The sequence below is a fragment of the Aquarana catesbeiana genome, linkage group LG11, assembly GCF_042186555.1.
Source record: "Aquarana catesbeiana isolate 2022-GZ linkage group LG11, ASM4218655v1, whole genome shotgun sequence".
Classification (NCBI taxonomy): Eukaryota; Metazoa; Chordata; class Amphibia; order Anura; family Ranidae; genus Aquarana; species Aquarana catesbeiana.
In genome coordinates this window covers 83,639,647-84,747,700 of record NC_133334.1, presented here as the reverse complement: position 1 = coordinate 84,747,700, position 1,108,054 = coordinate 83,639,647, and the positions used below count along the sequence as shown (strand labels likewise).

Below are 1,108,054 nucleotides of genomic sequence, written 5' to 3'. Positions count from 1 at the left end.
TGCATGGAGTGTGCATTTGGGGTATAGGTGAGTGTATGGGAGAGGCATGGAGTGTGCTATGGGGTACAAGAGAGTGTATGGGGCATGCACAGAGTGAATTATGGAGTATAGGAGAGTGTATGGGGACACATGGAGTGTTCTACGTGTTCCATAACCACAACAGGTGACACATGACCACAGACCAAAATAGAAAAAAAATTATATTTTTTTTACCTCACATTGACTACTGTATGGGGCATGCATGGAGTACATTTTGGAGTATACTGTAGGAGAGTGTACGGGGCATGCATGGTGTGCGCTTTTGGGTATAGGAGAGTGCATGGGGCATGCATGGAGTGTGCTATGGAGTATAGGAGAGTGTATGAGGGATGCATGGAGTGCACTGTAGGGGCTGACACATGATTCAAAACCCAGACTGTCCACGTGAATCCTGGACAGGTGGTAACCATAGGTATAGTAGAGCGTATGGGGCATGCATGGAGTGTGCTATGGGGTATAGAAGAGTATATGGGAGACACATGGAGCGCACACCATAGGAGAGTGTATGGTGCATGCATGGAGAACCCTATGGAGTATAGGAGAGTGTATGGGGCATGCATGGGGTGTGCTATGGTATATAGGAGAGTGTATGGTGCATGCATGGAGTGTGCTATGGGGTATAGGAGAGTGTATGAGGGATGCATGGAGTGTGCTCTGGGGTATAGAAAAGTATATGGGAGATGCATGGAGTGTGCTATGAATATAGGAGAGTGTATGGGGACACATTGAGTGTGCTATGGAGTATAGAAGAGTGTATGGTGCATGCATTTAGTGTACTATGGGGTATAGGAGAGTGTATGAGGGGTGCATGGTGTGCACTATGGGGTATAGGAGAGTGTATGAGGGATGCATGGAGTGTGCTATGAAGTATAGGAGAGTTTATGGGGACACATGGAGTGTGCTATGGAGAATAGGAAAGTGTATGGGAGACGCGTGGAGTGTGCTATGGGGTATAGGAGAGTGCATGGAGTGTGCTATGGAGTATAGGAGAGTGTATGAGGGATGCATGGCGTGTGCTATAGAGTATAGGAAAGTATACAGGAGATGCATGGAGTGTGCTTTTTGGGGTATAGGAGAGTGTATGGGGCATGCATGGAGTGTACTGAACTGAAACCCAGACTAGGGTTGCCTCTTTTTCTTCAAGCCAAACCCGAACACTTTAGCGGTGCTCATTAATTTTTTTTTTCCAATATACACTATAGCAGGGATATGCAATCAGCGGACCTCCAGCTGTTTCAAAACTACAAGTCCCATCATGCCTCTGCCTCTGGGTGTCATGCTTGTGGCTGTCAGAGTCTCGCTATGCCTCATGGGACTTGTAGTTCTGCAACAGCTGGAGGTCCGCTAATTGCATATTCCTGCACTATAGGATTGTAACAGACCTGGGACACCTTTGGGCACTCCAAAGAGAATAGTAATGTGGTTCACATAGTGCACCCTCACCTTCCTGTCAAGCCCTGTTCTGAGCCACATTCCTGTCTGAATAATGTGTCCGGGTTTCAGGTGGACTGAAACCCAGACACATGATTCAAAACCCGAACTGTCCGGGTGAATCCCAGACAGGTGGTAACCCTAACCCAGACACATAATTCAAAACCCTGACTATCCAGGTGAATCCTGGACAGGTGGCAACCATAGGTATAGGAGAGGGTATGGGGCATGCATGGAGTGTGCTATGGGGTATAGAAGAGTATATGGGAGACACATGGAGTGTGCTATGGGGTATAGAAGAATATATGGGAGACCCATGGAGTGTGCTAGTGGGTATAGGAGAGGGTATGGAGCATGCATGGAGTGTGCTATGGTGTATAGAAGAGTATATGGGAGACACCTGGAGTGTGCTATGGGGTATAGAAGAGTGTATGAGGGATGCATGGTGTGTGCTATGGTGTATAGAAAAGTATATGGGAGACAGGTGGAGTGTGCTATGGGGTATAGGAGAGTGTATGAGGGGTGCATGGAGTGCGCTATGGGGTATAGGAGAGTGTACGGGGCATGCATGGAGTGTGCTATGGTGTATAGAAGAGTATATTAGAGACACATGAAGCATGCTATGGGGTATAGGAGAGTGTATGGGGCATGCATGGAGTGTACTATGGGGTATAGGAGAGTATATGGGAGACACGTGGAGTGTGCTATGGGGTACAGGAGAATGCATGGGAGAGTTATGGAGTGTGCTGTGGGGTATAGGAGAGTATATGGAAGACGCATTGAGTGTGCTATGGGGTATAGGAGAGTGCATGGGGCATGCAGGAGTGAGCTATGGGATATAGGAGAATGTATGAGGGACACATGGAGTGTGCTATGGGATATAGGAGAGTGTACGGGGCATGCATGGAGTGTGCTATGGTGTATAGAAGAGTATTATTATTATTATACAGGATTTATATAGCGCCAACAGTTTACGCAGCGCTTTACAATATAAAAGGGAGACAATACAGTTATAATACAATACAATAGGATTAAGAGGGCCCTGCTCAGAAGAGCTTACAATCTAATAGGGTGGGGCAGGTGGTACAAAAGGTTGTAACTGTGGGGAATGAGCTGGTGGAAGTGGTAGGAGATTAGTTGGAGACGTGATAGGCTTTCCTGAAGAGATGCGTTTTCAGGGATTGCCTGAAGGTAGCAAGAGTAGGGGATAGCCGGGTAGATGGAGGTAGCGAGTTCCAGAGGATGGGAGAGGCTCTGGAGAAATCCTGGAGACGAGCATGGGAGGAGGAGATGAGAGAGCTTGAAAGCAGCAGGTCTTGAGAAGAGCGGAGAGGACGATTTGGGTGATATTTGGAGACAAGATTAGTGATGTAGCTCGGGGCAGAGTTGTGAATGGCTTTGTATGTTGTGGTTAGAATTTTGAATTTAATTAGCTGGGTTATTGGGAGCCAGTGTAGGGATTGAAGTAGAGGGTTGGCAGACACTGTGCGGTTGGTAAGGTGGATAAGTCTGGCAGCAGCATTCATGATAGACTGAAGAGGGGATAGCCTATGGAGAGGTAGGCCAATGAGAAGGGAGTTGCAATAGTCAAGGCGAGAGATAACAAGGGAGTGAATGAGGAGCTTGGTGGTTTCATTTGTTAAAAAAAAAAAAAAAAGAGTATATTGGAGACACATGAAGCGTGCTATGGGGCATGCATGGAGTGTACTATGGGGTATAGGAGAGTGTATAGGACATGCGTGGAGTGTACTATGGGGTATAAGAGAGTATATGGGAGACGCATGGAGTGTGCTAAGGGATATAGGAGAGTGTATGAGGGACACATGGAGTGTGCTATGGTTTATAGAAGAGTTTATGGGGTATGCATGGTGTATAGAAGAGTATATGGGAGACATGTGGAGTGTGCTATGGTATATAGAAGAGTTTATGGGGTATGCATGGAGTATAGAAGAGTATATGGGAGACATGTGGAGTGTATGAGGGGTGCATGGAGTGCGGTATGGGAGAGTGTATAGGGGACACATGGAGTGTGCTATGGCTTAAAGATGAGATTATGGGGCATAAATGGAGCGCGGTATAGCATAGCTCCCAACTGTCCCTGATTTCACGGGACTGTCCGTGATTTGGAACAAAGTCCCCCTGTCCCCCTCATTTTGGTCTGATCTATATAGTTCACTTATTATCCTTAACCACTTCCATACCGGGCCATAGTGAAATGACGGTCGCAGGAACCTTTCCTTCCCCCGGGAGGACGTCATATGACGTCCTCGGCTTCCCGGGATTGTGGTAAACGCGCGCGCCGCATCACTGGAGACCTGATGCGCGTGCCCGGCGGCCGCGATGTCTGCCGGGCACCCAGGATTGCTTGTCACAGAGCAGGGACGTGGATCTGTATGTGTAAACACACAGATCCACGTCCTGTCAGGGGAGAGGTGAACTGATCGTATGTTCCTTGTATATAGGAACACCGATTGGTCTCCTTCCCTCATCAGTCCCCTCCCCCCCAGTTAGAATCACTCCCTAGGACACACATTTAACCCCTTCAGCGCCCCCTAGTGTTAACCCCTTCCCTGCCAGTGACATTTATACAGTAAATCTGTGCATTTTTATAGCACTGATCGCTGTATAACTGTGAATGGTCTCAAAATAGTGTCAAAAGTGTCTGCAGCAATGTCACAGTCACGATAAAATTCGCAGATCGCCGCCATTAGTAGTAAAAAAAAAAAAATAATAATAATAAAAATGAAATAAATCTATCCTCTATTTTGTAGACGCTATAACTATTTTGTAGACGCTGTAACTTTTGCGCAAACCAATCAATATACGCTTATACCAAAAATATGTAGAAGAATACGTATTGGCCTAAAATGAGGAAAAAAAATATTAAAAAAAAAAAAAAATTGGGATATTTAATATAGCAAAAAGTAATAAATATTGTGTTTTTTTCAAAATTGATGGTCTTTTTTGTTTATAGCACAAAAAAAAAACGCAGAGGTAATCAAATACCACCAAAAGAAAGCTCTATTTGTAGGGGAAAAAATTATCAAAATTTAATTTGGGTACAATGTCACGCAATGGTCATGCAAAGTGTGACAGCGCTGAAAGCTGAAAATTGGCCTGGGCAGGAAGGGGGTGAAAATGCCCTGTACTGAAGTGGTTAAAAAAGTGTTTCCCAGTGCTAAACCTTTCATCCAATTTCTAAACTACTTCATCTGTAAATTTCAAAAACCAGAATAAAGGAATATGAGTGGTAAAAAAAATAGCACTTATGTGTTTAACCAATCATTTTTTTGGTATAGTTCTCCTTTAACCACTTCAATACCAGGTGCTTACACCCCCTTCCCGCCCAAGCCAATTTTCAGCTTTCAGCGCTGTCACTTTTTAAATGACATTTGCGCGGTCATGCTGCACTGTACCCAAACTACATTTTTTATCATATTGTTCCCACAAATAGAGCTTTCTTTTGGTGGTATTTGATCACCTCTGCAGTTTGTATTATTTGGTACACTAATAAAAAAAGACCGAAAATTTTGAAAAAAAAAAGTTTTTCTTTGTTTCTGTTATAAAATTTTGTAAATAAGTAAGTTTCCTCCTTCACGAATGGGCACTGATAAGGCGGCACCAATGAGGTGGCACTGACAATGGGCACTGATAGGCGGCCCTGGTGGGTGACACTGATATGCAGCACTGATGGGCACTCATAGGTGGCACTGATAGGCGACACTGATTAGTACTTATGAGTGGCACTGATAGGCATCACTGGCAGGCATTTTTAATTGCCACTGATTGGCAGCTGCCTGGGCACCGATTGGCATATCCCTGTTGGTCTAGGGTGGCATCCCTGGTGGTCCTGGGCGGGCATCCAAGGGGGGGCTGTGCCGATAAACAATCAGCACAGACCCCCCCTGTCAGGAGAGCAGCCGATCGGTTCTCCTCTACTCATGTCTGACAGATGCGAGTGAGGAAAAGCTGATCAACAGCTTTTCCTGTTTACATCATGATCAGCTGTGATTGGACAAGGCTGATCACGATGTAAAGAGCCTCCATCAGAGGTTATCCTGCTGGATGTCATATGACGCCCAGTCAGGATAACTGAACCACCGCCCAGCTGTCAATCTGCTATAGGTCGGACGGGAAGTGGTTAAGGGGGCGTGGCATGGGGTGTCCTATACCTACATACTTTTGCTAATAGGTGTCCCTCGTTCCCATCTCAAAAAGTTGGGAGGCATGGTATTGGAGAGCGTATGAGGATGCATGAAGTGTGCTATGGTGTATAGGAGAGCGTATGAGGATGCATGGAGTGTGCTATGGGGTATAGGAGAGTGTATGGGGCATGCATGGAGTGTGCTATGGGGTATAGGAGATACATCCATGGTGTGTGCTGTAGAAAAGTGTATGGGGAATAGGAGAATCTATAGGAAACATATGAAGTGTGCCATGGTGTATAGGAGAGTATATAAGAAGCACACAGGGGGCGCAGGAGAGGGGATGGGATGGGTTCAGGGGTTACCTATCAGTCCCCATACTATATATCTAGATGAGGGGTCAATGGGGAGGGGGGGGGTGTTGGGGAGGGGAATGGATGAAATAGATTCCAGGATTAGTATGGAGTAGGGTTGCCACCTGTCCGGGATTCACCCGGACAGTACGGGTTTTGAAACATGTGCCCGGGTCTCTGACCACCTGAGACCCGGGCACATTATTCATTTCAGAACCGCCAGTGGCTCCCTGTGCCATCGGTGCGGCCGTGTCTCCTCGATTTCGGGTCCGCAGCGCTGCTGGATTTCTGCTCCTGCACAGCTGTCAGACTTGGGACGGGAGTCGGGACACAGAGGCAGAGGCGGAGTCTCCATGATGCTGGCCGGGTGCTCTCCTCGAATCCTATGGCCGGCTGCAGAAGTGACAACGAAGTGGGCGGAGCTTCCCCAGTCCCTGCTGCTCTGGAATGTGTGCAGAGATCGCACTGGGATTGCAGCCAAGCTTGTAAGGTAAGTTTGTGCCATGTCAGGATTTCAAAGCACTCTCACCTCTCCTCCCCCACCATACACTATACATACATACACACACCCCTCCCCCCACCATACATACACTATACAAACATACACACCCCCCATACACCGTCCATATATACAGTCCTCCCCCCCAATCACCCTCCATATATACTGTTCTCACCGGGTGACACCGTCTTCTGCCCTACCGACACCGTCCTCTGCCCTACCGACACCGTCCTCTGCCCTACCGACACCGTCCTCTGCCCTACCGACACCGTCCTCTGCCCTACCGACACCGTCCTCTGTCCTACTGACACCGTCCACTGCTCTACTGACACCGTCCACTGCTCTACTGACACCGTCCACTGCCCTACTGACACCGTCCTCTGCCCTACTGACACCGTCCACTGCTCTACTGACACCGTCCTCTGCCCTACTGACACCGTCCACTGCCCTACTGACACCGTCCACTGCCCTACTGACACCGTCCTCTGCCCTACTGACACCGTCCTCTGCCCTACTGACACCGTCCACTGCTCTACTGACACCGTCCACTGTTCTACTGACACCGTCCTCTGCCCTACTGACACCATCCACTGCTCTACTGACACCATCCACTGTTCTACTGACACCGTCCTCTGCCCTACTGACACCATCCACTGCTCTACTGACACCATCCACTGTTCACCGTAGCACACCTCATTAGTACTCTCTTTGGGTAACCCAATGTATTTTACAATCCTATAGCGTGTACTACAAAAAAATTGTCGTGCGCCGCTAAAGTGTTCGGGTTTGGCTTGAGGAAAAGGTGGCAACCCTAGTATGGAGTGTGGCGCACATGGGGACAAATACAAATATGGATGGATATGGGGGGGGGGGGGACAGGACCACCTAATGGGGTGCATTGTGGAGTGTAAAAGGGTATGGGGGGGGGGGGGTTGTGGTGGGTATTAAGCCATTTGCAGGGGGAGGGGGAGGAGAAGTTAGTGAATTTTTATTTTATTATGTTTCCCCCATGTCCTGTGATGATTGTAGACTTGTCTTTGTACCTGGAAGTGATGACAGTGACCCCCCCCTCCATACATTGTTATGTCTTTTCTCCTTTAGGAATAGATGACAAACTTCATCCTCTGTACAATGGAAGAGAAGTCGGGGAGTGACTTCGTTCTCCATCTTCTAGATGTGAACTGTACCTCAGTGATCTCTTCTTTGTCCTGAATTCCTCCTAGAAAATAAAAGGTTCTCTTCTCTGTGATTAGGGATTGCTGTGCCCCCAGCCTCATATCTGAAGTGGGAGATTTGAGGTTCTGCCGCCTCACCAGATGTAAATCAGTATTAAACCCAAATGAAAACATTTATATTGCAACCTTTATTTCAAGCTGGTGATCTTGCGAGCAAGTCTGTTGTTTCTCATAGAACAAGCTCTCCAGCAGAATGTACCCCTCACAGGGATGAAACAAACCATTTACCACTGACGGTGCTTACCATGATCAGCTATTTGTTTACATAAAACCTTTATCTCAAAAGAAAAAAAAAACTGTTTGCTGTAGCTCATTTCAAAGCCTGACGTAGAGTTTGGCTTTAATGTATTTAAATCTAATATATTTAACACCCCCTCCCCCCAGACTGATAATGCCAATGTCTGCTGTGCCTCCTCTGCACATTCCTCTGAAATTGGGTCTCACTAATGTAGAAAGTGTGTCACCGACCAGATCACGAGGAAAGAAAAAAACTAAAAAAAGAAAACTAATGCAGCCACCACATCTAATAATATAATATATTTTTGGTGAGATCTGGTGATGTCACATCTGTAGTGGTGATGATTTTTGGTGCTGGACAGGAAGCTGTGCCTGAGGAGCTAGAGTGGAAGAATCTCCTGCATTGTATGTCTCCCCTCGGCTTCCTTCATCACTAGCCGTCTTCAGGAGAGGAGATCTGACATGAGGAAGCAAAGCCCGGCTCCTCTACCAAGATGGTCTTCTCCACCCAGAGACACAGTACAGAGACAGGCATAGTACCTCAGCTATTCATGGGAAGCTTTGTATATAATGAATGAATATAAGGGCTTCCTCTGATTGGTTGAGACAAAGAAGCAGGTGGGTGCGATCTGCATCTTAGCCAATCAGAAGGGAAGCCTTGTATCATTCATAATAAACAAAAGCTTACCGAGAGCGGTTGAGCAGTGCTCAGCCTGACTCCATTTTTTGTTCCAGGAGTGGGAAGTCCCCATCCTGCTGCTGGAACACAGCACTGTATACTGTGTGTAGCTCTTGTCGCATACAGCACTGATAGCTGGGGCACCCGGACCAAACTAAATATTATAAAAGGTAACAAGAAGCTGGAATTGGGCTTTAACCACTTGCCAACCGCAATATGTATATATACCGGGATTGTGGCTGAAGCTAGCAGCCGTAACTCCGGTATTGTTTTTTCAGCCGGCGGCTGGCTTTTGCTTGAAAGCGTTCTGAGCGGCTCAGAGGAGATAAATGACTAGATAGTCTTTGATTGCCTCTATGGCCTTGGAGGACCAGAATGAAATCATGAGATCACATCCAGTCCAGGGTGGAAGTAAACTTTTTTTTTTTTTTTTTTAAAGCACAAGATACATTTTTTTTCTAAATCTTTTGCTTTTAAAAAGGTAAAGAAGAGATTTGGGGTCTTTTACATTCCTTGTAATAGAAATAAAAGTGATTGAAAAAAAAATTAAAAAGGGCAGTGTAAAAATAAAATAAATAATAACAGGAAAAAAATGTAAAGCGCGGGCTTCGTTTGCAGGTAAGTGCCACATAATGGGCTTGTATGGGATGCATATTAGCCCATTATGCTTTTACTTTGCAGGGAACAAAAGAGGATGTAAAACCCATCAGGGTTTACTTCCTCTTTAACCACTTGCCGCCCGCCCACCGTGAAATGACGGCGGGGAGGTGCGGCTCTCGTTCTGGGTGGAGGTCATATGACGGCACCCAGAATGGCTATACTTGGACACTAGACAAAGATTTAGGGGGCACACCCTAAAAAATGCATGAAAGATGGCGCAGCCATAAGACCATACAGACAGAAAAATAGATTAAAGCGCACACATACAAAAATGACATTTATCCTGCAAGGCTAGTTGAAAACACCTGAACATATTCAATTGAATATGTTCAGGTGTTTTTAACTAGTCCCGCAGGCTGTCAGTGTAAAGCCCCGTACACACGATCCGATTATCGGACGAATCATCGTCCGTTTTTTTTGCATGCTAATCTCACGTCGAATCTGATGAGTTTACTTAAGTCGCGAAAATTCCCGTACGACAGAATAAAAATTCGGAAGTGATGTCATGTGTTGTAATGCATTTGTATTGCATTTTCGAACGATAGCTGTACTGATTAAAGGAAAATCGTACGATCTGGCATCGTACGAAAAAAATTTCCATGCATGTCCGATAGAATAATATCAGATGAACTGTCCAGATCGGCTCTCGAAAGCTCTGTATTAACAATCCGATTATTGTACGATCAATTCGAATGCGGCATTTTTCGTATGATTTTCGGATCATACGAAAAGAGCTTAAGCTGTCTGCCAGATACAAACTGACAGGAAGACTCAATGAACTACCAGAATGCTCAACAGCACCATGGTAGTTCATTGAGAACTACAAGCCGACAGCCTCAAAGGTTGTCGGTACTTCTAGTTTATTCATTCACAGAACCCTGTTGAATGAATGCCGTGGCTGTGCCTCTTTTAAAAAAGCGATAGCTGGTATGAGGAACTTCTCCCTGTACTGAGTGGCTGCAGGAGCGACATGTTCCCGAAGGTGAACTTCTCCTTTAAGGCTAGGATCACATCTCAGCTTGTGCTTGCAAGGGAAACGTAACTATGTATGTAACAGGGTTCTGTGAATGAATAAACTAGAAGTACCGACAACCTTTGCCGCCGTTGGCATGTAGTTCTCAATGAACTACCATGGTGCTGTTGAGCATTCTCGTAGTTCATGGAGCCTCCCTGTCAGTTTGTATCTGGCAGACAGCTTACACTGACAGTCTGCAGGAGCCCTGCATTGCTCCCATGATCTGCTGATTGCTAGTGCAATGCTTGCCAGGCTACTACAAAAAAAAAAAAAAAAGGCACATTTTGTTTACCTGCAAAAAAAATATGCATTTATTTTATTGTTTTTAAAGGTGAAATTATCGTTAAGCAAGCGGTATTCTGATGCGAGTGTTCAGAGTGTGGGTAGGTAAGTACTCTGCTGCAGGTATTCCTTTATAGACTTTTTTTGTTTTGTCTCTCAATTATAAATATGGCCAATCCAGTATCCAGTCCATATAATACAATATTATATATATATATATATATATATATATATATATATACACACACATACACACACAGTTTTTTCATATTTAAGCAAAGCAGGTCCACATGTGGGTGTGGATTCTCATCCTCCTGTTTAATGTATGGCCTGATTTAGAGCTTAGAATTTATTTGAAAAAAGTTAGGGTATGGATGTAAAGTATTTTGTTCTGGTTCGGGATACTCCTTGCAGTTTATTCTTTGGTGTATTTGTTGAAATGCTGGAAGTCATTTTATAATTTATGTTATATAAAAACATTTTGTACCTGTGTAAGCTCCTTTAATAAAGAATTTTGAGACAAATGTGTTTAGTTTTTTTCTTGGCTTTTCATAGAGGTTGATGTTAAATGTGACAATCCCACAACCCCCAGGAGTTCTTATTGTGAGCTCTTTGGAGTGGGAGGTAGTGCTGTGTACAGGTGCGAGCGGAGATCTCCCCTGTCATTGCTGATTTCACCTAGGCCGCAGTGTCACTGTGTAGAAAGGTCAGTGATTTTGCCTGCATAACAGTGATATATGTGCTTACTGCAATGCTGTGGGCTACTAAGCATTGGCAATAGGTGAGGAGATCTCATTCAGGGGTGACAGTCCAGTTTAAAACCTCCATTCCCCCTGTCCATGGGAGCTGTAAAGGACCGATACAGGCTAATGCAAGGTGAGTGACACAGTTGAGGCCACCCCGGGGTGAGCCACTCAGCTTGTGAGCACCTGCAGCCCACCCCATACAGTCAGCATGTTTGCAGGTGGTCTCTGCTAAACAGAAGAGGAGCTATAGGGGAACTAAAGGGAAGAAACTGATCAATGGATTCTGTTGCTTGGGCCGGCTGTAGCTCAAGGTGACCACTGCAGTTCCCCAATTTGGGATTTATGGACAACTCCACAGCATGTGATAAAAGGTGCCTATCTCAGGCTATCTGCTGCAGATAGGGGAGGGAGACAGTAGGGTTGATGTGATACCATCTCTGGGGTATAGTTAATTCTTGTCGTAATCAAACATTGAAATGCCCCCCGTCCCTCAGGTGACTTCACATGGCACTCAGGAGGTCACTGTGGACCATCTGGCAATCTGAGGCTCCATCTCCATCCTAAATTCTGGGCAGTCTGTGACTCCTGCACTCCCTCCTGACCACCCGCAAACATGCTAACTGTAAGATATTGATGAGATAGAACGAGTCCAGAAACAGAAATGGTGAAAGGCTTGGGGGGATAAAACATATCAAGAGTGACTACAGGAACTTAACCACTTAGCCTCGGTTCACACCAGAGGCGGCACGACTTGCAGGTCGCCTCACCGAGGCGACCTGCACACGACTGCCCGGGCGACTTGCAAAACGACTTCTGTATAGAAGTCTATGCAAGTCGCCCCAAGTCGCCCCCAAAGTCGTACAGGAACCTTTTTCTAAGTCGGAGTGACTTGCGTCGCTCCGATTAGAACGGTTCCATTGTACTGAACGGGACGCTACTTGTCAGGCGACCTAGGTCGCCTGACAAGTCGTCCTAGTGTGAACCGACCCTTAAAGACCAGGCCTCTTTTTCAGACTCAGTGTTTACAAGTTAAAAACAAGGTTTTTTTTTTTTGCTAGTAAATTATTCAAAACCACCAAACATACAATTTTTTTCCTAACACCCTAGAGAATAAAATGGCGGTCATTGCAACACTTTGTCACACCGTATTTGCGCAGCGGTCTTACAAGCACACTTTTTTTGTAAAAAGTTCACTTTATTGAATAAAAAATAAGTCAACAGTAAAGTTAGCCCAATTTTTTTATATTGTGAAAGATAATGTTACGCCGAGTAAATTGATACCCAGCATGTCACGCTTCAAAATTGCGCCCACTTGTGGAATGGCGTCAAACTTTTACCCCTAAAAATCTCCATAGACGACGTTTAAAAAATTCTACGGGTTGCATGTTTTGAGTTACAGAGGAGGTCTGGGGCTAGAATTATTGCTCTCGCTCTAACGATTGCAGCTATACCTCACATGTGTGGTTTGACCACCGTTTTCATATGCGGGCGCTACTCGCGTATGCGTTCGCTTCTGCACGCGAGCTCGACGGGACGGGGCACTTAAAAAAAAAAATTTTTAATTTATTTTACATGATTTTTTTTAAAAAAAAAAAAAATTGGCTCACTTTTATTCCTATTACAAGGAATGTAAACATCCCTTGTAATAGAAAAAAGCATGACAGGTCCTCTTAAATATGAGATCTGGGGTCAAAAAGTCCTCAGATCTCATATTTGGACTTAAATGCAATAAAAAAAAAAAAAATTTGTCATTTGAAAAAATGACAACAGAAAAATAGCCCTTTAAGAAGTATGAGCGGAAGGGACGTTTTGACGTCACTTCCGCCCTCCTATGGTATGGAGACGGGTGGGGGCCATCTTCCCCTCACTCGTCTCCATACCCAGCCACGGACAGGTCCCGATCGCCTCCGCCACTGCCGACGGCTCCGGTAAGTGGCGGGAGGGGGTGTGGCCTCTCTCCCACTGCTGATAACGGTGATCTCGCGGTGAATCCGCTGCAGAGACCACCATTATCGTAAACAGGACCGCCGGCTCAAAAGATGAATACCTCGGTTGTGGCAGCAGCTGCTGCCGTTACCGAGATATCCATCTTTAAACTGCCGACGTATATGTACAGGAGCCGGTCAGCAAGTGGTTAATATGTACAGTCTGGAGGAAAGAAGAGAAAAGGGAGACATGAGTGAGGCTGGATTCACATATGTGTGGCCGCGGGTTCATGCCTGTTCACTGATTTAGGTACAAATTTTTGCCTGAATTTGCACCTGAACAGGACCCTTTTGTAACCTGCTCCCCGGCTACCCCAGACCTGTGTGAGTCGGTCACACTCGCATGTCATGCGAAATAGATGTGGGGAAACCAGCACATATGTGAACCCGGCCTTAAAGCGGAGTTCCACACAAAAATAGAACTTCCGCTTTTCGGAACCCTCCCCCCCTCCGGTATCACATTTGGCACCTTTCGGGGGGAGGGGGTGCGGATACCTGTCTAAGACAGGTATTTGCACCCACTTCCGGCATAGACTCCCATGGGAGTCTATGCCTCTTCCTGTCCCTCCGCGCTGTCTCCTGGGAAACACACAGCTCCCAGGAGAGAGCGGGGACCACTTGGGACGCGCAGCGCGACTCGCGCATGCGCAGTAGGGAACCGGGAAGTGAAGCCGCAACGCTTCACTTCCTGATTCCCTCACCTAGGATGGCGGCGGCAGCTGGCGAGAACCGAGCGGGTTCTCGGCGTCGCCTGCCGACATCGCTGGACCCTGGGACAGGTAAGTGGCCATGTATTAAAAGTCAGCAGCTGCAGTATTTGTAGCTGCTGGCTTTTAATATTTTTTTTTTTTAGCTGATGTAGGTGGACCCCCGCTTTAAACCTTTAAATACATCAAGGGGGTAAACAAGGTTCAGAAGGGCAGTTTTTTCAATATAAATCCAAAATCAAGAACACGGGGACATGACCTCAAACTAACTGGAAGAAAGTTCAAAACTAATCTTAGAAACTATTATTTTACTGAAAGGGTAGTTGATACTTGGAATAAAGCAGAGGTAGTGAGAAAGACAACAGTAAATGGCTTCTCACATGCTTGGGACAAACCTAGATCTATACTTAGAAAAAAAGCTAAAAAAAAAAACAAAAAAAAACCCCCCAAAAAAAACGACTCTGTCTTTTTCTGTTTCCATCGTTTTTATTAGTTTTACAAAAAAACAGTAATACAATTTAGTAAACTCTTTTACATTACTGAAGCCATCAAGAACGGTAAAGGCCTGCCGTCACCTTCTTATGTATCCTTTAATGAGCACCCCCTAATCTGTGATGTTCACCCCCTTACCTTTCTTAACCGCTTCAGCCCCGGAAGATTTTACCCCCTTCCTGACCAGAGCACTTTTTGCAATTCGGCACTGCGTTGATTTAACTGACAATTGTGCGGTCGTGCGACGTTGTACCCAAACAAAATTGACGTCCTTTTTTCCCACAAATAGAGCTTTCTTTTGGTGGTATTTGATCATCTCTGCGGTTTTTATTTTTTGAGCTATAAACAAAAAAAAAAAAAGAGCGACAATTTTGAAAAATAAAAAAAACGCAATTTTTTTTACTTTTTGCTATAATAAATATCCCCCAAAAATATATAAAAAATGTTTTTCTTCCTCAGTTTAGGCTGAAAAAAATAAATAAATAAAAATAGCAATAAGCGTATATTGATTGGTTTGCGCAAAAGTTATAGCGTCTACAAAATAGGGGATAGTTTAATGGCATTTTTATTATTATTATTTTTATTTTTTTTATTAGTAATGGCAGGGATCTGCAGTTTTTATTGGGATTGCGACATTATGGCGGACACATCGGACATTTTTTACACTATTTTGGGACCATTGTCATTGACACTGGCAGTAAAGGGGTTAACCACTAGGGGGCAATGAAGGGTTAAGTGTGTCCTAGGGAGTGATTCTAACTGTGGGGTGGAGGGGCTTCAACACACACAACAGTGATCACTGCTCTCGATGACAGAGAGCAGTGATCTTTGTCCTGCCACTAGGCAGAACAGGGAAATGCTTTCTTTACAAAAGCATCTCCCAGTTCTGCTTCTCCGTGACACGATCGCGGGCACCCGGCGGACATCGAGTCCGCGGGAGCTGTGATCACGGAGAATGCGGCGGGCGCAGACGCCCGCTTCTTAAAGGGGACATACCTGTACGCCCTTTTGCCCACCAATGTCATTCTGCCAACGTAAATCGGTGTGCGCTGGTCGGCAAGCGGTTAAGGATCACCCTGCAAACTGTGACTCCCTCTTCCATCTGCACCTGTACCCAACAACCTGCAATCTAGGATTCCCCATCCATTCCCATCATAAGGGGCACCCTGCAATATAGGCACCCCACCACCATACTGATGATCCTGTAATGTGACCCACCATTTCCCCATACCAGACAGCTTACAATCTATGTACTTGTGTAAGATGTAGTAGATCTTCTGTTTTTAATATCAAATATTGCAAGTGACCCATTCAGGTAATCCTGCCAACTAGCTTCAGAGGGGATGGTCTCATATGGCACAGCAATCCCTCTTCTATGAGTTTCCTGGAAGAAATCCAAAAACATAAGATAACCAGTTAGTGCCACACCAATGTTTGTAGAGTCCAGAAAGAATTACAGCATTATAAAGAGTGACACCCAGCATACAGGACAAGAGAAGTAGTACTGTGTGGTGTCCATACATACAGACAGAAAAAGAATGATGTGCGCTGATGAGGCAGCACTGATGGGCACTGCTGGGGCTGCACTGATAATTAGTGCCCCAATTATCTGTACAGGTCTCCCCTGCAAGGAGATGCCTCTGATCCGCTCTCCTCTCCTCACAATCTGTCTATGTGAGGCGAGGAGAGACGATAAATGGCACTTCCGTATTTACATGCGATCGCTGTGCTACATGCCCCCTGCCAAGTCCAGGTTTCTTCTTCTCTTTCCTCCTCCACCTGGCACAACTTCTTCCTGGAATTTGTAGTACCACCAAGTATCTCAGTTTAAATTCTCCAGATGGGGACTACATCCCCCACAGATCCCTGCAGTTCCCAGCAGCCCTTCACAGCTCCCTGGGTGGGCTTTCTCTCCCCGGGATATTCTGCCACCAATCCTTGCCCTCCTGCTGTCTGAGTGGTAGGTGGGACCGCCATCCAGCAGCCGCAGAGTCCTCCTTCTCTTCTTCTCTAGCCCAGCAGCTCTGGCAGGGAGAAGTAGAGAGTGTGCAGGGTAAGCTGTGTGTGACGACCCATCATTCAGAGGGACAAAGCAGCACCACTGTCCAGGCTGCAAAAGCAGTAATGTATTCACATAACAGTACAGGGATTTAACCGCTTTAAGACCAGGCCTTTTTTCTGACACTTGTTGCTTACAAGTAAAAATCTGTATTCTTTGCTAGAAAATTACAAAGAACCCCCAAACATTATATACATTTTTTAGCAGAGACCCTAAAGAATAAAATGGTGATCGTTGCAATATTTTATGTCACACTGTATTTGCGCAGCGGTCTTTCAAATGCAATTTTTGGGAAAAATACACTTCAATGAATTAAAAAAAAAAAAAAAACGACACAGTAAAGTTAGCCCAATTTTTTTATAGAATGTGAAAGATGATGTTATGCCGAGTAAATAGATACCTAACATGTCAAGGATTGAAATTGCGCAAACTTGTGGAATGGCGCCAAACTTCGGTACTTAAAAATCTCCATAGGCGACGCTTTAAAAATAATTTTATGGTTACCCATTTAGAGTTCCAGAGGAGGTCTTGTGCTAGAGTAATTGCTCCCACTCTAACAATCGTGGTGATACCTCACATGTGTGGTAGAATGGAGGGATGGGGGGGCTTTAAAAAAAATATATTGTCTTATTTCTTTTATTTTTTACACGGTCACTTGAATTAATTTTTTTGATCACTGTTATTGCTGTCACAAGAAATGTAAACATCCCTGTGTCAGATATAGTCACTGTCAGGTATTTTTTTGGAGGGTATGATTAAATAATTGATAAAAACACCGGGGTTAGTAGTCAAGGATTACAGCTTATAGCGAATCAAAAACCCGTCCCACCCATCAGGGTGGGGTCCCTCAACAACAGAATCCAAATAAGAATGAATTAACCGCACTAAGTGCCACAAATATTGAATAAATATCACATTTGAAACTGATGCGACCTTAAATTGAAAAAGTTGCTAGAAAATCCCATACAAATTATTTGTAGCAAACATCAAAAAACTTTAAGCAAAAAGAGTCCCAAATAAAGTGATCTACAAAGTGGATGCAGATCCGTGCCTGATAAGTGCTCACAAGACGGTGCCCCCACATAGATGTGAACTCTCCCTTCTAAATGGACCAACTATTTTTAGTTTGGTCAATCACGCATGTGGGGCAGTCCCCGTGGGTCCTCTATGGACTGGCGTTGTTTGGGGCAGATGTTCCTCATGTAAATAGACATAACAGAAAAAGCCTAATTGCGCATGGGCAGATTTCCTGGGAACTTACCTGCTGTTCACACCGGGTGCCAGGCTTTTAGGCACCTTTACATGTGAGTTTAATTACTAAAAGCCTGGCACCCGGTGTGAACAGCAGGTAAGTTCCCAGGAAATCTGCCCATAGGCAGTAGTAAGCCATCTCCACGGTTTACTGGTCAATTTCCGGAACCGGAAGTGTGTCGTTTCAGCCAATCAGCTGAAATCAAACTTCGTTTCAGCAACTTCCTGAAGACGGCCCATTTGGCTGAAGCGTGTAGAGGTTGGCCCACGTTACCGCATCGTGACACACTTCCGGTCCCGGAAATCGACCAGTACACCGCAGCGGCTTACTACTGCCTATGGGCAGATTTCCTGGGAACTTACCTGCTGTTCACACCGGGTGCCAGGCTTTTAGGCACCTTTACATGTGAGTTTAATTACTAAAAGCCTGGCACCCGGTGTGAACAGCAGGTAAGTTCCCAGGAAATCTGCCCATAGGCAGTAGTAAGCCATCTCCACGGTTTACTGGTCAATTTCCGGAACCGGAAGTGTGTCGTTTCAGCCAATCAGCTGAAATCAAACTTCGTTTCAGCAACTTCCTGAAGACGGCCCATTTGGCTGAAGCGTGTAGAGGTTGGCCCACGTTACCGCATCGTGACACACTTCCGGTCCCGGAAATCGACCAGTACACCGCAGCGGCTTACTACTGCCTATGGGCAGATTTCCTGGGAACTTACCTGCTGTTCACACCGGGTGCCAGGCTTTTAGGCACCTTTACATGTGAATTTAATTACTATGTCTATCTGTGGGGGTCCCCCAAGGCTCTGTTCTTGGACCCCTTCTCCTCTCTATCTACACCTCCTCCCTTGGTCACTTGATAACTGCCCACGGCTTACAATACCACTTATACGCCGATGACACCCAAATCTGTCTACTCCTCACCTCACTCCCTCAGTCTCCTCTCGGATTACTAACTTACATATCAGCATGGATGTCGCACCACTTCCTTAAACTAAATATCTCTAAAACTGAGCAATTAATATTCCCCCCGCCCGTGCCCCCCAACATGACTTTTCCATCAAAATCAGCAATGCAACCATCAGGCCCTCCCCTCACTCTAGGGTACTAGGTGTAATCCTAGACTCTGATTTGTCATTTCAGCCTCAAGTCCAATCGTTGTCAAAAGTTTATAGAATTCACCTCCATAACATCTCTAAACTTCGCCCCTTTTTAACAAATGAAACCACCAAGCTCCTCATTCACTCCCTCGTTATCTCTCGCCTTGACTACTGCAATTCCCTTCTCATTGGCTTGCCTCTCCATAGGCTATCCCCTCTTCAGTCTATCATGAATGCTGCTGCCAGACTTATCCACCTTACCAACTGCTCAGTGTCTGCCAACCCTCTCCTCCAATCCCTACACTGGCTCCCAATCACCCAGCGAATGAAATTCAAAATACTAACCACAACATACAAAGCCATTCACAACTCTGCCCCGAGCTACATCACCAATCTTGTCTCTAAATATCACCCAAATTGTCCTCTCCGCTCTTCTCAAGACCTCCTACTCTCAAGCTCTCTTATCTCCTCCTCCCATGCTCGTCTCCAGGATTTCTCCAGAGCCTCTCCCATCCTCTGGAACTCGCTACCTCAACCTGTCCAGCTATCCCCTTCTCTTGCTACCTTCAGGCGATCCCTGAAAACTCATCTCTTCAGGGGAGCCTATCATGTCTCTAACTAATCTTTTACCACTTCCAACAGCTCATTCCCCACAGTTACAACCTTTTGTACCACCTGCCCCATCCTATTAGATTGTAAGCTCTTCTGAGCAGGGCCCTCTTAATCCGCTTGTATTTTATTGTATTGTAACTGTATAGTCTCATTTTATATTGTAAAGCGCTGCGTAAACTGTTGGCGCAATATAAATCCTGTATTATAATAATAATAACTTAGTGCGGTTCATTCATTCTTATTTTGGTATTATTTTGCACTTGCAAAGTTTTTATTCACTGCAGCTGTCTATTTATTTGGTATCACGTTATTCGCACTAGTATCCAGACTTCTTTGGTGCTTTGGATTTTTTCTATTAACAGAATCTAAATACTCAAAAAACAAACCTGAGGGTCAAGAAGAGATCACCCAAATAAGTAGCTGTAAAGTGAGGACCAACTGCAGCGTTTGAGTATTTTTTTTTGGGGGTAGGGATCTGGGATCTATAAGGCCCCAATCCCTCCATTGCATTTAAAAGTACTCAAAACTGCAAGATTGGCGTTTTTGAATGCTGATATTTTTTTAAAGCTGGTGTTGTTTGCTGCTGAGTAAACTGGAAGTGACTTTGTGATGCTGCTTCGGGGGTCACTATATCTTAAGAGACACGATGAAAGCCGATTCCGGCTTTGTTTGGGTGTCCGGCCAGCCAGCGGACATATCGGCTGGTCACTGGGGCCTCCTGGTGGGACGGAGAGCCGGACATAGCGGCGATGGGGACGTCCCCTCCAGCTGCTTGTGATAACAATTGAGCGGCTGCTTACCCGCATTGGTTGTTATCACAAGAAAGCCGACCGTCGGCTCTAAAAAAAACAGTAGCGGGGTGATGCCTGCAGCTACATATCACCCGGTACAACCACTTGTAGCAGAATGACGTACAGGTATGAGATTTTGCATCAAGTGGTTAAAATGCAACTACTAGAAATACTTCAATTTGGCTTCCTATCAGCCTCGTAGGTTGCTGGTCACAGACTGGAGCAATGTGTCCCATGTTTCCAAATACATGACAACATTGAACAGTAAGGTCTCCATTCTATGAGGCCCATTCTCATGTGAGTGATGTGCTGTCATCCCAGAGAAGTACAGACACTTCTTTGGGGAAGGATCACATGTTTTTAGCCCAACAGAAATCAATTGGAGCGCCTGAAAAACGCACTTAACACGTGTTTTTGTGCCTAATAGCCAGTCTCCTCCTCCAAGTAACCTCCTTCCAATTGGCTGAAACAAAAACCCTTCCACATGAACATACATGAAAATCACATGTAAACACAACTGAAGAAGCCGACACTCACGTGTGCACCTAGCTTTAGCGTGTTGTAATTCAGGCAGAACTGGCCAATCAGTAGCTTTGTCTAAATAGTAACCATATTTTCTGCAGCAACCATGTGACCAGAGTCTCAGCAGCGCTGGAATGAGCGATTTCCCAAAAACGATACAATTAGGATTTATTAACCGCTTCCGGACCGTCCCACATATGGGGCTGGGAGATTTTCTTAAAAAAAAAAAATCTTCGATTCTCTTAAAAAAAAACTTGACTCGAGTTGTTTTTTTTTTTGGTCCTGAGGCGCTGCGGGCATGAACTTTTAGGCGAGGCCGCGGCTTCGGCCTAGTCCGCGGCGTCAGGCCGCGCTGGCTAGGCCGGAGCCGCGGCCTCACCTAAAAACTCCTTGCCCACAGCTCTTAAGGCCCGGCGCGGTGTCAGCGCCGGTCCGGAGACGCTGCGGGCATGGCCGAAGCCGCGGCCTCGCCTAAAAACTGATGCCCGCAGTGCCTCGGGACCGGCGCGATGAAAAAAAAAAATCGATTTGCTTAAATTTTGAATCGATTTGACCTCTCAACTCGATTCAAAATTTAAATCGATTTTTTTCCCAGCCCTACCCACATATATATACTGCGGCAGGGCGGCCCTTCAGAGCAAAATCCTCTACCTGTCCTGTACATGATTTTTTATTTCTTTGGGTCGGGGCACACCCGGCGACCCGCTGTGATTGGACACAGCGGAAGCCAATCAGCGGGTCCAGTGGACCCAATGATCAGTCTTGAGGCAGACAGAACGACGGTCTGCCTATGTGAACAAAACAGATCACCGTTCTGTCAGAGGGGAAGATGGAGATCTTGTGTTTCTGCTAATCAGGTAAATGGATCTCTGTCACCCCTCAGTGAAATCACCTCCCACAGTTAGAAAGTACCCCCAAAGGAATACAGATAACTGTTTGATCGCCCCTGATGTTAACCCCGTCCCTGCCAGTGTCATTAGTACAGTGACAGTGCATATTTTTAGCACTGATCACTGTATTGGTGTCCCTGGTCCCCAAAAAGTGTCACTTAGTGTCCGATTTGTCTGCCGCAATGTCGCAGTCCGGCTAAAAATCGCTGTTCGCCGCCATTACTAGAAAAAAAAATTCCATAAAAATATCCCATAGTTTGTAGACAGTATATGTAGCAGAATACATATTTGCCTAAATTGATGAAGAAAATTTGTTTTTACATTTTTTTTGGATATGTTTTATAGCGGCCTTTTTGTTTACAGCGCAAAAAAATAAAAAAAATTGCAGAGGTGATCAAATACCACTAAAAGAAATCTCTATTTGTGGGGGAAATGGACATAAATTGTATTTGGGTACAACGTCACACAACTGCTCAATTGTAAGTTATAGTAACGCAGTGCCGTATCGCAAAAAATGGCCTGGTCATGAAGGGGGGTAAATCTTCTGGGGCTGAAGAGGTTAATCTCGGTTTCATGTTCTGTTATATCACTGAGGATGATTTTTAATAACATTCTAGTAATGATAAGGTAGAGATCTACATGGATGGAAGAAGCTTTATTGTGGAGAAATACAGACAGTGCAGAGCATAGAATGAGTCTCTTATCACACAGAACAATCTAGTAGTGAGACCTCCATGTGTTATAGTGAGCCCTGGGGGGGGGGGGGGGTGGGGAAGAGAGAGAGAGGGGGGGGGATGAGGAAGAGAGAGAGAGAGAGGGGGGGGATGAGAAAGAGAGAGAGAGGGGGGGGGGAATGAGGAAGAGAGAGAGAGAGAGGGGGGGGAATGAGGAAGAGAGAGAGAGAGAGAGGGGGGGGGAATGAGGAAGAGAGAGAGAGAGAGAGAGAGGGGGGGAATGAGGAAGAGAGAGAGAGAGAGAGAGAGAGAGAGGGGGGGAATGAGGAAGAGAGAGAGAGAGAGAGAGGGGGAATGAGGAAGAGAGAGAGAGAGAGAGAGAGAGAGGGGGAATGAGGAAGAGAGAGAGAGAGAGAGGGGGGGAATGAGGAAGAGAGAGAGAGAGAGAGAGGGGGGGAATGAGGAAGAGAGAGAGAGAGAGAGAGGGGGGGAATGAGGAAGAGAGAGAGAGAGAGAGAGGGGGGGAATGAGGAAGAGAGAGAGAGAGGGGGGGAATGAGGAAGAGAGAGAGAGAGGGGGGGAATGAGGAAGAGAGAGAGAGAGAGGGGGGGGGAATGAGGAAGAGAGAGAGAGAGAGGGGGGGGGAATGAGGAAGAGAGAGAGAGAGAGGGGGGGGGAATGAGGAAGAGAGAGAGAGAGAGGGGGGATTGAGGAAGAGAGAGAGAGAGAGAGAGGGGGGATTGAGGAAGAGAGAGAGAGGGGGGATTGAGGAAGAGAGAGAGAGGGGGGATTGAGGAAGAGAGAGAGGGGGGGGATTGAGGAAGAGAGAGAGGGGGGATTGAGGAAGAGAGAGAGGGGGGGGGATGAGGAAGAGAGAGAGAGGGGGGGAATGAGGAAGAGAGAGAGAGGGGGGGAATGAGGAAGAGAGAGAGAGGGGGGGGGAATGAGGAAGAGAGAGAGGGGGGGGGAATGAGGAAGAGAGAGAGAGGGGGGGGAATGAGGAAGAGAGAGAGAGGGGGGAATGAGGAAGAGAGAGAGAGGGGGGAATGAGGAAGAGAGAGAGAGAGAGAGAGAGAGAGGGGGGGAATGAGGAAGAGAGAGAGGGGGGGAATGAGGAAGAGAGAGAGGGGGCGAATGAGGAAGAGAGAGAGGGGGGGAATGAGGAAGAGAGAGAGGGGGGGAATGAGGAAGAGAGAGAGGGGGGGAATGAGGAAGAGAGAGAGGGGGGGAATGAGGAAGAGAGAGAGGGGGGGAATGAGGAAGAGAGAGAGGGGGGGAATGAGGAAGAGAGAGAGGGGGGGAATGAGGAAGAGAGAGAGGGGGGGAATGAGGAAGAGAGAGAGAGGGGGGGAATGAGGAAGAGAGAGAGAGGGGGGGGAATGAGGAAGAGAGAGAGAGGGGGGGGGTGAGGAAGAGAGAGAGAGAGGGGGGGGGTGAGGAAGAGAGAGAGGGGGGGGAATGAGGAAGAGAGAGAGAGGGGGGGAATGAGGAAGAGAGAGAGAGGGGGGGGGTGAGGAAGAGAGAGAGAGAGGGGGGGGTGAGGAAGAGAGAGAGAGGGGGGGGTGAGGAAGAGAGAGAGAGAGGGGGGGTGAGGAAGAGAGAGAGGGGGGGAATGAGGAAGAGAGAGAGGGGGGGAATGAGGAAGAGAGAGAGGGGGGGAATGAGGAAGAGAGAGAGGGGGGGAATGAGGAAGAGAGAGAGGGGGGGGAATGAGGAAGAGAGAGAGGGGGGAATGAGGAAGAGAGAGAGAGGGGAATGAGGAAGAAAGAGAGGGGGGGGTGAGGAAGAGAGAGAGGGGAGGGTGAGGAAGAGAGGTGAGGGTGCTGTGTGAGGAGTAGAGATGGAAGGTCTGTGGTAAGTTGTCCCCGCTCCTCCCTCTACTTACAGACTGATAAACATGTTCTTCTTCCTCCCTCCAGTCACCTGACAAGGGGATAGAATAAGTGAGAACGTGCACAGCCTTTCCTCACTGTACAGCGGCGCTCTCTATTGCCACCTGCAGGCTGGAGGGTGAAGAGCGCCGAATCCTCTCCAGCAATCCGTCTTCTCCCGTCACAGGACATTATGACTGAACGAAGTCAGAGGCAGCGCGTGTCCCGTGCGGGGGGGTCACGGGGGCGGACGGATAACGGTTATACCGGCACGAGAGGGCTGAGCGGCGCCATTTTCTTCCGTGCGTTGGCAGCGACAGGACGTGTCTCCTAGCGGCTCTCGTCACAGAAGAAGAACAGCGCCCTACAGCGCATTTATCGGTGATTACACCCCAGCCTTTCCATCGGTGATATAGTAAGTGTCATTATCAGTGATTATAACCTTACAATGAGATCGGGTCCAGTGTCGGGATGTGTGGGGCAGGTCGCGCCAGGGTAGGGGGGGAGGTAAAATCCGGATCCAATACTGTCTGTCCCTCCACCCTGCGCCCCATAGAAGAGGAAGGTTTAGTTTGCGGGGAATGGGATGAAGATCTGGGAAATGGATCCCGGTGGGGGAGGGGCAGGATGGACAGAGTGAGCGGCGCGGTCCTATGAGGAGAGAGAGCCCAGAGGGGAGGAGACTTTGGGAACCAATGAGAGAACTCAGGGGAGGGGCTCAGCAGCACCGCTGACACATAGGCACCATGTGGGATTGTTTTACTTCTGTCCCGCTATCTGCATAGCCCCGCCTCCCAGCATGAGCTCTGGCTGCCGATTGGTCTGCTGCTCTGTCACTCAGCTCTGCACCCGCCTTCTCTTCATTCTCCAAGCTGTGTGAGAAGTACAATGGTGTCCTTTTATAACACTGAGATGAGCGGCGATCCCGAGTGTCCCCGCTGATCTCAGGTCATTAGCAGTGTATGAAACTGAGGAGAAACAAGGAAAGGGGCGCCTCTGTATCAATATAGTATTTCTTATAAAAACCAATATCCAGTGACATGGAAGACGGCACATCTGTGTTCATGTCTGTGGATGGGAAGAGAGGAGGGGGACTGCAGGTCTCAGCAAGTCCAGAACCGGCTGGTAGCACATGAAATGCGATGCGGATGGTGTGAGGTTTGGGGGGCACAGCGGTTTCTCCTGGTAAAAGTGACAGACGGAGCAGAGATGAGATGACTGCTCAGATCATGTGACCAGGTGTGGGTTCCGGGAGAAGGGGAAATGGGACGTCCAGTCCTGTCACAGGCTGTGCCACCATATGTGTTCAGTCCGTCTGCCATCCGAGGTGTAAAGATGACACGGCCGTAAGAGGGGAGCCACAACGAGGCTTGGCAAGCACAGCAAAGCGTGGCGCGGGGCCGTGATGTCACAAATGTGCGACACGTTTCCCAGTATTCACACTATGGATGGAAAACATAGCAGCGCTCCTTTGTCAAGCATGATGCTGGAACCAGCGTGATTCCTGTGCGGGTTTCCACATCACACCTGCATTGACATCTGCGCACCACTGCGGGTGTCAATGTAAAGTTAATGACACCCCCAGATCATTTCGCAGTGCCAACTATGTAATGGTGCAGGAATCAGATCGCATGAGTCTTCACACCGATGTGATCCCATTCCAGTGCAGACCAAATAAAGGGTCCTGTACCATTTTGGTGCAAATGCAATATGATTTCAATTTGCATCACACAAACATTGCATGTGATATGCACAGCAATGCGGCACATGCAATATCTGTGATTGCACAATTGTGATGCCAGCCTCTTTCTCTCTCTATCTATGTACAGTATCTCACAAAAGTAAGTACACCCCTCACATTATTGTAAATATTTTATTATATCTTTTCATGTGACAACACTGAAGAAATTACACTTTGCTATGATGTCAAATAGTGAGTGCACAGCTTGTATAACAGTGTAAATTTGCTGTCCCCTCAAAATAACTCAACACACAGCCAATGATGTTTTAACCGCTGGCAACAAAAGTGAGTACACCCCTAAGTGAAAATGTCCAAATTGGGCCCAATTAGCCATTTTCCCTCCCCGGTGTCATGTGACTCCTTGGTGTTACAAGGTCTCAGGTGTGAATGGGGAGCAGGTGTGTTAAATTTGGTGTTATCGCTCTCACTCTCTCATACTGGTCACTGGAAGTTCAACATGGCACCTCATGGCAACAAACTTTCTGAGGATGTGAAAAAAAGGAATTGTTTCTCTACATAAAGATGGCCTAGGCTATAAGAAGATTGCCAAGACCCTTAAACTCAGCTGCAGCACGGTGGCCAAGACCATACAGCCAGGGCCGGTACAAGGAAGGGGCGGATGCCCTGGGCGGTACAATTTTCTGGAGGGGGGGGGCGCAGGTGAAGTTCCGGCAGTGTGCTTCACAGTACACACTAGCCGGCGCCGCTAATCGTCTCTGTACCTTTTACTGTAATGTGCCGAGTGCGCTCCTGCACCTGGCACAAGCCTAGACAGATAGTCACCGCACACGCCCTTCCCTGTCAGCGCTTCACTGCCCCTATGAAGGTGCTGCTTCGTAGGCCCGTCCCGGCGGCGTGACGTCACTCACGGCCAGAGGCGAGATAGGAGGAGTGTAGAGAGCTGCTGCTGAAGCTGCACGTGCAACCTAGAGGAGCCGCCAAGGAGGAACCAACAAACTGTGTATATCACACAAAAATAAGAACTAAACACTGCTAATGATTGCCAAATGGCATGCCATTAACCCCCGCCCCCCCCCATGCTGCATATTAGAGAAATTAAAAATAACATTGATAATTAATGTCCCCTCAGCCTCCTCCCCTCCCCCAATCGGATCCAGACAGTTCATTAATGAATCTGCTGCAGATTCATAAATAAACTGCCTGGATCCGATTGGGGGAGGAAATGAGGCTGAGGGGAGGTTAATTACCAATGTTATTTTTAATTTCTGTAATTTGCAGCATGGGGGGGGGTTAATTAACTCTGACACTGGTGCCACTAATGCAGCACAAAGGGGTTAATTAAAGCGGAGTTCCACCCTAAAGTGGAACTTCCGCCCATCGGATTCCTCCCCCCCTCAATTGGCACCTTTCAGGGGGGAGGGGGGTGCAGATACCTGTATAATACCCGGTATCTGCACCCATTTCCGGGAATAGCTAGCTGCAGCTAGCTGCAAATGCCCTCCCCCCCATTGTGTTGTGAGAAACACACAGTTCCCACAACACAACGGGGACCAGTGTAGACGCGCAGCGCGACTCGCGCATGCGCAGTAGGGAACCGGGCAGTGAAGCCGCAACGCTTCACTTCCTGATTCCCTGATCGAGGATGGCGTTGGGGGCAGCCGAGAGACAAGCGATCGATCGGCTTCGGCTGCCGACATCGCTGGACCCTGGGACAGGTAAGTGTCCATTTATTAAAAGTCAGCAGCTGCAGTATTTGTAGCTGCTGGCTTTTAATATTTTTTGTTTAAGGTGGAGCTCCGCTTTAATTGCCACTGGTCAGCCACTGATGCATCAGTGGACCAGCAGTGGCAGTACATTAACCCCGCCCATGCTGCGAATTACAAATACCATTGGCATTTAACCACTTGAAAAGACAACCCGTCACAGTACATATACTGCTACGGGGTGGCAGCTACAGGCGTATGACGCTGCCAGTTTTAGGGTGTCGGGCGTATGCTCCCACCCGCCTACACCCCTGTGATTTGACACAGCAGGAGACTGTCAGCAGATCCCAGCCAATGATTCATGGCTGGGACCTGCTGAACGTCTGTGACAAATCACAGCCCACAGCTCTGTGTTGATAATCAATACAGGGCACTTTACAGAGTAAAAAGCAGCATACACAGGAAACATAGTTAACATCCACTATAAGTTGCTGATCGCTGCCATTACTAGTATAAGAAAATGTATTTCCCTTTTTTTGTGAATATTTGGGCACTACCTTACGAAAAAATAATGCAAAGCTAAAAACTTAGTATGTTCACATGGGCTCTGACAGAAAAAACAGTTAGCAGGCCTTTCTACAAGCACATTTTCTGCATTATTATTCCAAAGCACTTTAAGTGCCTCTAAAAATACATATAGTTAAAATGTGTGTATTGTCTTAAAGAGGAGTTCCACCCAGGGGGTCCAGTAAAAAAAAAAAAAAATTAAAAGTCAGCAGCTACAAATACTGCAGCTGCTGACTTTTAATTGGACACTTACCTGTCCCTGGGTCCAGCGACGCAGGGGATCGAAGCCCCGCTCGTCTCCCCCTCCGTTCAGTGGCGCCGGCATTGCAACTGTGGGCGCCGGGCTGTGGCTTCACAGCCTGGCACCCACTGCGCATGTGCGAGCGGCGCTGCGCGCCGTGATTGGCCGCTCAGTCACCTGGTACCTGTAATGGGTCCCAGATGATTGACAGGAGGGAGGGAGCAGAGCGGAGCCCTTCCTGTGCCGAGGGGGAAGTGATGTCACCAGCCCAGGCACTGGAAGGGGCAGACTACGAGGGACCCCCTAGCAACAGGCATTTAGAGGTAAGTTAAAAAAAAAAAATATCCAAATTTTTTTTGTTTTTTTTTTCATGTATTTTTGTTTTTTTGGGTGGAACCCCACTTTAAGCATTTTTTTGTTTTGAAATAACACTGCCCTTTTTTTACACCCGGGGGCGCAGTTTGCCATCTTCACCCTGGGCACCGTATGACCATGTCCCGGCACTGCATACAGCGGTTTAACAGGACAGGTTTCAATCAGAGCTGGCCTCGCTATGGTCGACCAAAGAAGTTGAGTGCACGTGCTCAGTGTCATATCCAGAGGTTGTCTTTGGGAAATAGACGTATGAGTGCTGCCAGCATTTCTGCAGAGGTTGAAGGGGTAGGGGGCAGCCTGTCAGTGCTCAGCCCCAGACCATATGCCGCACACTGCATCAAATTGGTCTGCATGGCTGTCATCCCAGAAGGAAGCCTCTTCTAAAGATGATGCACAAGAAAGCCTGCAAACAGTTTACTGAAGACAAGTAGACTAAGGACATGGATTACTGGAACCATGTCCTGTGGTCTGATGAGACCAAGATAAACTTATTTGGTTCAGATGGTGTCAAGCGTGTGTGTCGGCAACCAGGTGAGGAGTACAAAGACAAGTGTGTCTTGCCTACAGTCAATTATGGTGACGGGAGTGTCATGGTCTGGGGCTTCGTGAGTGCTTCTGGCACTGGGGAGCTACAGTTCATTGAGACAACCATGAATGCCAACATGTACTGTGACATGATCCCCTCCTTTCAGAGACTGGGCCGCAGGGCAGTATTCCAACATGATAACAACTCCAAACACTCCTCCAACACGAACACTGTCTTGCTAAAGAAGCTGAGGGTAAAGGTCATTGACTGGCCAAGCGTGTCTCCAGACCTAAACCCTATTGAGCATCTGTGGGGTATCCTCAAAGGGAAGGTGGAGGAGCGCAAGGTCTCTAACAACCACCAGCTCCGTGATGTTGTCATGGAGGAGTGGAAGAGGACTCCAGTGGCAACCTGTGAAGCTCTGGTGAACTCCATGCCCAAGAGGGTTAAGGCAGTGCTGGAAAATAATGGTGGCCACAGAAAATATTGACACTTTGGGCCCAATTTGGACATTTTCACTTAGGGGTGTACTCACTTTTGTTTTCAGCGGTTTAGACATTAATGGCTGTATGTTGAGGTATTTCGAGGGGACAGCAAACTTACACTGTTATACAAGCTGTACACTCATTACTTTACATTGTAGCAAAGTGTCGTTTATTCAGTGTTGTCACATGAAAAGATATAATAAAATATTTACAAAAATGTGAGCTATGGGGGGGGTGGTGTTTGACATAACATATATATTTATTGTAAATAACTGTTAACGGTTCTTTATATATACATATTTATAAATATATATGTATATATATTATTCTACCTGCATTTAAATGCTATTATTAATATCATTTTTATATAATTTTTAATTAGGTAAAATTTTGTAAACCCTGAAATATGATTGTACCCATGGCATGTTCTATTACAGTTATACGGGTGTTTATCAATTATGAAATATATTTTATTTTAATTTATTAATAAATATTTATACTTGTATACTTTATTAAAATTATTTTTTAATGATTATAAATGTATTTTGCATTTATATGAATGGTGTATAGCTGCATTACATATGTGGATTACATTCATTTACTATACACCATTCACATTTAAATAGGGACATATATGATCTTTAAATATTGATAAAAACAATGTTTTTTTTATAATTAGGTTAATGTATATTGTGTAGGGGAAATTTAACATTATTATTTTATTAATATGTTGGGGAATAATGTGTGCTGATTCGTGTTGAACTTTTTGTATTTTACACTTCCTCATACTGTAATCCCGCTACATCACGCGAGATTACAGTGAGAGGAGCCATTCTCAGGAGTTCCCGGCGTTTGTAGATCGCTTCTCAACTCAACATGAGAAGCGATCTACAGACCTTCATAAACAGGCACTCAGAGGAGAGCGATCTCCTCTGAGAATACCTGAGAACTGAATAGCGCTATTTTACCGCAGTTTCATAAAAGGACACCAATGTGCAGCTTGGAGAATGAAATGTGTGCTGGAGCAAGAGTGGGAGGAGTCAGAGCCCCCTCTTGTCACAGTTGTACAAAATGTACACAGAACCCGGATTACCATCAATAGGGAATATGTGCAGGAGAGAGAGAGTACAGCAATGTAACATGTGTGTGCAGGAGAGAGTGAGTACAGCAATGTAACATATGTGTGTGCAGGAGAGAGTACAGCAATGTAACATGTGTGCAGGAGAGAGTACAGCAATGTAACATATGTGTGCAGGAGAGAGTACAGCAATGTAACATGTGTGTGCAGGAGAGAGTACAGCAATGTAACATGTGTGTGCAGGAGAGAGTACAGCAATGTAACATGTGTGTGCAGGAGAGAGTACAGCAATGTAACGTGTGTGTGCAGAGAAAATTGAGTACTGTCCGTGATACTTTTTTTAATTGCACTAACATACAATTTTTCAGGACAAGCTTTCGGGGTATGTCCCCTTCTTCAAGGTCCAAGCAGTACACAGTACTGCTTGGACCTTGAAGAAGGGGACATACCCCAAAAGCTTGTCCTGAAAAATTGTATGTTAGTGCAATTAAAAAAAGTATCACGGACAGTACTCAATTTTCTCTGTCACAATTGCGCTAATACGGCTAAAATCAAATCAAGTGTGTGTGCAGGAGAGAGTACAGCAATGTAACATGTGTGTGCAGGAGAGAGTACAGCAATGTAACATGTGTGTGCAGGAGAGAATACAGCAATGTAACATGTGTGCGCAGGAGAGAGTACAGCAATGTAACATGTGTGCAGGAGAGAGTACAGCAATGTAACATGTGTGTGCAGGAGAGAGTACAGCAATGTAACATGTGTGTGCAGGAGAGAGTACAGCAATGTAACATGTGTGTAGTAGGGAGAGTACAGCAATGTAACATGTGTGTAGTAGGGAGAGTACAGCAATGTAACATGTGTGTGCAGGAGAGAGTACAGCAATGTAACATGTGTGCAGGAGAGAGTACAGCAATGTAACATGTGTGTGCAGGAGAGAGTACAGCAATGTAACATGTGTGTGCAGGAGAGAGTACAGCAATGTAACATGTGTGTAGTAGGGAGAGTACAGCAATGTAACATGTGTGTGCAGGAGAGAGTATAGCAATGTAACACGTGTGTAGGAGAGAGAGAGTACAGCAATTTAACGTGTGTAGTAGAGAGAGTATAGCTATGTAACACGTGTGCAGGAGAGAGTACAGCAATGTAACACGTGTGCAGTAGAGAGAGTACAGCAATGTAACGTGTGTAGTAGGGAGAGTACAGCAATGTAATGTGTGTGTAGTAGAGAGTACAGCAATGTAATGTGTGTGTAGTAGAGAGTACAGCAATGTAACGTGTGTGCAGTAGAGAGTACAGCAATGTAACACGTGTGTGGTAGAGAGTACAGCAATGTAACATGTGTGTAGTAGAGAGTACAGCAATGTAATGTGTGCAGTAGAGAGTACAGCAATGTAATGTGTGTAGTAGAGAGTACAGCAATGTAACACGTGTGTAGTAGAGAGTACAGCAATGTAACATGTGTGTAGTGGAGAGTACAGCAATGTAACGTGTGTAGTAGAGAGTACAGCAATGTAACACATGTGTAGTGGAGAGTACAGCAATGTGATGTATGTGTAGTAGAGAGTACAGCAATGTAACATGTGTGTAGTGGAGAGTACAGCAATGTAACATGTGTGTAGTAGAGAGTACAGCAATGTAACATGTGTGTAGTAGAGAGTACAGCAATGTAACATGTGTGTAGTAGAGAGTACAGCAATGTAACATGTGTGTAGTAGAGAGTACAGCAATGTAACGTGTGTGCAGTGATGGATTATGTGTACAGGAAAGTACAGTGATGGAACATGGGGGGTAGAGGTGGGGGGGCACTGTACTTCATATAATGGGGGGCCTCTGTGTGTCCTGAGCAGAGACAGTGTACTCATAATGGGGGCCCCCTGTCATGTGGATTAGGGGGGCTGCGCTCATATTGAGAAACCCCTGTGTATCCTAAAGGATGGGGGGCACTGTACTTATAATGGGGACCTCAGTACATCTTCTAACCATCCCCAGGTCCTATATGTCCTGGGGGTGGAGGTTTTATACACCATGTAATGAGGGGCACACTTTAGGACTTATTGTGCTTTATAATTGGGAATCCCCTCTGTGACCTGAGGATGAACATATACACTGCCACTGTATACATGGGCAGGGCAAAGGGGGGGGGGGGGGCAAAATTAGGTTTTGCCTAGGGTGTCAAAAATCCTTGCTCCAGCCCTGGTGTGGGGGGTTAATAGAGAGCTGGACCCGGCTTGTGCTGTAATGATCTGTCAGTGTTTTCTCTCGGGGTTGTCACCTTTTCTTCAAGCCAAACCTGAACACTAAAGCCCCTATTACAGGTGGACGTGATCGGAGCCTCCATTCACCTCTATGGAGCGGTGGATGTGAGCGGTGACATGTCCGCTGAGATCCGATCCGTGAAATCCAGACGGATGGTGACCCTATTTTCCGTCTGTCTGGCGGATCGGATGAGAATGGAGAACGGCGCTCTGACAGGTCCGTCTCTGCACAGTGAGTGGAGACAGACCTGTCATCCGTCTGCTCAGCGGGTATCAGCAGATCGATCGCCCGCTGAGCAAAGCGGAGTCCACCAGCAGGATCGCCCATGTGAAAGAGCCCACTAGCCTATGGCACTGCGCTTGTTTAACTCCACCCATTCAACTGAATGGGTCAATGGGCAGTAACTGTGTGCAATGCACATGGCTAGAGCACAGTGACATGAGATTTTAGGGGCTAAAAACAGGTGGAGAGGAGAAAACATAACGCTTCTTCACCACCTGTCAAATACTTAAAAAAAAATCATCCACTGTGGATTACTCTTCAGAGTGCTCTGCAACTTTGTTTACACTTGTGGTTGGGGGACAGTAAAAAAAATAGAGGTTGAGCTGTGTTTTTACTGCTACCCAACTGTTTCTCTTAAGCTGCAAAGGCAGCAGAGGGGGGATCTGCACACACAATAGCCAAAATGCTTTGCATCACAGTGTGGCAAAAATTGTCTGCACTTTTGGGTTCATTGAGCAGTAATGCCTGCTGAATGTGGCCCATCCATGTGAATGGGGGTTTCCTGCATCCGTGTGCAATGCATTCAGTTGCGGGGTGCTGCTGTGGGGTTTAAACAGGTGGTGAGGAGGTGATATAACACCTCCTCACTGCCTGTCAAAGTCCCTCTGAAGAGCAATCCAAACATGGATTGCTCTTCAGAGGGCACCACATGTGTAAACGACCCCCTGAGCCTAGGTTTAGATATATGCGATGTGGGAACCAGTGCAATTCCAGCGCCGGTTCCTGCATCACATCTCTCCCGCAGGCAGTTCACACTGCCCTCTGCGAACCGCTGCGGGTGTCATTATAATGTTAATGACACCCCCAGATCGGTTTACAGATCGCAGTGCGAACTGTGAACTCGCACAGGAATCAGAATGCATAGGTGAGAACACCCATCCGATTCCAGTGTGGGGGGAAAAAAGTCCCTGCACTATTTTCCTGCAAATCTAATGCAAGTTCAGTCATACAACTGTATACAACTGTATGGCTGAACTTGCACTGCACAGACATCGCATGCGATCGGCACAGCAATACGATTGCGAATCACATGCAATGTCTGTGTTCGCACAAGTGTGATCCCAGGCTGAGGCTGTTCAGCCATGCCAGTATATTCTGTGGAGTAACCTTTTGTCTGCAACAATTCCAAAAACTTCTGCTCAGCTGGGGGCCAGGAGAAGGAACACTATTTAACCCCCCGGGCTCAAGTGCTTACCTCCTGTGGTGATCCAGACTGTGGCTCTGCCCAGTGGGGGCACTGAGATCCCCACCAGGGGGCACACACTATCCAGTGGGGGCTGAGAGATCCCTGACGGGGGCACACACTACCCAATGGGGGCACAGAGATCCCAGCCAGGGGGCACACACCACCCAGTAGGGGCACAGAGATCGCAGCCAGAGGGCAAACACCACCCAGTGGGGGCACAGAGATCCCCACCAGGGGGCGCATACTACCCAATGAGGGCACAGGTATCCCCGCCAGGGGGAGCACACTACCCAGTGGGGGCGCAGAGATCCCCCCCGTCAGGGGGCGCACACTACCCAATGGGGGCACAGAGATCCCCGCCAGGGGGGCACAGTCACGCACACTACCCAGTGAGGGCACAGAGATCTCCGCCAGTGGACTCACACTACCCAGTGGGGGCATCGAAATCTCTGCCTGGGGGCACACACTACCAAGTGGGGGCACTGAGATCCCCACCTGGGGGCACACACTTCCAAGTGGGGGCAGAGAGATCACTGACAGGGGGCACACACTACCCAGTGGGGGCAGAGAGATCCCTGACGGGGGGCAAAACTACCCAGTGGGGGCAAAGAGATCCCCGCCTGGGCGCACACACTACCTAGTGGGGACACAGAGATCCCAGCCAGGGGGCACACACTACCCAGCGGGGGCACAGAGATCCCAGCCAGGGGGCACACACTACCCAGCGGGGGCACAGAGATCCCAGCCAGGGGGGCACACACTACCCAGTGGGGGCACAGCGATCCCTGCCAGGGGGGCACAGAGATGTGTGCCAGGGGGCGCACACAACCCAGTGGGGCACAAAGATATCCCTGCTGGGGGACGCACACTACCCAGTGGGGGCACAGAGATCCCTGCCGGGGGGCACACACACTACCCATTGGGGGCACAGATCCCTGCCAGGGGGCACAAACTACCAAGTGGGGGCTCAGAGATCCCTGCCAGGGGGGCATACATTGCCCATAGTTGGTAGTATAGTGTGTGTGTGTGTGTAGGGGGAGGGGTATAGTGGTTCTGGTGTTTTCCAAGAGTGGGGGGTATAGGGGGGTATGTTACCCAATTGTGGGAGGTATAATCGTTCTGTTGTTATCTAGGAGTAGAGGTTATAGTGGTTATGGTGTTATCTAGGAGTAGGGGGTATAGAGGGGTCTGGTGTTACCTAAGAGTGGGGGGCATAGAAATCACGGGGCCTACCTGACAGGGCCCCCCTCCTCCCAGCTTAAATCTTTGCTCCCCAGTACCGCCTCTAAACTCGCATCCCACCACAATTCCCCCTCCTAACAAAAATCTACTCCCCCAAATTCCCCATCTCAGCACAAATCCCTCCTAATACAGCCCCCCCCCCCAATCCCTCCTCCTAGCACAAATCCTCTCAATCACTTCTAGCACAGATCCCCCTCCTCAATCCCCCTCCCAGCACATATCCCGCCCAATTACTCCCACCTCAAGCCCCCCCCCCCTTATCAGAAATTTGCACCCCCCCCTCCTAGTACATACATTCACCCAATGCCTCCTCCTGACTCAAATTCCCCCCCCCCCAACTCTTCTCCTAGCACATATCCTTCCCCAGTCCTCCTTCTCGCAACCCCCCCCCAATCCTGATTACACTTCTCAGCACAGATAGCTGCCCATCCCCCCTTCTCCACAAACATCCAAAACTCATACAATTACCCCCCCCCCCCCACACACCTCATTGTATACAATTTCCCTGTAGCCTTCCCCCTTCATCCTCTCCTGTCACTACAGCGCTCCTCCAGGACATGAGACAGGATCGCTCTTAGATGGCATCCGACTGTACACAATTACAGTGTGATTACCGCCCCCTATCCACACTTCCTGCTGCTGGGAGATGAGAAGCCCTTGGAGGAGATAGGGGGCAGTAATCAAACTGTGTGTGTGTGTGTGTGTGTGTGTGTGTGTACAGTCCGATGCCATCTCTCCACTCTGCCACTTCTCCTCTCACTGCTCCAGTATCCCTTTTCCCGGCTCTGGGCGCGGGCAATGGTGGGGGGGGAGATCAGCGGCCACTCAGACATCACATCAAAGGGAAGGCTGGCCTGGAGAGGGGGGGACAACTAAAATCTGTCTGGAAATCAGCACCCCCCTGGATGTGGCCATGTCTATGTCTCTCCCTCCAGCAGCTGAAAGCCGGTGGGTAGGAGAGGGGAGAAATCGGCTTTAAAGGAGAAGTACAGCCAAAGCTCGTTTTGCACTCCTGTGACACGTTTTCAGTGGAGAGCGGGCTGAAGTCCGCTCTCTGACGTCACAGAAGTCAGTTCAGGGTCCATGTCATCACAATGGAAGTCGGGATCTGCCAGGTCCCTGGACCAACACCCAGATCAGCCTTTCAGTGAGCTGCTGAGAGCCTGAGCCGGCCACCCCCTCCACAGCCCAGCACTCCAGTGAGCGAGGAGGGGGCAGAGCAGAGAGCTGTGACTGACAGTCGGCAGCTCTCTGCTCACGGAGCTGTCAGAACCGAAGCATCAACAGTTTTCGATCGATTGGTTCTCCATGTAGAGGGGCTGGGGGACGGATGCAGAATCCACCTAGGTAAGTATGATACTGGAAAAAACACCTAGCATACGGGACAAGAGAAGTGGTACTGTGGAGAGTCCATCCATAAAGAATGAGAACAGATACTGAGAATGACACCCAGCATACGGAACAAGAGAAGTGGTACTGTGGAGAGTCCATACATACAGAATAAGAAGAGATATTGAGAATTATACCCAGCATAGGGGAAAATAGAAGTAGTACTGTGCAGGGTTCACACATACAAAATAAGAACAGATACTGAGAATTATGCCCAGCATACCCAGCCGTTAAAATGACCTTAGTACAGTTTAATTATATGTAAAATCTATGAAATGATATAAAATGTATTTGGCTACAGTGTTACATGACCAAGGTATTTCCGGTCAAAGTTTTCAGGCCTGAAAAGTGGCAGCTGGTATGAGGTGTGTGATGTCACAGTGGGCTGCAAACCGGTTCAAACCGGACTGCAGTTGTTTCAAAACATTGCTGCACTGGAAGCTGACCGAGTCACATTGTCAGATTGTGTCTCCTGGGATTATTAGAGTTTTTTATTCAAATATATTGCTATCGTACTATTATTGGATATATTAGTAATATTAAACCTTTTTAGTTTTTTTTTCAGGTATACTGGCATCAGTCACCACCACCATGCCACGAGCTTCACGACGTCGGTCCTGTGGAAGGCGATCCTGTCAGGAGGGCGGAGAGGATCCAATTGCTCGCAGGAGGACAAGAAGACAGCGTCGGAGGAGACGGGAGGAGGCAGCAACCAGGAGCCGTTCTCCCGGAGACAGGGATGCTGAGCAACACCCAGCGCCACAGAGACCACCGGCAATGGAGCAGCCTACCTGCTCTATCTGCCTCGGTGAGTATAATGCAGAGGACACCCGATTATTATCATGTTCTCATACATTTCATTCTGAATGTATCAACAGATGGCTTCGACAGAGCCCTACTTGCCCATTGTGTCGGGCATTTGCTTCACCATCCGAAGACCTTGTCTTGAATATTCATGCTTTCCTGAGGTTTCATCGAAATGGAGGAATCTGAATGTCCAGTAATGTATCACCTTTCTTCTTTTACATGCCTCAAGAACATCGTGGGGCAATGTACAGTATACCGATATGTATGTTTTTTTTATATATCCTGCTTATAGTATATAATGCCAGGAAAAAAAATATACTTCAGACAATAATTACCACCGAAAAGGAGTCCCTTCACCCTGACATAGCCTCGAGCTCGCGGGTGGAGGCTCCTAGACCATTACAACCGAAAAGGAGTCCCTTCACCCTGACGTAGCCTCGAGCTCGCGGGTGGAGGCTCCTAGACCATTAACACCGAAAAGGAGTCCCTTCACCCTGACGTAGCCTCGAGCTCGTGGGTGGAGGCTCCTAGACCATTAACACCGAAAAGGAGTCCCTTCACCCTGACCTAGCCTCGAGCTCGCGGGTGGAGGCTCCTAGACCATTACAACCGAAAAGGAGTCCCTTCACCCTGATGCAGCCTCGAGCTCGCAGGTGGAGGCTCCTAGACCATTACCATCGAAAAGGAGTCCCTTCATTCTGACCCAGTGTCACGTACCTGGTAGGTTTTGAGCCTGAAGTGCAGAGAAAGACCTCCCTTACAGCTCCCACTCCCGTTCCTCTGGAATGGAGACAGAGGGCCCAGGAGTGAGGAGTGGTATGGGTGCCTGGCAGGATCAACAATCACCAGAAGTTCTGGAGTGGTGGCACCCTCTGGAACCTGAAGCTGAAGAGGAGACTGGAATGCAGAGTGGACCAGGAACCACAGCAGGTAAGTAGGCAGGAACTGCAGAGCTGGGCTGGAACCAGGAACAAGCAGTAGGTAGTAGACTGGAACGCTGGGCTGGAACCAGGAACAAGCAGCAGGTAGTAGACTGGAACGCTGGACTGGAACCAGGAACAAGCAGCAGGTAGTAGACTGGAACGCTGGGCTGGAACCAGGAACAAGCAGCAGGTAGTAGTCTGGAACGCTGGCTGGAACCAGGAACAAAGCAGCAGGTAGTAGCCTGGAACGCTGGGCTGGAACCAGGAACAAGCAGCAGGTAAACAGACTGGATACTGGTATCAGGCAGAGGGATGGTCAAACAAGCCGGTGGTCAGTATCGGTCGAGCAGCAGAGGTACCAGGGAATACACAGAAGGATGGTCAGGCAAGTCAAGAGGGTCTGGTGCAGGCGGATAGCAGGATGGTCTGACAGGAAGCCGGGTCAGATTACAGAGTACACAGGTCAGATCAGGTTTTGGCACACGGAACGCTGTAGAGCAGACAGCGGGGATTGAATGTGACAGGCCAGTTTAAATAGCCTGCCTGACACCAGCGGGAGTGCGAGCGCGCGTGCCCGTGTGTGACAGCACCCGTGAATGTGCGCGCATGCGCGGTAGAACCCGTGGTCGTGTTCCCGTGCGTCTGGATCGCCGATTACCGGCAGGATCTTCATGACATTGCCCCCCCCCAAGGGGCAGCCTCCGGATGCCCCTTTGGAGAAATTTCTCTGGATGGGAGAAACCACTTAAGGACCAGCCTCGTTTTGGATTTTAGGTGTTTACATGTTTAAAACAGGTTTTTCTGCTAGAAAATTACTTAAAACCCCCAAACATTATATATGGTTTTTCTTCTAACACCCTAGAGAATAAAATGGCGGTCATTGCAATACTTTTTTTTGCACCGTATTTGCGCAGCGGTCTTAAAAGCACACCTTTTTTTTTTAAAAATTCACTTTTTTGAATAAAAAAATAAGACAACAGTAAAGTTAGCCCAATTTTTTTTATATTGTGAAATATAATGTTACGCCAAGTAAATTGATACCCAACATGTCACGCTTGAAAATTGCGCCCGCTCGTGGAATGGCGTCAAACATTTACCCTCAAAAATCTCCATAGGCGACGTTTAAAAAATTCTACAGGTTGCATATTTTGCGGTACAGAGGAGGTCTAGGGCTAGAATTATTGCTCTCGCTCTACCGGTCGCTGCGATACCTCACATGTGTGGTTTGACCATCGATTTCATATGCGGGCGCTACGGGCGTATGCGTTCACTTCTGCACGCGAGCTCGTCGGGACAGGGGGGGGTTTTAAAAATTTTTTTTTTTTTTTATTATTTATTTTACAATATTTTATTTATTTTTACACTGTTTAAAAAAAAAAAATGGTGTCACTTTTATTCCTATTACAAGGAATGTAAACATCCCTTGTAATAGAAAAAAGCATGGCAGGACCTCTTAAATATGAGATCTGGGGTCAAAAAGACCTCAGATCTCATATTTACACTAAAATGCAATAAAAAAAAAAAAAGAGGCGCGGACAGAAGTGACGTTTTGACGTCGCTTCCGCCCAGCAGTGTCATGGAGACGAGTGAGCGCCATCTTGGCCTCACTCGTCTCCAGACAAACCACAGAGGAGGACGCGATTGCCTCCGCCGCTACCGACGGCTCTGGTAAGCGGCAGAGGGCACCGGATCGCGGCGGGAGGGGGGGGCCCTCTCCCACCACCGATAAAAGTGATCTCGCGGCGAATCCGCTGCAGGGACCACTTTTATCTGACAGCCGGCTGCCGCACGAAAACGGAGATACCGGGGTTATGGCAGCTAGCTGCTGCCATAACAACGATATCCCCGTTCAAAGTTTGGACATACATCGTCGTGCGGTGGTCTTGAAGTGGTTAAAAGATTGCAACAGATCTTCAGCATGAATATTGTCCTCAGGTTCCCAAGAATTTTCTTCTGGGCCGAACCCCCTCCATTTTATCAGAAATTGATTTTGGTTACCTCTTTTCCTATGGTCCATGATAGCCTCCACCTCGAATTCCTCCTCCCCATCTACCAAAATTGGATCAGGAGGATCCATACTTCGGCCTGGAAATGGATTAGAAATAGAGGGTTTGAGCAGAGACACATGAAATACTGGATGCACTTTTAGTGAATCCGGGAGTTCAAGTTCGTATGCCACCTCATTAATTCTCCGCTTGACAGGGAATGGTCCAAGAAACTTGGGACCCAATTTCTTTGAAGGGCAAGCCATCCTGAGATTTACTGTAGATAACCATACCTGGTCCCCGGGTGTAAGTAAAAGCTCACCTCGCCTCTTCTTATCGAAGATTGCTTTATTATATTCCTGGGTCCTGGTCATGGTCTCCTGTAAAACTTGGTTGTTGGAAGTAAAGAAATTCAACCTCTCCTGAACTGCGGGTACTGTACACTCTGGAAGAGAATTAGGCAAAAATGAAGGGTGGAAACCATAATTCGCAAAAAATGGAGTTTGTTTGATAGCGGAATGAATAGAATTGTTGTAGGCGAATTCAGCCAATGGGAGAACAGAAATCCAATCATCTTGGGCAAAAGAAGAAAAACAGCGTAAATATTGTTCTCTGGTTTGTTCTCTCTGTTTGCCCATTAGTCTGGGGATGATAAGCAGATGAAAATGAAAGCTCAATGTTCAGTGTTTTGCAGAGACCTCCAGAATCGGGAGGTAAACTGTAGCCCCCGATCTGAAACAATATTGACCGGTACCCCATGGAGCCTGATGACTTCTTTAATGAATGCCTGTGCCGTTTCTGTAGCTGAGGGAGTGCCCTTCATTGGGACAAAGTGGGCCATTTTTGACAGCCGGTCCACTATGACAAAAATCGAGGTGAAGCCCCCGGCCAGAGGTAATTCCACAATAAAGTCTATAGAAAGCATTTTCCATGGCCTATCTGGGACAGGCAATGGTTTTAGCAATCCCCATGCCTTGGTTCTGTGCCCCTTGTTCCTAATACAGGTGGTACAGGACTCAACAAATTTCCTACAATCTTCGCGTAACTAAGGCCACCAGAAGGTACGCTGTACCAGATCAGTGGTCTTAGCCACGCCAAAATGCCCAGCCAATGCATGATCATGACAGAGTTCTAGTACTGGAACTCGTAGTGTTTCAGGTATAAAAATCCTATTCTCGTGCCACAGTAACCCATCCTTAACTTGGAGTTCTGACCTAATGGAAGATCCCATTTCCGCGGAAGCCTGCTTAATCTGGGAAAGCAGGTTTCCCTGAAGCAAAAGAAAATTCCCCAGGGACAGAATGGTGTCTTGTGAAACATCCTGGATAGGGCATCAAGTTTGGTATTTTTGGAGCCAGGGCGGTAAGTGACATGAAAGGAGAACCTGGAGAAAAAGAGAGCCCACCTGGCCTGACATGGCTTCAACCTTTTTGCAGATCTCAAATACTCCAGGTTCTTATGATCTGTAAAAATTAAGACTGGGTGAGCGGCACCTTCCAGCAGATAGCGCCACTCCTCTAATGCTGATTTGATTGCCAACAACTCTCTGTCACCTACATCATAATTTCTCTCTGCCGTGGATAGTTTACGAGAGAAGAAGGCCACAGGATATAACAGGGCCTTAGTTCCCTGTCTTTGGGACAACACTGCCCCTACTGCAATTTCAGATGCGTCCACCTCTAGTACGAACGGCAGAGAGGAATCTGGATGCTTTAGTACGGAGGCGGAAGTAAAAAGGCCCTTGAGGGTCTCAAAAGCCTTTTGGGCTTCAGCAGACCAGTGGAAGCGTGTACCTTGTTTAGTTAGCTGTGTGATGGGTGTAATGATGGCTGAGAATCCCTTAATAAATTTACGGTAAAAATTCGCGAATCCAACGAATCACTGGATTCCCTTCTTGTCTGTCGGGACTGGCCAATCTAAAACTGCAGCGACCTTTTGAGGGTCCATCTTAATGCCTTTACTGGAAATGATTAACCCCAAAAATGGAATACTTTCCTGTTCAAATTCACACTTCTCAGCTTTTGCATATAGGCCGTGTTGTCGAAGCCGGCCCAACACACTTCTGACGTGCCTGCGGTGAGATTCAAGGGAACAAGAAAAAATGAATATGTCGTCTAAATAGACGATAACGAACAGATCTAGAAAGTCTTGTAAAACATCATTGATGAAATATTGAAATGTAGCAGGGGCATTGCACAGACCGAAAGGCATCACTAGGTACTCAAAATGTCCATAACGGGTACGAAAGGCGGTCTTCCATTCGTCTCCGTCCCTAATACGAACTAAATTGTAGGCTCCGCGGAGGTCAAGCTTAGTAAATATGATGGCCGTCCCAAGTCTTTGGAACAACTCTGGTACCAGAGGAAAAGGGTAACGGTTTTTTACAGTGATTTTATTTAGTTCGTGGTAATCCACACATGGTCTGAGGGTTTTATCTTTCTTCTGTACAAAGAAGATGCCTGCACCTGCTGGAGACGTGGACGTACAAATGAAGCCTTTCTTTAGGTTCTCATCGATATATTCCTTTAAAGCCCCTTGTTCTACTTCAGTCAAAGGGAAGATTCTTCTAAAGGGAATCTCAGCACCGGGAAGTAATTCGATAGGACAGTCATAGGCCCGGTGAGGAGGTAAGACTTCTGCCCCCTGCTTGCTGAATACATCTAAGAAATCATGATAGGCTGAAGGGATGGAGAGATGTAGACTGGGATCTGTATCTAGGCAGAGCAATGTAGGGTTCTCCTGAGCGTTCTGAATTCTGCAAGACTGTTGGCAATATGAAGAAGAAAAGGTAACCTCACCTGTGATCCAATTAATGTCAGGATTGTGAGCCTGTAACCAGGGCATGCCGAGGATTATGGGAAACGGGTGTGGTGATGATATCCAGGCGTAGCAGTTCTTGATGAGAATTGGAGATAGAAATGGGTATTGGAACAGTCTCTTGGGTAACAGGTCCAGATTTGATGGCGGTTCCATCAGCTAGATGAATGGAAAGTCCACGGGCCTTAGGCAACAAAGGTATCTGGTGTTGAGTAGCAAAAAGAGAATCCATGAAACAACTGCACGCTCCAGAGTCAATAATGGCGGTTATTTGCAGAGTCTCTCCTGGAAGCTGTAACAGGATAGAGAGAGCAAGGTGAGTAGTATTCTTGGCCAGAGGTGCAACATAGTCAGTGGACAGGGATAGGCACTTAAGGGGACTTAAGGGGAGTTTAAGGGGACAGTTCCTGACATAGTACCCAGGTTCTAGGGTGAGAGCGAATATTAGTGGGGACAGGGGACACCCCTGCCTTGTCCTATTCCGTATGGAAAAGGAGTTAGAGAGCGTCCCATTGACCCTAACCCGTGCCTCTGGGGAGCTGTATAAAGAGCCTATCCACCTGAGCATGTTGTGGCCCAAGCCCAATCTAGATAGTACTGCCTGCAGATAGGTCCAGTCCACCTGGTCAAACACCTTTTCGGCATCCGTGGATAGCAGAAAACAGGGAGGACTGGACCGCTGCAAGTTCGCCAAATTAATTAGTTGTATCGCTCGGTTGGAATTATCCCTAGCCTCCCTCCCTGTTATGAAACCCGTTTGATCCGCAAGAATTACTGTCGGTAGGATGGGTTTTAGACTATTCGCCAAAATTTTTGCTAAGATTTTAATGTCAGTGTTTAACGAAATCGGTCTATAGCTGCTGGGGACAGAGGGGTCTTTCCCCACATTCGGGAGGACCGTAATGTGCGCCAACAGTGCCTCTTTCGGGAGGGAAGTGCCTGGGGCAAGTGCAATAAAATAAGTGCGCATGCGGTCGGACAAGAGTGAGGAAAATTTGCGGTAATACGCATTAGTAAACCCATCAGGGCCAGGACTCTTCCCCTGTGGAAGGTCCTTGATTACCGACTCAATCTCCGTTACAATTATAGACCGGTCTAGTTGTTCACTAAGTCACGTCGATAGTTGTGGGGCCAGTGCTTCTTCTAGGTATTTTGAAATGCATTCTGATTTCTGTAAGGGAGAGTGACCTGCGAGTGTAGGGGGGGAGTTGGTAAAGTTGGGCATAATATTCTTTAAAGAAGTCAGCGATTTTGGAGGACAACACAGTTTGGGGTCCTGCGGGGGTTTGTAGCTGGTGGACGTGGCCGGATGCGCCACTTTAAGGGCTCTAGCCAAGAGTCTCCCACATTTGTTTCCAAACTCATAAAATCTATGAGAAACAAATCTCAATCTATCCCGTGCGCGTGTTTCCAACAGAAGCGAAAGCTTCTCTCTAAGGGACACTAGCTCTGCGTATAGGGGTGGAGTCATTTGGCGTTTGTGTTTCAGTTCCACGGCTCTTAGTTGGGCCAGAAGGGACTGAAGTTCCCCATTGCATGCCTTTTTCAATCTGGATCCCTGGGTGATAAGCTCCTCCTAGACCACCGCTTTATGGCCCTCCCACACGAATGCCATCCCCGTCTCCCCCGTCATGTTTTCCTTAAAGTAACCTGCTTCTTAGCTACTGTGTCATCTAGCAGGTTCTCGTTTAAGCGCTAAATCACTGACAGGTGTCGGAAGATGGAGGGGTTAGGGAGACGGAGATGGGTGTGTGGTCGGAGATCGTAATTGATCCAATCGACACACTGGAGAGAGACTCCAAAAAACCCTGATCAACCAATAAAAGATCTATGCGCGTGTACAAGTTGTGAGTTACAGAGTAGTAGCTGAAGTCTTTTGTGGTGGGATGGAGCACTCTCCAGCAATCAACCAGATAATGGGTGTGCAATGATTTGTGGACATGTGAACGAGTGTGTGGAGCGACCGGAGGTGTCCATTTGTGGGTCGGGACAAACATTAAAGTCTCCACCAACCACCAGCTGCCCCTCACGAAATGCGGACAGGGAATCTAGTAACTTGTCTAGGAACGCCAGTTGCCTGGTATTTGGTGCATACAGCGCCACGAGGGTCAGTCTGCGACCGAACAGAGTGCCTTTCAGAAAGACAAATCTGCCATTGGGATCCGCATAGTGGTCCAGGGGGATGAATGGGCAGTGTTTATGTATCGCAACCGCCACTCCGCCGCAGCATACTGACCCAAAAAAAAATCTGAGGTGCTGAAAAGAGAAAACATATGAGTGCAACCCAAAAAAAGAAAAATACACATACATAACACAAAACAAGTAATGAACAAGGTGCCCATCAGGCGAGTAAGTATTATTAAAATCAACGGTGCAAGGTCCACCTCACGTCTAGCCAGCCCAATAAGGTGCAGGTGGTCCACGCACCGTGGATGTCCTCGTCAGAGGAGGATAACTTCCAAGAGTCCACCTATGGGGGGTAAATGGAGCAGCATCAGGCGAGAACCCATCAAGAGGGGTGCTTCAGTCAATGAGCACTTCCATGGTATGGATGTGCATTCGGATGATCTACAGCAGCAATAGCAATCCTGAAAACAAAGGTGAGAGTTAGGAAAAATGGGGGAAAGGGGAGGGCAGAGTCTTCAGGCACTGGAACAGTCATTCAGCGTACACTTGAGGAAGAGTTGTTGCCAAGGTTCAGGGCAAGTCAATGCTGGGATCACCAGGGAAGAACGCCACTCTGGGATGTCCATCTTGGGGAGGCCAAGGCGGGCAAGAAAATGGGGTAGATCTGACTTGTTCCTTAAAGTAACCTGCAGACCTCCTTTAGTAACGGAAAGGCTGAAGGGCAGTGGCGTAGTGTGGGTTGTCAGCACCCGGGGCAAGGCAAGTAATTTGCGCCCCCCCCCCCAACCTGCGGACTTTTAGCTATCCCTGAGTCCCTTCAAATACAATAGTACTGACCTACCTGATTCCTATACTGACCACTATACTATACTGTCCACTATATTACACTGACCACCATACTACACTATACTGACCACTACACTGACCACCATACTACACTGTCCACTATACTACACTACACTGACCACCATACTACACTGACCACTATACTACACTATACTGACCACCATACTACACTGACCACTATACTACACTACACTGACCACTATACTACACTATACTGACTACCATACTACACTGACCACTATACTACACTATACTGACCACCATACTACACTGTCCACTATACTACACTACACTGACCACTATACTACACTATATTGACCACCATACTACACTACACTGTCCACTATACTGACCACTATACTACACTATACTGACCACCATACTACACTGACCACTATACTACACTACACTGACCACTATACTACACTATACTGACCACCATACTACACTGACCACTATACTACACTACACTGACCACTATACTACACAATACTGACCACCATACTACACTGTCCACTATACTACACTATACTGACCACCATACTACACTGTCCACTATACTGACCACTATACTACACTACACTGACCACTATACTACACTGACCACTATACTACACTACACTGACCACTATACTACACTATACTGACCACCATACTACACTGACCACTATACTACACTATACTGACCACCATACTACACTGACCACTATACTACACTACACTGACCACTATACTACACTATACTGACCACCATACTACACTGTCCACTATACTACACTACACTGACCACTATACTACACTATACTGACCACCATACTACACTGTCCACTATACTACACTATACTGACCACCATACTACACTGACCACTATACTACACTATACTGACCACCATACTACACTGACCACTATACTCCACTACACTGCCCACTATACTACACTATACTGACCACCATACTACACTATACTGACCACCATACTACACTGACCACTATACTACACTATACTGACCACCATACTACACTGACCACTATACTACACTACACTGACCACTATACTACACTATACTGACCACCATACTACACTGACCACTATACTACACTACACTGACCACTATACTACACTATACTGACCACCATACTACACTGACCACTATACTACACTATACTGACCACCATACTACACTGACCACTATACTACACTACACTGACCACTATACTACACTATACTGACCACCATACTACACTGTCCACTATACTACACTATACTGACCACCATACTACACTGACCACTATACTACACTATACTGACCACCATACTACACTGACCACTATACTCCACTACACTGACCACCATACTACACTATACTGACCACCATACTACACTATACTGACCACCATACTACACTGACCACTATACTACACTGACCACTATACTACACTGACCACTATACTACACTATACTGACCACCATACTACACTGACCACTATACTGACCACCATATTACACTGTCCATTATAATACACTACACTGACCACTATACTACACTATACTGACCACCATACTACACTATACTGACCACCATACTACACTACACTGTCCACTATACTGACCACTATACTACACCATACTGACCACCATACTACACTGACCACTATACTACACTGACCACTATACTACACTATACTGACCACCATACTACACTGACCACTATACTACACTACACTGACCACTATACTACACTGTACTGACCACTATACTACACTGTCCACTATACTACACTACACTGACCACTATACTACACAATACTGACCACCATACTACACTGTCCACTATACTACACTATACTGACCACCATACTACACTGACCACTATACTACACTATACTGACCACCATACTACACTGACCACTATACTACATTATACTGACCACCATACTACACTGTCCACTATACTACACTATACTGACCACCATACTACACTGACCACTATACTACACTATACTGACCACCATACTACACTGTCCACTATACTACACTGTCCACTACACTGTCCACTATACTACACTACACTGACCACTATACTACTCTATACTGACCACCATACTACACTGTCCACTATACTACACTACACTGACCTCTATACTACACTGACCTCCATACTAAACTACACTATACTACACTGTTATAGTACACTCTCCACTATACTGACCACCATACTACACTGACCACTATACTACACTATACTGACCATCATACTACACTGACCACTATACTACACTATACTGACCACCATACTACACTGTCCACTATACTACACTACACTGACACTCTATACTACACTATACTGACCACCATACTACACTGTCCACTATACTACACTATACTGATCACCATACTACACTGACCACTATACTATACTACACTGTACTATACTGTCCACTACACTAACCACTACATTACACTGACCACTATACTACACTGTCCACTACACTACACTGACCTCCATACTAAACTACACTATACTGACCACTATACTATACTACACTAACCACTATACTACACTGTCCACCATACTACACTATACTGACCACCATACTACACTGTCCACTACACTACACTGACCTCCATACTAAACTACACTATACTGACCACTATACTAACCAGTATACTATACTACACTAACCACTATACTACACTATACTGACCACCATACTACACTGTTTACTATACTACACTATACTGACCACCATACTACACTGACCACTATACTACACTATACTGACCACCATACTACACTGTCCACTATACTACACTATACTGACCACCATACTACACTGTCCACTATACTACACTGTCCACTACACTACACTGTCCACTATACTACACTACACTGACCACCATACTACACTGTCCACTATACTACACTACACTGACCTCTATACTACACTGACCTCCATACTAAACTACACTATACTGACCACTATACTATACTACACTAACCACTATACTACACTGTCTGTTATACTACACTGTCCACTATACTAAACTATACTGACCACCATACTACACTGACCACTATACTACACTATACTGACCATCATACTACACTGTCCACTATACTACACTACACTGACCTCTATACTACACTGACCTCCATACTAAACTACACTATACTGACCACTATACTATACTACACTAACCACTATACTACACTGTTATAGTACACTCTCCACTATACTGACCACCATACTACACTGACCACTATACTACACTATACTGACCATCATACTACACTGACCACTATACTACACTATACTGACCACCATACTACACTGTCCACTATACTACACTACACTGACACTCTATACTACACTATACTGACCACCATACTACACTGTCCACTATACTACACTATACTGATCACCATACTACACTGACCACTATACTATACTACACTGTACTATACTGTCCACTACACTAACCACTACATTACACTGACCACTATACTACACTGTCCACTACACTACACTGACCTCCATACTAAACTACACTATACTGACCACTATACTATACTACACTAACCACTATACTACACTGTCCACCATACTACACTATACTGACCACCATACTACACTGTCCACTACACTACACTGACCTCCATACTAAACTACACTATACTGACCACTATACTAACCAGTATACTATACTACACTAACCACTATACTACACTATACTGACCACCATACTACACTGTTTACTATACTACACTATACTGACCACCATACTACACTATACTGACCACCATACTACACTGTCCACTATACTACACTATACTGACCACCATACTACACTGTCCACTATACTACACTGTCCACTATACTATACTGTCCACTACACTGTCCACTACACTACACTGTCCACTATACTACACTACACTGACCACCATACTACACTGTCCACTATACTACACTACACTGACCTCTATACTACACTGACCTCCATACTAAACTACACTATACTGACCACTATACTATACTACACTAACCACTATACTACACTGTCTGTTATACTACACTGTCCACTATACTAAACTATACTGACCACCATACTACACTGACCACTATACTACACTATACTGACCATCATACTACACTGACCACTATACTACACTATACTGACCACCATACTACACTGTCCACTATACTACACTACACTGACACTCTATACTACACTATACTGACCACCATACTACACTGTCCACTATACTACACTATACTGATCACCATACTACACTGACCACTATACTATACTACACTGTACTATACTGTCCACTACACTAACCACTACATTACACTGACCACTATACTACACTGTCCACTACACTACACTGACCTCCATACTAAACTACACTATACTGACCACTATACTATACTACACTAACCACTATACTACACTGTCCACCATACTACACTATACTGTCAACTACACTACACTGACCTCCATACTAAACTACACTATACTGACCACTATACTAACCAGTATACTATACTACACTAACCACTATACTGACCACCATACTACACTGACCACTATACTACACTACACTGTCCACTATACTGACCACCATACTACACTACACTGACCACTACACTACACTGACCACCATACTACACTACACTAACCACCATACTATACTACACTGACCACTACACTATACTGACCACCATACTATATTACACTGACCACTACACTATACTGACCACCATACTACACTACACTGACCACTACACTATACTGACCACTATACTACACGACACTGACCACCATACTATACTACACTGACCACTACACTATACTACACTGACCACTACACTATACTGACCACCACACTATACTACACTGCCCACTACACTATACTGACCACTATACTGTCCACTACACTAACCACTATACTACACTACACTGACCTCCATACTAAACTACACTATACTGACCACTATGCTAACCACTATACTATACTAACCACTATACTGACCACTATACTACACTGTCCACTACACTGCCCAACATACTGACCACTACACTACACTGACCTCCATACTATACTACACTGACCACTACACTATACTGACCACCATACTACACTACACTGACCACTACACTACACTGACCACCATACTACACTACACTGTCCACTACACTATACTGACCACCATACTACACTACACTGACCACTACACTACACTGACCACTACACTACACTGACCACCATACTATACTACACTGTCCACTACACTATACTGACCACTCTACTGTCCACTACACTAACCACTATACTACACTACACTGACCTCCATACTAAACTACACTATATTGACCACTATGCTAACCACTATACTATACTACACTAACCACTATACTACACTGTCCACTATACTATACTACACTACACTGTCCTGCCTACAATCCCCCCCCCCTTCTCACTCACCTTCTTATCCTGGCCTGCATCAATCCGGAGGAGGAGAAGACAGCGGCGGCTCACATTCTTCTCTTCCCTGCGCTCTGCCTGCTGCCATGTTTAGTGTCCAGGGCCCTGTGATTGGGCGTATGGGGGGGTCATGTGCGGAGGCGGGACTTCAGGAACGATCGAGGACAGGCCAGCCCTACGCCTCACATGACCCCCATACGCCCAATCACAGAGCGCCGGACACTTAACATGGCGGCCGGAGCCCGGGGACACAGGAATTAGAAATTAGGAGGCGGCAGCCAGTGACACATACTGGCGCCCCCCTAAATGTTGCACCCGGGGCCACGGCACCCCCCACGCTACGCCACTGCTGAAGGGGAATCCCCAGTGATAGATCACGTGAGCATCTATCTTGTAATACTTCCAGCAATGGTTTAACCACTTGCTGACCGCCTCACGTAGATATATTGCGGCAGAATGGCACGGGCAGGCAAAGTAACGGTCGGCATCTGTCCCCGAGCGATCAGAGGTGAGGGGGAGGCCATCCATTCATAGCCACTCCCTCACGATCGCTCCCAGCCAATGACAATCTTCCTCTGCTGCTGTAATGTAAACAGCGGCAGAGGAAGTGATGTCATCTCTCCTCGAGCCGGTCTTTTCGTTCCGGCGCAGAGGAGAGAAGACATCAAGTAAGTTTGCACCAAACACCACACTAACAGTAGAACATTCTAGGCACACATTTCACCCCCCATCGCCCCCCTGTACCCCCTGTCACAGTGACACCAATAGCAATTTTTTTTTTTCCTGATTATTGCATTGGTGTCAGTTTGTGACAGTTACAAGTGGTAGGGCAGTTAGTGGTAGCCCCCTTTAGGTCTAGGGTACCCCCCTAACCCCCCTAATAAAGGTTTAACCCCTTGATCACCCCCCGTCGCCAGTGTCACTAAGCGATCGTTTTTCTGATCGCTGTATTAGTGTCACAGGTGACGCTAGTTAGAGAGGTAAGTATATAGCTTCGCCGTCAGCTTTTTATAGCGTCAGGGACCCCCATATACTACATAATAAAGGTTTTAACCCCCTGATTTCCCCCTAGTTAACCCTTTCACCAGTGATCACCGTAAAACTGTTACGGGTGACGCTGGCTAGTTAGATTATTTTTTATAGTTTCAGGGCACCCGCCGTTTATTACCTAATAAAGGTTTAACCCCCTGATTGCCCGGCGGTGATCTAAGTTAAGTTTTAGGGTCAGATAAGGTCTGCGTCGCCCCAGGCAGCGTCAGGTTAGCGCCAGTACCGCTAACACCCACGCACGTAGCATACACCTCCCTTAGTGGTATAGTATCTGAACAGATCAATATCTGATCTGATCAGATCTATACTAGCGTCCCCATCAGTTTAGGGTTCCCAAAAACGCAGTGTTAGCGGGATCAGCCCAGATACCTGCTAGCACCTGCGTTTTGCCCCTCAGCCCAGCCCACCCAAGTGCAGTATCGATCGATCACTGTCACTTACAAAACACTAAACACACATAACTGCAGCGTTCGCAGAGTCAGGCCTGATCCCTGCGATCGCTAACAGTTTTTTTTGGTAGCATTTTGATACAGTCGCTAACAGTCAGGAGCTTTTTTACCTGTGAGTCTCACTAGTGTACCACTAAATTTAGAGCCCAAAATGGCAAATCGAAGGTACACTAGTGAAGAGGCCTACACGTTTCTGAGCATGACAGATAGTGAAGAGGAAGTCACTCATCTGTCAGATTCAGGCTCAGAATACGATCCTGTAGAGGACAGCGGCTCCATGACAGATAGCTCTTACGACGGAGTTGTGGTCCCTGCCAAGGTCAGGCGTACCAGACCCCGATCTTCTTCTGCTGTTGTTGAGGTGCAAGAATCGCAGGTTCCTCGTATGGAGCAGAGAAGTACTAGTGCCGCTATTCCTTCTGGTGAGCTGGCAAGAACCAGCGGCCTAGTACACCCTGGTCGTACATCCAGCACTGCAGTAACACTTGGTGACATGGCGAGTCCCATAAGTGCAGTTCAAGCTGGTGAGGTGGCAAGCACAAGTAGTGTCCCGCTGCCACCAAGAAGACGAACACAGGCCCGTCGTGCCCATAGTGCCCTTCCTGCTGCATTCACCAATCCTAATTGGGAACCCACCACTTCTGCAGCACCCGTACTTCCCCCATTCACTGGCCAACCCGGCATTCAGGTGAAAACAGTTGATTTTACGTCACTTGATTTTTATTCGCTGTTTTTCACCGAAGATCTCTATAGATCTATTGTGGACCAAAACAATTTGTACGCTGGTCAACAAATCACCACTATTCTCCAGTCCTCCCTTGCCAGAGATTGGAAACCAATTACGGTTTCCGAATTTAAGATCTTTCTGGGCCTTTCCCTCAACATGGGCATAACTAAAAAGAGTGAGTTGCGGTCATATTGGTCCACTGACCCAATTCACCATATGCCCTTGTTCTCTGCCTCCATGACCAGGGCACGATACGAGCAGATTTTGCGGTTCATGCACTTCAACAACAATGAACTCTGTTGTCCTCGTGGAGACCCTGGATACGATCAGCTCTACAAAATTCGGCCCCTCGTAAACCACTTCAACCAACGTTTTGCAGACTTGTTTACTACCCATCAAGTTGTCTGCGTTGATGAGTCCCTGATTAAGTTTTCTGGCCGCTTGTCATTCAAACAGTACCTTCCCAGCAAGCGTGCCAGATACGGGGTCAAGATGTATAAGCTCTGTGACAGGGCCACAGGCTATACATGTTTTATGGTTTTGAGGGCAAAGATAGTCACGTACAGCCGACAAACTGCCCTGACTACATAGGAAGCGCTGGCAAGATTGTGTGTCACCCTTTATTCGGAAAGGGGTACCACTTGTACGTGGACAATTATTACACGAGCGTGCCACTTTTTAGTCACCTTTTTGATCAACAGATTGGAGCATGTGGCACCGTGCGACCTAATCGCAGGGGCTTTCCCCAGCGGCTTGTAGATTCCCGTCTTAGGCTGGGGGAGAGAGCCTGCTTCAAGTGTAATAACTTGCTCGCTATGAAGTGGAGGGATAATAAGAATGTTTTCGTTCTTACCTCCCTTCATGGGGAAATAAAGGATAGGCCATATTGGGCCGCCTTTCCTCATGGGATTGTGGCATCGGCATTTAAAAGAATATTAGGAATAGGTATTGCAGTTAAGGTTAAATTTGATAGGCTGTTTAGGGTCAGGTGATTCAGAGGTTATAGAAGGTTAATAGACTATTAGGGATTGGGCAGTTAAGGTCAGGTGTCATAGAAGAATCTAGAAGGTTAAATAGTATAGCAATGATTGGGCAATTTTAGTCAGGTGGTTTAGAAGGTTCTGGAAAGGTCAAGAGGCCAGTTAGGATTGGTCAGTAAAGGTCATATGACCTTTAGAATATTCCAGAAGGGATCCTATAGCCTATTTAAGGGAAATTTCCAGTCAGGATTGTGCCAGTCGCCAGAGAAATTACAGCACTAAGAGCTCCCCGCCCTAACCCCCCCCCCGTCGCGGCCAAAGATTTATGTGGTGGCTCCCTTTGGTGAATAATCAAAGGGGAGATTTAAGAAGAAGATTTGATGATAAATGCTGATTCAGCTCGAGTCTCAGTGGCTGGGTTGAGTATGGTTTATGGTTAAAATAAAGTTTGGTTGAGAATATGCTTTATGAGAATGGATTTGATGTTATGAATAAATTTGGTTTGGTATTAAAAATAGAATAAAACCAATAAATCAGGCCGTGGCCAATTTTATCCAATAAATATAGAATAAAGAATTATTATTTTAATGAAATGGGTGTATGGTCTGTTTATTTATTTGCTATGCATGTTTGGTAATTTTGCATGATGCCTACTATCCCATGCAGACATGACGGTCCAAATTCCTACGGTGACTGGTGTTGTGGAGAGGGGTGGACCTCAACGACCAGTTGTTGGGGCTGTACCTAGTTGCCCGTAAGGCCAGATGCTGGTACAAAAAAAGTGTCTGTTTATTTCAATTGGCTTTGCTGAACGCTCATGTGCTATACAGAGCTTCAGGACGGACTGGATCCTTCCTTAAATTCCAGGAAGAGAACGTCAGAGCCCTTCTGTTTCCAGATGGTGCTCCACCTCACCTTCCCCAACCAAATGCAGTAAGCCGGCTGCATGAGAGGCATTTTCTGCTTGTCCTCCCGAGTACCCCTACCCAACGAGCCCCCCAAAGAAGTCGTGTCTGCAGCAAGCGCGGATATAGGAGTGACACCTGGTATTATTGTCCCTCCTGTCCTGACAATCCTGGTCTTTGCATTGGTGAATGTTTTGAACGCTACCATTCACTAGTTGAGTATTAGCGTAGGGTACAGCACTGCACAGACTAGGCACACTAACACAGGGTCTCCCAAGATGCCATCGCATTTTGAGAGACCCGAACCTGGTACCAGTTACAAAAGATATAGTTACAAAAAAAAGTGTTAAAAAAAAAAAAGTAAAAAAAATAAAAACACAAAAAAAATGTATAAAAAATAAAAATAAAAAAATATATATGCCGAAGCATGGGGGCAGCAGTGGGTGGAGGAGCGATTTGCTCCTACCTTTTGCGGGAGGATGCCCCCATGCTTCGGCATATATATATTTTAGGCACAGGTTGCGTTAAATGTTTTATTTTTTACTATTTTTTTTTGTATTTGCTTTGCAGGTATGGTAAGTCTTACTGTTATACTGTAATGTTACTTTGTTTTATTGTTAACCATCATTTGCTTAGCAGGTACGCCATTCAGTTGCAGCGTGGATTTATTTATCTTGACAGCAACAGCGTTTGCTCCCACGATACATAAAGCCGTGACTCCAGCGCTGTCGGAGGTGATTTCACCACCACAGTTACATACTTCAGCATATATGCCGAAGCATGGGGGCAGCAGAGGGCGGAGGAGCGATTTGCTCCTAACTTTTCCGGGAGGATGCCCCCATGCTTCAGCATATATAAATGGTGCATGTATGCCCATCATAAGAAGTGGGTGGATGAAGGGAGGTATTCTAATGGTGGGCATACCCACAGATCAATCTCTTTTTTTCGTTCAGCCCACAGGCTGCATGAAAAAAAGTTTACAATATATGCCCAACAAGGACCAGCAACGTACTGGTATGTTGCTGGACTTTTAATGGTTATACCAGAATGATGCTTGCAGGTTTAGGTATCATCTTGGTATCATTCTTTTCAGCCAGCGGTCGGCTTTCATGTAAAAGCAATCCTAGCGGCTAATTAGCCTCTAGACTGCTTTTACAAGCAGTGGGAGGGATTGTCCCCCCCCCCATCGTCTTCCATGTTTTTCTCTGGCTCTCCTGTTCCAACAGGGAACCTGAGAATGCAGCCGGTGATTCAGCCAGCTGACCATAGAGCTGATCAGAGATCAGAGTGGCTCCAAACATCTCTACGGCCGAAGAAACCGGAAGCTACGAGCATTTAATGACTTAGATTTCACTGGATGTAAACAGCGCCATTGGGAAATTGGGAAAGCATTTTATCACACCGATCTTGGTGTGGTCAGATGCATTGAGGGCAGAGGAGAGATCTAGAGTCTAATAGACCCCAATTTTTTCAAAAAAAGAGTACCTGTCAAAACCTATTGCTATCATAGGGGATATTTACATTCCCTGAGATAACAATAAAAATGATTAAAAAAAAAATTAAAGCAACAGTTTAAAAATAAGATAAAAAAGCAAAAAAAAATTAAAAAAAAAAGCACCCCTGTCCCCCCCTGCTCTCGCGCAAAGGCGAACGCAAACGTCGGTCTGGCGTCAAATGTAAACAGCAATTGCACCAAGCATGTGAGGTATCACCGCGAAGGTCAGATCGAGGGCAGTAATTTTTGCAGTAGACCTCCTCTGTAAATCTAAAGTGGTAACCTGTAAAGGCATTTAAAGGCTTTTAAAAATGTATTTAGTTTGTCGCCACTGCACATTTGTGCACAGTTTTAAAGCATGTCATGTTTGGTATCCATGTACTCGGCCTAAGATCATCTTTTTTATTTCATCAAACATTTGGGCAATATAGTGTGTTTTAGTGCATTCAAATTTAAAAAAGTGTGTTTTTTCCCAAAAAAGGGTTTGAAAAATCGCTGAGCAAATACTGTGTGAAAAAAAAATGAAACGCCCACCATTTTAATCTGTAGGGCATTTGCTTTAAAAAAATATATAATGTTTGGGGGTTCAAAGTAATTTTCTTGCAAAAAAAAAAAAATTTTTTATGTAAACAAAAAGTGTCAGAAAGGGCTTTGTCTTCAAGTGGTTAGAAGAGTGGGTGATGACATAAGCTTCTAAATGTTGTGCATAAAATGCCAGTACAGTTCAAACCCCCCCCAAATGACCCCATTTTGGAAAGTAGACACCCCAAGCTATTTGCTGAGAGGCATGTCGAGTCCATGGAATATTTTATATTCTGACACAAGTTGCGGGAAAAAGACACTTTTTTTTTTTTTTTTTGCACAAAGTTGTCACTAAATGATATATTGCTCAAACATGCCATGAGAATATGTGAAATTACACTCAAATTACATTCTGTTGCTTCTCCTGAGTACAGTGATACCACATGTGTGAGATTTTTGGGAGCCTAGCCGCGTACGGGACCGCGAAAACCAAGCACCTCCTTCAGGCTTTCTAAGGGCGTAAATTTTTTATTTCACTCTTCACTGTCTATCACAGTTTCGGAGACCATGGAATGCCCAGGTGGCACAAACCCCCCCCAAATGACCATATTTTGGAAAGTAGACACCCCAAGCTATTTGCTGAGAGGTATAGTGGGTATTTTGCAGACCTCACTTTTTGTCACAAAGTTTTGAAAATTGAAAAAAGAAAAAATTTTTTTTTCCTGTCTTTCTTCATTTTCAAAAACAAATGAGAGCTGCAAAATACTCACCATGCCTCTCAGCAAATAGCTTGGGTTGTCTACTTTCCAAAATGGGGTCATTTGGGGGGGGGGGGGGGTTGTGCCATCTTGGCATTTTATGGCCTTCAAAACTGTGATAGGTAGTGAGGAGTGAAATCAAAAATTTACACCCTTAGAAATCCTGAAGGCGGTGCTTGGTTTCGGGGCCCTGTATGCAGCTAGGCTCCCAAAAAGTCCCACACATGTGGTATCCCCATACTCAGGAGAAGCAGCAGAATGTATTTTGGGGTGTAATTCCACATATGCCCATGACATGTTTGAGCAATATATCATTTAGTGACAAAAAAAAAAAAAGTTTGTAATTTTCCCGCAACTTGTGTCAAAATATAAAATATTCCATGGACTCAACATGCCTCTCAGCAAATAGGTTGGGGTGTCTACTTTCCAAAATGGGGTCATTTGGGGGGGTTTGTGCATTGGCATTTTATGGCCTTCAAAACTGTGATAGGTAGTGAGGAGTGAAATAAAAAATTTACGCCCTTAGAAATCCTGAAGGCGGTGATTGGTTTTCAGGGGCCCCGTATGCGGCTTGGCTCCCAAAAAGTCCCACACATGTGGTATCCGCATACTCAGGAGAAGCAGCTAAATGTATTTTGGGGTGCAATTCCGCATATGCCCTTGGCCTGTGTGAGCAATATATCATTTAGTGACAACTTTTTGTAATTTTTTTTGTTGTCATTATTCAATCACTTGGGACAAAAAAAATTAATATTCAATGGGCTCAACATGCCTCTCAGCAATTTCCTTGGGGTGTCTATTTTCCAAAATGGGGTCATTTGGGGGGGTTTGTACTGCCCTGCCATTTTAGCACCTCAAGAAATGACATAGGCAGTCATAAACTAAAAGCTGTGTAAATTCCAGAAAATGTACCCTAGTTTGTAGACGCTATAACTTTTGGCCGAATACATTTTGATGCCTAAATGTATGACTAAAATTGAGTTTATTGGATTTTTTTAATAACAAAAAGTAGAAAATATAATTTTTTTCAACATTTTCGGTCTTTTTCTGTTTATAGCGCAAAAAATAAAAACCGCAGAGGTGATCAAATATCATCAAAAGAAAGCTCTATTTGTGGGAAGAAAAGGACGCAAATTTCGTTTGGGTACAGCATTGCTTGACCGCGCAATTAGCAGTTAAAGCGACGCAGTGCCAAATTGTAAAAAGTGCTCTGGTCAGGAAGGGGGTAAATCCTTCCGGGGCTGAAGTAGTTAAGGGCCCTGTGCTGCATCAGCGTGCATCTGGATAAGTCCTGAAATAGGGACAATTTAGCTACATCAAAGTCCACGTGGCTGACCCCCCTGATCCTTGAGCCTGGTTTCACACATGTGCGGTGCGAATTGAAGCTCAGGTTTCACTGGGGAGATAAAAATCTCCTGTTCAAAGGATTCATTGCGTTTTTGCTCAGGATTAGAGAGCAGGGAGAGGGGGAGGGAGGGGGGGGGGAGAGGGGGAGATGTAGTGAGGAGAAAGAGAAAATCCTTGTTCAGAACGCAATGCATCTGCGAATCAGATGCGTTCCCATAGGAGATAATAGGCTTGTAGTTCGCACCGCAATGCCCAAAAAACGCACACGTTTTTTGTGCAATGCGCAGTGCGAATGCAACGCACATATGTGAACCAGATGCATTCATATGAATGTATTTTAAAATGTCCTGCGAATTAGATGCGGTGTAAGCCGCATCTAATTCGCATAGGTGTGAACCCGGGCTCAGGGTGTATTTGTGCAGCTTACAGATGATGTCTCTGGGCTTGTCTGGATGATCTGAGGGCCCTGTGAGCTTGATCGATCTCTATGTGATCAGGTGCTTCTTTGCCCAATATCTGTGTGAACACTCCCTAAAGGGTAGGTATTATGTCTCTGGGTCTTGTAGCCTCCAGAAGGCCTCGTATGCAGATATTAACCCTGCGGCTCCAATTTTCTACATCATCAAGTTGGTAAAGCAAAGAATCAATTAGTTGATCTTGCATTGTGCAGCGTGTCTCTAGTGCCTGTAGGGTAGGGGTGATGTCTTCCACCGATGCTTCTAAGGCCTCTACTCTACCCCCAATATGGGCCGTGTCTGCCTGTAGGTCTTCAATGTCTTTCCTGAAGGCCTTTTCCATCCGGGTCATAAAACCCTCCAGATCAGCCCAGGTGGGGAGAGCTAGTATATGGCATCGTAGGTCTCCTTCAACCAGTGCCCCCTGCATGTCCCTATGCCCAGGAAACGTGCGGGCTATGTGGAGACCTGTTGGAGACACTGCCGCTGCTCCCCTGCACCCCTGGGTGTCATTCCGGTCTGGGCTGCTGAAGCGGCTGCCCCAGGAGCTTGGAGCCTGGTGAGGAGGGTGGAGGAGGTAAGGAGGGCGGCTGGCGCGGTGAGGGGATCGGGGATGCCGCGTGTGCGGCCTGTGAGCACTCACCCGGCGCCATCTTGGATCCGGTTCCATGTTGCCGGCCTCCACCGGTAAAATATCTTTCCAGGGAGCTTGAGCGCAGCTGCGGGGTCCTCCGGGGTGGCTAGGACTGCTCCATCCATGATGGCATCTCATTTGGCGGGTGCGAGGAGGTGGAATGCTGCTGCAAGTGGCTTAACAAGGAGCGGGTCTGACGGAGCTCAGCTCAAGCACGTCAGCTCTCTCCCATGCCGCGGCTACGCCCCTCCTGTCATCTATTTTCATTAATTAATTTCTTACTTTATTTTTCTGCTTCCTTGTACTGTAACATCCTCCATGAGCTTCCCACACCTCTCATTTTCCCCTTTACTTCTGTTTGTTTGGAACAAGTAGTGCACATTCGTTGCAGTTATGCCCACAGCAGAAAGTCAGATCACAAAAAAATATGGAGATTTAGAGGAGTCTGAAACAAAAATCACTTTTTTGGGGTCAAGAACACATAACTGAATTGGATATTTTTGTAACCACTTGCCGACCAGCGCACGCCGATATACGTTGGCAGAGTGGCACCGCTGTGCAAGTGGGTGTAACCGTATGTCCCTTGTGCCGGGCATTTACTCGACCAAATGAAGACCCTGTCTTGATGATTCATGCTTTTGTGAGGATTCATCAAAATGTTTGCATCCAAATGTTTTTCCTGTAATGTTCCACCTTTCTCTTTTTAGATGCCTCAAAAACAACATGGGGTAATGTACAGTATACCAATATGTATGTTTTTTTTTTTTATATTTCCTGCTTATAGTAGATAATGCCTGGAAAAAAAATTTACTCCAGACCATTACCACTGAAAAGGAGTCCCTTCACCCTGACATAGCCTCTAGCTCTCAGCTTAAGGCTCCCAGACAATTACCACCGAAAAGAAGTCTCTTCACCCTGACGCAGCCTCTAGCTCATGGGTTTAGGGCTCCCAGACAACTACCATCTAAAAGGAGTCCCTTCATCCCGACGCAGCCTCTAGCTCGTGGGTGGAGGCTCCTAGACCATTACAGCCAAAAAGGAGTCCCTTCACCCTGACGTAGCCTCTAGCTGTCAGGTGAAGGCTCCTAGACAATTACTACCGAAAAGGATTCCCTTCACCCTGACAAGCCTCTAGCTCACGGGTTAGGGCTCCCAGACAATTACCACCTAAAAGGAGTCCCTTCATCCTGATGCAGCCTCTAGCTCACGGGGGGAGGCTCCTGGACCATTACAACCAAAAATGAGTCCCTTCTTTCTGACGCAGCCTCTAGCTCGCAGGTGGAGGTTCACAGACAATTGCCACCGAAAAGGAGTCCCTTCACCCTGACAAAGCCTCTAGCTTGCGGGTGGAGGCTCCTTGACCATTACCACCGAAAAAGGAGAAGATCAGTGAAGATCAATGCACACCAACTTGGTAATTGACCTGTCATCTATTTTCATTAATTCATTTCTCACTTTATTTTTCTGCTTCCTTGTACTGTAACATCCCTCATGAGCTCCTACACCTCTCATTTTCCCCTTCACTTCTGTTTGTTTGGAACAAGCAGTGAACGTTCGTTGCAGTTATGTACACTGCTCTATGTACACTGCCCATAGCCCACAGCAGGAAGTCGGATCACAAAAAAAATATGGAGATTTGGAGGAGTCTGAAACCAGTAAAAAAAATTTTGGGGTTAACAACACATACTTGAATTGGATATTTTTTTAACCACTTGCAGACCAGCGCACGCCGATATACGTTGGCAGAGTGGCACCGAATGCCCGCATGTCCTTCACGCCCCTGGGTAGGTGGCACGCGCCAGCGGCAATAGGATTTGTTACAAAACCGATCAGTCTTCAGGTCCAGGCCAATAATTTCTGGCCTGGACTAGCTGATCGGTTCTGGCGAATGAAATGTGATGTCATGTCCCCTCGTGGAATCTTTTTCAGTTCCAGTAAGAGGAGAGAGGACATCTAATTGTGAGTTGCACCAACACTACACTGACACAGTATACACATAGGCAAACTTTTCAGCCCCCGATCACCACCCCCAGGTAACCCCTTCACTCCCTGTTACTGTGTCACCAAGTACAATTTTTCCAGATTTTTCCCTGATCACTGCATTGGTGTCATTTGTGACACTTATCACCATTAGGACAGTTAGTAGCAGGCCCAGGTAGCTTTAGGGTACCCCCCTAATAAAGGTTTAACCCCTTGATCGCCCCCTCAGTTAACCCTTTCACCCCCTGTTACCAGTGTCCCTAATATAGTATACAGATCTATTTTCTGATTGCCGTATTAGTGTCACGGGTGACGCTAGTTAGCTAGTTAGTTGGTTAGTTTCCCTGTCAGGGTACCCCCATATATTACCTAATAATAAAGGTTTTAACCCCCCTGATTGCCCCCAGTTAATCCTTTCACCACCTGTCACAAGTGATCACCACATTAGTGTCATAGGTGACGCTGGTTAGTTAGCTTTTTATAGCGTTAGGGTACCCGCCGTATATTACTCAATAAAGCTTTGACCCCCTGATCACCCGGCGGGTGACATCAGTCAGCGTCAATCCCAGGCAGCGTCAGATTAGTGCCAGTAGCGCTAACACCCACACACACACCATATGCCTCCCTTACTAGTATAGTGTCTGAACAGATCATTATTTTTGATTTGATCAGAACTATATTAGCGGGATCAGCCCAGATACCTGCTAGCACCTGCGTTTAGCCCCTCTGCCCAGTCCAGCCAAACCAAGTGCAGTATCAATCGATCACTTTCACAAAACACAACACACATAACTGCAGTGTTTGCAGAGTCAGGGCGGATCCCTGCGAACGCTAATGCCGCGTACATATGATCGGAATTTCCAACAACAAATGTTCGATGTGAACTTGTTGTTGGAAATTCCGACCAAGTGTATGCTCCATCGCACATTTGCTGTCAGAATTTCCGACAACAAATGTTTGAGAGCTAGTTCTCAAATTTTCCGACAACAAGTTCCGAGCGTGTGTACACAATTCCGACGCACAAAAGTCCACGTATGCTCGGAATCAAGCAGAAGAGCCCTACTAGCTATTGAACTTAATTTTTCTCGGCTCGTCGTATGTGTTGTACGTCAGCGCGTTCTTGGCGATCGGAATTTCTGACAACATTTGTGCGACCGTGTGTATGCAAGACAAGTTTGAGTCAACATCCGTCAGAAAAAAATCCACGTTTTTTGACGGAAAATCCGATCGTCTGTATGCGGCATAACAGTTTTTTTGGTAGCGATTGCAGCAGGCTCTGACAATCAGGTGCTCTTTTGCCTGTGAGTCGCATTAGTTGTACCCTTTAAATTTAGAGGCCAAAATGTCCAAACAGAGGTACACTAGTGAAGAGACCTACACGTTGCTGAGCGTGACAGATGAGAGTGAAGGGGAAGCCACTTCATTGACAGATTCAGGCTCAGTATACGAACCGGTAGACAGCAGCGGCACCCTGACAGATAGCTCTGACGACGGAGTAGTGGTCCCTGTTAAGGTCAGGTATACCCGACCCCGTTCTTCTGTTGTTGAGGTGCAAGAACTGCAGGGCTCCCGTATGGAGCAGAGAGCCAGTACTAGTGCCGCTCATCCTTCTGGTGAACTGGCAAGCACCAGCGGCCTACTACACCCTGGTCGCAGTCAAACCAGCACTGCAGTATCACGTGGTGACGTGGCGAGTCCCATAAGTGCAGTTCAAGCTGGTGCGGTGGCTAGCACAAGTAGTGCCCCACAGCCAACAAGAAGACAAAGACAGGCCCGGAGAGCCCATAGTGCCCTTCCCGCTGCACATGCCAATCCTAATTGGGAGCCCACCACTTCTGCAACGCCTGCACTTCCCCCATTCACTGGCCAACCCAGAATTCTGGTGGAAACAGTTGATTTTATGTCACTTGAGTTTTATTTGCTGTTTTTCACGGAAGATCTCTATAGATCTATTGTGGACCAAAGCAATTTGTATGCTGGTCAATTCATCGCTGCTAATCCTCAGTTGACCCTTCCCAGAGATTGGAAACCTATTACAGTTTCGGAATTTAAGACCTTTCTGGGCCTATCCCAGAGTTGCGGTCATATTGGTCCATTGACCCAATTCACTATATGCCCGTGTTCTCTGCTTCCATGACCAGGACTAGATACAAGCAGATCTTGCGGTTCATGCATTTTATTGACAATGAACTCTCGTCATTGGGTGACCCTGAATTTGATCGGCTCCACAAAATTCGGCCCCTTGTAAACCACTTCAACCAACAGTTCGCAGCCTTGTTTACTCCCGATCAAGTTGTGTGCGTTGACGAGTCCCTGATTATGTTTTCTCGAATCGTCTTCCAGGGCAGCATCCGAGAGATAGGCTCCTCCTCCTTGAAACAGGAAACACATTAGTCCACCATTATAAATTTCAGTCTTACCTGCGTGCCTCAGTTTGTGTTTCCTCCAGACCCACAGGAGCTGCAAAGAATTGTTTATTATTTTACCTTGTCTCTGTGCTAGTTGCAGGTGACCCCCTGCCAGCATCCCATTCAGCCCAACGGGCCATGGGAGGGCGAGCAGGAGCAGCAAATTTGAGCAAAAAACTTGCTCTGCCTGAGATTGCTCCCCTACAGAGGGGTCTGCAATCATCCCCCCAATCTGAAAACAAATGCACTGACATTTTTCCCCATGCCACATGCTGAAGGGACCTGCTGCTGCTTTAATCTGACATGGCTGAAGATCTGTTTTGCCCCTGACCTCAGGCCACACTGGAGATGGTGCCGGCTTCTTTCCTCGTGGAGGCTCTGCGGGGTGTACCAAGATGGCACCGGCGCCAGGAAAACATCACTTCCGGTCGGCGGACATTTTCTCGGAGTCTGGAGACTTCTAGGGGAAATACAGAGCGGGCACTTCCGGTGACATCACTTCCGGGAGGTGGGAATTTAATATATATATATATATATATATATATATATATTAATATAATATAATATAATTTTTTATTAAAAAAAAAGAGCAGCAGAGTCCCCCTCCCTAATGAAATCTCAGGAAGGAGGACACCAGCAACAGCGGCATGTGCAGGTACATCCACCAAGTTGCACGGGGTCAGCTGGGGGCGGGGCCAGAGCTTAAGCAGGAAACAGTTAAAAAGGCTCCTCTAAGCAGAGGATCCTGGTGGCTGACCATATCTGACGCTTCTCCACCCTGCCCTGCAGATCCTGCAAGCCAGGACAGCTCCAAGGTAAGTCAGAATACTCCAGGGTCACCTCTGTCTTAACCTCACTGAAAAAACTGCCCATTTACGGGCAGTCTTTAACCACCTTCCTCATGTGGACCTTTTTGAGCTTGATTTTAGGCAAAGACCCCAGAGGAAAAGAAAACGAAAAGCAACAAAACATGTGCTTCGTGCAGCCACCAGTTTTCACCTGAATGGAAAAAACCCCTATGCCAAAAATGCATAGACAAAATGGTGGCCAAAGAGTCGCAAGGTTACCTGAGAGATCTGCTGAGCTCTTTTAAAAAAAGAGATAAAGAGCACCATGGCACCACTACGCTCAGTAATTGAGAAGTTAGAAACGCCAACAAATGCCAGTCAGGCCGGTACCCCATCTACTAGCGGGACATGCGTTCCATCAGGTAACAGGGAACAGGCAGATCGTCAGGAACAAGAGGAGGATTCGGACGAATCCGAACAGTCCGAATCTGAGGAGGAAGATCCGGCTTCAGAGGGCAACTTATTTCTCTCAGAAGATACGGATAACCTTCTCAAAGCTATAGCAGACATGCTAGACATTAAAGAGCAAAAAAAGCAGAGCTCACACTATATGACAAGATGTATAAAGGGCTACAACCCAGGAAACCTAGAACAGATATCCATTTGCAGAGACAGACACCAAAACCTGGGCTAAATGCCCCAAAGTGGATGCCTCTCTGGCAAAAGTCACAAATAAATCTGATTTAGCCTTTGTCGACGCGAGTACCTAAGGCGACCCCATGGACAAGAAAATCAAAGCCCTTTTAAAGAAGGCCTGGGAAGCAGGGGCTGCAAATCTGAATCCGGCAATAGCTTCCACCTGCACAGCCCACATCTTGCTAATCTGGTTAACCCAGCTTCAGGAACTACTGGAAAGTGACACGCCTAGGGAAGATTTAATAAAAACCAATTCTACACTAACCAGAGTGGCAGCTTTTCTAGCAGAGGCCTCAGCTGAAACCGTCAGAATATCTTCAAGGGCCACAGCGCTACTTAACTAAGCCCGAAGAGCCCTGTGGCTGAAATCTTGGGGAGGTGATATCCCTTCTAAGAACAGACTGTATGGAATTCCATTCACTGGAGACCTACTGTTTGGGCCTGAACTAGAAAGGGTACTAGACAGGACCGCAGCAAAGAACAAGGGTTTTCCCCAAACCAAAAAGAAACAAGGGAAGGTGCCCTTTTGGCAATTCAAAAAATTCAACAAGCCGGGAGCAAAGAAGCACTGGAGGACTGTCGGACAAGGTGATCAATACCATCCTAGACAGCAAGAAGCCCGTGACTAGGGCAATCTAGGAGAAAGTGAGGAAAAAATTTGTCTCCTGGAACAAAAACAAACCGACTCCCAACAGAGGGATAATCCCAACAATTCTGGATTTCCTGCAAGATGGAGCAGACAAAAATATCTCCCAAAGCACGCTGAAGGTACAAGTGGCAGCACTCTCCTCATTCATGGACACCAGACTCGCAAAGGATCCGCTGATAAAGCGATTCCTAATGTCACTTAAAAGAGCCAGACCGGCTAAACTGGATAGAACTCCAACTTGGGACATGTCCACGGTGTTTAGAGGGTTTCTCTCCCCTACATTCGAACCGATGGAGACAAAAACCTCACTCTAAAAACTGCACTTCTTGTGGCCCTAGTATCGGCCAGAAGAGTGAATGAAATCCAAGCCCTGTCTATAATGGAACCATACTGCCTAATACATTTAGACAAAATAATTCTCTTGTCAGACCCGGCCCAAGGTCTCTTCAACATTCCATAGAACCCAAAATATCATCATCCCTTCGCTTACAAAAACTATGGACAGCAAAAAGAGAGACACTTACAACAAACTTGATGTAAGAAACACACTCATAACATACCTCGAAAGAATGAAGGATTGGCGAAGAACGACCTCTCTTTTTGTCCTCTATGCGGGAGTTAACAAAGGGAAGCAGGCATCCAAGAATACCATCAGCAGATGGATAAGAATGGCCATACAGATGACCTATGAGGCACAAAACCTCACTCCTCCAGGCGGGATCAGAGCAAACACAACCAGAGCCTGGGCAACCTCGGTTGCAGAGAAAGCAGGGGCAACTCCGGAGCAGATCTGCAGGGCAGCGACATGGTCGAGCTTCAGTACCTTTGCTAGGTACCATCGTATTGACCAGCTGTCCGACCAAGACCAGGCATTTGGTCGCAAGGTGCTCCAGTCTCTACCCCCACCCTAGTAAGTATTGCTTGATACATCCTCTGGGATGCTGCCCTGGAAGACGATTCTAGAAAATTGAGTTAGGTACCTGGTAACTCTTTTTCGAAGAAGTCTTCCAGGGCAGCACTAGTTCCCACCCTTAAACGACAAATACCAGGTACAATGGGGAAGCCTCAAGCTTACTGAGATTTCCTTTCGGTGCTTTAATACAACTGAGGCACGCAGGTAAGACTGTGAAATTTATAATGGTGGACTAATGTGTTTCCTGTTTCAGGGAGGAGGAGCCTATCTCGTGGATGCTGCCCTGGAAGACTTCTTAGAAAAAGAGTTACCAGGTACCCAACTCTATTTTCTGTCCGCTTGTCCTTCAGACACTATCTCCCCAGCAAGTGTGCCAGATCTGGGGTCAAGATGTATAAGCTCTGTGACAGGGCAAAAGGCTATACATATAGTTTTATGGTTTACGAGGGAAAAGACAGTCAGGTGGAGCCCCCCAACTGCCTAGACTACATAGGGAGCACTGGCAAGATTTTTGGGGACTTCGTGTCACCCTTATTCGGAAAGGGGTTCCACTTGTACGTGGATAGTTATTACACGAGCGTGACACTTTTTAGTCACTTGTTTGATTGTGGAATTGGCGCATGTGGCACTGTGTGATCTAATCGCCGGGGCTTCCCCACACGGCTTATAGAATCCCGACTTAGAGAGGGGGAGAAAGCCTGCTTGAAGTGTAATAATTTGCTCGCAGTAAAGGGATAATCGGAGTGTTTTTGTTCTGTCCTCCATTCACGCAGATACGACAGTCCAAATTCCAACGGCGACCGGTATTCTTGAGAAACCCCTCTGTGTCCACGAATACAACCTTAAAGCGGAGCGCCGCCGAAAAATTTTTTTTAAAAAGTCAGCAGCTACAAATACTGCAGTTGCTGACTTTTAAAACATGGACACTTACCTGTCCAGGGCGCCCGCGATGTCGGCACCCGAGGCCGAAGCGTCTCTCCGTCCTCGGGTGCTGCCGCCTCCATCTTCGGTAAGGGAATCAGGAAGTGAAGCCGTGCGGCTTCACTTCCCGGTTCCCTACTGCGCATGCGCGAGTCGCGCAGCGCAATACGGATGGTCCCTGCTGCCTCTGGGACCCGTGTGTTTGCCAGCAGGCAGCGGGGAGGGAGCAGGAAGTGGCGTAAATAACCGCAGATTCTGCGGCTATCTATGCCGGAAGTGGGTACAGATACCTGTAATATACAGGTATCTGTACCCCCCTCCCCCCTGAAAGGTGCCAACTGTGTCACCGGAGGGGGGGAGGAATCTGATGAGTGGAAGTTCCACTTTTGGGTGGAACTCCACTTTAATATGGGAGGGGTGGACTTCAACAACCAGTTGTTGGCGCCGTACTTAATTGCTGTAGGGCCAGATGCTGGTACAAAAAAGTGTCTGTATACTTATTCCAATTGACTCTGCTGAACGCTTATGTACTATACAAAGCTTCAGGATGAATTATATCCTTCCTTAAATTCCAGGAAGAGATTATCACAGCCCTTCTTTTTCCAGACGGTGCTGTGCCCCAACTTCCCAATGCAAATGCAGTGAGCCGGCTGCATGAGAGGCATTTTCCGTATGCCATCCCTGATACCCCTACCCAAAGAAAATGTTGTGTCTGTAGGAAACGCGGATATAGGCGTGACACGCACTATTATTGTCCCTCCTGTCCTGGTCAACCTGGTCTCTGCATCAGTGAATGTTTCCATCGCTACCACACACTAGTGGAGCATTAGCATAGGGTACAGCTCGGTACAGTCTAGGGCACACTTTCAAAGGGTCTCCAAAGATGCCATCGCATTTTGAGAGACCCGAACCTGGAACCGTTACAGTTACAAATAAAAGTGTAAGGAAAAATAAATATATAAAGTAAAAGAGCCAAAAATAGTTGTAGTATTGTTCTTCTCTCTCTCTCTATTGTTCTGCTCTGTTTTACTGTATTTTTTGCACTTCAATGTTTTATTGTTATTCCGTTTTATCATATTTGCTTTTCAGGTACGTAATTCTTTTATACTTCACTGTGTTTTATTGTTAACCATTAATTTCTTTTCAGGTACGCCATTCAGCTGCAGCACTGATTAATTCATCTTGACAGCAACAGCATTTGCTCTCTCGAAACATAAATCAGCGACTCCAGCGCTGTAGGAGGTGATTTCACCACCACAGTTAAAAAAAAGAGCATATATGCCGAAGCATGGGTGGAGCAGAGGTGGAGGGGCAATTTGCCCCTAACATTAGGGGCGGATTGCCCCCATGCTTCGGCATATATTTTTTTACTGTTGACACAGATTGTTGTTTTATTGAGGTTTTTTTTTTGTTACTATTGTTTGGTTTTCAGGTATGCCATTCAGCTGCAGCACTGATTTATGTATCTTGACAGCAACAGCGTTTGCTCTAAATGATACGTAAATCAGCGACTCCAGCGCTGTAGGAGGTGATTTCATCACCACAGTTAAAAAAAAACGGTGCATGCCCATCATTAGAAGTGGGTGGATGCAGGGCGGTATTCTAATGGTGGGCATAACCACTAATCAATCTCTGTTTTCGTTCAGCCTACAGGCTGCATGAAAAAAAAAGGACATTACAATATATGCCCAACAAGGACCAGCGACGTACTGGTATTGAGTAGTTATGAGTGGTTTTACCGGAATGATGCCTGCAGGTTTAGGTAACATCTTGGTATTGTTCTTTTCAGCCGGAGCTTGGCTTTCATGTGAAAGCAGTGCAAGGGAATGTCCCCCCCCCACCACCATCTTCCATGGTGTTCTCTGGCTCTCCTGTCCCACCGGGAACCTGAGAATGCAGTGGGTGGTTCCGCCAGCTGACCATAGAGCTGATCGGAGACCAGAATGGCTCCAATCATCTCTATGGCCTAAGAAACCGGAGGCTACGAGCATTTCATGACTTCGGTTTCGCTGGATATAAACAGCGCCATTGGGAACCGATCTTGGTGTGGTCAGATGATTTGAGACAGAGGAGAGATCTAGTGTCTAATAGACCCCAATTTTTTCAAAAAAGGAGTACCTGTCAATACCTATTGCTGTCATAGGGGATATTTACATTTCCTGTCATAACGATAAAAATGAGAAAAAAAGAAAATGAAAGGAACAGTGTAAAAATAAAATAAAAAAAGCAAAATAACTCATTTAAAAAATAAAGCACCCGTGTCCCCACTGTGCTCGCGCGCAAAGGGAAATCAAGCGTCGGTCTTGTGTCGTATGTAAACAGCAGTTGCACCATGCATGTGAGGTATCACCACGAATGTCAGATCGGTAATTCTAGCAGTAGACCTTCTCTGTAAATCTAAAGTGATAACCTGTAAAGGCTTTTAAAAATGTATATAGTTTGTTGCCGCTGCACGGTTGTGCGCAATTTTAAAACATGTCGTGTTTGGTATCTGTGTATTCGGTATAAGATTATCTTTTGTATTTTACCCAACATTTGTGCAATATAGTGTGTTTTTAGTGCATTAAAATAAAAAATAAAATACATTTTTTCCAAAAAAATTGCATTTGAAAAATCGCTGTGCAAATACTGTGTGGAAAAAAAATTGCAACACCCAATACTTTAATCTGTAGGGCCTTTTGCTTAAAAAAAATATATAATATTTTGGGGTTCAAAGTAATTTTATAGCAAAAAAAATAATTTTTTTTTCATGTAAATAAAAAGTGTCGGAAAAGGCTTTGTCTTCAAGTGGTTAGAAGAGTATTGCATAAGCTTCTAATGTTGTGCATAAAATGCCAGGACAGTTCAAACCCCCCCCCCCCCAAAATGACCCAATTTTGGAAAGTAGACACCCCAAGCTATTTGCTGAGAGGCATTTTGAGTTTATGTAATATTTTATATTTTGCCACAAGTTTTGGGAAAATTACAAACTTTTTTTTTTTTTTTTTTGCACAAAGTTGTCACAAAATGATCTATTGCTTGAACATGTCATGGGTATATGTGGAATTACACCCCAAAATACATTCTGCTGCTTCTCCCGAGTACAGGGATACCACATGTGTGAGACTTTTTGGGAGCCTAGGCGGGTACAGGACCCCCGAAAACCAATCACCGCCTTCAGAATTTGTTTTGGAAAATGAAGAAAGGAACATTTTTTATTTTTTTAAAATTTTTTCAAATTTCAAAACTTTGTGACAAAAAGCGAGATCTGCAAAATACTCAACGTGTCTACTTTCCAAAATGGGGGCATTTGGGGGGTTTTGTGCTATCTTGACATTTTATGGCCTCCGAAACTGTGATAGGTAGTGAGGAGTAAAAAACATTTACGCCCTTAGAAAGCCTGAAGGCGGTGCTCGGTTTTCGGGGTCCTGTACGCGGCTAGACCGCCAAAAAGTCCCAAACATGTGGTATCCCCATACTCGGGAGAAGCAACAGAATGTATTTTGGGGTGTAATTTCACATACACCAATGGCATGTTTGAGCAATATATCATTTAGTGACAACAATGTGAAGAAAAAAAAAACGTTTTTGTCATTTTCCCGAAACATTTTCCCGAAACATTTTCCCGAAACTCAGCAAATTCCTTGGGGTGCCTACTTTCCAAAATGGGGTCATTTGGGGGGGGGGGGGGGGGTTATTGCCCTTCCATTATAGCACCTCAAGAAATGAGTTAGGCAGTCATAAACTAAAAGCTGCATAAATTCCAGAAAATGTGCCCAAGCTTGTAGAGGCTATAACTTTTGCGCAAACCAATAAATAAACGCTTATTGCATTTTTTTTTACCCGAGACATTTGGCTGAATGCATTTTTGGCCTAAATGTATGACTAAAATTGAGTTTGTTGTATTTTTTTTATAACAAAAAGTAGAAAATATCATTTAAAAAAAAATAAAAATCTGTCTTTTTTTCACTTATTTGGCAAAAAATAAAAACCGCAGAGGTGATCAAATACCACCAAAAGAAAGCTCTATTTGTGGGAAAAAAAAGGACTTGTTTGGGTACAGCATTGCATGATCGCGCAATTACCAGTTAAAGCAGCACAGTACCAAATTGCAAAAAGTGCTCTGGTCAGGAAGGGGGTAAATCCATCCAGGGCTGAAGTGGTTAAGGTAGCCAAACGCCTTGTCATCTAATTAGTGACGGGCATGAATGGATGAACAAGATTCCCACTGTCCCTACCTACTATCTAGCGAAACCACAGCCAAGGGAATGGGCTTGGCGGAATCAGTGGGGGAAGAAGACCCTGTTGAGCTTGACTCTAGTCTGCAACTCTGAAGAGACATGAGAGGTGTAGGATAAGTGGGAGGCCCCTGCCCCCACGGTAGGGCGCTGCCGGTGAAATACCACTACTCTTATTGTTTTTTTCAATTGCCCGGTGAGGCGGTAGGTCAAGCCCTGAGGGGCTCTTGCTTTTGGTTCCAAGCACCCGGCAGGCGTAACCCACTCCGAGGACAGTGGCAGGTGGGGAGTTTGACTGAGGTGGTACACCTGTCAAACCGTAGCGCAGGTGTCCTAAGGCGAGCTCAGGGAGGACAGAAATCTCCCGTGGAGCAGAAAGGCAAAAGCTCCCTTGATCTTGATTTTCAGTATGAATGCAGAGCGTGAAAGCAGAACCTCAGGATCCTTCTGACTTTTTGGGTTTTAAACAGGAGGTGTCAGAACCACACCTACTTACCTGGTATTTTTCTCTTTTTTAACCACTTCAGCCCCAGAAGGATTTACCCCCTTAATGACCAGGCCATTTTTTGCGATACGGCATTGCGTCGCTTTAACTGACAATTGCGCTGGCATGCAATGCTGTACCCAAACAAAATTGATGTTCTTTTTTTCAACAAATAGAGCTTTCTTTTGGTGGTATTTGCTCACCGTTGTGGTTTTTATTTTTTGCGCTATAAACAAAATAGGACCGTCAATTTTGAAAAAAAAAAAAAAAATTTCTTCATCGGTTTATTCTTCTACATATTTTTGGTAAAAAAAAAAAAAAACGCAATAGGCGTATATTGATTGGTTTGCGTAAAAGTTATAGCATCTACAAAATAGGGGATAGATTTATGGGATTTTTCTTCTTCTTCTTTTTTTTTACTAGTAATGGCGGTGATCAGCAATTTTTAGCGAGATTGCAGCAAACAGATCGGACACTTTTTTGGGACCAGTCACATTATTACAGTGATCAGAGCTAAAAATAGCCACTGATCACTGTATAAATGACGCTGGCAGGGAAGGGGTTAACACTAGGGGCCCATCAAGGGGTTACGTGGTCCTTAGGGAGGTGTTTCTAACTGGGGGGAGGGGACTGACAGGGAGTAAAGAAAGATTGCTGTTCCTGATCGCTATGAACAGACATCTCTCTCTACTCCCCTGTCTGGCTCTAATCCCCCCCCCCATTCCTCCTTCTAGCAAATACATCCCCCCATTCCTGATTAAACTTCTCAGCACAGATAGCTGAGAAAGAGGGGTGTCTGCGGAGGAGAGAGGGAAGGTCTGGAGGGATCTAAGAAGGAGACGAGGAATAGAGAGGAAAGTTCTTGAGCTGAGTTGTCCCCCCCTCTCCCATCCTTGTACTTACAGACAGGACCACACTAGGAACTAGGGATGAGCTTGATGTTGGAGTCTAATGCAAGTTCGACTCCAATATTGGGTGTTCGCCCATTTGCTGAACAGCGAACAATATGGGACGTTCGCGGGAAATTCGAGGGTCGCGGAACGCTCCATAATGCACTACAAGATCGCAGTGCATTAGTGTCTGATGATTGGCCAAAGCATGCACCTGACCTGCATGCTTTGGCCAATCACTGCGCGCTCTGCAGAGAGAGCCATAATTGGCCAAAGGCAGGGTGCCTTTGGCCAATCATGGCTCAGGGGGACTAAGTCCACACCCCACACTATATAAGGCTGCTTACATAGCGGTCTTGTATAGTGTGTGACTGTGGACAGAGATAGATTGAGCTAGATTAGGCAGGCAGGTGTGATATATATATGTATATAATACAGTGCAGCCGGTGTACATTTTCTAATACACCTCAGGCGGTGCACACAGTATATAATACAACGTGTACAGTTTCTAATACACTTCAGGCGGTGTACACAGCATATAATACAATGTAGTGTGCTGTGAAAAGAAAAGAATCCCCATCATGTCCGGAAGGCTACCAAGGAGAGGCAGACGCTCACAGGCCACTAAAAGAGGGCAAGCAGCCTCTGTGTCTACAGTTAACAGTGGTGGTCATTGACATGGTGCATCCTCTGCAGGTGGCCGTGGGGCACGCTTGTCCTTTTTTTCTGCTGCTGGCCATGTTATTGAGCCACAACATGCAGAAGGGTTGGTGGAGTGGATAACAAAGTCGTCCTCATCCTCTGTTACCCAGGCTCATAGTAGTCTGCCTTCCAACGCAGCTGCCAAAGCGGCCTATTCCACCGGCTCCTTGTCCATAGTTACACTTCCATAGCCCCACCAGCGTGTACGGAGGAGTCCCCAGAATTATTCGATCACAGTGTCGGTTACATGCTGCTGGAGGATGCGCAGCAATTTGAAGGTTCCCAGGTGGAGGAAGGGAGTAATGTGAACCTAGAGAGAGGGGGTGCCACAGAAGGACAAGAAACTGGAAGTCATGTTCCCCAAGCTGCAGCATACTGCGAAGTTTGCTCCAGTGACAAGGAGGGAGGGGATGATGAAGTCACTGACCGTACTTGGGTGCCTGAGAGAAGAGAGCAGGAAAGTGAGGAGGAGGCACAACTCCAACAAGGCAGGATGTCCTCCAGGGGTCAGCTTAAGGGCAGTCACCCTATTGCATCACACCGCAGGTGCAGGGCACTGCTGATTCCCTGCTGACTTTTAAAAGTTCCCTTGTTGGCCTTTTTCGACACATGTGCAGCAGATCGCACCGTTGCTGATTGCAACCTATGTCTGAATCGGATCAAGCGTGGGCAGAACAGCAGCCGCTTAGGCACCACATGCTTGACCAGACATATGATGACCTGCCATGCAGTCCGTTGGCAGCAGCACCTGAAAGACCCATATCACAGAAAAAGGCAGACTTCTCCTTGCTCCTCATCTGGGATCTCAAAACCTACTATACCTCCAGTCCTCTCAAAAACCTGAATGAAGGTATAGCAATAGGTGTCAAGTACTTGCAGCCAATCTGCTAGCAGTACCCCACCAGTTGATTTCAGCAGGCAAATTTCCCTACCCCAGATGCTGAACCGTAAAAAGAAATTCTGTCCCAGCCATCCACATGCTCAGCGTCTAAATGCTAGCTTGGCCAAATTGCTAGCACTGCAACTGCTGCCTTTTCAGCTGATAGACTCAGCCTCCTTTCGTGAATTTGTGGAATGTGCTGTACCACAGTGGCAGGTTCCAAAACGCCATTTCTTTTCACGTAAGGCCATTCCGGCTCTCTACTGCCATGTGGAAGGCAATGTTTTGGTCTCGTTGGACAGGGCGGTCAGCAGTTCATATTACCGCTGACTCATGGTCCAGCAGGCATGGGCAGGGACGTTGCCTTTCCTTCGCGGTGCACTGGGTAACTCTGCTGGCAGCTGACAAGGATGCAGGACAGGGTTCAGTGTTGGAGCTTGTTCTGCCACCATGCCTCCAAAAAGCTAGTGGTGATTCTGCCACAACATCTGTATGCTCCCCTCCCACCTCTTCTTCTTCCTCTATGGCCTCTTTTGCAGAATTGTTCTGAACCAGCATTGCTCCCTAAACGCTCAAGGGGCTACTACGCAAGCAGTCAGACAAAAAGATGTCATGCGGCGCTTGAGTTGGTCTGCCTAGGGGACAGGAGCCACACTGGGGCAGAGATTCTGTCAGCTCTGCAGGGGCAGGCTCAAAGGTGGTTGATGCCACGCCAGCTTCAGGCAGGAATGATTGTATGCGACAATGTCACTAACCTTCTCTCCGCCCTCCGACAGGGACACTTGACCCATGTTCCATGTTTGGCACACGTCCTGAAATTGGTGGTGCAGCGTTTCTTGACCAGGTACCCAGGCTTACAAGATTTCCTGAGGCAGGCCAGAAAAGTCTGTGGTCATTTCTGCTGGTCATACAATCCCAGTGCTCAGCTGGCTGACATTCAAAGGGAATGCAACCTGCCCATCAACCACCTCATTTGTGACATGCCCACCAGGTGGAACTCAACGTTGGCAATGCTGCAGCGGCTGCACACACAGCAGAGGGCCATCGATGAGTACCTGTGCGAGTATGGCACCAGGAAAGGGTCAGGGGAGCTTGGCTTCTTTTCGGCGCGCCAGTGGCTACTGATCTAGGATGCATGCACTGTCCTGTAACTATTTGAGGAGGCCACAAGGATGGTGAGCAGCGGCAATGCATGCATCAGTGACACTGTCCCTCTAGTTTTCCTGCTGGAGCACACACTTTGTGAAATCATGGACAGGGCACTTGAGGCAGAACAGCGGGAGAAAGAGGAGGACTTCCTTTCCTCTCAAGGCCCCCTTTATCCAGATAGCATTGCTGTGGGTCCGCCAAACACACAGGAAGAAGAGGAGGAGGATTGTGTCAGCATGGATGTTGAGGATAACATACAGCAGTCTTCAACGGATGTTTTTCAGTCCCCAGAAACCCAAGAAGTTGTACGTGGCTGGGAGGAGGTAGTTATGGCTAATGTGATTCTTAGTGACCCAGAGGACTCAGAATCGAATGCTTCTGCAAACTTGCGCTGCATGGCCTCCCTGATTCTGCAAAGCCTGCGAAAGGATCCTAGGATTCATGGTATTAGGGAGAGGGTCATTACTGGCTGGCAACCCTTCTTGATCCACATTAAAAGAGTAAGGTTGCAGAACTTATCCTGCCTTCGCAGAGGGAGCAGAGGATGAAACATCTTCAGGAGGCCTTGAAGAAAAGTTTGTGTAACGCATTTCCAGACCCTGTGAGGTTTCCATTTCCTGGTGCTGGACAACGTGTTTCTGAGGCTTCGTTCAGTCAGCGGAAGAGCGGTGCAGCATGTGGCCGACTGACTGATGCCGTTAAACAATTTTTCAGTCCTAAGCGCTAAGGTCTGATAGGTTCCAGCAACCATCGACAGCGTCTGCATTATATGGTGCAGGAATATCTAGGGGCAAGAGTAGACTTGGAGACCTTTCCAACAGAGCATCCACTGGGTTACTGGGTCTTGAGGTTGGACCACTGGCTAGAACTTGCTCAATATGCAATTGAGCTACTGGCCCATCCTGCATCCAGCGTGCTTTCTGAACGCACATTCAGTGCTGCTGGAGGGTTTGTAACGGATCAATGAGTGTGCCTGTTCACAGACTCCGTTGAAAGGCTCACATTTAGAAAGATGAATCAGTCCTGGATCAGCAGCTATCAAGCATCTGATGCTGATGTAACTGATTGAATTTGCTATGGATCTGGGATCCCTTGAAGACTGCCAATGATGCCTAGCCTATTCCTCCCCAATCATGATGATGCTAGCTTCCAATAATAATTTTGGTTTAGGGCAACACCACCACCCAAAGCCCAATTTTTCTGCCCCTGTTTAACAGGGGCATGTAATTACAATTTTTGAAATAATATTTAACAGCAGGGCCCCTTCCTGCGCCCAACAAGAGTAATACCATGTACACATGATCGGAAATGCCGCCAGCAAAACTCCGATGAGAGCTTTTTGTTGGAAAATGCGATTGTGTGTATGCTTCATCGGTCTTTTGCTGGTGAAATTCCAGCCAGCAAAAGATTGAGAGCATGTTCTCTATTTTTCCGTCGGGAAAAGTTCCTATCAGAAAATGCGATCATCTGTATGCAATTCGGACGCGCAAAAAATCACGCATGCTCGGAAACAATTCGAAGCATGCTCTGAAGCATTGAACTTCATTCTCGGCTCGTCATAGTGTTGTACGTCACCGCGTTCTTGACGGTCGAAAGTTCAGAGAACATTTGTGTGACCGTGTGTATGCAAGACAAGCTTGAGCGGAATTCCATTGGAGAAAACATGCAAGATATTTCGGACAGAAATTCCGCTCGTGTGTACGCGGCATAATTGTGAGGAGTAATGCCCCGTACACACAGTCGGATTTTCCGATGGAAAATGTCCGATCGGAACGTGTTGTCGGAAATTCCGACCATGTGTGGGCTCCATCGGACGTTTTCCATCGGAATTTCCGACACACAAAGTTGGAGAGCAGGAGATAAAATTTTCCGACAACAATATCCGTTGTCGGAAATTCCGATCGTGTGTACACAAATCCGACGGACAAAGTGCCACGCATGCTCAGAATAAATAAAGAGATGAAAGCTATTGGCCACTGCCCCGTTTATAGTCCCGACGTACGTGTTTTACGTCACCGCGTTTAGAACGATCGGATTTTCCGACAACTTTGTGTGACCGTGTGTATGCAAGACAAGTTTGAGCCAACATCCGTCGGAAAAAATCCTAGGATTTTGTTGTCGGAATGTCCGAACAAAGTCCGACCGTGTGTACGGGGCATTAGTGTTATGGAACCACCACCACCCAAGGCACAATTTTTTTGCCCCTGTTTAACAGGGGCATGTAATTACAATTTTTGAAATAATATTTAACAGCAGGGCCCCTTCCTGCGCCCAACAAGAGTAATACCATGTACACACGATCGGAAATGCCGCCAGCAAAACTCCGATGAGAGCTTTTTGTTGGAAAATGTGATTGTGTGTATGCTCCATCGGTCTTTTGCTGGTGGAATTCCAGCCAGCAAAAGATTGAGAGCATGTTCTCTATTTTTCGGTCGGGAAAAGTTCCTATCAGAAAATGCGATCATCTGTATGCAATTCGGACGCGCAAAAAATCACGCATTCTCGGAAACAATTCGAAGCATGCTCTGAAGCATTGAACTTCATTCTCGGCTCGTCATAGTGTTGTACGTCACCGCGTTCTTGACGGTCGAAAGTTCAGAGAACATTTGTGTGATCGTGTGTATGCAAGACAAGCTTGAGCGGAATTCCATTGGAGAAACCATCCAAGATATTTCGGACAGAAATTCCGCTCGAGTGTATGCGGCATAATTGTGAGGAGTAATGCCCCGTACACACGGTCGGATTTTCCGATGGACAATGTCCGATCGGAGCGCGTTGTGGGAAATTCCGACCATGTGTGGGCGCCATCGGACATTTTCCATCGGATTTTCCGACACACAAAGTTGGAGAGCAGGAGATAAAATTTTCCGACAACAAAATCCGATCGCGTCAATTCCGACCGTGTGTGGCCTGTTCCGACGCACAAAGTGCCACGCATGCTCAGAAGAAATTCCGACACGGGACAGCTCGTTCTGGTAAACTTAGCGTTCGCAATGGATACAGCACTTTCGTCACGCTGCAATGTTAAAAATGGTTTAATACAGCGCACTCTCTTCTTCTTTATAATGTGACAAGAATGAAGTAGTTTTGCTGCTCATATTCACACACACTTCTCACAAAGTTTGATTTGTGTTTTTTTAGTGTGATTCCCTGAATATATTGTTATTAGTTGTCACATCTGACAGTTTTATATTTTTTTTTTTTTTTTTTTTGATTTAAGCCTTTTTTTTTCTTTAATGTTTGGATTTTTTCCAAGGCTGATCTTTGTTCAATGTTTTTTTATTTTTCCTCCAGAATATTTTTGTGTGTGTTTTGTGTGTCAAGTTACCCCAACACCATTGATATCTTTTATTATTTAATCTCAAGGAGATTGGTGTTGGTGTCCCTTGTTCATTTCACATTGTATATTTGAAATGTACCTGAATCCTCACAAACAAACTGTCCTTTTTGAAGTAAAACACATAGGAGAGTATAATTCAAAACAAAATTATTTTATTAAGGGATCAGAACCAAACAAAGAGGAAGGCAACACTGGATCAACATGAGAAATTAGCGAAGCCTGGGACCCCCACGGCAGACATCAATTCTTCAACATCAAAATTGGTGGCCTGAGGAGTCCATATGTAAGGGAGGGCAGTCTGGTCCAGAATTCGCAGAGATCCGGATAGCAGCAGATGACATCCAGGGCCGGACTGGGAATAACATCCAGCCCTGGAAAAAATTTCATACCAGCCCCACAGCATTATTATACCACCGCAACAGCATACCGTCATTGATTTCTTGTTCATGAAAGGGAAAACCATAAAATGCACATTTGAAGAGTGTATTATATATAGATAAGACAGATATGAAATCACATAGGGCTTTATATATATATAAATAAAAGCAAATTCCAGTTAAAAGTGGTAAGTGATCAATCATCAAGGGGGACCCCAGGAACTCAGAACGTGGGAGGGGGGGGGAACCACCTTCCACAGAAAGAATACACTAAGGTAAGGGGGGGTGGGTTACTGATATAAGGCTGTGCTTTATATCGGTGCCCCCTTACATTATCGTATTCACTCCCCCCTTACATCAGTGACCCCCCCCTTCAGACTGGCCTAGCGGTGCTGTCACTGACCTCCTCTCAGGTGCACCGTCCCAGCGGTGCTCCCACTCTTGACTCCTCTGCAGACTCCCTCAGAGACTGCAGACATGATACAGGAGATGGTCAGAGACTGCAGACATGATACAGGAGCTCAATGCAGCCTCACCAGTGCCCATCAAATGCAGCCTCACCAGTGCCCATCAAATGCAGCCTCACCAGAGCCCATCAAATGCAGCCTCATCAGTACCAATCAAATGCAGCCTCACTGTGCCCATCAATGCAGCCTTACTGTGCCCATCAATGCAGCCTTACTGTGCCCATCAATGCAGCTTCACTGTGCCCATCAATGCAGCCTCACTGTGCCCATCAAATGCAGTCCCACTGTGCCAGTGAATGCAGTCTCACTGTGCCAGTGAATGCAGTCTCACTGTGCCCAGGAATGCAGCTTCACTGTGCCCATCATTGCAGCCCCTCGTTTTGGATGGGGACAGTGCTCCTTCCAGAGGATCTGTTTGCTGTGAGATGGAGTGGTCCCTGGCCACCTGCACCTTTAGCCATCCTCATTTTCCGGCCCCAGTCAGCCTGTCCTCTGGTCCTGGGGAAGTGGAGAGCACTGGGTGGGAGCTGGAAAGAAGGGGGAGCAGAGAGTACTGGCGGGGTTGGAGAGCACATGGGTGGGGGCAAAGAGCAGGGGGGAGTGGAGATCACAGGGATGGGGAGCGGAGAGCGCTGGGGGGGGGACTTGAGAGCACTGGGGGTCCAAAAAGAACAGAGGTGGAGAGTACTGTGGGGGCTAAGAGTGTGGGGTGGCGAAGAGCACTGGGGGAGGGGCAAAAAAACAGGGGTGGAGAGCACTGGGGGATACAAAGAGCAGGGGGCAGTGGAGAGCAATGGGGGGAGCTTGAAAGCACCAGTGGGGGAGGGGCAGAAAAACAGGGGTGGAGAGCACTGGGGGGTACAAAGAGCAGGGGGGAGTGGAGAGCAATGGGGGGAGCTTGAAAGCACCAGTGGGGGAGGGGCAGAAAAACGGGTGGAGAGCACTGGGGGGTACAAAGAGCAGGGGGGAGTGGAGAGCAATGGGGGGAGCTTGAAAGCACTAGTGGGGGCCAGAAAGAACAGGGGTGGAAAGCACGGGGGACTGGAGAGCACTGGCGGGGGTTGGAGAGCACATGGGTGGGGGCAAAATGCAGGGGGGAGTGGAGAGTACAGGGGTGGGGAGAGGAGAGTGCTGGGGGGGAAGCTTGAGAGCACTGGAGGGGGAGCCAAAAAAAAACAGGGGTGGAGAGCACGGGGGGGGGGGGGGGCTGGAGAGCGATGGGTGGAGCTTGAGAGCACCAGGGGGGACCGAAAACAGGGGTGCGGAGAATGGGGGGCTGGAGAGCACTGGGGTGGGGGCTGGAGAGTGATGGGGAGAGCTGGAGAGCACTGGGGGGGGGAAAGAACATGGGTGGAGAGCACTGGGGGAGTGAAGAGCACTGGGATGGTGGCTAGAGTAGGATGGGGAGAGCTGGAGAGCAGGGGGGGCAGAAAAAACATGGGTGGAGAGAACTGTGAGGGGGGGGGCTGGAGAGTGTGGTGAGGGGAGGAGAGCATGGGGGGGAGCCAGGGAGCACAAGGAGAACTGGGGGGGCCAGTAAAAGAAGTTGGATAGGAGGATCCGCGGGGGGCCGCATATAGAGGAAATTAGCTTTCTATATTCCTCCATGCAGCCGCTGAATACTTGATTCTCCTCCTCTCCCTCCTGCAAGTATTCAGCGGCTGCATGGAGTAATATAGAAAGCTAATTTCCTCTATATGCGCCCCCCCGCCGATCCTCCTATACAGGCACACAGGGCGGACTGTACGGGCGGGCATCTACTGGATCCCTCTCTCCTGCTCCTGTGTGTCACGGAACTGGCTGGATCTGTGTTCTGCGGCCGCGCTGTAACATGGTCCTGCCCCCCTAGACCGGCTCGTGTGATAGGCGGAACACTGATTCTATCCACTATCACACAAGCCGGTCTAGGGGGGCGGGACCGTGTTACAGCGCGGCCGCCGAACAAAGATCCAGCCAGCTCCGTGACACACAGGAGCAGGAGGGGAGCACTGCAGCCGCAACTCAGGCAGCCTACCGGGAAATCTCCCGGTATCCCGGTAGGCCAGTCTGGCCCTGATGACATCTGTGTCCCCAGGCTGTGGTACCACAAGAGGCTGCATCTTTTGGCCGACCAGACTGAACCCAGGGCAATCACTGTCTGGTCTTCCTTTCACGCTTCATTCCCGGCTGTAGCTGTGCAGTTGGAGATGTGGCAGGAGGAGGAGTAGGACCTGGAGGAGGAGGAGGACTGGGGGGACCTGGAGGAGGACTGGGGGGACCTGGGGGAGAGGGAGGAGGAGGAGGACCAAAGCGAAGGTGTGTCTGAGGTGTAATTTGGCCCCTCATACCTTTCTCCAGAGCCTCCGATATGAGGGCCTCACACAAGACTTTTTGGCCCTTCTCCATCCTCTGCATTTTATATGCAATGAAGGCAGCAATGTTCTCCTCCATGGTGTGGGGTGCTCCCAGGACCTCTGTAGCCCTCCAAAAGAATGCTATAGCAGCCTCCTCTAGGGTACTCCTCCTACTGCCACTTTCTCTTTTCAGGGGAGGTGGAGGGACCTGCAGATCAGCCAGCCGGCTCGGCCCGGCCACCTCCTGGCTGAGACTTCCCTGTGTATGAAAAAGGGACATGGTTTAATGTTTTGCATCATCAATCACAATCCTAAATTAGTACTCCAAACTAACATCTAGTTAACATCATTGATTGGACAAGCAGAAATATTTCGAGGAATGCTATACCTGGCTCAATCTGGGCTCTTCCACATGTGGCCTGGAAGGCCCAGGTTGGGCATCAGAAGCCTCAGCCGGGGGGGGGAAGGAAGCGTGGAAGGAAGACTGGAGAGGGATGGCCTGGGTTCAGTCTGGCCTGCCAGAAAATGCAGCCTGTCGTAGTACAACATCCTGGGGACATAGATGTCATCTGCTGCTCCGGATCTCTGTGAATCCAGGACTTTCTTGCGCTCCCTCAGATATGTGCTCCTCAGGCCACCAATGAAGATCTTTAAATAGGTGATGTCTGCCGTGGGGGTCACCTGCTTCACAATTTCACACAATTGCTCCAGTGCTGCCTTCCTCTTTGCTTGGTTCTTGAAATGGGGTGGGTAATCTCCCACAAACAGGGCAGCTCCCTTAGCATCTCTACGAATACTGACATGAAGTCATTGTCTTTCATTAAGATATCCATGTTCACTGCAAGACACAACACAAGACAAAGCCTAATGTCAGACAAAACTCTCCTAATCTTTTACAATATAGGCCTCAATGTAGAAGCAGTATAGGCACAAGTTTGTCTCTTACCTTCGTTCTTACGATCGGCGCCTCCAATGCTCCTTCCTCCGCTCACAGATCGTACGTAATACGCACGCGTGTTACGCTTTATATACACTGCGCATGCGTGTAACTCCGCCCGCCCCTGACGTTCTTTCTAGTCTATTCCCCGCCCCTTTTCGTTTGGCGCAGTGGGTGAAGAGCACATGGCGGAGTCACAGCAGGTGCGTGATAATTGCAGGAACGAGGAGGAGGAAAGCCACGGATCAAGGCACGTCCCGATCCAGAAGGAGGCGTTTTAAGGCCACAAATATGTCCTTTGGGAGATGTTGGAGATGGTCGACATCATGAAGAAGTCCGACTATGATGGAAAATATGGGCCTTACCCCAACCCGAACATCCGAAAGGCCAAGATCATGGCGAAAGTGGTCAGGAGTCTTGAGAGGAATTTCGGGGTCCGAAGATCAAAAGATCAGCTCAGGAAGCGGTGATCGGACCTGAAATTGAGAGAGCCAGAGCAGTACCGAAAGATCCGGAGAGTGCTGCAAAAAAGTAAGTAGTTGTGCTGTGTTCCTATTCTTTCTGTCTTTATTCCGTTCGTTCTGCTCCATATGCTTTTAGTAATTGTAACGTTTAAAAGGGCAACTTTAATGTTCATGGGCCCATTATTCGTTCGTATCAAACATTTTTCTTTCGGCCTCTAAAACACCATTGTTTAGGCCATATGCATTTTCCCACATTTTTTTGGGGCCTACTTGGATGCCAAATATTTGTTTGTGTAGATGGGTTTGTTAGTAGAATGAAATGCAAACTAGATTGTGTGTAAGGAGAGGACACTGAGCAGCTGTTTTCACATCTGGACACTGGAGCACTAGTGTGGGACCCCAGAACACCCTTTTTATTAGGGGGGCCACACAGGTGCTCCAGTGTATACTATAGGGGGTGCTACATCTGTGAAGCTTGTACAAAACAGGTAAAGTATTGCAGCTTGACAAAGGCCAATAAAAAATATACATCTTGGAACTCGGCTAAAATAGACAATTGTACCCCACTTCCAAGCAATGTTTCCTATTTCTAGTTCTGCCATCAAATATCTGTGTGCTAAGTATACCATTTTTTTTTTTACATAGGGGAGAAAAGACTCGGAGCACACCCCTCATCCCAGGAGACCAGAGACCCCCCACCCCTGGAAGAAGGGGAAATACCGCAAACCCAAGAAGAAGAGCAGGAGGAAGAAGAAGACGTGGTGGAGATTGGCACCACAACAGGTGAGTGTCTGCGACCACAGGCTCAGGTAAACGAGATGGATGGTGGCAGATTTTTGAGACCTATTTTTGTTTTCTTTATCTCTTTTTAGGTGATCGTGATGTGAGGGAGAGAGAACGCTTTACTTCTGAAAGTGCCCAGATCCTCATCAGGGAGATCAGGGGGTGTAATCTCGAATTGTACAACATACAGCAACAAATCAGTGATGTTATTAAAAAAATAATAACATCATTGATGTTTTGGGGTGAATTTAAACCCCACAAAATAACTTGTTTTATTGTGGTCCAATCTTAAAAAATTTTTTTCAATGTTTTGAAAAGCCAAATTTGGAGGATGCACACAGTGTGCCAACATGTGCTATCTGCCATCACGGGAGATCAATGGACGCGTTTTGGGGGTGCAACCCCTTCCTCAATTATAAAGTCGCGTTGAAGAAGGGCTTGCTCCCCCAAAACATGTCCCTTGATCCCCCCTGATGGCACATAGCACATGTTGACATTCGTAAATTGGTGTGCATCTTCCAAATTTGGCTTTTCCAGGGGTGATTTCCCCCCATCTGAACACTCTATCAAACCCAGTTCCTAAATACTGATGTCTGATATAGCCTTCAGGTTTTACCTAATGTGAACTTTGTAAGTTCAAGTTTTTTGGCTTTCTTGTTGGTTTTACACAGGCCTGTTTTATCTGAAATGGATATTTCGATTTTTGATAATGCTACAGCAAAAATTGTTATACAACAAACATGTTGGTTTGTTTGAAAAACCTTTGGTAAATGCACATGTGATTGTGCAGGTATAAAAAAGTGGCTTACTCAAGAATGTGTGGATTATTGTCTCAACACTACAACACTTTTGGGGAGATGTAATTGCTGTTTTATGCAAAAATGGGGGTTATTTCCTAAGGGCAAATACACTTTGCACTACAAGTGCAGGTTCAGTGCAGGTTCAGTGCAGTTGCAAGTGCACTTGTAGTGAAATGTGTTTTTGCATTTAGGAAGTACCAGCCAACACTGTTTTTTATAAGGTTACCCAATCACGACATTTTCTGCACTCAACACATTTCTGTCAGGGTCAGCTAAAACAAACACAAGCAGTAAATGTCCACAAAGAATTTATTTTGGTTGTTTTTTATTTGAAAAAGGTTTCACAGATTGTCTGGCATATTGATAGCCCCCCTACCCGCAAAGAACTCCAGGTAGCGTAACCGGACATCACGGGCACTCAGGGAGGGCAAGCCAGGACGGCCACTTTCAAGCGCCGTCAATGTTGATGGATTTGGGATTCCGGCCTCAGGCCCAACTGAGCCAGCATAGTTGGCTGAATGTTTTCTTAAAAAATTATGAAGAACACAGCAGGCAAGTATTATATGGTTCAGTTTATACTCCGCCATATGGATGGGTGTCAGAAATAATCGGAACCGGCTGGCCAGGATTCCAAATGTGTTCTCCACCACTCTTCGGGCTCTGGCCAGCCGGTAATTAAAAACCCTCTGTTCCGGGGTGAGGGTCCTCATCGGGAATGGCCGCATCAGGTGGTCCCCCAGCGCAAATGCTTCATCAGCAACGAACACAAATGGGAGACCTTCAACATTGTCCTCTGGAGGTGGCAAGTCCAAGCTGCCATTCTGAAGACGCCTGTAGAACTCCGTCTGGGCGATCACTCCACCATCGGACATCCGGCCATTCTTCCCCACGTCCACATACAGGAACTCGTAATTAGCCGACACCACCGCCAACATCACTATACTATTAAACCCCTTGTAATTATAATAGTACGACCCCGAGTTGGGTGGTGGGACGATGTGGACGTGTTTCCCATCAATTGCCCCTCCGCAGTTAGGAAAGTCCCACCGCTGGGCAAAGTGGGAGGCCACAGTCTGCCATTCCTGTGGCGTTGAAGGAAACTGTTGAGGAAAAAACAATAAACATTACTATTTTTTCACAGAAACATGGCAAGCAGATTATACACAAACATTATGGGGCAACCTCCAGATAGCATTTATTAAGGGGAATTTAAGAAGGCCAAAATATAAGGTACACCTATCATATTCCCCCTCCCCCCCTCTCATGGGCCATTTCTAACATTATAGGGGGGGGAACTCTTGGACAGGTAACCCTCTTCACTTCATTGAGAGATGAATGCCTAAATACAGGGTATTACTTGGAACAGACCCTCCTTAGTTATACTATTGGCAGACCACTGGACAGGTAAGAAGTGTCATAATACAAAGATATAAATACACACTGTACACATTTGAGCACATTTGAACATTCTGATATTACCTATCAAGGTAATAATAGGATACAAAAACTTTAAACAGTACCATTGGAAAGTATACAGGCAGGCCCTTGCACTACATGCTTTGGGGAATTCATCCATAAATCTGAGCACTAAAGAGATGGGTATAGTGTGTATGGGTTTGGCAAAGTCAGCAGATAGATGATTGAGGATAGAGAATTGGGATCAGCTGACTTAGCAGTTGGGGGAGGGAGGGTTACAAAAAATTTGGGGACACCACAAAAAAAAAAGCCTCTGGCACTCTGCCTGAATTTAAATAAAAAATAACATTTGCAAACATTTTATGGGGTGTTTGGGGTAAAGCACTACTATAGAGCTGATAAAATACATTGTTAAGTGACTACATGAGGTGAATATAGGGGCAGGAGAAACCATGCTGGAGAGGTTATTGAAGGGCAAATATGTATGAAGGACCTAAAATAATAATTACATAAAAATCCAGCATGCATGAGAACAAAGGGGACATTCACAGCATATTACAATCATGGTAATTAGGGAATGAGGAAAGAAATACAATATATTAGCAAACATTCAATACAATAAAATGTGATATAAAAGGATAAAAATCTTACCTTCATATACTCCTTCTGCAGGACCTGGATGATGGCAGAACAGGTCTCTGGGATAATGATACCCAGAGCCTGGGGGGAGATGCCTGTCGAGAACTTCAAGTCCTGCAGACTTCTCCCTGTGGCCAAATACCGCAAGGTAGCGACCAACCTCTGCTCCGGAGTGATGGCTTGCCTCATGCAGGTATCCTGCCTGCTGATATAGGGGGTCAGCGAAGCCAACAAACGGTGAAACACGGGGTCCGTCATCCTGAGAAAGTTCCTGAAATCATCAGGATTATTCTCACGGATCTCACGGAGCAAAGGCATATGACAGAACTGGTCACGCTGAAGCAACCAATTCTTGGCCCATGAACTCCTCCCCACCCTGTTCATGGACTGGACTTGTGTCAAGGTCAGAACCCCAACACCAAGCCCCCGCACAGCACGAACTCTACGAGGAGTACGCATACGAAACATGGCTAGAAAACGGTCGGCTGCTCAGAACGAAGTAACAGAACGCACTGAAGAACAGCAAGGCCTGTGAAGAGCGACCTGAAAAACAGCAACGAGCAGGCAAGATCACACAGAAAACTCTGATACGAACTGACTGCACGCACTGAAGAGCAGATACAAACCCACAAGCACAAACTGAACGGCAGAAAACGATCTGAAAGCCACGAGTCTGAAAAAGCGCGAATCGTCTCTCACCAAACTTTTACTAACACGAGATTAGCAAAAGGAGCCCAAAGGGTGCCGCGCTTGGTTCTGAACCGGCCTTTTCTAGTCTCGTCGTACGTGGTGTACGTCACCGTGTGGTTGTCGATCGGAAATTCCGACAACTTTGTGCGACTGTGTGTAGGCAAAACAAGTTTGAGCCAACATCCGTCGGAAAAAATCCTAGGATTTTGTTGTCGGAATGTCCGAACAAAGTCCGACCGTGTGTACGCCCTATTAGTGTTATGGAACCACCACCACCCAAGGCACAATTTCTTTGCCCCTGTTTAACAGGGGCATGTAATTACAATTTTTGAAATAATATTTAACAGCAGGGCCAGTTCCTGCACCCATCAAGAGTAACTGTTAGGGGTTACTGTGTTCTGGCACCACCAACACCTAGGGCCCAATGTTTCTGGCCCTGTTTAACAGGGGCATGTAATTACAATTTTTTAAGTAATATTTAACAGCAGGGACCATTCCTGCGCCCAACAGGAGTAACTGTGAGGGGTTACCGTGTTCTGCCACCACCAACACCTAAGGCCCAATTTTTAAGCATAAGTATATAGTGAAGTCCTTATCGTATATATACTGCAGTTCAGAGTATATAGTGCAGTCAGTGTAGTATATATAATACAGTGCAGGGTATATAGTGCAGTGTACAATATATAATATAGTGTATTGAAGTGGTTAAGGGAAGCCCTATGACAGAATTAAGAAAAAAACGGCATGGGTTCCCCCCATCCATACCAGGCCCTTTTGGGTCTGGTTGGGTTTGGGGGGGGACCCCCACGCCATTTAAAAAAAAAAATTTGGTGTGGAGTTCCCCTTAATATGCATACCAGACCCGAAGGGCCTGGTATGGACTGGGGGGAAAAACCCACCCTGTTTTTTTTTTCAATGATTTCTTCTTTTTTTTTTATGTATATCGCCGGGATCTGGCAATACATTACAGCCGCGAGCAATTTTAAATGACATTTTTTTCATTTAGAAATGTCATTTTACTGCGGTACTGTTCTAAACTTGAGAAAAAATCCGCTACTTTACAGGCAGACTAAGGACACCCCCAGGCACAATATTTAAAAGAATATTTCATTTTTATTGTTTTACTTTAAACATTCTTAAAATCACTGCTCCTGAAAAAACAGCCGTTTTAAAAACTTTTTTTTGCCTTTTTTTTGCCCGGGTCCCCAAACACTTTTTATGATAATAACTTACATATAATGCCGCGTACACACGGTCCGACTTTTCAGCTACAAAAGTCCGAAGCCCGTCCGTCAGACTTTCGACGGACTTTTGGCGGACTTTCAACAGACTTTCTAACGACCAGACTTGCCTACACACGATTACACCAAAGTCCGACGGATTCATATGTGATGACGTACACCAGACTAAAATAAGGAAGTTGATAGCCAGTAGCCAATAGCTGCCCTAGCGTGGGTTTTTGTCCGTCGGACTAGCATAGAGACGAGCGGATTTCTGGGTCCGGCGGAGTTACGACGTAAAGATTTGAAGCATGTTCCAAATCTAAAGTCCGCCAGATTTGCGACTGGAAAAGTCCGCTGAAGGTCCGGTGAAGCCCACACATGATCGGATTGTCTGTCGGATTTGGTCCGTCGGACAAGTCCAGACGAAAAGTCCGACCGTGTGTACGCGGCATAAGCCTTTAAAATGAGCACTTTGATTTTGTGTCCCATAGGCTTTAACGGGGTTTGCATGTTCGCACAATTTTTTTGTCTGTTCACAAGTTCTGGTGCGAACCGAACCGGGGGTGTTCGGCTCATCCCTACTGGGAACTAAGCACCTTCTTCCCTCTCCAGCCATGTGAGGAGCGGATAGAGAGAACGACAGCCTTCCCTCACTGCACAGCTGTGTCTATTGCCACCTGCAGTTTGGAGAGAGGAGAAATCCTAATCCTCTCTATCTGGCAGCGTAGAGGAGAGATCAGAGGCAGCTGTTCTGCCTATTTTGTTAGGGCACAGGTCCTATTGAGACAGAACTTAACATGTAATTAATAGCATTATGTGGGACAAAGGGACAGAGGTGTCAATGCGGGAAAGTCCCGCCCATTCCGGGACTGTTGGGGACTGTGTGCTATGGCTATGGGGCATAGGAGAGTGTATGGGGTATGCATGGAGTGTGCTATGGGGTATAGGAGAGTGTATGGGAGAACATGGAGTGTGCTATGGGGTATAGGAGAGTATATAGGAGACAAATGGAGTGTGTTATGGGGTATTGAAGAGTGTATGGGGGACACAAGGAGTGTGCTATGGGGTATAGGAGAGTATATGGGAGATTCATGAAATGTGCTATGGGGTATAGGAGAGTGTATGGGCTACAGGAGAGTGTATGGGAATGCATGGAGTGTGCTATGGGGTATAGAAGAGTGTATGGGAGACGCATGGAGTGTGCTTTGGGGTATAGGAGAGTATATAGGAGACCAATGTAGTGTGCTATGGAGTATAGGGGAGTGCATGGGATATAGGAGAGTGTATGGGGGACACATGGGGTGTGCTCTGGGGTATAGGAGAGTGTATAGGGCATGCATGGAGTGTGCTATGGGGTAATGGAGAGTGTATGGGGCATGCATGAAGTGTGTTATGTGGTATAGGAGAGTGTATGGGGCATGTATGGGGTGTGCTACGGAGTACAGGAGAGTGTATGGGGACACGTGGAGTGTGCAATGTATGGGGCATGCATAGAGTGTGTATGGGTTATGGGAGACGCATGGAGTGTGTATAGGATGCGCATTGATAGAGTTGCCACCTTTTCCTCATGCCAAACCCAAACACTTTAGTGGCGCACTGCAATTTTTTACATTTGCAGTATACACTATAGGATTATAAAAGACTTGGGACACTTTTGGGTGCCCAAGAAGAGCAGTAATGCAGTGCCGTGATGAACAGTGGGGGTTTTCAAAAGGTCATTCTGTCCCCCTGTACAATCCCCCTAGGTTAGTCTGTCCCCCAATATAATCTCCCAAGGGCAGTCTTTCGCCCAGTTAATCACCTCCCAGTATTATCCCCCCTAGAACAGTCTGTAACCCCATACATTCCCCCGGGTCAGTCTGTCCCCTAGTATAATCCCCCCAGGTCAGTCTGTCCCCAATACATCCTCCCAGGTCAGCTAATGCTAACAGAGTCTGGTGTGAAAGGGGCAGGGAGGACTGGGGGGGTGATAAGGGGGACCCCCATCCAAGGATATAGAGACTCCCCTTCACCCCCCTCAAGTTAAAAAAAAAAACAGCTGGGAGGACTGCAGAGGTAAGATAGGGGGGACCTTAATCATCCCCCTCTAGTAGAAAGAAATCACTGGTCAGGAAGAATACAAACAGCTGCCCCGTCCTCCCTCCTAATAAGGTGAATGGTGTGTAGGGAGTGAAGACATCCAGAGGTCTGTACACACATAGCAGTCCCGGGAGGGGGGTACTAGCAGAGAAGGAGGAAGAAATCCCCCGCACAGTTCAGATGGCTGTGATGGAGCTCTTGGCGGGCTGTCACTGCTGCTTCTACTCCTCGCTCTGTCCTCCACGTTGCTGAAACGCTCGCTTGTAGCGGTGATGGCAAGGGTGGGGTTACGGACAAACATTACTCCTCCTCTGCCCTAAAATCATCAAATATTCCCGGCGGAGTGTTCCTTGTGCTGCGGCTCTGCCAATTAAACTAAAGTTCCTGTCCCCTCCTTTATACCACTCCGCCGGGGCTTTGAAATTGCTGGGAGCCGGAGCACTAGGATTACTCCTCTTCTGCCCGAAAACCATCAAATAGTCCCAGCAGAGTAATCCTTGTGCTGCGGCGTAATCCTTGTGCTGCGGCTCCCGGCAATTTCAAAGCCCTAGTGGAGTGGTATAGAAGAGGGGGCTGGGACTATTTGATGATTTTCAGGAAGAAGAGGAGTAATGCTTGTGCTGTGTTTCCCGGGAATTACATGCCCTGGTGGATTGCTGTAGAAGAGGAATCTGTTGGAACTACTCCAGACCGCTGGTACCCTAGTCCTGTTTCTTCCCTCGCCCCCAGAGCTGAGCAGATGGAGCTTAGAGCCACAGTCTGGTGTGAACAATGTGTCTGGGTGTCAGACAGACTGAGACCTGGGCACATGGTTCAAAACCCAGACTGTCCGGGAGAATACCGGACAGGTTGCAACCTTAAGTATGGAGTGTGCTATGTGGTATGGAAAAGTGCATGGGATATGCCCCAAGTGCGATATGGGATATAGAAGATTATATGGGCGACGCATGGAGTGTGCTATGGGGTATAGGAGAGTGCATGGGAGACACATGGAGTGTGCTATGGGGTATAGGAGAGTGTATGGGATATAGGAGAGTTTATGGGGATGCATGGCGTGTGCTATGGAGTATAGGAGAGTGTATGGGAGACACATGGAGTGTGCTATGGGATACAGGAGAGTGTATGGGGGACACATTGCGTGTGCTATGGGGCATGCATGGAGTGTGCTATGGGGTATAGGAGAGTGTATGAGCGATGCATGGGGTGTGCTGTAGGGTATAGGAGAGTTTATGGGGTATGCATGGAGTGCACTATGGGGTATAGGATAGTGTATGGGGCATGCATGGAGTGTGTATGGGAGATGCATGGGAGTGTGCTATGGGTGTAGCAGACGTATGGAGTGTGCTATGTGGTATAGAAGAGTACATGGGGCATGCGCCCAGTGCGCCATGGGGTATAGGAGAGTATATGGGAGATGCATGGAGTGTGCTATGGGGTATAGGAGAGTGTATGGGGATGCATGAAGTGTGCTATGGGGTATATAAGAGTGCATGGAGTGCGCTATGGGGTATAGGAGAGTGGTGAGGGACGCATGGAGTGCGCTGTGGGGTATAGGAGAGTATATGGGAGATGCATGGAGTGTGCTATGGGGTATATAAGAGTGCATGGAGTGCGCTATGGGGTATAGGAGAGTGTATGGGAGATGCATGGAGTGTGCTGTGGGGTATAGGACAGTGTATGGGGCATGCACCAAGTGCACTAAGGGGTATAGGATAGTATATGGGAGATGCATGGAGTGTGCTATGGGGTATATGAGAGGGCATGGGATGCATGGAGTGTTCTATGGGGTATGGGAGAGTGCTTGGGGCATGCATGGAGTGCGCTAAGGGGTATAGGAGCGAGCATGTGGCATGCATGCAGTGCGCTATGGGGTATAGGAGAGTGTATGGGAGATGCATGGAGTGTGCTATGGGGTATAGGAGAGTACATGGGATACAGGAGAGTGTATGGGAGATTTATGGAGTGTGCTATGGGGTATAGGAGAGTACATGGGATACAGAAGATTGTATAGGGATGCATAGAGTGTGGTATGGGGTATATGAGAGTGGATGGGATATAGGAGAGTGTATGGGGACACATGGAGTGTGCTATGGTGAATAGGAGAGTGTATGGGGCATTCATGGAGTGTGCTAGGGGGTATAGGAGAGTGTATGGGGGATGCATGGGGTGTGCTATAGGGTATAGGAGAGTGTTTGGGGCATGCATGGAGTGTGTTATGGGGTATGGCAGACGTATGGGGTGTGCTACGTGGTATAAAAAAGTGCATGGGGCATGCTCCGAGTGCGCTATGGGGTATAGAAAAGTATATGGGAGATGCATGGAGTGTGCTATGGGGTATAGGAGAGTACATGGGATACAGGAGAGTGTATGGGGATGCATGGAGTGTGACCACGGAATGAAATAAGGACACATAGCCACCCTGATAAACACTGCCAAACTGGTTGCTAGGGCCGCCACGCCTCGCATCTAGCAACCAGTGATGTCATTGGCAGAGTCAGTCAGAGGCCTACCCAGAGCTGCCCTGCGCAGCGCTCTGAGTCCACCCACCACCCACCAGCAGAGAGAGCAAAGAGAGAGAGCAGCAGCCAGAGCCCAGTCCAGAGTGAGCGTCTGTATCTCCTCCTCCAGCGGCATTCTGCGGAGCAGATCCATGGCAGCCTGTGCCCAGTGCCAGCCAGTCCCGGGGCCGACTCCCGCTGCCTGCAGTACATTGCCCGCAGCCAGACTTCTCTCCTCCTCCCGCCCGCATGGGCCGCGCCCTGAGCCGCCCGACTGAGTGCCTGAGGGAGAGCCCCCATCCAACTTCCAGGTTTGTAATGTATTAGTAGGTGTATGCTCACTATTCTATGAGAAGAACATGCATGCTGAGCTCAGTGGAATCCCTGCTGCTGGCCTATTTGTGCACTACATTTACAATTATTCCACTAGGTATATGTTACATGTAACACTTTATAACAGTTAATATAATACCATATGTAAAGTTCATTTTTTTTGGGGGGGGGGCTGTTTGAAAGACCATTCATTTTGTGTGATTTGTGATGAGATGTCATTTGAGTCCAGCTGTGTTTGATTATACTGATTGGACTTGATTAGGAAAGCCACACACCTGTCTATATAAGACACCTGTCTATATAAGACCTTACAGCTCACAGTGCATGTCAGAGCAATGTCATCTCATTCAACCTGTGAAAACCATGTGAGAACAAGTCGCACAGATGTCGGAACAAAGTAGTGCAAAAACCTTTTTTGGAGTCGCTGCAACTTAGGTCGCACCAATTAGAACGGGGACCATTGAAATACATGGGTTATGACTTGCTATGCCACTTCGCATGTGTCGAGTCGCACAACAACTTGCAGTAGTGGAGACAGAGCCTAATGCCACGTACACACGACCAGACTTTACGCCATACTTGGTCCGGCGAACTGGAGTCCGTCGGACAATTCGATCGTGTGTGGGCTCCAGCGGACTTTTTTTTTCTCAAAAGTTTGACGGACCTAGAAATGAAAGATGTTTCAAATCTGTCCGACGGACTCGAGTCCAGTCGAAAAGTCCGCTCGTCTGTATGCTAGTCCGACGAGCAAAAACCGACGCTAGGGCAGCTATTGGCTACTGGCTATGAACTTCCTTGTTTTATGCCCCGTACACACGGTCGGATTTTCCGATGGAAAATGTCCGATCGGAGCGTGTTGTCGGAAATTCCGACCGTGTGTGGGCTCCATCTGACATTTGTCATCGGATTTTCCGACACACAAAGTTGGAGAGCAGGAGATAAAATTTTCCGACAACAAAATCCGTTGTCGGAAATTCCGATCGTGTGTACACAAATCCGACGGACAAAGTGCCACGCATGCTCAGAATAAATAAAGAGATGAAAGCTATTGGCCACTGCCCTGTTTATAGTCCCGACGTACGTGTTTTACGTCACCGCGTTTAGAACGATCGGATTTTCCGACAACTTTGTGTGACCGTGTGTATGCAAGACAAGTTTGAGCCAACATCCGTCGGAAAAAATCCTAGGATTTTGTTGTCGGAATGTCCGAACAAAGTCCGACCGTGTGTACGGGGCATAAGTCTGGTCGTACGTCATCACGTACGAATCCGTCGGACTTTGGTTGATTGTGTGTAGGCAAGTCCGTTCATTCGGAAAGTCCGTCCTAAAGTCCGTCGAAAAGTATGCCGGACAAAATCTGCCGTAAAGTCCACTCGTGTGTACGCGGCATTAGACTTCAAATAAGTCTTTCTGAAGCTGTCTCCTCTTAACCCTCTCAAGTAGGAGCAAGACTAGCCCAATTCAGGGGGGGTTTGGGCGGACAAATTACATGATGCCTGGATTGTAGCCATCATTTGATCACGTTACCGTCTCGAGTTCAGAACAAGGCCCCCTCAGACCTTGTTCATAAAAAACTGGACTTCCTATGGATTTGGAAAGGAGGCAATGTTTGCAAGGATATATAGGGGAGCTGTATGAGTATGTTGCTGTATTAGTATGTTCCCCCTCTGTTTTTGGTCCCAGAGGCTTTAGGGGGTTTCGGACCAGTTTTTGACCTCAAAGTCCTGAATTCTTACATGAAGGTTCCACCATTCAAAATGGAAACAATCGTTTCGGTTGTGGAATCAGGAGGCTGGATGGTTTCCATCGATCTGGCGGATGCGTATCTTCATGTCTCCATGGATGCATCTCACTATCGCCTTCTCAGGCCTTCCGTGGAAGGCTCTCATTTTCATTTTTAATCTCTCCCATTTGGTCTCTGCACGACTCAGAGAATGTTTTTAAAGCTTCTGTCTGCTGTCTTTGTGACTCTCACGGGCAAGGGAGTGCAAATATTTCATTATATAGATGACATGCTACTTCTGGGCCTGTCAAATGAGCTCCTTCTAGTTCATGTGAATTCACCTGCTAAACACTAGCTTGTTTCAGTTGGTTGATCAACTTTCGGAAGAGCCAGATGCATCTGACCCAAATGTTGGAGTATTTAGGAGTGCTATTCAACATGGATCGGTTCGTGTTTCTCTTCCTCAGAGGAAGGTCCAGGAGATCCAGTCTCAGACAAAGCAGTGATGGCCAGGCCTTCTATGATAATGAAGGAATGCATGCAGTATCTGCGGGTTTTATCAGCCACAGTTCCAGTAGTCCCGTGGGTCAGGTGGCGCAGAAGGAGGTTTCAATGCAACTTTCTTCTTCAGTGGGATCGTCTGCCAATTCCGATAATCTGGTCCCTGGTTGGTGGTCAGTGGCTCACAATCTTTCCCGAGGAGTTCCGTTGAAGGCCTTAGAACCAATAGTGGTGTCGACCAATGCCAGTCTGGCAGGTTGTAGGGCACACTGCCTGGGACAGCAGGTTCAAGGCCAATGGTACCTTTGTGGGGTGAAGAGATTACATTTCTTGGGATTGGATGCTATCAGACGCGCCCTTAGCGTTCCAACCTATGTTGCGAGGTCGAGCTGTCAAGATTCTTTTGGACAACAAAACTATGGTGGCTTATGTGTCTCATCAAGGGGGCACAAGAAGTCACCCTCTCCTTCAGGTGGCATGTCAATCTTCCTTTGCACAGAGAAGAATCTCGGATCTCTTACAGCATCTTAACTCTCAGGGCCTGGCAATGTTTTAGCAGATCGCTTGAGTCAAGGCTTTGGGGATCACAACAAATGGGGCCTCAACCCCAAGTACCTACGCAAGATCTTCAGGGTCTGGGGGACGCCTTCGATAGATCTTATGGCATTGGAGAATTGTCAACTGCCTTACTTCTTCTCCCGGACCTAGCATCAACAGGCATTGGGTCAGGGTGCTCTGTCCAGGTCTTGGAACTTCCCCTTGGTGTATGTGTTCCCGCCGTTTCCATTGGCTCTCAAAATCCTGCTGAAGATTCAGCGAGAAAGGGTCACAGCAATAGTAGTCCTATCTTACTGGCTCAGGGAGCTGTGGTTCCCTCTGGCTTGGAGGATAAAGTTGGGCTCACCAATCCCTCTGCCTCCTTGTCAAAATCTCCTTCTGCAGAGTAGGGCCTGACACCCGAACTGCAGGAGGATAAAGATAATGACATTATTACAGGATCGTCAGAACGAATGTAACCTACGGAAAGAGGTTGGGACCTTGGATCTCCTTCAGTATCTAACATTTTGGAGTTTCTGCAGAGTAGTCTCCAAGGGTTAGCTTATAATTCCCTGAAGGGTCAAATCCCTGCCTTGTCGGCTATGTCGTGTACAAGATAAGCTCTACATCCGTTGGTGATCTGATTTTTTAGGGGCAGTCATAGAAATCAGACCTCCATTGAAATCGTTTTTTCCAAGAGGACTTAACACTAGTCTTGGGAACATTGCTGGTTCCTCCGTTTCATCAAGCTTTCTCTTGTTCATTATTTCTTTTAACAGGTTTTTGTTTTTTGCTAGCCGTGGCTCTCAGGCCAGAAGAGACTCCGAGTTGTGTGCCTTCTCATCTAAAGAACCATATTGTTCTGTGCTCCCAGACAAGATGGTCCTTAGGCCGATACCGAGCTTTCTACCTAAGGTGGCCACATAATTTCGTATGAACTGGGAGGTCATTCTCCCAGCCTTTCCGGCGGATACAGCTGATGAGTGGAGTAGGTTAGACCTGGTCTCTGCAGCTTCAACCTACTTGAAATGGACTAAAAGCTTTGGAAAACAAGATCAGCTGTAGGTTTTCCCAATGGGGCCTAAAAAAGGGGTATGCCAGCAACATCCAGAGTTGTGTCTTCCTGGTTTGTCAAGACCATGCATATTGCATACAAAACACTGGGCCTTCCTCCTTCTTCAGAGATCAAAGCACATTCGACAAGGGGTATGGCAGCATCCTGGGCATACGCGAAGGTCGCCCCTGTGGTAGTTTGCAGAGCAGCAAGCTGGAGCGCGCCCAACACCTTTTATTAGGCATTACAGGCTTAATATGGCTTGTCCGCCTGAGGAAACATTTGGCTCTACAGTTATTATGGCGGCTGTTGCCCATTAAAAATTTTGAGTAGCATTGCATTGAGGGTTTGGCTTATTTTTTATTTTTGTCTTCCCTCCCTTCTTAATATTGCTTGGTACATCCCATAGTAGGCTGACATGGGGAGGTCCAGGAATAAGGAAAATTGTTATCCATACTTACATACCGTAATTTTCCTTTCCTGGATCCTCCCCATGTCAGCTGGAGGATTCCCACCCAGTTTATCCGTCGCGAGGCAGGGTTTTTTTGAACACTGGTGTGGGCAGACAGCTGCCCTTTTATGGGCTAGAAAAGAGGTGCTCCTGGAGGAGTCAGAGGGAGCGGAGCTGACCCATAGTAGGCTGACATGGGGAGTTTCCAGGAAAGGAAAATTACAGTAAGTATGGATAACAATTTTCCTTAATATCTTTTCATGTGACAACACTGAAGAAATTACACTTTGCTACAATGTAAAGTAGTGAGTGTACAGCTTGTATAACAGTGGAAATTTGCTGTCCCCTCAAAATAACTCAACACACAGCCATTAATGTCTAAACTGCTGGCAACAAAAGTGAGTACACCCCTAAGTGAAAATGTCCAAATTGGGTCCATTTAGCCATTTTCCCTCCCTGGTGTGATGTGACTCGTTAGTGTTACAAGGTCTCAGGTGTGAATGGGAAGCAGGTGTGTTAAACTTGATGTTATTGCTCTCACTCTCTTATACTGGTCACTGGAAGTTCAACATGGCACCTCATGGCAAAGAACTCTCTGAGGATCTGAAAAGAGAAAAAAAGATCTGAAAAGAGAAAAAAAGAAACGTTGCTCTACACAAAGATGGCCTAGACTATAAGGGGATTGCCAAGACCTTGAAACTGAGCTTAAGTACGGTGGCCAAGACCATACAGCGGTTTAACAGGACAGGTTCCACTCAGAACAGACCTCGCCATGGTCGACTAAAGAAGTTGAGTGCACATGCTCAGCGTCATATCCAGAGGTTGTCTTTGGGAAATAGACGTGTGAGTGCTGCCAGCATTGCTGCAGAGGTTGAAGGGGTGGGGGTTCAACCTGTCAGTCCTCAGACTATATGCCACACATTGCATCAAAATGGTCTGTATGGCTGTCGTCCCAGAAGGAAGCCTCTTCTAAAGATGATGCACAAGAAAGCCCGCAAACAGTTTGCTGTAGAGAAGCAGACTAAAGACATGGATTACTGGAACCATGTCCTGTGGTCTGATGTGACCAAGATAAACTTATTTGGTTCTGATGGTGTCAAACGTGTGTCGCGGCAACCAGGTGAGGAGTACAAAGACAAGTGTGTCTTGGCTACAGTCAAGCATGGTGGTGGCAGTGTCATGTCTGGGGCTGCATGAGTGTTGCGAGGACTGGGGAGCTACAGTTCATTGAGGGAACCATGAATGCCAACATGTACTGTGACATACTGAAGCAGAGCATGATCCCCTCCCTTTGGAGACTGGGCTGCAGGGCAGTATTCCAACATAACGACCTCAAGCACACCTCCAAGATGACAACTGCCTTGCTAAAGAAGCTGAGGGTAAAGGTGATGGACTGTTTAACCACTTGCCGACCGCCTCACGCATATATACGTGAGCAGAGCGGCACGGGCAGGCAAAATCACGTACCTGGTACGTGATTGCCTTCCCGCGGGCGGGGGGTCCGATCGGACCCCCCCCCCGGTGCCATCGGCGGTCGGCGTTTGGCTGGGAGAGTTGAGAGACGAGGGGGAGACCATCCGATCGTGGCCCCCCCCTCGCGATCGCTCCCAGCCAATGAGAAACATCCCCTGCCTCTGTATAGTACACAGAGGCAGAGGATGTGATGTCATCTCTCCTCGGCTGGCCAGTTTCCGTTCCAGCACCGAGGAGAGAAGACATGTAAGTGCACCAACACACACACAACACAGTAGAACATGCCAGGCACACTAAACACCCCCGATCCCCCCCCGATCGCCCCCCGATCCCCCCCCAATCACCCCCCCCCTGTCACAAACTGACAGCAAGCAGGTTTTTTTGTTTTGTTTTGTTTTTTTCCTGATTACTGCATGGTGTCAGTTTGTGACAGTTAGCAGTGGTAGGACAGTTAGTATTAGCCCCCTGTAGGTCTAGGGTACCCCCCTAACCCCCCCTAATAAAGTTTTAACCCCTTGATCACCCCCTGTCACCAGTGTCGCTAAGCGATCATTTTTCTGATCGCTGTATTAGTGTCGCTGGTGACGCTAGTTAGGAACGTAAATATTTAGGTTCGCTGTCAGCGTTTTATAGCGACAGGGACCCCCATATACTACCTAATAAATGTTTTAACCCCTTGATTGCCCCCTAGTTAACCCTTTCACCACTGATCACCGTATAACTGTTACGGGTGACGCTGGTTAGTTTGTTTATTTTTTTTAGTGTCAGGGCACCCGCCGTTTATTACCGAATAAAGGTTTAGCCCCCTGATCGCCCGGCGGTGATATGCGTCGCCCCAGGCAGCGTCAGATTAGCGCCAGTACCGCGAACACCTACGCACGCACCGTACACGCACCGTACACCTCCCTTAGTGGTATAGTATCTGAACACATCAATATCTGATCCGATCTATACTAGCGTCCCCAGCAGTTTAGGGTTCCCAAAAATGCAGTGTTAGCGGGATCAGCCCAGATACCTGCTAGCACCTGCGTTTTGCCCCTCCGCCCAGCCCACCCAAGTGCAGTATCGATCGATCACTGTCACTTACAAAACACTAAACGCATAACTGCAGCGTTCGCAGAGTCAGGCCTGATCCCTGCGATCGCTAACAGTTTTTTTGGTAGCATTTTGGTGAACTGGCAAGCACCAGCCCCAAGCAGCGTCAGATTAGCGCCAGTACCACTAACACCCACGCACGCACCGTACACCTCCCTTAGTGGTATAGTATCTGATCGGATCAATATCTGATCTGATCAGATCTATACTAGTGTCCCCAGCAGTTTAGGGTTCCCAAAAACGCAGTGTTAGTGGGATCAGCCCAGATACCTGCTAGCACCTGCGTTTTGCCCCTCCGCCCGGCCCAGCCCACCCAAGTGCAGTATCGATCGATCACTGTCACTTTTTTTTGTAGCGTTTTGGTGAACTGGCAAGCGCCAGCGGCCTAGTACACCCCAGTCGTAGTCATACCAGCACTGCAGTAACACTTGGTGACGTGGCGAGTCCCATAAGTGCAGTTCAAGCTGGTGAGGTGGCAAGCACAAGTAGTGTCCCGCTGCCACCAAAAAGACAAACACAGGCCCGTCGTGCCCATAGTGCCCTTCCTGCTGCATTCGCCAATCCTAATTGGGAACCCACCACTTCTGCAGCGCCCGTATTTCCCCCATTCACATCCCCAACCAAATGCAGTCGGCTGCATGAGAGGCATTTATATGTCCTCCCGAGTACCCCTACCCAACGAACCCCCCCAAAAAAGATGTGTCTGCAGCAAGCGCGTATATAGACGTGACACCCGCTATTATTGTCCCTCCTGTCCTGACAATCCTGGTCTTTGCATTGGTGAATGTTTTGAACGCTACCATTCACTAGTTGAGTATTAGCGTAGGGTACAGCATTGCACAGACTAGGCACACTTTCACAGGGTCTCCCAAGATGCCATCGCATTTTGAGAGACCCGAACCTGGAACCGGTTACAGTTATAAAAGTTACAGTTACAAAAAAAAAGTGTAAAAAAAAAAAAAAAACACAAACAAAAATAAAAAAAAATAGTTGTCGTTTTATTGTTCTCTCTCTCTCTATTCTCTCTCTGGTGTTCTGCTCTTTTTTACTGTATTCTATTCTGCAATGTTTTATTGTTATTATGTTTTATCATGTTTGCTTTTCAGGTATGCAATTTTTTATACTTTACCGTTTACTGTGCTTTATTGTTAACCATTTTTTTGTCTTCAGGTACGCCATTCACGACTTTGAGTGGTTATACCAGAATGATGCCTGCAGGTTTAGGTATCATCTTGGTATCATTCTTTTCAGCCAGCGGTCGGCTTTCATGTAAAAGCAATCCTAGTGGCTAATTAGCCTCTAGACTGCTTTTACAAGCAGTGGGAGGGAATGCCCCCCCCCCCACCGTCTTCCGTGTTTTTCTCTGGCTCTCCTGTCTCAACAGGGAACCTGAGAATGCAGCCGGTGATTCAGCCAGCTGACCATAGAGCTGATCAGAGACCAGAGTGGCTCCAAACATCTCTATGGCCTAAGAAACCGGAAGCTACGAGCATTTTAGGACTTAGATTTCGCCGGATGTAAACAGCGCCATTGGGAAATTGGGAAAGCATTTTATCACACCGATCTTGGTGTGGTCAGATGCTTTGAGGGCAGAGGAGAAATCTAGGGTCTAATAGACCCCAATTTTTTCAAAAAAGAGTACCTGTCACTACCTATTGCTATCATAGGGGATATTTACATTCCCTGAGATAACAATAAAAATGATTTAAAAAAAAATATGAAAGGAACAGTTTAAAAATAAGATAAAAAAGCAAAAAAATAATAAAGAAAAAAAAAAAAAAAAAAAAAAAGCACCCCTGTCCCCCCTGCTCTCGCGCTAAGGCGAACGCAAGCGTCGGTCTGGCGTCAAATGTAAACAGCAATTGCACCATGCATGTGAGATATCACCGCGAAGGTCAGATCGAGGGCAGTAATTTTAGCAGTAGACCTCCTCTGTAAATCTAAAGTGGTAACCTGTAAAGGCTTTTAAAGGCTTTTAAAAATGTATTAATTTTGTTGCCACTGCACGTTTGTGCGCAATTGTAAAGCATGTCATGTTTGGTATCCATGTACTCGGCCTAAGATCATCTTTTTTATTTCATCAAACATTTGGGCAATATAGTGTGTTTTAGTGCATTAAAATTTAAAAAAGTGTGTTTTTTCCACAAAAAATGCGTTTGAAAAATCGCTGCGCAATTACTGTGTGAAAAAAAAAAATGAAACACCCACCATTTTAATCTGTAGGGCATTTGCTTTAAAATAATATATAATGTTTGGGGGTTCAAAGTAATTTTCTTGCAAAAAAAAATAATTTTTTCATGTAATCAAAAAGTGTCAGAAAGGGCTTTGTCTTCAAGTGGTTAGAAGAGTGGGTGATGTGTGACGTAAGCTTCTAAATGTTGTGCATAAAATGCCAGGACAGTTCAAACCCCCCCAAATGACCCCATTTTGGAAAGTAGACACCCCAAGCTATTTGCTGAGAGGCATGTCGAGTCCATGGAATATTTTATATTGTGACACAAGTTGCGGGAAAGAGACAAATTTTTTTTTTTTTTTTTTTTTTTTGCACAAAGTTGTCACTAAATGTTATATTGCTCAAACACGCCATGGGGATTTGTGAAATTACACCCCAAAATAAATTCTGTTGCTTCTCCTGAGTACGGGGATACCACATGTGTGGGACTTTTTGGGAGCCTAGCCGCGTACGGGACCCCGAAAACCAAGAACCGCCTTCAGGCTTTCTAAGGCCGTAAATTTTTGATTTCACTCTTCACTGCCTATCACAGTTTCGGAGGCCATGGAAAGCCCAGGTGGCACAAAACCCCCCCAAATGACCCCATTTTGGAAAGTAGACACCCCAAGCTATTTGCTGAGAGGTATAGTGAGTATTTTGCAGACCTCACTTTTTGTCACAAGGTTTTGAAAATTGAAAAAAGAAAAAAAAAACATTTTTTTTCTGGTCTTTCTTCATTTTCAAAAACAAATGAGAGCTGCAAAATACTCACCATGCCTCTCAGCAAATAGCTTGGGGTGTCTACTTTCCAAAATGGGGTCATTTGGGGGGGGGTTGTGCCATCTTGGCATTTTATGGCCTTCAAAACTGTGATAGGTAGTGAGGAGTGAAATCAAAAATGTATGCCCTTAGAAATCCTGAAGGTGGTGCTGGGTTTTCGGGGCCCCGTACGCGGCTAGGCTCCCAAAAAGTGCCACACATGTGGTATCCCCGTACTCAGGAGAAGCAGCTGAATGTATTTTGGGGTGCAATTCCACATATGCCCATGGCCTATGTGAGCAATATATCATTTAGTGACAACTTTTTGTAAATTTTTTTTTTTTTTTTTGTCATTATTCAATCACTTGGGACAAAAAAAATAAATATTCAATGGGTTCAACATGCCTCTCAGCAATTTCCTTGGGGTGTCTACTTTCCAAAATGGGGTCATTTGGGGGGGGTTTGTACTGCCCTGCCATTTTAGCACCTCAAGAAATGACATAGGCAGTCATAAACTAAAAGCTGTGTAAATTCCAGAAAATGTACCCTAGTTTGTAGACGCTATAACTTTTGCGCAAACCAATAAATATACGCTTATTGACATTTTTTTTACCAAAGACATGTGGCCGAATACATTTTGGCCTAAATGTATGACTAAAATTTAGTTTATTGGATTTTTTTTATAACAAAAAGTAGAAAATATCATTTTTTTTCAAAATTTTCAGTCTTTTTCCGTTTATAGCGCAAAAAATAAAAACGGCAGAGGTGATCAAATACCATCAAAAGAAAGCTCTATTTGTGGGAAGAAAAGGACGCAAATTTCGTTTGGGTAGAGCATTGCATGACCGCGCAATTAGCAGTTAAAGCGACGCAGTGCCGAATTGTAAAAAGTGCTCTGGTCAGGAAGGGGGTAAATCCTTCCGGGGCTGAAGTGGTTAAGAATGTCTCCAGAACTAAACCCTATTGAGAATCTGTGGTGCATCCTCAAACGGAAGGTGGAGGAGCGCAAGGTCTCTAACATCCACCAGCTCAGTGATGTGGTCATGGAGGAGTGGAAGAGGACTCTAGTGGCAACCTGTGAAGCTCTTGTGAACTCCATGCCCAAGAGGGTTAAGACAGTGCTGGAAAATAATGGTGGCCACACAAAATATTGACACTTTGGGCCCAATTTGCACATTTTCACTTAGGGGTGTACTCACTTTTGTTGCCAGCGGTTTAGACATGAAAGGCTATGTGTTGAGTTATTTTGAGGGCACAGCAAATTTGCACGGTTATAAAATCGGTACACTCACTACTTTACATTGTAGCAAAGTGTAATTTCTTCAGTGTTGTCACATGAAAAGATATAATAAAATATTTACGAAAATGTGAGGGTTGTACTCACTTTTGTGAGATACTGTGTATATGTATGTGTGTGTATGTATGTATGTATGTGTGTATATATATATATATATATATATATATATATATATATATATATATATATTAATATACCGCCTGATTTATTAGAAACAGATATAGGCTACACTGGATGCAGAGTGTGTATGTGTGTGTATGTATGTATGTGTATAATATAATTTCATACACTGCCTGCACTGACTGAATATAGAGTAAACACTGAATATAAAGTCTATACTAAATGTAGAGTACATATATATATATATATATATATATATATATATAATCTCAGATACACAGCCACTAACTGAATAACCTGCCTGCTTAATCTAACTCAAGCTATCTCTCTGTCCACGCCAACAACACTACACACGGCCGCTATGTAAGCAGCCTTATATAGTGTGGAGCTTGGCTCCATGGCTTATGGCTCTCTCAGCAGAGAGTGCTGTGATTGGCCAAAGCATGCAGGTCAGGTGCATGCTTTGGCCAATCATCATACAGCAATGCACTGCACTGCGATCTCGAATTTCGCTCAAATTTCCCACGAACGCCCCATATGTTCTGTTCGTTTTAGAACAAACGAACACCCGATGTTCTGGTCAAACTTATGTTCGACTCGAACCGCTGGCTCATTCCTATTTATTACTAGACCCTAGTATGTGCCGAATATGGTAATAACTGTCATCACCTCCTCAAGCGAAGAGGTGGGTCCCCCAGCAATAGCATGGTATCGTCGGCATACAACATGAGTTTTTCCTGGAGTGGCCCGTACTTGAACCCACTTATCCCTGGGTTGGCCCGGATGAGTGCCGCCATTGGCTCTATGCATTAAGATAAAATGCCTTCTGTGTGCAACAGCCCCCCTCAGCCCCCCCAAATACTTACCGTATATACTCGAGTATAAGCCAAGTTTTTCAGCACATTTTTTAGGCTGAAACCCCCCCCCTCGGCTTATACTCGAGTGAGGGTCTTGAGTGAGGGTGCAGCCTCACTGTGCCCATCTGCAGCTGTACCTTTGATAACCTTTGCCTCCCGCTGTGTCATGCAGTCTGTTCAGCGGCTGTCCATTGTAACAAAGCCCCACCTCCTCCTTGTCCATAATAGATGGAACACTGATACAATGCTGGGAAACTGTATCAGTGTTCCGTCTATCACAGGCGAGGAGGAGGCAGGGCTTTGTTACAATGGACGGCCGCCGAACAGACTGCATGACACAGCGGGAGGCAAAGGTTATCAAAGGTACAGCTGCAGATGGGCACAGTGAGGCTGCAGATGGGCACAATGAGTCTGAAAATGGGCACAGTGAGGCTGCAGATGGGCACAGTGAGGCTGCAGATGGGCACTGATGATACAGGTGGGCACAGTGGGGCTGCAGATGGGCACAGTAGGGCTGCAAATGGGCACAATGAGGCTGCAGATAGGCACAGTGAGGCTGCAGATGGGCATTGTTTACCCAGTAGCTGCTGCATTTCCCACCCTAGGCTTATACTCAAGTCAATAAGTTTTCCCAGTTTTTTGTGGTAAAATTAGGTGCCTCAGCTTATATTCGGGTCGGCCTATACTCGTGTATATATGGTACATGAGGTCCCTCTAGATCCAGCGATGTTACTGGAGTGTTTCGGCTGCCCGAGACTCCCCTCCTCATTGGTTGAGACAGCAGTGCAGCCCCAATGGCTCCCGTTGCTGTCAATCAAAGTCAGTCAGCCAATCAGGAGAGAAAGGGGGTGGGGAGAGCCAGGGCTCAGTGTCTAAATGGACACAGAGAGCTGTGTCTTGGCTCTTATGCCCCCTATAGCAATCTGCTTGCTGTGGGAAGCACTCAACAGGAGGGAGGAGCCAGGAGCACCAAAGAGAGACCTGAGAAGAGGAGGATCTGGGCTGCTCTCTGCAAAACCACTGCACAGGGCAGGTAAGTATAGTATGTTTGTTATATTTAAATAAAAATAACGAGGCTTTATGATTGCTTTAAATGAATCCCACTCAGAGCTTTCCCTCAAGCTAATGGTTCGACAAAGGGGCGGAGCAATGAAATGCATAACCACGTCCCCCCACCCCCACCGACGTGCTGCTGTCATCCTCGAGGATCAGTCGAGTTTGGCCGACCATACCAAGCGGGCTGACTGGATCTGGACGCCGCTACACTGCAGGGTAGTCTGTGTTCCAGCAACATTACAGCCTTCATTGAATCTACCGCAGACTGCAAGACACAGAACACGGAAGCCACCATACTTCCTGTCAGCTTGCACTCCAGCTTCCTCCAGCACACCATCCCAGCTGTCTTGACACTCTCCAGTAGCTGCCATTTTTCCTCCAACACGCTGTCACACGTCAGCCCTGCTTATACCAGCTGCTTCATCCATCAGTTGCCGCCAGCCTGGATTTCACTGAAACTCCACAGGATTACAAGTACTACAGCCATCCTCCAGTGAGTGCAAAAACATATTTCTTTTTACTCTTCTCTTTATCCCAAATGACATTTATTTAAATAATTTACATTAAATGGAGGCGCCCTCCTCTTTGTGTATTTATTTCTAGAATTTGGAAACATTTGCACAGTACAATTGCTGCTAAGAGCAAAGCTGGAATTTGCAAGTATTGTGAGAAGAAATATTCTTATGAAAATACTACAAGGATGACAAAACACATCCTGGCTTGCCAGAGGTGCCCTAAAGACATTAAAATTACTTTATGGAATGAAATGATGAGGAGCATAATGAACATGCAAGTAGATTTTCCCTACAGAGTTCTCATAACAGAAACACTTTTTCTACTGCTTCTGGATCATCACAAAGTGTTTCTTCACCAGAAGCATCTTCAGGTAAGGAAGTGTTTCAAACCACAACCTCCATAAAATACACAGTCCCTTCATTTACAGGAAAAATGACAACTGAAAATCAGGAAAACATTCATCAAGCTCTTCATAGGGCAGTATATGCTTCTGCATCAGTATTGTCAATAACTGAAAATGCATATTGGCAGGAAGCGTTTAAAGTATTATGAGGGAAAGGGGTGGTTACCTTTTCTCATGTATAGGTGAAATGTTCTTAACATACACAGTCCTTGTTATTCCATTTGTAATAAAAAAAATAAATTTTAAAAAGCAAGTTTAGTTTATTTACTGTAGTTTTATTTCAAGCATACTACTTTTATATATACTGCATTTTACCTTCCCAGTGTAAGAAAATTTCAATCTCTAAAACTACTCCAAACTGATTTTTTTTTTTTTTTTTACAATTTTTCCCACAAAAAACAGAAAAAAAAATGTTTTTTTTCCAGTGCTTCACAATTTCTGGAAAAGTTACACCTCTATTGGGACAACCAGATTTGTAATGTTTTTAGCCTTACGATAAACAACTCTACTTTGTCTGGAAGCTGTTGCCGTAGTTTGGGATCATTTAACAAAGTGACCCAGTTTCTTCAAATTATTATTTGGATGGCCAGATAATGATCATTGAGCTGTGTTATAAACAATGGTCCCCCACATATTTTTCCGGGATCCTGCACTTGTGGCTCAAGTTGCCTCATCCAATGTAATGTTATACTGTATAGCTGTTGATACTTGATGAACGCTTGATCAATAGATACTGAATCATAGCCTTTGTTCATAAACTTCTGTTTTAGGTGGTTGCTCTGCAAGTTATAGTCCTCCACTGTACTACAGTTTCTCTCTAACTTACAAAACTATAAGGGATATTCCTCTTCTAGGGAGGATGATGGCAGCTTGCCTGATGTGGGTTTCAAAATTGGCCCTAGAACTGATTGCACCCTTTTGTCATGAAACAACTCTAAGACCAAAAAATTGCATCTCCATGACAATTACTTTAGTAAAATCAATACCAAAAGGATTATTGTTTCCAGTACAAATCCCTCAATGACCCGTTCGTTACCCTGCCAGATGATGATGAGTAGTGATGGGCTGAACACCCCTCGGTTCGGTTCGCACCAGAACTCCTGCATATGGAAAAAGTTCGGACCTGAGTCGCAGGTCTATTGGACCCGAACTTAAAAAATCAAAAGTCCCCATTTGGAAGGCTTATATGCAAATTATTGACTATAAAAAAGGTGTGGGGGCCAGGGTATTTACAGTATCTCACAAAAGTGAGTACACAAATAACTCAACACATAGCCTTTCATGTCTAAACCGCTGGCAACAAAAGTGAGTACACCCCTAAGTGAAACTGTCCAAATTGGGCTCAAGGTGTCCATATTTTGTGTGGCCACCATTATTTTCCAACACTGCCTTAACCCTCTTGTGCATGGAATTCACCAGAGCTTCACATGTTGCCACTAGAGTCCTCTTCCACTCCTCCATGATGACATCATGGAGCTGGTGGATGTTAGAGACCTTGCGCTCCTCCACCTTCCATTTGAGGATGCCTCACAGATGCTCAATAGGGTTTAGGTATGGAGACATGCTTGGCCAGTCCATCACCTTTAACCTCAGCTTCTGTAGCAAGGCAGTGGTCATCTTGGAGGTGTGTTTGGGGTCGTTATCATGTTGGAATATCGCCCTGTGGCCCAGTCTCTGAAGGGAGGGGATCATGCTCTGCTTCAGTATGTCACAGTACATGCTGGCATTCATGGTTCTCTCAATGAACTGTAGCTCCCCAGTGCTGGCAGGACTCATGCAGCCCCAGACCATGACACTCCCATCACCATGCTTGACTGTAGGCAAGACACACTTGTCTTTGTACTCCTCACCTGGTTGCCACCACACACGCTTGACACCATCTGAACCAAATAAATTTATCTTGGTCTCATCAGACCACAGGACATGGTTCCAGTAATCCATGTCCTTAGTTTGCTTGTCTTCAGCAAACTGTTTGCAGGCTTTACTTGTGCATCATCTTTAGAAGAGGCTTCCTTCTGGGACGACGACTACTATGCAGACCAATTTGATGCAGTGTGTGGCGTATGGTCTGAGCACTGACAGGCTGACCCCCCACCCCTTCTACCTCTGCAGCAATGCTGGCAGCACTCATACGTCTATTTCCCAAAGTCAATCTCTGGATATGACACTGAGCACGTGCACTCAACTTCTTTGGTCGACCATCGTGAGGCCTGTTCTGAGTGGAGCCCGTCCTGTTAAACCACTGTATGGTCTTGGCAACCATGCTGCAGCTCGGTTTCAGGGTCTTGGCAATCTTCTTATAGCCGAGGCCATCTTTATGTAGAGCAACAATTCTTTTTTTTCAGATCCTCAGAGAGTTTTTTGCCATGAGGTGCCATGTTGAACTTCCAGTGATCAGTATGAGAGAGTGAGAGCGATAACACCAAATGTAACACTCCTGCTCCCCATTCACACTTGATACCTTGTAACACTAACGAGTCACATGACACCAAGGAGGGAAAATGGCTAAATGGACCCAATTTGGACATTTTCACTCAGGGGTGTACTCACTTTTGTTGCCAGCTGTTTAGACATTAATGACTGTGTGTTGAGTTATTTTGAGGGGACAGCAAATTTACATTGTTATACAAGCTGTACACTCACTACTTTACATTGTAGCAAAGTGTCATTTCTTCAGTGTTGTCACAAGAAAATATATAATAAAATATTTACAAAAATATGAGGGGTGTACTCACTTTTGTGAGATATTGTACATGTCACAGGTCCCAGAAGACTGTGGGACCATTCACAAATAGCAGCATGGCTCATGCATGCGTTGTGGGCAGCCGGCTCTGAAGCTGCATATATGTAGTTCCTATATTGTGTAATATTTTTTGGACTGTAGATTTATTGCTCTCAGAGTTTATGGTCATTCCGAGCAGCACTGAAATTAATACTGTATGCCTAACACAATCTTCCTCAGACTAAAAATTTTGAAGTATCTTCTTAGCTAAAAACTACAAAACCCACAGTTTTCGAAAAATTTGCTTCAGGCTGGGTTCACACTTATGAGAATTGAATGCGGCTTTCCCACATCCAATTCGCATGACAGGAGAGTGAACGGCTCTCAATGGAGCCGGTTTACACACCTCCGGGGCAGCCGCAGTCCGCATTTGGAAAGGGTCCTGTGTGTCTTTAGCTTCGAATCGGGTGCGAATTCAGGCAGAAATTCAGACCTTATTCGCACCTAAATCGGTGAACAAGGATGCAATGGACCCCCTGCTGTGAGCCGCGGCCACAGCAAGTGTGAACCATGCCTTAGGATTATAGAGTAATTGGAGCAGGAAGTAGTAACAATTATGTCATAATACAAAATATTGGGTTGATTATTATTATGGCTCCTACAACTCAATTTTTTAACTGAACACTACAGCGCTTTTTTTCAGCACTTGCTTACTATGGCGGTCAGAGGGCTTGGAATATTAATTTTCCAGTAAACCGTTCTGTCCTCCATAACCCCCAGTCTTTTTCAGCAGCTAATGCCACGTACACACGATCAGACATTCCGACAACGAAATCCTGGATTTATTTCCGACGAATGTTGGTCCAAACTTGTCTTACATACACACGGTCGCACAAATGTTGTTGGAAATTCCGAGCGTCAAGAACACGCTGACGTACAACACGTACGACGGCACTATAAAAGGGAAGTTCAATACCAAGTGCGCCACCCTTTCGACTCCTTCTGCTAATCTCGTGTTAATAGAACTTTGAGAGACGATTCGCGCTTTTCAGCCTCGAGTTTTTCAGATCGTTACTGGTCTTCAGTTTGTGCTTGTGGGTTCGTATATCTGGTTTTCAGTGCGTGTAGTCAGTTCGCATCTAGTTTTCAGTGCGTATTTTTATATTACGTATTTGATTTCCAGTGCGTTCTTGTCTGCTCATTTCTGATTTTCAGCTCGCTCTTCTCAGGCTTTTCTGATTTTCAGTGCGTTCTGTTAGTTCGTTCTGACCAGCCGATCCTTTTGAAGCCATGTTGCGGGTATGTACTCATCGTAGAGTTCGTGCTGTGCAGGGGCTTGGTGTTGGGGTTCTTACTTTAACCCAAGCCCAGTCCATGAACAGGGCGGGGGGGAGTTCATGGACGAAGAATTGGTTGCTCTAGCGTGACCAATTCTCTCACATGCCTTTGTTGCGGGAGATTCGTGAGAATAATCCTGATGATTTCAGGAATTATCTCCGGATGACGGACCCTGTTTTTCACCGTCTGTTGGCTTTGCTGTCCCCTTATATAAGGAAGCAGGCAGGGCCGATCCTAGGGTCACAGACGCCTGGGTGCAGAAATATTTCTGGCGCCCCCACATGGGCGTGGTCATCTTACCAATCCCTCCCCTTTACAAATGTTTCTATGGCAACGACTCAAACACAGAGATGCTCCCCTAAGAAGTCTTCATTACCCTGGGATCCTCCCATGATCTTTTAACAATAAAGAAAATACAGGAAGAGCGTACACTAATGAGACCTGGAGGGGAGTCTCTCTGATGCACACACAGAGGGCTTCTGTTATGCCGCGTACACACGGTCGGACTTTTCGTCTACAAAAGTCCGACAGCCTGTCCGACAGACTTCCGGCGGACTTTCAGCGGACTTGCAGCAGACTTTCTAACGAACGGACTTGCCTACACACGACCACACAAAAGTCCGACGGATTCGTACGTGATGACGTACACCGGACTAAAATAAGGAAGTTCATAGCCGGTAGCCAATAGCTGCCCTAGCATGGGTTTTTGTCCGTTGGACTAGCATACAGACGAGCGGACTTCGGGGTCCGTCGTACTTACGACGTAAAGATTTGAAGCATGCTTCAAATCTAAAGTCCGTCGGATTTTAGGCTAAAAAAGTCCGTTGAAAGTCCGGAGAAGCCCACACACGATCGGATTACCAGCCAGCTTTAGTCCGTCAGCGTCCGTTGGACTTTTGTAGACGAAAAGTCCGACCGTGTGTACGCGGCATTAGAGAGTCTGTTAGAAAGAGCCCCCAGACATAGTACAGGAGATGATCAGAGACTACAATCATAGTACAGGAGATGGTCAGAGACTGCAGACATAGTACAGGAGATGATCAGAGACTGCAAACATGGTACAGGAGATGATCAGAGACTGCAAACATAGTACAGGAGATGATCAGAGACTGCAGACATGATACAAGAGATGGCCAGAGACTGTAGACATGATACAAGAGATGGTCAGAGACTGCAGACATGATACAAGAGATGGTCATAGACTGTAGACATGATACAAGAGATGGTCAGAAACTGCAGACATGATACAAGAGATGGTCAGAGACTGCAGACATGATACAAGAGATGGTCAGAGACTGCAGACATGATACAAGAGATGGTCAGAGACTGCAGACATGATACAAGAAATGGTCAGAAACTGTAGGCATGATACAAGAGATGGTCAGCGACTGCAGACAAAATACAAGAGATGGTCAGAGACTGTAGACATGATACAAGAGATGGTCAGAGACTGCAGACCTGATAAAAGAGACAGTCAGAGACTGCAATCATGGTACAGAAGATGGTCAGAGACTGCAATCCTAGTACAGGAGATGGTCAGAGACTGCAGACATAGTACAGGAGATGGTCAGAGACTGCAGACATAATAAAGGAGATGGTCAGAGACTGCAGACATAATAAAGGAGATGGTCAGAGACTGCAGACATTATACAATTGATGGTCAGAGACTGTAGACATGATACAAGAGAGGGTCAGAGACTGCAGACATGATACAAGAGAGGGTCAGAGACTGCAGACATGATACAAAAGATTGGTCAGAGACTGCAGACATAGTACAGGAAATGGCCAGAGACTGAAGTTCCTATGGACGTTAGTAGATAATGGCCGATCGGCCCTCTCACCTGACCCAGCGATACAGCAACGGTTCCTCTGATCAGAAGTCAGGTCAGCTCACTCTGAATTGCCCATGGCGACTCCGCTGGGTAGCACCCAGATCTGTATTCTGACAATGACTCCATTCCTTTCTCCGCCAGGGATGGCACTAGGCTGTGTGGCTTTCCCCCCTGGTGGTGCAGGGCAGCGGGGTCCTCTCACGCTGGAGTCCTGGGTGTACTTCCCTGAAAGCTTCCCCAGACTCCTGGCTCTCTCTCTCTCTCTCTCCCAATCAGCTGAGCATGCTGTGTGGGCTGCAGTTTCCATGTTACAGTGGGGCTGCCAGTCCTCGGGACTATATGTCCCACAATCCTCTTCTCTGCTCCCTTTTCTATTCTATTTCTTCCCTGGCTGATATGAAGGCGGGGGAAGAAAGATAGTGGGTGGCTGTGCTGGCAAGCGCCGCTCACTAGTACAGCAGCGCGCGCGCGCGCGCGCGAGGAGGAGAGGGAGAGGGAGGGGGGAAAGAAGAGCCCGCAGCTGCAGTGGCGTCACTAGGGTTGGTGTCACCAGGTGCGGTATAACATGGTGTCACCCCCCCTTCCACCAACTATAGTCGCCCCTCAGTACAGACCCCCCTTCACTAAGTATAGACCCCCCTCCGTCAGTGCAGACCCCCCACTAAGCATAAACCTCTCCCTCGGTACAGACCTTCCTCAGTACAGACCCCCCTCCATCAGTATAGACCCCCCCAGAACAAAACACCCCCTCCATTAGTACAGACACCCCCAGAACAAACCCCCCTCCATTAGTACAGACCCCCCCACCAGGACAAACCACCCCCTCCATTAGTACAGACCCCCCCAGGACAAACTTCCCTCTATTAGTACAGACCCCCCCACCAGGACAAACCCCTTCCATTAGTACAGACCCCCCCCACCAGGACAAACCACCCTCTCCGTTAGTACAGACCCCCCCAGGACAAACCTCCCTAAATAAGTACAGACCCCCCACCAGGACAAACCCCCCTCCATTAGTACAGACCCCCCCACCAGGACAAACCCCCTCCATTAGTACAGACCCCCCCACCAGGACAAACCCCCACCAGGACAAACCCCCCTCCATTAGTACACCCCCTACCAGGACAAACCCCCCTCCATTAGTACAGACCCCCCCACCAGGACAAACCCCCTCCATTAGTACAGACCCCCCCACCAGAACAACCCTCCTCCATTAGTACAGTTCCCCTATCAGGACAAACCCCCCTCCATTAGTACAGACCCCCCCACCAGGACAAACCCCCCTCCATTATTACAGACTCCCCACCAGGACAAACCCCCCTCCATTAGTACAGACCCCCTCACAAGGAAAAACCCCCCTCCATTAGTACAGACCCCCCCACCAGGACAAACACCAATCCATTATTACCGACCCCCCCACCAGGACAAACCCCCCTCCATTAGTACAGACCCCCCACCAGGACAAACCCCCCTCCATTAGTACAGACCCCCCCACCAGGACAAACCCCCTCCATTAGTACAGACCCCCCACCAGGACAAACCCCCTCAATTAGTACAGACCCCCACCAGGACAAACCCCCCTCCATTAGTACACCCTCCACCAGGACAAACCCCCCTCCATTAGTACAGACCCCCCCACCAGTACAAACCCCCCTCCATTAGTACAGACCCCCCCACCAGTACAAACCCCCCTCCATTAGTACAGACCCGCTCACCAGGACAAACCCCCTCCATTAGTACAGACCCCCCCACCAGAACAACCCTCCTCCATTAGTACAGTCCCCCCATCAGGACAAACCCCCCTCCATTATTACAGACTCCCCACCAGGACAAACCCCCCTCCATTAGTACAGACCCCCCCACCAGGACAAACCCCCTCCATTAGTACAGACCCCCCACCAGGACAAACCCCCTCCATTAGTACAGACCCCCACCAGGACAAACCCCCCTCCATTAATACACCCTCCACCAGGACAAACCCCCCTCCATTAGTACAGACCCCCCCACCAGTACAAACCCCCCTCCATTAGTACAGACCCCCCCACCAGAACAACCCTCCTCCATTAGTACAGTCCCCCCATCAGGACAAACCCCCCTCCATTATTACAGACTCCCCACCAGGACAAACCCCCCTCCATTAGTACAGACCCCCTCACCAGGACAACCCCCCCTCCATTAGTACAGACCCCCCCACCAGGACAAACCCCCCTCCATTATTACAGACCCCCCACCAGGACAAACCCTCCCTCCATTAGTACAGATCCCCCCCCACAAGGACAAAACCCCTCTCCATTAGGTTACATAAAAACACCCAGCGGCAGCTGGAGAGGAGGGGACAGTGTGCAGCCGCGCCGCGCATATGGATCACAGATCACAGCAGGCAGGAGTTAGACACGGAGAGGAGGAGGAGAACATGACCCCCCCCCCCCCCCCCCAGCGACGTCACTCTGATCTCCGGCTGCTCCCCTTCTCTGACAGGAGGAGGGAGGGGGGACGGGCTTCATCAGGAAACACAGCGGTGGCATCGGTGATGGGCGGAGAGAGCCGCCTCTGGACAAGAGGAGGAGGAGGAGGGAGGGGAGCACTCTGGTGCTTCAGCGCCCCCACCTCTCTGGCGCCCGGGTGCACTGCACCCCACGCACCCGCCTAGGATCAGCCATGGAAGCAGGACACCTGCATGCGGCAGTCCATCACTCCTGAACAGAGGCTAGTCGCTACCTTGCGGTACTTGGTGACGGGGAGAAGTCTGCAGGACATCAAGTTCTCGACAGGCATCTCCCCCCAAGCTCTGGGGACCATTATTCCAGAGACCTGTTCTGCCACCATACAGGTCCTGCAGAAGGACTATATTAAGGTAAGATTTCTCCTTTAACATCACATTATATGTATTTAATGTTTGCTAATGTATTGTATTTATTTCATCATTCCCCAATTACCATGATTGTAATATGCTGTGAAAGTCCTCTTTATCCTCATGCATGCTGGAAGTTTTTAAAGTTCCTTTTTTGTCCTTCATGCATATTTGCCTTCACTAACCTCTCTGGCATGCTATCCTTGGCCCATACACACCTAGCCTAGACACTTAATGTATTTTGTCAGCTCTATTGTACTGCTTTACCCTAAACACCCCCTAAAATGTGTACAAATGTTATTTGTGTCCTTAAATTCAGGCAGAGTGCCAGAGGCTTTTTTTGGGGGGTCCCAAACTCATTTGGAACCCTCCCTCCCCCCAACCGCTAAGTCAACCGATACCAATCCTCTATCTGCTGACTTTGCCAAACCTATACACACTATACCTACCTTTTTTGTGGTCATATTTATTGATGAATTCACCAAAGCATGTATTGAAAGGGCCTGCCTGAATACTTTCAAATGGTACTGTTTAAAGTTTTGTTCTCCTATTATCTTGATAGGTAATTGCAGAATGTAAAAATGTGCTTCAATTTGTACAGTGTGTATTTACATTTTTGTATTATGACACTTCTTACCTGTCCAGTGGACTGCCAATAGTGTAAAGTAAGGAGGGGCTGGCCAAAGTAACACACATTATGTATGCATTCAGCTCTCAATGAAGTGGAGAGGGTTACCTGTCCAAAACATACCCCCCACCCTAAAATTTTTACAATGGGCCAACAGAGGGGAGGAGGAATCTGATAAGTGGACCTTATATTTTTGTCTCTAAATACTCCTTCAAATAAATGGTATACTGATGTTGGCCAAGAATGTGTTTAATCTGCTTGCAATGTTTTGTGCAAAAGTACTATTTTTTTTTCTTGTTTCACTCCACAGTTTCCTTCAACGCCACAGGAATGGCAGACTGTGGCTTCCCAATTTGCCCAGCGGTGGGACTTTCCCAACTGCGGAGGGGCAATAGATGGGAAACACGTCCACATAGTCCCACCCCCCAACTCGGGGTCATACTATTACAACTATAAGAGGTTTAATAGTATTGTGATGTTGGCGGTGGTGTCGGCAACATATGATTTTCTCTATGTGGACATGGGGAAGAATGGCTGGATGTCGGATGGTAGAGTCATCGCTCAGACCGAGTTATACAGATGGCTCCAGAGTGGTGGCTTGGGATTGCCACCTCCGGAAGACAACGTGGCTAGTCTGCTGTTCGTTTTTGTCGCTGATTAAGCATTTGGGCTGGGTGATCACCTGATGCTGCCGTTCCTGGGGTGAGGACCCTCACCCCGGACCAGATGATTTTTAACTACCGACTGGCCAGAGCCAGAAGAGTGGTGGAGAATGCTTTTGGGATAATGGCCAGCCAGTTCCACCTATTCCTTACACCAATCAACATGGCGGAATATAAACTTACCCATATAATCCTTGCATGCTGCATTCTCCACAACTTTTTAAGGAGAAATTCTATGAACTATGTGGCCTCATTTGGCCCTGATTTCAAGACCAAACCCTGAAGGCGCTTGAAGCTGGCCGTCCTGGCTTGCCCCCCCCAAAGCGCCCGCGAGGTCCGTCTAAAATATATGGAGTATTTTGCGGGTAGGGGGGCCATTGATATGCCAGAAAATGTTTAAGAAATATTTTTAAAATACATTTTTATTTTAAAAAGGAAATAATATTTCCTTTGATTTACTGCTTGTGTTTCTTTTAGCTGTCTCCTAGGTTATCCAATGGGCTTTTCTTTTTGGCCATTTTCTTCAATAGTGCAAACGTAATTTCTTTGATACATGAGGTGATAATCTCTTCTTCAGCTAACTATTATGTAGTAGGTCTGCTACACACACACTTTGTTTTTGTTGTTAATGTATGTAATGCATTACTGATAAAAAATATTCCTCATTTTCAGCACCATGAATTAATTTTTTGGAGTGACGAAAATGGCCTGATTGTTGCAAATTATAAAGCACTGTGGGTGTTATTTACTAAAGGAAAATCCACTTTGCACTACAAGTGCACTGCAAAAGTGCACTGAAAGTGCACTTGTAGTGCAAAATGGATTTGCCTTTAGTAAATAACCCCCATTGTCACTGTAAATACCAACTTACTAAAAAAACTGCTATTGAGCATTGAAAGAAGAAGCCACACATTGTTAAGTAGAAACATTTTTACTCCGTGCACAGTCACATGTGCGTTAGAAAAGGGTTTTTAACAAACCAACATATTTTTTAAATTTTTTTTTTTTTTCACAGTAGAAATATCCTTTTTTGTGTTAAACAGGCATGTTTAAAACCATAAAACATACACAACTCAGGAAATTACAAAGTTCAACTTTGATAAATTGAAGGCAATATCAGACATTAGTATGTCCAAACTATGTTGATATTTCCTTCATCAGATGGGGTGATGTCACTCCTGTGAAAGCCAAATTTTGGGGGGTTTCCCTCCTGATCCCATGCCTAAGGTCAACATGTGCTAGCTCCCATCATGGGGGATCAATGGGCGTGTTTTGGGGGTGCAACCCCTTCCTCTTATCAACTTTAGTTCCGAGGAAGGGGTTGCATCCACAAAACGCGTACATTGATATCCCGTGATGGCAGATAGCACATGTTGACACACTGTGTGCATCTTCAAAATTTGGCTTTCAAAATTTTAAAAAAAGTTAGAAAAATATAAACAATTTGAAAAATGTTGGTGTGTTTTAGATTCTGCCTAAAACATCAATGATTTTTTTTGAGTATTTTTTCAACATCATTGATGTCTTCCTTGATCTTCTGTTAATCCCTAGTGCACACCATTATCTCCCCAATGAAGACGTGTGCACTTGCACTTGTGAAATGTGTTTCTTCTTCCACAACATCCACATCACCTAAAATAAAAAAAAAACACACCATGTATTATAAATATGCAGGCATCCATCTATTACCTGAAGCTGTGGTCTCAGACACTCACCTGTTGTGGTCCCTATTTTGCCCAATTCAAAAACTCTCCTTCTTCCACATCCTCTGGTTGTGGTGTGGGGATTTCCCCTTCTTTAGGAGGTTGTGGGTCCCTGGTGTCCCCTGATGTCCTGGGTCCTTTCTCCCCTATGTGAATAAAAAAAAGGTATACTTAGCAAACAGATATTTGAGGGCAGAAATAGTAATATGAAACATTGCTTGGAAGTGTCATCCAATTGTCTGTTTTGGCAGAGTTCCAAGCTGAAGACATGATTTTTTACCTTTCTTAAAGCTGGAATACTTACCTTTTTTGATAAAGTTTCACACATGGAGACACCCCTAGTATCCACTGGAGCACATGTGTGGGACACCCTAAAAAGTTGGTTCTGGTGTCCCACACACTGCTCCTGCGTCCAGATGTGTAAACAGCTGCTGAGTACCACACTAGATCCCTCTCGGACCATGCCCCCTGTTGGGTAACACTACAATTGATCCAGCATGCTGGGCCTCGCACCTGGCGTCTACACCCCTTCTGGTTATCATTGGTGAGCGACCAGGAGGAAACACACGAAGAATGGAAATTCTTCTTTAGAACTAATCAAAACACTGCCTCCACGGGTAATATTTGGGAGGCATACAAACTACACGTTCGCACTATTCTAACTTCCCGTATAAACAGAATTAAAACCTCCTCCAATTTACTCATTAAGCAGGCCTCGGAAAAGATTGACACACTAACAAAAGAATTTCATAAAGACCCCAGTCAAGAAAGAGCAGCAACACTTAGACTTCATACACGGCTACTAGACCAACTACACTACGATAAAGCTAAACAGAAGCTCTTCTTTCTAAAACAACGTGTGTTCGAGCAGGGGGAACGCGCTGGCAAATTACTGGCATACCTGGCCCACCAAAACACCAACCCCCCAGTGGTGGTAACCCTGACGGGACCCCACAACACCAAAATTTCAGATCCACCTGAAGTGGCAGAAGTATTTCGCAAATACTACTCAGATTTATACTCCTCTAAGGTATCAGCCACTACACAGGAAACCAGACTATTCCTTCAAGAGATCCCCTTCCCACAATTATCAGAACCTCAGCTGCAAGAATTAGAGGCTCCCCTCACATTAGATGAAATTACCCTGGCCATTGCATCCCTAGCACCGGGTAAGGCACCAGGAGGCGACGGCCTCCCACTAGACTTTTACGCGGCATACTCAGAGATCTTAACCCCTGAACTCCTAAGGCTATACAACCACATATTTGAAACCAAAACTCTCCCTGAAACCCTCCGTCAGGCGATAATTATAGTAATCCCCAAACAGGGCAAAGACCCCCAACTACCAGAATCCTACCGCCCTATTTCACTGCTCCAAGCAGACATAAAAATATTAGCCAAAATACTGGCCATGCGCCTTAATAATAGCATCCTTTCCCTTATTCACCCCGACCAGACAGGATTCATGCCAGGAAAAAACACAGCCATGAACTTAAGACGCCTACACATTAATATCCAAGCGGAACACGAGAATGTGGGAGACAGAGCCGTAGTGACACTTGACGCCGCCAAGGCGTTTGATTCGGTGGAGTGGGGATATCTTTGGGAGTGCCTTCGGGGTTACGGTTTCGGCCCCAACTTTATACAGTGGGTACAACTGCTATATTTTTCCCCAATAGCGAGAGTAGTGGTGAATGGCTGGACATCTGACTCCTTCCCGTTAAGTAGAGGAACCCGTCAGGGTTGCCCGCTATCCCCTTTGCTATATGCTTTGGCAGTGGAACCCCTGGCTATCTCCCTTAGACAGAATCCACACATACTGGGACTACGAGCAGGACCTTTAACAGAAACACTAAGTCTTTATGCAGACGACATGCTTATTTACTTAGAGGACACTGGTCCTTCTTTACAGACGACTCTATTAACTATAGAAGAATTTGGCAAACATTCAGGTCTAAGCATGAACTGGACCAAATCCCAGATTCTCCCACTAGACACGACATCCCCAACACACACCGCAGCATCTCTTCCTCTTCAGAGAGTTGCCTCTATCAAATACTTAGGTATAATAATCACTAGAGACCCCTTGGAATACACCACAAACAACATTGAACCACTCTTCTCATACCTTAAATCACGAACACAAACCTGGGCGAGACTCCCCCTTGGTGTAATGGGCAGGATTAATCTTTTCAAGATGATATTACTACCAAAATTTCTTTATATACTCTGGAACTCCCCAATTTATATTCCCCTCAAAATTTTCAAAACCCTCGACAAAATCCTAAATTCCTTTATTTGGGGCCCTAGCAGGCATAAACTAGCCTGGAACACACTTAAAAACCCCACCTCCTCTGGGGGGGCAGCCCTTCCAGACATATACACATATTATATAGCAGCTCAGCTCTCACACTTCTACTACATCCACAAAACAGACGAAGAAAGATACCAAACCTTAGTATGCAGGAAAGCTAATAAAGACCTATACTCCCCACTACAAGTTCTCTTCAGAGGAGGTAACACCATACACAAAAAAGAGAATCGCAACTCGCTGTTACTCCAACACAGGCGCGTATGGGAGAGAGCCGTCAGACTCACTGGAACTGATCCCTTCCATTCACACACTCCACTGTGGCATAATCCACAACTGAAGGAGCTCATGTCTTTACCTGGGACCACCAGTTGGGCCGCTAAGGGAATAGTCTATCTATTTCAGGTTATCACCATATTTGGTATAAGAAACTTCGAAACAATTTGCGAAGAGTACGACATCTCTCCCCACATGCAATTTAGCTACATACAACTAAAACACGCACTCCATGCACAATTTACAAATGGCCTCCCCAATCCACAAACATTAACATTAGTGGACGTGATTACTGGATCAGACCCAGACAAACTTATCTCCACTCTATACACCATCCTACGCACCAAATCGGTAGCCAATGTTGCCGATAATGCAAGGCTTAGATGGGAAAATGATGTAGGACCAATAGATTGTTCTGACTGGGAAGATATACTGGAAAATGTTAAAAAAACCTCACCCAAAATATCAGAACGTCTGACCCAACTCTATATAATACACAAATCCTATCTCACACCAGCCAGAATAGCCAAGTATTCCCCGCAACAAAACCCAAACTGCCCTAGGTGCTCCAGTAACCCATGCACATTCTATCATCTAATATGGCTGTGCCCCGAAATACAAAGCTACTGGACACAGATCATTAAATTTCTCCATGACCATATGGGCTCACCGATCCAGCTAGACCCCAAGCTATGTCTCTTTGGCCTTTTACCAGACACCATTAAAGACAGATCCACAGTTACATTTCTCAGCGAAACAATATTTTATGCTAGAAAATTAGTGGCTAAGTATTGGATGGGTACAGACTCTCCTACCATACAGACCTGGATTAGGGAAGTGAATACCTCACTGCCATACAAAAGGGCTATGTATAAACACAGAGGTCGACCAAATAAATACTATAAAATTTGGGACAAATGGTTGAATAATGAAAACACTTGTAATGTTTAATTTTAAAAGCCTCCCATGAACACCTTCTTATATTATGATATATAGGATCAGGTCACAACCCCCAATAAAAGCCATAACCTGGTTTTCAATAACTAGAAATGCAATGCTGGAAAACGTGTAGCACTCTATGTAATCTTATTGTTATATGCTGATATGTGCAATGTATGGGATACTTGTGTACCCTTTTACTGTATGGGAAATACCCATTTATGTGATTGCAAGCGATGCACTATAAATGTACAATGACATAACTTTTTCAATAATAAACATGTTTCTTTTCAAAAAAAAAAAAAAAAAAAAAAGATACAGATACTCCTCAATTTAACTTACCTACCCGAACGACACGCTATACATCATTGTATTGTACAGTACAGTACAGAATTTTAGTTTGTGTTCTGTACTTATGCAAATTAAAACATTATTGAGCTGAAAAAAAAAAAAAAAAACAGCTGCTGAGTGTCCTCTCCTTACATTGAATCAAGTTTGCATTTCATTCTAGTTACAAACCCATTTAGACAACAATGTACTAATGTACTAAACAGCAGTAAAGAAAAGCACATGGAGCAGCATGCAAGTAATAATAATAGGAACACACGACAAAATACTTTTTTGAAGAAATCTATTGATCCTTTTGTACTGATCGTGCTCCCTCAATTTCAGGTCTGACCAGCGTTTCCTCAATTGATCCTTGGATCGTCATACCCCAAAATTCCTGTGCAGACTTTTCACAACCTTAGTCATGATCTTGACCTTTCTCACATTTGGGTTTGGGTAAGGTCCATACTTCCCATCATAGTCGGCCCTCTTCAAGATGTCCACCATCTCCACCATCTCTACAAAGGACATATTTGAGGCCTCAAATCTCCTCCGGGATCTGGACGTTCGTGGCTCTGGGCTTTCGTCGTTGCTGCTGTCTTTATGCACTTGTTCTTTCTCTGCCATGTGCTCTCCCACTGCGCCAAAAGAGAAGGGGAGGGGAAAATACTAGAAAGATGGTCAGGGGTGGAGTTTAACGCTTGCGCAGTGTATACAAAGCATAATACTCGTGCGTCGGATGTACGATCTGCGAGCGGAGGAAGGAGAAGTGGAAGCGCCGATCGGTTTAAAGAAGGTACAATTTTAACTTGGGGCATCAGTGGCCTATACTGCTTATAGATTGAGGCCTATACTGGGACAAGATTAGGAGAGTTTAGCCTGACATTAGGGCTTGTCTTGTGTTGTGTCTTGAAAATGGGTTGATTCAACGATCATGATTTCCTCCCCCAATTCATTGATTTGTACAGAGAGCTGCCCTGTCTGTGGCAGACAAAACACCCCTTTTATACAAATCGACTGAAGAGGAAGGCAGCACTGGATAAATTGCTTGAATTTGTGAAGCCGCAGATCCCCACGGCAGACATCAACTTTTTGAAGTGCAAAATTGGTGGCCTGAGGAGCACTTATAATAGGGAGCGCAAGAAGGTCCAGGATTCCATGAGATCAGGAGCAGCAGCAGATGACATTTATGTACCCAGGCTGTGGTACTATGACAGACTGCGGTTTCTGTCAGACCAGACTGAAATCAGGCCATCACTCTCAACCCTTCCTTCCACTCTTCCTTCCACCCCAGTTCAGGCTTCTGTCGTCCAACCTGGGCCTTCCATCCCGGAAGAAGATGCGAAGGAGCCCAGCTTGAGTCAGGTATAGCATTGTTAAACAGATTTCTCAAAATTGTGTGTGATTGATGAACAATAAGCTAAAACTATGTCCCTTTTTCATACACAGGATAGCCTCAGACAGGAGGAGGCTGTGGAAAGTGGCAGCCAGGAGGTGGCAGGGGAAAGTGGCAGCCAGGAGGTGGCAGGGGTAAGTGGCAGCCAGGAGGTGGCCGGGCCCAGTAGCCTGACCAAATCCTAGGTCCCTCCCCTCCGCCTTCAACAGAAAAAGCACAGGAAGGGGAGGAGCGTGGAGGAGTCAGCACTTGGGTTAATTCGGCTGGCATCTGCGGCCCTCGGAACCCCCCCGTCTTCTTGAGGCCTATGCCTGCATGGCTGCCAACAAAATGCAGGAAATGGAGGTGAGCCAACGTCTCTTTTGTGAGGAAGTGATATATATGGCCCTAAATATGGGGTTGAGGGGCGGACTCGCAAGAAAAACCGACCTGTGTGAGTTGGACCATCGTCCTCCTCCTCCACCTCCTGCCACAACTCCAACACCAGAGCCACAGCCTGGAAGCAAGCATGGAAGGAAGCGTGTAAGGAAGACAAGAGAGTGATGGCCTGGGTTCGGTCTGGTCTGGCAAAAGAGGCAGGCTGTTGTAAGACCACAGCCTGGGGAAATATATGTCACCTGCTGCTGTTCCTGATTTCTCGGAGTCCTGGACCGGATTGTGCTCCCTATTAAATGGACTCCTCAGGCTACCAATTTTGCATGTCAAATAGTTGATGTGTGCCCTGGGGTACAAAGGCTTCGCAAATTTCACCAGTTTATCCAACGTTGCCTTCCTCTTTATTTTGTTATGACCCCCTAATAAATGTCTATTTTATTTTCACAAATACTTGCCTATGTGTTTTATTTCAAAAAGGACAGTTTGTTTGTGAGTAGGCAGGTATATTTCTAAAACATAACAAATGCTGGCCCTACCTAAATCTAAGCGTTTGTGGATTCAGTGAAATAAATAACAGGGGAGGAGCACTATAATACACCTCCCTAACAGTGAGGCCACTTAAGGCTGAAGCTGCTACCATTCACCTGTCAAATTAACAAGTGTAAGTACATATAAAAACAAATCAATAAGGAAGCCCTACATAAAAATAACATACATTAATATATACAGTAAGTGCAAAATAACAATGATATTTAAAAGGAGAGCAGGTAATGAACTTTGCAATCAATGTTCTGTGAAAAAGTCCTGTCTGGTTATAGATCCCAATCACGCTATGTTCCATGGTAATCTACCACCAGCACCTCCACTCGTGAATAAAAGCGGGGGGATAAATCACCCCTGTTGAAAATACTCTTACCAGACTTAACTGGGAAATAGGCATCAATCAATAATCACAGGTGTCACTTAATGGATAGGTATCTCACTCTTTTGGGTATCTCACTCCTTTGCAAACATTTGCACTACAAGATTATCCCTGGCAGAATTTTAGGTAAAAAGTTTCCTCTTGTAAAAAAACGATCAGCACAAGGGATGTTGCCTAATGTGAAGTGTCCCTTTTTCCCACTTCCATAACCTGCACCTAATGCCAACGCAGAACCTTAAACACGCATCAAGAGTGCCAACTATGCCTACCCTTTCTGCCCCCTCCTATTCATACAAGCTGAACTAGAGCAGACCTTTTTGTTCACAAAGTAAAAATAAAAAAAATAGTTCTAGATTTGTTCTATCTTTTTCTTTGTAGGATTCAGACTTCATGAGCGTGACTGGTCTTTTGAGTGGCAGTGTCAAGCGGTTCACAGGAATGGCTCGTTCTTCAAGAGATAATCGCAAGCTCTTGTGTTATGTTTCAGCTGGCCTTGTCGGATTGTTCTTTTTGCTGTACTTTCTAGTGTCCCGAGCCAGTACGTGATAGATGATACCCCTTCACGCAAAAGACATTCCTTATTCATACTGCCCTGTGACCCAAAGGAGGGGAGGGTTATATGGCTTGTCAGGCAGGCTGCTAAAACTTGGCATTTCCAAAAATTAATTAGGACAAGTCTATCCCTGATTAATTCATTCCCAAACAATGACCAAAAAAAATCACCAGGCATAATTGCAGTCAATGTCATGTAAGTTTAATGGAAAATAAACAGACCCCAAATGTTCTTTTGGAAAACAAAAATATCAAAATATGGGCTGAGGATGACACCAGCACTGGTAAAGATTTACATCTATTGCTCACAGAACTGGCAGAGTGTTGTGCGGTGTTACCCATCGATCGGTGCAGGAAGCTTTCTGTTTAAAGTTGAACTCCAGGCAAGAGGATAACTACACAGATTATATATATATAAGGAAGATCTTTTACTTGCCAAAAGGTTTCCATTTCTGTCCATCAACTTCTCAATTTTACACAGCTCTGCAACACATGACAGCTTTGTCTGGCAGAGGAGATGACCTAATTATTCTTGGTGGCAGTTAAGTAACACCTACAGATCTTTTCCCCAATATGTGACTGGACAGTGAAAGAGAAGCAGTAGACCTATAGCCGTGATGGCGAACCTATGGCACGTGTGCCACAGCTGGCACGCCGAGCCCTCTCTGTGGGCACGCCTGGAAACAGCACACACTGACACTGACCGGCCATCACTGCACCCTCCATCAGAGGGGATGTGACTGAGAAAAAGCGTCTCCCACATGACTCTGGGGCAAGGGGTGACATGTGGGCGGAAATCCATTTACAAGTTGTCTTGTCCACACTGCACCCCCCCCATCAAACTACATGTCCCACAAGTCTCTTGGGCCAGTGGTGACGTGTCTGGGGTGGGCGTGACTGGGAGAACGCGGCTTCCATGCGTCTGGGATCAGGGGTGACGTGCGGGTGGGAATGAGCTGCCGGATTGAGAGACACACAGACACTGGAGACAGGTGAGATGTTTAATGTGGACATTATGAGTTATCGTTCTCTTATCCGATCTGTCCCGCGTCTTAGAGGCAGAGGCTCAGTAAATGCATCCTTACCAGTGCTCAGCAAATGCATCCTTACCAGTTCCCAGCATTTTCAATAAAATGTATAATTGAAAGCTCTGTTGTGTTTTTCTTTTAAGACAAAAGCTGTTAATTAGGCCCCTATCACACTGAGGCGGTATTGCGCTAAAAATACCGCCTGCAAACTGCCCCTAAACAGCCTCCGCTGTTTGTTCAGTGTGAAAGCCCGAGGGCTTTCACACTGAAGCGGTGCGCTGGTAGGACGGTGAAAAAAGTCCTGCAAACCGCTTCTTTGGAGCGGTGAAGGAGCGGTGTATTCACCACTCCTTCACCGCTCCTGCCCATTGAAATCAATGGGACAGTGCGGCTATACCACGGCTATAGCCGCGCTGTACGAGGGATTTTAACCCTTTTTCGGCCGCCAGCGGGGGTTAAAACCGCACCGCTAGTGGCCGAATACCGCTGCAAGAACGACGGTACAGCAGCGCTAAAAATAGCGCTGTTGTACCGCCGACGCCCCCACCGCCCCAGTGTGAAAGGGGCCTTAGTTTGGACAACTATACGAGTTGTTTTCTCTAAACTAAAATCTCGGTATTCAGTTTTAATTGCCGTTTTGGCACTTTGAAATAAATAAGTTGGTTTTGTCTTGCTGTTTGGGCACTCGGGATCAAAGAGGTTCACCATCACTGACCTATAGGTTCATCTCAGTATCATAGCACTTGTCGGCACATGAGCACTGCACATATTTAACTGGCTCCTTGTGCTGCCTCTTGCAGGGAGAGCTCTGTTGTGCATGGGACTTGCAAAAGGTGATACTATGTCGGATTTAGTCTCCAACACTGGTTGCATTTAAAATAAATAAATACATGTAATGAATACAAAGCTGGTAATTTATATTGGCCTGGAGTTCAGCTTTAAGTGATGGCCAAAAAAAAGTACCTTGTTATTAACCACTTCAATACAGGGCACTTATACACCTTCCTGCCCAGACCAATTTTCAGCTTTCAGTGCTGTTGCAGTTTGAATGACAATTGCGCGGTCATACAACACTGTACCCAAACTAAATTTTTATAATTTTGTTCACACAAATAGAGCTTTCTTTTGGTGGTATTTGATCACCTCTGCAGTTTTTATTTTTTGCTAAACAAATAAAAAAATACCGAAAATTTTGAAAAAAAAAAAGTTTTGCTTTTGTTTCTGTTAAAAATTTTTGTAAATAAGTAAGTTTTCTATTTCACTGATGGGCACTGATAAGGCGGCACCGATGAGGTAGCACCAATGAGCGAACACTGACGATGGGCACTGATATGCGGCACTGATGGGCACTGATATGCAGCACTGATGGGCACTCATGGGTGGCACTGGTGGGCACTGAAAGGCTGCAAAGATGGGTTCTTATGGGTGGCACTGCTGGGCACTGATACGCAGCACTGATGGGCACTGATATGCAGCACTGATAGGCATCCCTGGTGCCACTGGTAGGCATTGTGAGTGGGCACTGATTGGCAGCTGCCTGGGCATTGATTGGCAGCTGCCTGGACACAGATTAGTATTTCCCTGGGGGTCTAGGGGGCATACCTGGTGGTCCAGTGTGAATGGCTTCCTTGGTGGTCCTGAGCGGGATCCAAGGGGGGGCTGCGCTGATAAACAATCAGCACAGACCCCCCTGTCACGAGAACAGCCGATCGGCTCTCCTCTTCTTGCGTCTGTCGGATCACCGGCTCTTCCTATTTACATCGTGATCAGCCGTGATTGGACACGGCTGATCACGTGGTAAAGAGTCTCCGTCAGAGACTCTTTACCTAGATCGATGTTGCGGAGTGTCAGACTGACACCCCGCAACAACGATCGCCGCGATGCGTGCCCCCGGGGGCACGCAGCGGCTCAATATCCTGCGGACATCATATGACGCCCAGTCAGGATATTGAAACCACTTTGCCGCCGTCATTCTGCTATATGGCGGGTGGCAAGTGCTTAAAGATGCAAGTTTTTATTATGTATTAGATTTCTTTGTCAGGCATTATACCATTTATGGCAAAACTTTACCTACTTTCAGAACTTGCTTCAAGAAAAGACATTATATTGCAGAAATGTTTACCTGTAGTGAGATAATGGGGATTATTTACGAAAGGCAAATCCACTTTGCACTGCAAGTGCACTTGGAAGTGCAGTCGCCCTAAATCTAAGGGGTAGATCTGAAATGAGTGGAAGCTCTGCTTATTTTATCATCCAATCATGTGCAAGCTAAAATGCTGTTTTTTATTTTCCTTGCATGTCCCCCTCGGATCTACAGCAACTGCACTTTCAAGTGCACTTGCAGTGCAAAGTGGATTTTCCTTTCGTAAATAATCCCCAATGTGTATATGGCCATTCCGGACCTGCTTCAATAGGTTGCTTAGCTGTAATGATGATCCTGTGACTCCAAGTCCTCCTGAGCCACTGGTGGGGAAAATATGCGTGCATGACAGGATTGCAGACTTCACCAGCTACACACTTATTCCAGGTCAGCAAGTTTGGAGACAGACTATTAGGCCCCTTTCACACTGCTCTGCTGCTTTTTCACTGCAGCGCAGTGTGCCATTGGTTTTCGTGTGGATTACCAGCTCTTTGTTTTAGACTTCCATTAGATTGGGTGTTTTTGGTGCGTTTTCTGAAAAAGCACCAAAACGTGGGTACATTGCGCCACAGGCAAACCACAGTAGCAGTGTGTGCGAGGCCTTAGTGTAATGGCCAGCTACCGTTCTCAGAAGAAATGGCACTCCATGTATCTTTCTGAAAGGGCTCATTCACAAGGGCACACTTATCGGAACACCTGTGGGTTTTTGCCTAGGAAGCAAAGATGGCCTGTGCAGCCAGCCTGTTAAAATCAATGATCGACTCAGGGCTGTATGGTTCTTCACACACATCCCTGAAGGCCGGTTCAGACAAGAACGCACATATTCTTGTGTGGTCCAGTTTTAACAGCCAATTCATTTGCAATGCAAGTACTACTCTCGAAGATCACACCATACAAAACCACATGATATTGCGGTACCATACAGTTTGGTGGCCAGAAACGCGTTGTATTTGGGGTGCCATTAACAATTAATTGGCACGTGCGCACACCTTGCAAGGGCAGCGCATGGAATGCGCCTTTCCAGCGTGTTTGGTGAGTGTATATCCGAGCAGGACTGACACACCGCTCCAAATTCAGTCTGTCTGTTTTTTTATTTTAGGCGGCTGGCTTCATGGACCACTTGTGGCCCCCAGGTAGATAAACATGGCCCTCTGCATTGGTGTATTGAGCAGTGTGCCCGAGTCCAAAACAAGTTTCCCTTTGAACAGTGTGGGGGAGAGTTACTAAACCCAGAATCTAGTGCAGCTGTGCATCGTAACCAATCAGTTTCTAACTTCAGCTTGTTCAATAAAACTTTGATGATGAAACCTGGAACCTGATTGGTTTCTATGCAGAGAGCTGCACCAGATTTAGTAAATCTGCCCGTGTTTTCAGTCACATTTGCTTTTCCTGCAAGGAAATACGAGCGCAAATATATTTATATATTTAAAAAAATTTTTTTTAAGTATTTCCTTTAATTTTAAATACATGTAATACCATAATACAATAAATATTTATCTGTAAACATGTAATTCTTCATGTGTTGCTTAATTGTGTACCAACTTCTGAATAGGATATAGTGTTTACTGTTGGGATCTATGGATCTAAATGTACATGGGGCAGCGACCTCTGCCAAGTCAAGATTAAAGTGCATCTATGGTAAAAACGTTAATTTTTTTTTTTTTTATTAATTTCCACATTTCAAGTCTACTTCTGTTAATCTGAATGTACGCTTAGTTTAAGAAGGTCCCTGCACATTTACTTCCCTAAATTCTGTGACACCTTTGCTATTCCCTGTGAATATAATTCTGTGTCACATTTCACAGAGCCTGCCATCTGAACTACAGAGATGCTGGGAAGAGGAGTTTTCAGAGTTACTACATGCAGGCAGCAAGGTACCATAGGATACAGTGCACCTGGAAAGTATTCACAGCACTTCACTTTTTCCACATTTTGTTATGTTAGAGCCTTCTTCCTCAATGGATTAAAATTCATTATTTTCCTCAAAATTCTACAAACAATACCCCATAAGGACAACGTGAAAGAAGTTTGTTTGAAAACTTTGCAAATTTATGAAAAAACAAAATCGCAAGTATTCACAGCCTTTGCTCAAAACTTGTATAAGCACCTTTGGCACCAATTACAGCCTCAAGTCTTTTTGATTATGATGCTACAAGCTTGGCACACCTATTTTTGGGCAGTTTCTCAAATTTCTTCTTTGCAGGGCCTCTCAAGCTCCATCAGGTTGGATGGGGAGTGTCGGTGCGCAGCCATTTTCAGATCTCTCCAGAGATGTTCAATCAGGTTCAAGTCTGGGCTCTGGTTGGGCCAATGAAGGACATTCACAGAGTTGTTCCATAACCACTCTTTTGTTATCTTGGCTGTGTGCTTAGGGTCGTTGTCCTGTTGGAAGATGAACCTTCACCCCAGTCTGAGGTCCAGAGCAGGTTTTCATAAAGGATGTCTCTGTTCATTGCTGCATTCATCTTGCCCTCGATCCTGACTAGTCTCCCAGTTCCTGCTGCTGAAAAACATCCCCACGGCATGATGCTGCCACCACGCTTCACTGTGGGCATTGGATTGGCCAAGTGATGAGCAGTGCCTGGTTTCCTCCAGACATGATGCTTGCCATTTAGACCAAAGGGTTCAATCTTTGTTTTATCAGTCCGGAGAATTTTGTTTCTCATGGTCTGAGAGTCCTTCAGGTGCCTTTTACTGAGAAGTGGCTTCTGTCTGGCCACTCTACCTTTCAGGCCTGATTGGTGGAGTGCTGCAGAGATGGTTGTTTTTCTGGAACGTTCTCCCCTCTCCACAGAGGAATGCTGGAGCTCTGTCAACGTGACCATTGGGTTCTTGGTCACCACACTGACTAAAGGCCCTTCTGCCCCGATCACTCAGTTTGGCCGGGTGGTCAGCTCTAGGAAGAGTCCTGGTGGTTCCAAACTTCTTCCATTTATGGATGATGGAGGCCACTGTGCTCATTGGGACCTTCAATGCTGCAGAAATTTTTCTGTACCCTTCCCCAGATCTATGCCTCGATACAATCCTGTCTTGGAGGTCTACAGACAATTCCTTGGACTTGGTTTGTGCTCTGACATGCACTGTCAACTGTGGGACCTTTATATAGACAAATGTGTGCCTTTGCTAATCATGTCCAATAACCTGAATTTACCACAGGTGGACACCAATCAAGTTGTAGAAACATCTCAACGATGATCAGTGGAAACAGCATGCACCTGAGCTCAATTTTGTGTCATAGCGAAGGCTGTGAATACTTATGTACATGTGATTTTTTTTTCATTTTTAATAAATTTGCAAATATTTCAAATACATTTTTTCATGTCATTATGGGATATGGTTTGTAGAATTAAACCAGCTGACAGAAAACTGTCAGCAGAAATACCTGATGTGTATTTTAAAGCAGTAGTAAACCACAAAAATAAAATTTTCCCCTGCAAGTTAAGAGTATTATGTGCTAGTATGCATTGCATACTAGCACATTTTGAAAGAACTTTAAACAGAAGCCCTCCAGTGGTGTACTGTCACAGCTGACAGGGCTTCCATCTTCACCCAGTCTTCCTTCTGGTTTCATAGGCTCCCGACATTTTAAATGGCTGACCAGCGATGATGTGTGTGCACAGGAGTCACGGCTGCGACACAGCGTTCTCACTGGGCGGCGCACCTTCCACTGACAGCACAGTGCGTATGTGCCGGTGATGTCACCAACTGCTTCTAAAGGTAAACATTTCCTAAATGGTACACGTTTACTGTACCAGCAGAGAAGCCCGCTGCCAGCTGAACAGTCATTGGTTATTCTGGAAATTTGGAATTTGTAAGAAAATTAATAAGTGAACCAAATTCCGAAAAGAATCAATGAAACTAAATTAGTAACATAACCAATCTATCCGGAATGAAACACATTTTTCCATTCTGCACATGTCTAGAAGAGGACGAGAATGATGAGGTTCCAGTAAAAATCCACCCTTCCGGGGCCGACAAAAGGAGGAATGCAAATCTATCCCTCACCTGCCCGCTATCAACATCTACAGAAGTTAAGGAAAGAAGTTAAAAAGTAAAAGCACATTTTTATAGTATAGTTAGAACATCTCCCATACCACTGAAGACAACACCCCACATACGGAAAGGCTTCTTTACAGTAAGAGCTGTGGAACAGACTCCCTCCAGAGCTGGTTCTGGCCAGCTCAGTAGATTTATTTAAAAAAGGTCTTGCTTCTTTCCTAAATGTACAAAATATAACTGGGTACTGATATTTATAGATAAAGTTGATCCAGGGAAAATCCGATTGCCTTTTGGGAGATCAAGGAGTTTTTTTTTTTTCCCCTGCTGTAGCAAATTCGATCATGCTTTGCTGGGGTTTTTCACCTTATGACCCGTACACACGGTCGGACTTTGTTCGGACATTCCGACAACAAAATCCTAGGATTTTTTCCGACGGATGTTGGCTCAAACTTGTCTTGCATACACACGGTCACACAAAGTTGTCGGAAAATCCGATCGTTCTGAACGCGGTGATGTAAAACACGTACGTCGGGACTATAAACGGGGCAGTGGCCAATAGCTTTCATCTCTTTATTTATTCTGAGCATGCGTGGCACTTTGTCCGTCGGATTTGTGTACACACGATCGGAATTTCCGACAACGGATTTTGTTGTCGGAAAATTTTATATCCTGCTCTCAAACTTTGTGTGTCAGAAAATCCGATGGAAAATGTGTGATGGAGCCCACACACGGTCGGAATTTCCGACAACAAGGTCCTATCACACATTTTCCGTCGGAAAATCCGATCGTGTGTACGGGGCATTAGTCTGGATCAAGTGTGGGTGAAGGATTGTGTATATGGGATTTTTTTTTTTTTTTTTGGTTGAACTTTTTTTCTTTTTTTCCACCTATTTGTAGTATGGCTGGCACAGAAGCAGTAGTGACAGAACATCCCCAACAGGGGTCACAAAGAAAATTAAGCCAGACAGCAAATTTTAAACTTGTCCTCATGCTTTCCAAAACCTAAAATAAAATGACTGATGTTAGACTTTTAATGTATAAAGCTTTCTATAGAGCATATATAATATACTAGTTACAAAAAAGGCCATTTAATGTTAAAATATATTTTATTTGGCATCATATCTAAATACCAAGCAAAGGCAAGATTCTACAAATCCGAAGATGTAAACAATGTAATAACATTTACCGGAATTGGGTTCGCTAGATGGCTAGGTTCACACTTCTAGCATGTAAACCTGTTCCTGCAACCACAACCACCCGTAGCCAAACTGTGCTGCTTTTTTGCAGGCATACAGGGCTGCCATTCATTCTTAATGGCACCCCTATGCATCTGAAAATGCAGCATATTTTCTGTTGCTGGAAAAAAAAAAAAAAAAGAAAAATCGCATGGTGCAAAAACACCATGTAATTTCTCTGCAGTTACATCTCAAAAAAGGTGTAGGAACCTTTTTTCCCGCATGGAACGCAGGCACAGCAGCCTATTAAAATGAATGGGCTGTCGTGCCTCGCAAACTCAGATCGCACAGCCACTTAAGGCTATGTTTCCACTAGTGCGTCCCCAAAGTTGTGCGATTTACACTGCAACTTTACAATGCGATTTATGTATCGATTTGATGCGACTTTAAAAATGACTTTGATGTTCTGCGATTTAGCCAGAGTGATGTAATTCCTTATTCTGCTTAGTTACTTCCCCTTCCTGTCTTCCATACTCACGTACATCAATATAGGAAGTGATGTATTTGGGAGGAGCAGAGATCATGTGCTTCCGTAGACTTCCGAGGAAGTCGCAACAAAGTCGCGGTGTCAGACATGTACATGCGACTGCATTGCGACTTAATTCCTTTCTATGGAGAACAAGTTGCACCGAAGACAGAACAAAGTAGTGCAAGAACCTTTTTTGGAGACGCTGCGACTTGAGTCGCACTAATTAGAACGGGGACCATTGAAATACATGGGTTTTGACTTGTCATGCGACTTGACTTGTGTCAAGTCGCAAAACAAGTCGCAGTAGTGGAAACAGAGCCTAAGTGTAAACCTAGCCTAAATAATTTCCAGAGCCTTGATTTTATGATAACAGTTTAGGCAGTGAAATTAGAGACAACTAAATTAGATTCCTATAGACATGTTACCACAGAATCTGATTCTAATGCCGTGTACACACGGGTGGACTTTTCGACCAGACTGGTCCGACGGAACGAACCCGTCGGACAATCAGACCGTGTGTGGGCTTCATCGGACCTGCAGCTGACTTTTTCGGTCGAAAATCAGACAAACTTTAGATTTGGAACAGGTTTCAAATCTTTCCGAAGGACTCGAGTCCGGTCGAAAAATCCGCTTGTCTGTATGCTAGTACGACGGACGAAAACCGACGCTAGGGCAGCTATTGGCTATCAACTTCCTTATTTTAGTCCGGTCGTACGTCATCACGTACGAATCCGTCAGACTTTGGTGTGATCGTGTGTAGGCAAGTCCATTCGTTCGAAAGTTCGGCGGAAAGACCGTCGAACCTTTGATACCGAAAAGTCTGCCCGTGTGTACACGGCCTAAGGCTACTTTCACACTGGAGGTGCTTTACAGGTACTATAGCAGTAAAAATAGCACCTCTCCTCTCACTCCAGTGTGAATGCCTGAGGGCTTTCACACTGGAGCGGTGCGCTGGCAGGACACTCAAAAAAGTCCTGCAAGCAGCATCGGAGGCGCTGTAGGAGCGGTGCATACACCACTCCTACAGCGCCCCCTGCCCATTGAAATCAATGGGCAGCGGCGCTTTGCGGACGCTTTTAACCCTTTTTTGGCTGTTAAACGCCCCGCTAGCAGCCAGAAAAAAAAAAGAGACGTTATTAAGAATAGCGGCGCTTTACCACCGACGCCCAGCCCAGTGTGAAAGTGCCATAAAGCACATCTTAAGAAACCTCAGAATTAAGATTTTTGTACAAAGGGGTCTAAAGTAAACATAGGGGATTATTTATGAAAGGCAAATCCACTTTGCACTACAAGTGCAAACTACAAGTGCAAATTGCACTTGGAAGTGCAGTCGCTGTAGATCCGAGGGGGACATGCAAATAACATTTTTTTTTTTTTTAAAACGCATTTTAGCTTGCACATGATTGGATGATAAATACAGAAGAGCTACCCCTCAGATTTACAGCGACTGTACTTCCAAGGGCACTTTCAGTGCAATTTCAAGTGCACTTTGCACTTGTAGTGCAAAGTGGATTTGCCTTTCATAAATAACCCCCATAGTAATACGCCTTTCCCTGGCATAAAACTGGCTGCTTGTCATGTGCAAACACATGTTTATATCAGGTTGCATTGTGTGCATCAAATCCTTTTGCAAACTCAGCCATTAACTTGTAAGAGTAGCATCACTATCTTGCATAGCCTGTGCAAAGAACAGAGCTGTAGGAGGGACCCAGAAGACCTACTCACTACAGGCCCTCTGCAGAAAACTGCATGAGGGGGTGGATATGAAACAATTCACTCTGCACAACGAAATGGTCTCTGTGCAATAGCTTCATGCTGAATCTGTGATTCTACTACTTATAAGAGGTTAGGAACAACATTTCCTCCATCTGCCTCTTATTTGTGTGACAATTAGGCAAGAAAAGATCTTTACAACATGACACACAGGCAACGTCTAAAGCCTCATACACACGGTATGATTGTTGGACAACCGAGCGTCTGATCTTTGTCAAAAGGGTGTGTGCCAGGATCTGGTCTTGCATGTAAACATTACACAAATTGTCGTGCCACAAACATGAACGTAGTGACGTACCACAAGGAATTTCAGATCTTGAGTGCCACCCTTTGGGCCCCGTCTGCTAATTTCGTGTTTAGTGAGCATTGATTCCGAACATACGTTTGTACTTTGAGTGACAGATTTGTGTACTGACCATCCAAAAATCAGACGCAGAGCTGTCATTTGACAAAAATTTACTAGCCCGTCATCCAACATTTGTTGGCCGAAAATTGGAAAACAATTGTTGAAAGGAGCGTACTAACGGTAAGAACTTCGGACAACAGTCTGCCAAACGACAGTCTCCTAATTTTCTTACTGTGTGTATGAGGCTTAACATCTGGAATGTGCCAGAGAGAACCTTTCCTCTACAATAGCCCTCTATGTCATAGTGGAAGATTGTAGGGAGACGGACATCTACACCTCATACAGGTCTTAAAGCTGTACTCCAGCTAGGATCTTTATTGCATACTTATATTGGTTGGCACAATGTGTAGCATATCTGAGGGGGCATTGGGAAAGTTGTACTATACAGCACTACTACAGTGGACAGCTGTGATCTTCTGGGTTCTACGCCATTCTCTGATTGAACAAGGTGAAGATCATGGAGGTCACTGTTCATCCTTTCCCCCTTGCTCAAAGAAATGGTTATATGCATGGTGGCAGTGCCAAGCAGACTGCTGTGGTCAGAGGGGCAGCCACTTGGCACAGGGCCTGAAAGCGAACACTGTAGTAGCCCTGACTACTACAGTGATTTCCAGTATGACATATGCATACTTACACTGGGCCAATGTAAATATGCAATAAAGATCATACCTGGAGTTCAGTATTCATGCAAATAAGACCCAACACTTTTGTACACCTATCTCATAGTTTTCTCACGGATCAGGAAAATTAAATAACTATTGAGCTCAATGCCAATTACACACACACACACACACACCCTGAGCACTTGTCAGTGTTTTTTTTTTTTTTTTTAAATGATTTTGATTAGCACATCTAAACTTAAATAAAAATGGTTTGTATATGCAGCAAAACTGACTATTTTATGTATATTAGCACATGTCAAGTACAAAAAAGGAATGGTAAGAGCTGCCTCTACACAGTAAAAACAGCCAAAGCTGTCATATTACAAAGGCAAGCCTAGTTCCCCCCCCCCCCCACCCCCCCCCCCAGCATTTCTCATGGAATTTTCAGAAAGAAGGGTCAGTATAGAATTAAGACATTTGTTAACATGCAGGTAGGACTTTAAGGTAGTCAATATTTCTTGATGAATGTTGTTTACAGACAGTCTTCTGGTCCCCATGGTTGTGGCTATAAATCTGAAAGTTTGGGTTCTCGTCATTCCCCTCTGTAGGTAGCAGTGTTGTTGTCGGTCTCATGTACGCGTACCTCATGCAGCAGTCCTGGTGGAAGTCTCTTCTGAAGGCCATCCCAAATAAATATAGTCACATTTTCCACAGAACTGAAACAAAGTATCCTAATATTATTATGACTATATTGCAAGTTTAACTACATGTATTGCAACAGTGATTTCATTCAGTTTTTCTTGTCAGTGATAAAAAGTAAGCGCTTTATAGCCCTCCCCATTGTTAGAACCTGCATTTGAACCTGGGACCTCTGCTTTGTCTGGCTGTAACTCTTGAGGCACCTGAGATGTTGGATAGCTCCCTTCTGATCCAACAATCTTGCCTTGTACTTTTTTTTTTTGTAAACGTTGAACTCTTTGCTTCTCCCGTGAACTTCCTGATTTAAACCAGCTCTCTGAACTTCACGTTTGCCAGATTGTGCTCTCTCCAGCCAATATCTTGTCACTCCTGCTGCCTTCCATATCTGTGCTACTACTTGTTACGGACCTTAACTACACCTCTGCTTGATCCCAACCCCGTAATCACTTGTTACTGGCCTTCGGCTTATCCCTATCTGCTACTGGAGCCGGGTTTATTCACCTCCTTGTGGGGTGATCTTGAGGACCACCACCTGGTACTAACATACAGCAAAATCTGTTAGCACTGATGCCCGTACACATGATCGGACTTTCCGACAACAAAACCATGGAATTTTGTTAGAAGGTTGTTGGTTCCAACTTGTTTTGCATACACACGATCACACAAATGTTGGCCAACAATTACAAATGTGGTGACGTACAAGACATACGACGAGCTGAGAAAAAGGAAGTTCAATAGCCAGTGCGGCTCCTTCTGCTTGATTCCAAGCATGTGTGAACTTTTGTGCGTCGGACTTGTGTACACACAATCAGAAATTCCGACAAAGTTTTGTTAAGGAAAATTTGAGAACCTGCTAGCCAACATTTGTTGGCGGAAAGTCCGCCAACAAATGTTCAATGGATCATACACACGGTTGGACTTTCAGCCAACAAGCTCACATCCAACATTTGTTGTTGGAAAATCCGATCGTGTGTACGGGGCATTAGACCCCGGGTGAGCCTGCATCATCCATCAGGGTGACAGGCTTGTGTAGCACCCTGGTATTAGGCAGGGTTGCTAACAAATGCTGGGTGCAACTAGCCTGGCTAATTGGTAATTGTATCCACTGACTTTGTGCCCCAAGCCTCAATCTGGTGCATTTCTCTCAATAGGTGGCACTGCTGCCTTTGGCATTAGAATGACAAGACCAGAGTGAGTTCAGGCTGTGAATAGACATAATTTCTCAGCCAGAGTAGCGACTTGGCATGCTGGGATAGTCTATTTAAGGGGAATGAGTCAGGTGATCAGTGTTTTTAGGCCTGGGGGCTGTTTGTGAAGCAGCAGCTGAAGGTTAGGCCTGAGGCCTAGCCACATGTTTAGAGGCTCAGCCCCAAGGGAGCCTGATAATTGCAGAGGTTCAGCCAGACGGTGAACCGAGTATTGCTGGAGGTGAAGGAGAAGGAGAAGCAGTTGGCACATGGGACAACCACTCTTAGTAGTGGCAAGTGAGAACCAGAGGTCAGAGCTAAAAGGGGACACTGTCGCCAGTAAGGGGCAACTTCTGTTATCAGAGGCCAGGTTTGTGTAGGCCAAAGAAGTACCAGAGCAGCCTTTTTCACTAGCCGGGATGGTGTACAAGTTAGGAAAGCTTCAGTGTTCAAGTCAGGGTCCTAGCGGGAGAGCGTGGGTGACAATTGAAGAGGATTCAGCGGGTTAGCTGAGAGCCAAGCCAGGGACCCAGCAGGTAGAATGGGTGATGTACAGCAGGTTAGCCTTAGAAGAGCTCAGGGGATCCAGCAGGCAGCTGGGATCTGAAGGTCTGGTGAGAAGACTGGGAGCTCAATGAGAAAAGCTACAGAGGGAGGCTGTGAAATGGAGGCCAGGTCCTACACAACAGGGATACCTAGTCTGGTGTTCGTACAGATCTGTGTTGAATTCAACCTAGATGTTCAGTTGCCATAGGAGACAGCAGTTCTACAAATACAGTGCTCAACCAGCTTAAAAGGCCCTCAACCTGTATAGCTGTCTGCCAATTGCTAGTGCATCTGCCTAAGAGGGTTCAGGCCCTAAACCCTCTCTCACCCAGTTCTTGTTAAGAGACAATAAATCTCTTTTGTTCACATTCAAAAAGTGACTGGCACACAATTCTTCCATCTTGCATTATACCCACCATGCCTAGTAACCCACTCTACAAAAAAGGAGGAAGAATGTCATCTCTCCCCAACTCTTGAGGTCACCATCAGGCCTCTAGGGGTCTGGGACATTGCTACACTTGTCTACATCCTGATGGTTGGTGGGGGCCCTCTACAACTATGAAACTATAAGAAGACTTTGCGCTTCAAATTTATCACAATTTTTGGATGTAAACACATTCCTTTACTCTACATAGCGCGAGGGACACAATCACATTCATTCTACCTCTACAACTATGGCTACTGGACTCTGAACCTGACTCCAGACTGAGAAACCCCTGGTCCATATTATAGAAACCCGTGTTTTGTTTAACATGCAACAGGCATCTCACATTCTGCTGCCTTTTAAAAAAGTTTGCACTCTTTTTTTTTATTTCAGGAAAGAAAAATGTACTACACACACACACACACACACACACACACACACACACACCTGAAAGACCAGTGTGTTGCCCAAACTGGTTTACTTTAACCTCCCTGTCCCCAGATTACTTAGCCCTGGAGGGATGAAAGCAATATCCAGTATTTCCAGACATGGAGGACCACATAGCTCACTCCAGGTGACTGTGTTGATCTGATCAGCACTTGTACTAGCAGGCTTAATATAATACTATAACACACTGCCGCGAGCGCGCCCCCCCCCCCATACTGACCGCGCTGCTGTCCAAAGAGGGGGAGGGGGAATCGCGCGGCAGCGTGTTAGATGTACTAGCAGACTTAATATAGTACTATAAGATTAAAAGACACCTCTCAAATTACAGGTGTCTTTTAATCATGAATGACCAGATCAATCCCTATAAGCTGTATATGAACTCCAACTCACCTGACAGTATTTTTAAAGTAGGGAACATCAAGATCCAGATTTTTATGATCTAGTGGAACCATAATAACCTCCTATAAATAAATGAAATTAATGAGATGTAAAAAAAAAAAATTGCAAGGTACCAACAAGCTGTCCATGAAGTCTATGGACTTAATAGGTAAAGGGTGGAGGGGGGAAGAGTGGGATTTCAGCCTAAAGTAAAAGATGTATGAAAAAAAATCCTATACAGATTTAGCAGAACATATTTTAACGTATACGTTTCCACTCATATCCTTATGGCAGACTGATTACCTGTATATCCTTCTTCAGGTCTGTCAGGTTCATCACCATTCCAGTGACAGGGTCTACCTATGTAAAGAGAATATACAAATAAAATCTAATTATTTATCACAGACAGACAGACAGACACAGAGGATAGATATCTATCATAGGCTGTACTAGTAGTTGGAATGTGTTAGGAGAAAGAAACCTGCATCCATGACAGCTTAAAGCATGTAATGCAAGAACATTTAATAACCACCCTTGTAAAGAGTTAAATACAATGGTGGCACCATTATACTTGCATGTGTTCTTGAAGTCACTATTTAAAATGATAAAGCAGTATTAAACCCAAAACCAAAAATTGAATATATATCTTAATAACCATTAGATGTGGTGGCTGCATTCGTTTTCTTTTTAGGCTCTTTTCCCTGGTGATCTGGCCAGTAACACCTCCTGGATGAAGGAGCACAGGGAGCACAGCAGACAGCAGCATTGTAATTGCAGACTTAAATACACTTAACACGCACATTCATTTTAAGAGGGAAGTTTCAGGGAAAAAAAATCTACATTTTTAATAAGAAACTTTGAAGCAAAATAAGGGTCAGTGCCCATCTGCAGCTTCACCATTGCCATCAATGCAGCCACCTCACCATTGCCATCAATGCAGCCTGATCGAACAGAACAGTGGTCCAATGGCGGCCCAGGAGACAGGGCTTCCTATTACAGAGGCCGCCAAGTAAACAGGAGATTCTCACTGAATGTAATCTGACGGCGCTCATCCTGGCCCGCTCCCTGTCCCCTCTGAGGCAGCAAAAATTGAAGTATTGGCGTATAACACGCACACGCTATTTGCACCCGATTTTTATGGTGAAAAAGTGAGTGTTATACGCCTATATATAAATATTTTGTATTTATTGGCATATAACACTCACTTTTTCACCATGAAAATTGGGTGCAAATAGCGTGTGCGTGTTATATGCCAATACTTCAAATTTAGCTGCCTCAGAGGGGACAGGCAGGGGGGGGGGGGTTGGGATGAGCGCCTTCAGATTATATACAGTGAGAATCTCCTGTTTGCTTGGCGGCCTCTGTAATAGGAAGTCCCGCCCCTCTCCCTGTCCCCTCTAGGCTGCAGGTGGACATCAATCAGGCTGCACTGATGGCAATGGTGAGGCTGCTGCATTGAAGGCAGTGGTGAGGCTGCAGATGGGCATTGATGGCAGTGGTGAGGCTGTAGATGGGCACTGACCCTTATTGTGCTTCAAAGTTCCTTATTTAAAATGTAAGTTTTTTCCTGAAACAGAAACAGAGACAGAGACAGAGACATGCTTTTGGTATTAATAGTGCTTTAACATTTTGACTCCTATCTTGGGGGAACTGTAGACATAGAATATATTTATGGGCACAATATCCTATAGGCACCAACACACATAACCCCATGGCAACCAAAACAAAAACTGGATGTTTCTCACTGAACATGGTAGACTGCTTTACAGCAATTACACTACAGGACTAGGAACAATTACATAATGTAACTTCTCTCATACTTCAGATTTTGCTGCCCTGGCTTCCACATGGTCAACAAGGAACAAAAAGACATACATTTTTAAACAAACAGTCAAACCTAGAACTGAACCTGGCAGTTGTAAGAGGGATATGAACATAGATTTGTAAATGTTATTTGTGCCAGGTCTTGGAAACGTTTCAGAACATCTCGTCCTGCAATTTAAAGTCCCATTATTATATGGCACAAGCATACAAACAGGGTTAATTTATCCATGTGCAGCCAATGGGCTCAACATCTCAACACACACACACACACACACACACACACACACACACACACACACACACACACTTTTTTGCAGAAAACCTGAACATCCAGTAAGGCTACATTCACACTTGAGAATTTTGAATCACAGGCAGATTTGGCATGATTCTGCCCATGATTTGAAAGCGCCAATGTGTGAATGACAAATTGCGGGGCTTGCATTTCAGAGGCCATTCATTTGAATGACACCTAAAATTGCGGTGCGGGTCTGCTGCGATAAATCGCGCTGCAATCGTGGCAAACATGTCACCTAAAAGCAGCACCTGAACTTTTGGGCAAAATGCTTACCGCGTGATATATCGCGTTTGGCACCTAAAATCGCGGTGAGGGTCTAACGCGATATATCACGCGGTAAGCATTTTGCCCAAAAGTTCAGGCGCTGCTTTTAGGTGACATGTTTGCCACGATTGCAGCGTGATTTATCACAGCACACCCGCACTGCGATTTTAGGTGTCATTCAAATGAATGGCATCTCAGATGCGAGTCCCGCGATCCATCATTCACACATCAGAGCTTTCAAATCACAGGCAGAATCACGCCAAATCTGCCTACGATTCAAAATGCTTAAGTGTGAATGCAGCCAGAGAATCTGGGTACTTGAAAACACGCAAACTCCATGAAGAAAGTGTCCCTGGTGGATCCACAAGACTCCTAGGACTAGGTGCTATCTCTTAGTCAATGTAGTGAAATCTCAATAGGGAGCACTGGTCTACTGGTCTCTGCCTTCACATATGGACAAAGGAACCATCAAGTAATCTGTAGTCACCCAGAAAATGTTAGCACACTTTGCAATATCCCTGCATGGGAACTCATTCATCTTATGAACAGATTTGTTGTCTGAAGAAACTTGTGCTTTTAAGTTTAGGGTTTTTTTTTTGTTAAAGTAGAACTATAGGCAAAACTTTTTCTTCATTTTGGATAGAGCAAGGGAGGGTTATAACCGCTCAGATATTTTCTCTTTTTTTTTTGCTGTCTGTGTCCCCATCGTGGACACCTCCCTTTACTTCCTGTCCCATAGTCAAACAGGAAGTGAAAGGAAATCCCTACAAATGAATTCTTTGGGGACCCTCAGGTCACCAGAACTTGTTTCCCCATTGGAAGATTTCCCTTCTATTACTTTTATGGGGACAACCCAAAATTTGGGATTTTCTTTTACTTTCAATGATAATGGTAAACAGGACAAAATGAGTGGGTGACTCTCCTTAATTGGGGGCAAAAGACAGCAATAAAAAACTGACAGAGACGTTCTAATCCCTCCACTATCTTTTAGTCATACTTTAAAATAAATGAAGCCAGAACCCACCCCACCTGCAGAACAGCCGAAATGCACTGAAAACCCAGTAGACTTTTCTCCAACCCATGGCCTTTCCTTTTGTTCTTAGGATATATCCTCCGTCACAAATACTGTACCATGCACTCTAATGGAGTCTCAAGCATTTTACACCAAGGAACCCCTAAAATAAATGTTCACATCTTGGTAAACCTCTGCTAAAATGATTATAGCTGCAGCAGCTCACAGTGTAGAATGCTTAGCAAATTATGAAAAAAAAAAAAAAAAAAAAAAAAAAAAGGGGGGAAGGAAGCATGTCCTAGATGTATTTGAGGTATTGGTGTCCACTAACATTGGTGGTCAGCGTTGAAGTGACCTCCTTGAATGGTGGCCGGTAGAAAATTGCCCCTTGCATAGGTGGTCAATTCACCACTGCTCAAGAAAAGCCTAGCGCCTTCAGGAGGAAAGCGAAGGGTCCATGGGGCCCTAGTTGGTAAAGGCTGCTCTAAAAAGGACTTGCTAGATCAACATAGGGATGACTGGATTCTGCAATAGATCGCGCTGTTGTAAAGCCACACTTAGCATGACAAACAGAGGCATGCTTTAGAGCAGGGGTCTCTAAACTATGGCCCTCCAGTTACTCAGGAACTACAATTCCCATCATGCCTAATCATGTCTGTGAATATCAGAGTTTTTACAATGCCTCATGGGATGTGTAGTTTTGCAACAGCTGGATGGTCGTAGTTTGGAGATCCCTGCTTTTTTTTTTTTACTGCTAGAGCCCCAGGCAACTCAGAAAAACTAGGAATCAAGCCATGGCACATTTCATCAAAACTAGACAACCCCCACACAAAATAAAATGACCTCTACAAAACACAACTAAAAACATGAACAAGCCATATAAAATGGTTATACAGGAATTGGGTTAAGCCAATATTAAACTATATAAGGGGTTCTAAAGGTAAAATTTGCTATATTTTCATAATGTATTGCATACTTCCACTAATAGGCTTCAGAAAATATACACATTAAACACCTACCTCAGCCCGCACTGTGACAATCACTAGGAAGAACACAAACAAGTTTTGGTTAGTTGCACAAATCATGTAGTTAATAAGTTGCAGAATGATATTTAAATACATTCAGAAGAGAAAAAAAAAAAAAACTAAAAAAAAAACACACACCCAACAACGTTATCAGGAATTTGTAAACCCCGATGCCTACAACGTTTACTGTAAAAGGATTCAATCACTTTAGGTTCGCCATACACTTATGCTGTGTACACACGAGGGGACTTTCTGAACCAATGGACTTGGCCACACACGATAGGACTAAGTCCGTTCGGTTTGAACGTGATGACGTAAATGGGACTAAAAAAGAAAGTTCAATAGCCAGTAGCCAATAGATTCCCTTGCGCCGTATTTGGTCCGTCGGACCAGCACACAGACGAACAGTTTTCCCAATTTTAGTCCATCAGACAGATTTGAAACATGTTCTATTTCTAGGTCCGTCGGATTTTTATCCGGAAAAGCTATCGGACTGTCCGCTGGACTAATCCCGTCGGACCTAGTCCGCTCATGTGTACGCGGCATTAGAACTTTGGCAATTCAGGAGAATTGGCCAAAACCCTAATGCTGCGTACACACGAGCAAACTTGCCAACGGGCTAAACTCCATCGGCATTTCTGACGGAAAGATTTAGAACATATTCTATATCTGAGTGCGTTGGAAATGCTGACAGAAAAAGTCCGATGGGGCATACACACACACACACACACACAGTTGGAATGTCCATCCAAAGGCTCCCATTGGACTTTTTCTGTCGGGAAGTCCGGCCGTGTGTACGTGGCATAACAGTGGGTGGCTCTGCTGCTGCGATAAATGTTGATTGGCTTTTTGTCTGCCATCAGTCAATCATTTGCAGGCACAGTCCAGGCATGGCGCTTACTTATAGCTGTTAGAATACAATAGCCTGGCGGGGGGAATTCTCCATTCATGCTGGTTGTGTGGATAGAGCAATCTGTTAGATTGCCATCAGTCAGCCTGGACTAAAAACTAAAGAAATCCATTAGTGTATGCCCAGGTTTACACCCAGAATTAATTCAATAGCAGTTTAATCTTCTAAATCAAAGTATTCCTTCCATCTTTCAGAATGTGTAGGTCTGCTCTATGCTTTGCAAAACAGGGTCTAGGCCCTTTCACACGAGTGGTCTGATCAGGTCTGCCTGTCCGTTTTTCAACCAGACCCGATTGGATCCTCCATTCTCCACTATGGAGTAACAGATGTAAACAGACTTGTGTCCGTTTACAGCCACAATACCTCCAATCCGATCCAGCAAACACAAATGTAAGGGCATCTCTTCCTCTCCGTCTGGCTTGGAGGGCAGTCAGGTGTAAAACGGACAGAGGAGAGCAGGCTGTGCCCATGTCCACGCTGCAAAAGCAGACATGGACCTGTCATACGTCTACTCTGCTCAGCAGACACATCCCCTGCTGAGAAAAACGGGGCCTTACACTCATCGAAATTCGGCTGGTTTAGCAGAAACTAAAAAGGTGTGTGTATGCTACTCTGTTCAACCGAAGTATAAATCTAAAAACTGAATATTAGACACTTTTCAAAGGCCAGCGTTTACCCAAAAGGGGAAGCTCCGCTTTAAGTCCTACTCGCCGCCCCCAAAACCCCCCCCCCCCCCACTCTGCCACATTTGGCATGTCATTTTTTTTCTGAGTTGGGGGTACCTAGTTTTTGGAAGTTCGCCTCTCCTCCTCCCTGCAGTCTTCTGGGACCTTTCACAAAGAGCAGCACAGCTCGCGCATGCGCAGCCGGCTGCACACAGTTCAGATGTCAGTGACAGGAACCCGAAGGCTACTGAAGAGCTACCCCCGGTTAGGACAGCACTGGATCCCTAGACAGTAAGTGTCCCAAGAGTCAGCAGCTACAGAATCTGTAGCTGCTGGCATTTAATTTTTTTTCCCCAGAGTGGAGAACTGCTTTAAAGTTGATCTAAACTCAAGAACTAAAATGTATTATATATTGTAGCTTATCAGTCCTTGGAGGTGGTGGCTACATTCGTGTTTTTTTTTTTTTTCACCTGGTGACTCGGCTTTGGGTGGCACCACATACTCCTCACTCCATCTATAGAGGAGCAACATAGCCACCTTAGGACATCAGAACTTTAAGCAGTTAAAGTAACAGTTTTTTTCCTTTCAGGATAAAGGTTTTACATAAATATATAAAACAAATGGTAATAGGAGAGTTTTGTTCTGCTTTAATACATTGTGTGTATCAAAGAACTAAAGGTGTATCTGCACATGGAGATCATTGATGGAAGGAAAATAGGAAAGCATCTTGTATTGGGTTTCCCTCATGTACTGATGTTTCAGGATAGCCAAAGCTGGGAATAGATTTCTAGTGAACATTCGAGTGGAAAGCTCATGAATCCTAGATCAGACTCGCTGGCCTTGTATAGGACAACAAAGGGCTCGGAGTCTGTTGTCACGTCACTGCACAGCTTTCTATAAGGGTGGATATACAATGTAAAGGGTACCAATAGGCAATAAAAGGTTATTTTATTGTCTCTGACCTTTGTAGTTATGGCCGTGTCCATTTGGGTTGTTGCACTTTCCAAAAATTCTCTTGTTCTCCTCATCACTCAAAGAATTACTGCAACACAGCATGGAAAATAGAACAGGAGTTAAGACAGACTTGATAAGGTTTCATGTCAGATAAGTAGGCTCTTGTTTCTCAGGAACATTGCCATTTCCTCCTTATATACTCAACCAGTTTTTGCAAAACTAAAGCTGCAGTTACCATACCTACCTCCTCTCCAAGGTCCCACGTCCGAGAGGTTTCTCACCAAGACCAGGATCTTCTCCCAGTCTTTAGTGGTCTTTACTGGCTGATGTGGGAGGATAGAACTCAGTTTCAGGAGTTAATCCTCCAGGCACACTGGTACTGTGTCGGAAATGTAGCGTACATTTAGAGAGGACTTAGCAGGCAAGTAGGTTTGTTTTACTGCAGAAGAGGAGCGATAAAAACCACAAAAAAGGTACAGCGCTATATACTACTGTGATCTAAATGCATGTGATACAACACCACCTTTTTGACTTATTAAACACATTTTTGAACAAAAACAATCAAAACTGTAAATAAAGTCGCTCAGTGTCCTCAATTTATTTCACCACCAATAATCGTGCAAAAAGAATTTTTCTATCTGTGCAACCACCATCAGATGTGCCCTCACCTGAAGGGCCAGACCTTACATATAATGAATGTATGGTCAAAATACGATTGTGTCCATATAGGACAAGTAATGGACATCCAGACGCCTCGAATAATGCAAATCTATAATGGAATGAGCCTTTATTTTGTTAGATGCCTACATTGGTGCCACATTAGTGTTGATGAGGGAATCCTTCCTGCAGCACTACGGTGTTCTGCTGTTGGGAAGCCTTCCCTGCTGGCAGAACACAATGATCAGTGTTAGACGGTACTTCCCCTTTAAGATATCTTCACCTCTGCTCCTCTGCTCGATCATATGCAAAACGAAACTCAAATAAGTGTGTTACCGTTTAACACATTTCCTAAACACTTCCATATACCACTACTCACATTTATTGTGAAATTACGCAGGCAAATGTATAGATGAACATATATTATGACTAATTAAAGCGGTTGTAAACCACTGCACTTTGTCATACCTTTAAGGTAAAAGCATAATGTGCTAGTATGCATCACAAACTAGCACATTATGTGAAACGTACCTCAAAACAAAGCATTCCAGCAAAGCCATCGCTAGAAGCAGCATCCATCTTCCCCCGGTCTTCCTTTCCGGTTCGCAGACTCTGGCTCTGTGACTGGCGGGAGCTGCGATTAACATCACTCCTGCCGCCACAGTCACGCCACAAGGTTCTGAAGAAACGGCACGGGCGGGATTCCTTCAGAGTGCATGCGCCAGTGATTTCACTGGCTGCATGTACAGTAAGACCCCTTTCACACCGGAGGCATTTTTCAGGCGATTTAGCGCTAAAAATAGCGCCAGTAAAAAGCCTCAGCTGCAATCCTAGTGTGAAAGCCTGAGTGCTTTCACACTGGGGCGCTGCGCTGGCAGGGTGTCACTAAAAGTCCTGCAAGCAGCTTCTTTGCTGCGCTATAGAAGCGGTGAATACACCTCTCCTAAAGCACCCCTGCCCACTGAAATCAATGGGCAGCGCTGCCAAACTGCAGCAGCGTTTTGCGGGCAATTTTAACCCTTTTCGGCTGCTAGCGGGGGTTAAAACTGCCCCGCTAGCGACCAAATAGCGCCGCTAAAAATAGCAGCGCTTTACCGCCAACACCTGGGCCCCAGGTATATTAACAAGCCAGTGATTACCCAGCTTGTTCATAGGAAAAAGACTCTTGTTCTCTGTCCCGACCTCGGTGCTGCAGATCCGGACAGAGAACAGGAGTCTTTTTATATTAGAAAACCAGGTAACTACCCGCTTGTTAACATAGCTTGGGCAGCTCCCGCTCCTCAGTCCCAATCCGCAGCTCCTCCCACCCCTGTTGGGGATGACATCAGTGGCTGGGCAGAGAGCCTGGGAGAGGACACCCAGCCGTGGCACGGCTTCGGTCCCAACATGGACTTTCACTCAGGCCATTCCTCCGGACCGGGGGCCGCCATCTAGTGACCGCTGTAAATGTGATGTAGGCTCAATGCAAAAAAAAAAAAAAAAAAAAAAAGGGGGGGGACGAAGCTCTGCATGAGCTACGTTTGTCTTTTGAAAATAGAATGGACTGCTCTATGAATAATATATATATATATATATATATATATATATATATATATATATATATATATATATATATATATATATATATATATATATATATACATACATATACACATATACACACACACATACACACACACATACACATACTTTAGGAAAGCTGCTGATGGGCAAATACCTAGAGACTAATGATGTCATCAATGAGACAGATGACACTTGTTGCGCAAATATAACTAAACCGGGCAGGGAAGGAGAGACACAGCCCAGATCTAAGTACATTTAGAAACAGGAGAAGGGATGGATCAGACATCATACAGAGAACCATGGGGAGAGATCCCAGGGATGGATGGATCAGACATTACACACAGAGATCTAAGGGGAGAGATCCCAGGGATGGATGGATCAGACATTACACACAGAGATCTATGGGGAGAGATCCCAGGGATGGATGGATCAGACATTACACACAGATCTATGGGGGGGGGGGGGGGAGATCCCAGGGATGGATGGATCAGACATTACACACAGAGATCTATGGGGAGATCCCAGGGATGGATGGATGGATCAGACATTACACACAGAGATCTATGGGGAGAGATCCCAGGGATGGATGGATCAGACATTACACACACAGATCTATGGGGAAAGATCCCAGGGATGGATGGATGGATCAGACATTACACACAGAGATCTATAGGGGGAGATCCCAGGGATGGATGGATCAGACATTACACACAGAGATCTATAGGGGGAGATCCCAGGGATGGATGGATCAGACATTACACACAGAGATCTATAGGGGGAGATCCCAGGGATGGATCAGACATTACACACAGAGATCTATAGGGGGAGATCCCAGGGATGGATGGATCAGACATTACACACAGAGATCTATAGGGGGAGATCCCAGGGATGGATCAGACATTACACACAGAGATCTATGGGGAGAGATCCCAGGGATGGATGGATGGATCAGACATTACACACAGAGATCTATAGGGGGAGATCCCAGGGATGGATGGATGGATCAGACATCACACACAGAGATCTATAGGGGGAGATCCCAGGGATGGATGGATGGATCAGACATCACACACAGAGATCTATAGGGGGAGATCCCAGGGATGGATCAGACAGTGTTGATGTAAACAGATGATGATGATGGAGGGGGAGGAAGTTCTGTACTGACCAGTGTAGCCGGTGAGAAGCGCTGAATGAAGCGCTCCGGGAGATCTCTACTATCCTGCCTCTGGCTCTCTCTGCCATGTCTCCGTTGCTCATGTTGTGCTCAGATCTGAACTCTCACACCCCTCTCTGTCCCCTCTGATGTAGGTCAGCAGACAGCCGGGCAGACACGCCTCTATCCTGTGATTGGCTCACCCCAGGCCCTTGTGATGACAGAGGTAACGCCCCCACACTGAGTGTCTGTCACCTGCCTCATTCTAATATCCTGCCCTATACACAGCAATGACTTCTATAGACCCCACCACTGCACAGTGATCAGTGTGTGTGTGCTCTTTATATGTCTCTATATATGTCATCATATTATTAAAGACTGGCTTTGTTTTGTCTCTAGGGCCCCATTCACACGTCATGTAGCGGGAACGCGCACTTCTGTTCACTTTTTTGTGCGATTCTAGCGCGTGTCCGCGTGTCACACATAGGGAGCTCATTTGAGGCTGTCATACATGTAACACACCAATGAAGCTCCAATGCCTTTTCAAGCCTAAAGAAACACGTATTTTAGAATGCATTTCATAACATACACTCCACAAAGCATGTCTCTTCTGCACTAAAAATCCCACCTGTTAGCCCTGTAAATTGTGAGGTGAGGCCTCCAGGGATCAGACTTGTTTTTTCAGCACATCCCACAGATGCTTGATTAGAGATCTGGAGAATTTGGAGGCCAAGTCAACACCTCAAACTCGTTGTTGTGTTCCTCAAACCATCCTTGAACCAGTTTTACAGTGTGCCTGGGCACAATATCCTGCTGAAAGTTTCCCCCAGAACACGGACACAGACAAACCAATAGCTATTTCTTCAGAATAATAAAAATTTAGGAATCTGCAACAAAGTTTGTAAAAATCCTAACAATGTACTGTACATAGATCACCCAGGGGGAATGATTTTTTTTTTTTTTAAACAAAAGTGGAGTTACTCTTTAATTCAGAAGAGACATGGTATTTTTTGTTCTGTATTACAAATCTTGCCTGTCTGAAAATGTTTATTTTGTAAGTAAAGTTCTACTTTCAACAAATGAAGTTTATAATCCCTAACATCTATCCCTGTATGAAAATTCCCTCTCTATGGCTTTCCGTTTGAGGACCCGTTCACACCAGAACACAGTGAGCGAAACCCACGTCCCGTTCACTTTTCCAGCACCATGTTCAAAACGCACTGCAGTTGCGATCTGCACAAGTGTCAATGTTAAGTTAACAGCACCTTGACCGCAGTGCGATTGCCTGCCCCAGACTGCATGGTACAGAGGTACCATGCAATCCGTTTGCAGTGCGTTTTTTTTTTTTTTTTTTTTAGTGCATGCACTACATTTGGTGCGGCCCAGTACGATTCAGCTCATTCAAAATGAATTGGCTCAATTTGTACCACACAGCGCTGCATGTGAATCGATTCCTGGTGTGCACCAGCCATGAAAGCTGAAGGAAGTATGAATGGATGACAAGCTCCATTGAGAGCTACAAGCTGTCTGCTACAGTGGTAAATGGGACTGAGATTCGAACCAAGTGTGGGCAGGCTGAATGTACCACTTAAAGACCAGGCCTCTTTTTCAGACTCGGTGTTTACAAGTTAAAAGCAAATTTTTTTGCTAGAAAATTACTTAGAACCCCCAAACATTATACATTTTTTTTCTAACACCCTAGAGAATAAAATGGCGGTCATGGCAATACTTTTTGTCACACCATATTTGCGCAGCGGTCTTACAAGCGCACTTTTTTTGGAAAAAAAATCACTTTTTTGAATAAAAAATAAGACAACAGTAAAGTTAGCCCATTTTTTTTTATATTGTGAAAGATAATGTTGCGCTGAGTAAATTGATACCCAACATGTCACGCTTCAAAATTGCGCACACTCGTGGAATGGCGTCAAACTTTTACCTTTAAAAATCTCCATAGGCGACGTTCTACAGGTTGCATGTTTTGAGTTACAGAGAAGGTCTGGGGCTAGAATTATTGCTCTCACTCTAACGATCGCGGCGATACCTCACATGTGTGGTTTGACCACCGTTTTCATATGCGGGCGCTACTCACGTATGCGTTCACTTCTGCACGCGAGCTCGTCGGGACGGGGCGCTTTAAAATTTTTTTTTTTTTCTTATTTATTTTACTTGATTTTATTTATTTTTTCACAGTTTTTTTAAAAAAAAGAAATGGGTCACTTTTATTCCTATTACAAGGAATGTAAACATCCCTTGTAATAGAAAAAAAGCATGACAGGTCCTCTTAAATATGAGATCTGGTGTCAAAAAGTCCTCAGATCTCATATTGGGACTTAAATGCAATAAAAAAAAAAAAATTGCCATTTGAAAAAATAACAACAGAAAAATGTACCTTTAAGAAGTATGGGCAGAAGTGACGTTTTGATGTGGCTTCCGCCCTGCTATAGTATGGAGACGGGTGGGGGCCATCTTCCCCTCCCCCATCTCCATACACAGCCACAGACAGGTCCCGATTGTCTCCGTCGCTGTCGACGGCTCCGGTAAGCGGCAGAGGGCGCGGGAGAGCGGCAGGAGGGGGGTGGCCCCTCTCCCACCGTCGATAACGGTGATCTCGCGGCGAATCTGCTACAGAGACCACCATTATCGTAAACAGAACCGCCGGCTCTAAAGATGTATACCTCGATTGTGGGAGCAGCTGCTGCCGTTACCGAGATATCCATCTTCAAACTGCTGACGTATATGTACATGAGCCGGTCGGTAAGTGGTTTTAAATGATCAGTCAACGTGGGTACAACCAGCCTGCCGGATTCACTTGCGATTATCGCTAGCGGCCGCCTTAGTCTTCTCCCAGCAGGGACAGCTTCCCCTGACAGACCCCCACCGGGACAATTTCTTGGTAGGAGGGATTCCCCTGTCAGCACTGTCTGTTCTGATGGAGGAAACATACAAATTTCTTTCCTGCAACCCCCAGGCCCGCCTTACTCCAATTATAATGAAGTTCTTACAAAAACTGGTTTTGCAGCATATTAAAGGAAGCATACCAGTAGGGTTGGATCCCTTTTAGTTTGCATTGTGGCCAAACAAGTCAACCAAGGATGCGATTGCTATAGCCCTTCATACTGCCCTTAGCCCCCTTGAGAAAAAAAATGATGTTAGATTGCTGTTTGTGGACTTCAGCGCTGCTTTTAATACTGTTTCCCCACTGAAACTTGTTTGTAAGCTTCGTCGCTTATGAGTTCCACCACAATGTCTGACCCCGCTAATGACTAGTAAGACAATTTTTGCCCCCACACACTGCGTTTCCATAGTTGCCAGCATTGCAAAAAAAATTTGTGGGACGCTTTTTTGGCTGTAGGCGGAGACGTATAATAATTAGGGGGTGGGGCATGTGTTTGTGGCATAGCAAAAAAAAAAAACCTGCGGCGAAAAATGGGCGTGGTTTATGTGAAATAGTGGGCGTGGCTTAAATTGGCGTGGCTCAAAGGGGGTGTGGTTAGAGTCTGAGATGAATGAGGGATGGAGAGGGAAAGGGGGAGAGAGGCATGAAGGGACAGCAGGCCCAGATCCTACACAACAATAGAAATATGTGTACTCTAGAAAGTTTAACAATCAGTAGATAAAGATACTCCAAACACCTGGTGTTAGCGCTTCAATCATCCCGGCACCATGATTGTTATGGTGTCAGGATGATTGAAGTGCATTATTTCTATTATTACATTGTAATATAAAATGAAATCATTCAACTCACCATAATGCCGAATCAGTGGGATCCCTGAGCGTGTCACTAGCCACATCGCCTGCCACCAGCAGAGTACTTCCTTGCATCAGGTGCCCCCAGCAGAGTCTGTCCTTGCATCAGGTGTCCCCAGCAGAGTCTGTCCTTGCATCAGGTGTCCCCAGCAGAGTCCGTCCTTGCATCAGGTGTCCCCAGCAGAGTCCCTCCTTGCATCAGGTGCCCCCGGCAGAGTCCCTCCTTGCATCAGGTGCCCCCAGCAGAGTCCCTCCTTGCATCAGGTGCCCCCAGCAGAGTCTCTCCTTGCATCAGGTGCCCCCGGCAGAGTCCCTCCTTGCATAAGGTGCCCCCAGCAGAGTCACTCCTTGCATCAGGTGCCACCAGCAGAGTCAGTCTTTACACCAGTGTTCCCAGTCTCAGTCCTTAAATTAGTGTCCCAGGCAGAGCCATAGTTACCCCCCCTGTACATAGTTACCCCCTCCCCCTGTACACAGTTTCCCCTCTCCCCCTAGTTACCCCCCTGTACATAGTTACCCCCCTGTGCATAGTTACCCCCCCTGTACATAGTATCCCCCCTGTACATAGTTCCCCCCACTGTACATAGTAACCCCTCCTGTACATAGTTAACCCCCCCTCCTGTAAATAGTTAACCCCTACTCCTGTATATAGTTAACCCTCCCCTCTCCTGTACATAGTTAACCCTCCCCCCTCCTATATGTAGTTAACCCCCCTCCTGTATATAGTTAACCCTCCCCTCCTGTGTATAGGTAACCCTCCCCCCTCCTGTATATAGTTAACCCCCCTCCTCCTGTATATAGCTAACCCCCCCTCCTCCTGTATATAGTTAACCCCTCCTCCTTCTGTATATAGCTAACCTCTCCTTCCTGTATATAGTTAACCCCCCTCCTCCTGTATATAGCTAACCCCCCTCCTCCTGTATATAGCTAACCCCCCCTCCTGTATATAGTTACCCCCCCTCCTCCTGTATATAGTTAACCCCCTTCCTGTACATTAAAGTTAAATTGCTGCAGAGACAAGAGCCAGTGGCGTCACTACAGCTGGTGTCACCCGGTGCGGAAAAAAATTGGTGTCACCCCCCCTCCACCAACTATGGTCCCCCTTCAGTACAGACCCCCCTCCCTCAGTAAAGACCCCCCCACTAAGCACAGACCGCCCCTCCAGCAGTATAGATCCTCCTCCCTCAGTACAGACCCCCCCACTAAGTACAGACCCTCTCCATCAGTTTAGACCCCCTCAGTGTAGACCCCCCTCATCAGTATAGACCCCCTCAGTACAGACCCCTCTCCCTCAATACAGACCCCCCTCAGTGCGGTCCCCCCATCTATCAGTATAGACCCCCTCAGTGCAGACCCTCCTCCATCAGTGCAGACCCCCTCAGTGCAGACCCCCCCTCCATCAGTGCAGACCCCCCTCTATCAGTGCAGACCCCCCTCTATCAGTGCAGACCCCCCTCTATCAGTGCAGACCCCCCTCTATAAGTGCAGACTCCCCCTCTATCAGTGCAGACCCCCCTCTATCAGTGCAGACCCCCCCTCTATCAGTGCAGACCCCCCTCTATTAGTGCAGACCTCCCCTCTATTAGTGTAGAATCCCCTCAGTGCAGACCCCCCCTCTATTAGTGCAGACCCCCCTCAGTGCAGACCCCCCTCTATCAGTGCAGACCCCCCCTCTATTAGTGCAGAACCCCCTCAGTGCAGACCCCCCTTAGTGCAGACCCCCCTCTATCAGTGCAGACCCCCTCTATTAGTGCAGACCCCCCCTCTATTAGCGCAGAACCCCCTCCCTCATTAGTGTATGCCCCCCTCAGTGCAGACCACCCCCTCCATCAGTGCCAGTGCAGACCCTCCCCTCCCATAACGCCCCCCCAGCACATGACCAGGAACTCCAGGAGCGGCCGGTGTTCTGACGAAAAGTGTCCCCCCCCATCGGATAGCGTCCGCTCCGTACTGCGCAGGCGCCGATAGACACCGGCGCCGTGTGTTCAGTGGAGAGGGGAGGGGCTGATCCGTGCAGCTAAAGAAGCCAATTGATTGGCTGCATGGATCGAGCCCCCTTCCTCTCTCCACTGAACCCAAGGGGGAAGATCTAGCGGCGGCGGCGGTGGCCATTTTGCTGGAGCCAGCTGCTCCAAAAATTAAAAAACAAACATTCCCGATTTTCCCGATGAAAATCCCGATTCGGGACAGCCTCCGATCGGGACAAGGGTCCCAAAATGGGGATTGTCCTGGGAAAATCGGGACTGTTGGCAACTATGCGTTTCTCTGCATTTGTGGATTTTGGATATGGTTACTGGAGGTTTACTTTGTGCGCATTATACAGATATGTTCAAAGTGATATGACTGAAATCACTCAGGTATATATAACCCTTTAGACTTTTTATACCGAATAGGTCACCTCTTTATAGCATTGGCTGGACCCAGAACATTCTAACCAATTATCTCTTCGCTGTCTTTACATTTTGTAATCAGTATCTGTGTGGCCATCTTAAATTCAGTTTAGGTGTATCAGTATCCTGTACTTTTAAAGCCGAAGTTTAGGGATGGGAATTTTTACATAGGTACATTCAGTTTGGACCAATGTAAGTATGTATGTGGGATCCCCCTGGAAGCTGGAAATCATTGTAGCAGATACTACAGTAATCTCCACTAGCTTCCAGGTCCCATGCCGAGCGGCTTCCCTGCTGCATTGTGAACGCAGGAGGTCTCTTGCTTGTCACTGGTGCCATTCAGAGAATATTGACAAGGCAGGGCAGTGATGATATGAGCTCCACTTCGTCCAACCAGTAACGCTAGGTTCACACATGTCCACCTGCGGTTTGCAGTCCGGAGTCGAGTCCGGTGCAGTTTTGTTCACTGTTTCAGGTGCAATTCAGGTGCAAATCTTTACTTGAATTCACACCTAAACTGGACCCAAAAATCACACAGGACCCTTTTCAGAAACAGACAGTGGCCGTCCCGGACATGTGTGAACCGGTTGCCTTACTAAAAGCAGGTAGACTGTGCAGTCTGCAAGTGCAGTTGCTCCAGAGCTTACTAAATGAGTTAAAGCTTCACTTTGCAAATGATACCCAATTACATCCAAGGAAATAAAAAAAAAAAAAACAGCATTTTTGCTTGCATTTGATTGGATGATGGAAGTTTTCCCTCATTTTCCCAAGCTACGAAACAACTGCACTTGCAGAGTGTTCAATCTATTTGCCTTAAAGGAGAAGTCCATCCTGAGCTTGTTTGGCTGGGCTTTTCCAATGGGTCACAGGAGTGCAATTTGTTTTACACTCCTATAACCCATTTTCAGCAGAGAGCAGACTGAAGTCTGCTGACATCACTGGAATCAGTCCAGGTGCCAGGTGCCTGGACCAACACCCGGATCAGCCTCTCATTGAGCCTCTGAGAGACTGAGCCGGCTGCTCCACCTCCTCCACATCCCAGCGTCCAGTGAGTGCAAGGGGCAGAGTGGGGAGCTGCTGTGTGACAGTCAGTAGCTATCTGCTCGGGGAGCTGAGAGAACCGAGCCATCGGCGGTGTTCGATTGCTTGGTTCTCAGTGTAGAGGTGCCGGGGGACAGATGCTGCATCCACCTAGGTAAGTATTAAGGAGGAAAAAAACCCAAACCCATACTTCTCTTCTAATTCAAATCAACCCCATAGTTTATATGTTTATATTGGAGAGGCATAAAGTACTTTATGTAATAAAGATGGTTATGGAGAACTCTGTGTGAAAAGCCTCGTACACACGATTGGACTTAAAATAAACTTTACCGTGGATTTCTGTCCAAAGGGCGTTGGACGTGAACTTGTATTGCATACACACGGCAGGACTTTTTAGGCAACAAACACGAACGTAGTGACGTTTCAACGTACTGACGACACTTCAAAAGAGGACGTTCAATTCTCCGACGCCACCCTTTGGTCAACTTCTGTATTGTTGTCTGATCTTTTGCATTGGTTCTGAGCACGCGTGTTGGTACTTTGTACTAAAGTCCAATGGTTATGTGTACACACGATCGGACTTGCCGACGTAGGACTTTTGTTGCCGCCAAGTTTGTCTGTTTGCACAGCCAACATTTGTCCGATGAAAACCGAAAAAGTTTGTCCGATGGAGCGTACACACGGTCGGATGTTGCCTTAAAACAGCTAATTTGCATGTTTGTTGTCAAAAAGTCCGAACATATGTATGGGCACATGATACAAGCATGAGAAGTTAATTAAATGATGCACGACACATATAGGGTTGGTTTACTAAAGGCAAATAGATTGTTTACTTTGCAAGGCAATTTGCCCCAGAGCTTGGTGAATGAGGGGAAGCACTGCTGCTGTTTTTTCATCCAATCTTATGCAAGCAAAAATGCTGTTTTTTTATTTTATATGGCTAAATGATAGAAATCTTATAGCATAAGGTCAGCTTAACTTTCAGCCTCAGCGACACTGAAAATGGTAAAACCCGACATGAGTTCTAAACCTTCACCATTCAATCTAAAACAAAATAAAAGTTCAGCTCTTGGATACACTTTAAGACTAGGTTCACATCTATGTCGTTGTAGCGGTTTTCCGACGCATTTTGCGGTGCGTTTTTGAACACGCGTTTTTGATGTGTTTTTGCATGCATTTTACATGTTTTTGCACACATTTTACATACGTTTTGCATTTTTTTTTCCCTCCGCTTACAGCATAATGTAAAAAAAAAAAAAATTACCAGCAAAGAAAAAACAAGAAAAAAAAATGGCATCAGGTCCCCCTCCCCAAAACAATACCAGGTCCTTCGGATCTGGTATGCATTTTGAGGGGAACCCTATGCCAAAGTTAAAAAAATATGGAGTGGGGCCTCTAAAAAATCTATATTAGACCCTTATCCAAGCATGCAGCCTGGCAGGTGAGGAAATGGGGGCCATTAAGCACCCCTCCTGAACCACACCGGGACAAATGCCCTCTACATGGAGGGAAAGCTTTGCCCCCCCCCCCAAAGCATCTTGTCCCCAGTCGGGGCTTTATGGCAGAGTGGCCCGATGGAAGCCTTTCCTCAGTGCAAGACACATGAAAGCCTGCATGGAGTTTGCTAAAAAATGCCTGAAGGACTCCAAGATGGTGAGAAATAAGATTCTCTGGTCTGATGAGACCAAGATAGAACTTCTTGGCCTTAATTCTAAGCGGTATGTGTGGAGAAAACCAGGCACTGCTCATCACCTGTGCAATACAGTCCCAACAGTGAAGCATGGTGGTGGCAGCGTCATGCTGTGGGGGTGTTTTTCAGCTGCAGGGACAGGACAACTGGTTGCATTCAAGGGAAAGATGAATGCGGCCAAGTACAGGGATATCCTGGACCAAAACCTTCTCCAGAGTGCTCAGGACCTCGGACTGGGCCAAAGGTTTACCTTCCAAAAAGACAATGACACTAAGCACACAGCTAAAATAACGAAGGAGTGGCTTCACAACAACTCTGTGACTGTTCTTGAATGGCCCAGCCAGAGCCTGACTTAAACCCAATTGAGTATCTCTGAAGAGACCTAAAAATGGCTGTCCACCAACGTTTACCATCCAACAGAACTGGAGAGGACCTGCAAGGAGGAATGGCAGAGGATCCCCAAATCCAGGTGTGAAAAACGTATTGCATCTTTCCCAAAAAGACTCATGGCTGTATTAGATCAAAAGGGTACTTCTACTAAATACTGAGCAAAGGGTCTGAATACTTAGGACAATGTGAAATTTCAGTTTTTCTTTTTTAATAAATCTGCAAAAATGTCAACAATTCTGTGTTTTTCTGTCAATATGGGGTGCTGTGTGTACATTAATGAGGAAAAAAAATGAACTTAAATGATTTTAGCAAATGGCTGCAATATAAAAAACAGTGAAAAATTTAAGGGGGTCTGAATACTTTCCCTCCCCACTGTATACCCCGATTTTTTGTATAAAATAAAAGATGATGTTATGCTGAGTAAATAGATACCTAACATGTTATGCTTTAAAATTGTGCACGCTCGTGGAATGGCGCCAAACTACAGTACTTAAAAATCTCCATAGGCTACGCTTTAAACATTTGAACAGGTAACTAGTTTGGAATGACAGAGGAGGTCTAGTGCTGGAATTATTGCTCCTGCTCAGACGTTCACAGCGATACCTCACATGTGTGGTGAGAACACATATGTGGCCGTGACCTACGTATGCATTCACCATTGCGTGTGAGCATGTGGGCACGTTAAACATTTTAAAATTTATTTTCTGCCTAACGGTGGGGCTAGAGGCAAATCTATCTTTTGCATGTCTGCTTAACAGAATGCTGCAATTTATTATTTAGGGCTGCTCCTGTGTTCTGGTGCTGTTGAGTTTGCCTGAGCTCCTACCGCCTTCTAGAAACTAGTAGAGCTTTCTGGAGCATGGGTGGGAGCAGTGGCGGCAGGTGCTCAAAAATTTTTGGGGAAGAGCAAACAAACTGAAAAATACTGAAACTCCACCCCCGCCCCCCATCAATTGCAGCCTCACTGTGCCCATCAATTGCAGCCTCACTGTGCCCATCAATTGCAGCCTCACTGTGCCCATCAATTGCAGCCATTGTGCCTATCAAACGCAGCCACTGTGCCCATCATTTGCAGCCACGTGTGCCCATCATATGTAGCCACGTGTCCCCATCATATGCAGCCACATGTGCCCATCATATGCAGCCACTCATGCCCATCATATGCAGCCACCGTGCCCATCATATGCAGCCACTGTGCCCATCATATGCAGCCATTTGTGTCCATCAAATGCAGCCACATATGCCCATCAAATGCAGCCACTTGTACCCGTCAAATGCAGCCACTTGTGCCCATCATATGCAGCCACTTCTGCCCATCATATGCAGCCATTGTGCCCATCAAACGCAGCCACTGTGCCCATCAAATGCAGCCACTTGTGCCCACCATATCCAGCCACTTGTGCCCATCAAATGCAGCCACTTGTGCCCATCATATACAGCCACTTGTGCCCATCATATGGAGCCACTTGTGCCCATCAATTGCCGTCACTGTACCCATCAATTGCATGTCTTCTCCCGTCCTTTCTTCCCGTCCTCTGCTATGATTGGTCACCTGGTGTCCAATCACAGCACCTGTCGTTTCAGCCAATAAGGCGACGGGTAACAGATCCGAGCACCTGATTGGTGGAGAGGCGGTTTAGTATTAGGAAAGCAAATATTCATTCTCTTATCTAACACAGCTGAGTGACCTAGGAGCGCCCAGCATGGCGCTCGCAGATCACCTTTTTTGACGCCTATTAGAGCCTATGGCTCTAATCAGGTGCTTCAGAAACACACCCCCCCCCCGCGCTGCAATTCAGGCGCCCTGCGCCTGAAAAGGATCTGGGCGCCTGAATATGGGATGGCAGCGGCGGCCATAAATAGATAGATAGTTGCATGAATCTATCTATTGGTGATAGAGGGGGTGGCTGGAGAGAGGGGGCAGCGCCCATGCGCCCTTATGGACGCACCGACACTGGATGGGAGTTAAGTAAATAGACAGCATGAGTATGTGGCAGTCTCTGCTAATTATAGGGGAGGTGCCTCTGAGCATGCTGGGATTGGCCTATATATTCAGGGAACATGTGAGCTCTGGGTTCTTACCAGATGGTGGAGTGCACCAGCCAGGGGTGAGGCAGGCTTGCCACCCCTGGCACTTGCAGCCATGAGGCCTCAGGTGGTCAACCTGAGGGCCTGAACGAAAGTAAAGGAGTGATCCTGGGTCTAAAAGAACCCAAATCTCTCCTCTACCCTTAAAAGCAAAAATTACAAGAAAAAAAAAAAAAATTTCCAAAAAATGGCCTTGTTTACATGTGGCCAGAACCTGAAGCAACATCATGACTTCGCTCCGGTCTTCCTAGGCCATAGAGATGAGTGGATGCCATCTTTCCTTTGCTCATCTCTGTGCCCAGCCTCCGCTCATGCCAGATCGGTTTTTGGGCTTCCCCATCCGCTGCCCGGAAAGTGGCGGGGGGCAAAACCCTCCAGGGGGACCCCTTCCGCCACTTCTAAAAGTAACCCAGCCGTTTTTTATGTGAAAGACCAGCGCCTGAGGGAAAAAATAATACCAGGGTTATGGCATCCAGCTGCAGCAATAACCTTGCTATTTAACGTCAAAGTAATGATATATTTTCCCAATTAGGCGGTCGGCAAGTGGATATAAGCAGACAGGAAGGGAGCGTTGGTTAAACCAGACCAGTACAATGCCCCCACTGTAACTACTAATTGGCCTTTGCAAATTGTTGCAAATGGGATATTGTAAGACATCCTATGTCTGTTCCGTGTGATTCTTTTTACAGAATAAATACGAATAATGTCATAAGTCATCAAAGTCATCAGTTTCTTGCTCCGAACACATCCTTACTTTGTTTGCTTGCTTGGATAACTGTAAAGGGCCTGAGACTATCTGGTCAATTAGGAGGTTACTTCATGGGTTTTAATGCAAAACATACAGTATACTGTATATAATTGCTTTACATGCCAAAAGCTTAGTAAATTAGTACATTACACATTTCTTTGTATACCCCTTCTCTGCTATGTCTTATGACTGTATAAGAGAAGGTAAGTGACAACACATTTTGCACTTTGACTGTCTCTGTGCCACTGCCCCACCCCCTGCCTGCTGTTTGGGCTGCAAGTGAACATGGCTGCACTCAGATGTATTTTTAAGATGGGCACTTTCAGCCAGTGATGCACAGTATCTACAGATGGTGCAAATCTTGGAGTAGAACCACACAGTGATAATCCATTGCTCTGCTGTCTGTTTTCTGAATGTTTTGACAGCATTCGAAGGCCTATCATACACACTGACTGAAGCTGGCCATAGACGGATTGAAATTCGGCTGGTTCAGCAGGGACTGGATGAATTTCAATCTGTGAGTGGCCATCCCTGTATAGCACCCTCCTGTGTGCTACTAGTGCTAGTGCAGCAAAATTATAGTCTGGCTCAGGGCTAAGCCTGGGCCATGGCATCTGGGTCAGGGTTACTCATCCAGGCAGCTCTCTAGTGCCTCACCCTGGTTCTGGAATGTTGGAGAATGTTCTAGAAATTAGTGGGCGGAGGCTAGGAGGATTTCCCTGCATATTTAGGGGACCTTAGCCAATCTCCAGGACATGGGCTTGGCAGGGAACTAAGTGAGCCCTTAAATAGACACAAGTCATGTCAGCAGAGGAGTCATGGGAAGATGGAGATGCAGTGCTGAGGAAGACTGTCGGTGGCCCTTGAGGGCTCGAGTGGCTGGCCAGGAAGGATCCTAACACAGGAGGCAGTTGGAAGGAGGCTTTCCGGAGAGGCAGCGGAAGTAGGAAGGACAGTGTGAGTTCAGCAGCACGGTACAGGGACAGACAAGGGGAGAGACTGCCACATGTAGCAAGGTCTCTCTTGAAGACGGCGGTGTGCTTAAGTCTTCAGCCTTACCCTGGGAGATCTCCAGAGTTTCAGTCGGGTGGATTGGTGCAGAGTGTCAGTCGGATAGACTGGGAAGAAGCAGCCAGGTGGGCTGTTGAAGGGGCTGCCAGGTAGGTTAGCATTTTCTGTGAGAAGTAGAGCTGGGACCAGTGCATAGGCGTGCGCACGGGGTGTGCCGGATGTGCCTGGGCACACCCTAATGCCCAGGCACATCCAACACACCCCAGGACTTTTTTGGCAGCAGAATGTGCAGGATCTCTATTTCGGAGCCTTTGGTAATAAACAATGGCAGCGCTGTACTCTGCGAGTGGTGGGACTATTATTTAGTTGGCTGTGTAACTCTTGTGAGTATAGCCACTGATCGCGGAGTGAGCAGGCAAGCGGCCGCATTTTCCGATGCTACTTCTATAGTTCCGGCTACAGCATCCCTGACAGCTGAATATCACTCCGCTGCCTGCTTTCAGTGATGCTGTAGCCGGAAATAAGGAAGTAACATCAGGGCTGGATTAACCCCACTGATTTTGTTATTAAGTCCTGCCCGCTGCCACCCCGGGGCTTCCGCATCCCACCACTGCCCTTTGTCCGCCGCCGAGAAAACCACAGGGTTGCCAGGACTGTCCCAGGCTGAGGAGGAGGATGTAACTTTCTCCTCCCTGCTCCGCCTCCGAGTGCCCCGCCTCCCGGCTTCTGCCCTGCAGTGAGTGCCGACAATGGAAGAAACTGAGGTGAAGGAGACCCGCCGGGACTTGGAACTCAGGACGTGTCACTGACTGGTAAGGAGAGAGTGGGGGGCACAGACTCTGGCAGTATGAGGGCGGCAGTACAGCAGGCAGGGAGAGAGGGTGTCCTCCCCTGCAGTGCAAGTCACACTGTATGTGGAGTTAGTACCAGGGAGAAGCTGAGAAATGGGAGTCCAGCCTGCTATGCTGGGATTTGTAGTCCCATGGAGGGGGGGCAATATTCACACATGCTGGGAAAGGGGGCTGGTCATATAAAGGTAAAATAATCAGTGTTGTGAGGGGGGCTGCTATGGCTGACCTGACCCCCTTCTAGAAATACACTATTGTCTGGTTTAAAGGGGAACTCTGCAGACTCTGGGGTAAAGGGGAACTCTGCAGACTCTGGGGTAAAGGGGAACTCTGATGTAAGTGGGATCTCAGTGGACTCTATGGTAACCAGAGACCCCCTCACATCAGAGCCCCCCCCTTACATCATAGTCTGAAGAGATACCCTTTGTGTTAGAGCCCCCTTACAGTGTATATAAAGAGGGACTTTGATGAAAGTGGGGACTCTGGGAACCCTGATATAAGAGTAAATGCTGGGGACTCTAGTGACCAAAGACCCCCTTATATGAAAGTTCCCCTTACACCAGAGTCAACGGCATTCTTTACATCAGGTTTCCCAGTGTAAAGGGGAACTCTGGGGAATCTGATGTAAGGGGGAATTGTGATATAAAATGTAACAGTTGACTCTTGTGTAGCGGTTAAAAGGCGGTAAAAGAATGGCTCAACTGCAGAGTTTTCCTGCCCCTCAACCACTAGTGTAAACAATTAAATGTTTTAATCAGTTAAAAAATAAAGTGTTTTATTTTATTTTTTTAACATTGATAAGTGTTAAAAAATGTTTTAATACATTTTAAAATGTTTGTTCACATTTATTTATAAGAGTGTGTGTGTGTATATGTATGTATGTATGTGTATATATGTATATGTATGTGTATATATGTATATGTATGTGTATGTATGTATGTGTATATATGTATATGTATGTATGTGTATATATGTATATGTATGTATGTGTATGTATGTGTATATATGTATGTGTATGTATGTGTATATATGTATATGTATGTATGTGTATATATGTATATGTATGTATGTGTATATATGTATATATATATATATATATATATATATATATATATATATATATTTAAAAAAATATATACACACACACGTGTGTGTTTGAGCTTTGGGGTGCACACCCTAATGCAATAGGCTGCGCACGCCTATGGACCAGTGTCTACAGGGCAGCAGAAGGTGTTTCAGGAAGCAGTTGACTCCACATGTGCTACTTTTCTAAGGGACTGAGTGTTCCTAGCCTGTAAGAGGCTGTTGCTAAGCTAACAAGAGACTGTTAGTTCTCAAAGGAGTGAACCAAGTGGAGCTGTACACAGGGCTGGACTGGGAATAAAAACCAGCCCTGGAAAAAATGTCATACCAGCCCCATAGCATTATTATACCAGCCCAACATCAAAACCCTCATAACGTCATTATTTCCTTGTTCGTGAAAGGGAAAACCATGCATTTTAAAGCACATTTGAAGAGTGTATTACATATATATATATATATATAAAAGATATAAAAGCACATAGGGCTTTATATATATGGTGACTCTGGTTTTATCCTATAGTCTCCTCTCCACAGTCCACATGTTTTACTTCTCCCATGACCCCCATCCTGGTGGCACTCCCACTCTTGACTCCTCTTCAGACTCCCCCTCAGAGACTGCAGACATGATATAAGACAAAAGATGGTCAGAGGTTGCGAACATGGTACAAGATATGGTTAGAGACTGAAGACATGATACAAGAGATGGATAGAGACTGAGGACATGACACAAGAGATGGCTAGAGACTGAGGAAATGATACAAGAGATGGCTAGAGACTGAGGACATGATACAAAAGATGGCTAGAGACTGAGGACATGATACAAGAAATGGCTAGAAACCGAGGACAGGATTCAAGAGATGGTCAGAGGTTGCGGACATGATACAGTAGGTGTCAGAGGCTGCGGTCATGGTACAGGAGATTGAGGACATCATACTAAAGATGGTCAGAGACTGCAGACACAGTACAAGAGATGTCCAGGGACTGCAGACATGGTACAAGAGATGGCCAGAGACTGCAGACATGGTACAAGAGATGGCCAGAGACTGCAGACATGGTACAAGAGATCAATGCAGCCTCATCAGTGCCATCAAATCCAGCCTCATTGTGCCCATCAATGCAGCCTTACTGTTCCCATCATTTCAGCCTCACTGTGCCCATCATTTCAGCCTCACTGTGCCCATCAAATGCAGCTTCATGGTGCTCATCATTGCAACCTCACTGTGCCAATCATTGCAGCCTCACTGTGCCCATCATTTCAGCCTCACTGTGCCCATCAAATGCAGCTTTATGGTGCCCATCATTGCAGCCTCACTGTGCCAATCATTGCAGCCTCACTGTGCCCATAAATGCAGCCTCACTGTGCCCATAATTGCAGCCTCACTGTGCCCATAATTGCAGCCTCGCTGTGCCCATCAATGCAGCCTTACTGTGCCCATCAATGCAGCCTCACTGTGCCCACCAATGCAGCCTCACCATGCCCACCAATGCAGCCTCTGTGTGCCCACCATTGCAGCCTCTGTGTGCCCACCATTGCAGCCTCTGTGTGCCAGCAATTGCAGCCTCACCGTGCCCATAATTACAGCCTCACTGTGCCCATAATTGCAGCCTCGCTGTGCCCATCAATGCAACCTCACTGTGCCCACCAATGCAGCCTCCCCATGCCCACCAATGCAGCCTCTGTGTGCCCACCATCGCAGCCTCTGTGTGGGCATCCCGGTAGGCCAGTCCAGCCCTGGCTGTACAAAGGATCAAGTAATTGTGCAAGAAGGTCAAGTGGAACCTGTAAATAGGTAGGAAGTTGTCCCTGGTTCTGTTTGCTATTGGTGCCCCATAATTCCCATCCTCATCCCAGTTATTACTCCCAATAAAACAACAAAAACAAGCTCAAGGACTGTTTTCAGTGTTTGGATGTAAGTTGAAGATGCTGTGTGCCTGGCTGTGCAGAAGTGGGGAACCCTGTCACTTGCAGCCCCTACGGGGGTAGTGCTACACCTACTCAAGAGAAGTCTATAATGATCAATGTATTCTGACTGTCAGAATACAATGTCCCAGAGTTGGGTGGACATTCCTCCATCCACCTCGTTTGTGTGGATGGAGGAAACTACCTGCCTATAGCCAGCTTTCCTCTGTGCATACTACTTGCTTAGCTAAGTACCATTTGTTAAACAGGGAACTAATTGTCATTAAAGTTTATCTAAAGCCAAAACCTTTTTTTTTTTTTTTTTTTTTTTTTTTTTAGTTTTGTGTAGAAGGGTTACAACCTTGTGGAATGGACAGTATCCCCTTCCTCTGGTTGAAAGGTTTATACCAGGGCTATGGCTGCAGCTGCAGTCATAATCTCGGTATCGTTTTTTGTTTTTGGGGGTGATGATCTTTCAAGTAAAAGCAATACTAGCGGCTAAAAAGCCGCTGGATTGCTTTTACATGTGGTTGAAAGAGTGTCCCTCAGTTGCTCTTCGGCATTGCCACTCTGTCACATGCGGTGTAGACTATAGGCATTCAAGCTGACAGCTGACACACTTTGCAAGGACATAGTATGCCACTGTCAACACCAGGAAGCAGGTCCAGAATAATATTGTTCAGCGGATGCTGGAGTGCATGTGGACAGGATGTGGTCGCAAAGAGGCAAAAAGGTAAAAACAAGTATTTGATTTAAAGCCCAATTGAGTCTTTTGTGTTGCTATACTGCAGTCAGGTTGTATATACAGTAATACAAATGCTTGTCTTTTTGTCTTGTTTTTACTTACTATGTGCTGCAGCAATGGCTAAAATACCGTGTGCTGACTGCATGCTGGAGAGCCGGACCTCTACTCTCACACAGTGCAGCGGCTGGGGTCTCCAGCTGTCTGACACACTCCTGCACACTGCTCCAATTAATAGCACACTGATGAGCATCCCTGATGATTTAAAGCAGTGTGCGGGGGGCGCAGTGTGCGGGGGGCGCAGTGTGCAGGGGGTGCAGAGCGCAGGGGGCACGCTGGACTGCTGGAGACCAGAACTGCTGCATTGTGTACAGGGCCAATGGTCTGGTTCTTCAGCATTATCCAGCACAGGGTATTTTAAAGGGGAACTGCAGTCTGCTCACATAATTTGTAATAAAAACATCTTTGCCATTCTGAAGCTTCCCTCCAACCACTTTGCATATTATTTTATATATACTGTGATTACGTACTTTCCAAATATGCTGCAGAAATCTCCCTCCACTGAGCCTAGCTGCATCCATTTTAACTGTGGGCAGCTGAAGCTGCTGTCTGTTCAATTCCTGGATTTACACAGACACACAGAGGCACACCTCCAGCTCTGCAGCCCTGCAGCTCTCATTGGCCCTCTTATGACTCATCCCCCCTCCCTTCCTGGCAAACTCTCACGAGAGTGAGAGAGGGAGCTGTGCATGATGTCATAAGCCTAGGCTAGACCAGACAAGAAACAGGAAGTGGGCTGTATAAGGTATTTACTGGCAGAAAAAAAAGTTTTACCATCCAAAGTTAAAGTGGTTGTAAAGCCTTTTTGGTGACTTTTACCTATAGGTAAGCCTAGAATAAGGCTTACCTATAGCTAGTGGAAATATCCCCTAAACTTGCGTAGTTTAGGATATATTTCAAGTAGAGAGAGAGTATCACTGCTCCAGGTGTGTCAGATCAAGATAAAAAGCTTCTCCTTCAGTCTAGAAGTCCAGGTGCCGGCAATGCTATGGCAGTTAGACATCAAAGAAATTCTGGACAGCCGCACTCCAAAGATATTTGCCTTTATTCAATAAGGTGACATCCAAAATACAGGTCACAGCAAAGTGGAACAAAGCTTACGCTATAGCTATGACTAAGCACTCCTTTTAGTGCGAAACGTGTAAGATTTGTTCCACTTTTGCTGTGACCTGTATTTTGGATGACACCTTATTGAATAAAGGCAAATATTTTTGGAGTGCGGCTGTCCAGAATTTCTTTGATGTCTAACATTAGGAGATATTTCACTTGTAGTGTGCCGATGCCATCATCGGCGCATGCGCTGTGAAGAAACGGACCACCGTGCCGTTTCTTCCCCCAGCGTGTGCCGTGACTGACGGCTCCCACACGCATGCGCGGGAGTGAAGTCACACGACTCCAGCCAGTCACAGAGCCGGAGTCTGTGGCCCTGGAAGGAAGAAGGGTGAAGATGGACGAGGCCTGCTAAGGGGACAGCGCGGGCTTCGTTTGCAGGTAAGTGTCATATAATGGGCTAGTATGCGATGCATACTAGCCCATTATGCTTTTTATTTGCAGGCCTTGCGGGGAGCAAAAGAGGAAGTAAAACCCATCGGGGTTTACTTCCTCTTTAAAACAACAAGGGCAGAAGACTTAATAGATGGAAAGTTAAAAAAAAATGACTGAAGATCCGCTTTAAGACCCCTTTCACACCGAGGGCGTTTTGCAGGCACTATAGCGTTAAAAATAGTGCCTGCAATCTGCCCTCAAACAGCTGCAGCATTGTCTCCAGTGTGAAAGCCCGAGGCTTTCACACCGGAGCACTGCGCTGGCAGGACGGGAAAAAAAGTCCTGCCAGCAGCTTATTTGGAGCGGTGAAGGAGCGGTGTGTTTACCGCTCCTCCACCGCTGCTTCCCCGCTGCTCCCCATTGAAATCAAAGGGGCAGCGCTGGGATACCGCCAGCAAAAACGCCGCTATGGCGGCGCATTGGGGGCGGTTTTAACCCTTTCTCGGCCGCTAGTGGGGGGTAAAAGCGCCGAAAAAAAAGCTAATCCGATGGATTTTTACCGCTAATCCGACAGATTTTTTTAGTTTTACGGCTGACGCTGCGGGCGGCACGGTGTGAAAGGGCTCTAAGTCCTTGCTGCAGCACATAGCAAGTAAAAAAAAAAAAAATGATTACTGCATACACAGCTTTAAAAACATGACAGCTACCTATGTTTACACAGTGCCTTAGCAAACTAAATGTCATTCAGTTAGATTTCTGTACCTGGATTTAGTATAATACTTTTGACTTGAGCAAGGCGTGATACTTCTTTTGCAAGCTTCTAAAAAACAAGTAATACATGAAAGCAATAAGTTTGATGTGCACAAATGTCATAAAGAAAACTTACAAATACTTGTGTCAATTATCGATGCCCCGTGTAAAAGTGGGGGAAAGATGCTTACGCACAAATAAATATGCATGGCAAATGTGTAAAATGTATTTAAATTGCCATATCTGTGTAGATCCTGCTTTCCTGACTGAGATTTGCACATTCACACAAACTTTTCATAACCCAGCGGCCTTATTACAGCGAATGAAAATTGCTAACTCTTGAAGTGACACTAAATGCTATCCTTAATATATAATATCCCAAAATAATCTGTATACATCCACTACTTAGCCAAAAATGGAACTTCCGCTTTTCCGGTCCCCCCCCCCCCCCCTCCGGTGTCACAATTGACACATTTCAGGGGGGGGAAGCATAATCCTGTCTAATACAGGTATTTGGCTCCCACTTCCGGGCATAGATACCCGAGCCACCCGCGGGTATCTACATCACTCTCCCCCCCCCTTGCTGTCTTCTGGGGGACACACGGGTCCCAGAAAAAAGCAGGGACCAGTGGGATAGTGTATCGCGAGTCGCGCATGCGCAGTAGGGAACCAGGAAGTGAAGCCGCAAGGCTTCACTTCCTGATTCCCTTACGGAGGATGGCGGTGGCAGCACCTGACAGCCGAGGGATAGATGGGCTTCAGGTGCCGACATCAAGGGCGCCCTGGACAGGTAAGTGTCCTTATTTTAAAAGTCAGCAGCTGCAGTATTTGTAGCTGCTGATTTAAAAAAAAAAAAAAAAATCAGCGGAACTCCGCTTTAATGGTTCTGTAATCTATTTTCAATGAAATCATTTCATACTGTGTTTTTTCAGCCTCCTTGTCCTCTATGAGCGCCTGAACATCTCCTTTTCCCCCTCACTTATACAGTATCTCACAAAAGTGAGTACACCCCTCACATTTTTGTAAATATTTTATTAAATCTTTTCATGTGAAAACACTGAAGAAATTACACTTTGCTACAATGTAAAGTAGTGCGTGTACAGTTTGTATAACAGTGTACATTTGTTGTCCCCTCAAAATAACTGACCAAAGAGCCATTAATGTCTAAACTGCTGGAAACAAAAGTGAGTACACCCCTAAGTGAAAATGTCCAAATTGGGCCCAATTAGTCATTTTCCCTCCCTGGTGTGATGTGACTCGTTAGTGTTACAAGGTGTCAGGTGTGAATGGGGAGCAGGTGTGTTAAATTTGGTGTTACCGCTCTCATTCTCGCATATTGATCACTGGAAGTTCAACATGGCACCTCATGGCAAAGAACTCTCTGAGGACCTGAAAAAAAGAATTTTTGCTCTACATAAAGATGGCCTAGGCTATAAGAAGATTGCCAAGACCCTGAGCTGCAGCATGATGACCAAGACCATACAGCGGTTTAACAGGGCAGGTTCCACTCAGAACAGGCCTCGCCATGGTCAACCAAAGAAGTTGAGTGCACGTGCTCAGCGTCATATCCAGAGGTTGTCTTTGGGAACTAGATGTATGAGTGCTGCCAGCATTGCTGCAGAGGTTGAAGGGGTGGGAGGTCAGCCTGTCAGTGCTCAGACCATACATCGCACCAGTGGCGGTGCGTCCATAAGGGCGCACGGGCGTCTCCCCCTCTCTCCTGCCACCCCTCTAGCACCAATAGATAGATTCATACAATGCATGAATCTATCTATGGCCGCCGCTGCCACCCCCTATTCAGGCGCCCGGCCCCTTTTTGGGTGCAGGGCGCCTGAATTACAGCGGAGGGGGTGGTTTTGAAGCACCTGATTAGAGCCATAGGCTCTAATAGGTGTCAGAAAACATGAACTGCGAGCGCCGTCACTCAGCTGTGGGTTAGAAAAGCAAGTGAATATTCGCTTTCCTAACACTAAACCGCTTCTCCACCAATCAGGTGCTTGGATCTGTAACCCGTCACCTGATTGGCTGAAACGGCAGGTGCTGTGATTGGACGCCAGGCATCCAATCATAGCAGAGGACGAGAAGAGAAGACGGGAGAAGGCAATGAGGAGCTGTCCCACCGAGACAGGTAGTGGAGACGGCGGGCCAGCGGGGGGCACACTGGCAGCATTTGATATGGCACAGTGGCTGCGTTTGATGGGTACAGTGGCGGCAATTGATGGGTACATTGGCGGCAATTGATGGGTACATTGGCGGCAATTGATTGGCACAGTGGGAGCAATTGATGGGCACAGTGGCGGCAATTGATGGGTACAGTGGCGGCAATTGATGGGCACAGTGGGAGCAATTGATGGGCACAGTGGCGGCAATTGATGGGCACAGTGGCGGCAATTGATGGGTACAGTGGCAGCAATTGATGGGCACAGTGGCTGCGTTTGATGGGCACAGTGGCTGCATTTTATGGGGCACAGTGGCTGCATTTTCTCCACCTCCACCATTTGCGTGCATAGACACAGATTGTCGGACTCGGCCCCGCCCCCCAGCGCCAGCGTCATTGGATTTGATTGACAGCATGGGGAGCCAATGGCTGAGCTGCTATCAATCTACCCAGTCAAGAGCCCAGAACCCCGGGCAGAGAGGAAGAGCGCGTCTCCGCAGAGGGAACAAAGGGCTCAGGTGAGTAAAATGGGGGCTCTGGGGGGCCGGTCACTGTCAGAAGTTTTTTCACCTTAATGCATAGGATGCATTAAGGTGAAAAAACACGAGGAATTACAACCCCTTTAATGGCTGTGTGTTGAGTTATTTTGAGGGGACAGCAAATTTACACTGTTATACAAGCTGTACACTCACTACTTTACATTGTAGCAAAGTGTCATTTCTTTAGCCCCGGTTCACACAGGGGCGGCACGACTTGCAGGTCGCCTCACCGAGGCGACCTGCACACGACTTCCACGGCGACTTGCAAAACGACTTCTGTAAAGAAGTCTATGCAAGTCGCCCCAAGTCGCCCCCAAAGTAGTACAGGAACCTTTTTCTAAGTCGGAACGACTTGCGTCGCTCCTATTAGAACGGTTTCATTGTACAGAACGGGAGGCGACTTGTCAGGCGGCTAGGTCGCCTGACAAGTCGCCCCTGTGTGAACCGGCACTTAGTGTTGTCACATGAAAAGATATAATAAGATAATTACAAAAATGTGAGGGGTGTACTCATTTTTGTGAGATACTTTATTTCTTTGGAACAAGCAGTGCACTATAGTTGCAGTCATGCACTCTGCTCCATGCACACTCCAAATCTCATATTCCATAGTCCATCTCAGGATGAGCAATGGAAGGTGGCTACCTCCCTAATCCCTACATACAGTGAGACCATGGAGAACAAATGTAGCCACACTCTAACAGGAAGTCTGATCACAGCAACAAAGAAAAAGGGAGTTGGAGATTTGGAGGAAGCTGAGAGCAATATAAGGGACTTTTTTGAGTGAGAACACTTACTTGAATACATTTTTTCATTTAGTTACACCAGAGTTTAGTGTTACTTTAAATCCAACTAATCAGAATTACACTGTACATGATAGATTCTAATTGGTCAGTATTGCACTTATGAATTAACACCCTTTAATAACTGCTTCCCGTACAGTCGTACGTCGCAGGATAGGAAGGGTGATGATATTATTTTCTTTGCCTGGCAATTCTGTGTCTTGTAAAAGTAATCAGAGCAGCTAAAGAGCTGCTGGATTACTTTTACAGGAGGTGGAAGGGGGTCCCAACCCACCTTCCACCGCCGCCTTTACCAGGCTCTCCCGTGTGATCAGGGAACCCGGTAAGGATGTGTCTGGCCGCATCCTGTTCCTGAGACACAGTAAAAGGAATGGCTGTCCTTCCTCCCACTGTGTGACGTCAGAAACCGCAAGCAGCGAGGATATTGTCATTTTCGGTTTCTGGTAACCTGTAAAGGCTTTTAAAGTGCTTGTAAAGAGGAAGGTTTTTTTTTATCTTAATGCATTCTATACAATAAGATAAAAATTCTTCCGTGTGAAGCAGCCCCCCTCAGCCCCCCTAATACTTACCCGAGCCCCTTCTCGATCCAGCGATGTTGCATGAAAGACTCGGCTGTCCTAGACTCTTCCTTCTCATTGGCTGAGACAGCCATGGAGCACCAATGCTGTGGCTCCGTGTGTGAATGGACATAAAGAGCTGCAGCTCGGCTCGGGTGCCCCCATAGCAAGCTGCTTGCTGTGGAGGCACTCAATAGGAGGGAGGGGCCAGGAGCTCCGAAGAGGGACCCGAGAAGAGGAGGATCGGGGCTGCTGTGTGCAAAACCAGTGCTCAGAGCAGGTAAGTATAACATGTTCCACTGGCAGACCCAATTTTGCAGCATGAAATGTTTGGTATTTATTTACTCTGCGTAACATCTTTTAAGTTTTAACAAAAAATTGGGTAATATATTGTGTTTTTGTGCATTAAAATACATTAAAGTGTATTTTTTACAAAATATTGAAAAACCACTGAACAAATACAGTGTGACATATATACAGTATCTCACAAAAGTGAGTACACCCCTCACATTTTTGTATATATTGTATTATATCTTTTCATGTGAAAACACTGACGAAATGACACTTTGCTACAATATAAAGTAGTGAGTGTACAGCTTGTATAACAGTGTAAATTTGATGTCCCCTCAAAATAACTCAACACACAGCCATTAATGTCTAAACCGCTGGAAACAAAAGTGAGTACACCCCTAAGTGAAAATGTCCAAATTGGGCCCAATTAGCCATTTTCCCTCCCCGGTGTCATGTGACTCGTTAGTGTTACAAGGTCTCAGGTGTGAATGGGGAGCAGGTGTGTTAAATTTGGTGTTATCACTCTCACTCTCTCATACTGGTCACTGGAAGTTCAACATGGGACCTCATGGCAAAGAACTCTCTGAGGATCTGAAAAAAAGAATTGTTACTCTAAATAAAGATGGCCTAGGCTATGAGAAGATTGCCAAGACCCTGAAACTGAGCTACAGCACAGTGGCCAAGACCATACAGCGGTTTTATAGGACAGGTTCCACTCAGAACAGGCCTCACCATGGTCGACCAAAGAAGTTGAGTGCAGGTGCTCAGAGTCTTATCCAGAGGTTGTCTTTGGGAAATAGACATATGAGTGCTGCCAGCATTGCTGCAGAGGTTGAAGGGGTGGGGGGTTAGCCTGTCAGTGCCCAGACCATACGCCGCACACTGCATCAAATTGGTGATCATGGCTGTCGTCCCAGAAGGAAGCCACTTCTAAAGATGATGCACAAGAAAGCCCGCAAACAGTTTGCTGAAGACTGGGGAGCTACAGTTCATTGAGGGAACCATGAATGTCAACATGTACTGTGACATACTGAAGCAGAGCATGATCCCCTCCCTTCGGAGACTGGGCCACAGGGCAGTATTCCAACATGATAACGACCTCAAACACACCTCCAAGACGACCGCTGCCTTGCTAAAGAAGCTGAGGGTAAAGGTCATTGACTGGCCAAGCATGTCTCCAGACCTAAACCCTATTGAGCATCTGTGGGGCATCCTCAAAAGGAAGGTGGAGGAGCACAATATCTCTAATATCCACCAGCTCCGTGATGTCGTCATGGAGGAGTGGAAGAGGACTCCAGTGGTAACCTGTGAAGCTCTGGTGAACTCCATGCCCAAGAGGGTTAAGACAGTGCTGGGAAATAATGGTGGCCACATAAAATATTGACACTTTGGGCCCAATTTGGACATTTTCACTGAGGGGTGTACTCACTTTTGTTGCCAGCAGTTTAGACATTAATGGCTGTGTGTTGAGTTATTTTGAGGGGACAGCAAATTTACACTGTTATACAAGCTGTACACTCACTACTTTACATTGTAGCAAAGTGTAATTTCTTCAGTGTTGTCACATGAAAAGATATAATAAATTATTTACAAAAATGTTAGGGGTTTACTCACTTTTGTGAGACACTGTATATGCAACACCACCATTTTATTCTCCAGGACCTCTGCTTAAAAATATATAATGTTTGGGGGTTCTAAGTAGTTTTCTAGAATAACAAAATGCTGTTTTATACATGTAGGAGAGTAATGTCAGAACTGGCCTGGACTGGAAGTGGTTACATAAGGCTCACTGGTTCAGCAAATCTTCATGCATTGATTGACAGCCTCAGTTATATTTTTGTGTGCTGTGTTAAGGGGAGTGTCCCATCCCTCCAATCAGCTCTCACTGAGCCCTGCAGAGTGTAACTTCAGCTCCCTGCCCCCTGCTTTCTGGAAGCTCAGACAAGCTTTATAAATTCTAGATTTTGAAGGGCTGTAGAGCAGAGAAGACTGCAGATAAACAGATACAACTTATGTAGGAGGATCTGTAGATGATCATTTCTGTGTATCACCTGATGCCAGTCACTTTACTGGGTATATGCAAGGGTTTACAACCATTTTGAAGTAGAATTCCATTTTCTGCTAAACTTAACTAATCTTAAAAATGCTCACTGCCCCCTACTAACTCATATTTCATCTAACATTTGTAAGATGAAAGATGTATAAATGTACCTATTCTCAGCAGCTCCGGTCTGGTCACATGATCCCCTATGTCAGCTAGCGGCTGAGCAGGGGAGAGGAGAGAACACTTGACAATGGCTAATAAAGCCCAGAAAGGTGACATCACCCAGAAGTTCTCATGACTCATCCATTCTTGTTGCTCCCTCCTCAACCCTGTAGCCACCACTGGGGTTGTAAACCCTCAGGGTTCTTCACCTTAATGCATTCTATGCAATAAGGGTGAAAAGCCTTTTGTTTTGCGGCATCCCCCCCCCCCCCAGACCCCTCCTTTTTCTTACTTGAGCCGGTCATTCCAGCGATGGGGATGAGCACAGCAGCCCCAGCCACTGTCTCGGGTCCTCGTTGGATAGATTGATAGCAGCAGGAGCCATTGGCTCCCACTGCTGTCAATCAAATCCAGTAAAACGGGAGTCAGGGGGCGGGGTCGATTCCTGTTGTCTGTGTCAATGGACGCAGCAGCAGGACTCGGAGGCGCGCCCGCACAAGTGCTCCCATCGAGTGCGGCTCTCCGTAGGGGCACTCGATGAAGAGGAGGTGCCCTGGGGGGGGGGGGAGAAAAGGAGGATCGGGGCCGCTCTGTGCAAAATCCTTGCACAGAGGAGGTAAGTATAACATGTTTGTTATTTAAAAAAAAAAAAAAACTAACCTTTACAATCACTTTAAGTGTATCATCATAGGTTCTACAAGGGGAGAGGAAGCATTTTTAAAATTAGGTTTATCCCAGAATTCCACTTAAATGATTATTGCTTATTCCTGTGGTGGGACATGTACAGTCTGAAAATGGCAAAATGTTTCCTTAACTTGACCTAAGCATACCTAAGTCATATTTGCCTTTTAACCACATCCTACCCCGCTCATAGTCAAATGACGTCCGCAAGAGGGATCTCCCATCCTGGGCGGGCGTCATATGACGTCCTGGACTTACCAGGCCATCTAGGGGGCGCGCGCGCCCTGCCACGTCACTCGGAAGCAGATGCGCGTGCCCGGCGGCCATGATGTCCGCCGGGCATCCGCGATTGCCGGTAGTAGAGCCGGGACATGGATCTGTGTGTGTAAACACACAGATCCACGTCCTGTCAGGACGGAAGGAACAGAGGAACACTGATCGGTCTCCTCCCCTTGTGAGTCCCCGCCCCCTACAGTTAGAATCATTCCCTAGATAACACATTTAACCCCTTGATTACCCCCTAGTGTTAACCCCTTCCCTGCCAGTGACATTTATACAGTAATCAGTGCATTTTTATAGCACAGATCAATGTATAAATGTGAATGGTCCCAAAATTGTGTCAAAAATGTCCCATTTGTCCGCTGCAATGTCACAGTGAAGATAAAAAATCGCAGATTGTCGCCATTACTAGAAAAAAAATTATAATAATAAAAATGCCATAAATCTTTCCCCTATTTTGTAGATGCTATAACTTTTGTGCAAACCAATCAATATACGCTTATTTTGATTTTTTTACCAAAAATATGTAGAAGAATACGTATTGGCCTAAAAGAAATAAAAACCGCAGAGGTGATCAAATACCACCAAAATAAATTTTCATTTGGGTACAGTGTTGCATGACCGCGCAATTATCATTCAAAATGCGACAGTGCTGAAAACTGAAAATTGGCCTGGGCAGGAAGGGGGTGAAAATGCCGTGTATTGAAGTGGTTAATCAGCACATTCTTCATACGGATGCTTTCACTCCCTAAACAATTAATAAGGCAGCATTGTGTAAATATATCATTATTCCATCCCCTGTGTCTATGGAAATCTATATTTCCACGTGGAAAATATATTGTATAAGGCCTACAGCACAGTAAAAATAATTTCCAATGCCTGGTGAATTCTGAAAATAGTAGTGCCTCGTAATTGTCTCCCGGGGGAAAATACATAGACAGTGACATAGTGCTCCAATATTTAAGTCTATGTTTAAACCTTATAAAGCAGCAGGATTTGAATGTTTACTTTAACAGAACACAGCCGTCTTAACCACTTCAGCCCCAGAAGGTTTTACCCCCTTCCTAATCAGAGCACTTTTTATAATTTGGCACTGCATCGCTTTAACTGGTAATTGCACGGTCATGCAATGCTGTACCCAAACAAAATTTGCGTCCTTTTTTTCCCACAAATAGAGCTTTCTTTTGGTGTTATTTGATCACCTCTGCAGTTTTTATTTTTTGTGCTATACACAAAAAAAGCGCCAATTTTGAAAAAAAAAAACAACATTTTTTACTTTTTGCTATAGTAAATATCCCCAAAAATGTTTTTAAAAAACAAATTCTTCATCAGTTTAGGTCAATATATATTCTTCTACATATTTTTGGTAAAAAAAAAAATCTTAATAACGATTGGAAATTATGGGAAAGATTTATGGCATTTTTATTATAATTTTATTTTTACTAGTAATGGCGGTGATCTGCAATTTTTAGCGCTATTGCGACATTGTGACAGACAGATCGGACACTTTTGATACATTTTTGGGACCATTGACATTTGTACAGCGATCAGTGCTATAAAAATGCACTGATTACTGTATAAATGACACTGGTAGGGAAGGGGTTAACACTGGGGGCGATCAAGGGGTTAAATGTGTGTTCCCTAGATGTGTTCTAACTGTGGGGGGGGGTAGGACTGAGTAGGAGAGGAGACATATCGCTGTTCCTACATAGTAGGAACAAACGACATGTCTCCTCTCCTCTGACAGCACAGGGATTTGTGTGTTTACACACACAAATCCCTGTGCTGACGTTCGTGCACGCCACCCGCATTGGGTCCCCCGCCGTGCAGCGCACATCCTCTGGTGGCTGTTAAAGGAACCCTGTACCTGTACGGGGTTTTGCGCAGGGGAGCCATTCTGCCCCCGTATATAGACGTGAGCCGGTCGGGAACCGGTTAAAGAGGAACTGCAGTCTGCTCACATAATTTGCACCTGCCCACAGTTAAAATGGCTGCAGCTAGACTCAGTGGAGGGAGATTTCTGCAGCATATTTGGCAAGTACAGAATCACAGTATATATAAAATAATATGCAAAGTGGTTGGAGGGAAGCTTCAGAATGGCAAAGATGTTTTTATTACAAATTATGTGAGCAGACTGCAGTTCCTCTTTAAATACCACCAAAAGGAAGCTGTTTGAGTGAGGAAAAGGATAAAAATTTCATTTGGGTACAGTGTAGCATGACCGCGCAATGGTCATTCAAAGTGCGACAGCACTGAAAGCTAAAAAATGACCTGGACAGGAAGGGGGTGAAAGTGCCGAGTATTGAGGTGGTTAACAATGTATTGGCACCTACAGCAGATAGCAAAGACAGTTTATTTTAAATGTGGTGCACCATGCAAATGCACAAAGACAGGAGAGCACACAGGCTAGGTGTGCAGGTGCAAATAATGAGAGACGGACTGAGACACTCAGAGAAACAGAGTGATACAGACATACGGTGATACAGAATTGAAAAAAAAAAAAAAAAAAGAATCATCTATGGGCTGCCTAAAGCATTGCATAAGGAAAGAAGCTTCTATGGAGTAGGGGTTTGTGACCAATGATCAAATATACCCAAACGAGTTATGGGGAGATGGGCCAAAAGGAACAGAAATCCCTATTCAGCACAGTAGAACCTTTTGCATTGTGTGCTGAAAGCTACTTGCTTGTTCAATAAAATGGCCCATTTTCTTGAGTTGGAGTGTAATGTGGAGAGAGGACTGGCTCCTGGGCTTTGGTACCCAGCTGGTCCATGAGATTGAGGAGGACAAATGTAGTTTTGGCCAATGCTAAAACAGCTGTTACATCAACAATTTCCTATAACTCCATTCTTTACTAATACAACTTAGGATAGTATGTCATAATTAGCAACATTTAACTCATATAAAAAATAAATAAAGAAGACTATTGCAAATATATCACATTATGTGGCCAAAACCGTGATAGCCCAGGAACCAATTATAATATGTCTACTGAGAAGAAAAGATACCAAAACGACCCCAAAACAACTATGTCTAGCCATATTTTTTAGTTTTGGATGGAGTGGAGAAGGGTTAGAACCCTGTCAATATTTTAATGCCATCTTAAGCTTCATTCTTGTCCTGCTGACAGCGTTTGACAGACACTGTGACTGTATGTATGTGACCGCACATCCGAGCGGCCGTGTATGCAAATTGACTGAACATCTGTCCCTTTACACATGTAACCTCTTGGATGTGCCTCTCAGCCTCTCACTGCTTTGTACAGGCTGCTGGACACAGTTGTAGGAAAACCCCTGTGACTCCCAGGGGCAAAAATACACTTCTGCTTGACAGAGTACGGCCCTCTGCAACTCCGTGAATGAGGCCTAATAATGTTACAACAAACCACACATGAATTATTACTAAAGTGACTTCAGCAGGCACTAGCTTCAGGTTTTACAATAAATGTCCATGCCAATGAATGCCATTGCTCTGGCAGATTGCTATGCTGTGGGCATCACATTTTAGCAGCTTATGCCCTGGTTCACATTGAAGCGATTTGTCAAATCGCATGCCAAATCTGCAGCAATTGCCGGCAAAGGCACCGTCCGAATCGGCGTAGCACCGATTCCCAAAAATTCTATTTAGTCACCAATATCTCAGCTGACTGCGTGAAAATCAATGGGGTCACAGCATTTGTAAGCGTAATTCTACCAATTGTATAAAAGTCCCATTTATATCATGAAGCGAAACTTTATGCAGCACATGACAAGTGGGAAAAAGGATTTGTTGAGGTTCCTAAAAATTCCTATGCTGCTCTACATTGCACTGTCTGTCCTGATGTTGGTGAATGTATTAAAACATGTCAGTACAGCTCTAGTACGTTCAATGTCTTCTGAGAAATTAACCTGAAAAAAGCAAAGGAGGCATGGAAATATACTATAAATATGACTGGTAGTGAGGATGAAATTCTTTCCAGTAATTATTAAAAACTGAAGTTCAAACATTTGTGAAAACAGCCAATGTGTGGCACAAGTGCCATGTTGACAAAAGATGTGCGCCTTGCCTTAAGTGTCTAAGTTAATCTAAAAAAAAAAAAAAAAAAAAAAAAAAAAAGGAAAGCCCTGTTCATGATCTGTTGTTGGCTGGTGGACCAGTGTCTGCAGAAGAGTGGCTAACACCAACGACCTAGTCCATGTGCTGCCCACCTAAATGCTCTAAAATGTACCAGCCAGCTGTGCATTTGTGCCAGCTGTGCACTCATGGAGCTCTGTGGGGACTGGCCTGTCTCAGGTAAACCAATAAGCTTTTGGAATTTTTTTCCACAAAGCGGACTTGACCTGGGAATGTTCACCAGGGCCAAAGAGGTGTCCAAAACATACGTTTTCTCCCCAATTCAAATGTAAAATAAAGGCTTAGGCAAATGTTCTTTAATAATTTCTGTAGGCATAAGTGTTCTGCAAGTGATACTGCATGTTTATACGTACTGTGCTGTTGGCATTACATGCTAGACTCTGTAGAGCACTGTTCACAGTCCACCCATTTTTCATCCGCTAGAAGTTACCAATGCCTGCCCATATAATTAGTCAAAAGGGAGATGGAGATGAGGTGCCAAACTCAGATCTGTATCTGTCAAAATTAAGTCATTGGTTGTGCCTAAAGGCCTGGATTTGGCCAAAAGCAAAGGACACCCCCCCCCCCCCCCCAAAGATGGCAGCCAAAGACAGAGCCAAATGACTAACAGTCCATGTTAACATGTTTTGGGAGCCAAAAATCCCCCTTTATCAGGAATTGGACAATGGAGGGCAAAGGGTATTTAATGGACTCAAAACACAAGCTTCTGGATACAAAACCCTGCTAGGAGTGGAAGGTAATGGTTAAACTATGGATTAACAATATATTAGTAAGGTACATGTAATGCTACAAGTATGTATTACTTATGGAAAATCCTTAAAGGGTTAGTTCACCTTTACCAAAAAACTGCCTCTTTGCATCTTAAAGTCAAATAGGTATAGGCCATTAACATAGCTCATGCCCACTGGGTCCCCCACATGCAATCAGTAATGAGTAGGGCCTTTAGGCAAGCTGGTAATACTGATGTAGCACCCTGGGGTTTAGTCAGGGAGCGCCTCACCAAATTCCTTGTCAGGAATAGCTACTGTAGATAGTTGTTAGAGATCCATTCATTTCCCCCTAAGTTTGACCTTGTTGTACTTTTCTCTTCTGCCACTAGGTGGCCGGGCACTTGGTGGCATTACAGAGAAGGACATTTCAAGGTCAAGTTATGAGTATATGGGATATCTCAGCCAATGGGCAGGGGTTTTGTTGAATCCCTTAGCCTGCTGGGAGAGCCTATATATTCGGGTGGAGTCAGGTGATCTATTTTCTGTGCCACGCGGACTGCTGTCTGGGTGGATGGGTCGTGTCTCCGGTGTCTCTGGCTGCTAGACTGGAGATTGGGCCTATCCCAGGGGCATCTGGCTGCCAGGCTGTGTGAGGGCCTATCCAGAAGTAAGAGGGCAGCACAGGGTTGGGAATGCGGCTTGCAGTCCAACCAAAAGTGACGGTTCTGCCGGCCGGAGAACCTGTCATGGTCGGAGGTAGAAGGGAAGCTGTGGCCACTAAGAAACCAACCACCTTTACCAAGGACCACAGTGAGTAACTGAAGCAATCGGTGGAGAATTGGGAAACTTCAGGCGGTGATCAAGTCAGGGATCCAATCGGTGGAGGTGACACTTGTAGAGCAGCCTTGTGTTTGTGCCGAGCCAGTTAGCAGTGGTGAAGCTTGAAAGGTATCTGGAGTGCCAAGCTCGGGACCCAGCAGGGAAGCGTGGGTGACGCTTGAGGGAGATACCACCGCAAAAGCCTTGAGGAGCTCACGGGATTCAGAGTCAGGTGAATCAGAGAGTCCAGTGAGAGACTAGGAGCTCAAGAGGCTGAAGAGCAACAAGTGGACATTGTAGTGAAGCTGAGAGAACTGTTGAACTTTGTGTTAGGAACTGTTAGATACTGTTGCCATAGGAGACAGCAAACCTGCACATGCAGAAGTGGCACCTTGCTGGGGCCTTTCCCTGTACGGCTGTCCTCCTATTAAAGTCTCGGAGTCTGCCAATTGAAATCGTAACTACTCAAGGGTGTCCTGGCCCTAACCTTCCTTCCCTTGCAAAATATAAAAAGGACTGTTAAAAAAAATAAAACCTCTTTTGCATGCAAGAAGTGTCTGGAGCTCAATGACTCTCACCCTCTTTGCACCCACTATCCCTCACAACCCACTACATATTGAAGGATGTCAGCTGTCTTTGGCCTTGAAGGTTCTAATTAGACTGCTCCTAAATGTCCGTTTACCAGCAGCAGTGTACATGAGCCCTAAGTTTGAAAGACCCGAACCCCCCCCCAGGAAAAAAAATTATCTACGGCCCTGTTTACATCTATCTTTTGCAGGGATGTGCATGTTAATGCAGGGCTTGACAAATCCCAGGCACTAGGTCACCATGATGACTAGAAATTGCGTCATGGCGCCTGGGCTTTTGTCAGCCCATGCACTGTTGGCACCAGGTGCAGGGATGCACAATACCTATCACCCGACACCCGGGACATGTAGTTTCCGGTGCCAGGCAGTTTACTTGTCGGATGGAAGCATTTGGGCGCTGCGTTTGCCTCCTCGAATGCTTCCACACACCCCGCGCACCCCCCCCCACTATGTATCCCAGGCTCCACTTGCCCATCTGCAGGCCCAGGACCGGCATGGTGGGTGCCGTCAGGTAGAGGGGAGGGAGGAGAGCGTACATTCTCCTCCACATCTTGTTGTTGATCCTGGAAGGGACGTGTATGACGACCCTGGAAGGGACGTGTATGACGTCCCTTCTGGGTCCCCGTTAACAGTTTCCCCGGCCAGGAATGAATGTAATGCATTGCGATGTGCATTGCATTACATTGTCTCATTAACCACTTAAGGACCAGAAGATTTTCCCCCTTAAAGAGGAACAGCAGTCTGCTCACAGTGACATTTATACAGCGATCGGTGCTATAAAAATGCACTGATTACTGTATAAATGACACTGGCAGGGAAGGAGTTAACACTATGGGGCGATCAAGGGGTTAAATGTGTTTCCTGGAAGGTGTTTCTAATAGTGGGTGGAGAGGACTGACTGGGAGTATAGAGAGATTGCTCCTAATCACTAGAAACAGACAATCACTCTGTACTTCTCGGTCAGAACAGGGATCTGTTTGTTTACTTTGACAGATCCCTGTTCTGGCTCTCCGTGGAGCGATCGCGGGTGGCCGGCAGACATCGCGGTCACCAGCCACGCGCATTAGCCCCATCCGCTGTGCAGCGGGCATGTGCACGCCTGCTATAGCTGTAAAACGGACCAACGTACAGCTGCAGCAATTCATGGGAACAAACTGACCTGCCACCGTGTAATGATGGCGGCTGGTCGGCAAGTGGTTACAGAAAACCTGTCACCAAACAAATCATCACATAGGAGACTTTTTGTCCCCTATGTGATGAAAAAAAAGGTAAGTAAAAAAAAATTGTAAAAAATCTAAGTTACACCTAAGCACATAAAATACCCCCACCCCTACATTTATGTACATACAAATATAAACGTGCGCGTCGGGGTGCCTACGCCTGAAAACAACGATTGTGATACACATGTTACATATTGCCGGGGATATTGGAATGAGAGCAATAATTCCAGCACTGGACCTCCTTTGTAACGCTAAACTGATGACTCATAGGGGGCTTTTAAAGCATTGCCTATGGAAAATATAGGGTACTTAAGTTTGTCACCATTTCACGAGCCAACCAAATTTAAGGTTTGACATGTTGGGTATCTACAGTATTTACTCGGTGCAATCTCAGCTTTTATATGTTACAAAAAAAATTGGGGTAATATTTTTGCATTTTTGTGCCCCTTAAAATTAACTTTAATGTGTTTTTTTTTTTTTTAATTTGTGTTTCCTAGACCTTTGCTGTAATATCGGGTGACCTAAAACATTGGAACTACCACTATTTTATTTTCTAGGGTGTCATAGGGCTACATAAGAGAAGGGGTTTTGTTGTTAAAAATTAAGTTTTGTTAGTTAAAAAAAAAACTGGCTCCTAACTTTTTTAGCTGGCTCATAGATTCAAAGCAAATTTGTCAAGCCATGCGCTAATGCAATGTGCGGCAATGCAAATTACATGCATTGCTGCGCCATCCATTTAGAATGGAACCCTAACATACCACATGCACCATATTGTAGTGATTTAAATATTTTTTTGTCACTTCGGATTTTTGGGGGGTTTTGGGGAGTTAATGGGCTGCTTAAAAGCAAGGCACATTAAATGTGCACAACAAACACATGTGTACGGGCCCTCAAAGATTGCTAAATATTACAATGAGGAATGACTGCAACCAATCTAAGACTGGCCATACACCTATAGATTATCTGCAGATTTTCTATGGTCAGATGGAAAAAGTGGAACAGATTCCTCCATCTACACTGAACTGTGTGGATGGAGGAATCTCCCACTGGCCCAAGCTTCCATATCTTGCTAGTCGGCCCTGCTGGCTCTCACAATACCTGAACATTCTGATTGGGTGCAGGTATTGTTTAGGTTGAGAGCCAGAGGGGCCGACTAGCAAGATACTGAAGCTTGGCCCAGTGGGAGATTCCTCCATCCACACAGTTTAGCATACATGGAGAAATCTGTTGCACTTTTTCCATCTAACCATAGAAAATCTGCAGATAATCTATAGGTGTATGGTCAGCTTAAAAGTGTAATTTACAAATTTTATAGGCTCTAGCTCCCAGTTGCAGAGTTAGCAGAAGTGGTAAGGGAAGAGTTATCACCAAAAGAAAACTTCTCATGAGACAAACAGGAGTTTTTCATTTTTGTTCTCCTGCCTATAGAAGCAGATCAATGTTGTCCTATTTGTCTATTCGCATTAGGGCTTTTATAGGCATATTTCAAGAAGAGAATTTAAAGGCAAAAAAAAAAAAACATCACAAGTGCATTTTTGAGAGGAGTTTTCATGCAGAAGAAAACACTAAATGCTCATAAATGTGCCTAATCGCACGTTTAGAAGTGTTTAGCATTTTCAGTGTACAATGATTATAGTGAAAAATTAAAAAAATGCTTATAAAAGCCAATGCCCATAAACTATACTAAACTCTTTTGTAATGAGCTACTTTGAGCATTTTTTCTGCCAGAGTTTTTGTCATTTTTTTCTGCTCCTATTTTGCATGATTCCTGCTTCTTCTGCTGAAAATGCTAGTTGCCCATGCTGACACTTTGGCTTTAGTAATTTCAGGTAAATCACTAAGTTAATGCAACTGCCACCTTAATCAGCCACACAACCTGTATGATTAATTTTTCTTTGGCTTTAAAGGGATGAGAAAATCACCCTAAGGAGCGTATCCTGGACAATGTTTATTTTAGTATGTTCATCTTTGTGTGTTTTGGTTTCCAAAGCATGCTACTGCCACCTGTCTCTGTGTCATACTATTCCATGACTTTTGTCTGTTTTAGTTTGCTGCTTCTGGTTGTGTGTTTTACATTAATTGTCCTGCGTTACATGTAGATACAACACATTCATAGAGAGTTCTAATTTTACAGGACTGCTCCTAATTTCTAAGTGGCTGTTCTCATGCTACAAGACGCAGGTAAAGCCAAATTCCTGGAAACATAAAAGTCCTCCCTTGCTGTGGTGCTCCGCCAAACACTGCAAAGGTTAAATGTTCAAGTATGTCTAGGGGAGTCTATAGGGTTGCCACTTTTTCTTCAAGTCAAAACCAAACACTTTAGCAGCACACAGCAAATGTTTTTTTCAGCATACACTATGGGATTGTAACAGACCTGGGACACTTTTGGGCACTCCAAAGAGATTAGTAATGTAGCGTGCATAGTGCCCCCTCACCCTCCTGTCAGGCCCTGTTCTGAGCCACATTCTTGTCTGAATATTGTGTCCGGGTTTCAGGCGGACTGAAACCTGGCCGGACACATGATTCAAAACCCAGACTTTCCGGGTAAATCCTGGACAGGTGGCAACCCTAGAAATCTAGGGGAGGTGGGGGGGTTTACTTACCCTATCCTCCACCCCCCTGACAAACGAATCTCTCGCTTGCCACAGCCACAGGGGAGAGGCTGCAAGGATCAGTCTAGCAGCACAAAGGAGCCTGGAGGAGTGGAGGATCAGTTAAGAAGAACTATAGTACCTGATTCCCTAGACATAAACAGCAGGGACGTGCAGTCAGGGGAGGCAGGTGAGGCAGGGTCTCACCTGCCATGAGCAAAAAAACAAAACGATCAACGTAGCGGATCGTAGCTCGGTCATAGCTCGGGACGTAGCTGGGGGGGGGGGGGGGGTTAGGTAGCTGAAGTCATACCCCACCACTGGTCAAAATTTGGGGCTCCTATTATCTATGATTCCGGAGATATGGGGCTCCTTGAGCAGCCTGTCAGAAGCTAAATACAGAGCAACCAGTTTAAATGCAAGCTGGCACACTCCTCTGTTTGCAGCAGACTGAGAGGATGAGCTCACAGTGCCTCTCATGACTTCTTGTCAGAGGCACTGAGCTCAATGGACAGCTTGGTGTCTTGGACCAATGGTAAAGTACCATTGCCCAAGCTGTCTAATAAGAAGGGGGCGTGTATCTAAAGACAAATACTCCCTTCCATCCCAGCCCGTTCTGGCAGTCGGATTTAGAATCCTGTGACTCGCCTCCAAAAGTGGACATGTCTTTGCAACACTTAGCAAGGCATATTACTCTGCCACTGGAGGACACTGTGTCATTCAAGGACTCCATGGAGAGAGCAGGGGCAGCCTGCAGGCCGGCTGTTGCTCTGACTTCTGTCGCAAGGGCCATTAGAGTATGGTCTGCAAACGTGGAGCTGGCTCTAGGATCGCAAGGCGATGAGCAAGCAGTTTCTACTAGCCTCTAGGGCCTCAAATTGGCTGCAGAATTCAAAGTGGAGGTGGCTGTGGATATGACGAGGTTCGCTTCACGAATTATGGCACATTCTGTCACTGCCAGATGGGCCTTATGGCTGAAGCACTGGTCTGTGGACTCAGCCTCAAAACAAGGCCTATGTTCTGTTCCATTTTCAGGAGTAACACTCTTAGAGAAAACTCTGGGGGATGCGATACGTCGGGTGACCTCCCCCAGGATCGGAGACATCGTACACAGTCCTTTTGCACAAATAAGAGATTTCGGGAGAAAGACCATACAGACCAGGTAGAGAGTTTAACTTTTGCTCATGGCACTCACGCAACTCCTTTGGGGATTGAGCAAAGCCCAAGGCCTCTCAGCCTCCCAAGGCAACTACCAAGTCTTTCTGAAAGTTTTCCCACCCAGATGTTGCCAGTAGGGGCAAGGCTGGCCCATTTTGGCAACATCTGGGTGGACAGAATATCGGATGCATGGGTCCTGTGAGTAGTTCATGAAGTGTTTCGTCTTCACTTTGAAACTCCGCCTCCAGCAAGTTTTTTTGTCTTGACGAAGATCCCTGCGTCCTCAGAGAAGTGGATGTCGCTAGAATCCTACGTTTCAGAGTTGCTGAGTCTGCAGGCTATAGTCCCGGTTCCAAAGTCAGAAGAGGGCAGGGGTGTCTATTCCTCTTTATTTATAGTACAAAAGTCTTCAGGCAAGTGGTGCCCCATTTTGGACCTCAAGTACCTAAACGTTTTTCTCAAGCAGGAGTTTTTCCTCATGGAATCGCTCAGGACCAAATCGGCAATGGTACAGAGAGAAGAGTGGATGATCTCGATAGATCTCGAAAACGCCCATTTTCACATCCCGGTAGCCAAGGCTCATCAGCAATATCTCAGGTTCCACTTCAGTGGCAGCCATTTTCAGTTCCAGTGCCTACCCTTTGGCCTCAGTTCGGCCCCAAGAACCTTTTCAAAAGTTTTGGTGAAGGTGACTGCTTTTCTTCACGAGAGGGGTATTCGCATATTCCATTATCTGGGCGATATCCTTGTGTTGGCACAATCCAAAGATCTTCTGATAAAGCATTGGGACCAAGTCTTGCAAACCTTATTGGAATTCGTTTGGATGGTAAACTCACCAAAAAGCCACCTCATACTGACTCAAAACATCACATACCTGGTAACCTTGGTATGATCTTCGATACAGTGCAATACAAGATTTTCCTGCCGAAGGACATGGTCAATCGCGTGTGCGGAAGCAGCAGAAGTGAGATCTTCAACAGTGATCACCGTACGTTGGGTCATGAGTTTTTTGGGCCTCTTAACAGCATGTATTCCAGCAGTGGCTGGAACCCTGTGTCAAAATTTTTTTTTAAATGGTGTGGGGTTTCCCCCAAAAATCTATACCAGACTCTTATCCGAGCATGCAACCTGGCAGGCCGCAGGAAAAGAGGGGGGACGAGAGAGTGCCCTCTCTCCTGAACTGTACCAGGCCACATGCCCTCAACATTGGGAGGGTGCTTTGGGGTAGATCCCCAAAGCACCTTGTCCCCATGTTGATGGGGAGAAGGGCCTCATCCCCGCAACCCTTGCCCGGTGGCTGTGGGGGTCTGCGGGCGGGGGGCTTATAGGAATCTGGAAGCCCCCTTTAACAAGGGGACCCCAGATCCTGCCCCCCCTGTTTGAAATAGTAACGGGTACCCGTACCATTTCACAAAAAAAGTGTGAAAATAGTAAAAAAAAAAACACCACACCGTGGAAGAAGTCCTTTATTAAAAAAAAAAAAATTAAAACTGTCCCACGTAGTCCATTCACTTCCGCCGATGGAGCGAAAAAAAAAAATGGGAGGCCATGGGAGGCACACACCATATGACGTGTCCTCGCAGGTGACAGCTCTTTTAAAACTGTGGGCGGGGCCACATAGTGTCGTCGCCGGGTGACCCCGACTCCCTCCAACATCCCTATGGCTTCCATCCGGTCTGCCCCCCTCTGACGCTACGGGAAAGCTACCATTTCAAACGGGGGGGCGGGATCTGGGGGCCCCCTTGTTAAAGGGGGCTTCCAGATTCTGATAAGCCCCCTGCCCGCAGACCCCCACAACAAAAAGGGTTGTGGGGATAAGGCCCTTCTCCCCATCAACATGGCTACCCCAAAGCACCCTCCCAATGTTGAGGGCATGTGAGTCCAAGGCTGTCTTCATTGGAGCCAATTTTTGTGGGCTTCTGACCCCCAGTGCCGCCATCAAGAATGAGCAGAATTCTCACTTTTAAGTGAAGTTCCGCTTTAATTCAGAGGCATTGCAAATATTTTTATTAATTGAGTGATCAATAGTTACCACGGGAATCCATACCGCTGAGCTATTGTGTTTTCTTCAGAGTTATCAGAAGTGGGGAGGTGTGCACGTAAAAGAGAATGTGCAACAAACTGTTAATGTCCTTATTTATAGATTACATTCAGGTGGTAGCATTGAAGCTTTAGCATCATTCACTGGATGCGCGCAGATGCTGTGTGCAATGGTTTTCTCAGTATGGTTATGAGTGGCTGATGATCCGTCTCCATAGTCACAGGGCGGCCATAGATATAATCATGGAATTTTACACAGGCAGATACTAGTCCCAATAATTCCTTCTCAATTTGTGCACAGCGTGCCTCAGTCTCAGTGAGGGCTCATGATACAAAAGCCACAGGCCTCCCCTCTTGAAGACTGACTGCGCCAAGACCATGCTGGGAAGCATCAGCAGACAATATAACTGGCATATGCACATCAAAATACTGTAGGACAGGTGGACTAGTTAATTGTGCTTTCAATGTATCCACAGCAACAGCATGTTGTTCAGTCCAACACCAGTCGGCATCTTGGCGCAGAAGTTGACGGAGTGGAGATGTTATTTCACTGTAGTGATGAATGAACTTCGAGAGATAATTGGTCATGCCAAGAAACCTTTGCAATCCATGTTTGTCCTCTGGAGCAGGCATTTGATGGATGGCTTTGTTTTTTTCTGGGTCAGGCTTGACACCTTTATCTGTGAGAAGGTGTCCAACATATGACACCTCTGAGACCCTGAAGCGACATTTGGTAGGGTTGAGCTGCATATTGATGGCTCTGACATGGTCTAGTTCGCATTTAAGTCGTTTGTCATGTCCTTCAATGGAGGATCCCCAAATCAAGATATCATCCACGACTATTTCACATGCCTGTACAGCAAAGAGCTGTTCCATACATCTCTGAAAGACTTCGCTTCCAGTTGAAATTCCATATGGCATCCGTAAGCATTTGTATCTCCCATATGGGGTCATAAATGTTGTGAGTAATGATGATTCCTCATCCAGAGGGATTTGCCAGAATCCATATTTTGCATCCAGAATGCTGAAGACCTTTGCCCGGTGCATTTCAGCGATCACTTGCTCTACAGTTTTTAATGGGTGATAAGGAGAGCCTTATTGAGGTGCACAGGATCAATGCATATGTGGACAGTGTTATCTTTCTTGACTACTGCTGCCATGGCAGATACCCAGGAGGTGGCCTCCTGCACTGGTGCAATGATGCCCAGTCTAGTCATCCTTTCCAACTCTTGTAAGACTTTGTCTTTTATAGCCAGTGGAAACCTTCGAGGGGCATACACGGTAGGCTGTACTGTTTCATCTAAGCCCATGTGATACATGACTGGAAGCTTACCAACAGTGTCAGTTTGAAATAAGTTCTCATAAGCGGTCATCTCAGGAGCTTGTTGTTGTACTGCATGTACTTCTGGACTAAATTGTATTAGATTTAAGAGCATGCTGTCTGGTAAGCCTAGCAGGCTCTTAACATTTCTATCCACAATGTGGAATAGCAGCTTGACCCCTGATAGATCCAAGGTAGAAGTGCCCAGTGTCTGAATTGTTTGACTGCCATAAGCTATCAGGTTTACTTTATTTGACTAATCAATTTCAGCTTTGGGGTCAATGTTGTGCAATGTGGATAAGGACATGACAATGCATTTGGCACCAGTGTCATTTTTCAACTTGACATATTTGTTACATGCTGTTGAGAGGGTGGTGAATATTTCACCCTTATGCGCAATTAGGTCCACACTTTCACAATGAAAACAATTTTGGTGATCATCACTTTCCACTTCATTAATTCTGTGCACATTTTGTTGTTTAGTATGATTATATGGTGTCATCCACACACCTCTATTTTGAGGCTTGAACCTACAACATTTTGCAAAATGATTATATTTGTTGCATGAGTTACACTTTGTTAAAAGCCGGACCCTTGTTGTTCTCAGTAGCATGTTCACTACCACAGTTGTTGCATTGCCTTTTGTTCTGTTGCACCACAAACACTTCTGCCTCTTTTTTTTTTTTTTTTTAAAGAAGGAATGTTTATTGAGATAATAGCACATTACACTTGTAAATAATATATAAAACAAAAAAGCAGAGCTCTATGGGACCAGCATACAAACTTGCAGACCTTTAGCCAAGTAAAGTTAATTTATTAAATGCACGCTTGAAAAATAGGAAAAATAGGCACGATACCACCAAGATTTCCAGATGACAAAGGGCCTAGCCCTGTCCACAAAGCCCAGATTTTATCAAATTTCTGTGGACAGTTACACCCCATATAGGTAAGCTTATATAAAGGTAGCACATTGTTTATCAGGGCCTTCCAGGCCGAAGGCATAGGGGGGTCTGGGAGTTTCCACTTGGATAAAATAACTTTTCTGGCATAGTAAGCAGCATAGAATACAAACAACTTAGTATGTTTAGTAGTAGCCAGATTATCAGTGATACCCAGAAGGAATACTAGCGGATCCATGTCCAGGTGAAGCCCAGCCACCTTGTTAATGTCGTCTACCACTGCCTGCCAATAGGTCCGGAAGAGAGAGCATGACCACACCATGTGAACAAGGGTCCCCACCGACTGCCTGCACTTTGGACATGTGTCCCCCGTCCCTTCGTAGATAATGGACAGCCTATGGGGAGTATAGTATACCCGGTGTAAGAACTTGAGTTATACAAAGCGATCCCTGGCAGATATCATAAGTGGGATGCATTGTTGCAGCCCCTCAGTCCAATCCTCCTCCGTCATTCTGCCTCTCTTTTTAGTTCCTTAGTGGCCCTTTCAGAATGTTCAAACAACATACATATTCTGATGGCTGTTTCCAGTGTTAAATCTTTCTCTTTGAACAACTGAACATGAACTGCATGATTGTAGATACCACATACAATCCTGTCACTTATCAGTTCATCTGTTAGTGCACCAAAATCACATTTTTTAGCCAGCAGTCTTATGCCCCGTACACACGGTCGGACTTTGTTCGGACATTCCGACAACAAAATCCTAGGATTTTTTCCGACGGATGTTGGCTCAAACTTGTCTTGCATACACGCGGTCACACAAAGTTGTCGGAAAATCCGATCGTTCTAAACGCGGTGAAGTAAAACACGTACGTCGGGACTATAAACGGGGCAGTGGCCAATAGCTTTCATCTCTTTATTTATTCTGAGCATGCGTGGCACTTTGTCCGTCGGATTTGTGTACACACGATCGGAATTTCCGACAACGGATTTTGTTGTCGGAAAATTTTATATCCTGCTCTCAAACTTTGTGTGTCGGAAAATCCGATGGAAAATGTCCGATGGAGCCCACACACGGTCGGAATTTCCGACAACACGCTCCGATCGGACATTTTCCATCGGAAAATTCGACCGTGTGTACGGGGCATTAGTGTGGCTGCATAGGATTGTATTCCTTCATCAGGTTTATTTTTTTTTCAATTTCCTTATTGATTTCCTTTGTGTCAAATATATATCAAAAGATAAAAAACACTTTTCAATCACCATCACAATTTTCAAATGTTATACAACACCCCCCTTCCTTCCCGCCCTCCCCTCTCCCCTCTCCCCCCTCTCTTTCCTCTCTCTTCCTACCTTTTATTACTTAACGTCTGCCGTATCTCCTTACCTCATCGTGGGGCTTTCAGTCTCCTGCCACTGACGAGGTATTAAACTCTTGGCTGCGTTCATTAGATAGGGAACCAATGTTCTCATATATTGTTTGGTTGGCATTCTAACCCCATGAAACAAACACCTCCAAGTTTCCTCTGGTATCTCTATATTGGTGATCTCCATAGGCATGCGCAAGGGGTGTGCTGAGTGTGCCTGGGCACACCCTAATCACCCTGTGCTCCAGAGCCAATGATAAGGCAGTATAGCCTGCCCTCCTGTACCAGGCCCATGTCCTAGTAATTCAAAAGGGGGGCCCAGACACCCGGTGAGCAGGAGGACCGGCTGTATTGCCTTATTGCAGATACCGATCCTCTTGTTCCTCCCTCTGGGATCGGTTCTAGTATCTGCGCCTCCATCTTGTCTTCAGTCTCTTTCTCGGTCTTAAATGTTGATCATCAGGGGCCTGTGTAGAACCCTGATATTTCACCAAAGCCCCCCAAAAGGGCAGTTAAAAATGTAAAAAAAACAAATGTAAAAAAAAAAATAAAATATATATTTTTTCAAAATTAAGGACTCGTTCACATGTGCTCTGCAATCTATAATTTCTGCCCTGGCTGTGAAGCATAGCATCGTGGCCGTGAAGTGTATGCTCCTAGCCACTGCCTCCGTTGCTCTGTTTTTTAGCTTTGGGGTGCACACCCTAATGCAATAGGCTGCGCACACCTATGGTAATCTCCTTTATTAACTGTAACACTTCTCTCCTGTATCTTTAGATTTTTTGGGCACGTCCACCATATGTGGGCCATAGTTCCCACTACGCTACACCCCCGCCAACATAACCGCGAAACCTCCCTTTGACATCTATGTGCCCTATCAGGTGTTATTTACCAGCGTGCTAGACATTTGTAATTAATTTCTGTGGTGTTACTATCTATGTCCGTGGTGTGTGCCATCTTGAGTATTTTTCCTAGATCTTGATCTTTCTCTCGCTTTCCCAGTTCTTCTTCCCACTTTACTATGAATCGCGGTATTTCTGGCCCCTTCAATCCCACAAGTACTTTATAAATCCTTGAGATTCCCTTCTTTGTACCTGCTGCTGTACAAAGCCGCTCAAACGGCCATAGGTTCTCCATGGATCTTATTGGTTAAGGCAATGATATGACAAAATGATTTCGCTGAGAGTACCGCCATTCATCAATTAAAATCCATTAAATATTTTTTGTGTTTTAAATCCTGTAGCGTGTATATTTTGCCTTTCTCCATTATATCTTTTAATTGTGCATTTTCTTTTTTTATCCATTCCCCAAACATCCCCCCATTTCCCGATGGAAAATAATTAGTTTCTCTTAACGGTATCAGAGGTGAGTTAAATTCCCATTTTTCCTTTATGTGTATCAAATCCCATATTGCCAAAACTTTCTTTGTTACAGCATGTGTATTTTCACTCAGTTCTGTAAATTGTGGTGGTATCCATATTATTTTCCCCAGTGCTGCATTACTAATTGTGTTTTCCAGTTTAACCCATCTTTTTTCCTTATTCTTTTTTACCCATTCTAACACCTGTAATAGTAATATTGCGCTATAATAATTTTTTAAGTCTGCCACCCCCAGTCCCCCTTGCATTTTATCCTTATTCAGTACCAGAAGACTTATGCCGCGTACACACGGTCGGACTTTTCGTCTACAAAAGTCCAACGGACGCCGACGGACTAAAGCTGGCTGGTAATCCGTTCGTGTGTGGGCTTCTCCGGACTTTCAGCAGACTTTTTCAGCCTCAAATCCGACGGACTTTAGATTTGAAACATGCTTCAAATCTTTACGTCGTAACTACGACGGACCCGAAAGCCGCTCGTCTGTGTGCTAGTCCGACGGACAAAAACCCATGCTAGGGCAGCTATTGGCTACTGGCTATGAACTTCCTTATTTTAGTCCGGTGTACGTCATCACGTACGAATCCGTCGGACTTTTGTGTGGTCGTGTGTAGGCAAGTCCGTTCGTTAGAAAGTCTGCTGCAAGTCCGCCGAAAGTCCGCCGGAAGTCTGTCGGACAGGCTGTCGGACTTTTGTAGACGAAAAGTCCGACCGTGTGTACGCGGCATTATTCTAGGCTTCTTTTTCTGCCATATAAACCTTAGTAGTAGCGTTTTTAATGTCTTAAAATATACTTGTGGGAGGAGAATAGGCAGCATTTGCATCTTATACAGGATCTTTGGCAAAAATATTTATTCTTCCTAACCAGGAAAGGTATCTTGTTGCGGTTTTATTAATTTCCATTTTTATTTCATTCAGTAGTGGGATGAAATTTGTTTGACATATTGTCTCATCTTCTTTTTTTCTCCATATAAATGGAAACTCTTGTTGGAATATCTGTTCGTCCTGTTTCCTCACGTCAATATTAAGAATCTCTGATTTAGTGGGGTTCATCTTAAAATTTTATATTTCTCCGTAGGATTTTAATAACTTCATTAGTTTGGGCATAGTAACCCGGGGCCTGGTAACATAGAACAGTATATCATCGTCAAAAGCTGCTAATTTATGCTTTTCGTCCCCTATCATATTCCCCCTCCATCTGAGTTCTGTCTGATCCATGCCAAAAGCAGTTCCAGCGACAAAACAAACAATAGGGGCGGACAGGGGACACCCCTGTCTTGTGGCATTATTTATTTCAAAGGGCATAGATGCTGTCCCCTTAACCTTCACCCTGGCTGTCGGATGATTGTACAGTGTTTTAATCCAGTGGGTCATCTTTGGGCCTACTCCCATTACCTCCAATGTATTCAACTTAAATCCCCAGTCTACCCTATCAAACGCTTTTTCAGCGTCTATTGAGAATAGTAGCCCTGGGGATTTACCTTCTTTTATTTTCTGCATTAATAGCAATGTTCTAACCTTGCAATCTCTCCCTTCCCTTCCTGGAATGAATCCGACCTTGTCCGCATTTACCAAGTCGTTCATTACGCCTTTCATCCTACTAGCTAGTACCTTGGCAAATAGTTTTTTATCTGCATTCAGCAGTGAGATTGGTCTATAGTTTGAACATAGCGTGACGTTTTTTCCTTCCTTTGGGATAACGTTGATGGCGGTCGCTAGAGCTTCCCTTCTCATCTCCCAACTTGTTCCTATCCTGTTTATATAGGTACATAATTTGGGTATTAAAATTTCCTTAAACCTTTTGTAGTAAAATGTAAACAGCCCATCTAGGCCTGGGCTTTTCCCTGAAGCTGAATTTTTTAAGATCCGACTAATATCTTCTTCTGTTATAGGTTCTTCTAGAACTCTTATGCCGCGTACACACAATCGGAATTTCCGTCAGAAAAAACTTGGATGGTTTTTCCGACAGAATTCCGCTCAAGCTTGCCTTTCATACACACGGTCACACAAAAGTTGTCTAAACTTTCGACCGTCAAGAACGCAGTGACGTACAACACTACGACAAGCCGAGAAAATTAAGTTCAATGCTTCCGAGCATGCGTCAAATTGTTTCCGAGAATGTGTGATTTTTTTGCACGTCCGAATTGCATACAGCATTTTCGGATAGGAACTTTTCCCAACCGGAAAATAGAGAACATGCTCTCAATCTTTTGCTGGCTGGAATTCCGCCAGCAAAAGACCGGTGGAGCATACACATGGTCGCATTTTCCGACAAAAAGCTCTCATCTGAGTTTTGCTGGCGGCATTTCCGATCGTGTGTACCCGGCATTAGTTTATCTTCTGTCATTTTATTTAGGCTCACTTCCTTTAAAAAGGCTTTTCTTTGTTCTGTCCTCTCCTTTTGGCATTCTGTTGTCTCTTTCTGTTTAACAGAGTAGAATTCTCCATAGTATTTCTGGAATACTCCTGCTATTTCCGTTGTTGTATATACCATCTCCCCAGTGCTATTTTGAATTTTCTCTATATAATTTTCTGTTTTTTTCTTTTTTAGAATTTTAGCCAAATACTTCCCTGTCTTATTCCCCCCTAGATACTTCTCCTTCTTGATTCTGTTAAAGGTCTTACGTGTTTCCTGTTCTGTTAGATATTTTCATTCGTCCCTTTTTTAGGTTGACCGCATGATAAACTTCAAGCTCACCTCTTTTTTTTATACTGCTGTTCTAACTCGTGGATTTCTTTCGTTAGTACTTCAATTTTTCTTGCTCTCTCCTTTTTTTCCGCTCCCATGGAATTCCATCAGAATTCCTCTTATATAGGCCTTATGGGCCTCCCATAACATGGCCCCTGATATTTCTCCGGTATCGTTTATTATGAAGTATTGCGCTAATTCTTTTTTTATCCTATCCTCTGCTTCTTTATCCTAGATTCATTCTTCTTTTTTCATTTTTTTTTTTTCTTCTTCTTTCATTTTTTTCTTTTCATAGTCACTGGGGCATAGTCTGAGAAAGTTGTAACTTCTATATATATTTGTTCTAATCACTGACTCCAGTAACCTATGTTCAATCATAAAATAGTCAATTCTTGAGCACGTCCTGTGCACGGGGGAATGGAACGTATCATCTCGTATTTTTGCATGCTGTATTCTCCATGCATCCATCAACTGATTCTGGCAAAACTTCTTTTTTAGCATCTTCAGTTGGACATTCCTAGTCCCCCATACCCAGGACATGCTATCTATCTCGGGATCCATACAGAAGTTAAAATCTCCTGCCATGATTACTCCTCCTTTCTTAAACTCCATTAGTTTCTCCATAACTGCTTTTAGATATTTTGTTGTTTTTTTTTTTTTTTTTAGGGCAATAGATATTTGCTAGAGTGCAATCTACGTCACTTAGTCTTCCCCCCAGGAACAGATAGCGCCCATCGGGGTCTATTAATCTCTCCTCCAGGGTAAAATTTACCCCTCTGGCAAAACCAATGGCTACTCCCTTTGCCCGTTTTGTTGTTTAGTCTCCGTAAAAAACATTTTGGAAAATCTTTTGAGAATCATTTTTTATTTGTTTCGTGGGAGATGTGTGTCTCCTGCAGGAAGACTACCTCTATGAAGAGTTGATTAATTTCTCTTAATATGTTAAATCTTTTTATAGATGTGTTTAAGCCGCACACATTATACGTCAAAAAGTTTAATGATGTCATCTTTGCTCCTTGTACTCCATGCTCCTACTCCTATCCTCTTTATTCAACCCAACCCCTAGATCAGGCTGATTATATCCGCTTATTTTTTGTCTTTATGGGAGTTCAGTGAGCAAAGAGGAGTTGTCAGATCCTCAGCAGCCCTTAATTAGATTATGAGGGGTTTCTGTTCTATCCTCCCCCCCTGCCCCACCTACCCATTTCTTCTGGAAACCTTAAGATTGCTGAATGACCCTCCTTATGCCCTATTAGACAGGCTGGGAAGCCCCATGAGTACTGAATCTTATGGGTCTTCATTTGGTCCAATAAGGGTTTTAGTACTCCTCTCCTTGGCAGTGTTTCCGATGCCAGGCATGGGAATATCTGAAATGCCGTTTCTTCATACTTTACAAGGTGATTAACTTTTAGACCTTCAGAAAAATCTGTTCTTTATCTTTATAATTATGGAATCTCGCAATCACATCTCTCGGGATTTCTCCAGCCATATCCGCAGGTTTTCTAATTCTGTATATTCTTTCAAACTTATTTTTTTGTCGTTGATCTTCCCAGCAGTGGGCCAAATAGTTTGTTCATTATGTCTTGTAGAACTTCTCTCCCTGTTTCAGGTAGGCCCCGAATTCTTAAGTTTTTTTTCTATTGCGGTTTTCCAGATCTTCTACTTTATACCTCATATGCCTCTGCTCTCGCCGTAACCCTTCCATCTGTTTTTTAAGTTCTTTTATTTCTACCGCTTGTATGTCCAGTTTTTCCTCTGCTTCTTCCAATCTTTTTAGTATCTGGTTCAGGTCTCCATGTAAGGTTGCCATATCCCCTTTTAGGGATTGTTCCAGTCTAGAGAACATCTCTGCCTTTTCGTCCTCGGTTGGAAGTTGGCTTTTTGTTTCTAACTCTACTTCATTATCTTCCTCCTGCTCTTCGTTTACGGTCGTTGAGCTGTTTGCTCCCACAGATTGTCTACTATGCCCATTTTTAAGAGCTCCCTCTGTTTGTTTACTCTTTGTCCCCAGTTGTTTTCCCAGGCTTTCTTTGTCTCCTTCTTGTGTCATGTATTTCTTGATTGTGCCAGGACTAGCGTCTAATTTAGGGGGTTTGGTCCCGCACCTTTCACTGGCTTACCCCTCATACTGTTATTTTATATTAGGGGTATTCTGGGTTGACAATGTTCTATGGAGCGGGGGTTCCATGTTTACTCTCTGCGGTGTCAGGCTTAAACGTTCTCCGGCCCCTTCTACCTTAAGCCACTTGGGGTTAGTTTTCCCCGACACTTCTCTTTCCCTGGGTGTGCCAAGGTATATGCAGGGCTCCGGGGAAGGGATCTGAACAGAGGGAGAAGGGGGGTGTCAGTCCAGTCAGTTTGTTCAGAAAGCCTCAATTTTCTGGTATCTTCTGCCCAAGCCTCATTAATACCCCCAGCCTCTCACACAGTCTCTCCCTATTACCAGTCTCTCTCACAGACTGCCTTTTAGCTTATCACCAAGTGTAACTGGGGGGTATATCACATTCAGGCATATTATAAAGCGAGGGTGGATTTTGGGACTTTAAATGAAATCATGACCTGGTAAGGCCACGTATTTCCATCCCTGTCAATGTGACAAAAAAAGGGGGGGCAAGTGAGCAAGCATGCAACCAAGCAAGAAACTTGCTATAATGTAAAGTAGTGAATGTACAGCTTGTATAACAGTGTAAATTTGCACTCAGATTAACTTAACACATAACACACGGCCATTAATGTCAAAAAAGCTGGCAACAAAAGTGAGTACACCCCTAAGTGTAGCAATTGTAGCAAAGTGTCATTTCTTTAGTGTTGTCACATGAAAAGATATAATAAAATATTTCCAAAAATGTGAGGGGTGTACTCACTTTTGTGAGATACTGTACATGTTATCTGGCAACTGTGATGGTTTACGTGACAAGATCTTCTTGCAATAGTTCCATGGGTGCTAGGTGTTCCCTAGAATTGCCACTTGTCCTGTAGAAATTGGACATGATGAAAAGGATGTCAGAAAAGTGTCAGTTTGGCATTCCTACTTTTTTTTGCATTCTTTATAATCAAAACAAATCAATAATCAAACAAGAAGAGCATTCAGTGGGTCTGATTTACAAAAACGGGAGACAATCAGTACAAATTCCAAGCAATTGCTTATAGACATATTTCTTAGCTGAAAGGATAAAACTTGATTGGTTGATGTGGTAACAGCTTCACTTTAGCCTGGTCTGCGCCAGTTTTCCTAAGTAAGCCCCAGATGCATGAATCTAAGTTACCAGCTTTAAACATATCTCATGGTTATATTACTGTGGTACAGACAAGGTACATTGAATAACAATAACAACAGTACAGAAGCTCGCTCACAGTTCTTTTGTGGAGAATTCAATAAAACTGCGACCTATATTTATGGCAAACAGCAGGAGCGCGTCAGTGTTCTGAACTGCTGAAAGGCCTGTATACAGTGATCATACTGGCTAAATGGAAAATCAGCCCACTCACATGAAATCTAGAATAAAACTTAAAAAATACACTCTTTTTCAAAAGAAATAAACAATTGGAATTATTATATTAATTTACAACCATTTCTAAAAACATGCACACATAATAGTTTCACAGACTAAAAAATAGGATTTTTATTATTTTTATTTGGAGAACAAAACATATTACTGGCGGTCCTGGGTTACAAACATCCGACTTACAAACGACTCCTACTTACAAACGGAGGTAGACAACAGGAAGTGAGAGGAAATCTACCCCAAGGAAGGGAAATTCAATCCTGTAAGAGTTATCATGGGGAAAAAGGTGTCTCCAATGAAACTTTATCACCAATCCTTGTTTCCACAACAACCCAAAATTTTCAAAATCAAATTTGTCATTGGGACAGAAAGTGAGGTGAAATCTTCTGAACAGGGGCACAAACAGCAAACCAAATGTTACAAGGGTGTTAACCATTCGCTATGCTATCCAAAAAGCTTAAAAATCTTTTTTTTGGCTGGAGCTACACTTAAAAAATGTACCTGTTTCGATTTACAAACAAATTCCACTTAAGAACAAACCTATAGACTCTATCTTGTTTGTAACCCGGGGACTGCCTGTACTAGATTTCAAGGAGCGAAAGGAAAGAGCTCATCAATGCTAAATCACTGATTGGCTACAGTATGGACCTGTAAAATGTGGAGCTTGAGCATTGACATTTACTTTTAGCACCATCAAGGTCACCTAAAAAACATCTATCGTTAAAAAAACATTCCTGTAAAATGTAGGATTTCCACTTACTGTACTTTGTATAACCATGACAATGATCAACAGGACAAAAATAGGGGTGAATCTCCTCAGAGGGTATACTGGCTGCAGTAAAAACTTAGCAGAGGGCCTTAGTCTTTATCCCTCCATCCAAAACAAAAGTATGTACACTTTGGGACGGGCTACACTATTGTGGTGTGTTAATGCACATTGGTGTGATGCAGTCACTCATTTTTGACTGGCACCCCAACACACCTTGCCAGTGCACTTGTGTTTCAATGCTGCGGTAATGTGTGCATTACCCATGTTGATGTGATGCTTTGCCATTCATTCTGAATGGGATCCAATTGCACCTTGCAAACAGACCTGCTTTACAGAAAATAGTACATGCACCTTTTTTGCATGTTACCATGTTAACATTAAAGCGGAGCTCCACCCAAAAAGGGGAAGCTCTGCTTGTTTGCCCCCCTTCCGCTGCCACATTTGGCACCTTTCAGGGGGGAATGAGAACCTGGTTTCGACAGGTACCCGCTTCCACTTCCGGCTAACTTCACCGCGGCGACCTCAGCCAAAAGTTCGGCCCCCTCAGCAGCACGCTTGGAGCATGTGCAGTAGGGTGCTGGCTGGGAATCTGCAAGGCTTCCCTTAGCCAAGATGGCGGCTGCAGCGCCCGGGAGCCAATTGAAAAATCGTCTCGGGTGAAGACGCCACTGGATTCGTGGACAGGTAATAATAAATAATCACCAGGTGAGCCACTGTGGAACGATGAGTGCTGGCAATTAACCGACAGCTGAGTGACCTGAGCACTTAGAATAGAGGGCTGAGCCCAGCCCCCTCCTCAATGACCGCTCCCCTTCGGAGGGCCACCACGTTTGAGGGGAAACCATCTATGGAAAGCACGAAGGAGGGCAGGAGTATGTACGTCCGAGGATGAGACCCAAGAGTGTGTCTCTGGACTGTACCCTTTCCAATGAACCAGGTACTGTATGTGGCCACAGAACCTACGGGAGTCAATGATCGATTGTTTCTCACACTCTTCATGGTTCTCAACCTGAACCAGACAAGAACGTGGTACCAATGTGGTGAAGCGGTTGCACACCAAAGGTTTTGATAAGGAGACTTAGAATACATTAGAAATACGCATGTTAGAAGGAAGGTCTAATGCGTAAGCCACTGGGTTAATCTTACGGAGAATATGGAAAAGCCCAATAAACCATGTTGCCAGTTTCAGTGACGGAACACGGAGTCGAGGTTGCGAGATGGCCATCAGAACCTCTCCCCATCCTGGTAGGAAAGCGCAGGTAGCATCTGCAGTCAGCACAGAGTCTGTATCTATTACTGACATGTCGCAAGGACTCTTGGACCTGTAACCAAGTGGAACGAAGATCACAGAGATGCAGTAATTCTTTGGGGAACAAATGAGTCAGGCAACATGGATGGTTGGAAACCATAATTCAACATAAATTGAGACAACTGGGAAGCGGTATTGACAGAACTATTGTGAGCAAACTCTGCCCAAGGTAAGAGGTCTGACCAGTTGTTACAGTGGTCAGAAATATAGCAAAGTAGAAACTGCTCCAAGGCTTGGTTGGCTTGTTCTGCAGCTCCATTGGACTGCTGGTGATATGCAGAGGAGAATGAAAGCTGAAATCCCAACTGTGCACAAAAGGCTCGCCAAAACCTGGAGAAAAACTGGCTACCCCTGTCCAAGATGATAACCTTGGGTAGCCCATGTAACCGAAAGATCTCCCGAGCAAAAATAGATGCCAGTTCCAATGTGACATTTTTGAGAACCGGTCAACCACCATAAAAATAACTGTGCTGCCCTGGGAGTTGGGTAACTCCACAATAAAAGCTATAGTCAGGTGGGTCCAAGGCCTCTCTCCACTTTGGTGTGGGTTGTAGGAGGCCCACTGGAAGGTGTTGTGGTGTCTTACTCTGAGCACACATGGAACAAGCGGCTACGAGGGTGGCTACATCAGCGCAGGGACTAGGCCACCATTGTTGAGAAATAGCCCAAATGAGTTGATTCTTCCCTGGGTGGCCAGCTGCCTTGGAAGAATGGTAAGTCTGGAGCAAAGCAGTGCGGAGATTCTCAGGGACAAAGCAGCGATCACAAGGTTTCTCAGGAGGAGAATGGATCTGAGCGGCAATAATTCTATCACCCAAAGGTGAAGTGAGGCTAGTACGAACAGTGGCCAGAATACGATCGGGAGGTGTCACAGGAGCAGGAACCAGCAACATCTTGGAAAACTGTTGCAACAATGCTTCAGCCCTTACATTCTTAGCACCGGGTAAGAATGAGACTATGTAATTGAAGCTTGACAGAAAAAGAGCCCATCGTGCCCTTCTGGGAGATCAGCATTTTGCCTCAGACAAGAATGTGAGATTCTTATGGTCAGTCAAAATGAGGACCAGCACAGTGGTACCTTCGAGAAGATGCCTCCATTCTTTAAGAGCTAAAATGATAGCTAACAATTCTCTGTCCCCAATCTCGTATTTGCATTCTGCAGGAGACAGATTCTTACAAAAGTAGCCACAAGGATGCATAGCGCTCTCAGAGCTTCCCCAGTCTCAGATGCATCAATCTCAAGAATGAAGGGTAACGTAGGATTAGGATGTGCCAGCACAGGAGCTGAAACAAAGGCAGCCTTGAGACACTCAAATGCTTTTAAAGAGAAGTATGGGATTTTTTTTATCCCATACTTATACTTACTTAGGTGGATTCAGCATCGGTCCAATGCTGCATTTCTCCCCCGCCGCCTCTTCACTGAGAACCGAGCCACTGACCACCGCCGATGGCTCGGTTCTCTCACCTCCATGAGCGGCGAGCTGCTGCCTGTCAATTACCAGCTCTCCTGCTCTGCTTCTCCACGCTCACTGGAGCGCTGAGCTGTGGAGGGGCGGGGAGCATCCGTCTCTGCGGCTCGCTGAGAGGCTGAGGCGCCTATCAGTCCAGGCACCTCCCAGAGTTGGGATGACACGGTGCCTGGACTGATCTTGGTGACGTCAGCAGAGAGAGGACTTCAGACCGCTCTCTGCTGAAAACGAATCACAGGAGCGCAAAACTAATTGCACTCCTGTGACCCATAAGAGAAGCCCAGCCGAATGAGCTCAGGCTGGACTTTTCCTTTAATGGAATCCGCAGACCATAACTGTGGGTTATAGTCCTTTCTGGTCATTTTCAGTCAGGGGTTTGACCAGAGAAGAGAAGTTACAAATGAATTTCCGATAACAATTGGCAAAGCCAAGAAAACGTTGTAACGTAGACCTACTGGTCGAGGCCACTGTAGAACTGCAGATAGTTTCTCTGAGTCCATCGAAAAACCGGCAGTAGAAATGACATAACCCAGAAATTTAAGCTGTTCATGATGAAATTCGCACTTTCCTAACTTACAATACAGGTTATTATCGCTCGGCCTCTGTAGCACACGGGAGACATCTGTGTTGTGGCTCTATAGGGATTTAGGATATGAGAATATCATCGAGATAAACCACCACACATTGCTGCAACATATCTCGGAGGACATCATTGATGAATTCCTGAAAAACTGCAGGAGCTTTGTAAAGACCAAACGGCATTACGAGGTATTCGTAATGTCCTGTCCTGGTATTAAACGCAGTTTTCCATTTGTCGCCCTCCTTGATCCTCACAAGATTGTATGCCCCTGTCAGATCGAACTTCATGAAAACTGTTGCTCCCTTGAGGCGGTCAAATAATTCAGTAATCAACGGAATAGGATATGCATTTTTAATTGTAATGAGATCGAGACCCCTATAATAGATATAAGGTCTCAGTTCCCCACTCTTTTTTTTCACAAAGAAGAAACCAGAACCAGCAGGAGACGAGGATTTGTGGATGAACCCTCAAGAATGCATGGGCAACATAGTCCTCCAGGGCTTTATCCGCTAAGACAGACAAAGGGTAAACCCGGCCACGAGGGGGCATGGCACCAGGTTGAAGGTCAATTGCGCAATCATACCACTGGTGTGGAGGTAAACTACCAGCTTGACCTTTATCAAGGACATCACTTAATCCGCAGTACTCCTCTGGCAAGGAGGAGAGTGAAGAGGTGCACAAGACCTTAGACACTTTCTGAAAACATGTTTTACAGCATTTTGGTGACCAAGAAAGAATCTCAGCACGAAGCCAATCAAAGGAGGGGTTGTGCCTCTGTCACCAAGGATAACCAATAACCACCAGGTAATGAGGTGAGGAATTGATTTGAATTTGGATTATCTCTTGATGAGGAGCCCCTACGGCCATGGTCAACGGAGCAGTCTCATGAGTCACATGGGCAGGCTGTAGAAGTCTCCCATCAATAACCTCAATGGCAAGTGGAGTGGCACGAAGCTGCAGCGGAATCGAGTGCGTAGACACAAAGGCACTATCTATGACCAGGCCTGCAGCCCTAGAGTAGATTAGAGCCTGTGTATTGATGGATGACTCAGACCAAGAAAGGGTAACTGGAACTAGAGGCTTATCCTTTAGGATAACTGGGGACGTAACAACACCACCTAAGGTCTGCTTCCCAGATGTGTAGGACAAGACTTCAAAAAGTGACCTGCCTGGCCACAATAAAAGCACAATCTCTCCCTCCTCCTAAAGGCGCTCTCCTCCGCAGTGATGTGTAAAGCCCAACTGCATGGAGTTTACTTCACTGGCGGACTTGGTAACAGGAGGCATGGGGGGTGAGGGAGGCAAGGGTGGGACTGCAAAGCTCGGAGCCAAATGTACAGGAGGCTTCCGCAGGTGCTCCTTTAGGTTGGGTTCACGCCACCACACCGCATCCAATTCGCAGGACATTTTAAAATCTGTTCATTTGAATGAGTCAGGTTCACATATGTGCGTTGCATCCGCACTCCACATTGGCCAAAAACGTATGCATTTTCTAGGCATTGTGGTGCGAATTGTAGGCACATTACCTTCTATGGGAAAGCATCTGATTCGCAGATGCGTTCCATTGTGAACAAGAATTCTCTCCCCCTCCTCACTACACCTCCCCCCCTCTCCTTGCTCAGCTGATCCTTAGGTACAACGGAGATGAATCGCTATACAGCTGCTTTTTCTCTTCGCAGAGAGAACGGAGCAGGAATTCACACCGCACATGTGTGAATCCAACCTAAAGGAAGGTCTCTCTTGGAGTCTGCAGTCAATGAGAATGGCAAATGTGATCAACTTCTCCACATCTGTAGGTATGTCTCGGGCTGCTATCTCATCTTTGATGTTATCCGAGAGACCATGAGAAAAAGCAGCCACGAGGGCCTCATTGTTCCAAGCGACCTCTGCTGCCAGAGTACGGAATTCAATGGCGTAATCGGCAACAGTTCTTGTACTCTGATGGACCTGAGGCTCTTGGCAGAAGAAGTGGAGTGTGTGGGAGTGTTAAATGCCCTTTAACCACTTCAGCCCCGGAAGATTTGGCTGCTATATTTTTGGTAACAAAAATAGCAATAAACTTATATTGATTGGTTTGCACAAACGTTATAGCGTCTACAAAATAGGGGATAGATTTATGGCATTTTTATTATTTTTTTTTTCCTAGTAATGGCTGCGGTCACTGGCAGGGAAGGGGTTGACACTAGGGGGCGATCAAGGGGTTAACTGTGTTCCCTGACTGTGTGTTCTAAATGTGGGGGGAGGGGGCTGACTATAGGAGATGACAGGTCCTGGTTCCTAGCTATTAGGAACTCACGATCTGCATCTCCTCTCAGAACAGAACAGTGATTTTTGTGTTTACACACATACATTCCTGTTCTGCCTCTAGTGCCCATGAACGCTCGTGGCCGGCGGTCATCGCGACCACCGGGCTTGAGCATCGGCACCCCCAGAGTGCAGCGGGCACGTGCGCCTGCCTGCTATCCCGCTTAGAGGAGCTGACGTATAGCTACGACGGTTCGCGGGATCGTGCTGGCCTGCCGCAGTATAATGACGGCGGCTGGTCAGCAAGTGGTTAAAGGAAGCCACAAACTCAGGGTAACTCAGGACAATGGGTCTTTTCACCTCCCATAGAGGGTTTGCCCAGGCCAAGGCTTTATCAGAAAGCAAAGAAATAATGAAGCCTACTTTGCTTCTGCCCATGGGAAATGTCTGGGGCAGCATCCAAAGTATATCCCAAACTGATTTGAACTGGATTGCCCCCAAATCGCTGGGGAAGCGGAGCTGAACCAGACATGCCTCTTACAGAGGTAATATTTGAGGCAGGTGCCTGCACATAGACTGGAGCAGCAGCAGGGATGGCCTGCAACACAGGTTGTACCGGAACAGCCACAGTGGGAGGATCCCAGTGAGCAGTGTGAATTAGGAGCGTGTGTAACGCTTTGGCAAACTGATCCATGCGGTGTTCCTGCTCATTCAATCTGGAAAAAATATTACTACTAGGTGGATTGCCTGCTTCTTCTGAATTCATGGCCTTCGCCTACTGTCAGGAACCATGAATCAGACGGAGACAGAAAAAGCAGTAAAAAAATCACACCTATTAATATAATGGTAAAAATGGTACAAATCAGTAAACGTAGTCAAAACATAGACAGGGTACGGTAGCCAAAGCGGGTAGTGAGGACAAGCCAGTAAATCAGGAAGCCAGAGATCAGCATAGTCAGAGGCAGCAGACAGGATCAGGAACCAGAAGGGAAGTCAGCCAGGCAAGTCTTCAACAGGAACACAGCAGAGAGTCTCCAGATATGTATAACCAAGGAGAAGGCACGGAAGAAATGAACCAGGCAGTTTAAATAGCCTGAAGGGGCTGGCTGACGAGCAGGAAATGATCACCAGGTGAGTCACTGTGGAACAATGAGTGTTGACAATTAACCGACAGCTGAGCAACCTGAGCACTGAGAAGGGAGGGCTGAGCCCAGCCCTGACAAAAGAAACAAATGGTTTTACATAATGCAGCGGCATTTACACATGTAGAACACCCAACACATGATTTATTTTATACACCTGTAGCGACCTCCTGGGCCAATGGTGACTACATCCGAATCGGAGATAGTGGAGCACTCTTCGGCCGGGAGCAGGTTGCGCTGTGAGCTAACATCAACTGGCAAAGCAACCTTATCTCCCTTACTGGCCACAGATATCACAGCCCCCACTGGCATACTACTTTTACCCATTTCAGGCTTACCCAACTCCGGCGTGTTTCCCCCAGGAGGTTCCATCATCAAGAAACGCAGGTGGGCCTGACCGCGGCTTAGAGGGATAACTGGAGCGCGGGGTCCTGGAGCAGCCACAGAGATGAGAGGAGCAGTTTACTTGTACAAGCCGGGTGATAGCAGGGGGACTTTCGATGCTGTCACCAGCTGGGATGGCAACATTCCTGTCCCAATCCGCTTGGAGTGTCCGTGGAGGTTGGGCTGGTGAGGCTACCTCGAGCAAGGGTTCCCCGCAGCGTTCACAGAGGATCCAAGGCTGCAGATGCATGGCCAAGCTGGAACACTTTCCACAGATCAGTCCCAAAGCGTCATAGCCTCCAGTGGTATACAGGGCAAAGCTGTCTTTAGGTATATACCGCACTCTGGTGTCAGTCAGAATACCTTTGGTTCCGCTCAGACCAGGGCCAAGACATGAAACACACATCTTCCAATCTCCAAACTGCCCCATCTTCACCATCCAACAATCGGATACATGTGGCAGCACTTCCTTATCCTCCTCTGCACAGCGGTTTCTCCTCCCCCTGCCAAGGGATTTGTGTGCATACTTTCTGCAAACTTCAGCACTCACCTCTTTCTTTTCGCGGCGTGCCAAAACTTTAATGGAGTCCATTTTAACCTCTGCAGCGCTGGCGTAAAGTGACAAAAGACCAGGATGACACTCTCCAATGAACAAGGAGACATGTTGGTTCTTCCCCACATTGTTGGAATACACAATAACACAATCTTTACAGAGTAAAGATATTACTTGCCACCTTCCCATGGAGCCAGACGAAATCACAATGTAGCTGTAGCCGGTTGCTAGGGGCGACCGCTGCTGGAATAATGCCTTTGCCCCACGTTGGGCACCAAATGTAGCGACCTCCTGGACCCCTAGAGGCCTAATGGTGACCTCAAGAGTTAAGGAAAGCTGACATCCTTCCTTGTAAAGTGGGTTAGCAGGCAGGGTGGGTGTAATGTAAGATGAAATTATGTGCGCCAGTCACTTTTTGAATGACAAAATAACAAGAGATTTATTGTCTCTTAACAAGAACTGTGGGAGAGCGGATTAGGGCCAGGACACCCTTAGGTAGATTCAATGGTAATTGGCAGACTCTGATACACCATAAGTAGACAGCTATACAGGTGAAAGTCCTCCAGCCAGATGCCACATCTGTATAGGTAGGACCGCTGTTTCCTATGGCAACTGAACTTGTAACAGTCACTAAAGGTAATCATACATAACTATTGGTAACACAGATTAGTTCTTCTCTTATCTCACAGTATCCCACTGTAGGTCTTCACTCACTGTGCTCCCAGTCTCTCACTAGACTTCCAGATCCTTCATCATTATCGGATCGCCTGAGCTATTCAACAGCTAAACCCGCTGTATTTTCCTCAAGCGTCTCCCCCCGCTAGCATGCTGGGCCCCTGGCTTGGCACTCGATGAAGCTTTCCCACTTCTTCACCGTCCATGGCTGGTACGAAAACTGCTCTGGTACTTGCTCGAGCTTACTCACAGTAGTCTCCGGTAATAAGGTGGATGGTCCCTTAGTGACAACTGCTTCCCCTTTACCTCCGACCACAACTGGTTACCTGTTCGGCTAAACCTTCGCAACTCGGTTGGACTCCAATCCTGCAGTCCCAACCCTACGCAGCTTCTCCTGCTCCTGGATAGGCCTCAGGCAGCCTAGCAGCCAGGTGTCCCCCCGGGATAGGCCTCTGGCTTCTGGCCTAGCACCCCGGGGCGACATAACACATGTCCACCTAGACAGCCGTCCAGGTGGCACAGAACCCCAATCACCTGACTCCACCCAAATAAATAAGCTCTCCCAGCAGGCCAAGGGACTAAAGAAACCCCTGCCAATTGGCTGAGACACCCATCCATAATCTGAATTTGCTAAGCCCCTGTCTAATGTCATCAGCCACAGTGCCACCTAGTGACAGAAGGGAAAAGGTGCAGCAATTCCAGAATTAGAGAGGAATCAGTGGATCTTCTAACAATTAGCCAGAACAATTACTACCTGGCAAACTAAATTTGTTAGCAACCCTGCCTAAACACCAGGGTTCTACACACCTTTGCACACTGGTACGGACTAGTATTCCAGTGTTTCTCCCTCAGTTTCACTCCCTCATTCAGCTAATGTGACCCCAGTGCAGATGGAGAAGGACAAAAAAACAAGGACATTCTCAGGTGCTCAATGTCTTCCTTATCAATTTATGACATCTTCATTTATTAGAATCCCAGTGGCTGGCTCGCACGGTGCTCAAGGTTGAAATGCTGCACAAATTAACCACTTCACGCGAAACGACGTACCTATACATTGTTTTGAGGAAATGGTTGTACCGGGGTGAAGCCTGCAGCTGCAGGCTTCACCCCAGTACCGTTTTTTAGAGCTGACGGCCAGCTTTCTGATGATAACAACTGATGCAGGTCAGTCCTGCAGTAAACTATGGACATACTACAAGCCTCAACTTTACCAGAACAGTGAGCATAATGGTTGAAGATAAGACAATGTTTCTCCCAGAAAATAACCTGGTGGCAGTGTACAGCTCAGCCTTTTTGTTTGAGCCTGTTCTCTGTATCCTCAGAGAAATATCTGAAACTGGTGTTGTGTGTTGGAATGAATTGTTTCCAGTACACCTGATCAGTGTAGACTGTGCCATGAAAGAAATGTGAGTAGGGAACATGAATATTTAACTTTTACTTCTCAAGTTTCATCAGCAGAGAGCAACAGAGGATGACAGGTTTGAGGACAGTTATTGTGTCATTGTAACAGCTCTCTGCAACATGCCTTTAGGTGTCCTGAGATGTTCACCGAGTACTATTGTCACAGCTGGCGATAAACTTCATGTTTTGGCTTAATCTGTATTAATTGCCGTTGTACCCCCTCCAAATGGGTGGTGCATGTGGATCTGTGCCGACAGTGGCAGGGGAAGGTGCAGAAGAGCCGTTGCCTGAAGACACAGAGGAGCAGCTGAGTTCTGGAGATGGCACCCTTGAGTTCAGTGGACGAAAGATGACTCACCTCCCAGCATCAATATGTACTCTTGCTGATCAGCTTTACAAGCTGTACTTGAGTGGAACAATGATAACAGAACTACCCGATGACTTCTACCAGCTTTACAATCTGCGTACTTTGGCACTTGATGCAAACAAACTTCCAGAATTGCCGGAAGCTGTGTGTTCCCTACCACACCTTGGCCGCCTGTACCTTGGAGCAAATAGGCTACAGGGATTACCCATGTCGTTTGCACGTCTCCAAACTCTACGTACCCTGTGGATAGAACGGAACTTTTTGCATCACTTTCCACCGGTGTTGCTAAGCATGCCGGCCTTGCGCTGTCTGCAAATGGGGGACAACCGTTTGAAGGGGCTTCCAGGGGACATTGCTACATGTATGCCAGGCCTAAAAGGTTTGTGGCTCTATGCAAACAGACTAGAACGTGTGCCGAAAGTTCTTCTACGTTTACATGGTTTGGAGATACTAGATCTGGACCGGAACCGCATTGCTGTATTCCCAGATATGAGTGGATTGAAAGGATTGCGCCTGTTATCCTTTGACCACAACCCTGTGAAAGCACCTCCGAAAGTGGGGGAAACTGTTACTCTCGTGGGAGAAGGTGCTCAGGAGTTCATGGAAGAGCGGGAGGAGCAAAGGAAGCAGAGAGAGGAGGAAGCGATGGAGGAACAGGAAAGGGAGCAGCAAGAGAAGGAGGCAGCAAAGGCAGAGGGAGATGAGGAATTAGAAGGGGAGGAAAAGCAGGAAGAAGAGCAATATGATGAGGAAGAGGCAGAGCAGGAAAACCCTAACACTGATTGTTACTCTGGGAACAGGGAGGGGGACTTCTATGAGGAAGACGATGAGTATTACCTAGAGGAGGAAGAAGAAGGCTATTATCCACAGGAAGACGAGAATTATTACACAAGAGGGATTTATTGATTTATTGTTTTTTTATATTATAATCAGAAATGACTGCTCAGAGAAATGTATAATAAAGACTACAGGTACCTACATCCCAAAATTATATTCGAATAGAAAGATAAAAGGGTGGGGCAAGTAAGATTTTTCTGGTACCGTCACGAGACATTACAACAGCTTTGTTTAAAAAATATGTACATTAAAATTACATAGCAAGTCCTTTAGAATGGTCAATACACCTTTAATAGGAGGTTATTCAAACCTAAGGATACCTTCAAGAGTCGTATGGACATTAGAATTTAAAAGTCAAAACTTTTTAAATTATGTTGAAGGTAATGAAAGGATAAGTGAGATAGATATATTTACATTCCTATTCAGTAAACAAATTGATTTTTGGTCAACTGGGTCTCTAATAGGCCTATCTTAACTTGTCTGTATTTCAAATACACACGAAAAATTAAGGCGAGCCATTGGAGGAAGATCGAACATGCAGGCATATTTTAACCACCCTCCAGCAAGTTTCTCGACTAACCATTTCATGAACACATGTTTATGCAAGACCCAACTCAGGCAGAACTGCAGATGTCCACTTATCATGTTTTTTTTAAGGTATTCAACCAATAATATTCCCACCCAGAGCAATTTTCATTCATTGGACATCCACCATCTTGTGTCTATGGCTGCCTTAAAGGGAGTTTGCCATTTTACCCATCTAAGGCAAAATGGAAGGTTCTCCTGTAAGAAGAACCCACAACCCAATGGTACTCCTCACTGCTGTGCTCCCCCACAGACCACAAAGGAATACCTGATGCTTCTAGATACGATTGGGCATCTCACAGGTTGCAGTGCTCGAGCCAGAGTGGCCAGTTGCCAGGCCCAAGCACTCTCAAGTAAGTAGAAGGAAGAAGTTAACCCTGTATAAGCTCTGACACCATTAAATCCAGAGTTTACACAAGATTAGGACGTCTTTGTTTGCACTCTGCTAGGGACTGTGGGGGAGTACAGGCAAGAGGACCTGTCATTTTGTCCTAAGTTCTGTAAAACAGTGAAAGGGCCAGATTCACTGTCAGGTTTTTTTATATTGTCTGTGTCTTAGTTGAAGATATTTCCTTTCCTAGTAACCGCATTGGGATATAAGGAGACAACAAATGCCAGGCAAAGGTGCTGACTTTAAACCTCTACAAAATAAGCTGTTATTATTTGTTTTTAAAAGTGACCCTGTCACAAAAAATATTTAAAATAAGGCTGTAAATACTTACCTTTTCTTGATGCCTGCACTACCGAACACGCTCTGTTCATGAGTTCTCGTCCTCTGGGATCTTGAGTGACTCACTCTGTGAGTGTTGATCTTCAGGGCCCCCCACAGCACTCACTTAATTCTCCATATGATCCTTATGTCACTGTAGGACACAGTAGGACACGTGGAGGTCATGAGAAGGAAATATTGACCTGTGGTGGGACCCAGGAGATCAACACTACTGGAAGTGTCCCAGTGTACTTTGAGGGACGAGAACTTGGGAAGAGGTTCAGTCAGTGGAGCAGGCACTAGGAGGGTGACGATTTACAATCTGCATTTACAGTTAGAGATTTTGCAATTTTTTTTTTTTTTACAACAGGGTCACTTTAACAGAACACACTGGAAACTAGATCTACATATACTGACAGACATTAGCTGTAACCTCAGTACAATGATAATTTATGTTTTATTTATATATATATATATATATATATATATATATATATATATATATATATATATATATATATAATTACTAAACTCTGTTGTTTTATTGGTAAAAATGTATTTCAATATATAGTTTATTAGTTGTTATTTGTTATTATTTGTTTGTTATGTGTTTGTTTTCTGCTTAAAAAGTAATACAAATTCTAACTGTTAATATTAATAATAATAATAGTTAACATGGTAAAGTCATTTGTAATCCTTTTAAATGCACAGCTTTCATTATAATAATACCTGGTAATTCTGCCATGAAACTCAATCATTGCCTGTTATAAGGTTACAACACTTCTAGCCCCAGTCTTTCAACTGCTCTCCTTTATTGTCACCCTGTCACATGCATTACTATGAGCTGCTACAAGTGCTCATAGCAAAGGAATGTTCATTTCAAGGTTTACCAAAGGTTTTAGTGCTCTGACTTTTTCAGCCAACAGCAGCAAAGAGGATAAGGGGGCCAGAAACACTTCACAGTCTCTGGTCTGTCCTAACCGTTTTTGCTGCTGGAGGTAGAAATCAGACTGCTGAACCTTCAAGCAATCCTTGCCTCCTCATTTGATGCAGCAGATGGATCTTGGGGATGTGGGGAATGTCCAGGTGATTTACTTGAAGTTTATTTGGTACACACTGCATTTTTTCTCATTTAAACTGATGCAGAGTGGTAAATAAGTAAAAAGATGGGTTGCTAACTAATAACTCCTTTTTACTTACCTGAAATGGCAATGATGTAACAAATGGGGCCCCAAGTCTTCTTTTTTCCTGAACTGTAGTGTGACAGGGGCCTTCTTTTTTGTGCCCACATTGCTTCCTAGTGACATGGATGATGTTAGAAGAATTGATTTTATGGTCCTTGCAGGGTCTGTACAGGGTCCTCGTGATTTTCAAGTGGTGGCATCATTACAATGTTAGGGGGAGCAACAAGACTGGACAGCTTATCTAGAGCAGCTTCTGATCAGCACTCTCCAGTGCCTGAAGAGATGCCATGCAATCAGCACAAGGGACACAACTTTAACAGTCAGTAGGATGTGCCCCTTGTACCAGATCCGTCTTTAAGGCAGGGCAAAAGGGGCAGCTGCCCTGGGCCCCATCATTGTTGTGGGGCCCAAAGCAGCTGCATCATACTTGCCAACTATCCCAGTTTAAATTAGCTTGTCCATTGAAGTTTTAGCCCCGTGCTGTGTCTGGATAGCTCAGTGTGAAGTTCTGTTACTAATGTTGCCCAGCTCTGCCCAATTGCCGTGTACAGATGACTCACCTGCAGACTCTGTGTTTACATGTAAATAACCTGCATTGATATGTAAATAGTGGCTGCATTAATATTTAAATAGCCGCAGACCGCAGCATTGATATGTACATTTAGGCAGCATTCATATGTATATTATGCCCACCTGAGGTCATATCCATCATCACTTCTGCTGAATGCTGTTCACTGGGGAGGTAAAGGGGCATTCTGGAAAGTCCTGCCTACAACTGTGCTCAGTAAGCCTAACATCAGCCTGTTCTGCAAAGGTAAGCAAATTGGAGGTGAAACCCCTTTTTTAACCACTTCAATACCAGGCACTTAGACACCTTCCCGCCCAGACCAATTTTCAGCTTTCAGCGCTGTTGCACTTTGAATGACAATTGCGCGGTCATGCTACACTGTACCCAAACAAATTTTTTATCATTTTGTTCCCACAAATAGAGCTTTCTTTTGGTGGTATTTGATCACCTCTGCGGTTTTTATTTTTTGCGCAACAAATAAAAAAAGACCGAAAATTTTGAAAAAAACCAAGTTTTTCTTTGTTTCTGTTAAAACTTTTTGTAAATAAGTACGTTTTCTTCTTCAATGACGGGCACTGATATGGCTGCACTGACGGGCACTGATACGGCAGCACTGATGGGCACCGATGAGGTGGCACTGATGAGGTGGCACTGACGGGCACTGATGATGGGCACTGATAGGCGGCCCTGATGGGCACTGATAGGTGGCACTGGTATGCGGCACTGATGGGCACTCATAGGTGGCACGGATGGGCACTTATAGGCAGCACTGATGGGCACTCATAGGTGGCATTGATGGGCACTCGTAGGTGGCATTGATGGTTACTTATGGGTGGCACTGATAGTTGGCACAGATGGGCACGGATGGGCACTGATAGATGGGCACTGATGGGCACTGACAGGTGGCATGAATGGACACTGATGGGTGGCACTGATGGCATTGCTTGTTTGCAGTGATGCCCCTAAGGGTGGCATTGCTGGGCATCACTGCAACATAATTGTGCCAATCAGTGCCCATTTGTGGGAACTGATTGGCACAGATTTGGCACACTGGGCACATGTGGATGGCCATGGGGTACATACCTGGCCATCCACATGTTGCCCCTCTCCCTGGTGGTCCTAGTGGCGATCCCTGGTGGTCCAGTGTGGTGATCTGCGGGGGGGCTGCGCTGATAAACAATCAGCGAAGACCCCCCCTGCCAGGAGAGCCGCCGATCGGCTCTCCTCTACTCGCGTCTGTCAGACGCGAGTGAGGAAGAGCCGATCAGCGGCTCTTCCTATTGACAGCGTGATCAGCCGTGATTGGACACGGCTGATCACGTGGTAAAGAGCCTCCGCCGGAGGCTTTTTACCAAGATCAGTGTAGCGGTGTGTCAGACTGACACACCGCTCCACCGATCGCCGCGATGTGCGCCCCCGGGGGCGCGCTGCGGCATGTTATCCTGCTGGACGTCATATGACATCCAGTCAGGATAACACAACCACTTCCCGGACGTCAATCCGCTATAGGGCGGGCGGGAAGTGGTTAAAATAACATGGTGCTACAGCACCTTGAATTTTGGATGGATGTGAATACGCACATCTTAGTGTGAGGATGTCATTACAATGGCACTGCTGTGTATCTGCTAAAGGGCAGCACGTTTCTGTGGTGACAGGAAAGCGATTTTGTATGCGTTCTCGACACACACAAATGTGAACGCAGGCTAAATGTTTCAGTTACATTGGTGGTCAGTGTAAATCTTCTCATTAGATTGGGGCTTGGTATACAATCCTCTCATTCACACTAGTGGCCATTGTGAAGGTTCCCCTTACATTGGTGGTCAGTGTAAATCCCTCCTTACATTAATGGTCAGTATAGAAACTTCTCTTTATATTGGTAATCTGTAAAATCCAAACTTGCATTTGTGGTCAATTTCAAATCCTCCTTTACATTGGTGTTCCATGTAGAAGCCCCCTTTAAATTGGTGGTGAGTGTAAATCTGCCTTACATTGGTGGCCAGTGTTGAAAACCCTCTTTATTGGTTGTTGATGTAAACTCCCCCAGTACATTGGTTGTCAGTGTAAATTCTTCATTACATTGGTGACCATTGTACATTTCTCTTTACATTGGTGGTAAGTGCAGAATTGCCCTTACACTGGTGGTCAGTGTAAATCCCCCGTTACATTGGTGATCAGTACAAATCTCCTTGACATTGATTGTCAGTGTAAATTCCTCCTTACATGGAGGTCATTGTATATTCCCCCTTACAGTGGTGGTTGGTGTAAATTATCTTATTACATTGGTGTCAGTGTAGAAATCCCTCTTTATATTGGTGATGTAAAATCCCCCATTACATGGTGGTCACTGCAAATTCCCCCTCACATTGGTGGTCAGTGTAAACCCCCCTCACATTGGTGGCCATTGTAAATTCCCCATTACATTGGTGGTCAGTGTAGAATCCCCCACTATATACTTGCCAAAGATTTCCAGCTTTGCTCTACGTGATTCAGAATTTGCCACTGTGTACTGCCTCCTAACTAATCCCATCCCCCCATAGGGTTGTCACCTCATGCCTTTAAACCTGAACACATATGAATTACACAGGTTCTGAGGCTAATTTAATGCAGATAAGGCACCAGGTGATTTTAATTACCACCTTAAGCAGCCACAGAACCTGTGTAATTAATTTGTGTTCGGTTTTAAAGGGATGAGGTGGTGACCTTATCCCCCCACCACTGCCACTTATTCCATCAACCCCCAGCATTGCCACTAATCACACCCCCTCCTCCCCAGCATTGCCACTGATCCCAGGAGTCCTAGGATTCCTATGAATTTTCTGTTTATTGATGGGTCCCCTAACCTCCCCAGTCCATGGTGTACAGGCAGTGAGGAGATGATGTGCTGTAACCTTTAGCAACCAATCAGTGAGCAGTAATAATGTGCACTAAGCTCTAGCAACCAATTAATGAGTGGTAAGGATGTCCAGTAACCTCTAGCAACCAATCAGTGAGCAGTATTGATGTACAGTAATCTCTAGCAATCAGGCAACAGGCAGAAGTAATGTGCTGTAACCTCTAGCAAATAATCAGTGAGCCATAATGTGTGTTGCAACCTCTAGCAGCCAGTCAGTGAGTGGTAATGATACACTATAACCTCTGGCAACAAATTGCAATCACTGCCTGATCTGATTCAGGAAACTGATTTTGAGTCTAGCTGCTATTTATTGTATGTCTCAGAGCAGGTGGAGAGCAAAATTGCATGAAAGGGGAGGGGAAAGAGGGGGGAGGGGGGGCAGAAAATTTTTCCCCAGGGTCCAGTCAATATTAACCGCTTGCTGACCAGCTGCCGTCATTATACTGCGGCAGGTCGGCACGATCCCGCGAACTGTCGTAGCTGTACGTCTGTCCTTTTTAAGCGGGATAGCCGGCACGCGCCTGCTGCACTGTGGGGGTTCCGATGCGTGTGACCGGCGGTCGTGATGACTGCTGGCCACACACGATCGCGGGCATGAGAGCCAAAACAAAGACGTGAACACACAAATCCCTGTTCTGTGAGTAGAGGCAGATCGTGAGTTCCTACTAGCTAGGAACAACGATCTGTCATTTCCTCCAGTCACTCCCACCCCCCTACAGTTAGAACACACACTAGGGAACACAGTTAATCCCTTGATGATCGCCCCCTAGTGTTAACCTCTTCCCTGCCAGTGACATTTACACAGTAATCAGTGCATTTTTATAGCACTGATCGCTGTATAATTGTCAATGGTCCCAAAAATGTGTCAAAAGTGTCCGATCTGTCTGCCATATTGTCACAGTCCCGATAAAAATCACTGATCACCGCCATTACTAGTTAAAAATAAATAAATAAATAAATAAAAATGCCATAAATATTTCCCCTATTTTGTAGACAGTATAACTTTTGCGCAAACCAATCAAAACACGCTTATTGCGATTTATCGGCCTAAACTGAGGAAAAAATTAGCTTTTTTTAAAAAAAATTGGGGATATTTATTATAGCAAAAAGTACAAAATATTGGGGTTTATTTACTAAAGACAAATCCACTTTGCACTACAAGTGCACTGCAAGTGTACTTGGAATTGCAGTCGCTGTAGATCTGAGGGGGACATGCAAGGAAAATAAATAAAACAGCATTTTTGCTTGTACATGATTGGATGATAAAATCAGCAGAGCTTCCTCTCATTTCAGATCTTCCCCTCAGATTTACAGCGACTGCACTTCTAAGTGCACTTGCAGTGCACTTGTAGTGCAGAGAGAATTTTCCTTTAGTAAATCAACCCCATTGTGTTTTTTTCAAAATTGTCGCTCTGCACCATAATCTTCTGGTGCAGCGAGTTTAAAAGTAGTAAGTAGTGGTCACAAGCTCTATTTAAGAGAGCCTAACTATGCCCACCCTTTCCTCCCAGCTCCTCCAATTTATATAGGTTGTACTACAGCTTCTATGAATGGAGGGGGCACACCTATCAATCATTTACCTGTTTTCTATCCTCAGGCTGGCCATACACCATTTGAATCTCGCCTGGTTCCTGCTCAACCGGCTGCGTTTCGAACCGTTAATGGGCAGGCTGAATGTGCCAAGTTAATCGATCAGCTTGGGCACAACCAGCCTGCCGGATTCTCTTGCAATTATTTCTAGTGGCTGCTATAGCTGCTAGCGATAATCAATGTCTTCTCCCAATTGCTCGGCAAGAGGGATTCCCCTGTCAGCACTGTCTGTGTTGATGGGGGAATCGTGGGAATTTCTGTCATTCATGTCATTCATAGAAGCCTGTAGTACTGTCTAGATGAGAGCCTGTGACAACCCTTTAGTTGTATTAACCCCTGCCACACTGGAAGATTACAGCAGTGGGGTGGGGGGAATGGACAGAGAAGGATTTCTACTAACAGTAGAGGAATCAGTACAAGGGATACATCCTACTGACTGTAAATTATGGGGTTGATTTACTAAAACTGGAGAGTTGATTGGTCTCTATGCAGAGCTGCACCAGATTTTGCACTCTCCGGTTTTAGTAAATCAACCCCTATGTCCCTTGTGCTAATATTTCTGTTTTTATCTTAGCTACACCTAGGCTTTAAGAAAATAATGTCTAGAAGTTGCTGGGTGGGAAAATGTGTTTTAAAGTTTATTTTTCTAGATAAAAAAGTTCATTTGATTGACTTTTATGAACAATCTATTGAGTATTGTCCATGATACTTTTTTTATTTGCACTAACATACAAATTTTCAGGACAAGCTTTCAGGGTATGTCCCCTTCTTCAAGGTCCAAGCAGTACTGATTCACAAATTATTCAGTCCCCTTCTTCAAGGTCCAGTACTGCTTGGACCTTGAAGAAGGGGACATACCCCGAAAGCTTGTCCTGAAAAATTGTATGTTAGTGCAAATAAAAAAAGTATCACGGACAGTACTCAATTTTCTCTGTCACAATTGCACTAATATGGCTACAATCAAATCAAGTATGAATAATCTATGAAATTCTGTGTGAGCTCTATTTGCATATTTGAGCCATGTAAGTTACGCTCTGGGGGTTATTTACGAAAGGCAAATCCACTTTGCACTACAAGTACAAACTACAAGTGCAAAGTGCAAGTGTAGTCGCTGTAAATCTGAGGGGTAGATCTGAAATGAGGGGAGGCTCTGCTGATTTTATTATACAATCTTGTGCAGGCTAAAATGCTGTTTTTTAAATTCTCCTTTCATGTCCCCCTCAGATCTACAGCGACTGCACTTCCAAGTACACTTTCAGTGCAATTTCAAGTGCACTTTGCATTTGTAGTTTGCACTTGTAGTGCAAAGTGGATTTGCCTTTTGTAAATATCCGTCCTTTAATAGTGATTATACTTCACCTATTATGTTATTAAACTTTGATACTATATTACCCTGTAATTTATTTCCTCATAGCAGTTTTCCAGCAGTAGGTTGCTTGCTTTGATACAGGGGAAGGCCATTCAAGTTTTAAAAGAATTAAAGGAATCCAGTCAAGCCAGACTGCCAGTGCTGACCCCGTCTAAAAATGTAAGTTGGCAGGCTGTCATTTCTATATTTCAAAGTGAAACTTAGACCCCTTTCACACTGGAGGCGTTTTTCAGGCGCTACAGCACTAAAAATAGCGCCTGCATAGCGCCTGAAAAAAAGCCTCAGCTGCAAACCCATTGTGAAAGACAGAGTGCTTTCACACTGGGGTGCTGTGCTGGCAGGGCATCACAAAAAGTTCTGCAAGCAGCTTCTTTACAGCGGTGTACTGTAGGAGTGTTGAATACATCGCTCCTACACCCCTCCTGCCCATTGAAAACAATGGGGCAGGGCCGCCATACCGCCGGCAAAGCGCCGCTGCAGCAGCTTTTTGCGGGCAGACTTAACCCCTTTTCGGGCGCTAGCGGGGGGTTAAAACCTCCCGCTAGCAGCCAAATAGCGCCTCTAAAATGACAGTAAAGCGGCGCAAAAAATAGGGCCGCTTTACTGCTGGCATCCAGGGCGGCTCAGTGTGAAAGTGGTCTTAGGGTGTGCATTGTTAGGTATACTTTATACATTTGAGACATGAAAGTTTACCTAGAATCAGATATATTTGTTTATTTGAAGTGCATGGAGGCTAAGTAATAGCCTGCAGCAGACTGCTATTCTTTTACAGTTTAATCACTGGCAGAATCACAGGAACTGGTAATGGCAGAATCACCATACGAAAATAAAAGCCTAAAAAAAAACAAATGTAACCAACATACCAAAAAACTAGTTAGCTGCAATATGGGAAAAATGAGAGAATTTGTCTTCTTGTGTTGCCTCCAGCAGTTATATGGGCAACACATATTCATCTATGTTTATTACCTTTGTTGACTCACTAGGTTAATTGCTTATGGTTTGCTTCCACCCACTGGTCATTGTTTTAATTATACTCAGTTTTCTCTTATATGATGTAACTTACTTCCACAAGCTCTTGTTTTGATCTATCAAGATGTACTTTGAAGCTTCGAAAGCAAAATTCCTTTTGACATTCAAACAATGCAACATCTACTACATCATATTGCTTACTCCAACCCTTCTGTATGTAATAAAGATATTTGTGGATGCCAAGTGTTTGGTGAGTTCAGTTATCTGATGAAGATTGTGTGCAGCCATTGTCTCTGCTACAATGAGACGAGGCATAGAGGTCATTAAAAAACAATTGGAGTTAGACTGGTTGTGCTTTACAATATAAAATTTGTACAAATCTTCAGTAGGCATTAAAGTGGTTCTAAAGCTTTGTTTTAAAAAAAAATTAAATAACAAACATGTTGTACTTACCTGCTCTATGTAATCCTTTTGCACAGAGCAGCCCCGATTCTCTTCTTCTGGGGTCCCCCACTGGCGCTCCAGGCTCCCTCCTCTTTGGCGGGTGCCCCCATGGAAAGCTGCTTTCCATGGGGCACCTGTGCATGACCGGTCCTGAGTCCCACTGCTGCCATTGACCTCCGCCCTCACCCGTGTCACAGCATTTGATTGACAGCACTGGGAACCAATGAGGAGGGAGACAGGGGCAGGAGCCACTGCTGTCTTACACATCGCTGAATCGGGCTTGGGTAAAAAAAAAAGGGGGGGGGGTCTGAGGGAGAGCTGTAGCATGGAAGGTTTTTTTACCTTAATGCATAGAATGCAATAAGGTGAAAAACCTTAAGGGTTTACAACCACTTTAAAGAATTAGGAATAGGTCTATTTTCTTCAAGGAACACACATTCTTGCTTGCAGAGCTATCAGAAGAAGCATAAAATACAAAAGTGAGTGCTTTAAGCACTTTAGATGTGTACGGCGTTTAGATGCATACAATTCTTCTTTTATTCCAATGAATGATTACACATGTATAGATTTAGGTGCATTTATGCATGTAGAGGCAGGTGTGTGTATGGGCTGAATGAATAAGATAGTGCTGCATTTACAGGAGCACATAACTATACACTGTGCACATCTAATTGCAGTTATTTTTCTGCCCATGTGAACGTGCCCTTATTATTTTGAATTGCTTTTTATGTCCGAATGTTTGAAATGTTATATAGATTTTGTATGAAGCGTCCTTCAGTTTTTAATCCTGCGTGGTCTGAGCTTACCCTGGAAGGTAATACGGGGAAGGTAAAACAAATGACTTTGTATATAGTGCTGCTGTTAAAGTTGACATTGTGTTCCCATTTCCTGTTCATCTGATTTCATATAATCATCAGCTTTATCAGGCTGGAAAGACGCTGACTGCGGTGTACTTCAAAAGGTTAATGGGCAGCAAGTCAGGAGTGCAGAACATATCCTTGTACACACAGAGACACCTAATCACACCATTATCTCCGGCTTATTCTGGTCTGATGACTTCCGGGAACTTTCATACATACTGCTAAACATTGTTTATCAACTTGTATGCAATATGTATAGGATTATTGTGTCCTAAAAACTGTCACATGTGAACAAAGAGGAGCACGCTGTGACACTGCGGTAACAGATTTTACTTTTACATATGTGCTGCCATTGCAGGATATTCAGCAGTGGAATATCGTCAGATGGTCTATGGTGGTAGGCCCCTAAAACTACCTGTGCCTAATTCAGATCTGCCTTTGTGCCAGTTTTGGTAACAGTACTGATACGTATGACACATTCAGGTCCTTTTTATCACCTCTTTAAAAACTTGTTACTATGGCTCCGACAAGTTCAAAAGAATTGCTGCCAGTTTGCGGATTGGAAAAACAGCGGTAATTATAACCAACTATGAGTTGGCATACACAGAGACGCCATTTTGCAGAGTGGGGCATGGCTGTCATGGAAAACCGTCATACATGTGACAGCTTTCCACACTGCGTTCTATCCCTGGCCCCATTAAACACAGGGGCCCGGGGATACTGGCTGACATCATTACCCAAAAATGGCAATGCGCATATTTGGCAATGACGAGTCACATGGGAGGTGGACCAAATGGAGATTATGTCCTTTGTTCTCCATACCTCCCAATCCAGATCCCCACATTTAAAACCTCAGTAATATATTTTTTCAAATATATTTAAAAAAAAAGAAAAAATTAAAAACACTCACATTAAAATCTGTAAACAAATGCTTTTCAGCAAATGATATTCCTGCTTGTCACCCTCCTTCACATTATTGTTACCTGGCTGTGTATGTCTACAAGCTGACTCCTGATCAGCATGATGACGTCACCTGAGGATAACTTCACATTGGCTTCATCAGAGGCAGCATCTGATGAAAGTCCATAAAAATGCTGGAAAGTGCATGTTTACAGGTTTTAGTGTGAGTGTTTTTAATCTGTTAACTTTTTATATATTTTGAAAGTGGTGAGCACTATGTCTTTCTCTGTTTATTACTGAGGATTTAAATGTGGGGTCTGGATTGGGAGATGTGGCGAACAGAGGACATCATCTTTGGAGTTCCTAAAGAGCCAGTGAACCTATGGGGGTTATTTACTAAAGGCAAATCCACTTTGCACTACAAGTGCACTGAAAGTGACCTTGGAAGTGCAGTCGCTGTAGATCCGAGGGGGACATGCAAGGAAAAAAAAAAAACAGCATTTTAGCTTGCACATGATTGGATGATAAAAGAGCTTCCACTCATTTCAGATCTACCCCTTAGATTTAGAGCAACTGCACTTCCAAGTGCACTTGTAGTGCAGAGTTGATTTGCCTTTCGTAAATAATCCCCTATGTGTTTAATGTGAGTGTGTTTATTCTGCTTAACTTATGATATACATATATTTGGAAGCAGGGAGCACTGTGTTTTTTTCCTTTGCTTTATTACTAAGGATCTGAATGTGGGTAACTTGATTGGGAGATTAGCTGTTTGGAGAATATCATCTTTGGAGTTCCTAAAGGGCTAGTTGACATCCTATTACCTAGAGGTCTATATATTGCAGTGAGCATGGTAAGGTCACAGGGTTATGTGGTTTAAGAAGATTTATTCACAGAAGCAGTTGCTTTGTTGCAGACATTTTTCCTTGGATTGATCTTTATTTATGTGATAAGAGCACCCCCTCATTTATATTATTTTTGCACACTGTGTATTAAGACATTTTTGGTTTATATAGAGTAGTGGTTCTCAACCTCAGTCCTCAAGTACTCCCTGGTTTGAAGAAGCACTGAGGTCAGTGTGAAACGCACGCGTCACCTCCTGGGTTCGGACACTCTGTCTTTGTTGGCTGTTAATTGCTATTTTTTGGAATAAAGTCATTGGAATGTTCCTGTGGTGTGCATCCGTTCTTTTCTTCCTCAAGTACCCCCAAAAGACCATGTTTTGTGAATTTCTCTTAGATAAAATAGCTGTTCAAAATACCAAGCTATTGACTCTGATTTAAAGCACCTGTGCAAGATTAAGGAAAACCTGCAAACATGGCCTGTTGGGGGTACTTGAGGACTGAGGTTGAGAACCACTGATATAAACCACTGCACAATTTTGTTATTGCAAGCTATATTCTACTTTGATACTTTACCAGATCTCTAAAGTGATATTTTAATACCTACCTACACCTGTACTTAAAGTATACCTTTCATGGCAAAGTGACAGGCTTGATAGCCCTTTCCACCTTACACTGATTCTTACTTTTGCTGCACTCGGATGTGCTCTGTTTGTCTCCCAGAGTCCTGTAGAATGCCTGGTACTTCCAGGTATGGGGGAGCATGTGATATCCCCCCTTCTTCCCACAATGCAATATTAAGTGCCTAAACAGTCAAATCCAGGCACGTGTCATATTTTTGGGGGGAAGGGGGTGGTTCATTTTCCCTGTTTAAATTAATTGTAAGCGCAATTTATTTAAAAAATAACAAACAGATTTATACTTACCTGCTCTGTGCAATACAATTGCACAGAGCGGCCCCAAACATCCTTTTCTGCCCCTCCCCCCTGGGTGCTCCTGGCTCCTTCGCTTCTTGGTGTGCCGCCATAGGAAACCGCTTCCTATCATGGCATCATGGTATCATGACCTATGAGCTTGATCCCGAGCCACACTGCCTGTGTCTGTAGACACAGACAGTGTGACTTGGCCCTGCCCCCTTGAGCAAAGCATGAGACCGGAGGCCCCACCTGTGATAGGAAGTGATAGGGGAGAGCCGCTGCAGACAAGCACAGCGCTGGATCAAGTGAGGACTTAGAGGTGAGGGGGCGATAATGCTACCTAATCATTTTTTACCTTAAGGCAAGGAATGCATTAAGGTAAAAAATGTTTAAACTTTAGAACCACTTTAAGTTCCGACACAGAGCAACATGGATTTCACATAGGGTTTTTTTTTTAAAACTCAGGCAGAAAAACAGGATGACATTGGGGAAAGATAAGTTGTTAGGGGGAAGCTATCAAGAATAACCAACATGGATAAATTCCCATATTCCTGACCCTATTATTATCCTAACATAACCTCACGAATGTAGTGACGTACTATGTGTTTTTTCAGCTCTTTAGCGCCACCCTTTGGGCTTCTTCTGCTAATTTCGTGTTAGTAGAAGTTTGGTGAGTTTTTATTCGCACTTTTTATTTTGCGCTTTTCATTTAGTGCTTTTCAGTTCTCGCTTTACATTTTGTGCTTTTCAGTTCGTTTCCGAACGGCCGTTTGTCAACCAGCCATGTTGCGGAATCGGAGGAGATAACGTGTTATTTATTATTGGCCTTGGAGTTATTGCTTTGACCCAAGTCCAGTCCAGGAACAGGAGGAGGAGGATTTCTTGGACCAAAAATTGGTTGCTTTATTAATGGTGACCAATTATGTCATATGCCTTTGCTGCGGGAACTCCAGGATAATAATCCGGATGTTTTTCTAAATTATCTCTGGATGACGGAGCCCTGCTTTCACCAATTCTTGGTATTGTTGACCCCCTATATTAAGAAGCAGGACACATGCATGAGGCTTTTATTTTATTTTTTGGTTGAATAATGATTTGATTTGTTATATTTTCTATATATATTATATTATTATTTTTATTATTTTATTATTTTTATTATTAATATATTATTATATATATATATTATATTTTTGGATGCATAGAATGCACTTTTTTGGTTAAGTTCTATTGGCAGATAGCATGTCTAAATTTTTTTTTCTTTTTAATGCACAATATAAAAAATGTGTAAAATAATACTTGGCTATGTGTTTTACTTCAAATGACAGTTTGGGAGTAGGCAGTTACATTTAAAAAAATACAATGTAAAATTGACAAGGGACTCCACAATAGTTGTATCTTTGATTTTAAAAACTACGGGATAATGGTGTTGTGGTAACTTTACCAAAAAAAAAAAATCACTAGAAAGAAAAAAGCTTTTGAAAATTTGTTTGCAATAACTCCATCAATATCACAGCAGCATTATTATTATCCCATTAACCACTTCCCACCTGGCCACCACTGCATATGTACGGCCGGTTGGGCGCACTCTCCTTCTGATTGGACGTTCAGGAACGTCCCTCAGAAAGAGGGGGATCTGGTGCGGGCCCGCGTATCGGCGCATTCCGGATGCGCTCATGTCACCCGGACACGGCGCATCTCAGATCGGCAGGAGGGCTCTGTGATTGGCCCTCCTGATCACATGACGGCCATGTCCAATCACAGCCGTCATGTGATGTAAACAGAGAGACGGTTGCTAGGCGATTGGCTCTCCTCTCCTCACACATTAGTTGTCGGTGAGGAGAGGAGAGCGTATCACTGCAGCCGGCTGGTGATCAGTGTGTATGAGCTTTTTTTTACAGCTTTTTACACACTGATCACCAGCATAGTAACACACAGTGTAAAACACAATGTCCCCAAAACACATGTCCCTAAAATACATGTCCCCAAAAACATGTCCCCACACACATGTCCCCAAAAACACCTGTCCCCCACATATGATCCAGTAAAGTCACATGTCCCAATGATTATCTGCACATATATGACCATGATCACCTGCGCACATCTGTACATGATCATTTGTGTACATCTGTCTGTGATCACACAAACCAATTATTATACACTTACCCTCCCTGGTGGTTTTCCCGAGTGTGGCTCGGGGTTAAAATTCAGGACCATTAGCGGTAACCCCGAGCCACACTCGGGATTACATCGCAGGATCCTGGTGTGGCTTTACTTACCTTGTCCCCGGGATCCTGCGATGTCCCCCGCTGTGTCCGTGGGCTGTATCTCCTCCGAAGCCTCTCCTTGCCAGGCTCCGTTCCCTGCGAGCATCGCGACGCACGGGGGCGGAGCCTGGCGGCAAATTCAAAAAATTGTCAAAATCATAACACATACAGTACTGTAATCTTACAGATTACAGTACTGTATGAAATGATTTCACATCCCTTTTGTCCCCAGTGATTTGGCCCATGCCCTGCATGCAGTTTTATGTTATATATAGTGTTCTTTCTGCCTGGAAACTGGAGATTGTCCATAGCAACCAAAAAGTGTCCCTTTACGTCAAAAGTGGCTTTAGACCAGCTAGAAAACAGCGATAGTAAATTAGAACACTTGCAGAATTGGATGATAGTGAATTGTGGGGAAATTTATTTTATTATTATTATTAATTTTTTTAAAATTATTTATTTTTATTTATTATATTATAATTTATGTTTTTGTGTTTCAAACTTTAGTGTGTTATTGTTAAGAATTACAGACCTACAATATAAAACGCCAAATTTCCATGCAAAATAATTGTATTGCTTTCAGCACCTAAAATCCGAAATAATCATACCACCAGGGAGGTTAACAGGATTTTTTTTTACCAAAGACGTGTAGCAGAATACATTTTGGCTTAAATTTATGACAAAATTTGATTTTATTGGATTTCTTTTAAAATAGAATAAAGAAAATATTGTTTTTTTTTTTCCAAATTTCCGATCTTTTTTTTTTTGTATCGCAAAAAATAAAAATCAGTTTCGTGAATAAATACCACCAAAAGAAAGCTCTATTTGTGTGAACAAAATGATAACAATTTCATTTGGGTACAGCGTAGCATGAACGCGCAATTGTCATTGAAAATGCAAGAGCGCTGAAAGCTGAAAATTGGCTTGGGAAGGAAGGGGGCGAAAGTGCCCAGTATTGATGTGGTTAAAGAAGAAGAGAATTGTGCACTGCATTTTGAGATTTAATAATTTGCAACGTCACGAATGTTAATTCTCCATTACAAACGCTAGTTTACAAGACTGACCGCTTCTGGCTCGTCCTTGCTTCCGAGTATGTGTGTTTGTACTTTGGACTTTTGTCCGATGGACTTGTGTACACACGCTCGTAAAATCTGACAACAAACACTTATCTGCGGAAAATTTTAAAACCTGCCATCCAACATTTGTCCGCAGAAAATCCGACAATTGTCCGATGGAGCGTACAAACGGTCGGATTTTCCACCAACAGTCTGTCATCACAAATTTCCCGTCGGAAAATCCGATCGTGTGTATGAGTCTTTACACAGATTACTCTACCCCGAAAGAAAACAGTGTTAAGTTGTCAGCACCGAAAAGCAATGATCCAACGCAGACAAATATTCTCAAGCTGCTGAGACGTTCTGTAATTTGACCAGCAGAGGGCGTCCCAAGCTAAGCCATACATCCCTAGGCACATCCCAAGGGTGGAAGGCTTGCTCTGCACCTGTGCTCATTGCTATTCTCTGCACTCATTCCCTTTAGCCCACCCTCACACAATCACATCATCATCATTACATACCCCTTCCTTTTACTGAGTGTGATTTATTTCCTCTTCTTGGTTACCCTCAAGTTTATTATTATTCCTGCCTGCAGTCAGATCACTTTTTCATGTTTTTACTCTTTTGCTACACAACCCCCATTATAGATGACTTCCTCTCCGCTATCTGATACATTCTACCTCCCAGCATCGCTGGCCCTGTATAATCTGCTAACCATCCTATCTCCATTGTGTTCAGGATCTCAGACTGTTGTCTCTGCATTGTGCTGTTTATGTTTTTTTGTGAGAAATCTGTTTTTCACAAATGTGGCTGAGGCTTCCCATTATTTGAAATGTCTCCAGGAGACCTGTTTTCTCTCTGTGTCTCCCATCCGCAGTCCTCTCGCCATCTGTCTGACAGCACATTTTGAAATGAATAAATACGAAACGGAAGCAGCAGTTTGTCAGAGATACTATGCAATCTTTAGTTGTAAATGGCCTGGTGAACATTTTAGGTAAATATTATAGTAAAAAAAAAGTGTATATATATATATATATTAGTATGTACACTTGACTCATCGCCCACTTTATTACAATTGGATTCTTTGTGGAATAGGTTCAACAAGGTATTAGAAACATTCCTCAGATATTTTGCTCCATAGTGACATGATAGCATCACGCAGTTGCTGCAGATTTGTCGGCTGCACATCCATGATGGGAATCTCCCATTCCACCACATCTCAAAGGTGTTCTATTGGATTGAGATCTGGTGACCGTGGAGGCCATTAGAGTACAGTGATCTCATTGTCATGTTCAAGAAACCAGTGGTGAGATGATTTGAGCTTTGTGACATGGTGCATTATCCTGCTGGAAGGAGCCATCAGAAGATGGGTGCACTGTAGTCATAAAGGGATGGACATGGTCATCGACAATACTCAGGTAGATTGTGGTGTTTAAATGATGCTCAGTTGGTACTAAGGGGCCCAAAATGTGCCAAGAAAATATCCCCCACACCATTACACCACCACCAGCCTGAACCATTGATACAAGGCAGGATGGATCTATGCTTTCATGTTTACTCCAAATTCTGACCCTACTATCTGAATGTTGCAGTTGAAATCGAGACTCAACAGACCAGGCAACGTTCTTCCAATCTTCTGTTGTCCAATTTTGGTGAGCCTGTGTGAACTGTAGTCTCAGCTTCCTGTTCTTAGCTGACAGGAGTGGCAGCCTGTGTGGTCTTCTGCTGCTGTAGCCCACCTGTTTCAAGGTTCTACGGGGTTGATTTACTAAAGGCAACTAGACTGTGCACTTTGCAAAGTGCCGTTCCACTCTGCAGGTGCAATTGCTTCAGAGCTTAGTAAATGAGGTAAACCTTCACTTTGCAAAGAACACCCAATCACATGCAAAGGAAAATAAAAAAAACAGCATGTTTGCTTGCACGTGATTGGATGATGGAAGTCAGCAGAGCTTCTGCTCATTTACTAAGGTCTGGAGCAACTGCTCTTGTAGAGTGCAACTGCACTTTGCAAAGTGCACAGTCAATTTGCCTTTAGTAAATCAACCCCTATGTGTTGTGCGTTCACAGACGGTATTCTGCAAACCTTGGTTGTAACAAGTGGTTATTTGAGTTAGTGTTGCTTTTCTATCATCTAGAACCAGTCTGCCCATTCTCCTCTGACATCAACAAGACATTTTCCTCCACTTCCACTCACCGGATATCCTCTTTTTTTGGACCATTCTCTGTAAACCCTAGAGATGGTTGTGCGTGAACATCCAGTTGATCAGCAGTTATTGAAATACTTAGACCAGTCGGTCTGTCCCCAACAACCATGCCACGTTCAAAGTCACTTAAATACCCTTACTTCCCCATTCTGATGCTTGGTTTGAACTTCAGCAAGTCGTCTTCACCACGTCTAGATGCCTAAATGCACTGAGTTGCTGCTATGTGATTGGCTGATTAGTAATTTGTGTTACCAAGCAATTGAACAAGTGTATTTAATAAAGTGTATGTAAGTATATGTGTGTATATGTATATATATATATATATATATATATATATATATATATATATATATATATATACAGTATCTCACAAAAGTGAGTACACCCCTCACATTTTTGTAAATATTTTATTATATCTTTTCATGTGACAACACTGAAGAAATGACACTTTGTTACAATGTAAAGTAGTGAGTGTACAGCTTGTATAACAGTGTAAATTTGCTGTCCCCTCAAAATAACTCAACACACAAACATTAATGTCTAAACTGCTGGCAACAAAAGTGAGTACACCCCTAAGTGAAAATGTCCAAATTGGGCCCAATTAGCCATTTTCCCTCCCCGGTGTCATGTGACTCGTTAGTGTTACAAGGTCTCAGGTGTGAATGGGGAGCAGGTGTGTTAAATTTGGTGTTACCGCGCTCATTCTCTCATATTGATCACTAGAAGTTCAACATGGCACCTCATGGCAAAGAACTCTCTGAGGACCTGAAAAAAAGAATTTTTGCTCTACATAAAGATGGCCTAGGCTATAAGAAGATTGCCAAGACCCTGAAACTGAGCTGTAGCACGGTGGCCAGGACCATACAGTGGTTTACAGGAGAGGTTCTATTCAGAACAGGCCTCACCATGGTCGACCAAAGAAGTTGAGTGCACATGCTCAGCATCATATCCAGAGGTTGTCTTTGGGAAATAGACGTATGAGTGCTGCCAGCATTGCTGCAGAGATTGAAGGGGTCGGGGGGAAAGCCTGCCAGTGCTCAGACCATACGCCGCACACTGCATCAAATTGGTCTACATGGCTGTGGTCCCAGAAGGAAGCCTCTTCTAAATATGATGCACAAGAAAGCCCGCAAACAGTTTGCTGAAAACAAGTAGACTAAGGACATGGATTACTGGAACCATGTCCTGTGGTCTGATGAGACCAAGATAAACTTATTTGGATCAAATAGTGTCAAGCGCGTGTGGTGGCAACCAGGTGAGGAGTACAAAGACAAGTGTGTCTTGCCTACAGTCAAGCATTGAGGGAACCATGAATGCCAACATGTACTGTTACATACTGAAGCAGAGCATGATTCCCTCCCTTCGGTGACTGGGCCGCAGGGCAGTATTCCAACATGATAACAACCCCAAACACACCTCGAAGAAGACCACTGCCTTACTAAAGAAGTTGAGGGTAAGGGTGATGGACTGGCCAAGCATGTATACAGACCTAAACCCCTATTGAGCATCTGTGGGGCATCCTCAAACGGAAGGTGGAGGAGAGCAAGGTCTCTAACATCCACCAGCTCTGTGATGTCGTCATGGAGGAGTGGAAGAGGACTCCAGTGGCAACCTGTGAAGCTCTGGTGAACTCCATGCCCAAGAGGGTTAAGGCAGTGCTGGAAAATAATGGTGGTCTCACAAAATATTGACACTTTTGGCCCAGTTTGGTTATTTTCACTTAGGGGTGTACTCACTTTTGTTGCCAGCGGTTTAGACATTAATGGCTGTGTGTTGAGTTATTTTGAGGGGACAGCAAATTTACACTGTTATACAAGCTGTACACTCACTACTTTACATTGTAGCAAAGTGTCATTTCTTCAGTGTTGTCACATGAAAAGATATAATAAAATATTTACAAAAATCTTGGGGTACACCACTGATAACCTTAGACCATTTAGAGTATGAATCATTTTACCACTACTCTCTGAGTAGCCAATTGTCTTTTAGCCAGTTTTCTATCCATTTACAAACTGATTTTTCCAGGCCTGTAGATTTTATCTTACACATTAGCCATGTGTGGGGAAGTGTGTCAAACGCTTTTGAAAAATCTGAGTATACCACGTCCACAGCCACTCCTTTGTCTAATGCCTGGTACACATGATGAGATTATCGGACGAATGATTGTCCATTTTTTTTGCATGCTAATCTCAGATCAAACCTGAAGAGTTTACTAAAGTCACGAAAATTCTTGTATGATAGAATAAAAAATTGGAAGTGATGTCACGTGTTATAATGTATTTTTATTGCATTTTCGAACGACCACTGTACTGAATAAACGAAAATCTTAGGATCTGGCATCGTATGAAATTTCTTTTCGTGCATGTCAAAAAATCGAAATAGGCATTTATTGATTGGATTGGTTTGCGCAAAAGTTATCATGCCTACAAACTATGGGATAGATTTAGGGACTACTAGTAATGGTGGCAATCTGCGATTTTTAGCAGGACTGTGACATTGCGGTGGACAAATCTGACCCCAAGTGACACTTTTTGGGACCAGTGACATACAGTGATCAGTGCTAAAAAAAATGCATTAATGACACTGGCAGGGAAGGGGTTAACACTAGGGGAGTGATCAAGGGGTTAACTGTGTTCCCTGGGTGTGTTCTAACTTTGTGGGGGATGGGCTTGCTTGGACAACACAGAGATCACTGTTCCCGATCACTGGGAACAGACATGTCCCCTGTCAGAATGGGGAATCGCCTTGTTTACAAAGGTAGTTCCCCATTTTGCCTCTGTAATAGGTATTTGCCGGTCTCTGGCGGACATCGAGTCCGCCCAACCCGTGGGCACGCTCCCACAGCGGGAACGGGAGTGAGAGCGCGCCGCTGGTGGCGAGCTTCCACCCACAACTGCGTCTGTGCAAGGCGCTGTACAGGTACGGCGATATGAGCAGGAGAGCCGACCTGCCGCAGTATATCTGCATGATCAGGTTGGCAAGTGATTAAAGTGTATTCTTTCCAAAAAAATTGCGTTTGAAAAACCGCTGCACAAATACTGTGTGACATAAACAATTGCAACCACTGCCATTTTATTCTTTAGGCCTTCTGCTTAAAAGAGAAAAAAAAAAAAAAAAAAAAAATATATATATATATATATATATATATATATATATATATATATATATATATATATACACAGTATCTCACAAAAGTAAGTACACCCCTCACATTTTTGTAAATATTTTATTATTTATTATCTTTTCATGTGACAACACTGAAGAAATGACACTTTGCTACAATGTAAAGTAATGAGTGTACAGCTTGTATAAGAGCCGGTTCACACTGGGACGACTTGTCAGGCGACTTAGCTGCCTGACAAGTCGCATCCCGTTCTGTACAATGGAATCGTTCTTGCGTCGCTCCGACTTAGAAAAAGGTTCCTGTACTACTTTGGGGGCGACTTGAGGCGACTTGCATTGACTTCTATATAGAAGTCGTTTTGCAAGTCGATGCTGCAGTCGTGTTCAAGTCACCTGAGGCAGTCGCGCTGCAAGTCGTGCTGTCTCAGTGTGAACCGACTCTAATGCCCTGTACACACGGTCGGACATTGATCGGACATTCCGACAACAAAATCCATAGATTTTTTCCGATGGATGTTGGTTCAAACTTGTCAGTCACACAAAGTTGTCGGAAAATCTGATCCTTCTGAATGCGGTGACGTAAAACACGTACGTCGGGACTATAAACGGGGCAGTAGCCAATAGCTTTCGTTTCTTAATTTATTCTGAGCATGCGTGACACTTTGTGCGTCGGATTTGTGTACACACGATCGGAATTTCCGACAACGGATTTTGTTATTGGAAAATTTTATAGCAAGCTCTCAAAATTTGTGTGTCGGAAATTCCGATGGAAAATATGTGATGGAGCCCACACACGGTCGGAATTTCCGTCAACAAGGTCCTATCACACATTTTCCGTTGAAAAATCTGAGCGTGTGTACGGGGCATTACAGTGTAAATTTGCTGTCCCCTCAAAATAACTCAACACACAGTCATTAATGTCTAAACCACTGGCAACAAAAGCGAGTACACCCCTAAGTGAGAATGTACAAATTGGGCCCAAAGGTTCAATATTTTGTGTGGCCACCATAATTTTCCAGCACTGCCTTAACCCTCTTGGGCATGGAGTTCACCAGAGCTTCACAGGTTGCCACTGGAGTTCTCTTTTACTCCTCCATGATGACATCATGGAGCTGGTGGATGTTAGAGACCTTGTACTAATCCACCTTCCATTTGAGGATGCCCCACTGATGCTCAATAGGGTTTAGGTCTGGAGACATGCTTGGCCAGTCCATCACCTTTCCCTCAGCTTCTTTAGCAAGGCAGTGGTTGTCTTGGAGGTGTGTTTGGGGTCGTTATCATGTTGGAATACTACCCTGCGGCCCAGTCTCTGAAGGGAGGGGATCATGCTCTGCTTCAGTATGTCACAGTACATGTTGGCATTGTTCCCTCAATGAACTGTAGCTCCCCAAGCACTCATGCAGCCCCAGACTATGACACTTCCACCATCATGCTTGACTGTAGGCAAGACACACTTGTACTCCTCACCTGCTTGCCGCCACTTACGCTTGGCACAATTTGAACCAAATAAGTTTATCTTGGTCTCATCAGACCACAGGACATGGTTCCAGTAATCCATGTCCTTAGTCTACTTGTCTTCAGCAAACAGCAGGATTTCTTGTGCATCATCTTTAAAAGAGGATTCCTTCTGGGATGACAGCCATGCAGGCCAATTTGATGCAGTGTGCTGCGTATGGTCTGAGCACTGACAGGCTGACCCCCCACCCCTTCAACCCCTGCAGCAATGATGGCAGCACTCATACATCTATTTCCCAAAGACAACCTCTGGATATGACGCGTAGCATGTGCACTCAACTTCTTTGGTCGACCATGGCGAGGCCTGTTCTGAGTGGAACCTCTCCTGTTAAACTGCTGTATGGTCTTGGTCATCATGCTGCAGCTCAGTTTCAGGGTCTTGGCAATTTTCTTATAGCCTAGGCCATCTTTATGTAGAGCAACAATTCTTTTTTTCAGATCCTCAAAGAGTTCTTGGCCATGAGGTGCCATGTTGAACTTCCAGTGACCAGTATGAGAGAGTAAGAGAGATGACACCAAATTTAACACACCTGCTCTCCATTCACACCTGAGACATTGTAACACTAACGAGTCACATGACACCAGGGAGAGAAAATGGCTAATTGGGCCCAATTTGGACATTTTCACTTGGGGGTGTACTCACTTTTTTTGCCAGTAGTTTAGACATTAATGGCTGTGTGTTGAGCTATTTTCGAGGGGACAGCAAATTTACACTGTTATACAAGCTGTACAGATACTGTATATATATATATATATATATATATATATATATATATATATATATATATATAAATATATATATATAATGTTTGGGAGTTCTAAGTAATTTTCAAGCAACAAAAAACCTGAATTTTACTTACCTATGTGTTTTTTAGTGTGTTTTGCAGTTTCCAGAAATGCACTACATTCCATTTAAAATGGTACAAGTTCACATCTATGCGTTTTGCGGCCAGTGCGTTTTTGGAAAGGGTCTTTTTTTCGCGATTTGCGTGTAATAGATTTTAATGGACCATTACACCAGAAGCACAAGTGTTGTGTTTGTGATGTGATTTTTAATGTGTTTTGCGGTTTTTATTTTAACGCTGTATATAGCTGGTTGCTAAGCAGGGGGCCGGGAAGCCTTCCCGCTGCGTCCTTAACAACTGATGAGTCATCAGATGTTTTTGACTAGTCCTGTTAAAAGTATCTCAGAGCCGTCTCTCCTGCTGTTGTCTTCTCCCCGAGGTGTCTTCTTGTGCTATCTTCTCCCGCTGCTGTCTTCTTCCTTACCGCCGGTTACGCACTAATTTTTTTTTTTAAAAAGGTGCTCTTCTTCTGTGGCTGTCTTCCTTCTTTGTGTTGTTGCCTGCTGTCTGGCATCTCTTATATAGCCATGGGGCATGGCCATCCGATGACATCACTCGGAGAGGTAATTCCCTCCCTTTCCTGACCTGCCAGTCTGCATTCTCGGATAAGGATTTGGTGTGGATTATGGGGGGAATTTTTTTCATTTTAGCGTGGGGGGTACCCTCCAAATCCATACTAGACCCAAAAGGCCTGGTATGGACCTGGGGAGGGGGGACCCCATGACATTTTTTTTTCTGCGTTTTTTTTTTTATTTATGTACATTCAGTTGTCAGCGGGGAACACCCCTCATCGGTTGTTAAGGACGTGGTGGCTGACTTCCCAGCTCGCTGCTTAGCAACCAGCTATATACAGTGTGTTTAAAGAGAAAAAAAAAAACATTAAATGCAAAAACGCATGAAAACTGCATGGAAAAATGCATTAAAAAAACGAGGGGTTTAAAAACGCAAAATGCACTGCAAAATGTGCCTGAAAAACGCATTTAGCACAGCCGCATAGAAGCTAGACTTAGTGGTTACATTTTTTTTTTCTAGCAAATACTCATCCATGTGGTCTTTTATTAAACTCTCCAGTATCTTCCCAAATATAGAAGTTAAACTAACAGATCTATAGTTACTTGGTAAAGACTATGATCCTTTCTTAAATATAGTCACCACATCCAATGGTACTATGCCAATCATTAAAGAGTCTATAAAAAATAGAAACAATGGCTTTGAAATGACAGAACTCAATTCTTTTAGGATCCGTGGGTGGATGCCATCTGGTCCAGGAGCCTTACTCACCTATATTCTGTATAAATATTTCTGGATCATATCAATTTTAAGCCATGGTGGATCATTTGGGGCTGTGTCACTACCACCCCCATTATGGACATGAGCTCCCCCATGCTGCTTTGTATACACAGAGCTGAAGAAAGTATTTTTATTAATATAAATTAGCTTTCTCTTTGTCCGCAGTCACACCATACCACATACCACACTACACACTCCATATTATTTTGTAAACATGCTCAGATCTTACCTTTTTACTATGAATATATCTAAAGATTTGCTTTGGGCTTGTCCTACTCTCTTTTGGAATCTATTATTCATTTTGAATTTTTACGCCTTGATTTCCGTTTTACATATTATGTTATAGTCTTTGTAACGTTTAAATGATAAGTGATCCTTCATTTTTATACTTTTTAAAAGCTCCTTTTTTATTATTTATAGCATTTTTAACTTTGGCTATGAGCCACGTAGCTTTTATTTTATGGAAAATTGGTTTTATTCAAAATGTGCTCTCCTAAAGTTAGTGATATTAAAGTCTTTTTTTTTTGTTTAACCACTTGCCATCAGGTCACGCCGATATACGTCGGCAAAGTGACACGTTCCTGCGAAACAAAGTATTGGTACATTGTCCTCTTTAAGAGCCGCTGGAGGCGCGCACGTACGCTGCACCGTGGGGGACCCGATGCGCGTGGCCAGTGGGCGCGATCGCCGCTGGCCACCCGCGATTGCGGGCATGTGAGCCAGAACGGGGGATTTGTGTGTGTAAACACACAAATCCCTGTTCTGTCAGGGGAGAGGAGACATATTGTTTGTTCCTAGCAAGTAGGAACAGCGATATGTCTCCTCTCCCAGTCAGTCCCATGCCCCCACAGTAAGAAACACTAACTAGGGAACATATTTAACCCCTTGATCGCCCCCTAGTGTTAACCCCTTCCCTACCAGTGACATTTACACAGTAATCAGTGTATTTTTATAGCACTGATCGCTGTATAAATGTCAGTGGTCCCGAAAATGTGTCAAAAGTGTCTGATCTGTCTGCCGCAATGTTTGTAGCCACTATAACTTTTGCGCAAACAAATTAATATACGTTTATTGCGATTTTTTTTTTTTTTTTTTTTACCAAAAATATGTAGAAGAATATATATTGCCCTAAACTGATGAATAAATTAGTTTTCTAAAAAGATTTTGGGAATATTTATTATAGCAAAAAGTAAAAAATATATATTTTTTTCCAAAATTGTCACTTTTTTTTATTCATAGCGCAAAATATAAAAACTGCAGAGGTGATCAAATACCACCAAAAGAAAGCTCTATTTGTGGGAAAAAAAGGACATCATTGCACGACCGCGCAATTGTCAGTTAAAGCGACGCAGTGCTGTATCGCAAACAATGGCCTGGTCATTAAGCAGGAAAATCTTCCGGTCTGTAAGTGGTTAAAAAAACATGTTATATTTACCTCCTCTGTGTATTGGTTTTGCACCAAGCAACGTAGATCCTCTTTTTCTCGGGTCCCTTGCCGGCGATCCAGGCCCCTCTCTCTTGTTGAGTGCCCCCACAGCAGTTTGCTATGGGGGCACTCGAGCCGAGCCACTGCTGTGTGTGTCCATTCAGACACAGAGCCGCAGCTCGGCCTTGCCCCCCCTCTCTCCTTATTGGCTTACTGACTATGATTGACAGCAGCGGGAGCCAAAGGCAGCTGAGGGCCTCGTGCACATCGCTGGATTGAGATGGGGCTCAGGTAAGTATTAGGGGGCCTGAGGGGGGCTGCTGCACACAGAAGGTTTTTTATCTTAATGCATAGAATGCATTAGGATAAAAAAAAACTTCTGCCTTTACTTTAAGTGTTTTTATCTTTCCAGTATGTGCTTGTTGTTTACAGCTAACATTAAATTAAATTGTATTATGGTCACTGTAGGCAGGACTGCACAACAGTCACTGCTACCCAGATGTTCTTTTATATCAGGCGTCACTAAATGGTGCACCTCAGTCCGAACATGGACCGAGTGACAGTCCTGTCTGGACCATGGCTGCAACACTTAGCCGCACGAGTGGCCTCCTCTCCTGCCGCTGCTACTGTTGTTAAACTCTCAGCATGGCAGAGGGTGGGAGACATGGCAGGCTGGATTCCGCTTCTGTGTGTACTTGCCTGCCTGTCAGCAGGGATAACAGAGGGAGATATGGCTGGTCTACATGTGGAGCGGGAGCTGGACTTGGCAACACTCTGGGCTATGGCCACATGCAAACTGGAGTGGCCAATTAGCTGCATCCAGTTTGTGTGCAGCCAGTAGGAGGCCCTTTTCACATGTAACCACTTATATGAGCAAATTAACAAGCTAACAAGCAGGTGATGGTTTGCTAGGACACAAGGTGGTCATAGCAACCAATCACTCGATTGTTAACAAAAAGAGTTGGGGAGCTCCCGCCCTCAGTGCAGACCTTCTGTGCTTCCCTCTCTCTAGCCTGCTGTGACTTTAACAGCAACGGCGGTGGCAGCAGGCAGGCAGGCAAATACACACAGGAGAGGAATTCAACCTGCCACGCCTCCTGTCCTCTCCCCTGTTGTGTTAAGGTAGGACTATCAGGGCTGTGTTTTGGCCTAGGCCGACAAGGACTAGGCCTAGGGCGGCACTTTGCGGGAGGGTGGCAAAAAGGGCTGCCCCCCCGCATGAGAGAAAGCCCCCCCACCTGTCTTGCCGATTCCCGGCTCCCGCTGCTGCCTTCCGCACACATGTAGCCCACGGCGGCCGGCTTTCTGTAGCAGCGCCACTGTGTATGGGCATGCTTGGCAGAGGGTGGGGACGTGTATCTCACGCCCCCCCACTCTCTGACAAGCACGCCCATACACCGCGGCGCCGCTACAGAAAGCCGGCCGCCTTGGGCTGCATGTGTGCGGAAGGCGGCAGCGGGAGCCGGGAATCGGCAAGACGGGTGGGGGGGCTTTCTCTCATGCGGGGGGGCAGCCCTTTTTGCCACCCTCCCGCAAAGTGCCGCCCTAGGCCTAGACCTTGTCGGCCTAGGCCAAAACACAGCCCTGATAGTCCTACCTGACTACCATAAGCAGCAGGTGACAGGTGGAGCCTTAAGCTCCACCTACCCTCCCCTGCACTGCTTTCCTGCAGTGAATCTTCTCCTTGGCCCGGGATCTGGCTGTGACGCCAGGAGGAGGAGAGAGAGGAGCACGAGGGAAACCCCCAGGACAGCAGGTACAATGATTGAATAAATTATATCAGTGTTATGGGCACTGGCAGTGTTAGCATTTGATGGGCACAGTGTTAGCATTTTATGGGCACAGTGGCTACGTTTGATGGCACAGTGGCAGCAATTGATGGGCACAGTGGCTGCGTTTGAGGGCACAGTGGCTGCAATCGATGGGCACAGTGGCTGCGTTTGATGGCACAATGGCTGCGTTTGATGGCACAGTGGATGCGTTTGATGGGGCACAGTGGCTGCGTTTGATGGGGCACAGTGGCTGCATTTGATGGGCACAGTGGCTGCGTTTGATGGCACAGTGGCTGCGTTTGATGGGCACAGTGGCTGCGTTTGATGGGCACAGTGGCTGCGTTTGATGGGGCACAGTGGCTGGGTTTGATGGGGCACAGTGGCTGCATTTGATGGGCACAGTGGCTGCAATTGATGGGCACAGTGGCTGCGTTTGATGGCACAGTGGCTGCGTTTGATAGCACAGTGGCAGCAAATGATGGGTACAGTGGCTGCGTTTGAGGGCACAGTGGCTGCGATTGATGGGCACAGTGACTGCGTTTGATGGGCACAGTGGCTGTTTTTGATGGGCACAGTGGCTGCGTTTGATGGGGCACAGTGGCTGCATTTGATGGCACAGTGGCTGAGTTTGATGGGGCACAGTGAGGCTGCAATTGATGGGCACAGTGGCTGCGTTTGATGGGGCATAGTGGCTGCATTTGATGGCACAGTGGCTGCATTTGATGGCACAGTGGCTGCGTTTGATGGGGCACAGTGGCTGCATTTGATGGCACAGTGGCTGAGTTTGATGGGGCATAGTGGCTGCATTTGATGGCACAGTGGCTGCATTTGATGGCACAGTGGCTGCGTTTGATGGGGCACAGTGGCTGCATTTGATGGCACAGTGGCTGCATTAGATGGCACAGTGGCTGCGTTTAATGGGGCACATCAAACTCCCCCCCCCCCGTGATAGCATTAAAACTCAGCAGCTACAAATACTGTAGCTGCTTACGTTTAATATTAGGACACTTACCTGTCCAGGGATCCAGCGATGTCGACACCTCAGCCAATTTTTAGATTGGCTCTCGGGATTTGCCACCATCATTCATGGTAAGGGAAACTGACTGGTTCCCTACTGCACATGTGCGAAGTGCGTTGCACTTTCTGAATGGCCCAGTGGGGGAAGGAGGAAGGGGGCAAACTTCAGAGGGGACAGCGCAGTCTCCCGGAAGTGGGGAAGGGTACCTGTCAAAAACAGGTACCCGTTGCCCCCTGAAAGGTGCCAAATAAGCCTAAAGAGGAAGGGGTGTGGTTTACAGATGATAGGGTGGTTCTTAAACAGGAAGGGGTGTGGCCTCGGCAGGATGGGGTGGGTCGTATTTAAATTAGGGGGGTGCATGCGTTTAGTCAGGCCTAGGGCAGCACAAAACCTAAATACACCACTGAGGACTATGAAAGGGGAAGAGCTGTAACTATTGTAAGGGGGACTGTGTTTGTGGGGGTTTTGATGTGGGGGGGGTCTGAGATGTGAGAGGGGAAACTGTGATATGGGGGCGGGGTAATGTGAGGAGGGGGGTTGTGATTGCAAGAGGGACTGTGATGTAACAGAGGGGGCTGTGATATAAGGGGGGGCTGTGATGCGAGGAAGGGGGAGCAGTGATGAAAGGGAAGGTTGTGATGTGAGGAGGGGGGAGAGTTGTGATGTAAGGGGGAAGTCTGTTATTGCAAAGGGAGCTGTGATGTGAGGAAGGGGGAGAGCCGTAATGTGAGGGGGGGGTCTGTTATTACAAGGGGGGCTGTGATGTGAAAGAGGGAACTGAGGACATGGATGTAAAGGAGGCTGTGATGTAAATGGAGGTGTGGGGTACAGGGCTGTGATGTGAAGTACCCGAATCATAGAACAAAAATTAGATTTGGACCTCTGCAGTAAGAAAATGTTACTGACTGGACCTCTGTGGATTTTAACCGGAGCCGGAGGGACCCCCGAAGCCGGCAGAAGACCCCCCCGGAGCTGTCTAATAAATTACTTTAAAAACCTGTGTAGTGTGTTTTGTTATTGACACTTTTTCCCTAGGTGTAAGGGTAGGGGTACCATGTACCCCATACTCATTCACATAGGGTGGGGGGCCAGGACTCGGGGGCTCTCTTATTAAAGGGGGCTCCCGGATTCCGATAAGCCCCCCGCCCGCAGACCCCGACAACCAACAGCTAGGGTTGTCAGGAAGAGGCCCTTGTCCTCATCAACATGGGGACAAGGTGCTTTGTGGTGGGGGGGGCCCCGCAGGGTGGCCCTTCCCCCAAAGCACCCCCCATGTTGAGGGCATGCGGTCTGGTACGGTTCAGGAGGGGGGGGGGGGGCGCTCGCTCGTCCCTACCCACTTTCCTGACCGGCCAGGCTGCGTGCTCGGATCGGGGTCTGGTATGGATTTTGGGGGGACCCCCACGCCGTTTTTTCGGCGTAGGGGGTTCCCCTTACAAATCCATACCAGACCTAAGGGCCTGGGATGCCCTCAACGGGGCTCACAAGGTTTCAATCTTGCCGATAAAAGCGGCGAGATTGACTTCCTTTTCTGGTCCCGTCGTACCCGAGTCACATTCAAAATGAACGGACTTGTCTGTGTGTGGGAAAGTCCGTTCATTCTGAAAGTCCGGCGGAAGTCCATCGGGAAGACCGGATTCCGGAAAGTCCGGTCGTGTGTAGGCAAGTCCGTCCGTTCAGAAAGTCCGACGGAAGTCCGCCGGAAGTCTGGCGGCAAGTATGTCGGACCTAGCTTCCCAGAAAGTCCGGTGGTGTATACCACCGGACTTTACATGTCCCAGGATCCAGAGGTGTCCTCACTCGAACCGCCCCTATGCCAGTCTTCGGGTTCAGGCGCTGGCATCCTAACTGTGGGCAGCTGACTGTGACTCCTTGTGGCTTCACAGCCAACCATACTGTGCCACATAAATGGTCCCGCGGTCTCCTGGGACCTGTGACGTGTCCCAAAAGGCTGCGGGGGAAAAAAGAGGGGGCACAATTTCCACTCGGATCACCATGGCGATCTGACTGGGAGGGGGAGCAGGTACCCCCCCCCCCAAAAAAAGACATTCCAAATATTGGGAAGGAGGAGGAAAAGCTAGGCAAAGTTCTGCTTTGAAATCCCCCATCATTATCACTGTCCCAGCCCTTTGCAGCCCTTTCTATCTGCGCAAGGAACTGAGTTTCCACCTCTGCATTAACAATAGGTGGCCTATAACAAACTCCAATGATTAACTTTGAAGTACGTACAACCATATGCAGTTCCACCCATAATGCTTCAGCCTCATCACACTCTCCATCAACTAGGTCTATTTTCATACTCCTTTGAGATCACTTCTCACATACTGTAGAGACAGACACCTTTCCATTTTTCCCTGTCTCTCTGAAAAAGAGCATAGCCAGGAATATTAATATAGTAAAATAATTACAGCGGTCGCAAAAGTGCATGGATCATTCCATTGAAAAAACTTCCAAAAAATAAAAATAAAAAAACATCAAAGGACATCACTTCCGGTTTCGGTGGAACGCATGCTGGATGTGGCGTTTCCTGGATTTTATTCCTGCATTGTTATATGCTTATTTTAATTCTATCCTGTAAGTACCAACCTTTATTTGTGCAATAAACACCAACCTACTGTGCTTCACTATTAGTTCCTACTTTTTATTTTTGGTGCATTTACTGACTCATGATTATTACGTTGGGGGAGATCTCCATTGGACCTTCTGTGAGTCGCCATTCCTGGCCAGCTTTACAGCTTGTAAAGACGAGACTGAAAAGCTAGGGGTCCATTTCATCTGGTGAGTTGGGACACAGGAGCACTACTGCACTTTATAAGGATTGGAGCACTTAAAGTGGAAGTAAAACCATCCATAAAACTGTTTTGTTTCACATTGGTTGTGCTCTCAACCAAACTGTCAAACCATCCAATGGCTGGTGTCATAACTGTGTCACTTGTGCAGAATCATGGCAGTTGTAGATTAAGCAGAGGCAAAGATGACATCTTCCTTGGCTGAAAATGATAGGGGGGTTTACTTACACTTTAAGCCCCTTTATTTGGGACGTTTTTCAATATTTCAACATGATTATTTGATTGATGGTTTCTTATTTATTTTTTTGAAGTTTTTTCAATGGACTGATCCATGCACTTTTGCGAGCGCTGTAATTATTTTATTGTACAGCACTTTGTGTACGGCAGCTGCAATTATTATTATATCTGTTATTCCAATTTTTTTCGCTTGTTTCACTTTCAGCGCGAGTATATTTAATTTTTCACAAGGAATATTAATAGCTCAAACATTTAACTACTTCGCTACCCGGCCATTGTCAAATGAGGTCCACAGATGGGATCTCCCATCCTAGGTGGACGTCATATGACGGCCTGGGCTTCCCGGCCACCTAGGGGGCGCGCGCGCTGCCATGTTGCTCGGGACCGGTGCGTGTGCCCAACGGCCGCGATGTCCGCCGGGCACCTGCGATTGCCTGTTAACCGGGCCGGACCGTGGATCTGTGTGTGTAAACACACAGATCCACGTCCTGTCAGTTGAGAGGAGACCGATCTGTGTTCCCAGTACAGCGGAACACTGATCGGTCTCCTCCCCTTGTACGTCCCCACCCCCTACAGTTAGAATCATTCCCTAGGAAACATAATTAACCCCTTGTGTCCCCCTAGTGGTTAACCCCTTCCCTGCCTGTCACATTTACACAGTAATCAATGCAATTTTATAGCATTGATCACTGTATAAATGTGAATGGTCCCAAAAATGTGTCAAAGGTGTCCGATGTGTCCGCCATAATGTCGCAGTCACGAAAAAAAATCGCGATCGCCGCTATTACTAGTAAAAAAAATAAATAAATAATTTTTTTTAAAAAATGCCATAAATCTATCCCGTATTTTGTAGACGCTATAACTTTTGCGCAAACCAATCAATATACGCTTATTGCGTTTTTTTTTACCAAAAATATGTAGAAGAATACGTATCGGCCGAAACTGAGGAAAAAATTAGTTTTTTTTTTTTTAAATTGGGATATTTATTATAGTAAAAAGTAAAAAATATTGTGTTTTTTTTCAAAATTGTCGCTCTTCTTTTGTTTATAGCGCAAAAAATAAAAACCGCAGAGGTGATCAAATACCACCAAAAGAAAGCTCTATTTGTGGGGAAAAAAGGACGTCAATTTTTTTTGGGTACAACGTCGCACCACCGCGCAATTGTCGTTTAAAGTGCGACAGCGCTGAAAACTAAAAATTGGCCTGGGAAGGAAGGGGGTGAAAATGCCCTGTATTGAACCGGTTAAACAATGAAGAATGAAGATTTGCTATAGAGAGGGGGAATGAGGAAGGTGTTCTGTAGTCCTCACAACCTTCCTGTTTTAGGGCGACAATGCTGCTCCTCCAAATTTACAATGCAGGGAATAAGTGTTGTTGACCACAGTTTGTTTTTCCTTTAGTTGCTTGAACCTGGAGATTTCTATTGAGATACATAAGATAGAATTCTACACATACAACATTCGTGTCTGGGCTGTTTCTACTTATATAATATGTCCATGGTCCATATCTGCTTGGTTTGCATACAAATCTGTATAAATGTATCACAACCTTGTAGGGACTGCTGATGAACTTGGATCCCCCACTCCTGCACAGCCAGACTCAACAAATTTTCACAAGCACCCCAGAGTCAGAGAACAGTCCATGGCTTTAATAACTTTATTAGGGATGGGAGATTATGGAATGCCCACTTGACTTCAGAAAAACTTTCAGCAAAAACTTCAGGGACATCTTCCTATATACAGTCTATATACAGTCGATATACAGTTTCTTTTACTTGTCTCCTGCACACACTTGCTTGCTTGCTCTAGCTGAAGCACTGCAGAATAATCTCACAGGCTCCCGGACAGATTTTAGCAATAACCCTTTACAGGCAGGAACTTGTAGCCTCTTGCTGTGCATCAAAAAATGTAGTGAAAATGCTTGTACTCCCAGCACAACCTCTTCAGGAACTGCCAACCCACCTGGCTGCAGCTGCCTATTTCACTAGCTCTCCAGGCTAACTCTCAAACCAGTCTTCCTGACTGACTCTTCACCAGCCCACCCAACTGACTCTTTACCAGCCCACCCAACTGACTCTCAGGAGATCGCTCAGGGAAGGATGAAGATTTAAGCACACCACTGTCTTCAGGGAGACCGGCTATATGTGGCAGTCTCCCCCCTTGTTAGTCCCCAACATATGTGGCAGTCTCCCTCCTTGTTAGTCCCCAACAGTGTTGTTACTCACTCTGTCCTCTCTCTTGCTCAAGTGCCTCCAGGAAAGTTTCCTCCTTTGTGTTTTAGAAGGATCCTTCCAGCACCCGAGCCCCGGCCCAAGGCAGGACCCCCCCTCCAGACTAGGTGGTACCCTGAGGGCCACCGATAGCCTCCTCAACCCTGTATCTCCATCTTCCACCCAACTACCCCTGCTGGCATGACTCATGTCTATTTATAAGGTAAGCTCTGCCCCCTGCCAGCCCACTACTGGGGATTGGCCGAGGCCTCAAAAATATTGAAGGCCTCCTAAACTCCACCCACTAATTCTAGAAGATTCTCCAACCTTCTAGACCAGGGGGAGGCGCCAGAGGACTGCCAGGATGAGTCATCCATCCCTGAACTGTACTGAACCCTGACCCAGATTTCATAGCTCAGGCTTAGCCCTGAGCTAAGCTATGTTTTACCTACTCTAATGCATAACACACCCTGCACTAACTTCTAGTGCACACTAGTGGGTGCTACATAGATGCAGTAGGCTTTTATCAATTTGAATCTGCCCCCTATTGTCGCTACAGTATAGTATGACACCTTGTTCCTACGTGGATTGCATATATGTTCACACTTATGTAGCGCTGGTAGATTTATGATTTACCAATTTAGTAAATTGCTCGTTAAGGAAAGTTAGATTTGCCTCTGTTCCAGCTTGGCTGACGTTGTGTGTGTTTCCATACTGAGCCGGTGGGTGTCGTTGTTACTATTGGCTAGTGTTGGAAAGGCAACGTGTCAAAGCGTATGGGTGCTCTTCTGTCCCGGAGACAACTCGGTGGAGGTGGTCCTCCGAGTTGGATTCTGGGAGAGGGTATTTATGGGACAGACGCCATGTTTTAGGGTCGTTTTACAGCCACCTGCTGGCCCTCCTGGCCGACAGGTATGTGTTAGAGTGCTACCTCGTGGTCCTCCGTTCCGGAGGCCTGCGCCACTGCGGCGCATGGGTGGGCCCAGAAGCTTTTCTGGGGCTTACCACAGCAGCCGAGGAATGGTCCTGAGCTGTCTATCCAGAGTGAAGAAGCTGGACAACCGGGGAGATCCCAGGGGAGGACCCATCATGGAAGGATCATGCAGAGTGCTGGTCTGGAGAGGGGCCTGGTGACTTGGTTGGAGGACGTATCCTAAAGTAACTTTACAGCATAGTGTTGCCGGTTTTGGCTTAAAGGTTCAAGCACTGTGACTGACATTCACCGCAAAACCAATACATCCTGTGGCAGAGGATCATACGGGTTCATCCCAAGCAAATCTGTGGCAGAGACTTTTGTTCGTGCTACGTACTGGCTGCTAGGCAAGTGAGAGAGGCCTATCCAGGCGAGCAAGGAGTGTGTCCCACGAGGGGAGCGCATTCTGCTGCAATATTCAACTCTAAAGGACATTTGTCAAGAATACTACAGAAAGGTATTTGAGCTTCCCTGCAGTTTCCCTTCTGCCTCTTTCCTGCTACTTCCTTCGTTAATTGTTCAATAAAGCATTGAAAACATACTCAAGTGTTGGTGCTTATATCGTCCGGAGCTAAACTCAACGGAACCCTAGACCCGGTGCCGGTGAAACAGAGGGAAGGAGAGTGAAGGTAACAAGCCCGCTTAAATCAGCAGCTCCACCGAGAGTTAGTGCTACACTTTATACTAGTGTGCATATGCATGTTTTCATTATTGTTTTGCAGCCCTTGGTTATATGTAATGCACTCACCTTACAGTGTATTATGGTTCTTTCTCTCAGGGGGTTCCTCCTTGTCTCAGGGGGCGGCTTTTTTGGTGGATCATGTGGTGTTTTTCCCCTTTGCTTAGGATGGTTGGTGGGAATAGTTATGAGAGGGTGGGATGGGAGGTCGATGGGGAATTGATGCTTGTTTTTATCTTTAAAGTGATTGTAAAGGCTTTATTTTTTTAAACAACAAACTTGAATTGCATAGATCGGCCCTAAACCCCCTCTTTTCCGGTCCCCCACTGGCGCTGCTGGCTCCTCCTCTCTGTCCAGTGCCCCAACAGGAAGCTGTGGGGCACTCACGCATGCATGCGTGCTCGCTCCCAAGCCCCGCGACTGCTTCCACTGACATTATTCCAACACAATAAGGACCCCAAACACACCTCCAAGACGACCACTGCCTTGCTAAAGAAGCTGAGGGTAAAGGTGATGGACTGGCCAAGCATGTCTCCAGACCTAAACCCTATTGAGCATCTGTGGGGCATCCTCAAACGGAAGGTGGAGGAGCGCAAGGTCTCTAACATCCACCAGCTCCGTGATGTCATCATAGAGGAGTAGAAGAGGACTCCAGTGGCAACCTGTGAAGCTCTGGTGAACTCCATGTCCAAGAAGGTTAAGGCAGTGCTGGAAAATAATGGTGGCCACACAAAATATTGACACATTGGGCCCAATTTGGTTATTTTCACTTAGGGGTGTACTCACTTTTGTTGCCAGTGGTTTAGACATTAATGGCTGTGTGTTGAGTTATTTTGAGGGGACAGCAAATTTACACTGTTATACAAGCTGTACACTCTACTTTACATTGTAGCAAGGTGTCATTTCTTCAGTGTTGTCAAAGATACAATAAAATATTTACAAAAATGTGAGGGGTACAATCACTTTTGTGAAATACTGTGTGTATATATATATATATATTATATTAACAAAATGATAAATAAAATATTCAGTATATACTATATATATATATATATATATATATATATATATGTACATATATACACAGTATATACTGAATATTATTTTTATCATTTTGTTAATAAAATATTTGGTAGCCATAAGCTGGTGTTGTTTTTCCACAGCTCTTTCTTTATATAGTATATTGATTTTTGTGGTAACACCTACCAAGACATTATGATTTGGGCACTGTAATCATTATATGTGTACTCCCACCAATCAGCTGCTTTCTTTTGATTTTTGAGTGAGTGTTGTCACCCTACAACAGAAAGTGTGTTGCTGGCAGGATCACCAGCTGAATATAAAATCAAAAAGCCTTAAAAAAAAAGAAAACAAAGTAAGTTGCAATTTATTCGATTTTTGTTTTTTGGTTTAGGTACATTTGAACCCCTTACTGGTTTACCTCTGGAAATGGAAGGCTTGCACTTACTGAATAAACGGATCAGTTCCTTATATTTTTTAAGACATCCTTATTAACATTGAGGTCGCCTAGTGAGGGGTGGGGAGTCTGGAGTCCACATTCCTAAAGGCTCCCTAAAAGTGGCAGTTGGCCCCATTTTATTGCGCTAATAAGTGATTCTAAAAATAAACATTAACATAAACATTATGTTTTCACAAAAGATTGGTGTTTTTCTGAAATTGCAATATTCCATAGTCAAATTACACACAGATAATACTTTTTCTTCAATTGTGGTATGTATGTAAAGCGTTACAATAGGCATCCTATTTCACTACCAAAAGACATTTTCTCCTAACTTGTGTGACTTGGGTTTGAATGTGATCTGCTACCCAGGTTGAAGGACAATGGATCAGTTAGGAACAATATGTGCCTGATAAAACAAATTACCTTTCTGTCCATCTTCTGTATAGCCTGTGATCAGCTAGAGGACAGAAGACCAGCAATTTTTAGTTTGCAGGTAGTGTTGAGAATTTCCCATATAATTAAGTCCTTTTGCGAACGCACGGGGATCAAAGCATACTTGCCATTGCTGTCCTTATTCGTCATCAAGAAGGCAGCACTGCATAGAAAGGACTGTGCAATATCATGGATAGTGCTGCTCTAGTCACATCCAGAACAACAGCACCTTCGCAGCCCAGTGACTGGTAGTAGTAGTACTAATACCATCATATTCTTGCCATCTGGATTACTGTATTGGGCAGCCGAACATCTATGCCTAGTACATCTAAAGCTTATGACCTGGTGCTCTTGACTAGTATAGGAAATCTAATATTAGTGCCACAAAATATCGTCAGCTGTATTCAGGGGCAGAACTGCAGGCTGCGCTGGTTGAGAGGGGGGGGGGTGCTTTGTTCCAATCTATATTTAAAGGAAAGCAATCAGCATGAAATGTTTTCTAAAGGTTACTTTCTATAGCCGGCGGTGAAGTGTTTTATTGTTATGGACTAAAAATCTCATGTTTTCAGCGTGAATAGAGTCCGCACAAAAATATAGGAGCTGTAATTTGAGTTTTTTTTTCTTCCAGAACTGGTGAAAGTCTGCCCTGCTCATTATCATCCAGGAAGTTTGATTTCTGGCCTTTTAATGTGTATTTCTATCCAGGCTGTATTGCTCTAGTTAGAGAAATACCACAGTATGAATGAAGCATGTACCTACATGAACATAGGTGTAGCCCAGGGGTCAGTTATACTGCTTTCACACTTGTATAGTAAAAGGTGCTAAAGATACTATTATTAACTTTTGTAAGGAAGCCTAGTAACATTTATGGATGTATACACTCATATTCTTTTAACTTAAAGAAGAAAATGAATCATTGCAGATTCTACTTAAAGTGGTTGTAAACCCTCTACTACAACTTTTGCTCTTCGTAATCTATATAGCACAGGCAGCTGATTGCTGCCTGTGAAAGTTCACTCACTGTTTTTGTTGGGATAGAAATCGTCCTTCAATGTGCAGTGACGTCAGCCGCGCTTGCGCATTGCGTATATCGTTTAACGGCACACAATGTGTGCCGTTTCTGTCTCCTCTGCATGCCGGGTCATTATCTTACACTGAGAACGGCACAGAGGGAAGCCTCGCGATGCTGCACCATGTCTTAGCCCTGTTGTCATAGTAACGAGTAATTGAGCTAGAGGCTTGGTTTTCATGCTATGGCGCATGCACGAGATTTGTACAGGGAAACAAAGTAAGGGCGGAAATGACGTCCAGAAACGATTTAACATACTGGAGTATGAATGGCGTGGTCAATACCTGGAAGACATTAAATAATAAAAATGTGAAATAAGGTATTTGCAAACCTCGTTTTTGAGAAATTTAAATGTGTGTGGCTTAGCAATCTTTTACAGCATTTATATATTTTTAAAAAAAGTTACAGGGATTACTTCCTCTTTAAAGTGTCCAGCCAACATTGTTACATTTTAGATGTGGTAGGGAATAATTACATCTGTCAGATTTTTACTACTATCAGGAAGAGAGAGAGAATCTTCAATAGGGACTCGCACCCAAATAAAAATCTACTAGAGCCCCAAATAGGAGTAAAAACCCAATAGGGCTTCTAATCCTTTCCCACAGTATCCAAAACTAAGAAGAAAGGTTTTGGATGAAGATAGACTTTTGGGAAGAAATGAATAGTGCTTAATCATCACAAGTAAGCGTTGTTTAGCATGAAACTTGTAAGAAGTCTCTTTTTTTCCTTTGTACCCGCTTTATGGATTCTTACTAAAAAAGAAGCTAACCTTTTAGCTGGAGTGTGGTTATCCAATATAATGGGACCCTAACAGCCATAGATGAATTTTGGCTATGAAAAATCAGCAACACACAGAAACAGAAGCTGATGGAGGACAGCACCCAGGCCTAGAAATGAACAGAAGGGGCATAAAGGTAAGTCACACAAAGTCTATATGGCCAACAAGTTGTGGACCATAACACCTATATGAGCTTGCTGGACATTCCATTCCAAAAATTCCAAAACCATGGGCATAAATATAAAATTTGCCCCCTCTTTGTCCTTATTGACCGAGAAGACCTGGTTCTCAACCAGCATTCCAATTCATCCCAAAGGGTCAGGGTTGAGTTCAGGGATCTGTGCAGGCAACTCAACTTCTTCACACCAAACTGGCCAACGTCTTCATGGAACAGGCGTTGTGTACAGGAGCACAGTCATTCTGCAGCAGAAAAGGGCCTTCTCCAAACTATTTCTACAAGGGTGAAAGCACACAATTGTCTAAATGTCTTGGTTTACTGTAGCATTAACAGTTACCCTTTACTGGAAACACAGAACTTATTCATTTAGAAGGGTTCCATTGCAGTGCATTAATGCAAACATGGTAACACAAATTATGGTTCATGCTAATATGCATTGCGCTAAGGCAACCCATTCATAATGGATGAAAAAACATGCTGGACTCTTTTTACACAGTGCATCACAATGTACGGTATACGCATTGTGGTGAGCTGTGGTGCACTGGTCCTTACTGTACAATGTCTTGGGGTGTCATTTACAGTAAATTGCACCATACATGGAGCAGGTGCATTGCCATGCGTTGTGGTAATGCTCATTAACACTTGCACTTTAGCATGCTTTACCACAGTGCACAAGTGTGAATGAGATCAAGGTTTTGTGATATGACAAAGATTTGTGTTAAGATATTTGTGTTGAGAACCATTTATGATAGTTAAAGTTTTGTTAACGATTTGAGCTCTGAATGGTTTTACCCTGTTCATGACCAGGGCATTTTTTGCTATTCACCACTGCGCTACTTTAACTGTCAATTGTGTAGTCATGCCACACTGTTTGCAAATTACATTTCTATAATTTGTTTTTCAAAAAGAGCTTTCTTTTGGTGGTATTTGATCACTACTGTTTTTTTTTTATTATTATATGAACGAAAAAAAGCCCACAAATTAAAAAAAACAAAACAATATTTTCTACTTTCTGTTATAAAACATATCCAATAATATCAAATTTCGTCATAAGTTTAGGCCAAAATGTATTCTGCTACATGTGTATATTAATTTGATTGTGTGAAAGTTCTAGTGTCTACAAACTATGGTATTTATATTTGAAAATTGATCAATCTTGGTGTACTAATGTACTGATCTAATTTCTTGAGGCCCCAAAATGCCAGGGCAGTACAAATACCCACCAAATGACCCTTTTTGGAAATTATTTGTCATAATTTTTGGGAAAATTAAGAAATTAAATGTATTTTTTCACAATTTTTTTTTTTACATGCTATCACCAGCGCAGTACAGCATCGTATGACTGGTATGGGATACTACTGGTGACAGTATGTAAAAAAAAATAATTCTATTTTTTTTTAACATTTATTTTTGTTTTTTAGCATTTATTTTAGTTTTTTTTAACATTTCTTACCTTTTTTTATTTTATTTTTTTACAACTTTTTTGTTTTTTACATCCTGTCATCAGAGTAGCTCAGTGTCACTGTACTACTATGTGGGGAGGGGGGTGGATCAGGGATTTTTTTTTACACTGTTATTGTGTATACAATGCTGATTGGCTACAGCTAATTACAAGGTACAGGTTGCCAGAAACCATGTGACTGCTTTGGGCAAATCACACATCACAACAGTAAGCAAGCTGTTCGTGAATGGAAAGTCTTTGATAACGCCCTGTGGAAGGGGCGAAACGCATCAACGTAGATTCCTGTTCACCAGTGGCGTCACGTCCGGCGAGGGGTGGAACGCATGCTAGGTTGTGAGAGAGCCTAGCTAGTTCCTGAAGTGAGCTGACTGCTCTAAAGGGATTGCCTAGCATTTGTGATAATGCAATTTTAACTCTGGAACATTGTAAGTGTGTTTTCATTTTTTTTAATTTAAATAAACAAGGCGTACTATACCATGTGGATTATCTCACCTCTATGCATGAGTCGCAAGCATATGTGAAGACTTAGAGGAAGTGTCATCTCCCTGCTCACCATCATAAGCCTGATTGACCCACATGCAGTATTGCTAAGGTGTCCATACCATCTGGTGAGTGAATACTCAAAAAGGGTGTGCGGAGCACAGATCACTGTGTTGGAGCACTACTGCACTTTAATTATCTGTTTGCACAGGCGCACTTTTGGAAGAAATTTTGGGACTAAGATTTATATCACTTTATGGAATTTCACTAGCCACATGTTTATTGGTTGATATTGGACTTTGAAAAGGGTTCATGTCATTAAATGAAAAAGATTGGTTAATATTTTGCTATTTGCATATTTGAATTTTCACTTCATTATGTCACTGCTTGTGCTGTGGTTTATAGTGTAATATTTTGACTTTATTAATGAACAGCAGCAACAGGCACTAATATCTAGTGTGTGTGAATTGTATTTAGAGGTTGTTTACATTGTTATCATGTGATCGCTATAACCAATCATAGTGATCACATGATACCCGCTCATGAGTAAAAGTAATGCGCTGTATCCGGTGGACACAGCAGTCACAGGACGAGTGCACTGTGCACCCGAGTGGGTGCGCTCTAACCCTGAAAGAGTCACAGTCACATATATATGTGACTTAGCCTGCCCGTGCCGCACCGCCGCAGTAAATGTACTAGGGCGGGCCAGTGGTTAAAAATATACTAATAATATATATAAAAGTGAGTACGTCCCATAGAAAAATTTTCAACATATTTTAACAAGCAAATATTAGGTATTTATTTAAAGCGGAACTTTACCCAAAAGGGGAAGTTCTGCTTTTCCACCTCCTCCACCCCCTTAAACTTTTGGCCACTTTTTTTTGGGCGGGGGGGTACCTAGATTTGACAGTTTGCCACCCCCCATACCTTTTGCCCACAGTCTGTGACATGTCACAGGTGCCAAGAGGCTGCGGGACCATTCACAAAGCGTGGGAAACTGGCGTGTGAGGCTGCAAGAAGTCACAGCCGGATTCCTACAATATACACGGTGTCGCTGGGGACCCAAAGACAGGCAAAGAACTGGCACAGGTGAGGATGGCGCTGGATCCTTGGTGGACAGGTGAGTATCCTCTTATTAAAAGTCAGCAGCTACAGTATTTACAGTATTTTTTTTCATACAGAGTGAAGTGCTTTAACCACATCCCACCCAACCTATAGCAAAATGACGGGCAGGCGGTGGCTTTTTCCGTTTTGACAGGACGTCATATGACATCCTCCAGAACATGCCGCTCATGCGCGCCCCCAGGGGCACACAGTGTGGCGATCAGTGGTGTGTCGCTCATACACGCCGCATCTCCGATCACGGTAAACAGCCTATGGCGTAGACTCTTTACCATGTGATCAGCTGTGTCCAAATCACAGCTGATTACAGTGTAACTAGGAAATGTTTTCCTGACAGGGGGATCTGCACTGATAATCAGTGCAATGATTATCAGTGCAGCCCCATCAGTGCCCATCAGTGCTGCCTTTCAGTGCCCATCAGTGATGGCTGTCAGTGCCTCCTCATCAGTTCTGCCTATCAGTGCCGCCCATCAGTGTCACCTATCAGTGGCGCCTATCAGTGTCCATCATTGCCGCCTATCAGTGCACATAAAGGCTGCCCATCAGTGATGCATATTAGTGCCCCCTCATCAGTGCCCATCAGTGCCACCTCATCAGTGCAGCTTTATCAGTGCCCATCAGTGAAGGAGAAAAAATATTCAGTCTTTTTTCATTTGTTTAGCAAAAAATAAAAAATTCAGTGCTGATTAAATACCACCAAAAGAAAGCTCTATCTATCTAAAAAAAATGATAACATTTTGTTTGGATACAGAATTACATGACCGTGCAATTGTCATTCAAAGTGTGACAGTGCTGAAAGCTGAAAATTGGCCTGGGCCGGAAGGGGATGAAAATCCCCACTATTGAAGTGGACATTGCCCATATTTGGGTAATGACATCAGCTGTATCCCATCCCTTTTGTTTACATATAACTTTCGGCTGGGGAATCTCCCAGCCAACATCTAAATGAGGCAGGAGATGCAGCTCTGTGCTGGAAGCGGTCATATAGATGACAGTTCCCCAACACAGGCACGGCCCGCTCTGAATACTGCCATACCTTTGTACACCGGCTTAGAGTTGGTCTTAATTACCTCCAGTCTACCTGAGAACTGGCGGTAATTCTTTAAGAATTTGTCACCCCCGTATTGACAGTTTCTTAAAGTGGTGGTAGTAAGAGCTATCTGAATTTGTCACAGGTGTCAGTAATGTTACTGACACAGATGCAATTGCTTGCCTGAATTAGACGCAGGTAATTTTTAGGAGAACTATCCCCAGAAATCTAGATATATTGAATTCCCCTGATTTTGTTTGGAAAGCTTGCATTTTCAGTAAATTAATTTAGCCCATTAATTGTCTCATTTGATCTCCAAATTTTGCGCTTTTATCAATGCTAACCCAGTACATGGTGCTACTGATAAGTCACAGAAAGCAATTACTAGTTTATTACAGTTACCCTGATGAATGGAAATGAAGATCACTGGCAATTAGTCTTCAACAGCCTGATCACTTTTGTATACTTTGGCATTTGTATATCCTCATTCCAGACACCTATTACCAGTGCAGGTCAGTTTTATCTTTACATAGCATAATCAAATTTACCACTGATCCGGCTATCATGTCCTGTGAGTGTAAAATCCTCTGGTTTTATTACAAGTGGTTGGTTTAGTAGACTCTGCTCTTTTCTGATCTATATGTTAATTTATTAATCAGTGGAATTGCCCGTTAGGGACCTTCAAAGAAAAGATTTCATGGCTGGGATCCAACTTTAATGTGAATGATTAAATTATTCATTGTAAGATGCTAACACAAATGTTCCTATATTATTGTTTTAACTCTTTGATTGCATAAAAACCAGTTCTGATTAAATAACTTCAAAGGAAAAACTTGTGTAGGCTGTATAGAAACTGAATTCACGTCTTACAGAACTTCTAAGAGAGGATACTTATTAGTCAGGCAGCGAGGAAATCTAATGCTGTCCAGGAACTTTGTGGGTCTTGTTTAAAATATTTGCAAATCTGAGTGCAGGGTGCAGTGCCCAAAGTTACCAATTAAATCTAGCTAGTACTGCTTTGTATTCAATAAACTAAAGTTTGGATTGGCTGCTATTGGTTCTCATACTTTGGTAGAGATTAACTGGTCTGAATTCAACCACATTTGAGAAGAGGTGATTAGGAGATTAAGAGTGATATGGACATTATCATTGCCTTGCATAAACCAATGTAGTGCTTAGACAAGGTCATCCAGTGCCCAGGGAGAAGATGCCAAAACTTTGCCCCCCCCCCGTTTTACTATGCACGAGTCATGAGTGCTTGGTACTGAACTCTTCCATTACGTATACTTTTCTGCACACAGACTATGGAGATAGAGCTAGTATACAGTCTACCTTAAAGAAGCATTTAAATTGTACAGTATGTAAAATCAGCCCAGCATACAGAGTACAGTGGTCAGAGGTATGTAATGTGCATTAAATAAAACAAATATACTGGGGCGCTCCTCTAATAATAAAAACAATAAATGAATCACCTTAAACCAACAGTGTCTACAAATCAATATTTGACGCCTGTTACGGGGGGAAACGCGTTGGGTTGAGCCAATTCTGTGATGTCATTCTGCACGGGCATGCTAGTGCTGACCGCTGCTATGCCTAGTATTGTGTTTGCTATGCTTGTTTTAAGCTTCACAAATGTAAGTGTAATCTAAGCTTTTAATAAATACCTTTGAAAACATATTACACTACAAATTCTTCCTTTTCTCTGCACATGTTGGGAGTGAGTATCCGGCGACTTCCATTTACCTGACACTTTGGGATTACTACACAGATCGGGAGTGGAACAAATAGAGTCTCCCTCTTGCATCTGAACTGTATGGATATGCCTCAAGTGAGTGAGATCTCTATAATTTGAGATAATACATGTCTGGTAAGAGGCATGCAGTATATGTGGTGAAGGTTCCCATCTGAGAACCGCTTTCATGTCCTGTTTATGGCACTGTTAAGCACTGCATATTCACTATAGGATTAAATCCTTCGTTTGTATTTTCACATATGAAGTGTTACTCATGAACTCTTGCAAATTTAAAGGACTATATTTATGCACAAAATATTTTATTTTTATTTTTGGATCTACAATATTGGTCATTAGACACTGTTGATCTTAAGTTGATTCACTTTAAAGTGGTTGTAAACTCTCCCTCACAACTTTATCGCATTGTAATCCTCATAAAAAACACTCATGACCGCTGCTAATAACTGTCTCCTTACTTGTTTTCTTTTGCTGTAATCCGTCCCGTTTTGATTAATGATGTCACCAGCGCATGCGCTTCCATTTCCTTGATTCACGCCATGCTCTTTGTACAGTCCATCCATTGACATGGTGCCGTGAATGGGTTTTCCTCTCCCAGCAGGACAGCCATTTAAGCTGCAGTGTTTTCTACTTCCTGGTACTCTCCATGTGACCGTGTGATGTCACATGGGGGGGGGATAAACCTTAGCAATCATGATTCATTCTAGAGCAGCGATCAGCTGCGGCAGGACTGACAGGCATACATATGCAATCGTGCTTAGCTATTATGAGTAATTCAGCAAACTCGGCAATGAGTGGTTGTCGTGGGAACATTGGATTGAGAACTGGGCTTGGCTATTACACGATTGCGCATGCACAAGATTGCGGCGAAGGGAAACATGAAAGGGCAAACTCAGATAACAGTACTGAAGATGGCGCCGCCTTATCCAGGAAGAAACATTTTTTTAAAGTTAAAAAAAAGAAAGTAATAGGCGATTGTGGCTGAAATCCAAACAAAGGATTTAATCCTATTGTGAATATGCAGTGCTTAACAGTGTCATAAAGAGGACATGAAAGCGGTGCTCAGATGGGAACCTTCACCACATATACGGCACACCTTTTACCAGACACGTCATTGTGGTTGGATTAGGTTATGTAATGCTTGCTAACAAGTGATTAGAACAAAATAGATGAAAAGCACCATAGGAATTGCAGGGTTTACTTCCTCTTTACGTTGATCACATTTACAATATTGATTTGTAGATGCTGTTGATTTAAGTTGATTCATATATTGTTTTCATAATTGGAGGAACGCCCCAGTATATTTGTTTTATTTGCTGATGAGCCTTGTGTTCAGACTCACTGGGTTGTAGCCTTCTTAACTTCTAGAGTCACTAAATGTCTTAATTGATCACATTGACTTTTAGAGGGGTGGTGGGATAAGCGCAGGATATTTTTACTGTATACATGTAATGTGCAGCCCAGCTTAGAGAGTGCAGGGCTCGGGAATATGTAACATATAGAGCACTCAGGAGTTTGGTCCAGCAGCCATTAATATGTAACATACAATTGTAACATATCACACAGAGTATGGCGGTCAAAATCCTAAATGTTGCATTACATCATCTTGACCACTGATATCTAACCCAATAAAAACATTTCCCCAGCAGCCCCCCCCCCATAAAAACACTCTGTCTGAGGCATCTGCCCACCCTAACCCCTGTATAGGGATGGGGTCCTTTCCATAAAGAGCTATAAAATGCAGAATAGACTTCCACAGCATTACCCACTTCCATGTTCAATGCATTTATTACTGCTGGACATAGATATATGTTTATGCATACTTGGGCTACTTGTTGTTGGTCAGTGCAGCTGTCACTTAAGATTTAGTACACTTTAAAATAACTTAGCACCCCCCCCCACACTCATTTTCAAGATCAGTCTGGGAAAGTCAATATTTACTGCCCAGCCTGCATGTACAGTGCCTTTCAGAAGTATTCACCCCCCCTTGGCTTTTTACCTATTTTGTTACATTACAGCCTTCAGTTCAAAGTTTTTTTAATCTGAATTATATGTGATGGATCAGAACACAATAGTCTAAGCTGGTAAAGTAAAATTAGAAAAATATATACATAAAACTATTTTTCAGAAATAAAAAACTAATTGGCATGTGCGTATGTATTCACCCCCTTTGTTATGAAGCCCATAAAAAGCTCTGGTGCAACCAATTACCTTCAGAAGTCACATCATTAGTGAAATTATGTCCACCTGTGTGCAATCTAAGTGTCAAATGATCTGTCATTACATATACACACCTTTTTGAAAGGCTGCAACACCTAAGCAAGAGGCACCACTAACCAAACACTGCCATGAAGACCAAGGAAGTCTCCAAACAAGTAAGGCACAATGTTGTTGAGAAGTACAAGTCAGGGTTAGGTTATAAAAAAATATCCAAATCTTTGATGATCCCTAGGAGCACCATCAAATCTATCATAACCAAATGGAAAGAACATGGCACAACAGCAAACCTGCCAAGAGACGGCCGCACACCAAAACTCACAGACCGGGCAAGGAGGGCATTAATCAGAGAGGCAACACAGACACCTAAGGTAACCCTGGAGGAGCTGCAGAGTTCCACAGCAGAGACTGAAGTATCTGTACATAGGACAACAATAAGCCGTATGCTCCATAGAGTTGAGTTTGCAAAAAGGCATGTGGCAGACTCCCAAAATGTATGGAGGAAGGTGCTCTGGTCTGATGAGACTAAAATTGAACTTTTTGTCCATCAAAGAAAATGCTGTCTGGCGCAAACCCAACACATCACATCACCCAAAGAACACCATCCCCACAGTGAAACATGGTGGTGGCAGCATCATGCTGTGGGGATGTTTTTCAGCAGTCGGGACTGGGAAACTGGTCAGAGTTGAGGGAAAGATGGGTGGTGCTAAATACAGGGATATTCTTGAGCAAAACCTGTACCACTCTGTGTGTGATTTTAGGCTAGGATGGAGGTTCACCTTCCAGCAGGACAATGACCCCAAACAAACTGCTAAAGCAACACTTGAGTGGTTTAAAGGGAAACATATAAATGTGTTGGAATGGCCTAGTCAAAGCCCAGACCTCAATCCAATAGAATATCTGTTGTCAGACTTAAAGATTGCTGTTCACAAGCGAAAACCATCCAACTTGAAGGAGCTGGAGCAGTTTTGAAAGGAGGAATGGGCAAAAATCCCAGTGGTAAGATGTGGCAAGCTCATAGAGACTTATCCAAAGCGACTTGGAGCTGTGATAGCCGCAAAAGGTGGCTCTACAAAGTATTGACTTTAGGGGGGTGAATAGTTATGCACATTGACTTTTTCTGTTATTTTGTCCTATTTGTTGTTTGCTTCACAATAAAAAAAAAACATCTTCAAAGTTGTTGGCATGTTCTGTAAATTAAATGATGCAAATCCTCAAACAATCCATGTTAATTCCAGGTTGTGAGGCAACAAAACACGAAAAATACCAAGGTGGGTGAATACTTTTGCAAGGCACTTTACCTGAAGAAGGTTGTATCCTAGAATTAGGTCTTGCGACATGAGAATAATAGTAGTTCCTTGTCTTACTTCCACATGTGGCAGGTTGTGGCATCGGACATTTTCCGATGCCACACAAAATTTGAGATCTGATTCTCAAATTTTCCGACAACAAAATCCGTTGTCATAAATATCGATCGTGTGTACACAATTCCGACGCACAAAGTTCCACGCATGCTCGGAATCAAGCAGAAGAGCCACACTGGCTATTGAACTTCATTTTTCTCGGCTCGTCCCCATTCACTGTTTCATCTCAATGAGGCTTCAGTTACAAGGCGAATCATGTATGACATGCCTTCAAGGCAGGATGTATGGAGGGAGAAAGACATTGCCCCAGAAGGTGATAAAAAGAGCACCAGGGAAGCAAGATGGACTTGCTTCCAGAATACTTTGTCCCCATGTGATGTAGGGAAATAAGGGGGACCCCAGAAAGAACACGGGGGGGGGGGGGGCAAGGCAGAACTGCGATTGTTAGAGCTAACAGAGGGAAGAAGGTTCTGTTCTTACAGAGGTCATTATAAGGAAGTAACCCCTCTGAGCACAAATGGAGGGCTCTGCTTGGGCAGGAGCACCAAAGGAGCACCTCAGAGATTTACAGAAAATGGCATCTGTCATGGTTATGCAGTAATCTTTCTCTGTCAGCTTACCTTCTCCTCATGTGTTCAGACTAAGAGGCCAGCCACTCACACCTGGCTGGTTTTATAACCTCTCCTCTAAGCATGGCCCCACCCCAGGCCCTATCAAGGAACCCTATATTAACCTGTGCACTGCAAGCCAGCAGTGCTGATCAACCATTGTGTGTTAGCTTTTGTGTGTACTTGCTGTGTTTCCTACATCTGATTCCAGTTACCGACTTTGGCCTGTTCTTGACGTTCCCTGTCTGCTTGTGACACTGACCTTTGGCGTGTCCCCGACTATCCCTGTTTGCCTGTGACCCTGAACCTTGGCATGAACTCTGTTGTCCTTGTCTGCTTGTGGCCCCGACCTTGGCTTATTCCCTTACTATCCCTATCCTCCTGTTGCCTACTGTGGGTGTGAGCTGGGGGACCCTGGGGGTCGCGACCTGGAGCCAGTTGCAGTCCAGTCCATCCTCACCACTAGAGGCTCTGGTGAACACCAGCTTGCTCTTAGACTCCGCGCCCCAGGGAATCTTACGCTCTAACCCCGGTGGGATCCGTGTTGGTGTTCCAGCGGCCCTGCCTTCCTTACCACCCTGACTCCCATCCATAGCAGTCAGCCGTAGGGTCAACTACCTTGCGGTGCACTCCTGATCCCAACGGTGTGCATCTGTCACCTAGCCTCAAGGTGACCTTACAGCAACAAAACAAAGAAGAGCAACTCCTCGCAAAAGGGAGTGCACAAGGAGTGCAAAGCCAAGGTGTTAAGAGGATATACAGTATCTCACAAAAGTGAGTACACCCCTCACATTTTTGTAAATATTTTATTAGATATTTTCATGTGACCACACTTAAGAAATTACACTTTGCTACAATGTAAAGTAGTCAGTGTACAGCTTGTATAACAGTGTAAATTTGCTGTCCCCTCAAAATAACTCAACACACAGCCATTAAGTCTAAACCGCTGGCAACAAAAGTGAGTACACCCCTAAGTGAAAATGTCCAAATTGGGCCCAATTAGCCATTTTCCCTCCCCGGTGTCATGTGATTTGTTAGTGTTACAAGGTCTCAGATGTGAATGGGGAACAGGTGTGTTAAATTTGGTATTATCACTCTCACTCTCTCATACTGGTCACTGGAAGTTCAACATGGCACCTCATGGCAAAGAACTCTCTGAGGATCTGAAAAAAAGAATTGTTGCTTTACATAAAGATGGCCTAGGCTATAAGAAGATTGCCAAGATCCTGAAACTGAGCTGCAGCATGGTAGCCAAGACCATACAGCGGTTTAACAGGACAGGTTCCAGTCAGAACAAGCCTCGCCATGGTCGACCAAAGAAATTGAGTGCACTTGCTCACCGTCATATCCAGAGGTTGTCTTTGGGAAATAGACGTATGAGTACTGCCAGCATTGGTGCAGAGGTTGAAGGGGTGGAAGGTCAGCCTGTCAGTGCTCAGACCATACGCCACACACTTCATCAAGTTGGTCTGCATGGCTGTCATCCCAAAAGGAAGCCTCTTCTAAAGATGATGTACAAGAAAGCCCACAAACATTTTGCTGAAGACAAGCAGACTAAGGACATGGATTACTGGAACCATTTCCTGTGGTCTGATGACACCAAAATAAACGTATTTGGTTCAGATGGTGTCAAGCGGGTGTGGCAGCAACCAGGTGAGGAGTACAAAGACAAGTGTGTCTTGCCTACAGTCAACCATGGTGGTGGGAGTGTTATGGTCTGTTGCTGCATAAGTGATGCCGACACTGGGAAGCTACAAATCATTAAGGGAACCATGAATGCCAATTGTACTGTGACATACTGAAGCAGAGCATGATCCCCTCCCTTCAGAGATTCGGCTGCAGGGCACTATTCTAACATAACGACCCCAAACACACCTCCAAGATGACCACTTCCTTGCTAAAGAAGCTGAGGGTAAACCTGATGGACTGGCCAAGCATGTCTCCAGACCTAAACCCTATTAATCTGTGGGGCATCCTCAAATGGAGGGTGGAGGAGCGCAAGGACTCTAACATCCACCAGCTCCGTGATGTCGTCATGGAGGAGTGGAAAAGGACTCCAGGGGAAACCTGTTAAGCTCTGGAGAACTCCATGCCCAAGAGGGTTGAGGCAGTGCTGGAAAATAATGATGGCCACACAAAATATTAACACTTTGGGCCCAATTTAGACATTTTCATTTAGGGGTGTACTCTTGTTGCCAGCAGTTTAGACAATAATGGCTGTGTGTTAAGTTATTTTGAAGGGACAGCAAATTTACACTGTTATACAAGCTGTACACTCACTACTTTACATTGTAGCAAAGTATAATTTATTCAGGGTTGTCACATTAAAAGATATAATAAAATATTTACAAAAATGTGAGAGGTGTACTCACTTTTGTGAGATACTGTACATAGGCTAACCAAGACCTGCTAGATATCAAGGGCTGGGTGTTTATTCCAAACAAAAAGAGTTTCTTAATGAGGAATGGAAACAATATCTAAAATGAGGTTTCCTATCATCACACTAGGTAAGAACTACCTTACATGTAGATGTTAGGGTTGCTATGAGATCTATGGGCGGGAGTCTGAACAGCAGTCACATAATAGAAGAGTTTGGTGAGATGGGCAGGCAAGGTACCTACAGACAACATGTGGAGGGGAAACAAACATATAAGGGGAATACTAAGAACGGGGGAATGCTACAGTTTCCAGTATTGTGCTAGTAGTTGACTATAGAAGTTGACTGGTACCAATGTCAGCTCTTTTGAGGTGACAAGAGCAGAACTTAGGGCCTTAAGGTTAGAGTCTAAGGGTTGAAGGCCAGGGAGGCCTGTGTAGTAAAAAAAGTGAGTCCCTGTAATGGAGCTAACATCTGCGCATAGTGAGAAATAGGGTTCCATTGACCTAGAGTGGAGAAGCTGGGCATTAAATGTCCCGAAGGAAATTGGGGAAATTCTCATGGAGACACAACCGAAGGGTGTTAATGGCAGCATGTTCCTGAATATCAAGTCAGCGATAAACAAAGTGCCATGCTGAAAAAACTGTAATTTTAATGATGTGATGATTAAACCCAGGCATCCTGACTAGAACAAGGTCAGGGGAAGGAGACCGAAGAATTAAATGACAGCATCAGCGATTGCGCCTATGATCAGAGATTTGGACAGAGCACCATTATCTTATACATCCAAATTCATAACTGCAGCTGCCACTAAAGGGAGAGCAGGAAAAGCCTATTGGGAAGAGGTTGAGGGGGCCTGTTTGTGGCCCCTGTGGGCTAAAGACTGCAACAATGCTGTAAGGCTGACCCATAAACTCATACATAGGAGCACAAAATTCCTCCTTTGACAAACAAGAGGAATGGGTTCCCCAGAATGGGTTAAGGAGGCCCTTTAGTCAGCAGGACCGATTCCTTTTTGCTTATGCTGTGCCATGGTATAGGTGTGAGTGATCTTCCCAAAGGGTACCCACAGTAACACTGCAGAGCAGGAAGAGCCTGTGACTGTCACTAAACGCATCAGGGAGCCCTGAAGAAACATCCCAGAGGATCGCAGGTGTGGGTGAGGAGAAGCCAAGGGAGGCTGAGCCGAGTCCGTGCACTTGTCCCAAAATGGCGCATGCATGTGCAGCATGCTTGACCCAGAAGGAAGTTGCACAGGCTCAGTGAAGGTACCTGGGCTGAAGCCTGGTAAACAAAAAAGGTGTTAGATGAAAAATGCAAAACAATCCTGTCCAATCAAGCTGCTTGCAACTGAATGTGTGGAAGATGGTGCTGCATTGTACCCTTAAGGGAACCAGAGCAACACACCTGGGACCTCCATTTAAAGAGCATAGACCCTTACTAACGGCAGCTTTCATTCATCCTGTGACTTCCCTCAGGCAGATAGGCAGGGTGTTAGGAACAACCCCTGTTTAATGGTCTTCTCCCATCCAGTGGGCAAATTCCGTAAAGAGTCCTCAGGAACTGGGTTCCACCAGACGGTGTACCTTGGCCATGCGAGAATAAAACGCATGCCTGCTCAACCTTACTTCTCCATATGCCTGTGGGAAACACTGGTGCATAGGAAGACTTCTATATACCATTAAAGAATATATGTAGTAAATGTTCCTGCACACGGTCTTGAGTTCAAATATTTACTCATATAACCCTGTGGCTAATTCTACTCATAGCACCACATGCCTAGGTTAGCACCAAATGTAGGATCTAGTACCCATAGAGTGACATTACAGCCTGGTCAAGTACAGTCCCCTAGGGCAAAGCTGAGGAGTAACCAAACCAGAAGTTGCAGAAAGGAGCCCCAGTGGCTCTGCAGCACCTGATAAATCTTGCTAGAATTAAAAAATCTCTTTATATAAAAAGGTAAAAAAAAGATTTTGCAGAGAAAAGATGACCATTGTCCTAGGAACACTAGCAAAAAACGGAGGCATGCTGAGAATGGGACGGGTTATCCTTGGCTGTGCTTACAGCTTTGCTTTGCCAGTTTCCAATTCTCCTGAAGGTGGCAGTACAACCACCAGTGTACACCTCTAGGGGACCATACCTAAACCCAGTGAGGCAGAAGATGTGGGGCCAGGCTGTAATGTCGTCCTACAGGCACTGGATCCTACATTTGGTGCTGTGTATGTAAAGATAATGTCTCTACAACTAAGCCCAATTCTGGTAAAAACATCAGAGGGGTGCGGCTATGGGAGTGACATGATCTTTGCACAACTGTTTGTGTATGGACAATGCAGCACAATAGACCGAGGATGGGCTTTTACGGCATGTACCTGTCGAATCCCAGATTGGGGAGGAGTCTGGAGCAGCACTCAACATAGTGGACACCCGTTTATGTCTTTGAAAATACTATTCCATGTCCCATAATGTATGACTAAGACAACAACTTTATTACTTCTACTAGAGTGCTGGACACTCCTAGCACTGAAGTCGTTGAAGAGCAACCAATTGCCCTACAGTTGCTGAAGTGAGAGGTGCAAGTGCGGGATAGACCCTGTCTGCAGTTTGCGATTGAGAAAGTGCAGACCAAACACACATGCACAGAGCATGGAGGTGTGCATTGAGCTGTTCAATCAAGTATTCGTTTTGCGCACTTGGTGGGTGGCTTTACAAAAATGTGTGTCAAGAGTTCTGTATTGTGTGCCAAGTAGCTCATATGAGCTTAGGCCAGCCATAGACAGTTTGAACCTCAGCCGATTTAGCAGGGGCCGGCTAAGATTTGAATCATGTATGGTCAGGCTGAATGTACCCAAGTTGAGTGATCGATCAACTTGGGTGTAACCATCATGTTGGATTTTGTCATGCTATTATCACCAGCGACTATAGCTGCTAGCAATAATCGTTGTGTGTTCTCCTGGCCAGGACAGTTCTCTCCGCCGCCCCCCCCCCCCCGAGAGAGCTCTGCGGGAGGGATTCCCCCATCAACACTCACTGTGTTGATGGGGGAATTGAGTAATTTTCTTTCCTGCAATCTGTGGCTGCAGAAAAGAAAAATAGCTCCATCTACATACTGTAGTTACATAGTTACATAGTAGGTGAGGTTGAAAAAAGACACAAATCCATCAAGTCCAACCTATGTGTGATTATGTGTCAGTATTACATTGTATATCCCTGTATGTTGTGGTCATTCAGGTGCTTATCTAATAGTTTCTTGAAGCTATCAATGCTCCCCGCTGAGACCACCGCCTGTGGAAGGGAATTCCACATCCTTGCCGCTCTTACAGTAAAGAACCCTCTACGTAGTTTAAGGTTAAACCTCTTTTCTTCTAATTTTAATGAGTGGCCACGAGTCTTGTTAAACTCTCTTCTGCGAAAAAGTTTTATCCCTATTGCGGGGTCACCAATCCGGTATTTGTAAATTGAAATCATATCCCCTCTCAAGCGTCTCTTCTCCAGAGAGAATAAGTTCAGTGCTCGCAACCTTTCCTCATAACTAAGATCCTCCAGACCCTTTATTAGCTTTGTTGCCCTATGGCCAGCTTAAGTCTTTGTTGAGATGTGTACTGCAGAACTGCATGTGGGCACACATTTACAGTTGTGCTTATAAGTTTACATACCCTGGAAGAATTTATGATTTCTTGGCCATTTTTCAGAGAATATGAATGATAACACAAAAACTTTTCTTTCACTCATGATTAGTGTTTGGCTGAAGCCATTTATTATCAAACAACTTTGTTTACTCTTTAAATCATAATCACAACAGAAATTACCCTAATGACCCTTATCAAAAGTTATACCTTGGTGATTTTGGCCTGATAACATGCACACAAGTTGACACAAAGGGGTTTGAATGGCCATTAAAGGTAACCATCCTCACCTGTGATCTGTTTGCTTGTAATTAGTGTGTGTGTATAAAAGGTCAATGAGTTTCTGGACTCCTGACAGACCCTTGCATCTTTCATCCAGTGCTGCACTGACGTTTTTGGATTCTGAGTCATGGGGAAAGCAAAATAATTGGCAAAGGATCTGCGGGAAAAGGTAGTTGAACTGTATAAAACGGGAAAGGCATATAAAAAATATCCAAGGAATTGAGAATGCCAATCAGCAGTGTTCAAACTCTAATCAAGAAGTGGAAAATGAGGGGTTCTGTTGAAACCAAACCACGGTCAGGTAGACCAACAAATATTTCAGCCACAACTGCTAGGAAAATTGTTCGGGATGCAAAGAGAAACCCACAACCACAAATAACTCCAGGTGAAATACAGGACTCTCTGAAAATATGTGGTGTGGCTGTTTCAAGATGCACAATAAGGAGGCACTTGAAGAAAGATGGGCTGCATGTTCAAGTCACCAGAAGAAAGCCATTACTACGCAAATGCCACCAAGTATCCCTCTTACAATACGCCAAACAACACAGAGACAAACCTCAAACCTTCTGGCACAAAGTCATTTGGAGTGATGAGACCAAAATTTAGTTTTTTGCCCACAACCATAAACGCTACATTTGGAGAGGAGTCAACAAGGCCTATGATGAAAGGACCACCATTCCTACTGTGAAACATGGAGGTGGATCGCTGATGTTTTCGTAATGCGTGAGCTACAAAAGGCACAGGAAATTTGGTCAAAATTGATGGCAAGATGAATGCAGTATGTTATCAAAAAAGGGATGGAGGAACATTTGCATTCATCAGCCAGGAAGCTGCGCATGGGAGGCCCTTGGACATTCCAACATGACAATGATCCAAAACACAAGGCCAAGTCAACCTGTCATTGGCTACAGCAGAATAAAGTGAAGGTTCTGGAGTGGCCATCTCAATCTCCTGACCTCAATATCATTGAGCCAATCTGGGGAGATCTCAAACGTGCAGTTCATGCAAGACAGCCCAAGAATTTACAGGAACTGGAGCCTTTTTGCCAAGAGGAATGGGCAACTTTACCATCTGAGAAGATAAAGAGCCTCATCCACAAATACCACAAGAGACTTCAAGCTGTCATTGATGTTAAAGGGGGCAATACACGGTATTAAGAACTGGGTTATGTAAAACTTTGATTAGGGTCATTTGGGTAGTTTCTGTTGTCATTATGATTTAAAAAGAGTAAACACAGTTGATTGACAATAAATGGCTTCAGCCAAACACTAACCATGAGTGAAAGAAACATTTTTGTGTTATCATTCATATTCTCTGAAAAATGGCCAAGAAATCATAAATTCTGCCAGGGTATATAAACTTTTGAGCACAACTGTATACTGTAAGTGTATGTTACTTTATTATTCTTTAAATTCTTGCATTTACTGTAACTGTAAAAGTCAGGTGTCCACAAACTTTTGGCCAAAAAATGTATATATATTTCAACAATGTATTTAGCGGTTTGTCTCAAGTTCAGCATTATTATACTGTATCACAGTTCTTTTTTTATTTTTATTTTATTATAAGCTGCTGGGATAAATGATAGAAGAGTGTGTTGTGACAGATCAGTCAGGGTGTAAGAATGAAATAGTCCAAATCAATATAATCTTGTGTTTAGATTTTACAGCATTTATTTCATCTTAGTTTTTATCCTTTAGCTCAAACAGAATGAGAACTGGTGAAAATAATTCACTTTTAAAGTACAGTGGGTATTTCCTTTTGTTTCCACATTGATACCATAATCAACTTGTCATACTTACAACTTAGTTAGATTTTATTTTATACATGGGACTCTGGAGCCTAGCGAATAAGAGAGCCTGGGAACTTCCAAGGCCTCATCCTGGAAGACAAAATGGCTGGTGATGCTCAAAAGGCAAGAGGGCCCTGATACAAACAGATTACATCACATGATCACCAGGAGAGAAGGGGACTGCACCAGTGCCTCATAATTCTTTCCAGGAGATTGGGAACACAGAGCGCCATGTGCTCGAACAGGGGCAGCATCCTCTTTGGCTCTGACAAAATAAATTCTTGCTGCCAGAGAGGAATGGAATGAACGAATAAGGGGCCTCACTGGCAGCAAAATGTTGGCTACCCAATACCGACACTCTAAAAAATCTAGACAACATTGATAATCTCGGTTCAGAGTTCTCCCATTTAAAACATTGCCTGTGACTGACATTTTTTTTTTAAAAAACATTTTTCTTTTTTTTTATAGCGAAACTCTGAAAAATAACCTATTTAGTGGAAAACAGAATGTAAAATAAAAAAGAGGCAACAAACAAAGCTACAAAGAATCACGGTACGAAGATAGGCAGGTGCATCAGAGCATCATCCCGTTCCCGCGAAAAGGGAAAAAGGTGAGCAGAGAGGGGGAGAAAAAAAGAGAACATTCACGCTCACATACACACTCACAATCGCACATTGCTTAATGCACATCGGACACTGACAACCACACGTACAGCAAAGAATTTGTGGAGCGGAATCCACCCTAAACCTACCTTCGTGCTCCATTAAGTGGCATGTAAGGAGGTTTCTAAGAAGCAATAACACAGGTATTGCTCTTTATCTCTGCTTTCTATAAAGAAAAGAAAATACCCTAAAAAAAACTTCATAGGGTTCATTGCACCTTTGCACCACTACAAAAAGTGAGCTGTTATATTGACAACCACCATAGGCACACTACAGTGCTGCTGTGGCCAGCATGTATTTGTAGAAGCCGTGGAAAGTTTTCAGGCTTAGCAGCCTAGAGAGAGAGAGGTTTCCTGCGGGATAAGCCCGCCCTGCCCTTCTCAGCGTCTCTGTAACACTGTTTTGGGAGATGCCGCTCTTCATGAGGCCAGAAGGAAACTGCAGCTGTGCTTAGTATAACAAATATAAGGAGAGTTTTGAAGCACGGTCCTTGTTGAAGAGCTGCTGATGGCACAGGCTGGCCCCAAGGCATCCTGTTACCCAGAGTTCCAAGCTGGCTGTTCCTTTGGAAGCCTGCAGGTTGTTTTTGTGCAGACAGTAAGAGCATGGCCAATGCGTTGGTTTTGTTGGAGGTAACCGAAGACTGCAGGAGATCAGAGTGCAGAAAAGCCGCCAATTCAGGCCTTGAGTTGGTGCCATTGTGCTACAGCTGTTCTTGGATGGGAAATCATATCTTTCCAGTGTTTCACCTCTCCAGGACCGCTCTTCCAAGATAGGTAGATCTGCAAAGAGGATACAGTCAGTAAGAAGAGGAGCTCATTTATATCTATAAACAAGAGCTATCAACAATTTGGGTTACTATGCTAGCAGCTGGCTGGACACAATATGAAGTTATGATACTACAACTGTTTAAAGCCTAGTACACACTAGTAGTATTTTTTCATTCTACCCAGCAGGGCTGAATGAAAAAAAACAAAAAAACAAAAAAACCCTGACAGCTAAGGAGAAGCCACTGTACTAACTATCTCACTTAGTACAGTGTTTGGCCTTATTGTGTTCTGACGGGGGGGAGGTTCCCACTCAAAACATCAGTCGATCAGCAGACCTTTTTCAGTCATGCCCCTTCGACAGATCTAAAGATATAATAGTTATCTGCCACTACTTCATGATATAGCAGAACAAGCACTTAAGCCTAGTACGCACGGGCCGAATGTCATCTGCTTTCTATTGAACTAGATGATGCCACCCAAAATTCAGCCCGTGTGTACTAGGCTTAAGTGCTTGTTCTGCTATATCATGAAGTAGTGGCAGACAACTATTAGATCTTTAGACGTTGTGTGAAACTAAAGGTTCCAGAATGCCTCATGAGCCAAAGAATTTTAGATTAGATTAGCAAAGTAGCTGGCAGGGCATAGTGGAATATGTAGTCCAAGACAGCTGGAGGATCTACCAGCTTCCTATCAAAGCCACCAGTTAAACTGCATGCAGAACAGAAGCAAAGCAAAAATAAACTGTTGTCATTTTACCATATCTTTACATGCATCCAGATCAGTATATATATATATATATATATATATATATATATATATATATATATATTCTCTCAATCCAGGTACAAGCCTGGGTCTACCAGCATTTCCTATGGGTATATCTTTTAGTTAGGAAATGGATGATAAACAAGCTTTCATTGATGCAATGAAGGCAAATGAGATATATATTGAACAAGACAATGGGCACATCATAATTTAATACACCTGAAACCTATGTTACATTGCTACTACAGAGTGTGATGTGCTGAATTATATTAATAAAAAGGATTTACTGTACATCACTGCTCAGTTCGACTAACCTGAAGTTCCCCACCAATTTTCTTATGTTGCAATATAATATGCATATTTCATTGTGTTCTCTTTCCTCTATCTGACAACAGTAGTGAAAAATGGTTGCCTAGGCACTGTCTTTATTTTGTTATATCAACTTACTGACTATGCCGCTTCACATTCATTTTTCAAATATATCATTTCTGACTGTAATCCACCTACAGCTCCCATATATTTGGCATCCAATTAACACATCTGTCCTATCTCCACTCTATTCAAAGAGCTGCTGTCACCCCCCTCATCTGTCACTGCGCTGTACAAATCCCTTCCCTGGCTTCCCACATCTGCCTCCATCACTTTAAAATCCCACACACTTGTATGTAAATCCCTTAACATGTTTTACATTTCCTACTTTGATCTTTCAATGCATGTTATTGACAGTGAAGGTAGGTTCAAAAATCAATAGATTGAACACAAGATCATAGGGTAGTCACAATTGGCACAACAGTATACATAACTGCCATGAAGCCTGATGGTATGAGGGATAATTGATCTCCTTTATTTCTGAAAGATGCAGCAGCTTGAGGAATGACACCGCTATAATATAACTGAAGGTTTAATGGGAGATCTACACGTATAGGTGATTATATAGTAGTGGCAGATGTCCTTGGAATTTGATTTATATAACACAGAATGCTCCAGGGTCAGTTCTGTCCTCTGGAAGGACATGTCCTCCTAGAAGACGATGGCGAGCCCTTAAAATGCAACTTGCAGATTCAATTTCTAAGGGTTAAGGTGGTTTTAAAGTATATATATCAGCCATGCATGCTACTTCAACAGTTGGATATTTTTGGGTACTGGTCTAAAAAGTCTGTAAATCCAAATATTAAAACTGCACAACAATTAGGCTCCATTTATGCATGCAGTGTAGTCATCCTGGTTTTAATTATTTATTGTTACTAAATGTCTGGTAAATACCTGTTTTTCTTGCCCTTCCTATAATGGGGTGACAATGCTAATAACAGTCTCTTAATGCTGTGTAGCATTGTTAACCCATTGTGCACTGATGCAATAGCAGGCTCGCAAGATCTTGTAGTCACAGCATTGCATCACTCAGCCATCGGCCCTCAGTCAACAGTTTGCTCTACAGTCCTGCAACATGGTGGGAAGTCACCAGAAGATGCAGACACTGATAAAAAAAAGCTCCGCCCACAGCCCTTACACATCTAACTTTATAAAAAAAAAACAGCCACATGGATTCAACAACAAAAAAACCCAATTAAAAGAAGGTATTTTGAAGGCTGTTTTCATACTTTTCCTTACCCTGGAGGTACTTGGGCACTTGCAAAGATAAGGTCTTTTTTTATTTCCAGAGGATTTACATATACAGTTAGCAGTTTAACGAAGTAGTAGCACCTTCCTCTGGATCTCAGTTGATATCACTGGGAAGACTTCAATTGAGAACCTCTACCACATCAGAATAAAGCACAGACTGATACCTCTGAGAATTGCCTATGATGAACACTTGACCCATTTCTCTCTGATGTCTCCCCATCAGTTACCATTTATTGGAAGTGTCCTTTTATTTTTATTTTTTTAATGTAACAGGGTTTTGAAAACTGTAACTGTGAACCAATTATATTAGAGACATGTAGCCGCACTTATAAAATTTACATTTAATATTTCTGCCTTTTAAGGATCATTGCGCCTTTTAACAGTTGTATTTTTTACACGTATTTAAGTGTAACTAAACCCAGGACCCTGCATTCACTATATCTGGTTTCCCACGGTACATAGAAAATGGAAATGCAAAAAAATGTAGTAAATATAAACTGCTAAATACTTTATCTTATCAGCAGTATATAGTAACCTTAAAGACGTTGTAAACCTCCATTTTCAATTTGTGCCTGTAGGTAAGCCTATAATAAGGATTGCTTATAGGTACAGTAAATATCTCCTAAACGTGCATCGTTAAGGAGATATTTACTTTGTACTGCGCCGATGATGTCATTGCCACTTGCGCTGTGAAGTAATGGCCTTCCGTGCCATTTCTTCACTAGCGAGCGACGTGACTGGCGGCTCCTGCGCGCACGTGCAGGAGTGATGTCACACGACTCTGGTGACAGAGCTTGAGTCTGTGGCCCTAGAAGGAAGAGGGGCAAACATGAATCCGGCCACCAGCGGAGACAGCATGGGCTTCGTTTGCAGGTTAGTGTCACATAATGTGCTAGTATGTGATGCATACTAGCACATTATGCTTTTACTTTTCAGGGAACAAAAAAGGAAGTAAAACCCATTAGGGTTTACTTCCTCTTTAAGACTTCTATCAGTGCCTGGGTAAAATTTTCATACTGCATTGGCTGTCCTATCAGGATGCAGGACCCCTGACCCTCTGTCTGGACAGTGCTGATTGGCCCTGTGCTGATCACATGCATCCTCCTAAGAAAAAAAAAAAAAACCCTCTAGCAATAGACACCAAACTGAACATGTGCAGCCTGATTCCACTAACTTTGTCTTATCCGGACATGTTTTGGAGACTGTGGAAGAGGAGGAGAAGCAGAGAAGACAGGATCAAATGTCCTTTTTTACACAATGCAGAGGATTAACCCCTTAGGTCCCACAGTGAGTATAACAAGCATCCTTTACTGCATATACACACTGATTTTGCTGTTGTGGGTTTAGTAACACTTTAATCGTTTCATAAACCATCTTCACAGAAGTGTTTCTATAAGACATTAGATGTGTACATACTACTCTATTTACAGTATATCCTTTCACAGGTACATCACAACATTTCTGACTAATGGCATCGCTGCACCCAATCACACGGCTTCTGCCTGATGCCCCAGGTACCTGCCAAGGCTGCTAGTAAAATACGGGACCTGTGTCAATGTACCTTTGGCATCAGTTAGAGACACTTCAGGGATCAGCTGCTTTTGTGTTGTTAGTACAAGAGAAGGGGGTTTTTGGTATTAGGGACTTTGAGGAAATCATGGCCTGGTAAGGTCACCCATTTCCATCCCTAGGGACTTTAAATGAAACCAAGACCTGGTAAGGTCAAGCGTTTCCATCCCAAATCTATAGCACAAACAAGGGGATTATTAGAGGGGAGGTTGGGACTTTATATGAAGCATGTACCAGCAAGCAGGTGAAGGCATGTAGGCATGTAAGGAGAGATGCAAGAAAGAGAGGGAAGGGAGCCCCCAGATATGGGGTGGAGTGATGGAGAGTGTGGGAGATAAGGAAGAGAAAAAACGTGATGGAGTGAAGTGAGGTTTTTTCTCTTCCTTATCTCCCACACTCTCCATCACTCCACCCCATATCTGGGGGCTCCCTTCCCTCTCTTTCTTGCATCTCTCCTTACATGCCTACATGCCTTCACTCTTATCCACCTTTCTCTAGACCTTCCTCGGTTCCTGTGCCTGCCCTGGTCGGCGTTCGTTGCCGTCTCCGCGGGGCTCCCCACCTCGGCTCCCGGTGGGGGTCACCTGGATGGCTCATGGGGCCCCGCCGCTGCACCGTCACTATACAGTCTCTCAGTGAGTATTCCCATATAGTAACTTTGGGGGCTCGTTTACCACGCTCCCCCATTACCAATGTCTCTTGTCCTATTGCATTATGTAATTATCCCAATATATTTCTAGATACCACACGGGCTCGCTCCTGACGAATGGCATGGAAGCCACGAAACGCGTTGAGCCAACATATGCCGTGTTTAAACTGTCTATTCAGTCCTCATCAACTATATCTTTTCCAAACCCCCCCCCACAGGTCTAGTGAGGCCTTAGGTCCAGCAGATATTACTGGTTTTTACCCTACTTTACCCTACCTTGAAATCTTGATGTACTAGGGAATTTATTCCAGGTGGTATCTTGAGTTACCATTATTTAACTTTTTACCCTGTTCATCTTTCTATTAATTGTATGAACAATATTATCATGAATGTTTATTATATGACATTATGTACCTACCCGTTTTATCTTGTATGCATTTTGCGATTGTAACGTATGTGCTCTGGTATTATGTCAATAAATTCCTCTATGTTCATCTTATTACCTGCTTGCTGGTACATGCTTCATATAAAGTCCCAACCTCCCCTCTAATAATCCCCTTGTTTGTGCTTTTGTGTTGTGTCATAGACTTATATGGGGATTTCTGAAGCACACAAAAGCATCTCAACACAGGTCCTAAATGGCATCCAGAGTCCCCCCTCTGCCGCCTTCTTTGCTTCTAGGGGACCTGATACCAGACATAAGGCATCCCCTCGACCAATTGCAATGACATCATGAGGAATAATGATTACCTTTGATAAGTAAGTTAAATGATCATTTGATATTACTGACATCACAAATATGCAACTCACAACATGTAAAAAAGAATGCATCCCATCACACTTACCTTGCCAATGACATCGTTACGACTAAGCCTGTCTTTATCCATGACAGTTATGATTATGGTGGTCTCTCTGAGTTTTTCGGTGGGGATATCAAAGATGAAGGACTCGTTAAAGATTGGATTTAGACACCTCTTCATAACCACTGTCTTTTTCTTCTCAACCCTCTTGTCCTTGCACATAAGCCAAACCTTTACATAAGGATCTAAAGAAGTAAATGCAAGCACTAATCAGTTATTATTCAGTGTTTTTGTGTTCAAATTTCACTACATGCTTCTGACTCTTCCAGCATATGAATCCCCACTAAATCTATTTATGAGATAAATCCTGTAAAGTGAACCTGACACTTTAAGGATAAGCGGTGCATTTCCAGTTTTACAGATTTATCAAATGTTTCTGAAGGCATTTCCCGATGTGATGTTAACCATCTGTTTTTTGGTGTGTATAAAAGCAGGAGTAGATATGGCGCTGCCCTTGTGGAGTGAAACTTTTTTGGTGGTGAACCACCGTTTTGTGCTTAGTGCAGTTGCTTTATTTGTGTAGATCCTAAGTAATGTGTATGAATAACGAAAACGTGAACAAAAAATTCCAATGTGTGCTAAGAATAAATAATAGCTTCTTGACAAAATATATTTCAAAACCAAATACGTGAATAAATACATCAAAATGTGGGATATATAGGACCTAACTTTTGTATTCTAGGCTCCTAAAATACACTATGGGCATTCCTCCTCTCTTTTATGATGAATATATGTAAACCGAACAACATTTAAAAGCACAGACCGGAGACACCCAGAACTGCTGCACAGTGGCAGATACTGTGACTGCTCGCACCCCTGCAGGGGGGAAGAGTATCCGGTGAGTGCAAGCAGAATAAGAGCACGTTGTTGAGGCACAATCACCAAGCCAGCACCTGGACAAGAAGTTTCTCATATAATTTTGTTTTCCAAAGAGGGGCATCCCTCGGAACCATTCAAAAAGACTTCTGAAACAAATGAAATTTTCTTTTCCAAAAAAGCACTGGTTTTTGGCACATAAGTCACTTTATTATATGTAAGCACAAGTCATTTTGATGTAACACTAGCACTCTTCTAAGCACTATTTGCACCTTGTTATTTTCATATATATGACATGTAATATAAGATTGCGGTGTTTTATTTGAAAAATTAGCACGGTATCTTAAATAGAATAACCTACACTAAGTTTTGGCAAAATCACGCACAGGAGCGAGGACAGGACTATATATACAAAAAACCTTTCTTTATTGGTAAACAATTGCCAGAGACTCTAACACAAACAAAATAATTTTGTATTTTAGGAGCCTAGAATACAAAAGTTAGGTCCTATATATCCCAAATTTTGATTTATTTATTCACGTATTTGGTTTTGAAATATATTTTGTCAAGAAGCTATTATTTATTCTTAGCACACATTGGAATTTTTTGTTCACGTTTTCGTTATTCATACACATTACTTAGGATCTACACAAATAAAGCAAAAACACTAAGCACAAAACGGTGGTTCACCACCAAAAAAGTTTCACTCCACAAGGGCAGCGCCATATCTACTCCTGCTTTATATACACACTCTAATACACTCCACCCAGGTCAGTAGTTCTCAACCTTTCTAGTGCCGTGACCCCTTGATAAAATTTCCCAAGTTATGGGGACCCCTAACAGTAAAATTTTCGTAGCATGGGTTGTCAGCACCCAAGGCAATACAAGTAATTTGCGCCCCTAACCCACGGACATTTAGCGCTCCCTGAGTCCCTTCCACTCTAACAGTATTAAAACCCCTTATGGTACATTTTAGGATTTAGGATTTAGATCTCTCTCTATCCAAATTTCTTGTTTTTTTCCCCAGTCCCTCTCTCTAGCCGTGTTTCTTGTTCTTTCTCTTATTCTTTCTCTGCCTTTTTCTTTGTTCCTGCCCCTCTTTTCCTCTCCCTTCCATGTATTTTCTATTTTTATTCCTTCTCTTACTCCTTGGTGGGGGGGTGGGGGGAAAGGGATGAGTGGTGGGTAGTTGGGATGAGTGGCAGCGCTGGGGGGAGTTCTGATCAGCCAACTTAGGTGCTCTTGATCAAGGTAATCTGCTGATCTGAGAATTGTAGTGGGGACTTTTAATCACAGGTAGTGTTACTCACTGTGACTCCGGCTTCACCGTGTCTTCAGCTTTGTGGTGTCTTGCAGCAGTGACACCTATGCTGAAATCAGGAGATAGGGTCTCCGCCAGCCCCTCCCACTTCACATTCCTTACCAGTCATCTGACCTCCAGTCTCTGCCCCCCAGCCATGCCATGAACTGAATGGGTGGCTGCGAAGAGGCTGAGTGGGCGGCCGCGGGCTCCGGGAACAGCCCAGCTGGGCGGCCATAGGCTCCAGGGACAGCCCTGTTGGGCAGCCAGAGGCTCCGGGGACAGGGGCGGCAGCAAAAAGGCTGGGAGAGTGGTGCGAGCTTCAGGAACAACCCAGGATTCGGTGACCCCTGGCAAATCGTCATTCGACCCCCGAGGGGGTCCCCGACCCCCAGGTTGAGAACCACTGACCTAAGTGGAACTGTATCTGTAGAGGCAGCAGCTCTATACTTCAGTAGCACCATATCCATTGCGCGGATTTACCTCACACATCTTTCATCTGTTTTTTGGTGCCTGCCCATTCCACCCCAGTTGACTGACTGACCTTAGTTTCATATTAACAGACTCACATGTTGTAGCAAGAGAAGGCACACCAAGGGTGCAGTCAATAAGGCTGAAAGAGGCAGGATGTTGGGACACAGAACCAATAACCAAAAAAAAATAGGGCAAGCAGTCACCCTACACTATTCCACCAGCAAATGAACACAGACAGTGCAGGACAGCAAGCACATATACTGCTTAAAGCGGGGGTCCACCTATCTATCGTTTTTTTTTTTTTTGAGTTCATTCACAAACTTTTCTTCTCAGCATTACATACTCACATATTGTGTGTAATATGTCCGCCTGTGTCAGATTTCGTCGGAAAGAATAACTTATATTATTCACTGCAGGCGGTTTCCATCTTCATTGTGGGCATTTGAAGCCCACAAGCATTTATTTCCTGGATGTGGTGAATGCTGTGCTCCCAGCATTCACCGCTCGTTCCCGCACATGCTCAGTGGCATTCTGGGAAGCCTGAGACTAGCTCCCAGGAGTCTGGGAGAGGCTAGAAACACGCCTACTCCCACGGGGGGAGAACCAGGAAGTGCAAAGAAGAATAGAAAAATAAAAGGTAATTACATCGATTTAAATTTTTTTAAACGGCATGTCAGCATCTAGGCAAGGAAGAGAATACATACAGATATTGTTCAAAATGTGGGTGGAACCCCACTTTAAGCAGTCAGAACATTAGTTATGAAACTTTTTTTATACACAGAAATTGCTTACTGACAGCCAGCAACAATGTGTGGGGTTGGCTGTGTGTCGGACCTGATAACCTGGCTGCCCTTGGCAATGGTTGGTCGGCTAATCAAAAATCCGACCCTATGTGACATTAGTGTGACTCTAGTGTCCTCCTAAAGAGCTGGTGCAGAAGGGAGAAGCAGCTACCCAGAAACCACTGGACACAAAAGTGTCACCTGTTTCCAGCTCTCTACTGTTCTCCAAATAGTGTTTGCAGCTCCCTGTTTCTATCCCAGCATATCCCCTAGAGAAAATTACTGCCAATCATGTATACCTCTCTCTTTCACAGCAACCTATTAGTACTACCATGTTAACAAGTCAGAATGTCCATGGCTAACAAAGATTATGGGCAAGTAAGTATAATAATAATTTCATTTAAACAATGTTTTTAATTTTTGGCTCGGGACAGTTTCTGGAAGCGCCACTAAAATGTTTGTTTGGGCAAAGGGACATTTCTTAAAGGCCTTTAATAAAATCTACTGTGTGATTGCTAAAAGGCATAGTAACAGTAAGTAAATAGCCGTAAAGCCACATTGTTATTTACACACCTCTCTCAACCCTTGTAAAAGCACAGAGAACCCTGCAGGTGGATTATCCTGTTCTCATTCCCCAAAGATCATTCTTCAGAGTACCTATCACCACTTATCGAAATATTGGCTTTAAAGAACCCATTCAAAAGAGGAGCACTTTGCATGGATCCTAAGACTCAAAGGTGAGGCCGAGAATTAGAGAAAAGTAAGGGAGATGTGTGTAGTCATTGTTTGGGTTCAGCCTGTAGGCTGAAAGAGAGAAATCAATATATATCTCATAAAAGTGAGTACACCCCTCACATTTTTGTAAATATTTTATTATATCTTTTAATGTGACAACACTGAAGAACTGACACTTTGCTACAATGTAAAGTAGTGAGTGTACAGCTTGTATAACAGTGTAAATTTGCTGTCCCCTCAAAATAACTCAACACACAGCCATTAACGTCTAAACCGCTGGCAACAAAAGTGAATACACCCCTAAGTAAAAATGTCCAAATTAGGCCCAAAGTTCCAATATTTTGTGTGGCCACCATTATTTTCCAGCACTGCCTTAACCCTCTTGGGCATGGAGTTCACCAGAGCTTCACAGGTTGCCACTGAAGTCCTCTTCCACTCCTCCATGTGTGGCGTATGATCTGAGCACTGACAGGCTGACCTTCCACCCCTTCAACCTCTGCACCAATGCTGGCAGCACTCATACGTCTATTTCCCAAAGACAACCTCTGGATATGACGGTGAGCAAGTGCACTCAATTTCTTTGGTCAACCATGGCGAGGCCTGTTCTGAGTGGAACCTGTCCTGTTGAACCGCTGTAGGGTCTTGGCCACCGTGCTGTAGCTCAGTTTCAGGGTCTTGGCAATCATCTTATAGCCTTGACCATCTTTATGTAGAGCAACAATTCTTTTTTTAAGATCCTCAGCGAGTTCTTTGCCATGAGGTGTCATGTTGAACTTCCAGTGACCAGTATGAGAGAGTGAGAGCGATAACACCAAATTTACCACACCTGCTCCCCATTCACACCTGAGACCTTGTAACACTAACGAGTCACATGACACCGGGGAGGGAAAATGGCTAATTGGGCCCAATTTGGACATTTTCAATTAGGGACTCACTTTTGTTGCCAGCAGCTTTAATGGCTGTGTGTTGAGTTATTTTGAGGGGACAGAAAATGTACACTATTATACAACCTGTACACTCACTACTTTACATTGTAGCAAAGTGTCATTTCTTCAGTGTTGTCACATGAAAAGATAGAATAAAATATTTACAAAAATGTGAGGGGTGTACTCACTTTTGTGAGATACTGTATATGTTTATGGCTAGAATTAGTTTCAGGATCACTGGACCTCAAGTTAAGGTTCAGGGCTAATTCACACAATATTGCATGTATTCACATACGTTTTGTTGATGTCCGTTATTTTTCTTTTTTTAGACATGTTGCGCAGCATTGGGCTCTTTAATGACAATGCAGATCAGAACACCCTAAATCCAAAACATTCTTCAACGCATTGGATTGCAATTTGTTAGTCTGAACACGTCCTATTGCAAGCAATAGGCTTTTCTTGTTCATGCATTTTGCCCATGCAGGAAAGTGAGGTATAAATGAACCCTTATGTAGAATACTGTATCTCTGATAAATTATGTGGAATACTGTATCTAATCAATTTTTCATCAAAATAAGTTATAAAACAATGAACCCAACACGTGTTTTTTTGTATGTTAAATTAAAATAAGCAGCATTGCATAAATGTAGCAGTTGCTCAGAGTGTGCAACCTTTCCCGCAACCTTCCTTGCATCTCTACTTCCCTCAAAACTGTATTTCTGTGACTAAAAGCTTCCCTGGCTTTCCCATACCAGTTATGTGGCACTTGTTCTTCCATTGTGCTGTCATCAGCTAACCTTAGACACAATCATAGCATACAGGTCTTTGTGATTACTGAATAAAGCCTTGCCACTTTCCTTTCAATTGTTCCGATGAATAACTCCAAACTACTCAATTTTTTTGATTTAAAGAACAACTCCACTTTTGTTAAAAGATGGATATATGAAGCTGCTACAAAGGCAGTAGTATCATTTTAAGAAAATAACACAGCTTGCTGCAAAAGAAAATGGAAAGAATTAGTAATGGTATTGAATGTTTTTTTTATTTAGTTGTGCATAGAATGTGAAAAGGTTGGACATCTGTTAGATTTTTTTCAGGCAGTGCACCTTGCTAGGGTACTAGATTGGTGTAGAGATGGGGGACAGAAAGCCTGGGTAGCGATTGAACAATCCTGTACCCAGATTCCACTTCAACGTGTCCCATGGTTAAGATCACTTGGTACCCTACGACATCACCCCCTTATAGGGGCAACTTTTAGAGTGGCGCAACAAAGCCACCTCTTCTCTAAGACAGAAGGGGAAATTACCCGGCTTTACCCAATATTGGGAAATCCGGCATTCCCCCCAGGCCACACAGACAGCTGTTTTAAACAAACTTTGAGACAAGGTAAATTCCGCCTAGGCGATTACCTTGAAGAATCCAGGCTGAAGACCAGGGCGGAAATACAGTCGATGTTTAATCCTCCACTAGATCCGTGGCGGATGCAGTAACTTATCCACTTTCTTAGCTCTCTTCTTCACGGAGAATAGTCAGACCGTTCAAATATGTCTTTGGAAAATCTATGTTTGGTAGAAGCACCCTCTGCCCACGGGGTATCCGAGATATACAAACTGCTAATACACCCGCCTGAGCGCTTTGTTCCAGGATTCCTCCAGAAATGGGAAAGAGATGTGGACGTTACACTCTCTGAAGAGCAGTGGGGCTATATTGTTTATTTTGCCCACTACTCCTCAATGGCCAGTAAGTATCAAGAGCTATGCTACAAAATCCTCACATGGTGGTATAGAGTCCCATCACTGTTAAATAAAATCTATCCGGAAAGGACGAATACTTGCTGGCGTTGTGGGGAGGCAGAGGGTAATATGCTCCATATTTTCTGGTCCTGTGGGAAACTGGGGGAATTCTGGTCTAAAGTCCGAGATATCATAGGTCAGCTTACTGATTATGACCTGGGTGCTGATCCTGCCAGATACCTGCTCCATCTGTCAGATTTTTCAAAGCATAAATATAGGAATTCAATGATCGTTCATCTTCTAAATGCAGCTAAGGGATGTGTTCTAGCCCTATGGAAGCAGGAATCACCTCCTTCGGCCTCGTTGTGGCTAAAAAAAATAGCCAACATATATGCTATGAAAAAAGGTATTGCAATTACGCAAGCTAGAGAAGAGAGATTTAATAAAAAATGAACACGATGGTCCCTCTTTGTCTGTTCCAGGGAAAATGGCTGTGCGCTAGTAGAGGGGGAATAGGGGCTTTTGCGTTTTTGCGTTTTTTTTCTCCTTTTTTTTTTGTTTATTGGTGTGAATTACTAGGACGATGGAGATCAAAGTCTATACTTTCATTAGAAATACAATATTTCACAAAAGTGAGTACACCCCTCACATTTTTTTAAATATTTTATTATATCTTTTCATGTGACAACACTGAAGAAATTACACTTTGCTACAATGTAAAGTAGTGAGTGTACAGCTTGTATAACAGTGTAAATTTGCTGTCCCTTCAAAATAACTCAACACACAGCCATTAATGTCCAAGCCGCTGGCAACAAAAGTGAGTACACCCCTATGGGAAAATGTCTGAATTGGGCCCAAAGTGTCAATATTTTGTGTGGCCACCATTATTTTCCAGAACTGCCTTAACCCTCTTGAGCATGGAGTTCACCAGAGCTTCACAGGTTGCCACTGGAGTCCTCTTCCACTCCTCCATGATGACATCACGGAGCTGGTGGATGTTAGAGACCTTGTGCTCCTCCACATTTCATTTGAGAATGCCCCACAGATGCTCAATAAGGTTTAGATCTGGATACATGCTTAGCCAGTCCATCACCTTTACCTTCAGCTTCTTTAGCAAGGCAGTGGTCATCTTGGAGGTGTGTTTGGAATACTGCCCTGAGGCCCAGTCTCTGAAGGGAGGAGATCATGCTCTGCTTCAGTATGTCACAGTACATGTTGGCATTCATGGTTCCCTGTCATGAGAGGGTTTACCCGTTGGTGGCGCTATCGGTCTCTTGGATCGCAGTACCAGTGTCCATCAGCAGGTGTCTTCCAACACCTAGGACCTGCAGTAAGAGGTCTCTCCTGCTGGTGGCACTGTTGCATCCTTGGGCCGTAGTACCGGTGTCAACCAGCGGGTGCACTCTGGCAGTGTGGAGCAAACAGCACACACTGCGCTCAGCTGTGACATGAGGTCAATTACCACAGCCTTATAAATACCCGGCAAGCCCTCATAGGCTTGCCTTGGTATCTTTCTCCCTGTGCCTTGACCTTGCTGCCTGTATCCTGTTTGTGAACCTGCTCTGTCCCGCTCTGCTCTGCTCTGATCCGATCCGATCCCTATCCCAGGCCCATCCTGTTCTTGTCCCTCCTGATTCCCTTGGATCCCTACCCTGCAGCTTTACCATCCATCCTCTCCCCTTCCTGCTGGTTTCCCATCCTTACCCATCTGCTGACCTCCTGTGTATGACCCTGGCTTGGCTAACGTTTATGCTTCTGGTTTATCCCTTGTTCCTGCTTACCTGCTGTATATGACCCTGGCCTGGCTGACATCTGTGATTCCGGTATTGCCCCTTGCTGTATATACTATTGTTTGCTGTGGGTTTGTTGTGTTGGTTTTGCACGGTTTGTATTTTCTGGTTTATCACTTATTTTTAATAAATATTATTTATTCATTTACATGCGTTTGGGTTATCTCTGTGCAGTCCACACAGTCTGGTCAATTAGATCTCCTGACATTCCCTCAATGAACTGTAGCACCCCAGTGTCGGCAACACTCATGCAGCCCCAGACCATGACACTCCCACCACCATGCTTGACTGTAGACAAGACACACTTATCTTTGTACTCCTCACCTGGTTAGCGCCACACATGCTTGACACGATCGGAACCAAATACATTTATCTTGGTCTCATCAGACCAAAGGATATGGTTCCAGTAATCCATGTCCTTAGTCTGCTTGTCTTCAGCAAACTGTGGGCTTTCTTGTGCATCATCTTTAGAAGAGGTTTCCTTCTGAGACGACAGCCATGCAGACCAATTTGATGCAGTGTGCGGCGTATGGCCTGAGCACTGACAGGCTGACCCCCCCACCCCTTCAACCTCTGCAGCAATGCTGGCAGCACTCATACGTCTATTTCCCAAAGACAACCTCTGGATATGACGCTGAGCACGTGTACTCAACTTCTTTGGTCGACCATGGAGAGGCCTGTTCTGAGTGGAACCAGTCCTGTTAAACCGCTGTATGGTCTTGGCCACCGTACTGCAGCTCAGTTTCAGGGTCTTGGCAATCTCCTTATAGCCTAGGCCATCTTTATGTAGAGCAAAAATTATTTTTTTCAGATCCTCAGAGAGTTCTTTGCCATGAGGTGCCATGTTGAACTTCCAGTGACCAGTATGAGAGAGTGAGAGCGATAACACCAAATTTAACACACCTGCTCCCCATTCACACCTGAGACCTTGTAACACTAACGAGTCACACGACACGGGGAGGGAAAATGGCTAATTGGACCCAATTTGGACATTTTCACTTAGGGGTGTACTCACTTTTGTTGCCAGCGGTTTAGACATTAATGGCTGTGTGTTGAGTTATTTTGAGGGGACAGCAAATTTACACTGTTATACAAGCTGTACACTCACTACTTTACATTGTAGCAAAGTGTCATTTCTTCAGTGTTGTCACATAAAAAGATATAATAAAATATTTACAAAAATGTGAGGGGTGTACTCACTTTTGTGAGATACTGTATATAAAATAAAAATGGTGACTTTAAAGATTTTGTATACCTACTTAAAATAGAACCAAGCTGTTTTATATCGTACTTTATGATGCGCATGCAATTGAAGTATATTTGTTTGTATAAAATTGCTTAAAATAAAATAAAATACAGAATAAAAAAAAAATGATTTTATTGTGATTCTTTATGTGAGATTTCTCTTCATTTCTGTACCTGTGATATTATAGGAAGTAAGGATATAACACCAATGGAAGAAAATATAGCAAAAGGAGTTTCTAACTTTCCCAGTATACTGATTAAAATGTTATTTATCGCTGTGTGCGTCCCGGATGGAGAAAATCTGTCTACTCCTTGTTGTATGACAGATGTTGAGGGCAAATCTTTCCAATGGGGACCCAGGCAGCATAAAACCCAACACAGGTTCCATTACTATCCCCCTTACCTTCAAAAAGACATCCTACATGGAGTTTCATTTTAATGGAATAACAAGTTACCTTTCTATTTCAATCTGCAGCCAACTGTTCTTTTTTTAAATGGTCAAAAATTCCAATTTTGATTACTTGCATCAATAACAACAATGCACTTTGTACAAAATGCTCCCGAAATTGTACTTCTCAATCATTTTATTGGCCTACCGCTTTTCTGTACAGAGCTTAAAGTAGGCCAGTGTTGCCCACATTTATTGAGATATTCTCTATATGTCCACAGAGATGCTGTTATTCTTATTGCAAAACTGATTATGTGAATATAGCTGGTAGATTTTCCCACTTAGCAATTCGTTTTAGAAACTCACCGGAAAGGTCTGTCTCAGAATTTACAGATTAAAAGATGGTAAGAACCCGCAATGAAGTTTGATAAAATGTCTTGCAACACATAAAACCTGGAGAGAATTTTTTTATCAACATGGAGTATTACTTTAATGTTAAATGGGATGGCACCCATTTAACATAGATACATTATGTAAGTAATCAAAGAGATACATTAATAAACCTGACTTAGTAAAAGTTGAAAATCAAATTTAAATCAAATGAGAAGAAGATAATACAAAATGGGGTACAAATACAGTATATATTTAGAATTGTAGCCTTGAAACTTTGATCCTTGTTCTTACCATTACAAAGAGAGAGACTACTCTACTAAACACAAGTTCTCCTGTTCTCCACAAGTTAATCCTCTTTATGCAGCATAAAATTAATTTAACCCACAAGAATCAATCATTAATTTACTTTTTTTTAGACATGCTTTGCCATCATTTCAAAATTATTTCCAGTCACACCACACAAATAAACCTAATATCAGATCGTGCCCAGCATCCCAGAGGACCACCAAACTCTACATTCCACATCAGAACAGCTTCACTAAACTGGATTATTTTATATGTGTTTGGATTTTTCCATACTGCTTCAATAAATATTGACTTAAAACAGTCCAAAGAACAGCACATTAGCTGGTAAGATCAATATGTTGAAAAGGTGGGTGTTTATTGTGCAGTTGAATGGCATTGACTAAAGTAGACATTTTTATTACTGAGGCAGTATGCAGTTTACTTCTGGGCAGTATGTTGAATAACTGAAAAACTTGTGATAAGCGGCGCCACCTATGTGCAAATTAATAAAACAATTAACCGCTGCCTGCAATTTTTAGGCTATTGTCCAAAACTAGTCTAAAGTATCAAATGTTGAGGCGCTGGTTTTAAATCAAAATTTTTTTTTAAAGCCAAATGAAAATTCGTAATATATATGTGAATCACATTCCAATAATCAAGTGCCAAACCAAAAATACTCTATGCAATTTCCACCTTTGTGTTACCAATTTCTAGAATAACATATAGACCTGTACTCTCCACGTTACATCAATGTGAATAAACAACTAATAAGTCCTTGTGGGTATTTTTGGATAGATTACTCTTCACATATACTTCTTTAAACTTTCACCACGTGCAATAAATGATAAGTGTTGCTAATAATCCTCTGTGCTCTTCTTAAATAATGTGCACCTCCACCTAAGATAAGGGGGGCCACTCACCAGATCACGTCATGCCCTTAGGACCCTCACAGCTTTGGGGTATTTGGTTTCTATGCTGGATATAGCCCGGACATCACTGATCCGTATCCATCAATCGTTCCACCAGGGATATCTCAAAAAAACAATAACCGGTAATTGTGCAATATGTTTAATAAAATATTGATTGGAACGGCACCCACTATACAAAGCCTTGGGTCATAGATGGGACTTCCTGATGATGCCTTCTGGTGAAATGCATTGAGGTCTGTGCATTGCCGGAAGTTCAGAGTCTCCATTGACGTCACGTTCGGCCCAGGTGGAACACATGTCGGCTCAGTTAGACGAGCAGCAACGATATTTGTATGACCCAAGGCTTTGTATAGTGGGTGCTGCTCCAAGGCCTCCTTCGACGGGTGACAGTTCTTGGATAAGGGTCTGGTTTGGATTTTGGGAGGGACCCCACTCCAGTTTTTTTTGTAATTTTGGCGGGGTTTTTTTTACCTGAATTTTTTTTTCTTTTAGCTGTCAGTGGGAAAGCCCGCTAACAGCTGATGAGTGATTTGTTGTTAAGGATGTGGCGACTTGCTTCCCATCACCGCTCCTTAACAATATGCTGACTGTGCAATCGGCGGGCGAACAGAAAATCGGGTGTTCAGTAAAAATGCTAATGCAGTTTTGCCGCATTTTAGATGTGTTTCCGATGACCTGGTTGCCTGCACCTGTGAAAAATGGACGTGACTCAAAAAACGCACCAAAAATGCAAACAAGATGCATGTGTTTTTTGAGTGCGGTTTTGAAAACGACACCAGAGATGCAGCATGCAGGACTTTTCAAAACCCACCACACCTGCAGAGCAGTGGTGTGAAGAATCCCATAGGATTTAAAGGGAAACATTTTTCTTGTGTTTTTCTTGCAAGGTAAACATGCATCAGTGTGAAAGGGACCTAAAGCATTTAAAAAGTTTGCGAGTTACGAGGGAGACTGAGGATGAGTAAGTTATTGCTTACTGCTTCTTTTTGGATATTGCTTGCTGCTTAAAACAAGTCCAACAACACAGCAGCAGAACCCACTTAATGGATCTAATACCTGCAGATTCACCGATTTGGAACAAATAAGCAGATATGGAGTTCTGGTTCTTTTCTGACTTTACTTCTTAGAAAGCATTGCTGGGCAGCACAGTGTCTCAGTAGTTAGCACTCCAACCTTGCATCACTAGAGTCCTTTGTTTGAATTCCAGCCAGGACACTATCTGTGTGGAATTTTTTCTCTATGCATGTGTGAGGTTTTCATCCAGGTTATTGTAAAGCTTAATTCTTTTTATTAAAATAACGAACCAGTTACAACCACCTGCTCTGTGCAATGACATTGCACAGAGTGGCCTCAAACCTCCTCTTCTGGGGTCCCCTGCCAGTGCTCTAGGCTCCTCTTCTTGTTGTGCAACCATAGCAGGTGTGCTTCCTATGGTGACACACCTGCCTGCTTGCTCCTGAGCCGGGCTGTGTGCATCTACTGCCACACGCAGCATCAGTCAGCCCTCCACTCTTTGCTCACAGGATTTGGTTGACAGCAGCAGGAGCCAATGGCTTCCACAGCTGCCTCTGTGAGCAGAGAGAGAGGAGAGAGCCACTGCAAATGAACACTGCACTGGATCAAGTCCGGGCTCAGGTAAGTATACAGGGAGGTGAGATACAAATACAGGGACATTTGTTTACCTTAATACAGTGAATGCATTAATGTAAAAAATGTCCAGCTTTTAGAACAAGTGACCAAGTGACAGTCCTGTTCCGACTGCCATGGTCACGCCATTTAGTTGCCTGTGTGTTGTCACTTTCTCCCTTGCTACTTTCATCTGCACAGCATAGCAGAGTGCGGGAGGAGCGATAAGTCTGAATGGAGATTGAGAGCTGCCCTGCTTTTCAAGTTAACAACCTACCCATTGGTTGCTATTACACGGGGCGGTTCTAGCAACCAATCACCCCCTTGTTAACAGGAAAAGTTGGGAAGCTCCCACCTTTTTATCCAGACCAATCGCTCCCCCTGCCCTCTGCTATGAAAGGTAGGACTGAAAGGGGAGGAAGACTGAAGATCATACTATTGTAAAGGTTAAGGGGCTGTATTGTTAAGGTAGATTATGTAAAGAGTGGAATGTCATGGGAAGGGGGACTGAGATGTAATGGAGGTGCTGCAATGTAAAGGGTTCTATTATAATATAAAATGGGAGCTGTACTGTAAAGCGGGGGACTTTTATGTGAAGCGGGCTGCAATGGAAGGGGGGGGGGCTGCTATATAAAGAGGAGACTTTGATTTGAAGGGAGCCTGTGATGTAAAAGGGGTGCTTTAATGTACAGTGGACACTGTATTGTAAAAGGGGGGGGACTTTTATGTGAAGGGCCTGTAATGTAAAGGGTCGTCTGCGATGTAAATGGGGGACTGCAATGTAAAAGGGGGGCCTGCTAAGTAAAGATGGGGAACTACAATGTAAACAGGGTGGAACTGTGATGTAAAGATGGGGGACTGCGATGCAAAGGAGGGGACTGTGATATAAAGGGGGGAGACTGATAAAAAAAAGAGGGGGGAGCTATGATACAAAGATAGGGGGCTATATTTTAAAGGGAGGCTGTGATGTAAAGGTGGAAGCAATGTAAAGAGGAACTGTATTGTAAAGGGGCTGTGATGTCAAAGATTGTGCTGTGATGTAAATGAGGGGACTGTGATGTGAAGGGGGCTGAATAATAGCACAAATGTGAGATCCGGACCCCTACTGGAAGAAATATTTACTGACCGGACCTCTATGAGTTTTAATTCAATACCCTTGCTTTAAAACCACTTTCATTGGCCCAAGTATGTGTGTGCTCCTTGATAGCAGGGACTTGCAATATATAAAGCACTTCATAAATTGTCAGCGCTGTAATATATGCCTGTAATAATGTTGTGTTTAGAAGAGAACCATGATATTTCTCTCAGAATAGGTTTTCTTTTAAAAATCTTTTGGAGAGAAAAGACTTCATATATGCTGGATGCTTTTCAACAGTGCCTTTAGCTAGTATAGCTTTGGTAACAGTAAAGTGATAGCATGATGCTATTTTAGAAAACATAACTATTTGACATTTCCCATGGCACATACAAATAAATAATCAAGACTTTTGCTCTCCTCTCGTACAAACCTGATGTTCCCCCGATGTCCATGGCTTTTAGATTCCGCGCCTTGATGATGTTGACGATGATAGAATTCCCTGAGGGATTGTAGCAAAGGGACAGCAGCAATTCTCCACGGCTCCCCTGTAATGTACAAATGAGCTGAAATTACACGACTATACCATCTTCTTCAATATTTATGGATTGTTATCGATGGAAGAAATGAGATGTTATGTTTGGTTCCAGTACTTTAACAGGCAAACAACACATTGATATTCACAATCACAAAGGTACAGCTTGAAACACACAAATGATTTTCTGGTCATTTATACAAGAAGGAGAAGACCCTGGAAAAATAATGTATTTTATGTTACATTCTGCTGGCAGTACAAGAGGAGAACACAGCCAACAAGGAGGCCTGACACTCTTCCAGGATCTGTGGACAGGCCTTATAGCAGCAAACCTAGCGCAACGACAGTTCAAGGGGGTCACAGACTGCCATTTTTTTCTTTATCTAATAATATATCTTTCTTATGTGCACCTGTGAGGATTATATAATAAACGAACATACTTCCCATCTCTCTGTTAAGTCAGAATTTCTACTGTTCAATAGAATTTTTCATTCTTTTACTGCCATGTGAGTTTGACAGGTGGTGCCTGAGTTAAAAATGCAGCAGCCACAAAGCGGCATCACAGCCCCGACACGTGTACAACCCCGTTGGGCATTAATGTTAGCATTGTTTTTACTGCCCTCCCAGCTGCCTTACTTCTTTGAAGGAAACTCATACTCTGAGTTTTGTGGTCTTGAGCCATGTACCCAGATAGCAAGAATAACTTGCCACAAATTTGTGGCATTGTTGAATCGTAATGCCGAGTACAGACGATCGGAATTTCCGACAACAAATGTTGATGAGAGCTTGTTGTCGGAAATTCCGACTGTGTGTAGGCTCCATCGGACATTTTCTGTCGGAATTTCCAACAACAAAAATTTGAGAGCTGGATCTGAAATTTTTCGACAACAAAATCCGTTGTCGGAAATTTCGATCGTGTGTACACAATTCCGACGCACAAAATTCCACGCATGCTCGGAATCAAGCAGAAGAGCTGCACTGGCTATTGAACTTCCTTTTTCTAGTCCCGTCGTATGTGTTGTACATCACCGCGTTCTTGACGTTCGGAATTTCCGACAACATTTGTGTGACCGTGTGTGTGCAAGACAAGTTTGAGCCAACATCCGAAGGAAAAAAATCCACGGTTTTGTTGTCGGAATGTCCGATCGTCTGTACGCAGCATAAGTCTGTTAACTTGCTGCACATTTTCACTGGCAAGTTGTACACTTGCAGAGCACTTGAAGCACAAGTTCTGGTTGACACTTTTCGCAAATTTGTGTGGTAAGTCTCTAGCAAGAAAAGTTGCAGTGGTGAGTCTACAGCAAGAACTCTGCAAGTCTACAGCATGAAAATTCAGCCACAGTGACCCCTGTGGTGGGATGACTATTACACAACATAACTGAACCAGAACTTGCAGCAGACTTGCAGAATGTTTGCAAAGAAAGTTAATCTGGAGTCATGCAATGCAGACTTGCTGCAAACTTGTGAAGTCTGGCAAGTCTAGCAATTCTTAGCAAGTCATTTTCAAACCTGCAGCACAATTGCTTGCTATCTGTGTATAGGCTGCAATTGCTGATGACCTTCTGGAAATGCTAGCTGCATGAATGCAATCAGTGAAATTCTATAATGGGAATATTTGTTCCAGGTCAGTAAAGAACTGAAGCCAATGGATCAGCATGACAGCCAATCAACTGGTATTTTTAGATAAGGTGGTCAGCAAAAGGCGGCCTCAATAGTTTTCTTGGTAAAGGTTTCCTGTAAAGAAAAATTCCACATCCACGAAGGAAAAAAAAAGTACTTTTTCTATTTCTTTAAACTTTTTACCTTCTTACTTTTTCATATTCACACTTGAGACGAACTGCAGACCTTTTGCAGGGTGACCCTGCCTTCCTCTGACGTCACGTGGCGTCAGGGGGGGTGGGGGTCATCCGTTTACGTCACCGGGTGGCCCCGCCCTCAGCTATATAACAGCTGTCATCAAGAAGAAGTGTGCAGTGTGCGGAAGCCTCCCATGGAGGCAGAGCTGTTGCATTTCTTTTTTTGATTCGTTGGGCGGCATGAGATGGTATGGATTTTGGGAGGGACCCCACACAATTTTTTAAAAAATTTTGGTTCAGGGTTCTGGACTGGGGGGGGGGGGACCCATGCCGTTTTTTTTCAATGAGTTTTATCCATATTAAAGGGATCTGACAATTCATTACAGCTGCAGTTTTAAATTACTTTTTTTCCTTTAGAAATGTCATTTTGCTGTGGTATTGTTCTAAACACGGGAAAACTGCGCCACTTTACAGGCATACTATAGACACCCCCTAGGCACGATATTTAAAGGAATATTTCATTATTATTTTTTCACTTTAAGCATTAATAAAATCACTGCTCCTGAAAAAACTGACATTTTAAAACTTCTTTTTGCATTGATACATGTCCCCTGGGGCAGGAACCAGGTCCCCAAACACTTTTTATGACAATAATTTGCATATAAATCTTTAAGATTAGCACTTTTGGTTTTTCATGTTAGTGTCCCATGGACTTTAACGGGGTTCCGGGGCTTTCGAATTTGTTGCGAACACCACATAATGTTCGTTGTTCGCAGAACGTCCGAACAACCAAACTTATGCTCGGGCCGAACCGTTCGCCCATCCCTAGTCAAAACCCACTTCCTGATTGGCCGGAAGGAGGATCAGTGTTACATATATACAATATTCATTCGCTGTTGTAACACACCTGGCTCTAATCAGTGCTTCAAAAAAACACCCACTCCGCATTGGAATCCATGTGTCTGCCGTCCTGAAAGGGGCCAGATGCATGGATAGGGGGAGGTGGTAAAGGATAAGGGGGGCAGGGCCCGTGCGCCCTTAATTGACGGCATGCACCTGGCATACAGACTCTCCCACTTAGCATGGAAATGGATTGGAAATCAGGTTTGAGCACCCACAGAGTAGTAACAAGTACATGCCTGCACTGATGTTTGCTAAAATCCTCACAATTGTAAATTCCATATTTACTAATACTGAATATCACACAACTATTTCAAATTCTGTCCATATCCAGCACATAACATTTTAGCAATGCTAATGGAAAAGTCATAGGCATGCACAGGGGGTGTGCCTGGGCACACCCTAATCAACCTGTGCCCCAGGGTGGACGATAGGACTGTACAGCCTGCCCTCCTGTACTGGGCCCATGTACTATTAGTTCAAAAGGGGGGCCTGGACACCTGCCGAGCAGGAGGACCGTCTGTACTGCCTTTTTGCAGATACTGATCTACTTGTTCCTTCCCCTGCAGCGCTGCCGGCTTCTCCTCCTCTCCCTCCCTCCGGGGGGGGATCAGTACTAGCATCTCCTCCTCCATCCTGTCCTCAGTCCCTTTCTCAGTCTTGAATGTAAGACATTGGGGGTCTTTTTAGAACCCTGAAAAACTAATTTAAAAAAATGAAGGACTCATTCACATGTACTTTGCACTCTGTAATTTCTGCCATGCTGCGAAGAATTGTGTTGCTCGTACAGCCCTAGCCACTGCTTCTGTTGTTCTGTGTTTAAGCTTTGGGGTGCACACCCTAAGTGCCGGTTCACACAGGGGCGGCACGACTTGCAGGTCGCCTCACCGAGGCGACCTGCACATGACTTCGGCGACGACTTGCAAAACGACTTCTGTATAGAAGTCAATGCAAGTCGCCTGAAGTCGTCCGTAGTACAGAACGGGAGGCGACTTGTCAGGCGGCTAGGTCGCCTGACAAGTCGCCCCTGTGCGAACCGGCAATTATGCAATAGGTTGTGCACACCTATGGGTAAAGTCAAACGTACTGTAATGTGAACATAACATTACTCACCATCCTGAAAAAACGGACGTTTTTAAAACTTCTTTTTGCATTGATACATGTCCCCTGGGGCAGGAACCGGGTCCCCAAACACTTTTTATGACAATAACTTGCATATAAACCTTTAAGATTAGCACTTTTGATTTTTCATGTTAGTGTCCCATGGACTTTAACGGGGTTCCGGGGCTTTCCCAGTAACTGTAACGCACTAAACCTCACTATAAATGTAACCTTAAGACTAATGCTGGGTTGTTTTTATTCAATCAGCCAGAGGGCTGAACCTATGGATTCTCCCATTGACACAAGGTGTATGGAGGAAATCTCTCCGCTTTACTACTGTAATTTGATAGCATAAACTCCTCTACTGTAAGGATACACTGATCAACGCGGCAGCCGATTGGCTGCAACCCGCAGATCGAATAAAATTTTTCCAACATCCCGTTCAACAAAAGTCAGTTGTTAGATTGGCTTCTCTTGAGCAGGAACGGCCATGGACTGGTGGAAACTTAGCTGTCTCTGCTGAACTTCGATCCATCTTTGGGCAAGTTCACCCTCCCTGTAACTTGAACACTCACAATAACCCTGCTTGCAACCCTAAACCTTGATGTAACTGTGACACTAATTCTCACACTATGGGGGTTATTTACTAAAGGCAAATCCACTTTGCACTGCAAGTGCACTTGGAAGTAAAGTCACTGTAGATCCGAGGGGGATATGCAAAGAAAATAAAAAACAGCATTTTAGCTTGCACATGATTGGGTGATAAAATCAGCAGAGCTTCTACTCATTTCAGATCTTAACCCTTAGATTTAGAGCGACTGCACTTTCAGTGCAAAGTGGATTTACCTTTTGTAAATAACCCCCTATGTCTCACTATAAAAGAAACCCCAAAAATAACTTGCTGTAACACTCACACTAACCCCTATATTACCCCTCCCTGTTCCTACCACCGTAGCCCTCACCAAAACCCTGTCTGTAATTACAACTCCAACTATAACACTAACCTTCCCTGGAACCTCAACACTCACACTGACTCTTATATTGCTGCTCCCTGTAACTGCAGCCTTAACCCTAACACTAACCCTCACCATAACATTAACCCTTCATCTATGTTCAACCCTCGCCTTATCCCCAACAATCACATTAACCCTCACTGTAACCTCACATTAACCTTCATCATAACCTTAATACTCACAGTAACCCTGACTGTAACCCCAGTACTCACACTAACTCTTAATTTAACCTCAATATTCACACTACCCCCTAGGCTACAATCACACCTGGGCATTTTGGATTGTGGGAATTGGGGGCAGAATCACAGCGATTCTGCCTGCGATTTCAAAACGTTCTAATAAAATGACAAATCGCACATGCAAATTTCAGATGGCATTAATTTTAATGGCACCTAAAAACGCAGTGCGGTTCTGCCACGAATGTAGTGTGATAATCGTGCTGCAATCCCCTGAAGCTTATCGCCCAAAAGTAGCTCCTGAAATTTTTTGGGCGCAAACTTCAAGTGATGCAGTTTGCTGCGACTGCAGCATGATTTATCATGCGACAATTATAGTAGAAATGCACCGTGTTTTTAGGTGCCATTAAAACTAATGGCATCTGAAATTTGCATTTTTCAAATTGTCATTTTACCAGAGCGTTTTGAAATAGTGGGCAGAATCGTGGTGATTCTACCCGCAATTCAAAACACCCAGGTGTGAATGCAGTAATCCCAATACTCACATTGGCCCTCCACACTCACATTAACCCTTACTGTAACCCCGGTACTCACAGTAACCCCGACAGTAACCCCAGTAGTTACACTAACCATTATTATAACACAACCCTAACTGTAGCCCCAATACTCACACCAACCCCCAAGTACTCACAGTAACCCTTTCCATAACCCCAGTACTCACATGATTATTATTGTTACCTCCACACTCTCACTAACCCTTCCTGTGTCCCCAACACTCACACTAACCCTAACCCATATCTTACAATAACTCTTATTAATGTAAACGTAATTATTTACACACTCTCCTTTCCATTCCCAGGAATATCTGTGAGAAGACCAACACGCCATGCCATAAAAAACTGTTCCAGAATATTTCCGCCTAAGGTTCACATTGGTATGACACGACTGTCATCCTACTTTGCCCTGCGACATCAGTCCTATATCAGTGCTACTTCGGTCTTACTTCCATCCAACTTGAATGAACAGGACATGATTTTGCTCCGACTTTGAAATAGCGTGACTTGTTCTTTGACCAATCGAAACAATCCCAGAGTGACATAAATTCCTTTTCCTGCTGCTGTAATCCTACTTTGATCCAACATCAATGATATTGAATAGGCTTAAAATGGACCAAAGTCTGACCAAAGTAGTGCAGGAACCTTTTCTAAAGTCGGACCCAACCATTGATTTGTACACGTCATGCGGCATGTGCTCCCAAAGTTGGAACGTATGTCGCACCAGTGTAAACTGGGCCCTAGTCTTAAAATATAGACAGCACAGAAGATCAAACCCTACCCTATGCCACCTAGAAATGAAAATGAACAATTTAGAAGCAGGTTTACTCTCAATTCAAGTGAATACAATATGCTTCATAATGATTCTGAGGTAGTTCCAGTAATAGTTTTGCCATTCTTCTAAGTGTCATTTGTAAATGAGGTAGGCGGACCTGCTAATTGTGTTATTGCTGTTATTTCACTCTGGGCCTTTCTTGGTTTAATGGGAATTATGATCCAGCATCAGTTATTCTGCAGTAATAAGGCATGCATTCGGCTCTTCAGATTCTTGGCTTTGTTACAAACTCACACAGATATTACAGGTGATGAAAATATGCAAAGTGAGACATACTATTATATCATTAGCAGAGCAGAAGGATACAAAGTATCTCTTGCCTTCTTGCTTCTATCAATCTCCTAGCTCTTTGAATGGCTGTAATTATATATTGTGATACTGTGTGTCTGCCCTTAGGACAACGCAAAGCAGAGGAATGACTGTGTTATCAAAGAGGAGAGATGAATCAACTGTAAATAATGGGCATGCCAATTAAAGAACAAGGTAGGAGTCCAAATTGTGTTTATGGATACATATCAGTGTCTGTATTCCTCATTTCTGTGGACAGTAGGCTTGTGTGAGTTTACACTATCGTTTGTATGTATCTGCCAATGTGTCAAACTGTACTATGTAGAAAAACTAAAATCAGCACCATGGACATCTGCTATACCTTACAGCTGTCCTTTGACTTTGTAACTAAATGGTTTATATCTTTCACTATCGTGTGCTAGGCCTGTCAATCGGTAAATTCCAAAATACTCAGTTTGTGTTTGTTTGCAATTGTTGAGCCATATCCTGCATAAACGCAGATAAGGGAATTGTGCCTTCATGCAGACGTCAACAGTGGTATGTAAGCAGGTAGTGGAGATGGACACTCTAGGGGATAGGATGATACGCAAAATATTTGATCATTAACAGCTCAAAATTTCAGTCGAGTTATGGACCCACATATTCATGTCTCTTGGGAGTCTGTTTTCTTTATTGCTTTGCAGAGACACAAAAGGAACAATCTTCTGGCGGATTCTCCCGTGCTTCTACCATCTAGGGCTGGACCTTTTTCTAACTGAATTTCATATCTAGCCCTCTTTTTATAGAGATTTCACAAAAGTGGATATTCATCAGCTTTAAGTAAGTACGGGGGCCAAAGGTGCTCTTTTGCCCATTCTTTAGTCTTTTTTTAACCTTTTCTTGGGACACATACTCTATATTGCTGTTCATACTCAAGACTGGCATGAGCCAGTGCCAAAGTATCACCCTAATAAGATATTATCTCCATAGTTTCAGTTTTTAACTTAACTAGGGACAGTAAGGTTTTCTGATCAAGGGTTAGTAGAGTAAGTTTAAAGTGGTTCTAAAGGCATTCTATGCATTAAAGCGGGGGTCCACCTATCTATGCTTTTTTTTTTTTTTGAGTTCATTCACAAACTTTTCTTCTCAGCATTACATACTCACATATTGTGTGTAATATGTCCGCCTGTGTCAGATTTCGTCGGAAAGAATAACTTATATTATTCACTGCAGGCGGTTTCCATCTTCATTGTGGGCATTTGAAGCCCACAAGCATTTATTTCCTGGATGTGGTGAATGCTGTGCTCCCAGCATTCACCGCTCGTTCCCGCACATGCTCAGTGGCATCCTGGGAAGCCTGAGACTAGCTCCCAGGAGTCTGGGAGAGGCTAGAAACACGCCTACTTCCACGGGAGGAGAATCAGGAAGTGCAAAGAAGAATAGAAAAATAAAAGGTAATTACGGCGATTTAAATTTTTTTAAATGGCATGTCAGCATCTAGGCAAGGAAGAGAATTCATACAGATATTGTTAAAAACTTGGGTGGAACTCCGCTTTAAGATAAAAAAAACCTCCAGTATCAGCTCCCCCCCAGACCCCTCCTAAATACTTACCTGACTCCTCTTTTGATGCATCGCTGCTCTCTGTCACCTCACAGAGAGCATTGGCTCTGCTGATGTCAATCAAATCCTTTGAGGAGGGACTGGGGGCTGGGGTAAGCCACACCATATGTGTCTATGGGCACACACAGTAAGGCTCAGGGGCAAGCTTGCACGTCTGCCCCCATAGCAAGTACTTGCTATGGGGGCAAACACAGAATAGGAGGAGCAGACAACACTGGCAAGAGACCCCAGAAGAGCACGTTCTGGGCCACTCTATCCACAACTATTGAGTAGGTATTGAGTAGGTAAATATAACACGTTTGTTATTTTTAATTAAAAAACTGAGCCTTTACAACCACTTTAAGACATGGATTAAGTCTTAAGGTCAGAGGAATATAGATAGGGTTAAAGAGTAACTCCACATTTGTTGAGAAAAAAACATTCTCCTCTAGGTGAGCTATGTACATTGCAAGGATTTTAACAAAATGTTTTGCAGTTTTCCTGTGTTTGCAGGAAAGAAATTCGCACTCTCTATGGCCTGACTTTTGAAGAGTACTACATGATCTGAGGCAGCCACGCCTCAGCATGCCTCATTGTTCTACCATTGGTCCTTTATGTTACTGCACCTAACACTATTGTTATTCATAGGTACTTTATAATCCTAAAGTTTTCCTTGAAGTCACCCATCCATGTCAATAGCTAGCCTCATAGTATCCAAAAGGGGATCCTAAGTATATACAAAAATAAAAGCAGGCCCACGGCGCATACACTTTTATGAAGTTCTGAATAATGCCCTCAGCATACACACCAAATTTTTTTTTCCAGTGATCAACTAACTGCATAATCTGCAATGGGATTTGATTGAATTATGAATATCATAAACTCTTTACATTACAGATGCATTACGAATCCATACTTGTTCATGATGTACATAGTGAGTTTGTTATTTTCTGACTTCAGCTATGATTTTCTGGTAGGGAACGATAATCCTAATTTTATCTGTTCTGAATGATTGACGTAGCTTATTTTTTCTCATTTTAAATACTTTACAGGATCTGGAATGCCAATTCCCATATTAATGCTCTTGATTAAAGAAGAACTTCAATCAAAACACAAAATTGTGTAATATATGCAGTATGAATATTGACTGTGTTGTATCTACTTTGGAGGCAGAATTTAGAAAAATAAGTATTGGACCTTTTCAATCCTATTTGCCTGACAACAGCTGGCCTAATGTAAAAGAAAAAAAAATACCCTTGTTAACTTTTTAGAGCATTGGTGCCTAACAAGGAGTTTAAAGGACATCTGTCATTGACTTGAACCCCAAGAGAGACATTTCATATAAATTGAATATGCAACTAGAATTGTTTAGAAAATATTATAGACAACGTATTAAAATCAGTTAATTTGTGTAAACTCTTCCGCTGAATATTTTGTGCTATTGTAGGTGACGGAGTGAACATACCGAGGCCAATTTACTAAAGGAGCAAACAATCTTTATACAGTAAATTGTGTGAATATTTACTTTAACTATCTAATCATCTTAAAAGCAATGTTCTTATCTGTACATGACTGTACAATTGAAGTGAATATTCACACAATTTATTATGTTAAGATTGTCAACTCCTTTAATAATTCAGCCCAATTAACTTGTTAGTAGTAGTATCTGGTGGTATGAGGATATGTAAGAAGATTTAAATAAATTCTACAGAATTACATTTTGCCCATGCCTAACCCCCTGCAAACTGATTTGGATGAGCTGCTTTTAAGACTGGGGTTCCTATCAACCGTTCATAAAATACAAAGCATTCTGTGAATGGCCAAGGGCAGGGAGGGTTTGTAAAACAACATTAGCACTTCAGTGTATGAAGGCTGTAGATCTCATATCCATAATGGGACAAAAGTACAGCAGGAACTGTATAGTTCAGCATACACCTCAGCAGGGGTAACTTTTTTTACCAAGCAGAAATAACAAAAAGTTCTATGCCTGGATTTCTCTTTTAATCATACCCTTCTTGTAGTGTCTGTGGTGGTTCTGTCTAAGGGGCAGTGTGTTTGTAAACTGAGGAGCTGCGGGCATGGGATGCAGTGTGCCCTGGATCAGCCCTATGCGTTGCCATGTTGGGGGCGGGCCAGCTGCCAGCACCACAACAACCAACGAAGCTAGGATGCACAGCATCATTTGTAGCTATAGCCCATCCACACTATGATAATGCATGATGCTCACCGAGGGCACACGGCAAGCAGGGATGTCCTTTACCATTTAAGAGAGGACTTAAGTGCACTTCCATCCAGACCTGCTTTGCCTCCCACCTCTGCCATGCTGCTGAAGCCGTAAGAAAGGGCTTTGATGGCAAGAGGAGACAGTGTGATGGGACTCTATAATGGGGGACTCTGCGATGGAAGACTCTGATCAGGCAATCTGTTTTGGGGGACTCTATCATAAGGGAGACTCTGATGTGATGGGGGCTCTCACGTAAAAGGGGAAGCCTCTTATGTAGAGGGTGAACTCTCATGGGAAGAGTGGGGCTTCTAATGTGATGAGGGGATTCTGTGATGGGGAGACTCTGATGTGATAAGAGGGCTTTATGAAGAAAAGTCCCAATGTGACAGGGGGGAACTCTAATGCGAAGGGGGGCTTTTATCTAATGGGGAGACTTTAATGTGATGGGGAACTCTGATGGGATTGGGGGGCTTTTTATTTGATGGGGGGACCCTGATGGGAAGGGGGGCTTTTGATCTGATTGGGGGACCCTTATGTGATGGGGAATCTCTGGCGTGAAGGGGGGACTTTGATGGAGGAAACCTAATGTGATGGGATGTGATGTAATGGGGGGGGGGGCACTAAAGTGATGGGGTCCTCTGATCTTATGGGGGAAACTCTAATATGAAGGAGGGATACTGATGTGATGAAGGGGGGCCTGTGATATGAAGGTGGGACTCTAAAGGGAAATTAATTTCTTCAAGGCGGTTGTGTGTGGTTTCCCATTGATGGTAAAATTTAAGTTTTTTACATTTTAGACTGGGGTAAGCTGATAATTTGCTTACTTTAACCACTTAAGGACCGGAATGTTTTGCCCACTTAATGACCAGGCCATTTTTTGCGATACAGCACTGTGCCAGTTTAACTGACAATTGCGTGGTCGTGCGACTCTGTACCCAAACAAAACTGACATCCTTTTTTTCCCACAAATAGAGCTTTCTTTTGGTGGTATTTGATCACCTCTGCAGTTTTTATTGTTTGCTCTATAAACAAAAAAAGAGCAACAATTTAAAAAAAAAAAAATAATAGTTTTTACTTTTTGCTATAATACATATCCAAAATAAAATTTCAAAAAACACATTTTTTCATCAGTTTAGGCCAATATGTATTCTTCTACATTTTTCTGGTAAAATAAAATCGCAATAAGTGTATATTGGTTGGTTTGCGCAAAAGTTATAGCGTCTACAAAATAGGGGATATATTTATGGCATTTTTATTATTTTTTTTTTTTACCAGTAATGGTGGCGATCAGCGATTTTTAGTGGGACTGTGACATTGTGGCGGAAAGATCGGACACTTTTGACACTTTTTTGGGACCATTGACATTTATACAGTGATCAGAGCTAAAAATAGCCACTGATTACTGTATATATGTCACTGGCAGGGAAGGGGTTAACACTAGGGAGCGATCAAGGGGTTAAGTGTATTCCCTGGAAGGTGTTTCTAACTGTATGGGGGATGGGCTGCCTGGGTGTACAGAGAGACCGCTGTTCCTAATCACTAGGACCAGAAGATCACTCTCTACTCCCCTGACAGAATGGAGATCTGTCTGTTTACATTGACAGATCCCCATTCTGTCTCTCTGTGGAGCGATAACGGGTGGCCGGCGGACAATGCGGGCGCCTCCTCTTCTATTTAAAGCGGGTGACGTACAATGACGGCAATTCCTGCAGGGGAGCCAACTTGCCGCAGTACAACTGTGATGGCTGGTCCTTAAGCGGCTAAAGGGTGCCGTGTCTGAAAAAAAGTGCTGCTGGGAAGTACATCTGAGCCTGTAGCTCCAAAAATACCTGTTGCTTGTCTGCACTTAGGGCAGTCACTATCTTTTACCAATGTGTCATACTGAGGGCCAGGTCCAAAGCTCCATGTCAGTTTTGATCTTTTATCCTGCCCAGTGTATTGTGTTTGGAGCACAAAGGGTTTAGATTGCTATCATCCTTCTCATTTCATTTAGTTCTATGTGGGGATGTCTGTGGCTTTCAGCTGCTATTAAAAATGTTTATTGTAGCCTCTCAGAGTTGGCTATGAAACCTATTTACATATTCTGAACAAGCAGTAAAAAAACTTTAAAACAAGCCCTCATCCCTGTAGCTATAGGCATTGTAGATAAATTAATCTTTACATTTCTCAACAGAAGCATTGAAATCACAGTTCTTCTCCCCAAGGTGACAAAAGGGAAAGGGCATCCCCTGAACCCCTATACCCACCTTAATTGTGCTCCCTTGCAGCCCCTTTGTCTCTCTCCAGCTGGTCCTGAGATCACTTGTGTTGATGACCCCGGGGAGCAGTGATGTAACTCCTCCAGTCATGTGACAGTGCTTGGGCCTACATGCAGCTGAGAGGTCAGTGATGGCTTGTTTTACATAATTTTTTAGAATTTGTATTTTGAAAGATAAATAGTGCGTTTTATATACAACTATATAGATCACACCAAAATGAGGGACAAATGAGGAGGAGAGAGGGACAGAGGGTCTATGTTGTCCAGATACTGTTACCAACACCTACAAGAGAAATTACTAATAATATATTCTATGTATCAGTGGAGCCCTGTCCATTAGGTGCACACGGGCACCACCCCCCCATCCATGCTTCAGGCACCCTGATTTACATGCAGGATGCTGGACCATGGATTCCAATGGGGGGGGGGTGTTTTTTTTAAGCACGTGATTAGAGCCAGAGGCTCTAATAGCAGCTGCCACTGCTATGCATTAAAAGCTAAAAGTTTACTGGGTGGACTGTTAACTATTCATTTTTTGCTCTAGGTTTATACAAGGCACAATATTGTGCTCCTAACTATCTCTCCTCTATGTTTTCTCAGTTGACCACTAGCTGAATAATACCATAAATATGCTAACCCTCAGTATCAAATCCCCCACTTTACAGTGTTGCACATGTAGATAATCCCATATTACTTTTAATCTCCATGATCTTCGCCACCTGAACAACTGTGAAATCTGCCCTATTCTGATGTTCAGTGGCTTAATGTCATCACCCTTCGCAGCTTGATTACTGGGTTTTATCCTTTGGTCTCTTATGAATCCTGCTGCAAGACTCATTATTCTAATCATAATAATTTTTTATGAGTATATTAAATTGCCTGGAGGTAAGAGACAGTGTTCCTGGTAATTTTATTCTGGTTTAATATTACTTAGCAGGCTGTCATATTTCACCTTACAATTAAACTACCAGTGACACCTTCACATATGGTGAATAATATTAATCTGCAGTGCTACTACTATATAAATGTAATACTATCTCTATTTTTGGTAATTCAAATAAACCTCTCTGCAAGTGGTGGAATATGAATAGGGTCTGATTTCCTTTTTACATAGACTGCATTGATCTGTGAATCATTACATATGTGCTTGTACACATACATGTCAGTAAATACATAGGACTTTGGGAGTAATCCCCAAACTTAATGTAGCCCTGTTGTCCAACCCAAAGCCCTCTACCCCCACCTATGTTGACAGCTGGATAACAGACCTATCTTCGGACCTTACGCTTGAAGACTGGACGGATACTTGGCTAGCAACTCATAAGTTGTACCAAAATATTTCAACAATAGAAACGGTCTATAAGGTATAGTCCAGGTGGTACATAGTGCCACACAGGATAGCAAAGTATGTTCCTGGTTACCCACCAGCTTGTTTCAAAGGCTGCAGGGAGTCTGATTCATATCTGCACATCTGGAGGACCTTCCCCGTGGTGCAGCCCTTCTGGACCAAAGTATTTTCAGTCCATACCAAACTGCTCAATACAGATATGCAACCAGACCCTCTGACTGCCTCGGATAGTAACCCGCTGGAACTGACCAGATCCCAATTCCGACTTCTCTTTCAAGTCACTGCTGCTGCTAAACATACAATAGCACAATATTAAAAAATGCCTAACCTTTGTATACTCACCAAAAAACATTGATATTACCCGAGCAATGATCCATGCCAAAATTGAAGCAATCCATTAAGATAGAGTCAAGAGTTACACTATAATCTGGTACCCCTGGGTCAACAATTTCCTGTCCCCAGACTTTGACAACTCTCTTCTAGAGCCCTGACATGGATGAACATTCTACCTATCGCAAAATCTTGTGCTGCGGCCAAGAAAACCCCTGGGACATCACCTCACTCATTCTCTCGTTTTCTCTATTTATTTCCCCTCCCCCATTCACACACTCTCTTGGTGCCTAGTTGTTCTAGTTGAAACCTCGAGCTACAGCTCAAGCAGGACACCTGGCTACCATTGTCTATATCCTAATACTGTACAGTGTGTTACACTCTCTCTCAAGTTAGAGTTTTTGCCTTGCTTCAAGCACCTTTGGGAACTTTTGATGCACTTATATTTGCTACTTTTATCCTGTATTTGATGCTGTGTTTACCCTGTGGCAATTATTACCCTGTGGGAATTATGTACATTTTTCCTAGAGACATGTATGTTAGACCTTCAATAAAAAGTTTGAACAAGAAAAAATGTGCATGCAAATCCATCCAATCTGCAACTCAGATTTAGACCATCAGGATTCATGAATTGCCTGATTCTCCATAGACTAGACAAATCTGCACGCACCTGTTCAGAAGAATTGCAAAAATCTATAGATCACTAGAAAAGATAGAATGTCTCATATTTAACTAATGCCGCATACACACGATCAGAATTTCTGTCAGAAAAACCTTGGATGGTTTTTCCGACGGAATTCCGCTCAAGTTTCCCTTGCATACACACGTCACACAAAAGTTCTCTGAACTTTCAACCGTCAAGAACCCGCTGACGTACAACACGACGACGAGCAGAGAAAATTAAGTTCAATGCTTCCGAGCATGCATCGAATTGTTTCCGAGCATGCGTAGGAATTTTGCACGTCAGAATTGCTACAGACGATTGGAATTTCCGATAGGAACTTTTTCCGTCGGTAAAATAGAGAACCTGCTCTCAATCGTCTGATGGAGCATACACACGGTCGGAATTTCCGACCAATAGCTCACATCGGACTTTTGCTGGCGTAATTTCCGATCGTGTGTACGGGGCATTATTCTCAAATTGATTTGCTCCTCTCTAGTCCCATTATAAGTGTAAATGAAGGCAAATCGTTAGTTATGATAATCACTTCACAGTAGCAACTTCTTTGTTTTGTACTGAAAAAAGTATTGTAAGGAATAAGTTATTAACTTACTTACTGTACACAGGGATAAAGAGGAGGTAACCTTGAAATTCCATGGTCCATATTGAATAACTCCCTAATCTTGAAAAACACACACACATACTCACACACACTCTGAACAGTCGATGTAGAATGAAGTGAGACTAATGCTGTCACCATTCACAAAGAGAAGAAGGTTTGATTGTCAAGCTGTCCCCCCCTTCTGCCAGTCACAGTCAGGGAAGAATATTCACATGTTATGATCCTAATTATGCACATATTCTCCAAATCTCGCTTGATGAGTGAATCAGCTACTTGCAATGTTACCATTAAATGAGGCTTATGTTTAGCAATACAAATATTAACATATGCAAATGTACCCATCTGCAACAGCCTGATCAATCACGGAAAAATACTCTGTAACAGATATTTGACTACAGAAATCTTAGCAGAATGTTTATAATCTTTATGGATAGTAAATCAGGGTGAGCTGTAATTTAGAAAAAAAAAGGCACAGTTTTTAGTTATGGCTCCAGCACTTATGGGAGGCGCTGTCCCCTAACTGCCACTAACCTTCAGCTTATACCTGACAATAAAACAGGCCCTAACACTTAAAGTGCAGACTATGGACACTTAGGGGTTGATTTACTAAAACTGGAGAGTGCAAAATCTGGTGCAGCTGTGTATGGTAGCCAAACAGCTTTTGACTTTAACTTGTTCAATTAAACTTTGACATAGTTACATAGTAGGTAAGGTTGAAAAACACCTTCGCGCCGACCGTACGCATATATGCGGCCTTGGCATGAAGGGGTTATACCGGGATGATGTCTGCAGCTGCAGGCATCACCCCACTACCATTTTTTAGAGCGGGTGGTCGGGTCTTTAGGGATAGCAACCGATGCAGCTAAAAGCCGCTCAGCTGTTATCTTAAAGCAGCGGGAGGGGACGCCCTCCTCCTGTTGCCTACCGCCACTCTTCCTGGGCCTCCCGTCCCACCAAGAGACCCAAGCACCCAGCCAGCACTTCCGCCAGCTAGGCCGAGAACCGAACGAAGCTGCATTTGGCTCCGATTGGGTCTCCGATCTACAATCGCAGAAGTGACGTTACAGTGTCACTTCCGGTTTACTCGGCTGCCAATGGCGCCAATTTAAAAAAAAATACAGTATTCAGAATCGCCGTTTTTGGCGATCTGAATACTTTTAAGTGCAAAGGAGGGATTTGGGGTCTTTTTGACCCCCGATCCCTCCATAAAGAGTACCTGTGCTGCCTAATACTGTCAAAAGGGATGTTTACATTCCTTGTGACAGCAATAAAAGTGATCAGATTTTTTTTTTTTTTAAAGACAGTGTAAAAAAATAAATAAATAAAATAAGAAAAAAAAAAAGTAAAGCGCACCAGTCCCCATGTGCTTGCGCAGCAAAGAAAACGCATACGTAAGTTGCGCCCAAAAATGTAAACAGTGTTTAAATCACACATGTGAGGTATCGCCACGATCGTAAGAGCGAGAGCAATAGTTCTAGCAAAAGACCTCCTCTGTAACTCTAACCTGGTAACCATTACATTTTTTTAAAGCGTTGTCTATGGAGATTTGTAGGTACTGTAGTCTGTCGCCATTCCACGTGTGTGCGCAATTTCAAACCATGACATGTTAGATATCTATTTACTCGGCATAACATCATCTTTCACATCATACAAAAAAATTGGGCTAACTTTACTGTTTAGAGTGGAGAAAGAAGTCCGGACAGCCGCACACCAGGAGAATATAATCCAACGAAATTTCTTTATTGTAAAATCAGGATCAAATCATGTACAAGACACCATGGATAGAATGTACAGGCAATCGGCTAATGCGTTTCATGCTCTTGCGGAGCGCTTACTCATAGCTCATAGCTAACTTTACTGTTTAGTTTTTTTTTATTTATGAAAGTGTCTTTTTCCCCAAAAAAATGTGTTTGAAAGACCTCTGCGCAAATACCATGTGACAAAAAATATTGCAACAATTACTATTTTATTCCCTAGGATCTCTGCTAAAAATATATATATAATGTTTGGGGTTCTAAGTAATTTTCAAGCAAAAATATGGGTTTTAACTTGTAAGCAACAAATGTCAGAAATGGGCTTAGGCGTGAAAGGGATAAAGACAATAGTCTATCCAGTTCAACCTGTGTAGGTGTACATGTGTCAGTGTCTATAAATATTTTCCATATTCCTGTATGTTGTGTTTTTTAAGATGCACATCCAGGAGTCTTTAAAAAATATCTGTACTCCCCGCTGCCACCACCTATTGTGGAAGAGTTCCACAGCCTTATTGCCCTGACAGTGAAAAACCCCCTGCGCAGTTTAAGGTTAAACCCCTTCTCTTCCAATCTCATTATGTGGCCCCCCGTGTCTTCTTACACTCCCTGAGACTCAATAGTTTTTTCCTATGCTGTGATCACCATTGAGGTATTTATAACTCGCTTTCATGTCCCCTCTCAAGCGTCGCTTCTCAAGCGAGAATAAATTTAGTGCTCGTAGTCGTTCCTCGTAATTGAGGTCATCCAGTCCCCTTATTAATTTTGTTTCCCTTCTTTGGACTCTCTCCAGTTCCAGCACATCCCTCCTGAGGACTGGTGACCAGAACTGGACGGTGTACTCCAGAAGTGGCCTAACCAGAGTTTTATAAAGTGACAGGATTATTGTTTTATCCCTGGAGCATATTCCTTTTTTTATCCATGCTAAAATGCTGCCTGCTTTGGTAGCTACAGCTTGACATTGCATACTATTGTTTAGTCTGTCATCTACTAGGACCCCCAGATCTTTCTCCATCATTGATTCCCCCAGCGGTTCTCCCCATAGTGAGTATTTTGCATTTATGTTTTTAGCCCCCAGTTGCACGACTTTACATTTCTCCACATTAAAACTCATTTGCCATGTAGTTGCCCACTTCATTATTTTGCTCAGGTCTTTCTGTAAAATTTCTATATCCTCATGTGAAGATATTTCCCTGCTTATTTTTGTGTTGTCCGGAAAAACTGAGATTGAGCTATTTATCCCATCCTCTATATCATTTATGAATAATTTGAATAGAATGGGTTCCAAGACAGAACCCTGGGGCACACCACTTACCACTCCAGATCAGTCTGAGTACATGTTATTTATCACCACCCTTTGAACATGCCCCTGTAATCAGTTTTTTATCCAAGAACAAACCTTATGGTCCACGCCTGCAGACCTCAGCCTGTAAATTAAGCATTTATGGGGAACTGTATCAACTGCTTTTGCAAAATCCAGATACACTAAATCCACAGGCCTTCCCCTGTCTAGATGGCAGCTCACTTCCTCGTAGAATGTTAGCAGATTAGTCTAGCAAGAACGACCTTTAGAAAACCCATGCTGATTACCACTAATTTCTTCTGAATTTTTTTGGATATAGTCCCTTATCAACCCCTCCAATGATTTACCTACTATTGATGTTAGGCTGACTGGCCTGTAGACATAAAAAGAAAAAAAAACTGGAAGCTGATTGGTTTGCATGGTGAGCTGCACCAGATTTTGCACTCTCCAGTCTTAGTAAAATAATCCCTTAGAGTTTTTGCACATTCTTAAAAACCACTAAAGAGATATAAAAAGACACATTGCCAATGTATGTAAATACTTGAATATGTATACTTTTTAATGTAGGATACCTCAAGGCTCTGTTCTTGGACCCCTTCTGTTCTCTTTGTACACATCCTCTCAGGGTCACTTAAAACCTCCCACTGCTTCCAGTACCATCTCTGACATCCAAATCTATGTCTCTACTCCTTACCTCACTTCTTCAGTCTCCTCTTACATTATTAACTAACATATCAACATGAATGTCACACCACTTCCTCAAACCAAATCTTTCTAAATCTGACTTCAGAATATCCCCCTGTTCATGCCCTTCTCCATGACCTTTCCATCAAGATCAATAATACAACTATCAGTTCCTCCCCTCACGGCAGTGTACTAGTTGTAATCCTAAACTCTGACCTGTCATTTCAGCCCCAAATCCAATCACTGTTAAAAGCCAGCAGACTCACCTCTGTGATATCTACAAGATACACCCCTTTTCAACTAATAAAACCACTCATTCACTCCCCTGTTATCTCTCGCCTTGGTTATTGCAACTCCCTTCTCATAGACCTACCTCTACGCAGGTTATCACCCCTTCAGTCTATCATGGAGGCTGCTGCCAGACTCATCTACCTTACCAACTGCTCAGTGTCAGCCACTGCTCTCTGCCAATCCCTCTACTGGCTTCCAACTGCTCAATGAAATTCAAAATACTAACAACATACAAAGCCATTTACAACTTTTGCCTCCAAGCTACATCACCAATCTTGTTTCAAAATATTACCCAAACTGTCCTCTCTGCTTCTCCCAAGACCTACTACTCTCTATTCCCTTGTCTCCTCCCATGCTTCCACTTACCAATTGAACTTTAAATTCTTCCATCAGCTCATCCCTCATAGTTATTACCTTTTGTATCAATGCCCCGCCCTATTAGATTGTAAGCTCTTATGGTCAAGGCCCTCCTGACCCCCTTCATATGAAAACAAACCTTAGTGAAGTTTCCCTTTTAAATATGTTCATAGTAATGTAGTTCTATTTGGAATGGGGATTAACTGAATATATTTGTATTCTACAGCAAATCTGCATATCCACAATAAAAACAAAGTGAAAATAGAGCCTAACTGCAAACATTCTAAGTGTACTGCACAGTCTGATGCCTAGTTCAGGAGCAATAGCTGGCTGGCATAGAGATAACTCCTGGACCTGGCAAGACAGATTACACACAGTTCTTCAGCAAACAAATGGGTCTGCAAGGAGTCCATGATTACCCAGATTGTAATATTAAGTGGGCTTGTGACAGTGCTAGTTTCCTGTCTCCTTGTGCGTTCCCTGCTTGACCTTGGATTTCATTGTTGCTGACCTTTGCACCCAGATTACTCTTGGTTTGCTACTTAAACTTGACCTCGGATTGTTAACTGGACTGCATTTGCTTGCTACCAGCCCTGACCTTGGATCTGTTTTTGGACTACTCTTGTCCGCTACCTGCCCTGACCTTGGACTGTGCCAGGTTTTGGGTACCATTCGCTATCTACAGCCTGACAAGTCTCAGGTCTACATGTAACCTTCTTTGTCCCAGCTGCTCAGACCCAGTGCTACCCGGCTAGGAACTATAGCATTGTGTTCCAAGACCTGGCAACAACCAAGTACCGGTAGGCCAGCTTGCCTTAAGGGTAGGTGGGCTACTATAGGCAGAACAAAAAAAACAGGCAGCTATAGTTTTTGATGTAGGCATAGAGCTCTGCGTTACACTGAGCTGCAGCAAAGATAGTTGTAGTTAGTCCAAGTGAACCCCAGTGACACAAATCACTGGTGATAACACAAGATAGACACCCAACCCTTCAGAGGATAGGTTGAAAAGCTGGCACAGGAGTGAACGGTTAGAAAAAATTGAGCTTTCTTTAACAGCTGGCCTGCTTTGCATATGAAAACTTTCATAAAGTACCTAAAGTAATGATCACTGTATAACAGACAGAAAAAACTGTTAAAAAAGTATATCTTACACTGCCATCACTGCACGGTTTTAGCTCTTTCCAGAAGGTCTGCATCTGTGTTAAGTCTATCTTGTTCAGAGGGATTGATACTTCTCCAATAGGATCATTACGGCTGAATCGATCATAGTCCAAAACTTGTAGATACAGGACTCTTTGCACCACTTTTTCATACGGAAATCCTACAAGATAAGAGCGGAATAGTGTCATATTAGGTTTCTGTTCCTGGGAGGAAAGTGATTGTGCTGTCAACAAAAGAAGACTACAATTACATTTAGCCAGGCAATGCAAGAGTGATTGTGATGTGCAAATAGTCCACATCAACAAAACATGTCTTTTTCTGAAATCAGATCCCTGAAATGTACTTTCAAATCCACCAAATCTCCTATTACTATTAAAATGTTTTATTGCTCTGTGTGTCCCAACTGAGAAATTTTCCTCTGACTTCTTCCATATTCAAGAATAGTACAGACTGGTGATCCATGCAAAATGATCACCGATTAGATGTTATAGCTTCTGGTCAGTTTAAGTTCCTTCAATGCACAAAACAAAAGCACATTTATGGTTTAAGTGTTAGAAACCCTGCCAGGATTTTTTGTCGGTCCCCAGTGAAGCGACTCATCCCTTGCCTTTTGTGTGATTACCGGAACAGAAAGTGAATGAAAATTAACCCACCTGCAACACAGACATGAACAAAAACCAAAGGTTCTAACTCTTTCCCAATCTAAAAAAAAGTTATGCTTATGATAATTTTTGCAATTCAGCCTTCAGAACCCTCCCTTGGTGTTAGCCCTCCCCCTGGAGCGTACCCGGAAATCCTTGGATGACCCGTGACGTCACGCACCTCCTCCGTGCGTTCCACGCCGGTCTCAGCTTCTCCCTGATGGCCACAGGAAGAGATACCAGCTACAAGCTTCCATCTGCAGCCCTACAACGCTGATACTACTTCCGGACTGGAACTCGAGGAAGATACACACTGCCTACTCACAGATGAGCCTTTTTAATATGTCTTTCTTGTAAGTGTTTATTTTTTACATGTCATTAAATCTTCATATTAATACTACACTCAGGTGGCGCTTCCTTTTCTCCACCCCCTCTTGCAATACCACAGAGCCAGCTCTCTGAGGACAGCAGCCGCTTTTAGGACCAACCACCCCACTAGCCAGCCCTTCATATCTTGAACGATCAGAGACTATATTAACCCCTGGACTGCCACTACTATGGCCATGGACTTTATGCCTGGCTAACTTTATATACCCCTAGGATTGTGTGCATCTTTTGTATATGCACTTACAGTTATTATCACCTTTATCCCCTAATCTCCATGCGCTGGCCCCTAATCTCCATGCGCTGGCCCCTAATCTCCATGCGGGGTGCTGGATGCATAGATTTCTATGAGGTTGTTTTTTATTTTTGAAGCACATGATTAGAGCCTGAGGCTCCAATTAGCTTCAAAAAGGATGGGCTCGGGATGCAGTGCCCACCCGCTTGTGACATTAGCGAATCAACATTCGCGATTGTCTTCCTGCTTCTCCTATCGGCCAATCAGGACGGGAATTGGGTCTTAAGAACGGATTGGTCAAGAGGAGAAGCGACTGGATTGGCCAGGAGGAGAAGCCGGGGAAGCAGCTATAGCTGCCCCGACCTGGATCGGGTAAGTTAAGGGCTGGCGGGGGGGCAAGCTGGTGGGCAGGCATTGAGTTTGCTTTCCGCCCCCCCAAAAAAAAATGGAGCACCAGCCACCACTGGTTTTGGTGGTGAGGTATCTGTATTCCTAAGTTTGCCAGCAAGCCTGCAGCACAAAGATATTGATGGCGTGTGGAATTAAGAAGCAGGAATTTAAACTAGCAGACATTATCCTTGGAATCACCAATAGAAAAAACATGCCAGTGAATGAGGTAACCCTCTATCATCCACCCAGAAATTACTTTGGAAAATAACTTTAGAATTAGAATGCCCAGCACTCCTTCCAAACAGATGTGAAAATTGATGTTCTACTACTCTGAGTAGTGCATTGCGGTGCCATTTATTTAGAATATATTTTGAATTGTATTGTAATTGTACTGTCTGCCCTAATGTTGTAAAGTGCTGCGTAAACTGTCGGCGCTATATAAATCCTATATAATAATAATAATAATAATAATAATAATGCACAAGTGCTGAAAATGTGGATGGACCCGAACTGCAGTATACCACAACATACATACTATGCATTGTGATGTGCTGCATTTTCAAAATTCTGCAGCTCCAATTCTTGGTTTCTTGCTATGTGTTACCAGCTTATTCAAAATGCATGTGTACATTAAAGTGTGAAATACTGTAAGTTAACACACATGCAGTAATGCAGCAATGCAGCTAGGACTGAAAGGGGCCTTAAAGACAAGTCAAAAGCAACTCTCATATTTACATCATTACAGACTCCTATAATTAAAGTGGTTGTAAACCTCAGCCATGAAATATGAACAAAGCATACCCCTCTATAGTGTGTACTTGTCTCAATCCAGAGCACTAAGGGGTTGAGTTATTAAAACCAAATAGACTGTGCACTTTGTAAAGTGCAGTTGCTCCAGAGCTTAGTAAATGAGATAAAGCTTCACTTTGCAAAGAATACCCAATCACATGCAAGGAAAAAAAAAAACAAAAAAAAAACATTTTTTCTTGCACACGATTGGATGATAGAAGTCAGCAAAGCTTCTGCTAAGCTCTAGAGCAACTGCTCTTCCAGAGTGCAATTGCACTTTGCAATGTGCACAGTCTATTTGCCTTTAGTAAGTCAACCCTATAGTGTAATTTCTGTCCGCTGTCCTGTTCCTCTGCTATCAGCATGATTCACTTCTAACAAGTTTTCCTGACACCAAGAAAAAAAAGGTGTCAGGGAAGGAAGTAACAGCACACAGCTGGTGATTGACAGCCTCAGCTCTGTTCCTGTGTGCTCTGTGGGAGGGGGGGGGGGTGTCCATTCCTTTTAATCAGCTCTCAGAACTCTCCTCACTGAGCTTTGTATTGCATAATTTCAGCTCTCTGACCCCTTTTTTTGTGTCCAGACAAGCTTTATAAATTCTGGACATTAAATTTATGTAGTGAAGAGGAGACTGTAGAAAATCAGGTACAACTTATGTAGGATGGTTTGTTTTAGCTATGTGTATCCCCCCATATATAAGGGTTTACAATTACTTTAAGTATGAAGAGTAATGGCAAACACTAAGGCCCCTTTCACAATGGTGCGTCTTTGCCATGCCTCTCCATGAAATCATATGCTTTTCTTCACACTTCAGGTGTGCTGTGCTTTATAAAGTCCTGCATGCTCCACAGAGGCAATTGGTTTTTTTGGGGGGTGGGGGCGGCAAACAATGCATCCACAGCCACCCCCCCAGTCGTTCGGATCACCCACACCCCCTGGGGTTGGTCAGTCGGATCAATCACACCCCCCGTCAGTCTGTCGGCCCCGTACTTACCCCATCAAGCAGGCAGCACTTCCCTCCGGGCGATGGGTGGCGGCTTCTCGTGTGTCTCCCCACAGCGGCCTGTGCGTTTCCTCCGTCCTCCTTATAGGCGGCCAACAGGATTGCCTGTCCTTTCAGCCAATCAGGTGACGGTCTCAGGACCCACTTCCTGATTGGACGGGATGAGAATCAGTGTGACAATAGCGAATATTCATTCACTATTGTCACACAACTGGGTGGGCTCAGGGCACAGTGCTCTGCACCCCGAGCCCACCCTTTTTTGAACCCATTCAGAGCCTCTGGCTCTAATCACATGCTTAAAAAAAAAAAACCAACAAAAAAACCCATTCGAATCCCTGCGTCCAGCGCCCTCCATGTAGATTATGGGGCTGGATGCAGGATGGGGGAGGGGGGCACCTGTGCCGCTAATGCTGCATCTTTGTCGCCGTTTTGCAAAAGCGCGCCAAAAAGTGCCTTTCATTGCAAGTCAATGGAAATGCATCAAAAACACATCAGTGTGAAAGGGGCCTTTACACACATCAATGCATGCACACAGGTTATCCTTTGTTTTAAATGGTGTTAGTTCACATCTGTGCAATGTCCATTTTTATAGGGTCTATTGATGAAAATGCCAATGAATAAAAGCATGTGATTGTAGATACATGTAAAAAAAAAAAAATGCATGGAGAGGTGTAAATTTAGCCTAACACACAGCAACAACTCACAGATCATTTAAAAATATTGTATATGATTACTTCTAAATGACTATAAATCTACCTTATGTGAATATACATATCATGTTGTTATCAACAATATCAGCCGAAATTTCTCTAATAACAGAACAATGCTTGATCTCATAAGAAGAATATTATTATTGTGACTATATAGCCAATCTCATATAAGTGCCTTCTATTACATTCACATTTGAAAGAATTTAGCTCAGGTATCTGAAAAAGCAAGTTGTCTCACACACATAAGGTGTTTACACTGTTTACTTATATTTAAAAAAAAAAATGATGTGATCAGGCTGATAAAATTGATAGCATCGTATTTTAATGGTAATTATATGTGAATGTCTAAACAAATGGTAAATGAAAAGGTGGGAATATGTGTATTATTTTAAAACTATTAAAGTTCCCTACACAGATATTTCACAAATGACTTGCTAGGAATAGTGGCAGGCTAGTAAATCTACTGCAGATAAATTGAATATGTCTAACCTGTGTATACAGAAGCATCTGCACCTCCTCAGCAGGTGTAAGCAGAATTCTATGCAAGTGCCAATGACAAATGGCTGCATTGCTAGAGCAGACACATCAATCCATATTTAATTAGATACTTTCTAGAACTGGCTTTAACGTTAGTAGACATGTTCCATTCATAAAGTTGGGACAGAGCAGGGGCTTGATGAAGTGTCTATCCTCCTCTATGCCCCTGTGCATGATCTAACCCCCCCCCCCCCCCCATGATAACATCACACAGACACCATAACAAGTTAAATGATACAGTGGAGTGGATGGTAGTCCATTTGGCTTCCTAGATATACAAACTTGGTCAGAACTAGGACCTCTGCTCACCAAAATCACATATCTTGTTTGTTCACCACATTGTACCTAATGTGCGTTGTACTGATTTCTGCCATGCTATTAATACGGGTTTACTGTATATTTTTGAAAAACAAAGTTAAGATGAATTCCAGGTATAGATACTTTTAAATAGTAAAATTGGTCCAGCTTGGACCAACGTAGCTATGCATATACCATTATTATTATTATACAGGATTTATATAGCGCCGACAGGTTTTGCAGCACTGGTCGATGCCCCTGGAGGCTGTAAATCACTGAATTAGTTACTGCTACTCCAGTGATCTCCACTTGCTTCTGACCGGTGCCAGTCTCCAGCTACATTCTAAACATAGAAAGCTGGCCGCTAAGCACAGACACCGTTCAGAGAATTTGTTCACATTTTCTGAATGAATGCAAAGCTTTCTCTGACTGCATGGAGTGGAAAGCGTGATGTCATCACCCCACCTCTCCACACCGTCCAATCCATGACATTCAGAAAATACAAAGCTTTCTCTGATTGGATGGAGTGGAAAGCATGATGCCACAGATTTATTAAGATCTGTGTCTAAGCAGACCCACAACACCACCCCCTCCAATGCCTACTTTCTGGTCTATAATGCTGCCCATCATAGTTATGGGCCAAGAGAAAGGTGCAGAAGGCAATAGACAGTGGGGCCCAGTCCACCAAGATTTGCATAGTAACAGTGCCCCAGATTTCAGGACACCCATGTGCTGAACAGCGTAGGTAAGCACAAATGCAGATACCTCTAGGTGCTGTCTTTTCATCATGTTGCACACCTGGCACTTTTATATTGACTACTGTATCAATTGAAAATGGCTACAGAGTATTGTAGGCACAATCTGATCATGAATATATATATTTTTTTTTTTTTGCATAAACTTCACCAAAAGCATGCACACGTCTGCCTAATCTGTAAATAGATATATTTTCTATCTGTCAAAGGAAACATATAGTGAGTGCGTTTATCTCTGAGACACATCAGCCAGGTGTGTCTGGGTTTGCCTGCTGTTGTCCATAAGCAAGAGTGACCCGATTTAGCTAAAATTGTCTGTCTCATGTTCAACCATCTCATGTCTATGCATTCATTCATAGTTATGTTGCCTTGTCTATTTGGCTGAAGACCTACAGCTGGAAAAATTACAAGCCCAAATAATCCACCATTTCTTCTGCACTGGCATTTATGTAGGGTGATGATGACCTAGCTAGCAGAACTTAAGCTATGAGATCTTAGTCATGATATGTCAACATTCTAGCTAAAAAAAACATTTTCAAACATATTCAGATAAATTGAATGCATATATTCTTTGGGAGGTTCCATAAGAAGGCTATGAAAGCAAATATTATTCTGCATTGCTAAATGGATCACCTTTGAGAAGGAATGTAGAGAGGCAGCAGTCCATTAAATGCTATGCTATATGACCCCTTCATATTTAACTAGAAAAGTTCCATTAAAGGGCTAAAACAGTTAGGGCAGAGAGCCTTTATCTATGCCTCCCTCCCCGTCTCACCCTCGAAGAGGAAGGTCTCGTTCCAATGTGGGTTGAGGTTTTTCCTCTTCACCTTGGTCTCCAGCTTGTTCTTCTTGTCAGGTAGCAGATATATCTTCACAAATGGATCACTGGTCCCACTGAAGTCCTTAGCTGGCAACTCCTGAGCTTTCATGATTTTAACAGTGAGAGTGGACTCCTGGAAGTTGTAGCCCACACTAAACTGAATGCGCCCAAGAGTCTCTCGCCCTGATGTGTCATGTCCATCTTCCTCATCTGAACCAGGAGACAGCTGCCCAGGAAAATAAACAAACATAAATTCTTGTGTTAGTAATAGTTCAGTAAGCGCCAATCCTAAAAAGAACTGGTTGCTTTTAAGTTAATAAAGTTGAAATGTTATGAAAAGCCTCTTTCAGTGAGAATATTAATCACGCTCCAAGTCCTATTTAAAGGATACATAGTCCAAACATATTAGAACACTAATTAGTGTAGTTATGTAGTTAGACTATTAATACATATAAATGTAAATTGAAATATTTTTAATGCAACTACTGTTAATATCAAAAACCGTCTTGATATCAGCCTTCCACAATCCTCTGCATATCATTGCTTAGTGTGGGAGAGAGGGTCGGCACTGGCCGCCAATCAGATTCTGCAGCTGTGGACTTGTGCTGTCAGTGAACATTATATCAGAAGGAGAGATACGAGCAAGCAGAGTGATGCTGCTTCCTCACTGTCCAACCAACCAGCTGGGGTTTTGTCAGAATTCTACTGTAGAACTACATGGACATGCAGACATAGCTGTACTGTCTGGCACAACACAAGACTCACTGTGGGACAGCATCATTTCCCTGTTTTTTTTTTTAGCACTGATCACTGTAATATTGTCACTGGTCACCAAAAAATGTCACTTGGGGTCAGACACACAGTGAGGGAACACACACAGTGAGGGAAAAAAGTATTTGATCCCCTGCTGATTTTGTACGTTTGCCCACTGACAAAGAAATGATCAGTTTATAATTTTAATGGTAGGTTTATTTTAACAGTGAGAGACAGAATAACAACAAAAATATCCAGGAAAACACATTTCAAAAAGGTTATAAATTGATTTGCATTTTGAGTGAAATAATTATTTGACCCCTTCGCAAAAGACGTCTTAGTACTTGGTGGCAAAACCCTTTTTGTCAATCACAGAGGTCAGACGTTTCTTGTGGTTGATCACCAAGCTGCTTGGTGATGGTCTTGTAGCCCATTCCAACCTTGTGTAGGTCTACAATCTTGTCCCTGACATCCTTGGATAGCTCTTTGGTCTTGGCCATGGTGGAGAGATTGGAATCTGATTGATTGATTGCTTCTGTGGACAGGTGTCTTTTTTTCAAGTAACAAGCTGAGATTAGGAGCTCTTCCTTTTAAGAGAGTGCTCCTAATCTCAGCTTGTTACCTGTATAGAAGACACCTGGGAGCCAGAAAGCTTGCTGATTGATAGGAGATCAAATACTTATTTCACTCATTAACCACTTGCCAACTGCCTTCCACATATATACTGCGGCAAGGCGGCTCATCTGATCCAGCTGACGTACCTGTACGTTGGTCCGTGCATGCGGTATTGTGGGTGCAACTCAGAGATCTACTGTTCCTAGTGATTAGAAACAGTGATCTCTGTGTTGTCCCAGCACGCCCATTCCCCACACAGTTAAAACACACCCAGGAAACACAGTTAACCCCTTGATCACCCTCTAGTGTTAACCCTTTCCCTGCCAGTGTCATTTATACATTGATCGGTGCATTTTTTTAGCACTGATCACTGTAAACTGGTCACCAAAAAATGTCACTTGGGGTCAGATTTGATGATCAAATACCACCAAAAGAAAGCTCTATTTATGGGGAAAAAAATTACATCAATTTTGTTTGGGTACAGCGTTGCACGTCCGCACAATTGTCAGTTAAAACGACGCAGTGCCGTATCGCAAAAAATGGCCTAGTCATTAAGGGGGTAAATCCTTCTGGGGCTGAAGTGGTTAAAATGCAAATCAATTTATAACTTTTTTTTAAATGCGTTTATCTAGATGTTTTTGTTGTTATTCTGTCTCTCATTGTTAAAATAAACTTACCATTCAAATTATAGACTGATCATTTCTTTGTCAGTGGGCAAACGTACAAAATCAGCAGAGGATCAAATACCCTTTTCCCCTCACTATATATATATATATATATATATGTATATATATATATATATATATATATATATATATATATATATATATATATATATATATATAAAATTATATATATATATATATATATATATATATATATATATATATATATATATATATATATATATATATATATATACATTTTTTTTTTTTCTTTTTTTAAGTGCACCTAATTCAAAGCAGAACTACCTTTCTAAATCACATGTTTGTGATTGATGGAAGCGGTTGAGAACACTGGCTGCCCATAATGGAATAAAACCGGCTGGCAATGCTGGAGGAGAGGATCCCTGAGTAGGCCAGGCTGTGTAATCTATCACTTCCAACCCTCACCAGTATGAGATTAATGTAGCTAAGTCTCTCTAGTGGGGATACAGCAATAAAAACCTGCCAAATGTTCTAACCTTTGTCACATTCCATAATAAACTAGAAAGAAGTTTTGAAAGTTAAAGTGGAACTTCACCCAAAAAATGAAGACTCACAGAAGACCACAGGACTATTCAAAAAGCACAGCATGGCTTGTGCACACCCAGTGCGAAGCCAGCTATGAAGCCGCAAGGCTTCATTGAGGGTTTCCCTTAGTTATGATGCCGGTGCCTGGACCCGAAGCCGTCTGAAGAACTGGCTCGGGTGAGGACAGCGCTGGATCCCTGGACAGGTAAGTGTCCTTATATTAAAAGGCAGCAGCTACAGTATTTGTTGCTACAGACTTTTCATTTTTTGGGTGGAGACTGGAGCTCCTCCTTAAAGGATCACTAAAGATAATTTTTTTTTTTTTTTTAAATAACAAACATGTTTTACTTACCTCCACTGTGCAGCTCGTTTTTGCACAGAGTGGCGCCGAACCTGGTCTTCTGGGGTCCCTCGGCGGCTGTCTCGGCTCCCCCTGCAAGGACCCAACACCTTCATGTGAGCTCCCTCGCATGGTGTGGAGTGCTTGCGGGCGCGCTACCGTGATACAGCAGTCGGCCATTGCCGCTCACTGTATCACTCGCCCCCCCGCGCCGCGTCATTGGATGTGATTGACAGCAGCGCAAGCCAATGGCTGCGCTGCTTTCAATCCATCCACTGTAACCAATCAACGGCCAGGCTGAGCGGCGAAGAGGATGTCGGGGGCGAGCACGGGACTTTCGAGGGGTCAGGTAAGTAAAACGGGGGGGCTGGGGGGGCTGGTATTGTCGGATGTTTTTTCACCCTAATGCATAGAATGCATTAAGGTGAAAAAAATGTTACCTTTACAACCCCTTTAAAGTAACTAAAAGGCTGCATCAAGTATAACCTTAGCTATAAACAGGAAAAGAGCAGTTCACTATTGTGGTAGATGTTCCAAATTATTATATCCCCATTCAAAAAAAAAAAATACTAAGGGCACAAATAATCTGAATCCACTGTGACAAATCCAATTAAACTGTAACAGGTCTGCAGTTATAATGGCAATAAAAAGGTTAATATATAAGATCAGTGATAATAGTATAGGCTGAAATGTCTCACACCTTCTGCTAAGATCTAATACCTGCTGGAGGCCTGCCAGTAGCAAGGTCAGATACACATCAAAAGGTATTAATAAAAACGGATGCATGTATAAATAATAGTATTTATTATTAACTCAAAAGAAGCCTCTAACAAAAAGGTTAGTTAATGCAATTCCAAATGTATTGCAATTATCTTAATTGGTTTTCAGTTATGCACAATAACATAAACTGTTATTGTTACAGGTATACCCTATTCTCACTTTGCACAACTCTGCAGAAGATGGTAGAGCTATATTAAAGGAGGAGGAGAAAAAAAGCAAAAGGAAGAAGAAAATTCTAAATATGTTTCATTGCAACCTCTAACCTCAGTGAAAATTCCACACTGCAAAACAAAAAAGAGGAGAGTCAAGAAAGGAATGTAGAATTTATAAGTCTTTTCTTGGAAGTTACACTAGAGATAAAAATAAATACATAGAGAAGCCATATTTGAAAGCTATGTCTGAACAGCACCAGTGATTTAAATGTCATAAAACAGAACAGATGACATAAAGCTAAAGCAATGGCGTTGTACAATGCTGTATCCTGGCCTAGGCCGACAAGGCCCAGGCCTAGGGCAGCACTTTGCAGGGGGACAGCACGGAAAGAGTCCCCGCCGGCTTGCGCTAGAGGCAAATTAGTTTAGCATCTCCATAAAGCGGCCGCACTGCTTCTGGTATGCGGGCGGCCATGATTCCGCAACTGTGGGGGGGGGATGGTTATAGCCCCTGTCAGTTTATTTTTTACCATCCCTGTCCCACTGCAGAGATTTCCCTTTACTTCCTGCTCCATAGCCAAACAGGAAGTGAGAGGAAATCTATGCAAATTAAGGAAATCCATTGCCCCCCCAGGCCCTCAGAACTAGTGTCCCCACAGCAAGGGGTGTGGCCTTGACAAGAAGGGGTGTTTTAAAAATTATGCAGCAATATATAGTTATATAGTTACATAGTAAGTAAGGTTGATAAGACAACAGTCCATCCAGTTCAACCTATGAGGGTGTGTATGTTTGTGTAGATAATAATTTCCCATATCCCTGTATATTGTGTTTGTTAAGATTCACATCCAAGAGTCTTTTAAAGCTAATACTTCCTGTTGACACCACAGATTGCAAAAGAGAGTTACACATTCTTACCGCCCTGACAGTGAAAACCCCCTACGCAGGCTAAACCGCTTCTCTTCCAGTCTCATTGGGGAAGATTTACTAAAACTGGTGCACTTAGAATCTGGTGCAGCTGTGCATGGTAGCCAATCAGCTTCTAAATTCAGCTTGTTCAATTAAGCGTTGGCAATGCAACCTGGAAACTGATTGGTTTCTATGCACAGTTGCACCAGATTTTGCACTCTCCAGTTTCATTAAATAAACCCCATTGTGTGTCCCTGTGAAATATCCTATTTCAGAGCACCACTGTGCACTCTCCTCCTCTCCTCCTGACTGATGCCAATAGGGAATCTCAGCCCCTCCCACTGTAGTCCTCAGATCAGGGAAGGAGAGCGCTGGGAGGTCATGGGAGCGCACAGCGACGTTCTGAAATAAAGTATTTCGCTGCATAATTTTTTAAAAACACAGATACAAAGAAAAGACAGATACTGTGCAGTATCCACGATTTGTGATTAGTGACTTTACAACCATTTTAAGCTTATAACTAGACCACCGGGAAAGGAGTAATATGAAAGGTTGTCTTTTGATCCTTTTTTAACATTAGATGTGTGCCTTGAAACTCAATCAATAACTAATTAGAAATCATACAGTATATCATAGTTCTGATTGTGTTAATAAATGGTAAAATCTGGCTGTTGTGGATTGCTGACATCATAAAATCCCAGAATATAAAATAAAACAGTTTGTTTTGCCATACTGTACATTGGCATACAACCCAATAGAACAAAGCAAGTGAATTATAGGATTACAGACAGAAGTAAAGCTTGTGCATGTTCATGCATGAAAACACTTGTTCAAGTGCATTAATGCATGTAAACAAATGCATATGAAAGGCAGCAAATTACAATAAAAATTTGTTCAACATATGCATATAAACCAAGCCATCCTTGAAGCTGAATTCCAGGCAAATATCTGAACACACAGATTGAAAACATATAAGAGAGCTGTTTTACCTTAAAAAGAATTTGCATTCATGCCCATACTATTTTGAGTTATGCACAGCTCTACCACACAGCACAATCCTGTCTGGCAGGACAGAAGACCTTTCTATTTCTCTGCTGTAGTTTGGTAGCACTAAAGCCCCATTCACACCTGAGCTTTTTGCAGCTTAAAGCCTAAAGCTACAAAACGCTGGAGGGGAAAAAAATCAATTATTCTCTATGGAGATGGTTCACATCTCCACTCCAAAACGCCTGAAGCCCGAAACTCCAAAACGCCTGCAGCTCAAACAAGTTCTGGAACTTTTTTTTTTTAGGCAGATTTGGGCGTTTTTTTCTGCTTTTTACATTGGTGACCTTTTGACCTGTACAAAATTGCGGCAAAAACAAGGCAAAAATCGTGGTAAAATGGCGCGACTTTCTGCCTGAAATTGCTACGCTCAGGTGTAAATGGGGCCATACAGGTCTCCCAGCCTGTGACTGGACAGTGAAGGAGAAGCAGCAAACTGAACTCATCCCCCTCTCCTCCTAGCAGCATGTTCCTTGTTATCACGTGAACGCTACAGAACAACTGAACGGCTCCATGTGCAGCTCCTCTCTCTGTGGTCAGCCCAATGGTCTGCCTCAATAGATTGCCAGAAAGCAAATAATGTCCTTAAATTAATTGATCATGAGCAGAATATTCTTTATTTTGGTTGTCATTGGGAAGGATACTGTCCCTTACATTACGAGTCGTTGGTAAGATAGGCCCCCTACTTTTGTGTTCAGTGTAAAAGTGCCTCCTTATATTGGTGGTGAGTAGGGATGAGCTTCGAGTTCGAGTCGAACTCATGTTCGACTCGAACATTGGCTGTTCGCAAGTTCGCCGAACAGCGAACAATTTGGGGTGTTCGCGGCAAATTCGAATGCCGTGGAACACCCTTTAAAAGTCTATGGGAGAAATCAAAAGTGCTAATTTTAAAGGCTAATATGCAAGTTATTGTCATAAAAAGTGTTTGGGGACCTGGGTCCTGCCCCAGGGGACATGGATCAATGCAAAAAAAAGTTTTAAAAACGGCCGTTTTTTCAGGAGCAGTGATTTTAATAATGCTTAAAGTCAATCAATAAAAGTGTAATATCCCTTTAAATTTCGTACCTGGGGGGTGTCTATAGTATGCCTGTAAAGGGGCGCATGTTTCCTGTGTTTAGAATAGTCTGACAGCAAAATGACATTTTGAAGGAAAAAACTCATTTAAAACTACCCGCGGCTATTGCATTGCCGACAATACACATAGAAGTTCATTGATAAAAACGGCATGGGAATTCCCCAAAGGGGAACCCCGAACCAAAATTAAAAATGACGTGGGAGTCCCCCTAAATTCCATACCAGGCCCTTCAGGTCTGATATGGATATTAAGGGGAACCCCGGCCAAAATTAAAAAAAAAAAATGACGTGGGGTTCCCCCTAAATTCCATACCAGACCCTTCAGGTCTGGTATGGATTTTAAGGGGAACCCCGCGCCAAAAAAAAAAAAAAAAACGGCGTGGGGTCCCCCCAAAAATCCATACCAGACCCTTATCCGAGCACGCAACCTGGCAGGCCGCAGGAAAAGAGGGGGGGACGAGAGTGCGGCCCCCCCCCTCCTGAACCGTACCAGGCCACATGCCCTCAACATTGGGAGGGTGCTTTGGGGTAGCCCCCCAAAACACCTTGTCCCCATGTTGATGAGGACAAGGGCCTCATCCCCACAACCCTGGCCGGTGGTTGTGGGGGTCTGCGGGTGGGGGGCTTATCGGAATCTGGAAGCCCCCTTTAACAAGGGGACCCCCAGATCCCGGCCCCCCCCCTGTGTGAAATGGTAAGGGGGTACATAAGTACCCCTACCATTTCACGAAAAAAGTGTCAAAAATGTTAAAAATGACAAGAGACAGTTTTTGACAATTCCTTTATTTAAATGCTTCTTCTATCTTCCTTCATCTTCTGGTTCTTCTGGCTCTTCTGGTTCTTCCTCCGGCGTTCTCGTCCAGCATCTCCTCCGCGGCGTCTTCTATCTTCTTCTCCTCGGGCCGCTCCGCACCCATGGCATGGGGGGGAGGCTCCCGCTCTGCTCTTCTCTTCTCTTCTTCTTTTCTTCTCTTCTTCTCTTCTTCATTTTCTTCTCCGGGCCGCTCCGGAATCCATGCTGGCATGGAGGGAGGCTCCCGCTGTGTGACGGCGCTCCTCGTCTGACAGTTCTTAAATAACGGGGGGGGCGGGGCCACCCGGTGACCCCGCCCCCCTCTGACGCACGGTGACTTGACGGGACTTCCCTGTGACGTCACGGGGAATGCCACAGGGAAGTCCCGTCATGTCCCGTGCGTCAAAGGGGGGCGGGGTCACCGGGTGGCCCCGCCCCCCCCCGTTATTTAAGAACTGTCAGACGAGGAGCGCCATCACACAGCGGGAGCCTCCCTCCATGCCAGCATGGATTGCGGAGCGGCCCGGAGAAGAAAATGAAGAACAGAAGAAGAGAAGAAAAGAAGAAGAGAAGAAGAGAAGAGCGGGAGCCTCCCCCCCATGCCATGGGTGCGGAGCAGCCCGAGGAGAAGAAGATAGAAGACGCCGCGGAGGAGATGCTGGACGAGAACGCCGGAGGAAGAACCAGAAGAGCCAGAAGAACCAGAAGATGAAGGAAGATAGAAGAAAGAAGAAGCATTTAAATAAAGGAATTGTCAAAAACTGTCTCTTGTCATTTTTAACATTTTTGACACTTTTTTCGTGAAATGGTAGGGGTACTTATGTACCCCCTTACCATTTCACACAGGGGGGGGGGCCGGGATCTGGGGGTCACCTTGTTAAAGGGGGCTTCCAGATTCCGATAAGCCCCCCGCCCGCAGACCCCCACAACCACCGGCCAGGGTTGTGGGGATGAGGCCCTTGTCCTCATCAACATGGGGACAAGGTGTTTTGGGGGGCTACCCCAAAGCACCCTTCCAATGTTGAGGGCATGTGGCCTGGTACGGTTCAGGAGGGAGGGGGGCCGCACTCTCGTCCCCCCCTCTTTTCCTGCGGCCTGCCAGGTTGCGTGCTCGGATAAGGGTCTGGTATGGATTTTTGGGGGGACCCCACGCCGTTTTTTTTTTTTTTTTTTGGCGCGGGGTTCCCCTTAAAATCCATACCAGACCTGAAGGGTCTGATATGGAATTTAGGGGGAACCCCACGTCATTTTTTTTTTTTTTTTTTTTGGCCGGGGTTCCCCTTAATATCCATACCAGACCTGAAGGGCCTGGTATGGAATTTAGGGGGACTCCCACGTCATTTTTTTTTTTTAATTTTGGTTCGGGGTTCCCCTTTGGGGAATTCCCATGCCGTTTTTATCAATGAACTTCTATGTGTATTGTCGGCAATGCAATAGCCGCGGGTAGTTTTAAATGAGTTTTTTCCTTCAAAATGTCATTTTGCTGTCAGACTGTTCTAAACACAGGAAACATGCGCCCCTTTACAGGCATACTATAGACACCCCCCAGGTACGAAATTTAAAGGGATATTACACTTTTATTGTTTGACTTTAAGCATTATTAAAATCACTGCTCCTGAAAAAACGGCCGTTTTTAAAACTTTTTTTTGCATTGATCCATGTCCCCTGGGGCAGGACCCGGATCCCCAAACACTTTTTATGACAATAACTTGCATATTAGCCTTTAAAATTAGCACTTTTGATTATTCATGTTCGTGTCCTATAGACTTTAACGGTGTTCGCGTGTTCGAACGAACTTTTTTCCCGTTCGCATGTTCTGGTGCGAACCGAACAGGGGGGTGTTCGGCTCATCCCTAGTGGTGAGTGGTATAAGAGTTCTTGCATTGGTTGATACTGATAGTCAGTGGATAAATGCCCAATTTTATTGGTGTTTAGTGTAAAAGCGCCTCCTTATATCAATGGTCATAGGAGAAGTGGAACCTTACGTTGAATATTAGTGAAATAAGGGCCCCTTACATTGGTTCCTAGTGGGAGAACTTTCTTTACATTGGTAGTTATTGGGAGGGATGCTGTCATGGGTGGTCAGTGCAATGTCCTCTTACATTAAGGCTAACTGTGAAGAATATAAGATAAAATACCTTATTTTGGAGTTCAATGCAAATGAAGAGACCCTAACATTGATGGTCATTAGGAAGAATGCACCTTACATTGGTGATCAGTGCACTGCTTCTTTACATAAGTGGTTAGTGGAAAGGTATTATTTGTGGGCAGAATGCTCCTTATATTGGTGGTCAGTGTAGTGTTCCCTTATATTGATAGTCAGTGGAAAGAATGACCCTTTTAACCACTTGCCGACCGCCTTCCGCAGATATACTTTGGCAAGGCGGCACCAGCTGCGCAAACCGACGTTTATGTACGTCGGTCTGTGCATGTGATAGTGTGGGCACGCAATCGCGATACAGAGAGGCAGAACAGGGATCTGCCTATGTAAACAAGGCTGATCCCCTTTCTGACAGGGGACAACATGGAGATCTGCTGTTACTAGTGATCAGGAACAACGATCTCTGTGTTGTCCCAGTGAGCCCAGCCTCCACACAGTTAGAACACACCCAGGGAACACAGTTAACCCCTTGATCGCCCCCTATTGCTAACCCCTTCCCTGCCAGTATCATTTATACATTGATCAGTGAATTTTTTTTAGCACTGATCACTGTATTGGTGCCACTGATCCCCAAAAAGTGTCACTTAGGGTCAGATTTGTCTGCCGCAATGTCGCAGTCCCACTAAAAATCGCCACCATTACCAGTAAAAACCAAAAAAAATTTTTTTAAAGTCCTTAAATCTATCCCCTATTTTGGAGAAGCTATAACTTTTGCGCAAACCAATCAATATACCCTTATTGGGAATTTTTACCAAAAATATGTAGAAGAATACATATTGGTCTAAATTAATGAAGTTTTTTTTTTTTTGGATATGTATTATAGCAGAAAGTAAAAAATATTGTTTTTTTTCAAAATGGTCGGTCTTTTTCTGCTTATAGCACAAAAAATAAAAACCACAGAGGTTAGCAAATAACACCAAAAGAAAGCTCTATTTGTGGGAAAAAAAGAACATTAACTTTGTTTGGGTACAGTGTCGCACGACCGTGCAATTGTCAGTTAAAGCAACGCAGTGCTGTATCGCAAAAATTGGCCTGGTCATTAAGGGGTAAATCCTTCCGGGGCTAAAGTGGTTGAAGTAAGATAAAAAAAAAGATGAATGAGATCAGTGGCAAGGAGGGGCCCCACTGGTCCCACATCACTGACTCTGCCAAATGACACTACAGTATGCATGCACAATTAGGCAAAAAGATCTATCCATTACTGCTCGAGAAACCCCTAGCAATATCTGTAGCAATTACAGGTACCCAAGATGAGAAAGGCTGTCTCTTAAAGGAGTTCCTATGAATCCTATGCACTAAGGTGAAAAAACACCTGGCAGTGACCGGCCCCCCAGCCCCCCCCCCCCTCGTTTTACTTACCTAAACCCTACAACTTGACCCATGGGGACGCGCTCTCTCTCTGCCCGGGGTTCTCGGCTCTTAATTGGATAGATTGATAGCAGCACAGCCATTGGCTCCCGCTGCTGTCAATCAAATCCAATGACGTAGGCGCCGGGTGGCGGGCCGAGTCCTGCATTCGCCCTCTATGGACGCCGAATGCTGGACTAGGGAGCGTGCCCACAAGGTAACCCTTCTCCCCCTCCCAGGGGGTTATCTGATGTGGCCCCAGAAGACAAGGTTCGGGGCCACTCTGTGCAAAATGAGCTGCACAGTGGAGGTAAGTATGATATGTTTGTTATTGGCGATACCATAGCGAAGGTGTGCTGACAATTCTCTCTTTTAAACCTTATTTTTGAATATATTCAGCTATGAAATATTTATTTATCATCATTATAGCTGGTACACATAAAATTTTTTTTATATATTTTCACTTCATATCAGCATATAAAACAACATACCAAATTCCACATCCCTTTAACTACTTCAGATCCGCGCTATAGCTGAATGACAGCTACCGCGCAGACCTGCTTTGCTGGGAGTACGTCTATTGGTGTCCTCCTGTGCCCGAGCGGCCTGCGCGCCCTGTGATCAGCCAGTCTATGAGATCACATATCACAGATCTGGATCACAGATCGGAGTAAGGGGTCGATCCTGACCCCTTACCAGGTGATCAGCTGTCAGCCAATGACAACTGATCATGTGATGTAATCAGAGCTGGTAATCGGCTATTTTTTCTCTTTGCGCTGATATTGTGAGAAAAAAAAGCAGATCACCAGCGGCTGTGAGAGGGACATCAGTCCCGATCATGGAGAGCTGTCGCCAGCTCTTCAGTGCCCACCTGTGCCACCTAACAGTGCCAACTAACAGTAGACAACAGTGCCGCCTACCAGTGCCCACCAGCGCCACCCATCAGTGCTCACAGTGCCACCCATCAGTGCCCACAGTGCCACCTATCAGTGCCCACAATCAGTGCCTCATCAACAGTGCTGAACATCAGTGCCAACTATCAGTACCCATCAGTGTCACCTACCAGTGCCCATCGGTGCCAATCAGTGCCGCCCATCAGTGCCACCTATCAGTGCCATCTATCAGTGGTACCTATCAGTGCCCATCAGTGCCACCCATCAGTGCCATCTTATCAGTGGCCATCAGTGCCGCCTTATCTGTGCCCATCAGTACCACCTTATCTGTCCCCATCAGTGCCGCCTTATCCGTGCCTATCAGTGCCGCCTTAACTGTGCCTATCAGTGCCCATCAGTACAGCCTATCAGTGCCCACCAGTGCAGCCTATCAGTGCCCACCAGTGCCGCCTCGTCAGCGCATAATAATGAAGGAGAAAAATTTGCAAAATTTTATAACAAACTATGAAACATGATTTTTTTTTTTAATTTTCCATCTTTATTTGTTTGTTTAGCAAAAAATAAAAACCCCAGCTGTGATTAAATACCACCAAAAGAAAGCTCTATTTGTGTGAAAAAAATGATAAAAATTTTATTTGGGTATAGTGTTGTATGACCGCGTAATTGTCATTTCTTACGGCCCGTACACACAATAGGACTTTTTGACAACAAACATGCAATTAGCTGTTTTAGGGCAACATCCTACCGTGTGTACACTCCATCGGACAAACTTTTTCGGTTTCCATCGGACATATGTTGGCTGTGCAAACAGACAAACTTTCCGGCAACAAAAGTCCTATGGTGCAAAATCCTATCGTGTGTACACAAGTCTATAGGACTTTAGTCCAAAGTACAAACACGCATGCTCAGAACCAATGCAAAAGATCAGACAACAATACAGAAGTTGACCAAAGGGTGGCGGTAAAGAGCTGAAAAACCACATGATTTGGTGAAAGTTGGCTGAAAAAGTCCTGCCGTGTGTATGCTTAATTAGTTTATGGCCGTCGCCCTCTGTACAAAAATCCATAGGAAAGTTTGTACAAAGTCCTATCGTGTGTATGGGCCTTTATGCCTCGTACAGATGATCGGACATTCCGACAACAAAACCGTGGATTTTTTTCCGACAGATGTTGGCTCAAACTTGTCTTGCATACACACGGTCACACAAATGTTGTCGGAAATTCCGATCGGCAAGAACACAGTGACGTACAGCACATACGACAAGCCGAGAAAAATGAAGTTCAATAGCCAGTGCGGCTCTTCTGCTTGACTTGCGTGGACTTTTGTGCGTCGGAATTGTGTACACACGCTCAGAATTTCCGACAACAAAGTTTGTCAGAAAATTTGAGAACCAGCTCTCAAACATTTGTTGTCGGAAATTCTGACAGCAAATGTCCAATGGATCCTACACACGATCGGGATTTCTGACAACAAGTTCACATCGAACGTTTCCAATCGGAAAATCCGACCGTGTGTACGAGGCAAAAGTGCGTCAGCGCTGAAAGCTGAAAATTGGTCTGGGCAGGAGGGGGGTTTATGTGCCCAGTAAGCAAGTGGTTAAGTTTCACTCGTAAAGGTAAAGGAATGTGACAACACTAAATACAATCTAAGTAGCACATCTTTCTCCTCCCCAGGATGTCATATAAAATGTATTTCTACATTGTTCCTCAAGAGAAACATTGTGCAGATTTAAGTGGGTACACAAACTGCTTTGTACTGCCTCTACCAGGACAGGAGTGTCTGTTATTGCCATTGTGTTCGTGCCTCTCCCCTGTACACAAACAAACCCTTGCGTCTTTACATCCCTTACCTGCCAAGCTCATTAGGAAGCAGTTGTTTTATTCTCTGTTTCCATCTGGAGTCAGAATTGTGCAGATGTTATTTTTATATTGTGAGCTGCGCTGTGGGAATATTCCTCTTTGTTTATGTGGCTTCTCTATAGTCACAAGGAAGGGAAAAGGTAGAAACCCCCTGCATAGCACCCCGCTGCTATCTATTTGCACTGATATATGGGGCAGCAGCAAGTGTTACCGCTTTTGTAATTAACATGGCTGGATTGTTATCCAGACAGTAGATTATGGCTGCTTGGAAAAGAAAAGCCATACAGTAAAACCTTGGATTGCGAGCATAATTCGTTCTAGAAACATGCTTGTAATCCAAAGCACTTGTATATCAAAGCAAATTTCACTATAAGAAATAATGGAATCTCAAATGATTCGTTCCACATCCATTTATTCATAGGTCCTTCAGTTTATAGTCCATATAAAAAAGATTATAGCAATGTGATGGGTTGTGTAACCATAAAAATGTCCATCCGCAAATGGAAGCCTCCACAAAGGGATTAGAAGCAAAATCCAGCAGAAGCTACAGAGTATAAAAGAGAAGAGAGGCTCCTCTAAGTGTAGCAATATGTTCCTAAATGTTGTACCTTCAATAAATGTAACCATATTGCTACACTTAGAGGAGTCTCTCTTCTCTTTTATACTCAGTTACATGACGCTACTTGTATATCGAGTCAACATTTCTTAAAAAATGTTGCTTGTCTTGCAAAACGCTCTCAAACCAAGTTACTCTTAAACCAAGGTTTTACTGTACAAGCACCTGTACACTTAAAATGAATCTATCTTTTGTATTAAATTTGTTAGTTTTTAAAATGTAGCAAGTAAACCATGTTGTTATTAAGCAATACTTATACTAAATTGTATCAAAGACTAGATAAGAGTGGTCTGAAGCATTCAATACATATATAAGCTATGCACACGTATAGGGCAATCAGAACAGTGCTTGTGCATGACTACTCATAACTGCTTATTTAAAGGGATTTACAAACAGCCTCCCCGAAAAAAACATTGAAACCCTCGCCTCATCTCAATGTTGTTTACATTATTGACTTGAAGAAACGCTTTCATACTTTTAAAATCATAATACAAGTTTCCTGCAATAGCAAAGTTCCTGTACTTGCCTCCCTGGTGGCCCATGCCTACTACCTTCTCTCAGTTCAATGCTGCAGCCTTCTTAAAGGGGTTGTAAACCCTCATGGTTTTTCACCTTAATGCAAAAACTTCTGTAGTGCTGCAGCTCCCCCCCACCATTTTACATACCTGAACACTGACATCCTCCGGCCGGGAACGAGCACACCAGCTCTAGCTGGTGTCTCGTGTCCTGATTGGATAGATTGATAGCAGCACAGCCATTGGCTCCCCCTACTGTCAATCAAATCCAATGACGCAGCACCGGGGGGTGGGGCCGAGTCCTGCATTCTGTGTAAATGGACATAGATGCAGGACTCGGGAGCGTGCCCGCACGGGTATCCACCTCAGGAGAGCTTTCTCCAACGCCTTCACCAGCACCACTGAGGGACCCCAGAAGAGGAGGACCAGGGCAACTCTGTGCAAAACGAACTGCACAGTGGAGGTGAGTATGACATGTTTGTTATTTAAAAAAAAAAAACAACCCATTTAAGACTTCTCAGCATTCAACACTTCTGAGAGAGGTGGATGGTTGAGTCCTATGCTATGCCCTATGGCAGGGCCACTGATAAGGCAGTACAACAGGTCCTGTTGTACTGGGCCCAGGCCTCATCAGCTAAATAGGGGGGCCCGGGCAGCTTTATTGTTCACTTCCACTTAAATTAATAAATTGATTTTACTAGATCACACTCCCGCTCCTACTTGCTTACTAGGCATTAAACTACATTTCCCTGGGCCCCATCATGTCAACAGAGGGGCCCAGAAGCAAAGGAGGGACGTTTTTTCATTTTCGGGGCATAGGAAGATAAAGTCAGTGCCACTGTTCCGCTGCACCTCAAAGGGGTGGATGCAGGGTTGGGGGGGCCTTTTCTGGAAGGCTGTAAGGGGGCCTATGATTTCTAACAGCAGCCCTGCTCTATGGTATCATTCTCCAACCCCTATATCATAACAAGACTGAGCAGTGACATAGGAGTCCGAAAAGGGAACCACAGTGTATGGCAGGGGAGACACTCGGCAGTGTCAAATGCTGAAGAGTCTTATAGAGGTTGCATTGCTGGAGCAGAGGGAAAGTAAGGGACATAGGACACTGCAGAGGTTAAATAGGTTCTGCACCCTGTTTGAAAAAAGTAAAAGTCAGCAGCTACAAATACTGTAGCTGACTTGTAATAAAAGGACACTTACCTGTCCAGGGATCCATCGCCTTCCTCATCCGGACCAGTTCTGTGCTTTGGATCCCAGCGTCAGCATGTTAACTGTGCAAAGCCGACTGTGACTTATGCGGCTTCACAGCCGGCTTCCCACGGCACATGCGTGAGCTGCGCTGCACGTTGTAAATGGTCCTGCAGTCTTCTGGGACCTATAATATGTCCCAGAAGGTTGCAGGCAGGGAGGGGGGAGAACTTCCAGTGGAATCATCTAGATGATCTGACCGGAAGTGGCAGTGGGTACCCATCAATACCAGGTAAATGCTCCTGCGCCATTTGTTTTAAAAAATTTGGCTCAGGGTCCCCATTAATATCCATACCAGACCTGAAGGCCATGGTATGGATTTTGGGGGGACCCCCACACATTTTTTTTTTCTCATTTCGGTTTGGGGTTCTCCTTAAAATTCATACCAGACCCGAAGGGCCTGGTAATGGACTGTGGGGGGGAACGACCCATGCCATTTTTTTCAATGAGTTTTATCTATATTGCCGAGACCCGACAGTTTTAAATTACCTTTTTTCCTTTACAAATGTCATTTTGCTGTGGTATTGTTCTAAACACAGGAAAAATGCGCTACTTTACAGGCATACTAAGGACACCCCCCAGGCATGATATTTAAAGGAATATTTCATTTTTATTGTTTCACTTTAAGCACTATTAAAATCACTGCTCCCGAAAAAAACGGCTGTGTTTAAAACTTTTTTTTGCATTGATACATGTCCCCTGGGACAGGACCAAACACTTTTTATGGCAATAACTTGCATATAAGCCTTTAAAATTAGCACTTTTGATTTTTTATGCTCATGTCCCATAGACTTTAATGGTGTTAGCGTGTTTGTGCAAATTTTTTGCCTGTTCGCATGTTCTGGTGCGATCCGAACCGGGGATGTTCGACTCATCCTTAGTCATCAGTCATGTCTAGTTCTCTTCTATGGCCTATAGAATCACTGTTCCCTATGTTATGCAGATGGGGGGGGGGGGGGGTATGTTCTGTCGTCTGAATGATAAGCAAATATGCCCAAAACAACATTGCTCTCCAAAAGTATGGTACAGTAAGGATGCATGTTACAGGATCATCAGGTAAAAATAAAGGGAAGAAAAATCCAGCAAAAACAAAACTAGTGCAGCCATTCCATCTAAGGACTTGTAAGCTGCAATATATTCAATTATTGTTCTTGAGTTTGCATACACTTGAAGTCCAAGTGCTCTATTACAACACAGATGAGTAGCATAATTTTATATGAAGGGTCTCTATGTAGTACAACGATTATTTGGCAGTTGACTCAGCAATCTCTAATTGCTATTATCAAGCCTAATATAACTAAGCTTCTTGAAAGGTGATGTAATAGCTACAGTATAAAATAAAGTATAAACTATATTTTGCAACATACATTCATAAGCAGTATGCAATATTCAACTAATATATATATATGATGGGACCTTGAAATTATAATATACCCCCCCCCCCCCCATCATACATGGCCAGTAACCTCCCTCTGGTTGTCAATGAGCCAGCACCATAGTATTGGCTTACTCTATTTCAGTTCATTTCTTCAGACCAATGTGAAAATTCTTAGCCTGGGTGATTGCTTGAGATAATGGTTCCGGTCCTCTGATCGCATCTTAGGAATGACAATATCATACACTAGAATTTGGAAACTGGGTAATTTCCAAATTGTAGCAAAACTGCAGAATGGAGATAGTTATATAGATACGTTTATAGTGATCACAAAGAGGTGGCTAAATTGTTCATACATTTATTTCATCACAAATAACATATTCTCTGCCATCAACGAACATTTTTTTTGTTTTACATCTACAATGAGAAAACATTGTTATATTGGCCTTAACAACTGTTTTTTACAGAAATGATTTCAACGCCCTTGGCCTCTTGATTGGAATACATTCCCCAGCAGGCTGGAATATTTCTGTAGCCAATGTTATTGTTCTCCTGATATATTAAGTCAGTAGGCAGAATTACAAAGATGCTTTCTCATGCATATTTAAACATAAATGAAGTTTGCATTTTACTTAATTAAAAGTTGTATTTATGGTGTTCCTCCTTTTTAGTATCTTGCCTGTTTAATATAACTTTCACAGTAGATTTATTTTTTTAAATATTTGTACCGATGTATGAAAGTATTTGTGTTTCTCATAGCAACCAAACGCTTCCCTTATGCATTATATACAGGTTTATTTGTTGCTGTTGAAAACAATGGACCATTATTCTTTGCAACTTTAAATATGATGTTCCGAATTTAATTTTAAAATACAGAATTCAATATACACAAGCCAAGTATACCTATTTTTAAAGGTAATTAAAAAGATGCAGCCCTGGTTGCAATACCTACCCCCTCTCGCTGGGCACTGCTACTCACAGACTCACCCACTCACCCATCCAGCACTGGTCCTCTTCTTGGTGGAATGATGCTCAGTGTCATTCAACCCACTTCCTGGCTTCAAGGGCCTGCTCACTTAAGGGCATCTCCATAGTGCCTTATAGTGCACTCATTACAGTATAATGAAATGAATGGCCCTGGCATCTTTGTGTCTACAAGACCTCCCAGCGCCAGAAAAGAAGTACAGATAACACATTGCCTAATTCAGAACTGTTAACATACAGTATCTCACAAGAGTGAGTACACCCCTCACATTTTTGTAAATATTTTATTATATCTTTTCATGTGACAACACTGAAGAAATGACACCTTGCTACAATGTAAAGTGGTGAGTGTACAGCTTGTATAACAGTGTAAATTTGATGTCCCCTCAAAATAACTCAACACACAGCCATGAATGTCTAAACTGCTGGCAACAAAAGTGAGTACTTCCCTAAGTAAAAATGTTCAAATTGGGCCCAATTAGCCATTTTCCCTCCCCGGTGTCATGTGACTCATTAGTGTTACAAAGTCTCAGGTGTGAATGGGGAGCAGGTGTGTTAAATTTGGTGTTATAACTCTCACTCTGTCATACTGGTCACTGGAAATTCAACATGGCACCTCATGGCAAAGAACTCTCTGAGGATCTGAAAAAAAGAATTGTTGCTCTACATAAAGATGGCCTAGGCTATAAAAAGATTGCCAAGACCCTGAAACTGAGCTGCAGCAGGGTGGCCAAGACCATACAGCGGTTTAACAGGACAGGTTCCACTCAGAACAGGCCTTGCCATGGTCGACCAAAGAAGTTGAGTGCACGTGCTCAGCGTCATATTCAGAGGTTGTCTTTGGGAAATAGACATATGAGTGCTGCCAGTATTGCTGCAGAGGTTGAAGGGGTGGGGGGTCAGCCTGTCAGTCCTCAGACCATTCGCCGCACACTGCATCAAACTGGTCTACATGGCTGTCATTCCAGAAGGAAGCCTCTTCTAAAGATGATGCACAAGAAAGCCTGCAAACAGTTTGCTGAAGACAAGCAGACTAAGGACATGTATTACTGGAACCATATCCTGTGGCCTGATGAGACCAAGATAAACTTATTTGGTTGAGATGGTGTCAAGCGTGTGTGGTGGCAACCAGGTGAGGAGTACAAAGACAAGTGTGTCTTGCCTACAGTCAAGCATGGTGGTGGGAGTCTCATGGTCTGGGGCTGAATGAGTGGCATCCTCAAACGGAAGGTGGAGGAGCGCAAGGTCTCTAACCTCCACCAGCTCTGTGATGTTGTCATGGAGGAGTGGAAGAAGACTCCAGTGACAAACTGTGAAGCTCTGGTGAACTCCATGCCCAAGAGGGTTAAGGCACTGCTGGAAAAAAATGGTGGCCACACAAAATATTGACACTTTGGGCCCAATTTGGACATTTTCACTTAGGGGTGTACTCACTTTTGTTGCCAGCGGTTTAGACATTAATGGCTGTGTGTTGAGTTATTTTGAGGGGACAGCAAATTTACACTGATATACAAGCTGTACACTCACTACTTTATATTGTAGCAAAGTGTAATTTCTTCAGTGTTGTCACATTAAAAGATATAATAAAATATTTACAAAAATGTGAGGGGTGTACTAACTTTTGTGAGATACTGTATATAAAAGCATAGTTATCTGTGTTTGAGGTATGTTAGATGGGATTAGGTCCTCACTGCCGATTAGCTCTATGTGCTATTTAAACATGATTGTTTCTTAAGTATATGCCACTGTTGCCTGAAGAAAGAGCTATTCTAAGCTCTAAAACATCAACTTTATCTCGTGAGTAACAACAAAAAGCTCAAGTTGGAAATAGCATATGTCCAAGCAAAGTTACACAAAGTGATTCCAATACTGGGCATTGGTGCTGGTATCTAGATGACACTGTAGGATGCCTTTGAGTTCTCACCCAAAATAAACTCTGGCCGGGAGGCACCATGGCAGAAGGGTACACATACTTATCAAACTAGTGTTACAAGTGTCAAAAGGGGGCACAAACTGTTTTCACATGGGGTCCTTTGCATGGCTGGTCTGCTATTAACCAAAGACCATAACATAAAGTAACTATTGAATATGTTACTTGAGATATTAATGCAGCTTATTATAATGGAGATACACTGTTACGTTGCATTCAAAATAATATTTTATAAAAGAATAATTAGAGACATAAATCAGAGATTCCAATGCTACTATTATAAAAGTTTTAATAAAGGCATGCAATGTTGAAAAATAGTTCAGTAATATGTTTTTTGAATCTTTTCTACTCCAGTAAACAACTTTTTTCTAAATTTAAAAAATTGCATTTGCATTTAAGTGATTTTTTTTTTTTAATGTAGTCAGGGAGGCTGAGTTGACAACTTCAAGTAGCAAGCAAAATAATTCAGTAATTTGAAAATGTATTAAGAAGAGATGACTTCTGTATTGAAAGTATATTCAACTTAATTTCTCTTTGGTTGAATTTTGTATAATTGTGTTGTGAAGGCTTCCACTTAGATCAAGCAGAACTTTCATTTTGCCTTTAGTGGGGTATGCTGCCTCTTGCTAGTAATTCTGTTTCCATGTTGCATATGTAAATTTAGCTGGAGTGCATCCAGCCTCGTACACACGTGATCGTCCATGTTTTTCTTTTTGCATGCTAGTCTCATATCAAAAATGAAGAGGTTACTCAACTTACAAAAATTCTCGTATGACAGAATACAACTTCAGAAGTGATGCAATATATTGTATTGTATTCTTTCCTTTCCGAGCATGTGTAGTCTTTTCCGATTTTTTGGGGGTAAAAACTGTACTGGTTACATGCAAATTGTACGATCTGGTATCATATGATCAAAAAGACGAACGGTCGTGATCGACTCTCGAAAGCTGTGTACTAATGATGAGAGCATCGTACAATCGCTTCAAAAGCAATATTTTTCTCCTGATTTTTTGATCGTGTGTACTAGACTTTAGGCCCCTTTCACACTAGTGGACCGATTGGTTCTGCCTGTCAGTTTTTCAGGCGGACCTGATTGGACCCTCCAGTCTCTTCTATGGAGCAGTGAACAACAGCGCCAACATCCAATCTGATCCTATCTGCTAAAAACAGAAGGATGGGAATCCGTTCCCCATCTTTCTGGTGGATTGGATCGGATGGCAATTGGGTGTAAACAGACAGGCAATCTGTTTACATCCGACCCCCCATAGAGGACAGCGGACTGTATCTGTGTCCGCTCTGCATAAACAAGATTCCCCACTGAGCAGGTGGATTCCCACAGAGCCTGCCCCGTGTGTAAGAGGCCTTACAGCTTTTATAACTAGTTAAAATTAGGGTCCATGCACACTAGGCTTAAAAAGATGCCAGTTCTCTTGACAGAAAAAAACAATCATATAGAACGTTTTTGTAGAGGAGTTTAAGAGAGTTTAGGAGCATTCAGTGTTTTTTTCTGCCTTTAAACGCAGAGCTTAAAATATTCCTCTAAACATCCTAATGTGCATGGACACATAGCATAACACTGAGCTGCCGGCAAAACATAACACTCCATCAGCCACCTATAGAGCATGGGAAAAATCTTTCAGATCCTGATATTTCCTGTAGAACATACTACTGATCAATTTCAGTGCAACCAGATGGAGGAATGGGAGTATGTGTACAATAAAAGGCTAGTGATAAATTTATCAACCTGCTTTATAGCATGAGCATGGCAATGGGCTTTCATTTAGGTAGCATATGTTCATATGTTGGAAATTATTGTGTCTCTATTCAACATATAATACTTTAGCCACAGTTCCTTTTCAAACTTTGCTCAAAGGTAATTGGGAACAACAAAATCTAAGTGCATATTTATGTTTTTGAACAGAAATAGGTACAGTCATATTTAATACCACAGTGCTAAAGCAATAATGTGCTGTAACTGTAGCTACCTCCCAGACATCAATTGTTAGCAGTTGACTGCAGTCTAATGCCAATTGATTGAGAAGTTGCTTCACATATGCTATGTGTAGCAAACTTTTATCTTATTACAACCTATAAAGAACATATGAGTTCTAACACTGTGGTTCACATACTGTTTAACCACTTCCGGTTTAACCACTTCTGGACCGCCCACCGCATATACACTGAGTGTTAACACTGTGGTTCACATACTGTTTAACCACTTCCAGACCATCCAAACTGCACATATGCTGCGGCAGGGCGGCCCGGCTGTGCAAAATGATGTACCTGTACGTAGTTTCGTGTATGAAATACCGGGGGGGGGGCACGTTCCACAGAGAGCCAGAACGGGGATCTGCCTATGTAAACAAGGTGGATCTCCGTTCTGACAGGGGACAACACTGAGATTGGCTGTTCCTAGTAATCAGGAACAGCGATCTCTGTGTTGTCCCAGTGAGCCTGGTCATTAAAGCGGAGCTCCACCCATTTAAAAGTCAGCAACTACAAAAAGTGTAGCTGCTGACTTTTAATAATCAGACACTCACCTGTCCCACGGTCCAGCAATGTGGGCACACAAAGCCTCACTCCTCTCCCCCTCCTCTCCACGGCACCGGCATTCTATCTGTGGGCGCCTGGCTGTGAATGGCCGGGCAATCTTCTGGGACCTGTGATGTGTTCCAGAAGATTTCAGGGAGGGAAGGGGGGAAAGGAGAACTTCAGGCGTCGCTGCGCCAGGGGAGTAAGTAGGAGCTGGGTGCCTGTAAAAATTGGGTACCTGCTCCCCTCCCCCCCCAAAAAAATGACATGCCACATGTGGCATGTCAGGGGGTCACCAGCACTTAAAGCTGAAGTTCCATTTTTGGGTGGAACTCCGCTTTAAGGAGGTAAATCCTTCTGGGGCTAAAGTGGTTAATGAATAATGAGGATGTCAGCGCTTTACAATATGGTGTATTTTATGAGGTAACTCTGGGTGTTATTTAAACATTTGACTCAGAGAGGATGTTATCCTTTTTTGAGCATATAGCAGGGAAACAATGAAACCTTAATGAAATATGACTCAGAGACCAGAAGAAGCAGAGTGAATAACTGGAGGATTTATGGGTTGACTCTAGTAGAAAGTAATGTAACTGAGAGCAATATTGTGCCATAGCTCACCCAGGAAAAACACAAAGGGTCAAGAGTAATATAGGGATAGACTTAGCACAGCTATCTGAGGGAGGATGTAACAGAAGGTCATTGTTTGAGTGGTCAAACTACTGATGATTAAATCAGAGTTGGGAATGCAAGTTGTAGTATGAAAACACATGAATTATGATTGTATCTTCTATTTTTTTGTGGTAGGTGCTAAGTGTTAAATCCCCAAATGGCATCTTTTATCTCTTTGGGACTCTATGGGTGAGATCTTTGCTCTACTGTTCTGGGTCTTCCTACCAGCTGTGGCTATCACAGCAGAATTCCATTTTCCCTGTTGGATTTTTGTGTTATGTTTCTTTGGACAAAAAAAAGTCCTATTGAGGTGTGTTTTAACTGCAGTAAAGGTAAGTAATAGGCAGCCATTTCTTGTGTTTTCTATTCAAATAAATATACTCAAGCAATGTGAATGGAAAAAGCTGCGTTTTACAAAAATCCCTGTCTACATGAGCTCTAATTGAACACCCAAGTTTGGTTTTGAAAACCCAAAATCCACCAAAGTGATTAGAAGTAGTGCTGAGAATTATGGTAGGGAGATCTTGCTTTTGGAGTAGCAAAGAAATAACAGAAGCTTACGTATAAATCAGTATACCAGCCTATATGTGTAACTAAAAAAAAAATTCTGAGGATTTACCCTTTTAAACTATTTTAATTAAATCATTCAAAAGGCTGTGGCTTCTTCATTTCTCTCATGAAAATCTTTGATAGTATCCCCTGGCTCTTGGGCTTCTCATTTTCATTGACTGGATAATAATTCTGTTAATTTACTGTATTTCCTCACAATTCTGATATGCCTACTATACATTCAGACTGCAGACCAGGGATGTGAAGGAAAGAAAAGTGCTGCTCCATGACTATATATAATATGACATGAGATATAAGTGGACAAGTATAGACTACTGAAATTATACAGTATTGCCCTGACATCACCACCATGCTCAGCTTTACATACAGTATTTGAAAGCAGAATTCCTCTGAATTCCGCAAGACCCATAAGCCAGTATGAGAAGTTTCATTATATTCTTTATATCGTAAAGCTGCAGTACAATAATTTCCTCTTCACAGAGCGCTAATGACTTGGCAAAATACTGTGCTCAAACTTGATGTTAAAGCAATGTACTGAAACACCTGTATCTTGCAGAGCAATGCAATCATGTCCATTGCTGAGCCAAACAATGTGAGACTTCTGTTTAAGGTTACTCCTATGAGACATGTCTGTTCGCAGTAAACATGAGCATCTTAAAGTTAATGAGTTAAAAACAGTAAACAGAAAGGTGTCTGGAAGCAAGCATACTGTATGTGCACTAAAACAGAATTGTTAGAATTGATATTTGTCTTATATAATTCTGAAGAAGGATGGCCCATCCCTTATTCCAACAGTGCATTAAACTGAAATGAAAGGTAATTTAAATATGTATTACACTGACTGCAGGTTTCTCTTAGTCCAATGAGCCAACTCAAATTTCGGAGAATTTTGCCTGTCATTGCACTTAGTTCTCCACATGCACCAAAACTGGCTGGTAATGACCATTTGAATCATCATCGTCCTCATATGACAGCGTTGGATTTGGGGCCACAATTATTTTGGTAAGAACAATCTGATGTTTGGTAGTGTTACGTTGTAAATAACAACAGATATTACACAGGACTGCCAAGTGTCCAAAAGGTGTTGCATACCTCCCAACTTTTGAACTTCCCAATGAGGGACAGTGGAATCACGGGACAACCTGGGGTGCGCGCAGTGGCAAAATGTGGGTGTGTATTGTACAGAGTGCAGGGGTCAGGAGGGTGTAATGCACAGAACACAGGGGTTGGGAGGGTGTAATGCACAGAATTCAGGGGTCAGGAGTGTTTGGAGTCTGCAGTTTTTTACTACATGTACTGAGTGCAGGGTTGCGGGGTGCGCTACGTACAGAGTGCAGGGTTGAGGGGCACGCCATGTACAGAGTGCAGGGTTGAGGGGCGCGCTATGTACAGAGTGCAGGGTTGCGTTATGTACTGAGTGCAGGGTTGTGGGGTGCGCTACATAAAGAGTACAGGGTTGCTGGGTGCGCTACATACTGAGTGCAGGGATGCGCTACGTACTGAGTGCAGGGTTGCGGGGTGCGCTACGTACTGAGTGCAGGGTTGCGCTACGTACTGAGTGCAGGGTTGCGGGGTGCGCTGCGTACTGAGTGCAGGGTTATGCTACGTACTGAGTGCAGGGTTGGACTACATACTGAGGGCAGGGTTGCGGGGTTCTCTACATAAAGAGTGCAGGGTTGTGCTACGTACTAAGTACAGGGTTGCGGTACATACTAACTGCAGGGGTGCACTACATAAAGTGTGCAGGGTTGTACTATGTACTGAGTGCAGGGTTGCACTCAGTACATAGCGCTACATACTGAGTGCAAGGTTGCGGGGTGCGCTATGTACCGAGTGCAGGGTTGTAGGGTGGTGTGGGGGAAGAGGGGAGTAGAGGAAGGAGGGGGGGAAGAAGGGAGGGGGGAGAAGGAAGGGGGGGAGGAAGGGAGGAGAGAAGGAGAAGGAAGGGGAGGGGAGGAGGAGAAGGAAGGGGGGACAAGGAAGGGGAGGGTGAAGTGAGAGAGATCCTAGCCCTGTCTGAAGGTGTGTGTGTGACACAGTACCTTCCATGCAGTGCGCAGAGCCCGTTCTCATAGCGTGGTGGTCACGGAGCTGCCCCATCCAGCAGATCTCCTGCTGTCTCTGGCTGCACCTCCTGCCCCCTGTCCTAATCTCCGGTCAGCCTGTCCAGATCGGTCCTGGGCTGGGAGGTCTTCGGGGCTATTCTCCCTGCTCCGGGGGCCAGGCAATCGGTTCTGGCCGCCCTCGTGGCTCTTCATCCCTGCCGCCTCCTGGAACCCTCGGCCGGGTGCTGTCCCGCTCCCCGGACCTGCTGCCACTTTCAGTCTTAATGTTCACCCAGGGCAGCACCTGATTGGTCAGGCTGCCCCTGGGTCCACAGAGTGCCGGAGGGGGGGGTGGAGGCAGCAGCGCTGCCATAGAGATCACCATGCAGGGAGACGTGAGCAGCGCCGGCTGAAAAAAAACCCTGCGCCAGCGTGCCCCTGCCAATTTCAATGGAGATAGTGGTGGAACTTGTGTCGGTACTTGGCTCTGCTCCAGGACATTACATTGATTGGCCGGGACCCCGGGACAAAGATTCATTTCCGGGAAGGTCCCGGCCAATCCGGGACAGTTGGAAGGTATGTCTAGTAGATGATGATTTCACTAGTGGCTAGTTTAAGACCCGGTTTATTTCAGTGTGCCTCTATTATGTTTCTCATTATTAGGAGAGTTGGTTGTAGAAATAAGATGTGGCTGGCAAAGCTGTTGAGAAAATAGATGGTGCTACAGCACCTGGAGCACATGCTCTGCATCACTTGCTGGATTCCCCTGGTCCTGACGCTGCAAAACAAAATTTTTTTCTGCATTCTGGATTCCCCACAGCTAACACACAGATCTCAGACACAGACACCACAGCTGCATTTCTGAGCTGGGGGAAACTGCTAGGCTCCTCCTCACCTCACCACCTTGCTGCATCTGAGGTCTAGAAGTTGGACTCTTGAGGATCTTTTCATGTGGGAAGAAACACTGCCGGAGGAAAGATAATTCTTGTGGTGAGGAGCTCTTTGCTGGGGAGGTGTGTTCTTACTAGAAGAGTGGGTTGCTGCTGTAAGTATGTTCTTGCAGGGAGGAGCTCTTCGCTACTACTTGTTACTGAGCTTGTTCCTCAACAACGCTTTCGCGTGATCCCAACCTGTTTGATCCCTACACGCTATATTTGTAGCTGGGCCCTGGCTTGCTTACCTCCTACTGGGGTGATCCTGAGGCCCGAGACCCGGTACTAACATGCAATAAAACCCAGCTCCACCATCAGAGCTCTACTGAATGCCAGTTAGTGCTTGGACTTCACACCTCAGATGAGCCTGCATCATCTGCCAGGGTGATCTGCTTGTGTATTTATCCTGCTGGTCTGTGGGAGCCTCTCAACTGCTATAGCTACTAGTCTCTGAGCCTGACCCCTAACAATGACATTTCTGCTGCTATTTTTGTCCATCCTGTCTTCAGAGTGTTCCTTATTAACATCATCCTGGTCAAATTCTGTATCCTGTCTACTATATTTCTGGCTCCATCCATATGCTTAGATAGCTACTAGTTCCTTGTAGCTCTTAATTGCTACATTCCTGTCCTTGACCTCTCTGTGTTCATTTGCTCCGAAACTGGTGGAACTCCTTTGACCTGACCACTGGCTCATCTACTGGCTACAACTATGATCTATGGTAGGCCTGACCACCCTATGTGTCATATCACAGACAACAAGGGAATACAACATTCTGAAGGTCAGATCTGTTGCCCAAATTCATGGGCACCCTAGTATTGCACCATACACACAAAGTGGCTGCTATAGGTGAAGTGAGCTTTAACATACAGCATTTGGTCGTAAGAGAACCATGGCAGCAATTCTTTCTCCTCCAGTTTTATCTCTGGAGAATGGCTTTTCTGCACTTCAGCATCTCAAAAATGATACCATGAAGCGTAACTGTCTCACAATACTTTTGTGCTAACATACATAAACAAAACAGGTACTATCACCCATCATCATATATACTTTGCTGTATATTGTTTTCCCCAGAATGACTGACACACATGAAATAATACGTACTATATATTAAAATTATTTTCAGCCTATTTGATTAGTTACATGGTGAATGGTAGAATTCTCTCTGTATCACCTGTTACTGTTGTATGGTCAGTACAACGACTTAGCCGCAAATCCCCTGTGGTTATAAAGATGCTCTCTTTTCTATCGATCCTCTAACTTTCCTGTGTTTTTGTAGTAATGTTTCATTCACTGCCGGCCACTGGGTCTCCCCGAAGGGAGTTGTCACGTGTAATAACACTCAAGGCTTCCACCTCAATGCTCCCTCACTGCTCCACTGAGCCTGTTTGTTGAGAGTTAGGAGGAAAATCCTAGGCACTTCACAGTCTTCCCTGTCATTTCTACATGGGTAGTGTACTGGGTAGCAAATACATGTAAACATAGGCTGTAGAATTATGGGAATAAGCTTCTCCAGACCCAAGGCAACAATTAAGGTGAGCACAAGTGTCGTGAGATGGGAGCATCATGCCTAACTATTTGTGTCATTTATTGGCTCTGACAGTCTGAGTCAATGTCAATCAATATAAAAATGACTTCAGTATAAATAAATGCTCTAGAGCACAGATGTGTCACTAAATAAAATGCTGGCTCGTGGCTTTCACATGTTTTTCATATTCTGCCATTTATTTATGCCAGCTTCTTTCATGCCATCAAATTTGGTGTAAATAAAACATACTTAGGCCATTCAGACAGCTCATAAATTAGTCAAATGCTATATATTTTTCATTCTCACCAGATGCAATGAACATTTGGACGCTGCTTTAAATAACTAGGGAGTGTATATGTAAAAACAGATAATGATGAGCATTCTGGACTGGAAATATCTGTAGCAGTAGTTGCAGAATTATTTAGACTTTCCGCTTTAAATTTTTTCTTACGGTTACCAGGTTAGAGTTACAGAGGAGGTCTAGTGCTAGAATTATTGCTCTTGCTCTGACGATTGCGGCAATACCTCACATGTGTGATTTGAACACTGTTTACATATGCGGGCGCGACTTCCGTATGTGTTTTCTTCGCTGCGCGAGCTCGCGGGGGCGGGGGCGCGTTAAAAATTTTTTTTTTTTTTTAATTTATTTAATTTATTTTTTTACTTTATAAATTGTGTTTAAAAATTTTTTTTTTTTTTTTTTTTACTTTTATTGCTGTCACAAGGAATGTAAACATCCCTTGTGACAGTAATAGGTTGTGACAGGTATTCTTTATGGAGGGATCGGGGGTCTAAAAGATTCTGAATACTGTATATTTTTTTAAATCGGCGCCATTGGCAGCCAAGTAAACGGGAAGTGACGTCCTGACGTTTACAACAGGAAGGCTGGAACGAAGCCGCCCACAGCTTCGTTCCAGCCCGCCCCCAGCCGCCGAAGGCAGACGATTGGACACCGGGCCTCCCGATCGCACGGGAGGCCCTGTAAGAGCGGCAGGAGGCGGCGGGAGGGGGGATGTCCCCTCCCGCTCTTCCGGTATAACAGCCGAGCGGCTTTTAGCCGCATCGGTTGTTATACTTGGGTAGCCGATTGCCCGCTGTGAACAACGGTACCGGGATGATGCCTGCAGCTGCGGGCATCATCCCGGTATAACCCCGGAAAGCCGAGTACGCATATCTGCGTACGGTCGTCGGGAAGAGGTTAAAGTCCGGACATACGTGTTTTACGTCACCGCGTTTAGAACGATCGGATTTTCCAACAACTTTGTGTGACCGTGTGTATGCAAGACAAGTTTGTGCCAACATCCGTCGGAAAAAATCCTAGGATTTTGTTGTCGGAATGTCTGAACAAAGTCCGACCGTGTGTACGGGGCATTAGGATAGATGAAGCTTTTTTGTTAGTATATAAAAGAAAACAGACTAAACTTACAAAAAAAACTGTTTCCCTTTCCCTTTCTGTTATAAAACATTTCAAATAAAGGCTCAAAAAGTGGTACTTCTTTTTCTATATTCTGAGTGTAGAAAAACATATGTAATGGAAGAGTTTTATTTTAAAATATATATCCTTGTCCTGAGGTTTACAGGTATCCGAGACCCTCACTTGTTGCACAGTACATAAAGAGTAGTTTGTGCGTGTAAGTTTATATGTGTTCAGAGTTTATCCCGCAAGTAGGCTTAGAGTCTATTTAACAATGCACCTTTAGGGCCAAAACCTAATATTTTGTGCTTTGAAGATATGCCCACTTTTTCACGTTTTAATTACATGTCATGCTTACCAGTGTGACCCTCTTTTTCATATTCTAACATTGGGAAGTATGACACAGTACAAACCAAATCTCTTTGGGTAGGTCATTGCTGTGCAGAGGTCAGGATTAACACACGGAGTGCAAGGGGCAAGAATATATAATGCACATAGTGCACTGTCAGAAATATGTAATGCACAGACTGCAGAGGTCAGGAGTAAGTAACACACACAATGCAGGGGTCATGAGTACATAATACACATAGTAGAGAGGTCAGGAGTAAGTAACACACAGAATGCAGGAGTCAGGTGTAAGTAACCCAAAGACTGCAGAGGCCAGGAGTTATGTGTTGTACTCAACAGACACCAACAGAGTAAAGGTCTAATTAGCTCTGGATCCCAAAAACTGAGAACTCCAGCTGAGTCCTCAACCCACAGGCTACACACCAAGCCTATACAGTGCATTATTATATACTATAATAATATTATATATATTAGAAGCATTTTCTACTGCACAAAATGATTCAGTTTAATATATAAAATAAGATTGAGACACTTCAGAACATAATGTAGGTAAGAGGTAAAGTTAAGAAGTATAATAAATCTCCTTTCACACTGCTGAATCTGCAGTCTTCCCCTGTACAACACAGAAAGGACAGACAGGAGAACCAGGATCAGATCTGATCCCAAGGGAACACAAAGTGGCTGACAGACACAAAAGCAGCATATGTGAGCAGCTCCTTGTCTCCTCTGTCCAGTGTTTGCAGCAGCAATGACAACCTCATTGCCCAATGACAGACATTTATCTCCCCCCAGGCTGGTGCCCTGCCTCTGCTGCTGTTTATTAATGATATCATGAGTGTTGGCTGGGTGTTAAGGCAGAGACCGGGCACCAGAACTATACCGTTCCCCCCTGCCTGGTACACCACTGGCTGGGTGCAAGTTGTTCGCTTACCTGGGGTAGCTGGAAAGGAAAGCCCACTGCTTAAGAGCTTGATGATGCCTATGCAGTGACATATGGATTGGCACCTGCACAGTGTGACTATAGAAACTGTGCTGGGGGAAATGTTGGGGATGTTTGTTTGCCAGAGACAGTTCCAGCCATGGGGGACGAATAGTAAATTCACTCTGTTGCTGAAACACTCCCACTGTGGGCTGCAGTATCTAGGAGGGCAGCATGTGAGAGAATGAAGGAGGATTAGGCTTAGAGAAGGTTTGTTCATCACCTAGTAATGTAACTTGATTTAGTACCTGTTTAGACTCTCATTTAGGAGCTTGGTTTTACTTTAATAAAAAACCTTCAAAACCAACCCGTCATGGCTGAATATGCAGGAGGCAGGAAGGTGCAGGCAAAATGTAGCACTAATACAGACTGCCCACTCTTTGCCTGAGAAAACAGCTGAGCATTTGTCCCTGACAGGAGGGTATGGTAGGCTGCTACTGTAAAGTGCACTTTATACCTACGGCAATTTTTTGTAATATTGTAAAGTCAGATTCCCTTTAATTTGGAGGACAGCATACTGTACCTGCCATAGCTATTTATGACGGTTGTTAGCAATGCAAAATGTGTCAATCTAAAGGCAGTAATCAGCACAGTTTAACCCCATTGTCAGCTTCACAAGCCTAGTGTTCTAATTGAAACAATTTTTCTTTATATTATTTCCAGTGAATAATCATCATAGACATTCTGAAATCCTTTTCAATTATATATGTAAATAGTTTATTATTAGGCAAATGAATCTAAATACCAAGTAAGGTGGAAAGTAAAATTATTAATGACCCCCCCAAGAGACTTGATGTGGCAGATCAACCCACTGAAAGTTGGAAAGGAATCCAGGTACCTCTGCATGATAGTTTCTGTGCTTGGGGGCTTTCGAAAACCCAAGCTAATAGTGGAGGTCATTGGAAGCCTTCTCACCTACACACCTAGAAGAACATGCATAGAAGTTTCCAGTCTACATAAACAAAGTTAGTATTATGGCAAAAGACATCAATATTTAAATTTCAGATTGCTGGTTAACTCCTACTTTACTGATAAAGTAATGAAGAACACCTTTTAGCACAAAGAATGTAGGCAAGAGACACATCTTAGCCCTGTTCTGAGTTATGCAGACCATGAAGAATTCCTGAACAAAAATTAACAGTAGCCCCACTTATACTTTCTATAACAACACTATTTCCTAATGTTTGGAAATAAAACATACAATAATTATGAGCGGTCTTTCTTAAATGGAGTTCCTTCTGAGATTGCTTGGGATTCCTTGAGCAATAAGTAGTTGGGGGCTGATTTTCCACCTGATGGTACTTGTATAGTTTCAGTCCCAAAATCACTTAGCAGAAGGCACTCCACTTGACCACTAATAAAAAAGGGCATTCCTTCCATGACCACAAATGTAACAGAACATTCCTTCCAATGACCAACAACCTAAAGAGGCACCACTCATACTGACCACCAATGTAAGGAGAAACATCCTTTGAGTTCCAATCCAGGGAGGCACATTTATGGTCACCCCCATGGTATGAGGGCACTTCTCCACTGACCCTAAAGTGGTAGTAAAGCCTGCTTGGTCAATTTTATCTGCAGGTTAGCCTATAATAAGGCTAACCTGTAGGTAAAATGAATATTTCCTAAACGTGCACTGCCCTGAAGGTCCGGCATATTTTGCTGGAACTTCAGAGCTTCATGCCGGAAACCGAGGGCTCCCGTGCTCGTACGATGCATACTAGCACATTATGCCATTGCCTTGAAGGTTTTTTTTTTTTTACAACATACAACCGCTTTAAATGTAAAGATCTATGTCAACAGGCTTTGGGTGTCTGTCAACTGGCACATGTAGCTTACTTCTGACATGAGTTTAAGACACTTCTGAGATAATTCAGAATTCATTGACAGATGCATTTGATCTGCAGTTGACCTCCTTCTGACCTGTATTTGACCAGAAACAAGCTGTTTGTGCATTCTCATAGACTTGTATGGGGAAAGAAACAAGTTTTAATCTAAGGAAAAGCCTGTCAACACAAGATGGGCAATTTTCCACTTACACCAAGGTAAAGGGGTCTTTTTTTGACCACAAATGAAAAGGGTGCATTTATTTTTCACTGACCATCAATGGAAAGGGACAATATAATTTTCACTCTGCACTAACTTTATTACCGTAAAATATTCTTTGTTTCATTTCATGATTATTACTGAAGGTAAACTTGTTGTTTAGCGGAGGGGGTGTTTAAAAAAATTATCCCTTCTGGGTACCAAATATGCTACACAATAACATTCCAATATAAATATATTTTCAACTTACTGATAAAACTAATGTAACGTGAGCTGCAGATGTAATTTTTAGCAGGTGATTTCCTGAGACCCATTCATTATTTTGGGGGTTTTTCAATGGTAATGGAGGATGAGAAAGGCTGATTCAAAAACTGGATAAAATGTTTTGCGCAGTATAACACTGTCACTTTATTAAAATCTATAGTCAAACCAGAAATCAGAGGTAAATGAAAGTTGAAAAAAACGAACCGAGGGTTTTGGTTTCAAAAGAGAGCTGTCCCAAAAGAGGGACAGCTGGGCATTAGATGATTATATAGTACAGGTGTTAATGTAAAATGGCAACCTGGAGAAATAGCTAAAACCTGCTGGGTCCTGGTGCAAAAAAAAAAAAAAACGATTTAATGCTCTGTTTCACATTTGGATTGTAATTTTTAGCAAAATGGCTATTCTTTTTGAATAAGCCTACTGGAGTCTCAAACAACAGAGAACAGAAGTCACTCTAGCTATACCGTATAACTTTCTTGGAAAATTAGGATCCATAGGAAGGATCAATGTAGTGTACTAATTTAACCACATATCAGCAATCTATGGCCTCATAAGAGCCACGCAGACATTTCCTTTCCTCTGAATTTTCTTTCAGAAAAGTGTATGTGGATCTCACAAAGCTAACCCCCCCAAAAAGTATGTTATGAGGATCAGAGAAATATGCATGCCTGTGAGACTGCTTTTAAAATGAATTCATCTTTTTGTTTTGCACCACTTCAAACAATGTAGCTTGGATTTCACATTCCAGAGATATTTAATCTCTTTTTATCAATGCAGCAGAAACACTAGCCACCTATTATTGCTCTAGAAATAGCCTTAATAAGAAATAGATGGATTGAACTGAATTAATTCTCACTCTCTCCCCCCCCCTCTCTCTCTCTCTCTCTCTCTCTCTCTCTCTCTCTCTCTCTCTCTCTCTCTCTCTCTCTCTCTCTCTCTCTCTCTCTCTCTCTCTCTCCCTCTCTCGCTCTCTCGCTCTCTCTCTCTCTCTCCCCTCTCTCTCTCCCCTCTCTCTCTCTCCATTGGCACAGTTTATCTCATCTTTGTCTGTATTATTGTCTTCCCTTGCTATTCCTATCTCTTGATCCCAAAACACCTCCCCTATATTCTCCTTCATTTGTTCTGTTCTTATCAAATAGGACATTTTGAGTTACGACAATCCAGGTAAAAGAGTAGCACTTGACTTGTCAAATCAATTATGTTCTTTTCTTTTTTTTTTTTTTTTTCAATGCAGATTGAATGAACAGCATGACATTCCCTAAGTAATGAGATACTGTTCATTCTGTGTTCCAGTGAAATTTTGGACCCCCTATAATTACATTTTAATGTACCAGTTCAGTCAATTCTAATATTTTGTTTCTAGTAGATGTGGGAGAGCTAAGCCCGGTTCAAAAATTGGCCACTTCAGCAGGAAAAGCTGATCTAATGACCAGCGCTCCAGGTGTAACTGATACGCCCACTGGAACACACACCTGAGTGCTAGCCCCGGCTTTCCCCCTGTGGTAAATTGTCAAAAAAAGGAACGGCTGCACCTCACGTGGGCTCCAAGTAAAGTTTATTGGAATAGGAAAATGTCCAAAATGACACCAGAGGACACCAGCAGTGGTCAAGGTAGACGCGTTTCACACAACAGAATTGTGCTTAATCATTACCAGCTTATCATTATCATTCATATATATCTATATATGAAGAGGGAGAGAATATTTCGGTACTGTGGCATTCTAATCAGTTTACACAGTTTTGCTGACTCACCACACTAAATACCTAGCATGTGGGAATCTTTACAGAAATGAAAGATGATGATTTACTTACTGTACTTATTTATATTCATGGTCTTTATTACATAGCTATAAGTTTCTGTTGGCCTCCATCCTCTTATCTTGATTGCTTTAGCTCCCCTGTTACTTTTGTATGACTATTTTGTTAACTCTGTCCAATGTCTCATTATCATTATTTGTTTTCTTCTTTCTTTTATGTATGCAGTTTCTGCTTGGTACACCCTGGAGCTAAGCCAGGAACAAATCCTCTCTTCTCCACAGTGTTTCTCAGTGGCTGTCTATTGATTCAGCATTAAATCTGGCACAGAGAAGACAGTCAGGGTGACCTCTGTACTCTGAGCACCTCCAGAACAATGTGAATAAACAGATGTACATGTCCATATTGACAAACTGTGACTTACTCACCATGAGCATCTCACTGGTCAGTGAGTTCACCAGGTCTGACACAGACGAGCGCTGGTCTGTTTTTCGTTCAGTCTCATCTGGCTGCGCTTGTCCTGGCACCGCTGTTGTGTTTGTGGTTTTGGTCCCTGCTGGCACTCTTAAAAAAGAAAGAAAAGAGACATGTTAAAGTTTGCAACAAAATCATCTGGCTGTGGCCTCGGAAGTAGATGAATGGAACCAAGTGCCAGCCACTGATCCAGAGAGGGTATTGGAATTCACCCAAGTGAACATTCCACAATAAAGCAGTCATTGCACTATACATGCTATGATAATCAGTAGTCCAGGGACTGCAAGCAGTGGGTGATGGAGTTGTATGTTAGAGCTAGCTGCCTACAGTTATAAATAAAGCTGGTCATCATGCATGATTTTTGTCAATGTTATCAATGTTATCTGAAGTGAATTATAATGGTGATTGAGCATCTGGATATGTTGCAACTCTTCCTTCTAGCATAATAGTGAGGCGGGGGAATGATAATTGACATTCACTAGTAATAAAACTCACTAAAAAGGAAATGACCAGAATAAGGGATCCAGAAAGTTTAGGTGCACAGCTCTAATGTACACAAAAGAGGAATGCTCATTTTTCATCAAAGGTACAGGCAATTTATTCATCTCAGGCTTTCCAACACTCCTTATCTTAGCTCTAGGATGGCCCATTGTGGCACAGATTCAGCCATCCATGTTGATGTGATTTTACTAACAATTGTGAATGCTTTATGACAGAGTTGATTGGGGTGCAAACCAGTATCAATACAGCCCAGGTTCGATACCTGAGCTGTTGTTGGCCCTTTAACTAAGGAGTGGGCCATTACAGGGTTTATCATTCGAATGGACGTAATCAACCATTGTTGGCCAATGACCTGTACATGTATGGGTGCCTTAAAAGATAATATTGTTTGACTGTCATGGGTTAATACACAATACAGATCTGTGCACTTTGTTGTTACCTAAGCCTATATGTATACTCAGCGCTTCAGAAAAGTGGTTGTACATTATGTATGGAATATTTCATATTTTATAAAGTAAATATGTCATCGCAGAGCACACTAATAATCATACTGAAAATCATGGGGTTGTTCCATTTCTGTTTTATCTGTCAAGGTCTGTTATGTCAGACTATGCCCTGGCAGTCACACACACATGACTGACTATCAGGGATAAACTGATATAACAAACCCTAGAGGTTTCTCTGCATCTCTGGACTTGGCTGATTCCAAGCTAAGGCTCAGTGCTGACTACATCTTCTGAATTTATTCTCTGTCACAGTTTAACAGGGTTTGTATTTATGGAGATGAGCCAAGCTCAACTGCACAACACTACAGACACAACAGCCAAGTAGTGCCATCTAAAAGATTCACAATAAATAAATAAATAAATGTATTTCTGGGTTTACATATACGTAATATATGCATGTGTTAATGCCTAGCAGGATTTATGTACAGCTGACATTGTTACCTAAAACTCACCTGTCTACACAGAAGCCAAAATCGCACTTCTGATGAAACTGCACTCAAACCGCAAAGCTATTCACACAGAAGCGTATTTGTGATTTCAGCACACATATGTGTGAACCAGGGCTAAACCATAAACTTTTGCCTTGAGCAAAGGCAGCAAAATGTTAATGGTGGTGTCCCAACCATTTGTCATAGTTCTTGAACTTCTACAACAGACCAGCGGAATGAATGTCATATGTAACAAATTGGGGATCTCCCAAAATGTCTTTTAAAACCCGTTCCTGTTGCAAGTATAAAGGCTGGTCTTTCAAAATTCAAATTCAAAGTTTTAATAAAAGTAAAAGTAGTTTTTGTCACAAGCTGCTGTGATGTTGACTGTTATTTCTATCATTTGCACACAGTACCTGTGGAAAATTATGGGGATCAATGTACATTTAATTTAAATTATAATATAGTTTTCAGTTTACATTGTAGTAATATAAACTGTAAACTGCAGCTTGTAAAACAGAGGCAATAAAGTTTTCAGTAATGCTATTATACTGAGATCATAACAGCTCATTAGATCAAGACTCTACAGTACATACAGTATGTTTATATCTCAGATACTTTGTTTTAAGAATGTGAATTTTTTTAGACCCCTCTGAATTTTAAACTAAATTACAGAACTCCCTTTGTGTTATAACCTATATTAGTCCAATATTAGGAAACCTCTCCAATACCAAGAATCAAGGTCAAGAGAAAGTCCCATGCCTTGGGATCGCCATTATCTTAGCAGGACCATACAAGGAATATATAGTGTATCATTTTTTTTAACCATTTTTTTTTTAGACATGGTTGTATTTATCAGTCAATCATTTGAGAAACAACTATTCTTCCACACAAACATGGGTGTTGAAAGTTTTTTTGAAAGTTCGCAAGTAAGAACTCTTTTAATTTGATGGCTGAATTTCAGCTGAAATATTGCACAATTACTCATCAATGTTTGCAAGCCAAAAACTATAAAACAAGAAGATTGTTTCCATCAAATGACTGTAGAAATACATGTATGGCATCCTTCAGGGGTTGTGTGTCACAGCAATGGATGCTATTTAGTATCTAGCTGTCATGATTTTAGCTGGTACATCCAGGCAAGGAACAAAAGTTCCTATGGGCATGGAATCGTTTTGACTGTCAGAAGAAGATATCAAACTGAATGAGGACTGCTGTCAGTGCTAGTCAGATATCTGCATTAATTTTAGTAAGACTAGCTTCAGTTGGTGTATGTGTGTGTATGAGGGAAGTTGGATACAGTATGCATTCACAGTAGGAGGCACTAATGAGCTTACAAAAGGGATGCACAGGAAAAGTGTGGTTTTGGAGTCCATATGTACGAGCCCATAAAATGCCCCTAAAAAGTGTGCCTGGTGTAAAATAATGATTAACAAGAGGACAGAGCTTAGCTAAATGGGTTGCAGAGAGTGTGTCTGATCCATGGTATAATTGCTACTTCACTTTATTACATGTAAATCCAGCATTCTTTTTTTCGCATCTGTTTTTCCATGTTTTTTGCTATTTCTACTGTACTATATTATTAGAAATTAACACCACTATGGCTGCACAGCAAAAAGTTTTTGTATAGGATAATACCTAGCCTGTGATTTTCTTTACCCTACTTAGTCAGTTTTGCTTTCATTTGAAATTTTACAGTAATTGTTTTCAAATGTATGACAGAGAATACAGTCTTGTAGTAATATAAAATACATTATATAATTTTCTTTTTCAATTTCCTTTAGATTTACCTTCAACTCAGTAGTGGAAGGGCCTGCCTGATTGTATACAAATTGAAAGTGTTTAGGTTTGACCTCATATTATATAATTTTGGTAAATCTAAAGAAAACTGTACAAGAAAACTGTATAACGTATGGCCAGACTGATGGTTGTCTATTTTTAGCAATGGAACCTGTATAACACCACAGTATTTCCTCTTTGTGTCATATCATCCATAGTAGGGAGAAGGCAACCACCATTGATCTCCTGAGGGCCCTACTCTGACCCTGATACAAGTATGCAGCTTCTTATCTCTATATAAAAGAGGCTTCCATGCTCACAAGAATGTAATCCTGTGAGGACCTTGTATCCATGGCATGTATTGTTAACAAGAAGGAGAAGTGATGCGGTGGATCCTTGGTTCAAGGTTTCTATCAGGATCTTGTGGACTTTAGCTACAGTGTGCTTGTTGATAGGTAAAGGCGGATGGTTTTTATATATATGTATTTGCATAATACATATATACAATACATTATACATTGTTGGGAAAACCATCCAAATCTGCACAATTAAACTGCCTTTTTTAAGACTATACGTTGTGAAAGTCTCTTGGGTTCCAAAGTCCCCCTATAAAGGAAAGAGTGAAGTGAGGGAGCAGAGGTTAGGCACTGGTGAGAAGGCCAGCAGAGACATCATTAATATTACAGCATAGAAGGACAGAGGCAGCAGACCCTGCATGCAGAGCAGAAGCACATTGAGAGAAGAACACAGAACAGCTAATACAGTGAATACAGAACGAGAGAAAAAGACAAGGGTTACATCGAATTAGGATTCAGCACTGGTGACTCACAAAGCCAGTGGCTAAAAGGATCTGTGCCCTGTTAAAAATCTGAGCGAATAGAGAAAAGTTGGGGAAGGAGGAGGGGGTTAAAGCAGTGAGAAGTGGAAGAATGCACAAACAGCTGTGTGTGAGAGAGGTCAAAGTTAGTGAACACAATGGCCGGTATGGAACCGGTGAGGTAGTGAGCAGACAGGGAGAAAGCAGCAGACATATAGGTTAACATTGAGGAAGCAACACTGAAGGCTGAAAAACAAGAGACATATTTAATATGATGGCTACATCTATGTAACAACCTATCCTGGTCACATATTTCCTTGTTTGATAAATTAACTTTTGCAGATTATCATGATTGTGACATTTCATGTCTAATGGTTTGATGAATCTAGGCCAATGCTGGCAAATGTATGATAGCCTTAGTTAAAGATGTCTATGTAAGAAGTCCTCCCCGGGAGGTGTTAGATTTACATTCGAGATGCGCAAACTAGGCCAGTGTATGCGTTATCAGCAGTCTAGAGGGGTTTTGTAAGAACATTTAGAATTTTAGGGAGGGATTGGCATTCGTGCCATTATGAATAATAAATCAGCATTTGCAAGCTGTTAAAATTGTAAGGAAAACAGAGAAAAGAGACACAGAAATATTCCAATTATAGAGTGTCATCTAGAGTGCAGAGAGAGAATTAACTGTGAGGGATGTGGACGGCTCAGGGACAAAGAGGCAAGGACACGTGATATGCACACACATACACACACACACACACACTATTACAGCGTTTGCAGCACAATTGGACGCACAGTACATTCTAGCCTTGAAGCATTTGTCTGCTTTTTGGTTGAAACAAGGCCTTCTGAGAAACATACTCACCCCTTTGCAGGTCAACCCAGTTAAACATCAATTTGTTTAACTAAATATTAACACATTTGTATTTTCATACACAGAGAGGTGTGAAAATCTGTCTCGTGCAGTACTAAATCTGCCACAGCTCTTTGCAAAACTGTCTCAGTTGGCTGCCCAGGATTACAGGATCAGAGGTTGCAAATACACAAACACTTTGCTAAACGAGAGGCAGCCTGACATTTTATAGATGTGAATTAAATTTTGTTGCTAACTTGCTTGATAGAAGTTTTCAGTAAAACATAGAGAAAGGAGAGTCAGCAGGGCTTGTTCAGTGATACAAATATATGTGTCATCTCAGTTGTAAACATCCTGTGCTACTTGGGGTCAGCAAATCCCCTCCACAAAGAATTGAAGTTAGTAACAGCCACGCAACTAACATTTTCAAAAGAAGTCAGAAATGGCAGCCTCCATATTTCTTCCAGAGCAGGTTTTCTTGACATCAATCTGTGAGCAGGCTGCCTTAACTGACCTCTGTAGCTGCAGACACTGTAGAGCAGGGGTCTCAAACTGGCGGCCCTTCAGCTGTTGCAAAACTACAAGTCCCATCATGCCTCTCCCTGTGGGAGTCATGATTGTAACGGTCAGCCTTGCAATGCCTCATGGGACTTGCAGTTTCAAAACAGTTGGAGGGCCACCAGTTTGAGACCCCTGCTGTAGAACAATTTATCCTTAAATTCACATCAGAAGTAATGAAGTTGTTCCCTCAGCAGCTCAATTCACCCCTGTCTATTCACAGGGTGTCATTTCACCCCTGCTTCACCATCCCAGAGCTCTTGCTCTGTGTTTAGAACGTTGGAAGGCTGCTGGGTAACTAATGGGAGGTGAGGAGCAATGACAGGACTGAGTTGGCTTAGAGAACATATTAAAGGGCTTCTGTGCTCCTTCTATGAACTTTGAGGATTAATTGCCTCATGGTGCCTGCAGCTAAATAGCCAATAAGAGCTTTTTCTAAGGAGACTATGCACTGTACAATCTGATCTCTGTTGGATCAATCATCAACTGTTGTAGTGCAACGGCCTGCATAATCAGATACACATTGAGTGGACTGTTTAAGTGTGTCCTCTCATTACATAGTTTTGGCAAATCTAAAAGAAATTGTACATACGTGTATGGCCAGCTTTAAAGCTTATTTACTGCTTCAGAATCTATAAATATTGTCAACAGCCTGGTCACAGGTTCCCTTTAAGCCAGCCTTTCTCAACCAGGGTTCTACTAGAGTTTGCTGGGAGTTCGTTGCGCAATTTCTGCCTCTCAGATAAGTAACCACTGATACCAATGATCTTTTTAGCTAACTGTAAGAGGAGAATTCTTCCTACTGACCACAAATGTAAGGAACATTTTTTCTGTTGACTATCACACTAATGTACTTTTAACTAAAGATATGGCAAAAATACGTACAGGCTCCCTGAAACCAGATTTTTTTTTCATGGGTTTCCTCTATGTTAAAAAGGTTGAGAAAGTTAACTCTAGGCCTCTAGCCTCTATAATATGATAATAGTAGGTATGCATAACTTAGGTAGGCCCTGCAAAGCCGACCCATGTCCACTTATATGGATCACGAATGGCTGCAAGCAGTAGAAGGTATTTTTATGCGTTAAGAAACCAAATTTCAATATAATTTTTTAAAACCAGAATTTAGTGTCACTTTATTAGTAGCACAGGTAAAAATCATCTGTGGGCTTGAGGTTTCTGGAGAACCCAGCTCTGCTGCTGAGTATACAGATTGTTTATTATTTTTTTCTGACAGCACAAAAACTAATACTGTGTGCTACAGGCACAATGTGTATGTGAAAGATAATCAGAGGACCAGCTGCTAACACTGATCATGTGCTCAAGAAATACTTGATCCCCCCAAGGAAGACATGTGACCCTGAGTTGACATGCGTAGTGGAGGGGCTAGGACGGTGAAGGCATTCAGGCTCTACAGTGGATTTAGAAGCTGACAGAGGATTTGGATGTATGGCTCTTTGTTACACTTTTAAACCAATGCTCACTTAGTGTGGTGCGCTGGAAGCACCATGTCTTGCGAAAAAACTGAGGTGCTCCCGGTAGGGGAGGGGTTATATAAAGGGGGACTTCCTGTCTTTGAAGTGTACCAGTGTCCATTCACCTATAGGTGGCGTATAACCCACATAGTTATTACTATGGCTGCTCTGTGTCCCGTGATGTACGATTAAGAAAAAACGTCTGCCTTTACAACCCCTTTAAGGCAGTCAAAGGGGGGTCCAACCCTGTACTAGCAAGGTGTACCTAATAAAGTGGACGGCAAGTGTAGATAATCTCTACACATTTGCTGACATAAAATAAAGTATGTTAAATCTAAAAATAATATGAATTACATGTAATTAGAAGCACAAATGCAGTCTCATCTTATAACACATAAACAGAGAACATTTTTTAATGTTAATATGTTTAATATTTTTAAGCAAGTGATAGAAGCAGTGGGGCTTATTTACTAAAACTGGAGCATGCAAAATTTGATTCCATTTAATTAAGCATTGACAAAAAAACTGGATATTGATTGGTTTCTATGCAGAGCTGCACCAGATTTTGCACTCTCTAGCTTTAATAAATCAACCCCAGTGTTAATAACTATGTGTACATTCCCATTACACTCCCCAGTCAGTAATACGTTGGGAGGTTAGCAGAGGCAGGAACTTCATGGTCCATTACTATCCCCCTGCCTCATGACGTCAATGTACATTGAGAGTGCACACTTCATATCTGTGAAATTAAACTGTGTACGTGTTGTTAGTCCGACACATAATAGAAGCTTGAAAAAAAAAAAAAAGAACCTATATATGTTACATTGTGCGGGTTGGCATAAAATGTATACATGGACAGTACTGCATATGCATACTGCAGTGTATGAATCAGTATGTATGCTAAATTTTAACTCCTATTAGCCAAATATAAAAAGACAAAAAATTGTATTTTATCTCACAGGGTACAATTCATTTTTTCTTGTTATTTTTTGTCTGATGTTCTGATTTAAACTTGGACCAATTGTTTTTCTTTTTTTTTATTTTTCTAAATTTTTTGTTGTCTTTTCACATGCAATGTCACTTTCAACCATTGTATTGTATACTTGAAAGCTTAATAAAAATTGTCAATTATAAAAAAAAAAACTTGGACCAATAGCTTTGGGAATATTGCAGATATGTTTAGCCTGTAGTTTTTTTAAAGATTGACTCCACTTTTACTGAAAAAAAAAAAAAAAACTCCTCTGGGTGATCTACGTACATTGCAAGGATTTTAACACACTTTGTAGCTGGTTCTGTTCTTATAAAAAAAGCTGAATGTTCAACTATGTCCTCGGAATTCTGATTTCTGAATGAGAGTGCTTGTGTTCAACATAATCAGCTGATGTACTTGCAGTAATCAAATGAGAAAAGTTGCAGGGTCTGTATCCCTTTAGAATGAATTAACCGATAGGCCTCATGTACACTGCTGTTGGTAAATGGACGTTCAGAGGCAGTTGGCTGCTTTTTTCAACTGCCCCTGAACTCATCCAGTGTTATCTTATGTGTACATGTACACAGGTTCGTTTAATGTCGTTTTTCAAACACCAAACGCAGCTAAACACGTCATGTAACCGCAGCAAAACGGACGTTTTAAATGTGGGTTACTATCTGTCAAGTTAAATCGTTCAGGAGAGGTTGTAAAAACGTCCCGTGTACATTAATGCCCTGTACACACGGTCGGACATTGATCGGACATTCCGACAACAAAATCCATGGATTTTTTCCGACGGATGTTGGCTCAAACTTGTCTTGCATACACACGGTCACACAAAGTTGTTGGAAAATCCGATCATTCTGAACGCGGTGACGTAAGACATGTACGTCGGGACTATAAACAGGGCAGTAGCCAATAGCTTTCGTCTCTTAATTTATTCTGAGCATGCGTGGCACTTTGTGCGTCGGATTTGTGTACACACGATCGGAATTTCCGACAACGAATTTTATTGTCGGAAAATTTTATAGCAAGCTCCCAAACTTTGTGTGTCGGATATTCCGATGGAAAATGTGTGATGGAGCCTAAACACGGTCGGAATTTCCAACAACAAGGTCCTATCACACATTTTCCGTCGGAAAATCCAACCGTGTGTACAGGGCATTAGCCTTAGAGAGTACCTCATAAAAATATAATTCCTATTGCAGAGAATGCTGACTTCTGGGAAAATCAGTGAGCCAATCACATAAGCAGGAAATTACATTTCTGGGGAAGTTCTATTAACCAACTGTGTACAGAAGGCATCCAGGATGCCATATTGCCTTGAATTTTACAGAAAATTACAGCAGCCTCAGTTTGAAGAGGAAAGGTAATTTTTAGTAACGTTAAATTTCAATATGGTTTGTGTAGCACTTGTATATGCTATACTATTGTTTTTTACATATTATGTGGAGTTACCCTTTAACTACTTGCTGACCGCTGCACGCCGATATACGTCGGCACAATGGCAGCGGTGGGCAAATGGGCGTACCTGTACGTCCCCTTTAAATAGCGAAGCTAGCGGGCGTGACTGTGCCCACAGGACCAGCGGACTCGATGTCTGCCGGTCTCCTGACGATTGTGTTACGGAGCAGCGGAATGGGGAAGTGGCTATGTAAACAAGGCATTTCCCTGTTCTGCCTAGTGATATGACAGAGATCACTGCTCCCTGTCATTGGGAGCGGTGATCGCTGTCATGTGCGTTGAAGCCCATCCCCCCACAGTTAGAATCACTCCCTAGGACACACTTAACCCCTTCATGGCCCCCTAGTGATTAACCCCTTCCCTGCCAGTGTCATTTACACAGTAATCAATGCATTTTTATAGCACTGATTGCTGTATAAATGACAATGGTCCCAAAATAGTGTCAAAAGTGTCCGATGTGTCTGCCATAATGTCGCAGTCCCGATAAAAATCGCAGATCGCCGCCATTACTAATAAAAAAAAATAATAATAATAAAAATGCCATAAAACTATCCCCTATTTTGTAGACGCTATAACTTTTGTGCAAACCAATCAATATATGCTTATTGTGATTTTTTTTACCAAAAATATATAGAAGAATACATGTCGGCCTAAACTGAGGAAAATATGTGTTTTTTTATATATTTTTGGGGGATATATATTATAGCAAAAAGTAAAAAATACTGCGTTTCTTTCAACATTGTCGCTCTTTTTTTGTTTATAGCGCAAAAAAGAAAAACCGCAGAGGTGATTAAATACCACCAAAAGAAAGCTCTACTTGTGGGAAAAAAATGACAGAAATTTTGTTTGGGTGCAACGTCGCATGACCGCGAAATTGTCAGTTAAATCGACGCAGTGCCGTATCGCAATAAGTGCTCTGGTCAGGAAGGGGGTAAAATCTTCCGGGGCTGAAGCTGTTAAACACATTCAAGCTGTATACAAACATATTTGTATGTCACTCTACTTTGCTGAATCACCTAATGTAGACAGTCACGTGTACTGAGCTTTACAACCTAATATAACGTGTTTTAGATAATGAGCAACACATTGTGGTATAGATTACCGTATCCTGGACACATCGACTTATCCAGAAGTATGCATTACATGGTATGACAGAGCAGACACACTAATGTGTGACTCTCAGCAGAGCTGTATTACCTAGCACACAGTAGGGAATGCTATAACAAGGCAGGCGGTATGAGACTAAAATATTGCCCTGTAAATGTCATAGGCTCAATTAACACCCCGCAGATCTTAGTGATTGGCTGTCCCCTGAGCGTGATCTAGTTTGAGTCTGTTTCCTTTCCACATGTATACAGGTACCTTGGGATAATTGGGCAATAGAAGCTGTTTTTATTATAAATTGCCGACAACCAGAGTACTTCTATATTTCTGTAAATGCCTGTAAATTTTTGCATTTAAAAAAATCAAGAATTTGAGGCCGATAACACTGGGGATGGGGATAAAACCTGTGTTCCCCATAGCAGCTCATCATTAATGCTTAAAAAAATAAAAAATTTTTTCCTTTTTTTTTAAATTATAGATCTGACTGTGAGCATTATTTCATACCAATAATATTATTTTAAGGCATTGAACAGATGGGCGTCAAAAGAGTATTTGCTGAATGCTCCCTGCAGACCAGAGCTAAAGAATTTACAGATACGGTACTGATCTGAAATGGGCTGCAGTGTCTATCAGTACTGAATTGGAGCCCTCTTTCTCTTTATTGCCTTTATTGCTCTTTATTTATTGGGTGTTAATTTAATGACGAAAATATTTTGGCCGACGAAATTAACAATATTTTAGTTGACTTAAATACAACAAAAAATAAAATAATTCTAAAATACGACTAAAACTAAAATGGAATTTTAGTCAAAAGGCTATGAATAAAACGAAATCAACATTTGACATCAAAATGAACACTGATTTTAAATCACAATGGCTAAATCTGTGTCTGTAGTGCATGTATAAACCTTAATACCATAGATAATAACATGTTGTTAGATTTTTTTACTCCAGGAGTATATCATGAGTTTGGAAATTCTAGAGAAATGCTTAAATAACGCATTACAATGAACTAAACTCATTTGATTTTAGTCGACTAAATTGTACTGGAGATTTTAGTCGACTAAAATACGACTAAAACAATTCAGATGGCTGAAATATGACTAATGCCCCGTACACACGGTCGGAATTTCCGACAGAAAAAGTCTGATGGGAGCTTTTGGTCGGATATTCCAACAGCGTGTATGCCCCATCGGACTTTTTCTGTCGGCATTTCCAACGGACTTAGATAGAGAACTTGTTCTAAATTTTTCAGTTGGAAATGCCGACGGAGGTTTTCCCGTTGGCAAGTCCGACCGTGTGTACACGGCATTAAACTAAAATGGCATTTTAGTCAAAAGACTATGACTAAAACTAAATCGAAATTTGATGTCAAAATTAAAACTGTCAGACAACAGTTCTCACTGCTATCTAGTATCCCTGAGAGATTTCCCAAATGTCCTGTGTGGATTTATGGAGAGGATAAATAGGGAATTGTTTCCAGCAGGGACAAAGATAGAAATAAAAGCTTGCCAAAAATGTAAACTTCGGAAGCCTATACAAATGTGAAAAAATGGATTGCTTTGGCTGGAGTTTCAGTTTAAATCCAGTAAATGTTGCACTTATATGTATGAATCCTAAAGAGGCTATTGTTATGTAGAAGCCTTCTTTCTCAGTATTTGGAGACCACCATAGATATGAGGTTTAGCAAAATGTGGTACACTTTCAGCAGAATATGGGTGGGATTAGGTAGACCATAAGCTGAACTTGGCGTTGCGTATTTCTGATCTTATCTGGATGAATATCTTACCTGAATATTGAAGAATACTTAAATGTGACATTTGTAGCACAATATGAAATCCCGAAAAGTTCCCTAAACCTTATATCCAAAAAACTATCTAAGCCATAACAATACCTTATACATCCTCACATAATTTGGATGTGGACACAGAGTTTGCCCTGATTAGTTTTTAGTATCCCTGCACACCACCCATGGAGGGTCTCTTTTGTTCACTCCTTTCTCGGGTCCTAGGGCAGCCTCATAACAAACCACATATAATCATACAAAAATTAAAAACATACTCGTTAAGATTTCACCATTCCTCTGCTGGGTACATGTACACAAATCAGAATCTTTCTTTCTGAGTGTGGCCACGGCTCTTCCTCAGCATTCCATAGCTGAATAACTCACGGTATGCAAATCTCTGATCTCTGTAAATTATTAAAAATACTTAAAGTGGCATACATCCTCAGGATCCAAAAGGGGCTTTATTAATCACGGTTAAAAAACATGACAACAAGTCACAACAGTTACGCATTTCTGCCCAGTACGGGCCTTAGAGTGGTTGTAAAGGCAGAAGGTTTTTATCCTAATGCATTCTATGCCTTCTGTGTGCAGCAGCCCCCCTCAGCCCCCTAACACTTACTCGAGGTCCCTCCCTGTCCAGCGATGTCCACGAGTGTCTCAGCCATCGGAGATTCTCCCTCCTTATTGGCTGAGACACTGTAGCAGTGCCATTGGCTGCTGCTGTCAATCAATGTCAGCTAGCCAATCAGGGGAGAGAGGGCACAGGGCCGGGTCAGGGCTCCGTGTCTGAATGGACACAGGGAGCGGTGACTCAGCTCGGGTCCCCCAATTGGAGGGGTCTGGATAGAATGGAGGGACCTGGATCACAAAAGAGGGACCTGAGAAGAGGAGGATCTGGGCTGCTCTTTGCAAATCCACTGCAACAAAGGAGGTAAGTATAACATTGTGTCTAAATCTGCTACTACACCCCCTGACCCCAGACTTGCAGTACTGCTGTTCAAAGGTGCCCCCTGTGCCCCGTTATCCAGAGTGGGGGCGCCTTAATACAGTAGGCGTGTTACTGGCCAGAACACCAGGTAAAAAACAGAGGAAAGCCTAAAACAGGAAAAAAAATGCAGCCACCACATCTAATGATTGGTAAGCTGCAATATATTAGATTTTTAGTTTTGAATTTATTACCACTTAAAAAAAGTAAATAAAAAATGTTCTCTTGCTTGGGCCCAAATCCCTTGTCGCATCTTTCCTTCACAATCCCTATTTCTGGCATAAAAATGTCTATATTCACATCTTGTCCTCATTGTTGTTTTCATTTTTTTGCTCGTGTCAACCTGCAGTGTCATCAGAATGGATGCTGGTCCCAAAATAGTCAACCCGCCAACTTGTGTTTTAAGTCGTGCTATAAAACCTTATCAGTCAGGAGAATTGCAGACATGGGGAGAACATATGAACTCCTAAGAGATAGAATAGTAAATTAATGCAGAACACCAGCATACTGATTATAATTGGCAAATGCATCAGCTCCTGCTTTACAGTTATACTGGAATTCCTATTTAATTCAATTTTCTTTTTCATTTACCTAATGAGACTGTAAAGGTAATATACTCACTTTGTTTCAATAGTTCGTAAGCTTACACAAAATGTTGGTTTAGCTAACAGGTTGGACACATTTATTGTGTATATGTAGCACCCTCCAAGAAGTTGAGTGGGCTGCTAGGTAAATTTAGTTGGTTCCAATGTAATCAGAGGAGCAGGGGTTGATTAATTAGGGCTGCTCAGTATCTCACAGGCTGCTGCTCTCTTACTTCCCTCTGTCTTATAGAGGATACTAGAGTTATAGTTGGAAGAAGAACAGGGCATGCAACCTGAATATTTAAGGGACTCCAGCCTATCCCTAGGAAGGTATGTCCAGTTGGTGGTGAGGGTGCCCATAAATAGCCTGAGGCCTGATCAGCATGGGGCAAGAGTTCCTGGATCCAGTCCTGCTGCAGAAAACCCATGGGGCAGACTTCTGTAATAAGCCTTTAGGAAGACACCAAGGTCCCAGCTAGGCTTAGCTGGGGGGCCTATTCCCAAGCTTCAGTCCAGGGATCAAGTTGGGTCAGGGAAGCTGACTGGAGAGAGCCAAGAGGAAGTTGGTGGGAAAGAGTCCAGCTGTCCTATGGTGGTGTGAGTCTACATCTCCCTCACTAGGAAGAGTCTGGTGAATATCGTCAGGAGGCAGCCGATGATCCTGTGAGCAAGCAAACCCCAGTGCTGAAGAGTTACAGAGCTTTTAGACTCTGGAAGCAGTACTAGTCACCATCAGCATAGAGATCCTGTGGGACTTTCGTTTTTGTACTGTGCAGCCAGAAAGTTGAGGAGTTCTCAAGTTATTCAGTTTTACAGTTTATTTGGGTATCCCATGCTTCCTCTCCCTATCCCAGCTCATCATTCCCAATAAACCTCCCCAAAAAAGAAACCCCTGGGCTGTTCTTTGCAGCCAATGGAAGTGTGAGCAAAATGCTGGGTGCCTGGCTGTGTGGGGAAACAGGACTGCATCCACCAGTGGTTCTTACAGGGGTGCGCTACATATACACTTGACAGGGATCATGTGAAATACACTTTCTATGGTTTTGTCTTCATGTTAGTTGACTGTAATGTTAGACGTGCAGGCTGACTTGCGTGGTCTGTGCATGGTCTCTAAACACACACTCACTGTGACTGCTAAGTCTATATTTAACCATAAATTAGATTACATAAAATGCAATTATTAGCCTGGTAAAGCCCAAATATAAATGTAAGCATTGCAGCTGAAAGGCACCGTCCATTCTGACAAATCGCGTATCTCGATCTCTCCATTGCAGATAACCCCTCTGGGCTGTACACATGTATCCTCTCCCAGCTGGAAGTGTACTATTTTGTAGTCTACCTCAGCAATTTGTACTGATCATCATGTTCGTATCGTCTCCTAGGCCTTGAACAGCAGCTGCTGAATGCTACTGGGCTGTCTGTACTAAAAAAACAACTCACAGATTTCCCAGCATAGCCAGTGGCCTTTTTTACACTTCTATACATATGAGCACAGCAATCCTCTGGTACAAAATGTACGATGCAAGGAATATATTTCAGAACCAGTGCAACATTATAAGTATTTCTTTGTACTAAAAATGTAAAATTATATGCTAAAATAACCTCATTTTCAAAAGGCATTTCAATCTGCAATGGAGAGTATTTGAAAGCGTTGTCACATTTTTAATATTGTGTCCATACAAGGACAGGAAAGAAGGAAGTATCTATCCAATGGAAAAAACCCTAAAAAAAACACTTGTGTAGTAGACCAGTAGCAGTTGGGAAGAAGAGTTACCGGTATATTTGTAGTAGCAAAATTAACAATTACCATACCATGATGATATTTTAATTATTAATGCTCCTGCACACAATTACTCTATAACCCCAATACAAACTTCTATAAACTTTAGCTTCTTTAAATGTTTTTGCAGAACTATACATCTGAGCAGCTGTATGTGATTAGGGATAGATGAGCAGCCCTGGACACAGTGTGGGGTTGATTTACTAATGGCAACTACTGTAGACTTTGCACTTTGCAAGTACAGTTGCTCCAGAGCTTAGTAAATGAGGGAAAGTTCTGTTGACTTCCATCATCCAATCACATACATGCAAAAATTTATTTTTTTATTTTCCTTGCATGCGATTCTTTAACCACTTAAAACGGAGTTCCACCCAAAAGTGGAACTTCCGCTTTAAGTACTCCTAGCCCCCTGACATGCCAAAATAGGCATGTCATTTTTTTTAAGGGGGGGCTGGGTACCGGGTTTGGAGTGGGACTTCCTATCCCACTTCCCTCTTCTGACCCCTGACCGCCTAGGCGATTCCTAGGCGGCCCCTCCCTCCTGGCAATGTTCTGGGACACACGACAGGTCCCAGAACATTGCCTGGCCATTGACAGAGCGCATCTTGCGCAGTGCGTGCCTGGCTGTGAGGCCGTAAACTGTCACAGCCGGGTGCCCACACGCACATTGTCGGCGCCGCGAAGAGGAGGGGGAGAGAACGGAGGCTTCGGGCGGCCGCATTGCTGGACCGTGGGACAGGTGAGAGGCTGTTTATTAAAAGTCAGCAGCTACACTTTTTGTAGCTGCTGACTTTTAATAACTCAAAATCAGTGGAACTCCGCTTTAAGGATAGAGCCTCTTTTTCTCTTTTGAGATTTGTTGTTTACAAGTTAAAATCAGGTTTTTTTGCTAGAAAATTACTTAGAACCCCCAAACATTATACATTTTTTTTCTTACACCCTAGAGAATATAATGGCGGCCGTTGCAATACTTTCTGTCACACCAAATTTGTGCAGCGGTCTTACAAGCTCACTTTTTTTGGAAAAAATACACTTTTTTGAATTAAAAATTTTTGAACCAAATTTGTGCAGCGTTCTTACAAGCGCACTTTTTTTGGACAACAGTAAGAAAACAGTAAAGTTAGCCCAATTTTCTTTTTATATTGTGAAAGATAATGTTATGTCAAGTAAATTGATACCCAACATGTCACACTTCAAAATTGCACCCGCTCATGGAATGGCAACAAACTTTTACCCTTAAAAATCTTCATAGGCGACATTTAAAAAATGCTACAGGTTGCATGTTTTGAGTTACAGAGGAGGTCTAGGGCTAGAATTATTGCTCTCACTCTACTGATCGCGGCGATACCTCACATGGTTTGAACACCGTTTTCATATGCGGGCGCTACTCACATATGCGTTCGCTTCTGCACGCGAGCTCAGCGGGACGGGGTGCGTTTAAAAAAAATTTTTTTTATTATTTATTTTACCTTTTATTTTTTTATTTTTACACTGTTCTTTTAAAAAAAAAGTGTCACTTTTATTCCTATTACAAGGAATGTAAACATCCCTTGTAATAGAAAAAAAGCATGACAGGACCTCTTTAATATGAGATCTGGGGTCAAAAAGACCTCAGATCTTATATTTACACTAAAATACAATTTAAAAAAAAAAAATGTTGTCATTTAAAAAATAAAAAATGTTGTCATTTAAAAAATAAAAAATGTCCGTCCTTTAAGAGCTATGGGTGGAAGTGACGTTTTGACGTTGCTTCTGCCCAGCAATGGTATGGAGACAGGTGGGGGCCATCTTCCCCTCACTCGTCTCCATACCCAGCATGGATCAACAACCGAATGCTTCTGCCGCTGCCGACGGCTCCAGTAAGTGGCGGAGGGCACTGGAGCGCGGCGGGGGGGGCCCCTCTCCCGCCACCAATAAAAGTGATCTCACAGCGAATCCGCCACAGAGACCACTATTATCGGAAACCAGACCACTGGACAAAAAAGATGATACCGGGGTTATGGCAGCTATCTGCTGTCATAACGATATTCCACACCCCCTTAAAGGAGAATTGTACGTGAAAAATTAGTTAACCCACAAGTGATTTTTTTTTACTACTATTATTCCTTTATACTGGTTTTGAAATTTACAAATGTAGCAATTACGAAATTGGAAGCAAGGTTTAGCACAGGGGAAAGACTTTTTGAAAGATAAAAAGTGCATTTTATATACAACTTTTTAGATCAGAACAAAATGAGGGAAACATGAGGAGGAATGAGGGACAGAGGGACATTGTTGCAAATCAGGGACAGTCCCTTGAAATCAGGGACAGTTGGGAGCTATGCTTATGCAGGGCAAAGCAACAGGTTCATTTTCAAGCTGCACATACTGACCTTCGTTTCCGGGGAATAAAAAGACGGCTAGTCCTCTGTAAGCTCTAATTTGCAAGAGACTTCATTTACAGACGTTATTACTCAACCTTATTTAAAGGACCTCGATACCAACAAAAATTGTATTCTGGTAATTGTATGTGATTAATACCTGTTATGATAGCATTCCACATATGTTTTTTTTTTTCCACATACCTTTAATGATTTTTTTGTCTATGTTTACATGCAGACCAAGGGTCTAAAAAGTGGCAGTCACAGGGGTCAGGACAAACCACATAGTACTGCCAAGGGGCAATAAAAAAAAAGTTGCAGTACCTTCTAGGCTAGGTTCACACTATTGTGGTTTCCCTGTGGCCACGTTTGCGTTGGCACAGCATCCCGTCCATTTGAATGGGAAGGGCTGCTGTACCTACGTAAATCAAAGGGGAAAGTTTTTTTTTTTTTTGCAGCTACAGGGAACTGGCATAGTGCTATGTGGTTCCCAGTTCATAGTGGTACCATTAAAAATTATTTCCACCCCCCGGGCGTCTGCTAACAACAGCCATGTTTTGTTGGCAAGGGAAAGCATGCAATACACACAGCACCACACCCACAGAAATATGAACTTAGCCTTAGTAATAGTTAGTTGATATTTGTGTATTGTGTATTTGTGTATTTAATTAATGCAATCCCAAGTTGCTGCTAACAAAGCAAACAGAATATTGGCATTAAAAAGGGGATCAACTCCAGAGATAAAACGATAATTCTCCCGCTCTACAAGACTCTGCTCCGGCCGCACCTAGAGTATGCTGTCCAGTTCTGGGCACCAGTCCTCAGGAAGGATGTACTGGAAATGGAGTACAAAGAAGGACAACAAAGCTAATAAAGGGTCTGGAGGATCTTAGTTATGAGGAAAGGTTGCGAGCACTGAACTTATTCTCTCTGGAGAAGAGACGCTTGAGAGGGGATATGATTTCAATTTATAAATACCGTACTGGTGACCCCACAATAGGGATAAAACTTTTTCGCGGAAGGGAGTTTAATAAGACACGTGGCCACTCACTAAAATTAGAGGAAAATAGGTTTGACCATAAACTGCGTAGAGGGTTCTTTACTGTAAGAGCGGCAAGGATGTGGAATTCCCTTCCACAGGCGGTGGTCTCAGCGGAGAGCATCAATAGTTTCAAAAAACTATTAGATAAGCACCTGAACGACCACAACATACAGGGATATACAATGTAATACTGACATATAATCACACATAGGTTGGACTTGATGGACTTGTGTCTTTTTTCAACCTCACCTACTATGTAACTACGTAACTATGTAATTTGTGTATCACTTAGGCTGCATTCACACTTCAGCGTTTTGAATCGCGGGCAGATTTGCTGCAATTCTGCCTGTGATTTGAAAGCACCGAAGTGTGAATGACAAATCGCGGGACTCGTATTTGAGATGCCATCCATTTGAATGACACCTAAAATCGCGGTGATCGCGGTGCGGGTCTGCCGCGATTGTCACGCGATAAATTGTGCTGCAATCGTGGCAACCCGCATCACAGGGAAGCATGTCACCCAAAAGAAGCTCCCAAACTTTTTTTGGTCGACATGCTTCCCGTGATGCGGGTTGCCGTGACTGCAGTGCGATTTATCACGCAGCAATCGCGGCAGACCTGCACCGTGATTTTAAGTGTCATTCAAATGAATGGCATCTCAAATATGAGTCCCACGATTTGTCATTCACACATCGGCGCTTTCAAATCACGGGCAAATGCGGGAAATCTGCCCACGATTCAAAACGCTGAAGTGTGAATGCAGCCTTACTTGGAAGTCAATTTAGAACTGCATATCAATTGCTGTGCGATTTTACTGCACAGCTTAATAACAAAAATCTCATTTAAAGGGGCGTATGAGTTCTTAAAAAAGAAAAAAAATAATACTCGCCTATATAACAATAATACTCACCTAGGTGGATGCAGCATTGGTTCAATGCTGCATTTGTCCCCTGCTGCTTCTAAGACCTGAACTGATCAATCAAAGGCCACTGATTTCTCAGTTCTTAATCTTCAGGGAGCAGAAAGCCAGTGACTGTCATCGGCTTAGTCAAGTCAGCCAAAGCAGGCTTTTTTTTTTTTTTTTTTTTTTTATGCAGAATGAACTGCACTTCTGTGATCCATAAAAGAAGTAGGGCCAAAAAAGTCCTTTTGTTTTTCCAGAAACATCAAAAATGTGTTGACCATGGCTTTGCACGCATTTCATATATGCTAAAAATTCAAACTGTTAAAATTGATTTACTCTAATAACTATACATATTTACTGTGATAGCTAGAAGTACCCCCTGAACCAGTCTGAAGTACCCCAGGGTGTCCATTCCATTTACCATGGTTGAGAACCAGTAACTACATAACTTTGCAAAACCACTAAAAATGACCTAATCCCCAGGTCCAGAATTGCTGTTACTTTATTCCTGTACAACCACAACATGCATACATCTGAATCAGAAAGGCAGTGAAATATATCAGTAAGATGATACTGTATGTCATATTTCAAGGTCAATTTTATCTCACAAGGGCAAACACAACACATCCTCCTTCCATTATTCCCTAGGCACGCTATTATTTCAAGGCTCTTTATTTTACCCCATCAATCTCTGTGTCAACATTGAGTTACTTATACAGGTCTGCATATGTTTATAGATTTTACTACAGCTGGAATAAACACTGCAACTACTAAACAGTTCCAGGCCATAAACATTAGCCTGGGTGCACTTAACGATTATAAGCAGTGCAAAATAAATATAAACACACTAATATATTACTGAAGAAAAGCCCTCCAATCCTCGCTGTTATTACACTTTTTTTACATTACAGAGCATTGCAAAAACAGAAATTAGAGAGGATCACGGTCACTGTCACATAGTGATAAAATATGGGCGTAGGTTTTGAAAACATGCTCCTTCAATCTCCACCTTAAAGTATCTCCTGGTGCACCCTTGGAAGTCAGAAATATGGGGTATCTTTTGTACAAATTCAGTATACAAATTTGAGCTCTGGCCAGCTCTCTCCCGTTCTTGTCACTTGATATTGGGCAGCTTCAGAGACCAATAGTAAGGCACAAGAGGAATTGTGTCTGCTGCACCGCCTTTATATACTGAAGTCAACACTGCCAAAACAGAGAATAATGGTTACTGGTGCACAGAGATTATTTATAGTTCAGCCAGCAATAAATGTCTAATATACCAATGATCAGGGTAAAGCGTAATTCATGAATGTCACTGATCCATTGTTGAGGGGGTACAATAAAAGAAGACACGGGACCACTTGCGGCTGCCATCCTCAGAGTTGTGACTGGCTCTGTGGTAACCAAGCGTAAAAGAGAACAATCGGGAAGGAAGCGCCAGCTAAGTGTAGTATCCCAGTAAAAATGTTAATAGCAATGAATTAAAAACACTCACAAGAGGTAAAATATAAGTGTGCTCATCTGGTATCAAGTCTCTGGATGTGGATTCCTCCTAAAACCATCCTGCGGGACCGTTGGCATCTGTTCCAACTGCTGGGGGAGGAGATGGTTGGCTCAGGAGCCAGGAGGAGCCCCAGGAAACTAACCACGGCGGAAGTGACGTCACCAGAAGGATAGAAGGACCAGACAAGAGGGAGAACAAGGCTATGCGCTCGGAGCATCTAGCTCCTTCTACACTGCTAAAACAAAGCTCATAGCGCAGTCCAAGGAGTATGGAAAACTTAAAGCTCTTCACAGAGTTCACCTTGGTATAGTGATAATCTTGTTATTTACACACATACAGCAACAGGCATCACAGGTCAAAGTTTCGGGACCTCACAAGACCCCAGCGTGCCTGGAAAAGGGGATCCTGCAAGGTTCCAAAATGTTGGCCTATGATACCTGATGCTTTATGTGACCAAGACAAAACGTATCACACTACCAAGGTGTGCTGGTGAAGATTCTTATACTCCTATGGTTACACGGTGCTGCCATCCAGTAATTTACAACAACACCTTAACTATACTGTGGAAGCCTGTAAGGAGTGCGGGGGATGCAATGCAACTTCTCTGTGAAAACTCTAATTTCAGAGCTGTCAGCGGAGTCCCCTTACCTTCACCTGGTGATCCAGCGAAGTTCTCCGCTGTGATCGCAGGCGAGATCACCGGTGAGAGCGCTGACCAGCATCTGACTTCCTGGTTCCGTTCCCTGCGAACAGCAGCGGTGCATGGGAGCAGAACTGGGTGGGTAATTCAAAAGTGACACACACATTCAAAAGTGACACACATATAAAAGAGGTGATACATTGTAATCTGAAAGGATTATACTGTATCATCTCAGATCTGACACTTGATCACTGTACAGTGCCCCTTGCCTGCCATTTTACTGTCATTTGTGCCCATAAAATATTTATAACATGGCATCAAAAGCGCTTTTGGACCAGTTGAGTGACAGCGACAGCGACACGGAGTTGCTCGCAGAACTGAGCGATAGTGAGTTGTGGGGAGATTTGCCGTCTGACACTGACACTGATCTGGCAAGTGACAACGGTGATGATCCTGAACCTGACCTCAGAGATGTGCGCACTTGGTGCCCTATTGACTGCGATACGAACCAGGTAGCGCCCCCAAGATTCCCCTTCACTGGATCACCTGGGATGAAGGTAGATGTTGAGCGTGACAACCCTCTGCCACACCTGCAATTATTCCTCACTGAGGAGGTAATTGAAAAAATTGTCACAGAGACAAATCGCTACCAAGAGCAGCAATCCGCTGCGCTGCATGCCAGGTTTTCCAGAAGCAGAAAGTGGGAACCGGTGACCAAAGAGGACATCTGGCAGTTTCTGGGACTCATCATTCTTCAGGGGGTGGTGGGGAAACCGCTCCAGAAATGGTACTGGACCACCAATAAGTTACTAGCTACTCTGTTTTTTGGCACTGTGATGTCAGAATACCGGTTTTCCCTCATCATGAAGTATTTCCACTTCACGAACAATGAAGAATTTGATGAGGTGGCGCATCCTGCGCCCAAACTAAAAAAAATCTGTGAGGTATGCCAAATTATTGTGACCAATTTCCAACAGACCTACATGCCAGAAAAGGACGTCAGCGTGGTTGAAGGTTTGATGGCCTACAAGGGAGGCCTAAGCTAGATACAGTTTATTGCATCCAAAAGAGCGCAGTTTGGCATCAACTCCTACATGCTCTGCGAGTCATCCACTGGGTACATCTGGAATTCGGTCATTTACACCAGTAAAGGCACGACATTCAACCCCAGGTACAGTGGCTATGGGATGGCCACATCATCTGTCTTTACATTGCTGGAGCCATTGCTGAACCAGGGATATTGTGTGACCATGGACAATTTCTACACGTTTCCAGAACTGTATGAGGTTTTGCTACAAAACAAGACTGATGCGTATGGTACCATTAGGCCTAACCGACGTGACATGCCATCTATGTTTGCCAAGAAAAAACTAAAAACCGGAGAAATGGTTGCCTGGCAGAAGGGTAAGATGATGGCAATGCGATGGCGAGACAAGAAGGACGTGTGTCTTATGAGTACTGTGCACAATACCTCCACTGCCATGGTCCACACAAAAGGTGGGAAAGATGTGCTGAAGCCGCAAGTCGTGATAGACTATAATAACACAATGGGAGGTGTCGACAGAGCCGATCAGGCAATGACATTTTATCCGGCTATACGCAAACAGCAAAAAAAATATTATAAGAAGATTTTCAGGCATCTTCTGGAACAATGCCTGTGGAATGCATATATCCTGTACAGAGCAAAGAGTGACAAGCCTCTTGTTCATTCTGATTTTATCTGGAAGGTGGCTGAGCAGATTTTTGTCAACTACCAGACGCCATCAGTAGCTGTGAACAGACCAGGACGACGTGCTTTTGGCGTTGCCAACCCAGAATGCCTGACTGGTCGTCACTTTATGGACTACATACCGCCAACTGCAAAAAAGGCAGCACCTACCAGGATGTGCGTGGTTTGCTGTTCAAAGAGAGATGGCAATGGAAAGAAAGTCTGAAAAGAAAGCAGGTTCCATTATCCTGATTGTGACGTCGGACTTTGTGCTGTACCTTGTTTCAAAATTGATCACACTCAGGATGTTTATTGAATTTTCTTTGTTTGACAAATTTCATTATTTTGTATTACATTATTGAATAAAATTATATTATTTATTAGATTATAATTCATGATTTTGTGTTTCAAACTTTATCACATCTGGGATACTAGACTAGAGTCTTGTTTGGTCAGGTTTAAGTAAGTAATTACTAAGAATTGCAGGCCTACAATACATAACACCGAATTTCCATGCAAAAAATTGTACCGCTTTTGGTACAAAATTCCTGACATAATCATACCGCCAGGGAGGTTAAAGTACTCCTAAAGTACTTGTACTTTAGGGGTTCACACCTTATTTAGTGCCAAGAGGAAACCTCGTTCGGCAACTTGGGGGATCCTCAAACATGCAAAACCTAGAACATCCAGGTACAGGTCTTTCTCCATATTAAAAGCTCTTTCACTTTATTGCAAAAGACAGAACCAATAGGCCTTGTACACACAGACCTAATGAATTATTGATGTTTATATGCAGGATCGTACTAGCAGAGGCCTTGCCTATACAGGCATATAACGAGTATTACCTTGCATACACACGCATTCTTCTTCTAGCTGTCAGTGTGGCATGTATGCTTTTATGTGCTTACATATACACATGTGTACATGTGAATTACTGCTCTCAAAAGTAAAATGTTCTTTTTTTTCTTTAATCAAAAGCGAAAATGTTCTATTTTTTAGAATGCTCTGAAGGCATCGCTACATTACAGGTCTTTATACAGCTGTATTCATTGTCCCATAGAGAACAATGTACCTTTAAAAACAAAAGAAAAAATACAAAGCTACAAATGTTTTTTAGCTCGTGTACCTGTGCATTTCTAATACCCATGGGAACTGTTACCCAAAATATATCTAAGATTTAGTGTCTGATATATCAAGAATGTTGGCTTCAGAGCAATAATGTAAAAGGTAACACACATTGATTAGGGGTAAGCACTGCTACAGATGAAAAAAGACTGCCTTTACTTCTACTTTAATAGGTCTGATAGCAAGTGAGGTTTACCTTCAGATATACTGTATCTATAGACTGCCATTATACAGATAACATTTTTACAGCGTTATAAGTGACAGTAACAATTTATGCCGTTAGCCTTTACAAAGCATTAAAGATATAGGTATACCTAAAATGATTATCTTTGCTCATGACATAGAATATAACCTGACTATTTCTCATTTCTTCTCTCTGTACTGGAAATCAGCAAAGCCCCATCTCCAGTTCCAAGAGGTTAACCACATTCCAATTACCTGGAACCCAGAGTAATGGGTAGTCAGAGAGTAGATCAGATCACCCCAGTGACAATGCTGTTAAGTCGAAGGGAGAATGTCTCACTCTCAGGTGGGCATTTTCTGTGCAGAGTCTGATTTTTCTTGAAGTGAAGGATTGGAAATATATCAGTTTTTGTTGCATGCGCTACAATGTAGTTTGCTGACATGCTGTCAGATAAGTATGCTGTCTTAGCAAATCATTTCTTCAGCTTGTGAAAAATGCTGGGCTTATACATTTCAATGGTACGTTCAGTGTCTCTGTCACAAAAGCAGCTATTCATTTGTTTGTAGCTCGTGGACCATGGAGCTTACACTCATAAAGCTCTGATGAAACTTTTCAATGCTATTTCTTTCAGACACAGCAGAAGAAAATGCTATATTGAGAAATCAGTGGTGAATAACTTTAGGGTCAGTCATAGACATATGTTGGTAAGCGGCTGATCCAGACAACTGTTCTGTAGAATAGTGGTGTTATAACCAAGCTGAATCATCTCATCCAAGCACATATCTATGTGCACTGAGTGAGCAGACAACCCTAGGGCCATCCTTACCTTAGAAGATATAAGTAGCTTGATGGATACATTTATTTAATGCCATCAAACTTCCAGGATTGGTCAACCAAGAGGTGTTGCTGGGTACCCAAAGACATATGTTCCTTCCCAGAACAGGAAACAATCGTCTTATGTCTTAGCTTTACCGTGATATTATTACCATAATATATTTTTAAACATCTTTTGTTAGTTTATCCTTAATAGGCTGTAGAATCCACACATTAGGAAAAGCTTGCCTAATAAGGCAGTTCAGAAAGCAATAATGATGTGCAGAATATGGTAACCAAGCAACCAATCACTTTTCACCTTTCATCAGTTTACAACAGTCATAACACTGAGAGATGATTACCTATAGGTGGTCATGGATTACTACACTTTAAACATTGCTATTTACTTCCTTACAGTGGTTGTAAAGATTTTTTTTTTAACAAACAAGTCATACTTACCTGCTCTGTACAATAGTTTTGCACAGAGTGGCCCCGAACCTCTTCTTCTGGGATCCCCTGCTGGTGCTCTCTGCTCCTCTTCCTCTCTGAATGCCCCTATAGTAAGTAACTTGTGGGTGGTGGGTGGCGTATCCTTGCCAACTACACTAAGTTGTATGCCCCCAGGGGTTCTTGGGTTATGCCAGGCATTAAACGGGTTCACTCACCCTACACACAGGGGTACCTTTTGTGCAGAGTGAGCTCATCAATGTCTGGGACCAAGCAGAGCTTGTGTTTATGTGAAAAGTCTAACATTAAGGTAATTTACTGACTTAGAGATGACCTATCACTGTGTGCAGTAGTAAAATAAACATATTTCCACTGAAAATCGCTTTCCCATGTCACTGTAACTTGATGTATGTTGTATTAGGAGGGATGCTGCTGAGCCTGCGCTCTCTCCACCAGTCCAGCGTACCTCTGTTAACTCACTCCCAGTAACAGAATAGGGTCCCACCGAGCACCTAGCGCATAGCTCATGCATGCATCCATTAACTCCTTCACTTCTGTACTCATGTGACCAGGCTATGGATTTGGTTCCAGTTGCTACTGGAAATCGACCATTAGGGAAGCAGCCAGGACATCATCTCCCTCGGGACCGGAGGACCTGTCACCTTTTCCGAGTACCACAAATTACGACTGGTTGATTTGCATCTTGAACTACTACTTGGCTACTCTTAGCAACTACATTCCTCCTCCTTGTCTTGCCAAGTTAACCAGTTTGTAGTAGCTGAGCTACATACTCCTTTACGGTTTTCCGGCCCTGGTTATTTGAAATGCCAGAACCAACATGCACCCCTCAACAATGTCAGACCAGGGCTAGAACAGTTGATGCAACTTTACCTAAAAGTCAATGGCATTACAGTTCACTGTGAACATAGCCGTTTTCCTAACTCTAAACCCTAACTACAACTGAATAGCTGCCCATGCATACCTCTGCATGGTAGTAGTGTATATTGGCATTTTCCATACTTGGATGGCCTTCTCCACATGGTTTTACAGCATGTCTGCCTTAAGAGTCAACAAAAAGCTGTGAGAGAGCCCCGAACCCAGCCTTCTCCCATATTTATATTACTGGCGAGTAGGCTGGATCCAAAAAGCATGGGAACTGACCACACACACATAACTCTTTCCCCCCTTAGCGTAGGTTAGCTGCTAACTAACTAGTGCAGCAATAAGCAGCCTGCCTACATGCTTGTTATGGGGGGCACTCTTGCGCTAGAGCCTGAGCTGGGCTGTATTTCTCCCTTGAATCTTGGTAAGCTTTGTGTATTTTTTCCAGATCTGTACATCCAATGTAAAACTTTGTGCATGAGCATTCTGTAATATAGACCAGTCACTACTGCTCTCTCTACTTGCACAAGGTGACTGGTCTTGTCTCCCTCCCTCAAGTAGTTTTCTGTAGGCAGCCTATTAGCCCCTTCCCACAGCTCCGCTCTCTACACAGCTGTGTACAGTGTTAATGTCGCTGTTATTTTTACAAAGGTCATGTCTGGGTTTTCAACGGGATTTGATGCATATATCCTTTCTGGCTACTGAGGAACATATATAAATTAAACTTTTTGTGCTTATAGTTTATCTTTAAAGTTAGTTTATCTTTAAAGTGGAAATCCAGGTTTTCCCCTCTTTACCCCCTGCCTCCCCTCATACCCTAAGCCCCCCTTTGTATTTTTTAAAGCCCCAACCAATTATTTTATTTTTTTAAGTCTTGCCTTCTTTCAGCAGGAGTGGGGACAGGCATTCTTCCAGGATGAGCGGCACACACATAATGATGTGATTTGCATGTTGCCGATCCCTGTTATACTCTTATACTTCATTAGAGACTGCAGACAGTCTACCTTTTTTTGGCATATTCTGTGTCCTCATTTTCCAATAAGATAGGAGGATTCATATGGCCCAACACTGTGTCTGGCTACATTACAAGAAGCAGATCATGCATATGTAATGAGCGAATATTTAATTTCAAAGTATGCACAGAAACATTGTTCATACACTATATATATATATCTATATTCTTTGCCATGCACTTACTTAATAGCTGGGCCTAAAGTATCAAAACATGTAAAGTCAACGTGGTTTATCCTTATTGGAAAATCAGTGGGGACAAGTGGATAAACTACAGGGTACAGAGAAAAGAATTGGACATATAGTGAGATATTTATGGGAAGACTGACATTTGCCAGTTATAAAAAGGTACACTAAAGCATTTTAAAAATTATGTAGCAATAGCAATAGTATTGCAAAGTATATTTGAAAGTGGCAATGGAATCCTAACTAACAGAAATACATTTCATATATTACAGTTGTCATGTATCCATAGAGCCGACAGAATCACACAATGTCTATCTAAGTTGGACTGTACTGCCTTGCGATATAACCAAACACAGAGGCTGTAACCCTATGCACTCTGTGGGTCAGATGTCAACATGACCTCAGTAAGAGTAATTAAAATGAGACGATAGGAACACATACTAATTCCATGATCTCATGCATCAAATTCCTCAATCAGGTAAAGGGTTGGAGTAAAGGGGTTACAGCTTTAGCGTAATCCTTTGACGCTTCATGCAGAAAATCTCCCAGGATTACAAGCAGGTTTGGTCAACCATGCACATTAATAAGCAATTAGCAGTAGAGCTGCAAACTGAATTAACTCTTTTAGATCTGAGGCTGTAAGAAAGCACTATCGCACTTGTTGGAAGAGCCAGAATTGAAAGAAGATGTGAATTTTTTGGTAAGAGCAATCTAGGCCAGCTGCCAACAAATTTCCTGACTTTACAGCATATGAATTAGCCAACAAAGATCAGTGGAGATGCTCAGTGACATTTTCATCTATAAAGTGACATGATTTGTTTTGTGGGAGCAGTATCACTAGCAGCCAAATCGGAATACCATGAGGATTACACCTCCCACAATATGATGTTCATATTAAAAGCAGAATACAACAGCAATTTCCACAATGTATTGCAATGAATTCCAATTGAAGACAACAGTAGCTATTAAAACGGTTTACCAATAATGAACTATCAGGGAAACATTGGGGAGTAATGGCAAAAAAGACCCAAGTAGTCTACCAAGTATGCCTTCTTTACATTAGTGGGTTTTTATTTCTTTTAATTCACTATATTGCCTTAGTACTGTATATACCAAGGCTTATCTCAAGTATGTTTAGATTCACTTACTGCTGATTGACTCCCTAACTGCTGGAATAAATTCTGCTATAACCATCTACTACTCCTTCTATAAAATATTACTTTAGTTTTGAACTTTACATTGTTACATAGTAGGTGAGGTAGAAAAAAGACACAAGTCCATCAAGTCCAACCTATGTGTGTGATTATGTCAGTATTACCTTATATATCCCTTAGTATATCCCTGTATGTTGTGGTCGTTCAGGTGCTTATCTAATAGTTTCTTGAAACTATTGATGCCCCCTCCACTGAGACCACCGCCTGTGGAAGGGAATTCCACATCCTTGCCGCTCTTACAGTAAAGAACCCTCTATGTAGTTTAAGGTTAAAGCTATTTTCTTCTAATTTAATGAGTGACCATGAGGCTTGTTAAACTCCCTTCTGCGAAAAAGTTTTATCCCTATTGTGGGGTCATCAGTACGGTATTTGTAAATTGAAATCATATCCCCTCTCAAGCGTCTCTTCTCCAGAGAGAATAAGTTTAGTGCTCGCAACCTTTCTTCATAACTAATATCCTCCAGACCCTTTATGAGCTTTGTTGCCCTCCTTTGTACTCGCTCCATTTCCAGTACATCCTTCCTGAGAAATGGTGCCCAGAACTGGACAGCATACTCCAGGTGTGGCTGGACCAGAGTCTTGTAGAATGGGAGAATTATCGTTTTATCTCTGGAATTAATCCCCTTTTTAATACATGCCAATATTCTGTTTGCTTTGTTAGAAGCAGCTTGGTATTGTATGCCATTGCTGAGCCTATCATCTACTAGGACCCCCAGGTCCTTTTCCATCCTGGAATCCCCTAGAGGTTCTCCCTCCAGTGTATAGATTGAATTCATATTTTTGCCACCCAAATGCATTACTTTACATTTTTCTACGTTGAATCTCATTTGCCATGTAGTCGCCCACCCCATTAATTTGTTCAGATCTTTTTGCAAGGTTTCCACATCCTGTGGAGAAGTTATTGCCCTGCTTAGCTTAGTATCGTCCGCAAATACAGAGATTGAACTGTTTATCCCATCCTCGTTTATGAACAAATTAAACAGGATTGGTCTCAGCACAGAACCCTGGGGGATCCCACTACCCACCCCTGACCATTCCGAGTACTCCCTATTTATCACCACCCTCTGAACTCGCCCTTGTAGCCAGTTTTCAATCCATGTACTCACCCTATGGTCCATGCCAACGGACCTTATTTTGTACAGTAAACCTTTATGGGGAACTGTGTCAAATGCTTTTGCAGAATCCAGATACACCATGTCTATGGGCCTTCCTTTATCTAGATGGCAACTCACCTCCTCATAGAAGGTTTTTGTTTCATCCTGCTAGTTTGGTCCACATTCATACTGTGTTTAGCATGTATCATTGTGTAAATGAATTAATGTAATAAAGCTTAATCATTTTTTACCTTAAAGAATTCTCTGCACTAAGGTAAAAAGAAGCCACTCAACTTACCTACCCCCCCCCCCCATTCCCAAACACTTACTATTCTCTGGCTTCAGCACCACTCCCTGCTTTTCCTAATTCAGGAGAAACTGAGGCCATGGGCTCCTGCTGCTGTCAGTCAAATCCCTGTGAGGAGGGAGCAGTGGCCTGGCTTACTGGAGCTGTGTATGTCTATGGGCACACACAGCCTGGCTCAGGACCCAGTGGGATCCCACACACCTGGCCGGCTACAGGATGCACCTGAAACATAGAGGAGCTGACAGCATAAGTATAACCTCATTTAAAAAAAAAATCCTTTAGTGTCAGTTTAAAGGGGTTGTAAAGGTTTGTGTTTTTTCACCTTAATGCATTGGATGCATTAAGGTGAAAAAACACAAACCTTTACAACCCCTTTAAACTGACACTAAAGGATTTAGTGACCAGCCCCCCAGCCCTCCCGTTTTACTTACCTGACCCCTCGAACTTGACCCACGGGGATGCACTGTCTCTCTGCCTTGGCTGTTGATTGGATAGATTGATAGCAGCGCAGCCATTGGCTCACGTTGCTGTCAATCAAATCCAATGACGCGAGCTCCAGGGGGTGGGGCCGTGTCCTGCATTCGGCCTCTATGGACGCCGAATGCTGGACTTGGGAGCGCACCCGCAAGGTAACCCCCCAGGAAAGCGCTTCTCCTAGGGGGTTATCTGATGTGGGGAGGAGCCGCGAGAGCCGCCGAGGGACCCCAGAAGACCAGGTTCAGGATCACTCTGTGCAAAATGAGCTGCACAGTGGAGGTAAGTATGGCATATTTGTTATTTAAAAAAAAAAAAGAATGAACCCTTAGTGTCACTTTAAGTATTCGTGATAAGGTGTCATTGATAATTACATCTTTAGGGAGTTTTCACCCCTTTAATATAAATCTCATACAGGATGAATTTAAAGTATACACTATGTCCAGTCAAAGTGTATTTTTTTCAGTACAACAGGGAAACATAGAACCCTATCAGCTTTTTTTATTGGTGCCTGTTGAAGATTTTTCCTCACTTCCTCTCTATTGAAACCACCAATCACCAAGACAGTAGGTAAGGGGAGGATCTCTCTAACAGAGCCCCAGATAGCCCAATGGGGGTTATAATCCTTCCTCCTATCTCAATCTAAACAAAAAACATTACAATTTTACAGAAAAAAAACTTTAATCTGTGAATTCGCGCATGTGCATTGCGTGTATACGTAGGGTCGTCCTGTATACACGCACTGTGCATGAGCGAATTGTTTTTATACATACTAGCAGAGCTTTTTACATTTGTCCTTGCAAGGAACGCTTTCTATGTATTTTTGGAACTTTTAATAAATCTTCAAAGGAATCTCTGCACTATTGAAGTCTCTTTTTTCCCTCCTTTTGGGTAATCTACTGGATGCTCATGCCTGATCAGTGGAAGTGCACGTCCATTGGTGTATAGCGATTGTCTCCTGGAAGTGCGCCATTGAGGAAGATCTTCATTGAAGCTGACCGGTCACCTGTGTAGGAGGTCTGGGAGATCTTAGCAGCATTCCTGTTGCTCTACTAAGCCTATTTAGATCCCCCTGAGTAAGGGCGGTCGCAGGCTTTCTGGTAAGCCTCCATTGTTTCTATTGAAAGGTGATGGGCAGCACAAGTGGTGGAAAACAGACCCTGGGTCACGCATTGGAAATCTTCCTTTCGGATATTTTCATTTATAAATTGTTTTTGTCACCAATTTTTTGTGTTTTTATATGCATGTTTACTGCCAATGGAGTAATTACATATGGACTATTTTTTCACTTGATTTTTCATTTTTGCACTGGATTATTGATCACTATTGTTATACTGGTAATATACTGTTTACATTATCATTACACATATCAAACTCACTTGTTGTATTTATCTGGTGCTGCACTCTTATTTTTATCTAGGGTTATAACACTGTCTTTCTCTATCCAAAATGTAAAAAAAAAAATGCATGTAGCTCTACTTTACAGAACTCTTGTGACTTTGGAGGTTATTTACTAAAGGCAAATCCACTTTGCACTACAAGTGTACTTGGAAGCAAAGTTGCTGTAGATCTGAGGGGGACATGCAAGGGAAATAAAAAACAGCATTTTAGCTTGCACATGATTGGATGATAAAATCAGCAGAGCTTCACCTCATTTCAGAGCTTTCCCTCAGGTCTACAGTGATCTACAGCGACTGCACTTACAAGTGCACTTCCAAGTGCAAAGTGGATTTGCCTTTAGTAAATCAACCCCTTTGTTTTTTAATTCTGACTAATGACTGTTCACAATACACATTTATATTAGAGAAAATCAGTTTAAAGATCATAATATCCCAGCTTTTCTGTTTGCGACAACCTTTTCTTTTTAGATCACTTTGGGTATTTCACACTGTACACGTGTAGGCAATACATTTTTAGTAGGGTCAAAATTCCATATGTTATTCTAAATATAACAAGGTGTCTGAATCCTCATTAATGAAGTTGTCAAAACATCATCAGGAGATATTGAAGCTCGGGGAAGAATTAACACCCACATTTAGTTGGGGAATCGAGTCTCAAGTACGTCATTTATTTCCCCCTTGCTGACTCCAGATTGAGATTCTTTTTTTTTTTTTCTTTTCGGTTTTAATTTTGGAAGATATGTGTGACAGACTGCAGTTCAATGACAGCATAAATGTGTTAATATATGTAGTGAGGTATAGGAAGAATAAAAATAACCTCAGAGTGAAAATTGGACCACTTAATTAACACAGGGCTCTGAGAAGCATTTTCAGCCACATGTCTGCTTTTCTTTTCACACCTCCCAGCTAAAGAGAATTTAACTAGAAAGCTCCCACTGACTGGGTCCCGGGGTCTACAATGTTATTTTTCAGGGTAGGGACAGGCCTATCTTCTGACCTCTGAATGGCAATTACTGACACTTGGTGGGGTGCCCTGGAGCTTAGTGAACCTTTTAATTCACAAGCATCTTTATAGAGGACGTATTGTCTATATTTATTAGCTTGTTGTAAAATACAATTGCAGGAAGGTGCCTCAACCGTTAGAAATATTTTCTCGTTGTCCTGGGGTCTTGGATGTAATCACAGCCAGGTTTCTACCTGCATGAAGTTTGCAGGTTCTTTGTCTGCTTTACTTTCTCTAAAAGACCCTTCCAAAAAAGGGGATGTCACCTTAAAAATCTGTTATTTATCTATGATGTATGTGATGTCAGGAATTTATTGATGCAGACTTGTAAACTTAATGATAGGTCCGCCATAAATAACTAGACTTTTTGATTACTGGAAACACGTTGGGTATGGTCAGAATAGTTGTTGTGGACCAAAGTTTGAGATGTAGCAGCAGAAATAATTACAATATCACTGTTTCAGGCTAAGCTTGACAGTTTTAGTCAGGCTAGAATGTGATTCTGTAAGGTGTTGGCCCATCTAAAACAATTAAACTAAATGGGATAGATTTCAAGGAAGATCAAGCTGCAAGTGACTATGCATAATTCTAAAAAGCCACGATCGTGTGTAGATCATCATTGTTCCCAGGCAGCAATAGTTTTCTTGTTATGGTTAGCTGCTGTACATAGAGAAGCCAATGGTACACAGTTCTCCAACCGATCAAGCATCAGTTTTCAGTCCTGATGCTTGTGTAGCTAAGTACTGTTCCCCTTACAGGGCACTTAAAGAAGAACAGCAGTCCAAAAGGAAAGCAGAACTTCTTTATAAAATTTAACTTATAGAATATTGTGGGCAAGAGAAGTAACCAGGGGCACCGCATCCCTATTTAATAACCCAAAGAGAACCAAAATAATTTCATGGGACTTTTAAGATGCCAACCATCAACAATACATACATGTATAAAACTAAATAATTGTATTTAATACTTTCATAAAATCAGGTCAACATCTTAAAGCAAAACTTCAGTCTTTTTTTTAACTTTCCATCTATTAAATCTTTCGCCCTTGTTGTTTTAACTTTGTATAGTAAAACATTTTTTCTTCTTCCAGTAAATACCTTATACAGCCAACTCTCTGTTTCTTGTCTGGTAAAAAGCCTAGGTTTATGACATCATGCACAGCTCTCTCTCTTACTCTGGTGAGAGTTTGCCAGGAAGGGAGGGGTGATGAGTCATAAGAGGGCCAATGAGAGCTGGAGGTGTGCCTCTGTATGTCCAAGAAGTGAACAGGCAGCAGCTTCAGCTGCCCACAGTTAAAATGGTTGCAGCCAAACTCAGTGGAGGAAGATTTCTGCAGCATATTTGGCAAGTACAAAATCACAGTATATATAAAATAATATGCAAAGTGGTTGGAGGGAAGCTTTAGAATGGCAAATATGTTTTTTTACAAATTATGTGAGCAGGCTGCTGTTCCTCTTTAAAATCATACAAACATATTTCATAATTTCTGTGAATCATATGATTCTTTAATAAATGCCACATAGACCTAGCAACCTTTGGAACCTTTTTTAAAGCATCATTTGAATGACAGAAATCGTGAAATATGTTTTGTATGATTTTAAGATGTTGACCTGATTTTATGGAATCTTTAAATTGTTCCTTTTTATACATTCATGTATTGTTGATGGTTGGCACCTTAAACGTCCCATGGAATTATTTTGGTTCTCCTTTCTTTTAAAATGTGAAATCACTAAATAACTCCAGTCAACACTTTCTTTACATTCGAAAAAACAACAAGTTTGTATGAAAGGACCTGGCAACCCTAAAAAGTTTAGGTTATTATTTTTTCTAATTCAGATAAGTTGAGGAATTCCAGGTTAAGAAGGAATGGCCACATCCAGGTCTTTTTTTTTAATTTTTTTAAACAAAATAATTGCCTTTCTGATACTGCACCATGGTTGCATCCATACCATTTACATTTAGAAACTCGGGATAGGTATTGCGTTGGGATTTTCTTATTGGGATTTTGGTCGGAAAAAGATATGATGGCTTTTCCGACGGGATTCCACTCAAGCTTGCCTTGCATACACACGGTCACACAAAAGTTTGCTGAACTTTCGACCATCAAGAACGCGGTGACTTACAACACTACGACGAGCCGAGAAAATGAAGTTCAATGCTTCTGAGCATGCGTCAAATTGTTTCCGAGCATGCGTAGGAATTTTGCACGTCGGAATTGCTACAGGCGATCGCATTTTCGGATAGGAACTTTTTCCAACTGAAAAATGCAGAACCTGCTCTCAATCTTTTGCTGGCTGGAATTCGGCCAGCAAAAGTCGAATGGAGCATACACACGGTCGCATTTTCCAACCAAAAGCTCTCATTGGTCTTTTGCTGTCCGAATTTCCGATTGTGTGTACGCGGCATTAGGCTTTTCACTTTTATTATTATTATTCTTTGTTATGCTAGAACTATTGGCTTTATTACTTAGAAAATCACTGTGATATAGTAGAATAAGTATGCAGATCAAGAGGTCTGACTTCACTGGATGCAGATTTGCTCCAGTTCAGTGCCTTACCATGTAGGAAAGCAAGGGTAAGGATGATAGCTCAGAAGCCTGGCAGAAGTCAGCAATGGTAGTTCCGATATGTACATCCTTACAAGTTACCTTTAAAGGGGTGTTCCGGACGTTTTTTTTTTTTTTTTTTAAAGTCAGCAGCTACAAACACTGTAGCTGCCGACTTTTAATAAGAACACTTCCCTGTCCAGCGAGCCCGCGATGTCGGCCCCCTGAGGCCGATCCGTCCGTTGGATTGGCTGTCGGTGCTGCCATCCTAACTAAGGGAAACAGGCAGTGGAGCCTTGCGGCTTCACTACCAGTTTCCTACTGTGCATGCGCGAGTCGCGCAACGCTTTGTGAATGGCCCCATTGTTTTCTGGGACACACACATGTCCCAGAAGGCAACGGGGCCGCTCACCGAAGAGAAGGAAGCGCCGTGGAATAGGAAGAGGCAGATTAGGAAGACTGCCTAGCAACAGTGGTTTCAGGTACATTAAAAAAATGTTTTTTTCAAATGTTTTTTTTTTTTATTTTTTTAAGCATATTGATGCACTTTTTTTATTTTAGGATGGTCCTCCACTTTAAAGACCCAAGGCAGACCTAATTATTACACAAGGTGAGGAGCTCTAAAACAGTAAGTGTCAGCTTGCTGCACAAGATGTTCAATATGTGTAATATTTCTTCTTTGAAATAAAAGCTTACCTCATTTATGGCATGTTCTAATAAATGAATAGATTTAAATATACATTAGTTAGTAATTTAGGTTTACTGGTCATTTAATGAATGCAAACATCATTAACTTATCTTGTATCCATTGCATAAAAACCTGAACCTACTTAGAGGTATGGATAAATGACATGCATCACACAGACTAAAGTCAGTAGGACATCTTAAGGGACTGACCCACGCAATATGATGTCTGCAGTACCTGTCACTTTTCCTCTAATTATGTGCGTCTGTTATATTGACTTGCAAGTTATTCGAGTAATTAACATTCATTTATGAGGCTCCAGTAATGGGGATTGGGGTGAAAGGATACAGAAGCTCATTATTCTGTATCAGTAATTGGTATAGGACTTGGTTATAACCTAGCTGTGATATATACAGTATATTAATAAAACATTTCAGTAAAGTTTATCACCAATGCACTCAGGCACACAGACAGACTCACTCAAGCCTCTGCCCTGCCCTTAAGTAACTGTGACAGAAAGTGTGATGTAGGAACTATAAACAAGATGGATGTGTTTAGGCACACAAGGCTGGCCATAGACAAGCAAACTTTAAGAAGATTCAATAAAAATGTAAAGATTATTTAATGCATGCAGAATTCTAAGTACGAAAACAGTTGTTGACAGATAGAAATGGTGAAAATTGCTTACAATTTTTTTCAACTTTAGGAAAATCATTCCCTAGAGATGATCAATTCTGAGAACGAGAAACACTAATAGCACCACACAGAGCAATCACAGTCTAAAAGGTATCTGCTACTGTAAAAAATGCTGAAAGAAATGACCAATTACCATAAAACTGCACCAATTGCATAAAATGAATGCAAAATATATTTATGTTGTTCTGTCACTCTCATTTTGAAAAAGAATTTTGCATAAATATTTCTTGTATTTTCAAAACATCCTGGTCAGATATTTGCCAAATCTTCGAAATAATTGGCCTGTCTATGGCAAACCTAATATCAGTTTTTTTTTTTCACAATTAACACATAACCTTCAATCTCATATAAGGAGGGCACATTTGTGCTCCCCCCTACCTCTTTTCACCCTGAGTATGCTGGTTCTGATGAGACCCATTGGTTTGTAGATCAGGAATATTGGCAAAGTCGTCCTGCTCGGAGAGGCCCAGCACCAAAGACAGCACCACCATGCGGCCTTCCCTGCCCATAGTCCAGGGGGGTGATAGATAAGAAGAGGAAAGAAAGAAGACAAAAGAATCAGAGAAGACAACAGAAGAAGCATTAGAAACAAACAATCGTGCAGGTAAGAAATATGGAGGCATACATGGGTAAAGAACAATAAATTATGAACCATTTTTACATGCATTGTTATCTTTATTTTAGCAGATGTGGGAAAAAAGCAGTTAGAAGTTTAGACATTTTCTATTGTTTCACTTTTGTCTGTTTTGTTATCGCCCATTTAGTTTCCATTCCTTCTCCTCCCCATGTGAATTGTTTACCTTTTTTCCTATTTTCTATCTCATTCATCTAGCCTGATCATGAACATCAACTGTTGACTGGAAGTTTGAAAATAATCCATCTGACAATGGAATAATGTACTGGCAGCCCAAAATATACAAAGATATGCATACATGTTTTTCTTCTGATCTTACAGCTCATTCCTCCTGCTCTTTTTCATATCACATGCGATACATGTATCTGTATACCTTCCTATTTAATGCTATTACCATAAACTTTATTCTTTTTTTCTAGTCCTATTATTATGCCATGCGATCATATCCATTCTTCCTTACATCCTCCCACCCCTAGTCATCTAAACATCCTGTCACCTTTCCATCCAGTGTTTTCTCTATCCAATACTAGACTTAATCTAATTACCTGTATGCGCACTACCCCTCTCATATCTGTCCTTGTCTCTTGGTGTACAACTATAATCTGAGCTCTGTACCATTATGATTCCATCACAAATTTTACAGAATACATATACTCTTCTTTCTCCCAGCCTTGCACATAAACATTGTATTAATCATGAATTATTTCTGGGCCATAAATGAAATACCTTCTGACTACACAGAATATGACATTCACATTTTACTGCAGGGATTTGCAGTAACATGAAAATGGTAATGCACTGGATGAAGGTTTGACCTACTTTTGCCTTGACTTTAACCATTTGTATTTCAGCTGGCAAACATGGTAGGAAACTGTGCCCAAAATCCAATGGTGTCTAAGCAAAGGTTCTTTGATATGTAAGGTAATATCTGAGTGGGGTGACCTAGAAACCTTCAGAAATGCTGCACAATAAAATACTTAATAGAAAACGTAGAAATGGGATGATGGACGAGCGTGAATTGTGAGAACCATATAGGCTACAGGAACACCAAATTGACCATCCTGTTGACCACTCCAGCTGGTGGAAATTTCTACAGGCCTTTATGTTTTGCGATTGAAGGCCAAAAAACGTGCTTATTTCTAACCATTTATCAGAGACTGCTGTATCCACACCTTCAGCCAACGGTAGTAGACAATTATTAGATGGTCTTGTCATAAGATAAGATAGGTAAGACCACCAGACCCTGATATCTACTTTCAGGCCTGTATCTTCAATACATAGAATGGACCAAGCCTGGTAATAGAATCTTTGGTGCAGTTATATGCCATAACATTGCTCGATATATGATGGTGGTGACAAAACCACACAAAGAATTTTAACACTACCAAAAGCTGCAATGGACATTTTCATCCTCCATCCATCTTCTTAAACCAGATAGGAGTTACATATTTGTTTCCATGTTCCCAACACACATTATTCATCATATATTATTCCATGAAGTCAAGCTGACAACCAATGTAAAAAAAAAAAGCAGCCAAACAAAGGATAAGACAAGTTGCCATCCTGGTACATGCTGACCGTAAAAATGGATTGTAACGGTCACAGGGCATGGGTTTATGTTCTGTCCTTCCTACTGACAATGTATGAGGCGCTGTTATTTTAATCTACTACAAGAAAGGATTAATTAACCTCATGATCAAACTGTGCAGAGCTTGAAATATGATTTCTCAGATTAGTCAGACATGCCGCACACTTGCTGTAGAGCCTGCGAGACGTGTTGGAGCCACTCCTGAATTAACCCTTTTTGCCTTCCAATGATAAGATGGGGGATGAGACAGTTCACGAGTATAAGATAAATGTATGCCATACTTATTGTTCCCCTGCCAGATGGAGCAGTAATAGTCAGCAGACTCTCTGAAAAGAAGTACCTATATACTGTATCTTCTGTAGCTATTTTAAAACAGTCGTATGAAATACTTTTTATTTTTAGCTCCTTGCAGCTTCAGAATTAACAATGAAAAGGGAACAATGCAGGGAAAGTGTCAGACTTCTAAATCCGGGGAAAGAAAGATTCACTAGAGCAATCCCACATTTCACAGTCCTTCTCAAGACTGAGGACTCAAAAGATATAAAATTTAAACAAAATAGATATTTACAATAAAGCTATAATAAAAAATAATGATTTTACATTGAGGGAAAAAGGTATTTGATCCCCTGCTGATTTCGTATATTTGCCAACTGACAAAGAAATGATCAGTTTATAATTTTAATGGTAGGTTTATTTTAACAGTGAGAGACAGAATAACAACAAAAATATCCAGAAAAATGCATTTCAAAAAAGTTATAAATTGATTTGCATTTTAATGAGTGAAATAAGTATAGTGCCTTAAAAAAGTATTCATACCCCTTGAAATTTTCCACATTTTGTCATGTTACAACCAAAAACGTTAATGGATTTGTTTGGGATTTAATGCGATGGACCAACACAAAGTGGCACATAATTGTGAAGTGGAAGGAAAATGATAAATGGTTTTAATTGCTTTTTAAAATTAAATATCTGTAAAGTGCGGCGTGCATTTGTATTCAGCCCCCTTTACTCTGGTACCCCTAACTAAAATCTAGTGGAACCAATTGCCTTCAGAAGTCACCTAATTAGTAAATAGAGTCCACATGTGTGTAATTTAATCTCAGTATAAACACAGCTGTTCTGTGAAGCCCTCAGAGGTTTGTTAGAGAACCTTAGTAAACAAACAGCATCACGGCCAAGGAACACACCAGACAGGTCAGGGATAAAGTTGTAAAGAAGTTTAAAGCTGGGTTATGTTTTAAAAAAAAATCCTTTGAACATCTCACAGAGCACTGTTCAATCCATCATCCGAAAATGGAAAGAGTATGGCACAACTGCAAACCCACCACAACATGGTAACTCTGGAGGAGCTGCAGAGATCCACAGCTCAGGTGGGAGAAGAATCTGTCCATAGGACAACTATTAGTCGTGCACTCCACAAATCTGGCCTTTATGGAAGAGTGGCAAGAAGAAAGCCATTGTTGAAAGAAAACAATGTGAAAAAAAGGGGGGGGGGGGGGGGGGGTGATGGGGTAATGGCGCCAAATGCAAATATCTAAATGTTCTAATGCAGCACCTAAAATTAGTAACAACTAATAAATCATAAAATAATAATTGTAAAGGGCGCAATTAGAAAAAATATAATTAATAAATAAATAATTCATACACAGTGTTATGCAACAATTAAAGCACAATGAATTAATAAATCTGAAAGTCCATAACAAGCACTACGATCAATGGTCCAACACCGTGCTTCTAACATGCAATGTGCTCCAATCCATCATGGTCCCAGCATGCGCAGGGACTCTGGCGTCATAAGGGGGCGTGACCCCAGAGTCCCTGCTCATGCTGGGACAGTGACGTCACAAGGGGGCGGGGTCACCACCTATATAAATGGCTCCGCAGCTCGCACACAGCATTCCAGCCGGAGAGAGCGTTGTGTCAACATCGGATGAAGAGAAGAAGAGAAGAAGCGACGAGACAGCGGTGACACAGCGGCGACAAGACAGCGGAAGCAGACTGGGCCCCTCGCTGGCAAAAGAGCTGGAAGAAGATAGCAGAGGGGCCCGGGAGAAGAGGCGGAACACCGGGAGAAGAGGCGAAACACCGGGAGAAGTCAGATGAAGACCCCCCCGAAGTCAGCAGAAGACCACGGAGCTGCCTAATAAATTACTCTTAATACCTGTGTACTGTGTTTTTTTTAATTGACACTTTTTTCCCTAGGTGAATGGGTAGGGGTACGATGTACCCCATACTCATTCACATAGGGTGGGGGGCCGGGATCTGGGGGCCCCCTTATTAAAGGGAGCTCCCGGATTCTGATAAGCCCTCCGCCCGCAGACCCCGACAACCAATGGCCAGGGTTGTCGGGAAGAGGCCCTTGTCCCCATCAACATGGAGACAAGGTGCTTTGGGGTGGGGGGGCCGCAGGGCGCCCCCTCCCCCAAAGCACCCACCCCCCCATGTTGAGGGCATGCGGCCTGGTACGGCACAGGAGGGGGAGTGCTCGCTCGTCCCCACCACCTTTCCTGACCGGCCGGGCTGCGTGCTCGGATAAGGGTCTGGTATGGATTTTGGGGGGACCCCCACGCCGAATTTTCAGCGTAGGGGGTTCCCCTTACAATCCATACCAGAGCTAAGGGCCTGGGGGGGAACCCTCGCCGTTTTTTTCATTTAAAATTTGGCGCAGCGTTCCCCCTCAGGATTCATACCAGACAGCTGTCAGCACTGCCTGTCGCTCATCGCAAAAGGAAAAAAAAGTTTTCCTTTCCCGATGAGTGAGCCATCTTGGCGCTGGCTCCCGTGACGGGGCTCGCAGGTGTCAAATCTCGCGGTCACCTACTGTACGTGTCCTCTACTGCATACATCCAACTCTCATCATAGGATTCTGTGAAATTGGCTTCTCCGCAAAGAGCCACAGAAGGCAGGAATAGTGTAATATTGCTTTTTTAATTTCTTAAAAGTTTAGCACTTACATAGTCCAGTATACGGTACAGCAGGCATAAAGTACAGCTCAAGAGGAAGCAGAATTATTGCTTAACACTGTGTATGAATTATTTATTTTTTAATTATATTGGTCTAATTGCGACCTTTACAATTATTATTTTATTGTTGAAAGAAAGCCATAAGAAGTCCTGTTTGCAGTTTGCGGGAAGCCATGTGGGGGAAACAGCAAACATGTGGAAGAAGGTGCTCTGGTCAGATGAGACCAAAATTAAACCTTTTGGCCTAAAAGCAAAATCTATGTGTGGCAGATAACTAACACTGCACATCACCCTGAACACTCCATCTGCACAGTGAAACATGCTGGTGGCAGCATCATGTTGTGGGGATGCTTTTCTTCAGCAGGGACAGGGAAGCTGGTCAGGGTTGATGGGCAAATGGATGGAGTCACATACAAATCTTACAAATCTCAGAAAAAACCTGTGTGAGTCTGCAAAAGATATGAGACCGAGTCAGAGGTTCACCTTCCTACAGGACTACAACCCTAAACATACAGCCAGAGCTACAATGTAATGGTATAGCTCAAAGCATATTCATGTGTTAGAATGACTCAGTCAAATCCAGACCTAAATTTAAATGAGAATCTGTGGCAAGACTTGAAAATTGCTGTTCGTAGACACTCTCAATCCAATCTGACAGAGCTTGAGCTATTTTGCAAAGAAGAATGGGCAAATATTTCACTCTCTAGATGTGCAAAGCTGGTAGAGACATATCCAAAAAGACTTGCAGCTGTAATTGCAGCGAAAGGTGGAAGTATTGACTCAGGGGGGCTGAATACAAATGCATGCCACACTTTTCAGTTATTTATTTGTAAAAAAAAAATTGAAAACCATTTATCATTTTCTTTCTACTTTACATCCATGTGCCACTTTGTGTTGGTCTATTACATAAAATCCCAATAAAATCATTTTATCTTTTTGGTTGTAAGATGACAAAATGTGGAAAAGGGGTTCAAGGGGTATGAATACTTTCTCAAGGCACTGTATTTGACCCCTCGCAAAACATGACTTAATACTTGCTAGCGAAACCCTTGTTGGCAATCACAGAGGTCAGATGTTTCTTGTAGTTGGCCACCAGGTTTGCACACATCTCAGGAGGGATTTAGTCCCACTCCTCTTTGCAGATTCTCTCCAAGTCATTAAGGTTTTGAGGCTGATGTTTAGTAATTCAAACCTCCAGCTCCCCCCACATATTTTCTATGGGATTAAGGTCTGGAAACTGGCTAGGCCACTCCAGGACCTTAATGTGATTCTGCTTGAGCCACTCCTTTGTTGCCTTGGCTGTTAGTTTTGGGTCACTGTCATGCTGGAATACCCACCCATGACCCATTTTTAATGCCATGGCTGGGGAAGGAGGTTCTCACCCAAGATTTGACTCTACATGGCCCCATCTATCGTCCCTTTGATGCAGTGAAGTTGTCCTGTCCCCTTAGCAGAAAAAACACCCCCAAAGCATAATGTTTCCACCTCCATATTTGACGGTGGGGATGGTAATCTTGGGGTCATAGGCAGCATTCCTCCTCCTCCAAACACCGCGAGTTGAGTTGATGCCAGAGAGCTCAATTTTATTGAATCATTCAGAGGTTCATTATCAAACTTCAGACAGGCCTGTACATGTGCTTTCTTGAGCAGGGGGACCTTGCAGGCACTGCAGGATTTCAGTCGTTCACGGCGTAGTGTGTTACCAATTGTTTTCTTGGTGACTATGGTCCCAGCTGCCTTGATATAATTGACAAGATTCTCCCGTGTAGTTCTGGGCTGATTCCTCACCATTCTCATGATCATTGAAACTCCACGAGGTGAGATCTTGCAGACCAAGGGAGATTGACAGTTATTTTGTGTTTGTTCCATTTGTGAATAATTGCACCAACTGTTGTCACCCTCTCACCAACTGTTTGGCGATGGTCTTGTAGCCCATTCCAGCCTTGTGTAGGTCTACACTCTTGGCCCTGACATCCTTGGGCAGCTCTTTGGCCTTGGTCATGGTGGAGAGATTGGAATCTGATTGATTCATTGATTGCTTCTGTGGACAGGTGTCTTTTATACAGGTAACAAGCTGAGATTAGGAGCACTCCTATTAAGAGAGTACTCCTAATCTCAGCTAATTACCTGTATAGAAAACACCTGGGAGCCAAAAATCTTGCTAATTGATAGGGGATCAAAACTGTATTTCACTTATTGAAATGCAAATCAATGTAAAACTTTTTTGGAAATGCATTTTTCTGGATATTTTTGTTGTTATTCTGTCTCTCACTGTTAAAATAAACCTACCATTAAAATTATAGACTGATCATTTCTTTGTCAGTGAGCAAATGTACAAAATCAGCAGGGGATCAAATACTTTTTCCCTCACTGTATAGAGGTGAACAACCTTAAAGGTTCCACTCAGGTCAAAGCTGATTTAAGACATAAGTTAACTGTAAGAAATTATAATACAGTATTTGTGGATTTAGACTTTATCACTGAAAATTATGTGGGGGCTTCTTGATTTGAATATTCTTCTGCTTGAAATGACATGTCACCTCTCTTTTTAAGTCAACAATTGCCTCTTTTTTAGAACTTCAACTCGTAGGTTGCACATCAGAAAACTTAAAGGTGAATCAATTTTTAGTGTGTCAAGGACCCTGTGAACGATTCAATCGCATTGTAAGTCTATTGAGGAGATTGCTGTGGGTTTTGGCTATTATCTGATTGACAAAAGCTGACACATTAACGTTTAATTGAAGAAAAGTACCATAATCAATATACAAGGCAAAAGTGGGGCAACAGTGTTCAGTTATGATTATATAGGTATTAGGTCAAGGTAGACAGATGAATAACACATTTCTCACTAACAAAAAAGGAAAACAGGCACCAGTCAGTTAAATAGTAATAGTAGGTACCAAAGAACCCAGTTTGTACAGGAAAACACTAACAGGGACCTGCAGCACTGTAAGCAACATTTGTAGACCTGTCAGGTGCCATGAAAGGGATGATTAAGAGGGCTTACCTGCATTTCCTAAATTTTTCCAGCAGATGGCACAGGCCCATGCTTTATAACAGCGTTCTCCAATTTCAGAAGAAAGATGGCAGTATTGGAGCTTGCTACATGACTGGATACATCCCACTAGACGTAAGATGGATCATTTGGTTCTCAACCAGCTATTGGCTTTGCAAGCTTTCACTTGAAGTAAAAGATCTTCCTTCATTTTCCTAACCATCCGAATCCAGAAACTAAAGCACACAGAGACTCTAGAGCTAAGAACTAAAGATGACTATACCAGAAGAATTACTCATGCAGTAAATTCTAATACTCCTGAATACATATACATTTTTGGCAATTAATGTAATCTTAATTTACAAACAATGCAACTTTTGCAACTGGGCTACATAATATTTGACTGTTTTCTCCGGGTCCAAATAACATCAGAAAAAGGGTATTTAAATCTAAACTTCAGAAGCTATGTTATGGTAAACATCAGATTTATATTCAAACTCGAACTCCATCCATCAATGCATTTTAATATTTGCATAACTCCTTCCAAGAGACAGCCAACTGCTTGCATCAGAGCTGAGGGCTTTTGAGAGAAGAACTGAGGCAGCATGTAGCAAGCAATGTATAGCAGCCTGTCAATCTCTCCCACCAGCCAGGACTTGCCTACATGACAGTCATAGACCCAGTGATGATGTCACTGAGTTTAAAATAGGGTATTCAATAAAAACTGAAACGTTTTATTAGCATATTGATGGGGAAGAGGGGGGGGGGGTCAAGATGTATGCATATTTTTGCATATTTACATTGATCAGGCTTATACCAATGTAAGTTTGCATTTGTCAAACCCATGGAATCCCTGTGGAACCTGGAAATCACTGTAATAGGCCCTGTCCCGTGCCCTGCTGCTTAGTGAACACAGGAGGTCACTTAATCGACACTTGGAGCATTTAGAGAACACTTTGCATTATTGCAAATTGTTCTCTGATTGGATTAGGTGGAGCGGCACTGAGGTGACAGCACAATCTTCACCTCGTCCAATCAGAGGATGCTTTGTATTTATTGTGGAAATGCAAAGTGTTCTCTGAATGGTGCCTGTGCTGAGTGTGTAACATCCTGTGTTCACTAAGTAGCAGGGTAGTTGCTCTGCACAGGACCCAGAAGCAAGGGGCGTTCAATGTAGCAGTGGTGCCTATTACAGTGCTTCCCAACTGGGATCCCACAGGCATGACACATTCATTTTTGCATTACAAGCTGGAACAATGTAAGTATGCAAAATTATGCATAACTTAACTTCAGCTTTAAAACTCAGCTTTAATTACCTAGCCTAGTCGGGGGGAGGCGGCAGACAGACCTGATCACGGACACCCCCCCATCGCTCCAGCCCACCACCCAACACCAAACCCCCCCCCCCGCGTTGCTCCTGGGTGAGGTGCGCCCTGAGCCCACCCTTTTTGAAGCCAATCAGGCTCTAATCATGTGCTTCTAAAAAAAAAAAAAATCTATTGAAATCCATACGTCTGGCACCCTGCATGTAGATTAGGGGCTGGATGCATGGATCGGGGGGGTGCGGTGCCCGTGTGCCCCTAATAAGTGGCCGCCACTGGTCAAGAAACAATTACTTACCACTTGGGTTACACTTAGTTTCAAGTAAAGCGAAGCTAAGCAACAAAACCTGAAACTGTTGGCCAATATGCTACCCGAGTGTTCCTGGCATTGTCTCTACACAGATAACTAGTAACCAACACCTCCCCTAGTCAACTCAGCAACTATATAACCAGTAGTAGTGACTGCCACATTGGAACACATATCAGGGCAGAACACAAGGCTAAATACAGTTTATCTATATTCCTTAGTTTTGGTGGGAGTTACCATGGTTGCCAAAAATGTAAGATAATTACCATGGTTATTTTGCTACCCATCCAACAATAATGTCCCAAGGATACATTGTTATACACAATATCGTATCAGAAAACCACAAAATCATATACTTTATATGCCTTGATATGGCACAGTTCTACACCTTAAATATACAGTATAATTCCATTTCCACTTCAAATACTGCTCCCCCGTAATTATTCATGTAAAAAGTCATAATACCATTGATAAAGAATAATAATACAGATAAGGAATCGTACAAATGGTCAATAAAGCAAATGAAAAACATTTTCAGGGATTAACATATCCATGGAAAAATATTCAAACAAAAGAACTGTCTCTGGAAATCAGGTACAGTGGGCAAGTATGCCAGTTACCAGACACTGAAGTGTTAATTAGTGGGTTTACAGCCCTTTCATTATTGAATTTGCCCATGTGAAACAAATCTTTAAATGTGTGATTTTCCAAACAAAAGAAAATGTTTGTGTCCAGAACGACTTTAATGAATAAACCAGACCGGTGCTTAAAATTGATTGAGTTCACAGGCCACCAGCAACAAGCTCCCAGCTCGTTTGGATTTACATTTATCTGAAAATGGCTACAGTCATTCAATCAGCTGATTAGAAAATAAAGAGTACTAACTCTGTAGTGCCATTTGAGAAATAAAGAATGGCGAGGCTCATTCTGTGATAGGTACGAAAGGCTGTCCTTTTTATTTAGTGCAGATCCATACAAAACAAGTGCAAACATGACATCTGCTCTTGACAAATAGCTTCCTTCATCAGAGTACTTGTTTTGTATGGATCTCCAATAAATAAATGTTACCTATCCTTTTTCATTGCAGCTTATGCCTTGTACACACGACCGGTTTTGCCATCGGAATAAACTCTGAAGGTTTCTCCGACGGAATTCCAGTCAAGCGGTCTTGCCTACACACGGTCAACCCAAAGTCCGACCAAAGTCCGACCGTCCAGAACGCTGTGACGTACAACACTTACAACGGGACTAGAGGAAGGAAGTTTAATAGCCTGTAGCCAGTAGCTTCCATCTCGTACTTGCTTCAGAGCATGCCTCGTTTTTGGTCCGTCGGAACAGCATACAGACGATCGGTTTTCCCGATAGGAATTGGTTCCGTTGGAAATATTTAGAACACGTTCTCTTTCTAGGTTCCGTCAGAATTTTAGAAAAAAAAGTCAGATGAGGCCTACACACGATCGGAATAGACGATGAAAAGCTTCTGTCGGACTTTTTCTGTCGGACATTCCGCTCGTGTGTACGCGGCTTTAAAGGGTATTTCCACTTTTGAAGTCAAATTTGAGAAAGCCCCACTATATGTTTTTCATGTGTTCTCATTCACATGGCATGCCTATATATAAATATATATATATATATATACATATATATATATATATATATATATATATATATATATATATATATATATATATATATATATATATTTTTTTTTTTTTTTTTTTTTTTTTTTCTTACCCTTTAGATGTTTCTCAGGAGGAGGTGTCACAGATGAATGAAAGTTCTTTTTTAAACAATGTTAAGGCCCCTTTCACACTGAGGCGCTTCTAAACTGCCAGTAAAACACTGAGCGCTTTTGAAGAGCTTTTAATTAATTTCAATGGAGAGGGGCATTTTTTCACCGCCCTGCCAACCCACTGCCCCAGTCTGAAAGCATTCATTGATTTTAATGGAAATAGGTTTTCGTGAGCTTTTCAGACGCTTTTTTTAATGTGAAAGCGCCTGAAAAGCGCCTATGTGTGAAAGGGGTCTAAGTAAAGCCTAGTACACATGGGCCAAATGTCAGACGGCATTGGCCAGCTCAATAGAAACCAGCTGACGCCTGGCCCATGTGTAGTGGAGTCGGTCCTGCCGGCTTCTATCGAAGGGGCACGAAAGAAAAAGGTCTGCCGATCAGCTCCCGATCAGTCCTCTCAGCCAATGATCGGAGTGTTCTGGTGAGGCCACCCCCTGTCAGAATATAATAGAACAGAAGGGGAGATGGGTGTACTAAGGTCGGATAGTTAGTACAGCGGCTCCTCCTGAGCTGCCAGTTTTTTTTAGTTTAGTAGTTTAGACTCCATCCGTGCAGCATTGCCCACGTACCTGTCCCTGCGAGCCCTATAACGATAAAATTCATTGAACACAGACACAAGAGGGGAGGGATTAGGAAGATGACATAATATCAGCATGTGACATCATTAATAACCTGGGACACAGCCCAGAGCAGACACACTCCATTCCTCCCTCCTCCTGCTCCACGCCAATCCCACAAATGCTACTCAGATAGATTATTCTGCAACCGCCTGGGCCAGGGATGTCATTATTAAAGCTGGAAAGAAATCAGGGACACATTCTTTTAACTGGAGACAAAATCGGGGACATGTTTTTACCAGGGACAGCCCACTGGTCGTCCTAGAATAGATGAACCCTTTAGGGTGCTGGCACCTGCTGCTAGTGCAGAACCAAAAAGAGCCCCGTTCTGCCATGCAATATAAATGATATCAAAGTATGTTAATATTTCAAAAGCATTGCTTTTAAATATAGCTTATATACATACATGTGGGCAGCCATATCCTTCCATTATATTTGCAGACTCTGCTCATCTAACTGTAAAGCTATCAGACAGGGACTGTCACCCCAAGATGCCCCTGGTAGCCAGGGACGATGTGGTTTTTAGTCCATGCTACGCTGTTCATTAGCATAGCGTTTAGATCATGTCAAAAAAGAGGATTTTTTTTATACTCAAATTAATAATCTGATTAAGCAATGCTTGCTGACTTGTTCTTTAATGGTTTATGTAAACTGTGAAGTTTAATGATAGGTCCACTTTAATATATTGTGTATTAAAAGCTCTGAACGGACCAGTACCATAAATAGGTTGGCACACAGGGCAATGCTAAGAAATGATAGCTATTAGAGCAAGCATTGTCCAGAACTTCAAAGCCACATTGTTAGATGAAAGTAAGACAAGTCAGGTTGGTTAGAATCTCATTGTTCCAATTGCAGCTAGGACTATGATTACATATGACTTATGATCCATGCTGCTGCATTTGCTAATCAAGGACATACCACTCTCTCCTGGCAACATCTCTCTTGTGGATAAGGGGGCATCTGGTTGTTTTATTTTAAGCAATTCACTCAGGAGGCTGCAGCCTGATTTCTTTTATTTATGCATGTGCACAGGAGATGGGACTTGGAAAGTGTCTCTGTGGCTCGTCCTGGGCTTAAGGCCTGCTGTTCTGTTTTCATGAATATGTATCGCCTATGACAATTATGCTACGTGGCACTAACCCCTCCATTTCTTTAATGCACTAAGCAATGTTCTGCAGGAATACTAGCCAACTAGTGAGGGAATTAGATATATTCCTTTAGACTATAAATTCACAGTTGTCCAATATGACAATACATTTTATATTTGACCATTCCTAAAACAATTGCAAAACATGGTCTATTCCCACTACTTCAAATGTATTTTAATAGTTTTCTTACCTATACCTTACTCAGACCCCATACACACTGATTTCCTTTAGATTTACCAAAACTATGTAGTGCAAGGGCCTGCCTGATTGCATACAAATTGAAACTCTTAAGGTTTGATCTCATATTCTTAGGTTTTGGTAAATCTGAAGGAAAAAATCTACAGAAAATTGTATAGTGTGCATCCAGCTTAACTCTTTACATTCAAATACTTGCAAAATGAAAAGATTGATTTGCTGAATGGGCCAATGTCTTCATTCAGTTATCACAGAATTGTAATGACTTGAAAAACAGCGTACTGGAAGTTTTTCCACTATTACCATAGCTCCTGATTTCGAGGGACTGTCTCTGATTTGGAACAAAGTCCCTCTGTCCCTCATTCCTCCTCATTTGTCCCTCATTTTGGTATGACCTGTATTTTTGTATAAAAAATGCACTTTTTAGCTTTTAAAAAGTGTTTTCCTTTGCTAAATCTTTCATCCAATTTCTAGATTGCTGCATTTGTAAATTTAAAAAGCCAGTATAAAGGAATAGTAGTGGTAAAAAAAGCACTTGTGGGTTTAACTAATCTTTTTTTTTTGTATAATTCTCCTTTAAGGGGGCGTGGCGGGGGGTGTCCTATGCATACATTATTTTGCTAATAGGTGTCCCTCATTCCCATCTCAAAATGTTGGGAGGTATGCTATTACTATAAAGGCAAAAATGATCCTGTCACCAGACTACAGATACCATTTAAAGCTGTACCTGTAAAGAAGAAAGTACATACATACTCCTCCTGCCAAACTCGTAGCTGCTGCTCCATTAATGTGGAATTCGGCAGGTGAAAGTTCTTTTGTAACCAACATTTCTCACACCTCGCAGCATTCACTGGATGCTCATCCTGCTCACCCCATCACTACTTCCCAACACATCAGTGTTAGAAGGAAGAAGAAATGAACACGGGGGGGGGGGGGGGGGAGAGAATCTGACATTCCTGGAAGTGTTGGTTTCAGAATAAACTTAAAGTGTTTCTACAGTAAAGATTTTTTTAAAAAACATTATACTTATCTACTCTGTGCAATGGTTTTGCACAGAGTAGCCTCAATCCTCTTCTTTTTGGTTCTCCTGTCGATGGTCGTGGCTCCTCTTGCTATGGGGCACTCAAGCAAGCTTGCTCCCGAACTGCATCCTGTGTGCCCATTCACACATGGAGTATGGCTCAGCCCCGCCCCTGCTCTCTCCTCGTTGGCTCACTGGCTGTTGCCAATGTCTCCTGCTGCTGTGTGAGACAATGAGGAGAGAGAGAGACCCGAGAGATCAGGTAATCTCATGCACATCGCTGGATCGAGATGGGGCTCAGATCCAAGATCATTCAAGATCATTGATATAGGACAGTAAGGCTATTTCACCGAGACCAAGTCACATGTAGAAGAGCTCTGTCTAGAGTCCTTGATGCAATTTGGACCTCATATCGTTTGGCTGGGAGACCCTACTTCATTGTCTGTTGGCAATACAAGCTTTACTGACTCATGAGACATATGTTTATATGAGTCCAACCGTTCTGGTAAGCCTGCATTGCTTTTATGCGGGGGATCTATCATATCTATGTCACTTCCTTACCAGCTATCCACGTGGTGAACAGCACTATCATCTCTATGGGACTATAAACTTTTTTTCAAAACCTTTTTTAATATTCAATAGATACCTGCTAGGGTGTCTCACACCAACATTTGGGATATATGCAGTCATTTTTGTTATTGTTTCTTGTGTATGCAATATTTCAATTCAAAACTTATTGGTTTTAATTAGCGCTACACTATATATGCACCTGCATTAAGATAAAAACCTTTAGCCTTTAGAATCACTTTAACTCAGTGGCTTGTCTTCAATGCAGCAGCAGTAGAGGCAAGTCTACTTTCTGTTTTAAAGGTACATACAGCATTTCAGTTTGGCAACACGATCACTTTAAGAAACGCCTTGTATTCCTTAGATGTTTGTCATGCAACAAGGAAGCATGTTCCTTCAACAATTTTTTTTTAAATGATAGATATTCTTTAAATAAAGTAAACTAAACTCACAGCAAAAAAAAAAATTGCAGGTAGACCCTTATGATATGGACATCAGGAGAGGTAAGTATATATGTTTTGCTCTACAGGTAATGCATTTATGTAATGTTTAGTTTGGTGCCAGGATCACTATAAGAGAGGTCTTCCACTCCTTAAATGACTATAATGTAACCTGAAAGAATATTCCTGGAACAAATCTTTTTTTATATTATTTTTTATAAAAAATGCTCCTCTAAAGAAAGTAAGCTATGTAACGCTCTTGCGCTGGCTTGGCTAACTTTAGTATATAGCTCTGCTGTAGTTAGCTGAGCTGCAATTTGCTTTTTTTTTTTTTTTTTTTTTTAGAAATGATCAGCGTTCCCCCAAACCTGGTGGCTGATTGCTTCTGCCTGCTCTGGAAGAATATTCCAGAAATAGTGTGTGAGGGTCAGTCACTTGGTTATAAAAAGTTGTCTGACCCTAGCCAAGCCTTGGGAGGCTGACCCAGAAGGTGAGGCCAATAAGAAGATAAATATTTGGGAGGAGTTGATCAGAGCTTTCTTCCACTGGGGCCTTTCCCCCTGGAAGCATGCGGGTGAGTGTTCCAGAAATATTACTGTTACTAGGCCTCAGCAAGTGTTATGAATACATGCTACAGGAAACCTGCCTGTAGAAGCTTGGTTGAAGAGGTGGGTGGCCTTCGCCTGAAGCTCCAGGTACAGAACTGCTCACTGAAGAAGAGACACCAGAGGTTGCTGCATAGGGTTTCAGATTGACTGGCTGTTTCTTCAGCCATTTTTTTTTTTTTGCTACTAAGTTGCTACTGAGAGGCCAGTCACTGCTGAAAAATGATTTTTCAGGGAAGTTGTCCTCCAAGATTTTGTCTTGAGTATCCTGCAAACAAACCCTTCTCCCTGCATTTGTTCAAGATCTGCAATAAATCTTAAGAAGACACCCCTAGGCTGAACTTGAGTTTGCTGGTATCCTTCTGGGACTGGAGACAGGCTTGGCAGCCTCTGGACAGGTAAGGGAGACCCATTTCTATCCAGCAGCTACAGTTATAGGGGTTAGCGATACAGCTAGAAAAAAAAAAAAAGGACAGAACTAAAGATTAAAAAGAAAATTGCTTGCAGGTAGACTTGACCAATAAGACTTTTGAATGTCACTGTTTGCTAGCAATTCTTTTCTATGTGAACACTGGCCTGCAGCACATGTGCCATGCATTTTACACTCTCAGACCACTCCTAGCCACTATAGGAAAGGAGCCAAGTGCTGTGATTGGTGAGGAGGTGCTGTGATGAGGAGGCCAAACTAATAGAGTGTGTGTTTGTGGGGGGAGGTGATAGATGCTCGGTCAGGTTTTTATTGCTGTGTGAGTCCCTATTGGGAAGATTCATCCCTCTATTTGTACTACTGACCATTGTCACCAAAACAGAAAGTGAGTGGAAATCCAACATTTTAGAGTTGTCTCCAGAACAAGAAGTGAGGGTACGACTTCTAATGGGGACACTTGTTCCAGGGACAACGCTGTAAAAAGGGAATACCCCCCATCATGAGAGATTTCTTCTAATTTCCCATTGCATCCCAGGGACAGGAGATGAAAGCATAAGAATAACCTAGCAGGGGTTTTAACACTTCTCTATGCTATGATATATATACTGTATATATATTATATATACATGCTATGTACTATATATAGTTACAAACTTGTTAGCAAACTTCAAAAAACAGATGTCCACATCAAGCAGGCTCCACACTTACTGTTCACATATAGAGAAATAAGAGGATATATAGTCCATCACTCTTTACTTGTAATTTCTCCCAAGTGCCAATAGCACAAATCAAATTTTTTGTGATCTCTCGCTCTCTCTCTCTATATATATACACATATATATTTATTTATACAGGGGTGTACCTAGAGCATTTGGCACCGGGGTGCATCCTATATCTGGCACCCCCCCCAACTTTACATTTTGATACAAGAAATGGTCAGAGACTACGGGCATGATACAAGAGATGATCAGAGACTGTGAAAAGATGGTCAGAGATTGCCGTTCCAGGCTGCCTCTCACAAAAGATCACTCTAATCTTACGCTGGATTATTAGGTTCCAACTCACAGGGAAGAGAACACCTGTCGATAAATTCTGATTTAGACTTTTTATGTGTACATATACATGTGTTATTTTCCTGTCGCCAACTCAGTCCATGTCACAGATGTTGGTTTTCAAGGTCACTGTGACAGGGCCCAGGGCAAAGCTGCTGAACACTCTGCTGTATCATTCGTGGCTTACCCAGTACAGTCTCCAGTGTGTAGAAAGGTCAGTAAGCCCAATGGCAGAGCAGCCCACGCTGTGACTCCTGAGTCCCTCTGCTCCATGACGTCACTGCGTGCCCCGCCCCCTGTCCAAGCCCTTGTTAAGCCTGCCAAACTCCTGAGTCCTGCACGATAAGCCTGCCCGAGCCTAGCCTGCAGTTTCAACGTTCGCGTGCGGCCATATTTTCTAAAGGTCGTGCTCCACCTGCAGATACCAGACTGGGAGCCTGTAGTGGCCCAGCAACCCCAGCCCACTGGGCAAGTGCCTGGTGTGCGCTATGACCAGCCTGTCTGACACCCCTAAGAGGCCCCGACCTGACACCCCCTCAATGTGTGGCACCTGGGGCAGACCGCCCCTACCCCTTCGTTGGTACACCACTGTATTTATACATATCATATAGTGACAGTGTGAGGCCTTGCCACGGTGTGAGTTTAAGACATGGATATAATGGATATAGAAATGACACAGGATTTGCAAAGTTACAGTTTGATAAGCTTCAGCGGGATTATTGTGAGCAGAGAAAACTGTGTATTAATCTTTCCTTAGGTTTTGTAATCCCGGATCAGGGTCTGAAGCTTGAATGTTTCAAACTGTTTTAGGATGGTTGAAACCTTCAATCCTGTGTCCAGGTCTTATTTGAGGCCTGCCGGCTGTGTGAGTACACAGGTGTGCAGGGTCATTATAAGCAAGTATATAGTAAAGAAGGGATAGGGGGAAGGGGGGACGTGGTGCAAGCCGTACGTGGTGCAAGTTAATTAACTTACCATTCACTGATCGTACACCTAATGTGGCGTTGTTGCTGTAACCAAAATCAGACTAAAAGGAAAAAGGGAGTACTCGATATAAAGAATATCAGGTAAGGAAAGGGGTTACTTTAGCAACAAAACTGATCAGAATATTTAGTTATATCAAAAAGTATCAATTTATTATATTTTCCAACAAACTGGTGTATTTCATAAAAACAACAAGCACGTTGTGGCTATTGTACAACTCAATGAATCATAGTTCAGGATATAAGCATTAGAGTAGAATTCGTCAATTGTAAACTGCACAGGTTTTATCCATACATCACCACCCGATGTATAAGGGGGGCTGGTCCAGGTCCTTTCTTATTTAGCTGGTGGCGTAACCAAGATATCTCTGGTGGCAGTGAAATCTCACCGCCAATTGTAGTAACGGCGTTGCATCTCCATGGCCAGTATATCCAAGTTGTTGCTGAGATATTCCGCCTTGCAAGTCTCGTAGATAGCTGTGGCTGTTTTCAGCACGCTATGGCAAGCGTCCTGTTTCTCCCAGCTGTTCAGCTCCCGCGGCGTCGTGGAGCGTGACAGCGCTGTTGATTACGTCAACGCGTTTCGCTGGGGCTAGTAACGTAGCTTCATCTCGGACGTTGATTGGTGGAGCGACCAAACTCCCTTTTATTATGATATTCTCGTGTGGTTGCATCCAATCAGAAGTGTAATTTAGCAGGGAACAAATATCACTGTCGATGGAAAGGTTACTTTGGAGAACATCACTCATTTGAATCAGTACGCCTCGGAAGTAGCTAAAGGAGAGTCAAGTAGCTAGCGATGAAGCAATTTCTCACATAGCAGTAACGGGGACATTGCAATTCTATTGCCTAATGTGTAATAAATATAACATGCAGTGGGGCATGGTACTAAATGCATAGGAGGAAAGGGGAAGAAGAGAAAGATTAGAGCAGTATGTCACACATAAGGGAAGGACAATCAGGAGACAAAGGACTCTCATGAATAGGGGAAAAAAATAATAACATTTTTTGTTGTTATTCAGTGTGTGCATCTTAGATTATACAGCAATTGGGATTAGAGAATTTTCAACAACTCAATTAGATTTATTAAATGAGGTTTAATAGCAGGTACTTTAACCTATTAAGAACTATCCTGAACTTTGATTCATTGAGTTGTACTACTCAGCACAGCAACTAACATCAAAGCAATGTTTTCAACATCTAGCTATTTTCAGTGATGACATGACGGTGTTGTCATTATGAACCAGAAGTTTTGAACTGTTCACTGACTAGGCAATAAGTAATATCCAACAATGATTACCATTATCAACCTATTGCATGTAAGGACCAGAATAAATTTGTGACATTTGCACTTTAATAACTACAGGAAAATTCGTGGCAGTCTCTATGTTCTCGACTTTGATATTCCATACCCACAGTATAAGTGTATGGTCACTCCATAGACACTGGTTCTGCTACTTACCATATACCAGTCCTTTTCTTACCTGCTTTCTTACCAACCTTGCTCCCCCCCATTTATGTTGATCAGCAGCTAAGCATCACCAAAAATTAATTATCTAGGTGATCCATTGTGATCCCCCACAGGGAATATCCCCATATACTGATTCGATACTGCTGCTGACCACCATAAAGCGTTCGGACCGTGTTCAGTGTTGTTTTGTACTGTGTATTTGAATGTTTTTTGTCCTGTCTTCTGAATAGTCTGGATATGGTTACTCTTCAATGTGCTTGCTGTTTTTATGAAATACACCAGTTTGTTTGAACTATTTTACTGAAAATATAATAAATAGTTTCATTTTTTTGTGTATATAATGAGGAATGGCATTTATGCTGGGGGAGGATATAGATTGTGAGATTAGGACAGCATTCCAGAGTGACACACCCCAAACTTTCAACCAAGATGATGAGATCAGAAATAAATTTAAAGAACATAAAAAGCTGCTAATCAAACATCTTAACAGAAAGTGGGAAAGTGGGATGTGTCATCTCTGGAGACCTACATCTCACACCGAATAGTACTAAGAGGTTTGAGAGATAGAATTATTCCAGCAGAACACTTACATACCGATCGTTTTCTAACTAAGTGGAAGGAACTTTGCTTAAATCATAGTATTGCTGTTATGGAATTAATTGTAAAAGAGGAAAAAACTCAATTGATTTCAATACAGGAACAAATAGAGGAAAGTGCACGAGGACTGGAGACATTAAGAGATAAAGAGGAATTTATTAAAAAAAATGAGAATTTGAAGAGGGAAATAGAAAAAGTACAACTCAATCTTAAAATAACTAAACAGAGTAAATTTTAATGTGATATAGCAGACTTTGAAAAAGACGTGGCTTTTGACCTGACAATTAGACGTGGACGGAGTAGATCCAAAAGTCGGGGACAGCGTCAACAGCCTAGACAAAGCGGACATAAATCCCAAAGTGACTCAGAAGACGAGACAGCTAAGACAGTGATTTTTTTAGATCGGGGGGGTCGGACCCGATCACCGACCAGACACCACCCTCCAAAACCAAACCCGCCCTAAAAAGCAGAAAACAGTTAAAAACGACCAAAGAAAGGACAAATACCAGAAGCCAAAAAAGAAAATGACCGGACCACTATTAACACTTACTGCCCGGCCCAATAGTGATAAGAAGGTTGTGAATTTATCTAATTTCAAATTAAATGTATATAATATACGTCTACTACAAAAAGGCATGTCCTTTTCCCCAGTAACCAACATGGACAAATTCACGGTATACAAGGATGTCACATTGTTCCTGAGGAAGGTCTTCCTGAAGTCCTTGTATAATGGTAAAGACAATTTGGCAGAAGCCATATTACCCCTGGACGTGGATGACCAATTGGCACTTGATGCCCTGAATTCCCTGTTACAGGAGAATGACGGCCCGACCGAAACAAACACTTTGATAAAAAGGAAGGCCAATTTGAGAATAAGGTCTCAGAAAATGCCTCCCCTTTCAAAGAATAAATAGCTACAAATCTTTTTAGACTTAGTTCAGACTGATCTTGAAAAAGTCAGTTGGACACAAAAGACCATCGACAATTTAACAACACATGAATGGCGAGCATTGAATGATCTCCAGAAAAGAAAGGACATTGTTATTAAAAAGAGTGATAAGGGAGGAAACATAGTGTTGTTGAACCAACAATATGAGAAGGAGGTAAAACGTTTACTGAATAATGAATCCACCTATTGGAGATTAGACAGTAACCCCTTCCCACTTTAGTTCGGGAATTAAACAAAAAACCGGTAGAAGCCAAGGATGAAGGACTTTTGACAATACGCGAGTTCCAGCACCTTTATGTCCGGAGTTCAATGTAACTATCTTCTACATTATTCCTAAAATACATAAGAACTTGCAGAACCCACCAGGCAGGCCAATAGTATCGGCCTGCCAAGGCCCTCTGGAGCGAGTGGGTAGGTACTTGGACTCCCTTCTAAAGGACATGGTTATGAATCTAAAATCTTACGTACAAGACACTAGACATGTCTTGGCCAAAATTTCCGAACTTGATGAGCTGGAACTTCTAGGTGACGTATGGCTAGTTGGGATTGATGTTTAGTCCTTATACACTTCGATTCCTCATGCTTGTGGAATTAAAGCGGTTGAGACCTTTCTGGACCACACGTATCCGGAATCAGGACCACAAAACGAATTCCTAATTGACGTACTGGAGTTTGCATTAAAGAACAACTATTTTCAGTTCCTAGCAACTTACTACCAGCAGATCCGCAGCACCTCAATGGGGGCGGTGTGGGTTCCGGCCTACGCTTGCCTCCATTTGGAGCTTTGGGAAGAGGAGGATGTATATCCCTCATCGATGTACCGTGATCACGTGCATACTTTGTTATGGTACATCGATGAAGTGTTGGTGATCTGGAAGGGCACCGCCGACGATCTGCATGAATTCATGAAAGATCTGAATGTCAACCAACGAAATATAAGGTTGACGCACACCTTTGATCGGGTGACCCTACCCTTTCTTGACCTTCAGATCACCCTACAAAATGGCCATCTTCACACATGTACATTCCGCAAAGAAACGTCAGCAAATACCCTCCTATGTGCCACCAGTCACCATCCCCACTAGTTAAAAAATGGCATCCCAGTGGGGCAATTCCTACACAATAAAAGGAATTGCACTAAAGCAAGTGACTATAGATGAGAATCCCTTGAACTCTATGCGAGGTTCTGTGAATGCGGTTGCAGACAGATTAAGAAGGCTAAAAAAAGTGCCGCAACTAGGGACCGAGGCAGCCTGCTGGCTCAAAATTCAACTAGCCCTACTGTCTATAATTCCCAGAAAACGCGAGATCAGACTAGGATAATAACGACCTTTGGTTCCCAGTGGAACGAAGTCCGTACTATTCTGGAGAAACACTGGGGTGTCCTAACTAATTCCCCAGGATTGTCAAATATAGTTGGCACCTCACCCAGGCTGGTGGCTCGACGTGCCAGGAACCTGGGTGACATGCTTGTCAAGTCAGAATTCACAAGACAACCTGACTCTACTTGGTTAGCTGACTACCCACGGAGTACAGGTATGTTTCCGTGTAACAAATGTCAGATTTGTCCATATGTACACAGAACTTCTACTTTTACTGACACTCAGGGTAAGGAGAATTCTGAAATACGAGACTTAATTAACTGTTCCACATCCCGTGTTATCTATATGATAACCTGTCCTTGCCCTCAAATATAAGTAGGCAAAACAAAAAGGACCCTTACGGTACGAATTGGGGAACACTTACGAGAGATTAATGATAAAGAGAAGTCACCTGAGAAACTGCTAGCTAAACATTTTGCATCACACCATGGCAGAAGCTCTACAGGAATGCAGGTGAAAGGCATATATGTATTACCACTTGCCATCCGCGCTATGGCCGAATGACGGCCACAGTGCGGACCTAAATTCCCAGGAGGCCGTCATATGACGGCCTCCCCTGTGCACGCCCCATGTAGGGCGCGCCCCAAGCGCGCTGTGATCACCGAGTCACTGAGACTCGGGTAATCACCGATCCAAGTAAGGGGCCAGTCTCAGCCCCTTACCATGTGATCAGCTGTCAGCCAATGACAGCTGATCACATCATTTTAAACAAAAGATCGGTAATCGGCTTTTTTTTCTACTCACGCTGATAGCGTGAGTAGAAAAAAAGACAATCACCGGCTCAAATGCGAGGGACATCAGTCTCGAAGTGGAAGAGGCACATCTGCCTCATCTGTGCCCACATAACAGTGCCCACAGTGCCACCTATCAGTGCCCACAGTGCCACCTATCAGTGCCCACAAGTGCCACCTATCAATGCCCACAAGTGCCACCTATCAGTGCCCATAAGTGCCAGCTATCAATGCCCACCAGTAGTGCCAATCAGTGCCACCTAGCAGTGCTGCCTATCAGTGTAACTGATCAGTGCCCATTATTGCCACCCATCAGTGCCCATCACTGCCACCCATTAGTGCCCATCACTGCCGCCTATCGGTGCCCATCAGTGCCGCCTCATCAGCGTACATCAATGAAGGAGAAAAATTACCTGTGTTAAATTTTTTATAACAAAATATAAAAAAAAAATTTTTTTGTTTTTTAAATTCAGGTTTTTTACATTTTTTTAACAAAAAATAAAAACAGCAGAGGTGATCAAATACCACCAAAAAAAAGCTCTATTTGTGGGGAAAAAATGATAAAAATTTCATTTGAATACAGTGTTGTATGACCGCGCAATTGTCATTCAAAGTGTGTCAGCGCTGAAAGCTGAAAATTGGTCTGGATAGGAGGGGGGTTTAAGTGCCCAGTAAGCAAGTGGTTAAAGTTACCTACTAGACGAGGTGACTTAGACCGGGTGTTATTGCAAAAAGAAAAGTGGTGGGTGTACCGCTTGAAGTCCCTTATACCGTTATGCTTGAACACAGAACTAAATTTACAGGTCTTCTTGGAGACCTAGGAATTATCTGTATACTCTTAATAGGCTAAAGTACCTGCTATTAAACCTCATTTAATAAACCTAATTGAGTTGTTGAAAGTTCTCTAATCCCAACTGCTGTATAATCTAAGATGCACACACTGAATAACAACAAAAAATGTTATTATTTTTTTCCCCTATTCATGAGAGTCCTTTGTCTCCTGATTGTCCTTCCCTTATGTGTGACATACTGCTCTAATCTCTCACTCTTCTTCCCCTTTCCTCCTATGCATTTAGTACCATGCCCCACTGCATGTTATATTCTTTACACATTAGGCAATAGAATTGCAATATCCCCGTTACCGCTATATGAGAAATTGCTTCATCGCTAGCTATTTGACGCTCCTTTAGCTACTTCCGAGGCGTACTGATTCAAATGAGTGATGTTCTCCAAAGTAACCTCTCCATCAACAGTGATATTTGTTCCCTGCTAAATTACACTTCTGATTGGGTGCAACCACAGGAGAATATCATAATAAAAGGGAATGTGGTCACTCCACCAATCAACGTCCGAGATGAAGCTACGCTACTAGCCCCAGTGAAACGCGTTGACGTCATCAACGGCACTGTCACGCTCCACGCCGCTGCGGGAGCTGAACAGCTGGGAGAAACAGGACGCTTGCTATAGCGTGCCGAAAACAGCCACAGCTATCTACGAGACTTGCAAGGCGGAATATCTCAGCAACGACTTGGATATACTGGCCATGGAGATGCAACGCCGTCACTACAATTGGCTGTGAGATTTCACTGCCACCAGAGATATCTTGGTTACGCCGCCAGCTAAATAAGGAAGGACCTGGACCAGCCCCCCTTATACATCGGGTGGTAGTGTATGGATAAAACCTATGCAGTTTACAATTGACGAATTCTACTCTAATGCTTATATCCTGAACTTTGATTCATTGAGTTGTACTATTCAGCACCGCAACTAACATCAAAGCAATGTTTTCAACATCTAGCTATTTTCAGTGATGACATGACGGTGTTGTCATTATGAACCAGAAGTTTTGAACTGTTCACTGACTAGGCAATAAGGAGTAGTCAACAATTATTACCATTATCAACCTATTGCATGTAAGGACCAGATTAAATTTGTGACATTTGCACTTTAATAACTACAGGAAAATTTGTGGCAGTCTCTATGGTCCCGACTTTGATACTCCATACCCACAGTATAAGTGTATGGTCACTCCATAGACGCTGGTTCTGCTACTTACCATATACCGGTCCTTTTCTTACCTGCTTTCTTACCAACCTTGCTCCCCCCATTTATGTTGATCAGCAGCTAAGCATCACCAAAAATCAATTATCTAGGTGATCCATTGTGATCACCCACAGGGAATATCCCCATATACTGATTCCATACTGCTGCTGACCACCATAAAGCGTCCGGACCGTGTTCAGTGCTGTTTTGTACTGTGTTTTTGAATGTTTTTTGTTCTGTCTTCTGAATAATCTGGATATGGTTACTCTTCAATAGCCACTATGTGCTTGTTATTTTTATGAAATACACCAGTTTGTTTGAACTATTTTACTGAAAATATAATAAATTGATACTTTTTGATATAACTAAATATTCTGATCAGTTTTGTTGCTAAAGTAACCCCTTTCCTTACCCGATATTCTTTAAATCGAGTACTCCCTTTTTCCTTTTATAAGCAAGGCCTTAACATAGCTCTCCTGTCTGGAAACCGAGGTGCTCTTTACGAGAGACTGCACTCCATGTTGGAGGGGTTCTATTTCTATGGGACTGAGAGAGTTGAGGAAGCCAAGAGAGGGTCTAGGAGACTGAAAAGGCTGGGGCAACTAGGAGAGGGACTGAGGGAACCCAAGTCTCAGAAGAGTTAGAGAGCCCCTATCTGGATGCCAGGAGTGGGTCCATGCAGCCAGGTGCTGTACCTAAGAGCCCGTGGTCTGGGACACCAAAGAGAGCAGTAGTACTGCTAACAAGAATGCCAGGTGACTCTACATTTTCATTAACTGTTTGCTTTGGGAAATTGAAACAAAACTGGACCAGAAACCCCTTGGCTACACTTTGGAATGACATGGACTTACTACAAACGCATCTACACTGAATATATATATATATATATATATATATATATATATATATATATATATTTATTTATATATATATATATATATATATATATATATATATATATCCCTCCATGGAGGGATTTCACCCTTCTAGAGAGGTAGGAAGGAGGTAGGAAGAAGGTAAGAAGGTAAGGGGAACCCCTTCCACAGAGGACACCGGTTCCGATGGCAGATTTACTTCCTGTTTACTTCCTGGTGTATCTCTGAGACAGGAAATGTAGAGAAATCTCCATAATGGGACGCACAAAGAAAAAAAAATGACCTACAAACTGCATTGTTGTTTGCCAGTAACACACACTCCAACATGCGCACTGTTGTGCCATTCATCCTCAATGACACCCTAACAAAACTTGTTCACATATGTTCTTTACAGACCTGCCAAAAATGCTAAATACTCTTTTTATTCATGTGTATGTCTTGGTGCATTAGGCTGCCCATCGAAATAAATGGGCAGCCTTAATGTGAGGCAGGTTAAAACTAAACAATGTTTTTTTTTCTGCTGAGCCTAAATCCTTGGCTGCGCCAATACATGCAAAACAGGAGCTTGCAGTCGTTTAGTGTGCAGGGCATCCATAATAATTCACTGCACATTGTGCCAAGCATCCATTGGAAAATCAGTGCACATGTATGTTTTTTTTATAAGATGCTGGTGTTGCCTGGCAACCTATTTTATCATCAGAGTCATAGTAGACATCTGTTGGCCACCAGGACATGTAGGTTACTTACATGCAAACAAAATCAAGGTAAGTATAAGGAGAAAAACATAAGAAAGTGAACAGGTAATTTTCTTGATGTTAGCCGTTATAGTCTTTGCCCTTTACAATGGTTATTGCTTTTTCACTTGATAAAGGAGGCCAGCAAGTCCCAAAACATTGGTCAATTTACGATGCTTTTGCTTCAGCAAAACAATTTTGATGCTGGGAGTGCCCGCTTTTCTCATTGGATTTGCTATATGGTGCCACTGAGAGCTCTTACAGCTCTGTCCAAAGAGCGGACATAACAGTAAGTGGTCCTCAAAGGTATGCTGTGTGGGATGGTACTTGTGGATGTTCATAAAGAAGGTCACAGTTCCAGCTGTCATATCAATTACAACTCCATTATTCCTCTATCAAAAGTGCTGCCAGTTAGTGTAATTATTGAAACATGAAAGCATGAATTATCACTGCATAGACTGCCAGCCATGGAAAAGGAAACTAACTATAAAAACTCAGCTTGAGGATCTTTTAACTATTTTTCTTCCAGATCTTGCCGACACATAACAGCGAAGATCTATAAAATAGTAATGAGTTTTATGCCATCTCTCTTAAAGTGTATTTAACCCCATTCAGCTGCCTGCTGCCAGCCCTTTAGGTGGATCTTAAAGTGGTATTAAATCCAAAACGTAATATATTGCAGCTTACCAAACATTAGATGTGGTGGCTGCATTCGTTTTCCTTTTTAAGGCTTTTTCCCTCTATTTTCAGCTTGTGATCTGGCCAGTAACACACCACTTGTATTAACGTTTCCCCACTCTGGATGAATGAGCACAGGGGACACTTTTGGACAGCAGCATTGTTAGTCTGGTGGGATTGGGAGTGTTCGATGTATTAGCAGATTTACATACACTAACAAATTGAAGCCAAACTCCAGCTACTACCTTATAGGTAGTTACAGCAACAGTTTTTGCTTCCTTTTAGGTTTTACATAAATAAGTAAAACTGCTCATTGTAAGCGCCCCTGTGAGTGTTGAATGGTTTGTCTCATCCGTTAACTGATACGTCTTTAAGTAAGCTTGTTCTTATGAAAAGCAACAGATTTACATGGCCAGATCACCAGGTGAAATAGAAGAAAAAAAAGCCTGAAAAAGAAAAAGTGTGCAGTGAGTGAACTCTCAGCACAGAACAACAGAGCCATATGGACACATACTGTATATGTGGCAGCTAGGCGTTAAAGTGGTTGTAAAATCAGAAGGTTTTTTTTTTTTTTTTTAATCTTAATGCATTCTATACATTAAGATAAAAAGCCTTCTGTGTGCAGCAGCCCCCCTCTGCCCCCCTTATACTTACCTGAGGTCCATCCAGATCCAGCGATGTTGCACGAGAGACTCAGCTGTCCTCATTGGCTGAGACAGCAGCGTTGCAATATTGGATCCTGCTGCTGTCAGTCAGCCAAAAAAAAGAGAAAAGGGGTGGGCCAGACCGCGGCTCCGTGTCGGAATGGACACAGGTAGCTGCAGCTTGGCTCTGGTGCCTCATAGCAAGCTGCTTGCTGTGGAGGCACTCAACAGGAGGAAGGAGCCAGGAGCACCAAAGAGGGACCCAAGAAGAGGAGGATTTGGGCTGTTCTGTGCAAAACCACTGCACAGGGCAGGTAAGTATAACATGTTTGCTATTTTTGACGAAAAAAACCCAGAGACTTTAGTATCACTTTAAGGCCCACCCACCATACTGGCGCATATCTGTGCTACTCCTGCTGGAACATATTAAAGCCAAAACTTTTTTAGTTGCAGTAAGAAAGAGTTAAAACCTGTCAGGTTTTTATTGATTGAAATAGTAGATGGATAACACTGGAACCTCCAGTAGATACACTTGGGTCCTAAATGTATTTGACAAAAATGTACTGGTAGTATGCCAACAGGGCATCCAGGTGATGGGTAGGCAGCTCCCGCAAACCGAGGAATCTGTCCGGTGGCCTAATGCAATGTACACACGGTCGGACTTTGTTTGGACATTCCGACAACAAAATCCTAGGATTTTTTCCGACGGATGTTGGCTCAAACTTGTCTTGCATACACACGGTCACACAAAGTTGTCGGAAAATCCGATCGTTCTAAACGTGGTGACGTAAAACACGTACGTCGGGACTATAAACGGGGCAGTGGCCAATAGCTTTCATCTCTTTATTTATTCTGAGCATGCGTGGCACTTTGTCCGTCAGATTTGTGTACACACGATCAGAATTTCTGACAACGGATTTTGTTGTCGGAAATTTTATATCCTGCTCTCAAACGTCGTGTGTCGGAAAATCCAATGGAAAATGTGTGATGGAGCCCACACACAGTCGGAATTTCCGACAACAAGGTCCTATCACACATTTTCCGTTGGAAAATCCGACCATGTGTACAGGACATAAGAGTGTAGAAATGGGGTTTGAGTGTGAAAATCTGCACTGTTTCAACAGCTTAGTGATAAGAGCTTTTCAGCTTCTGACGCAGTACTGAGTACAAGCAACAGAGTTTAAATATACAAAGTGAGTCCCTATCAGCGGACAACATTGATTTTAGGCTCTGATGAAGAGGACAATGTGCAGTCCCCCGAAACACGTTGGTATCACACCTGCTTTAAAACCAAATTTTGGACTCTAAATCCTAGTGTGGCGCTCTGATTTTCACACTCAAACACATGGTTTTTATTGGTGTCTGTATTCCAAGTTGGGGAGATTCACTCTCACTACTGATCTTGGTGACCATTATCTCTGATACAGAAAGTGATGGGTCACAGAACAGCAGAGCCCTGTGGACACATATACCTGTATGTGGCCGCATGCAAGTCGGATTATTACAATGGTAAACTCCTAATTGTCAGGCTACCTATATCCATTGATAGCTTCTGTGTGCACAGAGCATAAAAGTCTACACCGTGGAATGATAGGATGTCACACTGTCATCCTAACACTGGATGTTACACTGTCGTACTGAGCATTGGATGCTCAGCTCCAGAAACTTGGCTTCGTTCCCCACAGAAGCATGCCCAGTCAGCTCTTTTTCATTGATTGAGAGCAGACTGCACATGCATTGGTAGGGAACAAAGTGGAGTGCTCATTTGTGAGTTTGTGCATCCATCACTCAGTACATCCTGCTTTCTGCAGGAAGAAGCAGGGAATAATTGGCTTAAAAAGTAAGCATTCTTACACTGAACGGAGCACTGCAAATTAAAGTGTATGTTACCCCCAACATTTCATATTCATATGAAATGTCTGTTGTACCATGTACTGTTGAGAGTATCCTGTTTTCTTTGTGTTTCTTCCTTTGTGTGAAATATCTGGTGATCCTGCTAGTCCCCCTGCTTTCCTTTTTCATACTGACCACGCTAGGCAAGGAGGCACATCTCTTCCAGAGCGGTCAGCCTGCCTGTCCTCCATAGGTCAGACTTATGCTGATACGCCCCCCCTGCACAGCCAATAACTGGGAAGATTGTTGCATTGCTCTCTCTGCCTTTTTTATTTCAATACACAAATGTTTTGCATTACAATTGCATTTCTATTTTAAATTGAATTTTTTTTTTTTTAAGGTGACTGTTCACATATACTGTCATTTTATGTACTGATCACGCTGTATTGCATAGGGGTGTTTTTGGCAAAAGTCATTAAGGTGGACTAACCCTTTAGGTCAGGGCTTGACAAAACTCAAGCACCAGGTCATAATGGTGACTGGAAATTGCGTCCTGTCGCCTGGGTTACACTGCAGCAGTGGTCAGATCCTCCCATGTGGACTAACGCCGGGTTGGTCGATAATTGAGGCCTGCTGGAGCGGGCTACACGCTCCTATCTGCGAACGGGCACCCTCTGGTGGACAGTGCTGTGATGAGCGCGGCTTGCCCGTGACACCTCCGACATCATCTTTCCAGATTGACAGCTGGGCTTGATTGGTTGCCCTTTCCTTACCGCCGCGGAGTGGACGGGGATGCCGTCTATCAGAGCCACATCATCAGTGCTTATCAGTGCCACCTGTCAATGCCGCCTATCAGTGCTAACCCTTTAGGGCATCCTAATCAGTGCCCATCAGGGCAGCCTCATCAGTGCTCATTAGCGTAGTCTATCAGTGCCCTTAAGTGCCACCTAATCAGTGCAGCCTATCAGTGCCCCCTATCAGTGCCCATAAGTGCCACCTAATCAGTGCAGCCTATCAGTGCTTATCAACGCAGCCTCATCAGTGTCACCTATCAGTGCCCATTAGTGCTGCCTGTCAGTGCCCATCAGTGAAACCTGTCAGCGCCGCCTGTCAGTGCCCATCAGTGCTGCCTGTCAGTGCCACCTATCAGTACCACCTATCAGTGCCCATCAGGGCAGCCTCATCAGTGGCCATCAGTGCTGCCTATCAGTGCCCATAAGTGCCACCTAATCAGTGCAGCCTATCAGTGCTTACCAGCACAGCCTCATCAGTGTCGCCTGTCAGTGCCCATCAATGCAGCCCATCAGCGCCACCTCATCAGTGCCCATCAGCGCCACCTATCAGTGCCCATCAGTGCCCATCAGCGCCACTTTTTTTTTTCTACTTATCAGTCTTTTTCCACTTGGCACCAGGCCTGAGCAATTCTTATTGCCTGACACACTGGACATGCAGTTCTGGGTGCTTGACAGCTGATTTAAAAACCTGGCTCCTAACTTTTTTAGCAGGCTCCTAGATTCTAAGCTAATTTGTCAAGCCCTGCTTTAGGTAACATAGTTTGCATATGTGAGAGTAGGTTTTATTGGACACTGCTTGTGGGACTGTTACTGCTGCTGCTGTTGGCTTCGAAGGACCGACCGGTCATTGCAAAGTGGTCATTCATGACTTTGAAAACGTGTATGTTAACAGACATCAATAGGTTAATGCACCCAGAACAGAATGGATAAACAGAGCTGTGCTCCAAGGGACAGCAGATCTCTATGTTCCTAATTGTTTTCTCTTCTGGCCAGAACACTAATTGTTCTCTTTGATGCAGAAGTCTCTGTTAATTGATGAGATTAAAGTATAAAACACATGTTTTGTGGCTTTTTTCGGAACCATAAGCGCAGGCGGCTGGCCGCGTCTCCTAACGCAGCAGACTGAAAACACAGATACTAATTTACAGGCTGGAACACGGGAGAGATATTGTTGTGAACAATAATAAGAAAGAAAGGAAAAAAATGTGCTAAAAATGAGAAACGAGGTGTGCAGTTGTGAAAGAAAAAATGTTGGTATTGTTACAGTCTATTTGATCTGATCGTCAAAGGAAAACAAGTCACAGACTTTAGGGTCTTAATTGAACCAATTAATTCCACAATCAATGGCAGCTGTTTTACCACAAGTGCCCGCTTACGCTAGGGAGCAAAAGCAATGTCCAGTCGGATGCTTTGGGCAAAATATCTTGCAGTAAAAAAAAACTTTATTGATTTATTTCAGTAGTGTTTGCCTAGCAAAGGCTTCATAATCTAGCCACACAGCTGTATGAGAACACTGTACGCTTCATGTGATAAGACAACAGAGCTTCACATTTATTTTCATAGCAGTGTTCTCTACCAGCGGGAAAAGTGCCGAAATGCTGCTGGTAGTGTCTTGCTCACAAAAAAACCTGCAAGAACGTCTGCCTGCCACTGTGCTCCTCATCTTATAAGGTGCAGAGTAGCAAGCCTCCACAACCAATCAGAAATTGTTTTCCTCCATCTTCTCTAAACAAACAAATGTGAAAACTGATTGATTGAGAGTTACTGCCTGTTATAACACCTCGTTTTCTTAAGGTTACACCATATTAAAGAACTCCAGGCTAAGCTTGAAACTTAGATTTTTTTTTTGGGTGAAGTAGGAAAGCAAAACATTTGCTGTCTAGTATCTGAAACCCTTATTTCTATCCTGATTGGTTACCTTTTGCTTTATGCATTATACAAGGCCAGTGTCTTGGGAAAGATAGAACCCATTGGATCAACATGACCAGCACTTTCCATTAATCTCCAGTCCCTAGCAACAAGTAAGATCAGTTCAGAACTGCTAAGCTATTCAGAAACCTCTTCAACTGTACTAAAGCCAGATGTTTACTTATTCATTGTACCACAGCCCATAAAGGTCCTTGGCTTCTAGAGACAATTTATAACATTCCACTCAACTTATTATGCTTTGATTCTGCTTCTGTGTAGGACTTTGGCCTATTGTCGCTGTTCAAGCTCCCTCCCCAAATATAGTAGGAAGTGCTCAAAAACTTCTAGTATATGGTTTGCAATTTTGCAGGCTCAGATAGCTGGTAACGTTAAAATGTACCTAAAGCCAAATTTGTTTTTATTTTGGATAGGGTTCAAATTGGAATTGTTGTTACCATCTATGTCCTATAATGACTTCTTGTCCAAGGAATGCAATAGGCTTAGGTCCCTTTCACATGGGCTGTCCAATAAGGTCCGTCTGTCAGTTTTTCAGACTGACCTGATCGGACCCTCCAGTTTCTCTGGTGGTCCGGTGGATCGGATGGAAACAGACAGGCGGCCCGTTTCCTTCAGATTGCTTCATAGAGGAGAGCTGGACTGTGTGACTATGCAGAGCGGACACAGACCTGTCATTCACCTGCTCAGCAGGGATCAGCGGAGAGATCTCCCGCTGAGCAAGCGGATTCCACTCCATGGAGACACCCGTGTGAAAGGAGACGTATGTCTTTTCTTTCAACCTGATGAACTATGTAACAGGAATTGAGTGGAAATTCCCCATTATTCCTGTTTTAGCGACAAATTTCAGTGACAAATTCTGGATTAGCTATCACTTTCTGTCCTAGTGACAGTGGTCACCAGGACTAATAAAGGGGTAAATCTCTTCAGTAGGGGACAAAGACAGCAATAAAAAAACTGACAAAGGTTCCAAAACTTTCAGACTTCAACCAAAACCCCCAAAATTGGTTCCACCTTTAGATACCCTTTAAATATAAATACCCACTCTAATGCCGCGTACACACGGTCAAATTTTCTGACAACAAATGTTGGATGTGAGCTTGTTGGCGGAAAGTTCGACTGTGTGTATGCTCCATCAAACATTTTTTGGCGGACTTTCTGCCAACAAATGTTGGCTAGCAGGTTCTCAAATTTTCTGCCACAAGTCTGTCGCACAAAAGTCCACGCATGTTCAGAATCAAGTAGGAGCTGGATGCGCTCGGTCTTGTAAAACTAGCGTTCGTAATGGAGATATCACATATGTCTTGTATGTCACTACGTTCGTAATTATTGGTCAACATTTGTGTGACCGTGTGTATGCAAGACAAGTTTGAGCCAACAACCTTCGAACAAAATTCCACGGTTTGGTTTTGTTGTCGGAAAGTCCGATCGTGTGTACGGGGCATTACATATATATCTATTCCTCTATCTCAAACGTGCAAACAATAAACCCACAATAGTGCAAAATATAAATGGTCTGCTGCTGTGATTAATAATCCCTTATCATATAAAATACAAATGAAGAAAAAAGCCATTTCATAAAGCCCAGCACTGAAACTTTTTAAACACATATACTGTGACAAAAAAAGAAAAATCACAGAAACATAAATATTTCCTTCCTGCATAAAAAAAACCCCAAAAAATAAAAAAAACAAGTGTTGTATATGCTTCAGTGGCTCAAGATCCTGAAGTAAGATTGTATACATATCAAGGAGACTGTGTCCCTGAAAGCAGTTCAAAGCTTTTTCTTGGAAAAAGATAGGCGTAGTGATCGGGTGAGTGCCGAATTTGCACTGGTAAAAGGGAACACAGTGTATCCTTAGCATAACATGGATATTCACATGGTGGATGTTATTTTGTTACTATTCATTTCAACTTCACTGTGAAGTTCAAATTGCCATTTTGAGATTTACTATAAGGCTCGGTTCACACAGGGGCAACACGATTTCAGAGCGACTTTGTACGGCGACTTCAATGCGGCTTCAACGCGACTTCAGCGCGACTTTAGCAAATTACAACGCGACTTCAAGTCGCCTCCAGGACAGGCGACTTCGGCTGTGGCCAATCACAGGACAATCAGCTCTCTGGGAGGGAGGGGTTTGCCTGGGCAAACGAAATTTTTTGCCTGCAAAGTCGCTTGACTTTAGAGAGAGATCCGACTTGGAGGCGACTTCCATTGATTTCTATGGTACAGGTCGCCTACCAAGTCGGATCCAAGTAGTACAGGGAGTACGCTCTGAAGTCGGAGCGACTTCAGTAGTGTCTATTAAGACGCTCCCATTCACTGTCATGTGAATCTTTTTCTGGGGCGACTTGGGGCGACTTGGAGCGACTTGGGGCGACTTGAGGGGCGACAAGTCGGATCCCAAGTCGTCCCAGTGTGAACCGAGCCTAACTGGAGCACTCAGACCCTGGTGCAGGTGTACATGGTAGCCAATCAGCTTCTAACTTCAGCTTGTTCAAATTAAGCTTTGACAATAGAACCTGGAAGATGACTGGTTTCTATGCAGATTTGCATCAGCTTTTGCACTTTCCTGTTTTAGTAAATCTCCCCCTTTGGATGTTTATGGACACTTTTATTTAGCTGTTTGTAAAATGGTGATTGTTCATATACAACACTTGTTTATTGTGTGGGAAGGAAATATTTATGTCTGTGTGATTTTTTTTTGTCACAGTGGGCGTTTTTAAAAAGTTTCTGCGCTGGGCTTTATGAATACCATTCAAGCCCTGGTCACACTAGTGTGATTTGTCATGCTATTTGACAGTTCCAAATCGCATGACAAGTCCCACCCCATTGCCGGCAATGGAACTGTTCAAATCGCCTCGACTCATGACGCAGCAACTTTGAGATAGGTTCCTGCTCTACTTTTTACATTGTTTCATTGCGACTTGCATAAACTTTTGCTAAATGAAGTCCCAAGCCACAATGAAATCGGAGGCACAAATCTCACTGATCTGCAGCTTTGTAACTGTGCTGAAGTAGCGCAATTTCAAAGCCGCACTAGTGTGAACCATGGTTGAATATAGAAGTGACACCTTTATTTTTGAATACTGCTTGTTAAATAAAATGTTTGCAGCACATGTTGTATAATTACGTAGGACCCTTTAAGGTCTGTAATATAAAGTCTGTAATATATTATAACAGGGGAATATGGGTCCTACGTTTTGACATTCTACACAATATAAAAGGTTACTAAAGTGTATTCCATGATATCCTATACTTGTGCAAGAAATAAAAATTCACTGTGAACTATTGCAGAGCTGTTCAGCATGTTAAATGTTGCACTCCCATCCCAATGATACCACCTTTAAAGACATATCAGCTAGTAGGCTATTTCTTAGGGTCAGGAGCAGCTGTTATGTTAACCAGACCAGCACCCCTTTACCATCAAGTGGGAGGTTCAACAGGGGTGGCCAGAATTCAGATATGGAATAGAGTATTTGTATTAGGTGTATGTCTCGCCATAAGTTTTTTTTCTTTAGCTTATAGTGTAGATAAAGTTTACAACCCCTATTCAATATTTACTGCTCCTGGGGGTTCTGTTAGAGACTGCTAAAACATCCCTTTTGTCACCTAAAATTTGTTATGACCAAGGTCTCATTCACAAACTAGTTCTCCTACCCAACTCAATATGAGTGTGCATCCCCTCTGTTCCTATTCCAGGATCCCATGTGTAGAACAAATTCAATGCCCCATAAAGCACTAGAACCTAGAAAAATAAACCAAAACTAGAATGGGCATATTCTTCTATATTTTCTGTACATAAATCATTACCTGTGCAGTGTATCACCTGTAGTGAAGATAACACTAGTGGTTCATTTTCCATATTTAACATACTTACATTTTATATATATATAAATGTATATATATATATATATATATATATATATATATATATATGAACTAGGGAAGTGTTAAGAACAGTGAAAGAGAAAAGAATAGAAACTTACAAGAAAGATTTCATGTCCAGGCCACGATTGCGAATCTGACCAACCACATGTTCCCAGCTACCGGGGTTGCTTCGATTCCTGATCCCAGTTGGTCTATACTTGGACCCAGCGGTTGTACCAGTGCGTTGTGAGCGGGGATTGCTGGTGTTACTGCTGCTGGATGATGGAGGTTGTTGCTGCAGCTGTAGCTGCCCTAGACTCTGGCTGGTGGTTGGCTGGCATTGATTGTGCTTTTGGTGAAGGCTGAGAGGTTGCTGGAGGCTTTGTTGGCGAAGCAGAGTGCGAGGACGCTGACACTTTATGTCTCCCGCAGAGGTGGGGATATGGTCGAGAGTAGTAGCTACTGGCAAAGTAGGGTCCACAAAGCTTAGGCACAGATGAAGAAAAAGAGAAAAGGAAAAGTGAAGGGTAGACAGACGTTGCAGTCCAGAAAACAGACACAAATACATAGAAGACAGATAATTGTAAGCACCTTACAGTGAACAATAAAAAAAAGAGTGCTAACGGTGCTATGTTTTAGTATATATCACGACAACCACTGAAAATGATCATCCCTAACTGGGTTGGTTCTAGCATTCTCTAACAGAAAACACCACCAACAAATAAAATTCATTCTTGGTGGTTGCTGAAAAGCTAAATTAGAAAAGATTTACATAGCTAATGAGTAAATGACCCTACTAGTGCCCACCCAAAATCAAATATATGTTATGCATGGATTTGGATTTTAAATATTTTAACAAAGGATATGACTGATAAAGCCTGGAGGTAAATAAAATGTCAGTGGTTCCAACAGAAGCCAGGTTCAAGATGTCATGCCTAGGGTTAGGAAGAATCTTACTGGCCATTATGGACAAGGTCTTTCTTTTTCTGTAGGTTATTCTAGCCATTAGTGTTGTCCTGTCTATCTCAAGAACCCCTTGCCATGTAATTTTTAGTGCCTATGGACCCCTCTTAATCAACATCCAACTGGTGGATTCCCCCTTACCTCCTGTCCTAACTTCCTCAAATCAGTGAGGCAGCTCAGCAGGGTAAAGCAGTACCTGCACAGTATGATGTGTATTGCATGCTGTCAGCTTGCCATGGCTGACATCAAAAGCAGTGCACAGCTCTTGTTGAATGATGTGAGTGCTGCTTCAACCCTGTAGGAGGGGAGAAAAATATCACAAAAAATGCTGCTCCTCACCACCTAAAATGTTTCCAGGGAGCCAAAACACTTTTACAAAGCTGAAAGGATAGAAAAAGGAAGAGGGAGCAGGAGAAGGTCTCCTAATTGAAACTCAAACAGAGTAAAGGAAGTAAACCTAATATTCATGTTACTGCTTTTTTATGTTGCCGTACTTACATACAGTACATACAGTAAAAATGGGTTAAGATGTAAAAGTCTTGTTGCAGGTGTTCTCCCACAGGATGACACTCCGTGTGACCACCAATGTAACCACATACAAATTCCTCATATTTTAAATAACAAAAGTGCATTTGTTTAATTATTATTATTATTTGTTTTTAGTAAATACGTAATTACATATTTACAGTGAATTTATTTGAATGACCATAAGTACCCCAAAAAATAAGAACTCGAAAGTCTCCCAATGACATCTGTCAACTGAACTCAAAAAGTTAGGATCTGCAATGTGATAGAGAAATTTTAGAAATATCAATTGTAACGAAACAGTTTCCTAAAAAATGTAACTTCGGTCTTGAAAGCCTCCTGAAAAATGACAGTGAAAAATTACAGTGCAATTCCTGGTATGCAAATGTATCTAGGCACGCTTGTGCTCATAACCTAATTTGCAGTGTATGATTTAGACGCTGCCACCTAGTTTCATGTGATTTGGTGATGATTTGGGGACGTCACTAATGTCCTTCTCATTGTTCTTGCTGGAGGCTCTGACATGACACAAAGTCTTGCCTCTAACAAGATGGCTCCCTCCACATAGAGACACAGTGCAGAACAAAGCATAGTAAGTCAGTAATAGGGAAAGATCGGCCACAGAGAGGCCACAGGCAATGCTGCTGACTAGTCCTCTGCCTGCAGCTTCCAAAGTACAGATCCCTATTTGAGAATCTGCAGTTCTAACTGAATCAACAATTTTTCTAACCCGAAGTTATCTACAAGTGTCTGGTAGTCATTCTAGAAAAAAATGAAAAAATCCTTAACTTACTCTGCTCTAGCTCAATGCAAAATTTGAACTATGACCTAAACTAATCATCAACACAAAGGAATCTGTTTGAACATCTTGTGCCCTTTTGATTAAAAAGGGGATGTTGACTTCAATATAGATTTTTTCTTGTTCAATATTTTTATTGAAATTTGTATAAATAAAATACAAATTATAACAAGTAATAAAGCATGGGATACAAATAAATGAACTCAATATAGATTTTTTAAAATAGATTTGATACTAGCAGAACAACGACAGGCATATTGCAATTATCTCACAGCCACAATGCTCTCCTAAATTATACATGTATAAATATTGCACTGAGTAAACAATCCACATCATTGGAGAAACTATCACCTTCCACATATGTGCACTTTAGTAGTAAATGAAAGTCAAGGGATTTTGGGTCTGTAGTTAAAGATAATATTAATGACCCTTTCATAGAGGCAGCAAGATAATGTCATCTTGTATTGCCTCCCTGTATTTTTTTAATGGGTATGTACTGTTTCTCACTAACTTAAATACCTTTGCTCGTTTACTTTCTACCTATTCAGTTTGGCAACTGTGCCAAGGGAGGGCATGATGGCATAGTAGTGCTCCCTACATCCCCTTGGGTTTCCTTAGCACAATCAAAATCAGTTCCAGTCATTAGGAACTCCAGTCTTCCTGCTTCTGTCAAGACTGCCAAAAACTATGGTGCATTAATGTGCCTTCACTTGCTATGCCATCCACCATCTTGGACCATCTCTGCATATACCCCAGCTGTAACCAAGCCATCACTACAGGCAAGTAACGTGGTAAATGGAATCTTGGGGGATATGTTTGATGGGCAACAAGGGGCTGGACTTGTTAGCTGTGGAATGAAGGGGGTGGTGTGGCTGGTTGTGGAATGTAAGAAACTCTGCTAGAAAGGATTGCTGTGGAATTGACAGACTCTGCTAGACAAAATGGCATGTACCCATGGATTACCTATAGCTGCTATACATGAGTCTTGTCTCTAAATCGGCTTTAGTAACTTTATGCATAGCTGTGGTAACCTCCTAATTGGCTTTGCTCGCAAGGGAAATATTTCTGTAGTATAGTTGGTACTTTCATCCTCAAGAGCAGGAGCCACACAAGCAGAGGCACTTTGATAGTAGTGTCTGCAAATGCATGCAAATTACATGTATATTTTTATTATGAATTTGGAAGAAGGCTTTAAGCTTCTTTCTTTTGCTAACCACTACAACAAAATGCTTGCAGACGTGTCAGTTTTGTGCACAGCCACAAAGCAAGGTGATGAGCTTTAAAGGGGTTGTATGGGAAAAAGATATCACTTCGAAGAAAAAGCTAATGCTCAGAGATCTGTGTTTCACTTGGTATTGGTCATTTTTACACTGCATATACAGCTATCCTGAGACAACTACCTCCTGGACTATAGCTTGCAACTATCAATGATGCATGTAATACAATATAAATGGATTAAAGTGGAGGCAGCAAAAGGATGTTGCAGTCTATGTGTAGAAGTGAGTTAAACTCCTTGAGGACAGCAGTAATCTAGGATCAGATTTCATGCATCCTGTTTATTCTGAAGTAAATGCATTCTATTCTATACAGAAAGGACAGTGAAAATTTTTTTCTATTTTTGCTCCTACTCCTAATTTTCTGCCGACATTAGGTTAAACTAAAAATCCCAACTTAAATGTGTGTATTCTGGCTATTATCATCCATTTAGGGAGAAAACCCTACAAGAAAACACACCAACCAATACGTTCTCAGTACTGTCTAATGGAAACATAAAATAGAAATAAACATGATCTGTTCCTATATTTCTGTGGAAATAATGAAAGCATATGTGGCACTGGCTAATTAACCCTACTGTTTGGCAACCAAAAGGTTAAACTTGCTTTCTCGCCATGCACTTTGCAGTTTAAGGCACGTGTGCCACACTGGCAGGTGGTGAGTGGGATGTCAGTGAAGGCTTTTTATAGCATTTCTGTAGACTCATCTTACACCAAAACTCTTGGGCTAGACAAATATATTACACCTTAAAGAGCAAGCAAATTCATTATTTTCCAATAAGGATACTATACCAGCCTAGTAGTTAGCAGTGATTTCACCAGTTGAGCGATAAAGAATATTTATCACCAGTTGAGCGATGAGGAATAAGGTACATTTACATCTCATAAGAGGACCCTCCACTGGGGCGATGCATGTTTGGGAATGGGCAAAGATTTAAATTTGCCTTGACTAAAGCCAGGTACACATGGGAGGAATGTCAGGAGCCAACGGCCGGTTAAAAAATGGTTGACATGGCTGACATGTGTATGTCGGTCTGGCTGGCTAGACTAGTTTCTGTTGGAGCTGAGAGGTTTTTTTTCGGTCAACCCGCGGGGTTGAAGGAAAAATAACGAATAGTGTATACCAGGCTTAAGGAAGTAACTTTTCCATTTGAGTGAACAGTAGTTATGGTTAGAATGTGTAAACTGTCATTCACGTATTGTACTTTCTTCACCATACCCCTGGGCTACACTGATATGGTACAGTAAGTCTACCTTGCATATAATTGTTGCTATTTCAGATAATACCAAAAGTAAAACTAAGATGGGGTATGCTAACTTGGGAAGAGAGGTGTGGTGCTCAGTAAGAACCCATACATCATACCATTGTTGTTACTGTTGTAGGAAATAAGGTCACAAATGAAAATTATAACATTCTAATATTTTATGATGATTCATTTTTATAATATAAAAACCTTTCGTTAACCGCTTGGTGACCAGCCGCCGTCATTATACAGTGGCAGGTCGGCACGATCCCACGAGCCGTCGTAGCTATACGTCGGCTCCTTTAAATGGGACAGCAGGCGCACGCATGCCGCCGGAGGCAAGCACACATGCCCGCTGCACTGCGAGGGTGCCGATGCTTGCGGCCGAAGGTCGCAATGACCGCCGGCCACGAGCGATTGCGTTGACGAGAGGCAGAACAGGGACGTGTGTGTGTAAACACACAAATCCCTGTTCTGTTCTGTGAGGAGAGACAGATCGTGGGTTCCTAATAGCTATGAACAACGATCTGTCATCCCCTCGAGTCAGTCCCCTCCCCCTACAGTTAGAACACACAGTCAGGGAACACAGTTAACCCCTTGATTACTCCCTAATGTTAACCCCTTCCCTGCCAGTGACATTTATATAGTAATCAGTGCATTTTTATAGCACTGATCGCTGTATAATTGTCAATCGTCCCAAAAATGTGTCAAAAGTGTCCGGCATAATGGATCGAGTCCATTACTAGTAAAAAAAAAAAATAATAATAAAAATGCCATAAATCTATCCCCTATTTTGTAGACGCTATAACTTTTGCGCAAACCAATCAATATACGCTTTTTGCTATTTTTATTACCAAAAATATGTAGAAGAACACATATCAGCCTAATCTGAGAAAAAAATTAGCTTTTTTTTAAAAAAAAATTGGGAATATTTAGTATAGCAAAAAGTACAAAATATTGTGTTTTTTTCAAAATTGTCGCTCTTTGTTTGTTTATAGCGCAAAAAATAAAAACCGCAGAGATGATCAAATACCACCAAAAGAAAGCTCTATTTGTGGGAAAAAAAGGACGTCAATTTTGTTTGGGTACAGCGTCGCACGACCGCGCAATTGTCAGTTAAAGCGACGTAGTGCCATATCGCAAAAAGTGCTCTGGTCAGGAAGGGGGTAAATCCTTCCGGGGCTGAAGTGGTTCAATTATCATTCAAATAATCACTGAATCATGACTAAAAGAGGGACTCCAACCAAAATGTTGTTCCACAACTATAGTGAGCTAAGCCAAATATTTAACATATCGAGCTTGATGCTTTAAGCTGTATAAAGCAGTCAGAATGTAAAAAAAAACAAAAACTATTTCTTACAAAGTGCTAATCACAAACTGTTCTATCACATAGTACAGAAATCCACATGAAAGAAACATTGAGGACTCTCCTGCAGTTCAAACAACAAAACCTGAATGTATTAAATAGCATAGATACGGAATGATAAGTATTACATTTCAAGGGAGCAATTCCATTTTTTTCAGACACCTAAAGAAGGGGGATTGCTACCCTATATATGAAGAAGGGGGATTGCTACCCTATATATGAAGAAGGGGGATTGCTACCCTATGTATGAAGAAGGGGGATTGCTACCCTATATATGAAGAAGGGGGATTGCTACCCTATGTATGAAGAAGGGGGATTGCTACCCTATGTATGAAGAAGGGGGATTGCTACCCTATGTATGAAGAAGGGGGATTGCTACTCTATGTATGAATAAGGGGGATTGCTACCCTATATATGAAGAAGAGGGATTGCTACCCTATGTATGAAGAAGGGGGATTTCTACCCTATGTATGAAGAAGGGGGATTGCTACCCTATATATGAAGAAGGGGGATTGCTACTCTATGTATGAAGAAGGGGGATTGCTACCCTATATATGAAGAAGGGGGATTGCTACCCTATGTATGAAGAAGGGGGATTGCTACTCTATGTATGAAGAAGGGGGATTGCTACCCTATATATGAAGAAGGGGGATTGCTACCCTATATATGAAGAAGGGGGATTGCTACCCTATATATGAAGAAGGGGGATTGCTACCCTATGTATGAAGAAGGGGGATTGCTACCCTATATATGAAGAAGGGGGATTGCTACCCTATGTATGAAGAAGGGGGATTGCTACCCTATGTATGAAGAAGGGGGATTGCTACCCTATGTATGAAGAAGGGGGATTGCTACTCTATGTATGAATAAGGGGGATTGCTACCCTATATATGAAGAAGAGGGATTGCTACCCTATGTATGAAGAAGGGGGATTTCTACCCTATGTATGAAGAAGGGGGATTGCTACCCTATATATGAAGAAGGGGGATTGCTACTCTATGTATGAAGAAGGGGGATTGCTACCCTATATATGAAGAAGGGGGATTTCTACCCTATGTATGAAGAAGGGGGATTGCTACTCTATGTATGAAGAAGGGGGATTGCTACCCTATATATGAAGAAGGGGGATTGCTACCCTATATATGAAGAAGGGGGATGGCTACCCTATGTATGAAGAAGGGGGATGGCTACCCTATGTATGAAGAAGGGGGGTGGCTACCCTATGTATGAAGAAGGGGGATTGCTACCCTTTGTATGAAGAAGGGGGATTGCTACCATACATATTACAAAGGGGGACTGTTACGCTATATAAAGATTGCTCCCCAACATAAGAAAGGGGGTTGCTCTCCTGCATATGAAAAAGGAAGATTACTGCCCTCCATACGGTATGAAAAAGGGGGATTGCTACCCTATATATAAAGAAAAGGGATTGCTACCCTATATATAAAGAAAAGGGATTGCTACCCTATATATAAAGAAAAGGGATTGCTACCAAATATATGAAGGAGAGGGATTCCTCTCATACATAAGAAAAAGGGTGGTTGCACTCCTGCATATGATAAAGAGGGACTGTTAACCTATATCTGAAGAATGGGGATTGCTAACATACATATGAAGAAAGGGGGGGTGGTTCTTCATCAAAAAATAATGCCTTCAAGCTACAAAACACTCAGGTGTGAATGCAGCCTAATACACAGCTGATTTAAACTGAAATAAAAATAGGTTTTAATTCAGACACAGCATCAGTGAAAAAGCTTGTGTCCTGTCAGCATGCTGTTGGATCTTTGCATCCTTTGGGGAAGTAGTGATCTCTCTGAGGTTTAATGGGGTCTCTGCTAGTTAAAGTTAGATCGCTCTTATCACCAGCTGGCATGAGCTTTGTTGACTGTAGTAGAGCTCTAGATCTTGCTCAATAGTGAGTATGTCGGACACCCCTCACAGAAAGCAAGGGTCTCACTCAGTAGCTAATGGCAGGGGACAGGCTTTCTACGTAGGTTGGGGCTGCTTTAAAAGAAAGCAAACTGTAGGACATTGATCACGTTTTGTTGTCATGTACCTAGAATGTATTTAGCTGATTTAAACTGAAAGTACAGCTGGGCTTTAAAAAGCCACTACATTTTATCTATAGCTTAGAAATACTATAAATGAACTCAGTTAAGCCATCTGGCCCAGGTACTTTATTCAAATTTATTTTGTCTCGGAACATATGAAATTGTATCAATGCCATTCTAAAATTGTACTTTGGCACCACCAAGTTCTTTGTATGCCTTTCTCTTCACCCTCAGTGACCAACTGTTGGTTCATAATTTTAGAAAACCTACATGCTCAGATCTTATTTTATTAGTACTAAAAGAATTTGGGGGGGTTTGTATTACTGTCTTACAGCAACCTGTTATTCATTTTGCCAATCTGATTTTCCTTTTTGCCGTTTTCCTTGTAATTCTCAAATGATTACATTTCCCAGATTTCAGCTAATGAGTTAAAATTATCTTGCCACTGTAAGGCATGTCATATCTCACAGATTTTCTGTGTCTTGTGCTTCTGGGGTCGACATTATTAACATTTCAGAAAGTACAACTGAGCTACACCGATAGGAAACATTAGTGTTGCCAGGTTTCGGTCCAGAACTTATGAATTTCATTGATTTTTGCCTCTAAATGTTGACAATAATGTGTTTGATCTATTGGCATACTGATCACTTGCTGCGCAGCCAGTTACAATTTGTAAAAGTGGGTGCCAGGATTATTTGGCAGTTATTGGCTAAATTCAATTGTCATCTGACCTCTCCCACAAACCTTTGCTCATTGCTAGTGCTGCAGACTAATCAGTAGTTTTATCTGTTTTAGTCAGTGAACAATATAGTACATGCAAATGTAAATGGGATGCCGCTGGAATTGCATTTGAGGCACTTTGCACAAAAATGCAAAAAAGATCTGTGTGTACTTTTAAGATCTTTTGGTAGCATAACAAATCACATTCATTTAACTTTTTTACCTTCTCTCTGCTTTAAATTTTTTTTAAATAATGTGCATTTTATTAGTGTATTTAAATGTATTTTAAGACCTTAGATACCCTAGATTAACAGTAAGAAGTTCAATTTTTTATCAATATATACACAACAACACCCTAATGTTTCATCAGAGAACAACTATATAGGGTATGTATATACATTTGAAGGAAAGAAAACTGTAGCCAACTGTTGTGAATGCTGGCTAAAGTATACAGTATATCAAATTTTCAGTGTGGGTTAGAAAACTCATACTTGAAAGCTAAGGGCAAAACTTCTATTCCATTTTTCCCTCCAGTTCTTAACGTAGGCCTCAGATAATGGTTTCTGGCTAATTTTACAAATAAATATGCATGTCCCATTCAACTGAGAGGTGCATGATTATGCTTTAGAGGCAAAAGCAGGAGGGGAATAATTTGCAATGCCAGCAAGCTTTTTGAACCTGTCAGATCCATATTTCCTTCAAGTATCTGCCCGGCGCTTTTACATGCAGGAAAATGCCATGTGATCTAGCTGAAAATGGCTAGACTGAATGACATTCAGTGGCCAGGTTTCAAATGGAACTCCACATTTATTGGCAGACAGCAACCCTTTCTGAGTCCGTTAAATACATTTTAACAAACCTTATTACAGGCCTGTTGCTGTTTCTGTCTGTCTCTTATTTCTTATGTTCTTCAGTTACTTCCTAGTTCCTGAGTTCTAGGTTGGGGGGTCTGGCTGCTTTGACTGTGTTATAATAAGAAACAGCTACTGGGAAACTTAGTATAATCTTGAACATATTTCATAAAGCACTCCAAGTCCACCAAATCTTGGGGTGTTACATTTTGCATGCATTAACTAGCTTCCCTGGTTGAAAACCTGGCCCTGTACCCCCTCCACTACTGATTAGTGTGACTGTTCATGACACTGATAGGCCAATAGTGAGTCCTAAGAGGAATACCCAGGTAGGACTAGTCCCTCAACCCTGAAATCTGGGGGACCCAGAGTGGTCTATAGGTAATATGACCACTATATTATTTAAGTATTTCCTTCTATTGTGTCCACATGTTGTTGCTAACTATAGTTAGTAATCAACTATTGTTGGTAGCAGCAATTCTTGCTTATAACACATGCAGGGTTTACTTCCAGCTTAGGAGGACTGTACAGGGACTGTTTTACTGTCTCAATCTCTCTTTTATTGCAAATGTATCTGTCTGTTTAAGCTACCTTAAAAGAAGAGAGTAAGAGGCTAACTGAACATATCTCAGAAGTCCTTCTCTGTTATCTAGACGAAGGATCTTCACCTTTGCATAATAAATACATTCAAAAGAATATGGAACGGCTAGTTAAAATTATTTTCTTGAAATGCATTATTTTTCCTGTTTATATTAAACCTGATTGAACAACATACACCATATATCTACAGTTGTGCACAAATTTTTTTTTTTTGTTTTTTTGTTTTCGTGGAATTTGCACAGTAAAGGCTTCTTTCTGACAACTTGACCATGCAGTTCTTTTTTGTTTAACCTCCCTGGTGATATGATTTTTTCAGATTTTTGATGCTGAAAACGGTACAATTATTTTGCATGCAAATTTGGCGTTTTATATCGTACGCCTGTAATTCTCATGAATAACTCACTTAAATCTGTTCAAACAAGAGTCTAGTAGACATCCCAGGTATGATAAAGTTTGAAAAACGAAATCATAAATTATAATATAATAAATAACTATCAATAATTATAACAAATAATAATATAATAATAATAAAAATTATTCAATAATGTAATCAAATCAAAAACACTGAAATGTGCTCAGTTGCAGAATTGTCGCTGTCATTACTTTCAGTGTTTGATGACGGATTTCCCCACAAATCACTTTCGCTCAATTCTGCAAGTGATTCTATTTATTATCGTTGTTTTCTAGCTGGTCTAAAACCACTTTTGATGTAAAGGGACGGTTTTAGTTGCTATGGACAATCTCCAGTTTCCAGGCAGAAAGAACAGTATTTATAATATAAAACTGCATGCAGGGCACTGGACAGACCACTAGGGACAAAAGGGATGTGAAATAAATTGATACAGTAATGTAATCTGTAAGATTACAGTGTACTGTATATGTATTGTGTGTTTTACTTTTTGAATTTGGCGTCGTTCTCCGTCCCCGTGATAGATCGAGCGGAGGATGGCTCGCACACACTGCAGGGAGACATTGCAGGATCCTGGGGACAAGGTAAGTAAGCTGTACCTGGATCCTGCGATGCAATCCCCGGTGTGGATCGGGGTTACCGCTTTTGGTGCTGAAAATCCACCCCGAGCCACACCCTGAGGTTACCTGTGGGGTTTTCTTTGTATTCTGAACAATTCCTGTGGAAATTGTGGCTGAAATCTTTCTTGATCTACCTGACCTTGGCTTGGTATCAAGAAATCCCTGAATTTCCCACTTCTTAATAAGTGGTTGAACAATACTGACTGGCATATTCGAGGCTTTGGATATCTTTGTATATCCTTTTCCATCTCTATAAAGTTTCATTACCATGTTACGCAGGTGTTTTGACTGTTCTTTTCTGCTCCCCATGGCTTGGTATCCAGCCTGCTCAGTGCATCCATGTCAGAACTAACAAACTCATTGACTATTTATACACAGAAACTAATTGTAAATTAAGAAGCCACAGATTTGGGAATTTAACCTTTAATTGCCATTGTAACCCGCGTGTTGTCACCCTCTGTGTCTGTACTAAGGCCAAACATTTTAGGGTATGTAAACTGTTCATCAGGGCCATTTGGATGATTTCTGTTATCATTATGATTTAAAATGGAGCCAGACCACTTTGTGAATATAAATGGCTTCATATGGTCACTATCCGTGAATAAAAGACAGTTTTTGGCATGATCAGTCATATTTTCAATACTAATGCCAAAATGTCACAATTTCTGCCAGGGTATGCAAACTTTTGAGCACAACTGTATATATGCACTAAATAACAAAGTCCTGCATTATAATGATCAACAAGATATAAGACTCTAGTAGCATTCAACCAGTTAGGCACCCAGCTATGATGTCCACCTAATACATCCCAATTTGAGTTTTACTTAGTGCTCTACATGGTGGAAACTCCACTAAATTGCATATTAAACTTCTAATTGCAGAATAATTTGGCTGTTTCTTACATCCACCTTCTTCCACCTGCGCTATAGCCGAAAGACAGTTATAACGCGGGCCTTAATTGCCGGAAGGATGTCAATAGATGTCCTCCCAAGCATGTGCTGTCAGCGCGTCCCTGCAATGCGCATGCTGTGCACTCTGTGATCACCAAATCTATGACACTCGGTTGATTACCACGTGATCAACTGTCAGCCAATGATCAGCTGATCACGTGATGTAAACAGAAGATCAGTAATCGTGTTTTTTTTTCCCTCACGCTGACAGCATGAGGGGAAAAAAAAGTCGATTACCGGCTTCTGTCAGAGGGACATCCATCCCTCACATGGAGAGGCACTGCTGTTATGCAGTGCCCACTAGTGCCACCTATCAATGCCAGTCAGTGCCAACCATCAGTGCCCATCAGTACCACCCATCATTGCGACCCCTGTGCCACCTCTCAGTGTCGCCTCATCAGTGCCCACCAGTGCCCCCTCTCAGTGCCCATCAGTGCTGCCTTATCAGTGCTCATCAGTGCAACCTATCAGTGCACATCAGTGCAGCCTATCAGTGCCCATCAATGAAGGAGAAAAATTACCTGTTTTCAAAATTTTATAACAAACTATACAAATTTTGTTATTTTTTTTGCAAAAAAATTAAAAACTCAGCAGTAATTAAATACCACCAAAAGAAAGCTCTATTTGTGGGAAAAAAAAAATATAAAAAATGTCATCTGGGTACAGTGTAGCATGACTGCGCAATTGTCATTCAAAGAGTGACAGCGCTGAAAGCTGAAATTGGCCTGGGCAAGAAGGGGGTCTGAGTGCACAGTAAGCAAGTGGTTAAACTATACAGTGTTCAGTGAGCAAAAATTACACCAGGTTGCATTACAGATTGTAAAGCCCAACTCCAGAAGCACATTCTTTATAAAAAACAAAGAGCAGTACAAAACATGAAAGTTTTTATTTTGTTGCTACAGCTTAGATCAGGGGTCTTCAAACTATGGCCCTCCAGTTGTTCAGGAACTACAATTCCCATCATGCCTAATCATGTCTGTGAAAGTCAGAGTGTTACAATGTTTCATGAGGGGTGTAGTTCCGCAACAGCTGGAGGGCCATAGTTTGAAGATCCCTGGCTTAGATAAAGAAGACACACATCAACCTGTAGTGAGTACAGGGAAGGCCTGGAGAAAATACTGAAAAATTGGGGGGGAAATGGTTTTATTTCCAAAGCCGTTTTTTTTTTTTTTTTTTTTCCAGAAATTAAAAAAAAAAAAAAAAAAAAAAAAAGGAGGTGTGTGGTATATGTTCATTTACAATGATAAATAATATATTTATGAAATGGTATTCAAAGTATATAACATGAAGACCTTAAAAAATGATTTCTGAGACTTTATGCAAACTCTTAAATTATTGCAAGTTTTCTCAGCTGAAGACAAGCAAATCCTGGAATACAATTCAAATAACACTGTAGTTCTCAATGCAGTTCTCAAACAAGAGAAATATGCATTCTGACACTAGGGCTCACTGGAGGGAAAGGCTCCAGTTTAGTTTGCTTGTGGGCTCCATCTTGTACTTCCCACAGTTGGGTGAGTGTTAAATTAGTTTATCTTTATAACCTTTAAATGATTCATATTTTTGTTCTCCACTATTACAGTATAATGTTTACATATAGTCTGGTCAGTAAATATTTTTTTCTTTTCCTCCTCTCAGTAAAAAAGTGAGATGAACATCTAGAGTTTGGAAACATTTGCACAGTGCAATTTCTGCTTAGAGTGAAGCTGCAATTTGCAAATTTTGTGAGAAGAAATAATAGAAATCTTTGCATACCAGAGGTGCCCTAAAGACATTAAAATTACTTTATGGAATTAAATGATGAGGACCATAATGAAAGTGCAAGTAACTTTCTTATTACAGAAACCTTTTCTGTTGCAGCATCAAGTAAGAAAGTGCTGCAAAACAATTTAATTTGTAAAACTACCCCACACTGATTTTAATTTTTACATTTTTCAAAAAGTTTACATTTTTCCAGAAAAAAAAACAGGGGATTTAAATTTTTTCATGGCATCAAAATTTCTAGAAATTTTACATCTCTAGTACTAATGAGTTTGGTCATTCTTCCTATATATATTAAATATGTTAGAATGGTGATCATCCTGTCATGAAACAAGTGGGCTGCCATTGTTGGCCTGTCTTGATGAAAATATTGGTTGCCTAGTTGTCATGCTCACCTTCTTACATCAATATCAAGTACCTGGAAAACATGTGCACACTTATTATGACTTTTCAAACTGCAAACTTGTTTGAGGTCAGTGACTTAAAAATGGCAACCATTTTTTTTTTTTTTTTTGAAGGAGATCAGCAATTGCAGCCCCACATTTCTCTCATGACCAGTGTATTGTAAAGGGAATTTATAGTTTTGTTAAAGTCATTCTCAACTTTGCACAGTCTACAATTACGTACAGTATGTGCATAACAGCAGACATATTTGTTAGTCAAGAGTGCGGCAGAGTGATTTTGCTTTACTTCTGGGACTAGGTCTCATTGTAGCCCCATAATGTTTCAATGAGCAAAGGCATTGATTTACTAAAGGCAGATAGACTGTGCACTTTGTAAGTGTTGCAATTGCACTCTGCAAGGGCTTTTGCTCCACAGCTTAGTAAATACCCAATTACATGCAAGGAAAATAAAAACACAATATAGTTGCTTGCACATGATTGGATGATGGAAGTCCACAGAGCTTCTCCAGCATCTGGAGCAAATGCCCTTGCAGAGCGCAACTGCACTTGCAAAGTTCACAGTCTATTTGCTTTAGTAAATCAACCCTCAATGACATCCAATCATACTTTTTCCACTCTAAAAGACTCTGGTCCAGCCGCACCTAGAGTATGCTGTCCAGTTCTGGGCACCAGTCCTCAGGAAGGATGTACTGGAAATGGAGCGAGTACAAAGAAGGGCAACAAAGCTAATAAAGGGTCTGGAGGATCTTAGTTATGAGGAAAGGTTGCGAGCGATGAACTTATTCTCTCTGGAGAAGAGACTGGTGGCCCCAGAATAGGGATAAAACTTTTTCACGGAAGAGAGTTTAACAAGACATGTGGCAACTCATTAAAATTAGAAGAAAAGAGATTTAACCATAAACTACATAGTGGATTCTTTACTGTAAGAGCAGCAAGGATGTGGAATTCCCTTCCACAGGTGGTGGTCTCAGCGGGGGGCATCGATAGTTTCAAAAAACTATTAGATAAGCAGCTGAACGACCAAAAAATACAGGGATATACAAGGTAATACTGACTTATAATCACACACATAGGTTGGACTTGATGGACTTGTGTGTTTTTTCAACCTCACCTACTCTGTAACTATGAATCTATATTATTTTACCTATATTCTTTGTAAATCTGAGTTATTGTAACCATGTATTAAATAATTTATATAATAAAGATTTTCACATGAAATTGTTCGTGTACCATACCTTAACTTCAGATTTTTCACTTTCAGGTTTTTATTGGGAATGGGCACTGCAGTCTGTGTGCTAATCTATTAGGCACATCAGACACTCTGTAACACCGTTACCATATTAGAACATAGGGGTTGATTTACTAAGGGCAAATACACTGTGCATTTTGCAAAGTGCAGTTGCACTCTACAGGAGCAGTTGCTCCAGAGCTTAGTAAATGAGTAAATTAGTCAGGACCTCCTTGAGATTATTGCTGTCTGTGTCCCCATGGGGATATTATAAGATTTGGCCAGAGTTTTACCTTCAATGAAATTAACTTTAATAAGGAACAATGCACTTTATTTGTTAACAAAAAAATAACAATAAAAGTGATTTTGCCTGAAGCCTTTCTTGTTTCACCAGGGAACAGAAAAATGATTAAGAACAGATGTAAAACAATTCCAGTGTATAGAAAATGATCTGTTACAGAAAGGTCTAGATACCAGCAAGGTTGGCAGAATACAGCAGAAAACCACAGAATACCTTCATGCATTTCGCACATCAGTACTCACTCATAAGGCCTTATAAATAAGCACTAATGTGCAAAATGCATCAAGGCACTCTGTAGTTTACTTCTCTCTTCTGTCAAAGATTTAAATTAAAAGCTTGCTGATATCTGAGTCTGGCTGTAATCTATTGTTTTCCTTACATTGGAGTTGCATTGAAGGTAGGCAAATTGAAGTCTGTGGGCAGAGCCTAGATAAGGTGTATCTGGTTTTCCTGTGTGGTTGGAGCTTCTTTACCAAGTCTTGCTTAGTTAAAGCTGAATAGCTAAAGAGTTATTTTTCAATGGCTGTCATGTACTCATATTTAAAGTTATAAGATACTCACTTGGTTCGACTGAGATTTCCGGACACCAAGTGGCTCTGAACTGTGTGCCATCGGCCTCTCCCTGGTTTGCCAAGGACTGGTTCACTGTGATGGCTTTGGGAAGACGTGCTTATCTTCATGCTTTCACTGCGAAACTGCTTGTCTCCCAGTCGGCCATCTTTGTCCAGTAACCCAGAAGTTCCACATGCAGCTGACTTACTACCAGACAACACTGTGCCACTGTAATGTGCCCATGTGCAAAGAAAGGACAAGCAAATGTGAAGACACAAACACACAGTGGGGTGGAGAAACACACACACAAAGACACCAAAAAGAAAGAGAAAAAGAGAAAGAGGTCAGCACTGCAAATCAAAAGACAACAAGTATAAAATAACCCAAAGCATCTCTTGTTAGAAGAGGGAGGAAGACGGCAGCCCGGGAATGATGACGGTAAAAAGTTCCACATCTCAAGAAACAACATAGGGTTAACATGGAGAAAATCTGTCAGGAAAGGCACCAGACAGCTAGCCAGCCACAGGAAGAAAGAGGCGTGTTAGTGAATCAGACCACACAGTGCGGATGTAGAGCACACGCTGTTATAACGGGCAACCCTTCCTGGCCTTAAAATGGAGAGGGAGGAAAGGCTGGGGGAGGCTAGAAATAGAGGCGTGTCCGTTAGTGGAAGCTAGGAGGGGTTGCTCGTCTCCATGGCTTATCCGCCCATGGGGGTGAAGTGGAGCGAGGGTTAGAGGAGCAGGTGGGAGGAGGCGTGTGAGAGGAGTTGGGAAGTTGTACATACTCACTACAAACGACCATAGAAAGACTCACTTGAGGGCCAGCCTTGGGTCACCATAGGGGGCGTAAGGTGAAATGTTTAGGATAAACTCCTTTGGAGGGTAAGAGCTCCATTTCTGGTGGGCTGTGCTCTCATTGTTATTCCAAAAGTCTTTGTCTAGATCACTAGATCGGCAGAAAAAGAGAAAAAACAAAAAAAGAAATACTAGAAAAAGCCTGAATCCCTGGGATGGAGCGAACGAGGAGGAAGGGCGTTAATGTCACATAGTGGCCTGCAAGTGTAGGGAAAAACATTGAGAAGAGGAGAAAGGTGATTGTCTGTTAATTAACCGATCCAGGTTCTCTGGAGGAGAGGAGGAAGGCAAGAGTTTATTATAGTAAGGTTGAGTTGGCAGCACACAGATCCAGAGAGCTGAAAGAGAGGGAGGGAAAAAGAAAGCATTGATTATGTCACAGAGAAGTGTCACCTCTTCCCACTCCTTTTGGTTTTCCCGTTTCACTTTACATGAACCCAAATTAATTACCCTCTATATGTGCCACAGTCACGACACTCAAAAGCTGATGAGAGGTGCTTTTAATTAAGAGGGTTTGGGTACTGATAAGAATATTTGCGCCAACATTGGAGGGCGTTATGTATGCCAGAGTCTCCTCTCCTCTTTATAAATAAGAAGCCTGAGTCAGGTACACTGCAAATAAATGATGGCCAAGAGCTGACCTTTTTTGCTCATTATTAAGTCATCGCTCAGCCTAACCATTCAATGGATTTGCTTATGCTCTAGAAACAGATTGTGTTTTAATTATGGCTGGTCAGGAAAATTATTTCTAAATCAGCTAGTGATTCGCCCTGTGTTCCGCATCAAATTGCCTGTTTAAATACAGCGCTAAATCCTGTAATCTCAGGGATTGTTGTTAGAAATCCCCTAACCCAAAGGGCTTACCAGAAAATACGAGTGTTACGCTGTGATTTTAACCCGCAGAGACTAATGTGTTACAAGATGATTTGGGTGTGATAGTATCAAACTCTGCCTGGCTGCATTTGTCCTTCTTTTTAATTTTCCTCTTTATTGTGGCTCCTCTGTGATTACTTGTTTGTGGTTAGCTACATTCAGTTCATTGATGAGGAAACAATGATGTCTTTGTTATTTATACAACAGGCACGCGATTAATCAAGTTTGAGAAAAGCAGGAACAGGCGCCAAGAGATAACACGCTATCGGAGAAATATTTACTGTCTCCTGGCTTTGTGACGTCCAGGTACACACTGAAGCTTATTAGCTGAGGTGTGGTCAGTTTTAATTTGGGGACGTGTCTTTCCTGTTGCCAGATCATACATTGCTTTCTGATTATGCCGTGAACATGGTTTATTATTTTACAGTGATCAAATGACAGCCTTTTGTATGATTCACGTGTACCATATGGTAGGAACTATTGTACAAAGAAATATTTGCAGTTTTAATCTTTCGCATGGGATACATTTAGTGGCAAAGTATAGCAGCATCTGCTTCATCATATTGGACAAAAGATAGTGGTAGTTTGGGGAATTTTCACAACTGGCAGATTGTCAGAGAGAGGTCTTTAAACCGTACTATGTGTAATTGGCATACAGAATTCTGGACTAGTGTCTGTATTAATACAGTTTACAAATAATAGCTCATCCACAATTGTTTGAGTGTTTTATATGTTTAGAACAGATTTTTCATGGCAATATAAAGGATTGGCTTAGTGAAAGTGAGTTTAGATCGCACAAACATAAGCATTGATGGGTGGGGTTTGGCAAATGTGGAACACAGATTAAAGATGATAGACATTGCATTGTTCAAAGCTGTTTATCCAAAGTTTAATTTGATGTCAAAAGCAAATAACTTGCATTTGACCCTTAGGCACACTAACAAAGTCCAATATCTCTGTGGTGTATGGTGTGAATATCTAACCTAGAGTGCAGTGATCATAGCAGAAGCAAAATGTAAAAGAACTGACATTGGGGCATAAAGGGCTGTCTATGGTAACAATTTCACATAGAAATATTTGCAGGTTTAATCTCTTGCATGGAGTGCATTCATTGGCAAAGTATAGAAGCACCTGCTTCATCCTGTTGAACAAAAAATTTGTTATAGTATAATATAGTGTATCCTGTTGTATACATGTCTGATAAGGTTTGATGATGTTTGTACATTAAATTATTAATATAAGTATTTACTGTATATGTGTGCCAACATGAATTGTGAATGTGTTTTTAAGTCAGATATTTAATGTATTTCACATACTTTGTTCTCATTTTTTAATCTAACCATGGTCTAGTATGTCTTATATCATATAAAACATGGTGCTACAGTCAAGATAAAAGTCAACTCTAAGCTTACATATGCCCATGCCACGTGCACTTGCTGTTTCACTTTAGTTGACTGTAAGTTGCAACAGTTCCTTGGCTAAAGGTGCCTAATAGCTAAGAACTTTTTCTGATTTTCAGCAGTTTGTAGTTAGGAATGGGAAGAAAAAAAAAGGTCACTGGAAAATAAATTTTTTCGTGTTTGAGTCCAGTCTTTCTAAATATACTTCAAAACAGTATGTCTGTCCTGTATTTCTGCTCCATGTTATATGCAATTATGCAATGACTTGTCATTTCTGACTTCCATCAAAATGCAGTCCTATTTTTTCTATTTACAAGTACAATGCTAGGGTCTCCTAAAATAAACAATAAAGTATTTCATAGGTCTACTGAGTACGGAGTAAAATGTAAGTAAACAATTCCACAAGGACAAACGTGTGTTTTCAAGTATAAAAAGGCACATCCTTGCTCCACTTCAAAAAATTTATATTATACCAACTGATCTTTAGTCTTTCCATTCTATAGAAAGGAAATAATATGTTTGATGTGATCTAATGGCTTTGAAGTGTGTACGGTTGCCACAGAGGCTACATACATTAGAGGAGTGAAGATGACCTCATTATTACAAGGCAATAAAACTTTGAGAGCATCAAAAACAATAAACAATAAAGAACTGATAATTGGAAAAAGAGGAATGCAATTATTGATTCGGTGGTGTGTAATAATATAAAAATAAAATGCTTGTCTGTGTTTCAAGTGGAGCAAGTACATTTGTATACATCTGTATACACACCAATCAGTCATAGCATTAGGACAACTGACAGGTATGGACTCATGCACACTGGGCATCTGCCCAGCTCTTCTAAACATCTTTCTCCTGGCAGGAGAAAAGCGGTGTCAAAAACGCACCTAAAGCAGCAATTTTGCAAATGTGTTTTTAAAGCGTAATTTATTTAATTGGGCAGAATATTAATTTAGTCTGGCCATTGAAATTAAATGCCAAGAGCTTGATGTGCCTAGCATTTAAATGGCGTTTACCTCTGTTTAGGCACATTAGGTGTTTTCTCTGCAAAATAGCTGCTGCTTCTGGATGTGCTGGCAGCAGGGTTTTTTTTTTTCTGCCTATAAACACCCCTGCCTCTAATCACACATGAACCCCTATATGTGCATGGGTATACCGGCTAACATTGAGACAGAAAAAAAACTGCAAGACGCCTCTAGAAGTGGCATTTAAAATGTCCAGTGTGCATAAGCCTAAAGTGAATAACATTGATTATCTCATTACAATGGCACCTGAACGTAGGTGGGATATATTAGGCAGCAAGTAAACATGTTGTCCCCGAAATTGCTGTTGATGTCAGCAACTTTGACAAGGGGTAAATTGTAATGGCCAAACGACTGGGTCAGAACAAACTGCAAAACTGCAGCTCTCATGGGATGTTCCCAGTTTGCAGTGGTCAGGACTTACCAAAAGTGGTCCAAGGATGGAAAACTGGCAAGCTGACGGCAGGGTCATGAGTGGCCAAGGCTCACTGACACAAGTGGGAAGTGAAGACTGGCCTGTGTAGTTTGATCCAATAGAAGAGCTACTGAAGCTCAAATTGCTGAAAATTTTAATACTGGTTCCAATAGAAAGGTGTCAGGACACACAGTGCATCACAATTTGTTGCATATGGAGCTGCGTAGCCACAGACCAGTAAGGGTGCTCATGCTGACCTGTGTCCACAGCCAAAATTGCCTACAATGGGCACATGAGCATCAGAACTGGATCACACAGCTTTTCCTTTTTCTCTGCTGTTTATTTCTCATTTCTAAGAATTACATATTCCATGGTATATTGCTGCATGCAAGCTGTGTTTCCTGTATTGACTGCTTTCACACTGGAGCACTGCGCTGGCAGGACGTTAAAAAAGGTCCTGCAAGCAGCATCTTTGGGGCGGTGGAGGAACAGTGTATACTGCCCATTGAAATGAATGCTACACGGGTGGTATTAACCCTTTCCTCGGCAGCTAGTGGGGGTTAAAAGCGCCCTGCTATCATCCGAAAATCGTCGCTAAAGCAACGGTAAAGCGGACGAAAAGTAGCGGCGCTTTACCGCTAACGCGGCCGCGGCTGCAATGTGAAAGGGCTCTATGTGGGGATCTTCACAAAATAAGTTTGCAAACTTCAAAATAATTCAGATCAATAGGAGTAGGCTAGAAATAATTGAAATACAATGAAGAAATGAATATAATGATTTTGAACGTTGACCTTAGATAGGCTTGGGCATAAGCCATTTTACAAAATAAGATTCAAGTATTAATTTATAGCACTGTGGTCTGTGGACGCCCATGTTGGAGGGATTTTCACCAGCGCTGCAACTCTTGTTTGCCTTTTGTGATTATACAGATGCTTATATTTCTATAAAAGTATAAACTAAAACCTACCATTCTTCAAGCAACAATATAGTTATAGATGATTATAGCAGAGAAGTAGGAAATCTTTGATGTATGGAGAGGAGTGCTGCCAAGAGAGATGGAGAAATAGAGTGGCAACTCTGCAAATGATGGCTGGCACAGTTAGAACTGCACATATTTAGTCATTACAGCAGTGCGAGTTCACAAGCCCATATATAAATATTTGACAACAGTTTTCTAGCTGCGGGAACAGTTACATCTATGGCTATCCAAATGGAGAATAAATTTGCTGAACTGACATGGCCAACCATTTTTGCATGTATTTCAACAGCTTCTTTATAAATCCAAATGCCTCTCTTATATTACATCATAATCACTTAGATTGTCTCCAAGGCCTAAAGCAGCTATCCCTAGGAAAGTGATTATGAATCAAGCTAGATTTTATGAACAAGGGTTCCAGCACATCTCCATTGTGTCTTTGGGCCCCAATTATTGTTTCACTTTTTGTGTCCATTGTTCCTATGTCTCTGGTAAAATTTAGAAATAATGTATATGTACTGTATATGAGACAATACGGTCAATATTGTGGTCAGAAAATATAGTTATGAGCTTAGCAAGAAAGTCCTTGTCTCTATTGCAGGGTACATTTGAAAGGAAAATGAAAACACTACAGTGTATGCAATATTATATTTGGAAACATGAAGTTCAAAGCATCACAGCTGGATCAGGCTGTGAAAACTCACTCATCACATTACATCAAAGTGGCAATTATGTATCCTATCATTATACAGCAGGCAGCTATTGGGTCATCCATGGCTGTCCTGTTGCCCTCTGATTCACTAAAACACCCATTACTTATACAATGATAAAATGCACACAAAACCATTATATTTCTAAACGGAACTGATCTGCAAAATGTAATTATAGTGTGTGATTCTGTATGAGCAAGGTGCAGTGTGGTGGGGCGGGTGGTAAACACACAGAGTCCGAGTCAGGCAACTAAGTTATATTGTAGAAAGGTTCAACGCAACTTATTCAGGCCCCGTAAACATCTATGAACTATGACAGCAATCTAAAGACTTGAAGATGCTGACAGAGTCTGCAACAAGGAGCAGAATGCGGCCTGGACAGCCCACACCCAAATGGAAGGTTTCCTGAGGAGAAGTAGGCATAGTCCCTGCACTGTCCCTACTCATCTGGGACCTTTTCCAACCTCTAAGCACTGTCCCTGCCAGACAAGGATCCTGTCCCTATGCTAGCCACTCACATAAAGCGTGCCAAACCCAGGAGCTAGAGTCTTAAATTGACTCTGCCTGATACAAGAAGGCCACTGGAGTCACATGGGTCACCAGCATCCAATCGGACAGCTGTCTCCTTGTGACTGCAGGAAGTCATAGAGAAACCAAGTTCCCCCATAACTTCCTTCCTCTTCTGCGTTGCCGCATCAGTTAAGTGCCACCTGCAATGGGGAGTACAGACTGCACCTACCTACATACATATATATTACATTCAGTGCTCTCCATGCAAAAAACAGACAACATTTGTTTATTAATACACTTTGTTTATTGATAGACTAATACACCTCACTTACTGATCCGTGACTGCTACCTCTCTCTCCCAATCCCTTCACTGGCTTCCCTTATCCCACCGTACAAAATTCGAAATGCTAACCACAGCATAGAAGGCCATCCACAAGATCGCCCCACAGCTACATCACCAATCTCAACTGCAGATATCGCCCTAATCGTCCCCTCCGCTCCTCCCAGGACCTCCTGCTCTCTAGCTCCCTTATTACCTCCTCTCATGCTCGTCTTCAGAACTTCTTCAGAGCCTCTCCCATCCTCTGGAACTCCCAACCCCAGTATGTCCTGTCAGCTCCTAACCTGTCCACCTTTAGGAGATCCCTGAAAACTCACTTATTCAGGGAAGCCTATCCCACACCCACCTAACAACTGTCCCCTAGCCACCCCCATTAAATCATTCCCCTCACCTATTACCTATTGTACCACCACCCCCTCCCTTTTAGTATGCAAGCTCTACGAGCAGGGCCCTCCTGTCCCTACTGTATTGAACTGTACTGTAATTGTGCTGTCCCCCCTCTACATTGTAAAGCACTGCGTAAAAAAAATGGTGGCGCTATATAAATCATGTATTATAATAATAATAATAATATTATTCATCCAATTGACCTCTAACTTATACGGGTAAAGGGACCTTGTTTACAATCTTTTTAGCCTCTGTTCCCACGGTTTGTCAGCAGGCCATTACAGGAAAGTCTGTTGAGTGTTGTCAGAAGGACCCTTGCTCTGAATAATCTACAGGTGTTACTCACTCTGTATCTGGCTCTAGAACTGATTATATATGACTGGAGACCCACTTTATTCATGTCTGCCAGTTCTGTCAGGATCAGGCTTTCCAAGGCTTTGAAGTCAATTCAATGAGTTCAAATCAAACATAATTCTGATTCCACATAAAGGTATCTATGTCCCCCTTTGATCACCATGTCCAGGGCCCAGTTCATGAGTCATGTCAGAATTAAATCTAGTTTTCTGTTTTTGATACACTGAAAATCTAATGCTGCGAAATCTGAGTGAAATTGGCAGTGTTACTTGCATAAGCCCATACCGTTTCCTCTGCCAATTGCATTAACAGAAAAGAAAGATAGGTATTTACACAACTCTTTTATAGAATATCTGTGCGGTCCAGCTGACAGTATGACACGCATATGTGGATATTTTCAAAGAAATAGGACACAGTGGTGTCTGCTATGCAATCTTTGTCTGACTGGTAAGAATAACTGGAACCTTGCAGTCCATGGAAACTCTTTTAACTAAAATGTCTATAAAAATATGCCCACGTCCCCAGGATTCAATCAGTCTATTAATGTTCTGTGGTGAGTCTGACACTGACTGATCTCTTCTCCAGCTAATACAAGGATATTTCTTTTTGCATCAATCTGGTGTCTCTTCCCATGTGCAGAAATTCCATGTGTCCGCAATTTAACTCTTGATGTTGCAGGCCAAAAGCACATTGCCTGTCAGTACCCATAAAACAACTTGATAAACACATGATCTACAATCCAACAAGAGGATGTGGATTGCTGATTAGACATGTGCATTCGTTTTCGTCCAAATGCATTTTCGTCCGAACTTCGGGTATTTTCGTTATCGTTTTAACAAACGATAACGAACACGCAAAATCCGAAAACCGAAAGATCCGACATAAACAAATGTTTTATTTTCATTGCAACAACAGTTCGATATAGATAGGAGATTCCACATGACGCTGACAATAGCGATCTGTGTCCATCAAACCTGTGGTTGAATGTGCCTAACCTTAACTCTATTAGTCCAAGATTATTTGACATAGAGAGAGAAAAGATTCGACATGAAGATTTGATGAAGCAGTTGCCGCGAGTGGACATTTATGGTCAAATGCTCTGCCCATAGGCTATAGAAGAATTCTAATGTTGGATGACTAATAATAATAATAAATATAATTATTACTAGTGTCATACAACATTAGAATTCTACTACAGCTTGTAGGCGGAACATTCGACCAGAAATGTACGATTGCAGCTTCATACAGTTTAGCTGCTCCGTCGAATCTTCGTAGAACATTCAACAGACACCATAAGCCTTCAATGACAGATTCGACCTTAATTATTTCGGATTTTCGGACGAATGCATTTTTTAATGAAACAAAATAAATAAAAACGAATTTCGGGAGTAACTAAATAAATTTATTTTTCGAACGAAAACGAAATTCCGAAACGAAATTTTTCAGTGTGCACATGTCTATTGCTGATATACTGCCTAGTGACTACGCTGTTACTCCAAACTGCTATCAACATGGTCAGAAGTTATGTTGATCATAAAACTTTGAACATATACTGTAAATGAGCCTTTAAAACTAGGGCATTCTGGCATCCAAATAATAGACCCATTTATTTGGAAAGCTTTAAAATAATCATATTAGGCTTTCACAAGATGAGGACGCAATCCTGTCCACGAAACTGCTCTTACATTTGGTGGTTCATAGCTTGCAGAACTATCAAGAAATATGTCAGCATATAGCTATAAACAGAGCTTATTTTTGCAACATACTGGCTTAGTAGATTATATTGCGGCTTTGTAGTTCTGGGGTCCTGCATTATAAGTCCACTTGTATACTATTTGCATGATATGTATTTCATAATTGTACATGTATGTATTTCATAATTATGTAATTTCTATGAATGCTCCAGTTTTTTTTCCACAGACCAACACCATACTGGTAGATTATTAGTTTTTGATTAACCTCACTCCAGTGTGCGTATGGGAATTGTGGTGATTGTGATACATACAATAGGATATATACCCCCCCAAAGCAAAGGACTATGTGCATGGCTCAGACATTTCTGTTTGAAATATGATATTACAAAAACACTCAGTATAATGGGATACAAAATTTTTATATAAAAAGGTAAATGAAAGCACAAGACAATAAAGTGCTCCACAGTTAGGGATCAATAAGCAAGCAAAAGTAATAATGATTTCAGATTCTGCATCACATTATATTCTGTATCAGTAATTGATTCTGTTTCTACTATCCATTAACAATGAATTTGTTATCTTATGAGTACTGTACACATGTATGATAATAGTGTGATTAAAGTAATTTTAGTACGCCATACCCCCTACAGAACAAGTCACAATCAACAATGTTGTGCCTGCCATACCGTTATCTTCTCATTTCTACAGACTCTGATTCACAAGTTGAATGATTCTTATGAGCCAGTAAGACCCTTGGTTTCTGTCTTCCATAGAGTTCTATTCAAACCCGCTGCTGGAAATAAAAGTGTCACATAATCTATAATGAGCAAATTAAGGGCCCTGCAGAGTCAACCCATCCTACACTGAATGACATCCAGGTTACAAGAAACAGATTACACACAATCTGCACATATGTGACTGGTGTTCCATCTGAAGGAGAAAATGGGTATATAACAAAATGTCAAACTATTAAGAACAATCATCTTTAAAGTGTAATAAAAAAATTCTATAAAATAAGAAAAGCATGAAAATTCTTGTTGGCAAAGACTACTACCCTGGCCATAAATATATAACATTACCTCTCTATCTATTACATTAGGACCCAAAATAAAGTCTAACTAAATACAAAAAAGCTTTTCTTTTCTTACATATAAGCACAAAAAAGGATAGAGGCCTAGGAAGGTATGCACATAATTACCTTGAAATGCCAGTGTTAAGCGCCATGGAGAAACACAGCGATTCTCTCAGTGCCAGTGAGATGCTTTGCATCTATGTAGCGGGTCCTTATAACTATACCCTCAGATGTGTGATGAGAGGCTCACAGACCACTCACAGGAAATCATTAGCCCCTAATCACCATGTTTAACTCCTCTTTGCTGCATTGTGTGGATGGCGCTGGTAGAGTAGGATGCATGACTAAATTAGAGCATGCTTGTTAACTGTTGCTTGGCCAAATTTGTTCCATCAGCTGCAGATGTATACTTATGTGCACTGCAGCTGGTTGGCATTCTCAGGAGCAATTAATATTGATATTAAACATTGCTGATCTGCTGTGTCTGAGGGCAGCCTTCTACTCAAAATAACCATACGTAATTGTGCTAGTGGCAAAACAAATGCATACAAGAGAATAAATAAAAAGGCTTGTGTCAGCAATAGCTCGCACTATCTCTGTAGTGATAATAAAAACAATCATCTTGTAAACATTAACTCTCAGGCACCCAGCATCAAGTCGCTAACAGAACCTGCAGTATAGTATTGTAGGCAGAAAGTCAGTTTCCTAAAAAATAACTAATAGTATAGCTAGAAAGGTATAAAAGCAGCACAGTGGCTAGGTGGTTGGCACTGGTGTCGATGGTTTGCATTCCAACCATGACCCTATCTGCATGGAGTTTGCATGTTCTCAATGTGCCTGAGTGGGTTTCCTCCCACGCTTCAAAGACATGCTGGTAGGTTAATTGGCTCCTGTCTAAATTTACCCTAGTATGTGTATGTATGAAAATCAATTAGGGACCTTAGATTTTAAGCTTCTTGAGGGCAGGGGCTCATGTGAATGTGCAAAATATATATGTAAATTGACAGAACTATATAAGTACCTGAAATAAATACGTTTTTTATGTAAGTCGTTATGGGCTACAAGTGGCTGTGAGCGCTGTTTAGATCTGTTGACGACTGGAACCAAATCTCATAAATTACAAACTTCTCTGAAATACTATTGTTGTATTGCAGAAAAGTTACATTGCTGCAAATGTTATATGAATTAATTTAAATCTACCCTAAAAGTTGTCTCTGTCCTTGTTTTTCCATTTTTGGTGAACTGGAGCTGTTTTTGTACCAGCACCAACATAACCTATTGTCCTTTAATGAGGGATAAGCCTTTTTGTTGTTTTGTATTTTGTTGAATAATATAATTTCTATTTTAAAATGGCAAAGCTTATCGGGAGAAACTAGACACTAAACTACAGAATTATGCCCCTACTAAACGTTTCTTGAGATGGCGTCGATTTATCGAGCGTAGTTTACCACAGCTCAAAATTCAGGCCCCGAGGACATCATTCCAGTATACAGAGTGGTACCTCAAGGCCAACCTGACCGACTCTAGACAAATTGAAACTTATAACTTCCAGCTAGTGGAAAACAAAAAGGATAATCAGCGCAACCAAAATAAATAAGTGAAACACTTAACCATACAGTGGAATCTGATATGTTATTTGTATTGCTGCTGACACTTAAGAAGTGATTTCACCACACTTCACCCATAGTACTACAATATCAAAATAGTGTAGCGCAGTACCCATTATCATCAACCACAATTTAAAATAAAAACTTCAAATGTAATAACTCAGTGTTCGATCACAAACAAAAAAGTGTCCATATAGATTTATTCATGAGTGTGTAAATCCACCAACATTTTCCACATCTACTAACTGTGATCCTCCACCATGTGAGACTTGTAGAAAAGTCGTGAGCACAACCAACATATAGGCACTCTAGCCTCTCACTTTACTGATATGACCCCTGTATTACCAGCAGGTCAAAACACGCTGTGTTTCCCTTTAAGTGAACTGTGGATGTACAGTAGGTCTGATGTATCAGCTTCAATATCTCCTATATCGCCAAACCAGCCTCCAAACTCATGGTCAGAATATGTAAGTGAACAGAACACACAATCTAGTGCTCTCTGTATCAATAGTATTTATTAAAAAAGACAAGTGATTGCACTTACATAGATGGCACTCCAGCATTGCTAGCTATCATTGCATAAAAACATCAGTGTGCTGACATTCAAAGAGAGAGATGGCCACGGGTGACGTCACACTCCAGGCTCTTCCCCCAATCAATGTTACGTCCAGGGGTGTGGACTTCGTCAGTAGGGCTCCCCTACAGTGTATGGGGTCTTTTTTCTGATCAACAGCTTGTTTTGACCTGCTGGTAATACAGGGGTCATATCAGTAAGGTGAGAGGCTAGAGTGTGATATATGTTGGTTGGGCACACTACTTTTCCTGCAAGTCTCACGTAGTGGAGGAGCACAGTTACTAGATGTGGAATTTTTTGGCATATTTACACACTCATGAATTCATCTATATGAACACCTATTTGTTTGTGATTGAACACTGAGTTATTACATTATTTGCAGTTTTTATTTCAAATTGTGACTGATGAATAGGTACGCTACGCTATTTTGATATTGTTTTAACGTTCGGCTAGTACCTCATCTGACTAATGGCCCCTTTCTTATGAATGACTGTCTTGCTTTGTACATGTTCAGTGATGATCTATACTATTTTCAGCATCTCTTATGTTTAACACACAGGTCTTGTTATTATATCAATGTTGATGTGTTCCATAAACTCTCCACATTGTTACAGGTATTACTTATCAAAACACAACTAGGTATTTTATCTACACCTTTGCTCGATTATCTTGCAACAGTGTTTATTTATTTACTTTTTACTTTACCTATACTTTACCTTGTACTCTTCTGCATTAACCTGTTCCGGACTGCTTCATGTACATTTACTGCAGCAGGGCAGCCTCTCTGCACGAAATCACGTACCTGTATGTGATTCGCGTCCGAGGATAGGGGCGTGTGCGCCAGCCAAAGCGGTGATTGGATTCAACTCAGAATCGAAAAATCATCAGGTCCAGGTCAATGATTTATTCATTAGCCTGGATCTGCTGATCAGTTTTGATGAATGGCAGAATGTCCTGTGCCTGTGTAAAGTAAACACAGGCACAGGAAATGTTGCAATCTTCTCTCCTGGAGTCCTTTATGGATCCAGCGTGAGAGAAGGGAGCATCTACAGTGAGTACAAGCACTACACTGACACCAGAACACAGTTAGGCACATTTATTCATTTGATCGCCCCCAGTTAACCCGTTCACTCCCTGTCACAGTGTCGCTAAGTACAGATTTTTTACTGATCACTGTATTGCTGTCACTGGTGGCACTAGATAGCGTTATCCTAGCATCAGTGCAAGATAGGGTTTAGGGTACCCGCCATATATTCCCCAATAAAGTTTTAACCCCCTGATCACCCTCAGTTAACCCTTTCACTGCCCTGTCACAATGTCATTAGTACAGTGTACAGATCTTTTTTCTGATCACTATATTGGTGTCACAGATGACACAAGATAGCATTGGCATCAATTAGCATCAATCCCAGACAGCATCAGATTCCCCGCCACATATTTACTAATACCTTTTTACCCTTTTAACAAACACACTATACACCTACATTACTAGTATAGTCTGAATGGATCAATATCTTTGATCAGATCAGAACTCTACTAGCGTCCCCAATAGTATAGTGTTCCCAAAAGCGCATCATTAGCAGGATCAGCCCCGACACCTGCCAGGACCTGCTCTCAGCCCCCCCCCCCCCCCCCAAGTGTGCAGTGTTAGAAGGTCACTGTCACTTCCGATACACAACACACAAAACCACAGCGTTAGCAGAGTTAGGCCTGATCTCTGCTAGCGCTAGCAGTTCAATTTTTTGTAGCGGTTCACAGTCCTTGACAACCAGGTGCTTTTTTACCTGTGAGTTACACTAGGTACGTAGAAATTTATTCGCCAAAATGTCAAACGAAAGGTACACTAGTGAAGAGGCCTACAGGATACTGAGCATGACAGATGTGGGGAGTACACACCTCAGAGTCAGGCTCAGTATTCGAACCTGTAGAGAGCAGTGGCACCCTGACACATAGCTCTGACGACAGAGTAGAGGTTCCTGCTCAAGATCATGTGTACCTGACCCCATTCCCAGGTTGCTGAGGTGCTACAATCGCATGATGTTCATATGCAGCAGAGTGCCAGTACTAGTGCCGCTCTACCTTCTGGTGAACTGGTGAGCACCAGCAGCCTAGAACATCCTGGCTATAGACAAACTAGCACTGCAGTAACACTTGGTGACGTGGTAAGTTCCATAAGTGCAGTTCAAGCTGGTGCGGTGGCTAGCACAAGTAGTGTCCCGCAGCCACAAAGAATTCAAACACAGGCCTGTAGAGCCCATAGTGCCCTTCCTGATGCAAATCCTGATTGGCAGCCCACAGATTCTGCAGTGCCCATACTTCCCCCGTTCACTGGACAAACTGGAACTCAGGTGGAAACAGCAGGTTTAACTCCTCTTGTTTTTTTCTTAGTTGTTTTTCACAGAAGAACTGTATAGATCTATTGTGGACCAAAGCAATTTATAAGCCAATCTATTTATCGCCGCAAACCCAAATTTGACCCTTGCCAGACAATTTGCATGGAAACCTATCATGGCTTCGGAATTTAAGACTTTTCTGGGCCTATCCCTCAACATGGGCATTACTAAAAAGAATGAGTTGCGGTCATATTGGTCAACTGACTCAATTCATCATATGGTCGTGTTCTCTGCTGCCATGGCCAGGACTAGATATGAACAAATATTGCGGTTTATGCACCTCAACGACAATGAACTCTGTTGTTCTCGGGGTCACCCTAAATATGATCGGCTCCATAAAATTCAGCCCATCGTAAACCACTTGAACCAAAAATTTGCAGCCTTGTATATGCCCCAACAAGATGTCTGGGTATATGAGTCCCTGATTAAGTTTTCTGGCCACCTTGTTTTCAGTTTTTCCCAAGCAAGCATGCCAGATATTGGGTCAAAATGTATAAGCTCTGTGACAGGGCAACAGGCTACACATGGAGTTTCCTGGTTTATGAGGGAAAAGATAGCAGTGAGGAGCCCCCCAACTGCCTAGACTACATAGGGACAGCAGCAACATTGTTTGGGAATTGGTGTCACCCTTATTCGAGAGGGGTACCACTTGTACGCGGACAATTATTACACAAGCGTGTCACTTTTTAGACACCTTTTTAAATTTGGAATTGGCAAATGTGGAACCGTGCAAACTGAACTTTTTCGTTCTGTCTTCCATTCACGCAGATACAACAGTCCAAACTGCAATGGTGACTGGTGTTGTTGAGGAGCCCCTCTGTGTCCACGACTACAACCGTAAAATGGGAGGGGTGGACTTCAACGACCAGATGATGGGGCTTTACTTTGTTTCCTGTAAGGCCAGACGCTGGTACAAGAAAGTGTCTGTATATTTATTCCAATTGACTCTGTTCAATGCTTATGTACTATACAAAGCGTCAGGAAGAAGTGGATCCTTCCTAAATTTCCAGGAAGAGATCATCACAGCCCTTTTGTATCCAGAAGGTGCTGTGGTCCAATTTCCCAATACAGCTTATCAGAGACCAGAATGGCTCCAATCATCTCTATGGCCTAAGAAACCAGAAGCTATGAGAATTTCATTACTTCAATATAAACAGCGCCATTTTTAAATTGAGAAAGTATTTTATCACACTGATCTTGGTGTGGTCAGATGCTTTAAGGGTAGAGGAGAGATCTAGAGTCTAATATACCCCAAATTTTGTGGTCAGATGCTTCAAGGGCAGAGGAGAGATCTAGAGTCTAATATACCCCAAATTTGTCAACAAAGAGTACCTGTCACTACCTACTGCTATCATAGGGGATATTTACATTTCCCGTGATAACAATAAAAGTGATATAAAAAAAAAAAAAAAATGAAAGGAGCGGTGTAAAAAAAAAAAGAAAAACAAATAATAAAAAAAATAAAAATTAAAGCACCCCTGTTCCATGCTTGCGCGCAAAGGCGATTGGTCTCGTGTCGTATGTAAACAGCGATGGATGTGAGGTATCACTGCAAACGTCAGATCGAGGGCAGTATTTCTAGCAGTAGACGTCCACTGTAAATCTAAATTGATAACCTGTAAAGGCTTTTAAAAAAGTCACCGCTGCACGGGAGTGGGCAATGTCATATTTGGTATCTATACACTCGGCATAAGATCATCTTTTATATCTTAACAAACAATTGGGCAATATATTTTGTTTTGGTGCATTCAAATTCAAAAAAGTGTTTTTTTTTCCAAAAAAATCACGTTTGGAAAATCGCTGTACAAATGCTGTGAGACAAAAAAAAAATTGCCACACCCACCATTTCATTCTGTAGGGCCTCTACATATAATGTTTGGGGGTTCAAAGTAATTTTCTAGCAAAATGAAATACTTTTTTCATGTAAACAGAAAGTGTCAGAAAAGGCTTGGTCTTCAAGTGGTAGAAGAGAGGGTGATGTGTGGCATGAGCTTCTAATGTTGGGCATAAAATGTCAGGACAGTTCAAACACCCCCCCAAATGACTCCTTTTTGGAAAGTAGACACCTCAAGCTATTTGCTGAGAGGCATGTTGAGTCCATGGAATACTTTATGTTTTGCAACAAGTTTCTGGGAAATGACAAAATGTTTTTTTGTCTTTTTTTACACAAAGTTGTCACTTAAATTATATATTGCTCACACATGCCATGGGTATATGTGGAATTACACTCAAAAATACATTCTGCTGCTTCTCCTGAGTACGGGGATACCACATGTGAGAGACTTTTTGGCAGTCTAGCCGCATACAGTACCCCGAAAACCAATCACCGCCTTCAGGTTTTCTAAGGGCGTAAATTGCTCATTTCACTTCGACACTACCTATCACAGTTTCGGAGGCACTGAAATATCAAGCTAGCACAAACCCCCCCAAATGACCCCTTTTCAAAAAGTAAACCCCCCAAGGTATTTGCTAAGAGTCATGAGGAGTATTTTGCATTTATACATACCACCAATAAAAAGCTCTATTTGTGGGAAAAAAGGACATAAATTTAGTTTGGGCATGCAACTACCAGTTAAAGTAGTGCACTGCCAAATTGCAAAACATGCTCTGGTCAGGAAGGGGGTAAGACCTTCCAGAGCTGAAGTGATTAAACTTCAAATAAAAATATATATAAAAAGAAAAATGGCAAAGCTATATTTTGGTATGATTTAAAGGCTAACAATCCCAAAAAAGTTAAATGCAATGTGGAATACATCTGGCAATTGATGTTTTTTCTATCCATTCTGACCAAGATTTGATAAATTTATATAATTGGTTAGGAACAAGTTGAGATCTTGCAGATCCAGAATGGGCTAGATGGTTCTATTTGGTTTGGGAACCATTAAAAAAGCCTTGAGCAGAAGCCTTGAAAGTGTTCTGTTGGTAAAGGGGTAATGACCCAAAGAGACAAGAGTCGATGGATAGCAGCAAGTAGATCTGCCAGCTGTAATGGGGGAAAGAGGCAAGTTTGAAGGAATGAAGCAGGGAAGAGCCAGAGTGTGAAACTCCAATTTGGAGCCCCAAGAAATGACACCCTGGACTCAAGCTTCTGAGGTTTTCTGTGACTAGAAGGCATACAGAAGTGCCTCCACTCTGATAAATGGGGGCTCCCCATCACTGGAAAGAAGTCTTGGAACCAGCCTTGGCTGGTTTGGAGGGCAATGTCTTCTTATGGAAGAAGATCCCTTCCTTGAATATGGAACTGGAGGACTGAGAGGAACAAAAGGAACATTTCCTAACCCCAGGAGTAGAAATATTTCCAGTAAAGGTGCAAGTCTTTTTTTTCTGGAGGAGAAGATTAGTCTTACTTCCTGTAATCTAACTGATGTACAAAGAGGTACTAAATAGGCGTTCATCATCAAATGGTAACCTTTCAAGGCACGTGTTGCATGGGAACTCACTGGACCAACATTTAAACCAAAGGATTGCGTGCAAGGGGATAAAGAGAAGACCCATCTGACAAGCTCTTCATGCAGTAGTGGAAGGTCATAGGTAAAAGATCTAACTGACAGTAGACTGAGGCATTTGTTGCAATGTAACTAAGATTTTGGGCCATGTGTTTAGTCCAGACAGCAAAGGTCTGGCAGACTGCATTAAAGCCTGGTGGTGGGGCCCACCAAAAAAAAAAGAATGATTTAAAGAGGGCCTCCAACCTCTTGTCTGCTGGGTCCTTGAACATGGTATTATCCTCCACAGGGGGCACCAGGGTGTTCTGAAGACAAGAAATGGCAGGATTTACCAAAGGAACTGTCCATTTTTGTAGGAAACTTACATTAATATGCTACTGCTGAGTGCTTTGGAGGATTAAAAATCTTCTCAGAATAGGGACAGCCCCCTACAAGACAGGCTTAGCATGAGGTGGACTGGAGAAGTCTTAGCTGGTTTAGGCAATTTAAGGAACCCTATGATGGATATCTTGGGGTGAACAGACTTAGGCTGCTCTTATAATAAGCAGGAGCATACAGCATCACTAAGGGTAGCTAGGGTATCCTTAAAGCTTAGATTAAATCTCCACTATAGGCAACTCATCCTGATCTGATACCTTAATAGGAGAGGGATTCATCCTCAACTATCACCTCCTACTCAGGTAACAAGGGCAAAGTCAAGACCTATTCAGGAGCGCAGGTCAAAGGGGCACAGGTGAAATTCTGCCCATGAAATCTGACATTGTGGCAGAAAATTCCTCTCTGGACAGGAAACAGGAAGCTTGGGGGCAGACAGCCCAGCAGAGGGTACTTGGCCCTGAGTAAATCAACTACTAGCGCGGAGTCCATATGACCCTTTTCCCTTGCGTATATGGTCTGCCATGCTTGTTAAATATTGTTTTCAGAGGGATACGCAAAATCTCCACTGCTGTGGAAAGGGAGGGGAAGGCCTCAGTGCGGTGTTTCACCTTTGACGAAAGGCATACCCTCACAGGATCTTCAGGGATAGGGCTCTGCAGCTGGCAGACCAGAGCCCCAAACCTGTAAAACACCTATTGCACTGTGCCAAAGGAAACACCTCCAGCAGGATCTAGTGCATGTTAGCAATGTAAAGGCAGGCTCTGCTAATTAACTCTGCTGAGGAGCTAAGATTGGAGACTCCTAGATTAAATATTCTAGCAGTTTGTTTTTGATAATTCTTGGTAGGTCAGCAAATGTCTGTGTACTTACATTTGTAGAAAACGCCACAAATATTGAGGTCTAGGATGTGACTGGAAATTCCTGTTGACTAATACTAAAAGCACAATCTGAGCACCAACCCCAGCTGCTCTTTTCTCTGATCACACATAGGTAGAGCTACATGACGATAGTCTAATGGATTGATATCACTTTGCAAAGAGCTGGGTTGGACCTAATGCTGAATCTTTGATCCATGTGTAAGTGACTGATAGGTAAGGACTACACACTTAACAGTACAAAATGCAATCACAAATGCTTTCTTTGATACTCTAAATATCATTCACCTTCTTGCTAGAAAACAATAACAGAAAGGTTAATGTACACCCCCATTTTATCTCTTTAATGCTTCTCCAGCGATGAGAGAGTTAAGGGTTGCCTGCCTGACTACACTGCTTTAGGTTGCAGTCCTGTGAATGCTCAATTGAGGAGAGCTCTTAGCATGAGACCCTTGATGACACACAGACATTCAGAACAAAGTGACAGCTTGACCTTCATGGGGGACACAAAAGAAGAAGGATCGATGTGCTATAAGGCTGCCTTATGTCCTTTATACACATGCCTCTGGAAATCATGGTTTAATTAATAACCCCCTCTCCTGCTCTCACCCAAAGCGCACTCTCACCACTCCGTATCTGATCCCAACTCTTGCTTTGACATAGCTGAACAAAAGAGGCCTCCGCTAAGAAGGTGGTAGAGAGCTGAGCGATAAGACTAAGAGCTTTAGAAGCGGCAGCCTGTGTGTCTTTAGGGAAATAAGCAACGTGTGTGTAAAATATTATCTTCTTGTCCCAATGCTCAGATCTTAAAGGATGGGAAGCTGCACTCCCTCTGCGATAGCTGAGAACATGCGGTTTGCAGGTCAGTGAAGGGATACAGGCGTTTCAAGGTCAAATATTTTCTCCGGAGCAGAAATCACAGGCTGGGACACACCAGGCCCAGAGTAATCCTAATCTATTTGTATAATGGCTTTAATGAATGCAAAGGATCTATCTGCATACTAACAGAGAGTGTTTCTCTATGAATGTGCATAGTATTATTCACATTCATACTCTGAGCAAAGAATGAGAGAGAGAGAGCAAGGTTGTTGATACTCACATTCCTAAACTGTTGAGACATATTGCAATTCTTCTCCTTGATCTGGCTTATTTAACAATAGGAAATTGACATAAAGAAGAAGAATTTCCTTTTCTATGGTAACATTTAGAACACATAAGAAATAAACCCAGGGGTCTGACACACTGGGAAAAGTCTGTGAATTAACAAGTAGTTGTGATGCTAAGCAGTATTTAGTATTGATTTTGAGTTACCACCCACATGGTCCAATCGCAGTTGATGCCTGCACTGGTCAGATTGCTTCTAAATGATTAGCCATGTGTTTGCAGCATAATGGTACAATTGGGTTTGCAAGCAATGCTCATCATCACCCAAACTATAGGGCAGTGGTGTATGCTTATTTATAGAGTGGGCACATTTACACAGGTGCTTCATGCAGGTGGCATTAAAATGCTTGCTAAGCCCGCTTTTTTCATTTGCCTGAACTTACTCTTAAAGTAGTTGTAAAGCTTCATGTTTTTTTTTTTTCAAATTAAAAACATATCATACTTACCTCCACTGTGCAGCTCGTTTTGCACAGAGTGGCCCCGATCATCCTCTTCTGAGGTCCCTCGGCAGTTCTTGAGGCTCCTCTTCACATCTGATAACCCCCTAGGAGAAGTGCTCTCCCGGGGGTTACCTTGTGGGTGCGCTCCCGAGTCCAGCATTTGCATCCACAGACACGAATGCCGGACTCGGCCCCGCCCCTGGCGCCCGCGTCATTGGATTTGATTGACAGCAGCGGGAGCCAATGGCTGCGCTGCTATCAATCTATCCAATCAAGAGCTGGGACCCTGTGCAGAGAGGGAGAGCGCGTCTCCAGACATGCAAGGAAAATAAAAAACAGCATTTTAGCTTGCACATGATTGGATAATAAAATCAGCAGAGCTTCCCCTCATTTCAGATCTACCCCTCAGATTTACAGCGACTGCACTTCCAAGTGCACTTTCAGTGCAATTTTTAAGTGCACTTTGCACTTGTAGTGCAAAATGAATTTGTCTTTTGTAAATAACCCCTATGTTTTATCTAGGCTAAAGCCCTGTACACACGGACTGAATGTCGTAAGACAAGGGCTGGTTAAAAAAAAAAAAAAACGGCAGACATTCGGCCTGTCCAGCAGAAGCCGCCTGTTCAGCTAGTTTTTATCAGACGTGCATGCTGGAAAACCAGCAGGTGATTGACTCCCGATCAGTGCTCTCAGCCAATGGCAAAGAGCGCTGGTCGGAGTGTTCTGGCGGGGGGGGGGCGTCCCCCTGTCAGAACACAACAGCTCAGCGAGGGAGATCGCTGAACTAACCTTGCATAGAGAGTACAGGGGCTTCGACTGGAGCTGTTAGTTGTTAGTGTGTACCCGGCTTAACATTCTACAAATACGGTTTGTTGTATGTCCACCAATAATTAAGCCATGCATTACCTTCTTTAACTTTATTCATAATCCTGGCCAAGATTAAAACTCTTTTCTGCACTATCCAAAAATATAGAAAAAACTTGGCTGGAGTTAAAGTGGTTCTAAAGTCTTAAGGATTTTTACCTTAATGCATTCTCATCATTAAGGTAAAAAAAAAAACCCCTCCCTAAATGCCTGAGTCTGATCTCAATGCAGTGCTGTGGCCAAGAGCAGTGGCTATTTCTGCTCTCTCTCTTCTCACAGGACAGAGAGGCAACAGTGGCAGCCATTGGCTCCTGCTGCTGTCAATCATATCATATGATGAGGGGGTGGGGCTGAGCCTTGCTGTCTGTGTCTATGGATGCAGGCAGTGTGGCTTGGGATCGAGCCTGCATAAGTGCTACCATAGGAAGTAGCTTTCTATAGGGGCACTCGCCAAAGAAGAGGAGCCAGAAGTGCTGGCGGGGGAATCCAGAAGAGGAGGATAAAACCATTACACAGAGTAGGCTTACACAGGTACCCCTCCTCACCCCCCCCCCAGGTCCTGCTGACCTGGACTGCAGCAATCTCCAGTTCTAAGCCCAGTATATCCGCGCCAGGTGTCCAGAGATTAGAAATCCTCTCAGCTGAATGTCCAAAATGTCTCCCTGTCAGGGAGACGTTTTGGAGCATTCTAATTGGTCAGCGCCATCACAAGGCCAGCGCTGACCACTCAACAGCCGCATAGCAGAGAGGATTGCTAAGCCCCGGGATCCTGGTGCGGATATACCGGGGCTTAAAACCAGAGATTGCGGCGGTCCAGGTCAGCCCGACTGGGGGGGGAGGCGAGGAGGGGGACCTGTGTAAGTTCACCTAACAGATTTTTATGTAAAGGTGAACTTACACTTTAAGCTTTAAAGATTACCATTGATGTGATCAAACTGCTTACAAAATCCAACTCCTAAACCACTATTTTTTTTTTTTTATGGAGAGTAACATTATGTGTTTACTTTGACCGACACTACAAACCGGGTTGAAATTTCTTGTAATGCAGTTATCGTGCTTTATGTAAAAGCTTTTGTATTTCTTTATTGTGAAAAAAATGTCAAGGTTTGTGTATTGTGGGTTTAGACATTAGGAAAGAGACAAACACTTCAACAGTGAAAATGTGCTCTGTTCTAAGATGGGAACTGAGTTATAGTAACATATTTTATTGATTTTTAGTAACAATACTGCTTTGCAGGAGGCAAAGTGATATATAAAATAATGATCTTAACTGTTGTATACTAATATTTAAAGGGGAATGATTCTAAGCCCTTTTTTATGTAGACTCAATGCTTAACCAAACCTGGTAAGAGGAGTGCCTGTCAATGATACATCTCTGGTTCCTCTGATGGGCAGCTGTTTTTCTGAAAGGGGTTTATTTAAGCATCAAGTCTAGATAAAAACCCTTTAAATATTAGTATACGTTATTTTATATATCACTTTGCCTCCTGCAAAGCAGTATTGTCACTAAAAATCAATAAAATATTTTACTATAACTCAGTTCCCATCTTAGAACAGAGCACATTTTCACTGTTGAAGTGTTTGTCTCTTCCCTAATGTCTAAACCCACAATACACAAACCTTGACATTTTTTTTTCACAATAAAGAAATACAAAAGCTTTTACATAAAGCACGATGAATGCATTACAAGAAAATTTCAACCCAGCTTGTAGGGTAAAGTGTTGGTCAAAGTAAACACATAATACAGTGCTGTCAAGGATGGAATGAGGCCTAGGTTTACAGATGGAGGCCAAATAAGAATTCTATTTTCAATGCAAAAATAAAGGAAAACATCCAAAATTCATATACAGCAAGCCAATAATATTTAGAGGACAAGAATGTTAAAATAATGCGCTGAGCCAAATCAACTAGTGAAAAATGCTGTCACATATGTAAAGCCGCGTACACACGAGCGGAATGTCCGACAGAAAAAGTCCGACGGAAGCTTTTCATCGTATATTCCGATCGTGTGTATGCCTCATCAGACTTTTTTTTTTGAAAATTCTGACGGACCTAGAAATAGAACATGTTCTAAATAATTCAGACAGAACCAATTCCTGTTGGGAAAACCGCTCGTCTGTATGCTGTTCCGACGGACCAAAAACGAGGCATGCTCTGAAGAGAGTACGAGAAGGAAGCTACTGGCTACTGGCTATTGAACTTCCTTTTTCTAGTCCCGTCGTACGTGCTGTACGTCACCGCGTTCTGGACGGTCAGACTTTGGTCGGACCTTGGTTTGACCGTGTGTAGGCAAGACCGCTTGAAAGGAATTCCGTCGGAAAACCGGTCGTGTGTACGCGGCATAACAGTACTAATTTGCTCACTAAAAAAACTTAAATTACAACCTGACAGTGAGTTATTGGTGTGGAATAAAAAAGATATGGAATAAAAAAGTCAGTTATTGGATGGACAATAAAGTGCTGAAGCTTCCATTAATTATTTGGTTTACTCAGTTAAAGTAACAAAATTAAAGTGGCTGTAAACCTCAGACATGAAATATGAAAAAAGCTCATCCTTTTATTCTGTGTATTTTTTACTCGAAAGCAAGGAGTGTTATTTCTCCCTGCAGCCTGGTTCTCCTGTTATCGTCATAGGTCCCTTCTGGCAGCTTTTCTCCATACCTAGAGTTAAAATGGTGATGGAAGAGGGAGCTGCAGCACTCAGCCTGTGACTTACTGTATATCCACAGCTATATCCACAGCTGTGCTTATTCGCTATACCATGTGAGGAGGAGGGGCCTCCCTTTCCTCCAACAAGGTCTCAGAACTGTCTGCTCTGTGAAGACTTCCGATTCCCACCCCCTGCTCCTAGAACTAAGGAGAAATCCTTTCCTGTTTGTGTTTTCAGAACAATCTACAGAAGAATTGGCTGCAGATACACTGCTACAACTTATGTAGGAGAATTTGTTTAATCTCTGTGGGGTTCATTAACTAAAGGCAAATAGACTGTGCACTTTTACAAGTGCAGTTGCCCTCTGCAAGAGCAGTTGCCCCAGGGCTTAGTAAATGAGGGAGATCTCTGCTGACTTCCATCATCCAATCTTGTTGAAGCAAAATGCATTTTTAAAAACATTTTCCTTGCATATGATTGGATATTCTTTGTAAAGTGAAGTTTTACCTCATTTACTAAGCTCTGGATCAACTGCACTTGCAAAAGTGCACAGTCTATTTGCCTGTAGTAAATCAACCCCTGTGTATCACCTAATGCTAGTGCCTTCAGTGCGTACATGTGAGGGTTTACCACCACGTTAAAGCTCCTCTGCCGCGTACACACGACCGGTTTTTCCGTCGGAATAAACTCTGAAGGTTTCTCCGACGGAATTCCATTCAAGCGGTCTTGCCTACACATGGTCAAACCAAAGTCTGACTGTCCAGAACGCGGTGACGTACAGCACGTACGACGGGACTAGAAAAAGGAAGTTAAATAGCCAGTAGCCAATAGCTTCCGTCTCTTACTTGCTTCAGAGCATGCCTCAATTTTGGTCCGTCGGAACAGCATACAGACGAGCGGCTTTCCCGATAGGAATTGGTTTCTTTGGAAATATTTAGAACATGTTCTATTTCTAGGTCCGTCAGAATTTTCGGAAAAAAAATCCGATGAGGCACACACACACGATCGGAATAGACGATGAAAAGCTTCCGTCAGACTTTTTCTGTCGAACATTCCGCTCGTATGTACACGGCTTAACTATAAAAGACAAAGAGAATGTGATTGTCAGAGCAACATTAGCAGATAAAGTGAAATCACAGAGGAATTTAGAGTGATTTCCAACTAACATTTAAGAGAAGAGTAATACCTCTGGAGGTTAGCAGGCAGATAACTTCCCTTTCAATGGTGTCTCCTCTATCAATAGAGTGATTTGATTTATTTTATTTACCACAAATATAAATTTGGCTCAGTCATTACCATGACTCCCTACAGTGCTGTTAATCCAATGCTTATCTTGAACTTTGTCCATCCAAGCCCTTATTATCAAGCAGATTCGTTTTCTTTAGAACTAATCTGATGAAAATCAAGTCTTTTCTGATGTGCCACTGACTCCCATTGATATCTGCTTGCATACTTAAAACTGGGATGACTGATGCTGTGTACTGGAAAATGCATGTGGTGCTTGTACAACACTACTTCCCAAACAATGCATTATGGGTCTGCCAGCCTGAATGATGTGAAAATAGATTGGCACAACTATATGGATATGAGATGAATGAGGCAGAGGGCTGACAGTTTTACATTATAGGCAGAGGATGCTGCTGTGCCCATAGAATGTCACTACTCATACGGAGCCTTGCATGGCAATTTAAAATCTGGACAGATTATCCTTTCATACTTATGACAATTCAGAGTACAGTTATTCTTTCTAAATCCTCTGCACAATTTATTCTCTAAAACAACTCACTGCTGAGTCAGAGGTTATTTCACTGCAACTGTGAAAACTCAACAGCAACAACACATTTTTTATGAAGAAGAGAACAGATAGATAAATATCTCCCTTGTTCATAGTCATAACAATCTTCTTTCTTTTGCTGGTATAGTGTGGCATGGGTAGGAAATAAGGGAACTCAGGCATATTTATGGGACTTAAATGGGAATGTATGGCTTATTTATTTATTTAGTACAGGTACTTACAGTCAGGTCCATAAATATTGGGACATCGACATAATTCTAATCTTTTTGGCTCTATAAACCACCACAATGGATTTGAAATGAAACGACAGACTTTCAGCTTTAATTTGAGGGTATTTACATCCAAATCAGGTGAACGGTGTAGGAATTACAACAGTTTGTATATGTGCCTCCCACTTTTTAAGGGACCAAAAGTAATGGGACAGATTAACAATCATCCATCAAACTTTCACTTTTTAACTTTTACTTGGTTGCAAATCCTTTGCAGTCAATTACAGCCTGAAGTCTGGAACGCATAGACATCACCAGACGTTGGGTTTCATCCCTGGTGATGCTCTGCCAGGCCTCTACTGCAACTGTCTTCAGTTCCTGCTTGTTCTTGGGGCATTTTCCCTTCAGTTTTGTCTTCAGCAAGTGAAATTCATGCTCAATCAGATTCAGGTCAGGTGATTGACTTGGCCATTGCATAACATTCCACTTCTTTCACTTAAAAAACTCTTTGGTTGTTTTTGCAGTATGCTTCGGGTCATTGTCCATCTGCACTGTGAAGCGCCGTCCAATGAGTTCTGAAGCATTTTGCTGAATATGAGCAGATAATATTGCCCGAAACACTTCAGAATTCATCCTGCTGCTTTTGTCAGCAGTCACATCATCAATAAATACAAGAGAACCAGTTCAATTGGCAGCCATACATGCCCACGCCATGACACTACCACCACCATGCTTCACTGATGAGGTGGTATGCTTTGGATCATGAGCAGTTCGTTTCCTTCTCCATACTCTTCTCTTCCCATCACTCTGGTACAAGTTGATCTTGGTCTCATCTGTCCATAGGATGTTGTTCCAGAACCGTGAAGGTTTTTTTAGATGTTGTTTGGCAAACTCTAATCTGGCCTTCCTGTTTTTGAGGCTCACCAATGGTTTACATCTTGTGGTGAACCCTCTGTATTCACTCTGGTGAAGTCTTCTCTTGATTGTTGACTTTGACACACATACACCTACCTCCTGGAGAGTGTTCTTGAGCTGGCCAACTGTTGTGAAGGGTGTTTTCTTCACCAGGGAAAGAATTCTTCGGTCATCCACCACAGTTGTTTTCCGTGGTCTTCCGGGTCTTTTGATGTTGCGGAGCTCACTGGTGCGTTCTTTCTTTTTAAGGATGTTCCAAACAGTTGATTCGGCCACACCTAATGTTTTTGCCATCGCTCTGATGGGTTTGTTTTGTTTTTTCAGCCTAATGATGGCTTGCTTCACTGATAGTGACAGCTCTTTGGATCTCATATTGAGAGTTGACAGCAACAGATTCCAAATCCAAATAGCACACTTGAAATGAACTCTGGACCTTTTATCTGTTCCTTGTAAATGGGATAATAAGGGAATAACACACACCTGGCCATGGAACAGCTGAGCAGCCAATTGTCCCATTACTTTTGGTCCCTTAAAAAGTGGGGGGCACATATACCAACTGTTGTAATTCCTACACCGTTCACCTGATTTGGATGTAAATACCCCCAAATTAAAGCTGAAAGTCTGCAGTTAAAGCACATCTTGTTCGTTTAATTTCAAATCCATTGTGGTGGTGTATAGAGCCAAAAGGAATAGAATTGTGTCAATGTCCCAATATTTATGAACCTGACTGTATATCGTGCCACCAATGTATGCAGTGCTTTACACATATACAGTGTTTTTGTTTTTGTTTTTCTGAGTCCCCCCGGAATGTAGTTTTATTACCTGTTGATCATATCAACAGTTTTTCCACTTCCTTGAATAGGCCAAACTGTTCATCAAATGTTTTAGTTACAGGGCTGCGACAATCCACATATTACTGACAGGGTGCTTACCACACCACAGTTAGCTTTTATTCACATGATTAAAAAAAATAATTTCCACAAGAAAACAAAAATTGCCAAAACTGTTTTAAAAGTGTTAGGTGAAATTTGGCCTTTATTTGATTGTCTCACACTTATAGTCCATTTAAAACATATGCTCATCTAAGGCTACGCTGTCCCACAACACGCTTTTTCATCATCATTCCTTGACTGCAGTATACCGTCTTTCAGCATTCCTCAATGGGTTAAATACCATTGTTTCTAAAAGTACTCCTAGACATTGCAATGCCAAGCTGCTGCTAACAACAAACACAATATTGGCATGCATTAAAAAGGGGATCAACTCCAGAGATAAAAAGATAATTCTCCCTCTCTACAAGACTCTGGTCTGGCCGCACCTAGAGTATTCTGTCCAGTTCTGGGCACCAGTCCTCAGGAAGGATATACTGGAAATGGAGCGAGTACAAAGAAGGGCAACAAAGCTAGTAAAGGGTCTGGAGGATATTAGTTATGAGGAAAGGTTCCGATCACTGAACTTATTCTCTCTGGAGAAGAGACGCTTGAGAGGGGATATGATTTCAATATACAAATACTGTACTGGTGACCCCACAATAGGGATAAAACTTTTTCGCAGAAGGGAGTTTAACAAGACTTGTGGCCACTCATAAAAATTAGAAGAAAAGAGGCTTAACTTTAAACTACGTAGAGGGTTCTTTACTGTAAGATTGGCAAAGATGTGGAATTCCCTTCCACAGGCGGTCTTCTCAGCGGGGGACATTGATAGTTTCAAAAAACTATTAGATAAGCACCTGAATGACTGCAACATACAGGGATATACAATGTAATACTGACATATAATCACACACATAGGTTGGACTTGTGTCTTTTTTCTACCTCACCTACTATGTAACTATGTAACATTAAATGATCTAGAAGTTTATAGAGTAGCATAGCCCTGATTACATTGTGTCAGGAGGCACTTTTTCTCCTATCTCCTCCTGCTATTTTCCATAAGTGTCACAAAAATTGCAATGTAATAACCTAAGGGCATGGTCCGAAGAGAGAAACATGCAAGTTATATCACAGCAGGGCATGACCTAAACGGAAAGAGTCAACATTCTACATTTAGATATACTGTATAGGAAGAAAAAAGGAAAAGAAAAGATGAGTAGACAGCCTCGAACTCTGAATTCAGAAGCCTTGCTATATTATGTTTGCCTAATTCAGCTGATTTAATGCTTCCCCTTCTCTAAAAATAAGCCAATTTTTTCCACAGCTGCATACATTTTTAGTAATATGTCTATGCTAACAAGGGCAGATGTTCATAAGGCACAGTAAGAACCTCAGCTAATGTTTGGAAGATACAACCTATAGCACGCTTGGTATGAGAAGGTCTGTCTCTGATTGATGCATAGTGGACTGGTTAGTGTGCCTTTAATAATAAAGCATGTTTTTGCAGGCAGTAGAACAAAAGGTCCTAAGAATGATGTGGCAGATGGAAGCAAATTTACATCTCCTCCAGTATAATATTATAGAGTATTTTAATATCATTTAATCAAAACCCCATTATGTGCGAAATATAAACATCCATATGTGTATAGCCGGGAAAAGTGGAATCAGCCAAGATTAGACAAAAGCTGATTAAATACTTTGTACTGTACTCAGTGTGGAGAAAGATAACAAGACATTTATGTTGCGTTCACAAGGGAGGAAACAAAAGGTCTCAGTGGAAAATGCTGAGACAAAAAGCCTTTTTTTCTGTGATCGATTACAGTCAAATTTTCCTTAAATAGGCGAGAAAAGAAACACCTGTTGAGAGGGGTGGAGAAGAACAGCGACAGTGCAAGAAAAAAAGAAAATTGCCAAGAAATATAGAAAGCTCCAAAATGGTTTCACATAATAAAAATTAGTTTCCGGTCCTCTTCTCTTGCTGTGTTTTCCAAATGGCAAAATACACGCATTAAGTTTGCATGAGATTTGTCCTTTTATCCAGACTAAAAAACACGCCTCTTAAGTGTTCTATGATGCCGTTTATATGTTACTGAAGGTGTTTATATGCCAATGATGACCTAATACCGGGGAGTAATTTAAAGTATACTTTAATGTAGTGTTGAAGTTTATGAAAAAGGAACATTTTATTGATAGTTGGGCTCATCTGTTCCGTTTACACGGGAAGGGTGTTCAAATGTATTGTTCTGAGACATTGTAGGGAAAAATGACATGGTATGCAGCTAAAATATTTCATATGAATTCAAGCTTGCCTTAATGTAACACGGTTACTCTGGGGATTGAGGGAGGGCGTTACTTTAACACAAGAGGGAAAGACATTTAGGTTTGGTCAACAGCCTATGACTGGGCAGTTGTTCATGCTAGAGAACAATCTGTGTCTGGTTTCATTTTAAGGTTTCCTTTGGGTTTTAAAAGGCACCATTTTAAAATTCTTCCAGTATATACTCATACTTACTTTAAAGCCTTCTTCTCGTTGCGGATACCGCGGCTAGAGTCAGGAGTCCCCACATTGTCCAGAGAATTTTTGTAGCGTTTCCCCTAGAGAAAGTGCAAGAACAGTATCTTCAGTAAAGAGTCCATCAAAATTAACATATAGAAAACTACCGTATATCAAATAAGGCAAAAACAAAAAGCAATGGTATCTTTTGAGGAAGAAGTTATATTTCCATCTTACATTGGACATGTCATACAAGAGTAAATTAATGAAGTAGCCTAAAGAAAAGGACACCTTTTACAAGATAAAGTCACTATAAAAATAAAACTCTAATTACCGTAGTAAAACAGTAATTGTTAAAAATACCAGTTGTGGGGCCTTCTCATGTCAAAGCTGATGCTGAATTGTGTTCCTGCGTTTACTCAGACTCTAACCTACAGTATATCTAATCATTTACCTAACACTATTCTCACACGGAACCTTAAACTGAACCTAATCCTACAAATGTACTCTTAAAAATTAGTTTGACAGAAATGCCCATATGCAAAGTGTTTATTGTGCTCTCCCCACTGCCCTAACCAGCTTCCAGACAGCTAAGTAAGGTAAGCGAAGCAAACTTATGTAACAAGGTTCGGGTCATACCAGCAGGTTCTGACAAACTTACTAAAGCTGCACACGTTTTACTTATCCACCATGCCATACCATCAGGGAGGCATGTGATTGGCCCCAAATGTATTCTGCAGGACAATGACCCTAAACATACAGCCACATCATTTAGAAATATCTTCAGCATACAGAAGAACAAGGAGTCCTGGAAGTGATGGTTTGGTTCCCATAGAGCCCTGATCTCAACATCATGGAGTCTGTTTGAGATTACATGAAGTGAAAGAAGGATTTGAGGCAGCCTACACCCACAGAAGATCTGTGCTTAGTTCTCCAAGATGTTTAGAACAACCTGTCTGCTGAGTTCCTTCAAAAACTGTGTGCAAGTGTACCTAGAAGGATTGATGATGATTTTTGAAGCCAAAGGTAAGTCATAGCAAATATTGATTTGATTTAGATTTTTCTTCTCTTCGCTCACTTTAAATTTTGTAGATTGATTAAAGTAAACAATTAAAATATATATTTTTGAAAGCATTCTTTTATATATATATGCACACAGACACAGTATCTCAAAAGTAAGTACACCCCTCACATTTTTGTAAATATTTTATCATAACTTTTCATGTGACAACACTGAAGAAATTACACTTTGCTACAATGTAAAGTAGTGAGTGTACAGCTTGTATAACAGTGCAAATTTGCGGTCCCTTCAAAATAACCCAACACACAGCCATTAATGTCTAAACCGCTGGCAACAAAAGTGAGTACACCCCTCAGTGAAAATGTCCAAATTGGGTCCAAGTGTCAATATTTTGTGTGGCCACCATTATTTTCCAGCACTGCCTTAACCCTCTTGGGCATGGAGTTCACCAGAGCGTCACAGGTTGACACTGGAGTCCTCTTCCACTTCTGCATGACAATATCATGGAGCTGGTGGATTTTAGAAACCTTGCGCTGCTCCATCTTCCATTTGAGGATGCTCAATAAGGTTTAGGTCTGGAGACATGCTTGGCCAGTCCATCACCTTTACCCTCAGCTTCTTTAGCAAGGCAGTCTTGGAGGTGTGTTTTGGGGTCGTTATCATGTTGGAATACTGCCCTGCGACCCAATCTCTGAAGGGAGTAGATTATGCTCTGCTTCAGTAAATCACTGTACATGTTGCCATTCATGGTTCCTTCAATGAAATGGCTAATTGGGCCCAAATTGTAAATTTTCACTTAGGGGTGTACTCACTTTTGTTGCCAGCTGTTTAGACATTAATGGCTGTGTGTTGAGTTATTTTGAGGGGACAGCAAATTTACACTGTTATACAAGCTGTACACTCACTACTTTACATTGTAGCAAAGTGTCATTTCTTCAGTGTTGCGTGATGGGGGGGGGGGGGGGGGCAAAGCTTATCCATAGCATAGTACATGTCCTGTGATGTCTCTATAACTATTACAGGCCCCTTTTTCAGGCCATTTAGAACAGTGTGCACTTTAAATCAAGCATCTGTTCCACCTAGTGGGCGGAGCACATGCCTGCCCGATAGCACATTGTACTCTCAATGGCCTGGAGGGAGGGCATGTAATAGTTAAAGCGACATTACATATTATGAGATGCACTATTTCTTAGCCTTGCCCCCCAGCCTGCAGCATGCTGTGATGATAAGGACAGCAGTTACGTGACCTAGGAAGTAAGGCAGCAGAAACCGACCTAAATTCGAACTGTGTATGGTCAAGCTGAATGTACCAAGTTGATCAATCAGTCTGTCGGGTTTTACCTGTGATTATTGCTAGCAGCTGTGGAGGGTCGGGGAGCGGCCATCTCAGGCTCTCAGCGGCTCACTGAAAGGCTGAGATAGGCGTCAGTCCAGGCACCTGGAGGATCCAGACTTTATTGACGCGGTGCCTGGACTGATATCCGTGATGTCAGCAGAGAGCAGACTTCAGCCCGCTCTCTGCTGAAAACGAGTCACAGGAGTGCAAAACGAATTGCACTCCTCTGACCCATAGAAGAAGCCCAGCCAAACGAGCTTTGGCTGGACTTCTCCTTTAAGTCATGTTTAGTAATACATGGTTTACTTACTAGGCTGAATGGGGAGCATGCGCCCTGTGGTTACAACACTGCAGAGGCTCTATGAGCCTGCAAATTGTTGCAACAAGGAAGGAGGAAGCCCTAGGAATGGCAAAATTACCAGGTAATTTCTATTGGAGGAAAAGGTTGATATTAAAAACGAAGGACAGATAGATATAGGATAGATATTAGATGTAATTATGTTGTAGGAATATTTAAATTTTTATTTGAGTGGGGCGGATGATTTATTGTGTGATTTAAAAACAACAAAAAGGCCCATAATAGATTCATTTGTAGAGCAGTACAAAAGATTTCTACATCTGCTTGGATTATTATGAATCTGTGTAATGGAAAACTAAAATTAAACACAAGAAAACCATACATTCTGAAACACTGACAATGGGTCTGTATAGCTTCTGAACAATGGGAACACCTTGTAGCCCAAAACATGCTGAAAAGAGTTAAAGGAGAAGTCCAGCCTGAGTTCATTTGGCTGGACTTCTCCTATGGGTCACAGGAGTGCAATTCGTTTTGCACTCCTGTGACCTGTTTTCACTAAGTTCAGTCCAGGCACCGGGTCATCCCGACTTCAGAAGTCTGGATCCTGCCTGGACTGATGGTTCTCTCAGCCTCTCAGCAAGCCGCTGAGACAGCCGCTCCCCGCCCCTTCCACAGCTTAGTGCTTTAATGAGCGTGGAGGAGCAGAGCAAGAGAGCTGCTGATTGACAGTCAGCAGCTCTCCACTCGGGGAGCCAAGAAAACCGAGCCATCGGTGGTGTTCGATGCACGGTTCTCAGTGCAGAGATGCCGGGGGACAGATGCAGAATCGGACCGATGCTGCATCTACCTAGGTAAGTAAATTAGGGGAAAAAAGGCAAATCCATACATCTCCTTTAAACTTCTAACCAATTTACAAAAATGTTTCTAATGAATGCAACAAGTCATCTTGCACAAGACTGACAAGAGTCTCTCAAGACTGTTATGAGCTGATTTGTAAAAATAATGCATACAAAGAGTATTTCCCAAAACCAACCATTTATATTTCATTTTTCAGATGAAACAAGCAACCTGAATGATTGCTATCAACAATAGTTCCACATTTGCTACTATTTTTATCAACCCTAGATTGTATAAATAATTGAAAACCCTGTTCCTTCAAGCCTTTGGTTTACAGTTATTTATTTTATTCTCACATATTGTGACAAACCTGTCTAGTGCCCCTCCCCCATTTGCTCAATAACACGAGTAGACAGGCTGCCAACTGCAAGACACACATCAGTTTTCTAAATGCCTCAGTACTGCTGTGATCACTGAAATGGAGAAATCTGGGCAAAGAGCAGATTAAAATTGATTTTAAGGCCTCTGCTTGGTAAAAGTGGTCAATTCCTTAAACTTTGGTTGCCAAATGCAATTTATTTTACATTTCTTTGCAAGTGACAGGAGTAAAAAAAAAAAATGAATTCCAAGCATGAAATATTTGTAATTCTATGCAGGCGGCTTTGTGATGCTGGCACCCCTGTTAAGAATTATTGGCAGATGTCCTCAACTTCCACCACAGGACAATCATAGCTAAATCAGAAACCCACCCCTAACCTGCTGACTAGACCATTAAAAAGCATCATTATACTGAAATCATTCTTCTTCTCATTGGCTCCTGCTTAGAATTTTCATTGCACTGCAACAGAGTCAGATTGTATTATAGAATTGATCCTATGTGACCAGTGACTTTTCCTAACATGAGATGATGTCATCAGCCTGCTGCAGGCAGGAGAAAGCATTTCCTCAGTCTCCCCTCCACCATTTTTGCCGACCGTCAGTATTTTTACTGGCAGCTAGCAAAACATGTACTTCTTCCAGTAAATGCCAGTGACAGGAAAGGTTTGCCAGTAAAAAATATTGCTGTGCTGCTTGGCTTGGAAGAGCGCATGCAGTTCCGGTTTGGAGACAGCTGAGACCATCCAAGTGCCTGCTACAGTGCGTTCGGGTGGTGCAGGCGGGGGGTCTGGCAGAGGGGGGGGCCTGAGTGTGTCCTGTGATATCATGGTGCAAAGGAGCCCAGTCCCAGTGGAGTGGCCGGGATCCACGAGTGAGGGATGGGAGCAAGGCAAGCCGGGAGCAGGACTGTCAGTGCTGTTTGGACTGGAGTGGACTAAAGGGACCACCTTCAGGCATCAGGATTTACATGGTTGTGTCATCTCTGAGCCAACATATCAGTCCAAGAAGCAGATACGGACCCTGGAGGGTGCTTGAACAAAGATGGCTCAACCCTTCTGGAAAGAAGAGCAGATGGCGGCATTGTTGGGGGGAGGTGGTGCTCTTATCTCTCTCCTCAAATTTCCTTCAGCACTTGGTAAGTCTCTGCCCTGGAACAAGCATGTATATCTAATATGCACATGCATGCTTTGGGTCAATGACACATCAACTATTAAAGTAAGGATTCCAGCTCCAGATCCTACAGATTTAAAAACAAATCAGCAATGGCAGCTCCAATATTCCAGATAGATCTCCTTTATTCCAATGCAGATTCTCTTAACAACCTGCTAGCAAAGGGAGGGATAAGCTGACAAACCTGCCTAAAGCCTGATGCACACTATTAGTTTTTTTTTTGTTCCACCCCTGTCAGCTCTGGTCCGAGCAGCTGTACTAACCATGCGAGGTTAGTTCAGCAATCTCCCCCGCTGAGACAACTGGACGTTGTCCCCCAACATTCAGCCCGTGTGTATCCGGCTTTAGGGGTTCCTTCAAACCTAACACATGCTATAATATGTAGTTACATTCACTTTCAATGTGTTTTTAGCAACATTTTATATGTAACACCTTAAATACGGGTATAACATGTAACATGAATACAGAAAAAAATTGGCTGCACACCAACGTTCTTGAAGTCCATTTATTGAATGTTCCTCGATGAGTAAGCACAGTGTAGCTATGCAAAACTAGTCCACCTCTGTTCCGGCTACTGCAACCATGTTGTGTGTCATTGTTTATATGGAACATTCAATAAATGGACTTCAAGAATGTCGGTGTGCATCCAATTTTTTCTGTATTTAGTCTTCTATGGCAGGTGAGGGGTCTCACGCTATTCATTGTGCCTGGAGTTTCTAACCTGGAGCGGCGATTTTCCTTTGCTGTCTACTATACCATGTAACATATTGCTAAAAGGTAGAGTAAGCCTTTAACCACTTAACCAATCGCAATAAGTATATATACTTTGCAGCTTTGAAGCTATCAGCCATGACCCCAATATTTTTTTTCACTTTTTTTCAACTGGCGATTCTGATTACCCGTCCTACCATTCTTACTGGCAAGCCTGGGAAACAATCCAACAGTTTGTGCAGCTGGTCACAGAAGTGAGGAGAGACCAGATTGTCTCTCCCTGCCTCTATGATCTAGGAGGACCGGAGCGACGTCATGACGTCACTTCTGGTCTAGGGCAGAAGTAAACAATTTTATTTTTTAAAGCATAAGATCAATTTTTTTTCTTTGATCTTTTGTTTTCATAGGTAAAGGAGAGATCTGGGGTCTTATAGACCTCAGTTCTCTACATAAAGAGGACCTGTCATCCCTTATTTCTATTACAAGGGCTGTTTACATTCCTTGTAATAAGAATAAAATTGATGAAAAAAAGAATTAAAGGGACAGTGGAGAAAAAAAAAAAAACATTTGTGTTTGTGAGGTATATTTTATACATGTGAGGTTACATAGTTACACACACAGTGAGGCTGAAAAAAAGCCACAAGTCCAACCTATGTGGCGAGAATGTTATAGCAAGAGCAATAATTCTAGAGCTAGACCTCCTCTGTAACTCTGAACAGGTAACCTGTATAAATGTTTAAAAGGTCGCCTAGTTAGATTTTTAAGTATCGTAGTTTGTCGCTATTCCACAAGCGTGGAAATTGCGTATTAAAAACTGCTGGGCAAATACCATGTGACATGAAAAATTGCAACAATTGCCTTTTTATTCTCTAGGGACCATGCTAAAATATATATTTATATAATATATATATATATATATATATATATATATATATATATATATATATAAATAAAATGTTTGAGGGTTCTAAGTAATTTTCTAGCAAAAAGTGCCAGGAATAGCTCGGTCCTTAATCACTTCCAATAACGGGACAGGAACATCTCCTCTCTCCGGGTGGACGTCATATGATGTCCTCTGGCTCTTGCTGCTCATGCATGATCAGGCATGAGGGGTGTCCCTCAGACACAGCCCATCCCTGATCAGGATAAAGAGCCAATGAAATTGGCTCTTTTCCACATGACTGGCTGTGTCAAATCACAGCTGGTCACAAATGTCAACAAACGGCTGTAGTGCCGTTTCCGGGTTATCCTCCTCAGTATGTGAGAAGGAGACCTGGCTATAGCAAAGTAAAGTACAGTGCCCGATTGTCCCCCCCAAATAAAGAGGACCTGTCACCAGCCCATCAGATGACCTGTCAACAGCCCCAGAGTACCTGTCACAGCCCATCAGAGTACCTGTTACCAGCATCAGAGTACCTGCCACCAGCCCCAGAGTACCTGCCACCAGCATCAGAGTACCTATCACCAACCCCAGAGTACCTGTCACCAGCATCAGAGCACCTTTAACCAGCCAATCAGAGTACCTATCTCCAGCTCATCAGAGTACCCTGAGTACCTGTCACCAGCCAATGCCACATAGAATATACATTGGGGTGTTTGCTTTTAAAAATTGGGTCATTCTGTGGTTGTTTCCATTGTTCTGGTGCTCCAGGACCTTCAAAAGTGTGATAGGTTGTTAGGAAACTAAATATGTAATTTATGCTCCTAGAACGCCTGATGGTGCTCCCTGCATGTTGGACCTCTGTATGTGGCCAAGCTGTGTAAAAGTCTCACACATGTGGTATCGCCATACTCAGGACGAGTAGCAGAATATATTTTGGGGGGTAATTTTTGCTATGTACATGCTATGTGTTAGAAAAATCTTATAAATTGATAACTTTGTGTAAAAAAAAATATGTTTTTATTTTCTATCCACATTTTCCAAAACTTTTGGAAAAAAATTACATGTTAAAAAGACTCATTATGCCTCATAGAATATCTGTTGTGGTGTGTGCTTTCCAAAATGGGGTAATTTTGTGGGCAATTCCACTGTCCTGGTGCTCAGAGACCTTCAAAGGTGTGATAGGTCATCAGGAAATTATATGTGTAATTGATGCTCTTAGAACGCCTGATGGTGCTCCCTGCATGTTGGGCCTCTGTATGTGGCCAGGCTGTGAAAAAGTCTCACATATGTGGTATCGCCATACTTAGGAGGAGTAGCAGAATGTATTTTAGGGAGTAATTGAAAGTATGCAGTGTGTGAGAAACAACTTGTTATTATGACAATTTTGTGTAAAAAAAAAAAAAATTCTTAATTTTCCCAAGAATTGTGGGAAAAAAATTACAACTTCAAAAAACTCACCATGCCCAAAAAGGGGTCATTTGGGGGGTATTTGTACTGTCCTGACATTTCAGGGCCTCAAGAAATTAGATCAGGTGTGATCAATTTTTAATGATTGTCACCATAGCTTGTAGACTCTGTAACTTTTACACAGACCAAATATAATACACAAATTTATGAACAAAAATTACTTATTTGCAAAATTTTATAATATAAACTAAAAAAAAAAATGTTTCTTTTTGGTTGAAAAAAAAAATTGGTCTGGGCAGGAAGGGGGTATAAGTGCCCAGTATTGAAGTGGTTAAAGTCCCACCTAAACATATATTTTCTGAAACCAGATAGCACTATTGTTTTGTACATCCCACAATTCTTGCCCAAATGTTGATCAAGGCCAAACTTTCTTTTAAAATACACAAAAATTCTTAGCATACACAAACATGATAAAATCGGCAACATTACTATTACATAAAAAGATGAGACCGTGTTGACTTGTGTACTAGATACAAAATTGTATGTGCTAGCAAAATGAAGATACCTAGGATTGTAAATAGATGGCCTAAAATGATTATTCTATCTCTGGTACCTAATAAGTTTTGTGTACATTGTGTACATACATAACTGTATTATTTTATTTATATTTACGCTATTTACTTCCTAAAAAAATTTTTTTTTCAGGTAAGTAGAATTCTCCCCCCCAAAAAAAAATTCCTTTTTAACCTAATGACTTTCAAAAAAGGGCTGATGTCCTTTCGTAGTAGAAAACCCAGGTTGTAATAAACAGTGCTCTTCGTGGAGGCTGCGGGGTTCTAAAAAGAGATGGTCCAGTAGATGCGGGAGAGCCAAGTGAGACTCAGCATGCCTTCAATGTATATTATTACCTTGTAGAGAATTGTTTTTTTCAACAATACTGGAGTTTTACTTGAAAGATTTGAACACAGGAAGGGAGATAATGTGTATCGGGTTTTTCAGCTGACAATGGGACAGGTGTTCCTGATGGCAGATTTTCTCCCACCTTCTCTTGCTGTGAAGGCTGTCAAAGGTGGAATTGTCCTCACTTTATGTCTCAGTGACAGCAGCCACTACAGTGGGAAGAGATGGTATATGTATCTCCTGGCAACACAGACAGCAAGGCAGACAAAAAAAACAGATGTTCTACCTATTCCCCACCCTCTCCAAGGCTAAAGGGGTTTTGTCTGGAGTTCTACTTTAAAGCCCAACAAAATTAAAACAAAATCAGTAGATGTCCCTGCACTGCAAAGCTTGAAGGCTTGTTATGTCTAAGGGTTACAGGAACAAGCGGTATTACTTCTCCTAATACTCACTCCGGTACTGTCCTCTTCTCCCTGAGGCCTCAGGCTGTGGGGGGGGGGTCCCTGAGTATCATCACATACATACAATGCAGGGCTATTAACCTTGTAGTTCATCCACAGTCAAAAGCGCCCTAAAGTGGTTAAAGAGGCTAAAGTTTTTATTTTACCTTCATGCATTCTGTGCATGAAGGAAAAAACCTTCTGTATGCAGCTTCCCCCAGACCCCCCTTCCAATACTTACCTGAGCCCAATCTCAATCCAGTGATGTGCATGAGATCAGCTGCTCTCCTGGTTCTGTCCCTACTTATTGGATCAGATACAGCAGCAGGAGCTCGGAAGCGAGCAGGCACGGATGTCCCCATACCAAGCAGCTTGCTATAGGAGCAGTTGGCAAAGGGGGTGGGTCTGCAAAGCACAGGTGGGGAACCCAAGGAGAGGAGGATCTTTGCACAGAGCAGGTAAGTATAACATATTTGTTATTATAAAAAAAAATTATCTTTAGTATTACGGTACTTTAAACGGTCTGAACAAAAAAAGTAACAACAAACTGATTTTTTTATCTACACAAATGAGATGGATGGAGGAATCTTCTCAGCTTGGACATTGTATTCTGACAGTGGGACTTTCCTCTGTCAGAATACACTGAGCAGCAGCTGCAACTGTTCAACAAAAGTTTTCCAACGTTTCTGTTTGATACAAGTCAATCTAACGACAATCTAACTGTCGAACAAGAATGGCCACACATAAATTGAAATTTAGCAAGTCCCTGCTTTTGATCCATCTATAGTCAGTTTTAGAGAGGAGGCTTTGGGGGACCAGTCACATCACTGAAATGAGGAATAAGGTATTTTTTACTCCTTATTCTTGCACCCCTAGACTAAATAAGCAGGTAACCTTTGCAGTCTAATGCCACGTACATACGATCGGAATTTCCGATGGGAAATGTTCGATGTGAGCTTGTTGTCGGAAAGTCCGACCGTGTGTATGCTCCATTGAACATTTGCTGTCGGAATTTCCGCACACAAATGTTTGAAAGCAGGTTCTCAAATTTTCCGACAACAAGACTTTGTTGTTGGAAAGTCAGATCGTGTGTACACGATCAAGTACGAGACGGAATCGCTCAATCTTTCAATGCAGCGCATTCTCTTCCTCTTTATAATGCTAGAATAATGAAGTTGCTTTGCTGCTGATATTCACAGAGTTCTGACAAATATATTTTTTATTATTTCTCGTGATCTCCTGAATAATATTTGTTTTTGTTTGTTTTTTTTTTTCCTCAAGATCTCCAGAATAATCTTTATTTAAATTTTTTATAGTGATCTCCTTTATAGTTTTTGTCGTTTTGTGTGTCAAGTTATCACAACACCATTATTATCTTGTATTTTTTTAACCTCAAAGAAGTTGGTTGGTGTTGGTGTCCCTTGTTAATTTGACATTGTATTTTTGAAATGTACCTGCCTACTCACAAACAAACTGTCCTTTTTGAAGTAAAACACATAGCCAAGTATTTGTCAAAACAAAAATTTTAAATTTATTAGGGGAAAATAAAGAGGAACGCAACGCTGGAGAAACAGTCGGAACTGTTGAAGCCTTTGTACCCCAGGGCAGACATCAATTATTTGACTCAAAATTGGTAACCTGAAGAGTCCATTTAATAGGGAGCACAATCCGGTCAAGGACTCCGAGAGATCAGGAGCAGCAGCAGATGACATATATGTCCCGAGGCTGTGGTCTTACAACAGCCTGTGTCTTTTGCCAAACCCAGGCCATCACTCTTAACACTTCCTTCCACACTTCCTTACAGGATGATGTGGTGGGTTGGGTGGCTGTGTTGTTGGTGGTGTTGCTGGAGGTGGTGGAGAAGTATGGTCTAACTCACACACGTGGCTTTTATTGGTGAGTTGGCCCCTCACCCCCTTGTTTAGGGCCTGAAATATTACCTCCTCACAGATGAGACGTTGGCCCTCCTCCATTCCTTCCATTTTACTGGCCATCATACAGCCAAAGGACTAGTGGACACTAGGGGTGGTCGTGAGGACCGCAGTAGCCTGCTGAATCAAAGAAGTCGCTGACTCCTCCATGTTCCTCGCCTTCCTGGTCCTTTTTATTGGAAGGCGAAGGGGAGGAACCTGGGATTCTGTCAGGCTGCTTTCCACGGCCACCTCCTGGCTGCCACTTTCCATGGCCTCCTCCTGGCTGAAACTTTCCTGTGTATGAAAATGGTACATAGTTTTAGGTTTTTGGTCATCAATCACACACAATTTTGAGCTCATGACTGTTGCAAATTGAATGTTAACAAATAGAAAAGACTATCATTCTGACCCCAGCATTTTTCATTCCTGTCCCTAACATTTTTGGCTACTACTGTCCATTGATATGTAAACCACTTTGTTAAATCAGAAATTAGTGATCAATAATAACATCTAGTTAACATTCAATTTTTGACAAGAAATGCTATACCTGGCTCAAGCTGGGCTCCTCCACATCTTCTTCCTAGGTGGAAGGCCCAGGTTGGACTTCTGAAGCCTCATCTGATGTGGAAGGAAGTGTGGAAGAAAGTGTGGAAGGAAGTGTGGAAGGAAGTGTTGATAGCGATGGCCTGGGTTCACTCTGGTCTGACAAAAACTGCAGTCTGTCGTAGTACCACAGCCTGGGGACATATACGTGATCTGCTGCTGCTCCGGATCTCTGGGAATCCTGGACCTTCTTGCACTCCCTATTATATGTGCTCCTCAGGCCACCAATTTTGGCCTTCAAATAGGAGATGTCTGCCATGGGAGTCACCGGCTTCACTAATTCCAACAGTTGCTCCAGCGCTGCCTTCCTCTTTAGCTTGTTGGAGTATTCTCTGTTTTTGACTTGCCAGAGACATGGCAGCTCCCTGTACTTATCTATAAAGGTTGACAGGAAGTCAGGGTCAGTAAATGTATTCATTTTCTCTGCAAGACACAACACTAGACAAACCCTAATGTCAGGCTAAACCAGAGGCGGATCCAGAGTCTAGTCTCGGGAGGGGCAATGCCAGAAAATACCTTTTTTTGCGGGCAATTTATTGGGGAAACAGCTGGTGTTGGCGCTTCAATCATCACGGCACCATGGTTATTATTGTGTCAGGATGATTGAAGCGCATTATTCCTATTCTTACATTGTAATATAAAATGAAATAGTTCAACTCACCATAATGCAGAATCAGTGGGAGCCCTGAGTGTGTCACTTTCCACGTCGCCTGCCACCAAAAGCGGATTGTCACTTGCCACGTCACCTGCCACACGTTGTAAATTGTCACTTGCCATGTCACCTGCCACATGCTGCGAATTGTCACGTCACCTGTTACACGTTGCGGATTGTCACTTGCCACTTCACCTGCCACCAAATGCGCATTGTCACTTGCCACATCACCTGCCACACATTGTGAATTGTCACTTGCCACGTCACCTGTCATCAGAACCAGATGCGGATTGTCACTTGCCACGTCACCTGCCACACATTGTGAATTGTCACTTGCCACGTCACCTGCCACACGTTGTGGATTGTCACTTGCCACGTCACCTGCCATACGTTGTGGATTGTCACTTGCCACATCACCTGCTACATGTTGTGGATTGTCACTTCCCATGTCACCTGCCACACGTTGTGGATTGTCACTTGCCACATCACCTGCCACACATTGCGGATTGTCACTTGCCACGTCACCTGCCACATGTTGTGGATTGTCACTTGCCACGTCACCTGCCACACATTGCGGATTGTCACTTGCCACGTCACCTGCCACACGTTGCGGATTGTCACTTGCCATGTCGCCTGTCACCAGATGCGTATTGTCACCTGCCGTGTCACTTTCCTGCTAAGGTGGTCTCTTGCTATGTCCCAGAATCAGGCAGCAGAAAGATGATGTAATCTCTCTGCTGCCCACAGCTGCCTTCACAGTGAGGGCAGAACTGCAGGGATGCAGGGCGGGTGCAGGGTGGTGAGAGATGATGTCATCTCTCTGCTCCCCTGCCTGCCGGCTCCCTGATTGGCCAGCAGCCCACTCACAGGCACACACAGAGCCGTCCAGCTACCCCCCTCTATCACCCGCCCACTCACCGACCTAGCCGCCGCACTGTCACCCATGCCGGAGGTGGAGCCGCCCGCACTGTCACCCGCAGCGGAGCCGCCCGCACACCGCACTGTCACCCACGGTCAGAGCCGCCCGCACTGTCACTAGGCAGAGCCGCCCGCACTGTCACCCGCAGTGGAGCAGCCGGCACACCGCACTGCCACCCTCGGTCAGAGCCGCCCGCACTGTCACTCGCGGCGGAGCCGCCGCCGCCCACATTCTCGGAGGGGGCAATTGCCCCGTTGCCCCCCCTGGATCCGCCCCTGGGCTAAACTCTCATAATTTTGTCCCAATATAGGCCTCAATCTATAAGCAGTATAGGCCACTAACCACTGATGCCCCAAGTTAAAATTGTACCTTCGTTTGCACGATCGGCTCTTACGCTACTCCGTCCTCAGCTCACAGACAGTACGTACGACGCACGCGTGTTATGCTTTATATACACTGCGCATGCATGAATCTCCACCCCTGACCTTCTTTCTAGTGTATTCCCTGCCCCTTCTCTTTCGGCGCAGTGAGAGAGCACATGGCGGAGAGACAGCAGGTGCATGCAGAGAGCAGCAACGAGGAGGAAAGCCCAGAGAAAGAAACTTCCCGATCCAGGAGGAGATATAAGGCCTCAAATATGTCCTTTGTAGAGATGGTGGAGATGGTGGACATCTTGAAGAGGGCAGATGGGAAGTATGGACCGTACCCAAACCCAAATGTGAGAAAGGCCAAGATCATCATGACTAAAGTTGTGAGAAGTCTGCACAGGAATTTTGGGGTACGACAATCCAAGGAGCAATTGAGGAAACACTGGTCAGACCTGAAATTGAGGGAGCACGATCAGTACAGAAGGATCAAGAAAGTGCTGCAAAAAAGTAAGTATTTGTTGTGTGTTCCTATTATTATTATTACTTTAGTGCTGCTCCATGTGCTTTTCTTTACTGTTGTACGGTTTAAAATGGCAAGTTTCAGATTCGTGGGCACAGTAATAGTTCGTAGTAAACATTGTTCGTTCACCCACTAATACAATGTTTTTCGCAGATGCAGGTTAACTACATTTGTTCATGCCTATTTGTATTAAAAGAAGTTTAGTACATTGTTGTCTGATGAGTTTGTAACTAGAATGAAATGCAAACTTCATTCAGTGTAAGGAGAGGACACTCAGCAGCTGTTTACACATCTGGTTGCTGGAGCACTAGTGTGGGACACCAGAACAACCTTTTTAGGGTGTCCCACACAGGTGCTCCAGTGGATACTAGGGGTTTCTCCATGTGTGACACTTTAACAAAAAAGATTCAAACAATGTTTCATATTACTATTTCTTGCCTCAAATATCTGTGTGCTAAGTATACCTTTTTTGTATTCACATAGGGGAGAAAAGAATCGAGAACACCAGGAACCCCACTACTCATGAAGAAGAGGAAATCCTCACACACCATGAAGAAGATGTGGAGGGATAGGTTCATGAAGTGGGCAAAATAGTGACCACAACAGGTCAGTGTCTGAGACCACAGCTTCAGGTAATAAATGTATGCCTGCATATTTATAATACATGGTGTGTTTATTTATTTTTAGGTGATGTGGATGTTGTGGAAGAAGAAGCTCATTTCAACAGTGCAAATGTACAGATCCTCATCGGAGAGATCATGGTGTGCAATCGGGATTTAGAGATGGTCAAGCAAAATATCATTAATGTCCAAAAAAAAATGACCAACATCATTGATGTTTTAGGCAGAATCTAAAACCACCAAAAATTGAAAAGTTGCTTGTATTTTTAATTTTTGCTAAAGTTTTAAAATAATTTGAAAGCCAAAATTTGAAGATGCACACAGTGTGTCAACATGTGCTATCTGCCAACACGGGATATCATTGTATGCTTTTTGTGGGTGCAACCCCTTCCTCCAAACTAAAGTAGATGAGAGGAAGGACCCCCGAAACACGTCCATTGATCCACCATGATGGGAGCTAGCACATGTTGACATTAGGCATGTGATCAGGAGGGAAATCCAATTTGTGTGCATCTTCAAAATTTGGCTTTTACATAGGTGACATCACACCATCTGATGAAGGCAAGATCAACGCAGTTCTGACATACTAATGTCTCATATCGCCTTCACTTTATCAAAGTTGAACTTTGTAAGTTCCTGAGTTGTGTATGTTATGGTTTTAAACATGCCTGTTTAGCCAAAGAAAAGGCACTATATACTGTCAAACATAAATTTGAGAAAACCAAATATGTTGGTTTGTTAAAAAACTCTTTTATAACGCACATGTGAATATGCTTGGAGTAAAATGTTTTATACTAAAAAATGTGTGGCTTCTTCTTTCAATGCTCAATACCAATTTTTGAAGTAAGTTGATGTAGTTACAGTGACAATGGGGGTATTTACTAAAGGCAAAAACACTTTGCACTCCAAGTGCACTTGGAGTGAAAAGTGGATTTGCTTTTAGTAAATAACCCCCACAGTGCTCTAAAATTTGCCCCAATCAGGCCATTTTAGGGACTCAAAGCAATTAATTCATGGAGCTGAAAAGGGTGCTTATTTTTAGCATTAATGCATTACATACATTAACAACAAAAACATTGTGTGTGTAGCAGACCCATAGCACAACATGTTAGTTAGCTGAAGAAGAGATTGTCACCTCATGTATCAAATAAGTTACGTTTGCACTATTGAAGAAAATGGCCAAAAAAAAGGCCATTGGAGAACCTAGCAGACAGCTAAAAGAAACACAAGCAGTAAATCAAATGAAATATGAGTTCCGTTTATAATAATTTTTTTTTTTTAAAACATGTTTAGACATGCTCTGGCATATCAATGGCCCCCCTACTCGCAAAGTACTCTAGATACTTTTGGCGTACTTCACGGGCGCTTTGGGGAGGGCAAGCCAGGACAACCATCAGAGTTCAAGAGCCATCAGAGTTGTTGTATCCGGTAAGCCAGCCTTAGTCCCAACTGAGGCCACATAGTTTGCTGCATTTTTGCGCAAAAAGTTATGTAAAATGCAGCAGCATAAAATTATGTGATTGAGTCTACATTCCGCCATATTAATAGCTGTGAGGAATAGGCGGAACCGGCTGGCCATTATTCCAAAGGCATTCTCTACCATTCTTCTGGCTCTGGCCAGCCGGTAATTAAAAACCCTCTGGTCTGAGGTGAGGGTCCTCATCGGAAATGGCCGCAGAAGATGGTCCCCCAGCGCAAATGCTTCATCCGCTATGAAGACGAACGGGAGTCCCGCCACGTTATCTTCCGGAGGTGGCAACTTCAAGCTGCCATTCTGGAGCCTTCTGTAAAATTCCGTCTGGGAGATGACTCCACCATCCGACATCCGGCCATTTTTCCCCACGCCCACGTACTTTAGGGTAAAGCACTAAAATGTAGCTGACAAAAAAACATTGTTAAGTGACTAGGCTAGGTGTGCATGGGCCCAGGATAGGGTGGGATGGGGAGGTTAGTGAAGGCAAATATGCATGAGGGACAAAAAAGGAGCATTAAAAGCTTACAGCATTCAACTCCGCCACCTAGTGCATCCTGTAACTCGCAAATTATTTTTCTTCCAAGATCTCCAAATCAAATTTGATATACCCAAGAAGTTTTTTTTTCTTATTTTCAATTTAAACACTACTTCCATTCTATATCACCTGCCTTTGAAACTTTATGTGCTCAAGGCCCATACCAACCTGGTCTCATGTCTTTTATATATAAGATCCTCCAAGACTCAAATCTCCCCACGCTAGACTCTCATGTATACATGCGAAGATGGACCAAGGTACTTCCAAACCCTTTATCTCTCCCTCAATGGCAGAAGATCTGGACTTCCATATCTAAAGTTTCTAGATGCGTGGAGCAGAGAGAGACAGTTTATAAAGTCCTCATGTTCTGGTATAGGACCCTGTTATATATGTTGTAATATTTTCACCGATTTATGTGGGACATTATATTATTATATGTATGTACACATACAGTCAATATTGACCAGGCCAGAATTCAATTGACAATGGTTGATTTGTCCAACTGAATTTCAACATAGCAAGGGGACAGCTGAAGACCCTTTGGTTTGTTAATCTTATGCAAGTCTATTTGAACATTTCAAAGGGTGTTCAGGTGGTATCTGTTAATCTAATCTAATTACACATATCTAAGGGGACTTGTTGATGTTGATATGTGGGAGTGGTTAATGACCAAATTGGGGCGGTTAATGACTGCAGCTGTTCACGGCTGGGAGTTGTTGTCTGTCTGAAAGACTAAAGTATATAAAAGGCCTGAATGGAGATGGCCAATCAAATTGCTCAGCCATTCAATATCTAGTGAATATAACATGGTGTTCAGTCTATAGTTTAAATTAGGCTTGTCTGTGTATGAACAGGCAAACCTAGAAAGAAATGGGACTCTGAATTAAATACTGTGTCTGATTTTTTGTCATCTGTGGACTTTGTTCTGTGTTGGAAGTTAATAAAGTGCATCTCTCTGGAAGAATTGGGTTGCTGCGGAAGAGTGCTTACTAATTAATTATCATACCCACTCTACATCATATCACCCAGTATATATTAAATCACTACAGACCCCAGAGGCTATCCATAAATATGACCCCTCTATATCCCAGAAATGCTAGAGATGCTTGAGAGATATAGGAACACACTACTACATCTTCTGGGAATGCCCGTTAATTTTACCATTTTGGTCCTCGGTCCAATCAGTGCTTCAGTCTGTGTTGAAGATGGACTTCCCAAAAAATCCGGCTCAATACTTGTTGGGCCTCCCAGTCCCTGGAATATCTAAACATGCCAATAAGCTGATGTCATATATTCTTTTAGCTGCCAAGAGAGTAATACCTACCCATTGGTTATCTCCCAACTATTCCACACAATCCCAATTGATCTAGGCTATAGCATAGATACGTAGGATGGAACGTATGACAGCGGTGATACATGATTCTTTGCCTCAATTCTCAAAGAGCCTTGGGACAACTCCTCTTTCAATCCTGAATCACTATCCTAAACTTTTATCAATTGCCCTTAGGCTTCTACTCTCTTCATATTTGAATGATTAGCCTGAATACTATTTTTATTATATTTACTATTGCCATATATATGTTGTGTCAGGATCCATGGTGTGCCCTTTCCCTTCCTTGTTTTTCGTTTTTTCTTCTTTCTTTTGATTATGACAATGTTCATTAAGAGATGCTTTATTTTCTCAGTATAAGAAAATAGTAATACTATCTTGTACTGTGCTTGTTTTTCCCTTGTTTTGTTGAAAATTTCAATAAACATACAATTACAAAAAAAATACAATTACAATCATGGTAATTATGGAATGAAGAAATAAATACAATACATTAACAAACATTAAATACATAGAATGTGATGTTAAAGGATAAAACTTACCTTAATATAGTCCTTCTGCAGGACCTGAATTATGGCAGAACAGCTCTCTGGAATAATGATTCCCAGAGCCTGGGGGGAGATTCCAGTCGTGAACTTAATATCCTGGAGACTTCACCCCGTCGCCAAGTACCGCAAGGTGGCGACGAGCCTCTGCTCGGGAGTGATGGCTTACCGCATGCAGGTGTCCTGCTTCATAATATAAGGGGACAGCAAAGCCAACAGACGGTGAAAAATGGGGTCCGTCATCCGGAGATAATTCCTGAAATCATCAGGATTATTCTCCTGGATCTCTTACAACAAAGGCAAGTGCAAGAATTGATCACGCTGGAGCAACCAATTCTTCGTCCATGAACTCCTCCCCGCCCTGTTCATGGACTGGACTTGGGTCAAAGCAGGAACTCCAACACCAACCCAAGCACAGCATGAACTCCATGACGAGTACGTACCCGCAACATGGCTTGAAAAAGGTCGGCTGCTCAGAACGAACTGAAAGAACACACTGAAAATCAGAAAGGACCTGAGAAGAACGATCTGAAAATCAGAAACGAGCGGACAAGAACGCACTGAAAAACAGAAGCAAACTATTAAATAGAACACACTGAAAGGCAGGAACGAACTGACAACACGCACTGAAGAACAGATACGAATCCACAAGCACAAACTGAAAAACAGAAACAAACTGAAAAGCATGAGGCTAAAAAACATGAGCATGCGTGGACTTTTGTCCGACGGACTTGTGCACACACGATCGGAAAGTTCGACAACAAACATTTGTTGGGGGAACATTTGAGAACCTGCTAGCCAACAAATGTTCGATGGAGCATACACACGGTTGGACTTTCCGCCAACAAGCTCACATCCAACATTTTGTTGTTGGAAAATCCAATCGTGTGTACGGGGCATAAGCTCTTAGATGTGCCTGGAGTTGGGAATTATACTTTCAGTGATCAAGTAAGTTCACATACTGACCAAATGTCATACTCTAAAAAGCCCAACCTTGTAAATGAGTTAATGTAGCATGATTTGAGTAAATGTAGGTGACGTTTTAGCAGACTGGATTACAACATATTTGTATTTTAAGGGCTAATCCCCACAACAATGCAGGCATTAAGGTATGCATAATGTGTGTACTTTGTTGTGCTGTGCACATGTTCAGCAATGTCTTACAGAATCCACTGCTGTGCTTGCTTTTTCTCTTTTTTGATCTTATTTACCTTGTCACCTCATTTAACGCTATATGCAGCAGTGCTTTGCGATGTGTTATAGCGTGTCTAAATGCACTGCGCTGGCCAAAAATTCAACATGTCCTACTCTTTTCAGGACAAACCAACTGAAGCAATAGGACATAAAACAAATGGTCTTTTCTATGTATTAGGACTGCACTGGAAAACATAGCCTAAAATACAGTCCAATGAACAAGCCCTGACTTGAGTAAGGTATCATGGATTTGGCACTACCCTTGTTTTAGTAGTAGTAACCATTCTCTCTATTGAAGCTACACACTGTTTGAAATCTGAACACCACTGACTCCAGGACATTTAGAAATCTGACCTTTATAGCAACAAGATGCATTCTTCCTAGCAGGGGTCTCAAATCGATAATAATAGATAAATAAATCTGGCACTTGGGAAAGCACTAAATAGATTAGCATACCTTCTAGCGTTACAGTAAACATGTTCCTGCAATCCTAAACATGATGAAATCCATGCTTAACCGGGAAGAAAAGTGTATGCAGAAAATGGCACATTAAAACCGTCATTCTCAGGAGTCAACATATCACCCTGGAAAAGACTACAGAGGATTTCACACCAAGTATCAAACAGATGTAACTCGGATACACTAGGCAGCTATGACGTCTCTCTGACTAACTTGTTTTATATATAGTTTTACTTATGAATTATTAAATCCCTTCTGAATGCAGTTGGCAGAGGAGAACAGGTTTTAATGGGGCCTGGGAAGGAGAACAGAGGATTTGATTCTGCAAGAGAAGGCTGAATGTTTTGTAGCACTGTAGCACCCCGAGGAACTGGAAGAGAAGCTCTGCATGTGAATTGGCTCTCCAGCATATACTGACAGCAAGACCGTTTAATTCTGTGCTGCCTCTGGGGAGTATACTTTCTATTCACAGTATGCAATAATTAGCATCTTACAATTAGGTTTGCTAAGCATGGTATTAACGGTATGTTACTGACCATTCAGCTTTCAGTGAAATGGTATAAAGCATAAAAGCTGACCCAAAGGCTTGAGAAATTACATTATTATAAGGATTAAAAAAACGATTTTTATTCACAGTCAAGTAGTGGGCCATTGCTTTACTTGGAATTACATGGTACAACATGGCTTTGGGCAGCGTGACTACACTTATTGGGACCCAGAAGGTGAGGTGTCTCGTTCCAATTACCATAATACCACTTTACCTTATACAGTGCGCTAGTAATGCAATACCATCCTATCTGAAATTGGAGAAAAGACAAACATCTGATCTTTTGTAGCATTGAATGAATGGTGACTTTTTATATATCTAGCTAAAGTCTACCTAAAGTGATGTAAGGTACACCTGAAACGATGTTGAATTGAACAAACTGCTAATGTTGATGCAAAGTAGGCATCTAAAAGTGCCCATCAGTTCCTGAAATTGAGCTTGGCCTGTCTCTCTATAAGTTGGTGCCCTCATATTAGATTGTTATCTGTCTCTCACAATGTGTGCGCCTCACTATTGGTCCATACATTATATGTAAACTGAATCACTAAAATCGGGGTCCAGGTCTTGTGTTGAACACATGCATTGCGAACACATGAGTTGGCTGCTGGGCATAATCGCCATTCAGAGATTGATTTGCATTTTTTTCAATGAATACAAAAGAATCACTGGTTGGATAAAGCAGAGAGGTGGAGTGGCAATGTCCTGCTTCCCTCCTCAGAGAATTCTGTGCATTCACTGAGAAAATACAAAACATTCTCTAAATGGCATCCATGTTGAGCAGGTGTATATTAAAGATGAGGCATGATAAGACCTGCACCACATCCCAAGCATAAGAATTGCACAACAATAAAAGAACATAGAGAAGGGACTTTAAGGCTCCATTCACACCTGAACGTAGCGATCTACTGGTGTTTTTCTGGCATTTTTTAAAAGCGTTTTTATAGCTTTTTACAAGCTTTTTTTAAAGCATTTTATAAGTGTATTACAATTGTTTTACAGCGTCAGATGTTTTTGTTTATCCAATAGAAAGCACTAGGGGGGGAGAGGGAAAAGAAAATTAAGCGTGAAGAGCTGCTTTTTGAACCGAAAACGATCAACAAAACGCTCGTAAAATGCTCAAGTCAGGCATTTCTATTGAAGTCTATAGGGTCAAAAATGCTTGTAATCTGCCGAAAAGAAACTCATGTACTTCTTTGTGGGAAAGGTGTTTTGCTTCAGGTGACAGAACGCTCATATGTGAACAGGGGCCATTGAAATGAATGGGATTTGGTTTCTTGAGCATTTTAGAGCTACAATCTTCAAGCAGAAAATTGCTCAGGTGTGAACGGGCCTAAAGGTGCCAGTTGTGCCAAGCAGGTGATGTCCTGTGTTCACAAAGCAGCAGGGCAGATGCTTGGAAGCAAGTGGATATGACTGTAGTAGAGGTATCAAACACAGTGATATCTATCTTGTAGAGGGATCCCACAGGTATGGTATATGCATAGTTACATTGATCCAAGCTGGACCAATATAACTACATACAAATATCCCTACCTGGAATTCTTCTTTAATACCTTCTGCGCTATCAGAATGGAGAAACTTGTTGCTAAACTGAAATTTCTATTATGCCAATAAGGACTTCATCATTGGTAGTCAAACTCTGAACTGCTCAGATCTTCTCTAAAAAATGAAGGTCATCTACAGCAGACCAAAGCATTCTCACACGTTTACTGTGTATGGTATGGCCATATTTTAACTTTAACAGTTAACAGATAACTTCATAAAATGTAAATTTCGAAAAACAAAGCTAAACCAAGTGGATGTAATAAATGTGTATTTATACTCTCATTGCGTAATAAATCTGATTAGTGTGTAATTACTATATGTGAGTGAGAAGCACTCCATAAAGCAGCGCAGCCCCTCCCTTACCCCATTTACATGATAATTCTAAAACTAGCTTGCAAAGATTTAATTTGTAATCATGTGGAATAATATAAACGCAACAAGCAGAAATAGATGCTGGCAGCCATTTTATAACCAATGTATGTGACTAACGAAGCCTGATTAGCTGAACTGAATATCTAACATCTTAAGTTTTTTTTTTATTCTAACTTCTTCTTGACTAGAGGCAATATGTGTCTTTGTGACTGGAATGATTCTGGCCAGAAGGCTTTAACTGGCTTTCAGTTCTTTGCTCTCTGACAACTACAATGTGGTCGGTAACAGTGTAGCAGTGGGACTCTCTCTGCTACTTGACTGTAAGAGGAACAGACAGACGGGGTTTTAGGTCAAAGCAATGCCTTGTCATGTGATCACTGTCAAATGGCAGCGCTCACCAGCTGAGCGTCTGTGGGTTCAGCTCCTTCACTGTCACTATGGCTATTAATAATAATCAGGTCACAGCAAGTATTGAGTGCATGTTTACATGTGTGTGAATACAATTCACTGCCGCTGCTAAATGAAGAAATCCAGAGAAGAATTTCATTGGAGAAACCTTTGTTAGTTCCCAGTTTTGTGTTCCCACGGTAAAGCCATCATGATAACATATATCCTCTATTTGTTTATTTAATTTACATTATGGGGGCATGTGGAAGGTTTGACATCACTGAATCACTAAAAGGAAACTGAGCTGCTGACTTGCTTATGAGGGTGCAGGCACCATGGCCATCACCCTTGTTTCACTATTTAGTCACTGACCTAGAATAGTATGCAGTAGCCAGTAGGTTACTCAGCGGCAAACCAAGTCCTCAGAGAGTTATGCTGGCCAACCACAGCTCAAATTTCAAAAATTCAAGCCATAGATGACCCTGACAACACCACTAGACTTTTAAAGCCAGGCAGAATTTTTTTTAGCCAAACAGTGACTGTAGCCAATCAGCTGCAGTTGTTGTTTTAGGTGTCTGCTGTCAGAATACACTAGTAGTGGGAGATTTGTCCATGAATGCTGTTTAGAATGGATGGGGGAATCTATAGATTCTCACGTTCAGCCCAGCCAAGAAATCTTTATCTTTATGGCCAGCTTTAAAGTAGTTGTAAACCCTCACAAATACCCAGTGAAGTGAATAGCTTTAGATGATGCACAGAGATAAAACAAATCTTCCTACATATGTTTTATGCCGCGTACACACGACCGGTTTTGCCGTCAGAATAAAGTCCAAAGGTTTCTCCGAGGGAACGCCGACGGAATTCCTTTCAAGCTGTCTTCCCAAAGTCAACCCAAAGTCCAACCTAAGTCCGACCGTCCAGAACGCGGTGACGTACAGCACGTATGACGGGACTAGAAAAAGGAAGTTCAATAGCCAATAGCTTCCGTCTCGTACTTGCTTCAGAGCAAGCGTCGTTTTTGGTCCGTCTGAACAGCATACAGACGAGCGGTTTTCCCGATAGGAATTGGTTCCGTCGGAAATATATAGAACATGTTCTATTTCTAGGTCCGTCAGAATTTTCGAAAAGAAAAGTCTGATGAGGCACACACGATCGGAATAGATGATGAAAAGCTTCCATCTGACTTTTTCTGTCGGACATTCCGCTCGTGTGTACGCGGCTTTACTTGTATATCTGCTGACTTCCCCTTTCTACACCCTTTTTTCTACAACCTTTCTACAATTTTTTCAACAGCCAGCAGTACATAGAGAAAGGTGGAGAGACTGCAACCTGCTCTTAAGGTGTGAGCATACCAAGACATTTTGGACACTGTCATGCACCTTACTTTGTGGGAACTGTTTGGGGATAGTCCCTTCCTGTTCCAACATGACTGCACACCAGTGCACAAAGCAATGTCCATAAAGACATGGATGAGCGAGTTTGGGGTGGAGGAACTTGACTGGCCTGCACAGATTTCTAATCTCAACCCGATAGAACACCTTTGGGATAAATCAGAGCAGAGACTGCGAGCCAGGCCTTTTCATCCACATCAGTGCCTGACCTCACAAATACGCTTCTGGAAGAATGGCCAAACATTCCCATAGACACACTCCTAAACCTTGCGGACAGCCTTCCCAGAAGAGTTGAAGCCGTTATATCTGCAAAGGGTGGGCAACTCAATATTTAACCCTACAGACTGATGCCCCGTACACACAGTCGGACTTTCCAATGGAAAATGTTCAATGGGAGCCTTTTGACGAAAATTCCGACCATGTGTAGGCTCCATCGGACAGTTTCCATCGGAATTTCCGTCGCTCAAAATTCGAGATCAGGTTCTCAAATCTTCCGACAATAAAATCCTTTGTCGTAAATTCCGATCGTGTGTACAATTCCGATGCACAAAGTTCCATGCATGCTCGGAATCAAGCAGAAGAGCCGCACTGGATATTGAACTTCATTTTTCTCAGCTCATCGTACATGTTGTACGTCACTGTGTTCTTGACGTTCGGAATTTCCGACCAACCTTGTGTGATCGTGTGTATGCAAGACAAGTTTGAGCCAACATCCGTCGGAAAAAAAACATGGATTTTGTTGTCGGAAATTCCGAACGTGTGTACGAGGCATAAGACTGGGATACCATTAAGGTTCATGTGAGTGTAAAGGCAGGTGTCCTATTACTTTTGGTAATATAGTGTATGTGCTTAGTTCAAATTTCATGAATGGGGTTTACAATCACTTTAAGTTGACAGGAAAAGGAAAATGTTTTTTAAAAAATGTTCCTATGCAAATAATTTTAATGCTGGATCCATATTCAATCATGACAACTATTTCTAGAGGATATTTTTAGAGAAAAAACAGTTTATTTTGGGTAAGAATTATTTTTGCATCGTTAAGCTGCATTCACACTACAGCGTTATGAATCGTGGGCAGATCTGCCAATTTGACAGTGTGGAGGTATGAATGACAAAACGCGGAACTCGCATTTGAGATGCTATTCATTTGAATCAAACCTCAAATCGTGGTGTGGGTCTGCCGCGGTTGTCGTGCGATAAAACGCATGTCACCCTAAAGTAGCTCCTGAACTATTTTTGGGCAACATGTGTCCCGCAATGCAGGTTGCTGCGATTGCAGCACGTTTTATTGCGTGACAATTGTGGCAGACCTGCACCGCGATTTGACGTGTCATTCAAATGAATGGCATCTCAAATGCAGGTTCTGCATTTTGTTATTGACACCTCTGCGCTGTCAAATCGCAGGCAGATCCGCCCATGATTCAAATTGCTGTAGTGTAAATGCAGCCTTACTGTTGTAGCATTAACTCAATTACTAAAAATATCCAATAAGCTATAGGATATAACCTATATTAACATGTTTATGATGTGATCCTGGCATGATGGTCCTTGTTCAGTCACTTCCTGTTAGGCCTTGTTCACACGGGAGTACTTAAGTGTACACTGAAAAGGAATAGTCAGCGCTAGGGAAAAAGAGAATATTTATGCAGCTAGCAAGTAAGGTAAGGCAGTCTCCCATCCAAGTACTGCTTAGCTTCCAAAATCAGACGAGTGCAATACTTAGGCAGCTAGCGGGTAAAGGAAGTATAAAAAACCCAAAATAAAATGTGATACAAAAGTGCAGCACCTAAGTGATAAAGAATGAATATAACAATCTTATAATAAAAAACCAAAGTGTAAATAATATACCTATCACAAAAATAACCAACATAAACGTGACTGTAAAAAAGTGCATGAAAAATCCCACAAACATGCGATTCTTCTTCAATCACAGCCAGTGAGCCAATCAGGAGATGCAGGGGGCGGGGCGGGGCCTAACCACAGCTCCATGTGTGAATGGACACACAGAGCCGCGGGTCAGGAGCGTGCCTGCTTGGGTACCCCCACAGCAAGCTGCTTGCTGTGGGGGCACCCAGCAAGAGGGAGGAGCCAGGAGTCCTAGCAGGGGACCCAAGAAGATGAGGATCCGGGCAAACATGTCATACTTATTTACTCTGTGTAGTGGTTTTGCCAAGAACAGGTAAGTATGAGATGTTAGTTATGTAAAAAAAAAAACAAGACTTTAGTATCACTTGAAGGTACCGACCCCCCCACCCCCGCCCTACTGCCCCCACCCTACTGCCTCAACCATGTATCCCAGGTTCCAATGTCCCAACTTCAGACCCCAAACTGGCATGGCGGGTGTCATCGAGTGTAAATGGAGGGAGACCAGCGAATATGACCTCTCTTCTGGTGATCTCCCTTCCAGCGAATGAACATGGAAATTACATGCATTATGTCACCTCGTGATTCGACTGCCACTTTCCCCGGATACTATTGCTGGGGAAGAAGGTAATGGAGCATGATCTGTGCTCCATTAGTTTAGTGGAAGGCAGGAGAGACATAAGGGTTCTAATGGACATTTGGCCCCAGTGTGATAGCAATAAAGTTAATTGTTAAAAAAAAAAAAAGTAACATATAAATAATTTTAAAAAATGAAAAAAATTTTCAAGCCCCCACCGCCAAGTACACACACAGAAAAACAAAAACGTATGCAGCGGGTGCACATACATATGAAAACGATTGCGCTACACGTACATATCACTGAGCATGTCGGCGCGAGAGCAATAATTTTAGGCCCTCATTAACAGGCAACTCTAAATTGATCATCTGTACAGTAAAGGCTTTTAAAGCAATGTCTATGGCCAAATTTGGGTACCAAAGTTTTTGCCATTCCTTGGGCATGCACAATTTTAATGCTTGGCATGTTGGGTATCATTTTAGTTGTTGCAATCCCATCTTTTATATTTTACACAAAATAAAGGTAATATGTTATTCTGTGCACTAATCTTAACTTTAGTGTAATTTTACTAAAATTTTTGTAACAAAATTTATATTCAGGCCCAAAATGTGTATTTTAAAATGTGTGCAAAATGGAAAAAATGGCCCTGGTGGAAAAGTGGTTAACCCACTCCCACTTTTAGGTGCAACCTGATCATGACCATTGATTTCCACGGCGCACTACATATGCCACAGATCTTGTTTTTCTGCTCCATCCCAAGACTCCTCAGGTCTTCCATAATCTTAGTCATGCTCACATTTTGTTATGCTGTTTTGGCTTTTTAATTGTATAGCCAATTGTTGTTAATATATATGTAATATGCAATATTGTTTAAATATTGATTGTCTTGGTTTCTTTTCTTTTTTTTTTTTTTTTTATAATTATACATACTTGGTTTCTAATAGGAGTTTTTTTTTCATATTTTAGGTTGTCAGTAAAAAATGTGCCCTTTCAGTGGATTTTACATGTTTCATGGATTGGTAACCCGGGGGGAGAGAGCTACACATACAGGTGAAAAATTAGAATATCATGCAAAAGTTCATTTATTTCACTAATGCAACTTAAAAGGTGAAACTAATATATGAGATAGACTCATTATATGCAAAGCAAGATAGTTCAAGCCGTAATTTGTCATAATTGTGATGATTATGGCTTACAGCTCATGAAAGCCCCAAATCCACAATCTCAGAAAATAAGAATATTACATGCAATCAATAAAACAAGGATTGTACATAGAACAATATCGGACCTCTGAACAGTATAAGCATGCATATGTACTCAGTACTTGGTCTGAGACCCTTTTGCAGCAATTACTGCCTCAATACGTCGTGGCATGGAAGCTATCAGCCTGTGGAACTGCTGAGGTGGTATGGAAGACCAGGATGCTTCAATAGTGGCCTTCAGCTCTTCTGCATTGTTCGGTCTCATGTCTCTCATCTTTCTCTTGGCAATGCCCCATAGATTCTTTATGGCGTACAGGTCAGGTGAGTTTTCTGGCCAATCAAGCACAGTAATCCCACGGTCATTGAATCAGATTTTGGTGGTTTTGGCAATGGGGGCAGGTGCCAAGTCCTGCTGGAAAATGAAGTCAGCATCCCCATAGAGCTCGTCTGTGGAAGGAAGTATGAAGTGCTCCAAAATCTCCTGATGGCTGCGTTGACCCTGGACTTAATGAAGCACAGTGGACCAACACCAGCAGATGACATGGCTCCCCAAATCAACAGAGACTGTGGAAACTTCACACTGGTCTTCAAGCATCTTGCAGTGTGTGCCTCTCCATTCTTCCTCCGTACTCTGGGTCCTTGGTTTCCAAATGAGATGCAAAATTTGCTCTCATCAGAAAAGAGGACTTTGGACCACTGAGAAACAGGTCTGTTTTTCTTTAGCCCATGTAAGACGCTTCTGACGTTGTTTGTTGTTCAGGAGTGGCTCGACAAGAGGAATATGACATTTGAAGCCCATGTCCAGGATCCGTCTGTGTGTGGTGGCTCTTGATGCACTGACTTCAGCCTCAGTCCACTCCTTGTGAAAGTCCCCAACACTTTTGAATGGCCTTTTCCTGACAATCCTCTCCAGGCTGCGGTCATCCCTGCTGCTTGTGCACCTTTTTCTTCCACACTTTTCCCTTCCACATAACTTTCTATTAATGTGCTTTGATACAGCACTTTGGGAACATCCAACTTCTTTTGCAATTACCTTTTGAGGCTTTCCCTCCTTATGGAGGGTGTCAATGATGGTTTTCTGTCAGGTCAGCATTCCCCATGATTGTGATTCCTACTGAATCAGACTCAGAGACCATTTAAAGGCTCAGGAACCCTTTGCAGGTGTTATGCCTTAAATAGCTGATTAGAGTGGGACACTTTCGGCCTAGAATATTGCACCTTTTCACAATATTCTAATTTTCTGAGATTGTGGATTTGGGGTTTTCATGAGCTGTAAGCCATAATCATCACAATTATCACAAATCACAGCTTGAACTATCTTGCTTTGCATGTAATGAGTCTATCTGATATATTAGTTTCATCATTTAAGTTGCATTAGTGAAATAAATGAACTTTTGAACGATATTCTAATTTTTCGAGTATCACCTGTACATAAATGAAGAACACAGAGGTTACCTCATCCGGTGGCAACACTGCATTCCTCAACTGTAATTGAACAAGTGATGTCACCCTCCTGGCTGTGCAGTGTCACATGGGTGTGTAAATAGCTGAAGAGAATTACAAATTCTCTGCCAGGTAAAAGAGTTCAACTGTATGTATTTGAGCTGTGTATTTAGCTGGAGCCTGGGGTTCAGTTTTAATATTTACTCATGTACGTCTAAAAATATTGTTTTCAGAAGAAACAAGTTTTATATTATATCTGCTCTATAATTACATTCAGTATATTTATATGTTTTGTATAATAGAAATTAAAAAACAACATTGGCTATTTACGATCTTTTTTAAACTGTTTACTTCAGAATCACTTTTAGAAGATGCAGTTTAAATCCACATTTAATTATCATATTGTGCCACTGGCAATGAGTTATGCAGAATAATTATAGTGCATAAAAATAAGGTTAATTGCCAAAAATCTAAGCAAGTATGAAGAATAGATATTTTAACTGGCCACCTGCTTTCCATTATATATTCAGTCAAATTTAACCCTGTACAAGGCCAACAGAGCAGAATTAAATTGCTTGGCATAAAAGGGAGCAATACAACAAGAGGAGAGAGTTAATACAGGCTGCCTACATGGCAAGCAAATAGCTGTTTCTGTGTAAAGGAGTGAGGTGTATTTATGGAATCAAGGAGGATGTAGATAAACCTTGGAAAATGAATTGTTTATGCCTGTAGCTAATCAGTAAAGCTCAGTTAGGGATAAGGATTAGAAGAACTATTAAGCCAGGACTGTGTTCTTGTTTGTCAAAGGCTGGGGGACAAAGATGTAAAAACAAGCATGCATGTATGCAGGTAGATGACTGCCAACTGTCTTTGTGGGGTGGTGACTGAATGAGTGGCGCTTTAAAAAGGGTTTGGAGATGAAGGCTAGAGGTAGATGACTGCCAATTTGGCTACAGGGATGGTGACTGAGTGAGTGGAGCTTTAAGCGGGTCTTGAGAAGAAAGCTAGAGGTAGATGACTGTCGACTGTCCTAATAGGGTTGTGACTGAGTGAGTGGAGCTTTAAAAAGGGACAGGAGATGAAAGCTAGAGGTAGATGACTGCCATTTGGGCTAGAGGGATGGTGACTGAGTAGATGGGGCTTTAATTTGGTGTTGAGAAGAAAGCTAGGGGTAGATGACTGTCAACTGTCCTGGTGGGGCTGTGACTGAGTGAGTGGCGCTTTAAAAAGGGTCTGGAGATGAAGGCTAGAGGTAGATGACTGCCAATTGGGCTAGAGGGATGGTGTCTGAGTGAGTGGAGCTTTAAGCGGGTCTTGAGAAGAAAGCTAGAGGTAGATGACTGTCGACTGTCCTAATAGGATTGTGACTGAGTGAGTGGAGCTTTAAAAAGGGACAGGAGATGAAAGCTAGAGGTAGATGACTGCCATTTGGGTTAGAGGGATGGTGACTGAGTAGATGGGGCTTTAATATGGTGTTGAGAAGAAAGCTAGGGGTAGATGACTGTCAACTGTCCTGGTGGGGCTGTGACAGAGTGAGTGGAGCTTTAAAAAGGGACCGGAGATGAAAGCTAGAGGTAGATGACTGCCAATTGGGCTAGAAGGATTGTGATTGAAAAGACGGCGCTTTTAAAGGGTTTGGAGATGAAAGCTTTAGGTAGATGGCTGTCAACAGCCCTGGTGGGGTGCTGAATGTGTTATTGGTGCTTTCAAAAGGAGCAGGAGGTGAAAGCTAAATGTGGATAACAGTAGTTCTTTGGGGTGGTCAATTAGCGGGCAGAGCTTTTAAAAGGAACTGAAGTTAAAAGTCAACCAGTTAATGAGGGCATGGTTTCAAGGACTCTGAAACAGAAGAAATCTGTCAGGATAAAAATATTGGGGGCTGCCACTGCTGACTTAATTTTGAACGTGCAGGGCTGTTATTTTTATACTTCCTTTACTGTTTGGTGGATCACGGACCTTTTACAATCATGTGCATTTTAGATGCCCCCAACATTTTCCTGTACATTGCAGATAAGTGACTCATCAGCTAGTGAATCAAGGACAAAGATAACTAGGAGTTTGAATCCTAAAAAAGCAAGCCAGCAATGGCAGCTCCCATGTTTCTATCCTGATAGGTAATATAAATATTGGCATCTAGCAGGTGCTAGACCTTAAAGCCTTTTTCTAGTTTAAGATAAAGTAGGGAATTGTTAAAAAAAACCCTGCCTGTGTTGAGAAGATTTACCCTCTGTCCTGGTGATCATTGTCACTAGAAGTGGTGGGAAATCCAACTTTTTCCAGCTATAGCCACAACAGAAATAAAGAGTTATTTTCCAGTGGGGAAACCTCCAGTAACAACTAAAAGATGATTTCTACTCTGATTAAAGACAATTTCTCTCACCTTCTGTTGTGTATCTGGGACAGGAAGCGAAGAGAAATTTCCCCAGCTGGACACAGACAGCACAAAAAGTGACAGAGGTTGTAACCATCCCCTACTTTATTTAAATCTTAAAAAAGCTTTGGTGTGTTATATACTTTAAAGTAACTCCAGCAGCAAGCTACCAAGGATTTACCAGCATGCCGTTCTGTATTCTGATTGTGAACATACTCTGCCTTCATTGCCTTTGGCCCAGACCAGAGACATAGAACATGCTGATACATGCAAGCCTGTCATGACGGAACACTTTCACTTTTTTAACGCAAACTATTATGTGCTTTAGGGTCTGTTTATAGTGACACAATATTGCTGACATGATGAAAAGCATCTTGTTAAGCATCTTATTTAAGCTAACAAAAATCATGCCATATCAAAGATTATGTATCTCACATTGCTACGCAGCAACTCTCAGCTCAATGGCAATGTGTGCACAGCCCAACTAGCGCTAATGAACTGGATATTTAGTGTCACTGTTTCTTTCTGAGAGAGCCACTCATACTTGTATAAATGTATCTATCTTAAACCAGATGCCTGAATGTTGTAAAAATATGTGCAAAATGTATGAATGAAAATCCAACTCTTGCCAAAACTTTTTTATTCTGGATATGGTGGGAAGGGTCAAAACCTCTGTAAGATTTTACTGCTGTCTGTATCCTTGCTAGGCTGGATTCCCCTCACTTATCGTCGTTTTGACAGAGGGTCATACAGTCAGTAATATATAGGAAGGCTCTCCAATGGGAAAAGGGACAGATACAAAAATCCTTTTTAGCAGATTGTGGGCGATATAAACACCAGTCCCAGCTCCAGCCTCAGCTTCAAGCTACCATGGGAAGCAGCTCAGAACCCTTAAGTATACAGTGAACTTGCTGGCATCTTTTTAATTCTAATTCAAGGAGTTACATGCACTTGGGTGTACTCTGTTTTTACCGGCTGTGCTTTAACTGGCTATGCACTTTTTTGGGACTCTCTCCTCTTGTGGTTTATTTGATGGTCCCTGCCCAGCTAGTAACAGCCAGCATGTGAGGGAGGTGGTATATGAATATAGACTTGCACCTGTTAACTGCCACTATACTGAGAAAATGTTCTTTATAAGAGTATCCTCCTCTGGGCCATGCTTTGGGAACATCTTATGGGATGCATCTAACCATTAGACCACTGGATTTTCTAGGAAGCTTTTATGTTCCATCAATATATAGCTCATAAGATAGAGCCACTTGGACAGTCTGGGCTTTGAGTCCGATGTGCATGGTTTGCTCCTTGTTGGACTATGACTCTATTAGATATATAATCCCCCTGCTTATGAGTATCTGAAGTGATTTTGGTCTATACAGATTGCCTGGTTTCTGAATCTGCCCCCATTTTATAGTATAATGAGCTGGAATGGGTGGTGTTATTTTGTTTTTCATTTTTAATTCTTTTTGTTTATCCTGTTTCCCCGAAAATAAGACCTAGCATGATTGTCAGTGATGGCTGCAATATAAGCCCTACCCCCCAAATAAGCCCTACCCTGTTTCCTCAAAAATAAGCCCTACCCTGAAAATAAGACCTACAAGGACTTTAACTAGGGCTTATTTGGGGGGTAGGGCTTATATTGCAGCCATCACTGACAATCACGCTAGGTCTTATTTTCGGGGAAACAGGGTATGTGTGTTTTGATAATTATGCAATAAAGTTGGTTTGTATGATGCAGTGGCTGGATATATATTAAGGGACCTAGGTCTTGTGCGGGGAGGTTTAGTGAAGTCTAAAACTGGAGTTTTAGTTTTTCATATATGTAATCCCACTTAACATCATATTATCTCTTGTCCAAGATGTCACAGTAAAAAAAAAAACGAGGGGTACCTCCTCGCCAGCAAAGTCACAGAAAACAATAAAATCATAAAGGAGATTCTAACCCTTCCCCATGCTATTGAAAATTTAAACAAAGGTTATTGTTTGTACTGCTACACTCACCAAGCCATTAATAAGAATGTCTGTAATGCACATAGTGGCTTATTGAGGATTTCATTCTTGATGCACACATTGGAAAATGAAAAAGCTTTATATCATGAGTTGCTTTAATTTTAGTATCTAGGGAGTGACAAGATCAGAGCAATGTAGCCTTTGTGTATTGTAGGTTAAGGCATTTAAAATATATTTTTCTTTAAAACAAACCCACAATTCAGCTAGAAAGGTCATATTTACAATTGTACATCAAAGGATTGAACATCTTTTGCTTAAGGGTAATCACACGCATTGACTCTTGTGTATAACCTGCCGCACTAGCACTTTCATAGAGCACTCTCTCAGAATGGTAGACCCAACCAGTATTGTAACAGAAGTGAAGATTGGACTGCAGCGTCAACCAAAATGCAGCTTCAGGACAAAGCAGTCTGCATTATTTCATTTCACTGTAAATAGTTTTTTGTATCTCAGTGTACATAAAAACCTATTTCAAAGCTTATTGCAAACTTTTTTTTCAAATGTTATGGTATTCATTTTTAAATGGTATACAACAGAGCCATATGTTCAACAAGGAACAATGATTTATGAGAATAATCTTATCGCACAGATAGAAGAATAGAAAAACGTTTCTTTCAAATACCAAATGTGACAGGATGAGATCGTAGCCTTAAGTGGTCAGAACAATAGTAGAACAGAGGGTTAATATTACCAACTCACTTGTAAAATTTGCAATAAAAAAACTTCACCGTGAAGTGATGGCAACAATGTAATGGAGTATCAATGCCATAAACATCAATTCAGAAAGATAGGAGAAGAAAGACAGAAAAGAAAATAAGGAGATCGAAAAGAAAAACAGGATTGGGGCTGGACATGGGGGGGCCAAAACAATGACATCAGCTACATCAATTGACTAATAAATCTCTGAACTCTTGAATCAAAAGATTGTCCTTGTGCCCCAGATAAAGGTATGTGTCTCTAATTTGCCATATTCTGCTGTGACTAATGCCGTGTACACACGGAATGTCTGATAGAAAAAGTCAGACGGGAGCTTTTCATTGTGTATTCCGATCGTGAGCATACCTCATCGGACTTTTTACGTCGAAAATTCTGATGGACCTAGAAAGAGAACATGTTCTAAATTTTTTTGACGGAGCCAATTCCTATCGGGAAAACCGATCGTCTGTATGCTGTTTCCGACGTACCAAAAACGACGCATGCTCTGAAGCAAGTACAAGACGGAAGCTATTGGCTACTGGCTATTGAACTTCCTTTTTCTAGTCCCGTCATACGTGTTGTACATCACCGCGTTCTGGACGGTCGGAATTTGGTGTGACCGTGTGTATGCAAGACACCTTGAGCGGAATTCCGTCAGAAAAACCTTCAGAGTTTATTCCGATGGGAAAACCGGTTGTGTGTACAGGGCATAAGTGTTTGAGATACATAATTGTATCTATTTCAATAACACATTCAGCTATGGAGGGTATCTGCGATAACTGTCAGGGGATGACTGCTCAAAAGTGGCGTAATACATCTCTCTTAATAGACCTGATCGTGTCAGGGATATTGGACTATAAGGTAACTATGGGGTATTTGATATCACATTATCTGCTATCCTAGGATGCGGGTCCAACATTTTTTGATGCAAAGTCATTCCCATCATACGTGTATCATATTTCCATTTGCTGACTGGCATTGCCAGAAACTATCGGGAACTGAGGGGTAGAAACCATGGAGGACAGCCAGGCACCTGTACCAGCAGGTGAGAATTTTACAATTTTTCTCTTGTGCTTTACTTGCTACAGACAATTTATGCGTTCCCAATTTTTTCTTCACAGGTTGTAGTATATTTAGATAAATAGATAAAGTGATGCGCTCGTAGTATCTAAGGATATCCTACTAATTCAATGTGCTGACAGGTCACTTTCAACATGTGGATACTTTGTTACAAACTATACAAAAACTTGAACAGTGAATAGCATAATATAAATAAATAAAAATACAATGTGTTGAAAAGTCTACTGTGAAAGTCTAATTAAAGACCTCCCGGGATACAAATCCAAAAGTTAATTCACCATTGTTCTTGTGAAATATTTAAACAAACAAAATTTATGGAAAAAAGTGGTGAAGAAATAATTAATGAAAAAAAAATATATATATTAAAAAAAATATATTAAATAAATATGTAGTTTGTATAATTAAAAGGATTACAATTGTGTGGATTCCCATACACCTTACTTGAAGAGGTGATTCCTTTGCAGGTTAGAAGAAAAATGATGGTGATACCTCCTATGTTTGTTAAACAAGGCTTACTGAGTCTGGGTTAATAGGCAGAGGATAGGCTTACAGCTGCCGGCTTGGACCATTTAATCTCCTCTTCTCCCGTTCATATGCTTTCCCCCATATGAAATACAAAAGAGGGACAAGACCATTGCGCACATAACTTATACTATATAGAGTTAGCAAAGAACCCAATATATCCACTCACATGATGTGAAAAGTATAGATCGCATTTCTCTGATATATGGTCAATAGAAATCACTCGCCTCCGTGTTCCTCCGTGCTGCTGCTGTTTAGAATCACTGCAGACTGCACACTGACAAGAGTTGACAGGCTCCTTCTCCCTCACGCGTATCGTCACTAGACACATGACTTTTTCAAACCTTTCACCTTTGAAAAAGTCACGTGTCTAGTGACGATACGCGTGAGGGAGAAGGAGCCTGTCAGCTCTTGTCAGTGTGCAGTCTGCAGTGATTCTAAACAGCAGCAGCACGGAGGAACACGGAGGTGAGTGATTTCTACTGACCATATATCAGAGAAATGCGATCTATACTTTTCACATCATGTGAGTGGATATATTGGGTTCTTTGCTAACTCTATATAGTATAAGTTATGTGCGCAATGGTCTTGTCCCTCTTTTGTATTTCATATGGGGGAAAGCATATGAACGGGAGAAGCAGAGATTAAATGATCCAAGCCGGCGGCTGTAAGCCTATCCTCTGCTGATTAACCCAGACTCAGTAAGCCTTGTTTAACACACATAGGAGGTATCACCATCATTTTTCTTCTAACCTGCAAAGGAATCACCTCTTCAAGTAAGGTGTATGGGAATCCACACAATTGTAATCCTTTTAATTATACAAACTACATATTTATTTAATATATTTTTTTTAATATAATTTTTTTTTCCATTAATTATTTCTTCACCACTTTTTTCCACAAATTTTGTTTGTTTAAATATTTCACAAGAACAATGGTGAACTAACTTTTGGATTTGTATCCCGGGAGGTCTTTAATTAGACTTTCACAGTAGACTTTTCAACACATTGTATTTTTATTTATTTATATTATGCTATTCACTGTTCAAGTTTTGTATAATTTGTAACAAAGTATCCACATGTTGAAAGTGACCTGTCAGCACATTGAATTAGTAGGATATCCTTAGATACTACGAGCGCATCACTTTATCTATTTAAATAATTACTAGTGGGGTGTCACTGAATGATTGCAGCTGCAGTATCTGGATATTTGAAGTTTTTTATATATCAGTTTATTTATCTATTTTTACACTACTTTTTACACAATTTTACAGTTTTATATATTCACTTTAGCGCTTGAGTACCTTAATACTTCTATAAGTATATTTAGATAACTGCGAAAGGATCAATAGAAATCAAATTGGGATGGTATATAGTTGTGGGACCATGTGGTTAGGAGGAGAATTTTGTACTAAAATATGTTCAAAGGAAGTAAGAGGTTTCATTTAGTTTAGTCTGGTGTGGAGTTCAAGAATGATATGAACTGTTTGTATGCTAGCCAACCGAGCATTTGGTTAATACATATGGTCTGTTGAGTGTCATACTGTAGTTTTTGTACCAAGCAGCGATGAGATGATTAAGTCCAAATCCCAAACAGACATCTACTATGCTTTGCTGGGGGGAAGCCAGGTTATCAAAAAATGGTGTCTTTGGGCCAATGTAAGAAGAGATATTTGAAAGGGAGTCTGCACACTTTTTAATGAGTGCAAAGCTGTACTGAATATCAGTGTTATTTTGATGTCAAATTTGGATGTATATGTAAGGCTTTACAACTACTTTAAGCTGTTTTTTATGTGCTTAAATGCACCATTACCACAACAAATTCAATTTAAAGCTAATAAAGCTGTGGAGAATTCCAAATTTCTACTTTGCACATGAAGGAGAAGTCTAAAAAGGCCTCCGTCATTCTGACCAATACTGTCTTCAGTACTTTCAGTAGACTGTACAACAATCTCAGAAGTCCATATTAAAGGCATTGTGCACTGTCAAATGTTTTGGTTGTTTTAACTAGGTATTAGTGTAATTATAACCCTGTGTCATCTGCTTGACTTACTTTGCAATGATGGGCTCACATATTGTGGCTGTAGTTTATAGTGTCATGGCTGATTGATTTTCCTATGTCCTATGAATTCATTCATCTAGCTTGTCCCTTTTTGTTTCCCATGGTCACAATACATGCCTATTCATTTCCTCTGTCCAGCAGTGATAAACTCTATAAACATGGAAAACGCCGCGTTCCCAGCCCAACTGGGGTGTAAGTATGGATGTTAGATGACCTCATCCAGTGCTGCTCTGACAACACTGAGGCCATCTAACATCCATACACTTATTTTGGTCTGGGAGTGCGGTGTTTCCCATGTTTATAGAGTTTACCACTGCTGGATTAGTGAGCTTGCATGCCAGCACCCTTATTTCTGAGGACCAGCGAGATTGAAATTTTCCTCTTGCTTAGAACAGCACTCCAAGTTTCATTTCGGACCATTTCCTCAGTGTTCCTTCACAAATGTGGGAGTGCTAATGTGATGAAAGACTACATTGCAGGGGAATTTTATGAAATCAATGAGCCTGTGTGCAGGGTCATAAATTGCGCCCTAAATCTAGGGAAAAAGAAAATGCAGTGCACATAGCCAAAAGGTGGCATAATTTACACTGCGCTAAATATTGGGTGTGGCTTAAAGGAGTGTGGATAAATAGAGTCTGAGATGACTTAAGCCTAGCACACGTTATTAAAAAATTGGAAAATGATCATCAAATTTCCCTTGAATGTTTGTACCATGCTGAAAACAAGAATGCCATTAATGGTTTAAAAATTCTTGAACGACAAAGGAGAATTTGCTGCATACATAGCTACATTCCATGGTTCAGTACATTATTCTTTTTGGTTGTGAGACCAGCTTCTGTCAGACGAGGAGCTGTACATACAGGCTAAATGTTGACCGGTTTCTGTTGAACAAGCCAATACGGGCTGTGTGCCCTTTACCCTCATTGTACATATGAGATAGAATCTTTCTTACCATAAAAAAAGGGCACTAGTTGAGTGCTGGATTATGAGATGTGTGCCCAGTACCAGCCACCTATTGACTCCCATTTCACTCTCAGAGACTGAGCCCTGCCCTCAGGACTTACTGAGGGAGTAGGAGTAAAAAAGTTCTATTTGTATATGGCACTGCAGGGCTGTGGATGGCAGGATTCACAATTTTACTGTCAGCAAACGTGGCACCAGCCAAAAATGGAAAAATAGTGCCCTGACTTCTACCTCCTCTTGGGCCCCTCTAGTGAAATTATGGGGCTCAGGGGGGAACATATTATTCACTTACATTTACTCCATGTGTACAGTGTATGTCAGGGCATAGTGGGCCCCTTTTCCCATGGGGGCTCATGTTCCCCCCACACACTGAACACATAGATAATAAGCCACTGCAAGGGGATCTCTCTGCCAATTGCTCTGGCTGCTTGGTTTATATCAGATCTGATTACTATTAAGCTTTCACCTGAGGTGCACTAAACAGGGAGACCCAGGGATTGTGGGAAATGTAGTTTCTTCATGGGAAGTGTCCTTAGACCACAGAAAGGGGTCATGCATTAACCTGTGCAGTACCATGCTGTATGCCTCATGTTTGAACAAAAACAAAAACTTTTGACACTGGAATGTGAAGATTTACTCCATCATAGGTTGTCAATTCAAAGTAAGCAATGAAACTACAGGACCAACGCACATCCTATGCAGGTTAAAAACACAAGGTGCAGGTAGAAAGCTTAAACATGCCTTTAAATATTTAATGATTGTGTGGATAATTACACGTGGATACTTGGATGTATATTTAAAACACAGTGAATCTGACATTCAACCTAACATTCACTGCAGGAGAATCTTTCTGATGCATGTGTTTTAAATGACAGTGGTTGATTCACCACCAGTAAATGTTTGGTGAAAATCACCTTAAAGCGGGGGTCCACCTATCTATCGTTTTTTTCTTTTGGAGTTCATTCACAAACTTTTCTTCTCATGATTATCTACTCACATGTTCTGTGTAATAAGTCCGCCTGTGTCCGATTTCGTTGTAAAGAATAACTTATAAAATTCACTGAAGGCGGTTTCCATCTTCATTGTGGGCATTTGAAGCCCACAAGCATGTATTTCCTGGATGCGGTGAATGCTGTGCTCCCAGCATTCACCGAGATGTTGTGATGATGCTGTTGCACAATGCATGCTGGGAAGCCTGAGACTAGCTCCCAGGGGACTGTGGGAGGTCTGGGAGAGGCTAGAAACACGCCTACTCCCATGGGAGGAAAACCAGGAAGTGCTAAGAAGATTAGAAAAAAAAGGTAATTACGGCGATTTAAATTTTTTCACACAGCATGTCAGCATCTAGGCAAGGAAGAGAATGCATAGAGATAATGTTCAAAATTTGGGTGGAACCCCGCTTTAACTGCTTTATACATATGCCTCCTAAAGTGTATGTTTTTTTTTAGTTTTAGATTAGTTTATACCCTTTCTCAGATTTTTTTTTTTGTTATCTGTGTCCACCCTGGGGATATTTACCTGTCTATTCTTCCTAGTGACTGCTGTCACCGAGATAGAAAGTGAGTGGAAATCCAAACATTTTGAGCAAGAAGTAAGGGAAAACCCTCCAATGGAGACACTTTCTCTTGTGTCAGCTTTATGTAATGAGAATTGATTTTATATATGCTTTAAAGACAGCCCTGAGTTGCTTCCATTGGAGTTTACTCCCCCCATGTAACAACACTGGGGTAATCCATAATTAAAGTCAATCACATAATCTTCCACACCCTGGCATATCCATATACGTTGCCAAAGCTAACTGTGCTTTAAAAATTTAAAAAATATGTTGAATACTCCCATGTTAAAGATTTTCTGATGCCAAGGAAAATGTATCTGTAAAAGGACAAATAAATATATCGGTACTCGTAATACAGTCAGGATGCAGTTTTTCACATCATTGAGACATATTTATTTGACAAACATGTTTTTCAATTTCAAATGATCAAGGGAGTTGTAATTTGAAGAAGGTATTACAATATCAAGTCTGAAATCTCATTCTGAAGATTGAAAATGATTTGCTGAAAGGCTGCAGATATTGTGGAAAATAGTTACAAAAGCGCCTCTGAGAACAACTTTCACCCTTCTTTAGCTGGATCAAGTGTCAGTTTCTCACTCATTCAGCAAGATGATGCAGACTATTAACTCACGTGGTCCAGTAAGTAACTTCCTTATACAGATTTAAACAGGAAAGCATTCATTTGAGTCCATTGAAATTTCTACATACATACATACACATACCAGGGCCAGTTTAGACAGTTAACCTACCAGCATGTCTTTGGAGCATGGGAGGAAACCGGAGTACCCGGGGGAAACCCATTCAAGCACAGGGAGAACATGCAAACTCCATTAAATTTTCATTCTCCTGTGTATGGGTACCTAGACTCCAAATGTCACTTGGGTTGCCATGAAATATAGCAAAATCTGTAAGATTTAGAAGTCTTGCTTGAAACAACTGCCTGATAATATACTGTATACCAGTGTTTCTCAACTCCAGTCCTCAAGGCGCCCCAACAGGTCATGTTTTCAGGCTGTGTCATTATTTTGCACAGGTGATTTGAGCAGTTTCACTGCCTTAGTAATTATCACAGCTGTTTCGTCTGAGGGAAATTCTGAAAACATGACCTGTTGGGGCTCCTTAAGGACTGGAGTTGAGAAACACTGCTGTATACTGTAGATGTGGTCACGGAAATGTTGTCAGTACATTTTTTTTTTTTTTTTTACTGGAAAATACACAGGTTAAGTATGAAGCAACCTAATCTATTAAATTGGTCTACAACTTTACATTTGAAAAAAACTGGATTCTTGGACCCAATCTGGAATCTCACATGCTGCGCACCTTGAGTCTATGAGGAAAATAGATAACTTGATTATTTGTTTATAGAGTCAAGTGACCCTGATAAAACATTCATCCATTTCATATCTAAATCCCTGTTTATGGCTGCTGTAAACAGAACATTATGATTAGAAATAGCCTATATGGAAACTGTGCGTCCTCGATGGCGCCACCATATCTTAGAAATCAAAGTAAGCCTGGGTGACAAATGGAGAATACCTCTTTATTTCCTAGTAACTTGTATGTAGTAATGTGCTGGTGAAAAGCAGAGCTGCATGAACATCAATTTATCCGATTTATGCAGGAAATGTAAAGATAAAAATGCAACTTTGTGTACACCTAATATGCCAACTAACACAGCATTCATTAATTATATAAATGCCTCTTTTTTCCGACCTTTATAGACACAGATATACCGAAGAAATGAAAGATAGATGTACTAAAAAAGGCTGAGGTGTGGAGCTCATAAGAAATAATGATTCCCTCTTTATCAAGGTACTGCCCCCTCTGTAAAGTACCAATATAGTTTTCATATGCCATACAGGTTGGTTGATAACAAAAAACATTCACACAGTTAGAGGTGAGATTAAATAATGAAAAATGTCTAAAATAACATGCATTCTTTAAATAACAAGTTGACTCACACTGAGAGGCTATACATATCACAAACTAAAAATATCTTACAGTTAAGGAGCCTGCCATACATGAAAATATGTCAGATGCATTACTGAATAATTTTGGTACATGAAGAATATATTGCAAATGTAGGAAGTCACAAAATAGAGAAAACATCTCCAAAAAATACAGATACAATTTTTTGGGAAACTTGCACCTACTGTATGTTTGCTTGTTTGTTCCTAAGCACTAAAATCAAATTAAATGTAATTTAATTAAGTGTAGCCCATGCAACATATATGTTTTAATAAATCTGTATTTTACAAATGAACATTGACCAGAGGGTGCACCCATGACAGCATTATTCGTTTTCTTTAAAAAAAAGAAGATGTTGCACAGCATTCCAGGGTATCACAGAGCAGGGAGGGAGGCAGAAGAAGTTATTCCTTTGAAGCATTTAGCTGTGTGTATATAATTTGAGCTTTAGCTCTGTACACATCAAACATCTATTAGTAAAGCAGTTTAAGGTGGTCTGATAAACATGTGAAAATGATCCTAGAGCACTACTTGCTGTATGGAAATCATAAGTATGAATTATACACATTTACCTGACTAAAATATATATATATTTAAAATAACAATATAAATAATTTTATATAGTTCCTCTAACTATCCTCAAACTGTGTGCCACGCACACTAGTGTGCCGTGAGAGATTTGCAGGTGTGCCATAGGAGTTTTGAAAAATATTTCAAATTGCTAGCATTTTGAAACCTTGAACATATCGAAAAATTAAATGGTAAATCAATGTGACAAAAGTTAAAAAAGTAACATACATAAAAACACAATCTCTGTCAGTCTGTCATTCATTGGTTCCTTTCGGTAATGCGAGACTTGTGCCTTGACTTGAGACTTGTAAACATTTCCCGAAAAGAGCCTGGATGAGTTTTGGATCTCAATCAAGAAGCCATATCCTGCAATCAGTTCAAAAGCAATCAAAGTAATTCTGACATTTTTCTCCGTGGTTTTGCGAGTTTGGATTTTCAGCACTGACTGAAATCAAATCGAAAAAGAGAGAGAGACTTCTTAAAATCAATGATGAAATGCGCACTTGTTTGTCGACTTTGGAGCCTCGCTTCAATCTGATTTTCTCTTGAAAGCAGGCACATCCTTCACGTTAAATTTCAAATTAAATATATATGTAAAAATAAATAAGTTCTTCACCACAAAAATTGTTAAATCTTTTAAGGTGTGCCGTAAAAATTTTTAGATCTTTTTGGTGTGCCGCAAGACAAAAAAGTTAGAGAAACACTGCTCTAACTACACTGGAGAAATAGTAAGGTCTCAGATCTGGTGTTATGCCGTTCTGCAGAATTGTCTGGATCATAAGGCTGGCTCTACAGAGTTGCGGATCTTTTGGCAGTTTCCATAATTGTATTTTAAATGTTTATTTAATACTAACAAGCTTTCAGTTCTGAAATATGGAAAACAATAGAAATTAGGCCAAGCCTATCTTCTTAGTATGTTAAATGTGAGTAGGCCCAAACAAGAAAAATCAATCTGCTTTTGTGAATTAGTAAAAGTTGCATCTGACTCTCTTACTTGCCAACATCTTCATTCCACCCTGAACACTGTCACCCATGGCCCACATATATCACAACTTTTTTCTAGGCCGCCCCACCCAGATCATGACAACTTTCCAGCCAGTCCCACCAAGCTCACTTTATGCCAGAATGCCCACATACAACTGTGATGCCCTCAGTAGTGCTCATTTTGCGCATGCTCCATAACTTAAAGTCGTTCTAAAAGGCTGATGGTTTTGGACACACAGAGCAGGGCTCAGGAGCGAGCACGCACTCAGGGAAGGGGGACCTGAGAAGAGGAGGATCAGGGCTGCTCTGTGCAAAACTATTGCACAGAGCAGGTAAGCATAACATGTTTGTTATATATTATTTTTTACCACTTCAATACCAGGCACTTATACACCTTCCTGCCCAAGCCAATTTTCAGCTTTCAGCGCTGTCACACTTTGAATGACAATTACGCGGTCATACAACACTGTACCCAAACAAGATTTTTATCATTTTGTTCCCACAAATAGAGCTTCCTTTTGGTGGTATTTGATCACCTCTGTGATTTTTATTTTTTGCGCAACAAACAAAAAAGTCCAAAAATTTTTGTTTCTGTTAAAATTTTTTGTAAATGAGTACGTTTTCTTCTTCAATGACAGGCACTGATATGGCTGCACTGATGGACACTGATAAGACGGCACTGATGGGCACCAATGAGGTGGCACCAATGAGGTGGTACTGATGAGGTGACACTGATTGGCACTGATGATGGGCACTGATGGGCACTGATAGGTGGCACTGATGGGCACTGATAGGTGGCACTGGTATGCGGCCCTGGTGGGCACTCATAGACGGCACTGATGGCCACTCATAGGCGGCATTGATGGGTACTTATGGGTGGCACTGATGGGTACTTATGGGTGGCACTGATGGGCACTGATAGGGCACTGATAGGTGAAACTGATGGCCACTGATGGGTGGCACTGATGGGTGGCATTGCTGGGCAACACTAATTTTTATTGTGCCATAGAGGTGCCAGTCAGTGCCCATTTGCGGGCACTGATTGGCATTTGTTGGGCATTGATTTTCACATGTGGATAGCCATGGGGGATGTACCTGGCCAGCCACATGTTAGGAGCTTCCCTGGTGGTCCTAGCGGCTTCCCTGGTGGTCTAGTGTGGGCATCCGAGGGGGGGCTGCACTGATAACCAATCAGTGCAGACCCCCCCTGTCAGGAAAGCCGGCGATCGGCTCACCTCTACTCGCGTCTGTCAGATGCGAGTGAGGAAAAGCCGACCACCGGCTCTTCCTGATTACATTGTGATCAGCCGTGATTGGACATGACTAATCACATGGCAAAGAGCCTCCGCCGGAGGCTCTTTACCGAGATTGGTGTAGCGGTGTGTCAGACTGACACACTGCACCACCAATCGCCGCGATGCGCACCCCCATGGGCGCGCGGCGGCTGTTATCCTGCAGGGCGTCATATGTCGCCCAGTCATGATAACTGAACCACCGCCCGGCCGTCATTCTGCTATAGGCCAGGCGGGAAGTGGTTAAATTAAAAATACCTTTAATATTACTTAAATAATGATGATGCTGTGATCATGGGATGCAACATCATCAGAATGGAGCACCTAGATGCTTTCCCCTGCATAAGCTTTCCTGTCATGTAGTAAGAATCACTGAAATGGGTGAGCACAAACATCATTTATTATGGGGTGTCAAGTTCTACACTACATATTAGCTTACCCCTGCTGCAATTTATTATATTTAAAGTTTTGAACAGCTCCTTATATTAAAGAATACTACACTAATCCTTTAGAACAGTATTTCTCAACACTTTTCCTTCGGAGCACCCTTTAAAAATATGCACAATCTTCAGCCACCCCATTCTAAAATGTAAAAAACTAAACTAATAGTTTTACATGATGCAACAACATCCAAACATGTAGGACACCCAACATTAGAGGTGATTTATACTTCCAAAGCAAATACACCTTTGCACACTGGTGGTGACTAGTATGACAATGTTTCTCTTCTCTTAGTTTCTCTTCCTCACTCAGCTAACGTGACCCCAAGTGCTGACGGAGAGGAGCAAGGGAGGGGTAAACAAGGATGCTATGCAGGCTCCCGACGTCCTTCTTATGAACCGAGACATCATTGATTGTTAGGATTCCATGGCTAGAAGGTTTTAATGTTGCACAATGAAAACCTGTGGCTTTGTGTAACTTATAGGTAGGCTTGATCCACTGGCTGGCTCGCATACAAATTTTGGGCAATTTTTAGGAATTTTGCAATGGCACCCCTAAAAAACCCGAAGGCACCCTACTTGAAAAAAGGCTGCTTTAGAACAATAGTAATTTGGAGGCAGTTATTTTAGGCTTCAAATTCCATTCAGGGTAATGATGCAATTCTGGTGGAACTAGTGACAAACCTACACGTTATTTGATGGTAGTGGGTTGTTAGGCTGGATACTGCACTCCGAATGGCTGCCTCTATGGTATGTGAGTGACTGGTACAATTTAACAACTGTATATACACTATAGAGGAACAGAAGTCAGTGCAGTCTGTTCAGAAAGAATTGAAGTGAAAAAAAATGTAATACCAGAGAAGCTTGTATGTTAAAAAGACATTGCTGTGAACCGGTTTTACTTCAGCGTCAACTTGTGTCATAAAAACATGATCTCTTTCCGTCGCATAAAACCATTATAAGATCAGAATTCACTATAATGTCAGCGGTGAGATACTTTTTAGACTAGGCATCATTTTGTGAATAATATGGAGTCTGACCTAAAAATGTCAAAGCTTTAATTTCCTTCCTTAACATTTAAGTGGGAAAATTGAAAGAATCATTCACAGGCCCCAGGGTTTAAAGCTGAAATTTGGAAGCAGCTAGCAGACACGTTCATAGAGCTGCATCACAATTCAGAATAAAAAAAGAGCTTTGGTTCTCTCCTTGATATCTACTTGGAACTAAAATAAATGCTAACCGAAATGCGCACAATTTCAAATCAAGCACATCAGTACTCTGTTGCTGAAACACTTGAAGAGAACCTTTTTAAAAACAAAACACAGAGGCTGATATTCTTGAGCTCTCATTCTGAAGATAATAGGTGCCTGGCTGTCATTATCACCCTCTTGTTTTTACATTTTCTTTCACTGACCTAGAACATGTACAAAGATAAGTAATTCTGAATTTTCTCTTACTTCACTGCTCTGCATACTTGCTGCAGGTCAGTGACTCGGACAGTATTAAAGAAGTGGTGGTTTCCACCTTCTGGATCTCTGCCTATTATTTACAATTTATACTTTCTTTGAGCACCAATAGCTTTTGCTATACTCCGACTGGAGACTCTCATACACACAAGCTGCCCTCCCGCATCTCCTTTCCTCCTGTCCTTTCACAGAACACTTTGTATTTTGTGAATAGTCCACAGAATACAAAGCATTCTGTGACTGGACAAGAGGTGAGGGTTGTGCCACAAGTCTCCTGTCAGAGCTTCAGAATCTTAGAGGATAAGCATAAAGGATAAGTTCCCCTTCTGGATCATGTTACATATTACATCCATATTTAGAGTGTAATGTGTAACATCCCTCAGCACTTGTCTTTGCCCCCTCTTGTGACAGTGGACGGGGGAATTCTCTCCCCGAACCCGCTGTTAGATTTGAAAAATATCCGCACAGCTGCATCATTCATTCACAGGAAACTGTAAATGACAGAACTACAAGTACCGTCCTCCATTGCAGCAGATGGCTTGTAGTTCTCAATGAACTGCGAGGGCGATGGCAAACACTCTCTTAGTTCATGAACACTTCCTACAACTTTCTAACAGAAAGCCCGTACATAGGTACAGGTAGGAAGCTGTAGCAAGTGTCTAAAGGAAACTGAGATAAAGGCTTCCATTTTTGTTGATGGAGCCTCCAGCCTGCTATTGGTCACTATGTTAGAGATGACATACTGTCAGGGAAGAAACCGGAGAAGAACTGGCAGATATGCCAATAACCAATATGGCCGCACTAGTTCACGCATTAGCGACTGGCATGCATCAGCGAATGCACGTCCGCGGTGGCGAACATGCGTACGCAAAACGTGATAATTGCTAGTGTTTGCTGGCCTATATAAGGACTCCAGTTGCTCTCATAAATCGCTGGACTATCGTCAGCTCTGTATCCTGTGTTCCTGTGTTTTTTGTTCCTGTTTGATTTCCTGTTACCGACTCGGCTTAACCTGACCTGCTCTGGCTTCTCTCCTGGCTTGTTTCACGGACCTGATCTTGCCTGTTCCAGATTGACTTCTTGTGTTTGACCCTGGCTTGATCACAACTACACTTCCTGCCTCTGCTTCTGACTGCCTTCCTGTGTTTGACCTCGGCCTGGCTTCTGACGTTGTCTCTGCTTTTCCATCTGTCAAGATCCACCAATACCCCCAGAGAATCATTGGCTGTGACCACCTTCTCTGCTCCTGGGTGTCCGCTTCTGGAACCATTATGCCCCGTACACACGGTCGGATTTTCCGAAGGAAAATGTGTGATAGGACCTTGTTGTCAGAAATTCCGACCGTGTGTAGGCTCCATCACACATTTTCCATCGGATTTTCCGACACACAAAGTTTGAGAGCAGGATATAAAATTTTCCGACAACAAAATCCGTTGTCGGAAATTCCGATCATGTGTACACAAATCCGACGGACAAAGTGCCACGCATGCTCAGAATAAATAAAGAGATGAAAGCTATTGGCCACTGCCCCGTTTATAGTCCCGACGTACATGTTTTACGTCGTCGCGTTCAGAATGATCGGATTTTCCGACAACTTTCTGTGACCGTGTGTATGCAAGACAAGTTTGAGCCAACATCCGTCGGAAAAAAATCCTAGGATTTTGTTGTCGGAATGTCCGAACAAAGTCCGACCGTGTGTACGGAGCATTAGACAGCTTTACCAGCAGGCAACCCGTGCATCTCTGGGCATAGTACCCTCTGTCTCCAACTCCAGGGGTACTCTGCACTCAGCCACAAGAAGAGCCCTCTCACCACCTCAGCCTCCAGCCTGGTACGTGACAGACTGGCAGCAGAGATTGAGAGTTAGAAGCCTTGAAAAGTGTCAGCTGATGGCTCTTATAAGGTAGAATGTTTAATAAAGTGTCCTTGGGATTGACATTTTTGTTGCAGATGATGCCTAAAATCTGACTTGTATCTTAGCGCAGACTTCTGAGAAAATCAGTGAGCCAATCACACAAGCAGGAAATTACATTTATGGGGGTGTTCCATACACCAACTGCGTACAGAAAGTCTCCAGTTTGCCATATTGCATTGAATTTTACAGAAAATGACAGTACTGCAGATTAAAAAGGAAAGACATTTTTAATAACATTAATTTTAGTATGGCTTCTGTCACAATTATATACGGTATATACTAATATATATATATATATATATATATATATATATATATATATATATATATATATATTTTTTTTTTTTTTTTTTTATTTGCTATATTTTTTCCCATGAAAGTGAAGTTACCCTTTAAATAAATCAATGTGAACCAAACTGATAAAATACAAAAGTAACTGAAGTGCAGTGACTAGCCTCAAGAGATACACAGAGATGAAACAAATCCTCCTACCTAAGTTATACCTGCATATCTGCAGCCCCCTCTCCTCTACATCAGCTCAAAGTCCATTACTTATACAGCATTCCTGAGCTTCCAGAGGCAGGGGGTTCTGCACAGCACAGAGCAGAGAGCTGAGTGTAATCTGAGACCAGAGTTGAGGGAATGGACACACCCCCTCTACACAATCTCATAAGGAAACATGCAGAGCTGAGGCTGTCAATCACAGACTGTGTGCTGGAGCTCCCCTGCCACCCCCCCTTTGATCTCTTGGAGCCGGCACAACCTGTCAGAAGTTAAGAGAGGAATAAGGCAACAATCACACTCAGTGCTTTACTTTGAGGCAAGTACACACTATAGAAAGATACACTTTGTTCATTTTTTATGTCAGAGGTTCATAATATATATATGCTAATGCTTAAAACAATGAAGAGCAACAGAAATGATGACATACTTACATTCCCTATAGAAACTCAGTGGTGGCCCATCCCATCCCCTGATCTAAATGCAGGGCGCCAGACACATGGATTCCAATGGGGGGTGTTTGGAGCCAGAGGCTCTAATAGGCTTCAAAAAAGGGTGGGCTCGGGGAGCAGGACACTGTGCTCAGTGCCCACCCACTTGTGTGACAATAGCAAATGAATATTCGCTATAGTAACACTGATTCTCTTCCCAGCTAATCAGGAAGTGGGTAGTGACCCATCACCCGATTGTCCGAAAGGAGATCCAATCGGATTGGCTGGATGAGACGCAGGGGAAGCAGCTGGAAAGAACAGCCCAGAGAGAAGCCAATGCCATTTGCCACACTGAGCGCTGCCTGCGAGATGGGGTAAGTGTATGGCGTCGACCTACTGACTGACCGACCCGGGGGGGGGGGGGGAGGGGGGGTTCTGCCTGTGGCCTGACCAACCAGGGAAGGGGGGGTGTTGGCGGCGGGTTGATCATTTGCCTCCGCCCCCAATAAAAAACACCAGCCGCCACTGTAGAAACTACTGCTTCAGGTTTAAGCTATTTTAGTCATGATATTAAAGTCCTCTGCTGAAGAAGACAATGAGGGGACAGCAAAGCTGCTGTTTGACAGCTTTAGAAGAGATCATGTTCGCAATTGCCACAGAAAATGGGGATTCCACATGTAATTGAGAGAAGACAGGTAACTGAGAAACAGCAGGTTGTGCAAACATTTGAAATGTTCTCACATGCTAGATGAGTCACCAAACATGAATATTTTTAAATCTGCCATGATCAGGGCTGGTGCAAAGATTTTTGACACCCTAGGTGAAACCTAATTTTGCCGCCCCCCATGGCTCCACCCCTGACTCCACCCCTTCTGCCCCGCTCATGTATACCCCAATTTTTTAATGAAGTGCCTCCTAAAAAATGAAGCTTCACCAGCGCCCATCAAATGCAGCCTCACCAGCGCCCATCAATGCAGCCTATCTGCGCCCATCAATGCAGCCTACCGTCTCCCAATAATGCAGCCTACCAGTGCCCATCAATGAATGTTTGCTTGCTTTCATTATTCATTCGGAAGTCGGGACACAGACACAGTCCTCCGCCGCCGCTGCGCCTCTGACACTATGTGCGAACAGAGCAGTGACTGCCTGCTGATGCTGAGACTTAGTTGCTTCCTGCAGAGAGAAGAGAGTAGGAACACCAGTGGCTGGGCACCCTAGGCAGCAGTGCGCCCTAGGCGGCTGCCTAGTTTGCCTAGTGATAGCACCGGCCCTGGCCATGATAGAAATATGGGTGATGTGTTTGCTGACTTTTAGCTGTTTGGCTGATACCCTGATGCTCCTGCTGGGTGAGTCACTGACCTGAACATGTATGCAAGTCAAGAACTCCAACATCACTGGATACAAACTCCATCCAAGTCAGTGGATCACTAGGCAGTGAATGCTATGAATCAGTATGACAGCTAGCAACTTTTTAACAAATCGGCAATGACACTTCAGTCGTAATGGGTTATGTAAGTATTTACAGAATCCTGGAGTTAGAACCCCTTCAGTTTATTTTGCTTCCTGAAATATATTTTTGTGCATATCTCTACCAGGATACTTCTGATTTTCATCACACCACACCCCCAGCAGTGTCACAGATGACACATTTAAACAATGCCGCTTAGACCATTTTGTGGTAATTTCTTCCTACTCAATGCAAATTTCAAAGGAACTATGTTATTTGCAATTCTGGTGGGAGTCATGTAGATCACTGCATATGCATGCTTCAGTGGATATAATCACTGGCAGACCAGGGTGGTGCAGAAAGTTATAGCATCTTTAAGCATATTATTGTTATGGATTGTGCTATACCTTTTTTTTTTTTTTTTTTGGTTAGACTGTGTAATAATGTTAGATAGTAAAAATGCTCATGGTCACAGTACATCTAGTAGTTAGTCACATTAAACTAGATTTTACAGAACAAGTCCAAATGAATGTGACCAGCTACTAGACAAGCTGTTACTCAATTTCAATTTCTGCCTGGCTGTTTTTTTTTTTCTTAACTTTTTATTGACAAAGATATAAAACATTGGTATAGTAACCAAAACGCTTAACATGAGCATAGAAAAGAAAGAGATTCATTACAGAACATAAGGATAGTTCCACAGTAACAGATATGCAGCATAAGACAGCATAACAGTCCTAATACATGTTCTCAGCAAAATACCATCTCGAAATTATGAAGGCTTATGCCCTGTACACACGACCGGTTTTGCCATCGGAATAAACTCCGAAGGTTTCTCAGACGGAACTTCGACGGAATTCCATTTAAGCCGTCTTGCCTACACACAGTCAAACCAAAGTCTGACCAAAGTCTAACCATCAAGAATGCGGTGACGTACAGCACGTACGACGGGACTAGAAAAAGGAAGTTCTATAGCCAGTAGCCAGTAGCTTCCGTCTCGTACTTGCTTCAGAGCATGTGTCGTCTTTGGTCCGTCGGAACAGCATACAGACGAGCGGTTTTCCCGATAGGAATTGGTTCCGTCGGAAATATTTAGAACATGTTCTATTTCTAGGTCCGTCAGAATTTTCTAAAAAAAAAGTCAGATGAGGCCTACACACGATTGGAATATACGATGAAAAGCTTCCGTCTCAGTTTTTCTATCGGACATTCCGCTCGTGTGTACGCGGCTTAAGAAGAATCAGATACAATCATACATATATTCATCAACATATGAACATTCCCATAAACTCCATTACCTAATGCATTTAGCAAATCTCTCAAGTATTAGTAATGGTAAGGGTAGAAGAACACCAAGCTTCCCATATCTTATTGTATTTTTTTGGGGAACCCCTATGTTCAAAAATGAGTTTTTCATAGGGTAACACTTGATTAACCATTTGCAGCCACTTACGGACAGAGGGAGGGGTGGGTTGGGCCTGTCTGTTTTTTAACCATACTGGTTGGTAAAAATGAGATTCAGTAAAAAGTCAGAGAAAATCAGAATGGATGCTAGAATGTTAAAAACAATTATTTTTCAGAAACAGTTTTTTTTTCTCATGCATTCACACCTGAGCAGAGCGTGTTCCTAGTGATTTTGAAGCATTTTTTTCAGGCATTTTTCAGGCCCTTTGAGGCATTTTTCAGGCCCTTTGAGGCATATTGCAGCTAAATGACACGTGGGTTTGTATGTGTATGTGTTTGTATGTGTATCATGCTTCAGGAGTTTGTTTTCTGGGCTGGGTAAGGGGAGGAGAAATGTTTTATAGATGAGATGACTCCTTCAGGCATTAAACTGCACGCAAAAACACGTGTATCGCATTTACAGGCACTCCTATTGAAGTCTATAGGACAAAAAATTCCCGAACACAATAAAAAAAAGCTCATGTACTTTTCTGAGTGTAGAGCATAGAGCATTGGGGCGAATGAGTGTGCAAGTTTGAACAAGGACAATTAGAAAGAATGGCTTTTGCATGTGGAGCACAGCCAGGTGTAGAAAAACTAGCAAAAAACATTTAAATATTAAGGGGGCTTGGGGGCAACCTTAGACTGTCCCGCACTGTTGGTATCACAGACAGGCATTAAAAGACGTTACCTCCAAAAATATTCTTTGGTGCCCTCCCCCAAACCCAATGACCAGGGTCAAATTGGCCCCTGGATGTAAATGTGAATAAGCGCAGTAGCTCCTTTTCTCCATATTAAAGGAATCACAGGAGTCCAGTTCATTTTGCACTCCTGTGACCTGTTTTCAGCAGACAGCTGGATGAAAAGTTTGCTGCCTGCTAAAGTCACAGAGCCGGTCCAGGCTTGGGCAAGATCGTGAAACTGGGCTCAGAATCTGCCCACATGCCTGAACAGGCACCTGGTTTAGCCTCTCAGTAATCCGCTGAGAGCTTGGATCGGCTGCTCCAGCCCCCTTCACAGCCCAGCGCTCCAGTAAGCGAGGAGGGGGAAGAGCAGAGAGCGGTGACTGACAGTCACCAGCTCTCTGCTTGGGGAGATGTGAAAACCGAGTGATCTGCGGTCTTATATCGTTCGGTCCTCAGTGTTAGAGCCGGCAGGGGACAGATGCAGCATCGGACCGATGCTGCATCCACCTAGGTAAGTATGAATCTGAAAAAAAAAAAAAACCATACTTCTCTTTGAAGGAAGTAATATCACTTTCTTAATTACTGTAATTGTTCTATATACTTGTGGGTCACACACATACAGCCTTTGAGAAACTACAAGTTAAAAGTATTTCTGTACATTATATACACATTTTATTTTTTTGCTACTAGTGTTTGCTATTTTTTTTTTCATAGGTATTATACAGGATTTACAGTATATAGCACAAGTTTGTGCAGCCCTTTACAGTAGAAAAGAAGACAGTACTGTTATAACACATGTCAGTACAATAAGGTTAGAAGGGCCCGGCTCGTGATAGCTTACAATCTAATTGATGTGAGTATCCACATGTTAAAGTCGCAGTGCCCCCCTTTGGCCAGAGTCTGTAGCTGTCATTATGAACTGGTTGTTTTTAGGAGGAAAGCAAACAACAGGTTAGTAAATCCTTGTTCAGAGCTATTGTTCTCCTAGGAAAGGCAAGCATTGGAACAGTTTACGTATGTGAACTTGCACCACCACCTCACTACATAGTAAAAAAAAAAGGAATGTGTATTAGGGTTTCAGCATTGCTGTTTGGCTGAAGCTAGGCCAAGAGACGTTATTAAAAAGCTTGGTTGTCCTTAAACATCTTAACATTGTCTACTGTGATCTCTGCTTTGACAGAAGACACCATGTAAATGTTGGCCAATACTTAGGTTTACAGGTCTGTTCTATATAGTAAAAAACAAACTACTGCTGCAGGCTGGGGGTACTTGCTTGGGTATATACTTCATGGTATGCAGTAGAACCCTACACCCTGCCCCCCTCATGCCACATTTATTTATTTATTTATTTATTTATTTATTTATTTTTACCACTTCAGTCAACCTTTTTGAGGGGATTTAATCAACTTTGTGGATCATATTGTAAAATCACCCGCTCGGTGTCTCATCCCCTCATGCCACATTTAAAGCAATTGGCTTACTGGCTGATCTCACTTTAAAAACAAGTTAGGTACTGTAATCTGATCCACTTCCACTTTTTTTTCGGCTTGGCCAGTCCATTCCAATCATGGTTACACTTGCCACCACTCTACTGTACAACTGGCAAAATGTTTTGGGACAGTGGCAAATATTAACATGGGAAATAGGGGAACTATATAAGCAAATGGATAGTTATTAAGCCGAAGGTGGGGGAAGCTATGCTGATGTTCTGTATGACCAATTTGTTTGGCTGTGTCATGTAATGTGTGATATCAGTCCCAGAGTGACATGGGGGCTAAATGGGGAGGCTGGGTGATCAGCATCATTTCTCTGTGCACTGTGCACTACTTTATCTCAGCAGTTTCTCTATGGTTATGCACAAACTGATGCCCTCATCACATGTTCTTAGTCTGCTCCAATAAGATGTTATGTTTCGAGCCAACTGTGAAGGAGCAGTAAGGAATGAATGACTCTATATTGTTAGACTTTGTCTGTAAACCAGTAGTTCAGGAAGCACGGGGGCAGAAAATATTTGATTTGCATAGCTCTTCTCACTACCCTAAAATGAACAATAAATTCTTATCTTTAGGATTTGTGATGGACATGAGGTATGCAAATCACCTTCTGTTTTAAGATGGCTCTACTGTGTTTCACTCAAAAAATCTACTGTAAACGAAGCTACTTCCTTGTATGTACGAATGTAAAGATTGACAGCTTTGATCATTCAAGAGCAGCAGATTTCCCCCTCAGCCCATCAAACATTGATTAAAACCAGCAATCTCTTAAACAAAAGAGGAACTGAACTACAGTAACCATTGGGAACGGAAAGTATTCAGACCCCCTTAAATTTTTCACTCTTTGTTATATTGCAGCCATTTGCTAAAATCATTTAAGTTCCTTTTTTTCCTCAATAATGTACACACAGCACCCCATATTGACAGTAAAACACAGAATTGTTGACATTTTTGCAGATTTATTAAAAAAGAAAAACTGAAATATCACATGGTCCTAAGTATTCAGACCCTGTGCTGTGACACTCACCTGTCTATATGACCTTACAGCTCACAGTGCATGTCAGAGCAAATGAGAATCATGAGGTCAAAGGAACTGCCTGAAGAGCTCAGAGACCGAATTGTGGCAAGGCACAGATCTGGCCAAGGTTACAAAAAATTTCTGCTGCACTTAAGGTTCCTAAGAGCACAGTGCCCTCCATAATCCTTAAATGGAAGACGTTTGGGATGACCAGAACCCTTTCTAGAGCTGGCCTTCTGGCCAAACTGAGCTATCGGGGGAGAAGAGCCTTGGTGAGAGAGGTAAAGAAGAACTAAAAGATCACTGTGGCTGAGCTCCAGAGATGCAGTCGGGAGATGGGAGAAAGTTGTAGAAAGTCAACCATCACTGTAGCCCTCCACCAGTCGGGGCTTTATGGCAGAGTGGTCTGACGGAAGCCTCTCCTCAGTGCAAGACACATGAAAGCCCGCATGGAGTTTGCTAAAAAACACCTGAAGGACTCCAAGATGGTGAGAAATAAGATTCTCTGGTCTGATGAGACCAAGATAGAACTTTTTGGCCTTAATTCTACGCGGTATGTGTGGAGAAAACTAGGCACTGCTCATCACCTGTCCAATACAGTCCCAACAGTGAAGCATGGTGGTGGCAGCATTATGCTGTGGGGGTATTTTTCAGCTGCAGGGACAGGACGACTGGTTGCAATTGAGGGAAAGATGAATGCGGCCAAGTTCAGGGATATCCTGGACGAAAACCTTCTCCAGAGTGCCCAGGACCTCAGACTGGGCCTCAGGTTTACCTTCCAACAAGACAATGACCCTAAGCAAACAGCTAAAATAACGAAGGAGTGGCTTCACAACAACTCTGTGACTGTTTTTGAATTGCCCAGCCAGAGCCCTGACTTAAACCCAATTGAGCATCTCTGGAGAGACCTAAAAATGGCTGTCCACCAACGTTTACCATCCAACCTGACAGAACTGGAGAGGATCTGCAAGGAGGAATGGCAGAGGATCCCCAAATCCAGGTGTGAAAAACTTGTTGCATCTTTCTCAAAAAGACTCATGGCTGTATTAGATCAAAAGGGTGCTTCTACTAAATACTGAGCAAAGGGTCTGAATACTTAGGACCATGTGATATTTCAGTTTTTCTTTTTTAATAAATCTGCAAAAATGGCAACAATTCTGTGTTTTTCTGTCAATATGGGGTGTTGTGTGTATAATAATGAGGAAAAAAATTAACTTAAATAATTTTAGCAAATGGCTGCAATATAACAAAGAGTTAAAAATTTAAGGGGGTCTGAATACTTTCCATCCCCACTGTATATATATGGATACCAAAGGTCCAGAGGAATATGATCAATATCCAGGTGCCCAGTGTGCAAAATTTGTAGCAATTTGTTATAATTCTAGTATAATTCTCTACATCCCTTCCTGTAAACTAAACTGAACCAGGATTTTTTCTTCCTAAAAAAAGATAAGACTAATGGTTTTCTGTCATTCTAGGGCAGCAGGTTTAGACATACAACTATCAGAATCAGTACATTCTCTTCAACAAACCAGGAACTTAATTCCAATGACCATCGGTGAAAGTGGCATTTCAAAACTCAGCAGAAACAGCAGCTGGCATATACAGGGATTCTGTAATAAATACATAGCTGCAAGGTACAAAAGCTTCTACAAGATCATTGGATTACAGATAGCGGGTATGATTAATGTTTATTTTAGCTGTTTTTTTCACATAAAGCAAAAATATGAGTGGAGGGCAGATTGTACTGTGTGAAAGAAATCCATATGAATTTATTTAAGTCAACTGGCTCTCTGGCATTTATGAATAATGCTTAGAATTGCTATTAGTTAGCTGTGTTCACAGCACTCTCCTGCTGATTACTCTTTAGAGTACATAAGAACTATTTGCTTCTCACCATTGTCCCTCGGCAATAAAAACATTAACATTAATGTTTTTAAATAAAGGTTTCTTGATACTTTTTGTATTACTTTGGTAGAAAAAAAAACAGATTCATAGCTAGATATGTCCGCATAAAACACTCTATGTGGACATGGTCTTGTGTCACTGTGGCTGCACTGTTGATGTAACTTGCTAAATGGGCTTGCATGCATCAGTGATAGTTGTAAAACATTTAAAGGCATTATAAATCTTCCTACCTGCACCTTATGTTTTTCACCTGCATAAGATGTACATTGATTATGTAGTTTCATGGTATCATTTATTACCCTGTACTTACAGCCTATAGCAGAATAAATCGTCACATTCTTGGGTCAGAAGTTTCTCTGTTTGTGTTCACTTGGCATGTAACGTGGCACTAACATGTTAATACATGACCTACCTCTGCAGTATAAGAACTGACATTTCCTGTGAAAAAACTACATATCCTACAGTCTAGAATTCTGTAGGTGAGAGCTTCACACTAAATAGATCTAACACCACCAAATGATACCATGAAACTGAAGGGTAAAAGAAAATGAAGGGTAAAGATGTGTTTCATCACACTTGCATTCCCATAATTGTGATGCAATACAGTGGAACTGGTGAGGCATTATTTTGATGCTGCATGTCCCGGAAAGATATAGGGATAAGCTAGGTGAATGAATACATGGAGATAGGAGAATCGATCAGCAATGACTCTACAAACTGAAGCCACATGTGAGTTCATCATTACAAGGTAAGACCAGCAAATGACATGGGGAATATAACTACACTTAAACCTACTTAAAACAATGAAAACACCTGCAAACGTACAATGCCTTTAAAAATGAACTCCAGGCACCAACATTGCTTTGTTTTATGTTCTTCAGTTGAAGCGCTTACCCTCGCAGGAGCAGCTGGTGATCATGGGTGAAAAAAAAAAAAATGAAAAGAGGGCACACAAACCTTGCGTATTACCCAAGTGGGGTTTATTTCAAATTTCAAAGTCCACAAAGGACACAAAGCGACCAGGTCACCGACACCATGTCCACCGGAAAATCTTCCAGATGTCTGACGCATTTCGACTGGAGATCCCCTCTTCCTCAGAGCCCTATATTAGAACTTGTTTTTATCTGTTTATATGAGACTACCTCAGTTCTCTTATATTTAGCTTGAAAAAAAAACACTGAAGAGAAAGCAGAACTTTTCCATTTTTTTCCAGACCTGGGCAAGCTCAGAGGTAAGCATATGTAAACGAATGGAAGTCTGTTTACTTTATGTAAACGAATGGAAGTCTGTTTACTTAGACTTACATGGAGCTTACAATTAGGTCCACCTTAAAAACTGACAGGCAGACCGCATTGGACTGTCCATGTGAAAGGGGCCTAAGATCTTTTTCTACACTAAAAGATTCTGCTGTTTTAAACCCAATGAACTCTTGAGTTCCTGTAAGAATGCAGGGATATGAGTATTTTTTCTATCCACTTATATACAAGTTGCTTTGCTCAGAGATGTCCTAGTGGGCTGTCATTTTTTGCAGAAACAATGGGTTGCCCCTTTAATATTTATCTGATGCTAGAAGATGTTGTGGTGTGAAAGAGACATCTGTCATAAAAGCCTCAGTCACTTGGCTGTCATCTCTGACACAATAAGCCTGGCTGCAATGAGAACTCTAGCAGACATAGAATATCAAAACAAGGGCTGATGCTGAAAAAGAGAATGGGATTTATTTGTGGCCACAGAGAAAATGGCTCTTAAGCACAAACATATGGCTGTACGTAAGTGCTCTGTCAATTCACTCTGCTAATACAGAACTCTAGCTCCATTTTTCTGAAAACCTTTTTGTTGAGGTTTTGGAGAAGAGGGAAAACACTTCTATATACTTTCAAATGTGCTGTGACTTCAAATTGCTATAGTAACAGCTAAAGCTGCGAAAATATAAGCCAGGCATGTCATTCGGGTTGTTATATTGTGTTTATTAATCATATTACAATGACAGATTGGCTGTAGCCAACATTAGGAAGTGTAAATAATTTAGCAACTAATTATTTTGATGACCTTTGAAGTTGGTGACAGTGCCTGGATCTCAGACTGTTCAGAAACACAGATTATGTACAGTTTAGGGCAGAGATGGGCTAATAATAAAGCCCAACTGAATCCTCTGTTTAAATCAGCTGAATACATTTCAGATGCATCTAAAATAGAGTATTCAATGTCTTACAGTTTATTTTTCTTCTAAAGCAGCTACAACCTTAGTGAAAAAAAAGTCTGTCCCCTGCCAGCGGCTGTCGAGTAAAATAGGTGTTTAAAGCGATTGTAAAGTCTCATTTTTTTAAGTTAAAAATAACAAACATGGGGCGTGGCCTGGACAGCGATGTGAGAGGACGTGCGTGACTGAAGCTCCACTTGTGGCAGATCCTTCTACTCCTATCCTCCACCTTAGGAACACTGGAATCTTCCCCCAAAACTTGTGGGATCTGGCACAGTAACCCGAGCGCACTATGTCCGCGCTGAAACGGACCAACACAGCCTCCTCATCGCTGGAGCGGTACCGGAGGACGGAACGGGACACTCAGGGACAAGATGGCGCCGCGCCAGCAGAACACGCGGCCTCTCCTACAGTGCAGGAGCCAGACGGCACTGCAAAGGTATTAGAAGCAATATCTCTATGCCAATCCACCTTAACAACCAAAATAAAGGAGGTAAAAGTGGACATCTCATTAATCAGGCATGACATGACAAAACTCCGAGAACGGGTCACTGAGGCTGAGACTAGAATCGGGAGGGTGGAGGACACATTATATCCCATGCAGAATTCACAAGAGGATATGCAGCGTCAGCTGCAACAATTGGCGCAAAAGCACGATGACCTGGAGAACTAGGCCTGCAGGTCCAACCTCCGGTTCATTGGGTTACCGGAGGGCTCTGAGCTCACAGACCTGGCCACTTTCCTGGAGCAGCTCCTGATTGCAACATATGGTAGAGAGGCCTTCTCGGCCACATTTGTGGTGGAACGGGCCCACCGTATGCCAGCCCGCCGCCCGCCTGAGGGGGCACCCCCACGTACTTTTATCGCAAAACTGCTGAATTTCAGGGATCGAGATGCGGTCCTACGTCTGGCCAGACTAAAAGGAAATATCCCATATCAATCCGGATCCATCTCAGCGTTTCCGGACTTCTCGGCAGAGGTCCAGCGACAAAGAGCACGATTCTCAGAAATTAAACGCCGCCTAAGAACACATCATATAAAGTATGCAATGTTGTTCCCAGCCCGCCTCCGAATAGTAGGCGAAGATCGGGTACACTTTTTTGAGGATCCAGCTCTGGCATCAGCGTGGCTGGACCAACAAGACGCACAGAGGAACCGGCCTGCCTAAAGCATGTCCTAGCTCGCCAAACAACGTAAGTGCCACTTTATAATCCCTTGAATGCACTACTTCTCATGACTGCCATAATATGCACCCACAGGTGTGATTATAATGATCCCAACCTGCATATCAATGGATGATCACAGAAAACCACAATAAACTGCCCCGAACCTGGTTATCAATGATCCCAACCCTCTACTGATAAAAACCTGTGACACCACTATTCCTTTTCTACTGCTTAAGTAATATATGACCTGCACCACAGGAACTGTACATTTCCCTTAAGACTGCCTGCATGGCGGCCATCTCTAATCTGAGCAGGCAAATATCCTGGATCACCTAACCAGTCTCCTCCTCCTTCTTTTATTCCTCTTAAATCCTCAACATACCACTAACTGTACCAGAATGGAATGCAGAGAAAAGGCTATCGCCTCACCATCACACAATATATATGGTGTTTGAAATAGACTTTGCTCATTGTTCTTTGCTAGATGCCACAGTGGAGCACGGATTGAAGTTTATGAAGTTTTCCTAATTTGCTGAATTACTATCACTGCGTTTGTTCCATCGCTGGAGTACTATCCAGTATTTGTTCGCCCCTAATGGGAGTTTGCTATGTCGACATTGGCGTTGCCCAATAGGCTATCGCCGGTGCTGACATGTTCAATGTGCATCGGTTTTTTATTTTTTGTTCTGAATGTCTTGCAAGCAATGCCTTTTTGTTACAGTAGCACAAGTTTTGGGATGCAAGCCCCAGTCAAGTTTGGGCGACTGAGGGCAGGGGGGGCGTTAAGGGAAAATGTTAAGGTTGAAGTTAAGTTAAAGAACATGCATAATAACCTGCAATGTAATGAAGTGAATGTATGTGTGTACTACTCTGAGGAAGGGAGAGGAGAGGTTATATTTGTCTTGGAGAGGAGGGGGGTGGCATGTGTCCCTGTAACATACCTTCTTGTATAATGTGAAAGACGATGTTACGCCGAGTAAATAGATACCTAACATGTCACGCTTTAAAATTGTGCACAATCATGGAATGGCGCCAAACTTCATTACTTAAAAATCTCCATAGGCGACGCTTTAAAATTTTTTACAGGTTACCAGTTTAGGGTTACAGAGGAGGTCTAGTGCTAGAATTGTTGCACATGCCCTAACGCACGCGGCGATACCTCACATGTGTGGTTTGAGCGGCGTTTACATATGTGGGCGGGACTTACGCGTGCGTTCGCTTCTGAGCGCGAGCTACCGGGGACAGGGGCGTTTTAATTTTTTTTTAAATTATTTTAATTTTTATTTACTTCATTTTTTTTTTATTTTTACACATTTTTTAACATTTTTTTTTTTTTGATTACTTTTATTCCTATTACAAGGAATGTAAACATCCCTTGTAATAGGAATCTATGTGGCAGGTCCTCTATATGGAGAGATGTGGGGTCAATAAGACCCCACATCTCTCCTCTAGGCTGGAAAGCATGAGATCGGAAAAAAAAAATCACCGATCTCATGCTGGCAGCCGCGATCGCGGCTTCGGTTATTTCCGGGTACCCGGGCGTGACGTCATAACGACGCGCCCTGGCCTCCCACGGTCATAGAGATGACTGGTGACCATCTGTTCACCAGTCATCTCTATCGTCAACATCCGGCGCCGGCCGATTCATTCTCCGGGCCCCCGATGGCACGGGAGAGCCCGGAGAAGCACCGGATGGCGGCAGGAGGGGGGGTTCCCCTCCCGTCGCCTATAAGAACGATCAAGCGGCGGCACTGCCGCTATGATCGTTCTTATCGTGCACAGAATCGGTGGCTGAAAAGAATGATATCTGAATGATGCATCTAGCTGCAAGCATCATTCAGATATCACCCCACAAAGTAGAGGACATCATTTTACTATAGGCGGGTATTGAAGTGGTTAAAAAACTAGATATGTCATTAATATGGTTAACCTAAAATTCCTTACTTGGAATATCCGTGGGATCCGAGACAAACTAAAACGCACAGCAGTTTTTACTTGCCTTAAAACATATCGTGCAGATATCACCGTCTTGGTTGAGACACATGTTACAGGACAACTTCAGCTTGGGCTGAAGCGGCCTTGGATAGGTTGGGCGTTTCATGCCACCCAGTCTCCTTACTCTCGTGGGATCTCAGTGCTTATAGCTAAAACTGCACCCTTCGCACTGATCTCGGTATGTACAGACCCCCAAGGTAGCTTTGTCTTCCTACACTGCACACTATATGGTTCACAATACTTGATTATGGCATTCTACATACCTCCACCGTATAAATCTAATTTAATCACAGAGGGTCTGCTATATATGGCACAACACCCCAATATACCTGCTGTTTGGCTGGGGGACTTCAATATGGTTTTGAACCCCCAGACAGATAGAATACAGTCAAGTCAGAAAGCCCACCCCCCTGATACTAAGAGGCTAGGGCGCACGCTAAAAGAATTCTCGCTAACTGATACATGGAGATACAGTCATCCCCACGACCTGGCATACTCATGCTTCTCAGCGACTCACTCCACCATGTCCCGAATTGACCTTATCCTAATTTCTGATATACTGCTTCCCCGACTCTTAGACTCAGGATACCATTCTAGATCCCTTTCTGATCATGCCCCCTGCTGGGCAACACTGCAACTAACCCAGAACATAGGACCTCGGACCTGGCGCCTGCACTCCTTTTGGTTATCAATGTTGAAAAAAATAATAAAATAATAACAAACATGTTATACTTACCTGCTCTATGCAGTGGTTTTGCAGAGAGCAGCCCAGATCCTCCTCTTCTCGGGTCCCTCTCCTGCTCTCTTGGCCCCTCCCTCATGTTGAGTGCCCCCACAGCAAGCAGCTTGCTGTGGGGGCACCCGAGCCGAGCCACAGCTCCCTGTGCCCATTCAGATACAAAGCCGTGACCTGACCCCACCACTTTCTCTCCTCATTGGCTGGCTGACTTTGATTGACAGCAGCAGGAGAAAATGGTGCTGCACTGCTGTCTCAGCCAATGAGGAGGGGAGTCCCAGGCAGCCGAAACACTGCTGAAACATCGCTAGATTTAGATGAGGCTCAGATAAGTATTAGAGGGGCTGAGGGGGGCTGCTGCACACAGAAGGTGCTTTTTTATCTTAATGCATATAATGCATTAAGATAAAAAAAAAAACCTTCTGCCTTTACAATCAAGGGGCATTGGATTCAAAGATAAGTGTGATCAGGTACAATTACTAGACATGAGAGCAAGCTCTTTAACAAACAGGGTAATGATATGGGTTTTTAGAAAGATTCAGAAAAAATGTGAAACATGAGCGTGGCACGAGTCTATAAATGGTTCAGTAAAATGTATTAAACTTGATAAAAAGTCAGTACGTGCAGCCTATTCATTTTGGGGGCTCCCATATCTCCCTTCATCAAATCATCAAAATAATTCGGCTTCTTAGCCCTGATGAAGGGGGATTTGTGAGCCACTCAAATGTACTGGCTGTACCTACTGACTTTTTAAGATTAATACATTTTTACTGGACCATTTATACACCTGTAGTGCACTTATCCTTCACATGTTCATAGCAGCTGTAGAGTGGCATCAGACTGAGTCAGACCTATACAGTATCTCACAAAAGTGAGTACACCCCTCACATTTTTGTAAATATTTCATTATATCTTTTCATGTGACAACACTGAAGAAATGACACTTTGCTACAATGTAAAGTAGTGAGTGTATAGCTTGTATAACAGTGTAAATTTACTGTCCCCTCAAAAGAACTCAACACACAGCCATTAATGTCTAAACCGCTGGCAACAAAAGTGAGTACACCTCTAAGTGAAAATGTCCAAATTGGGCCCAATTAGCCATTTACCCTCCCTGGTGTTACGTGATTTGTTAGTGTTACAAGGTCTCAGGTGTGAATGGGGAGCAGGTGTGTTAAATTTGGAGTTATCGCTCTCACTCTCTCATACTAGTCACTGGAAGTTCAACATGGCACCTGAAAAAAACAATTGTTGCTCTACATAAAGATGGCCTAAGCTATAAGAAGATTGCTAAGACCCTGAAACTGAGCTGCAGCATGGTGGCCAAGACCATACAGCGGTTTAACAGGACAGGTTCCACTCAGAACAGGCCTTGCCATGGTCGACCAAAGAAGTTGAGTGCAATTGCTCAGCGTTCTATCCAGAGGTTGTCTTTGGGAAATAGACATATGAGTGCTGCCAGCATTGCTGCAAAGGTTGAAGGGGTGGGGGGGTCAGCCTGTCAGTGCTCAGACCATACGCCGCACACTGCATCAAATTGGTCTGCATGGCTGTCATCCCAGAAGGAAGTCTCTTCTAAAGATGATGCACAAGTAAGCCCATAAACAGTTTGTTGAAGACAAGTAGACTAAGGACATGGATTACTGGAACCATGTCCTGTGGTCTGATGAGACCAAGATAAACTTATTTGGTTCAGAAGTTGTCAAGCGTGTGTGGCAGCAATCAGGTGAGGAGTACAAAGACAAGTGTGTCTTGCCTACAGTCAAGCATGGTGGTGGGAGTGTCATGGTCTGGGGCTGCATGAGTGCTTGGGGAGCTACAGTTCATTGAGGGAACCATGAATGCCAACATGTACTGTGACATACTGAAGCAGAGCATGATTCCCTCCCTTCAGAGACTGGGCCGTGGGGCAGTATTCCAACATGATAACGACCCCAAACACACCTCCAAGATGACCACTGCCTTGCTAAAGGAGCTGAGGGTAAAGGTGATGGACTGGCCAAGCATGTCTTTAGACCTAAACCCTATTTGAGCATCTGTGGGGCATCCTCAAACGGAAGGTGGAGGAGCGCAAGGTCTCTAACATCCACCAGCTCCATGATGTCATCGTGGAGGAGTGGAAGAGGACTCCAGTGGCAACCTGTGAAGCTCTGGTGAACTCCATGCCCAAGAGGGTTAAGGCAGTGCTGGAAAATAATGGTGGCCACACAAAATATTGACACTTTGGGCCCAATCTGGACATTTTCACTTAGTTGTGTACTCACTTTTGTTACCAGCGTTTTAGACATTAATGGCGGTGTGTTGAGTTATTTTGTTACACTCACTACTTTACATTGTAGCAAAGTGTCATTTCTTCAGTGTTGTCACATGAAAAGATATAATAAAAGATATAATAAAATATTTACAAAAATGTGAGGGGTGTCCTCGCTTTTGTGAGATACTGTAGTAATACAATCAGCAAAGCTCATGTCCCCACTGATTGGAGAACACTGCCTCTAACTCAGTAGGGGGTGTGTCAGAACAAGGGTCTTACGCTACATCTGCTGGGAGGGACAGGCTTTTGTACTCAAGTTGTGGCTGCTTTTTAGATTTAAATGTTTATTAGTTTTCAAGAAAATAATTAAAAAAACATGAGATCTTCCAACACTAGGAGGATGACATACAAAAGACGTCACGTGGTAATACAATTAATTTCAAATAACATATTCATGTAAACAATGACCAGAAAAATCTTGTACTAGTTCAGTTATGAAATCATTGACAAGATGACCTATTATATTCCATTTGATGGGTCTAATAGTATTGGATGTTGTTTCATTCTTGTCAAGAGAAAGAGGAAAATATAACAGTTGTCTGTTCAGGTACATACATTCGTGATCACAAAAAAAAAAAAACAACCTTGCATAGCGAAATTATAGAAAAGTAGTCAAGAGGTAGTCGCTCAGCCAAAAACCTGAGCATGTACTGTATAAGAAAACAAGTCAGAAATTAAAAAGGAAAGAGCAGTAAAGGAAAAGATCTGAGAGCAGTCAAGGTGTTTCCCTCCTCCCCGTCTTAGCCATCCACTGAGAGATATTGTATCCACGGTTGCCATGTTTTATCAAAATTGGTTTGATTACCGTGAAGGGTGCGTGTTAATTTATCATTAATTATGATCCAATTACATTTTTGTTCAAGAAAGTCAAATACGATTGTTGTTGTTTGAACACCATGCAATGGCTATTCTGGCAGCTAGTATCATATAAGAGATCAGACGTTTCATTGTTTAAGAGATGTCATTGTCTAAATTTGAAATAGAGGATCTCTGGCTTTGTGGAGATAGTGGGGTTTATTTACTAAAGGCAAATCCACTTTGCACTACAAGTGCACTTGGAAGTGCAGTTGCTTTAGATCTGAGGGGAAGATCTGAAATGAGGGGAAGCTCTGATAATTTTATCATCCAATCATGTACAAGCAAAAATGCTGTTTTTTATTTTCCTTGCATGTCCCCCTCAGATCTACAGTGACTTTACTTCCAAGTGCACTTGTAGTGCAAAGTGAATTTGCCTTTAGTAAATAAACCCCATAGTGTCCTGTGACCAATCAAATTTGGTTCAATGTCCTGATCATGAACCTTGACACTTTGGAGCATAGTCATGGATCCTACTTGGCCACACTTCCAAAAACACTGGGGAGAGGCCTGCTTGTTCATCCTAGCTATTCTGGTTGGGACCATATACCAACATAACGTTTTGTGGTTAGATTTAACCGAAGCTGCATTAATTGATATTGTTGCCAGGTTATTTGAGATATCTTGACATACTGGGAGGTCCCATCGGACGTTAAGGTCTCTTTACTAGTGCTCCATAAAGGAGAGCTTCCATTTCGATTTTGTTAAGAGGTTATTTAGTATGGAAATATGACCTTTTACTGGGTCTCTAGTTTTACAAGAACTCTCGAACAAAGTTAAGGAGGAAGGACAGGTAACTTTTTTAAGTTTACCTTTGACATATGACGTAAGCTGGTTGTATCAGAAGAGTTCAGACATTCCAGTGCATTTTTGAGGCGGTTTACATCGTTCCAGTACAGTCGAGGGCAGGAAAAATACAGCATGTTCAACTTTTTTTCCTGGAACTGGAACGCACTGGAACTGCAAGCACTGGAGTGAACTATGCTATTGAAAACCATATAACCTATTTTCCATGCATTTTTTATGCAGAAAAAAACGCACTGGACTGCATATGGTGTGAACTGGCCCTAAGTCCAGAGTAAGCTCGTACACACTAAAGGAAAACTGGGCGAACATTTTCGTCCAAAGAACTTTTGTACGATTTTCGTATAGTGTGTACACAACTTTCGACGGCCGATTCCGAATTTTCACACAAAAATTCCCGAAGGAACAAACTCCAAAATTTTTCTTGTACGGGAACAGAATGTGCGATTTTCTTTTAATGTGTACCGTTTTCGTACAATTTTTGTACAAGAAAAACCTGAAAAGAAGACTGCGCATGATCAGAAACAATAAACAACAAAAAAAAGCCTTTGCTGTACGATAATTTTCATATGAATTTTCGTTCATCGGTTACGATTTGCTGCGAAACAATGGGGAAGATCGGATGATCATTCGCCCAATTTTCTTATAATGTGTACCCCACATAAGGCTCAATTCACATCTATGCATGTTGATTTTGATCGTTTCTGCAGTGCTTTTTGCTGTGATTTTACCGCGATTTTGCCATGATTTGCGTTTTTATGCTTATTTTTTGGGAAAATTTGTTGTTGGGCAGATTTAAAAATGCAAAATGCAAATCGCGGCAAAATCGCAGTTAAAAACGCTTCTCTATTGAAGCCTATTGTGGCTGAGTTCACACCATTGCGAATTGGATGCGGGTTCTCCACATCCAATTCGCAATAGCAGGAGATTTTGACCGGCTCTCTATGGAGCCGGTTCACATATCTCCACTGCGAATTTGCACAGGAGCCCTGTGTGTCTTTTAGTCTGTTTCAGCCAAAATTTTGTCCTGAAATCGTACCTGAAACTGTGATCCAGGACACACCGGACCCCTGCTGGGAGCCACATGCGGCGATGGTTTGAACCCAGCCTGAACCAAAAATGCAAAAAAGCACAGTTTTGCATTTAAAAAAGTCCCTGACCCTTTCCAAAAACGCAGAAGCACAAAAATGCATTGATGTGAACATGTTCCATAGGTACCTATGTTAAAAAAATGTCCTGCATTTCTGCAAAAGGCAAAAAGCATGAAAAAACGCATTGGTGTGAATGGAGCCTAAACTCCAGGTTATCAAATAGAGGAATTAAAGGCATATGAGGCAAACAGAGATTTTTTATTAATTTTCCACCTATTCCAAATCGCTAGTGCATATTAGCGGGTAGGGGATAGAATTGGAGGGCGTGACCTACTAGGAATCCACATTGGGGATGCTATAGCACCCACTGGGCAGGATACGCCTCTAGATCAACCCAGTGTGGAGTTGAACCCTTAATATTTGTGTATGCTAATTGAGTAATTTCTGTAGCTTGATAATACCAAATAAGGTTAGGGATTCCCAGACCACCTTTCATCTTGGGAGTATACATGGTAAATTTGTTAATTTTGGATTGTTCGATTCCCCAGATAAAAGCTGAAATGTCCTGTTGAACCTTTAAAAATTCTCTGTTGGGAATGTGGATAGGGAAATTCCTAAAATAATATAGAAGTCTGGGAAGCACATTCATTTTGACCAAGTAAATACTACTAGACCAGGAAAAAGACGAGACAGAGCAGTTTTTAGGATCTTCTAGCAGTCGTTTAAATAAAGATGGGTAGTTTGCGTGATATAAGGTAAGTAGCGATGAAGTCAGGTGTATTCCCAAATATGGGACAGACTTAGGGGCCCATTGGAATTAATAATGATCTTGGAGTAGGGTGACTGTGACAGGAGGAAGGTAATATTTAAGGCCATAGATTTGTTTTTATTCACTGTAAAGTCCTGAGGTGAAAGAGAAGGAGGACAGGAGTTTGAGTAGGTTAGGGATAGTTATGTGAGGTCAGGTGGTATACATTACCACATCATCTGCAAAGAGTATGTTCCCGAGTGCCACAAAAATTATCACTGATATCAGGATTACTGTGAATTGCAATGGCTAATGGTTTCATTGCAATAGCACATAGTAAAGGGGATAAGTGGAATTCTTGTCTTGCTCCCCTCTGGAAAGTTGCAAAGTCCAATTTATAGTCTTTAGGGGAAATGTGTGCCATTGGAGTATAAAATAGGGCCTACAATAATTGTAAAAATGAAGGGCCAAACCCTGTAAATTCTAGACACAAAAAACCAGATCCCAGGATAAATGATCAAACACCTTGTGGAGGTCAATTAAGAGGAGCATGGCCTGTCTGGACATTGGAGAGTCCCACTGTGAGTGGACTGCTGAAACCACATTTAGGGATCTGCGTAATTGGTCAGATGTTTGTCGATGTCCAATAAAACCATTGTGGCTACTTTTTAAGGATCACCTTTAAAATTCTTTGAACACCTTTTGTTTTGATGCATTTGAAATGTATTAAGCTAATAAGGGTTCATATTTGTTAGCCTTAATGTACACGGGACGTTTTTACAACCTCTCCTGAACGATTTAACTTGACAGATAGTAACCCACGTTTAAAACGTTCGTTTTGCCGCGTTTACATGCTGCGTTTAGCCTTGTTTAGCCGCATTGGCGTTTAGAAGCGTTTGAAAAAAAATAGTTTTTTTCATTTTTAAAATAGCCAAAAATGAAAAACACCTGTAAACGAAACGCGGCTAACCACGAGTTACCGCGTTTAGCTGCGTTTAGAAGCGCTTGGTGCTTGAAATGCCTGTAAACTCAGCATCTGAACTCATTTTTTTTTTGCTTTCCAAAAAAGGCCTCTAAACTCAACTGCCTAAAAATGACATTAAACGAACCTGTGTACATGTACACATAAGATAACATTGGATGAGTTCAGGGGCAGCTGAAAAAAGCATCCAACTGCCTCGGAACGTCTTTTAAACAGCAATAGTGTACATGAGGCCTAAAAGTAAAAGTCCGGTTTTGTTTGTTCTCTATTTTGAAAAAACGGTTTGCCTTGGCATGTATTTTCTTAAACAGACTGCTAAGTAGAATAATTGGTTTTTATCATCACCACCTGAGCAATCTGGATGTTATAATAAGAAAAAAAAACGTCCCTTTGGCCATGAGTCTTAGAATATATCTCAGTAAATCCCAGCCCTGTGAAGATTTCTAGGGAAAGCAGCATGATATTCACACAAGCAGAAAATTTGATTTTTGCTGGCATTGTGTACACAAACAGGGTGCTACCTTTCAATTTGTTGCCTAATAATTGAATATCGTTCATAACATACATTACAAATGGCTATTGCAGCAATTATAAATATTATATTTTTAGTGAAAGTATTTGATTAAAAAATAATCAGTTACTGTGATGTGCATAACATAAAATTACCCTTACGCCTACTAATTCTGGTTGCGTTGACAGATCTGCTGATGCCACTGGTCTCCGACCAGTCATTTCCCCACCATTGTAATGAGTACAAGACCAGCTGGCAACTCATCAACATGGGATGTGGCTGCTGGTAGGAGTACCACACTACATTGCTGCACTAAAGGCTAGATGACACTGGCTGTCTAAGGACTGTGGATCAAAGAGCTTATAAGTGGTTGTTAGTATTGCTTGTTTTAGGGACTTTGGTGAAGAGTAGGGGATGGAGGTGGTTGTTTGGGAGCTGGAACAAATATGGCAGGGGGTCATATTTGCATTTTATAATTACTGATTACACATGAAGAAATTCTAAAACGGCATCTGGTGGTCTGACCCACAAGCACAAACATTTAGGTGGAGAATTCTATGAACATCATGATGTAGTGTGACCAAATACTTTTCAGCCGAGGCAATTCAGCCTAGGCAATAATTGAAAAATACTCTAAAATTTTAAACTTCATCCCATATATTTTCCAACAATTAGGAAAGGCTTATAACTGGTGAATGTTTTGCCACCATGCTGGAAGGGGTTGAGGCTGCTGCCAACTTTGCACTGTCAGCAGGGCGTCAGGTGCTTCTATTCGTGAGCTTGCTGAAGCTTTAGATGTGAGTGACCATCAGAAGATTTTCAATGCACAGGAATTAGGGCTCCTAATTAAAAAAAAGAAAAACTAACAAAACCATCCCAGGGCACAACATGGAGATGTGGCATACAATGATGCCCCAGATTGAATAAGTCATTTTACATCTTAGATAAAGAACTGCAAAAGTTGTAAACCCATAATCACATGAAAAGTAGGTAGTGAAAGGGACACATGACCTTTAAAACCCTTTTGAAACTTTGGCCATTGAATTTCTGTACTAAAGAACTGACTAAAACATAATAGGTATGTCAGATCCATCATACCCTGGAAACAGTGGGAAACCACTCAAAGTCAGGTATGCAGCGGTACAGTAGGGAGCTACCTACATTTAGCTACAATTGAAACTAAAATGCCCTAAGTATAAAATGTAAATTACTTTCATATTGAAGCAACATTTTTTTTCTAAGGCCATAGCGTGGAAAAGATCATTTATATTGAGTAACTAGTAACTTAAAGCCCAATTGAAGTCCAATACCTTTCTATATCTTAAAGGCTAAGTTTACCTTTTCAGGCAGAATTTTACTTTTCATAATAAATAGAAGGCTTTACTAGTATCCATTCTGCCCAAGCCATCCCAATGTGCTTATCTCTCACTTATCTAGTCCATGGCAGTTTTGAATCTGCCCCTCAAATTTTCAAAATTTTCAAAATTCATTCTCAGCCCATCACTTCCTGTATCATCAGGTGACCATCAAGGAAACTTCATATCCCATCATGCACTGCCTTACTGAATCACAGAATAATGTGTATGTATCTCTCTGGCCCACACCTCCTTCTTTAATACACCACCTATTTTTTATTTCCACCCACTTTCCTACTTCTTCCTTTAAAGCGGAGATCCACTCAAAAGGGAAAGTTCCGCTTTAAGGACTCATTCCCGGCTCCTTTTGAACAATTTGCACTTTTGAGGAGCGGGTAGCAGGTACCCGATTTTGACAGGTACCCGCTTCCCATTTCCTTTCCATCCAGCTTGGAGGTCGGAAATTGAAGTTCTCCTCCCTCCCCCCCCTGCAGTCTTCTGGGACACTGACTGGTCTCAGAAGTTTGCATCCACCATTTACAATGCACAGCACAGTGGGCACCCAGCTGTGAAGCCGCAAGCTGTCACAGCCAGGTGCCCATAGTGAAAATGCCAGTGCCAGGGACCGAAGACAGTGGGTGAGACCGACTGGGGTAGGCACACTGCTGGATCATGGGACAGGTGAGTGGCTGTTCTTTAAAAGTCAGCAGCTACAGTTTTTGTAACTGCAGACTTTTTTTCCACAGATGATAGGAACTTTAAGGTGACCATACAATCTGGCTGTACAATCTCCTTTAGATCTACTCTCAGCTAGGTAGGTCAAGGGCATGCCTCATTTGATGCAAGTCCTCCTATTCCATAGTTCCGGTAAATCTAAAGGAAACTGTACAGAGCTTGTACAATCAGATTGCATAGTGTATGGCCATCTTTATACAAGTACACGGAGGGAGTGGATGGAGAAACTTAGCTGTCATTGTTCTTGTGTAAACACACCAAGTTCACTTTTGAGGCCCCATTCACACCTCTCTACCACTGTCACTACTCCTGTCAGCAGACCAGAAAGCAGTGCAGGAGCCCAACATGTCCTTAGTAACCGATGATGTCACTGGTTAGTAGGACGCGGGCGGGTGGCCTGAACAGAACAGAGTCCCTGTGGCAATTTCATACAAGTTTAAAATGTACCAGACTGGTACCACAGTAACAAGTAAAGGCTTAAGCTGGCAGTGAACAATGTTTGAGTAGATGCCTGCCTTAGCTGGGGAATTTTTTTTTTTTCCTTTTGCCGTGACACCTCACTTGAGAAACACTGCTTTAGAGGGATTAGAAGGGAAATCCCACCAATGGGACACAGATGGAAAAAAAACAGACCTTACATGGATAATAACCCTCCATTACTCTATTCAAAATGAAAAAAAGCTCTGCCTTACGTTCTACTTTAGCAAGTTTCTCACAGCCACAAATCTGATCCAAACTGCCCTTGAAAGTCTAAATGTGATAAACAAAGCATAGAGAAAGAAATGAAAACAGCAAAGGGTTAAAGAAGCACAGCCTAGTGACCCTGAGGGAATCATTCTGGTTTACACAGAATTTAAATGAAGGTAAAATGCTGTCATTTTCTGACTTCACTGGCTAGTGTTAGTTATTGATTGGTTGCAATAATAGCCTTTAGCCTAGGTTCACATTGATGCGGGTTTGAAATCACACGATTACAAACCGGCAATGCAGTCTGACTTCGGGGGCATTTGACAGACATCTGTGCTGATTCATGCACATATGTCTATTCAAATCGCCCCTGAAGTCGCCAAAAGTAGTAAAGAAACTACTTTTGGAAATCGGTGCAGTGCCGCAAAGTCGGTTTCTCAACGATTCGGATGGTGCCATTGCCGGCAATAGCTGCCGATTTGGCTTGCAATATGAAATGTCAAGTTGCATGCCAACTTGGCCCAATGTGAACGTGGGCTTAGTCTTCTTTTTAAAGTGGACCTTCGCTATCCTATTCCTATTTACATATTCTTGCTCATTCCTTCATAGCCACTCCCCTTGACTCCCCATACCAGCCTTTAGCACCCTCCCCGGCATAAATATACAGTGTTTCTTCTATAGCTTGTGGCAAGCACAGCTGCAGGGGAGACATAGAAGGAGGATTGGCTTACTTCTGTTCTTCTCCCTGGGACTCTTTATAGTACTCCCTCTTCTTCTATTCCCTGGTCCAGTAGGTGGAGCTATAATTAGATGTAAGTTAGCGAGGAGAATAGGCGAAGGGGGAGAAGACACAGAAGGGGGAACGGAACAGCATTTCACCTCTGACAGGTTAATTATGGAGTCAAGTGCCAGAACTGAGCTACGGGATTCAACCCAGATTTTATTCAAATCTCCGGATGGTGCCACCAAACCTGGAATGATTGGGAGGTATGTTACTGGCCAGATCACCAGGTGAAAATAGAAGAAAGAAATCCTAAAAAAAATGAATGCAGCCATTGCCTCTAAAAATTGGTAAGCTGCAATATAATACAGTAAGTCCCCTACTTACGAACAAGTTTCGTTCCGGGAGCTCTATTCCTAGGTCCAAAAGTCCAACAAAGATCAGTGGTTGCAGACAAAGGCTGCCAGCATTGATCACTGTGTTCTGGCAGGGAGAGCCAGAATAAATTAACTATGTAGTATCAGCACAGAAGTAGGCTTGTTGAAAGAATTTCATCTATATCTTTGAAAAGGATCCTCTTTCTGTTTGTCCTGTTTTTCCAACTGCCTTAAAAAATCGTATTTGTTTGCACTGCAAAGGAATCATATAGCTTTTCCTGGTCAGTGTGCATAGACTGTGGCTCACATAGCCCTTAGGAATTAATGAATTATGCATTCTAAAGCAAGGTGTCTGACATTTTTAAAGGCACACTTCAGTCAAAATATACATCTAAAGTCGAACTCTATGTTTACTGTGACTTTAAATAATTGAACTATTTCCTTCACCAACACCTGTACAAACTTTTGGTAAAGAAAATAATTTGTTTGGGCCAGCTTTGTTTTATTTTGCGACACTATGCATGGAAAGACTGTAACCTTTTTCAGCTTTTATTGTTTTTTCCATGAATATGGATTATATATTAATTTAGGGGGAGATGTAGTGTAGCAACAAACAACTGGACACTGCCCCCACCTATAACTGGCCTTCACAGCAAGGAGAACATGGAAGGGCAACGCATGAAAAACAAAACCAAAGAAAATTCCCAAATTACCTTTACAGCCTGTCTGCAACCAACCCGAATTATCCTGTCTAACAGTTTGCATTAAAAACAGGGGTTCAGTTAGCACACATTTGCAAATACATGCATAAGCTGCAGAGCCGCCCCAAGGCACCCCAGTATTATCCTAACTCATGTAAACGTATGAGAGCCTCCAAAGTAGAAGCACATGCATTCTAATGGATAGATAGAGGGCAGGTGAGCCTGGAGGTAGCCCATTCCTTTGTATTGATGTATTGTAGTATCCAAAGGGTACAAGATAAATGTATAGGGATTATGGGGCTGCACATCGTGAATAAGACTAAAGCAAGCATACATGGGTCGAATTCCATAAGAATTATCTTTTGAATTTCGCACCATTAGTGGTGTATGGCCTGCTTTAGGCAAACACAGCTTCCCAGCCCCCTCATAAACAAAGAGAACTAAAAAGGGGTTATGATATTTTAGCTGAAACTGGTGGAAACACATAGTTTAACCACTTGCCGACCGCTGCACGCTGATATACATCAGCAAAATGGCAGCGGTGGGCAAATGGGCGTACCTGTACGTCCCCTTTAAGAGGCGGGGATAGCAAGTGCGCACGCGCCGCTGCATACAGCGTGACCGTGCCCGCGGGATCGGTGGACTCAATGTCCGCCGGTCTCCTGGCGATTGTGTCACGGAGCCGCAGAACAGGGAAGTGATATGTAAACAATGCATTTCCCCGTTCTGCCTTGTATCATTATTATTATTATTATTATTATTATTATTATTATACAGGATTTATATAGCGCCAACAGTTTACGCAGCGCTTTACAACATTAGGGAGGACAGTACAAGTACAATACAATTCAATACAGGGGGAATCAGAGGGCCCTGCTCGTTAGAGCTTACAATCTAGGAGATCACTGCTCCCTGTCATCGGGAACGGTGCTCGTTGTCATGTGACTTGAAGCCCATTCCCCCCACAGTAATTATCACTCCCTAGGACACACTTAACCCCCTCATGGCCCCCCTAGTGGTTAACCCCTTCACTACCAGTGTCATTTACACATTAATCAGTGCATTTTTATAGCACTGATCGCTGTATAAATGACAATGGTCCCAAAATAGTGTCAAAAGTGTCCGATGTGTCCACCATAATTTCGCAGATCGCCGCCATTATTAATAATAAAAAAAAATAATAAAAATATCATAAAACTATCCCCTATTTTGTAGACGCTATAACTTTTGCGCAAACCAATCAATATACACTTATTGCAATTTTTTTTTACCAAAAATATGTAGAAGAATACATATCGGCCTAAACCGAGGAAAAAAATTCTTTTTTTATATATTTTTTGGGGATATTTATTATAGCAAAAAGTAAAAAATATTGCGTTATTTTTCAAAATTGTCGCTCTTTTTTTGTTTATAACGCAAAAAAAAAAAAAAAAAATCGCAGAGGTGATCAAATACCACCAAAAGAAAGCTCTATTTGTGGGAAAAAAAGGACGTCAATTTTGTTTGGGTGCAACGTCGTAGGGCCGCTCAATTGTCAGTTAAAGCGGCGCAGTGCCGAATCGCAAAAAGTGCTCTGGTCAGGAAGGGGGTAAAATCTTCCGGGGCTGAAGCGGTTAAGGTAATCATTGATGAAGCTATTTTAAAGTGGTTGTACACCCTGTACAACCACTTTTACCTACAGGTAAGCCTATATTAAGGCTTACCTGTAGGTGCTGGAAATATTTCTAAACCTCCACGGTTTAGGAGATATTTACAATAAAGCCGTGCACCGATGTCTACGGCGCAAGCGCACTTTAGAAAGGGCAGATCGTGCCGTTTCTAAAGGGGGTCATGCCGTGACTGGTGGCTCCCGCGGCATGTGCGGGAGTGACGTCACATGACTCCGGCCAGTCACAGAGCCAGAGTTCACGCCCCCGGAAAGAAGAGGGGTGAAGATGGACGCTCGCTGCTAGTGGGGACAGCGGTGACATCGCAGGCTTCGTTTTCAGGTAATTGAAACATAATGGGCTACTATGCGGTACATAGTAGCCCATTATGCTTTACCTTTGAAGGGAAATAAAGAGGAAGTAAAACCCATAAGGGTTTACTTCCTCTTTAAGCCCACAGACAGAAATGGATATATCCCCTGGATAGTTGCAAACCATGGAACATTTCCTATGCAATATCCCGGGGGGGACAATTTGTCCGTTTAAGGAGGAATTCTTTCTCAGAAAAAGACTATTTGTCCCAATCCCAAATGTTAACTGAAAGGTTCTTGCAGAAAGGTTACCATCTTGGTGATGGATTATAACTTACAGTACAAACTTGAAAGGATTATCATTAAACATTGGGGGATTTTGTTGAAGGACCGGACCCTAGGACCAGTTCTCCCTGTTCGTCCGTAGTTCATATACAGATGGGCTCCTACTCTTAGAGATGTAATTGTTCCTGGGGTTGTGGATCCCCCTAGTGTAAAAGAGAATCGATTGTTCTCTCAATTGCCTGATTTCTATGCCTGTGGACGATGTTCAGAGTGTAAACTTTCAAAATGTAACAATAAAATGCGTAAAGAATTTTCCACCTCTGTTACAAACAAAAATTATAAAATCAAGGACCTTATCACTTGTAGCACACAAGGGGTCGTTTACATTTCAGAGTGTGATTGTGGCCTTCAATACGTGGGCAGGACTTCTAGGACACTGAGTACACGGATAGGAGAACATGTAAAAAAATATTAAAAAAGGCCTCAGATCACACAGTGTTTCTAAACATTTTAGGATTTGCCACAATAGGGAGAATGAAGGTCTGAGATTTTGGGGAGTGGAAAGAGTCAGTAAGCATTGGAGAGGGGGGAATTTCATTAGATTCCTTAGCCACAGAGAATCCTACTGGATCTTTGAGACTAAGGTCCTCACCCCCTCAGGATTTAACGTTGAGTTTGATTTAAATCGTTTTATTTCTGACAGGTAGTTTGGCTTTTAAAACATTGTGCTCTCCTCATTCTATGGCATTATGTTTTTACATCGGAATGTATCTTATTTACTTTTTCGTACTGGTAAAGAGATTGCATTGATGCGATAGTATTTTTAAGAAATATTTATTTTTTATTGCAGTTTTTATTTGAATATGACTGTACTGAGCAAGTGATAATGGAAAATATGAAAAATGACAAAAAAAAGCTGCTAGCAATAACACAACAGAACAAATTGTGTAATAACATATAAAACCTGAATTGCCGCACTATATGAGCAAAAAATAGTGAAAACAAATAAAATGTCAAACAACAGTCCGTGACATGTTTCTATGTGAGGATAAATACTAAAGGCAATTTATGGAAATAAAACATTTAAGAACGTGTCCAAGAGGAAACGAATGACCATTCACCTGAGTGCACCTTCATCGTAATTGAAAAAGAAGTGCGCTTACCAGAACTTTAGACTCCACATTATAAGTGTCTAGATAAGCATGGAATCACATCAGTTTCCTCTTGGACACGTTCTTAAAGGCTTTATTTCCATACATTGCATTTACTATTCATCCTCACATGGAAACATGTCACGGACTGTTGTTTGATTTTTTATTTGTTTTCACTATTTTTTGTTTATATAGCGCAGTAATTCAGGTTTTATATGACTGTATATCAGTGAATGTTTTTATGTTGGTTTGTGAAGGATAGCCGCGGGTGCCTTTAAAGCTAATTATTTAGGCTGCTTCCCTGCCTTCTATGTCCAGATCTAAGGGTGTGCTTTAGGGCTGTATGGCATTGCTGACAGTCCTCGTTTTGATTACAGCCTCCTATTGCCAATCTGGAGTGGTTAGATTTGAGAAGGTTTGATAAGTGGCTAAGGTGGCTGCACCACAGCCTTAGCATCTATGGTTTCCATTGCTGCAGGTTTTCTATTTATGAATCGGGTGACGACATGGCTCCACCTTGCTGACGAAGTCCCGTTGGACGTAACTTGTATGGGAGGAGGAGCCACGGCTTGTGATGTCACTCACTGCTATCCGAACAAACCGAGCTTGAGCCCGGCTCTGTGTACCTGTTATGCAGAGAACAAGATGCATCTCTTGTAGGTGTTTTATGTAATAAAGTGTGACCTTTTAAAATCAACAGAGAGCACCTAGATCTTTTTATCTTTTATATGACCGGAGTGGATGCGAACTTCGGGATTATCATGAACAGTAGTATACTGCAGTACTCATGCCCTGATTGTGGGAACAAGCTTATACTGACCTTCCTATTGGTTCAGGGGTCAATTGTATAAGGTGAGCAATCAGTCTGTATGCTGGTGGTGGGCTCATTCACCAAGGGTGCTGCTGCATTTGAAGCCTTGCACGTGGAATAGTATGCTATTTATAGACTTTTTATCATCATCATTGGGCTTTGCACCTCTGTGAAGGATATCTGCTTATACATATATTTGCTCTCTATATACTGTATTTGCACTGCACTATTTTATCTTTATAATCATTGATGATGTGCTGGTGGCGTGGAGAGGTACGGTTGAACATTTTGAGTCTTTCATTATGGACCTGAATGTCATTGATAAAAACAACTTGATTTTCAAAGTGGATCCATATGAAATTTAATTTTTAATTAAAATTATAAATTGTCACTCCTAAGCCACATCCGTATACACTATTGAATAAGAAAAGGGGGAAAGACCAGTCGGACTTTGAAGGCAGATTGGACCAACGATAGTTAAAAAATTCCATATTTTATTTATACATGTAAGTAGAAAATACACACATACACAAACACATTGTAATAAAAATGCATATATACACACAGTTGGCCGAGAAACAGCCAGTATTTACAATTGACCACAAGCCAGGTCACATGTACCCAGATTGTACAGAGTGATGCAACATCACAAATACATGAGCCCCTTTGCATCTACGCGTATCGCTGGTTTGCTTCCTCAGGACACACATAGGGGGGTAAAAAAACAGGTCTCACTGGCCTGAATGTGCAAAATGCCTGCATAAAAAATCTCCCTGGGCAGACACCGGAGCAGCAAAGATAGCCGAGCAAGTAAAGTCTCAAATCGTCTGATATAATCAGACGGTTGCTGTTGTAGATAAAAAGGTCATATGTAGAGGACTGCATAGAGCACAGTGTCAACAGAATAGCTGAGCAGTTAACAGCAGCCAGATCATGCTGGCGAGATATCTTTTGCCTGACTTTAACACAGAGATTAAACTTAAGGAGAGATCCCAGCAGTGCTACCGCATATATCACCAGAGGAGCAAGAGCCAAAGCTGCCTCCTGCAACCATGTAATGACTCAGTGAGCTACCGTAGCTGAATTTTGTTACAAAATAGAAAAGCTGGTACAAAAGTTGAAACGAAAATGTAAAGGATACTACTATACTACTAAGGATGGCTAGAAGCTCCCTTCTCCACGCCACCACCCCTTTCGCCAAATTGCACACAAGAAAGTAAAACAAATATGGTAAGAATGGTTATAAAATATGGTACCCATTGGAACCAACTCCAGTCTGTCTTGGAGAAACATTGGCATATCCTCCTTTTGGACCATAGGATAATACGCATTATAGGACTGCGTCCTAGATTAATTGCCAGGAAGGCTCCAACTATTGGAGATTCACTAGTTCACAGTGAATATACCCCTTCATTTAATCCCCAACTTAGTTTATCCTCGAGTACACCTATCTTAGGGATGTTCCATGTGGGCACTGCAATGTATGCAAGTTTGTAGTCAAGACAGAAATCTTTCACTATTTTATAAAAATGGCTCCTCTAGATGGGTTGTTTAACAGATATCACGTCCTTGTGAAAGGATATATATTGGTAAGACTAAGAGAGAGCTCAGGAAGATGATGGGTGAGCACCTTACTAGCAACTCAGGATGACAAGTCCACCACTTGCCATTCATTTTACAGAAATTCATGGGGCATCGATGGATGATTTCAAGTGATTAGCCATCTATCATCTAGACTTGCCTGAGAGAAGGGGAGATAGGGATAAAATCTTATTCCAAAAGAAGTTAAATGAATTTTTTAATTGAATTTTATGTCTCCTAAAGGTCTAAATAAGGAGTTGTCCTTCCATTCCTTATTTGAGTCCCTAGTCTCCCCTTCTTAATAGCAGTATCCAGATTTCAGACTACATACAGGCAGGAACTCAATCTGTTAATCAGCTATCCATACCCCATTAGGACCTGTTTGATGATGATCAGGGCTCTAGGGTCCACTCTGTTGGCAATTGTTCAGCTGCATCCCGTCAGTAGTCTAAGGATTGCTGTATGCCTTAATAAATAGCCCTTTATATATATATCCCTGTTTTAATGGGAATGTGTGTGTGTGTATATATATATATATATATATATATATATATATATATATATATATATATATTATTTATTTTTTTATTTTTTTGTCTTTCCACCTCCCCTCGGGCATGACGTGAGTTAAGCAGGCTCTCCTGGGATGGCCACTTTAAGAATTAGATTGAAATAGGGTATAGAGAAGAGAGTGACAAATGATGACTAGTGTGAGTCTATTTCTTTAATATGTCCTGAGGAAGTTTCTGGTTGCTGGATCGAAACATGTAGACTTGGGGTCCTTCTCCCTCTCCCCTCGTCCCAAGCCTTGCATGGTCGTGTAGATGCACCTTAGGTGCATACCTATGCCTCAGCTCTGGACACAATCCATCAATCCACCTGCCTTATACTGCAAGCATTACACAGTGGAATGGCCGGCTGAGGAATCTTACAGCATTCATAGCTTCACCCTGCATTATCTATTAGATCCTGTGTGAAGGATGTCTGATGTATCGAATAGCTGGCGGTGGAGACAGTGTTTACTACTTTACCCTGTACTATTCAAGAGCTCGAATGTGAAGGATGTCTGATGGACTGTCCAGGTTATGTGAATAATGGCAGGTTTTGCCTGGGCTGACATGCATCCCAGCACCTCTCATGTCAGTGTCTTTGATAACTGGGACTGAGCTACTATATGTGTAGACTACTGACTGATGAATGCTGCCCATTTGTCCATTTCAGGCAGAGCATAGGAGGTGTCTAAATATATGTTCATACAGCTAGACATACTAGACGACTGACTGTCAGAAACCATTAAATCAGACAGAGACAGAAGTACAGTTAAATCACACTTGTTTAATAATAAAAGTAAATAGAACAAACATAGTCAAAACATAGCCAGAGTTCAGAAACCGGAACGGATAGCCAGACAAGCCAAACGTCAGGGAGCCGGAGATGAGCGTAGTAAAACAGCAAGCAGGATCTGGAGCCAGAAGGGATGTCAGCCTAGATATTATTTTAACAGGAATGCAGGAGAGCGTCTCTGTGATGTTGACTAATGCAAAGGCAGAGCTCGTCTGGACTGGAAGGCTTAAGTAGGCAGGACTGACGAGCAGGATATCAGCAACAGCTGAGTAACTGTGGAGATATAGGAGCTGACAATTAGCCGACAGCTGAGCGGCCAGCTCAGAGAAGGAAGGGCTGAGCCCAGCCCTGACACCACCATGCTTTGATGTCTCCCACACATCCAACATTAATCAAGGATATAGACTTCTATTATAGAGTAAATAAGTGTGGCGCTAAATAATATGTGCGTTATTGGGCAAAGCCTGACAAAATGGATATCCGTGAGGACAACAGCCCAATAAAGTGCATTTAATGAAACACCAAATAAATCGTGTATAATACTAGTAGAAGTAAATATATAAAAATATGTGCCAATAAAATATTCAAAAACGGTCCTGTGTACGCTGGAAACCGGTAGTGGCAGGATCGAATCGCTATAAGATAGCAGTGAAGAAATATATAAGGAGTAATTAATCCCTGTGAATCTCAAATTAATGTGTAAGTGTGTGGAGAATTAAATTAGCATAAACTTTTATAGAATGTAGTGACACACATAAATAAAAAATATTAAAAATAAATGTATAACACTGTAGCAACATATACTGCTGTCACAACCAAAAGTCCAGCATATACTTATAGATAACTAGCATGACTACAGTCCAATGTCAAATAAATGGATGAACATATAACGATGTAGTTGGGAGGTCTATAGCTGCCAAAATTAATGGTATAAGGCCTTAAATCCGGGGATGGCGTCCACAGGATAAGGTGCCCTGCATATATGTAGACGGGATAGGCAAAAATACCCTTACCGGCAATGGTGGACCCCTCGGCCAGCGGCCTGGGGTCAGACAGGCTCAAGATATGGAAGAGGGTTCCACAGCAGCTGGAGATATTGGAGGAAATCTGCAGCACTCACCAACCGACCTCTCTGGTTATAGCGACTCTCGGTCTCCAAGGTGCAAATCAAGAACTGCTTACAAGAAAACCGCTTCCATAAACTGGATGTAGATCCTCGGAAAAATGGGGTTCAAAAAGAAGACCTCCCCATAGTGTGAATCCGCTTATTGAAAAGCATTTATTTAAAAATCGAGAACTATACAAAATACCATGACCTAAACATTAGAGTCAGGTATAAAGCAATAAAAAGCGCTATAAGATAAAAGTGGCAAGACAGGCATAACCACCCGACGCGTTTCGTCCAATAGGACTTCAACTGGGGTACATGTTATATGTTCATCCATTTATTTGACATTGGACTGTAGTCATGCTAGTTATCTATAAGTATATGCTGGACTTTTGGTCGTGACAGCAGTATATGTTGCTACAGTGTTATACATTTATTTTTAATATTTTTTATTTATGTGTGTCACTACATTCTATAAAAGTTTATGCTAATTTAATTCTCCACACACTTACACATTAATTTGAGATTCACAGGGATTAATTACTCCTTATATATTTCTTCACTGCTATCTTATAGCGATTCGATCCTGCCACTACCGGTTTCCAGCGTACACAGGACCGTTTTTGAATATTTTATTGGCACATATTTTTATATATTTACTTCTACTAGTATTATACACGATTTATTTGGTGTTTCATTAAATGCACTTTATTGGGCTGTTGTCCTCACGGATATCCATTTTGTCAGGCTTTGCCCAATAACGCACATATTATTTAGCGCCACACTTATTTACTCTATATCCTACCACAATTAGTCTGATTGTTGTGTCGGCAGCTGTTTTTGTTTTGGTTGGCGCATTATTATTTTTATCTTCTTAGTTGTTATTATAGACTTCTATTAACTGTTTATTTGCCAGCATCAGTCTATCAGGATCCTTTTCTATCCATTTGCATGTCAGGGATAAAGACTGTTTTTACTCAACTGTTGTTTGCAAGTACCATCCCTGAGTGATGACGTTTTTCCCATCATTACTGTCTATGATTTCATGCTGTGGATGGCTGGACATTTGCTAGCATCTACCATTCTTGCATATATATCTCTATACATATTATATCTTTGGAGCAATGATTGTCTATCTGGGCTTGCAGCTGTGATTGATTGGATTACTTTATTGCCAGGATTTGCTATTTTGTATAATTTTTGTTTTGGGCTTTATGTGGATTTGTTACAGATAGCTTAGTCTGAGCCCATTCAATCAGTGTACATCAGGCATATGGTCCATCTGTCATGTGGCTGGCTGGCTACCACGTGTGAATTCATTTATACCTACTTGGCTCTCAGGGTTAGGAGGTGACTCTTTCCTGGGGTCTGTGGTGGGTTTCCCTAGTGGTCACAGCCAATTGCCATTTAGGTTTGAGCACCTATTCTGGTGTGGGATTGTACCGCACCTGGCATGTGTATCAGCTGTGACCGGCAGTCACTTTGAATGAGGAAATTGTGTTTTTATCCTTGAAAAAGTCACGTGTCAGTGATGTAACGCGTGGGAGGAGCTTAGGACGTTCAGTGCTGCAATACACCTGAAGGTTAACAGCAGCTGTTTCTCTATGGGAAACCTTGTCCACAGCGGCTGACTGCAATCTGCTTATTTTGCTTCTAATAGACCGGGAGTGTGTGAGTGTATCTCTTGTCCCTGTTTTGCTTATGTACTATCTAAAAACCTTTATCCTGAGAGCCGAATCACCAGCAGTGTAATTGCTGAAGTGGGATGCAAGAAAAACTAAATATCCTGGTACAAACGATCTAACCCAGTGAGTCAATCAATCTGGATTAAGGGAAGGAACTGTTTAAAATTTTTTTTTTTTTTTTTTTTTTACTTTCTCCCACTATTTATCTCTGCCTGGACATTGTACTCAGAGTGTCATTATTATTTTATTTATACTCACCGTCACATCACCAATTTGAAGATTTATTTTGGCAATTTTAACACATGTATTAGCACCATACTTATTAATTTATTTTATTCACATGTATGCATTTTTTATTCCTGGATTTAAGCTTAGTCGCAGCAGCATATTGTGCACTATTTATTTAAAGCGCATCAATTTTATACTTAGTACACTTTGAATGAGGAGCCTCTAAGATATCTACTCTACCCATTGTGGTATTACTGGTCTTGGCCCTCTTCGCTTGTGCCGGCATAGTGCACATGCATATTTAGGCTGTAGTGGGGCTCTGGCAGAGGGGGATTTTTGGCTGGTGGGTGGGTGGGGTACCTCGAGTTAGTGGGGGGCTTGGGAGTGGTTTTTGGGTGGACAGTTAGAGGTTGTTGGGAGTACTGGATCAGGTCTGTATGCATCGGCTTATATATTTTTTGATACTTGTATTACTGTGATGAGATTTTTATTCTAATAAATTATGTTTGGACAGTAGCTGCTTTGATGTCTATGCCTTCTTTCTTTTTCTTTTTGTACATTTTAAGGTAATCCTACTGAACCTTATGATCATAGGTGTGTGCAGGGGGTGTGCCAGGTGTGTCTGGGCACATCCTAATCACTATGTGCAGTGCCGATTCCCCCTACCGCCTGGGCTTCCCCCTGTGTTGCCCCTCCCCCACCCTGCAGTGCTGCTGGCTTCCCTCTTCTCCTCTCCCTCTGATGCTACAGGGGTATGTTTCAGGATGGAGAGCAGGGGAAGGGGCTAGTAAATACGTAATTTACCGGCCCCTTCCTTTTCTAAATGAACACAGTGAACTCACTTGCTCACTGTGTCTATTTATAACTAAAGAATAATAAACTGTGTTTACTATGCTTCAGTTTGTGAATGAACAGAAAGCCATTCAGCTCAGAGCACTTCCCATTCACTGTCCCGTACAGCTGAGGCTGCAGAGAAAGGCACGCGTGTTTGTGCTTTGGGGTGCACACCCTTATGCAATAGGGTGCACACACCTATGCTTATGACTTTAGGATGGTTGCAGTGTTTGTATGACAGCATTAACAGCCACACAGACCAATTGTTAAAAGTATTACTTGCCTTATACTAACTAGCTGTACACTACATCAGGGGATTATTTATTAAGAGCCCTTTCACACTGGGGCGGTTTGCAGGCGCTATTGCGCTAATAATAGCGCCTGCAAACTGACCCGAAAGTGCCGCTGCTTGCATTCCAGTGTGAAAGCCCCGAGGGCTTTCACACTGGAGCGATGCGCTGGCAGGACAGTAAAAAAAGTCCTGCTAGCAGCATCTTCGGAGCGGTGTGTATACCGCTCCTTTACCGCTCCTGCCCATTGAAATCAATGGGACGGCGCGGCTATACCGCCGGCAAAGCGCCTCTGCAGAGGAGCTTTGCGGTGGTATTTAACCCTTTCTCGGCCGCTAGTGGGGGGTAAAACCGCCCACTAGCGGCCACATACCGACGGTAAAACGCCGCTAATAATAGCGACGACGCCCCCCGCCCCAGTGTGAAAGGGCTCTTACACAGCATGCGCTTTACTTTTTAGGCAGTCACTATGGTTTTCCCAATAGAGAGTGCCATGTAACACAAGCTTACCTCTGCCAGCTCAGCTGTTACATACAATTTTCACCAAAGTGGATCACTACTGAAGCTGGTCTTCCACTATCTCCTAATGAAATTATTTGTCCCACATACAGCTTTACTAGGGCCCAGTTGCGGCTGGTGGGTTCTTCTTTTTTGGGGGGGGCGGCAGACAACCACACACCGCTGTCCGTTGGGTTACATGCCCCCCGGGGGGTTGGCAGTCGGTTAGTCGGTCATCCAGCCCCGCACTTACCCCCTCCAGGCTGCGGGTGGGCATCGCTCCTACGGGCAGCGGCTTCTGTCACGTCTCCTCCTCCTCTGCATCATGGCGGCTTCCGCCGTGTGTCTCCCCCTCCTCCTCCTAGGGGTCCAAGAGGATCGCCTGTCCTTTCAGAAAATCGGGTAAATGAGCCTCAGGACCAGCTTCCTGATTGGCCAGCAGGAGGATCAGCGTGGCAATAGCGAATATACATTCACTATTGTCTCACAATTGGGTGGGCTCGGAGCGCAGTGCTCTGCACCCTGAGCCCACCCTTTTTTGAAGCCTATTAGAGCCTCTGGCTCTAATCACGTGCTTCAACCCCCCCCCCCATTGGAATCTATGCTTCCAGCGCCCTGAATGTAGATTAGGGGGCCAGACGCATGGATGGGGGGGCAGCACTCATGCGCCCCTAATGGACGGGCCGCCACTGTTAGGGACGGCTAAACATTACAGCATTCATTGCATAAAAAGGGATGAGTTTGTAGTTACAGGCACAGAGAGGCCCAGGAAAAAATCCAATCTGCTCCATGACCAAATTATTATGGCCCGTAATCATCCCACCGCCTTCTTAAGCTCTTATCTTTGCTAGAGCTACAGTCATACTCATATGTGCAAGTGAAATCTCAAAAACACAGTCCCATATTTTGACAGCAAGCAAACCTATCATGGAGAATCCATCATTAATATGGCAGTATTGCAAAGGATAAAAATGCCCGTAGACATTAGAAAGCTTACTCAGCCAGTCAATGATCTGATCTATACAGGGCATCTGTGAACACCATTGGTCAAGGCTTAGCTGGGTAAATACATTTTATTTCCATTAATGCTTTGCTTCTGAATCAGAGTATTTGAGCTAAGCACTTAAAATACTGTCTCAGATGAGTACATTTGGATTAGACTACTTTTTCATATTTTAAATAGTGATCTTTACATTTTTTGTCATCTTTTAGGGAAATATAAATATTAAAAATGGAATGAAACATTCACAAAATTAGCAACAAAAAAGAGAAAAAGCTCGCCCTGGGACTTTAAATGAGGTGGGCACCACTAAGCCAATAAAAGTAACAACAGTAAATACAGTATATATTTATTCAGTAAAAGTAGTAATATCATTAGTAAAAGCCAGTTCATACAGAGTACATATAAATGGGTAGAGTAAAAAAGATGGAACATATGTGTATACACAATCATATGACATACAGGCATCAGGTGTACCGACGCATTTCTCGAAGCCCAGCTCGCTCTTCCAGCTTCCAGACAGCGGCAGCATGTGTTTCGCCAGGGAGCTGAGGAGGCGGAGCCAAGAGGAACCCCACGCAAGGTAGACTGAAGGAAAAGCGTCGCATGGATGGAAAGTGTGTATCCCTATTGGTCTCACTATGTCCATGGTGTATATTGACTGTAGTGTAGTGTGTGCGAGCGGAATCGCTACGGCTGTACACACTGTGCCTTCTGGATGACCTACAGGAGTGCTTGTGCATGCACACCTCCCAATGATGGCGGGTGCTTCCTGCGCTCGCACGTCACTCATCCACACATGGCGTTGGGGGCGGAGCCTCCTGACCCCCCCCCCGGGATATATTATTGGGGGTTTAGCATTGCATGGATTCTTTTGCTGCTCTATCTTCACTGAACACACATGCTTGTGGAAGCCTCCTGGTGTGATCCACTACCCATGTACTCACATACTTACTTCACTCAGGTATACTCTGTCTCTGATTACACAGGCTTTTTCCTACACCTGCACTTTCACTTCCTTATGTTTCTCTCTTCCCTCTATCTGTTTATCCTCTCATTTTCACTCCTGTTAGCCCCTGGTATCTCTTTACCACATCCCTATAGTTTCCATGTCTGTGCCATTTTTGGCTCAAGTCTTATATTTACACATAGATCTATTTATGTTATTACTCCTGTATTTTACCTATTACTCCAGAGATAGATATACACTTTTATGTTTACAGTCAATATACACCAGGGGTCTCAAACTGGTGGCCCCCCAGCTGTTGCAAAACTACAAGTCCCATCAGGCATTGCAAGGCTGACAGTTACAAGCATGACTCCCACAGGCAGAGGCATGATGGGACTTGTAGTTTCGCAACAGCTGGAGGGCCGCCAGTTTGAGACCCCTGATATACACCATGGACATAGTGAGACCAATAGGGATACACACTTTCCATCCATGCAACGCTTTTCCTTCAGTCTACCTTGCGTGGGGTTCCTCTTGGCTCCGTCTCCTCAGCTCCCTGGCGAAACACATGCTGCCGCTGTCTGGAAGCTGCACACCCGCTGGTTCGGTTATGTGTAGTGGTGAGTGTGGGGCTTTTACTCATTAGGCCCCTCTTTCCCTCTGCCCAAAAATACCAATATCATGCCACATACCCAATCTGTATCCTTTCACCTTAGGTATAGTTCATACACATCTACCCCTGAAGAGTGAGCTGAGCCTCGCAAAACGCGTTGGGTACACCTGATGCCTGTATGTCATGTGATTGTGTATACACATATGTACCATCTTTTTTACTCTACCCATTTATATGTACTCTGTACGAACTGGCTTTTACTGATAATATTAATGCATGTACTACTTTTACTGAATAAATATATACTGTATTTACTGTTACTTTTATTGGCTTAGCAGTGTTCACCTCATTTAAAGTCCCAGGGCGAGCTTTTTCTCTTTTTTGTTGCATATTTTAGGGATGGAGGTGCGTCACTGGTGACACCAGACCTTTCTCTTTTTCTTACATTCACAAAATTAGAGAAACTTTTTTGAAAATGATCGGACAGCAAGGTGAAAGACAATTTCAGGCACAATTACTTCTAATGCAGAGCACACAAGTTAACGCTAATGTGGCCCTGGATTTTCAAGAAAGAACAGGAGCCATTTTTAAAGATTTCCTGACCTGTCCCATCCAAACTTCCTGGCAGTGCAGGGACTCTTATGCAATATAGTAAGCATACACATACTAATCATTTGTAGAAAGCCAGTCTACTGGAGTTCTGGTCCTTGATAATGTGACCTAAAAATCATTAAATACAATGCATTGAGGCATTAATGTATGCAGATTCTTCAATCAAAACTAATAAACACCCTGTGGACATCAGTGCCCACAATACAGAAATGCTGTGAAACATGATGTAAAGAGCCTGCAGAACCTGCTCTTTACAACTGATAGGTAAGTTTGTGTTCACTTATTTGCCCATATCCTTCCCCCTAATGTCTGCCTAACTCATAAAGGAGACCCCTCTGTAAAGTTCAGCATAATTTTAAAGCAAGATCCTCATTAATTGAAGAATGCCAAACTCCTGAACTAGGAGTACCACTATTTGTTGACCAGTAAACATTGGTGCAGTGCAAATCTATGCTTTCAAGAGGTCCCTGTTCTGACATATCTCAACCAGGGCTTACTGGGCATTGTCATAAGGCCAAAAAATTGGCTTGGGATGTATATTACCATCTGTTCTCTATTGTTTTTTCCAAGATGCATACCTGCTCAGTTGCTTCCTTCCTTCATTGACCAGGACATGCATGTTTGTCCAATGCAAATGTGCATGTTTATACAATGATCCTGAATTAGAAACAATATTTTGTGCTGAACCTTGCATGTATGGCTCCCTACCATCTACATTGGTGTCATATATGTTACTATAAAATAAATATATACAGTATACATATAGTATTGTGCAAAAGTCTTAGACGGGTGTAAAAAATGCTGCAAATTAAGAATACTTTCAGAAATAGAAGTGTTAATAGCTTATTTTTATTTGGTGTGGCCATCCCTTGACTTTAAAACAGTCTCAGTTCTTTAAGGTACACTTGCACACAGTTTTTGACTAAATTAAGCATGTAGGTTGTTCTAAACATCTCAGAGAAATAACCAAAGATTGCATGTGGATGTAGGCTGCCTCATATCCTTCTGTCTCTTCATGTAATCCCAAACAGACTCAACGTTGTTGAGATCAGGGCTCTGTGGGAGCCAAACCATCACTTCCAGGACTCCTTGTTCTTCTTTACACTGAAGACAGTTCTTAATGACATTGGCTGCATGTTTGGAGTCTTTGTCCTAAATGTGGGGCCAATCACATGCCTGAGGGTATGGCATGATGGATAAATATCTGCCTGCATTTCTCAACATTGGGGACACCATTGATCCTGACCAAATCTACAACTCTATTTGCAGAAATGAAGCCCCAAACTTGCAAGGAACCTCCACCATGCTTCACTGTTGCCTGCAGACACTTATGTACACTCTCCAGCCATTTGTGAACATACTCCATTTTTCCTACAGCAAATATTCCAAATTTTGACTCATCAGTCCAGAGCACCTGCTGCCATTTTTCTGCACCCCAGTTTGTATGTTTTCATGCACAAGATGTGGAAACAAGGCTAAAAGAAGTCGTAATGCATGAAAACATAGGAAGGAACTGGGGTGCAGAAAAATGGCAGCAGGTGCCCTGGCCTGATGAACTTTCTTCAGTGTAAAGAAGAACAAGGAGTCCTGGAAGTGATGGTTTGGCTCCAACAGAGCCCAGATCTCAACATCATGGTGTTTGGAATTACATGAAGAGGCAGAAGGATTTAAGACAGCATACATCCACAGAAGATCTGTGGTTAGTTCCCCAACATGTTTGGAGCAACCTACCTGCTGAGTTCATTCAAAAACCTTGTGCAAGTGTACCTAGAAGAATTGAAGAATTGATGCTGTTTTGAAGGCAAAGCATGGTCACACCAAATATTGATTTGATTTGGATTTCTCTTCTGTTCATTTTCTTTGCATTTTGTTAATTAATAAACTATTAACATTTATATTTCTGAAAGCATTCATAATTTACAGCATTTTTCTGTTGGAAGGACAAGAGCAAGTAATGTAAAGTACTGTGAACTAAATACTGTATGCATTATACTTATCTATGCAGCAGGTGGCGCTGTAGTATTATAGTATTATAGTATGTATTCTATGATATAACAGGATGTATTGTCTAGCTATGCTCAATGCACTCGTTTGTGTTCTCTTCCTGTTCCATGATAAAGACATGCTGTAAAGATAGTTCTGCAAATCCACCATAAAAGTAAAGCCGTTTGCTGTATCCAAGAGGCTTCCAGAGCATGATTTCAATACTCAGATAACGGGTTATGCACCCAGCAAAACCAGATATACCCAGGCACCCAGCAGGCACTGCAGCAAGGAGTTCTGCAAGTCTGTGAGTACTGCATGCGGGCTGATGAAGGATGGCAGGTGGTTCAGATGTGAAGTTTGCAATTGCAAAGCTGAACAATGCCAATTACCAGCTGTGGAAGTTTAAAATAGAAATGCTTCTGAACATGGATGACTTGTGACAAGTGCTGAATACAGACAGACCCACAAACGGAGAGACGGAGGACTGGAACAGGAAAGATAGACAGGCAAAAGCGACTATAAGCTTATTAGTGGAAGATGGCCAGCTTATCCACATAAGAACAGAGATATATATATTGACTTCATTACAAAAACTGCATGAGCGTTCAAGTCTAAACAGCAAGTTCTTTCTACTAAGAAAGCTTTATAATATGAGACTAGAAGAAGGCCAGCAAATGTATAACCACGTGAAAGCTATGCTAGAGATCATGGACCAGCTACGTGCCATCGGAGCGTTCATGAAAGATAACCATATTGCTGCCCTGCTCCTCTGCAGCCTTCCAGAAACATATACTGCTCTTATTAACGCTTTAGAAACCAGACCCAAGCAGAAGCTGACACTGGAATTTGTCAAAGGCAAATTAATTGATGAATATGACAGACGGTAAGAAAATACGCACCATGATGACAAAGCTCTTAAGATGTACAAAGGCACAAAGCACAACAAAGAAAGCAGAGCCTGATTTTGCTGTATAAGGACCAGTCACTTAAAAAAAGGACTGTTCTATATGGAAAGCCAAGCAGCTAAAGCTAGAGCTATCCACAAAAGAAAGAGTCAAAGCAACCACAAAGGATACTGCAGACACATCATGGAGTGGCACCTTTAACGTAACACAGAGCTGAAAGCCACACGGCTGGTGCATAAAGCCACATGACTAGAGATGAGACCTTCTTAACAAACATTGATTACAGTGCAAAAGACAACGTTTTCCTAGCAAACAGGAAAAGCATTACTTCAGAAGGTAAAGGCCAGGGCTTCCTGAACTGCATTACATCACAAGGGGGTAAACACAGTATCCTTGTAAAGAAACTGCTGTATGTTCCAGAACTAGAAGGCAGACTTCTATCAGTGAAAAGTCTTGCAAACAACGGTCTGACAGTTAAGTTCCAGGGTGATGAATGCACAATTCACAGTAATAAGCGACTCCTCGCAAAAGGAAAACTGGATGATCACCTATACAAGCTCATCACCACAGACCAGCAAGCCAATATAAATATACAAATATTAACAGCGCTTATGGAATGATTTGAAACAACAATCACAATATAAAGTGCATAAGTGCAATAGTGTTACATCAAATAATAAAGTAATAAGTGATAGCAACAAAAATTCTGAATAACGGCAATAAAACCACAGCCAGGCGATAAGGAAGTCTCGGAGACCACACATCAAAAACACACTCCCCTCTTGTGACCCCACTCACCAAAAATCACAGACCCTCAGCTTTGCAGATGAAAAAACAGGCATCAGTGTATTGGTTTGATCTGGGTTCGCATCTGCGGCGTGCGTTCCACGGACACCGGAAGTTGCGTCACTGGTACGTGAACTGGAAATGCGTTGACACGTTTCTCCTCTCCTCCAGGGCGTCATTAAGGACAAGTGACGCCCTGGAGGAGGGGTGAAACGCGTCAACGCATTTCTGGTTTACGTACCAGTGATGCAACCTCCGGTGTCCGTGGAACGCACGCCGCAGATGAGAACCCGGATCACACCAATACACTGAGGCCTGTTTTTTCATCTGTTCCGTGAGTGGCGTTTGTTAAATTGCGCAGTTTATTAGTGCCGGCTGTACTTCATTAGGTTATATCTCTCTCCTTTTCTACTATATGAGATCCTCTGCGATCCGCTTGGACATTGTCTATGGTAACTTCCTTACCATTCCAATCATCTGAAAAGTCTCTCCGAGTTCTAGTTCCATCTTCAGCACAATCCCATTAAGTGTGTTTGACCCCCAGACTGCAAAGCTGAGGGTCCATGATTTTTGGTGAGTGGGGTCACAAGAGGGGAGCGTGTTTTTGATGTGTGGTCTCCGAGACTGCCTTATCGCCTAGCTGTGGTTTTATTGCCGTTATTCAGAATTTTTGTTGCTATCACTTATTACTTTATTATTTGATGTACCGCTATTGCACTGATGCACTTTTTATTGTGATTGTTGGTTCAAATCATTCCATTAGTGCTGTTAATATTTGTACATTTATCTCACAAGGCTAATAGCTGCTGTGGTTTTATATATATATATATATATATATATATATATATATATATATATATATATATATATATTTATTTTTATTTTTTTTTCAGTTCACCTTTTCATTCCATTAGCGCTAGTTTAGTTTGTTTTAGCAAGCCAATATAGTCTTTAATGACATACACAACAAATGTATTCACTTATGGCACAGGCAGCTGGGGCACAGAAGTCCAGAAACAATACAGGACATTATAAAGAGAGGCTTATCAGAAGATTTGACAATAGCGCCTTGCAAAGTGCTCATGAAATGCAAGTGCTGTATTGAAGCAAAAGCCACACGTGCTCCCCTTCCACGGGCTTCTCAAAGAAAAAACACCCAACCCCTGCAGCTCATGCACAGTGAGATATGCGGTCTAATGAAAACTCCCACGTCAGGCGGGAACAGATATCTACTGACTTTCATTGATGATTATTCCAGGTACACAACTACTTATCTGATGAAACACAAGAATGAAACATCAGAGAAACTTCAGGAGTTCGTTGCCATGTTTAGTGGCAAGTTCCAACGAAAACCAGGAATAATACGCACTGACAATGGGGGAGAATACATAAACAAAGAAGTGGCCTCATACCTGAAATGACAAGGAATAGTACACCAGACAACCGCACCATACACTCCTGAACAAAATGGTTTAGCAGAAAGGAAAAATCGTACTCTCCTAGAAATGGCCAGGTGCATGTTCTCGGATGCCAACCTACCTCACAAGTACTGGGGAGAAGCAGTCATGACAGCAACCTACCTACTAAACAGACTATACTCAAGAGACATTAAAAGTACTCCGTTTGAAATGTAACATGGATCAAAGAAAAAAGAAATTGAAAGCGCCCTGTTCCACCAAGCTTCCACGTAGAAATGAACGCATACGTAAGTTGCACCCACATATGTAAACGGTGTTCAAACCACACATGTGTGGTATCGCCGCAATCGTTAGAGCGAAAGAATTCTAGCACTAGACCTCCTCTGTAACTCTAAACAGGTAACCTGTAAACATTTTTAAAGCGTCGCCTATGGAGATTTTTAAGTAACGTAGTTTGTTGCCATTCCACAAGCTCACACAATTTTAAAGCATGACATGTTAGGTATCTATTTACTCGGCGTAACACCATCTTTCACAATATTCAAAAAATTGGGCTAACTTTACTGTTTTCTTTTTTTTTTTTAATTCAAAAATGACATTTTTTCCAAAAAAATTGCATTTGTAAGACTGCTGCGCAAATACGGTGTGACAAAAAATTGCAACAATCTTCATTTTATTCTCTAGGGCCTCTGCTAAAAAAAAACTATATAATGTTTGGGGGTTCTAAGTAATTTTCTAGCAAAAAAAACTGATTTTAACTTGTAAACAATAAATGTCAGAAACAGACCTGGTCCCTAAGTGGTTAACAGTACTTACAATTATACCAATGCAAAGTCAAGTGTTTAGAAGTAAATTATGAATGCTTAGTTCTACAGGCTAAAAATAGCACTTGCTTCCAAGACACAGAAATGAAACTGCCACCTCAAAAACTGCTGAAACATCACAAACAAGCATCACGGATGACATCACACAAGAAAAGAAAAAAGATCTTAAAAAAAGAACAATATGCTTAAGGAACAATAAAGCCCAGCCACAGCCTGCGTGACATATGTAACTACAAAAAAACATTTTTAAGCTTCAAAACTGCTTGAGAGAATGTTCTCTCTGAAGTTAGTAAAGCGGTGATTACACTTATCTCTAAATGATTGCTAAGATGAAAAGATCAATACAGGAGTTTACTCCTCAAGTGGTGCTGAATAACCGGTATATTTTAAGCATAGACAGTACCTACATGAACTTGGATATGTCAATATCCACCTACTGATTCACATTAAATATGTCTGAGTCCTGGAGTGGGAATTTATAGTCTTGCATAAAGAGACAAACTTTGCTAGTGAGCAAAAGTACAAGTTTTATAGAGTGATGTGACTAACAACATTTTTCGTATGTGATTGTTATACTAACATTTGAAAATTCAGTAGGATATTATTATTATTATAATACAGGGATTATAGAACGCCAACAGTTTTCTCAGCGCTTTGCACTATAAGTGAAACGGTACAGTTACAATACAGTTTTATGCAGAAGGATTAGGAGGGCCCTACTTGTGGAGCTTAAAATCTAAAAGAGAGGGGAAGTGGTACAAATATAATAACCATGAGTGATGGGCTAACGGAGAGGGTCGAAGTACAGTTTTTAGGTAGAGGCAGAGTAGACTTCAATTAATAGATGCGTTTTCAGGGATCCTCTAAAGGCGGACAGGATAGGAGATAACTGTACAGATTGATGTAGGTTGTTACAGAGGATGGGAAAGGTTATGCAGAATTGCATGGGAAGACATGATGAGGGAACAGGAGGTCTTGGGAAGATGGAGTGGACTGTTTGGGCAATAATATTTGTCAAAGTACAACAAAATAAACTGAAAATCGTCATGTTTGAAACAGCAACGGAGGGGACTTTAAGGCTCTGTTCACATCTCCGTGTTCTGAATCGCGGGCGGAATTGTCACGATTCTACCCGCGATTCGAAATAGCGGCAAATTGCTTGATGCTTGTGCGTTCCCTGTTAAATTCCAATGACACGGCAGGCGACAATCAAGGTAAAATCATGCAAAAAGAATCGCAGGACACCTGTTGCCCAAAAGAAATACAAGAGCTTCTTTTGGGTAACAGGCGTCCCACGATTCTGTGTGCACGAATTTTCTGCGGTGGTCACCTGCTCAATCGTGGTAAAATCTCGTTGCGATTGGGGTGCCATTGGAAGTCACCCATTGGAAGTCACAGGGAACGCACGTGCATCCCACGATTTCTCGCTATTTCAAATCGCGGGCGGAATCTTGGCCATTCCGTCCGTAATTCAGAACACAGAGATGTGAACGGAGCCTAAGGGTGGCATAACACATGTTATAAAAATTATCAATTTTTATTATGCTCCAACATTAAAAGATTTATGCATGAACCTTAGTGACTCCTTGCAAAGGTTGTTTAATCAATCTACTGAATATAGATGGTGAGCGTTCCTTTGGTCTATCCTTCTTTACAATGTGGTCACTTTGAATATGATTAAAGACACTGATGATATTATTGATTATTGATTAGTTAGATTTCTTTTTTGAAATGTTTACTTAATTTAAATTGTAAAAAAAACTTTGTCTTAATACATTGTATTTGTCTTTATAGTTGTGACAATCTATCTATCTATCTATCTATCTATCTATCTATCTATCTATCTATCTATCTATCTATCTATCTATCTATCTATCTATCTATCTATCTATCTATCTATCTATCTATCTACCTAGCTATCTATCTATCTATCTATCTATCTATCTATCTATCTATCTATCTATCTATCTATCTATCTATCTATCTATCTATCTATCTATCTATCTATCTATCTATCTATCTATCTATCTATCTATCTATCTATCTATCTATCTATCTATATATATATATAATGCTTTTATGGCTCCTGAAGAAGATTGGCGAAACATGTTGAGTGAAGAGCATTTGTCAACAACATAATAATTTGAATACGATATTCCTTGTTTTTTTTAACATTTGTTTGTATTTACTTATCTTTTAATGTTTGAACATAATAAAAATTGATAATTGCAGGTGTCCTTGAACCCCAGGTTTGAGTGGTATATTTAAAAATTGAAAATCGAAATGTTGAGTAGTGGATTATCAACATCGGTTTCAATGAATAAATAAAAGGAGAGCTATTTTGGCAAAGAAAAAAAAAGGCAAAGCAAAAAGAAAACTGGGAAATGTATGGGGTGGACAGGCAATAAATAGAGGGGTTAAACTCCCTACAGGTAATCCCGAGTGTGGCTCGGGGTGAATTTTTATTACCAAAAGTGGTAACCCTGAGCCACATTCGGGACTGCATCGCAGGATCCAGGCAAAGTTACTTACTTTGTCCCCAGGATCCTGCGATGTCCTCCCGCTGTGTGTACGAGCTGTGTCCTCCGCCAGATCTATCACAGTGCCGGGCTCCGTTCCCTGCGAGCATCGCAACGCACGGGGACAGAGCCCGGCGCCAAATTCAAAAAGTGAAAAACACATAATACATAGAGTACACTGTAATCTTACAGACTACATTACTGTGTAAAATCACTTCATATCCCTTTTGTCCCTAGTGCTTTGTCCAGTGCCCTGCCTGCAGTTTTACTTTACAGTTGTGCTTATAAGTTTACCCTGGCAGAATTTATGATTTTTTGGACATTTTTCAGAGAATATGAATGATAACACAAAAACTTTTCTTTCACTCATGGTTAGTGTTTTCGGCTGAAGCCATTTATTATCAATCAACTGTGTTTACTCTTTTTAAATCATAATGGCAACATGAACTACCCAAATGACCCTGATCAAAAGTTTACATACCCTAGTACTTTAGAATTAGAATCATTTGCAGAATTGAGCGATAGTGATTAGCGGCGGGATTTGTCATCAAACACTAAAAGTAATGACAGCTGCAATTCTGCAACTGAGCAAATTTCAGTGTTTTTGACAGGGTGGATTTGATTTAAATCAAGTCGATTCAAATCATGATTTAAATCACTAGTAAAAAGGCTTGATTTAAATCATAATTTTTAAAGAGCAACTGACATCTCTGTCCCCCAGCGGCTCCTTCACTGACCCGCTGTTGACTCACCGTCAATCTCATTCCATTTAATGGGACAGCTGGTGATGCGGCAGTGGCACAACAAGGTGAGGGAAGTGGCGACAAAGGTAAGTGGAAGCCCGCTAACAGGCACTACTATTAAGGATCTGAAATGACAAGTGCTCTTTAAATGAAAGGACTTATTCTTGCTGGTAGTTAGAATCTATAACAATCTTTTAATGGCACAGCTGGGCGAAACAACGTTACCTTATGTCGCTTCGCCTTCACCACTAGGGGTGCGCGCGCGCCCGCAGCATGTGCCCGGAGCCGATGCGAGTGCCGGCAGGCACGATGACTGCCAGGCACCCGCGATTGCTTGTGACAGAGCGAGAACACACAAATCCCGATCTCTCTCTTCCCCTAGTCAGTCCCATGCCCCGCACAATTAGAACACACCTAGGGAACACAGTTAACCCCTTGATTGTCTCCTAGTGTTAACACCTTCCCTGCCAGTGACATTTATACAGTAATCAGTGCATTTTTATAGCACCGCTGTATAATTGTCAATGGTCCAAAAAATGTGTCAAAAATGTCCAATTTGTCTGCCGCAGTATCACAGTCCCGGTAAAAATCGTGGATCGCCTCCAATACTAGCAAAAAAATTATAATAAAAATGCCATAATCTATCTCCTATTTTGTAGACGCTATAACATTTGCGCAAACCAATCAATATACGCTTATTGCGATTTTTTTTTACCAAAAATATGTACAAGTATACATATCGGCCTAAACTGAGGAAAAAATTTGCTTTTTTGAAAAAAATGTGGGATATTTATTATAGCAAAAAGTAAAAGATTCAAATAATCTATATGAACCGCGCTACAAGATTAAATTAGTCCCTTACTATGATTGAGACCAAACAAAATATAAATTGAAATTAGATGAGCATATATAAAAATCAATCATTTAAAGTGACAGTATATAATGATATAAATTGTGTATTGATAACAAAAAAAAAAAAAAAAAGGAGAAAAATAAAATAAAATAAAAAAAGTCCCGAAACCAAATCGTGGTTTAAGTGGTGAAAAACCAAATTCAATTGTGATAACATAAAATGTAAAAATGAATGACAATGATTGGAGGAAAGGAGATCCCTGTAGCCAAATCAATGTTGAAATGGTGACTAATATAAATTCATTGGCAAACACCCAGTGAGAAAATCCACCACCTGTAAAAATGCACGCATACCAAAAGGCAAGCTACAAATCAGCTTGTATGTGGATATCCACTCAGTGGAGACAACACCTTCAATCTCCTCACAGAAGATAGACAGGCAGGACCCTCCGTCCAGGGAATCCAAATGATCAGCAGGGGAGACCTTTATCTCCAACACACCAGACTTGTCTGCTCCCCACGAAAGGCAAATCCACTTTGCACTACAAGTGCAAACTACAAGTGCAAAGTGCACTTGAAATTGAACTGAAAGTGCACTTGGAAGTGCAGTCGCTGTAAATCTGAGGGGAAGATCTGAAATGAGGGGAAGCTCTACTGATTTTATTATCTAATCATGTGCAAGCTAAAATGCTGTTTTTTATCTTCCTTGCATATCCCCCTCGGATCTACAGGGACTGCACTTCCAAGTGCACTTTCAGTGCAATTTCAAGTGCACTTTGCACTTGTAGTGCAAAGTGGATTTGCCTTTAGTAAATAACCCCCATTGTGTTTTTTCAAAATTGTAGCTATTCTTTTGTTTATAGAGCAAAAAATAAAAGAGGTGATCAAATACCACCAAAAGAAAGCTCTATTTGTGGGGAAAAAAGGACGTGGGTTTTGTTTGTGTACAGCGTTGTATGACCGTGCAATTGTCAGTTAAAGCGACACAATGCCGTATGACAAAAAATGGCCTGGTCATTGAGCAACCAAATCTTCCGGGGCTGAAGTAGTTAATATTTGCAAACAAAATGAAAATTTCTGATTTAGAATAATAAGCTGTCAGGTTAGTAAAACAGCGATATCGAACCGATTGAATCATACAGTTTGTAGTGTACATAGATTTACAAAACAATGGGAAAAAGGAATAATCCTGAACTTTGTTTTATCTCATGGTTACTGTGAAATTGTGTAAATGCATCAATGCAATGCATGTTCTCTCAGCTTGCAGAGCTTGGATTCATTGAATGAGTTTACCAAAAATGTAAATATTGCAGAATATACAGCCTCATGCTACTAGCTAAGCTTTATTTCATGCTGAATAAACTAAATTAATAATGTATCTTAAATAGAAAATTATCTTTCTTTTTTATACATCATGGGACACAGAGTTAGGCTAATATTTATTACCTACTGGGTTATACGCCATCTCTAGGTAAATGGACACTGGTAGACAAAGTCTTAGACAGGAAGTCATCCCCTATATAACCCCTCCCATACAGGAAGTACTTTAGTTATTTACCAGTGTCTGCAAGGTGGATGGTATCTAGTCCCACAAACGGTTCTTAAATGAATCACGGGACTGACCGATCGGATTCATTTGACACATTAAAGGGTCTCCCTTCTGAGATGTGTTAATACTACACCCAGGTACTCTCTTTTTGTGGCTTGTAAATGTCTTCAAAAAAGAGGTGCGGGTCTAACACTACAGGGAAGGGCACACCTATGTTGTCAGTAGTTCCTGATGAACCTAGTCGTATCCTTATAGGGCATACACACGGTCGGACTTTGTTCGGACATTCCGACAACAAAATCCTAGGATTTTTTCCGACGGATGTTGGCTCAAACTTTTTTTGCCTACACACGGTCGCACAAAGTTGTCGGATTTTTTGATCGACAACCACGCGGTCACGTACACCACGTACGACGAGACTAGAAAAGGCCGGTTCAGAACCAAGTGCGGCACCCTTTGGGCTCCTTTTGCTAATCTCGTGTTAGTAAAAGTTTGGTGAGAGACGATTTGCGCTTTTTCAGACTCGTGGCTTTCAGATCGTTTTCTGCCGTTCAGTTTGTGCTTGTGGGTTTGTATCTGCTCTTCAGTGCATGCAGCAAGTTCCGCGTGACTTAGTCATTGTATTCTTGTTCGTTCGTTACTGGTTTTCAGGTCGCTCTTCACAGGCCTTGCTGTTCTTCAGTGCGTTCTGTTACTTCGTTCTGAGCAGCCGACCGTTTTCTAGCCATGTTTCGTATGCGTACTCCTCGTACAGTTCGTGCTGTGCGGGGGCTTGGTGTTGGGGTCCTGACCTTGACACAAGTCCAGTCCATGAACAGGGTGGGGAGGAGTTCATGGACCAAGAATTGGTTGCTTCAGCGTGACCAGTTCTGTCATATGCCTTTGCTCCGTGAGATCCGTGAGAATAATCCTGATGATTTCAGGAACTTTCTCAGGATGACGGACCCCGTGTTTCACAGTTTGTTGGCTTCGCTGACCCCCTATATCAGCAGGCAGGATACCTGCATGAGGCAAGCCATCACTGCGGAGCAGAGGCTGGTCGCCACCCTGCGGTATTTGGCCACAGGGAGAAGCCTGCAGGACTTGAAGTTCTCGACAGGCATCTCCCCCCAGGCTCTTCTTTGTGGACATTTACTGCTTGTGTTTGTTTGAGCTGACCCTGACAGAAATGTGTGGAGTCCAGAAAATGTCGTGATTGTGTAACCTTATACAAAGCACTGTTGGCTGTTATTTACTAAATGCAAAGACACTTTTCACTACAAGTGCACTTGCAACTGCACTGAAACAGCACTTGTAGTGCAAAGAGGATTTGCCCTTAGGAAATTACCCCCATTTTCTCATAAAACAACAATTACATCACCCCAAAAGTGTTGTAGCGTTGAGACAATAATCCACACATTCTTGATGAACAATCTTTTTAATACCAGCACAATCACATGTGCATTTACCAAAGGTTTTTCTGACAAACCAACATGTTTGTTGTATAACAATTTTTGTGGTGTCATTATCCAAAATCAAAATGTCCATTTTATAGAAAACAGGCCTGTGTAAAACCCACAAGAAAAGACACAAATCTTGATCTTACAAAGTTCACATTTGGTAGAACTTGAAGGCAATATCAGACATGAGTATTTAGGAACTGTGTTTGATATTGCGTTCAGATGGGGGGAAATCACCCCAGGAAAAGCCAAATTTGGAAGATGCACACAAATTTCACAATGTCAACATGTGCTATCTGCCATCACGGGGGATCAAGGAACGTGTTTTGGGGGAGAAAGCCCTTCCTCACCGCTACTTTGTTATTGAGGAAGGGGTTGCACCCCCAAAACGCCTCCATTGATCTCCCGTGATGGCAGATAGCACATGTTGGCACACTGTGTGCATCCTCCAAATTTGGCTTTGGGAAAAATCACAAAAACATTTCGCACATTGTAGCAGACAAAAGAAGAAAGTGATTTGGAGGGGCTTTAAACTCGCCCCAAAACATCAATGATGTTTTTATATTTTGGAATAACACCATTGATGTTTTGCTTGATGTTTTCCAATTGTAAATTACACCCCATGATCTCCCCGATCAGGATCTGGGCACTTTCGGATGTGAAAGGATCTTCATCCACAACCTCACGATCACCTATAAAGAGAGGAACCCCAAAATAAATTAGGTTTGCAAAAAAATGCCGCCATCCATCTCTTACGTGAGCCTGTGGTTGCAGACACTCACCTGTTGTGGTGACTAGTTCCACCACGTCTTCATCCTCCTGCTCATCTTGTGTTGTTGGGATTTCCCCTTCTCCCAGGGGGGGGGCTCTGGTCTCCTCAGATGAGGGGTGTCCTCCGAGTCTTTTCTCCCCTATGTAAAACAAAAATGGTATAATTAGCACACAGATATTTAATGTCAGAACTATAAAGATGAAACATTGCTTGGAAGTGGGGTACAATGATCTATTTTAGCAGAGTTCCAAGATGTAGCTTTTTTAGTGTCCTTTGTCAAGCTGCAATACTTTACCTGTTTGGTACAAGCTTCACAGATGGAGACCCCCCTATAGTATACACTGGAGCACCTGTGTGGCCCCCTAATAAAAATGGTGTGCTGGGGTCCCACACTAGTGCTCCAGTGTCCAGATGTGAAAACAGCTGCTGAGTGTCCTCTCCTTACACACAATCTAGTTTGCATTTCATTCTAGTAACAAACCCATCTACACAACCCAATTCTTTGAAGCCAAGTATAGGGCGTCAAAATGGTGGCCAAATGCATATGGCCTAAACAATGGTATTTTATCGTCCGAAATAAAAATGTGTGATCCGAACGAATAATGTGCCCATGAACATGAAAGTTGCCATTTTAAACTGTACAACAGTTCCTAAAAGCACATGGAGCAGCACGAACGTAATAAACACAAAAAGAATAGGAACACAGCACAACTACTTACTTTTTTGCAGCACTCTCCGGATCTTTCTGTACTGCTCATGTTCTCGTAATTTCAGGTCCGACCACCGCTTCCTGAGCTGATCTTTCGATCGTCGTACCCCGAATTTCCGGTGCAGACTTCTGACCACTTTCGCCATTATCTTGGCCTTTCGGACATTGGGGTTGGGGTAAGGCCCATACTTTCCATCATAGTCGGCCTTCTTCAGGATGTCCACCATTTCCAACATCTCCCCAAAGGACATATTTGAGTCCTTTAATCTCCTTCTGGATCGGGACGTTTCAGGCTCCGGCCTTTCCTCCCCCTCCTCCTCGTTGCTACAATTAGCACGATCCTGCTGTCTAACCGCCATGTGCTCTTCCCCCACTGCGCCGAACGAAAAGGGGCGGGGAATAGACTAGAAAGAACGTCAGGGGCGGGCGGAGTTATACGCATGCGCAGTGTGTATAAATCGTAACGCGCGCGTCTTACGTACGATCTGTGAGCGGAGGAAGGAGCATCGGAGACGCCGATCGTGCTAATGAAGGTAGGATCTAAACTTGGGCCTATACTGCTTCGAAATGGAAGCCTATATTGTAACAAGATTAGGGGAGTTTGGCCTGACATTAGGGTTTGTCTTGTGTTGTGTCTTGCAGAGAAAATGGATGGGTTCAACGACCACAATTTCCTGCCCCTGTTCATAGACAAGTACAGGGAGCTGCCCTGTCTGTGGCAGGTCAGACACCCCCACTATAATCACAAACAGAAGAGGCAGGCAGCGCTGGAGAAACTGCTGGAGTTGGTGAAGCCGGTGGTCCCCACAGCAACCATCCCTTATTTAAAAGCTAAAATTGGTGGCCTGAGGAGCACGTATCTTAGGGAGCGCAAGAAGGTCACAGATTCCCAGAGGTCCGGAGCTGCAGCAGATGACATTTATGTCCTCAGGCTGTGGTACTACGAGAGACTGCGATTTCTGTCAGACCACACTGAAGTCAGGGAATCCCTCTCTACTCTTCCTTCCACACTTCCTTCCATACCAGCTGAGGCTTCTGATGTCCAACCTGGGACTTCCAGCCAGGAAGAAGTGGAGGAGCCCAGCTGGAGTCAGGTATAGCATTCTTCTACAGATTTCTGGTCAATAAATAAATGATGTTTACTAGATGTTATTATTGATCACTAATTGCTGATTGAAAAAAGTGTTTTACATATCAATAGACAGTAGTGGGCACCCAAAATTGGGACAAGAATGCAAAATGCTGGGCTCAGAAGGATAGTCTGTTATATTTGTTAACATTAAATTTGCAGCAGTCAGGAGGTGAAAATTGTGTGTGATTGATGAAAACAATACTAAAACTATGTCCCTTTTTCATACACAGGAAGACCTCAGCCAGGAGGAGGTTGTGGAATGTGGCAGTCAGGAGGAGGCGGGGATTAGTGGCAGCCAGGAGGAGGCGGGGATTAGTGTCAGCCAGGAGGAGGCGGGGCTAAGTGTCAGCCAAGAGAAGCCTGGGACAAGTCGCAGCCTGACTGAGTCTCAGGTCCCTCCCCTCCGCCTGCCACATAAACGAGCCAGGAAGGCCACTCCGAGTCCTGTGCAGGATTCAGCATACAGGCTGATCCAGGAGGCTTCGGTGTCCCTCAAAGCCTTCCCCAGTCCTGCAGAGGCCTTTGCCTGCATGGCTGCCACCAAATTGCAGGGCATGCAGGAGGGCCAACGCAGGATCTCTGAGGACCTGATTTATAAAGTCCTACATAAGGGGGAGAGTGGGAAACTAACACCTAAGACGGATGTCATTGAGATCGACGATCCTCCTCCTCCTCCTGCTGCCACAACTCCACCACCACAGCCACCGCGTGGAAGGAGGCGTGGAAAGAAGACCAGAGAGTGATGGCCCTGGGTTCAGTCTGGTCTGACAGAAGATGCAGTCTCTCATATGACCACAGCCTGGGGACACAGATGTCATCTGCTGCTTTCCGGATCTCTGGGACTTCTGGACCAGACTGCCCTCCCTTAGATATGGACTCCTCAGGCCACCAATTTTGCTTTTAAATAATTGATGTCTGCCCTGGGGGTCCAAGGCTTCGCCAATTTCTGCAGTTTCTCCAGTGTTGCCTCCCTCTTTGTTTTTTTATAGTTGTGACCCCTTAATAAAATTTTTTAAGGTAAATTCTACTCTCCTGTGTGTGTTTTCATCCAAAAAGGACAGTTTGTTGGTGACGATTCAGGTACATTTCTAACATAAAATGTGAAATTTACAAGAGACAACAACACCAAACAATCTCCTACAGATTAAATAGAACAACATATCAATGGTGTTGTGGGAACTTGTCACAAAAAACACACAAACATTTTCGGGAGTACAAATTAAAATCACCAAAAAAAAAAAAAAAAAAAAAAAAGAGAAACACAAAAAAAGATTCTACATTAAAGGCAAAAAAAAAAAAAAAAAGATACAAAAATATGTTGTCAGATGTGAGAAATCAAAATATATTGAGGGAATCCCGATAAATAGCAACGAAATAAGTTTGTGAGAAGTGTGTGTGAATATGAGCAGCAAAACTACTTAATTCTTGTCACATTATAAAGAAGAAGAGAGAGCGCTGTATTAAACCATTTTGAACATTGCAGCGTGACGAAAGTGCTGTATCCATTGCGAACGCTAAGTTTACCAGAACGAGCTGTCCCCTGTCGGAATTTCTTCTGAGTATGCGTGGCACTTTGTGCGTCGGAACAGGCCACACACGGTCGGAATTGACGCGATCGGATTTTGTTGTCGGAAAATTTTATCTCCTGCTGTCCAACTTTGTGTGTCGGAAAATCCGATGAAAAATGTCCGATGGCGCCCACACACGGTCGGAATTTCCGACAACACGCTCCGATCGGACTTTGTCCATCGGAAAATCCGACCGTGTGTACGGGGCATTAGTGTTGTATCCCCTGAAAGACCAGAGGCTTCCTGGCAATCTGAGCCGCTGCACCCATCTGATATTGTGCCTACAGTCAAGCCTGCTGCTTCACCCTTTATCACCAAGGATGAACTGTCCTCTTCCCTAGCCGGGTTAGCGCACAGGATTGCTGGCATGATTGCCTCCATCCTGAAGGATGGCAAGAAGTGTGACAGATCCCCCTCCTCAGAGCCTCCTAGTTTTGAGCAGGAATGGGTCTATCGGGTGGCGGGAAGGCTGCTGCACTTTGCGAACAATGGTTCAGGACGAGACGAGTGGGTCATCTCAACTATATCCTGCGGTTACAAGCTGGAGTTGCAGGGGGTTCTCCCTCAGAGGTTTCTAAAATCCAGCGTTCCCTCGGATCCTCCAAAAAGAAACTTATTGTTTCAGGCACTACATCATTTAGTGCATCAAGGAGTGATTTACAGATTCCTGTATCCGAAAGGGGCACAGGGTTTTACTCTAAGCTGTTTATGGTTCAAAAACCAAACGGGAATACAAGGCCCATTTTGGATCTAAGATCCCTGAACCAGTATCTATTAATCCAGTCCTTTCGAATGGAGTCTGTCTGCTCAGTAGTAGCCTCACTCCAGACGGGAGACTTTTTAGCCTCCATCGATAAAAAAGGCGCGTATTTACACGTACCTATCTTTCAGCCTCATCAGAGGTTTACTGCGATTTGCAGTAGAGGAACCTCATTTTCAGTTTGTTGCTCTGCCCTCCGGGCTTGCCACAGCTCCCCGGGTGTTCAAAAAGGTTCTAGCACCAGTACTGGGTCTTTTAAGGGCCCAAGGGATCTTGGTGCTCGGGTATCTGGATGACCTCCTGCTCAGAGATCACTCAATACTGGCTCCAGAACAGAGCATAACCTGCACAATACGGTATTTGGAAAGCTTAGGCTGGATCAAAAATACCGAAAAGTCAGCCTTGAGACCAGCTCAAAGTCTGAAATATTTAGGTCTGATCCTAGATACGGTCCAAGCAAGTGTATTTTTGCCACCCGTAAAGATCTGTGCCCTGAAGGATAAGTCTCTCAGGCTGGGGAGCGACCCTAGAGGGGCTCACAGCTCAGGGGAAATGGTCAAGGATAGAACAGATCCTGCCCATCAACCTCCTGGAGTTACGGGAAGTAGGTCTGGCCCTGCGGTCCTGGACGGTGGAGCTTCAGGACTGCCCTATCAGTCGCAATTTTTAGCAATTTTTGCAGAGATTACTGCACAGTGCTAAATCATCTATATTTATAATATTAAGTTGTGCTGGTCACTTATTTATTTTTATACCAATTTAGTGCACTCATACACTTTAGATCTAGCTGCAATTTATCAGAGTACTATATTATACATTCACTTTAATAGCGCAAAGGACCTTACTTACAATTCTATCGGCAGTCCATATCCCGGGAGTAGAGAACTGGATGGCAGATTATCTCAACTGCCAGCAGATCTGCCCGGGGAAAATGGTCCCTACACCCAGGGCTGTTTGAGGAAGTTTGCCAGTGTTAGGGAAGGCCATAGGTCAACCTATTGGCATCCAGGTTCAACAACAAGCTACAGAAGTTTGTGTCCCGAACAAGGGATTCTCTGGCAATCAGAACAGATGGTCTGGTAGTTCCATGGAGCCAGTACTCCCTGGTTTATGCTTTCCTTCCGATCCCTCTCCTTCCACATTTGTTGCGCAGGATTCAGAGAGAGGGGGTTCCAGTCATTCTGGTGGCATCAGCCTGGCCCAGAAGGCCCTGGTTGGAGATTGTGAAACTGACAATAGATGGGTCATGGACGCTTCCACATCACCCCGATCTACTGTCTCAAGGTCCTATATTCCACCCCAATTTACAGTCTCTAAATTTGATGGCATGGCTATTGAAGCCAGTGTGCTGAAGGACCAGTGGTGTCTATCCTAGTGAATGCTAGAAAAGCTGTCACTAGGAAGATCTATCATAAGGTCTGGAAGACTTACATTGCTTGGTGTGAAGCCAGAAAATGGGATCCTCGGAAATACGTGATTAGGAGAATTCTCTATTTTCTAGTCATCTGTGGAAATCAGATTGGCTTTGAGTACAATCAGAGGTTCCGAGAATCAGACTCCTTTTTTGCTTTACCAAAAGGACCCAAGAAGGGGCAGGCAGCTTCTAAAGCTTCCTTTGCCAATTGGGTCCGACAATTGGTCACTCAGGCCTATGGTCTGAAACATAAAGCTCCTCCCTTTAGGGTGAGAGCTCAATCTACCAGGGGTGTAGGAACCTCCTGGGCTTTTCTCCATCAGGTATCTGTAGCTCAGATTTGTAAGGCTGCTACCTGGTCTTCAGTGCATACGTTCACAAAATTTTAATAAGTGGATGTTTGATCAGCTGAGGATTCGGCTTTCGGCCGCAATGTACTGCGGGCTGCCGTATAAGCTCTGATGGCTATTGTTTGGCAGGGTGTCTCCCTCCCCTAAAGGCTATTGTTCTGGGATGTCACAGTAGGTAATAAATATTAGCCTAAATCTGTGTCCCATGATGTATGAAAAAGAAAATAGGATTTTTTCGTCATGCTTACCTGTAAAATCCTTTTCTTTAAGTACATCATGGAACACAGAGATCCCTCCCCTCTTTTTTGAGGATTCAGTGCTTGCTACAAAACTGAAGTACTTCCTGTATGGGAGGGGTTATATAGGGGATCACTTCCTGTCTAAGACTTTGTCTACCAGTGTCCATTCACCTGGAGATGGCCTATAACCCAGTAGGTAATGAATATTAGCCTAATGCCCCGTACACACGGTCGGACTTTGTTCGGACATTCTGACAACAAAATCCTAGGATTTTTTCGGACGGATGTTGGCTCAAACTTGTCTTACACACGGTCACACAAAGTTGTCGGAAAATCCGATCGTTCTGAACGCGGTGACGTAAAACACGTACATCGGGACTATAAACGGGGCAGTGGCCAATAGCTTTCATCTCTTTATTTATTCTGAGCATGCGTGGCACTTTGTCCGTCGGATTTGTGTACACACGATCGGAATTTCCGACAAGGGATTTTGTTGTCGGAAAATTTTATATCCTGCTCTCAAACTTTGTGTGTCGGAAAATCCGATGGAAAATGTGTGATGGAGCCTACACACGGTCGGAATTTCCGACAACAAGGTCCTATCACACATTTTCCGTTGGAAAATCCGACCGTGTGTACGGGGCATAACTCTCAACTCCCATGATGTACTCAAAGAAAAGGATTTTACAGGTAAATATGACGAAAAAAATCCTATTTTAGAAAGATTTTTTACTCCAAAATTAATTTTATAAAAATCAAAAAAATCCTAATTAAATAAAAAAAAATCTGATTAAAGTTAAAAAATTCAGATTTTTTTGATTTTTAAAAAAAAAGCATTGATTTTTATCCACCCTGGTTTTTGATTACACTATTGAATACATGCTATTATTATTATATTATTATTTGTTATAATTATTTATAGTTATTTATTATATTATAATTTATGATTCCGTGTTTCAAACTTTATCATACCTAGGATGTGTACTAGACTCTTGTTTGGACAGATTTAAGTGAGTTATTCCTAAGAATTACAGGTCTACAATATAAAACACCAAATTTCCATGCGAAACAGTACTGCTTTCAGCAGCAAAAATCTGACATAATCATACTGCCAGGGAAGTTAAGGAAATTGGAAGGTTTGATGTTCTTTGTTTAAGAATATAGTAAGTCTATTAGGAATAATTGGTCATAAGTCAAATGTCGATACACTGTTAGCAGCATTTATGTTGCAAATAAAGAGAGCAGTTTACTTTTAAGGAGATCAGTAATAAAGCCTTTAAAGTGGTTGTAAACCCTCATAAATACCCAGTGAAGTGACTGGCCTCAGGTGATACACAGAGATGAAACAAATGCTCTGACATACGTTGCACTTGTTTATAAGCAGTCATCTCTTCTCTGCAGCCATTCAAAGTCCAGAATTTTTAAAACTTATCTGAGCTGTCAGAAAAATGAGGCGGAGAGGTGAACTTACACTCTGCAGAGCTCAGTGAGGAGAGCTCTGGGAGCTGATTGGAGAGAAGGGACCCCCTCCTTCAAACAGTGCACAGAATATAGCTGAGGCTAACACCTTTTTTCTCTTGGTGTTAGGAAAACTTATCAGAAGGTTATCATAAGGTTATGTGATAAGCTAGGGCTCAGGTTCAGAAGTGAGTTAAATGCAGAATGCTCCTTCACTCAGAACCCCCAAACTGTACTTTGGGAGTTCCACTCTTATTTTGATGCTTTTTACACTGCCCCTCGCCTAACCCGGATTCAAGAAATTAATGACTTTTTCATACACTTCCAGATCCCCTCTGTATCACAGGCCCATATTGAAACAATGCAACAGGAGATAACGAGGAAAGAAATCCTACTTACTATTAAGCATCTTAAACCTTCTAAGGCCCCAGGCCCAGACAGTTTTACTGCATAGGTGTGCACAGCCTATTGTATTAGGATGTGCATCCAAAAGCTCAAACACATATATGTGTGTGCATGTGTATATTTGTGTATAAATACCGACAATATCTGTAGAGCAGTGGACAGTATCAGTAGGGCAGAGACTGGCGTCAGAAGGGCAGTGGATGGAGTCTGTAGTTTTTTTTTTTTTTTTTTTTATTATTTCATTTTTTTATTATTTTTTACAGTTTTATTTTTTTTACAATTTTTTTAGGAGCCCCATTAGGGGCTTTGGTGAAATATCAGGGGTTTAAACAGGGGGAATTTGCACCACATAGGCACACCTGGCACACCCTGTGCGCATACCTATGCTTTACTGCATTATACTACACTTTAACTCACTCCAACAGGGCTCCCCCCAACTCCAATAGAGCACCACATTTGCACGCTCCCCAAGCCCAATAAGGCTTTAGGTGATGTTGCCAGCTACAGACAAATTTCATTGATTAACTGTGATGTAAAGTTACTTACAAATATTTTTGACAACCAATTTTTTTAACCAATATATCAATATTGATCAAGTAGGCTTCATTCCTATCAGACCTAATTGGAAGAACAATTTAACTAATCTTTTTACTGAAATCAAACTAAGATGCTGGGAGAGATAAGAAGGGAATTCTGTTATCACTGGACTTTCACAAAGCTTCTGACAAGCTTATTATTGCCATATATTTTCCATACACTACCTGAATGGAACTTTGAACCAAAATTCATCACTTTACCGAGCTGCTTATACTCCAATCTGACTGCATATATTAAAGTGAAGAGTTAAAAATCTGACACCCTCTTATTTTTTATAACTATTGAAACTTTATCCATAGCTAGTCAAGAAATTCCTGATATACTGGGCATTGTTAGTGGTGAGACACATGCCAAGTGCTTCTTCTTTTTCAGATGATTTACTTTTTTTCATTACCTCTCTGGTCACTACACTTCCTAACCTAGTCAAAACCCTGACGGAATTTGGTGACATATCAGGACTTAAGGTTATTCCTGACAAATTGGAAGCTTCAAATGTTACCATAACAGACTCTACAGTTAAAAATCCTAAGGACCAGTTTCCCTTTTCTTTGCAACCTTCACTACTGCCAAATCTGAGAACTGAGCTTATCTCAGCTATAACTACGCTGGAACAAACTACATTCCTCTTTTCGCTGAACTTATAGAAAAGGTGGAACTATGATCAACCTATTCCCATTCATGGATGGGCAGAACTGCATTGATCAAGAAGACTATATCACCAAAAATCTCATACTATTTCAGAACACTACTCATTGATATCCCTGTCTCTGATCTAAATAGTGAGCTTTCAATCTTGCACACTAAAATTTATTTGGGGCTCTAGGGGATGTAGGTTTCCCTATACGATGCTAGATGACCCCAAATCATCTGGAGGACAGGGGTCCCGAAACCTTCTGAAATATTACAGGGCAGCTCATATAACACACACAGTACAAATAACTTTACTACTTAAAAACCAGACTGGATAAACATTGAAGCTCTGGCGGCAAACTTATTCTTTCTTACCTTTCTGCATAAGTCAAATCTTAAATTCTTTTAAACATTGTCAACAAAGAGACAATATTACTATGACAACTGTTTTATAAAACAGTTGCATGGGGGAAGCAATACAGAACAGTGGAATTCTAATGTTTTATTATTTTCTACTCTCCCAGCTAAAAGATTAGTTTCGAAAACAGACAGACTCAGAGATCACAAGGAGGACTAAAATCCAAAAAAACCTCTAGAATACACAAAGTGGTACTTAAAGCAGTTGTAAACCCTGGTTTGTTATTTTTACCTACAGGTAGACCTATAATATGGCTCACCTCTAGATAAAATGAATATCTCCTAAACTTGCACCATTTAGGAGATATTCAGCCTGCATGCAGCTGCTGACATGAGCAGTGAATGCACTCTGAAGGTTCGGCATGCCGTGCCAGACCTTCAGAGCTTCTTGCCGGAACCGATGGCTCCCGTACACATGGGTGGGAGTGACGTCATTTTGGCTCTGACCACTCACAGCGCTGGAGCCTGCGATCCCTGAAGAAAGGACGGGAGAAAATGTCAACCCTCTCAGCAGTCAGCGGGCCCCGCTGGAAGTGCTTAGTTCTAAGGTGAGTATATCATAATGTGCTAGTATGCAAAGTATAATAGCACATGCCATTGTCAAATGCCATTGTCTTGCAGGTTTTCTTTTCAGCAGTTTACTACCACTTTAAAGTGGTTATAAAGTCAAAGGAGCCATTGGCTCCTGCTGCTGTCAGTCAAATCCTGTGAGGAGGAGTGTGGGACGGGCTGAACTATGTTGTATGCATCTATGAGTGCACACAGCCCAGATTGGGAAAGTGCCCACACATGTGCCCCTCTAACTCACTACTTGCTATGGGGGTACACACAGAAAAGGAGGAGCAGACAGCACTGGCGGGGGACCCCAGGAGTGAAGGTAAGGGGCCGTTCTGTGAGTTACCATTTCACACAGCCGGTAAGTGTAAACCTCTTTTTATTTTTTGTTTTTTAAAAGATGTGGGCAGACAGGAACAATGTTCCACATTTGGTGGATTTGCCCACAAATTAAACACTATTGGACAAGATCACTTGCACTGATATATTCTGTCACCATGGTTAATATTCTCAAGACTGGCCACATGGCCCTCCTAAACTAACCAATTACTGACAATTGAAAAACTCATCCTTTACATATTTCTGGCTGCAAAAATATCTATCACTAAGGCTTGGAAGTCATCTGTGGTGGATGGATCAGGCTTATCAAAAATGTGGAAAGCATCCGACAAGGCAAACAGAAGAGATTTAAAGCGGAGTTCCACCCAAAAGTGTAACCTCCGCTTATCTGCTGCCCCCCCTCTCCGGTGCCACATTTGGCACCTTTCAGGGGGGAGGGGGAACGGTACCTGTCTTTGCCAGGCACCCTTCCCCGCTGCCGAGAGACTGCACCGTGGCGCCATCCCTCGGAAGTTCGCCCCCCCAGCTGCCTGACCAGTTAGAAAGCGCAGCGCGCTTTGCGCATGCACAGTGGGGAACTGGCTGTAAAGCTGAAAGGCTTCACTACCAGTTTCCCTTACCATAAATAACGATGGCAGCACCCGAGAGCCAATCCAAAAATCGCCTGGGGTACCGCCATTGCGAGAACCCCGGACAGGTAAGTGTCAGCAGCTACAGTATTTGTAGCTGCTGCCTTTTAATTTTTTCTGGGGGGGGGGGGTTTAACTCCTCTTTAAGTTTTATTCACTAAAGGGAAACGGGCTGCTCATTTTGCAAGGATAATTACTTTTTGCAAGGGAATTTGCCCCAGAGCTTAGTGCATGTGGTGAAGTTTCACTTTGCAAAAAAGACCCAATCGTGCAGATAAAATATAAAGAAACAGCATTTTTGCTTGCACGCAATTGGATAATGGGAGTCAGCAGAGCCTCACTTCATTCACTAAGCTCTCGGGCAAATTCCGTTGCAAGATGCAATTTCCTTTGCAAAGTGAACAACCTATTTGCCTTTAGTAAATCAACCCCACAGTCTCCCATTTAAGTACAATATTTAGGAGGTGATTGGAGTTTGGGAAGCATACTTTTTTTTCTCCTTATTTCTTTCCTTTCCTTTCACTTTGGGAGCTGATACTCCTTCCCATATTCTTCGAATATAAAATACTACAAGGTTGATGTGGCTAAGAACTTATTATGAAATCTGTGTCTGATGTGTTCTCAGTCTGCAGTGTTACTGTTAGCATAATAGCCAGTTCTGGATACAAGTTTTATTCTGATTATTCTTCGCACATGACTACATTTTCTTCATATTCAGGCTCAGCCTTCTGGAACCCAGTTCTATTTGATGTTCTGTCTTCCCACTTTAGTTACACACATTCAGATCATACTTTTGATACATACAGTATATCGAGTTCTTTAAAGAAAAGACTGCAAATAGTTCTTCTATGTACAAACATTGATTGTAAATATTCAATATAATTCACTGAAATTAAGAAAGACTTTGAAGAGTATCACTTAAACTCAAATGGTCCTCTATTAGGGAATGCCCCTGAGTGTGCCGGTGCTTCCTGCTATCCTGTAGCCTATACAAAGCCAGTACATGCTGCAAATATGCAACAATCCATACACCTTCCCTACCAAATAAGAAGCACAGTGTTGATCCCAATGGCTGTTTGGCAAATAAGTTTCTACAGCAGTAGTGCGCCAATTACACCATATATTGGGTCAACAGAGGAGGAAATATTTCAAGAAGCAAGACTTCGATTGATACATAGATAATTCCCCTCCCCAGTTCCTGCTTGCATGACTGCATTTCAAGCTTTGGTATACTTTTAACCTTGGCAGCTTACTTTTCTGTGGCTCCATGCCTGAAATGCATATTATTAATATTATTATTATTATACAGGATTTATATAGCGCTGACAGTTTACGCAGCACTTTACAACATTAGGGTAGACAGTACAATTACAATACAATTCAATACAGGGGGGAATCAGAAGGCCCTGCTCTTTAGAGCTTACAATCTAGGACAGCATTACCCACTCAACAGGCTGCAGTTGGCATTTTTTGACACACACATTCTAATGCCAATTTAGCAAATAGCCAATTGTTAGAAGCTTTCTGCTGAAATTGAATATATACAAGAATTGAATAAATATTCAGTTTAAACATATCTCACCAATAAAAGGTATTTCTGTAAGTTTACGAGTTACTGAAAAAACACATTTTAACACCAATTGACCTACCAACATGTCTTTGGTGCATGAGAGGAAACTGGAGTACTTGTAGGAAACCCACACAAGCACAGGGAGAACATAGCAAAATTATTTAGATAGTGTCCTGGCCACGATTTGAACTAAGGGATCCATTGCTGCAAGGCAACAATGAGGTGGCTTAGTGGTTGGTGTCAACCACTAAGCCATTGTGCTGCACACAATGCATAGATCCCTAGTAATTAAATGTTGGTGATTTACTTAAACAGTTACAGTGATATCTTTTTCAGAAGTAAAACTACCACCAAGGCAGGTAAACAAACTAACTAGCATAAGGGTTTGTTTATTAGGCTAACTGTCCCTGCACTTACCGATATAAAAACTGGTAAAATACAAAGCCAGAACTGTGTATATGTTGCTTGACTTGCTAGGACATCTTATTGTTCAGACATCTTGTGCTCTGGCTGCATTGTAGGTTTGGTGAGTCCACACATCATAATTAAAGCTGGATGGCACATATGAGGGTATCCAGCTATACTCCCAACAGCGCAAACAAAAGTTAAAATTGATCAGTTGAAAAAATAAAATAATGCAGACAGGTATTTTTTATCATACAGTATTTATTATCAGCAGAACAAATTAAAATACAGTACTTCACTGAACTCCCCATCCTCTCAATATCTGTGTCCCAACACCAACAAACATAATTTGTCAGGGAATTCTAAAGGCAAACTTAAACTGTAAATCAGCATAGTCTGACATATGTAATATTGGAAGGTAGAGACATGAGAAAATAAACTTTATAGATACCATTTTATCTTTATTTTATGCTATATGGTCTAAAGTTATTTATAGTTGACAGTGGAATGTTCACCAATTTTCATTGCGGTCATAAAGTGAAAGTTGTGAATGTTCTTTTGTAAAATTTAGACAGACAATATGAGTACAACATTCTGTTTTAACATTCTGTATAGAACTAACTGAACAGGACAGCTGAGTAATAGTAGTTACAAAGTTGGATACATCACTGCCTTTCAGTACAGGGGGTGGGGGGCACAAGCATTACTGAAATACACTATAACATAAACAGGCTGCATTTTCTAAACTTGCACATGTGGGGTTTCTTTCAGCTTTTTAAGAAGCATAATTAGACACGTGAACTTAGAGCCAATATGCAGCCGGGAACAGATGAAAAAATCTATGCTTGTCCTTCCTCCGACCAAAGCAGATTTAGGAAAGAGTTAGGAAACCCAAAGGCACAACCAGCTCAGAGACCATGTACATTCCACCCTCAACGTGCCTCTGAAATACATAAATAGGGTCTACACCCAATAATAAAAAGTATCACCAAGTACATAATAAGAAATGATGTTCCACAACAATGTACAACTACAAAATATATAAATAATTCAATAACACAAAGGAAATTATATCAAAATATTATACATTCAAATGGCATGAATAGGCATACCATTATTAAAAATCAATGCAAATTCTACCCTAAACGAATCCCCCTCAAACACTAAAGCACAGAGAGACCAATAGATTCTCATGACCAGATCTAGGTCTGGAACCACCTGGGAAAACTTAAATTGTAACATATACAAAACCCTAAAAGAAACACAAATAAAGTAATAATAAGTGATTTCTTAAAAAATTATTTATATACACTAATCATGATTCCACAGTGAATATGTAACCCCATAGATCAATCTCCCAGCACTTATTACTGAGCCGAAATATGAATCACCATGTAAATTAATCATCTTCCTATCAAATTACTTCATATAAACATTGAATGAAATCACTCCGAAATCTGTCACAATGAGTGGCAGCACTGCAGAGCTGTAGGTGGACAGTTACTGTAGATGTAGAAGTCCCTACTACACCTATACAAACTCATGACTCACTCACTGAAAGAGCTCTAATTTATTATTTCTGTAAGATTTAATGTCCTGTTTTGATTATAATCTGCTAGATTATTCTCTGCAGAACTCTTCCCGTTTCTTGTCATTCTCTCCAGTGATGCTTTTAAATACAAAGAGGTCATCAAAGACTATACTAAATAAGAAAACAGAGAGGCACTGGTTGTTGGAAGAAAGTCTGCAAACATGGGCTTTCACAAACCTCCCAACTTTTTTAGATGGGAACGAAGGACACCTATTAGCAAAAGTATGTAGGAATAGGACACACACCCCTGCCATGTCCCCATAAAGGAAATGTATACAAAAAAAATATTAGTTAAACCCACAAGTGCGTTTTTTTTTATCACTACTATTACTTTATACAGGCTTGTATTTACCAATACAACAATTTCAAAATTGGATGAGAGGTTTAGCACTTGGAATCACTTTTTGAAAGAGAAAAAGTTTTTTTCTATACAACTATATAGATCAGACCAAAATGAGGGTCAAATGAGGAGGAAAGAGGGACAGAGGGACTTTGTTCCAAATCAGGGATAGTCCCCCAGAATTAGGGACAGTCCCCTCAAATCATTGACAGTTGGGAGCTATGCTTTGAGGCCATTTTGGGAGAGTCTGTGTCCAGTTTTTTTGGCCACAGCCCAAACAGAGCTAAGTGACTGGTTCAGATGAGCTGACCCTTACATAGAAGATCCACTGTCCCAGTATTAGGCTTCTATCAGTTCTGGTTTCTCCTCATGGCTCTGAATCACCATGTCTCCCTCATTGCTAGGCCTGACAAAAGTAACGACTACTTAGTGAGTGGTCAGGTTTCCATAACAGGAGTCTGTAGGCACACAACCTTTGGTGTCCAAAGCAGCATCCTTCTAACAGGATCACCTCTTTTATACAAAATATAATAGTAATGTGTACATTAACCATCAATGGAATGACTGTATTTCAGCTGGCAATGGTAAAAATTGTGTGGTTGATAACTAAACAGGAAAAAGCTGCCTGTTCCCCTCTGCCACCTGTAGGCACATGCCTACTATGTATTATGGTTAAACAGTATACAAACAAGTATACAGAGCAAACATAAAACCCTTTGAAAATAAAAAGGTAGTGTTTTAAAAGACATCAACAGCATCATTTCACATTTTGAGTTTTGATGGTAATATTTAGTTAAAGGGAACACATAGTGGTATAGTATATAGTTATTTTTTTTATTGTTAGCAAAAGCATAAGATTTCTAAATTGGTGCAAGGCTGGGAAAAGTATGAACAATGATACAAAAAATGCACTTATTTGATTTAAAGGAAGTATTTATCTTTGCTTATTTATTGTATTGGTAATGTGATGAATTTTTATTATTTATAGCATGTACTTATTGGATCATATATAGTTTTGGTTCAGGGAAGTAGATATTTGGGGTAGATTAATTATGGTGATCGCTGCTTTTGGTAGTAATTTGTTTTAAATATATCCATGGAATATTCTGCTGCTCTTTAATATTTTTCTTTAATTATTTTTTTTTTTATCCTAAACATAGGTTTTAGTATTAATGTGTTCAGAGGAGGAGAGGGGAAGGTATAATTGGTAGGCAGTATGTGCAGGAGAGGAGTTCAGAGGATATGCTAATGGGCAGTATATGCTGGAAAGGGGGGCAGGTGGCAGGCAATTTGCACAGGAGAGGAGTGCAGAAGGTATGACAGCGGGCATTATGTGCAGAACGTATAACAGCAAACAGTATGTACAGGAGAGCAGTGCAGAGTAGATGCTAGTGGGCAGTATGTGCAGAATAGGAATGCACAAGTTATGAGAACAGCCTGTGAGCACAGGAAAGAGAGTGGAAGGCATGATGGCAGACAGTATGTTCAGGAGAGGAGGGTGGAGGGTGTTAGGGCAGGCAGTATGTGCAGGAGAGGAAGGTGGAGGCATTAGGGAAGGCAGTATGTGCAGAAGAGAAGGGTGGAGGGCATTAGGGCAGGCAGTATGTGCAGGGGAGGAAGGTGGAGGGTATTAGGGCAGACAGTATGTGCAGGAGAGGAAGGTGGAGGGCTTTAGGGCAGGCAGTATGTGCAGGAGAGGAAGGTGGAGGACATTAGGGCAGGCAGTATGTGCAGGAGAGGAGGGTGAAGGGTGTTAGGGCAGGCAGTATGTGCAGGAGAGGAGGGTGGAGGGCGTTAGGGCAGGCAGTATGTGCAGGAGAGGAAGGTGAAGGGCGTTAGGGCAGGCAATATGTACAGGAGAGGACGGTGGAGGGAGTTAGGGCAGGCAGTATGTGCAGGAGAGGAAGGTGAAGGGCGTTAAGGCAGGCAATATGTACAGGAGAGGACGGTGGAGGGCGTTAGGGCAGGCAGTATGTGCAGGAGAGGAAGGTGGAGGGCGTTAGGGCAGGCAGTATGTGCAGGAGAGAAAGGTGGAGGGCATTAGGGCAGGCAGTATGTGCAGGAGAGGAAGGTGAAGGGCGTTAAGGCAGGCAATATGTGCAGGAGAGGAAGGTGGAGGGCGTTAGGGCAGGCAGTATGTGCAGGAGAGGAAGGTGGAGGGCGTTAGGGCAGGCAGTATGTGCAGGAGAGAAAGGTGGAGGGCATTAGGGCAGGCAGTATGTGCAGGAGAGGAAGGTGGAGGGTGTTAGGGCAGGCAGTATGTGCAGGAGAGGAAGGTGGAGGGTGTTAGGGCAGGCAGTATATGCAGGAGAGGAAGGTGAAGGGCGTTAGGGCAGGCAGTATGTGCAGGAGAGGAAGGTGGAGGGTGTTAGGGCAGACAGTATGTGCAGGAGAGGAGGGCATTAGGGCAGATAGTATGCACAGCAGTGGAGTGCGGCAGCCACTACAGTAGATAGCATGTGCAAGAGAGGAGCTCATAGGGTAAGAAGGCAGCCAGTATTTGCAGGAGTGGAGTGTGGACAATATGAGGGTAAGCAGTATGTGGAGGAGAGGAGCGGGTAAGATATGAAAGGAGTCAATATGGGCAGGAAATTAGTTTGATGCTATGAGAGTGGCCAATATGTACAGTGGAGAAGTGTGGAGGGCATGATGGAAAGTATGTGCAGGGGAGGAGTGTGGAGGGTATGACAGTGGGCAGTATGTGCAGGAGAAGAGTGTGGAGGTATGACAGTGGGCAGTATGTGCAGGAGAAGAGTGTGGAGGTATGACAGTGGGCAGTATGTGCAGGAGAAGAGTGTGGAGGTATGACAGTGGGCAGTATGTGCAGGAGAAGAGTGTGGAGGTATGACAGTGGGCAGTGTGTGCAGGAGAGGAGTGTGGAGGGTATAAAAGTGAAAAGTATGTTCAGGAGAGAAATGCATCTCATGTGCTCATTTAAAATGAACAGGCACGTTCAATGCAACAGACATCAATGCGTGCACAAGTGTGAATTGGGTCTATACTGGTCACATTCAAATACTGTCTAAGTATTATACTTATACTTAATACATCTAAGCTTTAAATTGCCTTTACATTCACACTTTTTTGTTAAATGTTATTCTTACTAAATAGAATTGGCAGTCAACAGCAAAAAGGTCATGTACACAGTTGTAGTTATTTAAAAAACCTAGTCAATGCATATTTATCAAACTTTTAATTGAATCAACTCTGACCAACAGAATCGTTACATTGTCTAAATAGCATCACTGGAAGCTTCCTGTGTGATGTCCTGTCAGCTTCCCCTGCGCTCCAGCTGCTGGTCCCTTATGGAGCACACCCCGCACCACTTATCCACAAACGTAACAACCTCAAGCTGCTCTCTGTTGATGTCAACCACATAACATAATACTATTATGTATTATGATTGACATCAACAGAGTGCAGCCCGAGGTTATTATGTCTGTCGACAGAATTGTTACTTTCAGTTGGAGGGGTTCAAACATTTACAGTAAAAGAGCTCGATGTTAAAAATATAGTAGCCATGATGGATCAAATATTTGTATGGCTATGACTTTTTCCTGAAGATAAAAATGTGAATAAAACATTTTTAATATAAAGCAGCAATATAGATTTATTCTGAAATGGCTGTGCCTTTCTGTATTAGGAGAGGAATTTAACCACTTGGACCGAGCCTCTTTTTAGATGTGTTGTTTACAAGTTAAGAACAGTTTTTTTTTTTGCTAGAAAATTACTTAGAACCCCCAAACATTATACATTTTTTTTCTAACACCCTAAAGAATAAAATGGCGGTCATTGCAATACTTTCTGTCACACCATATTTGCGCAGCGGTGTTACAAGCACACTTTTTTTGGAAAAAATACACTTTTTTGAATTAAAAAATAAGACAACAGTAAAGTTAGCCCAGTTTTTTTTATATTGTGAAAGATAATGTTACGCCGAGTAAATTGTGGAATGGCGACAAACTTTTACCCTTAAAAATCTCCATAGGCGATGTTTAAAAAATTCTACAGGTTGCATGTTTTGAGTTACAGAGGAGGTCTAGGGCTAGAATTATTGCGATAAACCACGTGTGGTTTGAATACCGTTTTCATATGCGGGCGCTACTCGCGTATGCGTTTGCTTCTGCATGCGAGCTCAGCGGGATGGGGAGCGTTTACATTTTTTTTTTGTCTTATTTATTTTACCTTTTATTTTTTATTTTTACACTGTTGTTTAAAAAAAAACACATCCCTTGTAATAGAAAAAAGCATGACAGGACCTCCTAAATATGAGATCTGGGGTCAAAAAAACCTCAGATCTCATATTTAGACTAAAATGCAAAAAAAACAAAAAAAATTGTCATTTAAAAAAATTATTTAAAAAAAATGGCCCTTTAAGAGCTATGGGCGGAAGTGATGTTTTGACGTCGCTTCCGCCCTACAATGTCATGGAGACGGGTGGGGGCCATCTTCCCCTCACTCGTCTCCATGCCCAGCCACAGAGGGGTCCGGATTTCCTCCGCCGCTGCCGACGGCTCTGGTAAGCAGTGGAGGGCAGCGAAGCGTGGCGGGAGGGGGCCCCTTTCCCGCCGCCAATAAAAGTGATCTTGCAGCGTATCTGCCACAGAGACCACTTTTATCTTGTAGCGCACCGCCGGTTGAACATGAGGATACCGGGGTTATGGCAGCTAGCTGTATGTGTAAGACAGAATGTGTCGAATCATGCTGAGGATTCAAATCGTTGTGTTGCAGATACGACCGGGATTCGAATCAGGCTATATTGGGTGTGTGGAATTGACCAGCCGACTGTGGCGAGACCTTCTACACCGCAGTTTCGCAGCAAGTTTGGGGATGGTCCATCTCCTCAGGTTGTGAGAGCAGCCATGATCTGTACCCGCGGAGGGTGACAGAGGGGCGGAAGTATGTGTTAAGAAGAGTCGTAAAGATAAGAACGGAAGAGAAGAGTTGCATACACAAGAACAGATAAGAAAGGAACGTGAAGGACAGAAAAAGGAACGACAGGCGCAGTGAAGTAGCCGATTGCGTTCTAGCCGATGAATGCTGCTGAGTGGAAATTTAGAAAACTCCAAAGAGTACGGGGCAACCAAGATGAGCCAGGAGGTGACTGGGCAGGTAACCAATAGCTTGGGTGCCAGGTCTGTGTCAAACACAAACCTGTGAAAGCAGAGCCCCAGTGCGTACAGGTGCGAGAAGCTGAAGTCTGGTATGGCCTAAGTAGGAATGTTGCGTTCTATAGTACGTGACGTATGTTCGGAATGCTAGCGCTTCCACTGTCTACAAGCCCACTGTATAGCAACCATATCTGCGTAGGTGAAGGTGATGTCCTTCGAAAATAGTAAGTCGAGAAAAGAAAATGTGACAGTAGCTAACACTCGATGAGCAGCCCAAAATGTGTATGTGAAGTCAACCTGGTGAAAAGGGTGTTGAAGGGTGATGTAAGGGTGGAACCCATGTACTACATACCTGACTCGCTGCCCTGGTTTCAAAAGTCCTGGTTGAGGCCGAGAATACTCAGTCAATTGGGAACCTGTGGAAAAGGTGAAATGAAAGCCCAGGTTTTTAACCTGGCGTGAATAGATGCCTAACCCAGCCCTGCCCCCTTAAATGTGCCTGACCCCCCCCCCCCCCCCATGGGTGAACTTGTGCAGGGCCATTTTTTTTTTTTTTTTTTACATTTCTCTTTTTTTTTAACGTTTGTCTTTTTTTTTTTTTCCTGTAGAAAACACATCCAACCTTGTGCAGGATGAAACAACCTAAACTCGACTGACCTAAGGGAAAGAAGACAAACAAGAAAACGTGAGCGGCCACGTCGTGTGTCACTGGAGACGTGTTTGCAATAGCGCGTTGCAAGAAAATAGCCTCATGAGGGAGGCGAAAACAAGGACAGCAGAGAAATTGTAGCGTGTGTGGGGATGAACCATGGTCATGTTTAATCGTATGTCATAATCGTGTGTTCGTGGCAATGAAAAGAATCGTGCTGACTTGTATCGGAGTTACGAACCTGGAGTATCGTATGAGTTGTAAATGAGTGCGAACGTATGTATGAAAGGTATGAGTAACGGCTGGTTGCTTGTGGCAGGTGTCTCGAGGGGGAGACCAAGCTGCAGGAAGCTGTGGTGTGTGTGAAGGATAAAATTGTGTTATGTCGTGCCGAGAATTTGAATTGCTATATCGCTGACGCGACCGGAATTCGAATCGGGCTGTGGTAGAGTGTTAGGGTTGCCACCCTTCTCCAAAACTGAACACATACCAACCACATAGCCCCTGAGGCTAATAAAATGCAGACAAGGCGCCAAGTGAGTATAATTACCATCACAATCAGCCACAGAACCCGTACAATCAATACATGCTCGGCTCCAAAGGGAAGAGGCGGCAACCCCATAGACCGTGAATCCTACAACCAGCAAAGTCAGTGCCAGGTGATGTTGGACAAAGACCGACAGTGGCTCGGAGGCTTTGATCTACAAACAAATCGTATGTTTGTAGATGGGATGACAAACAAGGCAGAGAGAATCTATGAATCTAATACTCCTGTGCTGAATGATGTCGGGACACGACCGACAACGACTCGGAGGCAGCTAACTATGAAAGGGATGCGGGATAGGAAACATAAGGAATCGCGACATTGTGTATGATACGAAAAAGGTTTGAATCCTACCTGCAACTGCGAGCGAGAACCGTCGACGAAGACCATGAACGGAGAAGCCATAACACACTGATAATCGAACGCACAGACTCACGAACCACGAAGTGAGCTGGGAAGAGTCAGCCTAGTGACGTATCTTATCGCACACCAGAACTGACAAGGGATACAGGTGAGTGGGCTGCTTATATACCCTCCAGACTCCTCCCATAAATTCAGGTCACTATACTGGCCTTCTTATATAACACTTGCTTAAAAAATAGTGCTTTTTTAAAAAGTGTTTTATATTGGTACCAAGTAAAATTGTATTTTTATATATTCTTTGGTCTGGTTTGCCCTTAAAGTGGATGTAAACCCAGTTCATTAAATCTGGCCTGGGCACATATATCTATAATGTTTACTTATCTCTCTCCAAAGCACTAAGTCCCGTGTCTTTCTGCTGTTTCGTTTCTCAGTTATAAGTATGATAACTTCTAACAAGTTCTCAGTCAACCGAGCTAAAACCAGCCCAAAATTTGTGTCGTGGGAGGTTGCTATAAAAAGTTTAGCAGATACTTGTCTTGTCACAGCACAGCTTTGCAAGTATCTTTGTTCTTCTGCCTATGTGGAGGGGGGTGTGCTTTTCCTCCAATCAGCTGTCACACAATGTATGACAAGACTACACTCCTACTGCTGAATAAGGAAGATAAAAATCTAACACTATGTCAGAATTCTAAAGAGTATAGAAAGTGAAAGACAGCAGATATACATGTAAAAGTTATGTAAGGAGATTTGTTTGATCTCTGTGTTTTGGTAAACACTGCAGTTTTAAGATTCCTAGAATTCTTCTTTAACCATGTGCAGCACAGAAAGAGGCATTTCACAATCAACGTTAGAATTATGGGGGAAGGGGGAATATTATTCATTTTTTTGTCTATGAACAAAATAATAAATTGTTGTAGCAGAATGCCTTATTATACATAATGTAGGATAAAGATTAATTAGTTGTGTGGTTATGTCCGGGTCAGAGATTTGCTTTAATATTAGCACCAAGGAAAAGTTTAACAAGCTTTTGCTTATGCAAACATGTTGCTTTTACTGGATGTATGTGCAGTATTTGTCCTGTGTGTAGTTAAATCTAATATGATATGATAGATCACATTACCTCCCCTTGGCTTCCTGAGCTATTGATATTCAATATTTCTTTTAGAGCTCAGATATCCAACACTATGCTTCACTTTATTATATCATAGAATCCAAATCAGCACTTCAGCACTTACTGCAACAAATCAGATTAAATACTTTGTAAGATGTTCTCCCTACGTTCATCAACCTAAACGTTTCTGAATGTTTTTCCAGGAACCTATAACTTGTATCTCTATATATGTGATAGACTCACCCAGGACAGAGGCTTTTGAAGGGGACATAATGCTAGCCTCTTACCTACTGACTATGGGCCCTGGCATTTGAGGCAGCTGCAAGCATTTGGGAAGATGTTCTGTTATGTAAATCAAACGGACATTATTAAAAAGGCTATGATGATCTCTGCCAGCTTGGGACTCATAGCTGATGTTGATGCCATCAGCAAGCCACCTGTCTGGGGCCCCCTGCCATAATGTGTTTATTGTAAGTAGGTCTAGTGTGCCGCCTAAGGGTCTTTCACTCATTGTTGTTTGTGCTAATTAACTCTGCTATTGTCTGAAGGTGTTCTGTGTTTATACTTATGATAATGTGTATTGTAATTTGTGAGCTAGGAGACAGCAAGTCTGACCTGGAAGGTCAGACCTCTGAGTCATCCAGGGGTCCATTAACGTCATGTTTATAGTATATGTGTGTTGTAATTATATTCCTGTGTGCAGTTTGTATTGTTAGGGTAATCTGATCAGAAGGGGGGAATGTCCTTTCCAATTGTAAAAAAGCCTGTGTACTTGTTCAAATAAATAGTTCTTTTTCTTGTTTACTTCAAAACCGGTACTGCCTAGTTCTTGGGGTAACTTAGCCAGATCCACTGGTCTCGTGTTCCAGAGCTTAGGAAGCGATATACTGATGGAAGCACTCAAGAAGAGTGTGGGGCATTCAGGTTACATTATATACAGCATGTAACTTTTGAATTAAAGATTATGTTTTGAAAAAAGTGTAAATACCTGCCTGTTGCAACCGTGACACCATTTTCTATGCTACCTCCAGATGTGTTTTCAGGACAGTTGTGCAATATTCTCTTTATGTATGGCAAATGTGAACCAGCACAGATAATTGGAGTCTGTGGAATTGCTATAGAAGATGTTTATAATCTGCAGACATGCCACTGGAAATGGTAAGAGACTGTGTACATGCCACAGAAAACAGCCAGTAATTGAGAATATGCTACATGAAATATAGACTAGATATGGAGCATGATACCATCAGAGCTCATTGTTATCACAACCCCTTAACAGATACATGTTACTTTATTTGTGTTCCCCATATGCCCCTTATAATGCTCCCAGGTAATGCGTCCTACACACAATAACACGAGTGAAGGGCCAAAGAAAAAACACATAGAAAAATATAAGAAAATGGACATTACAAAAAGAAGACCGGGACAGACATAATTCAGAGCAACATAACACAATTTATACATGGTAGAACAGTTTCTAACTAAGTTATTTCAAAATGGAGTGCCAAACATTGGCATTTTTAGGTCACAAGATAGAGCCATCTAGAAGTCTAGTAATACAGTACTTCTACCTTTGTTGTGCAGTGATTCCTGCTGATTCAGGGAGAAATTCAATCTGTGGGTGGCGCTGTCTGCAAAAATCGACTGAGCCTGGTAAAAAAAATGATTGACCAAGCAGTGACTGTGTCGTATCAGACGCAATCACTGTTCAGGTATTCAAGCAGCTGGTGTTGCTGTAGCTGTTTGAATACAGCAGCCAACCGTGCAGATTCCTCCATTCATACTGTTTAGTGGGCTGAACGAGAGAAACCTAAATTTTTTACGGTTAGTTTAAGTACTTCTTACTGAACTGATTTTGTTAAGATAAGCGCAGTGATTTCCAGCTCAGTTATATACATTAACAGGATTTTAGAAACTTTCATTGCTGATTCTTATCTTTTATTTTTTCTGGCATTTGCATTTCAACTACTACTACTACTGAATTTCCCTGCTATATTCATGTGATTTGTATCAGCAGTCAGCCAATTGTAAGCACGAACCAAAAAGTGTAACTTTCCCCTGCAAACACAAAATGCTCTGATACATGCACCTTTGTACGCTGATATGAAAACATCCCGATGTCCTTGGTTTATTAACCCCTTGCTGCCGCTGCCCAGTGGCTCTTTTAGAGGTTCAAAAGCTGGGAGGTTTCCTGATAGCTGCGATTGGCTGCCACATGTAGGCATATAGCCATCGGGAACTGGATAAAAGATGTATTTTTGTATTTACTTTTTATGAAAATTCTCTTTCCTTGTTTCCCAAGGAACTGTTGATGTACCCCAGCCTTATGCCCCATACACACGATGGGAAATGCCGCCAGCAAAACTCTGATGAGAGGTTTTGGACGGAAAATGCGACCGTGTGTATGCTCCGTCGGAGATTAAAAAAGTTGCTATCCAAAAATGCGATTGTCTGTATGCAATTCCGACACGCAAAAAAATCACGCATGCTCGGAAACAATTCGACACATGCTCGGAAGCATTGAACTTCATTTTCTCGGCTCGTTGTAGTGTTGTACATCACCGCGTTCTTGACGGTCGAAAGCTCAGAGAACTTTTGTGTGACCGTGTGTATGCAAGGCAAGCTTGAGCGGAATTCTGTCGGAAAAACCATCCAAGTTTTTTCTGACGGAATTTCTGATCGTGTGTATGGGGCATTAGAGATGCCCTCCCTGGGAACAATAAATCACAAGTTCCTCTCAGTAAACTGCAAGATCTTGTGAAAATAAAATATTTTTTTTTTTGTTCAAAGATGGCAAACTGCACCAGAACTAGTACAGCACATGCATGACACCTGGTGCATATGTCATTGGTGGGCTGGCACAGAGAACCAAGAAGAAGCTGCGGCCATTGATAAGGATTTTTTTTTTTATGGCAGTATATGATTTGGAGCGTAGGCAGGACAGACTGATGGGGTTGTCAAGATAATAAAGAAAGAAGTATGTCGTTAATGTTACAGTTTAGCTGTACGAAATTTGTACCATCAGCTTTAAATTTACCAAATTATTTAAATAGGATCTAAAATTTACAGTCTAGCAGACCCTTGTAATTCTTAGTTGTTGGTAGATCTAAAGTAGATTGCACAGTCAGATTGTATAATGTATGGTGAGTCTAAGTTTACCTGTTTCCCTATGTACATTTACTGACATTGGGCTTATTGATGGGGGGGGGGGGTTGATTCCTAGCTGTCATGGTTACAAGAAACCATAATTTTATTTTTTTGCCACATTAGAAAATAGGTGGCTGCAGATCAAAAATAAAGTCCAAAGTGGTTTGTCTAATATTGCATATACTAAACCCTTTTTGGCTGTGTGCTTGAGTTTCTGGATCTGCATATTGACTGCAGCCATTACAATGAGGTTTGATTCATTTTGTTATTATGCATTTTATATTATGGTGAAGTGAGAGCATGACACGTTGGGTTGGCTCAGAGCCAGAGACTATGGTGGAGAGGTATCCTAGTGATGTCCTAAAGAAGCCTTTTTCCACCAGGATGTCTTCAGAGTTCTGCAAGGGTGCCTTGGCAAAATGCCCAAAAACTGCCACAAATTACCCAAAAACTGTCAACAAGCCAGCAAGTGGATTAAGCCTGCCATTTTGTTACATAAACACAGGTTTTTATTGTGCTGCATTACAACCTTGGGCACCGTATGTCACCACTGTCATCCTAACAACCAGTGACATCATCGGTTGATAAGGGGCACATTGGAAGCCTGCACAGAATCCTTGTTTGCTCTTCCCCTCCCCTCCCTTCTCTGTCAGCACTGGGGTCACGATGGCAGACAGATGGAGAGAAACAGAGAGAAGAGAAACACTAAAATTCTACTCAGTACCAGTTTGCAAAAGTGTAATAACAACTAACCTCTAATATTGGTTTGCCGATATGAAACGATTTGTTGATTTTTTTACATTTTAAAATGGGGTGCCTCAAACCTAATTTTAAAAGGTGCTGCAACTGAAAAGCGGTTGGGAAACACTGTCCTAAATACTCAAACCACTTGACTTTATATAAAATGATGGTTTCATCATCCGTTCCCGAACAATGAGATATCTACATGTACGGATTTTGAAAGTAATACATATAAACTGATCTTCCTGATAAACTGTCAGAAATCCATTTGTCTATAATCTACATATATCAATATATCTATGAGTGCTACACATCTCCTATGGGTATTAAAGCAAGAGAATCATACCTAAAATTTGCTGCATATCAAATGTATCTTCCAGGGAGTAAAAGCAGTACTGGCTGCAAGCATCCCTTCTTGATTGCTTTCACATTATGAATGCAAAAGGGCATTCCTGAAACCTGATGGAGGAGCATTAAGGACAGTGTCAAAACAGACCCTGCATGCTCCAAAGGTTCAACGTGCTATTTTTCAGAATATCAGTACCAAAAATTAATTTCTACAATATGAGGGAAAACTGTCATTACCAACTTGCTAATTTATGGGTTTAACCATGGGTATGTTTTATTAAATTCATTTCAACTAACAGATTTTTTTCAGGCAATTTACATAACGCGAGCTTCCCCAGCATTTTTTCAATAAAGAATTCACAGCACGATCCTCATTTTTTATATCCGTGATGGGAATTTAGTGCACCAGTAGGAAAGCTGTTTTCCCGCCAGCTCTGTATTGTAGTCTGCACACCAGTCTGCCTCGCAGCTTTTACTAGGCTATACAACTTAGGAGCGAAACAGCTGAATGTTATGTGGTCATTTTTATGTGTTTTTGTAAAGGAATATGCTTGTCAACCAAAGTGCATCAAAAATGGACATTCTAAATGGTGTTCAGGTCATATATATATATATATATATATATATATATATATATATATACACACACACATACACACACACATACATACACTGTGTATAGATAGATAGATAGATAGATAGATAGATAGATAGATAGATAGATAGATAGATAGATAGATAGATAGATAGATAGATAGATAGATAGATAGATAGATAGATAGATAGATAGATAGATAGAAGGAGAGAGAGAGAGAGAGAGAGAGAGAGAGAGAGAGAGAGAGAGAGAGATAAAGAGCAAAGAATAGCAATACCAATCAGATTAAAGTGAACCTATCATTACAACTTACACAAGACGGTGAATGTCAACATTACCAAATCACATACAAATGTTTGGGCATCATTATACACATCAAATCTGATCGGTCTGAACGCGGTGACGTAAAACACGTACGTCGGGACTATAAACGGGGCAGTAGCCAATAGCTTTCGTCTCTTCATTTATTCTGAGCATGCGTGGCACTTTGTGCGTCGGATTTGTGTACACACGGTCTGAATTTCCGACAACGGATTTTGAAAATTTTATAGCAAGCTCTCAAACTTTGTGTGTCGGAAATTCCGATGGAAAATGTGTGATGGAGCCTACACACAGTCGGAATTTCCGACAACAAGGTCCTATCACACATTTTCCGTCGGAAAATCCGACCATGTGTACAGGGCATTAGAGTTTTTAATTATTTACCCACATGAGGGCAGCCATAATTTTTAAGTGCATATATGAACATGAAGATTATTAAACAGCAAGGCTGTACTGGTAAACACAGGTGCTAGAACAGGGCCGCTTATGCAACCTCTGCACTTTATCATGTTACATGACAGATCACACAACCAAGTGCTGACCAGGACAGGGGTGAGAGCAGGTTGTAGGGGCGACCACTGAGACACTTATTTCTATGCCCCTGTGTCCTATACCATTCATATCCACTAAAATATACTTATTTTCCTGTTAGTATTTGGCTACCAAATTGTTTAATGAACACCCATATTGTATTTTTCCTGGCATCTGTTTGGACTATCATGGGACAAGCCATGTTTTGTACATGGAAGCGGGCGCAGGGAAAAAACTGAAGCCTTTTATCCATCCACTCAGATAGACATGCTCTCCATAGGACTTAGGATCTTTGCGAGCAGCTCTGTGATTTTCCAGCACCCCTAGTTAGAGCATCAAAGGGTAAAATGAAACAGCACAAAGGCTGTAATCATATCAAGCAGATGGCATTTAGTGCCATTATGTTAAACAAAGGGAATATGCATTGATGAGGATGTACTCACAGCATGAGATGGTTAGCCAAAGCCTGCTTGAAACATTTTAGCTAGATGTACTGGCTCCATGAATAAAGGTTACACCTTTAACTACCTTTAAGGGCAGTCACACTGTCAACTGATATGCACTTCTTTTTCACAATCTAAGATCCAAGATTCTAGTTTCAAGAAGTTAACTAACCTATAACTTCCATACCTTGCAATACACATTTATAATAATAAATGCAAACCATCGGTAACACCGAGGGAATTTTAAAAAATGTAACGGTGCCTTGAAAGCCTTAGGATATGAGATAATTTTGTTATAATTTAGGTCTTACAGGGATTATAATGGTCCTGATATATATTCTTGGACTGTAAGCCCAAATAAATGAGTACCACAACCGTTAAGCAGAATCACTTAGTGTGTGCTTCCTTTCCCTTATCTAGATAGAAGGACTTGTGATCCTGCATTAATCAGCATGCAGATTATTTATTTATTTCAGTTTCATTAAAGCGGAGTTCCACCCAAAAATGGAACTTCAGCTTTAAGGCCTCCTCCCCAGCTCCTGTTTGTGAAACTGAGCTTTTGGGTAGGAGGGGGGTAGCAGGTACCCGATTTTGACAGGTACCTGCTCCCAATTCCGTTCCAGTCGCCTAGGTGATCTGAAGCAGAAGCTATCCCTCCCAAAGTCTTCTGGGACACATGACAAGTCCTAGAAGAAGGTGTAGTGCTGCTCGCACATGCAGAGTGGGCACCCGGCCGTGAAGTCGGAAGCTGTCACAGCCAGGTGCCCATAGGAGAGATGCCGGCGCCGTCAATGGAGGACATGGGGAGAACACAGTGTGGGTGAGTGCTGTAGCTGTGTTCATTTTCATGGCAAAGAGAGACTTTGTAATTAACTGCAATTCATCTGATCACTCTTCATAACAATCTGGAGTATATGCAATCTGCCATCAGAAAAACTGAGGCAGCAAACTTTGTGAAAATTAATATTTGTGGCATTCTCAAAGCTTTTGGCCATGGCTGTACGCAAAGAACTGTTGTGGTTTTAGCAAATGAATAAATATATGTTGTATAGATTTTTTTAATTCTATGACCCTCTATTAGAGTCTCTGAAATTTGTTTAGTCTTCAGTGACATATGCCTAATACCTGGGCATTGGTCGAGTGGGTCTTCATGGTTAGCTTGAAGAAAGAATATTTAGACACAAACATCCGCTAACTGGCATGTGCGGTATTGCAGGGCAGAAGAGTTCACAGAAAGAGTTCTAGCCAAAGAAGGGTCAGAAGGAACCAAAAAAAGACTCACCAGTGAAGCACTGTAAATAGCAGTGGAGTTGATTTACTAAAATGGAGAGTGCAAAATATGGTGCAGCTGTGCATGGTAGCCAATCAGTTTCTAACTTCAGCTTGTTCAATTAAGCTTTGAAGAAACCTGGAAGTTGATTGGTTTCTATGCAGTGCTTCACCAGATTTTGCACTCTCCAGTTTTAGTAAATCAGCCCCAGTGTACCTACCTAATGTCCATCTCCAAGGAAATAAAACATGTTCCCTTGCAGTGGTTGTTGGAGAAGCAGAGGAACAGGTAAGTAAAAGTGCATTTTTTTGTGGCCCCCTGGGGCTACACAAGCATTTTACTCTTGCAATGTGGGGTAGCCCCACTGCAAAAGAGAATTTTTCCTCTCCCTGGAGTTCAGCTTTAAAACAGAAGTTATATACATGTCATAATTTCTATTACAAGTTTAAAAAGAAATGAGATTAAGTATTTTTCTAGGATAATAGGCAGTGCAATGCAAATGAGAGTGTGTAGACTCCACATACTATTCTTGAACTCTTAAATCTAGCCTAGTTTTATTGGTCACTTACACCTATTAAAAAAAATAACTTTGTAAAGCATACTATCCCTCTTTACACTCCAGTGATAGGCCATTAAGAAAGCCTTGGGCAGTGTTGCAGTGTGGAAATGAAGAGTACTACTTAGCAATGTTGTTGATCCTGGTCCTCCAATGAGTTGCATAATGCCCATTCATCCCCATTCCACATTCCCAGGATGAGCCCAGGATGTCAATGACATGCCCCTTGTGGGTGTATCATCAATTTTCCTGGACTCATAGGAAAAAGCTATAAAGAGTGGCCCAACATCATTACTGGCATGGAGGCTGTTGAAAAGTTGGTGGGTTAACACTATTGGGCTTAGTTTGAGCTACAACTAGGGTTGGGCTTTAAAAAAGAAAATAAACAACTTGTTTTTTTGTATTTGTAACAGAATGGACATCTGTAATAGAAGTTATGACATGTATAAAACTCTTTTAGGTTAGGGTATATATTTCATATATCTATGTAGCTTATGTATGGTATATGTGGAGAGTGATTTGAATAGTTTTTGCCAAAAATGTTTAATGACTGAAGCCCATTATGCTGGTGAGAAATTGATTTGTGTTTTAATACCTAAAGAACTATTTTTCTAAGACACTCTGATCAATGTATTATGCACTGCCACAAAACTACAGTAAAAATCTTAAATGGGCATGCACATTATATGCTTTTCTTTGCAATTACCGTAGTTTCTGTAGATTTTTTGACTTATAAAACAGTACTGATCAGAGAATTGCATTTGTGAAGGCATGAGAATCATGAAAAAGGCAACTGAGTTCTGAGTACTTACTAGTTTACGCTGGCACCACTGGCAGATTCCGCACATGACAATAGTGATACTCAAGCTGAGGGCGAGGACACCGGAGACTATAATTACCTCACTGTTTGGAGATCCTAAGAGAAAAAAAAAGTCATGAGTGAACAGAAGAGGAACATGGATGGCTTATTATGTAAGTACAAAAAACAATAATATAAATAAAAACCTATGATGCCATGTCTAATGAGGGTTGATTCAATAAGATATCAAGATCAGCATGATAACTGTAAAAAGTGAACAAAGTAATTATGTAACTCTTAACCATTCTGGCACTGGGGTTCAAGGTGTTTGGATTTGTGATTAACTGGTAAAAGTTATTGCACTTTGCTAATTTTTTTGTACAATAAAAACATCATGACAGCTTTTTTCAACAATGCACTACAAAGAGAAATATATATGCATTAATTTATATATCCAGTTTTGTTTGTTTAGAGCAGCCTTTCTTGGCCTTTTTAACACGGAGCAAAATCTTGAAATAACTTTCCAGGCTCAAGGAACCCCTGATAATCCTTACTATATCTACAGCTAATAGTGTAAAGGTCAGTGGGAAGAATGCTCCTTACACTGCTGGTCATTGGGAGGAAAACCCTCCTTAAAGAAGGCTAAAAAGATCATTGTGGTCATTGGTTAATCCTCTGAGAGTCTAAAGTTGCATAATGCTCAAGGAATCCCTGGAAGCTTCTGGAGGGTTTCTCAACCCTGGTTGAAAAAAGCGGTTTAGAGTAATGTGATACATGTAAGGCAAGTCTTGGTTGCTTCCCTTTATTAGTCAAACATTGCTATTGCTGCAATGCATTGCTCTACATTACCAATAGCACTAAGCTCAGGCAATTATGGTAATGTCACTAATGAAAACTAGATAATGGTCAAAACTGACAAGCTTCATTTGATGTGGTAACCTTCATGTTACTAAAAATTGTATACAATGTATTGCTGAATCACCTCAGATGATCTACACTGATAGTACAAGCTGACACAGTAACATCACAATGTATTTTCAATAATAACAAAAGAGTGTTACAGTGTTCTTTTTTCACTATAAACTATCCATCCACATTAAAGTGAGGGTAGACTAAAAGCAGCATAAGCCATTTTGTACATGAATAGGTTAAATGCTCATGTGTGGAACCTAGAACTCCCTTTGCTTTATGAATATTTATTAGGATACAGAAGAGGGCAGACATATGGCCAAGTAACATGGTAGCCAGCTGGAAGCCTGTTAGAAAGCAAGAGGCGTGTGACACTACAGCCCCCAACTGTGCATTTTCTCCTTTATAGCATTCGATCATCCCTCACACCCCTCTCTATCTCTCCATTCTGACTGCTCTATTCACCTCTTCCCTTTCTCTCCCTCTTCTCGCACCTCCTTTCCCCAATTCTCTCTATATCGCTCCTCTCACTTTGCTATCTGCTCCATTCTTTCACATTGTTATTTACATCTCTACTTTCACACTGCCCTCTATCAATTCTTTATCTCATACTGCCTTTATCTAATCCACTTATCACACTGCCCTCTCCATTCTTTTTCTCACATAGGTCTATCCTTTTTGTAAAGAGTTGGGCAAACTGTTGGTGCCATATAAATCCTGTAGTATAATAATAATAATAGGATATCACTATTTTTATACTGCTCTAACTCTTTTCCCCCTTTCATACTGTTCTCTCTCACTCTGTCCCTAATGTAATCCCATTCCTCCTCACACTACTTTCGTCATCCCTTCTCTCCCACTTCTGTCCCACCATATCTCCTCTTACACTGCTCTCTCTCCATCCCACCTATCTCATTGCTCTTTCTCTCTATTCCTACTCTCACAATGCTCTACCTTCATCTCTCCTCTCTGGTTTCTCTACATTCCTCCTTCCACACTTCTGTCTCTGCATCCCTCTTCTCTCACTGCCAGGGGCGGCTCAGGGGGGGGGGGGGTGAGTGAGTGGGAGGGCAGGCATCGCTGCGGGTGAGAGAGCCGGCGGGCGGCTCCGTGGCTGAGAGCACGGGCGGCTCCGTTGGTGAGAAGTTGTACGGCTCAGTGACAGTGTGTGAGCGGCTGCTGGCCAATCAGTGAGCAGGCAGCCGCGGCAGCAGAGAGATAACATCATCTCTCTGCTGCCCCTGGGGCGGGATGCAGCGCTGACACATCCTCTCAGGATGAGCCCTTTGTGCGCTCTGCTCTCTCTCTCCGCTCTCCCAGCGGCAGCAGCCAGCCCATTCCTCCCTGCCCAGCACTGATGTCAGCGCAGGCTGGGAGGGGCCAACACTCAGCGCTCAGCCCATGGTGGCTTGGGTAGGTGGTGCTTGTCAAAGGGGCCGGCATGGCTTGCGTTCAGTGCTGTCCTGGGAGATGAGTTCATTCACTGTCACAGGACACAGGAGGCAGCGGCCAGCCAATCCGAGCGCAATCTGGGCACAAGGGGGGCAGCAGGCAGCCAATCAGAGCATGATTTGGACATAGGGGGGTCACCAGTTGAATAAGCCTGACTCTGGGACACAGCAAGAGACAATTATAGCAAGCAAGTGACAATCCGCAACGTGTGGCATGGAGACACAGGTGTTGATTTACTAAAGGCAAATAGACTGTGCACTTTGTAAAGTGCAGTTGCACTCTGTAAGAGCAGTTGCTCCAGAGCTTAGTAAATGAGCGGAAACTCTGCTGACTTCCATCATCCAATCATGTGCAAACAAAAATGCTGTTTTTTAAATTTTCCTTGCAAGTGATTGGGTATTCTTTGCAAAGTGAAGCTTTACCTCATTTACTAAGCTCTGGAGCAACTGCACTTGCAGAGGGCAACTGCACTTCTAAAAGTGCACAGTCTATCCAATGTGTCTGGTTACCAGCTCTAAAGACAACAGGGGCAATCTTACAACGTATTTACAATGCCTAACATTTGGCTATGACATGCTACTAGAAGCAGGGAATGAGTAATCTTGTCCTGTATAGTATACAAACATACTTTAGACCAGCTATGTTCATAAACATAACACTATGGGGGTTATTTACGAAAGGCAAATCCACTTTGCACTACAAGTGCAAACTACAAGTGCAAAGTGCACTTGAAATTGCACTGAAAGTGTACTTGGAAGTGCAGTCGCTGTAAATCTGAGGGGTAGATCTGAAATGAGGGGAAATTCTGCTGATTTTATCATCCAATCATGTGCAAGCTAAAATGCAGTTTTTTTTTTCCCTTGCATTTCCCCCTCGGATCTACAGTGACTGCACTTTCAAGTGCACTTTCAGTGCAATTTCAGGTACAGTTTGCACTTGTAGTGCAAAGTTGATTTGCCTTTCGTAAATAACCCCCTATGTATTCTTACATATCATATTAATCCCATAAAAATATATTATGTACATAATTTTTCTATAAAAATATACTGTATTTTACTGGGCATGGTAATTTCTTACATTACAAATGTGACTGTTCAATTTTAAGTGATTTAAGCAAGTATTAATTAGGCTTTATTATGGCGAAAGTAATTTTTAACATGACCTTTATCTCTTTACATAACCGCTCCGCCATGCTGTCATTCACATTATTCATGTGGAGGTTTACATGGCCTTTTGTACTGACTACTTTTAGAGCAGAAAGTGCAATCAACATCTTTGTTCAACAGTTTCTTAAAATGAAAGCTAAAGAATAAATGAGTGTACTGTTTTTGGTAAAAATCTATTGACACAGCTCTGCCCATAGACTTGTACTGACATTAGAGAACCAGTGAAGGGCACTACTAAACATCTCTCTATTCTCACAAAGGCATTCACTTTGCTGCAATAACTTCTCTCCCTCTAGACTGTCGGTATCTACTCCATCACTCTGCCTATCTCCTTGCTTTGGTCACAATACTTCATGACAATATTGCCTTCAGGTTTGGTCATAGTTTTATTTTACAGGCATTACGATTCTTCATTGCTTCCTCTAACAGCACTGTTTTCACAGAGCTTTTATTTTTTCCCTGTTCCTATCCTCTAATGCCACCCTTCTTTCTGCTTATTCACACAAAACTCTCTGTCCCTTTTTGCAGACTTATCTACCCCCTTATTGCACTATCCCTCCTTTCACATTGACCTCTTCTCTACTCTTACAACCCTTTCTATATCCCTCTTTGTGTGCTGTTACCAGCATCTCTCACTGCCTTTTCAGCATTCCTTTTAGAATACTTTTCACTTCTCATGTGGCCCCGCCTGCAATACTGTCCACATTTAAGGGTCTGTGTCGATAGGTGTTCTTTTCCTACCTTTGACATGTATTTAAGTGCACATCAAATGCAGCTTGTCAAAGTTATACTTACTTTAATGGTACAGTGTGGATGACAGCTTTGAGGCTGCTTTGGACCTGCTTTGCATCTCGTTCTGTGGTCAAATGCTTGCATTTGAGCAGTGCTGTGTTCAAATATAAGCCTTTTGCAACAATGCCTTTCTACACAAGCCCTTACGCTGTTCCATTCACCTCTACAATCTGATTGTGTAATCTTCTTCAGATCTACTGATGACCATAAAGTGAAGGGAACTACCTGACTAAACTTAAAGTATCTTTAGGAAAAAACTTTTTTTCTGATTTGGGGTAGAATTCCATTCATGCTTTATTGATGGACAGAGACAGACACCTGGGCAGAGACTGTTGGGAACTCCAAAAGTCCAACATTTTATAGTAATTACTAGAACAGAAAAAAGGCCAATCTTCTAATGGGGACACCTGTTCTGGTGACAACTGTCTAAGAAGGAGGATTCCCCACACTCTAGGGAGATTTTTCCTACCTCCTGTTGTGCTTCAAGGGAGTGAAGAAATATTCCCCCAACGGCATCCAGACAGCAATACAAATCTGATGGGGATTTCAACCCTTCACTGCTCTATCCAAACTGAAAAAATATCATTGCTAAGTGGTTAGCACTTCCACCTAGCAGCATTAGGGCTGTTGGTTCAAATCCCAACCACGGCTCTACCTGCCTGGAGTTTGCATATTCTCCATGTGCCTGTGTAAGTTTCCTCCAGGTACTCTGGTTTCTTCCCACACGCCAAAGACATGCTAGTAGGTTAAGTGGCTCCTGTCTAAATTGGCCCTAGTATGTATGAATGTTGAGTTAGGGACCTTACATTGTAAGCTCCTTAAGTGCAGGGACTGATGTGATTGTACAATATATGTGTAAAGCACTCCGTAAATTCATGACGCTATATAAATACCTGTAATGATAATAGTTTTGGCTTTAAACAAATTCTTAATTAAATGAATGGCTTAGGTAGGCCCTCACTCTAAATAGTTAGTGGTAAATCTAAAGAAGATGATAAAATCAGACTGCAAGACACAAGGCCAGTTTTACACTAATCTCCATCTTTCATTGTCTCTTGCCCTTTATAATTGACTACGATGACCTGCCCTTTCATACTGGTCTTCTCCCTATGTGGTATGAATGAATATTATTAAAACAGGATCATAAGTAATAGAGCGGTATAGTTGTACTGGTCAGATGTACATCTTGTACTACACAGAAAACAAACAGCTATGCAAATTTAGTATCTTTTTATGTACTCCTCACTTCATCTGACATTATTCTTTTTCTCTCCTCAGTCTGTTTTTTCATAATCTTTCCATTGTAACTCGTCTCTCTCTGCACCATATATTATCTTCTGTCACGCACTGATCTCTCCCTTCATTTCTCCCTTGCATTACAATTCTATTTCTCTAACATGTTTATGATACTTCTCCTCCCACTCCTCATTCTTTGCCTGCCCCCACTTTATTCTTCCCTCTACCTAAGTCTTCATCGCCTAGTAATCAATTGTTGCCTTTTATAATATAGTGTGTTTAATGCCTCAGAGTACTTAACATCATTACAGAGCAGAATTACGGCAATGTTAAAAAAAAAAAAAGAATCTGCCATGAAAAACACACAATCTAGCATGTATAGTATAATAGCTAAACAGCGCAATTAGGTTTCTGAAAGACATTATGCAACAGCCAGAAACCATTTGTTATTATAAAATGACTTCCATAGCACTACTTTCACACTTCTAGATCATCTAACGCAACCAAGACTTAAAGAGTCCCTTGACATAAAGAGATAGTTGTCTGTTCAAATGACCAAACGCAACAAAAAAACCTGTGATATATCCACAAAACAGTAGTGTAAGAACTGTTTGAATGCAATCAAGTGTTGATTCTGTATTCCGTACAGTCTATATTATAATTGATCATTTCAGAACTCACAGATCCAGGCTTGACTGAATTACTTTAAAATAGCAACAGAATGCATTGCTGTTCAGTTAAAACAGCAGGACAGGGCAATTCTGATCATAGGCAAAGTCTACTGGGGTATTTGCATATCCTGCTGCCTTACAACGATAAACTCAAAGCTAGTCACTTGGCAATTGTGTGGTCATTTATGAAGCTCTTCATTAGATTTCAATTGATAGTTACTTGTAGAAATCCCCAGCAATCTGCCCATTTCAATTATTTCCTGGTTTCAAGAAACCAAGCAATCAAAACTCAGAGGATATTGGAAAAAAAAACACAATACCAGTTGAAAGGCATTTTCAATTGATTTCCACAAAAACATTTGTTGTTAGTTGGCCCCTTAAAATCAAGGAAAAACTGAAACCCTTGAATAAAGATTGCCGTAGACCATTTTATCACATGCAATCTTCTTTTTTTAATAAGAAGTCAATGGAAAACTTCCAAAGTTTCCAAAAAATGTCAGTTGTGTGGCTAGTATAAGACCAAAATGATAGGAAATTCCCCTTAACAGAGTGGCAATCACAGCACAACACAAATGGAACATTACTACACATGAAATAACATGGTACAGTAAAAGTACTCAAAGGATATTGTTGCACTGGCTGTGCACGCCGAATGAAATACATTTAATCAAAATACAAGGCACAGCATATACCGGTGGAACAGGAGGAGTGTGACCCCATGCCTAAAAACTACTCCATGGCAGTCCTAAGACAAATTCCCTGCAGGAAGCAATGAATGGCTCATTTTTAGACATGGCACTTCAATGTATGCTAACAATCAAGACTCCATTATTACAACAATCTCCACTTTTTCACTGTATATAATCAGACCTTTACTTTCTGTTCTTTGTATAGATTTGGAGTTACATACTGTACAATCAAACCCACAGTAATGCTACCTACCGTTGAAAAGGAATTAACTGCTTTTTAAAAAACAGCATGTTTATCTGAAGAATTGCGCCACGCTGTTTGTAGGCAGGACTGTGTTGTACATGCCTTAGACTATATTTCTGGTACTACTGGTGGTTGTACTTGCACAAAAACAAGGTATTAAATTATTTATTTTTTTTTTAGCAAATCAAATGGTGATTTGATGTTATATGAGAAAGAGAAACATTTTGGTAGTCTGAAAGTGCATTTTTGATGGTTTTATCAGTGAAAGCTGATAGTGTCGTGTTGTCTCTGCAGATGTTGCATGCATTCTGCCCCACAAAAGACCATGCCATTCTTCTCAGCTAATATCACAAAATTAAAAAAATCTTGAAAACCTAGCTGCTTAACCTCCCTGGCGGTATGAAAATATCAGATTTTTGATGCTGAAAGCAGTACATTGTTTTGCATAGAAATATGGCGTTTTGTATTGTAGGCCTTTAATTCTTAGGAATAACTCACTTAAATCTGTCCAAACAAGAGTCTAGTAGACATCCCGTTTATGATAAGTTTGAAACACGAAATCATAAATTATAATATAATAAATAACTATAAATAATTATAACAAATAATAATAATAAAATGTATTCAATAATCAAATCAAAAACACTGAAATTCGTCAGTTGCAGAATTATAGCTGTCATTACTTTCAGTGTTTGATGACGGATTTCCCCACGAATCACTAGCGCTCAGTTTTGCAAGTGATTCTAATTAATTATCACTGTTTTCTAGCTGGTCTAAAACCCCTTTTGACGTAAAGGGACACTTTTTGGTTGCTATGGACATTCTCAAGTTTCCAGGCAGAAAGAACAGTTTATATAATATAAATCTGGATAAAGCATTAGGGACAAAAGGGATGTGAAATGATTTCATACAGTACTGTAATCTGTAAGATTACAGTACTATATGTGTTATGATTTTTACATTTTTTGAATTTGCCACCAGGCTCCACCCCCGTGCATTGCGACGCTCACAGGGAACGGAGCCTGGCACAGAGAGGCTTCGGGAGGAGGACAGAGCCAGCAGACACAGCAGGGGGACATCGCAGGATCCTGGGGACAAGGTAAGTAGAGGTGAAGTAATTTGATACAGTAATATAATCCGTAAGATTACAGTGTACTGTATGTGTAACATGTTTTTCACTTTTTGGAATTTGGTGCCAGGCTCTGTGCATCGCAACGCTCACAGGGAACGGAGCCCGGCACTGTGATAGATCGAGTGGAGGATACAGCTCGCACACACAGCGGGGAGACATCGCAGGATCTTGGGGACGATGTAAGTAACTTTGCCTGGAACCTGTGATGCAATCCCGAGTGTGGCTCAGGGTTACCGCTTTTGGTACTGAAAATTCATTCGAGCCACACTCGGTATATCACTAGGGAGGTTAACTGAATGCTAAGTGCCTGGGAGATGCTTTGGGGTTGATCTACTAAAGGCAAATAGACTGCGTACTGTGCAAAGTGCAGTTGCACTCTGCAAGGGCAGTTGCTCCAGAGCTTAGTAAATGAAGTAAAGATTCACTTTACAAAGAATACTAAATACTAAATGGAAGGAAAGTTACAACAAACTGCATTTTTTGCTTGTACATGATTGGATAATGAAAGTCAGTAGAGCTTCACCTGATTCACTAAGCTCTGGAACAACTGCTCCTGCAGAGTGCAACTGCACTTTGCACAGTACACAATCTATTTGCCTTTAGTAAATCAACCCCATTATGTCCACTGGCAGGTGAAGGCATGGCATCTAAAAATAATTAAATCCTCAACAGGAAGTCTTGAATCAAGATATTCCCCCCCCTCTTGATATTCTCACAGTTTGATGCATATGTTTGCCCCAACACCACAGAAGAAGTGAAGTACCAAACAGATAGCCAGAAACATAATTGGTAGAACAATGGTGGGGGAAAGTAGCTGACAGGCAAAGTTCAAAGTCTTCCACGCAGAGTTCTTAAGCACATGTCAGTTTTGAGTCAGAAGAAAATAATGATGAAGACTGGCAGATGCTCACAGGATATACAGATAGCAGCATAGTCAGTGTTACCTGGTGCCCCAAATTGCGTAATCCTTAGGGGTATAGTCTGTGGCTGTAATAGCTGGATGGTGATGTATCCATAAGTTGGGTGGTTGGAAAAGAAAGGGGTATTAAGGGTTAAAAAGGAAGGCAGCCATCCTTCAGAGTGTGTCCAGAACTCTAAGTAAAAAAATAGGGAGGGGCCAACTTGAGTGTATTATTAAAATGATTACTTTAACCACTTCCCGCCCGCCCTATAGCGGATTGACGTCCGGGAAGTGGTTCTGTTATCCTGACTGGACGTCATATGACGTCCAGCAGGATAACATGCCGCCGCGCGCCCCCAGGGGCGTGCATCGCGGCGATCGGTGGAGCGGTGTGTCAGCCTGACACACCGCTACACCGATCTTGGTAAAGAGCCTCCGGCGGAGGCTCTTTACCATGTGATCAGCCGATCGGCAGCTCTCCTGGCAGGGGGGGTCTGCGCTGATTGTTTATCAGCGCAGCCCCCCCTCAGATCACCAGACTGGACCACCAGGGATCGCCACTAGGACCACCAGGGAATGGGCAACATGTGGATGGCCAGGTATGTACCCCATGGCCATCCACATGTGCCCAATGTGCCCAATCTGTGCCAATCAGTGCCCACAAATGGGCACTGATTGGCACCATTATGTCCAAGATTTGCCCAGCAATGCCCCCAATGTTTTATCAGTGCCACCTGTCATTGCCCATTGGTGCCACCTGTCAGTGCCCATCTGTGCCACCTGTCAGTGCCCATCTGTGCCCATCAGTGCCCACCTATCAGTGCCCATCAGTGCAAAAAATCAGTGCCACCCATAAGTACCCATCAGTGCCACCCATATGTACCAATCAATGCCACCTACGAGTGCCCATCAGTGCCGCCTACGAGTGCCCATCAGTGCCACCTATGAGTGCCTGTCGGTGCCACCTATGAGTGCCCATCAGTGCCGCATACCAGTGCCACCTATCAGTGCCCATCAGTGCCATCTATCAGTGCCCATCAGTGCCGCCTATCAGTGCCCATCATCAGTGCCCGTCAGTGCCACCTCATCAGTGCCACCTCATTGGTGCCACCTCATCGGTGCCCATCAGTGCTGCTGTATCAGTGCCCGTCAGTGCAGCCATATTAGTGCCCATCATTGAAGGAGAAAACTTACTTATTTACAAAAAAATTTAACAGAAACAAATAAAAACTTGTTTTTTTTCGAAAATTTTCGGTCTTCTTTTATTTGTTGCGCAAAAAATAAAAACCGCAGAGGTGATCAAATACCACCAAAAGAAAGCTCTATTTGTGGGAACAAAATGATAAAAAATTTGTTTGGGTACAATGATGGATGACCGCGCAATTGTCATTCAAATTGCGACAGCGCTGAAAGCTGAAAATTGGCCTGGGCGGGAAGGTGTCTAAGTGCCTGGTATTGAAGTGGTTAATAGGATAGGATTAAAAACACTTACAAGATGATAGAAGATGCATGCTCGTCAAAGTAAAGTGCAGTCCTGGCATTCCACATGGCTCTGCGGGTCCCACCGCTGTTCCGAGTAGCTGGAAAGGATTGGACAGCTGGCTATAATAGATCACAGTGTTTCTCCAGGAACCAGGAAGCTCCACGCTGACCAGGAAGTGATGTCACCAGCATCTGACTGGACCAAGGCATGGCTGGAATCTTGTCAACCAGGGCTGCAGTGGTGAAGCCTTCACCACTGCAGCCCTGATTGGCAAGATTCCAGCCCTAAAAAATAATAAAATATGTTGCGCTAAAGATTTTTGATATCAGTTCATTCAATAAAACATCAGCAGCCAGCACAATATTGAAGAAAGTCAATAAAAAGTATATATAGTTAAGGTGCAGCTCTTAAATCATAACCCCAAGGAGGAGTCGGCAACATGACGCTACTGCAGGCTGGGACACGGTGGCCATGTTACTGGTGGTGAGAGGCTGTATATCTACAAACAGAGCTCCTTTTTGTTTGTTAGCAATGTGAGTGCAATTTCAATAGTTTTTAGCTGAATAAATACTGTCATCATGTACTGTTTTTCTCCTTTTGTCTTCATGGGATGACATATATGTGATGATTATCGATGGAGTGTAATTTTGAACAAGGAGAATCATATCCAGGTTTGCTGCAGCCACTATCCGGTCTGCTGACACTGAGTGTATGAAGATTGATGGGCTTCCTTCTTACCTTAATTTACTTGATATATGCTGATGTGACCTTTGTGATGAGGGTCCACTACATGGGGTAAGTGGCTGTATTGTTCGGTGCTGGTGACGGGTCTTCCTATTCCCTGTCTATCACATATTGAACTACCATTGAACATTTGTTCCTGGATCCTCTTTTTTGGATTATGATTTAAGCTCTGTACCTTAACTATATAAAGATTCCAGTCCTGCCTTGATCATACGCCGGTGACATCACTTCCGGGTCAGCGTGGAGCTTCCTGGTTCCTGGAGAAACACTGTGATCCATTCCAGCCACCTGCCCAATAGTTTCCAGCTACCCGGAGCAGAGGTGGGACCTACAGAGCCATGTGGAATGCCAGGACTGCACTTTACTTTGACGAGCATGTATCTTCTATCATCTTGTAAGTGTTTTAAATCTTACCCTTTTAAAGTCATCATTTTAATACTACACTCAGGTCGGCCGGCCCCTCCCCTTCCCTGTTTTTTTTTACTTTACAGGATATACAGTGGACCTGGTGGTTCCTAATGCTTAAAATTTTCACCAAACTTCAAAAGAATTGCATTATAAAAGAATACATGTATCTGACTACAAACAAGCTTTTTCCAAGTTGAGAAAAAATGTATTTAATGACACTACAGCTGAATTAGGTCAGTGCTGAAGAATAACTTCAAACTAATAAAAATGACTGAAACCCCTCTTTATTTTCATTAATTTGGTCAGCTTGAAGATGGCTAAAGAAACAATATTCCTAAATCAGTAATGCCGTTATTACATCAGTGTGAAAAGTTCAAGTCTGGACTGTATTTGATAGATTTGGAGGCAGGCATTTGGTGCAAATTTTTTGGAATATTCTTTTCAATTTATTTTGTTGAAATGTAACAGAGAATTCAAAAGAAGGAAACGCCGCTCCAGGCAATCAATCACTGCAATCCCAATGTGTTGGGTCTTGGGTGCAAGCCACAGCTCACCACCGATGATCAATGAAGAAAAAAAAAAGACTGCACACCAACAGAAACAATCCAACGTAATTTATTCCAAATGAAGTCAAATGACAGCAGGACCCAGGGGGTGACGCGTTTCACATTAAACACAGTTTAAAGGAAGCACTGTATTTAGTTTGAAACGCGTCACCTCCTGGGTCCTGTGTCATTATCTTGGTGGCTGTCATTTGACTTAATTTGGAATAAATCACATTGGATTGTTGCTGTTGGTGTGCAGCCTTTCTTTTTTCTTCATTGATATGTAACCACATAGATTTGTTGTAGTCTGAAAAGCTTTCAGCATTCAAGAGGTATTAGTTATCAGATTATGGCTGCACCATGGTTATGCTTAGGTATACAAGGATTAGGTTGATGGTCACTGTTAAGGGCTAGGGATTAAAGGTACAGTAAGGGATGGTTAAGGTTTAGGATAAAGAGGTTAAGTTCAGAGTTCATTCATGATTTAGCACAGTAAATAATTTCGTTTTCCAATATGTTTGTTCCCATGCTGAAACAGCATACACGCTATAAGAACCAGTGCCAAGTAAGATCTGAAAGTGAATGTGCACTTGTACAATGTATTGGTGCATAAACGTTATCTTCTGAAGACTTTTGGCCAAAGATTATGTGCCAAAACATTCACGCTGATTTTCAGAAGCCACAAATCAATGTACTGTACATGTGATTGCAAAGCTAAACTCATGCAGAACTTGCATATGGCGCAGCTGTAGGAGTCTTTCAGGTAACTGTTTTGAGATTAATCTCAGATCTGTCACATTCAAGCCAATAGAGGCAATTAGTGTAAGAAAATTTCCTTAACAACTGCATGATGTCTCAATGTTATAAAATTGATTGTAGGTTTGGTGCTTATCGCCACAGCTGTATAACTAGTTGCCAACCACCCCATAGCACATTTACTGCTACAGGGTGGGCGCGCTGTGCAGGATCACTTATATATATGTGATCCTGCACTTCCAGGTATGAGGGTACTTCCAGGTATGAGTGAGGGCACCCAACTGGCCGCTCGCTCCCGCTGTGATTTTACACAGTGGGAGCTGATCAACGGGTCTCGCCGACCCAATGTCCGCTGGCAACGCGCTGATTGTTTGGTACACAGGCAGAACGACAGTCTGCCTATGTAAACAAGGCAAATTGCCGTTCTGTCCGTACATAAGGTATGGATCCTGTGTTCCTGTAAAGCGGAAACACTGATCCATGTCTTCCACTAGTAAAAAGCACCTCCCCTACTACACTGAATCACTAGCTAGTCACACATTTAACCCTTTGATTGCCCCTGATGTTGACCCCTTCCCTGTCAGTGTCATTAATATACTGTCACTGGTCCCCAAAAAAGTGTCAAAAGTGTCAGTTAGGTGTCTGATTTGCAATCCCGCTATAAGTCGCTGATTGTCGCCATTACCAGTAAAAAATACAAATTCCATAAATATATCCCATAGTTTGAAGGGGCTATAACTTTTGCGCAAACCAATCAATATACGTTTATTGGGATTTTTTTACCAAAAATATGTAGAAGAATACATATTGCCTAAATTGATGAAGAAAATTGATTTTTTTACATTTTTTTATTGGATGTGTAAAAAATGTATTTATAAATTATTTATAGCGCAAAAAAAAAAAAAAAAAAAATGCAGAGGTAATCAAATACCACGAAAGCTCTATTTGTGGGGAAAAAAAGGACATACATTTTATTTAGGTACAGTGTTGCACGACCAAGTAAATGTCAGTTAAAGTAACGCAGTGCTGTATCGCGAAAAATGGCCTGGTCAGGTAGGGGGGTAAATCTTCCGGAAGTGAAGTGGATAAGAGAGCAATCAAAAGCAAATAGATCTACGTGAACCCTAATGACCCATGTATAGTAGCATAGCCCTTTATTTTAGAGATGCAAACAGCAGAATTTTCATCACTTATTTTCACTGAACTTTTTGGTCTACCCTGGTTAAAGCAAGCTGTGGAGGTGCAGAGGCAACTGTAGGCTTACCGTCTAAAGTTTTTCTGGGCCGCAGCCACACCATGTAAACCTCTGTGGTTGGGACCTGCAGATATACTGTATGCAAAGCCTTTATATACATTATGCAAGCTAACTTATGCTTAGAGCTTTCTCCCACTCTCTCTGCTCTGAGAGTCTGCTGCTCAGCGAAAAAGCTTCACACTGAAAGAACACTAAAAGGTACAAATGCTGCATTGGGGCCATGGGGGAATCATAAAGTGCCATCATTATATCAAGATATGTGGTAGTGGTGCATTGGACCCCAGAGAAGGTAGATATTGAGGTGGGTATCCAGCTCTCGGTCAACTGAAGTGTTCCAGAAAAACCCTTGAAGTAGTGTAGAATTCACTAAAAAGATGAGCATTATGCAAACCTTGATTGGGTCCAATAAAATTTTATTTTTACAAGAGGTCAAAAAGCTAGTCTAATTTAAAGCGGATGTAAACACAATGTCATCCTTTCTAAACTACTGCCATAGGGGTTATCTATAAGGATATACTTGCCTCCTGCATGTATCTTTACCTGTCAAATGTCTCCCCTCTGTCTGTTATGAGAGCCAAAAAACTGCAGATTCTGTGGTTGGGTCTGTTGTCTGGAGCTCGGTGGGTGGAGTCGTGATGTCAGTAGACTCCCCGCCCACCTCTACACTCCCCTTGTCAATATGCATTTCTCCTGTGTATTTCTTACACTGAACTTCTGCTATGATCTCCAACATCCAGTGAAAAGACAGGAAAGTAACCACATGACTTCAGCATGCCGAATCATGCTGAGGTGTGGAACAGCCAATCCTTGCAGAGCTGCTGAAGAAAGGAGTGGTGGTGGGAATTAAAAAATAATGCATCTTAGGCTAGTGCACGAGATGTAAATCACCTGTCACTCACAGCAAGGGGGAGGATTTGACAAAGTTTTTCTCTGTTTGTCAAGTTTTATCTCACTGAACAATAAAAGAGGATTGCTCAGAGATGGATTAACTCTTTGTGGCAAGACTGGGCTCAAATGATAGGGTTCGGGTTTACATCCACTTTAAGGGCTCAACACTTTCCCTTATCAAGGCTTGAATGCAGTAAATTTACAAAGATCCTGGACAGTTGAAAAATCAAAGCACAAAGATAGAATCTTTGTAAATTTACTGTCAGAATTAAAGCTTTGAGCCCCTGAAGCATGCTGGCATTTAACCTGTTGTGAGAAATAAAATATCACCGGACTCCTTTAGGTTTTGTGGAGTTTCCATACTTTTAATGCACTCTTTTTTTTTTTCAAGGAGCGCTAGGGGTATGCCAAATTGTTGCAAGGTATTTCAGATAAAGGACCAATCTATAGATTAGAGGCATCTATGGAGTGGCAGTAGACTGGGTTGTCTATTCTAGAGAAAGTCAATGTTGTTTAGACCATAATACTATAATTTACTCCCCTTCAGGCCTGTCAGTCTCAAACCACAGCCTCATTTTTTAGTGTCATGACTAACATACAACATTCAGAAAACAAAGCTTTCACTGCCTCTGCTTCGCTTCTGGCTTTTCACTTACTAAGTACATTTAGAGTTATAAACTAGGGATGAGGGGGGTTTAAAAAAAAAAAAAACCCCTAGGTGTCAAGTGCATTAGGTATACTGTATTACTACATTAGAGCTACTAATTCTTAGACATTTTTTTCAGTAACTACAGCGCTCCTCATAGCACTGAGCAATACTAAGCAATGTTAGATTATGAAATTCCCTGTTCCTATCACACAGTGAAAAAGCAATGACTTTGATGATTCCCAAGTAACAAGACAAGAGAACTTCAAGGAAATTGTAATTGGTGGTTTACAACATTTAACATAACTGTCAGATTATAATAATGACTTAACCTAAGCAATAGTAGTTTAGCATAAAATAGAAGCACAAATAAGGGGATTTATCAAGACTGGAGCAACCAGAATCTGTAGCAGCAGTGGATGGCAACCAATTGACTTCTATTTTTAATTTTCAAAGCTTACCGAACAAGCTGACAATAGAAGATGATTGGTTGCCATGAACAGCTGCTCTAAATTCTGTCTGCTCCATTTTGATAAACTCCCCCAAAGAATTGTATAGCGATATATTTCTACCAAAGGTTTATGACTTTTCATTATATAAATTATGCACCGTATTAATGACAGTAGTTGAATGTCCCTTTAACAGAATCTCATTTGTCCCTGATCTATACCTAGCCAGCAGAATATGTAAACGGATCAACCTATCTCCAGAACTCCCAAGACTGATCTTATTAATTTACAGGCAGCGGCAGACAAGTCTTACATACACTTAGCATGAAGGCGGAGGAGGAGAGATTCTGAGAGGCACCACAGTCTATAAGGGAAGGAATAAAGGGGCAAGTAGGTTACAGTCAATATTTTGCAAACAAAAATTTTAGCATTGATGGAGCCAATCATTGATTTTAGTAACGCATCTGATAATGCAATTGTCTTTTAATGATTAATAGAATTTATATTACCTATTGGACTGCGGTAGGAGATTTTCTGAGATTTAACTTAGTATAGCAGAGCAAGTTACTATAGTATACGTCTAGCTGGAATTATCTCTCAGTTCTGCAAGAAAAAATGTAAACACGTTTGTGTTGTAAAAAAAATCTTTCTAACCCTGGCAAGATCCAAGATATTGGAAATTGTATTTGCAGCTTAGAAGCTGGAGCAATTCTCCCCTGCACTTCATGCTCTCAATTGTTTCTGAATAGGGCTATAATATTTCATACAGAAGTCTACTGCAATTCTGAAAATAACATAACAAGTGTTACCTATTTCCATCTGCACATAGTACACATGAAAGTGATCTAGTTTCTTTGCTGTTGTATAGTTATTGTGATCCTGAAACAACTGCCTGGAATTATGGACATGCGACTGCTATGATATGAGCATTAGAGTAAGGAAATGTAAAGGATTTGATCATATATATATATACACACACACACACACACAATATAAAATACATAACCCGAATAACTGGTTGGCTACCTATGTTTAAACCCCAATGTTAAAGCATAAAAAAAAATCACTTGAAAAAAGCCAGCAGATGATACGTGAAATTTAGGCATGTATTACTTTTTCCAGCTCTTCTGAGATCCATTATGCCTTAGCTTTCTTTTTAAAATGACGCACACTTAGTGGATTTCTTTTTTTTGGCTGTTATGTTGCTTCAGCTTCTATTATTCGACTTTGTAGAGAAAAAACATTCCCCTATAGGTGTACAATTCAGGGATTTTAAAGCTGGTGCAGTTGTGTTCTAATGAGAAAAGCTGCAATGTCAGCATGCCTTAAGAAATATTTAACCCTTGTAAATGATCTCATCAAAAATAACATTTTCTAAAATGTTACTTGTATCGTAGTGCAGAATTCAGTGAAAACAGTGAAACAATCACACAAGCAGGAAATTACATTTCTGGGGGTGTATCGTACACCAGCAGTGTACAGAACGCCTCTAGGCTGCCATAGTGCATTGAATTTTACAGAAAATTACGGTAACTGCAGAATGAAAAGGAAAGGTAATTGTTTTATTGGCATTAAATTACAATATGGCTAGTGTAGTACAGGCATTCCCCACTTTTAAGTACACAATGGGGTTTATTTACTAAAGCTGGAAAGTGCAAAATCAGGAAATCAGGCTCACTTCTGCATAGAAACCAATGAGTTTCCAGGTTTTATTACCAAACCTTTTTTGAACAAGCTGGGGTTGGAAGCTCATTGGTTTCTATGCAGAAGTGAGCCTGATTTTGCACTTTCCAGCTTTAGTAAATAAACCCCATTGTGTACTTAAGAGTGGGGTATGCCTGATGCCTGTAATTGTATATATATATATATATATATATATATTGTATGGTGGACAAACTTATGTGCACACATCTTTCATTTCCTAGAATAAACTTTTATACTCAGGGGTAAACTGGACTATGGATATTCAGTGCATAATAGGTCTAGTTTTTTGGAGAGGTCATATTTGTCAAAAAATTCAGCAGTTAAGTGATGAATTGCTCCCAGTGGACTTGCTACAGAAAGATCCCAAATTAGTCTTGGATAGCAGAAGTATGAGAAGATCTGCCAAGTACTTACCTGGACTGTCTTACTGTATAGGTGGTAGGGCTCTGAAGTAGATTATATTTATTGGCCCTGATTCTTTAACTTCCAATAGCCTTTAAAGCAGTGGTCATCAACCCTGTCCTCAGGGCCCACTAACAGGCCAGGTTTTATGTATTACCTTAGAGAGATGCAGACTAGAATACTGCAATCACTGAGCAGCAAATGATATCACCTGTGATGTATTTCAGTTATCTTGCAAATCTGGCCTGTTAGTGGGCCCTGAGGACAGGAGTTGATGACCACTGCTTTAAAGCATGCTAAATAGCATTTAAAGAGACCCCAACCCTCTTTCTCCCCTCTAAACATCACAAATGTTTTTTTAAAGTACCTTATTATTATCTTCTATTGCTCCACAACCACTCCTTCCGTGTAGGGTAAAGTTCTTTAAAAAATGTTGCTGAGTGCCACCATCTTGTTTATGACATCAGCAGACTGCGCACCTGGAAGCACTTGATGCTCCTGTTTGATCCTGTCAATGGGAGGCTCCCATGAAAGGATTCTGCCCATGGGAGATTACTCTGCTCAAGGGTAAGCTCTAGCCACCGAAAGTGTCAGTTGTCAAAGTAACATTGGAGGCTCAGCATACATCCCCAATCAATGCGTACGCTCTGCCTTTAGACCAATACTGCTTTTCTGTAAATGCAGCAGGTGGCTTTTTTTTTTTTTTACCAAGCATATGCCAGCTTCTTTTTTTTTATAAGCAGACACATGCTGCTTTGTTTACACTTCTCATCTACTTTAAATGTTACTAAGGGGTTTATATTAAAGAAGTTAGGCCATGCTAAGTGATAAGTTTTGGCTGATTGCATTGAGAAAAAAACAATAATGGTCTAAGGGCAGAACTTGCACACAGATCAGGTATGTGGGCTCTCCATGTTACCATGGCAACTGAAGCTTTCATCGTTGAAGAGCGCTTTCGAAAGGCTTTCTTTGGCAGGATCACACAGTAGCATTGGTCTAAAGGCAAAGCTTAGCAAAGATTGGGGAGTGTGCTCATATGGGGGTTTATTTACTAAAAGCAAATCCACTTTGCACTAAAAGGGGACTTGGAAATGCAGTCGCTGTAGATCCGAGAGGGACATGCAAGGAAAATAAAAAAACTGCATTTCTGCTTGTACATGATTGGATGATAAAATCAGCAGAGCTTTCCCTCATTTCAGATCTTCCCCTCAGATCTACAGCGACTGCATTTGCGGTGCACTTGTATTGCAGAGTGGATTTGCCTTTAGTAAATCAACCCCATAGGGTATGTAGCGTGGATATTTTGACACTATAGAGAAGTTTTGGTTTTCTTTCTTTGGAGACAGAGGCTACATCTCTGTAAAAACAAAGACTTTTTAAATGCAATTGCATGATTAGTATGTTGAGGTATTACACTTACGGAGCACTTGCAGAATTTTTCCATAAAATATTTAAATGGATTGCTATTTTATTGTAAAAACCAGCAGTTCAGTGAGAAGCAGCGGACTTTGCTCAGTGCTGAGTCTCATGGAAACATTGGTTTCTTAAAGAAAAAAGAAAGCAATTTCTTTTGTTTTGTTCTTGTGGAATTATCCAGTGCCTTCTCTTCCCTACTGGTCTATGTTTTTGCTGAACTGTGATACCTGGATCCAAGTTCTTTGCCTTTATGTACCTGTGTGCCAGCACTCCACCCTTGTATTAATACTTGGCTGCAAAAAACTAGGAATTATTCTCTCTAACTTGTGTTAAGATAGAACTTCTTGAACAATGTTATAAGTAGGAAAGAGATTACATGGCTGGTTCTTTTCCCAGAGCAGATTACAACTTTACTTCTATTTTTAATTTATTTTCCTCTTGCTTGGAACCATGGCCCCATCTTGCTTATTAGACAAATAAGCCTGACAACATTCTTTAGAGAAATGTCTAGAGAAATATCTATTACAAGGAAATTCATAACGCTATCCTGAATGAATCCAAGACCTCTTAGAATATTTTATCAATAAAATAGTGTCATATGAGAATACTGTACATAAAGGCTAAGGGGGGGGGGGGGGGGGGTGCCCAAAATATTACAAAAAGTATAGGGAATAGCCTAAAAAATGTGGCCCAAAGGGTAGATAAAAGCACACCTGGTTTAGCAGGATTGAAATAACATTGACAATGCTTACAAATCAACAAGATGTTTAGAACTTGTATTTTTTATCAAAAATATATTTTTTTCTTGTATGATATTGTCAACATACAAATTAATAAGTTTAGTGATATAGCTGTCAGGTGAAAATGTCTCTATGAAACTCTTCTGATGTTACTTCATATGGATGGTAATGACTCTATGGGGGTTATTTATGAAAAGCAAATCCACTTTGCACTATAAGTGCAAACTACAAGTGCAAAGTGCACTTGAAATTGCACTGAAATTGCACTTGGAAGTGCAGTCTCTGTAAATCTGAGGGGTAGATCTGAAAGGAGGGGGAAGCTCTTCTGATTTTATTATCCAATCGTGTGCAACATAAAATGCTTTTTTTATTTTCCTTGCATGTTCCCCTCAGATCTACAGCAACTGCACTTCCAAGTGCACTTTCAGTGCAATTTCAAGTGCACTTTGCACTTGTAGTTTGTACTTTGCCTTTCGTAAATAACCCCCATATCCATTCTCAAGCTTATTTAGTATTCTGACTTACCATATGCATAGGACTTGCTTTGCCTGTATAATGTGGTGGTGTGTAATGTGCTGTGCGATGCTGTTTACATTAGGAAACTCTCTCCTTCTGTAAATGAGATAGATATAATCCAAAAGAGAGAATGGCACTCACAAGTCTTGAAAGGTGAATGCACACTGAAGGTTTTATTTCGACATTTCGTTGAGGCTAAAGCTCGTCTTCCTCTGGACGTTTTGAGGAAGACGAGCTTGTGCCTCGAAACGTTGAAATGAAACCTCCATTGTGCGTTCACCTTTCAAGACCCGTGAGTGCCGGTCTCTCTTTTGGATTATATGTACTACAGTCCTACAGTTTATCAATACCATGAAACTCACACTGAGAGTTTGCATGTAGCAGTGCTGGAGTGCATGCATGTAGGTAATGGGTAAATACAAGAAGCTACAGGAGATCAGCAGTGCTGATATGCAACAAATTATATAAAAAAGTGAAATCATATTTTATTTAAAAAGCGTTTTTGATATACAGTGCCCAAGCAAACTAAATGTCATTTGGTTAGGGCTTACATGTACTTCAAATGAACAATATAGAAATGAGAATTTCTATCAAATATGTGGTAGTTTAAGTAAGCTACATATGAAAAGATGATAAGGAAAATAACACACAGAAATACACAAGTATCAAAAGTTAAGTTGTAAGAATTGCTGTTTAATGGAATTCTCAACAATGCAGCTAGAAATCAAACTAGGGTGCATATGCTCCATTTAATTAAAGCCCAATTAAAGTAATAGTATTTATTTTTGTTATTCAGTCAAGCTACTTAGCAAATAAAGAATGTGTCATGTAATAAAAAATGAATATCACATATTAGTGTTTTAAAATTATATCAGGATGCCCCATTCTGGAAGCTCTCTAGAGATCTGGACTGCTGTTCTCAGCCAGTGGGCAGCAATCCAGCAGTCCGACACCCCCTGCACAGTGTTTCAATCAACAATGCTGCTCAGGAAGTGTTGTTAATCGCAGCAGTGTGCAGGGGTGTGTTAGACTGCTAGTAATCTGGACTGTTACACATTATGTGAGGGCAACACTCCAGATCTTGAGTGTGCTGCTGGCATATCATATAGCTGTAAACATAAATACATAATAATGATAAAAACTGAAACATTCTGCACTTGTTATGCAGCCTGGCTGCCGAACAATATTAAAAATTATGACTTCAACTAGGCTATATCAGTTTCTGTAAGGTTAGTGTTGAATATATGAATAAGTAAAGGTGGTAATGGTGAGAACACCTAAAAACGGAATTGTGCTTAAAGTGATTTGTCTTGTTTTTTTATTTTTTAAATAACAAACATGGTATACCTACCTGCTCTGTGTAGTGGATTTGCACAGAGCAGCCCAGATCCTCCTTTTCTCGGGTCCCTTATTGCTTCTCCTGGCCCCTCATTCCTGTTAACTGCCCCCACAGCAATTAGCTTGTTATAGGAGCACCCAAGCCAAGCAGCAGTGCCGTGTGACCATTCAGACACGGAGCTGCAGTTCTGCCCCACCCCCTCTCTCTCCTGACTGGCTAACTGACTTTGATTGACAGCAGTGGAAGCCAATGGCCAGTGAATGGCTGTGCAGCGGGGGCGTGTCAGGACAAGTCTGATCATTGGAGGAGAGCAGGCTGAGTTCCCAGTATAGCTAGAGAATGGAACACGGTGTGCTCTCCTGCTTAGTGTAGTCAGGTTTTAAAAGGAAAGCAAGGGAACTGGCAGGAACCCCAGGGATTTCAGATAAAATAAGCAATACAAAGATAACAGGATACTTTCTGATACAAGTACATGGCACGGCAGCCACATATCAAGAATAGTGTTGGGGTAACAAAGAAGTAAGTTACCTTTCTCTTGAAAATATCAGTGCACATTCTGACTTGACTGTGGATAAAACCTTATAGCTGTATAGCTGTAATATGAGACTATTTTAGTCCCTGTTCCTTCTCACTGCTAGTTTTAAGAAATGTGGAGTAAGATTAGGTGATATCTCTACTTTGTTGCCTACTGCTCTTCTTGGTGGAGTGAAAGCTGTGTCGGAGGACTTGTAATGTACGGATCTCCCTGCTTCTGCTTTACCCCTTCTATGCATCTGTGCTTACCCCATCTTTCCGGCTACTTTTTGAATATTATAAAAGCCTGAGATCACCAGTCATCAGGGGAGTAGCTCTGACATTCTAAAGCCAATTCCTGCTCATCTATTGAAATGGCCACCTCAATGGAGAGACACAGTAAAGAACAAAGATTGGTAAGCCTGTAATAGAGAAAAGATCAGTCACAGGGAGCCCATAATACTTGTGAATAGTCTTTGTCATTGGCCTTCTGTACAGCTTCCACCATGATTACTTATAAAAAAGTATTAATGTTTTTTTTATATATATATAGATATCTATATATATAGATATATAGATATCTATATATATAGATATATAGATATCTATATATCTATATATATAGATATCTATATATCTATATATATCTAGACACAAATGTTTTGCCTTTCATTTCTAGTTTAAACAAAATGGTTTGTTTTACAAGGTGATCAATTACAACCACTTGAAATGAACAATAGAGTGCTTGCCAAACATTAAAAATGGCTAATAACACAAGTCAGCCCCAAAGGTTTTCAAGAGGGCCAGCTGCAGTTTCAGGTACCAAACAGCCCGATAACTGTCTGAAACTGTAGAAACTGCATCAGATTGTAATCTCTGCAGATACTCATCAAGATGTCACCCACTCACTTATAATCAATGAAAAGGTCAAGGACTTTTTTGTTTTCCCGTATTGTGGAAAATACAATTGCTATGTTTATCCCATTTCTTTTATATCACGTAACAGCTCTGAAAGAGATAAGCTCTCTTGAAGGTGCTCATGTTTTCCCACGTATATTTTTATAGTGTTCAGGGAGGAGAGCTGAGAAAGGTGAGGAGGGTGAGCTATATTCTGCAATGAAGAGCAAGGATTTAGTCATGCAACATCTCCTTTATGATTATTAGCAAGCAATGTCTGTAACCAAAAGTCTATCTGCCACTATTGCAGGATGTAAAACACTTCAAAGCACAAGGCTTGTATCCAAGAAGAGTGTAATAAGGACCAAATTACAGCATGTCTTCTGAAAAAAAAAATATAATTATAGCCCTTCTTAATATGGGAGTTTCAGAGGACAATCAGGCACGAAGCATAATACAAATTGCATGGAATGGAATTGTATGGAAATGCATGGAATGAGCCCCTCCCTTTTGTACAGCCCAGGGCCAGATGGTATTTTTAACCCTTTTTCTAGCCTATGCTCAGTTTACATTTCTTGTAACCACAACATTACTGACCTTTTCCTTTGTTTTGCTATCACCAAGAATATTGTTTTATGTTTCCTTAGGCAGGCGGAATTACCATTACTTGGAACTGTAGGAATCCTTCATTTGTCATCCTAAGCACCCCCTCTTTGCTAGGCTGACAAATATTCTAATGTCTTGCTGGTTTCCTGCAGAAGATAATTTGGTGGTTTTTAAAACAAACATTTCCTTCCTTCCTTTCATATGAGGCTTTCATCATTACTGTATTTACTATACCAAAATAAACACATATACAGTATCTCACAAAAGTGAGTACACCCCTTGCATTTTTGTAAACATTTTATTATACCTTTTCATGTGGCAACACTGAAGAAATGACACTTTGCTACAATGTAAAGTAGTGCGTTGTACAGCTAACAGTGTAAATTTGATGTCACCTCAAAATAACTCAACACACAGCCATTAAAGTCTAAACCGCTGGCAACAAAAGTGAGTATACCCCTAAGTGAAAATGTCCAAATTGGGCCCAAATAGCCATTTTCTCTCCTCGGTGTCATGTGATTTGTTAGTGTTACAAAGTCTCAGGTGTGAATGGGGAGCAGGTGTGTTAAATTTGGTGTTATCGCTCTCACTCTCTCATACTGGTCACTGGAAGTTCAACAAGGCACCTCATGGCAGAGAACTCTCTTAGGATCTGAAAAAAAGAGTTGGCCTAGGCTATAAGAAGGCTATAAGAAGATTGCCAAGACCCTGAAACTGAGCTGCAGCACGGTGGCCAAGACCATACAGCGGTTTAACAGGACAGGTTCCAATCAGAATAGGCCTCGCCATGGTCGACAAAAGAAATTGAGTGCACGTGCTTGGTGTCATATCTAGAGGTTGTTTTTGGGAAATAGACGTATGAGTGCTGCCAGCATTGCTGCGGAGATTGAAGGGGTGGGGGGGTTAGCCTGTCAGTGCTCAGACCATATGCCGCACACTGCATCAAATTGGTCTGCATGGCTGTCATCCTAGAAGGAATCCTCTTCTAAAGATGATGCACAAGAAAGCCTGCAAACAGTTTGTTGAAGACAAGCAGACTAAGGACATGGATTACTGGAACATGTCCTGTGGTCTGATGAGACCAAGATAAACTTATTTGGTTCAGATGGTGTCAAGCATGTGTGGCGGCAACCAAGTGAGGAGTACAAAGACAAGTGTGTCTTGCCTACAGTCAAGCATGGTGGTGGGAGTGTCATGGTCTGGGGGTGCATGAGTGCTGCCAGCACTGGGGAGCTACAGTTCATTGAGGGAACCATGAATGTCAACATGTACTGTGACATACTCAAGCAGAGCATGATCCCCTCCCTTCAGAGACTGGGCCGCAGGGCAGTATTCCAACATGATAACGACCCCAAACACACACCTCCAAGACGACCACTGCCTTGCTAAAGAAGCTGAGGGTAAAGGGGATGGACTGACCAAACAAGTCTCCAGACCTAAACCCTATTGAGCATCTGTGGGGCATCCTCAAACAGAAGGTGGAGGCGCACAAAGTCTCTAACATCCACCAGCTCTGTGATGTCATCATGGAGGAGTGGAAGAGGACTTCAGTGTCAACCTGTGAAGCTCTGGTGAAAGCCATGCCCGAGAGGGTTAAGGCAGTGCTGGAAAATAATGGTGGCCATAAAAAATAATGACACTTTGGGCCCAATTTGAACATTTTCACTTAGGGGTGTACTCACTTTTATTGCCAGCGGTTTAGACATTAATGGCTGTGTGTTGAGTAATTTTGAGGGGACAGGAAATTTACCCTGTTATACAAGCTGTACACTCACTACTTTACATTGTAGCAAAGTGTCATTTCTTCAGTGTTGTCACATGAAAAGATATAATAAAATATTTACAAAAATGTGAGGGGTGTACTCACTTTTGTGAGATACTGTAAGTTTAATGTAATGCATTCTTGTTTCCTCTGTTGTCCCATGCTAATACTCCTTCTCCGACTCCCATAATCCCATGACCATTTTTATAGTAATTGCCATCGGCTGCTGCTGGCTTCTTCTTTATCATCATTGCTGTTGGCTTATTGGCTGTGTCAGCACCAGATTTTGCACATGTGCTGTATGAAATTTTGAGATTTCTGTTATTGTTTATATACCGCCATGGCTGTGGAAACATAAGTGGCATTATGCTACCCGACTATCATGTTGCTAAAGCCATGGCAATGCATAAACAGTGTCTTTTTCCCCCGAGCTCTTGCAAGATTTCACAAACTTTTGTGAGGTCTTTAAGTTTACAGCCATGAAGCCTGGAAGGCATGGATGATGTAGCCTTCTTGGGGGGCAGCTGTAAGACCCTGGCTATGTCACTCAACAGACCAGGAAATGAGAATTAGGTAAATGTGAGTTACAGAATAAATATTTTTTTAAACAAATTACTTTTTAGGTTTTTTTAGATCAGCAAGAAACAGGGGTTTTCAGTGTTGAGGGGACTGTCATCAAAAAGGTGAAGTGCAGCAGGTCTCCAGGAGCCTAATCCAGGGCACATCCCGGCACCCGAAGTAGGGAAGAAGGCAGCCCACACCCCTCCATGCAGGGATATGTTTGTGGGGACAATGATGATACAAATGATGACACAAGTAAGCCACAGCAGCAGTTTCCCTCTATCAACGCTATTCTAACCTGTTCGAGGGACTCTGAAAACATTTGACAATGACACTGAAATCTTAAGTATCTTACTTGAGAAGCAATTTGATTTAATTTCATTAATTAATATCCATTTGACATTTACTATCTATAATTGAAGATGTTGCAACTACTTAGGCTTCACAAGCCCAACTGATTCACCAATTGCAACAGAAAAGTAAAAAAAACAGTACTCTTCTTAGATTCTTCACGTACAGAATGGGTGATGAAAAAACAGCTCTCCCCACAACAATTTATGCATAAGATGCCTTCCTGAAGCTATGAGAGACCCTCAACCTGGCCAGCACTATTAGAAGGATTCTGAGCACATTTCTGGAAAGATCTACCACAGCAGAACTTTGCCTGGACTGAGTGTGCAAAGCAATGCAACCATGCAGTCCCCCCCCCTGAAAAGACATAAAACATGCTATGACCCCTTCAGTATAATGAGAGAAAGAACTAATGTAAAGTTATGCATTTGGATGCTAAAAAGAATTTTCAGGCACAATACTCATTAAGTTGGATTATACTGGGTGAATCAGTGAGTGAAAAACATTTGCATTAGCATTTATAATTTTTTTTGAGGATAAGTACTCTTACCCCTTTAAAAAAATCATTGCAAAATGTGTTGAAGTGATCTGTCCTTCAGTATTTCTTTGTTTTTAGCTGAGATAGGATAAACATGTGCAAGCTTACGTTGGTGTCTTATCATCCTATTCTGTGATGTGGACTTATCTAGCATATAACTATGTAACTCAAGGACTTCTACTTGTGCTGGATATTCAAGTCCCATAGCTCGAGCTATGTCTATCATCTGGACCTGCTGAATCTCTCTGTTAATACCAACATGACAAGAGGTCATTTACAAAAGTCCTAGTTTGAAGGTTGACAACCCAAGATTGAGCTCTACTAGATTGTAATCCTCCCACGGATTCCCACTTGGATCTGATCCTCTGACAGTCTGGTGATTTTGACTTTTACTTTGTGCACCCTAATTTTACCCACTGACCTCTCTTCCCCCCTCCACTCCACCAGTTCTATGTTGGAATTAAGCTATAGTGTTTATGCTCTCTGGTCACTCCTAAATCTACATTACTGGGACCTCTGAGTTCACCACCAGTTCTGGGTATTTAATGACCTTGTTTAAATATATACATTTTTAACCTCCCTGGCGGTATGATTATTTTGGATTTTAGGTGCTGAAAGCGGTACAATTATTTTGCATGGAAATTTGGCGTTTTATATTGTAGGCCTGTAATTCTTAACAATAACACACTTAAATCTGTCCACCCAGAGTCTAGTAGATATCCCGGGTATGATGAAGTTTGAAAAACAAAATCATAAATTATAATATAATAAATAAATATAAATAATTTAAAAAAAATAATAATATAATAATAATAAAATAAATTTCCCCACGATTCACTATCGCTCAATTCTGCAAGTGTTCTAATTTACTATCGCTGTTTTCTAGCTGGTCTAAAGCCACTTTTGACATAAAGGGACACTTTTTGGTTGCTATAGACAATCTCCAGTTTCCAGGCAGAAAGAACAGTATATATCATATAAAACTGCAGGCAGGGCATGGGCCAAAGCACTGGGGACAAAAGGGATGTGAAATAATTTCATACAGTACTGTAATCTGTAAGATTACAGTACTGTATGTGTTATGATTTTTAAAGTTTTTGAATTTGCCGCCAGGCTCTGCCCCCCTGCGTCGCGCTGCTCGCAGGGAATGGAGCCTGGCAGGGAGAGCCTTCGGAGGAGACAGAGCCAGCAGACACAGCGGGGACATCGCAGGATCCTGGGGACAAGGTAAGTAAAGCCCCACCAGGATCCTGCAATGTAATCCCGAGTGTGGCTCGGGGTTACCGCTAATGGGACTGAAATTTAACCCCGAGCCACACCCAGGATTACCATCAGGGAGGTTTAGACACTGGGCTGGGCTGGGTTAGGCTAGGAGCAGGTTTTGCAGGCTAGGAGCAGGTCATTGTCTTCCTCCGAGCTCCAATTTGGATTTCTATCTCTCCAGAGGGCCAATATGACTAAAGAGTGGTACTACTGGCCCCCTAAAAGAGCTGAATTGTATTGTCATACCCTTCCTCCATGTTTTGTCCAGTCTTGTGTGAAATTTTGTGGTAACAATGGTTTTGTTATGTCTCATTGTCTCATGCATACAATTTTAAAATGTAATCTTAACCATGTCCTCACATAGGCATAATACTTACATGGTAAAGGTTTGGCTTCTACAGCTAAAATATTTTATGAAATGGTACACCTAAATGGGAAAACACCTTGTATCCAGGAGATGCATTTCCAGATGTTTGCCCCCTTTAGATTTTGCCCCCAGATTTCAAACATATTTTTTTATTAATTCATAGGTTTAATTGCTCTTACTGCACAGCGTGCTACCAGCACAGACACCGGGCTCTCACCAAGGGCCCCAAGTCTCGTGCTAATGATTGGGAACTGGGAGTCCTGGTTCCCAAACACTTGATCGCTATGATAGCCTCCGACTGGATATCACAGTGATCAGTCACTATACAGCACATCCATGTGTTTTTTTTCTTCTCCTGCATGGAGAAAAAGATACATTATATCTTTTTCACCTTGCAAAAGAAGAGGAAAAAAATGATGTGTGTGTGTGTACAAAAAAATAATAATCATAAATTATTATTATAAATAAAAAAGAAAAGACTAATTTGCAAGATCAGGGTTTGATCTAGGTCATTACCAGGGTTAGGGTTATGCTCAAAGGTCATGTTCAGAATCAAAGGTCAGGATTAGTATATTTTATGTAGGATTACAAAACACATGTTTAAATTAGTATCAGTGTCAGTGTGTTTTAGGCAGATAAAGAAAGCAAATAAGGACTTGTTTCTGGGCCCTAATATGGGTACAAATAATAAATAACATACACATACAGTATCTCACAAAAGTAAGTACACCCCTCACATTTTTGTAAATATTTTATTATATCTTTTCATGTGACAACACTGGAGAAATTACACTTTGCTACAATGTAAAGTAGTGAGTGTACAGCTTGTATAAAAGTGTAAATTTGCTGTCCCCTCAAAATAACTCAACACACAGCCATTAATGTCTAAACTGCTGGTAACAAAAGTGATTACACCTCATGGCAAAGAACTCTCTGAGGTTCTGAAAAAAAGAATTGTTGCTCTACATAAAGATGGCCTAAGCTATAAGATGATTGCCAAGACCCTGAAACTGAGCTGCAGCATGGTGGCCAAGACCATACAGCGGTTTAACAGGACAGGTTTCACTCAGAACAGGCCTCACCATGGTCAACCAAAGAAGTGGCGTGCACGTGCTCAGCGTCATATCCAGAGGTTGTCTTTGGGAAATAGACGTATAAGTGCTGCCAGTATTGCTGCAGAGGTTGAAGGGGTGGGGACTCAGCCTGTCAGTGCTCAGACCATACACGACACACTGCATCAAATTGGTCTGCATGGCTGTCATCCCCGAAGGAAGCCTTTTCTAAAGATAATGCACAAGAAAGCCCACAAATAGTTTGCTGAAGACAAGCAGACCAAGGACATGGATTACTGGAACCATGTCCTGTGGTCTCATGAGACCAAGATAAACTTATTTGGTTCAGATGGTGTCAAGCATGTGTGGGGGCAACCAGGTAAGGAGTACAAAGACAAGTGTGTCTTGCCTACAGTCAAGCATGGTGGTGGGAGTGGCATGGTCTGGGGGTGCATGAGTGCTGCCAGCACAGGGGAGCTACAATTCATTGAGGGAACCATGAATGCCAACATGTACTGTGACATACTGAAGCAGAGCATGATCCCCTCCCTTCAGAGACTGGGCCGCAGGGCAGTATTCCAACATGATAACGACCCCAAACACACCTCCAAGATGACCACTGCCTTGCTAAAGAAGCTGAGGGTAAAGGTAAGGGACTGGCCAAGTATGTCTCCAGACCTAAACCCTATTGAGCATCTGTGAGGCATTCTCAAATGCAAGGTGGAGGAGCGCAAGGTCTCTAACATCCACCAGCTTTGTGTTGTCATTATGGAGAAGTGGAAGAGGACTCCAGTGACAACCTATGAAGTTCTGGTGAACTCCATGCCCAAGAGGGTTAAGTCAATGCTGGAAAATAATGGTGGCCACACAAAACATTGACACTTTGTGCCCAATTTGGACATTTTCACTTAGGGGTGTACTTACTTTTGTTGCCCACGGTTTAGACAATAATGGCTGTGTGTTGAGTCATTTTGAGGGGACAGCATATTTACACTGTTATACAAGCTGTACACTCACTAGTTTACATTGTAGCAAAGTGTAAATTTTTCAGTGTTGTCACATGAAAAGATATAATAAAATATTTACAAAAATGTGAGGGGTGTACTCACTTTTGTGAGATATTGTGGGGGTTATTTACTAAAGGGAAATCCACTTTGCACTGCAAGTGCACTTGAAAGTGCACTTGGAAGTAAAGTCGCTGTAGATTTGAGGGGGACACGCACAGAAAATAAAAAACAGAAATTTTAGCTTGCACGATTGGATGATAAAATCAGCAGAGCTTCCACTCATTTCAGATCTACCCCTTAGATTTAGAGTGACTGCATTTTCAAGTGCACTTTCAGTGCAAAGTGGATTTGCCTTTCGTAAATAACCCCCAGTATGTTGTATCATTATGATCATCAGCAGCAGAAGTATTTTTTTTTTTTTTTTGCTGTTCTTTGGTGGTAGGTCATGATAATAGCAATACACAGCTGAATTCAAACAAAGATTATTTTTTTTTATTTTTTGACAGTTTTTCTTTGCTAATAAATACCCAGATAGCGAGCAATTATGCTGCAAGTTTGAAAATGACTTGCTAAGCTATTGCTAGACTTGCCAGGCTTCACAAGTTTGTTACACAATTGCAGTCCACATTGCATGATCCTAGATCAAGTTTCTTTGCAAACATTTTGCAAGTCTGCTGCAAGTTCTGGTTCAGTTATGTTGTGCAATAATCACCCCACCACCATGCACCCACTGTGGGTCACTGTGGCAGAATTTTCTTGCTGTAGACTCACCACTGCAACTTTGCTCTTGCTAGAGACTTGCCATGCAAATTTGCTACAAATTGGAAAAGTGTCAACTAGAACTTGTGCTTTAAGTGCTCTGCAAGTGAACAACTTGCCAGTGAAAATGTGCAGCAAGTTAACAGACTTACAATTCAACACTGCCACAGTGGCAAGTTATCCTTGCTACCTGGATAAAAATGCAGGAGCTAACCATTACCATTTACCACCAAATGAAAGCCCAATTTGTCCTGAAAAAGAAAACAAGCTATAATTCACCTGTACTAAGTAGTTGCAATGTACAGTTTTACTTATATATGTCAAAGTTGCAAAACTGTGTTCAGGCATTAGGATTTGTTTTACCCTCCATCATGAGGGGGTTAATGAATACACAGCAGCATTATGTTGTGTCTTATACAGCTGTCTGTAGTTCAGGTTTAAAGTGGACCTATTAGCAGCTTAATAAATATTAACATAATTAATTCCTGATGTATCGCAACAAACAGTATATTAACATGACAAAAATGCTGTAACTTTATCACAAAATGTATTACAAAATGATCCTTGAGCTCCAGGTATGTGACCAAAGATCATACTGCAGATCTGTAACTTTTTAGCAAGTTACAAGGTGAGAGGCTGCAGCAGGATAATGATCTAAGAGAAAACATGAGCGCACACAGCCTAGAACTGCACATGTGCCAGGATTTACATAATTGTGTCAACTCCAATCCAACACCTCAATTAAAGAGGAAGTAAACTTCTGATGAGTTTACTTCCTCTTTTTTTCCCTGCAAAGGTAAAGCATCATGGGCTACTATGCATCCCATAGTAGCCCATTATGTGTCACTTACCTGACACAGGAGCCTGCGATGTCACCGCTGTCCCCTCTGCTACGGAGCGTCCATCTTCTTTCCGGGTATCGTGGCTCAGGCGCTGTGATTGGCCGGAGCCGTGATGACGTCACTCCCGCGCATGCGTACGGGAGCCACCACTAACGGCATATCGCCGTTGGCAGCGGCATGCTCAGTGCGCCTGCGCGCCGCTGTCTACGGTGCCTGTCTTTTTGCAAATATCTCCTAAACCGTGTAGGTTTAGGAGATATTTCTTGCACCTACAGGTAAGCCTACAGGCTTACCTGTAGGTCAAAGAGGTCTGTAAGGGTTTACAACCACTTTAAAGAAGTAGTTGCTCAAATGATGCCTGGAAAAGGGGCATTGGACTTCCGGCAAGAAAAGCAGATTATTACAATATTAGGGAGAGTTCTGTGCTCTCTAAAAAGTAATACATTTCTGTGTTACACGTTACTTATAATGCATGTACTTAATGTGAATAATTATTTCTAACACTAGGTCCGCTTTAAAACAGTATCACCTCAGAGAGATTAACAAAAAAAAACTTTGACATATCCCTGATGTAAATATGTAATAATCGAAATACAACATAACCTTTTATTTTACAGCTGAAAGTTAAAGCCAGCATGAGTAAATATTAAAACTGTTTTTGAAGAACAAGAGACTCCAAGTGCAGCAGTGAGTTACCAACCCTATTTAGTTTCCCTTACAGTCCCATGACATTTGTAAATGCATTCATTGTATAACCTTTTGCATTTACAGTATATATATAGTTCTGGTATTTCCTAATTAATTCTAACATTGTCATATAGTAATTCGCCAAAGATGATTCATTGTCTACTACATATATTTTTACTTTCCAGATGTCGTATTTTTAATTAGAATGGCTGATCTCTGAAAGAGAACTTCTGAAAAACATAAATACATGAAGATTTATACAGTCTTTTAATCATTGAAAAGTGAACATGTTCCATGCATTATCACAATAAGCAATAAGAAGAATTATCAAGAGCCACTTGGTTTCTCTGGTCTTCAGCAGCACTGTTGCTGACTTTATTTTAGGCTCCTACACCTGTCTCACCCAGCTCATTCAGCCAAAACAGATGCAGCATCCCTGCTACACGGGCCCACTGCTTGGCCTCTCAATATGGGATCTTCATGCACCCTGGTTTCTCACACTTCTCTGACACTCAGACTCCATCGGTACCCTGGACTTGCTAGTTGTCTCAGCATTCTCTGTCCTGCAGACTTTCTCAGCTGTCCAAACTCTCCCAAGTCCTGCAGGTATGGAATCTCTCCAACATGAAGTACTTGCTCTTTGAAGTACTTGCTCTTGGCAGGAACACACATCCCTTCTGGCTGGAGTACAGAACTATCTCCAAACAAAGCCCCTGTACTATGGCCAGCTCCTGGCTTATAACGAGCATGCACATCTGCATACTCACTTAACCTGCAGGTCTCCAGTAAGACCAAGACACAGGATTAAAGACTTCTTCCCACCCAAACCTCTTCAACCCTGATCTGGGATAACCAAACCCAGAGAAAACTGAAATCTCAGTCTGCTCTGCTGAGACACAATACTCTGGAGCCCCTTGCTCTGTATTACTGTGAACACCATGTCTCTTTTACAACGCTTGTCAAAGTAGCAGGGCCTAGCACTGTCACTATAATATATATATATATATATATATATATATATATATATATATATATATATATATATATATATATATATATATATATATATATATATGCAGTGTGTGACGGGAGTCAATTTGGGTGGGGGGCTTGTGGTACCCAGCTTACCTTGGAGAGCACTGGAACCTCCTTGTCCAGATCCCCCACCCCTCTTATGTGTAAATGACCCTGTGTCCATTAGGGGCACACGGTGACCAAGAACCCCAGTCTGATCTGTGCTAGTCGGAATCGCTGTACAGCCACACTGGAATGATGTAAATATGAATATATTGTGTGTTGTCTCATGCTGTTGGACTCTTTGCTGGGGTCGTTTGGGGTGTGGCTGTATTCCATTGATCTTTTGTTTGTGTCTGCCTTGTGAGAAATGTATTAAGGGATGGATATTTGTATTTGTGTCATTACCATGGAACACAGTGAAGACAGTCACCATCAAGTGGAGAAAATATGGCACAACAGTGACATTACCAAGAACTGGATGTCCCTCCAAAATTGATGAAAAGATGAGAAGAAAACTAGTCAGGGAGGCTGCCAAGAGGCCTACAGCAACATTAAAGGAGCTGCAGGAATATTTGGCAAGTACTGGCTGTGTGGTACATGTGACAACACTCTCCCGTATATGGGCTATGGGGTACAGTGGCAAGACAGAAGCCTTATCTCACGAAGAAAAGCATCCAAGCCTGGCTAAATATTGCAAAAACACATCTGAAGTCTCCCAAAAGCATGTGGGAAAATGTGTTATGGTCCAATGAAACCAAGGTTGAACTTTTTGGCCATAATTCCAAAAGATATGTTTGGCTCAAAAACAACACCTCACATCACCAAAAGAGCAGCATACCCACAGTGAAGCATGGTGGTGGCAGCATCATGCTTTGGGGCTGTTTTTCTTCAGCTGGAACAGGGGCCTTAGTCAAGGTAGAGGGAATTATAAACAGTTCCAAATACCAGTAAATATTGGCACAAAACCTTCAGGCTTCTGCTAGAAAGCTGAACATAAAGAGGAACTTCATCTTCCAGCATGAAAACGACCCAAAGCATACATCCAAATCAACAAAAGAAATGGCTTCATCAGAAGAAGATTAACGTTTTGGAATGGCCCAGCCAGAGCCCAGACCTGAATCCAATTGAAAATCTGTGGGGTGATCTGAAGAGGGCTGAGCATAGGAGATGCCCTTGCAACCTGACAGATTTGGAGTGTTTTTGCAAAGAAGAGTGGGCAAATATTTCCAAGTCAAAATGTGCCATGCTGATATACTTATACCCAAAATCAAAAGGTGCTTCAACAAAGTATTAGTTTAAGGGTGTGCACACTTATTCAACCATATTTTTTTTATTTTTACTATCCTCCACCTAAAAGATTTCAGTTTGTTTTTCAACTGATATGTACAGTTTATAGGTCACATTAAAGGTGAAACAAGTTCTAAAATGATTTATCTTTGTCTCATTTTTTTACATCACAGAAACCTGACATTTTAACAGGGGTGTGTAGACTTTGTATATTCACTGTATAGTATATACACACATAATATATATTTAGTAGATGAATGTTGAGAGGTTTTATATGCAGATACATTGTTTTTTTTTGTATTAGTCACTGAAGTTGACTATGAAGATGTGTAATCATCTTCTTATTGATATTTACATGTTTATTTTTGTTTGGATGTCAGTGGATGTAGCTATCTGTATTCAAGATTCTTATCTTTCACAAGTTATCCATAACTGTCCCTGCTTGGTATACCGCAACCTTTGTGATTCAGGTATTAAAAGCATTTTTGGTTGGATATTTTAATTTGAATATTATAGCATTACTCCTTACCAAATAAAAAAGGCCCTTATTAACAAATATACTGTACGTAAAAGTTTAGATATTACAGTATATATGTCACTCAAAAAAATACTTGAATACTGAAGGTTTTTTTTTTTTTCAGAATTTCAGAACAGTTTTTTTTTTCGGAATTGGTTTCTGCCCCAATATCTAGTGGCATAGCTACAGCTCTAGGGCAGTCTTTGTTCTGAAGCCCCCCTAGTGGCCACCCCCCCCCCCCCCCCCTTATTTGCACTTCCTACCTTCTTTTTTTTTGGATCTTTGCTCTTTCTGTTCACACTGTCCCCCAAAACAACATAAACAAAGCACCAAGCCCAATGTTCTAGGGGACCTAGGGTCCATTTTACCATCCCACAATAGCACATCACACATTATTATCAAATTTACAGAGCAGAGCACACTGAGCTAATTGTTCATCTTGGCGAGTTGGACAGGGAAGTTACCAGACAGATTGTAACTCTTACCCATGTGTCTCTTTTGCTTGGACATGTGATGTCACAGGTCACATTACCAAGTGCATGTCGTACACGGGGAAGCATCCTGAGCCCAGACTGGTAAGTTCTCTGCAGAATTACTTGGGTGATATGGGCTATTGTGGAGGCAGTAAAGTAGGCCACATTCATGGATGTGACTATGCAGACTACATGTTCATTGCCACTGTTTTCACCACTGGATCTCTATCATGGAGAGGTGTTCTTTTTGAGCTGTAGAAATGGCAGAAGATTATCTAAACATTTCCACTTGCTGTTTTTGTAAATACCACGTGTTGGAGAGATTTGGATGACTCTCAATGCCAGAAAATCTGCTTTAATGAAAAAGAGGATTTGTTCAGATCACTGGTGATTAACTCCAAAGGGTCATTCAACTGTGACATCACTGCTCCAATATAGATGTAAGTAAACTACTTAGGTGTTAGGCAACTCACATGGCAAGGTGAAAGTTATCATCCCATAACCCCTTGCAGCCTTAAATGTGGGATTGCCATTGGTTAGGTTGGACACATTTCTCTCTACAGATTGGACCACATTTTTACCAGGTAACTAATATCTTTGAATATTCACCCTGGTGGAGCATATAAATGGCTCTGCTGTGCCAGGCTGGAGCAAGTATTTCAGTGTTTTTCCTATTTTATGGATAATAAACATAAACAGAGTATTTGATGTTTAGGAAACAAAGGCAAGAAAATCAGAAGAAATAATGCCAAAGAAACTGCATTATCATATTTCACAGAAACCTTAATAATAAAGAGACAAGCTTTTTCTGCTGTCCTCCCAATTTGTCTCTGTAAGTACAATGTAGAAACTCATCCAGCTGAGCCTGAACAAGTTTGCACATCAGTGTTCCTTTTTCTGCATCATCAATTACACTCCTGGATATCTGTTCCATGGTCCATGATGCTGCACTTTTAAATTTTTCCCCTTTTTTTAACAGCTTTGCTAAAACACATTTATGTTATATGCATTCATTATTTAATGGTTTTCAATTCTAAAACTGTTTTTTATTCAAGGGTAGTAACCCTCTGATATCATTTGGGTATTAGGATGTTTGTTTTTGTTTTTTGTTTTTTATAATTGGGTGTAATTTTTAACAAGCAAAGTATTTTGTATACAAGGACCAATTAGTGAAGTAGAACATGTTTAGATGATCACAACTTGCATGTAGGATTTTTTTTTGTGTGTATTAATCATTTCATTGCGAAATACATCTTGCTTTTTGTGTTTTCTTTATGGATAACACAATTGCCATAGATTTAAGCTGTCCACTCCAAACAAACAAGGAAACAAACACTTATGCAACTTCATATGTAGTCCCAAGTAATGAGTTTGGCCTCAGAAGCCGATGATGTTTTATCATCAGTTTCCTGATGAAGACGCAATCTCAAAACACATAGGGCCGGATGTGACTACACAAGGCACGCTGGCGCTCTGCAAGGCACTTGGAAGGTTGAGAAGTCCATTGATCTCATGGTACTTGAAATCATATTGTATTACATTCAGCCATATTGTAATGTGCATGCATGTGCAAAGCATTATTTGTACTTGTATAATGCGAGAAGATATTTGTCTGGTTTTAAATCTTTTTTTTTTCTTTTTTTTTTTAAATAAAAATTATTACGCTATATGAGGCATTTTATATTTTCTAGTAACCTCATGGGGACCACAAATTGCTTGGGAGATGATGAGTTTTCTGATTTATGGATTTTAACTTCAGGTCCATTTGACTTTCCTATAGTTTAGGGGTCAATAGTGAGTACGGTTTTGATTGGTGCAGGATCACATGGTGATTAGCACGGAGTACACTAAAGGAATGGACTGCCACCTACTAACCAAATACAATAAAACCTTGGATTGTGAGCATAATTAGTTCCGGAAACATGCTTGTACTGTAATCCAAAGCACTTGTACATCAAAGCAAATTTCCCCATAATAAATCATGGAAACTCAGATGATTCATTCCACAACCACTAATTCATAAGTCCTTCAGTTTATAGTCCATATAAAAAGATTATAGCAATGTGATGGATTGTGTAACCATTAAATGTCCATCCACAAATAGAAGCCTCCACAAGGGGATTAGGAGCAAAATCCAGCAGAAGCTCCAGAGTATAAAAGAGAAGAGAGGCTCCTCTAAGTAGTTACATTTAATGAAGGTACAACTTTTACTGTAGCAACTCACATGGTTGATGATTAAAAGAGGCACATCTAAGTATGCAAGTACCTCGGGTAAAGCTGTCCACATAGACTGTTCTCCACACCACCGGCTCTTAGTCAGTCTGCAATCGTGACCAGGAAGGCGACCCTGCAGTAGAGCGATTTGAAAGCGAGGCTTGAAGTGCTCATGGAGTGCACCATGGAAGGGATGACGTTGTTGGTGGTGTGGGAGATGGTCTATGCTGACAGCTTTACCCCAGATGCCTGAATACTTAGATGTGCCTGTTTTAATCATCAACCATGTGACTTGCTAAATGTTGTACCTTTATTAAATGTAACCGTATTGCTACACTTAGAGCCGCCTCTGTTCTGTTTTATACTCAGTTGTGACATGACGCTATTTAAAAATTTTGCTTGTCTTGCAAAACGCGCTCAAACCAAGTTACTCTCAAACTAAGGTTTTACTGTAGACTGATTTGGGACAAATATTTGAATTACATATTTGCATTATTCTCACAGTATTGGGTTATTGATTGTGATTAATAAAAAGAGGTTATAAAGCGCGCTAAAATATATATAAACGTGAAACATGAACTGAGGACTGGAGCAATAAAATGAAGTGATATAACATAGGTAACATATATAAACAAAATAAATTGTGATCAAATAGTAAATAATATAATGCGCCAAATAATTTGGTTATGGTAGTTATAATGCTGGTCTTTTATAGTTTTTTAATCCCAATGAAATGCTCTCCTAATTGACTTCTGTTGAAGATCAATTACAAAAACCATGCTAAGTTTCTGCCCACCTTCATCCCTGCATCAAAATGTCTGAAAACGGTTTATTTTGAAAAAATGTAATGGTGATTTTCAAACTAAAAAGCCAACATAACCTTTCAGTTATACAGTATATCAATAAGTACAAGCACCAACACATGTAGGGAAAAGTCTTAATGCATAAAAACATTCAGACCACAGTCAACATTTGCAAGCACCGGGGTCGATTTACTAAAACTGGAGTGTGCAAAATCAGGTGCAGCACTGCATAGAAACCAATCAGCTTTTTTTGTCAAAGTTTAATTGAACAAGCTGAAGTTAGAAGCTGATTGGCTACCATGAACAGCTGCACCAGATTTTGCACTCTCCAGTTTTAGTAAATCAACCCCACTTTGTCTTAGGATGTTATAATGTACAAAATGAAAAATGATCTTCATTCTCACTTTAGAGCTGTATTTGTAATGCATTATGAGCGGTTGGGTAACCAAATATAACCAATTAACACTGTAATCTAGTTTATAATCCGTGCAGATAAAACATGGGACTAGAAACCTTTTTTCTGTACATAGTTTTGCTTCACTCTACCATAATGAGCAAAAATTTGCACACATATATCCCATTTTTTGTATTTCTTCTATTTGTCCCTGACTGTTAGAGGTATAGAAATGCCATAAACAGAAAGTGCCTTTCATAGGAGAGGTCATCTAAAACTATAACAGCCCGTTTAGATGCAAATACTCAATGGAATTCCTAGGTTTTTGTATTCCTGTGTAAACCTTTAATAAAACAACTGAAAAAGTATGATGTATACAATCTGTAACTTTTCTGACTTTTATATGCTTCTTATGGCTTGTCCGTAGTCTGGAGATGAAGAACGCATAAAGGAAAACACACTTTTTTATGAGTAGTTGGAAAGATATAAAACCTGCCAGAAAACGGTAGTACAATGTAACAATAAACAGTTTTATTATTAGTCTTGTGTAAAAGGCTCACAAAACAGACATTGAGTGGTCCCGTCCTCATACTGGGCACCAATGGAGTAAATTATCAACTAAACTGCTTAATGTGTACTGACAACTAATGAAGTGATTAGTGCACAACATGTTACTATGATGATGGAAGTAAAAGGATTCTGAGATGTTATTATACTTTTTGTGCTTTAGCTTTGCTGTGTTTTGTTAAACAGTTCAATTGAACAAGGTTAGAAAAAAAAAAAAATCTTTTCCCGAGGCACTGGACAAAAAGAGAAGAATTCTTCCCCACAGTGTTCCTTTATGTGTTCTAAATATCTTTCACTGAAACCATCCCTAGGAAATGTCACAATGCCTAGAACTTTGGTATATAGGCTAAAAATGTGTTTTTGAGCTTCAAAAAATGCCTAAATGCTACAGTTTCCATGGGTAGGTGACTCATTCTTTCTTTATAATTGTGATAAGCTGCCATCTGGCTCTACCCTACATTAAGAAGGTTGACCTAATTTGGATCTACACATTATATTTAATCTTTTATTGGATACAGGAAATCTTCAATTAACTTTTTCTTTCTAAATTGAGATATTCCTTAAGGAGGAAGTATTAAGCTAAAGCTTGGATCAAGGAGATAATATTGTATGTTATATGACAATGAAAACGCCCAACTATCCTCCTGGGTTCACAGCAAATTCCCCTGCCCCATTTTCACATCTCTTTCAATGCACTTTAAAGCAAAATCCTGCCAGTTTTTAATTCTGTCTGTCACTCAGGTAAAGAAATACCCCCTATACACACACACACAAACACACACACAAACACACACACACAAACACAAACACACACACACAAACACACGTGGTCCTGCTGAGCTTCTTGGTAACTCTGGAGTCAATTTATAGTTACTTTGATACTCAGGTTGAAAAAAGATACATCTAGCTCAACCAATAGAAAAAATTAATAGAAAACCTCCATATATACATTCAGTTGATCCAGAGGAAGGCAAAAAAAAAAAAAACTATGGTCCAATTAAAAAAAATATTTTCTGATCCCCTGAAAGCAATCAGATGTGCCCTGGATCAAGAATCTCTGATGTTATTACTTATAAATGTCCTTATCTAGTTATTTTTTGCATACTTAGGAATGCATCCAGCTCTTTTTTAATCTACTGAGCTGGCCAGAACTAGTTTCTGAGTCTTTACCACAATTTCGCAGCTCTTACTATGAAGAAGCCTTTCCTTTTGTGGTTAAATCTCTTTTTCTCCAGATGTAAAGCGTGCCCCCTTGTTCTTTGTAATGACTTTACAAAAAATCTGCTGTATATGTGAGCAAAAATGCAAATTTACAGTTTTGTTTTATCTTTTGTACATACAGCAGGGATGTGCAGAAGCTTTAGACATACTTCTGAAATGACCTCATTGTGATTAATGTAAATAAATCATAATCTGAAGCTGAAGTGGCATTGTCGCTGAAGTTGCTGCTTTTACACTGGAGACTTGAATTGATGAGAAATGCTACTGATGGAAAGCAACTTTATATTGCAGGACAGATGCTTTCATATGCTCATATATAATTGTTAGTACAGGAAGGCCTCACACAATTGTAAGTGAGATCTACTAACCCATTTTGATCTACTACCACACAACTAAAACTAATCTAGAATTATTTGACATAATTTATCACAATTAAATCCATGCACACTTAAAGTGTTTGTTACCTCAACACTTCATATTCCTGATATGTGCCCGCTGTCCCATATGTGTACTGGTACGAGAATGTATCTGTTCTCTTTGTATTCCTTCCTTTAGGTGAAATCCCTGGTGTTTCGTGCTAGTTCCCTTGCTTTCCTATTAACCACTTCAGCCCCAGAAGGTTTTACCCCCGTAATGACCAGGCCATTTTTTGCGATACTGTGCTACTTTAACTGACAATGGACGGTCATGCAACGCTGTACCCACATAAGATTGATGTCCTTTTTTTCCTACAAATAGAGCTTTTCTTTGGTGGTATTTGATCACCTCTGCTCTTTTATTTTTTGCGCTATAAACAAAAAAAAGTGACAGTTTTGAAAAAAAACAAGATTTTTTACTTTCTGCTATAAAACACACCCTCCTCTAACTGTCTATATATATATACACACACATAAATGCACCTATGCACATGCCCATAGGATAGCAGAACGTGCCACACCCATCCACATAGGCTCCACCTTCCCTGTGAACAAAAGGGAAAGTGTGTAAATCTATCAGGTATCCACAATAGCAATTTCTGTGTAAGGCCCCTTTCACACGAGGCGGGCTCCGTTTCTACGGAGCCCGCCTCGGTCCGCCGGCTCAGTGGGAGATCAGTCCGTTGATCTCCGCTGAGCTGGCGGATGACAGGTCCCTCTCTGCTCACTGAGCGGGGAGGGGCTTGTCAGGCGCCGCTGCCGCCTATGGAGGGATCGGACGAAAACGGACAGCGTGTCCGTTTTCGTCAGATCTCACCCGATCCGATCCGCCAGCGACGGATCTGGACGTAGAGCCATACGTCTGCTTTTAGCGGATCGGACGGGGTCGGATGTCAGCGGACATGTCTCCGCTGACATCCGACGCTCCATAGGCTAACATGGATCGCCCGTTCAGGTCCGCCGTCAAAACTGACAGGCGGACCTGAACGGTCCGATCGTGTGAAAGGGGCCTAAGAGTATAGCCTAGTAGCCTCATAGTTCACATGAAAAGCCGTAGGACAATCCAAAATTAATCCATATATATGAAGCTTTACAATTGCTGGGTAGTTATCAAACTCAAAGATGGATTCTAACCTGTTCATATTGGGTGTTCCTGCATCTTCAGATGTAGCAATCTAGCGCTGATGGATTGCATGCTCCATGTCCCAATCAGTGCTAGAGGGATACATCTGAATATCACCGTTCTGCCTCTCTCTCTCTTTCCTCCGGACCCGCTGATTGGCTCCCCCTCGGTCCAATGGGCGCACGCTTTCCCAAAGTATCTATTGCATGAAATGATGTACAGGTACGTGATTTTGTGCAATAAAGCCACCCTGCCGCAGTAAATATGCAGTAGGCGGTCTTTAAGTGGTTAAAAAGTGACCACACTAAGCAGGAGAGCACACCATGGTCAGTTCTCTAGCTATGCTGGGAACTAAGCATGCTCTGCTCCAATGATCAGACTTGTTCTGACACGCCCCTGCTGCACAGCCATTCACTGGGAAGCTCAGCGCACTGCTGCTTCTCCTTCCCCCAGCTCTTATGCAGCTGAGAACAGAGGGAATGTGATCACTTATAAAAAAGAAATAAAGGTATTTAAAATGTTTTTTATATCTATACAAAAATGTTTTGCCTTTCATTACTATTTTAAACTGTATGGGTTGTTTTACAAGGTGATCGTTGATAATCACTTTAACCTTTTCATGCTGGCGCCTCCCGACGGTTTAAGAGATTTATGATGCCGGGAGGCGGGGCTTAAGAGCACTTGACCACCGTGAACAAAGATTGGTAAGTTTGTAATGTTGATATGATCAGTCACAGGGAGCCCGTAATACTTGTGAATAGTATTTGTCATCGGTCTTCTGTACAGCTTCCACCGTGATCACTTATAAAAAAGGGAAAAAAAGGTATTTACAGGTGATACTCGAAAAATTGGAATATCGTGCAAAAGTTCATTTATTTCAGTAATGCAACTCGAAAGGTGAAACTAATATATGAGATAGACTCATTACATGCAAAGCAAGATAGTTCAAGCTGTGATTTGTCATAATTGTGATATGGCTTACAGCTCATGAAAACCCCAAAGCAACAATCTCAGAAAATTAGACTATTACATGCAAGCAATAAAACAAGGATTGTACATAGAACAATATTGGACCTCTGAAAAGTATAAGCATGCATATGTACTCAGTACTTGGTTTGGGCCCCTTTTGCAGCAATTACTGCCTCAATGCGTCGTGGCATGGAAGCTATCAGCCTGTGGCACTGCTGAGGTGTTATGGAAGACCAGGATGCTTCAATAGCAGCCTTTAGCTCTTCTGCATTCTTCAGTCTCATGTCACTCATCTTTCTCTTGTCAATGCCCCATAGATTCTCTATGGGGTTCAGGTCAGGTGAGTTTGCTGGCCAATCAAGCACAGTAAACCCACAGTCACTGAACCAGGTTTTGGTGCTTTTGGCAGTGTGGGCAGGTGCCAAGTCCTGCTGGAAAATGAAGTCAGCATCCCCATAGAGCTCATCTGCGGAAGGAAGCATGAAGTGCTCCAAAATCTCCTGGTAGACGGCTGCATTGACCCTGGACTTAATGAAGCACAGTGGACCAACACCAGCAGAAGACATGGCTCCCCAAATCAACGAAGACTGTGGAAACTTCACACTGGACTTCAAGCATCTTGCAGTGTGTGCCTCTCCATTCTTCTCCATACTCCTAGTCCTTGGTTTCCAAATGAGATGCAAAATTTGCTCTCATCAGAAAAAGAGGACTTTGGACCACTGAGCAACAGACCAGGTCTGTTTTTCTTTAGCCCAGGTAAGACGCTTCTGACGTTGTTTGTTGTTCAGGAGTGGCTTGACAAGAGGAATACGACATTTCGACATTTAAAGCCCATGTTCAAGATCCGTCTGTGTGTGGTGGCTCTTGATTCACTGACTGCAGCCTCAGTCCACTCCTTGTGAAAGTCCCCAACACTTTTGAATGGCCTTTTCCTGACAATCCTCTCCAGGCTGCGGTCATCCCTGCTGCTTGCGCACCTTTTTCTTCCACAATTTTGCCTTCCACATAACTTTCTATTAATGTGCTTTGATACAGCACTTTGGGAACATCCAACTTCTTTTGCAATTACCTTTTGAGGCTTTCCCTCCTTATGGAGGGTGTCAATGATGGTTTTCTGCACAACTGTCAGGTCAGCAGTCTTTCCCATGATTATGATTCCTACTGAACCAGACTAAGAGACCATTTAAAGGCTCAAGAACCCTTTGCAGGTGTTATGGCTTAATTAGCTGATTGGGACACTTTGAGCCTAGAATATTGCACCTTTTCACAATATTCTAATTTTCTGAGATTGTGGATTTGGGGTTTTCATGAGCTGTAAGCCATTATCATCACAATTATGACAAATCACGGCTTGAACTATCTTGCTTTGCATGTAATGAGTCTATGTCATATATTAGTTTCACCTTTTAAGTTGCACTAGTGAAATAAATAAACTTTTGCTATTCTAATTTTTCAAGTATCACTTGTATAGTGTTTTTTTATATCTATACAAAAATGTTTTGCCTTTCGTTTCTATTTTAAACTGAATGGGTTGTTTTACAGGGTGATCGCTTACAATCACTTTAAAGCTGATCTTCTTTAAATAAGGCAAATCAGTCCTTTTATCAAATAATATTTGTTCAAAGCATATTATATATTAATTTTCACATTGTATTTCAGTTATTTCTAACCTACTCCTAATATCAGAATGATCTTGAAATTTGTATTTTTTTTTTTTTTGTGAGTAGGCACTGCCGTGTCACAAATTTCTCAGAGCTTGCCTTCTGAAGTACAGAGGTGCTGTGAAAAGGCATTTTAGGAGGCTGAGTCAGTACAGGAATCACTACTTGCAGGTAGCATGATACCATGGGATATATAGTCCTTAGAAATTAAAGGTGAACAGCTGTCAATGACCTCTTGTCAGCTGTCAGAGAGATTGTGTTAATTTTCATGTGCTAATGTTTGCAGGCATTGAAGCTTAACTAAGCATGCCAAGTGCACTTCTACTGACACGACACAAACCCTTCCAAGTTCAAGTCTGTGCTTCCAGCTTCCTCCCACCTGTGCTCTTACACTGCCTTAGCAGTTCTATTTGTAACCCCAGGGGTGCTCTGATAGGAATTGTGCAAGAGGCCACCCTCATCATCTCAAGCTCCTCATTCAATTACATGACAACAGCAGAAGGGAAGCTGCAAAGCATGTAGAGAATCCAGGAAGTTGTGGAAAGAGATGGCCAGCAGACACACAGCACTCGCAGCATGAAAGGAGATTTTCCAAGTAAGTTTTTATTGGATTGTCAAATATAATTACTGTTTGCATTGTTATTATAATGCTGATGCTATAAAATGAAAGTGTATGCTGTTACTAAAGAATTATTTACATTTTACTTAAATGCATATGTTCATATAAAAGTATTCATACCCCTTGAAATTTTCCACATTTTGTCATGTTACAACCAAAAAAGTAAATGTATTTTATTGGGATTTTATGTGATAGACCAACACAAAGTGGCACATAATTGTGAAATGGAAGGAAAATGATAAATGGTTTTTCTAATTTTTTTACAAATAAATATCTGAAAAGTGTGGCGTGTGTTTGTATTCAGCCCCCCTGAGTCAATACTTTGTAGAACCACCTTTCACTGCAATTACAGCTGCAAGTCTTTTTGGGGATGTCTCTGTCAGCTTTGCACATCTAGAGAGTGACATTTTTGCCTGTTCTTCTTTGCAAAATAGAGCAAGCTCTGTCAGATTGGATGGAGAGCGTCTGTGAACAGAAATTTTCAAGTCTTGCCACAGATTCACAATTGGATTTAGGTCTGGACTTTGACTGGGCCATTCTAACACATGAATAGGTTTTGATCTAAACCATTCCATTGTAGCTGTGGATGTCCTGCTGGAAGGTGAACCTCTGCGCCAGTCTCAAGTCTTTTGCAGATTCTAACAGGTTTTCTTCTAAGATTGCCCTATATTTTCCTCCATCCATCAACTCTGACAAGCTTCCCTATCCCTGCCACCACCATGTTTCATGGTGGGGATGGTGTGTGCAGTGTTAGAATTTTGCCACACATAGTGTTTTTCTGTTAGTACAAAAATCTATGTTGGTGTCATCTGATGTGAGCACCTTCTTCCACACATTTGCTGTGTCCCCCACATGGCTTTGCGCAACTGCAAATGGGATTTGCTATGGCTTTCTTTCAACAATGGCTTTCTTCTTGCCACTCTTCAATAAAGGCCAGATTTCTGGAGTGCATGACTAATATTTGTTCTATGGACAGATTCTCCCACCTGAGCTGTGGATCTCTGCAGCTCCTCCAGAGTTACCATGGGCCTCTTGGCTTCTTCTCTGATTAATGCTTTCCTTGCCCGGCCTGTCAGTTTAGGTGGATGACCATGTCTTGGTAGGTTTGGAGTTGTGCCATACTCTTTCCATTTTCAGATGATGGCTTGAACAGTGCTCCGCGAGATGTTCGAAGCTTGGGATATTTTTTTCTAACCTAACCCTGCTTTAGACTTCTCCACATCTTTATCTCTGACCTGTCTGGTGTGTTCCTTGGCCTTCATTATTCTGTTTGTTCACTAAGGTTCTCTAACAAACCTCTGAGAGCTTCACAGAACAGCTGTATTTATACTGAGATTAAATTACACACAGGTGGACTCTATTTACTAATGAGGTGACTTCTGAAGGCAACTGGTTCCACTAAATTTTAGTCATGGGTATCAGAGTAAAGGGAGATGAATACAAATGCACGCTGCACTTTTCAGATATTTATTTGTAAAATATTTTGAAAACCATTTATCATTTTCCTTCCTCTTCACTTTGTGTTGGTCTACAACATAAAATCCCAATAAAATACATTTACGTTTTTGATTGTAACATGACAAAATGTGAAAAATGTCAAGGGGTATAAATACTTTTTCAAGGCACTGTATCCGACTGGTTGCTAAGGGCAAGTATCCCAAGTTTTCTTTTCCTCCTTTTAAAAATGCACACTATCGTTCAGTAGTTTCTAGAGTTTTTACTCTTTGTATGTGAAGAGGTGCTATTTTAATCAACACAAATGGAAAATAAAAATACAGGGTTAGAATAGCATCCCCTTAACAAGTATGCTAGATAATAAAGGATTGCAAACCTTCTAATCACAATTGAATAGCAGTATATGATTATCTTTTTTGGCACTTTCCATGCCACGGGGTTGGTCTTTAAGTACCAGTTGGCATTGCAAATTAGGAATTATTACTAAACAGTTTTTGTTTTGCTACAGGTGTTTAACTTCTCTTACCTAACAATAACAATATTGTTTCCATTGCGCATTTTTAAAATGTTTTGGGCAAAAGAAAAGAAATGATAAAACTGAGACATCAATAGATTGGTTATAGGCAGATCTCTGACTGAGAGCAGGAAAGCAGGAAAACAGCTGCTTATATTTGGTGTTATTACCAGAGAGCAGGGACCCTATTATCTCCAGCTTGACCGACATGTGGTTGTATTGCAAATTATTAAAGATTTGATGTCTTTTCTTATTAAGGGTGACGATCACACATCTGGTTGAATGTTATAAATCTCTGTCTGCAGCAATGAATGTTTCCAACATTAACACACTCTATTAATTTCTACATTGCCCCATAGGCTGCAAGTAGAGTTGCCACCTCATCCCTTTAAACCCGAACACATAGGAATTACACAGGTTCTGTGGCTGATTAAGGTGGTAAATAAACTCTCTTGGTGCCTTATCTGCATTTAATTAGAACCTGTTTAATTCATATGTGTTTGGGTTTAAAGGGATGAGGTGGCAACCCTAGCTGCAAGTCACCACAAGGTATGGTTGAATACATTATGTTTCTTATCTATAAGATACTGTATATAGGTGAATACATAGATATAAAGATCATCATCAAATTGATATGCAGAAATATGCAGGTACAGTAAGAAAAATGCCCCTGGATATGCTAGAGGATACTTTCCTACGATGTTACAGCTGGAGGAGTACTGTCCTTTAGTTCCCTGAAGGTGCTACTAAAGATGCTCCTAGCTGAGCAGCATAAAAATAAGACATTTAACGCATCAGCCTGGGACCAATGATTAAAAAAAGACAATGATAGTTTTCCTTTAACAGAATATAATAGAAAACAAAAGGGAACCCAAAACAGATCTGAACTGAATTAAATACTCATATACCTACCCAGGACTCTAACAGCAATGTTACTATGTTGATAAATGCAAATTTATGCACTTGGGGGCTAGAAACATGTGCATACTAGAAAGAGAACAGCTGGGGGAGTCAATGGTGGAGAAGGATCTGGGTGTTCTGGTAGATCATAAGCTTAATAATGGCATGCAATGCAAAGCTGCAGTTTCCAAAGCAAGCAAACCCCTTTCTTGTATTAAGAAAGGTATGTACTGCAGAGAGAGAGATATCATTTTGTCCCTGTACAAATCGTTAGTAAGAGCTCACCTGGAGTATGCAGTTCAGTTTTGGGCACCAGTTCATAAAAAGGATATTGGGGAACTGGAGAAAGTGCAGAGAAGGGCAGCCAAACTGATAAGAGGCATGGAGGAACTCAGCTATGAGGAATGATTAGAGGAACCCAATCTATTCTCTGTTGAGAAGAGGAGATTAGGGGGATATGATTAACATGTATAAATACATAAGTGGTCCATATAGTGAACTTGGTGTTGAGTTATTCACTTTAACCACCTCAATACAGGGCACTTACACCCCCTTCCTGCCCAAGGCATTTTTCAGTTTTCAGCGCTGTCGCATTTTGAATGACAATTGCGCGGTCATGTTACACTGCACCCTAATTACATTTTTATCATTTTTTCTCCACAAATAGAGCTTTCTTTTGGTGGTATTTGATCACCTCTGCGGTTTTTATTTATTGCGCTATAAACAAAAGAAGAGGGACAATTTTGAAAAAACACAATATTTTTTACTTTTTGCTATAATAAATATCCAATTTTTTTTTTTTTTAACAAATTTTTTCCTCAGTTTAGGCCGATATGTATTCTTCTACATATTTTTGGTTAAAAAAAATTGCGATAAGCGTATATTGATTGGTTTGCGCAAAAGTTATAGCGTCTACAAAATAGGGGATAGATTTATAGCATTTTTATTATTTATTTATTTTTTACTAGTAATGGTGGCGATCTGCAATTTTTATTGTGACTGCGATATTGCGGCAGACACATCGGACACTTTTGACACATTTTTGGGACCATTCACATTTATACAGCGATCATTGCTATAAAATTGCATTGATTACTGTGTAAATGTGACTGGCAGGGAAGGGGTTAACACTAGGGGGTGCTCGAGGGGTTAAAGTATGACCTAAGGAGGTGATTCTAACTGTGGGGGGAGGGGACTGACTGGGGGAGGTGACCGATCGCTGTCCCTATGTACAAGGGACACACCATCGGTCTCCTCTCCTCTCTGACAGGACGTGGATCTGTGTTTACATGCACAGATCCACGCTCTTGCTCTGTTACCCGGCAATCGCGGGTGCGCGGCGGACATCGCGGCCGCCGGGCACGCGCACCGGGTCCCGAGCGACGCAGCGCGCCCCCCCTAGTGGCTCGGGAGGGCGAGGACGTCATATGACGTCCTCCCAGAACAACAGAAGCCTCGTCCCGCCGTCATATGACGGTGGGCGGTGGCTTAGTGGTTAAGGTCATCACAGAGGACAAGGGGGCACTCTTTATGTCTGGAGGAAAAGAGATTTAATCTCCAAATACGGAAAGGGTTCTTCGCAATAAGAGCTGTGAAAATGTGGATTAGACTTCCTATGAGGTGGTTCTGACTAACTCAGTAGATTGTTTTAAGAAAGGTCTGGATTCATTCCTAGATACACATAATATAACTGGATGCTAATATTTATGGGTAAAGTTGATCCAGGGAACATCCAATTGCCTCTTGGGGGATCGTAAAGGAATTATTTTCCCTTGCTGGAGCAAATTGGATCATGCTTTATTGTTTTTTTTTTGCCTTCCTCTGAATCAACTGTGGGTAAAGGATTGTATATATAGGATTGTATATTTTTCCCCCCTTCTATTGCTTGAACTGGATAGACTTTTTCAACCAGACTAACTATGTAACTATGTTATAAGCTCTGCCTTCCATATGCTTCCATTATCAGAATGTATAATTCATTCCACTGTAATCCCTATTTATTTTTACTAAACAGAATGCAGCAGGAAAAGCAAAATTCTCTAGTTTGGCTTCCTAAAGGCTGTAGTAGATCAGAGCAGGTGCTCCCAACTGGGAGATCTTGCTCATAAAGATATAAGAAGCCAATGGATCATTCAAACCATCTTCATTCAAATAAATATTAAAGGAGTTATTTGATCACAGCATACACTTACATTTTATATCACCAGCATTGTAATAGCAATACAATCAATAATTATTATTAACAATACAATATAAGCTTACGTTCATGTTGTTGAGTTCTGCCTGACTGTTGGCATCTTTTTGCATAACTTCCTGGATTCCTTGCATGTCTTGCAGCTTCTCCTCTGCTACTTTTGATTTCTAGAGGACTACATCTCCCATGGTACCTTGCTGCATGCAAGCAGTGATTCCTCTACTGACTCCGCCTACTGAAACTCCTCCCCCAACACAACTGTAGCTGAGAGGCAGGCTCTGTGTGACGCATCAGCACTTACTCACAGGATATAGTAAATACGTTTCAGAGACTTCAAGGAAATATATGTGTGGAAGCTTAAAAGATTTCAAGATTGTTCAGATAAAAGGAGTAGGCTAGAAATAATTTAAATACATTGTGGAAATTAATATATGATTTTATATTTTGACCATATTAGATACACTTCAAATTATCAACCCTTAAAATCTAACTCGAGTTAAAAAAAAAAAAACCCTTGCAATGGGTCGATTACAGTCCCAATAACACAGCTCCTGCAGCGCTTACATAAAGTGCATATATCAAACAGTGGGGACAGGGGAGTGGGGCACATTACACAGCATGCCTTTATGAAGCACTTCAGCACTTTTTGTATGGAATTTGGATCAACAAGCACTTTATTGAAGATTTCTGAAAAGACTTTGTCATATATGTAATATAAAACATTTTTTTGCACTGTTTGATATATGCACTTTATGTAATCTGTGAGCGCTGTGTTATTGGGACTGTATTAGTGAAGTGGTTTAGCACTTGGTGAAGAGCAACTGTGTAAACAAGGCAGATCGCAATTCTAACAGAAGGGAAGGCATGGATTCTGTGTCTCTGCAAGGCAGGGTAGAGGATCCATGCCTTCCCCTAGTAAAAGCACACAATGAACCCTTTTATTGCCCCTGATGTTAACCCCTTCCCAGTCAGTGTCATTAGTGCAGTGACAGTGCATATTTTTAGCAATGATCACTGTATTAGTGTCACTCCCCAATCACAGTCCCGCTATAAGTCACTGATCACCGCCATTACTAGTAAAAAAAAAAAAAAAATTCCATAGTTTGTAGATACTATAACTTGTGCGCAAACCACTCAATATACGCTTATTGGGATTATTGGGATTTTTTTACCAAAAATATGTAGCAGAATACATATTGGCCTAAATTTATGAAGATATTAGATTAGATCAAATACCACCAAAAGAAAGCTCTATTTGTGAGAAAAAAGAACATAAATTTTATTTGGGTACAGTGTTGCATGACCGCGCAATAGTCAGTTAAAGCAGTGGTGTTTTGCAAAAAAAATGGCCTGGTCATGAAGGGGGTAAATCTCCCGGTGTCAAGTGGTTTAGGTGTAAATATTTACTTTCACTCCTTGCTACAGCAGACTCCCTCCAGCACTGTGACCGGTCATCCACAGCTGCTCTGTAAGCTTGACTGGCTCTGGTCAAACTCCAGCCTCCTTAGCAAGCCATACAGATTAATGTGCCTACATGGTACAATGATGACATTGAGGCTCCACCCACAGACCAGAGCTTCAGGCAGAGAAGAAGAACGCTGGAGCCAGGTGGAGCGAGGAATTAGGTAAGTGAAAAAGACTGCTCAACACTCCCTCCTAGACATAATAAGCAATTCAAGTGATTGTAGGCAGAAGGCTTTTTTCTTAATTCTATAAATTCTATACATTAAGATAAAAAAGCCTCCTGTGTGTAGCAGTCGCCCTCACCCCCCTGCACATATATCTAGATATAGATATATATATATAATTTTTTTGCAAATAGTCAAAAATGAAAAACACCTGTAAACGAAACGCGTCTAAACACGAGGTGCCGCGTTTACAAGCTGTTACAGGCATTTCAAATGCCTCTGAACAACCATTCTGAATGCATTTCTTTGCTTTCCAAAAAATGCTTAGAAACGACTATCCTGTGTACATGTACTGATCAGATAACAGAGGACAGGGGCAGGTGAAAAAAAACGCCCAACTGCTCCTAAACATCCGTTTACCAGCAGCAGTGTACATGAAGCCTTAAAGTTAAATCTGCCCTTGCAGATTTAGGGTGGGGTGGGGGCACTGCAAGGACGGATTTTTTTTTTTTCATTTTCCTTGAGTTGGGCTTTAAAGTGATTGTAAAGGATCATTTTTTTTTTTAAATAACAAACATGTCATACTTACCTCCACTGTGCAGCTCGTTTTGGCTGAGAACATCCTCTTCTGAGGTCCCCCGGCGGCTCTCACGGCTGCTCCCCACATCAGATAAGCCCCTAGGAGAAGCGCTCTCCCGAGGGGGTTACCTTGCGGGCACGCTCCCGAGTCCATCATTTGCATCCACAGACACAAATGCCAGACTCGCCTCGCCCCCCCCCCCCGAGCCCGTGTCATTGGATTTGATTGACAGCAGTGGGAGCCAATGGCTGGGCTGCTATCAATCTATCCAATCAAGAGCCGGGACCCCGTTGAGAGAGGGACAGCGCATCCCCGCCGAGGAGATGAAGGGGCTCGGGTAAGTAAAACGGGGGGGGGGGGGGGGGGCGGTGACTGCCAGGTGTTTTGGTGTTTTTTTACCTTAATGCATAGGATGCATTAAGGTGAAAAAACATAAAGGTTTACTACCCCTTTAAAGCAAACTGAAAATTCAACATTAAAATAGATGTATCTTAACTGTATTAGTTGACAGGAGGACTTACAAATTCTGTTCAGCCATTCTTGTGACCCAGGCACCCTTGCCACAGAGTCTATTGATTTGACAATGAGGGAGAAGCAGCTCACCCACGAGGTCAATGCAATACAGCCTGATTAGCTCACACTGCTGCCCTTCTTGCAGATCTTTCATGTCCATCTGTATAGCTAATAATCTGACTCAGATAGTTGTACTTGTTACATTAAAAAAAATGTTATAACATTTTAAATAGAAAATACCTGGTTTAAATAGGGATCCTATTTGCTTGGAGTTCAGTTCTATTATTTTAATTAGTGATAAGAAGCATGGTCTTTTCAAAACACGCACAATTATTATTTTAGTGTTTGCCTCTTTAATTGTCCTGTTTATGTCTTGGGTTGGATTCCACAGCTAGTTTCCATTATGACAATTTTTTCCCCAGGTTTGTATATTTGGTCAGTACATTGGCTGCATCAATATGCAAATGTGATTGACGCCAACATTTTGCTCTTTATTCATGAACCTGATAATGATGTACATGGCTCAGAGCCCATCATATGCTGCATCTAGTGCTGGATACAGGGCTACTCAACCACAACAGAAAAAATATTTTTCTTTGCTTGTTTTGGCACCTTATCCACATCATGAACGCCTTACAATTGTTAAGACTAATATTCAGAAGATCTTGAAAAGGTGTTAAAATGTAAACCATGCTGGTCTTTTATTTGAAGACAAATTCGAGAAAACAGCTTTTAGGTGGATGCCAGTTCTTGTGCTGTATGCTACATGTGCACATGTTTGCATTTATATAAAATCACATACACCTGTCCAGCTCCTATAAAGCAACATTCGGTGAGAATTGAGGAGGAAAATACTGATTGATGTGATCTCATTTGTCACCATTTCCTCGGTGTGTGTCCCCAGGGTGTGGGCATCACTCAGCAATGTTAATCATACTGACGCCCCTGTAACTGTGTCATGGAAAGAGGGAGCTATAAACATCTGAGGCACCATCCAACAAGAGATCTGAGGACCACGTGCCTTCTACCTACTCATACAGGAGGCCTACACAGAGAGACTGTTCTTTGCCGTTTTACAATAAATTATTTAGGTGGGAAAGCTGAACAAAAGAAACTCAGCATAAATATAATCTTTGTCATGTATGTGTGAAGATCAAAGTTTCTCCTAGGAGGTCTTGTACTGTGGATGCTGTTCCTAAAAAATGCAAATACAGGGTAAAGGACTAGTAACTGGCATTGCCTGTAGGCTCAGGCCACTTAATATTTTCTCAAAAAATGCAGTGGACAGTGGCACAGGCTGTAGTATATGGAATGCATACATATTGACTCTTGTATACACATGAGTCCATACAAGAGTCCTTTGAGCTCTCTAGCTCTGTGTGAGAAGACAGTCTATAGTATCAGGGCAGCCTTGCAGGGGGAGTTGAAGCACACTCCAAACATGTGAAGAAAAAACAGGAAATAAGCGCCTCTAAGTAAGACTGTTATGTTTAACAGACAAAGTGTATTAAAAAAAACTCATTGTCGTATCTTTAGATCAGTAGAGTCCAGTGAAAATGCACGATCTTCATCTTGGCTGTCAGCAGTGATCTCATCCTGTTGATCTATGTGGGGTCTGTATCCTGACAAGCAGGAGTCTCTCAGCACTCAAACGGGATCCAGAACAAGGTCTGGAACGCAGCTGGTGGATCGCAGGAGAGGGCTGGAACACAGCGTATGGCGGGATGGTGTCACGGACGTGAAGCGACTCAGTTCGCATTTGTAGCGCTATACAAATTCTTCATTCATTCACGGACGTTATAGCAACGCGTTTCAGAGCGTGCACACTGGGAAGATGTTTGCAGTGCGCGCTCCTTTGTCAAGCTAACGAGAATAGGCCGTAAACAGCTTTTTTATGTGCCTTGGTGGTGCAATTACAATTTTCCCCACCAGGTGGCAGCACCACCTAGGCACATAAAAAGGCTGTTTACGGCCTATTCTCGTTAGCTATTCTCGACAAAGGTGCATTCATCACTGCAAGATGTTTCCTATGGGAAATTCCCCCAGGGCAACTGTTATGTTATACCTCAGTATGTCTCATTTATTTTTCTCCCATGGGGAGGCCCTTTTCCTACTGAGTGTGGGGGGGGGGGGGGGGGTAGGTGGTATTGACCCCATGGCGAATTGCCATCCATATATTGTAAACCAGACAAGATTGATATGGTTAAGAGGATGACACTGCACCTTATCTTCACTGTTCAAAAGTTAATGTATTGGAACATGAAAAATATATGCTTAAAATGTGGTGCTTATACAAAGTTTTGTATTTCTTTGTACCTTTCTATCCTTTTTAAAAATAACGATAAAAACAATTGAAAGATAAAACATTATTGAATCGCTATTGTATTCCCAATAATGAGCTGGGGCCAGATGTGTCTGCAGCACCCCACCCCTCTCTATAGGCCTTTACACAAACAGTTGGCTAATGTGTCCTTCTGACCACAAGGCATCACTGGATTTATCAGCTGCCTGAGGGAAGTCAGATTGTGTTTGCATGATTAACCACCCTCTAGTATCTATGGTAGCCTTTAGTTCCCTGGAGCCCACATCTGGCAAAATGAACTTATGCTGTGGCCACAGTTTACAGTTGTTTTTGCTTTCTCCACATAAGTGCTTGAAACAATATGAGGATCATCATTCATAGACTTCCTATGTATCGATATATTATTTGAGAAAGCTTGGAATTGCTACCTCTTGCTCTGTGTTACACACTAATGAGGAAGTCAAGGAAACTGCGGGGATAGTAACATTTAAAGGACCTGTAGGGAGCTCAAATGTGGAAGCATTATTTGTAAAAGGAATGTAATGACATCACTAGCAGTCTCCTGTGACATATACAGTGCTGTGTCTTGGCCTAGGCCTAGGGCGGCACTTTGTGGGGGGGCAGCGGCTTTTTTGCCGCCCCCACATGAAACCCCCCCGACCCGTCCTCCCCACGTCCCGTACAGATACAGCCTCCCGCAGCTTGCCTTGCTATATATAATGTGCACCGCACTCAGCACTGGCAGGAAGGAGCGTGTACTTGGCGGGGGGGGGGGGGTGGAGCGACTGCCGCACCCATAAAACAGACCATGAGTGACTGTCAGTGTCACTGGCCATACCTGGTGTACGATGCACATACTGGTGGAGGTAGAGCCGGAGCCTAATGCTCCGCCTATCCACCTCCGCATGGCATCATTGCAATGCTCTCCAGCTCAGGAGTCGAACGGGGACGGGTCTCTCTGTAACCAGAGGAGGAGGAGGAGCAGCGAGAGAGAGGAGGAGGACGACGGCGGCAGAAACCCTCAGGTAATTGATGAGAGCAAGTGAATCCATTTACATATATCCATTATGGATATATGCAAATGGATTGAAACAGTGAGCCAGGACCAATTTAAAAACTTGTATATGGTTACCCCCCAGGCAGCCCACCAAACGCAGCCACTGTGCCATCAAACGCAGCCACTGTGCCCATCAAATGCAGCCACTGTGCCCATCAAACGCAGCCACTGTGTCCATCAAATGCAGCCACTGTGCCCATCAATTGCAGCCACTGTGCCCATCAATCGCCGCCACTGTGCCCATCAATCGCCGCCACTGTGCCCATCAAATGCAGCCACTGTGCCCATCAAATGCAGCCACTGTGCCCATCAATTGCAGCCACTGTGCCCATCAATCGCCGCCACTGTGCCCATCAAATGCAGCCACTGTGCCCATCAAATGCCACCATTGTGCCAATCAAATGCAGCCACTCTGCCAATCAAATACAGCCACTGTGCCCATCAAACGCAGCCACTGTGCCATATCAAACGCTGCCACTGTGCCCCCTAACACTGCACTAACCTGTCTCGGTGGGACAGCTCCTCGATGTCTTCTCCCGTCTTCTCTTCCCGTCCTCTGCTAAGATTGGAGGCCTGATAGGGCGTGTCTTAAATAGGAAGGGGTGTGGCCTTCACAGGAAGGGTGGGTCATATTTAAATTAGGGGGTGCATGAGTTTAGTCAGGCCTAGGGCAGCACAAAACCTAAATACACCACTGGACATATACAGTCTCTGACCATTTCTGTGGCTAATTTCCAGTCTCTGACCTTCTCCCTTAGAATGTCTTCAGCCTCTGACATTTTTCTGTAGCACTGTGTATGCTGAATAAAATGTTCAACCCTTTGGTGATGTCAGCGCCCCCACTTGAGACCCACCAGTATATTAAAAGTATAAGTAAATGCAAAACTTTTTTTTTTAGTTTTGGATAGAGTGGAGAGGGATTAGAACATCTGTCAGTTTTTATTGCCGTCTGTGCCCCATTAAGATTCACCCTCTTTATTTGCCCTGTATACAATTATCATTGAAAGTGAAAGTAAATAAAATTACAAAATTTTGGGTTGTCCCCAGAAAAGTAACAGAGGGGGCATTTTCCATTGGGCACTGGTTCTGATGCCCTGGCGGTCCCAAAGGAATGACCATTATTTTCAGGGATTTCCTCTCACTTCCTGTTTGTCTATGGGGCAGAAAGTGAAAGGAAATCTCCATAATGGGACACAGATGGCAAAAAAAAATTCTCCCTTGCTCTACCCAAAATGAAAAAAAAAAAGTTTTGCCTTTAGTTCTAATTTAATACGTTGACCACCGCTGATTTAGTTTGTGAAAATGGAGGTTATTGTGTTACCTTGCACTGCTTTCCTTATGAGCACTCTGCAGCCTCTCCCACACTCAGAGAAGAGCATGAAACTAATTTCAGGTGGCACAGTAACCTCGAATCATGGGACTTAAACTGTAAACTGTAACTCTTTAAACTGGCTCCAGTACATCCATTCCTGCATTGTAAGAGAGGACACCAGGACCGAGAAGCCTAGAGGGCTGTGGATAGGAGAAGAATGCTGGCTGCCTAAATGAAACCATTTAATCATTCCTGTGCTGGTGAATCCCCAATACAAGGGTAATTTTTTTATGTGGGAAAGCACCATGTGGGATCCCGCAGACTCAACAACGTAGCCTGCGTTTCATGAATCACTCATTTAATGCAGGTGCAGAGTGGAGTAAAAATTGTGGTGTTCAACAGAGGGGATAGTGGTATCTGCCTTCCTTTTATGAACAGGCCAGTAAGTGGATTTTTGATAAAAGCACAGTTGTATTGTTTGCTGATCAGTATTATCAGCCCACTGATGGGTTTGTATATGAATTACACCCTTACACCAGGTATAGTAAGTTACAAATAAAAATAATTTCAAATTTACTTAACGACAAAAAATAGGCAATATATAATAATAGAAAATAAACTCAAAATAGCCATTGACATACTAAAAACAACATTAATCTGGCTAATGCATAAGATGTTATAAATACCAGTAAATAAAAGCATCAATGATGGCTATATAGAGGCACATTGGTAGAATAACCTTACAGGGAAGGCCATCAAAGCTTAACAAAACTTTAGCACTCTACCAACAACAAAGGACATCAGAGGTTATCAATTTGTGACACCTCAAAACATAGGAAGAACCATCAAAACTGTTCAATTAGTGCTGTAAATACACAAGACAGTAGAAAGAAGTACTAAACATGCATTTTGAATGCAGGGATGAAAATTAGGGCTGGCTGGAGCATAAATGCTCTACTGGGAATGGTCACTGAAGTTAATCAATGACAAAGCAATCTATGGTGGAAAAGTCATCAGTGCTGGACAATGTAAGAGTTCTATTCACACACAAGTATTGAAGTACGTGATCATTTTGCAAAAGAAGGGCCATCAAAGCTGGTTAATATGTAAGCATTTTATTCTGTCCTAATTTAAGACATGGCTTGGAGATCGCCGGAACATGCTGTACAATCAAATCTGTTGTCATAAAAAAAAAAGAAAAAAAAAAATGTGTGTAATTTATACATTATTATACAAGCATAATATTTACAATTCTACTCTATTCATACAATCAAAAGTTTGATCCAATTTAAAATAAAATCAACAATACAACTATCAGTCCCTCCCCTCACGCCAGGGTACTAGGTGTAATCCTAGACTCTGACTTTTCAGCCTCAAGTCCACTTGGTGTCAAAAGTTTGTAGAATTCATCTCCGTAACATCTCTAAAATTCGCCCCTTTTTAACAAATAAAACCACCAAGCTCCTCATTTACTACCTTGTTATCTCTCGCCTTAGCTATTGCAACTCCCTTCTCATTGGCTTGCCTCTCCATAGGCTATCCCCTCTTCAGTCTATCATGAATGCTGCTGCCAGACTTATCCACCTTACCAACTGCTCAGTGTCCGCCAACCCTCTCCTCCAATCCCTACACTGGCTCCTAATCTCCCAGCGAATTAAATTCAAAATACTAACCACAAAATACAAAGCCATTCACAACTCTGCCCTGAGCTACATCACCAATCTAGTCTCCAAATATCACCCAAATCATCCTCTCCGCTCTTCTCAAGACCTACTCTCAAGCTCTCTCGTCTCTTCCTCCCATGCTCATCTCCAGGATTTCTCCAGAGCCTCTCCCATCCTCTGGAACTCGCTACCTCCACCTGTCATCTCTTCAGGAAAGCCTATCACGTCTCCAACTAATCTCCTACCACTTCCATCAGCACATTCCCCACAGTTATAACCTTTTGTACCCCCTGCCTCACCCTATTAGATTGTAAGCTCTTCTGAGCAGGGCGCCTCTTAATCCTCTTGTATTTCATTGTATTATAACTGTATTGTCTCCCTTTTATATTATAACGCGCTGTGCAAACTGTTGGCGCTATATAAATCCTGTATAATAATAATAATAATAATTTAAAATAAGAGCATACATAAAAGAATAAATGTATTTTACCTTTCCTTCTAAATTATGTTCCAGTTTGTGTTTGCGCTGTACTATGTGTGTGTTGATTCATCCATTTAATGCCATTACAACATATGCTGTAACATAATTTTTAATGGATTTTTTTAACCTTCAAAGGAACGAAAACAACTTCATTGTCTCAGTCATTTGTTAGAATACTGCAGTCGCTTCCTTCAGTTTTCAGAAATGCAGCTCACATCATGTTTAATCTACTCAGTACAAAATAGTTCTTTTGTCTCATACTATCTTTTATAAAATGCCAAATTTAGAACAGAGTTTACATAGTACTGAAAAAAAATGCTCCAACAAAGAGGCTTTAAGTCAGACTCCTAAATGAACTGCCATCCCTTATCTTTAGTAACATTGTACCTATCATGTTACACATGTATTGTTGTTTGTTTACCTTCAAATAATTTTGTCCCTACCTCACTTTTTAGCTTGGGGATGCTCTTTTGAGTTAGTCCCACCCTCCTTCTTTATGCTTTAGCCTCCATTCACCACATACTGTAATCTGCTGGAGCTAGACACTTTATGATTTTTTGACTTAATTGACGTTCATCTGTTATGATCTTCACAAATTTTGGATTAAAGCTTCCTATGATCAGCAAAATGTCATTTGGATTGCATCACTGTCTGCCAATTCTACTGGGACTGTAAGTTACAGCTAACTTGCCACAACTGGATGAGTTATAGAGACCGCATTTTCAGTGCTTAGATTAGAGAGGCAGAACAGCATTCCAATATCCAGTCTTTTTTTCTTTTAAATTTTTATTTTGAAGAATTGGCATTACAGTTCAATAAGTCAAAACACATAGTCACCTCATATACAAGAAGCGAGAGACTACGTTACATAGCCAAGAAGCATACATAGGACAAGGATCCGTGGACCTTATAAATGCAAAAAGGTGGTATCCAGGCAGCATATCTCACCTACACACCACGTCATATGGTTCCTCCCATTTTTAGTTCTATATTTTTATTGGGGGGGGGGTTAGAGTCGAACCCCAGGAAAACAAAAACAAAAAAAAAGAGTAAAAGAAGGGGGGCAGGAAAAAAAAGAGGTGGGGAAAAGATGGGGAAGCAAGGTTAAAAAATCCCTTCAAAAGTCAATATCCAGTCTTTACTGGTATTGATCGGTAAATGAATAGGTTAGTGATCTCCAAGGAACAATAACAAAAATATACTACAGTCAAAAGATTATTTTATGCTGTCCCTTAACATAAGACAGTAAATTAATAAGAACGTTAAGAATTTTATTTTGTTTCTACCGTCTTTTCCAATTTGCACTGCCAGAGAAATTCAGGTTTTAATATATTCAGCTGGAGTGTCAGACAATGGTCATTGGATTGTCAAGATGTTCCCAGTGGGATCACCACAATAGCAATGGGAACAAAATGCCCTTTCAAACAGCGTATCATGTGCAGAAATCTATTTCCATATAATACATCTTTCTTTAAATCATTCTCGGAAATCCAACCTCTTCAAGGAGTATTTTACATCAGCGTGAAATCAACACCTCAAAGTCAGTTGGGACTAGCTGTATGGGTGAAACAAGACACATTCTCATATCTCAATTGTGCTTTCAATTTACCTGTGCCCGAAATCCTAATGAATGCTCGCAGAACACTTTTTCAGTCAGTGAGTTTTATCATTCTGCTGAACAATGCAGCAGAAATTCACAGGCAATTTCAAAATGAATGATGTCTTGGTGTGTTTCCAAACGATGACTACAGTATATATCTGAATATTTATGCAGCAACAAAATAACATTATTTTCCTCCCATATTTAGATTATAATAACTAATCACATTTGAATTTGCCACCTGGATTTTATACAAGAAAAGCTTTTTTAAAACTCCATCCTTTCCTCCCGATCGCTGGCAAAAAATCTAAATCACAAAAGAAATACTGCAGGGCCAGTATGAATAGCAACATTTTGCCTGCTTTGTGTGTAGGTGTTAGACCACAATCATACCTACTGAGAAAAGACACTCAAGCCATATACTGAACAAACAACTTATTGATTTATGAAATTATATTCACATTAGGCAAACGCCCCATTTATAACAAATTTGTCATCCGACTTCTCATTACTTTCTGTTTATAAAACTACTTCTTTATGGTCTATAATTAAAAAAATGGTACTAAAAGAAATACCTAATTAGATTATCTAATTTTGAATTCCAGACAAAGCTTAAAGTTTAACTAGAGGCAAAACTTTTTTTGTTGTTTACAAAACAGCATGGGGCGGGATTAGAGTGCTTGCCAGGTTTTTATTGCTGTCTGTGTCCCTGTTAGGTAGATACTAAAAGTGAAAGAAAATCTCAAATTGTGGGTTGTGTCCCAAGAACAGGAATAGAAGGAAATCATCTAATAGGGTTACTAGTTTTGGTGACCCTGGTGACAACCAAGGATTCGCCTCAATATAGAGAGAGTGCTTCTCACTTTCCATTTTTGGCCATCTTTCCATTTTTTATGTGACAGGAAGTGAAGGAAAACATGCCCAATGGAACACAGATGGCAAAAAAGACTGGGGTTATTACCCTACCTTAATCTATCCAAAATGAGAAAAAATGCTTTAAAATGATTGTAAAGTCAGAAGGTTTTTTTTTTATCTTAATGCCCCCTATTACTTACCTGAGTTCCATCTAGATTCAGCAATGTTGCAGGAGTGTCTCGACTGCCCGGGTCTCCCCTCCTCATTGGCTGAGACAACAGTGCAGCTCCATTGGCTTCCGCTGCTGTCAATCAAAGTCAGTCAGCCAATGAGGAGAGAAAGGGGGTGGGGCTGGGCCTTGGCTCTGTGTCTGAATGGACACAGGGAGTTGTGGTTCAGCTCGGGTGCCCCATAGCAAGCTGCTTGCTGTGGGGGCACTCAACAGGAGGGAGGGGCCAGGAGCACTGAAGAGGGACCCGAGAAGAGGAGAGTCTGGGCTGGTCTGTGCAAAACCATTACACAGAGAAGGTAGGTATAACATGTTTGTTATTTTTAACTAAAATAAAAATGAGACTTTAGTATCACTTTAACCACTTGCCGACCAGCTCCCGCCGATATACGTCGGCAGAAGGGCACGTACAGGCATATTAACATACTTGTACATTGCCCTTTAAGAAGCGGCTTGCGCGCACGCACGCCGCAAGCTCCGTGAGTGTGATCGATGTCCGTGGGGATACCCACGATCGTCTCACAGAGAGAAGAACGGGGAAATGCTGATGTAAACAAGCATTTCCACATTCTGCCTAGTGACAAGGACATTGATCACAGCTCCCTGTAATCGGGAGCGGTGATCAGTGTCATGTCACACATAGCCCATCCCCACAGTTAGAATCACTCCCTAGGACACACTTAACCCCTACAGCGCCCCCTAGTGCCATAATGTCGCAGTCACAATAAAAATCGCTGATTGCCGCCATTACTAGTAAAAAAAAAAAAGATTAATAAAAATGCCATAAAACTATCACCTATTTTGTAGATGCTATAACTTTTGCGCAAACCAATCAATAAACGCTTATTGTGATTTTTTTTACCAAAAATATGTAGAAGAATACAAATCAGCCTAAACTGAGGAAAAAAAATTGTTATTTTATATATTTTTTGAGGATATTTATTATAGCAAAAAGTAAAAAAATAATGCATTTTTTTCAAAATTGTCGCTATTTTTTTGTTTATAGCGCAAAAAATAAAAACCACAGAGGTGATAAAATACCACCAAAAGAAAGCTCTATTTGTGGGGAAAAAAGGACGTCAATTTTGCTTGGGAGCCACGTCGCACGACCACGCAATTGTCAGTTAAAGCGTCGCAGTGCCGAATCGCAAAAAGTGCTCTGGTCTTTGCCAGCCAAGTGGTCCGGGGCTGAAGTAGTTTAAGGAGAAGTCCAGCCTAAGCTCGTTTGGCTGGGCTTCTCCTATGGGTCACAGGAGTGCAATCATTTTTGCACTCCTGTGACTCATTTTCAGCAGAGAGCAGACTAAAGTCCGCTCTCTGCTAACATCACAGGAATCAGTCCAGGCGCTGCGACAATAGAAGTCGGGATACTCCAGGTGCCTGGACTGACACCCATCTCAGCCTCTCAGCAATTCGCTGAGAGGCTGAGACGACCGCTCCCCGCCCCTCCACAGCTCCACAGAGGAGCAGAGCGGAGAGATGCTGATTGACAGGCAGCAGCTCTCTGCTCAGGGAGCTGTGAGAACCGAGCCATCGGCAATGTTTGATCGCTCAGTTCTCAGTGTAGAGGTGCCAGGGGACAGATGCAGCATTGGACGGATGCTACATCCACCTAGGTAAGTATGATGGGGGGAAAAAAAACAACTTATACTTCTCTTTTAAGTTCAGTCATCTTAACAGGAACCATAAATCACTTCAATGCAGTGGACACAAATAATAAAAAACCTGAAAGATTTCTAGCTTTTGCCATACTTCTTTAAAATGTTTACTGGGAGTTTGCTTTTGAATAATGTTCTGGTTTAAAGGACAGCTCAAAAAAAGTCCAGCAATTTGGGATCAGGGCCCCAGGGTTGTGGGGAATGTAGAGTCTAAAAACTAAATTTGGTGGTGCCTCACTTAGTAGATAAACCATGAATAGGGGTGGGTATTTTATATATTATTATAGATTATATTATAATTATATATTATTTTAGATGTTCTGGGTATTACCTCCTGAAGAAGCGACAATCATCGCGAAACTTGTTGAGGGAATTCCTACCCGCATCACATTGTTTCCACCCACCAGTTGGGTTTTAGAATACATATCTGTTGAATTCTTTTGTATTACCTTTTTGTCTTATTCTTTGTTGTGACTGTATTTTTATATATTTTTCCCAATAAATGTATATTTTTTAATATAATTCCTTACGTTTCCAATCACTGGGTACCGAGATAGTCCTCACATCATACTGGTGTTACTAGGCAATAATATTTGCAGTAGCCCTGGTCAAACCTGTCCTTTCCTGTAGAGTCTAAAAAGTCACTGACCTTTTTGCTCATGTCTCCTTAAACTCTGCTTAAAGGGCTGATGAAAAAGGAAATCCCCCTCAAAAATGTATTTCAGTGCCCCTGCAGTGCATTGTGGTGCAGTTCTCCTGGCAGCCTGGCCAGGCTTCTTCTGGACCGTTGGTGTATTCATGTGGATTTAGAGACTGTGTGGTCTCACTCAGTATGAACAGACTACATGCCCTTCTTTTTAATAGTTTTGTGAGTCCATCTTTTTACTTTATCTATTTAAATGACATAGTTTACACATACTGCACTATGTTCTTTGATCTGGTACTCTCTGTTTTCTTCCTGCTTAAAGGGACCCCAGTAATCACCTGAAAAAATCCTAATGGCAGTGTCCTGCAACAGAAGGTATTATAGGTATTATACCACCTTTATACCACCTTTCTGAGGGACCATTTCTCCTTAATCTTCTCAGTTCCATCATTGCAGCCTTCATTAGCCTATTCAGCATTCAACCCTTTTGAGAATAGGATGCCTGTGTCCTCCGTCCACCACTACATTTTATACCCCTGCCCCTATTTCACTATAGGACACAGAAATTACTTAGGGATGGGAGGATGGAACCACAGCATAGGGTGGGGGGCACAGGTGCTCCCAGAAGTGTTCAATGCTAAAGAGTCTGATGGCTGCAGTGCTAGCACCGGAGGAAGATAGGAGACATAGGCCTCTATTGTAGGGATTGGGAACTACTATTAAGATTTTTTTGGGTGACTGACAAGGTTACTTTAAAGTGACACGAAGCCTTCGTTTTTGTTTTTTTAAAAATAACAAACATATCATACTTTCCTCACCGTACTGGTGACCCCACAATAGGGATAAAACTTTTTTTGCGGAAGGGAGTTTAATAAGATACACGGCCACTCATTAAAATTAGAAGAAAAGAGGTTTAACCTTAAACTACGTAGAGGGTTCTTTAAGGTAAGAGCGGTACCACAGGTGGTGGTCTCAGCGGAGGGCATCAATAGTTTCAAAAGATGATTAGATAAGCACCTGAACGACTGCAGCATACAGGGATATACAATGTAATACTGACATATACTCACACACATAGGTTAGAATTGATGGACTTGTTTTTCTTTTTTCAACCTCACCTACTATGTAACTATGTAACCTCCACTGTGCAGTTAGTTTTGCACAGTGTGGCCCCGAACCTCGTCTTCTGGGGTCCTCTGGCGGCTCTCATGGCTCCTCCTCGCATCGGTAAACCCTCTGGGAGAAGCTCTCTCCCGGGGGGTTCCCTTGCGGGCGCGCTCCCGAGTCCAGCATTTACGTCTATAGAGACAGAATGCCGGACTCTGCCCCGTCCCCCAGCGACCGCATCATTGGATTTGATTGACAGCAGAAGGAGCCAATGGCTGCGCTGCTATCAATCTATCCAATCAAGAGCCGAGAACCCCGGGCAGAGGGAACAAAGGGCTCAGGTGAGTAAAACGGGGGGCTGGGGGGCCGGTCAGTGTCAGGAGTTTTTTACCTTAATGCATAGGATGCATTAAGGTGGAAAAACACAAGGATTTACAACCCCTTTAAGGATCCCCGTCCAAGCAGCTTCTGAGTACTGTCTGTCTGCACCTCAATCTCCCTTATTAAAAAGAGGCAGATACTTGTCTCAAGACTTTAACTGACTGAAAGAGAAATGTGGGAAGGGAGCTAAAAAAAATCCCTACTGTGTTGACTATCCCTTGAGTTGCCCCTGATGACTGCTGATCTGATGACTGTTGAGCTAACAACTGGTGGGGGATCTTTTCAATAAAAATCAAATATCCACAGAATGATTAAAGCAGAAGTAGATCCTCTGATACAGCTTTCTCTCCAGCAAGTAGAACAGTGAGCAGCACAGTAGTGAGATCACTAAATCTCACTCCAAATTACATTACACCAGCAACCACAGGCAACAGATCAGTGTTTCCCAAAGTCAGTCCTCAAAATTCTAATGGTAGACCCCTGCAATAGTGCTGAATTTGACCTGTTGGGGGAACTTGAGGGCTGAAGTTGGGAACCATTCCCTTAGATAAGTTCACATTGCAGACATACAGCCAACGACACAGGGAATTTTCAGGTAGAATTTAAGATACATTTTTAGTGTAGATACATTTGCCATCTCTAGAATCTCTCTATAAGATAGCAAAAATTCACTTTTTGAATTCAGGTCTATTTTACCCACTACTCAACCATCCAGGCAGGGCAGTAGGTTGGGTACACTACAACTTTCTGCATATTAAACCAATAAATGCTCAAGCTACCACAATCCAGTAGCACACGTCAGTACACTGCAGGACCATTCTTTATTCTGAGTGGTGCCCCAACACACTTTCAGAACGCAGCTGGGATACAGAGTTGTGGTGCACTGTGAAAAAAACGATGCTTTAAAGTCCATTCATTTTTGGCTGCTTAATACAATGGCACTCATCGCACGAAAATGTGTTTAGGTGCGAGTTGGCCCCTAAAGAGGTTATTCACCCTAGGAACAAAAAATGAAAAGTCAGCATCTACAAATACTATAGCTGCTGACTTTTAATAACTTACCTGTCCAAGGGTCCAGCACTGTCCTCTACCCAGCTGGCTCTTCACCGGTCTTTGGGTCCCTGGTGCTGGCATCTGAAAGCCCCGTACACACGGGTCGAATGTCAGGAGACATCAGCCAGTTCAATAAAAACTGTCCGACATTCGGCCCGCGTGTATGTCGGTCTGTCCGACAGAACACAACAGCTCAGTGGGGGAGATCGCTGTACTAACTTCAGATGGTTAGTACAGCAGCTCTGACCGGAGCTGTCAGTTTTTTTCAGATTGAAGGAAAGAGAAAACTTGTAGTGTGTACCAGGCTTTAGTGTGGGAAGCCGGCTAAGTCATGCTGTGCTTTGTAAATGGTCACGCAGCCTTCTGGGACCTGTGACGTGTCCCAGAAGGTTTTAGGCGGGGGGGGGGGGACGAACTTCCTCTCGGATCGCCTGGGCTAAGAGGGAGCGGATAATTGTCAAAACTGGGTACCCACTCCCCAAAACAAAAACAAATAAAAACATTTTCCAAAGGTGATAGAGGAGGGAGGGGGCTGTAAAGAGGAACTTTCCCTTTTGGGTGAAGTTTCGCTTTAACTGCCAGGGAATATATGAAACATATATATGTTATGAATTATATTCATATATGAATATATGAAACAAGGGTAACTAAAAAAAAAAAAAAAACAATTATAGTAAACAGTATATTACACTACATTTCTCTATAAGACATTTAAACCACAGCTGGGATATAGTACAAAGAAGGTAAAGATGCCTTTCTAAAAATGCTTGTTATATAAATAAATATAAAATACATGCCTTATATCCTGCACTTCCATTAATACATTGATCACCCCTCAACATAACATAGTCCATAATGCTGAACTAAAAAAACATTAATTGTACTAATTACTTACAAATAAAAAAAAAAAACGAAAAAGTAATGAACACATAAATATTCAGTCACCGAATTATCTAAATGGAGTCCATCTGTGTTCAATCAAAGCTGAACTCCAAGCATACAGCAAAATAAAAGTACAAAATAAACATACAGTGTATGAACTGCCTTATTTGCCAAAGGATTTTTAATTCTTTCAAGCCACTTTTGAGATTTGTACACCTCTGCCAGACAGCACAGCCAGGGGGAGACTCCATTACCTCTGCTATGGTTAAGGAATACCATGGTGTCATACCTCTGCTTGAGACCTTCTGATTGGGTAGTGAGGAAAAAGATAGGCAATCATTAAAGAATCAAGAATGAGGCATATGTGAATAAGCTGCAGAGATGCAGACTTGAGATAGGAGATACAGTCCATGTAATAACTATAACCTGGGTGCTCCACAAAGCTGGATTGTATGGAATAGTTATGAGAAAAAAAGCCATTGCTAAAAACAATGTTTGGAGCTTGTCACAGGCATGCCATAGCAAACGTGTGAAAAAAGGTTCTCTGGACTGATGAGACCTCACTATGGCACATATGCAATGCAATCCATTTAATGCAGGTAAATCTTCCAGGTACATGTGTGTTTAATGACAGTGATTGATTCACCACCAGTGAATGTTTGGTGACCAAAGTGTGTCGGAGAGCTAACACACTGCTCACCACCCTGAGAACAACGTATCTGCAGCGACATGTTGTAGCATTGCTTTTTATTGGCAAGTACTATGGCTAAGGACAAAATGGACAGAGCCAAATAAAGAGCAGTTCTGGAGGAAAACCTCTTTCAGTCTGCACCAGGACAATGACCCTAAGACCATACATTATGCAATTTTCATTCAGTGTTGATGGGGGAATTCCTCCCACAGAGCTATTGTATTCTGACAGCGGGAGATTTTCCAGCCACCAGAATACAATAATCACTGCTTGCGGCTATAACCGCAAATAAGAAGAAAAAAACTGACAGGCTGGTTGTACTGCAGCTGATCGATAGACTGACTTCAATATAACCAGCCTGCCCATACATGGATCGAAATTCTTCTTCAAGGCTGATGTATAAAAAAACCTGTAAAAACACGTGAGTATAAGCCCATAGCAATAAAATGTTCTTAAATTGTCCATGATAATAGCATGATGATGGTCAATCAGTGTTAATTTTGGCAGCAAATTTCAAATTTAGTTTTAGTCTTAGGACTAAAATGGCATTTTCGTTTTAGTCCCAATTTAGTCTTCTGCAATTGTTTTAGTTTTAGTCATATTTAGCCGATTAAATCTCCAGGACATTTTAGTTGACTAAAACTAATTTTAGTTGTCTAAAATGTAATGGGTGTAATCAAATTGTAATGCATTAGTGAACATTTCTCTACAGTTTCCAAACTCATTATATACTGCTGGAGTGAAAAATCTAATATGTTATTATTTATGGTATTGAGGTATGAACATGCAATGCAGACCAGTGTTCATTTCTAAGTCAAATTTCAATTTAGTTTTAGTCTTATTCCGTGACTTTTCGACCGTACTGGTCCGATGGTCTATCCGACGGACTTTCAGCGGACTTCCGACGGACTTTCTGAACAAACGGACTTGGCTGCACACGATTACACCAAAGTCAGATGGATTTGTACGTGATGATGAACGACCGGACTAAAATAAGGAAGTTGATAGCCAGTAGCCAATAGCTGCCCTAGCGTCGGTTTTTGTCCGTCGGACTAGCATACAGATGAGCGGACTTTTCGACCGGACTCGAGTTTGAAGCATGTTCCAAATCTAAAGACCATCAGATTTTCGTCCGAAAAAAAAACTGCTGCAAGTCCGATGAAGCCCACACAAGGTCGAATTGCCCGCCTGACCGTCGGACCAGTCCGGTCGAAAAGTCCACTCGTGTGTACGCGGCATTAGTCTTTTGACTAAAATTGCATTTTAGTTTCAGTCTCATTTTAGTCTTTTGACTAAAATGCCATTTAAGTTTTAGTCATATATTAGTCATCTCAATTGTTTTAGTTTTAGTCGTATTTTATTCGACTAAAATAGTACTCATTTAGTCGACTAAAATGTTTTAGTCGTTTTAGTCGACGAAATTAACACTGAAGTCAATCCAAATACCCTGATTAATGTGGTTCTCTCAAATACTGACTCAGTGGATTAAATACTTATGCAAACACCTTTGTGCAACAATAGAATACATTTTGCACCTTCAGAGTGTTATGTTGTGCAAATCAAAGATTAAAAGATTTTAATACTACAAAATGTAGAAAGAGTCTAATAGAAAGCACTGCATATATAAAGAGAATCACTTCTTCATAAGAACTACATTTAGAAGTATAGGAAAGCTTATAGAAAAATACCCAATGCCTTTACAAACTATGGGGTTGTTTCACTAAAACTGGAGAGTGCAAAATCTGGTGCAGCCAATCAGCTTCTAACTTCAGCTTGTTCAAGCTTTGACGAAAAAAAAAAACTAGAAGCTGATTGCTTTCTGTGCAGAGCTGCACCAGATTTTGCACTCTCCAGTTTTAGTAAACAACCCCTTTGTGTCAATGTTCTTCCTGTATATATATTACATCATTGAGAGTGACAAACACCCGTGATGCCCTGTACACACAATCGGACACTGATCTGACATTTCGACAACAAAATCTGTTGAATTTTTTTCCGACTGATTTTGTGCCAAACTTGTCTTGCATACACACGGTCGCACAAATTTGTCGGAAAATCCGATCGTTCTGAACGTGGTGACGTAAAACACGCACGTCGGGACTATAAACGGGGCAATTGCCAATAGCTTTCGTCTCTTAATTTATTCTGAGCATGCGTGGCACTTTGTGCATCAGATTTGTGTACACACGATTGGAATTTAAACGATCGGATTTTGTTGTCGGAAAATTTTATATCCTGCTCTCAAACTTTGTGTGTCGGAAGTTCCGATGGAAAAAGTCCAATGAAGCCCACACACGATCGGAATTTCCAACAACACAATCCGATCGCACTTTTTCCATCGGAAAATCCGACCGTGTATACAGGGCATGAGAGTGAAACAGGGAAAGTAATTCAGTGATTCATGGGAAATTTGCCTATTTTTATTTTTTAAATAATGTCATACTCTGCGAATATATTGATGAGTAGGAGTGACTACAAACAGGAGCATGGATTAAGATTTGCAAACACGTGCTTAGCAGTTTGAAGTCCCAGACACCTAAATGATGTTATTTACAACATAGGTAATCATTTTTCTCTGAAATTACACTGGGGCCCTGTAGCCATTTTAGGTACAAATAAGTGTTTATTGATATTCTTTTTTGCAAAATGTTGAAAAGTGTAAGATCCATCTGCCCAGTCTTCCTCGTGGGTGTACAGTAAATTGTAAACTCTGCTGCACACGATAGGCAGATGCAAGCATCGCTGCCGTCCGGAGCCTACTGACATCTTTGGCATGATATGGTGCCAAGGAAAAATAATACAAGTGTTGCTGGCATGGTGGATCGAATGTTGGGCAAGACACAAGCCAAACAAGCACATTTCCTGTCCAGCCGGCTGCGTGGGGAGAGTTTGCTTCGGCTCCCATCAGCAATGCGCTTTTCTCAGCCGTGAACATATTGAGCTTCCATTTCTCCTGCTTAATCAGGGATATGTCACCATCTCCCTCCTACACAGCCTCCCTGCTCCCCCTCTTGCCTTGAGGAAAATTGGGAGGGGATGTAGGAAAGATTCACTTGACTGTCTGGATTAAACCTAGAATGGCATTCGGGACCTCCAGGCCTTGCAGACCCAGAGAACAATACTAATAAGTCATTAAAGCACATACACAAGAGAGGGCAGATAAGGCCTAGACCTCAAAACTAAAGACCATTCTGCATGAGTCTGACCTTAACCTTTTCTTTAGAACATGAGTTATGACTAAAGTTAGTTTCCTATTCAGCACATCATTTGTGCATATTGCTTATCCTCAGCAGAATAACGCATTTCTTTAATGCTCTATTTCTATTATTACCACTTAACCAAACCCTTACTATATTATTAGAAAGCGCAGCTCACATTATTTTATTAAAAAATGGATATAATTGTTACTGGGTTCAAATAAAGTAGACAAATAGAAAAATACAAAAATAACGCGCTAAAGAACATACATAAAAAATGTGTTTAAAAAAGCAGCTGCTAAAACCGTGAGATACACACAGAAACAGATAAATAATACAAAGTAGCAGCGCTAATCATATGTGACCAAATGAGTGTAAAAATAAATAGATTTTTAAAAATTGAATAAAAAACAGTCCATAAATGCCACATAAAGTGAGTGCACCTCCACACTTTGAAAGCCTTCTATAGATAAGTACACGCTATGTAGTCTCTCTTTATATCTTCTGGGTAATAACTGAATTTGATCCTTGGTGGCTGATGCTCGAGTACTCCTGGCTAATTGGTGCTCATTACAAAGCTCCTTCCCATAACTAGCAGTGGATTACCATCTTCCCTTTGGATAAAGGCCCTGGCTGGGTAATTAGCCACAGGCTCCTTAAAGCTTGCTTTCTGGTAATTGCACAATCTATGTGGTGGAGGTGCGCTGTCGTCAAGAGGTGTTATTTCTCAACACTCACTTTATGTGGCATTTATGGACTGTTTTTTATTACTTATGTCATTTATACACTACCATTGATTTGGACTTATTCCATTTTTAAAAATCTATTTATTTTTTTACACTCATTTGGTCAGGTATGGTTAGCACTGCTATTATTCAAATAAAGTAGACCCTTATAGACTAACATCAAAAATATATACATGATTTCTTATTCTGTATATCATACACCAACATAACTGTTTTCTATATGTACACATGCTGTATATATTAGCTTACATTATAAAGTCAAAAATACTACAGCCATCTCACCACAGGCACAGCCATGTATGCTATTGGAACAAAATTGAAAATTGGAACACCCCTCCCATTTTTGTAAATATTTTATTATATCTTTTCATGTGACAACACTAAAGAAATGACACTTTGCTACAATATAAAGTAGTGAGTGTATAGCTTGTATAACAGTGTCAATTTGCTCTCCCCTCAAAATAACACACAGCCATTAATGTCTAAACCGCTGGCAACAAAAGTGAGTACACTATCAACATTTTGTGTGGCCACCATTTTTTCCAGGACTGCCTTAACCTTCTTGGGTATGGAGTTCACCAGAGCTTCACAGGTTGCCACTGAAGTCCTCTTCCATTCCTCCATGACAACATCACGGAGCTGGTGGATGTTAGAGACCTTGAGCTCCTCCACCTTCCGTTTGCCCCACAGATGCTCAATAGGGTTTAGGTCTGGAGACATGCTTGGCCAGTCCATCACCTTTACCCTTAGCTTCTTTAGCAAGGCAGTGGTCGTCTTGGAGGTGTGTTTGGGGTCGTTATCATGTTGGAATACTGCCCTGCGGCCCAGTCTCTGAAGGGAGGGATCATGCTCTGCTTCAGTATGTCACAGTACATGTTAGCATTCATGGTTCCCTCAATGAACTGTAGCTCCCCAGTGCCGGCAGCATTCATGCACTCATGCATCCCCAGACCATGACACTCCCACCACCTCCCACAACCGTGGTGACATGCTTGCCCCTCCAAATACAAAGCAGGGTTATTAATCCTGCATTGTATGTGATAGTGTCAAGGGCTGTCCACCCAGAAAGAAGAGGATATCACTGAAGCTAGCCAGAGCAGGGAGTTCAGTAAGTAATACAGACTATTCCAATAACCCTAGAAATATTGAGCATTTAAACCATGCAGTGCAGGGGAACCCCAGTACAAGGGTATTTTTTTAAAGCTTTAAGGAACTCAATCGTATAAGTATTGGGATTGCAGGAAACTAGTCCTGAAAGAATGATGTTGGTTTCCATTTCTGATTTTCTTTTGAAAATGATTCATCCTTGGATGTCTCTGGCATCAATGCTTTCCAAGTCACTAGCCCAGAGCAAAGAGACCTCCTGATCTACATATTTTTCCTGGCCAGTGATACAAAAAGTATTTAAGCAGTTGAATCAGGATGTCTGTCAGGCAAGTTCCCCTGCAATTTTAGTCTATGCAATTTTATGAGCACAGGTTTCTTTTATAGAAGAAATATACTTCAATAGTGATATGGCAGAGTTATTTTAAAGTGATTATTAAATCTTTTTTTTTTATAAAAATAAAAAACAGGTTTATACTTACAATATTGGGCTCCTTAATCTTCTTTGCGCGGGTACCCCTATAGCAAGCTGTGTGCTATGGGGGGACCCATTTGGGCATGCTCCCGTGCCAGTCTCTGTGCATCCATAGACACACACAGCATGGTTCAGCTATGCCCCTACTCCCTCCGCATAAGATCTGACTGTGACAAGAGGAGGGAGGAGACAGGAAAGTGTTTAAGGGAGAGGGGGGTTGAAAAGGGAGATCCTCGGATCCTACCCTGGTGGTCCTGGGTAGGATCCGAGGGGGGCTGTGCTGATAAACAATCAGCACAGACCCCCCCTGTCAGGAGAGCAGCCAATTGGCTCTCCTCTACTCGCGCCTGTCAGACGCGAGTGACGAAAAGCTCTTTCTATTTACATCGTGATCAGCCATGATTGGACATGGCTGATCACGTGGTAAAGAGTCTCCGGCAGAGACTCTTTACCTAGATCGGTGTTGCAGGGTGTCAGACTGACACCCCGCAACAACGATCACCGCGATGCGCGCCCCCGGGGGCACGCAGCGGCTCGATATTCCTGATCACGTCATATAACGTCCGGTCAGGAATATCAAACCACTTTGCCGCCGTCCTTTGGTAATAGGGCGGGAGGCAAGTGGTTAATAATTGGACATGTTGGAAATTTTTTGAAAAACTAACAATTTTCTAATCAATCATGGGAGAATCGTGCGAGAAATGTAATCGAAAAAGAAATGTGCATGTGCAAGAAAAGAAAATTCCCGGAAAGAAAATAAGATTCCTGGAAAGAAAAGAAGATTCCTAGACATGAAAATTCTTTTCTGTAGGAACATGAGGTGAAATTGAAGGTTTGGTTGGTCGAATTTCAAAATCAATGGTGGCACGAATTTTCTGTTTTTCAAAATAAAGTTCTTTCGAAATTCGACCTGTGTATGGCCAGCATTAGGTTAAAGCTCAATTGAAACTTTCAAGTAATGCTGGCCACTACACGGGTCGAATTTCGAAAGAACTTATTTTTGAAAACCAGAAAATTTGTGCGTTTTGTGATTCGATGGTGCCCCTATTGATTTCGAAATTCGACCAACCAAACCTTCAAACCTTTCCGGGAATTTTCTTTTCTTGCACATGCGCATTTTTTTTCAATTACATTTCTCGCACAATTCTCCCATCATTGATTAGAAAATTGTTCGTTTTTTCAAAAAAATTCCAACATGTTCGATTATTAAAATTCAATGGCCGCACAAAAATCGGCCATTGCTGCAGCCCACTAATGGTGCAAAATACGAACGAAAATTCTTAGATAAGCTTTTCGAAAGAAAGTTCTTTCGAAATTCGATCCGTGTATGGCCAGCATAACGTATGTAGTAAAGTAGTATATTCTTATAGTATGCTTTGCTGCACATTAACTGTATCTATATACTTTACTTATACACTTCAACTGGGCTTTAAGGATTAAGGTCAGGGTGATTTGATTACATGGTTTAATTTTCACTTTCTTCAGTACCAAAATCCCCACACCAAGAACCAGTGACTGGCTTCTGGCCCTGACAACGAATGCAACTTTGCAAAAGTATGCAAATTGCATACTCAGCAATGGCAGGATATATGTAAAAAATAAAATAAATTTCTGCTGTACTTCTGTATGCTCAGTAACGCTGTGTGTGATCTTTAGGTGAATACATATTGAAGAACATTAGTTAAAGCATAAAAATGTATATCACCAGTAAGCAACCATGACATAATAGGTTTTATGCTACTCTTTGAATCTTCAAGACAGAAATGTGCATAGAGTGACGAGCCTGGGTACATAAGCTCAACGGTGATTCTGCTACATTAATTATTTTAAAATGTTGCCAAGTATGCAAAGGGATTTTGGAGATTTACCAAAAGTATATTTCAACTCATTTTTATAATGTTAGATTACATCCAAGAGTTTGTTCAGAGCTGCAAGAAGAATCATATACAATAGAAAAAACGGTATATCTACAAAAAAAAGTGGGGGAACCTTCCTAACCAAAAGATTGACCAAACCACTAACTGAGCTCCAGCAGAGGTCTTTTATAACCTAGACCAAGGAAGATACTGTATGTAGTTTGTTATTGCGTACCTTTCCTGCCAAATCACGAGTTGCCTGGAAGTCATGCTGATTAGACCTTGCAATAAAATGCAAGGCCCCTTCATTAGCCTACCACGTCATTAGTGACCATATCCTGTAGTGACGAAACGACGTAGGGAGGAGGAGCTACGTCCTGACGACACCGCGATTCTATTACCCGGGAGTTACGGGTTGCTTTGGAGCCGGCCGGCTTTTTTATATGCTTTCACACTACTGTTGTTTGTAAGTGTATTTTTATCTTATCTACTCAATAAATGTGAGGATTTTATGCTATGTGGAGCATTTTATCTTTTTCACGTTGATACATCATATTCATCCTGCTGCGGTCTGTGGAGAGGGTTCCTGTGGACTGGATGACACCCAGTGCCTGTCTCTGAGATCCCTGGCTGGGGTTACAGCCGTCTGCCCACTGAGGTCTCCTATAATTAAGGGACCAACGATCTCTGGTAAGAGGCAGCAGTTTTTTGAAGGTGGAGGTTTAATCTACGCACCCCATTCACTGCAACAAGATTATTATCATTATACATCATTTGCACCTGTCACTTGGGGATATTTTGTTTTTTTCCTTTTTTTGTGTGGTTTTTTGTTTTTTGCCATACATAATATATGGACTTTAATCAATTACTGTTCATTGTGCACTGACTGTATGGACATTATTTAAGTTTTTTAATTTGTTTCACAACATTGATTATCACTTATTCATTGAATATTGTTTATTGCTTCTATTCCGGTACGAGGTTTTAGCCTCCCTGGCGGTATTCCCGAGTGTGGCTCGGGGTTAAAATTCAGTACCATTAGCGGTAACCCCGAGCCACACTCGGGATCGCATTGCAGGATCCTGGGGCGGCTTTACTTACCTTGTCCCCGGGATCCTGCGATGTCACCCGCAGTGTCCGAGGGCTCCGTCCTCCTTCGAAGCCTCTCTGTGCCAGGCTCCGTTCCCTGCGAGCGGCGCGACGCACGGGGGTGGAGCCTGGCGGCAAATTAAAAAAAAAGTAAAAATCATAACACATACAGTACTGTAATCTTACAGATTACAGTACTGTATGAAATGATTTCACATCCCTTTTGTCCCCAGTGCTTTGTCCCATGCCCTGCATGCAGTTTTACATGATATACACTGTTCTTTCTGCCTGGAAACTGGAGATTGTCCATAGCAACCAAAAAGTGTCCCTTTACGTCAAAAGTGGCTTTAGACCAGCTAGAAAACAGCGATAGTAAATTAGAACACTTGCAGAATTGAGCGATAGTGAATTGTGGGGAAATTTATTTTAGTACTATTTTTTTTTTTTTTTTTTAATTATTTATTTTTATTTATTATATTATAATTTATGTTTTTGTGTTTCAAACTTTATCATACCCGGGATATCTACTAGACTCTGGTTTGGACAGATTTAAGTGTGTTATTGTTAAGATTTACAGACCTACAATATAAAACGCCAAATTTCCATGCAAAATAATTGTACCGCTTTCAGCACCTAAAATCCGAAATAATCATACCGCCAGGGAGGTTAAGGCAAGTATCTGTTGCCTATATCACACTGACAAGAACAGGAACCTGACACAGACACTACCATTTCTTCACTCTACTTAATAGGTACTTTATAGTTACTTGTGTGACTCTTGAAGAGACTTCTACTTTTCACAAGGACAATAGATACAAAGAAAAGAGAAATCTCCCCAATAAAGACCAAGCATAGCCATGAAAAACTGACCCAGACCCTGACCCTCCCACACTATCCACAACTAAGAAAAAGTTTGGGCTGGAGTTTTAAAACGTCATCATTGTTGTGCGTTTTTATTTTTAGTGGATCAGCAATGTAAAAATGTAATGAGTTGAACATTTAAAGGTTGGACTTAATAGAATTTGTCTTCTGTCAAGTCTGCTATTTTCAAGAGAAACATAAATAATCTCATTGATACTTTCCAGATTTTGTACTGGTTCACTATTTATCAAACTGTCAATTTTTAAACCTCGGAAAAACATTTAGACAAAGTACATTTGTTCTATTAGTCACAAAGTGCTTTTTTTGCATGCTAAATATATTGAGTACATTTCAACCCCAACTAAACTTGAATCAAAAGCTACCAAGGATATAAATGTTAAATTAATTAAAACATGTTTAAGGTTACATAGCTCACAGTTTTTTTATGCCGTCTTAATAAAAGGCAATTAAATTAATTAGACTGAAAACAGCCTATTTATGCTTATTAAGCGAATTTTCCCAGCATGTGCTCCCAGTTGTCCTCAAATGGTCATGTGTGGTGCATGTTATAGTAGAGAAAGGGTTGTAAGTTACAAAGTTACAGCTGATATTTCTTATAGAAGATATTATATATATATATACATATATATATATATATATATATATATATATATATATATATATATATATATACACACAGGGCTTTTTTTCAGCAGGAACGCAGGGGAACGTGGGGGAACGCACCTCCAGCTCTGGATGTATGTAATGGCAAGGGGTGCTGGGGTGGAGGGTCTATTGATGTTTGCTGCTGGGGGATCTATTGTTTCTGGAGGGGATCTATTTTTACAGGGGAGAGTCTGTTGTTGCTGGGGAGGTCAGTTCTCGCTGGTGGGGGATCTATTATTGCTGGGGGACTCTTATGCTACTAAGAACAATCGTTTCTGGGAGACATCTACTGTTGAGGGAGAAGTTTATTGCTGCTAGCTGTTCAGAGTCTATTGTTGCTGGGGGTGCTCCATTGTTGCCGGCTACAGGGGATCTATTTTACTTCCTATCATTTTCAACAAATTACATACAAATTACTTAGCACCACAAATTGATACTTGATTCTGTATCCATTACTGAGAGGTGGGTAGGGGTGGAACCAAGGAATGGTGCTCAGAGGTGGGTAGGGGATGGAACCAAGGAATTGTGCTCAGAGGTGGGTAGGGGGTGGAACCAAGGAACGGTGCTCAGAGGTGGGTAGGGAGTGGAAGCAAGGAATGGTGCTTGGAGGTGGGTAGGAGGTGGAACCAAGGAATGGTGCTCAGAGGTAAGTAGGTGGAAGAACCAAGGAATGGTGCTCAGAGGTGGGTAGGGAGTGGAACCAAGGAATGGTGCTCGGCAGTGGGTAGGGGGTGGACACAAGAGGTGACTCAGAAGGAGCGAGTTCCTGCACCTATTCTCTGAGAAAAAAAGCCATATATATATATATATATATATATATATATATATACATATATATATTTGTACAATGGTTCAGATTTTTCCCTCAGGGATAGAAAAGTGTGCTGTTGTTCATTTGTATTTTCTCCTTGTCTTAGCAGCAATGTCAACTTAATATTGGGCTGTAGGGCACCCTTAGAGCAGGGGTCTCCAAACTTTTGCAATAAGGGACCACTTTATTGCCCTTCAAACTTTAGGGGGGCAAGGGAGACCCCTGCCTTAGAGGTTGACCTAATAATAATTGACACTCTGGCTAGACTGTTGGAAGAAAGTAAACCTTTCAATAGAGGCCTGATTCACACCTATGCAGGTTGCAGTTTGCATATTCCAGGTGCATTTTGCGTTTTTCAATAAACGTTTTTGATCCATTGAAGTCTATGGAACCAAAAACCAGAAAAAAATTCCTGGCCCTTTCCATAAAATGTACAAATGTGAACTACATCCATTGGAAACCATGTTTAATGGACTGTAAGTGTTTCTGCAAAGCTGAAAACGCACTAAAAAATGCATAGGTGTGAACCAGGCCTAAATTGGTACTAAACCCCAAAGTAAACATTTTTTTATTTTTTGCACATTACTATTGTGACAGCTGCATTAGTTGTTTTATTTTAGGCTTTCTTTCTTTCATTTTCATCTGATCTGGCTTGGCCATCTAGCCAGTAAGGGCCCTTTCTTACTAGGAATTGCATGTGAATCACACAGGAACACTGTGTGGTTCCTGTGCGATCCACATGCAGTTATGTGCAGTGCGATTTCAGTGCGATTTGAATGTGCTGAAATCACTTTGCACAACACCGAAAGTAGTGCATGCACTACTTTTTGAAACACACGGCAACCACATCGCATGGTACTTTTGTTGTATGCAATCTGGTGTGGGCCGCTGTAGGAAAACGCACTGCGTCTTCCACCTGCATTTTGGTTGTCACAAGGTCTTTGCAAGGGCAGTGCGATTGGAATGTGGTGCAGGAAGCCGCATGTAAGACCTTTATTTATGTAAGTCTTTTACCCTGAAAGGGAATTTTTGTTTGCTGTAACTGTCTTTAAAATATTAGCTAGAGTTTGGCCTCAATTTGTTAGTGTATTTACAGTATCTCACATAAGCGAGTACACCCCTCACATTTTTGTAAATATTTTATTATATCTTTTCATGTGACAACACTGAAGAAATGACACTTTTCTACAATGTAAAGTAGTGAGTATACAGCTTGTATAACAGTGTACATTTGCTGTCCCCTCAAAATAACTCAACACACAGCCATTAATGTCTAAACCGCTGGCAACAAAAGTGAGTACACCCCTAAGTGAAAATGTCCAAATTGGGCCCAATTAGCCATTTTCCCTCCCCGGTGTCATGTGACTCGTTAGTGTTACAAGGTCTCAGGTGTGAATGGGGAGCAGGTGTGTTAAATTTGGTGTTATCACTCTCACTCTCTCATCTTGGTCACTGGAAGTTCAATATGGCACCTCATGGCAAACAACTCTGTGAGGATCGGAAAAAAAAAAGAATTGTTGCTCTACATAAAGATGGGCTATAAGAAGATTGCCAAGACCCTGAAACGGAGCTGTACCACAGTGGCTAAGACCATACAGTGGTTTAACAAGACACGTTTTACACAGAACAGGCTTTGCCGTGGTCGACCAAAGAAGTTGAGTGCACATGCTCAGCGTTATATCCAGGGGGTTGTCTTTGGGAAATAGATGTATGAGTGCTTCCAACATTGCTGCAGAGGTTGAAGGGGTGGGGGGTCAGCCTGTCAGTGCTCAGACCATACACCGCACACTGCATCAAATTGGTCTGCATGGCTGTCATTCCAGAATGAAGCCTCTTCAAAAGACACAAGAAAGCCCGCAAACAGTTTGCTGAAGACAAGCAGACTAAAGACATGGATTACTGGAACCATGTCCTGTGGTCTGATGAGACCAAGATAAACTTATTTGGTTCAGATGGTGTCAAGCGTGTGTGGCGGAAACCAGGTGAGGAGTACAAAGACAAGTGTGTCTTGCCTACAGTCAAGCATGGTGGTGGAAGTGTCATGGTCTGGGGCTGCATGAGTGCTGCCGGCACTGGGGAGCTACAGTTCGCTGAGGGAACCATGAATGCCAACATGTACTGTGGCATACTGAAGCCGAGCATGAACCCCTCCCTTCGGAGACTGGGCCACAGGGCAGTATTCCAACATGATAACGACCCCAAACACACCTCCAAGATGACCACTGCCTTGCTAAACAAGATGGGGTTAAAGGTGATGGATTGGCCAAGCATGTCTCCAGACCTAAACCCTATTGAGCATCTGTGGGGCATCCTCAAATGGAAGGTGAAGGAGCGCAAGGTCTCTAACATCCCCACGCTCTGTGATAGAGGAGTGGAAGAGGAATCCAGTGGCAACCTGTGAAGCTCTGGTGAACTCAACCCTCTTGGGCATGAAGGCAGTGCTGGAAAATAATGGTGGCCACACAATATATTGACACTTTGGGCGTACTCACTTCTGTTGCCAGCGGTTTAGACATTAATGGCTGTGTGTTGAGGGGACAGCAAATTTACATTGTTATACAAGCTATATACTCACTACTTTACATTGTAGTAAAGTGTCATTTTTGTAGTGTTGTTACATGAAAAGATATAATAAAATATTTTTAAAAATGCGAGGAGAGTACTCACTTTTGTGAGGAACTGTAAATCTGAAAATATATTTATCACTACCCCCCCCCCCCGGACTGACACTGCTGCTTTTTTGCTGTGTCCCCTGTGTGTGTTTATTAATCCAGAGTGGGGGCAAGCTAATTCAGGAGGTGTGTTACTGGCCAGATCATCAGGTGAAAAGAGTTTATAAAAGCCTAAAAAAAGATAACGAATGCAGCCACCACATCTAATGATTAGTAAGCTGCAATATATTACAATTTTGGTTTTGGGTGTGATATTATTTCAAGATTCAGATTATCACAAATGACTATTGATACCTTTTTTAATATCTTGCTCTGATTTCACGGTCCATCCTAGCTATGAGTCTCAGAACACACCAGTGAAGTCAGTGGCTGGTGAGGCACTGACAAGTATCAGAACCACGCACAGGTTACATACGCTGCAAACATTAGAGCGAGAGCAATAATTCTAGCACTAGAACTCCTCTGTAACTCTAAACATGTAATCTGTAAAAAAAAAAATTTAAAGCGTCGCCTATGGAGATTTTTATGTACTGAAGTTTGCTGCCATTCCATGAGTGTGTGCAATTTTATAGCGTGACATGTTAGGTATCTATTTACTCAGCACAGCTTCATCTTTCATAGCATGCCCCAGTCCCTGTGAGGAGAAAGAGCAGCGCTTCTACTCCTGGTACAGCACTGGATCAAGATCAGGCTCAGGTAAGTATATAGGGGGACTTTTACATTAATGTAAAGAATGCATTAACCGGTTCCAGACCACTTTCCACACATTTACTACAGCAATGCGGCCCGGCTGCGTGAAATGACGTACTTGGACGTTGTTTCGTGCTGTGGCCACTGGGGAGGGGGGGGTGCAAGCGCGCCACCGGAGGAATGATCGCACGCTGCTTGGATAGAAGGCGAGCCAATCAGCGGGTCCTGCGGACCCGATGTCTGCTAGCCATCCGCGATCCTCCTGGGAGAGGCAGAGCGGCGATCTGCCTATGTAAACAAGGCAGATCATCGTTCTGACAGGGGAGAAGATGGAGATCTTGTGTTCCTGCTAAGCAGGAACACAGATCTCTGTCTTCACCCAGTCAGACCATTCCCCACACAGTTAGAAAGCACCCCCTAGGGACACACTTAACCCTTTGATCGCCCCTGTTGTTAACCCCTTCCCTGCCAGTGTCATTAGTACAGTAATAGTGCATATTTTTAGCACTGATCACTGTACTAGTGTCACTGGTCCCCAAAAAAGTGTCAAAAGTGTCAGTTAGGTGTCCGATTTGTCCACTGCAATATCGCAGTCCCGCTAAAAATCGCAAATTACCGCTATTACTAGCAAAAAAATAAATAAATAAAAATTCCAAAAAATATCCCATCATTTGTAGACGTTATAACTTTTGCACAAACAAATCAATAAACATTTATTGGGATTTTTTTTACCAGAAATATGTAACTGAACAAACTGACATATTGGCCTAAAGTGAAGAGGAAATTTGATTTTTTATATTTTTTTATTGGACATGTTTTATAGCAAAAAGTAAAAAAAATATATATATATATATATATTTTTTTTTTTTCAAAATTGTTGCTCCTTTTTTTTATAGCGCAAAAAATAAAAAAACGCAGATATGATCAAATACCACCAAAAGAAAGCTCTATTTGTCGGAAAAAAAGACATCAATTTTATTTGGGTACAGCCTGCGCACGACCACACAATTGTCAGTTAAAGTAAGGCAGTGCCGTATCGCAAAAAAATGGCCTGGTCATTAAGGGGGTAAAACCTTCCAGGGGTTAAGTGGTTAAGGTATTAAAACCTTTAGCCTTTACAACCACATTCATATAAAGTCAAGTAACTCAGCAAAGAGATTTAGCTACCTGTTTGGATATCTATAAATCATGACTTGTTGGCGTGACTTAAGGACAGGTCAGGTTTTAACCACACTGCCCTTGGTAATCCATATGCAGTTATGCTATAAAGTGTGAGCTATGTCAACTATCGCTTGCTTAGTGCACTTATTTTAAAATACAATATTTATGTTTTTCTTTGTGCAATAAAATCATGCCATTATATTCATATACCATGTTTCCCAACGCAGCGGCTGATGTGAATGAACAAATGTAAAGATGTGTTCCTGCTTAGCAGGAACACAAGATCTCCATCTTCTCTCTTGTCATATCTACTATGACTATACGTCATTATATAAAGCCTAAACATTTAAAACTGGGATACGTTCGAAAGCAATGGTTGATTCAAAAAAAAATGCCTGGGATTGGAGAACGATCCTCTGACAGCAGGATCCTTTTCTCACAGTTTGTTTTTAGCATAGCTTATATCCTTTTTAATGGATCTCACTTCCTCATCATAAGAGGTACTAGGCAAAGAAATCATGTTTCTCTCTGCCTGACTGCATCATTGCTATCCTTGACTACACTTGGCTGGGCCTCCTAAATCATCACACTATTTATTACACTTTTCTGGCGGTTAAAGTGCAGCTGAGATTTGTTGACTGGTGCATGTAACAGTTAAATTGTTACATTACATGAAATATGTAATCTTTTCTACCATGATCTATCTTCTTAAAGTGGTTGCACAGGCAATAGATTTTTAACCTTACTGAATCCTATGCAGTGAGGGAAAAGAAAACATCTGCGTGTACCTTCCCCTGTAGCCCCTAAATACATACCTGAGAACGATTATGATGCAGCTATGTGCATGAGAGCCGAGGCTCTCTTGGCCCTCTCCCTCCTCATTGGCTGAGATACACCAATGGTTCCTGCTTCTGTAAATCACAGCCAGTGATGAGGGATCGGGGGGAACACTCAGAAGCTTGGGAGCGAGCACACACGAGTGCCCACTTAGCAAGCAGCTTGATAGAGGGGCACTCAGCGGGGGGGGGGGGGGGGGGGGGGGAGGCAGGAGTCCTGGCTGGGGACCCGAGAAGAGGAAGATCTGGGTTGCTCTGTGCAAAACCATTGAACAGAACATGTTTGCTATTTTAATTAAAACAAGATAGCCTTTACAATTATTTTAATCTAGTCAACCACATCAGCCACTTCTTATATTTCTAATTCTAGGTGCAAATGTGTTTTTTCCTGTTTCTTTGGGTTTATTTACTAAAGGCAAATTGACTGCTCACTTTGCAAGGGAATTTTCCTCAGAGCTTAGTGAATGAAGTAAAGCTCTGCTAATTTCCATCATCCAATAATGTGCAGGCAAAAATTATGTTTTTTATTACCTTGTATATGATTGGGTATTTTTTGCAAAATTTCAGTGCATTCACTAAGCTCTGGGGAAAATTCTATGGCAACATGCAACATCCCTTGCAAAGTGAACAGCTTATTTGCCTTTAGTAAATCAATTCTTTCTTTTATCTCAATTTTAAGGAGTCACTGTATATGTTGGGAATTTTTATTTTTGGATTCCATTGCCAGGATCTTACTGCCGCACAGAACCCCTCTCTCTGCAGCTTTAGCCTTGTCTTCTTTGCATACATAAGTGTAATGTTTTAATAAATACCAAACTGTCTTACATTTTTTTGCCATAAACAGCGACGCCATAAACAGTGAGCAATTGAAAGCAGCCTACTCATTTTCTAAATTATAAATGCTTAGTCCATCTGGATGCGTGTCTTGTATATATTACAAATACTGAATATTTTGGTGATATATCAAGATCTCTACATTGGTATGATACCTGCATTTGAAATATAGCAGAGAGTCACCAATACTGATCTGTATGCAGTACTGTTCTAGCTGTTAAAAGAGTTATTATTAGCCCAGGTTCAAAAAACCTGTCATAATTTGGATACCTCTCTGGGAAAGCCCTGCAAAGGATAATTAAAATGAAAAAGAAAATCTAAATCTGTATTATTTCTTATCATGCTTTGGATGTAACAGAATAGAATATTGCAGTATAAAACAGTAGACCTCTAGGTCGATATATTTATTACCCAACACTGGGTAGTAAGAGCAGGGCTTGAAGAACCGAAAATAAGCATGGGAAACTTTCTGGGCAAAATATATCCAAATTTCGAAAAGCAGTCCTATATGACTAAGCCCCCGGTAGGTTGGGGTGAAATGCAACAACGGGCATAGCTGTCAGGAGAAGCTGGGCCTGAGGCTGCTCTCCACTTCCAATACCATGGAGCTGATCAATGTGCAGCGTTCATTCCCTATAGACAAAGCTTGTAAACACTGGCCCTTAGGCTACTTTTTATGGTAAGTGTGAACTGTGATACTCGTGGCTGCCCTCCTCCACCAACTTTAACAGCCATCAGGGGCTGTCTGCAAACCTTAGTTAATTAAAAGACATGGTGGTTATCGCCACACATGGCAGATGAGAGTGTAATCACGCACATTGGCAGACCAGAATGCACACAGTTGCATTTTTGGATCACTGATGTTTGAATCTGCACTGTCATCTGCCATGTCTTCCATTCACTCATAGAAATTGATGAAGGTTTGTAAAAGGTTTGTAAAAGGCAAATGATAGCTGCCAAACCTAGGGAAGGAAGGTATAAAGATTACAGACCTTCAGACCTGTGTAAGGGCATCATTAGGGTCACATAATCTGGTAATGTTGTAGGATTGGTGGCAAGCCTACTTGGCCTTCTTTGGTTTCTTGGCGGCAGGGCTGGGACAAGGGGTGGGCGAGAGGGCCGGTTGCCCAGGGCGCAATGGTTTCTTGTAGGGATGCCTTCCTTCTGTTACAAGGCTGACAGAAGTAGTGACAACAGCAGTGATTTTGACAAGCTAGAGACTGTTGGGCATAGGATCCTCTAAGACTGCACATCATGAACGCGGAAGGAGGAGGCACTGCTTGGCATCTTTGCGCTGATGCTGGATGACCTTGTCCCGGCACAAATCTTCTTGGTTTTTTATGCACTCAGTTTAGCACATTGAGTCATCTATTGACTTCTTGTCACAAAAGCAGTTTAGTAGAAGAGATCTGTAGCAGTTTCAAATCCTTTTCACTATTTTCTGTCAGACTTGAATGTTGCTGCTGTAGTTAGCTACAATACATACAGTATGTAGGCAGACATGAATTGTTGGTGTAACATGATTATTAGCATACCTCCCAACTTTTTGAGATGGAGAGGAATGGGGGACACCTATTAGGAAAAGTATGTAGGCATAGGACACACCCCCTGCCACGCCCCCTTAAAGGAGAACAACAAAAAAAAAGATATTAAACTCACAAGTGCTTTTTTTTGTTTTACCACTTTACTACTACTACTTTTATTACTACTTTTACCATTTTACTACTATTCCTTTATAATGGCTTTTGAAATTTGCAGCAATTTAGAAATTGGATGAAAGGTTTAGCACTGGGAAAGACTTTTTGAAAGATAAAAAATACATTTTATATACAACTATATAGATTACACTAAAATGAGGGACAAATGAGGAGGAAAGAGGGACAGAGGGACTTTGTTCCAAATAAGGGATAGTCCCTCGAAATCAGGGACAGTTGGGAGCTATGCATTAGTAGTTACATTGGATAGCACGATTAAATACTGTAGCTGGCATTTTTTAGATTTGAAATGTATGAAACTAGGCACCAGTAGCTAATTGCCTCAGAGCAGTAATTGAAAATAGGACACTTCACCACGGTATCACAAATATTTATTTGCCCTTTTACTGTTACAGCACGAGCATTGCATGGTTTGCCAATTGTTCCAGCCCTGCTAAGAAAATGTGCCACAGTAGGGTTTAAACTATTCTATAGACTAGTAAATGTTCTATAAATGACTTCTACAAGGTTGAAACACAACATTTCAACAGACTATAAAAAACAAAATTCTTATACAGTATAAAAATGAAGAACTGTTTTTGCTGCCAATAACCAGACAGATTCATGTTTTTATATTTCTATACTGCACTGGGTAGATAAAACGAAATTTCTGATTAGCTGCTAGGGTATGTAAGAACAGTTTGTCATGCAAGGTATAAAAAACTTATTTCCTATGGAGGCTGTTCACATCATTGTACTGCAGGGAATTTTCTGCATGCTACGTTTTAGTATATTTACACGCATTACCAAGACCCATCAACATCATTCACATCAGTCCCTACCCTCAAGGAGCTTACAATCTAAGGTCCCTAACTCACATTCATATACTAGGGCCAATTTAGACAGAAGCCAATTAACCTACCAGCATGTCTTTGGAGTGTGGGAGGAAACTGGAGCACCCGGAGGAAACCCACACAGGCACAGGGAGAACATGCAAACTCCAGGCAGGTAGTGTCATGGTTGGGATTTAAACCAGCGACCCTTTTTACTGCTAGGCAAGAGTGCTACCCACTACACCACTGTGCCACCCATTGCCACACATTACATATGTTCCACATTTTTATGAAGTTTTAATGCAACTGCACTATGGAAATTTTTCTATTTCCATAGTGCAGAATGTTGTTTCAACTAATTTGCATACCACACAGAGAGAAAGCATGTAAAACACACATTGCAACACACATGAATAGCATTTGTAAAAGTGCTTGTGAAAAAGCAGGCAATAAGACAAATCAAAAATGAATGTTAGTGCAAGTGCATAATTGTGAAATGACAGTAATGCCCCGTACACACGATCGTATTTTCTGACAACAAATGCTGGATGTGAGCTTGTTGGCTGAAAGTCTAATCGTGTGTATGCTCCATCGAACATTTGTTGTCGGACTTTCTGCCAACAAATGTTGGCTAGCAGGTTCTCAAATTTTCTGCCAACAAAACTTTGTTGTCAGAATTTCCAATCGTGTGTACACAAGTCCGACGCACAAAAGTTCACGCATGCTCGGAATCAAGCAGAAGGAGCCGCACTGGGTATTGAACTTCCTTTTTCTCGGCTCGTCGTACGTGTTGTACGTCACCAAGTTCCCACGTTCGTGATTGTTGGCCAACATTTGTGTGACCGTGTGTATGTAAGACAAGTTGGAGCAAACATCCTTCGAACAAAAATCCACAGTTTTGTTGCTGGAAAATCTGATTGTGTGTATGGGGCATTAGAGATGGACTGAGGTAAGAAAAGCCCTGAACTGATATCTCAAACAATGTCACCAGCTTTCCCAGGTATCTTCTTCAAGTACGGTAAAACTCACTGATATGTAATGGAGAAGAAGAGAAAGGAAGGTGTTTGTTGTCGAAATCAGGGTGGCAATGCTACTCCTCCACGTATATAATATAGTGAGTTAGCGAGCATTGTCACCTTAGGACAGGAAGTGTGTTACTGGCAAAGTCAACATGTAACAATAAAGGGAAAAAAACCTTAAAAAGAAAACCAATGCAGCCACCACATCTAAAGAGGGGTAAGCTGTAATGCAACCCTTTTTTTTGGGGTTTAGAAACACTGAATAGAATCATAGGGATACATAACTACAGGATTTGGTTGGATTGGACAGAGCTTAAATACAACCCAAATTTTGATTTTATAATATCAGGTATGCTTCAGAATTTTAATAGTACAGCAGAAAAATGCATGGACATTTAATGGGCAGCATATCTAAAAAGTCCCTTTATTTTATGCAGAGAGAACAATAGTAATTGTTGTGTTCTTTGGGTTGTTAGAATTGCTAACCTAACCTTGAACTGTCTGACCACGGGTTGCTTGGAGAAAAAAATGCAGTGATTTGCCAGCAGTGATTTTCCTTATTGTGTTTGCCTGGCAGTAAATTATAGATATTTTTGTGGTGTTCCCATTTTTTTTTTTTGCCAAGCACTTGCTGTCCTCTTCTTCTTGGTATGCCACTAAATCACACCCTGGAGTTTACTGCAAAAGTCTGTCTCAGCAATCTCAGTAGCCTGTTAAAGAAATCACGGGTCACAGTCGGTCCAGCTGCAGGCCAGTGCATAATATAGGTCACGCTGTCCCTATCTTCTGTTTCCCTGTGAACTATGAAACTCTTTTACTTGTTTTTATATAAAATTCAGTCGTTTTTGCTCTTCTCAGCTATTCTTTTCTCTGTGACCTGCCTCAATATTTAGGTACTATGCTATTCATACTGCATAGCAAAGCATTCTCATTCTTTTTAACAATTTGGGCTTTTCGTAATAACTTGTTATGAAGAGCAATGAAGTGCCGTGAAGCATAGCAGCCAATTAGGCTGTTTTTAACAGTTTAGTGCAGTCAGGCTAATGATAGCTGACATCTGGTTGGTTGATAGTGACACATCATTACTCTTTGTACCGTGCTATTAAATAAAGATCATTACTGTTTGCTGATGTTCTTACCACCATATCATAAAAGTTATCACCAAAGGGGAAGTCATCTCAACAGATTGTTCCCTTCCCATGAACTACGTAGAAGACCTGTAGCAAACAATTCTGGGTGTGCACCCTTCTAAAGCCTCATGCCTGATTAACAATTACCCATATACTTTTATTACCCAAGATACCTAAAGATTACTTATATATTTTATAAGCCTGACACATAACAAACACAGAGAGAGGGAAATAGAAGCCAAAAAAACCCACAAACATATTAAATGGATTCTCTTGTCAGGCTGAGTGGAGGCTTCAAAAGTTAGGGCAGTGCTGTCAGAATCACCCAGACCCCAGACTTTAGTACTAATACCTTTGCCAAACGACAACAAAAAAAAGTAAGTTTCTACTTTTTCTCCTTTTAAATTGGAAGCAACATGTCAGGATGTAAGGAAAACCAAGTACATGCCCTTGCTCCCCATGAGTAAGCTCCAGTGGGTGGAGTAAAATGCGTTGGGGGCATGGTCTGGTGGGGTCCAGGCTGAGACTGCCACTTGTCTATGTACAGCAGGTCCTGTTCGGTTCTGCGGCTCCCGGGATCTTCTGCTCTTATCTATCATTGTCTGGAGCTTGGGCAGGCTCCTTCCCGGCCAGCACTCACAGCAGCAGGCACAGGACTACACTTTCTAGCAGCCTGAGCGGCTCACATACATACCATGGGTTCACACAAGTATCCCTTTACCAAATAACAAGGAAAAAGTATGTTTCTGTTGTTTCTCCTTTTAAATTGGAAGCAACATGTTGTAAGGAAAACCAAGTACATGCCCCTGGTCAAAGAACTGCACATGAGCGCAGAACAGTCTGCAGAACTGTGCATGGAACTAGGGCCAAGTGCGCTTCCACAAGTTGAATTGACTTTGGCTCCAAATGGCCTATCTGAAACACTGCAAGACTCAAGATCATTGTTGAGTGGTCATTAGCGCCTGTGACCCTTAACCAGACCCTGTTTGCTCTTGAGATAAACATGGTTTGCTTTCTGACTACACCTCCTCTGGTACCTGACCTCTAGCTTGTCTCTTGACTCCACACCTTACTTATCCCTTCAATACAAACAAATGGCAACCACCCCAGCCTGTAACTGGTCTTTGCAGCAATGGAAGGGCGACGAATGTCAAAAAACAACAAAGAAAAATTCTAAGCTTACTTACCAGCCAGCCTGCAACAAACCAAATTGTCCTGTCTAACAGTCCACGTTAAAACCAGGAGTTTATTTTGCACACTATTGCAAATATATGTGTAACTGCAAGGCCACTTCACAGCACCATGGACAGATTGAGGGCAGGTATGCCTGGAGGGCGCCCACCCCTTCTTAAAGGCACAGGTGCACACTGGACACCCAGCAATAGCACAATGGCAGCCAAGGTATCCAGTGCACCCCCCACTAATTCACCAACAGTACAAACAAATGGAAACCACCCCAGCCTGTAACTTGCCTTTGGAGCAAGGAGCACGTGGAAGGGCGATGCATGTCAAAAAACAACAAAGAAAAATCCCAAGCTCACTTCCCAGCCATCCTGCAACAAACCAATTCGCCGCCATTGTGCTATTGCTGGGTGTCCAGTGCACCCCTGTGCCTTTAAGGAGGGGCTCCTCCTCTAAGGAGTGAGCTCCCTCCAGGCATACCTGCCCTCAATTTGTCCATTATTATATATGTGCTCCTACTTTGGAGACTCCCAATATCTATAGAGTTAGGATTGCAGCACACTAGGGTTGTTTGCTTGATCCTTTTCCAGATCTTGAACAATTTATGACAGTAAGGGGATATCTGGGTTGATTTTATTTGAGATGTCATAATTGCATAGTTTGTAATATCAAAGAGATTGGAATATGAATGTCTTACTGTGAGCTAGGCGCATCTTCTATGCTCAGACTGAAAAAACAGAGATCCGCTCAAACTAGCTAATAAAAAGCCCTTTCTGTCAGGATGTTACAATCAGGGAGCCAGCTAAGAGCTCTGCATCAAAATAGGGAACATCTTACTGTGTTTTTTTTTTCAAAAAGAATGCTATGTGTCTTTCCTTTAGAGAGCAGAGTATCAAAAAATATGGTACAGTATGGTTCAGACAGTACACTGGCTTAGTGGTTGTCACTTATGCCTTGCAGCACTGGGATCCTTGTCTTGAATCTTGACCAGGATACTATCTGCATGTTCATGTTCATGTGGGTTTCCTCCCACATGCCAAAGACATGCTGGTAGGTTGACTGGCTCCTTAATAAATTTGCCTTAATGTGGGTGCACATATACATGCTAGCCCCAAGCAATTGCCAAGGACTGAGGAAAAACATGGCAACCTACCTTGACAGTTCTATGGAAAAGACTTTCAAGCATATCAGATATGGTGCCCAGAGAGTTGGCCCATAAAATCACTGAAAGTCAGATAGCACTTAAAAACATTTCTTAGAGCCCAACTCTGAGCAAATCTAAAAAAAATTAAATGATGCCCCTTCCCCATGCAGTTGAAGAATATAATGTTAATCTTGTCTAGGAAATAATCTATCACAGTGTAATACTTACCTTAATCCAGGGTCCAGCAGTCTTTCTCCCCGCCATTTCAGATATGATCCCCAGAGGCCTCTCTCTTACTTTAATCTTTGTACTCTGTAATCCACCATAGCCAGAATTCAGGGAACACCTTGTACAGTCTATCCACTTGGTGCTTCACCAACCATATTTGACTTCCAAAGCAGGTGTAAATCTGGCTGCTATATGTGAGAAATGTCAGATTTTTTAACATTAAAGCTGAACTGCACCCCAAAGGGGAAGTTCTGCTTTATGCCCTCCTCTTCTATTATTGGCACTTGTTTTGGACAGGTGAAGTGAGTACCTGGTTTTGACAGGTACCCGCTCCTACTTCTGGTCGATTCGCCGCAACAATCCCCCGGAAGTTTCCCACCCGCAACCTTCAGGGAAACGTCACAGATCCTAGAAAGGCTGTGGGCCCTTTCACAAAGCACAGCGCGGCTCACACATGGGAAGTGGTAAACCGCCTGTGAAGCCACAAGGAATAACAGCCAGCTGCCGATAGTAAACATGCCGGCACTGGGGACCCAAAGACTTGTGCAGAAGCAGTTCAGGTGAGCCGAGCACTGGACCCTTGGACAAGTGAGTATCACTTTTATTAAAAGTCAGCAGTTGTAGTATTTGTAGCTGCTGACTTTTCATTTTTTATCCAAAAAGCTAAAGAACTACTATAAGCTTTCTGTATTTCAGAGACAGCATTATGAGCCAGCAGGAAGTATGTTTGAATATTGCTCTCCTGCACCATAAGCAGAGATTCTGAGGTCACCAGATTATCAAGAAAGGGTAGAGGGTGGGAGTATTACATCCATGCCTAAATAAAAATGGAAAAACTGAACAGGTATACTATGTACCCTGAGTGCATTTCAATGTGTAATTTTCCATTTTTATTGGCTAGTAACTTTAAGCCTCAATGCAATAAGTTCCCTTTTTTTGCAATTCCTTTATTTGTATAAAGAGTCATAGAAAATACAGACATTACGGAGATACATCTGAGTACATCATCAATAGAAACTCCAACATAAAAACGGCTGACAAAGAGCACTAAGACAACGATCTTAGAAGAGGTATTTAATAAGACAATCCAAAACCACGACTGAAGCATACATAGTACTGCTTACTTATTTTGTAGGAGAGCAAACATCAAATGGCATTGAAACAGGAAAAGGCACACGTGGTGGGGTCATGTGTGCAGGCAGGTGGAAGACCCTGAGGGATCAAGGGGGTTCCATTTGGAATCTGAAATTAGGAGGAACAGGGAGGAAGGAGAAAGAAAGCGGAGCAGAGGGAGGCTGAACAGGACCAGGGAAGAAACATCAAAAAAAGGAGAAACGTGAATGGAGGACCACGTTTCTCTAGGAAAAAAAGGGTGGGGGGGGGAGGAAAGGCAGAAGGGTCACCCGGTCACCCCTCTCCCTGGGTAGAGCGAGGCATGCAGAAGTTCACTAAGCGGTGGAAAGCTTGTTAAGGTAGGCATCTGTATACACAAAATAATTCCACGGCCTTCAGGTTTCAGTACACACCTCTTCCGTGTTACGCAGTGTGGCTGTGAGTTCTTACATGTCTCGTTTGTTGTTGACTTTAGCGAACCACAGAGCTTTCATAGGGGGGTCAGCATCTCTCCAGCCAAGCGGAATGCAGGCCTTAGCAACATTTAGGAATTGCATTATAAGAGAAGATTTGTATTTAACGAGTCGTTCCGTCAAATGCAATAAAACAGGCCGCAGGGTTAGCATGCAGGTCGACAGCCATGTTTAATGATAGCGGTTACATTTTGCTAAAACTGTTGGATTTTAGGACATTCCAAGAAAATGTGAATCATAGTCCCATCGACCACACCACAACGCCAACCAGGGAAACATACGGTGAAGTTGGGTGGGGACCCTGTACCATCTGGTAAAAGATCTTACAATTAGTCTCCTGTACCCGCCTGGAAATGGATGACCTTTGAGCAAAATGAAGAATCTTTAGTCTTTGGACAGGAGTAAGGCTCAGAGCAAGATCGGTTTCCCATATAGTGAGAAATGGAGGAACATGTTCTTCTCCAGGGTGCATCAGGGAGGAGTATAGCAAAGAGAGGGAATGACGTATCAGTTCCCCTCTGTGACATAGTGATTCAAAACATGTGAGCAGGTGAAAGATACCTGGGTACGGGAAAAACGTTGGAGAAAATAGCGTAGTTGAAAGCCACCCCAAAAGTCCAGATGAGGGTCAATAAGATGGTCTGGGTCGGAGGAAATCAAGGTCCTTTAAGATGACGAAACTGCCCACCATGAAGACCTGGAATGAATTCAGGATTACCTGAGATGGGAAGGGAGAAATTGAAGAGTTTTTAAACATTTCCTGTGCGACCTGTAAAGTACTGCCTGAGGCAGGATGCACTCACAGCTCTCTAGGTATGGGGGAAGATATCCAAGGTCCACTCAAAGCAGTACCCTGAGAGTCTTCCAATTCCATGTAGGTGCGAATGTTCGTGGAAAGGCCTGATGAGGTTTCTGACAATTGCACAGTCATGCAACGCTTTATCCAAATAAAATGTATGTCCTTTTTTCCCAGAGCTTTCTTTTGGTGGTATTTGATCACCTCTGCGTTTTTTATTTTTTGCGGTATAAACAAAAAAACCTGACAATTTTGAAAAAAAACTATAATTTTTTTACTTTCTTCTATGAAACATATCCAAAAAAAAAACTGAAAAAATCTAATTGCTTCATAAGTTTAGGCCAGTATGTATTTTGCTACATATTTTTGATAACAAAATCCCAATAAGCGTATATTGAGTGGTTTGCGCAAAAATAATAACGTCTACAAACAATGGAATATATTTATTTATTTTATACTAGTAATGGCAGCGATCAGTGACTTATAGCGGGACTGCGATTTTGCGGAGGTCATTCTGACACTGACACATTTTGGGGACCAGTGACACTAATACAGTGATCAGTGCTATAAAATATGCACGGTCACTGTACTAATGATACCGGCTGAGAAAGGGTTAACATCGGGGTGATCAACTGCGTTCCTAGCCTGTGTTTTTCTAAACTGTGGGAGGTGCTTTTACTAAGGGAAGACATGGATCCTAGTCCGAGACACAGTGTCCATGCCTTGCCTCCTGTCAGACCGCCATTCTGCCTCTCTGCTTGACGATCAGCGGGTGCGAGCCACCACCGGCACACATGTGCACCCCCTATCCAGAAGAGTCAGATCATGTACAGCAGTGGTCATCAACCCTGTCCTCAGGGCCCACTAACAGGCCAGGTTTTATGTATTACCTTGGGGAGATGCAGACTAGAATACTGCAATCACTGAGCAGTAAATTATATCATCTGTGATGTATTTCAGTTATCTTGCAAACCTGGCCTGTTAGTGGGCCCTGAGGACAGGGTTGATGACCACTGATGTACAGTATATATACATGTGATCTGGCACAGAGTAACACTGCTACGGGGCGGACCTTAAGTGGTTAAGGGACCATATACATCTCTGTGGTGCATTAACATTCTGAGTTGGCTTCCTAACGTTCCAAATTAGGTGCATGCACTTTTTATAGCAATGCATTGCACTACACAACATCCAGTAGTAGTGCATTGCTGTGCATTGTGGTGTACTGCCATGCAGGTGTGTTGGGGTTCCATCCAGAAAAATGGGAATGCAGTACACCAATGTGCAAAACATGCATTGCAACTCATTGCAGTAATGCGTACATTACCATAGCACAACTGTGTAAATCCAGCTTAAAGGATTTAGGAGAGGAGGCATGAATATAGTTAGGGCAGGATGTTCCAAAAATCCCTAAGAGCCCATTCACACTTTTTTATTCAGGTTTTTTTTTAAAAGGATAACTCCACTTTTGTTGAGAAAAAAAACCCACTCCCCTTTGGGTGATCTATGCACACTGCAAGGATTTTAACAAACTTTGTTGCAGATTTTACCCTTTGGTATTCTGAAGAAATAGCTGTTAGTTTGTCTTTGTGCAAAGTGAATACGTATGGCAGTGATTTTATGATTATCAATCAGCTGCTGCAACTACATCACTCTACTGAGAAAAGTGGCAAGGTCTGCATCCCTTTAGACACAATTTCCCTTCGAGAGAATCTCACCAAAAATGACATTCTTGTTGCAGAGGATGCTCCAAATCTGATTTGTATCTTAGTGTAGACTTCTGGGAAACACAGTAAACCAATCACACAAGCAGGAAATTATGTTTCTGGGGGGCGTTCTGTACACCATCTGTGTACAGAACGCCTACAGGTAGCCATATTGCATTGCATTTTACAGAAAATTACAGAGCTGCAGATTGAAAAGAAAAGGTAATTTTTAAGAACATTCAATTACAATATGACTTTTTTCACAGTTGTATACGCTACGTTATTATTAATTTTTTTATTTGCTAATTTTTTTTCCCACGAAAGTGAAGTTACCCTTTAATTTGTATGGGCTACCAAAGCACCAGAATGTCAAAAAAAAAATGCATTGCAATATGTGTTAAAAATGAAATGGCACTGCATTGCACTAATGCATACATTAATGTGTTTTGTGTATACACATGCGTTACAACACATGGGCTGTATTAATTGTTTCAAGCGATAATCTTGCAAATATGTGAGACATAAAAAAGTAATGAAGGGAAAAACTGTAACAAATAAACAAAGATATAAACGTGTTCACTCATTCGTAAAAATTTAATAACCTAGTGGAAATATACCTTGAAAGCAGACTGTGGCATGCATTTACAAATGAACGTGCAGAGGAAAAACTGATATGAAACGTGAAAGGAGATCTGTTATTGTTTATCAAAAAACCATTCCACAACTAAATGCCAGATTCCAGGGGAAAACGACTGTGTTTGGACTCATCAGATTCAAAAGCAATCACGCAGAGCATAGGTAGACATTCTACCATTTGTCATAACAGGTGAAAAACCACTGAATAAATGTCCAGCATTTATCTGCCCAGGACCCGGATAATAACTTGAAACGCTGCCACGCAATTCCACGCACAGACGAGTAAAATGTGCAGTGACTGCAACAGCAATCACAAGGCATCAGATCAAAAAGAGGGATGCTGGGATTTGGCTTAATAGAATACTGTTTTCCCTACTATTATTTTCTTTGCATTGTTTATAATATCCTGAATTTCCAGGGGGTTACACAGGCACCAATGTGACCATTGGGTTTTAGGCTTGGTTCCCACTAATGCGATGTGACTTTGATGAGATTAAGACCCCTTTCACACTGTGCCGCCACCGGCGTCAGCGGTAAAGCAGCATTATTTTTAGCGCCGCCTTACCTTTGTTTTAGTGGCACTATTCAGCCGCTAGCGGGATGGTTTTAACCCTCGCTAATGGCCGAAAAGGGGTTAAACCTGCCTGCAGAACATCTCTGGAGCGGCGTTTTGCCGGCGGTATCGCAGCGCTGCCCCAATGATTTCAATGGGGAGCAGCGGTGGAGGAACGGTGAGTTCACCGCTCCTTCACCGCTCCAAAGAAGCTGCTGGCAGGACTTTTTCTGACACCCTGCCAACGCACCACTCCAGTGTGAAAGCCCTCAGGCTTTCACACTGGAGTGAATGGAGCAGCTGTTTTAGGGCGATTTGCAGGCGCTATTTTTAACGCTATAGCGCCTCAAAACGCTCCAGTGTGAAAGGGGTCTTACAGTGTGATTATGTGGTGCGACTTTGCATATTCTATCGGGCCAAGTTGCACTGTAAATCGCACCAAAGTAGTGCAGGAACTTTTCCAAAATCGCACCATGCTGAGTCGTATTAGATTAGAAAGGGCACCTTTAAAAACAATGAGGTTGTTCTCCAGACCCATTGAAATGCACTTTTGCTTTACTGATTTACTAATCACCTTGTTTTTAAACTAGACCGACAGTCAACAATCTACCTTTCTCTTTCTATTTAATTATATGACATTTTTGACATTTGACGATCTATTTGATCCTTATATTGCATTTGAATTTTTATTTGTCTCTTTCCAATATGTTTGTTACCCTTTGAAAATGTACCACAATCCTTGTAAAATTCAGATTATTCTCCTTTATTTTATTCAAAACAATAAACAAATTTGACAAGGAAAACAATGAGAATTTCCTTGTCATGCGATTCTGTCATATCCGAAGTCACGCTAGTGTGAACTGGGCCTTAATGAATAAAAACATTTATTTAAAGTATTCAAAAACTTGCCAAAGGCTAAATTCACACATCTGCATCTTAGTGGGGTATGGCGAATAAAATTCAGCTTGCTGCATCTCTGGTGCAGTTTCTACAAGTGCAACTTCCATATGGGGAGGTAGTAATGCATGTAAAACAAGTGCAGAATGTATCACACTAAAAAACATGCATAAGGTGTTAAAAAGGAGCTTGATCCTTATCATAAAATTACAACAAAGCCATCTTTAGAAATGTTTAGTAATGGCAATCTATAATCACATTCTTATAGATAAGTGCAGGCTTTTTGTTGTTTGCATACTTTTTCCTTTCTTCCCCATTCTTCTAACGGCGGCCATTTTCACTAAGGGCAGATGAATTCATCTCCCTTTATATCCTGGAACTCTGGGTCTGCCTCCTGGAACATGTGACAGGAAGTTGCCAGGATGCAGTTGTGCGGCCAGGGTTATAGCACCAGTGCCTCACTCAACCAGGAAGTTGAAAAATAGGATTTTTATAACAGCTTACCTGTAAAATCCTTTTCTTGGAGTACATCACGGGACACAGAGCCATAGTAATTACTATGTGGGATGTCCCAGAGCAATGCTAACTGAGCGGAGGGAGACACAAACAAAAGTAGGCTGCAATCAGACCTGAGGTCCTATACTGCTGCCTGCAGCACACTGAGCCCAAAGGCGATAGAATCTGGTGAATGTATGAACTGAAGACCAAGTTGCGGCCTTGCCGATTTGAGCCATGGAGGCTTGGTGATGCACTGCCCATGAAGCACTAACAGCCCTGATGGAGTGCACTTTGATTTGAAAAGGTTGAACTTTCCTCTTCAAACCATAAGCTTGAATAATTACTTGCCTAATCCACTTAGCAATAGTAGATTTCGACGCTGCCTGTCCTTTTCTAGGACCTTCAGGCAACACAAACAAAACATCCATTTTCCGAATCTGAGCAGTCGCCTCCAAATAGATTTTGACTGCTCTCACTACATCCAGAGAATGTAGTGACTTTTCTTCCGTAGAACAGGGTTCTGGAAAAAATGAAGGCAGAACAATACCCTGGTTTAGATTAAAACCTGAAACCACCTTCGGTAGAAAGCTAGGATGAGGACGCAATACTACTCTATCCTTGTGAATGATTAAATATGGCTCTTTACAAGAAAGAGCTGCCGATTCTGATACCCTTCTTGCAGAAGAAATGGCTACCAGAAAAAACTAGCTTCCTTGTCAAAAGGACCAAGGTAATATGTTGTATTGGCTCAAAAGGCTGTTTCTGTAATGACCTAAGGCACTGGTGAAAAAACTGAGGTACTCCCAATAAGGGGAGGGGTTATTTAGGGAGCTAAACTTCCTGTCTAGGGTGTGCCAGTGTCCATCACCTAAAGGTGCCTATATAACCCATACAGTAATTACTGTGGCTCTGTGTCCAGTGATGTACGATAAAGAAACCAGTAATAGAAAGTAAAAGCAAAATATGTTTGTTTAACTAATGAATTTAGGATGACTTCATATGAGCATGCAGAGCTGCATGCCAATGTGATATTTCGTGAAATGGGAAGGTCTGATTTCATGTCGCCAAAAATTGCCAAGGCACAATGTCTACCTCCCCTTTCTCTATTAGATAAATATGCTCTGATGAATGTTTTCAAGACAGAACTCTGACCAATATACAATACTTTATAAGGTGATCACTGTCCAGAGGCAGAGATCTCTGATGGACATCACTGATACTGTTTTCCTTCATTTTTAGTGTGGAGGTTGCATGCTGACATAATGTAAGTACTGTAAAATCAAAAGTATGATTTTGTGTGCAAACACCTCTAAACAGAAACAACCACTTATCCAAAACAATATCGATATTAAGGACAAGTGCAATTCAATAAATACATTCCCTATGTCCTCTCCCACAACCTCTGCATCAATAAATATGGTATAACAGAACTCCATACCTTATATATTGGTGAATGTCAGTGTGTCCTTGTTTTTACCTGCCCAGGGCCAGCACAGTCTGTATTCAGTCCCAGTGAATTGTATGCCTTAAAGTGATACTAATCACACACTGCTTCATTTACATAGACCCTTCTATTTCTGTATGTGGGTGATGGAACTGTATTTATTTTAATTAAAAAACATCTACCTTTACCAAACCAAGTACCTTTTACCAAACTGATATACAGCTGTTACAGGACCCAGCTCTTTTCCAGCATGTCTGCAGGGAAACATAAGCAGGAGGAACTTCTAGTCCTCTTCTGCTGGTCATGTGTTCAAAAAAAAAAAAACAGCATTTGGAATACAGCGTAAAAAGAAATTGTTAATATCAATATTTCTTTTTAAATTTGCATATATATATATATATATATATATATATATATATATATATATATATATTATTTTTATTTTTTTTTTTAAGGGCAACTGGGTAATGGTACACAACCAAGTATTGATTTATAACTAACTGTCATTTATTAAATATTGTAAAAAGCCAATATCTGCATAAAGATTGTAATTTGACAATTTAAGAACAACATCAGAATGTACAACAAATACACTAAGTACAAATAAGCATTGTCTCCTAGATGGAAATTACGCCTGACGCGTTTCAGGAACTTATCCTTTCTTCAGGGGCTGTTCCTTGTGGAAGACAAGGATATTGGCTTTTTACAATATTTAATAAATGAAAACTATAATATATATGCATAAGCGTAAGGACCAATATATAAAGTTATTTCCCCACAGCAACCAATCAGATTCAAATGGTAAAGAGACTCTGTCACTACATTTTTCAACATTTGCTGATCACATTTTTGCAAGCTGTACAATATACTGTACATATATATGAGATCCCATGCAGAGTTATTCATGCTTATAATATAATAGCCTGTAATAAAACGATCTGTACAATAAATGCACTGATAAAAAACAATGACATGGGACCTCTTAAAAAATGACAAAGCAAAAGCAGATGTTAGGGGTAAGGGTTAATTGCAATATAAGACAGGGGTCGAGGGAATATATAATTAGAGAAGGGTAACAGCACCTCAACCACATCCCAATGAGTCCGACCCCCATAGCAAAATGATAGTGACCCCCTGCTGATGGTATCTCCCCATCAACACCCCGAAACATCTGCCATCGCATATTATTGACAAAATAAATAGCACACAAGAAAAGGGTTATGACATGTATAATGATGCTTTGTCATTTTTTAAGAGGTCCCATGTCATTGTTTTTTTAGCATTGAATTTATTGTACAGATCGTTTTATTACAGGCTATCTCAATGGTCAATAATAGAAGCATTTGGCGCCAGCAAGCTTTGATGCAATCAGGAAATGCCAGACAAAAAAAGAAGAGGATTTGTCTGTAGTGGAGAGGTAGGCCCAGTTCATGATGTCATTGACATTAGGATTCATCAAGCGCTAGGGGTGAGGCCTCCTCAAACACAGACATTCTGCAGGTTTGAACCGTAAAAAAAAAGTCCCCAGGAACTTGGCTAGCTAAGACACCCAATAAACTGTACAAAAAAAGGCAGCTTGTGATAAAAATTAAATATTTCTTCAACAAGACAGTTGTGGGCATGCATGACAGGACATTGCAACTATTCACTGCCGCACAGCTTCTTCTGGATTTAGTGTCTATAATATTTATGTCTGATGGGATTTGAATGTCACTTTCATTGTCATATAGTTTAAATATGGGGCAAAAATATTTTCTGGTGATCATCAATGTTTTCAGCAATCAATGACAGCCTCACATATACGTTGAAGCAATTATTTTAAGCAAGCATTAAGATAATAAATATGGCCTGTGCTGACAAAGGTCTTGCTCCTGATGATTAGGTTAAGTGGCTCGATCATCGCAGAACAAAAAGACATTGTGACCGATTCAATCCAATTATATGGCTTGGTGATTGAAGGGCTAGCTCTTTTAGATATGGCCTGAGGTCTCAACCCCCTCAATAAAAAACATATATAAACATACTCGTCTATTTGTGTGTGTCCATATCACTGTGCAAAACTATACATCGCACATATGTGGAACTAGCTTATCAATGTTATCAATGGTTCTAGGGATTACCAATTAAAAGACTGGATAAAGGAAAAAGGTCCCAGATAACATCCTAATATACCGATAGTTCCAGATTTAAAGCAGTATTAAACTCAAATCCAAAAATGTAATATATTGCAGTTTACCAATCATTGGAAGTGGTGGCTGCATTAGTTTTCTCTTTTTATGTTTTTTCCCCTCTGTTTTCACCTTGTGATCTGGCACACCTCTTTTATTGGAATGCTTCCACAAGGCACTGGGGGCACCTTTGGACAGCAGCATTGTTATGCCGCATACACACGAGTGGATTTTTGGATGTTTCTTCCGACGGAATTCTGCTCAAGCTTGGCTTGCATACACACGGTCACACAAAAGTTCTCTGAACTTTCGACCATCAAGAACGCGGTGAGGTACAACACTACGACAAGCCGAGAAAATGAAGTTCAATGCTTCCGAGCATGCGTCAAATTGTTTCCGAGCATGCGTAGGAATTTTGCGCGTCGGAATTTGTACAGACGATCGCATTTTCGGATAGGAACTTTTTGCGACCGAAAAAAAGAGAACCTGCTCTCAATCTGGCTGGAATTCCGCCAGCAAAAGACCGATGGAGCATACACACGCTCGCATTTTTCGACAAAAAGCTCTCATCGGAGTTTTGCTGGCGGAATTTCCGATCGTGTGTATGTGGCATTAGTCTGGGGGGGAGGTAAATGTTAGATGTACTAACAGATTAAAAACATTAACACATTGAAGTTGAACTCCAGCTAATACTTTATAAACAGTTACAGCAAACAGTTTTTTCATTTTGGGATAAAGGCTTTACATAAAAAAAAAAAAAACATCTGATCATTTAAAACACCCCTCCAAGTGTTAAATGGTCTGTCTCATCCGTGTAACTGTAAAGCCTCATACACACGATCAGACTTTCCGACGGGAAATGTTCGATGACAGGTTGTTGGCGGTAAATCCAACCGTGTGTATGCTCCATTGGACAATTGTCAGATTTTCCACAGACAAATGTTGGATCGCAGGTTTTAAAATTTTCTGCGGACAAATGTCTGTTGTCGGATTTTCCAAGCGTGTGTACACAAGTCTGTCGGACAAAAGTCCAAAGTACAAACACGCATCCTCAGAAGCAAGGACAAGCCAGAAGCGGTCGGTCTTGTAAACTAGCGTTCGTAATGGAGAATTAACATTCGTGACGCAAATTACAAAATCTTTAAATCCAGCGCACAATTCTCTTCTTCTTTAATGGGATAATAATGAAGCTGCTTTGCTGATGATACTGATGACATTATTGCAAAACGAATTTTCAAAGGCTTTTTTTTTTTTTTCTAGTGATATCAAGAATAATATTATTATACTTTTTTTTTTTTTTATTTGGGCAAGTTACCACAACACCATTATCCGTAGTTTTTAAGTATGTTGGTGTCCCTTGTCAATTTTACATTGTATTTTTTAAAATGTAACTGCCTACTCCCAAACTGTCATTTGAAGTAGAACACATAAGTATTATTCAACACAATTTTTTTTATTGTGCATTAAAAAAATAAAACAAATAAAATTAGACATGCTATCTGCCAATAGAACTTAACCAAAAAGTGCATTCTATGCATCCAAAAATATAGAAAATATACCAAATCAAATCATTATTCATCCAAAAAAATAATGTCAAAGCAATAACTCCAAGGCCAATAATAAATAACACGTTATCTCCTCCGATTCCGCAAAATGTCTGGTTGACGAACGGCCGTTCAGAAACTGAAAAGCGCGAACTGAAAAGTGCAAAATGAAAAGTGTGAAATGAAAAGTGAGAATCAACACTCACCAAACTTCTACTGACACAAAATTAGAAGAAAGAGCCCAAAGGGTGGCGCTAACGAGCTGAAAAACCACGTAGTACGTCTTGTACGTCACTACGTTCGTAATTGTTGGCCAATAATTGTGTGACCGTGTCTATGCAAGACAAGTTTGTGCCAACGCCCTTCGGACAAAATTCCACCGTTTTGTTGGCGGAAAGTCCGATCGTGTGTACAAGGCATAAGAGAGCTTTTCTGGTGAAAAACAACAGACTTAGTGGCTGGATCATCAGATGAAAGAAAGCCTAAAAAAGAAAACAAGTGCAGCTGTCATATCTTAAACCAGTTACACACTATTCTTTTTTTTTGTGCAATCCAGCGGGTTGCACAAAAAAAATGGGCAGCTCTGGTTGGAGACATTATACTAACCATGTAGGTTAGTCCAGTGATCTCCCCCGCTAAGCTGTTGTGTTCTGACAGGGGGACTGATCCCCCCCCCCCGCCAGAACACTCCGCTCAGCGTTCTCTGCCATTGGCTGAGAGTGCTCATTGGGAGTCAGTCGGCTGCTGGTTTTCCAGCATGCACGTTCAACAGATCAACATACACACGGCAGAATGTCGGCAGGTTTTTTTGAACAGGCAAATGTCTCCTGACATTCGGCCCGTGTGTGGGGGGCTTTAGAATTGGTAAGCTGCAGTAAGATAAATGTTTGCTTTTGTGTTTAACCACTTGCCAACCAGCTCACATATATTTACTGCGGCAGGTTGGCTCTCCTGCGCAAACCGACGTACCTGTATGTCGGTCTGTGCAAGGAGGATAGGAGGCGTGCCACAGGAGCGTGCCCGTGGGTCCCACGGACTCAATGTTCGCCGATGACCCGCGATCGCTGTGTACAGAGGAAGAACAGGGAACTGCCTATGTAAACAAGGCGATTCCCCGTTCTGCCTAATGACATGTCAGAGATCTTCTGTTCCAAGTAATCTATGTCATGTCCCTGGCAGCCCACCCCCCCACAGTTAGGACACACCCAGGGAACACACTTAACCTCTTGATCGTCCCCTAGTGTTAACCCCTTCCCTGCCAGTGTCATTTATACATTGATCAGTGCATTTTTATAGCACTGATCAATGTAATAATGTCACTGGTCCCCAAAAAGTGTAATTTGGGGTCAGATCTGTCTACTGCAAGGTCGCAGATTGCCGCCATTACCAGTAAAAACAATAAAAACATTTAATAGAAGTCTCTAAATCTATCCCGTAGTTTGTATACTCGCAAAAATAAAAACCGCAGAGGTGATCAAATACCACCATAAGAAAGCTCTATTTGTGGGTGAAAAAGGACATCAACTTTGTTTGGGTACAGCATTGCACGACCGCGCAATTGTCAGTTAAAACGACGCAGTGCCGTATCGCAAAAAATGGCCTGGTCATTAAGTGGGGAAATCCTTCTGGGGCTGAAGTGGTTAATACTGCTTTAAATCTGATTCGCTTGACTACAGTACCGTCTTCTTAGACACTCAGGATAAGGAAAAGGTCCATCATCAGATTTCTATAATGATATATAGATTTTTTTGCGGCATGTGAATATGAATTACAATGATATATTGGCTGGAAAAGTGTCAAAAATGGTCAATTGTGTCAGTTGCAGAGAGATCCCCCGACAGTGGGCATGCTATACTACAAAAGACAGTCACATACCATATATACGGTATTAGTAATGAAATCAATCCTCTATGGTACTCGACTCTCACAAGCGCCTGCAGCGCTAGAACCTGGAACATGACCTGCAGTTCTCTACTATATTTTTAGGACTCTTGGTTGATGTACAGCCCATTCTGACTCTCTGACACCTTCCAGAAGCAACAATGTGACTAGCAGTCTGTTTATTACAAGTGGACAGGAATTACTGCTGCTACAAATCTCCTCTCACTTGCCTTCCTAATGAGGCATTAACAAGAAAAGATTTCTTTGCATGCTCTCTATTCCCTCTCTCTGGCACCAGGTTTCTGATTTGTAGGCTCTGGTTCAGATTTTTTTAATTGTTGCATCATTAGTTCCTGTTCAGAAGACATTGTGGCTTCATTAACAGACAAACACCATTGTTGGTCTGCTCAGCACCCTCGCCTAGCAGCAAAGGAGTTAAATGTTCCCCTCCCTCCGCCACCCCCCCCCCCCCCCTCACTTCACTTCTCCTTTGCTCTCTCAGCCAGAGAACAGAATAATTCATCTGCGCATCACTAACTCTTCAATAGGCAGGAAAATGACCAGTTCTGAGAGCTGGGGATAAATCAACACAAACAACAGTCTGGGAGTAATTGAAAAAATAAAGGCGTCCTGAAAGTGCTAAATAGAGCAGGTAAACAGAGCTGTTTTGTGGGTGATAGGGAACCAGCTGGGATATAACTTTCAAGCCATGGTTAAAAAAAAAAATTGGGTAGAAGACTTTTATTTGACCTGCAAAAGCTGCAGACTGATCAGGACCATGGACAGCAGCACTGCACTATGCTGAAGATGTAAAGTCAAACTAGGAGATAACTGCTGATTGGTTGTTACACCATACACTAAAACCTTGGTTTGAGAGTAACTTGATTTGAGAGCATTTTGCAAGACAAGCAAAAATGTTTTAATACATTTTGACTTGATATACAAGCGATGTCTTGATATACAAGTAGTGTCATGTCACAACTGAGTATAAAAGAGAAGAGAGGCACCTCTAATGCCCTGTACACACAATCGGACATTCCAACAACAAAAATCCATGGATTTTTTCAGACAGATGTTGGCTCAAACTTGTCTTGCATACACACGGTCACATGCGTGGAACTTTGTGCGTCGGAATTGTGTACACACGCTCGGAATTAATGACAACGGATTTTGTTGTCGGAAAATTTGAAATCCAGATCTCAAATTTTGTGTGACGGAAATTCCGATGGAAAATGTCCGATGGAGCCTACACACGGTCGGAATTTCCGACAACAAGCTCCCATCGAACATTTTCCATCGGAAAATCCGACCGTGTGTACGGGGCATAAGTGTAGCAATATGATTACATTTAATGAAGGTACAACATTTAGCAACTCACATGGTTGATGATTAAAACAGACACATCTAAGTATGCAGGCATCCTTTGTAACTCCTGCTAGATTTTGCTTCTAATTCCCTTGTGGAGGCTTCCATTTGTGGATGGACATATTATGTTACATAACCTGGCCACATTGCTATAATCTTTTTATATGGACTATAAACTGAAGGATTTATGAATAAATGGTTGTGGAACGAATCATTTAAGTTTCCATTATTTCTTAAGGGGAAATATGCTTTGATATACGAGTGCTTTGGATTACCAGTATGTTTCTGAAATGAATTATGCTCGCAATCCAAGGTTTTACTGTACTTATTTGATAAGAGGAAAAAAACAATTAGGCCTCTTGCATATGGACACCTAAATGCAGCCTATCATTTTTAATAGGTCTGTATATTATTATTGTTATTATTTAGGATTTATATAGCACCAACAGTTTGCACAGCGCGTTACAAAATGAAGGCAAGTTACCATACAATTTAATGCAACAGGAATCAGAGGGCCCTGCTCATTAGAGCTTACAATCTAAGAGGGAGGGTCAAGTGATAACTATAGGGATAAGATGATGGAGGTAAAAACACAGGGATAGATTTATTAAAACTGGAGCACTCAGAATCTGGTGCAGCTGTGCATGGCAGCCAATCGGCTTCTAACTTCAGCTTGTTCCGTTTGGCAATAAAACCTGGAAGCTGATTGGTTTCTATGCAGAGCTGCACCAGCTTTTGCACTCTCCACTTTTAGTAAATAATCCCCATTGTGTATTAGCTAAGAGCAGGATAGGCTTCTTTAAAGAGATGGGTTTTCAGGGATCACCCAAAGATATATAGATTAGGAGATAGTTGGACAGATTGGGGTAAGGAGTTCCAAAGGATGGGAGAGGCTCTGGAGAAGTCCTGGAGGCAAGCATGGGAGGAGGTGAGGAGGAGGTCTTGGGAGGACCAGAGAAAGCAGTTTGGTTGGTATGTTGAGACCAGGCTAGTGATGTAGCTGGGGGAAAAGTTGTGAATGGCTTTGTATGTTGTTACAATTTTGAATGTGCATACAACCAAACCCAAGAAAACCTAGAATTTTTTTAAATTTGTGTATGCATACTTGCACCAATGTGTAAATACATGCATTTATTATACCACCCACCCTTGTGTTTTTATGCAGGAATTTTCTGCCAGGAATCTGGTGTTCATACATCAGTACCATGTGCAGGTACCCTATTATGAAAAGTAAAGTAACTTGCAACAACCAGATTTCTCTGTAAAGAAATTAAAGATTAATTCTAATTGGCTGTTCTGGATAATTGATGGATGCATTTGCCTTCTTACGCAAGCCATGTAAAATAATTAGTAAAATAGTAAGGCTACCGCAGAACAAAAAAAGGGGCCTAACAAACTCCTTACCTATCCAGAGTCCATGGTGAATTTCAACAAAATAAAAAAAATCAAAGAAACATCATACACCACTATACAGACTACAACGGATCCTAAATTAAATGTATAGAAAATATGAGAAACATTTAATAGACTTTTAAAAAATATAAACAATTACAAAACAGTGATGTAATCTTTAAGGCCATTTATTACAAGAAAAAACATATGAAAGACAACAAACACCATTATAAACAACATCTACCACTCTTTCCCTGAGGCACATATTACATGTTATATATAGTAAAATAGTTATGCATGCACACTAAAGTGGTTCTAAAGTAATAAGGTCTTTTACCCTAATGCATACCTAAATACTGCGCCCTGTATCCAGCGCTGTGCTCATCTGCAGGACTTCTCTCCTCTCCCTCACAGGCTTGGCTGAGAGCAGCAGAAGCCATTGGCTCCTGCCGCTGTCAGTCAAATTAAATAAGGGAGGAGCAAGGGGTGGGGGGTGGGACTGAGCCACACTGTGTGTGTGAATGGACACACAGAGCCTGGTTCAGGAGTGAGCCTGCATGGGTGCTACCATAGGAAGTGGCTTCCTATGGTGGCACATGCAGAAAAGGAGGAGCCTGAAGCGTCGTGGGGAATCCCAAAAGAGGTGATGCAGAGCTGTTCTGTGCAATACATTGCACAGAGCAGGGATGTATGACATGTTTATTATTTAAAAAAAAAAAAACTAAAAACTTTACAATCATTTTAATGGGTGCTTACTCCTTACTCCATAACATGTGTGCGCTGGTATGGCAATGCACTCTATATAATTATATGCATTTCAGCACATCGGAATACACTGCACAAAAATATTTTATTTTTTACTCACTTAGCATCCTTTTCTCTGCATTCATCGAAGGACACAGCAAAGATCTTTAGACTGTTGTATTATAGGAGTCAAAGATAAATGCAGAGCTTAGCGTGGGAAAGTCCAAAGGACTGTGAGCCACATCCCCAATAACTGTTCAAAGGAAAAAGAGAAATACCCCCCCACTGGGAATTTTTAGGCAGCAGGTAAGTAGAGTAATGATGGCGTAAAATATAAAATCAATAAATTGTATTCAAAAGGTAAAACAGTGATACATATCACAATACAAATGGAAATATGAAATTACAATATTGCCCTCACAAAGAGGTTAAAAGCAACAGGAATACCAATTAACTGGGCTCATTTCCTGTCGATTTTAACCTCATTGTGAGTATAATATGTTTGCCATGAGTTGTTTATGGATTTGCCTGTAATGATCTTACTTGCTATTGAATATTTGCATGTACTTATTTGTTTGCTATTATTTCTATAGACCCCAGTACCCTACGCACATCTTCCCTAGAAGAAGGAATTTATTTATATTCTGAAACATGTTGGATATGTCAGTGTGAATCCTGTGCTTGGGTATTTATACTTCCAATAGACCCATCTAGAGGTCCTTCACTTTGATTGTATGGTATCTGTGAGAAATATATATATATATTGTCATATTTCCATTTGTATTGTGATATGTATCACTGTTTAACCTTTTGAATAAAATGTATTGATTTTATATTTTTCACCATCATTACTCTACTTACCTACTGCCTAAAAAATCCCAATGGGGCTATTTCTCTTTTTCCTTTGTAGTATTATAGGAATAACACAGGAGGACAGAAACGGAACTTCTTCTGTCCAGACCCGCAGACTGCTCCTGGCACAAAAGGTATGGGGGCGATCTCATGTGGACACCTGATGTAAGGGGGCACTGTGATGGAGTCACTGGAGGTTAGGGGACCTCTGTCGGTGACACCTAATGTAAATGGGCATTCTGATGAGAGCACCTGATGTAAGGGGGCATGCTGAAGGATACACCTGATGTAAGGGGGCATGCTGATTGACACACCTGATGTAAGGGGGCACACTGAAAACTGACAATAAATATTATTGAAATGCTAAGAAAATTGCACATTGCTTATTTTTTGGTAGACATAAAATGACTACATATATACTAGTATCTGAATCTTAGCACAAACTTAAGATCCAGACTTCTGCTGGATGAAAATGTTACTGACCGGACCGCCTTCAAATTGAATTTAATACCCCTATTCTACAGTATATTAATTCTTGTAGTAAAACTTCAGTTTGCGCTCTTTGTCTCTAGTAAATTGTGCCATAGTTTTGCTCATTAATATTGTCCTGCTGCTGGCTAAATCTACTCTGCTATATAATCAGTGGTGCCTTTAATAAAGCACCTGCCATACTCGTTTTCTCTAATACATTTAGGCCAATTCTCCCCCATTAAAATGCCATGCTGCTGGCCAATTTTACACTGCTGTATTATTTGTGATCTCTTAACTCCTAATTAGAGCTTGATTGAAATTGGCCAGTGGCAGGACAGTTTTGCATCAGCGAGAACAGGGCCAGCCAAAAAAGCATTCTACTAGCTAATTTCTTAATGCCAATCAAAGACATGTCTTTTTGATGAAAAAGCATGTGTCGCTGCTAAAGTTACCTGATTGAAACCCTTCTAAACTACTATTATATAGGGTGAGGATGGAAAGTACAGTACCCAAAAAACGTACTCCATATTCAGGTAATAGACGACAACTGCCTTACATATTTTTATCCTTTTTATACATCTCAAGATTGTAGTTGTATTTGCAAGCATGGCTTGGTATTGTGTGCTGCTGTTTAGTTTATGGGTAACCAATATTTCAAGTCGTTCGCCAGCTCTCTTCTGTCCCCCAACTGTAATCAGTTTAATGTCCAGTGGACAGTTCCAGCACCATAGCCTAGACCCTCATACATTTATCAACATTAAATTTCACTTAGCATTTAAACTGTCCATATTGCCACTTGTCAAGATCCTTCTGTGATATGCTGCCATCCTGCCAAGTTTTAATTCCACATATTTTGTATAATCAGCAAAATAGCAACATTATTTTCTATTCCATCCAACAAGTCATTAATAAACATACTGGAAATTGGGAACAATACTGATACCAGTGATACACTATTGTAAATGTTGGCATTTTCTAAATATATTCCATTTACAACTATCTTTTGCCCTCCATCCTTTAAATTGCAATTAAAATAAAAACTTTTTTTTTAGTTTTAGATAGGATCACCTGTCAAGTTTTTATGCCTGTCTGAGAGGAATTCACCCTCACTATTGTTTCCTGATGACCATTCACCAAGGGTGAAAGTGAAAGAAAATCCTAAAATTTTGGGTTGTCACCAGAAAAGAAATAGAGTGGAAGCCTTCCAACGGGGACACTAGTACCGATGACCCTGGTGTCAACCAGGGACTTCCCTTAAAAGGATTTCTTTTTACTTTCTGTTGTGCATATGGGACAGGAAGTAAAGGTAAATCTCCCCAATGGGACACAGCTGGCAAAAAATAAAACTGCCAGGGGTTAAAACCCTCCCTAAACAGAAACACTATACAATAAAAAAAAGCTTTGTTCTACTTTAACTATCTCTTTAGCCATGTACAAACATTCTGCCCTAATCCATGGATACTTCATTTCTATACCACACTATTATGAGAGACCGTTCACTATTTTTTAAGAGACGTTAAAAGTACATCACACCACATTAGTACTTTTAATGTCTTAAAAAATGGTGATGTTTAAACAGTGGTCTATATTGTATACCTATTTGGGCACCCTCATAGTCCTATATATTTATAGTGGAGTTTGCTATTTACTAAGTGAACTCTTAAGTAAATCAACCCCATTTTCCCTGTTAACACCTTTCCGCCTGGCCGTCAATCTGTTATAGGGGGTACGTTACCATATGGACATTATATGACGACCTTCACATTGCGCTGCTCGTGCGCACCCCCAGGGAAGCACAGCGTGACAAGCAGTGTCCCTTGGCCACATCGGTAAAGAGCCAATGTCCAATCACAGCTGATCACATGTAATCCTTATTAATGCAGCCTTATTAATGCAGCCTCATCAGTGCCCATCAGTGCAGCTTGTCAGTGCCCATCAGTGCCGCCTCATCTGTACCCATCAGTGCTGCCTCATCAGTACGATCAATGCAGCCTCATCAGTATCATCAGTGCAGCCCTATCAGCGTCTATCAAAGCAGCCTTATCAGTGCCCATCAATGCAGCCTATCAGTGCCCATCAATGCAGCCTATCAGTGCCCATCACTGCAGCCCATCAGTGCCCATAAGTACAGCCTATCAGTGCCCATCAGTACAGCCCCATCAGCACACATCAGTGGAGAAAAAAATGACTTATTTGTAAAATTGTATAACAGAAACAAAGAAAAAGGGTTTTTTTTTCTTGAAAAATGTCTGTCTTTTTTCATTTGTTTAGCAAAAAAAATAAAAAACCCAGTAGTGATTAAATGCCACCAAAAGAAAGCTCTCATTGTCTTAAAAAATAATACAAATGTAATATGGGTACAGTGTTGCATGACCGCACTAATGTAATTTAAAGTGCGACAGCGCTTAAAGCTGAAAATTGGCCTGGGCAGGAGGGGGTGAAAGTGCCCTGTATTGAAGTGGTTAAAGTAGTTGTACAGTGCATCAGACATGCCACCTTTCCCCTCCACACTTACAATTTGAGTAAGGTAGTTTGTGATAAGGAGTGTGGTTGTAACCAGTGTATAGCACTAGTGAAAATGTTTAAAAAAATCATAATATATGGCAGTACAGGTCTACAAAGAGAAAAAGGCATGAGACTTCAAATGGGCTTTGATTAAATTGTTATGCAATAACATTGTTGACTGTTTTGAATCCCTGCTTGCTATATAGACTTTATGACAGCATGCATAAAAGTGTAGTGTTGATCTCTTAAAAGCTATTTCTATGGAACACCCTCAGTCACACATCATTTTTGCCACTTAGCATCTTTACTCACTATAAAGCATAAGTTAGTAATCAATTAAGGCACTGAAGTCTGTTACCTGTTTAAAGTATCACATATCTATTCATTAATATTCTGGGATGACAAAGGACCACTTATTATACTTATGTTTTGTTAGCCAATGTTAATGGAAGTCAATGAACCTGTTGGTATACTTTGTGCTATTAATTTAGTTTACTGAACATTTTTTACTTTGAAATAAATTATAATGGTGAAAGAAACATGGACAGATCTCATTTGGTTCATCAGGGAGTAAATTCTTGTTATGCTCAGACTCCAAACCAAAGTACTGAGTGTAACCACTAGAAATAAATCAGTAATCCACATTTGTTACAGACACTATTAAAAAGTAATGAAAGGTGAAATCTCATTATCTGCTGTGGATGACTGATCATTGCACATACCCATTGTCCTTAGAGGTTCCTTATAACATAATACTGAATAAGATACTGTATGCACTTAACTCTAGACTAAGAAACTATTCATAAGGAAACATGTCAGAAGCTAGCTTTCTTTACTGAGACTGACCAGGAGCCCTAAGAGTAGAAGCAACCGCATATCCTGATGAGTATGAGATTGAAATAAGGGCCACATGGGTTGCAATATTGTACTTTTGCTGTACATGACATATCTACATCTTTGTAGCTTTGTGTTGCATCTTTGTTCAATTTGTTGTAATGTGTTTTCTATATACTGTATGTTGGTTCCGCTATATGTCACTGTAACTTGTCTATGGACTCTCTGAATACTGTGATTGCCATTTCCTACATAAAACCTGCCAACAACTCCAGTGAAAATTATTCTTTTGGTGGAATACTTTGTACTGTATATTCTAGTAGTTGTTGATGGGGTATCCATTTCTGAATTGCTCCGGGGCTATTTTCTGCTGGCTTGCTAATTCATCAATCATATGTTGAGCTCCATTGGATCAAGTTAGATGTTGTTCTGGTTCTTGCTTCTTTCCCAGTCTACTGAATGGAGTTCCGTTGTGTCATAGATTAATATATCCTTGCAATCAGTAAAAGCTAGAAAATATAGAGGTCAAGCATTGAGCTTGAAAGTAGAACTGTCAGAATCTGGACTTTTCCAAGTGACCTGAGTATTCACCAAAGTGATAGACAAGGCAAAAAGGATGAAAGATTACATCTTTTATTGTAATTAGGGGAAACATTGTTTGAGATCAAAGTATATTTGGCTGTTTTTAAGATAAGGACTTAAATAATTAGATTTGTTTACATGTATACATTGTCCAATGTTCCCACCTCATATTATTGATAACAATCCAGGAATCCTGCACAGGTTCCCCATTTTAATGTTAATTTTCACCAACAGTACTAATTCTTTTTATTTCTTTTTTAAAGAGAGTATGGTACAAAGACTAGGACTACATTATGTGGCAGATCTATCCTGCTTTGTGAGAATAAAAAAATGAGAATATTGCTAATTGCACTACTATTTATAACTGTAAGTTCGGTGTTCAAGGAGTGGAGTGCCTGAAATCATTTGATCAACATGTACAAACATGCAAATGGTGTTTGCTGAGCTAAAATGAAAATCCCACAGAATTTTCATTAAAACACCGCTTCTACTTAATTAAAGACAGCATATCAGTGAACTCAAATTAGCCAAAGGACACTGTAAACTGTTCAAACCAATCGTACTCTAGGGTTTCAAATATATTGCGGCTGCATCAAAAATCTTACTTTATACAAAAAATTTCAAAAATAAACGGAATTCATACACATTAAAAAGATTTCATGTTCTCCTTTTGGCACTTTCTTCAATGCACACCCAGTCCCTACTTGAACAAGGAGCCAACCTTCAGTAATCACTCCTTGGAGATCTGCTCAAGGATATATATTCTCTCTACACTGTTTAAGACCTGACTGAGAACACCTACTGCTTTAAGAGATCCAGTGCCCCATACCTTTCTTCTACTATCCAAATAGGTATAATATTTTCTGCACCCCTTTTGGGGATTCTTTCTTCCTGCCTTGGTAACAATGAAAGCAATAAAGGTTCTAAACCTACCCTAGCTTCATCCAAAAATAAAAAAAATGAAATGCTTTTGTGGTCCTACACTCTCCATATGTGAAGAGATATGGCAAACACTTTGTAGCCCTCTTGGGAAAAAAATCCGTATTTTGCCTCGGTGGACAACCTGAAGAATGGGAAAAGAAAAACTCAAACTGCGCTAGGTAAGGAAAAATAAGGCTTGAACCCATTCAAAATTGACAAATGAATAAACAAGTGAAAAACAGCAGCAATTCTCCTGCATAACATAAATACAGTGCACAAAAATTAGAAAACCTAGAATCGCGCTAAACATAGAAGTGAAATAAATGTGTTCTCATGTACCGATCAAATAAATGAATGGTCATATACCTGGTGAATAAAATACTAAGAATATAAAACAAAATAAATCCAGGATATAGACAATCGAATGTTAGACAACCCCACCTTAATATGTGGGAATGTCAAAACAATAATCTTGTGACAGTGTCAAAAACAAAAAATAAAAAATAACCACAATAAGTGTCCAAATGAGCCCAAACGGCAATAACACCCGTGATTAAAAAGTCCAACCATACATGGTGCACTTTTCAAATAGTAGAGAGAACTTGTGAGGAAATCCACCACCGGTAAGTAAGGGCTTACTACTTACCAAAAGCCCACGATCCCCCACTACAGAGGATCACGGGGAGCCTGTATATAGAAAAGACTCGCAGGTCACATCAAGTGGATCAGCTGTTTCCAATAGTGGGGATGATGCTGCGATCTCCAAAGCACCTTAACGAGGCTCCTAACATTCAAAGCTCTCCTCATGCCATTTGGGGATCATGGATGGATGTACATAGCACATATTCAAGTTCCACTTGGTCAGAGTTCCAGCAAGCAAAAAGGTGGCAAGCTCAAGGATGACAGTCACTATCTTCCATAGAGTGGCTTGTTTGCTGGCCAGTCCAGCGAGTTGTTTATCCCTCATTGCAAATTTATTAGAAAGTGAGATTTTGCAGCATGGTGGGCCAGTGAATGATGACTCCTTTGTGTTTTTGCCATCTGACGTGGCAAATATAGTGGTAAGCCACTAGTCACAGGACCATTATGGCTACGCATACACACAGAGCTCTGAGTGATATTGACCAACAGGAGCTGCAAATGTAAAAGTAATTTACCAGAAGGCTATTCTAAATGACTAAATATCCTCAGGATTAGATGATATTATACAACTTAAGCAGAAACTGTGTAAAATGTAGTGCGGATGCTGTAGAATTAATGTCACAATGCTTCTTTTAAATGGTTACTGTTTTCTGCGAACGTTCTGTGTTTCCCTGCGAAGTCTTCTGGGAAAACATAATCATCCTCGGATGTGATTCAACTTTTCTATAAGCTCCCAAGAGCAGCAACCTCGAAGGCATTTCTGTTTACAGACCTATGACCCTGCATTTTAAACCCAGCTATACACTGCGTCTGGGCATGCCAATGCTTTATTTAGAAATTCATTACATAATATAAAAGACGATGCTCCTCTTTCAAGGCTAACTTTCTATCGTACATTGCCTTATCATTGGACCAGAAAAAGGCAATCAAAGGTCACAGGGATTCCTAGAGAGAGCAAATCTTTTGCCTTGTGGCAAGACATTCTGGGACATATAGTGACAGATGAGCTTTGATTGACATGTTATTCCAGGAAATGAGTGGAAGAAAATAAATCAGCAATTTCTGCAGAAATGTCCCTAAAGCAGTATTAAATCCAGATACAAAAATGTAATATACTGCAATTTACCAATCCTTAACTATGGTGGTTGCCTTTGTTTTCTTTTTTAAGAATGGTTTCCTTTATTTTCAACTGGTTATCCAGCTAGTAACACACTTCCTCTTTTCCACTCCACTGGAAGGTCAACAGAGACACGTTTGGACAACAGGATTGTCAATCCGGGAGAGGGTATTGTTACATGCGTCTTAGATGGACTGGATTAACAAATTCAACCTGAACTCCAGCTAACATCTTTTAAGCAGTTACAGCATCGCTTTTGGAATTGAGACTTTAAATAAATGATTAAAAGCTGACATTGTAGACAACCCTTTCAGAGCTAAATGGTTTGCCTCAACCCTCTAACTGCCACTTTTCCTGTACATCTTGGTCTGTTAAATGAAGTTGAAAATAACACACTTATTGGCAGAATCACCAGGTAATAATACAGGAAAAAGGCTAAAAAAAAAAAAAATGAATTCAGTTACCACATAAAAGAATTGGTAAGCTGCAATATTGTGCATTTTTGTTATTGGGTTCAATACCACTTTAAAGTGCTTTGTAAAAATGCTACAAGTAGATAATACCTACACCAGGCTGAATTTTGCTATTTTGCAGAGTATAGAATCTTTTCTATACAGTGACAATAAAAGAAACATTTGAAGAAGTCATAAAATAAGCATTTTCTTGGCATTATTCATGAGAATTACAAAGAGCCAACATGTTTTCTGCTCACACTTTTCCCATGATGCATTCTGTGCAGAAGTCAGGATAACAAATTCTATAATTTTCCAACACAGTTTCTGATGCAGGAAAAAAATGCTAAATAATGCAAATCCTGTGTTATATTTAATACTGAACTGATGCCACACAAATGGTGTGACAGATAGAGAGCAAAGGGCATTGGAATTGTATAAAAACAGCTTGCCATTTAACTTCAGAAACTGTTTTCAATACTTTAAGAAGAACTGCAATCAGCTGAATGTCTATATGTCAGATGCAGAAAAGGAAAAAGATGTGGATAAATCACGTGTTACAGTGAAATCCACCAATTAATTGATTTATAAGATTCACATTACCATGCAAGCACCTTGCTCAGCCTGAGCTTTATCAGAGAGAAAGGAATTCTGCTCCCTCACAGTGTGGGGAGTCCAAATGGAAAAAGGGATTAGGAGTGAAAGCTCAAGAGATAGGAGAGGAGATCGATTATACTTATATGTGGAGCTGCAGAAATATATGAGATGGGTAGAGTTTGTCAGAGGAAGAAGATATATGGGGGAAAAAAACAGGGTGATCCGATGAGGAAAAAGGGGGACGATAAATATAAAATAATATGGTAAAAAATGCACATACACAACTGTAAATATATATATATATATATATATATATATATATACACACATACAGTATATATATATATATATATATATAATTAATGTTGGCACATGTTTGATATGGTGCTTTCCCTGGGGGATCAACACCGCTCGTTAACCACTGCCCTATCTATCCTAGACACCTTCTCCCGGTTCTCCGGTTTTAAGGTAAATTGGGGTAAGTTGCAAATTCTGCCATTCCATCCCCAACTCTTAGGGCCCTGACAGGCTGCCCACTCCAGTGGGTGGATAAGGTGAAATATCTGGGACTGCATATTACCCAGTCGGTATCTGACTTTATCCCCCTTAATGTTGTTCCGATCGTTCAGACACTTAAGCTGCGCACACAGGCCTGGCGTAACCTACCACTGTCCCTGATTGGGAAAATTAACTTGCTAAAAATGAAATTTCTCCCCCTATTCCTTTACATCTTTAGGAATTCCCCAGTTTGGATAGCTCAGACTATTTCCCAATCCATCGATAGTGTGATTACAGACTTTTTCTACGGTGTGGGGACTCCACGTATTAGATTGTAAGTGCTACAGCAGCCCTGGAATAAAGGGGGGTTGGCGGTACCCAACTTTGTTAGGTATTTTTTAGCGGGGCAGTTGGTTTTTGCACATAGATGGCTGGCTCAACCAGAGGATTATGCTGTTGTGACTTTGGAGGCCGCAGTGGTTGGCTCATATGAGGCACTATCTGACCTACTATACAGGGGAAGAGGGGCCCCCTATCCCATGACGGGGTCAATGCACTCAGTTATCAAAGCATGAGACCTGACTAGAAGGGCAGCACTTTAGGACAGGTAGTGTCACCTTATACTCCTCTGTGGAGCAATCCAAGCCTATCCCATTTTTTTGCATATCCTGATCCTACTAGATGGACTAGATATGGGATTAAAACAGTGGGTGCGGTGGTTGGAAATGGGGTGTTATTGACGTTTGATGTGCTCAGAAGTAAGCACCAGCTCTCTAGCTCGCACCTGTTCCATTTTCTGCTGGCATGCTTTTTCGGCTGAGTTTGGGTCCCCCACCCTAAATGTGCAGGCTGGTGACCTGGAATCACTACTCAGGGACAAGGAACTACCCAAAGCCTTATCTACTATATATAAGGAACTGTTCACTGACACTACAAAGCTTCTCAAATCCTGTCGTGCTGCCTGGACGTTAAAGAGAGTATCATACAAAGACGAGGATTACATTGTGTGGCAGATCTATCCTGCTTTGTGAGATTAAAAAAATGAGCATATTGCTAATTGCACTACTATTTATAACAGTAAGTTCAGTGTTCAAGGAGTGGAGTGCCTGAAATCATTTGATCAACATGTACAAACATGCAAATGGTGTTTGCTGAGCTAAAATGAAAATCCCACAGAATCTTCATTAAAACACCGCTTCTACTTAATTAAAGACAGCATATCAGTGAACTCAAATTAGCCAAAGGACACTGTAAACTGTTCAAACCAAGTGTAGCACTAACTCACTGTGGAGCTGCTGGTTTAAGCGGGTCTGTTACCTTCACTTTGCTTCCCTCTGTTTCACCGGCACCGGGTCTAGGGGTTCCATTGAGTTTACTGCTGGACGACACACGTACCAACACTGGAGTATGTTTTCAATGCTTTATTGAACAGTCAAACTTTAGGAAGTAGCAGGAAAGAAACGGAAAAGGAAACCTTCAGGAGAAACTTAAATATCTTCTTACAAGATCTTAGCGACAAATGTCCCGGTAGAATTCAGATAATTATGTGGAATGTGTTCCCCTCATGGGACGCACTCTTTGCTCGGCTGGATAGGCCTCTTTCACCGGTCTAGCAGCCAGTACGCAGCACGAATCTAAAGTCTCTGCCACAGACTTATTTGGGGGGGTAAATCTGCACGATCCTCTGCCACAAGATGTATCAGATCTTCTGCAGTGAACAGTCAGTCACAGTGCCTGAACCTTTAAGCCGAACCGGCGACACTATGCTGTATAATTACTTCTTATGGATACGTCCTGCAACCGAGTCACCAGGCCCCTCTATAGACCAGCACGCTGCGTGATCTCTCCGAGACGGGTCCTCCCCTGGGATCTCCTCGGCTGTCTAGCTTCGTCACACAAGACCGACAGCTCAGGACCATTCCTCGGCCACAGTGGTAGGCCCCAGACAAGCCTCTGGACCCACCCCTGCACCGCAGCATCGTGGGCCTCCCGATCGGAGGACCACGAGGTAGCTCCTTATCTCTTACCTGTCAGCCAGAAGGGCCAGCAGGTGGCTGCAAAACGACCTTAGAACATGGCGTCTGTCCCATAAATACCCCCTTCCCAGAATGCAACTCGGAGGACCACCTCCACCGAGCTTGTCTCCGAGACAGAGGAGCATCTATACACTTCGACACATTGCCCTTCCAACACTGACCATTAGCAACAGCGACACCCACCGGTCAGCACGGAAGCACACACAACGTCAGCCAAGCTGGAACAGAGGCGAACTATAACCTTCATAACACACAATTTACTAAATTTACCTAATCTGCGGTAGATTGTAAATCTACCAGCGCTACACAAGCGTACAATAAGGTTTCAAATATATTGACGTTGGATTTCCCGCAGCTTGATAAGGATGACTGGGATGATGTCTGGAGCACCACATTTGCCAGACTGGTTTCAGCCCATGATCACCTGATACAGTTCAAGTTTCTTCATAGGATATACTACATCCCCGCTAAATTAGCGAGAATTTTTCCTGCGCACCCCTCAAACTGCTGGAGGTGTGATGCATCTGGAGCAGATTTTTTGCATCTTTTTTGGCTCTGCCCACTCATCCGCCAGTTCTGGGTGGGTGTGATGGACTGTGTTAGGTCAGTAACTACAATTGCTATTGCACCATCTATTGAAATTTGTTTGTTGGGCTTGGTGGACACATTAGCACCCAAAAATGTGATCTGTACTCTACTCACATTGCTCCTGTACTATGCTCGCAAAGTGATTATCTTATCGTGGAAGAAACTGTTGGCTCCTACCCTCATGGCCTGGAAGGCATTGATTAACAAGGCTCTACCGCTGTATGAAGCTACATATCTCAGTAGAGGGGTACCAGATAAGTTTAAAAAGGTGTGGGGTGGCTGGATAGATGACGATTCAACTCCGTATGATTAACTGCCTCCTGGTGAACTATGTGGCGGGCAGTGAGGCTTGTGTAAGTCTATTTGGGAACCTATAACCTCTTTTACCACTGCCTTTTTGGGGATATCATATTGCATATAATGATTGTACATTGTATATGTCCCCCCCCCCCCCTTTTTTTTCCTTTTACTAGGGTTTAATATGGAAGGATTTCTGATGTCTGTTATTATCTGGTATGGGAGTTGCATTGTACACTGGAGCTGGGAATTGTAGTGCTGAATGTTTATTATGTTCAATGTTTGTATGTGTCTTTTTTTATGTTTAAAAAACCTTTAATAAAAAGAATTTACAAAAAAAAATGTTGGCAAATGTTTGAGTATAGTATTAGCTTTGTTATGCTGTATATAAAGCCAGTGGGTGTGGTACCAGCACACTATATAGTGCTAAACATGTAATACAATTTTTAAAAGTATGCCCTTACCTCAGGCCCTTTGGAGGGGCTTTAAGAGGGGTCACTAAGAAATGGGTAAACTTACAAAACAAATAGACCCCTGGTGTCCAACCTATGACCTGTGGCACCTATCTTGCAGCCCTTAGGGCCCCTGCAGAAGGTCTGTGCTTACTCAAGAAGAACAAATATTTTTAAGACGGGCTTCTAGTAGTTACATGGTTTGGTTTATTTCTTTAACATTATGGTATTTTTATTTTTATGTTATGATTTGATTAAGAATATTGTTTAGAGAAATGTCAAATGTGGCACAAGTAATTTTTAAAGGAGCTGTGAGGAGCACAAATGTGAAAGCAAAACGTTGTAAGGGGTGCTAATAGTTTTGATCTCTAGCAGTCTCGTGTAATTTTTCTTCAGTCTATGATATAAAGCTTTGATCATTTCCTGTAGGATGTCTGACCATCTCTTCTAGCATGCTCCTAGTCATTGACCATCTATTGTAGCATGCCCATAATCTCTTACCATGTCTTATAGAATATCCTCAGTCTCTGACCATCCCTTGCACATTATAGCATGACCATAGTATCTCACCACCTCCTGTTGCTCATCTTTCTGTAACATTACATTCCCTATTAATGACCTTTTCCAAGGCTAGTAGGGAAGCTATTGTTGAAAAAGGGCCCTTTCATGTTAATTAAAGGAAATGTAAAATGTGAATTAAAAGGAAAATAGAGAAATCCTTATTAGGGTATAATTAGGTACATTGAAGGCCAAATAGGCCTGCATTGTATGTGAGAAAGCTGAGGGCTTACTCACAAGCTAGAATATCGATGAAAAGAGAGGATGCAAGTGAAATACAGGGAAAAAACATGCTTTAAATAACATGCTTGGGAGATGCCTTACAGCTGTGTTACAGACAGGCATGTACTGGCCATCGGGACTACCAGGAGTTTCCCGGTGGGCTGATGGCTCAGTGGGCCGGTCAGGTGCAGTCCTGGAGCCGCTCCTCTCTGACAGTGAGTGATCACTATTTCACTCCTGTCAGGAGGAGCAGCTTCCGTAACTTGCTGGAGAAAGCATTAGGCTTTCTGCTCCCTCCAGCCTGCAGGGGGATAGATAGACAGTCGGCAGACTTTCCTTCCTCTCTCCCCTTATCACTTGTTATCACGTGACTGGAGAGAGGAACGAGAAGTTGCATTCAAAACTGTGAGTACTTGTGGGAGGGGAAGGAGAGGGAGGACACTCCGATGTGAAGGGGGCTTCTGATGGGGACCCTCTGATGTGAAGGGGGCTTCCGATGGGGACTCTCTGATGTGAAGGGGGCTTCTGATGGGGACTCTCTGATGTGAAGGGACTGCTGATGGGGACTCTCTGATGTGAAGGGGGCTGCTGATGGGGACTCTGATGTAAGGGGGACGCTGTTGGGGACACTCAAAATTAAAGTGGGCCGGTCATGATGAAGTCCAGGGCCAGATTTTTGTCCCAGTCCAGCCCTGGTTACAGAACAGTACTTTTTAGTCCTTATAAGTAAAAAACTGAAAAAACTGAAAAAACAAACACTGGCATGGGGTTCACCTAATATTCTAACCAGGCCCTTATACAGGCATGCAGCTATTTCTGTAGCATACCAGGTCACATGCATTTCAACTTTAGAAAGGTATCTTGCAAGGAAGGGACAGCAAAGCTACACCCCCTTGCAGGACTCTTTGTCCCAATGTTGAGAGACAAGGGCTTCTTCCCCACTTCCTGTCCTTGAAAAAATGTGCATGGAAACATAGGAATCTGAAATCCCTCTTTAGAATAAGTAGATTTCCGTAGCTATCCATCTCCTCCCAGGGGATGAGTACAGAGATACAGAAAGGCCCACCCAGCAGAAGTGACAGCTGCAAGAACACCTCCTCGAGCCTCACCACTGGTCATGGCATGCAGACTGCAGCTGGACTGTTTCCTTCTGACCTAATGTGCAATTTTCAAGTTGCAAAAATGGGAGTTTCTGCCTTAGTCCTTATTTAATAAATGTTATTTGATTTTATTGAGCAAGTTCCGTGCACTGTTACTGTTTTCTTCTGTTAATGCCTATACTGTGTCATAGGGTGAACCCTCATGATTAGTGAGTAGAAAGATACTGGAAAGGCTGGAATACAGAGACAGACAGTGGCTTTGGAATGTGTTGGATAAGAAAAATCAGGTGGAAAGAAAGCTCCAATTAGATAAAGAAAAGAAAGACAACCCTTTTGTGAGAAGCACAGAAAGAAAAGAAGCTTCTTTTATTTTTAGCACCAGTAAGAAGCAACTAATTATAATATGCATTGTATAGATAGGAGAATAATAAGAATGTCTTGGATTCTGGAATATGGAACACATTTGCTTTAATAAGGCCCTGCAATCTCATGCAGCTTAATATATTGTATTATAAACCCCTCTGCTTGCAACTGCATATAGAAGCCCACACATGCACTGCATACAAGATTGTCAGCTGAACCAGTTATCCTGTAGGCAGGCAACACATCAGTAGACATAGAGATCAACCTACATTGGTAAAAATGCAAAACGATTTAAGTCATGAAAAGGACCTGAAAATTACAGCAAGAACAACGCATAACAAGATGGAGGTAATGGTTAGGACATTGCCCGTAAAATGATTACAATTTTCTGCCAATAGCAGCCAATTATTCTCAAAGGTTGAACCTTTGAGGTTTCCATAAAAATCCTCAATTTTAGTTTAATAGCTAAATTCAGAATCTGACAGCATGGGGAAAAATCATGGTAGGGAGCAGCCAGCCAGCAAGCAAGAAAAAGAACGGTTGTAATAGAATGTACTAGTAAAAGCAGACATAGCCAAATACAAACTGATACAATCTGTTAAAGTGTTGACTGAGTGACAGAGCACAATGGGGTTGAATTACTAAAAGCAGATAAACTGTTCTCTTTGCAAAGGAAGTTGCACATTTGAAGGCAATTGGCCCAGAGAGTAGTGAATGAGGTGAAGCTCCCCTGATGTCCATCATTCAATCATGTGCAAGCAAAAATGTTTTTTTTTCTTTGCAGGTGATTTGGTATTCTTTGCAAAGTGAAGTGAACAGCATATTTGCTTTTAGTAATTCAACCCCAATGTGTACAAGATTTAGTTATAGAACTGAAGAATTTATCAAACAGGTTCCTGGAAAAAAACAACTAGGATTTTTCTATGCTTTTCATGCTTCTATGTTTCATTGCTCTATGATTTTCACTATTCGATGTCTGTTCCATTTGTGCCATAAAGTGCTGCAACTACCATAAACATCTGGAGGGATAAAAATTCTATTAAGCATGATGTTGTTTGAAGCATATTACTTGCTGCTGTTAGGGTACAAATTCTCCTGGGGAGCTTTGCATTCTGCAATACTCCAGTGTACAATCTAGACCATCCTTTCTCAACCTTTTTTCCCCTAAAAAAACCCTTAAAAAATTTCAGATCTTAGTGAACTCCTCAAAAAAAAAAAAAAATTAATTGATGGTCATTAGAAAAAATGCCCTTTACACTGGTGGGCGGTGGGAAAAATGTCCTTTACATTGGTCACCAGTGGGAAGAATGCTACTCCTTACAGTGGTGATCAAAATGACACCCTTACAGCTGAAAAGATACCTGGCGTTGTGCAGTTGGCTCTGTCAAGTGGCACTGGCTCAAGAACTATGCAAACACCGTCAGATGGGAGGTCAATCGGCCATAGCTCAAGGAATCCCTAGAAACATCTGGTTGAGAATGGCTGCTCTAGATATTTGTAAGGTGAATATAGGATAAAGCAGTCCTAAATGCAGTCCACTTCCGGGTTGGGAATGCAGAGATTAGTTTGTGACCATAAATTGTGAATAATAGTACATGTCTTTGTCATCAGCCTGCTTAGCTTAACTTGAGCTACTCTGTATTAAATGAACGTCTTCTCCCCCACTCCCACACTCCTGGAGCCACTGGCTGTGTGTATTCCGGTACCTGCGCTCCCCACTCGCCCCCTTCCCCCCCACAGTAAACATTAGCAGAGGGGCTCAAATACAGACTGTGTGTGTGCTCATTCTTCCTGCTTCTGCTGTGTGTTGGATTGTGACAGGAGCGCTGGGCTGTAAGCCCTTCAGCCAGCTCTCGCTTTCACTTCTTTGCTGCCACTGTCCTACTCTGTACAGGGCAGCTCTGTGTGCATTCCCCGCTCTCCATCCCTTACTGGCAACAGCCGACCTGATCCAATCAGGGGTAATTGTGGAGCAGCCACTATGGATCATGGGATATGTGGTCTTTAAAGGGGCGCTGCTCAATACAAGTGAATGGAGGCTAATGGCTGTAAAACTACAGGCCCGCAATTCCCTGCATATGGAGGATGAGAAATAGAGTGTATTTCTCAGGCAGAATTACCATCACTGGGGTCTGTGTACTGAATAGTTTAGAGAATGAGCCTGTAAGAGACTCAGCCACAAAGCGTCGCTGTGACTTGATGCTGCCATGTGAGTGTCTACACCAGAGCTGAGAGACCGAGCCAGCAAGAGACCAATTATGAGGACTGGGACTCCTGGGATAACTGACCGCAAGGCCTATGGGACCAGACCTGTCACCTGCCAAGACTGGTGAGTAGCGACACAGCACTTAACCTTTTACTACACACAGGTACCGCAACAGAGTCTGCACTTTTTTAGCAGCCCATCAGCCATTTAAATACACACTCCTAAAGGGACAGTGACACATGCACCACCCACAGAAGGGCCCCAACAAAAGCTGGCCAAAGTGGACAATTAAGCATCAGGTAAATACCTCTAGGGGTACCCCTATGTCAACAACACATGTGCCTACCTGCTATTGGGGCTATATGTGGGGTGTGCACATGATGACCTTTACTTTCTTGGTTTAGTTGATGCCAAATAAACCCTGTTTGAATCAGTTTTAATTTGGTTTAACATTGCTACAGTTAAAGAAAGCTTATAGGGCATTGCCTACTTATCTAGTACAGCATATTTAAACCTGTTTTCTTGCTTATTCGTTGATTAATGTAGTGTTTAACTGCATTGCTTTAATACATTAATGTAACCTACCACCAGTTGCATGGTCTACCTTCTGTGTACTTTTATACAGTGGTAGCATACTAACACTTAGGTACAAAGGTGTGGGCAGCTCCAACCTACAACCAGTTGTGTCAGTGGGGAGTTGTGGCAGAACAGAGAACCCATCATCACCAGCAGCTCCTGCAGGGGTAATGCTACACAATCATAAACCAGGATGCCAATATTTTAATGTTCTGAACCATGCTTAATTTGATAACATTCATTAGACATACAGAAAGTGTTTGATAGGTGCAGCAGTATGTACTCAGGCATCTCTTGGGTTTTAGGCAAGGGAGGCAGAGGCAGGCTTAGATGAGCCACAGACAAGACACAATTATGTTTACAACTAAAGAAGATGTTCTTTATCCAGCTCTACAAAGATCTAATGAATGAGACTCTCTGTCCAGATTTATATAGCACTGCTGCCTCTAGAGGAATGTGAAGAAGGTCATCTAGGGACAAAAAGGCTGGTCATACAGATGGTGCCTTTTAGCTGGGTGATGTGGCTGGCCACCTGTCTTATTTTAGCCATGCCATGCTCTCTTAACAGTTCATGAGTACATATATAAAGCAATACAGCTCAAACTGGCATACTGGGGTCTATGAAAAAGAAGCTAATGGCTGAATGTTTTTTTCTAGTCAAGGAAAATATATGAGCTGCATATGAGTTTAAATTCTTTGTAAAGTTTATGTGCAAACACAGGGTATGCTTCTTTGTTTCCACTTTCAGACCCTGACCATAAAGGCCTTGTCAGACATGTACTGTACTTTGCTACATGGTGCCTGCACAAATGATTAAAATATCTTAAAATTAGTTTAAAAAAACAGCCCTCTAGAGTCTAGAAAGATAAAACTGCCTCATCTATACAAAAGCAAGCACTGGCTGTTCTGTATTTTGATTATTACATCTAATATAAAGCATTTTCAAATACTCCCTATAGCTGTCATCTCCATGACAGGTAACATGATTAACACACACTGCCTAACAATTGCTGAAATTAGCTCAGACAGCCTTATTGAGAATCTAATATTTTCAGTCAGTTTAGATCCCAGATGACCCATAGATTTGCTCTGAAAAACGAACAATAAAGCACAATCACTGTGCAGTTCTACTAAGCAGGAGGCAAAGTCAGCTTTGGTTTCTTTTAGCAATGACACAAAAACTACTCAAAGGCTAAGGTGGCATGCAACATCTTGTACTGGTAGTTCCATATCAAACTGACAGTTTATTTTCTGGCATCAAAGGAGTTAGGTATGGGAACAGACTCATATCAAATAAAGACTGTAAGCTCTTGGGATTACACATCTGTAGTTTAACGTTAAAAAAGCAAGGTTAGCAAGTGTGACTTCGACAACAAAGGAGCAGTAAATGCAGGAGAGATTTCTTAATTTAAGAGTGAGAAGCTCAGATAAAAGCAAAAAAGTAAAAGCATGTTAAGTCTTAACAAATGCAGTGGCAAAGAAAAGGAATAAAAAATATATATATGGCAGTGGTGTTGTATTTGGGTAGGAGTAGTCTGATCAGAAAAAGCAATTTGAGCCTTTTATAAAAGGGTCCTTTTTAAAACATCCTTAGCATTAGGAACATGCAAATAAACATGACGATTACAAGTGATTATTAGGGTAATTTTTAATTAAACTAATGTCCCTTCTTTGATCACATGATAATGTCAAAGTGCCCATTCTTTGTTACAGACTCCACTAGAGACCTGATGGAAAGAGAATGGTGCTTGGTCTTCTATTGGCTATTAAGACTTTTGAGAGCAGCTCTTCAATTAGAAAACTAAAATACTTTATAGAGCCCACAGCCTCTTGAAAGATAGTATAAATAAATGGAAGTATAATTGAAATAGACAAGAAAGCAAAGCTAAAACAGTTAAAGCTTCAATTATGTCTCTCTTTCTTCTATATATTAAAGGAATCAATGTGCTTCAACAGTTTACTTGTTGTTTATTCTTAAATGAGCCATGCACCTTCCGGCAATACTCTAACTCAGTGGTCTTCAAACTTTCTGAACAAAAGGGCCGTTTTACTGTCCTTAAGACTTTGAGAGGGTTGTACTGTCGCCAGAGTGAGTAGAAAATGCCCTGGCCTTAATGGGAGTAAAGACTTCCTCATCATTGGTATCAGTGGGAGGAATATTGCCCCATTGTTGGTACAGTATTAGGGGAAGAAATAGTGCCCCACCATTGGTGTTATTGGGAGGATTAATTCCTCATTGTTGGTATCAGGGGAAGAAATAGTGCCCCACCATTGGTGTCATTGGGATGATTAATGCCCCATTGTTGGTATCAGGGGAAGGAATAGTACCCCATCATTGGTGTTAGTGAGAAGAATAGGGCCCTGCAGTTGGTGTCAGTGGGAGGAATAGTGTCCTATTGTTGGTATCAGTGACAGAAATTATACCCCATTGTTGGTGTAGAGGAAATAGTGCCTTGTATCAGTGGGAGAAGTAGTGTCCCAAGGGCCTGATAAAGGAAAGCAAAGGGCCACATCTGGTCCCCTGAGACCACTGCTCTAACTGAAAGGTACAAACATGAAAAATGCTTACAAGGTAATTTTTAGAAGCATTTCTAAAAGTAAGAGACTGAACGGTGTGTGGCCAACTTTACACTACACACAAAGCTAATGAAAAATTTCCATTATATTATTCAAACACTGTTTCATATAACCTCATCCAAATAGTAGAACTCTACCCGATCCTAAATGAGCTATACAAATTTATCAATAACTGGCTCAAAAGGGCTCATTTACATCACCCCTAAAACTAAGTTTTTAAAATGTACAAAATGTCTTGACTGCACCCACCTGCAAAAATGTTATGGCCTTATGTATTGCGTGGTACACAATGCACTCGAATATATACATATAAATTACATAGGCTCCCTGTATATTAGATTAACCACAGAAAAAATACACAGAAAATATGCAAGTATTTATATAGGTATTTGCAAAAATGGCTTATCAAGAGAAATGGGAAATTGTATATTTCACCATAAACGGAGTCTGTTGGTAGGACCTTCCTGGACGTTCATTTTTTTTTTTTTGCTCTACTACTGGTCGCACGTAAGACAGCGTTAAAGTGGCTGTAAACCCTTACATATACCCAGTGAAGTGACTGGCCTCAGCTGATACAAATCCTCCTACATAGTTTGTACCTGTTTACCTGCAGTCTTCTCTACATCTGTTCAAAGTGCTGAATTTTAAGGTCTCATGCACACTGGATGTTATAAAAATATCAGTAGCGTTAGCTGTAGAAAGCTGTAGCTGTAGAATGAGTTTTGCAGCGTTTTTGCAGTAGTGTTTTCAGTGCTTTTTAGCTGAAGCATTTTTTTTAGCTTTTTTTTTAGAAAAACTTTAGTCCCACAAGAGCTTATAGCTCAAAAACACTGATAAATGCCGAATAGCAATGTTTTTTTAGCACTTTTTTTTTTTGCATTTTTCAGCGTGTTTAAGCTTTTATCAGAGTTAGAGCGTTTTTACAGCTGAAAAACTCCTCTTAAAACCCACTAGTTCTGGATTTTTTTCCCAGCCAGAAAATACCCCTGCCAAAACAGCCTATGTGTGCATGGACACATATAGGATAACATGCTGGAGAGTTTACTGGCTGTAGAACGCCTGAAGCTAAAAACAGCAGATGTAAAAATGTCCAGTGTGCATGAGGCCTAAAGCTTGTCTGAGCAGTCAGAAAAAAGGGGGCAGAGAGCTGACTTCTCTTCTCTACAGTCATTCGAAGTGCAGAATTTATAGAGCTTGTCTGAGAGTTCACAAATAAGGGAGATGGAGATCTGAAATGACACACAGCAGAGCTAAGTGAGGAGAGCTCTGAGAGCTGAGTGGAGGGAGGGGACACACACACATCACGCAGGACACAGGAACAAAGCTGAAGCTGTCAATTAGCTGGAGATCCCTCCCCTTTTCACATTTTTTTCTCTTGGTGTCAGGAAAACTCATCAGAAACGACTCATGCTGAAAGCAGAGGAAAGAAGCATGTTCATATTTCATGTCTAAGGTTTACAACCACTTTAACACTCTCAAGGCCCCTAAGAAAAAAATCTTTATTATGCAGTGGAGTGGCTTCCTGAGTGAGGAAGCAATGATGAAATCAGTGATTTAAAATGAGTTTTGAAGAAGGGTTAAAGTTATTGTAAAGTCTTGTTTTTTTATTTCGTTTTTTAAATAGCAATAATACTTATTATACTTACCTGCTCTGTGGCAGTGGATTTGCACAGAGCACCCCAGAGCACCCTCCTCTTCTCGTGTCCCTCTTTGCTGCTCCTGGTCCCTCCCTCCTGTTGAGTGCTCCAACTGCAAGCAGCTTGCTATGAGGGCACCCGAACCGAGTCACAGCTTTGTGTGTCCATTCAGACATGGAGCCCGATCCGGCCCGCCCCCTCTCTCTTTTGATTGGCTAACTGACTTTGATTGCCAGCCGCGGGAGCCAATGACGCCTCTGCTGTGTCTCAGCCAATCAGGAGGAGAGTCCTGGATAGCTAAGACACCCGTGGATGTCGCTGAAGAGAGAGGGGGCTCAGGTAAGTAAGTAATTAGGTGGTACTGGGGAGGCTGCTGCAAACAGAAGGCTTTTTATCTTAATGCACAGAATGCATTAAGATAAAAAAAAACCTGCTGACTTTACAACTCCTTTAATAAATAAGAACTACGAGTTTAACTGTTAACCTCCCTGGCGGTATGATTATTTCAGGTTTTAGGTGCTGAAAGCGGTACAATTATTTTGCATGGAAATTTGGCGTTTTATATTGTAGGTCTGTAATTATTAACAATAACACACTTAAATCTGTCCAAACAAGAGTCTAGTAGATATCCCGGGTATGATAACGTTTGAAACACAAAAACATAAATTATAATATAATAAATAAAAATAAATAATTAAAAAAAAAAAAAAAATAATAATAAAATAAATTTCCCCACGATTCACTATCGCTCAATTCTGCAAGTATTCTAATTTATTATCGCTGTTTTTTAGCTGGTCTAAAGCCACTTTTGATGTAAAGGGACACTTTTTGGTTGCTATGAACAATCTCCAGTTTCCTGGCAGAAAGAACAGTATATATAACATAAAACTGCATGCAGGGCATAGGACAAAGCACTGGGGACAAAAGGGATGTGAAATAATTTCATACAGTACTGTAATCTGTAAGATTACAGTACTGTATGTGTTATGGTTTTTACAATTTTTTGAATTTGCCGCCAGGCTCCGCCCCCATGCGTCGCGCCGCTCGCAGGGAACGGAGCCTGGCACGGAGAGGCTTCGGAGGAGGACGGAGCCCTCGGACACTGCGGGTGACATCGCAGGATCCCGGGGACAAGATAAGTAAAGCCACACCAGGATCCTGCGATGTAATCCCGAATGTGGCTCGGGGTTACCGCTAATGGGACTGAATTTAAACCCCGAGCCACACTCAGAAAAACCGCCAGGGAGGCTACACAATAATTTGGAAACATTTCAATCTGGTGGCTCTTTCCGATTGCACTGATGGGGTCTATAAGAAATGTTTCCCTTATGGTGCAAATTTGACAAGGTTCACAAAGTTTTTTCTGCTGTTGTTGCTTTCCATCAGATGTTACTCTTATGCCCCGTACACACGGTCGGATTTTCCAACGGAAAATGTGTGATAGGACCTTGCTGTCGGAAATTCCGACCGTGTGTAGGCTCCATCACACATTCTCCATTGGATTTTCCGACACACAAAATTTGAGAGCAGGCTATAAAATTTTCCGACAACAAAATCTGTTGCCGGAATTTCCGATCGTGTGTACACAAATCCGACGCACAAAGTGCCACGCATGCTCAGAATAAATAAAGAGATGAAAGCTATTGGCTACTGCCCCGTTTATAGTCCCGACGTACGTGTTTTACGTCACCGCGTTCAGAACGATCGGATTTTCCAACAACTTTGTGTGACCGTGTGTATGCAAGACAAGTTTGAGCCAACATCCGTCAGAAAAAATCCATGGATTTTGTTGTCGGAATGTCCGATTAATGTCCGATCGTGTGTACAGGGCATAAATGTTTTTCTTATGAAACATACAGAGGTTTCATTTTTACTTCCAGCATGTGGCTACTTCTTTCCAACCTGTCACAGCTGAAAAGATCTGAACAAAAAAAAGGTCTCAACTTCCATGATAAAATAAAATCTAAAGCTTTCCTATGTGTTTTGAGATCACTATCAACATATGTTAGTGGAGAGAGTGGGCACAAACACATCATTTTCAAGGGTGTCTGGTAATGGTGTGTACACAGGCTCCTCTCCTGTTGCAAAGTCAGCATGTTGATTGTTTTTATTAAATTACTTTATCAGTTCATAAATTTCAAACATTATTCTGCAATTTATTTAGGCCATAATGCTTTAAAAAAATGTATTTCTTTAAAGTACCTGTTACACATAGCAGTACCCAGCATATAAGCCGCATAATGCTAGCTCTTCCACTAATTTTCCCAAAGCTCTTGTATCTTCCTAAGAACTGCCAAGATGTTTCCACTTTAGGGAAAATAGCATCTATTACTTCCATAATAGCGAGTCTGGGTGTGAAACTCTCTTAGCAACTGTTGCTTGGGAGGGAATTGGGACCAGCCCGTAATTTCAAACATTTATAACCTTGTGGCAGATAAGCTCCAGCGAATGATGTGAACAGCAGTGAGCCTTGGAAGGAAACCTCGATAAGCACAAGAAGATGGACAATGCAATTTAATGGAGGGTCCTTTTATGTGCGGAAAGAAATCCACAAAATTGACTAGGCTCTGCCATTGACCATGGTGCTGAATTAAAATCCCTGAACCTCTTCATGTTTTTGTGCAATTTAACAGTAAATAGTAAAAGCACTGAACATAAGCTTTGCTTACTGTAATGAATGTGTCCTCGGAAAACTGTTTTCTGGGAGGTTGTGCAGCAACAATGTCTTTTATTTTTTTTTCTAGCTACATTTAAGTGGTGCATTCAGCCAGACACACAATTTATGAAACAATTTATGAAACAAAGTGCAAAGATTCAAGCCCAAGCTTGCTGGATTCCTGAGTACTAATTTAGGGCAAATGTATTCATAATAGCCTAGGGCACCATAAATGCTAGATACTGGCACAAGAAGTGTCACTTAAAGACTGTCGGGATTTAATAATATACAGACAGAAATATTTTTTTGTAGAGAATGCATTTGGTCAAAATCTTTAAAAGGTGAAGCCAGTCAGGATGAAAAACACCATCAGTGCATGAAAAGCATTGTAGTATATAACGAGGTGCCACATGGGATGGACTGCTGGACGATTTTAGTAACAGTGTTTTTTATAACTAGGTTATTATAACCAGATGTTTTGTGTTACAGTTGGTGCCTGGGTAGCAACAAAGTTATGATTGTCAGCTGTCTGGCCAGCCAGGTATCTATTCAGAACCATGGATTTACCAGGCTATTGTATATGGTGCTAGAGTTTCATCCATTTGGCACCCTATGCTGAAAGGTTGGGAACACAAAGACCTGTGTCTTTAAAAGGTCTAACTGCCATTGCTGCCCTTTTGGTGGAATCTAGCTAGATTCTATCTAGATCAAAGCTCTCCTCCCTCCTACCCCCTTTCCTACATGTTTGTCACGGTGTAGTTAGTGTGGATGGTCATTTTGCTTAAAGCTAAGCGGACCTACTTATAATGATTGTGTTTGTGCCCATGCTTCTGTAACTGGGATTGTTATGTAGGTCATGTAATATATTCCACTGGTTCAAATAAGGTAACCCCTTAAAAAACACAGTGTCCTTTTATCACATAATGGTCCCTGGTCTTTACTTCACTGTTACAGTATATGGTTTTATATATGCCTATGTATTATTGGGGTTCATACAATGTCCAATACGCAGAACATATCAGGTTTTGCATGTATGGGATGCCTTCATTCCATAGTGGTTGTAAATCTGATTACTAATTCGTTCCCAGCAGGTAAACACATTTCCAGTTTTACCACTTGGATGACAAGAGCCACGTCTGGTCTGAACTGCATTAGATTTAAAGTTGTTGCAAAGGTAAAGGTTTTTTTTTTTTTACCTTAATGCATTCTCAGCATTAAAGTGATTGTAAAGGTTTTTTAAAAAAAAAAAAAAATGTTATACTCACCTGCTCTGTGCAAGTGTTCTGCACAGAGCAGCCCGAATCCTCCTTTTTTTGGGATCCCCCAGCACTGCTCCTGGCCCTTCCCCTTCATTGAGTGCGCCCACGGAGAGCCGTTTTCCATGGGGGTACTCGTGTGGGCACGCTCCCAAGTCCTGCTGCTGCGTCCAATGACAGACAGCAGGACTCGGCCCTGCCCCCCAGCTCCCATGTCACTGGATTTGATTGACAGCAGCAGGAGCCAATGGCTCCTGCTGATATCAATCTATCCAATTAGAGACAATGGCTGGAGCTGCTGGGCTTGTCCTCAACACTGAAACGTCCGGGTTCAGGTAAGAAAAAGGAGGGCTCTGGGGGGCTGCTGCAGCACAGGTTTTTCCCCTTAATGCATACAATGCATTAAGGAGAAAAACCTCAAGATTTTACAACTCCTTTAAGGTAAAAAAACGCCTCCATTTTCAGCTCCCCGGCCCCTAAAATACTTACCTAAGCCTGATCTTGATCCAGCACCGTGCATGTCTGCAGCAGTGCTGCTTTTCTTTCTCCTCTCTCACAGGAGGATTAGCAGAAACAGGAGCTATTGACTCTTTACATTCACTATAATGCTCTACACAGCACCGAGAAGCATTATGTAAAAAAAGGCTCCATTTCCTGCTACAGGCCCCAAGTTATGGGGTTTAAGAAAATGAAGTTCAATGCTTTTGTTTCCGAGCATGCGTAGGAATTTTGCGCGTCGGAATTGCTACAGGCGATCGGAATTTCTGATAGGAACTTTTTCCGTCGGAAAAATAAAGAACCTGTTCTCAATCTTTTGCTGGCGGAAATTCTGCCAGCAAAAGTCTGATGGAGCATACACACGGTCGGAATTTCTGACCAAAAGCTCACATCGGACTTTTGCTGGCGGAATTTCCGATCGTGTGTACGGGGCATAAGAAGCTATGGAGAACATTCTGAGGAGGAACTGCAACGTAAACAGGCAAAGTTTACAGAAGTGAAGAAATGGTTCAGGAGCTTTGATGTTATCTATGCCATGTTATACCCTGCCCGGCTGCAGGTGGCAGCCAATGATGAAACCCATTTTTTTGACAACCCTGGGGTAGCATCTGATTGGCTGGATTGGATGGAACACACCCTGCGGAAACATGGGCATGATTGATGTGGATAGCTCAGCTCACCTTATTTCTTCATAGGGATAGCACTGGGATACCAGCTACACCAACCCATTGCCCTTGGAGTTTTACACCTCTTTAAGGCGGTGTAGATGCACTTTGCTCTTTATATTTGCTCTATTTCTTTAAGTAGAACTTGCAAGTCCCTTCAGCTCGGAGGGTGAACCAGAAACATCGGTGCCCTCCTCAACCATTTTCCTGCGTGGACATTCCACTCAAGTTTGCTCCCTGAGTTCTATGGGGAAGCTGTGGATCTTTTTCACTTTGGTTTATTTTGTTTCTCCTAATCTGGGCTCTGTTGGCCCACTGTGGGGATGTGCCCCGCAATTTGAAGTGTGTTACTGTCCTTCAATCCCTCTACTTGTCCACCTCCCTAACAGCTGGACTATGCATGATATGGTGATGTATATCCAGACCTGCTTAGGCCTCAGTATACAGCAAATGCATACACCTGTTTTCTTAATGCCTACAATGTTAGCATTTTTGTTTCTTAGTGTATCTCTCCTCTGCCTGCCTGATACCAGACACTAATCTTCAATGCACCTATATAACACTGTATAGCACTTATGGCGGTTGAATATAATCAGATTTCGTTGAATGTGAGGGGGCTGGGGGATGGAGTGAAATGACAGGCTCTTTTCTCAGCTCTCATATTGTACCGCTCTGCAGTGGTGTGTCTGCAGGAGACACACCTCCAACCGACTACTCTATCTAGGCTTAACCCTGGGTTCACATATGTGCAATGTGGGAACTAAAGTTAACCCTACAGAGGAGGAATTGGTCCAATTTTTGGATCAATGCCCCCCTCGCTACTTTATCTCCCACTGCTTGTAAAGCACTAAATGCACCTATTAAGTTAGAAGAATTAACTGAAGCGTGATGGCGATGGCTAATAGCAAATCTCCAGGTACTGATTGTCTCCCTGCAGAGATATATAAGAGGTATAGCGAGCCCCTCCTGCCCTTTTTCCTACAAACTCTCAATGACGCCCTTAGATGCGGTTTTCTCCCTCATTCCATGAACAAAGCAGTAATTGTAGTAATCCCAAAACCTGGAAAGGACCCACTCCTACATGATTCCTATAGGCCCATTTCTCTAATTAACACTGATGTTAAGCTGCTAGCCAGGGTACTTGCAACTAGACTGGCAGGTGTGGTTTCTGGGGTGGGGCATTTGGACCAGTCAGGATTTATAACAGCCAGGTCGACGGCGTTGAATATACGTAGACTATTTCTGAATATCCAGCTTCCGGTTGATAATCCTGACAACAGGGCGGTTTTTTCCCTCGACGCTGCCAAGGCCTTCGATAGCGTAAAGTGGAGATACCTAAGGGCAGTGCTGCGGAGGTTCCGAGTGGGGACAACCTTTCTTTCCTGGGTGCAGCTGCTATATGCTGATCCCAGGGCGAGAGTCAGGATCAACGGGGCTTTATCAGAAGCCTTCCCATTGTTTAGGGGGACTAGGCAGGGGTGCCCTCTCTCACCCCTGCTTTTTGCCCTGGCCTTGGAACTGCTGGCAGCCAAGATTAGAGCCTTCCTAGAGGCTGTTGGATTCCGTTGTGGCGAGAGGCAGGATAAACTCTCCCTTTATGCAGATGACACCCTGATATATCTGGGGACACTGCTGGCTCCCTGGAATCTGTCATGCATTTAATAAACCAGTTTGAATAATATTCTGGGTTCACCATTAACTGGCACAAATCCTCACTTTTGTTGCTGGATCCCTTAGAGTCTCCTCTTCAGGATTCAGCGTCTCAAGTAGACGTAGTCCACTCCTTCAAATATTTAGGGATTGTGGTGACCGGGGACACTGGAGATTATATTAAGCTAAATCTCAAACCTATTCTACAGAAGTTTAAGCACAAGCATTAGCTGGTGTAAACTACTATTGTCAGTGATGGGCAGGGCTAATCTTATCAAAATGGTATGGACTCCCCAATTATTATATTTCTTGCATAAGCCCCAGTGTGGATAACACGCTACTGGTTCAACCGCATAGAATCCCAATACAGAGCGCTAATCTGGATGAATGGCATGGCCCGTATTAAGCTGCCCATGCTACAGTACCCTAAGGAGCCAGGTGGACTGGCAGTTCCCTACTCCTCTACATACTTCCTGGCTGCGCAGTTGCAGCATCTTTTCCGGGTGGGACCTGCAGGGAACGCTGGACCCCTCCAGGACCTTGCTGATTAAATCTCTTGAGGAGTATTCAGCGATATCCCAACTGGAGATGGGACTCCCGACAGCTTCGTCAGAATGCCCAACTGTGCAGCTAATTGCCAAATTGTGGAAGGAAATTAAAAATAGAATGGGAATGACAGGTTTCCTGGCATGTACCCCAATTTGGCGCAATAGTTCATACCCCAAATTGGACAAAATCCCTGGCTACTCAATATGGCAGAGGGCTGGAATTAAATACCTCTCACAGTTGTTTGATGGGTCTAATATGAAACCTTATGACCAACTGCAACAAGAATTCCCTCAGCTTTGCAATAGCCATTACCTTTACTTACAAGTGAAACATGCTCTGAGAGTGCAGGGGAGAAGCTTGAATTTACACATGGACATTCTCACCTCAGCTTTTGCTACCTGTGTCAAAAATCTGCTGATAGCCTGCTATCATATACACAGGCCCCTGGATTTGCTACCTTGCAGGTATAAATGGGAATCTGATATTGGCCCTATTGATGGGGAAAGATGGACACAGATCCTAGTTGCTGATCCGTTGGTGTTCAAATCTGCTTGACAGAAACTATCACATTTGTTTATTCTCCATCGGGCCTACAGAACCCCTATTCAACTGCACAAATGGGGTAGGAAGGACTCCCCCTTGTGTCCGAAATGCCAAATCCACCCTGGCACTCTGATACACCTTTTGTGGAAATGCCCAAAACTGGTGAGATAATGTCAAGATGTGATTAGAGTCATTAACAGTGTACAATTACAAATGTGCCCGGCTACTTGTTTTCTTGGTAATCTATAAGAGGAATTATACTCTCCACATACCTATGTTGCTTTACTTAGGCTACTATATCATGCCAAGAAATTGATAGCACGCTACTATCTCTCTCCTCGGGTGCCTATGTCACGCCAATGGATACAACACGTCAATGATATACTGATTAGAGAGAAGTATGCAAATCAGCACAGGAATGCAAGTGGCAAATTCACAAAAAAACTGGCAGGAATGGCTAGACACCCTTGTGGTGACTCTGACTCAGCTGGTCTGTAATAGATTACTTCAGATGTGAGAGCATCATCTCGGGTTATTTGGATGGCTGGGTGGGAGGGACAGATGGACAAGGTGAAGCGATGCTCAGTCTATCATACACCTGTATTGTTTGGTTAAAAGGACAAAACACACGTTAGAAGTTTGTTTTAGTTTTAGTTTTGTTGATGTCCTTTTTTTTGCTCTATGTCTATAATGAACCCTACTCTGCTGCTGCAAAATTTATACCTGGATGTGTCATAAGAACACTGTATATTGGTTTGATCTCTGTATTGTACAGCCATTGATGTACTGTTTATCGCACCAGGAATATCTTTCTAATCTGGAAGTTTGTAATTTTGTACTTTTGTACAATAAAAACTCTTTTCTGATTAAAAAAAAAAAAAAAAAAAAAAAGTAATTATGTAATAGTGAGATGGGAAATACTGTATAACTGTGCAAAGCTTGGTACTGTTTTGCTGGATGTGTAATAAATCCACCTTTTATGATTGTTTTTACATAAACTAATAACTGATTTATCTAAAAAATAACCTTTTTTTTCAGGATGAGTGCCAAGGTGACCCTTACATAGACCAAGCCTTTTATTCAGAAGGTGTGCCAAGTTACCTTATCCGCTGACCGTTTGCCAGTTAATTAATTAAGCACACTGCATTGCTGCTGTTCCAGGTCACAGCCCTCCGCACCTCACATTAAGTATAATAAAAAGTGGTTACAAATGTGAATGCCAGCACTTGATAATTTTGAGAGACAAGTGTCTGCAAGATTTAAAGATCAGCTTTAACATGTAATGAAGTCATCCACTAATGTTACATTTATACAAACATTGGATGCAGAATAGCATCCATTACTTCTGTTTTGTAGGCCTCATTTAGCCCACAAAGTCAATCATGCTGGGAGAAAAATTGAAATGATTTGAATAATGCAGCACAAATGCTATAAGTAATAACTGAGTAACACCTCCCAATCACTCCTTTTTTTACATTTGTGCAAACTTAGCCTAAGCATGTCTTTACATGTGTAAGTACCTCTGTAAGCCTGCAAACATGTGCCAACTTGGGCAACTATCTCAAGTTGTCATTGGAAGTCTGTGAAATAAATTTGATGCATTTCAAAATGTGGTCCTAAACATATGTTTGTCAATTCAGTAGGAGTTTGTGGGTGTAGAACTTGTGGGTGGGTTGGTATAGAGCTCACGCTCAAGCAGAAGCACACTTAGGCAGTTCAAATAGCAATAATGATTTCTAAAGTGTTGTAACTTATCAGATCTCATTGTACTATAGTACAATGGCTCCGCTATTGTGTCTGAGTCAATGAGGAGGGAGAGAACTGGGAGTCTCTGTTCTCATGCACATCGCTGGATCAATGTCAGGCTCAGGTAAGTACAAGGATGGGAGGGAAGGGGGCTGGGGGGGAGCTGCATACAGAATGTTTTTTACCCTAATGCATAGAATGCGTTAAAATGAAAAGCCTTCAGGTTTGAGAACCACATTAAGATTGACGGTGTAATAGGGTTGTGCTGGATCCTTTAAAATCACTTTAACGACTACTGAAGAAAGAAAATATAGGACACTGCATGCAATTTCCTTCCCTGTCTGTCAAACAGTCCTGTAGGTATGGGAAGTTGAACTCCTCACAGTTTTAGATAAAGCTCTGTTTGTTCTTCAAAAAAAATGCCCCAATCTGCTATCCCAGCTGACTGATCACAATGTTTGCAGGTGCTGGTCAGGTTGAATACCGGTTCATCAAACACATTGAGGACTCCAAAAAAAAACAGAACCCGTCTGCACACTGCCTTGGCATATAGTAAGCTCTTTTTAGTAAAAATAAAATTCTTCAGCTTGATTTTCTACCCATGGGAGAACCCCTCTTGCATGTTTTGCTCAGTAGGTGCTTAATCGTAGATAAATAGCTTGCAACAAGCCATCAGTCAAAAAGCAACACTTATATCATGAAAAGTGTACACAGCAAGCTAATTAATGTTCTGTTCCAGGCCACTTTGTTACTAGGGGTTTATGTCCACTGGTGTTTTTCACCAGGGGTAGCTTTACTGTGTTTTAAGTTTGACAGTGAAATAAGGCTGTGCTGAATCCTATAAGAATTGCATCACTTCAATGAGTACTGAGCAAAGAAAATAAGAGACACTGCATTCAATTTCCTTCTCTGTCTATCAAAGAGTCCCGTAGGTATGGCAAGTTGGACTTCTCACATTTTTAAATATAGCTCGGTTTGTTCCTTGCTGAGGACTATGCCGTGCATCCTGCTAGAGAGGCACATATAAACACACACTGAGCAAGCCTTACATGTATTCCATGGGGTTTCTTGATTGACAAAAACATTATATATACTAATTAGAAACAACCTATCTAAAGAACAGTGACACAATTAGTCTATCTCATTATTGGTGCATAAACATGCATTAGGTTCATTGTCATTTGTTGTTTAAGATATATTTTTAAAGCTCTCATTTAAAGATCTGAAAAGATTCTACACTCAAAACAAGTCCCCAAGCACACATACTGTATGGCTTTAACAACTGTTCACTTCTGTGATATTTTTTTCATAAAGCCTTACGTATCAATTACTGTTAAAGCTTCTACAGGTTATCACTGCCTGTTTTGTTAACACCCATACTATCCAATTAGGCATTCCATATTGAATTCTGTATAACAGTTTTTCTTTCTATAGTGTGAGTCCAGAGACTGTGCTGGGCATCAAGCCAGCCAATAGTGTTACAGTAAAAAGATTGTCGCTAAATCTAGCTAGATGATGATTCTCATGTCTACTTGTACCAGGAGACAGCAGACACTGCCGAAAAAAAAACAGCCAGGTTGGATGCTTCCAGCAGACTGCTACTTTTTTTTCCCCCAGGATTGGCCTGGTGCCAGAGGTGTCTGCCTGCACTCTTTACTCCATTTAAATTATTATGCATGCTTGGGCAATCCAAATAAACGTTAACTTTGTTACACACAAAAAAATCTTAAACTAAACCTGTGCTTCACTCATTCAGGGCAAAGTTATAGGTTGAGAAAGTCCATCCTGCCCTGCTGCTGATACTTACCTTCACTACATTCCTCCACCGCCCCATCGGCTCACTAGAGCTAAATGAAATTCTTGGTACTTGTGAGTATGGGGGAACATGTAACTCTCTCCTCTATCCCACAATGCAGCACTAGGTGTCTGAGCAATTAATCACCAGGCCTGAGTACTAGCCCTTGTGAGTGGGGAGAGAGAGGTGGGCTTATCCCTGTGTAAGCGCCAACCAGTAAGACTTTGAGCTTACACAGGGCTTTTTTTCTTGTCTCCAGCAAGTGAAAGGACAGTGGGAAAACAGTAGGAAGGTACAGTAATTATTAGCAGCCTGTACAGTATAGGTGGTCAGGTGAAACTTTCGTGTCCAACTTCCATGGAATTTCCATAATCAGCTTTACCTTCTGCTCTAAGCAATATCAATTAGTAAACATAGATAACAAGCAAGAGCAAACTAATTACCTATCAGTAGCATTTTAGAAGAATTGTGTGTCTTATAGGTTAAGTAAAGTTTATCATCTCTTTAAATAGGCAGTAAAACATATGTTTCACATTTATTGTGTTTTATGAGCCTTAATAGAATCTGTAAGTTACACGCTCTTGGAACAAACACAAAACTACATGGCAGCTTAATGTACCGCTTAAGAAAATGACAAAGTTGAAATAAAACAGTTTTCATTTAAAGCAGAACTAAACCCACTGATTTAAAGTGGAATTAAAGTCCTGCTGTAAAAAAACTGCAAGCAGGCAGGTTTTTATTGCAGAACAGACATGCACAGTCTCTTCTCCAATAAATGCCCCTACCTGCCTGCTCCATCTCCTCCAGCACTGTAAACTGAGCTGCGCACACAGTGCCCGGCTTGTCTCCGAGTGTTGGAGTGATGGCATCCTTTGCACGTGCAGGAGTGACGTCATCCTCTGCCGGCCAACGAAGAGGCCTGAAGACCGGCACTCAGTATTCGATGCTGGCGCAGGTCAGTTGGACAGGTAAATATGGAGACTTTAGTTCTGCTTTAACTATTTCTCAAAAGAGATACTGTACATTCAGGGCATGCCTTGAATGACAACTGTCACAGTCACATGTGTGCTTATGTTAGCTCTCAACCAAACTGTCAAGCCATCAAATGTTGAGTGTGATAGCTGATCACATGTGCAGTACCATGGCAACTGCAGATCAAATAGTGGCTAAGATGGCAGCTTCGTTTTCTCTAAGTGATAGGAAGGATCAGCTTTAAGTGATTCAGGGGAATGTAGCCTGCCTCTTTGCCCACTCACAAAATCCTAAGGCCACTTTCACACTGGGGCGGGGGGGGGGAGGCGTCGGCGGTAAAGCGACGCTAGTTTTACCGGCGCTTTACCGTCATTTTAGCGGTGCTTTTCGGGCACTAACGGGGCTCTTTTAACCCCATCTATCGACCAAGAAAGGGTTAAAAGTGCCCGTCACTGCCGATTTCAATGGCAGGGGCGGTTTAGGAGCACTAAATACAGAGCTCCCTCACCGCCCCAAAGATGCAGCTTGAAGGACTTTTTTTCTCGTCCTCCAAGCACACCGCTTCAGTGTGAAAGCACTCGGGCTCTCAACTGGGGCTGCTGTTGGACGTTTTTCAGGAACTTTACAGCCACTAAAAGCGCTTGAAAAACGCCCCAGTGTGAAAGTGGCCTAATAGTTTCTGGAATCCTTTTTTGCTCACTGACCCTGAATTTGAACCTGTGGAAATACAGCTAAAAAAGTCCCAGTTTTATTTATTTATTTATTTTCCTCCCATTGGGATGATTGCTGCCCTTATGGGATAGAGGCTGAAGGTGGCGGGAAACATAAGTCTCTATTTTTTCTGTTTAGAAAAGGTTTGAATACATTTTTGATGTATAAGGACGCATAATTGAAGACATAATATTAACCTCTATTATACACATTGGGTGACCCCAGGGACAGTCAGCTATCATGAATGCTACCTTGACTGTCCTTTGGCCAAAAATTTTTTTTTTTGTTAATAAATATTAGTAGCAAATTGCATGGCCATGGGTTCAGGGGATAACCTGTTCATGCACTTATTCCGAGATTGAGGATATACTTAGGGAGGGGTTGGTGTTTGGATCCTGTGTTCTTTTTTTTAATTTTTTTTTTTTATGGCTATTCTTATTATAAGTATCGAGCAGGAGTGGGCTCAGGACCACCACCAGGTTCCCCAAATAGGTTTTCGCCTAGGTTGCCTAGGCGATATGAGTGTCAGATTAGACACACCCTTTTGGTGGGTCCAGTTAGTACTGGGCTTCTTCTTTTTCATTTCAATTTTTTTTTTCTACTTATTTATCTTTTTTCCTCCTTCCCTTTTTTTCCCTTTCTCCCCATTATGTTTCTTTCTTATTTGCTGCTTTATGGCGTCCTATGGATATGATCTGACCACATGATACCACTCATAAAAAACTCATTAGGCTGTCCTCAGTAAAATTTGGGTCTCCTAATGTAAGAGGGCCTTATACTCCACAGAAACGTTCACAAATTTTATATAATATGCATACAGCGACTTTGGGTACTTTTTCTACAAGAAACGCATTTTTAAAACAACTTCAACACCTCCTATGCTTACACCTCATTTTGCCCAGTGGTATTTTAGTAATAATTCTGTAAGTAAATCAAGAGGAGCGGCTATAGGGTTTCATAACTCACTCCCAGTTTCGGATATTCAAGTGGCAAGGGACTCAGGGGGCAGGTACCTCATTCTTAAATGTAAAATTAACAACATACCGTTTACTTTGATTAATGTATACACTCCAAATCAGGGTCAGATCCACATGCTGCTTGCGCTTCTTTGTAAATTAGATCATTTGGCAGAGGGAAGAATAGTGCTGGGAGGGGATTTAAATATCATCTTGGACCCACTATTAGATACAATGTCTACCTTGCCTCGTTTCTTCTTGAGTCAGCTCAATCGACTTAAGCACAGATTCCATGAATTTTAACTAGTGGACATTTGGCAGGCGTTACATCCGACTGAGCGTTTGAATGAAACTCTTTTAAAAGATGAACTGACCTGTAAGGTGGTCAGATGCACAATCTCGCAGTTTTTGGTGGAACATATACAGGATATAACGGCGCAACCACTTGAATGGGATACCTTGAAATGTGTTATCAGAGGGACCCTTATTTCGGAGGGTGCTCATCTGAAAAAAGAACGCTCATACGCTTGAGCTCGCTCATAAACATTCACTCCAGGTTGAATTTTTTCAACAATTAGAAAGTAAACGTAAAGATCTTTATCAATTACCTGATCAAGCATATTTTCGTCTCAGGGACTGCACACGTAGAATTATGTATGAATTGGGTAACAAGGTAGGCAGATCATTAGCAAAGTCTATTCGTACAAAACTGGGATGTAAATATATAATCCAAAATTACGTTGCCCCAAGAGAGGGCTGGTACATTCATCTGAAGACATTGCACGGACGTTCTATGAGTACTATATGACTCTGTACAACATTTCCAATTCCCACACGGCCCCTGCTAATAAGCAGGGACATGAAAAGCTTTTTCACTATATCTCATCTACGGCCCTCCCTAAGATAGATCAGTCGACTGTCGATTCATTGAATACTTATTTTTCGACAGAGGAAATATACCAGATGATAAAGGCATTAAGAAATACAGGTGCTACAGGTATTTAACTATACATAAACCACATTGTATTATGGTGACCTGAAGGTCGCTGAAACTCCATAAAAATTGTGCTTGTGTCAAACTTTCAAGACTTAAACACTATAAATTCCAAGTCCCAAGTAAAGTGCTCATGCTCAAAGAATGGATGTGGAATTCTGTACTCAATAGGTGCTCAAAAACAGTGCCCCCACATAGATGTGAACTCACCCCCCAAAATGGACCAACTATTGCTGGTTTGGTCAAACACGCATGTGGGGCAGGCCCTATGGATCTTCTTTAGACTGGCGTTGTCTGGGATAAATATTTCTCATGTAGATAGATATGACAGAAAAAAATCTCATTGCACAATACCGTTTAAATGTTTATTCCAGGTATAAAAAGGCATTGCCATCGGGTAAGAGTCCAGGAGCAGATGGTCTCCCAAGTATATTTTATAAACATATTCAAGAAGCTCTAGTTCCTATTCTTGATAGTACTTTTAACTCAATTTTTGCTACATGTTCTTTTCCTCGACAATCACAGGAAGCCCACATTACTATTCCATAAAAGACCAGAAAGATCCTATTGAATCTTCAAGATGGACATCCTCCCTAGATTTCTCTATATCTTTCAAACAATTCCCTACACTGGCCTACCTACACTGATGGTAGTGACCTACCTACACTGACCTACCTACACTGACCTACCTACACTGACCTACCTACACTGATGGTAGTGACCTACCTACACTGACATTTACATACAGTGACCTACCTGACCCACATACCCTGACATTTACATACACTGTCTGACCTACCTCAGCCGTGGTGTGCGGTGTCACAGCAGCCAGGCAGTCAGTCAGAGGAGTAGAGGAGAGCGGCCTGCCTGAGTGCAGAGTGGGGATGTGGCGCGGCGGCCACATTGTAATTCCCGCCTTCTGGAGCCTGCAGCGCCTATGATAGACGTCACACGTCCCGCGGTCCCAGCATTGGACCAGGGGGACGTCCATCATAGGTGTTGCAGGCTCCAGAAGGCGGGACCTGCTATGGCACTCGGCCAAACTCGGCGGCGCTCGGGATCAGATCGGTCCCGGCGCTCGCCACTCGGGGCTTTCAATTGTGAGCGCAATGCCTGAGGCTCTGGGCTTTTCTGGGGCACATTCGGGGCTTCAGCCACGTCTAGCCACCCCCTCCCGACGCCCCTGCCACAAACTGTAAGGATTTCACTAGTAGGAAGCCATGTACACAAAGTGATAAAGGGATTTAGGTTTTGTTCAGAGACACTCTACGGGCACACTACTTGCCTGCACTAGAAAATAGCAGGTCCATGCAAGGGCACACAGAAGACAATTGTTCTATGTGTCCCATTTGCTAGTGCCATGTGCAGTGCAGAGTTGTCTGGAAATATGAAGTATGTCTACATTTTTCCACACCACAACATACATAAATGCATGTAAAACACAAATAAATGTGCACAAATGCAAAACAGTTAAGAGTAATGTAATGGCACAGAAAATAGAGAAAAATGCATTAACAAAAATGCATATCAATGGATGTCAACTTGCATAAAAATGCATTAAAAACATATGTAAACATGTATCAATGCTTGCTTTTTTAAATTATTTTTATGCACAATATGGTGTGAATGAGCCCTTAATGTTTGTGTCTGTTTAGTGTATACCTTTAATATTAAAATAAGTCACTCAATACAAATGGCTGAGGAATTTCAAAAAAAAATTTTGCAATGAAGGTAACCCAAAATGCTCATCAGCTCCCCACCTCCTATTATCCATTAATGACTATACTGTAATAACGGTCTGATTTATATTTTATGATTCTACAAACATCTGCCAAGGATTCCAGATTAATCTTTAATGTTCCTGCAGCTGTTCTAAAAACCGTTTTGGTTCCAAAGTGTAAATGTGTAGCTTTCTGAGTAGTGTCATCATTATTCAGGGGAATTAAAATTAACAGTTGTTCTTTTTTCTGAGACAAATGCACAGACAATTAAAAAAAGGAGAAAGCTACAAATCATCAATGCCATCTAAAGCTGAACTCCAGGGAAACACCTAAACAGTTAAAATACATAGATATGAAATATTTTATGAATTGCTCTATAGCTCTGTTCAGCCAGTCCTGTGATCCTGCAAGCATGTTCTAGGTATTAGGATGTTTACAACGTGGAAGATAGAGTTCTTAGACATGTGCGCTTCGTTTCGAATGAAAATTCGGACGAATTTTCATTATTCGGAGATTCGGATGTATCGGAATTACCGAATTAGAATAGTACCGAATTGAAAAAAATCCGAAATGATGAAAAAAAAAATTTGGACGAAATTCAAATTCGAATGGTTTTTGAATTGTTTCCGAAAAGTTTTCAAATTCAAAAAGTTTCCGAATAGTTTTTCGAATTCGAATAATTTTTGAATTTCAACAGTTTTCCAATTTCCAAAGAGAATTAAATAGAATAAAAATAAAGGAATAGAATAGAAAAAAAATCTAGTCTTTTTTATTCTTTTTGGAAATTGGAAAACTATTCAAACTCGAAAACTATTCGAAAACTTTTCTAATTCGATTTGAAAACGAATAAACAAAGCAAATTCCGAAAACAAATTAAATGAATGAAACAAATTTAACTAAACAAATTTATATAAATAACGAATCAAAACGAAGCTAAAGTAAACTTTTTATAAACTTGCTCCCTGCAAGACAGATAAAACTTACCTCCCCTCTGTCTATGTCACCAAACATAGCTGTTCTGAGGCATTACCGCTGCTTATAAATCCTCAGAATCCAATACTTCAGGGAGTTTTAGATACCCCATTGAGCTCAGCACTTCAGTCTGCCAGCCCCTACATCACTATTGTGTTCTATAGTAACAGGGGCTGGAGAGGGAAGATCCATAGAGGGCTCTGCGCATCCAATGACCAGCCTGAAGATGTAGAAAAAGTTATGTATAGAAAAGACTTGGGAAAGGGGTATGCACAGAAAAAAAGTAAACATTACAGGTAGGGGCCTAAGGGGATGAGCCCAGAGGGCTTTCCAAAAAACAGCAACCTTATACACTATATTGTCAAAAGTATTGGGATGCCTGCCTTTACACGCACATGAACTTTATTGGCATCCCAGTCTTAGTCCGTAGTAGGGTTCAATCCCAAAGGTGTTCTATCGGGTTGAGGTCAGGACTCTGTGCAGGCCAGTCAAGTTCCTCCACCCCAAACTCGCTCATTCATGTCTTTATGGGCCTTGCTTTGTGCGCTGCTGTGCAGTCATGTTGGAACAGGAAGGGTCCATCCCCAAACTGTTCCCACAAAGTTGGGAGCATGAAATTGTCCAAAATGTCTTGGTATGTGGACGCCTTAAGAGTTTCCTTCACTGGAACTAAGGGGCCAAACCCAACCCCACACCATAATCCCCTCTCCACCAAATGATTTGGACCAGTGCACAAAGCAAGGTCCATAAAGACATGGATGAGTGAGTCTGGGGTGGAGGAATTTGACTGGCCTGTACAAAGTTCTGACCTCAACCATATAGAACACCTTTGGGATAAATTAGAGCAGAGACTGCGAGCCAGGCCTTCTCATCCACATCAGTACCTGACCTCACAAATGCACTTCTGAAAGAATGGTCAAACATTCCCATAGACACACTCCTAAACCTTGTGGACAGCCTTCCCAGAAGAGTTGAAGCTGTTGTAGCTGCAAAGGGTGGGTCAACTCAATATTGAACCCTACAGACTAAGACTGGGACGTCATTAAAGGGACTAAAGGCACATGAATTAAATTAATGTGCATGTAAAGGCAGGTGTCACAATACTTTTGCATTATAGTGTATGTGATTTTATATATATATATTACTAAAAGACTTGCTTTTTTCTAGTCTTGTTTTCACTTTAAATATTCATGTTTAGAGGGAATTTCTACTTTGTTTATTCATTCCTATGAAGGCTGTTTGATATTCGGAGTAAGCATCGACTTCACTGACATCTACTCCTTTAGAATGTTGTACTATTATTCCTAGCAAGGTTTGTATTGCAGATGAAACACATAAGGGGTAATAAAGCATTGCTGCCCAGAAAAAATAGAACTACTCAGCTAGATTAGGTTAGAAGTTATTTGTTGTCCTTTATTTTCTACAGACAAAAATGTTTTCAGCCTTCAAACCCATTCAATTATTTGGCTAGAAGAAACAAAAGTACCTTAAATTAGGCATTTGTTCACTTCTTTCAACATATAAAATGCTAAAAGTCTTTGGGAAATAGGAATGATTTTAACCAGTTTTACATAAAATAGGTACCCTTATTCAGCATTTCTCAAAAAAGCGCTCAATTAAAGGGTTGTAAAGGCAGACTTTTTTTCTTAACCGCTTGCCGCCCACCCACAGGGACAGTGCGGCTCCTGTTCTGGGAGGTAGACATATGACATGGCCGCGCTGTGTTGCTAGGACATGGCGCGACCCCAATCTCTGTAAAGAGATACGGCCAATCAGCGGCATCTGCCCCAGCAGTGCCACCAATCAGTGCCTATCAGTGCCACCAATCAGTGCCCATAAGGGCCACCAATCAGTGCTCATAAGTGATGCCAGTTAGTGCCTCCCATCAGTGCTGCCCATCAGTGCTTCCCATCAGTGCCCATCAGTGCTGCCTATCCGTGGCACCTATCAGTGCCCACCAGTGCTGCCCATCAGTGCCTACCACTGCTGCAGATCAGTGCCCACCAGTGCCACCTATCAGTGCCCACCAGTGCCACCTATTAGGGCTCACCAGTGCCACATATCAGTTCCACCTATCAGTGCCCATCAGTGCAACATATTAGTCCCTCTTCATCAGTGTACATAATCAGTGCCCATAAGTGCCACCCAATTAGTGCAGCCTATCAGTGCTCATCAGTGTAGCCTCATCAGCGCACATCAGTGAAGGAGAATAACCATGTGATCAGTGTTATGTCCAATCAGTGCCGCATATCGTGCCACCTATCAGTGCCCATCAGTGCAGCATATTAGTGCCTCCTCATCAGTGCCACCTAATCAGTGCCCATAAGTGCCGCCTCATCAGTGCCCATAAGTGCCACCTCATCAGTGCCCATCAGTGCAGAATATCAGTGCCCATCAGTGTAGCCTCATCAGCGCACATCAGTGAAGGAGAAAAACCATGTGATCAGCTGTGTTCAAGGTGTGCGGCAAGGAGTTCCCGATTAGCAGCATCTCCTCCCAGAGGAGACCTGGGCAGGTAATCAGGGCACTGATCATCAGTGCCCTGATTACAGGAAAGCCCCAGCAGTGCCCACCAGTGCCACCAATCAGTGCCCATCAGTGCCACCAATCAGTGCCCATAAGGGCCACCAATCAGTGCTCATAAGTGATGCCAGTTAGTGCCTCCCATCAGTGCCTGCTCATCAGTGCTGCCCATCAGTGCTGCCCATCAGTGCCCATCAGTGCTGCCTATCCGTGGCACCTATCAGTGCCCACCAGTGCTGCCCATCAGTGCCTACCACTGCTGCAGATCAGTGCCCACCAGTGCCACCTATCAGTGCTCACCAGTGCCACCTATCAGGGCTCACCAGTGCCACATATCAGTTCCACCTATCAGTGCCCATCAGTGCAACATATTAGTGCCTCTTCATCAGTGTACATAATCAGTGCCCATAAGTGCCACCCAATTAGTGCAGCCTATCAGTGCTCATCAGTGTAGCCTCATCAGCGCACATCAGTGAAGGAGAATAACCATGTGATCAGTGTTATGTCCAATCAGTGCCGCATATCGTGCCACCTATCAGTGCCCATCAGTGCAGCATATTAGTGCCTCCTCATCAGTGCCACCTAATCAGTGCCCATAAGTGCCGCCTCATCAGTGCCCATAAGTGCCACCTCATCAGTTCCCATCAGTGCAGCCTCATCAGCGCACATCAGTGAAGGCGAAAAACCATGTGATCAGCTGTGTTCAAGGTGTGTGGCAAGGAGTTCCCGATCAGCAGCATCTCCTCGCAGAGGAGACCTGGGCAGGTAATCAGGGCACTGATCATCAGTGCCCTGATTACAGGAAAGCCCCAGCAGTGCCCACCAGTGCCACCAATCAGTGCCCATAAGGGCCACCAATCAGTGATGCCAATTAGTGCCTCATATCAGTGCCCATCAATGTCTCCCATCAGTGCCCATAAGCACCACCCATCAGTGCTGCCTATCCATGCTGCCTATCGGTGGCCACCAATGCTGCCCATCAGTGCCCACCACTGCAGCCTATCGGTGCCCACCACTGCCACCTATCAGTGCACACCAGTGTCGCATATCATTGCCACCTTATAGTGCCCATCAGTACGGCATATTAGTGCCTCCTCATCAGTGCCACCTAATCAGTGCCCATAAGTGCCGCCTCATCAGTGCCCATAAGTGCCACCTCATCAGTCCCCATCAGTGCAGCATCACCAGCGCACATCAGTGAAGGAAAAAAATTACTTATTTACAAAATTTAATGACAGAAAATAAGAAAAACTTTTTGCCTTTTTTCTTTTTTTTAGTAAAAAAAAAGAAAATCCCAGAAGTGATTAAATACCACCTAAAGAAAGCTCTATTTGTGTAAAGAAAAAGATAAAAAAAAATAATTTGAGTACAGTGTTGCATGACCACGCAATTGTCATTCAAAGTGTGACAGCGCTGAAAGCTAAAAAATGGCCTGGGCAGGAAGGGGGTGAAAGTGCCCAGTATTGAGATGATTAATGCACTCTATGCATTAAGATAAAAAGCCTTCTGTGTGCACAGCCTCCCCTCAGCCCCCCTAATACTTACCTGAGCCCATCTAGATCCAGCAATGTTGCAGGAGTGTTTCAACTGCTCGGGAATCCCCTCCTCATTGGCAGAGACAGCAGCATACACCATTGGCTCCCGCTACTGTCAAAGTCAGTTGGCCAATGAGGAGAGAAAGGAGGACTGGCCACGGCTCTGTGCCTGAATGGACACAGGGAGCTGTGGCTCGGCTTGGGTGCCCCCATAGCAAGCTGCTTGTTGTGGAGGCACTCAACAGGAGGGAGGGGCCAGGAGCACTGAAGAGGGACCTGAGAAGAGAAGGATCTGGGCTGCTCTGTGCAAAACCACTGCACATGGCAGGTAAGTCTAACATGTTTGTTATTTTTAACTAAAAAAAACTAAACTTTAGTATCACTTTAAGCTTAAAATATTATAATTGTAGGATTTTCCTTGATAAAAAATAGCTGTTGTTTCTAATGATCCAGAACAGTGGTCTCCAAACTATGGCCCAGGGGCCAGATGCTGCCCATTGCTTGCCTTTATCTGGCACTTGGGGCACTATTCCTCCCACTGATACGAGACACTATTCTGGCAACGAACATCAACAATGAAGTTCCATTTCTCCCACTGACACCAACAATGGGGAATTATTCTTCCCAATGATACCAATGATTGCTCCCCCTAATACTAAATGCGATGATGTTTACTCCCACTGATGACAGGAAAATGTCCACTCCTGTTGGCCACAGTACAGCCCCTAAATTGTGAAGGACAATAAATTGGTCCTTTGTTTAGAAAGTTTGGAGACCAATGATCCAGAAGATCAGAGAAATCCTTACAAGACCTGTATTATTTATTTATTATTTATTATGGTCAAAAGAAGTGAAATAACATTTTTAAAAATGTATATTTTTTTTCTTTTTTTAATGGGGAAATTTTGCATATTAATATGTTGTATTCTCCTTTTTGGCTATCGGTGGGCTCTTTTATTATCTCCATTTCTCCTTTTGCTAAAACATAAAATGCCTGTTTGCAGAATTCACACAGTCCAAACCAATGTTTCAGTAAGGGCTGGTCTGCTTGAAAGGAGATCGCTGTGCTGTCTCTTTAGCTAACCCTCGGTACTCTCAAAATCCATTGTCATGTTTTACACAGTATGTTAATTTGTACAGCAAATATTGTATATGTATAGAAAAAAACACAACGAAAAATGTATATAATTAAAAAAAAATATGTCCCAATTATCACTGGAGTTGGAAAACCCTGAAGTAGCTATCATGAGTTTAAGTCTGACATAGGCTCTTCAATATTCATACTCACTGCTCCTTATTTATTTACTAAAGTCAAGCACAAGCTGTCAACAAAAGTAGAGTATTTTTGAACCCCCTCACTCATAAAATGAAGTTCACTTTATTATTAATCAAAACGGAATTGAGTAATATACAGTAATATATTAAAACTTTTGATTCACTTTGCTGTATCATGCAGGCACTGGAAAAAATGGCAATTATAAAAGCACCAGCTGTAGAAGGATACCACCAGAACTGTAACCTGGAAGACAGTGTTAGGTTGACATGCAGTATCTCTGCATTGGGAATACCAATATCAGCATTATCTTCATGCACTTTGACTTAAACAGAGATCAACAAGGGAAAATAAATGTAAAAAAAAAGCCTAAAAGGAGAAAGGAAATGCAGAAACCGCATCTAAAGATTAGTAGGGTGCAATATATTTTTTTGGGTTTAGATACACTTTAAAAGACATCTGCTGTGAGTGGCCTAGCGTACTTCTGCTGCAGTTTCAGGTCACATATTTGAAACTTCGGCAGCACAATGTTTCTATTCTCCCTTTCCAAACACCAGTCTGACTTAGTGAAGCACACCTAACTTTAGACTTTAGGTGCTCCTGGCTCCTCCCCCCTGCCAATTGCCCCCATAGCAAGCCGCTTGCCATGGGGGTACTCGTGCATACTTAATCCCAAACTACACTGTGTGGTTTGGGATCGACAGGTTGTGATTGACAGCAGCAGGAGCCAATGGGTTCCACTGCTTTCTCTATGTCCAGTGACGAAAGAGAGTGGAGAGAGTCACTGCTCTTGGGCACAGCGCTGGATCAAATTCAAGCTCTGGTATGTATAAGGAGGGGCTGGGGGGGGGGATCCTGTGCACAAAAGGATTTTTACCCTAATGCAGAAAATGCATTAGGGCACAGGTGTCAAATTGGCCGCCCTACAGCTGGTGCAGAACTACAAGTCCCATGAAGCATTACAAGGCTGACAACTTACAAGCATGACTCCCACAGGCAGAGGCATGATGGGACTTGTAGTTTTGCAACAGCTGGAGGGCCACCAGTTTGACACCCCTGCGATTAGGGTAAAAAACCTTTTACCTTTACAACCACTTTAAGCCCTGGTTCACACTGATGCGGGAATCATTGCATCAGCATACTGCCTAGCAATCGCACGGCGTCCATGCAATCTGCTGCGGGTGTTAATGTTTGATTGACCACCCTGAAACAGATTGCAAAACAGTGCAATTGCCAAAATCAGGTTTCAGGTGCGGGGAAAAGAAAGGGTTCCTGCACCATTTTGGTATGGCTCAAATCGCACCTCACAGACATTGCATGTGATGTGTACTGGAATGCAGTTCAATTCCTGTGCGAATCAAATGTGGCATTTTGCACGCAGCAGTGTGAACCTAGGCTAACGGGTACCAGTGGTTTATACACACATATAAACCTTATTCTCTTCTTAAAGCGGAGTTTTGCAAAAAAATTTTTTTTTAGATGTCAGCAGCTGCAAATACTGCAGCTGCTGACTTTTAAAATAAGGTCACTTACCTGTCCCGGGGTCCAGCGATGTTGGCACCCGAGACCGAACCGTCCCTCGGTCCTCGGGTGCTGCCGCCGCCATTCTCACTGAGGGAATCAGGAAGTGAAGCGTTGCGGCTTCACTGCCCGGTTCCCTACTGCGCATGCGCGAGTCGCGCTGCGCGTCTATACTGTTCCCCGTTGTGTTAACTGTGTATTTCCCACAACACAACGGGGGTGGGCAGGGAGTCTGCGGCTAGCTATACCCGGAAGTGGGTGCAGATACCTGTATTATACAGGTATCTGCACCCCCCTCCCCCCTGAAAGGTGCCAATTGTGACACCGGAGGGGGGAAGGAATCCGATGAGCGGAAGTTCCACTTTAGGGTGGAACTCCGCTTTAAACATATTTTCTAGACAAACTGACTTTGAATAAAGTGCAAAAACTAAGTGCGGTATCAATGGCAACCAATTAGAAATAATCTCACAGCTGCCTAAATTAGGAATCCAAAGGAAAGTTGATCCCTGCCTAATTTCTGCTTGGTTGTTACAAAATATTAAATACTGAATTCTTTGCAAGAAGTTATTGAACATATTCAGTAACAGACTATTTTTAAAGCCTTTTTTTGCATTCCAAAGGGACGGCATTCTCTTGATATTAAATCCTAGACTTCTTATTCAAATGACATCATTATATTCCTCTAATATACTGCAGCAGCAAATCTAATGTATCTTCTGTATTAAGTAAATGGAATGTGGGAGCATTGGCAGGAAATGTGTTTTATGTCTCATTGGCAAATAACATTTGTAATATGCACTTGCTGCTTGATAGTTAACATGCATTAACACAACGTAACTTAAGATATGCTGGGTACATTAAACCCTTGTTCACAATGCAATGTGATTTTGCTGAAAGCACTGGTTAAGAGCACAGGCTGAAAAGTAACACAAGGTCTGCATCAAAAGCAAAAGTCATCTGACAATGGAGAGGAAATGTATGGAAAATGGCTACCTCCCGGAAATCATTCTGAATCAGGATTTGATCATTTTAAACATATCTAAAACATGTTCTCAATGGAAAATAAAATATAATGGCAAGTTAATATGATAACATTCTCTGAAATGTCAAACTCAATTATACTTTTGACCAAAGTTAATTACATAATAACCTTAGGTTATCTCAGAAACCCTGCCTTTTAGAGAGTAAATGATAAAAATAGAATATTATATGCCTGCATCATGCATTTTTCATGTGTCCTTATTTAGGAAGAATCTGATCATCCCAGCTACAGTTATTGTTAATAACACAAAAGAAAAAAAAAACTGTTGCTCTTCAGAATAATAATGATGGTACATGAAGCAAGCCTTGGTTACTGCAATGTAAAATGCATGTGTCAGATATATTTGAAGCCACATCTAAAATGAGTTTTTGCTGACAATTTATAAAATATGTAGGGCCTGGATGTTATCTGTGGCATGCGTATTTTTATGAAAAAAAATCTGTATTGTTGCTCTACCATTTGAGCCATGTTGTTTTTTAATGTCCTTCCTATGGAGCCAGCAGTTTCTTTGTTATGTTTCTAATTTATCAAGGGCACCCCAGGGCTCATGGAAAGTGAACAATGCCACAGCACATAATATGATACAGCGGGATGTCAGTGTGGTCAAAATCTGGGCATGTTTGCAGGATGTGTCTATGTATCAAAAGACCTCTTACCTACTCATACCATTTCTCTTCCTTTAAACCAGCAGTTTTAGGCTTTAGGCTATTTTTCACTATTGCCTCTATTCGCCCCATTGTTTGAAATATGCTGAAATTTGCATGTACATGTGATTGACGCATTCCATTGCTATTCTTTATTGCAAAGCTTAATTCAATGACAGTCAGCCTGCCTGAAATGAGATGATTACATATGTGCTATCACTTTAGCTCACTCACTTTAGAAACCTCTTTTCACATTGATGAGGCTTTTATGACAAAATAAGCATTGTTATAATATCATGAGAACCTTGTTGTTTTTCTCAGCAGTCTGTATGGAACCAGCAGTTGGCATTGATATGTCTGTAAGGCTCCTTTCACACTTGTGTGACTTGTCCTGTGACTTGGGACTACAAAGTCACATGACAAGTTGTACCCCATGATTTCCAATGAGTACCGTTCCTATCTGTAGCGTCTACAAAATAGGGGATAGATTTATAGCATTTTTATTTATTTATTTATTTTTTACTAGTAATGGCGTCGATCTGTGATTTTTATCGGGCCTGCGACATTATGGGGGGACACATCGGACATTTTCGACACATTTTTGGGACCATTGGCATTTATACAGCGATTAGAGCAATAAAAATGCACTGATTTCTGTAAAAATGTCACTGGCAGGGAAGGGGTTAACACTAGGGGGCAATCAAGGGGTTAACTGTGTTCCCTAGTGTGTGTTTCTAACTGTAGGGGGAGGGAACTGACTAGAGGAAATGACAGATCGTGGTTCCTAGCTATTAGGAACTCACGATCTGTCTCTCCTCACAGAACAGAACAGGGATTTGTGTGTTTACACACACATGTCCTTCTGCCTCTCGTGCCCGCGATCTCTTGTCGCCGGCGGTCATCGCGACCATCGGGCACGAGCACCAGCACCCCCCACAGTGCGGGGGCGAGTGCGCCGGCTATGACGGCTCGCGGGATCGTGCCGACCTGCCGCAGTATAATGACGGCGGCTGGTTGGCAAGCGGTTAACCCATCCCTATTGCCCAACAACAAAAAAGTAAGTTTGTTTTTTCATTGTCAAAAATAAAAATACTGTCATTTTCCAGTCTACATTTTGAATCTACAATAAAACAATATTCCAAAGTGCACTGTCCTTGTACAATTTAATACATCTCATAGGAAACACAGTAAAGTGCCTTAACCTTATATATTTTGAATCTTGTTGGTGTTTACGGGGCAACCCAGATAATGTGAATACTCAGTTGCCAGTACTCATTGATGCACCCTAAGCCCTGAATACAGCTACATAATAGTGTGCCCCATTCATCAAAAGGTCTGTAATAACAACTGTTTATTGCCTTTCAGCAACCAATAAGCTTGCTCTGAAAGATGGTAGTTGGAGAAATGGATTGTTTTTCCAAAACACAGACAGTTGGAACAAAACAATATTGTGAAGAAAAAGCGTCAGTTTGTCTTAGCTGTGTCCAAATCTCAGCTAGTACTGGTCATTACAGCAGAAATTATCTATCTTTCTCCTATCTATCTATCTATCTATCTATCTATCTATCTATCTATCTATCTATCTATCTATCTATCTATCTATCATAAATTTATTTTATTTTCTTCTCATGTTGTGCAAACAGAAATTTCCTGTACTTTATTGAAGGAAAACTATGCACCTGGTGCCAAAACCGTACTAACGCGTTTTACTCTTCAAAGGGGCTTAAGCATATAATTAAGCTCTTTTAAGGAGCGAAATGCAATATGGCTGTTTTGGCAGCAGTGTAGACTGTTGGTGCATCACCTTGCTTCAATTAACTACAATTGGCTTTTATAGTGAGTGGCTCTCTCTTCTTCTTTCCGGATGCTTGAATTGCATGTGTATCACCCTCCTAGCATACGTTGCTAGGCAAATTTAGGCTCTGGCTCCTTTGGAATCAAGGGAGCAGTAATTGTTTAGTTTGGCCTGTTCAGTGTCTCAGAGGCTGGGAGTTTGTTTGCTTCCCCCTGCCTCTGGAAGAACCTTCTAGTGCTTAGGGTAGGAGATTCAAATAGCCCAGCCTGCATATTTATCGGGGTCCAGCCATTCCCCGGAAGGGATGTTTTCAGAAGGGGACAGGAGTGTGAATAAATAGTTGAATCCTTTAGAGCCGGTGCCTGCTGGCACTTTAAGGGCTTAGGAGCGCCATGGGGTCAGGGTGGGGCTTATGGTCATCTGACCACCGTGATTGGCTGTCACAGCTGTCACCTGATCAGATAGCTCCTGATCGCAAGCAGAGAATGGGAGCTTTCAGTTAGCCACCAGTAACTGTGTCGGGAGCGATATCGGCGCTATTGCATGCAAATATGCGGCCGTTCAGTGCCAAGACCCGGCTGCCGAGAGGCAGCATATTTGCATGCGCTCGGCACCTAGGGGTTAAGGCACTGGAGAGAATAGTTCCTTCTCCCCAGGAGGGTTCCAGAGGTGCAGGGGCTGCTGCTGCCAGGCAGCCCATAGATATAACAACTGCTCAGAGAGATTTCAGAGGTGCTAGGATCAAAGGCTCAAATGGACTTTGCTCAGAGAAAACTGACAAACCACACAACAAAAGAGATTTGGTCCTGAGGGGTGCAGTCTCACTCACTGGGTTGTGTTCGGAGGAAGCTGGAAGGAGGCAGCTGTCCTGAGGACTTGTAAAGTAGCGACTTCAAGTTGATCCCTGAGGCTGCCCCACAGTCTACAGCTGTAGGGCCTCAGACTGTTCATTATTAGCCATTATTGCTACTGCTAGAAAAACTATCCCCTGATTACTGGCTACTGCTGAGCATTTTGGAGTATCCCATACCCCTACCCCTCTCCTGTTACAAGTTTCTTCAAGCAATAAATCTTAAAAGGGCAACCTCTAGACTGCTTATTGGAGCAGGGGTGAATGGATTGTTGCTTGGGTAGCTGGTAGCCTTTGTACTTGTTGGGGAAGAACCAATAAATACTAGCTGCCCCTTTCCGGGGGTAATGCTACACAAGCCTTCAAAATCTCTTCTCAGTAAATTATTTACAAGACCAATGCATAAGTTATTACTGCATATGTTGGGCTCCATAAATTGCTAGTGCATTGTAAAAATATGAATAGGAACTGGAAAAGTAAACACAAGGCATAATTTGTCTAGCAGCTGAAAGGCTAGTCCAATGACTTATGCACTGTTATTTATGACACTCATAAGAACCCACAATATGCCTGACATATGTATGTAAGTTTTTTGTTGTGTTCATGCAGGATGCCTACACTATATAAGCAGGACAGCTCCTGTACTTTTATATAAACATTTGCAATACATAAGTGTTATGCACCAAGTGCAGTGGCACTGCGCTGGGCAACCTTGCCAAGTGTAGCCCCACTGCAAGACAAGGCAAAATGCCCCGTCCCCTATCAGGCCAGTTTATAATACCCCATTGTGGTGGTTTGTACTAAATTTGTATGGCATGCTGTACTTTTTTCAGCACAGCAGGGTGTAAGGGAATCCACCACCTCGCACCAAGCTGCAATCAATCGAACTTGATGAAATGTCTCTGTCATATAAATATTTTCAGTACATGGATGTGTGCCGAAAGGTGGTATGTGCCGAAATTTAAACATTGAATTTTTGCTCACATGTGATTGGATGATTGAAGTCAGACAATTTCAGCTCATTCAATTTGCATAGATTGAATTAATTCAGCTTAGCAAATTAGGGAAAATTTAACTGACTTCAATTATCCAAGCATGTACAAGCAAAAATCCTCTTTTTTTAAAGTTTTCCTGCACAATATTGGGTATTCTCTTCTGCTATGACAAATGAAACATCACTTGGAAGGCCCATTTACACTGATACATTGTGTTAACATGCATTATGCTGCACCTTAATCTGCTTTGTGTCATGACAGCCCATTCATTTGAAGGGTCTGGCAATGCACAAAAAAATGGACCTGCAGCATTTTCTGTGTGACACAGCACACTATAACACAGGGTAGTGCGTTACCATGTATTGTGGTACACTGCAGTGCAGGTGTTTTGGTGTGCAATGCTTGGCACCACACATGCGTGTTATTGTGACACACCAGTGTGGCTAGGCCCGGAAACTGAACATGCACTGCTATTTTAGTAAGTTAAAGGGGTTGTAAAGGTTTTTTTTTTTTTAAATAAAAATAACAAACATGTTATACTTACCTGCTCTGTGCAAGTGTTTTTGCACAGAGCAGCTCCAATCCTTCTGATCTGGGGTGCCCCGCCTGTGCTCCTGGCTCCTCCCCTTCACCAGGTACGGAAAGCCGCTTTCCATGGGGGCACCCGTGCAGGCTAGCTCACAAGTCCCGCTGCTGCATTCATTGGCACAGACAACGGGACTCGGCCCCGTCCCCTGCTCCAGTGTCACTGGATTTGATTGACAGCAGCTATCAATCTGTCCAATAAGGAGAGAGACAGTGGCTGAGGGCGCTGGACTCGTGCACATCGATGGATCGGATTGGGCTCAGGTAAGGAAAAGAGGGGGTCTGGGAGCAGCTGCAGCAAAGAAGGTTTTTCACCTTAACGCATAGAATGCATTAAAGTGAAAAATTTACAATCACTTTAATCCCCAAGATTTCATAGAATTATAGTAGGCTGTTAAAGCTAAAATTAATTGGCTAGCTTAGAGAATGTTACTCACTCTTAAATTAAACATGTCTAACAGAAGGGTCACAGAGAAAAACTGGTGAATAGCTTAAATAGATGATGTGGAACATTTTTGATGTTGAACAGTTTTCAATGCAGACATTGTGATTTGGCCTGAAATTGCGCAAAGAGACCAACAACACAGCTTTACTAAGGAGGTTGATCTTTAAAATACAACTTACTTTATGTCTCATACGCAACCCCTCCCAGACTTTGCAGCTCACAGTGGGAGGGTTTCAGCAACAGAGGCAGCGCTGTCAATCCAGAAAGCAGTGGGCAGAACTAGGTGTGCCCAGATGCTGACTGACAAGATACAGACTAGTAAATCAGCAGTAACAATGTTGATAGCCATGCACACTGCAACATTTTCTTATCCCACTGTAGTACAAACAGGAACAGCCTACATGAGAGTGGACACTCTGCTCTGAATTCAGAAGCAGTACAGCATTGTTGCAACACGATTATAGGAAGCTGCATTAATTGCTTCCTTGGCAGCTCAATGGGTATTTGTGGGGCTTTGAGGGAGGATTAGAGAGAAGTAAGTACAAATGGGCTTATAATTAAGTACTGCAGCACTTTAATGAGAGGCCATAGTTCTATTTTAAAGGAAGAAATTCAGCTTTAAAAAAAAAAAAGCACATTTTTTGCAGGTAAAAAAATGTGCATTTATTATTTTTTTGTATTTGGAGCCTGTAAAGCATTGCACCCACGATCAGCAGATTGTGGGTGCCATGCAGAATTCAATCAGACTTGTCAGTGTATTTGTCTGCTAATAGCTCATACGGGCAGGCAGATACACACTGACAGGAAGAGAGAATAAAAGACCATAGTGCTCAACAGCACTGTGTTAGTTTATTGAGAACTAGAAGCCGACAGCTGTAAAGGATGTTGGTACTTATAGTTTTCCAATTCACAGAACACTGTGAATGGATGATGTGGCTGGGTGGGCGGAGCCCTGCATGGCTGCGTTTTCTTCAGATAGTGCCCCCCCACTCACTGTCAAAAGTGGGGGTTGTGGGGGCTGGAGCAATTGTATCATGTTACACCCTGAATATGGGTGTAACATGTTACAAAAGGTGAACTTATCCCTAAAGCTTTAGGGAGATGGTCTTAAAAGAAGCACTTTTAAATAGGGCCCAGCAGGTATCTTACCATTTATGAATTCATTTGTTATCTTTCCACAAAATTCTTTAAAGAGTAACTCTACTTTTGTTGAGCAAAAAACAATTGCCTCTGGGTGATCTGTGTATATTGCAGGGATTTTAAAAAACTTTGATGCAGATTCCTACCTTTTGTTCTTCTAAAGAAATAGCTGTTTGTCTGTGTCCGTGTGCAAAATGAATCTAATGAGAGTGATTTTATAATTCTCAGTCAGAGAATGCACTTGCAAGGATCCAATGAGTGGCAGGGTCGGTCTGCATCTCTTTAGATTTGAATTCCCTTTGGGAAAATCAGTGAGCCAATCACACAAGCAGGAAAGTTCTAGGGCAATGTTCTGTACACCATCAGTGTACAGAACGCCCCCAGGCGTTCTGTACAAATCACAGTGCTGCAGATTGAAAAGAAAAGGTCATTTTAAAATTACATTTTAAATTACATTAGGACTTATGTAGCAATAATATAATATATAATAATATATAGGTGTAGTGGTTAGCACTTTTGCCTAGCAGCAAAAGGGTCGCTGGTTCAAATCATGACCACAACACTACCTGCCTGAAGTTCTCCCTCTGCCTGCGTGGGTTTCCTCTGGGTACTCTTACACTCCAAAGACATGTTGGTAGGTTAATTAGTTCCTGTCTAAATTGGCCCTAGTATGTGTAGGTATGAATGTGAGTTAGGGACTCTAGATTGAAAGCTACACAAAATCACACCACTCTGAACAGAAAAGTCAAATGATGAGATGGACAGTGGCATAACTAGTCCAGGTCCTCTGGCCCAGGATGTCCCGTCCACATCTGGAAACGAACCACAAATGTACATAGAAGAGCCGGCACCATTGGAAATTCAGTCTTCAATTTTATTGTTGTCTTATGACCACGATTAAAAGAACACAAGATGCGTTTCGGCTGTGAACAAGGCCTGCGTGTTGGAACAGAGAATCTTCGGCTTGGCGGCACACCCACACAGAAAGTAAAGTATAAAGTCTTTATTAAAGCATAAATATTAAAAGCACTAGATGGGTACAGGCAGGGGAAATGCAGGTAGGTTGACGCGTTTCACACTATAGAAGTGCTTTGTCAAAAATTTTATTATTTTTATTTTTTTTTTCTTGTGAAAGTAGAGTTACACTTTTTAAAATATTATGTGCTAATCTAAGCTTTGCCCAATTCACCAGCTTCTGCTTTATTCACAAATTCATTTTCACAGTGATCCTTTTATATCACGTTGATGTATTTCACCCAGAATACCACCTTATTTCTAAGCCATTAAAACAGAACAAGTATGCAGATCAGAAGATGTGATTACAGATGCTGCATATTTTTCTGGGTCAGTGACCCAAAGAATTGAAGACAGAGGGTTAACACGAAAGTCATACAACAGCCTTTCGAAGGCTGGCAAACGATGTCTGCTATGACATCAAGTATTAACAAAAGGAATAGGCAATAAAAGACAACGCTATTTACAGCAAGCTACAGAGTTGCTCTTGAAGAGACAGAAAAGATTTATAAGCTTCCAAACAGGGTACCATATAAATGCCCTGAGGGTGCCCCAATTCTGTGTACAATTCAGCAATTTCAATGTGCTCTGGTGCACGGAGCTGACACTATGGAACAGATCTCTCTCCTTTTGTACAAACAGAATTTAGCAGAAAATAGTTGAGACCTTTCATTTTAATGAGCTAAACTTTCTAAACAACTTGCTGAGTGTCTCCAGTGATGTACGTCAGTTTGATGTGCGCCTTCTTTTCACCACTCAAGGTCTCAGAATCGTTCACGCCCTCATTGCCTGCCCTGAGCCCCGAATGCACTTCTTCCAAAACAAGATGCATTTTTCATTGCCCTGACAGCCAATGGTGTAGTGGAGTGCTCATGGGCTTTGGTTTTTTGCTGTAATTGCCAGCAGATCTCCACAATCGCCTCTAATGTACTCTTATTCTCATTTATTTGCAGTTGTAATTAGGAGGCAGCGTTGCCAGCTCTCGCATATCAATGCCTTCCATTATCCAATCACTGCAAGCTGGTGATACAAACACAGATGGGAGGTAATGGAGCTGTGGTGTGATATTAGTGAGAATATAGATCAATCTCACAAAAATACAATACACAAACACAATACTTAACCCCAGCAATGCCTTCCTTTGTAACACAAAATGGCACAAAATTCTTTTTACACTAAACTATATAATACAGTGACTTGACAAAAGCAACCTTAACCCAGGCACTTTGCTATTATTTGCATCCTCAGTGAACAAAACAAAGACTCAATGCGTATTCAGAAAACCAAGTGTTTAGAATGCAATGGCAATCTTTCTCAAGGATACTCAGAGTGATTATTGTACCTTTAGCGGCTTTTACTATCCAACCACATACCAGTCAGGACTCCAGGGGATGAAGATGCAGGATTTTTTAGGATTAGTTTTTCCCCTTGGCATGTTGGGCAACCTATCCTGTAGATATAGATTATTACTTGTTGCTCTTTGACTCTCCTCTCAATCAACTCTCTGTATTGTTTGCAACTATTAGGAATATGCTGTCATCTGTCTGGGATGACTGAAGTTATACATATGCAATTTGTCGTCATTCAAGTTAATTGGGTAAGTGGCTTTCTTTGTGTGGACTCTTCCTTCTCCCAACCTCATGGTGGAACATTGTCTGAAAAGAGAGTAGAAGAGGAGGTCCATTGTCATAAGGCCGGAGGAAAGTATGTGCCAGACGGCAGGGAATGCTGACAGGCAAACACACGGAGGATACACAGCCCAGCACATGCATAACATTACATGAAGAAATGCTGTTGTATCTGGCACCAAACCGTCAGTAGCAGATCACTGCCTGTGCCAGCTTGCCTTCTTCCCATAGTCTTGGTGTCATCTTTTCTCTGGGTAAGCAACGCACATGCAGCACACCCACCCAGACCTGACCACCTTGTTCCATTGCTCTATGGTCTAGTTCTGATGTTCCTGTTACCACTGTAGGAGCTTTTGGCTTTAGACAAGGGACAGCATGAGCGTCCTAACTGATCTGTGGCTATGCAGCCCCATATGCAACAAACTGTGACACCTTTCTACTGGAACCAGTATTAACTTTTTCAGCAATTTGAGCTACAATAGCTCTTCTATCGGATCAGATTACTCATGCCAGCTTTCGCTCCCCATTTGCATCAATGTGCCTTGGCCGCTCATGATCCTGTCACTGGTTCACTGGTTTTCTTTCCTTGGACCACTTTTGGTAGGTCATGACCACGCAGACCGGGAACATTCCACAAGAGCTCCAGTTTTGGAGTTGCTCTGACCCGGTCATCTAGGGATAACATGTTTACTTGCTGCCTAATATATCCCCCATTCTTTCAGATGCCATTGTAAAGAGACAATCAGTGATATTCACTTTACTTATCGGTAGTCATTTTTTTATGGTTGATTGGTGTATACCTGTATATGCAGTATATACAAGCACCAGGAAAAGATCAAAAAAGCCCCCCCCCCTTCTCCCTCTCTCCTTATTACAGCATTCTCCCCCTCTTCCATACAAATTCCTCACTCTGCCCCCAGTACACAGAGCCCTCCTCTTCCCTCTCTCCCCTTGTACATAGCTCATTCCTCTCCCGTAGAACACAGAGCCCATAGTACACAGTACATAGATCCCTCCAGTACACAGAGCCCCCCAATACTCAGAGACCCCTAGCACTCAGAGATCCCCAATACACAGAGCACCCCTCCAGAACTCAGACCTCCACCCCCAGTACACAAAGCCTACTTGCTCCAGTCCAACCTCCCTCCTTGCCCCCGGTGGAGCCAGTTATGCAGTTCTGTAGGGCAAAGCTGCTCCTCCTGTCACTTATAAACAGTGAATCTGGCATTGGAAACTGCTTCTGTGTTTACAAGTGACGGCAGCCAGTGGGGAACACAGGGCTAGCGCTGGAGGTGGTGGTACACAGTACTGCCTCACTCCGGACAAAAAAACCTTTGCAGTCATTCATGTCAGTGAGAGGCAGGGACAATGGAGCGCCCAGTGTACCCCTGATCCTCCATAGGCATATAGCCAGCTATATGCAACATTAAGCGTGCTCCATTCCATCTGCCTTACTCTCAATACAAAAATAAAGAGGGATGCAATATCCATACTTTGCAAATTTAGTTCACTTAATAATCCAAAATGTCCAACTATTCTATGTAGGCTTAGCAACAACAGTTTTGAGTGACTCCCACTGTAGAGCAAGCTAAAGTTCCACTGCTTCCAAAGGGGGCATAATGGAGTTTGGGGACCACTGCCTGAATTCATCCTACATTTCACCAGATCTGTTTTCACATTTGTTCTGTGTATCCTTACTACAGCACAAAAGATGGTGAAAAATATCACTCTCCCAATGTATAACAATAAAAAACAAAGGAAAACTATCATCTTTATATGGTTTTTGAATGAGGATACCTGTGCCAAGATCCATAGTAGAAAAGTTAACCTCAAAAGCATCATCCATAAAACATAGACCCTTTATTGCAGCAGAGGCTATATATTTCAGAGAGGATATAAAAGAATGACAACACAAGACTTTAAAGGATACGATACAGGGTGAACCAATGTAAATCAATCACCCCATACCTATACTCTTGAATGACCCACACACATATCCATTAAATCAAACAAATTAGATAACATTATAAATGATACAACATTAGTGGATGAAACAATAGCTATACATAGAAAACAATAAATAGTCTGCAGCATTCTAATAGTACCTAAGTAAGGGAGCCCCGTGAGAACGCTTACCGGAAACAGGCAATAGAGAAATATGATATAGATGTCAGCCTGAAATTGTACATACATGAAATTCCTCTTATCCAAATTACAGAAGAACAGTATATCTTGTATTAATTTACACTATACATCTGTGCATGATGACATTTTATCCAGCATATTTTTGCAAATTCCTACCCCTGATCACACTTTAATGTCCCTGACGCCATAATAGGGCCATACACAAGATTAGTTTGAATGAAAGATATTACAGAAGGAAAACAAAATATCTGAAGGACAACCATGCACAGCAGTGACATCAAAGATTGGTGTTGCTGGAAGGCCAAGACACACAGTCAGCAATAATTAAAGCTCAACTCTGGTAACAAAAATTCTCTTAAAATATATTCCCTAAAGCGGTAATAATGTCCACTATATATTTTTTTCTTTTAGGGGTCCTCTGCAGGTATATGTTGTAATGTGCTAGCATGCACAGCATATTAGCACAATATGGCAGACTTACCTGCGAAAGAAACCCTTTACAGACTGCCTGCAAAAACTACAGGAGGAGGTGGATACAAAACCAGTCACTCTGCACAAGAAGATAGAGGCAAAGTATCACATTGAATTACGGCACAGATCTGGAAGGAATACACAAATCACACCAAAAATTCAAGCAAAAATACACATGCTTCTTGTATTTACACAATATTTGCTCATGGAAGTTCTTGCTTAATGATAGAGGAGCTTTCATTAATTTTCTGCATTCTGACATAACCACATCTGCCTTGGGATCCTCTATAAATTGTTTCTTAGCATAGAGAGGTTTTTAATGATTTCCTGTCCACTCATAATTTATTAATCAGATGAAATCTTTTTTCTGTTTATTTTTGTTTATTTTACTGCCTGGAATTCTTACCCAGAGCAACAGAGATTAGAAAAATGGTGACGGAGACGTGGCCCCATAGCCCACAAAACCTGAACACAATACCCTCATTATTAAAAGTAATAATATCAATATTTTTTTGCACTAGTACAAATTCAGCTATGTTATTAACCCGATCAAGAATGTGGATGTATATGATTACATAAAATACATTGTGGACAATTCAACACGTTTTATTTTTTATTTTTTGGTCTTAAAGGTTAAAACTACCATAAATATATTTTTCATTATTAAATCAGATTGTGGTGTTGAAACAAACCACAAGTTTTAATAACAGGGTTAAGGTGTCATCTACTAATGACAGACAATGACATACAAGCATATTTCAAGTAGAAAACAATCAAAGGTGAGAAAAGCAGTTTGATAACAGAAAAATAAAAATTGGAAAGTACAATAAGGGGGATATAAAAGAAGGAAGGCAATAAATGAATAAAAGGTGTAAAATCTTTACATAACATCTCTCAACTGTAAAAGTAATGTATGCATTATTTATATATAGTTTCACTTACTCTCCCTACAAACACAAACTAACAGCTCTCCATTCTTCAGTACTTGCCAACACAAAAACGACATGACCCAAGTGGAATACAACGGCTTATCATGTAAGGGAAAGAGCAGGTTAGTCCTCACAGCAACATGGGGTGTGTGAGAGAGCGAGTAGGTACACAAATTCGACAGCACAAATTTCTGTAGATGCATTTGGTAGTAGGGCCCCATTCATATGGGTGGTGAAGGGGTGAAAACAGGTGAATGAGCTATGTTTTTACTGCCCACTGACAATTTAACATTGCTGGAGTTTATGTCTGAATACATCGCCGTGGTTGCATTTGGGGGGCGCTGCAAATTTTATATAGCATGTCAGTTCTGGCAGGAGGAACAACCACCATATGCACCCCATCCAAGTGAATGGGGCTGTGCAGCAACCACAATTCAAGAACATCTAATTCAGGTGGCACAATCCCCAATCCCCCCCAAAAAAGTACAAAAAAAAATAACAGGCATCCAGGAGGTATCATGGCACATTCAAGCTCACTATCAGCTAGCTCTGAAAGTGATCCAACGCAGATCATTTTTTTAGAGCTGTCAAAAAGCAGTCGCCCTTGTGAATGGGGCTTAAAGCCTAAGCTTAGCCTAAATTAAAATTAGAGCAATCCGCACAAGGTCTATAACTTACAGTTAGGCTGGCCATACATTATACAATTTTCATTTAGATATACCAAAAACATATACAATATGAGGTCAAACCTAGACACTTTCAATTGTATGCAATCAGACAGGCCCTTGCACTACATAGTTGAAGGTAAAGCTAAAGGAAATTGAACAAGAAAACTGTACAATGTATGACCAGCCTTAGTGTGATTTGATCCTTGTGCTGATTCTTTGTTACTTAGTAGAAATTTCTATTTCTCTATCCCTTGCCCCCAGCTGCCATAATCTTCTGGTGTGGTGGGGGTTTAAACAGCTAAGGTATCTGTCAGGAGCTCTCATCAAGGGCACTCAACTATACCCGCCTTTTCCTGCCCAATCCACCAATTACAGAAGCCGTATGACAGCTTCTGTGAATGACATAGGGTCTACGAATGGATAAAGAGAAGCTATTATTCATTTACCAGTTCTCTATTTTCAGAGATCCTATGTCATTTATAGGATTCCTGTGAATGACATGCTAAAAAAAAGGCAATGAAATGCCAGAAAAAGTTTGTAAGTCTCTTCTTTAGTCTTCCTAAAAATGCTATATATATATATATATATATATATATATATATATATATATATAAAATTGTTATGTGATGGTCTTGTACCATGAGCATTTACAGCAGAAAGATCTGAAGTACATTTCTGTGCCAAACTGACATTTGGCTTCAATTGGCTGACTTTCTTGAAGTTCAGGCAGTCATTTTCAATATTCATTTTCAGTAAGAAAAGTGTTTTTTACACAGAAGAATTTAGGAAAAAGATGGTATGTGGCCATCAGAAGAAAATAAGGTTTAGTAGAGTTTTTTTAAAAGTCACTTTTATAAAAGGAGGTTTCTAATCCTGCCTAGGGAAGTCAGCCGGCAACCCCATGATTCTTTTCAATTTATCATATAAGACACTGTGAATAAATCTACTACTTGAGATTGTTTATATAGGCCAGGTGTTAGAACATGGGCATTTGAACTGTAAAGCTGAAATCCCAACTTCAACATACCCAGATGAACAATGTGCAGGGAGTCGAGGGTATAACAGAAAATGGAAACCTAATAATAATAATAATAATTTTTAAGGGGTATTCTTGCCTTACAAACAGGCAAACTCCCACCAACCCAACCCCCTCCCCCCATCCTCCATCTTAATGAGACCTGTGCCTTTATAAGGCTAAAGTTGATCACAAACTAGAAGAACTTGATGAAAAAAATGTTCATTTTTAGAAGGTTCATTCGATTTTCTAATCATTATGCCCCGTACACACGGTCGGATTTTCCGATGGAAAATGTCCGATCGGAGCGTGTTGTCGGAAATTCCGACCGTGTGTGGGCTCCATCGGACATTTTCTATCGGATTTTCCGACACACAAAGTTGGAGAGCAGGAGATAAAACTTTCCGACAACAAAATCCGTTGTCGGAAATTCCGATCGTGTGTACACAAATCCAACGGACAAAGTGCCACGCATGCTCAGAATAAATAAAGAGATGAAAGCTATTGGCCACTGCCCCGTTTATAGTCCAGACGTACGTGTTTTACGTCACCGCGATTAAAACGATCGGATTTTCCGACAACTTTGTGTGACCGTGTGTATGCAAGACAAGTTTGAGCCAACATCCGTCGGAAAAAATCCTAGGATTTTGTTGTCGGAATGTCCGAACAAAGTCCGACCGTGTGTACGGGGCATAAGTGGGGTGAAATTGACGTTTTTGACCACCATGACAAGAATATTCAAAGGAGCACGATGGAATTTTTTTTTGAACAAATTTCTAACAGTGAATGTTTTTTTTTTCTTTCACCTGATAAAGTCCATTAATTAAAAAAGCAATTGTTAAAAAAAATGAACATGTTCCTCTGCCTACCTGGTAATAGTTAGATAAACTGGAACAAAATGTTGAAATGGAAATTTTTTTTGTGCATGTGACTTCTCTGTCAAGTATAAGGCCTCATGCACACTGGACGTTATAAAAACTCCAGTAGTGTTAGCTGTAGAAAGCTGTAGCTTTAGAATGAGTTTTGCAGTAGGGTTTTTCAGTGTTTTTTTGCGTATTTTTAGCTGTAGTATTTTTTAGCTTTTTTTACCAAAACTATACTTCCACAAAAGCTTATGGCTCAAAAGTGCTTATAAACGCTGAATAGCCGCATTTTGAGCATTTTTAAGCTTTTATCAGAGTTAGAGCTTTTTTACAGCTAAAAAACTACTTAAAAAACACTAGTTCTGTGTTTTTTTTCAGCCAGAAAACGCCCCTGCGAAAAAAACACTGATAACAGCCCATGTGTGCATGTCCATAGGATAACATGCTGTGGAGTTTATTGGCTGCAGAAAAAAACGTCTGAAGCCAAAAACTGCAGCTGTAAAAATGTACAGTGTGCATGAGGCCTAACAGAGAGGCATCCACTTTCTGTAAACAACAGTAAGATCCCTATCTAGTTGTTGTGTGGAGTGCTTTGTGGCCATAAAAGATAGAATGGTCCTAAATGACAGTGTATCATTATGGTCATGGCATAGTAAGAGATTTCACTGCTTGGGGGACACATGTTCTTTACAAAGAAGTCCCACACATGATTACTGTTATAAAGGGCATTTTATAGAAAAATACATTTTGTTTTCTTTTTATAATGTGTGTATTAACACAACGTTCTCATTTCATTCATTAGCTCCATTTTAATTGTTTATTTTGAAGGTTAATTTTACAGATTTTACATTTTCCCCCGATGAAGCAATTGTAATGGTAAAACATGTTGGGATTTGGATTATACCTTACTAACTTTTTTTTATTGCTTCTGCTCATCTAGGCAGCTGGAAGTTTGGACAGCCAAATAATTGGCCTTCATTTTTTTTTTTTTTTTTCTACACAAAGTTTACCCACTTTTTGGCAAAGAGTCGATTTTCCAAATCCAGCATCATGCAAGATTTACCCATGTGAAAATTTCATTGAACGGGATTTGCCCAATAGTTGTTTAATGGGAAAGTGCATTCCCCTGATGAAGCAATTGTAATGGTGAAACATGTTGGGATTTGGACTGTACCTCACTAACTTTTTTATTGTTTTTGCACATTATAGGGGGAGATAAAAGACTATGGGATTTATTTAAAAATGATCCTACATTGCCTTACTGTAATATTCATCCTATTTAGCACTCAGTAAATGTTGATGCATTTCAAAATTCACCCAGCATCTGCCCATTTTTTACCTTGAACAATACTATTATCAAGTAGAATCAATGGACACTATGGGAATTTTTTCACCGTGTTTGAAGAAGTTTGAAATTTGAAGGAGTTGATATTTGTGTCAAGTTGGGACTTTGTTTTGTATTGATGAACAGTATATTGCAAAGTGATTTTATAACCTATTACGTGTTAGTGGTTTGCTTATGTGCTGCATCATTGGTTTCTATAGAATATTGGGCTACATATAAAAAAAAAAAAAGTTTTGGTTTTACCAGTAGGGAGACGTATGCTTACTTTTCATGCTTATTTATTAAATCATCCTTTATCACTATTGTGTTTAACTTATGTACTTTTATAATCAACTTCAGTCTACCAAGCAGTCCAAAAAGTACAAAAGGCGTGTCCAGACATTGTCCACAAAGAGAATGAAGAGGCTAAATATTATTGTCATTTTATTACAGAATTTATACAGCACCAACAGCACCTTACTAAATGAAGGGAATCGGTACAGGTACAATGCCATTTAGTACAAGAGCTGACAATATAAAAGAATATAACATCAGTCTTCATTATAACAACAGTCAAAGATAATTGGGGTTTTTGTTTCTCTTCAAATCCCTTTAAAATCTTATTTAAAGTGTATTTTTTTGCTATGATATCACTCTACAAGAATTATCCTAAATCTATAAAGGTGACCTCCAAGGCTTGGCAATGGCCTGCTTTTCTGGCAAGGAAAAACAGACTGGCAGCATTCCTTGCTCTTGTCCATCGATGGCCTAAGATTTTTTAACAGAGTCATTTCCTGATGGTTACAATTTTAACTCACAGTTTATTGTGTTAGATCATAATCTGTACAGGAATGAAATAAGTAACAGGTACTGATAAAAGTGCTCAAGATCTAGATGATTTGTTAGCTTTTATCTATAAATCACACTACAATCTAGGCATTACAAAACATGATGAGGATGTTACAGATACACACAAATACAGTATGTATTAAATATGCAATAGCAGGATTTATACCAACTTAAGACCACTTCTAAACTGACAAATAAATTGGCAGAAAACATAAGTAAACATTGTTATGAAAAAATGTGGTCAAGACAGAGAAATCACTAACTCAGTTTGTAATGCAGAAGTGAAAAGCAGGCAGCTGGAAGTTTAGACAGCCAAATAATTAGCCTTCAAAACAAGTTAGATTCTTTGTTAATTTGCCAACAATTGTTTGTAAATAAATTCAGCAATTTTGGAGACTATAATTGTTGCCATAATGTCAATCGTTCGAAAGCAGGGGAAGTGTTATATGCACGGTATACTATGCCAGATCCTTGAGCCTTTTTATTTACGGTGGCTTTTCCATGTTTATAGTCAAGTGTGAAATATTTATTTCCTTCGGAGAAACGCACACGTCTCCCTGCCGACCTGTTTAGAGGAAAAAAATTAGAGAGGAAAGTGTTATGGTGGGGGGAGGCTACCTGCATTTAACATCTATGTTAAAGTGTATCTGATCATTTCTGGTCTGATGATAAAAATCCAATCACAAATATTGAGTTTAGTTATGACACCAAAGTGGGATTACACTGCATAAGGGACACTTTACTGTTAGAGCAGTAAGGATGTGGAACTCTCTTCCACAGTTGGTGGTGTCAGCAAGGAATGCAACTATATAACTAAGTAGCGATGTGGGACTATAAACACATACTCTTGATGCATTTCCGATTAACTAATGGATTAAACTCCTTTGTTTCTTTGTTATAGTGGGTAGAATGGTAATATGCAGTCATTGGAGAACTAACAATCTTCCTATCAAGGAATGGGTTTCCAAACTTACCCACCTGCAATGCATAGAGGAGCTGACAGTCTGACTTTGAGACTAATTTGAACTATATTTATCTACTTTGAGCATTTGGATTCACTACAAGAGCTCGGACCACTTTAGAAGCCAATTATGAGACAATGGACCATCAACCAATAGGATTCATGCAAAAGTTGCTACTCTCAGTGGCTACTTAACACTCTTCCCTACCCTTCTCTTCCTTACCCACTCCTTCCTTTTTTTCATCCTGTCTGTTAATGTTTCTCTCTATTACTCCATAGCCTTCTCTTACCTGATCCTTACTGGGCCCATTCTCCTTGGTAACTGAACACATAACCCTACTTACTCACAGTTATATCAATGATATAACTTCCACATAAATCAATGCTTAGCATGGGTCTCTACCAGACCATACTTATCATAATAACAAAACATGAGTGATTTAGTCAAAAAATTTAATCAGATTAGTCTGACATGATCTGCCCTCAGTAAAGCCATGACTTTACTGAGGTATAAATACAGTATCTCCCAAAAGTGAGTACACCTCTCACATTTTTGAAAATATTTTATTATATCTTTTCATGTGACAACACTGAAGAAATTACACTTTGCTACAATGTAAAGTAGTGAGTGTACAGCTTGTATAACAGTAAATTTGCTGTCCCCTCAAAATAACTCAACACACAGCCATATTTTGTGTGGCCACCATTATTTTCCAGCACTGCCTTAACCCTCTTGGGCAAGGAGTTCATCAGAGCTTCACAGGTTGCCACTGGAATCCTCTTCCACTCCTCCATGATGACATCACAGAGCTGGTGGATGTTAGAGACCTTCCGTTTGAGGATGCCCCACAAATGCTCAATAGGGTTTAGGTCTGGAGACATGCTTGGACAGTCTATCACCTTTACCCTCAGCTTCTTTAGCAAGGCAGTGGTCGTCTTGGAGGTGTGTTTGGGGTCGTTATCATGTTGGAATACTGCCCTGCGGCCCAGTCTCCGAAGGGAGGGGATCATGCTTGGCTTCAGTATGTCACGGTACATGTTGCCATTCATGGTTCCCTCAATGAACTGTAGTTACCCAGTGCCTGCAGCACTCATGCAGCCCCAGACCATGACACTCCCACCACCATGCTTGACTGTAGGCAAGACACACTTGTCTTTGTACTTCTCACTTGGTTGCCGCCACACATGCTTGACACCATCTGAACCAAATAAGTTTATCTTGGTCTCATAAGACCACAGAGCATGGTTCCAGTAATCCACATCCTTAGTTTGCTTGTCTTCAGCAACTGTTCGTGGGCTTTCTTGTGCATCATCTTTAGAAGAGGCTTCCTTCTGGGATGACAGCCATGCAGACCAATTTGATGAAGTGTGCGGCGTATGGTCTGAGCACTGACAGGCTGACCCCCCACCCCTTCAACCTCTGCAGCAATGCTGGCAGCACTCATACATCTATTTCCCAAAGACAACCTCTGGATACGACGCTGAGCATGTGCACTCAACTTCTTTGGTCGACCATGGCGAGGCCTGTTCTGAGTGGAACCTGTCCTATTAAACCGCTGGATGGTCTTAGCCACCATGCTGCAGCCCAGTTTCAGGGTCTTGGCATTCTTCTTATAGCCTAGGCCATCTTTATGTAGAGCAACAATTTTTTTTTCAGATCCTCAGAGAGTTCTTTGCCATGAAGTGCCATGTTGAACTTCCAGTGATCAATATGAGAAAATGAGAGCGATAACACCAAATTTAACACACCTGCTCTCCATTCACACCTGAGACCTTGTAACACTAAGGAGTCACATGACACTGGGAGGGAAAATGGCTAATTGGGACCAATTTGGACATTTTCACTTAGGGGTGTACTCACTTTTGTTGCCAGCGGTTTAGACATTAATGCCTGTGTGTTGAGTTATTTTGAGGGGACAACAAATTTACACTGTTATACAAGCTGTACACTCACTACTTTACATTGTAGCAAAGTGTAATTTCTTCAATGTTGTCACATTTAAATATTTACCAAAATGTGAGGGGTGTACTCACTTTTGTGAGATACTGTAGTATCTAGGTGCCAAAAATAATCCAAATCTCAGTGGTTATAAAGTAACCACGCTATGCTGGTTCTGTGCTGGCATAAGTCCTTGTGGATTGGTAAAGAGAAAGAAAAAGAGGCAAGTGCACACAGTCTGGTGGTATAGCTCCATGAAACATCCTCCATATAATGTACATAAAAGACACAAGTCTGATATAGTGGATGAACTATTGGGCTATGTCTTTTATGATAATATGGGGGATTCCACTTCCAGTAAGAAACCCACTCTAGGAGTTTGTCTGGTGCTACCACAATGTGGTGAACAGAACATGTCCCAACTTGTGGGCAATCAAGAAGGAAAGACAACGTGGGAAAAGCCACCAGGAGAGTAGGGGCGGAAGAACCGCTGTAAATGGTCTGAGCTGTGCGCTGGACCACACTGGTGACAAGGACTGGAACTAAAGTCAATTATCCATATTATCATCATAAGACATAGTCCAATAGTTGGTCCTGTATATCAAATGTGTGTTCTGTTATCTACATTATATGGAGGAGGTTTCATGGAGCTATACCACTGGACTGTGTGTGCTTGCCTCTTTTTCTTTAGCTTTACTGAAGACATCAGGAATTAATATGTATATGTATATATGTCCTTTAAATACATCAAGGAGGTGAATAGGGGTTAGGAGGGCAGTATTTTTAATATGAAGTCAAGATTAATGACATGGGGACTTGACTTCAAACCAGCAGGAAGAAAGTTCAAAACTAATCTTAGAAAGTATTATTTTACTGAAAGGGTAATTGCTACTTGGAAAAGACCTCCTCCAGCAGATGTAGTGAGTCAGTCAATAGTAAGTGGGTTCAAACATGCTTGGAACAATCCTAGATCTATACTCAGACAAAATTTTTAACAACAAAAGCGATGTATACATTTAAAAAACTGGAGCAAACTCAATGGACCTCCTGGTCTTTTTCCTGCCATCACTCTTCTATGTTTCCATATTTCTAACAAGGTTATTGAAGTCCTTTCCCAACGATTGCATATACCATTGATTGCCTGATGTCTAATGTCAAATCCCAGTTTTCTGTACTGTCTCTGTACTTTGTTTTGTATGGAAATTGTTCAATAAACTTACCACTTAGAAACTAACAGAAAGTTACTTATCCCTTTGCAAATTAAATAGTCACTCACCTTGGAGTCTTATCCTAGACTACAAGTCCCATGAGACATTGCAAGACCCTGACAATCACAGGCATGACTCCTAGAGGCAGAGGCATAATAAGATTTGTAGTTTCACCACAGCTGGTGTGCCGAGGTTGCCTACCCCTGTCCTAGAGAATGAAGCAAGTAGTGCTCAACAATCCATTCATGTGTAAGCAGAATAGTTGTTTTATTCTGTTACAAATTATTGGCTATTCAAGGTCAACACAGGTTCTCTTTATTTCTGGGCATTTTGTTTAAGAAAATTAACATTCTTTACTCCTTTAGTATATCAATTTCTTCAGTTTTTGAGGAAGTAATGTTTGGCATGTCCCGCCTGCTTTTGCCCAGAAGGCCATGCTATAACCCAGTGTTTCTCAACTACAGTGCTCAAGGCGCCCCAACAGGTCATGTTTTCAGGATTTCCCTCAGATGAAACAGATGTGGTAATTACTAAGGCAGTGAAACTGATCAAATCACCTGTGCAAAATAATGGAAAGCCTGAAAACATGGCCTGTGCAAGGACCTTGAGGACTGAAGTTGAGCAACACTGCAATAACCTATAGTTATATAATAGTATTATAGAGTACTCTAGGATGCCATCAGTGTAACTCCAGTAGTATCTTTCAGTGTTTTTCAATGAAGAGGTAGATTTGCTACATGCAGAAAAAGTGGTTAAAAACATGGTTTTATTGATCCTCTCAGTATTTTACTTTCCTATACCAAAAGCCATGCAGAACACATCCTCAAAGAATTCAGCAAAATGCAGTCATTCCTCTGTACTACCCCAACTGAATGCAGACAAGCAGCACACTTCAGTGGTGCCCTTGTACATTTGTAAAAGTCTGTATGCCTAAATCCTCAAATATAATGCAACAAAACGGTTCCAATAAAGTTTAAAATGCAGCTTGAAATAATAAAAAGCACAAAAACTACACAAGGTGATTAGTGGCTGGCAGGGCCTGATGGGACTTCATATTATTTGCCAGCTAAAAACTACAGATTGCTCATGATTGCAGTAATATCTTTGTTACACAGTTTTTTGGCACCAATTGAGTTTAATAATTACACTACAGACCATCAAAAATCTCACTAGGTCACCAGTCAAAACCACAGACAGTTTTCTTATAAAGTACAGTAGCCACTTGCATTGTAAGTGGAATAGACAATGTGATCTCTGGAGCACCCCACAAACTCTGCAAATCATCCAATTGCAAGAATGTCTCCCATGTAGCTCTGACATGCAGTGCAAATTCATGCTAATCTGTGTCTGTAATTAATCTCAGTTCCAGGCATCTTTCCAACAAATATTTATTTATATGAAAATCAGACAGAGGAAAACACTTAATGTAGCCTCTTGAGATCATGCCCTACTCCTGGTCTCTGGAGATCTTCAAATGTAAGCACAGTGCTTCCAGCATCCTAAGATCAGAGTTCCTTTGCTGAATTGCGAGATAAGGCTCTCATTGCTTCATGAGAATTGACGGAGTCCCTATACTACAGAGCTCTGTGTCTATATAACCCTACTGCTAGTTTCATTGACACATGTGATTGCCACTTCCCAGGATCTGTGCTACACATTTGAAATCTCTGATCATTTTCTTGTACTATTCATGAAACTTGACAAAACCCATTGCTGTGAATCTTTAGTCTAATGTCTCAATGTTAGCCTTGTGGGAATATAACAAAAGTAGTAAACCGTCCTACAGCTCATACAATCATTTTTGGAAGTAGAATTTTCTGTTATGGTCTTCTTAGTCATGATTTTTATTTCATAGTAAGCTTTTTTTTTTATTTTAACAATATATCTACACTGGAAAAAAAGGAAAAAAACTATTCTCAGGAACACGTATATAACCTTTTCACTTAAAGAAAAAAAATAAATGAGAATGAAAATAAAACAGAAAGAGAGAGAGAAGTAGAGGAGGATCTGGCTAGCGGGGAACTGGAATCAAATTACTATTCCAATAATTTCTAAAGAGATTAGAAAAGAATAATCTTAAAAGAAAATAATCTCTTGGAGAAAATTTGGCTTGAAGAAATTACAATCAGAGTCAGCAATAACAGTACAGAAAGAATTAACCTATTTGCCCCAAATCACATAGAGATTTGTGGGGCAGCCTGTGGTTTATAAGCCGTTGTATATAGAGGTAGGGCCAATATTATAAAGTTTAGTTTGCAATATAAGGAAAGCTCTAATTTATTTAAAAAGACTCTGTCACACCTCTAAAAATCTAGCTAGCTGCCCCCTTGCAATAGAAGAAGCTGAATGCTTACCTCTCCAGTGAGTGGTGAGTGAAATCTTTGCTGTCTTCATGAGCTCAGGGCACCTTTCCTCGTTGGCACTTATGGGTGTGTCAGATAATGTGTTTTTTGCTGGGTGCCGTGGTACTCCCACCTGTGGCTTAAGCAAGGTTTTTGATTTTGTGCAGTAGAGTCCAGTTCATTCGTAAAGTAAGTCTATTCAGAGATTTCAAACTCACTGGTGCTCCTTTACAACGCAATAAGGCTTTCAGTTAGAAACAGAAAATTTTACACCCCTTCTGTTTTTTGTTTTTCGCCAAATACGTATTCAATTAAGTTGTGGACCAACGTAATCTGTTTCCGCAGCAGTAAATCACCAGTAATCCCAGTTACGTTTATGCCTGTCCATTTGAGTGGAAGTCCATCACAGTTGATGAATTTAAAATCTTTCTTGGCCTTAGCCTAAAAATGGGTCTTTTTTTAAAAAAAAACTGCTGTCCTATTAGTCCATACACTCCATTTACCATATGCCATAGTGTTATTCAGTTACGACCAGGACACCCTATAAGATAATAATGAGATTCCTGCATTCCCTACTCCCTGCGCCCTCCACAAAGTCAACCCGAGTAATACAGGCTTAATAAATTGAAACTACTTATCAATTTGTTTTCCCTAAAAGTTTCTTAAATTCATACTCCAAATAAAAAATATCTGTGTTGAAGATCCCCTCATACAGTACATTTTAGGTAGACTGGGCATTACACAATATCTCCCCAGTGAATGTGCCAGATACATGGTGAAGTTATATGAACTTTGTGAGAGGGCCACAGGGTACACATATGACTTTCATGTTTATGAAGGAAAAGATAGCCACCTGGAGCCCCCTGGATTCCCACATAATATGGGTAGCAGGGGAAAAGTAGCATGGGACTTTATGTTACCCTTGTTCCATCAGGGATACCACCTCTATGTGGACAATTTCTATACTAGCCTGACACTTTCCTGACACCTTTTTCGTAGTAAACTGTAGCTTGTGGTACAATGTGACCAAATTGCAAGGGCTTTCCACAAAGCCTGGTTACCACAAATCTGAAAAGGATGGAGTCAGTAAGTTTGCACAGTAAGGAAATTTTGACCCTTAAATGGAAGGAGAAGTGGGATGTCTGGGTTGTTTCCTCCATCCACCAAAAAACATCAGTGGAAATCCAAGAAAGGCACGGGCTAGTGCAAAAACCTCTTTGTATACATGAATACAATCAGTTCATACAAGGTGTATATTTAAATGACCAAATAATGAAGCCCTACATGGCAGCCATAAGATCCATTCACTGGTACAAAAAGTGATCATCTTACTATTCCAATTGGCCATTTACTACTCTTTTACCATCTACAAGACTACATGAAGACATGGCTCTTTTCTAAACTACCAAGAAGAGATTGTAAGAGAATGTATTTACCAGCAAGGCCCTGCACCTGAAAACCTTCATTCTGATGCAGTCAGCAGGCTGCATGAGAAACAGTTCCCTGATATTCTCCCTTGTAGGAGGCAAGGCTGAACACCCCCCAAAAAATTCCATGTATGCTCCAAATATGGAATAAGGCATGATGCACACGCCTATTGTCCTAACTGTCCATTACAACCTAGTCTCTGCATAATGAACTCCTTCAGTCGCTACCATACCTCACTACAATATTAGTGAAGGTATGGTGAAGGTGTTTCTCTTATGTCTCTGACTACCTGCAATTTGCCTGTATTTAATGTCCTGTGGAATGACCATTTGTCTGTTTTCTCAACCACATTTCTGCCTGCTGCCTGGGCTGATCATTTATCTGCATACTGACCACATGTCTGCCTTCTGCCAGAACTGACTCTGACCTTGTTATCATCCACATTTCTGGCTGCCACTTTGACGAATCCTTTACCTGTATACCGACCACATCTCTACCTTCTGCCTGAACTGACCCTGACCTGTTTATCAATCATGTTTCTGGCTGCCACATGGATTAATAGTTGAGGCTATTTGCTAACTGTGTCTCTGCCTGTACTGACCCTGGCCTGTTTATCAACTATGTTTCTGCCTGCTCCCTGGACCAATCCTTTCCCTGTTTCCTGACCATGTTTCTGGTTGCCACCTTGACTGAACTTTTACCTGCATACCAACCACATCTCTGCCTTCTGCCTGAACTGACCCTTGCCTGTTTATCAATCATGTTTCTGGCTGCCACCTGGACTGATCCTTTGCTTGTATACTGACCATGTGTCTATCCTGTTATTTGACTATGTTTTTGCCTGCCGCCTAGACCAGTGCTTTGGCTATTTGCTGACCATGTCTCTACCTGCTGCCTGTACTGACCCTGGCCTGTTTATCAACCATGTGTCTGCCTGCTGCCTGGACCAATCCTTTGCTTGTTTGCTGACCATGTCTCTGCCTGCCACCAGTACTGACCAATCTGCACGTTCTCACTGACTACATTACTACTAGACACTGGATCTACTCATTCTCTGTGGACAAAAGGACTACTGGAACCATAGGTATTCTTTTGTTCACCCTTTGTTCAGCCTCTTGTACTTTCTAAACTTCCTGTACGTAGTTCCAAACTTTGAAAAGATCTTACACATGTGGTATCTCCATGCTCAGATTGTGTCTTAGGATGTAATTCTAAGTATGTCTATGCTGGGTATTATAAATATCCTATTTATTGACAACTTTGTGTAATTAAAAAAAAAAAAAAAACATTTTCTTTCCACATTTTCCAAAAACTTGTGGCAAAAACATAACATTTCCAAAAAACTCTCTATGGCTTTTAGAAAATATGTTGGGGTGCTTGCTTTCCAAAATGTGGTCAATTGTGGGTGTTTCCACTGTCCCAGTGCTCCATGGCCTCACAAAATTTGATAGGAAATCAAGAAATTAAATGCATAATTTATGCCTCTAGAAAGCCTTAAGGTATTCCTTGGAGTTAGGGACTCTCTTTGTGGTTAGGCTGAGAAAAAGTCTCACATGTGGTATCTTAATACTCGGGAGAAGCAGCAGAATATGCTTTGGGGTGTCATTCTAAGTATGCCTATGCTAATATCGTATTAATTGACAACTTTGTGTTAAAAAATACATTTTCATTGTCTCTCCACATTTTCCAAAAACCTGAAAAAATTTAATTTTCAAGACGCATTATGCCTCTTAGAACATTGGGATGTTTTCATTATGCTATAGGGCCTCCCACAATGTGATAGGTAGTCAGGACATTAGTTGCATAATTCATGCCTCTAGAAAGCCCTAAGGTGCTCCTTGGACTTTGGACCTCTCTATGTGGCTAGGCTGTGAAAAAGTCTCACACATGTGGTCTCACCATAGTTGGGAGGAGTAGCAGAATGTGTTTTGGGGTGTAACTGTAAGTATGCCTATGCTGTGTGTGAAATTTAACTTGATAAAATGACAACTTTGTGAGAAAAAAACTAATTATATTTACTTTCATAATTTTCCAAAGAATTTTACTTCAACTATGCCTCTTACTAAATACCTCAGTCTTTTTTCCTAAAATGATTAATTTTGGTTCTATAATTACTGACCTTGCATTTTATGGTCTCAAGAATAGAGATAGGCAGTCAGGACATCAAGATTGATCAATTTTCAAATATACCATGGTTTCTAGACTCTATAACTTTCACGCATACTAAATAATATACCCCTGTTTGTTTTGTTTTTCACCAAAGAAATGTATCAGAATATATTGTTGGCAAAATGTATTAAGCAAGATTATTTATTTGCAAAGTTTTATAACAGAAACACTGAAAAACATTTTTTTTTTACAAAAAATGTTGGTCTTATGTAGACCAAGAAACACAAAAACCTTGTGGTGATTAAATTAAATACAGAGTTGCATGACTGAGTAATTGTCATTCAAAGTGTGATAGTGCTGAAAACTAAAAAATGGTCTGAACTGGAAGGGGGTGTAACAGTCCGGTGCTCAAGAGGTTAAAGAATGACAGTATTATAAACTCTGTTACATTCTTGTCTGGGCGTGGCAGGGAGTGAAGCAGTCATTTCTTTTAAAAAGTCAGACTTGCAACAGCAAATGCTGTGAATGGGGCAAGCCATGGAGTGTACTTCCTGTAGACTGCACTTTGTAACTTTCCCTGTGAGTTCTGCATCACGGACACCATTCAATCCCCTATAGTGAATCTGATTAGTGGCTGTAATTAACATCTTAGTACTAACACTTTTTTACAACAAGCATTCTATATGTCAGAAGCGGGAAGGAAGATATTCCAGGATTAAGAGCAGCTATGTCTAAAGCCTAGTACACACGGGCCGAATGTCGGGAGACATCGGCCAGTTCAATAAACATTTGGCCCATGTTTATGGCAGCCGGTCCAACAGAAGCTGGCCAGTTGGCCGGCTTCTGTTGGACAAGCATGCTTGAAAACCAGCAGCCAACAGACTCCAGATCAGTGCTCTCAACCAATGGTTGAAAGCACTGACTGAAGTGTTCTGGCGGGGAGGGCCACACCCCTGTATGAACACAAAAGAACAGCAGGGGAGATCGCTATACTAAAGTCGGATCGTTAGTACAGCGGCTTCAACCGAAGCTGTCAGTTTTGCTTTTGGGTTGAACGAAAAAAAAAAAACTAGTGGTGTGTACCAGGCTTAAGGATCACCAAACAAATGGACAGGGGCTGGACAAGTGTAGTATAGCAATGACTGGATGACAAACTAATCTATGCATCAGGTAAGTTGTGTTTCCCAAAGATTTGATTTAAAATTTTGCTAACAGTGTACATTTATTTTACTAGCTCTCACAACTAATACTCTAAGAGGATTATGTAAAAAATATTATTAATAACACTCTATAACTCCATTCCCCTTTTTTCTTTGATTTCCCACTTTCACCTATCAACAGTTTCATACCAGAAGCAGTATACATCAAGGCAATCTCTCTCTCCCTTCCATTTGTGGCTCCCTTAGGAACCAATGAAATTTGATTAACTGATATTTGAGACTTAAGAGACACCTCCATATGTAAACAATGATCACCCATAAATGTTTAATTTTTGAGGAGGATGATTTTGTAAAAGTTTTGTAACAATTCTTAACAAAAAGCCTTGAATTTTGTATCAATGTTTTGTTTTGCTCTGCTTCATTGTATATTTAAAATCTTCAATATAAATTTATTGAAACAAAAAAAATAAAAAAAATAACTAAGATAACTGAGCAACAAAAAATATACTGTATATCTATGAACACGCATGACTGCATCCTTCAAGCCCCTGGATAACGAAAGTTATTATCACCAGTGTAATAAAATATCAGTCAGTCTGTCCTCCTGACATCTCAGAACATTATATCAGCTTTTATAATAATAGGTATAGATGCAAGAAGCCATACAGCAGCCTATCTAGCATGTACAAGGCCCTAAACTTCTGCAAAAGCTTAATATCTTTGCAGACACCATCTTAGGTACAGATTGTGCTGGCACCTTGAAAATAGATGATAATAATATGCTGTGCAGCAAGTCAGAGATAATCACTTCAGCTGACACAAAGATATGTTACCAGGCTCAAACATACTTCAGTGAACATGTTAGTGGTTCCTGCACTTCTGAATGACACAGCGTGACAGCAGCCAATGCGATCTGTCATACAGGTTCTGATATATCGAAGTGACAGAGGGCTCTTGGTACCAGCTAAGAAATTTGGACCACTCTAGCTATTCTTTGTAAACTTCAAAGCGTATTTAAATCTGAAGACAAAAATATACTGTATATTTCTGCTTACTGGTTCTTAGATGAAGTGGCTGCATTAGTTTCCTTTCTTAAAGCTTTGCTTCCTTTATTTTTACCCATCAAACCTGTAAATAATGCACATCCTGTCTTGCAATGAAAAACATTCACCCAACTGGAGCTATTGTTGTCACACAGATTGGATTTCAAACAGATCTTCTACTCTAATGCATGGTGGGTGATGTGACTAGTAGTTTACAGAAGGAAGATAACATTGTTTGTCCTTGTAGTTCAGCTCACAGGAAGTGACATGGACACTGCATTTCTGGTACTTGCTGAAAATGGTATTAGTTTGAAGGAGAAAGGTTTTCCGGCACTCAGATCTTGTGATGTCAGGAATGGAATTGTATAATCATGGTTCTGATAGAACATTAATGTTATAACAAAAAAAGGGGGGGGGGGAGGCAGCCGTCCTCAGAGGGTGTCCATAGCCTCTGTGAGCATAGCACTGAAAAGGGAAGGGGGGTGTGGAGGCGCCAACTCTGCTGACACTGTTATATGGTGAAGGTGTAATACATACACTTACTGGTGAGTCAGTTCAGATGGGGTGGCGATGTCCATCAGGGGTTGTGTTGTCCTGGGATGTGCTGGTGTGCAGGCTTCTCCTCAGGAGATGTTGGTTCCTGGTTGAGAGAGGCTTAACAGCAGTGTTCAGTGTGTGGAAGCTCCACGCTAACCACCCTGGAACCCAGGAAGCGGAAGTGATGTCAGCGGTGCACAGGAAGTGTCCAGACACTGTGTCAAGAGCATCGGGGAGGTGTCTGGACACTTCCTGTGCACCGCTGACATCACTTCCGCTTCCGGGTTCCAGGGTGGTTAGCGTGGAGCTTCCACACACTGGACACCGCTGTTAAGCCTCTCTCAACCAGTAACCAACATCTCCTGAGGTGAAGGACCGCCAGTGAAGCCTGCACACCAGCACATCCCAGGACAACACAACCCCTGATGGACATCGCCACCCCATCTGAACTGACTTACCAGTAAGTGTATGTATTACACCTTCACCATATAACAGTGTCAGCAGAGTTGGCGCCTCCACACCCCCCTTCCCTTTTCAGTGAAAATGGTATTAGCCTGAAATTAGAAAATGAATGCAGTCCCACATATAAGGATGGTAAACTGCAATATATAACATTTTTGTTCTTGGGTTTAGATATACATTAAGCACCAATGTTATTACAGATAATTGTTGCTTTTAGTATAAAACTATAATGTGCACCTTTAATTTAAAGGGCTTGTTAAGTCAGAAGGTTTTTTATTATCTTAATGCATTCTATGCACTAAGATAAAAATCCTTCTGTGTGCAGCAGCCCCCTCATACTTACCTGAGCCCCATCTAGATGTTGCAACAGAGGCTTCCCAGGACTCCCCTCTTCATTGGCTGAGACAGCAGCTCGACGCCATTGGCTCCCTGCTGCTGTCAATCAAAATCAGTTAGCCAATGAGAAAAAAAGGGGGCGGGTCGCAGGTCCATGTTTGAATGGACACAGGGAGCTGTGGCTCGGCTCCGGTGCCCCTACTGCAAGTTGTTTGCTGTGGGGGCACTCAACAGGAGGGAGGGGCCAGGAGCACCAAAGAGGGACCAGAGAAGAGGAGGATCCAGGCTGCTCTGAGCAAAACTACTGCACAGAGCAGGTAAGTATAACATGTTTGTTATTTTTAACTAAAAAAAGACGAGACTTTATAACCACTTTACCATTTGTATATTAAAATGATCTTAGTTATATAACATTCTCTGTAACAACAGAATCTCATGAGAAGGCACTCCAACACAGTGCAGGAACATCTTTTCATGAAATTTGGGATTCTTAGCATTCCCAAGATCTTGCCAGAAAGATTGTGACATCACTGTCACTTAGGTACTGCGAGTGGAATTGTGAAGGGTAGGTATATTTTTTTGCACAGGTAGGTTTTCTAAAGGTGTAATATGGCATTTTTACTTGGATGGGGAAACTATTTAATGAGCGGATGTGCAATTTGTTGCAAGACACGTTTAAAGGTTTTATTTGAGTTGAATGTTCCTTTATAAGAATTTAGCCACTCTCATTTAGAAAGTCAGAAATAAAATGATATTACAACTGTCCCAAGTAGATAATACAGAATCTAGCAATGACATCTTTACGAGCAGGCACAGAAACACCACTATAGCTTGAGTTCCAAGAGCATGTGCACATTGAAGACTAAAAATAAAATATAACAGTGCCGCCAACACCTGAGTTAAATATGGTGTCAGGAAGGGTGGGGGTGAGGGGGTTCTGTTGAAGGAAAGCATAGAATTAGTGATCCTAGTTAGCAGTTTTATCTTGGAATACTGGGAAGGAATATATGCACATGATATATACAAGTAGCAAAGAAAAGGGAAAATATAAAAAAAAGGCATAGAGATGGATACTGAACAGAGGTAGAGAGAACAATGAGAGAAGGGAGAAAGGGGGAGCAGTAGGGGGAAGGGAGGAAGCAGTAATGCAGAACTACATATTCAAAGATTGTGTTAAATTTAAATTCCAGACAATTTTTTTTTATCAGCGTGGAATGGTTAAAACCTTTGCCAGCTTTTTAACTGCTGTCTGTATGAGCAGTAAAGCAAGTGGGGATAATTTTTTTAACAGCAACACAGGCAATAATAAAAGCACTTTTGTTAGTGGAGAGGAGAAGAGTTAGCACAGTCATTTCTTTATTGCCGCCTATCCCCTTTTAGGAGTTTCCTTATTCTTGCTGTATCACTTGGTCAAGAAGTGGAGGAAAATCTTCCAAATCGCAGCAGAGGAAACAATAAAAACACGTACAACCTCTCTTACCCTACCCAACATTATCAAAGATGTATTTTGTGATCTATTTTCCCATGCCGCATACACACGAGCAGACTTTTCGACCGGACTGGTCCGACGGTCTATCCGACGGACTTTGGGCGGACTTCCAACGGACTTTCCGAACAAACGGACTTGCCTACACACGATCACACCAAATTCCGACGGGTTCATACGTGATGACGTACGACCAGACTAAAATAAGGAAGTTGATAGCCAGTAGCCAATAGCTGCCCTAGCGTCAGTTTTCGTCTGTCGGACTAGCATACAGACGAGCGGACTTTTCGATAGTCCGGCGGAGTTCCGACGTAAAGATTTGAAACATGTTCCAAATCTAAAGTACGCCAGATTTTCGACCGAAAAAGTCCGCTGCAGGTCCGATGAATTGTCGAATTGTCCGCCGGACCAGTCCGGTCGAAAAGTCCGCTTATGTGTACGCAGCTTCATGGTTTTAAAATTGGAAAACAAAATAAAGACTACCACTCAAATTTGGAAATTAGGTCATATTTATCGTAACTATAGCTTAGTGCTTTGAAACCCAGAGGTGGCTCTAGCATGCACTAGCTATCGTGATCAAGATCTGTGCTCCAGGTCTTCATCAGCTGTCTTCATCTGACTGACCAATACTGAACAGCAGAAAAAGGGATGGAGCACAACAAGACTCAACCATCGAACCTGGTAGACATCTGTATGGCCTTCAAAACCCAGAGATGGCTCTGGCATGCACTAGCTATCGTGATCAAGATCTGTGCTCCAGGTCTTCATCACCTGTGTTAGCTTGCCTGACTGATCAATAGTGAACAGCAGAAAAAGGGATGGAGCACAACAAGACTCAACCATAGATACTGGTTGACATCTGTATGGCCAAGCACCACAGGTTTTGTGGGAATCCAGGCATGCGGGAAAGGTGGGAATGAAGAGGAGTGTTACAAACTTTAGGCATGCTTTAACACCCTGACAGGATATTAGTTAAACCCCTTACTGGTTTAGTAAAGAAAGCCAAGCAAAGTAAAGTGAAGTACATAAAAACATCTCTAATGTCGTACTAGTTTGATATAAATAGTAGTACCTGGTATACAAGGTAATTATTCAATTAAGCCAACCATGAAGCTTGCCATACACATAAGTGACATTCAAAGTCGGGGTCAGGTAACAATCTCACATCTATGACACCAGTGATACCTGTGGGAGGTTGAGTAATGCCTGCCATGCATGTCTAACCACCCTTCTATGTCCATGGCCACATTAAGCTAACATCTACATTCACATTATAACAAATAACAATGAAAACAAAGAAAATAGCTTTAATTGTCATAGAATAAAACAAAAACACTTGTTAGATTCTGGAAAACCATCACATAAAATGCTTCTGCTATATAAACTGTCCATTTGAAACATCGTAAATTTACTTGAAAGGTTTTTTTAAGCAGGACTCCAGCCAAACATACATTTGAAATACATTAAGCATTGATGAACAGGATATATTGCGAAAATCCTGCGAGCTACTAAATGATAACCAAAAGGTAGGCTGACTATGCTGCTGGTACTGTTCTCATAAATCTGCCAAGTATATTTCAAATTTAAATAGTACTGTGCTACAGTAACTGATGTAATGGAACGATTATAATAATAACAATAATTATAAAAAATTAAGGATCACAGTGTTCAATACATCAAAATATGCATAAATGAATCCAATATCCTCCCCAACAACTATCCTCCCCTTTTTTCTTTTAGCGACTATTGTCGCCTGAGGATTCTACGAGGTGAATGAACCCTCATTGGGCTAAGCCAGGGCGTCCTTTCTGAGGGACCATTTCCCCCCTTTTTGGGCTCAGATGCGCCCCGAGCAATTGTCTTATCTCACTGAACCGGAACTGATTGGGCTTACAATTACAGCATGTTTTTAATACCTTCCCCTGTTTTGGATGCAAGATACTTTGAACAGTTACACAGTCTGTACGGCCAGTTTATCTACAATTTTGATATGGAATCTGAAATGGCGTGACATTATATGTTGGTGTATTATATGCATCGTACACTTATTTGTACTTTTTTTATCAATTGTAGACGTTTTTTACGTCCTGCCGTTACTGTATACCCCTGAAGAAGAGAAAGTATATTTACAGACTTGAAACGTGTTGGGTACTTCTGTTGTCCTCAGCTGTACTTCAACAGATCTATCTGTGGTTAATTGTGACGGTAACTGTTTTTTCTGCATCCTACCTAACTTTCATGTATTTGTATATGATTACCCTTTTAACTTTAAACTATTAAAAGATTTATATATTTTTGCAATACCTGTGTGATACCCTAGCTGCTTTCCGTGCCCTTCAAAGTCCCACCCAGAGGAAAATTTGTCTTTAACTATGTAATTTAGGGATGTGGGCCAGTGCAGCTTTTTTGTGACAATTAGCACCACCTCTAAACAATCTCATTATTACTGTCATTGACACCAATGATGGGGAACTATTCCTGCAACTGACACGAACAATGGGGTATGATTCCTCCCAATGACAAGAACAATGGGGCAATATTCCTCCCACTGACACCAATGATGGGGCATTATTCTTCCCCCTCATACCAAAGATGGGGCATTGTTTATTCCCACTGATATCAGGATATTTTCTACTTCCACTGACCACCCTCCAGCCCCCTAAACTGAAGGACAGTAAACTTTGCCCTTTGTTTAGTCAGTTTGGAGACCCCTGCTCTAGATCAAAGATAATCAACTAATGGCTGTCCATTTTACAATGGTAGTGCATTCCTCAGGTGTCAAACTACTATGCTGTAATATGATAAGCAATAATTGTTAGGCTACACTCACATGGCTGTCACACGGCTGTAAACTTTTAATGATCATTAGGCAAGGAATAAAAGTTCCTGTGTAAATAATCAGTAAATAGATCCATTTTTTAATGGGTCAAAATTGTCATTTTTTTTTCTCAATGGTATACATGTACAGTATATGCATGTCCTCAGATGCAGATTTTTGATTATAGATTTGAACGCAGTGCATGTTTACACACCTGTGTGAATGTCTCTATTGAAAACAATACAGCTGCATTCAGATCCATAAATAAAAATGGTTGTATATTTTTTTTTTTTTTTTTAGCTTTAGGTTGCTTAGACTGGATACTAAGCGACGGTTCACACAGGGGCAACACGACTCTGGCCGCGACTTTGCGAGGCGACCTGGACGCGACCCGAGGGCGACACCACAGCGCGACTTGGGGCGACTTGGGGCGACTTACAAGGCGACTTCAAGTCGCCTCCAGGACAGGCGACTTTCCAGTGGCCAATCAAACTACAATCCGCTCTGGGGGAGGGAGGGGTTTGCTTGAAAAAAACATCTTCTCTTCCTGTGAAGTCGCTTCAGTATAGATCACGATCCGACTTGTAGGCGACTTACATTGAAAGCAATGGGTACAAGTCGCCTACAAGTCGCCTTGAAGTAGTACAGGGACCTTTTCTGAAGTCGGAGCGACTTCAGTAGCGTACATATAGACGGCTCTCATTCACTTACATGGACTTTCAGATGTCAAGCGACTTGGGGCGACTTGAGGTCTGACAAGTCGGATCCCAAGTCGCGGTAGTGTGAACCGGCACTTAGGGTTGTATGCAGCCATCCAGGTCCTATTTCCATGGTAAGCAATGACCAGCTTGCTGCAAGCACCATCTGGTATATTAATCAAGCACCTGATGGTGCCTGAATTATTCTGGTGCTGGCTGCATTGTGAATCCAGAGACGGTGGTGTGGGGCATGAAGCATCTCCTTTTAATCTCTCAAGAATCTATTGGCATTATTGCTGGGATATTCTTCCACCCACTGACACCAATGTAAGAAGCAGTCTTTCTTCCACTAACCAACAATTTAAGGTACATTTGTTTTAATGACACAAATGTATGACCAGTACATTACATATGCCCAACCACTACACTCTATATGCTATGTTGTATGTTATATACAGTAGTTCTGACTATTGTACGCTATATGCTGTGCTGTATATGACATATTTATTAGCATTGCACAGTCCAAAACAAAGAAAAGAAGGTCTGCAAGATCACATCCAAGCAGCAGAGTGTTTTCTGAAACCTACTGAAATACAACAGCAGTTGATGCATTTCACACCAGAGTGCTTATGATGAATAAGTACTTCTGTGTGAAATATAATAAGATACCCTGTAATAAGTGCTGATGTATGTCAATTCATTTCATTAAACTATCTGATGCCTGGAACTGTGCAATGGTCAGAGGTATAGCTATAGCTGTAGGTGGTGCTGTTTCGCAGCACTGCTACAGGAGGAGAATGGAGGATAAGGGGATGTTTGTTTCTCCATACTTGTCAATAGAGTAATGGCTGTCTGATTGGATGCTTCAACCCTGGATGACACCTTCGGCCATCTTTAGTGAGGGCAGTGCTTATAAAAAAGTACCAGCTCACCACTTTTAGCGTGCATTCTGTGTGTGGCTAGGACAGGAACAAGAATCCATTGGATAGGGTGTGCCTAGTGTAAAAGAAAGGTTCCAGAGGAGGAGGGACAGCATAGGGACTGTTCATCAGTGCTGCTGTGGGGAACCTTTCTGCTGTTAGTTCTTTGCTGCTACTGCCTACCAGCCGCCTCCTACAACAGGTGCTGTCGGTCTCCCAGCATCACCCTCTGCAAGTACTGTATATTCATCTGGGCAAGTTGCTACGAGTTTGGATTTGCTGCACAAACTCTGTTACTGTATAAGGGAACGTTCTTGACAATACAATTCCTGCAACCCCCACACCTGTGTGTGTCTTTCCTTCCCTCAGGGGTGCCAACCACCTGGCCTTTCTCCAGGCTACATACAGCACATACCTTTTTCTCTGATTTGAATTGTGTTTCTTAAAACAGGGAATAAACTGAGGTCCTAAAGCAGTGGTTGTCAACTTATGAGCTAAAGGGGGCCTCAAATGCAGCCTCTAGCATCACCAAAGGGCCACACATAATGTTCAATATATGTAATGCTTGACAGGACTGTCAGAGACTGCAGAACTAATAGGGGACTTGGTACTTCTTGGTTGTAGCTATGGTGCAGAAGAAAATATGAAACTGAGAATATGTTACATGAGGCTAGTAGAGATCAATGTTTTTAGCCTAATCAATTTTCCCACTACAGATTGCTGAGGTTCAAAGGCCACATATACCAAAGGGCTGCAGGTTGAGCACCACGGTCCTACAGTGAACAATTAGGTGAATACTGGTCAGATTATTGGTGGTAGCAATATTTGTGGTTTCTATGTGTTCTGATCACCGCACTCTATATACAATGTTGTATGTGTAGCGCTACCCCCGTAAGATCTGCAGGAACACTGTCCAGGGCTTCCCCATTGCTTCATCCCACAGCCAGGCACACAGGCTTACTCACACATTTCTCCAATGACCAGTTTAGGGGCGTTTAACTTGGATAGGATTGAGGGGATTGAGTGGGATACTCCAAAAACAAGAACTATATACACCTTGAGGACTACAAGAAAGAAGTGATCTTTCTGAAAAAAGTCTGTGCTTGCAACAAACAGGGTACTTTAGCTTTGAGGTAGTTGTAGTTAAATGCAAACTCCTTTCCTAGAGTTCCAGACCCACAGCTGACTCTCTAAACCAGAAGGGTGGCAGCAGCCCAAAAGTCTCTTAGATCTCTCAGAACTGTCTGTACTCACACAAGGCCCAAGGACAGCTGGTTGCCTCCTTCCAACTTCCAAGAGATACCTATCTCCCGTCATACCAGACCAGATCTTCAGCGGGCAGCCCCTCAGTCAGCTGTCTCCAGGGTCCCAGCATCCAGGCTCTCAGGTCACCCACCTGAGGCCTCACAGACAGCAGCAAGTGGCAGTACTGCCCTGGAGGATGCTCTCCAAAAAAAAGAACCAGAACCCAATGTGCTCACAGAGTATTTACAGTCTCCCAGCATGCCTTCAGGGCTGCATCAATATGCATGCTGCCATCTGGATAACCACACCTATGACCCAGAAACTACTCAAGCTCTCTTGAAACAGAGGGAGCTACCAGACTGGCATTAGCTGAGCACACTGAGCAGACCTAACTAATCAAACACAGCTGCACTGATTACAGTAAGCAACTAAATTTACCTAAACAGAACAATTACAGCCACACTGACTACAGTGAGGCAACTAAATTTACCATCAAAAACATAACTCCACAAAACACAGTGAGCCAGCACTAAGTCTATCTATCTAATCCTAGCACCTATCTAGGAGAGTGCTACATATGTTACATACTCCTGACCCCTACACCCTATAAACTATGTTGTATGTAACATAGTCCTGGTCACTGCACTCTATGCTGTGCTACAAATACATACTGCATTGCTGGCCACTGCGTGATACACACTATGCAGTATGGTATATACCTTTGCCCAAAGTGTTCATTGTCTCAGCAGTTGCTTGTTGTTAGGTAGAAACCACCTATTTGAATACATCTTTTTGTAAGATAGACTCAGAAAACAGAATTGCTCTAGGTCTATGCTCTGTGTGCAGAAAAGCATATGTATTGGAAAAGTTTCATTTTTGAATATTTTTTTTTTGTCCTGAGGTTTTCGTGTACCTGTAAGACTCTTACTTGTGACATAGTAATTAGGGAAAATTTTGTGGGTACAATGCAGGCAGTGGATACAACAAAATGGCTTAAGCTCTATTTAACTATTCACTTTTAAACCACACCCACTGTTCAGTGTTGTGTGGCCACGTCCATTGTTCAGGATAGTGCGCTATGTTAGCTGTTCATTTTATCTGTTTGGTGTTCCTCCAATCTTTTACAATCCTAACAATGCTCCAGGATCTGTAAATAAGCTTTGGATAAATATATTTTAGAATTAACTTTAAGAATCACTAAGAATAACTTACAGTTCATACAGAAACAAAGATCTAGGTTCCACCATAAGGTGCCAAAGGTGCAGAAGCAAACAGGTTTAAAAGAGAAGTAAAATAATTCTTCTTTTTTCAGTTTCATATTTACCTAGGTGGATGCAGCATGGGTCCAATGCTGCATCTGTCCCCAGTGCCTCTGCACTGATAACCGAGCGATCGAACACCACCGATGGCTTGGTTCTCACAGTTCCCTGAGCAGAGAGCTGCAGACTGTCAGTCACCACTCTCTGCTCTTTTCCCTCCTCGCTCACTGGAGCGCTGGGCTGTGGAGGGGCGGTAAGCGGCCGGCTCAGTCCCTCAGCGGCTCACTGAGAGGCTGAGCTGGGTGTCAATCCAGGCACCTGGCCGATCCAGACTCCGCAGTAGGGATGAAGGGGTGCCTGGACCTAAATCGGTGATGTCAGCAGAGAGTGGACTTCAGCCCGCTCTCTTCTGAAAACGGGTCACAGGAGTGCAAAACGAATTGCACAAGCAAATAAATATCTTATTTATTTATATCATTTTCAGAGCCAAACAGAATCCCAACATTCCTCCAAAGATGTTTAAATGGTCATAAAGAAATGCATTCAGATCTGTGAACTAAAAGATACTAAAACACTACAATCCACCAATCCTTCATCCATCACATGACACAATGTTAGTAAGCATAAGTTATTTTTCTTAACACAAATGTGTGCGAGGCGTGTAATAGAAAGACAGTACAGTGTTTTGCAACCAAGGGAACATTACATTGTTTAAACCATCTTGGTATCGACTGCGTTTAAGTACAGTAAAAACTCTCTTTTATCTAGCAATCAACCACCTACTCTTTGCAAGATAATAAGACAACTACCAGATTTGCATGATATTGCAAGATTAATAGATTACATAACTAAGGACATTCATTCATTTCCACTTGCTCTTCTTCTGCCCTTCACCATATCGTTTCTATCATTAAGCCTCCATATCTGGAGGTTTAATTTATAAAGTGAAAAGAAATAGGATCTGCGGAAATGTGTCTATGTCCGTATCCACACATGTATGCCCTTAGCTTTCCATGACTCAACGTTTTATACGCATTACTATTTAAAGCAAAACTCAAACAGAAACAGCTAGGTACATAGACAAAAAAAAAACTGTAAGGCTTCCTTCATAGACCCTCACCTCCATGAGAAGGGGTATGTTTATTACTTCAAGCTGCCATATAAGAAATGCTTTACTTCATGTATATGGTGTAATTTACATTTGACTCATATATTTTATAGATTTTTTTAAATCTGTTTGTGTTTCTACATATTTATTTTGTCAATAAAATAATTTTCTTTATTACGTTTAATTACTATTAATAATAAAAGTCCAGTTTTTCAAGACATTTCCTGGTTTGGTACATTTATAGGGATGTTGGTGACCTTGGTTTCTCCATTCTTTGCACATTTATAGTTCGGGTTTACATCACTCTTTTTCCATTTCTGTCCCCCTATTGCCCATTCCTTTCAATTCTGCATCCTGCTGTTACTCACTCTTCACCACTCTGCAACCTACTATCAGTCATTCTGCTCTCCCTCCCCTAAATAATCCATACACTAATATATCATTATTCCTCTTAATTCTGCACCTTGATCTCATGAACCACTTGCTGACCGCCGCATGTACTTATACGTCGGCAGAATGGCACGGCTGGGCAAATGGGCGTACAGGTACGTCCCCTTGAATTTGCCGCCGTGTGGTCACGACCCTGCTGGGAGCTCCGTGAGTCAGACTGCAGGTCCCGCGGACTCGATCGCCGCAGGGATACCTGCGATCGTTTCACGGAGCTGAAGAATGGGGAGATGCTAATGTAAACAAGCATCTCCCAGTTCTGCCTAGTGACACTGTCACTGATCATAGCTTCCTGTGATCGGGAGCTATGATCAGTGAAGTGCCGTTTGTAGCCCATCCCCATAACAGTTAGAAACACTCCCCAGGACACACTTAACCCCTCCCTAGCCCCCTAGTGGTTAACCCCTTCACTGTTAGTGTCATTTTTACAGTAATCAATGCAATTTTATAGCACTGATCGCTGTAAAAATGACAATGGTCCCAAAAATGTGTCAAAATTGTCCAATGTGTCCGCCATAATGTCGCAGTCACGATAAAAATAGCAGATCGCCGCCATTACTAGTAAAAAAAAAAAATATTACTAAAAATGCCATAAAACTAACCCCTATTTTGTAGACACAATAACTTTTGCGCAAACCAATCAATAAACACTTATTGCATTTTTTTTTACCAAAAATAGAAGAATACATATCGGCCTAAACTGAGGGAAAAAAATGTTTTTTTATATGTTTTTTGGGGATATTTATAGTAGCAAAAAGTAAAAAATAATGCGTTTTTTTTTCAAAATTGGCGCTCTATTTTTGTTTATAGCGCAAAAAATAAAAACTGCAGAGGTGATCAAATACCACCAAAAGAAAGCTCTATTTGTGGGAAAAAAAGGACGTCAATTTAGTTTGGGAGCCACGTCGCATGACCGCACAATTGTCAGTTTAAACGACGCAGTGCCGAATCGCAAAAAGTTCTCCGGTCTTTGGCCAGCAAAATGGTCCGGGGCTTAAGTGCTTAATTCCCCATCAATGCGCACCCACCTGTCAGTCATTCTTCTTTATTCTATACCCCTCTGTCAGTCACTCCTCTCCACCATACACCCTGTCTTTTCTATCAATTTTCATTTTTATCGATGTTTAGCCTCTAAACTATAGGCACAGTCTATGTACCTGGATTAACTTAAATACCCTTCTATGTACTATTCACTAACCCTGCCTATGTATTTAGGCATTTATCTTTATTGTGAAGTCATCTGTCAGCCACTCATTTTACCCAAAATTCATCTACCCATCATTCACATACACAGTTTACCATTATACACATACGTAACTTAATGATGTACCAACCTATCAGTTATTCCTATTCACCCTATACCCTTATCAGTCATTTATCTACATGCACCATATAACTTCCATAAATCTTTTTATCAAGAAACTGTACCTGTTAGTTTACATTTATCTTAGCCATCATAAAACCCTTTATGGTTAAATTGAATGATATCTTTTACCCCCCTCCTCTTCTTTGCCCCTGCCATACAGTGCTTCACCTGTTATTTCTCTCCACCACATCTATAAAAAATCTCACTATCTTCTCTAACAGTCCTGTTGTTTGAATTTCTGAATTCACGCCATCTATTGCATTATTTTCTCTTTTTTTTTCTGTCCTCTGTGCCCCTGTCAGCATCTTCATCGCATTCCTCTTTGTCCTTAATAGCTTGGACTCTCTGCCTTATCCTTACACTTTGACCTTCATATTTCTCTCTTCGCTTTTTTAACGACTCCTCTTTTCTAAACATGTTTTTTTCTTATTCTTTCTCTTTGCTGTTCTTTATTTACTTCATTTCCATTGTGTTCCACATTGTCCTTCTTCAGTCTCTCTTTCGCATATCTCCTTCAACCTTTATCTGCAACTGTCTGGCATTTTATTCACTCTTTGTTTTTTCTTTCCTTATTGCATCTATCTGCCTTCCACTTAGTTTTTTTACCTCTTTCAATGACACCTAGCTTTGAATGTGCCATGACAATACCTTTAATAGTCACCTTCCGCTTTTGTCTTTGCCTCATTCTTCTATTCTATCTCCCTCTGTCACTTCCCTCCTACAGCCTTGTGCCTCTCTCACAGCCTGGCTTGTTCTTTTATTTCTAGGATCTGGGTTAGGTGCCTGGGGACCTCCCTCTCTCTGATGCTCTCTCTCGCATTCATTTTCTCTTCGTTTTTTACAAACGAATATAGAGTATAATCCAGCTCTAGGCTCCTTAGCGCTCCTCTGGGAGCTGATGGGATAACTACTGAGGGCATCGCATGGACTCTTGTTGCATACACATCAGTGATAGCCCCACTCCAGGGCTAAATCAGTAATTATTTATAGATTACAATAATTGGAGCATCCTGTAGTCTGGGCATCCTGAAAATAATGGATGAACATCATTTTCTTGCCATGTGTCCACACAGCTGCTCGTGGCTACATTATTTCCAGCAGCCCATATATGCTTATCTCTTCCCCACCTCTTTCCAGTTTCTAAAATGATTATGTTTATATTTCAATTTCTTATTCCAGACCTGGAAAAAGAGTTAGTCTAGATAACAGCAACAATGGAACCAAATCTCCTTCCTCCTCTCTGAATGACTGAGGCCCTCTAAGCTTCATCTTAAAGGCAAACACACTACAAAGAATTTACAGGGTCCCCATGTACATATGCTCTGTGTTTATCCTATACTGTATATCACTAGATGAACAATAAGCACTTCAGCATAGCTTAACTAGAAAACCTGCTATTTAATTGTATTAACGAAGTCGGCATTTACCAATGAAACATTCAAAGGAAATGTAGTTTATGAACATTTTTGTAAATGTTTCCTTCATTTTTACACCTCTTTCTGTACATCTGCTGTTGAATCACTTATGCCCCGTACACACGGTCGGACTTTGTTCGGACATTCCGACAACGAAATCCTTGGATTTTTTCCGACGGATGTTGGCTCAAACTTGTCTTGCATACACACAGTCACACAAAGTTGTTGGAAAATCCAATCGTTCTAAACGCGGTGACGTAAAACACGTACGTCGGGACTATAAACGGGGCAGTGGCCAATAGCTTTCATCTCTTTATTTATTCTGAGCATGCGTGGCACTTTGTCCATTGGATTTGTGTACACACGATCGGAATTTCTGACAACGGATTTTTTTGTCGGAAAATTTTATATCCTGCTCTCAAACTTTGTGTGTCGGAAAATCCGATGGAAAATGTGTGATGGAGCCTACACACGGTCAGAATTTCCGACAACAAGGTCCTATCATACATTTTCCATCGGAAAATCCGACCGTGTGTACAGGGCATAAGTGCTTGCTTATGGTACTTGCGTAGTCCTCTCTAAGCTATTGAGCTGCTCACAAAGCACAGCCTGAGATGACACCGTGGTCGGCTGCAGTTTTATCTTAGGCTGCCTTTGTGAATGGCAAAAGCATATAGAGGAGGTGGAGATACAAAAGATGGAGATGGTATCTGTCATAGACAATTTCTGATGCAGAAAGGAGCCAAAATTAAGACTCCTGCTGTACTTCCCCAGAGTAATTCAAGACAGTAAAGGGAGGACTGTGCAGGTAAGCAAGCATCTGGTGATTCAGCAGCAGATGTACACATTTTAAGGAGTTGAACAGTGAAAAATTTAGGGTAATCAGGTAAACATATATTATAGCATATTGATTTACCTCCATTGAAACAGCAGGTGGAGCTTTAAGCTTCTTTCTGCATTCTAAAGACTCTCACTTTGCTTCTTTGATGAAAGAAGCCTGCTGTTAGGTCAATGACTCATCAGCAGTATCATCTCCTATCAATGGGCTTAGTCCAAAGTTCCAGTCAGACAAATTGTTCCACAAAGCAAGCAGATCTCTGTGGATTCTTTGTCATATAAATATTTATTTGTAAACTAAGGTTAATTTGTGTTCTTTTCTATTCCTCACCTCTATTCATGTCCAAACTTACTTCTCCATTGTATCTTGAAATGTAGCTGTTTGGTTCATCTCCAGTACATGGTGGGTTGACTGAACCAATGGTTTACAAAAATAACATTGTTTGTGCTTTCTTTTTAAAAGGAAATGACAATGACAGGACCAATAGGTATTTTCTGTATTTTCTTCTGTATTTTCCATCCTTTTCTTGGAGCTCATTGAGGGACACATCATTTATAGACATTTGGGGTACACTGGCACCCACAAAAGAATTTGAATACTGACAAACAAAAAAAACAGAGAGCAGTCTGGTATAACCTCACCAACCCCCAGCATGCATCTTGAATTCCAAGAGCAGAGTACAAAAATCTTATTTTCTTTCTTGGTCATTGAGGGGTACAAGATTCAAATGCATTTGGGATGTCCAAAAGCAGTCCAGCTGAGGGGTGGGTAAAACAGCAAAAAAACAACTGGCACACTAACAAACAAACCTAAAAAAAACTCGGGACTATCTGCAGGTCAAAGAGCTGCCTTAACAAACATAAGTCCAAAGCTGGCATTAGATGAGGCCTTAAAGTCCACCTGATTAAATAAAAGTAAATATGTGAATAGAAGATTATTTGACAGGCTTTCAAATCTGTAAAAAAGTTGCTTGACTCTGAAGAGCCCAAGAAGCACTAACAGATCTAGTATAGCGTGCTTTAACAGGAAAAGATGGACCACAAAAAGACCAATGGCTTGACTAAGAATCTATCTGAGCCACAAAGAATAGGTAAAACAAAATGCTGGTTCCCCTTTGTGAGGACCATCTGGCATGAAGAAGAGATAGTCCGACTTCCTAATAGAAGCAGTGTTTGCTGCACAAAATAATTCCACACAATAAAGAAAGCACATTCTGATATACAGTGGAATGAAAGTACAATGATCTGGTTGAGGGGAAAAGCAGAAACCACCCTAGAAAGGAAAGGGGCTCTAGGCCTTAAAACGACCTTGTCTCTATCCAAGAAAAGAAAAGGATTTTTTTTTTTTTACAAGACAAGGCTGCCAGTTCAGACACTCACCTTGGAGAGGTGATTTCAACAAGAAAAGCAACCTTGTAAGAGCAGAAACGGGAATATCCCTAATAGCTTCAAATGGCAGTTTTTTTTAAGTGCTGGAAAATAAAAACTAATTCAGATACCTTACCAGGTGAACATACACTGGGAGCCACATGAGAGACACCCTATACAAAAAATCATACACAAAGAATAAGAAGATGGTGGTCCCTGGAACGAGATTGCAAGTGCCAAGATTTGACCCTTAATGGGTCAATATTTAGGGCCAGTTGATGGTCCAGACCTACGGTATTTGTAAAATGTGCAGGATTCACCCCACAGAATACTTTCTAGGATGAGCGTTTCTTTCCCTGCAGCAAATGAAAGTATGACTTCCATGTGAGATAGTAGACCTTTTGGCAAGTCTTTATTCGTCAAGAACTGGGCTTCAACAGTAATGCCGTTAAAAAGTCAGCATCTGAAGCAGGATAACAAATCACTTCCTGGGAAAGAAGATCATGGATGATCAGGCAAGTACCCCAACTACTGTACCTGGGTCCATCCACAGTCATGAAATTATCCCCGCAAGGGTAAAAAAAAGTTGGCAAGTAACAACTTGGAGCTGATCGTAATGTGGAAATTTTACTGGGATCTACAATGTTTTTTATATTCTTAGCTTTCCTGAACACTACATGAGGGCACTAGGGGTTCCTAGTAGCCAGCGTGAGATCACATTGCAAAATACTACAGTAATTATTGATAATTTTCTAGATGAAGCGATAGTTGGAGTTGAACCTGCTAGTAAAAATGGGTCCCTCAAAAGTCACGGTTTCACCTCTCTGGCCATCATTAGATGCAAGGGGATAGCTGGTATATTTGTTAAGATATCTCTCATAAGCCAGTTTGATAGGCTCAGTACTATTGCCTTTCTGTGAGTATTTCTCAACCAGTACTTGGCTCTGATGGCAATAATCCTCCTGCCTGGTACAGTTTCTGAGCAACCTGCAAAACTGACTATACGGAATGTTCCATTTCCACATAGGATGATGACACCTCTATTTATGTACATAAGAGTGGCCCACCATGGGCTTAAAATACATAGAGAACATATCCTCCCAGAATCCTTGTGGAAGAGATACACATTCAAGCAAGTCAGGAGTTCCTTATTTATGATCAATGTAAAAGTTATGCCAAATTTATTCTCATTACACTAAGAAATTAACTCATGGATACTGGCTTCCAACCCTTGTCAGATGATGATCACATCATCATCTATGTATCTGCCATAGAAGATGATGTGTTTGGCAAAGGGGTTGTTGGCCCATATATGAAGATCCTCCTAGTATCCCATGTAAATATATTTGAATAACTAGGGGGAAAAACTTGCCCCTTAGCTGTCCAGACCTTCTATATGAAGAAGTCCTTGAGGAAACTGAAATAATTGTGATTGAGAATAAAATCTACTGCCTCCACTATAAATCTGGCTTAACAACTGTTTAAATTGTCGTGTTTGGCAATAAGATACTGAAAGGCTTGCAGATCTATTAGATGAGGTATGGAAGTGTACAAAGACGAAACATTAAGGCTCCTTTCACACTGGGGTGGTGGGGGCGTTGGCGGTAAAGCGCCACTATTTTTAGCGACGCTTTACCATCAATTTTGCGGCGCTATTCGGCCGCTAGCAGGGCGCTTTTACCCCCTGCTCGCGGCCAAGAAAGGGTTAAAACCACTGCAAATCGCTGCTGCTGGTGGTATAGCCGCGCTGCCCCATTGATTTCAATGGGCAGGAGCGGTGAAGGAGCAGTGTATACACTGCTCCTTCACCGCTCCAAAGATGCTGCTTGCAGGAGTTTTTTTTAACGTCCTGCAAGCGTACCGCTCCAGTGTGAAAGCACTCAGGCTTTCACACTGGAGAGACAGGAGCGGCTCTTTACAGGCACCTGTAAAGCGCCTCAGTGTGAAAGGGGTCTAAGGGAAACCCAATAATAATTGGCTTCCTGTGTATAGTGTTCCAAAATCTTGAGAATGTGACCTGTGTCGGTAATGTAGGCGGGTAAAGTAGTGACTATGATTTGCAAAAAGAAATGAACATAATAATCAGACAGTCTACTATTAAGGCTGTCTATAGAGGCAACTATAGGACGCCCAGGAGGTGTAGTCAGGCTTTTTTGCACTTTAGGTAAATGGTAAAAATAGGGAGTGCTAAAGTGTTCCCGTCACAAAAAAAGCTTATTCTCCCTTTGTAAGGACCTGTAACTGGGTGTGCAGCAGTTGAGCTATAAAGAATTAATGAACTCATCAGCCCGTTATGCCCCTGTTAGGGAGATTCACCCTCTCTATTTGTCATGTTTACTGTTATCATCGAAGTAAAAGAAAATCCCTAATTTTGGGTTGTCCGCAGAATAGGAATAGTGGGGATATTTTCCAATGAGGACTATTTCTGGAGACCCTCGGAAACAATTAAGTATTCCCTCAGTTTTGAGAGATTTCCTCTCACTTTCTGTTATGGCTTTCAGAAAGGAAGTGAAGGGAACACAGATGACAAAAAGTAAACCTTATAGGGGTTTTGACCCTTACTTACTCTATCCAAAATGGAAAAAAAAAAAAAAAAAAAAAAAGGGATTTTTCTTTAGTTCTACGTTAAAGTCATATTAAAGTCTTGTTTTATAAATAACAAACATGTTATACTTACCTGCTCTGTGCAGTGATTTTGCACAGAGAAGCAGATCCTCCTCTTCTCGGGTCCCTCGCCGATGCTCCTGGCCCCTCCCTCCTGCCAACTGCCCCCACAGCAAGCAGCTTGCTATGGGGGCACCTGAGATGAGCTGCTGCTGACACGAAGCCGCAACCTGGCCCTGCCCCCTTTTTCTCTCTCACTGACTTTGATTGACAGTAGCGGGTTTCAATGGCACCCACTGCTGTGTCTCAGCCAATCAGGAGGGAGAATCCCAGACAGTCTAGGCTCTCGTGCGACATCGCTGCATTAAGATAAAAAACCTTTCGACTTTACAGCCACTTTAAGGTTAATTTTGTAAATACAACAGTCTGGCTTTTAAATAATAACATTTAACGATCAGAGATATGCAGCAATATTGATTAACCAATCAACTTGAGGTAGGGTTCTGCCATAGTTGTTAAATTAAATTTCTGTTTAATTGTGGCGAGTTTGTATACATCACTGATCTTTGTGTTCTTTTTACACAAGCCAAGCTATACAACCTTTGTTTCCGTAGATGCTGTGTAAGTATAATATCTGACATACCATTTCTACTAAGGAGTCTAAATCAACTCTGTATTACAGGTCAAGCACTGTTTTCATTAGTGTGCAGTGTACAAAATTACTTAAATGTACTTTGTTCATTTAACATATTATGCAGGACCTTTATAGAGAACCCTTTACATAAGCCATGTAACAGTCACAAAAATAACACAATAAACTGTCAGTTTAGGTACAAACCAATTAACCTACCAGAATGTTTTTGAACTGTGAAATTAACAAACAAAGATGGGGAAAACAGGATTAGGGGCACCAGAACTTTTATCGGTGGATGCCCCCCTATTATAGACAGATCCAAAGGCACTTCCAACTTCATTATAGTTTTCTAAGTTAACGTGGATGTAAACCCTCACATATACCCAGTGAAGTTAATAGCCTCAGATGATACACAGGGATGAAACAAATCTCCCTACACGTATATCTGTTGTTTTCAACTTGCTATATTCTTTAGAAAGTGCAAATCGTGTTAGAGATTTTCTCTTCCTGTCAGCACTGGGAGTGGATTCTTGGCATACAGCCAAGACAGCTGATTGGATGAAAGGCACACAGCCCCCTCCACATAGACAAAGGAAAGAAGGAATGTGCAGAGCTGTGCTGTGACAAGACCAGCTATCTGCTAATCTATTTATAACAACCTCCCATGACACAAATTTCAGCCTGGTTTTATCTCATGTGTCGGAGAGCTTGTCAGAAATTATCATGCTGAAAACAGAAGAACGGAGCAGCAGAAACACATGGGACTTAGTGCTTTAGAGAGAGATAAGAAAACACTAGAGATAGATGTGCCCATGTCAAATGTCATGAATCTGGTTTACACCCACGTTAAGGTAAACGGTACAATCCCACACATATGCACTAGCATCACAGTTAGTATACACCTTATGCACAATGCATGATGTGTTCGTTTATACTGAAGCATGGATGTTTGCAAATGGTAGAGGTTGCAGTCTGAATGGGTGTGATTTTGAGATGATGTCACTTTTCCAATACAGTTGTGGTAGGAATTAGAAGGCCTAACAACATTCCAAAAATCAGGGTCCAGGGGAAGATGGTTACATTGAAAGATATCAGCAAGGGGTAAATAATCAAGTGTTTTAATCAAGTTCGATTTTTCGGTCAATAATATAATCCATAAGGATTATAATGTAAATGCTGGTATTTAAAATACTGTAAGCTGGAAATTATAATTATAAGAGAACAAATTAAACTTCTAAATGGAGAATGCATTAGGCTGGGAAATTGAACTGCAGATTGAGAAGACTGAAATAATGCATCATAAGACTTGTGTATGTGTAAACCACAGGGTCACCTTTCCCAGCTGCTTTACCCCCTGTTGACATCGCTACTTAATGGGCCACTCGTGCTGAAGTGGCGGAGTGGGCGTTCGTGTCCCTTTAACCGTTGTTTATTTTTAGTTAGTAGATGTGTATGAGGCAGCTCTGTCTGCACGGAAGGAATTCTCTGTGCAAACAGCTAATGTAAGCAGCAGAATCACAAACTGTGGGAAACTTAATCATTCTATCTGTAGTCACCAAGGATGTACATTTCCAAACACATGGCACAAAGTAGAGGAAGATTCTATGTCACTGCACATATCCACATGTGGCATAGGGCTACAGTTTTCTCTATACAAAAAAAAAAAAATAAAAAAATAAAAACAGGTAATTGAACTGCTTTGTAGCAGCAGGGAATGCAGAAATTACAACAACCACATTATGTAGTCACTTTCTTTCCAGTGGTGTTTGCCAAAGTTGAGTTTTATGCTGGGACTAGGGCTATTTATATGCACCAAAAAGAAATTACTGCATGATGGGATTTAAAAGGGCTATTATAAGGTGCAACAGGAGCCCTTTCAATATATAAAAAAGGTTTTATAGCATGCAATGAAGGGTTATATAAGGAAGTATAAGCAGCAATAAAAGGAACTGACCACATTCTTATATTCAGTCTTCTTTATGTGTTCATTCAGGATACTTTCAACTTGAGATGGAAAAAAAAAGAAATATGGAGCAGAAGAGTGTATCACAGTACAGAATGCTGATATGGTTGACAAAACTTCTCTGGGCACATGAAAGTGAAACAAGTTACCATGATTATTGTTACTTTATTGTTTATGAGCATCCCAAATCTCACAAAAAGTGCACACTGCAGGAGCATCTTACCATGAGAATTGGATCCATGGCATTTGTGGGATCTTACTAGAAGGGCTGGGATGGCAGTAAGGGGGTAAGGTAAGTACTCTATACTTTTTAGCTTTTCTCGATGGGTTTGTGGTAGGGGATGAGCCGGTGTTTAAGCACTTGCCTACTGGGCACTTTCACCCCCTTCCTGACCAGACCAATTTTCAGATTTCTGCTGTCGCATCTTGAAAGACAATAGCGCAGGCATGCAACACTGTACCCATATGAAATGTGTATCTTTTTTTGAGAGAGATAAAGCTTTCTTTTGGTGGTATTTAATCACTAATGGGTTTTGTTTTTTTGTGTTTTTTTTGCTATGGTGCATGGTGAGACTACGATTATGGGCACGGTGAGGCTGAGTTTATGACGTGTGACGTCCTAGCCATGCCCCGCTATGTCCGGCTTCGGACGCTGCCATAACAACGATACTAAATCAGCTAAAAGTAGTTGGATCTGTATGTGCATTATAATAATCAAAATTAATCGATTGATCGATTTTAAAAAAATCGATTAATCGAACACGAAAATTTTAATCAGTAACAGCCCTACAAATAAGTAATTTTTCTTTTTCACTGATGTGCACTGATGAGGATGCACTGCTGGGTACTGGTAGGTTGCACTGATAGGCACTGATGAGGCGGCACTTATGAGACTGCACTGATAAGGCAGCACTGATGTGCGTCCAATTCGTGCCCTGGGGATGCGCAGGGGGCAGGGTTCTGGGAGGATGTCAATAGATGCCCTCCCAGAAGTGGACAACCGCGCTGTAGCCATCTTTTGGCTATAGCGTGGGTCGGCAAGTGGTTAATAAGCCAAATTTGCATATGGTGGATTAAATATGGGTAGTTTCAGGATTGTAAATTAGAAAGTATTGTGTTTGATTTAAAGATTGGGTTTTAGCAAGTTAAGTGTGGTTAATAAGCCAAATTTGCATATGGTGGATTAAATATGGGTAGTTTCAGGATTGTAAATTAGAAATTATTGTGTTTGATTTAAAGATTGGGTTTTAGCAAGTTAAGTGTTTGTCTGCATGTTAAGCATTAAAGATTAAGTTTAAGGGTTGGAAATAAGGTTAAGGACCAGGTTAAATGTTAAGTTGTTTCAGGAGAGTGTTAACTGCTGCAGGTGTGATATGCAGGCAACTGGAGGTGTTGGCCAAACCTGAAGCATCCCCAAGGCCCTTCTGTTACCGGCCATATCTTGGTCTTTTTTCACAGGCAAAGCTTAGACACTTCCAGGGAGTGTTGAAACCGGCAGCTAAGCCCCGCCCTTACACATTCCTGCTGGCTTCCCAGTGTGATGGGCAGTCTCGCTTGCCAATAGAAATATGCAGGGGTCAGAAAGGGGTGGGAAATTGATAGCACTATCAGGAAGTGCTATAGTTTTCTGTACCAAAACTAACATACCCCCTAGAATTTATAAACGCTGAAGCAGGCTGATTTTGCAAAAGTGTCTTTCATGCATTATAAAAATGTGGTGAAGAATGCACCAAATTCAGGTTCCTGTCTAGAACTTGTACATGAACTTGACTCATGCTGCGACATTTTTAGAATGCATGTGAGATACTTTTGTAAAATCTGTCTGAGCCAGTTTTTCTCTCATGTACGCCAAAAGAAAGTTGGTATTAATTAGCTCCACTTTTACATTTGGAGCATTCAATGGTAAAGTGGAAAACCTAAATATATAGGTGAAATGTCTACTAGGTGAGTAGTGGTTTTACAAAATTACTAGAAAATGTAGCAGGTTTCTTCTTGCAAGTTTGATGTGATGTCCATGTTTAACCGTTATACAGCGGCAGGTCGGCTCGTTGCCGCAAATTTCTATAGCTGTATGTCGGCTCCTTATGTCAGCTGCACGGCGGGGGGCCCTATGTGTGTGGCCAGCGGCTGCAATATCCGCTGGCCAACAGCGATCGCGGGAAAGAAATCCTGAACGGGGAACTGTCCATGTAAACAAACAGATCCCCGTTTTGATGGAGAGGAGAGAGAGATCTGCTCTTCCTAGTGATCAGGGACAGTGATCTCTCTCCTCCTCCAGTCAGTCCCACCCCCCACAGTTAGAAACACCTCCCAGGGAACACATTTAACCCCTTGATCACCCCCTAGTGTTAACCCCTTTCCTGCCAGTGACATTTACACAGTAATCAGTGCATTTTTATATCACTGATCGCTGTATAAATGTCAGTGGTCCCAAAAAGTGTCAAAAGTGTCTGATCTGTCCGCCGCAATGTCGCAGTCTTGTTTAAAAAAGAAATTGCAAATCACCGCCATTACTAGTAAAAAAAAAAAAAAAGTTTAAAAATGCCATAAATCTATCCCCTGATTTGTAGATGCCATAACTTTTGCGCAAACTAATCAATAGACGCTAGTTGCGTTTTTTTGGGGTTTTTTTACTAAAAATATGTAGAAGAATACATATTGGCCTAAACTGATGCAGAATTTTTTTTTTTTTTTTTTTAAATTTGGGATATTTATTGAAGCAAGTAAAAATATTGTTGTTTTTTTTTTCAAAATTGTCACTCTTTTTTTGTTTATAGCGCAAAAAATAAAAACTGCAGAGGTGATCATACCACTAAAAGAAAGCTCTATTTGTGGGGAAAAAAAGAAAATCAATTTTGTTTGGGTACAATGTCGCACAACCGCGCAATTGTCAGTTAAAATGACGCAGTGCCGTATCGCAAAAAATGACCTGGTCATTAAGGGGTAAAATCTTACGGTCTGTAAGTGGTTAAAATGAATGGTAGTTTGGATATTTAAACCCCTATATACCTTTCTTATCTCTTGGGATCTCAGCTGACAAGCTGACTTATACTGTGTTTGAAATTTCAAGGTCTGCACACCTGCTACAGGCCTTACAAAGGGGTCCCACTATTCCTCTTGGCTTTATCCTTTTTTTAATGGATACTAGCAAAAGAGAGCCCATTTTAGAGTGTGTACCATGGGCTGCAGTCAGAATGTGCAGAGCAGGAATGCAGAGGGCGTTACAGGGGAGAAATATGTGTAGGAGAGGAGAATGGAGGGTGTAAAAGTGGGCAATATGTGCAGAAATTGAGTGTAGAAAGTATGAGAGTGGGATGTGTGGGCAAAGGGTATTACAATGGACAAATAGTAAATGCACATGCGCTGGGTACTGGAAGCCAAGAGATGAACTTACATAAGCAGAATAATATAACCTATTTGAGCTGAATACTAGGTGCTAAGAGGTTAACATACATACCTGGGTACTGAGCACTGGGGAGATAATACACATGGGCTGAAGACCAGGTATTGAGGGCTTAATACAAATATACACAGAAATTGGTGTTGAAGGGTTAAGGCACCGGAGCTGGGGCTAAATACTAAGTGGTAATTCTTATATTGTGGGGACAGGTTACAGGGGGTGTTTTTCACACACACTTAATATTTATCAGTGAGGGGTTGATGTACATGCTCTTGAAGCAGATCACATACACTGCAGACAGTTTTCTGAGGGGTTTACACTTCTTTTATGGTGGCTGATCACGGAAAGGTTAATGCACAAATACTGCAGAATGGTCCCTGTTTGGTTATTCCTCATATCCTGCTGGTGTAAAACTGACTAGAAGGGCTTGTCTACTGGGGGGATCTTATACTTGGTATGGATACTGGAGAGTGATATGTGTGCTGGGGGCAGAACAGAGGGGAAAGACCAGTGTGTGTCCTAAAACACAGAAACACAATTCTGGACTACATAATGGAAAGTAATGAGAAAATTTACTTTTGCAGAGGGGACAGAAACTGCTGAACCTCCAGACAGTGTCAGAGCTCACTGTGCAGTGTCAATGGACATGGAGAGCGTTCAATATCTAGGTTGTGTGCTGAGAGTGTGTGACTGCAGACTGAGAGGTCTCTGAAGGAGAAACTGGAGAGTGCGTGTGCTGAAAAAGAGTACGGGGAAAGAGCAATGTGTGTGTGCCGGAGGAGGGATGGGGGAAAGGCCAATGCTGGAGGAGTGATAAAGCAGAAAGACCAATGTGTGTGTGTGTGTGCCAGTGGAGAGATGGGGAAAGTCAATGCTGGAGGGGGGATACCATGGAAAGACCAATGTGTGTGTGCTGGAGGATGGATGGGGGAAAGGTCAATGCTGGAGGATGGATACCATTGAAAGACCAATGTGTGTTCCGGAGAAGGGATTGAGAAAGGCCAATGCAGGAACAGCGATACAGCGGAAAGACCAATGTGTGTGTGCTGGAGGAGGGATGGGGGAAAAGTCAATGCTAGAGGAGGGATACCTTGAAAAGACCAATGTGTGTCGGAGGACGGATAGGGAAAGGCCAATACTGGAGGAGTGATACAGCGGAAAAACCAATGTGTGTGTGTGCCAGTGGAGACCTAGGGTAAATGTCAATGTTGGAGGGATACAGTAGAAAGACCAATGTGTGTGAGCTGCAGGAGGTATGGGGGAAAGGTCAATGCTGGAGGAGTGATACAGCAGAAAGACCAATGTGTGTGTGCCGGTGGAGGGATGGGGGAAAGGTCAATACTGGAGAAGGAATACAGCAAAAAGAACAATGTGTGTGCTGGAGGAAGGATACAGGAGAAATACCAATGTGCATGTACCAGGGGGGGGGGGATAGGAGGAACGTCCAATGCTGGAGAAGGGATATAAGGGAAAGATCGATGTTTGTGTGTGCCGGACGAGGGATACATAAGGAAGACCAATGAGTGTGGGCTGAAGGTAAGATCTCACTGTGAAAGACCAATTTGTGTGCTGGATGTGTGATGTCACTGGGGAAGAACCAGGAAGATCCTGATTTGCACAGTGACAAAGTGAAAGTGGAACTTAGTTAAAGTATACAATGTATACATATATACAGGTATATATATATATATATATATATATATATATATATATATAATATAGGATTGGAACATAATGGAGTTGATTCACTAAAGGCCAATAGGTGAATCACTTTGCATGGTAGGCTATAGTTTTCAAGAGAATATGCCTCAGAGTTTAGTGAATGAGGCGAAGTTCTGCTGACTTTCAACATCAAATCATGTGCAAGCAAAATTGCAGCTTTTTTATTTTCCTTACATGAGATTGGGTATTCTGTGCAAAGTGAAACTTCACCACATTCATTAAGACAAACTCCCTTTCAAAGTGCAGCTTCTCTTAGCAAACTTACCAGCCTATTTGCCTTTAGAAAAAAGCAACCCCAATTAGTGGGAACCCCCAAAGCTTCAAAATGAGCACAAACAGAGCGAGGACCTATATTCTCCAAAAGTTATAAAAAACCTGCATGTGACTTACCCCAGTAAACATTCACCTACATCTGTAATATAAGTTTTGGGTGGTGTAAATCCTTCATTCCATAGTACTCCTGCACTCATTTAGCATGAAAAGCCCACAACTTCTTCCAGAAGATTCAAATATGTGTTTTTAAAAGTGTTTACCACATTACTAAATTTGGAACCATTCAGTCTATGCAGAGAGCGCTTAACAACCAGTGACCATGTGGATGCATGTATAACGACAAGAATGAATTTGTCACAGACAATGGCATGGTATGGGGACGTGAACACAGGCAACAGTGATGCCACGGCAGGGCTTCTTAGCAGACCAGAGTGATATCCATTTTCATTAAAACAGAGGTACTCAAGCTTAAGGAATGCTAAATTAAAAAATTACATAAGGAATGGAAAAATCCAAGAGTAGCATTCTCAATACTAACTGCCAACAAAGACCTAGGAGGAAAGGGACTGCCAGACATTAGAAACTATCATTATGCTTCTTTATTAGACCAAATGAAATATTGGTTTACCTCTCCTAATGATAAACTATGGTTAAATATTGAAAAAGAAATTACTATAGGTCATTACCTATTCGCTCTTTTTATAGCGAAGCATGTTATAACTAAAAAAATAATTGTTCCAAACCTCCTTTCTATTAAATCAACTTTAAAAGCTTGGAAACATATTCTAAAACTAAAAAGAGAAACTTGTTTGCTAAAATAGCATTGCCCTCAAGAATAATAGACTACTGTGAAATACGTCAAGCAGCACAAGAATGGACCAAACAAGGCTTCCATACTTATAATTGCCTACCAGCACACTTCAAGAACATAGTGGAAGGGAAATTCAGCAAAAATGCATATCTAAAAAATATAATCCTTTCTGACAAAATTGATATCCCAACAGAAATATGGCAATATTTCACACACCACAAATTAAAAAAAGTAAGAGGAATTAGGATTTTCTACAACCATCTCTCCCCTTCTTCCCCAGATGCAAAAAATCCCAACATGTTAAAATGGGAAAAGAACCTTTCACAAACCTTTACATGGGAACAATGGCATAAAGTCCTATTGATCACTAGTACAGCATCCTTATGTATAGAACATTGGGATAATTCACAAAAAAATCTTAACAGATGGTACCTGACACCTTATAGATTATCCAAAATATTCCTTTCCACCTCTCCCATCTGCTGGAGTGTGAGGAATTAGTGGGAAACCTATACCATATTCTTTGTAAATGCAATAAACTTTCAAGTTTTTGGAACTCAGTTTCCTCCTTAATTGCAGAACTTACAGGGAATTTGACAGAACTGACACTGACAACAGCATTATTAGGGCCCTTTCACACTGGGGCGGTTTGCAGGCGCTATTGCACTAATAATAGCGCCTGCACACCGACCCAAAAGTACCGCTGCTTTGTCTCCAGTGTGAAAGCCCCGAGGGCTTTCACACTGGAGCGGTGCGCTAGCAGGACGGGAAAAAAAGTCCTGCTAGCAGCATCTTCGGAGCGGTGACGGAGCGGTGAAATCAATGGGACAGCGCGGCTATACCGCCGGCAAAGCGCCTCTGCCGCTAGCGGGGGGTAAAACTGCCCCGCTAGCGGCCGAAAACCGACGGTAAAGCGCTGGTTACAATAGTGGCGCTTTACCGCCGACGCCACCCCCGCCCCAGTGTGAAAGGGCCCTAAGGATTAAATCTAGATATATACCCACGTTGCTATAGAACTGTACCCAAATGAAATTTTTATCATTTTGTTCACACAAATAGAGCTTTCTTTTGGTGGTGGTTATTCACAAATCAATTTTTTATTTTTTGCGATATAAGCGAAAAAAAGAGCCGAAATTTTGAAAAAAAAATAATATTTTCTACTTTCTGTTTTAAAAGAAATCCAATAAAATCTAATTTTGTCGAGGAGAGGAGAGCCGATCGCCTAGCAACCAGCTCTCTGTTTACATCACATGACGGCTCTGATTGGACACAGCCGTCATGTGATCAGGAGGGCCAATTACAGAGCCCTCCTGCTGATCGGAGATGCTCCGTATCTGGGTGACACGAGCGCATCTGGATCGCCCGGCTGCGAGGGCACGAGCGCGTGATCCCCCTCCTTCTGAGAGACGTTCCTGAATGTCCACTCAGAAGCAGGAAGCTCCCACCCGGCCGTATATGTACAGTGGCCGAGTGGGAGGTGGTTAAAGAATAGCGATATATGATACACCAAGATACTGAATTTCTTATAGACTCCTCTTCTTCTTTTCATTCCTTAAAATCTGAATATTTTGTGACCAGCTCCCACCTACAGTATGATCCCACTTGGGGTGGGCGGTAGCGGGATATCAAACTTCAGATATTGTACCTTAAAGTTATTATTACTTCTTGTTATACATTCCCCAATTTTTGTTATTATCTGTTCTATGCAATATGATAAGCAATACCAATTAATTGTATTCATTTATGCTGGAATGTATTTTGTCAAAAATAATAAAAATTTAAAGTTTAAAAAAACAGAGGTACAGTGGAACCTCAGATTACGAGCATAATCCGTTCCAGGAGAATGCTCGTAATCCAACGTACTCGCATATCAAAGCGAGTTTCCCCATTCAAGTCAATGGAAACGAAAAGAATTTGTTCCGCATTGACTTTAATGGCATGCAATACCGCATGCGGCCAGAGGTGGGGGGCGCCGGAGAGCCTTGGAAATGGCCGGAAAGGCTTGAGAACACCTCGGCTGACCTCCGCAAACTTCGGAAAGACTCCGTTCCTGAGGTTTGCCAAGGTCAGCCGAGCTGTCCTCGGGCCTTTGTGTGCATTTCCGAACGGCGCCGATCGTCTGCGATCGGCGCCGCTCGGCTCTGGCGCCCCTCGGCTCCGGCGCCCCCCCACCTCAGGCCAAACGGGGTATTGCACACACTTTGGCCTGAATCGTACACGTTTTGCGAGACAACACTCGCAAACCGAGTTACGATTTTTTAAAATACAGTGCTCGTACTGCAAAATGCTCGTTAACCGCGTTACTCGCAATCCGAGGTTCCACTGTACTCAATGTAGACCTATATGAAGCAAAATTTAGATTACTAAGACGAGACTAGACTTCAAATGATAATTACTAGGTTAAAATATTTGTAAAATAACGGGGATACAGAAGAAACTGGTCATTAAAGGTAACAAATCAACAAGAGACTAATATATCCCAATTATAGGGAAAATACAGAGGTATGAAATCAATTATATAGAGCAATTGTATGGATTGCAAGTGCGGGTCACAGTAAGAAGATTTATTGTGGTAAAGAGAGAGTAATAAGATCTTGGAAATATATGGTGGAAGAGGTTTGACAGTAAGGAACAATAACTATTATATGAAGCCGTTTTATGAGGAAGTGGATACAATTATAAAATGCATGAAATAATACCCTGGGTGATTCATAAGGTTTACACTAAAAGAACATAGTGAACTATATGAAGCTCAGCTCGGAAAGTAGAAAAATAAAGTGAGACTATTGAATGTTTAACCCACCAAGTGCCAGAACCTAGTGATTGCTGTAATACCAAGAGTAAGCTAAAGGCCATTCTGGATTTGGTGGGGTTAACGATAAAAGAAAAGTGAAATGACATTTGGGAATGCTGTCACTGTGAGTGCACTTTAATCACTGAAAATTGTAGCAGTAATTAAGTATTTAATTTCAGCTTCCAGGCGGTTTTATAGGAGTCTTAGCGGCCTTAACTATTGATCACCTATCCAGATGCCTCAGGGGTTTAGTCCCATTGATAAGCAGAACCGTTTTGTACAACACCGTAAAGCCTGACAAGATCTTTGTACATTAGGCTATGTCTCCTATGACATGCTATAGCAACTCTTTAGGGACAAAGTCCAATATAACCGCTCCTCATATGGCCATATCCTCCAGGATATCATTCTTTACAAATATGAAAGGCACAAGTCTCAACTAGGACAACCTAAACCTGACTTTCAGTTAAATAATATGTCGATTTTAAATTTGCCAGTGCCTTGTTTAAAGTTTAAGGTTCCAACAAAGGCTAATGAATTATAAGGTACCATTTATTGAGCTATTTTAATTACTAGGATCTATGATGTTACCTAAAGCAGACGAAAAATTTATTATATTTCAGCTTACCAATCATTCAATGTGGTGGCTGCTTTTGTTTTCTTCTATTAGGCATTTGTTCCCCTCTGTTTTCACATGGGGATCTGCCCTGTAACACACCTCCTATATTAGAATGCCCCCACTCTGGATGAAGGAGCACAGAGGGCATCTTTGGACACCAGTATTGTCAGTCTGGGGGGAGGGAAGTGTTAGATGTACTAGTAGTTTTTTAAAGTGGTTGTAAGCCCTAAAAAAAAAAAATCCCCGTCCTCGTTCACCGCTCCAGCGGCCGTCATCGCTCCCGGGGGTTACTTCCCGGGTATTGCGGCTCCATCGCTGTGATTGGCCAGAGCCGCAATGACGTCACTCCCGCGCACAGTCTAACTGAAGCAACGGCACGTACGTTGCTTCAGTTTGCTTAAAGCGGAGTTCCACAGGTTTTTGAGTTGATTAAATGTCAGCAGCTACAAAAAGTATAGCTGATGACTTTTAATAAACAGACACTCACCTGTCCCATGGTCCAGCGATGCGGCCACCCGAAGCCTCTGTTCTCTCCCCCTCCTCTTCGCGGCGCCGACATTGTGAGCGTGGGCGCCCGGCTGTGACATTTTGCGGCTTCACAGCCGGGTGTGCACTGCACATGCGCGAGCTGCGTTGCGCTCTGTCAATGGCCAGGCAATGTTCTGGGATCTGTGACGTGTCTCAGAAAATTGCCAGGAGGGAGGGGCCACCTAGGAGTCGCCTAGGCGGGCAGAAGTCGGAAGGAGGAAGTGGGACATGAAGTCCCACTCCAAACCAGGTACCCAGCCCCCCCCCCCAAAAAAATGACATGCCAATTGTGGCATGTCAGGGGGCAAGGAGTACTTAAAGCGGAAGTTCCACTTTTGGGTGGAACTTCACTTTAAGTGCGCATGTGCCAATGACGTTGGCACATGCAAATACAGGGATATCTCCTAAACTGTGCAGGTTTAGAAGATATCCAGTGTAGCTACAGGTAAGCCTAATTATAGGCTTGCCTGTAGTAAAAAGTGGTTGTAAAGGGTTTACAACAAATTGAAGCCAAATGCCACGTACACACGATCGGACATTCCGACAGCAAAATCCATGGATTTTTTCCGACGGATGTTGGCTCAAACTTGTCTTGCATACACACGGTCATACAAATCTTGTCGGAAATTCCGAACGTCAAGAATGCGGTGATGTACAACACATACGATGAGCCGAGAAAAGGGAAGTTCAATAGCCAGTGCGGCTCTTCTGCTTGATTCCGAGCATGCGTGGAACTTTGTGCGTCGGAATTGTGTACACACGATCGGAATTTACGCGAACGGATTTTGTTGTCGGAAAATTTGAGATCCAGATCTCAAGTTTTGTGTGACGGAAATTCCGATGGAAAATGTCTGATGGAGCCTACACACGGTCGGAATTTCCGACAACAAGCTCCCATCGAACATTTTCTGTCGGAAAACCCGACCGTGTGTACGGGGCATAACTCAGGCTAATACATATAAGCAGTTACAGCAATATTTTTTTTTCCTTTTGGGGTAAAGGTTTTACATAAATAAAAGTTGATTGTATATTAATAATGGTTGTAAGCATTCCTGCTGGTGTTAAATGGTTTGTCTCATCTCAGCTTGTTCTTTTGAAAAACTACAGATCACGAGATGTAAATAGAAGAAAGAAAGCCTAGAAAAGAAATGAATGCAGCCATCACATCTAATGCCGTGTACACACGACCGGACTTTTCGACTGGATGGGTCTGACGGAATGAATCCTTCGGACAATCCGACTGTGTGTGGGCTTCATTGGACCTTCAGGGGACTTTTTCTGTCGAAAATCAGACGGACTTTAGATTTGGAACATGTTTCAAATCTGTCCGATGGACTCGAGTCCGGTAGTAAAATCCGTTCGTCTGTATGCTAGTCCGACGGACAAAAAAGGACGCTAGGGCAGCTATTGGCTACTGGCTATCAACTTCCTTATTCTAGTTTGGACTTTCGAACAGACTTTAGTCTGTTCATGTGTGGGCAAGTCCAGTTGTCCGAAAAGTCCGCCGTAACTCGGTCGAAAGTCCGTCAGAAAGACCGTCGGACCTTTGATGCTGAAAAGTCCGGCCGTGTGTACGCGGCTTAAGGATTGGTAAGCTGCAATATAAGAAATGTTTGGTTTTGAGGTTAGTAAAATAAAAAAAATATATAAAATGCACAAACCTTTACTAATCAGTACTCTCATTGCTGACTGACCCAAACTTACAAAATCCAAGGTTGCTGTGGGGCGAGCATATATTGCTCATGTCACCTGTGCAAATTAAAGTATTTAAACCAAAAGACTATTCAGATCCACTTGAAAAGACTCAGCTTTAATTATATCTAGAAATTCCAACTTTTTGATTGTCCTATTGTAACTGCTATTGACTCTTGTATCTGCTCTGTACATACAGCTTCTTCATAATAAATCTTCTGTTCTACAAAACCATTCCACACACAACATATACAATGTGTACACATGCAAAAATAACTCTTTGTTCTAAAACTGTTCCATACATATTGCCTCCTAACAGTTTAAATAATGTTTTCTATTGTTCTGCCCCATCCATTTACCCTGTCCTTTACAGCACTGTTCCCTACTCCCTTCTTGTCTCAGTCCACACAAGTTCTTACTCATACTTCTGTTTTCACCACTACGTTCTTCATAGAACGTATCCGTTTCATATAACTGCTTCCTAACTTTTACAGAATAATAAAGACTTCATATTGTGGAGCAGCTATTCTTCTAGCTTCAAAGAGGAATGAGGCAATATCAGTTGTTTCCTGTATCCATCATATCCATCATTAAAGATCTTCTTGTGATTCTTTGGAAGAATATACTACTTGAAAATGGTACAAGAACTCAGAGCTACAGAGATGATACGTGGTCCGATCTCTACCATCAGCTCTCAGTCCCTCTGCACATGCCCAGCTGCACTTGTTCACTTGTTAGGACATATTATCCTTAACGCAATGAAGGGTAAAGAGGTGGGAACAATTGATCCCACCAGAAAAAAAAAAAGGGAAAAACCCAGAAGACACAAGTAGTTCAGAATGCTACCATTAAAGGAAACAGGAAAGGGTTCTGGAATACACAGAAGGCAGATCAACTGGGTCAAGGAGGAACAGGTAGAGTGGATAAAGCCAGATGATGACAGAAATATGAAAAAGGAGAAATGTTGCCTAGTTAATGAGGATTGTACAGTATGTCCAAACCTGTGGAAATCTTATCTAATCTTATTTAAAGCAGCCACAGGTAGCAGGATTCAGGGGATAAACAGAGCACCTTAAATAACATTTAAGATGGATATGTGACAGTTAACAAACAGTTAACAGAGAGAAGGACATTTTATGATGTGAACAATCAGAATGACAGGTGAAAGGAGGAATAAAGGTCACAATAATCAGCCAAAGAGAAAAAGCAAAAAGAAGGTTAGGAACTAAGGACCAGCAGGGATTAGATAAATGTTTGATGGTGTTAAAAAAAAAAAAAAACTGGGACAGAGATGTATACCTGTGTCTCTCTGATCACATAACCTGTTGGCAGAGAATGCCACAGCAAAAGTCTGCCATCCTCTCTGCTTGCCACTTTTCTACAGCTTAGACTGGGAATATTAGAGCTGGCATCTTGAAAAAAAAGCAGCAGGTGCAACCATAAATATGCTCCTGAAATCAATCAGTTTAGATTATAATGGTGATGATGAATATGCACGATATGGAACTGTCTAAACTCGTATGCATTCACCTCCACAACCAGGCAGATAGATATCCTTTCTATTCTGACACCTGTCACACGAGAAGATGGGTTAGGTGCAGTGACAGCAACTACACTTAAAACTGCAACAATCGGAGCAGATAATTGTTTAAGTGTCAATGTAGCTCTTGTTCATTCCCGATCTGACAGCACCGATCACAGAGCTGGGGATGTTATAGAAGACTTTTCAAACAAGGGCAGAGGGAGCGGGCATACACCTGTCAGATCAGGCAGGAGACATGGGCAGAGGGAGCGGGCATGCACCTGTCAGATCAGGCAGGAGGCATGGGCAGAGGGATCGGGCATGCACCTGTCAGATCAGGCAGGAGGCATGGGCAGAGGGAGCGGGCATACACCTGTCAGATCAGGCAGGAGGCATGGGCAGAGGGAGCGGGCATACACCTGTCAGATCAGGCAGGAGGCATGGGCAGAGGTAGCGGGCATACACCTGTCAGATCAGGCAGGAGACATGGGCAGAGGTAGCGGGCATACACCTGTCAGATCAGGCAGGAGACATGGGCAGAGGGAGCGGGCATACACCTGTCAGATCAGGCAGGGGGCATGGGCAGAGCAGGCGGATGGAAGGTGTGCCTCCTTCATACAAGGACAAGGCTGTGCGCCCCATAGGGATCTGCAGAGGAGAAGGAAGGAGCAGCGATCTTACCTTTACTGGCGGACAGCTCCCGGTTAATGTGCATCTTCCTGCCTGCCTCTGCTCCTCCGCGGATCCCCTATTCTCTCTTCACTTCCACTTGTACGTCCCAGGAAAACAAAGACAGCCTGCGAGGTGGGATCAGGAGGAGGGAGCCAGGGCTGGAGCTGACACCTCTAGGTCCTCTCTATCTTTCACTCTAATGAGGGGGGCCACTGTGATCAGGGATGCTGGAGGCAGCAGGTGGCCCTGGCAGCTCCTGTGTGTGGCTCGCAATGTGATTTAATGAGGATCTCAAGGAAGGAAGAGAGCTCTCTACCTCTTCCTCTCTGTGTCTCTCCCTTCGCTGTGACTTGTTTTCTCTCTCTCTCTCTTACATCCACATGCTGCTGGCTGCTGGCAGAAATAGAAACTGCACACACACACACACACACACACACACACACACACACACACACACATATAGATCTATATATATATATATATATATATATACATATATATATATATATATATATATATATATATATATATATATATATATATATATACACACTGTATACACACACACTCACACTCACAGTCACTTGCAGCACAGGAAGGAAGGGGTGCACAGAGATCCAAATCTAATGACATATATACTGTATGTGTCAGTTTACACATCAACAAAACCTAACAAGACCTGCTATTATGTTTCTGCTGAAAGAATAAAGGCTTTTAAACCGCCGCTTTGTTGTCCGTTGAAAAATCACTCAAGCAGAAGAAGGGTCATTGACACATTTATGTAATGAAAACAAATACTCCAGGCCACAGCCCTAATTAAATAAATTGACACTTGTCATTTCCAGGACTGGAATGGTTCACACTTGACCTTCAGTTTAAAGCCCCCCCAAAAAATCGAAAATGTTGCAGTTTACCAATTCTTAAAGCTGGATTCCAGGTATGGCTGTTTTTCTGTAGTATGTATAGTAGCTATGTATATACCATAGCTGTGGGATCTCCTAGGACAGCGGGTCTCAACCCGGGGGTCGGTACCCCCCCCCGGGGGTCAAATGACGATTTGCCAGGGTTCACCGAATCCTGGGATTTTCTTGAAGCCCACACCGCTCTCCCAGCCTTTTCATGGCCGCCCAGCTGAGCAGTTCCTGGAGCCTGCGGCCACCCACTCAGCCTCTTCGCAGCCGCCCATTCAGTTCACAGCATGGCTGGGGGGCAGAGACTAGAGGTCAGCTGACTGGTGAGGAATGTGAAGTGGGAGGGGCTGGAGGAGACCCTATCTCCTGATTTCAGCATAGGTGTCACTGCTGGGAGACACAGTGAGTAACACTATCTGTGATTATAGTTGCCATTAAAAGTCCCCACTACAGTTCTCAGATCAGCAGATGACCTTGATCAAGAGCACCTAAGTTAGCTGATCAGAACTGCCACTGATCCCATTCCCCCCCACCATCACTGTCACTCATTCAACTCCCCGCCAGCACTGCCACTGATCCCTTTCCCCCCACCCCCCCACCAAGGAGTAAGAGAAGGAATAAAAATAGCGACTACATGGAAGGAAGAGGAAAAGAGGGGGAGGGACAAAGAAAAGGGAGAGAAAGAATAAGAGAACAAGAACGAGGGCTAGAGAGAGGGAAAGGGAAAAAAAAACAAACAAGAAATTGGGATAGAAAGAAAAGGGAAAGAAAGGAGAACAAAGAGAAAGAGTGGTACATCCTACAATGTACCATAAGGGGTTTTAATACTGTACGGGTGGAAGGGACTCAGGGAGCGCTAAATGTCTGTAGGTTAGGGGCGCAAATCACTTGTCTTGCCTTGGGTGCTGATAACCAACGCTACAAAAATAATTTTACTGTTAGGGGTCATAGGGGATTTTATCAAGGAGTCATGACACTAGAAAGGTTGAGAACCGCTGTACTAGGAGCTGGAAATCGCTGTAGTAGACACCACTACTTCATTTGTTTCTGGTCCCGTGCCAAGTGGTTGCCCTGCTGCATTCTACACTGAGGAGGTCGGCTGCTCGGCACCAGTACAATTCAGAGATCACTTTGCATTTTCTCAATTAATGCAAGGCATTCTCTGATTGGATAAGGTGGAGATGTGTGGCCGTGATGTCATGGTCTCCACTTTGTCCAATCAGAGAATGCTTTGCAATCATTGAGAAAATACAAAGCATTCTGTGACTGGCACCCATGCCCACCGGCCAGTCAAGTTCCTCCACCCCAAACTCGCTCATCCATGTCTTTATGGACCTTGCTTTGTGCACTTGTTCATATCATTTGGTAGAGGGGTTATTATGGTGTGGGGTTGTTTTTCAGGGGTTGGGTTTGGCCCCTTAGTTCCAGTAAAAGGAACTCTTAAGGCATCCACATACCAAGACATTTTGGACAATTGGACAACACCAGAGCACAAAGCAAGGTCCATAAAGACACGGATGAGCGATTTTGGGGTGGAGGAACTTGACTGGCCTTCACAGAGTTCTGACTTCAACCCAATAGAACAACTTTGGGATGAATTAATGTGGAAACTGCAAGTCAGGCCTTCTCGTCCACATCAGTGCCTGAACTTACATGCGCTTTCGGAAGAGTGATCAAACATTCCCATAGACAGACACACTCCTAAACCTTGTGGACAGCCTTCCCAGAAGAGTCGAAGCTGTAATAGCTGCAAAGGTGGGCCAACTCAATATTAAACCCTTTGGACTAAGGCTGGGATGTTATTAAAGTTCATGTGCATCTAAAGTCAGGCATTCCAATACTTCTGTTCATTTAGTGTATAAGAGAACTGTTTTCTCTTGTCAAAGGATTTATTTTTCTGTCCACCCAGTCCTGAGATTTACAAAGCTCTACCACACAGGGCAATGCTCTCTGGCAGGGCAGGAGAACAGTATTTTTTTCTGCTGCAGCTCTGTAACACTTACAGGTCCTTTCCCTCCCCCAGTCTATAACTGGACAGGAAATTAATGAATGGATGAGCAGTTTCTGCTGCAAACCCATGAATTCACCTCCCATTCATAGACTTGTGGTCAGAGAAAGAAGAGGTACACAGCATTCTGCTGGCATAAATCTCTTGCAGCCATTTTTTCATTTTGTGAAGGGGATGGTTAAACACCAGTTCATCAATCTGCTGTTTATAAATGTATTTTGGTAGAAAAAGGGTTAAACATTTAATTTAAGGATATATTAATGAATACAGAACTGCATTAATTTGTGACTTTTATATCTGTTGGGAATTTAGCTTAAAGCAAGGTACCCCATATATGGTGCAAACGGGTTGCAGGAAAGAAATTTGCTTGTTTCCACCATTAACACGGTCAGTGTTGATGGCTGAATCCCTCCTGCTGAGCCATTGTATTCTCTGGGGGGACTGGTTGTACCCAAGTTGATTGATCGATTGATCAGCTTGGGTACATTCAACCTGTCCATACATGGTTCCGATCTGCTGAACCAGACGATATTCAAACCGTCTATGGGAGGCCTAACTCCTGAAACTGTTTTATAGCTCCCATGCCACATCTCACCGAATATGCATGGCACCTAATAAAGCGAGAGTGTTTAATTATTGGCAATGCCTAAAGAAACCAATACTAATTCTGACCTGGTCCCCAGTGTCACGTGTACCTTAAAGTGGATCTTCACCTTAAATTAAAACAGATTTTCACCTGCCTTCTCTTCCCTCCCTCTCTCAAATTTGGAATTTTTTTTTTAACATTATGGAGTTTATATTCAATGCAGCATTTCCATCTTTCTCACCTAGGAGAGAATGACATTTCTCCCCCCCCAGATTTTGCGCATGCACGGATGTGTCATAGGGTTTCAAGCCTGAGCAGAGCCCTGTAGGACAGCGTGAATATGGCAGTCCCAGACCTTGCTGTCGCTGAACTGTGTATGCATGGAAATTACCATACACAAATTTGCCTCAGTGCTCTTCCGGGACCAAAAGGCCGGGCAGAGTCTTATGGGATTTCTGCACGCATGCCCGAATGGCAGCGTCGCAGGTGGCCAAAACTAAAGGGGACTGAAGTTCCTCTTTAAGTAGTATCATGCAGGATGGATGCATTGCAGCACTGGTAAATTAAAAGGAACAAATTTAATACAAGTGCCACCATTGCCTCCTTCTCTTAACACAGGGTGAGTGGGGCTTTGCATTTACTAGGACCTACAGTATGTGGTATCTATGTGATACCTGACAGATACATGGTTCCATAGAAAAAGGATCTGGGTTATAAATTTGGGGAGTAATGGCAACGAGGGGCGAAGGGTCAGACTTTTGACCTTAACCACAGTTAAAACTTGTATTACATTTGCAGAACATCTTATAAAGCACATAAAGCTTTGAATGGATAAAGGGCAAACACTTACAGTCAGCTCTTATTTTTCTCCAGTATAAGAACTCTTCATAGTAAACTTGTAAAAACGTTGGCAATACAAACTTAATATTTGATTTTAAAATGTAAAAGCAGAGACCTTGGTAGTTCCTTGGAGCCACAATAATTTGGATTATTATATCACATTGATAACTTAATTCCACATGCATTGATACTTTGCTTAAGCAGAAGGCCCCTGGTTTTTGTTTTATGGGCTGTGGAGAACTGGGTACACTAACATTTTGTGATACTGCCCCAGAATCAAGCCCCTTTGGACTGAAGTTTATCAATTAATATATAATGTATTGTGCCACAGTGCCCCTAAAAATCCATACAGGGCTCTACTCATCTTTGAACCAATTTAGTGTACTGCCAATACATTTAGACATTTATCTTCACAGTGGCTAAACATACCCTGGCAACAAAAGCTTGGTGGACCCATACTCCAAAGCTGCATAAGTTTAACAAAAAATTGCATGGTATTTAGTGGATGAAAAAGTAAAAAAATTAAAAAAGGTATGGTTCTCCTGGATCACACATTATTTTCCAGGTGATCTTAATCATTCCATGTGGACCATTTATTGCTTATAAGGAGATGTGGCTCTGAGTGTGATGGTGCTCTGGACAATCTTGCTTCTTCCTTTTCCCTACCCCTTCCTATGCCTTCTATTACGCTCCTCTCTTTCTACGTTTCCTCTCTGGTTCCACTCGACATCAGTTTTTTCTCTTTTTTTCTTTTTATTGAGCCATCTAGTAGGGTCTGAATGTTCTTTCGAGGTCTACTGATAAAATAATATTCATGACTACATCTTGCAAGGCCATTAGACTCTAAGTAGAAGGTCTGTAGCAGAATGTGTTTTCTGCTTTTCATTGAACTTTTCATGTGGTTTCACTTTATCATTTTAGCCCTTAGGCTGCATTCTTCTCTGTATGTCGCACAAAAATTGGTACCTCTGATCTGTGCTTATTTTTACTTTGTGAAACCTTTTGTAATAAAAATGTATTAAAACAAAAATGCATCAAAACATCTCACGTCACTTTCAACGTCACCTTGAATTTCTGTATCTACTGATTGTTTTGACAGGCGGTTTTAACTGATCACAGTTTTTCATTATTTGCTCAGTTTGAATAGCCTGGGCTTGTAAAATTTTAAGTCGGCCATACATGGATCGAAATTTGGCTGGTTCAGCAGGGACTGGCCATAATTCTATCCATGTATGGAAAGGCTAGTTGTTCAAAAGTTGATCTACCGATCAATTTCTGTACAACCAGCCTATTGGAATATGTAGGGCCGTTTTTAATATTGACTGGACCCTGGGCAAAAATTTTCTTGGGCCCCCCCCATGCAATTTCACTCTTCACCTGCTTTCCCTTTTCTCATGCAGCCTTAGTTATCCTGTCTACATCCACTTGAGCTGCATGCAGGCAGCCTTAAGAGGTAAATGCAGATGCAGCAGCTACACGAACTCAGCTGGTGCTTTCATCTTTTAGGCTGCCTGCACCCAGCTCGAGCAGATGCAGGCGCAAAAACAAAGGCCTCATTCACACATTACAGATGCCAGCGTTCATCTGAATGAGACCTAAATGGGCAAAAAAAGGAGTGTTTCTAGCTGGTTAAGGCTGCACATATCAATATTGGAGATTTTTGTGTAGCCATTCCGTCGGAAAAATAGGGAACCTGCTCTCAATCTTTTGCTGGCGGAAATTCCGCCAGCAAAAGTCCAATGGAGCATACACACGGTTGGAATTTCCAACCAAAAGCTCACATCGGATTTTTCTGGCGGAATTTCCGATTGTGTGTACAGGGCATTAGGTTTTTATTGCTGTCCGTGTCCCCAATAGTTTATAGAAATAACTGAATGTGGATGCACTTTATTAGTATAGCTGTAATAGTTACTTATATTGGTACTGGTAATATTGCATATTATTGTAATTTTAAAAACTAAAGATTATCACTGGCATTAGAATTACACTGCAATTATTATTGCATATGTTTATTATTATCTCATAATATTGCAGATTTTATCGCACAGTTTAAATACTGGTACTATAGCACTAGACTGCAATTTAGGATCGCAATACATATGGTGTGCTGACTGCACAGGACTGCAGCAGTTTTTCATGATTGTAATTTCTTAATCGCATAGGATTATAAGTTGATAATACAGCAGAAGTTTGCGATTTTCCAATTTGCATTTGATTGCCTACAATATATGTAGTAGTTAGGCTGCGTCAGATTGCAGCATTATCGCATGAGATTGCATTTCTTTAATCGCAGTATTGGATTGCAATTTCTATAGGATTGCATTACATGCATGACATTTACTACATAGGATTGTAATACTTTACAGCAGTATATGTTGGGATTTTTATTAATCGTGACAGTTATATGATCGTATTTGGATAGCGGAGCATTTATTGGTATATAGATTAGGCTGGCACGAACATATGGGACGTGATCAATGCTAGCAGCTGTCTTACTACTCTAATTGGATCCTCACATGGTAGCTCGCAAGAATTCGTATATATTTGAGATCCGATTCCTGTCCGAATTTTCAGATCACACTGCGATATGCGAACAGATTTGGGGGTGTCATTAACTTTAAATTGACACTCCCAGCAGTTTGCATAGGACAGTGTGAACTGCCGCCGGGAGACATGCGATGCGGGAACCTGCAGTGGATTCGCAGGGTTCCCCCTGCATCGCAGCAGAGTGAACCGGCACTTAGAGGGGAAATCTTTCAATGGGGACCCTAGCTCTGGTGACCTGGGGGGGGGAGCAAGGGGTTCCCTTAATTTGCTGGGATTTCCTCTCACTTCCTGTTTTGACTACTGGACAGGAAATGAAGTAAATCTCCCCATTTGAACACGGGTGGCAAACAAATAAAAAATTGACAGAGATTATAACCCTCCTTTACTCTATCCAAAATGGAAAAAAAGTTTTGCCTATAGTACTACCTTAGGACATAGTGATCTTGTTAAATAGAAAAGCAAAGAAAACTATTGTAGCAATAAACACAGAAGGATTATATGTTCTATGGTCACAACATAGACCTTTGTTTTATAACATCAGCATTGTAATAGAAATACAAAACAATAATTATATTTGAAAATCCAATATAAACTTGCTCAAAAAATTTCCTTTCATGTCAAGAGTTCTGTCTGTCTGCTTGCCATCTCTTTCTGCATTTTATTGGATTCCCTGCCAGTGGCGGCTGGTGCTCAAAATTTTTTGGGGGTGCAAAAAATTTTGAAAAAAAATCATCAATTGCAGCCACTGTGGCCATCAAACGCTGCCGCTGTGGCCATCAAACGCTGCCACTGTGCCATCAAACGCTGCCACTGTGCCATCAAACGCTGCCACTGTGCCATCAAACACTGCCACTGTGCCCATCAAACGCTGCCACTGTGCCCATCAGACGCTGCCGCTGTGCCAAACGCAGCCACTGTGCCCATCAAATGCTGCCACTGTGCCCAAACGCTGACACTGTGCCATCAAATGCTGCCACTGTGCCCATTAAACACTGCCACTTTACCAGCAAACGCTGCCACTGTGCTCTCAAATGCTGCCACTGTGCCCATTAAACGCTGCCACTGTGCCATCAAACGCTGCCACTGTGCCCAAACGCTGCCACTGTGCCATCAAATGCTGCCACTGTGCCCATTAAACGCTACCAATGTGCCCATTAAGCGCTGCCACTGTGCCATCAAATGCTGCCACTGTGGCCTCAAATGCTGCCACTGTGCCCATCAAATGCTGCCACTGTGCCATCAAACGCTGCCACTATGCCTATTAAATGCAGCCACTGTGCCATCAATTTCAGCCACTGTGCCCATTAAACGCTGCCACTGTGCCATCAAACGCTGCCGCTGTTCCATCAAATGCTGTCACTGTGCCATCAAACGCTGCTACTGTGCCCATCAAACACTGCCACTGTGCCATCAAACGCTGCCACTGTGCCCTCAAACACTGCCGCTGTTCCATCAAACGCTGCCACTGTGCCCTCAAATGCTGCCACTGTGCCCATTAAATGCTGCCACTGTGGCATCAAACGCTGCCACTGTGCCCAAACGCTGCCACTTTGCCATCAAATGCTGCCACTGTGCCCATTAAACGCTACCAATGTGCCCATTAAGCGCTGCCACTGTGCCATCAAATGCTGCCACTGTGGCCTCAAATGCTGCCACTGTGCCCATCAAACACTGCCACTGTGCTATCAAACGCTGCCACTGTGCCTATTAAATGCAGCCACTGTGCCATCAATTGCAGCCACTGTGCTCATTAAACGCCGCCACTGTACCATCAAACGCTGCCACTGTGCCCTCAAATGCTGCCACTGTGCCCATTAAATGCTGCCACTGTGGCATCAAACGCTGCCACTGTGCCCAAACGCTGCCACTTTGCCATCAAATGCTGCCACTGTGCCCATTAAACGCTGCCACTGTGCCATCAAATGCTGCCACTGTGGCCTCAAATGCTGCCACTGTGCCCATCAAACACTGCCACTGTGCTATCAAACGCTGCCACTGTGCCCATTAAACGATGCCACTGTGCCATCAAACGCTGCTGCTGTTCCATTAAACGCTGCCACTGTGCCCATTAAACGCAGCCACTGTGCCATCAAACGCTGCCAGTGTCCCCATCAAACGCTGCCAGTGTGCCCATCGTATGCTGCCAGTGTGCCCATCAAATGCTGCCAGTGTCCCTCCCGGGGACAGATCGCAGATGGATCACCGGGACCGGCGCTTGCTGGGTGTCCTCTTCTCTGGCGTCTCCTTTCCAGTAAGCTTCCTCTGCTCTGTCCCACTTCCATCAAAGCTCTGAGCATCCAATAGAATAGGGATGCCTGGCACTTTGGCCAATCAGGAAACAGGTCTCACTGATCTGCCTCCTGATTGGCGGGGAGGCAATGCGGTGTGAAAATAGCGAATATTCATTCACTATGGTCACACAATTGGGTGGGATCAGGGAGCACTCTCTGCACCCCAAGCCCATCGTTTTTTGAAGCCTATTAGAGCCTCTGGCTCTAATCAGGTGCTTTAAAAAAATACACCCCCTCCTGCCCCCGCCATAGGAGTCCATGCGTCCGGTGTCCTGAAAGGGGTCGGGCGCATGAATAGGGAGGAGGTGGAAGGGATAGGGGGGCAGCGCCAGTGAGCCCACAATGCACGGGCCGCCACTGTTCCCTGCATGCTTTCCAGCTTCTCCTCTGCTGTTCACTTTCAATTTTCTAAGGACTACATGTCCTATGGTACCTTGCTGGCTGCCAGTGATTCCTGTACTGACTCTGCCTCCTGAAACTCCTCTTCTCTGCACCTCTGTAGTTCAGAAGGCAGCCTTTGTGATATTTGTGACAGTCAGTGCATATTCATAGAGCATAGTAAATACCTGTCACAGACTTTAAAGTGGATGTAAACCCCATCCATGAAATCTGACCTGGGCACATATATCTGTAGTGTTTACTTATCTCTCTCCAAAGCCCTAGGCCCCTTGTGTTTCTGCTGCTCTGGTCTTCTGTTATCAGCATGACAACAAAGTTCTCTGACACAGGAGATAAAAGCAGCTGTAAATTGGAGTCAGGGTGGATGCTATTAATAGATTAGCAGAGAGCTGGTCTATTTATAGCACAGCTCTGAATGTTTATTCGTTCCTCTGCCTATGTGGAGGGGGGGTGTGCCTTTCCTCCAATCAGCTGTCACACAGTGTATGCCCAGGCTCCCCTCCCACTGTTAAAACAGGAAGAAAAATTTCTAACACGATGTGCACTTTCTAAAGAATAAAGAAAACTGAGGACAGCAGATATACATGTAGAGATATTTGTTTTATCCCTGTGTATCATCTGAGGCTGTTCACTTCACTGGGTATATGTGAGGGTTTACATCCACTTTAAGGAAGTAAATGTATTGGGATTGTCACAATGTAACTTTACAATCTTGAAATCATTCTTAATAATAGGAATAGGCTACAAATAATTTTGTTTGCCCATAGATATGCTTTAAAGTGGTTCTAAAGTCTTAGGCTGGGTTCACACTATTGCCGCATGCGGCTCACAGCAGCGGTCCGGTGCGCTCCCGTTCACCATTTCAGCCCGAATTTTGTGCTGAATTCGGACCTAAATGGACCAATAAACGCACAGAACCCCTGTGCAGATTCACACCGGAGCCACAGCAGAGATATGTGAACCGGCTCCATAGAGAGCCGGTCACAATCTCCTACCATGCAAATTGGATGCGGGGAAACCCGCATCCAATTTGCATAGGTGTGAACCCAGCCTTAAGGTATTTTACCTTAATGCATTCGATGTATTAAAGTGAAAAACCTCCTGTGCTGAAGCTCCCCCCCCCCCCCTTTATCTTACCTGAGCGATCCAATCCAGCAATGTGTACGAGCACAGTGGCTTCTGCCTCTGTCTCCCTCCTCATTGGACTGATTGACAGGAGTGGGAGCTATTGGCTCCCGCTCCTGTCAATCGAAAGCTGTGACATGGGAGGGGGGGGAAGGGCAGAGTCCCACTGTCTGTGTCAATGGACGCTGCAGCGGGACTCAGGAACGAGCATGCACAGGTGCCCCCATGGAGAGCGGCTTTCTATGGGGGCACCCGCCAAAGAGGAGGGGCCTGGAGCACCGGTGGGGGACACTAGAAGAAGAGGATCGGGGCTGCTCTGTGCAAAAGCAGGTAAGTATGACATGTTTGCTATTTTAATTGATAAAAAAAATGAGGGTTTAATACCGCTTTATGCTACAAAAAGAGAAAGTTGACATTAATAGACTACCATTCTAAAGCCAGCTGCAAACTACTCTCAGTTAACTTTTCAGTGCTTTTCTTTTGTTTGTCTTTACCTAAACCAAGATAGTAGGATAGCAGTGCAGACGTCCATTAAACAAGATGCCACTGGTTGATGTTGAAAATGGTCACTGGGAATAATTAGGTTTTCGTTTCTGAGTTATGTACAACGCTCTTGGTTTTGCAAATTTTTTTTATTATCATATATTAAATGCACAAATAATTTACTATAAAATAACTATTAAAAGGAGTATAAAGGAAAGTAAATGTGTTGTTCACAGCAACTGACTTCTACAGCATGTCAGAAAAGTACAGCCAGTATCTGTTTCCTATTGATATTATCTATGTTCTTCCGTTTTCTCCAGATTATATAACAGAATAACAGAGTTTTGCAGAATACTAGGCTATTTCCTTGCAGTTGACATTTTTATCAAGAAAGCCATCTTTTTATTGTTATATATAGCCCTTCCACATGATCCACTCTTTTAGAGTAAAATCGAGATTCTCTTTATGAAATGGACACTAGGGGCACTCTACCACTGCAGTCTGTGATCTAGAATAACATAATAAATACAGATAAAAGGAGTCCATATGGTGAATGATTTATGGCCATATGGTTAATTGAACTATAATTTTAATAATCTTTGAAGTTCACAAATGCTAGCAAACATCTTTTTTTTTTTTTTTTCAAAGATACGAGAAAAGAAAAGGCTTTTTGTAGAATATTAATACACCTGTGCAAGATGTAAAAATAAAGTAAAAACTGTACAAAATGAAATGTCATTCAAAGGATGTAGCAAGGTAAACATTCACATCATTGAAGGATGTGTTCATAGAAGTGGATAGACCGCATACTGGAATGTAAGGGCTTGCTTTCAGCAGAATGGACACAGGTGCAGGTGAAATATGAGGAAGTGTTATTTTTAAATAATGGGTGTAAAACTGGACAGTATCCCAGAAAAGAATGTTGTACATGCTTTAGAAAAGTTCAATGGATGGTTTGGATTTGTTTAAAGCAGGGTTCTCCAAACTTTTCAGTACAAGGTACACATTAAGTATATATTTTCCAAATATTTTTGGGCTGAAAATAATTTTTTATATTTTATTATGTATAATAATAATTTTATAAATCAATGAAAAATAAATGAATAAATATGTTTGGCTTGGATCTTTTTTGGAATCAACATTACACGATTCAGAGCAAAAGATAAAGAACTTAATGTGGTTGTAAATCCTTACATATACAGTGCCTTGAAAAAATATTCATACCCCTTGACATTTTCCACATTTTGTCATGTTACCACCAAAAACATAAATATATTTTATTGGGATTTTATGTGATAGACCAACATAAAGTGGCACATAATTGTGAAGTGGAAGGAAAAAGATAAATGGTGTTCAAAATCGTTTGCAAATAAATATGTGAAAAGTGTGGCGTGCATTTGTATTCAGCCCCCCTGAGTCAATACTTTGTAGAGCCACCTTTCGCTGCAATTACAGCTGCAAGTCTTTTTAAGTATGTCTCTATCAGCTTTGCGCATCTAGAGAGGGAAATTTTTGCCTATTCTTCTTTGCAAAATAGCTCAAGCTCTGTCAGATTGGACGGAGAGCGTCTGTGAACAACAATTTTCTATTCTTGCCACAGATCCTCAACTGGATATAGGTCTTGACTTTGACTGGGCCATTCTAACACATGAATGGCTCTGGCTGTATGTTTAGGGTCGGTGTCCTGCTGGAAGGTGAAGGTGCTGGAAGGTGAACCTCCACCCCAGTCTCAAGTCTTTTGCAGACTCTAATGCCGCATACACACGAGCGGACTTTACGGCAGACTTGGTCTGGCGGACCGGACTCCATCGGATAATTCAATCGTGTGTGGGCTCCAGCTGACTTTTTTTTCCCATAAGTTCGACGGACCTAGAAATGAAACATGTTTCAAATCTTTCCGACGGACTCGGCTTTCTAGCATACAAACCGTTCATCTGTGTGCTAGTCCGACGGACCAAAACTGACGCATGCTCTGAAGCAAGTACAAGACGGAAGCGCTCGGTCTGGTAAAACTAGCCTTCGTATTGAAGCTAGCACATTCCTCACGCTGCTAATTCTGTGATCTTTTAATACAGCGCATTCTTGTCTTCTTTATAATGCAAGAAGAATGAAGTTGTTTTTCTGCTTATATTCACACAGAGTTCTCACAAACTACTTTCTTCATTATTTATCCTCATGTCATGGCTAATATTATAGTTTTTAAAAGTCAGATCTCCATAAATAATGTAGCAACATTTTTTTTTACTCATCTTTTGAACTTTTATATTTCATAAATATCTATTTTACAATTTGTGATAAATTCTCAAAAATCTATTGATTTAAATGTTTAATTTTTTTATGGAGTTTCAAGTTACTACAATAACCTTATTATTTTGTATTGTTAATGAACCTTAATGAGGTTGGTGTCCCTTGTTAATTTGACATAGGGGGGTTATTTTCAAAAGGCAAATTCATTTAGCACTACAAGTGCAAAGTGCACTTGAAATTGCACTGAAAGAGCACTTGGAAGTGCAGTCGCTGTGGACCTGAGGGGCACATGCAAGGAAACCAAAAATAAATCTTGCACATGATTGGATGATAAAATCAGCAGAGCTTCCCCTCATTTCAGATCTTCCCCTCAGATTTACAGCGACTGCACTTCCAACAAGTGCACTTGCAGTGCAATTTATAAAGTGCACTTTGCACTTGTACTTTGCACATGAATTGCAAAATGATTTTGCCTTTTGTAAATAACCCACATAGTCTTTTTGACATGTACCTGCCTACTCACAAACAAAATGTCCTTTTTGAATAAAAACACATAGTAAATAATTTTAGGTAAATAAAATAGCCATTTATTCTGGGAAAAACATAAATGAGGATGGCAACATTGGAGACACTTTTGGAATGTGTGAAGCCTTTTGTCCCCCAGGGCACACATCAAGTCAGTGGAAATCAAAATTGGGATCTTGCGGAGTCCATAGAATAGGGAGCACAATCTGCGTCTTCTGTCAGACCAGACTGAAGCCAGGCAATCACTTTCAACTCTTCCGTGGAGCCTTCCCTGCACGCTGCCCTGCAGCCTTCCCTCCACGCTTCTCTGCAGCCTTCCTTGGAGGCTGTGCCTCTGGTGGTGTACTTGTGGCAGGAGGAGGAGGAGGGGCTTCATCCGAAATATGGCTTGTTTGAGTAAGCTGGCCCCTCAACCCCTTCTGAAGGGCCTCAAAAATAATCCCCTCACAGAGGAGACGTTGCCCCTTCTCAAGTTCCACCAACCTGGTGGCCAAATAAGTACCATAGGCCTCTTCAGCATTGGGGGGGTTACTCAGCACTTGGCTGGCTTCCCGAATGAGGGCAAGTGATTCCTCCTCTGTTCAGGTCATCTTCCTGGGCCTATTGGTGGTAATGCGGAGGAGAGGCACCTGGCATTCGGTGAGGCTTCTACTGGGCCCAGCCACCTCCTGCCTGCCACTGGGCATGGCCTCCTCCTCTCTACCACTGGGCACGACCTCCTCCTGGCTGAGCTCATCCTGTGTATAAAAAAAAGGGACATAGTTGTAATTTTTTCTTCCTCAATCACACACAATTTTCAGTTCAATACTTGCAAATATAATTATAAACAAATATAAAAGGCTATTATTTTGACCTCACCATTATTCTAGCTGTTCACCAATCTTTGAAGTACATTTTTGGCCATTACTGTCTAGTGATATGTATACATAATAATAATTGTGATTAAATCATTGATTTTTAAGCAATTAAAAAATGTTATAGTTTACATCATTAATATTTACACAATTCAAAATTCCCCAAAAAAGTATACCTGGCTGCAGCTGGGCGCATCTACTTCATCAAGGATGAAAGGGCCCGGTTCTTCCTGGGATGCCTCAGCTGGGGTGGAGGGAAGGGTTGGGCTGGAGGGAAGGGTGGAGGGAAGGGTTGAAAGCGATTGCCTTGCTTCTCTCTGGTCATCCAGAAATCTCAGTTTGGGGTAGTACCACAGCTTGGGGACATAAACCTTGCCTGCTGCTGCTCCTGATTTGAGGGAATCCTGAATCTTCTTGTGTTCCCGTCTGTACATATTCCGCAAGATCACAATTTTATTTTCCACTAACTTAATGTCTGCCAGGGGGAACTCGAGTCTCCATAAGTCTCCAAAACTCCATAAGTCTCCCCGGTGTTTCCTGCCTTTCTCGCTTACTGAAATACAAGGGGTGCTTGACCTCCCACAGGTTTCCATTCTCTTGATAGAGGTCAATAAACTGAATGAAAAAATCCTCCTCCTTAAAGGGATTAAATTAATCTGAAAGACAAGACACAAGATAAAAACTGTAATGCCAGTCCCAACTCCCAGTATTATTTTTTACAGAATATAGGGTGCACACACACACATACACACACATACACACACACACACCAAACACATACACAAAACACACACCCACTTTTCAATCTTTACCTTTGTTTATGACGCTCGCTACTACCGTTTGGACATACGTAGTCCAGCGTACTAGCTTTATATACACTGCGCATGTGTCATGCTCCGCCTGCGTCACCCACCCCTGACGTTCTCTAGGAGGATTTTCCCTCGCCCCTTCACTCTTCGTTGCGCAGTGGGAGTATATAGAGAAAGATGGAGGAGAGATTATCTGGAACTAGGAGGAAAGCCCGGAGCCACAAACATCCAGATCCAGGAGGAGATATAAGGCCACCAACATGGCCTTTGAAGAGATGGTGGAGATGGTGGCCATATTGAGAAAGGGGGGACTATGATGGCAAAAAAGGACTGTACACCAGACCCAATATGTGGAAGGACAAAATAATGTCCTCAGTTGTCACCACTATTGAGCAAAAATTTGGAATTAAACGGGCTAAAGAACAATTGAGGAAGCGCTGGTCTGACCTAAAAACTAGGGAGCCTGAACAATATTGCCAAATCAAGAAGGTGCTTAAAAAAAGTAAGTACTTGTTGTGTGTTCCTATTGAGATACATTTAGGTCTTGATAATTTGTCGTATAAAAATACGTTTTTGATGTTGTGTAGAAGTGTTTGAAACTAGAATGCTAATTAAAAAATGATTCAGTGTAATGTAAGGACAGGACACAGCACTGTTTCCACATCTGGACTCACGAGCACTAGTGTACTGTGTGACACCAGAGAAAATTTTTGCGGGTAATCCACACAGGGGCTCCAGGGGATACTTGAGGTGTCTCCATCTGTGAAACTTGCATACAAATGTTAAGCATTGCAGTTTTGTTAAAAGTGAATTTGAATCCTGTCTTAAAAATTTTTTTTTAAACAAACAGACAATTGTCCACCACTTCAAAGCAAGGTTTCATATTCCTATTTCTGGCCCGAAATATCACTGTGTTAAGTATACCTTTTGTTTCATTCTCATAGGGGAGAAAAGACTCAGACAACAGTCAGAGGATCCCAGGACTCCCCCAAGTCACCAGCCTGAATCAGGAATTACCCCAAGCCCCAGCTCAAGACCACGCCCACCCGACGATCTTGAGGAAGAAGAGGTGGAGGAAGTGGGCGAGATTTGCACCCCACCAAGTGAGTGACTGACACCCCAGCTTAAGGTAATCTATTTAGGCGTGCATATTTCTAAATACATTTTTCTCCACAAATTTTAGGTGATGTTCTGGTTGTGGAAGGCCAAGCGGCGGAGCCATTTAGCACAGACAGTGCACAAAGACTGATTGGGCAGATAATGGTGTGGAATGGCCAAATTGATCGAATGCGAGAACAAATTGACAGCATGAGAAATCGGCTGGGCAGCATACAACAGGAAATGAAGAACATGATTGATGTTTTGGGCAGAATCTAATCACTTTTTGCCTAAAACATCAATCATGTTCTTCATCTCATTGTAAAATTTTATATTTTGTAATTTTTTAAAGTTGTGAAATAGTAAAAGCAAAATTTATCAGATGCAGACAGTGTGTCATCATGTGCTATCTGCCATCAGGGGATCTCAATGTACTTGTTTTGTGTTTGCAACCCCTTCCTCATAATAATATTAGTTTGTGAGAGGAAAAAAGGGATTGCACACACAAAACACGTCCATTGATCCCCCATGATGGGAGATAGCACATGTTGACTTTACCCATTTGGACTCACAATTTGTGTGCATCTGCTAAATTTTGCTTTTGCATGGGTGACATCACCAGCACAGTTTTTGACATGTTGAACTTTGTAAGTTCCTGTTTTTTTTTTTATGTGTGAAAATGTTGTCAAGCAAAAATTTGTCTAAAACAATATTTTTGGATAAATACGCCTACAATAACCCAAAGAATTAAAAAAAATTATATTGTTAAAAACAAAAAAATTGTTAAAAAAATTACAAAAAAAACCCACGTTTTTAAAAAATGCACCTTTGAATGTGCGCACAGTAAAATGTTTTTACTACTACAATGTGTGTGGCTTATTATTTCAATACTCAATACCAGTTTATTAATTTTTTTGGTGTTTACAGTGACAAAGGGCCTTATTGACTAAAGGGAAATGCACTTGCCACTACAAGTGCACTAGGAGACAGCCAAAAATAAATGCAAACAAGAATAAAAACAAGAGATTTGATCCAAAATATTTTTTTTTTATTTTGTAAAATTTTAAAGATGCTCTGGCATTGCAATGGCCCCCCTACCATTAAAATAATTGACATATCTGTCCCGCACTTGACGGGCGGTTTGGGGGGCCAAGCCAGTACGGTCAGTATCCAGGCCTGTGAGTGCAGATTCAGCACTAAGTCTGGCCTTAGGCCCAACCGAAGTGAGATATGTTGTAGAATGTCTTCTTAAAAAATTTTGTAGAATGCAACAAGCCATGATGACATAATTGATTTTATAGTCCGTGTCACGGAACGTCCCACACTCCGCTTGAGTGCTTCCGTCAGTATACTGCTTCCTAAGTTCTGGAACACGAGTCCAATGGATCTGGCTATAGGAACCCCCAAGAACTAGACAACACCAGTCTTCGAGTACATCAGAACTACTATTTATTTGAGATCTCCCAGACATTTATACACCAGGATGACTCAAAGCTAACCTAATTAACATGAGCTCCAATAGGAGTCGTCCCGTCTCCTACATTGTATAGAGGACAATGTGATCAGCTCATTCAATTTACACACATTACCATAAACATCAACACAGGGTTAATTAGAACAAACAACAATGAGTTGAATACCCTTAGAACCTAGACTAAACTTGTTTACATTAAACCCATTATAGCTGACATCAAACAGGTGAGTGGAGTTGATGACATTAGCATCTCCTCACAGGATGTTTCCCAACAGTATGAATCCATTGAAAATCCAGGGCCCATAATCAAAAGGCAACAGGCTTGCATACAGTCCTCTCCAACAGCCTCTGTCCCGGCTAGGTCTGTGACATTTCTCCCCTTTCGGCAGGAGACTAACACAGGAGGAGACCCCAGACGGGTTGACTCCGAAGTTAGTCCATAGTTCCAGTCCTCTACTGCCTGTACCCACACAGTACCCCAAACAAATTGTTCCAAACAGAGTATTACTCACCCAGCCAACCTCTGCCTCTCTCAGAGAACATATCTGCCGCTGGGGAGAGGCCTGGACTGGCTCTTCTCCCTGGAATCCTTTCTGCCGCTGGAGAGAAGACAGGGTGTCTGGGCTCACTCTGTCATGCTGTTGGGGATCGGGGCCCACTGCCCAGCATCCCTGGGGTATACAGGTGGAGACTGAAGTCCCATCCACCTTCACAGGAAATCCATCCTCTGTTAGATGAGGGCAGAGTCCAGCAGTCCTCGGCCCTGTTGCCAGCGCTTCTGCTGGAAACCCCACACCATCTGTTCTGGCTAACTGTTGGAGAGGGAGGCCGACTGCCCCGCCTCCCTGGAACTCTGTAGTTGTTGCCGGTGCTGGGCAGAGGTTGGTAGCACTCTGCCCTGTTGCCAGCACTTCTGCTGGGGACTCCGAATCCTCCGCTCCGGCTAACTGTTGGGGCAGGAGGCTGGCTTCCTCCACTCCCAAACTGTGTAGCTGCCATTGGGGAGGTGAGCCGGCTGCTTCCTTTTCCATTCCCTCATCTGGCTGCTGGGACGACATGTCGATGATTCTGTCTCCCAGGTACACGGATCTTTGCTGGGGAGAAAAGCCCACTTCCTCCACCCTGGCCAACTGTTGGGGAGGGACAACACACACCTCCTCTCCCTTCTCCCCCTGTATCTGCTGCTGGGAAGTGATTGCCATCTTCTCAGCCTGAGCCTCCACAATTGCTGCAGGTGTGGGGCAGAGGTCTTGGACCCTCTGTCCGGTTGCCAGCACTTCTGCTGGGGGTTTGCCAGGTGGTTCCTCCTCTACAGAAACGTCTATTAAATCCCCAGTCTCTGGAATTGGTAAAAGTGTGGGACAGAGGTCTTGGACCCTCTGTTCAGTTACCAGATCTTCAGCTGGAGAAGTTTGTTTTAACTCCATAGATGCTGCTGGCAGAAAATCACATGTCCCTGTCAGTGTTGTGGGAGAAAGGCCGACTACCTCTTCTCTCAGGAAGGCTGAAGCCACTGTTGGTGCTGGGCAGAACACAGTGAACTTTGGCCCTGATAGCGGCTCTTCTGCTGGAGGCTCATCAGGTTGTTCTTCCTCAGCAGAAAAGTCTATCAAATCCCATGTCTCTGCAACTGATGTCTGGGGATAGAGGTTCACCATCTCCTGTCCATGGAACCCAGAAGATGCTATCATTTCTGGGCAGAGGTTAGCAGAGCTCTGCCCTGTTGTCAGCACTTCAGGTTTGGGGACGGCAATCTCCGGATTTTCCACTGCCGATTCTCTGGCATGCTGCTGAACTTGTTCTAGCAGTTTCCTGTATGCCCTTTCCAGATGCTGTTCCTTCCTTAGCAAATGGTCCAGATCAGGTTTGAGCTCTGAGACCCCTGCAAGACCGAGCATAGACTCTCTATAGTCTCCCAGGTCCTCAAGGTCAGGTTCCCCTTTATCGCCATACATAAAAAGATCTGTAAGGCTCTCCCACAGCAATCCAGGGCCGCCAAAGTCATATCCCTCCGGAGAGCATTCTGTTGTCTCCCCTAAATATCCCTCCTCTGCGTGCCATTGCAGAGCCCGATAACGATTGTCCAGCTCTATCTCCTGCTGGACCAACCTGTCCAACTCAGTCACCCATTGCTCCTGGGACTGCTCTCCCAGGAATGCCATCCGCAATGCCCGTTGGTCACTGGCCCGTTGCTCTTGGGTTGGAAAGCACTTGCCCTGTTTTATACCAGCGAGACGGAGGGCTGCAATCCAGAGCTCCACCCGAATTTGCTGCCTAAGCTCCAGGTATTCATCCTCAGACACAGTCCTGGTGTATGTTGAAAGGATGATCCGCAGCAGCCCCGGGAATTCTGATGCCAGGTCCATATCTCCGCTGGGGTGACTGAAGTCTGCTATGCTGATCTTGGATCCAGTTGGAGGTTTGGATGTCCCAGACTTCAGGAAGCTTTCCCGCTGCTTGCCACCAATGTCACGGAACGTCCCACACTCCGCTTGAGTGCTTCCGTCAGTATACTGCTTCCTAAGTTCTGGAACACGAGTCCAATGGATCTGGCTATAGGAACCCCCAAGAACTAGACAACACCAGTCTTGGAGTACATCAGAACTACTCTTTATTTGAGATCTCCCACACATTTATACACCAGGATGACTCAAAGCTAACCTAATTAACATGAGCTCCAATAGGAGTCGTCCCGTCTCCTACATTGTATAGAGGACAATGTGATCAGCTCATTCAATTTACACACATTACCATAAACATCAACACAGGGTTAATTAGAACAAACAACAATGAGTTGAATACCCTTAGAACCTAGACTAAACTTGTTTACATTAAACCCATTATAGCTGACATCAGACAGGTGAGTGGAGTTGATGACATTAGCATCTCCTCACAGGATGTTTCCCAACAGTATGAATCCATTGAAAATCCAGGGCCCATAATCAAAAGGCAACAGGCTTGCATACAGTCCTCTCCAATAGCCTCTGTCCCGGCTAGGTCTGTGACAGTCCGCCATATTGATGGCCGAGAGGAACAAATGGAACCGGCTGGCCATAATCCCAAAGGCATTCTTCACAACTCTTCTGGATCTGGCCAGCCGGTAATTAAATACCCTCCTCTCCAGGGTGAGGGATCTTTGAGGGAACGGCCTCATCAGGTGCTCGCCAAGAGCAAACGCTTCATCTGCGATGAAAACGGAGAGGAGTCCATCAAGGTTCTCATCATCAGGTGGCAATCCCAGGCCACCAGTCTGGAGACTCTGGCACAACTCTGTCTGTGCGAAGACTCCTCTGTCTGACATCCGGCCATTCTTCTCCACGTTCACGAACATAAAATCCAATTGAGCCGAGACCACCGCCATCAATACTACACTATTAAACCCCTTATAATTAAAGTAGTAAGACCCCGAATGGAGTGGTGGCACAATGCGGAAATGCTTCCCATCGATCTCCATGACACAGTTGGGAAAGTCCCAACGGTCAGCGAACTGGGAGGCCACAGTCTGCCATTCTTGTGGGTTGGAAGGAAACTGTGGAGTCAAACAAGAAAAAAATATATATAAGTACTTTTAAACATAACTTTGATAGCAGATTACACAAAAACATTCTTGAACAACAGCAGTCTAACATTTTTTAAATGTATTATTTCTAAAAATCTATAACATAAGGCCCACTTATAAGGTTACTCACCCCCTCTGATGGCCCATTGATCAATTTGTATGTGGGGGGGGGGTTAAAATTTAGTAGAAGACCACACATGACATTTGGAGACGTTTGAGGGGGTGGGGGGTTCTAATTTAGTAGAAGACTGCACATGACATTTGGAGACATTTGAGGGGGTGTGGGGGGTTCTAATTAAGTAGAAGACCACACATGACATTTGGAGACATTTGAGGGGGTGGGGGCGTTCTAATTTAGTAGAAGACCACACATGACATTTGGAGACATTTGAGGGGGTGTGGGGTTCTAATTTAGTAGAAAACCACACATGACATTTGGAGACATTTGAGGGGGTGGGGGAGGGTAAAGCAGTACAATGGAGCTGACAATATACATTGTTAAAGGGACTATAGGCTATAGGTGTATATGGGCCCAGGATTGCATGGTGGGGAGGTTAGTGAAGGCAAATATGCTTGTAGGGCAAAAAATGATTCACGAAAAATAAACATGCATGCAAGAAGATAAAGGGGACATTAACAGCATATTCCAAGCATGGTAATTAGGTAACGATGAAATTAATACAATACGTTAGCAAACATTAAATACATATCATGTAATGTTAAAGGATAAAAAACTTACCTTCATATAGTCCTTCTGCAGGACCTGAATTATGTCAGAACAGGTCTCTGGGATTATGATCCCCAGAGCCTGGGGGGAGATGCCTGTCGAGAACTTCAGGTCCTGAAGGCTTCTCCCAGTCACCAAGTAACGTAACGTGGCAACTAGCCTCTGCTCCGCAGTGATGGCTTGCCTCATGCAGGTAACCTGCCTGCTGATATAAGGGGTCAGCATAGCCAGCAGACGTTGAAAAACGGGGCCCGTCATCCTGAGATAATCCCTGAAATCCTCAGGATTATTCTCACGGATCTCACGGAGCAAAGGCGTGTGTGAGAATTGGTCACGCTGACGCAACCAATTCTTCGTCCATGAACTCCTCCTCACCCTGTTCATGGACTGGGCTTGGGTCAAAGTATGAACCCCAACACCAAGCCCCCACTCAGAATGAGTACGTCCACGCACCATGGCTTCAAACCGGTTGGCTGGTCAAACAAACAAACTTAGAACAAACGCACTGAAGAACAGCGAGGCCTATGAAGAGCGACCTGAAGATCAGGAACGAGCGGACCAGAACGGCCTGCTATACAGGTTATGAACTGACCAACATGCACTGAAAACCAGATACAAACCTCACAAGCACAAACTGAACTGCAGAAAACAATCGAAATAAGCTGAAGTATGAAAAGCGCAAATCGTCTCTAACCAAACTTCTACTAACATGCGGTAAACACAAGATTAGCAGAAGGAGCCCAAAGGGTGGCGTAATGGGGCTTGAACTTCCTTTTTCTAGTCCCGTTGTACCTGCTGTACGTCACCGCGTTCAAAACCATCGGACTTTTGGAGTGATCATGTGTGTCCAAGTTCATCCGTTTGTAAGTCCGGCGCACCTACACTACAAAGTCCGTCGAAAAGATCGTCGGGCCAAGTCTGCCATAAAGTCTGCTCGTGTGTACGCGGCATAACAGGTTTTCTTCTAAGATTGCCCTTTTATTTGGCTCCATCCATCTTCCCATCAACTCTGACCAGCTTCCCTGTCCCTGCTGAAGAAAAGCATCCCCACAACATGATGCTACCACACCATGTTTCACGGTGGGGATGGTGTGTTCAGAGCCATTCATGTGTTAGAATGGCCCAGTCAAAGTCGAGACCTATATCCAGTTGAGAATCTGTGGCAAGAATGGAAAATTGTTGTGCACAGACGCTCTCCATCCAATCTGACAGAGCTTGAGCTATTTTGCAAAGAAGAATGGGCAAAAATTTCACTCTCTAAATGCGCAAAGCTGATAGAGACATACTTAAAAAGACTTGTGGCTGTAATTGCAGCGAAAGGTGGCTCTGCAAAGTATTGACTCAGGGGGGCTGAATACAAATACATGCCACACTTTTCACATATTTATTTGTAAACAATTTTAAACACCAATTATGATTTTGTTTCCACTTCACAATTATGTGCCACTTTGTGCTGGTCTATCACATAAAATACATTTGCGTTATATTTCTAACTTGTTTTGATCATTCTCAGTGCGCCCACTAGCCCTTCCTCGTGTTGTATCGAGGTGTAGAGGCTGGAGACATCCCAAGTCACTAAAAGGGAACCCCGTGTCACATCCACAAGACCATGTAGTTTCTCCAAAAAAAATCATTCGTATATTTAATATATGTTCTCGTTCCTTGGACTAATTGTCAGGGAAATAGGCGCATCCCTATGCGCAATCCCACAAGGTTAGTGAACAAACACAGGCAAGGTCGCGCTAATGCTAACGCGCATCAGCGCACAAGGATCAGTAAATCAGTAAATCTCAAGTTGCCATGCCCATCTCGGAAATTGGGACCCAAATTCCTGGGTCCTTTTGAGATCAAACGTGAAATTAACCCTGTAGCTTTTGAACTTGCCTTGCCTGAATCTTTTAAAATCCATCCATCAATCCATTAACTTCTTAAACATGTCATTTCTAGTCCTTTTCCAGGGAGAGAAGAAGTGCCCCCACCTCCGGTCCAGGTTGGAGATGTAACTGAATTCGAAGTGGAGTCTATCCTTGACTGTTGTCGGAGAGGTAGGACAATTCAGTTCCTAATTAAGTGGAAGGGGTACTCTGCAGAAGAAAACTCTTGGAGCCTGCAAGTTATGTGCATGCTCCTAGGCTTATACAGAGGTTCCGCAGCAGTCACCCCGAAAAATAGGCACGTTTAAGCATCCGGAGGCTGCCCCTTGGGAGGGGGCACTGTCAGGGAAATAGGCGCATCCCTATGCGCCATCCTGCAAGGCTAGTGAACCAGCACAGGCAAGGTCGCGCTAATGCGCATCCGTGCACACGGATGCGCATTGTCTCAACTAGACAGACACCTGGCGCCATGATCAGTCGAACAAGTGTGCTCAACGACCCCACGATCATGCGAACACGCGTACGCAGCGGCACACGCACGACGTGACCCAGGCACCTTGTTTATTTATTTAATACACCACTGTTTGTGATTTCTGCTTACCTGATCTACTGTGAACCGACCCGGCTTGTTTGATCTGCTCCTTCTCATCCCCTGGCTTGACCTTCCGGCTTGCATCTGACTTCCTCCTGCCTGCTTCCTGCATCTGACCCTGGCCTGGCTTACGGACTCCGTGCATTCCTGTCTCCTGTACCTGGACTTGCTGCTTTTGATCTTGGACTGTCTCACTGTGTTTGACCCCCGACCTGGCTTTAGATTCTGCTACTGGACTTCCATTTGGTCCTCTCCACTGGATCTCTTAAGCACGTCTGCTTCCAGTGATTTTACTTGTTCTACCAAGTTCCTGGCATCAGCTTCCACTACCAGGCAACCCGTGCTTCTGTGGGCACCGCATCACTGTGTCAGCTTCAGGGTTATGCTGCACTCGGCCGCAAGGGGAGCCCTGCCGGCATCTCTGCCTCTAACCAAGTTCCTGACACTAATGGAGTAAGTATTTTATCCAAAAGAGTAGCAATTGGAACAAAAATTGAGTCTCTTCCTGAAACAGCTGGTCTAACTGGAGGCGTCACGGGTCCTTATGTGTCTTGGGTAGCATTTACAATACTGGAAATCTGGGATGCGCTGGTTGGAGATAATAATATAAATCCTTGGTGATCCTACTTGATTTTAAAGCTCTTCCCAATATTTCAAAAATATATATTTTTTTTTTTTACTGGAAGTAAAGTTGGAACCCTACTGAGTCTCTCATACACCATTTCATCTCCCAGTTGTTTAAGAATTTCATATGCCCGGGGGTCCATAATCACTATGGAACCCCTTTGTCTGCTGGTTTACAGAGAATATCAATTCTTTCACTCAGATCAGGCCTTCTTTTCATCCACTGTCAAATGCAAATGGTCCCTGTAATTACCTTAATACCAAAACATTTTTGCATCTCTAGAGAATGTACACCTTGCATCAGCAGAAACTGTACACCAGCCAACCCATTGATGGAACCTTATATGGCCAGCATTACTCTTTGATCATTTGGCCGATTACCTGTCCTATTACATCTGTACAAAAGATAATTAGACCTTACCCCTTTTCCATTTGCATCTGGAGTTATAACTGAACTGAAGCCAATCTGAAATTCTTTACCTTCCTATTAAGCGCTGACTTTAGATGTTGACTGTATGCTGGTGGGTACTGCATATTATGTGCAGAATTGATCAAACCTTGTGACAAACATATTTCATCAAAAATAGAATATAAGCAAAAGAATCTGTACATAAACACAGCCCTCTCAATGCACTGCATTTCATTTCAGGTGTAAAGTCTCTGCTGACGCAGAGAGACTAAGCTGTACTATATATATAGATATATATATATATATATATATATATATATATATATATATATATCTTTGATAAAAAAGATTTTCCCTACTAGTAGGACAGATACTGCTTGGGGCACTTCTGACAGGATCAAAGGATATGTCTGCCTGTTAAAATAATATAAAAATGACAGTGACAAGCCTCAGAAATAAGGCATCTTACAGAAAACCTTTAGTTGTTGATATTTTAATTGTTTAAAAATATGTAAGTCACTTATCTAAAAGTGTGTTCACTAGTGGACCAGGACACTGATGACAACGTGAAAACATTTTCATCTACAATAAAGCACAGTTCCTGACCATTTGTAACCAATAGCAAAAATAAATAAAAAATCCCAGCATTAAGAATCAACAGCCCCGGTTCTTTTAGCAGATAGATTGAAACAGCTCAACACAACAAGTGCTCTTTGGTCCTGCAATTTCATCCTCATTGGGTATTTACTGCAGCTTGAGAAGGCCTTCATTAGAAGCAAAATGTGCCGGTTCCCGGGCCAGTTGTGCTGTGCGTTTGATGCACCAATAAACCGTTTCAAAAGTGCATCTGCAGCAACCTTCCCATGTTCTGCAAAAGACCTGACACTGGCTCCAATATGCCAGGTCATTGTGCACCAGCCAGGGCTATACCCACAGCAGAGAACAAAAGAAACAGGTAAGTAAGAAATGAGTGCAAATTAAGCCTGGTGAGGAAAAACAATGTAAGGTAACAGGTAATTAGTTTACTTTATCTGTACACATGTAGGTGTCTCGGAAATCTTTTAGATAGGCAACTTCTATTCTTATATTGATCAATGGTTCCAAATCATTAATAACTACTGCAGTAGGGAACAGACACAACAAGATACACCCAACATCTTTCCAAACAACTGTTTTATTTGTGTTTATTTGGTGCATTTGAGATTTTTTTTTTATAAACATGCTTTAGAAGTTATCACATTAATATTACTGTACATATCACAGGCTGAACATACTGTAGGTGGGCTAATTTCTTATCAAGGTCTAAGGGTCAGGGCTGGGCTCAGCCCTTCCTTCTCTGAGCTGGCCGCTCAGCTGTCGGCTAATTGCCAGCTCCTATCTCTCCACAGTTACTCAGCTGTTGATGATATCCTGCTCGTCAGTCCTGTCTACTTAAGCCGTCCAGCCCAGAGGATCTCTGTCTTCGCCTTAGTCAACATCACAGAGACGCTCTCCTGCTTTCCTTTTAAAAGACTTGCTTGGCTGACATCCCTTCTGGCTCCAGATCCTGCTTGCTGTTTTACTACGCTCATCTCTGGATCCCTAAAGTTTGGCTTGTCTAACTATCAGTTCTGGTTCCTGAACTCTGGCTATGCTTTGACTACATTTGTTCTATTTACTTTTATTATTAAACAAGTATGATTTAACTGTACTTCTGTCCCGGTCTGATTTCATGGTTTCTGACACTAAGGAATGTGAATATGTTACAGAAGAGTTAGTATGATGCCAAGGACGTTGGCTGCAGTAGACAAAGCATACAAAATGAAATATGTGTATACAGTTTAAAATGTGTTTCACAGTAGGGTATACTTGCAATAGTTGTGCTATAAAAGGGTATATAAACAGTGACATAGAGCAGAAGAGTGTGCATTAAAGTCTGCCCCCACAGCAAATCACTTGCTATGGAGGCAGACATGCGGCCTCGAGCCCAAGCCAGGCTATGTGCGTCTATGCTCCCTCTGCTCCCTCTGCTGCCTCAGAGAATGCAATAAGGTAAAAAAAAACTTTTTAGCTTTATAACCACTTTAAATACAAATCCAGCTATCTCAGCTCCAATACAGATACAGAAACTTATGTTTAACAATTTCAAGTAACAGTAGACAATTTTTTACATAAAATAACCTTCATATAAAGTTTATTAGGAGGTCTATTTATCAATGTTTTCACCTAATATTTTTAGTAAACTGAATTGAGTGAAAGTTGAAATTGGGTGAAAGTTGTGTGAATCTTAGGTAAAACATTAATAAACAAACCTCTGGGTTTTGCCTGCAGATGGGCTTTAAAGTGGAATGCAAGTCAGAAAATTATGTCCTGCTAGATGACTTCAGCCTGGCCCCTTTTGCAGGTATAGCTATGTAAAACAATAAATCCCCTTCCCGCCGACCGTACGCACATATGCGTACTCGGCTTTCCGGGGTTATACCGGGATGATGCCCGCAGCTGCAGGCATCATCCCGGTACCGTTGTTTACAGCGGGCGATCGGCTACCCGTGTATAAAAACCGATGCTGCTAAAAGCGGCTCGGTTGTTATACCGGAGGAGCGGGAGGGGACATCCCCCCCCTCCCGCCGCCTCCCGCCGCTGTTACCGGGCCTCCCGTGCGATCGGGAGGCCCAGTGTCCAATCGGGTACTTTCGGCGGCTGGGGGCGGGCTGGAACGAAGCTGTGAGCGGCTTCGTTCCAGCCTTCTTGTTGTAAACGCGGAAGGGACGTCATGACGTCACTTCCCGTTTACTCGGCTGCCAATGGCGCCGAATTTAAAAAAGTACACAGTATTCAGAATCGCCGTTTTCGGCGATCTGAATACTTTGAAGTGTAAAGGAGGGATCGGGGGTCTTTTAGACCCCTGATCCCTCGATAAAGAGTACCTGTCACCACCTATTACTGTCACAAGGGATGTTTAGATTCCTTGTGACAGCAATAAAAGTAAAAAAAAAAAAAAAAAAAAATTTTAAAACACAATTTATAAAGTAAAAAAAAAAATAAAATAAATAAAAAAAAAAAAAAATTTTTAAAGTGCCCCTGTCCCCGCGAGCTCGCGCAGCGAAGAAAACGCATACGGAAGTCGCGCCCGCATATGTAAACGGTGTTCAAATCACACATGTGAGGTATCGCCGCGATCGTCAGAGCGAGAGCGAGCAATAATTTTAGCCCTAGACCTCCTCTGTAACTCTAACCTGGTAACCGTAAAAAAATTTTAAAGCGTTGCCTATGGAAATTCATAGGTACCCTAGTTTGTCGCCATTCCACGAGTGCGTGCAATTATAAAGGGTGACATGTTTGGTATCTATTTACTCGGCGTAACATCATCTTTCACATTATACAAAAAAATTGGGGTAACTTTACTGTTTGGATTTTTTAAAATTCATGAAAGTGTCCCTTTTCCAAAAATTTGCGTTTAAAACACCGCTGCACAAATACCGTGTGATAAAAAATATTGCAACAATCGCCATTTTATTCTCTAGATTCTCTGCTAAAAAAATATATATAATGTTTGGGGGCTCTAAGTAATTTTCTAGCAAAAAATATGGATTTTAACTTGTAAACACCAAATTTCAAAAATAGGCTTAGTCATGAAAGGGTTAAAAACATTATATTCCTTGCTATAGAACATTATTTTGTTGTTATGGATAAAGTTCCCCTTAAGGCAGTGTTCTTAAAGTGAGGTGAAATTAAAGCGGAACTTTACCCATAACAACTTGACAAAAAAAATTTTTCTTTAAGCAAGGAACATGCTCCTCATTAATAATTATGCTACTAAAATTAGTGTGTGCTGTAAATTGCCTCCAGCGTTGCTTCCGTTCCTTCTGGCTGCAGGCTGTCATTTTGCTGAAGTCCAGATCCCATGGACAGCAGTAAATCATAAAAGGGAACTAAATCCATCCATTTAACATTTATAAAAAAACATTTACCGTATATACTCGAGTATAAGTCGTTCCAAGTATAAGTCGAGACCCCTAATTTACCACAAAAAACTGGGAAAAACTTATTGACCCAAGTATAAGACGAGGGTGAGAAATGCGGAGGGTCAATAATGTCCATCTGCAGCTGCATGCCTCCCTGTGTCCTGTGCAGCCTACCTGTACCCTGTACATGTGTGTCCTGTACATGTGTGTCCTGTACATGTGTGTCCTGTGTGCATGTGTGTCCTGTGTGCATGTGTGTCCTGTGTGCATGTGCAGCCTACCTGTGTCCTGTGTAGCCTTCCTGTGGCGATCTCCTTCCTCCCTGTGGCGATCTCCATCCTCAGACAGCGGCCATGTGATGATACTGTTCGGCGGCCATTCCACAGTTCAAAAGCCGCGCCTCCTCCTCAGCTGTGATAGGCTGACCGCTGACTGCCTATCACGGACATTCTCTTATTCTCATACCACGGACGAGGATGAGAGAATGTCCGTGATAGGCTGTACACTGACAGCTGTTCAGCCTATCACAGAAGAGCAGGAGGCACGGCTTTTGAAAGCTGGAATAGCCTCCGAGCATTATCATCACACGCCGGCCGCCGTCTGCCTGCATGACACGCTGATCATGCAGACAGACGGCGGGGACTCGAGTATAAGTCGAAGGGAAACTTTCAGCCCAAAAAAAAGGGCTGAAAAATTCGACTTATACTCGAGTATATACGGTACATTCCTGAAATGCCAGCACAGGGGTAATTAGTTAAAATTCAAGGAGGTCCGGTTGCTAACATTTTCTTCCAGCCGAGGCCCGAATTGCTCACTAATATAAAAAGTAGGCCAATCACGTCCATATTTCAAGTATAAGAAAATAAAACCACCTTATGTCTGGTGTCCCCATCAGAGTGCCCCCTTACATCTGGTGTCTCCATCAGAGTCCCTCCTTACATCTGGTGTCCCCATCAGAGTCCCTCCTTACATCTGATGTCCCCATCAGAGTCCCTCCTTACATCTGGTGTACAATCTGGTCTAGAAGTCCAAGAGATCATGAACAGCAGCAGATGACATGTATGTCCCCAGGCTGTGGTCATACAGGAGCCTGCATCTTTTGTCAGACCAGACTGAACCCAGGTCATCACTCTCTGGTCTTCCTTTCACGCTTCCTTCCACACTGTGTCTGTGGTGGTGGAGTTGTGGCAGGAGGAGGAGGAGGAAGAGGATGCAACTCACTCAGGTGGGTATTGGGTATGATTTTGCCCCTCGACCCCTTATTTAATGTTTGATAAATGAGTTCCTTACACATGAGGCGTTGGCCCTCCTGCATGTCCTGCAGTTTGGTGGCAGCCATGGAGGCAAAGGCCTCTTCACCAGTGAGGGTGGCTCTAAGGGACGCAGAAGCCTACTGAATAGGCCTGAGTGCTGAATCCTCCACGTTACTCCCCTTCCTGGGTCTTTTGTTTGGAAGGCGGAGGGGAGGGACCTGCGATTCTGTCAGGCTCCTACTGGGCCTGGCCTCCTCCTGGCTGCCACTAACCCCCGCCTCCTCCTGTGTGCCACATTCCACAGCCTCCTTCTAGATCCGGTCTTCCTGTGTATGAAAAAGGGACATTGTTTTAGTTTTTTCTTCATCAATCACACACAATTTTCATCTCATGAGTGTTGCAAATTGAATGTTAACAAATATAACAGACTATCATTCTGACCCCAGCATTTTTCATTCTTGTCACAATTATTTTTGCCCACTACTGTCTATTGATATGTAAAACACTTTATTAAATCAGCAATTAGTGATCAATAATAAAATCTAGTAAACATCATTTATTTATTGACCAGAAATCTGTAGAAGAATGCTATACCTGGCTCCAGCTGGGTTCCTCCACTTCTTCCTGGCTAGAAGTCCCAGGTTGGACGTCGGAAGCCTCAGCTGGGGTGGAAGGAAGAGTGGAAGGAAGGGTTGAGGGGGATTCCCTGACTTCAGTCTGGTCTGACAAAAAACGAAGTCTCTCATAGTACCACAGCCTGGGGACATAAACGTCATCTGCTGCAGCTCCGGATCTCTGGGAATCCGTGACCTTCTTGCGCTCCCTAAGATAAGTGCTCCTCAGGCCACCAATTTTGGCTTTTAAATAGAGGATGGTTGCCATGGGGACCACCGGCTTCACCAACTCCAGCAGTTTCTCCAGCGCTGCCTGCCTCTTTTGTTTATGATTGTAATGCTGGTGTTTCACCTGCCACAGACAGGGCAGCTCCCTGTACTTGTCTATGCACAGGGGGAGGAAGTTGTGGTCATTGAAGCCATCCATTTTCTCTGCAAGACACAACACAAGACAAACCCTAATGTCAGGCTAAACTCTCCTAAACTTGTTACAATATAGGCCTCAATCTATAAGCAGTATAGGGCCAAGTTTAAACGTTACCTTCGTTATCACGATCGGCGCTTCCGATACTCCTTCCTCTGCTCACAGATCGTACGTACTACGCACGTGTGTTACGCTTTATATATACTGCACATGCGTGAAACTCCGCCTGCCCCTGACGTTCTTTCTAGTCTATTCCCCGCCCCTTCTCGTTCGGCGCAGTGGGGAAGAGCGCATGGCGGAGACACAACAGGTGCATGCTAATTACAGCAACGAGGAGGAGGAGGAGGAAAGCCCAGAGCCAGAAACGTCAGGATCCCGGAGGAGACGATTAAAGGCATCAAATATGTCTTTGTGGAGATGGTGGAGATGGTCGACATTCTGAAGAGGGTCGACTATGACGGGAAGTATGGACCTTACCCCAACCCCGATGTCAGAAAGGCTAAGATCATGACTAAAGTTGTGAAGAGTCTGCATCGGAATTTTGGGGTACGACGATCCAAGGATCAGCTCAGGAAGCGGTGGTCGGACCTCAAATTAAGGGAGCACGATCAGTATAGAAGGATCAGGAGAGTGCTGCAAAAAAGTAAGTAGTTGTCCTGTGTTCCTATTCGTTATTTTTCTAACGTTCGTGCTGCTCCATGTGCTTTTCTTTACTGTTGTACAGTTTAAAATGGCAACTTTAATGTTCATGGGCACATTATTCGGTCGTAGGAAACATTGTTCATTCGGCCAATAAAACACCATGTTTTGTCCAGATGCATTTCAATACATTTTTTCTGGCCTACTTCTCTTAAAACAATTTTGTGGTCTAGATGGGTTTGTAACTAGAATGTAATGCAAACTAGATTTTGTGTAAGGAGAGGACACTCAGCAGCTGTTTACACATCTGGACACTGGAGCACTAGTGTGGGACACAAGAACACCCTTTTTATTAGGGGTCCACACAGGTGCTCCAGTGTATACTATAGGGGTGACTCCATCTGTGAAGCTTGTACAAAACAGGTAAGTATTCAAGCTTTACAAAGTGACAAAATATTTTTTCATCTTGGAACTCTGCCCAAACAGACAATTGTACCCCACTTCTAAGCAATGTTTCATATTCCTATTTCTTTTTTTTTAACAAGAAAACATATTCCTATTTCTGCCATCAAATATCTGTGTGCTAAATATACCTATTTTTTTTTTTACATAGGGGAGAAAAGACTCGGAGGACACCGCTCATCAGAGGAGACAACAGACCCCCCACCTCATGAAGAAGTGGAAATGCCAAAAAGCCAACAGGAGGAGGAGGAGGGTGCCTGCATAACGGAACTCTTAAGGCATCAGCATACCTTGGCATTTGGGACAATTTCATGCTCCCAACTTTGTGGGAACAGTTTGGAGATGGCAACCTTCCTGTTCCAACATGACTGCGCACCAGTGCACAAAGCAAGGTCCATAAAGACATGGATGAGCGAGTTTGGGGTGGAGCAACTTGACTGGCCTGCAGAGAGCCCTGACCTCAACCCGATAGAACACCTTTGGGATGAATTAGAGCGGAGACTGTGAGCCAGGCCTTCTCGTCCACATCAGTGCCCGACCTCAGTAATGCGCTTCTGGAAGAATGGTCAAACATTCCCATAGACACACTCCTAAATCTTGTGGACAGCCTTTCCAGAAGAGTTGAAGCTGTTATAGCTGCAAAGTGTGGGCCAACGCAAGATTGAACCCTACAGACTAAGACTGGGATGCCATTAAAGTTCATGTGCGTGTAAAGGCATGCGTCCCAATACTTTTGGTAATCTAGTGTATGTACATGAAGTCATATATCATGTTTCTCTTTACCCAGAAGCACCATCTATTTTCTTTGTTCCCTTGCTATTGAGGGAGGTCAGTGATATAATAAAGCAAAAATGCAGTTTTCCTCTGCGTGGACCAATCACAGGTCACTACTTTCAAACCTATAACCAAAATATATTTTTTCCACTTTTAGGTGGATTGACCATTTTAGATAAAGTATAAGTAAACTGTGACAGAACCTTGCCACCTAGTGGCCAAATCAACACAAAACTAACATCGCCCACGACAAGCAGAATATGTATGAGCTATCAATCAAAATACTTTATCTCAAGACTACCTAGCTGCTGAGAACCTGAAATCCCAGCAAATGCTGTCAAGAGACTATCCAAATAATCTGACAAGCTTGTAAATTCAGAGCAAGCTTTTGAAGTTGTTGCAATAGAGCTCAGCTAGAAGCAGATCTATAAATCTTGTCTTTTGAAGATCACAGTAACTTTTTCTTACTGCACTTTTTTCTCATGGATTAATAAATCCAAAGCGTTAAGCGCACTTTATACTCCAGCTAATGCTAGGTGAAAGTCGTTTTTCATAGCTACCACAATAGTGCAGTTTGAAATGGAACTTTTACTAAGGAATACACCTTTATTTACACATTGGGATCACACCCTTTTTTGGGTGCAAACAAAAGCTTTAACCCTTAAAGACTTAATCCTGGTTAATGCAGACACGGCAGCTGCACTTGTCCGGAATTTGTCTAAGCTTTTTGTCTACAACCTGCATGCATGTTTGCTTCCTGTGTTTAGGACTGTGTATACTGTAAGAGACAATAAATGCAATGAGTTGTGTGTGCATTTCTCATCAGGCAGAGCACATAATGGCTTAATAAAAGTCATACACAGCATGTCATCGGCTCACATGGCAAAAATTAAACCTGACAGCTGAGGTGATTTAAAGCTGAACTCCGGGATAAGCAAATATTGTCTCAGTACAGGAGCCAGTGTAGTCTTACTTGAGTTTTGGTGTGCTTTTTGTGTTGTATCCAATACTGTGCAGAAATTTAGTTTGAAACTTTGTCTCGGTGCAGGATCTTCCTGTAATAAAGACCGATCCCTGCTGTCTCTCCTTGTGCAGGGTGACTGGTCTTGTATCCACTCTTTCCTGAAGTTTTCTGTGTCAAACACAAGGCCTGCAAGTCAAATGCAGCCTTCCAGACCATTACATGTGGCCCTCACACCTCTCCTGTAGCTGCACCCCCCCCCCAACTCCTTCCCTCACCTTATCTCAGTAGTTGGCAGAGAGGAGGACAGAACTCCCCCTCCAGATCCTGCACTTCTCTTTAAAGCTAGAGCATTCCCTCCCTCTCCACTTGTATCAGCATTTAGCAGACTCCGGCAGCTGGTCTCCCTCCAGACCCTGCCCTTTCTGCTTCCCAGAATCTTGACTTCTGATGATGGGGGGTGCTCTGGACATCAGCCTATAAATATTATGAGAATAATCCAATTCTATGCCTGTTGAAAGGAGGGTTGCACACAGCTGATATCATAAGTTATAACTGAAACCAGTAATAATCAAATGCAGAAGCAATTATTTAATATTTAAAAGAGTAGATACATTTGCTGTATACAGACTTACAGATACAACCGGGCCTTTGAAGGCAACCATAATGCTGATGCGGCCCGCGATGAAATTGAGTTTGACACTCCTGCTGTAGAGGGTGAGCCTGCTTTGTCCTCCCACCCCCAATCTTTACAGCTCTGCTTTGTATAAAATCCATGTGCAGCACTTTGTCACTGCTACTTTACAAGGTAACAGCTAGGTTTGCAAAGACATTTGTGCATACAAAGTGACATTTTATATTTTGTGGCTATTGAAGAGCATATTTAAATGAAAGTTTTTATGTCTGGAGTTCAGCCTAAAAGTGTAATTAAACCCAGACTATGAAAACCTCTCATTACATGCTATACAACAGAGCGTTCATACTCACAGTGCCACTAAAGCATTTGTTTTATGTAGAGTGAAATATACCTGGATGTTCCTGCCTTCAGCCGTCCCTCCCTTCTTCTCTGTGTCCACACTGCAGGCTGAGATTGTGTAGACCAGCTGCTGTCCTCTACTGAGCATGCTCATATTTCAGTTCCCTGCTAAGCTCTTCGTTTCCTCCTTTTTCTTATCTGTGCAGCCCAGGTGAGTATAAAGTCACACATGTGAGCATATACACGGTAATAACTGATACTTCCCTCCTTCTCCATGTCCTCCTATTGCTAACACTATGGGGGCAGGATATAGTATGCTGATTGATTATACTCACAAAAATGCTTAGTTTTAATATAAAACATTAATAAATGTATCAAATGTAATTGCTAAGACCTGTAAAGAAAGGGTAATGAATTAAAATTCATGGAGGTCCAATCAGTAAAATTTTCTTTGAGTAGAGTTCCAAATCTCATATTTGTTCTGTGATGCTTCACATAATAACCCCCCTTTTACATCAGTGTCCTTGTTCTTCTTTTTCATCACAGTCACCTCTTTACATCAGTGGCAACAATCCTCTTCTTCACATCAACAACCCCCCATTTACATCACAGCCCCCTTTACATCACAGAGGCCTCCCTTTACTTCATAGAGGCCTGTATTTACATCACAGTTCTGACGGGTCTGGACGGGGTCCACGGCAAAGAGTGGGGACACAGTCAGCTGAATGGCGTGGCCATGGCAGTGTGGACAGACTTGTGGCTCAGTCCGGGTCTGGACAGTGGTCCACCATTTTGTGATATCTGCTATAAAGTAAAACAAGGATATTACATGCAGATGCCATCTGATCAAAATAAAAGCTAGTGTCAACCATCTTTGACTCTGCCTACAGCATATTAATTCAGAAAAAATACACATCTGATGTTTAACCACTTAAGGACCGAAAGTATTTGCCCCCTTAATGACCAGGCCATTTTTTGTGATACAGCACTGTGTCGCTTTAACTGATGTGTCGCCCTGTTGCCCCTGTTGAAGGCTTTTTAGTCGAAACGTGTAGGGCGTTCAGCTTTCCACATTGCCTCCAATTTTTATCTTGTGCTCACTTTTATCCTGTAAGGTTTTTTATCCAATTAATACCCTTATTTTTTTGACCTGCGCCATGTGGAGCCCCTTTGTTTTTCTTTTTCCTCCATGTCTTCATCCTTAACTGGTCCCTTTGAACCTGCCTGGAACCTGAGAACGTGTGAGAGGGCCGTCCACCTCCACCGTTGACTGTTTGGCTATCGGTGACTGCGACCCAAAAGACAACTTGACCGATTGGAGGTCGTGATCGAAGGGCGAACCCTTGGAGAGATTGTACTGGAGGTCTCCTCCACAAGCTCCGATAGACGCACAGCTATATGGCTGGTACGTCCCACTGGTTCCGGTAAGAGTACCCTACTCTAGATGTTCTGTCGTGCTGTCCATGATTGATATGCTTCCCAGTCTCCAGTCAACATCATGGGTTCATGTACTCCAGCTGTCTGAGAAGACTTCCTTTATGTACTGACTCCAGTTCTTGATTGCAGTCCGTGGAGCTTAATACAGTGTTATTGGACACTTTTGCATTTCTTAGTGGTCTCTGGACTTTTATTTTCACTTCACCAGTGTCTATGTTTATGTAGATTAATATTTTATTGTATTTGGTCTTTTTCACCAATCATATATTTGATTCACACACTTTTTAGCGCTGCACTTATTTTGTTTATAGTAATGGTGGTGATCAGCGATTTTTAGCGGGACTGGAACATTGCGGCGGACAGATCGGACACTTTTGACACTTTTTTGGGACCATTGACATCTATACAGCGATCAGAGCTAAAAATAGCCATTGATTACTGTATAAATGTCACTGGCAGGGAAGGGGTTAACACTAGGGAGCGATCAAGGGGATAAGTGTTCCCTAGGGAGGTGTTTCTAACTGTTGGGGGGTGGACTGATTGGGAGTAGAGAGAGATCGCTGTTCCTGATCACTAGAAACAGCAGATCTCTCTACACTTCCCTGACAGAACGGGGATCTGTCTGTTTACATTGACAGATCCCCGTTCTGGCTCTCTGAGGAGTGATCGCGGGTCGCCGGCGGACATTGCGGCTGATAGCTCCAGCTGCTCCGGGTGAGCCATCCCTGGAGACAGTGGCAGCTGGTGGGTCGGACGGTTTCCCCTGCGTCTCGTCCGGCTGTGTGTCTCCTCCGGCCGTGTGTCCCCTCCCTCCTCCTCCTAGGCCAATAGGATCGCTTCTCCTTTCGGCCAGTTGGGAAATAGGTCTCAGGACCCGCTTCCTGATTGGCCGTGAGGAGAATCAGTGTGACAGTAGCAAATATTCATTTGCTATTGTCACACAACTGGGTGGGCTCAGAGCGCAGTGCTCTGCGCCCCAAGTCCAAGTCCATCCTTTTTTGAAGTCTATTAAAACCTCTAATCAAGTGCTTCAATTTTTAAAAAAAAAAAAAACATTGGAATCCATGCGTGCAGCGCCATGCATGTAGATTATGGAGCTGGACGCATGGATAGGGGATCACTTAAACTGTTGAAGGGAATAAGAAATTTAGAAGAACCCCCCCCCCCCCCCCAACTGGAGGGAAGGAAGGGGCTAACAGATTAGTTAAGACGTCAGAAGGAATCATCAAAGTCAAGGCAAATGTTAGACTTTGCCTAATCAATGTGCCTTATCTCTTGCATGACTTTATGACATGAATTTTTGATATATCAGGAATGTTGTTCCCAATCTGTGTAATGTTTTTATGAGCTTTAGCGTATCACATTAAAATGGAAGTGATTCAGTCAGCGTGTAAACTGGAGTTGGAACTCTCCAGTGACATTAGCCCAATCCTCAAAGTGAAGGTAGCCATAAAATGGACACAATAGATGAGTCTATCAATTCATTAAGAGTTAATGTATTTGTCAATGGCAGATATTTCCTCCCAAAATGGTACACTGGTGCAATATCCAAAGATACTTCTCCACTAGCTTTCATACAGCTGTATAGCATTTAAAGGTGCAACATTGTCCATATTTCGCAAATATAGCCACTACCCTGTCTAGTTTTTGAATAGTCATACTAATGAGATGAAAGTGGAGACCAAAGATTTTAATTTTATGCAAATAGTAGTCACATAGAAATATAAACAACTTCTCTCTTTTTAGGAAAATAATTCTGATTATAGAGAACCACAACTGATAAAATGTACAGACTAGAGAGATCATTTGTGTCTCCAGTCAATAGTTAATGACGCAAATGGAACCACAAATGTGTCATTTTTGGCATCTCACAATCCACAGGCAAGTTAAAATGTTCTTTGTAGTTATCTTTCAGGAAGCAGACAATACAGTTCATGTTACTTGAAAGCTGTCCATACATGAATCGAAATTCGTCCAGTTCAGCAGGGACCGGCTGAATTTCAATCCATGTATGGGCAGGCTGGTTGTACGCAAGTCAATCTGTAGGCAGGTTGAAAATGTGTGCCTGTTAGTTTTCTAGCAGCTGGCCCAGGCTGAGGAAAGGGTTAAACATTTTCAGCTCAATTCCCAGCTTTTAGTTCTGGTCTGCCCACCTGTGCTATAAAAAGGGGGACAGCCGAGATCTGAGGGCTCTGGAGTACGGGAACTTGGGTACAGGTGTATCACAGACTCACCTGCGGGCACAAGTGTGGTGCAGAAGAAACTGAGGATCATGGACAGCAGTTCTGCCATGGACAATGCCAATATGGACCCTTGCCTCACGGAGGTATGCCTGGGCCACTATGCTATCTTAGTTAGGAATTGGGATAGGAAGTTTGTTTTGTACTGTCATGCTGCATTTTGACAGTAAAGTTATACTAACTATCATGAGCCTGTTCTGAAGTTATTCAAAGGGGTGCATGATGGTTCTGGCATATTCCAAAAGAACATGGTCTGTAAAGTACATGTGGGGTATGAAGTAACACTACAAAAAGGGTTAACTCTGCAATGCGAGAAGAGGAGTGTATTTGCTATGGGTAACCAAGTGAAGGAACAAGTTACAAGCAACCAGTTGTTAGGCGTGGTACCTGGTAAGGTGACGAGGGGGTTGATGTTGATGTGTGCCTAGCGGTTGGTATCCAGTGGCAACAGGTCACAAGTCACAGTAAGGAGAGAGTTAAGTGAGAGCACGCATGAGGTCTGTGCCAGGTGTTCAGCGGGACCCAATTCTGTTATCGGGAGTGAGACAACAGAGATACGCTGGACTGGTAGAGTGGGCGCAGGCCAAGCACGTCCCTCCTAATGCAACATCTACCAATATACAGTGTATAGAGACATGGGACAAGTTGCTTTTTCAGAGGAATTCTGCACTTTATTACTGCACACAGTAAAGACTCCATGTCTAAGTCTGGGAACTGCCTTAATGTTTTTCACATGACAGTCTCCACCTGGTCCTGGGCATTGATGAGCACGCTCCACGCGAAAAGTACACCCGCGTGTAGGGCAAGTAGGCCATACCCACAGATCTATCAATCAAATTGTGTACAATCTGTTGGGCTTTTCCTAAATAATCAGTACCACCACCTATAGCTGGCAACACTGAACAGGACTGCTAATAAGGCTGTACAGCCAGCCCTCCTGTACATGGCCTGGGCCCCATTAGTTGAAAATTGGGGCCCGGCATCTGCTGAGCGGATGAGCCAGCTTAACTCTCTTATTGTGGACTCTGATCCTCTTCTGCTTCTCCCTGCAGCACTGCCAGATTCTGCTCCTTTTTCTCCCTCTAGCTGCACTGCCGGGGGATTGGTTCTAGCATATGCGCCCCTTCCATCTGCTGTCCGGGCCCCCCTGTGTGCCCTTTTCCCCACAACACTGCCAGCTTCTCTCCTCTACTCTCCTGCTGGCAGCTACTGAGGGCACACAGGGAGATGTTTTAGGATGGAGAGCAGGGGAAGCTGGTAAATATGTCATTTATTGGCCCCTTCCTTTCCTGAATGAACACAGTGAGTAATCGGTACCAATTACTCTGTGTTTACTATGCTTCAATTTGTTAATGATCAGGAAGCCTCAGAGTACTTCCTATTTAATAATCTGTGCAGTTGACGTTACAGAGAAAGGGACTGGGTAAATCTATTTCCTTAGCCACTGTCCACCGGGGGTGGGTGGGGGTGGGGGGTTGGCTGTCAGGTTGGCTGTATGGAGCCCTGTTGTTTCTAACAGAAGCCCTGACACTGATCATTGTATTCTGGCAGCAGGGAAGGCTTGCGCACTGTCAGAATACAATACCACAGCATGAAGGATTCCCCTATCCACCTTGAATATATGGATGGGGGGATAGGATCTTTTTTTCAGCTTGTTGAACATAAAAAAAAGATCAATGTACGGGGTGCCTAATGCTGAACTGGAGGCAAACAATTGGATGCACAGCTGAAATAAAAATATATGAACTATTTTATCAGGTTTTCAACTTTTCAGATTCAAATATTTTTACTTTGTTTTAAAGTGTCATTAAACCTACATAATTTACAACTATCAATAACTGTCGTATTACATGCTGTAAATACTCAATCAGTCACTATGGGATTCCTTTTCTGTATTCTGCAAAACACTTGGTTGATCCTGCTGTTTGCTATCTCCCCCTTCTGTCTATGTCCCCATTGCAGTTGGGAATATTGCAGAGCAGTGTTGGCAGCATCCACATCCAGTGTTGGTGTACCAGTGTCCAGAGAGATGTAGGCTAGGTCAGCTTTAAAGGATTAGCAGCTTGTGATAGTAGATGCTCCAGAGGCAAAGGAAGAAGACTCAATTTATGCAGGAATGTGTGTCCTTCAGATAGATCCCTTAGCCTAGGTTTACACTGACAGCGGGAATGAAATTGTGCGAGTTCAGCTGAACTAAACACAATTTCATACCCGCGTGTCAGTTCCGACTTCGGAAGCGATTTCAGAAACATCTGTACGGGTTGTTCCACAGATGTCTATACAAATCGCACCCTGAAGTCACCAAAAGTAATACAGAAACTACTTTTGGGAATCAGTGCGGTGCCACAAAGTCGACGTCGCACCTAATCGGATGGTGCCATTGCTGGCAATAGCCGCTGATTTGCCGCAGCTATATTTGGCAGACATGTCAAATCGCATGCCAAATTGCTTCAATGTGAACTTAGGCTGATGATGTTTTGGATCCCATCTCTGGTGGCAATTAACCAAAATGGAAAGCTCCATCGATACAGAATTTTATGCTTTTGGAGATGTGCGGGTGGCTGTCCATTTTGATAGTAACTGAAGAGAGATCACTCAAAACTTATAGGCAAAAGCCCTTGATCTCAATAAATTGTATTGGATGCTTTTAATGACAGCTTCTTTGCTCTCATAATAATGCAGGCATGCTATGACAGCTCTCAGTCTGGAGCCCCACAATGGTTTGGGTTCCATAGAAGGTTGATTCCTTTATAAAAACCTAACCTGAACCTGCCTGTGAAGTGGTGCATCTCCACCATCTAAACAAAGTTGTATAGCAAAAGAATACATAAGAAAAAAAAAGTTGATTAAAATGCTGTTAATTCAAGCTTTCTTTATTTTGTAAATAATGCAATAGGGACCCTACAAACTATATTCCAGACCCGTATCAAGGAGGATGAGGGTCAGGTATTCATTTTGCTATAAAAAACTGATGTGGTGGTCACCCCCCTCAAATCAATACAAGACCATTTGGATCCCCACACAAAAAAAGACACGGGCTACCCCCCAAAATCCATACCAGACCCTTAAAGGTCTTGTACAGAATATAAGGGGCACAAAAAATGGCTAGGCCCTTAATCTGAGCATGCAGCCTGGCAGGCCTACCCCCTCCCTGAACCATACCAGGCCACATGCCCTCAACAAGGGGAGGGGGCCCATATTGATGAGGACAAAGGCCTTTTCCCCACAACCCTGGCCTAGTGGTTGTGGGGATGCAAGGGTGGCTTTTCAGGAATTGGAAGCCCCCTTTAACATAAGGGAACCTCCAGATATCTAGCTCCCCCTACATGAATGTGTGCAGATGTTGGGCAAAGTAAAATCAGGGGCTGCCACAGTTTTAACCAAACTGCAGCTGCAGCTCTGGTGGAATTTTGTATAAAACTGTTCCAGTCAACATTGGTCTGAAATCAAATTGTTAAACAGCTTTGCCTCTCCAAATCCTGTGGCTTAACATTTATGTATAAAGGCATACCGAGCAGAGTGACTAGGTGATGTGATGAAATGACAAGGTGTATGGGAGGTAACACTTTCCTGAGAACCCATAAGGTTGTGTCATGGGATAATAACCCAGAACTAATCTCCTTGTGTAATCAAGCATCAAAAGGTAAACAGAGAAATAGAAAAGGGATCCCCTACACTCCACAGCTCCTCTTTCTTATCCAGGATTACCTGCATGCTTAACTTAGATACAGCCATCCCTACCTATCCCTGTCATTAGCCACTTTTAGTAAATATCATCTTTTTAAATCTGTTCTGAATGTTTTAAAGAACCAGGTCCAATTCATAACTGTGCATCACCATTTAACGGACATGACAACCTCTCCTTTAGTACTTAATAATGCAAGGCTGACAAAACACGCTTGTTATGATGGTTCATTGTACAGTGGAACCTTGGATTACGAGCATAATCCGCTCCAGGAGAATGCTTGTAATCCAAAGCACTCGCATATCAAAGTGAGTTTCCCCATAGAAGTCAATGGAAACAAAGATAATTCGTTCTGCTCTGACTTCTATTGCATGCAATACCGCATGTGGCCAGAGTTGGGGGGGCACCAGAGAGCCTTGGAAATACTCGGGGACAGTTCGGCTGAACCCGAAAACCCTCGGAAAGGCTCGAAAACACTCAGGAACGGAGTATTTCTGAGTGTTTCCGAGTATTTACGAGTGATTCAGAGTATTTCCGAACGGCTCCGAACCGTTCCGAGTGTCACCGGTGCCACCACACCTCTGGCCAATTGCGGTACTGCACACCCCATTGACTTGAATCCTGCCCATTTTGCGAGACAACACTCGCAAACCGAGTCAGGATTTTTTTAAAAAGTTGCTAGTCTTTCAAAATGCTCGTTAACCGTGTTACTCATAGGTTCCACTGTAACTGTATTATAACTACAATTTGTGAATTGTGGAAAATACCCAAAAAAAAAACTAGCTTTAAATTCCAAAATATCTACACTGTAAAACCTAAAAGGAACTGTGTGAGTAGGCCTGATTTTCAGCAATTAGAAAAAACACTTGACTCTTAACAATTTAGTTTTTTGCTCACAAATGTGTGATTTGAGAAATAGAAGGAAAAAATTAGCTTATCTTAATGATTCTAACACTTCTCACAAATGGCTCTGAGACTGCAGATACTTCCTGCTTGATTAAAAATTTATCAAGATGACCTTCTGGTGGTATCTCAAATGGATTCAGCCTGCTGGAAGGGTTAAAGATATTTTTAATGCTATCACCACAAGCTAAATATTTGTAAATCAGAGTCAGAAACGATTGATGTTCCATGCCTACCATAGGGATAAATAAAGGGGCGGAAGATGTGAGGAAGATGTGTACACAGTTAGCAAATTGATACCATTCATAAAACAATACAATGCAAAGGAGAATGTGGTGGCTGCTCTACTCAGAAAAGAAGGTAAGGAAAATGCAGTTAGGTGAGTAAGAGTACCAGTTGTTTTAAACGATTAAAATGCCCTTTTCTATGCACCCCTCTGAAAACTGGTTTCAGTTGGTTACTAAAGGCTTTACTTTTCTGATCTCAGTACTAAGTCCTACCCATAGGCATGTGCAGGGGGTGTGCCAGATGTGCCTGGGCATACCCTAATCACTGTGTGAAGTGCTGATTCCCCCTACTGCCCGGGTTTCCTGCCACGTTGGCAACCACCGCCCCCCCGCCCCATAGTTCTGCTGGCTTCCCTTCTCTTATCTGCCCACGGCTGCTGCGGGGAATGTTTCAGGATGGAGAGCGGAGGAAGAAACATAGTAAACTGTGTTTACTATACTTCAGTTTGTGAATGAACAGGAAGCCGCTCTGCACAGAGCACTTCCCATTCACTCACTGCCCTGTGCAAATGAGGCTGCAGAGAAAGGCATGTGTGTTTGAGCTTTGGAGTGCACACCCTAATGTAATAGGCTGCGCACACCTATGGTCCAACCACTTACTGGCAACTAAGGCAATCTTCTTGGATATGGTGTGGAAGGGAGTAGAAGGTGGTTGGAGCTTCCAACCTTTTGGCCCATAGTTACATAAAAACTGTTTCAGAAGGGCACAGAAAGCAGCGTTTAAGATTACAAGTTAATTTTAAAATGACACTGGCAGGGGATTACAAAATTACTATGGAAAGAAAGCAACTTTATACTTACCTGTCTGTCAGCTCTGTAGTATGGCTTCAGGTGCTGATACTATTTGAATCCAATGGTGTGTCGAATAGCATGTCCCCCTCCTGTCTTCTCTAGTTCCTTCTGCTGGTTCCTAATCACATAATTTTATTTTTTTTTAACTGGTTCGGTTACAAAATTGTTAATTCTTAGAAGGTGTATGCCACATTCTGGATTACTAACTATTATGTACAATTTACACTTTCATTTACGATAGTATAGCTTTTGCTATACTTCCAGCGCTCCTGCAGCAGACTTGCATCTCTCCTACACACAAGCTGTCCTGTCTGCCCCTGTCTGACAGCCTGAGCAGTTTCTGTGTGCTGTGTGAAGGGGAGGGGGGGGGGGGGGTGTTTCTTCCCTCCCAACAGCTCTCAGAGCCCTCCTCTCTGAGTTATGCAGAGTGTAACATCAGCTCTCTGCCCTCTTTTTTCTGACAGCTCAGACAAGCTTTATAGATTCTAGACTTTGAATGGATGTAGAAAAGAGAGGACTGCTGATAAACAGGTACAACTTATGTAGGAGGATTTGTTTAATCACCTGAGGCCAGTCACTTCACTGGGTGTATGTAAGGGTTATAATCTGAAATCTGCATATCTAGAGAAGGCATATATTTTAAATAAAAAATATCACCAGCATATATCAAAATCATTATGCAGCTATTAAAAACCTTCTGGTGAAACACATGAAAGTGAATTAGAAATACTATCTAGTACAGGTGCTAAAATAAGTCTTATTGAATGTAAAACAGAGTCCAATTGAATCACTGATCAACAGTGTTGGAAAATAAATAGTTATTGAAAATGGTCCTTGGTAAGGTAAAAAAAAAAACGCATTTTTTTTTCCCATGGGTGTTTTGAATGCTAAAGTGCATGATTTTAAAGACAACCCAGGCCATAGCATAGATCAATTAATATACTAGAAAAGAGGAGGAGAATATACAAGGGCTACTCCAAGAATGCCCTAGTTCACCAAAAAGGTTTGGACTATTACGGTACCCAGGTAAAGAGTAAGACAAAGGTAAAAATTACAGTTTATTTTAATTACAAAAAAATAATACAAATTACTACAAGAACAACTTGGAAGTTGTTACAAGGTAGACAATTAAGCAAAAACATTTAAAATAACAACGAATAAAACCTCCATATATAGGTGTCGGCACAATGATGTAAAAAAGGATGTTGGCCTCAACAGTTTCGCGGCCAATGCCGCTTCCTCAGGAGGCGTCCAATCATAACATCTAGAAGACATATAATCAGAATTACAATAAAGCATTCGTAAAGTGCAGTGAAATAATGCATGATAAATATTGTAGTGTTTCGGCAATGTATAGCAAAACTCACCAATAACTGCATAAATGGGCAAAGAACGGCAATTCTGAGACAATCAGGGCGGGTGTTTCCCCTGGGGGCGGACATGGGGGGCTATTGGGACGGACTATAAGTAAAAAATATATTAAAAATATATTAATTTTAGTATCATGTGGGTTAAGATATGCTCTGTGACACTAAGACACTGTGAATGGGGATCAGGGAAGGAAAGGGGAAGAAAAGAAGGGTGAAAAAGAAAATGGAAAAGAAGAAATTCAAAAGGGACGGGGGGGAGAAGAGGAAGGGGAAGGAAGGGGGGGAGGAAAAGGGGGGGAAAGGGGAAGGGGGAGAAGAGGGAGGGGAAGGGGGGAAGGGGGAGGGGAAGGGGGGAAGGGGGGAGGAGAGAGGAGGGGGGAAAAGGGGAAGGGGGGAGGGAAAAGGGGAGGCTAAGGGGATGAGAGATAGGAAGAGCGGGAAGGGGGAGAAGAGAACCGTGTGAGAGAAAATTTGAAGAAAGAAGAATAGCAAGAAGGAAGAAGGCCACCAGATCCTACAGGACACCCAGGATAAAGTGCACAGGCATAAATAGTATAATATTTTGGGAGAAATTATTACTGAACTGTTTTCTAGCTTCACAAGCCTTATAATTGGCGATATTCTCATTCCCCAATATCATACATCACCACAGTCTCCAAGAATCAAATAGGTCTTCTAGCCATTAGCAAAACCTGAAAGAATTTGCTATTGACAGTCCCATTAAGGAGTAGATGTAGGCAGTGACCAGCAGCTGTCTGTAGAACAAGTGCAGTTAAAAAAAGCAAATTGAAAAACACCGATATAATAAAATGACTGGCATACAACATGGAAAACTAGTAGGTCCAACGATGCCGCGGTGCTGTCCCTCAGATGTTTGCCCCCCTCCTCTTTTCTCCACCGCAGGGCCAATTAGGAAGCGCAGCGCGCTTCGCGCATGTGCAGTAGGGCACTGCTGATTTCCCTTAGTGGAGATGGCAGTGGCAGCACCTGACAGCCGTTGCAAAGATTGGCTGGGGTGCCGACAGTGCAGGCTCCCTGGACAGGTAAGTGTCCATATATTAAAAGTCTGCAGCTACAGTATTTGTAGCTGAAACACCTCTTTAAGAAGAAATTTGCTGATTGAGCATTAACCTAGGAATGAAAGATGAAAATACCAAGTTGCAGAAGTACCAGTTCTTCTTGAAACAGCCAAGGATAAGAATGGCTGGAGAAAAAAGTATAAGGCAGATTCAGATAGCTGAAAAGACTTAAGAGAAAAAGGGGAACTACTATATGTAGATCAAGATAAAGATAATGCTAGATTCCAAAATAGAATACCAAACATTAAACAAAGCTGTTCAATGCAGTGCCAGGCTTAATAAATGTAAGGAGCTCATCCAAGCAGCATAAAAACAGCTGAAGCCAATAACAATGGAGAATTATACAGAATATTGAAATGCCTTATAAAAATAAAAAACACAAGAAGCCATCCTATTCTTACAGATAAACAAGTTCAACTCTTGAGCATCACAGTAAATCAGTTCAAAAGATGACAAGAACATGTAAGTGATATTTTCTTTGTACTGATTCCTGAAGGAGAGGAACAACAGTGGGTAATAGAGTCTCAAGCTCCATAAGACACAACAGATGACAAACCCAAGTTAAAGGAACTTAAACGTCCAATCAACAATCTAAGATCGAGAAAACCCACCAGCCTTGACAATGCCCCACCTGACCAATTAATTGTTTTATTGTAGCCATTTATTTAGCGCTGACAATTTACACAGTACTTTACATACAGTACATTCACATCAGTCCCTGCCCATAGAGTGCTTACAATCAAAGGACCCTGTCTCACATACATACATGCATACATACATGCATGCACACTAGGGAAAAATTAGATAGGATTTGATTAACCTACCTGTATATCTTTGGAATGTTGGTGGAAACCCACACAAGCACAGTTAGGGTGCAAACTTCATACAGACAGTGTCCAAGGCTTCAGTGCCAACCACTAAGCCACTGTGCTGCTCAGTTAAAAACAAGTTACCACACCCCACTTTCTACATTTAGTATGGAATAATAAATTCAAGAGAAATTGAAAAATGGTGATCCATCTCAATGTTGCCACTAGCAAGCCAAAAGCTAGGTATTTAGCTTAGTAATAGACTGTCTGGGGAATGCATAAAGGGTATTGTGCATGCCCTTAAAAATACCGTCTATGTGCAGCACTGAAACTGTCAGTGCTTGCCCTTGATTCATGTACCTGTCAGAGACAGGTACGTGAATCTGTCGATGCCCACACTAAGGTTGGAGTGTCCATATTGGGCACTTCTTCCTCAGTGAACTCACTCCTTCCCTCCCAGCCATATGCCTATCACACTGGCAGGCACATGGCTGAGGAGTTTTGTATTAGGGGTGGGGGGAGCCTGTTGGGAAACTAGTTGCTCATAAGGTCCACTTTGCTTTTAACCACTTGCTTACTGGGCACTTCAACCCCCCTCCTGCCCAGACCAATTTTGAGCTTTCAGCACTGTCGCACTTTGAATGACAATTGCACGGTCATACAACACTGTACCCAAATGAAATTTTTATCATTTTTTTCCCACAAATAGAGCTTTCTTTTGGTGGTATTTGATCACATCTGGGATTTTTATTTTTTGTTAAACAAACAAAAAAAGATGGACATTTTTGAAAAAAAAAAATCATGTTTAATAGTTTGTTATAAAATTTTGCAAACAGGTAATTTTTCTCCTTCATTGATATGCGCTGATGAGGCAGCACTGGTGGGCACTGATAGGCTGCACTGATGGGCACGGATAGGCACAGATAAGGCGGCACTGATGGGCACAGTTAAGGCGGCACTGATAGGCACAGTTAAGGCGGCACTGATGGGGACAGATAAGGCGGCACTGATGGGGACAAATAAGGCGGCACTGATGGCCACGGATGGGTGGCACGGATGGGTGGCACGGATGGGTGGCACAGATGGGTGGCACGGATGGGTGGCACGGATAGGTGGCACGAATGGGTGGCACGAATGGGTGGCACGGATGGGTGGCACGGATGGGTGGCACGGATGGGTGGCACGGATGGGGGGGCACTGATGGGTGGCACTGATGGGCACTTATGGGCACTGGTAGGTGACACTGATGGGCACTGATAGGTTGCACTGATGTGGGTGCTGATGGGTGGCACTGATGTGGGTGCTGATGGGTGGCACTGATGGGTGGTACTGATGGGTGGCACTGTGGGCACTGATGGGTGGCACTGTGGGCACTGATGGGTAGCACTGTGGGCACTGATGGGTAGCACTGTGGGCACTGATGGGTGGCGCTGATTGTTGGCACTGTGGGCACTGATGGGTGACGCTGGTGGGCACTGGTAGGCAGCACTGCTGCCTATTGCCTTGTGTTAGAAGATCGCCGTGATCGGGACTGATGTCCCGATCACGGCCGCCGGCGATCGGGTTTTTTTTTCCTCCTCGCGCTGTCAGCGCGAGGAGGAAAAATAGCCGATTACCGGCTCTGTTTACATCACATGATCAGCTGTCATTGGCTGACAGCTGATCATGTGGTAAGGGGTCGGGACCAACCCCTTACTCTGATCTGTGATCAGGCGAGTCTCATAGACTCGCTGATCACCAAGCGCGCCGCGTGCGCCCTGCAGGGGGCGCGCAGGCCGCTCATGCACGGGACGACGTCAATAAACGTAAAAATTTAGATCCGCGCTGTTGCCGTCATTTGGCAATGGCCCGGATCTGAAGCTGTTAAATGACAGCACACCACAGTGGGTGGATTGAGAGCCCCTATTCAGTCCAATAGTGGATTTCAAATCTACCCTTTGCTATGTGCTGTCAATCAAAAGTTAAGTGAACCTGATGGGGAACTAGTCTCTCAGTTCCAATCAAGTTCCACCCACCCAGTGCCAAGTCATTTCCTAAATATCAGCATTGGCATATATGGGTAATTACATTGTGACAGAACCATCCAGCACCCTGCTTGGGTGCCTTTGTAAAGATATAGCTTCCTCCAGTCTGGAACCATGAACCAGGTAGTATAGCTGAATATTGCACCCAAGTACTAGACAACACTAGCTTAGATGCAAACTGGCGATGTTTAATGTAAATTCACACAGAATATATATCACACCAGATCAGGTAGGGCCTGATCACATTACCCTAACAATACAAACTGTAAACCATAATATAATTAACATAGCTAAGGAACAGCCAACATAAACAGCAATCTAATTAAACTACTAGGCACCTACACAAACCAGACAATGCTTTGATTAATCAGAGATCCCACCCCAACTCAGACTGTCCGGTACCAGTCTACCACCCTGGATACACAAAGTACATTAACACATTATCCTAAGCATAAACACATAACGTCCTACAATGGTTTTGATAACAAGGTAAAGTGATCACAATATTAATCACATCTCCAAGCCAAGAGATGATCAGACAGACAAACAATAGGTGACTCAACAATGGGACTGCACACCCAGCAGGCACACAATTTTAGAGACATACTTAACAATAAACACATAACACCCTAATAAACAGACTAGAGCAGGAGACCCTAGTATCAGGTTGGTTTGAGATGATCATATTAACATCTGCTCTGAGTCTCACAGTCTAAAGCATTGCTGGTTTGGTCACAAAGGGCACAAAGAAGCCAAATCTGTGTGTTTCGGGGAGACATGGACCCAAATTCGAAGCAAGACCACTCCAAGGGACCCCAGGTACACACCTCCCAAAGAGTAGTGCTCACTTAAATGCCAGGGCCCATAGTCAGTAGGCAAGAGACCACCCTGCAGTCCCCTCCAAAAGCCCTTGTCCAAGTTGGGTCTGTCACAGACATCATCACTATCTTGTTGTTTACATTTAGCTTTCAGCCAGAGAATCTCCCAGCTGACAGCTGAATAGCTACAGTATATGACAGCTTCCCAGCACAGACATGCCCCATTCTGAGTACTGGCTTACCTCTTACCGACCGTTCCCTAATCTAATTGTCAACATAGCTTTATTGAATTCTCCAGGGAGTATCATAAACCGTTGCCTTTTTTTTTTATATTGTTATCCCCTTTTTTTAACAATTTAGCATTTCGGTTTTGCTGATCTCCTCCAGTCTTTTTTGCCTCTTGCTGTCAATGTACACTTACTGCAGCATTGGCTGCACACCATTGTTCTGGACCAGCTTCCTTATGGTGACAACAATGCCTTTGTGTTGACATGATCACGTGTGGACTCCACCAGAAAAACATGACAGCACACAACTGGGCGAGAGTCATCACCTCATAAGTGCCTGAGTGGCTGTACAAAGACTTGCAAGACTGGATCGCCAGGTATTCTCTAATAAAAGCTGCATGTTTAAAAAAAATTATAGAAGTGTGGGATAGCAAAAAAAACAAACATACATACTCACCTATATGGCTGCAGCATTGCTCGAATGCAGCAACAGTCCCCAGCTGCCTCTAAGACTGACAACCGAGCAATCACATATCTGCTGCTCACTCAGTTCTAGGTCTTCACTGAGCAGAGATCGATGACGGTCAGTCACTGGATCTTTTCTTTGCCTCGCCAGTGCTCACTGGAGTGCCAGAATGTGTTGGGGGTGGAAGTTGGTGGCTTATGTTCTCGATGGCACACGGAAAGGCTGAGCCAGCTGCCAGACAGAATCCCTGCAGAGCCTGGATGGGTTCTGTGAGGTCACCTGACAGAAGGCTTTAGCTTTGGCCATACTTCTCTTTTAAGAAGAACTTTTGAAATGCCTTTAACGTTTTAAAGCTGAAATTAGATTTTGATTTGACCAAATCAAAACACTCTAGATAAACATCAAGCAGTCTCATGAATGGCACGTTACACTCTTTTCTTTATATACCTCAACAAGCATTTAGCAACATATTCTTCCCCAAGATTTGGAATTCTGCACAGAGCCACATAGGCATGAATGCTCCACGCGTGCATGTCTATAGAAACTGTTGATCAAAAATACAATTCAACACAACTCATAAGACTCCCACCCAAGAACTGTAAGTTTAGGCCTGAGATTTTTACCACTTTCTACTGATCCTGAAAAAGACAGCAGAGACAGACAACGATCATTTGAGGATTATGGGGAACTTAAAGTAGACCTATCAGTCACATTAGAAGTCTGCAGAAATACGTTTTTGATGTGCCACAATATAGAACAATGATAAACTATGCCTGGACACACTATAAGGTCACCTTGAGAAGAGCACTGTGGAGTAATGACTCGTTGAAATCTAAGTTGTGAGTCTAAAAGAATGTGTACATGTACAGGAGTGTAGTGGTTAGCATTCTCGCCTAGCTGTAGAAAGGGTCGCTGGTTCGAATCCTAACCATGACACTACCTGCCTGGAGTTTGCATGTTCTCCCTGTGCCTGCATGGGTTTCCTCTGGGTAATCCAGTTTCCTTCCACACTCCAAACACATGCTGGTAGGTTAATTGGCTTCTGTCTAAATTAGCCCCAGTATATGAATGTGAGTTAGGGACCTTAGATTGTACGCTCCTTGAGGGTAGGGACCAATGTGAATGTGCTAGGTATATGTAAAGTGCTGTGTAAATTGACAGCACTACATAAGTACCTTAAATAATAATAATAATTGGTAAGAACAAAAAGGTTCTGTTAGAACATGAAGGCTTATGTGCAGATAGCAGGACTGTGAAAAAGAGCATTAAACCTGGTCCGTCCAGCATTATAGTACAGAGAGTAGATGCTTATCTACATGTTACCAAAACAAAAATGGCACTAAATTTCTTGAAAGAAAGGAAGATGAGAGTATTGTTAGCAGAAGTAATATTGTCTCTTTAAGAGGAAATGGATACCTGCAGTATGGAAAATATATCTGGGGCCGGGCCTCTGAGAATGATGGCCTCCCATTAAAAAAATGTTAAGCACATTCTGCTCAGACAGTTTTCTCTTAATCCCCCTGCAAAGTTCAACCAATACCTTCTTTTGAAAACAAAAAAGACACAATTACAATGAGTTTAATCATTAATACTTTAATGTCCCCTAGTTGATTTAGAGGAGCACATTAACCCATATAAAGTGTGGTTCAATTAGTTCTAATGTAGAGAAAATCCCTTCAGCAAGCTACTGTGAAATATTTTTATTATAAAAGTAAACTATTTTTGTATTTTTTAAAATGTATACAACCTATTTTTATGGCACTCTACTGAACCTGTTTGACAACATTTTTGTTGAAAACTATTACATTTTCACAGTTCCTACAGTGTAGAATTTTTTGCATACATGGAGTGCAAAACATATCTTCTTTCAAGAACCATGTATGGTTTCCTGACTGGAGCACACACAAAATTCCCTAAGTACATGTAAAATATGCTAGTGGATAGGATTCTTAGCATCTAATGAGTTAAAAAGTATAATGTAAACAACATTTGGAGATTTTGAATTTGATCATTGTAAAAGATGCTATTTTTTGTGCTTACTAAAGTGTGTATGCTTCCATGATGTGTAGATTGCTACGACTATTTATTAGCAGCTCATTATCAATACTATAGTACCTTATTATCAATATTAATTGTTTAGTTAATAAATCAGTCTCATTAAAATGAACATCTCTGCTGGGAATCTCTTTTTGAAAGTCAGTCCAGTACCAGTGCTTACTAAATCCCTACTGAAAAGAATAGGATGGGGGACTGTATCTGATAACAAACAGCACTATTTTATAATCTCTACAGTGTGCTGTTCTCTGGCTTTTTGAAAACCAGAGTGTAAAGCAATGTAGTGTGGAAATGCTTTCTGAATTCAACAAAATTTAGGCTCGGTAATTATGTTTAAGATACAGTACAGAAAGTCTGACTGGGCTGACTGCATTCATTGCATGACGTACCTGTATTTTTCTTCAAGCTCCACAACTCGGCAAATTTCTGTAATATCTATAAAATACAGGAGTCTGTATAACAAAATGTGGGTGGACCCAGGTGGGTTAAATCACACTATTCTTACATCTCTAACAACAATATATACAGTACTGTGCAAATGTTTTAGGCAGGTGTGAAGAGAGTCTGTAAAGTAAAAATGCTTTTAAAGATATATATTTTAATTCAAACCAATAGTCAAAGTCAAACCAATATTTGGTGTGACTACCCTTTGGCTTCAAAGCAGTATCAATTCTTAAGCCTTGAACACACGATCGGACTTTCCGACTGGAAATATGTGATGACAGGCTGTTGGCGGTAAATCCGACCATGTGTATGCTCCATTGGACAATTGTCGGATTTTCCGCGGACACATGTTGGCTAGCATGTTTTAAAATTTTCCGCGAACAAATGTCTGTTGTCGGATTTTCCTAGCGTGTGTACACAAGTCCGCCGGACAAAAGTCCAAAGTACAAACACGCATGCTCGGAAGCAAGGACGAGCCGGAAGCGGTCGGTCTTGTAAAACTAGCGTTTGTAATGGAGATATCACATTCGCGACGCATCAAATTATGAAATCTCCAAATGCAGCGCACATTCTCTTCTTCTTGCTGGTGATATTGACAGAGTTCTGCCAAACGTATTTCAAATGGCTTTTTTTTTCTAGTGATATCCATAATAATAAAAAAAAAAAAAATTTATTTTGGGTCAAGTTTCCAGAACACCATTATTATCTCGTAGTTTTTAAGCTCAAAGATACAACTATGTTGGTGTCCCTTGTTAATTTGAGATTGTGTTTTTGAAATGTACCTGCCTACTCACAAACAAACTGTCCTTTTTTAAGTAAAACACATAGCCAACTATTTTTCAAGGTCATATAAAAATCAAGAGGAAGGCAGTGATGGAGAAACAGTTGGAATTGGTGAAGCCTTTGTCCCCCTGGGCAGACATCAATTATGTGAAGTGCAAAATTGGGAACCTGAGGAATCCATTTAATAGGGAGCACAATACTGTCCTGGACTCCGAGAGATCGGGAGCAGCAGCAGATGACATATATGTCCCCAGGCTGTGGTCTTACAACAGCTTGCGTTCTTTGCCAGAACAAAGCTAACCCAGGCCATCGCTCTCAATGCTTCCTTCCACATCGCTGAGGCCATTTTTTTCTTGTGCATTCTTTAACAAATCAAATAAACTAAATTAAACTAAAAAATGCATTCTCTGCACAAAAAAAAAATTAAAAAAGTAGAACACCTCAAATCATAATTTAAAAAATAAACAAAAAGAAAATTCTAAATAGTAGGGGTGACAACTTCAAACACACTCATTTAGCCACTGACAGGGGTGATTCTAAGTGTGCTAAAGGCCTTGGGCTTAGGGTGGAACTTAAGGGGTAAAGAACACTTTCTGGTTGCTGCCTGGCTCATCAGTGCCCGTTAATGCAGCCTTGCCAGGGTAGACATGGGTAGAGGAGAGGCCCCCGGGATCACAGTCACGCCTGCTAGAATGAGCCTCATATATCCCATAAGGAGACAAGAGGGGTGGGGGCAACTGCATGAGTTTTTCAATGTTGGCACTTGTCCAGTGTTTCCCCTCTGTAAAATGACATCACCTTCCCTTTTCGATGCATTTTTAAGGGGAAAAAAACACAGTGCAGCATGGTGTACTCCACTAGTCATGAGCAAACATTGTTCCCAGTGCAAGGTTGGTCAACTAATGCAGCAGTTGTATTATTTCTTTTTAGAGGAAAGAAAGCGTTCAGTTGAACCAGGATGTTGGTTTGGAGGCGTGGGATATGACACCTGGACCCAGCACAGACCTTCCTATTGTGGATGTAACATCCCCTGACGCAAGTCAAACAGAGGGCCAAAGAGACCCAGAAGTGGAAGAAACTATTTGTGAGCCTCTTGTTTGCGCAAGTAAGTATTCTTTCAATCTGGCTTCAAATGTTTAGATGTCCAAAAGAAACACACACTTCGCACATTAGTAAAGTATGTAGTGCCTTAACATTAGCATGGAGAAGGAAGAGATGGAAGCAGCTGGCAGTGTTGCTAGGTACCTGAGTTTTGTAGACCCAGGCACCAGGGCCAAGATTACAGAGTAGTTGCAGCATGTACATACCTAGTAGTGTAGGTGTCTGAAGAGCAAGAAGGTTGCAAGCAACAATAGACTGGGTATGTAAATATTTCCCCAATATGACTAGTAACTTAATTCACTGTGTATGGCCTCAGCCACTTGACCATCATTCCCTTAATACTTTTTTCTCTTCTTACAAGGACACAAACTTCCAAGATGCATAATTGGCTGGATGAGTGCAGATATGATGCAGAGAAAATAAAGGAGGCTGCCACTGCTTTACAGAGAAGAATATGTGATTATGTCGACATGCTTGCCAAATTTGAAGTTCATCTGGCCTGAAGTTTTCTTCCACTTGTTCTCTTGGCTCGTGTTTGCAGTTTTAAGATTTCCCATGGTTTTCTTACTTTTAAGCCCTGGTTCATATTTATGCTACTTTGAAATAGCACTACTTCACTTGAAGTAGCGCAATTTCGAAGTAGCAAGGTCAGTGCAATTTCAGGTGCTTCTTGATAGACATTTGTGTGACTTCATGCGAGATGTCTATTGAAGTCGCACCTGAAATTGGAAAAAGTAGTGCAGGAACTACTTTTGCTCATTGTTGCGGCGCCGCTAAATCAGCGTTGCATCGATTGGAACAGTGCCATTGCCTCAAATAGGCTGCGACTTGTCATGCAATTTTATCTAGCAAATCGTATGACAAATCGCTACAATGTGAACCTAGGCTTTAGAGTGTCTGAGGTCAGCGTTTAGCCACTCCACTTCTCTAGGTGTACCACCAGGTCCTGTTTTCTTTATTTTCCGCAGGATCAAAATGACTGTGTGAATTACTAACCTTGAAAATGACATCATTACCTGTGCCAAAAGCAAAAAGTATAGAAAACATGACCTGGAAAAGCTTCTGGAGAAGGAGAGTTGTGAAACACTGCCCTAAGTAATGTTTTAATCTTTATGTGTTTTTAATAAGAATCGCAAAGCCAAAAATTGAAGATGCACGCAAATTGTGCCACAAAATTCTGATTTCCCTCATGATCCCATGCCTAAAATATGTGTATTTCCCTACATCTAGTTTGCTAAAGCCCCAAAACACACAGTGTGTCAACATGTGCTATCTCCCATCACGGGATATCAATGTACGCGTTTTGGGGGTGCAACCCCTTCCTCCAAAATAAAGTAGGTGAGAGAAAGGGGTTGCACCCCCAAAACACATCCATTGATACCCCATGATGGGAGCTAGCACATGTTGACACATTGGGGGTTATTTCAGAAAGTCCTATCCACTTTGCACTACAAGTGCAATGCAAGTGCTACCTTTTCAGTGTGCCTTTAGTTTCTGTTCTGGGCACATGTAATTGCTGGAACTAGGCATACTATGATTTTTTTTACCTACAGGATGTTCATCTATGAAGATATGCACAAGTTTTCAATTAAAGCTATCTATGATCTGCAATATGTCATTTGGATCGAATCACTGTCTGTCAATGCAGCTGAGATTGTAAGTTATAACTATCTCTCCACACCTGGATCAAATATAGAGATCACACTTGCAATGCCTAAATTGGGAAAGCAGAACAGGACCCTTTTAATTTTATTGTTGTGTGGATGTTGAATAAATGTTTCTGTAATACTGTAGTGTATGTTTACTGTTCAAGCATATGTCAGAGTTAAACATTCCACTAGTTACATTTGGTAAAAATATTACACAAAGTCGGAGGTGTCCAACTGGGGATTCCCTTTTACTACTTTCATAGCCCATGGCATTTTATATTTTTTTCTTTCTTTCCCTCAGTCATAGATTTTTGTGTGGGTGGAAAACAGAATGAGACAAGCGCTTACAGTATATCTCTGCCCTCTGCGGTACTATCTTACTACTGAACATGTCTGATATTTACTTATTATTACGGATATTATAAACAAAGAAGGCACTATGACTAATGTAAGTGGATATGTTCCCACTCCTCTATTGTTTTTTCTTTCTGGCAGTGACGGCTGGTGAAGTTTTAGGATGGGGGGGCCTGACCCGCCCTTCCTTTTTGACCCCTCGCACTTCTCATAAGCCCCACCCCTTATAGAATCCACCCACTCCGTCCCCTGTATTCCACTTGCTTCCACCCATAGTGTCAGGAGTATACAGCTCAGCATCACAGGACGGAGTATACAGCCCCAGCATCACAGCACAGAGTATACAGCCCCAGCATCACAGGACAGTGTAAAAGCCCCAGCATTACAGGACAGAATATACATCCCCAGCATAACAGCACAGAGTATACAGCCCCAGCATCACAGGACAGAGTATACAGCCCCAGCATCACAGGACAGAGTATACAGCTCAGCATCACAGGACAGAGTGTACAGCTCAGCCCCACAGATCAGGGTATATAGCTCAGCTTCACAGGACCAAGTATACAGTTCAGCCTCACTGATCAGGGTATATAGCTCAGAATCACAGGACAGAGTATACAGCTCAGCCTCACAGATCACAAATTTGATGCGGCGTTCCCCCTTATGATTCATACCAGACAGCTGTCGCTCATCGCAAAAGGAAAAAAGAGTTTTCCTTTCCCGATCAGAGAGCCAGAGCGACATGCACAGTACCCTGTTGCCGAGAACCAGCGCAATGGGATCGCGCTGGAAACACAATCTCGCAGTCAGGTACTGTATGCCGCATACACACGGGCGGACTTTCCGATGGACTTTTCAACGGACTTTCCGACGGACTTTCTGACAAACTTTCGAATGAACGGACTTGCCTACACACGATCAACCAAAGTCCAAGGGATTCGTACGTGATGACGTACGACCGGACTAAAATAAGGAAGTTCACAGCTAGTAGCCAATAGCTGCCCTAGCGTCGGTTTTTGTCCGTCGGACTAGCATACAGACGAGTGGACTTTTCGACTGGACTCGAATCTGTCGGAAAGATTTGAAACATGTTTCATTTCTAGGTCCGTCGAACTTTTGGGGAAAAAAAGTCCACTGGAGCCCACACACGATCGAACTATCCGACGGAGTCTGGTCCCCCGGACCAAGTCTGCCGTAAAGTTCACTCGTGTGTACGCGGCATTACTAAACCCAGTAATATGAAAATAATTCACCCCCCGCAGTGCTCCGCTTATAAATCTTATAAAGCTTATAAATCTTCTTTTTACATTAAAATACTGCCATACTGTAGGAGATTTTCACTTCAGCCTGTGTGCTCATGCTGTTATGTGAGGCGGATCATCCATGAATCCAGATGTGACATCCCACCAGCCTTGTTCTTTTTTAGTTACTGGGCATGGAGGAGGAGGGAGGGACTGGGCTGTCATTTAGGATCTGTATACGCACCCAAATGTGTGATGTCAATACCATGTGACCTGAAAATCTCAGCTCAACAAGGAAATGTTCTCTCCAGCAATAGAGACCAAACTGAGCATGTGCAGCAATACTACACTCACTGTGTCTTATCTAGCCTTGCCACTAGAGACCCTGCAGGAGGGGGAGGATCTGCCCATACAGAATCAAAGAGCCTTTTTACACAATACAGAGGATTAACCCCTTAAATTCCACAGTGAGTATAACAAGCATGCTATTCTGCATATACAGACTGATTTTACTGTTGTGGGTTTAGTAACAGTTTAAGTTCAAAATTAGCTGATGGCAATCACAGGACAAGATGTAAAATTGATCAGGTTACTGATAGACCTGGTGGGGGATTGATCCCATCCCTTTTCTATTCAAAACTAAAAAAAACTGTTCTGGGAATGATCCTATATTGAGGCATATGGTTGAAATATAGTATTCAGAATTGGATGTTGCCTGGATTCTTGTAAGTGTCTATTAATCTATTCTCTGCATAAACTATAAATGTCAGTCATTCTAGTAATTCACATCTATCTGCAAAGACATTCAGAAGTTGTGGTACATATTTAAAGAATTTTATGGATGTGCCAACAGACCAATGTTATGCCTCTTACACATTCTTTGGTATGCTATATTACAAAAAAGTTAACTGTGCTTTAGAAAATGTGTCATGATGTACAGTAAATAAATACAAATATAGCTTGAGAGTTTAGCACCTTGGGCAAATTTCTATGAATATAAGGCATTCCAAGCAAGGTCTCCTTATTTGGTTGTGCCCCTTTCCTTTATTAAAAACTGTAGAGGAAAAAAGTAAAATAATCATCTTTCCCACAAAGTAGGGGGTCACCATCTTGCCCACAAGATCCCAGGCACTTCAAATCTCATGGGAAGCAGCAGCACAGTGCAGAAGAGCAGTGGCTCTCTTGGATCTCTCTCTTCTCACTAGGCAGAGAAGGAGCAGCAGGAGCCATTGGCTCATACTGCTGTCTATCACAACCACTGAGGAGAGAGCAGGGGGCAGGGCAATGGACACGGCACATGGCTCAAGAGCGAGCCCACACTGGTTCCTCCATAGCAAGCGGCTTGCTATGGTGGCACTCAGAAAGGGGGAGGAGCCAAGTGCACTGGCGGGGAACCCCAGAAGAAGAGAATCAGGGCTGCTCTTTCCAAAATCTGCCCAGTGCAAGTGCTTGTATGCTTCTTATCCACAAAAAATGACTTTATAATCACTTTAATGTGGCTTTTTGAAAGGGGGAGGGAGGGCCATAATAAAAAGCAGACCTTGTTTTTCAGATATTAGGTCCCATTTGAGCTCCTTTACTGGCTTTACGCTGCTTGCTTGCTGGGAAACCAATAAAAATATTTCACATTACTTCCTGTCCGAATGGCCACCATCACTACAGACAATAGAAACACTTGACAGGGGTTCTAACTCATTTTTCCTGTATTAAAGTAAATGTACAGTCAAAACTGTTTTTTACATTTTAAACCGAGTAGGAAAATATTAAAGCCAGTCATGTTTTTATTGCTACAACAGTCCAATCCATCCAGCGCCATACCCTTGTTGCCACAAGATGAGGTGTGCTCAGCTTACAGTGATACCGCATTATATAAAATGCGAAAAGTGCAATAAAAACCTGTGATAAAAAAGTAGAACAGGAATAGAGGGGAAGTTGTCAACGGACACTTGTTCCCGTGGCAACTGTTCTAGAGATATTTGTTGTTACTTTGAAGAGATTTCACATTTTTTCTTGTTGTGTCTACTGCACAAGACGTGAATAAAAATCTTTCCAATGGGACAGCTATTAGTAGTTAGCTACATTCAATTAAACTGTGGTGAAGACATTTCACAGCGTAAAGCATATCTATGGTCAAAATGTAAAATCTTCTATTCATTTCCACATTGCATTTCAATTATTTCTAGCCTACTTCAATTTTTCTGAGCGATCTTAAAGTTTGTAAACTTTCTTTGTGAAGTTCTCCACATGTTTTACCTCCTTGAATTCTGTGACACGTAATTACTATGCCCTGTTGATAGACACTGCTGTGTCACACATTCACAGTGCCTGCCTTCTGATCTACAGAGTTGCAGAGTAGAGAAGTTTCAGGAGGAGGAGTCAGTACAAGAATCACTGCATGCCGGTGTTCTATCGAATAGTGCCCTCCGTCGAATAGTGCCCGCGCATGCGCAGAATGGAAGGGCACTCCAGCTGATTTCCCAATCAGCTGGCGTGACATCACCATAGCGCATGTGCACATCATAGGAGCCTTTTTTCGACGGGAGATGCAATTTCATGGGTGCAATTGACAGCTATGCAAAGAGCGGAGGGACACCGTAGTTGTCAGCTTGGAGTGGAGTGCCCTTCCTTTCTGCGCATGCGTGGACACTTTTCGATGGAGGGCACAAATCGACAGAACACCGGCAGAAAGGTACCATGTAATATGTAGTCCTTAGAGATGGCCAACAAGACTGACCTCTACTTTATTTTACATAAAGGTTATACATTTTACTACGCAATGGAGTTCTTTCTTCTCTCTCTCTCTTCGAGTGCAATATTGTCTGGCCTGCTTACATTGGAGCCTATACATGAGAAAGTGACATCCATATGGTTGGTGTTTTTTTTAACCAATCTTGTTTTTTGCACAATTCTCCTTTAAGGGGGCATGGCCAGAGGTGTGTCCTATGCCTGTATACTTTTGCTGATAGGTGTCCCCCATTCCCATCTCAAAAAGTTGGGAGGTATGCTCTTTCACTTTTTCTCTAAGAATCATATCAGCATGAAGCTCTGCTAGTTCATGATTTAAAAAAAAAACAACAAAAAAATCTTTACTTACAATCACTATTTTTCCACTTCTGCGTTGAGCAAGCAATTTGTGATGTAACCAGGGCCTCACAGAAGCATCCTGGGAAGGCTACATCAAAAGTGCCTTCCTCCTCGGATAATGGGCCTTGTCATATGTGCCAGGAGGCAGATCCAGAGTTCCAGGAAGTAAAGGGAGATGAATTTATCCCTCCTTAGGAAAAATAGCCACTGTGGGAAGAATAGGGAAGAAAAGAAATAACAATTATGCAAAAAATAGGGATGAAGATCTTCTTTAATTGAGGGGTACCTGTTCCCTCCATCCTAACTATCCTTTATATGCAATATAAAAAAGAAGATCTGTGTACTTACCTATTTTTAATCTGGTCTGCCTAAATAATCCAGCAGCTTCCAAGTGTCAGAGAGTGGCAGCTGCAGGGGAGAGGAGGGAGCACTTAGAACAGATGGGCCATGGGAGCCTAAGGGTGAAGTTACAGCTCTGGGAATTAACATCCATTGTCAAGATCCTCCTTACACAGGGGAACCACAGCTGCAGAATTACGTGAGCAGACCAGATAAAAAAATATAAATACAGTAAATCCTTGGATTGCGAGCATAATTCGTTTCGGAAACGTGCTTGTAATCCAAAGCACTCGTATATCAAAGAGAATTTCCCATAAGAAATAATGGAAACTCAGATGATTCGTTCCACAACCATTTATTCATATAATAATGATTACAGCAATACAAAATACAGTATAAAGTCTACTATAAAATAAAACAACTCTATAGGAGCTACAGAGAATAAAAGAGAGGAGAGGCGGTTCACACTGCTGCGACCTGAAAGTCGGCACGACTTTGCAAGGCAACTTCGAGGCAACTTCAGGAAATGCATGGGTAATCTTCCTTTAATGTCAGATCCAAATCACATCAATTAAGATAAGGATCTGACTTGGAGTCAATTTCCATTAAAATCTATGGGCACAAGTAGGATAGAAGTCGCCTTGAAGTAGTACAGGAATCTTTCTAAAATCAGAGCGACTTCAGTAGTGGAATTAAGACAGCTCTCATTTAAGATGATGATACTACCTAAATTTAACTATGTCTTTAGAAACTCCCCGGTATGGGTCCCTGTTTTGTTTTTTAAGGAGGTTGATAGTCTGGTGGGAACCTTTATTTGGGGGGGTGGGAACCCCAGATTGGCGCGCTCTACCTTGTGGCTGCCTGCTTGTTTTGGTGGATTGGCCCTCCCCAACTTCCAGGTTTACTACTGGGCGGCTATGTTGGTGTCGGCCTACTGGTGGTTTCAGGGATCTAAAATGAATGCTGCAGTCTGCCTTGAGGCAAACTATCTGGGCTCCCTCACTGATCTACGTAACTTTCCCTATCGAGGACCGGGTGCGTATACGCGAGTACCTGGACCCACTCGGGCAACGTGGAGGGTGTGGGTGGCTGCAAGACGTAGATTCCTATCACCGGGTCAATTATCGCCAGCAAACCCGTTATGGGGAAACCCAGCACTTAAACACTTCCGGACTGTGCCTGACCCACAGCTTTGGGCCAGGTTCGGCATTATAACTCTAGAACAAGTTATGCCCAGAGAGGAGTTACTTTCTATTACGGAAATAATGACTAAATTCCAGCTGCCCAGAGGGATGAGGTTTACATGTCTTCAACTTAGGCATGCGGCACGGGCTCAGTTTCCTCAGGCACCTTTGCTTCAGGCAGATCCCATTGAAGAGCTCTTGGCGTCTGGTGATGTCTCTAAGCCCCTTTCCACCTTGTATGTTGTAGGTAAGGACTCTCCTAAAATAGCAAAATTATGGGACAGCTGGCATACTGACATTCCATCATTAGATAGAGAGGATTGGGAGGAATGTCTGGATGGTGGTCCTAAACTGGTGATTGCATCTAAAGATAAACTAATCCAGGTTAAATTTATCCATAGGATTTACTATACCTCACAGAGACTCCATCGCATATTCCCTGACAGAGACCCTATGTGCAACAAATGTAAGTGTCAAATTGGAACTTTTTTCCACATGTTCTGGGAATGCCCTTTGATAGCAACATATTGGTGTGCAATATTCGCGGAGATGAATTCCAGGCTGCAAATATCCATACCAATCACTCCAGAGTTGGCCCTTCTCGGGATTCATGACAATGAACAAAGAGCTTATCACCTAAAATTACTTGTTTCCTTTTTGCTTTACTATGCCAAAAAAGAGATATTGATGAAGTGGATAGACCCTTCTCCCCCGACCGTGTCGGCCTGGGAGGCACAGATTGAGGCAGCTATACCCATGTATAGAATCACATATATCAATCGAGGTTGTCCATGGAAATTTGAGAAAGTGTGGACTCCTTGGCTCTCATCTTAGGGAACCACAGTTGATTCATGTGTTATCTAGGGAGGAGGTGGGGGTAGTCCCCGGACACGTGAGGTACTTTTGTGTAACCGTATTGCCTACAATTTCAATATATACTGATGTAACACTTCTTGTACATATATAACCCTGCTATGCGATTGCTCATGCTTATCTGTCATGTAATGTTCTGTACTATGTCAAGAGGTATTCTGTAATTTTCTTCTTTATGATACAATAAAGCACATCTGTTTTGTTAAAAAAAAAAAAGACAGCTCTCATTGGCTAAAATGGGATTTCACTTGTCACGCGACTTGGGGTCTCACAAGTCGGATCCAAAGTCACGGCAGTGTGAACCCAGCCTTAAACTCAGTTGTGACGTAATGCTACTCGCATTGCAAGACCTCGCTCATTTATCATTTAAAAAAATGTGCCCATCTTGTAAAACACTCGCAGACCGAGATACTCGCAAATCAAGGTTTTACTGTACACAGATCATTTTATATAGGGTAAGCAGGATAGGTAGGAGGAAGGGAGAGGCTACATTTTTAATAGTTAGAATCAACCCTTTGATAATCATCTCCATCATGTGCTCTATCTTTCGCCAAAACATGCAAGTTGACTAAAAACACTATTACTAATATGCAAATTGTGACTTTTTGTAAAACGAGTCAGCAGTTAAGCCCTCATATCCATCTTTAACTTTTGCTGGCCATTAATGTATGTGCAGAACAATGTCACTAAAATGGTACAGGCATCTTTGGGGTGTACGATGATATTGTCAGCCCAGATTTATCTTTTCTATGCTTTGTGAGAGGCAAGTTGGTGGCGCCTGAAGAAGGGAATAGCACAGACTTTAGAGTAGAGTTCTTGCTTCCAAATGATGCACCTATGAATTGTTTATAAGCTGAATAGCTCATATTTGGCAGCAGTATCTGTAAGCACTGGCAAAAGAAACAGTTCAGTTTAAAACCATTTTTAACTTTTACAGTCTAAAGAATAAAGTCATCTTTGTACAAAAAATGCCTGAACATATTTTTCCATTATGCTCCCATTATACTTTGTACATAATGCTCATGGGAGTCTTTCTTTGCTGCTGCTGTATTATTATAGCATGTCCACTGTCTCAGTTTTTTTTTAAAACTGGTATGCAGTTTTATCATTTAGTGAAAAAGAAGTGACAGTACTTCATCAATTGCTTTCCCTGTAAATACCTCGAAATACTTTAAGTGCAGCACATGATATATATGCTTCTTACAAATAAATCACAATGTCTGGCAATACAAATATATTTACACATGAAATGATCCAGGCCACACTCTGAATACTCGTTCACAATATTGTGACTACATTTGACAGATATGCTTCTTTGTAGATAAATGGAAATGATGTGATTTATATTCTTCATTAGAACAGAATAAATGCATGTCCTCTATGTAACCTGTCAGCCATTGTGGGCTTCTGCTATTTTTACTATAAAGAATGCCCCCTCTGTAACCTTTATAACACAATGGGCCTAACTTCTAAAACTCTCTAACGGATGAACTGTCTCTCCAATCTAGCAACAAACATATACTGAGGGAAATATGTATGTTGACATTGCTGATGTCCTGCTGAAAATACTAGTTAATTGGGCAATACACTGTTCGAATTTCTCCCATTTTCTGATGAACTGTCCAGACTTTGCTTGTTGGGTGGCCTTGGCCACCCCCTCCCGCTCAACATCTTTCGATTTAAAAAATCAAAGGAGTCAGGTGGAAAACTGTCAAGCAAACAGTGACTGCATTCAATAAAATGCAACCGCCGTTCAGGTATTCTGGTAGTGCCCTGAGACGAGATTGTCTCTTCCTTTGAATAAACGTATTCTTGTTTCCTGTTGTGTCTCTATCACAAGAAGCAAAGGAAAATGTCCCTATAGCAACGTAGACAGCAAACAAAGTTTCATCTCATAGCTGTGTATCTGCAGTGTGCGGCCATTTAAAGCTCTGCTATCTCTGAATGCGTATATCACAAGGTTTTGAGAGGTCAGTACTGTGCTGCTCCCTGTTTTCTGTGCCTGAGAACATGCAGAAAAGCTTTTCCCTGTTCTTTTATTTTGTGGATGTGTGCTTCCAATACCTCTCTTGCTGCTTTATAAGGCGGAGCTCCACCCAAAAGGGGAAGCCCCACTTATCCGCCTTCTCCCTCCCTCCGCTGCCACATTTGGCATCTTTTGGGGGGGAGGGGGGAGCAGGTGCCTGGTTTTGACATGTACCTGTTCCCACTTCCAGCTCAGTTTGCCATGGCCCCGCCCCTTCCCCCGCAACCAGCCCATTCACAAAGCGCAGCGCGATTTGCGCAGGCACAGTAGAAACCCGGCTGTGACGCCGCAAGACTCAACTGCCTGTTTCCCTTAGTCAAGATGGCGGTGCCAGTACCCGATAGCTGATTGAAAAATCGGCTCGGGTGAGGACACCACTGGATTCCTCAACAGGTAAGTGCCCTAATAACAAAAGTCAGCGGTTACATTTGTAGCTGCTGACTTTAATTTTTTGGGGTGGGGCCTGGAGCTCTTCTTTAAATATGACCCCACCAGTCATCAGATCAGAACACATAGACACTTTGGGGTTGATTTGACAAAATCTGGTGCAGTTCTGCATAGATTCCAATCAGCTTCCACTTTTTTTTTTATATTTGTTCAATGAAAAAGCTTAAGTTAGAAGCTGATTGGCTGCCATGCACAGCCGCACCAGAGTTTGCACTCTCCAGTTTTAGCAAATCAACCCCAATGAGGAAAAAGGCAAAGTTTTAATTGTTCCCTACATTATCCAAAACTAAATCTGGCTTTAGGCACTCTACACATCCGAGATTTGATTTTTTACAATATTTATAGCCATATAGAGGTTTTCTATTGTTGTAGAAGGAGACAGGTTCAGGTGAACACTAATATCACCTTTGATGAAAGAAACAGGCCAAGATATTTTGTCCATATACTGCAATATACAGTACATTAATTTTCATTGCTGGAAAGCAGTTGCTTTCCACACATGGTTATCAGCACCAAAAATAAGTGTCTCATATGCCCTGACCCCTAACCTTAAAGTATATCTAATCTCAAAAATAAAATTTGTTGCAGCTTAAAGTAGTGGCAAACCTTTTAGGATAGAGAATTGGAGGATCATAACCCCTGTCAGTTTTTTTGGGTCATCTGTGTGCTATTGGAGATACTTCACTTCCTGCCCATTGATAAAGTAGGAGTGAGGAAACCCCCTCCAAAGTGAGGGAATCCCTGGCTGTCAGCGGGGTCACCAAAACTAGTGTCCCTAATGGGAGATTTCCCCTCTATTTCTGTTTTGGGGACAACCTAAAATTTGGGATTTTTTTCACTTTAACTTTTGACGATAATGGTACACAGCTCAAGTAAAAAAGGGAGAATCTCACTAACAGGACACAGACAGCGATAACAGTCTGACAGGTGATCTAATCAGTTAATCAATTTACCAGTCCCTAGATGTGGTGGCTGCATTAGTTTTCTTTTCTTTTTCCAGGCTTTTCTTCCTTTATCTGTACCTTGTCGTCATGCTAGTAACACACTTTTTGTCCTAGGGTGACAGTGCTCACTCACTGTGCTGTATCTATGGAGAATTTATATATATGAATTTATATATATGCATAGACTATATGGGTAGAGATCAGTGTTTATAAACGTTTTTTATATATGTACCATCATCCCTGAAGTAGTAAACCAAAAAATATGTAGAAAATGGGATTTTAAAGGTACCCCTGATATAGGAAAAGACATTATCTACTAAAAATATCTCAAATATTTATTAAAGCAGTTTTACAAAAAAATATATACGATAAAATGTGAGAACAGTTTTACATTCACAGTCAAAGGTATACATCCTCAACCTAATATTGACAATGAAAAAAACTGTGGTCACCAAGAGTTCAAAGCATAACCACGTCCACATAATTTCAACATGTTTCGCCCAGAAGGCTTCATCAGGAAAAAGGACGAGGCTTTTCAATTATTCAACAACAATATTCACGATAAAAACAACCTTGGATGTTCAAAAGAGAAAGAGAAAAAAAAAAAGAGTAAATACACAGAAAAAAATACATAAAACATTCACATTTATGTAACTTGAAAGCTCTTTAGCTTGTGCAACCATAACTCCACCAAAGCCACCCTCCAAAAACAAAAACAGGAACAACAACCCCCATTACACAGGCTCACACCCAACCCTCCCCTAATACTCCCACCCAACACAACCACCGCGTCAACTCCATACCTCTGTAATAGAGTTCTGGGGAAGTCGCAGGATACGAGGCGTCAACTGAGAGAAGAGGGGAGGAGGGGTGCCCCCAGAAGTGACTCCCCCCTGTGTAGTCCAGATGGATGCCTGATCACCCGTAGGGAGGGATGTATATTCTCATGGATGAAAATCATCACAAGCAAAAAGGATGATTACGGTATCTGTAACAGATATCATAGATAATAAAATTTCACACATATTGCGGGTGAAGAGAGAGGTAGACCACAAGACAAACTAAACAGTGGACACCACTCACCAACCCCCCGAAGAGTATTTGTATTGGGAGCTCATGAGGACTGAATGGCACAATATCAATTGTAAAAAAGCTCCTGTGTAGGTGAAGACAAAGCTGCTCCACAGTTTCTGAAAAAGTATATTAAAAAAAAAAAAATGTAGCTATATTAAACTTCAATGCGACGAGGAACATATGTACGCTGCAGTTTTAAATCTTCAAGAGCACCTGCTCACCTTGAAAAGATATCACATCGTTATGTAAGAAAGGACTACACAGGGGGGAGTCACTTCTGGGGGCACCCCTCCTCCCCTCTTCTCTCAGTTGACGCCTCGTATCCTGCGACTTCCCCAGAACTCTATTACAGAGGTATGGAGTTGACGCGGTGGTTGTGTTGGGTGGGAGTATTAGGGGAGGGTTGGGTGTGAGCCTGTGTAATGGGGGTTGTTGGTTTTTTTTTTTTTTTTTTTTTTTTGTAGGGGGGGGGGAGTGGTATGGGGGGGTGGGATGTTTTTTGTTCCTGTTTTTGTTTTTGTTTTTGGAGGGTGGCTTTGGTGGAGTTATGGTTGCACAAGCTAAAGAGCTTTCAAGTTACATAAATGTGAATGTTTTATGTATTTTTTTCTGTGTATTTACTCTTTTTTTTTTTCTCTTTCTCTTTTGAACATCCAAGGTTGTTTTTATCGTGAATATTGTTGTTGAATAATTGAAAAGCCTCGTCCATTTTCCTGATGAAGCCTTCTGGGCGAAACATGTTGAAATTATGTGGACGTGGTTATGCTTTGAACTCTTGGTGACCACAGTTTTTTTCATTGTCAATATTAGGTTGAGGATGTATACCTTTGACTGTGAATGTAAAACTGTTCTCACATTTTATCGTATATATTTTTTTGTAAAACTGCTTTAATAAATATTTGAGATATTTTTAGTAGATAATGTCTTTTCCTATATCAGGGGTACCTTTAAAATCCCATTTTCTACATATTTTTTGGTATATATATATATATGCATACTTATAGCGGAGCTCCATCCAAAAGGTGAAGCTCCACATGTTTGCACCCTCCACTGCCACACTTGGCACTTTTTGGGGGGGACCCGCTTCCCACCCCTGGGTCAGATCACTGCGGCGATCAACGAGTATGTCCGACCCCTCCTCCTCCCCCCCCTCCCCTGCAGCCTTCTGGGTCACACACAAGTCCTAGAGGACCATGGGACCTTTCACAAAGCACAGCATGACTCGCGCATGCATAGTAGGAAACCAGCTTTGAAGCCGGAAGGGTTCATTGCCGGTTCTCTTATCTAAAATGCCAGCGCCTGCACCTAAAGCCAACTGAAGAATCGGCTCAAGTGCCCACATTGCTGGATCCCTGGACAGGTAAGTGTCCTTATATTAACCACTTAAGGACCGAGCCTCTTTCTGAGATTTGTTGTTTACAAGTTAAAAACAGGTTTTTTTTTGCTAGAAAATTACTTAAAACCCACAAACATTATACATTTTTTTTTCTAACACCCTAGAGAATAAAATGGTTGTCGTGGCAATACTTTCTGTCACACCGTATTTGCGCAGCGGTCTTTGAATTAAAAAATAAGACAACAGTAAAGTTAGCCCAATTTTTTTTATATTGTGAAAGATAATGTTACACTGAGTAAATTGATACCCAACATGTCACGCTTCAAAATTGCGCCCACTCGTGGAATGGCGACAAACTTTTACTCTTAAAAATCTCCATAGGCGACGTTTAAAAAATTCTACGGGTTGCATGTTTTGAGTAAACAGAGGAGGTCTAGAGCTAGAATTACCAATCACAGCAATACCTCATATGCGGGCGCTACTCACGTATACATTTGCTTCTGCACGTGAGCTCGTCGGGACGGGGAGTGTTTAAAACATTTTTATTTTTTTTCTTATTTATTTTACCTTTTTATCTTTTATTTTTACACTGTTTAAAAAAAAAAAAAAAAAATTGTGTCACTTTTATTCCTATTACAAGGAATGTAAACATCCCTTGTAATAGAAAAAAAGCATGACAGGACCTCTTACATATGAGATCTGGGGTCAAAAAGACCTCAGATCTCATATTTACACTAAAATGTAATAAAAAAAAAAATTGTCATTTAAAAAAATAATTTAAAAAAATGGCCCTTTAAGAGCTATGGGCGGAAGTGACGCTTTGACGTTGCTTTCGCCCTGCATGGTTATGGAGACGGGTGGGGGCTATCTTCCCCTCACTCGTCTCCATGTCCAGCAAGGGTGAAGATCCAATCGCCTCCGCAGCTGCCGATGGCTCTGTTAAGCGCCGGAGGGCGCCGGAGCGCGGCGGGAAGGGCGCCCCTCTCCCACCACCGATAAAAGTGATCTTGCGGCGGATCCGCCGCAGAGACCACTTTTATCTGAAACTGGACCGCTCACTGAAGAAGAGGATACCAGGGTTATGGCAGCTAGCTGCTGCCATAACAACGATATTCCTATAACGGCGGTGGGCAGTCCGGAAGTGGTTAAAAGTCAGCAGCTACAGTATTTGTAACTGCTGACTTTTAATTTTTTTTGCCAAGACTGGAGCTCCTCTTTATGGAGGGTTTTCATTCACGTTACCTAACCCTTAAGCTGAACTCTGGCTAGAGAAAGATAAATGTTTGCAGTGCATCCCCCTCTGCATTGTAAAGGGTAAGTGCTCATTTTGCCTAGCAGGTTCGGAATAAGGTGAATTACTTTCATAGCATTCAAGTAAACAAGGAGCGTAAATACCACCAATGAACAATAGTACAGTAAATAAAAGATGACACCCCTCAAATAGTAAAAAAGTTTGAATAGTCCCACATGTACAGATTACTGGCACAGCAGAATCCTCAGATTTCTGGAAGACAACAACACAACCACAGGGAAGGTGGGTACGCAGCACTAGTCAGGAGCTCAGTGGAAGAAGAACAGTGCACCACATTGAAAGTGCTAGAGCACTTTATTAAAATAAACATATCCATTCACATATTAGTATGGGAAGAGGTGCTCTCAAGCCATCCCAACAGATGTAACATAAACCTGTTTTTATTTTAGTTCCTTGGCTGGCAGTGGGTACAGAGGCTGGAGGACCCACTCACAGTATGGAACAGATGGTGTCTTCGCTGCATGTGTAAGCGGCTCAATATGGCAGCTGAGCATCCACTTCCAGGTCTGGGCTCTAAGGCAACACATTTTGAGGGGAACCCTCTCTGTCAAGATGCTTGCATCTGTATCCCTCCCCACCTTTGTCTTCTCCCACCCTTCACTCAACACCCTTGAAACATGTCAAGCCACAGGGAAGGTGGGTACGCAGCACTAGTCAGGAGCTCAGTGGAAGAAGAACAGTGCACCACATTGAAAGTGCTAGAGCACTTTATTAAAATAAACATATCCATTCACATATTAGTATGGGAAGAGGTGCTCTCAAGCCATCCCAACAGATGTAACATAAACCTGTTTTTATTCTAGTTCCTTGGCTGGCAGTGGGTACAGAGGCTGGAGGACCCACTCACAGTATGGAACAGATGGTGTCTTCGCTGCATGTGTAAGCGGCTCAATATGGCAGCTGAGCATCCACTTCCAGGTCTGGGCTCTAAGGCAACACATGGGCTCTAAGGCAACACATTTTGAGGGGAACCCTCTCTGTCAAGATGCTTGCATCTGTATCCCTCCCCACCTTTGTCTTCTCTCACCCTTCACTCAACACCCTTGAAACATGTCAAGCCACAGGGAAGGTGGGTACGCAGCACTAGTCAGGAGCTCAGTGGAAGAAGAACAGTGCACCACATTGAAAGTGCTAGAGCACTTTATTAAAATAAACATATCCATTCACATATTAGTATGGTTCCTTGGCTGGCAGTGGGTACAGAGGCTGGAGGACCCACTCACAGTATGGAACAGATGGTGTCTTCGCTGCATGTGTAAGCGGCTCAATATGGCAGCTGAGCATCCACTTCCAGGTCTGGGCTCTAAGGCAACACATTTTGAGGGGAACCCTCTCTGTCAAGATGCTTGCATCTGTATCCCTCCCCACCTTTGTCTTCTCCCACCCTTCACTCAACACCCTTGAAACATGTCAAGCCTTAACATTCTCTCTATCAACATATGAGGCCTTAACATGATCATAACTGATCTTCATAAGCATAAAACCCAAGTTTTTTTTTCCAGGAAATTCATGTTGCTGAAGGGAAAGTCCCTTCCTTACAAGACAAACATTATCCTGCAGTGTTCCATTCCTAATCTCGGGGGCAAAAAGCCCAGAAGGATGAGCATGGTTCCATGGACTACCTTAGCTAAACACAAGCCTAGCTAAACACAAGGATGGTGTTACATACAGCCTGTGTCCCATTAAATGCAGCCTGTGTCACATAAAATGCAGCCTGTGTCACATCAAACCTCCCTCCCCCCTTCTCCGTGGGAGCACAGCAATACTTATCTTGCTGTGTTGTCCTCTCCTGCGGTGTCTCCTTCCACTGGCAGCGGCGATGGAGGAGTCCGCTCCTCATACTTCCGGTTTTCTCTCTCTTTGGCACAATGGGAGGGAGAAAACAGGAAGTGTCATCTAACTCAGATGTCAATCAAACTGGCCGGCCGTAGTAATAGGTACTACGAGCGTCGGGGGGAAGCTAATCAGCGATTCGGAAAGCGCCGCAAGGGGGGACAAAAGCCGCAAATGAAGTGCCGCGTCTGCAATCTCGTGATTGCATAGACGTGGTGCTTCCCATAGTGTACTGTGTCCGGCGTCTGAACACAGTGCACTTAAGGACCATTTTTTGTATTTTTTTTTTTAAAGGGCCAGTTTTCAATTTTTTTTCTTTTTTTTAATTTTTTTTTTCTTTTTTTTTTGTGACTGCCTGGAGTGGGGGGGCGGTGCCCGTGCGCCCCCTATGGACAGGCCGCCACTGATGTTAGCCCTGACATACCTTCTCATACAATCTGGGAAGCTCACAAATCCTACTGGAGAGGTATACTAACATGGGTCCCATCTTGAGAAACAACAGGGTCAACACATCATTGAGTTATTAAATAAGATTAACAGACCGAAGACCCTCCATAAAATAAAAATGCTAAGGCTTCCTTGACCCAGGCGTGTACCAGCATATGAAGAAAGACTTTACTCAAGAACAATGAAGGATAAGTTGCCTCTGATAAGAGAATGAGAATCTTTAGTTTTATTTGACCAAAGCGAAGTATGGTCTATATAACCTCTTTGTTTATGACATCTTTTAAATGAGATTACAAGTACAGAAGCAGTGTAGTAAAAAGTGTCTTCTTTGATTTATAACTAGGCCCAGAAAAGTCTGAACTAAAAATTGGCAAGCAAGTGCTTAAAATAATGCAGTCTCACCATTTTGCAGATCCTAAATGACCCTTATAATATTTAGACTTGCTACTTTTTCAGCATGCACATTCACATTGAATCAGCCGGGCCAACACAAGCAGTGATAGCAAATTCACCACAGCCACTATGGCACCTGCCTGCCACATGTGCTGAGCCAGCTTGCTATTTAAAATTGTACTGAGCTTGCTCAGCATTTATGTATTCATGATAAAACTAATTCTGGTAAGGTCTACATAATACTTTGACACACAATACACCTCTATGAAAAGCAAATTTTTTCCAGGATATATTTATAGCAGCACATCCAATTAAAGTATAAGTAAAGTCAAAACTTACTTTTCTTTTAGTTTTAAATAGAATGGGGAAGGTTTTATTTTATTTATGTGTCCCCATTAGGAAAAGTATCCCTCTGTATTTGTCCCAGTGACCATTATTACAGAAAGAGAAAGTGAAAGAAATTACCAAATCTTGCGTTGTCACCAGAACAGGAATAGGGGGGAAATCTTCCAATAGAGACAATAGTTCAAGTGGCCTGGTGACAACCACAGGTTTCCTTTATTTGAGAAGGAATTTCTCCCATTTGCCATTATGACTATGGGAAAAGAAGTGAAGGAAATGGGACGTAGAAAAAACCTGACAGGGGTTATAACTCTCCCTTATTCTATTCAAATAAAAAAAAGTTTTGGGTTTAGTATTACTTTAAATTTAACCTACATTGAAGCTGTTTGGGGCAGGAGTGGACTTCTTAGCCACTACAATTATTTTTGATATCTCGATCATTGCTGCAGCTGCAGCGATGACTAAGATATCATACTTCCAATCCAGTAACATACCAGGACATTACTTTAAGTCAGGCATTTCCAAAGTCCGGCCTGCGGGCCAATCATGGCCTGTGTTCCGGTTTTGAAAGACCCACCTGTTTATTTGGACATATAAATATTTTGTGGCCCCCAACGATCTCCAGCGCCGGGGCCCCAAAAGATATATATTCTGTCTGCCTTGGAGGGGACAGGGAGGAGGTGGGACGAGTGCCATACACACAGGAGTATTTCCTGTTTACACGGCAGCCTCTGTAATAGGAAGTCCCTTCTCCTGCACTGCCATTGGACGACTGTTCTGTCCATCATAGGAGGCGGGACTTTCAATTAAAGAGGCCACCGAAAAAACAGGAGTTTTTCCTGTATGTAATCTTTTGCCGCTGTCCCCTCCAAGACTGCAGATGGATGGGCATCAATCAGGCTGCACTGATGGCAAAGGTGAGTCTGCATTCCTGGCAATGGTGGGTGCTGCATTCATGGCAATGGTGGGTGCTGCATTCATGGCAATGGGGGTGCTGCATTCATGGCAATGGGGTTGCTGCATTCATGGCAATGAGGGTGCTGCACTGATGGAAATGGGGGTGCTGCACTGATGGCAATGGGGGGTGCTGCATTCATGGCAATGGTGGGGCTGCATTCATGACAATGGTGGGGCTGCATTCTTGGCAATGGGGGTGCTGCATTCATGGCACCTGTGAGGCTGCAGATGGGCACTGACCCTTATTTTGCTTCACAGTTCTTTATTTAAAATTTAAGTTTTTTCCTGAAACTTCCCTTTTAAAGTGCAGGTGCATGTTATACGCCGATAAATACAGTATATCCAAATAACACGCCCAAGCTCATCTCTTTACTCACACACAGCCACAAAGGCAAGAGAATTCTTGTTGGGCAGTGTATTAGTGCTCGAATGAACACACTTAGACCGAATTTTAATGGTTCAAAGAATGTCAGGCAAAATGGTCGGCCCTCATGCATGTTCACTTCATCAAACTTGCCCTCTTTGAAAAAAGTTTGGACACCCCTGCTTTAAGTGGTTAAAATTGGGTTCTTACCTAAACAGATAAGGACACTACAAAATTATATATCACCTTTAACTAGAAAAGTCTTCCACATTTGTCATAACGTACATAAAGTACAAAAGTTGGTATGTGGGTGTAGAATTCACACTCTACATCCTTCATAAAATCACCATGATTTTCCCCAGGTTTGGACCATACTTTCCCTTTAATTAAATAATCAAATTAGAGAGGGCATGCCCACTTTATTTTTGGAGGCATGAACAGGTAAAACAGTTTTATAATCTACTTTTGTAAACCCTCACACTACACACAAGATCAGAATTAACTGGAGAAACTTTTACAGAGAAACTGCTTTGTGTGTGTTGACACTAAACAAAATACTTTAATCAATAATGTTTCCCTCCTTGGCATGCTATATTAGAAGATGGGAGAAAGAATTTCAATACCAAACAAAAACGCACGACTTATAGTGTAACTCCGCTTTTGTTGAGAAAAAGACATTTCCCTTTGGGTGATCTATGTACATTACAAGGATTTTAACAAACTTTGTTGCAGATTCCTACCTTTTGTTATTCTGAAGAAATCCCTGTGTGTTTGTCTGTGTCAATGTGAGAAAGTGAGTCTTATGGGAGTGGTTTCATAATTATCAATCAGCTGTGCACCTGCAAGGCACCAATCAGGAAAACTGCTGGGCCTCAACAGTGCCCATTTGTGCCACCTCAACAGTGCCCATCTGTGCCACCTCAACAGTGCACATCTGTGCAATCAATCAGTGCACATCTGTTCTGCTTCATCAGTGCCCATCTGTGCCACCTCATCAGTGCCCATCTGTGCCACCTCATCAGTGCCCATCTGTGCCACCTTACCCGTGCCACATCAGTGCATATCTGTGCCCACCTGTGCCACCTCATTAGTGCACATCTGTGCAATCAATCAGTGCACATCTGTGCTGCTTCATCAGTGCCCATCTGTGCCACCTCAGTGCCCATCTGTGCCACCTCATCAGTTACCATCTGTGCCACCTCATCAGTGCCCATCTGTACTGCCTCATCAGTGCCCATCTGTCCTGCCTCATCAGTGCACATCTGTGTGATCAGTGCCAATCTGTGCCGTCTCATCAGTGCACATCTGTGCCATCAATCAGTGCACATCAGTGCACATCTGTGCTCATCAGTGCCGCCTCATCAGTGCCCATCAGTGCAGGCTTAGCACACACCTGTGCAGTTTCATCACCACCAGCAACCATGTCCAAAAAAAGCTTTTCCGCCGAGGAGGCATACCAAATTCTTTCCACGGCCGACAAAAGCAACGGGGAGCTCTCTTTTTCGGATTCCCTTTCCAATTCGGATTCTGAGTCTGATGTAAATTATGAGCCAGTCCTCAGTAGTGGAACACTAACAGACTCAGAGGAGGAAGATATTCGGCTCGCCAAACAAAGGTGTTCTGGTGAGGAGGCAGTGGCATCCACCAGCACAGGAGTGGCATCCACCAGCACCGCAGTGGCATCCACCAGCACCGCAGTGCCATCCACCAGCACTGCAGTACCTCGGCAAGAAAGGCCAAGTACCAGTGGGGTGTCATCTCAGCCCCAAAGAGTTAGGTCCCATGCCAGCCTTCCCTATGCCTTCCAGAACCCCTTGTGGCTTCCTCCTAATTCAGGAGAAGCTAATGTTCCCCCTTTCACTGCCCAGCCAGGAGTCCAGGTGGACACGGAGAATTTTTCCCCAATTAATTTTTTTAATTTAATTTTTAAGGAGGACATGTTGGCGTCAATTGTGGCCCAGTGCAACCTGTATGCACAGCAATTTATTTTGCAAAATCCAACATCATATTATGCCCGTCCCTATGAGGAGAGAGACCTAACAGTGGAGGAGTTCAAGGTTTTTTTGGGCCTCACATTTAATATGGGACTCACCAAAAAAAATCAATTGCGTTTCTATTGGTCAACCCACCCCATCCGCCACATGCCACTCTTCTCCGCGATAATGCCCAGAACCAGGTATCTGATGATCATGAGGTTCCTACATTTCAGTGACAATACCCAGTGCCCTCCCCGAAATGACCCAAATTATGGCTTTACAAAATTTGGCCAATACTAAATAATTTTTCTGAAGTATTCCCCCAGCTGTTCACCCCGGACCAACACATATGTGTGGATGAGTCCCTTGTTAAATTTAGCAGCAGGCTTAAAATTAAGCAATTTATCCCCAGCAAAAGGGCCCGCTATGGGGTGAAGGTGTACAAATTATGTGACCGAGCCACAGGGTACACATATGCCTTCATAGTGTACGAAGGGAAGGACACCCAGCTGCAGCCCCCTAATTGCCCGGACTACTTGGGTACCAGCGGGAAAGTTGTTTGGGACCTCATATACCCCCTACTGGAGAAAGGCTACCACCTGTATGTAGACAACTTCTACACATCTCTGCCCCTGTTCCACAACCTTGGCATGGTAAAAAAGAATCAGAAGGGCTTTCCTCAAAGTCTTGTCAATAAGAATTTGAGAAAAGGAGAAACGGCAAGTCTGCGAAACAAAGAGATTCTGGCAGTGAAGTGGAGGAACAGAAGGGATGTCTACATGTTGTCTTCCATCCACAATAACACCTACGTGGAAATCCCCAGAAGGAATGGCCCCATCCAAAAACCAACATGCATCCATGAATACTATTTGTTAATGGGGGAAGTCGACTTCAACGACCAAATGTTGGAATCATACCTTGCCACAAGGCGGACATACCATTGGTACAAAAAAGTAGCAATTTATTTTTTTCAATTGGCCATATTCAATTCCTATATAATTTACCGCAACTCCACCCAAAACCCCCAACCCTTCCTTGGCTACCAGGAGGAAAATTACACTTATATTCCCGAACAGCCCACCAGAAAACATCCGATCAGATGTTGTTAATCGACTCTCCGAACGCCACTTTCCAAATAAACTCCCTCCCAAACCAACAGGCCAAAGACGTCAAAAAAGATGTAAGGTGTATACCAGAGCAGGAGTCAGAAGAGACACATCTTATTATTGTGCACAATGTCCTTCCCAACCAGGCCTCTACATAGGTAAATGTTTCCGCCGTTACCATACTTAAATTACATAAATTATTAGTGAAGTATGGTAATCATAATCCTCAGTTTCTGCCTTCACACCCCTTATGCCACTGCCTGCTTTGTAACTGACCCTGGCTTGTTATTCGACCATGCTTCTGCCTGCCGGTTTTGTACATACCGCTGCCTGATCTGGAACTGACCCTGGACTGTTATTCGACCATGTTTCTGCCTACCGATTCTGTACATACCTCTGCCTGATCTGGAACTGATCCTGGACTGTTATTCGACCATGCTTCTGCCTAACGATTCTGTACATACCTCTGCCTGATCTGGAACTGACCTTGGACTGTTTGACCATGCCTCTTGCCTGCCTCTTGGACTGATTTTGTACCCTGCAACTGGACTAGTGGGATTCAACACAGGGGTCTCACATATGTGAGGGGCTCCAGAATAGTTTTTCTGGATGAAGAAAACAATTTTCTTTGTTTTCTCATTCCTAGATTAGGGTCTGGAGACTAGGAGGCTTCAAAGAGATTTGGGTGGGAGAAGCCTCTACCCTTGTCCCCATTCTGTCCTGAACGAGGCCCTACTTCTGCCTGCTGCCTGTAGGACTTACTGCCGTCATGCCTCTGTCTGTCACACTGACCAGAGCACATGGACCATGTTCCTGCCTACTACCAGGACCAATATTTTGGCACTGCTGACAATCTCTGCCTGCACTGACCCTGGAAAGTATATGGACAGTATCCCTTCCTGCTGCCTGTACTGACTATGGACAGTATTCCTGCCAACTGCCTGAAAAATTGTGTTCGCTATTGCTGACCAAGTCTCTGCCTGCTGCCTGGACCATTGCTATCCTCCTGTGGACAACTGCACTACTAAAACCACAGGTAATCTTTTGTTTACCCTTTGCTCAGCATAATGTATTTTGGGGTGTAATTCTTGGTATGTAAATGCTATGTGTTTGAAATATCTTATAAATGGACAACTTTGTGTAAAAAAAAATGCATTTTAATTTTTCTCCACATTTTCCAAAAACTTCTAAAAAAAAATGAACCATTCAAAAGACTCATTATGCCTCATAGATTATAAGTTGGGGTGTTAGCTTTCCAAAATGGGGTAATTTTGTGGGCGTTTCCATTGTCCTGGTGCTCCAGGGCCTTCAAAAGTGTAACAGGTGGTTGAGAAATTAAATGTGTAATTTATGCTCCTAGAACGCCTGAAGGTGCTACTTCAATGTTAGACCTCTGTATGTGGTCAGGCTGTGAAAAATCTCACACATGTGGTATCGTTATACTCAGGAGGAGTAGCAGAATATATTTTGGGGTGTTATTTTTGCTATGTAAATGCTATGTGTTGGAAATATCTTATAAACTGACAACTTTGTGTAAAAAAAAAATGCGTTTGCATTTTTTCCCACATTTTCCAAAAACTTCTGGAAAAAAACGAACTGTTCAAAAGACTCATTATACCTCATAGATTATACGTTGGGGTGTTAGCTTTCCAAAATGGGGTCATTTTGTGAGAGTTTCCATTGTCCTGGTGCTCCAGGGCCTTCAAATGTGTAATAGGTGGGTGAGAAATGAGATGTGTAATTTATGCTCCTAGAACGCCTGAAGGTGCTACTTCAATGTTAGGCCTCTATATGTGGTCAGGCTGTGTAAAAGTCTCACACATGTGGTATCGTTATACTCCGGAGGAGTAGCAGAATATATTTTGGGGTGTTATTTTTGCTATGTAAATGCTATGTGTTGGAAATATCTTATAAACAGACAACTTTGTTTTCCACATTTTCCAAAGACTTCTGGAAAAAAATGAACCGTTCAAAAGATTCATTATGCCTCATAGATTATACGTTGGGGTGTTAGCTTTCCAAAATGGGGTCTTTTTGTGGGCGTTTCCATTGTCCTGGTGCTCTAGGGCCTTCAAAAGTGTAATAGGTAGTCAACAAGTTAGATGGGTAATGGGTCATTTATGCTCCTTGAACACCTGATGATGCTCCCTGCATGTTGGGCCTCTGTATGTGGCCAGGTAGTGAAAATGTCCCACACATGTGGTATCAAAATACTCATTTTCGGTCTTTTTTCAGTTATAGAGCAAAAAATAAAAAACCCAGAGGTCATCAAATACCATCAAATAAAAGCTCTATTTGTGTGAAAAAAAGGATAAAAAAATCATTTGGACACAGTGTTGCATGACTGAGTAATTGTCATTCAAAGCGTGAGAGCACTGAAAGCTGAAAATTGGTCTGGGCAGGAGGGGGGTTTAAGTGCCCAGTAAGCAAGTGGCTAGATTCTGGCACTCTGTACTTACAAACTACTTCTGATAACACTTTTTACTGTGGCCTTTGCAGTAGCATTTGCCACTGGACATCCAGAAAACATGTTCATACAGACAAAATGCATACTCGTAAGATCCTGACTTGGGCATCTGGATATATCTTTTTGTAATCTCTGGAAAGGATGTTCAGCTTTTGGTAACACCTTTGGTAACAGGTAAAACAAGAAGTGGTATGTTATAAAAAACAACTGTGGAGAACCCTGGCTCTATGCCATGCTCATTTACTAAGGCAGCCATAACTGCTTGTGACTGAGGACATGGTCAATCTGTCAAGCTGAAGGGAAAAAAATGACTGGCAGACATAAAAGATCACATTTTTCCAAAATCCTGTTTCATAAGAAGTTGCCCCCTGTGGACCTCTTATTCTTCTCATTCTGGGGTCCTTAAAATTGAATTATTAATCCCAGCTATACTGGGCCAGAACTAGGGTGGAAACTGTGAGTTGCAAGTGTCCGGGGCTGTAGCATCTTTAGTCACCTGGTCTGCTTCCATGTGTGAATTTTAATGTTAGTATGGCTACCTCAGCAAGAACCTGGAAGGCTGAAAACAGCCAATCAAATTAACTTAGCATGCTTGATTGGTTTACTTGCCGAAGTAAAAACAAACTTCTGGCCCTTCAAATGGAACCAAAAGCTTTCTATATCTCGACTATCTATATAAATATATACTCTTTTTTTTATAGCTCACAGGCTTGCTAAAACATGGACCTCTGCTTCTTGAGCTAGGAAAAAGGATCCAATGACTCTGAATACAGAGTATCCTTCTGGGTGATAAACTGTATACTCAGTATGAGTAATGCCATCCTCAATATAAAACCGGGATTAAATCTACAAAAAATGAAATATCTGGGTCTTCGGGGGAGTGTGTCCTGCACTGGGCTCACAGCAGCTGATTCCTACGTCATCAATTTAACACATGTGTCTTCCTTTGTCTCCAGCCTCCTCCTATAGAGGCAATAAGGCGGCTTGATTCAAAAGTACGCATTTTTCATTTTTAGATTTGTACATAAACAAACAAAACAAATTCATATTTTAAACCTTTCATTTGACAAACATTTAGTTAACTGTATATTTGCTGCGCAGAATGTGGGACCATTAAAAATAAATATTCGACTAAAACAATGTCTGTAACTTTGTCTAATAGCACCTTTGCATAAAGCTACAGCTCTGATATATTGGGGTGAACCCTTCATTACTGGCTCCAGCTTTCATAAATATATTACAATGGCTTGTTTTCTATTATACTGTTTGTGTCAGATCTTCAGTTTCATGTTTCAAAAAGACAACTTTTTCCTGGCAGTATTATAATTTCTCATTTCTTGATCTGTTGTTAGTTTTAGCTAGATAACACAAGTCCTTAGTTTCCATCTCACATTATTTTCCCGATGTCATAACATAATAAATGATAACAATACCCTGCGGTCATGCAGAGAAGTCCAATAATTCCAAAGTATTCTTCTGCTTATACCACTGCAATAACAAGGAAAAGGGGCACATCATTTCACAATCCACGCATTCTGCTTTGGATTTCAAAAATAAAAATAAATAAAAACAAAAGGACCAACAATCTGTATATGACAGAACACAAAGCTCTCAGCCAGATCAAAAACTATAAAACAACTGGCTGCAGGTGGCATCTATCCTAACAGGGTGTGTGGACTTGATGTGATGGGTCTGTTATATTTACATTTTATTTATTATTACTCTCACATCATGGACCACACATCAAGTTATTATCAGACCTTTAGATTTAATTTTTGTAGAAAAGCTTCTTATGTATCCCATCCATCTGGGCTTTGTTAAATATTATGGCAGCTGTTTTCCAATTAACAACCTCACCTTTGAAAGAATGCACGGATACATTCAGAGAACAGGAAAAAACAGGCATGCCCGCAATGGTACAGTGCTGTGCAAGCATTCTACCTTAATCTTTTTTTCTCTCAAAAAGGGTTTATTTTATAAATGAAAAATTACAAAATTGTTATCTTAATCTAAACTAATCCCATTTTACAAATTTCCCCAATAACCTGGATTTCATTTCCAACCAAATGTTGCCTAAACCAGTTACAATATATCTATATTTATTAATAAACTCATATCAGAAATTAATACGCAAGTGATATCTCAATATCACATCCTAATTCTAATATATATCCACAGATATATTTCCTTTAATGAGGACATTTTACTTAATTTACCTTTTTTAAATGCACTGTTTGCACTATCAAAGGATATTCAATTTGTGTAATGCATGGTTAAATGTAACCTTCATTTTACCATGTTTGGAAAACAGATTAAAAAATAATTGTGATCACATTGTTTATCATTAGATTAATGAACCCGGCACATTTTGTTATAAATGTTTTGTCTAAAAAAAAGAAATTGGCATGGTGTCCTTCCAACTTATCACTGATCTCTCATCCTAGCTACATTCTTTCATGAGAGCGCAAGGAGGGGGTCACATCTGCATACATGACACACACAAGAGATAGAACTAAAGGTTCCGGCATTCACACACATACACGAATATCTCTCTAAAACCGCTTACATTTTTCTCATTTGTACACAACACATGCATATCATTCTCTCACTTTCTTTTAACTCTCTTTAATATTTCCCTGCTTTAAATTCTGCTTTTCTTATTTTGTTCTTATATTCTTTGCATCCCATGTATTGTAATCCCATACTTCACATACTCTAGCTTCTATGATCAGACGGGCAGCCATAGTGCTCATCCCATCTTCCCTCTCTGACAACATATAAAGTATTCTGTTTTACCTCTCATTTCTTTGTTTTGACTTTACTAGTTGTAGTGCCTGACCCCAAATTCATCCCACAACTTAACATCAAAACGTCCCTTTCTGTCTAGTGTTAATTGTAACCCTTGATCCATCCTGCTCACATAGATAGCTGTTACTCTAGCTGTTTACTCTGCATACTCTCCCTGTGGACTTTGGTGGCAACTACCCAGTTACTCACTGTGGATCCCTGTCCACTTTACCATTAATCTAGGGGCTCAGTATAGGTGGAACCGCACCTTTGGTTCATATATTTTATAGCGCTCCTCTTGCGCTGGTCATTTTTGAGGGTCTCTTACCCTTCATTCCCTTACTTAATTTAATTCCCATAATGACTGGCCAGTCTTCTTTATTCTCTACTTGTGCCTATACCCTCTTGCCTCTAAACTACTTTATCTAGCAGATGTGTACTATATATACCTGTGAACAGCACTATTATTTTCCTTTCTTATATATAACACTACATGGACAGTAGACAGTGACAACATAACATATAAAAAAATAAATAAATCTTGCGAGCTACTCTAGAGCAACCTGAGACTGCAATCAGTGCCAGGTACAAAGTAACCTGAAGTTACAACCTAGCGTCAGGTGTGGTACAACAATTCCCGTGAAACAAAGTGCAAATTTATAGCTGCTAAGCATTGATCAAAATCCCATAATCTGTGAAAACATATATACAAAAAACAGAAAAAATGCAGCACTGTGTGATACTGAACCTTACAAATGCACAAATAGTGCCATAAACAATGAAAATCAATATTGCTACAAAATGTAACTATGAATATCAAAAAATATTTTTTTGTGTAACAAGCAAGCTCAAGGTGAAAAAATGTAGTATTATTCCTTAATATCAAGTGTCCAAAAAATAAGAGAGAGATTTTTTCTCCCAATTTACATCAATCCACGGAGACAAAAGTGCAAATTGGGGTATTATACGTATTAATGTCCAAAAGGTGACTCTAGTGATAATAATCCTGATCAGATCAGAAGAGGGTGACTTCACACACGTGCCCCCCCCGTGTGAATGCGCTCACCTCCAACAGTGTGACCGCACACTTAAGTTTGATCCACATAAGCAGTTGAACCACTCCTGGGCTCTAAGTGAAACTGGCTCAGCAGGATCCCACAGGAAAATCCAGAGAAGTTGTCCTCAATTTAAAACAAGAAAGAGGCTGGATAGTGCATTATCGCTAGTTTAAATTTTTTATTTAGAAAACATAACATCAGGGTACTCACATATTTTAGGTGTTTCCAGCGCACCAAGCTTTAAAAGCATTAAGCATATAACCACCAATCAATACAGTTCGATTAAGGGGAGTAAAATAGGTACCCTTTGTCCTGAAAATGCCTTACTGATCAAGGAAGTCTGATAACTCAAATGTAAGCAGAGTGCTTACCTTAGCCGGCTGATTATCAGAAATTTCCGGATCATCTCAAGCTCCCCATTTCAAATTCTTAGGGTCACCTGTAAATTCCCTCCTAGGCAAAGCTCACCATCTGACATATAATTTTATAGATAGGCTACTCCTATCCTCATATTGATTAGTGGTTCCAAATTAATAATAACTACTGCAGTAGGGAACAGACACAAACGATACACTGTGATACATGATTACGTAAGTATCACATTAATATTACAATTGTACGTTTATGGTAACAAGGGGCATAACATAGGCAGACTAATTCTAGTCAGGACTTGAAAGAAGGCAAACATGTAATGAAAAACATTATTAGCGCAGTGTGCACAGTGAGGGCAGTGTGCAATACATACAAAATAGAATACAATTATCCCTTTCATGACTAAGTCTATGTTTGAAATTTGGTGTTTACAAGTTAAAATCCGTATTTTTTGCTAGAAAATTACTTAGAGCCCACAAACATTATATATATTTTTTTTAGCAGAGAATCTAGAGAATAAAATGGCGATTGTTGCAATATTTTATGTCACACGGTATTTGTGCAGTGGTGTTTTAAACGCAACTTTTTGGGAAAAGGGACATTTTCATGAATTTAAAAAAAAACAAACAGTAAAGTTACCCCAATTTTTTTGTATAATGTGAAAGATAATGTTACGCCGAGTAAATAGATACCAAACATGTCACGCTTTATAATTGCACGCACTCGTGGAATGGCGACAAACTATGGTACCTAAAAATCTCCATAGGCGATGCTTTAATTTTTTTTTACGGTTACCAGGTTAGAGTTACAGAGGAGGTCTAGTTCTAGAATTATTGCTCTCGCTCTGACGATCGCAGCGATACCTCACATGTGTGATTTGAACACCTTTAACTTATGCAGGCACGACTTCCGTATGCGTTTTCTTTGCTGCGCGAGCTCGCGGGGACAGGGGCGCTTGAAAATTTTTTTTTTTCTTATTTATTTTATTTAATTTTATATTTATTATGTAATTGTTTTTTTAAAAAAAATTTGTATCAATTTTATTGCTGTCACAAGGAATGTAAACATTCCTCCTTTGCACTTCAAAGTATTCAGATCGCCGAAAATGGCGATTCTGAATACGGTGTATTTTTTTAAAACCGGCGCCATTGGCAGCCGAGTAAACGGGAAGTAATGTCATGACGTCGCTTCCATGTTTACGATTAGGAGGCTGGAACGAAGCCATTCACGGCTTCGTTCCAGTCCGTCCCCAGCCGCTTGAGGCGTCTGATTGGTTATCGGGTCTCCAGATGGAATGGGAGGCCTGGTAAGAGCGGCGGGAGGTGGCGGGAGGGGAGACGACCCCTCCCGCTCCTCCGGTATAACAGCAGAGCGGCTTTTAGCTGCATCGGTTGTTATATCTGGATAGCCGATCGCTGGCTCTAAAAGACAGTACCAGCATAATGCCTGCAGCTGCGGGCATCATCCCGGTATAACCCCGGAAAGCCGAGTACGCACATCTGCGTACACTCGGCGGGAAGGGGTTATATACAGAACTTACACATTTCTTTTACAATTCTAACAATGTAAACAAGGGGTCTTTGGGTGTCCATAAGGCACAATTTTACTGAAATCGTCCATGTCCTCAGCCGCACCCCAACTGGCTCGAGGACGTTACAACCTCACCATACTTCCATTCTCCCCCCCCCCCAGGGGACCTAGCTTCTGGGGGGTGGGTACCACTAACCAACCACGTGTAGGTGCCATACCTTAGATGGACCCCACAATTTAGCAATAATGTCAACAATCACTGACTCCTCAAAGACCCCTTGACCCGCTGCACGAGCTTGAGTGACACCTCATATAAGCGAGTCCCTCCACACCTGCAATTCTCTCCCCACTCCTTCCTGAAGGCCCAAGGACCAAAAATCCGTGCTCACAGCATTCAGATGAACGCCGTCCTGCCTCCAATAGCGAACAGACTGATCCTCCAATTCCCCGTGCCGAACTACAACTCCCCCAGCCTGGAAACAAAACTGGCCACTTCCCTGTTAAACTTAATCCTAGCATTATCTAGGCGTTCAAATGAGCAGGCAAAATGCCAAACCTTCCTGGCCACAATGTTAGACCACACAATGGCGCTCCCCGGGAATTCATGCATTCATCGAAAAATGGCAAACTTGACATCCCTCACCAGGTCCCGGGCGGCATGAACCCCCAAATCTTTCCCCCAACATGAAGCAGTAAAATGTCAGGGGGCTGGTGAATTCTAGAATAGTAATGGTCCTAGGGGAGCACATGTCCCAATGTCATAAATTAGTAATTAAGAGAGGTCCCCGCTTAGGACGTATATGAAGGTTGCAGCCTCTCCAGATGGCCCCCCGTAAGAGGGCTGTAAAAAAGTAAATTAAAAGTGAAAGGGTTGAGTGGCGCTACCTATGTGCCAAAGGGTGATCTGGCAGGTCACTCTTTAGTGGCTGAACATTTCATGAAAGAGCACAGTGATAATGTGGAGATTAATACAGCTCACCCACACCAGTAGGTGAGTAATAAAAGTCCTCTGAGTAAGGCACCAATCCTCCAGAGGATATATAGTCACCAACAGTGAAAATAAAATTACATGAATAAGTAAGTCCCAGATAATACTGTGTATATATAATAACTCCTCTACTTAATCAATACATATAAAGTCCAAACATAAATGGCATGACAATAGAGTAGTCCTCTACTGTGGCAGTGCATACATAATGTCCAAACACCAAGCAATTGTTTTCAGAAAAAGGAAAAAATATATGTATATAAAAATATATATGGTGAAAAAAAGTGAAGTTAGATAAAAAATAAAAATAAAAATAGGTGTACCACAAAATATGTATAACAAGATGTATGTAAACCCAAAAGACAAAACAAATCGCACCAAAAACAGAAAAAAGTACAAAAAATCCCACCAAAAGCAAACAAAATGCAAATTATCACACCATGTATATAAAAACACATAAAAAATGCATAGGTGCAATAATTCCAGTATGGGTGACTGTTTGTGCCTAGAAGAATTGTAGCAGGTGACTTTGGTGCTCACAGAATCTTGACAAGTGCTCCCCCTCAAGGATCCCCACTCACCAGCTCCTACTACCCCTACAGGGGTGATACGCATGCAACGCCTAGCCTCTGCGCTCCCACAAACAGCCTTAGGATAACCGAGTGATGATAGATGTAAAAGCTTATAATCCTCATGAAAAACAGAAATTGGCTCCCATAGTGCAGTATTTTCCAAAAAATCTGTTTATTAAAAAATATGTATAAAATGTATAAAAGCAAACAGACAAAACAGCGCAATTCGTGCAGCGTACTCCTATTCCCATAAGGAGCTGCACTGGCCGGTAACAATGTAAGGCGACTGGGCTATGGGTGAGTAGTGTGCTCTCCAGTTGCGTTCCACCCACTCACTCAGTTTCCTGGAAGTCACATGATGTGCGTAGTGACGCCGTACGCGTTTCGTCATAGACGTCTTCAGTGGCGGTCCCATCTTCATACCTCTAATTCCCAGCCATTTTAGCACAGCTTCGCTCCATTGAACGCCAAGTTGCCTACCCTCAGGCCGAGCGTCAGCCTGGAAGCCCCCCAAAAAACATAAGAATCACCCAGGATCTACATAAGGTCCTGGGGAACACGTGCAATGAGAAACAAAAAGGAAAACTTAGAGCCACATGAAAACATACAATGTAAAGAACAACCAACACATCAGAACAAATGAGGATGAACATAACTTTTAAAACGATACGACTCCCATCTCTCAATACATTTTATGACCTGAGAACTCAATCCTCATCTAGCCGCCTCCATAGCTGCACTTACCCGAAAGGAATTAAAATTAAACTGGGAAACCTCTCTGCCCGTCATTGCTATACAGCGTCTGAAAATGGCGAAGAACTGAAAATGTGATAAAGATGAGCAGTCCTTATGCAACAAAAAAGAACCAAGAGTCGACCCCCTTACCGTAACAAACCCTTGTACAGCAAGAACCGGGCAAACCGTCACCGGCAGCACCCGGAACAATGACACAGTAACCCCCTAGCTGATCAGTTTTAGACTTTCCAATAAATAGCTGGACACTGTCGTCAGCAACCATCACGTCCAAAAACTTCAGGCCCCCCACCCCACACCTATTCTTGCTCACTAATGCCCCATACACACGGTCGGACATTGATCGGACATTCCGACAACAAAATCCATGGATTTTTTCCGACGGATGTTGGCTCGAACTTGTTTTGCATACACACGGTCACACAAAGTTGTCGGAAAATCCGATCGTTCTGAACGTGGTGACGTAAAACACATACATCGGGACTATAAATGGGGCAGTAGCCAATAGCTTTGGTTTCTTAATTTATTCTGAGCATGCGTGGCACTTTGTGTGTCAGATTTGTGTACACACGATCAGAATTTCCGACAACGGATTTTGTTGTCGGAAAATTTTATAGTAAGCTCTCAAACTTTGTGTGTCGGAAATTCCTATGGAAAATGTGTGATGGAGCCTACACACGGTCGGAATTTCCGACAACAAGGTCCTATCACACATTTTCTATCGGAAAATCCTATCGTGTGTACAGGGCAAAGCTCCCCAATCCTCAATGCCCCAAAGAAAGCCAATACAAAATCCACTGTAAAAAGCCGCACCTCATAGGGAGAGATGCAAACCTCAGGCAACCTTCCCACCAGCTCTTGAAGCAACTCAAAAGACACAGGGAGTCTGGTATCTGTCTGCACACACCCACGGCGAAATCCTTTCATGGCCTGTTTTTCCATAAATTCTTTGGTCACATCACGTACGCCATTCAGCCAAAAAAAGAAAGCTAAAGTGGACAACCGCCTGTTCATCTTCGAGAAAGATGTACCTAGCGCGAATTCCGTCCCAATAAAATATAACAACAATGATAATCGGTCCTGGGAAGAAAAACAACCACCAATAGAACTCACCAATCCAGACCACTAACCCCAAACTGATGAGTACGCTGCCCAGGTACTGTCAGGTCCCACACTTACCAGACAGGTGAGTCCGCTTGGGCAGAGGGTAGGCTCCCTTACGTATCCGATTCGGGACCCCTGATAGAGTAAACAGGAAGCCCACGAATGCGGAGTAGTATGAGGGCCTGATGTGGAGTCCTGGAGCAGGGTGGTTTTACAGGCAACCGGTAGAGCTTCAGGAAGGCTGGAACTGATGCTGAGCAGGAGCTTATCAGGCTGGTCACACACAGGCAGAGGTCGGCAGCGAGCTGGCAGCAACGGTACAAGTGGGGCAGGCAGTAACAAGGTAAAACAAGCCGGGGTCGGGTTCAGGCAGCAATCAAGGGAGGTCCAAAGGCAAGCCGGGTCACAACGGGTCAAACTTCAGGAACACAGGAACACAGAGAGGATCACAGAACGAGACACAGAGCTGTTGATCAGGCAGCACCGAACAGGGACAGAGGCAGACTTAAATAGGCTGATTGGCGCCAAAACGCCGCGCTCGTGCGTACGCCGATTCGCCAAAGCGCCGCGTGCCCCCGCACACGCCCGAGCGCGCTCCCAACGCCGGCATGCACGCCAACGCCACCAGGCACGTCCGCGGTAACGCCCATAGGCGAACGCGCGCTAGCGCGGACGCGCGTCAGCGGGAACGCACGTCCGCCGGACGCCACCCTGCACGCCACGGCTGGTCAGACCAGACACACCAGCGCCCCCAGGAACACGCGCCCTAGCACGCACGGAGACACGAGCACCAACGCGCCCCGGCGCGCACCGGCGCCCAACCAGGTAACCTCTCTGACAGGTACTCTCACTCTCACGTAAACAACAAAGCACAGGGTGATGCAGTAACCGCACCACAGGTGGAGAAAAGGAGGACAGACTACCCATAACCTCCAGCACCCCCATGTTATCGCAATGAAAACAGATTCGCCAATTGCGAAACTTGGATCCCCAAATCTCAACAGCCACCACAATCTGAAACAGCTCCAACAATACCAAGTTGCCCAAGAACCCTGCCACTTGCCATTCCTCGGGCCATGCTGCCATGCATCATGCCCCCTGACAAAATGCCCCAAAACCGGAGCTGCCTGCAGCATCTGTATACAGGTCAATATCAAAAGCTGGCACAACTGGAGCCATGCAGAAAAACCTGTCATTAAAAGAAGCCAGAAACTCAGCCCATATCGGCCTTGTGCTCACGGGATAGCCTGATGAAGTGATGCAGAGGTACACCCTGAAGTGGCAGCGCTGAGGCGACGGCAGAAAATACGCTCCATAGGTATGATGCGGCAGGCAAAATTAAGCTCACCCAATAATGACTGCAACTGTTTACGCCTAATCTTTTTTGCTGTTCTGGCCACACCCACCATTAAATGCAAATCTTCCAATTTGTCGGGCGGCAAGCGACATTCTATCGCTCACGTGTCAATGACAATACCCAAGAACTTCATCGCATTGGCAGGACCTTCCATTTTGTCAGGCACCAAAGGTATCCCGAATCGTTCTGCAATAGATTCCAAAGTGTGCCACAGTACAGAGAAAACCAAGGAATTTGGGGGCCAATACAAAGGAAATCATCAAGGTAATGAATCACAGACCGTAACTGAGTTTCCTCCCACACCACCCACCCGATATCTGTTTTTTGCCAACAATTATCCCTGGCCATAATGTTGCACCCAACTGACCGCAGCATCAAAAGATGTATAAGACACCGAAGTCAAGTCAGAGGCAATGGCATCATACACCAAAGCACCCTTCGGATATGACAGATGATGTATCAACCGAAATTTGTTGGGCTCCCATTTGGGGACCACCCCCAATGGGGAAACATGCAACATTGGAATGGGCAGATGGTCGAAAGGGCCAGCCATTCGACCAAGTTCCACTTCATTAGCCAATTTAGCCGAGACAACCTGGGGAAAGTGAAGCATTGAAGACATATTCTTAGGCAGCGAAGACCGCGCCACCCGCAAGGAACAAGGAATACAGAAATCAGGAAACATGCCGCCTCCCTCTAGGGATATCGATTTAGGTAAGGCAGCATCCCGGGAAGGCTTACTGGCATCCTCCCTTTTTGAAGCAAAGTCTCCGGGCTGGGACTTAGCCTTTTTAAAACATCTCACGTAATTGTGGGAGCCCCTGCAACCGGAGCACTCATGACGGAAACAGCAGGTAGCATCGAAGCGGCATGTCCCCTCATTAAACTGGTAACAAAATCCTTAAGAGCGGTCGGCTGTCCAGCAGGCCCCGCACTGCTGGCCCCTCCAAGAAAGGGCTGTCCCGGGGGCCCTGGCCTGCGCCATGAGCTTCATCCAAAGCCCAATGTCTTTATGGTCCCAGCACAGACCAGGCTGCAATGCCTTACGCTGACGGAACTGCTCGTCATAACGAAGCCAAGCAGTACCACCGTACACTCCATAGGCCTCCCCAATAGCGTCCAAATAGCAGAAAAGAGGAGAACAGTTCTCCTGAGCCTCCTCGCCAATGACGCTAGAATAGAAAAGGCCTGCAGCCAATTCGAAAAAAAGAGCATGAAATAAGCCGCCAACGGCTTATTTCTCCTTCTCCTCTTTCTTGCTCTCATCCCCCTTTCCTTTGTCAATATTACATTTTTCCAAGGGCAAAAGGGAGAATATCTACAAATATTCACCCTGCCAAATTTTTTCCCTGACTTCTTGCTTAAGGTGAACCCCCAGTGGGCCCTCGAAGCACACATACACTTCGCATTTTGCCACATCAGCCAAATGCACCCTATCCTCCCCCGACTCCTTGGCCTTAGGGGGTACAGACCTTCTCAGCCTGCGACGCAGACTCGGCAATAGAGGCCGTACCTGCCTCAATCCAGGTGGCTGCATCCCCACGACCCTGAGCAGCCATGGGCTGTCACATACCTGGTGGAGATCGAGCTGTAGAGAGGCCCTCTCTTGCACCACCTGTCCAACGCCCCTGATAGAGATGACACGAAGTGTAGGATACAGAGTGGCATGAGGGCTGGTATAGCAGGTGGCAACAGCTGGGGCTTGAAAGGAACCCACTGGCCGTAGATCACGGACAGGCACTTGGAACTGGAACTGGGAACTAGAAAGGCACTGGGAACTGGATCAGTAGGCGAAAGCGTAGCCGGAACATAAGCCAGGGGGTCATCAGTAGCCGGGCAGAGGAGGTATAGGAATGTGAGGCAGAAGCAAGGACAGGATATAAGCCGGGTTCGGTACACAATTGGGCAGCAAGGTACAGGAGCATGAGACAGGAGCAGAGTCGAACACAAGCCAAGGTCACAGTTAGGCAGGCAGGAGTCCAGAGAAGGGTTCAGGCGAAGCCGGGTCAAACACAGGTAAACTTGAAACAGATCAGGGCACAGGTCAACAGGAACAAGCTGAAAGACCACTCAGCAATGTGTTCATGTCATTGCTTGATTTAAATAGGCTGCCTGGTGCCAGTACGTGCATGTGTGTGCACATATGCCTGCTCACGCCCGCACGCTTTCATGCATGCGCCAACACATATTCCTTCTTGTGGACACACTGGTGCTCCTGCATGCCAATGCACGTTTGCTTACCGGACTTTTCTTACAGGGCCCCCCGCACCGTGACCACAACCCCTGATGTGGAAGCAGCAGGGGCCCAAGCACCCTATAGGACTCGGGGAGAGACAAGGCCGCCCGGCCAGATCGCAGCTACCGAAACCTAGCAAAAAATTCCACCAAAACTGACGCACCACAGTGACCGTGACCCCAGCAGGTCTCAGAAGGACCTGCGAGTCCGTGGGCTCACGAATACCCCGCTGTCCCACCTCACCCTTTCCTGAACCCTCCAAACTTTTTAATGCCAACCTATTCTCCTACCCCAAACCCAATGCATCGATTTTCTCCTTGTTCCCCTGCTATTACTAGGCTGTGTTCTGTTTTTATTTTCTCTGGTTTTCCAGTTTTATTAAAACTAACCAACGGAACCTGTAAACTGTCTACATCACTGTATATTACATGAAGATTGAAAACCTGCATGTTTCTTTATATACCTGTGATGTAAAGGTCTATAGGTCAACTATTAGAAATTCTTCAATAAGAATTAAGTTTAGAAAAAAATGTGTTTTATTGATTAATTACTGTATACCATGGTTCATTTTTACATTTTTCCTATTAATTCTGCCTCCTCGTGTCTCCTTCCAAGCACACTGCTCCGTTCTTGCTCCGCCCCCCCCTTTATATGGCCACTCCTTCCTACTTTCCTGATCTCTCCTCCCACCTCTCCATGAAACTTTTAACCCCATGTGTCACTAGACACACTGTCATGCCCGGCCCTCCACTATTCCACTTCCTTTCATTATTCCGGGCCTCACTTGACTAGTGTAGTCCAGATGGACCCATCTTTTCCCATACTGTTAGCCACCCATACTCCACCCTCTTACCAGCTTAAATAATGAGACCACACCTTTCTTCTGGAGTATTAATGGCCACAACAGCCTTTTATTAAACAACTGTATAAATACCTCCAATCAACTTAAATATATAAATAACATATAACTTCAGAATAAAACAACATGTTTTAAACCCAATCTGTTGGTCAATGACGGAGCTACCCCTTTTCACCACATATCCAAACAGTACACTGCAGGAACATATTTCCAAACTGATAAGGCCTCCAGCTGTGCCGCTCGGAGACAACCCCCTCCTGCAGTGCAACAATACCGGTATTCCTTTCCGGAATACACAGGAGGGGCCATACTATTGATGACCCCCCACCCCTTTTACCACATTTATTTACCGCTACCGTCACCGACCAACAGCAAAAACCAGCCACCCCCAGCTGTCATGACGACCAACTTCTTCCGATCCTGAAAAATAAACACACACATTAAACCGTACTAACAACACTTTACACAGGGAGGGAGGGTGGGAAATTCTGCCTCCTCGTGTCTCCTTCCAAGCACACTGCTCCGTTCTTGCTCCGCCCCCCCCTTTATATGGCCACTCCTTCCTACTTTCCTGATCTCTCCTCCCACCTCTCCATGAAACTTTTAACCCCATGTGTCACTAGACACACTGTCATGCCCGGCCCTCCACTATTCCACTTCCTTTCATTATTCCGGGCCTCACTTGACTAGTGTAGTCCAGATGGACCCATCTTATCCCATACTGTTAGCCACCCATACTCCACCCTCTTACCAGCTTAAATAATGAGACCACACCTTTCTTCTGGAGTATTAATGGCCACAACAGCCTTTTATTAAACAACTGTATAAATACCTCCAATCAACTTAAATATATAAATAACATATAACTTCAGAATAAAACAACATGTTTTAAACCCAATCTGTTGGTCAATGACGGAGCTACCCCTTTTCACCACATATCCAAACAGTACACTGCAGGAACATATTTCCAAACTGATAAAGCCTCCAGCTGTGCCGCTCGGAGACAACCCCCTCTTGCAGTGCAACAATACCGGTATTCCTTTCCGGAATACACAGGAGGGGCCATACTATTGATGACCCCCCACCCCTTTTACCACATTTATTTACCGCTACCGTCACCGACCAACAGCAACAAACCAGCCACAGCCCGAAAGGATGAAACCTTATCCTTAAGGGCCCCTCCAAACCCTCAAAGCCCGTTGTATGCCTTCCTGCAACCCCAAAGTCCATAAATCCGTTCCCACATCCGTGAGATGAACACCATCCTTACGCAAATATAGGCCTACATTTATCTCCAACTCCCTGTGGCGGATAACCATGCCCCCTTGCTGAACCAAAAACTTCCCCACCACCCTATTGACTCGTATACGAGCCTTGTTGATTCGCACCACCGACCTTGCATTGCGCCACGAAGTTCGTGCCACAATATCGGACCATAGCAACAATGTGTTCGGAAACATAGAATGTAAGTGCAACAGATCAGCTTTTACATTTGCTATCAGTTCCCTGACCGTACGCACCCCCAAATCGTTACCTCCAGCGTGTATGACCAATATATCCGGAGGCCTATCTAGCCATGCATATCGTTCCACCTCTGAAAGCACTCTACCCCACATCATTCCTGGTCTCCCCAACCACCTGATAAAAGCCTCCCTCCGTGATATGCCTAACTGACGCCCGTCCGGCCTCGCATCACCTCTCCTTGCCCCCCAACACACGTAGGAATGTCCCAGTATCCAGACGAGGCGTGGAGACACTCCATCTGAAACAAAAAGACAACAAGGCGGGTGATGTCACTAAAACAACGCAAACCAAAAAACCCCCACTACATGCGTGAAAACAACCAAAATTAGTGACTATATATATATATATATATATATATATATATATATATTTTTTTTTTTTTTTTATTCCAGTACTAATTGCGGGCGAATGTATGTACGGAATCTCTCTGATTCCCATCTACCAATCTTCCTTACAGCTGCCTCATCCAACCCGCATCTGGCAGCTTCTGTAGCCGCCCCAATGCGAAAGGAGTGTGAGGCGTATGCCTTCCCGTCTAAACCAATCCCCGATAAGCATTTCCGAAACACAGCCACAAATTGAAACCTTGATAGGTACGACCCATCCTCATGACATAAAAATGGCCCTTCACCTACCGGTCTCATCTTCCCAAAATCACCCACCGTCCTCACCGGACACACTGGTGATCCCGGCAAGGCATGCAGCCATACATCTATACCTTTTCCCAACTGATCTGTTTTCGACCTCCGTAGCCGTAAACACACCTTATCCGTGTAATACCGCACATCCTGTACTAAAATACCCCTCGCGTCCTTCCTGGACGGGCTAACTAACTCCCCCAACCGAAAAGCCCCAAAAAACGCCAGCGAAAAAGCCGCTGTAAACAGTAAACGCTCATAACTTGAGTTGCACACCGACCCCAGTTGGTCACAAATTGCTGCAAGCTTTGCAAAAGTGACCGGCCAACGGTTATCCTTTTTCTTGCTTCCCTTCCTGTACCCTTTTAATGCCTGCCTCACCCAAAAATCCTTCGTCCAATCCTCTTTTCCTTGTAACTTAAACAGGAATGACAATGCAGCCAACTTTTTACCAATAGACGATACCGCCACCCTGTCTTCCATATTTCTGGACACAAAATACAGGACCATTAATCTCACCTCCCTGCCGTCCTCACCCGCTCCAGCTTCCCGGACCAGTCCCAACCATTCTTTCCATACCTTCCCATATACCACCCATGTGGACTCACTCACAGACCGTTGTATCCATCCTGGGACGACTCCAAGGCCAGCTCCCAAATCCAACCCGGGCAAGGAATTCCTTCCTTCTCTGCAGCCGGAGCTAATTCCCTGAACTTGTCCCACTGAAAGCGAGACAGCGAATCAGCCAATGTGTTGTCAATCCCCGGTATATGTACAGCGTAAATGAAGATATTCAACTGCAAACACCGTAATACCAACTGTCGCAGTAACCTTATGACAGGTTGGGAAGACGCTGACATGCGATTGACTACCTGCACCACCCCCATATTGTCGCAGTTCAATCTCAACTTTAAATTCCGGCAAGACCTTCCCCACAATTCCATAGCCAGCACTACTGGAAACAATTCCAGTAGTACCAGGTTACGCAGAAAGCCAGCTTCCACCCAAGATTTTGGCCATGGTTCCGCGCTCCATTGCCCCTGAAAAAATGCCCCATAACCAGTAGATCCCGCCGCGTCTGTAACCAACTCCACATCACAATTACTTACCGGACCCGACATCCACACCGACTTCCCGTTGTATTCCATCAGAAATTGATACCATACCTTTAGGTCCTCCCGATGTTCTTTTGTAAGCCTAATGTAGTGGGCCGGTGCTTTAACCCCCGCTGTAGCCGCCGACAGCCGTCGGCAAAAAACCCTACCCATTGGTATGATCCTGCAGGCAAAGTTCAACTTACCAAGCAAGGATTGGAGTTCCCGCAATTGTATTTTCTTCCTCCCGTGTATCCTCCGAATTTCCGTCTGCAAATCCACTAACTTGTCTTGCGGCAACCTACATTCCATTGCCCGTGAATCAATAACAATGCCCAAAAAACTAAGTTCTGTTGTGGGACCCTCCGTTTTTTCAGCTGCCAGGGGCACACCAAACCGTTCTGCAATGTGCTGCAACGTTGACAATAAAATCGCACACACACTTGAAGAAGGGGGGCCTATGCACAGGAAATCATCCAGATAGTGTATCATAGATTCGAGCCCCGACACCTCCCTAACAACCCATTCCAGAAAGGAACTGAAAACTTCAAACATAGCGCACGAAATGGAGCAACCCATGGGCAAACATTTGTCCACATAAAATTGTTCCTGCCAGTGGCACCCCAACAGCCAAAAGCTCTCCGGGTGCACTGGCAGTAGCCTAAATGCCGCCTCTATATCAGCTTTTGCCATTAGCGCCCCCTCTCCGTATCGCCTGACCCATCGCACCGCCGCATCAAACGAAGTGTATGACACGGTGCATGCTTCAGGGTCAATGAAATCATTAACCGATCCCCCTTTCGGGAATGATAAGTGGTGGATTAACCGAAATGTATTCGGCTCTTTCTTTGGCACTACGCCCAGTGGCGACACCACTAGGTCTTTTAATGGTTTTGACCCGAATGGGCCACCCATCCGTCCCAAAGCCACTTCCTTTGCCAATTTTTCCACCACCACCCCTGGATGTTCCATTGCAGATTTTAAATTCCGCGCTACTGGAGGAACTATCTCCAATGAACACGGTATTTTGAACCCCTCCCTGAACCCCTCGGTTATCAGTAACGCCGCTTTCCTGTCCGGATACTTACTTAGGAAAGGCTGCATCCTTTCCACCTTCACCGGCGTCATCCCTTTTGTAAGTAGGCTCCCCGGCACGCTTTCCTTTTTTGAAACACCGAGAGAGGGTGTGTGCTCCCCCACACCCTGAACATTCGTGCTTGAATTTGCACGATCCCCCGAATTTACAGGATCCCTCATTAAACTGCCAGCATACCCCCCATTTTTTGCCGGCCGGTAGTCCTGAGGAGTGGGTACCCCCGCCCCCCCCTGAAATAACTGAGGCGGGGCCCTAGCTGACGACATCAGTCTCATCCATAGGCTAATATCCTTATGGTCTCAACGCAGATCCGGACGGACCGCTCTGCGTTGACGAAACTGTTCGTCATAGCGTAGCCAAGCAGTTCCCCCATAAACCCTGTGTGCCTCCCCTATAGCATCCATGTAACAAAACAACCCTGAACAGTGTTCCGGGTTCTTTTCGCCAATGACGCTGGCCATGATAGCGAACGCCTGTAACCAATTTACAAATGTCCGCGGTATCAATCTATATCTCCTCTTCTCTTCATCCTCCTTCTTGGAATCGTCGGGCCTAACCCTATCCAAGTTGAACTTTTCCAAAGGCAATAAGGAGAAGATCTCCACATACTCACCTTTGTAAATTTTTTCCCGCACCTCCTGTTTTAAATGGGCTCCCAGTGGGCCTTCAAAACACACATATATCTCACATCTTGCAGCGTCAGCCAGCCTAACCACATCAGACCTGCCCTTCCCTTCTGCGGCCTTCTCACCTGATGCCTCCTTCGCCGGCATCGGCTCCATCGTCTTGTCAGTCGATACTACTGTAGCCAGAGAAACCTCAGGCCCCCCCCCTTGAGTTCCCCCCCCCGCCATCTCTTTCCACCCTCTGGGCGTCCCCTTGCGTATCCGACCGCTGAGCCTGCCCTTGTGCACTACCAAAACGACCCACCAACACCCGCAGCCCTTCCAATAGCTCCTGGAGCTGCCCCCCGGACCCCGAACTGGCAGATGCGGTACCCACCAGTTGTTGGTCCGGAGCCTGTCCTGATGACTGCGGCAAAGGTGACACCATCCCTCCTGCACCCGGCGCCACCGCCCCCAACAAACCCTGTAACGCATTAGTAAATGATAAATTGTCACTTGACTTACCGGGCTGACCAGGAGTCCTCCCGACAGCCGCTGTGCCGCTCTCCTTCGCAGGCGCCTGCTGCCTTGGCTCCTCCTCCTCTTCCGACATTCCATCCTCCGACTGTTCCACATGCGCCGAGACTGATGACACAGGCAGCCCCCCAGGTGAATTCCCCCTGGAGGCCGTAACACCACTCTGTCTTGTAACCTGTACATTGGTGCGCGCAGATGACGATCCCTGCTGCCCTGACGTCCCTGCAACCGGGCCAGCCTGCGTCCTGCTCCGTCCACCATCTTGTGCATCCCCCCTCCTGCCAGGTGAGCTCCGCCCACCCACAGCGTCGTCCAATTTGCTTCTCCATGCCTCCCTTGCTCCAGCCTCAGATCTCCCCCTTCTGTCCACCCTCCCCCGCTCGTTGAGAGCTACGAGGGGGCAAGTCTTGTCTCCATATCCTGGCCCAGCATTCCGGGAAGCAGCGCCATTGCGGCCCGTGGCCCCGCCCACTGAGCCCTGACCACGGCGTGTAACCCGCCCGGGCCCCGCTACCATCGCCTTGTGACTCCTCTTCGCCGGCGGCACTGACCGCTCCCCCCTAGGGCTCCTCTCCACCCGGGCTTGCCTGTCTTCGGGTCCCGGCGAGTAACGCGCCAGAGGCCGCGATCTCCGCGCACGCACCGACGGCCCATCCTCCCTCACAGCCACGCTGGTCTCCCCGCCTAGTAGCTCCGTGACCTGGCTGTGGAGCCAGTCTGGTCCTCTCACCTCTGCAGCCTGCCTCAAGCGCTCCAGGATCGCCTCCACTCCCGCCATTGTTGCTGAGGAGCAGTGAAATTCTGCCTCCTCGTGTCTCCTTCCAAGCACACTGCTCCATTCTTGCTCCGCCCCCCCCCTTTATATGGCCACTCCTTCCTACTTTCCTGATCTCTCCTCCCACCTCTCCATGAAACTTTTAACCCCATGTGCATAGTTGCCAACATTGTAAAAAAAAAATGTGGGACACTTTTGTGGCTGTAGGCGGAGCTGTCCAATAATTAGGGGGCGGGGCATTCGTCAGCAGGCGTGACCTGGCAAAAATAGACAAGTGCCGAAAAATGGGCGTGGTTTACGCGAAATTGTGGGTGTGGCTTAAATGGGCGTGGCTCTAGAGGGTGTGGTTAGAGTCTGAAATGAATGAGGGATGGAGAGGGGGAGAGAGGGGAGAGAGGGGGAGAGAGGGGGAGAGAGGGGGAGAGAGAGGGAAATGACGGGACAGCAGCCCCAGATCCTACACAATAGAAATATGTGTATTCTAGAAAGTTTAACAATCAGCAGATAAAGATACTCCAAACACCTGGTGTTAATGCTTCAATCATCCCGGCACCATGGTTGTTATAGTGTCAGGATGATTGAAGTGCATTATTTCTATTATTATATTGTAATATGAAATCATTCAACTCACCATAATGCAGAATCAGTGGGATCCCTGAGCGTGTCACCAGCCACGTCGCCTGCCACCAGCCGTCCGTCCTTGCTTCAGATGTCCGAGCAGAGTCCGTCCTTGCATCAGGTGCCCCCAGCGGAGCCCCCCTCACATCAGGAGTCCCCGGCGGAGCCCCCCCTCACATCAGGAGTCCCCGGCAGAGCCCCCCCTCACATCAGGTGTCCCCGGCGGAGCCCCCCCTCACACCAGGAGTCCCCGGCGGAGCTCCCCCTCACATCAGGAGTCCCCAAGGGAGCCCCCCTCACACCAGGACTCCCCGGCGGAGCTCCCCCTCACATCAGGTGTCCCCGGCGGAGCCCCCCTCACATCAGGAGTCCCCAAGGGAGCCCCCCTCACACCAGGAGTCCCCGGCGGAGCTCCCCCTCACATCAGGTGTCCCCGGCGGAGCCCCCCTCACATCAGGAGTCCCCAAGGGAGCCCCCCTCACACCAGGAGTCCCCGGCGGAGCTCCCCCTCACATCAGGAGTCCCCAAGGGAGCCCCCCTCACACCAGGAGTCCCCGGCGGAGCTCCCCCTCACATCAGGTGTCCCCGGTGGAGCCCCCCTCACATCAGGAGTCCCCAAGGGAGCACCCCTCACACCAGGAGTCCCCGGCGGAGCCCCCCCTCACATCAGGTGTCCCCAGTGCCCCCCCTCACATCAGGTGTCCCCAGTGCCCCCTCCCTCACATCAGGTGTCCCCAGTGCCCCCCCCACTCACATCAGGTGTCCCCAGTGCCCCCCCACACTCACATCAGGTGTCCCCAGTGCCCCCCCCACTCACATCAGGTGTCCCCAGTGCCCCCCCCACTCACATCAGGTGTCCCCAGTGCCCCCCCCACTCACATCAGGTGTCCCCAGTGCCCCCCCCCTCACATCAGGTGTCCCCAGTGCCCCCCCCCTCACATCAGGTGTCCCCAGTGCCCCCCCCTCACATCAGGTGTCCCCAGTGCCCCCCCCCACTCACATCAGGTGTCCCCAGTGCCCCCCCACACTCACATCAGGTGTCCCCAGTGCCCCCCAACCACTCACATCAGGTGTCCCCAGTGCCCCCCCACACTCACATCAGGTGTCCCCAGTGCCCCCCCCACTCACATCAGGTGTCCCCAGTGCCCCCCCCCACTCACATCAGGTTTCCCCAGTGCCCCCCCCACTCACATCAGGTGTCCCCAGTGTCCCCCCCCACTCACATCAGGTTTCCCCAGTGCCCCCCCCCCACTCACATCAGGTTTCCCCAGTGCCCCCCCCACTCACATCGTGTCCCACAGCGGTGCGCGCGCTCACCCCCCACCTAGAACCCCCGCCCCTTTCCATATCAGACTGGCAGCGGGGCGGGGGGTAGGCGGGCCGAGGCGGAGCGGGGCGGGCCGAGGCGGGCCGAGGCGGAGCGGGGCAGGGGGTGGGCGGCGACGCAGAAGCTTCGTCTAGCCTCCCCCCAGCCGTCTTCCTGAACTTCAACAAAATGGCGCCGACCTCTAGCGGCGGCGGCGGCGGCGGCGGCGGCGGCGGCGGTTTCAAAAACCGGAACCGAATTTTTCGGGACATTTCCCGGGACACCACAAATCCGGGAATGAAGTCCAAGTCCCGGGAATGTCCCGGGAAATTCGGGACAGTTGGCAGCTATGCATGTGTCACTAGACACACTGTCATGCCCGGCCCTCCACTATTCCACTTCCTTTCATTATTCCGGGCCTCACTTTTCTGTAGACTTACTCTGAGTACCCTAGGTGTACAGAATGCCTCTAGCTAGCACGATTACAAAGAAGCAACATTTTATTTTTTGGAGTTTTAGAATCAAAGCTAGCTACAAATCAAAGGAAAGGTTATTTTCAATAAGTATAACTAACAAAAATTGCCTGTGTTGCAATAATATCTCAGTTTCTTAATGGATGCAAGGTTTTGCATTAAAACTTGATGTAACTAAGTAAATATTAGATAATAGTACTTAGAAGCTATGATCAAGTTTTTACTAATTAATCCTGACAAAGCGCACTATAGGCATGAAAGCATTAGGATTTCTAACTCTCTTCCTTTATGGAAAAAAATTACAAAAAAAATGTATTCACTTTTCAGACAATCAGGTGACAACTCAGGAGTACAGAGCATACAGTGGCTGTGTGCTTTATGGGCAGCCTAATTCCTCTCTATTGCCCTGAAGAGCGTGGTAATAAAATTCTGGTCAAGTGTACGCAAATGCAGATTTTAGGAATGGTTGGCCTGAATGGTTCTGGAGCAATAGTGCTGAATATCCTCAGCTTTATTACTACTGAGATCTCTGCTCCAAAATCTGGCTCTTTTGTACACAAGCAGTTGAAGTTTTACTGCCTATATATTTATTTATATTATTTTTCTTTCTATTGCCCTGTGGGTCTGTGTATTATTAGAGGACCAATATATATCTTTTTGACTTATTACCATGTGAAACCTGTTTAGCTACCTCACATCAATTTTGTCTACAACTTTGTCTATGTCAGTAATTGCCTGCTCTGCCTGGTTTCGCTGCTGTAACCAGAAATATCTGTATAAATACCCAAAAGGAAAATGTATAAAAAAGAAAACATACCTAAACACTTCTTATCTCTCTGGGATAAACTAAAAACCAAATATCAGTTACAATCTCCACACAATCCTCTCCTTTCTTTTATCAGAAATCCGGCCTTTTATCCGGCATGGATCTACCCAAATTCTTTTAAAGCTTGGACAACATCAGGCATTCAGACACTAAATGACTTCATAGCATCTAAATCATTCCTTTCATTCCCATCGCTTAGAAAAAAATATGATCTACCAAACTCTGAGATATTTAGATATCTCCAAATCAAAAATTTCTATACACCATTCCTAAAGGGGGATACTCCATTATCCCAATTATCCATTTTTGAATCAATCTGTGCAAAAGATCCATTTGCTAAAGGTACAATTTCATCACTTTATAATCAATTATATGGAGTAGCAAATCTTAATAGACCCTCTTACGTTCAGAGGTGGGAGGAGGACCTGGGACGAACTTTAGAAGACACGGACTGGTCTAACATATGGCTCACATCTAAGTCATCTTCACCCAACATCTTAGCACTGGAGACAAATTATAAAGTCCTAACTCGCTGGTACCTTGTACTCGCTAGAGTGGCAAAATATTCACCTAATACCTCAACTCTTTGTTTTCGAGGATGCCCAGAAATAGGCACATATTTACACATATGGTGGACGTGCCCAGTAATCCAAACCTTCTGGAAGGAAGTCTTCGTGATTGCATCTAAAATATTTAAAAAAATAATACAACCAGATCCATATTTAACTTTACTTAATCTAAAACCGGAATGGTTAACACTCTCTCAATTCAAACTTATGATCCAACTAATAACGGCTGCAAAACAAACAGTGGCCAAGGCATGGAAATCTCCTACATTGGTACTAGCAGAAACAATTCACAGAATGAATAATACAATGTCCCATGCTAAGATGGTAGCCATCGATCAAAACCAAATTCCAAAATTTGAAAAACTTTGGCATCCTTGGATAAAACAACAGTTCCTGTCAAACTTCAATGACTCTGTCCTGTTGCCATGGTAACAGATTAAATGACTTACAGAGACACCCATTCTAAGGCTTCAAAGAGAACTAAAAAGAATAATAAACTGACGAGCGGGACAACCTTGTGGAACATACCTCTACCTTTCAACCCTTTTTCTTCTTTCTCTTTCCTTTTCTCCACCTTACGATTAAAGCTCATTATCAGAATTTATTTGACCTATATACACTCTACCTGTAAACAATATGTATAGTAGGTATAAATCATTTAAATACCTACAAAAGTAACTAAGGAAATGATATATATCTTTAATTTAGGTTTATGTGAACCCAATGTTTAATATTTGAAATTTCATGATATTTACCTATATAAACCCTACTGTAAAACAATGAGCTTACTTTATAGCTCCTTGTAAACTTACTTTATGTATCTTTATAACATTGTATACTCAATAAACTTCTTTTGACAAGGAAAAAGAAAACGTACAAAGCAACAGAAAGAATAAACATAATAAAAGAATGGAAAGGATGCAATGTAATTTAATTTAATCGCTAATTATTGTAATTTAAAGATTGTTGTATCCCTGTAATTTTTTGTTTTGCTAATCATGAATGATTATAGCAATATTTAAAAAGGACAACTCCAATTTTAGTGGGGGAAAAAAAATTATAACATATGTAAATGTTACACTAATTATTTTTATTTCAGTGGTAATAAAATTTGTCTTCCTTTGAAAATCTTCAGCCAGCTATGAATTTCTACAACTGAAAAAATTCAGACATGGTTTCCTTGTCTGGCAGTGTACTATATTATACTGGCTTACAAAACTCCCCTACAAATTTGATGTCATCATACCCACTGAGTCAGTGGCGGTGCTTGAAAGATTCTTATGCCTTTACATTCAGCAATGATTGTGAATAAATGTACTTTCGATATACGTTATTAAAGTATACAGTTTTACACTATGGGCTACCCTTTGTTCTCTCTTGCTGAATTGGTGTGATTGGAGCAAGAGTAATGTAATACGTGGTCCTTTGATATTTTCTATTTGTACACAAGTCCATCGGACAAAAGTCCATAGTACAAATACGCATGCTCGGAAGCAAGGATGAGTCAGAAGCGGTCAGTCTTGTAAACTAGCATTCGTAATGGAGTATTAACATTCGTAATGTGGCAAATTATGAAATCTTGTAATGCAGCGCACATTCTTATCTTCTATAATGGAATAACAATGAAGCTGTTTTGCTGGGGATACTGATGTCATTATTGCAAACTAATTTTAAAGGCTTTTTTTTTTTTTTTTTTTTTTGGTGATATCAAGAATAATATTATTATGCTTTTTTTTTTTTTTTTTGGCCAAGTTCACACAGCACCATTATCCCGTCGTTTTTAACATCAAATATACAACTATGTTGGTGTCCCTTGTCAATTTTACATTGAATTTTTTTCAATGTAACTGCCTACTCCCAAAGTGTCATTTGAAGTAAAACACATAGCCAAGGATTATTCTCCACAATTTTTTTATTGTGCATTAAAAAAAGAAAACAAATAATATTAGACATGCTATCTGCCAATAGAACTTAACCAAAAAGTGCATTCTATGCATCCAAAAATATAGAAAATATACCAAATCAAATCATTATTATTCAACCAAAAAAAAATAAAAGCCTCATGCATGTGTCCTGCTTCTTAATATAGGGGGTCAACAATGCCAAGAGTTGGTGAGAGCAGGGGTCCGTCATCCGGAGATAATTCCGAAAATATCTGGATTATTCTCTTGGAGCTCCCGCAGCAAAGGCATATGACATAATTGGTCACGATTAATAAAGCAACCAATTTTTGGTCCAAGAACTCCTCCTGTTCCTGGATTGGACTTGGGTCAAAGCAATAACTCCAAGGCCAATAATAAATAACACATTATCTCCTCCGATTCCGCAACATGTCTGGTTGACGAACGGCTGTTCAGAAACAAACTGAAAAAGCATGAAATGAAAAGCGCAAACTGAAAAGCACGAAATGAAAAGCACGAAATGAAAAGCACGAACTGAAAAGCGCGAATCGACACTCACCAAACTTCTACTAACACGAAATTAGCAGAAGGAGCCCAAAGGGTGATGCTAAAGAGCTGAAAAACCACGTAATACGTCATTATGTTTGTGTACGTACTTACGTGTTTGTTGGCCGACAATTCCTTGCCGTTTGTATGCAAAACAAAATTCAGGCACATGCCTTCGGACAAAAGTCAGAGGTTTTGTCTGTGGAAAATTCGATCGTGTGTACAAGGCTTTAATCATTTTTTTAAGGACTATGAAGTTACAAATAAAGCAATGGAACCACAATATTTTATACTGTACAAATAAAGCTATACACCAGTGGTTCTCAACCTTTCTGGTGCCATGGCCCCTTGATAAAATTTCCTAAGTTGTGGGGACCCCTAACAGTAAAATTATTTTCGTAGCGTGGGTTGTCAGCACCCAAGGCAAGACAAGTAATTTGCGCCCCTATCCCACGGACATTTAGCGCTCCCTGACTCCCTTCCACTCGTACACTATTAAAACCCCTTATGGTACAATTTAGGATGTAGCACTCTCTTTGTTCTTTTTTCTTTCCCTTTAATCCCTCTCTATCATAATTTCTTGTTTTTTTTCCCCCCATCCCTCTTTCTAGCCATCTTTCTTGTTCTCTTATTCTTTTTCTCCCTTTTTCTTTGTTCCTTCCCCTCTTTTGCTCTCCCTTCCATATATTCTCTATTTTTATTCATTCTCCTACTCCTTGGTGGGTGGGGGTAATGGGATGAGTGGCAGTGCTGGCGGGGAGTTGGGATGATTGGCAGTGCTGGTGGAGGTGGGATGAGTGGCAGTGCTGGTGGAGGGTGGGATCAGTAGCAGTGCTGGGGGGGGAGTTCTGATCAGCCAACTTAGGTGTTCTTGATCAAGGTCATCTGCTGATCCGAGAACTGTAGTGGGGACTTTTAATGGCAAATATAATCACAGGTAGGCTGGGAGAGCGGTGCGGGCTTCAGGAACAGCCCAGGATTCGGTGACCCCTGGCAAATCGTCATTCGACCCCCGAGGGGGCCCCGACCCCCAGGGTGAGAACCACTGCTATACACTCTATTAGCATCAGAATATCACATGATTTCATTATCCCTGAATCTGGGAGGGAATATTATTTCCCCAAACATAGGATGAAACCTGGTGTGGTACAGATGAAAAGCAAAAAGATTTTTTATGTTTTGATAAAACTGGTGAAAAGAGTTTGGTTACTTAGCACATATAACAGACTACATACACATAGAAAGACTACAGAATTGGTTTACATTATTCTCCTTGGCAACCTTATATACCTCTAAACTTCAGCTAGTGTGCTGGGGGTGAAAGGGACTACATACTAAGAAGGGTTGCAGATAAACAGAACCAGATGGCATACACCCACGGATCCAAAAAGAATTGAGCTCTGTCATTTCAAAGCCATTGTTTCTAATTTTTAGGGACTCTTTAATGACTGGCATAGTACCACTGGATTTTCGGAAGGCCAACATGGAGCCTATAATTATAAAGGGGTCAAAGTCTTTACCAAGTAACTATAGACTTGTTCGTTTAACATCTATATTTGGGAAGATACTGGAGAGTTTATTAAAAGACCACTTAGATGAGTTTTTGCTAGAAAAAATGTTTTAAAGCAAAAAAAAATGTTTTAAGCAAAAGTCAGCATGGATTCATGAAAAGACAGAATCTGTCAGACAAATCTGATTTATTTTTATGAGGACATAAGCAAAACCTTGAACAGAGGGGTGGCTGTGCACGTAGTATACTTGGATTTTGCAAAGGTGTTTGACACAGTTCCCCACACACGACTAATGTGTAAGGTAAAGTCTACAGGCTTGGAAAAATCAATTTGGAAATGGATAGAAAACTGGCTAAAAGACCGCATTAGAGAGTAGTAGTTAATGATTCATACTCTGAATGGTCAAGGATTGTTAGTGGTGTACTCCAAGGTTCAGTGTTGGGACCCTTGCTTTTTAATATATTTATAAATGGTATAGAGCCTGGGATTAAAAGTACAATTTCAGTGTTTGCAGGTGACACCAAGCTATGCAGTGGAATAACGTCTTTACAGGATGTCTCCAACTTACAATCCGACCTCAATACACTGTTTAATTGGGCAACTGTGTAGCAAATTAGGTTTAATGTTGAAAAAAGAAAAGCACTTGGGGGCTAAAAATATGCATGCATCATACATACTAGGGGGGAGTGCAACTGGGGGATCAATGGCGGAGAAGGATCTGGGTGTTCTGATAGATCATAAGCTTAATAATGGCATACAATGCCAAGCAGCTCTTTCCAAAGCAAGCAAAGTCATTTCTTGAATTAAGAGAGGCATGCACTCCAGAGAGAGAGAGAGACATAATTTCCCCCTGTACAAATCATTAGTAAGACCTCATCTGGAATATGCAGTTCAGTTTTGGGCGCCAGTTCACAAAAAGGATATCGGGGAACTGGAGAAAGTGCAGAGAAGGGCAACCAAACTGATAAGAGGCATGGAGGAACTCAGCTATGAGGAAAGATTAACTGATCTGAATTTATTCTCTCTTGAGAGGGGGGGGAGATATGATCCATATGATCCATATAGTGAACCTGGTGTAGAGTTAGTCACTTTAAGGTAATCACAGAGGACAAGGGGGCACTCATTATTTCTGGAGGAAAAGAGATTTAACCTCTAAATATGGAAAAGATTCTTCATAGTAAGAGCTGTGAAAATGTGGAATTGACTCACTCCCTCAAGAAAGAGCTGGTTCTGGCCAGCTCAATGGTTATTTAAAAAAAGGACTGGATTCTTCCCTAAATGCACAAAATGTAACTGGATACTAACATTTATAGGAAAAGTGGATCCAGGGAATATCCAATTACTTGTTGAGTTGGGGGATCCGGAAGGATTCCCCCCCCTCGCTAGAGCAAATTGGATCATGTTTTATTGGGTTTTTTTTTTTGCCTTCCTCTGGATCAACTGTGGGTATAGGATTGTATATATGGAGGTTCTCTAAGTCCTGACTCTACGTTACTGATTCCAGACCCTGCATTACTAAGTCCTGACTCTACATTACTGATTCTTGACCCTGCTTTACTAAATCCTGACTCTACATTACTGATTGCTGACCCTGCATTACTCAGCCCTGACTCTACATTACTGATTCATGACCCTGCATTACTAAGTCCTGTTTCTTCATTACTGATTCCTGACACTGCATTACTAAGTCCTGACTCTACGTTACTGGTTCTTGACCCTGCATTACTAAATCCTGACTCTACATTACTGAATGCTGACCCTGCATTACTCAGTCCTGACTCTACATTACTGATTCCCTACCCTGCATTACTAAGTCCTGACTCTATATTACTGATTCCTGACCCTGCAATACTAAGTCCTGACTCTATTACTGATTCTTGACCCTGCATTACTAAGTCCTGACTCTACATTACTGATTCCTGACCTTGCATTACTAAGTCCTGACTCTACATTACTAATGACCCTGCATTACTAAGTCCTGATTCTACATTACTGATTCCTGACCCTGCATTACTCAGTCCTGACTCTACATTACTGATTTCTTACCCTGCATTACTAATTCCTTTCCCTGCATTACTGATTCCTGACCCTCCATTACTGTCATACCTCTGCTTCTCTGTGCCACTCTTCATATAGTGGCGTGGAAGAAGGAAAAAACACACATTCCAGACTCTGCATTACTAGGTCCCGACCCTGCATTACTGATTCTTGACCCTAAATTACTATTTCCTGACTGTGCATCAGTGTTAATTTGGTCAACTAAAATATTTTAGTTGACTAAAATATGACTAGCACTAAAACAATTCAGATGACTAAAATACAGCTACAACTAAAATGGCATTTTAGTCAAAAGACTATGACTAAAACGAAATCGAAAGTTGACGTCAAAGTTAACACTGTTGTGCATTACTGATTCCTGACCCTGCATTATTGGTGCACTAGTGCCTGCCAAGCCACCTCCCAAGTGCTTCCTAATGCTTATTTGCAAAATCACATAAAAGAAACTGGACTGGATGAAAAAGATGTATAGGCATGTAGGAGTATGCTAGGACAGGTAGCTATGTCATACCTTCGGTTAATTGTGCCACTCTGCATATAGTTGGGTGGAGGAAGAAAAAAACCCACACATATAAGTGTATACCCCTGCACCCTGTATTAGGAATTCTTGACCCTGCATTACTAAGTCTTGACTCTGCACTACTAAGACCTGTCTCCGTATTACTGTTTCCTGACTCTAAATTGCTAGATTCTGACTCTGCATTACTGATTCCTGACTCTCCATTACTGATAGCTGTAAGCTGTAACCTTTGCTTTCCTGTGCCATCGCTTTACTCTGCATATAGCAGGATGGAGGAAGAAAAAAAAAAACATACAGTATGAGTGTATGCCCCTGCACCCTGCATTACTGATTCCGGACTGCATTACTGATTCCTGACCCTGCGTTGCTAAGTCCTGACCCTGCATTACTGATTCCTGACTCTGCATTACTGATTCCTGACCCTGTATTACTGATTCTTGACTCTGCATCACTGATTCCTCACCCAGCGTTGCTAAGTCCTGACCCTGCATTACTGATTCCTCACCCAGTGTTGTTAAGTCCTGACCCTGCATTACTGATTCTTGACTGCATTACTGATTCCTGACCCTGCGTTGCTAAGTCCTGACCCTGCATTACTTATTCTTGACTCTGCATTACTGATTTTTGACCCTGCATTACTAAGTCTTGACTCTGCAATACTAAGTTCTGAGTCTGCATACTGATTCCTGACCCGGCATTGCTAAGTCCTGACTCTGCATTACTAAGTCCTGACTCTGCGTACTGATTTCTGACCCTGCATTACTAAGTCCTGACTCTACATTACTGATTCCTGACCCTGCGTTACTAAGTCCTGACTCTACATTACTGTTGTCTGACCCTGCATTACTAAGTCCTGACTCTACATTACTGATTTCTGACCCTGCATTACTAATTCCTTTCCCTGCATTACTGATTCTTGGCCCTCCATTGCTGTCATAACTCTGCTTCTCTGTGCCACTCTGCATATAGCGGGGTGGTGGAAGGAAAAAACAGTCATGACTCTATATTACTGATTCCTGACCCTGCATTACTAAGTCCTGACTCTGCATTACTGATTCCGGACCCTGCATTACTGATTCTTGACTCTGCATCACTGATTCTTGACCCTGCATTGCTTATTCTGGACCCTGCATTACTGATTCCTGACCCTGCATTACTGATTCCGGATACAACGACTCCTGCGCACAGGTGGATCACCATATAAAAGATGCGTCAACACAGGCCTTGCTGCCCTCAGGGATGGGGAATCCTAGTGCAAACCGAAATAAAAGAAAAACAAGGGCGCACCAGCCTTGTGCATTAACTTTTTTAAAAAATATTTTAATATAAGAAGATAAAATGAAACGACTCACAAGCAGTAGATGGAGGAGGCACAGCATATAGTGTACCGACAGCTAGCATGCAGCTTAGGATGAGCGATGCCTTCCAATAGTCGCGGAGAGACGCACAAACATCACAATCAGCTATCACAATCAGCTTACGCGTTTCGAAGGGAACGTCCCTTCTTCATCGATGAAGAAGGGACGTTCCCTTCGAAACGCGTAAGCTGATTGTGATAGCTGATTGTGATGCTTGTGCGTCTCTCCGCGACTATTGGAAGGCATCGCTCATCCTAAGCTGCATGCTAGCTGTCGGTACACTATATGCTGTGCCTCCTCCATCTACTGCTTGTGAGTCGTTTCATTTTATCTTCTTATATTAAAATATTTTAAAAAAAAGTTAATGCACAAGGCTGGTGCGCCCTTGTTTTTCTTTTATTTCGGTTTACTGATTCCGGACCCTGCATTACTAAGTCCTGACCCTGCATTACTAAGGCTTAACTCTGCATTACTAAGTCCTGACCCTGCATTACTAAGGCTTAACTCTGCATTACTAAGTCCTGACTCTGCATTACTGATTCCTGATCCTGCATTACTGATTCATTCCATTCCAGATGCTTATTTGCGAAATCACATACAAGCACCTGGGCTGGATGTGAGAGGTGGATTAACAGGGAAGAGTGTGCCAGTACAGGTAGCTATGTCATACCTTCGCTTCCCTGTGCCACTCTGCACTCTGGAGGAGGAAAAAAACACACATTTTATTTTGACTGATGCCAGAGTAAGTTTTTCTCTCCCAAATGTCAAAATATGTGTTTCCTCCTATTGATCAATAAGGTAAAGCATTTTTCTCCTTTTTTTCTCACGGACCAATGAAGCCAGGTGTTTTTCTCCCACTGACTGTTAACACTGGGCATTTTCCTCTCACTAACCACGAACAGTAGGTCATTTTGTTTTTCTTCCACTGACAACAGACACCAGGGCATTTTGTTTCCCTTTCATAGGCCAGCAATGTAAGGGGCACAGGTATTTAATTAGAATCACTGCAATTTTGATGCTGTGTTGTGTGATACATAATCATAACCACTGTGTTTGTGCAGTGTATGCTGTGCATAAACTCTGACTATATTTAAGTTTTACTCCTATAAATCATGCCAGTGTCTTACATATCTGGCCCTAGCAATTTCTTGCAAACATTTTTCGGCACACTATGCTCAAAAGCTTGCCTATCCCTGAAGATTGACAGTCAGCAGGATGCAGGGGAAGAGGGTGAGCACAAACAACATTATTTAGGGTATCAGGTATTTGAATAAATAGCGGCTGCTCTCCCAGCAAAAAAGAATGAAATAAATGACAGTAAGGGCTGCATTTAGTGATTTTAGCAATGATATTTACAGTATGCCGCTCATCTATTAGACTGAAATTCTTTAATAACAACACTTGATGCATTCCGGGTTTGTCAGAAACATATGTATTTTGTCAGCCTACTCAGCACCTCTGTGTTACACCATGTTTATGTGTAGGATTCATTTTCTATAAAAGCTCTAAAAACATATGGACATGAGTTATTTTACACAGAAAACATTATTTCTTTGCACACTTCATTTCATCCAGAGCATTGGAGTGGGACTGCCATACTGCTATCTGTGTAAAATATAAATAGAGCGTAGCCACCAACATTTCCAGAGACCAGACAGACGATTGAGATGTTTTATTAGAAGCCATATTTTGATGCATTTAAAGCATGTGCACAGACATGAGCAGAATTTTTAACAATACATTATCATAACATAGATTACACACAGCTACATACATTGAAGCGCACACAAAACAATTGTAGCGCTGGTAGATTTTCAATCTACTGCTGATAGGTAAATTTAGTGGGTTATCTGTTCATACATAGTCAGATTTGCCTCTGTTCCAGCTTGGCTGAGTTGTATGTAGTTTCACACTGTGCCTGTGGGTGTCGTTGCAGCCATGGGTCGGTGTTGGAAAGGCAACATGCTGAAGTGTATGAGTGCTCTTCTGTCCCGGAGATAACTCGGTGGAGGTGGTCCTCCGAGTTGCATTCTGGGAGAGGGTATTTATGGGACAGACGCCATGTTTTAGGGTTCGTTTCGTTCCACCTGCTGGCCCTCCTGGCCGACAGGTATCTGCTAGGAGTACTACCTCGTGGTCCTCCATCCGGGATGCCCACGTCGCTGCGGCGTGTGGGTGGGCCCAGAAGCCTATCTGGGGCCTACCACAGCGGCAGAGGAATGGTTCTAGGCTGTCTGTCCTATGGGAAGAAGCTGGACAACTGAGAAGATCCCAGGGGAGGACCCGTCATGGAAGGATCATGCAGAGTGCTGGTCTGGAGAGTGGCCTGGTGACTCAGTTGGAGGACGCATCCTAAAGTAACCCTACCGCATAGTACTGCCGGGTCGGCTTAAAGGTTCTAGTGCTGTGTTTGCTGTTTATCCTAAACCATTACTTCCTGTGGCAGAGGATCATACGTTTTGTTCCAATCAAGTCTGTGGCAGAGACTTTTGTTCGTGCTGCGTACTGGCTGCTAGATTAGTGAGAGAAACCTATCCAGGCGGGCAAAGATTCAATTATAAAGAGAGAATACATCTATCTACAAGCTCTAAATTCCTAATACTACACAAAGAAAAGGTATTTGAACGTCCCTGCAACTCTCCTTCTACCTCTTTCCTGCTACTTCTTTCAATTTACGTTCATTAAAGCATTGGAAAAGATACTCAAGTGTCCGGTACCTACATTGTCTGGCATTAAACTCAACGGGACCCTAGACCCAGTTCTGGTGAAATAGAGGTGGCGAAGGTGACGGTAACAGCCCGCTTTAAACCAGCAGCTCCACCAAGAGAGTTATTGCTACACAATGAAGACTGGATATTAGCTCAGAAAACAAAGATATACTTTGTTAGCCAGTCAGACACCTTTGTAGCCAGCAAAGTTATTATCCCATAAAATTCATCATAGCATTAGTACCATACTGATTATAAACAGGATTGTTTGGGAGTTATGACGGCTAATACCTGTATGCCTGATAGGAACATATTTTGTAACACACTTGACTTTGGTAGGGAAAATATAGGTCCTTAAAGAAAGCGAAAGTGTTTTTTAATAGAAGAGAATTACTATTTACGGTATGTGAGTTGAAATGTCGTATTTAGCTTGTGGGTTACCCTCTGCTTTATAAACATTTTAAACCTTCCCATCTGCACCTACTGTTTTTTTTACCTATGTTGATCATGTAGCTTCATCTGTCAATTGTTGCCCTGTAGACATAGTCTATAGCAGTGTTTTGACTAAGAACTGTGAACAATCCTGGGGCACACCAGTCTGACGGCTCATTCATACCAAGAAGTGTCTCCAAGCCTGCACGCTTTTTTGCATGTTGCATTTTGTAATGGGCACAAACATATGCGTATTTACAAAATGCATGGGGGTGTCATTAAGAAATAATGGCACCCACACGTGACTGCAAAAGGCGGTACGGGAAAACATGCAATTTTGCATGTGTTATCGCACTGTACCGGGTATGAACAAGCCCTAAAATGTAGTCTGTGAGGAAGAGTTCAGTAATAATAATAATAATAATAATAATAAATTTTATTTATCGTGCCCTTTTCATCATAGAGATCTCAAAGTGCTACATGTTAAAAGAAACAGAAAAATGAGCAGTTTATACAATTAAACGAAACATCTAAAAATGACAAAAGGCTTTACTAAAAAGAAATGTCTTAAGACCTTTTTTAAAACAGTCAGTGGATTGAGGAGCCCTCAAGGTGTCAGGTAGGGCATTCCACAGGCGCGGAGCAGCTGCAGAAAAGGCCCTGTCTCCCATTGTTCTGAGTCTAGTTCTGGGTATATGAAGAAAGTTGGAATCAATGGAACGCAGGGAACGTGTTGGGTTTTGTGGCTTTAGAAGTTGTTTAAGGTAGGGAGGGGCATGTCCATGGATACATTGGTGTGTGAGGAGGGAAACCTTATACTCAATCCTGGCGGAGACCGAAAGCCAGTGGAGTGAGTGGAGGATAGGGGTAATGTGCTCATGTTTCCGCACTCTCATTAGGATCCTTGCTGCAGAGTTTTGAATGTACTGAAGCCTCTGTAGACTCTTTCTAGGAATCCCAATAAGAGCCCTTGCACACTGGGGCGGGGGCGGCGTCGGCGGTAAAACGCCGCTATTAATAGCGGCGTTTTACCGTCGGTATGCGGCCGCTAGCGGGGCGGTTTTACCCCCCGCTAGCGGCCGAGAAAGGGTTAAAAACCACCGCAAAGCGCCTCTGCAGAGGCGCATTGCCGGCGGTATAGCCGCGCCGTCCCATTGATTTCAATGGGCAGGAGCGGTAAAGGAGCGATATACACACCGCTCCTTCACCGCTCCGAAGATGCTGCTAGCAGGACTTTTATTACCGTCCTGCCAGCGCATCGCTCCAGTGTGCAAGCCCTCGGGGCTTTCACACAGGAATACATGCAGCGGCACTTTCGGGGCGGTTTGCAGGCGCTATTATTAGCGCAATAGCGCCTGCAAACCGCCCCAGTGTGCAAGGGCTCTAAGGAGTGCATTACAGTAGTCCAGTCTGGAGGAGACAAAGGCATGAACCAGCTTTTTGGCATCTGAGAGGGAAAGAATAGGATGAAGTTTAGAAATATTACGAAGATGATAAAAAGAGGTCTTGCATAGGTGATTTATATGGGCTTCAAAAGTTAGTTGATAGTCCATTTTTACACCAAGATTTGTAATTGTTGATGAGAGCGAGATATTAGAACCAGAATCAGTAATCCTAGGTTGTAACTCATCTCCCCCCAAATTCCCCCTCCTAACACAAATACCCCCCCCCCCCCACAATCCCCCCTCCAAGCACAAACACCACCAAAATTCCTCCTGGCACAAACCCCTCAAATCCCCCCCTCCTAGCACAAGCCCACCCAAATTTCCCCTCCTAGCACAAATCCCACCAATTCCCCCTCCTAGCACAAACTCCCTGCTCCCAAAGCACCGCTCCTAACACAAATCCTCCCTCCAAACTGTCCCCAGCACAGACCCCCCTCCTAGCACAAACCCCCAGCTTCCAAATCCTCACTCCTAGCACAAAACCACTACCACCCCCTTCCCCCAGCACAAATCCCCCCCTCCTAGCACAAGCCCACTCAAATTCCCCCTCCTAGCACAAATCCCACCAATTCCCCCTTCTAGCACAAACTCCCTGCTCCCAAAGCCCCACTCCTAACACAAACCCTCCTTCCAAACCATCCCCAGCACAAATCCCCCTCCTAGCACAAACCTCCTGCTTCCAAATCCCCACTCCTAGCACAAAACCACTCCCACCCCCTTCCCCCAGCACAAGTCCCACCACCCCCCAGCACAAACCCCCTGCTTCCAAATCCCCCTTTCTAGCACACACCCCCTGCTTCCAAATCCCTGCTCCTAGCACAAAACCACTCCCACCCCCTTCCCCCAGCACAAGTCCCCGTCCCCCCCCCAGCACAAAGCCCCTGCTTCCAAATCCCCCCTTCTAGCACACACCCCCTGCTTCCAAATCCCTGCTCCTAGCACAAAACCACTCCCACCCCCTTTCCCCAGCACAAATCCCCCCTCCTATTGCCTGTACAGGTGCAGTGTAGAGAGGAGATAAGGGGCAGTAATCAAACCCTGCACACTTGAGCGTGACCATGTGTAACCTCCTGTGCACAGAGAGGAGAGAGAAAGACAGCACACTTCCTCAGGGCTCTCTCCTTCTCCCTGCTGCTATGTGTACTATTGCCAGCAAATCAAAAAGCTGAGTGTGCTGTCCAACATGTCCTTAGCAACCGGTGTTCTCTTTCCTCTCTGTGCAAAGAAGTTTACAAAGGCTCACACTCAGACTGGGATGTTGCCGTGGTATCCCTGAGGACTCTTTGCAGCACCCTATTTGAAAAACACTGGTCTATAGTACAGTAAATCTTCATGTTCCTTTGTCAGAAGATTCTATTTGTGTGGAAAAGGAGACTTGCAGGATGGCACTGCAAAGGTTAACGCATGATCTGTCTGCAGTCTAAGAACTAACATTTTCTGTGAACAAACCACATATCCCACAATTCCTGGGTCTCTCAGTCTTGTGCTGGTGCAGTTGTGAGAGCTAATAAGATCTGACAAACATAAGCAGGCAGAACATTCACAGACACACAAAGAGCTCACCATACATCCGGAAGATGTGTTTTTATTACGTTAGCACGACTAATTCACATTTGTGATGTGACACACAGTGGATGGTAACACATGTATTGGATGCTGTGACCTGGAACAGGAAATTGTCTTTTCTTTGGTGAATAGGGACAAGCTAGCTGTTGCAAACTATGGACACAGACGCATTGATCAGCCATGACACTACAAACTTCTACCACAACATGTGAGCCCATCATTACAAGGTAAGGCAAAAAATAACACAGGAAATACAACTACACCAATACCTAGTTAAAACAACATGAACATTTAGGCCCTCATGCACACTGGGCGTTTTTGGACGTTTTTACAGCTGCTGTTTTTGGCTTCAGACATTTTTTTCTACAGTCCATAAACTCTCCAGCATGTTATATTACAGTGGATATAAAAAGTCTACACACCCATGTTAAAATGTCAGGTTTCTGTGATATAAAAAAAATAAGACAAAGATAAATCATTTCAGAACTTTTTCCACCTTTAATGTGACCTATAAACTGTACAACTCAATTGAAAAACAAACTGAAATCTTTTAGGTGGGGGGGAGTAAAAATTAAAAAAAAAAATATATTGTGGTTACCTCTTATAACTGAGGATGTAGCTGTGTTCAGAATTAAGCAATCATATTCAAACTCATGTAAAATAGGAGTCAGTACCTATCTGCCATCATTTAAAGTGCCTCTGATTAGCCCCGAATAAAGTTCAACTGTTCTAGTAGGTCTTTCCTGACATTTTCTTAGCCACATCCTACAGCAAAAGCCATGGTCCAAAGAGCTTCCAAAGTATCAGAGGGATCTCATTGTTAAACGTTATCAGTCAGGAGAAGGGTACAACAGAATTTCCAAGGTATTAGATATACCATGGAACGCAGTGAAGACCGTCATCATCAAGTGGAGAAAATATGGCACAACAGTGACATTACCAAGAACTGTAAAAAAACATATTTGGGGTGCACACCCTAAAATGAGTTTAAATTCAAGATGGTGCTGCTGTAAGACCAACAAACAGTACAAAACAGATTACAGCGCACACATTCAAGAAAGACATTTATCCCACGAGGCTAGTTAAAAACACCTGAACATATTAAAAAAAATATGGGGGTTTGGTCACACTATATGGTCATATAGTGCTAAGCCCACTTACTGTGACAAAGTACCCCGATTAGTGGGTCCTACCCTAGTAATAGAATGAAAGATCCTGCGTCTCAACCATGGGAGCCAAACTCCTCTATGTGGGAGAACTGAAGGGATTCCTCCTATGCACTGGTGGCCACTAATAAGAGGTAATGAGGGGGAGGGGTGCTTTTTTAAAATATGTTTAGGTGTTTTTAACTAGCCTTGCAGGATAAATGTCATTCTTTAATTCTGTAATCTGTTTTGTACTGTTTGTTGGTCTTATAGCAGCACCATCTTGAATTTAAATGCATTGTAGGGTGTGCCCCCCAAACATGTTTTTGTATATTATAATAGACCCTGACCAGGTTTTTTTGGGCTGGAGCACCCCTCCCCCTCCTCATTACCTCTTATTAGTGGCCACCAGTGCATAGGAGGAATCCCTTGGTTGAGACGCAGGATCTTTCATTCTATTACTAGGGTCGGACCCACTAATCGGGGTACTTTGTCACAGTAAGTGGCCTTAGCACTATATGACCATATAGTGTGACCAAACCCCCATATTTTTTTGTATATGTTTAGGTGTTTTTAACTAGCCTCACAGGATAAATGTCATTCTTGAATGTGTGCGCTGTAATATGTTTTGTAATTTTTATTACCAAGAACTGGACGTCCCTCCAAAATTGATCAAAAGACAAGAATAAAACAGGTCAGGGAGGCTGAAAAGAGGCCTACAACAACAATAAAGGAGCTGCAGGAATATCTGGCAAGTACTGGCTGTATGGTACATGTGAAAAAAATCTCCCACATACAGTGGGGACAGAAAGTATTCAGACCCCCTTAAATTTCTCACTCTGTTATATTGCAGCCATTTGCTAAAATCATTTCAGTTCATTTTTTTTCCTCATTAATGTACACACAGCACCCCATATTGACAGAAAAACACAGAATTGTTGATATTTTTGCAAATTTTTAAAAAAGAAAAAACTGAAATATCACATGATCCTAAGTATTCAGACCCTTTGCTCAGTACTTAGTAGAAGCACCAGTGGCGGAATTACCAGGGTCGCAACAGTCACACTTGCGACAGGGCCCGGCATTCCGCCACTGTGGGGGGGGGCCCAGCGGGCTTGCTATTCACACACGGCTCTGAGTCAGCACAGGAAATGTGAGCTCTTTAGCTTCACACTTGACAGCCCGCAGAGCACACAGGAGAGGGGAGGGGGGAGAAGGAGGAGCAGTGAGATCAGCTGTGTGTCCTCTCTCATCCCCTGCCAGACAGGATGGACAGGCAAATAGAACGTTAATGCCGGTGTCTCTGTTGTGCTACTGTTCCATGACAGACACCAATCTCCGCTCAGAGCTGTGCTGTCATGAGAAGGCAGACGGCACTGATGGAAATTAATAGCATTCACTGATGAGCACTGACAGAAGGCACTAATGAGCACTGATAGAAGGCACTAATGGGCACTGATAGAAGGCACTGATGAGCACTGATAGAAAGCACTGATGAGCACTGATAGAAAGCACTGATGAGCACTGATAGAAGGCACTGATGGGCACTGAAGAGCACTGATAGAAGGCACTGATGGGCACTGATAGAAGGCACTGATGAGCACTGATAGAAGGCACTAATGGGCACTGATAGGAGGAATTTATGGGCACTGATGGGAGGCACTGATGGGCACTGATAGAAGGCACTAATGGGCACTGATAGAAGGCACTAATGGCCATTGATAGGAGGCACTGATAGAAAGCACTGATGGGCACTGATAGAAGGCACTAATGGGCACTGATAGGAGGCACTAATAGTCACTAATAGAAGGCACTGATGGACACTGATAGAAGGCACTAATGGGCACTTATAGGAGGAATTTAAGGGCACTGATAGGAGGCACTGATGGGCACTGATAGGAGGCACTGATGAGCACTGATAGGCCACATTGATGAGCACTGATAGGCAGCACTGATAGGAGGCACTAATGTGCACTGATAGGTGGCATTGATGGGCACTGATAGGTGGTACTGAAGGGCACTGAGGAACACTGATAGGCAGAACTCAGGCAGTATTGATGGGCTTTGATTGGCAGAATTGAAGAGTACTGATAGGTGGCACTGATGGACGCTGTTAGGCGCCATTAATGAGCACTGACAGGTGGTGCTGATAGGCAGAATTGATGGGCACTAATAGGCGCCATTAATGAGCACTGATAGGTAACACTTGTAGGTGGAAATGATGGGCACTGATAGGCAGCATTGATGGGCACTGATAGATGGCACTGATGATTGGGGCACTGATTATCAGTGTAAACAATTTACTGGCATTCTTGACAGTTGACAGCAGTCCTTTCCTAACACAGACACAGCGTGGGAGGAAAGGGCTGCGGATAACCGGCAAGTCTGTTTACATGTGATCAGTTGATCACATGGTAAAGGGCCGCTGTGATTGCGCTGGATGCATGTCCCAGGGGTCATGCGGGAAGCACGATTTTGGGAGGATGTCCATGGACACCCTCCCAAAATTGGAAGCCTGGGGCTCGGATGGGAGGGGGGCAGGGGGGCCCATCATGGTTTCTTGCACCGGGGCTCTGAAGGTTCTAGTTACGCCCAGTGGTGTATTTAGGTTTTGTGCTGCCCTAGGCCTGACTAAACCCATGCACCCCTAATTTAAATATGACCCACCCCTTCTTGTCAAAGCCACACCCCTTTGAGTTTAAGTCCCGCCCTGTAATCTGTAAACCACGCCCCTTCCCTTTTAAGCTCCACCTTTTCATCTTAGAGCTCCACCTCTTCCTCTCTCTACATTAAAAAGGGGGAACCAAGTGTAGCCTCTTCACTGCCCTTCAATGCAGCCTCATCAGTACCCATCAATGCAGCCTCACCGGTGCCCATCGATTTAGCCTCACCGGTGCCCATCGATGCAGCCTCACAAGTGCCCATCAGGGCAGTCTCGCCATTACCCATCAGCACAGCCTCACCAGTTCCCATCAGGGCAGTCTCGCCATTACCCATCAGCACAGCCTCACGAGTGCCCATCAGGGCAGTCTCGCCATTACCCGTCAGCAAAGCCTCACCAGTGCCCATCATCGCAGCTTCACCAGTGCCCATCAATGCAGCCTCATCAGTGCCCGTCAATGCCTCCTCATCAGTGCCCATCAATGCAGCCTCACCAGTGCCCATCAGCACAGCCTCACCAGTGCCCATCAATGCAGCCTCGCCAGTGCCCATCAGGGCAGTCTCGCCAGTACCCATCAGCACAGCCTCACCAGTGCCCATCAGCACAGCCTCACCAGTGCCCATCATCGCAGCTTCACCAGTGGCCATCAGCACAGCCTCACCAGTGCCCATCAATGCAGCCTCACCAGTGCCCGTCAATGCAGCCTCATCAGTGCCCATCAATGCAGCCTCATCAGTGCCCATCAATGCCTCCTCATCAGTGCCCATCAATGCAGCCTCATCAATGCCCATCAATGCAGCCTCATCAGTGCAGGTTATCAGGGGCCATCAGTGCGGCCTCATCAATGCCCATCACTCTAGCAAATCAGTGCTACCTACAGCTAAGTTCAGCTGAAGAGTGCCGCCTAATCAGTGGCAATCAGTGCTTTAACATCTTTAGAGCCTTTTCACACTGAAAGCGCCCCGGCAGTAAAGCGGCGCTATTTTTAGCGCTGCTTTACCATCGTTTTAGCAGCGCTATTCGGCCGATAGTGGAGCGGTTTTAAAAGGGTTAAATCTGCCTGCAAAACACTGCTGCAGCGCTGCTTTGCAGGTTGTTTTAACCCTTTTTCGACCGCTAGCAAGGGTTAAAACCGCCCCGCTAGCAGCCGAAAACCCCTGCAAAAACGACGGTAAAGCGTCGGTAAAAATAGCGGCGCTTTACCGCCAACAGCCCCGACGCACAGTGTGAAAGGGCTCTTAGTGAAAGTTCATGTACTGCAAAGTTTGCAGTACATGAACTTTCACTGAAGGTGGACTGTGCAATCAGTTTGTAGCATGGATCACTTTATTGCAATATCATGATCTGTATATTCATTTCCATATTGAGCACAGATTGGCTGCTTGGCACATGCACCCAAGCTGTGCTCATGATATTGCAATAAAGTGATCCAATTACTGTACAAGAGTAATAGTAATTGAATCTACAGTATTTTACCTCCTGTCCTGGCTATGGGGTAGGGGATTCCCCTCGTGCTTCTCTCTCCTCCTGTCATCAGACCTTGCCCGAGACGAGCGATGCAGGAAAGCCGAACGGAGGAGGGTAGAGGGCGGAGCTTTAGGCTCCGCCTCTGCCCGTCCAAATTACATGCACCAAGTCACCGCGGCCACTCATGGGGGCGCGAGTCCCCCCCCCGCCAAGCACGCCATCACACCACAGACCGCCGGAGCCTGCATCTGTGTGGGAAAAGGCCGCGGGACTCGGGAAGGCGGGTGGAGGGGCGGCTTTTTCGCCGCCCCCCGCAAAGTGCTGCCCTAGGCCTGGGCCTTGTCGGCCTAGGCCTAAATACAGCACTGGTTACGCCTCTGAGAAGCACCCTTTTGATCTAATACAGCATGAGTCTTTTTGGGAAAGATGCAATAAGTTTTCACACCTGGATTTGGGGATCCTCTGCCATTCCTCCTTGCAGATCCTCTCCAGTTCTGTCAGGTTGGATGGTAAACGTTGGTGGACAGCCATTTTTAGGTCTCTCCAGAGATGCTCAATTGGGTTTAAGTCAGGGCTCTGGCTGGGCCATTCAAAAACAGTCACAAAGTTGTTGTGAAGCCACTCCTTCGTTATTTTAGCTGTGTGCTTAGGGTCATTGTCTTGTTGGAAGGTAAACCTTCGGCCCAGTCTGAGGTCCTGAGCACTCTGGAGAAGATTTTTGTCCAGGGTATCCCTGTACTTGGCCGCATTCACCTTTCCCTCGATTGCAACCAGTCGTCCTGTCCCTGCTGTTGAAAAACACCCCCACAGCATGATGCTGCCACCACCATGCTTCACTCTTGAGACTGTATTGGACAGGTGATGAGCAGTGCCTGGTTTTCTCCACACATACCGCTTAGAATTAAGGCCAAAAAGTTCTATCTTGGTCTCATCAGACAAGAGAATCTTATTTCTCACCATCTTGGAGTTCTTCAGGTGTTTTTTTAGCAAACTCCATGCGGGCTTTTATGTGTCTTGCACTGAGGAGAGGCTTCCGTCGGGCCACTCTGCCATGAAGCCCCGACTGGTGGAGGGCTACAGTGATGGTTGACTTTCTACAACTTTCTCCCATCTCCCGACTGCATCTCTGGAGCTCAGCCACAGTGATCTTTGGGTTCTTCTTTACCTCTCTCACCAAGGCTCTTTTCCCCCGATAGCTCAGTTTGGCCGGACGGCCAGCTCTAGGAAGGGTTCCGGTTGTCCCAAATGTCTTCCATTTAAGGATTATGGAGGCCACTGTGCTCTTAGGAACCTTAAGTGCAGCAGAAACCTTTTAACCTTGGCCAGATCTGTGCCTTGCCACAATTCTGTCTCTGAGCTCTTCAGGCAGTTCCTTTGACCTCATGATTCTCATTTACTCTGACATGCACTGTGAGCTGTAAGGTCTTATATAGACAGGGGTGTGGCTTTCCTAATCAAGTCCAATCAGTATAATCAAACACAGCTGGACTCAAATGAAAGTATAGAACCATCTCAAGGATGATCAGAAGAAATGGACAGCACCTGAGTTAAATATATAAGTGTCACAGCAAAGGATCTGAATACTTAGGACCATGTGATATTTCAGTTTTTCTTTTTAAATAAATCTGCAAAAATGTCAACAATTCTGTGTTTTTCTGTTAATATGGGGTGCTGTGTGTACATTAATGAGGAAAAAAAATGAACTTAAATGATTTTAGCAAATGGCTGCAATATAACAAAGAGTGAAAAATTTAAGGGGGTCTGAATACTTTCTCTTCCCACTGTATGTCTGGGCTATGGGGTAGAATGGCAAGACGGAAGCCTTTTCTTATCAAGAAAAACATCCAAGCCCGGCTAAATTTTGCAAAAACACGTCTGAAGTCTTCCAAAAGCATGTGGGAAAATGTTTTATGGTCTGATGAAACCAAGGTTGAACTTTTTGGCCATAATTCTAAAAAGATATGTTTGGCGCAAAAACAACACTGCACATCACCAAAAGAACAGCAGACCCACCATGAAGTATAGGGGTGGCAGCATCATGCTCTGGGGCTGTTTTTCTTCAGCTGGAACAGGGACCTTAGTCAAGGTTGAGGGAATTATGAACAGTTCCAAATACCAGTCAATATTGGCACAAAACCTTCAGGCTTCTGCTAGAAAGCTGAACATGAAGAGGAACTTCATCTTTCAGTATGGCCACGACCCAAAGCATACATCCAAATCAACAAAGGAATGGCTTCACCAGAAGAAGATTAAAGTTTTGGAATGGCCCAGCCAGAGCCCAGACCTAAATCCGAAAATCTGTAGGGTGATCTGAAGAGGGCTGTGCACAGGAGATGCCCTCGCAATTTGACAGATTTTGAAGTGTTTTTACAAAGAAGAGTGGGCAAATATTGCCAAGTCAAGGTGTGCCGTGTTGATAGACTTATACCCAAAAATACTAGGTGCTGTAATAAAATCAAAAGGTGCTTAAACAAAGTATTAGTTTAAGGGTGTGCACACTTATGCAACCATATTATTTTATTTTTTTATTTTTACTTCCCTCCAACTAAAAGATTTCAGTTTGTTGTTCAACTGAGTTGTACAGTTTATAGGTTACATTAAAGGTGGAAAAAGTTCTGAAATTGTTTATCTTTGTCTCATTTCTTTACATAACAGAAACCTGACATTTTACCAAGGGTGTGTAGACTTTTTATATCCACTGTGTGTCCATGCACATATAGGTTGTTATCAACTGGTGTGGGCTGGGGCTTTTTTGGCTGTAAAAAAACCCACAAAACTAGTGGGTTCTGAGTGAAGTTTTTCAGCTGTAAAAATGCTCCAACGTCAAATAACGCTGATAAACGCTCAAAAATGCGGCTCACCAGCGTTTAACCTTTTTTATTCCATTAAAAAAAAAACACAAAAAAAAATAAAAACGTTATCTATTGCAAAAACGTTGAAAAACTCACTGCAAAGCTACTGGCGTTTTTATTACTTTATTATAACGTCCAGTGTGCATGAGAGTGCAAGTGTGCAATGCCTTTAAAAAGGTGATTTTGTTTACAATGTAGTGCCAGTATTTGATGCGCTAACATTTTGGCAAAATTAAAAGGGAGTTCCTGTTTTCCAGGACAGTATTGGATAGCCAGAACTGCTCTCTGAACCCTTTTTGCAAGATTTCATATTAAATAACTTGTGTTTACTGCATGTGTTTATGCATATTTTACATACTTTTTATTATACACTGCGAGAGAAAAAAAAATGGGGAGTTTCCATGGAACAGGTGCATTAAAATGCATATAGTTGCATGACACATTATTATTGTGCATTTCCTATTTATTTATTTTTTTATCCTTTTTTTATGTCTGGATTTTTTTTTTTGAGGCTCCAGTGCAGTCTTCTCCTCCATGAAGCTGTGGGCAGTCCCTCTGCATCATTAAATGCAGTGCAGGAGTCGCAGGACTATTAACTCTGCATCATATGTGGAAGAGGTGAGAATTGGACTGTGGCCTAGACAGCATGCTACTGTTGCCTGGTCACAAAGGGAGCTTAGTTAAGATACAAGCCTCAAGGCCCTAGCCACAATCCAGTAAGATGAAATGCGTCTGGAGGAGGGTACGTGTTGACGTCACTACGCTGTCGTACTAGGAGGACGGGCGCTTGTTGTTTTTTATATGTAATTTTAAAACCAACCAAATGTAAGTGCATTACCTTTCTTATTATTAAAAAGTTAGACAATATTACACTATGGCCAGTCTTTCCTTTTGGATCCTTTGCTGAAAGAGATGTTTACGGACTACACAGTGGTGCAAGTGTGTGAGAGACATTGCAGCCATCTATCTTGTGATAATCGTTCCTAAGATCATTCGTGCAAGTAAAGGCCTCGGCTGGGCTATAGCCATATGCCTATTCTGTTTGCTATCTGGTAAGCAAGTTTTTCTTAAGGTGGCGGTGCACTTTTTGATGTGAATCACTGTGGGCCATTGGGAAAAGGATTTACCCTACTACTTTCAAATATGGAAACATATTGTCATTAATTCAATCAAGGATCCTTTGGCACTAATTGTGACTATTTTAGCGCCGCTTCTCTTGTTATATCTATTTGCTGTGTATCTCACTTTAAGCTGATGCTTTTTTGATTTTATGTGCTGACACATTAGCATGCTTTTTAGCCTATTTACTATTATTTCCTATTTTTACCAACAGGTCTGTTAAATGCATATAACCAATGCATATCCTGTTGTTTTTAAACTTCTAAGCTACAGTGTATAGATGTGAACCAGCCACATAGTTATAAATGGGATTTCCACGTGAAAGGCATTAGCATGCAACAAAAAGTATGGTTTTCTGCAGAATAATGGACAAATGGGAATGGCCCTCCAGACCAATAAGTGAGATTTCCAATTTCTAGCTGAGTCCCGTCCACAAATGATCCCCCTCTGTAAATTAGGAGAGACCTGTTCTTTCATCTATGGCTGTCACTTGCACAGTACACAGGTCAAACAGCAGAGAGCAGGAGCCATGATCCAATCTTTCTGCCCATCCCCTCTCCCCACTGGGCTCAGATGGAGAGGGAGAAGGAGGAGGGTGTTAACCCTGTGTAGGCTCTGCATGTGTAGTGTTATCACTGCACAAGCAGAGAAGGGATGTGAGTTCACTTAAAAAAAAAAATGCACATTTTTTGCAGGTAAAAAATAAACATTTATTTTCTTTTCCTTAGGAGCCTGTAAAGCATTGCACCCATGATCAGCAGATCGTGGGTGGAATGCCAGACTCCTGCAGACTGTCAGAACAGCTGTCTGCTCGTACCTCCCATATGGGCAGACAGTTACTCCAAGAAGTCCGGGAAGATCAATGAACTACAACAGCATTCACCAGCACTCTTGCAGTTCATTGAGAACTACTAGCCACCTGCCGTGGTGTCAGATGGTACTTGTAGTTCATTAATTCACAGAACTCTATGAATGAATAACATGGTCATGTGGGCGGAGCCCCACACAGCTGTGCTAGTTTGGAATTGTTACAGCAGGTGTCTTATGCCCACTGTCACAAAGGGGGATCAGGTGTGGGTGTAGGTAGGTGCTTTAGTAACATGTTACATGGTACACCCTGATTATGGATGTATGATGTAACATGTTACTAAAGGTAAACTTATCCATTAACACAGAGAAAAGCATTGTAGCTAGTAAAACCTGAAGTCCTTGTAGGCAGGTTGCCTCCTTTGTGTGTGTAGTTAGCACTCAGCTGCCCAGGTCAGGGGGAAAAGGTTAATGTGTTTCTGCCTTTTCCCCAGTGTGTGCGTGGGCTTTTGCTGGGGTCCAGCCTCCCTCCAATGCTCTATAAAAGGGAAGAGGTCAGAATCCTAGGGGGCTCCGGGGAATACTTGGGAAAACGCATGTAGAGCCTACACCAAAGACTTGCTGGGACCTATGGTCCCTTATGGAAAGCCAATTCACCGAAAGAAACCTGGAATATGGACTTCTCTTTTAGAGCACCGCCAAACTTGGACTTTCCTCTAAGACACTTCACCTGGGGCAGCCACAGTTTGGCTCAGTTAGAAAGAAGACATTACTGCATGTTCTGACAAAAGTTCAGTAAAGTTGTTTCAACTGCTCAAGGCCTGGTCTGAAGTTACTCAAAGGGTGCGAGGTCCCGGAATCCCTCTATGGAACCAGGGTCTAAATTAGCACATTGGGGACAGTGAATATCACTGCAATCCAAAGTTAGCCTGTGAATCTAAAAGGAAAAGTTGACATAGGTGACCACATAGGGAAACAGAGACCAGTCGTTGGCATGGTAACTAGTTAGGTCCTAGTTAGGTCTTCTGGTATCAAGGGGATTTGGTGTTCCAACTCCCTCCCTAGCTCTCTGACTTTGCCAGTCCCTGGAAGTGGAACAGCGTTACATCTATGGCCTGGTAACTAGGTACATAATGCAAGGGTTAGGTGATGCATGATGTCTATGCTAAGTGCTTGGCAGGAACCCATTCTGTTACTGGGAGTGAAGTAACAGAAGTGCGCTGACTAGTGGAATGGGCATAGGCTCCTAGTGACACTGACTAGTGGAATGGGCATAGGCCCCTCCTAATGCAACACATACCCATGTACAAGTGTGTAGGACAAGGGACAACATCTTCTGGAGAGACTCAGCTTACAACACTACACACATGTGGCTCATCTCTAAATTGGAGGACTGCCTTAATGTTTGATTCTTCACATGACATGGCCCCGCCTGGTCATGAGCATTGGTGAGCAAGACTTCGGCTGAGGTGTTATTACTGTGTTAGCATGAGTGTCCCTGGATACCACCTGGCGTAGCCCAAATAATAGCAATTTCATGTGACCCAGAACTTGGCTCCCAATGGGTTAACGGGAAGCATAGAGGAAAGGTCCATAATCACCCATCTAACCAACAACCACCCACCCCCTACATCCTGCCTAGGGCTATGGAAAAATCAGGAGCTGCAGAAGAAGACTTTTTTTGTCGTTAAAAGCAGGGGTGTAACATTTTTTATTCAAAGTGGGGAAAATTACAAATATACAAAACAAATGCCAGTATTAGTTCATTTCTTTGTGAAACAAAACAGATAATTTTTACATGATAAATAAATTGCCTTACAATGTGCATCAGTGAAACTGAAACTGTGCGTTAGATCCCACTAAGTTTACTGTCTGTGCAATCAATGTAACTGCAAAACTGTAAACTGCTCCAATGCTATAATTATCCAGAAGTGGATCCATCCACTAAGCTATCTGTCAATACATTAATATCAATTTAATACCACATGGCCTCTCTAGAGTATTATGATGCTTCTAATGCACATCTGGGAATGGTTCTCCCACAGTGTATCATGAACAAAGTATTGATATGGTCATCTAAGGTAATCCTTTACATTTCTTACTCCCAGTCAGATCTAAACACTGGGATTTAAAATGTAAAAAGTGATGCTAATTATTGTACATATGCAGGCATATCAGCAGGAGATGTCGGGCCACAGGCTGTTTTAATTGTGTAAGGTACAGCTTGCTGATATTTGCTAAATTATTGCAAAACAACAGTCTTTAGTTGGTTATACAGAGCTAATGATTTATTTTGTATAAGGAAAACAGATCCATAATAAAGAGAACCAGATCAGGATTTAAAAAACAACTGCTGCCCACCTGCCATACTACTATGACTTTTTAACTTCATACATGATCAGACTGCTGCCTGGCTGATTCAGTGTTTCAGTGTTTGCTGACAATATAAAGCTAAGCAGGGCAATAACTTCATATCAAGATATGTAAAACTTACAGGAGGACCTCAGTAAAATAATAGGTTGGGCAACCACACAGAAAATGAGGTTTAGACCCCTTTCACACTGAGGCACTTTACAGGCGCTATAGCACTAAAAATAGCGCATGCAAAGCACCTGTAAAGCGCCTCTCCTGTCACTCCAATGTGAAAGCCCGAGGGCTTTCACACTGGAGCGGTGCGCCGGCAGGATGTCAAAAAAAGTCCTGCAAGCAGCATCTTTGAGGCGCTTTAGGAGTGGTGTATACACTGCTCCTAAAGCCCCCGTGCCCATTGAAATCAATGGGCTGCGCCGCCGATTCACCAATGCAGCGGCGCTTTTAACCCTTATTCAGCCGCTAGCAGGGGTTAAAAACACCCCGCTAGCAGCTGAAAAACACAGCTGAAACGATGGTAAAGCATCGCTAAAAATAGTGACGCTTTACCGCCAACACCCCCAATGCCCCAGTGTAAAAGGGTTCTAAATGTTGAAAAATAAACAGTAATGCATTTGGGTGTCAAAAATACGAATGCAAATTACTCACTGGGGGGGAGAACCTCTGGGGGAATCCAGGATGGAGAAAGATCTGGGGGTCTTAGTAGATGACAGGCTCAGCAATGGCATGAAATGCCAAGCGGCTGCAAGCAAAGCCAGCAGAATATTAGCATGCATTAAAAGGGAATTTATTCCAGAGATAAAACTATAATTCTGCCACTTTACAACACTGTGGTCTGGCCACATCTTGAGTATGCCGTTCAGTTCTGGTCACCAGTCCTCAGGAAGGATGTGCTGGAACTGGAGAGAGTCCAAACAAGGGAAACAAAGCTAATAAAGGGACTGGAGGACCAGGGAAAGACTGCATGCATTAAATGTATATTCTCTCAGGAGAAGAGATGCGTCTGAGGGGATATGACAGCGATACACAAATACCTTGCTGGTGACCCTAGCATAGGGAAAAAAACGTTTCAGTGGGAGGGAGCAGTGGCGGCCCGTGCACTGTGGGCGCAGCCCCCCCATCCATGTGCCCAGCCCCTTTCAGGATGCCGGACGCATGGATTCCTATGGCGGGCGGGAGGGGGTGGTACTTTTTGAAGCACCTGATTAGAGCCAGAGGCTCTAATAGGCTTCAAAATAGGGTGGGCTCGGGGCACAGAGAGTGCGCCCTGATCCCACCCAATTGTGTGGCGATATCGAATTAATTATCGCTATTTTCACACTAACCTTCCTCCTCGCCAATCAGGAGGCAGGGCGCCAGACCTGTTTCCTGATTGGCCAAAGCGCCAGGCCACCCTATTGGATGCCTGGCGCTTAGGAAGAGGAGCGGACTCAGCGGAAAAGACACACGCTGGAGCGGAGGTTGCCGCTGCTCTGGTGCACTGAGAGGAGCTGCTGCCTGGCGGTAAGTACCAGGGGGGTATGTCAGAGCTGCGCGGGGGGGGGTTGGGGGTGGTGCCAGAGCCGCAAGCCCTGTAAGTAGGGTGGGGGGGGGCGGTGGACACAGTGGCTGCATATGATGGGCACAGTGGCTGCATATGTTGTCATAATGGGGGATTTTAATTATCCAGACATAGACTGGGCGGAGGGAACCGCGCATTCATTTAAGGCTCGCCAGTTCCTTAATGTCTTGCAGGACAATTTTATGGGTCAGATGGTAGACGCACCAACTAGAAATAAAACCTTACTGGATCTACTGATTACCAACAATACAGACCTGATCACAGATGTGGAAATACGGGGCAATTTAGGTAACAGCGATCACAGGTCAATTAGTTTCAGTATAAATCACACAAATAGGAAACATAAAGGGAATACAAAGACACTGAATTTCAAAAGAGCCAACTTCCCTAAACTACAAACCTTGCTAAAAGGCATAAATTGGGATAAAATATTAGGAACAAAGAATACGGAGGAGAGATGAGTTTGCTTTAAGAGCATATTAAATAAGGGCATTAGCCAATGTATCCCATTGGGTAATAAATTTAAAAGAGCAAACAAAAATCCTGGATGGCTTAACTCCAATGTAAAAATGCATATAAAAGCAAAGGAGAAGGCCTTCAAAAAATACAAGGTTGAGGGATCATCCTCAGCATTCAGACTTTATAAAGAATGCAATAAGAAATGTAAGGGTGCAATTAGGACGGCTAAGATAGAACATGAAAGACACATAGCGGAGGAGAGCAAAAAAAATCCCAAGAAATTCTTTAAGTATGTAAACAGTAAAAAAGGAGGACAGACCATATTGGCCCCATAAAGAATGAGGAAGGACATCTGGTTACAAAGGATGGGGAGATGGCAAAGGTATTGAATTTATTCTTCTCCTCAGTCTTCACGAGTGAATCGAGGGGCTTCAGTAACCAAAACTGCAGTGTTTATCCTCATGACACAACACAGGAAGCACCTCCATGGTTAACAGAGGACGGAATTAAAATTAGACTTGAGAAACTTAACATTAATAAATCACCGGGACCAGATGGCTTGCATCCGAGGGTACTTAGGGAACTCAGTCAGGTGATTGCCAGACCGTTGTTCCTCATTTTTACAGGCAGTCTATTGACTGGAATGGTACCAGCTGATTGGAGAAAAGCCAATGTAGCACCAATATTTAAAAAGGGCCCAAAAAACATCCCTGGGAATTACAGACCAGTTAGCCTAACATCAATAGTATGTAAAATCTTGGAGGGGATGATAAGGGACTATATACAAGATTTTAGTAATAAGAACGATATCATTAGCAGTAATCAGCATGGATTCATGAAGAATCGTTCTTGCCAAACCAATCTATTAACCTTCTATGAGGAGGTGAGTTGCCATCTAGATAAAGGAAGGCCCGTAGATGTGGTGTATCTGGATTTTGCAAAAGCATTTGACACAGTTCCCCATAAACGTTTACTGTACAAAATAGGGTCAGTTGGCATGGACCATAGGGTGAGTACCTGGATTGAAAACTGGCTACAAGGGCGTGTTCAGAGGGTGGTGATAAATGGGGAGTACTCAGAATGGTCAGGGGTGGGTAGTGGGGTTCCCCAGGGTTCTGTGCTGGGACCAATCCTATTTAATTTGTTTATAAACGATCTGGAGGATGGGATAAACAGTTCAATCTCTGTATTTGCAGACGATACTAAGCTAAGCAGGGTAATAACTTCCCCGCAGGATGTGGAAACCTTGCAAAAAGACCTGAACAAATTAATGGGGTGGGCGACTACATGGCAAATGAGGTTCAATGTAGAAAAATGTAAAATAATGCATTTGGGTGGCAAAAATATGAATGCAATCTATACACTGGGGGGAGAACCTCTGGGGGAATCTAGGATGGAAAAGGACCTGGGGGTCCTAGTAGATGATAGGCTCAGCAATGGCATGCAATGCCAAGCTGCTGCTAATAAGGCAAACAGAATATTGGCATGTATTAAAAGGGGGATCAACTCCAGAGATAAAACGATAATTCTCCCGCTCTACAAGACTCTGGTCCGGCCGCACCTGGAGTATGCTGTTCAGTTCTGGGCACCAGTCCTCAGGAAGGATGTACTGGAAATGGAGCGAGTACAAAGAAGGGCAACAAAGCTAATAAAGGGTCTGGAGGATCTTAGTTATGAGGAAAGGTTGCGAGCGTTGAACGTATTCTCTCTGGAGAAGAGACGCTTGAGAGGGGATATGATTTCAATTTACAAATACTGTACTGGTGACCCCACAATAGGGATAAAACTTTTTCGCAGAAGAGAGTTTAATAAGACTCTGGGCCACTCATTACAATTAGAAGAAAAGAGGTTTAACCTTAAACTACGTAGAGGGTTCTTTACTGTAAGAGCAGTAAGGATGTGGAATTCCCTTCCACAGGCGGTGGTCTCAGCGGGGAGCATTGATAGCTTCAAGAAACTATTAGATAATCACCTGAATGACCGCAACATACAGGGATATGTAAGGTAATACTGACACATAATCACACACATAGGTTGGACTTGATGGACGTGTGTCTTTTTTCAACCTCACCTACTATGTAACTATGTAACTATATGATGGGCACAAGTGGCTACATATACTGGGCAAAAGTGGCTGCATTTGATGGGCACAAGTGGATGCATATGATGGGCAGAAGTGGCTGCATTTGATGGGCACAAGAGGCTGCATATGATGGGCACAAGTGGCTGCATTTGATGGGCACAAGTGGCTGCATATGATGGGCACAAGTGGCTGCATTTGACGGGCACAGTGGCTGAGTTTGATGGGCACAATGGCTGCAATTGATGGGCAAAGTGGCTGCATTCGATGGGCACAGTGAGGTTGCAATTGATGGGGGGGTTACAGTATTTTTCAGTTTGTTTGCGGCCCACCAAAAATTTTGAGCACCAGCCGCCACTGGGAGGGAGTCTAAAGACATGCAGCCGTTCATTGAAACTGGAGGCTAAGTGGTTTAACCTTAAACTGCATAATAGGTTCTTTACTGTCAAAGCGGTAAGGATTTGGAACTTCCTTCCACAAGCAGTGGTAACAGCAGGGGGGTCGCTAGTTTCAAAAAAACGTTTAGATGGGCATCCTAGTGATTGCAACATATAGGGATATGGGATTTTATATGACATAATTTCACACACTCATACACCACAGGTTGAACTGGATGAACTGGTGTCTTTATTCAACCTTATCAACTATGTAACTATGGATTATGAACCATTTTGGCTTCCTTTATGAATATCTGAACAATGGATTTGTGCTGAAGATTGGTTACAAACTGCACTCCAGAGACCCAGATTTGTGAAAGGTCACATAGGCCAAGACCTAGGTAGACAGACTTTGAAAGGAAGAGGCTACCTAACTGTGTTGCTTAACAATATGGTAAAACAAAGAGGCAGAGAGGAAGCTGAACATAGTCAATTGGGAGAAGAGGCAGAGTGGGAACTGATCATGGACTGTGGCAAGGACTTGAACAAGGACTTGGAGGAAGGGGGATAGAACACGCAATATGGAAACTGTCTGGGGATAAGTGAAGGGGGGTTAAAAGGGGAGCATGTCTACATGATTCATGTTCATAGCTACATATTCCATAGTAACGTGCAACGATGATGTGGTGTGTTTCCTGTACTGACTTTACCTCCTGAAATTCCTCCTCGCAGCACCTCTGTAGTTCAGAAGGCAGGCTCTGTGAAATGTGTGACACAGCAGTGTCTATTCAAAGGGCAAAATTAAATCTGTCACTGAATTCATGGAAGTAAGTGGTTGAGATTCTTCAAAATGGTAGATTTTCAAACTTCATGACCGTTCAGATTAATAGGAGTAGGTTGGAAATAATCGAAATTCAATGTGAAAATTATTGAAAATTATTGTATGACTTTACCATAAATATATTTAAGGACATAAAGGAGAGTGGTAGCGTAACAGCTAGCTAGAGGCAAAAAAGACAGAGGAGAGCCGAATCTAGCCTGTCTAATGTGGGGGTGCAGTAAAAAATGTCAGGGAGGCAGAGATGCGGGCAGTGTACAGGGCTCAGCAGGGCAGAGAATAGGGTTAGCAGTTTGTAGAGCAGAGTACAGAGGCCATTCGTTTGTAGGGCAGTGTATAGTGGGTTATCAAGGCAGTGTACAGGGGTTAGAAGGGCAGTGGACAGGGGGCAGCAGGGCAGTGGGTCAGTAGGGCAGAAGATGAGAGGTCAGCAGGGGAGTGTACAAGAGTCAGTAGTGCAGTGTACAGGTGGTCAGTAGGACAGGGGACAGGGGTCAGCAGGGCAGAGGATGGAAGGTCAGCAGGGCAGAGGACAGGGGTCAACAGTGCAGATGACAGGGGTCAGCAGGATGGACAACAGGTGTTATCGGGGTAGAAAACAGGGATAAGCAGGTCAGAGGACAGTGGTCAGCAAGACAGAGGACAGGAGTCAGCAAGACAGAGGACAGGGGTCAGCAAGATAGAGGACAGGGGTCAGCAAGACGGAGGACAGTGGTCAGCATGACGGAGGACAGGAGTCAGCAAGATGAAGCAAAGGGGTCAACAAGATGGAGGACAGGGGTCAGCAAGACGGAGGACAGGAGTCTGCAAGATGAATAACAGGGGTCAACAAGACGGAAAACAGAGGTCAGCAGGGTAGAGGATGGGGTCAGTGGGGCAGTGTACAGGGTTTAGCAGGGAATAAGACTGGGTTTACTGGTGGCAGAGCACTCATCAGAGCTTCTCCTCCCATCCCTGCACTTCTCACAGCCTGAGCTTTCTCCCCCAAATCCCCCCTCCTGGCACAATAAACCCCCGCCCCCCTTTTAGCATAGCATCCCCCAGCCCCCCTATTAGCCCAAATCCCCCCCCACCTCCTGGCCCAACCCCCCCCCCCCCCCCCAGCACAAATACTCTTTCTTCAATCCCCCTCTTAGGACAAATTTTTTCAAATCCCCCAAGCATAACTCCCTCCAAATTATTCTTCTCAGGACAAATCCTCCCTCCTTACCAAAATACCCACCCAACCCCCCCTTCCTAGAACAAATCCCCATAACCTTCCCAGCACAAATAGTCCCCCATCTCCCTTCCTCAACAAACATCCCAAACACAAATGAATGATCTCTCCCCCCCTCCTTATTGCTTATCATCAGGGGGTAACCGCTACAGAGACTGGAGCAGGTGCAGGTTGTGCTGTGCTCTCCCCTCCTGTCCAAAACAGCCCCTCCATGCGGCAGATGACACAGGATCAGAATACAGTTTTATTACCTGCCCCCTACCCACATGTCCTGCTGCCGAGAGATGAATATCCCATGGGGGACATTGGTAGTGGGTAATCACACAATGGAAATCTGGGAGGCATAGCCCACCCCAGCACCCCTCTAGATCCATCCATAAGGCAGAGTAGTAAGTGAATAGGGAGGAATGAATGAAGAGGCACAGTGTAAGCTCATCAAGCCCTGAAGAAGCAAGAGAGAATGGAGAGAAGTAGATGACATAATGATCATGGTTGGGGAAAACAGGCAGAAGAGCATACATTAAACAATGACAGGGGGAAGTTAAACATATTAAAGAAGAAGAGATAACATGGTGAGGAATGGGGAATTCAGAATTCCTAAGATGCTGAAACATATATTGTATGCAGTGACAAAGCAATAGCCATAGAGCTCACAGTTGAGGTGACGTATGAACATAGTTGCCAACATTAGCAAAAAATTCATAGGGGCACTTTTTTTCTGTAGGTGGAGTCTTATTATAATTAGGGGGCAAGGCATTAATTTGTAGGTGTGACGTAGCGGGGGAACCAGAAAATGTGGCGTGGTTTAAACTAAATATTGGGCGTGGCTTAAAGGGGGTGTGGTTAGAGTTTGAGAGGAAAGAGGGAAGGAAGAGAGGGATGGAGGGAGGTAGAAAGAGAGGGAGAGAGAAAGAAAGATAGAGGGAAAGAGAAACAAAGAGAGAAAGGGAGAAAGAGAGAGGGAGAGAGAAAGAAATAAGAGAAAGAAAGAAAGAAAGAAAGAAAGAAAGAAAGAAAGAAAGAAAGAAAGAAAGAAAGAAAGAAAGAAAGAAAGAAAGAAAGAGAAAGAGATAGGAAGGGAAGGAAAGAAAGAGGGATGGAGGGACAGCAGGCTCAAATCCTACACCACAATAGCAATATGTTTATTCCAGAAAGTTTAACAATCGGCAGATAAAGATACTCCAAATACCTGGTGTTAGCACTTCAATCATCCCGGCACCATGGTTGTTATGGTGTCAGGATGATTGAAGTACATTATTTCTATTATTACATTGTAATATAAAATGAAATCATTCAACTCACCATAATGCAGAATCAGTGGGATCCCTAAGCGTGTCACTAGCCACGTCGCCTGCCACCAGGCGTCCGTCCTTGCGTCAGATGTCCCAGCAGAGTCCGTCCTTGCATCAGGTGCCCCCAGTGGAGCCCCCCTTACATCAGATGTCCCCAGAGGAGCCCCCCTCACACCAGGAGTCCCCGGCGGAGCCCCCCCTCACACCAGGAGTCCCCGGCGGAGCCCCCCCTCACATCAGGAGTCCCCGGCGGAGCCCCCCTCACACCAGGAGTCCCCGGTGGAGCCCTGAGCCCTGAGCGTGTCACTTGCCACAGTCGCCTGCCACCAGATGCAGCATGTCACTTGCCACATCGCCTGCCACCAGATGCAGCATGTAACTTGCCACGTCGCCTGCCACCAGATGCAGTGTGTCATGTGCCACATCACTTTTCACCAGATGCAGCTTGCCACTTGCCACCTGATGCAGCTTGTCACCAGAGGCAGTGCTCACTTGTCACAGCTGGCAAGGTAACTCAGCTAGCCACACCCCCTTTACTATGCTTGGAAAATTGCAGAGGCAGATCAGAGCATATGTCTTCCCTGGCCAATAGAAGACAAAGAGGACAGACTGAGGCACGGGAGGATACTCTGGATGCTGTTTTACCTGGCAGTGCCGGCCGGCACAGTTGTTAACACTATCACTGCCAAAAAAAGTCCTGATGCCCGGAACAAAAGCAAATTATCGGGATTTTTACCGCGACATGTTCAGACTGGGACTAGGGTCTAATTTCCGGGACTGTTGGCAAGTATGTATGAAGCACAGAGAAACAAACAGTTGGGTTGACAAAAGTGAAATAGGCTGTTCACTTTGCAAGTGAACTTTACTTTAGCTTAGTGAATGAAGATGAGTGAAACTCTGCGGATTTCCATCATCAGATCATGTGCAAGCAAAAATACAGTTTATTTCTTTCTTGCACTTATTGAGTATTCTTAGCTAAGTGGATTTTCACCACGTTTACTAAGCTGACAGAAAATTCAGTTGCAAAGCGAACATTTGCCTTTAGTAAATCAATCCCAGTGTGTAGCATTGATGCAACAGATGGTATTGTGTAGGAAGATTGAGGTGGAACAAACTCAGACACCATTTGGATGTAGTGGCCAGTTGAAGGAGACCTGTAAGAGAAGCAACTATGGACAGTGAGAGTAGAGCTGCCAGTGAACATTTGGTAAGATGAGTGTAACATATGGGCATCTATTTATTTCTTAAAGAGGAAATCTAAGCAGACACAAATCAGTGTGGCTCTGTAAACATTAACACATCATTAAGGCTCAGTTCACACATATGCGGTGTGGCACATCACATGTGATTCGAAAGAAATAACACCGCATTCCTGTGCAAATCACATGCGATGTCTGTGCAGTGCGATTTGATTAATTAATTTGTCTGGTTCAAATCGCACCGCATCCACACAAAAAAGGTGCATGACCCTTTTTTTTCCACTGGATTCGGATCGCATGGGTGTACACACCTATGCGATCTGATTCTGTCAATCACAATGCATTTTTCAAACTTCTTTTGTGGTGTTATTAACTTAACATTGACACCCGCTGCGGTTCACATGAACGCTGTGTGATTTCAATTCAATGCGGGAAACGCACATGATTCGCTGCGTTTCTTGCACCGTATATATGTGAACTGAGCCTAACTGTATTTTTAAATGCAAGCAGTGTAAGTACATACATTTGACCTGGTAGCCGTCTCTTTCAATCCATATACAGCTGGACTTGAGTGTGAGAGAAAGAAGAAAGGCATGGAGCCAATTAGTTCATGTGCTGACATGCTGGTAGGAAAGAAAAGCAGCGTGAGAGAAAAGAGCTAATTACTGTGATTCTGCTGCTTTTTCTGTCCAGTTGTAAGTAGGGGCTAGTACCCCTTTTAGTAATCTTCCGGTCCAGTCTGTGCCCTTTTATACTCTTGTGTGGGCAGACGGAGGAGGAGACCTTTTGGGCCTAGACCCAAGGTGGGGAACCACAGTAAGGGGGACACGCGATTGAAAGAGAAAAAGAGAGCTTGCTCCACTTTCTAAGTTCAAAGTTATTTGCACCGAGCTGGACTGTACTGCCTGAAGTGTTATCTTGTTACTTCACAGTAAAAGCATAGAACAACTATCCGTTTTGACATTCTGTATTCAAGATTTTGGGCTTTAGTACCATAGACACAACATGGCAGAGTTTCTCTTATCTACAGGTATGCACGTGTCCTATCCCAAGAAGAAGCGGGGCAAATCCCCTGGCTGGCTTGGCAGGAGCTGGAAGCGAATTATTGCCTACACTGTCACAGGCAGAGGCAGGATGAAGGATGCTGGTAATTAGACTGAGGCTATCTAGTGGCAGAAAAAAGTCCCCCTAAAAATTATGCTGTAGTTTCGATGATTCAATTACCCAATTACTTTCTATATTATTATTATTATATTACTGAGGGACTCTAGTGGCTCACTCTGCCCACTGTTGTTTGCATCACTCCCATACCATGGCTGTTGCGATCACACTGTCACTGTTGGATTCCCTGTGTAATGTACAATACAGAAAACTGAGCAAGAAGCAGCAGCTTGACATATAGATTTATCATAGCTCCCAACTGTCCCTGATTTTGAGGGACTGTCCCTGATTTGGAGCAATGTTCCTCTGTCCCTCATTCCTCCTCATTTGTCCCTCATTTTGGTCTGATCTATATAGTTGTATATAAAATGCACTTTTTATCTATCAAAAGGTGTTTTCCAGTGCTAAACCTTTCATCTGATTTCTAAATTGCTACATTTGTAAATTTCAAAAACCAATATAAAGGAATAGTAGTGGTAAAAAAAGGACTTGTGGGTTTAACCAATCTTGTTTTTTTGCACAATTCTCCTTTAAGGGGGCATGGCAAGGGGTGTGTCCTATGCCTGCATACTTTTGCTGATAGGTGTCCCTCATTCCCATCTCAAAAAGTTGGGAGGTATGACTTTATATCGATAGTAGCCTTGATACAGGTATGAAACTCTGATGATAAACTAGCATGTTTTTAGTTTGCCATTATATGCCTAAAGCAGAATATACGCGTTGAGTTTTTTTCCTTTAACCAGCAGGTTGAACCTCACATATTCCTGCATCAGCACAGGAAGCAATGTTGATGTAGAGATTGAGTTATTGACTTCTGACAGGGGGGACTCCCCCCTCTGCCAGAGTACAGAGCAGTGGCGACACATCCATTAGGGGCGCACGGGCGCCGCCCCTCCCATCCATGCGTCCATGCATGAATTCCAATGGAGTTTTTTTTTTTTCTAAAGCATGTGATTAGAGCCAGAAGCTCTAATAGGCTACAAAAAAGGTGGGTTTGGGGTGCAGAGCACTGTGCCCTGAGCCCACCCAGTTGTGTGACGATAGTGACCCTGATGGTGACACTGATTCTCCTCCCAGCCAATCAGGATGCGGGTCCTGTTACCTGTTTCCCAATTGGCCGAAAAGAGAAGCGATCCTAATGGCCTAGGAGGAGAAGGGAGAAAATGCACGGCCAGAGAAGATGCATGGCTGGAGGAGATGCAAGGGAAGCCCGACCGACCAACCACCAGCCGCCACTGTGACTCCAGGGATGGCTCACCTGCAGCGGCCCAGCCACATCCAGCACTCCCCGGCTCGGACAGGGGAGGGAGGAGAAGGGGAGATTGAAGTCATCCCGGGCAGGACATCTGCCTCCTAAGGTAAGGAGGCCTTCTGCCTTCCTGTCCCTCCGTGCCAAGGGGGCGGGGGGGGGGTTGCTGGTGGTCCCTACATTCATGTCTGTCTCCCGGGGGGGGGGGTGAAACAGCTTTGCCACCCCCCATCCCCAAGGATTGAGCATCAGCCACCACTGGTATTGAGATCAGCGTTGTAACCATTGTAGCCAAAAGCCAGTCGTTAGACCACCCTCTACTGAACAGACACATGTACCGAAAACTGTCCCGTTCCTGCTGAGTATACCCAACTTAAAGCTCATACTTCAGTTCCAGTTGGATTTGGCTTTTAATCTTAATGAAACTGTGATGCTGCATAGGTAAAAAAGCATGGGATTGGCCTGTAATAAAACACATTATAAGCAATATCCTAATACCGATATGTGTGCATGAGTAAAAATACACATTGCATATATGCTGGATAAACAAAGCTTTAAGATCTACATCTTCAAAGGCTTTCAAATGAAGGCACTCTAATCACCATTTGATTTGATTACGTAAAAGGGAGTTGCAAGCCAGAACTTCTGCATTCAAGATCCTTTTAGCATAGTTGCCAACATTGTAAAAAAAAAATGTGGGACACTTTTGTGGCTGTAGGCCACTGTATTTTCAATAAACCCAGCGTTTTTACTACACTATGGGAGCCTATATCTTTTTTCCTCTATGAGGAGTCTACCACAGAGTACATCAGAAAAACGTCTGTAAGAAGGTGGGACATCCCAGGCCTTTGGATGAGAATGGTGAAGCAACCGTAGTGGGTTCAAATAAAAGCGCATTACCCCCGTGGGGGTGAGGGGATCTGGTGAGTGGGGACTCTGGAGGGGGAGTACAAAGTCACAAGTGGAATTCCTGAAAACACTCACAGTCACTGTTTTTGTGTTAAACCACTATGAATGAAGACCTAACCTATTGGATGGACTATTAGTCATGCACAGGTGTACCAAGATTTTTTGAAAACATTTATATTCACCAATTTGTGCTATTAACCCTGAGTGAGGACTTTATATATCATATGGACTATTAGTACGCATATGTATATCTACACTATTTTTTATTCTTATTGTTTTATATAAGGCTCTCTAATAACAGGGTTCTCTATTAAGTGTGTTTATTGTACTCACAAAGTTGTTCTTAACACATATTATTTATGATTGTTAAGCACGGTAATTATGTGGAGTCTTATGTACCCTATATTCACATTGGAATATATATTGGGTGAAATTCACTAGTGGAAAAACGTCAATCGAGTGAGGATAAGCCAAGTTATATGGCGGATCACCTCGCTTAATTGATTAATAGCTATACACGTTATTCACGGATTTGAAGTTCACTGATTACTATATTTTACAATCCACTATACTTATTTGCAGTATATCACACTTGAGTTAACCACTAACTGGCACTCTTACCCAAACTAGGGAGCGCCACCACCCCCTTTTTTTATTATAACTTTGTATTTATAGATCCCCTAGAGGAGCTATATCAGGGGAGGCAGCACACCTAGACAGGCTCCTAAGCGCAGTCATCTATCTTTTTATAAGTCCCTGGACCAGTTGGCAACTATGTTTTAGTCTCCTAACAAAAGTACATCCTGGGCCTTGTGTTTTTTCTGCTCTGAAGTTTTGCTAAACCTGCATGTTCTCTTTTATTTGACTACCCAAGTCTTTGGCATTGGGCAGAAATAAAAGGAAGACAGGTCAGATTAATGAATTCAAGAAAAGCAAACATTTGTAGAACAAATAGCACTCACAGTATCTAGATCTTAACATTCCAACTAAGCAAGGGACATTAAGGCTCGATTCACACCTATGCATGTTGCTTTTGAGCGTTTTTGGAGGTTTTTTTTTCATGCTTGCCACGTTTTTGAGCAGCGTTTTTGTAGCGTTTTTGCGGCGTTTTTGCCGCGATTTGCGTTTTGCGTTTTTTTTTTTTTTTTAATTTTTTTTTACAGTCTTAAAAAAAAATTACAAAAAAAAAAGAATTAAAAAAAAAAAAAACGGCAAAAACGCACCAAAAACGCACCAAAAACTTTGCAAAAACGCTGCAAAAACGGTGCACTTGCGTTTTTGATGCTTGTCCATTGAAATCCATTACATGCAAAACTCTGCTTTTTGCATGAAAAAAAGTCCCCGACCCTTTCCAAAAACGCAGAGATACAAAAAAGCATTGATGTGAACATGTTCCATAGGAACCCATGTTAAAAAATTCCCATGCATTTCTGCAAAATGCAAAATGCATCAAAAAACGCGCTAGTGTGAATGGAGCCTTAAGACTTGTTACAAAAACTCACTTGGGGTGATTTACTAAAACTGGAGTGCAAAATCTGTGCAAAATCTGGTGCAAAATCTGGTGCAGCTGTGCATGGTAGCCAAACAGCTTCCAGGTTCTATTTTCAAAGCCTAATTGAACAAGCTAAAGTTAGAAGCTGATTGGTTTCTATGCACAGCTGCCCCAGATTTTGTACTCATCCCTTGCAATAGGACCTCTTTAATGTGCGATCTGGAGTGAAAAAGACTTCATCTCACATTTACACTTCAAAGCAATAAAAAAAAAAGTGTTTTAAAAAAATGAATTTAAAAAAATTGTCCCTTTAAGGCCGTTGGGTGGAAGTGACGCGTGACGTCGCTGCCCTCATCCAATGGCATGGTGTGTCGAGTGGGGGTCACCATTCCCTCACTCGACTTCCTGCCCATCAGGGAATAGGATCAGATTGTCTCCACCTCTCCGCTGCCGATAAAAGTGATCTCGTGCCAAATCTGCAACGTCGACCACTTTTATCCTAAAGCGGACCGCCCACCGTTGAAAAAAAACACCGCAGTTATTTCAGCTATCTGCTGCCTTAACAAAGGTATTTAACATCAAAGGATCGACTTATATCGACGGCCGGCGGTCCGGAAGTGGTTAATTCAGTTTTAATATTCACAGCAAGCTCACCCATCCATGTCTCTATGCTTTATTTTGTGGAGAAATCACTTTGAAAAACACCTCCCTAACATTTCTAGCCATGGCCATCTTGAGTAAGAGCAGATTATTCATGTAGCATGGATTCCTGGAATCCATGTGCCCTTACTGTGATGACACCCTAGAAAGTCGTGTGCATGCACAGTACAATATACTGTACATGGGTTGTGTGTACACTTTTGTAAGCTTAGGCATGCACACAGCAGGATGTACTTTTCTGAGAAAGCCCCTTCTCCAGATGAAAGAAAAAAAAATGCCCATGAAGGCTCATGGGTGTATGATGACTAGGTCAGAAAACAGGAAGCAAATGTAAATTTAAAAAAAAGCTATAAAACAAGTAAATGTATTAAACGTTCCTATTTACTAAGACCGGCAGCAAAAGGATTAAAAATAGTTAATGTTGATTGAGAAAATAAAGTTCTGCTTTAAACCATAAATATCCTTGTTACAGAATTTATTATATACACAGTGTTTTAAACTGGCTTACAGCTGCACCTTTTTTCTAAACACAAAATTGATCAGTGGCGGCTGGTGCTTAGAATTTTTTGGGGGCACAAACAAACTGAAAAATTCTTAATCAATTGCAGTTTCACTGTGCCCATCAAACGCAGCCACTGTGCCATCAAACGCAGCCACTGTGCCCATCAATTTCCACCACTTTGCCCATCAAACACAGCCACTGTGCTATCAAATGCAGCCACTGTGCCCATCAAACACTGCCACTGTGCCCATCACGTGCTGCCACTGTGCCCATCAAACACAGCCACTGTGCTGTCAAACGCAGCCACTGTGTCGTCAAACACTGCCACTGTGCCCATCAAACGCTGCCACTGTGCCATACGCAGCCACTCTGCCCATCAAATGCTGCCACTGTGCCCATCAAACGCTGCCACTGTGCCCATCAAATGCTCCCACTGTGCCATCAAATGCTCCCACTGTGCCCCATTAAATGTTCCCACTGTGCCATCAAATGCTCCCACTGTGCCCATCGAATGCTGCCAATGTGCCCCGCCCGCCATCTGCCCTTACCGAGTCTCTTACCCTGTCTCGGTGGGGCAGCAGGTGAGGGCGACAGGCAGTGTCCTTCATGCTCCTCCGCTCCCCCATGTCCTCGATGTCTTCTTCTCTCGTCCTCTCCTCCCGTCCTGTCCTATGATTGGACGCCTGATAGGCGTCCAATCACAGTGCCTGTCAGGTGACAGGTAACAGACCCGAGCACCTGATTGGCGGAGAGGCGGTTCGGTGTTAGGAAAGTGAATATTCATTCGCTATTCAGGCCCTATTCATGCATGAATCTATCTATTGGTGATAGAGGGAGTGGCTGGAGAGAGGAGGCGGTGCCCGTGCGCCCTTATGGATGCACCCCCACTGAAATTGATATGGTTTATGTCTTTGCAATCCCTTGTATTGTAATTATTACATTAAGTGCCTAATTCAAATGGTTCATTTAGCATTATCCATTTTGGAAATAAGGATGAGAGCTAGGACAGAGTAAAGGAGTAAAGTCGAATGGGAGCAGTTTTATGCCGAAGAATTTGTATTTCTAAAAGGTTGTACTGTCCTGTGATTTACACAGCTATGGCAGACAGCAGAGCCAGCCTGATGACCTACACCTTTGTTTACCACAGCTTGGTCAGTCCTCTGCCCCCAGTATCTGACTAGACTGTGAATGAGCAGAAACAGACTTTCTGTTCACTCCTCCTGTCAATTTGTCTATTATCAGAACATGTACTTGCACAATACCTAAGTGCTGGTTCCGCCCTCCCATGTGTGAGTTCAGCTGTAAAGAGATGTAGCACGCTGATGTTTAGGCAGGGTTGCTCCTAAATTTACCTGCCAGGTGTATTTTCCTTGGCCTATTGTTAGGGATCAATTGAGTTCACCCTAAGTCTGGAATTGCTGCACTTCTCTCTTCTGCAGCTGGGTGGCCGGGTACCTAGTGACATTAGATAAGACAAGGGCAAAGCAAGGACAGATTAGGAGTATATAGAAGGTTGCCAGACTCATCCACCTTACCAATTGCTCTGTCTCTGCTACCCCTCTCTTTCAATCCCTCCACTGGCTTCCGCTCATCCAACGAATTAAATTCAAAATACTAACAACTACTTAGAAAGCCATCCACAATTTAGCCCCCAGCTACATCACTAGCCTAGTCTCTAAATACCAACCTACTCATTCTCTTCATTCCTCTCAAGACCTCCTGCTCTCTAGCTCCCTTGTCATCTCCTCCCATGCTCGCCTCCAGGACTTTTCCAAAGCCTTTCCAATCCTATGGAATGCCTTACCCCAATCTGTCCGCTTATCTCCTATTCTATTAGCTTTTAGACGATCCCTGAAAATCCTTTTCTTTGGAGAAGAGTACCCTACCCACAACTAACAACTGTATTTTCATTTTCTCCATCAGCTCGCCCCCCACAGTTATTACCTTTTGTTCCAATTGACCCTCCCTTCTAGATTGTAAGCTCTAACGAGCAGGACCCTCTGATCCCTCCTGTATTGATTTGTTTGTAAGTGTATTATCTGCCCTCATGTTGTAAAGGGCTGCACAAACTGTTGGCGCTATATAAAACCTGTATAATAATAATAATATAGGGTATCTCAGCCAATGTGCAGGGGTTTTCTTGGATCCCTTGGCCTGCTGGGAGAACCTATATATTTGGGTGGAGTCAGGTGATCGGGTTCTGTGACACCTGGACGGCTGTCTGGGTGGACGTGTGTTGTACTGCCCGGGCTGCTAGGACGAAGTTTGGGCCTATCCCGGGTACATCTGGCTGCTAGGTTGTCTGAGGGCCTATCCAGAAGCAAGAGAGCAGCATAGGGTTGGGATTGCAGCTTGCAGTCCAACCAGAAGTGACAGTTCTGCCGGTCGGAGAACCTGTCGTGGTCGGAGATAGAGGGAAAGCTATCGCCACTAAGGGACCAACCACCTTATTACCAGGGAACACATTGAGTACCTGAAGCAAGTACCGGAGCAGTATTCTCACCAACCGGGGACGGTGAAGAATTGGGAAACTTCAACAGGTATTAAACCAGAGACCCAGCCAGTGGAGGTGACTCTTGCAGAGCAGTCTTGTATGCCAAGACAGAGACTGAGCAGACTAGTGGGCTGACGCTTGAGAAATATCTGAAATGCCAAGCTATGGACCCAGCAGGGAAGCAGGGGTGATGCTTGAGGAAGATACTAAAGTAAGAAGATCGGAAGAGCTCAGGTCTACAAGAAGTGATTGTAGAGGAAGTAAAGAAGTTTGTTACAAATTTTGTTAGAAACTGTTAAAAGACTGTTGCCATAGGAGACAGCAATCCTACATATGCAGATTTGGTGTCCCGCTGGATGCCTTTCCCTGCATGGCTGTCTACCTATAGAAGTCTCTGAGCCTGCCAATTAACACTGCAACTACCTAAGGGTGTCCTGGCCCTAAATCCTCTCTTCCACTGTTCTGCTCAAGAGAAAATAAATCTCTTTGCATTCAAGAAGTGTCTGGCGCCAGGGCCGGACTGGGAATAAAAACCAGCCCTGGAAATAATTTCATACCAGCCCCATAGCATTATTATACCAGCCCAACAGCATAACGTCATTATTTTCTTGTTCATAAAAGAGAAAAACATGCATTTTAAAGCACATTTGAAGAGCGTATTATATATAGATAAGACAGATATGAAAGCACATAGGGCATAGGGCTAGGGATATATGTATATAACAGCAAATTCCAGTTAAAAGTGAAGCAATCATCAAGGGGGACACCTGGGACTCTGGGAATGTAGGGGTGATCAAAGACCACCAGAAAGAATACACTAAGGTAAGGTGGGGTGGGTTACTGATACAAGGGGGAAACCTTTATATCAGTGCCCCCTTACATTACACTCTGGTGTTATCCTATAGTCTCCTCTCCATAGTCCACACAAATCTGACTTCTCCCATGACCCCAATCCCGGCGGCGCTCTCACTCTTGACTCCTCTCCAGACTCCCCCTCAGAGACTGCAAACATGATATAAGACAAGAGATAGTCAGAGGTTGTCAACATGATGCAAGAGATGGTTAGAGGCTGCGGGAATAGTACAGGAGATGGTCAGAGAATGCAGACATGGTACAGGAGATGTCAGAGGCTGTGGGCATTGTACAGGAGATGTCAAGATGTCAGAGGCTGTGGGCATGGTACAGGAGATAATTAGAGACTGAGGACATGATACTAAAGATCGTAAGAGAATGTAGAAATGATACAAGAGATCAATGCAGCCTCACCAGTGCCAATCAAATGCAGCCTCACTGTGCTTATCAATGCAGCCTCACTGTGCCCATTAATGCAGCCTCACTGTGCCCATTATTGCAGCCTCTGTGCCAGCCCATGCAGCCTCATTGTGCCCATCCATGCAGCCTCACTATACCCATCAATGCAGCCTCACTGTGCTCATCATTGCAGCCTCACTGTGCCCATCAATGCAGCCTCACTGTGCCCATCAATGCAGCCTCACTGTGCCCATCATTGCAGCCTCGCTGTGCCCATCATTGCAGCCTTGCTGTGCCCATCAATGCAGCCTTGCTGTGCCCATCAATGCAGCCTCACTGTGCCCATCATTTCAGCCTCACTGTGCCCATCAATGCAGCCTCACTGTGCCCATTAATGCAGCCTCACCGCCCATCAATGTAGCCTCACTGTACCCATCAATGCAGCCTCACTGTGCCCATCAATGCAGCCTCACTGTGCCCTTCATTGCAGCCTCACTGTGCCCATCATGGCAGCCTTACCATGCCCATCAATGCATCCTCACCGTGCCCATTGTTGCAGTCTTACCGTGCCCATCATTGCAGTCTTACCGTGCCCATCATTGCAGTCTTACCGTGCCCATCATTGCAGCCTCATTGTGCCCGTCATTGCAGCCTCAAGGTGCCCGTCATTGCAGTCTCAAGGTGCCCATCATCGCAGCCTCAAGGTGCCCATAATTGCAGCCTCAAGGTGCCCGTCACAGCCTCAATGTACCCACCATTGCAGCCTCAATGTGCCTGTCATTGCAGCCTCAATGTGCCCGTCATTGCACCCTCAATGTGCTTGTCACAGCCTCAATGTGCCCATCATTGCACCCTCAATGTGCCTGTCACAGCCTCAATGTACCCGTCATTGCAGCCTCAAGGTGCCCGTCACAGCCTCAATGTGCCCATCACAGTCTCAATGTGCCCGTCACAGCCTCAATGTACCTGCCATTGCAACCTTAATGTGCCTGTCATTGCAGCCTCAATGTGACCATCAATGCAGCCTCAATGTGCCCATCATTGCACACTCAATGTGCCCGTCACAGCCTCAATGTGCCCATCATTGCATCCTCAATGTGCCCATCACAGCCTCAATGCACCCGTCATTGCAGCCTCAAGGTGCCCGTCACAGCCTCAATGTGCCCATCACAGCCTCAATGTGCCCGTCACAGCCTCAATGTACCTGTCATTGCAGCCTTAATGTACCTGTCATTGCAGCCTCAAGGTGCCCATCACAGCCTCAATGCGCCCCATTGCGCTGTCATTGCAGCATCATTGTGCATCTCACGCTGTGTCTCGGAGCTGACTCTGATGTTCGGCCGCATTGTGACAAAAGTCCCGCCCTCCTCCTAGACCAGATCGTGTGATAGACGCAGTGTTCTGTCTATCACACGAGCTGGTCTAGGAGGAGGGCGGGACTTTTGTCACAGCGGAGCGGAACATCAGAGTCAGCTCCGAGACACAGCGGTCTCCCGCTGTGTAAGGGAGGGAGAGAGGGGGAGCGCTGCCTGCAGCCACGGCTCAAATCGGCCCAAGGGCAAGCGGCCTACTGGGAAATGTCCCGGTATCCCGGTAGGCCAGTCCAGCCCTGTCTGGCGCCCATGAATCTACCTTGCATTACACCTACTATGCCTTGCAACACACTCTATACAGAAGGATGTCAGCTGTCCCTGGCTCTGGAGGTTCTCATTAGACTAAAGGAGGCCTGGGACCTTGCTACAGTGGATTGCAACAGGCTGAAATAAAGTCAAATCCAGGTATTTACTACAGTTACATTTAAAATATATTTTAAGGTTTTTAATAAACCAATAACTGTATTTTTTTTATATACAGGCATACCGCACTTTTAAGTACACAATGGGGTTTATTTACTAAAGCTGGAAAGTGCAAAATCGGGCTCACTTCTGCATAGAAACCAATGAGCTTCCAGGTTTTATTACGAAAAATTAATTGAACAAGCTGGGGTTAGAAGCTCATTGGTTTCTATGCAGAAGTGAGCCTGATTTTGCACTTTCCAGCTTTAGTAAATAAACCCCATTGTGTACTTAAAAGTGGGGTATGCCTGTATGTGCATGGGATTCAGCTTTACCTAAAGACTAAACTTTTTTTTTAGTTTTGGACAGAGTGGAGAAAGATTAGAACACCTGTCAGGTTTTTACTGCTGTCTTTGCCCCTGTTACTGTAGGGAGATCCATCTATACATATGTGAAAAACAGTGCTGCACCACTCCTTTTCAATAATGCTTATGCATATAAACTTGAAAATTAAAAACGCAATACAATATTCCAATATGATGTTAAAAAAGCATATATCATTAAAAAAAAAAAAAAAAAATGTTACAGGGTGTCCTTAAAAATCACTCCACTTTATACTGTGCGTATAACAGTCTCTCCGTGCATCCTTGGTCCACGCAAAACTGTGCAGACAAAAAACACTGTAGGTGTTCCTTTATTCGCTCTCCACGACCACTTGAGCTCAAAACACCAGAAAAGAAAAAAAAAAGGTCTATTCTCTTGGGAGTAAAAAACGCTCATAAAAAGCAATTTTTGTACAAAGTTTAGACGCGTTTAAGAGAGTTTTATGTTTTTTCTGCCAGTAAGCTCCAATCAGGAATGTGAACCAGAAGGGTTTTTTTTCCTGCCTCATGGCTCCATGCACTCTGGCTTCAAAAATGTTGCTTTCACAGGAGTTTTATGTTCTGCCTGTAGAAGCAGCTCAATGGTATCCTATGTGTCTATGCACATTAGGACGCTTACAGGCATATTTTGAGCTCAACAATTAGTGGCAGGAAAAAAAAACCTTCTGGTTTGCGTTTCTGATTGGAGTTTACTGGCAGAAAAAAAACATAAAACTCTCCTAAACTTGTCCAAACTTTGTACAAAAAATGCTCTATATGAGCGTTTTTTTACTCCCAAGAGAACAGATGTTTTTTTAAGCCCAGTGTGCATGGAGCCCAAACATTGACCTCAAAATGCCTGTAATGGTCCTAATGTGCATGGACACATAAGATAACATAAAGCTGCTTCTACAGGCAGAATACAAAACTCCTGTAGAAACAGCGGTTTTTAAGGCAGTGTACATGGAGCCTAAAGGAGAAAAAATATTTATTTGCAGAATTTTATAACAGAAACTAAGAGAATCTATTTTTTTCAAAATTATTGGCCTTTTTTCGTTGTTTTAGCAAAAAAATAAAAAATCCAGCGATGATTAGCCACTTTAGCTCCAGAATGTTTACCCCCCTTAATGACTAGGCCATTTTTTGTGATATGGCACTGCGTTATTTTAACTGGCAATTGCGCAGTCGTGCAACGATGTACCCAAATAAAATTGATGTCCTTTTTTCCCACAAATAGAGCTTTCTTTTGGTGGTATCTGATTATCTGATCACCTCTACGGTTTTTATTTTTTGCACTAAAAACAAAAAAAAGACCAACAGTTTTGAAAAAAAACAATATTTTTTATTTTCTGCTATAAAACATCCCCCAGTAAAAAATGTAAAAAATCTAATTTTTTCATCAGTTTAGGCCAATATGTATTCTGCTACATATTTTTGGTAAAAAATCAGCGTGTATTGATTGGTTTGCGCAAAAGCTATAGCGTCTACAAACTATGGGATAGAGATATGGAATTATTTTCTTTTTACTAGTAATGGCGGCGATCAGCAGGACTGCGACATTGCAGCGGACAAATCATAAACTTTTATTACAATTTCTTTATTGATTTTTCTGTATCAAAAATATAACACATAGCGTGAATGCAACCTCGCTGTATCATCAAAATACACAATTTCTTAATACATTCTTAATAACAAACCCCCACTCCCAACCCAAACCCCCCCCCCCTAAATCCACCCCCCCCCCACTCTATCCCTCTCCCTCCCCATCTACCTTTCTCACTCCAAATCTATCCTATTCTTCTCCACTGATCCTCCTCTCCCAATGTGTATCTATCTTATGCTTCCTCTGCTATGGTTTATAACCTATGCTCCCATTATTTCTGCAAATCTTATTGTTTGCTTATAATCAACCCATTCCCGCCATTTCTCTTCAATTTCCTCTATTCCCTCTCCATCGCTGAACCTTAGATATTCTAAGTTTTGAATTTCATTTATTTTATTACACCAGCTCTTCATGGTGGGCCTTTCTGGTTCCTGCCAATGTCTGGGTATAAGGCTTTTAGCCGCGTTTAAAAGCTGCGGGAGCAACATTCTTACATATTGCTTAGTTGGAATTCTTATCCCGTGGAATAGGCACCCCCACGGGTCGTCAGGGACCTCTATGTTGGTTATCTCTGTAATTATTTTCGTGATCTCCCCCTGTTATTTTTTTATTTCAGGACATTTCCACCAAATATGGGCCATGGTCCCTATTTCTTTACACCCTCGCCAGCATAATTGTGATTTTTCACTTTGACATTTATGTGCCTTATCGGGGGTGATGTACCATTGGGCCAAGCACTTATAATTTAACTCTACTATATTGCTATTGACCGAAGTTACATGAACCCGCCTCAGTAATTGCCTAATCTCAGCCTTATTTACTGGTGCTCCCAATTCCCTCTACCACTTCTCGATGTATGGCGGTATCTCCGGCCCTGTCCCATCATTCAGCACTCTATAGATCCTAGAGATCGCCTTCTTCCTCCCTTTGTCTACACAGATTTTCTCCAAAGGAAGCAGATTTTCTGCCAAACTAATGAGCTGTGGCAGAGTCTCGGTGAAGTGAAGCCACTTTAGCTCCAGAAGGTTTACCCCCTTTAATGACCAGGCCATTTTTTGTGATATGGCACTGCGTTACAATTGCGCGGTCGTGCAACGCTGTACCCAAATAAAATTGATGTCCCTTTTTCCCACAAATAGAGCTTTCTTTTGGTGGTATCTGATCACCTCTACAGTTTTTATTTTTTGCACTAAAAACAAAAAAAAGACCAACAATTTTGAAAAAAAAACAATATTTTTTACTTTCTGCTAGAAAAAAATGTAAAAAATCTAATTTTTTCATCAGTTTAGGCCAATATGTATTCTGCTACATATTTTTGGTAAAAAATCAGCGTATATTGATTGGTTTGCGCAAAAGCTATAGCGTCTACAAACTATGGGATAGAGATATGCAGCGGACAAATCATACACTTATTGACACTTTTTTGGGGACCAGTGACACCAATACAGTGATCAGTGCTAAAAAATATACACTGTCACTGTACTAATGACATTGGCAGGGAAGGGGTTAACATCAGAGGCGATCAAAGGGTTAAATGTGTCCCTAGGGAGTGGTTTCTAACTGTAGGGAGGTGCTTGTACCGTGGGAAGACAGAGATCTCTGTTCCCGCTTAGCAGAAACACAGGATCTCTGTCTTCCCTTGTCACAGAACAGTGATCTGCCTTGTTTACATATGCAGACCGTCGCTCTGCCTCTGTCGGGAACGATCAGCAGGTCACATTGCAAACGGAAGTGGAAACAATGTACAGGTACATGATTTCACCTGTAGGATCCGCCGCCCCGCAGTAAATCTACGTGGGGTAGTCGGCAATGAGTTAAATAACACCAAAAGAAAGCTTTACAGTGTCATTCAAAGTGCAACAGAATTTAAAGCTGAAAATTGGCCTGGTCAGGAAGGGGGTGAAAGTGCCCAGTTTCGAAGTGGTTAAAAAAGGCCACATCTTAGTTCGTCTAAACTTGATGACATCACCCAGGCTCCGTCAAAAATGTTTTGTCACTAGTCACGTGACTTCCTCGGGTTTATTTAATAATCATGGGTGTTAACGTATAAGCACAATTTGAAAGGAGTGGCACAGCACTGTTTTTCACATATATAGATGTATATTGGTGTTAAAGTGAATGATTGCAGAAACTGTAGTTGGGCACTTATAGTTTTTTTTTTTAACAGAGAGATGTTTATTGAAATACAAATCAGCATTACACTGTGAAATCATTAGAGAGAAAATCATTCATTGGATTGGCAAAGGATACAGATTGAGTCCAACATAAGTCCAGTTATCTGCTCGCAGAGCGCAAGGGTAATACAGAGTGAACACATGATAGTCTCAGCATCAGCCTGAGGTTCTAATATGTACAGGGTCTATAGTTCTTCTAAGATGGGGGGGAGGGGGAGGAGGAAGGAATTAAGAGTGTGCTATTCGATAATTTACATTTGCCCTCAGCTACCGACCAACATGACAGCCATTAGCATCTATCCAGCCCGACCAGACCTTGTCAAACTTAGCTGGACATTGTCTGCTCTGGTAGGTGAGTTTGTAGAGTGGGAGGACCGAATTTATGGAGAGGCACCAGGATTTTCTCATGGGCGGGTCCACCGATTTCCATTCAAGGAGGATTTCCTTCCTAGCATAGAACAGGGAAAAGGTCAAGCAAAGTCAGATGTATCTGTCACCTTTCACCTCTTCCAGGTGGCTGAGCAATAGGGTTAGGGGGTCAAGCGGGATCGATAATCCGCACACTTCAGTGAGGCTGTCACATACCTTACAGTGGAGCCCGAAATGGCGAGGGTGGCCTCTTGCACTGTCCCAGTCCCAGCACCCTTGGAGGTTGAGACAGGAACTGCTAGGGCGGCATGAGCAGGATCAGGAACATGAGAGCCTTCATGGAGGAGGTGAGGCAGTGATCACCAGACTAGTTCAGGAAAAGTCCAACAGGAACACTTGCAGAGTCAGGGACAAGCAGGAGTTGGCAGCGAGGTACACAATCAGAAGGCAGGCTCGTAGTTGGGGACAACAATCAGAAAAAGTAAATCAGAAAGTTAGGGAGCGCCAGCCCACCACCCGAAAGAGAGAGGTAGAGGTTACGCCTTGCCACCTTGGGGGGCGTACCGGCACAGACAAAGGCCGCCAATATCCCCTCCAGGTGCTTAAAAAAGGTCCTGAGGAGATGGATCAGGGTATTCCTGAAGAAGTAGAGGAACTGAGGCAGAAACACCATCTTTACCAAGTTGACTCTACCTACCGGGGTAAGGGGGAGAGTGCGCCAGGCATTTAGTGGTGATCTGGTCCATTAGAGGGTGTAGATTGTGAGCAGCATAGTCAGTTATTTTGTTGGTGACTTTGATCCCCAGGTATTTAATGTGTTCGACCCATTTGAGTTGTGTCTGGGTGTCTGGATAGTTAGGCATGGGGCGGAGGGGGAAGAGTACTAACTTGTCCCAGTTGATATGTATTCCTGAAAGGTCGCTAAATTGATGAAATAGGGTTAGGGCTGGATAGATATCAAATCCCAAATAAAAGAAATCTTAGATCTGAATGTCCCCTTGTCTCCACCTCAATTCCTTCTACATATCCACCAGATCCCGGTTAGCAGATACAAAAAAAACATACTGCCACATCTTTTGAATGTGGCAAGGCGCCTTATCCCAATATATTAGAAGCAATCCAGAATTCCTTTGAGAGAGGAATGGATTAAAAAAGTAAATGACATTAAGGAGGCCGAACATTGGGTGACGACTTGTAGAGGTACTGTGGAACGCTTTAATGTCCTGTGCAGACCCTGGCTGGACTATGTAGCCAGCCCGGGACAGGTATCGTCCAGTCTAGACCTGGCACTACTAACTTTAGCAGAACCGTCCCTCAGAGCTTGTATAGATAAAATCTGTATAGCCCCATGAAAACTCTTTCCCTCTTCCCGGTCCCTTTTGGAGTAGACTCGACCCTGGAGGAACTTGCTCGGTGTGGAAACAATGACTCAACCTCTGATCACAGGTATGCTCCGACCCTCCCCCTCCCTACCCCAAACCCCTCTTCCCCCATCTCTATCTTTTCTCTCTTTCTCTCTCTCTCTTAGTGCTCTTTTCCTTTTTTATGTTTTCCTTCAGATGCTCGCAAAGCACCATGGATGGGTCTGGTTGGTGGGGGGGACCGGGAGAGGTAGTAGGAGGCTGATTTAGCTCCCCTTTCCTGGAGCCCCCGCCTGCGGGACGCCCCATATACATGCCTTTTTATTCTCAAGATAGTCAACACATGATTATAAAATGTTCCAAATGTTTGTGTATATTACCACGGCTATTCATAGTCTGATTGTGTACGCTGTTTCATACTAAACTGTTTCTAAATAAAGATTTTACAAAAAAAAAAAAAAATAGGGTTAGGGCCCTGCAAAGAGATGTAGACGGATCTGCTAAATACAGCAGAGCATTGTCCGCATAGAGGGAGAGTTTCTCCTCAATGATCCCCACCCGTATACCCCTGACCTCTCTGTTTACTCTAATAAGGGAGGCTAGGGGTCCCATCGCCAGGGCACACAGCCCCGGGGAAAGAGGACATCCCTGTCTCGTGCCACGAGTCCGTGGGAAAGACTCTGACAGGCAGGCATTCGTGTATACTCTAGCTTGGGGAGATGCATACAACATTTTGATCCAGAGTTGGAATTTGGGACCTAGGCCAAATTTGGTAAGGACTGCCCACAAGTACCTCCACTCAACGGAGTCGAAGGCCTTCTCCGCATCCAGAGAGGCCACCAACCCTGCATCCTCCTCCCCGACTCTGGTAATATGGGTGAAGAGTCTCCTGATATTAATATCTGTACCCCTACCCGGCATGAATCCCGTTTGGTCGGGGTGGACCAAAGCAGTGATGACAGTATTAAGCCTATTAGCCAGAATTTTTGCTAATGTCTTCGCATCCACATTGATCAAGGAGATGGGTCTATAAGATGAACATAAAGAGGGGTCTTTCCTGGGTTTCAGTATCACTACTATAACTGCCTCGCCCATAGATTGCGGGAGGGATGTCAGTTTCATTGCTGTAGTCATCATTGTGTGGAGTCTAGAGGTCAGGACGTCCGGTTATTGCTTATAAAACTCAAATGGTATACCGTCTGGGCCAGGGGTTTTGCCCGATTGCATACCCTTTAGCCCCTTGAGTATATCCTCAACTGTAATTTGTCAGGGTCACTTCTGTACTTGTCGGTCAGAACTGGGAGGTCGACAGTTTCTAAGTATGAGAGTAACTCCTCATCCCCATAGTCCACTCTAGATGTATACAGAGATCTATATTAGGAGACAAAGCAGGCGTTTATCTCTTCTGGGGTGTACAGGAGGTCCCCGCCGGGTCCAAGTATGTGGGAGACACTTATCCCTCTGGACTGCTCTCTGGAGAGCTAGGCCAAAAGTTTGCCCGACCTCTCCCCCTGCTCAAATATGCGCTGAGATTGTGCAAGCATCTTCTTTTGGGTAAGGGAAGTGCGGAGGGATACAACCTCCCTAGTCAGGGATTGCAGTCTAGAGTTGGGGGTCCCGACAACCAACATACAGTGTTTCCTGTATGGCAGCCTCGGATTCAGCTTTTGTTAAGGCGGATCTTCTCTCCTTCCTTACCCTGGCAATGATGGTCTGGTACTGCCCTCTCTAGAATGCTTTAAAGGTGTCCCACACCACCGTAGGCTCGGCCAAGCACGGGTTGGTTGCCCAAAATCCCTCCATCTCTGTTCGGAATTGGATATCTACATCAGGGTCTGAGACCCAAAACCTGGAAAGCCTCCAGAGTTTGTTTGTCCAATTTCAGCAGGAGTGGGGGATGATCCGAAATGCCTCTGGGTAGAATACTAACCTCTTGAATTTTAGACAAGACTGAGCGTCCAGCATATATCAGGTCAATACGAGAGAAGGATCTATGTGTGGTGGAGTGGCAGGTGTAGGCCCGGATCTGAGGGTGTCTCCATCTCCACACATCCGCCAATCCATAGGTCTCAGCCCAGGTCTGTAACCCACTGTGGTGGGAGGCCGAGGTCCCCATCCTATCCAGAGTGGGGTCCGGGGTCATGTTAAAGTCCCCCAGCAGGATTATGTGTTCTGCTGCAAAGTCAGCTAGTTTGGACTTTATTTTGTTCAGCAGCTTCAGAGAAGCTGGGGGTGGCAGATACAGGCCCACGATAGACCAAGTCTGTGAGAGGATTCGAGCATGTACAATGACATATCTGCCGTCTGGGTCCGTCGCCACATCCAGGAGGGTGAAGGGCAATGACTTGTTGACTAGGACACTGACACCCCACGCGAAATTAGAATAGGTGGAGTGGTAGTGACCGCCCACCCAAGGTTTCTTAGGGGCCATAACTCTACTACCCACTAGATGTGTCTCTTGGAGGATGCATATATGGGGACTGTACGTCTTGATGAATTGAAACACCAGCGATCTTTTGATTGGGGAGTTTAACCCCCTGGTGTTCCAAGACATGATGTCAAGGACCGACATCAGAACTACAACAGGAAGGGAAGGCAGGATAATGCAAGGGAAAACCCATCTGAGGTGGCAGCTGGACCCAGACAAGGCAGGAATAGCATAGATATAGTGCTGACATATAATTCAAGTCAAGTGTGTATAAGGTACAAAAACATCTCAACGGTGAACTGTAAAACTCACCCAAACCGCGCCACAAGGGCCAACAAATCCCTCCCCCCACCCCGCCCATTCCCCCAGAACTGGGAAGAGCTTCTATCTCTGGTTCCCAACTCAGCACACAGGCTGCAAAGGGGGACCTGTGTAAGAGGCAAGGTGGACCCCTCCTGGTATCATTCTGGGGGGTCCTTGAGCGTGACTTCACTCCACATCACAGCCCTTCACCGGTAATAGGAGTGCTCCTGGGTGTTATGCTGTGCTAGCCCATGTGGGGCTGGGGGTCCGGAGTAAAGAAAAGTGCATTGTAAAAGGAAAAAGAAACCCCCCCTCATTATAACTCCCAGTGCAATGCAATAATAAACCACCTGGGGTTCTTGATGTTCCATAACTTGAGTTCCCAAACGTCTCACTAGACTTATGATGGCAAAGAGGAGTAGATCTCCTGATCTTGTCAGGGGCATGTGACTTGTGTTGCTAAAAGAAAACTGAAACTCCAAAAACGTTGAAGTGATGAACTAAGGGGATTCAGGGCAGGTCTGTGGCTTGGCAGCATGACATCCCTCCGGGGAGACTGATCTCTTAAACCGTAGTACATCAATCCGCGGATGGCGGAAGGGGGGGAAATCAGACCTTCATAACTTGTAGGGAAGAAAAAAGGGACGAGGAGGGATATCAGTCTAAATGGGTCCTCCCAGGCAGGTGGGGACATGAAAAAAAAAAGGGGGGGGGGAGAAACATGGGCCCCATCTCGGTCAAGCTAGCCACAGGTCAAAGCACCCCAAGTTTTAGCAGCAAAGTGGTGTGTTGTACTCACAATCAGCCGTGGCGGTGCGGCGGGAGAGAATCAAGCCAGGTGGAGGCCTCTCTTGGGGTGAGGAAGAAGAGGGACGTCTCGCCATCTTGGACTCTGATGTTGCGGGATCTCAACGCTGCCTTCACCGCGTCAAAAGATTTGCGCTGCTTTTGTGTCTCAACAGAGTAGTCGGGGAAGACCATTAATTTAGTGTTTTGAAATTTCAGGTCTCCCAGCGCTCTGGAGGACCTCGTCACGGTCCCGAAAATTCAACATGTGGAGGACGAAGGTTCTGGGGGGGGCCCCTGGGGGGCCCAGCTTGGGTGGGACACGGTGTGCTCTCTCCACCGTGTATTGGGGTGAAAAGCGGGCATCCGGAAGGAGATTGCGGAGCGTATCTTCTATGAAAGCCGTCGGGTTCCCCCCTTCAGCCCCCTCAAGGAGGCCGATGATGCAGAGGTTATTCCACCTGTTTCTATTTTCCGCATCCTCGGCTCTAAATTCGAGTGCTTTCACTTTTGTCTGGAGGGTGTGGAGGGCCGCCGAGTGTTCCATGACGTCATCCTTGGTCAGCCCGATTCTCTGTTCGGTCTCTGTGACTCTGCAACGGAGCTTATCGAGGTGCTGGCGCATGAGGCCCACATCTATCTGGACCGCCTCGATCTTGGTGGTGAGAGTTGATTGGCAGGTGGCAATCACCGCCATAACCTCTGCCAGCCAGGTCAACTTCTGTATTGTTGTCTGATATTGTGTCAATCTCGCCGCTTTTATCAGCAAGATTGACACCTTGCGAGCTGGGTTCACACTGGTGTGGGGATCCGACTTGGATCCCCGCCAATGCCAGGCACTGTGTTTGGTATGAATGTCTGTTAGTTGTCGGGTCTGTGGGTGGGGGCTTATCGGAATCCAGGAGCCCCCTTTAATAAGGGGGTCTTCGGAGGTCTTCTTCCGACTTCGCCGCTCTCTCCGGCTTCTTCTCCCAGTGTCCGGTTCTTCTCCCGCTCTCCAGCCTCTTCTCCCGGTGTTCAACTTCTTCTCCCGGTGTCTGGTTCTTCTGCTGGCTCCTCCGTTATCTTCTGCCGCTCTATTGCTAGCGGTGGCCCGGACTTCTGCGTCGTCTTCTTCCCTCTTCTCTTCTTCCGATGTTGACACGACGCTTTCTCCCGCTGTAATAGTGTGTGAGCGCTCCACAATGACTTATATAGGCGGTGTCCCTACCCCCTTATGACGTCACAGTCCCGGGGCATGCTGGGACTGTGACGTCATAAGGGGTGGGGTCACCGCCTATATAAGTCATTGCGGAGCGCTCACACACCATTACAGCGGGAGAGAGGGTCGTGTCAACATCGGATGAAAAGAAGAGGGAAGAAGACAACGTAGAAAACCGGGCCACCACTAGCAAAAGAGCAGCAGAAGATAGCGGAGGAGCCGGCAGAAGAACCGGACACCGGGGGAAGAGGCCAGAGAGAGCGGAGAAGAACCGGACACTGGGAGAAGAGGCCAGAGAGAGCGGAGAAGAATCGGACACCGGGAGAAGAGGCCGGAGAGAGCGGAGAAGAACCGGACACCGGGAGAAGACGCCGGAGAGAGCGGAGAAGAACCGGACACCAGGAGAAGAGGCCGGAGAGACCCCCGAAGTCGGAAGAAGACCCAGGAGCTGCCTAATAAATTACTTTAAAAACCTGTGTAGTGTGTTTTTTTTTATTGACACTTTTTTCCCTAGGTGAATGGGTAGGGGTAAGATGTACCCCATACTCATTCACATAGGGTGGGGGGCCAGGATCTGGGGGCACCCCTATTTAAAATTTGTTCGTTGCCGGAAAGTTTGTGCGTTCTCACAGCCAACAAAAGTCAGATGGAAACAGAAAAAGTTTGTCCGATGGAGCGTACACACGGTCGGATGTTGCTCCAAAACAGCTAATTTGCATGTTTGTTGTCAAAAAGTCAGATCATGTGTACGGGCCTTAACACTGTCTGTGTTTAGGGACATGCACCCACACTTGCACAGCTTTCAAATTGCAACCAGCGGCTATGTCCATGCAGTTGCTATGTCCCAATAGACATGAATGGGACTGCCTGCATGCAGATGTACAGAATACCTGTGCATTCCATGCAGGCAAAGAGAGCCCTTTGCACAGGTGTACACATAGATACGCCTGTGCGAATAAGGCCTTTACCTCCTGATTGCTGGTTCCACTGCTACAATAATCTTGATAAAGCATAAACATTACTAATTGTGCGAAGGTTCTGGTTCACCACTACCATGGGTCTGAGGCTAACTCTGCATTTTTGAGTTTAGTGGTTCCAACACATTTATGGTGAATTAGGCAGGGCTGTATTCTTTGTAACTATAGCAAGGTCCCGGGGCCCCAGAGGCCTAATGGTGACCTCAAGGGTTAGGGAGAGCTGACATCCTTCCTTGTAGAGTGGGTTACCAGGCATGGTGGGTGTGATGCAAGAAGAAATGATGGGCGCCAGTCACTTTTGGATGCGAACAAGAGATTTATTGTCTCTTAACAGAACTGTGGGAGAGAGGGTTAGGGCCAGGACACCCTTGAGTAGATGCAATGATAACTGGCAGACTCCGAGACTTCTATAGGGAGACAGCTATACAGTTGAAGGCTTCCAGCCGGATAACACTTCTGTATAGGTAGGACTGCTGTCTCCTATGGCAATTAATCTTGCAACAGTCACTAACGGTACTTGTATATAACTCTTGGTAACACAGAACAGTACTTATCTCACAGTATGCTACCGTAGATCTTCACTCACTGAGCTCCAAGTCTCTCACTAGACTCCCAGTCATCACTGGATCCCCTAGGCTCTTCCACAGCTATCCCACTGTATACTCCTCAAGCGTCACTATCCTGCTGGGTCCCTGGCTTGGCACTCGCTGATGCTTTCCCATTTCTTCACCATCCCCGGCTGGTGAGAAGACTGCTCAGGTACTTGTTTCAGCTTACTCACAGTAGTCTCCGGTAGCTAGGTGGATGGTCCCTTAGTAGCGACAGCTTCCCCTCTACCTCTGACCACAACTGGTTCCCCGTCCGGCGGAATTTTTGCAACTCGGTTGGACTCCAATCCTGCAGGCCCAACCCCAGGTTGCTTCTCCTGCTCCTGGATAGGCCTCAGGCAGCCTAGCAGCCAGGTGTCCCCGGGATAGGCCTCAGGCTTCCGGCCTAGCAGCCCTGGGCGACATAACACATGTCCACCCAGACAGCCATCCAGTTGGCACAGAACCCTGATCACTTGACTCCACCCAAATAAATAGGCTCTCCCAGCAGGCCAAGGGACTTAAAGAAACCCCTGCCATTTGGCTGAGACACCCCATCCATTCATGATCTGTCCTTGCTATGCCCTGGTCTTATCTAATGTCACCAGCTACAATGCCACCTAGTGACAGACGAGAGAAGTGCAGCATTTCCAGAATTAGGGGGAAAATAGTGGATCTCCTAACAATTAGCCAGGACAATTACTAGCTGGCAAACTAAATTTGTTAGCAACCCTGCCTAAACACCAGGGTGCCTGGATCTAAAATTTAGGTCTGTTGGCTTTGATGTGCCAATAAAGTGGGCTCTGTTATGTGCAATGTCCCTCACCATAAAAGGGTTGATTCCGAGCAACCATTTGTCAGTGTGTGTTGGAGTGGTTTATGAATTGCTGACAGTCTGTGTAGGGTGAAATACAAGGGGTGTTCCGGGACTATGTTTATATAATAAAAGAACACATTTCAAGGAGTGAAAACTGCATTTATTTTTCAACATACTCCCCTGCTACATTTATACACTGATCCCAGTGTTTAACTAATGCCTGGAAATCTTTGGCATAAAAAGATTTGTCAGTACGCTTAAATCATTCTAGGACAGCCTGATTCACTTTGTTCACCGTTCCCACAGAAAGATTTGTCTCTTGTGCAATTTTGCAACAGGTTTTGTATTGCTTATTCAGGATCAGGAGTTCCACACGCCGAATGTTTGCAGGAATGACTGCTGTGGGCTGGGAACCACCACAGCCAGGATCATTACTGACAGATGTAGGGCCATCTTTGAAATATTTACACCATTCAAAAGTCTTACTGCATCTGAGCACCTCATCACCGTACTGTGCTTTTAGTCTTCTGTAGATATCTGCAGGTTTTACGCCTTCGTTCAAGAAACATCATCACCACATGCTGTTCCATGCACGTACCAACACTGTTGTCTGCCATCTTGATTAACGGTCTCTGGACTGGCCCGGCCGTGACATGTGCGCCAGCTATTAGTAATAGGAAACATTTGCCACTTACTACTGCATGTAGTACCGCCACACTAGCATCCCTTTTTATACCTGTAAAATGAAAGATCCCTGTTTGAACGCCCGTCATAGTTACTATACTGTGCATTGCAATGTGGTGAGCTAAATATTACTGTTTATCTTATTTATTTTTGGTATCTACAAGTGTATAGCACCAACAATTTACACAGTGCTTTACATATACAGTATCTCACAAAAGTGAGTACACCCCTCACATTTTTATAAATATTTTATTATACCTGTTCATGTGACAACACTGAAGAAAGTACACTTTGCTACAATGTAAAGTAGTGAATGTACAGCTTGTATAACAGTGTAAATTTTCTGTCCCCTCAAAATATCTCAACACACAGCCATTAATGTCTAAACCGCTGGCAACAAAAGTGAGTACACTTCTACGTGCAAATGTCCAAATTGGGCCCAATTAGCCATTTTCCCTCCTCGGTGTCATGTGACTTGTTAGTGTTACAAGGTCTCAGGTGTGAATGGGGAACAGGTGTGTTAAATTTGGTGTTATCTCTCTCACTCTCTCATACAGGTCACTGTGCCAACATGGCACCTCATGGCAAAGAACTCTCTGAGGAGGGAAAATGGCTAATTGGGCCCAATTTGGACATTTGCACGTAGAAGTGTACTCCCTTTTGTTGCCAGCGGTTTAGACATTAATGGCTGTGTGTTGAGATATTTTGAGGGGACAGCAAATTTACACTGTTATACAAGCTGTACATTCACTACTTTACATTTTAGCAAAGTGTAATTTTCTTCAGTGTTGTCACATGAAAAGATATAATGAAATTTTTACAAAAATGTGAGGGGTGTACTCACTTTTGTGAGATATTGTATGTTGTACATACACATAAGTCCCGGCATACCTCCCAACCGTCCCGGATTGCCAGTGAAAGTCCCGCTGTGGGAGGTCTGTCCCGCGTCCCGGACACCTTAATTCCAGGATACTACAATTTCCCAGAATTGCCCCCTGGCCGATCTGATGCCCACTAAAAAATGACGCTGCATCACCGCTGTCTCTCACTGCCCGCTGTACTAGTTCTGGCCGAGACCCACTTTATTTCACCCCCAGATGCTGCCTGGCTCATTGCCAAAACAACTGGTTGCTAGACACGGCCCGCCTGGCGTCTACCAACCAGTGACGTCACGACGAGGAGAGCGGAGCCCCAGCATTCAGAGCGAGCCGGAGAAGGATTCCTCCTCCTCACGCCTAAGCTCCACCCTCGACTCCGCCCCCCAACTCCGGGTCTTCCCTGAAGGCTGTTCCTGCCGCTGGAAGAAAGGTAAGAGAAATGCTCTCTGCACTGCCCTGAGGACGCTCATGATCACTTTGCTCCCTCCCATACACTGCCCCCCTCCAGACATGCTGTACAGTCCCCCCCATACTGCCCTCCACTAGCCCCCCATTATACTGCCCCCTCCCATTATACTGCCCTCCACTGCCCCCCTCCCATTATACTGCCCTCCACTGCCACCCCTCCCATTATACTGTCCTCCACTAACCTCCCACCCATTATACTGCCCTCCACTACCACCCCTCCCATCAAACTGCCCTCCCTCCCATAATACTGCTCTCCACTACCACCCCTCCCATTATGCTGCCCTCCACTACCACCCCTCCCGTCATACTGCCCTTCGCTAGCACCCTTCCCATCATACTGCCCTCCACTACCACCCTCCCATCATACTGCCTTCCACTAACCACTCTCCCATTATACTGCCCTCCACTACCACCCCTCCCATCATACTGCCCCCCCTCTAACCCCCCTCCCATTATTCTGCCCTCCACTACCACCTTCTCCCATCATACTGCCCTCCACTATGACCCCCTCCCATCATACAGCCTTTCACAACTTCCCCTCCCATCATACTGCCCTCCACCCCATCATACTGCCCTCCACTGCCTCCCCTCCCATCATACTACCCTCTAATAAGCCCCCTCCCATCATATTGCCCTCCACTAACCCTCCCTCCCATTATACTGCCCTCCACTACCACCCCCTCCCATCATACTGCCCTCCAATACCACCCCTCCCATCATACTGCCCTCCACTACCACCCTCCCATCATACTGCCCTCCACTAACCCCTCTCCCATTATACTGCCCTCCACTACCACCCCCTCCCATCATACTGTCCTCTACTACCACCCCTCCCATCATACTGCCCTCCACTAACCTCCCTCCCATTATACTGCCCTCCACTACCTCCTTTTCTCATCATACTGCCCTCCACTACCACCCCCTCCCATCATACTGCCCTACCTCCCCTCCCATCATACTGCCCTCCACCTCATCATACCACCCTCCACTGCCTCCCCTCCCATCATACTGCCCTCTAGTAAACCCCCTTCCCATCATACTGCCCCCCACCAATCCCCCTCCCATTATACTGCCCTCCACTACCACCCCCTCCCATCATACTGCCCTCTAATACCACCCCTCCCATCATACTGCCCTCCACTAACCCCCCTCCCATCATACCGCCCTCCACTACCACCTCCTCCCATCATACTGCCCCCCACTGCCACCCCTCTCATCATACTGCCCTCCACTACCACCCTAACATCATACTGCCCTCCACTAACCCCTCTCCCATTATACTGCCCTCCACTACCACCCCTCCCATCATACTGCCCCCCACTAACCCCCCTCCCATTATACTGCCCTCCACTACCACCTTCTCCCATCATACTGCCCTCCACTACCACCCCCTCCCATCATACTGCCCTCCACTACCTCCCCTCTCATCATACTGCCCTCCACCCCATCATACTGCCCTCCACTGCCTCCCCTCCCATCATACTGCCCTCTACTAACCCCCCTCCCATCATACTGCCCTCCACTAACCCCCCTCCCATTATACTGCCCTCCACTACCACCCCCTCCCATCATACTGCCCTCCAGTACCACCCCTTCCATCATAGTGCCCTCCACTACCACCCTCCCATCATACTGCCCTCCACTAACCCCTCTCCCCTTATACTGCCCTCCACTACCACCCCCTACCATCATACTGCCCTCCACTACCACCCCTCCCATCATACTGCCCTCCACTAACCCCCCTCCCATTATACTGCCCTCCACTACCATCTTCTCCCATCATACTGCCTTCCACTACCACCCCCTCCCATCATACTGCCCTATCTCCCCTCCCATCATACTGCCCTCCAGCCCATCATACCACCCTCCACTGCCTCCCCTCCCATCATACTGCCCTCCACTACCACCCCTCCCATCATACTGCCCTCCACTAACCCCCCTCCCATTATACTGCCCTCCACTACCATCTTCTCCCATCATACTGCCTTCCACTACCACCCCCTCCCATCATACTGCCCTACCTCCCCTCCCATCATACTGCCCTCCACCCCATCATACCACCCTCCACTGCCTCCCCTCCCATCATACTGCCCTCAACTACCTCCCCCCATCATACTGCCCTCCTATAGCATGATATGACACATGTAAGGAGTCTGAAAGGCTGCACACCCCGAATAACAAAATGTTGTAGAAAAAAAAAATTTCCCCGTGGGGTTTTTTAGCAGCAATTGTGAGTCAATAAATTTGTAAAAGTATAATGATTTTATTATCAAAAAAAGCAAATAGACAATATAAACACATGAGTTAAAACATGAGCTCTGGGTATATACAATGCGAGACTAGTAGATTAGAAAAGGGGAAAAAATCACAATATTGGCAATACCATAAAGGTTGAAAGAAGGGTAAGATTATCTAATCCTGCAACCTACAATAATTGAATTGTGGTTGTGCTGTCCGATGTTTGGAACAAAGCCCCAATGCATTTCGACCTATATATTTATGGTCTTCCTCAGGGGGTTCATGTGTTTCTATAATTACATCAAAAGACAGTTTTCAATAATATGAAATATGATATCCATTCATAGTCATTTATGTAAATATCATGTATAAAATTCAAAAAACAAAACAATAATTGCAACATATTTACCCTCTTCGTCAAAATAGCTCACCTATCCAGAGACTTCTTATTAAAACAAACACACACGAATTAGACAATTGATATTCCCACTGGTGGTCTTGAAGACTGCTGGGGAGCCGCCCCCACCTCAACCCCGTAGAGGGCCGCCCATGGCCACGAGACTTACAAGTGATCACGAATTATTGGCACTCCAAAAGGGGGGGGGGAGTGAGGGCCATAGGCACTTGGAAATCATTATATATATAAAGGGTGGCACCGAGCAGGTCTCGTTATAAAAAGAAAGAAGAGAGAAAAAGTGCGGGGGTCAATTCCCAAATTCCCAGTGTGTACTGAGTGTTATAAGCACTCAAATTAAATTATTTGTTGTTGTAAATATTCATAAATGTTACAATAAATTAAGTGTATGAAAGTGAAATTAATCAATTTAAGTAAATATCCATATGTGTAAAAAAAAAAAAAAAAAAAAAAAAAAGGTTAATATTCATGTATGATCAAATTTTAGTTGTTCAAAAGTTGTTCAGTTAGTAATGTGTTAAAAGTGAATAATGGAAAAAATAAATAATGTAGTAATGATGTGGTGTAAATTTAAAAATGGCAAAAAAGTATAATGTAGTGATTGATAGATGAAACAGTGAAAACAATAGTGATGATCCCAGTGTGTACTTGGATCATAAGGCATGCAGGCCAAGTGATAAAAAAAGAGGAAGAATATGTGAATGTGAAGAGTGAAAAATAAGGTGCATGAATGAAGTGAAAATGTCTAAACTGACAGTGAAGTGAAAATGTCTAAATGACTAAATACCTGACTGTATGTTTTAAATTATTAGGACTTTAGTCCCTGTGATAGAAAACATCTGGTCCAAAATGTAGCATGAGAAAAAATTATTATATGTGGCAGAAAGGGTGCTGTTTGCACCATTCACTGCCTCCTTCTTACCTGATGGTCAGTGGGTGTGGACGTGTAATGGAAATTTGTACGTTCTGTATATAATTGTATTGTATTTTGTATGTATTGCACACTGCCCTCACTGTGCACACAGCATGTTTTCAGTAAATGTTTACATTCTTTCAAGTCCTGATTAGAATTAGCCTGCCTATGTAACGCCCCTTGTTACCATAAACGTACAATTGTCATATTAATGTGATACCTACGTAATCATGTGCATAAAAACCTTCAATTGCGTCATAATAAAGCAGAGCAGTTATTTGGAAAGATGCTGAGCGTATCTTTTGTGTCTGTTCCCTACTGCAGTAGTTATTATTAATTTGGAACCACTAATCAATATGAGGATAGGAGTTGTCTATCATCAATTTAACCGAGTCAGCATGGCGAGCCAGCCAGGAGGGGATTCCAGGTGACCCTGAGTATCCGAAACGAGGAGCTTGAGACGATCCGGGAGTTTCTGATAATCAGCCGGCTGAGGTAAGCCTTTTGCTTACATTTAAGTTATCAGACTTCCTTGATCGGTAAGGCATTTTCGGGACAAAGGGTACCTAATTTACTCCCCTTAATCGAACTGTATTGATTGGTGATTATATGTTATGTTGTCCCTGTCTATTGTCCATTGGAGTGTTATAGATAAGAAAGGGAAGAATAGTGCTGTTCACAGGTATATGTAGTACATCTGCTAGATAAAGTAGTTTAGAGGCAAGAGGGTATAGGCACAAGTAGAGAAGAGAGAGACTGGCCAGTCATTATGGGCATTGAATTAAGTAAGGGAATGAAGGGTAAGAGACCCTCAAAAATGCCCAGCGCAAGAGGAGCGCTATATATGAACCGAAGGTGCGGTTCCGCCTATACTGAGCCCCTAGATTAATGGTTAAAGTGGACAGGGATCCACAATGGGTGACTGGGTTACCAAGGTCCACAGGGACTAAGAATCATGCTGAGTAAACAGCTAGAGAAACAGCTATCTATCTGAGCGGGATGGATTAAGGGTGACAATAACACTAGACAGAAAGGAACATTTTCATGTTAAGTTGTGGGATGAATTTGGGGTCAGGCACTACAACTATTAGAATCAGAAACAGAGAAATGAGAGGTAAAACAGAATACTTTATATGTTGTCAGAGAGGGAAGATGGGATGAGCACTGTGGCTGCCCATCTGATCATAGAAGCTAGATATAAAAGATATCTGAACAAAATAAGGAATTCAGAATTTAATGCAGGAAAATATTAATGAGAGTTAAAAGAAAGTGAGAGAATGATATGCATGTGTTGTGTACAAATGGGAAAAATGTAAGCGATTTTAGAGAGATATTGGTGTATGTGTGTGCGAATGCTGGGACCTTTAGTTCTATTGCTTGTGTGTGTCATGTATGCAGATGTGACCCCTTCCTTTGTGCTCTCCTGAAAGAATGTGGTCAGTGATAAGCTGGAAGGACACCATGCCAATTCCAGTTTTTTTAGACAAAACATTTATAACAAAATGTGCCGGATTAACAAATCTAATGGTAAACAATGTGATCACAATTATTTTTTAAATCTGTTTTCTAGACATGGTAAAATGAAGGTTACATTTAACCGTGTATTACACAAAGTGAATATCCTTTGATAGTGGAAACAGTGCATTTAAAAAAGGGAAATTAAGTAAAATAAGTAATAATGAGTATTCATTTCTAATATGAGTTTAACAATTATATAGATATATTGAAACTGGTTTAGACAACCTTTGGTTGGAAATGAAATCCAGGTTATTGGGGAAATTTGTAAAAATGGGATTAGTTTAGATTAAGATAACAATTTTGTAATTTTACATTTATTCAATAAGCCCTTATTGAGAGAAAAAAAGATTAAGATGAGGTTGTTATTTGGAATACAGCTGCCATAATATTTAACAAAGCCAAGATGGATGGAATATATAAGAAGTTTTTCTACAAAAATGACATTTTAAGATTTTTGATAATAACTTGATGTGCGGTATAAGATGTGAGAGTTATAATAAATAAAATTAAATATAACAGACCCATCACATCAAGTCCACACACCCTGTTAGGATAGATGCCACCTGCAGCCAGTTGTTTTATAGTTTTTGATGCTTTCTGGTCCATCATATAGATTGATCCTTTTGTTTTTATTTATTTTTATTTTTGAAATCCAAAGTAGAATGTGTGGATTGTGAAATGATGTGCCCCTTTTCCTTGTAAGGACAGTGGTATAAGCAGAAGAACATTTTGGATTTATGGGCATCTCTCCATGACCGCAGGGTATTGTTATCATTTATTATATTATTGCCAGGAAAAAGTTGTCTTTTGAAACATGAAACTGGAGTTCTTACTCAAACAGTGTGATAGAAAACAAGCCATTGTAATATATTTATGCAAGCTGGACCCAGTAATGAAAGGTTACATAGTAGGTGAGGTTGAAAAAAGACACAAGTCCATCAAGTCCAACCTATGTGTGTGATTATGTGTCAGTATTGCATTGTATATCCCTGTATGTTGTGGTCATTCAGGTGCTTATCTAATAGTTTCTTGAAGCTATCAATGCTCCCCGCTGAGACCACCGCCTGTGGAAGGGAATTCCACATCCTTGCCGCTCTTACAGTAAAGAACCCTCTACGTAGTTTAAGGTTAAACCTCTTTTCTTCTAATTTTAATGAATGGCCACAAGTCTTGTTAAACTCTCTTCTGCGAAAAAGTTTTATCCCTATTGTGGGGTCACCAGTCCGGTATTTGTAAATTGAAATCATATCCCCTCTCAAGCGTCTCTTCTCCAGAGAGAATAAGTTCAGTGCTCACAACCTTTCCTCATAACTAAGATCCTCCAGACCCTTTATTAGCTTTGTTGCCCTTCTTTGTACTCGCTCCATTTCTAGTACATCCTTCCTGAGGACTGGTGCCCAGAACTGGACCGCATACTCTAGGTGCGGCCTGACCAGAGTCTTGTAGAGCGGGAGAATTATCGTTTTATCTCTGGAGTTAATCCCCCTTTTAATGCATGCCAATATTCTGTTTGCTTTGTTAGCAGCAGCTTGGCATTGCCTGCCATTGCTGAGCCTATCATCTACTAGGACCCCCAGGTCCTTTTCCATCCTAGATTCCCCCAGAGGTTCTCCCCCCAGTGTATAGATTGCATTCATATTTTTGCCACCCAAATGCATTATTTTACATTTTTCTACATTGAACCTCATTTGCCATGTAGTCGCCCACCCCATTAATTTGTTCAGGTCTTTTTGCAAGGTTTCCACGTCCTGCGGAGAAGTTATTGCCCTGCTTAGCTTAGTATCGTCTGCAAATACAGAGATTGAACTGTTTATCCCATCCTCCAGATCGTTTATGAACAAATTAAATAGGATTGGTCCCAGCACAGAACCCTGGGGAACCCCACTACCCACCCCTGACCATTCCGAGTACTCCCCATATATCACCACCCTCTGAACTCGCCCTTGTAGCCAGTTTTCAATCCATGTACTCACCCTATGGTCCATGCCAACGGACCTTATTTTGTACAGTAAACGTTTATGGGGAACTGTGTCAAATGCTTTTGCAAAATCCAGATACACCACGTCTACGGGCTTTCCTTTATCTAGATGGCAACTCACCTCCTCATAGAAGGTTAATAGATTGGTTTGGCAAGAAAGATTCTTCATAAATCCATGCTGATTACTGCTAATGATACCGTTCGTATTACTAAAATCCTGTATATAGTCCCTTATCATCCCCTCCAAGAGTTTACATACTATTGATGTTAGGCTAACTGGTCTGTAATTCCCAGGGATGTATTTTGGGCCTTTTTTAAATATAGGTGCTACATTGGCTTTTCTCCAATCAGCTGGTACCATTCCAGTCAGTAGACTATCTGTAAAAATTAGGAACAACGGTCTGGCAATCACTTGACTGAGTTCCCTAAGTACCCTCGGATGCAAGCCATCTGGTCCCGGTGATTTATTAATGTCCTCTGTTAACCATGGAGGTGCTTCCTGTATTGTGTCATGAGGATAAACACTGCAGTTATGGTTACTGAAGCCCCCCGATTCACACGTGAAGACTGAGGAGAAGAATAAATTCAATACCTTCGCCATCTCCCCATCCTTTGTAACCAGATGTCCTTCCTCATTCTTTATGGGGCCAATATGGTCTGTCCTCCCTTTTTTACTGTTTACATACTTAAAGAATTTCTTGGGATTTTTTTTGCTCTCCTCCGCTATGTGTCTTTCATGTTCTATCTTAGCTGTCCTAATTGCACCCTCACATTTCCTGTTGCATTCTTTATAAAGTCTGAATGCTGAGGATGATCCCTCAACCTAGTATTTTTTGAAGGCCTTCTCCTTTGCTTTTATATGCATTTTTACATTGGAGTTAAGCCATCCAGGACTTTTGTTCGCTCTTTTAAATTTATTACCCAATGGGATACATTGGCTAATGCCCTTATTTAATATGCTCTTAAAGCAAACCCATCTCTCCTCCGTATTCTTTGTTCCTAATATTTTATCCCAGTTTATGCCTTTTAGCAAGGTTTGTAGTTTAGGGAAGTTGGCTCTTTTGAAATTCAGTGTCTTTGTATTCCCTGTATGTTTCCTATTTGTCTGATTTATACTGAAACTAATTGACCTGTGATCGCTGTTACCTAAATTGCCCCGCATTTCCACATCCGTGATCAGGTCTGTATTATTGGTAATCAGTAGATCCAGTAATGTTTTATTTCTAGTTGGTGCGTCTACCATTTGACCCATAAAATTGTCCTGCAAGACATTAAGGAACTGGCGAGCCCTAAATGAATGCGCGGTTCCCTCCGCCCAGTCTATGTCTGGATAATTAAAATCCCCCATTATGATAACACTTCCCATCCTTGCTGCTACTCCAATTTGTGATAGGAGATCCGTCTCCACTTCCTCCCTGAGGTTAGGGGGCCTATAGCATACTCCCAGTATTATTTTCCCCTTAGCTTCATCCCTTTGGAGCTCTACCCATAAGGATTCCACCTCCTCTCTAGCTCCCTCAGTGATGTCATCTCTCACATTCACTTGTACATTATTCTTGATATATAGGCATACCCCTCCCCCTTTTTTACCCTCTCTATCCTTGCGGTATAGGGTATACCCTGGAATGTTTGCCAGCCAATCATGAGAGCTGTTGAACCAGGTCTCTGAAATTCACACAAAATCCAAATCCTCCTCGTACAACAGTATCTCTAGTTCACCTATCTTGTCTGCCATGCTCCTGGCATTGGTGAACATGCCACATAGTTTAGACCGGTCGCATATTGTCTTCGTATTGGGTGTTTCGAGATTGCAACTAGGACTTACTACTATACTCACCTTGTGTTTTTGTGCTTTGGTTAACCTACCACTAATGCCCCCAATACTACCCTCTGGAATATCTTCCGCGCTGGCTATCTCTGCCTCTGGACCCTCCCCCCATCGCCTAGTTTAAAAACCCCTCTAACTTTTTGGCCATCTTCCTTCCCAGCAGATCTGCACCCTCCTCATTTAGGTGCAGTCCGTCCCTTCTATAGTACCGGTTACCGACTGAGAAGTCGGCCCAGTCCTCCAGGAACCCAAACCCCTCCGTACTACACCAGCTCTTCAGCCACTTGTTTACTTCCCTAATCTCCCTCTTCCTTTCTGGTGTGGCTCGATGTACCGGTAGTATTCCTGAGAATACTACCTTGGAGGTCCTTTTCCTCAATTTAGCTCCTAAGTCCCTAAAATCGTTCTTTAGGACACTCCATCTGCCTCTGACTTTGTCATTGGTGCCAACGTGCACCATGACAGCCGGGTCTTCCCCAGCCCCTCCCAGTAATCTGTCCACAAGATCTGTGATGTGCCGAACCCGAGCGCCCGGTAGACAACATACTGTTCGGCGCTTCAGGTCTTGGTTACAGATTGCCCTCTCTGTCGTTCTAAGAATTGAGTCCCCTACCACCAGAATCTGTCTTTCCTTTCCCTTTGCTGCCCCCCCCACTCTCACTGGAGGAGTTCTTCCCCCGGCAGCTAGGAGAGTCCCTCAGCTCCAGCAGTGCTGGTCCCTGACTGGTTTCACCAATGTCACTCAAAGTAGCGTAGTACTTATTGGGATGCTCCAGTCCTGGATCGGCCTCCCTGGCACTTCCCCCTCTACCCCTCCTGACTGTCACCCATCTACTCTTTGCTAGTGACAGCACCTCTTTGTCTCCACCCGCCTCTGTGCTGGCCCCTGCCGGCACCTGCCGTGTACGTTCCTGGCTCTCCTTTAGTATGGAGGGACCTCTCAGTGCTGACAGTTGCTTCCCCAGATTCAGAACCTGGGCTTCCAGGGAAACAATGTGCTTACATTTTGCACAGCAGTATTCGCCCTCGATCGGATGATCAAGGAAAGCATACATGCGGCAAGATGTACAAAGAGTCGCCTCTCCACACCCGCCGGGCATCGTACCTATTAAATTTAGTGAGGATTGGGGATTTTACCCTGTCCAAATTACCTAACAGCTAGCTTCCTGGCACTAATACTCAAGACAATACCCAGGTACACAACAAGACAATTCATCCCGATATATCAGAGCTGTAGTTTTTATGCAAAGGTGCTATTAGACAAAGTTAGATATTGTTTTGGTCAAACATTTAATTTTTAATGGTCCGACATTCTGTGCAGCAAATATACAGCTAACTAAATGTTTGTCTAATGAAAGGTTTAAAATATGAGTTTGTTTATGTACAAATCTAAAAATGAAAAACGCGTACATTAATTCAAAAGAAAGGAAAAACCACATGTGTTAAATTGATGGTGTAGGAATCAACTGCTGTGAGCCCAGTGCATGACACACTCCCTGAAGACCCAGATATTACATTTTTTTTGGATTTGAGGATGCAGTTTATCACCCAGAAGGATACTCTGTATTCAAAGTCATTGGATCCTTTTTTCCCCAGCTCAAGAAGCAGAGCTCCATGTTTTAGCAAAGCCTGTGAGCTACAAAAAGAGTGTATATTTATATAGATAGTCGAGATATAGAGAGCGTTTGGTTCCATTTGAAGGGCCAGAAGTTTGTTTTTACTTCAGCAGGTAAACCAATAAAGCATGCCAAGTTAATTTGATTGGCTGTTTTCAGCCTTCCAGATTCTTGCTGAGGTAGCCATATTAACTTTCACACATGGAAGCAGATCAGGTGACTAAGGATGCTGCATTTACAGCCCCGGACACTTGATGGGTCTGTGCAACTCACAGATTCCACCCTAGTTCTGGCCCAGTATAGCTGGAATTAATAATTCAACTTTAAGGACCCCAGAACGAGAAGAACAAGTGGTCCACAGGGGGCAACTTCTTATGAAACAGGACTTTGGAAAAAGTGATCATTTATGTCTGCCAGCCACTCTTTTCCCTTCAGCTTGACACATGGACCGTGTCATCAGTCACAAGCAGTTATGGCTGCCTTAGTAAATGAGCATGGGATAGAGCCAGGGTTCTCCACAGTTGTTTTTAGAACATACCACTTCTTGTTTTACCTGTTACCAAAGGTGTTACCAAAACCTGAACATCCCTTCCAGAGATTAAAAAGATATATCCAGATGCCCAAGTTAGGATCTTACAAGTATGCATTTTGTCTGTATGGACATGTTTTTTGGATGTCCAGTGGCAAATGCTACTGCAAAGGCCACAGTAAAAAGTGTTATCAGAAGTAGTTTGTAAGTACAGAGTGCCAGAAAGTACAGAGAGTAACAGAGGAAATAATTTTTATAGGAGAGTCCTTACTAGAAGTTTTGAGGTTTTATTTTTACACCCCCTACTGTCTACAATATAGCGGACAAAGTAAAGTAAGAAACTAGAAAACTTTTGCCTGAATGTTTTCTTATATTTTATCAAGCCTCTAAGGGGGATGTTGAACTCTCTCCCTATGGGATTTGGTTTGGGAGTGTGTTACTCACTTGCTTATATTTTGTCTCAGCAGCTGAAGTCCTCCATTCGGATCTCACGGAGAATGTTGATGATCTTTTAAGGTTTTTTACAAACTCATTTATGTGTTTTCTCCCCAATTCCAGATCCTAAAAGTTTGGAAGGATCTAAAACTAAAGCCAGGTGACTTTTGGATTGTTAAGAGACATTTATATATAAGGAAATGTTTGGAGACTCAATACAGCATCTAGTTCATGTACAGTTTTTGCAAAACTTGAAGGAAAAGTCACCTGGATCCACACGAGGCACTGCAAAAATGACTTAGAGCCCTTGCACACTGGGGCGGGGGGCGGCGTCGGCGGTAAAACGCCGCTATTATTAGCGGCGTTTTACCGTCGGTATGCGGCCGCTAGCGGGGTGGTTTTACCCCCTGCTAGCGGCCGAGAAAGGGTTAAATACCACCGCAAAGCGCCTCTGCAGAGGCGCATTGCCGGCGGTATAGCCGCGCCGTCCCATTGATTTCAATGGGCAGGAGCGGTAAAGGAGCGGTATACACACCGCTCCTTCACCGCTCCGAAGATGCTGCTGGCAGGACTTTTTTTACCGTCCTGCCAGCGCATCGCTCCAGTGTGCAAGCCCTCGGGGCTTGCACACTGGGATGACAGCAGCGGCACTTTCGGGGCGGTTTGCAGGCGCTATTATTAGCGCAATAGCGCCTGCAAACCGCCCCAGTGTGCAAGGGCTCTTAATTAAAGAAATCTCTGTGTTTGATTTGTTTCCCTCTTGTCATCACAGTCTAGAGTACTTTTTGATTCAATTACTTTAATTGTAAGGGATATATATTTGAAAAGTAGTTTAGCCATGTTTAAGTCATATTTTGTCTTTTGTACGTCTTCCATTTTATGTAGAATTGTCTGTGTTTACATATGCTGATAAGTCAGCATGCCAACAATTCAGCTAGAAGGCCATTCTGGCCACAGGAGTGTACAGCCAGTACTCTGTAAATATGTCTTTTCAATCATTTGTTTTTCACAAAGAAAATTCATTTTGTAATGAAAAAGTTGCTCAGCTATTATTTTCTCCACAATGGAGTTTTTTTTTTTTTTTTTTTTTGACACTTTGGCCAGGACTACCTCCACCTAAGCGTGTGGAGGTTCCAGGTTAAAGGTGATAGCAGGTATGGTTAGTGATCAAAATATTGATCAAAAGAGGGGAGACTGTAATGGAAATTTGTACGTTCTGTATATAATTGTATTGTATTTTGTATGTATTGCACACTGCCCTCACTGTGCACACAGCATGTTTTCAGTAAATGTTTACATTCTTTCGAGTCCTGATTAGAATTAGCCTGCCTATGTAACGCCCCTTGTTACCATAAACGTACAATTGTCATATTAATGTGATACCTACGTAATCATGTGCATAAAAACCTTCAATTGCGTCATAATAAAGCAGAACAGTTATTTGGAAAGATACTGAGCGTATCTTTTGTGTCTGTTCCCTGCTGCAGTAGTTATTATTAATTTGGAACCACTAATCAATATGAGGATAGGAGTTGCCTATCATCAATTTAACCAAGTCAGACGCTTGGTTGATCCAAAGACAAAAGATGAGATCTCTAGTTTGGATACCTCTTATTATATCTCCACTCTTGATTACAATGAGAAACAGGTGATTCGGCCCCCTTAGATATTCCCCCCAACCTAATACCCCCCACTGGGAGGAGGAGGCACCACCAGGCTGCTGAATAGCAGCCCCTCCGTGGTCACCTCGACGTTCGGGAGACCCCCGCTACGCGCAGGGGACCAGGCCGTGCGTGCGCGCCGTCTCATTTCCCAGTCCGACGGCGAACACAGAATGCTGCCGGCAGTGGCAGAGCTCCCCACAGTGGAAGAGAAAGACACTGCGGGTGCTACTTATGAAGGGGGATGTGTAGCATCCTCCCACCCTGCCGGGAAGTCCTGAGGCTTGCAGGGGACCCCACAGAGGCCAAGGGGAAACGGCGCCACAGCAGTCCAGACTCCTATGATAGAGGGAGAATATTTCTAAAGAAGTTATTTCATCAATTTCCACATATATATATCCATTGATCTAATGGTCAAAATACATTAAATGGAAAAAACACTTCATATTGTTATAATTATGTCTGTATATTTGCTACTCTTTTTTGTTCCCAATTCGTTACAAAGGATTATTTCATAAATGAACTAAGACCATAAATAAATAAATAAATAAATGAATTAAGGTGCATTTATATACATTACAATTGGCAATCCCAATATAAGGAAACACCGATAAATGGCTGTGTAATCCTCCCCAGGGTCTAGTTTTTTGGGGGTTAATTCCCAGCATCAGATGGTTGTATCTGATAAATGCATGGCATGTGCGCAAAGGTCCAGAGCACAAAGAAACCTCTTCCTGTAATATTGCTATGTACATGTACCCATAGTTTAACCAATCTATATCAGTGTAAATTTTTGTAAAGTCGGGAGAAACCCAGTCTCATATCCCGCTTATACATAGTATCTTATTAGAGCATATGTGTAAACAAACATGAGCTCCATTTATTACAATCACAATGGTAGAAAAAATTCCTTCTAAGAGAGGCATCTCCGCACTCTGTCCATCCGCGTACATGTATGTATGCAGTTCTAGCCGTTTTTTCCCAAACTATAGCCCTTAAGAAAGGGAACATATGAAATTGATTCGTTAAGGCCTGGATATGTGGTGGCCCCGAGTCTATATATCCACTGTTCGATTTGGTTCGATTTTGTTCCAATCGCCGCCCCTCGCCGGAATATATATCCGGTCCAGGGCGGCGATGGCAAACTTAGGCATTTTGTAGTGGTGCTGGGTCACCACGTGTCTTCCAAGGAGGAGATAGATATTACCTATCTCCATACTGTAGATGTGTTTAGATGTTCTGCACCAAAATCTCTGCCTTGTTTTGCCCACATAAAATGCGCCGCACTCACAGGTCATTAAATAAACAATTCCTGGAGTTTGGCAATTTACAAAATGCTTCGGTTTAAAAACCTGACCGTTTGGAAGAGTAAAAACTTTCTCTTGTTCGCCAAGGGGCGACAAGCTCCTGATGCCACTAGGCGTATGATCAATCTAATACACCATGCAGAGGCTACTGGAACGCCTTCTCTGCTGCTTTCTTTAGACGCAGAGAAGGCATTCGATAGAGTGCATTGGGTATATCTACAGAGAGTACTTCTTAAATTTGGGTTCAGAGACACCATATATAGGGCAATTATGGCACTTTACTCAAATCCTTCTGCACAAGTTTACTCGGCTGACATGTTGTCCCAACCATTCAATATAACGAATGGTACACGCCAAGGATGCCCCCTGTCACCTCTTATTTTTAATCTGATGATGGAACTTTTAGCAGAACATATCCGCTCAAATCCGCTGATCACAGGATTAAAGATAGGTAGAATCTCACATAAAATAAGCCTATTCGCGGATGACGTCATCCTAATTCTAACTAACCCAACTTCTTCCCTAACAGAAGCCCACAAATTACTTCACTGGTTTGGAGAAGTCTCTTATTATAAATTAAACACTAATAAATCCCCTAAATCCCATATTTTAGACTTGAAAATAGATGCCACTACAAAAAACTTATTGCAAGTCCAATTGCCCTTCGCTTGGTCAGATAAAAGTGTTTCATATCTTGGTATTCAACTCACTAGGTCGGTTAAACACCTCTTCTCGGCTAACTATAAACCACTCCTTGCTAAATTGCAAAATGAAACTCAACCCATGATTAAACAAGAAATTTCCTGGTCAGGTAGACTAGCGGCTTTCAAAATGATCCACTTGCCACGAATTCTCTATTTATTTCGAACTATCCCCATTCCTCTGCCCAAGTACTTCTTTACATCCCTTCACACACTGTTTAACAAATGCATTTGGAAAGGATCTAAACCTCTGTGTGCTCAATCGAATCTCTTAAAACATAAGCTTGCGGGAGGATCAGGTACCATTGACTTTGAAGACTACCACACATCGTCGGTGTTGGAACAGCTTACTGAGTGGTTCCAACCACAAACAAGTAAATTATGGAGTACAATAGAAAATCAGTCACTGACCCGCCCAAACTTGAAATGCTGGGTGATGAGTACACCCTTCCTTCCTAAACTGACTCCCACAATATCCCCCACCATGCTAGCGTCGGCACTTGCCTGGAAAAAATTAATCATAGACAGTACTACCTACCCCAATCTTCCACAGATACCAATTCCACTTGAATCCCTACATCAAATTTCCCCCGACTTACCTCTACAACAATGGACAAAAAATGGCATCCACTACATCCAAGACTTACTCCTGGATAATAAAATGAAACCTTTCCCTGTCCTACAAACAGAATTTAACCTAACAACAACAGACTTCTTTTCCTATATAGCGACAATCAAACCCTCTCTCTACACGGTCCATCCAAAAATATGGAAACACTTGACAACCACACTCCCTAAACCGAAAGGGATATCGTTAATCTACAATATCCTTCATCAAAAACTCCTCTTCACTAAAACATCTTCCCACATTCACTGGGAAAGAGACATGGGGCACACATATACTGAAACTCAATGGCAAACAGCCTTACAGTCCATTTATAAGGCCACAAGATGCTCAGCACTCTGGGAACTCACCCAAAAACTATCCCTTCAGATGGTATCTAACCCCGTCTAGATTGGCGGCATTTAGTGCAAAAACTCCGGACACATGCTGGAGATGTCTGAAAGCTAAAGGAGATCTTTTTCACATAATGTGGGATTGTACACACCTTAGAAAATACTGGGAAGACATTTTCCGCGTACTACCGGACCTATCAAACCATGACATAACCCTGCAACCAGACTTAGCAATCCTAAACCTTAATATAGATGCACAACCCCACCAAGTTAGACACGTGATAACACACATTTTACTAGCTGCCAGACTATCCATTACCAGATTATGGAAAACAGATAAGGCACCCTCCGTTGAGCAAACTCTGGACCTAGTACACCTGCACTATAGTTACGAAACAACAATAGCCTCTAGCGGTGACTATGTAGCAAAATGCAGGAAACTATGGCTACCGTGGATACAGTGGTCAGGAGCAGAAAAATTCCCATGACTAGTTTGTATGACAATTTTACAGTCATGAGTTAACAGTCGGTTGAGTCTTAGTGTGCTTAGGTTAATTGGGGGTAGGTCATATCCATACACCATGCCAAGGAAATCCCCCCACGGGCAACAAAAGAGATCCCATAGGGGTTGCCAGGAGGGATAATCACCAAATCGCTTAGAGGCCTTCTTCTGTAACACCAGTTCTGTTATGTAGAGTAGTATCTTTGTTATTATCTCTATTCTACATACTTATGTTTCTACATGTATTATTATATGCATTGAAATTTAAACGTTGTACATTGTGCACAATGTATGTTTCTTTAACTGAAATATGCCAATAAAAAACTATTGAAGAAAAAAAAAACTTTCTCTTCTCGGATCCATGGGCAATGGGCGCAGTCTCCACATGGAAATGTTCCATATGTTGAACAGTGTTTCTTATTGGTCTTCCGGTACTCACTTTTCACCAGTTTGTCTTTTAAAGATGCAACTTTTTTTAAAGTGATAGAAGGAACTGGAGAAACGAAGTGGTTTACCGTCTCGTCATCTGTTAGGATGGACCAGTGTTTCTCAATGATGTTTCGAATTTGTTTATGTTGTCGTGAAAAGTGCATAATAATGCGCATAGAGTCCGTTTTTTTCTTTCTTCTTGTCTGAGTTTTAAACAGCAAAGTTTCACGTGTTTGTGCGATGGTTCGATTGTAGGCTTTGCGTAGGCAGGAAAGGCTGTATCCTCTCTCTAGTAAGCGATTCTGAAGCTTGTCTGCTTCCATTTTGAATAGTGTTTCATCTGAACAATTTCTCTGTAAACGGAGCTACTGTCCGTATGGGATGGAGTTTTTGAGGGGGCTTGGATGGAAGATTTCCACATGCAATATGGTATTACCTGCTGTACTTTTCCTATAAAGTGTGCTGGTTAAATTTCCTTGTGTATCACATTCAATCTTAACATCCAAAAAAGTCACCGATTTGGCATCATGGCTCATGGTGAATTTTAGGTTAAAATTGTTTATATTGATACGATCAAAAAACTCCATCAAAATGTCCTCAGGACCTTCCCAGATGACGAAGATGTCATCGATATACCTGAGCCACGTGATTACATGGCCCAGGTACATCGCGAGATCCTCGTCACCAAAAAGTGACTGCTCCCACTCCCCTAGGTACAAATTGGCGTAGGATGGGGCACAACATGTCCCCATCGCTACGCCCTGCACCTGGAGGTAGTGGGAGCCGTCAAAACAAAAGTAATTGTTGTTGAGAATGTGGTAAAGTCCACTCACAATAAAATTATTGAGAGCATTATCATAACGTGATCCCTGCTGCAATACCTTCTGGATAGCTAAGAGTCCTTTACCATGAGGGATCGAACAATATAGTGCTTCCACGTCTATTGTAGCTAGGATTGAATTCCCTGACAGTTTTAATTCATTTATCATCTGTAGGAAGTGAATCGTATCTTTGATGAAAGAAGGTAGTGCTACTACAAATGGTTGGAGATATGCGTCAATCACCCTACTCAGATTCTCCGAAATCCCTCCATTGCCCGACACAATTGGTCGACCTGGGGGTTGAGAGGGGCTTTTGTGGATTTTTGGAATGCTATAAAAGGTGGGTGTTTTTGGATGTTTAATCCTAATAAAGTCATAAAGATCTTTATTGATAATCCCATCTTTGCATGCGTTATCAATCAGCTTGTAGAAGGCCTGATTGGACTTTTCCAGATGTCTGATATGAATGGTTTTATACATATTCCCTTTTGTCGAGTATGTTACGACACATTGTTTTATACATTTTGTTGTCCATTAGGACAACATTGCCTCCTTTGTCCGATGGCTTTATCACGATTGAATCATTTATGCAAAGAGATTCTAATGCCTTATTCTCTTCTACTGATAAATTTTGTGGGATGTTCTCACCACAAGATATTTTGGCAATATCCTTCAATGTTTGTCGCACAAATGTGGCTATACTTGGGACTGTATGCAATGGAGGAAATTTAGTTGAAGGCTTTTTAAAAAGGGTCACTGCATTTAAGGTGGACTTGTTCACTTCCTCAAATAATTTATCCAGATCGAGTTGATCTATTAGATCATCTGAATTGCTCTCTTGAAATAACAAAGTTAGATCGAGCAGTGCCTTAAATTCTTTCATGGTATATTTAGACCAATCTGTGGTGTCTTTCTCATTGGGAATAGATTCATATTGACACTTCAAAAGTAATTTCCGAGCAAAAATTTTCAAATCCGTAACCAACTCAAACACGTCAAAATTTTTCTGAGGGTAGAAACTTAAACCTTTAGACAAAAGGTGAGTTTCTGTTTCTGTAAATGGATGTGTAGACAAGTTAATGACATAAAAGGGTTGTATTACAGACGAATCACATGTGCGTCCATCCCTTTCATGGTTTTGTTGGATTGGGGGGAGTTTACTCCCCGTACCGAGTTTAAAGTCTTCTGCGGTGCTGCTCGTTCCTGTAAGCTAGATGGTCGATTCCCAGCCGAGGTGACATCCGATAACGACGAATCGGATTCACCTGGAGCTGTATAAGCGGATTCACCTCCTTGTGCCACCCTCAGAAAACATTCATTGGAATTGCTTGGCTGAGCGTAATCAGAATCAGTATCTATTGTACGTTTCTTTTGATCCTGTTCTGGGGAACCCCTATTAGTTCTCGTCCTTTTTTGGCGTCCACGCCCTCTATTGTTGGTGTTTATGTGTTGACTATGTGAGGGCGGTAAAGAGTGGGAATGGGAATGGGTCGATGATTTACTAGATTGGGGGCGGTCTCGTGTCCGTTCCTTCGAATATGATTTGTTAGTTGACCATTTATAAGCCTTTCCCTCAGAAAAAGATGTCTTATCCCTCCAGAATTTGACCTCTTTGTTCTGGAGAATATTTTTATTGTAGATTGACAGATGTTCTTTGAGCCTGGTTTGCAACTTTGAATATAAAGCACAGTCCTTGAATTGGGCCAACTGCATATCCAAAGCGCCTATTTCCAAGTCCAACTGACCTATCTGTTTGGTGTATTCTTTAATAAGTATCGTCATCATTGTTTCTGAGCACTTATGCAAATTAGTCTCCCATTCTTTTTTACACTCCACACTAATATGTTCCAAATTTGGAAAAATTTGAATCCGTAACCTGTATGGATTAATCTTTTCCCTGATATATCGATCAAATTATTTCATATGCCAATGAAGGGCGGATTTTTTCTCCAGGGTCCTAGTAAGTTTTTGAATAAGGGAAATAATCTGAGTTTCCACCTGGTCTCCCTGCTCGAAATCTGTCTCATAGCCTGACATTAAGTTAGTCCATTCCTCACCTTGAAAGTCACTCATTTTGGAATAAAAAGATATACCGATACAGTTACAAATAACAAAAGTACACCAATAATGGGTGCATAAATAATATCAGTTCAATACATGATAGCCAAATTTACAATGAAAATGCACCAAAAGCTCATATTTCAGCTCATATGTGTCATGGAAATGGGGAAGGGGTGTTTAACCACCCAAATAGAAAAAAACTATAGCATATGACACATGTAAGGAGTCTGAAAGGCTGCACACCCCGAATAACAAAATGTTGTAGAAAAAGAAAATTTCCCCATGGGGTTTTTTAGCAGCAATTGTGAGTCAATAAATTTGTAAAAGTATAATGATTTTATTATCAAAAAAAGCAAATAGACAATATAAACACATGAGTTAAAACATAAGCTCTGGGTATATACAATGCGAGACTAGTACATTAGAAAAGGGGAAAAATCACAATATTGGCAATACCATAAAGGTTGAAAGAAGAGTAAGATTATCTAATCCTGCAACCTACAATAATTGAATTGTGGTTGTGCTGTCCGATGTTTGGAACAAAGCCCCAATGCATTTCGACCTATATATTTATGGTCTTCCTCAGGGGGTTCATGTGTTTCTATAATTACATCAAAAGACAGTTTTCAATCATATGAAATATGATATCCATTCATAGTCATTTATGTATATATCATGTATAAAATTCAAAAAACAAAACAATAATTGCATCATATTTACCCTCTTCGTCAAAATAGCTCGCTTATCCAGAGACTTCTTATTAAAACAAACACACACGAATTAGACAATTGATATTCCCACAGGTGGTCTTGAAGACTGCTGGGGAGCCGTCCCCACCTCGACCCCGTAGAGGGCCGCCCACAGCCGCGGGACTTACAAGTGATCACGAATTATTGGCACTCCAAAAGGGGGGGGGAGTGAGGGCCATAGGCACCTGGAAATCATTACAATTGAGGTAATTAGTATATTATATACATATTGATTTTTAGGGTAATTAAGCTAATGGAGAAATTAACATTTTTTAGAAAAATTGGAAGGGTGGCGCCAAGCAGGTCTCGTTATAAAAAGAAAGAAGATAGAAAAAGTGCGGGGGTCAATTCCCAGTGTGTATTGAGTGTTATAAGCACTTAAATTAAATTATTTGTTGTTGTAAATATTCATAAATGTTCCAATAAATTAAGTGTATGAAAGTGAAATTAATCAATTTAAGTAAATATCCATATGTGTAAAAAAAAAAAAAAAAGGTTAATATTTATGTGTGATCAAATTTTAGTTGTTCAAAAGTTGTTCAGTTAGTAATGTGTTAAAAGTGAATAATGGAAAAAATAAATAATGTAGTAATGATGTGGTGTAAATTTAAAAATGGCAAAAAAGTATAATGTAGTGATTGATAGGTGAAACAGTGAAAACAATAGTGATGATCCCAGTGTTTTGATGTAATTATAGAAACACATGAACCCCCTGAGGAAGACCATAAATATATAGAAATGAAATACATTGGGGCTTTGTTCCAAACATCGGACAGCACAACCACAATTCAATTATTGTAGGTTGCAGGATTAGATAATTTTACCCTTCTTTCAACCTTTATGGTATTGCCAATATTGTGATTTTTCCCCTTTTCTTATGTACTAGTCTCGCATTGTATATACCCAGAGCTCATGTTTTAACTCATGTGTTTATATTGTCTATTTGCTTTTTTTGATAATAAAATCATTATACTTTTACAAATTTGCTGCTATCATACTGCCCTCCACCCCATCATACTGCCCTCCACTGCCTCCCCTCCCATCATAGTGCCTTCCACTGCCACCCCTCCCGTCATACTGCCCTCCACCCCATCATACCGCCCTCCACTGCCTCCCCTCCCATCATACTGCCCTCTACTAACCCCCCTCCCATCATACTGCCCTCCACTAACCCCCCTCCCATCATACTGCCCTCCACTACCACCCTCCCATCAACTGCCCTCCACTAACCCCTCTCCCATTATACTGCCCTCCACTACCACCCCCTCCCATCATACTGCCCTCCACTACCACCCCTCCCTTCATACTGCCCTCCACTAACCCCCCTCCCATTATACTGCCCTCCACTACCATCCCCTCCCATCATACTGCCCTACCTCCCCTCCCATCATACTGCCCTCCACCCCATCATACCGCCCTCCACTGCCTCCCCTCTCCCCTCCCATCATACTGCCCTCTACTAACCCCCCTCCCATCATACTGCCCTCCACCCCATCATACAGCCCTCCACTGCCTCCCCTCCCATCATACTGCCCTCTACTAACACCCCTCCCATCATACTGCCCTCCACTAACCCCCCTCCCATCATACTGCCCTCCACTACCACCCTCCCATCATACTGCCCTCCACTAACCCCTCTCCCATTATAATGCCCTCCATTACCACCCCCCTCTGATCATACTGCCCTCCACTACCACCCCTCCCTTCATACTGCCCTCCACTAACCCCCCTCCCATTATACTGCCCTCCACTACCATCTTCTCCCATCATACTGCCCTCCACTACCACCCCCTCCCATCATTCTGCCCTACCTCCCCTCCCATCATACTGTCCTCCACCCCAACATACCGCCCTCCACTGCCTCCCCTCCCATCATACTGCCCTCTACTAACCCCCCTTTCCATCATACTGCCCTCTACTAACCACCCCTCCCATTATACTGCCCTCTACTACCACCCCCTCCAATCATACTGCCCTCCAATACCACCCCTCCCATCATACTGCCCTCCACTAACCCCTCTCCCATTATACTGCCCTCCATTACCACCCCCCTCTGATAATACTGCCCCCCACTGCCACCTCTCCCATCATACTGCCCTCCACTACCTCCCCCATCATACTGCCCTCCACCCCATCATACTGCCCTCCACTGCCTCCCCTCCCATCATACTGCCTTCCACTGCCACCCCTCCCATCATACTGCCCTCCACCCCATCATACTGCCCTCCACTGCCACTCCTCCCATCATACTGCCCTCCACTGCCACCAACTCCCATCAAAAACTGTAAAAAAAAACTCTAAAAAATAAAATTGTAAAATAAAATATAATGATAAAAAATAATAAAAAATAAAATAACAAAAACTACTGATTCATCCACTGCCCTACTGATTGTGTCCACTGTTCTACTGGCCATGTCTACTGCTCTACTGACCATGTCCACTGCCCTACTGTCCACATCCACTGCTCTACTGTCCACATCCACTGCTCTACTGACCATGTCTACTGCCCTACTGACCACGTCCACTGCCCTATTGACCACATCCACTGCCCTACTGACCATGTCCACTGCCCTATTGACCACATCCACTGCCCTACTGACCATGACCACTGCCCTACTGACCACGTTCACTGCCCTACTGACCATGTCCACTGCTCTACTGACCAATGCCACTGCTCTACTGACCATGACCAGTGCTCTACTGACCACTTCCACTGCTCTACTGACCATGTCCACTGCCCTACTGACTGACACCATTCACAGTCCACACTGACACCACTGGTGGAACTACCAGCAAAGGTTGCACTTGCAACAGGGCCCTGGCCTTCTGCCACCATGGTGGGGCCCAAGACTGCAGGACTGCACAACATGTGAAAGGGATCCGCTGTGGGACCATGAAGGGTGGTGGGATCAGTGGGAAGGGTTCTGGGCTCAGAGGGAATGGGCTCTGATGAAAAGGGTGCACCCTTGAAGCGCGTCAGCATTTGGGATATCGTCTGATCCCCTCAACATAATGTCCGGTTTGCCAGTGTTTAGAGACACAGTCTCACCAATTGACAAGCCTCATTTACATGCTCGTTTGTAAGTATAAACATTGTTTTTATGCTTTTAATTAAATTCTACCATGCGCAAGGTCGGTGCACCCTTCCTATTTTCTTTTTTGTTCCAGTTTCAAGAATACCCATTGTTCTGAGGAGGTCTGCAAGACTGTAGGCATTGCTTAAATTTAAAGAGTTGGTCGCACCACTTATTTAGAGACTAAACACCCAAGCGCAGGAGATTATTACTGTTTTTTTGGCTTGGAGGGAATGGCCCAGGCCGGAGGTCGGGGGGCCCTTCACAGTTTCTTGCATCAGGGCCCTGAAGGTTCTAATTACACCTCTGCTGAACCCTGTATATAGCTCATCTCAGTACCCTGCACCCTGTATATAGCTCATCTCAGAACCCTGCACCCTGTATATAGCTCATCCCAGAACCCTGCACCCTGTATATAGCTCATCCCAGAACACTGCCCTCTGTACAGAGCTCATCCCAGAACCCTGCCCTCTGTACACAGCTCATTCCAGAACCCTGCTCTCTGTACATAGCTCATCCCAGAACCCTGCACTCTGTACATAGCTCATCCCAGAACCCTGCACTCTGTACATAGCTCATCCCAGAACCCTGCACTCTGTACATAGCTCATCCCAGAACCCTGCACTCGGTACATAGCTCATCTCAGAACCCTGCACTCTGTACATAGCTCATGCCAGAACCCTGCACTCTGTACATAGCTCATCCCAGAACCCTGCACTCTGTATATAGCTCATCCTAGAACCCTGCCCTCTGTACAGAGCTCATCCCAGAACCCTGCCCTCTGTACACAGCTCATTCCAGAACCATGCCCTCTGTACATAGCTCATCCCAGAACCCTGCACTCTGTACATAGCTCATCCCAGAACCCTGCACTCTGTACATAGCTCATCTCAGAACCCTGCACTCTGTACATAGCTCATGCCAGAACCCTGCACTCTGTACATAACTCATCCCAGAACCCTGCACTCTGTATATAGCTCATCCTAGAACCCTGCACTCTGTACACAGCTCATCCCAGAACCCTGCACTCTGTACACAGCTCATCCCAGAACCCTGCACTTTGTACATAGCTCATCCCAGAACTCTTCACTCTGTACATAGCTCATGCCAGAACCCTGCACTCTGGATAAAGCTCATCCTACAACCCTGCACTCTGTACATAGCTCATCCCAGAACCCTGCATTCTGTACATAGCTCATCCCAGAACCCTGCACTCTGTACATAATGCACTCCAAACACTGCATGCTTTTATCCTCTTTTTTTTAAATGAATGTGCTGGGGGTTTGTATATATCCATGAGACTCTTGCTTGTGGAACAACAATAAAAGCATATTTTATAGGTACAAGGAAGCCCGAGTTTTGTTTAATGATGCCCTCTTAAGCTCCTCCCACTGTCAGAAGTTTGACCACTCCCACATTTGCCACAACGCGCTATGCAAGGTTACTTCCTTCCTCAAATGTCCCTCATTCTGAAGTTCAAAAGTTGGGAGGTATGGTCCCTGCCATTAAGGAGCTTACACTATAAGGTCCCTAACTTACATTCATACATACATATTCATACAAAAGACCCCTTTCTTCCCCTGTTACCCCATCTTCCCTATCCTTATTTATAACTGTAATGGTATCCCTATTGTAGGTAAATCCAACCCCATTTCTTGTAAAAAAAAAGTAAATCCAACCCTTATTCTAAGAATTAGTCATCCTTTTATTGGAAGACAGACACCCCAAACAGAGCACATTTTACATTTGGCACCCCAGAAAGCATGTGGTAATCCTAAAAGCTGCATAGAATGCACAGGACAGAAGTGCTCAGATTCACGTTCCATAAGGACAAGCAGGACTTCTATGAATCTCTCATTGTAAAGTCAGCTGATAACGCCACAGAAACCTGGAAGGGCTGCAAGTGTGGTGAGTCTTTTCTATAGATATGCAAAAGTTTTAATTGTTTTAATTGTTTTGAATGATATCAGGTAAAAGTGGTAATGAGTGAAGAACATTGAAGGGTAGAAGAGCGATTTGTTTTTTTGTTTATTTGTGAGTTGTAAGAGATAAAGGCAATTGAGTTTGGTTTGTTGCTTAGTGCAGTGTTGGAATGTTAGTACTAATTGAAGTGTGTATTGTGTGGATTGTATAGTTGTTAAAACATATGCCTCTACCAGTTATCATTCATGTGCGGATGAATCTCTTAAAAGCCAGTGTAATGTACTAATGTCTCAGCGTCAGCAACATAATAGCAGATTATTGGGTAAACAGCTAACAAAGAAAGTGAAGAAAGAGAGGTTTGCAAATTAAATTGCAGTGTTGCTCAGAATTAAATTGATATCTGAGCAAATGGGGGGGAAGTGGGAAGCAGAGAGGAGACATCTCGGGGAGGACATAGAGAAAATTTGTGAAAACCTTCTGAAGGTTGCTTAAGCCTCCAGTATTGAGATGGATGAATTGCAGGATAATGCATGGACCTGATATGAAAGATAGCAACCAGGGCAGATCACACAGTTCTGAAGAAGAGATAATAAATGACAGCCCACTCCCTAAACACAGCCAGCAACAAGACTGGATGAACATTCCAATATTTGCCCCCTGAGCCAATTTACCATTCTGGCTTGTATGTAGTTGGACGCAAATTGCATTGCCATTTTTCCTGAGTAATATGGCAAAGTTTACCAATACTGCCTGCTTAGTATAGGAAAATATGGCAAGTGTTCCCCTAGCAATACAATTAATGGGAAAAAGCTTGGGGGACTTAAAAAGTAAATTGTTGTGATAATTATGTGTAATAACTGTCTTTCTGTTCTTTTTCCAGGGACCATGGAAGAAGTTAAACTAGTTTGGATACTAATGTTTGTGTTTTGTTTGCAGTCCTTCAAAGTGAGAACAACAGTGGCCAAATTTAGCAGAGCAGGGGTTAGGTTAATGTATATGCATAATCGATTATCACATGGTACCAATGAGCTCATTAATTAGTAATTGTTTGCAAACAATGAAACAATAAAAAAATTAAACAATAGTCAGGCATTAACGGATTAAAAAGTTACAAAAGAAGTTACAAATGTTTTGATGAGGTACAGACAGTGGTGTATTTACGTTTTGAGCTGCCCTAGGCCTGACTAAACTCATGCACCCCCAAATTTAAATATGACCCGCCCCTTCCTGTCGATGCCACACCCCTTCATGTTTAAGGCCTGCCCTGTCATCTGTAAACCACACCCCTTCCTATTTAGGCTCCACCTCTTCCTCTCTGTACATTAGGCCTACATTCACATTAGGGAGGGTTTGAAATCTGAACTCGCACGATTTCAAACCGGCAATGAAGTCCGAATTCGGGGACGATTTGACAGACATCTGTGTGGGTTCATGCACAGATGTCTATTAAAATGGCCCCCAAAGTCACCAAAAGTAATACAGAAACTTATTTTGGGAATCGGTTCGGCTCCGCAAAGGCAGCGTCGCACCGATTTGAACTGTGTAATTGTCAGCAATAGCTGTAAATTTGGCATGCGATTTGACATGCCAAATCGGCCCAATGTGATTGTGGGCTTAAAGTGGGTACCAAGTGCAGCCTCATCAGTGCCGATCAGTGCAGCCTCACCAGTGCCCACACAAGTGGCGAGGAGGCCGCATATTGCCTCTGAAAAGAAATCTGTGTGTATTGCTTTTCAGAGGCGTGACAGTCTTTTTTAATCAGAGCAGGAGAGGGGGACATTAGTGTAATTGTCTAGGAGGAGGTGATGTTTAAACTTACTAACCAATTTTCCAGCCTCTAGTATGCGTGTACTCTGATTTGCCACCTGTCCTGCACACCTTAACATACACACAGAAAGTGTGTCTGTGTGTGCATCAGGGGGTGGAGTCTGGACATAGCTGATGGGGCAGGCACAACAGAGATTGGATAGATCATAAGGAGGCGGGGCAAAATCATTGGCCTTTTCAGCAAACTGCGTTCACTCCAAATAGAGACCAAAGAAAAAAGAAAGAAAAATAAATATACGTCAGTCTTAAATGTAGTTAGTAGAATGGACAATAAAATCCAGACTGATCTATAACGAGAAATGACACTTTTCTTCGTATGTCAGAAGGCAGCATGAACCATACAGGTAGCTATAAAAGGTTAAACCAATATATACAAGCAGACACTAAGGTGTTAAATGCCATTTTTTACCAGAAGCACCTGCCTGCAGATGTTGAGCTGTAAATAGTCAGGCTGCATTCACACCTGAACGTTTTCAGCTCGTAAAATGCCATCAAAAACCCGTGAAAACGCCCAACAAACAAAATCCCATTCATTTAAATGGCCCCTGTTCACATCTGAGAATTTTGTCGCCTGTAGTAAAACGCCTGAAGCTGCATTCACACCTGAGTGTATCGTTTCCAGGCAGAAAGTTACGCTATTTTTGCCACGATTTTGTACAGGTCAAAAGGTCACCAATGTAAAAGAATTAAAAAAGCCTGTAATCTGCCAAAAAAGAAGCTGATGTACTTTTTTGAGCGATGGTCGTTTTGCTTTATGTGACAGAAAGCTCAGATATGAACAGGGGCCATTGAAATGAATGGGATTAGTCTTGTTGGGCGTTTTTAGAGCTGAGGCTGAGAGCAAACAAATGCCCAAAAACGCCTATGTGTAAACAGAGCCTGAGCTCAAAAAAGTACATGAACTTCTTCATAGGCAGATTATAGGCATTTTTCTGCTTTTTTTCTTTGGTGACCTTTTGACCTGTACAAAATTGTGGCAAAAATCATGGTAAAAATGTGCGACTTTCTGCATGAAAGAAATACGCTCAGGTATGAGTGCAGCCTTAACCATTTAGAGTCCTTTCACATTGAAAGCACCTGGGCGTCGACAGTAAAGCGGCGCTATTTTTAGCGCCGCTTTACCGTCGAAATCGGCCGCTAGCGGGGCGGTTTTAACTCCTGCTAGCGGCCAAAAAAAGGTTAAATCTGCCTGCAAAATGCCGCTGCAGCGGCGCTTTGCCGGTGCTGCCCATTGATTTCAATGGGAAGGAGCAGTGTATTCACCGCTCCTACACCGCTGCAAAGAAGCTGCAGGCAGGACTTTTTGTAACACCCTGCCAGCGCAGCGCCCCAGTGTGAAAGCACTCAGGCTTTTTTCAGGTGCGCTGTAGCGCCTGAAAAACGCCGCCAGTGTGAAAGGGGTAAGCAGCAGTGTACACGTGTTCATTAAGCCCGGGTTCACACTGATGTGATGTGGGAACCAGTGCGATTCCAGCGCCAGTTGCCGCATTGTATCTCTCCCGTGGGCAGATCACACCACCCTCTGCGAACCTCTGTGGGTGTCAATACAATGTTAATGACACCCCCAGCTTAGTTCACAGATCGCAGTGCGAACTGTTAACTGGCACATGAATCGGATCGCATAGGTGAGAACACCCATGCGATCTGATTCTAGTGCTGGGAAAAACAAGTCCCTGTTATTTTTTCTGTGCCAATCCAATACGAGTTCAGCCATACAATTTCATGGCTGAACTCGCATCTCACAGACATTGCATGTAATCGGTACCACTGGTGCGGGTGCGAATCACATGCAATGTCTGATCACACTGGTGTGAACCTGGGCTGAAGCAGAGAAGAAAAGAAAAGCACAGTTCTCCCCCAGCAAGGACATAGAGGGTTAATTACTAGAGAGACTCTATTTCAGATAACAGGAGATAGGAGAAACAAAGTGGGAAAGTCAGAGCACAGATAAGCAGTGCTATGAGGTTTGCAAGGAGACCTAGTGAGGATCAGTATTTCCTCTCACCCCTCCAGCCAGGTCAGATATGAAGAATGTACACAGTAGCCGGTCCGCTGCTGAAGCCACAATCCGACTGCTCCATGTGCACTCGGGGTCACAACACAGGAAGAGAAACTGACCTCCTCTCTCACTGCTCTCCGTCTGTTTAGAGAGGAGGAGGGGGGGAGGAGGGGGGAACTGTCACCACACGCTGTATGAGAGAGAGACGCTCTCCGAACGCTGCGTGTTCTGTCAAATTCTCAATGAATGGGCTGACTCAGGAGCGGGGGGGGGGCGGCAGCTGCCGCCCCCCCCCAAAGTGCCGCCCTAGGCCTGGGCCTTGTCGGCCTAGGCCAAGACACAGCACTGGGTACAGATGTTTTGTTTTTTGTTTTTCCCATTAACTAATTGTCTTTCAGATTGAAATTAACACCAAAAAAAGTCCATGGATGTTTTTATTTAAAAGTTGAGTGTTTGTCATTGTTTTATGATGGTTGTCTTGTCATGTTGTTTTTGTGTGATAATGGCCAGATTTTTCATTTTTCTTATTTTTCGTTATTTTACCTTTTTTTTTTTTATAATTTATGGTTGATTCATTTTTTGTTTTTGTTTTAGTTTTCGTGATTTTTTTTTTATATATTTTTTTTATTGTTCTTAGTAGGTATTGGTGTTCTACTTTAAGACTTACTGTTTGTGTAGGCAAATTAGTGTGCAGGTATACTCTATAGTCTATGGCATGGTGCCAGTGTATTATGGTACCAAGGAGTGGGTAAGGTGGAGAAAGTTTTTTAGGAAGATATATTTTTTTTGTAATGGCATCACAGGAATTTGCTTTTGTGGGAAAGAATCCCCCCAGCTAGGGAAAATTGAGACCATAGTCTGGTCTGAGCATTGGGATAACAGGGAATTCCATGAGGGTATATAGGGATAGTAACTGCTAAGAATCCGATGCTGCTCTTGTTCGTTTATTTCCAGGTTCCATAATGAGGTGACTAGATATCAACATTTTGAGAACATGAAGGAGGAACAGCAAGCCATACTTGATGTTGTCATAGAATGCATTAAGGTGAAAAAAATTTTATCTTTACAACCCCTTTAATACAGAGCTTTTAAATGGCCTAGCCCAAAGAAAAGAGACTTGAATTTTCCTCAGCCTCTAGCAGAAATGATGGAAAGAATTTATAAGTTCCTTGTTTAAGTGTGTAAGGACATCATCTTGAAATGGACACTTTAAATGACTGATATGGACAATAGGCTATTAATAGTGACTGGTAAAGGAGATTAATAGACACTACAATCTCCAATAATCAGAATGATGCTTGGTGGTATGTGAAAGTGTGGAAACTGTAAATAATGATTGTAAAGGGTTACATGCTTGAATAATTGTACTAATGGAATCTAGTCAGGTACTAGCATGGTTATAAATTGAAAAGTGTTTAACATATCTTTAGGGGTACTTGAGAGGACCATGACAAAAGCTTGTATTCTTCTTGTTATTTTACTTACAGCATTCAGTAAATTCAGGGGTGAAAGTGAGAGAAAGAGGAGAGATTTCATATACATGTATAGAAGCCTTAAATTAAGAGCTTATTGCTAGTTTTCATTACTTTGGCCTGTCCACGCACAGCTGATTTTTGGGTACCTCTGAGTGTTTTAACCAATTCAAAACAGGGCACTTATACACCTTCCTGCCCAGATAAATTTTCAGTTTTCAGCGCTGCCGCAGTTTGAATGGCAATTGCGCGGTCATCCATCATTGTACCCAAACTAAATTTTTATTATTTTGTTCCCACAAATAGAGCTTTCTTTTGGTGGTATTTGATCACCTCTGCGGTTTTAATTTTTTTCTAGACAAATAAAAAAAGACCGAAAATTTTGAAAAAAATTAACGTTTTGCTTTTGTTTCTGTTATACAATTTTGTAAATAAGTAAGTTTTCTCTTTCACTGATGGGCACTGATAAGGCGGCACCGATGAGGTGGCACCAATGAGCAGGCACTGACGGGCACTGACGATGGGCATTGATATGCGGCACTGATAGGCACTGGTAGGTGGCACTGATGGGTGGCACTGATATGCAGCACTGATGGGCATTGATAGGCGGCACTAATGGGCACTCATGGGTGGCACTGGTGGGCATTGATAGGTGACACTGATGGGCACTGAAAGGCTGCAAAGATGGGTTCTTATGGGTGGCACTGATAGGCGGCACTGATGGGCACTGATGGGCATTGATAGACGGCACTGCTGGGCACTGATGGGCACTGATAGGTGGCACTGCTGGGCACTGATGGGCACTGATAGGCGGCACAGATGGGCATTGATACGTGGCACTGATGGGCACTGATACACGGCACTGATGGGCATCCCTGGTGACACTGGTAGTGGTAGGCATTGTGAGTGGGCACTGATTGGCAGCTGCCTGGGCATTGATTGGCAGCTGCCTGGGCACAGATTGGTATTTCCCTGGGGGTCTAGGGGGGGCATACCTGGTGGTTTAGTGTGGATGGCCATCCTGGTGGTCCTGGGCTGCATGATGGTGGTCCTAGGAGGGATCTGATGGGGGGCTGTGCTGCCTGGGGGCGCGCAGCAGCTTAATATCCTGAGGATGTCATATGACGCCCAGTCAGGATATTGAAACCACTTTGCCGCCATCATTCTGCTATATGGCGGGCGACAAGTGGTTAATGACCACACTAGTTATCTCTTGCAGTAATTGCTTTGCTCTTTTGGCAATGTAGGGTGCACAAAAGTCACAAAACTTCTCCAGTATGCTGGAAATTTTTTTGACATATGCACCAGACATATGTAGCTATTGTGTGGTTGTTGGCATACTCAAACAATGTGCTGGAATGTCATAAGTGACACATTGATGTTTTTCCCATCTCTTGAGAGAATTATACCAGTATAGCTGGTGATTAGGGTTGAGCCGAAAACCCCCCAGTTCGGTTGGCAGCAGAACATGCGAACAGGCAAAAAATTTGTTCGAACACGAGGACACCGTTAAAGTAATTTTAAAGGCTTATATGCAAGTTATTGCCATAAAAAGTGTTTGGGGACCAGGGTCCTGCCCCAGGGGACATGTATCAATGCAAAAAAAAGTTTTAAAAACGGCCGTTTTTTCAGGAGCAGTGATTTTAATAATGCTTAAAGCGAAACAATAAAAATTAAATATTCCTTTAATGTCGTGCCTGGGGGGTGTCCTTAGTATGCCTGTAAAGTGGCTAATTTTTCCCGTGTTTAGAACAATACCACAGCAGAACATTTCTAAAGAAAAAAATTTAAATTTAAAACTACTTGGCCTGTAATGTATTGTCGGGTCCCGGCAATATAGATGAAAATCATTGAAAAAAACGGCATGGGTTCCTCTCCCCCAGTCCATTACCAGGCCCTTTGGGTCTGGTATGGATATTGAGGGGAACCCCGCACCCACATTTTTTTACAAAATGGCGTGGGGGTCCCCAGGCACTATATACTCTGAATAGCAGTATATATACAGCTTGCCCTATATACTGCAGAAAATGGGGCCTTAGGTGATGATGGTACCAGAACACTGTAAGCCCTCACAGTTACTCTTGATGGGCGCAGGAACGGGCCCTGCTGTAAAATACTATATAAAAAATTGTAAATACATGCCCCTGTTAAACAGGGGCAGAAAAATTGGGCCTTTGGTGGTGGTGGTGCCACAAGACTGTAAGCCCTCACAGATACTCTTGTTGGGCGCAGGAATGGGCCTTGGGTGGTGGTGGTGGCCTAAACCAAAAATATTGCTGGAAGCTAGTTTCATCAAGATTGAGGAGGAATAGGGTAACCAGCATAGGCAAGGGATCCTGCATCCATAGTAAATTCAATCAGTTACATCAGCATCAGGTGCTTGATAGCTGCTGATCCAAGACTGATTCATTCATTCATTTTTATGAATGTGAGTCTATCAACGGAGTCTGCGGACAGGCGCACTCTTTGATCCGTTACAAACCCTCCAGCAGCGCTGAATGTGCGTTCAGAAAGCATGCTAGATGCAGGACAGGCCAGTAGCTCAATTGCATATTGAGCAAGTTCTGGCCAGTGGTCCATCCTCAAGACCCAGTAACCCAGTGGATGCTCTGTTGGAAAGGTCTCCAAGTCTGCTCTTGCCCCTAGATATTCCTGCATCATGTAATGCAGATGCTGGCGATGGTTGCTTGAACCAATCAGACCTTGGCGCTGAGGACTGAAACATTGTTTAAAGGCATCGGTCTGCCAGCCACCTTCTTCACCGCTCTTCCCCTGACTGAATGAAGCTTCAGCAACACATTGTCCAGCACCAGGAAATTGTAACCTCCCAGGGTCTGGAAATGCATTGCACAAACCTTTCTTCAAGATGTTTCATCCTCTGCTCCCTCTGTGAAGGCAGGATGAGTTCTGAAACCTTACCCTTGTAACGTGGATCAAGAATGGTTGCCAGCCAGTAATGATCATTCTCCTTGATACCACAAATCCTAGAGCCCTTTCACAGGCTTTGCAGAATCAGGGAGGCCATGCAGCGTAAGTTAGCACAGGCATTCGATTCTGAGTCCTCTGGGTCTGTCAGAAACCATGAACCAGACCGAGACAGAAGTACAGTAAAATCACACTTGTTTATTAATAAAAATAAAAAGGTAGAGTAAGCGTAGTCAAAGCATAACCAGGGTCCAGTAACCAGATCGGCTAATCAGCCAAGCCAGAGTTCAGTAACCAGATCGGGTAATCAGCTGGGCCAGAAGTCAGGGATCCAAGTAGAGGAACAGCAAGCAGGATAAGGAGCCAGAAGAGATGTCAGCAAAGCCAGTCTTTAAACAGGAACGCAGGAGATGGTTTCTTGTGATGTGACCAAACTCCCCCGGGCACCATGTGACCCCGCTTTTATATGAGAGTCCCGGGATTACCAAGCAAATTAATGATTGGCCGAGACCAACACATAAACTACCTGTCACTCAAATATGGAAATCAACAAAACTGTAATAGCATCAGCCTGTGTAAATTTACCTGTCATAGAAAGCTAGCAAGAAAGGTCACCTACCTAAAAGTAGGTTCCCGCTACATATATATATATATATATATATATATATATATATATATATACACACACACACACACAGTATCTCACAAAAGTGAGTATACCCCTCACATTTTTGTAAATATTTTATTATATCTTTTCATGTATGACACTTTTCAAATGGCGCTTTGCTACAATGTAAAGTAGTGAGTATACAGCTTGTATAACAGTGTAAATTTGAAGTTCCCTCAAAATATCTCAACACACAGCCATAAATGTCTAAACCGCTGGCAACAAAAGTGAGTACACCCCCAAGTGAAAATGTCCAAATAGGGCCCAATTAGCCATTTTCCCTCTCCGGTGTCATGTGACTCGGTAGTGTTACACGGTATGAATGGGGAGCAGGTGTGTTACATTTGGTGTTATTGCTCTCACTCTCTCATACTGGTCACTGGAAGTTCAATATGACACCTCATTGCAAAGAACTCTCTGTGGATCTCAAAAAAAGAATTGTTGCTCTACATAAAGATGGTCTAGGCTATAAGAAGATTGAAAAGACTCTGAAACTGAGCTGCAGCACAGTGGCCAAGACCATTGAGTGCACTTGCCCAAGTGACCAAGTGCACATGCTCAGCGTCATAGCCAGAGGTTGTCTTTGGGAAATAGACATATGAATGCTGCCAACATTGCTGCAGAGGTTGAAGGGGTGGGGGGGTCAGCCTGTCAGTGATCAGACCATACGCCACACACTGCATCAAATCTGTCTGCATGGCTGTCATCCCAGAAGGAAGCCTCTTCTAAAGATGATGAACAAGAAAGCCCGCAAACAGTTTACTGAAGACAAGCAGACTAAGGACATGGATTACTGGAACCATGTCCTGTGGTCTGATGAGACCAAGATAAACTTATTCGGTTCAGATGGTGTCAAGCGTGTGTGGCGGCAACCAGGTGAGGAGTACAAAGACAAGTTTGTCTTGCCTACAGTCAAGCATGGTTGTGGAACTGTCATGGTCTGGGGCTGCATGAGTGCTGCCAGCACTGGGGAACTACAGTTCATTGAGGGAACCATGAATGCCAACATGTACTGTAACATACTAAAGCAGAGCATGATCCCCCCTCTTCGGAGACTGGGCCGCAGGGCAGTATTCCAACATGATAATGACCCCAAACACACCTCCAAGACGACCACTGCCTTGCTAAAGAAGCTGAGGGAAAGGGGGTGGACTGGCCAAGCATGTCTCCAGACCTAAACCTTATTGAGCATCTGTGGGGCATCTTTAAACAGAAGGTGGAGAAGCGCAAGGTCTCTAACATCCACCAGCTCAGTGATGTCATCATGGAGGAGTGGAAGAGGACTCCAGTGGCAACTTGTGAAGCTCTGGTGAACTCCATGCCCAAGAGGGTTAAGGCACTGCTGGAAAATAATGGTGGCCACAGAAAATTTTGACACTTTGGGCCCAGTTTGGACATTTTTACTTAGGGGTGTACTCACTTTTGTTGCCAGTGGTTTAGACATTAATGGCTGTGTGTTGAGTCCTTTTGGGGGTGACAGCAAACTTACACTGTTATACAAGCTGTACACTCACTACTTTACATTGTAGTAAAGTATAATTTCTTCAGTGTTGTCAAATGGAAAGATATAATAAAATATTTACAAAAATGTGAGCAGTGTACTCACGTTTGTGAGATGCTATATATAGTTTCATGTGGAGCCCTGAAGGTTCTAGTTACGCCACTGTATTTGTGGTTCTTGTCTCTCAAACAATACAATCTAATTTCAATTTCAAGATGAAACCTGCCTTGTCTCTCCCTCTTTTATAGTAGCCTAACCAAGCTACTTACTCACTGTCCAGCCCCTGTACAATATTTGTAGCTATTGTCTCTCAAATAATACACTTTAGGCTGGGTTCACATATGAGCATGCAGCGGCTCACAGCAGGAGTCCGGTGCGTCCTCATTCACCATTTCAGGTCCGATTTCGGCCTGAATTTTTGGCTGAATTTGGACCTGAAACGAACCAAAAGATGCTCAGCGTTCCCGTGCAAATCGCACCGGAGTCGCTGCGGTGAAATGTGAACCAGCTCCATAGAGAGCCGCTCACAATATCCTGCAATTTCTACTAGTGTGAACCCAGCCTTAAAGTGATTGTAAAGCTTTGTTTATTTAAAAAAATAAAATAACAAACACGTCATACTTACCTCCAATGTGCAGCTCGTCTTGCACAGAGTGGGCCTGAACACCATCTTCTGAGGTCCCTCGGTGGCTCTCGCAGCTCCTCCCCACATCAGATAAGCCCCTAGGAGAAGTGCTCTCCCGTGGGGTTATCTTGCGGGCGCACTCCCCAGTCCATCATTCGGCGCCCATAGCCGCCGAATGTATGACTCGGCCATGCCCCAGGCGCCTGCATCATTGGATTTGATTGACAGCAGCGGGAGCCAATGGCTATGCTGCTATCAATCTATCCAATCAAGAGCCGAGAACCCTGGGCAGAGGAAGAGCGCGTCCCCGCAGGATGAAGTTCCAGTGCTCAGGTAAGTAAAACGAGGGGGCCGGGGGCCGGTTACTGTTAGGTGTTTTTGCACCTTAATGCATAAGATGCATTAAGGTGAAAAAACATGAGGGTTTACAACCCCTTTAATGTGTATTTCAAGATAAAGCTGCCTTGTTTATCACTCTTATATTGCAGTCTAACTGAGCTGCTTACATACCCTCCAGCTACTGAACAATATTTGTGACTATTGTCTATCAGATAATACATTAATTTTTATTGCACAAAATAACCTGCTTTGTCGCTTAAGATATGTTCACATACTGTCCTGAACCTAGCCAGTTTTACAATAATGAACCTGAAGTCTACATTTGAAATATTTACGGAATAACTGGGGAAACAGGAATAGCAGGGGTCTGGGGAATGTGGGGTTGTAGGTTTTAAGTGTTATTGTGTACTCTTTTTTGACATATTAAACTTATAGTGCAATGCAGCGTGGTACTGCGGAGAAGAAACTCACAGTTATTTCTATTAAAATGTTGTGCCACTGGCCAATTTGTATGAAGTTATGGGTTTTAGCTTATTTTTTAAAGAGTAAACCTTTCTACAGCTTTTTGATCTTTTGTGGCTACTAATTCCACCTGCCAATTCAGGCCTATTACAGCTTGCTAAAGAAATCAGGTGTTGCTGCCAAAGCTACCCAAAAAAGCCCTTTTTCAAACTGAAATTAATCAGATTGGGATACTGCTGTAACACTAAATATAAAAATGAATTACACTTTCAAAATATGTAAAAATTATTATCTGTGCTATTTATAAACATTCTGTGAAGTGAAATCAAATACTAGTAAATGCTGCTTTGTAAGTGTAAAAAACACTAAAAAATATCAAAGAAACTTCAAGGGCACTTACTAAATTCTCTCGAAACTTCTACATAATAAATCTAAAACTATTCTATTGATAAACAGTAGGATTAAACACACGGTTTCTTTAAAAAAGCTATAAAGGAAATCTCTTCAGAAAATGTGAGTGTTTTCTTTGTATGTTTTTGTGAGTGTTTTCCTAAGAAACACATCCATGTGAAATCACTACAAACAGTGCTATGCAACACACCCATGTTGACAGGTACAGACGCCAGCGGTTAATACCCTACTATGTTTTCAGGTCCAAAGCGCTTAGTTTGATAGATCCTCAGTGTCACCGGTTAGTATTACCCCGATCTTCTCTTCCACTTAGGTAGTGTAAATACGTTTAACAACTGCATATGGTGTAATTCCATTTTTTAAAAAAGTTTCCGTTTATTTATTTTTTTTAAACGGACAAATTGCACACACATTTGTTGGTGCTCAGAATACACCAACTACAAAAAACATTAAACTGTCAGAATACTCAAAATAAAAACATAGGGTCTCTAAAAAAATAGGGTCTCCAAAAAATAGGGTCTCTCACCCACCTCTCCCAACCAAGATATGTTGGTCACCTGCGTACCCTGCAGCCCGAAAAGATTCTCGCAAATGCATGCTGAAATCCCTCCTTCAAGGAGAGGGGAGGAGGAGGAGGGATATCAGTATGCATTTGCAATAATCTCCAAAATATGTGATGTCAAAATATAGTGTCACTGATGCTGTCTGTAAAAATCAAACTGTTCTGTAAAACCACACAGAGGTTAAATGCATCTCTCAAGCGTGTAATTTAAAGGATTGGTGTTTTTCCTATAACTTCTTTAAAGTCTCATTTAAAGGACCCTTTCTCCACAGAAACGGTATAGTATTTTTAATTTCCTTTGCTTGTTTTTTCCCCCATGGCAGTACCCAGCTCCCCTGCCCTGTTTTTGAGAAGAACCAGTCCATTAGCCCTGAAAACGCCAGAATTCAGCATTAAGATTCGCCTTTCATAGGACTTCAATTGGGTTTGACTCTAAGTTTGGATTTCGCTGATCTCGCTGTGAATTTGACTAATCGCCCGCAAGCCTGAACCATGGCAAATTCACTCATTCCTACTGACCAGAGCCACCTCCAAACAGATAGGAAATGTCTGACTGAGATACACTCCTGAATATGAAATACTCTACACACATATTAAAAAGCTTTTTTAGAAGTTGCAATCTGAGAACTCGGTTACATAAAAAAGCTATTCAAAATATAAAAATGTTATGTTTTGCTCTAAAACACATCAGAAAAATAAATCTGAGAATTTTTTTCAATACAGAACTATGCATTTGTAACACTGTTGCTGTAATTATTTTACATTATTCATTACACACCTAAATAGATAGATTATGCTGAGTGAATGCATGGCCCCAGAGGACCCGTCTATAAACTCTGTGTGTAACTCTGAGTAAGCTTGATGTTCTCTCTGTATGTAACTAAATCATTTATATCAAGTATTATATACTGAAAGAAAAAAAAAGCTACAGCTCACTAATTAGGTTTACTAGAATAAGTTTCCATGCTGTGACGCAAGTGTAAAATAAATAAATCATAATCCTCATTTAAGCCAGGCTTTGCAATATACCTCCTCCAGCTTCCCGGACCTTGAGCTCCTGTCATAACTACAGCATTAAAGCCATAGAAAGGGTGCTGCGCAGAATTTTAGCCAGGGGCTGGGTGTGCTTTCACAAAAGACAGAACATTTTTATGTTTCAAGTGGATTACTAACCATGCACCTGTCAGGCAGGTAGTGCAAATGTCATTTAACCTTTCCCCTTAAGCAGCAGCCCAAGGGGAGTGGGGGAGTGAATTGTTTAACTATATACTACAAATATCACCAGGTGCTATGCAATAAACGTGCCTCCAGAACAAACAATTTGGTTTGCTTAGTAACTATAACAACATTATAAGGAAAATATGCCTTAATTTCTTTTAACTGCTTTAATGCTGTATTTACTGTTAAGATGCAGGTATCACTTTTATGACATCGGGCCTAGCTATAAAGAAAGGTATCTCTGACTCCATGACACTAAAGTCTAACTTTAAATTTATTATGTTTAATCTTTTTATTATTAGTTTTACAGGCACAATATGACATAACGATAGATGTAATAACATATCAGTAAAGTACAAATGGGTCAAAGGGACCTGATCATGTCAGTGCACGCATGTTATGGGTAAAGCATAGTAGAAATGCAAGAGTCAAGAACCATCAGTCCATATACATATGGCATATCAAACAGTCCTCAATTCTGTAATACAATCAAGATCATGCATTGGGGGTTATTTACTAAAGGCAAATCCACTTTGCACTACAAGTGCACTTGAAAGTGCTCTGAAAGGGCACTCAGAAGTGCAGTCGCTGTAGATCCGAGGGGGACATTCAAGGAAATAAAAAACAGCATTTTAGATTGCACATGAGTGGATGATAAAATCAGCAGAGCTTCCCCTCATTTCAGATCTACCCCTCAGATTTACAGTGACTGCACTTCCAAGTGCACTTGCAGTGCACTTATAGTGCAAAGTGGATTTTCCTTTCGTTAATAACCCCATTGTGTAAAAACATGAATCTTAAAAGTATAAGAGAGAGCAAAGCATATAGTTACGTATGAGGGACGTGATATCAACACAAATAATCTTATAAAAGGAACACTGCTAAAACTTAGTACAATAACAGATCAACAGAGAGAGTGTAATCAGGAGCAGCAAGAGAGATGGGAAGTAAGGTATGGAAACAAAAAATAAAATAAAAATAGGGGGAGCATGGATGTCTACAAAGACAACAGAAGGCAATATGACCTTATGAAAAGATCCTGGAACAACCCACCCGATTAAAACGTGGTGCTAATAAAACGTATCAAAGGTGGATGAGTACCGGAAATGGTTCCAGACAGTCCAAATGAGAAAAATGTATTGTTTAAGCAGCTCCCACCACAGTATAGCCGTAAGACGGCTACAGCGTGGGCCCTAATTGCTGGGGGGCGTCCATGTACATCCTCCTGTGCATGTGGGGCGCGCTCTGTTGTCAGCGAGTCAATGATACTTGGCTGATCACAGATTGGAGTAAGGGGCCGCTCCCGGTCCCTTACCAGGTGATCAGCTGTCAGCCAATGACAGCTGATCACGTGATGTAAACAGGTCGTAATCTCCTATTTTTTTCCTCATGCTGACAGCACGAGGAGAAAAAAAAAATGACTTCTGTCAGAGGGACATTGGTCCTATACACAGAGAGCCACTGCTGCTATGCAGTGCCCACCAGTGCCACCTGCCAGTGCCACCTACCAGTGCATATCAGTGCTGCCTATCAGTGCCCACCAGTGCTACCTAATGCCCACCAGTGCCACCTATCAGTGCCTATCAGTGTCACCTACCAGTGCCCATCAGCGCCTCCTATCAGTGCCCCCCAGTGCTGCCTCATCAGTGCCACCTATCAGTGCCCATCAATACCGCCTTATCAGTGCAGCCTATCAGTGCAGCCTCATCAGCGCACATCAATGAAGGAGAAAATTTACCTGTTTGCCAATTTTTATAACAAACTATAAAACAGTTTTGTTTTGTTTTCAAAATTTTCAGCCTTTTTCTGTTTTGTTTTAGCAAAAATTGAAAAACCCAGCAGTGATTAAATACCAACAAAAGAAAGCTCTATTTGTGTTAAAAAAAATGATAAAAATTACATTTGGGTACAGTGTTGCCTGACAGCGCAGTTGTCATTCAAAGGAGTGACAGCGCTGAAAGCTGAAAATTGGCCTGTTTGGAAGTAGGTTTGCCCAGTAAGCAAGTGGTTAAATACCAATAATTTCTTCCAGTTATTGGGCTGAATAAATGGTGTTTCAATATTTATGAAAATAAATATTATCAGGTTAGTCAAGTCTATGTATTTGGAGATAAATGGCATCTGCAAAATATGCATTTATTTTGTTTAAGAACCTTTTTAACAGCACATATTTGCTCCTGACCCCTCCATTGTCACTCACCTAGACGAATGACATCAGTGCCCCCTGGTGCCTCTCAGGATATATGATGTGGATATCCCAGGAAGCGCCAGAATCCATTCACCAAAGCAGGAGGGGGCAGGCCTAGCGATGCATCATTGGGAGGTGTGCCTGTGCCTACCAATGACATCCCAGAAGAAGATCACAGCAGGACAACGTTGGATCCACTGTGTGGGTGAGCATTCTTCCTGTGTAGAACATCGGATCAGGTGGGCAAGCATCAAATCAGTCAGATATGGATATCCATTAAAAAGAACAAATCTGTTAAAGTGGTTGTAAACCCTCAAATATACCCAGTGAAGTGAACAGCCTCAGATGATATACAGAGATGAAACAAATCTTCCTACATAGGTTTTACTTGTTTATCTGCAGTCTCCCCCTTTCTACACCCTTTCAAAAAGGCATATTGCGTTAAAAATCTTTCTTCATCTGTCAGGAACACAGAAGAGGGGGTGGAGAGACTGCAAAGACTGAGAACTGATTGAGAGAAAAGGCACACACACCCCTCCACACAGCAGAACTGTGTTCTGAATAGATATGCTCCATTCTGAGCTCCCCCCCACGACAAAATGTATCGAAAACTTCTCAGAAGTGACTCATTCTGATGACACTTAGAGCTTTGGAGAGAGATAAGTAAACACTGCAGATACAGTATATGTGCTTCGCTCAAATTTCTTGACTGGGGTTTACAACCACTTTAAAGCAGAGTTTCGCCAATTTAATTTTTTTTTTAAAGTCAGCAGCTACAAATACTGCAGCTACTGACTTTTAAAATATGGACACTTACCTGTCCAGGGCGCCCGCGATGTGTTCCTTGGCTCTCGGGAGGAGGTGCCACCATCTTCGATAAGGGAATCAGGAAGTGAAGCCCTGCGCCTTCACAGCCTGGTTCCCTGCTGCGCATGCGCGAGAGTCGCGCTACACGATCACACTGGTCCCTGCTGTCTTCTGGGACCTATGTGTCTCCCAGAAGACAGCGGGGGGGGGGACAGAGGAGGCGCCGGACATGGCATAGATATCCGCGGATACTGCGGCTATCTATGCCTGGAAGTGGGAGCAAATACCTGGATTATACAGTTATCTGCTCCCCCCTCCCCCCTGAAAAAGGTGCCAAATATGACACCGGAGGGGGGGAGGATTCTGAAAAGCGGAAGTTCCATTTTTGGGTGGAACTCCGCTTTAAGCATTAAAACAACCATGACCAACACCATGGCAAACAGATAAATACACAATGGAATTGCATATACGCTATGTGAGAGTGTGTTTTACCTAGAAAAATATCTATAGTTTTGTTTAGTCCCTGTTATTTATACACATTCCTGCCACATTGTGTGACCAGAACGTGACACCACAATTCAAAGATGCAGTTCTCTGTATTATGGTTTTACGGATGTAGAACCCTGGTGTTTAGGCAGGGTTGCTAAGTAAATTTAGTTGCCAGGCAGTAGTTTCCCTGGTTAATTGTTAGTAGATCCACTGATTCCTCTCTAGTTCTGGACTTGCTGCACCTTCTCTCTTATGTCGCTAGGTGGCGTCATGCTGGTGACATTAGATAGACAAGGGCTTAGCAAGGGCAGGTTATAAATGGATGGGGTGTCTCAGCCAATTGGCGGGGGATTCTTTAGTCCCTTGGCCTGCTGGGAGAGCCTATTTATTTGGGTGGAATCAGGTGATCAGGGTTCTGTGCCACCTGGACGGCTGTCTGGGTGGACATGTGTTATGCTGCCCCGGGCTGCTAGGCCGGAAGCCTGAGGCCTAACCCGGGGACATCTGGCTGCTAGGCTGTCTGAGGGCCTATCCAGAAGCAGGAGAAGCAGCGCAGGGTTGGGACTGCAGGGTTGGAGTCCAACCGAGAGTAACGGTTCAGCTTGATGGGGAACCAGTTGAAGTCGGAGGTAGAGGGGAAGCTGTTGACTCTAAGGGACCATCCTTAGAGATCATTATGAGTAAGCTGGAGCCAGTAGCAGAGCAGCCTTCTCACCAGCTGGGGGCGGTGAAGAAGTGGGAAAACTTAAGCAAGTGCCAAGCCAGGGACCCAGCGGGACAGCAGAGGTGACGCTTGAGAAGCATCAGTGACTGCCAAGCCAGGGGCCTAGCAGGTCGGCAGGGGTGACTCTTGAGGAGTATCTGTGAGTGCCAAGCCAGGGACCCAGCAGGGATGCGGGGGTGATGCTTGAGGAAGATACTGAATAATGGTGATGGAGGAGCTCAGGGGATCCAGTGGCGATTGGGTCTCAAAGTCTAATGAGAGACTGGGAGCTCAGTGAGTGAAGACCTACAGTTAGCGACTGTAGTGTGCAAGGAGAACTATTCTGTGTTACCAATAGTTAAGTATGAGTACCATTAGTGACTGTCACAAGATTTGTTGCCATAGGAGACAGCGGTCCTACCCATACAGAAGTGGTGTCCGGCTGGAGGCCTTCCACCATATAGCTGTCTACCTATAGAAGTCTTGAAGCTTGCCAAATATCATTGCATCTCCTTAAGGGTCTCCTGGCCCTAACCCTCTCTCCCACAGTTCTTGTTCAAGATAACAATAAATCTCTTTGCATTCAAAAAGTGTCTGGCGCCCATCACTTCAGTTTGTATTACACCCACCATGCCTTGTAAGCCACTCTACCAAGAAGGATGTCAGCTCTCCCTGACTCTGGAGGTCACCATTAGGCCCCCAGGGGTCAGGGCCCTTGCTACACGTAGGTATTTTAAAAAAAAGTTAGAATAATAACCAGAAACTTGTGTATTATGTTATGGCTGAAAATCATTATATGCATAATATAAATATACTGTATATACCCTGTTTCCCCGAAAATAAGACCTAGCGTGATTGTCAGTGATGGCTGCAATATAAGCCCTACCCCAAATAAGCCCTACCCTGTTTCCCCGAAAATAAGCCCTACCCTGAGCATAAGACCTACAAGGACTTTAACTAGGGCTTATTTGGGGGGTAGGGCTTATATTGCAGCCATCACCAACAATCACGCTAAGTCTTATTTTCGGGGAAACAGGGTATATATATATATATATATGTATATATACAGTGAAACATAGGCTGACAGGATTGTGGATGGTGTGTATGTGTCACCTTGGTTTCTCACATAAACATGGTGAGGAGCTCCAGGGTTTATGACTGATGTGGAGGGAAAAAAATAATTTTTGTACTTGTACTCGTAAAATCTCTTTTTTTAGAGTTCAGTAAATCCTTTTTGCCGGTCCCTTTAAACAGTCCTGAGAGTGGGAAGGGTCGGTGATTGTATGACCACAGTGACCCCAGCTACCAATCTCTAGCCTGAACTAAGAGTTGTCTTTGACAGTTTGGTCTTTGTGTTGAGAGCATGTAGCAAGCATGCGCTCAGCATATAAACAATTGCTGTCCAGTGATGCATATGCGCGGCAAGCGTGCGTTAAAGCCTACCCTTTTGCTGCTGCATATATGTGGTGGGAGTTCATAAAAGAGTTATGGCGCCAGAGGTACATTGGTTACATGGTTGGCTACAGGAGGATTTGAACACTGGCAAACATAAAAACAGTGACCAGCCTGGTATGACCTTTGAATCCCAAGAAATGGATTTTATGATCAGCTCCAAAATCCTATTTTCTTTCTCCTTCAATAATGGACACAGGATTCAGAAACAATTGGAACTTCTGAAAGCAGTCCAGCTGAATAGTCATACTTGCCAACAGTCCCGATTTTCTCGGGACAATCCCGATTTTGGGACCCTTGTCCCGATCGGAGCTCGTTCTGATGAATTTCCTGGGATTTTGCCTTTGTCCCGGAAAAATCTGAAATGTTTTAGAAAAAAAATGGCCGGCGGGCTACAAAAAGATGGCTGCCGCTGCCGTCACTAGGATTATTTCCCCTTGTGTTCAGTGGAAAGGGGAGGAGCAGCCAATCAGCTTCTCCCCTCTCCAATGAACACACACACGTGAAAATCGGGAACTGCTGGGAACTGTAGCTTCCGCGCTGCTGGGGGACACAGATCGCTCTGTAAGGAGTGCTCCGCTGCTGCTGCCAGGGACACCGAACTAAGGAGGGCTATGTTGCTTGGTGACACAGATCGCTCTGTAAGGAGGGCTCCACTGCTGCCAGCTGAAGTAAGGAGGGCTCTGTTGCTGGGGGACAGAGATCTGTCAGGAGGGCTCCGCTGCTGGGGGACACCAGATGTAAAGGAGGGCTCCACTGCCAGGGACACCAGATGTAAAGGAGGGCTCCGCTGCCGAGGACACCAGATGTAAAGGAGGGCTCCACTGCCAGGGAAACCAAATTTAAAGGATGGCTCCACTTCCGGGGACATCAGATATAAAGGAGGTCTCCGCTGCTGGGAACACCAGATGTAAAGGAGGGCTCCACTGCTGGGGACACCAGATGTAAGGAGGGGCTCCGCTGCCAGGGACACAGATCTGTAAGGAGGGCCTCTGCTTCTGGGGACACCTGATGTAAGGACGAACTCTGTAGGGGGCACCTGATGTAAGGACGGACTCTGCTGGGGGCACCTGATGTAAGGACGGACTCTGCTGGGGGCACCTGATGTAAGGAAAGACTCTGCTGGGGCACCTGATGCAAGGACGGACTCTGCTGGGGGCACCTGATGGCATCTTGTGGCAGGCGACGTGGCAGGTGACACCCTCAGGGGTCCCACTGATTCTGGATTATGGTGAGTTGATTGATTTCATTCTATATTACAATGTAATAATAGTAATAATGCGCTTCAATCATCCTGACACCACAACAACCATGGTGCTGGGATGATTGAAGTGCTAACACCAGGTATTTGGAGTATCTTTATCTGCTGATTTGTTAAACTCTGGAATACACATTTCTATTGTGGTGTAGGATCTGGGCCTGCTGTCCCTCCATCCCTCTTTCCTTCCTTCTCTCTCCTTCCCCCCTTCTTTTGTTCTTTCCTTCTTTCTCTCTCCCTGCCTTCCTCTTTTCCCCTTTGTTTCTCTCATTCATCTCAGACTCTAACCACACCCCCATTTGAACCACGCCTTTATAAGCCACGCCCACTATTTCATATAAACCATGCCCATTTTTCGACATGGCGCTCTGGGTGCGCTGCATTTTTCTTTTTTTGCTATATCACGCCTACAAACGCATGTCCCGCCCCTTAATCAGAATAAGACTCCGCCTACAGCCGAAAAAGTGTCCCTATAAATTTTTTTACAATGTTGCCAACTATGAATAGTGGGCAACAGCAACAAAACACTAAATGCCAACATAACAATACAATAGAACAGGGGGCTGTTTGCAACTCAAAGAGCTGGCTGAAGGACCTTACATTCGAAGCTGACATCAGATGAGGCTCAAAAATCCATATGGTGATATGTAGAAAATGTGTGAACAGAAGACCAGGTGGCAGCCTGAAGCTGATAAGCCCAAAAGCAAATTACTAACCTAAATGAATGAGCTTTGTCAGAAAAGGGTTGACTCCGATCCTTAGAAGCATAAGATTAAATGATGTTCTACCTGAGCCATTGAAACTTGTAAAACAAGAAGCTAATTCAAGTTTATGGGGACCAGTAGAAATAACAAATAGAGTCAGTCTTTTTAATTAAAGCAGTGGCTGCAAGGCACACCATCACAGCACAAACTATATCTAAACGATGAAGGAAGATTTTCTTCTAATGGACTAGAGCTGGACAGAGAGATGCAAGAACACTGTCCTTTTTGAGGTGTAAGGTCGAAACCACCTTAGGAAAGAAAGAGGCTATGGGCCTCAACACCACCTTAGAATGATTCTTTACAGGACAAAATTGCCAGCTCGGATACACAACTTGCATAGATGATGACAACAAGTAAGGCAATGTTTTTCTGTATGGGTAGAATTCCTTGCATTGATGGGTTTAAAAGGCAGTTTCTAAAGTGCTGACAGAATCAAATCTCAAGTCATGGGTGGTTCTACACGATGAGCTACACGGGACAAGTTTTAACCAAAAAATGGAAAGCTAGCAGTCTTTGCAATAAGATTGCATACACTGAGAATAGCCCTCTAATAGTACTTAGGGCTAAATGCTGATCCAGGCCTGATTTCAAAAAGGTCACGATTCTTCCCACAGAGTTTTTTCTGGGGTGATAGTTTCTTGCTTTGTATGCCTTCCAAGTGTGATGGTAGACTTTGTGAGAGGTAGACTTCTTAACTTTTACCAGCGTGGGAATTACCAACAAAAATGGCCCCTGTCTTTTAACACCTGGGCTTCAACAGCCATGCTGCTAAAGCCAACGACCATGAAGTAGGCTGGTAAACCAGTCTTTAGTATGGAAGGTCCCATCAATCCCGAAGAGCCAACATGGTGTCTGATCAGGTCTACATCCACCTGGGCCAATTCCAAGCTATGAGTATAACCGTAATGACCTTCATTTTGATCCTGCAGAACAGAAGTGAAAAGAGTTAAAGTGGAGGAAAGACATACATCAGGTTGTACTGATCGCACCAGAGCACCCACCGCTTCAACCAGAGGATCAGACCTGTGTAGTTTGTTGTTAAACCTGGAGGCCAGACAGTTTAGATACTTCCAACCCTGCCAGGGCTGGAGAATTGTATCTGTGATACTGGACTGATTTGGCTGAGCGAAAAAAAAAAGAAAGCTCCTCTTCTAGAATAGACCTGGTCCTTTCCAGTTGCTGGTGGGTTATCAGATCACACACACCTTCAAATTACTATGCAATTGTCCACCAACAGGTGCCCAGGTGTCTGGCGTGTAAACCCTGGCTGGGTGGCGGAGCCCACTGTTGAATCCATGTTGTCAACTCATTTTGACACTTTTTGGACTCTTAATTAGGGTTCTTCTACCCTCCCAGTGGTGTGGAAATCCTTTAAGATGGTTAATAGAGGTACATAAATCTCTGCCATTAAGTCTGCTAGGGTCAGTAACAACCATACTATACAAACATTATAGGACAGAGAGCAAAGCTGTGCTCATAAACATGCTGAAACACCCTCCATCTGTACTTACAACTGTCTAGGATGGATCTCATATTGCAATATCAAAGCCTTACACAATATGTTTTTTTTTAAAAAAAAGGCTGGTGATCTTTTTTGAAAAGGGAGATAAGAATGGTAAACCTTTGGCCCTCTTGACCGCAGATAATAAATCCCACACTGTTATACCCTGTATTTATTCTCTGGATAGTAGATTACTGACTATTAGGGAGGATGTTCTCCAGGCATTCGTCTCTTACTACACTGAGTTATATTCCCCCATATCCCCATTTGAGGTTAGTCAACTTCATTCTCTTCTTTAGCGTCATCCTACACCTTGTTTACCTGACGCCACTAACAACCTACTGGATGCTCCATTTACGAAAGAGGAAGTGGTGACCGCAATAGGCTCCTTCTGAAATTGTAAGTTCCCTGATCTAGGTAGACTACAGGCCGAACGGTATAAGCACTATGCTAAACACTTGGCTCCTTGTTTATTACATCTATACGAGAATATTTGAAGCAAGGAGCTCCTTCCTCCTTCTTTTATGAAGCTCATGTGGAGCTACTAGCTAAACCAGACAAAGACCCTCTGTATTATGTTTCTTACAGGCCCATAGCTCTTTTAAATATGATCCTCACCAAGATGCTAGCCACTAGATTTACAACTATCCTCCACCTCCTGATTTCCTCAGACCAAAACGGGCCTCATGCCCCAAAAAGAAACTGACATTAATCTCAGGAGAGTTTTCACTCATACCCAGCTAGGCTCTGATATCTCTGGTGGACAAGTTCTGGTGTCTCTGGATCTGGGGAAAGCCTTTGATTCAGTTGACTGGACTTATGTGTGGGTAGTCTTATGACAAATGGGTTTTGGACTCATTTTTCTCCAGTGCATTAACCTCCTGTATGAACACACTGTGGTGGCCATTAAAGTTAATGGTGAGGTTTTTGACTTTTTTCCTGGTATCCAGAAGCACAAGAGAAGGTTGCCCCTTATTCCCAGGGCTGTTCACCCCCATGATGAAGCCTATAGCCCTGGCTTTGCGAATGTCTTCTATGGTTCAGGGTGTCCAGGTAGGTAGGTAACCTTGAAGTGAAAACAGCTCTCTATGCTGAAGATTTGGCATTTCTTCATGATGCTGGGAGCTTCCCTTTCAGCTGTGCTATCCTTTTTAAAATCATTTTGCCACCTTCTCAGGCTTAAGGGTAAATTGGAAGAAATCCAAAATCTTGTTTCTATTCCCACTTAAAGTACTCCCATTAGTTATTTCCTCCAATGAGTAGAGGAAGTCAAATACCTTGACATTGTCATTTCAAATTTAGTTTCTGACTTTATCTCCATTAATGTTTTTCCCATCATTTCTATCCTAAGGGCAGACTGCATGCCTGGAAAAGCCTCCCTTTATCATTTATTTGGAAAATTAATCTTATTTAAATGAATTTTCAAAAATTTAAATTGAAAATCAAAAATTTGAAAATTCTCTTCTTTTTTCTGTATGTTTTTCGAAATTCCCCAGTGTGAAGCTATTTTTAAGATGATTGATAGATTGTTATCTGCCTTCCTCTGCCAGGGAGGCACTCCTAAAATTAGGTTGGTAGTACTGCAACAGCCATGGCAGGATGGAGGCTTGCCTTGATGCTCTGTAGCTGATGCATGTATTTGCAAATGCGTGCAGACTAAATCCCTGTTTTTAACGCCTACTGTTAGATAGGATAATTCGAATGGTTGCAGGCTGGTTGGTAAGTACTCTGGTTTTGTGAGGCTTGGCAGTACCCTATTTTTATAAATATTTTATTCCTGACCAATTGGTTTTTGCTCATTGTTGGCCAACGACTCCTATTGATGGTGCTGTGTTGTCCTTTGAGGAGGCAGTAGTTGGTTTCCTCTGAGGCCTCATCTCATTTGGTCTCTAAAGGACTGAAATCCCCACGTGTGCTGATGTGCTCCATTCGCTCTGTTATTAGGGACTGGGCATTGCGAATGGGTTGGAAACTGAAGGGTCCCCTCTTACTTCTCCCCATACTCTGCTGTGGAAAAATGCAAATTTACTCCAGTTCTATACTTATTCTGATCCTGTTCACGGGTGGTTCTGGTATGAACCAAATTTGAATTGATGAAACTTCAGGATGTTGTTAGAGAAAAATGAGAGGTTAAAATCCTTATACCAGCTGCTTAACTCTCAATTGTTTTGCTATTTACAGCTTAGGCATGCATATCTGGTGGAATTTGGGGCTGGACAGCTCTCCCTCCAGCCAAGTGGGCTACAGCAACTGTTGGAAGATGACTCTTTAACCATGGCGCTCTCCACCATTTACAAACAATTGTTTCCAGAAACAGGCAAACTCCTGCTGCCATGTCACACACCATGGATCACTGACGCCCCAGGGCTTGACAATAATGACTGGGATAACATGTTGGAGGTCCCCTTCATCAGATTATTATCAGCCCCTGATCAATTGATCCATTATACATTTCTTCATAGAATATACTTGACTCCGGCTAGACTGGCAAGAATTTACAGGAACCAATCCTCTTCCTGTTGGCGTTGCTCCTCCCTTACTGCCAGCTTCCTTCATCCTTGCTTTGTGCACTGGTGCGCAGTCATGTTAGAACAGGAAGAGGCCATCCCCAAACTGTTCCCACAAAGTTGGGAGCATAAAATTGCCAAAAATGTCTTGGTAAGCTGATGCCTTAAGAGTTCCCTTCACTGGAACTAAGGGGCCAAGCCCAACCCCTGGAAAAACAACCCCACACCCTAATCCACCCTCCCCCAAATTATTTGGACCAGTGCACAAAGCAAGGTCCATAAAGACATGGATGAGCATATTTGGGGTGGAAAAAATTGACTGGCCTGCACAGAGTCCTGACGTCAACCCAATAGAACACCTTTGGGATAAATTAAAGCAGAGACTATGAGCCAGGCCTTCTCATCCAACATCAGTGCCTGACCTCACAAATGCACTTCTGGAGTAATGGACAAACATTCCCATAGACACACTCCTAAACCTTGTGGACAGCCTTCCCAAAAGAGTTGAAGCTGGTATAGCTGCAAATGGGGGGGCTAACTCAATATTGAACCCTACATACTAAGATTGGGATGCCATTAAAGTTTATGTGCGTGTAAAGGCAGGTGTCCCAATACTTGTGACAATATAGTGTACATGTTCTGCCTGCCTCTTTTAGGGAACCTATTAGGAGACACCGTAATAGTCAGGAAATTACATGAGTTTGGTAACAGCTTTGATGTAAAGATGTTTTGTTTATTTTATGCTATTGACCTGCCATACAAATCCCTCCTGCAATGAAACTGTAGTTTGCTAAATTAAAGTGCAAGACTAACTTGCACTTGCTTGGACTTTTCCTGGGAGTCCCTGTCCATAATATATATATATATATATATATATATATATATACACATATACATACATATATACACACACACCAGAGGCATATCTATTGAAAATGGCGCCTGAAACTGCGCCCCTGTCAAAACAATTGAAATCCATCTTTCAGATAACCTTAACAGAAAAAACAGCTAACGAAACTAAAAGTCAAGCTCTTTAATCTTTCAATTAACAAATTATGGATTGGCACTGATAAGCTGCACTAATGAATACTGATAGGCAGCCCTGATGGGAAATGATTTGCGGCATTTATGGGCACTGATAAGGCAGCACTGATGAGGCAGCACGAACACCTATAGGTGGCACTGATCAGCTGCACTGATGGGCACTAATATGTGACACTGGCACTGACAGGTGACACTGATGAGCTGCACTGATAGGTGGCACTGATAGGTGACATTGGCACTAATGAGCACTGGTAGTGATAGGCCTAGGAGGCACTGTCAGCCCCCCCACGCCCTCCCTCTCAAACATTTAACCCACTTCAGCCAGAGCCAGTACACTGAGCTGCACTTATCTGCCCGACTTCTCCAGCCTCATGCAGAGGCAGAGCTTACTTGTTCTTGTACTTGTACGATGCTTCCTCATCCTTGCTTGCAGCGGCACCGGTGCCGTCCACACTCCTTTCCCACCAGCCTCTCGGGCCAGCCTCTGGATGACGTCATGCCGCCCGGGATATCAAGGGGAGGAGCGCGCTCAGCCCACTAGTACAGAGGCTACGCAGCACAGCGTTCTCTGCAAGGCAGTGTATGTAGCGGCCGCCACCGCGGGCCAACTTACTGTCTTGGGCCTATAATTCAGCTGTCTGACAAGACTGCAAGGCAAAGTAACGGCTAGCAGCTGGCCGGTAATTGTGTACGGAATCTCTGTATTGGCCCGATATTATGGTAAACGCCTGGAGCTGCATCTCACGTACCTTAGGTGTGAGCCTGACGTGCAGACGGAGACCTCTCGTACAAACCCGGCTCGGAGACCACTGGAGTTGAGACAGTGGTGGTAAGAGCACGGTGGGGTAAGAGTGCCTGCAGGGTTCTCTTGGCAGGAGTGCTGGGGATGCAGGGCAGCGGGTGTAGGTCAGCAGGTGCAAGTATGCTGCGGGTGCAGCACAGCAGATGCAGGTATGCTGCGGAGGCAGAGCAGCAGATGCAGGTATGCTGGGGATGCAGAGCAGTGGATGCAGGACAGCAGACGGCTGGAGAAGGGTCCGACAAGACAGGTCATAAAGAAGAGCAATCAGCATAAACAGGAGGCAGAGAGTAGTCAGAGTCCAGGCTGGGTCTGGGCAACAGGTGATCAGGCCGGCAGATAGGAGAAAGGAGGGTCAAACAAGCCACAGGTCAGGACTGGAGATAGAAGCATGGTCAGCTAGCCGGGTCAAACACTGGAACAGGATATAAGCACAGAGTCAGGTTTCAGGGAACAGATGCAGATCAAACCGCAAGGACCTAGTGCCCCTGGGGCGTCTTTTATAGGCCATTATGTGCCAAAGCGCGTTTAATGCACGCGTATGCACACATTCGTGCACAATGTCCGTAATATGCGCATTGGCACGCGTCTTCTGATGCGGGCAGCACGTCCCTGACACTGCAGCTCCAATAGTCCCTACGTTATTCCGGTCCTGGGAAGAAAAGACCCTGGTAAGTCAGTGCTTTGCTACCCAGCCACTCACGAGCGCACATTCATATGGCGCCCATGGCACTTGCGCACACACACACACACACACACACACACACTGTAAGGGATCAGAGGGGGTAAACAGCTGGCTCAGAGACAGTCCAGTAAAATTAAATTGAACTTTATTCAGCAAAAGGTAAGTCAAACAGAAAAACGACAGGCTTGTCTTGTAACACAGTTGCACACACTGGTAAAGTTCAGTCTCTGTAGCAAACAGGTTTATGTGCACAGTTCACAGTTCTAGCCAGAGCTACAGACTTTCATTAGGTTTAGCTCACCCCAACAGGACTGTCAGGAAAGGCATAGCCACGCGTCAGGAATTGCATGGCAGACACGTGCATTCACGGCGCTTCTGCGCGCGTGCACTCGCACACGTGGGCATGTCACCAACATTGGCGCCAAAGGGGCTATTTAAAGTGAGTGCACGAAAGACTCTTTGCTGTTTGGTCTGCAGCTTCTGTGTGTCTGAAACCTGTTACCCGTGCTGACCCCTGATCTTGACCCCGGCTTGCTTTCACTAACCTTGTCTGCTTGATACCCTGACTTCAGCTTGTTTTGGACTTCTCTTCTGCCTGCTGCTCTGCCTGATCCACCAGAATGCTACTGACCCGGCCTGCCTGACTTTGCATCTGCCTCTCTGCCTGCTGCAGTTCTGCTCTGCAAATCGCACCAGTTCCTGTCTCATCTGTGATCCAGCCTGCCACAGCTCTGGTCTACCCAGCCCTGCCGGTCTGCCTGTCACATCACCAGCCATGAACATCCAACCATACCAAATACTGAACTGATCCTAGGCACTCCTGCGTCACCGTGCTTCTGTGGTTTCTGTCTCAACCTCAGGGTCCCACAAGCCGGTGTGGCAAGAGAGGCTCTCCTCTACATGTCAGGCTCATGATCCAGGTACATGACAAGGCCACAATCCAACAATCTAAATGTGTTGATGTCTCTTTCACTCCAAGCACACTGCTCTACTGACATTTTTAGAGAACCTGATTAATAAGCAGGTCTGAAGGGGAAGTACCTGCCCTCCTCAATTAATCCACCATGTAAGGGGGGCATGGTCGGACACTAGCTTGAAGGGTTGGCTCAACAGGTAGTAATGGAATGTCTCCATGCCCATTTGACAGCTAGATACTCTTGTTCCACAATGGAATAATTCCCCTCAGCAGGGGACAGCTTCCGGCTCAACTACACAACGGGGTGCTTGGGGTGCTCCCCCCCCTCCCCCCCAACTACCTGGGGCAGTACTGCACCTAGACCCAACTTGTATGCATTGGTTTGTACCAGGAACTCCTTTTGGAAGTCAGGAGCTACTAGTACCGGTTCCTAGCACAAAGCCTGTGTCAGGTCACCTTGAGGCTAGGTGACAGATGCACACCGTAGGGATCAGGAGTGCACCGCAAGGTAGTGGACCCTACGGCTGACTGCTGCAGATGGGAGTCAGGGTGGTAAGGAAGGCAGGGCCGCTGGAACACCAGCACGGATCCCACCAGGGTAAGAGCGTAAGATTTCCTGGGGCGTGGAGTATAAGAGCCAGCAGGTGTTCACCAGAGCCTCTAGTGGTGAGGATGGACTGGGCTGCAACTGCCTCCAGGTCGCGACCCCCAGGGTCCCCCAGCTCACACCCACAGTAGGAAACAGGAGGATAGGGATAGTAAGGGAATAAGCCAAGGTCGGGCCACAAGCAGACAAGGACAACAGAGTTCACGCCAAGGTTCAGGGTCACAGGCAAACAAGGATAGTCGGAGACACGCCAAAGGTCAGGGTCACAAGCAGACAGGAATAGTCGAGAACAGGCCAAAGTTGGTAACTGGAATCAGACGCAGGAAACACAGCAAGTACACACGAAAGCTAACACACAATGGTTGATCAGCACTGCTGGCTTGCAGTGCACAGGTTAATATAGGGTTCCCTGATAGGGCCTGGGGTGGAGCCATGCTTAGAGGAGAGGTTATAAAACCAGTCAGGTGAGAATCAGCTGGTCTTTAGAGATGAACACATGGAGACAGCCTGCTTCAGACGGCAGAACGCTGCTTCGGCTTCAGCACTCCACTGAACAACCGTTGCGTTCCTTCCCTTGGTGAGATTGGTCAAAGGCGCTGCTAGGCTCACAAAGTTGGGGACAAACCTCCTATAATAGCCTACAATGCCCATGAAGGAACTGACTTGTTTCTTTGTGAGTGAACAGGGCCATTTCTGGATGGCCTCAACCTTATTTAATTGGGGTTTAATCATGCCCTTGCCTACAACATAACCCAGGTAGCGGTCCTCCTCCAACCCAATCTTGCTTTTTTCTGGGTTCACTGTGAACCCTGCCCTTCGGAGCGCATCCAAGACCAACTGGACTTTTGGCAAGTGACTCTCCCAGCCATGGCTAAAGATGAGGATGTCATTAAGGTAGGCTCCAGAGAAATCCTTATGGGGTCTCAGAACAAAGTCCAAGGTGGCTGGGGCCCCATGCAAACCAAAGGGCATTCTGGCGTACTGCCATAAGCCCTCTGGAGTGGCAAACGCAGTTTTTTTCTTAGGGAAAGGGGGAAAGTGGAATTTGCCAATATCCCTTGATCAAGTCCAGGGTGGTAATATCCGGTCCTAATCTCACGATTAACTCATCGACCCAAGGCATGGGATAGGTGTTTGGTTTGGAGACTTCATTTAGTGTGTGGAAGTCATTACAGAACTGCCAGGTTCCATTCGGCTTGAGTACCGGTACTATAGGACTGAACCAGCTACTAGAAGACTCCCTAATGATCCCAAGGTCCAGCATACTTTTAAGCTCAACCGAGACAATATTCTGGCGAGCTTCGTGTATGAGGTAGGGCTTAAGGTTTACCCGAGTGCCAGGGTCTGTGATGATATCTTGTTCAATGACTGATGTTAAATTTGAAAAAATGTCCCGATTTCTTTGGAAAAACTTCCAGGACTCCTGTTTTTGCAAAGGGGACAGGACCTCTGCAATCCCTACCTTCATAATCTGATCTTAGGGATCTTCCAGGACCTTCTGACTGACTGTCAACACCTCTCTATCCTTCCACGATTTGTTCAAGTTGACATGATAAATCTGGTAGCGTTTACATTTGGTGGGCTAATGGACTTTATAGTTAACCTTCCCCACCCTCTCAACTATCTCAAAGGGTCCTTTCCACTTGGCGAGAAACTTACTCTCAGCAACTGTTCCCCAGGTTTAAACTCTCTAACCTTGGCAGATCGGTTGTACCCACTAATCTGGGCCCCTTGTGCAGCCTGCAAATGTTCCCGAACTATGGGCATAACTTTTGTTATCCGATCCTGCATTTGGGAGATGTACCCTACCACACTTCGATAAGCTTCTTGTTTCCACGTCTTTTTCATTATATCCAGTAGTCCACAGGGGTGTCTCCCATAAACCAACTCAAAGGGGGAGAATCCCATGGAGGCCTGGGGTACCTCTCGTATGGCAAATAACAAGGGAGGAAACAAGGAATCCCAATCCTGACCAGTCTCCTCAACTGCTTTTTTAGCATTCCCTTCAAGGTTTTGTTGAATCGCTCCACTAACCCCTCAGTTTGTGGATGATATACTGAGGTCCGCAAGTGTTTAATTTTAAACAGTTTACAGAGCTCCTTCATCACTTTAGACATAAAGAGTATACCTTGGTCTGTCAAGATCTCGGATGGGAGCCCTGTTCTCATGAACATCTGAAACAACTTCCGTGCGATGACCTTGGATGAGCAATTCCTTAAAGGGACCACTTCCAGATACCTGGTGGCATAGTCAAGGACAACTAAAATGTATTGGCATCCCCTAGCTGACTTGGGTAAGTGTCCCACCAAGTCCATGGCTATGCCATCAAAGAGCACCTCGATAATTGGAAACGGTACCAGCAGACTGCGAAAGTGGGGTGTTGGAGCGGTTCTTTGACAGGTGGGGAAAGACTCAAAGTAGTCCTTAATTTCCTGATATACACCAGGCCAATAAAAAAGGCTGTAAAACCAGTTCCTGAGTTTTAACCCCTCCAAGGTACATGACTATGAGCCAAATGTAACACCTTAGCCCTAAAAGGTTTGGGCACCACCAGTTGTTCTGTACAATAAGTCGTGATTCACAGCAAAATGGGGGAACTGCACATCCGCCCCAGGGTGCTGTGGTTCACCATTTAACACTGTGGCCTGTTCCCTAGTGGGGATCAAAGTGGAGTCCCTCATCTGAGCACTAAGGAAATCTTCCAGAGAGCCCCCCGCAAGATCTGACAAATCTGGCTCAGAGGAGGTACTTTCTGCTTCCAATCCCGCAAACACCTCCAGGGGACCAGACTCACTTCCAGATGAACCCGACCTGTTCCATCGGTACCAGCTTTCTCTGCAAGCCATTTGCTTGGAGCAGGGTGACGACAGGCCCAGAGTCAAGGAGGGCTACAACCTCCTGTCCATAGACCCGCACAACACATTTATGCAGATTCAAGCTGGTTGCAGCACATATTGCATGGGCATACATGGAGCGACGATGACCCATGTCGCACTCTTTTGGTTCTTCCCGTCTTGGGCACTGGGCCGCCAGAGGACCCAGTTGATGGCAGGACCACCAGCGAACCCTTACGTGGCACCACCGTGTCCACATACACAGTGCCTGGCTGAACGTGACTATCAGCTCCTCCCTTCTAGACGTGTATTGGCCAATCACAGGCCTTCCTCAGTAGATGCCACGGAGGTGCTACTCTGGAGGTTTTTATGTGATTTTAAAAGTTTTTAAAAAAGTGCAACTTGTCTCTTTGGGGGCTTTGAATAAATTTGTATACGGAGAACACTATGGTCTCTATACTTATTATTTACATGTCCTAAACTCATGGAATCTTGAGCCAAGCTGGGAGATGATTCGTTTCTTTGGATATTAATGAGCTGATTTACCATTAAGAAAAGAGCCATCTGGATTACCCACCACTAATTGGGAAGAGGAAGTGAGAGCAAAGAGCTTGTGGAGAGATCCGCATATGATTTTGACTCATCTGGAAGGTGAGCGCGCATTTTTACTGGTGGTGGTGTGCACTCCTTTTGAGGAGAAACAATCACTGTGGTGGAATTGTGTGGATACACTGATCACAAGAAGAGTTTTTCATGTTTTATTTCTTCATTTTTTCATTTTATGGACTATTCATTTATATGTAGGATTTATTTATTTTAGAGATTTGCACTTTATATTTATAATTTTACACATAGCGCTACATTTATTTATTTACTATCCATTTTGAAATTAGTGTGGTGTACCACTTGGAATGTTGAGCAGCTGTGCGCGTTTATTGTTAGGTTATCTTATGTAAAAATCACAATATTTTTTACTTGTGGCGCTGATTGTTTCATCTTATAATTTGTACTAATAACCATATCGTAAGTCTATTCAAGGCTAAACTACTCCTCCTCTTAGATAAGTGCAGAATTGCAAAGTTTTGCAGGATACATAAATATGTCAGCTCATAGTATATGCGTAAAAACATTTAAGTAAATGAAGAGGGGGGACGTTTTAACTAATAGGTGATATGTCAGATCTCATATCTGCTGTCTGATTTATTGCCCAAAATATGCATACTTAAAGCGGTTGTATACCTGCAAACTAAAAAAAGAAAACCTGTAAGGCAAAGGCATAATGAGCGCATACTAGCTCATAAAGAAATACTTACCTTAGAACAAAGCCCACACATCGCATCTCGGTCAATGCCAAGGGAGCTGACATTTTCCCCTCTGCATTTTTTCTGGGTTCACGGTTCCTTTCTGGCAAGTTCCTGCACGATATGCCGGACCTTCGCCGGACCTTCACTGCGCATGTCAGCGGCTGCATGCAGGGTGAATATCTCCTAAAGCGTGTAGGTTTAGGAGATATTCATTTTACCTACAGGCAAGCCTTCTTATAAGCTTATAAAACAAACCAATAATTGCGCTATTACAAAAAGTAGTACAAATGATAGCTGCCAGTATGTAACAATGTGGTAAACAATGTGAAAATAAATAAAAACAAAACACATGCAGCGCTAGGAAATGTGCATATACATCTTGGACATGTATAGGTGACAAAGTGCTAAGTACATAACTTATGCCAATTAGGCAATAGATATGGTTAGTGGACGTGTAAAAATAAAATTAACAAAATAGGAAGAAAGTCCATAAATGTGTGGTGAATCCTATACAAGTCCACAGAAAATGGGGGTTCATGAGCATGTGCGTTGTCACACCTGCGTATGGGATAGAAGCTGGAACAAATATGTGTGTATGAGGAGACACTTGGCATACAGGTCTTCTGAGAATCCAACTCCAACAACTGAGAATGTTAAAAATGGATGACCTTACCAGAAAGGATGGACACAGTCACCGTACGGTGGAGTGTCATACGAGCTTGAGGGATCCAACGATCCCAAGGATATCTGACTGGAAAAGTCGTGGCAAGGAATCCCATCCGGGGCGACCGTCCCTGTTCAGTAATGTATGGGTCCACAGCCAATCGGGATGTCTCTCTCAGATAGAATAGACGTGTAGAGAAAAGTAGCTAGGGATCAGCGAGGTCCAAATCGTGGAAGGAGGGAAGGAAAAAAATATCTCCACATAGGGCATGAATCCGTTAAAAAAAAGGCTTTTATTAAAAAGGTGCTCACCAGCACACTTCAATAAGTAAAACGTGATCACAAAGAATAAGATAAAAATCGCATGGTATCAGAGCATCTCTAGGCTATGGCCAACGCTCTCTGGTAAGAGGCAGCAGTTTTCTGAAGGTGGAGGTTTCATCTACGCACCCCATTCACTGCAGCAAGATTATTATTATTTTTTCACCTGTCACTTGGGGATATTCCTATTTTTGGTCCTTTTTCCGGTTTTTTTTTTTTTGTTTGTTTGGTTTTTCGTTTTTTGCCATACACAATATATGGACTTTAATCAATCACTGTTCATTGTGCACAGACTATATGGACATCATTTTGTTTCACAACATTGATTATCACTTATTCATTGTATACATTGATTATTGCTTACATTTTGATCTATATTCCGGTACGAGGTTTTAAGGCATTTATCTGTTGCCTATATCACACTACTAGCGCAACTTTTTTTTCTTTTCCAGCGAAGCTAAGCAAAATTTTCCCCGCTTCCTCGGATAGATGCTGGAGATGCCAGGAGGAACGGGGTACTCTACTACATGTCTTTCTGGACATGCCCAATCATAGCACAATTTTGGTCAAAGGTCAAAAATATCGCCCAGAAATTTACAGATCGGCAAATTCAAGATGACCCTGCCTTCTTCCTCCTCCACATCTCGTCTTCCCCGGCGAAATCCTACAAAAAATCAATTATCCGTCACCTCCTTGACGCAGCCAAATCATGCATTCCGCTAAAGTGGAAAACCCCACAATCTCCAACTATTGGAATGTGGCTCAGGAAAGTAGAACAAATCAATAAATTTGAGGACCTAATCCTAACAGCACGACAGCAACAAGAACGATATTCAAAGACATGGTCCCTTTGGAACATGTTTGTCTATTCTGAAGAGGGTCGCACTTTATTTGAAAACGTGTCCCTAGACTAAAATTGTAGTAACAAGACATTAAAATTTGGGAGACCTTTCCCCCTCCCCCCCCTTTTTTTTCCTTCCCCTCCACCTCACCCCCCTTTCCTTCCTAACCCGTTATCCCAACTACCGCCTCTTCTTCTATCTTTCTCTACTTTCTGCTATCTTAGTCTTCTATACCCTGTCTCTCCTTTTCCTTTCGTGCTTTGTGATTTTACAATTGCAACTGTTTTATTATTATTAAGTTAAAAAGACCGTACTGACCATTGTACCTTTTGTTAGCGTTGGACAACTTGTTGTATTACTATTTTCTATCTCTTTTGTACTGATTTTTGTATGTTCTGTACACATTGTTATGTTGTTTATTTCGTGTCAAGGGTCCACGGACCTCTCCCTTGATTAAATAACAGATTTATAAAAAAAAAAAAAAACAAATGTGCACCATCAACCCAGATGATAAGGGGTTAGAGATATAGTCCCAAAGAGTGCAGACACGCCGATACTTCAGAAGAGGATGTAGCAAGCAACAGATAACAAATGTTGCAAATAGGGGAGGAAGCTTTGAGATGATATTTGTGCATATTTCCTTTATCCATGTAATGTGATTATATCACTGGAAATCTTCCACATGTTTTTGCATACCTCCCAACTGTCCCTGATTTTGAGGGACTGTCCCTGATTTGGAGCAATGTCCCTCTGTCCCTCTTTTTCTTCATTTGTCCCTTATTTTGGTCTGATCTATATAGTTGTATATGTAGCGCACTACTCCCTTGGGAGCTGCTGTTAGTTCATACCTTTCTGTTAGTGGCTCTCTGTTTTCCTCCCCTGCATGAATAACATCAGCAGACAGTCCAGTAACACTTGAACATAAACTTTATTCTTTTCCTTGCAGCATATTAGAAAAGAACTTGCAATATTTACAGTCTATGGCTCCAGGAAGTATGAGCTGCCACTTAATCTTTGGTTCCTTTATCAGTAGTTATATCCTTTTCCCTTAATGAACTGACGGGTGCCTCTCTGAAAAACACCTTGGTATGTGGATGTTATAAGTACCAGGCCTCACCTGCCTATCTCGACTCCTGCAATCCTCCCAGGTCAGTTCAGGAAAAGTCCGGGCGCACCCCGATCTACTTCATCTTGTTAGCAGCTGCTTCCTGCTCCGCATGTCCAGAACCATCCCAGCCGGTAATGTCTGGCCCATTGCTCCCGGAGTTTCTTTTCAATGACTTAGCATTGAACCATCCAGCACTGAGGTCTCTGAACCCTCAGGCCTTCAGGTTCAAGTTCTGCTATCCAGCACTGAGTGCATTACACCCCCAGGCCTTCAAGCCTGTACCCCTGCGGGTCACATTTTCTCCTCTCTCACGATCCAGAAAAACTCCCCCCCTCCGGAGCATGTGACCCCCAATTTATATGTGCCTTAACTCCTGCCCATTCAAATTAACGATTGGTCCAGGGTAGCCCATACAAACTGACTGCATCCTGCACCCAACCCACTTTCCTTCCAGAACCTCTCACTGGAAGAACAGGGCATCAATCAGAACAGAATGCAGGTGGTCACACCCCCCCCCTTCCTATTCTGTTACTTCTCCCAACCAAATTAACCAACCAGTCTCAAACCAACAGGGTAAAACACTGGCAACTTTACATGACACTAATCCTAATTAACTGATTATCACACACCCAAGTTGGTGGGCGCTACATATATAAAATGCACTTTTTATTTATCAAAAAGTTTTTCCAGCGCTAAACCTGTCATCTGGTTTCTAAATTGCTGCACTTGTAAATTCCAAAAGCCAATATAAAGGAATAGTAGTGGTAAAAAAAGCACTTGTGGGTTTAACCAATCTTTTTTTTTGTACAATTCTCTTTTAAGGGGGTGTGGCAAGGGGTGTGTCCTATGCCTGCATACTTTTGGTGATAGGTGTCTCTCATTCCCATCTCAAAAAGTTGGGAGGTATGGTTTTTGTACTTCCTTTAAGGGTGCACATATGTTTTTTTATATGTAGTTGGGTAAGGTGTGGACATTGCCTGAAATATTGGCTACATATTTTCACGTTTTTCAAGCACTTTTGTTACAGATTGTTATTAGAATGTGTGTGTTATTTAGTTTTCACAATTTTTCATATTAGTGCTACACATTTAATGACATAATATGAAAAACATACCTGAAGACAGGTCCACTTTGATTAAAGATACAATAAAGATATTTCCAAACAAAACTATACAGACTGGCTTGCACTTTCCTCCCTGATGCGTAATACACACTTGTTATAGATTTATAAAGCCTAAAAAAACTATACTGTTTAATGTTGGATAAGCATTACAACCAGACATAGGATGTGTACAGTAGTGCCGTGCAGTCAATACCTTAATTTTCCTGATGTTTGTTTTGTGCTGTGTACCTCTGACTTTACACCTCAGGCTGCCAGACTGATTTATTTGTCTAGTAGGTGTGTGCCAAGCTGAGCTTATTTACAGGTGCCGTGATCCTGCTGCATACGCCAATCAACAGAAACTCTTCGGCAGGATATTTATGTTTTCCTAGTGCCAAACTCAGAAATTTTCCCACAGAAACTTTGGTGCTTTGTAAAGTTCTTCTTGCTCACATTTATGGCAAATAAGATTGTAACTAAAACAAGAAGTGCTCTACTCCTCCCTTTCTTTTAAAACTACCCTGCAAGCAGTTCCCTCTGTGCATCCTCCCTCTCTTCTGTCTGCCCTCCTAGCGCTCACCTTACTCTTAGAACATCCTCACTTTGAACATGACTGCTGCAGGTGAAATTGTGCATTCTGTTTGTTGAAAGGCTTCTGTCTTGTGGATATCCCAGGACACAAACGACATGTGCATCTCAATGTGTTTCTGCTGGAAAAAACATGATAAATTGATCAAAAATAAAATTCTCTTTCATTCTGTTCTTGCTGGAGTGAAAATTTGAGCACCTCCTATTCTAATAATGCTTGCCAATAAACTTTCTTCTACTTTAGTTCTAGCGGTTTTACATTTATTGTAAGGTATTTTCCGAACTTTCTTTTCAGATAATGATGTTTTTTTTTTCTCCACAGTAGCTTCAAGTAAGCGCTTGGAGAAATCTCATTGTGTAAAGCCTCGTACACACGATCGGATTTTCCGACGGTAATTGTGTGATGACAGGCTGTTGTCGGAAAATCCGAATGTTTGTACGCTCCATCGGACAATTGTTGGATTTTCCGCGGACAAATATTGGATGGCAGGCTTTAAAATTTTCTGCGCACAAATGTCTGTTGTCGGATTTTCCGAGCATGTTTACACAAGTCCGTTGGACAAAAGTCCAAAGTACAAACACTCCTATGGGGATTTTTAAGTAGCGAAGTTTGGCGCCATTCCACGAGCGTGTGAAATTTTGAAGGGTGACATGTTAGGTATCTATTTACTCAGCGTAACTTCATCTTTCACATTATGCAAAAACATTGGGCTAACTTTACTGTTTTGTTTTTTTTTTTAAAGCACAAAACTGTTTTAAAAAAAAAAAAACACGTTCGAAAAATTGCTGCGCAAATACCGTGCGAGAAAAAAAGTTGCAACGACCGCCATTGTATTCTCTAGGGTCTTTGCTAAAAATATATATATAATGTTTTTGGGTTCTATGCAATTTTCTAGCAAATAAATTATGATTTTTACATGTAGGAGAGAAATGTCAGAATTGGCCTGGGTGCTCCTAAAATGCCTGATGGTGCTCCGTGCATGTTGGGCCTCTGTATGTGGCCACGTTGTGTAAAAGTCTCACACCTGTGGTATCGCCATACTCAGGAGTAATAGCAGAATGTGTTTTGGGGTGTAATTTGTGGTATGCATATGCTGTGTGTGAGAAATAACCTGCTAATATGACAATTATGTAAAAAAAAAATCTTGATTTTGCAAAGAATTGTGGGAAAAAATTACAACTTCAAAAAACTCATCATGCATCTTTCTAAATACCTTGGAATGTCTTCTTTCCAAAAAAGGGGTCATTTGGGGGGTATTTGTACTTTTCTGGCATGTTAGGGTCTCAAGAATATAGATAGGCCGTCAGTAATTCAGGTGTGATCAATTTTCAGAGATTGGCACCATAGCTTGTGGACTCTATTGCCCCGTACACACGGTCGGATTTTCCGATGGAAAATGTGTGATAGGACCTTGTTGTCGGAAATTCCGACCGTGTGTAGGCTCCATCACACATTTTCCATCGGATTTTCCGACACACAAAGTTTGAGAGCAGGATATAAAATTTTCCGACAACAAAATCCGTTGTCGGATATTCCGATCGTGTGTACACAAATCCGATGGACAAAGTGCCACGCATGCTCAGAATAAATAAAGGGATGAAAGCTATTGGCCACTGCCCCGTTTATAGTCCCGACGTACGTGTTTTACGTCACCGCGTTCAGAACGATCGGATTTTCCGACAACTTTGTGTGACCGTGTGTATGCAAGACAAGTTTGAGCCAACATCCGTTGGAAAAAATCCTAGGATTTTGTTGTCGGAATGTCCGAACAAAGTCCGACCGTGTGCACGGGGCATATGACTTTCACAAAGACCAAATAATATACACCGATTTGGGTTACTTTTACCAAAGATATGTAGCGGTATAAATTTTGGCCAAAATATATGAAGAAAAAATTACTAATTTGCAAAATTTTATAACAGTAACAAAGAAAAATGCATTTTTTTACAGAATTTTCGGTCTTTTTTCTTTTATAGCGCAAAAAATAAAGAACCCAGCGGTGATTAAATACCACCAAAAGAAAGCTCTATTTGTGTGAAAAAAAGGACAAAAATGTCATTTGGGTACAGTGTTGCATGATTGAGTAATTGTCATTCAAAATGTGAGAGCACCGAAAGCTGAAAATTGGTCTGGTTATTAAGGGGGTTTAAGTGCCCAGTGGTCAAGTGGTTAATAAAGCAAATAATTTTTGGTCCAAGAACTCCTCCTCTTCCTGTTCCTGGACTGGACTTGGGTCAAAGCAATAACACCAAGGCCAATAATAAATAACACGTTATCTCCTCCAATTCCGCAACATGGCTGGTTGACGAGCGGCCATTCAGAAACGAACTGAAAAGCGCAAACTGAAAAGCGCGAATAAACACTCACCAAACTTCTACTAACATGAAATTAGCAGAAGGAGGCCAAAGGGTGGTGCTAAAGAGCTGAAAAATAATTTTTTAGTACGTCACTACGTTCGTATTTGTTAGCCGACAATTCCTTGCCGTTTGTATGCAAGACAAGTTCCTGGCCAACGCCCTTCGGACAAAAGTCAGAGGTTTTGCCTGTGAAAAGTCCGATCGTGTGTACGAGGCTTAAGTGAAGCTGAACTCCAAGCAGATTAAAAACACAATTTAATCCAGTTTTGAATGTATTCAATCAAGTGTGTTTCTATTTATAACTAAAACAAATACTGTCCTGTCCTAATAACATATACCTATAATCTTCCTGCACAGCAGTGCTCTCAGCCAGTCCTTAATTGTTTTGCACAGTACTGAACATCTTTATAGGAGAGAGCCTTGTACACACGCTTAGATTTTCGAACGACTGAACGTCCGTTTTTTGTGGCACGCTCATGTCAAAAGTGAAGAGGTTACTCACAACACGAAAATTTTCGTACGACAGAATACAACGTCAGAAGTGACGTAATGTGTTGAATTGTTTTGTATGTATTCTTTCGTTTCTGAGCATGCGTAGCTCGTCGTACGAATTTGTCCATCCGATTTTCGTATCGTGTGTACGGGCCTTTAACCACTTCAAGACCAGGCCTATTTCTGACATTTGTTGTTTGCAAGTTAAAATCTGTATTTTTTGCTAGAAAATTTATCAGAACCCTCAAACATTATATATATTTCTTTAGCAGAGACCCTAGAGAATAAAATGATGGCCATTGCAATATATTATGTCATACTGTATTTGCGCAGTGGTCTTTCAAACACAATTTTTTGGGAAAAATACACTTCAATGAATAAAAGAAACTAAACAGTAAAGTTAGCCTAATTTTTTTGCATAATGTGAAAGATGAAGTTACGCCAAGTAAATAGATATCTAACATGTCACGCTTTAAAATTGCGCACGCTCGTGGAATGGCGATGAACTACAGTACTTAAAAATCTCCATAGAATTATTGCTCTCGCTCCAACGATCGCGGCGATACCTCACATTGCGAATTACGTATGCATTTTCTTTGGCGCGGGAGCTCAGGAGGAGTGGCGCATTTAAAAATTTTTATATATTTTTTTCTTATTCTTTTTGTTTATTTTTTACACTGTCCCTTTAGAAAAAAAATGTTTCTGATCACTTTTATTGCTGTCACAAGGAATGTAAACATCCCTTGTGACAGTAATGCGGGGTACACACGAGCGGACTTTCCGGCAGACTTGCTCCGTCGGACAACTCGATCGTGTGTGGGCTCCAGCGGACTTTTTTTTCCCAAAGGTCAGGCGGACCTAGAAATAAAACATGTTTCAAATCTTTCCGATGGACTCGAATCCGGTTGAAAAATCCGCTCGTCTGTATGCTAGTCCGACGGACTAAAACTAGGGCAGCTATTGGGTACTGGCTATCAACTTCCTTATTTTAGTCCGGTCCTACGTCATCACGTATAAAGCTGTTGGACTTTGGTGTGATCGTGTGTGTCCAAGTCCGTTCCGGCGGACGTACGCTGCAAAGTCCGTCGGAAACACTGACGGACCTAGTCCGCTCGTGTGTACGCGGGATAAAAGGCAGTGATAGGTACTCTTTATGGAGGGATCTGGGGTCCCAAACCCCTCCTCTACACTTAGAAGTATTCAAAATGCCAAGATCGGCATTTTCGAATAGTGTCATTTTTTTTTAAATTGATGCCGTTGGCTGCCGAGTAAACCGTAAGTGACGTTGTGACGTTGCTTCCGGGTTTCTACATTGGAGACCCAATCAAAGCCACATCTGGCTTTGCTCAGGACTCCGGCCAGGCAGCACGAGTGCCGGCTACTGGCTCGGGTCTCCTGGTGGGACGGGAGACCTGGGCGGAGCAGCAGAAGGCGCCGGGAGCGGGGTGGGGACATCCCTTCCCACTCCTTGTCATAACAGCCAAGCAGCTGCTTAGCTGCATCGGTTGTTACTAGTAGAAAGCCGACCGTCAGCTCTAAAAAACGGTACCGGGGTAATGCCTGTAGCTTCAGGCATCACTCCGGTACAATCACTTCAGCAAAATGACGTACAGGTACGTGATTTTGCGGGAAGTGGTTAAAGTGTATCTAGAGTAAAAACTTTGTATTTTGATATATTAAAGCTTAAAATCATGTACACACAGGCCGAATGTCGGGTGACATCAGCCGGTTCAATAAAAAATGGCCGACATTTGGCCCGTGTGTATGGGAGTGGGTCTGACAGAAGCAGGCTATTTGGCCGGCTTCCGTCGGAAGAGCATGCTGGAAAACCAGCAGCAGACCGGCTCCCGATCAGCGTGCTGATCGGAGAGTTCTGGTGGGTGGGCCATCCCCCTGTTAGAACACAACAGCTCAGCGAGGGAGATCGCTGTACTAACGTGGGATCCTTAGTACAGTGGCTCCAACTGGAGCTGACAGTTTTTTTTTTCGTTCATTCCACTGAGATGAATGGAAAAAACTCATATTGTGTACTAGGCTTAAGTTTAGTCAAAAATGTATTTTAAATGTAGCATCCTCCTAGTTAGGTGCTAGAAGAGAGTATCGTTTTTGGTCTTTCTGCTTATCAGGAAGATGGTCAGGTAAAACTTTGAGTGTTCTCTGCCTACCAGGGAACAGGATCTATTGGTTAGGTCTGCTCATTGTGCTCAATTGCAGCTCAGCTTGTCTGACTGTCCCCCACTTGTCCAATAGGAAGGCATATTGGACAGTGGGAGGGGACTTGGCAAGTGAGTGCACAGGCATTGTTCCAGCCCTGGCTATTGGCAGCGGAAAAGTGCTGCATTGCATGCTGGGATACTGTTTAAATGCCAAGGGCACATGTGCTCAGAGTTAGTTGAGTTGGAGAGTCCAGGTTCTGTGCGTCTATAGACATACACACTACCAAAAAGCCACGCCCCTGCTCCCTCCTCACAGGAGTTTGACTGATGGCAGCAGGAGACTATGGCCCCCAGATCCCCCAACTCTCAGTGCCCAGAGAGCCAGGGAGGTGCTGAAGGGGGGAGAGGAGTCAGGTAAGTGCTTCTGTGGGGGGACAGGTAGTGAGGTGTTTTTACCTTAATGCAGGTAATGTATTAAAGTGATACTAAAGTCTCATTTTTTCCGTTAAAAATAACAAACATGTTATACTTACCTGCTCTGTGTAGTGACTTTGCACAGAGCAGCCCAGATCCTGGCCCCTCCCTCCTGTTGAGTGCCCCCACAGCAAGCAGCTTGCTATAGGGGCACCTGAGCCGCAGTTCCCTGTGTCCATTCAGACATGGAGCTGCGGTCTGGCCCTGCCCTCTTTGTCTCCTCATCAGGCTCACTGAATTTGATTGACAGCAGCAAGAGGCAATGGTGTCACGCTGCTGTCTCAGCCAATGAGGAGGGAAGTCCCGGACAGCCAAGTCTCTCATGCAGGATCTATATGGACCTTAGGTAAGTATTAGGGGGGCTGCTGCACACAGGTTTTTTAATCTTAATGCATAGAATGCATTAAGATAAAAAAAACCTTCTGCCTTTACAACCACTTTAAGATAAAAAAAAAAAACAAGTTTAGAACCACTTTAAGGAACATTGGATTTTGAAGGCAATTGGAATGTTCAAAGCAGTTCAACTGAGGGGTGGACAACAGTAACAAAAGACTAACAGGCCCACAAAACACCACAACTGTGTGTTACCTGCAGCTCAAACAGCTACCTGAAGGACCTTCTGCCCAAAGCTGGCATCAGATAAGACTTTAACATCCACCTGGCAATACCTATAAAACCTTTGAACAGAAGACGAGGTGGCAACCTTACAAATCTATTAAATAGTTGTCTGATGCATAAATGCCTAAAGGGGGCCCGGGGTCAGGGGGGCCCCATGAGAGGCTCAGTCCGCCCCTGGAGGTGCCCACAATTTATCACGCAGAATAGAGGCAGTTTATGCCCTGCGGTGGCAGTGAGCTATGGCATCCCTGCCAGCTGTTAATGAGGCTATATGAAAGGACTCTAACGGTGCTAAACGGGATCAGGGAGCGACCATGGAGCCATGGGGATTATTGCAGAGACAGGCGCTCCAGCCACTTCTGCCCCTGGGGAATTCAGCAGAGGGGCAGGGCCACATTAAACATCCCTGCTGCGGGGGACAGCCAGTGAGAGAGCTGGAGGCTGCAGAGTGCACTGTAGACAGAACTGAATCATCTTGGAGCCTTGTGTGCAGCAGCAGGTCAGTGTGAATCCTGGAGCCCAGTGCTAGAACAAGTTCCAGCACTGAGCTCTGGTAACTGGCCTGACAGGGACATGCTAGCATGGGCACACGGGACATCTGCTGCCCGGGGTCCCACATGCGGCAATCACTCTTCTGTGGCAGTCATATACAGTTCAATAAGGATCCCCCCCTCCTCGGCTCCAATGTTCTGATGTACACAGGCAGGAGGAGGAGGTCCCCGGGAGGAGTAAGATTTCACTGCAAGTGCCACGGTGATGATCTGAGGTCTTTGTATAGTTTATAGATACAGTGGAGGGGGACACAGTAACCGGGAAGGGGGGGAAAGTAGCACGGATGCACACATGGTGGAGATTGTTGAGGGGGGTCCACTCCATTCCCAAAGCACCCCCCAATACCTATCCTTTCCCCCAAATCAAAAGGTGCCGCATCCTCCTCCCACGGCATCCCTCTCTGTCCTCCTCCCACGGCGCCCCCTCTGTCCTCCTCCCACGGCGCCCCCCTCTGTCCTCCTCCCACGGCGCTCCACTCTGTCCTCCTCCCACGGCGCTCCACTCTGTCCTCCTCCCACGGCGACCCCTCTGTCCTCTTCCCACGGTGTCCCCCTCTGTCCTCCTCATACAGCGCCCCCCTCTGTCCACCTCCCACAGCAACCCCCTCTGTCCTCCTCCCACGGCGCCCCCCTCTGTCCTCCTCCCATGGCGCCCCCCTCTGTCCTCCTCCCATGGCGCCCCCCTCTGACCTCCTCCCACAGCGTCCCCCTCTGTCCTCCTCCCACGGCGCCCCTCTCTGTCTTCCTCCCACGGCGCCCCTCTCTGTCTTCCTCCCACGATGCCCCCCTCTGTCCTCCTCCCACGGCGACCTCCTTCCACAGCGTCCCCCTCTGTCCTCCTCCCACGGCGCCCCTCTCTGTCTTCCTCCCACGGCGCCCCCCTCTGTCCTCCTCCCACGGCGTCCTCCTTCCACAGCGCCCCCCTCTGTCCTCCTCACACGGTGTCAACCCCCTCTGTCCTCTTCCCACGGCATCCCTCTCTGTCCTCCTCCCATGGTGTTCCTCTCTGTCCTCCTCCCACGGCGTCCCTATCTGTCCTCCTCCAATGGCGTCCCTCTCTGTCCTCCTCCCACGGCGTCCCTCTCTGTCCTCCTCCCACGGCGTCAAACCCCTCTGTCCCCCTCCCACAGTGTCAACCCCCTTTGTCCTCCTCCTATGGTGTCAACCTCATCTGTCCTCCTCCCACAGTGTCCCTCTCCGTCCTCCTCCCACAGCGTCCCCCTCTATCCTCCTCCCACGGGACCCTCCTCTGTCCTCCTCCCACAGCATCTCTCTCTGTCCTCCCACGGTGTCTCTCTCTGTCCTCCTCCCACGGCGTCCCCCTCTGTCCTCCTCCCAGGGCGTCCTCTTCCCACGCCGCCCCCTCTGTCCTCCTCCCACAGCGTCTCTCTTTGTCCTTCACCCACGGCGTCCCCCTCTGTCCTCCTCCAAACAGTGTCCTCCTCCCAACGGCGTCCCCCTCTGTACTCCTCCCATGGTGTCCCCTCTGTCCTCCTCCCATGGTGCCCCCCTCTGTCCTCCTCCCAACGGCGCCCCCCTCTGTCCTCCTCCCAACGGCGTCCCCCCCTGTCCTCCTCCCAACGGCGTCCCCCTCTGTCCTCCTCCCACGGCATCCCTCTCTGTCCTCCTCCCACGGCGCCCCCTCTGTCCTCCTCCCACGGCGCCCCCCTCTGTCCTCCTCCCACGGCGCTCCACTCTGTCCTCCTCCCACGGCGCTCCACTCTGTCCTCCTCCCACGGCGACCCCTCTGTCCTCTTCCCACGGTGTCCCCCTCTGTCCTCCTCATACAGCGCCCCCCTCTGTCCACCTCCCACAGCAACCCCCTCTGTCCTCCTCCCACGGCGCCCCCCTCTGTCCTCCTCCCATGGCGCCCCCCTCTGTCCTCCTCCCATGGCGCCCCCCTCTGACCTCCTCCCACAGCGTCCCCCTCTGTCCTCCTCCCACGGCGCCCCTCTCTGTCTTCCTCCCACGGCGCCCCTCTCTGTCTTCCTCCCACGATGCCCCCCTCTGTCCTCCTCCCACGGCGACCTCCTTCCACAGCGTCCCCCTCTGTCCTCCTCCCACGGCGCCCCTCTCTGTCTTCCTCCCACGGCGCCCCCCTCTGTCCTCCTCCCACGGCGTCCTCCTTCCACAGCGCCCCCCTCTGTCCTCCTCACACGGTGTCAACCCCCTCTGTCCTCCTCCCACGGCATCCCTCTCTGTCCTCCTCCCATGGTGTTCCTCTCTGTCCTCCTCCCACGGCGTCCCTATCTGTCCTCCTCCAATGGCGTCCCTCTCTGTCCTCCTCCCACGGCGTCCCTCTCTGTCCTCCTCCCACGGCGTCAAACCCCTCTGTCCCCCTCCCACAGTGTCAACCCCCTTTGTCCTCCTCCTATGGTGTCAACCTCATCTGTCCTCCTCCCACAGTGTCCCTCTCCGTCCTCCTCCCACAGGACCCTCCTCTGTCCTCCTCCCACAGCATCTCTCTCTGTCCTCCCACGGTGTCTCTCTCTGTCCTCCTCCCACGGCGTCCCCCTCTGTCCTCCTCCCAGGGCGTCCTCTTCCCACGCCGCCCCCTCTGTCCTCCTCCCACAGCGTCTCTCTTTGTCCTTCACCCACGGCGTCCCCCTCTGTCCTCCTCCAAACAGTGTCCTCCTCCCAACGGCGTCCCCCTCTGTACTCCTCCCATGGTGTCCCCTCTGTCCTCCTCCCATGGTGCCCCCCTCTGTCCTCCTCCCAACGGCGCCCCCCTCTGTCCTCCTCCCAACGGCGTCCCCCCCTGTCCTCCTCCCAACGGCGTCCCCCTCTGTCCTCCTCCCAATGGCCTCCCCCTCCCATGGTGTCCCCCTCTGTCCTCCTCCCAGGGTGTCCCCCTCTGTCCTCCTCCCACAGCGTCTTTCCCAGTCCTCATCCCAGGGGTCCCCTCAAAAGCAACTATGATAGGACAGTAAGGACATGCTTACATTTGCAGTTTGGGGGCAGTAAAACCCCATAGTTGAGCCCTGTTTTTACTACCCCCCAATCCGCACTCCCTTTAACTACAGTGGCCAGAGGTGTACACATGTCGCAGTCGCAGCAGAAATTCTACACCCTGTCACACTTCACAGGTGTAGCGCCTGCCAATGTTGTGTACACATCTGACCAGTGGCCGGATTCGAAAGGGGTGGCCAATGGGCAGGCCCTGGGGAATGTTGGTGGCCTAAAGCTTTGTAAAGTGCCCCAAAAATTCTGATGGCTACCCTAACCACACAAAAAGATCCACAATCATGGGACTCCAGGTGTGTATGGAGCACACACCCAGAGAGTACCCGACGCGTTTCGAGATAAAACTCTTCCTCAGGGGTGTCTAATAGGGATCAGCAAGCACAGAGGTATGTCTATAAATTAAAGAGACAATAATGAACAAGCTATACAGTAATGTATGTACAAAAAGATCGGTAACATCATAGGATAGTGTAGCTATACTACTATGGGAGTATGGTAATTTGTACAAGGTGAGAAACATTAGAGGTACTGACCATATTATGTTGCTTGGAGGGCATGTGTTACTGTTTTGTATCCAATGAAGCACTCAAAAGAAAGGGGGGGGGTATGGTTGGTTAGGGGGATAAAAAGAAACACCACTGGACCTCCACTGATCGTTCGCCCCCAGTCCACGTCAGGCCCATGACACCCAGAACCCGGCGGGGCGGCCTGAGAGAGAGCTCCCCAACAGAGGGCGCCACAGAGCCACCGTAGAAAAGAGTAATTGAAGTATGCTCCAATCTGTAGAGGGTCAAAAGAGTGAGAGGGAAATGTTACCACCAGGTAGGGAGGTATGTCCCGGGGGGGAAGAATTATAAAAATACCCCCAATGTGGGACAGGGCTAGTAGATATGTGGGGTATGAAAAAAAAAAAAAATACCTGGAGAGGGCCGAAAGAGGGCCCTTGCAGGCAGGAGACTGCAGGTCTCCAGAGGGGGGTTTGGTATTTCTTGAGGTCCGGCCTGATGAGCAAATGCACTGGTCCTGTGTGCTGTCCCAGACTGTATGCATCCGATTCCCTATGAGGGTAGCGGTGCCCCAGGGGGGGTGATGGCAGTGTGGGAGCAGTGGAGATGAATGCTCCAACAGGAGGTCCAGGCCAGGAGGTCCAACCTGTATGGGTAAGGCATGAATGAGGGAGGAGGGGAGACAAAACTGGATAAAGGTGCATAGGCCTGGAGGGATCCATGACAGTGCATGGAAAAGCTAGTTACCTGGTGGTTGTAGCAGCGGCAAGCGGCGATGTGTGGCAGAGAGCCGTGGATTAATGGAGAGGGAGCCGCGTCATAAATAATGAGGCCGCACCCGTGATTGGTCAACCAAGCCAGGGGCGCGCGCGCCGGTCCCCCGGAGACCGCGGCCGGGGAGAAGAATGCTCCTCATATTGCTGATCAGTGAGAAGAATGCTCCTTACATTGGTGGTCAGTGAGAAAAATGTCCCTTATATTGGTTGACAGCGGGAAGAATGTCTTTTACTTTGGTGGTCAGTGGGAAGAACGCTTCTTAAATTGGTGGTTAGTAGGAAGAATGTCCCTTTTATTGTTGGTCAGTAAAAAAATGCTCCTTACATTGGTAGCCTGTAGGACGAATGTCCCTTACAATAGTGGTCGATGGGAGGAATGTCCCTTACATTGGTGGTCAGTGAAAATTATAGAAAATGAATGTATTTTTTTTAAATGTATAGCACACCCATCTAGGGTGTTATGTAGGACGAGCACATGTATGTAAACAATAATGGCACCACACATGTATAGTATCGTCGGGAACTTCCAAGTGAGAGCAATTCTAGGGCCATAATTTTGTAACATGCTGGTCAGAGCTTTATATTTTTTGCATATCTTTTTTATTAACCACTTGCTTACTGGGCACTTAAACCCCCATCCTGTCCAGACCAATTTTCAGCTTTCAGGGCTGTTGCACTTTGAATGACAATTGCGCGGTCATACAACACTGTACCCAAATTTTTTCCCACAAATTGAGCTTTCTTTTGGTGGTATTTGATCACCTCTGCGGTTTTTATATAATATATTTTGTTATAAAATTTTGCAAACAGGTAATTTTTCTCCTTCATTGACGTAGGCTGATGAGGCTGCACTGATGGGCACTGATGGGCTGCACTCATGGGCACCAATGGGCTGCACTGATGGGCACCGATATTCTGCACTGATGGGCACCGATAGGCCGCACTCATGGGCACCGATGGGCTGCACTCATGGGCACCGATAGTCTGCACTGATGGCCACCGATAAGGCGGCACTGGTGGGCACCAATAAGGCGGCACTGATAGGCGGCACTGATGGGCACTGATAGGTGGCACTGGTTTGCACTGAGAGGTGACACTGAGAGGTGGCACTGATGGGTGGAACTGAAGGGCATTGATAGGTGGCACTGAGAAGTGGTACTAATAGGTGGCACTGATAGCTGGCAGTGATGGGCACTGATGGGTGGCAGTGATGGGCACTGATGGGTGGCAATAATGGGCACTGATTGACACTGGTAGGTTACACTAATAGGCAGCACTGCTAGGTGGCACTGATGAGGCACTGATTGGCACCAATGGTGGGCACTGATAGGTGGCACTTGTGGGCATTGATAGGTGTCACTCATGGGCATTGATAGGTGGCAATGGTGGGCACTGGCAGGTGTCAATGGCAGGTGGCACTGGCAGGGGGTACTGATTGGCACAGATGAGGCAGATGTGCCTCCTTCCTCTTCAGGACCGATGTCCCTTGCACATAAGCCGGTGACTCGGTGATCACAGCGTGCGCCCTGCAGGGGGCACGCGGGGAGCGTGCAAAGGGGAGGCTGTCAAATGACGGCCTCCCGGAAATTGAGGTCCGCGCTGTGGCTGTCATTCGGCTATAGCACGGACGCCAAGTAGTTAAAGAAGTTGTAAAGTCTCAAGGTTGTTCACCTTAGTGCATTCTATGCGTTAAGGTGAAAAACCTTTTTGGCTGCAGCTGCTCTCAGAGTCCCCCCCCCTTTTTCTTACATGAGCCTGTCCATTCCAGCGACGTGCACAAGCCCAGCGGCTCCAGCCGGTGTCTCTGTTCTCACTGTCAATCAAATCCAGTGACATGAAAGCAGGGGCGGGGCCGAGTCCCGCTGTCTGTGTCAATGGACGCAGCAGTGGGACTCAGGAACGCAACCTTGTTTTTGGAAATGTACCATTGTTGCACTTTTAATGTAAATTTATTTTTCTTTATTTTCGATAATAAACATTTATTTTGAACATAGTGTAGAGAAATTCTATGACAAACACATGTAATGTGGGCAGTGCCATATGTAGGTGGGGCTTTGTGTGGTTGTGGCTTGAGTGTGGGCAAGGACACAGGGGGCCCCATGAGTTGTCAGTACGCCCCTGGTAAGGAGACAACACTCCCCATCACCCAGAGATTGGGCAGCAATCACAGCACCAGCTTAAAAAGGAGCAAAGGCAATGATTAAGAAATAAAGAATCTGCGTACATAGTAATTGATTAAATCAGCACATGAGCGTGCTTAAAGTGTTACTAAACTAAATATTTTTTTAAATTAAAATAACAAACGTTTTATACTTACCTGCTCTGTGCAGTGGTATCGCTCAGAGCGGCCTGATCCTCCTCTTCTGCGACCTCGGCTCCTCCTCGTCTTCTGACTACCATTGCCAGCCGCTGGCTATAGGAAGAGGCTGTCCCCACACTCCTCATCTGTGTGACTACGGAGGCCCGCCCACCGCTTCCTCTGATTAACAGCAGCAAGAGCCAATGGCTCCTGCTGCTGCTCGAATACAGTGTACAGAGGAAGTAAGGGGAGAAAAGATGCAGCCCTGCAGAGCAAAAAATGGCCTGGTCATGAAGGGGGTAAAACCTTCCAGAGATCAAGTGGTTAAAAACTGCTGCATCTGCTACGGGAATGGTTCTTTATTAAGGCAGTTGGAATGGCCCATTTCTCGATAAAGGCCACCTTTATCCCAAAAAGAAAAAACTGTTGCTATAACTGCTTAAAAAGTGTTAGCTGGAATTCAGCTTTAATTTGTTAGTGAAATCAATCCATAATCGTGTAATGCATCTAACACTACCCTCTCCCCAGATTCACAATGCTGCTGTCCAAAGGTGTCTCCGTTGCTCTCAAACCAGTGTGTGTTACTGGCGGGATCACAAGGTAAACATAAAGGAAAAAATATTCAAAAAGAACTTTAATGCAGCCATTAGTCTGTGCAGGATTGGTAAGCTTCGATCCAGTATATCATTTTTGGGGGGGTTTAAAGCCCAACTCTAGCCAAAGCATTTTTTTAAATTTTATTTTGGATAGAATAAGGAAGGGGTTGATCCCCTGTCGGGTTTTACTGCCATCTGTGCCCCTTTTGGAGAGCTTTGCCCTCATTTTCTGTCAGGATAGGAATCTCTCCTATGGAGACAGAGACAAATTCAAAAATGTAACAATGTTGTCCAATGAGAAATGGTTTTAGTAATATCTGTGCCTTCTTGTCTTGGTGACAACTGTCTGCACACGAAGCAATTACCTGCGCAGTTAGATCCATTCAGACTCAGAAACCCGTCAATAACCAACGGTAACCCTTTGGTTTGCACCTACACATGAACAGTGACTGCTGCTGTCACCCTGTCAATACTTTGTACAAGCTGTGTGGCTTCCGCTATTCGCATGCAACTGTCATTCCAACCACAAGAATCTGCTGATTCTTGCTGCTGGAATCCGGTGTATGCAGCTAAATCAATCAATTCAATACTCAGTGCTATGGGCCTATTACCAGGTGCAGCTGCCCTCACTGTGCTTATATCCTATAAATAGGATACAACCAAGGTAAGAAAAGACAATATGGTGTGGTGCTTGCAATTCCCCTATACAACAAAGTAAATAAATTCCCTTCAGTGACAACATACACATAGAACTGTACTGCAATGCACCTTCCTCAGTTACGTTCTTAATCAAGTATGATAAATGCAGAATTACACTATTGGAGGCGGCCTTCTGTTTTTTCCCTATACAAAATGTAGAAACGTTTTTGAAGAAGTGATCCTGAGGAGCGAATCCAGATAAAACTCCTGTGGGGGGGGGTGATATACTCTTAAAGCGCATAGACCCATTTATAGGGGGTCATGGAGATCTGGTGAGTGTTATGTTCACAAGGGGAGCACATATCAGTCACAAAAAAGGAAGATATTGGATTTTCTACCTGTGGGCACAAGACATTTTTTTAAGACCCATGCTATAGCCGAAAGACGGCTGCAGTGTAGCTCTCTTGTGCCAGCTTATCACGTGTAAACAGACATGCTGGTCATCTGCACTCCTTTGCTCAAACGCTGTGACAGTGTGAGGAGGGGATAGCTGGTAACTGGCCAATGTCACATGGGACATATACACAGATAATCAGGGCATTGGTCATCAGTGCCCTGTTTATCAGTGCATCCCCATCAGTGCCACCTATCAGTGCCCATCAATGCCACCTATCAGTGCCCATCAGTGACATCTATCAGTGCCTCCTCATCAGTGCCACATATCGGTGCCCATCAGTGCCGCCTATCAATGGCCATCAGTGCCACCTATCAGTGCCGCCTTTCAGTGCCCATCAGTGCTGACTATCAGTGCTCAACAGTGGCACATATCAGTGCAGCTTTATCAGTGCCTCCTCATCAGTGCCCATCAGTGTCATCTCATCAGTGCAGCCTATCAGTGTCCATCAGTGCAGCCTCATCAGTGCCTCTTCATCAGTGCTGCCTCATCAACGCAGCCTATGAGTGCCCATCAGTGCAGCCTCATCAGCGCACATCAGTGAAGAAGAAAATGTTTTGCTTGTTTAGCAAAAAAATAAAAAACCCAGTGGTGACTAAATACCACCAAAAGAAAGCTATATCTAACTCAAAAAAATGATACAAACTTTATTTGGGTCATTCAAAGTGCGACAGCACTGAAAATTGGCCTGGGCAGGAAGGGGTGAAAGTGCCCAGTATTGAAGTGGTTAAGGCTCTCTTTCACATTAAATGTGGCTTTTAAATCGTGCGACTTCATCTGAAATTGCGCAATTTTAAAGCTGCTTGTCAGTGCAACATGAGGTGCGACTTTGAAGATATTTGTGCGGCTCAAATGTCTATGCAAAAACGCACCAGAAATCACCAAAAGTAGTGCAGGAACTACTTTTTCAAATCGATGTGGCACCACAAAGTTGGAATCGCACCGATTTGAACATGGCAATTGCTGACAATAGGGTGTGGCTTGTTATGCAAGTCGCTCCAATGTGAACACTTTATCAACACTGAATCTCAACACTGTTTATTGGATATATGTACCTCACACAGAGACTTATTTTGCTGACTTTTGCACAGAATTTATATTGTTTACAATTTGTATGCATTATATTGCACAGTGTTTGTTATAGTTGAAATATTGTGTGTTATTGATTTATGTACTTTACTCAGTGGCAGAAGTACTAGGGTCGCAGAAGTCGCACTTGCGACTGGGCCCTGGTGTTCCGCCACCAAGGGGGGGCCCAGGGCCCCTCCCCCAGCAAAAACCGGTTTACACACTTTGTGCTAACTCCCGGAGCCCAGTGCCAGGGAGCAAGTTCCAGCACTGAGCTCCGGTTCCCTGCCTAATGGGGCACGCCAGCATGGACACTCAGGACACCTGCCCTGCATCTCTTGCGGGGTGCCCGGTGTCCCACATGCAGCGATTGCCCCCTCTGTGGCAGCCGGCATGTCTCCCCGCCGACTGCCTGCACACTGCACACCTTGATGAAGCTGGCTTCTCCCTCTTGGCTCCGATACGGTTGCCACCTCATCCCTTTAAACCCGAACACACATTAATTAAACATGTTCTGTGGATGATTAAGGTGGTAATTAAACTCACTCAGTGCCCTATCTGCATTAAATTAGCCTCAGAACCTGTGAAATTCATATGTGTTTGGGTTTAAAGGGATGAGGTGACAACCCTAGGCTCCGATGTTCTTCTCCTGTACACAGACAGGAGGAGCCGGGAAGGAGGAGTATAGAACAGGAAGAACCGCGCTGCTGAGGTCTGTGTGTTTATTGCTACATATAGGGGGACAATAGTTAGTGGGGGAAGGGGGGGTTGAATTAAAAAATATACCTGGAGGAATGATAAGTGGGCACTAAGCTGATATGTGCTGGGGGGTGCTTTGGGAGAGGAAAGGACAGGGTGCCGGAATGTTGGATTTGACACCACACCTTGTAGCACAAGTCCTGTCCCCTCCCAAAGCACCTCCCAGCACATATCCTTTTAGGTCACTTTTACACTGAGACGCTGGCCGCGTTAGTGGTAAAGCGCCTCTAGTTCTAGCGGCGCTTCACTGCTGTTTTAGTGGCGCTTTTTTTTGGTCTCTAGCGAGGCGCTTTTAACCCCCGCTAGTGGCCGGAAAAGGGTTAAAAGCACTGCTGCTGAGGTGCTTTGCAGGCGCTTCGGCAGCACTGGCCATTGATTTCAATGGCAGGGGCGGTTTAGGAGCGCTGTATTCACAGCTCCCGCACCGCCCCAAATATGCTGCTTGCAGGACTTTTTTTCCTGTCCTGCAACGCACAGCCCCAGTGTAAAAGCACTCAGGCTTTCACACTGGTCCTGCAGAAGAGGCAGTTTACAGGCATTTTTCAGACACTATTTTCAGCGCAAAAAGGCCTGTAAAATGCCCCAGTGTGAAAGTGGCCTATCACTCCCAATCAAAGACATGCGCTGGAGAGGATTAGGGGAGTGGACGGGATTTGTTCCAGGGTGGAGGGGACAGGGGTGTATGTACAGAGGAGGGGCGGTGGGGTGGCATATAAAGCAACCAACCCTCTCCATTTTCCTCCTGTGGCTGCTAAAATGGAGGTGATTGGTTCTTCGACATAAACAAACAACAGACTTGTGGGGCACACCCTAAAAATGTGTTTACATTCAAGATGGTGCTGCTATAAGACCGCAAGCAGAACAAAATAGATTAACCACTTCAATACAGGGCACTTATACACCTTCCTGCCCAGACCAATTTTCAGCTCTGTCGCACTTTGAATGACAATTGCGCGGTCATGCTACACTGTACCCAAACTCAATTTTTACCATTTTGTTCCCACAAATAGAGCTTTCTTTTGGTGGTATTTGATCACTTCTGGGATTTTTATTTTCTGCTAAACAAATAAAAAAGAAAAAATACATTTTGAAAAAAAAAAGGTTTCTGTTACAAAACTTTGTAAATAAGTAAGTTTTCTCCTTTACTGATGGGCACTGATGGGACTGCACTGACGGGCACTGATAAGGCGGCACAGATGGGCACCGATGAGGTGGCACTGATGGGGCACTAATATGCGCCACTGATGGGGCACTGATAGGTGGCACTGATACGCAGCACTGATGGATAAACATAGGCGGCACGGATGGGCACTGAAAGGCGGCACGGATGGTCACTGATAGGTGGCGCGGATGGTCACTGATAGGTGGCACGGATGGGCACTGATAGGCGGCATGGATGGGCACTGATAGGTGGCACGGATGGGCACTGATAGGTGGCACTGATGTACACTAATGAATGGTACTGATGGGCATCACTGATTAGCAGGCATCCATTGTGGGCACTGATTGGCATCCATTGTGGGCACTGATTGGCATCCCTGGTGGCATACCTGGTGGTGACTAGTGGTGGGCATCTCTGCTGGTGTCCCTGGCCAGAGCTACAATGGAATGGTTTAGAATGATCAAAGTATATTCATGTGTTAGAATGGCCCAGCTAAAGTCCAGACCTAAATCCAATTGAGAATCTGTGGCAAGACTTGAAAATTGCTGTTCACAGATGCTCTCCATCCAATCTGACAGAGCTTGAGCTATTTTGCAAACAAGAATGGGCATAAATGTCACTCTCTAGATGTGCAAAGCTGGTAGAGACATACCCAAAAAAGACTTGCAGCTATAATTGCTGTGAAAGGTGGTTTTACAAAGTATTGACTCAGGGGGGCTGAATACAAATGTACACCACACTTTTCACATATTTATTTGTAAAAAAATTTTGAAAACCATTTATCATTTTCCTTCCACTTCACAATTATGAGCCGCTTTGTGTTGGGCTATCACATAAAATCCCAATAAAATACATTTACGTTTTTGGGTGTAACATAACAAAATTTGGAAAATTTCAAGGGGTATGAATACTTTTTCAAGGCACTGTAAATGTGGCATTTTAATGCAGTATTATTTTCTTTGCATTTAATGCATTCTATGCATTAAGATAAAACAAACTTCTGTGTCTAGCAGCCCCCCTAATACTTACCTGAGCCCCACCTCTATCCAGTGATGTGCACGAGTGCCTCGGATGTCCAGATAATTTCTTTAACCACTTCAGCCCCGGAAGATTTGGCTGCTCAATGACCAGGCCATTTTTTGCGATACAGCACTACGTCACTTTAACTGACAATTGCGCAGTCGTGCGACGCTGTACCCAAACAAAATTGACGTCCTTTTTTTCCCACAAATAGAAATTTCTTTTGGTGGTATTTGATCATCTTTGTGGTTTTTATTTTTTACACTATAAACAAAAAAAAGCGACAATTTTGAAAAAAACACAACATTTTGTACTTTTTGCTATAATAAATATCCCCAATTTTTTTTTTTTTTTTTAAACTGTTTTTTTTCCCAGTTTAGGCCGATATGTATTCTTCTACATATTTTTGGTAATAAAAATCGCAGTAAGCGTATATTGATTGGTTTGCGCAAAAGTTATAGCGTCTACAAAATAGGGGATAGATTTATGGCATGTTCATTATTATTTTTTTTTTTATTAGTAATGGCGGTGATCTGAGATTTTTATCAGGACTGGGACATTATATCGGACCATTTTGACACATTTTTGGGATGACTGACAATTATACAGCGATCGGTGCTATAAAAATGCACTGATTACTGTTTAAATGTCACTGGCAGGGAAGGGTTTAACACTAGGGGGCAATCAAGGGGTTAACTGTGTTCCCTGACTGTGTGTTCTAACTGTAGGGGGAGGGGAATGACTATAGGAGATGACAGATCATGGTTCCTAGCTATTAGGAACTCACGACCTGCATCTCCTCTTCTCACAGAACAGGGATGTGTGGGTTTACACCCACACATCCCTGTTATTCCTCTCGTGCCTGCGATTGCTCGTGGCCGGCGGTCATTGCGACCGCCGGCCACGAGCATCGGCACCCCCGCAGTACAGCAGGCTCGTGTGCGCGCCTGCTATCCCGCTTAAAGGAGCCGACGTACAGTTATGATGGTTCACAGGATTGTGCCAACCTGCCACAGTATAATGATGGTGGGTGGTCGGCAAGTGGTTGATGTTGTACTGTGTCAGAAATTCATGCACACTTGAAAATTTGCTGATGGGTCTGCTTTAATATTCTTCAGCTCCTGACTAGTTGAACACACTGAACAAGCATACAGCATAAAGCCAGCCATAGATGGATCAAATCTCGGCCAGTTTAGCAGGAACTTCTGCACAGAATTCAGGTGAATTTCAAGGTCAAAATCCTGTGGAATACCTGTGCTACAGCACAATATATCACCATTTATATCTTGTTTTTACAATCCTCCTACATTACCAGCATTTGTCTTTTTTCACATTTTTGTGCATTTTTTTTCTGAAGGTGTCTTTTCTTCTGCCTATTCCCCTATCTCCTTTGCTTGTCCCCCCTCTCATTTTCTCTGTCCCTCTACCACTCTACTGTCTAGGAGAGACAGATTAGATTTGCTCCTGTGTGGGAGGAATTTACATTTCCAAGTCGCTGTGGATTTCTGTCTCGCCTCAATGATTATTTTCATCTTATTCTTCCAGATCATACAGTATCTTATCATACTCAGAAACATGATGGTGTGGGCCAGGCGAACCGAAAACAAACACCGCCTTAGGGCTTGTATGAAGAGAGAAGCATCAGGATAGTGTAGAGGAGAAGAAAGGGTCGCAGGCATCTAGAGAGATGGATAAAGCTGAGGCAAAACCTGCAACTTTTCTAAATGTAAATTGGGCTTATGAAGTGCCAGCAGCTGACTAACAAAGCACACTTACAGTTGTAGTTCAGGTTGTTAGATCCCCCACCAACTGCAAGCCTACAGTTATTCCAGATTGTTTGTTCCCTGCAAGTCCCACTGGAAGAGTGGGTGAGTATAACTGAAGCAACATTATATTAATTTGAGACTTTAGGCAACTTTTACTTAATGTTAGGTTTCTGTTCCCACATTTAAAGGTAAACTGCAGCGAAGCTGAAATATTTTGCATATAAGGTTTGTACACATAACGTTGGATGCAGAAGCACATCCAACACCTGTGTGACCTGTGAGTTCTGCCCGGTGATGCAACATCCTTACTACAGGGGCAAACCAAGAGGAGCAACATAAAGCGACGAGCCTGAGCAGTCAGCCATAGACTAAATGCTATCGGCAGCTTTCCTGCCAGTGCAATGTAAAGCCAATGCTATTCTAACTGCTCGTGTGCATTGAGCCATTCAGGTTAATACACCCGAGGCTGCTTTGGGGGATGCTTGATAGTTTGATTTGCATCCTGGCATTTATTCTGTGTCCTGGCTGCCCTTCTAGCAACCTAATCCTTCAAATGGTTCTGAATATGAGACTGCAGACATACAGGCCACAATGTTTCATGGTCCCAGCATCGAATCCTCTATATGCCAATGGCAGCCTCATCCACACCAACTGGAGCAAAAAAGAATATACAAAACACAGAGCTATTGTAACTACAGAATACAACTACTTCCTTGCAATTAGTAAGCAGCGAATATATTTACAGTACAGTCTGGTATAGACAACTTTACATACAGTGTGTACCAACCTTTCCCTATATCATGAATGAGAGAATATGAACCTACGTTATGAAACAGAACTTTTTCCTGATTCAGACCTACTCAGCATTTGTGTGCTGAGGAAGAACAGCGGCTACACACATAAGCCCAAAATACCAAGAATATAAATCCCTATGTAATGTCAGAACCTTAAACAAAAGTTTTCTTTCACAGAAAAGGTTGTAGCATTTTAATTATAAAGGTTTTAAGGCCCTAGTGCCCAACCTGAACCTGTGGCCCTTTGGCACTTTTTGTGCAGCCCTCAGGGTTCCTGCAGACACTAATCTGGGTTTCCCTATTGCTCATTATAGTAGTGATTTATAGCAGTCTCATGTAATATGTCTTGTGTCAATGACTGTCTCCTGAGGCTGAAGCATGCTTCCAGTCTCCAACAACTCCTATAGCATGTTCACAGTCTCTGACCATCTCTTGTGTCATGTCTGCAGTCTCTGACCATCTCTTGTGTCATGTCTGCAGTCTCTGACCATCTCTTGTGTCATGTCTGCAGTCTCTGACCATCTCTTGTGTCATGCCCCCATTCAGGGCACAGGGGTCACCCCCCCTAATCCATGTGCCCAGAAAAAATGGAAAAAATTATGCCCTAGCCACCACTGGTCTACAGTCTCTGGCCCTCTCCTGGAATATGCCCATAGTCTCTGACCATCGACTGTATTATGTCCACGGTTTCTGACCATCTCCTGTGTTATGTGCACAGTCTCTTACCATCTCACTAAACATTCACTGAAACTTATGTGCAGCTCTTTGATGAAGTCGAGGAGCTCACTTGAGGCCCACCATGTTAAGAAAATTGACCACCACTAGTGTAGCACCCTCTAGTAGTGTGCTAGAGAGGTTAAGTACATTTAAGCAGGCCTTTAATCAGGCCTGGCTGGTTGTTAGGCCTGTTTGTTTTCATTCTGGGTTGAGAGTAACTCAGAGTAGTGCTGGGTGACTCACCAGTGACATCACCATGACCTCCTACTTCTTTCTAGAATGTATTAGGGCTTTCTGGAAAGAGAGGCTGGAGGGGAGGTGGAGCCACCTTGAGTGTTCAGGGAGCCCTGACCAATCCCCAACTTGGATTGGCAGGGGGCAGGCCTCCTCAAATATTCAGGGTCAGCCCAGCTGGGGGGGGGGGGGGTTGTCAGGTGGAAGAGCTAGAGTGAGAGAGTGCAGAGGCTGTCTGTGCCTTAGAGGGAGCTCCCCAGTCTGGGAAGGGTGACCTTGGGACTGGGCTTGGGTGCAGTCGGGACCACTTTCAAGAACAAGTGAAAAGGTCCTGGACCAGAGGCACAAGTGAGAGCAAGGAGAGGACAGCGGGAGAGTGCACTGCTGAGAGACTCCAGGGTGGACAACTGGATGCAGCCAGGATGGCTGGTGGTTGAGGCACAGTCAGGAGATCTGGGGAGGCACGCCTGGGAGGACTGGGAGCTTGCAGTCAAAGATGGGTGCAGAACCAGAAGAGTGAACTGTGGAAGGGGCAGTGGAAAGAGGCAGCTGCAGCCAGGAGGGCTGGCAAGGCCTGAAGAGGGCTTACTGGGATCAATAGCTGTTAGGACAGCTGGCATGCCTGCAAAGGGGTGGTTACTAAGGCCTGGCTGAGAAAGAGTCAGGCACAACCAAGAATATGTGCTAGCTGATCCTGGGAACCATGTGATGTGCTGGTGGTGACTAGAGTTATGCCCCGTACACACGGTCGGATTTTCCTATGGAAAATGTGCGATCGGAGCGTGTTGTCGGAAATTCCGACCGTGTGTGGGCTCCATCGGACATTTTCCATCGGATTTTCCGACACACAAAATTTGAGAGCAGGCTATAAAATTTTCCGACAACAAAATCCGATCGCGTCAATTCCGACCGTGTGTGGACAATTCCGACGCACAAAGTGCCACGCATGTTCAGAAGAAATTCCGAGACGGAACAGCTCGGTCTGGTAAAATTAACGTTCGGAATGGATATAGCACTATCGTCAGGCTGCAATGTTTAAAATTGTTTAATGCAGCCCACTCTCTTCTTCTTTATAATGTGAATAGAATGAAGGTGTTTTCCTGCTCATATTCACACAGAGTTCTTACAAACTTCTTTCTTTATTATTTATCATGATTTCATCAATATATTTTGATTTGTCACATCTGTCAAAAAATATATATGTTTGTTTTTTTGGGTTTGTATTTTTTTCAAGCTTGATCGTGTTTTATTGTTATTTATTATTTTTTTTACTCGAGAATATTTTTGGGTGTGTTTTGTGTGTGTCAAGTTACCACAACACGATTATTATCTTTTTTTTTTTTTTTTTTTACGATTATTATCTTGTATTATTTAATCTCAAGGAGATTGTTTGGCGTTGGTGTCCCTTGTTAATTTCACATTGTATTTTTGAAATGTACCTGCCTCCTCACAAACAAACTGTCCTTTTTGAATGAAAACACACATAGGCGAGTATAATTGAAACAAGAATTCCTTTATTAAGGGATTAGAACCAAACAAAGAGGGAGGCAACGCTGGATAAACAGCAGAAATTGCCGAAGCCTTTGACCCCCAGGGCACACATCAATTATTTTACAGCAAAATTGGTGGCCTGAGGAGTCCATATCTAAGGGAGTGCAGTCTGGTCCAGAAGTCCCAGAGATCATGAAAGCAGCAGATGACATCTGTGTCCCCAGGCTGTGGTCGTACAAGAGCCTGCATCTTTTGTCAGACCAGACTGAACCCAGGTCATCACTCTCTGGTCTTCCTTAGATGCTTCCTTCCACGCTGGTGTTGGAGGTGTGGCAGGAGGTGGAGTAGGACCTGGAGGAGGAGGAGGACCATGGGTGAGCTGACAAATGTGGGTTTCACATGTGAGTTGGCCCCTCAACCCCTTATTTAGAGCTTGCAAAATTAAAAACTCACATAAGAATCATTGGCCCTCCTCCACCTGCATCATTTTGCATGCTGTTAGGTCAGAAAAATCCTCTTCCACACTGTGGGTGTTCTGAGGGCCTCAGTAGCCTTCCAGAACAGGCCTATTGCAGCCTCCTCCAGGTTACTCCTCTTCCTGCCACTTTGTCTTTGAAGGCGGAGGGGAGGGACCTGCGTATTGGGCAGCCTGCTTGTCCCGGCCACCTCCTGGCTGAGACTTTCCTGTGTATAAAAAGGGACATGGTTTTAGTTTTTGGTTCATCAATCACAATCATAAATTAGTACTCCAAACTAACATCTATTTAACACCATTGATTGGACAACCAGAAATATTTAGAAGAATGCTATACCTGGCTCAAGCTGGGCTCCTCCACACGTTGCTGTCTGGAAGGCCCAGGTTGGGCGTCAGAAGCCTCAGCTGAGGTTCAGTCTGACCTGCCAGAAAAAGCAGCCTGTCATAGTACCACAGCCTGGGGACATAAATGTCATCTGCTGCTCCTGATCTCAGGGAATCCTGGACCTTCTTGCGCTCCCTCAGATAAGTGCTCCTCAGGCCACCAATTAGGATCTTCAAATAGGTGATGTCTGCCGTGGGGATCACCGGCTTCACAAATTGCAGCAAATTATTCAGCGCTGCCTTCCTCTTTGTTTGGTTCTTATAATCAGGGTGGTTTACCTGCCACAGACAGGGCAGCTCCCTGAACATATCAATGAATATGGGGATAAAGTCCTGATGCTTCAAGATATCCATTTTCTCTGCAAGACACAACACAAGACAAACCCTAATGTCAGGCTAAAGTCTCCTAATCTTGTCACAATACAGGCCTCAATTTAGAAGCAGTATAGGCCCAATTTTAAATCTTACCTTCGTTATCACGATCGGCGCCTCCGATACTCCTTCCTCCGCTTACAGATCGTACGTACTACACACGCGTGTTACGCTTTATATACACTGCGCATGCGTCAAACTCCGCCCGCCCCTGACGTTCTTTCTAGTCTATTCCCTACCCCTTCTCGTTCGGCGCAGTGGGGAAGAGCACATGGCGGAGACAGAGCAGGTGTCTGATAATTACACTAACGAGGAGGAGGAAAGTCAGAAACGTCCCGATCCCGGAAGAGACGATTTAAGACCTCAAATATGTCCTTTGGGTAGATGTTGGAGATAGTCGACATAATGAAGAGGGCCAACTATGACGGGAAGTATGGACCTTACCCCGACCCCAATGTGAGAAAGGCCAAGATCATGGCGAAAGTAGTCAAAAGTCTGCAGAAGAATTCCGGGGTACAACAATCCAAGGATCAGATCAGGAAGCGGTGGTCGGACTTCAAATTAAGGGAGCATGATCAGTATAGAAGGATCAGGAGAGTGCTGCAAAAAAGTAAGTAGTTGTCCTGTGTTCCTATTCTTTATGTTTATTATGTTCGTGCTGCTCCATGTGCTTTTCTTTACTGTTGTACAGTTTAAAATGGCAACTTTCATGTTCATGGGCACATTGTTCGTTCGTATGAAACATTGTTCATTCGGCATAGAAAACCCCATTATTTTGGCCATATGCATTTGAATACCTCTTTTCTGCCTACTTCTCTTCAAATAATTTTGTTGTGTAGATGGGTTGTTAACTAGAATGAACTGCAAACTAGATTCTGTGTAAGGAGAGGACACTCAGCAGCTGTTTACACATCTGGACGCTGGAGCACTAGTGTGGGACACCAGAACATCCTTTTTATTAGGGGGCCCCACACAGGTGCTCCAGTGTATACTATAGGGGTGTCTTCATCTGTGAAGCTTGTACAAAACAGGTAAGTATTCAAGCTTGACAAAGGAAAAAAATATTTCTTCATCTTGGAACTCTGCCAAAACATACAATTGTACCCCACTTCCAAGCAATGTTTCATATTCCTATTTCTGCCATCAAATATCTGTGTGCTAAGTATACCTATTTTTTTTTACATAGGGGAGAAAAGACTCGGAGTACACCACTCATCCGAGGAGACCACAGACCCCCCACCAATCCACCAAAGCCAAGCAGAGCATGAGGAGGAAGACGTGGTGGAAATAGTCACCACAACAGGTGAGTGTCTGCGACCACAGGCTCAGGTAAGAGATGGATGCCGGCATATTTATAATACATGTTTTAATTTATTTATTTATTTTTGTAGGTGATCGTGATGTTGTGGATCCAGGTCATTTCACCAGTGAGAGTGCACAGATCCTGATCGGGGAGATCATGGGGTGTAATAGGAACTTGGAAAACATCCAGAAAAACATCAGTGAGGTTAAAAACAAAATGAAGAACATCACTGATGTTTTAGGGAGAGTTTAAAAGACCTCCAAATCCCTTCCCTTTTCTGTGATATTTGTAATTGAAGAATTTGTTAAATTTTTTGACATTTTATAGAAAAGCCAAATTTTGAAGATGCACACAGTGTGTCAACATGTGCTCTCTGCCATCACGGGAGATCAATGTAGGCGTTTTGGGGGTGCAACCCCTTCCTCAATAATAAAGTAGCTGTGAGGAAGGGGTTGCACCCCAAAACACGTCCACTGATTCCACGTGATGGCAGCTAGCACATGTTGACATTCTGCAATTTGTGTGCATCTTCAAAATTTGGCTTTTCCAGGGGTGACTTCACCCCATCTGAACGCAATATCAAACACAGTTTATAAATACTCATGTCTGATATTGCCTTCAATTTCTACAAAAGTTGAACTTTGTAAGTTCTAGATTTGTATATTTCTTGTTGGTTTTAAACATGCCTGTTTTACCTTAAATGGACATTTCTACTTTTATTAATGTGACCCAAAAAATTGTTATACAACAAACATGTTGGTTTGTTTTAAAAACCTTTTATAAATGCACATGTGATTGTTG

The 1,108,054-nt window shown here is 43.0% G+C and overlaps 3 protein-coding genes and 1 long non-coding RNA gene across 8 annotated transcripts; 2 read left to right on the top strand and 2 right to left on the bottom strand.

The window, feature by feature from the left end:
* Positions 1 to 141,629: 141,629 nt before the first annotated feature.
* PTS (6-pyruvoyltetrahydropterin synthase) lies at positions 141,630 to 155,429 on the bottom strand. Its single transcript, XM_073604672.1, has 6 exons — positions 155,231 to 155,429; positions 151,854 to 151,933; positions 149,311 to 149,333; positions 145,200 to 145,256; positions 144,909 to 144,979; positions 141,630 to 141,931 (listed from the first exon to the last, which is right to left on the bottom strand). Exons 1-6 carry the CDS (start codon positions 155,320 to 155,322, stop codon positions 141,808 to 141,810), a joined length of 447 nt encoding a protein of 148 aa, XP_073460773.1. The 5' UTR covers positions 155,323 to 155,429; the 3' UTR covers positions 141,630 to 141,807.
* A 62,353-nt stretch (positions 155,430 to 217,782) lies between these two features.
* Positions 217,783 to 218,895, top strand: LRRC10B (leucine rich repeat containing 10B). Its single transcript, XM_073606057.1, has one exon. The coding sequence runs from the start codon at positions 217,849 to 217,851 to the stop codon at positions 218,893 to 218,895; it is 1,047 nt and encodes a 348-aa protein (XP_073462158.1). The 5' UTR covers positions 217,783 to 217,848.
* Positions 218,896 to 277,935: 59,040 nt separating this feature from the next.
* On the bottom strand, positions 277,936 to 849,117 carry SYT7 (synaptotagmin 7). 5 transcript variants are annotated; one of them, XM_073604667.1, is made up of 13 exons: positions 848,736 to 849,116; positions 623,884 to 623,987; positions 486,878 to 486,960; positions 456,391 to 456,522; positions 455,584 to 455,802; positions 439,079 to 439,444; positions 402,157 to 402,279; positions 363,922 to 364,057; positions 327,750 to 328,020; positions 321,224 to 321,393; positions 299,901 to 300,015; positions 284,956 to 285,155; positions 277,936 to 279,519 (listed from the first exon to the last, which is right to left on the bottom strand). In XM_073604667.1, exons 1-13 carry the CDS (start codon positions 848,767 to 848,769, stop codon positions 279,415 to 279,417), a joined length of 2,058 nt encoding a protein of 685 aa, XP_073460768.1. In that variant the 5' UTR covers positions 848,770 to 849,116; the 3' UTR covers positions 277,936 to 279,414. The 5 variants fall into 5 exon arrangements, with proteins under 5 accessions (XP_073460768.1, XP_073460769.1, XP_073460770.1 ...); XM_073604668.1 differs by lacking the exon at positions 402,157 to 402,279 and having other exon boundaries at positions 848,736 to 849,117; XM_073604669.1 differs by lacking the exon at positions 456,391 to 456,522 and having other exon boundaries at positions 848,736 to 849,115.
* Positions 849,118 to 893,223: 44,106 nt separating this feature from the next.
* On the top strand, positions 893,224 to 906,615 carry LOC141112975 (uncharacterized). The gene is made up of 3 exons (XR_012236679.1): positions 893,224 to 893,380; positions 905,105 to 905,279; positions 905,637 to 906,615. It is a non-coding gene; the product is annotated as an uncharacterized lncRNA (long non-coding RNA).
* The last annotated feature ends 201,439 nt before the right edge of the window (positions 906,616 to 1,108,054 follow it).

Excerpts from the sequence above, each read along its gene's own strand:
- PTS (XM_073604672.1), bottom strand. The coding sequence starts at position 155,322 with ATGAGCAACGGAGACATGGCAGAGAGAGCCAGAGGCAGGATAGTAGAG. Across the intron at positions 149,334-151,853 it reads ACACGGCCATAACTACAAAG|TGATTGTCACAGTGCGGGCT; the intron begins GTCAGAGACAAT and ends TGTTCTTCCTAG. Across the intron at positions 145,257-149,310 it reads TTGTCACAGTGCGGGCTGAG|GTAGACCCTGTCACTGGAAT; the intron begins GTAGGTGTTTAA and ends CTCTTTACATAG.
- SYT7 (XM_073604667.1), bottom strand. The coding sequence starts at position 848,769 with ATGCACATTAACCGGGAGCTGTCCGCCAGTAAAG. Across the intron at positions 439,445-455,583 it reads GGAAATCTCAGTCGAACCAA|CTTTGTGGACCCTACTTTGC; the intron begins GTGAGTATCTTA and ends TCTGTGCCTAAG. Across the intron at positions 279,520-284,955 it reads GTAACGATGTCATTGGCAAG|ATCTACCTATCTTGGAAGAG; the intron begins GTAAGTGTGATG and ends TCCTCTTTGCAG.
- LRRC10B (XM_073606057.1), top strand. The coding sequence starts at position 217,849 with ATGGGTGGTGCATGTGGATCTGTGCCGACAGTGGCAGGGGAAGGTGCA.